Source organism: Toxorhynchites rutilus, chromosome 3 (assembly GCF_029784135.1).
Source record: "Toxorhynchites rutilus septentrionalis strain SRP chromosome 3, ASM2978413v1, whole genome shotgun sequence".
Taxonomy (NCBI): Eukaryota; Metazoa; Arthropoda; class Insecta; order Diptera; family Culicidae; genus Toxorhynchites; species Toxorhynchites rutilus.
The window spans coordinates 308,741,475-309,877,675 of NC_073746.1; the positions used below are offsets into that span (position 1 = coordinate 308,741,475).

At 38.6% G+C, this 1,136,201-nt stretch overlaps 17 protein-coding genes, 3 long non-coding RNA genes, 1 other non-coding gene and 1 pseudogene across 37 annotated transcripts; 14 read left to right on the forward strand and 8 right to left on the reverse strand.

Annotated features, from left to right (window-relative positions):
- Window positions 1-103,523: 103,523 nt before the first annotated feature.
- On the reverse strand, window positions 103,524-104,535 carry LOC129776401 (uncharacterized). Its single transcript, XR_008743102.1, has 3 exons — window positions 104,238-104,535; window positions 103,907-104,180; window positions 103,524-103,846 (listed from the first exon to the last, which is right to left on the reverse strand). It is a non-coding gene; the product is annotated as an uncharacterized LOC129776401 (long non-coding RNA).
- A 548-nt stretch (window positions 104,536-105,083) lies between these two features.
- LOC129776400 (nuclear RNA export factor 1) lies at window positions 105,084-119,729 on the forward strand. The gene is made up of 6 exons (XM_055782028.1): window positions 105,084-105,290; window positions 105,443-106,290; window positions 106,358-106,467; window positions 108,308-108,344; window positions 118,074-118,484; window positions 118,551-119,729. Exons 1-6 carry the CDS (start codon window positions 105,212-105,214, stop codon window positions 119,031-119,033), a joined length of 1,968 nt encoding a protein of 655 aa, XP_055638003.1. The 5' UTR covers window positions 105,084-105,211; the 3' UTR covers window positions 119,034-119,729.
- A 17,887-nt stretch (window positions 119,730-137,616) lies between these two features.
- On the forward strand, window positions 137,617-649,191 carry LOC129778502 (inositol-trisphosphate 3-kinase A). 4 transcript variants are annotated; one of them, XM_055785428.1, is made up of 9 exons: window positions 137,617-138,237; window positions 154,237-155,002; window positions 269,603-271,375; window positions 623,160-623,336; window positions 638,899-638,971; window positions 639,651-639,781; window positions 639,847-639,987; window positions 647,905-648,015; window positions 648,083-649,191. In XM_055785428.1, the coding sequence occupies exons 3-9, from the start codon at window positions 269,807-269,809 to the stop codon at window positions 648,635-648,637; spliced, it is 2,757 nt and encodes a 918-aa protein (XP_055641403.1). In that variant the 5' UTR covers window positions 137,617-138,237; window positions 154,237-155,002; window positions 269,603-269,806; the 3' UTR covers window positions 648,638-649,191. The 4 variants fall into 4 exon arrangements, with proteins under 4 accessions (XP_055641403.1, XP_055641404.1, XP_055641406.1 ...); XM_055785429.1 differs by lacking the exons at window positions 137,617-138,237; window positions 154,237-155,002; window positions 269,603-271,375 and adding exons at window positions 594,039-594,630; window positions 614,276-615,173; XM_055785431.1 differs by lacking the exons at window positions 137,617-138,237; window positions 154,237-155,002; window positions 269,603-271,375 and adding exons at window positions 594,039-594,591; window positions 614,276-615,173.
- LOC129774427 (protein fem-1 homolog C-like) lies at window positions 150,436-151,278 on the forward strand. Its single transcript, XM_055778164.1, has one exon. It carries the CDS (start codon window positions 150,436-150,438, stop codon window positions 151,276-151,278), a length of 843 nt encoding a protein of 280 aa, XP_055634139.1.
- On the forward strand, window positions 167,844-170,102 carry LOC129778506 (protein fem-1 homolog C-like). Of its 2 annotated transcripts, none has more exons than XM_055785435.1 (2): window positions 167,844-167,945; window positions 168,066-170,102. In XM_055785435.1, exon 2 carries the CDS (start codon window positions 168,305-168,307, stop codon window positions 170,078-170,080), a length of 1,776 nt encoding a protein of 591 aa, XP_055641410.1. In that variant the 5' UTR covers window positions 167,844-167,945; window positions 168,066-168,304; the 3' UTR covers window positions 170,081-170,102. The 2 variants fall into 2 exon arrangements, with proteins under 2 accessions (XP_055641410.1, XP_055641412.1); XM_055785437.1 differs by lacking the exon at window positions 167,844-167,945 and having other exon boundaries at window positions 168,021-168,148; window positions 168,205-170,102.
- Window positions 220,584-222,003, reverse strand: LOC129778507 (antigen 5 like allergen Cul n 1-like). Of its 2 annotated transcripts, none has more exons than XM_055785439.1 (4): window positions 221,895-222,003; window positions 221,318-221,583; window positions 221,010-221,251; window positions 220,584-220,949 (listed from the first exon to the last, which is right to left on the reverse strand). In XM_055785439.1, exons 1-4 carry the CDS (start codon window positions 221,911-221,913, stop codon window positions 220,691-220,693), a joined length of 786 nt encoding a protein of 261 aa, XP_055641414.1. In that variant the 5' UTR covers window positions 221,914-222,003; the 3' UTR covers window positions 220,584-220,690. The 2 variants fall into 2 exon arrangements, with proteins under 2 accessions (XP_055641414.1, XP_055641413.1); XM_055785438.1 differs by having other exon boundaries at window positions 221,318-221,586; window positions 221,895-222,000.
- LOC129778503 (protein fem-1 homolog C-like) lies at window positions 520,985-523,290 on the reverse strand. 2 transcript variants are annotated; one of them, XM_055785432.1, is made up of 2 exons: window positions 523,177-523,290; window positions 520,985-523,066 (listed from the first exon to the last, which is right to left on the reverse strand). In XM_055785432.1, exon 2 carries the CDS (start codon window positions 522,945-522,947, stop codon window positions 521,019-521,021), a length of 1,929 nt encoding a protein of 642 aa, XP_055641407.1. In that variant the 5' UTR covers window positions 522,948-523,066; window positions 523,177-523,290; the 3' UTR covers window positions 520,985-521,018. The 2 variants fall into 2 exon arrangements, with proteins under 2 accessions (XP_055641407.1, XP_055641408.1); XM_055785433.1 differs by having other exon boundaries at window positions 520,985-523,048; window positions 523,177-523,249.
- Window positions 534,477-536,566, reverse strand: LOC129778505 (protein fem-1 homolog C-like). The gene is made up of 2 exons (XM_055785434.1): window positions 536,528-536,566; window positions 534,477-536,443 (listed from the first exon to the last, which is right to left on the reverse strand). The coding sequence occupies exon 2, from the start codon at window positions 536,342-536,344 to the stop codon at window positions 534,542-534,544; it is 1,803 nt and encodes a 600-aa protein (XP_055641409.1). The 5' UTR covers window positions 536,345-536,443; window positions 536,528-536,566; the 3' UTR covers window positions 534,477-534,541.
- A 649-nt stretch (window positions 649,192-649,840) lies between the features above and the next one.
- LOC129774428 (uncharacterized protein K02A2.6-like) lies at window positions 649,841-653,871 on the forward strand. Its single transcript, XM_055778165.1, has 2 exons — window positions 649,841-650,752; window positions 652,213-653,871. Exons 1-2 carry the CDS (start codon window positions 649,841-649,843, stop codon window positions 653,869-653,871), a joined length of 2,571 nt encoding a protein of 856 aa, XP_055634140.1.
- Window positions 653,872-653,992: 121 nt separating this feature from the next.
- Window positions 653,993-654,871, forward strand: LOC129774429 (uncharacterized protein K02A2.6-like). Its single transcript, XM_055778166.1, has one exon. The coding sequence runs from the start codon at window positions 653,993-653,995 to the stop codon at window positions 654,869-654,871; it is 879 nt and encodes a 292-aa protein (XP_055634141.1).
- Window positions 654,872-672,195: 17,324 nt separating this feature from the next.
- On the reverse strand, window positions 672,196-733,846 carry LOC129777972 (open rectifier potassium channel protein 1). 2 transcript variants are annotated; one of them, XM_055784587.1, is made up of 8 exons: window positions 733,006-733,846; window positions 697,143-698,290; window positions 675,413-675,592; window positions 675,230-675,351; window positions 674,813-675,168; window positions 674,601-674,748; window positions 674,028-674,543; window positions 672,196-673,963 (listed from the first exon to the last, which is right to left on the reverse strand). In XM_055784587.1, the coding sequence occupies exons 2-8, from the start codon at window positions 697,282-697,284 to the stop codon at window positions 672,794-672,796; spliced, it is 2,634 nt and encodes an 877-aa protein (XP_055640562.1). In that variant the 5' UTR covers window positions 697,285-698,290; window positions 733,006-733,846; the 3' UTR covers window positions 672,196-672,793. The 2 variants fall into 2 exon arrangements, with proteins under 2 accessions (XP_055640562.1, XP_055640561.1); XM_055784586.1 differs by having other exon boundaries at window positions 672,199-673,963; window positions 674,025-674,543; window positions 733,006-733,842.
- On the reverse strand, window positions 690,988-692,539 carry LOC129777973 (26S proteasome non-ATPase regulatory subunit 4-like; annotated as a pseudogene).
- A 25,697-nt stretch (window positions 733,847-759,543) lies between the features above and the next one.
- Window positions 759,544-760,241, forward strand: LOC129772847 (uncharacterized). The gene is made up of 3 exons (XR_008742658.1): window positions 759,544-759,656; window positions 759,720-759,832; window positions 759,900-760,241. It is a non-coding gene; the product is annotated as an uncharacterized LOC129772847 (long non-coding RNA).
- Window positions 760,242-781,812: 21,571 nt separating this feature from the next.
- LOC129779366 (protein fem-1 homolog C-like) lies at window positions 781,813-783,898 on the forward strand. 2 transcript variants are annotated; one of them, XM_055786785.1, is made up of 2 exons: window positions 781,813-781,906; window positions 781,972-783,898. In XM_055786785.1, exon 2 carries the CDS (start codon window positions 781,973-781,975, stop codon window positions 783,815-783,817), a length of 1,845 nt encoding a protein of 614 aa, XP_055642760.1. In that variant the 5' UTR covers window positions 781,813-781,906; window position 781,972; the 3' UTR covers window positions 783,818-783,898. The 2 variants fall into 2 exon arrangements, with proteins under 2 accessions (XP_055642760.1, XP_055642759.1); XM_055786784.1 differs by having other exon boundaries at window positions 781,820-783,898.
- A 22,296-nt stretch (window positions 783,899-806,194) lies between these two features.
- LOC129778707 (putative ATP-dependent RNA helicase DHX57) lies at window positions 806,195-830,194 on the forward strand. The gene is made up of 3 exons (XM_055785778.1): window positions 806,195-806,393; window positions 806,474-808,521; window positions 828,374-830,194. Exons 1-3 carry the CDS (start codon window positions 806,326-806,328, stop codon window positions 830,101-830,103), a joined length of 3,846 nt encoding a protein of 1,281 aa, XP_055641753.1. The 5' UTR covers window positions 806,195-806,325; the 3' UTR covers window positions 830,104-830,194.
- Window positions 830,195-836,161: 5,967 nt separating this feature from the next.
- Window positions 836,162-1,015,664, reverse strand: LOC129780450 (serine/threonine-protein phosphatase PP1-beta catalytic subunit). 8 transcript variants are annotated; one of them, XM_055788745.1, is made up of 9 exons: window positions 1,015,546-1,015,664; window positions 1,014,308-1,014,675; window positions 916,152-916,232; window positions 852,539-852,670; window positions 852,228-852,443; window positions 851,995-852,134; window positions 843,574-843,672; window positions 843,266-843,505; window positions 836,162-843,191 (listed from the first exon to the last, which is right to left on the reverse strand). In XM_055788745.1, the coding sequence occupies exons 2-9, from the start codon at window positions 1,014,357-1,014,359 to the stop codon at window positions 843,075-843,077; spliced, it is 1,077 nt and encodes a 358-aa protein (XP_055644720.1). In that variant the 5' UTR covers window positions 1,014,360-1,014,675; window positions 1,015,546-1,015,664; the 3' UTR covers window positions 836,162-843,074. The 8 variants fall into 8 exon arrangements, with proteins under 8 accessions (XP_055644720.1, XP_055644718.1, XP_055644716.1 ...); XM_055788743.1 differs by having other exon boundaries at window positions 1,015,404-1,015,547; XM_055788741.1 differs by lacking the exon at window positions 1,015,546-1,015,664 and adding an exon at window positions 1,015,374-1,015,539.
- Trnak-cuu (transfer RNA lysine (anticodon CUU)) lies at window positions 929,233-929,305 on the forward strand. The gene has a single exon. It is a non-coding gene; the product is annotated as a tRNA-Lys (tRNA).
- LOC129778754 (poly(A) polymerase type 3-like) lies at window positions 930,460-932,049 on the forward strand. The gene has a single exon (XM_055785851.1). It carries the CDS (start codon window positions 930,460-930,462, stop codon window positions 932,047-932,049), a length of 1,590 nt encoding a protein of 529 aa, XP_055641826.1.
- LOC129780452 (uncharacterized) lies at window positions 957,377-962,759 on the forward strand. The gene is made up of 3 exons (XR_008743924.1): window positions 957,377-957,870; window positions 960,945-961,404; window positions 961,476-962,759. It is a non-coding gene; the product is annotated as an uncharacterized LOC129780452 (long non-coding RNA).
- A 5,804-nt stretch (window positions 1,015,665-1,021,468) lies between the features above and the next one.
- On the reverse strand, window positions 1,021,469-1,036,869 carry LOC129780449 (zinc finger matrin-type protein CG9776). Its single transcript, XM_055788739.1, has 6 exons — window positions 1,036,626-1,036,869; window positions 1,035,782-1,036,321; window positions 1,035,531-1,035,721; window positions 1,034,210-1,034,439; window positions 1,023,765-1,024,146; window positions 1,021,469-1,023,701 (listed from the first exon to the last, which is right to left on the reverse strand). The coding sequence occupies exons 1-6, from the start codon at window positions 1,036,642-1,036,644 to the stop codon at window positions 1,021,701-1,021,703; spliced, it is 3,363 nt and encodes a 1,120-aa protein (XP_055644714.1). The 5' UTR covers window positions 1,036,645-1,036,869; the 3' UTR covers window positions 1,021,469-1,021,700.
- Window positions 1,036,870-1,104,671: 67,802 nt separating this feature from the next.
- On the forward strand, window positions 1,104,672-1,131,526 carry LOC129780451 (actin-binding Rho-activating protein-like). Of its 2 annotated transcripts, none has more exons than XM_055788748.1 (4): window positions 1,104,672-1,105,464; window positions 1,128,963-1,129,105; window positions 1,129,781-1,129,940; window positions 1,130,002-1,131,526. In XM_055788748.1, exons 1-4 carry the CDS (start codon window positions 1,105,420-1,105,422, stop codon window positions 1,130,224-1,130,226), a joined length of 573 nt encoding a protein of 190 aa, XP_055644723.1. In that variant the 5' UTR covers window positions 1,104,672-1,105,419; the 3' UTR covers window positions 1,130,227-1,131,526. The 2 variants fall into 2 exon arrangements, with proteins under 2 accessions (XP_055644723.1, XP_055644724.1); XM_055788749.1 differs by lacking the exon at window positions 1,104,672-1,105,464 and adding an exon at window positions 1,116,395-1,116,513.
- On the forward strand, window positions 1,125,364-1,128,957 carry LOC129778769 (adenylate cyclase, terminal-differentiation specific-like; the record flags this gene model as incomplete). Its single annotated transcript, XM_055785873.1, has 1 exon — window positions 1,125,364-1,128,957. A coding segment is annotated over exon 1 (1,428 nt), but the record flags the coding sequence as incomplete, so codon positions are not given.
- Window positions 1,131,527-1,136,201: the final 4,675 nt, after the last annotated feature.

Sequence of the window (1,136,201 nt, forward strand, 5' to 3'; positions counted from 1 at the left end):
TAACCATCACTAGGTAGTGGTCCGAGTCGATGTTAGCGCCTCGATAGGTTCTGACGTCAGTTATGTCCGAGAAATGCCGGCCGTCTATCAGAACATGGTCGATCTGAGATTCTGTTTGATTGGGTGACCTCCAGGTGTATTGGTGGAGGATTTTGTGTTGGAAGAAGGTACTGCGTACGGCCATATTCTTAGAGGTGGCGAAATCGATGAGTCTTGGGCCGTTTTCATTTGTTAACTGGTGTGCACTGTACATACCAATTACAGGTTTGAACTCCTCCTCATTACCGATCTGGGCATTGAAATTTCTGATGATGATCTTGATGTCATGTTTTGGGCAGCGTTCGTATTTGCGTTTCAGCTGCGCGTAGAATTCGTCTTTGTCATCATCGGGACTTGCAAGGCGAGGGCTGTGCACGTTAATGATGCTGATGTTGAAGAATCGGCCCTTAATCCTCAATCTGCACATTCTTGGGTTGATTGGCCACCAACCAATCACTCGCTTCTGCATATTGCCCATCACGATGAAAGCTGTACCTCGTACTCGTTAGTGTTGCCGTAGCTCTGGTAGATAGCATGACCATCGCGAAATGTTCGTACTGTAGATCCTCTCCAACACACTTCCTGCAGCGGTTTTCGCAAAACTTGCGGTTTTTCGATAGTTCGGAAAGCACAGAAGTACTGCTGCTTTACGTCCCGAGTACCACCAGGACTGGACAAAGACGCTTATAGCGGCTATGTTTGTATTAGTAAGCTCTAAAAGTCTTTCGAAGACAATTTGTATGTAGAGTTTGAAATATAAAAGTTAGAGCAAAAAACGGGTTTCTTGTTGAGTTGTTCAATTATTATTTTCGTTTTGTTCGATGAATTATATAACCTTATTTTAATTTGCAAAATGCATATAATGAAAACGTTACGTTAAGGGCTTTCCATTTGCCATGTTTACAGATAAAAACGATATCACAATTCAACTGTTTACAAAATGAAGACATGTTATCATATCTGGCATCCTTGTGCTGGGTTGTTTACATGTAGCATGGAGTGGAATGAAACATCAAAAAACGCGCGATCTAAAGCGATCAGTTTCAAATTGTTATCGTGCAACGTAATTTGTCCAATGTTCGAACGCGGTCAGTCAAAACGTCCAATGTAACACATTCGCCTTCACACCTCACTGTGTACACCTAGCTGGCTTTCTGTTAAAATTGTAAATAAAAACAAAAAAAATATAGGAGGTTGAATTCAAGACACGACCGCATTGTTGACGTAGAACTACGCTGTGGTTTAATTCAAGTCGCTTGTTAATAACTGCGGATATTATTTTATAATGCTACGAAAATTTTGAAATAACCATTCTACCAGTTTGGTCGTTCTGAAATGTTTTTTTTAATTGTAGAATCATTTGATGATAATTGTTTTATGATTCATTCTTGTGCTCGCAGAACAATACTTTGCTCGAGATAAGCGCAGCTGTCATCCTTAGTGGAGAAAGTTTTGCTACTGGCAAGCGAAACCAAATCACATACAAAATTCCAGAACGACATTTACTTTTTTGGTGACTAAATAAACGAAATAAACTCTATCTGTTAATCTCTACAACCTTGAAAAGAGTAGCACTGCTTCATTATGATCAAGATTAGCGCAAATGCAGTCCTGGTTGAAAGCAGTTTTGCGACTGGCACGCAAGCCCAAATAAATTTATAACTTAATATAACTTATTGAATAACTTGGTATTGCCCAAATAATTTTTTGGTACACAACCTTAACACCTGCTTCAGCATAGCGTCAGTTCAATGCATTGATGCAATGTTAAAGGCGAAGCCTTTATGATGACAGAAAACAAACAACGTTAACTGCTCGGAAAAGGCTGAATATTTGTCTCAGTAGAGATTCATTACTAATACCCTAGCATAAATCATTTCCTCCCGCTATCTCCCCTCCTTGTTTATATTTATCATTACAAATGGGGTTTCAGCATAGCGAAGATGCACTATTTTTACGTACGGATTATGAAGCAAGCACATATGCATACAAATATCCATATATCGATTGGTTGAAGCAAATAAATATACACACACTTATCTCCGTTTTGCGCTCTTCTCAACAGAAGCCCTTCCTTTTGATATCTATTCTAGATTGACTCAGCTGTCATCCTTTGTGGAGAGAGTTTCCCAACCGTCATGCAAAACCAAATCACTGACAAAATTCCAAAACTTTTTTTTTGTGAGCTGATGATAGCATAGCTTGATGATTCCCCACACAATTGTGTAGCTCAGAAACTTAATGCAATGGCGTCAGTTTGTTACAATGGTTGTAATGCCAGAGACATCGAACGATATTGAAAGTTTGCCTTCCTTCCTTGCTTGAGACTTTAAACTTCTTCAATTCATTCGTCTCTAATCTTCAAAAAGGCCCTTGGAAAACTTTACTTTATCCATAATATTACTCCTCCACCGCATCGCCTTGCGAAAGGCATTCGATCCCTCGTCGTCCAGCTCGCCCAGTAACGATGTTGTTCAGCCGATTTCCTCCCGAAGAATGAAAGTTTGCCTCAGCGAGATCTACTGTTTATACACTAGGCAAATATTCCCCTTTATTCTTCTTCTTTTCATTTGTTCACGGAGATGTTACATCTTATGATTTCCCCTTCGTTGCTGTTCGGAAAAGCACACAAACCGACAGAACAAATGTATAAGGAAATGGAAATGCTTCCAATTTTCATCAATTTAAACCATATACCGACTAAAGGATTGTAATGTATAGCATATCAAACAAATCTTAGAGAATTTCCGATTCGTTTGGTATGTAAATCGCCAAAATACGTTATTAACGCAAATATAGTTATTAACGTTAACTTCATTTCATAAAAACGTGACCTGTTTTTTTGATTTGGCACCCTTAATGAAAGACGTAGTTCTACGTCAAAAAGTAATCTACAAAGACCGGCTCGGTGTGAATTTTCTTCTGCAGAAAATAAGGTTCTCATTGTTATCGAGTAATTTTCTGGGGTATATTTCGTTACGTGAGTGTTTTGCCATCACTACTCTCCCAGTTTATCGAATCAGCGGTGAAGTTTTCTCATTTTTACTCCAGAAATATTGATGAAAATTACATACTAATCATGTCGGTTAAGAAGGACACTCTACTAAAGACGAACATTTTGTTTTCAAAACAATTTGATTATCTCCTCCTTCTTTCTTTAACAGATGCCCACTAACCACGTTTGCAAGTGCAACCATATATCATAGACGAATCAGAAGAGTGGTTTTTTTTAAAACGTAATCCGAATTTGTCATTCCGAATGCCGGAAGCTATTTTAGACATGGAAAAATGAGAAAAATTACAAGCCCTTCTAGGCGATTTTAGTCTAGCCTCTTTGTTCGATAATTTTTAAGGCCTATTTGAAGACCTTCAAAACTTATTGAGTACATAAACTTGAATATTCAGTTAGGGTCCATCTTTCCCATCCCAGGTGTCCGTCTTTCCCGCCAAGTGTCGAAATTCGAAATTCACTGAGAAAAAAATATGAATCAGCAATAAAAATCATTTTTTTCATGAAAATCAGGACAAAAGCTGGGAAGTGAAAAATAAAGTAGGATGCCCGAAAATATCTCAAAGTTAGGACATGTCCTGCTAAATCAGGACAGATGGTATTCCTATTCAAGAGTGTGGTGCTCTTCAAATTTCTCGATGATCTGGTACACGGCAGACTTAGAGCCCCCGCATACTACAGACTTTCTGTCAACCAACAGTTTGGTCGGGTCGGTCTTCTGGTGCAAAAACCGACCCAACTGAATCGGCGTAATGTGCACACATGCATACCTCTCCGTACTATTAAGAAGCCGACCAAACTATCGGCCCACAAATCAGTCTGCAGTCTGCGGGGGCTCTTAGAATCGTTCAGAAGTTTCGCAATACAGGTCGGACTCGATTATCCGGAGATTCGATTATCAGGAGACTCGATTATCCAGGATTCGATCATCCGGAATTTTAGACTCGATTATCCGGAATATTTTATTTTTGATTTTCGGAAATTTTGAATAATTTGTATAATAATTCTGTATTGAACAGCTAACATAGGTATCAAAAGAAAGGGCTTGACTAGTAGAATGCAGTTATTTATGAAAAATGCAAATCCAAGATGGCGGCCACTACAAAATGGTGGATTGCATATTTTCGCAGAACCCCATCAATATGGGTATCAAATGGAAGGGATTGACTAGTAGAATACAGTTATTTATGAAAAATTCAAATCCAAAATGGCGTCATATACATTTTTTTCACAACCCCATCAATATGGGTATCGAATGAAAGGGCTTGACTAGTAGAATACAGTTATTTATGAAAAATGCAAATCTAAGATGGCGGCCACTACAAAATGGCGGATTACCTATTTTTCTCAGATCAGAGTATCAAATGAAAAGGCTTGATTAGTAGAACACAGTTATTTCTGAAAAATGCCCAAATGGTCACCCTATGCTTGAAAACATAAAAATGAGCGCTCTATCATATGTAACAACTTTGTCTAAGACAGTTTTTGTCTAAACAATAAATATCTCCCACAAAGTTGTTTTTAGCGCCTTCTATCTGAGTTGCATTAGCGTAGGGAAAAATACCCAAAAATGTATCAAAAGAAAGTTCTCGACTAGTAGAACATAGCAGATAATGAAAAATCCAATTTCAAGATGGCCGCAGTCCCCAAACAACTAATTACTTTTTGAATGGTTTCATTCAACTTGATCCGTTTCTATGTATGTTTGAATGTTTGTTGGGTTGTCCCACTTAATAGAAAATTGACCCCGTTCCTGTTGAATGATTGATCTGAAATTTGGAACATACATTTAATTCTACTGTCATTATAAAACTGCGTATTCCATGATCTTGAAAAATGCAATTTGGCCACCGCAAAACAATGGCTGAATGGCTTGATTTGGAGAATACACTACACTATGAACAACATAAATTTGAAAAGGTCGCCGCCACAAAATGGTTGACTAATAGAATACAGTACAGGTCGGACTCGATTATATGTGATTCGATTATATATAATTTTTGACTCGATCATATTCAGTTTGGAAAAAAATATTTTTTTTATGTTTCTAATATGGCTTATTTCATGAAGAAATGTAACCTTTCAACGTTAAGGTGAAGTTTAAGTGGCTATTACATGTACAGTGGGGTAAAAATCGTGATTTTTGAAGATTTTGCTTGAATTGTTTATATCGATATTGCAGCCAAATTAAGAATGATAGAAGTTGTGCGTCAAAGAACAAATTGTGGAGCGGTTAAAGAACTTCATTTCAATTGATAGAAACAATCTAGTTTAATATAAAGTTTTAGGATAAAACTAATAATAACACATGAAAAATTATTAACTTTCAAGTACTTCACTTCAAAAATGTTATTAAAATTCACTAATTCAGTTGTTCCCCTACTATATCCTGTACTAAACTTTCTCATCTTTCAAATGAAAGCATGAAGAATCGTCTTTCGTAGTATACGTTTTTAAAGTAGAGCCAGTTTGAGGCAACAAAGTCCGAAACAAAAAAAAGTTCTGTTACTCTGTCATTGTTGAAATTCAAACACATGCGTAGGAGGATTTTTTTTCATCAAATATGATCGTCTATCACCTCCTGAGAGAATCTGGATAAATTATTTTTTTTCGTGTGAGAAAGATGTTTTCTGATTTGAAGGGGATGAAACAAAAATCAAATTCCTCTTTTATTTTCAAAAAACGAAAAATAAATGAAAAAAAATTAATAAAGAAAAAAAAAGTTTTGACTCGATTATCCGGAGGATTCGATTATCCGGAGTGAAAAAAAAATCAATACTCCGGATAATCGAATCCGACCTGTATTCCTACAGGATAGTCTCTCGGAATAGTACTTTTGAATAATCAAAAAACGAATATCTTGATCGATTCTTGCCATTTTGCGAAATTCAACTTTTTCGACACAAATTCCTAAACGTCAGCATAATGTCAACAGAATCAACTATACGGTGATTGAAGATTGATCAAATTTGGATGGAACGATAAAGTTATATCGTCAATCAAAGTTGTCCGTTTTATAAAGATAACTTTTTGTGAATGTTTATCTGTAAATTAAATTAGTTATTTTTCCAATTACATACGTTTGAGTAAGAAATCACTTAAATAATCATTCATCGTTGTTTCAAAAAAGTTGTTCTACTGAATTCGTCTCATTTGCAAACGATCTATGCTTCAAGACAACAACTCGGTACAGACAATTAGACATTGAATGAGTATTATTTGTACGACAAAAAAAATTTGTGGTTCTCCCGGTACGAGTTCATTAACCGATTAGTAGTTGGCTACATTTGTCATGCACACCGCGAGTAGCATTGAGAGCAATGACTGCTCAAAATGAAGACAAACGTTCGTTTGGTTCGCATTGAAAGTGTTAACTAACAATCTTAAATTATTCAATATACGTTGTGTCCTACTCTTTTGTTTGTCCGTTCTGGCGCGCAAAACCCTCAATGACAATTATCGTTCCATACCATCACAAAACACATTTTGACGACGAACGACAGGAAACGATACATCGCCTCGATACGATGCGTAAATCATGTTTCGTCCCTCGATCGAGAACCAAAGCCCACAGACACAGCAAACAATTTCGAGATTTTGTAACGAAAACCATCTAGCACATTTCCCATTCGCAAACATTCCGCCCAGAGAGCGGAGGGAAGCAATGGAAAATGCTTATTCGCAAAACGGCAATAGAGAAGAAAAAAATGCAGTGGAAATTTCCACTGCTCAGCACCGAAGTTTAAAACACAGCAATATTTGTGCATATCTATAAATAACAAATGAACCATTTGTGTGGTGTACACTTTTTCCCCACACCATGGTTTAAAGCTATAATCAGACAAGTCGGTCGCAAATTTCAGGGCTGAGAATTTTTCACACAGCGTGACAGATTGTGTTACACCTGGATATAATTGTGAGAAAATATTTGCATTCTACCTACCGGATGACAAAAGGGTTTTTCGTGAAGAGATGGCCCTAGTGGCGATTATGACTACTCGAGCACCGCATCACACCCATTGTGTCGATCGCGGATTTGAATCGTTCCAACAGGAGTCACTGCACAAACCAAAGACGGGTACACGGAATGCGGCCTCCATAGCTGTAAAGGCAGGCGGAAGGAAGCGCAATGTGGCGGAATGGTTCGCAGTAAGAAAAATATACCTGAAGAGTCGGCCGTCGATTTGTCGTAATCAACCCATACATTTGAATGGATGGTGCTGCGGACAGAAACTTTCTTTATTCGAATCGATGAACTTAGCAGCAGACCTACGAGTTTTCACATGTGCAAGGTGTCAAAACACATTGCATCAATGGCGTACTAATGAGAGCTGTCAGCAATCCCTTTCCGTGATTAACCCTTCCAATCCGGTGAGTAATTTTCCTGCCAGAAGAGGTAAATATGGTAATGAGATGCAAACCGTCTCGGCTCATTGGTTCAATCGAATGGAAAACCACCGAACCGGTCTGAGCCAGTTGGGATGTTTGTTGACGCTTGAATAGATAGAGCAAGAAAAAAAATGCAACGTGTAATAACATGTTTAGGAAATTTCAAGCGCGCGTTTGCAGAACGAACCCACAAGCTAACCTACACAGACATACCCAAACAAATAGTTAAAGAAATCGCAAATAGAGCACGTGGGAGTTTGGAATTTCCTCACCACAAGCTCATATTTCACGCATCTTCAGAAACGAGTGTTGGGTAGAAATAAATACCTGCGAAGCGTTGAGAAAGAACAAACGCTCGAAATGACCCGGCATTTGCAAGTGTGTTCATTCATTTGCATTACAAGTGAGCAAGCAAGGAATAACTCAATTTTTCCAAATGTGTGTTAGTAGGAATGGTTTCCACTCTGTTTTATTTCCGAAAATGTGTTCATCGAAACTGACCGTTGGATGGTATGACTAAAGAGATTTTAATGTGGCTAAAAATAGTTTCACCGATTCCGTTTCGAGTTTTCCATTTGCACACTCACACGGAACACACTTTCCGTGACTGTGGACTATCGTAACCGAGACAGCTGCGACCTTCAGCGAAAGCCATAATAGGGTTTGATTTTTTGGGGTAATCGATTTTTCTTTCGAGCTATGGCGCATAAATTTATAAGTAACCAAATCACGATTGTAGCATGCCTTCTTCTTTGATGAACGGGAGCTTTTTCCTTCTTATCGTGGGTGGATTTTATGATAAATTCCTGGGAATGAAAAAAGCGGTGCATATAAATGTAGTTTTGGAGTAGAAAACGCTATCATCCTTTCCTTGATTTTAACTTTCACTTTTTCGCAAGGCTATTCATATTTATTTTTGCAATTCATAAAGAGTGAATGCAAGGTTTTTTTATTGCGTTCGGAACCTGGTGAAGTGAGATCCCACTGAAGCGGTACTGAACGGCAAATCGCACCATTCCATTGGCTGTCCGATAGAAGAAGACACTTTTTGACGAGTCAATTATGTAAAAGGGTTGAATTGTCATATCGTGTTGTTTCAACGGCAAGACTCTGTCTAACGATGCCTGAATGGAATACCAGTTTTTGAGATATAATTTTACATCGTTTGGACAAGTTATTCGAAGCGAACAATTTGCTGTGAAATGCAGGGGACAAACGGATGTCAAACACTATTCTCTTTTCATATAAAAATAGTATTTGCTCGCAAATAACGGCTTCTGACAAATTTCATAAATTATGCATAAAAATTAAATTTTAGATCAAGTTTTAGGGGAAATGTATAACGTTATCTGAATAAACATTAGTTATAACCAGGGTTGCCAACTATTTTTTTGAAAAATCACGGAGAATGAAAAAAAAATCAGGAAAAATCAGGATAGCTCATATTGGGTTGTCCGGAAAGTTCGTACCAATTTTTGAGAAAACAAAAGTATTATTTTTTGAATTTTATATGCACAGTGTAGTTTTGCAATCAATTCAGGAAGTTCTGAAATCTTTCAGGTAGCATAACAATTCTAAACATTAACTAATTATGGAAGATAATTTGGCCAGTTGCGAGCAGTATTTGTGGGAATGTATCGACAGGTTGCTTGGTAGAATCTCACAATACAGAATTCCTCTACAATACCACCTGAACCAGATCATAAATTTTTTTTTAGGTGAAGACCGGGTCAGTCGGATTGTTTCAAATAACCCGTTTTCATCCCCCTCCACGATTTGCTATAAAAAAAAAAATCGACGCATAGATGAAATGCACAAGTCGTAACGATTTACGTAACCATGTTTCAACTGATGCACATGAACGGAGATTTTAAAAACTTGTAACTTTTTGCTTTACAAACAATTTAATATATATTCTTCAAGAAATAAAAAACTCAGTCAATCAAATTCATTTTTCAAGTGCGTTTTGCTTGAAAACAAAATTTTCTTGAATTTTTTTCCCCCATGCTGTCAAATGTTTCTCCTATAAAAAGAGCAAACGTTTTCGTGAATCGGGCTTAGTTTGTTTGCTTTTTTAACCTAACCTAACCTAATTGAAATAAACGTTTTTTTTTCCAAAATATATATTTTTATCAAGGCTCATATGGCGTTAGCCTCACGGGGCCGGGAGTTCAATACTTTGACAATTTTTCTTATTATCTATGTTAGTAATATGTAACCGATTACTCGCGGTTGGCTCGAGGTTAGTATTACAAGTGTTTTCGTAATTCGGATGTTGCTGTCTCCAATGCTCTGAACGTGTGCCCGACACGGGATACTTCCTATTGGGATGCAGCTGACCCTTAATCAGCAACGCCCCTCTAGTCTGTACCTCATATCTAGCGTGGTGCGTCTTTCTCGACTCGAGGAATCCAGGATAGAATGGTCACTAACCGGCGCAATCATCAGTTCGTGTAGAGTTGTCATGAGCGGTACAACCTTAGGCTCTTGTTGAATGATCAGTGGACTGCACAACCTTTGGCCCGTGCATCTGTAAAGAGTGTGTGTATGTATTGCCGCGACTAAGTAAAAGTTTATCGATCGGATAGGAGGGATATAAAACGGGGACACAACGAAGGAAACATCATTAAACGTTGACATCGGCGTTCCTGAGGAACAGGTATAGATGAAGCAGAAGATCAGGATCACGGCTACCTAAGATATCCCGGACGGGGATCTCCGATTGTCTGCCTTGTGCTCTCAGTGCTTTAGAGAGCTGAGAGCGAGCAGTATGGAACCGGATACACGACCAGACAACATGCTCGATGTCGTGGTAGCCATCGCCACAATCACAAAGATTGTTTGCTGCGAGCCCAATGCGATAGAGATGCGCGTTTAGGTTGTAGTGATTGGACATAAGCCGAGATATCACGCGAATGAAATCACGACCTACATTCAATCCCTTGAACCATGCACTCGTCGAGACCTTAGGGATAATCGTGTGTAACCAACGACCGAACTCATCTCCACTCCACATGCGCTGCCAACTTACGAGCGTGTACTGACGAGGAATGTGGAAAAATTCATTATAAGCAATTTGCCTTTCAAAAAGTGTGCCTTCTAAAGCGCCCACCTTAGCTAGCGAGTCCGCTTTCTCATTCCCCGGAATCAAGCAATGAGAGGGAACCCATGCTAAGGTAATCTTGAATAATTTTTCGATCAAAACACTCAATAGTTGTCTTATTCTTGATAGGAAATAAGATGAGCGTTTATCAACTTTCATTGAGCGGATTGCCTCTATTGAGCTGAGACTGTCTGAAAAAATAAAATAGTGGTCGATGGGCAATGTTTCAATGATCCCCAGTGCGTAGTATATCGCACCCAGTTCAGCGACATACACGGAACAAGGATCTTTGAGTTTGAAAAAGGCACTGGAATTTTCGTTGAAGATGCCGAAGCCAGTGGACCCGTTTATGAATGAACCGTCAGTAAAGAACATTTTATCAGATCTAACTTTCCCATATTCTGCCGAAAATATCGGCGGAATAGAATCGGAGCGTAGGTGATCTGGGATTCCATGGATTTTTTTTGTCGCATGGACAGATCAAAAATGACAGAGGAATTGCAGAAGTAAGGGAAGCAAACTTGGTTGGAGATGCCTGGTGATGGGTGCACGTCGTGGGTAAGGTACTCATGGTATAAAGACATAAAACTTGACTGAGGAATCAGTTGGAGTAGATTTTCGAAGTTATCAATCACCAATGGATTCATGATCTTGCAACGGATGAGAAATCTGTAGGATAATTCCGTGAACCGAAGAGTAAGCGGGGGTACTCCTGCCAATAATCGTTGTAATTTGAGTAATTCGTATTTTTTAGTTGATTTAACGGAAGAAAAAAGTTCAAATATATAATTCTAGTGTTCAGAGTCATGAAGTGCTACCATTTGGCGAGAATTAAAATTGAATTATAATTAAGTTTAGAGACGTTTAGAAGTCAATAATGCTGAAATTTGAGTATCTTCTAAAATGTCAGGTGGGTCCTTATGATTTGAAACGAAATGTAGTTTGATCATTTTTAATAACTCGATTATTTTTGGCTTCAATAACAATTCATCCTCTATGTAATGGATTATTTCGAGAAGAATAAAACACTTTTTTCCCCTCCTGATTTTTTGATCTCTTTTGACATTTCTATTGGATTCTTCTTGACAACCAATTTGATTCTATCCGCATAACTCAGGTTTTAACATGAATTCTCGCGTAACTCTTGAAAGGGTCCAATGTCACAAATGTTAACCAATTGAGTTGATGGATGCACACTACAGGTCGGGCTCGATTATATACTGACTCGATTATATACAGTATGATTTCTTTTATTTCAAATATGATTTATTTCCAGAAATCATATAATATATCAGCGTGAAGGAGAAATTTAATTGGCTATTACAAGTACAGTGGAGTAAAAATTGTGATTTTTGAAGATTTTCATTGAATTCTCACCAGGAATTGTTTATAACAATATCGCAACGAAATTGAGAATGATGGAAATTAGGAACAAATTGTAGAGTGGTTTGAGAGCTTTAATTTAGTTGATAGAAACAATCATGTTCATTATGAATTTTTGATATAAAACCTTCAAAATCACTAACTTTTAAGTTTTTTACTTCCTAAATGTTATTTCAATCCACTAATTGAGATGTTTCACAACTACATCCTGTACTAAATTTTTATCAACTTACAAATAAAGGCAACAGAATCCTCCTACGTAGCGCACTTTTTGAATTAGAACCAGTTGAAGGCAAACAGAGGCCGGAACCATAAAAAGGTACAATAACTCCGTCACTGTTGAAACTCGACTATACAGCCATTCCATGCCAAACCGATATACACCCATACCTCGCTATTGGGCCACTCTTTATGCGGCATTTCGCTACAACGGCCCTCTGAAATTGAGGCACATTTTCGATTTACGGCCAAAAATGTTCTGCTATAACGGTCAAAAAAAATTATTTTATACGATGTCGATATATCTAGGTAAGTTAATATTAGAGTACCAATGAAAATGACCACCACGAATTTTCAAACGGAACCTTCTTAAAAATGTTGATACCCTCGAAAAACTACCATATGAAAAATATCAGCTCAATCGGACTTCATTTACTTGTGTCGCACAGTCGTCAAAATTTAAGTTTGAGTTTGCGATTGAGCTGATATTTTGCATATGGTAGTTTTTCGTGAGAATCAACATTTTTAGGAAAATCCCATTCGAGATTTCGAGATGGCTATTTCATTGGCATTGGCATTGGCATTAACATTTCATTTTTGTTTACAGATTATTGTTGGATTTTGGAGTATGTTATTATTTTAAGGACAAATTTATGTACTTGTTATGTATGTATTTTTGATTTAAATGAAATAGAAATAAAAAAAAAATAAAAAGAAATAAAAAGCATTTTGAATGATAAACCATGTTACATATTAAACATATTTGGAACCGATCCGATTTAATTTGTATGAATTTATATTAGAATAATTGATTCCTTATGCGGCTTTTCGCTTTGCGGCCAAGTTTCATGGAACGTATCTAGGCCGTAAAGCGAGGTATGGGTGTAGTTTTATAGGGTATTTTTACGGATTACACCCATACCTCGCTATACGGCCTAAAATGATTCGCTATAGAGGCAAGAATTTTTTTTTTCGAAATCGATATACAGCCATTCCATGCCGAACCAATACAGGTAAACTTCGATATAACGTACATTTCACTTTCAAAATTGTGCGTTGTATCGAATTGTACGTTATATCGAAGCATAATAAAGTACTCACAAACGTAGTCTATAATACATTATTGTGTTGCTGTTTTAGTAAAGTTAATGAATAACTTCAATCAGAAGACGAAGCCAGCCTTTCTCATGATGTTTCCCTTCGTACTGTTGATTAAAGCTTGATTCATTTAGAATCCGGAATCACCAAACCAGCTGTATTTCGGAATTGATTGAAGGCACAAAATTTGTTTTAGCATCACAATACGGATAATTCATTGTTCTATCAGAAAAAAAGTATTGAAAAAAAATTTCCTTCACACTTTGGAAATGTGTACGTTATATCGAGGTAAAATGTACGTTGTATCGAGTGACGTTATATCGAAGTTTCCCTGTATAGTGATTCTCTATTTTCGTGAAAGGTGGTAGTTTTGTTCTTTGGCACCCTTGGGGACCCTAATGAAAAAATAAAAAAACGAGTCTAATATGTAGCGATAAGGAACAAAATTACTAATTTCAATGGAAATCTGAGAACCATTATATTGGTTTGGCATGGAATTGCTGTATACATACATATATTTTATGTAACATGAATTTGTTTATGGATTATTGTTGGTTTTTGGAGTCTGTTATAATTTTATGTTCAAATACGTGTACTGGTTATGTATGTATTTTTAAATGAAATGAAAAGATAAAATGCATTTTGAATGATAAACATATTCAATAAATTTGGAACCAATCGTATTGAATTTGTATGGATTTGTATTAGAATAATTGATTCCTTATACGGCTTTTCGCTTTGCGACCAAGTTTCGTGGAACGAATCTAAGCCGTAAAGCGAGGTATGGGTGTAGTGGTTCTCAGATTTTCGTGAAAGTAGTAGTTTTGTTCCTTATCGCAAAATACTAGACCCGTATTTTTTATTTTTTTTCGTTAGGGTGACCATTTCCATTTAAGGGTGGTCTGAAAAATCATATATTTCTCATTTTTTCCAAAAATGACTTTTTTCAAAAATTCATAACTTTTGAACTACTGGATCGATTCAGATGATCGACATATCAAATTAAAGCCTATTAGATAATCTTTTTTTGAAACAGTATTAGACTTGTTGGAATAATTGGATTTTAATTTCATAATTATTCATTGTATTAGTTTTTTTTAAGTTTACATGGTTTCGGGATCAAAGACGCTATATATTTTTTATATTTTTTCTTGAAAGCTTAGATTTAAGGTAAGTTTCTTCGGTTTTACAAAAGATGACGTAACATGATTATTATTCCAGTGAATCAAATTTTCAGACATTCGTTGGAAAGCTACTGTCATTGCGCGTCTTTTTCAGTATATGTCAAAAAGTTGAAGCGTAAACAACATAGTTTTTTGCCACTTCGAATATGTCGAATTTCGTACCAACGAGAGTGTTACTTCATTACTTCAATATGAAGAAAAAAGCTGCGGAAATCATCGCATTTTGGTGGAAGTTTATGGTATCCATGCTCCAACTGAGCGAACGTATCAGACGTGATTTGCACGGTTTAAAAGTGGTAATTTTGACTTGGAAGACGAAGAACGTTCCGGACCGCCAAAAAAGTTTGAAGATGAAGAATCGGAGGCTTTACTCGATCAAGATCCGTCACAAACGCAACAAGAATTTGCAGATACACAGTTGAAGTAGCTCAGCAAACCATATCCGATCGTTTAGAAGCAATGGGAATGATTCGAAAGATACGACATTGGGTGCCGTATGAATTGAAGCCGTTTTTTCACGTGCGAACAACTGCTCCAACGGCATAAAGGAAAGGGTTTTTTTGCATCGACTCTTTACTGGCGATGAAAAGTGGGTCCATTACGACAATCCTAAACGTCGGGTAACGTATGGATACCCCGGCCATGCATCAACCGCGATGGCCGCGCGGAATATTCACGGCCAGAAGGTTATGCTGTCTATTTGGTGGGACCAGTTGGGTGTGATGTACTATGAGCTGATAAAACCGAATGAAAACATTACGGGGGATCTCTACCGACGACAATTAATGCGTTTGAGCCGTGCATTGAAGGAAAAACGGCCACAATACGAGCAAAGACACGATTAAGTTATTTTGCAGCACGACAATACTCGGCCGCATGTCGCGAAACCGGTCAAAACATACTTGGAAACGCTGAAATGGGAGGTTCTATCTCACCCACCGTTTTCTTCAGACATTGCTCCGTCCGATTACTACCTTTTTCGATCGATGCAACATGGCCTGGTTGACCAGCACTTCTCCAATTTTGATGAAGTCAAAAATTGGATCGATTCGTGGTTAGCCGATTATTTCCCCAAAGTGATCCGTGAATTTCCAGAAAAATGGGAAAAAGTTTTGACTAGCGATGAGCAATATTTTGAATATTAAATTTGTAACCATTTTTGCAGAATAAAGCATTAATTTTGTAAAAAAAAAGAAGAAACTTACCAGTACTTCTATTTGTTTTTTAATATACAAGTATAAATGGTTTAAAACCCGTATAAAAATTCGTACTATTCTCGTATATATTCAAAAACACATATTTATAATTTGAACTGCAGAAATTTGAAAAAAGAATTCATTCATTATTCTGGAAACTTCAAGTGAAAACGCTGCGTTAAAAATTTCATTAATTCATTGTCGTCATCAAAGTGATTTTATTGGTGTTTGATGGTTATTGTCGTAGGATATAGTGTCACAAACCACAATATAGTTGTATAGCTGTGAAAAAGTCTTAAAGTGGACAAGCACTAGTTGAAAGCGTAAGTTTGCTTCAATATGAAACAAAGTAATAAAGTAAGACAACAAAGAATAGAAACAGAATGGCAACGGAAACAATGAAAGGAATTGTAGGAATATTAGCCACTAAGAATTATATAGAACTAAAGAGAAAATATGCAGGTTCTTGCAGCAAAAAATCCAAATACAACAATTCGATGTTGAAGAATAACATGTATGCATCTTTTTAAATAAAATGTATTTGTCATTAAAAAATTATATATTCAGGAAAATATATTACGTTGTTCGGAAAGTTCGTGGCATCGATTATGATGACCAAACCTAGACGTTGATCCAGTTGAATAATCCTCGATAGTAAATAATATTTTAGCAGATTCACTTCAGATATCTAAAACCACCGTTCATGTGCATCTGGTGAAGTTTGGTTACGGTAATCGTTGCGATAAGAGGAATTTTATCGACAAATTTTAAGCAAATTGTAACAGATTATGAAAATAGATCATTTTGAGCGGCAAAAAAATATGTACGGGAAATAAACCACCATTAGTTAACCCCAAAGCCGATATTCCCCCGAAGAAAGCCATCGTGTCTGGTGCGTTTGAAAAAGGAATTCTGTTTTAGGGGCTGTCCACATACCACGTGGACAACTTTAGGGGGGGGTACGGGTTACGGAAATGTCCACGCTTGTCCACGGCCAGGGGGGAGGGGGTTTAGATAATGTCCACGTGGAATCGGTAAATATTTTTTATATAAAACATTCATGTTTATAGTCAAAATTGAATGAGGTCTGTTCTGTATTTACAAGATTGTTAAAACTATACGCCCACTCTGAGAATTCTGTATTCATCAATAAAAATACTAAGTTGCCTGAGAGTGCTGCCTGGTCAAACATCCATATTTTTTCATAAAACTGAACTTCTTCCCTGAAATGTATATTCTGAAAGAAACGCACATGAACTTGGATCGAATAATTTATTCCAATCGGTAATAGAGGCCCATGGGTTCCGTCAGAACAAATACTCCCAAAGACACGGAAAATGTTGGAATCTTTGTAGTATTGAAAATCACGACTTAAGTGCGGGTTTCTATTCAGCTTCCGCTCTTGATGACAAAACTGCTTCGTTTCTATTTTTCGAAATCTCTACAGGTTTTCCGAAAATTGGAACGTACAAAAAAATCTTCCATATTTACAGTGGTGTATTGTAGATTGAAAAACATATCCGATGTCAAATATCGCAAATATATCAAATATCGCAAATATCAAATATCGCAAATTGATTCGTTCGATAACTCGCAAGTAGATCGGATAGGTTTTCGAAACGATCCAACAAAGGTGTTTTTTTTCCACATCGAATCAGACTGTGTTTTTTTTCATCGGTTGCGCTTGCGAGTAGAGCGAAGCTCAAAGTGGTGCGCGACCGAGACGCAGAGGATACAATTCAGACAGATTTATCACACACGCCACACAGCAGCGGCAAGTATAAGTTTATTTTTCTTTTGTCCTCCTATCATTCCTTCTACCATCTGTGCTCGATTTACACCATTGTTCATCTGTGTGTTTACCAAATCGGCAAACGTTGGCATTAGGGGTGTCTATTTTTTCTTGGTTACATTACCGTTGAAATTTTATTGGAACTTTTTTTCATTTTAGAATTTTATATAAATAAAATAAATTAATATAAATATTATCCGCAGCATAACCTTATAATATATTTTTTTTTACTTATTCATTTTGATAATTATTATATTCTGTTCATATCGAACAGTTGGCCGATTTTTCTAATATGGCTGAGGGCGGAAAGGACCCCCCGTTGACGCAATTGAATATTTCTGATACCGAACCTCCTCCTGAAGAGCAGGAGGGTGAAGCAGAAATTGAGGTAGAAAATTCTGTTTACGAAGTGGATAGTTCCGAAGATGAGGAAATCGACGAGAAACAGGATTTTCGTCCTAAAGAATACCCTGAAGGCTCCAAAGGCCCATTCATTGTGTACTTTAGACGAAAATCCAAACCTCTCAATGTCATTCACATCTCGAAGGAACTAACTCAACATTTTTCTGACGTTACCGAAATTACACGGATGGGGCCAGACAAACTACGAGTTGTCGTCTCAAGCAGGACCCAAGCGAACAAAATAACGCGCTGCGACCTCTTTGCGATTGAGTATCGCGTATACGTACCCTGTTGCAACGTCGAAATAGACGGCGTAATAACCGAAAAGGGTTTGACCCGAAAAGAGATAATCGATGGTGTCGGTCGCTTCAAAAACTCCACACTAAAAACTGTGAAGATTCTTGCATGCGATCGACTGAAATCTGTGTCACATAAAAATGACAAAAGAATTCTCAATCGGACAAACTCTTTTCGTGTGACTTTTGAGGGTTCCGCCCTTCCAAATTACGTTGCAATAGGGGCACTTCGTTTACCTGTTCAATTGTTTGTACCCCGGGTAATGAAATGCAACAAATGTATGCAACTCGGTCACACGGCCGCCTATTGTTGCAATAAAAAACGTTGCGCAGATTGTGGAGAGAGCCATGATGAGAATCCTTGCGCGAAAGAACACAAGTGTCTTCATTGCGGCGGGACTCCTCATGATCTTATTCAATGCCCGGTGTACAAACAACGAGGGGAAAAACTCAAGCGTTCCTTAAAGAAACGTTCCAAGCGGACTTTTGCAGAAATGCTTAAGAGTTCCGTGCCAACGACACAGGACAATCCCTACTCCATTCTGCAGAACGACGAGCCTGTTGCTGACGCTCCCAATGCCGGATGTTCCGGTACATCGCAGGGTGCCATCAGGAAAAGAAAAATTACTTCTTTTCCATCACTCCCCAGAAAGAATACCGAAACTTCCCAAGTTGGAATGAAGCCTCGAACTGAACGTGCTGAGAATAGGCCGAAGCAAGTACCTCCCGGTTTACGTGGTCATGCTACCAACCAGGGGTCCTCAGCACTTCCCGGAACAACAACGAACACGTCTGTTCCATTTTCGCGGTCGAAGCAACAGCCACTACCTGGCCTGCTTGCGCTTTCAGACCTTGTGGATAACATTTTAAATGCTTTAAATATAAATGATCCTCTTAAAAGCATAGTATTATGTTTGCTTCCGGTTGTGAGAACATTTTTGAAAGAAAAATGTGGCTTTTTAGCAGCGTTCATTTCCCTCGATGCCTAATTCAGCGCAAGAGGTCAAGGATTTGACCACTGTCATACAGTGGAATTGCAGAAGCATCATCCCTAAACTAGACCAATTTAAATTTTTAGTTCACAGTTCTAACTGTGATGTATTTTCTCTCTGTGAAACATGGCTTTGTTCAGCCGACGAGCTGAATTTTCACGATTTCAACATTATTCGCCTAGATCGTAACGACTCGTTTGGTGGCGTACTATTGGGGATCAAAAAACGTCACTCCTTCTATAGAGTCACTATCCCATCGATTACAGGCATTGAAGTTGTCGCTTGCCAGATACAAATCAATGGCAAAGAACTCTGCATTGCTTCGATATATATTCCTCCCAGGACTACTGTAGGCCACCATCAGTTCTTTGATATTATCGAGGCATTGCCGGAGCCGCGGTTAATCTTAGGTGACTTGAACTCCCATGGAACAGCATGGGGGTCACTCTACGATGACAACCGTGCCACGTTGATTGATCTGTGCGACAACTTCAACATGACAGTTTTAAATACTGGGGAAGCAACTTGGATAGCCAACCCTCCTGCACGGGCAAGCATGCTAGACATATCTCTCTGCTCTTCTTCATTATCCCTGGATTGCACATGGAAGGTAATCCAAGATCCCCACGGTAGTGATCACCTACCAATAATTTTATCGATCGCCAATGAATCAAAATCTAGTAAGTCAGTCGATATTGCGTATGACCTCACGAAGAATATTGACTGGAGAAAATTTGCAGAATTAATATCTGAAGCAATCATTTCGATGCATGAACTTCCTCCCCTTGAAGAGTATAATTTTATATCAAGTTTGATTTACGATAGCGCACTTCAAGCTCAAAAGAAACGTGTACCGGCTACCACTTTCCGACGTCGTCCTCCATCACTTTGGTGGGACAAGGAGTGTTCAAAGGTCTACCTTGAAAAATCATCCGCTTTCAAAAAATTCAGGAAAACTGGATCAGTGGAATGGTTTCGAAAGTACCAAGCTCTAGAAGCCAAACTAAAAGGTCTGATTAAAGCAAAAAAGCGTGGATATTGGCGGAAATTCGTCAATGGTTTGTCAAGGGAGACCGCTATGAGTACTCTTTGGAATACGGCTAGGAGAATGCGTGGCTGGAACCATACCAATGAAAGCGAGGAATACTCTGACCGTTGGATTTTCAAATTTGCAAGGAAGGTTTGTCCCGATTCTGTTCCTGCACAAAGCGTCGTACGCGATATTCCGCTCCAATGCGATTATGAGAATTTTTCGATGGTGGAATTCTCAATTGCCCTCCTCTCATGTAACAATTCAGCTCCGGGGTCGGACAAGATTAAATTCAACTTGTTGAAGAATCTTCCCGACTTGGCAAAACAGCGTTTGCTGAACTTGTTCAACAAGTTTCTGGAGCTGAATATTGTCCCGCATGACTGGAGACAAGTGAGAGTGATAGCCATACGAAAACCCAACAAGCCGGCTTGCGATCACAACTCGTATAGGCCGATTGCAATGTTATCCTGTATTCGCAAATTGTTAGAGAAAATGATTCTACTTCGTTTGGACAAGTGGGTCGAAATGAACAATTTGCTGTCAAATACGCAGTTTGGCTTCCGCCGAGGTAAAGGGACAAATGATTGTCTCGCGCTGCTATCTTCTGAAATCCAAATCGCATTTGCTCGCAAAGAACAAATGGCTTCCGTTTTCCTCGATATCAAAGGGGCATTTGATTCAGTTTCCATGGAAATTCTCTCAGAGAAGCTTCATAATCGTGGACTTTCACCAATTCTGAATAATTTCCTGTACAATTTACTGTCAGAAAAGCACATGTTTTTCAATCATGGCAGCTTGAAATCTTCTCGATACAGTTTTATGGGCCTACCACAAGGCTCCTGCCTAAGCCCCCTCTTGTACAGTTTTTACGTCAATGATATAGATGATTGTCTAACTAGAGACTGCACGCTGAGACAACTTGCAGACGATGGAGTTATTTCCATCACGGGTACTAATCCCGTCGTTCTGCAAAAGTCGTTGCAAGATACCCTGAACAATCTGTTCACGTGGGCCCTCAAGCTGGGTATCGAATTCTCTACGGAGAAAACTGAAATGGTCGTTTTTTCTAGGAAGCACGAACCCGCCCAATTCCAGCTTTACCTATCCGGCAAAACGATCAAGCACTCGATGTTTTTCAAATACCTTGGAGTATATTTTGACTCTAAGTGTACCTGGGGGAGACACATTGCGTATTTGAAACAGAAATGCCAGCAAAGAATCAATTTTCTCCAAACAATAACCGGAACATGGTGGGGTGCCCATCCAGGAGACCTCATTCAGTTGTACAAAACAACGATATTGTCAGTGTTAGAATAGGGCAGTTTTTGCTTCCGATCAGCTGCCAGGATTCATATTCTCAAGCTGGAGAGAATACAATATCGTTGCTTGCGTATAGCCATGGGGTGTTTGCATTCGACACATACGATGAGTCTCGAAGTTTTGGCAGGAGTACCCCCGCTTACTCTTCGGTTCACAGAATTATCCTACAGATTTCTCATCCGTTGCAAGATCATGAATCCATTGGTGATTGCTAACTTCGAAAATCTACTCCAACTGACTCCTCAGTCAAGTTTTATGTCTTTATACCATGAGTACCTTACCCACGACGTGCACCCTTCACCAGGCATCTCCAACCAAGTTTGCTTCCCATACTTTTGCAATTCCTCTGTCATTTTTGATCTGTCCATGCGACAAAAAATCCATGGAATACCAGATCACCTACGCTCCAATGTTATTCCGTCGATATTTTCGGAAAAATATGAGAAAGTTGGATCTGATAAAATGTTCTTTACTGACGGTTCATACATAAACGGGTCCACTGGCTTCGGCATCTTCAATAAAAATTCCAGTGCCTCTTTCAAACTCAAAGATCCTTGTTCCGTGTATGTCGCAGAAATGGGTGCGATATACTATGCTCTAGGGATCATTGAAACACTGCCCATCGACCATTATTTTATTTTTTCAGACAGTCTCAGCTCAATAGAGGCAATCCGCTCAATGAAAGTTGATAAACGCTTATCTTATTTCCTAACAAGAATAAGACATCTCTTGAGCGTTTTGGTCGAAAAATTATTCAAGATTACCTTAGCATGGGTTCCCTCTCATTGCTCGATTCCGGGGAATGAGAAAGCGGACTCGCTAGCTAAGGTAGGCGCTTCAGAAGGCACACTTTTTGAAAGGCAAATTGCCTATAATGAATTTTTTCACATTCCTCGTCAGGACACACTCGTTAGTTGGCAGCGCATGTGGAGTGAAGATGAGTTCGGTCGTTGGTTACACACGATTATCCCTAAGGTCTCGACGAGTGCATGGTTCAAGGGATTGAATGTAGGTCGTGATTTCATTCGCGTGATATCTCGGCTTATGTCCAATCACTACAACCTAAACGCGCATCTCTATCGCATTGGGCTCGCAGCAAACAATCTTTGTGATTGTGGCGATGGCTACCACGACATCGAGCATGTTGTCTGGTCGTGTATCCGGTTCCATGCTGCTCGCTCTCAGCTCTCTAGAGCACTGAGATCAAAAGGCAGACAATCGGATATCCCCGTCCGGGATATCTTAGGTAGCCGGGATCCTGATCTTCTGCTTCATCTATACCTGTTCCTCAGAAACGCCGATGTCAACGTTTAATGATGTTTCCTTCGTTGTGTCCCCGTTTCATATCCCTCCTATCCGATCGATAAACTTTTACTTAGTCGCGGCAATACATACACACACTCTTTACAGATGCACGGGCCAAAGGTTGTGCAGTCCACTGATCATTCAACAAGAGCCAAAGGTTGTACCGCTCATGACAACTCTACACGAACTGAGGATTGCGCCGGCTAGTGACCATTCTATCCTGGATTCCTCGAGTCGAGAAAGACGCACCACGCTAGATATGGGGTACAGACTAGGGAGCGTTGCTGATTAACGGTCAGCTGCATCCCAATAGGAAGTAGCCCGTGTCGGGCACACGTATAGAGCATCGAAGACTGCAACATACCAATTATGAGAACACTTGTAATACTAACCTCGAGCCAACCGCGAGTAATCGGTTACATATTACTAACATAGTTGTAAGACAAAAATTGTCAAAATATTGGACTCCCGGCCCCGTCAGGCTAACGCCACATGTGCCTTAATAAAAAATATATTTTGGAAAAAAAAAAAAAAAAAAAATATCGCAAGTATCTAATCTCTCTCTAGAGATGCAAAACGAGTTCATTGAAATCCTGATGGGTCATGTAAAGTAGGAAATAGTTATGTATAATACATAGATCATCGAAACAATGTGGGATTATGTTCGACAGTACTCCTGGTTGCATCGCACAATTATCGAATATTTGAAATTGTCCCACACGTCAATATTGAAAATGGTATGGTCTATGTAAAACAATTTTTGTTTAGATGGGAAATTAGACTGCTGATTTGGGTAACGACCTCCTTCATCAACTGTCGTTTTCCGCGTCTTCTTTAAGATCCACTTGACGAGAACTCACTATCTCTCTATGGGGCTCTGAGGTTTTGTGACGATTGTAATCTTCGAGCACCACAATTACGTTCTTTAGGCATACAATTCGATCGCCTTCAATTCACGATTCAGCCGAAAAGACCATTCAATGATAACGAGTTCGCTGCTGAAAGGAAAAATCGTCATCAGATAAACAAGCTAGACGGAAGAACTAGACTAAAAATGGCTAAAAAAATCGTCCAAAGAAGTAGCCGGAATTTTTGAAGCAATTCAAGCTCGGCGCCTGTTATTAACATCTGATAGTGAACTAAAAACGTCGATTCTGCAACTGAAAATTAATACGACGAAGTTTCAGAAAGTGAGTTTTTGTTAGAGATACCAATATTCCGTAGGTATTTGAATGCCCCTGAAATCACGTGGACGATACCAATCATTGACTAGTGAAAATCATAATGAAATCTTCCAAGAAACGCTACCTACAGTGTTAAAAACACACAAAAAACTTGATAACTTGGGTTGATTGGAGGGATGACAACCAAGACATCCGTCTCAGGTCATGTGTCACCCGGTCACGCTACGCCACTGCACGGACCGTATCTCTGGAGATCTATTTCATGCAATGATGTTTTTTTTATTGATATCTGGCAATTTTTATAATATAATTCTATTAGGTTGTATGAAAAGTTCATGATGCTACAGATGACAATCAAATCGAGACACTTATCAAGATTGATCCTCGGTACACGCCACATGTATTAGTAGATTAGCTACAGTTCTCTAAAACCATCGTTCATGAGCACCAGATGAAGCATGGGTATGAAAAGCGCTTCAATGTATGGACTACCTACTAACCCATATTCCGGATCCCGATCGGATTTAACATATCACAATCCGAACGAGATCAACTTTCGCATTCTGCAATCCAAGGTTGCAACAATCGTACAACCCGATGGGATTTGACTCAATCAGATTAAAGAATGCGACATTGTGCTGATTTCAAATCTGTTCGGATCCCGAAACGCATCTCAATGTGCAATTCGTTTCCTAAACGCAACGAAAATACATATTTGTAGTGAACTGTGAAGGGCAAATCAACCACAATTATGTTGAATTAAGGAAATCTTAGGCATGTGAATTGAATCCCAAAACAGGTTTTCGCCTGAAGGAAGTCGTGATCTGGGTCTGGTGGGCCTGGAAGCAAATCTGTGTTATGAGCTTTTAACAAACCAATAATCTCGATGAATTCCAACTAGGATTGGGCGCTCTTGGATCTATGTTCAGAATATCGATATTTTTCTCTCTGATTTCCGATTTTTTGGGTTAATTATTTGTACTCCAAAAATCATGGAAATCGATCTTTTTTTCGATATTTCCGATCTTTTTAAGTGCAGATATTTTTTTTTTGTAAATTTGTTTTTGATTGGACATTGATTTTAACCTCATTCAAAACCACCTGACAAATTTCATAAATATTTCAAATTTCAAAGTCGTAGATTTAGGATATGGCTGTTTTGTAAGTTTGGTCATTACAAAACAAGTGATTGCAAATTATATTAATACCATCACATTAACACATTGCGGACCGCTCACGAGTTTTCTCGTGTTTCGCATTCCGTCTGCTACGGATGGATCACGAAATAACCCGTGTTTTCTACACTTGAAGGTTAAATCCTTGGTTTGCCAAGAATCTAACAAGGCCTACCGATGGCTCGCCTTCGTCTCATCCACATCGAAGGAAACGATCTCATTCGTTGAATCTGAACAAATGAAGCGTTCAAGTTTGCCTCAAAACGCGCGGTCCTAAATGTGCTAACCAGGCTGGCAGTAAAAATTGTGAAGAAATTGGATTACATCGGGGTTAGCTGAAGCGTCCTTTTCTAGACCTGAGACTTATACAGTAAACATTCATTAACTATGCGAAAAAGGAAGACCAGTTATCGACATTCGCGTTTTAACTGGTCCGACATGTTAAATGTCAAATAAAATCGAGAGGAACTTCAATAAATTGTTTGATTCGCGTTGATCATGAAATTGGATGAACAAAAAGATTTCAATGGAAGTTTCGCACTGAGTGCGACAACTGGTATAAAATTTAATTTGAAGAAATTATTTCTCTGTAATTTAATCAATATTTTGTCATGCGAAAATAATCTCAATTTTCATAACATTTCAAATTACATTGAATTTCCCCCACAGCAATCCTTCCATTTGAATATGGCGTCGATTGTTTACGAAATCCTGTTTTTTAACTGGTCTAAAGGCCAGCGAATCCATATATAATATCTTCTTCTTGAATGGTGTTAACGTTCCCTGTGGAACTTTTGCCGTCTCAACGTATGCATTAGCTAGCGTCATTTATTAATACTTAGTTGAGATTCCTTAAGCCAAATAACACGCCTTGAATGTATTCCGAGGGGCAAGCTCTTGAATACGCGTGACCACAGTGCAAGTCGAAGGAAATTTCTTTGACGAAAAATCCTTCGGCCAGAACGGGAATCGAACCCGAACATCCGGCATGATAATGTGAGACACTAACCACTCGGCCACGGGTGCATAATATGGATTATATGAATAAAACATGGAAGTAGAATCAAACTTGAAATAAAATTTAAGCGAAAAAATAGAATTTTCTTGATTTTTTTCCAAAAACTATAGGAATGTCCACGTGGACAACAGGGAGAGGTATGTCCACGTGGTATGTGGACAGCCCCTTATGTATTTGTACCATATAACCAGTCTATAAATTCCCACAAGCACTGCTCGCAACTGAAAAATAAAAGTCTGTGATCCAGGACAAACTTCCTGAAATAATCAATATGATAAGCGTGGCGTTCCATAAGGACAACGCCAAGCTTCATGTTTCTTTGATAAATTATTTTGGAGTCTGGCTGGGAGGAATCTGGCAAGTTAAGGTTTCCGTAAAATTCATTCAAGGACAAGAATTAGGCTCTATGGACAGCTTCACCTTGAACAATTGAACAATTTTCGTCGAAAAAGCAAACATGTTTTGGTAGGATAGAATCTTCAAGCCGCGTGAAAGATTGTGAACGAAAACTGTGCATGTGAAATTGAATAAATGCTTGTTTGCATATAAAAATTATGTTTTTGTTCTTCCTGAAATCGGTACGAACTGATTTCTTCCTGATTTTTATTTTCATTTTCCCTGATTTTTGAAAATTATAGTTGGCAACCCTGGCTACAACATTGTCGAGCCATGTTTACCTCTAAGAAAGTTAGATTTAGTTATTTTTTTCTATTCAACAAATCAACAGGTATACAGAACCCTAATGACGCTTACGTACTAATTATAATAAAAAACTTATTAGCTAATAGGACTGTTTGCTATTGAAGTGATGTATCGCTTCTTAAGTACTGTACGAGATACACAGAAATCAAAACAAATACTGTGCCTATTGAATATTCGACACATACTTGAGAATGGCTCATGATAACCGTAGTTCGTGCGTGACAACGGTATTTGAAGAAAGTTGTGAGAAGTTTGGACAACATAAAAATGAGCGCTCTATCATATGTAACAACTTTGTCGAAGACAGTTTTTGTCTAGAGAATTAAAAAAGATTTTAGACGTGATCAAGGAAAACAGTGCCCAAAAACATGAAAAGTTCACTGACTCTTTCATAGTTCGGATTTGATCAAACGTGTTGCAAAATTATTTCATCAAATATGATGCTCTGTCACCCCATGAAAGATTCCAGCCCAGCCACATAACACCCCGTACTTCAGTGGATTTCATAAGTTTTCCACAGATGCGGACCCATTTGGCGGAATTCAAAAATTATGAGAAATTTTGCCAAAACACGACCCAAGACAGAATAAATTCAAAATATTAGGGGCTGTCCACATACGTCCACGCTTGTCCACGGTGAGGGGGTTCAGATCTAAGTGGTGCGGACTCAATTTACTTCATTTTCAAGCAAATTCATGCATGTTTTCAAGCGATTTCTTGCAATAAATTCTCAGACCACCAGAGATGCCAGATTTACAAATATGTTTGTAAATTTACAGACATTTCTGTAAAACACTTTCTATTTTTGTTGTAGACTTTTTGGATATAACAATATTTCACAGGTTTTTGAAAAATAAGAGGCTCTATCCATCACATCAAAAATATTTGACTCACCATATGACATTTTTCCACAGTTTTAATACAGAAAAGTTATTATATTTAGTTTATATCAATACACATGACGTTAGACCAGCGATACTCAACCAGCGGCCCGGCAGTCTTTCTGGTGTGTATAAAGTTTGGAACTCATACACATAAGTACTTTTGCCCTGACATCATTGCAGACGAAAGAGAGCATACGGTTATAAACAATTAATGAAAAATTGCATTCTATGCAGTTAAGGAAAAATCTTGAACGAAAATTGTCTCTGATAATTATTTTCTGTTCTAGATAAGATTTTTTTGCTGAAATGCAAGGAGATTTATTGAAAATAGTTAAGTTAGGGTCAGGACTATGTCTTCTAAGTATTTGAACAACATCGAATAAAAATTTTCATTCTATTTTCAACAATTTACATTCGCTTTTGGGTCTGCTTATGACGAAATATGGGTTACTGTTCGATATTGTTACCACAGACATGGTTCATGGCCGTGTGGTGATCTAAAACTTGTATAGCCTTGCATGGCGGATGGTATACACTGCATTTTCTTATAAATTTCATCAACGACAACACCGCAAGCCTTGGTGGATGTCCAATATATCAACGAAGAAATAATGAATTTTATAAAAATTAACAACGCGTATGTATGTGTATGTATGTATATGTAGATCGTTGAAACATTTAAACACACATACAACACATAAGTTATTAAGTGGTCCGAAAAATCAATTTTCTCCACTTTTTCCCAAAAATGACAAACGAAATTAATAACTTTTCAATCACTAAACCGATTTAGATGATCGACATATAAAATTGAAACTAATGACCTAGCCTTTTATTAAAAAATATTTAACTTTCGAAAAGAATAATTATATTTTAGTATTTATTGATTTTAGTCGTTTTTCATTTTTTATGACTTTGGCGCTATATTTTTTTATATTTTTTCTTGAAAGCTGAGGAATTTTTACATAACATATCTCGATATCAGAGATACAATTTTTTTCGTTTTTTTAGATATGATTTTTCAAAGTTCACCGGTGGTTCAAAAAATCATTTTTCCCCCTTTGTCCAAAAATAACTTTCTGCAAAAAATCATAACATTTGATTAATTTGAATACACCGATTTAGATGATCGATATATTAAATTGAAGCCAATAATATCACACTTGCGGGAAGATTGGATTCTAGTAGCATAGGTCTAGTTTAGTCACATATGAATATGTTAAATGTTAAATTTACAAAATTATAACTTAAAAACGATAATTATAGCATCTTTGATATCGAGATATGTTAGGTAAATAATCCTCAGCTTTCCATAAAAAATATAAAAAAATATAGCGCTCCTATCTTTAACCGAGAAAACTATGAAAAACTAACTCAATCAATAATTACAAAAGCAAAAATTCAATTTTTTCGCAGAAGGAATATTTTTTCAAAGAAAAATTACTCGTAAGCTTCAATTTAATATACCGATGATATGAATCGGTCCAATAGTTCAAAAGTTATGACTTTTTGTAATGGGAAAAATGTGGAAAATTGTTTTTCGAACCATCGATTAGTTTTGAAAAATCATATTTCTAAAACGAAAAAATAGCATATCTGATATCAAGATATTTTTTGAAAAAAAAATTTTAAACTTTCAAGAAAAAATATAAAAAAATATGGGTCCCCCTAGTTCAAAACCATGAAAACATTAAAAAACGACTACAATCAATGATTACGAAAATAGGATCCATATTACCTGCAAGTTCAATATTTCTCAATTAAAACTCATTGGCTTCAATTTGATGTGTCGATCATCTAAATCGGTTAAGTGGTTCGAAAGTTATAAATTTTTGAAAAAAGTCATTTTGGGAAAAAGTGGAAAAAATGATTTTTTGGATCACCCTAAAATGGAAATGGGCACCCTAATGAAAAATTAAAAAAATACGAGTCTAATGTTTTGCGATAAAGAACAAAATTACAACTTTTGACGAAGATCTGAGAACCACTATATTGGTTTGGCGCGATGTACAAAGTATTAATGAATATGTGAAAATTAACGTTAAAAGACATTTCTATAGATCTGCAAACTTTTACAGACTTTTCCCCATTTTTAACAGACATTCACATATTTTTACAGACTATTTTTAAAAATCATCTGGCATCTCTTCCTTCCACTTTTTATCGAATATTTTCAAATCGCAGGAGTAAACATTTACGTGACTCTGACTTCGTTTGTTTTTATTTCGTTCGGAAAAAACGTTATGTCAAAGAGAGGGGACATTAAAAATGCGTTTCTCAGTGAAAGGCTTAGATGCTCTTTCAGAGATGCAATGGTTAATTGAACAATTGACGGAAAAATGTAGTTCGGTCATTTTATAATTTTAATTATTTTTGCCCTTGACAACAATACCTCTTTTATAGTGTTGATTATCATAAGAAAAATAACACTCCTGATCGTTGGATCTCTTTTGACATTTCAATTGGATCTTTTTTGACAGCCGTTTTGATTCAGTCCGCACTACCTAGGTTCAGATAATGTCCTCGTGGACACGTTACACAGATGTTTTTTTTAAAAATACATTCAGATCTGTTCAAATGAATGAAATCTTTTCTGCATTTTCTGCCCATTTTGGGTACTCCATATTTATCCATAAAATGGCTATGTCGAATATTATTCCATATCATCGAACTTCTTCACTGAAATATGTATTCTGCATGAAAGTCACATAAACATTGAGAAGGACTTGGCGAAACTAGTGCTATCCAAATTTTATAATACCAGTTCAAAAAGCAGAGTTCATGTGCAGAACTCTGTACTAAAAGAAGCAGATTCAGTCCACCTTTTCTGATGCGTAGTACTCTCGTTCCCAAGTATTTCTCGAATTTTTAGCATCCATTTTGCGATGTTAATGACACATTGATACAGCTGTGTTAGGTATGCTCAGCAACGGAGATCAGTTTTCTAAGGATCACTTTGTTCTTCCGATCGAAAGATTGTGATGTTACAAATGAGATTTCCGTTAATAAGCACATTTAATTACGACATTCGTGTTTTTTTTTTCGGAGGGGCTTTGAATCCGGGATTAGATTACATATTCTGCACCACAGCCAAGAGGAAAACCCTATCAATACGTTTTATGGAACAAAACATTCAAAATATTGTTTTCTTTGTTCTAATTTTCGCTTCAATATATGAGCTAGTATCTTGCAGTCAAAGTTTGTAAAGAAGTATTCCTAAATCCTTTGGCTGTTTCTTCATTTGAATGCTTTCGACACATTTTCCTAAATAGTACCTCGATTAGCTCCAAATAAAACAAATTACACTAAACAATTGCAGAAGTCTTCAGGAAAACTCTTTTCGATAGACTCTCGTTTCTCGGAGATTATCTGCAGGAGAATGATTTTATTGTTAAATAAGTTTTATGCTTAATTTTAAAAATATTCGCTTGATTGTGCAGTTTTACTACTGTACTGTCCTTTGACGTCACCAATAAATGTTTCTAATTTCAGTTTTTATTTTTGCTTTGGAAACACTCTCTACGTTAAAACCATTAGAAAAGCAAATATGTATTTGACGTTGATTCTCTCGAATGTTCTGGAAAAGAGCTTTGAAAAAGTAGTAGTTTGGGCAGTTATCATAGTGGGATTTTTACACAAATCATTAAATAGATTTCCATACGCATTCGAACAAATGGGATGAAAAAGAACGAATTTTTGGTTTTTGTAATTTTAACCCACCATTTCATACAATTAACAGAACGTTTACTGAAGCCAACGATTTCACATACTTTCAAACTCTCAAATATATTGGTGGTATGTGGTATAAGAAATACTACATAAATAGAATTTGGAACAAACTGAAGCGCGATACAAATAACTTTTCGGGCAATGTTAATGAAAGAATCAAAGAATAAAAAACAACCGTACCTACTAAAAAAGCTCATTTGCATTATTTTCTTTTTCAAAAAAGGTTATTTGATTTAAGATTATAATCAGAATAGCACGATTTCAATGTAGCAGGTCCCGAAAGTAAAGCAGTTTGCGTTGCATCGAAAGAAAGATGCACTGCCTGAGACGAGAATTGTCTAAAGGGTGTGTCACATCAAATTGCATCACAGAAAAAACGCTGTAGAAATTCGCCCAGTTGACCGATCCTTTTGAAAATTTTAGACAGTAAAATAAAAACTATTAAACAACTTTTGGCATTTTCTATTTATTCATACTTCGAGCCCAAGCCCGTATGCTCGCACCTACCTCTTTACCCCGTCCATAAGGTTCTGTACAACGTCAGGTTGTAGTTTTTTTTTAACAGAAATCCATTTTCTCTTGAAGTCCGCCTCCGATTTGACAACTTTTGGGTTCTTCCGGAGGGCCTGCTTCATAATCGCCCAATATTTCTCTATTGGGTGAAGCTCTGGCGCGTTGGACGGGTTCATTTCCTTTGGCACGAAGGTGACCCGTTGGCTTCGTACCACTCCAACACGTCCTTTGAATAGTGGCACGAAGCGAGATCCGGCCAGAAGATGGTCGGGCCCTCGTGCTGCTTCAATAGTGGTAGTAAGCGCTTCTGTAGGCACTCCTTAAGGTAAACCTGCCCGTTTACCGTGCCGGTCATCACGAAGGGGGCGCTCCGCTTTCCGCAAGAGCAGATCGCTTGCCACACCATGTACTTTTTGGCAAACTTGGATAGTTTCTACTTGCGAATCTCCTCCGGAACGCTGAATTTGTCCTCTGCGGAGAAGAACAACAGGCCCGGCAGCTGACGAAAGTCCGCTTTGACGTAGGTTTCGTCGTCCATTACCAGGCTATGCGGCTTCGTCAGCATTTCGGTGTACAACTTCCGGGCTCGCGTCTTCCCCACCATGTTTTGCCTTTCGTCGCGGTTAGGAGCCTTCTGAACCTTGTATGTACGCAGGCCCTCCCGCTGCTTGGTCCGCTGGACGAATGAACTTGACAAATTCAGCTTATTGGCGACATCCCGGACCGAACTTCTCGGATCACGTCTAGACTGCTTAACTATGCGCTTGTGATCTTTTTCACTGACGAAGCATCCAGTTTTGCCGTTCTTCACCTTCCGGTCGATGGTTAGGTTCTCGAAGTATCGTTTTAGTACTCTGCTGACCGTGGATTGGACGATTCCCAGCATCTTACCGATGTCCCGATGTGACAACTTCGGATTCTCGAAATGAGTGCACAGGATTAATTCACGACGCTCTTTTTCGTTCGACTACATTTTTCCAAATTTAGGAAAAATTGACAGTGAAGCATGGCCAACGTGATCTATACACTCTTGTCTGATTATAAAACCAAAGCTGAAGATATAATTCCTAAAAATTAAATTTCTACAGCGTTTTTTCCGTGATGCAATTTGATGTGACACACCCTTTAGTGTAATTTTGCCTCAGAATAGTCGCTGGGAATTTGTTAATAACTCATATTTTCAAAGCGATGGTGTAGTCTTAGTCAAATTATGGAATGGAACGCGACCTCTGAAAATTCTCCAAACGATGACGGGAAAGGTTTTGTATTACGCTGACAACAACAGTTAAGTTGAGGTACTGTAGCTGGATAAAGTACATTTAAGAAGCTTTCGAACTTTTGCCTACTTAATTTTTCGAATATGTGATTTGCGGAGACGAAAAAAATCATTTTTTTAAAATTTCTATTCATTTGTTCACAAAAAAGAATATGTTTATTCATTGAATTGTTTTTTTATCATTAAAAACACCAAATATGAAATAACACTAATTTAAAATTGAATATAGGCAAAATGCAATTATTTCCTTTTTTTGTAATTACAATATATGGAAGAATGTCCACGTGGACAACAGGGGATGGGTATAGTCAATGTCCACGCTTGTCCACGGAGGGGAAGGGGGAGTCTAAAAGCGTACTTTTTCTGTCCACGTGGTATGTTGACAGCCCTTATTAGAATTAAAAGTATAGGTGAAGATTGAATAATGATTCCATAATGTTCTGCTCTGCTCGGTTCTGCTTTGTCCAAAGCTCCTTCCGCAACGTGAGTCACAGCAAGCTGATCTTCGTTTTCGACATCCATGGTATTTTAAAATGAACGCATGCTTATAAAACCGGGTGGTGATTTGCCTGTTTCAGACGTACATCTGCTATAACAAGAAAATTTCTGTTCGAACCCGACCGAATACATCTAAACCATAGGCACAGAACCGGTTCAACCAGGCATACCATTTCTGCTCACTTGCCCACCAGCAGCCATTGAACCAATGATTCTTTATTCTCGACGCATACCAATAACTGATTCAATAACCTCTCTCGATCAACAACGGATGCATGGTGCTATCAATGAATGTCTTCAACGCATTTGCTTTTTTCCTGTACCGTGTCGTGTTAATTGTTATCTTTCAACAACGAGCCCAATAAATCGGGCAGTAAAAAAATATTTAATTAGGTAAGTCATTGGTTCCTCGATTGTTTAGGGTTCTTTTGAAATGTTGGGGTCTTTGTTTGATTAGATTTCTGCACCTGAAATGTTCACATTCACACGAAAAGTGAAAATGTCTCAAGAAAATCTCCGCTTAATGAGAGCTCAATGCTTAACTTAATGAAAGCATTTTGCTTATGTCCTGCAAGGTCAAAAAACTGTTCAACTATTATTCTCAGTTTTGAAAATTCAAATTATTGATTGAATTCGAGCTGAACGGATCTAAGTACTTCGTATTCGTCTCTATTAGAAAGTGTCTGCTTACCAAAATTCCTGGCATTTGTGTAAAGATAGACTGCAATTTGCGAACATGATTCTGATGATTGTTGTTGGCATGGATTTATGCGGTTATGAGGTCTGTGCAATTGAGTCTGCTTAGTTATATTAAAATTAGTAGAAACAAGTTTTGTGGACAAACCGATTTTCTCTTTCTATTTTAATCATCGACAAAATTCACATAATCTATTTAAGCAGTAAACAGATTTCCTAAGGATTTCCTAAAACCTGGTTTAAACTTGGTATAGACCAAAGCACCGTGAGCTTTGTTGGAAGGGGAAATCGCTCTAAGAGATGTTTGCGAAAATTGACTGTCCCAGTTTTTTACCCATAGAATCGAAGGTTACTATTATAGAAGTAAAATGGCAACCAATTTTCGAACAAAATGTTGCATAACATGGACTTGCAGCATGTACCTTCAGAACATGGTATCAATATATTCCAGAATCGAACACTGGTAGCGCTGCTCTGAAATCCTTGGATCCGAAATATGTCTCAAAAGATTATTTAGACTAAATTGATATCATGGGAATTTCCACATTTCATCAGTCAGCAATCTTGAGCGCCGAGCTACTCTATTGAACCGGCAAATCATTTGATCGATGCCCCGTCAAGACATTAACCATGTGTGGCGTCATCCGATCGATACCGTAGCGTTTTCTCATCCTCGCGCCGTTTTTCTATTGCTGTTGATTGAATCGATCGAGTTCAGAAAATTGATTGCAATCAATCTTATTGCGCAGCAGCCGAGCAGGAGACGAAACTGGTATTCGATAACTACCATATAGTGGTTCAAACAAAAGGGTCAAAGCTCATTATTTATAGCCTTTTACCGAACGTTGTTAGTAAACATATGACAATGGACTTTGATCGGAAAGAATGGCGACCGATATCGAAACTATATCGTTAAGTGTGATATCAGTAATCCGAAAGGATTTGCCAGTATACAGTCAAATCGCTATCTTCTTTGCCTTCGATGCCATCTGTTGTTGTTTCTGCAATTCTCAATGGGGTGTAAATCAAATCACAGTTTGGTTACGGCATTATCATCTATGTGGGTAACATAACACTATCCGCGTGTGTCGTCTCGTGACCTTCATTTGTGGCCGTTATCTGCTATCTGTTTATCCGCGAAAAATATGATAACAATTAATACCCGTCAAATTGAACCTGACAATTTGGTGGGAAATGCACAGTTGTTAACTGATGTTAGAGTTGAGTTAGACTAACTTTATTTTATTTAATTATGCCTTCGAATTCGAATGAATGCACATATTTTTGTACAACTAGTTTCATGATGGTATCACAAAAATCACTGTTGAGTTGCCAACTCTACTTTCTGTGTCAGGTCGATTCCTGAAATTGTGTTGACAATGCACAATGGTCCAGGAGATACATTTAAGTGGAAATTAGCATTTAGAGCTCGACAGTTATTCTCTAGACAAAAACTGGCTTAGACAAAGTTGTAACATTCGATAGAGCGCTCATTTTCATGTTATCAAAAATAGGGTGACCAAAATTGTCCATGAAATAAAAAATATAATTTTTCTATCTTTATAGGGTCACCATGAAAATAAAAACTGTTTTTTGCTCAAATTTTTATATCTCAAATTCTACATACAACACGATAGACTTTTAGAACATACTAATACAAACATTTTTCGAGGCAGAACTTGTCAATATCTTAACTTCACTCAAAGTTATTGATATTTATTCCCAAAAAATACGCTATCTTCAATTGCCTGCCATTCTTTCTGGGGCAAACATAACAAATGTTTGTTGGCGGAATTTGAAAGAACAAATTTCACTCTATATAATATGTGATTTTCAAAGATATGTTATTTTTGTAATTGAGTAAATTAAAATAGAAATCATGAGTTTTTGGGTGAAAACCCATCAATAACTTTGAGCAGGACTAAGATATTGACAAATCCTGCATCGCAAAATGTTTGTACTGATAAGCTCTAAAAGTGGTACGAAGATAATTTTGATGTAGAATTTTAAATATAACAGTTAGAGTAAAAAAAAACGGTTTTTTCATGGTTACCCTTATGCAACTTAGTTAAAAAACAACTTTGTGGGAGATATTTATTCTTAAGACAAAAAAACATTTGGCAAAAGAAGCGAAAATGTCCCGCGGTATCAATATACAGGCAAACCTGTTTTTGTGCGGTCCCTTTTTGGGTGATTTCTCGTTTGTGCGACTCTTTTTGGGCGATTTCATTATGACATCGGGTCTTGAATCACACAAACTAATCGCACAAATAATAAAATCGCACCTAAACAGTCACACAAATGAAAAATCGCATAAAAAGCAACCGCACAAAAACAGGTTTTCCTGTATTTCAATATTACGATTTGGCCACGTTGATTGTCTTCAATGGACGAACCTCAAAAAAAAACTTTTATTTGGCAGACCGTTCAAGAGCGCTTCCAATGCATTCAAAGATTAATACGTTGAGCTTGTTTCATCGCACCAACAATGGACTTTTTGTTTAGAAAGTGTCAACTGGAAACGACAGTAACAAAATTGGAAAATGGTTTTTATAAAAGTCTCCTATTGATCCGCAGCGACCAACGTGAGTCAGACGAAAAGTTCATCTTTGGTCTTCTAGCTCGGTCAGGGCTTATCGTGTTAAATAAGCCGGAAGAACTAGTATATACTGGACAGAAAGAGGCAGGATTGTTTGATGGAGTATCGTAAATGAAGCACTGGGCGGCCTTACGGAAGTTGGCCGGAACCTCAACCATGAGCGATGAAAAAATGAATGTCGGCGTGTTCTTTTACCTTTTCGTGGGTGGTCAGCTGTCTCTCCATTTTGGCCTTCGCCCAAAAGTTTTCTATCGGGCGACGATATTTATCTCCAGCCGATCCATCCTCCAGTGATCTTTTGGCATAATGGGCTGATCCCAGGTTCGGCATAAAGACCACATCACTTTCGCAACTTCCGGCAAGCACTTCGTACTGTATATCTCCCCGTTCACCATGTGACTCGTAAGAAGACTGACTTTGACATTCCCTTCTCATCTGTCAGAGAAGGACCTTCTTCGAGAACTTAATGTGGATTATATGTTCGACATCATCGCTTACCTGGGGAACGTGTAGTACCCGGTCCCCTGCCATTCGTTGAATTCTAGTATCAAGTACGTCTCATCTTTCATTATGAGCACGAAGAGAAGTTTTTCAATTCTTTCGCCGGAAAGGTCTGACCTTTCCACATGAAAATGTCCATTTTGGTCTGATTCTCCTTCTCCTGATCCTTTGGTTCGATCTCCCGGCTTAAGGGGCGGCAGGGAGAGGATGTTGTAAATACCAGATCGGCTATATCTGGCGGACACAAAGTGCCTCAGGATGTTCAACTCCTTCGCTGTAGAGTGGAGCTGGCAGTATGAAAAAATCATCAAGCTGCTTGACAGTGCAAGGCTGCGAATCAACAGCCTTGAATCATTTTTATTATAGGCTTAATAAACGTAAGATTTAAGGAAAATTTGTTCCATTAAATTATATTTTGTAGTTTTTTTTAATAGCCATTCGAAATTAGTTCATTTTTTAATGCATACGTTAACGCTAGAATAGATGATAAATGGATTGGAATTTTCGAGCTTTCCATTCGGTAATTTGAAGAAAATTATAGAATTTGAATCGTGCTTGCCAGGCTTAAATAGTCTGACTGAGCGAGTGATTTTCAGGCATGAGCAAAATCTAAACCACCGAAAACTCACAACTGAGTTCCGATACATAGAAAGAAATAATACAGATCATGTTTAATTGCAAGGACACATGTTAAGAGTTTCACGAATAAATGAGACTCGCTAAACAATGATTTATGTTCACATAACGTATATACATAACGTTTTGTTTTTTTGTGTCCCGCGTTAGACCTCTGACCATCTGGTCACTTTACTCTTATGCCTAATATGGCAACTATGTAATGTGCTATTTATAGATACGACTAGAACATGTGTCATGTAAACGATTAAAATCCGGCTCTGTTACAGCTAAAATGCTAATGAGCCTAAATAAATAAACAAATGGGATAAAACAATATAAATAAATCACCATCAAATCGAAACTCGAATTAATCCATCAAATGTAGAACAAATCAGTGTTTCCAACGTTTTTTTGCTTGCTTAAAACTATACGAACATTTTTATGGTGTTGATAAAACGGGCATACAGTGGGGGTAATACGAACAGGTAATGTAATATACGAATCATAGAAGTTTATCGAATAATTGTACTCATTTATGGTTTGGAATCAATTCGAATGCACCCGTGTGTTAATGCGACTGTTTCAGCAACACATAGTAAAGTTTATGGATTGCAAAGAGGCAAAAATCAGTGATGCCGTTTCACTCAGTTTGATCTATCGAATTTTTGATGTTGATATTGATATATACATATATTTTTTTTCCCAAAATATATTTTTTATTAAGGCACATGTGGCGTTAGCCTGACGGGGCCGGGAGTCCAATATTTTGACAATTTTTGTCTTACAACTATGTTAGTAATATGTAACCGATTACTCGCGGTTGGCTCGAGGTTAGTATTACAAGTGTTCTCATAACTGGTATGTTGCAGTCTTCGATGCTCTATACGTGTGCCCGACACGGGCTACTTCCTATTGGGATGCAGCTGACCATTAATCAGCAACGCTCCCTAGTCTGTACCCCATATCTAGCGTGGTGCGTCTTTCTCGACTCGAGGAATCCAGGATAGAATGGTCACTAGCCGGCGCAATCATCAGTTGGTGTAGAGTTGTCATGAGCGGTACAACCTTTGGCTCTTGTTGAATGATCAGTGGACTGCACAACCTTTGGCCCGTGCATCTGTAAAGAGTGTGTGTATGTATTGCCGCGACTAAGTAAAAGTTTATCGATCGGATAGGAGGGATATAAAACGGGGACACAACGAAGGAAACATCATTAAACGCTGACATCGGCGTTCCTGAGGAACAGGTATAGATGAAGCAGAAGATCAGGATCACGGCTACCTAAGATATCCCGGACGGGGATCTCCGATTGTCTGCTTTGTGCTCTCAGTGCTTTAGAGAGCTGAGAGCGAGCAGTATGGAACCGGATACACGACCAGACAACATGCTCGATGTCGTGGTAGCCATCGCCACAATCACAAAGATTGTTTGCTGCGAGCCCAATGCGATAGAGATGCGCGTTTAGGTTGTAGTGATTGGACATAAGCCGAGATATCACGCGAATGAAATCACGACCTACATTCAATCCCTTGAACCATGCACTCGTCGAGACCTTAGGGATAATCGTGTGTAACCAACGACCGAACTCATCTCCACTCCACATGCGCTGCCAACTTACGAGCGTATACAGACGAGGAATGTGGAAAAATTCATTATAAGCAATTTGCCTTTCAAAAAGTGTGCCTTCTAAAGCGCCCACCTTAGCTAGCGAGTCCGCTTTCTCATTCCCCGGAATCGAACAATGAGAGGGAACCCATGCTAAGGTAATCTTGAATAATTTTTCGACCAAAACACTCAATAGATGTCTTATTCCTGTTAGGAAATAAGATGAGCGTTTATCAACTTTCATTGAGCGGATTGCCTCTATTGAGCTGAGACTGTCTGAAAAAATAAAATAATGGTCGATGGGCAGTGTTTCAATGATCCCTAGAGCATAGTATATCACACCCATTTCTGCGACATACACGGAACAAGGATCTTTGAGTTTGAAAGAGGCACTGGAATTTTCATTGAAGATGCCGAAGCCAGTGGACCCGTTTATGTATGAACCGTCAGTAAAGAACATTTTATCAGATCTAACTTTCCCATATTCTGCCGAAAATATCGGCGGAATATAATCGGAGCGTAGATGATCTGGGATTCCATGGATTTTTTGTCGCATGGACAGATCAAAAATGACAGAGGAATTGCAAAAGTATGGGAAGCAAACTTGGTTGGAGATGCCCGGTGAAGGGTGCACGTCGTGGGTAAGGTACTCATGGTATAAAGACATAAAACTTGACTGAGGAGTCAGCTGGAGTAGATTTTCGAAGTTATCAATCACCAATGGATTCATGATCTTGCAACGGATGAGAAATCTGTAGGATAATTCTGTGAACCGAAGAGTAAGCGGGGGTACTCCTGCCAAAACTTCGAGACTCATCGTATGTGTCGAATGCAAACACCCCATGGCTATACGCAAGCAATGATATTGTATCCTCTCCAGCTTGAGAATATGAATCCTGGCAGCTGATCGGAAGCAAAAACTGCCATATTCTAACACTGATAATATCGTTGTTTTGTACAACTGAATGAGGTCTCCTGGATGGGCACCCCACCATGTTCCGGTTATTGTTTGGAGAAAATTGATTCTTTGCTGGCATTTCTGTTTCAAATACGCAATGTGTCTCCCCCAGGTACATTTAGAATCAAAATATACACCCAGGTATTTGAAAAACATAGAGTGTTGGATCGTTTTGCCGGATAGGTAAAGCTGGAATTGGGCGGGTTCGTGCTTCCTAGAAAAAAACGACCATTTCAGTTTTCTCCGTAGAGAATTCGATACCCAGCTTGAGGGCCCACGTGAACAGATTGTTCATGGTATCTTGCAACGACTTTTGCAAAGCGACGGGATTAGTACCCGTGATGGAAATAACTCCATCGTCTGCAAGTTGTCTCAGCGTGCAGTCTCTAGTTAGACAATCATCCATATCATTGATGTAAAAACTGTACAAGAGGGGGCTTAGGCAGGAGCCTTGCGGTAGGCCCATAAAACTTTAACGAGAAGATTTTGAGTTGCCATGAGAGAAATTCATGTGCTTTTCTGACAGTAAATTGTACAGGAAATTATTCAGAATTGGTGAAAGTCCACGATTATGAAGCTTCTCTGAGAGAATTTCCATGGAAACTGAATCAAATGCCCCTTTGATATCGAGAAAAACGGAAGCCATTTGTTCTTTGCGAGCAAATGCGATTTGGATTTCAGAAGATAGCAGCGCGAGACAATCGTTCGTCCCTTTACCTCGGCGGAAGCCAAACTGCGTATTTGACAGCAAAATGTTCGTTTCGACCCACTTGTCTAAACGAAGTAGAATCATTTTCTCTAACAATTTGCGAATACAGGATAACATTGCAATCGGCCTATACGAGTTGTGCTCGCAAGCCGGCTTGTTGGGTTTTCGTATGGCTATCACTCTCACTTGTCTCCAGTCATGCGGGACAATATTCAGCTCCAGAAACTTGTTGAACAAGTTCAGCAAACGCTGTTTTGCCAAGTCGGGAAGATTCTTCAACAAGTTGAATTTAATCTTGTCCGACCCCGGAGCTGAATTGTTACATGAGAGGAGGGCAATTGAGAATTCTACCATCGAAAAATTCTCATAATCGCATTGGAGCGGAATATCGCGTACGACGCTTTGTGCAGGAACAGAATCGGGACAAACCTTCCTTGCAAATGTGAAAATCCAACGGTCAGAGTATTCCTCACATTCATTGGTATGGTTCCAGCCACGCATTCTCCTAGCCGTATTCCAAAGAGTACTCATAGCGGTCTCCCTTGACAAACCATTGACAAACTTCCGCCAATATCCACGCTTTTTTGCTTTAATCAGACCTTTTAGTTTGGCTTCTAGAGCTTGGTACTTTCGAAACCATTCCACTAATCCAGTTTTCCTGAATTTTTTGAAAGCGGATGATTTTTCAAGGTAGACCTTTGAACATTCCTTGTCCCACCAAAGTGATGGAGGACGACGTCGGAAAGTGGTAGCCGGTACACGTTTCTTTTGAGCTTGAAGTGCGCTTTTCTCCAGTCAATATTCTTCGTGAGGTCATACGCAATATCGACTGACTTACTAGATTTTGATTCATTGGCGATCGATAAAATTATTGGTAGGTGATCACTACCGTGGAGATCTTGGATTACCTTCCATGTGCAATCCAGGGATAATGAAGAAGAGCAGAGAGATATGTCTAGCATGCTTGCCCGTGCAGGAGGGTTGGCTATCCTAGTTGCTTCCCCAGTATTTAAAACTGTCATGTTGAAGTTGTCGCACAGATCATAAATCAACGTGGCACGGTTGTCATCGTAGAGTGACCCCCATGCTGTTCCATGGGAGTTGAAGTCACCTAAGATTAACCGCGGCTCCGGCAATGCCTCGATAATATCAAAGAACTGATGGCGGCCTACCGTAGTCCTGGGAGGAATATATATCGAAGCAATGCAGAGTTCTTTGCCATTGATTTGTATCTGGCAAGCGACAACTTCAATGCCTGTAATCGATGGGATAGTGACTCTATAGAAGGAGTGACGTTTTTTGATCCCCAATAGTACGCCACCAAACGAGTCGTTACGATCTAGGCGAATAATGTTGAAATCGTGAAAATTCAGCTCGTCGGCTGAACAAAGCCATGTTTCACAGAGAGAAAATACATCACAGTTAGAACTGTGAACTAAAAATTTAAATTGGTCTAGTTTAGGGATGATGCTTCTGCAATTCCACTGTATGACAGTGGTCAAATCCTTGACCTCTTGCGCTAAATTAGGCATCGAGGGAAATGAACGCTGCTAAAAAGCCACATTTTTCTTTCAAAAATGTTCTCACAACCGGAAGCAAACATAATACTATGCTTTTAAGAGGATCATTTATATTTAAAGCATTTAAAATGTTATCCACAAGGTCTGAAAGCGCAAGCAGGCCAGGTGGTGGCTGTTGCTTCGACCGCGAAAATGGAACAGACGTGTTCGTTGTTGTTCCGGGAAGTGCTGAGGACCCCTGGTTGGTAGCATGACCACGTAAACCGGGAGGTACTTGCTTCGGCCTATTCTCAGCACGTTCAGTTCGAGGCTTCATTCCAACTTGGGAAGTTTCGGTATTCTTTCTGGGGAGTGATGGAAAAGAAGTAATTTTTCTTTTCCTGATGGCACCCTGCGATGTACCGGAACATCCGGCATTGGGAGCGTCAGCAACAGGCTCGTCGTTCTGCAGAATGGAGTAGGGATTGTCCTGAGTCGTTGGTACGGAACTCTTAAGCATTTCTGCAAAAGTCCGCTTGAAACGTTCCTTTAAGGAACGCTTGAGTTTTTCCCATCGTTGTTTGTACACCGGGCATTGAATAAGATCATGAGGAGTCCCGCCGCAATGAAGACACTTGTGCTCTTTCGCGCAAGGATTCTCATCATGGCTCTCTCCACAATCTGCGCAACTTTTTTTATTGCAACAATAGGCGGCCGTGTGACCGAGTTGCATACATTTGTTGCATTTCATTACCCGGGGTACAAACAATTGAACAGGTAAACGAAGTGCCCCTATTGCAACGTAATTTGGAAGGGCGGAACCCTCAAAAGTCACACGAAAAGAGTTTGTCCGATTGAGAATTCTTTTGTCATTTTTATGTGACACAGATTTCAGTCGATCGCATGCAAGAATCTTCACAGTTTTTAGTGTGGAGTTCTTGAAGCGACCGACACCATCGATTATCTCTTTTCGGGTCAAACCCTTTTCGGTTATTACGCCGTCTATTTCGACGTTGCAACAGGGTACGTATACACGATACTCAATCGCAAAGAGGTCGCAGCGCGTTATTTTGTTCGCTTGGGTCCTGCTTGAGACGACAACTCGTAGTTTGTCTGGCCTCATCCGTGTAATTTCGGTAACGTCAGAAAAATGTTGAGTTAGTTCCTTCGAGATACGAATGACATTGAGAGGTTTGGATTTTCGTCTAAAGTACACAATGAATGGGCCTTTGGAGCCTTCAGGGTATTCTTTAGGACGAAAATCCTGTTTCTCGTCGATTTCCTCATCTTCGGAACTATCAACTTCGTAAACAGAATTTTCTACCTCAATTTCTGCTTCATCCTCCTGCTCTTCAGGAGGAGGTTCGGTATCAGAAATATTCAATTGCGTCAACGGGGGGTCCTTTCCGCCCTCAGCCATATTAGAAAAATCGGCCAACTGTTCGATAAGAACAGAATATAATAATTATCAAAATGAATAAGTAAAAAAAAATATTATAAGGTTATGCTGCGGATAATATTTATATTAATTTATTTTATTTATATAAAATTCTAAAATGAAAAAAAGTTCCAATAAAATTTCAACGGTAATGTAACCAAGAAAAAATAGACACCCCTATTGCCAACGTTTGCCGATTTGGTAAACACACAGATGAACAATGGTGTAAATCGAGCACAGATGGTAGAAGGAATGATAGGAGGACAAAAGAAAAATAAACTTATACTTGCCGCTGCTGTGTGGCGTGTGTGATAAATCTGTCTGAATTGTATCCTCTGCGTCTCGGTCGCGCACCACTTTGAGCTTCGCTCTACTCGCAAGCGCAACCGATGAAAAAAACACAGTCTGATTCGATGTGGAAAAAACACCTTTGTTGGATCGTTTCGAAAACCTATCCGATCTACTTGCGAGTTGATATATGTATGATATATATATATGTATATATATGATAATATATACATGATAATGAAAATTCGATGAACTTTTTCTTCTATCTTTTTTTTAAATTTAATTTATGCTCGTTAACATTCTCAGCTGTGATAGACCCAAATTAACACTCCTAGACTCGTGTGGAAACCAGTAATTTGCGTTCTCTGGGCTGTGCGCGTCTCTGTGATATTGCTATTATGTATTTTTAGGCGTTATTGGTATTTATTCAAAGAAAAAGATATAATTAAGTGAAAAAACTCCAGATTTTTTCTCTTTAACTTCATTCAGTTTAATAGTCATTTAATTCAGTCACTTCATTGATGCTCGGTCTGTCAGACCTATGCGTATGGTCTTATTGTTACGTATGGTGAATAACACATAATCAGCTTTTCGACGTAAGCATGTTTTGTAGCCCAAATAGTCCGATGTTTCTTGTTGCAGGCCGCAGAGCAGAGAGGCTATGTCTCCATCACTTGATGATTGTCGTGTGGACGTAGTTATTCCATTGTATATTAACACACAAATATGGTCAATTGAGGGCCGTTGGCTCACTATCGTTCGCTGTTGAAGAAGACGGAAACAATTAGGCTACAAAGAGCCTCTTATCGATGACATTCCACTACAGTTTTTTGACGTGGAACTACGTCTAACCGGAGTATATGGAGGGTAAAATGAAAACCTGTACACAGAACATGCAGGAAGAAATGAAAGATTCCGAATGCCTATAACTCGAACATTTATTACTGGATCGGAAAGATGTTTGCATCAATTGATAGGGAATATTTCTACGCATCTATGGCGATTAATAAAATGTTATTTTTCATTAGATAAACAATTGAATAACTGTAAAATGTTAAGCGTTATCTAAACACCCTAACTGCCTCGTTTTGATTGACCCGATTTACGGTTTCCCCAACACAGACTTCAGAACCAAGGTGCCTGAGGAAATTGGCATTGCAAATCCATGCAGGTAGGGGTTTTTTTTTGTTTCGACTTAAAAGGTGTTCGCCTAATACAGACTTCAAAACCAAGGTGTCTGGAGAAGTCGGCTATACAAATAAATGCAAACTGCGAGTACTTTTGTAGCTTTCGTGCAGACTAGGATATGTTTCCTTAACACAGTCTTCTAAGCGTTCTTAGGAACCTGGGAAAATCTAGCAGACACTAGAGGCAAATGAACTTTCAAGTTTAAAGCTTCTGTAGTATAAAAAGTAGAAGTTAAAGCTGTTGATTCATGCAGCTGGGGGTACTTCTGAACCAGCATGTTTTTTTTGCATTCTGAAAAGTGTTTTCCTAACACGGATTACAAAAGCGGGTACGAACACAACGCTTTGGCTCAAGTTTGCATTGAAGGATATGCCTTCATATCCTCTGCTCATTGAATTTCTACGCATACTATTTGATGATTAGGTAAAATGTTGATAACCGTTTGCTGCGATAACGCCAATACGCCAATTTTAAACAATATGCATTCGACGTACATGTCAAAATCGGAACTGAGTGACTGAAGTTAATCAAATCAAGCAAATTCGCGGTTCGAGAAGTACGTACACTGAAGTTTGCAAACTTCAGAGGGAAATGTAAAATAACATAATCGTTTGATAATTCTTCCGTTCACATATTTTGTCCTTGGCATCATACCAAATGTAAAAGGACTGTCATTAAATCACTTGTAAAGAAGAACATTATCAATGCAAAGCAAATATATTGAATTGAATTAAATTCGGAAATTGTTTCATTCAATCAGAAATTTAATCAATACACACATTATGCTGAAAAGTCCCACGTCAACCTTGCGGTTATATCATAGATATAACCCACCAATTTTTTTTAATCGAACATGTGTAAAAGCACATGTTGTAATAACACATTATCGTGTTTTATTTTCCACCTTAAATAATTTATGCTTAATGTATGGTTATGTAAGAAATGTAAATCTATGATGAAAAGCTCAATGTCAGTTCCTAGGGACCGACATGGAGCTCAACGTGTTAAGGTCCTGATAATACAATTTTTCATGTCCAAATCATGAAATCAAGCGAATTCTTCTGCTGGACAATACCAACGCTAGCCGGATGGCAAGGATAGACAAAAAGGGGGAATATCAATAAAAGATCACAACTGTGATCAGTAAACAACTGTGTACTTCCCCCAAATTGTGAGATTCAATTTGATGCGCCACATCTGTTGTAGCAACATTTCTGCGGATGTATGTAGATAGTAAATAACTGTCTCAAATAAAGGTCACACGAATGCATATGTGAAAAGTGTTGTGTTATTCATACGAATGCTAATTCCATAATCAAACTGTGATTTGATTTGCACCCCAGTGAGAATTACGAGAGCCAAAACAGATGGCATCAGAGATGGAATCGGTTTAATTATAGGAATGTTTTTCTGAAATATTCCACATTTCTCGCGAAAAATTCTTCATAATTTATAGCGCATAGCGTTCATTCAAGAACGCAAATACGGAAGACGAATTTCACGCCAACTAGATTCGGAGTTGACAGCACTATCTCAGAACTCATTCAAAGTTGGCGGATGTGGAGAGGTTTGCAAACTAAGTCGTTGCACATTAAATTTTTCAAAAATTAATCCGTTTTTTGGCGAATTATAGAAAAAGCACAGAAGATGTTTCCTTCATTCCAGAAAGCAGCTTAGACTAGTTTTGGAGAAATCGAGTATTATGAAAGTACAGAAGAGATTCAATAGTGATGTAAACTCAAACAACATTACCTATGCAGAACTCAAGACTTTCCGTCCATGGTCTACATGCCATAGAATCCTACTTTGAAAGTGATCACATTGATATAAACAGCTCTTTCCACTGCAGCGCATCTAGTGATCGATTCTACTATGATTTGTAGCAGGTTTATGGTTCCACCGTGCACGATATGTTCAAACGTTTTCGTGAACGGAACAATGCATATAGAACGGACCACTTTACATTTTGTGATATTCCATAATTACTTGTACTTATTTCATGTAAAACTCCTAATGTTCCAAACACGTCTATCTATATTGACAAATTGAACTCCACTCCCCTGTTTACCTTTCACCACCAGAGCTACACTCTAAATTCAGGAAACCACATCCTCCCCTATCAGGAACAACAATGTAGTGAGAAATAACCTATTTATTGAATTCAATACGCAGTCTTTCGAACAGCATCATTGCTATTTATTTTTATCAATAAGTGAATGGGCTACAGCAGTTTCACATTGCACAAAGTTGTTCTATTTGCCGTAGTTAGGAACCATCATCCTCTGAAGGCACTAAAAATGAAGGTATTGAACAGAGACTGACGTCTCGAGCATGGTTAGAGAAAAAAATCAAGAAAAATATTAAAATCTTTTATGCGATCCTAAGTTCAATTTTTAACGCTAACCAAAATAGTTTGCTTCTTCAGCAACTCAATCTGGTACTCTCCAGTTATTGTATCTTAATTTTCTTAAGAGAAGTGTTTCTGTATGGAGTGTCGGTTTTGTCGGTTTTGTCGTTGACCTCAATAAATAGTTCAAACTTTTACTTCAATCTTCCTCTCGGACTTGTATCATTAGGTCATACATCAAGCATCTGTCGCTGGTTCAAGTGGAGGTTTTATCCATCTGTTCCATTCGTCGGAACTAGTAACGTTACGGAGCGATAAACACAACAAATATTATAACAAAGCTTTCTTCTAGTTTCTCAAATTCAACAGTTACAGTGACTTTGTCTCATTTGTTCAACGAGGTACAGTGAAACAAAATGCATTCTAGAACAAAGATTGTAGTCACTATCATGAAAATCCTTTATTGTTTTTGAAAGGGTCACAGGTCATGTTTTTATGAAATAAAGTTAACGTTAATAACTATTTTCACTGTGAACGAATTCTCATGATTTGCATACCAATCGAATCGGAAATTCTCTAAGATTTGTTCGATATTTGATATGTTATACATTAAAATTCGCTAATCTCTAAACGGCTTAAATTCGTGAAAACTGGAAGAACTTCCATTTTGCCGATACATTTGTTCTGCCGATTTGTGTGCTAACCTGTATTTCGAATGCTTATAACTTGAACATTTCTTAACAGATGGGAAAGATGTTTGCATCAATTGATAGGAAATATTTCTACGCGTCTATCACAATTAATAAAATGTTATTTTTCATGAGATGAACAGTTGAAAAACTGTAGAATGTCAAGCGTTATCTAAACGCCCTAACTGCCAAGGGTTGATTGGCCCGATTTACGGCTTCCCCAACACAGACTTCAAATTCGATGTACCTGTGGAAATCCGCTTTGCAAATATACATGCACGTCGGAGGTATTTTTGTTCCCACTGAGCTGTGTTTCCCTAACACGGACTTCAAAATTAATGTGCCTGGGGGAATCCGCTTTGCAAAAACATGCAGGTCGGGGGTATTTTTTGGTGTTGAGTACTTTTGTACTCGCTTGTCGTTGTGCAGACCGGAATATGTTCCTCTAAAACTTACTTTTAAACTGAGAAGCCTGGGAAAATCGTCATTTTAGATACTAGAGGTGAATGAACTATCGCGGTTCGAGAAATACGTAAACATGAGGTGTGCAATAATTTTGGGTGCACCCGTGGCCGAGTGGTTAGCGTCTCACATTATCATGCCGGGTGTTCGGGTTCGATTCCCGTTCTGGCCGGGAGATTTTTTCGTCAAAGAAATTTCCTTCGACTTGCACTGTGATCACGCGTATTCTAGAGCTTGCCCCTCGGAATACATTCAAGGCGTGTTATTTGGCTTAGAAAATCTCAACTAAGTATTAATAAATGACGCTAGTTAATGCATACGTTGAGATGGCAAAAGTTCCACAGGAAACGTTAACGCCATTCAAGGGGGGGCAATAATTTTAGAGGGAAACGTAAAATACAATGATCGTTTGACAATTTTTCCGTTCTCATATTTTGGTAGTTCTAGGCATCATATCAATCGTAAAAAGACGTTCATCATATTTATTTGTAACGAAGAACATAATTTATTACAAAAATTACAAATGGGATGGCACCAAAAAAAAGTCCAACAACGTCAACGGGAATCGAACCAAGGCCGGCTGGAATGCAAGACTGTTTTACATGATCACGCTATCCACATAGCTAATGATGCTGTTGGGGAGGAGCGTGATAATATTACATCTCATTACAAATTGAAGTTGGAAAGTGTTTTCTAATTTTACTCCTAGAAAACACTTTCCAGCATAAAGGAGATCTATATGCATCTCAGTCTGGGCCGTGGCCAAGTAATGCGTGCTTATTATTATTTCTCTGGTTATTTTTCTTATTATTATTTGTGAAATCATCACCCTTCTATATATATATAATTTTAAAATTTCTGCAGCATGATGTTCAAGCTCCTACAAGTTCCAACAGAAGTTCTTCTAATATGTTCTCCCACCCTAACATGGAAATGGGCACCCTAATAAAAAATAGAAAAATACAGGTTTAATGTTTTGCGATAAAGAACAAATCTATTTTACAATATTTTACAAACAGTTACTTGATACAGATATTGGGTGTGCAACTTAATTCGTTCCGTGGCTCAAGGTGTTATAAATAGTCGACGGCGACTATTGATTTTCGCTGAATCCTGAAATATCGACATCTGTCAATCAAATTTTGTTTAGAAGTCTCTGAGTTTTGCACAAGAAGTTCAATTTTTACTGCGTTGGAAATGTCGAGTTTCGTTGCAAATAAGCACCAGTTGCGGAAAAGTTTTGATTTTTCTGTTTCCATTGGAAGAAAAGTGCTACTAAACGATTTAAAAGTAGGGATTTTGACGTTTAAGACAAAAAGCGTCCGGGTCAACCGAAAGGGTTTGCAGATAAAGTATTAAGAGACATCACTCGACTAAGATTCGTATCAAACGTGAACAGAGCTTGTGGAGTCGTTGGAAGTAGTGATCCCCGATTTTTGAAATTAATCGTTCATCAGCTAATCGAATCCTTTTCAGCAGTTTGTTATTCGATACGATTAATCGCTCCAAATATTCGATTAATCGATTAATCGTCATACTGAGAGGAATAATTAGTTACACTAATATTCCTCATTTGCTAAAAAGCCATCTGGAATCAAAAATGTGTTCATTCCGCCTGAAATTCAATTATAATCTTTTACACTCTCCAGAACTTGTAAACGAAGCTCAATTCGCGTAGACGGCATTGAGTTTCGTTTACGAGTTTAAAGGAGCGTCAAAGATAATGATTGAACTTCAGGATAAAACTGCAGCGGCCGTAGGTTTTTTTCCTCTGGGTTTGAATCGATTAATCGACGTAAATTATTCGTTCGCTTCGATTATTGGTTGCTCAGTATTCGTTCGATTATTTAATAATCGATTTCTGTAGGAAGTACTTGATTAATCGATTGATCGAACGATTATCGGGGATCACTAGTTGGAAGCAACTCGACAAGCTATTCCTGAGCGATTCAAAGCCGCAGAATACATCTAAAAAATGGTGTTCCACACGAATTGAAAGCAAGATATGTCGGACGGCGATTTTGCATGTCCGCAATGTTACTTGAGCGACACAAGAGAATCCCTTTTTTGTATCGAATCGACTCCGGGGAGAAAAAAGGGATTCACTATGACAATCAAAAATGCAAAAGACCGTATATGAAGTCCGGTCAAACAGGAACATCAACGCCGAAGCCGACAATTCACTGTGCCAAAGTAATGCTCTGTATTTGGTGGGATAAAAAGAGGGTGATCCACTATGAGCTGCTAAAACCTGGTCAAACGATCAATGGCAGCAAATACAGACAACAATTGATCCGTTTAAAGCGAGAATTGCCGGAAAAGAGTATGCGACAAGATACGAATCGATAATAATCCATCACGACAACGCTGGGCCTCAAGATATTCGAGTTAAAAACTATTTGGTAAATAGCGGATGGAAAATTCTAGTTCACCCGCCTTGTAGCCCAGACCTTGCCCAGACCTTGCCCAGAATTGATTGGATTCATTCTTGGCTTCAAAAGATGAACGCTTCTTTCGCGACGGAATCCGTAAATTTCCAGAAAGATGGGAAAAAGTAGTGGCTAGCGATGGCCGGTACGTTGAACAATTTACAAATTCATTTTGTTATACAAATAAATGTGTTTCTCAAAAAAAAAAGGAAACGAATTAAGTTTTGCACCCAAGATATACCCATACCGACAAAAGCGCGATCAACACCTTCGCGGCTTCTCTGTTGATCATCTGTTTAGATATTGTCCAGTGGAGCAAAACTGGCTTCATGTTCTTATGAGCAGGGTCGAGAAGCATCATTCATACTTGCCTCAATCAAAATGGGTTGTACGAGGCTCTCTCTGGCAGGGCTTCAGTATTCTGTACTGATGCAAGCGCAGAATAAGTTCAAACTCAAGCAACCTGCATTAATGAAAATATGTTCCATTGCATTATCTCTAGTAGTTTTTTCATCGCTCTCCAAAATTAGCTTATTTTTAATGCACACGTTTATGTAGTCTTGTGCCGTTTGTTAACGTTTATTTCTGATAGCCATGGTTTCTTAGGTGCCACTCAACCCTTAAAACCTTGCTTATGAAATCGAATGTGCACTGCTTGAGGTGTTGCTTGAATGGAAGACTCATTATCTATTTGTTGTGAAGTTTTAGAAGCTGGTAAACTTCAATTTTTATTTACTTTTGATACGATAGCGCTGTCATTTCGAGAAGTCGTCTTTGATGGATTTGTAGTTGTCCTGATCAATTTTTTTTAAACTTTTGAACTACTTTAGCAGTCGTATTTCCAAAGTGACAGGAACGGCGTATTACACAACAAAATGGTACTAAAGGGTGTGTCACATCAAATTGCATCACGGAAAAAACGCTGTGGAAATTTAATTTTTAGGAATTATATCTTCAGCTTTCGCTTATAATCAGATAAGAGTGCATAGATCACGTTGGCCATGCTTCACTGTCAATTTTTCGTAAATTTGGAAAAATGTCGTCGAACGAAAAAGAGCGTCGTGAATTAATCCTGTGCACTCATTTCGAGAATCCGGAGTTGTCACATCGGGACATCGGTAAGATGCTGGGAATCGTCCAATCCACGGTCAGCAGAGTACTTAAACGATACTTCGAGAACCTAACCATCGACCGGAAGGTGAAGAACGGCAAAAATGGATGCTCCGTCAGTGAAAAAGATCACAAGCGCGTAGTTAAGCAGTTTAGACGTGATCCGGTAGGTTCGGTCCGGGATGTCGCCAATAAGCTGAATTTGTCAAGTTCATTCGTCCAGCGGACCAAGCAGCGGGAGGGCCTGCGTACATACAAGGTTCAGAAGGCTCCTAACCGCGACGAAAGGCAAAACATGGTGGGGAAGACACGAGCCCGGAAGATATACACCGAAATGCTGACGAAGCCGCATTGCCTGGTAATGGACGACGACACCTACGTCAAAGCGGACTTTCGTCAGCTGCCGGGCCTGTTGTTCTTCTCCGCAGAGGACAAATTCAGCGTTCTGGAGGAGATTCGCAAGCAGAAACTATCCAAGTTTGCCAAAAAGCACATGGTGGGGCAAGCGATCTGCTCTTGCGGAAAGCGGAGCGCCCCCTTCGTGATGACCGGCACGGTAAACGGGCAGGTTTACTTTAAGGAGTGCCTACAGAAGCGCTTACTACCACTATTGAAGCAGCACGAGGGCCCGACCATCTTCTGGCCGGATCTCGCTTCGTGCCACTATTCAAAGGACGTGTTGGAGTGGTACGAAGCCAACGGGGTCACCTTCGTGCCAAAGGAAATGAACCCGCCCAACGCGCCGGAGCTTCGCCCAATAGAGAAATATTGGGCGATTATGAAGCAGGCCCTCCGGCAAAAAAGATAGACGCGAAATAAACAACCTTAAGCTAACCCAAAAGTCGGTCATCAGCCGAAGAAAGACATGCTCTGTGCCTGGTGCAATTGGAAAAGTATTCTGTACAATAACTTTCTACCAAGTAACCAGTTGATAAATTCCCATAAGTACTGCTAGCAACTGGACAAATTGAAGGTACCAATCCAGAACAAACATCGTGAATTAATCTATGTGATAGGCATAATTTTCCCATAATTACACAATAAAATAATTTGGAATCTGGCTGGGAAGTCCTATCTCACAAGCTAAACTAATCGGTTATCACAACCTCAGAATATCACAGGTTCATGTCTCTGCAAAATTATGTTAAGGGCAAGAAGTTCGATTCTATGGACTGTATAAAAAAATACCCTGAACATTTTTCGACGAGAAAGCAAACATTATCTGGTACACCCAAACTAGCGTTGACAGAAAACATGTCATCTTTGGCATGAAATGATGCCATTCCATGTGTTGGAGAGTCAAATGCGCAAATAATGAGCTGTTTTAAAAGCTTAAAAATGGTTTGTATGTATGCGTGCAGACATCTCTTTCTGTTTTCCTTTCTCATTTCATTTGGGATTGTGCCAAAAAAAAATTTATACGACGTCAATGGGGATTGAACCAAGGCCGGCTGGAATGCAACGCTATTTTACACGACCACGCTATCCTCATGGCTAATGATGCTTCGGCAGTTGTTCAGCAAATACGTGATAATATTGTACCTGATTATATAATGAAGTTGGAAAGTGTTTTCTAGGTAAAAAAGGAGCGCATGAAGGAGAACAATATCTATCTGGCAAGGTATGCGGATAGCTTATTTGTCTTTTGTTTCACTCGCTCGTATTAATCTTATATTGCTGTACCATATCCATCTATATTTATCCTATATATATATCTGTATATATGTCTGTCTGATTCTTATGGACTCGGAAACCACTGAACCGATCAACATGAAAATTGGTTTATAGGGGTTTTTGGGGCCGGGGAAGGTTTTCGTGATAGTTTGAGTCCCCTCCCTCCACACAAATGAAATACAAATTTCTGCATAACTCGAGAATTATTCAAGCAAATGGAACCAAATTAGGCATATTGAGGTTATAGGGTGCAATAAATGATTATATGGTTGTAACAGGGCTCTGTTACGCCCTAGCTGCCCGCATGGACTCTGTGGTTCCTCTCAGGGTCGGCTCAATCACAGCTTATCTAGGTTAACCCGAAAGGGGTTATAAAAAGGGAAAACACATGTGTCTCTATTGTTTACGACGGCAATTTATTATATTTTTTTATCCTAACCTTCCTATTTCCCTAGTTCCCTACTCTTTTTGTTTCACACGTTACTCACGGTGTTTGTGTATTATAGTGGCTGGGCCCGCTGCTGAATCCTTGCTCTGCTGTGGTACGGTTCCGGTCCGGAACATTATTCTGGTCACGCTTCGTTTTTTGAATACTGGTGTGTTTGCCTCTGTTATTATATTCACTATTTGCCGTGGGAGGAGACAGAGCCTCGAACAACCCGAGCGAACAAGGTTACTTGTCACATGGTGGTTAGACACTCCACCCCCCTCTCTAAGGGGGGGGGGGCTGCCATACAAATGAAACACAAATTTCTGCATTACTCGGGAATTAATCAAGCAAATGAAACGAAATTTGGCATGTGGAGGTTTTAGGGTGCAATAAATGATTCTATGGTGGTTAGACTCTCCACTCCCCTCTCTAAGGGGGGGCTGCCATACAAATGAAATACAAATTTCTGCATTACTCGAGAATTAATCAAGCAAATGAAACCACATTTGGCATATAGAGGTTTTAGGGGACGATAAACGTTTCTATGGTAAGTAGACACTTCATCCCCCTCTCTAAAGTGGGGGGGGGGGGGCTGCCATACAATTGAAAGACAAATTTCTGCATAACTCAACAACTAATCAAGCAAATGGAGCCAAATTTAGCATGTGAAGGTGCAAGAAACGTTTCTATGGTGAATAGACACTCCTTCCCCTCTGCCATACAAATGAAACACAAATTTCTGCATAACTCGAGAACTAAGCAAGCGAATCGAGCCAAATTTGGCATGTGGAGGTTTCTATGGTAAATCAACACTCCTCACCTCTCTCTAAGGAGAGGGTGGCTACCATACAGATAAAGCATAAGTTTCTGCATAACTCAAGAGCTAAACAAGCTAATGGAACCAATTTCGGTATATGGAGGTTGTAGGGGACAATAAATGTTTCTATGGTGGTTTGACACACCTATCCCCTCTCTACTGTCACACAAATGAAACACAAACTTCTGCATAACTCAATAACTAATCATGCAAATGGAACCAAATTTGGGATGTGAGGGTTTTTGAGTACCAGAATTGTTTCTATGATGGTATGACAACCCCTCCCTCTTCTGGAATGGAGGAGGGTCCCATAAAAAATACACATATTTCAATCAAACATATTCCAGCCAAATATGACAATTGAAAATTTTCGGAAAACTCTGAAGAAAATGGGAAAATTTGCGAAAATTCAATTCCGATATGTTCTACAATTTCATAGTGACAAGCGCTGTTAGTCCATTTGATCTCTGCGCTAACGAAATTGATCTTTGTTCGAAAGTGGAAATGGATTTTAATGTGATAAAACTCACCCCTATATCGTCTCATCTATATAAATAAAAATGGATCGCCGAATGTGTTGATGAGAGCAAAACTCGAGAAAGGAATTGTCCGATTTAGGGCTGTCTTTATTCTATCATATTTTCTGTATCAAACATTTATTCCATGTAACGGAGAAACATGTTATTTGCAAGTGGTTGAAAAATCTTGAACGAGAATTGTGTCTGAAAATAATCTGATATTATAATGACGAGTTTTGGTAGAAGTACTAGGAATTTTATACTGAAATGTAATTTTGAAGGGTAGATTAGAAGATCAATCAATGAACAGTTCTGCGATTGGACCCATGAACGTGCGCTTAGTAAGAAAATGTGAATGTGATAACGAAAAATAAATTTTGGGCGGGACGAAGTTTGCCGGGTCAGCTAGTATATTATAAAAATGCTTACCAGTATTTGTGAATCATGCCATTTTCTGTTATGTTATGTCTCATTTAATGTCATAAATCGAGATGACAAAACATGAGCTAAAAATCAATTTTGGGTGTAGGATATGTAAATTGCCTATGAAAATTGTGCTTTTGTTCTCCAAAAAAATGACACAAAGATTCCGGACAACCGAATATGAGCTATCCTGATTTCTTCCTGATCTTAATTTCCTCCCTCCCTGATTTTTGAAAAATAAAATTTAATTTATATTTCATGTTCTTTAGAGTATTTAATTTGGATAATATTAATGTGATGACCTGTGAATTTGATAGGTTGAACATGAATTAAATGTCGTCATTACATGAGTTTCATTGCTGTAATTGCTGCATTACTGTAATAGTAAAATCGATTTAGTTCAAATATACTAGCAGCAATACTAGACTTAAATATAAATGAATAGGGAAAAATTACTACCATCGGCTATCGCGACAAATTATCCTGTCAGCAAACTAATTGAACAAACGCTTCGATAGAAACGCGCGGTTATTACCTTCTCCATGGGGCATGCCATAACTCACGCAATATCGATCGATTACCTCACCGCAATTTTTGACAATTTTGGACAGTTTCGCTAGTGCTACTCCAGTTAATTCCAGTATTCCTTTGGGGTGTGTACGAAGGCGTAGAATATTCCGATTCGAGCCGGCGGGCGCCAACCTGCTTGTAGTGGAAATATACGTGTTTCGAACGCAAACCGATTATTACACCGCAGTACGGGTTGGTGGAAATTGCACGTTGGTTGATGGTGGAGTGGGGGTGCGGTCCCACCAGTATGTACTATCCAATCTTAGTGTGTACGATGTGCAGGAATGTCAACAAACGTGACGTCGTCTCGGTGCAATGAGCTGGCGACTTGAATCACCATACAAGTGAGAGACCACGACCAAACACAACCACACCCCATCATGGGACCATGCCATACTTGCTGTGTGTTGTGCCATATCTGATGTGTGTAACCGAACAATATAAGTACCGTTCCGGGTGAGGTGAGGAGGTCGGGCTTCGCCTTTTCCCTATGGTGTTCTAGTCAAAGCAGCGGAAAATTCCTCGACTAGAAAAGGCTTACATATTATTGCTACTTATGACAGTCATCACAGAGGAACACGTAATAGGGGGCATTCGGTGTAATTGGACCAAATTTGACGTCTTTTCTATTATATCTGTACAAGTTGATAACAGGATGAAATACTCAGACAATGACGTCTTCGAGGTTGAGATTCAAGAATCGCAGAAGAGAATAGGTTTGTTAGCACTAAAAGATTAGTCATGCAACTGGAGAGGTGACTTGAGAAAGCACGTGCTAAGTATTCAAATCGTTGTTTTGTCAGGGATGATTTCTATGATGTGGATATATGAAATGATTTCGTAATATTACACGCTTCCAATAGAACGTGACTCTCTGCACGTATTTCAGATTCGAGCTTGAGCTTAGGTCGTTCGTGAATTTCGCAGTTGCAGTTGATTTTCGTGATTGACAGCAACCAGCACGAATTGCACGCAGAACAAACTGAATGAGGCTTTTGGCGGGTGACAATCCATTCTCATTGGGGAAGTTTCGGGTGATTTTGAACATTAATAGTCAATAAAGACGCCGGTCACGATCTTAAAGCCAACAGTTTGGATGTGAACGAATGTTGGTTTGGTACTAGCGGTCAGAGGGGTCACTTACAGTGTCGGAAAAAATAATAGGGACACGCAGAGAATATCATTCTCCTTTTTTCAAATTAACTAAACATTATTTTAGCATCCGGTTATCACATTGTATTGCTCGAATATCCTTGGAATAGGTCATTTTTCATGTACAAAGGGGAAAAATACTAATGAAAGATGAAAATATCGACCTGAATGATAAAACATGAAAAATACACAGAAAAAATCTTATAAATTCTTTTAATGATTTGAAGCTGTTAATATTTCGACTATCTTCTGGCAGGTTCTGACATGGATTGATTCTCACGCTTTCGTTACTACATTTCCGTCTTATTCCGGTATTTTAGATTGGCCAGTTGTCTCTCAACAATCTGATTTTTGACATGTATTTCGAGTCGTTACCTTGTTGAAATTTCCATTTCAAGGGAATAAGTCGATTTTGTTTCGTAATCAATTTTCCAATTCATGATGAAATTGCATATAAAACCAGACACTAAACAGGGGACAGCTGTCAAAATAACGCACCGGTCAAAGAGTGTTGTCAAGTTAAGGTGAAGGTGGATCGAAGCCATTGTAGCAGTATAGGTAAAACCATGTGTTTTTCATGGGGTAATAGTGTTTGTGAGAGAAGAACAAAGCACACCGTTTGTTTTGGTTTTGTGGCGCTTCCTTAATATTTTCCTTCGTTGATCGTATTTTTTTCACATATTTACGTTGGAAAGCTTCAATCCTTCTCTTCGTTGGCCGAGGCATTTTGATTGAATATAATACTTTTCCGTATACTATTTTTTACATCAGAGGCAGCCGTGGCAGTGTTCCGAGCTCTGCAATACAATTTTCTTAACCAATGTTAAAGTTACTAAAACTTACATTATAGACCCATTGAACGTAACATTAATAATTGTATTGATATCAACACAATTTTATTTTATTGATTTTCATGACATGAAACGCTATGACTCAGGAATAACATTTTATTGAGTGGTTTTTATAGCCGTTTCGATGATGTTATCTTCCATTAGTGTCGAAAAAACAGCGCTGCTTTCACCAATACAAACAAAACCATTTTGAAAATTGAAAAATTAAAATTTAACTTTCAGAGCACTAGCTCGGGTTTTCCGACGTTTTTCTTTATACATTGCGATGGCAGATGAGAATTTAATATCTTGTGAGTTATCGATTAGAGTTTGGTTGATATTATTTGATGGAAAGTGTGCGAAAACGATCATTTTCTACACTCTGCTTCGCAAAATTATTGATGTTTTTTGCATATGAGGGACGAAAATAGAAGAAGTGAGCGGTATTGTGGCAGCCATTTGTGACTTCGTTCAACTTTCACGTTAAAGTTGTATACCTCATCAGACATCGGTTACAAAATTTCAAAATGAGCGCTTTTTGTTTCATGATTGCAACTTTGACTACATCTTTCATTTCTATACTGGGGTGTAAGTTCAAAGTTTCGAAAACGAAAGCGTTACGCCGGAGAACGAGATTTTGAGCATTAATAGCTCCTAAACAACTGAACGAAATGTGATGATAAACCCTTCATTCGAAAGATAAAATGTCTATGCGTTATATGCCTGTTATTTTTTGATCCAAAAACTTGTTGCAATAGCCTTAAAATTGCTTTGAATACAGGCTATTGAAATCACACCAATCGGTATAAAAGCGAGTGTCGCTCGGAAATCCACTCAACAATGATTGCGCAACGATTGGGGTACGATCGCTGGAATGGATGGATGTTTACTTAACAACGACTTCAAAACCACGGAGCCAGGGAAAATCGGCATTGCATCGCTTGCGTATCTGGAAATTGGGATGTTTCCCTAACACTGACTTCAAAACCATGGAGCCTGTGAAACTAGGAATAGCAAATTTTATGATAGCAGTGGGTACTTTTGTACTCGTTTGCGTTTTTTGCAAATTGGAATGTTTTTCTAACACAGACTTCAAGATCATGAAGCCTGGGGAAATCAGCATTGTAAAATAGATGCGAGCTGCAGGTACTTTTGTACTCGCTTGCGTTTCTGCAAATCAGAATTTTTCCTTCACACAGAACCACGAAGCCTGGGGAAATCGACATTGCAAAATAGATGCAAGATGCGGGTAGTTTTGTACTCGCTTGCGTATCTGGAAATTTGAATGTTTCCCTAACACAGATTTCAAAACCATGGATCCTGAGGAAATCAGCATTGCAAAATAGATGCATGCTGCGGGTACTTTTGTACTCGTTTGCGTTTTTACAAATTGGAATGTTTCCCTCGCACAGATTCCAAAAAAAATTAAGCCTGGGGAAATAGGCATTGCAAAATAGATGCAAACTACAGGTACTTTTGTATTCGCTTACATTTTTGCAAATCGCTTACATTTTTGCAGATTCCGAAACCAAGAAGTTGGGAAAATCGGCATTGCAGATACATTCATGTCGGCAATACTTTTATACACCCATGCATTTTTACACTCCGGAATTCGTTTTGCTATCACGGTCTACAAAAGCGGGTACAAATGCAACGCTTTAGCTCGATTATTCAAGACTGCATTAGAAGATATCTCTTCATGTCGTCAGCTCACTGAATTTCTACGCATACCGTTTGATAATTAGGCAAAATGTTGATAACTATTTGCTGTGATAACTTCTTCCATAATGCAAGAATTGACCTAAATTGGGATTTGTTTGTAATTGAATTCGTTACAAGTTTCATTCATTCACTAGTTTAATCAATAATTTATTGATAATTTATCAATAATTTATTCAACCCATTCGAAGTTTTTCCTGCCAACCAATCATAACAAAGTGCGTAGAAGTGCGGAAAAAGCTAGAATTTTTAATTGTTTTGTTGTTGTTGCACAAAAATAAGAAATCGTGTTTTTCTGACGGAAAACACTGCAGAACAAAATGCGTTCTATATCAGCTATACCCAACGTGCGGCACTCGTGTAACAATAACGAAAACCTAAGAAATCACTAGCTATTTTTTGACGTTAGACTATGTCTTTCAATCGTTCTACGGACAGTGTGGATAGAGAAAATATTGCAATTTGAGCTCCTCCTGTTTTCAAGGTTTTCGCGATATCACAGCATTCACGATTTATCAGTCAGGCTTTCCAAACGGCCTTTCTCAATACCGTAAATTTAATTTAGTTTTCTAAACTGGTCTTTTTCAGGGCGAATGTACTGAGAAATTTTAAAGCCTCATAATTCAAACCATCATCATCGTTATTCAAATCACAGTCTCACTCTTTCCCAGTGCTGATTTCAGACATACCTGTTTTACTCGATACAAAGGAAAAATAGGAGATAGGTATTGCACATAGGGGTGCAATTTTGTTCGATGGAAGTACCGCCGTCTGATGGAGAGTGATTCTGCCTTTTTGCACCACATGATTCCTGGATCTGTACTGGGGTGTAATTTCAAAATTTCGAAAACGAGAGCATTACGTTTGGGGTGCAAGGAAATGAGCGTTAACCCCTTCACGTATAACGTCGAACCACACTCGTGGCGATTAGACTGTGCCAGAACGTACAACATCGAACCTCACTCGTCGTCTATCGATGTGAAATGGATACATGCTTCAGACGTGTGATGATGCGAGACTGCTACGATCGTAAGTAAGACACACACTCAGCAGAGTATCGAAACGACTAACTGTGCTCGTGTTTGGGCCCTGTTGTTGGAAATTAAATCGTACGGCAAGGGGTTAATACCCCTTTGCCGGTTGAACGAATTGGTATGATAATCACTTTCGAAAGATGAAAGGTGTATAGGTAATGTTTGTTACTTGTTGACCTAAAACATGTTTCAAAATTTGACAGCAATCCGTTGATTGGTTCGTGAGCTACAGCATTGAGAGTGAAGCAACTTTTGTTATTGTGAAAAAAAATGTAAACATCCGAATTTCGTATATTGATAAAGCATAGCTTTTTGATGGTAAAAATACAGTGCAAACCAATGCATGGCTTGACAAACGTTATCCGGACTCTGCTCTGCTATATTACCGAAATTACCGAATTACCGAAGCTGAGGCCTATTTTGAGGGAAAACCGAAAAAGTACTATAAAAATGATATCGAAAAGTTGCAGGATCATAATCGCTGTATCATCCTCGAAGGCAATTATGTTGAATAATAAAATTGAATTTCGCAAAAAAAAAATTGTTTTACTGTGTTACCTTATAAACTTTTCAGACGAACTGTTATTCGAAAAGCTTCGCTGCCGCTGTCATCTGGTTGCTAGTAGGATAACTGAAAAAAATAATTTTCGGGGATTCGAGCATTTTTTCCGAGTTAAAAGTGGCATTTTTTCCGAGTCAGAGTTTAATGCATTTCAAACCGGAAGTGAAGAAGGTATTTCAGTTGCGTTATTTGGTGGGAAACTGTAGGAGAAAATTTGTTCCGATGTCGACAAAGCCATCCCACTATACACTCTATTCGGTTCAGATTTTCTGATGCAGTTTTGAGTGTTTTTTGAACTTTATGTTTGGGAGGCATGAAAATGTTATTTTGCTAAGAGATATTGTAAATCTTCTTGGAGATTTTGTAAGTTTAGTTTCAGTGCCGCTCTAGACAGCGAGCAATCAACAGTACAAGTTAATTCTGAATGTTTATTTGAAAATCTGCTCGAATCGGTGTTTTATTGTTTCGCGAAACATTCGCACCCTCAGTCAGTGAAAACATTTATTCACCGGCCCTTGTCAGTGCTACCAAATGTTTGTACTAAAGATTTTCATTTTTTAATTTATAATTTTGTAGTCCTATGTTAACAATGTGGTCGTGTCTTGAACACCACCCTTCTTTATTTCTTTTTGCGGCCCGCGACACCATAACTAACACGTGTTTGTGGCCCCTCTGAAAAAAAGGTTGAGTACTGCTCTTCTAGATCGATGGATATTGGTGTTTATTGATTCAAACAGATTTTATTCTAAAGAAATTCGTTATTGCATCCCTTGTGTTCTAGTTTCGGTAGCGAATCGTAACAAGAATGTCACGTACCCGTGTTCACGTACACAAAAATGCACCAGTGCATTTCATACGTCCCATAATCTAAAAAAATATCGTTTCCTCTTGAATCATCCTCGTAATCGTTGAAATACTCCAAATTGAGTAACATTTTGAAGTGCTTGAATGATGCATCGATTTCGATTCCAAAACGCAAATGTGGGATACATCGCACATGATTCATATTGAAACGTACAAATAAATTCATTAAGACCAAAAATTGCTACGCCATCGCAATGCGGATGCGTCCGACGAAAGAGCTTACAATTGCGCACGAATGCAGAACAGACTCGCAATCTGGAATCGTCTCCGTCATACGAACTCCGTTCAAACGTGGGTAATTGCGGTAGCATAATACCAGTGCCACTTGAGCAGTTATATATTCGATAACAAACAATCGCAATAGGATTCAGTCCCGAGTGCATGTTTTAAGATAACACGATTGTGGCACATTGTATTGTTCTGCCTATTGTCTTGGGTGCACCGATTGCGTGATCGCACGGTGCCCCGTTTACCATCCAATATCAATTTAGCAGCTTGATTGATAGAGGCGCGACATTTATCTTGGAAACGCTATGATCTACGTTAGGACAGTTGTGTAAACAAACGCGTTTGTTGAATTGATGTGTTTGCTAACTGCAATGTCCCCACAGACTCACCACTTTCTCCCCACGAGATGATTCAATAGATTTGATAATTTTGCAGTCATAGACTGTATCGCACTGCTGCTGGTAACTGCAAAGCAAAGCCCCTCAAGTTTTCGAAACGTGTCAGGGTGTCACTCGACTAGTGTGCAAATATTGATCCTTGGTACGTGTATCGTTTCTTGTTATGAGGAAGCGTTATATGGTTTAATTTCAAGTGACCAAGAGGAACATCAGCAATTGTGGGCATCATGATGAGCTTTGTGATTCAATCACAACACTATAGCATCATAGTTAATATGCTTTTATTTGATGTTCGAAATTGGATCTAGATTACCAAATGAATGAAAAAATAGTTACACATTCGTTTAGACAAATTGCCAATTTCCAGCAAAAAGATTGCAGATTTCGAAGAAAATCCATAGTATCCATAGTAGCAGGATATTTTCCCCAGCCAACCAAGCGCTCTCGATGTGAATAGATGGATTGGCCTGCTGAAAAAGGCGCGTTGTTTTTAATGTGACTGATTAAAACGTCTTCCAGAAGCTCCAAATACATTCCGGAATTCTTTTGGGTTGAGATGTGACAAATCGGAAATTTTGCACGGTAATAAAAGGCACCCCACACCATCAAACTTCCATCACAAAAGTTCCCCTTCGATCTACTGACATTATTTTGGGTCAAATCCAAAGTGAAAGCAACTGTAACATTCAGGTCCGTCTTAATGATTTTTATTTCCTCTCCATATGTTTCCGTGCGATCTTGGGCCGAGTTTGCTTATGGTAAATGACGATAAGGCGTCATGCACAAATTACGTAACGCTAAAAATGCGATTTTTGGACCCCCTTCCTCCTATGTAACAAAAAGTAACGCAAGACAAACAACCCTCCCCCCTTATGTTACGTAACGCTAATATTTACACAAAGTCAATGTCGTTAGTTGAACATAAAAAAATTATCGGAGGTTGTGTCCAAGATACGACCGCATTGTTGACGTAGAACTACGCTGTTATATTATAAAAGTCGCTTGTTTAAACCTTCGGATATTATTCTATAACATTCCCTAACTTAAAGTTCACAGTCCTATCCCTACATCAGCTGTCATTTGTGAAATGGCTCTCCTCGGCGAAAGCCCTAAACGACAGCCATGACGGGACGAAGAGTCCTGATGGTGGATACGCGACGAGTGACTAGTTCTTCTGGATTGAGCCGTGAGCGAGTCAACACGTTAATCGACATCCTCATTTGATTAGTTTGTCGAAATTTGCCTTCTCCATTGTAGTTCCGCGAGTGGAAGTGGTGTACTAAGAAGAGGCATCCGTTGATCGCCGCAGTCAAACGAGCCAACCGGAAGGGGTCGTGGGTGGACCGCGAGGATAACCGCCAAGGAGTCATCGAGTCCCCACAAGTGGAAGCAGCTTCCTTCAAGATGTATCCTGAACCGACGGGAGCGGTTGGTGGAGGTAAGCCTGAACCTGATTGTGACCTGAATCAGCGTCCTCACCGAGCGTGCGAGGAGCGATTAGGTACAATCAGTTCCTGTACTTGACGGGTGAACGTTGTGTCACCGTGAAATTCTCTCTTTTCGTTGCAGACCCGCCCTGCCCTCATAGCTCTACCGACAACGCGAGCTGCTTTCGAATAAGAGAGATAGAACGAACAAAAGAAATCCGCACATGCCTATGCATGTGACCAATTAGTTTATTAAATGAATTAGATTAGTTATTACTATACGAATTAATATACACTGAAGTCAAACACTTTTCACATCTGCCGAATAAATCCAGTTACAGCCTTCGCAGAACAATACACTAGCTGATCGTATGTCGCAATTTATTTCATGTCAATGCATTGAAAATATACCTCGAACGCTATTCCGGTGGCCTTTTTTGCAATTGATATAGACTCGGTTACAGTCGATTATATCAATATATCTTTGGCACCGCGAGGAAACAACAACAATAACAACACTTGCAAGTATCAAATATCGTGCTAGATGTTATTTAGTATTGCCTCAGTGGAATTGCACCTCCATGCATCGTTAGTACAACGTAAACCAAGCGCCAAACAAGCGTTCGCCATAGCATGCATACAGAGCCATACATTGGTGGCTTGAAACTACTCGGGATATAAACACTTCTCATCATTTTGCGCTATTCTCAAAAGAAACACTTCTGTTTATATTACTGGCCTGGTTGCTGCCTGGGTAACGGCGTTTACATTTTCGACCGACGCGCCGAAGTCGCCTACTTCGCTGTTGTTCGATGCGAAGGCTCGGTTCAGTGCGAGCGCTTTTTACTGCACTAACATTGCGTGCATCATTAGATGATACTTGCTCAAAAATGTTATTGCCCCCGGCAATGCGTTCATTTTTTGCAGGGCTCGAGCCAGCCTTCCTCTTCTTCTTGCTCATCACACACTATGCGAAGCGTCCAATTTATGACGCGGAAAGAAAAACAGACGATACGAAAAACGCGAAAAACGAACTGGAAAAACCACACGACGATATCCAAATTGAATTACCACTGGTGGGGTCCAATCTTAGATCGAAGCGCAGCGAAAGCAAAGTGAACTGGATTTGCTCAACAGTCCGATGCCGAATGAAAGTTTGACTCAGCGAGATCCAATGTTTATACTCTAGGCAAGTATTCCCCTTCATTCTTCTTCTTTTCCTTTGTTCACGGTGACTTTATATCCTACGATTTTCCCTTCGTTGCTCATCGATAAGTTGCTCGTTATTGACAGCTCTGTTCGGGAAAGCACACAAATGGACTGAACAAATGTATGGGAAAATAGAAACGCTTAAAGTTTTCATGAATTTTAACCATTTACAAACCATAGGATTCTAATGTATAGCATATTAAACAAATCCTAGGGAATTTCAGATTCGTTTATTATGTAAATCTCCAAAATCCGTTCGCGGCAAAAATAGTTATTAACGTTAACTTTATTTCATAAAAACGTGACCTGTTTTCTGATTTGGCACCCTTAATGAAAGACTTAAAATTCTACGTCAAAAATTGATATCTACTCAGGTCGGAATCAAATGTTCTTACGGTTCCTTATATGCAATTAGTTACATCGGAAGAACTTTCGACAAGTTCATAGAATTTTGAACAAACATAGACGGAAAATTAATGCTGATATCAGTTTGGATTGGTGCTTTGAACCCATCTGGCGTTGAGCTGATTCGAACGTGGACTGATATAAATTTATGTTGATTTACACTAGTCCTTGGTTCAATGCAGCAGTACTTGTCGTTACATTTCACTACTTGCGAAATGTCCTGGGATGTCCTTACGTGACGAGCAAACCACTCGGCTTAATATCGTACTAATTCCGCTTCATCAATTTTGGAGTTTGCGAACTCAATATATTCTCAATATATTGAACCTACTAACTCCCGGGGAAGAGGAACCATCCGACGTTCAACGATTGAAGGCACTGCGTCCTGTAGCATTTGTAGAAACGCGTATTGGATCAAGATTCATTTGATTAAAATGATAAATCGAAAATATATATGACCTTTTTCAAACGGGTTCTCGTGTGGTCCTCCGACCACATTATTTATGATTACTGGATTGATTATTCCTTGAAGCTGGATAATGTCGATTTCAGGCAACCCGCTCACCCTTTTAAAATCGAGCCCATGCGAAAATGCGTTCAAAGATCAGTGTCTTCCTCAACGTACTGCGCCGTACATTAAACTGCTTCAGCATGACCGAAGTGCTCTAGCATCCTGTGATAACAGACGGTGTTTCATGTTTCAAAAGTAGCATAATAAGACAAAACTGGAGAACTGTCAACGTTTAAGAAGGGCTCATAAAGTTATATAGCTGATGCTTAGGATATGGACAGGACAGAAATTTCTAAAAAAAAAAAATTATCGGGTATGTTTTTATTCAAATTTATATTTTTTATTCAAACTTTAGTCGTTCAACCAATTGATGGTTCAGCAGATGGTCCTATTGTTTTGTTCTCGTCCAGTTCACTAGCTTCTATTTATACTTCTTCAACACCTACGTAGGTGTTGCACCCGTGGCCGAGTGGTTAGCGTCTCTCATTATCATGCCGGGTGTTCGGGTTCGATTCCCGTTCTGGCCGGGGGATTTTTCGTCAAACAAATTTCCCTCGACTTGCACTGTGGTCACGCGTTTTCAAGAGCTTGCCCCTCGGAATACATTCAAGGCGTGTTATTTGGCTTAAGAAATCTCAAACATGTATTAATGACACAAGTTAATGTATACGTTGAGACGTCAAAAGTTCCACAAGGGAACGTTAACGCCATTCAAGAAGAAGTAGTAGATACGTTCAGATGCTATTCTAAATCTCTAAAGTCTGGTTCTGGAACATCAGATTTCATGTATTATTCTTGGCATATATTACTCAGGAATGTGAGATAAAGTGTTCTGGTATCCGAATTATTCTCAGTGAATTCAGATGTATCAGTTTGTTTTGTTCAATTCAACAATCAATAGCAAAACGTAGTTAAAAAAATTCGATTCCCCTCATCTATTCTCAGAAATTTTTGCATTCCCTCATTTGCCTCTCGGAATGATGGTGATAGAATCAAACTGAAAACTTTTGCTTGAGCCAGCGTGTGTCTGTAAAATCATTCGTTTTTCACTCAAATAGCAATCATTGAGCCTCGATCGCGACAGTAAAATATAGGTGGATAGTTGAAATCGAGTTGTTTCCTGTGCACTATTGCAATGACATTTTTTTGTTTCTAGTATGAAACGATCTAAGCCAACGCAAAATACCATATTAACGCAAGTTATTGATGAGCCGGAAAAGTGGATTTCATGTGCACTTGAATGCTGACAAGGAAAAGAGTACGAGGGAAAATAAAATCATACATATACGCAGATTCAATCTATTTTGACTCACTTGTCATTTTGTTTCGTGCGATCCTTCCAAAGGAATATTCATTCATTGAATGTTGCTTTCCACTCTTTGTTTTGTTATGTTTTCTATCAGTCCCTAATGAAGATGGTCGGGGAGTGTGAAATGATTCATCGTGCAATCTCACGATTGTTTGCTGCATTCTTTTCGCCATTATTATTCCGAGCAGATACAAGAGTGATTTATAATCAGGTGTGAAGAAATGAGCGAATGAACTTTTCCATACTTGCTTGTCACTATGTAATTGTAGAACATATGGGAATTTAATTTTCCGAATTTTCCCTTTTTCCTTCAGAGTTTACCGAAAATTTTCAATTGTCATGTTTGGAGGGGTGTCATCATAGAACATTTCTCACACCCAAACACTCTCACATCCCAAATTGTGCTTGATTAGTTCTCGAGTTATGCAGAAGTTTGTGTTCCGTTTGTATGGCAGCTCCCCTTAGAGAGGAGGGTTTTTTTTCCAAAATATATATTTTTATCAAGGCTCATATGGCGTTAGCCTCACGGGGCCGGGAGTTCAATACTTTGACAATTTTTCTTATTATCTATGTTAGTAATATGTAACCGATTACTCGCGGTTGGCTCGAGGTTAGTATTACAAGTGTTTTCGTAATTCGGATGTTGCTGTCTCCAATGCTCTGAACGTGTGCCCGACACGGGATACTTCCTATTGGGATGCAGCTGACCCTTAATCAGCAACGCCCCCCTAGTCTGTACCTCATATCTAGCGTGGTGCGTCTTTCTCGACTCGAGGAATCCAGGATAGAATGGTCACCAACCGGCGCAATCATCAGTTCATGTAGAGTTGTCATGAGCGGTACAACCTTTGGCTCTTGTTGAATGATCAGTAGACTGCACAACCTTTGGCCCGTGTATCTGTAAAGAGTGTGTGTATGTATTGCCGCGACTAAGTAAAAGTTTATCGATCGGATAGGAGGGATATAAAACGGGGACACAACAAAGGAAACATCATTAAACGTTGACATCGGCGTTCCTGAGGAACAGGTATAGATGAAGCAGAAGATCAGGATCACGGCTACCTAAGATATCCCGGACGGGGATCTCCGATTGTCTGCTTTGTGCTCTCAGTGCTTTAGAGAGCTGAGAGCGAGCAGTATGGAACCGGATACACGACCAGACAACATGCTCGATGTCGTGGTAGCCATCGCCACAATCACAAAGATTGTTTGCTGCGAGCCCAATGCGATAGAGATGCGCGTTTAGGTTGTAGTGATTGGACATAAGCCGAGATATCACGCGAATGAAATCACGACCTACATTCAATCCCTTGAACCATGCACTCGTCGAGACCTTAGGGATAATCGTGTGTAACCAACGACCGAACTCATCTCCACTCCACATGCGCTGCCAACTTACGAGCGTGTACTGACGAGGAATGTGGAAAAATTCATTATAAGCAATTTGCCTTTCAAAAAGTGTGCCTTCTAAAGCGCCCACCTTAGCTAGCGAGTCCGCTTTCCATTCCCCGGAATCGAGCAATGAGAGGGAACCCATGCTAAGGTAATCTTGAATAATTTTTCGACCAAAACACTCAATAGATGTCTTATTCTTGTTAGGAAATAAGATGAGCGTTTATCAACCTTCATTGAGCGGATTGCCTCTATTGAGCTGAGACTGTCTGAAAAAATAAAATAGTGGTCGATGGGCAATGTTTCAATGATCCCCAGTGCGTAGTATATATAGTATATCAGTTCAGCGACATACACGGAACAAGTATCTTTGAGTTTGAAAAAGGCACTGGAATTTTCATTGAAGATGCCGAAGCCAGTGGACCCGTTTATGAATGAACCGTCAGTAAAGAACATTTTATCAGATCTAACTTTCCCATATTCTGCCGAAAATATCGGCGGAATAGAATCGGAGCGAAGGTGATCTGGGATTCCATGGATTTTTTGTCGCATGGACAGATAAAAAATGACAGAGGAATTGCAAAAGTATGGGAAGCAAATTTGGTTGGAGATGCCTGGTGAAGGGTGCACGTCGTGGGTAAGGTACTCATGGTATAAAGACATAAAACTTGACTGAGGAATCAGTTGGAGTAGATTTTCGAAGTTATCAATCACCAATGGATTCATGATCTAGCAACGGATGAGAAATCTGTAGGATAATTCTGTGAGCCGAAGAGTAAGCGGGGGTACTCCTGCCAAAACTTCGAGACTCATCGTATGTGTCGAATGCAAACACCCCATGGCTATACGCAAGAAATGATATTGTATCCTCTCCAGCTTGAGAATATGAATCCTGGCAGCTGATCGGAAGCAAAAACTGCCATATTCTAACACTGATAATATCGTTGTTTTGTACAACTGAATGAGGTCTCCTGGATGGGCACCCCACCATGTTCTGGTAATTGTTTGGAGAAAATTGATTCTTTGCTGGCATTTCTGTTTCAAATACGCAATGTGTATTCCCCAGGTACATTTAGAGTCAAAATATACTCCAAGGTATTTGAAAAACATCGAGTGCTTGATCGTTTTGCCGGATAGGTGAAGCTGGAGTTGGGCCGGTTCTTGCTTCCTAGAAAAAACGACCATTTCAGTTTTCTCCGTAGAGAATTCGATACCCAGCTTGAGGGCCCACGTGAACAGATTGCTCAGGGTATCTTGCAACGACTTTTGCAGAACGACGGGATTAGTACCCGTGATGGAAATAACTCCATCGTCTGCAAGTTGTCTCAGCGTGTAGTCTCTAGTTAGACAATCATCTATATCATTGACGTATAAACTGTACAAGAGGGGGCTTAGCCAGGAGCCTTGTGGTAGGCCCATAAAACTGTATCGAGAAAATTTCAAGCTGCCATGATTGAAAAACATGTGCTTTTCTGACAGTAAATTGTACAGGAAATTATTCAGGGTTGGGTTGAGTGTATTCACCATAGAAACGTTTCGTGCCCCGTAAAACCTTCGCATGCCAAATTTGGCTCCATTCGCTTGATTAGTTTCCGAGTTATGAAGAAATTTGTATTTCATTTGTATAACAGTCCACCCTTAGAGAGCGGGTGGAGTGTCTCACCACCGTAAAAACATTTATTGCACCCTAAAACCTCCACATGCCAAATTTGGTTTCATTAATGGATAGCTGTTAATTCTCGAGTAATGCAGAAATTTGAGAGGGGGGAGGGGTGTCAAACTATCACCAAAACCTTCCCCGGCCCCAAAAACCCCTATATACCAATTTTCATGTTGATCGGCTCAGTAGTTTCCGAGTCTATAAGAATCGGACAGATAGACAGACAGACAGAAATCCATTTTTATATATATAGATAACGTTATATGAACAGAATAGGTGAGATGGGAAAAATACATTATTAACCTCAGGCCATTGTTCCAACGTTATTTTAAAAAATCTGCACATTCTGTATAAAACACAAAAAATTGCAATCAATATCTACGGATTCTTGTTTTGAAAAAGTCTAAAAAATCTGTACAAATACAGATTTTTATGCAGATATGATAATCCTGTTCGAGATGCATTTATCGGTTCTTGAGTACGGGCTGCTGGTAAACCCATAAAAACACGTGAATTATTATCTTGGCTCAGGGAACGCACCTCATTCGGTCCCAGAATCGATGATAGCTGCTCAAGCACATAGGAGCCCGTGAATTTATTTAGGAATAGAAATGGGATTTTGTTACGTAACGACCACGGCTACACCCCCTCCCCCTATGTCACATGAAGTAACGCAACCTCAACCGACCTCCCACCCTACACGCGTTACGTAATTTGTGCACGACCCCTAAGCGTCGGTTTTCCTTGAAGTTTCTTACATTCGATATTTGGCGATTTATTCAAAATCCGGGCAATATGTCCGGGGATCACTGGAAGATCCAGTTTTTCCTTTATCTGAGAGCATGATAGTAGGTTCTGCGTAGCGTTATATATTCTTCCTGGTCTTTTAGCCTCAAAGAAACTTTGTAAAAATACTGAATTACATACGTTGTTCTTTTTTTTTTGTAACACTCCGTACCGCTTTTTCAAATCGACCGATTTTTCGTACGATTGGCACGTTAGAGTGACCGTTCTGTTTAGTCAATCGTTTGTCACCCAAAACGCCTAAATTAAACACTGCTTTAGTAAAACAATTTTGTTACGAAGTTTATGTTATGTAAATTCTCCGTATGCACTTTCCATTAACTTTTACAGTGCACTTTATTCGAAAAGGCTTCACCTTAAAAGCTGTCGCGGTTTTCCGTGGCAGTGGCTGTCTTTTACGAGAAGTTCACGATATGTTTTGATTCAAAAGTGTAAAAAAGGTATACGATGACATCAACTTATGAAGCTCTTGTGTCATAGGCATGGTCGCCCATTGAGTGTTTTGATCCGCCAATTTGTATCTAAGGTTATGCGATTTAACACTGTTGGATTGTTTTTTTTTTTGTGGATATTTGGTCTCCATCGAGAAGCCGTATGCTATTGTATACTTATATACGACCTCCATTGTTGCGAAGTGTTCAAAAATTGGACCATTGGATTTCAAAATGCTTGACAATTAACACCTTTTATATGTGTTTTATTTTATTTTAGACGTCTGTACCTCTAAAATACAATCTGTGTTAGGTACTAGATTGCAAAAGAGTTCAGTTTCAACACACTAAATATAAAATAAGTAAAAAAACTTATTAAGTTAAACGGTTTAATTGTGACTAAACATAATAATGTACGAAAAGCTAGAAAATAATTAGGCAAGTAGAAGTTAGCAGTTATCACACCTCTTCTTCATTAGTCTAGGGCATTGATAAGACTAAAATAAAATCGTGGGACAGATGATGAGTCACTAATTGTGGATAATGAAAATCCAACGTGCCCCACGATTTTATTTTAGTCTTATCAATGCCCTAGACTAATGAAGGAGAGGTGTGATAACTGCTAACTTCTACTTGCCTAATTATTTTCTAGCTTTTAGTACATTATTATGTTTAATCACAATTAAACCGTTTAACTTAAAAAGTTTTTTTACTTATTTTATTTTCTAGTTTTAGTACATTATCTATTTCATTACCCATATGATACCCATATTAATGGGGTTTTGACATAATATGTAGTCCGCCATTTTGTGGTGGCAGCCATCTTGGATTTACATTTATAATAAATAACCACATTCTACTAGTCAAGCCCTTTCATTTGATACCCATATTAATGAAGTATTGAGAAAATATGTAGTCAGCCATTTTGTAGTAGCAGCCATCTTAGATTTGCATTTTGACTATCAAACGAGGTTTACTGAGGAATTTCTCGAAATATCGCAACAACTTTTGGAAATCTCGTTATGCAAATGCATGTTAAAATTATAAGATTTTGAATAAGAAGCTTTTTGGTGAATATCAAATTCGAGTTCAGCGCAATTTAAAGTTTAACCCGAGAAGTTTTTGGAGACATGTTGATACACCGAGGAACGAATCCGGTTTACCATCTGTCATGACTGACGAACAAGACGAAGCCTCTGCGATACCTGACATAGCTAACTTATTCCGTCAACAATTCAGTCATGTTTTCGAAACTGAAACGATTAGTAACAACCTCATTCAAAAAGTAATTGTATATACTTCAATTCTACCTGAGATTGGTCCTCATCCTGTGATTGACGCAGTAACTGGACCTAACTGGACACTCAGGACCTAGGAGTCATTTTAGATTCGAAACTAACGCTCCGAGAACATATTTCATACGTTGTTTCCAAAGCATCCAAAGCTCTTGGTTTTACGTTTCGTATCACCAAACATTTCACCGATATACAATGCCTTAAAGCTTTATACTGTTCACTGGTTCGCTCGATCTTAGAGTACATCCGTAGTTTGGGCTCCTCATTACGACAACAGCATCCAAAGAATTGAGTCCGTCCAACGAAAATTTGTACGCTTCGCTCTACGTCGACTACCCTGGAATGATCCTCTGACCTTCCCAGCTACGAAAGTCGCTGCAAGCTCTTGGAATTGAATCTACTCTGCGAGCGACGCATTACAGCGATAGCTCTGTTTGTTTTCGATCTCATACAATGGAATATAGATTGCCCAGAATTACTACGATAAATAAATTTCAATACTAGAAGGAGAAATCTGCGCAAATACGAATTTCTTCGTCTTCCAACATCGCGCATTAACTATGCTTACCATGAGCCCGTTGCAAGCATGGCTCGCGTATTTTATGACTGAATCGAACTCATTGTCTTTAATTTAACGAGAGAATCAATAAAAAGCCGCCTGTGTAAGATAGATTAAGATAATTTTTGTATCATTCGGGTTGTAATTGAACCAGTTGATAGATGTAAATGTAAATAAATAAAGAAATATGAAAAAGTGATTCTATCGTTTCGACACATAGTGTATGTCTAGAATTTCATAAATTTTTTCTTCTACATCAAATTATTGTAACTAGTTTGACTATCAAACCCGTGTATAATCTAATACACTTTTCAAGCATGGGCAAAAACCTTGGAGCCCTTAGATGGAGTGATGTGGGGACGAATTCGAGGTATGGAATCATCAGATTTCTTAGTAAATCAACGAAACACCGTGTTCGCGCCAGAATGCGCGACGCTACCCTACTCGCAGCAGCAACAGAAGAAACGGACACTGTCCATCAACGAAAGAATAACATTTTTATTTGCCATTGTTTTTGTACTCCTATTTAAACCACATCTGTATGATACTCGAACAGAACTAGTATTGAATTGTTTGAAGAACCATATGTGTTTTACTCGTTTTCTTTTCCCCGAAAATTTACCGGTCGTTTATCCGCCTCAGTGTAACGATTTTACGCGCTTTTCTTGAACCTCACGCTTCCAAACCGTGAGCCGAGTTCCAAATACAACCCCGAACTTTAAAAGGATGGAAGAAACTCAAGGCGAATCCGAAGCTGATGTTAAAACACAAGGAAAGTTTACCTGGAAGTGTATGTCAAGTTATTTATCCTCAATCGAAAACGTAATTTTGATGAAAAAAAAACCGTTATGGCATTCGGCACTACTCTCATACTGAGTAGTTTCCTACATACTGGGCATCACCAATATAAACTTCTGTGGCATTTTTTGACGTAGGACTACGTCTAACCGGAAGATATAGGGGGTGAAATGGAAATCTAGGCACTGAACAAGTAGGAAAAAATGCAAGATTTGGAACGCTTATAACTCGAGCATTTCTCAATAGATCGCAATGGTTTTGGCATCAATTGATAGGAAATATATCTACGCATCTATCATAATGAATAACATTTCATTTTTCTTGAGATAAATAATTGAATAATTGTGAAATATCAAGCATTGTCCAAATGCACTATGTGCCTATTTTTGATTGGTCCATTTTGTGCTCCTCAAATCGTACCGACCAAAACGGGCAACCAGAGCAGCAGCGAAATAGAATGAAGCACCATTGGAAAGGAAAAAGAAAAAAAATGAACGAAACATTGGTCGCTGTCTCACACATGCGTAATTCTCGAGCCAGCCAGTCAGCTTAAAAATCCCCGCTCCGCTGCCGTAACGATCATTCTCATTCAAACCGTACACCACATCGGTTCGCATCAAAACACTTCAACAAACCAACCCAAGCAGCCATGTCTGGACATGGCAAAGGAGGAAAAGTGAAGGGAAAGGCAAAATCCCGCTCGAACCGTGTTGATCTGGAGTTCCCCGCAAGGGTAGCTAGGCCGAGCGCGTTAGTACCAGTGCACCAGTCCACCTAGCCGGCGTTATATAGTTTCGGCCGTCGAAGTGATCGAGTTGGCTGGTAAAGCTGCTCGCGACGATAAGAAAACCCGCATTCAGAACAGAACACATTCGGTTCGGTGGACATCAAGACAACAACAGGCAGTTGCAGCGAGTGGCAAACGCAATCGCAAAACGGCAGCTGGTAGCAGAAGAAAAAAGTTTGTTCTTTGGTGGCAAATCCAGAATAAGGCGGCATCGAGGGCGTTCGAAATACTAAGTACTAAGTTTTCTAAAATTCCATAAAACACGGCGCTTATCAGGGCCATTAAACCTTTCAAAAAAGAGTTTACGAAATACAGTTCAATGCTTTCTAAAATAATATCCAAAATAATAATAAAACACAAATTGATTTTTTCATAATTTGTTTGCCAGTATATGATGAGTATGTGAATTTGGCAGTTGTTCTGAGCTTATTTATGGTTGGGGACTTTCCCGATTATTCAATATTCATTAATTTTTAAATTGCTTCTAGATAATTTACATTTAGCTCGACATTCAGCTAATTGGACGGACCTGTAATGCGACATATTTAGTTGGACATTTTTGTAAACATAAAGTTCGAGGTCCAAATTATGACCCCACATCGAAAGTCGACACTGTACCACTGTCATCGCAAATGTTCAATTACAGGTTAAAATCGCCTCCAATGCAACACTGAGTGGTGTTTCGGCACGTCGCATTAAATGTAATTTACTGTACAACATGTCACAAGCTGGATGGGAAGAAATTTTCCAACTGTGAAAGCTGTGGCGAGTGGCAAACGCAATCGCTAAACAGGAAGGTTTAGCCGAACAAGATGGGGATATCGAGTGGTAACAAAACAATAAACTCTTTAGATTAAAGATAATTTTGTGATCCTGAAAAGGACCCTTTTTAGCCTGCATGTGAATCCAACGAGCGAACAAATCGTAATGAATGTATTTTTTTGCCATCGCTGCCTTTTAACGCTCTTTCGTTCGTCTCGTTGGACTCGCCCCTTTGGCTTAGTCTGCTGATTTGTCTCTATCCTGTGAGTGTGTACCGCTAGCGTACAAAAGGCGCGGATCCGCTGAAAAATATATCATTCTCTTTCAAACCGTAAATCAGTGTGGTTGTGTGGCATCGTTTCACATCACATCGCATCAACGGATTGGTGCCGGAGCACCAGTATACCTAATAGCGGTTATAGAATTTCGGCCGCCGGAGTGCTCGAGTTGGCTTGCAAAGCTGCTCACAACAATAAAAAAAACCCGCAAAACCGAACAGAACAGAGCACATTCGGTTCGGTGGCAACAACTAGTTTCAGCGAGTGGCAAACGCAATCGCAAAATGGAAGCAGGTAGAAGAAGAAAAAAGTTTGTTTATACAGACTGCTTTGGTGGCAAAACCAGCCACCGTAAAACACGGCGCTTTTCAGGGCCATTAAACCTTTCAAAGAAGAGTTATTGAAAGTTTTTCACAATACCAATGCATTCTAAAGAGACATAATATGACATATAATATAAACTGATTTATTTTGTTTATCTTGTTCTTGAACTTATTGGTGGTTGGGGTCTTTTAAATTGATCATTCAGTTTTCACAAACCCATGCATGGTTTCCGAATTATAAATGGCTTCAAATTACAACACATTGTATGCAGGATGGCATTAACGAATTTTCTCGGTAGCAAGAACTGCTTTCTTTGGTTGATAACTGATGTTGAAAAATGAATGACGTTACATCTGCATTGTATAGAAAAATAACTAAGGAGCAACATGATGAGCTATGTATTTCCTTATTCTTCTTTCTTTGTTTTTAAGAGGCTTTGAACTTTGCAGTTCATTCGCCTTTATGTATTTCCTGCTGCTCTGTTCTTATTTTAAAGGGCTTTAATCCGAAGGTCATTCGTCCATGTATTTACTGTTGGTTTTTCAGAACGCTTATAGCTCGTTTATTTCTCGACAGATCGTAGAGTTCGTCTCCAAAACCTCAGTTCTTTTTCATTTTGATTTACTTTGTTTGCGGAAACTACAAATCTTACAATTCATTCGTCTCCGAAACACGGATACAGTTTAAGGTACGGTAATGTGCTCAATAGTGAAATATATGATAGTGAATGAGCTGATGACCACCTATGCATCCCCTATCACAGCCATCATTTTGATTGTACGATATGTGCATACGTCGAAAGATGCCCTGCGTTTAACATTTAATAAGTACAAAGCCTTCGGAAAAAAATCATGATTTAACTATAAGACAGCGAGAAAAAATTGAGAAAGTTTGTAAAAAAAAACGCAAAAACACAACACCAAAGGTTTTTTTTAGAACCCCCAACATGTTCATGAAGAGTAAACAGTAAACTAATCCATTTTTCAGGTAGATAGGTAGGTATTCACGTAGCAGAAGAAAATAAAACAATATATTTAAAATATATATTTAGCAAAAGCTGTCCCCTTTGTATAGTCCTACGTCACTCCGGTTATGTCCCCGACATTACCCACCCGTCTTTTTTTTTTCTTCTTTATTATACAGATTTTCAGCCGAAGGTTGGTTCATCTCTGATCTCCGGCAATGAACATCTCTGTACTTGACATATCAGCCTGTAACCCAGATTGCAATCCCATGGAGGACCTCTGGGGATATCGATTTGACGATTCTACGCCAATTAGCACCAGTCCTTCACAATACACGATCATTGCCTTTTAATCTCCGTGAAAGACCTGATGAAGACGTTCCATCGGAAGAAAGATAGTATATTTTCAAGACTCTTAGGATGCTTGTACTAATCTAATGCTCGATTCTTGGAATTTAGGTTATCTGATAAATATTCTAGTGACACATGACATATGCCACATGTCTGCTGTCTGACAGGCGGCTTATCATTGTTACTCTGCCTTGATCAGAATGTGGGAATAATGGAGGCGCCTTTATGAATTACTAATTGGACTGAGTGAAATACATACAATGCTAAAACTGAGACATGCGCTGGGAAAATTATATACACATGGCAACAATCACACGATTACTCCTCCGGACAGTGAACAGAATCAACGCGTAGCGCCCGTTGTGAAACCGATTACGTTATATATGTACATATTTGAGCGTTCCATATATAGATGCATATTTCTACAAACTGGTTACATCCAGTACCATATCAGTGGGGTGGACAGGGAGCGAACTGGAGTCGTCGGTGCAACCGGCAGGAATGAATCAGATATGCGCTAGGGTAAGGTCACTTACAGCTAGTAGGAGATTTCGCGAGCGGTATCGAGTTTCCATTCCAATTAATCGCGTCGTGATTTAGACTGAGGTGAAGCAAAATATCAACAAGAAAAAAGTAGAAAAACCAAGGATAGAATCAATGATACGAACTATTCTGATGTTCCACGAAGGTCGTCGGTGAAACGTGACGGACAGTGACACGTGAAATAGCACACTACTACAGGGCGACACAGTTTGTGTTATTTATCTGTGGTAAAGCTTATTGTTTGACGATTTCGAAGTGTCTCGAAAGTTAAGTCGCAGTAAAGATGCAGCTAACTATACAATAGATTGTTAATTCATTGAACAGACGGACGTGAATAAACACACATGAAAATCAGAAGGAGAATGGCGCACAAGAAAGCTGGAGTCTTGCCCGACGAATGCGGAAATCAAGACGCGGTTGCAACATTCTTTTCCGTGGAGCCAAAGTAAATTATAATGTCAATTCATTTTTCTTTAAATGTATGAACGTTTGAGGTTTCCGTGATTTGATTAATATTAATGAAACGGCTAGTAGAGATAGTACTACAAAATTGGTGTTTTAGAACATGCGCATACGTTGGGAACTCTGACACAAAAAGCTGTGCGATACTATTTTGGATAAAAAACAAACAAGCGTTTTTATAACAACATGCGTCTGAAACATTGTGGTGTTGGTTACAGCGAATAAGGTTAGGAGGTTTCGAGCTTAGCGAAAAACACACTCTTTGTGTGCATATGATTGTGGCATTGAGACTGGTTCTTGTGCACAAGCCGCTCATGCAGGGGGCTGGAGCACTTCAAACATTTCAGAATTAAGACTCAATCTTCTCATTTTTATCATCGAATAAGACGTATCTCAGAGCATGCATTATTAATGCTTCTTTGAGAACAAATAATGGAACTTGAGCACTACCCATAACATATGGTAGTATTGTCATGATCATAGGATCATAGCAAAACTGGTTTTCCTCTGATGTGATAAGTTAGAGCTAGCTATCCTTGGCTCTATTTATTATGTGTCGGGTGCTTTGTTTAATCGTGCTATTTGGGAATTATTGAGATGATTTTTTATTTGGAATTATTACCTGATACTTAAAACATGGCAAAAATCATAATTCAATGTATTATAAAGGGTGATTTTTAAGACGTTTGGTTTTCAATTTACAGAGAAAAAAAAAGGTAAATTGTAAAACATATAATTTTTTTATGGGTTTATAGGGTTGATGGTAACGTTGTCCTCGTATTCATAACCAAAGAAGTACGGCAGTCATAAGCATTTAAAAAGGTTTTTATTTAATCAAAGAAGTCCTGTATTGCTTATGGCTGCTCATCGAACCAACTACGGAAATTTCGCTGATTAACGTGTTTCATTACTAATCATTACTAATTTTTCGATAACACCAAAAAACAATTTTTAACAGAGCATTGAATTTGATAATAAGTCTTTCCGTAATGAAATGGCAATAAAAACTACACATGTTTCTTTACTGAAAACAGAATTGCTACTCTGAAAGTTGAGCTCCGTTGAGAAACACTTCTTTATAAGACATTTATAAGTCTTCATAAGACAGAGGTCTTGGTCTTAGTTTATGGTTGGTTTAAACACATCAAAAGTGTACATATTGTCACTGTGGAAATAATACAATTTATTCAATCCATAAAAGTAAAAAAATGTCCTTTTTTCAACATTTTATCATGGTATGATCAGGTTTATCGTTAACAATTGTGGCCGACTCATTTCGATTACCACTTACAGCTAGAGTCATCTACATAAAAAAAGTTGATGGATCTGAGCCTAGGGTCACAGACGGGATCTTGACATACGACTGTGATGGAAAACCCGTTTCCTGTATGTACTTGTATCCCTTAAACGGGTTAGATGACATAGAGTAGTAGAATTCGGTACCGCATTCTGTCCAAAAAATGTACACAAAAATACCATTAAAGCCATTACTACCCTTTTCTTCTGTTTATGCAATCATGCAGATGAAGATAAAGAGTCATCATGTATCAATTTTAAACGCAAGTCTAGTTAAGACCTACATAAATATAAGTCTGAGTCAAATCAATCTATGACTGCAAAAATATATTATAGATAAAAATAGCATTATCTCCTTCGTTACCACGTTGTCCGGAACATTGTTTGTAATAACTTTATAGCCCTGTAAGATCACGACTACTCAAGCTATCATAATCTGATTTACGTGGGTAAACCCTTTCGATCTACTGAATCAGCAGCCATTTAGATTCAATTATTGCATTTTCACATATCCAAACAACATACTCGATATTATGACATTCTGGACCACAATAACACAAATTATTAGCAGTGAGACCTACACGATAAAAACATGAAATGAGCACAAATTGATTGGACAACATACCATATAATAAAAAAATAATGGGCCTGATTCTCGAATACACTTCGAATACACTTCACGGTGGAAAAGGAATGAAACGTATCCGCGATGACAACGGTACGGTGTCGACATCTGGATACGAGATTAGTTTCCCACTAAACTTTTCATTATAATATCAAATTATCTTTCGATGAAATTTTTGTATGAGATTATTATATCACATGAAGAAAACAAAGTTTTCCATTCACATTAAATACCAGTTTGATACGAAGAAGTTAATTTTCATTAATGTTTTTTTTTTGAAAAGTGCTCATTCTGCCTGAAAACTCATTATTATCTTTGACTCTTCACTAACTCGTAAAACGTAGTTCAATGGCGTGCCGTTTATTTCGTTTCCATCGTGAAGTGTATTCGAGAATCAGGCCCAATGCCTATTATCGGTAAATGGAGAATAATTCATTTTACGCATCAACTCATGAGCTAATACCAGGGACAGACATACAGCTGTACTTGCGTTGTAAGAGTACAGCCACAGCAGTGGAACTCCATACAATTCACTGACTAAAAAGTGTCCACATTTTCATCGCTTGTTTACGTGAAGAATATAATTTTTTCAGGCACACTTGATTTGAGAGTGTATGGATTTCTAGCTGTCTTGACGCAAGGTCTTTAATGAAAAATGAGAAGATGGGAAGGTTTATATAAACATGTTTATAATTACATAAGTTTATTCAAATATTAATATTGCCCTTATTTAACTATTCAGTGCAATTTTATCAAAATTTGAAAGGGAATTAAAAAAGGAATGTTTTTTTCAATATTTTTATGAGATTAATCTGTTAAAAATCCATGATTACCTTTGCTTTATTATTTACCCCCCATTATTTGTTAATTTTTCCTGCTTTTCGTTCTTAGACCTATCATTTTGAGAGGTTCGAAATTGCGACAAGATAGAAATTTGGTGTGAAAGAGCGAATTGTAGAAAATTAAGTCGCAAATTCTCTAAACTTTATAATTAAAGTTTTTATGTAGTATTTAATTTTTGAGTTTGTTTGAATGACAGATTGAAGTTGATTCATAGAAGAATAAGATTTCATTTGATATTACGATTTTTGAAATCGACTCAATGGTTGTAAAATTATGACGTTTTGGAAGAAATCTTACTTATTTAATCAGCAAAAGGCCCACGTGGCATGTGCTGTACACAAAAATCGTCTCCATTCACATGAATTTTATTTTTTTTTCCAATTGTTAACTTTCATTCTCATATCAAGGATCAACATATCATATCTTTCCATTAATCCGCAAACATGCCTAGTAGTAACTTAAAAAAAACAAACTCATAAACGACAAAAAGAGTCTTCGTATATTTTTTATATATTTTTCAAAGTTTTATAGTAGTTTTATAGCGCTTTTTTAGTTGGAGTGCCTTTTAATTGGCACTTCGCCATCCGTCATAACTGTATGTTAGTTTTACTCAGTTTTTCAATGCCATTTTTATTGAAGAGTCTTTGAACGTTCAAATCAAAAAATTAAGGCACAGTATAAAAGTATTTAGTTTTGCAGTTTGTTTGACAAATGTATTCGTTTGAAAATATTTATTAATATATATACATATATAAAGTGGATTATATCACATCCACTATTCAAGGAAGTTAATGATATTTTCTACCATCAATCCAAATGCAGTAATCTTAATTATTATTATGGCCGCACTAAAAGACATGAAAAACAACAAGAAAAACGCGAACTTTGAAATTTGTGAACTATTGCAGTATTATTGCAACCATTCCATGCCAAACTGATAAAGTGGTTTTCAGATTTTCGTGAAAATTGGTAGCTTGTTTTCGTTATGGTAAAATATTGAACCTGTATTATTTTTTTGTTGGGTCCCAGCAAACATTAAGTCGTATGAATAGCTATAATTGGAGGCGATATACATACAACCAAGACACATTTGTTTGATACATGATGCATATAACTAGTATATACACGCAAAAGTGGAGGCTATATACGTATATGCCATATTGTGTACGCATATAAAGCCGTATATAACGATATGCGATGCTTTTTGGACTGATATGCGATTTGATCCGACAATGTTACCACTCAATCCACCGATGACATGGAAAATCGTGTTTTTGCATATTATGCGAGTTTAGATATACATGATCGATATTTTGATTGATATTTTATGCGATTGTGATTTGATACGAATTTATATGTAACTTATCGTATGTAAAGTTATACGATTTAATGTTTGCTGGGGTGATTCGATTTTTTTCACTTTTTCCCAAAAATGACTTTTATCAAAAACTCAAAACTTTTGAACCACTAAGCCGATTCAGATTATCGATACATCAAATTGAAGTTAATGAGCTAGTCTTTTTTGGAAAAAATGTCAAACTTGCATGAAATTTGAATTTTTTTTCTTGTAATTCTTGATTGTATCCGTTTTTATAGTTTACATGGTTTCGGGACCAACGGCGCTATATTTTTCTATATTTTTTCTTGAAAACTGAGGATTTTTAACTCAAAATTAGATATGTTCTTTTTTTCTTTTTTGAGTTATAATTTTTTAAAGTTAACCGATAGTTCGGAATATTAATTTCTTCCCCTTTTTCCTATTCTCAAAAATTCATAACATTTGAACTGCTAGAGCGATTCAGATGATAGATATATCAAATTAAAGCCTAGATTTTTTTGGAAAAATATTGCACTTGCGAAAAAAATTAATTTTGTTTTCGTGATTAATAATTGTATCTGTTTTTTTTATAAATAAAAAAAAAAATTTGTTGCAAGTGTGAAATTATTGACTTGAATTAACTATGTCGATTATCTGAATCGGTTTAGTAGATCAAAAGTTATGAATTTTTGAAAAACGTAATTTTTGGAAAAAAGGAGAAACATGATTTTTTGAACCATCGGTTAAATTTGAAAAATCTTAATTTAAAAACGAAGAAGGACACATTTTTGGATATGTTGTCTAAAAAATCCTCAGCTTTCGAGAAAAAATATAAAAAAATGTAGCGCCCTTGAATGAAAACTATAAAGAACAATTACGAACAATAATTGGCATGGAATATATATAGTATATAGTTTGGTGTTAATTTCCCCGGCAGCTAAAAAGCTGTTTACTAAAAACTAATTGACGTTAACGTTTCATTACCTTGTAAATTCTAGATACAATACCAACAGAGGGTATTTAAAAAAATGGCTTTTTACGGGGTGTGTTCGAAACTGAAAAAAAAAGAAATTTATTCAGAAATCATATTTTTAAGTTGTTTTTTAAGCGTACATACATTATTTAGTGGTATAATTATTGTATCATTCAATTTATTCCGATGAGAATGCTTTAAAATATATCAACTGATGCTATAACCACATTTAAATTTTTTTTCAATGTTCAGTTTCTATGGCGAAGCTTCATTCGTAAATTACACATTTGTCATCATTGGTGGAATACGACCATAAATGTTGTTATGAATAGAACAGCAAGTTATGATTACAATACATATGGGTTTATTTTGATAATGCATTATACATGAGCCGATAAAAATGCATTATAATATTTGTCCACAGCGTTTCAGCGTGTATATGTATATTTTATTCAATTTTCAGTTCATAATTTCTATCCCATTCGCCGTGTTAATCATGATGATGCTAACATTATATACGAACCTCCCACCTTATATATGATGTCTCCCACCCTCTTAGAGACATCTTAACAATATGTTCAATTTTTAGAGCGTAAACCATCTGTCAATTTTTTCACTGTTTACATTTTCTTGCCACAAATCGTTGCCACTTTTTTCTCTCAAGTTCCACTTCTTTTCTCTGGTACAGCGTTGTACAGGTACTATCGTACCATGACAGACATACTTTGGTTGTACATTGTACCGCATGTCAAACTGACAATCAGGAATTTAAATCTATTGCATTCGGGTTGACGACAGAATGGTGTCGACATCTGGATACGACATTAGTTTGTGTGAGGCCAACTCTTCTCTATCAGATTAGTCGACCCTAAGGCAGTTTTCAATTGCTAAAATTTGTATGAAATTTTTTTCTTGGCGTTGTTTGCCTACTAGAAGTACGTTGTTCTGACCCTAATTTAAACTATTTTCTAAAAATTTCCAAATATTCTCACCAAAACTTACCATTATAATATAAAATTATATTTAGACATATATTTTGGCTTCGAGAAACTGGGTTTTCCACAATGCTACGGTGCCATTGATGGATGCCATATAGAAGTACCAAAAAATGAGGCAACCGACTACTATAACTTCAAAGGATGGCATTCGGTTATTCTGTTTGCTGCGGTGGATCATCGTTACCGGTTCACATATATCAACGTAGGAGTTCCTGGCCGTTCAAATGATTCAACTATTTTTGAGAACTCCAAACTCAAAAAAGTACACTGCACGAACGAGACATTTAAAGCGCATTCGAAACTAATCGAAGGGGTTGTAGTACGGATGCTGTTGATCGGCGATTCGGCTTTCAGACTGTCAAACCAGGTGATGAAGCCGTTTCTATTTTCTGTAGATCAGCCGGAGCATGAAAAGTTATTTAATTATCATCTATCAGCATGCCGACGGGTTGTAGAGAATGCTTTCGGCCATCTGAAGGCCTGTTTCAGAAGAATCGGGAAAGGTTTGGAGGTCGACCTAAATAATGTCAATACAATTATCAAAACTTGCTGCATTCTACATAACCTATGTAACAACTACAATGACCATATTAACAAAAAATGGATGATCCAGCTTCAAACCTTAAATTCGAGGCAACAACCACAAAGAGGATTGATAGTAAGAAACGAAAACGCATCAGCATCCAGGATTAGAAACGCACTGATGGTACATTTCGGTAAATATCACAGGGAATCTGTCCCATTATCTCCCTCTATATTTACTGTATAAACAGTGGGTGGTACCCACCACCGCAAACTTTTTATCAATTTCTGTATTCATTTGATTTTTTGAACATGTTTTATTTGGTTCAAATTTCCAAGTACACAATTCAACTTTTATCGACCAGCTTGCTCATCAACGCGTTATTTTCTTTCATGAGCTCGATTATTTGAAGATCTGTAGTCTTGGAATGCTCCATAAAAGTAACCATATTTTCGTTTTCCTTTATAACCAATTCCAACAATTTTTCCTGCGGCTTGATGATGGCAGTGTTGGTGATGGCGATGATACTGATGATGTCGGCGCAGAAGGTGACATAAACATAGATTGAGCGAATGTGTCGTTCTCCGGGTTGTACGCTTCATCTAAATACTCAGCATCGCAGTAGTCATGATCTGGAACAAAATAAAATATATTGTTAGTTGCTTCGTTAATGCCTGATATAGATCAAAAAACTGTTTTCAAGTTGAGTGAAAAATTTGGCTGGAATACTTTCCAGAAGATGCCGGATGAACTATCTATTCTATCTTGAATCAGAACCCAACTCAAATTACTCATAAATCCAAAGCTGCTTCAATGAAAATGAATTTGAATGCTAAGACTGAGTGGTTATTTACATACATTCATGTTCTGCGCATGATTCTGCAAGGTCTCAGTTTGATTCTTTTCAGAATAATTATACCAAACAGGTCATTTGGACCACCGCTAAAGTCACCCATTGCATGAGATTTGATACTATATTTGTACGACTCAAATTGAAAGGGAAGTTCTTATCTCACATTTAATAAATTAAAAATGGTAAGGAAAGCTTTCTAGATGATGTTTAACACAAGAGAAAGTCGATCCATGCAGTCTCCTTCTTTCGAAAATTTACTGTCAAAATTACTTTTAACTTACCGGAACCAATCACCTGTTTTGTTTATAAGTATGGAGAAAGCTGTGTAGAATATCAAAATAATCCCAAGAAGAAGGTGATCCTCCCGAGGGCCCCATGGCGTTTCTTTTGGATCTTTAAAAGTACACTATCTCAAAAAATTGCCCGTAGAGTGCTGACTCAAACGTTTTAACAGCCGAAAAGCATGTTAATTCGAGCCAAAATAAAAACATATTTGGTCCGTATGCTTTGTAAATATGTCTTTTTAGTAGCTCAGTTGTCAAAATAATCACAAATGCCACAAAAAATATCTTATCTCTGGCATTAATTTCATGAATATTTTCAGTGGATCAGGAATTTATGAAAATCAGGGGCACTTGTGATTATTTTGACAAAGGGCACATTTCCCCACGTAGGGACCAAATATGCCATTATTTTGACTTGATTTTATATTCTTTTCAAAAAGTATCTACCTGTACTTCCGAGAGAGATTATTGATCCGGTTTTCCAATTCGACCGCCGTAAGTATAACGCCGTGGCCTTTCAGCTCCTCACACATTTGCTTGTAGATGTGGGAGTTCTTGGAAGTGCTCCGAAGGGACAGAATATTGTCCTTCCACACTTCAATGACGACCAGCATCCCCGATTTGTCGAGCATCGTAGCCTTCCTTTTCTTTGCTAGCTCCATTACCGTTGTTCAACTACTCTTGGCCACAGGTATATATAGTTTATAGTTTTTTTCCTCACGAACTGAATAGGAATTGGAATTGGTGTTGGATTTAAGAGACTTTAAACTCTGGGAGTTCATTCGTCTCTAACTGAATATTTAACACTGCGGTGTTTTGATTCGGTGTTGACAAAACTTGTTCATGGTGCCACCACTACCCGTCTATGGCGCTGCGAGCAGTTGAAATTGACAAGCTGTAACCATGTACAACGGTGAAATAGGTCGGTACAGATACAGCGATTGTACCGAGTTGCTTGCATGGTTCTAGCGCTGTACATGGTGACAGACATACAATTTTCGAAGTACAGCGGTAGTACAGCTGTATGTCTGTCATAAGTATAACGCCCGAATTTAGGCAAAAAGATTGCTCGTTGCGTCGGGGAGGAAGCTAGTGAATAGTGCAATCGAAAGAAAACATACCCAATTAAATCGTCAAATTGTTAACTTTTTTTTACTATATTCACTGTTCATGTTTCAAGCAAAAAAAATCTGGATAAATTTCCTGTCTATGATATATAACACAACATATGTCGCAATAGGGGGGCGTTGCTGATTAAGGGTCAGCTGCATCCCAATAGGAAGTATCCTGTGTCGGGCACACGTACAGAGGATTGGAGACAGCAACATCCGAATTACGAAAACACTTGTAATACTAACCTCGAGCCAACCGCGAGTAATCGGTTACATATTACTAACATAGATAATAAGAAAAATTGTCAAAGTATTGAACTCCCGGCCCCGTGAGGCTAACGCCATATGAGCCTTGATAAAAATATATATTTTGGAAAAAAAAATAAAAATATGTCGCAATAACCATTTTGAGTAATATGCGTTTAAAAACTCTTAACTCTATACTCTAACTCTATATAGAAATCGAAGACATAGTCTTATGTCAACAAGTCAAGCTCACAGCCGGACTATTAGCGGCACAAGTGCTAATCAAAACTCGTGGCAGCTTTTGTGTAAATGATCCCCCGTAACTCGTAGTTCGCTGTTTTTCGCCTAAATTCATAGGATATCGAGAATTTTGATTAATTAGTTTTGTGTGAAAATTTAATCAGCGCTAAAATTATCACTCTGGTTCAGAAAATATTATTTGAGGCTAACGTCAGATGAATATCCATTGAGAATGTTCCACGCGTACGATGTGTGGCTATTAAATAATTAAACTTTTTCATTTCCAATAAATTTACTTTTTACCCGTTCGAGTAGGGGAACACGGAATAAGACCGCCCCCTGTGAAGACAAATTTTCAGTTAAACGTCCTTCAGGTTTTCCTCTAATTGTTGTGTTCCATATCATTGAGTATATAATAATCTACAACTAAAAAATGTGTAACTGTTGATTGTATAACTTTTTTAGCGTTTTTTCATTATTTTTTAAAAGGATGAAAAATTACATTTTATTTTGTTGGCGGGGTAAGAAGAACGACCCCCGGGTAAAACGGACCATGATGGGGTAAGACGGAGCGATGCTATTTTTAAATAGTTTAGTCTAGTAAAAATAACAGGAACAGTGTTGTCTAAGGTATTAAATGTTTAGGGTTATTCAGAAACTCGCACAAATTTCTGAAAAGGTCATCCATATTCCACGTGAAGAGTTTTGGAAATATTCGTGAAAAATTTATCAAATTTTTGAAATCTATAATAACGATTATTTACGTGGGTCTAAAGTCTCTCAAAATCTGTTCACGTGAGGTCTGAATGACCCCAAAGTAAGTATTTCTAGTTCCGATTCGTTATGTTGTTTCGTTCAGGCAGCTCGAATGCCAGTTACTTGACATCTCGCATTGTGTTGGCGTAGAATAGATTCTCCAGCTGCAGCAAATGCTCCACCAGTTCTTGTTCCTGAGTAGTGATAAAAACTGGACCAATGGATTCGAGCTTCATCGTCGGTGATTTCTTGCCTTTGAACTGTTGGGGGTTCTAGGAATTCCAAAACTGACTGATGCTGTCCTGATGGACATGTCGTTATCCACTGCCACTTTAGCCATATTCAGCTTATCCAACGTCCATTGCATCTGGAACGACTTTCTTATGTACTTTCGAGGCATTTGTATGTGAAGAGACGAGCAAAAAGATGTTATTTTATTTTATATGAAAATCATTAAATATCACAACGTGTGGCCCTTTTACCCCGTCGAAAATGGTCTGTCTTCCCCCCAGAGCACCTTTTGCATTATTTTGCCCTTTACAAGCATTTTATGTTATATTTTACATACCTTTTCACGCAGGCAGAACCGGAACAATCTACTGAAGCACTGGGATACTGGCAACTAACGGAATATACAATTTTTGCTGAAGAAATCCGTACGTCACAATTCAACTCGAGACCGGAAAGCCGAGAAAACATAAAAAATTATAAAAGTTTTTTCAGCGAATTTTGTTCATATATGAAAATAAAAATTATTTAGTTCCGTATGTCACGTTTAATTCGAGAACGGATCAACGAATTTGAATTTGAATAGATAGAAAAATTCTTTTCTCACAGTTTAATTTTTTTTAAATGGTAGTTCACAATAAAAACATTCTATTTGTGCAGTCCAAATTGCAATAAGTTTAGGTCAATTTCAATAACATGAGAAGCGTCATTACGAACATTTTAGTGATTGTTGTTCAAAGGTTTAGTTTTACTATGGCGCACACTTCTTGTTACAATCGTTTAATGATACGTTCATTATAAATTTCCACAGCTTCTGTCCGATGGAATCATATTTTCAATTGACTAATTATTGGCAAAGTTTAGCACGAAAGTCCTTTGTTTAAAAATTTATTCGTTGAAAAAGGAAAAAAGAAAAAGGAAGAAGGAAGAAGGAAGAAGGAAGAAGGAAGAAGGAAGAAGGAAGAAGGAAGAAGGAAGAAGGAAGAAGGAAGAAGGAAGAAGGAAGAAGGAAGAAGGAAGAAGGAAGAAGGAAGAAGGAAGAAGTTTCGTTTTACAATGACATCGTTGTTAGCCCAGTTTGATTTCGCGTTTGCAGAATCAAGCTCCGTGTTCTTTTGTTCTCACTTTGAATATAAAAAAAATATATATGAAAATTTACTTTTCTGTATCAAAAATGTACTCCATGTAACGGAAACATGTTATTTACAAGTGAATCAATAATCTTGAGCGAAAATTGTGTCTGAAAAAAATATATATCATAATGACGAGTTTTGGTAGAAGTAATAGAAAAATTATTATAAAAGGAAATTGTAAAGGGCCAATTAGAAGATCAATAGATGGCGAGTTCTGCGATGGAACCTACGAACGTTCGCTTAGTACGACAACGTGAATTTTCGGAAGAATTCATAAAAAAATATTTTGGACGGGACGAAGTTCGCCGGGTCAACTATTGTCAAAATAATAATGCAGGCATCATTCTGCTTTCACACACATAAACAATGAGGTGTGATTATGTTTTTCAAATGAATGATAAAAGAGATGCTTCAAGTTTAAGTCGACCTAATTTTGATCGTAACACGCTTTCAGAAATTCAATAAAATTGACCACGGGATCATCGTAGTTCATAGAACTCGGTTATGAATTCTTTGAACAGAAATGAGTGCCATCACAAGTGGAAAAGGTAGAATGATATTTGTGTGTAACACAATGAGATTTAGTTCTTCCGACATCAAATTCACAATGACTTGTCTGTTGACCAAATCTTTCTGCCTAATGTTCATAATAGATCCAAATGGTTTCAGATATGTCTTTGACCATCAGATTGTGATTTACGATAAGGTTCGGGTTTTATGCACTTGATTATATTTTTTGTTACATTCAATGCGAACACGTTGTTCATGTTTTATCCAAATAGATTTTTTTTTATACAAAATCAATGCTACAATACAAAAAAAATTGTTATGATTGGTTAGCTTCTTGATCTTGAAACTTGAAAGATCGTGTTTTTAATTGTATGCAAAGAATAAAAACAAAGGCTTTCATTCGAGCACACACAAAATCATGTCGTGAAGTTTGAAATGATCTGTAAAATATGGTTCTTCAAGATGGTGTAATATTGGATCTAAATCTCTGATCTAGGCCTGGTCTGGCCGCAGGTAGCTTATCAATTAAAAGTTATTCCTACATGTTGCAATAACGTCGAGCCTACCTACGCTATTTTTAGTATCTCAATTCGCCGGGTGCAATTTTCCTCGATATTCTGTATAAGAACTTGCCTACCCGTTTTTAGGATCGCTCTGGGAAACAAGTGAATTATATGGTGTATAGACACCACAGTGCAAAACGCCAAACGTCGCGTCTCGCGCGTCTGGTTTGTAATTTATTTGAGGAAACAAAATCATCCGATCCGACTGAGAGACACTTTGACGGGGACTCAGATGTTGGGCAATGAATTTCCCATTCTGAAATTAACAAAGCGAGACCAAAATTTTGAAACATTCTGTCCCAAACAAATGAATAAGGCTTGCTGTATTTCGCACTGCGAACCAAACAACGCCCATACGAGGTTCCGCTTGAATGAATAACGATCCGTGTTTATTTTTAACAATGTTACCAAAACAATTTTTGCCCGAGATATTGCCGCCCAACCTTGAGTTTATCCCGCGACCTTTCGTTGTGAACGCTTCCCGCCGGAAGGAGTTCAATCAACGCTACACCCATCCTTGTAATTAGTATCAAGATCACATTCCTTCGATCGTGTGAATTTGTATATGAAATGAGTCAGAAACCCAGAGACAACCAGGTCAATGTGACAGGCCGGGGCTCTGGACGGGATTTTCAAACAGTACCCGTTTCACGAACAACGGCAAATGCACTGTATTTTATTGCCATCTCGCGGACAAACGTCACACAGTCAGTGGGACATAAAGATGGCGTCTGCCGGGCGTTGATCGCTTGCGATCTTGGCATTCGTCGTAAATTTCGCTTCTTGTAACGGCATGTTTTGATATTCCACTGCCGAATGGACTATTTTCAGCGCAGAATATCGCAGCTGAAGAACCGTGCCTGACGCGGGAAGGAAAATGCATACGGAGCTTCCCTGCGTCTGTTGAATGATGAGAATGAGAATGTCAATCCCACCGGCTTTGTTTACACACTTGCCTGAGCCGCCTTGGTGGCGCCACCTGCTGCCAGAGATTAACACCAAAGTCGGTTAGATGGCCGATGTTTTGTTGTATTTTGAAGACGATCGTCATAATTGGTTTGAATTAGATTGCTGCTAAATATAGCAACTGTGAACTGTCTCTGTGCTTTGTGAAAATCGCTTTTTCACTTACTTTTCACAGAACTCGGTTAGCCGGCTCAATGGTTAACGACAGTATCTCTGACGTTGTTCAGCGGGAACTTTCTATGAAGTAAGTATTTATGTCATTTGTACGTTTTGAAACAGAACTGAAAATACAACATTAATGTTCAAATTTCGGAAGCCGCAAAAAGTCAAGTGTTGTCGCGTCACAAAAGTGTTGACAACATGCGAATTCAATTGTTAAATATCCTCCAACTGAAGATTCTTGTGAGAAATTTTCCCAATTTTACTATAACATATATATGAAAACGTAAAAACGTTCCTTCCTATCGCCAAACATTAGACCCGTTTTTTGATTTTTTTTATTAGGGTATCCATTTCCAAAATCATTTTTTCCACTTTTTCCCAAAAAAAACTTTTTTCAAAAATTTCAAAAAGATTTGAGCCACTGAACCGATTCAGATAATGTACATATCAAATTGATGACAATAAGCTAGTCTTTTATCAAAAAATATTGAACTAGAAAAAATATATAGATATAAAATGGATGTTATTTACGGAATTATTGATTGTAGTAGTTTTTTATTGTGTCCATGACTTTGGACTAGAGGGTGCTAATTTTTTTATATTTTTCTCATGAAAGTTGAGAATTTTTTACATAGCTTATCTCGATATCAGAGATGCTTTTATTTCGTTTTTGAGATATGATTTTTTGAAGTTAACCAATGGTTCAAAAACAATTCTTCCCCCTGTTTTACACTACAAAAATTCATAACTTTTGAACTACCGGACAGATTCAAATGATCGACGTTCCAAATTGGAGCTCATATGGCTTTTGCGGATAATTTGGATTTGCGTTTTTGTAATTATTGATTGAGTTAGTTTTTCATAGTTTTCTCGGTTAATATAGAGGCTTTATATTTTTTTATATTTTTTTCTGGAAAGCTGTTTTTTACATAATATATCCGGAAAACAGAGAGGTGTTATTTTTCGTCTTTGAGTTATTATTTTGCAAATTTTACATATTTCAAGACTTCGTTCAATATTCCTATGTGACTAGACTAGACCTATGCAACTAGAATCCAATCTTCTCGTAAGTGCGATATTTTTTCAAAGATGGTTGGCTTATTGGGTTCAATTTAATATGTTGATCATCTAAATCGATTCAGTATTTCGGACCACCCTAAAATGGAAATGCTAGCTGGAATAAGACTGTGATTTAGAATCGCGGATGGCGTATTTATAACAAATAAGTTGAAAACGGGCAGAAACGAATGCATTAGTTGTCCGTGTTGGACGGCATGGGCAGGTAAACACTCATATGGGCAGATCAAATATATGAGAAAATAAGAATGCTTCCAGTTTTCATTATCTTAAACCGTTTGTGGATTATGAAATCGTAATATACAGCTTATTTAAAAATCTTAGAAAATTTCAATTCCCTTACTGAAAGACGTAGTACTACGTCAAAATGTATTAAAAACGACTGTATATGCTCTGATGGAGGGCGTCAATCGTAAATGTCGAGCATTTTACTCAAACCGATCTTTAAATTTAACCGACGTATGTAAGCTGAAATGAATACATATACTGAGCTACTATAAAAATTTGTTTCATTTCGATAAATAAAGCCGATTTACCAATCAATTTTAAGTGCTGCAATAATTATCGTCTCACTCTTTGACCTAAAAATTGATTTCGTTCAGCATGCAAAAATTGAAGACCTTTCAGAATGTTGTTTATTTCAAAGATTTTTTTACAAATATCGCATCAATTGTGAAAGTAGATATTTAAAACAGAACACCAAATTTAACGCATTGGCATCGATGTTGCTATTAATCCTGATCGAGAAAAAAATGCGCATGAGTTAATTTATGAACATTTCAGCACTTAAGACAGTATTCTAATCTAGACATTCGAAATAAATCAATTTTTTTTCTTCATATTTCTGTTGTTAAGTCATTCAAGAATATATCCTGGAAAGGACTTATCGAAAATTCAATTATTTACCGAGTTAGAGCCATTTTAGTGATGCGGTGTCTAAGCTGGTTAGGCCATAACAATGAACTTCAAACGCGTTTTTCTCGAAACTAGTTTATCCAAACTTGCGTAAACGATATTTCAAGTTCTACTGAGCCGATTCATGTCGAATTTATATGGATACAATCTGCAGTCATCTCTCTATCGCATGAACCTCTAAAAATGATATTTTTAAATTTTAATATTTTTAAAAAATCGGGTAACGTAAGAAAACACGTTTTAAATGGCATTTCGTTTTTCAAACAGCCGTCATGTCGTCAAAAAGATGTTTTTGACTTGTCCGAGGTACATGCCATAGCGGCAGCTTTACTGATTCAGAATCTGTTAATTTTTTCTGTTTCAGATAACCAGAAGGGCTGGAATCGTGTACGCCATGGCACAACTTTTTTTTGAACCGCATCACTTTATCAGCTTGTAGCTATTCTAGTTCTGAATATTTTTTCACCGTCCAATTTTTGTTTTATTGTTAAAAGATGGATGAACAAATAATGATGTAATAGGTAGCATACATAATTTTCGTTTTATTTTTACGGAGCTGGAAAAAACGTCCGAAATTCCTGTCTCCACACTAGAATACCCTCTTAAACCTACTGTTTTTCTTGTCTTTCTTTTCTATTTTTTTCTTTTTCGTATCCCCGGCCTAGGTCATGCGGATACGAAGTTTTGTTAACTACTTTTGTCAACTACACGTTAACTCAATAAATGCTATCGTTTCAAATCATAAGGGCCCAACTGACATTTCGGCAGATACTGAAATTTAAGTATTATTGACTTCTCAGTTCCTCTATACTAAATTTTAATTCACTTTTACTTCTCGCCAAATGTTAGGTTTTAATTATTCTCAACGCTACAATCATTACTATTAAAACTGGTTTAGATAGCCTTCCATCAATATGGATGAACAGTCAGAAGTGCAACGAAGTACTTCAGAATCATTTACTGCTGGTTTTGCATCCAAAACAATGTGATCATTGGGTAATTTGGCATCAATTCATTAAATCCGGAAGGTCATGGCATGGTTTAATGAATCAGATCCTGGACTCGTCAGCTTGTTTACCAAATCAAAACCCTTTCAAGAACTCATGAGGAGTGATCGTACGAATAGTAGATGCAGTTTACAAGCAGTATGAGTGACTTGAAGAGCTTAAGCGAGTAGTATCCTCTGCGAAGAACGAGATACACATTACAACATGGCGCAGCTTGGTCGTAACCACCCCGAATGGGTTATTTGAACCGATTGAGAACTAAAGATGACCTAAAAATGAGAAACTTATCGTAATTCATGTTGAATTGACGTTAGTGAGTGAGTGTTTTTCCATCTGGTTCTATAGTTATGAAACACTGAAATTTAGGTTTTTTGAATGTTTCGCGCCTGATCACAACGATAAAGTTCAAATGGGTTCAAATTATAAATAAAGATAGTTATTGTATTCTACACTATATACTTAACTTCAACCGACTTCCTAAATATCTCTGGAAACTCAGAAGAATGGAGTGGTTCTATAGTTATGAAACGCAGTGTATAGGATAAACATTTGACAGCAAGGGGAAAAAGATGCAATTTTTTTTCAAGCAAAATGCACTTGAAAAATGCACTTGAAAAATAAATTTAATTGACTCCTAGCAAATACCCATTAGTAAAGTGTGCAAAATACATAATCTAGGGTGGAAATACTCCTTATAATGTGTCGTGTTGTAGAAACGGATTAGGGACTGTCCACATACCACGTGGACAGAAAAAAAACACAATTTTAGATACACCCTCCCCCTCCGTGAACAAGCGTGGACATTCCTGATACCCCTGATACCTATTGTCCACGTGCACATCCTTAATTTTTTAGAGAGAATAATTGAATTTTCTATGTTCGATTCCATATTTTCTACTGGTAACAATGTTAGCTATTACTATTAAATGGTTTGTTCTCATTTTTTTTATTTTTTACCGAGCTTGGGAAGCTTTTCAGTTTTTTTGTCCGTTGAAGTCCATATGAATATATTATTCATGAATCTAATCTCACACATTCTCATTTAAAACCGATGCAAGTTTGCTGAGTTCTTTGGGATTTCACGCTTTGCGGGCTAGTTGCCGTTCAAATTCATAGACGTTAGTCAGTGCTCGATTTCTGATGCCGGTTACTTAGCAGATGCGCAGATTCATCATACCTATCAAGATAGTTTATTATTGTAGAATATTTTCTCTTCTAAGCATCATTTACATTACACAAAACTAGGTTGAGTATTGCATGGCGGTTTCGATGAACCTAGTCAAAGCAAAACACCTGCAGTATCATCGTGATTGATGATTTCATCCACAAATTTTTTTTTGTACAGTTTCGTTAATCTTGGGAAACATTAGGTTGCCCGGAAAACTCGTGCCAATTTAAAAAAAAAACAAAAGCATCATTTTTATAGACATGCATTTCTTTGATCACCTTTTTGTATTTTTATGCTATCTGGTGAGCCACAGTTCTTTCAGTATCCAGAACAAGTAATAATCTAAGGAAGCAATATCTGGTGAATACAGCGGGTAGAATCCCAGCCAAACTACCAAAAAAATGTTTGCCGATTTGTCAAACAGAATTAGGTTTGGAGTTGTCCTGGAGGAATACGATCCTCATGACATGACAGACTTCAAATATCAACTGAGAATGCGTATCAGAGAAAATATTCATAACTACATCATCTGAGTGCCTGAGGTGTTGAATCCCTGTGAACTCTGCTGAGTACTTCCGCTTAACACCCCTTTCAAAGAGATTAATCTCACTGGGGGTGCAGTCGACCCATCCCAACTCCATGGATCTGCCGCAACGGCTGTTGGAAGGAACCACCATAATTATAATTTCTGGGAGCATAAAATATATTGTAAAATGTTATCAATATATATGTTATAATAAATGTAATAAATGTAAAAAACATAAAGTAAAAAAAAATAAGTCTGTAAAAATAAACGAATTAATAAAAATTTAAAAAAAATTAAAAAAAAATGGAATAATTCTGGCCTTAAACACGCCTCTGAAGTGCTCAGGTGCCTAGTAGTCACTTGGACAGTTCTCGAACTCCACTGAAAGCTGAGATTTAGGCACTTTAGAGATGTTGGCATTTTCAGAGCAGGGCTCGTAAGTTAGGGTATTGCATCTGGCGGCGTAGAAGCTCGTAGTACAGAATTTTTGTCCAATCCAACCAGACAGTATGATTTCTTCGGGGCAGCAATACACGATACGTATTTTAGTTGCGTTGATGAAGTGAATCGCAAATGGAGATGTGTTCAAACAAATGTTTTTGGTCAAATAATATGTAACCCATCCATTGCAGCGTTTTACGAAACCATTTTTCACCAGGTGCTACGGTGGTGTTAGATAATTGTAGTGAATTTGTATTGCAAAATACCGCATTAAAAAAGAGCACCGCTGCTAGGAAAAAATCTCCAGAGATATGGCCCATTTTCACAAAATCTCAATAAATAGAAGCGAAGGAGCGGAAGCTGAATCGTAACCCGCACCTTTAAAAAACATGTCGTGCTTTTAATACATTCGACAAAAAAAAGGTACAGAGAGTGTAGAGTTCAAATTTTTAAGTAACTTTTGAAATTACGTGAAAAATCAACGCATGAATATGGGATATACATAATTTAAAGCTTGAATTATCAACACAAACGCATGGAAACGAAAGTTTCTAATCGTTCATTCCCAGGGTTCGCAGAGTATTTTGTACTTCTGGCACAATTTGCGCTTTGGTGTGCTTCTTTAATTTGCTCAAAACTTCCATCGACCAGCTGAAAGAATGGCTAAACGTATCATTACGAACTATTCACAGGGGTTTTGAGGATATACTATTCTCAAAATGGGTTGTTAACATTGCAACTTGCTGCAATATTTGCAACATTATAGACAATTTTCTAAAACACTATAGCAAAATTGTTTATGGCACTTTTTCAAAATCGACGAAAAAATATTAAATAAAATTTCGTTCATTTTCCGTCGAATAAAAAAATCTACTTTGCACACAATTTTTCGGAGTTTTCACAGCTGCCTTTCGATTAGCAGTGCATTCATCATTTGTCGAATTATCAATCATCGAAGACGACGGGGCACTTTTTCATTCAAACAAAAATAACTTTGTATTGAAAGGTCTTACAGGAAAGTTCTCGGAACCCTATGAAAGCTGGTTGATAAGGTTAATTGAGGGGCTCAGAATGAAAGGGGTGTAAGCGATTTGATCGATTTCTCTTCATAAACTTCCTCTTTAGTTAATAACTCAACTGAAAAAAAGTTCCAATTTGAGTTTGCTAGAGAATCCGATAGATGAGGTTCTGACCAATCTTCCACATTGTCAAATACAGCTGGAAATGTGTTTGCAGCTAATACATGACCAAAAGAGAGAGTCTAGAGAGTAGAGAAATCGATCAAATCACTTACACCCCTTTCATGTTGAGCCCTTCAATTGGATTTTGTTGTTGACTTTTTTAGCTAAATATCCCGAAAAACTTGGAAATAACATTAATAAATCGATTTTTGTTTTGTTTTGTTACTATATTTTTATTCACCACATTTTCACACAACAAGACAACAATGTGTCCGTTGTATATTCCGAAACTTGAAGCTTTGAAATATTGAAGCTGAAGCTTTGAAATGTTGTATATCCTTTTCCATAAGTTGATTTTTCATGAAGATGCAGCATTTCAAAAATCACTTACAATTTTCAACTTCACACTCTGTTCCTCTTGACGGATTTCGCGCCTACTCGTCTATGGGATTGGCATGACCCGCTCAGAACTTGATGAAACTTTCTGGGCATAAAGACCTTACTTAATTAAACAACTTGGCATACTTTGTTTTCCGAGAATTTATCTAGACTAACATATGGAAAGGGTAAAATATTTTTTATTTTTTTTTTCTACTCGAAAATGGTAAGTCCTACAAATAACTGATCTATGGAAGAAAAAAAACTGAAAAAATATTTTTTGAAATACTACACTGAAAAAAATCGATTTCAAAAACTAAAAGTCGATTTTCTCAAAATCGTCATCTCAGATTTTGATAAAATGACACATAAATGGTAGATAAATATGTGCCCTACAACTCATCCGTACACTGCAACTTAAGACATTCAAGGCAAAAAAAGTTTTTCTAACAAAAACTTTGTCAAGATTTGTTCTCGAACATTTTTTATTTTTTTTGTGTACCCTTGGTAGCCCTTGGGTTCTAAGGTATAGTTTTCAGCTTGTATATATGATAATAAGAAATGGATTGAATGGATACCTAAAGGAATCTGCATGGATCTGCAGTTGTTCAAAAATTACCAGTCGTGATCGGCAGCAAATATAAAGTGGCGGAAAAAAGCATTATTTTGTTTCGGTGTAATCATCAGAATTCAACAAAGAAAAGTGTGCCATTGTTTGGCAACATAAGTTAAGCCGTGTCTCCAGGATTTATTTTATATTATAATGGTAAAGTATGGTGAGAATATCTGAAAGTTCATAGAAAATGGTTCAAATTAGGGTCAGAACAACGTACTTGTAGTAGGTAAATAACGCCAAGAAAAAGTCACAGGAGGGTTGTGTCCGAGACACGACCCCATAGTTGACGTAGGATTCCGTTAGGCTATCTGTTTATTTTCGATATGTTTAAAGAATTACATCGCTAAACTCTTTGATAATGATTTGGTGGTCCTGAAAAGGGCCGTTTTGTTTGGTTGTTGGATACTGTTTGTTCACTTCCCCAGTGTTTACCGAGTGATGGTAAACAGTCGTTGGATGGTGTGTATTAGTTAAAAGATACCGACGTGGAACGAGATATGATGAAAACCGCCCTCTGTGATCCTAGACGAGATGCCTCCTGTGTTATGTATGGATGAAATAAAGAAAAAAAACTCACCAATGTAATATAAGATAATTACCAATACCGAACACAATTGTCAATTTTTCTCATCAGTAAAAACATGTTACTGTAATATAGAGGAAACCAAGATGGTGGAGTTAACAGGTGGCTCGTAATTTACACTACTTAGAAAAGACGTATAAGGAATGGCAAGACGAAAGGTTTGGATTTGTTTATGTTATAAGTTACTTTGGTATGGTTACATTTGATTTCGTCGAAGGTATTTGAAGCAGTATAATAAATAAACAGTTGTCGTTGGAAATAGTAACCTAGTAACCTTTATGCATATGCTTCCGCCAGCTGTCTCGGCTAATGTGATATGATTTTTTCAGGGAATGCTTTGATCGTGGTACCGCCACTGGCGCATAATTTGCAGCTTTGTTTTTTGTGCTGGTTGATGGCAATCAACCGTGCCGGCGAAACAGTAGTCAATGTTTAGTGTTGTTTGGATACCATCTATATAAATAAATTCAAACATACTAGATACGTCCGAACGGCAATTCTGACGTTACGTTTTACCTTCCACTTCACTTTCCTTGGAGAAAACATATTTGAAATGGAAAAGGTAATTTTTTTTTATAATATTTACTTTCTGAGTGTTTATTCAACCCAATGTGAATTTTAATTGGACTAACAACACCTAATATTATATGTAGAGCATATGGGAAATCACTTTTTCTAATATTTCTTCATTTCTAACTAACACTTCTAACCAACATTAAAATTCCAAATTTGAATTTTAGTTGCTAGAATTAATAGTATCACTCACCTTTTTTTGGTTTGGTTTGATTTGGTTTTTGATTATAGAGACTTCAAACTTTTTCAGTTCATTCTTCTCTAGCCTTGAGAAAGGCCCTTGTAAAACTTTACTCTACTCCTGCACTACATTTCCACCCTCATTGCCTTGAGAAAGGCACTCGATCCCTCGTCGTCCAGCTCGTCCCGCTCGTCCAGCAACGATGTTGTCCAGTCCACACAAAGAATGATGACCACTCACCTTACTTGCAATATAAAAACCACCTTGGTTTAGATGTCTTTATTAGAGAACACATCTGGGTAGGAACAAAAGTTTCCTCTACTTTCATGTATTTGCAATGCCGATTTCTCCCATGCCGCTTGGTTTTGATGTCTCTGTTAGGGACCCGTTGCATGTGTCGTCAATTTCGACCAATCAGATGTGGGTATTCCCGGTAGGAAAAAAATCACAACGCCTAGATTTTTCAAATTTTCGATAGTTTGTTTTATGACGTCTATTATTTTCTTCAACATAAAAAATTGTTATGGAGTGCCGAAATCGATTGACGCAAAAATTTCATCAATCCATCATGAAATGATTGAGCAATAAGCGTTTGAAATTGGACGATTTTCACGATGTGCTCGTTTTTCGATTTTCAATTTGTACCCCAATATCAGGGTACGTTTATGAAAAGGTAGTCTGGAATGACTAGCGCATCAATAGTAGTGAGGCTGTGACGTGTTAGCTTTGCAAGTATCATGGGATGGTATAATAAATTTGTCTAAATGAGTTTATTTCTATTTTATGTTAGCTTAATGTATATATTTATTCATTCCAGCGTAAAGATAATCCAATTAGGTTTTCTTTCTAATCAAAACCTAGAGGAAATTGCGGTTCGGCAATTTGAATTTTAGCTTCCTGAAGCTTTCTGTAGTTCTTCAATATTTCTTGCCACAGTGCTTGAATTAAACTATCATAACCGGCCGAATCGTTAGGTTTCTCATTAGAGATGTTGATGGTGCTGCTCCCGATTCCCTTTGACGGAATATCCCTCTCGGGATAGTCATGTTTCCTCCCATTAGAAAACCGGGCTGATTCTGCGGATGTTACGGATGTTTTTAATGGATTCAACTTTTGCTTGATGTCAATCAAGACCTTTTGACTAGCCTTCCGGTTTTAATTTCCCGAGGCATGAGAATCGTTGGCCTTTCTGACAGTAGGAACAGCTAAAAATAAACAGTTGTGTGTAATAATTGTAACTATAATATGGATTTGTTCAAATTTACCTGTTTGGATCAGTTTTCGACGATATGGAAGTACATCGATATGAATGAAACAATCTGGACTGAAGTGAAGCGAGCGAATATACATGTTTTTAGTATTGCTGTTTAGGTCCTGTCCAAAGAATCGAAGCCATTTCTTCCGAATAGTCACATCCCTTGGGGATCGATGGAATGATAATTTGTGGGATATGTTGTTATAATTCGAGTTGGACTCGAGCCCAGGTATCAATAACCGAACGCTCACGCATCCGGGTGCCACACATCGAGCCATAGTTATCTGAATATAGAAATATTTTATATATATTCCTCCGCAGTCGAGCCGCCGTAAAAATACCACTTTGAAAAGCAACACAGAAACAACACATACTGGGTACTAGTTCCATTATTTTAACTTTAATGGTTCACTAACTCCTCTATCTCACGTATTATTGACGTATTTTCAAATAAAAAGTAGCAAAACACGTAATATTCGCAACAAAAAAAAAAACACTTGTTATGAATTGTTTTGCGATCGCTGCTTTCCGCCAAAGCTAATACTTATGACAGACATACAGCTGTACTTGCGCTGTACTTCGAAAAATGTATGTCTGTCACCATGTACAGCGCTTGAACCATGCAAGCAACTCGGTACAATCGCTGTATCTGTACCGGCCTGTTTCACCGTTGTACATGACTACAGTTGTACGGTGCGCAGCGCCACAAACGGTTAGTGGTGGGTAGCTTGAACAAACTGAATCAAAACACTTGGTAAATATTCTTTTCATTAACTTTCTCTTGAGTTAATAACTCAGATTGGAAACTTGTTTGTTGTGTTTGATAGTTCAGACGCTAAATAAAAAACTTTTTCATTGAAACATGAGGTGAAAATTGGTCGAATTTCTGATTGTCAATTTGACATGCGGTGCAATGTACAACCAAAGTATGTCTGTCATGCTACGATGGTACCTGTACAACGCTGTACACGTACAACGCAAGTACAGCTGTATGTCTGTCCCTGGTATAAGATGTCAGATTTCGCCATCAACGCGAATTAAACGTGTCGCATTACAGGTCTGTCCAATTTGCTAAATGTCGCATTAAATGTAGCTTACTGCATTTGAATTCAAGTTCCTTCCCCTCAACAGTTTTGAAGTTTTGCAGAATCCATCTCTGGACAGGCAGTGCTGGCTGTCAAAACTGAAATGTGAGCCGCAATCCAATCTTTGTTGTGAAGGCATCGGACGTGCATTTTCTAGTAGAGCAGTGTGAAAAAGTGTTTTGCTTGTGGGATCAAATTTTCTACCGTTTAGTGAAAAAACTCCCGTTAAAATGTCTAACCGTGGAGGTGGAAAAAATCGTGGCCGCAATTGGAACCACGGCAGTGGTGGTGGAAGAAAATTTTTCGATGGTTGGTGTTTGTTGCATAGTTGCTTCTATCGTCCAGGATGCTGGTCGCCATTTTGATTCACTTGTAAAGTGGTGGAGCTGAAAATTTCTGATGAAATTCAAAACATTGTCTGCATTGGGTGTGATTTGGGTTTGGTTTTATTTGTATTACAGGCAGTAGTAACTACTCGGAACACGACGATCGGATGGATCGGGATCGCAAAATGAGTGACGTGAAACGCCGCGTCAGTTTTAAGCCCTTCAACGGAGGTCGTAATAAAGGGGTTCCCCGACTATCCGATATTCATGTGTTGGCTCACCTCGAGGATGAGGCAATGGGTGGAGATGGGTCGGAGGGGAATCGGCGCAACTTTTCCGGTGGCAATGGCACCACGAACCCCGGCAAAGGTAATCGTCGACGGGGTTCTCCCGTTCCCCGAGGGCAGCCCGGTGGCAGGAGGAGGCTTCTATGTGGGCCAACCAGTTGGTTCGAGATAAAGATTCCGTATGGTCACAAGTACGAGAAGGATTTTATCCTGCGTTCGTTGCTAACCGCCATAAAGCCGGTATTATTTATTCCGCACTATTGGAAGGTTGAGGATACCGCGGTTAGCTTTTACATCGATGATTTCGAAGCGGCCCTAGCCCTGCAGAAGGTTGACCGGACTATCGGGCTTCCCGATGGTCGGAAAATGATAGTGGTCGTCCGTAATGGTGCGCCACAGTTCCAGGTGAATGAACAGCTGAAGGAGCGCATGAAACTGGCAATGGTTAAGCGGTACAATCCGACGACGAAGGCACTGAATTTGGAGAAATTTCACAACGATCCGGATTTGAATGATATTTTCTGCGCGTTGTTCCGACCGCAGATTATGCTGGCGGCGTTCGATGTGATTAAGGACAACATTCCCGACCTGGAGGCGTTGAATGTGAACAACAACAAGCTGCACATGTTGGACCACTTTAAGGAGCTGGCCGTGAAGGTGCCGAATCTGAAAATTCTTCACATGGCCAACAATAAGGTAAAGGGGGGAATGTTTTGCTTTGTAATCGAAGTGATTTGAAGAGTCTTATTAATCAATTTTTCAGATCCCATTCGTAACATCACTGGACAGTTTGAAAGCTCTCCCACTTGTGGAAATTAACCTGGATGGGAATCCACTCAAGTCACGGGTTCCCGATCAAAGTAGTTATGTCAGGTATTTGTTCGATTTAGATTACACCGCCGTTAAATCTATCTTCCGCTCGTTCTGTGTCAATGTTGTATCTGTTCCGGCAAATCCGTGGTCGGAGGTGGAACAGGTGATGTATTGTTACGATGACAAGGGATAAGGAACCTGTTTGATGATAGAATTGATACATATCCGAACGGCAGTGTTGTGTTTCAGCGGCTATGTAATGGGTATGAAGCTGGAAGTTGATGCTGTGGTGGATATTTGTTGCTAGAGGACCAACGCAAAAGCCGTTCTTTCATTCAAGCATTGCGTCGAAAATCGATGTATACTTATCTTTTTTTATTCACGAAACAAGCTCTGGAAGAGTAATTCGTATCCGATTGCAGGATCAGATAGAGAATCGTAAACTAAGAAGGATTGGAAGATTCCAACGTTGAATTACTTGTTATCGATTCATTTTCTATCTGACTGTGCAGTTGCCACGAGCTTTCAATTCAATCAGAATGCGATGTTCTATTTGTGAATTATGTAAATCATAGTTCTCTTGAGAAGCATAAAGCGAAAGTTATGCAATTTAAATTTAAATTGTTTTCACACATCAAAGGCACGAAGGCAAATTTTGTTCGTTGAAAGAAAATACATAAATTGATTAACATGTTGACTGCGAAGAGTCGTAGATAGGGATCCCATTAATGCTAGACTAGGAAGATTGAAAAAAAAAACATGTTAAAAATACCATAAGTCGGAAAACGAGATTGTAATTCTGAAGGTTTCTCAAGATGAAAAAATAAGGTTAAAACAATTATAACCGTTCGAGTGATTCGAAAAAAAGATAGCTAAATTATACCCAAAAGAAGCTTCTTGAATTGGTGATAACGCGATTGATTGACGTTGTTGAATTCGAAGATTGGTCTGCAGATGATTCCCACCAAGCAAACGAACCATCAGACAGAGGGTGCGTGCCAATGTGGTGTACTACAAAAGCCGTTGAATGGATACAAAAGCTGTAACAGAACAAGCGATATGTGGGTTGCTCGAATCAGTTCCAGTAAGCACTACCGACTGTCAGGGGATCAATCAAATATCCCCATGCAGTCAGCTGGGATTCAAATCCCAGCCACATGTTGTCCTAAATTGTATCACTTGCAATCAATTGCAACAAAGAATGAAGATATGGTTGATGAACTTCTTCCGGTACATCGGGTACTGATGATCAAGCGTTTAACACTATGCCATGTGATTTGCAATGGTCGGGTTTTCAGGGGGGACAATCATCTACTAAGATGTGTGATGGTTACCAAAATACAAGTGGTTCCGGCCAAGAGTGCACTGAAGAATCTGTCTAGACCTCTGCAATTTCAGACAAATCCTCAATTCGAGAAGTAATTTTGGGAAAAAAACAAAAAAAAAAATCAAATGCAGCGAAAAAAAGCAAATACGAATACAAACAAATAGAGAAACCCGATGAAATAAGGATTCAGTTATCACAACCAGAATATGAAATCTGTACATTACAAAGAAGTAATGAAATCAATGGTAGATGCACCAAGATAAACATGTTAGGAGTTAGGTAATAAAATAAGACAGTCTGTATGTAAAGACACTCCAAAGCACAAAGTTTGCCTTTGCGTCAAACAATTTGAAACAAAGATTCATACAGATTCTGCACAACTTCACTCTATGTTTCCATGTCTCGATCGATTAGTTTAGCTCCAGTGAGAACATTGTTCCATTCGGTTGGCTTGGAAGTACGATTTGGCGATTCCGACTCTGATAAACATTCTGCATTTTTAGACGGGGACTGATTCTAATTCGTTTCACTAATTTCTATACTTTTGATTATTTGTGTATCTTTTGATAATAGCGAGGTTCGGAAGCGACTGCCGAAGGTCATCAAATTGGTGAGTATCGTTTTACAATACACCCTATTCTACAATTATGGATCACTTGGGAGGAATGCGTGAATTGAAAAATATCCAGAATATCAAATTTTGCCGTATACATTGTTAGGTAAAGCATGGTGCCCATCTAATCATTTTTCCATTCCATTCCTTTAATTTATGTGGCAAATTTTCAACTAAGCACACTGTAATCTTTCGATATCCTATCTTATTCTTTCAAAGTTTTATTTAAGGAATATTGAAAGAAGGGATTTGAAGAAACAAAAAACCAATTCGTATTACAAAAGTGACAAAAAAGTGCCCACTTCAAAAACTGATGTTTCTGATAAAATTTCCTTCGGATCATTTCCATCGATTGTTTGTTTTTTGACATATTTTAAAACAAATGACTCGACCTGATGCATTTGTATACACGATCGCATTTCATTCAGTTGAATAAAAAATGGAGAACGCAGTGATTTTTGAAGCAATTCACTTGTGTATCCGAAAATTGAAATCCGAAGTCTGTGTTGGGGAAACCGTAAATCGGGCCAATTAAAACTTGGCAGTTAGGGCGTTTAGATAACGCTTGACATTTTACAGTTATTCAATTGTTCATCTCATGAAAAATAACATTTTATTAATTGTGATAGATACGTAGAAATATTTTCTATCAATTGATGCAAACATCTTTCCGATCTGTTAAGAAATGTTCGAGTTTTAAGCATTCGAAATACGGGTAGAGTTAACACAAATCGGCAGAACAAATGCATGAGAAAAAAAGAAGTTCTTCCAGTTTTCATGAATTTAAACCTTTTAGAGATTAGCGAATTGTAATGTATAGCATATCAAACAAATCTTAGAGAATTTCCGATTCGATTGGTATGCAAATCATGAGAATTCGTTCACAGTGAAATTAGTTATTAACGTTAACTTTATTTCATAAAAACGTGCCCTGTTTTCTGATTTGGCACCCTTCCTGAAAGACGTAGTTCTACGTCAAAACCAATTCGTATTAAAACAGTGACAAAAAAGTGCCCACTTCCAAAACTAATGTTTCTGATAAAATTTCCTTCGGAACCATCGGAACCATTTCCATCGATTGTTCATTTTTTGACATATTTTAAAACAAACGACTCGACCTGATGCATTTGTACACGCGATCGCATTTAATTCAGTTGAATAGAAAATGGAGAACGCTATGATTTCGAAAGCAATTCACTTGTGTATTCCAAAATTGGTGATTCGTAGTTTTCAAAACGATGAATCGCATCGTGCTATCGCTAGGAAGTACAGTATCAGCAAGGCTGCGGTTGGGAAAATTCTTCAGAAACTAAAAATATTCGGATCAGGCGTGAATCGGCAGACAGGCAGGAAACGTAAATCGGATGCGTGAACGGACACCAAGATCATGCGCGAAGTTATGAAGAAAGTGAAGGTGCTGTCCACGAGATTCGAGAAATCCTGTAGCTATCAGTTTTCGGCCGAACAAAGCCAAACGGCTTCAATTTGTTAAGGAGTATGCTGAGAGCCCCTAGTGTTCTGGAAAAACAGTTCTCTGAACGAACGTATAAAAATTCGAACCGTTTTACCGAAAGCGTATACTCCTTCCTCTATTTTGATTTATACTTTTGTTCTCAAAATAGCATCCAAGCAACAGGAGCAACGATTGCAAATTAATAAAACGGACGTCATGCAAAGACAATGAAAAAATGGTCAGAATTTTTAGGCGGAACCCAAACTTCTCAATCTGAGACATCGGGTACGCGTTGGAAGTTTCGCGAGCCAAGAAACCTGCGCTCTGTCCTATAAGAAGGTGAAAACTCCGAATCGTGGCGAAGGGCAGAATACGATGGCCAAACAACGATTTCGGAAGCTCTATATTAAGTTATTAATCCTTTACGCTTGAAGCCCGGAGCGAAAAGTTGGACATCGTGAAGCATTTCTTATCGGTCGGATATAGCGGATCCGGCATTTACAACATTCCCTTTCTTCTTTTCTTTCCACAAACGTTTTTTAATCAGACTCAATTACTCATTATCTGACGTTTACAGAGTCAAATTTCAGCTTAAAATATAACTTTATTTCTATATAATTAAGACTAACAACTCAGTAATAACAAAATCTAACACTAGATTAATTGGACAGGATTAGGATTTAGGATTAGGATGGAGTGAGTGGGGTAGTTTGGTTTAATGAGGAAGGAAGGAATCAAACAGAGATATCATTTTTGTTTTGAGAAATTGGTAAAGGGAAAGCATAAAGGTTGTGTTGCCAATTGTAGAGTACATAATTACGAGGAGTGCAATAAAATTCATGTTGTACTCGTTATTTGTCGCTCAAAAATGGCGCCATCCGAAGCCTCGAGCTTAGCTGACGAGTCCGCTTTCTCGTTACCTTTAATGGAGCAATGGGCCGGGACCCAAGAGCTGTCTTATTCTCATTAGAAAATAACATTAGGCTCTAATAGGTTTTATTGAACGGATAACTTCTATTGAGCTGAGGCTATCTGAATAGATAAAATAGTGATTAATCGACAAGGATTCAATTTTCTCCCAAGCGTGAAAGGTTGCAGTGATTTCCGCAACGTACACCGAATAGGGATTTCTTAACCTATAATAGGTACTGAAGTTTTCGTTAAATATGCCGAAACCAGTGGAGCCATTAATTCCCTCCCTTCTGGAGAAAGGTCAAATGTGTCAAACTGGAGCCTGACTCCGGCCACCCGACCGTGTGAAGCGCAGCAGAAGCTGAAGATAAAGACCGATGGCAAAGTGGCCCATTCGTTCCGCATCTTGGACTGGGAGGTCGAAGCATGTTCAAACGTTGAAGCCAAAATGGAATAGTGACAGACGAGGACGGCCGTGTCTAAATTGCTAGCAATCGCTCAAAAAGGCGAGACTGAAGGTGCTGACGAAAGGCGTCTTTCCGCTGAGGCTCGAGACCTACTTTACGCTGGATGGCAGCGATTGGCAGGAGACCGGGTACTTAACAGTGCAGGTGGCAAGTTTAGTGGATCGCTTGTTATTTTGAAAATGAATCCTAACTGTCGGTTGGCTTAAGCGATTATTTGGTTGATTTACAGTCGGAAGCTGAGTGCACTATTAAGAGTACTCTAAGATGTGGCCTACTTGCGACAGAGCTTGACCAGAGGTGGAGTAATCAAATATAATTGGCTTTAACTTCCGAAGGTTCGAAATAGTGATGCACTTCGAAATACTGAACAACATTATGTTTCTCGAGAACTATCCTTCAAAGCAGTTGAACAGGTTCTGAAGCCTAAAGCAATGTAGAGCATTCTTGATTATCATATTGATCTTAACGTTATAACTTGCTGAGAGTCTTAAAATGATATGATCCCTCGGTAGTTATCTATGTCCCGTTTGTCTCCCTTCTTGTGTACTGAAAACGTTATTGAATGCGTCCAAAGCGAAGGAAACGAGAGAGATACAGGTAAACTTCGATATAACGTACATTTCACTTTCAAAATTGTACGTTGTATCGAATTGTACGTTATATCGAAGCATAATAAAGTACTCACAAACGTAGTCTATAATACATTATTGTGTTGCTGTTTTAGTAAAGTTAATGAATAACTTCAATCAGAAGACGATGCCAGCCTTTCTCATGATGTTTCCCTTCGTACTGTTGATTAAAGGATGGTTCATTTAGAATCCGGAATTACAAAACCAGCTGTATTTCGGGATTGATTGAAGGCACAAAACTTGTTTTAGAATCAAAATACAGATAATTCAATGTTCTATCAAAAAAAAATATTGAAAATTTTTTTCCTTTACACTATGGAAATGTGTACGTTATATCGAGTGACGTTATATCGAGGGTACGTTATAACGAGGGTACGTTATATCGAAGTTTCCCTGTAATTAGAGATCATGTCATGCACTGCATTTGATGGATGGATGGGAATGGGTATTTGGAAGGTAAAATTTAGTGTTAAATTCAGATACAAACTTACTTATTTTGCACTGTCAGTTGCGAACAAACTTCATTTTACGCTTTGAAATAAATCTTTTTGTAATGGTCCAGGAGCATGAAAGTGTGGATATCAATTATAGGATTTGAAAACTAAAACACCCGTTTTATTGTTTTTATTATGTTTAATACTTTTTTAAGCGGCCTACTCAAAGGGCAGGTAATGAAATCATCTCTTTACTCCCTCATAATCCCTTAAGGTTTAGAATCATCAGTAAAAATCCGGAAGAACTGTTTATTTTATAGCAGTGGTTGTAATAGGGATGCCTGAAAAAACCTTTCGATGGCAAAACGTTCACGTCGTGCAGAATCGAAACCGACACTTGATTTTGGACACCCATATTAAAAATCCGGCGTGGTCAACCTAGGCGACTGAACTGCAATGTTTAAAGCCTTTCAAATACAAACATGGAAGGAAGAAAGATGTCAGGTACTAACATCGCGAAAACGCTGAATGTGGTTAAAAGAACGAAGTACGAAGTATGCATGCTGATAGATGACGAAACGCACGTAAAGATGGAATTTGGACAGCTCTCAGGCCTGAAAATCTCTAATGTCACCAAAGTCAAAGGAGATGTCCCCGGTGATGTTTTGGACAGATTTGGCAAGCTGCCACTACAGTCGGGAGTTGCATCAGTGGTATCGTGACATGGGGTCGATTACATTGAAAAAGACCTCAATCCTCCAAATTGCCTCCAATTCCGCCCAATCGATAAATATTGGGCAGTTGTCAAGCGGATATGGAAAAAGGGTACCAAAGTGACTCGGGATGCTGCAGCGTGATTCTCTTCAGAAAACAACTACAACAGAAACAACCGCTCAGAGAAAGTGTAATGTCACAAGTAGGCTAGAAATATTGCGACGCGGGAAAAACATCACGGGTATAAATGCTTCACAGGGAAAAAGGCGTAATTTCTATTATAAATAATTTTTTCATATTCGTTTTTCGAAATTTATTCTGGAGTCAATATAACGAAGGCGAAGTCCCCATTTAACGAGGATAAGGAATCGAGGAGGCGCAAGTCGCCAAAATGACGCGATCTGAGTAGATCGCCGATTCGCCGTCGGAAGCGCGGTCTATCGCACGCAAATCTGCATTCTACTGATTGCCCGGGTTGTTTGAAGCATAGAGCTTTAGTCAACTTGCCCGGTCAACTTTTGATTTGAAATACAGGTCGGACTCGATTATCCGGAGATTTGATTATCGATTTTACGGTTTAAAAAAAACTGAAACTTTGACAGCTGTGTGGCCCTAGTAAACAAAGTCCGATTGAGCTGAAATTTGCATAGGGTATTTTTTCGCGGGAATCAACATTTTGAAGGAAGAACCTTTCGAAAATTCGATGGTCATTTTTTCCCATACATTTATTGGTACTCTAATGTGCATAATATGCAACAAAGAAAACATTCAAAGTTAACATTTTTCTCTAAAATATTTTAACATAGTTCTCGGGGCAGAAATTGTTTTTCCAATGGCGATCCGTTTCCTTACCCCAAGTAATAACTTTTCCTATTCCACATAAGGCTGTTTCATTTGAAACCCAATTTTCGGAGTCTTCATCTTCATTCGCCCCCTCGAAAGTCGAAAACGAATTTCATCATCGTAGAAATATGTGTTTGGATGCAAAACAGTGTTGATTATGCCATCGTCGATCAGGGCTTCAAACTCCATATCCTCATCGTGCTCGGAATAGTCCTGGGGTGACATTGCGTATTTCGAAATGAGTAACGATAATTCAAACTCGAATCGGATCTATTTTAGTATTATGAGTTATTATTCTCAGTGTACTAGATTTCGAGTAAAATTTGTCTCGAAGAGAAATGTCAAATTTTTGGGTTTGTAAACAAAGCAAACTTCATGGTTATTACAAATATCAATGCCGAAAAACAAATTTAATCTGATATTATATTAGAATTGTGATTAAAAAGAAAATTTCGCGAAATGTTTTTTGACGCTCGCGATAGTGAAGAAGAGAGCACGCTTATTCCACAGAGGCGAGAGTTGGGATATAAAAGTGACTCTTTCGCTAAGTGAAAATGAGAGAGTTTGTCTTATATACGTTTCCGATATAAATGATAATAATTATTCTTTTGTTTCAAGGATCCGGCGGTATATCAGACTTAGTCGAGAAGCATTTCAAAACATTTCGAATACAACCGTGTTCCAAACAACTTTCACTACTACTCCTGCAGCTTTAAAATTAGCAGCCGTTTTGAATCTTCTGCCCTATTAATGTAATGAAGGAGCAAACTTTTTACTTGTTATGGCTCAACCAACAGTTTCATCAGTGTTCAATGAAATGATGCCACTTCTGGAAAGAAGCTTATGCGAAAAATGGATCGAATTGGATACAACATCGTTTAATGAAACAAAGCAATATTTCTTCGACAAATTCAAGATATCCGGTGTATTGATGGTACTCATATACCCATTCTAAGGCCTACGTAAAATGAACAAATGAATTGTGATTCCATAGTGCTAACATAAAAGTCTTGTATTTATACTCACATACTCGTACAAATAGACCAAAGGAAATGCAATTGCACAATTTTCTTTGATGTAGGGTTTAGCATTAAAATCAACGTTTTACTAGCATTTTCCCATACGACGATCAACCATTTCTTGTCGAGACATTTGTTCTCGTTTTGAGTTGAAAATTACCCGAACACAATGTTACGTAATGTCAGATTTTGCTCGAAACTCTACTACTGCCTTATTCATTTCGCTCGCTTCGAGATTCATAATGGCAAAAGTGGTCGAAACGAACAAAAATCACTCGTTTCGAAAGGCGAAATGCCACCTCTGGTCAATCAATTTCTTCAGAATCGAAAGCATGCATTCTTTTACAACCGACAACGAGATATCAGCATTTTTCATGACATGACAATGGAATCAGCCGGTACCTCGTTCCAAGCCTCGGTTACTCAAAACATAGCATCCCTAATGTTGATTCGCTCAACAATGTCATCAAACTCTCCTTGGCATTCAAGAAGCTCATGCATAAGCTTTTGCTTGTAGTTGGACTTGACCATTTGAATAATATTTTGGTTCATGAGCCAGTCATCAGAAAACATACGCAGCGCTGCGCTTTAGTTTAATTTTCATCAGCGCGTGTTTAAAGCAAACACGTGTTTTCTCTTAAGCTTGGTTTAGAGTTCCCGTGAACGTGAACTTGAAAAGATGGTGGAATAGTACGATCATTTCACGGTGAACTACATTGCGAACAAACAACTCAAAAAATCGTGGTGAATAGAATGATTTTGTTCACGTTGATATTAAAAGTACGGCAGTAAACGTGAGGTAACTAGACATCGATCTTCAATAAAGTATTTCGGATAAATTATACAGTTGTACACGAATCAACCCGAAGCAACGAAGTTTTTTAACCCGCGCAGAGATCCGATTGAATGAAATTGCATCCATATCAAAACTTTCATTGAAAACTTGAAAATTGCTAAACATATCCTTTTACAGTTCACGGTGGATTAATTTTCAGAATATCTTGGGACATTCAAACGTGAACATGAACGGGGAAATATTTTGACGTCTATATTCACGACTGTTTTCACGTTCACGTTCACCTAAGTCGGTGAACTATGGTGAGTTCACCAACATCTCGATTCCACGGTGGAAATTCAGAATCGTTGGGAAATATTGAATTAATCCACTTTTATCAATATGAATTGTGTTTAAATATGATTTTCAACTAGAAAATGTTTCTTTCTATCGTTTCAAGATGTTTTCCTCGCGTTTTATATATGGACTGATGAGTTATAAATAAAAAACAGGAAATGGGTTATATCTATGGTATAACCGCAAGGGTGACGTAGGACTATCGTTGATTTAGTGATCATTTGTTTGGAGTTGAATCCGAATCCATTCTGAATGAATGAATAAATGGATATTTGGGGGCCTTCGAAAACGAGAGCGTTACGTTGGAGGCACAAGGTTTTATGCATCCAATATTGTATACGAAAATATTCTACTGATGGGGAAGAATAATCTTCAGAAGCTTTCCTGCTAACTGCACTTGATTGGAAAATCACAAAACCAAATGTATTTGGTCGCAGTATTATACGGATAAGTGCACAAACAGGCTTGATGACACCGTTCATCAGCGCTTTCATGATGAACGAAGTTAGCTTCACCACAACAGCGACAACATGCTCCAATCGCTGTTAAATTATAACTGAGTGGATTTCCGAGCAGCGCTCGCTTATATACCGATTGGTGATTTCAATAGCCTGTTTTGAAAGCAATTTTAAAGCTATTGAAACATATTTTTGGGATCAAAAAATAACGAGTATATAGACATTTTATCTTTCGAATGAAGTGTTTATCATACCATTTCGTTCAGTTGTTTAGGAGCTATTAACGATCAAAATCTCGGTCTCCGGCGTAACGCTTTCGTTTTCGAAACTTTGATTTTACACCCCGGTATAGAAATGAAAGACGAAGTCCTACGTCAAAAAGTTTTTTTTCCGCGTTCACGTTCACGGGAACTCTAAACCTGCCTTTAGTGCAAAGTGTACAAAATTCATAAACACGACAGCGCAAAATGTACCCGGCGCAGAATTCAGATACTAAACATCTCTTCTCACTTGTGTGATGAGCGCCTCATTCAATACACACACACACATACATATCAAATCCTAGCGCCCACGTTGTCTTCGCTCGTTCTAAGCAAAGCATAAAAATAACAGCTGCGTCTCCATACGAACCGTATACGCTTGTGTGAAGAAAAACATCTCAACAGAGATATTTGAGTGGGGTCATTGTCGAGTTGACTGAGCCGTACTGGACGACATCAACAGAATTTTCAATAAAATACTACTCCAAGGCAAAATTTGCAACTAAAAATTCGAACTAAAAAAATGACAACGCTACCAAACTGATGTATACGAGGGTCACTATTTATATTTCGGGAATTGGCAACACTGATGTCATGTGAGTCCATCTGACGGTTCCATCGTAAAGTTTGACACTTTTGACGATATACGTAATCAGAACATTTTGTCATACGGGCGCTATTTGTTTATTTTATATTTAGTTGAAAGTTTGGTCTCGACAAAACAATGGAACTGAATCGTGAACATTTTCGTGCGATGATTTTTTACGACTTTCGACGTGGATTATCACAACAAGAGTGCGTCAATCAACTTAATTTGACTTTTGGCGATGAAGCTCCATCAAAAACCACTGTGTATCGCTGGTATAGTGAATTCAATCGTGGTCGTAGTTCGCTGTCCGACGAGTTTCGTGAAGGTCGTCCAAAATCGACTTTAGTGCCAGAAAACATCGATGCTGTGCACGAAATGATTAAGCAAGATCGTCATGTAACCTATTGTGAGATTGAGGCATCCCTAAGCATTAGTTCCACCAGCATATATGCGATTTTACATGAGCACTTAGTTGTGCGAAAATTATGTTCACGTTGGATCCCACATAATTTGACAATCGCTCAAAAAAAAGGCTCGTGTCGATTGGAATAAATGCTTTGAAAATTGGTTTAAGCGCATGCAAAAGTGTATCGATTATCGTGGCGAGTACTTTGAAAAACAATAAAAATATATTCGCAGCTTAACTATTTGTTTTTGTTCCTATTCCCGAAATATAAATAGTGACCCTCGTATATAAAAGTGGTTCATAATTGTGGGGGTAGCATATAAAACTAGGCCTAGTCTTTTTGCGACACAAGCGAACAAAATGTGGCTCCAATCAATCCAAATGATACTAAACATTCTTTCGAATTTCAGGACGACATGACTCTCCCGCCCCCAATTGGCTTTGACGTGACCGACGAAGTGGCGAAGCTCCCCACCGCCAAGGCATCCTTCCTGTGCGATATGGCCGGGGCCGATATCGTACGTCAGTTTCTCGAGCAGTACTTTATCATTTTCGACTCGGATAACCGACAGCCGCTGCTGGAAGCGTACCACGAGCATGCGATGGTCTCGATGACGGCCTACAGCTGTTCCTCCCAGAGAAGTCAGCAGCGGCTGATAAGCTATATGCCCCATAATCGCAACATCAACGCCAAGAGTGATTTGGAATCCAGATGTCGGTATCTGAAGTTGGGACGACTGCCAGTGGTAACGTTCCTGTCCGAACTGCCCTCGACCAAGCATGACCCGCAGTCGTTCGTCGTCGATTTGACGCTATTTACGGTGAGACAACGCTTGTGCCAAACTTGAAATCCTGCTTCGAAACTAACCCTCTCTTCTCTCAAACAGCCCCGATTAATTCAACTCACAGTCACGGGTGTTTTCAAAGAGCGCAAGCTGGCTGTCACCAACGAACCTATGCGCTCCTTCCAGCGCACGCTCGTTATCGTTCCGTCCGGTGGTGGCTTCTGCATTCGCAACGAGATGATCCACATTAACAACACCACTTGGCTGCAGAAAGAGAAAGCATTCAAGGATCCAGCTTCGAACATTGGCTACCAGGCATCATCAACTGCCACCGCGTCAGCAGCACCAGTGCCAGCAGGGATTCCTCCGGCGGCAGTTACTGTTCCTGCCGTGCACGTTGGTGGCCCGGACGACAACACCAAGCTACAAATGGTGCAGGCGATGGTGGCTCACAGCAACATGAATGTGGTGTGGAGTCGTAAGTGTCTGGAGGAAACCAATTGGAACTTCGAGCGAGCTGGGTTCGCTTTTGCTGAGCTGCGAAAACAGAACCGAATACCACCGGAGGCGTTCGTTAAGAACTGAGACGGCGAACCATCGACATCGCGGGATATATTCTATTTTTAATGATTAATTCGTTCTGAGGACCTAACTTTAAGTACTGGGAGTTTGGAAAATGGTTGCATTCGAGCAAGAAGGTCGACTATTCGATAGTCTTATAATCAACATGTATTGCCACAAATATATTGTTAGTAAAATGCAGCTGCACGCATTTCAACCCTTTTCCAAATTCCTATTATTACTATTAGATAAAACTGTTTGCCACAGCGATAAGGTTTCGCTGACTATCAAAATAAGATGAGAGATGTTTATTATCTTGTGACCAAAAACATTCAAACATTGAGGAAAGTGAAAGATACGTTCAAAAACATAATAAAATCTGTAACCGTTATTAATGGCTAAGAAGAAGTATGTCTATTATGTTTGGTCACTTACAATGTGTAGCGTTATTTGGGTATGAGACCACTGAGTCGTGAAGGCCTATTTAGGCAGGAAAAACAACCCATTTGAAGAGATAAACATAAAAATGATGTACATGGGATAATTTTAGATCACTTATGTTGTTTTATGTATACTTACTAAAATAATTAGCTGTGAAATTTTATATAATATGATTATTTTCTTACGGTAAGCGAATAGTGTATTAAAAAACTTGAAAAAGAAAAACACATTTTTAAAAAAATCCCTGATTCAGAATACAAAATAGCATGAAATCTCGTAGGTTTCAAATGTTTTGTCCTGTTCCTAATATCGTATCCGAATTTCATTGATATATTGGACGCTGTTATGTAAATTGAATCGATCATCGCTATCACTATCACATCGAGCAAAATTTCGTATCTCGTAAATCGAGAGAATCTGATCGAGACGAGTCTTGCATATTGCATATGACGAATTTCATGTCAACTCTACTGGCCGTTGGCAGCACCATCTCAGATAGCAGTGAAACGTTGTGGGTGTAAAGACATGGGTCGTTTAAGCAACTTTGCATACTTGAAATATTCGAAAAATAATTAGACTACTTTTTGGAAAAAGCCAATTTTTTTTTCCTTAAATTTTTACAAAAATTTATAATTTAAAAACCATGAACCTACAAAATTCTTGTCAAATGACGAAATGTATGAAATTCAAATTTTCACAAAAAAATACCAAAAAATTTCGTTGACAAAAAAGTTATTTTAAAACTTTAAATTCATTTTTCTCAAAAACGTATTTTCTTAAAATTCCCAAAAAAAATATATATGTATATATATATGAATAGCCCTTACAATTTCCAACAAGTTGTCCATATACCGGAAGATGGACACTTTTACGGGGACAAAGTTTTTCGAACAACAACTTTTACATGTTTTCTTTGAAAAAATACAACTAATTCTATTTTTGTTTAAAGTCAAGATAGCGATACGGTGTATTCAACAAAGTTTTAGATCTTATTAAATTATAAACTTTTTTCGAAGACATCAACTTTCTATCTTTTATAGTTTTTGGAATATAAATCATTTTTGTATGAAGACTCCTGAAGAAAATAATGTTTTGGTCTTAACATTTTTGTTAAAAAGAAAAGAAAAGAAAAAGTTGTTGTTCGAAAAACTTTTTCCATGTAAATGTGGCCATCGTCCGATGTACGGAAAACTTGTTGGAAATTTTAAGGGCTATTTATAATTATATTTTTTTTCAGAATTTTAAAAAACATGTTTCATGGAAAAAATTATTTTAATTTTCAAATTTTTTTTTCAATGGATTTTTTTCCCATAAAAATCTTTGATAATTTTTAATGAAAACCAAAGTAATTTCTCACATTTCATTGTTTAATTCGTAACATTTTTATTTTTATTTATTTTTTAGTTGTATTCGGTCTTCGGTGGCACCGTACAGACTAATCCTAACCTATAAAAAATTTTTAAGTCTACAGATGAAACTTTGTCTGGTTATATTGAAATCAAATTTATCACAGATGGCATTGAAAGCTTTGAGACATGAGCATAGAGAACTGTTGTATCCGTAATTAGTCCTGTGCCTAGGAATGGCGATTAGAGCGGAGTGTCGCAGCTGGCGAGGGGGTACAATAAGTGGAATTTCACGTAGTATATCGGGACAGTCAATGTTGTTCGTCAGGACGTCGAATATGAACAGCTGTTGCAGCCTTAGTCGTCGTACCGACAGGAGCTCGAGATTAATCAAGCGGCAACGATCTTGGTAGTCAGGAAGATTTAGTGGATCATTCCAAGGCAAGTTTCGTAGTGCGAAACGTATAAACACCTTCTGGATGCGTTCAATGCGGATTATCTGATACATGTGGTAAAGTGCCCAAACCGGAACAGCGTATTCTATAATGCTACGCACTAATGCGCAAAAAAGCGATTTCAGTGCATATACATCGGTTAGCTGAGCAGCATTACGGCGAATAAAACCAAGTGCGGAAAAAGCTTTGGCAATACTGATAGAAACGTGCTCATGAGAACGAAGTTTAGAGTCCATTATAACTCCCAAGTCGCGAATGGACTGTACGCGTTCCAATGGAGTATTGTTGATCAGATATTGGTGTGAGACTAAAGATCGACTGCGGCTAAAGGTGATCGTTTTGCACTTATTTATGTTCACACTCATACCATTCTCTCTGCACCAGCTCAGAACAACGTCAATGTCGGTTTGCAATAATATGCAGTCTAATGGAGATGCGATGACTCGAAAGATTTTAAGGTCGTCAGCAAATAGTAGCTTACCGGAGGATATACGAAAGCATAAGTCGTTGATGAATAGGACAAATATCAATGGACCCAGCACACTTCCCTGTGGTACACCAGATGGTATGTTGAATGTACTGGATCGCGACGAATTCAGCTGTACGAATGCCTTCCGATCTGTTAAATATGACATTAGCCATTCCGTAATCCACGTCGGGAGGCCTATGTGTTGCAATTTTTCGACTGCATAGGCGTGCGGTACAGTGTCGAAGGCTTTCGAGAAGTCGATATAAACGGAATCAACTTGATTACGCCGTTCGATTTCATGGAATAGTATGTTGGAGTAGCACATTAGGTTGGTCACAGTTGAACGATGTGGTATGAATCCGTGCTGATAGTCACGGCAGAACTCGTCATAGAATTTACTAAAGCCGATCAAATATTATCAACATCGATCATCGAGGCCAACCCGGGACGCACACAAACAGGTTCTATGGACAGCCCTTATCCTTTCGACACAGTCGAGCCATATCTCATCGGTTCCTGCCGCAGTCGTCCCGGCCCTGTGTTCGATAATGGAGATAGGGCAGTCCAGCCTGCTCCATCAGGCGAGTACAATTTTTTTTTTCCAAACAGACCAACCCCTGATTCGTTGCATGGTTTCAGCATTACACCGTTCAATCGTCAACCATCAAGATTTTCTACGCAACACGCTTCAACTCCAGGACGCAATGAAACTGGCCGCATGGAAACCCCTAATCTCCCCACCACAGTCGAGCTCTTCCAACCATCGTTCAGCAGTCGTCCTGGGCCTGTGTGTGGGATCAGAGAAGGGGTCTGTCACGTCAGGGGGTCCGATTGTTCACGCACCACGGCAACAATCAGTGTCAGAAACGGTGTGGCTCAACCTGATCAAAAAAATTTATCTGTCTACTACCAGAACGTCAGAGGTCTACGCACAAAAACGTCACTCCTGAAACTGAAACTATCGTGCTGTGACTACGATATAATCGTCTTCACTGAAACGTGGCTCAGGTCCGATATCTGTAACACAGAGCTTACATCGGACTACACAGTATTCCGGTGTGATCGCAATGAAGCTACTAGCAACCTTTCTAGGGGTGGTGGCGTCCTTGTAGCTGTGAAATCTAAGCTTCAATGCACGACGGTTTCCTTAGCTGATTGTAGTCAGCTGGAACAGGTTGTTGTAAAATTAACACTTCCTCATCGTTCGCTGTTCGTCTCTGCTATCTACCTTCCTCCGTGCTTCGATGTCGGGCTATATTCGGCTCACGCTGTGGCTGCTCAAAACATATCGGATCGTTCATCACTCAACGACGTTATTCTGCTCATTGGAGATTATAATCTTCCTCATCTGCAATGGTGTTTCAAGGAGGACATCAACGGATATTTACCCTCTAATGCATCCAGTGAGCAAGAGACAAATCTAGTAGATCCAATCTCGTCGTGTGGTTTGGTTCAGGTGAACTCATATGTCAACTCTAACAACAGACTTCTGGATTTAGCCTTCACGAGTTCTCCTGATATAACTGAGGTATTCGAACCACCACTTACACTGTTGCCCATCGACACACATCACCCACCGTTTATTCTGTTGGTGGACATACAGAGTTCGGTCACATACCACCAACTTCACTCTGCTACGGATGAATTCGACTTGGACTACAGACGTAGCAATTTCGACTCGCTGAATGCCGCGTTTTCGTCCATCGACTGGCAACATTTTCTGAATAGACAGTCTGTTAACGAAAACGTCCTCATATTCTACGACAAACTGATCGAAATAATCCGCTCAAATGTTCCGCGCCGTCGTCGTAATTCAAGCAACGTTAGTAAAAAACCTTGGTGGACAACTGAGCTTCGCAACTTGCGTAACCGACTGAGGAAAGCACGCAAACGATTTTTTGCTCACAGGTCTGATGTGAATAGAGAGTGGTTACGTGGAATAGAGTCATCGTACAATGAATTAAACATCTCCACCTATCAACAATACTTATCAAGAGTGGAATCAAACTTGAAACAAAACCCATCGATGTTCTGGAGGTACGTTAAAGGACAAAAAGCTAACAACCGCGTGCCAACCAATGTCACATATAATGACTACACAGCCAGCACAGCTAACGAAGCTGCCAATCTTTTTTCTAACTTTTTCCAAAGTGTGTATTGTTCAACTTCACCTGTACCTCGCCCGGGATGTTTCAATAACGTGCCAACCCATAATATTCACCTTCCGATCTTCGGATTTTCCAACGATGAAGTACTTGGTGCATTGGTCAGATTGGATGCTTCGAAAGGAGCCGGAGTGGATGCTCTGCCACCTTTGTTAGTAAAAAACTGCGCTGTATCTTTGGTCGTTCCTTTGACGATGATATTTAACAGTTCAATAGAACAGAGATGCTTTCCAAGTTTATGGAAAGCAGCTTCAATGATTCCTGTCCACAAATCTGGCAGTTTATACAATGTTGTCAATTACAGGGGAATTTCGATTCTCAGTTGTTTGGGAAAAGTTTTGGAATCTCTAATGCACAACGTCATGCTTAATGCAGCAAAGCCGATTATCTCTGACTATCAGCACGGATTCATACCACATCGTTCAACTGTGACCAACCTAATGTGCTACTCCAACATACTATTCCATGAAATCGAACGGCGTAATCACGTAGGGCCGTTTTTTTTTTTGGTCGTAATCGAAAACACGGATGGTGACTCCTTCTGGCCAGTACCAAGTATCGCCTACTACGTTGGACACAGCTTTATTCACGGTCACTTTAAAAGAGACAAAAGATAGATCTTCCAGACGTTTACCACGGGGAACCAGCTTGACTACGCTGACTAACGATGGGTCTACATTTGCTATCTCATGAACATGTTGTTTTATGGAGGCGATCTGGCGTAGTGGTAACATCCATGCCTCTCACGCTAAAGGTCACGAGTTCAATTCTCACTCCCGACATTCTTCCAAAAATGGAAGTAAAAGTGACGAACCAGCCAAATGAGTTGAAAGTCACTATAATACAGATAAAAAAAAAAAAAAAAAAAAAATGTTGTTTTATACCACATTCTTTTTGTTCTGGGGTGAATGGAGTCACGTAGAAATCTACCATATCGTTAGTCGGTTGTCTGACTTTGGCAACAATCAAAGTCCCAGTAGTATTCCGAGTAATATTGTGGTTACTGTTGCTGAGCAAGTTGTGATGTACGGAAGTAGCTGAACTAGATCTATTAGTACTACCTTCGTTTGGAGCATTAGATAGAGGCTCGTTCGCAGATAAATCATTCGACTTTCCAATTTGCGCTGCCGATGTGGATGCAATTGCCTGAGATGTAGGCCTAGACTGCAAGTTCGACAGGATTTTCACGCGTCTGTTTCCTACAACGAGCTTGTCCGGTTGTTGTGCAACTGAGCTGTTAACTTCATCCAATACTTCAATGAAAGATGATTCGTCACATGACCTCGAGCGATTTATAGGATCGATGGTATCATCTAGATTGAGCTGATCGATGTTGTGGAGGAAAGTTGACTTGTCTAGCGATTGGCTGGTTTGTCTGAGTTGCTGTTGTTGTGGTTTTATTGATAGTACGAAGATTATCGCCGTAGTTTCCTAAACGTGTATCCATGGAGTCCGTACGTATCAGCAGCTCGCGTAACGCTTTTATAATAATTTTTTCGCGATTGTACGTAGCTGGGTTAAAATTTAGTCGACATGATTCACAAAACCAAAGTAGTCCAACTCGTGCTGACCATGCTGAGTAATGCAGCTTGGTTAATCCTACACAAGTGTGGTGGAAAATAAAGCTACACGAACCACTGCACGTGATTACCTTCCCGGAACTCAAGGATCGTGAACAATCTTGACATGTATCCATATTCCAGAACAAGTTTGAAGATCACGAACCAGCTGAATTTCAATGTCGCACTAGAGTACGGTGATAACAGTTGTTGGAAACGCCTACAGTTATGCAGCCACTGATGGAAGGACAAGCTTCGAAGCTTCCAAGATTTGCTACGTGGTGGCACTTCGAATCGATGAGAGAATATGAGCGAGTAGGAATAGGCGATGGCGGTGTCAATACATTAGAATATTCACAACAAAAGCATGAAAAATACTCATACACAACGCTACGACACGATACAGGTATAGAGTAATATGATAATGTTGACTAGTATAATGCGGCACGAGCGAGTCTGGTAATAAACAACACGGAAAAACAAACGTAATTGGCAAATGGAACTGCGACGGAAACAATGACGTTACACCAACAATGCTGTCCTGAAGCATTAGGTATAAATTATCGCAATTTACATGCTCTGCTAACTTTTCTCTATTTAGAAACATGTCAAGAACATGTCAAACGTTATAATTTACACACAAAAATGTTACGAGCAAAACATTATTTTTTCAGGAGTCTTCATACAAAAATTACTTATATTCCAAAAACTATAAAAGATAGAAAGTTGATCTCTTCGATAAAAGTTTATATTTTAAGAAGGTCTAAAACTTTGTCGAGGCATGTAACGATTAATTGAGAGATTTCAAAAGCATAGTATGCAAAATCGTTATTGCGATATATGTTATGATGTATACCATTAGATAGGAAATCAAAACCGATTTCCTTACCGCGTATTTTGTCAATTAACCGTACTAAAAATGTGTGCAAGAGGTAATCCTCTTTCGTCATTGAACAGAATAGCAGCAACGTGGGGGACCGATTTCGTGTAGTGTTCTAATTAAGTTCATTAAAGATTTCATTATTTGTTTGAACACACGTTGGTCTGGCAATAGCAAAGGCTGTGTCGGCGTTGCTCATGATAGCGTTTCTCGAGGGAATATATTCTTCCACACTTTTTCAATTGATGAGAAGAGCGTGATTGTCAATTTCAGTGCGACACTGAGTGCGAAACTGATAGCGAATTCGTTTTTGTTCAGTTTCAACCTCAGTGCCGCACTAACTGCTGTCAAAACGTTTTTTTATTCACTCAGTTTCGCACTAGTTCGCCCCGAAAGCTGTTAGTTTCGCACTGAGATGTTTCACGGGTTGGCACTCGGGTTCACCAATACAACTATACTGAACTGTCAAGTTCCGAATATTGTTTTGGAAAATCTAAAAATAAAGACTATGAAAATGGAAAACCTGCTGCTTTTGCTTTTGTATTATTGGAATCGTAATCCAATTCGGATTCTGATTTTGAAGAGTAGAGTAGACGGCATTAAGCTACGTGTGCTTTCATTGGGAGGTGAAAATAATGATGGATATTCAGGTGGAATAAATTTCAAAATCAAAATTATGAATGAAAATTTACTTTAACGTATCGAATATTTATTTTATGTGATTAAATAAAAGTTTTTTTCCGATATCGCAGAATATTGAACGAAAACTGTGTCTAATGATGGTTTTATATTATAATAGTAATTATTTGTGGAACAAACAGGAAATGCATCGACAAATAGTTAAGTGAGTGTCAGAACTACATGTGTTAGGTAATCAAACAATATTAAGTAAAATTTTTCATTCAAACTCTTATATGTTTACACTGCACTTGGCCCTTCTGATCTGATGGAGAACAATTTACCTCCCAAGCACTAATATCACCACCAGACGTCGACACTGTACATTTGCCGTCGTAAATATAAACAAATCAGACTATATAACGCACACCAACAAACCACCGCATTCGTGAAACTGAAAACGTTTTTTTATTACAGAGTCAGTTTGGCACTGACTCAGTTTTAAAAACTAATTCGCTATGACTGAATAAAAAAACGTTTTGACAGCAGTTAGTGCGGCACTGAGGTTGAAACTGAACAAAAACGAATTCGCTATAAGGTGTCAGTAGTAGAGGCGTAGTGAGGGTAGACAGCGCCGCCGGTAAACTATGAAAATGGCACCCAAAAAAAAACTCTTTGATTTTTTCACTAGTTTTGAGATTGTGATATTCTGAGAAAACTACTCACTTATACCTAGTCTGACCAAACGTACCATTTTGAACGGGACAGTATCATTTTTTCGACCATTTTTATTGTCCCGTCTTTTTATCAATTTGTACCATGTAGGACTACGTCTTTGATTTCTAGATAAAGGGTCGTTCTACGAAATTGAAAATGAGACATGTAACGAATGATCAAGGTATTTCAAACGCATATAACGCAATTTTTGTTTTAATTCTTTATTTTTGTTACTTTCAACCACCTGGGCTGGGTTCGTCTCGGAAAATTACGCGAAAAGCTGTATACTGTTGGATGGGAAATTTATCCAGCATTTTTTTCTGCATAAAACACAAACAGTGATTGTAGTATAACAATAAAACAATTTGACGAATAAAATGGGTATGTTATTTCGATATTACTCGCCACTCACTTTCCTCCACGACGCAACGGCATTTTTTTTTGCCTACAATCGGACTTTATCCATTTCATGTTAATTTTTTGTTTTACAAGGTGAGTCAATGTCAGTTGACTCAATGGAGTGGCGATCTTCGAAGATGATTATACTCTATTCACCCCGAAGTTTCAACGAGAGAGCCTGGTTCAAAAAGTGAAACGTTGATAAAGATTTTATTAGATTGATGCTCAGGTTTCTGCTCAATCTATTCGTGTTCGAATGTCGTATTTATCGTGTCTAGAAGAATCATAACATTATAAATTGATTGTGTTGAGGCGTCTTTACTTGCGATTTGCTTCTCCAGTGACATGACAGGGATTTTTTCTTCAAGGTTTGTCACTGGACCTGGATTTTATACCAAAATGTACATCGAAAACGCACTTGGTCTAAGGAAAATAGACCTTCTACTATTGCAAAGCATGGACTTCATCCGAAGAAGGTTCTTTTTTGCATTTAGTGGGACTGGAAAGGTGTAATGTACTAGAGTTCTTTCCTCAAGGTGATACGACCAACGCTAGCAAATATTGCAATTAATGGGATCAATGGAAAGCCACCATAGCGGTCATAATTGGCGAACCGACGAGATGTCGCTGTCCATCACGACAGCACAAGACCGCATGTTGCGTTGGCCGTAAGGCAAAAAATATTACAATTTGATTGGGACGTTTCACCACATCATCAGTACTCCCCAGATCTTGCTCTATTCGATTATCCCACTCCTTTAAAAATGAGCATAGTCGCTTCAAATAAATTTATGTAGATTTGACGCCTGGTAGTAGATAACCTATATGGGATCAGACTTAAGGTGGTAGTACACTATGGAAAATTGAAAAAAATAAAAAAATATCTCTGACTTAAAATGTTCTCTGGGATGTCTACTTTACTGTAGTTTTTGTTCCAGATTTATCCGATGCTCCGTTCCAAAGTTACAAGCCATTAAGTGGGCCTAAGTATTTGCGTAAGGAGCGCGGATCCAAATTTTCAAACGCGTTTTTCTCGAAACTAAGTTTTGAAAACTGGTGGGAGTTCTACCTCAGGAACGGTCCATCCGATTTTTATGAAATAGTTTTTCCCAGATTCTAAATTTCCTGTTATCGTACGTAGGATTTTTTGGTATTTTGAAAAATAAAATTTTGGTGAATGTTTTTGTCTCGATTTTCGAGGCAAAAACCCTTTTTTTTTTACAAAAAAACGTCGCTATTTCGTCAAAAATCAATATTTTGGAAGAAATCCTACGTACAATGACAAGAAATATACCAAAGTACGTAAAACAAACATTGGTTGAAATTGGTCCACTAGAAAAACTTGTAGAACTCCCACCAGTTTACAAGGTTTTGGCTGCAAGGGTTCAGCAAACCGGTTGCGGCTATTCCGGGGACAGTCCAATTGACATCAATATATTATTTCTTTGTTGAGTAATATATACCTAATAAAATTATGATATCAGATTAATTTTTTTTTTTTATTAATACGATTATTTTTACAGGCTCAGTTACATAAGTTTAATGGAGCCAAACTCTTAACTATATTTCAACTAGCATATATCAACATGTTGTTTCCTTAATTCTATGGTTAATGAAATAGGAAACCGATTACTCGCGGTCGACTCGAGTTTAGAAGGGTGACACATTTTCATTAGGAAAAGGATGGGATGTAAGGAGATGTGTGTTTACACTCGCACTCACATTCACATTCACATTCTCATTCACACTGACACTTCACACTCAATTCTTAAAACTATCCTTACATTTAATATGTGTTTACAATTTAACTTATTCTATTGTTAGTAGGAAGGGAACCGATAGCTCGCGAAGGACGAAAAGGAGGGGAAAAGGATGTATGAACAATCACACTCGAAGATCGATAGCTTTAAGGAAAACATATATTTGGGACATGTAATCAAGGTCTAACCGAGCCAACACATCTCTCACCGGCACATTGGACTGCTTTCCTCCAGCCCGAAGGGAGTTTTCTAAATTCGATCTGGCGACAAGATACAACTCGCACGACCAAACAACGTGTTCGATGTCGTGGTAACCATGGCCACAACCGCAGAGATTGCTGTCGGCAAGATTAAAACGAAAAAGCAGCGCGTCTAACGAACAGTGATTGGACATGAGTCGGGAGAAGGTGCAAATAAAGTCCCGACTCAAGTCCAGACTTTTGAACCACGGATTGAGGCTAACCTTAGGGATAATTGAGTGGAGCCACCGGCCCAATTCATCTTCGTTCCGTTTGCGTTGCCAGTTAACGATGGTATTTTTACGAACTAAAGAATAAAATTCATTGAAGGCGATTTGACGCTGATAAATTTCGCCTTCAATTGCACCTACCTTTGCTAATGAGTCAGCCCTCTCATTACCCGGAATTGAGCAATGTGAAGGGACCCAGACAAAGGTAATGACATAACAGCGTCTGGATAAAGCACTCAAAATTTCTCGTATTCTCTCAAGGAAGTACGGCGAGTGCTTTTCCGGCCTCACTGAACGGATAGCTTCGACAGAGCTCAGACTATCCGTTACAATGTAATAGTGTTCAACAGGTCGTGAGGCGACGCTGTCCAGCGCCCAGTGTATTGCTGCCAATTCAGCAATATACACTGAGCAAGGATACTGAAGACTGTGTGAGGTGCTAAAAAAATTGTTGAACACTCCAAATCCTGTGGACTCATTCATAGAGGACCCATCAGTAAAGTACATATTATCAAATTATCACATATTATCACATACTTTGCTTCGAAAATCGTAGGAACGATCCCCGATCGATGATAATCTGGAATTCCATGGATATCCTGCTTCATGGACAGATCAAAATGCACAGAGGAATTGATGTAGTCAGGAAAACAAACACGGTTGGGAATATACGAAGAAGGATCAACCTGCATGGAGACGATTTCATGATATGAGCTCATGAATCCAGAATGAAAATTTAGCTCGATCAGCTGCTCAAAATTTCCGATCACCAATGGGTTCATAACCTTACACCGGATGAGGAACCGAAGAGATAATAAATTGAAGCGATCTTTTAGTGGGAGTACGCCTGCCAAAACCTCGAGACTCATGGTATGCGTTGAGGACATACATCCCAACGCAATACGGAGACAAAGATACTGAATTCGCTCGAGTTTAATGAGGTGTGTTTTGGCAGCTGATTGAAAACAGAAACTGCCATACTCCATCACTGAGAGAATAGTTGATCGATACAACATTATAAGATCTTCTGGGTGGGCTCCCCACCAGGTGCCGGTAATTGTACGGAGAAAGTTTATTCTTTGTTGACATTTTTTACTCAGATACCTAATATGGGCCCCCCAAGTACATTTGGAGTCGAACCAGACCCCAAGATATTTGAATGACATAGCATGAGTGATCGGTTTACCCAAAAGTTGAAGCTTTGGTTTTGCTGGTCTATGCTTCCTAGAAAAAACCACCATCTCTGTTTTCTCCGTGGAGAATTCGATCCCTAGCCCAATGGCCCAGGTTGAAAAATTGTTCAAAGTATCTTGTAAGGGTCCTTGCAGGTCGGATTCGTTTGATCCTACGACAGACACCACTCCATCATCTGCAAGTTGTCTTAGGCTGCAATTTTGTGTAAGGCAATTGTCGATGTCGCTTACATAGATGTTGTACAAAAGGGGGCTTAAACATGAGCCCTGGGGGAGTCCCATGTAGGAGACCCGACTTACTGTCGAATCCCCGTGAGAAAAATTCAAATGTTTCTCACAAAGCAAGTTATATGACATATTATTCAATAGAGGCGGCAGACCCCGAGAGTATAATTTGTCTGACAGGATCTCTATTGAAACTGAATCAAAGGCCCCCTTTATGTCCAAGAATACTGAAGCCATTTGTTTTTTTTTCGGCGTAAGCCATTTGAATTTCTGAAGAAAGCAACGCAAGACAATCATTTGTCCCCTTGTCCCTGCGGAACCCATATTGTGTATCTGAGAGTAGGCCATTCGTTTCAACCCATCGATCAAGGCGAAACAAGATCATTTTCTCCAACAATTTCCGTATACAAGACAGCATTGCTATTGGGCGGTACGAATTGAAGTCGGACGCGGGTTTTCCGGGTTTTTGAATAGCTATAACTCGTACTTGTCTCCAATCATCTGGAACAATATTATGTTCCAGAAACCGATTGAATAAATTCAATGTTTCGCCATATCAGGGAGGTTTTTCAACAAGTTGAACTTAATTCGATCCGATCCCGGAGCAGAATTGTTACATGAAAGGAGAGCAAGAGAGAATTCTACCATCGAAAACTCATAATCAAGATCGCACCTATCTTGTGGTATATTTCGAACAATTTTTTGCACGGGAGCGGAATCGGGACAAACCTTTCGTGCAAAATTAAAAATCCATCGATGTGAATATTCTTCGCTTTCATTCGTTGAAGAGCGATTTCTCATGTTTCGAGCCACTTTCCATAATTTTTTCATTGACGTTTCTCGTGACAAACCTCCCACGAAATTTCGCCAATAAGCACGTTTTTTCCCTTTGATCAAATTTTTGAACTGATTCTCAAGGGCTAAATACGTTAGAAAATTTTCAGGAGTTCCACGTTTCCGAAAAGCTTTAAATGCATTCGATTTTTCTATATAAAGCTTGGAACATTGGCTATCCCACCATAGATTGGGAGGCCTTCGGGAAATGGTGGAACCTGGAATGGGTTTCGTTTGAGCGCGAACTGCGCTGTCATAGATCAAACGAGAAAGGAAGTTATACTCCTCCAATGGAGGTAAACCATCTCTGGAATTGATGGCTAGAGCAATCGCGTCCGCATATTTTTTCCAGTCAATGTGTCTTGTGAGGTCATATGCCATGTTTATAGATTCAGAAGAATTCGACCCAATGGTGATGGAAATTTTGATTGGCAAGTGATCACTACCGTTGGGGTCCTGGATTACATTCCACTTGCAATCTAACGATAGTGAATTCGAGCAAAGCGAAAGGTCAAGAGCACTTGGGTTAGCAGGAGGTTTAGGTACACGTGTTGTTTCCCCAGTATTCAAAACGCTCATATTGAAGCTGTTACAAAGGTCATATATCAACGATGAACGATAGTCGTCGTACTGTTCCCCCCAGGCAGTTCCGTGAGAGTTGAAGTCTCCCAAGATTAATCGTGGCTCAGGAAGAAGTTCAGATTAATGATAGTAATTTATTTCCTCGTTGAAATCGCGAAAATCACATACATTTTATGATGTTCATAGTGTACTACCCCCTTAAGTAATTAATCGATGTAGAATCCTTATTTCAAATATGACGCGGCGGGAGTTATATCACGAATAGGGTCGTGAATCCGGAAGTAGAGAAGGAGAAGGACAAACAAATTGGACGTCGAAACATTCGGATTGGTTTCAAAACATGTCGGCGATTTGAAAGACCCGAGCAGGATCCCCCTATAACATTGAAAGATGAAATATATAATACATACGAGGAAAAAATAACTATTGAAAATTCTTGAATTTTGGCGCCCAAAGGATCAGCGTCCCCGGCAAATGCCGAGTTTGCCACCTGCACACTCCGCTGCTGGTTAATAGGAATGACGAAATGGCAAATTGGACTAAACACCCACAAATGACAGTTGCCAAAATAGTCAAAATGGTCAGTGGGCACACCCATTATATACGATTATAATTTTATCTAATTTTATACATCATTCCATGTGAAAAGTTATACGATCTTATGTTGGCTGGTTTGTTCTGTAACGACAAGTTCTAGGTTAAATAATTATTTAAATTAAATTTAAATTAAAAATTTTAAAAATAGACATTTATAGACTTTATTTTAATTGCCTTTCAAAATTAAATCTTAATCATGCTATTTTTTTTTTACTTATAATAACAAAAAAAAAATGAATTGCCTGATAAAAGGATTACCTTGATAGGGTAAATTATAAAAATTTAAAATTTTTATTCATTATATTTAATAGAATCAAACTATTTCTAAAAATTTCAAAAATTTTTGTGCATCATACACTAAAATATATTTATATAATTCAATTATATTTAAAAAGATAAGCTAAATTAAGCTACTGGGCTCATACCCCATTTATAAAGGTTATAATCCTTTTCTTTTTAATTAAAAAATTTTCAAATAATATTTTTATAATAACATTAATTTTTGGAACTTTATTAACAATTTCTTCAAACTCTTGATTAGGAGTTTGAATAGGATTAGAAATTAATTTACTTTCATTTATTCCCCTAATATATTTCTATATTTCTTTTTATACTCTTTCCTATCATCTGCTATTATTTTAATTTTCAATAATTTTAAGTTATATTATTTTAATCAAATTTATAACTTTTCATTAATAAACCCAATTATTAAATTTATAATTTTCATTAATTTATTATCTTTAGGAGGACTCCCCCCATTTTTAGGATTCTTCCCTAAATGAATAATTATTGAAAATTTAACAAAAATAAATCATTATTTTTTAATATTTATAGCAGTTTGTATAACTTTAATTACATTATTTTATTATTTACGAATATCATATAGAATTTATATATTAAATTTCTATAAAAATCCATGAATTATAAAAAAATTTAATAACAATTCTCTTCTAAATAATTTTATTTATAAATTTTATCTCTATTATAGGATTAATAATAATTTTTTCATTTTATTTAATCTTATAAAGAGTTTAAGTTAATAAAACTATTAGTTTTCAAAGCTAAAAATACTTGTAGAAATCCTTTAATTCTTAAACTTTAATAATTATTCATTATTCCTTCAGAATTGCAATCTAATATCATTATTGACTATAAAGTTTGATTAAAAAGAAAATATTCTTATAAATAAATTTACAATTTATTGCCTAAATTTCAGCCATTCAATCGCGACAATGGCTATTTTCTACTAATCATAAAGATATTGGAACTTTATATTTTATTTTTGGAGCATGAGCAGGAATAATTGGAACATCAAAAAGAATTTTAATTCGTTTAGAATTAAGACAACCAGGAATATTTATTGGTAATGACCAAATTTATAATGTAATTGTAACCGCCCATGCATTTGTAATATTTTTTTTTCATAGTAATACCTATTATAATTGGAGGATTTGGTAATTGATTAGTTCCTTTAATACTAGGAGCTCCTGATATAGCATTTCCACGAATAAATAATATAAGATTTTCACTTCTTCCCCCATCTATTACCTTACTACTTTCAAGTAGAATAGTTGAAAATGGATCAGGAAGTGGTTGAACAGTTTACCCCCCTCTTTCATCTAATATTGCTCATAATGGATCATCTGTTGATTTAACAACTTTTTCTCTTCATTTAGCAGGAGTTTCCTCAATTTTAGGGGCTATTATTTTTATTACTACTATTATTAATATTTCTTTAAATCGAATACCTTTATTTGTATGATCAGTAATTATTACAGCAATTCTTCTTCTTTTATCTTTACCAGTATTAGCGGGAGCTATTACTATACTTCTTACAGACCGTAACTTAAATACTTCATTTTTTGATCCAATTGGAGGAGGTGATCCAATTCTTTATCAACACTTATTTTGATTTTTTGGACATCCAGAGGTATATATTTTAATTCTTCCAGGATTTGGAATAATTTCTCATATTATTACTCAAGAAAGAGGTAAAAAGGAAACATTTGGAACTTTAGGAATAATTTATGCTATACTAGCTATTGGACTTTTAGGATTTATTGTATGAGCCCATCATATATGTACAGTTGGTATAGATGTTGATACTCGAGCTTACTTTACCCCAGCTACTATAATTATTGCAGTTCCCACAGGAATTAAAATTTTTAGTTGATTAGCCACTCTTCATGGAACTCAACTAAGTTATAACCCTACATTATTATGATCATTAGGATTTGTTTTTTTATTTACTGTAGGGGGATTAACAGGTGTAATTTTAGCAAATTCTTCAATTGATATTGTTCTTCATGATACTTATTATGTAGTAGCTCATTTTCATTATGTTCTTTCTATAGGAGCAGTATTTGCAATTATAGCAGGATTTATTCATTGATACCCCTTATTAAAAGGTGTTGATGGGGAACGCACTTTCTCAGCAGCTTCTTCTTCCTTATTCGGGATGTGGTTTTATCCGGGCGAACGACGTTGTGGGAGAGCCTTGAATTACGAGGGATAAAACACCGCGACAATCAAACGATGATCGTGCCTAGCTTCGAGAAGGACTTCTTTTCGGGTAACGGAGAGATTACACAAGGCGCCTGATCGGTGCAAATTTCCTATTTCAACTGTTTATTATTTCTTACTTCAAATGACAGATAATATCCAGATGCGTTTAGTAGTTTACAAAGGTGAGTTCAAAGATTACAATTCAGGTTTGATGCAAGGTAAGTATAATTGGAGTCCAAGGTAAGTACAAATACTGTGTATTATTAATTAATATTTTCTTTTTTCTTTAATTTCTTTTTCTCATTTCAGGTAACAATCATCATCAACAACAGGATTAGGTATAAACCCTTTATGACTAAAAATTCAATTTATAATTATATTTATTGGAGTAAATTTAACATTTTTTCCCCAAAATATTTTAGGATTAGCAGGAATACCTCGTCGTTATTCAGATTTTCCAGATAGTTATTTGACATGAAATATAATATCTTCTCTAGGTAGTTCTATTTCATTAATTGCTATTCTATTTTTCTTATTTATTATTTGAGAAAGCATAATTACTAAACGAACCCCTTCATTTCCTATACAGCTTTCTTCTTCAATTGAATGATATCATTCTATACCTCCTATAGAACATACATATTCAGAACTTCCTATTTTATCATCAAATTTCTAATATGGCAGAATAGTGCAATGAATTTAAGCTTCATATATAAAGATTTTTTCTTTTATTAGAAAATGGCAACATGATCTTATTTAGGATTACAAAATAGAATTTCTCCTTTAATAGAACAATTAAATTTTTTTCATGATCATACTATAAAATAGTTTGTTATTATAATTACAAACATTATTTGCTTATATTATAATTATATTATTTTTTAATAAATTTACCAATCGATATCTTCTTCATGGCCAAACAATTGAAATTATTTGAACGATTCTACCTGCAATTATTCTTATATTTATCGCCTTTCCCTCTCTTCGCCTTTTATATTTAATAGATGAAATTAATAACCCTTTAATTACTCTAAAAACTATTGGACATCAATGATATTGAAGATATGAATATTCAAATTTTACTAATTTAGAATTTGATTCATATATAACTCCTACCAATGAACTTAATATAAATGGATTCCGTTTATTAGATGTAGATAATCGAATTATTTTACCTTTTAACCTTTTAACTCTTCAAGACACATGTACGCGAAACAATTCATTCTGAACCACGTGCTTGGGCTAACAACAACTCTAAGCGCCAACCACTTCTCTTTTCATCAATGAGAATGAGTTCCCAGCGTGCAGACCGCTCACAATCCGGTACGATCGCTTCGCAACCTAATACCGCCAATGGTGGTTGCACGAGTACCAGTTGATCGCCCGTCCTCGATCGAAGTAGTCGTCGTGTGCATTTATCGCGTCGCCGCGCCGCGTTAAGCGTCCCATCCGCTTGCGTGTTTGTTCGTCTCCGTTCAAATCCACCGCAAAATAATCGTAAACAAAAGCTCTTCTTCGGTTAGTAATCAGACAGTGAAGTGACCGACCTACTTCTTCTTCTTTCTTTGTTTTTAAGAGGCTTTAAACTTTGCAGTTCATTCGCCTCTAAACGACCTACTTCGATCTGAACGCGGTTCAGTTCGTGTTGACCGCAAACATCGGATCGCGTGTGGCCAAATCGTGCGCCGTGTTTTCTTCCCGCGTTCACGTGTGTGCATTTTGATTGATTGCACTGCAACTCAGTGCTAAGTAGCAAGCACATGTATTATGACGCTGATTTCGCCACTTGCTACAAATCACGTCTGATCCAATATAATGATGATGCTGCAGTTGCTGCCCTGTGGTTGCTAAATAACCCATATGGTTGCTGAAGTTGCCGAAGAAAGTGTGACGCGGTGAAAAATAGTGCGCCTCGTGAAACAGTTTTCGTTTTCCGTTTAGCGTTGGTATCCAATGCTGTTTTTTTTTCATTGATATTGGCACGGAAATCGCGCAGCAATACTGGGGAGAAAAGGTGGGTTTGATGCCTCCGTTGTTTTGCGCAAAGCAATGTTTTAGCATTCGAGTTCCAAACAGGTTACGATTGCTGTGACCTTTCTCAACCGACAAGAGACAGATTAAGGTGTTATTAATGCAGCGAATCAATCTTACTGCTCAGCATTTTTGTTCGTGACCTTTCCTTTCACCCGACTAAGGGAAGTTGAGCTGTTGCTTGTTGACCATTTGGTGGCTTCACTGGATCCGAATTATTCCGATTGTTTTGCTCATCCGCTTCAGTTGTGTTGCTTTCGAGGAATTTAGTTTTGGATGATTGTTTATGACTCAATGAGCTTTAGTTATAGTAAATTCTTTTAAAACCTTCCGCAACATTTTCTTCAAGATACCTATGGTACGACGCCTAACATTTCGGAAAACACAAGATCGTTTGGAATAGTAATACCGTTTTTACCGAATATTCCGAACAGATTCAAATTTCGAACACTAAATTTACTGAACATCAATGTTATAAATAATTGAATAAACAAATCCTCGATATTCTTCAGGGTATACCCTTTCGTATAACAACATTAGCTATTAAAACAACTTTGATGTTCAGTAAATTTTATTTTTTAAATTAAGTGTTCGGAATTTGAGTCAACATAGCACTTTAGGGCGATCGAGTGACATCAGAACTATGAACTCCTGAATAAAGTGTATCTTACAAAAAAATTACAGTCACAAAGATTATTCAATTTTTGAGCATTCTGAAATTGTTTAGATCGTTTTGAAATGCGACACCCACGTTTGGCGAATGTAGCGTCTTCAGTCGCCAGTCGCCAGTCGCCAATTTCGTTTCAGATAATTTTGAGACGACGTAGTGTCGAGTTTTCCAGCATACATGAATAAAAAAAACATTGTGTGCGTTTACTTACAAAATCCATCAGCGTCGATATGTGAACGAGCATAACTTTCCCAAGAGGACAGTATGGCGAGCCACCAAAACCACACGGATACCCTTACGACGGTCGCAAACCAAGCATCCAAGTGGAACCGTTTATCGTTAACTGCGGTTGAAGATTATCTGACATATTAAGGCTAATCCCAACATCTCAGATTTCGATTCGGCGAAAAAAAAATGGACGCTGATAGTGCTGTACTGTGCGGCGAATTTGTCTTCGAAAAGGTTACAAGTCGGTCTGAACAAGTAAACAAACCTATCAGATCCTCAAACAGAAAAAAGTGACCAGAAACCGCGTCCATAGGCCGTACAGATGCTGACAAAATTCAAAGGATGTTTCGCAATGGAAGCCGACTTGAAACAAATCTCGGGATAACATTTTACCTCAGCTTCTGCCAGATGCAAGGCCCGTGTCAAATTTAAATTTTTGTTTGCAGATAAGTTGGCAAAACGCTCATGATTTGGCGAGGGATATGTAAAGTTTAGATCATTTACAAATTGGACACTTCATTTTGGCGATAGTGGTGCTCCCAGTGGTCGAATATGCAAGCTTTTGACAGTGTTTTGTTGTTTGTAAACAGTTCTGCTTAATTTTTTTCGCAGTTTAAAACTAACGTGGTTTCGGGTTGCTCATCATGCAGGAGGACAAATGAAAAATTGTTCTGCACAGTCATCTTGAACAAATCTAGAAAAAAAATGCTGATTTAAAAAAAAAGTGGGTTATATCTGTGCTATAACCGCAAGATCGTAGGACTACCGCTGACTCTGTAATAATTGGTTCAACACGTTCGTCGTCCAACACGACGTTTTTGAGCTTCTTGCGGGGCCCAACTTGCGGATAAACTTTTCTTGGAGACGTCTGCGAAGCGAAACCCCTCCTATTTTGGACGTTTATTCGCAATCGGAAGCACTCAAATCGATTCCCAGCCGAGATGACTTTCAACGGTAATAGTGCTGATTCCCCGGTAGGAATAGCAAATCTGTTCGCAGATCATTTCGAAACGGTACACAGCACCATTTCACCAGCATTCTCGCCTGACAGTCTCAGGAATTGTCCAGTTTTCGATTTGAATTTACCGCTGTTTGAAATATCACAGCACGATGTCTCGTCTGCCTTGAGTAAATTGGACGTGTCTAAAGGTTCTGGAACTGATAAACTTCCGCCACTGTTCCTGAAAGAATGCGCCACGTCTCTGCAGATACCATTGACAATAATTTTCAATAAGTCGCTACGTCACAGCACTTTTCCACATCAGTGGAAAACAGCTTCAATATGTCCGATCTTCAAATCAAATTCCAATCACGCCGTTGAATATTACCGAGGCATTTTCATTCTATGTTGCGTGGCAAAAGTATTCGAAAGACTAGTTCATAAAATTTTATATACCGCATGTCAACCGATGATATCTGAATATCAACATGGCTTCGTCAGTAAACGATCGACAACGACTAATCTGATGACGTTCACTAACTTTTTATCAACGGAAATAGAGCTCAGACACCAGGTAGACCCAATTTACTTCGATTTTTCGAAAGCTTCCCCACGAACTTAGGTTCCCCAAAACGAAGCTTAGTCACCTAGGTTTTCCGTATTGGATGTGTGAGTGGTTGCGTTCCTACCTATCTGGGCGGTGGGCGTATGCAAACATCAATGGCTCTCACTCTCGATATTTTCCTATGACATCAGGGGTGCCACAAGGAAGTGTTATTGGGCCGCTTATCCTCGTTTTGTTCATAAACGACCTGAGCTTTCGACTGAGTGCTGGAAAACTTCTCTATGTCGACGAACTGAAAATTTATAGATCAATAACATCTCATCTTGACTGTTGCGCGCTTCAGGCTGACGTAGAGGAGCTACGGCGGTGGTGTGAGGATAACGGAATGGAATTGAACATCAAAAAATGCAAAACAGTGTCGTTCACCCGCCGGCAGTCTCGAATTGAATTCCGTTATTCAGTCGGGCCCGAAACACTAGAGCGTGTTGATTCCATTCGTGACCTTGGAGTCGTCCTCGATAACAAGCGTTTGCTGCCCTTGGATTTGTTTGTCGGTGCACAAATAACTTCAGAGATATTTACGCAATCAAATCGCTATACTGCTCCTTAGTACGTAGCATTTTGGAGTATGCTGCCTGTGTGTGGTTTCCGTTTCACAGCACCCAAATCACACGAATGGAGATAGTACAGCGCAGTTTCATTAGATATGCACTCCGACAACTCCCTTGGATAGATCCAGCCCATCTCCCCGACTACACGAGCCGCTGCAGACTGATCGTGTTGGGATCGTTAGCTTCTAGGCGCGCCAACCTTCAAAAAATATTTGTGTTTGATCTGTTAAATGGAAATGTTGACTGTCCATCCTTATTATATTATGTATCACTTTATGTACCATTCCGACAACTACGTGAGCGAGATTTGTTGTTTATCAATCGCCATAGGACTTCCTACGGATTCCATAACCCCTTAGAGAATTATTTCCGTGAATTCAATAGTGCTTGTGCCGTGTTCGATTTTAACGTGTCCAAAACTGTCTTTAAAAATAGGATTAGGAATTTAATATAAGGATTCAGTCTGTGGAATTATAAACAATTCGTAACGGTGATGAATAAATAAAAAATTAAAATCAAACTTAGTTTGTAGACACCTTTCACATTAGCTAGCAATATTTGTTATAGTTTGAAGACGATTTGACACCAATAACACATGCCAAAGTCATATTATATGGGTTTCGCAAAAAACTGCAGTACAAACCATCCGCACTATAAATTAATGAGAATATACTCATTTCCAGCGCCTACATACCGCTTCAATTCCCGTTTCTCGATATATTATAGCTCAACTCATTGTTCTTCAAGATAGCAAACGGCTTTTACTATAAAAATTCAAAATAGTACACTTTTCATCATTAGAAAAAAAGGTGAAAAATCGAACTTTTTTTTTGCTTGGAGGTAAAGTGGTCACCTAATGGGGGCAAAGTGGTCACCTGCACATATCAAGCTAAATGGGATAGATTTATGCGTTTTTTTCGTCCAAATTTGTTCAAATCACATTTGATATAGTAGGTACATGTATGAAATAAGCTTGGCCTATTCACCTAAAGTCTCAATTTGAATTTTCTCTTGCATACAAAAACGTAGTAAGAATCATATAACGTTCCGCATAATGAGGTTTGGTTTAGTTGGAGTGGCATATTTATCCAGGCTCAAAGCCACAAAAGAATCATCTTCAAGGGCAGAATGTGATGAGGTATATCAGCTTTAGTAAACAGAACATTGTAAGTTGTTATTCACCTATGACCACTTTGCCCCCAAACATCAAAATAATTTCTATGCTAATTATTCGCTGAGATTAAGCAAAATATCTGTTCACCTCTCCTAGAATATGTGAACTGACGTTCAAACTGATGATTTGTCCAATATATCAGATTGAATAAACTAAATTTCACGAGAAATTCCTTAGATACCATGCGCACAGAGCTACGGCCGAATGGCTATCGAGAGAGTAATTTCTATTTTTATTTGTATTTTGACATGCGACAGCTCTACTGAAGTACAGGGTGACTCAAAAGTCATTAAATTCTTCAAACATAAGGTGACTATCAATACGGCATCTATAGTCAATAGTTATACTACCAAACAAGCAGGTCACCAATTTGCCCCCACTACCCCTACAGTTTTGAGTTTTTCAACAGCCGGTTTTCAAAGCAATTTTTGAACTATTCAAACATGTTTTCGTGTCAATTATTAACAATAATATAATCCTTGAATATTTTGTCTTTCGAATAAAGTGATTATCATATCACCCCGTTCAGCCGGCAAAGAGTTATTAACGTTCAAAACCTTGCACTCAAAGCGTCACGTTCGCGTTTTCGAAACTTTAAACTTACACTCCGATACAGAAAAGAAAGACGTAGTCCTACATAAAAAATAAACGTAGTCCTACATAAAATATAAATATTTTCAGTACTAAATGAGAGACGAATTTCGTTAAACTTTAGAGATAGATATTTTACCACATTTCTTTCTCTCTGAAAAAGAATTTTCGGTGAAAAGGAAGAGACGAACATCTCAACATTGCACAACTCATCGAAAACTGAATTGATTGACTGAATACTTATCTCACAGCCAAGCGATAATTTCGATCTGTGCCCAGAATAAACATTCCTGTACCTATGCTAAAATGGCCAACAGTTTTTCATGCAGAAACAGCTGCAATATAGAATGTGTAAATATCTGACTCGAAAGTTCTGATGTTATTTATTATTTTGGGACAGCGATATTTGGTTGCACTTGACATGCATTGAAATTTATGATGTGTGGGAAAGGAAAGATGTGTTAAACAGGATAATGTGTTATCACGTTACAAAGTAAATATTTATCATGTCTATATTTGCTTTCGAGTCAGATATTCATCTTCTCACACAATCAAGCGGCATTAAAATCCCTTAAAGTTTTCAAGTGCTCTTCAAAAATTGTTTTATCACGGCAACTAAGTCAGACAAGTTCGGCAAAATTATAGGGGAAATGGGGGGAATATGCTCACCCTAAGGAACATGTCCATTTCCTGTGTCCACATACCACTAAAATTCCCGTTCTTCAAAGAATATTGTAGCTCAACTTATTGTAGTTCAAGATAGTAAGCGGTTTTTATTATGAAAATTGAAAATAGTACATTTTTCATTATTATAAAAAAGGTTGAAAAATCGAACATTTTTTTAGTGAGGAGGTAAAGTGGCCACCTGTGTGTGTGTGTTAGAAGAGATAGATTTAAACAACAGCGTGTTTTCTTGATTAAATTTGTTTAAATCATTATTGAAATACTAGGTACATGTATGAAATGAGCTAGGCCTATTTACCTAGAATCGTAATTGAAATTTTCTCATACGTACAAAAATGTAGTAGGAAACACATTTTTCAAAATGAGGCTTGATTTTGGATGGGGTGGCATATTTTTCCTGGGTTAAAACCATAGAAGAACTCTTTAGGAGCAGAAGGTGATAAGGTATATAAAACAGAACATGGTCAGTAGTAATCCTCCAATGACCACTTTGCCCCCAAACAACGAAATGCGAAATATGCGAAATAATCGCTGTAATTGAACAAAATATCTGTTCACCTCCCCTAGAATATGTGAACAGTCGTCCAAACTGTTGGTTTGTCGCAAGTATCAGGTCAAATGAAGTAAATTTCACTAGAAATTCCTTAAATTCGTAACGCACAAAACTACGGCCGAATGGCTTCCGAGAGAGCGTTTTTTGTTTTTATATATTTCTTGACATGCGACAGATCCACTGTAGTACAGGATGACTCAAAAGTCATAAAATTCTTCAAACATAAGATGACTATCAATACGGTGTCAATAGTCAATAGTTATAATACCAAACAAGCAGGTGACCACTTTACCTCACGTGACCACATCACCCCCACTACCCCTACTGGATTCCTTTCGATTGAGGTATAGAGGGAAATGAACTAGCAGACGAACTTGCAAATCACAGCTCAAGCTCTCCCTTCACTGGTCCAGAATCGTCCTGTGGATATTCTGATTGTGTGCTGAAGAGTGAGCTAAGGAAATGGAAAGACCTCAGCACATTGACTGGTCTTATAGCAGGACGCTGTCTGAGCGAATAACATTTTTGAAACATAGCTTTCATAGAAGATAATATATATCGCATTTGTAATGCCGAGTGCGAAACCTCTGAACATTTGCTTTGCGATTGTGGAGCTCTAACATGAAGTAGACTTCAACATATGATTAAGTCCACTCTAGAGCACAAGGAGGTTCGGTTTGTGTCGCCGGTTTGGCTTCGAAGTTGGGTGATCGATTGTGGCGGCGCCCCGAAAATGCCCTGTTGGCAGGGTAGGACTCTAAAATACCTTGCAATCTCACTGTCTTTCGGGCCAAGGAAATACACCAATAAATTAGTGCTTAAACCACTAAGAATACGATCGCCCCTAACTGGAGCTGATCTTGGAACAGGAGTAAGAGCCAGCGGCCAATGGTTGGAAGGCGATGTGCAAGAGCCACCCGGGTTCAGCTCGAAACCATCAACATCACCAAAGAAACGCTGCGTCTACTAAACGTGGGTATCACGTGGCGACTGGTAATGTGGACATTAGACATGAATAGATCCGCGCCAATTTCATCTACACTGCTTTGGGAACGGACTATAACGGTCGTAACCCTCGTACACCCTCGACCATATAAGTGACAATAAGCCCAACTACAGGGAAAGTTGTCCAGATATCAGCGATGCATTGGTCTTTTGGGACGATGTTTTGAAGACTCCAGTATAACATCGCGATGGGTAAATGTGGTTAAGACGAGGAGAGTTGTGGTGAAATTTAAGAGATGCCAGTTATCATCTTCGGAGAGAACGATGTCCGCAAAGCCTCGCGGTACCACACAACCTTCCTGAATTAGCAACCCGTAAGGTTAAATTCCTCCTACCGGAAGACAGCAACACATTGAACCCATAATTAAAATTACATACCCATCGAGTCTGTATAAACGCAGCTACGCAGCATCATAACCTCCAAAATTTAAGCATACTGCGAACAACTCAACATCCTCACAGATGAGCAGAGGGATGCAAGAAAAATCCGCATGTCTGCAGCGATCAGGTTATCATCGACGCAGCCATAGTCAGATTATATAATCATCGGAACCACTGCATGACCTATATCGTCTCTAGAAAGGCTTATGACACTATACCTCACTCGTTTTTCGTCCGTCTACAAAGTTGAGGTTCCTACAACATGTGATGAGGCGTTGGAGCACGTTTCTACACCTTACTGATGGGAAAAATGTGTTGCTGTATAAAACGCAGACGATAAAGGGGGGGATATTCCAAGCTGACTTTTTCAGCCCGGTCTGGTATTGCCTGGCACTCAACTCCCTCAATTTGACGCTCAAGAGAAACAGTCATGGCCAGAGATGACAACCTTCCTGATTTTTCAGGATTTCCCAGACTTTTTGACACGTTCCCTGATATCCTGACAAACACTTAATTTGCCCTGATTTTTGTAAAATGATCCTGATTTTTCCTGATTTTTCTGGATTTTGTACTTTTTTGTTTATTAGAATGAAAATTATCCGTAATAATAATACGAAGTTTTTCTGGTTGGAAATGAGAATTGTCATAATAGCCAACATAAAATAAGCTTTCCAGTCCGCACTTGCATAATGTTTAATCTCTTTTTGTTTTTATCTACATATTCCGAAGCGCTTCGCTTTATCGAAAATACCCTGTCGACATCTATTAAAGCTTGATGATGGCGTGAAAAAAAAAACTTTATCAGATTAGCACGCCCAAAGGCAGTTTCAAATCGTTATATTTTGAATGAAAATAATTACTTGTTGCTTTCGAATAATTAAAACACGTAGTCCTAGTTCTTACTTTACAACTGTGTCAATGAATTTCCTGATATTGATCTCGAAACTGAACTTATTCATTATTCTCGAAGCCCCATTATGAGTTTCGGTGACCGGAATAAATCGCCACAGTAAACAACTGCAACAGAAACAACCGCTTAGAAAAAGTGTAGTAGGCTAGAAATATTTGGCGCGGGAAAAACATCATGTGCCTCACATTTCTATTATAAATTTATTCTCTTGTTCTCGTTTTTCGAAATTTATTCTGAGGACAATGTAATGGGGACGAAGTCCCCATTTGGCGAGGATAAGGAATCGAGGCGGCCCATGCCGCCAAGATGACGCAATCCGAGTCCACCGCCGACCCGCCGTCGGAAGCGGCGGTGTCTCGCACGCAAACCTGGGATCCACTGATTGCCCGGTTAGTTTGAAACATAGGATACGATCCTTTAGCAATGTCCGACCGAGCTCTAGCGAGCGTCGGACGGTATACGTCTGCCCGGGGCGTTACGTTTGCCTGGGGCGATACGTTTGCCCGGTTAATTCTTGTTTTGAAATACAATACCGCGCCACAATATTTATAGCCTACTACACATTTTATAAGCGGTGGTTTCTGTTGCAGTCGTTTTCTGTGGCGATTTATTCCGGGAACCATGAGTTTCTACTAATCAAACAGTCGATAAATTCCCACAACTACAACTACAACAAACTAGAGGAACTTCCAGAATTAGTCAATGCGATAGCCGTCGTGTTCCATATCAGAGAAACGCCAAACTTCATGTCTCTTTGTCAACACGACAATTTATGTTGGAGTCTGGTTAGAATGTGCTATCCCACCAGCGAAATATACCGCCGGTCTGATCAATTTTTAGGAAGTTATCTCGGTCACCTCCTCAGGTTTCCTCAAGATAACTTTCCACCGCCGTTATTGGGGTTCTATAAAGCGTAAGCGCAATGAACAACAGAATATATCACCGGGTCGATTAATTTCAGAAAAGTTCTCTCGATTCCCTTCTAAGGTTTTCCAACTCTCTACTTTCGCGATTTGATTTCGACAAAAAATATTAGAATAGTAGAATATATAGCCGGTCTGATCAATTTTACCGGTTTTCCTTCTCAGGATACCTAAATATTAACTCCGCTGCGTGTTGTGATAAATGGAATTTTCTGATTTTCGTCTGGTTCAGTGATTGTTAGTTCGCTTTTACATAATCACATCACTTACCTCAGTGAATCCTGATTTTTACCTCTCCCGTTCCATGATAATCGCTAGGGAACCACGCTATAGAGGCGACCCTTCTGGATTTCGGGCGGCGATTATCATACTAACATTCCTACCCTTTCCCTGGCGACTGTAAGGACGTTGCCGGCGGCGTTATTGACTATTTAAAGTTCGAACTACCGAAACTTGCACAGTGAGAATGTTCTGCTACTCCCAAGCGTCATTCAGTGTGTTCTTTGTGCAATTTCGCTGTTTCAGGTTATCACACATCACTTACTGCTGTTCTATTTTCCAATTTGTTTTGTGTATAGTTGTATTAGTTTGTATGTGTTTTTGTATCAGATGTCGTTTTTGAATCGCATCACTTACCGCAGTGAATCCTGATTTTTCTTAACCATTCCCACTAACAACTATCCCTTCCATGATAAACGCTAGGGAACCACGCTATAGAGGCGACCCTTCTGGCCTTCGGGCGGCGTATATCATACCAACGTTCCTCCCCTACCCCTGGTGACTGTAAGGACGTGGCCAGCGTCGTTATTGACCATTTAAAGCTCGAATCACCGAAAATTGCACAACGAGAACGATTTGCTAGTTCCAAGCGTCATTCTATGTGTTCTTTGTGCAATTTGGTAGGTTCAGGTCAATCACGGAGAGCAACTACGAATTGTACAGTCTACCCAAGCTCAAGCTCAAGACGCTAACGGACGTTAGATCGTTTATTGGGTGCTACTGTTTGTATCTCGAGACAGATAATTTCTGGAATATCACTGCCCCATGTTCTTCTTATCATTTTAGAACATGCCCCTGGGGCTGTATTGGTCTTTCTGATTATTGAAACAGGATATCGCCTAGATATTTTACTGAAGCGGTGCATTTTATTTCCTCTCCCCCTAGATTTAAAGACTTCAGATGATGTATTTTTTCCTATTTGGCGAAAGGAATAATTGTTGTTTTTGAGGGATTTATGCTAAGACCTTTTGTGATACACCAAGATTATGTAAGGTTTAAGGCCATCTGCATTCTGCTCGATATCACGTCGTTGAATTTGCCACGTACCATTATGATTAGATCATCGGCGAAGCCGACGACTTCGAATCGTTTTGCCTCTAAACTTAGCAGAAGGTCGTCAACTATTGTAACTAAAGGAGGGGTGATAGAACACCTCCTTGAGGGCAACCCTTTGTTGCAATCACAGAATTAGACGACCCACCCAACTCCGATGTAATTTGTCTGTGTGAGCATAAAACCCAAGCAACAAGTATTTTCAAGGAAAAAAATACTTAACGATACATCATTTTGATATTGATACCAAAACTTGGTTTGAACAAGTCTGATATAAGAAGTAAAATACCAAAGGACATGATCAAAAATTGCAGAGAAATATGTTTTCCATAAAACAAATTGATAATTTAAATACCAAAGTAAACTTGAGCAGTGTTGTTTTCGTATTGATTGTGCTCAATTCAGTAGTGAAAAAAAATTGTGGAATCCAATCAAAAATTATTCCAGAAATCTAATGCATAGATCTCTGCATAAATGAGTGCACGGAGATGACAGTTTCTCGTGTTTAATGTCAGTTCGTTGCCACATGTCAAAACGTCAAATCGGAAGTACGGTTAGGTTCTTTTATTCTACACTCTTCGTTAGTGCGAAAAAGATAGCAACGAAGATGGTCAAAAGAAACATTACAGAAATGACAAATTTCGAGTTAGAAGAACAGATTGATCACATTTTCGAGCAGTTTTACAACCATCTATCAGAGATTTTTTTAACATGAAATAATAAACACGAGATTTTTCAAGATTTTCCAAAATAAAACCGTATTTTCTAGAGATTCTAGAAAAAAGGATCCTCAAATATTGTTTCACAGTAATGTTCAGTGGGAAACGTCATTCTCTGTTCGAATGGTATGATTAATTAATGGTTCATTTCGCCATTTTATGATCTACATATGAATACTACACGAAGAAGCATTGGAATGGGTACAAAAGGTGTATCAGATAAATCAAAACCGACGGTTTTACAAGGTCCAGTTTTCTTTAAGTATAATCTTCAAGATTTTTGAAAAATACTATTGGCAACCCTGCCTGGTACAGGCGATCGGCATCGTTCGGCATAATGCGGACGCGCCTTTAGGGTCAGTTTACTGGAAGATGGTGTTATCCTCCAGCCCCATTTTCAGCATGAATTCCTCCAGGTTCTCGCACTAAATGTCGATGTAACCATCTGCAGTCATAATACCGTTGACCTGCGCTAAGTTTCCCACCCCAGCCCACGGGAAATAGCCCCATACCATGAGAACTCCAGCGGCCTTTACAAACAGAAGGAAATTATAGCCAGTACATAGCGGTAAGTTTATTCATCCGTTAACACCTTAATATCTACCGCAAAAATATTGTGGTCTGCCAAAGTACTGCCTATATCAAACGAAACTTTGAGGTACAGTATGTTCTCTACCTAGGCGATCATGGGTACACATTCGTAGAGCCAGGGTACATATTTTGAAAGGTTTTTTTTACCCTATAGTGGATATATATTGATACAATCTCTTGAGAACTAACCAGTCATACCAAAGTATCAATCCAATATCATACTAATCATTTCAAAGTGTTGGAAGAGCATTTGTCGAAAGCGAAACACAAGCAGTTATCAACCAATTCATCAACAAATACGAATATGGGACTATCGGTCAGAACAAACACTGAGGAAGAAGTAGCGAAGTCTATGCTGTGGGAGGCGAGGGTGAACAATGGTCACCTTTCCAGGGATCTACGGGACCGAATCGATCGCTTATCCCGGGGCATCCGCAAGGAAATGGTGGATCAAACGGACACTGGCTTAACACCACTGGCCATCGCGTGTATGCGTGGAAACGTTGAAATCGCCAAGTATCTTATAGGGGTTTGCCATGCAGACATGGAACTGTGCAGCGGCGAGTGGTACGAAGGCGTCGTGTCAGATAGTAATTCTGTAGATACCTTTACCCCTCTGGGATGGGCCAGCAAATACTCGAAGATCGAAATCGTTGAATGTCTCTTCAAGCTAGGGGCAAAATTGAATGCTCCTTCCAAATGTGGATCAACGCCGGTGCTGATCGCCTGTGGTACACTGAATCTGGAATTTGTTCGACATCTGGTGGAGAAAGGTGCGGACGTTCGCAAGCCCAACCACAGCGGTAAAACATGTCTTATGGCTTCGATCGGATCGGAGAAACTGTGCAGCTATTTGATCTGGAAGGGAGTTGAAATCAACGAACGAGACAGCTCTGGTAAAACTGCTCTACATTACGCTGTAGAACGTAAAGAATTTAATACGGTCGAACTGTTACTGAACCGTGGAGCTGACCCATTCGCTAAGACGCATGCAGGTGATGATGCTCTGCAGATAGCTTGTGACAAAGGATTACAAGAATATGTGAAATATTTCTTGCAACGGTTCAATTATCCGAAAGAAAGAATGACCGAAATTGTCGAATTGATAGGAGCTAACAAACGAGCCAATAAACCTGCGGGATGTTGAACAAGCTACGAGTAAACAAATTCGTCTTTTTTTTTTTAAATGATTATCCCTTATGCGGAAATATGAGTTTTCCACAGCAATTGGGATTTTTTTACTCAAGTGTAACTTTTGAAAAGGGTGTATCAATTTTAGTAAGAGAAATCTTTGATAATTCATATCTCAAAAACTATGAGTCGTATCAAAATAGTGTCTTAGAAAAAGTTCTAGAGCATTGATGTTAAATTGTTAAAAAAACATACAATGAGAAAAAAAAATTAGTACTCTTTTTTTATTTACAAAAAAAAATAATTGCAATTTCTTAAATATATATTCGTTGGAAAGCTACTGTCATTGCGCGTCTTTTTCAGTATATGTCAAAAAGTTGAAGCGTAAACAACATAGTTTTTTTTGCCACTTCGAATATGTCGAATTTCGTACCACCGAGAGTGTTTTTGCGGGGAGTGTTACTTCATTACTTCGGTGACCGGAATAAATCGCCACAGTAAACAACTGCAACAGAAACAACCGCTTAGAAAAAGTGTAGTAGGCTAGAAATATTTGGCGCGGGAAAAACATCATGTGCCTCACATTTCTATTATAAATTTATTCTCTTGTTCTCGTTTTTCGAAATTTATTCTGAGGACAATGTAATGGGGACGAAGTCCCCATTTGGCGAGGATAAGGAATCGAGGCGGCCCATGCCGCCAAGATGACGCAATCCGAGTCCACCGCCGACCCGCCGTCGGAAGCGGCGGTGTCTCGCACGCAAACCTGGGATCCACTGATTGCCCGGTTAGTTTGAAACATAGGATACGATCCTTTAGCAATGTCCGACCGAGCTCTAGCGAGCGTCGGACGGTATACGTCTGCCCGGGGCGTTACGTTTGCCTGGGGCGATACGTTTGCCCGGTTAATTCTTGTTTTGAAATACAATACCGCGCCACAATATTTATAGCCTACTACACATTTTATAAGCGGTGGTTTCTGTTGCAGTCGTTTTCTGTGGCGATTTATTCCGGGAACCCATTACTTCAATATGAAGAAAAAAGCTGCGGAAAGTCATCGCATTTTGGTGGAAGTTTATGGTGACCATGCTCCAACTGAGCGAACTGAGTCAGACGTGATTTGCACGGTTCAAAAGTGGTAATTTGGACTTGAAAGACGAAGAACGTTCCGAATATTGCGCCTTAAGATAATCACAGGTTAAGGTACCTGCGAAATTCTCTCAAGCATACGAACTTCGACATTTACTGTCCATAATGAAAATATCTTTCTTTTGTATATAAAACAGTTTTCGGCGAGAAAGCAAACATATTCTGAGAGGATAATTTTTTTTAGGGTTTGTGAAAGATGGTGAAAGATCGTGGAACAAAACTGTGCACATAAATTTTAATAAATGTATGTCTGCCTATGAAAACCATGCGCTTGTGTTTCCAAAAATCGGCTCGAAATTTCCGGACAACACAATATGAGCATCCTAATTTTTCCTGATTTTTATTTTCATTCTCCCTGATTTTTGAAAATAATAGTTGGCAACCCTGGTCATGGCAAAGAACAGCTTACTGAATCCGGTGACTACGAGGTCTATGACGGCGAATTCATAAGCGACATGGTTCCTGGTGAATGAAATAAATATCTTGGGTTTCTGACAACTCACTGGGATTCGCCACTCCGACATCGAGACTGAGCTGAGAGACATGCTTTTTAGTCGAGTAATCTGTGTCCTTAGAACTTTCCTGAAAGTAGGGTACAAGGCAGGGTTATGGAGTCGAACTCGGAGTAGAGGAGTTGGAGTCGAAGTCGGTAGGAATTTCATTGTACCAAGAGTCGGGGTTGGAGTCGGAACAAAATTTACCGACTCCGACTACCATTAAAGTGACCTTATAAAACCAACATATTTAGCTCATTAACTAAAATTTTATTTTATGATAAGGAAACTTTGATGTTAATTTTGTTTATTACCATCATGGTTAATAATGCGAACTAAATGTAAACTTACTTTGCAAAAACACCTGCAAAACCAGATAATGTCATAATTCAGCTTACGGACAATGGCAGGAAATGAGACCAATCAATTTGGAGACATTTTTCCATTTTCCAACACGCTCCTAGGCGAAGGTAAAAGAAAAAAAATTAAAAGCAACATCGAGATTCAACCAGAGTCGACGCGATTATTAAACCTGCATTCTGTTAACCGAGGTATGAATAAGCTGATGAACTCGCAAGACGTGGCTCAAGCTCACCCTTCACTGGTCCAGAACCATTCTGTGGAATTTCTGAATGTGTGTTGAGGAGTAAGCTGAAGAAATGGGAAGACTGGGAAGTGACGGCCAACTGGATGGCTGTACAACTTAGCCAGTCAAAAAAAATTATCATTCCGAGTATTAAAATTACTCAACAGTTGTTGAGTATTTATAAGAAAGACTTCAGCACATTGACTGGTTTTATAAAAGGACACTGTCCGAGTAAATACCATCTCAAAAACATGGGTTGAATGCAAGATGATATTTCTCGCTTTTGTAGTGCCGAAAGCGAAATCTCGGAACATTTGAACATTGTAACTGCGGAGCTCTAACAAGACGCAGACTTCAACACTTTGAAAAAGGCTATTCAGGAGCCCAAAGAAGAATGGTCTGTGTCGCCGATCAGGACTATAAATTTCATCAAACAGATAATTCCTGATCCTGTCTTCCTATCTCGCTATAGCCTTCAGTCAGTCACATCTATCTTTTCATCGGCCAACGTCTTACGGCCAACCGCCGTAAGTCCGGAACGTAGGATTTAAGTAATATTAATTTAGTTGAGTTGCCTTTCGTAATTGCCATCCGAAATTAGAACATTTTTTAATGTTTTAGTTTACGTTAGTTTACGTTAGTTTACGTTAGTTTACGTTAAATCCACATTCTGTTCTCAAACATTTGCCACATAGCACAAATAAACCATTCTAAGCGAAGGAATTTTGGATTATTTTCGTTCTAGGTTATCTGATCTGACCTGACGGCTCACATTTGCATGCGTTCACCTGTAAAACGAGACCGTGTTAGATTGTAAGAGTCGCTGCTGCCGCCGCCGCCGGATCTTGTAACGTTGGAGATCCGCTACGAACGAGGATGAAGGCGCGTTTGGATAGGAGTCTATCGAGTTAAAACCAACTCCACACCGGAGCTGCAGCGTGAGCCTATTGATTGAATTACCCAACACACACATACGAGTGGCGTCGTTCCGAGTGATCGCGACCTTCGAGTACGGGACGTGAAGAATCTGAACTTGCTATGAATAGTGAATGATAAAGTGCCGTGACCGACTATCGGAAAGGTGGTGTCAAAAAGGGCATGTCTGTGTGCTAAGGTGCGATATCGATTTTTATTCTATTCTCGGCTTAGCTGAAGGAAGGGGAAAGGGAAGGAGCGGAAGTGAAGTGGGCACCCGGAGTCTCGGGGAAGGTCAGAAAGATCGTCGTTGTGGTAGCGGCTGGTGGTAGCGTAATGCGCGATTGACGTATGCTTCACGTTGAGAGTGAGTGGAAAAGCTTCGCAACGGGAAATAGTTCAACGAAGAATTGTAGAAAGTGTATCGAGTGTGTTAATTATTCTTGTGTAAACAGGGTTTGCTTTTTGTTTGCCCGATGCCGATGTGATGATGTAAATTGTGTAATTTGATGATGCAGTGAAAAAGTAATTTCTGTGTAGGGTAAAGTGTGCGTAAATGCGTAAAATTCGGTTCCAGTAATCATTCAGCGGAGAAGGTAAAAACAGCCTTTTCCATTCCACACAGTTATTGTTCACAATTGATTCATCTTTTATCATCCTATCACAAAATTTGAATTAGCAATCATCTTCTTTTAATCATATGTTAGGAAAACACCAACATTTAATGAAGAATTATTTTATATAATATTCTAAGCTTCATTATTCATGGAGTAGACGCTCATTTTTATCAGAACTTAGATATAGAATTTAAGCGAATGCGGGTTCGACAGTGTTCTGTCATTATGTCACTGAATTTCTAGATTTCACAACTCACAACTCATTGAATATGTTTTTGATGAAAAAAAGATCTGCATTTAGTTTCAGTTATCAATTTCTAGCACTTTATCCATAAAAATGCGTCAATATTTACCTGTTAATCGGTGAGTTTAAAAGTTGTTCAAAAGTCGCACAAACACTGATGTTGAGCTTTTCGTTAGATAAACGGTGATAACTGGGGCTGACAGTTACAAAATGAGGAAATATTGAAAATATTGTTTGTTTTCAGATGTTTTACGATATGTGACAATTTTCTAGTCTAATTTCTGACTGATTCTTTTTATACAATAAATATCTTTAGGAGCGGGGACTGACACAGATATTGTGCCAATGCTCTTGGTCATGAAAAATGAAAATTGTCTCAGTTGTTTCGTAATATTTTTCCTTTCTTGCTATAATATTGAAGTGCTTAAATTCCAAGTTTGGGCGCAATATCATGAAATTTCATTTTTATGACTTTTTAAAGACTGGGATACTGACGTTTTTTTGACAACTTTTGAAAAGAAAGTACATTACTTTGAAACGCTACGCAGCTTCAATAATAGTTTGGATTTTTTGGGGTCAAAGGAAAAGTAGTTCGGAAAACAAAACAAATCTCCTTCATTAGTTATTGTAAAACTTAATCTTGATATTAGGCTCGACAAAAAAAAATAAAAAATTGGTTTTTCTAGAAAACCAGCTTACTAGTAGTATTGCCGCTGTTTGTCACGGTTGTAACTACCTAAAAAATTTAGGTAAAAACACAAGCTTTCAAATGAACACTGTCCGATTAGCGTAAACTGACGTTTTAGTGAGAAAAGTGATAGCAATGTTTTTTTTACTTAATTTTTTTATATTTTTACTATATTTTAAATTTTATCTAGGATTTAATTGAATCCAAACCATAATAATCCATTGATGAAAATGTTCGTATCACAGTAGTATGTTGAAGATCAAATACAAATTTGGTAAATATCACAAAATTTATCATTAAAAGTTGAAAAAAAGAATATTAAATTATGTAAATGCGTCAATTCTTTAACAAATACAACTTCTGCGTAACGCTTGTAAAATTACAATATCGGAGTTTCACATGGTTGGATACCTTGCTTTGAATGCATTATCATTCATATTTCATATTGGCTGGGATTCAAGCGATGGAAAAATTCTGGGTTCGAAACACATGCCAAACCACCCCAAAAAAAATCAGATATGAAAAAATCGGTATTTCAGTCCCGTAATATCAATCAATGGAATTTAGGAAACATTTATTAGTTTCAAAATTCGAATGAGTCTTATTATTGACAAAAAAAAAAGCCTGAAAGTTCTGGCAACCGCAATGATAACAATTCCAGCCATATGTTTCCTTGCGAATCCCAAAACAAGTTCCGAAATAACTGGCGTAAATTTAGAATTGATTAAACGACTTTGAAATATTCTTGTTACCGCGATAAAGTCCTTTTTCGGATATGGGAATCAGTGTCTACGATTATTTGGGATAAGTTCTAAAAAAATGAGCTTTTATTGCTCCACCTTTTATAAACGAAACGATAATTCGGTGTGATGCGTAGAAGGTTTAATGCGATACTAATGCTATTGCTTGAATCTGTCTATCTTCTAAGTGAGAAAATAAGTGAACATAGATGATGCGACAGCTCTCTTTGGATAGTGGTCGGATGCTGCGACAAAATTCCCTAATTCACGTTAGGCGTGAACAATTCTTATAGGAATTTCATGCTCCTAGCAGATAGATCCAGAAATAGTTAACGATTACTTGACACAGCATAACGTTACGTTGATCTGTACTCTCGATAATATATGACTACCGTATACACATAATTTTACTTCATGGCTATAGCATCATTCAAACCTAGGCTGACCAAATAGTATAAGTATAATAATAGTATATAACAAATAATAACCTTGACTACACACGTAGAGATTGTAGCTGGTTATCGAAATAACAGTCTAAGGGTGGGTTTAGACTAGTGATATATTCGTGTGAAGAAATATGATGAGATTTATAAAAATCGCATCAACTATTTACACTAGCGCGAACTTATATAATGAATATATTCATATTTTCGGTGAATTTACTCACCTGAAGTAGAACTGCATCCAACTTTAGTGATTTCTCACATATTCTCACCCGTTCACATCTATTTTCGGGTGAATAAATCCATCTATAGCTATAGATCTCCCTAATGTAAACCCGCCATAACGAACAGTGATTGGATATGAGTCGAGAGAAGTTGCGAATGAAGTCCCGACTGAAGTACAGACCTTTGAACCATGGTTTTAGGGGAAACCTGGGGATAATCGAGTTCAAGACGATTTGACGGTGATAAGAATTCTAATAAAATCATCAAAATAAACGCCAATATCAGTGACAGATACATCGTTTCTTTTAACAAGACGAATAAATGTTTGAAAGGTCCTCAACTGATGTCTCTAGTTGAAATTGACCATAGTTTTGAGCATCAGTTTTCAGTAAAAATCCCGTAGACACCTTCCTTCTGGAAGAAAATAAGAACACAATTCTTTAAAAATACTAAAAATCTTCTCGATAGAAGGTCCAAGAGAAAGGAATCATGTGTTACCCTGCTCAAGAAATTTAGCATCAAGTTCACCGACGAAATCATAAAAGCTCTTTAATTTTTTCTAGGCGAATCTTGAAAATATGAAGATATTTTTAAAGTTTTACAACGGAGCTTTCAATATCGATTGCATGTTGAAGACAGTGGTATGAAATCTCTGCGAATACAACAATGAAAATTCCAATGTATTCATAAGATGTTCGTTCGAATGAAATTGTTGAAAATATTCATAGTGGAATATGAGGGAATATAAGAATGTTCTATATACTCAAAATACGGTACAAATTGATAAAAAGACGGGACAATCAAAATCGGTCGAAAAAACGGTACTGTCCCGTTAAAACTATACGTTTGGTCAGCCTATTCAAACCGCAAAATTACCTATAGAAAAAAACACCGAAGAGACTCAAGAGAAGAGTGAAAAAATAATTAATTATGTCCAAGAACATTTCCCTCGTAAAAATAATCGAGAAAGTACTGAAAAAAATCAGATGAAGTAATGTTATTATTGATGAAAACAATTGTTGAATCAGGAAAAGATGACAATGAATGAAGATGAAGATGATTGTTTTTTATTTGTAATCTAAAGAAAATCTTTTATATTTATAGCAGAATTACGTCACCTTTTTTTCAATATGGAGGACACCTAGTGGGGTTGTTGTGGATACTGATGTCAGACACAGCTGTTTTGCTTGATACAAGAGAAGAATGGAAGATAGATATCGCAATTTTGAGCATACCGTCTGGTGGAGAGGGCTTGTGTGTTTTTGAACTACATCGATTCTGCATCTGTACTAGAGTGTAAAGCTAAAATTTCAAAACGATAGCGGCATGGGATACGATTCCTCAACATACGTTGAAGATTTAGGTAAACTCGATAGTGGTAGTAAAAATCTGACCCTGGAAGTACATAGCTACGAGTTCAGCGGCGTTGGAAACCATGGCAGATCGGCACGTGGATAGTTGATCGTTGCTCGGCGTCGTCCCTTTTTATCGAATATGGACAAACCCATGACGATACCATAGTGGTATTGCCGAGAGGGGCCCTTCTCTATGTTTAAGGCTAACCTGGCCAGAGGGTTATCGATGGTTCCTAGGGTTAGATGTAGTGGTAGTCCACTAGGCCGAAGGGTGTACCGGTTAACCATCGATGGAACTACGTCCAGACTTCCCGACATTGGACAAACGCCAGTCACACCCCACGTCTGAATCCAAAAAGCTCCGTTTTCGATAGCGGATCTCTCCTGAAAACCTTTCTTATTCAGTACTATTATACAGCACCCATTTTCTGTAAGCCATAGCTAACTCTCTCTCGCAGTGTTTACTGTGTTTTCGTCTGATTTTACAAACATTTAATCAATTTTAATTTGCTTCCCTGCATAGCAAAACTATTTCCTAAAAAAAATGGAAAAGAGGTGACAATATTTGAAAAATATAATACTTCATACAAAAAACTTACTCAACTGTAACAGTTACATAAAGGTTACAGCATTTAGAGTGGTAATCGTGACGCAAATTAGGAGCCAAGGTAGAGATGGGCAAAACCTAGGTAGTGCGGACTGAATCAAAACGGCTGTCAAAAAAGATCCAATTGAAATGTCAAAAGAGATCCAACGATCAGGAGTGTTATTTTTCTTATGATAATCAACACTATAAAAGAGGTATTGTTGTCAGGGGCAAAAATAATGCAAACAATAAAATGAACGAACTACATTTTTCCGTAAATTGTTTAATTAACCATTGCATCTCTGAAAGAGCATCTCAGCCTTTCACTGAGCTACGCCTTTTTAATGTCCCCTCTCTTTGACATAACGTTTTTCCGAACGAAATAAAAACAAACGAAGTCAGAGTCACGTAAATGTTTACTCCTGCGATTTGAAAATATTCCATAAAAAGTGGAAGGAAGAGATGCCAGATGATTTTTAAAAAAAGTCTGTAAAAACATGTGAATGTCTGTTAAAAATGTGGAAAAGTCTGTAAAAGTGTGCAGATCTATAGAAATGTCTTTTAACGTTAATTTTCACATATTCATTAATACTTTGTACATCGTGATGCACGTAAGATTGTATTTTGTATATATATACAGCCATTCCATGCCAAACCAATATAATGGTTCTCAGATCTTCGTCAAAAGTGGTAATATTGTACTTTATCGCAAAACATTAGACTCGTATTTTTTTATTTTTTCATTGGGGTGCCCATTTCCATTTTAGGGTGATCCAAAAAATCATTTTTTTCCACTTTTTCCCAAAATGACTTTTTTCAAAAATTTATAACTTTTGAACCACTTAACCGATTTAGATGATCGGCATATCAAATTGAAGCCAATGAGCTTTAATTGAGAAATATTGAACTTGCAGATAACATGGATCCTATTTTCGTAATTATTGATTGTACTCGTTTTTTAATGTTTTCATGGCTTTGGACTAGGGGGCGCTATATTTTTTTATATTTTTTCTTGAAACGTGAGAATTTTTAACATAAAATATCTCGATATCAGAGATGCTATTTTTTTCGTTTTTGAAATATGATTTTTCAAAACTAATCGATGGTTTGAAAAACAAATTTTACCCATTTTTCCCACTACAAAAACATAACTCTTGAACTATTGGACCGACATGATCAAATTGAAGCTTACGAGCTATTTTTCTTTGGAAAAATATTACTTTTGCGAAAAAATTTAATTTTTGTTTTTGTAATTATTGATTGAGTTATTTTTTCATAGTTTTCTCGTTTAAAGATAGGAGCGCTATATTTTTTTTATATTTTTTATGGAAAGCTGAGGATTATTTACCTAACATATCTCGATATCGGAGATGTTCTAATTATCGTTTTTAAGTTATAAATTTGTAAATTTAACATGTTTTAAGTCTTCGATCAATATTCATATGTGACTAAACTAGAACTATGCTACTAATATCCGTCCCGCAAGTGTGATATTTTTTCAAATTTTGCTTATTGGCTTCCATTTAATACATCGATCATCAAAACCGGTTCAGTAGTTCAAATGTTATGATTTTTTGCAGAAAGTTTATTTTGGACAAAGAGGAAAAAATGATTTTTCGAACCACCGGATTACTTTGAAACATCATATCTAAAAAAACAAAAAAATAGCATCTCTGATATCGAGATATGTTATGTAAAAAATACTCAGCTTTCAAGGAAAAATATAAAAATATAGCGCCCTCTAGTCCAAAGTCACAAAAAAATAAAATAAAGAACGACTACGATCAATAATTACTAAAATATAATTATTTTTTTCGCAAGTTAAATATTTTTTAATAAAAGGCTAAGTCATTAGTTTCAATTTTATATGTCGATCATCTAAATCGATTCAGTGATTCAAAAGTTTTTAATTTTCATTTGTCATTTTTGGGAAAAAGTGGAAAAAATTGATTTTTCGGACCACTTAATAACTTATGTGTTGTAAGTGTGTTTAAATGTTTCAACGATCTACACATACATACATACACATACATACGCGTTGTTAATTTTTATAAAAATCGGTATTTCTTCGTTGATATATTGGACATCCACCAAGGTTTGCGGTCTTGTCGTTGATGAAACTTATAAGAAAATACAGTGTATATTTTCCATCCGCCATGCAAGGCTATACAAGTTTTAGATCCCCACTTAGCCATGAACTATGTCTGTGGTAACAATATCGAACAGTAACCCATATTTCGTCATAAGCAGGCCCGAAAGCGAATGTAAATTGTTGAGAATAGAATGAAAATTTCTATTCGATTTTGTTTTAATACTAAGAAGACATAGTCCTGACCCTAGCCTTACTATTTTTCAATAAATCTCCTTGCATTTCAGCAAAACAATCTTATTTAGAACAAAAAATAATTAACAGAGACAATTTTCGTTCAAGATTTTTCGTTACCTGCAGAGAATGCAATTTTTCATTAATTGTGAATAACCGTATCCTCTCTTTCGTCTGCAATGATGTCAGGGCAAAAGTACGGGTTCCAAACTTCATACACACCAGATGGGCCAACCAGAAAGACTGCCGGGCTGCAGGTTGAGAATCGCTGGTCTAACGTCATGTGTATTGATATAAACTAAATATAATAACTTTTCTGTATTAAAACTGTGGAAAATGTCATATGGTGAGTCGAATATTTTTGATGTGATGAATAGAGCCCTTTTATTTTTCAAAAACCTGTGAAATATTGTTATATCCAAAAAGTCTACAACAAAAACAAAAAGTGTTTTACAGACATGTCTGTAAATTTACAAACATATTTGTAAATCTGGCATCTCTGGTGGTCTAAGAATTTATTGCAAGAAATCGCTTGAAAACATGCATGAATTTGCTTGAAAATGAAGTGGATTGAGTCCGCACCACTTAGGGCAAAACGGTTCATTTCAGCGAGCGGATCAGAGCCATGCGCTCAATGAAAAGAGCCGGCTCATTTGAGCGGCTCGACGGCTCTTTTCAAAAACTGGTTTATTTGGATATTTAAAGAATGGAAGACTTAAAAAATAAGGTTTAATACAAAAATCAGTGCAGAGAAAAGTAAAAATATTACTTTACTGAAGGTTTTCTCTGATATATTTCCATCACAATAATCTTTTTTATTTTTTTATTTATAAACATTATCTTTTCAATGTTATCTGATGAAAGTCTACTACATCTTTCACTGCAAACTTGTCTTGCTTTCAGAAAAACTCGCTCACATGGTACTGAGGTCGCAGGAATACATAATATTTTCCAAAAAAAGATAGAGCCGCGGAGAGATAGATTTCCTTTCATTCCACCAAAACGAAAGGTCGCTTAGTCTCAGCAAATGTGGTTCCTCTAAATGTTTATCTACAATAGATGTTGCAGCTGCTTTTGGATCATGTGAGGATCGAGGATTGCCAACCAATGCATCAAACTCCTCCCATACAGATGACAGCGCTTCATCACTAACGATTGGTGGTAGTTTCGTAGATGTGTATTCTATGGATGTCATTTTAGCATACTTATCAACGACTGGTGTGCATAGTTGTACTTTCTGTATAACCTTGCTGCTTGAAGCGATGATCTAGCAGTATTTATTAGGTTACTAATTCGTCTGACTCAAGAATTGAAGATCGCTTTACCAGCTCCAAAATCAATTCATACAGAGCTTTTTTACTTTTTACTTAGAACTGATTTCACTTGATCCATATAATGTTGATCATGTCGAATTTCAGTCTGGAGAATATAGCAGTTTTCGATAACGACACGGTTTTCTCCCCGTTTTATATCCCAAGTGTTTTCAAAATATTTCGAATGAAATAGGTTTATGATTAACTATATTATATTAGTCAAGTCATTTCATTCGATACCCTTATGCGGGTTGGATTTATCATAAATAACTGTGATCTACTAGTCAAGCCCTTTCATTTGATATCCATATTGATGGGGTTTTGACGAAATTAGTAGTCTGCCATTTTGTAAGGGCCACCATCTTGGATTTCCATTTTACATCAATAACTGTGTCCTAATAGTGAAGTCCTTTCATTAGATACCCATATTGAGGAGGTTATGAAAGAAAAATACATATTTCGCCATTTCAGGGTGGCGGCCATTTTGGATTTACATGTTTCATAAATAACTGTGATCTACTAGTCAAGCGCTTTCATTTGATACCCATATTGATGGGGTTTTGACGAAATTAGTTGTCTGCCATTTTGTAACGTCCGCCATCTTGGATTTCCATTCTACATAAATAACTGTGTCCTACTAGTCAAGTCCTTTTATTAGATACCCATATTTATGGGGTTTCGAGAAAATATGTTATCCACTAAAATTTACAAACATACAAACAGTTGAATGAAACCGCTTAAAAAGCAACATGGGAAACATATATTTCTTCCGTACTGCCGCAAGCCACGGTTCGTCAGAACGAGCGTACGATTCACGGTTCTTTATCAATAAGCCGGCTCTTAAAAGAAACACGGTTCTTTTATGAACCGCAGTCCTTTTTTGAACCGTGGTTCTCAAACGAACGGCTCTTAAATGAACCACGGTTTAAAATGAGCCACGGCTCATAAAAGAACCGTGGGTCTGTTTTGAACCGTGGTTCATTCAAGAGCAGTACATATAAAAGCCGTTCATTTGAGAGCCGCGGCTCATTTTTAAAGAACCGTGGATCGTACGCTCGTTCTGACGTACCGGCTCAAATAGGCTCAAATGAGCGACCCGTGAGCGCTCGCCCATCTCTAAGCCAAGGTATTGCGGAAAGTCGATTCGACCCACGAGGGTAACAACTTCTATCTTCGATGTGCATATCGCAGAGGTTACATCTCTTAGTTACCTTCAACAAGTAGTGCTTGATTCTGAAACACAGCTTTCAGTTTCAATTGAGGGGCTTAGAATGGAAGGGGTGTAAGTGACTTGATCGATTTCTCTTCATCAACCTTTTCTTTAGCTAATAACTCAACTACAAAAACGTTCCATTTTGAGTTTGTTTGTTTCAGTTTGAGTAGAATCCGATAGATGAGGTTTTGACCTATCTTACACATTGTTAAATACAGCTGGGAATGGGTTTGGAGCAAAGTTATGACCAAAAGCGAGAGTCGATGTAGAGTAAACTGACCAGACGTCCCGCGTTAAGCGGGACAGTCCCGCATTTCAACAAAATGTCCCGCGTAAGATTCCGTCCCGCGAAACGTCCCGCATTTCGCAAAAGAAACCAAAATGTTCCGCGATATCGATATATATTTCAATATCACAATTTGATCATGTTGATTTTCTTAAATTGATGAACCTCAAAAAAAAACTTTTATTTGGCAGACTGTTCAAGAGCGCTTCTAATGCATCCTAAGATTAATACGTTGAGCTGGTTCCATCGCACCGACATTGGGCTTTTTGTTTAGAAAGTGTCAACTGGAAGCGGCAGTAACAAAATTGGAGGATGATTTTTATAAAAGTCCCCTATTGATCCGCAGGGGCAACGTGAGTCAGCTCATCTTTGGTCCCCTAGCTCGGTCAGGGCTCAACGTTTTAAATAAGCCGGAAAAACTAGTGTATACACGACAAGAAGAGGCAGAGTTGTTTGATGAAGTATCGTAAATGAAGCGCTGGGCGGTCTTACGGAAGTTGGCCGGAAGCTGAACCATGACCGATGAAAAGATGTATATTGGCGTGTTATTTTACCTTTTCGTGGCTTTGGTGGTCGTCTGTCTCTCTATCTTGGCCATTCGCCCAAAAGTTTTTCATCGGGCGCAGCTGGAGAATGTTGAGAAGGTTGGTGGTCTTCGCGACAACGTTTATCTCCAGCCGATCCATCCTCCAGTGATCTTTTGGCATTATGGGCTGATCCCAGGTTCGGCATAAAGACCACATCACCTTCCCAACTCCGGCAAGCACTTCGTACTATATATCTTCCCGTTCATCATATGACTCGAAAGAAGAGCGGCTTGGACATTCCCTTCACGTCTGTCAGAGAAGGACCTCTTCGAGAACTTGATGTGAATGATATATTCGACTTCATCGCTTACCTGGGGAACGTAAAGTACCCGGTCCCCTGCCATTCGTTGTATTCTAGCATCAAGTACGTCTCGTCTTTCATTATGAGTACGGAAAGAAGTTTTTCACTTCTTTCGCCGGAAAGAAGTTTGTCACCAGCACCTCAAGCTACTCCTTCTAGGTGATTGCCTGCTGCTCAGATACGGCCGGTCTCGTCTGACGCTTCCGCATAAAAATGTCCATTTTGGCCAGATTCTTCTCCACCGTTTGGCCGGTTGCTTCGATCTCCCGGCTTAAGGAGCGGCAAAGAGATGATTTTGTAAATACCAGATCGGCTATATCTGTCGGACACAAAGTGCCTCAGGATGTCCAACTCCTTCGCTGTGGGGTGGAGCTTACAATATGAAAAAAATCATCAAGTTGCTTGACAGTGCTGCTGCTGTGAATCAACAGTCTTGAATCATTTTTGTTGTAGACTTAATAAACGTAAGATATAAAGGAAATTTGTTCCTATAAATTATCTTTCATCGCCATCCGAAATTAGTCCATTTTTTGAATGCATACGTTAACACTAAAATCGATGAAAAATGAATTGGAATTTTCGAGCAATCGAGCATTCGGTAATTTGAAGAAAATTGTAGAATTTGAATCGCGCTTGCCAGGCGTAAATGCTCTGATTGAGCGAATGATTTTCGGGCGTGAACAAAATCTAAACCACCGAAAAATCACAACTGAGTGCCGATACTAAGAAAAAAATAATACTGATCAGTTTAGACTCGCTTAGAAACTGTGTTCACATAACGTTTTGTTTTTTGTGTCCCGCGTTAGACCTCTGACCATGGTCACACTACTTAAAGTACGTTGTCATGACCCTAATTTGAATTATTTTCTATAGACGTTTAGATATTCTCAAAAAAACTTGTCATTATAATATAAAATTATCTCAAAACATATTTTTTATGACGTTTTTTCACCACTTGCAGGCAATGATTATTTTCACTTACATAGAGTACTAATTTGATTAAGGAAAAATCATGTTCATTCATAATTTTCATTTTAAAAGTGTATTCATACCTTCTGCAAATCCATACTGTCATGCCTATTCCCCAATATTCCCCTGGTGGTTCTTTTTTCCACTCCGCTAAACTGTCATCTCAAACAAAAACAAATGGATCATACAACTGGTGAGTATGAAATATATTTCGGCTTTTTAAATATTAATTATTTTATCTTGTCTTATCAGCCATGAATACATTCGACTCGTTTGCTTCCATCAATCGGTAAGTGAGAAAGATGATTTCTCCCATCACCACAGTACGGATTTCCACTTCTATCACAGCAGCCAACAACATCCGTTTTCCTGCAGCAGTAACCTCCAACCCCTGTTGGCAATGCCGGGGGACAGCATCAACAGCAGCAGCAGCAGAATTTGACCATGGTATGGTATTGCGAAGAACTTTCCCCATTAGAGGTTCCGTGCTTCGCGCACATTCAAAAATCCTCTTCAGACACGAAAACTCAACGACAAGGAGGTATTTATCAACTTGCTCAGCTGAATTACCACCCGGAGGAACCCGAATACACTGATTCCGTTGTATAGTAGAATGAAAATAGGCGAGGTAAGCGAACGTAATCGCATGATATTTTAATATTCGCATTTTTATCCGGATCATACAACTGGTGAGTAGGGAATTCATTTCTGCTTTTCATTTACTAATCATTTTATTTTGTTTCAGCTATGAATACATCCTCAATCAATCGGCGAGTGAGAAAGATGATTTCCCTCATCACCACATTGCTTATTTCCACTTCTGTCACACCAGCCAACAGCATCAGCTTTCCCGCAGCAGTATCCTTTAAGTCCAGGGTGCTATTCCGGGGAACAGCATCAACAGCAACAGCAGGTCCTGGCCATCGATAGTATTTCGAGCAATTTTCCCCATCGGAGATCCCGTGCTTCACGCACATTGAAGAATCCTCCTCAGCCACATATCTGTGTCATCAAGGGCAAGGAGGTATTCATCAATGTACTCAGTCGTATTTGAATCGTCAATCCAGACAACCCGGATGCACCGATTCCATTATATACCTTATTTTTATTATACATGGATTCTTATTATTTTTTTTCAAAAAAATGATTAAAATCGATCAATGTATTTCCTTTTCATTTTCAATAACAAACCAATACAAACAAGCAGCAAGCAGTGCTGAAAGCAGCGCTGCAAGCAGGTCGACGCCTTGCACATGTTGGCGAAAAAGTGGCGTCAAGTTGTTCGATGAATGCATATGAAAGGTCGATAACTCGATTGCAAGGTGGCAGCATTCGAGGTCGATTGTTGACATTTCATCGACCCGATCTTGGCAGGCATAACGGAATGAGGGTGGGAACCCACTGTACCGTTACCACCGGTTACAGGTGAACTCCGGTTAGGCCTTCACAAATAAAAGTTCAATGTTTATGGGAGAAACGTCATTCCAAGGATGAAGAAAAAGACGAAAATAAACAATAGTTGGATAGAGTGAATTGAATTAATATTCGTCAAGGCTGATTTAGACGATGCCAGTCAGCGCTCTAGTTGAAGTATCCAGTGAACAGATTACAGACAATCTGTTCAAGTTACTTGTACCAGTATCGAACAAGTAATTGGCCTCTAACCTGAACAGAGTGTCTGTTCTCTATTCACTGGATACTTCAACTAGAGCGCTGACTGGCATCGTCTAAATCAGCCTTCAAATTATCCATTTTTGTATATTTATTAGGTAGATGCCTTAGATGGGGGTATCAAATCTGTTGCCTGGAACAACTTAAATCATAGGTCGCTTCCGATCATACATGTCAGCGGGTATAATTTCTTCCGAGATTGTATTGTGGGTAGATTTTACAATCTCATATATATAGAGCCTAGACCTTGGTGGTAAAGTCAGTGTGTTTTCGAACAACAATCAAAGTGTTTACAACCGATACTTCGTACTGAAAGTATTTTTTCATACAAAACACAATGACCAGCCAAAAAATGTCAACCATGAACCAGATCAGCAACGACTTGATAGCGGAATGCAAGGCAATAATAGATGATCATAGTTTCCTGTCCCGCGATCTAACGGATCGAATTGGGAGCCTGCCACTTGGTATCCGTAAGACAGTGGTGGATAGACAACCGGAGGGGGAATGTTCACCTCTCTTCATCGCCTGCAACCAAGGGAACATCCGTATCATCGAATATTTGATAACAGTGTGCGCTGCCAGCAGCGATCAAACGAGTTACCACGTGAGTGAGGACGGACTGATGGGCAATATAACCCCCTTGGGTAATGCTTGTGCATCCGGAAATATCCTAGTCGTTCAACGTCTTTTGAGGTTGGGTTGTGATGTTGAAGGGCCCTTCGAGGATGGATTAACTCCGCTACAAATAGCTTGCCGTTGGAGTAACCTGACAGTAGTCCAGGAGTTGATTGAAAATGGAGCTGACTTACGGAAACAGAGCTACGATGGTACAACATGTCTAATGAATGCGGCCCAGTCGATGCCATTAATGAGTTATCTGCTCAACAATGGAGCAGATGTCAATGTATGTAATATTTACAACAGAACCGCTCTTCATTGCAGTATCGAAAGACGGAGCTTCGAATCAACTTGTCTACTGTTGGAACATGGAGCCGATCCATTCGTTCAAAACTCCGACGGAGATGATGCTCTTCAGACTGCGTGCATCTATGGAGAAATTGAAACTGCAGATTTCCTCATGCAACACTTCGAATACTCAGCCGAAAGGCAGGCTGATGCATACGAACTCATCGGTTCCTCACTCATTGATAGATTTTCCGACAGACAATTGACCTTAAAGTATTGGCAGAAAGCTCATCACATTCGATCGAATGGGACTAGCTACCTTCAGAAGAGACCACAACCTCCATCCAGATTTGCATTCCGAGACGCATTTGAGTTTACTACAAGCGAAGAACTGGATGAAATTGCCGCGGATGATGACGCTTTACGGATGCAAAGTATGCTGATTTGTGATAGGATTTTAGGAATAGAGCACGATGAAACTTTGCGACGACTGATGCGATGGGGTTTCGAGTACGAGTGTAACTCGAACTCTGAGAAGTGTATTGATCTTTGGATATTGGCGCTGAAGGGTCGAATTGATAAGTATTCAATTTTGCTTTGCGAAACCAATGAAACGGCCCAAACCATCGTAAGGCTGATGACGAAAATATTGGAAGAACGGGATGATGATGCTGATATTGATGATCTGACACTATTCGAGGGTGCATTAACAGTATTCAAAATGTTGGCATCAAATGTCATTGAGACAAGCTATCTGTTGGATGTTCAACCGGTTCATTTGCTGCAGCAGCAAAATTATGATCAGACCATTCAATGCCTAACGCATCTCATGCATGTCCTACTCAGCACTTCCTTCTGCGAAGATGACGATGAATTGATTGAAAACGAAGTTCGGGAGTTGATTCAGATAAGATGTTCGATAAACAAAGATACGCTGCTGCATCTTGCCGTTAGCAGTTCGAATGTGTTAACGAGAGGATATTTGAGGGGAGACAACAGTGCGCCGTCGATATTCCCCAGTTTAGAGGTGACGGAGCTGCTGATAGGATGTGGAGCAGATGTCAATGCATACAATGAAACGAATTGCACACCCCTTCTCATCGCTTCAATGGATTCCAACAGTGACAGGGAGGTCGTTGAAACTTTGCTCGATCATGGTGCCCGCTACAACGCGATCGAGTATTTTTTATCTGTTTATATTTGAGTTCATGTTAGTGGGTACCGATAGAATTTTGTTGTAACTATTAACAAAAATACAAAACAGTAAAGAACAAACTATTTTTTTAAACTGGTATGTTAATCCGAATTTCAAACAAGTTTATCAAAGAACAATGTAATATAATAGCCCTACAAAAATAACAAATAACAACTCAGTCCAACATTTCTTTACCCTCCACAATATCATTCATTGGTTGGCTCAACGTGTTAAGATGTAAAAAATAGATGCTGAGAATTTTTCTTTCGAAGCTTATTGCTTTTCAACTTTCCAACAATGATGAAATATTTGCGCGATTTTTTGTGTACTTTTCCGATAACCAATCCGAACGAAGCTTGGCGGTGGAAATTGCGTTACAATACATTTGACCTGGATCAAAATTCCAAAATCGTTGGATTTGGTTAAATCGAACGTGTGTAGCTTGAGCTTTGGATTGAGCTTAGATAGACTACACAGTTCGTAGTTGTTCTCCGTGTAAGGATACACCCTGTCCTGATTCAGCAGGACATGTCCTGATTTTGCTTTTGCTTTTGGGGAGTCCTGATCTATTTTTCATATTCTAGCATTTGTCCTGATTTTTATAAGAAATTCAATTTTATTGACGAATCACGATCAGGGCCTTAAATTATGTTTAGGCTCGTTGAAAATGCAACAAGTTGATAAGTTTTTAAACGCAAGCAAGCGTTTGGTTTTTAAGATACGATTTTTCAAACTTAACCGATGGTTCGAAAAAACAATTTTTTCACTTTTTCATCATTTTTGAGAAAAGTCATTTTTGGGAAAAAGTTGAAAAAATTTTTTTTTCGGACCACCCTAAAATGGAATTCCATGCCAAACCACTATATCGGTTTGGCATGGAATGGCTGTACTTTTTTTTTTCGCTGCACTAGAAATATTGTATTAATTTTTGCATAACCAAAGGCACAATAAAGTGAGTTTACAAGGCAGCGGTAAACAGTATTTTTGGGGTTGGTAGCGGCAACTAGCAAGTAGTATTGCCACCAATTGTTTCAACTGATTCAATGGTTTATTGCTGATCAATGGTAGTTATGTGTTATTCCTCATGTAAGGATTATGTTCTTTGAAGTTTGAGTCTATTCGTTGCCTAGTTTCCACGACCTTATAAAGGGTTAGTTCCACTTTTACGGAACGACAATCGCACTTTTACCTGTTAAACTGAAACTGACATGTAACAGATTCAAATGATAACGCATTCGAGCAGTTTCAAGCTTCAAGTGAAAGCGTTTTCTTTCGAATACAAAAAAAAACGACAGCAAAATAGAACGAAATTGAAAAATCGATGTTTCAATGTAAGTAGAGAATATTCACAATCGAAAATGATTCTGGCCGAAGAGAAAGGAAGATTTAAAAAAATCATTCTCATCTTTCTGTTTCGAAATTGTAAAGCCCTGATCATAAATCGTTTAGTTTTTTTTTGTACCTTGTTTTTAAGTAATTTTTTTTGACGTAGGATTATGTCTATCGTGAAAACATTGGGGTAGATATTGAAAAACGAAAAATTTGCCGCATCGCGAAAATTGTCCAATTTCAAGCGCTTTTTACTCAATCATTTGCTGATGGATTTTCGAGCTATTTCCATCAATCGATTTGAGCACTCCCTAATAATTTAATACAATGAAGAAAATTATATATTTCATGAAGCTAACCATCGAACAATTGAAAAATGTTAAGCATTATCTACACGAAGAACCACCAGCAATCTGTGCTCTCCCAGTTGTGCATTGGTTTGATTTTCTGCTGCGATAAATCCCACATTTTGATTGGACCAATTTGCGCTCCCCCAGTTCTCATCTCATTTCCTTTCGGTATCTTTTATTGTGCATCATCCAACGACTAATCACCTTTATTCTGGCATCATCGCTCGAGTGTACTACTGGTGGAGGGAGCAAACAATACTCAGCAATCAAACTAAACGCTCCTTTTCAGGGCTATCGAATAATTATCAAAGAGTTTAATCATGGGTTTTTTCATACACACTCAAAATAAATTTGCAATAACAGCTTAATGTAATCCTACATCATGTGCCGTCGTTTCTCGGATACAACCCTCTTTTTGTTGGAGTCTGAAATTTTTAAGTGTCTAAACGGAAGGATAACGACGAATTGCGCTGGAAGTACCTTTGTCTCACAGAAAGACGAGTGATTATGAGACAAAGTGCAACATATGTGATTTGTAATTGTCGGTGGTCAATAACGGTATGTGCATTTTGTAATGTTGTTGAAACAGAAGTTTGGAATCCACAATGAACCATTACAGCTAAATCTGATTTGGAAATGCATATCTTCTTCTTCTTCTTCAATGGCACCAACGTTCCTAGAGGAACTTCGCCGTCTCAACGTAGTATTACTTGCGTCATTTTTATTAGTACTTAGTTGAGATTTCTATGCCAAATAACACGCCTTGAATGCATTCCTGAGTGGCAAGCTCTAGAATACGCGTGATCACAGTGCAAGTCGGAGGAAATTTCTTTCACGAAAAATTCCCCCGACCAGAACGGGAATGGAACCCGAACACCCGGCATGTTAGTTATGACACTAACCACTCGGCCAAGGGAGCACACTAATGCATGGAAATGCATATCCAAGCCCCGAATATAGCATGAATATTCAATTGGTATGCACTTCCAAATCCATGCTGAATTATGTGATTTAAAAATTACATTGTTGAGAAGCTTTTGGCCTGCATAAGGAACTCTTACGTTACATACATCATAAAAGATTCGAATCTATGGATTGTCTCCTGCACTGTTGCGCATGATGTTTGATGACTCGGAAACCGCCCGAAAATCTCCTGTTGTCGTACAGACCAGAAACCATCACCTCGGGATTATTTTCACCACATGGATCGCCCTAGAAACATTTGAGTATTTTGGGCTCTTGAAGTGCAAATCACATACAACGTGTTTTTATTTGTTTGAATCTCAAAAGAATGATAATGGTTTGGTGATAATCGTAGCTGTGATGCCATCTGGGATACCAGATGGTGTCCCTATCTCCGTGATTGATCTGAACCAGCAAAATTGCTCAAAGAATACACCGAATGACGTTTGGGAGTAGCAAATCGTTCTCATTGTGCAAGTTTCGGTGATTCGAGCATTTAATAGTTAGTAACGTCGCCGGCAGTCATCAGGGGAAGGGAAGGAATGTTAGTATGATATTCGCGGCCAGAATGGTCGCCTCTATAGCGTGGTTCCCATGTGATTATCATGGAAGGAAAAATGCTAGTGGGAATGGGTAAGAAGAATTAGGATTCCCTGTGGTGACTGATGTGTTTCTGAAAACGTGAACTCTCATCTATTCGGGGATGCGAAATTTCAAAAATCGGACGGATCGAAGTATATAAAAATTCTTAAATTTCCGAGAGAAATAAAAAGAATTTCCCATAATCATATTAGGTTGGGGAAAAAGTAATCCATTAGTTTTAGGTAAAATTCAAAACTATTTTTAATATGCTTCGGATTGTCCGATCGTGGTCAAATATGCACCGTTTTGTTGTTAAATTTGTTGCCATTCTAAAATTTGTTTCATAATGTCTCTATCATAGAGTTATTGGTCCTTATGGGCGAAAAACTCTAGCAATAGATTTTTACAATCTTCTCTTGATCCCAATTTCTGATCATTCTGGAAATTTTGCAATGCGAGAAAAATGTGGTAATCGCTTGGTGCCAGGTTCGGATTATATGGTAGATGCATCAAAACATGCCTTGGAATTGTGTGGCCTTGCGTTGTCCTGATGGAACACAACTCCTCTTCTGTTGGCCAATTCTGGACCTTTCCGGTCAATCACTAGCTTCTAACAGTCCATTTGTTGACAGTAGAGATTTAAGCGTATTGCACTAAAAAAATATTATTTTTTTCAAATTTAAAAACCCGTATTTCACTGTTGCAGTATCGGTACCATAAACACCATTCACAATTTCAGCGGCCTGGCTTGCATTTTCGCATTTATAAAAGAAAAAGTGTGAAATGTACCGAATTTTCTCTTTGTTGACCTACATAGTTATCATCCTGTAACTCAAAACTGAATGGAACAATAAATAAACAGCAAAAGCGTGAAATGTTACCTTTACAACGAGCCTAAATTTGAAATTGTATGATCGATATTACGCGAGATATTGATCACTAAAACCAGCTACCGAGAAAATAATGGATAACTTTTTCCCCGACCTAATATAAATAAGGAGGGAAGATAGCGAAAGGGGGGGGAATATTTGCGCTAGGGTATGAATGATGGAACTTTGCTGAGCCCAATTTTCAGATTTTTTTTTTATTCGAAGCAGTTAACATCGCTTGTTTTCCGTCATCATAAGGGCTTCGTTGGTGCCTCTGACATTGCATCAATGCATTGAACTGACGCTATGGCGAAGCAGGCGTTTAGGTTGTGCGCCACATAATCATCCGAAGAATATTAAGCTAAACCATAGTGAATGTCGTGTTAAAATGGTGTGCTTTCAACAAGGATGGCATTTGCGCTAATCTTCATCATAAAGAAACAATGCAACTCTTTTCGAGGTTATTGAGATTAACAGACAGTATTTATTTCATTTATCTAGTCACCAAGAGAGTAAATGTCGTTCTGGAATTTTGAATGTGATTGAGTTTCGCTTGCCAGTAGCAAAGCTTTCTCCACTAAGGAGAACAATTGCGCTTATCACGAGCATGTGAAAGTAATGCAACTTTTTTCGAGGCCAGTAATATGAACACAAGTGTTTCTTTTGAGAATATCGCAAAATGATGAGAAGTGTTGGTATTCTTAGTCGCTTCGAGCCACCAATGTATGGCTCTGTATGCATTCTATGTTGAACGCTTATTTGGTGCTGATTAGTTTTCGTTGTACGAACGATGGCTAGACGTGCGATTTCACTGAGACAATAATAAATAACATTCTTGAAAAAAATTTGTTTTGCCATTTTCAAAAAGTAGCCTAAGGTAAACGATGTTGGTTTGTCCAATCGAAAATATGATCATGGTTTGTCCACTTTTTTGAATCCTCTAATTCAGCGCATCTGTGTCAAATCAGGTATTCGAATGCATCAAAAGATATAAATAAAATGGTCTTTTTCATGATTTACAGTAGTTTTATAATATTCTGAACATTAATATAACGTTAATTAAGCTGACCCGGTAAACTTCGTCCCGCCCAAAATTTGTGTTTTGTTATCAATGCCTTCAAACATCCACGTTTTCTTACTATGAGCAAGTTCATGAGTCCAATCGCAGAACTGTTCACTGATTGATCTTCTAATCGACCCCGTTGAATTTAACTGTGACTATAAAATTCGTAGTATTTCTAACAAAACTCATCATTATAATATCCGATTATTTTCAGACACAATTCTCGTTCGAGATTTTTAAACCACTTGCAGATAACATGTTTCTCCGTTACATGGAATAAATGTTTTATACAGAAAATATGATAGAATAAAGACAGTCCTAAATGGTTCAATTTCTTCGAGTTCTGCTCTTATCCACACTTATCCGGAGATCCTTTTTTTTTGTATAGATAGAAGAAGATATAGGAGTGCGTTTCACCACATTAAAATCCATTTCCAGTTTCGCACAAAGATCAATTTCGCTAGCTCGAGTAATGCAGAAATTTGTGTATATATATATATATATATATATATATATATATATATATATATATATATATAGATATAGATTTTTACGGTTTCACATGGGTTAAAGGATTATAAAATCCACATTTTGTTGCTGTCAATGCGCCCCTCATCTGAGCTAACCTTTAACCAATCACCAGATGATTATTTGGCACGTATTCAGACCTTTTCTACAAATATTATAAACATCATGCTTACACACCATTTTCGCGCATAGCAAAAATAAAGTTTCTCTGTGTTGAGTGTGTTTAGGTGAACACTTTTAAAATGCCCAAGAAAATGCAATATTCTGAAGAAAGCCTTAATTATGAATGGATATTATATTGACCCAACCGCTCAGCTCAGTAAGCCCAAACAATGATAAACGCAACATCTACTTGAAAATTTGATTTTTTCATTCAAAAATGGTGATTTCTAAAACCGGACAAACTATGATCATTTTTTGGACAAACCTTGATCATAATTTGTCTTTGAGGAAAATCGTTAAAACATAAAAATTTGAATAATTTCAACGCCTTAGTACTTAGTACAGGTCGGACTCGATTATCCGACCTGTATTAGCAACTACAGACTTGGGGCTTTTCAACAAACCCAAACGTATTGATTATATGTGATTTTCATAAAGAAAAATCGGTTTGCATTTACTAGTTGCGTGAAAACACCCTAAATCGGATATACCAAGATCATTTACCCTAATTGTTTTTGGAATATTTCAAGTATGCAAAGTTGCTTAAAAGTCCTATGTGGCAGGAAAAAATTTAAAATGCCCAAGAAAAGGCAATATTCTGAAGAAAGCCTTAATTATGAATGGATATTATATTGACCCAACCGCTCAGCTTAGTAAGCCCAAACAATGATAAACGCAACATCTACTTGAAAATTTGATTTTTTCATTCAAAAATGGTGATTTCTAAAACCGGACAAACTATGATCATTTTTTGGACAAACCTTGATCATAATTTGTCTTTGAGGAAAATCGTTAAAACATAAAAATTTGAATAATTTCAACGCCTTAGTACTTAGTACAGGTCGGACTCGATTATCCGGGATTCGATTATCCGGAATTTTAGACTCGATTATCCGGAGTATTTTATTTTTGATTTTCGGAAATTTGGAATAATTTGTATAATAGTTCTATATTGAATAGCTAATATGGGTATCAAAAGAAAGGGCTTGACTATAGAATGCAGTTATTTATGAAAAATAAAAACCCAAGATGGCGGCCACTACAAAATGGCGGATTACATATTTTCTCGGAACCCTATCAATATGGGTATCAAACGAAAGGGCTTGACTAGTAGAACATAGTTATTTATGAAAAATGAAAATCCAAAATGGCCGCCACCACAAAATGGTGTCATATATATTTTTTTCACAACCCCATCAATATGGGTATCAAATGAAAGGGCTTGACTAGTAGAATACAGTTATTTATGAAAAATGCAAATCTAAGATGACGGCCACTACAAAAATGGCGGATTGCGTATTTTCTCAGAACCCCATCAATATGGGTATCAAATGAGAAGGCTTGACTAGTAGAACACAGGTACTAATGAAAAATGCCCAAAAATGTATCAAAAGAAAGTTCTCGACTAGTAGAACATAGCAGATAATGAAAAATCCAATTTCAAGATGGCCGCAGTCCCCAAACAACTAATTACTTTTTGAATGGTTTCATTCAGCTTGACCTGTTTCTATGTGTGTTTGAATGTTTGTTGGGTTGCCCCACATTAATAGAAATTTGACCCCGTTCCTGTTGAATGATTAATCTGAAATTTGGAACATACATTATATTCTACTGTCATTATAAAACTGCGTTTTCCATGATCTTGAAAAATTCGATTTGGCCGCCGCAAAAAAAGGCCGAATGGCTTGATTTGTAGAATACACTACACTATGAACAACATAAATTCGAAAAGTCGCCGCCACAAAATGGTCGACTATGTATTTTTTGCAATTCCCTTTAATATTGGTATCAAATGAAATGATTTGACTGACAGAATACAGTACAGGTCGGACTCGATTATATGTGATTCGATTATATACAATTTTGGACTCGATTATATTCAGTTTGGAAAAAAATATTTTTTTTATATTTCAAATATGGTTTATTTCATGAAGAAATATAACTTTTCAACGTTAAGGTGAAGTTTGAGTGTCTATTACTGTACAGTGGGGTAAACATCGTGATTTTTGAAGGTTTTGCTTGAATTTTCACCAGGAATTGTTTATATCGATATTTCAGCCAAATTAAGAAAGACAGAAGTTGTGCGTCAAAGAACAAATTGTGGAGCGTTGAAAGACCTTCATTTTAATTGATAGAAACAATCTAGTTTCATAAAAAATTTTAGGATAAAATTAATAATAACACATTGAAAATTATTAACTTTTAAGTGTTTCACTTCCAAAACGTTATTAAAATGCACTAATTTAGTTGTTCCATTACTATATCCTGTACTAAATTTTCTCATCTTTCAAATGGAAGCATCAGAATCGTCTTCCGTAGCGTACTTTTTAATGTAGAGCCAGTTTGAAGCCACAGAGTCCGGAACAAAAAAAAAAATCTGTAAAGTTCTGTAACTCTGTCATTGTTGAAATTCGAACATATGCGTAGGAGGATTTTTTTCATCAAATATGATCGTCTATCACCTCCTGAGAGAATCTGGATAAATTATTTTTTTCATGTGAGAAAGGTGTTTTCTAACTTTAAGGGGATGAATCAAAAATCAAATTCCTCTTTTATTTTCAAAAAACGATAAATACATGCAAAAAAACAAATAAAGAAAAAACAATTGTTTTGACTCGATTATCCGGAGGATTCGATTATCCGGAGTGAAAAAAAAAATCAATACTCCGGATAATCGAGTCCGACCTGTATTAGCAACTACAGACTTGGGGCTTTTCAACAAACCCAAACGTATTGATTATATGTGATTTTCATAAAGACAAATCGGTTTGCATTTACTAGTTGCGTGAAAACACCCTAAATCGGATATACCAAGATCATTTACCCTAATTGTTTTTGGCATATTTCAAGTATGCAAAGTTGCTTAAAAGTCCTATGTGGCAGGACAAATGCGCAATCGATTTCCCAGAGGAGGGAGATGTGTCAAACCATCATAGAAACATTTCCCCTAAAACCTCCACAGTGAGTCATCGGAAGATTGTGTGCTGTCCCAAAAAATCTAATAGGTGATGAACGGTAGATCTGGAAACTAAACCACCACTCTGAAAAATAACAATGATTTTCCTCGAATATCATATCTCGCAACGCAAGCGCAAAACAGTTCTCCGAAATCAGTACCAAACACAAATGATATCACTAACGTGAAGATCGTGATGAAGACATCCGACCAATTGGACTCCATTTTGGGGGAGTAAAGGCAGCAGGAAGACTCCAGCGAAACAATTGATCGTACACAGTTCAAATCAAATCAAATCAATCAACTTGCATTCAGTGCCGATCGTCGCCGTAAAGCAATTAGTATTGCCCTCACTTGGTCGTCTGTCCGCTCACTTATTGACGTTTGTACAAAAATAAAATAAAATAAACAAATTGACAAAACGCAAACATTTATGCATTCTTGCGCGCTCCGTAGCCAATTGCCTGCCACCACCTACGCGAATTCCGCGATTCTCCTCCTCATCTCGGTTCCATTCATTTCGAGCCGATTCATCGTTTCGCGAATGTTGTTTCAAAATAGAATTAAGCTACTTTGCGTGTTTTCGCTCCTGTGTTGTGATTTGGCCACATCGATGGGAGGTCCTCCGTTCTGTGTGGGGCGCTATTGCCATATGAGCGATCACACTGCCATATCGTCATATTGCTGCGTTTGCCGTCAATCCAATCCGAGCGGTTAATAGTAGCTGTCAATCAATCGAAGCCCGTTGCTCGTAGAGGATTGGCGTGATGGCGTACTCTACCGCTGCAGGTTCGGTCAGTGTGTAATTTTTCTGTGACGATGCAAAGTCGATAATTACTGTTGACGGTTTCGATTTAAACGTGATCGGGGTGCCGTTTGTTTCACTTGGTACTCGCGTTGGGTGGTCCAACGGTGACAAAAGTAGGTCTTATTGCTGATGAAAGTGGAAATAACGTAACACAGTTTCGAAACGGGGAAGGTAGTAATGGCTGTGTTGTTCACTTTGAAGCATTCAATACAATGTCTGGCGTTTGTTTTCGTTTTATTAAGCTTTACTTCCCCTTCCCTGGAGCTAATTTATTCATAATTTAGCTCAATTCTTCTGTCGAGAAGTTTGCTACACAGCGGCCATTTTTTTCACTGACCTCTCTTCACTCTCTCCAGCTCAGACACAATGGTACAATGGATTAACTATAATTGCCTAATTTAAAGAATTATCATCTGCATTTCATGAACACAGCTATCAATTACAGCATAAACGATGTCATGCCGAGAAGTGTTTATCCGCGATCTCGTCTCGTTTAGTTCTCATCTTACGAAGAGTTCAGCTTAGGTGAAATTCAAATAATCAATAACGACGCAGATCACGTCCCTACAGTCATTAGGGGAAGGGAAAGAATGTTAGTATAATAAGCGCGGTAAGAGGGGTTGTGTATAATATATAAATATTTCGAAAATTTAACACTCAGCAACGGAAGGTGCAACCATGAGCAACGTAGGAAGGCAATCGACAGAAAACCACTATAATAAAATGTATCGAAAATACACTCTGTCCAACTACTATAAGACCAGGTGATGATCTTGCTGCTTTGTGTCATTGTAAACAAACAATGATTCAATTTATATTCTAGTGTGTAGGTATTGGTGTCTACCATACACTGTATGATTTTCATATGTGTGTGTGCAAGCGCTGAGCGTAAACGAATGTTTTCGTATTTTCAACTGTCAAGTATCTATAAGACCTGTTACATTTTCCGTTGTTTTAGTTGTTTCGATCAATGAAATCTGGCGAATGGCGAAGGGAAAAGTCCTCACGGAGAGAGAAGAAAGACACATCGATGCATTTCACCAAGAAAATGTTGGAGTCAGAGAAATTTCTCGTTGGATTGGACGATCCCATCAAGTAGTGGTCAATTATTTGGCGAATTCATAAGGATACGGTAAGAAGGGGAGAGCTCCACATAAATCGAAGCTCTCTGACCGGGATAAGCGAAGAATAGCTAGAACAGGTTCGAATACCTCAAAATCGCATGTGCAAATAAAGCAATATTTCAACTACTAAACTGCTCGGGTGACAATTCGTCAAATTTTGGTAAAAAATCCTCACATAAAGAGGGCTTAAAAAATTAAAATTTCTTATCTTACACATCGGAAGACGTCTGAGTTTTGCCAAAGCTCACATGAACCGACAGTGGGACATGGTATGTTGTGACAAAGAATTTTTCAAAACGAATACATTTTGCTATATATCATAACGAAAAGTTCTTCAATGTATAGATTATCTTCACTGACAAAAAAAGGTTCAATTTGGATGGTCCTCATGGTTTCAACGGGTACTGGCGTGATTTACGAAAGAAGGAACAGTATTTTTCAACCAGGAATTTTGGTGGAAACTCGTGCATGGTTTGGGCGGGATTCTGTACAACCGGAAAGCTCAAGATAGCTTCACATCATTCGAGGACTACACACATGTTCTGGAATCCTCTTTCCTACCGTTTTTGCGTGGATATCGTCATAAAAAAAATCACATTCCAGCAAAACAATGCTACTATTCATACCAGCAAGTAAACTAAGCAATGGATTAAGGACCAAAAACTTATTTTTTTGGACCGGCCGGCTCGCTCTTCAGACTTGAATACTGTTGAAAATCTTAGCAGGGATCCTTGTACGCTGAATCTACACTGAGGGAAATCGGTACACCACGATTGAAGAGCTCAAGGTCGCAATTTCGGAAAAATGGAAAAATATCGAGAAATCCGTTCAGCAGAATTTGGTAAATAGTATTCCAACACGAATTTTCAAGACTATTAGTCGAAATGGCAAGGTTACCAATTATTGACATCAGTCGATCGTTTTGTATTTTTCTTTGATAATACTTATGAATTCTGAAGTGGTCCTATAGAAACTGGACAGTTGAAATTATCATATTTAAGCACAATAAATAAACAAACAAGTCTTTTGAACGATAGTGACGTTAAATATACTTTATTCTAAGCATTTAACAATGTATGAATGTTTCTTGTTGAAATTCTAACTGTTTGAGTTGCAACGAAATAGAATCAGGGTGGTCTTATAGAAGTTGGACAGAGTGTATATTCTGTAGCAACTCGCATCGTGAGTTCTCAGATATTTAGGCTGACCAAATAGTTCAGGTATGAAAACGAGACATGTAAGCAAAAAAAAAATAAACAAAAAAAAACAAAATATTGTTTGAAGATTTTTTTGAGTGACTAAACCCGAGAATAAAACCTGCTGTACCTACTTTGTTCTCTACAATGAAGGAATATTTTCATGCTGAAGATACTTATTTTTATCATAAAAATTGTCGCATTCTAGATCGAAGTTCTTCTTAACAACTTTCAAGCATTTATGGTTTAAACATCGAGTCGTGACCTATCTGTTGTTCAAATATTGATCATCGTACAACAATACTTTCAATTGATGCGGTACTGCCAGACAATACAAAATATTCAATACATTCCAACGCCTTATCATACAAATTTTCTACAGTTTTGAGAAATTTAGCCTCCTGTATTTCTCCTAAATTAACTAATTTTGACGTTTTTTTTTATCCCTTTTGTTTATCTTAGGCTCATTAGCATTTTAGCTGTGACAGACCCGAATTTTAATCGTGTACATGTCACATGGTTATCATATCTATAATTAGCACATTACACAGTTGCCATTTTTCGCCGTAAGAGTCTTCTTTCTGTTCTTCCATTATCCAGTTAAACAACCGGACAGCGGAGACAGTTGATTGATCATTCTTGAGTTATTAATAGAACAGCAGCCCGATGTGTCTTGCAGAGCAGAGCAGTTGCATGGATGAATCGATCTTATTTCGACTCTGGATCGATTCTCCATCGCTGATGATTGTTGCGTGGACGTATATTCTGTTACAACACAAAGATGGTCAATGAGGGCACTGAGTTTTGAACTCACGACCGATCGCTTACTAAGCGAACGTGCAACCAATGTGGCTACGGAGACCCCCGATTTTGACGTTGGACTATGTTTTTCAGTAAGGATTGTGTAAAATTTACCCGAATGCAACATATATTTGAATGTAACATTTACCCGAAAGTACTATTCACAGCTATATTTCATTGGGAGGTACCGTCTTCTTCTTGAATGGCGTTAACTTTCCCTTGTGGAACTTTTGCCGTCTCAACGTATGTATTAACTAGCGTCATTTATTAATACTTGGTTGAGATTTCTTAAGCCAAATAACACGACTTGAATGTATTCCGAGGGGAAAGCTCTTGAATACGCGTGACCACAGTGCAAGTCGAAGGAAATTTCTTTGACGAAAAATCCCCCGGCCAGAACGGGAATCGAACCCGAACACCCGGCATGATAATGTGAGACGCTAGCCACTCGGCCACGGGTGCACTGCTGGTACTGGAGGTACCGTCGATGGGGGTGAAAATGGGTTATGGAGATGAAATTGGGTCAAAAATGGAGAAAGTAACTATTAGTAATATCTTGACAAATATTGCGAATGTTCTTGAAAGCTGCGAGCCGTTTAATAGGAGACATATTTCCACAACTTCCAATGCATTATACTTAACTGCAGTACATATAGTTATTATTTAATAATTCATCAAAGTTTTATGTGGATTATTTTCAGAAAAATCAGGCAAAATTAAGTGTTTGTCAGGATATCAGGAAACGTGCTGAAAAGTCTGGGAAATCCTGAAAATTCAGGAAGGTTGGCATCTCTGTTTGTAGGTGTTATAATCCAGAAAAGATCTGAATACATACCAAATAGTCATCTGGTGTATGATTAAGAGATTGCTCAAATGAGGGGTGCTTCGTTCTTCGTTCAATATTCATATATGACAATACTTGATCTATGCGACTAGAATTCATTTTTTTTGCAATATTATTTCAAACAAGACTAGCTCATAGGATTGAGTTTGATATGTTGATTCTCTGAATCGCTCCAGTAGTTCAAAAATTATGATTTTTTAAAAGAAGTCATTTTTGGAAAAAAGGGGATAAATGATTTTTCGGATTATCGATTATCTTTGAAAAAACATAACTCAAAAACAAAAAAAACGCTTCTCCGATTTTCGGATATGTAATGTAATAAAAACTCAGTTTTCAAGAAAAAAAAAATATATACAGCGTCTTATGGTCCAAAGCCATGTAAACCTTAAAAATCGTAAACAATCAAAAATTACGAAAACAAAATCATATCATAAGTATGCAAAGATGCTTCACCATCCGATAAAGAATTCACACCCACAAAGCTTCAATCAATTCTGAGTGTGCCGCCAATTCTATAAACGAGTTAGCTCGAAATCCCTCGGAATCAAACGCCTATGCGTTGATTATACTACTCTTGGATTTTATAATCAGTTTGAAATAGAAGCTTAATGAATTATTGTAATTAAAAAACAGTTAATTAACATACGTCATAGTGATAACATCCACTCACCAACGCGGTTATGTGTGAATTCGTACGTGAGAAAAGACCACGCCGCCAACAACCGGGAATAGATTACAATGACACGGGTGAACTTTTTATTGGTAATTTAGCAACCAGATAAGTGAGCTCCCCAAAACAAACTGATTGGGAAGCGGCAGACGAGCCGTTGTAATTCTCCTGCATGTGATTACAACCTAACACGGTTTACTGGAAATGGCGTTCCGCAAACGATCCCGCAAACAGGCCGATTGTACAGCGACAGGTCACCGCGGGAACTTGTGATCCTCGATGCATACGATGTCATTAGAGCGCAGCAGTATTTTTACAACGCTGAAATCAATACTCAGGAGGGTTTAATTAGCTGGGAATAGACTTCGTTTGTGAGTAGTGAAGACACAACATTCACCCACGGATCGTGTAAACCGTAAGTTGGTGTTTATGATCCGTTCATAATTGGTGGTAATTGTGGAGCCGTACGAATCCGCTCTGATGGTTATCGCTATGAACTAAGTATTTATCCGTCGCAATAATTTGTACACTCAATGGCTTTCTCAACCTGAGTATCTAAATATTTCAAGCCAATGTATAGGAATCAGGGTGCAAAACTTTATCACCGCAAAATTGAGGCTAAGGCCTCAATTTATTCCAGAAACTGTACCTGTTATCGAATGTGACGAACATCAGGAAATGTCATCAATCGCAATCTTCAACGAACCCAGCTATACAACTTTATTTGAGCGGAATCATCTAGTGCTGTAGCCAAGTTCTGGTGTCAACGTAGCCTCAAAGAAAAATCAATTTCTCTGTACAATAATAGTAACTAGTAACTAGCTCTCGTAATTCTGTTCTTTAACGGGCAGAAGAATTCACAATTCTGAATTTATTACTCGTAATTGTATCCAAGCGGACCCTAGCTAATGATGCTTGTATTGTAATTATTACGCTCGGAAAAGTGCTCTCTGACCGGTACTGCTCTGTCGTCGCTGTCGACCCTGATCTTGAATGATCAATAGCAGCGCAGCACGTAAGTAGCTTTCAAGGCTGCCCGAGAACCAACCACTGAATCCATGGAGTCAGGTTCAAATCGGGGAATCGCATCGCAGAGAAATTTTCGCTGTTCGCTGCTGCCAGCGAGTCTTTTGATCTTTCCCTTGTCTCGTTCCTCAATTCACTGGAGTTATGGCCGATGAGGTCAACCGGTCCCACTTCTCCGCTGCCACGACCAGTCTATGCAAACATACCCACTTACAGTCATCACGATCTGTCGGGCGGAGATCACTTCAAATTTTGCTTCTCGAGATCGACGGAGAGAGAGGCCGAAAATAAATTACAATTAGGCGTGAAGATCATGTTAAATAGATAAACTACCGCACTTCGTCATTTGCGCCGGTTGTCGGGAACGACGACGACTATGACGGCTAACAAAACGGTGTCACGTTGAGTAAATTGATGGAGAATTGCACCCTGAATCCAATCAAGCACTTTGTGCTTCGGCGGATTGACGTCAACAGATCAGTGTCACGGGATATGAGCAGCATAAAAAAAAAGAAATTACACTGTTCGTAATCGTAGGAATTTATTTGCTAAATTAAAGTACAATTCCCAGAAGTGATTACGTTGAATATTGTATTATTGATGATTATTTTGACGAAACATTGAACGTTTCCCCAACACAATACAAATTATCCATCACGCTCGCTGAGCAGAATATTCATCAGACCAGTTTCCATTTTCGGGCTGGCAGGCCCCGGTAGAGAGGAAAGAATCTTAATTGGTAGCGGCGATGAAACAAAAAAAAACTCGCACGAATTCAAATCTCAGATAGTATCTGATGTGTGCCAAATTCGACTAATGTATGCGACATTGAAAAGGTCACGAAATTTCATACAATCAGATCATTTTTTTGCTTCTTGTGAATTTAAATTGTTATGTTTGAATAGAAGCTCTGGGTGTTTCATTGCGTCAACTTTGACTACTAATTTCAGTACTAACTTGAGTAATACGTATTCGATTTATTCGAAGCAAACTCAATTAATTTCCAATTTCAATATCCTTGGAAAAAATATGAAGGGAAAGACCGCATTCCTGATTATTTTATTCAATTAGCTTTCTTATTAATTGGGATATTATTTGAGATTGTATTGACATTTTAGTATAAACTCATTAGTAGGAAAATTTGGTAGCCCTGGAAATGGTCCATGGTTTTCAAAGCAACCCTCTTCGGAACAATACAAAAGTAAATCTTAGAGAAATCTAAGAGAATCTCCAATTCTACAGAATTTACAAAATTACTTATTACATTAAAACCATTTCTTAAAAACCTAACTTTTTTTTTGCTCTAACAATAAGTCTACAATAAGAAAGTTTTCAACGCGCAACGAAAACACACCAGTAGATCCTGAATCTAAAGGTTTCCAGAAAACATCATAAACAGAGCCATGTACTGATTTCGCTTGATGCAATCAAATAGACCATGAAAAACTTCTCGTATGCACTCGAATAGAAGGCGATACGCACGGTTATATAGAAAATTTTACTCACGACTAACGCAGCTCCAAGTTTACTAACTGTTTCTGGTTCATGAGTACGAATGGATGTAGCCAGCGTTGCCAATGTTCCAGTTTAAACTGGATTCTTCCAGTCTTTTTTCCTCGATCCAATTAAACAGTTGAACCCTGCAATCTTCCATTTTTTTCAAATATTGTCCAGTTTTATCCAGTTTTTTTTTTATATGGTGATTTCATTTTACCAAGTTTTTGTAAAATATATTCATTATGCATAAACATTCTCCCTCACCCTTTCTATTCCTTGGCCAATTTTGTGTTTTGACATATTTCGTGCTACAATGTCTTTGAGTTTATTTTTTTTTATTCCATTTATTTATTTTATTAGGCTCATTAGCATTTTAGCTGTAACAGAGCCGGGCTTTAATCGTGTACATGTACATATGTTTATGTTTCTATAAATTGTAAATTACACAGTAGTTTTTTTTTTCCAAAATATATATTTTATTAAGGCACATGTGGCGTTAGCCTGACGGGGCCGGGAGTTCTATATTTTGACAATTTTTGTCTTACAACTATGTTAGTAATATGTAACCGATTACTCGCGGTTGGCTCGAGGTTAGTATTACAAGTGTTCTCATAATTGGTATGTTGCAGTCTTCGATGCTCTGTACGTGTGCCCGACACGGGATACTTCCTATTGGGATGCAGCTGACCATTAATCAGCAACGCCCCCCTAGTCTGTACCTCATATCTAGCGTGGTGCGTCTTTCTCGACTCGAGGAATCCAGGATAGAATGGTCACTAACCGGCGCAATCATCAGCTCGTGTAGAGTTGTCATGGGCGGTACAACCTTTGGCTCTTGTTGAATGATCAGTGGACTGCACAACCTTCGGCCCGTGCATCTGTAAAGAGTGTGTGTATGTATTGCCGCGACTAAGTAAAAGTTTATAGATCGGTTAGGAGGGATATGAAACAGGGACACAACGAAGGAAACATCATTAAACGTTGACATCGGCGTTTCTGAGGAACAGGTATAGATGAAGCAGAAGATCAGGATCACGGCTACCTAAGATATCCCGGACGGGGATATCCGATTGTCTGCCTTTTGCTCTCAGTACTCTAGAGAGCTGAGAGCGAGCAGCATGGAACCGGATACACGACCAGACAACATTCTCGATGTCGTGGTAGCCATCGCCACAATCACAAAGATTGTTTGCTGCGAGCCCAATGCGATAAAGATGCGCGTTTAGGTTGTAGTGATTGGACATAAGCCGAGATATCACGCGAATGAAATCACGACCTACATTCAATCCCTTGAACCATGCACTCGTCGAGACCTTAGGGATAATCGTGTGTAACCAACGACCGAACTCATCTCCACTCCACATGCGCTGCCAACTTACGAGCGTGTACTGACGAGGAATGTGGAAAAATTCATTATAAGCAATTTGCCTTTCAAAAAGTGTGCCTTCTAAAGCGCCCACCTTAGCTAGCGAGTCCGCTTTCTCATTCCCCGGAATCAAGCAATGAGAGGGAACCCATGCTAAGGTAATCTTGAATAATTTTTCGATCAAAACACTCAATAGTTGTCTTATTCTTGATAGGAAATAAGATGAGCGTTTATCAACTTTCATTGAGCGGATTGCCTCTATTGAGCTGAGACTGTCTGAAAAAATAAAATAGTGGTCGATGGGCAATGTTTCAATGATCCCTAATGCGTAATATATCGCACCTAGTTCAGCGACATACACGGAGCAAGGATCTTTGAGTTTGAAAGAGGCACTGGAATTTTCATTGAAGATGCCTAAGCCAGTGGACCCGTTTATGAATGAACCGTCAGTAAAGAACATTTTATCATATCTAACTTTCCCATATTCTGCCGAAAATATCGGCGGAATAGAATCGGAGCGTAGGTGATCTGGGATTCCATGGATTTTTTTTGTCGCATGGACAGATCAAAAATGACAGAGGAATTGCAGAAGTAAGGGAAGCAAACTTGGTTGGAGGTGCCTGGTGATGGGTGCACGTCGTGGGTAAGGTACTCATGGTATAAAGACATAAAACTTGACTGAGGAGTCAGTTGGAGTAGATTTTCGAAGTTATCAATCACCAGTGGATTCATGATCTTGCAACGGATGAGAAATCTGTAGGATAATTCTGTGAACCGAAGAGTAAGCGGGGGTACTCCTGCCAAAACTTCGAGAGTCATCGTATGTGTCGAATGCAAACACCCCATGGCTATACGCAAGCAACGACATTGTATTCTCTCCAGCTTGAGAATATGAATCCTGGCAGCTGATCGGAAGCAAAAACTGCCATATTCTAACACTGATAATATCGTTGTTTTGTACAACTGAATGAGGTCTCCTGGATGGGCACCCCACCATGTTCCGGTAATTGTTTGGAGAAAATTGATTCTTTGCTGGCATTTCTGTTTCAAATACGCAATGTGTCTCCCCCAGGTACACTTAGAATCAAAATATACACCCAGGTATTTGAAAAACATAGAGTGTTGGATCGTTTTGCCGGATAGGTGAAGCTGGAATTGGGCGGGTTCGTGCTTCCTAGAAAAAACGACCATTTCGGTTTTCTCCGTAGAGAATTCGATACCCAGCTTGAGAGCCCACGTGAACAGGTTGTTCAGGGTATCTTGCAACGACTTTTGCAGAACGACGGGATAAGAACATTCACATTACACAGTAGTTAGTAGTAGCCATTTAGGCGTTAAGTTTTCTGTTCCATTACACTATGGTAAATTACACAGTAGTAGCCGTTTAGGCGTAAGGGTATTCTATCTGTTCTTCCATTGTTCAGCAGACCGGACAGCGGAGACAGTTGATATTGATCATTGTTGGGTTATTTATAGAACAGCAGCCCGATGTTTCTTGCAGAGCAGAGCAGTTGTATGAATGGATCGATCTTTGTTCCACCGTGGATCGATTTCCATCGCTGATGATGGTTGCGTGGATGTAGTTATTCTACAACAACACAAAGATGGTCAATTGAGAGTCCTGAGTTTGAACTCACGATCGATCGCTTGGTGAGCGAACGCGTAACCAAGTGGCTACGAAGACCCCCCAATCTTTGAGTTTATATAAGTAATATATGTTCTAGGTCCTCCAAAACATTCTGAAGTTCAGGCCAATTGATCCACAATGTCCATAACAAAATAAAAAAATACCCAAAATTCATAGAGCCTGCGTGCTATGCTGGCTTTGAGTTGATATAACGTCTTAGCATCAGACGTGATAGGTCCTCCAAATCATTCTAAAGCTCAGAAGATCATAGTGTCAATGTGCTCCATATTTTAAATTGGAAATATGGAATATGGAAACCTTCTTCCTTCCGTTTACATCCGTTTACATCAATCGACCATTTGACGAAATGAAAATCCGAAAATCTCATGTGTTACAACATGCGGGAAAGATTATTTTTAGGTATCCTTCTACTTCTCGAAAATTAATCATCACGGTGTTATTCAAATCGTATACACTTTATAGAACTTCATCCGTGGCGGCGGAGAGTTATTAATAGAAAACCTGGAAAGATAACCAGAGGAACTCTAAAACTAATCGAACCGGCGATATATCGAGCTCTAATCTGGAAGGGGAGAGTTATCTTTTGGAAACCTGAGAGTCCGAGAGAACTCCTCTAGACACCTGAAGATATTATGCATCGCGCGTACGTTTTATAGGAATCTCATCGGGACGGAGGAGAGTTATTTTTTGATAACCTGAGAAGGTAACCGAGAGCTCCTCTAAATCCAATATTCTCGGCGATATGTTCCGTTATCAATCGTGCGTACTCTGCATCGAACTTCAATCGTAACGGCGGAGAGTTATCTTTCTCTAGGTAGTAGTCACGAATAGCAACTTACAACCGTTCTCCTCTATAGAGATATAGAGATCCGTCATTCGCGGGAGATTTTTTTTATTTCATATTCTTCGTGAGTGGGAAAAAAATAGCTACGAAGATGGTCAAAAATCACTACAGAAATGTCAAAATTCGAGAAGGAAAAGAACAGAAAATTCAGGTTAGGTTTGATGCAGTGATCTATAACCAGAAACCGTGTACGTCAATTAATCTCATTGTCGAGCAAAAAAATACGAGATTTTTTATGTTTTATCCAAATAAAACCATATTTTTTCTAGGTTTTAGAAGAAAAGATCCTCAAATATTGTTTCACAGTAATGTTCGAATGGTGGAAAACGTTATTTTGATCTACTCGAATGGTTAATTCATGGTTTATTTCGCTATTTTATGATCTACTTTACGCTTTGAATGGAATACCATTTCTTGGACATTGGAATAAGTATAAAAAATGATTTTAGATAAATCAAAGCCGAACTTCTTAAAGCAAAACGATTTCACGGGATCCAGTTTCCTTCCAGTTTTTTTAAGAGCAATCTTCCAGTTTTTTGAAAAATATTATTGGCAACCCTGGATGTAGCAAAAGTTTACTCGTGAGCTTGTTTTCCATTGGAATGCTGGTTGTTCGTACAAGAATATACTCGCGAGTAAATATCGACTGACCACTGTGGATGAACCACTTTGAATTTTTTTTTTTACTGATGAACGGGTGGACAACAACACTCATTCACAGATAAAACTCACCCTTCTATTCTCCGTTTATGCCTTACTTTATTTGAGACAGAAAACATTCACCTATCATCTTCGCAAAGTTCATTCTCGAGTTGAACGGAGAAATACTGTCTCTATTCCGCTCATCTATTCTCAGAGAATTTAGCATTCTCTCATTTGCCTCTCGGAATGGCGTTAGATGGTGATAGAATCAAATTGGAAACTTTTGCTTGAGCCAGCGAGTGTCTCTGTAAAATCATTCGTTTTTCACTCAAATAGCAATCATTGAGCCTCGATCGCGGCAGTAACATATAGGTAGATGGTTGAAATCGAGTTGTTTTCTGTGCACTATTGCAATGACATTTTTTGTTTCTAGTATGAAACGATCTAAGCCAACGCAAAAGACCATATTAACGCAAGTTATTGGTGAGCGGGAAGGTAGATTCATGTGCATTGCCGAAAACAAATGCACTTGAATGCTGACAAAGAAAAGAGTACAAGGGAAAATAAAATCATACATGAGGGGCTTAGAATGAAAGGGGTGTGAGTGATTTAATCGTTTTCTCTACATCGACTCTCTCTTTTAGTCATAGCTTAGCCTCAAATACATTCTCAGCTGTATTTGACAATGTGGAAGATAGGTCAGAACCTCACCTATCAGATTCTATAGCAAACTTAAATTGGAACGTTTTTGCAATTGAGTAACTAAAGAAAAAGTTGATAAGAGAAATCGATCAAGTCACTTGCACCCCTTGCATTCTAAGCCCCTCACATACAAGCAGATTTACCCTATTTTGACTCACTCGTTATTTTGTTTCGTGCGATCCTTCCAAAGGAGTATTCATGCATTGAATGTCGTTTTCCACTCTTTGTTTTGTTATGTTTACTCTCAGTCTCGAATGAAGATGGTCGGAGAGTGTAAAATGGTGCATCGTGCAATCTTCTTTTCGTCATGATTATTCCAAGCAGATACAAGAGTGATTTATAATTAGGTGTGGAGAAATGAGCGAATGAACTTTTACATACTTGCTATGAAGTGGGTATTTGTTCGCGAGTATACTCGTGGTGAGAATATTTCTTCCACTGCTTTTAACCATACACCTAAACTGGCGTTGGTGCACAAATAAATGTTAGTATGTAGAGAACAGACCTTCTTTCAGACTGAGTGTCAGCGTGGAATTGTACCCAAAAAAAAAAATTCCATACGATGCCAAGCACAGATTGAACGAAGGCCGAGTTGGGTTGTTCCGCACAACCACGCTATCCATACAACCACTGGTGCTGTCATTTCAATGCACGAGAATACTACACCACATTCAAAAAAAGAAATTGGATCTTCTAAGTATACACGGAAAGGTGTTCTCTGAGAGCAACACGGAGAGCGCAAACAACGCAACAGCACACTGAATGATACTTTCAGGCTAATTGAAAGTTATGTATGAGGATGTCAAAAAATGGGCTAAATATTTATTTCGGATGTTATTCCATCAATATTCGTATTTTTTTTTACTAAGAACACAACGGATACCATCCGACAGGCATCACCTCACATTTCTCTCTGTGACCTTTCGATGCGATCGAGTGAAAAACCAATAGGAAGAGTTCGCAGCTCTCGATCTAGGAGGCTGAATCTGATGGCCAATCCAAAAATTGGAACCCAGGAAAGTATCGAGACGGGAATAAATCGTATCAATTTGAATGAACAGAGAAAGTGAAGATTACGTTCCAACTCAGTTTTAATATTGCTGTTCTACGCCTCGAACATCACCAGGACTAGACCTATAGCGGCGTCAACTCGCTTAGAGGAGCTATTTTCGAGTTCTTGTGGCTATTCTTGGACACTGGGAATGCCCATTGTTAATCCCACCACAAAAAATTTTAGTAGGGTGACATATTTTCATCAGGAAGAGCAGTTGATATTGAGAGTGTAACAATGTCGATGGTTTTAACAAATTCTTAATTCTATTCTTATATATATTGTGTATTAACATTCCAATTTATTCTAGTGTCAGTAAGAAGGAAACCAATTGCTCGCGAAGGAAAAAAGGGAGGGTGTAAGGGTATAGGGACAATCACACATTATGATCGATAGCTTTCAGGAAAACATAAATTTGGGACTTTTTTTTTTTATCTTCGCTTATTTTTCGTCGGCCTATTTCCGCCACTTTAGTGCCAATCACCGACATCAGGGAGGCGACTCCACCTGTTCCTACCTATCAGACTCAACAACTCATGAGCCGGGCCAACTTCTTTTACTTCCGCTCCGAAGGAAGACGTAACCAGAGATTTTTCGCCTCAGAAAATCCCAACGACGCCAGCTGGGATTGAACCCAGGCCGATCGGATTGTGAGGCTGTTACGCTAACCATACAACCACTGGCGCCGTCAAATTTGGGACTTGTAAACAAGGTCTAGCCGAGCCAACACATCACATTAGTTTTTACGATTTTCGAATAAAATGTTGGATTTTTCTGCAACAAAAGATTCTTCCCTTCGTCCTTTAATGTACACGGAAAAATAACTCATATTGAAACACAAAGAATATGATTTTAATTATGTGAGAGTACAGAGAGAGAGAGAGAGAGAGAGAGAGAGAAAGAGACAAAATTGTAATAACTAAACATTTCGTGATGGATTTCAAATCTAACTGTGGTCTTTCATTGACTGCAAACACTCTTTTTCAAAATCACTCCAAGCCAAGTTGAAATATATTTTTCTTAGAACAACAATTGTACTTGGTTCACTCTGACTAAACATATTATTGAACATTGTTAATCTTCAATGTAAATTACGGAAACCAAACATGTTAAGAATGAAGCAGTGACTTTGAAATCGAAATCAAATATTTTTCTGAAGAATCTCGTCCTTTCCAGGATGAAGTAAATGGAGAAGAACCGGTTACTGGATTCACTGATTGCGAAATTGATGACCTTGTCGGTTCTATCGTGTTTCTAAGATATTTGATGAACGTAATGGAAATATTATAGTTTCATTATACGATTTAATTCAACCTGTGTGTATCAGTAAAATTTATAGAATTGGAAAGTGGGCAAGGAAAATTGTTCAATCATAGTGGACCAAGTCTCTGAAAAATATTTTTTGGTTCAGCCAGAGTGGACCAAGTGCACATAGCCAGTGTTAAAACCCTCTTGACCTGACCTCGAGTAAATAAGAGCTGTACAACTGGGGAGAATGACTGAAAGCTATTAAAACTACACAGCTTCAAACTTTGAGTACGATTTACTCGAAATCATAATTATGTTACTTAGTCCGGTCTGACTGAACACCGAACATATCATCATGCAATGCGCAGACCAGTTCTGTCGACAGGCTATGGTATTGGAGGGTTTAAATTCGTAAAGTTAATCCAAGGACCCTCCATAGATTGAAAATATCATTGACCTGTATCAAAGCTAGAGGCGAAAGAACTTTGCAGTTCAAAACTGCTAGAATAGTATTCGTTTTATCAAAATCAATCAACGGCTCTTGGTTGTTTGCGTAGTCACCATACAACCATGTCCAGCCACTTCTTTGTTGTTCGGAACTATGAAATGCCTGTTTGGAAGGGTTTTTGACACGATTCCAGTGATCCAGACAGATTCGATGAGAACCCGTAATAATCTGCCGCTCAAAGGATTCCAAGTAGCCTGCGACTAATAGAAAAAAAAAAAGCTTGCAGTGGTGTGTTGGTGTCTAAAGACGCGTCCACATTACGCCAATCGGCCTTGGCCGCCCGGTAAAGGCGACTAAATTAGGACTTACCGCCCGGGCTTGCCGACGTGCCGAAAACCGACTCGAATCAAACCGAACCCAACCCGAAACAAGTGGGTCCGGCTCGAGACAGTTGAACCAAAACAAAACGAAGTAAATTAGCGTTGACGACATTATGCTTCGTGTGTTCGTGACGGCTTCGGCTTCGTGCGCCCGATGGGGCTTCCACATTACAAAACGAACCGAATATGCCGCCTGGTACAGACCGATCGGCATCATTCGGCAAAATGGGGACGCGCCTTAAGGTATACCTCGAAGTCTTTCAGTTTGTGGACAAAATATCCAATGTCTTGGACGCACACTGTAAAAATAGACTATAAGACCAATTTCATGCAAACTCGTCTTAGAAGTTGGTAGTACCATCTCAGGTAACAGTGAAACGTTGTGGGTGTAAAGACGAGGTTCATTTAAGTAAACTTGCATACTTGAAATATTAAAAAAAAGTACTTTAAAATTTGTTTCTCGGTTTTTTACAAAAAAAGTAACTCAAAAACTATGATACCTTTAAAATTCTTGTCAAAGAATAAAATGTGATAAAATTTCTTTAAAAAAATACCAATTTCTATTTTGAAAAATACCAATTTATCAAAAAAAAATCGTGGAAAAAAATATTCGCCAAATTAAAACACATATTTCTCAAAAAACTTATTTTTTTAATTCTAAAAAAAAAATACATATGAATAGCCCTTACAATTTCCAACAAGTCGTCGTAAAAGTGCATACATCGGAAGATGAGCACTTTTACAGAGAAAAAGTTTTTCGAACAACAACTTTTTCATGTTTTTCTTTGAAAAATTACTATTAATGTTCAATTTGTAACATTTTTATGTATAAATTTTCGCGATTTACATGTTCTGCTAACTTTTTTCTATTTAGAATCATGTCAGGAACATGTCAAACGCGAGCATTTACACACAAAAATGTAACGAGTAAAAAAATATTTTTTCAGGGGTCTTCATACAAAAATGCCTTACATTCCAGAAACTATAAAAGATAGATAGTTGACGTCTTCAACGAAAGTTCATATTTTAATAAGAGCAAAAACTTTGTCGAATACACTATATAGTTAACTTGACTTCAAATAAAATTAGGATTGAAAAAATATATGAAAAAGTAGTTTTTAGAAAAAAAAATCCTGTAAAAGTGCTCATCTTCCGATGTATGGATGACTTGTAGTAAATTGTAAGGGCTATTCATATATTTTTTTGAGAATTAAAAAAAAACGTTTATGATGAAAGTTATAATTTTAATTTTTTCGATAATTTTTTTCAACGAATTTTTTGAAGCTTTGATATTTTTCATGAAAATCTGAATAATTTCCTACATTTCATCCTTTAAACGGAATTTAGTAGGTATTATAGTTTTTGAGTTATAATTTTCTGTAAAAAATCAAGGAAATTTTTTGACCCTTTCCAAAAAGTGGTCTAATTTGTTTTTTGTATATTTCAAGCACGTAAAGTTGCTTAAAAGACCCATGTGTTTGCACCCAAAATATTTCACCGCTATTTGAGATGGTGCTGGTCTTGAATGAAATTCGTCATAAAAGAAACAAAAAACAGAATTTAAAAAATAAGTAAAGTGAGACATTGAGAAAAAACTTTTTAGTAAGACGCAAAAATAGCATTCTTATGGATTAGAGAAAAACTAAGGGCCTGATTCTCGAATACACTACGAATACACTTCACGGTGGAAACGGTATGAAACGCATTCGCGATGACAACGGTACGGTGTCGTCATCAGGATGCGAGATTAGTTTCCCACTAAATTTATCATTATAAAATCAAATTATCTTCAGATTAAATTTTTGTATGATATTATTATATCACACGAAGAAAACAAAGTTTTCCACTCACATTGAATACCAGTTTGATACGAAGAAGTAAATTTTCATTAATGATTTTTTATTTGAAAAGTGCTCATTCTGCCTGAAAACTCATCATTATCTTCGACACTTCACTAACTCGTAAAACGTAGTTCAATGGCGTGCCGTTTGTTTCGTTTCCACCGTGAAGTGTATTCGAGAATCAGGCCGTAAGCCTCTTGTTAAAACGCAAAATTTAACTGTTGCACACATTGTATCCCGAACTTAGCTGAGGAGCACACGTGATTGGCAAACTAGATTACGTAAGGTTACATTCTCTAGCACATGAGTGCTATTCGAAATGTTTCACGGCCTTCCGGTGGTCATCAAATTCCTATCAAATTTGATGCGATCGTTAAAACCAACTTACGTTTCGCATTCACTTGTTTTATGGCCAGTTGTGTTTGTGTTGTACGGTAATTCCATTGAATGACAAACAAAACTGTTAACATACAGGGTACAGGTTTTATTTTGTTTCTTTCAAATGTAGTTTTCTTTTGTTTAATTCATTTTTCCTAATAGGAGAGATTACATCTAAGAAGCTATGATCCCTTCGTATAGTTTTGATGGTAAATCAGGCCGCTGCTCCGGGACCAACCCTGCCTTTAATCAGGAAGGAAATGCCGAAAAGAAGGGAAGAATTTATTTTGGATTCCTTGACATATAGGATCTCGAAGAACCAGTGTTTGGATTTCGATCAATAACGAATGATACACAATGTGTCATGCAAGTAACCTCTCACGAACATATAACCAAATATAAGTGGATCATTCAGATACTTGTATGAATGACAATAATCACTTGTGTTACATTAAATGATTAAACAAAGAGATGAACGAAGACAGTTGACTGCATATCCGAGCTGTACCAAACATCGCACACCATTCTCGAAGCCTGCATACAAGTTTGAACAGCATATATCGTCCCGTTGAACTATAGCGAAAACCACTGCACAGACAAGTGCAAAGCAAAAAATGATACAAGAAAAATTACGTCATCATTCGATCACCATTTGTGGAGAGCAACGAATAAGAAAAGAGCTAAAACGGTAGGGTTTTTGTGTCTCACTGGAACGGTGTTGCTAGTAAAACTATGCGGTATATTTGAATCTATATATTCCAAGGGATAGCATCGTTAAAAATGGAAAATATAATCTGACTACCCTTGCCTTAGCCTCTATCGAGCTAAATAATCATATAGTTTGCACTCTCTAAGACTTAAAAATCAGGATCTGCTAGTTGAATATGAATCATTCGCTTTGCGTACTCCGTATGATCCTGCTGTTTCATGATGCATGGAGAGGTTCGACATGTAATGAGTTAGAGGCAAAGAAGAATATAAACGTTCTGCACCGAAACATTTCATGACGGTTTTGCTTGCGTGCTGGTGTATCATGAAGTGCGAACCGATGCAGAGTAATGTGAACTGTATCCGAAGAACAGATAATAGATAATCTAGAACCGACGAAGTTCCTAGATTGTCTATGGCCTCAACTTTTCAGGTTCTCCAAGAACATGTAAAGTATGATTGATAGATAGGATTGGAAGAAGTTACACATACGAATAAAGGGGAACCGCGGGTAATACGGACAGTGGGGGTAATATGGACAGTGGGGGTAATATGGACAGGTGGTTGATTTGTATAGTTACAATTTGAATTTCAGATTTCTGTTAATGAGAACACCCTCTACATGTTATTCTATAATATTTAAGCCACCCCATGGTTTGAATACTAATCAAAAGTGGAAAAGGAAAACAAAAACCTAAAATCATACATGATTCCGCGTGTGGATGTAATTTTAGCTGCTTCGATATTAAGCATATTAAGTGGTTTAATAACATAATTCAATTCGCCGATGATCATATTTCGGTTTGTGAGTTCACAGAGAAGCGTTATTGGGTATGTACGGAAAAATAAATTCATTTTTGAGTGGAAAATTGATTTTTTTTTTTTTATAAATTCGTTTATTTTTACAGGCTCAGTTACGTAAGTTTAAAGGAGCCGAAATCTTAAATATATTTTTAAAACTATATATATGAACAATTTTCTTAAATCTATGGTTAGTAATGTGGGAAACCGATTACTCGTGGTGGACTCGAGATTAAAAGGGTGACATTTTCTCAGGAAAAGGATGGGGTATAAGGAAATTATTACAATGTTGATAATCACACACACTCAATTCTTAAATCTATTCGTACATCAGTTGTGAATTTACATTTCATTCTTCTGTTTATAGCAAGCGGACCAATTACTCACAAAGGAAGAAATGGAGGGTATAAGGATATAAGGATAATCACACACGAACATCGATAGATTTAAGGAAAACATATATTTGGGACATGTAATCAAGGTCTAACCGAGCCAACACATCTCTCACCGGCACATTGGGCTGCCTTCCTCTAGCCCGAAGGGAGTTCTCTAAATTCGATCTGGCTACAAGATACACCTCACACGACCAAACAACGTGTTCGATGTCGTGGTAACCTCGGCCACAAACGCAGATATTGCTGCCGGCCAGATTGAAACGAAAGAGTAGCGCGTCTAACGAACAGTGATTGGACATGAGTCGGGAGAAGGTGCGAATAAAGTCCCGACTCAAGTCCAGACTTTTGAACCATGGTTTGAGGCTAACCTTAGGGATAATCGAGTGAAGCCACCGGCCCAATTCATCTTCGTTCCATTTGCGTTGCCAGTTAGCGATGGTATTTTTACGGACTAAAGAGTAAAATTCATTGAAGGCGATTTGACGCTGATATATATCGCCTTCAATCGCACCTACCTTTGCTAATGAGTCAGCCCTCTCATTACCCGGAATTGAGCAATGAGAAGGGACCCACACAAAGGTAATGACATAACAGCGTCTGGATAAAGCACTCAAAATTTTTCGTATTCTCTCAAGGAAGTACGGCGAGTGCTTTTCCGGCCTCACTGAACGGATAGCTTCGACAGAGCTAAGACTATCCGTTACAATGTAATAGTGTTCAACAGGTCGTGAGGCGACGCTGTCCAGCGCCCAATGAATTGCTGCCAATTCAGCAATATACACTGAGCAAGGATTCTGAAGACTGTGTGAGGTGCTAAAAAATTCGTTGAACACTCCAAATCCTGTGGACTCATTTATAGCGGACCCATCAGTAAAGTACATATTATCACAATTGATACCCCTATATTTTTCATCGAAGATCGTTGGAGCGATCCTCGATCGTTGGTAATCTGAATATCCATGGATATCTTGCTTCATGGACAGATCAAAATGCACAGAGGAATTGATGTAGTCAGGGAAACAAACACGGTTGGGAATATACGAAGAAGAATCAACCTGCATGGAGATGAATTCATGATATGAACTCATGAATCCGGAGTGAAAATTTAGCTCGATCAGCCGCTCAAAATTTCCGATCACCAATAGGTTCATGACCTTACACCGGATGAAGAACCGAAGAGATAATAAATTGAAGCGATCTTTTAGTGGGAGTAGGCCTGCCAAAACCTCGAGACTCATGGTATGCGTTGAGGGCATACATCCCAACGCAATACGGAGACAAAGATACTGAATTCGCTCGAGTTTAATGAGGTGTGTTTTGGCAGCTGATTGAAAACAGAAACTGCCATACTCCATCACTGAGAGAATAGTTGTTCTATACAACATTATAAGATCTTCGGGATGGGCTCCCCACCAGGTGCCGGTAATTGTACGGAGAAAATTTATTCTTTGTTGGCATTTTTTACTCAGATACCTAATATGGGCCCCCCAAGTACATTTGGAGTCGAACCAGACCCCAAGATACTTGAATGACATAGCATGAGTGATCGGTTTACCCAAAAGTTGAAGCTTTGGTTTTGCTGGTCTATGCTTCCTAGAAAAAACCACCATCTCTGTTTTCTCCGTGGAGAATTCGATCCCTAGCCCAATGGCCCAGGTTGAAAAATTGTTCAAAGTATCTTGTAAGGGTTCTTGTAGGTCGGATTCTGTTGATCCTACGACAGAGACCACTCCATCATCTGCAAGTTGTCTTAGGCTGCAATTTTGTGTAAGGCAATTGTCGATGTCGCTTACATAGAAGTTGTACAAAAGGGGGCTTAAACATGAGCCCTGGGGGAGGCCCATATAAGAGACCCGACTTACTGCCGAATCTCCGTGAGAAAAGTTCAAATGCTTCTCACAAAGCAAGTTATATAACATATTATTCAATAGAGGCGGCAGACCCCGAGAGTGTAATTTGTCTGTCAAAACCTCTATTGAAACAGAATCAAAGGCCCCCTTTATATCCAAGAATACTGAAGCCATTTGTTTTTTTCCGGCGTAAGCCATTTGAATTTCTGAAGAAAGCAACGCAAGACAATCATTTGTCCCCTTGCCCCTGCGGAACCCATATTGTGTATCTGAGAGTAGGCCATTCGTTTCAACCCATCGATCAAGGCGAAACAAGATCATTTTCTCCAACAATTTCCGTATACAAGACAGCATTGCTATTGGGCGGTACGAATTGAAGTCGGACGCGGGTTTTCCGGGTTTTTGAATAGCTATAACTCGTACTTGTCTCCAATCATCTGGAACAATATTATTCTCCAGAAACCGATTGAATAAATTCAACAAGCGATGTTTCGCCACATCAGGGAGGTTTTTCAGCAAGTTGAACTTAATTCTATCCGATCCCGGAGCAGAATTGTTACATGAAAGCAGAGCATAAGAGAATTCTACCATCGAAAACTCGGAATCAAGATCGCACCTACCTTGTGGTATATCTCGAACAATTTTTTGGACAGGAGCGGAATCAGGACAATCCTTCCGTGCAAAATTAAAAATCCATCGATGTGAATATTCTTCGCTTTCATTCGTTGAAGAGCGATTTCTCATGTTTCGAGCCACTTTCCATATTTTTTTCATTGACGTTTCTCGTGACAAACCTCCCACGAAATTTCGCCAATAAGCACGTTTTTTCCCTTTGATCAAGTTTTTAAATTGATTTTCAAGGTCCAAATACGTCTGAAAATTTTCAGGGGTTCCACGTTTCCGAAAAGCTTTGAATGCGTTCGATTTATCCTGATAAAGCTTGGAACATTGGCTATCCCACCATGGATTGGGAGGCCTTCGACGAATAGTGGAGCCTGGGATGGGTTTCGTTTGAGCGCGAACCGCGCTGTCATAGATCAAACGAGAAAGGAAGTTATACTCCTCCAATGGAGGTAAACCATCTCTGGAATTGATGGCTAGAGCAATCGCGTCCGCATATTTTTTCCAGTCAATGTGTCTTGTGAGGTCATATGCCATGTTTATAGATTCAGAAAAATTCGACCCAATGGTGATGGAAATTTTGATTGGCAAGTGATCACTACCGTTGGGGTCCTGGATTACATTCCACTTGCAATCTAACGATAGTGAATTCGAGCAAAGCGAGAGGTCAAGAGCACTTGGGTTAGCAGGAGGTTTAGGTACACGTGTTGTTTCCCCAGTGTTCAAAAGTGTCATATTGAAGCTGTTACAAAGATCATATATCAACAGTGAACGATTGTCGTCGTACTGTTCCCCCCAGGCAGTTCCGTGAGAATTGAAGTCTCCCAAGATCAATCGTGGCTCAGGAAGGAGTGAGCACATGTCAACAAGTTGCTTGCGGCTAACCGCAGCTCTCGGAGGCCAATACAAGCTGACAATACAGAGGTCTTTTCCTCTGATGTTTGCATGACAAGCAACAGCTTCAATCCCTCCAATAGGTGGAAGGTCAATTCGAAAAAATGAGTGGCACTTATTGATCCCCAATAGCACCCCTCCGTATCTGTCATCACGGTCCAAGCGTATAATATTAAAATCGTGGAAAGAGAGATCATCTCGCGAAGAAAGCCAAGTTTCGGACAGAGCAAAAACATCACAATTGAAGTTATGAATTAAAAATTTGAATGTATCCAATTTAGGGATAAGACTACGACAATTCCACTGTAAAACAGTGATATCTCCGACCTCTCTATTTGAATTAGACATCAAGAGAGATAATCATTGCAAGGAGGGGCCATGTTTGCATCAATTGTTGCAAAATTGTCTTTAATACTGGAAGCATTGATATGACAATGGTTCTGATGGAGTCGGAAACATTAAAGCATGTGAAGATTTGAGCCACAAGGTCAGTCAACTTTATAAATCCCGATTGGGAAGTTGAACTGGACGGTAAAATAGGGACAGTTGGGGTTTTTGATGTCCCTTCGAGTGCTGGGTCGTTCGAAGGTGAATTATTCCCACGGAAGCCAGGAGGAACCTGATTTTGCTTGTCCGCTGCACTCGATTTTTTAGGCATGCTAACAGAGGGTATAACCGGAGGGGCTTGTCCTTGAACTTTGGGAGTGGTCACATTTTTGCGCCGGGGATTCCCTTGGAAGATGTACGGTGTGCCCTCGTTAGCTGTATCCGCTTCCATTTCGTCAACTGGCAGCGAAGCGAAGACATTGTTTGCGGTTAAAGGTTGTTGCTGTTGGGCCAATGGAGAAGCGCCCTTCAAAATTTCCGCAAAAGTGCGCTTCGAGCGTTCCTTTAAAGAGCGCTTCTGCTTCTCCCAGCGACTCTTGTAAGTTTCACAAGCCGAGAGCACGTGCGGATTTCCTCCGCAATATGGACACTTTTGCTCAATCGCACTGCAGGATTTGTCCACATGTTGCTCTCCGCAAGTGGCACAGCGCTCCTTGTTGGCGCAGTAAGCTGCTGTGTGACCAACTGACTTGCATTTCAGGCAAGTCATGGGCTTTGGCACGAAGAGTCGCAGCGGTAGCCTCAATTTGTCCACCATAACGTAGTCAGGGAGGGCGGAGCCAGCAAAAGTGACTCTAAACGAGTCGGACGGCGTAAATTTCGATTCTTTCCCTTCCTGGGAGACTTTGCCGAGTTGTCGGCATTCTAAGATTTTAACCTTAATCAAAGGCAGCTTTTTAAATCTGCCATCTCCTTCCATAATTGATTTGCACGTCAGACCCGTTTCGGTTATCACCCCCGAGATTTCTACGTCATGGGAAGGCACGTAGACACGATATTCCAGGGTAAACCTCTGGTCGACGACAATACCGTTTGCGTCTTTCCGATCAGCCACGACAACACGCAGTTTGGTCGGTCTAACCTTCGTAATTTCTGTCACGGAGGAGTATCTTGCCAGATCTTTCATGATCTGAATAACATTAAGTGCTTTTCCGTTTGGCTTAGGCCTGAAGAAAACAACCCACGGACCAGTTCCAGGTGCATCTTCAGGATAGACCTTGACACGTGGAGAGAAGACAACAGGAGGAGAAGGAGATGACGAGGATTGAAGGGGATCGGGGACAACAGGATGGGGAGGCGAAATCTGAGCTGGGGTAGGATCGAGGGGGGTAGGAGAGGAGATATTTGCAGGTTTTTTAGAGGGGGGCTTGCTAGAGTTAGCAGACTCGTCCCCGGACGAAACATCCTCTGATGTAGGAACGCGTTTAAGTGTCTTCGCTGTTCCTTTATTAGAACTTTTTTCAACCAGAGGGGAGTCATCATCAGAGATCTCCATATCTGGAGATCCTCCCCCTCCTTCTGCCATTCTGTAATTGGTACTTATATTCTAATATTTTGTTTTGATAATAATAATAATTAAAAATAAAAAAAAAATAAAAAAAATAAAATCTTATATCTTATTTATTTCTATTCACCACAATGCACCCAGTGCTGATGAACTGGCAACCGCTGCTTGCTTCTCAATCGGAGCGCTTGAGCGCTCGGCACTATCACACACCACTAAGAAGTGATGCTCTCCTTCACACTGCTGTAAGTGAACAGCGAATCGCGCTGGTATTGTGTGCGTGCAACTGAGCACCGATGTCCGACTTCGATTGCGATGGCGACAAATCGACGAAAACTGAAAGCCGGCTGGCCTTGCCAGGCTTTGATGATTCTGCTTTTCTCACTAATTCCGAGTTCACACTGCGTTTTACGATATCTCGAACAGTTCGAAAACGCGCGAAAAAAGCACACCCGGGCGATAAAAAAAAATAACAGCCAACGGTAACCGAAAACAATGCTTTAACGGAGACGCTCACAGCACATGACCGGTTACTCGAAGCTTATGCCGAAGAATGTGTGGAAAATTGATATTATTGAAAATATTGTACTGGTTAGGTAAAACGGACAGTTACCTGTAGGAGTGAGATGGACTGTGAAAAGTCTGTTTAATCTATTCCTAAGGAATGCCCTGCGTCTATAAATGGAAATTAAATCGCCAAATGGGGACTGTTTAGAAGCTGACTGGAAACAAAGGCGAAATAGTTGAGGGTCTGTACGTTTATACTGCTGAAAAGCACGATATCACTTCTAGGAGGATTAATTCGATTTTTTCATCATTTAACGGACATTCGTGATGTGTTCAGACCTGAATAGAATTATTCCTCTCGCGATCGATAAACCTCTACGCTTCATGTATTACAAATTACCCCCACATCGCATCGAAAAAAATATTGTACTCTTCGGTTTTTTTTTCAGTAAAAAACAATGAAAAACACTTTTTTGTAAAATATTTGGCCAATTAGGTAGAAAAACAGTATATTGAATTGCAAGAAACTGCATCAAGGTTTTGGGAAACGTGAGTTTCCAAAGATATAATCGAAGTTTTTCTTAACATGTCCGTTTTACTCCCACCTCCCCTACACACTAGGAAGAGAGGTCGAGGAAAACTGTCCAGCGATGATAGAAGATAAATAAATGCTGTGACTAGGTGTATTTTCAATGTAAAACATTGACATTACATGCAAAATGTATTTTATTCATCCGGAACACGACACTCCCTTTTCGGGGGTGGCGTTTTTTAAACGGTTTTATTCAGCTTGCCCTGTAATCTGTTTGTATGTTTGTATGTTTGTATGTTTGTATGTTTGTATGTTTGTATGTTTGTATGTTTGTATGTTTGTATGTTTGTATGTTTGTATGTTTGTATGTTTGTATGTTTGTATGTTTGTATGTTTGTATGTTTGTATGTTTGTATGTTTGTATGTTTGTATGTTTGTATGTTTGTATGTTTGTATGTTTGTATGTTTGTATGTTTGTATGTTTGTATGTTTGTATGTTTGTATGTTTGTATGTTTGTATGTTTGTATGTTTGTATGTTTGTATGTTTGTATGTTTGTATGTTTGTATGTTTGTATGTTTGTATGTTTGTATGTTTGTATGTTTGTATGTTTGTATGTTTGTATGTTTGTATGTTTGTATGTTTGTATGTTTGTATGTTTGTATGTTTGTATGTTTGTATGTTTGTATGTTTGTTTTTTTTTTTTTTTTTTTTTTTTAAGAGGTGAGGAACGCTCTACCAGCCTTACCTGGGAAGGGTTAACCCAGACGTCGAGTGGGGATCGCACCCACAAAAACCAAGCCCTCTACTCGTTGCCTTATTCCCCCTGGGACCACATCTAGGCGACTACTTCAGGGGGCGGCTGTGCTCATGCACTTCTCGAGTTTTCAACGCTAACTAGCGTTGTCCTTCCCTTTTTCTCAATATTTTGTTCTTTCCATTCGTTATTAATTCCACTGCGCTGATGTCCTCTTCGCAGGCATTTTGAATTTACCCGTCGAGACGTGAACCGATTAGGAATTGCCCTCCTACTTGACGCGCAACCCGTCACAGCCACCCTCGCGGGGTTTCTCACCTGTCGAGACGTGAACCGATTAGGAAGCGCCCTCCAACTTGACGCGCGCCCCGTCACAGTCACCCTCGCAGGATTTCTCTTCCCAACGGAGCGCCGATTAGGCAGTGCCCTCCAACCTGACGCGCACTCCGTCACAGCTACTCTCGTGGGGTATTCACCATTTTGATCGTGGCTTCATCCTTGATGCTCGTTCCTTCGAAATGTTCGCGGTGTTCCTCCATCCAGGCCACGATCAGGCGTTGTCAGGTAGGCCTTTTGCTGTTCTCCGCGGCAGTATCCGTTTACCTGTCGAGACGTGCACCGATTAGGAAGCGCCCTCCAACTTGACGCGCGCCCCGTCACAGTCACCCTCGCAGGATTTCTCTTCCCAGCGGAGAGCCGATTAGGTGGTGCCCTCCAACACAACGCGCACCCCGTCACAGCTACTCTCGTGAGGTACCATCTCTTGCAACAGCCGTCGCCGTTGTTCACCTTTCACCGTCGGACGTTGTCAGCACTTTGGTCAGCCCTCCACCTTCGCTGCAGCTCCGACATGATTTGTGTGATTGCACTGCTCACGGCATTCCAGATCATCTCGTCGCGACACATCTCCTCCACAATATTCTCGACATGAAGTGCAGGCAGCCCCTCGCGCCTTTCGGTGAACCTGGGACAGACAAAAACGACGTGCTCCGGTGTTTCCTCCATATCTCCACACTCCGGACAGAGGGGTGAAACTGCGTGCCCGAACCGGTGTAGATATTGCCTGAAACAGCCATGCCCAGACAGAAACTGCGTCAAGTAAAAGTTAACTTCACCGTGTTTCCTGTTCAACCAGGTCGAAAGTACCGGTATCAGCCTGTACGTCCATCTACCATTTTCTGCCGTATCCCATTCATACTGCCATTTGTCCAACGACTCCGCTCTCATCAATTTCCGGATACCTCTGCTTTCCCGTCGCTTGTAGCACTCGCTATCTTCCGCCAGAGTGATGCAGATGGGAATCATTCCGGCGATTACACACACAGCTTCTGTCGAAATGGTCCTATAAGCACTTACGACTCGCATGGCCATGAGTCGGAATGTGCTGTTCAGCTTCCTCCGATTTCGGTGGGTTTCCAGAGCCGCCAACCAGGCAGGGCCACCATACCTCAGTATCGACGAAGATACACTTGCCAAGAGACGCCTCTTGCTGCTGCTTGGGCCAAAGCTATTTGGCATGATCCTCGCCACCACGTTGATGGCCTTTGACGCCTTCCCACATGCATAGTCGACGTGCTGGTTGAAGTTCAGCCGGTCGTCGATCATGACTCCGAGGTACTTCACCGCCCGCTTCGAAACGATGGTATGTCCTCCGACCGATACCTCTGCCCGCAGCACTGCCTTACAATTGCTCACTAACAGCACCTCGGTTTTGTGATGTGCCATCTGGAGCTTTACGCTGTCCATCCAACTACCGATCATGTCTACAGCCTCAGTCGCCAACATTTCCACCTCCTGAAGCGTCTCGCCGATTACCGTTGTTACGATGTCGTCCGCGAAGCCCACGATCTCCACACCTCTGGGTAGCTTCAGCCTTAGAACACCGTCGTACATCGTGTTCCAAAGCGTAGGACCTAGGATGGAGCCTTGTGGAACTCCCGCCGAGATATTCTTCACTATCTGTCCCCTGTCTGTGTTGTATACCAGGATCCGATTCTGGAAATAACTCCTCAGTATCCTGTACAGGTAGCTAGGGACCTTCAATCTGTGTAGCGCCTCGGCGATGGCCTCCCAGCTGGCACTATTGAAGGCGTTCTTCACGTCAATCAAAATCACCGCGCAGTAACGGTCGCCTCTTCGTTTTTGTTTAAGCGAGACCTGAGCTTTTTCGATAACTGTCCGAATAGCGTCCACTGTCGACTTTCCTTTCCGGAACCCGAACTGCATTTTCGACAATCCGTGGTCATCCTCCGTGCATTTCACCAGTCTGTTGAGAATAACCCTTTCCAAGAGCTTTCCCAAAGTATCCAACAAACAAATAGGCCTATACGACGCTGGATCTCCAGGTGGCTTTCCTGGTTTCGGGAGCAGCACCAACTTTTGTATCTTCCATTCCGCAGGGAAGAGACCGTCATCCAGGCATTTCTGCAGCACCACCCTGAACATGTCGGGGAAAGCAAGGATCGCCGATTTCAGGGCCACATTGGGGATTCCGTCGGGGCCGGGTGCTTTTTTCAACTTTAGACCTTTTGCCACCTTTCAGGGCCACATTGGGGATTCCGTCGGGGCCGGGTGCTTTTTTCAACTTTAGACCTTTTGCCACCGCGATGAGTTCTTCGTTGGTGACTTGTGCGTTCTCTGCTTCGTCCTCACCGTACAGTGTGGGTGGCCACGTCGGTGGGTCGTGCTGCGGAAAGAGTCCATTCACAATGACCTCGAGTTTTTCCGGACATAATTCCATGGGAGTCGTTGAACTACGGAATTTCGCCATCACGATTCGATATGCTTCACCCCAAGGATTTGCGTCGACGTCTCGACACAGCTCCCTATAGCAGTTCGATTTGCTCCTACGTATCTCTCGTTTCAAGGCGGCTCTGGTCGCTCGGAAAGACGCGCGGTGCTCCTCTCTCTCTACATCGGTTCGTGCCCTCTGGACTCTTCTTCTGGCTCGTAGACAGTTAGCGCGGAGGATGCTGAGTGTCTCGTTCCACCAGTAGGCTGGACGTCGTTCATTCGTCGGGTTCAGTCTTCTCGGCATCGCTGTATCGCATGCCCTCACCAATGTTCCTGTCAGCCCGTCGGCGCTCAGATTAAGAGTTCTGCTGTCTATGCGTAGTGCTTCGACGAAAAGCTCCTTGTCAAAAACCTTTGTCCTCCACTTCCGCTCAAAGGTTTTTGTATTCCGTACCGCTGCGGGATTCCGTTGGCCGACACTATACAGGATTGCCTGGTGATCGCTGTGTGTGTATCCCTCCGACACTCTCCACTTCGTATTAGCCGCCAGTGATGGACTGCAGAAAGTTACATCGATGATGGATTCGCGGCCGTCCCTTCGAAAGGTGCTGCTAGTGCCTTCGTTCAGAAGTGTGACGTCTAGTTTTGCGAAGGCTTCTAGTAGGCTGTACCCCCTGGCGTTGGTGCATCTGCTTCCCCACTCCTCAGCCCAGGCGTTGAAGTCTCCTCCGATGATGACTGGTTTGCGGCCGCTGACCTTATCCGTGAGTACGTCCAACATCTCGTGAAACTGCTCCGCTGACCATCTTGGGGGTGCATAGCAACTACACATGAAGATTCCGTTGATTTTGACGATCACGAAACCTTCCTGTGAGCTTTCCACCACTTCTTGGATGGGGTACCTTCCCATCACTAGTATTGCAGCCATCCCTGCTTTATCCACCACCCATTTTCCGTTATCGCGAGGAACTCGGTACGGTTCTGCGATCATTGCAACGTCGCATTTAGTTTCAGTTGTTGACTGCCACAACAATTGCTGTGCTATGTCGCAATGATTGAGGTTGAGCTGGGTAACCTCCATTACTGCGAACCCGCAATCGCCTTTTTGTACGCCGGACATTTGAAGCTACCTGTGACGTGGTCGTTTCCGTCCTCCTCCTTGCACAACATGCACCTCGGTTGCTTGGTGCAGTCTCTAGCAACGTGACCTTCCGTCCCGCACTTCCTGCACAATTTCGATCTGTCAGGACCACCGCAGTTTTTCGCCTGGTGACCGAAGCCCATGCATTGAAAGCATCTCTCCATTTGCTTGGCCATACGAGGGGGAGCTTTCATCGGGCACACGGACCACCCCACTTTTATTTTACCCTTCTCCACCAGTTTATTCGCAGCTTGTTTCGAGAGCCGTATCGAGGCCGTTTGTGTCCCACCGTATGCCTTTCTCAGCCGGATTGTCATTGGCACATCGCCAAGGTCACATTGTGACTGTAACGCAGTTCTCAATTCCTCAACAGTCGTGATCTCGTCCAGATACCGGCACTCGATGGTTGATTCCTGAGAGAGAGCTCTCACCTTCGCCTCCTCCCCTAGTGACTTCTCAATGAGTTGTTTGAAAGCGGAGCTCTTAACCGCTGGATCTTTTTTAAGCTCGAAGAGCATCTCGCCTTTCTGCGTGCGCCTAGTTTTCACGACGTTCTCGCCCAGTGTCTGCAACTCCGGATCGTCTCTCACTTTCCGAAGGATAGCTGCATACGATACTCCTGCTGACACTTCAACGATCAAAGCATCGCCCTTGATTCGCTCCACTCGAGGTCCGAGTTTCTTCTTTTCCTGCTCAACTTTTTTCTTCTTCTCCTTCTGTTTTTTGCGTTTTTCTGCCTGGTTATCGACAGTACGCCATTCACTGCTTTCACCTCCTTTCGCGTTACTCAGATCGTTCTTGGCCTTTTTCAGCTCTTCTTCTTCTCCTGGGGTGTCCCTCCTTCGCTTGTCCGATCGTGTGTTCAGAGGACCCTTCGGCGTCTCAAGTATCTCGACGGGTTTCTCATTCGCCTCGAGCAGAGCCTTTTCAGCACCCTCTGCTCTCATCTGCAGCTCCTTATGCTCGCGTTCAGCAACCATGACGACCGATCTGATGCTCGTCACCAGATGTTTTATTTTTAAGTGGACATTGTTTTTGTCCTTTACGAACTCGTAAAGTTCGTTGACCTTTTTCCTAACGTCCGTGATGCTGAGCCTCACAAGTTGCCCTTCTTGGGATGCGCTTGAGGTCAGCGTAAACAACTGGCTCTGTACGGAGCCAAGATCTCCTTGGAATGCTTGGGCGGCAAACACTTCTTGTGGTTTTGTGTTGCTTGTACTCGTTGTGGCTACTCGAGTGACAGGTGACCTCAGCATTCGTCCGCTTCTCGCGAACACATTCTCCTCTCCATCGTTTGTTGGTGTGTTATTGCAACTATTCATATTTTTCTGGGTCCCAACTTCGGGCCGCTATCTCCGCTCGTTGTACATAGTCGCTACCAGTGATCCCATGGTTATCTATGCAAGCAGTGAGGCCATGCAGGGGTTGACACGGTCCTTCATGGGGACCGTGTTCAGAGCCAGATCAGCGCAAGTCAGGAATGTGACATCTGACGCCTAGTACCTAGTGCCTGGGCCTAGACGAGCATCGAACGTACCCGAAGACTTGCCAAGTTATTACCGGGACGGGGGCAACCGCACTATTAGCCCAAACGCCATTTCAGGACGGTGTCACCCTTCCTTACTCAGGGAACAGGATAGTACGACTGTCAGCCTTTAGCGTCGTGTTGAAATCGTTTCCGTATCGTGTCCGTTTTCTATGTCGTAACCAGTATGTCGTAATCAGGATCTTACTGGCGTCAATCCTGATGTGCTTGGCACTCCTTTCGTGGCTCCTGTACACGGTATTTCCCCCGTGCAATCTCCAATAGGCTTTACCGCGCCCTTACTCGCGTTGTCACCCGATTAGTCGCCTCATACGACAGGGACAGGGACCAAGACCCGAAGTGCTATTCTAGGCCGGCAACTCCACGGCTAATGTTTGTATGTTTGTATGTTTGTATGTTTGTATGTTTGTATGTTTGTATGTTTGTATGTTTGTATGTTTGTATGTTTGTATGTTTGTATGTTTGTATGTTTGTATGTTTGTATGTTTGTATGTTTGTATGTTTGTATGTTTGTATGTTTGTATGTTTGTATGTTTGTATGTTTGTATGTTTGTATGTTTGTATGTTTGTATGTTTGTATGTTTGTATGTTTGTATGTTTGTATGTTTGTTTTTTTTTTTTTTTTTTTTTTTATAGAGGTGAGGAACGCTCTTCCAGCCTTATCTGGGAAGGGATAACCCAGACGTCGAGTGGGGATCGCACCCACAAAAACCAAGCCCTCTACTCGTAGCCTCATTCCCCCCGGGACCACATCTAGGCGACTACTTCAGGGGGCGGCTGTGCTCATGCACTTCACGAGTTTTCAACGCTAACTAGCGTTGATCCTTCCCTTTTTCTCTATACATCTCATTTACGTTTCCGTTGTACTCCGCCACGCACATCCGCAGCACAGGCTTCCTTTTACCCGTCGAGACGTGTACCGATTAGGAATTGCCCTCCAACTTGACGCGCAACCCGTCACAGTCACCCTCGCGGGGTTTCTCACCTGTCGAGACGTGAACCGATTAGGAAGCGCCCTCCATCTTGACGCGCGCCCCGTCACAGCCACCCTCGCAGGATTTCTCTTCCCAACGGAGCGCCGATTAGGCAGTGCCCTCCAACATAACGCGCACTCCGTCACAGCAACTCTCGTGGGGGTACCCACCGATTTGATGATGCTCTCCTAGGCTCTCGCTCCGCCGAAACGACCCTCGCAATGTTCCTCTCTCAATCCACCAACAGGCATTGCCAGCATTTTCTTGACCCTGCTCTCCAGATTCCGCTTATCCGTCGAGACGTGTACCGATTAGGAATTGCCCTCCAGCTTGACGCGCAACCCGTCACAGTCACCCTCGCGGGGTTTCTCACCTGTCGAGACGTGAACCGATTAGGAAGCGCCCTCCAACTTGACGCGCGCCCCGTCACAGCCACCCTCGCAGGATTTCTCTTCCCAACGGAGCGCCGATTAGGCAGTGCCCTCCAACATAACGCGCACTCCGTCACAACGACTCTCGTGGGGTACTACACTTTGCAACAGCCCTCGCATTTGTTCCTCTTCTATGGTCAGGGGTTATTACTACGCTGGTCGGCCCTCCACTTCCGCTGTAGCTCGGACATGATGTGTATGATTACACTGTTCACAGCGTTCCAGGTGCCCTCGTCGCGACACATTTTCTCTACTATGTTCCCGGCATGAAGGGCAGGCAGCCCCTCGCGTCTTGCGGTGAACCTGGGACACACAAATACCACGTGTTCTGGTGTTTCCTCCACATCTTCACACTCCGGACAGAGTGGCGACGTTGCGTGCCCGAACCGGTGCAAATATTGCCTGAAGCAGCCATGTCCAGACAGGAACTGTGTCAGATGAAAATTCACCTCCCCGTGCTTCCTGTTCAGCCAGGTCGATAGTACCGGTATGAGCCCATACGTCCACCTGCCTTTCTCCGCCGTGTCCCATTCCTGCTGCCACTTCAAGAGTGATTCTACTCTCGCTGTTTTCCGGATACCCCTGATTTCCTTTCGTCTGTAGCACTCTCTGTCTTCCGCCAGAGTGATGCCAATAGGGATCATGCCGGCGATAACGCAGACTGCCTCCAACGAGATCGTCCTATACGCGCTCGCAACTCTCATCGCCATGAGCCGAAACGTACGGTCCAGTTTTCTACGATTCCGGTGGGTTTCGAGAGCCGCCGACAAGGCTGGTGCTCCGTACCGCAGTATGGACGAGGATACAGCAGCCAGGAGACGCCTTTTGCTACTGCAAGGTCCTGCGTTATTCGGCATTATTCTCGCTATCGCGCTAATGGACTTCTCTGCTTTCTCGCAGACGTAGTCGACGTGGTTGTTGAAATTCAGCCGGTCGTCGATCATAACTCCCAAGTATTTCAACCTACGCTTAGAAGTTATCACGTGTTCCCCGACTGTGATTTCCGCTCGCTGCACGGCTTTGCAGTTACTCACCAACAATACTTCCGTTTTATTATGAGCAATCTGCAGTTTCGCTGCTTGCATCCAGTTCTCTACTGAGACGATGGACTCGATTGCAAGCATCTTCACCTCTTCGAGTGTCTCGCCTGCCACTGTGAGAGCGATATCATCCGCGAAGCCCACGATCTCCACGCCTTTGGGAAGCTTCAGATTCAGTACTCCGTTATACATTACGTTCCAGAGCGTTGGGCCCAGGATAGAGCCTTGTGGTACTCCGGCCGTTATATTCAACGTTGTCTGCCCCGTGCTCGTCTCGTAGACTAGGACGCGGTTCTGGAAGTAGCTTCCTAGAATTCTGCACAGGTACCCAGGAACCTTCATACGGTGTAGGGACTCGGCAATGGCTTCCCAGCTAGCGCTGTTGAAAGCATTCCTCACGTCGATCGTTACTATAGCACAATGTCGGTCGCCCCTCCGCTTTTGCTGTGACGCCTTCTCTGCCTTTTCAACCACTGTCCGGATAGCATCAACGGTGGACCTACCTTTCCGGAATCCAAACTGCATCTTTGACAGACCATGGTCACTCTCCGTACATTTCGTCAGTCTGTTGAGGATAATCCTTTCCAAGAGTTTCCCAAGAGTATCCAGCAGGCATATAGGCCTATAGGATGTTGGTACCCCCGGGGGCTTTCCTGGTTTTGGCAGCAACACTAACTTTTGGATCTTCCATTTCTTAGGAAAGTGACCATCATCCAAGCATTTCTGTAGCACTATCCTGAAAATGTCCGGGAACGCCTGAATCGCCGTTTTCAAGGCCGCGTTGGGGATTCCGTCGGGGCCGGGCGCTTTGTTTACCTGCAGTCTCTTCGCCACTGCTACCAGTTCTTCACTGGAAACTTGAGAACGTTCGGTAGCTATTTCGGCGTACGGTGTCGGTGGCCATATCGTAGGATCATGCATCGGAAATAAACCCTCCACAATGACCTTCAGCTTCTCGGGACACGATTCGACGGGCGTCACAGGTCCTCTGATCTTCGCCATCACGACTCGATACGCGTTGCCCCATGGGTTGGCATCTGCATCTCGGCACAGCTCCTTGAAACAGTTCGCTTTGCTCAGTGTAATTCCCCGTTTCAAGGCGGCTCTAGCTGCTCGGTACACCGTATTTCGTTCCTCTCTATCAGCGCTATTTCGTGCTCTCTGAACGCGTCTTCTGGCTTGAAGACAGCTAGCGCGAAGGTTGCGAAGAGAGTCGTTCCACCAGTAAGCTGGGCGTCTTCCATTTTTTGGTACAACTTTCCTCGGCATGGTAGTGTCGCATGCTCTCACCAGTAGATCTGTCAACTTTTCTGCGTTCCAATCTGAAGCTCCGCCAGCTAGACGAAGTGCTTCGACGAAAAGGTCATTGTCGAAAGCATTCGTCTTCCACTTCCGCTCACCGCTTGTTGTCCTCCGAACTAGCACGTGGTTTCGTTGACCGATTCTGTACCGGATCGCCTGGTGATCACTGTGCGTATACGACTCGCACACTTTCCACTCCGTACTCGCCAACAGCGACGGACTGCAAAAAGTAACGTCGATGATGGATTCGCGCCCATCTTTCCGGAAAGTGCTAGTGGTACCTTCGTTTAGTAACGTTACTTCCAGCTTTGCTAGAGCTTCCAGTAGACTGTACCCTCTGATGTTGGTGCATCTACTTCCCCACTCCACCGCCCACGCGTTGAAGTCGCCTCCAATGACGATCGGTGTTCTACCGATTAGTTCCTCGGTCATTGCGTCTAGCATCTGGTGGAATTGCTCAGTTGTCCATCTCGGGGGTGCGTAGCAACTACACATGAAGATTCCATTAATTTTGGCGATTACGAAACCTTCATGTGAACCTCCAACCACTTCCTGGATAGGATATCTGCCCATCACCTGTATTGCAGCAATCCCTAAGCTATCCGTCGCCCAGCTGCCATTATCACGGGGTACTCGGTACGGCTCCGCTATGATTGCAACGTCGCATTTTGTCTCTGTTGTCGACTGCCACAACAGTTGCTGAGCTGTGTTGCAATGGTTCAGATTGATCTGAATTATCTCCGTTACTGCGATTCTGCTAACGCCTTCTTATACGAGGGACACTTGACAAGCATTTCGGTTGCTTCGTGCAGTCTCTCGCAACATGCCCTTTCTCACCGCATCTCCTGCACAGTTCAGACCTGTCGGGGCCTGTGCAGCTTCTTGCCTGATGTCCAAAGCCCATGCACTGGAAGCATCTCTCCATCCGCTTGGCCACCCGGGGCACCATCTTCAGCGAGCAAACCGACCAGCCAACTTTTATTTTGGTCGTTTCTACCATCTTATTGGCTGCGACTGTTGAGAGCCGTATCGACGCCGTCTGCGTGCCACCATGCGCCTTCCTCATACGGATCGTCATTGGTGTATTGTCCAGCTTACACTGTTCTATTAACTCGCGCCTTAACTCCTCGTCTGTCGTGATTTCGTCGAGATTTCTGCATTCGACCACTGATTCCTGGGATAGAGCCCTCACCTTCGCCTCCTCACCGAGCGACTTCGCAACCAGTTCCTTGAAGGCTGAACTTTTGACCGCCGGATCCCTCTTGAGCTCGAAGAGCATCTCTCCTTTCTGGGTGCGCCTGGTTTTCACCACATTCTCTCCCAGTTCTTTCAACTCCGGATCGTCTCTCACTTTCCGCAGGAGTGATGCGTAAGTCACTCCTTCCTTCACCTCGACGATCAGAGCATCTCCCTTACTTCGCTCGCGTCTGGGCCTGGTTTTTTTTGTCTCCTGCACACCTTTCTTCTTTTCTTCTTTCTTCTTCCGTTTCTCCGTCTGTTTTTCGACAGTTCGCCATCCACTGCCTTCACCTTCCTTTTTGTTTTCCAGGTTGTCATTTTTAACCTTCTTCAGGTCTTCTTCATCCCCTGGGGTATCCCTCTTCCTTTTGTCCGATCGTGGGTTTCGTGGCGTCTTAGGCGTCTCCTGTATCTCGACGGACATCTTCTCCCTTGCTTCAGCGAGTGCTTTTTCAACAACCTCTGCTCGCGTGATCATCTCCTTCTGTTCGCGGTCAGCAGCCGTAACGGCGGATTTGATGCTTGTGACTAAATGTTTGATCTTAGTATGGACATTGTTTTTGTCCTTAATGATCTCGTAGAGCTCGTTCACTTTTTTCTTGACCTCCATCAAGCTTGACCTCCCGACCTGCAGCCCTTCTAAAGAAGTGGTGGTGTTGGCTTTATGCACTTGTATCAGGCTAGTCTCTCCTTGTTGTGGATGCTGTTGGTGTCCTATAGGATTCGCTATGGTTGTCTGGTTGCGAATTGGTGATCTCTGGAGCTTACCGCTCCTTGCGAACACGCTCGCCTCTCCCGTTGGTGTGTCTTCATTACCGTCGTTTCGTCTGTTGAATTGTTCGATGATATTCATGTCTGTTGGGTCCCAACTTCGGGCCGCTATCTCCGCTCGTTGTACATAGTCGCTATCAGTGATCCCATGGTTGTCTATGCAAGCAGTGAGGCCATGCAGGGGTTGACACGGTCCTTCATAGGGACCGTGTTCAGAGCCAGATCAGCGCAAGTCAGGAATGTGACATCTGACGCCTAGTACCTAGTGCCTGAGCCTAGACGAGCATTGAACGTACCCGAAGACTTGCCAAGTTATTACCGGGACGGGGGCAATCGCACTATTAGCCTACACGCCGTTTCAGGAAGGTGTCACCCTTCCTTACTCAGGGAACAGGATAGCACAACTGTCAGCCTTTAGCGTCGTGTTGAAATCGTTTCCGTATCGTGTCCGTTTTCTATGTCGTAACCAGTATGTCGTAATCAGGATCTTACTGGCGTCAATCCTGATGTGCTTGGCACTCCTTTCGTGGCTCCTGTACACGGTATTTCCCCCGTGCAATCTCCAATAGGCTTTACCGCGCCCTTACTCGCGTTGTCACCCGATTAGTCGCCTCATACGACAGGGACAGGGACCAAGACCCGAAGTGCTATTCTACTATTCTAGGCCGGCAACTCCACGGCTCATGTTTGTATGTTTGTATGTTTGTATGTTTGTATGTTTGTATGTTTGTATGTTTGTATGTTTGTATGTTTGTATGTTTGTATGTTTGTATGTTTGTATGTTTGTATGTTTGTATGTTTGTATGTTTGTATGTTTGTATGTTTGTATGTTTGTATGTTTGTATGTTTGTATGTTTGTATGTTTGTATGTTTGTATGTTTGTATGTTTGTATGTTTGTATGTTTGTATGTTTGTATGTTTGTATGTTTGTATGTTTGTATGTTTGTATGTTTGTATGTTTGTATGTTTGTATGTTTGTATGTTTGTATGTTTGTATGTTTGTATGTTTGTATGTTTGTATGTTTGTATGTTTGTATGTTTGTATGTTTGTATGTTTGTATGTTTGTATGTTTGTATGTTTGTATGTTTGTATGTTTGTATGTTTGTATGTTTGTATGTTTGTATGTTTGTATGTTTGTATGTTTGTATGTTTGTATGTTTGTATGTTTGTATGTTTGTATGTTTGTATGTTTGTATGTTTGTATGTTTGTATGTTTGTATGTTTGTATGTTTGTATGTTTGTATGTTTGTATGTTTGTATGTTTGTATGTTTGTATGTTTGTATGTTTGTATGTTTGTATGTTTGTATGTTTGTATGTTTGTATGTTTGTATGTTTGTATGTTTGTATGTTTGTATGTTTGTATGTTTGTATGTTTGTATGTTTGTATGTTTGTATGTTTGTATGTTTGTATGTTTGTATGTTTGTATGTTTGTATGTTTGTATGTTTGTATGTTTGTATGTTTGTATGTTTGTATGTTTGTATGTTTGTATGTTTGTATGTTTGTATGTTTGTATGTTTGTATGTTTGTATGTTTGTATGTTTGTATGTTTGTATGTTTGTATGTTTGTATGTTTGTATGTTTGTATGTTTGTATGTTTGTATGTTTGTATGTTTGTATGTTTGTATGTTTGTATGTTTGTATGTTTGTATGTTTGTATGTTTGTATGTTTGTATGTTTGTATGTTTGTATGTTTGTATGTTTGTATGTTTGTATGTTTGTATGTTTGTATGTTTGTATGTTTGTATGTTTGTATGTTTGTATGTTTGTATGTTTGTATGTTTGTATGTTTGTATGTTTGTATGTTTGTATGTTTGTATGCTTGTATGTTCGTATGTAACATGTTTGTCTGTAACGCTTTACCACATTAATAGAAATTTGAAACCCTTCCTGTTGACCAATTGATCTGAAATTTGGAACACACCTTTATCTCTGTAGTCATTACAAAACTGCGTATTTCATGATCTTGAAAATCCAAAATGGCGGCCGCTACAAAATGGCGGATTATATATTTAAATTATTTGACTGCTAGAATACTGTACAATGGTTTTATTGTAGAGAAATATTTTAATGAAACAGATAAAGTACTAAAAACTACAGAATTAAATAAGTAAAAAAAAACTTTTTAAGTTAAACGGTTTATTTGTGATAAAACATAATAATGTACTAAAAGCTAGAAAATAATAAGGCAAGTAGCAGTTAGCAGTTATCACACCTCTCCTTCATTAGTCTAGGGCATTGATAAGACTAAAATAAAATCGTGGGGCACGTTGTATTTCCATTATCCACAATTAGCGACTTCCTCATATGTCCCACGATTTTATTTTAGTCTTATCAATGCCCTAGACTAATGAAGGATAGGTGTGATAACTGCTAACTGCTACTTGCCTAATTATTTTCTAGCTTTTAGTACATTATTATGTTTAATCACAATTAAACCGTTTAACTTAAAAAGTTTTTTTTACTTATTTTATTTGAAGACTCATCTAGATTTAAAAAAGCTGAGACAAATGGAAGCCGAAAGATATCAATTAACAGTGAACTTTCACGTCGACAATCAATCCACTTTGAAAGTCTCAAAATCGTTGAATTAGGCTAAATTAACCGTGTGTAGCATCGAGTTCGAACGTTTCCGTGATCGGAAAAGTATCATTTGGATGGATCAAAGTATGTGTCTTAGTGGAACTTACGATCGGCAGCTGTATTGGAAGGTGTTCAGAAAAATCAGAGCGAGTTTGGGGTTCTTGGATGGCGAATGTCGTAAATAAAATACAATTCAAACATAAGTACCGTTCGGAGGATTTGCTTATAAGAAGATTATCGTTCTTTCCATATCAGTAAACAACGCTGAAGCAAAATTATTATTCTAACAAAGTACCAAGGATGCTCACTCATGAAATATTAAGATGGATATTGGGAAGATATTCCATTAAGAAATATTATGAGGCCACAGGTTGAGATGTCCCCGGCAAATTAAAACTTGTTTTGCCGTCTATAATGCCTAAAAACTCCAGATCTTGCAAGGGATACCCCTTAGAACTATGTGTACAACAACAACCAATCTTACCCATCACCTAATTTTATTCGCCGAAACAATAACTTATAATCTATACTTTGATCCTTTCTCGTAAATAAGTTTCCTCGTTGCCCATCGTTGTATGCTGCTATTATTAAACCGCATAATCAATGGGCAGCGCGACCGGTTCGTCCTCGACGCACAGTCCCTCGAACTTCGGGTTACAACCCTTGGTACATTGTGAGCATGGTTCGCCAGCGACGTAGATAGGAAGTCCCACGAAGTCATTGAACGAATAGTTGCAAACCAAGTAAATCTGATTCCAGCCCTTTTCCGGCTTCCATTGGGTTATGGCACAACCAACTTTGTTCACCTTATCCGAACCCATGACAGCGAAATGGAACACCATGATGCTGTTTGACGAAAGGAAGTTATTTTTTCTCTGACAACTGAATATAACACTCTATACCAACCTCTTGCCAGGATCATACATGGTGTTAACCATGTTCTTGTTAACATCATGTCGCTCATCCCACCAGCTGGTAATCAGATTTGGTACCTCTCCATTAACGTCAATAGTATCAGCGGTGGTAGCGTAGAAGTTAAGATTTTGTCCCGAATTCTTATACTTTTCTGTATTGTGACAGGCGTCGTGACCACGGACACAACGGTTTGCGTTCATCTGTGCTGTTTTGGCCAACTCATTATCCCAAGTCTAATTCGGGAATGAAACAAACGAGAAAGTTAAGCTGGATGATTCAAATTTCAGATCGATACCAACCAGGGAGGGCATATTCGCGGCCTTTGGTAGCCATTCCACTTTGCCGGTAGCCAGCTCGCTACGGTACTTGTTGTGAGTATCCAGCACAAGCTGCTTCAGCTCGTCGGTCATCTTGATCACCTTGGCTCCCTTGGGGCATTGTGGGCTCAGCTTTCCGTCGTTTTGGCACCCAATGTGCGCCTTGCCTGCCCCACAAAGATCATGTTTGCAGTAGTCCGCACTGTAGGACTGCTTCAGTGATGCCAGGAGCATCACCAACCAAATCACTGCTGAAAAAAGGGGAGTATGTGAAAGGATGAAGCCACCAGCGAGCAATCATGGGGTATTGGCGGTGTTATTATCATGTTATGAAGAGGATTTTAACACGTTATAAAATGAGGATCATTCGAAAAGTGGGCAATATTGTTTCCTCTATGTTTCGGAAAAATATTGACAATAAATTTGGTTACTCTTCCCTCGCAACAAAACCTGTTTTACACATTTCGCTGGTGATATTAGAAAAGATCTATCCACTTCACAACAAGATATACTCTATCAACTAGCACTTATAAACGTTAGTGAATATCTCCAGGCTTACATTTGGTGAACATAGCCATTTTCACGATCACTTCCAACTAACGAAAGCCGCACCGAACTCTGAATTCTTGATCCTGCTACGCACACCTTTTATACAACAAATGCTCCCAAATCTCCCATCTTCTGATCTGCATATCACGGAGTAAAGCCGTAATCATAGGTTAGGAGCCAATTAACGCGTACAATATAGATAAGGCAGATCCCGACCATGGACCCTTTTTTGCTCGTTTTTGATAATTAGGCGCCCAACCCATGGACCCGCAATGCACAGAGATATTGAATACATATCATTTACAACAATCGGCAGATCCAACAGCACGTGCGTGAAACTGCGCGAAAATCTCTCACGCTTCCGAATCAACTTTGTATGGTTTTGTATCCGATGCGACCGAACGGCTTTACAATTGTTTTGGACAATTCAATGGTAATCAATGCTAATTTTTCTATGCTAATATAAGAAGTTTGAGAGATTCGGATAGCGTTCGCTATTATTGGAATTAATCGAGTTTATCTAGAGGAATATCACACATTAACTACATTTTTAAAAGTTTGTGTAGTTTGTGTCTTATGTGAATATAACAGATTGCAGTAATCTGTTTTGTTCCAAAAATCATTCCATCTAACTTTTCTTCACCTGTATTGATATCTGTTTGTATTTTTATATTCCAATTTTAAAGTACGTTGTTTGCATTTTAAGCACATTTGTCATTGAAAAACGTATAAAATATTATAAAAATATTGAATAAAATACCATTAAGACACAAGTAATATTGGAACGTAATTTGAAAAAATTTGCAAATTTTATGTGAAATTTAAAAAAATGTAACATGTAAGTACAAGGTTCTCATTTTTTGGTTTGAAAAAGAAATCTTACCGGGTTGATAATAGCCTATTGTATTTCATTACAATGTTCCTATCGATCACAGCAGAGGAACTGGTACAAATTCGGTACCCCATTTTGTTTGTTTGGATTTAGCTTTTGGCCAATGCTCGGAATTTCTTCATATTACGTCAGCTTATGAAGGGATCTTTTGCGGGCATTTCCCCGCAAACCGATTTCAAAAATCTTGATTTGGCTCGGAGCTTTGAGCATAGAAGTGAAACAACTCAAACTCGAGTACCCGAGATGCCTGGGTACAAATTTGGCACCCCATATTTTTTCAAATTAAAAGAATCGTCCTGAAATCACTGAAAAATGTTTTTTTGACATTTTCATACAAAATAGAAGTGAAGTACACCATCTTACGTAAATCAACTCAACTTTGACGAAAAAGCATGCAATTTTACAAAACAAAGAGGAACAAAAAAACGATTTTTTCATGAAAAAGTGATCAAATTTCATCTCGATTTATTTCTAACAAAATAAGTAAAACGAATCAAAAGTCGCAAGTGTAGATCATTTTTTAATTTAATTTTGCTGCATAGGCATGCAATACTTAGCATAATGTATAACACTATGTTTACATTGGGGTGCCAAATTACCCGCATACCGAATTTTCACTTTAGAATGAAATCTATGAAAATTGTGATTAAAATCTCAAAACACTTACTCGAATTCGTTGAAGAACATCAATTTCTTGATCCAAATCAGCTTTAATATTTAAAATCGGCTCACTATTCGATCTTTAATGATTTTTCAAAAGATGCACATGAAACATTTTTGAGATTTAAAAAAAAAACAACAAAAACAATTCTTTTTTAAAAACACAGATATTTTGGGTTTTTGGCATCTGATGTTTGTTACTACATTACTAGAACTCTTTTTTTTTATTCACCACCAGAGTGCGCTCATTGCCGCCAGAGATCCAGGTGGGTACCAAATTACCCACGGGGTACCGAATTTGTACCAGTTCCTCTATATTCAAGCTGACCAATTTGTTTTAGAGTAAAAACGGGACATAAAGGGTGTGTCACATCAAATTGCATCACGGAAAAAACGCTGTAGAAATTTAATTTTTAGGAATTATATCTTTAGCTTTCGCTTATAATCAGATATAAGAGTGTATAGATTACGTTGGGCATGCTTCACTGTCAATTTTTCGTAAATTTGGAAAAATGTCGTCGAACGAAAAAGAGCGTCGTGAATTAATCCTGTGCACTCATTTCGAGAATCCGGAGTTGTCACATCGGGACATCGGTAAGATGCTGGGAAACGTCCAAACCACGGTCAGCAGAGTACTAAACCGATACTTCGAGAACCTAACCATCGACCGGAAGGTGAAGAACGGCAAAAATGGATGCTCCGTCAGTGAAAAAGATCACAAGCGCGTAGTTAAGCAGTTTAGACGTGATCCGAGAAGTTCGGTCCGGGATGTCGCAAATAAGCTGAATTTGTCAAGTTCATTCGTCCAGCGGACCAAGCAGCGGGAGGGCCTGCGTACATACAAGGTTCAGAAGGCTCCTAACCGCGACGAAAGGCAAAACATGGTGGGGAAGACGCGAGTCCGGAAGCTGTACACCGAAATGCTGACGAAGCCGCATTGCCTGGTAATGGACGACGAAACCTACGTCAAAGCGGACTTTCGTCAGCTGCCGGGCCTGTTGTTCTTCTCCGCAGAGGACAAATTCAGCATTCCGGAGGAGATTCGCAAGCAGAAACTATCCAAGTTTGCCAAAAAGTACATGGTGTGGCAAGCGATCTGCTCTTGCGGAAAGCGGAGCGCCCCCTTCGTGATGACCGGCACGGTAAACGGGCTGGTTTACCTTAAGGAGTGCCTACAGAAGCGCTTACTACCACTATTGAAGCAGCACGAGGGCCCGACCATCTTCTGGCCGGATCTCGCTTCGTGCCACTATTCAAAGGACGTGTTGGAGTGGTACGAAGCCAACGGGGTCGCCTTCGTGCCAAAGGAAATGAACCCGCCCAACGCGCCGGAGCTTCGCCCAATAGAGAAATATTGGGCGATTATGAAGCAGGCCCTCCGGAAGAACTCAAAAGTTGTCAAATCGGAGGCGGACTTCAAGAGAAAATGGATTTCTGTTCAAAAAAAACTACAACCTGACGCTGTACAGAACCTTATGGACGGGGTAAAGAGGAAGGTGCGAGCATACGGGCTTGGGCTCGAAGTATGAATAAAAAGAAAATGCCAAAAGTTGTTTAATAGTTTTTATTTTACTGTCTAAAATTTTCAAAAGGATCGGTCTACTGGGCGAATTTCTACAGCGTTTTTTCCGTGATGCAATTTGATGTGACACATCCTTTATTTTCAAAAGTCTTGACATGGTACGAGAAAATGTCTTCATCATAATATCGGAAGTTCTTCACACAAAAACGGAACTGTGATAGCTCTATTTGTTTATTTTAGCTTTGAAATTTTGGTTGTAACTCAAACCATATCCATGAAACTAATTGTAGAAAAGGCATGTAACCGGAAGACCTTCGATTTGTGAAGTGGTCGTTTGAAAGATTTAGGTTAATCTATTGTAGGGCCAAAATAATAGAAATTCAACGTCAAAATCATTCGAATTTTCGAGCGCAAATGAACTAATGTCTTCTAGAGAGATAATGTATTCGGACCGCTTCGATCGCCGAGCCTAAGCCCTACTTTTTTGACGATATTTTCGGCCAATAGTTAGAATTTCATGGAAATAATATCTTTTAAAAATCCACGTACGCTATCATACTGAAATTTCTTCATATATTTCATAATGTCTTCAAAATGTCTTGAAGACATTTGAAAATCAAATGTCTTCAAAATGAACACATGTATTCAAACCTGGCATCTCTGGTTCGCCACAAAGTGGAAGAGAGACGAAATCGCTAGAAAAGATTGTCTGACTAATTTTGAACGATGATAATTTGAAATTTTCATTAATTTGTTTCATTACTTGCTACATGATATTAGTTAACTGTTTTTGTTTTGATTTAATTAATTTATTTATAATGAAGTAAACTTCTAATAGAAAAACGCTTATTATTTGCTCAAAAATAACATGCCTATTATTGACCAATTTACCCCGTGTGAAATACTGAGCTGAAATACAAAGACGTTAAATAAAAGAAAAATGTCAAATAATTGATTATCTGGTTATTTTTCATTGAAAGGGTAAAAGGTAAGCTTCATTGTGGTACATAACATTCTAACGCAAAACTTCGTACTACAAAGTTATAACCAAATTTATTAAAAAATGACCGACTAGCCCCGCCCTACCCTATAGCCGGGTTCAGACGGTGCGAGTAAGCATACGAGTCGGTCTAGTCAGTTACTGCAGTGCAGCTACTCACACCGTGTGAACACATCATGCCAGTTAGTGTTATGCGAGATCCGGCGTGCGAGCTACTTAAAAGTTTTTTGATTTTACTCACACTCGCATCCCTCAAAACGTCAAAAACAAAATTTAGCGTTCGAATCAGGGATGCCAAATGTAAAAAAGTGTCTCTATTTTTAAGATATTTGAAAATATGCGAAGATATTTATAGACTTCAAAATTATTGGAAAAACAAATAAAAACCTCATAATTTCTAAACGAAATCGTTGTTATTTTGTTTTGCACGCTTTCTTTTTGAGATAGTTTTCTTGAGAATCACTAATATAGAATCATTATCGGACATAATTTTCATTCGAAATTCACTCACAACTAGCAAAAAAAAGTATTGTTCTAAGAAACAGAATGTATATGCATATATTATTTTGATGCGTATTTATTCCACCTGTAAATCTACTATCATTTTCAATTCACAATTGGTGCTGGAAATGCGAAACAAATAAAATTTAGAAAAATCTTTTAGACTGCGATTTATAGCATCACATACTTCCGGAATTATCTTAGCTATGGATGCTTTCGAGATTCTAAAAAATATCGACAACAATCTGAACGATACTCCAGAAGCAAGGCACATCAATGTCGTTTTTTAATTTTACTCTTGGAGGTATAGCATCCCTCATGAGTGTATCTTGGCGTTGTATTTTTAAACAATGGAATCCAACAGTGTTTCCACTAATTCAGGTGCTTTTCTCAACACTACTCTGAACTCCAGAGGATCATCATCAAAGAGTTCTTTCAATATTGTTTTTATTGCTTCCTTTGCTTGCATTCAATTCCTGGCCCAAATCCTTTTGCCTTTCTGCTTTTTCGGATAGTACCTTCGGTTCGAAGAAATTCAGCACAAAGTATTTTTATTATAAAATTGTGCAACTAAATAAAATAAATTCAACTGAAAACCTGAGACGAATACTGCCTATAGAGAAGTCGAATTCGGATAAATCATCTGTCAAATTCGGACCTGATTGCTGTTTCTGACTATTTCATGGACATTTCAAAAATCATCTGGCATCCCTGGTAAGTTTCGCGTCAGCAGCTCACACTGTGTGAACGGACAAGGCGAGTCAACCAATTGTCAAGCAAGTTCACCGGGTCAGTAGCTGCTTATTCTCAAGTCAGCTACTAGCAACGTATAAATGGGCCTTATAGGTGTAACCAGTGTTGCCACGCGTACAGATTTGTCTCGAAAGGTACAGTTTTTTTTTTCGTTATTTTTGGTACAGATTCTGTACGGTACCGAGTACAGATTTTCGTCAAAAAGTACAGATTGGTACAATTTTTTTCCGCGGGAGAAATTTCTTACATTCGAGCAAAACAACATTAAGATACATGACGACTTTTACGCCACAGTATCGTTTGGGGCGATTTAAAAAAAATAATTAATTCATGATAGTACGCAATCTAGATTCAAAAAAACTATGCATAAGCATAAATGAGGATTTTTTGTTGCTTGATTTCTACAACGTTAATTACGATGGTACAGATTTTTGGACGAAAAAGTACAGATGAGAAAGATTTTTAACACCTCTGGTACAGATTAATATGTGGCAACACTGGGTGTAACTTTTCTGAACAAGAGACTTTTTTTTCCTATTTTTGAATATTGTACAACAATATTTGTTGGGTATAATGCATAACATTATTACAGGACTATTTTTATTTGATTTTCGGCCTTTTTTCCGCCGAATTGAACGAATAAATAATAAGTATGTCGATAAACTCATACGTGCCAAATCAAAATACAAATGATTAAATTTCGTGTACTCACTTTGATTTTGCGCGCGAGTACACGGTTAAAAATACAAAATGTCACAAATGCTGATATGCCCGGCAACAGTTTGATCATTCCGCGCAACCCCAACAAAGCTCCGATTGGCTTCCGATTCTTTCTTCAACGGGTAATCTCTCCGGTTTTACGTCATTTGCAATTGGTTCGAAGTATGTGGCGATATATTTACGAGCCCATTCTGCATTGTATATTTTATTTTGTTGTGACCAACGATTCGTTGCAATAAAATCCCAAACGAATGACATTCCGACAAAAGGTGAGAACGTGTTGAGAAGTGTAATCGCCCGCATTTGCGGAACTTCGCGGAATACTGACGTGTCGACGCGGTTGATACTCTATGGTCCAATGTTGGAAGCGAGTCACGTCGCCCGGAGTTTTTTTTACGGAATGCACCAGATAGTAGGTGTCGCGAAGTAGATGTAAACATAAAGTGAATTCACAGGTAATTTTTACATACTCTCTGTGACTGATTTGATGGCGCAAAAATTCTAGTATTTACTGAGTTATATTTAGAGTCTTTGCTAGAACAAAATCTTAATCGCTTCTTACGTGAAGTACACCCCCCTGAACATCCAGTGAACCGAGAGACCTACCCTAACTACCCTTTATTATGGGATTGAAACCAACATTCAGACATGCTTCCATTCACAGCGAGATTTTGCGTTATTGCACTGTATAATGAATCACTGCAGGGATGCAATCAACGATGGAACAAAAAAGATCGACTGCTAGCTGGCAGAAACCATCAACTCTACTCAAACTGTCTGGTCGAGCACTCGATGTAAACATCATCGGTGTTGCTCGCAGTCACTGCTGTGATTAGTAAGTCACGCCTAACTGACTCGGACGCTAATGCAGCCTGCGATAGTCACCATTTGCCACATCGTAAATTATCTATTGATATGTTAATTCCGAGGAAACACTCAACTCATCTCGCCTCACAGTGGGTTTGTGTTCACGAGGTCCACTCGCTGTAAATGCATCATGGGAACTTCCTCCGCATCTCCGACGTTTGCTGGGGTTGATAGAAAAAATGATAAAAATTTGTCATTTTGTATATTTTCGACACAAAAAAACACATCCCTAGTGCAGCTTATTGTATGACCGAGCAGCGAGATGGTAATCACATTGTCGGCGGTACAAATTGTCATACCTCTCCTGGCTGGCTTCCCCAGTGGAATCACTTAACAAACAAAAACTGGAAGGAGGTGCTCCTTTGTTCTACTCTGGTGTTGAGTGTCAATATCAGTTTCGTTTGCGATCTTGTTAGACCGTGTCAATCAGACAGACAGGGCGTCGGGCCAGACCGGCTGGCCGCCGACGTACAAGTGCAACTCTAGAAGAGAAGTCCGTTGCCAACATGAGAGTGCACCTCGAGTGAGAATCTAGGCGAGACAGGTTATAAGAGGTTTCCCTTGAACTCGTACAATCGCGCTGACTCGAGGCCTCTTATGTGGGATTGAGCGGCAGAACGTAGGGTTGGAGATGTGAATAAGCGTTTTTTCACTCGATCGCCGCTGGATCACGTAAAAATACCTTGTTACATAGATCTGCCTTGAGCTCATCGAGTAGTTTGATAGTTTAGCAATGACAGCTAAATTTGCAACCCATCTTGACTCGCGGATCATATCCTCTTGGCCGGGGCCTGGGGATTTGACATTTGCTTTCGGACCCTGTTTTTCGATTACCTCGAACGTCTCTGACGAATAGTCTGGGCACAATCTGTTATTCCTTCCCACCATTTCACTTGTAATCCCACCAAACTCCCTGCACATTATATCTAACTTTTCACATACAATACTGTCCTCCACCTCCGTGGACAAGCGTGGACATTCCCTATATCCCTCCCCCTGTTGTCCACGTGGACATTTTTCCAGTTTTTGAAGAAATCAAGAAAATAATTTTTTTTTGTTCAAATTTCATTTCAAGTTTGTTGCTATTTTTTTATTCCATGTTTTATTGATAAAAATGATAACCTTACAAATAGTAACGATTTGTTTTAAATACTTCGATTTTTTTAACATTGTCTGAGAAAATCCAATATTTTCTTCCGAATTCCATTTACATAATCTCCATATCCATATCAAAATATCACTTGCGAATCTACTCTCGAGTATTTTCATTAAAGCTGACAGGCTGTTTGAGTTTTCAAAAAATCGACAATGAAATCAAGCACTTTGTTTGAAAACAGTTTTTGGCATTCATGGAATAAAAGCGAATCTCTAAACATTACAGTAGTGGAATAAATAAAAAACGATGTTGATAATATCGCGCTGTTTAAATTGTGAAAATGTTGTAAAGTACAGTGTTTTCCATTTCGGGCTTCCGAAAGTATACAGCCCTGCGCTGACAACCGTTTGACATATCTGTCAACCGAAGCGTCATATCGTTAGTTGAATGTCTGCCATTTTACAATATGGATCGTTTTAGCATCGCACAGCGTGTTAATTTTGTTAAATTATACTATAAAAATGATGAAAAACCGGCAAATGTTTTTCGAGCATTACGGACGGATTTTGGTCGTCATGGACGGCCTACAGAGCACACAATCGCTAATGTAGTGCGTAAATTCTAACAAACTGGATCCGTAGCGGATATTGTGAAACCTGTGCATCATCGTAATGTGCGTTCGGCCGAAAATATTGCTGCTGTTCCTGCCAATGTGGAGGATGACCCGAATGTTTCGATTCCACGGCGTGCTCAGCAATTGAGCTTGTCAAACACATCATTGTGGCGAATTTTGCATTTGGACTTGCACCTAAATCCATATAAAGTCCAACTGGTACAAAAATTAGAGGGTGGTGACCATGGCATGCGTCGGGCATACGTCGATTGGGTGAACGAATAACAGCAGAAAATGCTGAATTTTCGCATCAAATTTTCTTCAGCGATGAGGCACATTTCGAGCTCGGTGGCTATGTGAACACCCAAAATTTCCGTATATGGGGCTCAGAAATTCCACACGTGATTGTTGAGAGGCCATTGCATCCGCCAAGTCACTGTTTGGTGCGCATTATGGTCTGGTGGAGTCATCGGGCCGTATTTCTTTGAAAATGAGGACGGCGAGACGGTAACTGTGAATGGTGAGCGCTATGGCCGCATGTTAACCGATTTTTTTTTGCCACAAATTGAAGATATGGATACGGATGACATGTGGTTTCAGCAGGACGGCGCCACGTGCCACACAACACGACCGAACATGGCCATATTGCGACCGAAATTTGAGGGACGCATAATTTCGCGTTTTGGTGATGCCAATTGGCCGTCCAGATCATGCGATATGAACCCGCTAGACTTTTTTTTGTGGGGTTATGCGAAAGACCGTGTCTATGCCAACTCTCCGCAAACTCTTGAACATTTGAAAGACAACATTCGTGAAGTTATGAACGAGATACCGCCCCATATGTGCCGAAAAGTCATCGAAAATTACCTGTTCCGGATCAAGGTGTGCGAGGAAGCCCTAGGTGGACATTTGAATGATGTTGTATTTTACACATAATGGCATAAACCAAACTTTAATTTGAAATAAAAGTTTCATCGAAATTCGAATTCAAAGTGTGTTTTATTTCAATTTACTTTCGGAATTTAAAGTTGGAAAACCCTGTATACGGATAGATGGTCGGGGTTCTGCCAAAACGGACCAAGCGCCATTTTCTCAAAATTGAGTTTCTTACACCATTGAATGCAGAAAATAATAATCTATCGACTGTAAAATGACTATGACCATGATCAATAAATTTATTTTCATTTATTGAGATATTATTTTGTCAAAAACAGCAAAAGTGAGTCAATATATATATACCGTTCATTAAATTAGTCAGGACATTAGTACAAAATACTAATGTGTTGTGTAACGATATTATGGTAATAGCTAGCATGTACTTGGTTCGCTCCTGGCTGCAAAAAGAATGAAGTTTTGCGTGTCTAGCAGCAGCATCATTTTGTTTTTCATATTTCTAAAGGTTATGAATCAGAAATTGACGAGGATGTATGCTTGCAGCATGAGAGGGAGTATTATGTTCGACATCCTGTTTGTAACACGTGAGCGGTAAAATGATAGATTTGATCCGACACAGTGAAATAGTGGAAGACCAAACTTCAAACTGAAATATCTCAAAATAATTCAATTTGAAGTTTGGTATTCCACTATCTTCAACTTCAACTTCAACAACAACTTCAATTTGAAATATCTCAAAATAATTGATATGAGGTACAGACTAGGGGGGCGTCGCTGATCAATGGTCAGTTACACCCCAATAGGAAGTATCCCGTGTCGGCCACACATACATAGTACTGGAGACTGCAACATCCGAATTATGAGATCTTTATAATACTAACCTCGAGCCAACCGCGAGTAATCGGTTACATATTACTAACAAAAATTGTCAAAATATTGGACTCCCGGCCCCATCAGGCTAACGCCACATGTGCCTTAATAAAATATATATTTTGGAAAAAAAAAATCTCAAAATAATGTGTTTGGCGCTTGGTTCGTTTTGGCAGAACCCCGACCATATAGCAATATTTCGAGGTATAGCAATATAAGATCAATATGAGCGAGCGAAACAAGAGGCACATTGCTAATTAACCAGCATTTGAGTTTTCGCATACTGGCGAATGCACGGCACAGATCGAGATGAATATAGATCTTCTTTATGCTCTTCTTTTTACTCTTGGAAAACACTTTCCAACTTCATTCTATAGTGAGAAGTAATATTATCACGCACTCATGTAACAACACCAGAAGTATGTGGATATCGTGGTCGTGTAAAACAGCCTTGCATTCCAGCCGGCCTTGGTTCGATCTTCGTTGATATCGTTGGACTATTTTTTGGGGTGCAATACCAAAAGAGAAGAAAAAAAAAGAAAGAGATGTCTGCTCTCATACATACAAACATTTTAAAGCTTTCGAGACAGACGATTTTATTTGCTCATTTGACGCTTCAGGACACGAAAAGGCTTTTTTTTCTGCCGAGTTTGGGTGTACATTTAGCATGAATTCTTCTGTTAGACACACATTGCAGTCACAAGCGATTTTTTATTTGTTTCACCACCGCCACCGTTGACAACACACTTCTGACCTTTTACAACGCAAAAAAAACGAAAATGTATAGGTGTGATTCAATAATACACAAATACTCTCCACTTAACGGTATCAAAATCAATGTGAAGTACCTTTTCATCGAGTCTTAATCTCGGATTTGCAAACCAAAATTTAAAAACAAGAATTGCGATTTGCGGTTTTATATCTTTCGTTCACTACTCTCCCGCCGAAGCTTTTCCGCTTCCAAAAAAAAAAAATCTAAAATCTAAAAAAAATGAATGTTTATCACATGAGAAATTTATAATAATGATCTTCTACTTCGCTTCTGCTCGTCAGTGCAAGCTCTGTTTGCTTTGTGCATGTTCTGAGAATGCATTCTGAAACAAACGAGAAAATTGTGGTGCCAAAACACATACTTAAGTTGATTAGAGCCAAATGTTTGTATGGTTTCTTAGTTTTCTTATTTCCCTTCAATCCGCGTTGACGGCATTGAGCTTCGTATTACAAAATGGGGGAGTAGGCATGACAATATGGGTTTGCAGAAGAAATAAACACACTTTTAAAATAATAGTTATGAATGAAAATTAGTTTTCCCAAATCAAATTAGTACTCTATGTAAATGAAAATCACTTTTGCTTGCAAGTAGTGAGAAAATATCATACAAAAATTGTGTCTAAAGATGATTTTATATTATAATGGTAAGTTTTAGTGAGAATATCTGAAAATTCATAGAAAATAGTTTAAATTAGGGTCAGAACAACAGAAAATTTTTTTTTACAAATTTTAGTAATTTAAAACTGCCTTACGGCCGACGAATCTGATAGAGAAGAATTGGCCTCATACAAACTAATGTCGTATGCAGATGTCGACACCATTCCGCTGTCAACGCGAATAGAATGATATGTACGGTGGATTGCTACAATTGGTTTCGCAGTGGTATTGATGTATTCGCATTAAACTTCGTTGCTACTTTTGTCGCTTTTGGTAGGTACAATTTGAGGAGTCCAATCTAAACGTGGACTTTAGCGAGTTAAGATATTGCTTGACATGTTACAGTTATTCCATTGTTTGTTTAAAGAAAGATTGTCTTGTTTATTGTGGTACATGTAGATGCATAGAAGCGTACAGATATTTCCAATCGAATTTCCACCCCATTCCTGTTAACCCTTCGCACTCTTGATGAAATTTTATTATTTGTATACGTTTGTTTGTTTATAAATTGTTTCTAAAATTACTTGTAAAATGTTTACATATTTTTGCCTAAATAGTTTTGAGCTTTTCGTGCAAACGGACAAGACCACGAGGGCAAAGGATTAAATGTTGTACTAAGTTAAAAACACAGACATCATTGAACTGACGTCAGAAAGGCATAGAACGTCATAAATGTTAAGAAAGTATGAATTTCATTGATAGATGATTTTTGAGTTTGCCATTTAGAATACATTCAAGGCGTGCTGTTTAACATAGTTTCAGCGAATAGGAGAAATATTTCTGAATGGCTCAATTCATCGCAAACTAGCATCATGTTTTCCGTTGAATGTTTATTCGAATCCCAATGTCACAGGCATTCACATCACTCAGATCATTGCGAACCTTCGAACCTCCGCCAAGGGAACATGCAGTTTTAATTAGCCACCATTGTTTCCTGCCATTACCAAAATTGAAGTGGCGCCAGGCTTTCCATAAAAATCTGTTCATGAATTGTAAATCTGTGTTTGTGTATACTAGTGTGCAGATTTGTGTTCTCTCTTTCAGCCGCCCTTGTACACTACAATACCAAATCGAGCAAAATAGTGCCAAGTTTTTATTTGCCCGTTCGTTCGGCGTGTCAATTTAATTTTGCACCTTTTGGCAGCACAACTTTATGGCTGCGTGTGATGCTAATGTTTTGCGCGAGTTAATCAGATCTCCCTTGGTTGGTTGGGACGATAAAAAAATAATTTCCGACACCTTTGGGGGGAATAAAGATCACATTGATAACCAGCTTGGTGCGTTTACATTCCGACAAATAGTCGCTGACCGAGGTTATGGTGCTGGGTAATTAAACGTGTTGTCACGTGGATCCATGGCGGATAAAGTTAGTTGAACCGGTAAGCAGGACGGGTAGAAGTTTTCTACGGGGGCACATTTAATTAAATATTTACGTCTATAGGAACCATGCTGGGAGAAAGAGGTTGCGGAATGTTTGTCCACACTAAGCACTGACAATGTCTGATATCTAATAGGTGCGTGTTTTGATCACAGTTTCTGCGTACTATTGACAAACAGATAAGTGTGTTAAGTAAAGCTTATAACCGTATATCTGAAATAAGCTGAGGGTAAGCTTTGACATTTTTTATTTGCTATGTTTTTTTTCTAATATATTTTTCATGTATATCTACTGTAAGTTTTTCTACAGTTTTTGTACAGATTGATTATTCTGTGTACAATTTCGTATGATCAGGGTTGCCACATTTAAATCTGTAAAATTTTCTGAAAAAATCTGTACATCTGTATTTTTAGCCAAAAAATCTGTATCGGGAAGTTACATGAAAATGAAAGTTTATTTTCACTTTGAACTTATTTTTCTTATTTATGGGTTGTTAAAGTCGTGTCAATACAACAAAATAAATCATAGGAAAGATTTTCGCCTCTATATTGTACGATGTTTTTACATGGTTTTGTTGTACTTTGCCTTCAAATTTTCCTTCAACTTCATCTTTGACGCTCCTCCTTGAGCCGATACATGATTCCTCGCTCTCAAAATAAAGTCCATAATTGTGTGAACCAACCGATTTCCGGACTTTGTTTTGTTGCCACTGTAAAGTAAAAATCTTCGCTCAACACTTGCTGATGAATATCATCAAATGTCTTTTTTTTCAGTTCATTTATTTGTAAGGCATAAGCTTTGGGGGCCGCAAAAAATCTCTTACAAACGACCATAGCAATGGATACAAAAAATTCTCATCACGCCTTTTGATATCCAACAGCTTCGACCAAGCTATATCCGAGTCACTCAATTTTTGCCCCATGGAATTATTATTTATATGACTTGAGTAGCCTAAATTCGTAACCCAAGCCTTTTCTATTACCTGTTACAACGAATTGAGGAAATTGTAGCATCAAATCATTAAGGTTTGGTAGCTTGACGAATTTTGAGGGTTTATCAAGGCTGCAACTATGTTTCACCAGTTCAATATAGAAGTCACGACAAATCAATTTAAAGATCAACTCCCTAGCTGCATTCAATCCTTTTTCGGCTTCTTCTGCATCGATATCAATGCAAACATCCTCAGGCTTCTTCTGGAAGTTTTCAAAATCTTTCACATCAAGGTCAGCAATAACGAATCGTTGCACGTAGCTCTCCAAGCATAAGTTAACCAACATGATCAATAATAACAGTTCGCAAAATTGAGAGCTTTCTGATTGAAAGGAGTGATTGACAGTATTGATGAGAGGTAGAACAAAGTTAGGAAAGTATAATCGGTTTAGTCATAGGGTCGTTTAAATGAGTCAATATACGGTTGTCAAATTGATTATGGTCATACATAACTTGGAACGAAAAAAAAACTTAAAGCCCTTCAAATCGCTCAAGATTTCGCTTAATGTCTGCCTCCAACGAAAGCCTTCTCGTTGCGTTGCGTTCAACTTGTTTATATATCAAGTATGAACTGTAATAAATTTAATATTTAAAATTGAATTTCAAAAAAAATCTGTAAATTCTGTATTTTTGCTGAAAATTCTGTATACACAGATTCTGTATCTGAAATATTCTGTATATGTGGCAACCCTGCGTATGATTTTTTTTTTATTAAATCGTTTATTTTTACAGGCTCAGTTACATAAGTTTAAAGGAGCCAAACTCCTATCTGTATTGTTACAAGTATATATAATCATTTTTCATTAATTCTAGTGTTAATGAAGTAGAGAACCGATTACTCGCGGTTTGCTCGAGTTTAGAAGGGTGACATTTTTTTCAGGAAAAGGAAGAGATATAAGGATATGTTGACAATGTTCACACTCACATTCATCATACTCAATTCTTAAGTCTATCTTATATCTAATATGTATTTACATTTCACCTTATTCTATTGTTAGTAAGAAGGGATTTAATTTCTCGCGAAGGAAAAGGAAAAGGAAAATATAAGGATATAAGGACAATCACACACGAAGATCGATAACTTTTAAGAAGACGTATATTTGGGACATGTAATCAAGGTCTAACCGAGCCAACACATCTCTCACCGGCACATTGGGCTGTCTTCCTCCGGCCCGAAGAGAGTTTTCTAAATTCGATCTGGCAACAAGATACACCTCGCACGACCAAACAACGTGTTCGATGTCGTGGTAACCTTGGCCACAAGCACAGATATTGCCATCGGCAAGATCAAAACGAAAGAGTAGCGCGTCTAACGAACAGTGATTGGACATGAGTCGAGAGAAGGTGCGAATAAAGTCCCGACTCAAGTCCAGACTTTTGAACCATGGTTTGACGCTAACCTTAGGGATAATCGAGTGAAGCCACCGACCCAATTCATCTTCGTTCCACTTACGTTGCCAGTTAACGATGGTATTTTTACGGACTAAAGAATAAAATTCATTGAAGGCGATTTGACGCTGATAAATATCGCCTTCAATTGCACCTACCTTTGCCAATGAGTCAGCCCTCTCATTACTCGGAATTGAGCAATGTGAGGGGACCCAGACAAAGGTAATGACATAACAGCGTCTGGTTAAAGCACTCAAAATTTCTCGTATTCTCTCAAGGAAGTACGGCGAGTGCTTTTCCGGCCTCACTGAACGGATAGCTTCGACAGAGCTAAGACTATCCGTTACAATGTAATAGTGTTCAACAGGTCGTGAGGCGACGCTGTCCAGCGCCCAGTATATCGCTGCCAATTCAGCTATATATACCGAGCAAGGATTCTGAAGACTGTGTGAGGTGCTAAAAAATTCGTTGAACACTCCAAATCCTGTGGACTCATTCATAGAGGACCCATCAGTAAAGTACATATTATCACAATTGATACGCCCATATTTTGCATTGAAGATCGTAGGAACGATCCCCGATCGATGATAATCTGGAATTCCATGGATTTTCTCCTTCATGAACAGATAAAAATGTACAGAGGAATTGATGTAGTCAGGAAAACAAACACGGTTGGGAATATACGAAGAAGGATCAACCTGCATGGAGATGAATTCATGATATGAGCTCATGAATCCAGAATGAAAATTTAGCCCGATCAGCTGCTCAAAATTTCCGATCACCAATGGGTTCATGACCTTACACCGGAGGAAGAACCGAAGAGATAATAAATTGAAGCGATCTTTTAGTGTGAGTAGGCCTGCCAAAACCTCGAGACTCATGGTATGCGTTGAGGGCATACATCCCAACGCAATACGGAGACAAATATACTGAATTCGCTCGAGTTTAATGAGATGTGTTTTGGCAGCTGATTGAAAACAGAAACTGCCATACTCCATCACTGAGAGAATAGTTGTTCGATACAACATTATAAGATCTTCGGGATGGGCTCCCCACCAGGTGCCGGTAATTGTACGGAGAAAGTTTATTCTTTGTTGGCATTTTTTACTCAGATACCTAATATGGGCCCCCCAAGTACATTTGGAGTCGAACCATACCCCAATATATTTGAATGACATAGCATGAGTGATCGGTTTACCCAAAAGTTGAAGCTTTGGTTTTGCTGGTCTATGCTTCCTAGAAAAAACCACCATCTCTGTTTTCTCCGTGGAGAATTCGATCCCTAGCCCAATGGCCCAGGTTGAAAAATTGTTCAAAGTATCTTGTAAGGGTTCTTGCAGGTCGGATTCGTTTGATCCTACGACAGACACTACTCCATCATCTGCAAGTTGTCTTAAGCTGCAATTTTGTGTAAGGCAATTGTCAATGTCGCTTACATAGAAGTTGTACAAACTTAACTTAAACAAGAGCCCTGAGGGAGGCCCATGTAAGAGACCCGACTCACTGCCGAATCTCCGTGAGAAAAATTCAAATGTTTCTCACAAAGCAAGTTATATAACATATTATTCAATAGAGGCGGTAGACCCCGATAGTGTAATTTGTCTGACAAAACCTCTATTGAAACAGAATCAAAGGCCCCCTTTATGTCCAAGAATACTAAAGCCATTTGTTTTTTTTCGGCGTAAGCCATTTGAATTTCTGAAGAAAGCAACGCAAGACAATCATTCGTCCCCTTGCCCCTGCGGAACCCATATTGTGTATCTGAGAGTAAGCCATTCGTTTCAACCCAACGTTCAAGGCGAAACAAGATCATTTTCTCCAACAATTTCCGTATACAAGACAGCATTGCTATTGGGCGGTACGAATTGAAGTCGGACGCGGGTTTTCCGGGTTTTTGAATAGCTATAATTCGCACTTGTCTCCAATCATCTGGAACAACATTATGCTCCAGAAACCGATTGAATAAATTCAACAAGCGATGTTTCGCCACATCAGGGAGGTGTTTCAACAAGTTGAACTTAATTCTATCTGCTCCTGGAGCCGAATTGTTACAAGAAAGGAGAGCAAGAGAGAATTCTACCATCGAAAACTCGGAATCAAGATCGCACCTATCTTGTGATATATCTCGAACAATTTTTTGCACAGGAACGGAATCGGGACAAACTTTCCGTGCAAATTTAAAAATCCATCGATGTGAATATTCTTCGCTTTCATTCGATGAAGAGCGATTTCTCATGTTTCGAGCCACTTTCCATAATTTTTTCATTGACGTTTCTCGTGACAAACCTCCCACGAAAGTTCGCCAATAAGCATGTTTTTTCCCTTTGATCAAGTTTTTAAATTGATTTTCAAGGTCCAAATACGTTTGAAAATTCTCAATGGTTCCACGTTTTCGAAAAGCTTTAAATGCGTTCGATTTATCCTGATAAAGCTTGGAACATTGGCTATCCCAACATGGATTGGGAGGCCTTCGACGAATAGTGGAGCCTGGGATGGGTTTCGTTTGAGCGCGAACCGCGCTGTCATAGATCAAACGAGAAAGGAAGTTATACTCCTCCAATGGAGGTAAACCATCTCTGGAATTGATGGCTAGAGCAATCGCGTCCGCATATTTTTTCCAGTCAATGTGTCTTGTGAGGTCATATGCCATGTTTATAGATTCAGAAGAATTCGACCCAATGGTGATGGAAATTTCGATTGGCAAGTGATCACTACCGTTGGGGTCCTGGATTACATTCCACTTGCAATCTAACGATAATGAATTCGAGCAAAGCGAGAGATCAAGAGCACTTGGGTTAGCAGGAGGTTTAGGTACACGTGTTGTTTCCCCAGTGTTCAAAACGGTCATATTGAAGCTGTTACAAAGGTCATATATCAACGATGAACGATTGTCGTCGTACTGTTCCCCCCAGGCAGTTCCGTGAGAGTTGAAGTCTCCCAAGATCAATCGTGGCTCAGGAAGGAGTGAGCACATGTCAACAAGTTGCTTGCGGCTAACCGCAGCTCTCGGAGGCCAATACAAGCTGACAATACAGAGGTCTTTGCCTCTGATGTTTGCATGACAAGCAACAGCTTCTATCCCTCCAATAGGTGGAAGGTCAATTCTAAAAAATGGGTGGCACTTATTAATCCCCAATAGTACCCCTCCGTATCTGTCATCGCGGTCCAAGCGTATTATATTAAAATCGTGGAAAGAGAGATCATTTTGAGAAGAGAGCCAGGTTTCGGACAGAGCAAAAACATCACAATTGAATTTATGAATTAGAAATTTGAAAGTATCCAATTTAGGGATAAGACTACGACAATTCCACTGTAAAACAGTGATATCTCCGACCTCTCTATTTAAATTAGACATCAAGAGAGATAATCATTGCAAGAAGGGGCCATGTTTGCATCAATTGCTGCAAAATTGTCTTTAACACTGGAAGCATTGAGATGACAATGGTTCTGATGGAGTCGGAAACGTTAAAACACGTGAAGATTTGATCCACAAGGTCAGTCAACTTTATAAATCCCGATTGGGAAGTTGAACTAGACGGAAAAACAGGGACAGTTGGGGTTTTTGATGTCCCCTCGAGTGCTGGGCCGTTCAAAGGTGAACCATTCCCACGGAAACCAGGAGGAACCTGATTTTGCTTGTCCGCTGCACTCGATTTTTTAGACATGCTAACAGGGGGTATAACCGGTGGGGCTTGTCCTTGAACTTTGGGAGTGGTCACATTTTTGCGCCGGGGATTCCCTTGGAAAATGAACGGTGTGCCCCCGTTAGCTGTGTCCGCTTCCATTTCGTCAACGGGCAACGTGGCGAAGACATTTTGAGTGTTGATTGATTGTTGTTGGGCAAGTGGAGAAGCGCCCTTTAAAATATCCGCAAAAGTGCGTTTTGAGCGTTCCTTCAAAGAGCGCTTCTGTTTCTCCCAGCGACTCTTGTAAGTTTCACAAGCTGAGAGCACGTGTGGGGATCCCCCGCAATATGGACACTTATGCTCAGTCGCACTGCAGGATTCCCCCACATGTTGCTCTCCGCAAGTTGCACAGCGCTCCTTGTTGGCACAATAATCTGAAGTGTGACCAACTGACTTGCATTTGTTGTAAGTCATGGGCTTTGGCACGAAGAGTCGCACAGGCAGTCTCAATTTGTCCGCCATGACGTAGTCAGGGAGGGCCGAACCAGCAAAAGTTACTCGAAACGAGTCTGACGGCGTGAATTTCGTTTTTCCCTCTTCTTGGGATACTTTACCTAGTTGGCGACTGTCCAAAATTTTAACGCCCACCAAAGGGAGTCTTTTGAATTTACCAACTCCTTCTTTTATCAATTGGCACGTCAGACCCGTTTCAGTTACCACCCCCGAGATTTCTACGTCATGGGAGGGCACGTAGACACGATACTCTAGGGTGAACCTCTCGTCGATCACAATTGCATTTGCGTGTTTCCGATCACTCACGACAACACGCAGTTTGTTCGGCCTAACCTTAGAGATTTCGACCACGGAGGAATAAAATCTTGCCAGATCTTTCGAAACCTGAATGACATTAAAAGATTTTCCTTTAGGTTTGGGCCGGAAAAAAACAACCCATGGACCAGCTCCAGGTGCATCGTCTGGATAGACCTTGACACGAGGAGAGGAAACAACTGAGGGGGAGGACGAGGTCGATTATTGAGCGGGAGCGGGATCAGTAGGACTGGGAGGCAAGTTCGGGAGTTGAACGGAAGCGGGAGATTGAGGGGGCGAAGAGGAAAAGTTTGCCAATTTTCTTGAGGGAGGCTTGTTGAGGTTAATTAACTCTTTCTCTGAAGAGACATCTTCTGAGGGGGGAACGCGTTTGAGCGACTTCCCAGCCCCCGTTGTAGCTAGTGAGGAGGAAACAGTAGTTTCAATCTCCATTTCAACTTGACCTTCTGCCATTACGGCAGATATGAAATAATATAATTTTGGATTCTTCTATCTTCCTAAACCTAATATATATATTATACCTAAATCTCACACCAATGCGAATGAAATGAAACGGTGTCCCAATCGAACCACGTGGCAATCGCTCGGTACAGCTGCAACGGTAAATCGCACCACCACACGATGATGGAATCGATGACGATGATAAAGCACACACAGCGATGATACGGCACACGCACCGCGCCCGCGGTGGAGAACTTCTTCCTCACGCTGGTTGTGATTGCTGCTCTTCTCACTCGCGCAATAAAGAGAACCCCGTTAGGGCGAAATAACTTCACCAGCCACTGATAACGGTATAATCTCCACTGTATGATAGACGCGAACAAATTTGCGACCGATGTCTTCGGACTGCGCGAGCTGAATGAACCCTGCGTATGATGAACACTACAGAAATTTGTTTTTTTTTCAATCAATCATTTTCAATCAATGATCATGTAAATTTCAACAATTCAATGATATCGTGAACAGTTTTATTCACATTTTTTTTTGTATAATTGCCATAGTAAAGGGTGAATTTCGAATATTTATCACGTATATTCAACATAGATGGGTTATAGCTAGGGGAAATCTGTCAACACTTCTTAAAAACAATTGATTTATACGATGGCAACTGGTTGATGATGGAGTATAAAGAAAGAACTACGTAGGGTAACTCGCCAAATGTTGAACGCTTAAGCTAGGTATGCTCATATTTGCTTGATTTCTTCGCGATAACACATGAAATAACTGGAAACTCCCCAGCAACACTCTATATCAACCATTAAGCTTCATTTCCTTTCATATTCAATGTATTATAACACTTTTATTGTTCAAGAAAATGTATTTTTTCCAATGGTGTTCTGGTATCCAAATGTTGAACACATATCCATCCATTCAACCAAATGATGAACAGTCCTCGCTAGATGTTGTACAGTTAGTTTCTAAACTAGAAGCTTAAAATTGTCTGGGTTCCTTGAATTTTTATGTCGTTCAGTATTAAACACTGATTCTAATTTGTTCGTTCTTTATTTTGCAATAGAGAACGCCCATAAATTACGGAATTCTTTAGGGGAAGGGGAATGTATGGAGATTTGAGAATTGTGGAAGGTTTCTGACAGCATGGAGGGGGTGTTGAATATGCTGTACGTAATTTATGGATAATTTCATAGATGTAAAAAGGAAATTGGATGATTTTCATTTATTTATTCAGATGACTTATAATTACAGAAATGTGTTTACAAATTGCATTTATCTGATTCTTCTCGAATTCATCTTTTTCACTGTATTCTAATGATTTTGACGTTTGACGTAATGACGTTTTGATGTTGGTAGTAGTAGTAAGTAAGAAATTTGGTGATGCTAATACGACTTGAAGGCTGTCCAGTAAACACTGGTTCGTTTATAGCTCGAATTTTCAATAAATGATGTGTACGGAGTTAGCTCAAGTGAGGGTGTTGGTGACGAATTTCATGCCAATTCGACTGGCCATTGGCAGCACCACCTCAGATAGCAGTGAAACGTTGTGGGTGTAAAGACATGGGTCATTTAAGCAACTTTGCATACTTGAAATATTCGAAAAATAATTAGACTACTTTTTGAAAAAAAAAACAATTTTTATTCTTAATTTTTTACAAAAATTTATAACATAAAAACTATGATAAATACAAAATTTTTGCCAAAGGATGAAATGTAGGAAATTATTTGGATTTTCACATTTTTTTCGCCACATGATCGAATAAAAACATCGTCTCGTCTCCATTCAACACACGACGGACTTCTTTTAGAACCTCTGATAGATTTTCCTCTGCAATGTCCTGTGTGTCGGAATCACTTTCTGATGCCCGCCTCGTCATCTGTTGCAGCAGCATGGGTTATGCTTTCTGGTTGTCGCATCGAAACCTCCGATTAAATTGCGCATCGGAGGTTTTGCGGCGCTTCATGAAAAGTTCCAGCCACTTATAACCTGCGAAACAACAAAGCAAAGGAATTTGTTTATGGAAGAAGGTAGTATCTTACTACCCTTAAAAATCGTGGTTCGGTTCGTAGCATCGAGAAAGCTTTTGACTTTTGAAAATAAAACATTTTCCGTGTAAGGTAATTCTCGTCTCTCCATTTCTTTGATCCAATATACTAACTTGTTCTCCGCAGCTGCTGTTAACACTTTTTAACGCATTGCGTAATGGCTCAATCGTTCGTGAGACAAACCTATAATGTAAATAGAGCCAATGATGACAGCAGGGTAAAATGAGTATAGTCACATATATTAAATAGTTTACGAAGATGGGTATTTAAGTCATATCGGATTGCATATTTTTTGTTTTGCTTATTTGTGCACTAGAAAACACTACCATAATTGAATTTAGACTGCAGTTTTTTATACGTTTGCACGTTTGTGAACGAAAATAATGGGATTTATTCCACGCCGTGACGTGAGATGCTCATAGTCAGGTCGTAGCCACTTACCCTATTCTTGAAGGCGGGTGAGAGGTTCACTTCTAGAGCGAAAAGATGAATTACTACCAACTCGGTGTTAATTCGAATATCTGTCACTTCATTTTCGTTGTTTTTGTTTACATGATTTCGTTCGGGCATTCTGTTTAGATTTCTGGAGTATTCGATTAAAGTATTCTTGTGAAACAACATCAGTTAATTCTTTTGAAATTGTTTCTTTGTCTGACAGAACTGTGAGTCAGCACTTTTAATAGCCAATATATTGGTAAGTAAAATTGCGTTTATGTGTGAAGTGCTTAAAATTTGAATTTAATTTTAGTGATCATGAGCAGCTTTGCATTTTGGTTGGACGATGACGAGAATTATGAAGCGGATGCAGCCATCGTACGAATGGAACATCGGATGATCAGAGATCGTTCGAACCCATTATAAATGCCCAATCACGTGAATTTATTTTCATTGTAATTAGTATAGCTATGTTCCGAAATACATTTTTATTTTCTACTAGCTAACCCGGCAAACTTCGTCCCGCCCATTTACTTGATTAATTCTCGAGTAATGCAGAAATTTGTGTTTTATTTGTATGGCAGCCACCCCTAAGAGAGGGGGGAGGGGTATCTAACCACCATAGAAACATTCATTGCACCCTAAAGTTTCCATATGCCTAATTTGGTTTAATTTGCTTGATTAATTCTCGGGTAATGCAAAAATTTGTGTTTTATTTGTACAGCAGCCCCCTCTAAGAGAGGGGGAAGGAATATCTTAACACCATAGAAACATTTATTGCATCCTAAAACCTCCACATGCCAAATTTGGTTTCATTTGCTTGATTAATTCTCGAGTAATGCAGAAATTTGTGTTTCATTTGTATGGCAGCCCCCCCTTTGAGTGGGGGAAGGACTGTCTAACCATCATAGAAACATTTATTGCACCCTAAAACTTTCACATGCCAACTTTGGTTTCGTTTGATTGATTAATTTCCGAGTAATGCAAAACATTGTGTTTCATTTGTATGGCAGCCCTCTCTAAGAGAGGGGGAAGGAGTATCTTATCACCATAGAAACATTTATTGCATCCTAAAACCTCCACATGCCAAATTTGGTTTCATTTGCTTGATTAATTCTCGAATAATGCAGAAATTTGTGTTTCATTTGTATGGCAGCCCCCCCCCCCTTTGAGTGGGGGAAGGACTGTCTAACCATCATAGAAACATTTATTGCACCCTTAAACTTTCACATGCCAACTTTGGTTTCGTTTGCTTGGTTAATTTCCGAGTAATGCAGAAATTTGTGTTTCATTTGTATGGCAGCCCCCCCTTAGAGAGGGGGGAGGGGTCTCAAAATATCACGAAAACCTTCCCCGGCCCCAAAAACCCCTACATACCAATTTTCATGTCGATCGGTTCAGTAGTTTCCGAGTCTATAAGAATCAGACAGACAGACAGACATCACTCCATTTTTATATATATACATATATATTGTAGATTTGTGAGGTATTTGCGAGTGTCGAAGGACCTGTTTCGTCACCTTCTGAACATCGTTGAGAGAGAACTGGGATCAACAATAAATTTAACATCTGTTCTTCCGATAATAAAACCCGCCGCCACCATGAGATTCTTTGCTGAAGGGAGCTTTCAAAAAGGTGTCGGCCTTTTCGTGGGTATAGCACAATCTAGCATGTCCAAGGCACTTACACAAGTAGTTGACATACTTATGGCTAAAGTATGCCCAGAAGCCATCATGTTTCCTATGGAAGAAATAGAAAAAAAACACGATCGAGTTGGCATTTTTCCAGAAGTCAGGTTTTCCTGGGGTCATTGGGTGCGTGGATGGGACGCACATTGGAATTCTTCGTCCAGCGTCCGATATTCAGCACCTGTATTTCAATCGGAAAGGATATCACAGTCTCAATGTATTGATTGTAAGTATAACAATAAGTGTAAATTTCAAGTATAAATTTTATACTTTACTAGCTAACCCGGCAAACTTCGTCTCGCCCATTTACTTGATTATTTCTCGAGTAATGCAGAAATTTGTGTTTTATTTGTATGGCAGCCACCCCTAAGAGAGGGGAGAGGGGTATCTAACCACCATAGAAACATTCATTGCACCCTAAAGTTTCCATATGCCTAATTTGGTTTAATTTGCTTGATTAATTCTCGAGTAATGCAGAAATTTGTGTTTCATTTGTATGGCAGCCCCCCCTTTGAGTGGGGGAAGGACTGTCTAACCATCATAGAAACATTTATTGCACCCTAAAACTTTCACATGCCAACTTTGGTTTCGTTTGATTGATTAATTTCCGAGTAATGCAAAACATTGTGTTTCATTTGTATGGCAGCCCCCTCTAAGAGAGGGGAAAGGAGTATCTTATCACCATAGAAACATTATTGCATCCTAAAACCTCCACATGCCAAATTTGGTTTCATTTGCTTGATTAATTCTCGAGTAATGCAGAAATTTGTGTTTCATTTGTATGGCAGCCCCCCCCTTTGAGTGGGGGAAGGACTGTCTAACCATCATAGAAACATTTATTGCACCCTAAAACTTTCACATGCCAACTTTGGTTTCGTTTGCTTGGTTAATTTCCGAGTAATGCAGAAATTTGTGTTTCATTTGTATGGCAGCCCCCCCTTAGAGAGGGGGGAGGGGTCTCAAAATATCACGAAAACCTTCCCCGGCCCCAAAAACCCCTACATACCAATTTTCATGTCGATCGGTTCAGTAGTTTCCGAGTCTATAAGAATCAGACAGACAGACAGACATCACTCCATTTTTATATATATATATAGATAGATTTATTTCAGGTTTGTGATCGGAGGCGATCTGGCGTAGTGGTAACATCCATGCCTCTCACGCTAAAGGTTACGATTTCAATTCTCACTCCAGACATTCTTCCAAAAATGGAAGTAAAAAGTGACGAACCAGCCAAATGAGTTGAAAATCACTATAATACAGATGATAAAAAAAAAAGGTTTGTGATCATCAATTAATGATACGATAATTGATGATACGTTTCCGTAGCGCATTGGGCAAAAAACAATTACACTACAAACCAGAGAAGGTGTCCAAAATCGTAAACGTATTGTTGTTTCGGGATAGGATGAACGATCTTCCGTTTTTTCAATAGCTTTATTTGATTAGCAATTTTAAAATTCTACGGATGAAACATACATAAGCGTTATATATTTTCCTAATTTCACAGAACTCGCGTTTAGTGTTCTCCTTTTTTGCACCTTTAGGCCAATCGTAGCAAGATGATCACCCTGAGCTATTTACGTAACCATCTCATTAATATTTACTCATGAATAAGGAATGTGTGGTTACCTTAGCGAATCGTAATACCTCCCTACGCTAACCGTGATACTAGCAACGCATTTGAACTATCGCAGTTTTGAATTTGAAAATATCTGAAATGTTTTACTTTTATCTCTGATTTGTATCAGACTTCATTTCAATTTCACCTTTCTGTATATAATCGAATCTTAACTTTCTTTGCTTATTTTAACTAAATTACTATCGGCACCGAACTTCATTTTTGAACAATAATCTATACGATCTTTACAAAATAACATAATACGACATAAACAACCAAACACAGTTTCTACCGTCGCTGGCAGGGTTGTGTGTTACATAATTTGCGCATAAAGTTCAACATGTCACACGAGATTGAGAAATTTATTGAACCTGAAAATGTTGCAACAGATGTTTTTAATATAGGTGATGATGATGATAGTAATAGAATAAGGGAAGAAATAATGATTTCTATTCAATGAAAAAATAAAAAATATATATGTTAATATATGATAGTTCAAATTCAATACATTTTTATCTATATTTTATGATGTAACTAATATGCTCAAATATAGATACTTGTCTGTTATAAATGATGTTACTCAATTCAAGCTCAATAAATAAAGTTAGAATTATTGAATTTATAAAATTTTGAATTATTGTTTCATTTTGAAGATTTGAATTTCTTCAACCACATCAACCGGCGCGATGAAAAATTTTACAAGTTAAATAAAGTACATGAATGTAATATTTTCGCGACTAAGATAATGATTATGAAATATATGGTCTGATCCAAATCAAGGGGAGAAATCTAAATTATTGTTGAATTCATGATGAACATAGTTTTTCAATCAGTAAAGTAAATATTTTTTGGAGATAAAGATATAATTCTTTCAAATTTGTGCTTCCAGAAATAAATGAATACGCGTGACTATCAGCTGAACGAAAACATGAGTGTGTCTTCTGTTACTAAGGTGGATATAAAAAATGAAAAAATAAAATGCCAAAAACAATATATGAAATTGTTTTTATTCATTCTCTAATCCACTATCGTTAGACACTAATAATGATGATGATGTTGGATTAAAGAGGCTTTAAACTTTTCAGTTCATTCGCCTCTAACAAGACACTAATAAAAGTCAAGCTTTTTCTTTTCATATTCTAAAACAGTGCGCTCTAAAACAGTGTTGCTCTTCACGGAGAAGGTATTCCTTCTTGAATCGGAATTTTTCTTCCTCTAGATGAAACAGCCTTCTGGCATATTCTGCGCATTCGGCGACATTGACAGTTATTTGTTTTAAATACTCGTTTTGTTGTTGGAGCATACCGACTGTTTCTGAAGCCTTCCTTTTCTAGTCAGATTGAGAGGCGAGATTCTCGATGCACTTGTGCCAGCCTGTTGTAGGTTCTCAACATTTTCCACTTCATGGTCCGTTTTGGGCTCTGGAGGAGACGCCAACGGCAAACCGAAAACTGTACCTATAAGTGAGAGAAGATGCTCAGTTATATTGGAAAATAAGTATAATCTATCAATAATTACCATCGTGGTTAACGGCTTTGTCTAGCGACAGCAAGTAAATTATAGCTTCTTCGCTGGCCGAGAAAGTATGCATTTTGTTAGGACCTCCTCCAGTGGCTCTGGCTTCATTCTTATTATCGATGATCTTCTTCTTCGTTTTCAATTTGAAGTCGGCCCAAACCTGTGGTTATGAATTAAAACATAAAACGACGTTCGTCAAATTATAACTCACTGCCATATCTTCTGCTATTCGGAAAAATTTCTGGTCGGTGGCCCAAGACTGTTAAGCGCTGCTGTTGTATCCGCCCACACCGGAGCGAAAATTGGCTTCGAAGTGTTCGCTGTCTCAGCAAATTTAGGGCCCTTGGCCACCCCAGGATTCTCCTCCATTTTCCGCACTAGCTCCTCAAATTGTTTCCGGTTCGTTACGCGTAACCTAAAATATCTCAAGATGGTAAATAATGATCGTTAAATTAAATTGAAAATTCGCACCTACTTTTTAGCTACCATTTTTCAAACGAGTTGAGAGCAAATCGGGGCCCTGGCAATCCTATCCAAACAAATGCAAATTGAGCGTAGACAGCATAAAACTGGGCTCGCGCTTAGGGGGCTCACGTATTGTTTAATGTTTGGAGTCATATATGTTATTATTTGATTACGTTGGATAGTTTCCCATACAGTGATCATTCGTTAATTTTGCCGGAAAATCAACCCAATTATTGAATTTTACTAACTGGACTGCAAAACAGCAAAAACAATAATAAAAAGTACACAAAGAAATGAAATATTAATAATGTTCATGAATCATATTCATAATCCTCAATGACTCAATACCTTCTATAATAGGTTGAACAGCAGAATCAGTACGACTTAAGCTCAAATTATCTGAAAAACATGAATATGTACGATTTAACAATCGAACGGAATTCGCAAGAAAAAAGTGACGTTTAGAAACCACGTGAAAAAACACATTTGTACGAAAACTAGAATGGCCGATTCGTTCGAATTGTTCAATTCTCGAAAGTTCGAATGAATGGATTTAATTCGTACGAAAACAAGAATACAAATGGTACATTCTTTCGAACGATTTCTGTCCGTTCGAAAACAAGAATGAGGGTGTATATCTATCTATATAAATAAAAATGGAAAGCCAAATCTGTTCGTAAGCGGAAAACCCGAAGAAGGCCCGATTTTAGCCTTCTTTATTTGGTTGTATTTGTCTCTTCCTGTAGATCAATATAATGGAGATCAAAAGTGGAAAGTTTACGGAAAACTCTGAAGGAATGTCGGAAAATTTGGAAAATTGAATTCCCATATGACCTAAAATTACATCATGATGAGCGTTGTTAGGTCATTCGATATTTGCGATATTTCTCAGGCAACGCATTCCTATATCTTCTATCCATCTATCTATATCAATAAATATGGTAAAAATGGAAGGCCAAATGTGTTGCTAATCGCAAAATCCGATGAAGGAAAGGTCCCTTTTGAGTCATCTTCATTTTGTTGTATTTGTTGTATTCTGCCCATAGAACAATGTTATGATGAGAAAAAGTTTAGAAATTCGATCTAAAGAATTCATATCAAAACAATAATTTTGGGCGGGACGAAGTTCGCCGGGTCAGCTAGTATATATATACAGCCATTCCATGCGTTCTCAAGGGGAAAAATAATTTTTCGGACCACCTTTGAAAAATCATATCTCAAAAACGAAAAAAATTGCATCTCTGAAATCGAGATATGTTATGTAAAACAGCCTCAAATGCAATCGATAATCGACAATCGATAAACGAAAATAAAATCAATTTTTTTTGCAAGTTCAATATTTTTTAATAGAAAGCTAGCTCACTGGCTTCATTTAGATATCGATAATCTAAACCGGCTCAGTGGTTCTGAAGTTATGATTTTTTGAAAAAAATCAGTTTTATGAAAAAATGGGGAAAAAATTATTTTTCGGACCACCCTAAAATGGAAATGGTCACTCTAACGAAAAGTCCCCCAGGAGGCTGAAAGTCTCAAAAATAAAGAATGAAAAAACTCTAACGAAAAAATAAAAAATACGTGTCTAATGTTTTGCGATAAAGAACAAAACTACAACTTTTCATCGAAATCTGAGAAATCTATATCGGTATGGCTGTATATATACAAAATATACAATAATATACCAAACACAATCTTACGTGCATCGCGATGCACAAAATATCAATGAATCTATGAAAATTAACGTTAAGACATTTCTACAGATCCGCACACTTTTACAGACATTTTCACATTTTTAACCGACTTTCACATATTTTTACAGACTTTTCTTAAAAATCATCTAGCAACTCTTCGTTCCGCTTTTTATCGAATGTTTTCAAATCGCAGGAGTAAACATTTACGTGGCTGTGACTTCGTTTGTTTTTATTTCGTTCGGAGAAATATTATCTCAGGGAAAGTGGACATTCAAAATGCGTTGCTCAGTGAAAGGCTGCCCGAATACGAGTGAAAATGGTCGCGTTAGCTTCTATCGTATACCCTCGGAAACGTATTTACAGACGCGCTGGGTCGATTTTTGCGGAGACGACAAACTAGTAAACCGAATAAAGGTTCCCATATCTGTGGAGTATTTAAGTACGATGTTTCAATTATTGAAAACCAAAAGTGTAGCAAACCTTTCAAACACATTTACAGGTTACAAATACATCGTTACATTTCAACCGGAAAAGAAACCTCGTGAGAAACCGTAATGCCATCTCCACAATTAAGGCAGTGGTTGACTCGGAAGATTACGTCCATCATCAACACGAAGCGCAGATTGCTTTACCGTTATATTCATCACCAGGACTAGCGGATCATTTTTTTTAATCGTCTCAGCGACTAGCGGATCATAATTAAGCGGATTTCATTTGGTCAACTTCACTAGCAAAGCTGTTTTCACAGACGTTAGATAAAAACGTCTCCAAAACATTTCACTTTTGCTATGTACAGGGTGGGCCATTTAAAGTGGAAGCATCTGGCAACCCCATAACTTTTGACAGAGATGTCAGATTAACAAATGTCATACCGCGTTGGAAGCGTCATTTCAGTACAATTTTAACCATGGAACAATACACACCTAAACAACGCGCTGAAATTGTTCAGCAGTACATTCAAAATAACTTCTCAATTGTGTTAACTAAACGTGCGTGGAAAAATAAAAATAAAGTTAAAACATCGCCTGGAGACAACACTATACGTTGATTATATGCCAAATTTATATCGTCTGGTAGTGTTGGTAATGCCAGTCATCTGTCCAAGACGTTTCGACGAGAATATTGATGCCGTTCGAGCCAGTGTTGCAGAGACTCCATCGACAATGATAACCGATTTTTTATTGCCATTTGTTCGTGAAAATGAATTGGACAATTACTGGTTCCAACAGGACGGCGCTACATGCCATACAGCGGCTGCCACGACCAAATTATTGCGCGAAATGTTCCCCGGAAGATTAATATCGAAAAACGGCGATTATGACTGGCCACCGAGATCACCTGATTTGACGCCTCCTGACTTTTTTTATGGGGATATTTAAAATCCAAGGTATACACTGGTAAACCAAGGACCCTGGCTGCGCTGAAAGACAATATCCGACAAGAAATTGCTGCCATATCGGCCGAAACATTGGGCAAAGTGATGGAAAATGCCGAAAAACGGGCACATTTTGCGGTCAAGGCCAGAGGCGGTCATTTACGAGATATCATAATCAAAAAGTAGTTAGAACAAATCTCCTTGGACCAAAATAAATGAATTTCAAAAAAACTTTTTTTAAATTCCACTTCTTTACTTTGCTATTGCAAAAACAAATCCTTCCACTTTAAATGGCCCACCCTGTATATACGTATCGAAATTCGCCAATGTCGAATTTTGCTCCCACATTAAAATCTTGGAGTGAACTAAGCGTTATTCGTAGGTTGTGTATATTCTGTCAGGTTCTGATACCTTGCAATATAAGATGTTCTTTCAGAGATGCAATGGTCAATTAAACAATTGACGGAAAAATGTAATTCGTTCATTTTATAAGTTTAATTATTTTTGTCTTTGATAACAATACCTTTTTCATAGTGTTCATTATCATAAGAAAAATAACACTTCTGATCATTGGATCTTTTTTGACATTTCAATTGAATCTTTTTTGACAGCCGTTTTGATTCAGTCCGCACTACCTAGGCCTCGGGGAATCCCGTAAAAGTTCATCGGTGTTCATTCAAGGCGTGTTTTCCATCACATTCGCCGGCCATAATAGAGTAACACGAGTGACTTGGGCTATCTCACGTCATTCGCGACGTGGAATAAACCCCAATATATGGGCTTGAAAAGTTTCTGGTTTCCAGTTTTAGATTATGGAAGTGTTCGACAAATGGAACATGAGCTGAAAATAAACAGCGTCTGAAAATTTATTATTTCTATAATATTTTAGAGTGTCAGCACCTCTGATGGTTGAAAAACTGTTAGAAAAAAAAGTTTCAGACTTTTTGAAAAAATATTGGCAGTAAAAAATTCGTAGCTCTTTTCATTATGAAGCTTACTTTCAGGATGCACTTTCTTAATTTTATTTTCAAAAATTACAGTGCCAAATGATCATCGATTACACAATATTTTAATCGCATTTTTCAAAGGTAAAGATTATGTAAATGTTATTAATTCGGCAACATAACATGTGTAACTTTTAAATGCAGATGTTTTTGAAGATATTGTATAAAAAACAACTAATAAAATTGACTTCTAGCTAGAATTCTTCGGACTGTTCAACATTTGGAAAGTGTTCAACAATTAATTTACTCCTATGTTTCTCCATTTACTTTCTCCTCTACTCACAATATATGTGCGCCTATAGCCAAATGTCTCACCAACTCATAACCCCTCCCAACGACCAATTCCAACTAAAGTACCCGCAACAGATAAGCCGGCGCTTCCATCGCCGTCCTCCACATAGTGTTGCACATCTTAAGTGCCGTAAATTATCATCGATTAACGCACCCCTTAAGCAGGATCAACCGCACTGGAGAAGGTAAACAACTCCACATGACATGTATACGGCAATATCGAACGATCGAAAAGTGGTTTTAAACTAAAGATGAAATATCGTTTTATGGTGCGAGGCGCAGCACTCGCACTTGGACTCGAGTCCAGACGAGGTGTCGGTTCGAAGATCCGTGCGGAAGGCCACCTGTTGTGATTTGTGACTCAATTACCGGCGCAATTCAAACACCGCAGTAATTCGATTGAATCAACCGGCAATTGTTTGGGTGAAGAAAACAAATCGACCAATCACCTTCACACGATTAATTCTCGAAATCATGGGTTGGTTACGTCATACGTCATACCACTTGCGATCAGCGGTGATCGACGATTACAATCTTCAAATACGCATGTGCTGTTGTAACGCACTGACATTGAGCACTGGGCTATGGGGGTTTAGTGCGTACCAACCGCACCAAGTGACACATTTCGTGGACTGGTTTAAGGTGTGGTAAAAGCACAAAAACTTAGGTCGCGTCCCAAAATGGCGCTTGCGAACCGCGTGTGCGGATATTGGCGCATAATAGCAACGAACAACACACCAACCAAATCGAATCGATTTGTGCGAGCTCACCTCCGACTTCCTTTTTGATTGAACTGTGCCATGTTCTTTTTTTTTCTTAATTATTTTCATCAACTGTTCCGAAAGGAGGACGACCTTGGGTGTCGAGTCACTGAGCGCCGCTTGGCGCTAGTTGGCTATGAATTGGGATTACCTGTGGCGGTTTTCTAGTTCAGTAGTGGTTCACCATACGGAAGTTGTTTCTGCAGATTTGCACATCTCCTCCGATGGAGCTGATATCAATAGCAGAAAAAAACCGGTTCAACAAACGGACAGAGGTTAACTGCTACCGAGGCACCAGCATCACTCGGTATATGGTTAGTTCGACTCATAAAATTATGCAAAAATGAGAATAAATCCGGATTACAGCTAGTCGTTCGTGTTTAACGATTTGCGTCTGCAAAAAAAGTGGCCCCACTGAACACACATGTTGCGAATTGGGTGAATTGATGCTATTAAACTATTGAACGGAACGCGATTCATTCACTCGGAATGAATGTGTTCTCAGATTAGTATTTGATAACAGGTTTTGTTATGGCTTATGAGTTGCTCAAATCTCGCAGCGTTCGACTCGACTACGTTTACGGCGGAACTGAGCAACGTGAGAGGGAGAATTTAAACGAGATGCACTCATTCTCTCGAGCCACTCACACTCGCTAAGCCGGCCGGCGATAGCTGAGTTTTTTTTAATGCAATATCACACTGTAGATCCACAACGTTGAATGCAGAACCAGCCATGATAAACCATAAGGAATCAAAACGGAGAGATAATTCTCTCCGCGTCTTGATTAACCATCGTTTGAATCGAGCTTCGGATGTTCATGCTCCATCTCTGATACCCACTTTCGATCCAAACACCCCACTCGTCTACGGTTCTCAGTGGCAACTGTAGGCTGGTGATAATAACATAGTTGCCTTTGTTATGTTTTGACGTCGATTGCTTTGTTGTGACGTAAACGACAAAAGAAGAGAAACTTGTAGATTATAGATTCTTCTGGTAGCGCGAAGGACGTTTATTTTTGATAACAATAACGATTGAATAGAACGATTGGTAGTCACAGTATTGTTCGTGTTTGTGTTGGGTTCAAAATTCGGCTTTTTCTTGTTTACATTTTTATTTGCAGTGTGTTTGACGTTTGAAAGTGGAAACGGGATTAACGATCATCGTAGTTCAATCAAGTTTCACAGTTTATTTCACTACAGCTATTTATAAATTGCAGATTGTAGAAAAAAAAACCCTCCAAAATTGCCGTAAACATATCTAGCCAATTTCGACCCATGAAGGAATGAATTCATTCTCAATCAACATATCAACATATATTATCATACATTACATATATTATCAAGAAAAAAAGTTCATCTGTCTTGTCCTTTTCTATGTTTGCCGAGTGTTTCTCCAACAATTTGTAATTTATGTTCATTCACTACAACCAACTGGTTATGACAATTGCTAACCAGTTTACTGAATGCTGAATGCAGAGAATATTGTTTTTAAAGTCATCACCAAAAATGAATGATTCACAATGTACCTCCATTTTTTTCTGGGCTTCTTCTCGACTATTATCTCTACCAAACATGGCTCACTTATTTTATTGATTGACGAAACATACATCCACTGTAAACCATCTTCACCGTTCCACATGTTTCAATTGTATCTATAATCAGTATGAAACAAACAATCTAACCTAATCCTACGTCTTCTATGTGGTCGTATTTCGGGCACAACCCTCCTGTAATTTTGTTTTAATGATGTTTGTGAAGGGTTCGATTTTAACAATACAGTAATTTACATTTAACACAACAATTTGCTAACTGGAAATGACCTGTAATGCGACACGTTTAATTTGACATTTTACCTCTAATTGGACATTTTTGTAAACATCGAGTTCGGGGCCCAAATTATGGCCCCACATTGGAAGTCGCCACCAGACGTCGACGCTGTACCACTCTCTTCGAAAATGTCCAATTACAGGTCAAAATCGCCAAGAAGAAAGAAAAAAGGTCAAAATCGCCTCCAATGCGACACTGAGTGATGCCTCGGCATATCGCATTAAATGTAAATTACTGTACAAGTGTTACCGACTCTCCTTTGCGGGTCGTTTGCGGATGTGGGAGTTCGAACAATGAGCAAAATATAAGAACTTTTCTTGTGAAATAACCTCTTTTTATTTAATTAATTTTAGAACCGGAATTGTCCACCAGCTCGCGTCGCTCGGTCTTGTCCGCAGCTGCGTTGCTGCTTTGATATTTGGTTGACTGGTACCACCTTCAGTAGGGATGCACAATGGCACAATCTTCAGTACATTGTTCTTTTTGTATTCCACTGGCCCAACATTCAGCCCGTCGAATTGATGATCCTGTGACAATCTTCAGCCCGTCGAATTATTAGCTGGCACAACCGTCAGTTGTGGTCGAAGTTTTGAACTTATGAAGGAAAACGTCCTAATGGCTCGGATGCTAATTGCTGATTGATCCCAGTTGGGACATGGTTATTTTATGCCTGACGGCCCCCGGAAATACACTTTGGTGCGAAAGGTGGATTTTTTATAGCATTATTTGTGGTGAATATTATCCAAGTAACACACAAAACAAAAATTGTGCCAATGTCTCACAAGGCACTTTTTTGAATGTAGGATAAAACGAATTTTGTGTTCATATTAGTGTTTGTATAAATGATTTTGTGAATTATTTTTAGTTCGTTTGGTCAAGATGAAGTAAATGATATTTGGATTTAATGTAATGAACAATTACAAAATGTTTGTTCCTATGTTATCCGTGCACATGTCTTATGGTGGGTTTCGACAATTGTTCAATGGATTTCAGGAGACGGAAAGTAAAAAATAAACGAATACAATTTGTTATTGTACACAAACTAAAACTGATATGAATTCTAATAATATAACATACAACTAATACTGGATGCTGAAATCCAACATAGAAGATGCTTAGAGATACCGAGCTCAAACAATAGATGAACCAGCAGTAGCCAAATGAAATGCCTTCAGAACTTTTCGCTGAAACAGCATTTTTTGATAGTTTTACCGAGATAACTTTTTTCTTTGCATCCAAGGATATAAAAATGAATCCACTATTAGGCGCAACGTGAAATAATTATTCGCGATTACAAAGGTAACATAAGGAGCATTATCAATCATCAGCATTTATGCCGGGTGATTTTCTGAATTGTTTTGATTCAGCACGCGGAAATAAATTTATATGTTTCCACAGTCATTTATTTATTTATTTGTATTTAGTCTTCGGTGGTACCGTACAAACTAGTCCTAACCTATACTAAATTCCTGATTCTACATATGAAACATTGTCTGGCAATATTGAAATGGAATTTTTCACATATGTCATTGAAAGCTTTAAGACAGGAGCATAGGGAACTGTTGTATCCATAATCAGTCCTGTGTCTAGGAATGGCAATTAGAGCGGAGTGTCGCAGCTGTCGCGGTGGTACGGCAAGTGGAATTTCTTGTAGAAGATCAGGACAGTCAATGTTGTTCGTCAGGACGTCGAATATTAACAGCTGTTGCAGCCTTTGTCGTCGTACAGACAGAAGTTCAAGACTAATCAGGCGGCAACGATCTTGGTAGTCGGGAAGATTTAGGGGATCGTTCCAAGGCAAGTTACGAAGTGCGAATCGTATAAACATTTTCCGAATGTGTTCGATGCGGATTATCTGGTACGTGTGGCAAGGTGCCCAGACCGGAACAGCGTATTCTATGATGCTACGCACTAATGCGCAAAAAAGCGATTTCAGTGCATACACGTTGGTTAGCTGAGCAGCGTTGCGACGAATGAATCCAAGTACGGAATACGGTTTGGCAGTACTAATGGAAACGTGCTCATGAGAACGAAGTTTAGAATCCATCATAACACCCAAGTCGCGAATAGACTGTACGCTCGATCAGATATTGGTGTGAGACTGAAGATCGACTGCGACTAAAGGTGATCATTTTGCACTCGGTTATGTTCACATTCATACCATTCTCTTTACACCAGCTCAGAACTACGTCGATATTCTGATGATTTTAAAGTCGTCAGCAAGAAGCAGCTTCTCGGAGGATATACGAAGGCATAAATCCTTGATGAACGGGATAAACAGTAATGGACCCAGCACGCTACCCTGCGGTACACCAGATGGTATGCTGAGCGTGCTGGATCGCGACGAATTCAGCTGTACGAATGCCTTTCGATCTGTTAAGTATGACATTAACCATTCCGCGATCCAGGTCGGGAAGCCTACGTGCTTCATTTTTTCAATTGCATAGGCGTGCGGTACAGTGTCGAAGGCTTTCGAAAAGTCGATATACACAGAATCTTCTTGATTAATGTGCGATTCACATAGAACGTTACGGAAAAGAACGTCTACGTTCCGTCAACGTCTCCACCAATTCGCACATACAGTCAATACTTGCACCAGCACCGTCACGTCAAATGTCAAGCGAATGAGTTAAGCGCGATTCACATACAACATCCACGTCACGTTCACGTTCCGTCACGTCACGTTGCAATTTCTATTGAAGTATTCACATACACCAGCAACGTCAAGTCGAAGTTGTCGTTGCCGGTGTAGGTGAATGTTTGCATAAGACCTGCTTGGAAGAATAATTGACGCAACGTGATGGGACGGAACGTGAGCGTGACGTGGATGTTGTATGTGAATCGCACTTTATTCAATGTTTTCATGGTGTCGACATCTACAACAATTCTAAATTGCAATGTCCTCTTTCAAATCAGCATGCCTAGAATCAGTCCTAAATTTAGAAAAAAATCAATGAAAATCATTGAACTATATTATTTAAATGCCTAAAACCTGTAGTCCCGCCCCTTTTTCAACAATAATAATATATAGACTATTTTTCTCAGCTAGTCGTGAATTAATTTTGACTGAGAAATTTGAAACAGGGAGATATGTTGGCATAAAAAATGCAGCCAAAATCAAAACAAAAGCCGAGACACAAAGCCCAGGCACAAAGCCCAGGCAAAAACCCAACGAGCCGTCCCTCTCCGTTAATTATTCTTTTCTACAGATCCTGCCGGTCCTTTTCGTTCGACGGTCGCTGACGGGTCTTTACGTTGCTGTTGTATGTGAATGTTTCCACAACAATTGCTTAGGAGAATAATTGACACAACGTGAACGGGACGTGTATGTTGTATGTGAATCGCACTTAAGCCGTTCGATCTCACGAAACAGTACGCTGGAGTAGCACATTAGGTTGGTCACCGTTGAGCGATGCGATAAGAATCCGTGTTGATAGTCAGAGATAATAGGCTTTACAGCATTAAGCATGACGTTGTGCATTAGAGATTCGAAAACCTTTCCCAAACAACTGAGAATCGAAATTCCTCTATAGTAGACCATATTGTATAAACTGCCGGATTTATGGACAGGAATCATAGAAGCGGTTTTCCATAAACTTGGAAAGCACCTCTGTTCTGAGATGGTAGGTTGTTGAAACATCCCGGGCGAGGTATAGGTGGAGTTGAACAGTACACACGTTGGAAAAAGTTGGAAAAGCAATTGGCAGCTTCGTCGGCTGTACAGGCTATATGGTCGTTATAGGTAACATTAATTGGTACGCGGTTGCCAGCTTTTTGTCCTTTAACCTACCTCCAGAACATCGATGGGTTTTGCTTTAAGTTTGATTCCACTCTGGATATGTATTGTTGATAGGTGGAGGAATGTAAGCCATTGTACGATGTCTCGATGCCACGCAACCGCTCTCTATTCACATCTGATCTAAGAGCAAAGAATCGCTTACGTGCTTTCCTGAAATCAATAATCGAATGAACTACAGTTTTTTTTTCCAAAAATGTTTATTAACCCCTTGCCGTACGATTTTATTTCAACAACAAGGCCCAAAAACGAGTACAGTGAGTCGTTTCGATACTCTGCTGAGTGTGTGTATCTTACTTACGATCGTAGCAGTTCCACATCATCACACGCCTGAAGCATGTATCCATTTCACATCGATAGACGACGAGTGAGGTTCGATGTTGTACGTTCTGGCACAGTCTAATCGCCACGAGTGTGGTTCGACGTTATACGTGAAGGAGTTAATCAGACTCAATTACTTACTATCTAACGTTTACAGAGTCAAATTTCACCTTAAGATATAACTTATTTTCTATATAATTGAGACTAACAATTTGGTAATAACTAAATCTAACACTAGATTTATTGGACAGAATTAGGACTTAAGACTAGGATGGAGTGAGTGTGGTAGTTTGGTTTGATGAGGAGGGAACGAATCAAACAGATATCATTTCTTAAAAGAAATTGGTAAAGGTTGAGGTCGCGACTAGTTAAGATGACTCTAACCGGTAAGTCAGATTGCCTTCCTTAGGGTGCTCATACATTGTTTGACCGAAGCCAAATATTTGACTCTTTTTGACAGATAAAATTTGGTCAACGTGTACTGTATATATTCTACACAAAACACGACAAGCAAATATTCAATTATTGGATGTCTAAAATATTTTTTCAGTCTGTTCTTGGAACCTGTCGGTACATGGTTAGGTTACCTTGAATATTTCAGCGGATTTTTTCCATGTTCGGTGTTTGACATTGTTTACCACTGTTGAAAATTGAAGAGTGGCAAACAAAATAGTGTTTGTACAAATATCAAATACCTTATCTGTCAAAAAATATCAAATATTTGACCTCCGGGCAAACAGTGTACGGCCTCCTTTAGCCTAAGGTTATTTTGGATCGGAGTACGCACGAAAATTTGATTGTACGAAGAGAAACAAACAATTTTGTTCGATAGAAGCTGACGAACTCGAGCGAAGCAAAGGGGAAGCAATGTAACCACACCAATACAAGTCAATGTGGTTGTTTACTTTCACTATTGCATACAATTTGTACGACCACTTTTCTGCACTCAGTGTCACCGCCGCCTAAGACGGGTTCTCTGCGGCTAAAGCACCAAGCGTCTCCGAAATGGCTGGTCTTTTTGTGGCTAAAATTACTCAGTGTCCACGGGAAAACTATTTGTCCTTCTTCAGTGACATTCAGAACGGTTGCTTTTCCAGAACCTGATCTGGTATACTTTCCAAAGACCTTCTCGCGTAATAGTGTACGGAATTCCATGCAATTTGGCCGCCTTTCGAACAGGACATCCGGTCCTCAACATTTTCACAGCGTCTGCTATTTTCGACCTATCAAATCGGATGCGTTTCTGACCGACATTTGTTTTACTCATCGCAATTTAGCAAACGAAATCTGTTGGGTGGAATAAAAAACAAGTAGAAATATGGGTGTCCTTGTTCCGGCCATGTTTATTTTGGTGATAACCGATCGAATTTGTAATGAAAAGATGTGAAAAAACTTTTAAATCAGACTACTTACTTCAGAGCAACGTATCTGTATTGTTCAGTTTTTACTATTTCCCGGCAAATTCAAATCGTTCATACTTCGCAATTAGATAAAAGTCGCAGGATGGTTGTGTTCGAGACACGACCGCATAGTTAACGTAGGATTACGTAGGATCCGTTAGGCTATCTGTTGATTCTGGATATGTTAGAAGAATAACATCGTTAAACTCTTTGATAATGATTTGGTGATGTCTCTATTGGGGAACACATTTCGGTAGGAACAAAAGTTCCCCCTACTTTCATGAATTTGCAATGCCGATTTCCCCCAGGCAGCTTGGTTGTATTGTCTCTGTTAGGGAACACATTTCGGTAGGAACAAAAGTTTCCCGTACTTTCATGTATTAGCAATGACGATTTCCCCCAGGCAGCTTGGTTGTAATGGCTCTGTTAGGGAACACATTTCGGTAGGAACAAAAGTTCCCCCTACTTTCATGTATTTGCAATGCCGATTTCAACCAGGCAGCTTGGTTTTTATGTCTCTGATAGGGAACACATTTCGGTGGGAGCAAAAGCTCCCCCTAATTTCATGTATTTGCAATACCGATTTCAACCAGGCAGCTTGATTTTAATGTCTCTGTTAGGGAATACATTTCGACAGGAACAAAAGCTCCTCCAAATTTCATGTATTTGCAATGCCGATTTCCCCCAGGCAGCTTGGTTTAAACGTCTCTGTTGGGGAACACATTTCGGTGGGAGTAAAAGCTCCCCCTACTTTTATGTATTTGCAATGCCGATTTCTCCCAGGCAGCTTGGTTTTGATGTCGCTGTTAGAGACCCGCTGCATGTGCCGTCAATTTCGACCAATCAGCAGTGGATATATCCGTTAGGATTGGGGTTGAGATTTTTCAATTGTTCGATAGTTAGTTTCATGACATATATTATTTTCTTGAATATAAAAAATTGTTATGGAGTGCCGAAATCGATTGACGCAAAAATTTCATCAATCCATCATGAAATGACTGAGCAATAAGCGTTTGAAATTGGACAATTTTCACGATGTGCTCGATTTTAGATTTTCTATTTGTACCACAATACACTTCCGAAAGACGCAATCGTACGTCAAAAACTGTGAACAATGTTGTTAGTCACTTTACTAAGCAAAACAACAAATATGGTGAATGATAGGGCGACGTGCGATATTGAAATATTTAAGCGTGACTAATAGTACTTGGTATTTTATATTTAGTATTGTATATTATGTTTCGAATATTTATAGTTTTACAAGTATACACAACAATAATTTACTAGGAGATATAATGTAGCTAGTGTGAAATACAGTATTTTATGTCAATTGAGCGGAATTATGCGCTGGCTGGTATAAGGTGTGAATAACCCGGAGACGGTGTGAATATATTCGAAACGGACTTACTGCGTCTTACTGCGTTCACTGCCGAACAACGAAGAGGTTTATACTGCGGAAGACACCAATGACATCTGTGATAGTAAAGCCGGATTTAGACGTTGTGAGTTACTCGGTTGCGAGTAAACGTCAATCGATCCGAAGAATTACGAACGCACCCATACCACGAAATTTGACATTTGAGTTGCATGTATGGGGCTACTCACAGCCTAGCTACTTCAAACTTTTTTTTTTGTTTTCAAACGCGCGAGTAGCTCCATACATACAAATCAAATGTCAAATTTTGTGGTATGTGTGCAATTCTCGCTCTGAAGGGAAATTCCCCTATGTTAGAGCACGTCTTACCAGTACGAATGCCGAAGAGGAAAAGGGGGACGAGTCATGATTATACGTGTTAACCAAAACATCGACGGCTGTGATGTACGTCGAGTTCAGTTCGATTGACACTATCAAATCAATATGCTCATTTCACACTTCCTTAATGACGTATACCACACATCTCCCCTCTACTCAAGGGAAATAAATGTCTTAATCCATTTGATATTTTAGTATGCTCATCTCCTTCTCTGGCGACTGTCTGTTAGAACATAATTTAAACGTATCTTGCTGTTCAGATCTGAGTTCGTCAGGGAATGTCTGGCAATTCCCCTATTCTTGACCCAACTGTCTTACGCTATATTCTCAGTGGAACTTCACAAGCTACAATGTTAACGTTACGAATGTACAAATATCACTATAACCACAATGAACTAACATCATGGCAACCACACGAATCTTTGAATGAAATAATACTTTTTTATATATTTTTTTTTGGGGGGGGGGCACCCAATTCCATCAATTGTGCCACAAAACGACACAAACATTTCACTTGTTTTTTCCCTGACCACAGGAATTGTACTTTTTTCCCTATTTTCATTCCGATAATTGCTGGTATTATTTACTGCATGATAGAGCTATTTATTGGAACTTCAACATACCCAAACTATTGTCTCACTGATCCTCTCAGTTGCTGTAAATGCAACAGATGTTACATGGTCGCACGAAAACACATACACATACATATATTCCAACATGGTACCTCACCTTTTGTTCTAGTGCTTGGAGCCTTCCAACTCGCTCCGTCAACGCCTTTTATTCTATGAGCTGCTTCGTCCGCCTAGCTACCGGAAGCTTTTTCTTTGTGGCTCTATTGAAGCGGAAACCAATTACCCAAAAATATGCGCGTCTCTTCAATGATTCGATATTACGAAAATATTCCCTCTGTGGGCCCTGGAATATGCATCTGTTTCCACGTTAGGTGATACTATACTTGCGAAATATGGCGGGAAAACTTCACTCGTTGTTATTAATATTCGCGTAATCCAGGCAACCCCGTAATTTTTCCTGCCTGCGTAAACTGTACACTTAGAAAAATCCTCGGTCGAAAACTACAGATGCAAACTTGCAAACTTTAGTAGAATGTACAAATGCAAACTTTAGTAGAATGTACAAATTTTTTGTACATATTGTCAACAAACCGACATCCCTACCAGAGGTTAGTATATTCTACTCGATAACATTGATAAACTTGAATGTTGTCAAATCTGAAAACTGGCGCGAAAAGTGCGTATTAACCACTTTAATTGTTGCCATAAGGCGATACGGAGGTATAATAAGGATATAATTCTGATACGTGCATCTTCGGCGGGAAAATGTACCTGATATTGGCCTTACGAATCATGGTTCTGCTTGACATATATGTTTATTAGTACGGTAGAAAATGACTATGGATTGGTAACATTTACCAAAAATTTCGTTATATTTACTAATTATTTCTCACAGTGTACCTCCATCAGCTTCAAGGACACACATTTGATATTCCAACCAAGACGGGTCTATGGTACTAGGTGAGGCCGTTTCGTCACTAAGTTGGTTAGGGGAGCGGTATATGAAAACAGTACGGAAGAAAGCAGAAGGGGAATTATTTCCTTGAAGCGTGAAAGAGACAGACTGATCAGGAGCGATCTTCGGCACTAGCGTATTGTGTTTTGTTTACAAACAAAACACAGTAGACTTCCAAGATGGCTGGAGAGTGGTTTTAGCAAGTTGGCCCACCTTAGGATATACTTCTACGCGCCTTGATTCCAACCATATTATATTGTAAATTTTCTTTATCACCAAACTCGCTCCATACTGGGACAGTCGCAATCAAACCCGCTTCGATGAATTCAGCTGTAACAACCACATTAACGAGAACCGCTATGCAATGTCACACAAATGACCGCTTTCGGTAAAAGAATGAAACCAAGGCAAGCCAATTTTTTCAATTATTTCGAGCTGGATGATATATACCGATTACCTTGCTGCAAAATTTCAGCGTTGATCCGAGAATGTATTCATTATTTGGTTTGTTGTTGGACCGTCGCCGTTTACCACCAACATTTTCTCATAATATCATTCGGCTGCCGATAACGGACCTCCACCGTAACCAAAGTTGCATGAGAGAGCAATACTGTTTTGAGTTGCAAGCAAATCTTACTTACTAACTTACTAACGAAACAACCAATTTACCCCAGCTTGTGGGCGGCCTATGATGCATATATACACTCACACACCGATATTGTTATGTTGTGATACTTTTTAATCCCTTCGGATAGACTTTCTTGGAATTGCCATGTTAATTTCGCTCCCAACAAGTACATCTCGTTTCACTATTTCCGTGCGGACATCCCGTCTCGCTATTTCCGTGCGGACATCCCGTCTCGCCATTTCCGTGCGGACATCCCGTCTCGCGATTTCCGTGCGGACATCCCGTCTCGCCTTTTCCGTGCGGGCATCCCGTCTCGCTATTTCCGTGCGGACATCCCGTCTCGCTTTTCCGTCTGGACTTCCTGTTTCGCCATTTACGCGCGGACATCCCGTCTCGCTTTTCCGTCTGGACTTCCTGTTTCGCCATTTACGCGCGGACATCCCGTCTCGCTATTGCCGTGCGGACATCGTGGCTCGCTATTTCTGTACAGACAACTCGTCACGCCATTTCCGTGCAGACATTCCGTCTCGCTTTTACCTCGCTCAATTTTAAAATTATTTAATTTTACTTATTATTATTATTAATCGTTTGTATGAGGGATTTCCTTCCTTCCAAGAGCGTGAGAAATAATAGTGCGGATAAAGAACGTAATAAACTTTTCAATTATACCTCCTGGCAGGATCGCCAATGTGCAATTCTCGCTCTGAAGGGAAATTCCCCTATGTTAGAGCACGTCTTACCAGTACGAATGCCGAAGAGGAAAAGGGGGACGAGTCATGATTATACGTGTTAACCAAAACATCGACGGCTGTGATGTACGTCGAGTTCAGTTCGATTGACACTATCAAATCAATATGCTCATTTCACACTTCCTTAATGACGTATACCACACAGTATGGTTGCGTTCGTAATTCATCGGATCGTTTGACGTTTACTCGCAACCGAGTAACTCACAATGTCTAATCGCGGCTTAACGCACCGATTCAATGCGATGAGTTACATATCGAGGTGAAGCAGTAGGCGAAGTATACTTGTATTCACATGCCAAATTGCGTGTCGTAATTATTTGCGTTCTCTATGAAATGTATATGAAAGAAACAAAACAATGTTCAAAATACTCACGGTTGCATGATGATTTGAGCCCAACTTCTCATGAAGTCTTGTATCGGTTTGTTTTTTAACAGATGGCAATTGTGTTGTTAATTATTTCCATTATTTATACACTGCGTTTCACAACTATAGAACCACTCATTTTTTCTGAGTTTCCAGAGATATGTAAGAAGTCAGTTGAATTGAAGTATATAGTTTAAAATACAATAACTATCTTCATTTATAAGACTGACCATTTCAACTTTATTGTTGTCTTCAGACGCGAAACATTCAAAAAACTAAAATTCCAGTGTTTCATAACTATAGAACCAAAGGGAAAAACTCTCACTCCTTCACAAAATTAACACCAATTTAACAATTTAACATGGATCACGATTAGTTTCTAATTCGTAGGTCATCTTTAGTTCTTAATCAGTTCGAATAACCCATTCGGTGTGGTTACGGTCAAGCTGCGCCATGTTGTAGTGTATATCACGTTCTACGAAGAAGGTACTGATCGTTTAAGTTCTTCAAATCACTCATACTGCTTGTAGGCTGCATCTACTGTTCGTACAACCACTCCTCATAAGTTCCTGACATGGTTTTGATTTGGTAAACATGCTGACCAGTCCAAAATCTGGTTTGAGGAGAATTTTCCCAAAAAGGCCTGGTTAAGATAGCTTACCATCAACACGAATGGACAGTCATAAGTGCAACGAAGTACTTCAGAATCATTTACTGCTGTTATTGCATCAAAAACAATGTGATAATTGGGTAATTTGGCATCGGTTCATAAAATCCGGAAGGTCATGGCATGTTTTAATGAATAGGGGCTTCAGATTCTGGACTGGTCAGCATGTTTACCAAATTAAAACCATGTCAGGAACTTATGAGAAGTGATCGGACGAATAGTAGATGCTGCTTACAAGCAGTATGAGTGATTTGAAGAGCTTAAACGAGCAGTATCCTCTGCATAGAACAAAATACATACTACAACATGATGCACCTTGGTTGTAACCACACCGAATGGGTTATTCGAACTGATTGAAAACTAAAGATGACCTACGAATTAGAAACTTATCGTAATTCATGTTAAATTGGAGTTAATTTTGCAAAGGAGTGATAGTTTTTCCCTCTGGTTCTATAGTTATGAAACACTGGAATTTTTGAGTTTTGTTTTTTGAATGTTTCGCGCCTGAACACAACAATAAAGTTGAAATGGACAGTCTTAAAAATGAAGATAGTTGTTGTATTTTACACTATATACTTCAATTCAACCGACTTCTTACACATCTCAGGAAACTCAGAACAAAATAGTGGATAGTTGTGAAACGCAGTGTATGGTAAAAAGGTCCAGAGAGCAGTCGTATTCTTTCGGTGAAATGCTGCTTAATTTCCCCTATCACACATACCAACCCTGAGAGCCATAGCTGGTGCTTTAATAGATCTTCAAATATTTTCTTTGAAATATCAAAGGGTAATTGTTAACCATTCCATTGAATTCAATTTGTGGCAACACGAAGATTTCCGGGGATACAGGTGAAATAAATAAATGATAGCATTTTGGACGGATACAGATATTTTTTTCGTGTTCATGTTTTGGTTATTTCTTTAAATTGTTCATAAAATTATCACAGATACCCTCTATTCTGAGCTGAATCGGAAACGCTTTCTACCGCCATTGATTTCATCTGTTGGCTAATTTTCATAAAATGAACCTTTCTTCACAAACTGTCTTAGTACACGTAGTTTTGTTCAGTAAAATTCAAAATACAACGCATTATGTGACAACAGTTTCTGTGCGTCGGTCGGAAAATGTATATGACTTTCTCACAGAAAAGAACAAAGCACTAATGTTGTTGCTGAGGCTGATATAAATAACTACAAATAAAATGCCACTGTCCGGATGTCATTCCATCCACATTACATTGATCCCATTTATTGTAATCGTTAATAGCCACCCAGACGTTACTAATTATACCGTTATCTGTGTGTTTTCTTTCAGATTTAATCCGTGCTTGGTAAACAACTGAATCGCTGGTCCCCCTGGAGTAGCAACGTGCGTGCTTTTGGGAACGCTGAGCCAGTCACAACCTTCGCGCGGATTATCCCGATGGCACAGTTTTGGATTTTGGCTCCGAACGTCGAACACTTAATCCCAGCAATGGCTTAGCGACCAGTTCGGGCTGGTTGGGCTAACGCAAATAGAATGACCGATCCGTTGACAGGTGGGTCTCGCGCACGTAGCTGCACTTGTTCGGGGGTAACGGGAATGGTGGCTCAGATTGAGGCGCAGTCCACGACTGACGTCAAAACAAGTGCTGCTGCCGCTGCGATTGTCGCGGCCAGTGTTTACTCGGGAGGAAGCGGAAGGAAGCCGGTGGCAAGCGGAGCCGGGATTGTTGAATCAAAAGACACTGCAATCGGTGCTTGTTTGGCGAGAGATAAGGAAGCAAGGGTGGAAATGACCGGATCGGCGTGTGGCAGTAGATCGCGACAGCGAAAGACTGCTGTTTACAAGAGATTTTGGCCCGACGGGGACGGAGGGGAACGGAACTCCGAGTGTGGATCGGGGTCGTTCTCTTCCGGGGTTGAGAGCGACGAGGAAACGATTCGATTCCCATGTGTCGAGCGGCTGATTGAAATGTACGCAAATATTATCAAACAGAAGGAGGCGGACACGCAGAGATTTATGCAGAGTGTAGTTGCTGGTAGGGGTGGTGGGGTTGCAGGGGATGATAGTAAAAGGCGATTAGATAAGACGGCTGCCAGTCCTTGCGATAAGACAGGTGCAAACGCTCTGGATGAAAAACAGTCCAGCTCAGCGAGCAGTACGGTACTGATAGAGCCAGCAGACGCTAGTGGTGTCTCGAGGATCCAGCAAAATAGAAGTCCCATATCGGATGACGGTTGGAACACCACCCAGCAGAGTCCTTATTGTTCCAGTGACGAGGAAAGTGCCGGAGGTCAATCGAAAATGAAAAACAGAGACAAAGTCACACGTTCGTCGAGCTCAGACTCCGCTCTCGGCTTGGATGAAGATATTAGTCAGCAGGAACAGGAGAAGATCATCACTAAGGTGGGGAAGACAAGACGATTGACACTAGGCGTCGCTGACATCCCACTACGTTCGGCGCTGCTTCCGGTTCCAGAGCCGACACTCCTCCCAACCTCGGATAGTACAACTATCAACGCCGATCATTGCCCTACATTAGTTCGCAGCACGATGATTCTCGAAGCGCAACTGATCGAGCTCCCACTAGGTAGTAATCCACCTCTCGCGGACTCCGGCTCAACGGAAGCTCTCGGATGTCCCAGCACTTCGATCTCACGGCGGGAATCCGCCCAGAGCTACATCAGTGATTCTGGCGTCGATGGAGTGCGCTATGTGCGAACCCCTTCGGTCGTAGTGTCCGATTACTCGGACGACACAATGTGCGGTATTACGTTGGAGGAGATCGAATACCTCCGCAGGCACCGGTTACGCCGGGTATCCACCGACTACGAGTCCGATTTAAGTGCTGCCTCATCCTGCAGCAACTTGAACTACTGCGGATCGTCGATCAGTGCGCTCGATGGTTGTGACTATCAGTGTGGACTGCGAACGCCGGAACGAAAGGTTTCCGACTGTTCGACCTGTTCTACGCTTAGCTACGACGAGGAGGATTCAGCGTTGAAGCAACAGCTGCAGGATCTTGGCCTGAGGCCACCAATCGGCGAGCTTTGCGAGAAGCCTTATCCAGAGATTTTGGAAGCGAAGAAACGCCAGAAGAAAAAGGTTTGTGATCATCAGATGTAGTTTAGATTAGTGATAATAAATAAAAGAAAATGTATATGTCATAAGTTCAAATCGACTACACAAGTTTGAAAGAATTCTCGCTGTGAGCTGCGATAGGTTTGCACTCGATTGCTACTAATTCAGGGCAATCAATGGTTTGCAGAGTCTTCGCCTATCCCGTTTTTTCGTTCGACTTAATTTGTACATTTTATGGCTGATCATATTCCAGATTGATGTCAAATTTCATTTTCTGTTTTATATTTATAGCGCAACTATTTGTTCTGTCTTTCGCCTTATTTTTTACAGCTTATATATTTTGAGATGTATCGATAGAATATAATACATTCGCAAGTTTTTGTTTCGGTTTAAAACCAAGCAAAACACACCCTAAAATGGACACACCCACCCACTACCACTTGACGATCACAATAAAATGGATTCTCACCACATTCAATCTGTCCATCCTTCAATTGTCGTATGTGCAATCCACGTCCTCGTCATCTTCGTAGTATTGGTGCGGAAAAAGAAGAGCATTAAAATTGTTTTTATTTATTTCCACCCGATTAGACACAAAGCACCGTCGGTTTTGTAAACACCCAATAATTGCCGCTATCAAGAATGTTGATCAACTTTTTGTTTGCTTTAATTTTATTGCACGATTGTGGAAATGGGTGAGAATTATAAACAAAACCAGCTGAAGCTCGCGCGTCCGTTTGCGGGGTTTATTCGGCATCAATTTGGTTTGCAGCAGCCGCCGAATGACGTCAAATGGAACGCTGGAAATGTGCCTCTATTCGCAAGCTGAGAGCGAAAAACTCACAAAAAATAACGGTACGAGAGTTATGGTGGAACTAAGTGGTCATTGGCTAGATGATTATGTTGGGTAGCTATGTGTGAATGAGCATAACTTTGAATTATGAACATATGGTATCTGCAAGTTATGCTTACAAACTATACAGCGGATGAGCGTAAACTGGTTCAATGCATACAATTCATCAGAATATGTATGAAACCCGATCCGTTTTGATATTCAGTTGTTGCTCATCCGGTTCAGTCTTGGCTTGACAGCTTTGTGCTTTCGTGTGAACGAACCTTTAAAACATTTTAATGATCTGTCAATGTCAAAATGTTAGTCTGTGACAAGTCACCTGTTGGGTTTTCGTTGTTGGTTTGAGATTCACTCCACCCACGGTATTTATTAAAATTATTGTTAAAAAAAAGAGAAAACACTACAGCAAAATTTGAAAACAGCTAGATAGGGTCCTTCGCATAAAATTTAAAAAAATATCTTTATTATTCCAATAAATAAAAACCTAATAAAAATAAAATGACAGATTAAAAAAAATATATAGATATCTAGGGTTAAAGGACGGCACATAGTCATACACAACACGAATCAAGGTTTGTGAACAGCACAATCAACATTACACGACACATTAAAAACATCGCACAGGTTGGCACGACTGAAGACGGTAAAAGGAACCCGAACGAGTAGATTTTGGCGGGTCGAGAGAGTTCCGGTGGGATCGATTCGGGACTTACGAGAGCGACCGCACAAAGACCAGACGCATTCTAGAGAAATACAAATCCAAAAGTTATTTTATGGAACAAAATTCCCCACGATCAAGTCCCTTCACAAATTGGGAGTCGCAAGCCGTCCTACTAATCAACACCAAGTTGTGTGGCGGTTTCGTGCTGAGATTCATCGAAATCATCAGATGTTTGTTCCTGGTGAGACGTGGTGGATCATCGATCGAGCCGAGAACCAGAGCTGAGATCCCGATGAAGAGAACGTCTGAAGACAACGCAGTGACGAACCGGATCTAAATCTCCGCCGGAGAGACGAGCCAACGCGAGCAACCGAGGAAGGATCAACGGCGGGCCCTGACACTGACACACGACACTTGTGAGTACCCTGTAAAGAGTGAGGAGCTAGGGAAATAGGGCAGGAGAGAATTTTTAAATAAAAGTCCGTCTTGCTAGGAAACCTAAGAACGTGGTGTTTTCCCTTTTCATAACCTGGCGAGACCATAGACGACCCTGGGAGGTTATAAGAGAGTCCATGCGGACAGCTAGGGCCAAACGGGCCTAAGTTTCAAGTCTAAATTAACATTTTCATCGTTTTGAAATAATTAAGGGGCTGTCCACATACCACGTGGACAACTTTAGAGGGGGTAGGGGGTAATCAAATGTCCACGCTTGTCCACGGAGAGGTGGGAGTGGGTGTAGACTGAGTCCACGTGGACAGGAAGAATAATTTTTTTCTTAATTAAATTTATATTTTCTTAAATCACTTGTACATTCAAAATTAAATAAAATCTGTTACACATTAAGAATTTCAAAATTCTCTCTGTATTTATCAATAAACGGTTTTAGCCGTCTGAGAATGCTGCCCAGTCAAACGTATATATATTTTTTCTCAAATCATTGAACTTTTTCAGTATTTTAAAAATACCTCACGTAAACACGTGTAAATGACCAAACTATTTCCTGTGATTGAACTTTTCTAGTTACGGGGTATGCATAGATCCTCATAGCCCAAAACTATAAAAATTAAACAATTTGACGAAAAAAAACCTTCTCCACATATGATCAATTCTCAACTAGGACAGAGTTGTTGAACTTCTTGTTGTGTTTTTATGGATTTTTATTAATCTTACAAAAATGCATGATAAACTGGATTGTTTCTATCGATCAAATTGAAGTTCTCCAACTACTCTTCAATTCCTTCCTTGGAACCACAAGAATTTTCTTCCACTATTCCATTCCATTCGCCACAAATCTTCCACTAATTTAAATGTTTTATAACAGATTTTTATGCAAAATTTTCTCATCTTTCAAATGAAAGCAATTGAAACGTTCTAAGCAGCGTACTTTTTGAATTTGAGTCAAATCAAGGCAAAAGAAAATCGATCCCAAGGAAAGTTCAATAATTGTTTCTTAGTTGAGATGTGACCACAAGCGAGGAAGGTTTTTTTCATCAAATATGATCCTCTATCACCTCTTGAAATATTGTGGATTAGCTACTTAACAACCTGCATATAACAATATTTTAAACAGACATAAACGTTTTCGTTGCATTATTCAATTTATGAGAATGTTTTCTCAAACAGTTGTTTGAACATTACTTTAAATTTGCATAGAAAGTTGATTGATTTCTCAAAAACTTGTTTCAATCGGGCAGCAGGTTTCAGAGCTATGATTTTTTGGAATATGAAACATTTTTTTTAAATGGAGAGTATCGCGTAATTAATTAATTTGGCATTGAATTGTTCTCTTTTTCCCCGCGAGCACTGCGACATCGAAAGTGAGTTTTGAGTGATTTTTGATACGCTGTAACTGTGTTATAAAATAATGCATTTCTCGAAACAAACACTGGTCCTTGCATAGAATATTTTCAAGTTTGTGGTGGTCAGTGGACTGTTTCGACCATCGATTTGCTGTGCGTTCATTATTTCATTGAATATTCCTTATTCAAAATTAAAGGATAATTTTTCATTCGATAGAGAATACTTCTGTAGGAAAAGGTTCTACTGAAACTTTCTATGAATCAAATGGAAACGAAATGAAATTATTATTGGGAATATATTTTTAAAATCTATACAAACTTTGAAAATAAACCAAAAACGTTTTATTTTTTTCTTCTTCTTCTGAAATGGCGTTAACGTTCCCTGTGGAACTTTTTCCGTCTCAACGTATGCATTAACTAGCGTCATTTATTAATACTTCATTGAGATTTCTTAAGCCAAATAACACGCCTTGAATGTATTCCGTGGGGCAAGCTCTAGAATACGCGTGACCACAGTGCAAATCGAAGGAAATTTCTTTGACGAAAAATCCTCCGGCCAGAAGGGAAACGAACCCGAACACCTGGCATGATAATGTGAGACGCTAATCACTCGGCCACGGGTGCACCTTTATTTTTTTTCTTGTAATGTCTTTTGTCTACAACCCATGCACAGATTAAACTTAAAATATGTATGTACGATAACCCTAAACTAGAAATTTGTAGCTTGAAAATGTTGTATTTTGTATCTTCATGTCATCATTGATATCGAAACTACAGCGTTCCGAAATCGTTTAAATATTTCGACCCTTTACTTCTCAATCCTTTGTTAAGTGCAGATCTATAGATATTAGTGCATGTTTCCTACTTTATCTTTTCTTTTCTTGAAATTCTTTTTTCTGAATAAAAAAAATATGAGTGGGTTATACCTATGATATAACCGCAAGGTTGACGTGGAACTACCTTAGCTCATTCGTTTGTATTGATTAAATTCTTGATTGAATGAAACAGTTTCCAAATTCAATTGAGTTCAATATATTTGCTCTGTGAGTGAAAAAAATGAACAAATGCCGTGTAAAGTCAATTCATTTATTGTGATTGATTGTTCTTCGTTACAAGTAAATTTAATGACGGACCTTTTACTTTTGGTATGATGACTAGAACAAAATATATGTACGGAAGAATTATCAAACGTTTGATGAACCAGCCTAAGGCTGAAAATCTTTCCAATAAAGACAAAAAAAATTATCAAACGATTATTTTATTTTACATTTCCCTCTGAAGTTTACATCCCAAAAGTGTAAATACTTCTCGAATCTCGAATTTGCTTGAAACTGGGAAGTTCATTCGCTTCTAGTGTCTGCACGATTTTCCCAGGTTCCTAAGTTTAGAAGATCATGTTAGGACAGACATATTCCACTCTGCACAAAGGCAAGCGAGGACAAAAGTACTCGCAGTTTGCATTTATTTGCAGAGCCGATTTCCCCAGAAACCTCGGTTTTGAAGTCTGTGTTAGGGAAACACATTTCAATCGGAACAAAAATACCCCCGATTTGTATGAATTCGCAATGCCGATTTCCCCACGCTCCATGGATTTGAAGTCTGTGTTAGGGAAACACATTCCAGTCGGAACAAAAATACCCCCGACTTGCATGAATTTGAAATACCGATTTCTCCAGGCACCTTGGTTTAGAAATCTCTATTAGGGAACACATTTCGGTGGGAACAAAAGCTCCCCCTACTTTCGTGTGTTCTTCTTCTTCTTTTTGGCTTTAAGAGGGTTTAAACTTTTCAGTTCATTCGCCTCTAGGCTCTTTCGTGTGTTTGCAATGCCGATTTCGCTGCCTGGTTTTAATGTCTGTGTTAGGGAACATTTTTCGATGAGAACAAAAGTCCCCCTACTTTCATGTATTTGCAATGCCGATTTCCACAAGGCTGCTTGATTTTGATGGCTGTGTTAGGGAAACCGTAAATCGGGCCAATCAAAACGGTGCAGTTAGGGCGTTTAGATAACGCCTAATATTTTACAGTTATTCAATTGTTTATCTAATGAAAAACAACATTTTGTTAGTTGCGATAGATGCGTAGAAATATTCCCTATCAAGTGATGCAAACATCTCTCCTATCCAGTACGAAATGTTCGAGCTATAAGCATTCGAAATCTTTCATTATTTCCTGCATGTTCAGTGTTTAGGTTTTCATTTTACCCTCCATATATTCCGGTTAGACGTAGTCCCACGTCAAAATAATCTATGCATATAGAATTGTTCTGTTTGTTTGTGTGCGCTTCAAATACTCGGAAAGTTCGGCACTGATGGAGCTCATATTATGACACAATATACAATCCACTTCAAGGATTGTTGCTGCTACTGCCAACACTTCAGGAAGTTTTAAAAGATTTCCAGTTGGAATAAGCACAATTTTGAAATAAAGTTGTGAACGTAAATTAACTTTCTAGTATTGAATATGTTGCCCAAGATCAATTTTTGGAATTCTGTGCTTCATATTCGGATTCGTATTGTTCAACTGTATATCGCGCGTTTCTGTTCTGTTATATGTGACAGTGACAGGGTACAACTTGTAAAATTTTAACAAAATAAACTTGAATGGAATGTAAATTCGATTTGCGCGTAATTCACTTAATTCCTCAATTATTCTAATAAAATAAGAAAAAATGTCCACGTGCACAACAGGGGGAGGAGTATGAAAATGTCCACGCTTGTCCACGGAGGGGGAGGGGGGAGTCTAAAATCGTGCTTTTTCTGTCCACGTGGTATGTGGACAGCACCTTAATAAAAATAACTTGATAATTATTAAAAATTCTGAGACGTTGGTTGCAACTTTAAGAGCGCTCACTCAAATTTTCGGCCCCAATCATTACCCAGCCGGCAGGCTGTGTATAGTTTAGTGACCAAATTTCAGTCTACATTTTCGCTGTTGGTCGTTCCAGTGCCAACTAGAAGGCGCCCCGCACGAAGCAACGGAAATATCGCAGCCGTGAATCAAGTGAATCCATCCGAAATGACCCAAATCAGTCAATTGCACGGCGTTCTCAAGAGTTGGGCACTCCCAGACCTCATTGTGGCGTATTTTGCTAAAATATCTTGATGTACATCCTTACAAGGTCAAATTGACTCAAGAACTAAAGTCACTTGACCATATGAAGCGCCGAAACTTCTCCGATTGGGCTCTGGCTAATCTTGAAGAAAATCATCCTCAGCGATGAGGCTCATTTATGGCTAAATGGATTTGTCGACAAGCAACACATGCGTTATCGGTTAGATGCAAACCCACATGTGCTTCAAAAAACACCATTGCGTACTGTTTGGTATGGTTTTCATGCCGGAGGAGTGATTGGGCCGTATTACTTCATCGATGAGAACGACTGTCATCTTACCGTCAATGGAGAGCGCTATCGCGACATGATGGAACCCCCTTAAATTAAGGTTTCAAATAGTCGCTTGTTTCAGAATTCATGTTTCCATGTACCACCACAGGCGGCACTGCGATAGATATACAATTTCATTCATTGTTTCCGATGTCGTAAGAAGCATGCACAACTCAACTTAATCGGAATGTCTACTGATTCGGATTGCGACCCGGACACAACCTCGAAATGGAAGTGTAGAGTTCGGCGAGCAGCAGACTACAGAACGGAAATTAAAAAGGGTAATAATCAATGGAATGGTATACAAAAATAGGATGGGAAAGGTTTGAATTTCGCCACTGTCTAACGTTTTGTTTTCGGGTTGGAAATTCGTTCGACAGCCCTTGAGCAATAAGCATATCGTTGTGAGCCTTCAATTAAGAACTGTTGAAGTGCACGAAGAACACTAAGCTGAGTAGCAGGCAAAACCCCGTAGTACTATGTACTTCTCATATATTATATTACGTAACGCAAAAGTATTTTAAAATATCCTCTATTTCCCTCCATAACGAATTTTTGTGTTCCTTATGTATTAAGAGTTAAACAAATGATACTTACCCGTTCCCTTTACCTCACCCTCCTTTAATGCGTAACATAACGTTCAAGCAGACCCATTACTATTTGGTATGAGCATTATGAGCATTAAACGTAGGAGAAAGTCGGGAAAGACGGACACTCCTGTATAATTGATAAATTACAATTTTATTTTAAACTAGCTGACCCGGCAAACTTGAGTGCACCCGTGGCCGAGTGGTTAGCGTCTAACATTGTCATGCCGGGGGATTTTTCGTCAAAGAAATTTCCCTCGACTTGCACTGTGGTCACGCGTATTCAAGAGCTTGCCCCTCGGAATACATTCAAGGCGTGTTATTTGGCTTACGAAATCTCAACTAAGTACTAATAAATGACGCTAGTTAATGCATACGTTGAGACGGCAAAAGTTCCACAGCGAACGTTAACGCCATTCAAGAAGAAGACCCGGCAAACTTCGTCCCGCCCAAATTGTTTTTTTCGTTATCACATCCACGTTTTCTTACTAAGCGTACGTTCATGGGTCCAATCGCAGAGCTGTTCATTGATTGATCGTCTAATGTACCCTTTAAAAAGATTTTTTACCATAAAATTTCAGTACTTCTACTAATCTCTTATCTCGTCTGATTGGTGAAAAAAATTGTTCCGTCATTATGACTGCTACATGCCATGCCTGCGCTACCGATATCGCCGACGAATCCATCTTTTGTAACGGCTTCTGCAAGGCGGAATTTCACCTAAAATGTGTGAATCTCACCTATCTCACCGCGTTCTATAATGAGATGAAAAAGAACACGCAACTTTTCTGGATGTGCAAATCCTGTAGCAAATTGATGGCTGACATCCGCTTCTGCAATACAATTCGTGGCGCTCATGAGGCCGGATATCAAAATGCGCTAAGCGCTCATAATGAAATCGCTCAGATGATCAAATCGGAAATTCTGAACGAGCTGAAAAGCGAACTACGCATGAATTTTACCGCCCTGATCAACTCCAATTCACTTACACCGAAATCGTCAACACGCCCTGCGTACACTGCTGGATCGATACGTAGTCGACGTCTGTTTCCAGAACAAAAAGCCACTGAGCGCCAGCTAAATTATCTGATGCATGGAACTGCATCCTCATTATCCCCATCGTTTGATTACTTCGCTGCACCTGCTCCCAAGCAGAAGTTTTGGCTTTACCTATCCCGCATTTCTTGCAATATCACCGTGGAACAAGTTCATGAGTTGGCCATACAAAGATTAGGAACAAACGACATCGAAGTGTTCAGACTCGTCGCCAAGGGAAAAGATGTTAGCGGTATGTCATTCATCTCGTTTAAGCTTGGAATCAGTTCCGACCTAAAAGCTAAGGCTCTCTCGACTGCAACATGGCCTAAGGGTATATTGTTCAGAGAGTTCAAGGATAACAGACCCGTTGCAAATTTTCGGCAACTCCCACGAACACCGAATGCAGATTCATCCTTATACTCAGTGACACCAGATCGCCAAGAGGGTGCCATGGTAGTATAAATGGTACATCGGCTATAAACATCCCAGAACGCATTGCCTCTAGCATCATGGAAGCCTCTAATCCTCCCAACCCAGTCGCGCTTGCTGCTCATTCTTGCCATCTCAGTCGTTCTGGCCCTGTGGTTGTGGACGATGACGGGGTCTTCCAAGCATTTATTCCAGGCAAGTATTCGTGTTGTTCGAGCCCTTCATCGCCTGATATTGTTCCAACTTGCAGTGCAACTCAATTTTCACCAGTCTCACCTCATCAATCACCTCTGGTTAATTAAACACTGGGACGCATTGAAAACAGTACTATGGAAGCCCTATTGCCCCCCGCCGTAGTCGAGTCTCTCCTGCCAGCATTCAACAGTCGTCCCGGCCCTACGTGTGGGAGTGGTACTAGGGTCTTCCAGCTCGACATCAAAGGCAAGTACGATGGTCCTATGTACTCGATGACTCCTGATTCGCCCATCGCTTGCAGCCTCCTGTCACCTATCAGCCATCGTCCTGGTATGGCCACCACAAGTCATCAATCTCGTGGCCATCGAAATTCTGGAGTATCCATCTACTACCAGAATGTAAGAGGATTGCGGACTAAGATTGAAGACTTTTTTTACTTCCGTTACTGCTTCGCCATATGACGTACTCGTGTTAATTGAAACCTGGCTCGATGATGTTATACCTTCTAACATGCTGTTTAGCAGCGATTATTCTGTTTATCGGGGGGACCGCACTGCGTTGACGAGCACTAGGAAGCGTTCAGGCGGTGTCCTCATTGCTGTGAAGGATACCATCCCGTCCAGTCTAATTCCGACTAACGTAGACAGCATTGAGCACGTATGGGTGTCGTTAAGCATGTCACAATGTAAGCTTGTCATTGGTGCCGTGTATATTCCTCCAGATAAGGCGTCGGATGTGCAGTTGTCTAATCTCCATATCGACTGTATGGAATCAGTAGTCTCACACTCCGGGCATGATTCGGTTGCTGTATTCGGTAACTACAACAGACCTGGACTGCGATGGATTCGAAACGATAATTCTAGATGTTGCGTGGACCTCACAATATCATCTATTACTCAATCCAACTCTGTTCTGCTTGACGGCATGAGCTCCAATAACATGTGGCAGATGAATTGCCTGAAAAACCACTCCGGGAATACGCTTGATCTGTTATTTGTCAATGAGGAGATAACTAACTACTTGACTATTGATGAAATTGACAATCCTCTTGTTCCAACCGACATCCACCATCCACCTTTCTCATGTATAATCGAAATTGACAAGCCTTTACTAGAGCTCAATGACCATGAATTTGACGTCGAAGCACTTAACTTCAATAAAGCTGATTTCAACAGATTGGGGCAATATTTATCGTCAGTGGACTGGTCGCCAATGATCCAGTGTGTAAATCTGGATGATGTTGTCGAGAAATTCACTCTCATACTTCAACGCGCTTTCATCTTATTCGTTCCACATCTACGTCCCCCGCAGAAACCACCTTGGTCGAACGCTGAGCTTCGACGTAGGAATAAACGCTGCAACGCTGCGCATAAGATTTACCGAAGAAATCGTACATCAACGAACAAAGCGTCGTTCCAATTCGCCAGCCGTCAATATAGGAGCCTGAACCGTCAACTCTATCGTAAACATGTGGTCTTTATGGAACGAAATTTGAAACGCAATCCAAAAAGCTTCTGGAATTTTGTGAAATCTAAGCGCAAAGAGTCTACACTACCTTCGGCAATGTATTTGGATGAACGACTGGATTGTAGCTCTTCGGATAAATGTGAGCTTTTTGCTTCCTACTTCAGTTCGATGTTCAACCCTACCTCTGACAGTGTTGAAGCTGCTCTGGAACTAACTCCTGCTGGGAGCGCAGACGCTGATACACCTGAAGTATCATCAGAAGGGATACGAAAAGCGGTCGAGAAATTAAAAATTTCCTATCAGCCTGGACCTGATGGAATTGCAGCGTGTGTTCTGAAAAAATGCTTCGAACATCTGGAGCAGCCACTCACTCATTTGTACAACTTGTCTCTGAGAACTGCAACCTTCCCGACTCGATGGAAAGCATCGTTCATGTTTCCGGTGCATAAAAAAGGAAGCAAAAACGATGTCCGGTGTTATCGGGGCATCACATCGCTGAGTGCTTGCTCAAAGCTATTTGAAATAATTATGTCGGAACACATGTTTCATCAGGTGAGACACTACATTTCCCCGAACCAACATGGATTTTTTCCTGGCAGAAGTGTCACTACAAATTTGTGTGAATTCACATCCTTCATCCGCCATTTACACCGACCTCAAAGCAGCATTCGACAAGGTTGACCATAGTATACTTCTGGCAAAATTAGCAAAACTTGGTTTCTCTGTAAGGCTCGTTAAATGGCTTCGCTCATATTTCCTCGCTAGAAAACTAGCAGTCCAAATTGGTTCTTGCACCTCAACCTGGTTTGAAAGCAGCTCCGGAGTTCCTCAAGGTAGCAATCTGGGACCGCTGCTATTCTCACTGTTCATCAACGATGCCATCGTGTATCTTGGAGCCGACTGTTGCCTGGTATATGCTGATGATCTAAAACTGTACATTGTCGTCAACAGCATTGAAGATTGTTGTAAACTTCGAAAACTGCTTGATAAATTCGCTGCATGGTGTCGCGTAAACAGGATGCAACTAAGCATACCAAAATGCTCTGTCATAAACTTCCACCGCAAGATGAACCTCTTGTCGTTCGAATACACTGTCGGGGACGAAGTGTTAAGTCGAGTTCAAACGATTCGAGATCTCGGTGTCTTCCTTGATCCAGCTCTGTCATTCCGGAACCACTACGAAGACATCATAGACAAGGGTCGTCGTCAATTGGGATTTGTGAGCAAATTGAGCAGAGAATTTCGAGATCCTTACACGCTGAGATCCTTGTATTCGTGCTTGGTTCGGCCGTTTCTAGAAACCGCTTCATTAATATGGGACCCTTATCGTAGCACTATGGCTGCTCGCATCGAATCAATTCAGGGAAGGTTCGTCAGATTCACTCTACGTCTCCTGCCATGGAATGATCCGCTGAATTTGCCACCGTACGAACATCGATGTCAGTTGATAGGGTTGGAAACGCTGAAGCAAAGGCGGAAACGGGCTAAGGCAATATTCATCGCTCGACTTCTTGTCGCCGAAATTGATGCTCCAAACGTACTTGTGCAAATCGCCATCAATGTTCCTAGTTATACTCTTTGTCGCTCTGACTTCCTTCGCCTGCCGTTCAGACGTCGAGACTACTCCCTCCACGAACCAATACGTTCAATGATGGAATGCTTCAACGATGTTGCCCATTTGTTTGATTTTAATATTACGATTAACGAATTTAAGAGTAGAATTAAGCGTTTCGTGTTCAGCTAGTTTCACTACACTTTTGTTCATTAAGACATACTTGTCGGATGAAATATAATATTAATATGTCGGATTAATTATAATATTAATATATGGACATTATAATATCAGATTAATTTCAGATACAATTTTCGTTCAACGTTTTTCTACCACTTGCGAATAACATTTTTCTCCGTTACGTGGAATAAATGTTTGATACAGAAAATATGATAGAATGAAGACAGCCCTGAATCGGACAACTCCTTTCTCGAGTTTTGCTCTTATCTACGCATTCGGCGATCCGTTTTTATGTATATAGTTAGAAGATGATATAGGAGTGCGTTTTATCACATTAAAATCCATTTCCACTTTCGTTACCGCAAACATCAAATGGACTAACAACGCTTGTCAATATGTAATCGTTGTACACATGCGAATTGAATTTTTCTATTTTTCCCATTTTCCTTCAGAGTTTTCCGAAAGGGAGAAAATTTGTATTTTCGTGTACTGTTTCTTTGGCATTTCTTTCGCAATGATGATGTACAAGCTTCTTGGTGGTTATGATAATTCTGCCGGCCAACGTGCCGCGCTTACTTTTATTGTATCCACTATTTTCTATGTACAAGAATTCTGGAATCTAAGCGTGGTCAGACGCAATCTCGTAGACAGAGAAAGGTAGCTTCAGTGAGCTGCAAAAAGTAAATAGGAAAGAGGAAAGTGAAAACATACATGTTGTCGAAACGTAACATGTGTTCAACATTTGTTACCGCTAGCCAAACAAACGGCAAAGCGGAAAGAAAAACAAACGACTCCACGCAGTGCGCTTCGGGTAATGCAAACATAAATAATAAATAGGTCCTTGCCCCAGTAAGGGGCTTCGGTATCGTATGACACTTTATGGTCGCATTGCACCGGCACCATCGTGGGAATTTTATTGCCTTGAGGAGCCCTGACTATTAGCGAGATGTGTGGTATCTCAAGTGATCATATTACATTCGGACCATCGGCTAATTTTGAAAAATGATATCTCGGAAACGAAAAGAAAAGCATCTCTCATATTGAGATATGTTATTTAAAAAAATCCTCAGCTTTCAAGAAAAAATATATAAAATATAATGTCAAAGCTATATTTTTTATTAATCCGTTTATTTTTACAGGCTCAGTTACATAAGTTTAATGGAGCCAAACTCTTAACTATATTTCAACTAGCATATATCAACATGTTGTTTCCTTAATTCTATGGTTAATGAAATAGGAAACCGATTACTCGCGGTCGACTCGAGTTTAGAAGGGTGACACATTTTCATTAGGAAAAGGATGGGATGTAAGAAGATGTGTGTTTACACTCGCACTCACATTCACATTCTCATTCACACTGACACTTCACACTCAATTCTTAAAACTATCCTTACATCTAATATGTATTTACAATTTAACTTATTCTAATGTTAGTAGGAAGGGAACCGATAGCTCGCGAAGGACGAAAAGGAGGGGAAAAGGATGTATGAACAATCACACTCGAAGATCGATAGCTTTAAGGAAAACATATATTTGGGACATGTAATCAAGGTCTAACCGAGCCAACACATCTCTCACCGGCACATTGGACTGCTTTCCTCCAGCCCGAAGGGAGTTTTCTAAATTCGATCTGGCGACAAAATACAACTCGCACGACCAAACAACGTGTTCGATGTCGTGGTAACCATGGCCACAACCGCAGAGATTGCTGTCGGCAAGATTAAAACGAAAAAGCAGCGCGTCTAACGAACAGTGATTGGACATGAGTCGGGAGAAGGTGCGAATAAAGTCCCGACTCAAGTCCAGACTTTTGAACCACGGTTTGAGGCTAACCTTAGGGATAATAGAGTGAAACCACCGGCCCAATTCATCTTCGTTCCATTTGCGTTGCCAGTTAGCGATGGTATTTTTACGGACTAAAGAAAACAAATCATTGAAGGCGATTTGACGCTGGTAAATGTCGCCTTCAATCGCACCTACCTTTGCTAATGAGTCAGCCCTCTCATTACCCGGAATTGAGCAATGTGAAGGGACCCAGACAAAGGTAATGACATAACAGCGTCTGGATAAAGCACTCAAAATTTCTCGTACGGCGGAAGTACGGCGAGTGCTTTTCCGGCCTCACTGAACGGATAGGTTCGACAGAGCTCAGACTATCCGTTACAATGTAATAGTGTTCAACAGGTCGTGAGGCGACGCTATCCAGCGCCCAGTGTATTGCTGCCAATTCAGCAATATACACTGAGCAAGGATTCTGAAGACTGTGGGAGGTGCTAAAAAATTCGTTGAACACTCCAAATCCTGTGGACTCATTCATAGAGGACCCATCAGTAAAGTACATATTATCACAATTGACACGCCCATACTTTGCTTCGAAAATCGTAGGAACGATCCCCGATCGATGATAATCTGGAATTCCATGGATATCCTGTTTCATGGACAGATCAAAATGCACAGAGGAATTGATGTAGTCAGGAAAACAAACACGGTTGGGAATATACGAAGAAGGATCAACCTGACATGATATGAGCTCATGAATCCAGAATGAAAATTTAGCTCGATCAGCTGCTCAAAATTTCCGATCACCAATGGGTTTATAACCTTACACCGGATGAGGAACCGAAGAGATAATAAATTGAAGCGATCTTTTAGTGGGAGTACGCCTGCCAAAACCTCGAGACTCATGGTATGCGTTGAGGGCATACATCCCAACGCAATACGGAGACAAAGATACTGAATTCGCTCGAGTTTAATGAGGTGTGTTTTGGCAGCTGATTGAAAACAGAAACTGCCATACTCCATCACTGAGAGAATAGTTGTTCGATACAACATTATAAGATCTTCGGGATGGGCTCCCCACCAGGTGCCGGTAATTGTACGGAGAAAGTTTATTCTTTGTTGGCATTTTTTACTCAGATACCTAATATGGGCCCCCCAAGTACATTTGGAGTCGAACCAGACCCCAAGATACTTGAATGACATAGCATGAGTGATCGGTTTACCCAAAAGTTGAAGCTTTGGTTTTGCTGGTCTGTGCTTCCTAGAAAAAACCACCATCTCTGTTTTCTCCGTGGAGAATTCGATCCCTAGCCCAATGGCCCAGGTTGTTTCAAAGTTGTTCAAAGTATCTTGTAAGGGTCCTTGCAGGTCGGATTCATTTGATCTTACGACAGATACCACTCCATCATCTGCAGGTTGTCTTAGGCTGCAATTTTGTGTAAGGCAATTGTCGATGTCGCTTACATAGAAGTTGTACAAAAGAGGGCTTAAACATGAGCCCTGGGGGAGGCCCATGTAAGAGACCCGACTTACTGCCGAATCTCCGTGAGAAAAGTTCAAATGTTTCTCACAAAGCAAGTTATATAACATATTATTCAATAGAGGCGGCAGACCCCGAGAGTGTAATTTGTCTGACAGGACCCCTATTGAAACTGAATCAAAGCCCCCCTTTATGTCCAAGAATACTGAAGCCATTTGTTTTTTTTCGGCGTAAGCCATTTGAATTTCTGAAGAAAGCAACACAAGACAATCATTCGTCTCCTTGCCCCTGCGGAACCCATATTGTGTATCTGAGAGTAGGCCAATTGTTTCAACCCATCGATCAAGGCGAAACAAGATCATTTTCTCCAACAATTTCCGTATACAAGACAGCATTGCTATTGGGCGGTACGAATTGAAGTCGGACGCGGGTTTTCCGGGTTTTTGAATAGCTATAACTCGTACTTGTTTCCAATCATCTGGAACAATATTATGTTCCAGAAACCGATTGAATAAATTCAACAAGCGATGTTTCGCCACATCAGGGAGGTTTTTCAACAAGTTGAACTTAATTCGATCTGATCCCGGAGCAGAATTGTTACAAGAAAGGAGAGCAAGAGAGAATTCTACCATCGAAAACTCAGAATCAAGATCGCACCTATCTTGTGGTATATTTCGAACAATTTTTTGCACGGGAGCGGAATCGGGACAAACCTTTCGTGCAAAATTAAAAATCCATCGATGTGAATATTCTTCGCTTTCATTCGTTGAAGAGCGATTTCTCATGTTTCGAGCCACTTTCCATAATTTTTTCATTGACATTTCTCGTGACAAACCTCCCACGAAATTTCGCCAATAAGCACGTTTTTTCCCTTTGATCAAATTTTTGAACTGATTCTCAAGGGCTAAATACGTTTGAAATTTTTCAGGAGTTCCACGTTTCCGAAAAGCTTTAAATGCATTCGATTTTTCTATATAAAGCTTGGAACATTGGCTATCCCACCATAGATTGGGAGGCCTTCGGGAAATGGTGGAACCTGGAATGGGTTTCGTTTGAGCGCGAACTGCGCTGTCATAGATCAAACGAGAAAGGAAGTTATACTCCTCCAATCGAGGTAAACCATCTCTGGAATTGATGGCTAGAGTAATCGCGTCCGCATATTTTTTCCAGTCAATGTGTCTTGTGAGGTCATATGCCATGTTTATAGATTCAAAAGAATTCGACCCAATGGTGATGGAAATTTTGATTGGCAAGTGATCACTACCGTTGGGGTCCTGGATTACATTCCACTTGCAATCTAACGATAATGAATTCGAGCAAAGCGAGAGGTCAAGAGCACTTGGGTTACCAGGAGGTTTAGGTACACGTGTTGTTTCCCCAGTATTCAAAACGGTCATATTAAAGCTGTTACAAAGATCATATATCAACAGTGAACGATTGTCGTCGTACTGTTCCCCCCAGGCAGTTCCGTGAGAGTTGAAGTCTCCCAAGATCAATCGTGGCTCAGGAAGGAGTGAGCACATGTCAACAAGTTGCTTGCGGCTAACCGCAGCTCTCGGAGGCCAATACAAGCTGACAATACAGAGGTCTTTGCCTCTGATGTTTGCATGACAAGCAACAGCTTCAATCCCTCCAATAGGTGGAAGGTCAATTCGAAAAAATGAGTGGCACTTATTGATCCCCAATAGCACCTCTCCGTATCTGTCATCACGGTCCAAGCGTATAATATTGAAATCATGGAAAGAGAGATCATCTCGCGAAGAAAGCCAAGTTTCGGACAGAGCAAAAACATCACAATTGGAGTTATGAATTAAAAATTTGAATGTATCCAATTTAGGGATAAGACTACGACAATTCCACTGTAAAACAGTGATATCTCCGACCTCTCTATTTGAATTAGACATCAAGAGAGATAATCATTGCAAGGAGGGGCCATGTTTGCATCAATTGTTGCAAAATTGTCTTTAATACTGGAAGCATTGAGATGACAATGGTTCTGATGGAGTCGGAAACATTAAAACACTTGAAGATTTGATCCAAAAGGTCAGACAACTTTATGAATCCCGATTGGGAAGTTGAACTGGACGAAAAAATAGGAACAGTTGGAGTTTTTGATGTCCCCTCGAGTGCTGGGTCGTTCGAAGGTGAACTATTCCCACGGAAGCCAGGAGGAACCTGATTTTGCTTGTCCGCTGCACTCGATTTTTTAGGCAAGCTAACAGGGGGTATTACCGGGGGGTCTTGTTCTTGAACTTTGGGAGTGATCACATTCTTGCGCCGGGGATTCCCTTTGGAAATAAACGGTGTGTCCCCGCTAGCTGTGTCCGCTTCCATTCCATCAACTGGCAACGAGGAAAAAGTATTGTGTGTTGAGATTGGTTGTTGTTGTTGTTGGGTCAGTGGAGAAGCGCCCTTTAAAATTTCCGCAAATGTGCGCTTCGAGCGTTCCTTTAAAGAGCGCTTCTGTTTCTCCCAGCGACTCTTGTAAGTTTCACAAGCTGAGAGCGCGTGTGTAGTTCCCCCGCAATATGGACATTTATGCTCAGTCGCACTACAGGATTCCCCCACATGTTGCTCTCCGCAAGTGGCACACCGCTCCTTGTTGGCACAATAATCTGAAGTGTGACCAACTGACTTACATTTGTTGCAAGTCATGGGCTTTGGCATAAAGAGTCGCACCGGCAGTCTCAATTTGTCCACCATAACGTAGTCAGGGAGAGCGGAACAAGCAAAAGTTACTCGAAACGAGTCGGACGGCGTGAATTTAGTTTCTCCCCCTTCCTGGGAGACTTTGCCTAATTGGCGACAGTCCAAGATCTCGACTTCCATCGAGGGGAGCTTCTTGAACTTTCCATTTCCTTTTTTAATAAATTCACACGTCAGACTCGATTCTGTAATCACTCCCGCAATTTCTACGTTATGGCAGGGCACGTATCCACGATATTCTAAAATGAACCGCTTGTCGACAACAATAGCGTTAGCTTGCTTCCGATCAGCCATTCACACGTCAGACCCGTTTCTGTAATCACTCCCGCAATTTCTACGTTATGGCAGGGCACGTATCCGCGATATTCTAAAATGAACCGCTTGTCGACAACAATAGCGTTAGCTTGCTTCCGATCAGCCACGACAACACGCAGTTTGTTCGGGCGAACCTTGGAAATTTTGACCACGGAGGAATAATTTTTTGTCAAATCTTTCATGATCTGAATGACATTCAGAGATTTTGCTTTAGGTTTAGGTCGGAAGAAAACAACCCATGGGCCAGTTCCAGTTGCATTTTCTGGATAAACCTTGACACGGGGTGGAGACACAACAGGAGAGGAAAGCGGGGTCGATTGTTGAGCGGGAGCGGAAACAGCAGGGTTGGGTGGCGTGATCGGGAGTTCAGCGGGAGCGGGAGCGAGAGGGGGAGCGAGAACGGGAGCGAGAGGAGGAACGGGAGCAGGAGATTGAGGGGGTGAAGAGGAAAGGTTTGCAAATTTTCTTGAGGGGGGCTTGTTTAGGTGGGTTAATTCCTCCCCCGAAAAGACTTCTTCTGGAGGGGGAACGCGTTTAAGCGACTTTCCACCTCCCGTAGATGTGGAGGGATAGACAGTGGATTCAATCTCCATGTCAACGGGTTCTCCGCATTCTGCCATATAAAGTGGCAGATGTACAATTTTTCAGTGATTTTTCAATCTTTTTTCTGATTATTTCTTAAACTAAAAACCTTAATCTAATAAAAAATATACTTAATATAATATCGAACAGCACAGCTGCAACGGTGTATGGCTCCACAGTGCGATGATGATTTCGATGACGATGATATGGCGATAAACACGCCAGCACACAGCGCCCGCGATGCAGGTCTTCTTCCTTCCGCTTTGTTTGCTTTACACTGTTGCAGTCCAAAAATCCCGTTTGGGTGAAACAATTATTTCACCAGCAACGAAAGTAACGGTATCACAACAGTATCACAAGATAACGGTATCACTAGACGAGAAAAAATACACCCGGCGGCCTCGACTTCACGAAGACGAATGTGTCAAAGCTATGAAAACAATAAAAAAAACGACTACAATCAATAATTACGAAAATAAAATCCATTTTTCTTTTTTTGCAAGTTTAATATTTTTCAATTAAAGGTTTATTGGCTTCAATTTGTTATGTCGATCATCTAAATCGGTTCAGTGGTTCAAAAGTTATGAGTTTTTGAAAAAAGTCATTTTTGGGAAAAAGTGGAAAAATTTGATTTTTCGGAACACCCTATGGAGATGGGCACACTAATAAATATTTTTTTTTGAAAATACGAGTCTAATCTTTTGCGATAAAAAACAAAATTACCACTTTGGATGAAAATCTGAGAACCACTATATCGGTTTGGCATGGAATGGCTGTATGTATAAAAATATGAAAATTGGGATTTTGGCTAGATGGAACCTTACGTACGAACAATGGAAAAAAACATAGAAGGTGGCATCACGATTGGTTGTTTTTCGGTCAACTTGGTGTGGAATTGCTCACGTACGTATTGAATGAAATAATTTCGTAGTCCTACGTCAACAGTGTGATCCTTTGCTGGACATGACTTGTGAAACAATTTGATTTGATTTTTTCAAGCACACAAAACTATTTCTCAACCGTCTTTGACCCTCATTACGTGTTAAATTATATTGACAAAATATAAATTATATCATCATGCTACGTAGATTAAACCGAAATGTAGTGTTTTTCCATACCATATAGTTTTTGTCTAATTCCAAAACACACTATATCTACCATAATCTCATGCACAATCATACCCTTCTATTGAGAAACATTAATCCGTACACGGTTCAACCGAAATCACGCAGAAATGACAATATTCGTACGCTCCTATCTTATCTCAACCGCATCGCTATATTTAGCCTCATTTACGCACCAGCAGTAATAATAGGTGCTCAATTTCACCTGCGTTTCTTATCGCCCGATGCGACCGTTTTGAGGCAAGCTATGTCACCTTCGCCGAACTACCTTGACAACTCACCGAGCCTACCTGGAACCTCCCGTTGCTAATCCGCTTGGACTGGGATCGTGTGTCCCCGGACAGTTCATCGTTTCATCTGTAATACCAACGCTGTATGCTCAAGTGAATGGCCGCCGTTCGCATGCAATTGACGTCAAACGGGAATCTTGGCTCCCGCAAGAGATAGCGCAACACTTCTAGGGCACCAAAAGCGCAAGACGTCAATCGGTTGGTTGGTTGGCTGATTCAACATTTCCAATGGATGGTAACCGGTATCTAAACGAGTATGATTCGATGGTTATCGGAAAGTTTTGCTGATGTCAAAGTAGAACACTTGTCACGTAGTGCTAACTGGCACGCAGTCTGTCACATGAAAGCTCTTCACGAGATCTGGCGCGAGTGGTTCCGGGTTGTGTACGGCTGTTTGCCGGAGATGTGCAAATAGTGTACAAGAGATAATTTCATTATGCACTTATTATCGGTGTGGAGTTGTTGTTTTGATTTTCGCACTGTTGTGGAAAATTTTCTATCCGCGCGGTCGGGGGATTCCGATTGCCTGCGATAGCGTAAGCGATAACAAATCGGCTGAAATATTTAGATGTTTTATCAACGATGGAAACTGGTCACTGAATATTTTTAATCCAGATTTACGTTCAAAGCACGCTGTGAAAATAACAAAACAATGGAACGTTGAAAAAGCCACAGAGATATCCACTCAAAATCGTTCATCCGCTGTGCCGACCCTCATCGAAATATGATGACTTAAAAATAGTTTTTATATAATGTTTTTCCTATAAAACGTGGTCTGTTATCCGAAAAACTTGTTTCACATTTGTCTACTTAAATGTGGGCCAAATATAAACAAAGAAAGAACGCATATAACTCGATCATTTCTTGGTAGATTACAGAGATATATGCAATTGAGTGAAAATATTTTTACGCGTCTATCTCAACAAAGAAAATTATATTTTTTTTTTTTTGAGATCAAAAATTTAATAATTGTAAAATGTCAAGCATTATCTAGAAGCGCTAAATTCCACGTTCTGATTGGCCCTATTTGGTGCGCTTCAAATTGTACCGAACGAAAGGAGCGACTGGCGAAATACAATTTGAATACATCAATACCGTTGCGAAAACAGTCGTAGCTATTCTCCGTTCATATCATTCTATCTAGGGGGAATAAAATGAATAAGTAAACCTTACAAATATTGGTATCACTCTTGTCAACTCCGGTCTCGCACTGGTTAGCGAGCAGACAGTAGTCTTTCTTTTTGTTGGTAGCATGTCCAACTGTTTTGATCGAATCGATTGAAACATGAAGACAATCTAAACATTGCGTCGCATCCACCATCCCTGTATGATTCTTCTGTCAGCTAGTATGCTTAAAAATTGACTGCTGCGCTGCGAAACGATCAGTTTTTTTCCTAACCGGGTAGTAGCTAACAACGTCAGCCATCGGGGAAGGACACGAAAAAAACAGGGTGATTAAATCCAACATCAGAAACAGGAATACCCAAATTAGTTCCTTTGATGTAACAACTCTTTGGTAGAATTGACTTGAATGATGTTCAAATCAAATAAAATAATCATATATATAAAATACTAGCTGACCTGGCAAACTTCATTCCGCCCATTTTTTTGTTATCAATACCTTCAAACATTCACGTTTTTTACTAAGCGCAAGTTCATGGGTTCAATCGCATATATGTTCATTGATTGATCTTCTAATCAACCACGTTGAATTTACCTTTTACTTTAAAAATCCTAGTACTTCTACCAAAACTCATCATTATAATAAGTTAATACTTTTACAGAAGGTTTATTTAAAAAAATATTTTTTTGACACCAACGTGTCTTTATTCACTCTTGCTAAATAACTGAACATAGAATTTTAGGATACTGCTATATATAATCTCGCTGTGCCCTGATTCTAGTCCTATCGCTAAATACTGCATTATGGCAAATAATGGAAATGTTTGTTTATTTGGATCTTGGGTCGTGAGATTGTTTATGATGTGATGTGGCTGAGTGGTCCGATGTCTGGAGTTTGTTGATAATGAATTATCGCTTCGCGGGTGGTCCGTTGCTGGCCAGATGGTTGGTGACTTAACTCTTCCCCTCTTAAATGACTTTGTCCTCAAAGTTTAATGGTTCGAAAGGGTGATGGCATGTCGATGAAAGATTGGATTTCGTTTTCGCGTTCTGCTGATAGTTCTGATGACTGTGTCTTGGAGTTTGTGATGATTTCGTTTTTGCTGACGAAAACAGTTTCCGTGAGAATGATGTCGTCTTTGTTAATACTTGGAATGCTGAATTTGGCGTTGATGATTGTTTTTCTAGAAAGATATAGGAAAACTCCAATTGTGGCAATTATTGATACTACCGTGAATCCTCCAATGGATCCAAACAGGTGTAGCTTCCAGGTGAGAGAGTTACTTTGAAGTTTCAATATTTCCAATTCGTCTCGATGTTCTAATGTCAGGTTCTGTAGATATTCAACAGGTGGTGAGTCCAGGGTATCGAGCTCGGTAACTATTAGGCCGGTTGTAGGGTGATACGGTCGTCCAGGTAGAATAGTTTCAAAGTTAGAGAAGAATTCTCCGTTGATTCGTAGAGTGCATCCTTCAAATTGGATTAGAAATGAACCATTGAGTTGTTGGTTCGAGTTGCTGCAGTTGGATGAGACTTGCACAAGTGCGTTGTTGATAAGTATGGAGGCGTCGTCTATTCGTTTGACTAAACCTCTTGAATATATTTTTTCGAAGATGCAATTGGAATGTTGTCCACGTATTAGTTTTTCTATGCAGTCATTGCTTGGGGTTAAAGTTGAAGTTTCGCAAAGAAAATAATTTCCTTGATCCTCACATGGTTGGTTTGACTCGTAAATGTGTGTCAAATTACGCATTAGATAATTGCGTTGCAGTGAGATGCGTTTGTTGTTCTTTATAATGGAATCAATGTATTCATATTCATAAATGTCTTTTGAAAATTGTGGTACTTTTAAAATATACGCAATGTGCGTGTTGTTCAATGTTACTTGTGCCGTTGATTGTGATAATAGTTCCTCAAATGATGTGACGAATATGTCGTGGTCTCCCAGGAAGGTTGCGATCGTATTGAAGTCGCGCATTGATAACAGCTTGCTACTCGGTATACCATGTTTTGCCATTAGAATTGCTTCCTCAAGTGTTTCTATCTGGTCCTGAAGTGAGTCTAAGTTGGACAGTATCATTAAATGATTAATTTCAATCGAATGATTTTTAGCTTTTTGTTTTTCCATTAACAGCATTTGATTAGCCAAATCGGTTACTTCTTGTATTCTATTGCTTATAGCTTGGTTTATCATTACTTGCTTGTTGTTTTGGGTGATGAGGGAGTTAAGTGTAGCGTTGATGATACGAAGGTCGTCTGCATCAGGGTTGCCTGCTACCCACTTCCATACAGTGCCTATAGTATCCCATCTTTTTTGTCTTTTTATAAAAGGTTTCAATTTGAGAAAGGTTTCATACAATTTATAATTCTTAATTTGCATCAATTCGTATAAAGGATTAACTGAAGGGTTTGATTGTATTTCATCATTCACGTTGGATATGGTGTTTCCTATTTGAATCAAATCTATGGGATGTACTATCCTTACGTAGCCTGTTTTTATCCTAGCTTTCCCTAATGGTATGATAGCTAGTGGATTATTTGTGAGGTCATGTACGTGAATACTGGAGTGTATGGCCGACACGCAGAAGGCGAGTCTGGAATGAAAGGATTGAAGAATTAATTAGATTTCCGTAGATTGACCTTATGTATTTTCCTGCCTGTAGTGTCTATTATAAAAGTGTTATGATCTTCTTTGATTTTAATGTGTTTGTACCTGCTTTTTCTTTTTGATATATCATTGGTTTTTTCGAAAGCATATGAGCCTGGTTGAAAGATTGGGTATGTTTTTTCAATAATATTTTCGTTTTTGGCCTGATGTAAATTATATATTTTTTCAAAAGTTTTTTCTCTTTGTTTGGCAAAATCTTCAAATGGTAAGTTGTTATAATTTGTTCCAATATATACATTGCGAGGTGTGTCTTTGATAAAGGAATGGAAAGTATTATTGTACCTATGAACTGATTGTTGAATCAAATCTATTATTGACCAGTCTGGGTTTAAGAATTTCAAGCATCTTGAGATTTCTCTAATAGTAGAATGACAACGTTCTACTTGGTCATTTGTTTTTGATCGGTGTACAGGTGTTTTGAAAATTTTAATACCGATACTCTTGATTTCCTGTTCTATGACATTTGATATAAAACTGCTTTCGTTGTCTATTACTATTTGCGCAGGCACATCCCAATCATATAATAGTTGTATCAAGGCATCTTTGATATGTAGGATTGATTTCGATTTGATAGGTCGGATTTTAAGGAATTTGGAGAATTTATCAAGGGATGTTAGAAAAAGATTATTTTGATTATAGACAAAGATGTCTATGTGGATGATATCTGCAGGATAACATGGGACAGGTGTTTTGACGGGGATGAATTTCTGGGGGTTGCGTTCATATTTCTCTGTTTTACAAATTTCACAAGTCTTAACGTATTCCTGTGTTATTTTTGTCATTTTCGGAAAGTAGCATTTTCTCAAAAGTTGAAGTGAATTTTCCTTAGCATTTCTATGTGCAAAATTATGTATCGATTTAATTTCTTCTAATTGTTGTTCTTGATCATTAATGTCTTCAACTTTCGATTGTGAGAATCGTGCACGCACTAATTTTGGATTATAATTTTTTTTTGTAGATTTCTTGAATAGTAGCCATGATAGGTTCGTCGGTCATTATTCCATTTAAAAGTCCTGGAATGAGATATCTTTTCATTTTGTCTTTTAGAAAGTCAATAGTGAATTGTGGTTCAGTAAAAATGTGTCTTTTGTATCCTTCGAATGGAATGCTTTGTTCGTAGGCAGAGTTTTGACCGATTTGAAATATTATTTGATTACGGAAAACATTAATAGGGGCTTCAGTGGATGGAATGTAAGATGAATCGTCGTTGTCAGAAGAATGTTGAGTTGGTGTAAGAGAGTTAATTTGAATTCTAGAAAGAGCGTCAGCTACAACATTGGATTTGCCTGGTTTATATTGTATCTCATAATCATGTTCTTCTAAATATGCTTTCCAACGTTTTAGCTTTGCGTTATTATTTTTTGGTGATAAGGTGAAGGTTAGTGGCATATGATCAGTGTAAATTTTTATTTTGGTACCATAAATGAAATTTCGTAATGCATTTAATGCCCATACGACGGCTAACATTTCTTTTTCATTTGTGGCATAGTTTTCCTCTGTTTGTGAAAGTGTACGTGATATGAATGTAATTGGTCGTTCACCGTTTGAAAATTGTTGTGAGAGAACTGCACTGATTGCTTTATCAGAAGCGTCGGTTGTTAGAATTAAAGGTTTTCCAAAATCAGGGAATACTAGGACGTCTTCAGATGATAAGACTTCCTTCAAAAGTATAAAAGCTTGCTTGGCCTCTTCGTTGAACTTGATAGGAAAATTTTTTGATTGTGATTTTGATATTTGGCGATGGCCATCCTCCCCTCTTAAAAGTTTTGTTAAAGGTTTTGCAAGTTTTGCATAATCTTTGATAAAACGTCTGTAATATCCAGAAAGTCCAAGGAAGGCACGTAATTCTTTTAAATTAGTAGGTTCGGGGTATTTTCGGATGCAATCAACTTTTTTCATGTTTGGTTTTAATCCGTCCGCAGAAACAATAAATCCAAGAAACTCAACTTCGGATTTTAGAAATTCACATTTGTCTGATTGAATTTTGAAATTGGTTTTCCTGAGCGTTTCTAGAATAGTTTTTAAATTTTCCAAATGTTCATCAATAGTTTTTCCAAAAACAATGATATCATCTATATATACATGACAAATTTTTCCAATGTGTTCGCGTAGTATGTCATCCATTACTCGTTGGAAAATACTTGGAGCGTTTTTGAGACCAAATGGCATACGGAGAAATTCGTATTTACCATTATTAACAGAGAATGCAGTCTTTTCTATGTCTTTATGTGCCATTGGAATTTGATGAAAGCCAGATGCTAAGTCTAATGTTGTGAAATATTTGTTATTTCCTAAGTTTGCTAGAACAGTCGATGTGTCTGGAATTGGATATTTATCACTGATAGTTTTGGTATTAATTTTTCTGTAATCAATGACCATGCGATATTTTTTTTCGCCTGATGCATCAATTTTTTTGGGTACTATCCAAACTGGTGAATTATATGGTGATCGGGATGGTTGAATTATACCATCTCGTAAAAGTTGATCTAGCTGTTTAGTAATTTCTGTTTTAAGGGCTTGCGGATAAGGATAGGATTTGCTGTAAACTGGATTTTCATTGATTGTTCGAATTTCGGCTTTTACCTCTGTGATAAATGATAGTTTACTGTCTGGAGGCTGGAAGAGATCTTTAAAATTTGTTAGTAAATTTGATAATTTTTCCTTTTGCGTTGATGACAGGTGATCGTCTCGTACCTGGATTTTATTCACTGCTTGAAACTGATGCTGTAGTAAAGGAATAATATTTTGATTAATAATAAGTTGTTCATTTGATGTATTTATTATGGCACCTAATTCTTTTAGGGTATCATGTCCAATGATGGCATCGAATGTTTTTAGATTTTTCATGTGATAAAGTTTAACATTGATGTTGGAATATGGTCTAAATAATCGTGCTTGAGAAAATTTGGTAATTTCAATGTCACCGGCTACAGAAGATACAGGAAAGGGTTTTTCAACATCGTGAGAGATTTTTGCATGTTTTGGATGTATGTAGTTTTTGTTTGATCCAGTGTCGACTAAAAATTTCAAAGGAGTATCTGTTTTACCATAGAAAAGGAAATATGGTAACGTGGATTTTATTCTTAAAAAATTAAGTTCGGTAGGTTCATCATTATTATTTGATTCGTCTTGTTCTTCTATTTCAATGTTGTCACTGTATCGTTCAAAAGATGTTCCTTGTGGGCAACTTTCTTCTGCGAGGTATGGGACTTATTCAAAATATTGGGATACATCAGGATCATTTTCTGTATATTCATTAGTTTCTATATTAAAATATCTGGGTCGTTTATTCGGAATTTGTGGCCGGTTTGTATAATTCACTTGTCGAGATCGAATCGAAGGGTCTACTTCCATTGGTTCGACTTTATTATTGGGTTTTGGAACAAATGGGTTGTTTAGCTGAGCTTGAAATCTTGGTTGAGGTTGAGGATTTTGAGGTTGAAATTTTTGTGGTTGAAATTGGTTTGAAATCATTGGTCTAAACATATTTTGTTGTTGATGTTGTCGATTAAAATTGTGAACAGGATTAAACATTGGCTGTTGACGAGCAGTATGCTGAATATACATCGGTCTTGAAATAAAAGGTTGTTGTTGAATTTTGGGAGGAATTCTAGGTGGTATTCTAGGATAATCTTCAATTCCGTGTCTTGTTTTTGTCATTGTTTTCCTGTATTCAATGTTTTGGTAAGTAATACAATATGCGTATGCATTTGCTAATGATTTCGGTTCGTGATTTTTCAAAAATTTGCCGACATCTCCATTTAATCCGCGAGTGAAAGCATCTATTGCTTTTCTATTGTATATGTCAATCATGGCCTTTGATGCTTCTGGGTGTCTATAGGCTGGGTTAGTTTTAATTTGTCCAGCAATAAGAGAAAGGAGTTTATTAATTTCATCGTAGAAACATTCCAAACTTTTACCAGATTGTGTTGTGTTCATCAATTGATAATCGAGAGTTGTCAGATCTCTCTTTTCACCATAATATGTCAAAAGAGTTTTCTTTATTAAATTCCAGTTTATATTTACATCGGAATTTACTAATGCACTGTTGGCTTCTCCTTTTATTTTCCTTCTTATTGCTGTGCAGATGGCATAAAATTTATTCCGTTGATCGGTTGTGCTATTAATATTGGGTGTGTATGCTCTTACGAGAACATCAACATCACGTATCCAGCTGCTTAATTCATCGGATTTACCATCAAAAACAGGTATTTCCTTAATTAAATCTGGTAATTTTTCAATAGAGGATGGATCTGCAGGTGATCCATCTGGGTTTGAATAAAAAAGAACTGGATCTTTATAATCCAAGTCTGGTAATGGAGCATTTAAACTTTCTAAAATGCTTAACCTGTTTAAAATATCTTGCATTTGTTCTGCCATTTTATTGAATCTGATTAAGTATGTATTTTTTTTCAAAAATTATATTAAAACACAACTAGTTTAGTTAATTCACTTTTTTTATTATAATTGTATTTCTTATATTTTGATTTGAATATTGTTTCGCTTTTCTTCACTTTTTATTAATAATTTTAGTAAAAATTTTTCACTTTGATTTTGATTAATTCACTTAATTGAAATAAAAAATTTACTTACACAATAATTCCAAACATTCTGTGGGTATGCCACAGAACTGCGGGACACGTGGCTCCGTTCCCAATCCTCTTGCAGTGGAAATCTGGAAGCCTTTCGAGCGCGTGTTTGGTTGTTACCGAGTCCTATTATCTCCGGATCCAAGCGTCGGGTGAGCTCGAAGTGATGAGGATCCGTGGAACCCAGGTGAAGCACACACTTCCCGGTGCGGTGGTGTTTTCCTTTTTAGATGAAGCACTAGTATTTCTCTGTGTTTTCGTCCTACTGGGGCACCTATCCGCACGTCCGCTTTAAACGAGGTTGGTGTTGCGCGAGTTATCAATTCGAACCGATGGTTGCTTTATCGCACCAAGTCGTTGTTCGAAACGCGGTGGAAAATTAAACGGGCTGTCGATTGCTTTCACGCACCGAGTCTTACTTCCGTTCACTTCACTAATTTTCCACTGATAACACTAATCACTCTGGGTCCCTATTCGGGCGCCAGTTAATACTTTTACAGAAGGTTTATTTAAAAAAATATTTTTTTGACACCAACGTGTCTTTATTCACTCTTGCTAGATAACTGAACATAGAATTTTAGGATACTGCTATATATAATCTCGCTGTGCCCTGATTCTAGTCCTATCGCTAAATACTGCATTATGGCAAATAATGGAAATGTTTGTTTATTTGGATCTTGGGTCGTGAGATTGTTTATGATGTGATGTGGCTGAGTGGTCCGATGTCTGGAGTTTGTTGATAATGAATTATCGCTTCGCGGGTGGTCCGTTGCTGGCCAGATGGTTGGTGACTTAACTAATATCAGATTATTTCCAGACACAATTCTCGTTCTAGATTTTTCAACCACTTGCAAATAACATTTTTCTCCGTTTAATGCAATAAATGTTTGATAAAGAAAATATGATAGAATAAAGACAGACCACTCCCCTCTTTTCCTCTTAGAGAGGGGGGCAGGAGTGTCTATTCACCATAGAAACGTTTCGTGCCCCCTAAAATCTTCACATGCCAAATTTGGCTCCATTTGCTTGATAAGTTTTCGAGTTATGCAGAAATTTGTTTTTCATTTGTATGTCAGCTCCCCCTTAGAGAGGGGGGTGTAGTATCTAACCATTATAGAAATATTTATTGCACCCTAAAACCTCCACATGCCAAATCTCGATTTATTTGCTTGATTAGTTTTCCAGTAATGTAGAATCTCGATCTCGTATTGGCAGACCGCCGATTGAAGGTGCGCGAGATACCTGAAACAGTGGCATCTCAAAAGAGCGCGTGGGTCATATCCTGCATGAAATTTTGGGCACGGTCAAGATAAATCCATTCTCGCTTAGGGGGTGCGTATCCAATACCAAGTTTCAAAAAATGTATGGGGTTGTATCTAGGACACGACCGTATTTTCGACATAGAACTAGGCAATTTTATTATGCAATCCACCTGTTCACCACCTTGAATATTATTTTAGAATGCATCGAAATTTTTGAAATAACTTTTCAGTTTTTTTTTATTGTTACTACTTCAGTAGTAAAAATTTTCATTTGAAATTCGAACAATTTCAAACTGGTAGGCCTGGAGTTGTAAACTGATAGAGAATAATATGCTATGCTACTATTATAATATGATATCGCTATCGGACTGTAGATTTACATATTATATATATAATATATTAGGGGAGGGGAGCCAAATATGGAACTCGATTATACAGAAAAGCCATCTTGCTTCTGGTCGACGCCCGCACAAACCTTGCACATGTAATCTATACAGAGTGGTTTTAGGCACGTTGAAAATTCTAGCAGCTCTTGTAAAACCACCATTATTTTTCTCACACATTTTTAGTGCATTTTCCATGTCACTTTCAGCATAAGATTTCCGTTTCTTCGCGTTAGTCATCTCGTTTTCTGCTGTAAACAAAACCGTTCCATATTAGGCTACTTGGACCTTTTTTTTAAAATGATTTTTACATCATTTTAAAATGTGTTCAGATCAAATCCAAGTGCATGTTCTGAAAGTACTCACTTTGATGTTTCCAACGATACCGAACAACATGAACTTTCGAAACTTTTTCGACCCGAAATTTTTATAATGAAAAATCATAGAAAAAACAATAAAATCATCACAAATCACATTTTCGTTGATAACAACCACAAAAATGATCGGACCACCACCAGACCTCGTCAGGCGTGGTTATTTCACTAGAGGAACAACTTCCGACCATCACCGGTAAAATGCGATGCTTAATTTTCGAGATATTAGGCCGTATGAATAAAAACAAAATTCATCTTTACTTTACTTCATTCGAGCAGTCGAGCAGCGAGATTAAGTTTTTACTACGTTTGGTATGAATGAAAGAAACAACAAAGTATTTACTTTTCGAAAATGGATGTTTAGCTGATTTCGTATGAATAAAACAGCATTCATCAAGTATTTACTTCGTAATTATCAAGTATGCTCATGAGCATACTTTGGATCTGAAAACACTTTCATTCGTTTTGATTTCATATCCTATTTATGTTTAATGCTGCTATCTTGCGCTTGAAGTTTAACAAGTTAACGATCCGCATTGATGGCATTGAGCTTCGTTTACTAGTTTAGGGGAGCGTAAAAAAAAAGATTGATTTTCTGGCGGAATAAACACGTTTTTAAAATTTAAATTATGGATGAAAAATAACCTTTCCGTACCAATTTGGCATTCTGTTTAAATGAAAAACACTTTTGTTTGCAGGTGGTGAAAAAATCTTGTACGATAATTGTTTTTGAAGACAACTTTATATTATAATGAAAAGTTTCAGTAATAATGTTGGAAATGTAGACAAAGGGTTAAATAAAAGTCGGAAAAAAGTGTTTTAAGTGATTAAATAACATGATGGGAACATTTTCATTAAAATTTTAACATTTGAAAACTGGCTTCGTGTCTTCTAATATGATAGGTATTACACTAACGAGATAGGACCCAAACTATTGTCCCTAATTGAAAGTCGCCACCAGACGTCGACACTATTTCTTTTTCATCGCGAATTCACGCTTTGTCCAAAAAACGTTTTGAAACGAAACCTAAACAATCAGTTGACAGATGTTTGACAAAGTAAAAACTATGTTCGAATTCGAAAATGAAATTAGTAAAGTAAACATTTATTCATACGGATTCAAGTAAATACTAGGAAAGTTTACTTTACTTGGAAACGGGCAGAATAAGTAAATACTTTTTTTTATTCATACGACCTATTGACGCGTTCCATATTTGGTTCCCCTCCCCTAATATATTACATCTACGATTGAACAGCGCTGCCAACCCGCACCAGAATTTCTCAATCCCACTCAGATATCGTTCACAAAATATAAACACTTATAGGGGAGAAGGAGGTAAGACGGACATGTTAAGGAAAACTTCAATTGTATCTTTGGAAACTCATGTTTCCAAAAATTCAAAAGTAGTTTCTTACAGTTTAATATACTGGGTTTCGAAATAACTGCCCAAATGTTTTATAAAAATGTGTTTTTCCATGTCTTTTACTGAAATTAAAACAAGCCGAAAACTAGAACATTATTATCGGTGCGGGTATAATGGACAAGCAGTAGGGGGAATATGGACAGGTTCATAATATACGAAGCGTAGAGCTTTATCGCTCGCGAGAGGAATAATTTTACTCTCTCTCTCAGTGCGTCCAGTAACTGAAGTAGAACAAAAAGAGAAAGCAATATAAAAAAAGAGCTCAATATTCTCCCCTTCTTTTTCCATCATGCATTGGATGTGATTATGGATGTGACTATAATATACGTTGTATCTAAATGAACGCAGTGTAAATTCTGTATACCAAAATATGTGAACGGCAGAATTGTCAAACGATCATTGCTCTTTACATTTCCCTCTGAATTTATTGCACATCTCATGTTTACGTAGTTCTCGAACCACGAAAGTTTATTCACTTCTAGTATCTGAAATGACGATTTTCCCAGACTTCTCAGTTGAAAAATAGGTTTTAGGGAAACATATTCCGGTTTGCATAACGACAAGCGAGTGCAAAAGTACTCAACACCAAAAAATACCCTCGACTGTATTTGTATTTGCACAGCGGATTCCCTCAGGCACATTAATTTTGAAGTCCGTGTTATGGAAATACAGGGGAACAAAACTACCCCTGGCTTGCATGTATATTTACAAAGCGGATTTCCACAGATACATCGATTTTGAAGTCTTTGTTGGGGAAACCATAAATCGGGGCAATCAAAACTTGGCAGTTAGGGGGTTTAGATAACGCTTTACATTTTACAGTTATTCAATTGTTCATCTCATGAAAAATAACATTTTATTAATTGTGATAGACGCGTAAAAATATTTCCTATCAATTGATGCAAACATCTATTGAGAAATGTTCGAGTTATAAGCATTCGAAATACGGGTAGGGTAGCACACAAATCGGCAGAACAAATGTATGGGAAAAAGGAAACACTTCCAGTTTTCGTGAGTTTAAACCGTTTAGAGATTAGCGAATTGTAGTGTATAGCATATCTAACAAATCTTTGAGAATTTCTGATTCGATTGGTATGCAAATCATGAGAATTCGTTCTCAGTGAAAATAGTTATTAACGTTTACTTTATTTCATGAAAATGTGACCTGTTTTCTGATTTGGCACTCTTCCTGAAAGACTTAGTTCTACGTAAAAAAATCGGAGAGGGTTGAGTTTGCGTCTGGCTGATTTGGTGTGTAAGAGCCCCCGCATACCACAGATTTTCTGTCAACCAACAGTTTGGTCGGGTCGGCCTCCTGGTTCAAAAACCGACCAACTGAATCGGCGTAGTGTGCGCACATGCATACCTCTCCGTTCTGATGAAGAAGTCGACCAAACTATTGGTCGACAAATCAGTCTGCAGTCTGCGGGGGCTCTAATTGAGTCATAATCAAAATGGTGAAGCCGCATTGTAGCTAATCAATTGAAAATATCATGGGACCACATGGGAGCGGTAAAGCACAATGGAAGTAAGAAAATTTAAACCGAAAAAAAAACCCTAGTAATTCTATAAACAAATTGGATGAAAAGTACGACGGAGCTGAGTCAAGTCTGCCTTGTGCTGTGAGACTAGCTTTGCAGTGCAAAGAAAGTTGTTCATTTTTTTATATGTAGTCTATCTTAAGTTGATGAGTTTTCATATTTAACCGTAAATCGAAAAATTGTCGTAAGGGGCTGTCCACATACCACGTGGACAAAAAAAGCATGATTTTAGACTTCCCCCTCCCCCTTCGTGGACAAGCGTGGACATTTACATACCCCTGCCCCGGTTGTCCACGTGGACATTTTTCCTTATTTTATTAGAATAATTGAGGAACTAACTAAATTGCACATGAATTAAATTTTATTTCCATTTATGTTTATTTAATTTCAAATTTTGCTAGCCGTAGTCTGCCTGTCACGTTTTGCTGTGCATAGAGTGGCAATACAAAGCATATGTTTCATATGAGTTTAATTGTGCAATGCTTGTAATACTTTGTTTTTTTTAATTATCTGCGAAGATATAATGGCTACCTGGTTTGCAACAATTCGAACAATTCGCATCCATATATAAATCACACAATTCCAATTGATCTTGAGCAACGCCAATCGAATAAAAATAGATGGATTTAAAATCATTACCAGATACAATTTTAGTTCGAACACTTGCAAGGAAATGTGTTGCTATCACATTAAATACATATTCAATACTAAAAATTTAATTTACACAGCTTTATTCCAGAAGTGTGCTTCTTTCATCTGGAAATCTTAAAGCTCCCTGAGCAACAACTATCCTTGAAGTGGATTGTATATTGTGTCATAATATGAGTTTCATCAGTGTCGAACTTTTTGAGTTTTTGAAGCGCATAAAAACGAACAGAACAATTTTATATGCATGAATTATTTTTATCAATTAAAAAAAAATCAAGAAAATAAAAGATAAAGTAGGAAGCACGCTATACAAATAATGATGACATGAAGATAAAAAATACAACATTTACAAGCTACAATTTTCTAATTCAGGGATATCGTACGTACTTATTTTTAGTTTCATGTCTATATGCGTTGTCGACAAACGACATTGCTAGAAAATATAAATCGGTTTTGGATTGCTTTCAAAGTTTCTATAGATTTTAAAAATATATTCCAACTAACAATCCAATCAACCTGATTATTTCGCTTCCATTTGTTGCATAGAAAGTTTCAGTAGAACTATTTTCTACAGTGGTGTTCTCTATCGAATGGAAAATTATCCTTTAAGTTTGAATTAAGAATATTTCATGAAATAATGAACGCACAGCAAATCGATGGTTAAAACAGCCCACTGCAAACTTGAAAATATTCTATACAAAGTGCAATTGTTTTGGCGAATGCATTATTTTATAACAGAATTACATGTTTCAAAAATCACTCATATTTTCCGATGACGCATTTTGCTCCTTTATATTTTTGACGAGTGTAGTTCTTTTTCTACTCCGGAATATCATTGGTCACAGAAAATGTCGGTTCATTTACATACTCGTTTCATTTTTAATCGTCAGCACAATACGAAACCTTTACCGCCATAGTTCGGGGAATTTTCATAGGATGCTAATAGCGTATTCAAAATATTATCAATATATATTTATTTTCTATTTTTCAACAGCTTATTGATCATTCTGTATTGAGTGTCTAGATGACTTCCAAAATGCTCACGGGGAAAATAACATCACTACTCATCGATTTTTTTGCCCGAAAAGTTATTTGTATTGCTCTTTACACCTCTATTCTACATTCCGCCGGATTTGCATTTCGATCGAAACCATCATTTCATTCGAGTTATAATTTAGTATTCACTATTTCGAACGTTTCGCCCATTTTATGTTCGAAAAGTAGGAGATCAAACGAAATGCAACAACAACTCGAACAGAATACAGAATGGAATTTTATCAAGTAGTTCGAAATATTTTGAATTCATTCGAAATACGGAATAGGGGTGTTAGTTTTCCTCCGCTTCAATTCGTATCAAAACATCGCTTATAAAATTCGAACAGTTCACTAGAGAGTCAACGCCAAATTAATCAGCCGCTGCCACGATCCTCCCAATTTTTTTTTTTAAATTTGTTAATTTTTCCCAAAAAAGATCATAGAAACCTGCTGCCTGAAGAAACAAATTGAAAGAAATGTTTAAACTGTTGAGAAAACTTCCTCATAAAAAGAAAAAAAATGTTGAAAACTATGTTGTTAGTTAACTGATCCGGAATATTTCAGGTGATAGAGGATCATATTTGATGAAAAAAATCTTCAACGCTTATGGTCAAATCTCTACTACGAAATAATTGAACTTTCCTTGAGACCGGTTTTTTTACCTTAAACTAACTTTAATTCAAAAAGTACGCTGCTTAGTACGATTCAAGTTTTGCATCGAATTTTGTTGGGAAACATCTAGATTAGCGGAAGATAACAATAAGGATAACAGTTTGGTGTAAAGGAAGGAATTGTTGAGTGGTTGGAGAGCCTTGGTTGGTTGATTGAAACAATTCAGTTTATCATGCATTTGTGGAAAATTAATAAAAACCCATAAATAATACATTTTTAATTCTTTTTTACCTCTAAAAGTTACTTGGTTCCATTCATTTGAATGCTTTACAACTGCATTCTACGCAAAAAAAAAATTATAGTTCAAATGAGCAGCATAATCACTCTAAGTACTAAGTACGCTACGTACTTTCTAATTTAGAGTCAGTTCAAGACATAAAATTAGGCTTAAGAAAAGTTCAATAACTCTGTCCTAGCTGAGAATTGACCATATGCGTAGCAGGATTTTTTCATCAAATATGATCCTCTATCACATCCTGAAATATTCCGAATCAGCTACCTAATTCCTCGTATTTTTTTACTTGAATACTGGCTCAATTATGTTAAGTTTGACGACTAGCGGTGCAAGGAAAATCTCATGCAAATGTAAATATTCATTATCAGAGATTGTCGAAATTAAAATACTTTGGAAAAATGATTTCACACTCAATTTTGTATGAAAATCGAGATATAGCAAAATCTATAGAAAATTGTATTTGATGAAATAAAACCATTTACGCGTATAATGAAATCTCAACCATTATGGAATCGTTAAATTTTTATAGTTTTGTGCTATGAAGGTCTATGCATACCCGGTAACTATAAAAGTTCGATCGTAGGGAACAGCTTGTTCAGCGTGGACATTTTCTCACCCCCTACCCCCCTAAAGTTGTCCACGTGGTATGTGGACAGCCCCTAAGTCGTACCTAAATCACCATAAAAAGAATCACTCACTTAGGTTGTCACGGTTGGGAAATGTGTTGCGTATAAATCGTATTTCTACTTGAACACCACTACAGATCGAAACATTGTAAAAGCTTTCCTAAGCTTTCGCCTCCTCATCAGTTGTTGAAGGAGACCTTGGCTTGCCGCAATCTAGGCGTTTAAATGAAGGCAGCCGCCTTTTTCGGTTAGAGCCATTGTTGGCCGCCTTTCTTAAATTCCAGGAAGGTTTCGGCGACGGCTGCTGGCGGAAGCTTTCGTTAGGTGTTTTAAATGACAGGGATGGAAAACTGTTTAGTTGTCGGATAAACAGAAGATTTTTTTTCCAGAATCAGAACACACTACAGGATATTTATCATATGTGAGTTTCCGTTTATATGGCAAACAAATAAAAAAGGGAATCATATATTTTTTTAAATAATTCTCATCATCATCTAAAGGGTGTGTCATATCAAATTGCATCACGGAAAAAACGCTGTAGAAATTCGCTCTACCGATCCTTTTGAAAATTTTAGACAGTAAAATAAAAACTATTAAACAACTTTTGGCATTTTCTTTTTATTCATATTTCGAGCCCAAGCCCGTATGCTCGCACCTTCCTCTTTACCCCGTCCATAAGGTTCTGTACAACGTCAGGTTGTAGTTTTTTTTGAACAGAAACCCATTTTCTCTTGAAGTCCGCCTCCGATTTGACAACTTTTGGATTCTTCCGGGGGGCCTGCTTCATAATCGCCCAATATTTCTCTATTGGGCGAAGCTCCGGCGCGTTGGGCGGGTTCATTTCCTTTGGCACGAAGGTGACCCCGTTGGCTTCGTACCACTCCAACACGTCCTTTGAATAGTGACACGAAGCGAGATCCGGCCAGAAGATGGTCGGGCCCTCGTGCTGCTTCAATAGTGGTAGTAAGCGCTTCTGTAGGCACTCCTTAAGGTAAACCTGCCCGTTTATCGTGCCGGTCATCACGAAGGGGGCGCTCCGCTTTCCGCAAGAGCAGATCGCTTGCCACACCATGTACTTTTTGGCAAACTTGGATAGTTTCTGCTTGCGAATCTCCTCCGGAACGCTGAATTTGTCCTCTGCGGAGAAGAACAACAGGCCCGGCAGCTGACGAAAGTCCGCTTTGACGTAGTTTTCGTCGTCCATTACCAGGCAATGCGGCTTCGTCAACATTTCGGTGTACAGCTTCCGGGCTCGCGTCTTCCCCACCATGTTTTGCCTTTCGTCGCGGTTAGGAGCTTTCTGAACCTTGTATGTACGCAAGCCCTCCCGCTGCTTGGTCCGCTGGACGAATGAACTTGACAAATTCAGCTTATTGGCGACATCCCGGACCGAACTTCTCGGATCACGTCTAAACTGCTTAACTACGCGCTTGTGATCTTTTTCACTGACGGAGCATCCATTTTTGCTGTTCTTCACCTTCCGGTCGATGGTTAGGTTCTCGAAGTATCGTTTTAGTACTCTGCTGACCGTGGATTGGACGATTCCCAGCATCTTACCGATGTCCCGATATGACAACTCCGGATTCTCGAAATTAGTGCGCAGGATTAATTCACGACGCTCTTTTTCGTTCGACGACATTTTTCCAAATTTACGAAAAATTGACAGTGAAGCATGGCCAACGTGATCTATACACTCTTATCTGATTATAAGCGAAAGCTGAAGATATAATTCCTAAAAATTAAATTTCTACAGCGTTTTTTCCGTGATGCAATTTGATGTGACACACCCTTTAGTCCTGAGAAATTATTGCCAGTATCACTTTCAAGTTCATGATACGCGTTGTTAACACCAAAGTTCAATGATACGCGTTGTCAACACCAATGTTGTTAATAAGGTTACAAGAAACACAGTGTTACCTTACGTGAATTCTTGCTATTGGATCCTGTAACCAATTTGAAATCATTTAGGTCGCGTGCAAAATGTCGAAGCCGGTCTGAACGAAAATTATGCAACAATCCGCCAATTCAATCGCAATCAAACAAACTGTTCACGGCAATAAAAAACCATATTAGTGGATATTAAAGAGCCCATTAAATTATCGTATGCTTTATTGACCACGGAAGAACGGCTCATAAAGTTGTTAATTAGTTTCGTTGATTCGCCGCTGCCGCCGCCGAAGCAAACGCATTGCCGCATCGCTTTGTTGTAAACTCCAATAAACCCTAATGAATGGGAGATTTCCCTAGATAGTTGAGACCACCAGCAGGTCGAATAATTTTTTTTCTGCGAATAAACTGCGAAAAGGATGTATGGACTGGCTTTGATTTTTTATGGATAAGGAGCAACACGAATGATATTTTTTGTAATATAAATTGTACTAATAAATTTCCAGTGCGAACAGCATGCTGCATAGGTGTTCGGAAAAAGACGCCCATTTAATAAGGGGTGAAACGCTCAAAATTTGGTAAATTTAAATTTTGCGCATTTTTTTGAGTATGTATTTTAAAATCTGGAAACTCCGCTTATATAGGTATGCGCTCATAGTATGATTCCTCCTTTAGCTTGGCGCTTTTTTGTGAACTAATGAGCAAACGTCAAAATAAAAATAGAGGAATCAATCATTATTAATTCACACTTAAACGAAATACGTCAAATATAACCAAACCACGATCGCCTAGTTGAAGTAAGATTACGTTACGATATTTATTGTATGTCGATTTTCAATATTTTCCAACAAGACACGATGATCTTCAAAGAATAAATGTATGATTATGCACGAAAAATAAAGTAGTCACGGGTTTTGTTACTTGTAATGTGTTAGGGGTGTGTCTTACGTTAGGTTAAGAAACGAGGAGGTACAAAATCCGTATTTTTAGCACTATTTAATTTGTGCACAATGCTATAGTAGCGTTCGTTCCCTATTTTTATTATTTCTTCAACATTACCCGGGGAATTTCGTTCTTCAGTAGCCAGCATTTCAGCATTTCAAGATCAGAAAAGTCGCAGCCCAAGGCAATTCCTGATCACACTTTCTCAGAACTCACGCTAGGTGATGATCTAAAATTTTTTGCAGTAAGTGTATTGATAGTTTTGACCAAGGATGGTTCCAATCGTATCAACGAGCGCTCTTACATTCTCTTATTTGATTCATTCAACGCACACAATAATATGTTTTAAATGTGCGCGTGTTCATCGATGCTCGCCTGTATCATTTTATGAGCTTTAGATCGAATCGCTTTGTGATAGAGTGGTGTCGCTCTCAGAAAAGAATTGAATCGCAAGGCAAAAATGCGATGCGATGAAAATATAACTTTTCGATGTGCTAATGCTCGCAGGTGCGCACCTAACAATTGTCGTCTTATAACTTTTAAAAGGAAAGCCAATAGGGTTCAGTTTGCTTACCAATTAATAACTATATATAACCGTCGAAACGCAATCTATAAATACTACGAGTTTTGCTTGTACAATATTTATTATAATACAAATTGTCAGATGCGGGCTTTTGTCCAACAGTGGAGGTACAAGTTCGCAGCCTATGGGGCAAACGATCGCACTTGTTGAAATAAGCTTTTGAGATAACTTGTATCAAAAATCAATAATTTATCATTAGTAGCGTGTGTAGGCATCATCTAAGAGGGGATGGGTAGCTGATTACTTGCTGGCTAGACTGATTTGTTGTAAATTTCGAAAAGGCATACGATGCATCCTCATGAGGCTAGATCTCGTCCCTCTAGTTCTGTAACCTGGTTGTATCCACGCTGGACTTTGATGGCTTTCGCAAAAATACCAAATTTTGAAGAAATCATTTTGTCCAATGGTCTGCAATGGATGATCAGTTTCTCAGACTGCTCACTCTCGACTAGAGATGAAACGGAATGTTGATTTTATTTTCACTCCGGATGATCGAATTTTCCGGATAATCGAATCATAAGAAAATTAAAAGGAAATCTCTTGGTAAACGTAAAATAACTATGATTTGCACTGACTTATTTGTATAATGCAGTATCTTAGCCACAAATTGACTAGCGCCGGGGACGACGGAGAGGAAAAATGTTTTGAAATTCGAAAAAAAAACATTGCCTTGTTACAACTCTTGAACCAAAATATTATTCAAATGATCAAGTCCAAATACAAGCAAAAGCATCCATGAGCCAAGGAGAATTCGATGAGATGGTTAAGCGAATCAACACAAGGGATGCTATGTTTTGGGTGGCCGAGGCTTGGGACGAGGTACCGACTGATTCCATTGTGAAGTCAAGGAAAATGTTGATATCCCGTTGTCGGCTGTAAAAGAACGCATGAACGCATGAACAGTGATTTTATGGTTTTCGGAAGACTCAAACTTTGGCGTCTTTACGACAATAGTAAGTAAAGTCTGAATAAGCTAAAATGTTGTATAGTGTATGTTTTCGAGGTAATCTTTTTTTTTTCAACACTCCTACCCCAACTTTTCATTTTCCTTACTACATCCATGGTTATTCGAAAGATCATATGATGCACTGTGGATAACCGAATATACTAAACAGACACTGCTCATCCTAACTACATCCATGTTTCATTAAATTATCATATTAGGTATGTTTAAATATTAAATCGATGTATTCATTTAAATTTGGGATTTCCAACGTATATACATTTACTGCAGGTAATCGAAACTAGTTGTATAGACCAACCCCTTTTCCAGCTCTCTCCTCTATCTAGCTTCGTACAAATTTGTTCAAATAACCATATTTATAAAGTATATTAAGTTCAATTTGATTGATAGAAACAATCCAGTTTAATAAAAGACGGGTGGGTAATGTCGGGGACATAACCGGAGTGACGTAGGACTATACAAAGGGGACAGCTTTTATACTCTAGCAGTACACACTCACAGGATAGAGACAAATCGGCAGACTCAGCCAAAGGGGCGGGTCCAACGAGACGAACGAATGAGCGTTAAAAGGGAGCGATGGCAAAAAAATACATTCATTACGATTTGTTCGCTCGTTGGATTCACATACAGACTAAAAAGGGTCCTTTTCAGGATCACAAAAAGTCTAAAGAGTTTATTGTTTTGTTATCACTCGATATCCCCATCTTGTTCGGCTAAACCTTCCTGTTTAGCGATTTGTTGTCACTCGCCACAGCTTTCACAGTTGGAAAATTTCTTCCCATCCAGCTTGTGACATATTTTACAGTAAATTACATTCAATGGCACGTCGCATTACCACCACTCAGTGCCGGATTGGAGGTAATTTTAACCTGTAATTGAACATTTGCGATGACAGTGGTACAGTGTCGACTTTCAATGTGGGGTCATAATTTGGATCTCTATGTTTACAAAAATGTCCAACTAAATAAGTCGCATTACATGTCCGTCCAATTAGCTAAATGTCGAACTAATTATAGATTACTGTACTTAAAATCTTGAAACAATTTAAGAATTGGTGAAAATTGAATAATCAGGAAAGTCCCTAACTATCAATAAGCTCAGAACAACTGCCAAATTCACATACTCATCAAATCCTGGCAAACAAATTATGAAAACATCAATTTGTGTTTTATTATTATTTTGGATAATGTTTTAGAAAGCATTGAACTTTATTTCCTAAACTCTTTTTTGGAAGGTTTAATGGCCCTGAAAAGCGCCTTGTTTTATGGAATGGTTCCAATTTAGAAAACTTAGTACTCGTGGTTTTGAAAAAAACCATTTCGAACGCCCTCGATGCCGCCTTGTTCTGGATTTGCCGCCAAAGCAGTTTGTATAAAGAACAAACTTTTTTCTTCTGCTACCTGATGCCGTTTTGCGATTGCGTTTGCCACTCGCCATTCGCTGCAACTGCCTGTTGTCTTGATGTCCGCCGAACCGAATGTGTTCTGTTCCGAATGCAGGTTTTCTTATCGTCGCGAGCACCTAAGCCAGCTAACTCGATCACTCCGGCGGCCGAAACTATATAACGCCGGCTAGGTGGACTGGTACACAGGTACTAACGCGCTCGACCTAGCAACCTTTTCCGGTGCAATTGGCGGATACACCTACGGGAAATTGCAGACCACCACGGTTCGAGCGGGATTTTGCCTTTCCCTTCTCTTTTCCTCCTTTGTTGAGTACACGATGCCGATGCCGTACAACCACACCGGTTTACGGTTTGAAAGAAAATAAGATATTTTTTTGGGGTCCGCGTGTTTTATACTCTAGCGGTACACACTCACAGGATAGAGACAAATCGGCAGACTCAGCCAAAGGGGCGGGTCCAACGAGACGAACGAATGAGCGTTAAAAGGGAGCGATGGCAAAAAAATACATTCATTACGATTTGTTCGCTCGTTGGATTCACATACAGACTAAAAAGGGTCCTTTTCAGGATCACAAAAAGTCTAAAGAGTTTATTGTTTTGTTATCACTCGATATCCCCATCTTGTTCGGCTAAACCTTCCTGTTTAGCGATTTGTTGTCACTCGCCACAGCTTTCACAGTTGGAAAATTTCTTCCCATCCAGCTTGTGACATATTTTACAGTAAATTACATTCAATGGCACGTCGCATTACCACCACTCAGTGCCGGATTGGAGGTAATTTTAACCTGTAATTGAACATTTGCGATGACAGTGGTACAGTGTCGACTTTCAATGTGGGGTCATAATTTGGATCTCTATGTTTACAAAAATGTCCAACTAAATAAGTCGCATTACATGTCCGTCCAATTAGCTAATTGTCGAACTAATTATAGATTACTGTACTTTAAATCTGGAAACAATTTAAGAATTGGTGAAAATTGAATAATCAGGAAAGTCCCTAACTATCAATAAGCTCAGAACAACTGCCAAATTCACATACTCATCAAATCCTGGCAAACAAATTATGAAAACATCAATTTGTGTTTTATTATTATTTTGGATAATGTTTTAGAAAGCATTGAACTTTATTTCCTAAACTCTTTTTTGGAAGGTTTAATGGCCCTGAAAAGCGCCTTGTTTTATGGAATGGTTCCAATTTAGAAAACTTAGTACTCGTGGTTTTGAAAAAAACCATTTCGAACGCCCTCGATGCCGCCTTGTTCTGGATTTGCCGCCAAAGCAGTTTGTATAAAGAACAAACTTTTTTCTTCTGCTACCTGATGCCGTTTTGCGATTGCGTTTGCCACTCGCCATTCGCTGCAACTGCCTGTTGTCTTGATGTCCGCCGAACCGAATGTGTTCTGTTCCGAATGCAGGTTTTCTTATCGTCGCGAGCAGCTTTGCCAGCTAACTCGATCACTTCGGCGGCCGAAGCTATATAACGCCGGCTAGGTGGACTGGTGCACCTAGCTACCTAGCTACCCTTGCGGGGAACTCCAGATCAACACGAGCGGGAACTCCAGATCAAGGTTCGAGCGGGATTTTGCCTTTCCCTTCACTTTTCCTCCGTTGCCATATCCAACCATGGCTGCTTGTGTTGGTTTGTTGATGTGAGGTGATGCGAAACGATGTGGTGTACGGTTCGGATGAGAATGATCGTTACGGAAGCGGAGAGGGGATTTTTAAGCTGACTGGCTGGCTCGAGAATTACGCATGTGTGAGACTGCGACCAATGTTTCCCTCATTTTTTTCTTTTTCCTTTCCAATCGTGCTTCATTCTATTTCGCTGCTGCTCTGGTTGCCCGTTTTGGTCGGTACGATTTGAGGAGCACAAAATGGACCAATCAAAAATGGGCACATAGTGTATTTGGACAATGCTTGATATTTCACAATTATTCAATCATTTATCTCAAGAAAAATGAAATGTTATTCGTTATGATAGATGCGTAGATATATTTCCTATCAATTGATGCAAAAACCTTTGCGATCTATTGAGAAATGCTCGAGTTATAAGCGTTCCAAATCTTGCATTTTTTCCTACTTGTTCAGTGCCTAGATTTCCATTTCACCCCCTATATCTTCCGGTTAGACGTAGTCCTACGTCAAAAAAATCAGGATGACATTAATAATAATACATTAACAATTACTAACTTTTAAGTTTTTCACTTCCAAAATGTTATTAAAATCCATTAATTTAGATGTTCCACTACAATATCCTGTATCAAATTTTCTCATCTTGCAAATGAAAGTAAAAGAATCGTCTTCCGTAGCGTACTTTGTAATGTAGAGCCAGTTCGAGGCAACAGAGTCCGAAACAAAAAAAAGTTCTATAACTCTGTCATTGTTGAAATTCGAACACATGCGTAGAAGGATTTTTTCCATCAAATATGATCATCTATCACCCTCTGAGAGAATCTGGATAATTTTTTTTTTCATGTGAGAAAGGTATTTTCTGGCTTTAAGGGGATGAATAAAAAATCAAATTCCTCTTTTATATTAAAAAAAAAGAAAAATACATGCAAAAAAAAAACGATTAAAAAAATTTTTTTTTATTCAATTATATACAGGATTCGATTATTTATAGTGAAAAGAAATCAGAAACTGTACATAATCGAGTCCGCGCTGTATCCCCAAAAAATCATAATTGTAACCTTTTCTGTTATTAAGTACTTAACAGAAGAAAATCTGTTCAATATTCCTTGCAGAAAACGTGATAATCTATTAATATGTGTTCTTCGCCACTCAGTTTTTAAAGTTATTTAATTCATCTTCTTTAAAACAAAATTATTGATTGTCGGTCCAGGTCCAGACCATTTGCGCGAGTATATTAGGGTTAAAAACGTTTTGTTGGGAGAGGTAATGGATACAATCTGGAACGTAACGTTATTCGATGGTGTGAAAAGTTCTTTCGGATTTACATTAGAACTTCATTTCTTTTCTGAAGAAACATTCCGCAAAAACTGAAATATGTATATTCGGAAGATTACTGTAAATATTGACCATCCGGATAACATAAAAATTCGTGCTATCAATTTCATATCACATCTGTGTGTATATTCGCATGCACCAGACTTTTTTATTCGATATTTTCTTCTTTACGTTAGCGGTGTGGTCCTGTTTTTTTGTCGTTAAAATGTCCTCTATGTTGCTATTCTTCGAAAGCAAACTACTGTACCACAAGCATTTACAAAACATCACATCTTTTATCGCATATACAATTAGCCCACATTAATCTAAAATATGTTATCCACCTGATAAATTTTAAGAATAAGTAGGGGACATTCAAAAACAACTGATCGAATAAAAATCGCCGCTTTGTTCCCTGCTTATAAATATTTGTACGGTATGTGAGTTAGCACAGTTAGCACAAATCGAGACCGCATAGCCGATAAGCGGAATATAAACATCCGAATCACCATCCAGCTGCATCATCATCAACAATCACAACTTATCGGACCACCCGGAGACCAAGAATAAACAATCAACCGTTCACAAGAATCGATATCAGCATCGCGCTGATGCCATGAATAAACATTCCCACATTCAAGATGTTGTAAACACAAATCATTGATATATATAAGCAGGGACAATGAATGTAAGGATAGAGTTAAATTTGAATAGTGAATAGATGCACATCGTGTGCTCGAAAGGAAGAAAATGTTTTTTTTAAGTAAAGTTTAGTGTTTAAGATTAACTGGCGCCCGAATAGGGACCTTGCCAAGTGAAAGTAGTGCCAAGGAAGTGAGACAAGTGAAGTGATAGGGTGAACGATAGAGTTACCACCCACACTATCCGAAAAAAATATCCGAACGCACGAAGCCTCTCTGGACCGCAGGACCTCTGCAGCCGTGTGGAAGAGCCCCTCAGTAGCCACAACAGTTAGGAGCTCGCTTGTGGACCGAACAGGAATTTGCCGCCACACTGGGAAGGAAGGAAGACACTTCAAGGATCCCGACCAACCAGTCTCGCTGAACCCGCCAGCGGTTGGATAAATCAAAAGGTGATAATAGGACATCGAGACAAAAGTACTGGACACGCGCACCGAAGCTTTTCGAGACGTCACTGAAAGAGGATTGACATCCGAAAGTACGTTGTTCCGCAGTCTTGTGGTGTTCCCACAAGATGTTCAGGATTTACATGTAAGTACTAAAAACAAAAACAGAAATATCACAAAGTGAAATAAAGTGAATAATTTAACAAAGATTCAAATACAAGTAGTGCAAATAATTGTATAATTCCAAAATATAGTGTGACAATTAATTAATTAAATAAAATAACAAAACAATTAATTTCAGAAAAAAATAAAGGTAATTTCCAAAATATTCATTGAAAATAATCATATTATTTTAAAAAAAAATATATATATATACTAATTCTTTTTCAGGTAAGGTTAAAATTTTTTGATAATTTTCCAACAATATTTTTAGGATAAAACTTTTTGTGAAACAAATATTTTTAAAACAAACATTTATTTTTATATTAAACAATTTTTTTTTCAGGTTAAAATAAACATTTATTTTATCAACATTTTTTAACATTCAATAATTTTTTTAAACTGGATAACCTGCTAGAAGCATTTAATCAATTAAGAATAAATAATATGGAACAATTCGACGTTAACCAACTACTGAGCAGGATTACCGCTCTGGAAGCCGCTTCCGCTCCACAAAATATTCCTGATTACAGTGATCCACCCCTATTTTTCACAAAACAAGACGGTTCTCCCGTAAACCCAGATACTTTTGAGAAAATTCCCGATTTAGTCAAAGACTTGCCAATATTCACAGGCGATCCAAGTGAATTAAATAACTGGATCAGTGATGTTGACAGTCTAATCCAATTATATAATACTACTGCAAACCATAGTGTTGAATTGCAAAATAAATTCCACATGGTATGCAAAACTATCAGACGGAAAATTAGAGGAGAAGCAAATGACGCTTTAGTCGCTTCTAACATTGGTATCAACTGGACGATGATCAAGAAAACACTTGTCACTTATTATGGTGAAAAGCGTGATCTTGAAACACTCGATTATCAATTAATGACCGTACAACAAAGAGGAAACTCTTTAGAAATTTATTACGACGAAGTAAACAGATTGCTATCACTAATAGCAAATCAAATCAAAACAGATCACAGATTTAGTCACCCAGAAGCTTCAAAAGCTTTAATAGAATCTTATAATAAAAAGGCAATAGATGCATTCATAAGAGGGCTTGATGGAGACATTTATAAATTCATCCGAAATTATGAACCAACTTCTTTAGCAAGTGCATACAGTTATTGTATCGCATTCCAAAACGTAGAATGCAGAAAAATGCTAACTAAACCAAAACATTTTGAACATACAGCAGCACCCAGAAATTTAATTCCAATTAATCCTCTAAAATTACCACCACGTATGTTAAAACCAAATCCCATTCAAAATTTCAGAAATCACAATTTCAAACCCCAGCCCTTTATTAATAACAACAATAATTTTAGGCCCCCATTTCAATGGAATGCTCCAAAACCAAATTTCCAACAATTTCCGCAACATTCCTTTCAACCAAAACCACAATTACCTCCCAGAAATCCTTTCCGACAACCTCCACCAGAACCTATGGAAGTAGATCCATCCATTAGGACTAGACAAATAAATTACGGCAATAGACCTCAAAATACAACTCAGGTAAACCCAATGAAGAGACCAAGACTCTTCAACATTAAAACCGGCCAATATGAAGATCCCCAAAATTTCGTTGAAATTAATCCCAATGATCACGATTATCCATGCATAGATAACGAATATAATGAAGAGGAACAAACCGAAGAATCATCTCAATATGAACGATATATGAAAACAATTGACACACAAGAACGGGAAACACCTGAAGAAGAAGACATAGAAAAAGCAGAACTAAATTTTTTAGATTAAAATCTGCCCTACCATACTTTCTTTATTTTGGTAAGGCAAAAGAACCACTAAAAATTCTAATTGACACAGGATCAAACAAAAATTTCATTCACCCTCGATACGCAAGTATCAGCCACAAAATAAAAAAACCTTTTTATGTATCTTCAGTAGGCGGAGATATAAAAATTAATAAATATTCCAGCGGAAAATTATTCAAACCATATTCTAATGTTTTGATTAAATTCTTTCATTTAAATGAATTAAAATCTTTTGATGCAATCATAGGACACGACACATTAAAAGAATTGAAAGCAGTAATAGATACTTCAAATGAAAAATTAATTTTAGAAAACAAATTCATTATTCCTCTACTCCAATACAAACTACAGGAAATCAACAAAATAAATATTCGAGATGATCACCTAGACAAGCAACAAAAAGACAGACTCGGAAAAGTTTTAAAAGATTTTCAAGATTTATTTCAACCTCCGGATGAAAAATTACCATTTACTACAAAGGTCAAAGCCGATATCAGAACTACTGACGAAAATGCAGTCTATAGCAAAACTTATCCTTATCCTCAAGCTTTAAAATCTGAAGTTAATAAACAATTAGAAAAACTTTTACATGATGGAATTATTAGACCATCACGATCCCCTTACAACTCACCAGTTTGGATAGTACCAAAGAAACAGGATGCTTCTAAAGAAAAGAAATACAGAATGGTTATAGATTACCGAAAATTAAATTCAAAAACAATTAGTGACAGATATCCAATTCCGGATACATCCACAGTCCTATCTAACTTAGGAGAAAACAAATTTTTTACCACATTGGATTTGGCATCAGGATTTCATCAAATCCCAATGTCTGAAAAAGATATAGAAAAAACAGCTTTTTCAGTTAATAATGGAAAATATGAATTCATTCGTTTACCCTTTGGCTTAAAGAATGCACCAGCAATCTTCCAAAGAGTAATGGATGACGTTTTAAGAGAACACTTAGGAAAAATATGTCATGTCTATATAGATGACATCATAATATTCGGTAAAACACTTGATGAACATTTGAAAAATTTAAGAACAATTTTGGAAACATTAAGAGAAGCTAATTTCAAAATTCAACCTGACAAATCAGAATTTTTAAGGACCGAAGTCGAATTTCTTGGCTTTATTGTTTCAAAAGAAGGTCTAAAACCAAACAATAAGAAGGTTGAATGTATTCGTAAATACCCTGAACCAAAAACTCTGAAAGATTTACGCGCATTTCTAGGACTGTCTGGATATTATAGACGTTTTGTAAGAGATTATGCTAAAATCGCAAAACCCCTTACAAAACTTTTAAGAGGGGAGGATGGCCATCGCCAAATTCTGAAAAATCAGTCAAAAAACACAATCATCAATCTAGATGATGATGCACGAAATTCATTTAATACTCTTAAAGAAATTTTATCTTCTAAAGACGTTTTAACATTTCCAGATTTTGAAAAAACCTTCATTCTCACCACAGACGCATCAGATAAAGCAATAGGAGCAGTGTTATCACAGCAATTCCAGGACGGCGAACGACCAATAACATTTATTTCTCGAACTCTTTCCAGGACCGAAGAAAACTACGCAACAAACGAAAAAGAGATGCTTGGAGTCGTATGGGCTCTTCACAACTTAAGGAATTTTATCTACGGAGCAAAACTAAAAATTTACACAGATCATCTCCCACTCACATTCACATTATCACCCAAAAACAATAATGCAAAGCTAAAACGATGGAAAGCTTTCCTTGAGGAACATGATTATGAAATGTTCTATAAACCAGGGAAATCCAACGTAGTAGCTGACGCACTTTCACGCATCCAAATAAATTCATTAACCCCTACTCAACATTCGGCAGAAGAAGATGACAGTTCCTATATACCCTCAACTGAGGCTCCCATTAACGTTTTTCGGAACCAATTAATTTTTCAGATTGGGCCTAATTCATCCTATGAATTTAATGTTCTTTTTGAAAAATACAACAGACACACTTTTGTTGAACCAAATTTTGATATAAACTTTCTAAAGGACAAACTACAACAATTTCTCAACCCAGGAATATTGAACGGAATTATGACAGATGAACGAACCATGGGAATTATACAAGAAATTTATAAAACAAACTATAATTCAAAAATTTTGAAAGTGAGATTTTCGCAAACAAAAGTAGAAGATATTCAAGATGAAGAACAACAGTTAGAAACAATCAAGGATGTGCATAATTTCGCTCATCGGAATGCAAAGGAAAACTCACTTCAACTCATAAAGAAATACTTTTTCCCAGGAATACATAAACTTTTCCAGAAATATATAAGAACTTGTGAAATTTGCAAAATGGAAAAATATGAACGACAACCTCAGAAATTTATCCCCGTAAGAACTCCAATCCCTAATTATCCTGGCGAGATCATACATCTCGATATATTTTGTTACAATGCCAATTTCCTTTTTATATCCTCACTTGACAAATTTTCAAAATATCTCAAAATGAAACCAATTAAGTCAAAGGCCATTTCTGATGTAAAGAATGTTCTTTTGGAATTATTATATGATTGGGACTTGCCCGCATTAATTGTAATAGATAATGAAAGTTCTTTTATATCAAATGTCGTAGAACAAAACATTATAAATTTAGGTGTCAAAATCTTCAAAACTCCTGTTAATCATTCTGAAACCAATGGCCAAGTAGAAAGATGTCACTCTACAATACGAGAAATAGCTAGATGTGTTAAAGCATTAAATCCAGATATGCCAATTACTACTCTCATTCAAGAAGCAACTCATAAATACAATAACACAATACATTCATTTATTAACAAAACACCAAAAAATATTTATATAGGAGAAAGTAGAGATAATGCGTCCTATGAAGAAATAGCAAGAAGTCGAGACAAAAATAATGAAAAAATATTAAAATTATACAAAAACAAAGAAGAAAAAATTATTCCAAAAGCTTATCAAACATACGAACCCAATAGCTATGCATATGAAAAAACAAATACTCACAATAAACGTAAGAGTCGATACAACATTATAAAAATAAAAGAAGATCACAATACATACATTATAGATTCCAATAATCGAAAAATCCATAAATGTAATTTACGAAAGAATACAAGCGAATAAAAACATTTTTCGTTTCTTCACAGACTCGCCCTCTGCGCGTCTCAAGTACTGGCAGGAATTCAAATACACGACCTTACAAATAACCCACTCGCAATTGTACCACTAGGAAAAGCAAAAATAAAAATAGGACACATACGCATTGTACATCCTATTGATTTAATTCAAATTGGCAATACAATTTTCAATGTTAATAGTGACATACAGAATAATCCTTCAAATAATCCATTGTATGAATTAATCCAAATCAAAAATTATAAGTTATATGAAACATTTATGAAAATCAAACCATTTGTAAACAGAAGAAAAAGGTGGGATACAATCGGAACAGTTTGGAAATGGATCGCCGGCAGCCCAGATGCAGAAGATCTCCGAATCATCAATCACTCCATGAACGCCCTGATAACCATGAACAACAAGCAGTTATTCATCAACGAAGCTATCGACAAACGAATCCAAGAAATAACAGACATAACCAATCAAGTACTAAAGATCGAGAATGAAAGAACAAAAAACCATTCCCTCGAAATTAATCAATTGATAATTCTCTCCAACATAGACTCATTACAAAATCAGGTAGAAACATTAGAAGAAGCAATTCTAATGGCCAAACACGGAATCCCTAGTAGCAAACTACTATCGATAAAAGATTTTACAAAAATTGCAACCTTTCTACAAAACCACGATATTCACATAACTTCCTTCGAAGAATTATTAACACAAGCCAAAGCACAAGTAATGCTGAATAATACGCACATTATCTATATGCTAAAGATTCCACAAGTATCAACTGAAACATTTGAATACGACTACATTGACTCAATAATCAAGTCAATGAAACGCATTTTATTGAACAAAAATTACATTATCAGAAATCAAACAAATGTTTACGAATTGAATCAACCTTGTGAAGAGCAAGATGACTATTTCTTATGCGATAATTCTCAAATAGAACATGCAAATGAATGCATATATAAACTTACTACAGGGAAACATTCAAATTGCACCTTTGAAAAGGTATATTCAAAGGGACTCGTAAAACGAATCAACGATGCAACAATTTTGATCAATGACGCTGGTGCAGAAGTCTCATCAAATTGTACCAATTCCAGTCAACCCCTATATGGATCGTTTTTAATACAATTCAGCCAATGCAATCTTCATATCAACGGCGAACAATATTCCAATTATGAAACAACTATTCCTGCAAAAACATATGATCCTACCACTGGACTTCGTGTTAACGAAATTCATATCATAGACGCACCACCTGTGGAATACCTTCAGAATTTAACCCTTGAACATCGCGAAAAATTGGAACTATTAAACCTGCAAAATCATTCCTTGAGTTGGAAACTCAATATCTTTGGATCATTTGGACTATCAACAATAATTCTAATCGCAAGCACATTTGCAATTCTTCGATTCCTTTCCAGACGTAAACAAAAGGCCAACATAACAGTCCACTTCGACAAAAACGCTGAGACCATCCTAATAAATGAGCCACCAAAAACAACGGAAATTAAACCTGACACCAACAACACAGAGGAATTATCAGACGAAAGAAAAAAAAACAACTTCAAGCATTCTTTGATGCACCAACACCATTACGCACCATCCAAAAGTAAACTTTGAGGACAAAGCAATCAAGAGGGGAGGAGTTAGCACAGTTAGCACAAATCGAGACCGCATAGCCGATAAGCGGAATATAAACATCCGAATCACCATCCAGCTGCATCATCATCAACAATCACAACTTATCGGACCACCCGGAGACCAAGAATAAACAATCAACCGTTCACAAGAATCGATATCAGCATCGCGCTGATGCCATGAATAAACATTCCCACATTCAAGATGTTGTAAACACAAATCATTGATATATATAAGCAGGGACAATGAATGTAAGGATAGAGTTAAATTTGAATAGTGAATAGATGCACATCGTGTGCTCGAAAGGAAGAAAATGTTTTTTTTAAGTAAAGTTTAGTGTTTAAGATTAACTTGTGTTCGCGACGAACGCGACCCGAGCCAGCTGCAGACGAACAGGGGAAGAACGATGATGCAATCGGAAGAAACGAAGATGCAATCGGCTGCACTCGTCGATGCAGTCGTACACACACACATAGCGAGAAGTGTAGTTTTAAGTTTTCTGTTTTTCTTATTCTGTTAGTGTGTAAGGATGTGTAGATTTAAGTTTTTCTTCATTCTGTTTGTGACAATAAAAGTAGTAGGATCGTAAATTGAAATTGCCTTATTTTGAAGAAGTGTCCCAGTGAAGCAGCAGCAGTGAAATCCAATCTGGTCAACAGGGCGACCAACGTAATTTCCATCCTCCGTTGTCTTGTGAGTCACCGGGCGACAAACAAGCAACGAACGTGTTCGATCCTGTCGTCCTTTTGTCAGCATCGTGTTGTGCAGCGGTCAATGGTGTGTTTTAGCCGCTGAAATTTCTCTGCTGGTACTGCTGTGTGCCGCTGAGGGTGAATTATTTCGTGTTGTTTTACGGCGAATGTGTGTCCTTCGACGAGTCAGAGCAAGCTGCGATCTGAGTGTGCGATCGTCAGCGACTTTGTGTTGTGTTGAGACAAAACAGTATGCATCACAATATATAGACATTTGCTGCATTGGCCCCTAAAACGCTTGCTGTCGGTATGATAATTGTTCAAATGAGTGCAATCACGGGAAAATTATCGTATGATGCGAGACCAACACATTGATTGAAGAAGCTGTTTTCACATGCTGAAAAAAGTTGGATGCTTTCGTCGATTCTCTCGTCAATCACCAACATTGGTTTTGACCATATGCTCGCTCGTCATATACGTTCCGCTCGTCATATACGTTCTATGTAAGGAACTCAATTTCCCAATTTCCCATCATTGGCTAGAAAAAACACTATGATATGGTTGCAATAGTAATATTCTCATCACGTTAATCTCGTCACATCAATTTATGAAAATATTGCGCAATTTGATGTAATTGTGGATCGTTGAACACCCGAAATGCCGCTGAAACTCAAAGTTGTTCATAAGTTGATCCGCAGATCCATCGTCCCATTCAAACAATCAGATTGGTATTGCGAAATATTTTCCGAATTACTCGACTCGGACACATATCATCTAAGCAACAATGATACACCCCGCTTTTTCAGAATACATAACTCTACCAAGGCTGGGTAGTGTCTGGTGGGTACAAAGAACGTGGGCAAAACCTTAACCTGGCAGTAGCTTAGTGATTGTAGCAGGTTCATCTACCAATGAAGTTTCTGTACATTTTCTTGGGAAATATTGGGTTGGCCGGAAAGCTCGTGCCGATTTTAAGGTAAAACTTAAAAGCAAAAGTTTTGTCACCATTTGTATCGGATTTACATAGCTAAACCATTAAATTAACGCATTTTGATGAACTCAATTCTGATCATGAGTTGTCCAATTCAATAATGTTGTTTTGTCCACATGATTTCTATGGCAACCGCTTGGCGCGCTGCAGTTTGTTTATGGTGTGCTTCGCGCATAGCAGAAGTATGGTTTTTCTGTGTTGATTGTGTTGAGGTGAACACTTCTAAAATGCCCAAGAAAAGGCAATATTCTGAAGAAAGCCTAAATTATGAATGACTCAATATGATGACAGTAAACTCAAGCAATGATAAATGCATCATCTAATTGTGAATTCGAATGTTTTCATTCAAAAATGGAGATTTCTAAAACCGGACAAACCATGATCATTTTTTTGGGCAAACCATGATCAGAGGTGGTCAAACCATGATCATAATTCTTCTTTAAGGAAAATCGTTAAAAAACATAAAAATTTGAATCATTTCAACACCTTATGGTAGTATTAGCAACTAGAGTCTTGGGGCTTTTCAACATACCCCAAACTCGTATCGATTATGTGTGATTTTCATGAAGAAAAATCGATTTGCATTTACTAGTTGCGTAAAAACACCCCAAATTGGACAAACCTAGATCATTTACCCTACTTGGTAGAGTAAAATATAAGATTAGCGTGGTTTCTTGCTGTGGTGGCTGAGAGCAGACAAACGACCACAAAGAGTTAATACCCTTGTAAACAAAAATATTGGATCCAACATTCTTTGTCGCTTTCGGCGCTTAATAACAAAAATGCCTCGAAAATTCGTGATCATCTGATGATTCTAACTGACAGAATCATAACGGAAGCGGAAGATATAAGCAGCGAATCAAAAGTACTCAAAAATAAACACTTCGATGTCGTTTGACATTTCGACCCGTTGTGGTGCATTTTGGACACGCATATGGGCATCTTACCTCGCTTATTTAAGAATTGTGTAATATGAATGGATTTAGAATTTTTCTTTATTTTTGTTGGTTTGCCTATTCGTAATCGTTATTGCTCATCTCATTACAAAGAAAACAAATGTAGCTACGTTGTGGATGTGAAGAAACGTTGAAATTTGTAGTAAAAATACATGTTTCATTCTGTTTTGCTAAACCCTTTCATCGCCCCGTCACCCAGATATGGGTGACACTTTTCTCGTTCAAATTTAATAGGATTTTCAAAAGGAATTTGACTGCATAGGCACCTAAAGGTAACTATAGGATGTGTAGAAAAATAATAAAATCATAATCATATTTATATAATGTTTATACTATACTTTTTATCAATTTATAGTACAGAAGGTTTGTACTGGAGTTTTTTGCGAAACCCGTATAATATGACTTTGGCATGTGCTATTGTTGTCAATTCGTCTTCAAATAGCAAAAAATTTCACTAGATCATGTAAATGTTGTCTACAAACTATGTTTGGTCTTTATTTAAAAAACCATCCGCAAATTGGACCTCGCAAGAAACTCAGAACAGCACATTGTGCGACGAACGTGTTAACAGGGGCGTCTTGCCCGGACTTCCCCTACTGCTTTAGCGTTGTTTGGTTGTTCTTCTCGCAGACTGAGCTTTTTCAAACAAGTTGATATCAAAGCATTACAGAAGCGACCACTAGGGGTGCCGTTATAAATGAAGTTATTTCAGAGCTCAATTGACTAGAGTTAGCAGACGGCCCAGAACGCATCATACCGGATTACATGTCGTGCAAACCGGTCTTAAATTCGTAAGGTTGTACTGTTGTTCAGGACCTAATTTGATACTAATCACATTATTATTTCTTCCAATCTATATATATATATAAATGGATTTCTGTCTGTCTGTCTGTCTGTCTAATTCTTATGGACTCGGAAACTACTAAACCGATCGACATGAAAATTGGTAAAGTTTGAGACCCCTCCCCCCTCTCTAAAGGGGGGCTGCCACACAAATAAGACACAAATTTCCACATTACTCGAGAATTAATCAAGCAAATGCAACCAAATTAGGCATCTGGAGATTTTAGGGGGCAATAAATGGTTCTATGGTGGTTAGATACCTCACCCCCCTCTCTAAAGGGGGGGCTGCCATACAAATGAAACACAAGTTTCTACGTTACTCGAGAATTAATCAAGCAAATGAAACCAAATTAGGCATATGGAGGTTTGAGAGTGCACTAAATGTTTCTATGGTGGTTAGATACTCCACCCCCCTCTCTAAGGGGGGACTGCCAAACAAATGAAACACAAATTTCTACATTACTCGAGAATTATTCAAACAAATGTAACCAAATTAGGCGTTTGGATGTTTTAGGGTGCAATAAATAATTCTATCTTGGTTAGATACTCCTCCCCCTATTTTTAAGGGAGCCGCCATACAAATGAAACACAAATTTCTGCATCACTCGAGAATTAATCAAGCAAATGAAAACCAAATTTGGCATGAAAAAATGAAAATTTGCTCGAAAGTTAATTTTCGCTTACTTATTATTCAAATGGTTATTCAGTATCTCTTAGCAATATTTTATCTGCGATGCTCCCAAAAACACTTGTTCCGAACAGCACCGAGCACAAATTACCAGTGGGTTATCCAGCGTTACAGGAACCCGTGACTGAAGACATTGCAGACGAAAAAACAATAGATTGACAGATCATGAACACACAATTGTCAAACACTCACTCACACATACGAATACTAAAATATCTAAAAAAAATATCATGTAAACATTCAGACAAACAACAAATCACAAAGGAACACATTGGACGTATAATTAAAAGCAGCACAGTTCAAATCTAGTTAAAATACAAATATTAGCACCTTTCGTTGGACAGTTCGTTATCTAACACAAGCAGGACTAAAAACGTAATTATTTATAAATTAAACATGAATTATATTAAAACCAAATAAAAATTACAGCTTAAAAGCAACTCAAAATAACCTCCAAACGAGTTTGCTAAACGGTGGTCCGAAGTCTTGTCGGCTGTGCCAACAAACTTTTAAGGTTTTTAAGCGAAAATCTTGCTAGATGCCAAGGTCGAAGAACGCTCCCGCTGGTTCGAATCCGGTTCCAGCTGCCGATGAACGATGCTCATGCGGTCGTCCGGATGAAGCTGAAGCGAACATGGTACAATGCGAGCGCTGCACCCGATACTACCACTACACTTGTGCTAACGTGACAGCTAGCATTGAAGCGGAAGATCGACATTTCGTGTGTGCGGCCTGCATCCCGCCGGCTGTACAGCTCCCAAGTGTCGCAAGCTCAAGATCCAGTCGATCAACAGCGAGTGCCAGAGCCAGAGCAGTGCTTGAGCTTCAACGTCTGGAGGAGGAAAAGGAGGTGGAGAAAAGGTATCTCGCCAAAAAGTACGATGTTCTCCAAGCTCAACTGGACGAAGAGGAAAACGGGAGTGTCAGAAGTCGTCGATCGCGTCGCAGTACACAAAGGATACAGGAATGGGTTCAGCAGTTAGTCCCGACTACGAGTGTCAGTACCGGGTTACCAATCCCCACTAGTATTCCGTCTCGGACCGGAACCCTACCGAAACAAATCCTTTCAGTACCAGCACCGCAAGTGATGCCAATCACATCCGAGCTCACCGCACAAAATGTGCAGTTGCAGCCCACCGTTCCAGCCAGTACCGTATGCAACAATATAGCTCCAGCCAATACTCGAGTGTCTGTTCCTCGCAATATGGGTATGCAGCTTTCCAACACAACCAACGCTAGTGGTTTACAAAGTGAAGCCATTGGAGGATTAGACAACTACCCGTTCCGGCAGAATCACCAGTGGATTTTTCTATCTCTGCAACGCAGCATCCCGATGATCTGATGCAGCAACTGTTTGAGCTGCGAAAACGAATGGATGGTCTACAGCTGCAGCGAAAGAGCCATCTCAGAACACACTACCAGTCACAGCACCCAATCTGTCGGCATCGCAGATTGTTAGCAACAGAATTCCTGAGTATGAGTTTCCAAAGTACAAGGGTAATAAACTTGTTAGCAGTTCGGTAAGTCAGACGTGCTCAAAGCCAGTAGACACTATCAAGAGAGGTGTGTTAACCAATACAACAAGCATTTCAATTTTCGATAAAACCCCGCCGTGTACAATGCCAGTTGAATCAATAAATTATAATGCACCTCCCACTTCGACCGGTCCATGCCAAACCCCCCCCCCTGCCTTGTCGTTCGTTCCGTCGCTTATGAGTACTCCGCAGCATCGCATTCCACCCCCCCCCCTCCGCAAATACAGTGTCCGCTTGTTTATCACCAATCGTTTCACCGATGGTTATCGCACCTATTTCCAATCCCGCCACCGTTTCCAGACAGTTATTCTGTGGTCCCAGTTCACAACAACTCTCTGCCAGACAAGTCGTTCCCAGAGAACTTCCTATCTTTTCGGGCGATCCAGTCGAGTGGCCGTTGTTTCTGAGCAGCTTTCAGAATTCTACAGAGATGTGTGGATATTCAGATGGAGAGAATTTGATGCGTCTTCAACGTTGCCTTAAGGGAAACGCATTGGAAGCGGTCCGGAGTTATCTGATGCTTCCGTCGTCAGTACCTTCGATCATCGATACACTGAGAACATTGTATGGGCGTCCAGATTTGATCATCAGTTCGTTGTTAGCTAAGATACGAGCAACCCCAACGCCTAAACCCGAGAAATTGGACACGTTGATAAGCTTTGGGCTGGCCTGCAAGAATCTTTGCGGACATCTTCGAGCAGCTGGGCTCAACGATCACCTGTCGAACCCCATGCTTTTACAGGAACTGGTGAACAAATTGCCTGCGAACATAAAATTAAATTGGTCCCTCTTCAAGCGACAACAACGAGTCGTAGATCTCACTACGTTCGGTAGCTATATGGACGACATAGTAATGGCGGTCAGTGACGTCACCTTCACTTACGAAGCCGATGAGCATCGCGTGAGCAGGCACGAGAAACCCAAACCCAAAGAAAAGTTGTACGTGAACGCACACGCTACAGACATTTCGAAGGATAAGTCAAATATCAGCATAGTCAACCACAAAGGAGTTACACCGAAGCCATGTCCAGTCTGCCAAAAGGAAGGGCATAAGGCTAAGGACTGCTACACTTTCCGAAATATGACCTTGAACGACCGATGGAAACTCGCCCAAGAGCAACGTTTATGCCGCCGTTGTCTGGTATCTCATGGAAAATTTCCGTGTAAAGCGTCCACTTGCGGTGAGAATGGATGTGAGGAACGTCACCATAAACTTCTTCATCCTGGAAAGCCACTGGTGTCACAGATCGTTGAAGTTCCGAAGACAACTAGTATGGTTACTGTGCATCGCAAACTCCAACCAACTACCCTTTTCCGGATACTGCCTGTAACACTGCATGGAAATGGCAAAGTCATTGATACATATGCGTTCCTAGTTGACGTTTCATCCATCACACTGGTGGAATCCCACATCGCAAAGGAATTGGGAGTGAGAGGCGACGTAAGTTCACTCTGTCTTCAGTGGACAAATGACATCGAGCGTACAGAAAACGAGTCACAACTGATTAATCTGGAAATCTCTGGTGATGGGCATACGAAAAGGCATCCATTAAGAAGGATCCACACAGTTGAAAAAATGAATCTACCAGTTCAGTCACTGAATTATTCGGAAATCAGTCAACAATTTTCTCATCTTCGTGGGTTACCAGTCCGTAACTATAACAGTGCAGTTCCCACCATTTTAATTGATTTAGACAACTCATATTTAAAAACATCTCTGAAACGTCGTGAAGGTTCCAGAAATGAACCGATTGCTTCCAAAACTCGGTTAGGTTGGACGGTTTACGGAGCCATCAACGCTGGTCCTGATTCTAAGGTCCAGTTACAGTTTCACATATGTGCTCGTTCGCCCGATCAGGAGCTCCATGATCTCGTGAAGGACTTTTTCGCTTTGGAAAGCGTTAGTTCAATTTCACCGATCGTAGAAAGCGACGATGACATTCGTGCACGTGCAATACTTGAGCGCACTACGGTTCGAACACCTACGGGGAGATTTCAGACGGGCTTGCTGTGGAAACACGACTATATTCAGCTTCCAAACAGCAGACCAATGGCGGAAAGAAGACTCCAGTGCCTTGAACGTCGCTTGGCGTCCAAACCAGAGCTTTACGACAAATTGCGAGAGCAGATGAAGGAGTATCAATCAAAGATTTTAGGGGGCACGAAACGTTTCAAGGGTGAGTAGACACTCCCCCCCCCCCGTCTAAAGGGAGAAGAGCGGATAGGTCTGTCTTTATCCTATTATATTTTCTGTATCAAACATTTATTCCATGTAACGGAGAAACATGTGAATTGAAAGTGGTTGAAAAATCTTGAACGAGAATTGTGTTTGAAAATAATTTGATATTATAATGATGAGTTTAGTAGAAGTACTAGGATTTTTTTAGTAAAAGGTTTATGTAGCGTACCGCATACTTACCGGTGTTCCTAATGCGCTCGGTAAAATGAGCAATCCCATAAGCCGTTATACGAATTAACGATGAAATGTATCGGAAGATAAATAATAAATTAGGGTCATAACTATTAGTGATCTGGAAGCCAACACACGTATATTTATTCTATAAATCTATATCAAACTCCGAAGTATAAAGGGTGTGTCACATCAAATTGCATCACGGAAAAAACCCTGTAGAAATTCGCCGAGTAGACCGATCCTTTTGAAAATTTTAGACAGTAAAATAAAAACTATTAAACAACTTTTGGTATTTTCTTTTTATTCATACTTCGAGCCCAAGCCCGTATGCTCGCACCTTCCTCTTTACCCCGTCCATAAGGTTATGTACAACGTCAGGGTGTAGTTTTTTTTTTTAACAGAAATCCATTTTCTCTTGGAGTCCGCCTCCGATTTGACAACTTTTGGGTTCTTCCGGAGGGCCTGCTTCATAATCGCCCAATATTTCTCTATTGGGCGAAGCTCCGGCGCGTTGGGCGGGTTCATTTCCTTTGGCACGAAGGTGACCCCGTTGGCTTCGTACCGCTCCAACACGTCCTTTGAATAGTGGCACGAAGCGAGATCCGGCCAGAAGATGGTCGGGCCCTCGTGCTGCTTCAATAGTGATAGTAAGCGCTTCTGTAGGCACTCCTTAAGGTAAACCTGCCCGTTTACCGTGCCGGTTATCACGAAGGGGGCGCTCCGCTTTCCGCAAGAGCAGATCGCTTGCCACACCATGTACTTTTTGGCAAACTTGGGTAGTTTCTGCTTGCGAATCTCCTCCGGAACGCTGAATTTGTCCTCTGCGGAGAAGAACAATAGGCCCGGCAGCTGACGAAAGTCCGCTTTGACGTAGGTTTCGTCGTCCATTACCAGGCAATGCGGCTTCGTCAGCATTTCGGTGTACAGCTTCCGGGCTCGCGTCTTCCCCACCATGTTTTGTCTTTCGTCGCGGTTAGGAGCCTTCTGAACCTTGTATGTACGCAGGCCCTCCTGCTGCTTGGTCCGCTGGACGAATGAACTTGACAAATTCAGCTTATTGGCGACATCCCGGACCGAACTTCTCGGATCACGTCTAAACTGCTTAACTACGCGCTTGTGATCTTTTTCACATCCATTTTTGCCGTTCTTCACCTTCCGGTCGATGGTTAGGTTCTCGAAGTATCGTTTTAGTACTCTGCTGACCGTGGATTGGACGATTCCCAGCATCTTACCGATGTCCCGATGTGACAACTCCGGATTCTCGAAATGAGTGCACAGGATTAATTCACAACGCTCTTGTTCGTTCGACGACATTTTTCCAAATTTACAAAAAATTGACAGTGAAGCATGGCCAACGTGATCTATACACTCTTATCTGATTATAAGCGAAATCTGAAGATATAATTCCTAAAAATTAAATTTCTACAGCGTTTTTTCCGTGATGCAATTTGATGTGACACACCCTTTACCGTGAAGTGTGAAAACATAAAAACTGGCGACGAGGAAAAGTGTCTCTCATACGGAATAATCCCTGTAGCAAGGAAATTTCAGAGTGAGCTGAGTAAGTAGAGCAGAGTTTTTGTAGAGAGTGGTAAACTCTAGAAAACTTGCGCAAAAACAGTGTGCTTGAGTATTTTTGTAGAGGGCAAAAAAAAAACCCTTGAGCAAATAAGAGCCCTGTTGCGAGCAATTGCGTAATATATATTTAGCGTCCAGTGTGACGTGTAATTCAATAAGTGAAATTCATTTCTATAGCCATATTTAAAACATAAGATTTCTTTTGTTTGATTGTTTAATTAATTGGCTTTGGCCATTTTATTTATTTCCATTATTCACAGAAATCTTCCCCGCTCCCACCGATTTGGCCATTTTACATTCTGCCGTGGGACCATTGTTCGAAATCGCATTATTGTCATCATTCGCGAGAATTGGCAATTCATAACACTGAGATACCATTTGACAAGTGATCAGCGGAGAGTGTGTTACCATTCGTGTGAGCTGAGAACTTCAGAGCGTGAGCTAGTGTTGGGAGAAACGGGAGAAACGTCAGGATGGAGAAAATATTTCTCGCTGTGACTGAGTGAGTTGTGAGAAAGGCTTCACTGGCTGTGTCTCACTCACCAATGTAAACAACAACAGTTAGTGGATAAGTGCAACTGTTTGGGTTCTAATATCGATAAAAACAAAAAGAGTGTATCAAGTGAGTTTTGTTTTCCGTTGTTTGCAAATTTTGCAACATGCCTTCATTCGGAACGCTAGACCATTACGTGCAAGGTACGTCCTTTACGAATTATGTGGAGCGTTTGGAGCATCTTAGCTCTTTTAACGGATGGACGGAAGAGAACAAGAAATCGGTTTTGATAGCTCTTACCGAAATTTCCTCCGACTTGCACTGTGATCACGCGTATTCTAGAGCTTGCCACTCAGAATGCATTCAAGGCGTGTTACTTGGCATAGAAATCTCAACTAAGTACTAATAAAAATGACGCAAGTAATACTACGTTGAGACGGCGAAGTTCCTCTAGGAACGTTAGTGCCATTGAAGAAGAAGAAGAAGCTCTTACCGACTCTGTTGTTTACGATGAACTTAAACTTATTTTTCCGACTGTTGAGCTCGCGACTTTGAAATATGAAGATATGGTAAAAAAATTAAAGGAACGTTTTGACAAAGTTGACCCCGATATGATGCAGCGGTTCTATTTCTACAATCGGTTTCAGAAAGTGGATGAATCTGCTGAGAGTTTTATTTTGTCGGTGAAGATGCAAGCAGAGCTTTGCAATTTCCAACAATTGAAGGAAACGGCAATTAGGGATCGTTTAATTATGGGATGGCATGATCGGGGATTGCAGAAATCCTTACTTATGTCTGAAATTTTGACACTGGACGTGATACAAAAGAAGTAGCTTAGCAGTGAATTAGCAAAGAAACAAACTAAGGCAATGAGTAGTGAATACAGAAAAGAAGAAGTGCATTCGGTTAAAAACAGACTATGGAAAAAGTATGGAGAAAGTAGCAGAGAATATAGTCGTGATAAGCCATACAGAGGCAGAATAACTTACGGGAATGATAGGCGAGTTAGTTTTAGAAATAGATCCCCGTCTGAAGCGAGGAATAGTAGTGGTTACACTAATGCAATTTGTAATTATTGCAAGAAGCGCGGTCATCTGAGGAGAGACTGTTACAGTTTAAGAAATCGGAACACAGTGCACCATGTAGAAAAAGAAGAAAAGGACTCGAGTTATGATTTTAAAAGGTCAACTGGTGGTTGTGATAGTTCTGGTGATGAATCTGATGGAATGGAATGTTTGATGATTTCTTCCGTTAATAGGCTGCATGAGCCGTGCCTGATTAAGGACGACGATCATGGCACACCGAAATCAATTAAAACTGGCTCATTCTTAGGTCCGAAGCTCGTTAGTGCTACTTCCGGAAGTCAATCCAAGGAAACGCCGTCGGACAGAGTCAGAACGAAACATAGCCTGATCGTGACCAGGAGTCGCGCTCGAAAAGTTCGACGTAAATTTGAGCATTCTGAGTTTGATGATAAACAAGCGCGCAGCGCGTTCGATTCTCAGTGAATTTTATGTGTAAACAATACATTCGAAAATGTAGTTAGTAAATTTAAAAAGAAAATTAGTTAAAGCTATTTTCGGATTAGAATTTTGTCATCTATATAGCAAGGTACTTGAGCAGGAAGGACTGTAGCGTACCGCATACTTACCGGTGTTCCTAATGCGCTCGGTAAAATGAGCAATCCCATAAGCCGTTATACGAATTAACGATGAAATGTATCGGACGATAAACAATAAATTAGGGTCATAACTATTAGTGATCTGGAAGCCAACACACGTATATTTATTCTATAAATCTATATCAAACTCCGAAGTATACCGTGAAGTGTGAAAACATAAAAGTTTATTCAACAGGTACGATTAGAAGATCAATCAAGGAACGATGCGATTGGACTCATGAACTTGCGCTTAGTAAGGAAAGGTATTCAAACAAAATAACAATAACAAAAAACCAAACTTTGGGTGGGACGAAGTTTGCCGGGTCAGCTAGTCAATAATAAATTAATAGTTTCTGCAAGCGGTATTAACGTAGTAATTGGAAAAAGTTTCAATCAATGTAGTAAACTATGGTTCTGTCAACACTCACGAACGTATTACTAGTTGCAAGCCGCTCATCAAACCGCCAGATTTCGAGAGTACAACATTTCATAACGAGTTCCCATCCGCTGCGGTCTGTGATGATTTGATTATGCGTGCGAGGGTGCGGGGAATCAGCAACCCTCCACCTTCACCACCCGCTGCCGTTCAATAATACATAGTCGATGATTATTGCGCAACAACAACGCAGCGCAGTCGCAGTCAATCACTCGAATTTGCATTTGCAGGCGGGCCGCGAATAGTTGTTACCGAAAGCACTTTATACTCGTTAAAATATTCTTTCGGGGGGCTGAGCAGATTTCTCGCCTGATTATACGCGTTTCCCTTGTGGCGTTATTTTGGCGTTTTGTCCGTCGCTCTTTTCGACCCTGCCAACACAAGGCCGGCTCGATTTGGGTATATGGAGGGGTACCCTTTTGACACATTATTCGATCAAGATAGTGTGCGAAGGTGCGATGGATTGTAACCGGGAAAGGGCGTTTCGAAGTGGAATAATCGATCATTGTGAGTTCGGCTCGGCGCCGAAAGCTTTTGAGTTGATACAATAAGATAACAACAACAAAAAATGGCAGCAGGTGAACCGTTGTTGTCCATCGAAGATCGATCCCTTGCAATGTAACAGGATTCAATTCCCAACTTCGCCGGTTTCAATCAAACCGATAATGGCTTATATCGGCCAAAAACAAAAAGGTTAAGTTGTAAGAAGAATAAAAAAAACCGTTTTATTTCACGGACTAATTGGGAACGAATCGTGTGACGCGGGAGAAAAATGACGGCCATAATTCAAAACCGACAGAAGAGCGTCCCCTCCACTGGAGAAGAGAGGGTATCCGTTACACAAGCGATCAAAAATTTGCCCCCCTTTGACCCCAAATTGAGACGCAACGGTGGTATTATGAGTGTTTTGGTTGGTTGTTGTGCTCACTTCAGCACTTGTGGCCCACCGTGAAACTCTGGTTGGGAAAGGAGCATCGTGCGTAAGGTTTGGGTGTCAAACGGGGCACGATTGGATGTTTTGGAATCTACGGTTCAAATTGGAGAGGAGCGTAAATCGAGCGAAGATTAATTCGATGACCTTTCCAATTAGGCAGTACTTTCCACCGCTTTGGTGAAATACTTTAAGTACGATTAAACTTTGGATGTAAACCTATCAATCTCGATCTATCTTTTAAAATATTTTGTTTTGTTTTTCTTTCTATCGTTCCAGGTTAGTTGACGTAATAGTATCGACCCCAAAACAGGAGAAGGTTGAATGAGTTCGGTGAGCTACGATTATGGAAACGTTTTAAACCGAAAACACGTGTCAGCTGTCATCCACTTTCGATCATCCATATATAGGTTAGTTTTTATCTAGAGGATTTCTTCACACCTTTTCGCTGGGAGAGCGTTGGGGTAGCCAATCCGAAAGTGGGCGGTCCTCGTCTGTCAATGCTAATAGCCCGCCTGCAATCCACCGAAAGAGCACTGCGATGTGTTTGTTTTGTGTGGAAGAAAATGGTCTTTCAGCGGAGGTACCACAGCACGAGAGGTCGCTTTCGAAACTCCACGACAACACCACCAAACCAAAGTGGGCTAGAAGCTTTCCCCTTCTTCCGGCCCGTTGGAAAAAAAAAGTTAATGATGTTTTAACGGCTCTATCGCCGAAAGGGGGCAAACTTTGTAAGCATTCATCACTGCTGGCACACTTTGGACAGTTTATCTAATTTAATTTATCTACACTCGTGCTGTCAAACCACTGACAACTATCAACCAACCCAAAGCAGGATCCGCTGTGGCGTGCTGTGCAATACCGCAAATCTGTTATTGTTAGTGCCAAGCCGGATAACGAAGATTAATGAAGTGACTCACTGACTATATATTCTCGAACATAATGTAGGTTATTAGCAATGATCCAATACGTTGACGAGTCACTGAAAAAAACCTGAACTTCTAACACTTTTTTGTAACTCCTCCGGGATTGTATTGTGATCCAATTTTTAGGACGTAAAGGATTATAATGTGCTGTTTAGATGATTATGATATCAAGACACGTGTGCAGCGAGGGGAGCTCCGCAGAGCCTTCAAATCAAATCGCAAACATGATATTGTTGTAGGTTAATAAGTCCCAATGTATTAAGTCTTTTGTTGAATTCAGTCAAACAGAAATCATAAACATTTTGTCAAATATATACCGGAAATTTGTAATTTTAAATGTTCTCGCTGAACATTTTTCAATTTTTTTCAAGTTCGCACTGCTGTCGGTGATCTCAATTTAAATTTTAGACGTGATCTGTCATTTGTTTGGTACAGCGTCATTAAGAATCCTTTTTTCTGCTCGACCATTTTTGGTATGGATTTTGTGTTGCAAACAAAATTTTTTGTTCCGAAACGTTGGAAATGTTGCAAAATAAATTTGTTGACTCAACTATGTCAGAACACGGGTGTTTGAATGGGATAAGACATTTAAAGACGGTCGAGAAGAGAAGAACGATTTTCCATGTAAAGGTCGATCATTCCCCTCTCCAACTGATGAAAACATCGAGACATCGAGTTAATCAAATATTTCTCATGAGATCGCTCGTCATATTTTGATTAACGTTTAGGGCGTGAGGAAAGTCGCAGCATGACTAGTGCAAAAAGAGCAAAAAATCATCGCAATCAAGTGGCGGAAGACATGCATGAACGATAAAATGCTTATCCCACGTTCATCCAACGCATAATCACTGGTGACGAGACATAGCTATGACTTTTTCCTATTTCCGAAATTCAAATCAACGCTTCATGGGAACCATTTTGACAGCATTGAAGACATAAAAAACGAATTCGCCGCCTAATTTGAAGCCAATTCCTGAAAACAGCTATAAGAAGTACAGGATTTTCCAACTTTCAATTCCGAAAGTAAATTGAAATAAAACACTCTTTTTCGAATTTCGATGAAACTTTTGTTTCAAATTAAAGTTTGGTTTATGCCATTATGTGTGAAATACAACATCATTCAAATGTCCACCTAGGGCTTCCTCGCACACCTTGATCCGGAACAGGCAATTTTCGATGACTTTTCGGCACATATGGGGCGGTATCTCGGTCATAACTTCACGAATGTTGTCTTTCAAATGTTCAAGAGTTTGCGGAGAGTTGGCATAGACACGGTCTTTCGCATAACCCCACAAAAAAAAAGTCTAGCGGGTTCAAATCGCATGATCTGGACGGCCAATTGGCATCACCAAAACACGAAATTATGCGTCCCTCAAATTTCGTTCGCAATATGGCCATGTTCGGTCGTGTTGTGTGGCACGTGGCGCCGTCCTGCTGAAACCACATGTCATCCGTATCCATATCTTCAATTTGTGGCAAAAAAAATCGGTTAACATGCGTCCATGGCGCTCACCATTCACAGTTACCGTCTCGCCGTCCTCATTTTCAAAGATACGGCCCGATGACTCCACCAGACCATAATGCGCACTAAACAGTGACTTTTGGCGGATGCAATAGCCTCTCAACAATCACGTGTGGATTTTCTGAGCCCCATATACGGAAATTTTGGGTGTTCACAAAGCCACCGAGCTCGAAATGTGCCTCATCGCTGAAGATAATTTGATGCGAAAATTCAGCATTTTGCTGTTGTTGTTCGTTCACCCAATCGACGTATGCCCGACGCATTCCATGGTCACCACGCTCTAATTTTTGTACCAGTTGGACTTTATATTTATATGTTTGACAAGCCCAATTGCTGAGCACGCCGTGGAATCGAAACATTCGGGTCACCCTCCACACTGGCAGCAACAGCAGCAATATTTTCGGCCGAACGCACATTACGATGAAGTACAGGTTTCACAATATCCGCTACGAATCCAGTTTGTTCGAATTTACGCACTACATTAGCGATTGTGTGCTCTGTAGGCCGTCCATAACGACCAAAATCCGTCCGTAATGCTCGAAAAACATTTGCCGGTTTTTCATCATTTTTATAGTATAACCTAAGTGGTGCGGACTCAATCCACTTCATTTTCAAGCAAATTCATGCATGTTTTCAAGCGATTTCTTGCAATAAATTCTTAGACCACCAGAGATGCCAGATTTACAAATATGTTTGTGAATTTACAGACATATCTGTAAAACACTTTTTATTTTTGTTGTAGACTTTGGATATAATAATATTTCACAGGTTTTTGAAAAATAAAAGGGCTCTATTCATCACATCAAAGATATTTGACTCACCATATGCCATTTTTCCATAGTTTTAATACAGAAAAGTTATTATATTTAGTTTATATCAATACACATGACGTTAGACCAGCGATACTCAACCTGCGGCCCGGCAGTCTTTCTGGTTGGCCCATCTGGTGTGTATGAAGTTTGGAACTCATACACATAAGTACTTTTGCCCTGACATCATTGCAGACGAAAGAGAGGATACGGTTATTCACAATTAATGAAAAATTGCATTCTCTGCAGGTAACGAAAAACCTTGAACGAAAATTGTCTCTGATAATTATTTTTTGTTCTAGATAAGATGGTTTTGCTGAAATGCAAGGAGATTTATTGAAAAATAGTTAAGCTAGGGTCAGGACTTTGTCTTCCAAGTATTAAAACAAAATCGAATAAAAATTTTCATTCTATTCTCAACAATTTACATTCGCTTTCGGGTCTGCTTATGACGAAATATGGGTTACTGTTCGTTATTGTTACCACAGACATGGTTCATGGCCGTGTGGGGATCTAAAACTTGTATAGCCTTGCATGGCGGATGGAAAATATACACTGTATTTTCTTATAAATTTCATCAACGACAAGACCGCAAGCCTTGGTGGATGTCCAATATATCAACGAAGAAATACTGATTTTTATAAAAATTAACAACGCGTATGTATGTGTATGTATGTATATGTAGATCGTTGAAACATTTAAACACACTTACGACACATAAGTTATTAAGTGGTCCGAAATATCAATTTTTCCACTTTTTCCCAAAATTGACAAATGAAAATTAATAACTTTTGAATCACTGAATCGATTTAGATGATCGACATATAAAATTGAAACTATTGACTTAGCCTTTTATTAAAAAATATTTAACATGCGAAAAAAATAATTATATTTTATTAATTATTGATCGTAGTCGTTTTTTATTTTTTTTTATGACTTTGGACTAGAGGGCGCTATATTTTTATATTTTTTCTTGAAAGCTGAGGATTTTTGCATAACATATCTCGATATCAGAGATGCTATTTTTATGTTTTTTAGATATGATGTTTCAAAGTAATGGTGGTTCGAAAAATCATGTTTCCCCCTTTGTCCAATTACTTTCTGCAAAAAATCATAACATTTGAACTACTGAACCGGTTTTGATGATCGATGTATTAAATTGAAGCCAATAAGCAAAATTTGAAAAAATATCACACTTGCGGGAAGGATTCTAGTAGCATAGTTCTAGTTTAGTCACATATGAATATTGATCGAAGACTTAAAACATGTTAAATTTACAAATTTATAACTTAAAAACGATAATTATAACATCTCTGATATCGAGATATGTTAGGTAAATAATCCTCAGCTTTCCATAAAAAATATAAAAAGAAATATAGCGCTCCTATCTTTAAACGAGAAAACTATGAAAAAATAGATTAATCAATAATTACAAAAACAAGAATTAAATTTTTTCGCAAAAGTAACATTTTTCCAAAGAAAAATAGCTCGTAAGCTTCAATTTGATATGTCGATGATATGAGTCGGTCCAATAGTTCAAGAGTTATGTTTTTGTAGTGGGAAAAATGGGGAAAATTTGTTTTTCGAAACATCGATTAGTTTTGAAAAATCATATTTCAAAAACGAAAAAAATAGCATCTCTGATATCGAGATATTTTATGTAAATAATTCTCAGCTTCCAAGAAAAAATATAAAAAAATATAGCGCCCCTAGTCCAAAGCCATGAAAACATTAAAAAACGACTACAATCAATAATTACGAAAATAGGATCCATATTATCTGCAAGTTCAATATTTCTCAATTAAAGCTCATTGGCTTCAATTTGATATGTCGATCATCTAAATCGGTTAAGTGGTTCGAAAGTTATAAATTTTAGAAAAAAGTCATTTTAGGAAAAAGTGGAAAAAAATAATGATTTTTTGGATCACCCTAAAATGGAAATGGACACCCCAATGAAAAAATAAAAAAATACGAGTCTAATGTTTTGCGATAAAGAATAATATTACCACTTTTGACGAAGATCTGAGAACAAAATACAATCTTACGTGCATCACGATGTACAAAGTATTCATGAATATGTGAAAAGTAACGTTAAAAGACATTTCTATAGATCTGCACACTTTTACAGACTTTTCCACATTTTTAACAGACATTCACATGTTTTTACAGACTTTTTTTAAAAATAATCTGGCATCTCTTCCTTCCACTTTTTAACGAATATTTTCAAATCGCAGGAGTAAACATTTACGTGACTCTGACTTCGTTTGTTTTTATTTCGTTCGGAAAAACGTTATGTCAAAAAGAGGGGACATTAAAAAGGCGTAGCTCAGTGAAAGGCTGAGATGCTCTTTCAGAGATACAATGGTTAATCAAACAATTGACGGAAAAATGTAGTTCGTTCATTTTGTTATTTTAATTTTCTTTGCCCCTGACAACAATACCTCTTTTATAGTGTTGATTATCATAAGAAAAATAACACTCCTGATCGTTGGATCTCTTTTGACATTTCAATTGGATCTTTTTTGACAGCCGTTTTGATTCAGTCCGCACTACCTAGAGTATAACTAGCTGACCAGGCAAACGTTGTTCTGCCAAATAAATTATTTCTAGTGTTTATTTTGGGTGTTGAATAAAACACACTAATGTATTGTAAGTGTGTTTGAATATTTTAACGATCTTTAAAATAAATCGAATGTGACCGATAAAAAAACGAATTAAATGATTTGAACGAAAGGTTATATGATGTTTCTTGGTGTATTTCATTAACGTAACTGACATGTTTGATCTCTTAAAAGTTAAACGTCAACTGAAAAAAGTAATATAAGTTTTTTTCAACATGGCTTAGTTTATAACAGCTTGGTCTCGTTCATAAATTGGAAAACAGCGATACGCCAGCTAACTTCAATGGAGCTGATTAATCGGCCTGTTTGGAATCGCGTTATTTTATCGTTGTCATTCAATCGAGGAGTATTCACATCGGTAATCTAAGTTTGAAACACAGCCATATTGCTTCCTTTATTCATAGATGTTTTTATTACTCTTCGCCGATTTGTAGAACTCAATATTCATATATGCATATGAGTGATCGGATTCTACAATTCAATCGAAATTGACTTTTACACTCTTAAATTCGTTCGCCTTGTCGCGAAACAATGGTCAAAATAAGTCATCCGTATTTGTGCTTCAATTTACTCTCTATCTGATCGGTATAATTCCGGAAATAATTATAAATTGTTGAAATTTGAATGAAAATTATTATTCGATTTCGTTTGGATGTTAAATTTGTTTTGAATGTGTTTGAATGCTAAATTTTGCGTGTTTATTCCACCCGAAAAACCATTACTATTTTTGCTTCATAGAAATGAAACATGGAGACCAATGTTGTTTACGTCGATTTGCGTGGCAAGGTTGTCATATTTGCTCAACTCGATTGGACTTGAGCTTGAACAGAATGCAAAATTGCGCTTTTTTCATTCAACAGAATACAACCAACAATATGTGGGGACGAATACGATCGAACTTCATTTTGTGTTAGAACACACGCGCAATGTCATGACAATGCATTGCGCTTTGGCCTGGCTATAACTAAAGCTGTGTCGGCGTTGCTCATGATAGTGTCTCGCAAGTGAATGTATTATTCCTCGCACCGCTTTTGTTGATTGTGTAGTAAGAATTGCAGTCGTTCAATCTCTACCTTCGCGTATATGTCGACCATAAATTGTTGGTACAGCTTACGATATCTTGAATTGGCGTTTCTTGACCATGTCAAATCACCATATGATAAACATAAAAATCCTTCGAGCGCGCCCTCTGTTTGTTTCGTCGCATGTTCATAAATATTAAATCAAAATGAGAAATGATGTTCATAATGAATTAAGTATCTGTGACGGGGTCTCGTTGGTCTAATGTTTATGCAAGAGATTAAAGAAACCCTTCTGACTTGCACTGTAGTCACGCGTATTCTTGAGCTTGCCACTCCAGAATACATTCAAGGCGTATTGTTCGTCATCGAAATCTCAACTATTTACTAATAAAAATGACGCAAGTAGTACTACGTTGAGAAGGCAAACCCTGGGAACGTAAGTGCCATTGAAGAAGAACATAGCGAGGGTCGTATGAACGGTGTGTGTCAACGATGAATTCCAGATTATTGATTTTTCTTCGCATTAAATTTCTCATGTCACCGTGCTATCATGATTCCAGCAGCGCTTGTGCTTTGGATCTACACACGTGCTCTCCAGCTGATGTTTTATCAGGGTTGATGGCAATAGCGTGATTGTCATTTTGTAATCCGAGCAAATGTGATTTGAAGAATTTCGATAACTCATTGTGCTCATTCAAAATGGCTTCCAGCTTGTCGGAGATGCTCCCTGCTTTAGATGAATTGATGTGACTTGTGTATTTGTAGATGGATGTTCAATGAAGCGGGCGTTACGCCATCAGTCATTGAACAACTTAAATGAATTCGTTCTGTTGAAAAAACGAACAACGGTTAAATTATTAGAATATTTTTGACACAAAAACAATAAAATCGCAATTAAAAATAGGGAATTGGGGTCAAAATTTAAGGTTATATGTATGGTATAAAGTCAAATTTTTGAAAAAAAATATCCAGATCTTTTTTTCTGCATAGAGCCACCCTATTCGGTATTAAATGTATGGTTATCGGTATCCTACCGGTATCATATATAGTTTACAACCTATTCTCATACCTACCTATATATATATATATATATATATATATATATATATATATATATATATATATATATATATATATATATATATATATATATATATATATATATATATATATAGATTTAACAAAATTAACACGTTGTGCGATGCTAAATCGATCCATATTGTAAAATGGTAGACATTCAACTAACGATATGACGCTTTGGTTGACAGCTATGTCAAACGGTTGTCAGCGCAGGGCTGTATACTTTCGGAAGCCCGAAATGGAAAACCCTGTATTAAAAGAAAAAGTAGATTGCATCAGACGAGGCCTATTTTGGAGACGATGATATAAATTGAGATGAAAAGTCTCTAAGAACACAAAGATCTAAGATAATCTCTACGAACACAAATTCCTGGTATATACGAGGGTCGTTCATAAAATAAGTTTTAGTACCTCAGAAATCGCGGAAAAATAAGGTTAGGACAAAAAAGTCGATGGGTCTGAGCCTAGGGGTACGGACGGGATCTTGACTGAGGACTTTGATTGTGTGTGGTAACTGTATTTGAATTGAGTTTTTCATTGATCTAAATCTGTATTTTTTTCTCTTTTGATACATTGAATGGAAGCCCTGAAAAACTGTTTCTTGTATGAACTTGTATCCTTTAAATGGGTTAGATGGGATAACGGGATAGAATCCGGAACCACATTCTGTACAAAACTGTACACAAAAATGCCATTAAAACCATTATTACCCTTTTCTTCCGTTTATTCAATTATGCAAAAGATGACCAGTAGTCATCATTTCTTATTTTTAAACACAAGTCAAAATAGTTATGATCTACATAAATTTAAGTCTTAGTCAAATAAAACTATGACTACAGAAATATATTATAGATAAAAAATAGCATTTCTCCTTCGATGCCACGTTGTCCGGCACATTGTTTGTAGGGGGTTGTAATAACTTTGTAGCCAGGTATATTGCCATGTACATTGAGTGTTCTATGGCCATGAGTGCTCTCTTGAGAAGTTCTGCCGTAGTGATCTGGTCACATTGGGTGCAAAGTTCCGCTTATGAATAGGAAAGGGAAAGTATAATGAGCATGTGCATTCGAGGAAGTGAAGCGGGTTTCGTAGGAAGACATATATAGGGAACATAATATTGAGATCACGACTACTCAAGCTAGCATAATCTGATATGCGTGAGTATACAATTTCGAACTTCGAAATCACCAGCCAGTTGAATTCATTAATTGTATTTTACATTACCATTACATTACCAATTTTTCAATAAAAAATAATTTTAGTAATTAAGAATAAGTAAATTAACATAGCCTGGTCCATGGGTAGTCGGGAAAACAGGTCAGACAGTTGGACTTCATCAAAAATTGTTGGTATTAGTCTACCTTTCGGGACCGTTATAAATAAAGGATATTTCAGACTTTATACAAACTTTCTTTATCATGAATGGCGCTAACGTTCCCAGTGGAAGATATGCTGTCTCAACGTAGTATACAACGTCATTTTTATTAATACTTATTTGAAATTTCGTATGCCTAATAACACGCTTGGAATGTATTCTGAGGGGCAAACTCTAGAATACGCTTGTACCAGTGCAGGTCGGAAGAACTTTTTTTTACGAAAAATCCCCCGGTCAGAATGGGAATCGAACCCGAACCTCCGGCATGATAATGTGTGATGCTACACACTCGGCCACGGGAGCACTCATTTTCATTAATAAAACTGAACATATATAATTAAAAAAAAAACTATGCAGAGTGGAGTTTTTAATTTGTATTTATTTGCGTTAAACATGCCTCATCACATTTAAATCGACCAATTTTAAATAATTCAATTTAGTAAAGAATCTGTAATAAAAACTTTCTCAAAATGAATTTCTATCTGCTATTTTCTCCTAGATATTCGACCTCTCTCGCGCAATGAAAATTAATTTATTAAGCGACCAGTCATTTTCTTCAGCATATCTGATCATTATGTCGACAGAATTCAACGCCAATTCATCAGAAACCGTTTGAAAACAATCATCAAGGTCAACAGGATCTGTTATATTTATGGTGTTATCTTCCGGTAAACTGGAATCCATCGTATAGGTCATTTCATCATCTGCTGTGGGATTGCGTACTTTTTCAACGATTTCTTAATCCTTCAAAATTTCAAACTCTGCATTCTCTTCATCTATCACGTTTGAGTGTAAAATTTTTTGCTTGATCTCTGTTAGACGCTTTTTAATAACAGCCAGTGTTAGGTCATCCTCCTCTTCAACTTCTTCCGGATTATAGAGTAAATCCCAAGACTTCCTTATCGATGATTGAGGAACTTTATCCCAAGATTCCGCAATCCAAAATATCGCATCCTTTACGTTAATCCTTTATACATTGTCATGAAACTCATCTGATCTACCAAAAATCTCTCGCATCATGATCTTCCTATAGCGTGAGTTTATCATTTGGATTACGTTCTGATCCATAGGTTGAATAGCCGCTGTTGTGTTTGGGGGTAGAAACATAGTGCTTATAGCACCGTCACTAGTTTTCAGTTCTTCTGCATTAAAATGTGCAGAACAGTTATTCAACACCAGGACAGCTCGAAGTGGAAGACCTGATTCAGCCAAAAAATTTCGGACCTGTGGCACAAAATGCTCAAAAAACCAAGTTTTGAATAAATTACGAACGCTTGGATGTTGTGTAGTAAACAGGCAGCTCCTTCATATTCTTCAATGATCGAGGATTAAGATACTTCCCGATGACCATCAGAGGTAACTTCAATGTACCGTCCATGTTAGAACATGGCATAAAAGTCAAACGTTCTTGGATAGTTTTCTTTCCTGGTGCCCCTACTGAATCTTTATCAACGTTAGTATTTGTGGGAGTGCTTTTAAAATATATTTTTTCATCGGCATTTAAAATCTGACTCGGGCATAAGTTTCTTATTTGCATTTCTGTAGAGAACTTCTTGAATTGCAGCCATATTGCTGGACAATGTTTCGCCCGTAATTTTGAGAAGGCGAATTTCATATCTCTTGATGAATTTGTCAATGTAACCTCTACTTCCAAAATTAGACTCACCTACCAATTCGTTGAAAAATTTAACTGATTGAATTTGGAGCATTTCTTGGCTCAAAGGAATGTGGCGTTGTCTTTGTTGCAGAAACCAAAGGTACAATGCTTCATCCACCTTTGGGTAACTAGCTTGTTTGAAGTTTTTGCGGTGTGCTGTGAATAAATCGAAATAAATTTTCGATTTTTTTTATAAAACTTTAAATTCCATACCAATGTTTCCATGAATGTTTGCAATATTGTTCATTATCTTAACTTTAGATTTTCGAATAGTGTAGATGGTAGATCGTGATCTAATGCGGTACTTTTTCATTATCTCTTGAACTGCAATTCCATTCTCCAGATAATGCATAATCTTCACTTTATCTGTCAGAAGAATGCCCTTCCAGTTCTTCTTTTCTTTCGAGACTATATCAGTGTGTTTAGAAACCATTTTTACCATTAAACTTTTACAAATCCAATTTGAGTAGCTACGTGAAGTTACTTCCGATGTAATATGTCAAATCAATGGCTGGTGTATTCGCAAGTATTCGCGATGATCTCAAGGCAGATCTATGGAACTAGGTGCGCCAGTTTAGCCACTAAGTTGTTTAGGTGAGTGGTTTAAAACAGTACGGCAGAAAGCGGAAGAGGGATTGTTTATCTGAAATGTTGAATAGAAAGAATGATCCCAAGTGCCTGAATGAATTATGCACTCTCTCAATAATTTCAGTAGTATTGCATCATAGAATGTTGTCTTGAATAGATTTCACAAATCGTGCACAAGCGTACTATGTTTTGTTTGCAAAGAATCAGTATATTTTCAAGATGATTGTAGAATGGTACGAAAAAGTTCATTTTCATTCATAATATTTATTTTAAAAGTGTGTTAATTTCATCTTGAAAATCCATTATAACTTTCTTTTCCAAATGGCGCAACACCAAGTTAGTGTTGTCAACGCAAATAGGATAGACGAAATGCTTTCATCGTTGAACGTAATTAATGTAATCAATATAGTAATGAATATGTAATAAAGTATCAGTATAGTTCACAAACTGTGAATTACTTTTGTTTAGTTTAAGATGACTGCCGAGTGTTTTTAACATTTTGACCTACCTGGTTGTATACTAAGCGCCTTGATTTATACCAGCTTGAGAGTTTGACAGTTATCACGATGGACGTTGCTGTGTGTGTGACAGAAAACTACCAAATACTTTTGGTAATGCAAACATTAGTAAAAGGTACATATTTTTTGTACGTATTGCTAACCGTATGTAAAATGAATGGACAAAATGAACAAAATCAACATTTTCGACACCTGCTCTACTTTGCATTTCATCAAGGTCAAAAAGCTGCCGAAGCAGCCCGAGACGTTTGTGACGTGTATGAAGGTGCCATAGGCGAGTCTACAGCATGGAAATGGTTAGCAAAGCTCAAAAATGGCGACTTTGACGTCGCTGACACGCCCCTTCTGAATTCGATGGAAAACGTCTCAAATCCTGACCTCGAATATATAGTTGATTAACTTATTGTTAAAATGATTGTTTTTTGTTTAAATAAAAGCTACGCTATGAACTTATTCCCCAACCCAATATCTATATAAAAGGTGGCTCAAAATTCGGCCATTTCAACGTTAATTTTTGAATGAGGCCTAAAGTATTTAGCCGAGCAATATGTACCATTCGGATGAAAAAAAATTGAAACAAAAGTGTGCGTAAAATCGAGGTAAAATGAGCGTAAAATCGAGGATGCGTATAATCGAGGGTCCGTAAAATCGAGATATACCTGTATAGGGGTATCTCAAAGCTATCAAAGTTTTGATTTTTTGATCCTCTAAAATCTTCAAAGGGGGGTAGAGTAAAGGGAATTTAGAAAATCGAATTTTTCTTCGAAGCCAAATGACTTAAAAATGCATAACACGTCGTGATCTGGTGTTATCTCGAATGCAAATTTTTGGCTGAAAATCAACTTTTTGGGACTTAGCCTAAGTGGCCAAAAAAACAAAACTTTGAGTGCTTTGAGTCATCCCTAAATCATGTCCGATTGAGCTGAAATTTTGCACAGGTCATTTTTTTTTGGACCAATAAACAAAATGAACATGGTCGGCTCTTTAAATTCGATAATTATTTTTTCCATACCTTCATTGCCAGGGGTACCAAATGTACTGCATCACGACAGTAATCTCATGACTGTCGCCACCATTGTCCCGTGACAGTCACGCGATTGAATTTTTACTACAGTCACACAGTGGAAATGTTATGCGACATATATTGTTACTGTCGTGTACTGTACACGAATACATTCCCATGTGAGAGTATTTTGGTCTTTCGTCTGCGACAGACCCGCTTGCTTATTAGTGATGTTTTTGTAGATTCTGAATGCAATAGTTATATGTTGCTACCGTCGTTGATGATTTTTTCCCTCGTGCTGATGATGTCGGGTGTCTTAGTATGTATTTTTCCAGTACCACGTCATTTTATTTCATTTCATTTTCGCAAACTAAAGAGATTAACCTGCTGTGCAGCGAACAATTAATAACAATTAATAACTGGCGAATTCTGCAGCATATTCCGATATGGGAAAATTTAATTTGTTGATGACGCAGCTATTCTATGTAGAGAAGTTTTCGGGGGAAATAGTGTGAGCAACAGAAGAGAATCTGTTGAAAGAGGTGCGTGGAGAAGTGTCGTGGATGGAAGTCGTGTGAATGAAAGTTACGCGAATGCAACTGTAGGGCCAGATTAGAATGCGGCTGGGGGAAGTGTTGCGCACTTAGCAATGTAGGATTTTATTTATGAATAAAATATGTTTAGCGCGTAATCTTAATATTATCAACAAAATTTTAGTATCATTATTACTAACTGACCCGGTAAACGTTATGCTGCCATTTAGATAATTGAAATACAGCCACCTTACTGCCCTCATTCACGGACTTGCAAATGTATTTAATGCTTTTCACGGAACTACAGAACTGCAGAACATTAATATATATGATGTTCATGCAAGATTTTATTACTCTGTTACATAGAACACATGTTTGATACGGTAGAGTGTGGCTAGGATGCATAGCTCGATTGAACTTGAGTCGTCGAACGGATTACAGAATGCAAAATGCAATCCGTTCGGGTAATTCTAACTCGATTGTATTTCAGAATACGACGGTATACTTTTACCTGGTGAATTAGGTTTGCCTGGTTGATTCTTGCTTTGAAATATATGATTCATTGACATTCAAAACTATAATTATATCATGATCTGAAGAATTTTCCACATATAGAGATATTTTGATTTGAACATTCAGCTATTTTTGAAAGTGTGAAGTTAATAAAAAAAAACATTGCCTTTTTTTATGTACAAATTTATTTCCATGAAATCTTCTACGTGCGAAAATTTTCGTTATACTTGTTTCATTTGCGATTTTTTCGGGAATCTGTTTAATGGGGGAATCAACTCTGGTAAATCGAAAAAATGGTTTTTATGCAATGTTGTACCGGAAGGATTCTTCGATATTTCGTTTCGTTGAAAATCTGCAGTAAAAACTATGGGGTCATCTCAAGAGTAACATGGCTGTACGAATCTTTAAGAGCATTTTTTCAGCTGGTGGTACGTTTATCTCAGAATCTAGTGGACCAATTTAGCAGAAGTTTTTTTTCAGCATGCAAAAATGAATTCTGACCTACGAAAAGGACCTATCTGCTTTGATCGATTATCATCATTGATAACTTCTCTGATAACCACGGCCTTACGATTTTTGTTGAATTTTTTATTATTATTCAAATGGCCGACATTTTGGAAATTTTCATAATTTTCAAAAACCGCTACGTAACAATTCAGATAATAAGATTTTTACATGCTAAAAAAATCAGCCATATCGGTCCACTGGATTATGAGAAAAACGTACAACTAGCAAGAAAATGTTTTAAAGATTTAAAAAAAATATATCTTTCAAATGAAAGCAACTTAATTGGCTCACGTAGCGTACTTTTTAGTGTAGAGCCAGTTTAGATCTATAACTCTGTCATTGTTAAAATTCGAACATATGAGTAGGAGGGTTTTTTTCCATGAAATATGATCATCTATCACCTCCTGAGAGATTCTGGGAAAATATATTAAATTCTTCTTTTACATTCAATAATCAAAAATTATATGCATGAAAAACAAATTAAAAAAAACATTTTTTTGACTCGATCATATACAGGATTCTAAAGGGTGTGTCACATCAAATTGCATCACGGAAAAAACGCTGTAGAAATTCGCCCAGTAGACCGATCCTTTTGAAAATTTTAGACAGTAAAATAAAAACTATTAAACAACTTTTGGCATTTTCTTTTTATTCATACTTCGAGCCCAAGCCCGTATGCTCGCACCTTCCTCTTTACCCCGTCCATAAGGTTCTATACAACGTCAGGTTGTAGTTTTTTTTGAACAGAAACCCATTTTCTCTTGAAGTCCGCCTCCGATTTGACAACTTTTGGATTCTTCCGGAGGGCCTGCTTCATAATCGCCCAATATTTCTCTATTGGGCGAAGCTCCGGCGCGTTGGGCGGGTTCATTTCCTTTGGCACGAAGGTGACCCCGTTGGCTTCGTACCACTCCAACACGTCCTTTGAATAGTGGCACGAAGCGAGATCCGGCCAGAAGATGGTCGGGCCCTCGTGCTGCTTCAATAATGGTAGTAAGCGCTTCTGTAGGCACTCCTTAAGGTAAACCTGCCCGTTTATCGTGCCGGTCATCACGAAGGGGGCGCTCCGCTTTTCGCAAGAGCAGATCGCTTGCCACACCATGTACTTTTTGGCAAACTTGGATAGTTTCTGCTTGCGAATCTCCTCCGGAACGCTGAATTTGTCCTCTGCGGAGAAGAACAACAGGCCCGGCAGCTGACGAAAGTCCGCTTTGACGTAGGTTTCGTCGTCCATTACCAGGCAATGCGGCTTCGTCAGCATTTCGGTGTACAGCTTCCGGGCTCGCGTCTTCCCCACCATGTTTTGCTATTCGTCGCGGTTAGGAGCCTTCTGAACCTTGTATGTACGCAGCACCTCCCGCTGCTTGGTCCGCTGGACGAATGAACTTGACAAATTCAGCTTATTGGCGACATCCTGGACCGAACTTCTCGGATCACGTCTAAACTGCTGAACTACGCGCTTGTGATCTTTTTCACTGACGGAGCATCCATTTTTGCCGTTCTTCACCTTCCGGTCGATGGTTAGGTTCTCGAAGTATCGTTTTAGTACTCTGCTGACCGTGGATTGGACGATTCCCAGCATCTTACCGATGTCCCGATGTGACAACTCCGGATTCTCGAAATGAGTGCATAGGATTAATTCACGACGCTCTTTTTCGTTCGACGACATTTTTCCAAATTTACGAAAAATTTACAGTGAAGCATGGCCAACGTGATCTATACACTCTTATCTGATTATAAGCGAAAGCTGAAGATATAATTCCTAAAAATTAAATTTCTACAGCGTTTTTTCCGTGATGCAATTGGATGTGACACACCCTTTATTATATACAGTGAAAATAAATCGGAGACTGTATATAATCGAGTTCGCGCTGCATTAGTTTCCAACTTGGAGGATAAATCTAAACACTCCCAACACTGAGTATTTCCGACGTCACCAATATATTATCGAAGAAACTCTCGCCTAGAATTATTAAGCTGTGCGTGTTTTTCTCATATGAATTGTTGATCATTTGTGTATCTGGATTCAGGCATCCCAACAGTAAAGCATTCTTATTACAGTCGATATGAAATTAACTCGGCTTCCTATGTGTGCACGCAACTAGTGATCACAGCCATATGGCCGATACACATCTCAAAGCGTACTGGTGAAGAAGCACAAACGCATAAGATACAGGCTAGCATTACGACATTTTTCTGGCGACAGTCACGTGTGACAGTAACCCGGGTAAACCGATGAGATTCATCGCTTCGTCAGCGACTGTTACGGCGACAGAGCGAACGGAATAGCAGACACGAAAAAATCGGAAACGAACAGTCTCTCCGGCTCACTACGGTCAGGCACGTCAAATTAGATGAATTCGACGAAACACCGACTGTTGCTGTATAGTATTACTTTATGCATTCATGCTCTGTCGCTTGTATACGAGTGTAGCGCGCTCACAGAGACTGTCGATTCAATTTCATACCGACTGTTATGAAAATGCAGTACTTTTGGGATGCCTGTTCATTGCCCCTCAGACTATGTCTCAAAAGGTCGACTTTCGACCAAAATTTTGTTTTCGAGATGACACCAGATCTCGACGTTTCAAGCATTTTTAAATCATTTGGCATCGATTTTCCAGATTTCCTTTACTTCCTCCTTGGAAAATTTTCGAGTATAAAAAAATCAAAACTTTGAGCGCTTTGAGGTACTCCTCATATCCGATTGAGCTGAAATTTTGCACAAATAATTTTTTGCGCCAACAAACAAAGTGTACATGATCGGTTTTTGAAATTCGATGATGAAATTTTTCCCATACATCTATCTCACCCTACTGAGCATGCATTGTGCATATTCTAGGCATGTATTCAGAAGCAACATATTTGGCGTGACACGGTGGTGAAACAACATTTGGCAGTTTGCAGTAGCGAAGTCACACTTTATTGTCCACACTTCTCACACTTCCATTCAAATGGAAATGCTTCTAAATTATCTCAATTGAACCTATTTAAGGATTGTGGACTATAAAGCATATCACACGAACCTTAGAAAAACTATTCGTTCGGTATGCAAACCATCAAAACCAAACCACCGTTCGCCGCAGAAAGAGTTATTGATGATGAAATGTGTTCCAACCCACCTCTGATGCATACCGATTTGCTCCGACGCCTGCGCGGTATATCCCTCCACGGAGAAAACCCCTCCGGGCGTCGGTCGTTTTGTTATCATTCCCATCCGAGGGGTTCGAAGGTGATGATGCAGATCAATCTTGATCGCGCCGCAAAAACTCTCTGTTTATACTCGCTCGCTCTCGCGGCTCCGGTGCGATGCAGCTGCGACGGGATAGGGACGACGAGTTTCCTAGCCTTCCGAGAGAAGGTGGCGTTCACCTGTGAGACGGAGAGAAACCCTGTAAAACCGCGGATATGACTTCGGGAGGCAACTTGGTCCTCAACAGCGCCCCAACAGCATCAGTCGATCGGTGACTTCGGTGTCGAACTGTTGCGCGTTGAACCGAATCCGCGTGTCCCGCGTTGTCGCGTTGGTGGTTGTTATGTTTTGAACTACGACAAATCATTACGATCGGCGTCAATTAATATTTAGATTTGATATTTTGGGGGCACCTCTTGCGACTTTCTCGCACCCTCAACGTAGAGCGGTTGCAGCCATTGGTTCTTTTCCAGCAGCAGTCGTTGTTTCAGATCCATTTTTTTTTCTCTCCAGTGTTGCATCGCGAAGTACATCGATTATAAACCAGTATTATAGCCGCGCCGCGCGCGTTTCGATGGGAATCTACGCACGATTGATCCAAAGTACCACTACTGATCGATCAATCGATCAGAGTGTCTGTGGACTCGCTGATGTTGCCTGTCGAGAGTTCGAGTTGAAGTGTGTGAGATCGTAATAATCAATTTACATTTATGAAATGTATCAACCAGTTTCCAGTCCGTATGATTGATTCCGATCGAATGCTTTGGGATTTTTCTTCCCCGCGTGCGCGGTAATGTTTGGTGCGGTGCAGTGAATATGTTTCTTCTGCTAGCTGACGGAGATTTCGTTCGATTATCTTCGATCGAAGTGGAACATTGTGTTTCATTTCCAAACTAGTTGTTCTCCTCAAAACCTAGGATACTTCAAAAGAGTTCGGAGTGTTAAAGTGTTGTTGTTGTTGTTGTTTGTGTTGTTCGAGGTGACCGTCTCCCGAACTTGTATTTTGCACGTGGACACCCACCGCTGATGTAATCACGAAGGTCACCCCTCAAACGGAGTGCCTCGAAGATCTGTGGGTGAGTATGAGGACCTGACGTGTTTGGCAACGCTGATATCGTATATACCGGTCAACTGGGAAAGACAAGAACGCGTAGTACTGCTTTTTGTGTGTCTCAGTTGAACAACAAAGAGATCGAAACGACTTGGAGTTGGACTTATTGTCTTGCATTTTTTTTACTTGCTTGCTTGCTTGTTTTCGTCATTTGGTTTTTGTTTACGTGTTGTTGTTTCGAACACCTCGATGTCTGGCTTCCTATTTTGCAATGTTTATCTTTCGATCGCGGGTTGGTCTTGCCGACGATACTACTTTTTCAATGTTAGTCTTTTTTGTTATTGTATGGAAAAATACTAGTTCAAATCCGGGTTTGTGGGGTAATTGAATTCCGGAAAATCCATCAATGATGGAGAATTGTTGTTTACTTAAGGGATATGAGTTTTGTAATGTAGTTTTTTCGTGAAGTATCATGGGCTTTACATTGTGGAACAAGATTTTCCAATAAAATTTTCGCATTAGATTTCACAAGTCTCGTGACATTCAGTACCCTTCATGATTTATTTTTCATATTCAAGGATTCTCGTAAAGATAGTTTCTTGTTGACTGTCACTGAAAAAGCGAATGCTTTGGGGCAACGAATTGTGTTGTCTCACAATCTAGCACAATACATTGCTAGTCTCCAAGAGCAAGTTGAGGTTGAGGTAGTCAGCATAGTTGAAAGTTCGAACAGCTCAATTCCAGAGGAATCAAGAGTCTCGACCTGAGATGCCAACCTTTCGGATTTTTCAGGATTTCCCAGACTTTTTAGAACGCTCCCTGATATCCTGACGAACTCTCAATTTATCCTGATTTGTCTGAAATAATCCAGATTTTTCCTGATTTTTGTACTCTTTACATTATTCGTAATAAATATACTGGTTTCCATGCCAAAATTTTCTGTAATGATAGTTCTCCGGTTCGCACTTGTATATATCTTACATTGAGTTAAACTTTGTACTTAACCTTTTTTATCTCTACCCTCAATTGTTTCATGGCTTCCCAAAACAGTGCTAGAAAATTTCATTGAACCAGATTGTCTGACGAATTTATGGAATTATAACGAGATTAAGTTTGAGGAACAACATTGCCTTATTGAGGATAATGTGTATGGAGATGTATCCCCAGAGTTATTAATGTAGGAATACGTTTCAGAGTGTAAAATTACTCAAGAGAAAAAAATGTTATCCGCCGTCAATATAAAAAGGTTTTATATGTGATTTGTTCATCTAATTCAAAGTAGAATAAACTTTAATGATGGGACTACGGTAAACATATCTATAACCGTACTAAATATCATAAAAATTAGGAAAGAATCATTGTATTCAAACTGCTGATATGCATTCCTCATTTGTTGAGTAAAATTTATTCCAAAGCATGGATTATGAATTCAGTGAAAATTTGAATATTGATTTTTCTATAGGTCAGGTTTTCTCTATTAGACTATAGGATTGTCGGAAAAAATATAAATGATCAAAAAATCAGGCGAAACACTAACATTTCCACTTATGCGAGGATTTATACCATGCTTATTAATTCTTTTACATATCCGATCTTCGCCCGAAGGAAGATATACTCTGTTTCTGGTGGGATTTGGATTGGATTATGTATTATGATCTACTACCAAGCAACCTGTTTCTCACATGTATGGCTCGCAGCAGTTTTCAACGAGAAAGCAAACATATCCTGGAAGGATAGAATATTTAAGCTGTGTGAAAGATGGCGAAGGATTGTGAAACAGAACTATGGATATAAAATTAAATTATAATGCTTTGATTGAAAATGATGTTTTTGTTTCCCAAAAATCGACATTAACTTTTCGGACAACCTAATACGAACTATTCTGATTTATCCTGATTTTTATTTTCATTCCTTCTAATTTTTTCGAATTATAGTTGGCAACCCTGGTCTCGACTGATGAGCTGATAGCTTTTATTAAATCTGCCAAGAATATGAAGGCCCCTGGTTCCGACAACACCTTCAATTTGGAGCTCAAGCACTTGAGCGTCGGCTCATTTGCTTTAGTAGCTAAAGTATTTAAGAGATTTTGGAAGCTTTGCTACTTCATTTCAGTGTGGAAATTAGATAAAGTCATCACAGTTTTGAAACCAGGAAAAAACCTTCTACCACTAAGAGCTATCGACCCATCAGTTTGTTCTCTGCCTTCTCTGAGCTATTCGAAAAATGTATCCAAACCTGAATTATTGCTTATGTCGATGAGTGTGGTGTTTTTTCTGAGGAACAATTTGGTTTCCGTGAGGAAATCCCTAGAATTACTAATATTATTCATCGGGACAGGTCGTTGTCCAAGACAACAGCAGTGGCGTTTTTGAACAATGAGAAGGCTTTCGATAATTTATGGCATGGAGATCTGGTGTATAAGATGCACCGATTCAATTTTCCTATGTATCTTATTAAGATCATAAGAATTTGTAACTCTTAGGATTCGGGGATAGGGTTCTCAAGGTCGCTTATTCCCTAGCCGGCTACCTTCAAAACCCTCTTTTCACAAACAGAAGTTCCTTCGTGTTTTTCGCACCTCCAGGGGACCTCCCGCACCTATTGAGGCCACCTGCTAACTCCCCTCACTGAATGCGCTCAAAGGTTGTGCAGTGCTGACCCATCTCTTCCGACCGATTGAGGACGAAGGCGGAAGACTCCTTTAGAGTCCGAAGGACGATAAAAGCGAAGGGATAGTGGTCGTAAAGGAACACTTCTTTCTTTATTCTTTCTATTCTCTATTTCCTTTTCATCTGTCCCTAAATTCTCCTACCTATCGTTTCCATATTTATACTGTATGTGACGTCACAGTTTTTCATGCATGATATACTTGCGGTACTTGGGGGTGAATTCTTTCTTTCTCTTGATCAGTGATCTAGCACTGTGAATATTTCAGCTGCTCTGTGCAACTTCCTCGGGTAATTTCCGCTCTTCACAGTCTCTTTGACGCCAATTCGCGATGGCGTATACGGATTGTCGTCTTCGCTTAAAATGGCTGGTAAAGCTGATCAGCGTATTAGTATCTGGGCTAGATATTCCGGAAAGACCATACCACATTACCTTTTTTTCCAGATTTTTCTTCTCTCCTCTTCCTAGTTTTTTTTATCCTCTGTTCTACGATCCTATCTTCTGTGAAACGGAACTAAACGTTACTACCTTTATTCCCATTTTCAATTTCCAACTAACCTTATATCTCTTCTATCGCTTTTCCTCCACCACCTCTATTCACAAAATCAACCTTTAACTAATTTCAAATTTAACTTTCCGTCGCACACTTCTCACTTCCTTAAGCGGTCTAAGTCGTTTGCCGGCACTGCTCATTCACCGAGCTTTTCTTTTTTTTTTTCAGCTAATGTGCGGGGAAAAAATAAGTTTTTTCTTTACCTAGTTGGCTACCCCGTTCGATGACGGTAGGCCAACTGGATAGTGTGTCGCGGTGGGTATTATTTACCCAGGACTCCAACCATTTGTGTATATCTAAAAATAATCCAGTAACCGGCGGCTTGGAATAAATTTAATTTATTTTTCATACCTTTCTGTGAATTTGGGTGGAGCTCAAATTGCGCTTTTGAACCAACGGTTACAAATTTATCTCTGCAGACAGACATTTCGGGTACCCAGTTTATTGCAAAATTCAGTATACAACTCGTGCTGGCTTGTTATTGTTGAGTTTTTCGGGGTTGAAAAATAAATAATTAAATGCGACTTGAATTCATCGTAAAATCGATCCATTTTACTCTCATGTAGTGATAAGAAAAATATTAAAATGCCACATTTCTACTTCATGTTTAAGTTGTTTGAGACATAATAGAGCAGGCATTCCAGCACCACGAGGTCAGTTTGCTTCGGGTCATTATTCTGTTAAGAGTAGTAATCACGAGGGAGACCGAATTTTTGAACGGGAGACTGCAGGTTACGTTTCAGGAAGATCGATTAAGCCATCTTGTCCATCGCTGAATCGATAAACACCATGGTTCCAGTTACAGAGACCGCCAATGTACCATGCATCATCTGACTACCGCCGCCGTGTTTTACTGTTATCAACAAATTCTGAATCTGAAACACCGATCCTGGTTTCCTCCACGCCATCTGTCTTCCATTCGATTCAAAGATGTTGGTTTTCAGCTCATCCGTATAAAAAACCTTGTTCCAGAACTCCTTAGGTCTGTTTACATATGTCTTAGCAAACTGTAGTCGTTTTTTTATATTCACCTTTGAGATGTAATACTTTTCACGGCCAACACGACCTTTCAGTTTGCTCCTGTACGCTGCTCTCCGGACAGTGTTTGCGCAGCCAGGTCTCCCAATGATGCCGGCTACCTCGGTAGTCAATTCAGGAATGTTTGTATTAGGATTCTTTCGCAATGTTCGAACAATTACCCGTCATCATAGATAGGATTCGTTTGCGTTGTCTACCGGGAGATTTTCAATGGTTCCTTCGTATTTCCACTTATTTATGATTTTCTTTACTGTAGAGTGGATTCTTCCGACAGCAGCTGCTGTTTCCTGCAATGTCTTTCCACGACAATTCATACTTATTATTGTACGTTGTACGTGTAACAATATCTATTTCGTTCCTCTAACTTGCCATTTTGATAAAAAAAATTAAACATCGATAAAAAAAACAAAAACGAACACTGCTCAAGCAATGGTTAAATGTTGACACCAAACACTGATGAAAAGAAGGAATAAACAATTAGCAGAAAGCTTTTCTCGGAAATTTATTGCACGTACAGCTAGTCAAATGAGTGGGTAATAAATATACATCAAAAGAATCAATGTATTCAAAATATTTTCTACCAAACAAAATGGAAAGTATCGTCGAGTATCATTTGTACACTCTATTTTGCGATAGACTATACGTGCTTAGAGCAATTTAATAAAGACGCAGGTGCGAACACATATATGTATATATATATATATATATATATATATATATATATATATATATATATATATATATATATATATATATATATATATATATATATATATATATATATATATATATATATATATATATATATATATATATATATATATATATATATATATATATATATATATATATAAGTTAACACCCACATCCCCATGTACTACACGAACAGATCAACTAACCACCGAACAACAGCGGTGACCCACTTCCAATAGAGCTAACGCATCAGTTCTCCGGGCGACACATGAACAAACAGCGCATCATCATTGACGGCGCATCGACCTGAATATTTGCACCGTCAACATCATCGATACCAACGACCCATCGAAACATCGACCTATCGTTCGATACACAATCCTAAGGCTCAGCGCTTTGGCCAGGTCGAAGTCCACCACGATCGAGCTCACCGGAACCAAACTGGAGAATCAGCATAACCGTACGCCGCGTTAGGGAACTCAGCTCAGGCTAATTAGTAAGGAATAAAGTCAGTCATAATTCGATGTTCAAGTGAGGTAGTTCGTTTATAATTTTTTAAAAACCTTCCCAAAGGCCTAACTTCTTTAACTGGCGCAGTCGGTAGGATGCGATTACCGCCCAAGTGTTTCGAAATAGATATGAAATAGTGATCGAATTGATTAAGTGCAGAACAATATCGGATTAACAGAAAATAGAAATAATCTAGTGCAAAGTGAAGTTTAACTGAATAACGAGAAAAAGAGGCCCAAATACAAAAGACAATACGTGTGCTTCGAAAAAGACTTGAACATTACTAATGTTTGTTTCAAAGAAGAAATTTATCAGATCAATCAATGAAGGTGCTATCGGGAAGAACCACTCTGCGAATATTAGTTTTATTCTCCATGTAAGTAATTCTCCACAATTATTATCTTATACCTTCAATATAACTAAAGTTAAAACACCCAATGTGGCAGAATTGATATCTGCATAAATATTAATAATATCATTATCAAAAGAAATTAAACGTATGTGCAAGTAGACCACCTCGCGTAGCGAGTAACTAGTGTGTAACAAACAGAGAGCATATCTGTAGTTCCACTAGTGCGGAAAGTTCTTATCAGACCATCCAACGGTGAAGTGCTAATCTCACACCGCGTAGGAGACTGATCGCATAGCAGAGTGAATATCTGTGGTAGATGCGATCGGTACAATAAGATTTCCCCCGGTCGAAAGCACAGTGTCTACACAGCAGAGAGAATATCTGCGCCGTGTGTAGCCAGCCGCGTTTAGATTGTAAGAAACAATCGCCATATAAAATATCGCGTTTAGATTTAAGAAAATTCTAAAGAAAAACTAATCAAATTTCTTCACCCCCGAGATATAGGATTTGATGGACCGTTTCCATCCCTATAATTTAAGAAATCGAGAAATGAACACGGAAATGAACAATTCTCCTAACCCAATACCTCCTCCTCCACCTCAACCGAATCCTTTACTACCCCCTAGACAGAACATGAATCGAATTGAAGAAACAAACAGAATATTCGAACAGGCTGAAAAGATTACGAAATCTCTCCAAACACCCCAAGCGGTGAGAGAACTGCAACCATTCGACGGCAATCCCGTTAAGTTGCATAGTTTCATTAGGTCCGTCGAACATTTTATGCCATTCATGGAACCTATTAAAAATACACCTTTCGAGCAAATTTGGCTTCAAGCTATAAGAAGCAAAATAATTAATGAAGCGGACCAAGTCCTAGAAACTTATGGAACTTCTCTCAACTGGGATGAGATTAAAGCAAATCTCATCGCTTATTATAATGATAAACGTGACTCAGTCACACTTACCCGCGAGCTGTTTCAACTTCAGCAAAACGGATCAGTTGAACAATTTTTTGGACAAGTACAAAATCTTCTATCCTTACTAATTAATAATACTAATATTTCTCCAAGAGAAGAGAATATTAAAAATGATAGAAACTCGACGCATAAGGAAAATGCTCTACAGGTTTTCCTAGCAGGGCTGAAAGAGCCGATTGGAGGGAACGTGCGTGCACGTCAACCCAGAAATATAAAACAAGCATTTGATGCTGCGGTAGAAGAACGTAACTATCAAAGTCGTACGGGCTTAAGTAAACCGACTTTAACACCACGTTTACCCAAACCAATACATTTTTATCCTCAATTACAAACTCGTCAACCGATGTTTAATCATCGACCATTTATTCCCCGTCAACCATATCAATCATATCAGCATGAAAGTATTCCAACCAGACCAAACTTTACGCCTCGTTTTCCAGCTCCACCTCAGGGCAATAATACCAACAATGGACAACTTCGGAAAGCATTACCGAGTCCAATGAATGCTGATAAATCCATTCGCTCTAAATATGTAAATTACGTTAATAGACCACCGCATAATTATAATGCAAGAAGCCAATTCTTTCCTGCTGTCCCACCGAGACCAGCACGGATAACGGAATTAAGAAATATTGAACAAACTCAACAAAACGCTCAAGAGTATCAATACGAGTATCAATGTTATCCCTTGGCAAGTTATCACCACGATTACTACCCAACACCAATGGATAATTATTCATACGAAGAAGACCATTCAGAAATACATTTAGAAAATGAGCAAGAAACTTCCAATGAGACCTACGAACAAGAAACTTCTAGCGAAGCAGTCGATAACCTAAATTTTCAACTGGAAAGCACATCCCATTTCCCCAGGTAAACTCAAAAAATTTCATCCCTTACATGGAAATTCCCACACGTCAAGGGTTTGGATTGAAATTATTGATAGATACGGGAGCTAACAAAAATTATTTATGCCCCCGATTTGTGAAAAAATCCTTTGCGCTGCCTACACCAACTGTTGTCTCCAACATCTCAGGCACTCACAAAATTGAACGATATGTCGACTTCAATCCATTTCCCGACTTAACTGATAAATCGTTCAAATTTCATATTTTTGATTTTCATAATTTTTTCCACGGCCTTATTGGGTATGAAACGCTTCAGGAACTTAAAGCGAAGATTGAAACAGATGACAATTCCATAACCATATTAGGAACAAAACTTCAGATGCTCAGAAAACATCCAGAACCTTTCTCAAAGGAAATTTCAAGAGAAACCATTCATAATATAGAGATACCAGTTTCCGAGCAATCAGGTGATTTTTTACTAGAAGATGATCTCGAAATCAATACAAACCTTTTCATATGTGCATGTTTATACCAAGCAGTAGGTCATAAAGCCATTGTCAGTCTCAAGAACAGTTCAACTGAGAATCAAACACTTTCATTAGATTATCCACTTGAGATCACTCTTAATAACTTTGAATGCTTGGTTGAGCAAAACGAATTCAATTTTTTGGAAGCTCGTCCTGACAGATTCAGAAAACTTATGGACCAACTTCGTCTGGATCATTTAAACAGAGAAGAGAAAAATAGTTTGATCAATGTCATTGAGGAAAATCAAGATATTTTTCACCTCGACAACGAACCCCTTACAGCTACTAATGTTGTGAAACATAAAATTTTGACCCATGATGAGATACCTGTGTATCAGAAAAGCTATAGGTATCCTCATTGCCATAAAGAGGAAGTCGGCAAACAAATTCAGAAAATGCTTGATGAAAACATAATTCGTCCTTCTACGTCACCATGGAATTCACCCATTTGGGTCGTTCCGAAGAAAGCGGATGCTGCAGGTATTCAAAAATGGAGAATCGTCGTTGATTACAGAAAGCTCAATGCTAAAACTGTGGATGATAAATTCCCCATACCGAATATCACGGATATCCTAGATAAATTAGGGAGAAGTAAATATTTTACAACCCTAGATTTAGCTTCGGGATTCCACCAAATTCTGATGGAAAAAGACGATATTCAAAAAACTGCATTTTCAACTGAGAACGGCCACTACGAATATCTAAGAATGCCATTCGGGCTGAAAAACGCCCCGGCAACATTTCAGAGAACAATGAATGCTGTGCTGGTAGGCCTAGCCGGATTTATCTGCCTAGTGTATATGGACGATATCATTGTATTCAGCAGCAGTTTACAAGAACACTGCAACAACTTAAATAAAATTTTCGCTGCTCTTAAAAAAGCCAACTTAAAAATACAGCTCGACAAAAGTGAATTTTTGAAGAAAGAGGTCTCCTTCCTCGGTCACGTGGTGAATGAAGAAGGTGTAAAACCAAACCCAGAAAAAATTGAAGTTATCCAAAATTGGCCAATTCCCAAAACCGAGAAGGACATTAAATCCTTCTTAGGAACACTGGGATACTATAGAAAATTCATAAAGGATTTCAGCCGGATAACGAAACCGCTAACACAATGTCTTCGGAAAAATGAGAAAGTAGAACATACTCCAGAATTTCTAAAAGCATTCAACAAGTGCAAACAGATACTTTCTAGCAGCGCTATTCTAATACACCCAGATTTCGAAAAAACCTTCATATTGACAACAGATGCATCCAAATACGCAATAGGAGCTGTTCTCTCACAAGGTCCAATCGGAAGAGATAAACCTGTTGCTTTTGCATCGAGAACACTCAGTCAAACCGAAGAAAAGTACTCCACTATTGAGAAGGAGTTACTAGCTATTTATTGGGCAACCAAATATTTCCGACCGTACCTTTTCGGAAATAAATTCATTTTATACACAGATCACAAGCCGCTTACTTGCGCCGTGAACTTGAAAGATCCATCAAGTAAAATTGCCAGATGGATGATTGCTTTAATGGACTATTCCTACGATATAAGATATCGTGCCGGAAAACAAAATGTCGTTGCCGATGGCCTCTCTAGAATTCCCCAAAATTTAAATCTGAATGAAGAACAAAATGATTCTTCATCAGACGCTGCTACGCAACATTCGGCAGACACCGATGACTCGGAATTTATCGCATGTACCGAAAAACCGGTAAACACTTTTTCCAATCAGATCATTTTGAAAATAGATGGAACTGAGAGTGAGACCACCGGAGAACAAGTTTTTCCCAAAGTCCTAAGACACACGTTTACAAAAGTGAATTTTGGTGTACCAATATTACTAAGAATATTCAAAGAATTCATGGATCCTAAAAGAGTAAATTGCATTTACTGCCCAGAAAATCTCATCAACACCCTTCAAATTGTGTATAAAAACTATTTTTCTCGCGTCAAAACGTTTAAAGTAGTTATTTCACAAAAGTTCTTAATTGACTTAAAAACTGAAGAAGAACAGAATGAAGTCATAAATACAACACATACAAGAGCTCACAGAGGCATCGAAGAAAATCTGATGGCTATCAGCCAGAAATTCTACTTCCCGAACATGAAAAGGAAAGTTAGAACACACGTCACATTGTGCAATACGTGTAAAACTGCTAAATATGAGCGACATCCTTATAAATTGAACCTAGCCCAAACTCCAATACCTAAAAAGCCGCTAGACATAGTTCATGTTGATATATTCATATGTCAACCAAACACGTTCATATCCGTGGTAGACAAATTATCGAAGTTCGGAATGCTTTTTCCAATTAAATCGAGATCGATTCCTGACGTCCGTTCAGGACTGACAAAATTCTTCTCAACATATGGGATACCCAGACTTTTGGTCAGTGACAATGAACCAGCACTAAAGTCTGTTGAAGTAAGAGGCATGTTAGAAGAACTAGGAATTGAAACATATTTCACACCATCTAATAAAAGCGAAGTGAATGGAATCGTTGAACGATTTCACTCAACAATTGCAGAAATGTTTCGCTGTTGTAGATCGAAACATGAGGGATTAAGTAAGAAAGAGTTGTTTAGAGTCACTGTAGCACTTTATAACGACACTATTCACTCTTCAACCAAGATGCGACCCAAAGAAGTATTCTTTGGAATAAAAGAGGGAGAGGTGAGACCGAGTAACATTGAAGAAATTGTTAGGAAAAGGAATGAAATATACAATGAAGCAACATTAGCTCTCATTAAAAAACAAAAACAAGATTTACAGCACCACAACAAAAACAAGGAAGCTGACCCATCACTGGAAGTGGACGAAACTGTATACGTCGCGCGCCAAGGGGTCAAAAGTAAAACAAAGGATAAGTATAAACGATATCAAATCGCAAGAGATAACACAAAAACCTTCCAAGATCAGAATGGAAGAACGATACATAAAACAAAAATAAGACGTCAAAGAAAATGACGTCTCGAAACCCAAAGTAGTACTCACATATTTCTCTATTCCAGATTAGCCCTTGATGTTACAGCAGAAGTGACGATAACAGACCTCTCACGACATGATGGAATAATAGCATTTAGCGAGAGAGAAGCGAAGATTATCACATCTCAACATTTCCATCTCCACATCGTGGATTTGGAAAAGTTCGAAAGTAGTTTCACCAACCTCCAGTATACGTTACACCAGTTCGAACGACAAAATTTCACGAAACCATACCTTAAAACATTGGACATTAGGATGAAACAAATTTCCGACAATTACAAACAGTTGAAACCCATACACCGACAGAAACGAGGACTCTTAAACCCATTAGGAACGTTTATCAAATCATTGACCGGCAATTTAGACGACGACGATTTACAATTAATCCGACAAACGATAGAAAATTCAAAAACCAAAACCAACACACTTATTGACAACAACAACCGACAAATCAGAATCAATCAGGAATTCGAAGCTAAAATTAACAATTTAATTAGCCACGTAAATGAAAACCAAATTGAGGTTTTAAGAAGAATATCGAGAATTGCCAATAACGTAAACACAGAATATGAAAATCATTTAAAAGGAATAGTTCACGATCTATTTTTCAATCTAGATCTACTAAACAACCAACTAAGAGACATTTTTGAAATTGTACAACTATCGAAAATAGGGATTTTATCTAGGGCAATATTAAACAATAATGAAACAGAGTTTGTACTAGAAAAGTTAGAAGAACAAAATATTCACATTAACAATATTGACCAAATTTATGAATTTCTTAGTATAGAAACACATCATGAAAGTACAAAAATAATATTTGTGATCAAGATCCCAATATTTATGTCAGAAAAGTTCCAATATATTAGATTTGAAACATTACCAAGAAAAAACAGAATTATATCGACACCCTACAACTCAGCTGTTCTGAGTAAAACACTGACACTAGGAATAAATAACGAATGTACAATTGTTGAAAATTATAGAATTTGCCAAAGACAGGAGCTCACGAATTTAACAGGCGACGGTTGTATCGACAACGCATTAAGAGGAATCAACGCATCTTGCCCCTACGAGGAACATCGCATCGGAATGGACATTAAGCCTATCGACGACCACACGCTGATCGTGAGAAACGCTGATAAATCCGTTCTTCTGGATTCAAATTGCAACATCAAATCGAGACAGATAACGGGAACTCTACTGATCAAATATCCAAACTGCTCTGTTTCAATCAATGGAAGCAAATACGACGACAAGAGGACAATTAATCATCACGAGATCAGAACTATTTCAACAATTGGAGTGAACTTTCAGCCAACAGTAATCTTCAACCAACCTGATCTGCAACAAGTAAACCTGCTTAGAATTGAAAACCGAGACCACATCCATAAACTGCAAAGAGACCACATAACACTGCAACATACTACGATTGGATTCCTGATTCCACTCGCAGCCATGATCATAGGATTGGCAATCATGAGCCTGAAGAAACATATTGGAGTATACACCACACCACGAAATGTATCAACAGAGGTAAAACCCTATGCTAACACAAAAAGCATGACATCTTCCCTCTCCTCAGATCAAACCCAACAAGACAAATCACTAGAAAACCCAGCACAAACAACTTCAACGATACTCGCAGAAGTTCATCTATGCAACAATCAACAACAGCGGTTTCAATTCTAGCAGCCTCATCGAATTGTACCTCCGAAGAAAACAACTTAAGATTCGAGACGAATCTTCATTAGGGAGAGAGTAGTTAACACCCACATCCCCATGTACTACACGAACAGATCAACTAACCACCGAACAACAGCGGTGACCCACTTCCAATAGAGCTAACGCATCAGTTCTCCGGGCGACACATGAACAAACAGCGCATCATCATTGACGGCGCATCGACCTGAATATTTGCACCGTCAACATCATCGATACCAACGACCCATCGAAACATCGACCTATCGTTCGATACACAATCCTAAGGCTCAGCGCTTTGGCCAGGTCGAAGTCCACCACGATCGAGCTCACCGGAACCAAACTGGAGAATCAGCATAACCGTACGCCGCGTTAGGGAACTCAGCTCAGGCTAATTAGTAAGGAATAAAGTCAGTCATAATTCGATGTTCAAGTGAGGTAGTTCGTTTATAATTTTTTAAAAACCTTCCCAAAGGCCTAACTTCTTTAACTTATATATATATATATATATATATATATATATATATATATATATATATATATATATATATATATATATATATATATATATATATATATATATATATATATGTTCGAACTCCTCCGGAACGGCTCGACCGATTCCAATGAAATTATGCACAAAACGTTTGTTAGGCATGAGAATAGGTCGCACGACTACAATCGTCGATAAGTTGCTCGTTATTGACAGCTCTGTTCGGGAAAGCACACAAATGGACAGAACAAATGTATGGGAAAATGAAACGCTTAAAGTTTTCATGAATTTTAACCATTTACAAACCAGGGGATTCTAATGTATAGTATATTAAACAAATCTTACGGAATTTCCGATTCATTTAGTATGTAAATCGCCAGAATCCGTTCGCGTCAAAAATAGTTATTAACGTTAACTTTATTTCATAAAAACGTGACCTGTTTTCTGATTTGGCACCCTTAATGAAAGACGTAGTTCTACGTCAAAAAAATTCTGCCGCTCAGTTCTCCAACATGACGAATTTATTTACGTTGTTGAATGACAAATGGTGCTACATACGCTTCATCGAACTTTTACTCACACATGCGGAAGTAACCTCAATTTGTTTAAAGCTAGGGGCCTCGACGAGGTACAGGAAACCTTATTGAATAAGCACAATGAATTATTGAAACCCTTCAGATCACACATGCTCGGATGGCAAAATATTAATCCCGCTATTGTCATCAATCCAGATAAATTATCAGCTGGAGAACACGTATTACGAATTTACGAATATGTAGTTACAAGAGACGAAACAAACAAGAGAGCTCGATGGATTTTTATTATCGAACGATGATTCAACGCAGTCAAGGCAACGTCATTCTACGATGTCGTGAGCTGTGCTAACAATCCAAGGTCGGCATGTACGAACGCGAACGACTGCGACTTCTACGACACAATCGACACAAGCAGCATGAGGACGAATAAATTCACCTGCGGGAAGCTATCAAAAGCAACGCCGACACAGTCTTTGCTATTGCCAGGCTGAAACATAATGCATTGTTATGGAAATCAATAGTGTAATTGCCTCGAAAATTCCAGATCTGTCTACTGATGAACTACTCACCCGTATTCTCGTATTCTCGAACGGATCACATTTTCCATACTGTAATCCGTTCGACTCAAGTCCAATCTAATTGTGATAATGTGATAATGCATGGCAATTTGACATAAACGCCATTGAGCTTCGTGTTCTATTTCTGTAAAAATAGAAACGGATTTTCGGATGGAATAAACACACTTTTGGAATGAAAAATATTGATGAAAATTAGTTATAGTTATAGTTATAGTAGTTATTTGCAGATGGAAATAAACGATCACAAGGGTGGGTGGATATAAAAAAAAAGAAGAAACGGAAAACAATTGACATATATCAGTAAACCAGACGATGAATGACTGGAAATCGCTGGGTACTACCATATTCGCCTCAGCTGAGCGAAACATTCAATGTTCACATTAATGTTAAGTTCCGCTGTTCGGCGAAAAGCAATAAGTACAAAGCAAAGGGAAGCAATATGGTTGTGTTTCAAATTCAGAATATCGATTTGACTACTTCTCGATTGAATGTCAACGACGAAATAATGCGTCAACAAATTGGCCGGTATATCAGCGCCAAGGAAGTTTTCTGTCATATCTTTGTTTTCACAAATCATGAACGGGACCCAACAGTCGGGAATTTGGTTGTCCATTCCGAAAACTTATTTTTCACTAACGAGACTGTAATTAAACAAAATTAATATTGATTTTCTTTATTTTATTTTCTTCTTAAAGAAAAAAAATATTACTTTCTTTTACTTCACATTTCACTTATTGACATTATTTCTTTTTTACTTATTTACATATTAACACTTTTCATCAAACACATCTTCTTCTTCTTCAATGGCACTAACGTTCCTAGAGGAACTTCGCCGTCTCAACGTAGTATTACTTGCGTTATTTTTATTTGTACTTAGTTGAGATTTCTATGCCAAATAACACGCCTTGAATGCATTCTGAGTGGCAAGCTCTAGAATACGCGTGATCACAGTGCAAGTCGGAGGAAATTTCTTTGACGAAAAATTCCCCCGACCAGAACGGGAATCGAACCCGAACACCCGGCATGTTAGTTATGACGCTAACCACTCGGCCATGGGAGCATCAGTTACGTAAATAAAATACATTGAAATAAGATGGTTTGAATGATTTGATTTTTTTATTGTAATCGGCGGTCATCGTCTAAAGTGCTAAATTCCTCTGTATGTCATAGTTCTTATCGCACCATATTAGTTTAATCTTTGTCAACGTGTAGATCAAAAACGTAAAACCATTCAAACATACTTAAAATATAATGGTTATTGTTTATTCAATCACCAAAATATTCACTAGAAATAATTTATTTGGCAGAACAACGTTTTCCGGGTCAGCTAAAATATTGAAGGATTAGTCCCATTTTTTTTTCAGTACAAAATTAGGTGCAGGAATTAAAATTTATTCAACCCTCCTATTATCGTGCACCGGGTCTCACAGACCGATCGATTTGTTTCTGTTTCTTCAAAGATTTTTAGGACTAACACAACTTTTGTCAACCAATTCAATAGCAAATCCAATTAGCCTTATCAACCAGTTTTCATTTGATTCCTATAACGGCCTTTTGGATCTTTGAAAAGTCCAATTCTGTACAAGAATGATTTGTTACATTGACGAAAAAAATGTATTGTAAAAATGTAAAAATGTATTATCATTATTTATTGAACAATTACTCACAATTACTTAGACAAAGAGGAAATTTTAGGTGAGGAATAGAGGAATCGATTGGTGACAGGTTCAACTGTATTATTGTTATTACTAGTTATTATCTTGATTCATGAGAATATTCGAAGATAGTGCCACCTTAAGAAGCGTAATAGCCTTTTTTTTATAAAAAGGTTTCGGAAAATAATATTAAGGCTATAATATCTTATTAGTCTGGTTATTGTTCGGATCATCGAAACAAAAAAGCAGTGCTCTAATTTATTATGATGTTAGAGTTGCTGTTGATAGCGATGGCGAAGTGATTATGGTTTGTTTTAGATTTCTCGAAAGAATTTTGTATAGTTTCCGCTACACAAACAACCAATTTTGACGCCTTTGCTGTTTAGCTCAGTGCAACTTATGTAAGTGATCGTGAACAAACAGTGTGGTAAATTGATTTCGTGAACAAACTGATTTTTTGCCAGTTATTATGTATTGCGAATCATTCAAAATGTTGTCCATCGCTTGTTATACCTTTTCCACATCTTTCTGACCTAGCTCGAAAACAGTCTTTGTCTTTTAAGGTGAAGGTGGAAGGAAGCCACAATCGCGCTCATTTCTTTCATCTTTCATCATCTCAATAATTTTGCGGAACAGTGTGAATAAAATGATTGTTTTGGCACACTTCCCATCAATTAATATCAACCAAACTCTAATCGATTACTCACAATATATTAAACTTTCATCTGCCGTCGCACTGTATAGTGAAAAACATCGGAAAACTCAAGCTAGTGCTCTAAAAGTTCAATTTTCATTTTTCAATTTTCCGCAATGGTTTTGTTTGTATTGGTGAAAGCATCGTTATTTTTTCGACACTGATGCCAGACAACATCATCAAAACAGCTATAAAAACTCAATATTTTACTCATTTTAATTCCTGAGTCATAGCGTTTCATGTCATGGGAATCAATGAAATAAAATTGTGTTGGGTCTATGATGTAAGTTTTAGCAACTTTAACATTGGTAAAGAAAATTGTATTGCAGAGCTCGGAACACTGCCACGGCTGCCTATGCTTTCAAAAATAGTAAACGGAAAAGTATTACATTCTATCATTTTTATTATTGCCTCGGACAATGAAGACGCATGTGTTATAAATTTACTCATGTTACGCTCGCGTATGATCAGAATTCATATGCAAATACACCTTCTATATATATTTATATTTGTAATTGTTCATCGGAACACACCGTCCATACATATTACTTTAGTATTGAATTGTTATTTGTTTCAAATGTATTCTAAGACTCCTGTCAGTGAAGTGCCACACAGTCTGACTAGTGAATTGATCTATTTACGAAACAAAAAATCAAAACAGACGAAACAAATAGCTTTTTTCTCACAAACACTTTTACCCAATTTTTACACGTGATTTGTTTTTATCTATACTACTACAATGGCTTCCTTCCACCTTCACTTTAAGGCAGTATTCTAGTCTGGAAATATGAAAAAAATCAATTTTTTCCTCATATTTCTGTAGATTAGGCATTCAAGAATATACTTTAGTCAGGACTTATCAAACATCCCATTATTTACCAAGTTGGAGCCATTCTAGTGATGCGGCCTGGTACGGACATAACAATGAACTTAAAACGCGTTTTTCTCGAAACTATTTTTTCAAACTGGCGTACACGAGTTCGAGTCTCAAGTTCTACTGAACCGAGTCATGTCGAATTTTTATGAATACAATCTGTATACATCTCTCTATCGCATGGACCTCCAAAAAATATGTTTTCAAATTTTACTATGTTTAAAAAATCGGGAAACGTCAGAAAAGACATGTAAAACCGCATTTTGTTATTCAAACGGCCGCCATTTTGTCAAATAAGATGTTTTTGACTTGTCCGAGGTTCATGCGATAACGGCATCTTCACTGATTCAGAATATGTACGATTTTATTTGTTTCATATGACCGGAAGGGCTGGAATCGTGAACTCCATGGCACAACTTTTTTTTAACCTATTCACTTCATCAGCTCTTAACTATTCTAGTTATTTATATTTTTTTCTCCGTTCAATTTTTGTTTTATTGATAAAAGATAGATGAACAAATAATGGTATAATGGATAGTAAAAATATTCTTTGTTTTATTTTTACGGAGCTCGAAAAAACGTTCTAAATTCGTGCCTTTACTCTAGAATAATCCCTTAAGGAATGGATTTAGATTTTCTGCGAATAAAAATGATATAACACTGTTGGATCATTTTTTTATGATTTAAATGTACCGAAAGGGTTTTTATTCATCGCAAAATTTCCGGGTTTTTTTTTTAATTTTGGGAAGTAGTTTTGATTGAGATTGAAAAAATGTTTTCCGTGGTTTCTCCTGCCCTTTCACACTCAACAACTGTGCAACGAAATAGAATTTCAACAACTGTGCAACGAAATAGAATAGAAATTTGTTTTCAAAAATAGGTTGATCAAAATTTTCAATGAAATCAAAAATCTAACTTTCTTATCTTAAGAATAAGAAAGATTAAACATATTTGACAATTTTGTAGCCCCAGTTATTTTAAGAATCTTTGTAAAACTGAGTTTTTGCTATTTTTAATATAGCCGATTTAGCGGTTTTTTTTTGCATTAGGGTGACCATGAAAAAAACGGTTTTTTGGATTAACTTTTATATTTCAAACTCTTCGTGAAAAAAGAACAGAATTCAGATCTTGTTAATAATTGTTAATTGTTTCCATTTAAAGCTATTGATGTTTTTTTCCCAAAAATATGCCGTTATCATTTGATAAAAACTCTTTTTTACTACTAATTGACTATGGTCTTCAATTGTAAGATTACTAAATAATTATCCATCGAATTCCTCAACACTTATTTCAGTAAAATTTCTTTATCAATCACAGTGTGTTAACCGAAACACCGGAAGAATGACCCTATTGTAGCTGGTGCGAACTGAACAAAAATGTACTGCTTCAATTTAAATGACGGGAGAGATACGTCATCTGTGATTTTGGCAATGCATGACGAGTCTCTGTCGTCTAATGTACAAACTATGCCCATTACTGCCTAGGTGTAGGTTATGTATACTTTGCGACTTTTGCGGGAAACTCGAACTTTGCAAGCTTCAATACACAACAAAACAACAAAAATGACAGATAAAATGACACTGACACAAAAAACACTCTTAAATTGTTATGTGGTATCATTTAAAATGCGCTTAACACTTTAGTTTCATCAAAAACAGTTTTTCAAAAACGGGCATTTTGCGTATTGAATTTCATACACTGGGCGCTAATGGGTTAAATGTTCGAATGTTAGCCGGGACACCAATCAACACCAATAACTTTTAGCGGTGTTTGTTTATCGGAGTAATCACAGATGGCTGGCCAAAAAGCATCAAATGAAAGGGGTAATCGCGAAGGTCTCGACACTGGAGATTGCAGTCACTGCAGTCCATTAACCCCTTGTTTTAGTCAGCACTGCTCTGGCAGACGATTTAGAATTTTCTTAGTTCTAAGAGGAGGGATTCATTTAGAAACTTACGGATCATATTCACTCAATTCAACACTGTCATTATCACTTTCGCATAAAATATCCCCCATTCTTTGAGCCATATCTGTCATTTAACGTCATAACGTCAGTTTGTTCAGGAAAGTTTATGGCGAGCTGGACTCGTAATTTCCGTCCAAGGGGTTAAACTACATAGGATCTGGTTATCCGCGCGTGTTTGAGCTACCAAATACGATATTGCTAGTTCCTCTGAAATTCATCCCGGAACCGGTTAGGATTACCTCGTTCGAATGCTCGTTAGAAAGATGACATTTCATGATTCGTTCTGTGTTGTGAGATACAGGGTGTTGACTTATACATGACTTCAAATATCCAAGTTATACGATTTAATGATAGCCGAGTTGCATATTCTAAGCTGCAATCGAATCACAATCGTATATAATGTCGATTAACGTGTGTATATTTAAAATCGCATAAAATGAAAAAAAAAATCAATTTATCACGACAGATTAAATCGTAATTCAGTATAACGATTTTTTGATATACACTGTTGTAAAATATAACCAAAAGACATCATATATGCATATCAGGTAGATGCAGTTCGCGAGCAGTGTTGCCACATTTTCATCTGTACCAGAAACAAAATTAAAAAAAAAATCATTTTCATCTGTGAATCTGTAAAATATTCATTTTATTAGCTGTTTTATTAGCAATATTATTTACTTCAATTATAATATGACTCTTATTATCATTTAATTATTTACTACAAAATATTCTATTTACTCACTAACTTTATATCTATATTTACTTACTACAAATATGTACTACATTTATTGTGAGTGTACATTAGCATTTGCAAGCCTCGAGTCACTCATGTGTTTGATGATGCTTATACATAGTCTTTCTAAATTGTATCGCATACTATCATTCAATAAAATTTTCTAGCTGGCGCCTTGATGTTTAATCAAATCTATTGATTTTAAAATTGCGTTGACCGTGTCGTTGCTGAGCCGATTTGGAAGCTTTTTTTTGTTTTGATTATAAACAGAATAAGGATAAGAATGATTGACCTCCTAATGCTAAAATGTGTACGACACTATACACACTTTTAGGTTAAAACCAGTCTTCAGAATGCAACGCGATGCTGATGGGTAGCAAGTTTTTTGTACTCAGTTGAGCTCTCACTCATTGTATAGACATGCGCTCTGGCGAATGAGCGCGCTCCGAAACACAGATCGAATGTTTTGTTGTCAGCACATTTTAGCACCGAGTTTTGCGCCGTAATTCTATACCTGTTTTACACCGCGCTTAAATCTGGTTTGCTTCTTTGTTGAGTTATATTTCTCCACACAAGCGCATACGGTTGGTATGGAGGCGCACTGTTGTTTTCATGCTTTGCTTAGAACGAGCGAAGACAAAGCGGGCGATAGAAATTGATGTGTGTAAAATGAGGCGCACATCAAACAAGTGAGAAGCGATGTTTAGTATCTGAATTCTGCGCTGCGTTCATTCGGCGCTGTCTTGTTTATGAATTTGGTACACTCTGTGCCAAGAGAGAATACGTATTTGTTATGAACGCGCGCTGATGAAAATTGAATTCGAGCGCAGCGCAGTGTATGTTTTATGAAGACTGGTTAAAACTTTAGAAAAAAGATAGATAAATACTTCAAAAATTCCATCAAATATTCGCATTGATTAACTTTCTGATGTTGTCCTTTCAAACAGCGGATAGTCGCACAATTAAAAAAAAACACATATTTTACAGTAAATTACATTCAATGACACGTCGCATTACCACTACTCAGTGTCGGATTGGAGGTAATTTTAACCTGTAATTGAACATTTGCGATGACAGTGGTACAGTGTCGACTTTCAATGTGGGATCATAATTTGGATCTCTATGTTTACAAAAATGTCCAACTAAATAAGTCACATTACATGTCCGTCCAATTAGCTAAATTTCGAACTAATTGTAGATTACTGTGCTTTCAATCTGGAAACAATTTAAGAATTGGTGAAAATTGAATAATTAGGAAAGTCCTCAACTATCAATAAGCTCAGAACAACTGCCAAATTCACATACTCATCAAATCCTGGCAAACAAATTATGAAAACATCAATTTGTGTTTTATTATTATTTTGGATAATGTTTTAGAAAGCATTGAACTTTATTTCCTAAACTCTTTTTTGGAAGGTTTAATGGCTCTGAAAAGCGCCTTGTTTTATGGAATGGTACCAATTTAGAAAACTTAGTACTCGTGGTTTTGAAAAAAACCATTTCGAACGCCCTCGATGCCGCCTTGTTCTGGATTTGCCACCAAAGCAGTTTGTATAAAGAACAAACTTTTTTCTTCTGCTACCTGATGCCGTTTTGCGATTGCGTTTGCCACTCGCCACTCGCTGCAACTGCCTGTTGTCTTGATGTCCACCGAACCGAATGTGTTCTGTTCCGAATGCAGGTTTTCTTATCGTCGCGAGCAGCTTTGCCAGCTAACTCGATCACTTCAGCGGCCGAAACTATATAACGCCGGCTAGGTGGACTGGTACTAACGCGCTCGGCCTAGCTACCCTTGCGGGGAACTCCAGATCAACACGGTTCGAGCGGGATTTTGCCTTTCCCTTCACTTTTCCTCCTTTACCATGTCCAGACATGGGTGCTTGGGTTGGTTTGTTGATGTGTTGTGATGCGAACCGATGTGGTGTACGGTTTGAATGAGAATGATCGTTACGGAAGGAAGGTATTGTATTATAGAGACTTTAAACTTTTGCAGTTCATTCGTCTCTAGCCTTGAGAAAGGCCCTTTGAAAACTCTACTCTATTCTACTCCAGCGCTACCACCTCCGCCCTCTTGCCTTGAGAAAGGCACTCGATCCCTCGCCGTCCAGCCCGTCCAGCAACGATGTTGTCCAGTCGGTGTCCACACAAAGAATGGATCGTTACGGCAGCGGAGCGAGGATTTTTAAGCTGACTGGCTGGCTCGAGAATTACGCATGTGTGAGATTGCGACCAATGTGTCGTTCATTTTTTTTCTTTTTCCTTTCCAATCGTGCTTCATTCTATTTCGCTGCTGCTCTGGTTGCCCGTTTTGGTCGGTACGATTTGAGGAGCACAAAATGGACCAATCAAAAATGGGCACATAGTGCATTTTAACAATGCTTGATATTTCACAATTATTCAATTATTTATCTCAAGAAAAATGGAATGTTATTCGTTATGATAGATGCGTAGATATATTTCCTATCAATTGATGCAAAAACCTTTGCGATCTATTGAGAAATGCTCGAGTTATAAGCGTTCCAAATCTTACATTTTTTCCTACTTGTTCAGTGCCTAGATTTCCATTTCACCCCCTATATCTTCCGGTTAGCCGTAGTCCTACGTCAAAAAAAACGGTTGGAAACATCAGGGCGCTGCTACAAAATCAGCAGTTAATAGAGCTTTATGATGACTCCTCTTCATCTAGGGCAGGGGTTCTCAAACTGTTTTGGGCAAGAGACCCCTTTTCCAGAATTAAGTCATACCTTAGACCCCCATAGCCAAATTTCTTTGAAAATCCTCTCTTTAGTTTTTTTTCTTACTGAATAATTATAAATTTGAGAATTTGCAGTTCGTTAAATGAATAAACTTGGTATTATTTTCTCACGGAGGCGATCTGACGTAGTGGTAACATCCGCACCTCTCACGTAAAAGATCAAGAGTTCATTTCACACTCCCGACATTCTTCCAAAAAAATGGAAGTAATGTGACAAACCAGACAAAAGTGTTGAAAGTCACTATAATACAGAAAAAAAAATTTCTCATCATATTCAACAAAATAAATAGAGATAAAATGCAGTATAATAAATAATTATTAATACAAATTACTCACAAACTGTAGAAACATTCAAATCACAAACTACCAAAATCCATCTTATCCATTTTAGTAAAATCCTTGTGTAATACGTCCAAATGAGTAGCATATGATAGTTTAAGGCTGGGGAAAAAGTTATCCATTATTTTCTCGTTGGCTGGCTTTAGTGATCAATATCTCGCGTAGTATCGATGATACAATTTCAAGTTTGGGCTCATTGTAAATGTGACATTTCACACTAAACATTTTGTTGTTTTTTGTTTAATTTATTCAGGTTTGAGTTACAGGGTGTTAACAATGGAGGTCGACGAAGAGAAAACTCAGTACACTTTAACACTTTTTATTTTATAAATGCGAAAATGCAAACCAGGTCGCTGAAATTGTGATTGATGTTTATAATGCCGATACTGCAACAGTAAAATACGCGTAAATTAATTTATTTCAATTTTTTTTTATTTTTTTGTAATTTTTTAAATTTATTTTTCAGTGTAATACACTAAATTTTAATCTCTAATCTCAACAAATGGACCTTTTGAAGCTATCGATTGACCAGAAACGTTTAGAATTGGTCAACAGGAAGAGGTGTTGTGTTCCATGAGGACAACGCAAGACCACACAATTCCGAGAGCTTGATTGGCTTGATTATCATCTTTTTCTCGTATTGGAAAATTTCCAGAGTGATAAGAAATTGGTGTCAAGAGAAGATTGTAAAAATTTATTGCTATGGTTTTTCGCTAATAAGGACCTCTGTGATAGAAACATCATGAAGCTACCATTAGAAAAATTTTCCAACAAATTCAAAAAAGCTAAAAATCTTGCTATTTGAAAGACTCTTGGTGGTCAGTGAACTCCAGCGTGTAGAAGTAACCGAGTTCAAAGAATTGCTTAGAAGATTTTTGATAGCATATAGTAACGACTGATGCGATCTAGGGCTCAGATTTTTTGCTACTAAATGTTTTCTGTGAATCACACAGTGAATGGCCAGTACCTTACGCAGTTGTGACTTTGAGTTAGCTGTAAAACCACGATGGCGACCAACCATTGATGGTTCACCATTAGTCTCAATATTCTTCCGTGGAATAGCTTTTTCGGAAAAAAAACCGATTGATTCTCCTCTGGTATCAGTCTTCAGATATGTAGCAAAAATTATTTTTTGGCACATATTTTCATCTCTAATATATCGAACATACCCTAACAACAAAGCTTCATTGCTGGGCGATGTAGACTCGTCTAGCTAGAGAGAAAATCTGTTGGTCTATAAAAAATTTAATAACATTTTCCCTCTTTGCGACCCATCTGAAGTTTTCCTGAAATAATTTTTAAAAAAATGTTGCGCAATGCACATAGATGACCAAGCATTTTGTGAATTCTTTTTCAATTACTTTATTCTAGTTTACTTCATTTAGCCTTGAAATCTCTTGAAATAAATTAAAAGATGAGTATATTATCATTCAAGCTCCAGCGTATTTCAGAACGCATATAAAATTGCAACACAGTATCTTGCACGAACCTGTTCACGTTTTTTACTTGCCAAATTTTTCATCTTGTACTTTTTGTACTTTTTTATTTTCATCTTGTGCCGATTGGTGTGCACACTTGTTGAGTTTTAATAATGTACAGCAAAACTATTTTCTGCTGAGATATTAGTCATTCTCAGGGTTGCCACATATACTGAATATTCTGTATTTTACAGATTTTCCGCCAAATTTCAGATACAAACAACTTTTCGATAATTCCACATTCATTAGCGTGTGTTGAGTGAATATTCTCGCTTCACAATGCCAACAAAACAAAGTTCGTAAATCGGTTGGCTTCTACAATGATGGACTCTATTTTGAAAGCAAAGAACTATGTATCGGCTGAAGGAGGAGCGTCAATGATAAAATTGATGGAAAATTTAAGAAAAGCAAAGTTCAACAAAACCATGTATAAACACCATACAATTCATTATGAGAAAATTTATTTTATGATTTATTTTGTTGTATTGATACGACTTAAGCAAACCATAAATAAGAACAATAAACTCAAAATGAAAATAAACCTTTCTTTCCATTTTTTCCGTTAGATTTTTGATACAGATTTTTTTTGCTAAAAATACAGATATACAGATTTTTTTTAGAAAATTTTACATGATCAAATGTGGCAACCCTGGTCATTCTTATAACTTATGGAGCGTTTTAAATATTTCAAATAAGAACTTGTGTTATTTTATAGGGGTCGATGTTCAGACCCCGTCGACCTCCAAAATCAATTTTCGTTCCTATCGACCCCTGAGAAACCGAAATAGACCCCAGGGGGTCGATATCGACCACTTTGAGAAACCCTAATCTAGGGTAACCTAACAGAACTATCAATTGATAATTGAAGGATGGGACAAAAATAAAATTGAACTGATGAGATTTCCGCAACACAGTATGGTAATATCAAACGTGTTATTGCCTTTGGAGGTCTCTCACGGAACCGTTCCGACGTTTAGCTCGAAAATTTCCGACGGCTGGTTTTTTACGTTTGGTCGCTGAATTTTAAGTTGGGAACATCGCGATGCCTGTCGAAATTATCCGTACAAAATGTACAAAATGCGATAATTCAGCACGCTTTAACCACCGCGTGTGTCCAGATCGTAATTTGCGATAATATGCTGTGCGAAAAAAATGAAAAGTAACTGAAATCAAAGAACTTATTGAGATTGTTTTATAGCCGTAAAGATAAGCTCCCGAAGCAAGAAATGCAGTCCGCAAATTGAGTAAATCATCGATATTTTCCACTCCACCCGGCCAATCAACACGTGATATCTTTTTCCAGGCCCTTGAATGAACTTGTATATCCCACTTGGATCAATTTAAAATTTCCCATTCCAATCGGGGGGGAATTGTACGGTCGTATCTCGGCAACTCTCTCTCTCTCTCTCTCGGTTCGATAAGATGGACCGCCAGAGTGAGACAAAACACCGCAATATTGATACGTATTTTATTGCTAATTAGTTGATTTATATTGCAGGAGAGTGGTGGTAGAAACAAATAATCGTATAACAGTCATTACCGGCGGCCGAATGGACCGAATGGGATCGGCCGACTTTTATTACAGTGTAAACCTTTTCGGAGAGACACAAATTATAGCCAGTGCCTGTGGGCTACCCCGAATGCGACGAAAAGGCAATTAATAAATCATTAGGGACTAAATGATTACATGCAACATTATTTTCTGCTGTTATTGTTGAGGCTGTGTTTTACATTTCAGCAATGCTTTATTGTTGTTGGGGCAGTGGGCTGTCGGACCGGAATTCGGACTTCACGTGCAATCTTCGCCAAAAACCACAATCCTTGAGAAGAGCAAAAAGTCATTCATTTTTATTGCTCAATCAGGCCACCATTTTCACTGACATGAAGTACACATAAACGACTCAAATTAAGATAAATTGCCCCGCACCCACTGCCCCTTAACCTCCTCAAACCATAAAGATGCTATAATATGTATCGCCCTTATCACACCGTCTCTGGCTCTGAATCGCGCTCAACCCGCAGCCGACCCGCTGTGCGTCATTATTATTTTGAGCTTCAGCGGTACACAAATGGGTTATGTTTGGATTTTTTTCTTCACCTCGGCTCGTAAAAATAAAAAGTGATAATTGCATTAAAACTCTCCCTCCGGTTGCCCCCCTCTTCCCCTTTTATTCGCTAACACGGACGAACAAAATGTCCACCAAATACCCGCGAACCCTTTTGAGCGTTGCGCCAGGTGGTGGCATTTTAATTCGAACCAAAAATCCGGGTTAATGTCCACGTCCCATTTGCTGTCAATCTGCGGGTATGGTGGAAACCCTTCGAAGCCGCCGCTTCTTCGGTCTCACAGAGATTAATTCAGTTTAATCACTCTTCGGGATATGCCAATGCTGTCAAGTCACGGCCTCCCGTTGCTGCGAAATTTTTGTGTTTACGTTAAATGTGTTGATAAATGTTTTTATTACCGATATTTCGAGTGCGGCCGCTTTCTGGAAACACTTAATGGCAGTCTGGCAGGATTCTTCCGGGCGTCATTAGTGGTCGCTTGAGCGGAATTTTTGGTTTGTAAATATTTGGGGATAAATGTTCACTTTTTACCCCCTGTTTGGTTGTATCAGAAAGGCCGATCGTTTCTTTTTTTATGTTGGGTTGGTTTCGAAATCGATCGCTTTGATTTGACTCCTTTGGAAGCTTAATTAAAACAAATTACCGATAAGTGGTCAATTTGAGAGGATTGTGTTCGCCTGTGCACGGTAATTAGGCGGGACGAATCGGATTGGGATAACGGCTATTGTTTCGGCAGGGTTTCGGTAGGTGTTTTAATGATCAAAAACGATCGAGTGAAAAATCCACATTATTACCGACGTCGTCATGAATAACATCAAGATCGGATAGTTTTTTTTTTCTGTGAGTAAACAAAGTAAGCTCTCTCCCCGGGAGGTGGGGAATCGGTAGACAATGTATTTGCGGCCCGTCGTAGCTCTTACGATCACAGTTGGGGGCGGCCAGCTTCTACATCAACGCTACCGACAAACAATCGGATTTTGTTTCGCTCAGATCAAAAGTTCAACCTCGGACAATGGCGCGACTCGGCTGGAACTTCCGATGGCAGTGGCTTCCAATGAGTTCGTTCGGCATACAAGGCATAAGGTTGACGCGTACGTATGGCTTTATCACAGTCCATATGAGGCGATAATTGAGTCACAAAGCTCAATTATCGGAATTAGATGATTGGGTGTCTCGTATGACGAACGGAGTAGGCGTTGACGCAGAAACAAGCTTGAGTGCAAGACTAGTATACGAGCAGCAACACAGAGAGAAATGTTGAGGTCAAGTTTGAAGATATTCCTTGAAACTGGAATCTGATTCAGGATTCGGAATCTGGAATGTGGAAACTGAATCTTGAATGTAGAATCATGTATTAAGATTCCAATTATAAAGTTAGAACTGAAAATATTGATCAGTATTGTTATGGTATTTGCTCCAGATCTCGAAATTCAGTATCTAAGCTTGAAACCCTGAATCCTTGTCGAGAATTGAAAACATGACATTTCGTTTATGAACACAATATCATGATCTTTAAGATTGAATCTCGGGGGTCTTCGTAGCCACATGGGTTGCGCGTTCGATTACGAAGCGAGCGATCGTTTAGTACTAAACACAGGGCCCTCAATTTAACATCTGTATGGTGCTATAAAATAATTACGTCCATGCAACAATCATCAGTTATGTAGATCGATTAACGGTCGGACTCCTGGCCTCTCTCCAGTCATACAAGCTCTGCTTGCAACATGAAACATCGGGCTGTTGTGCTATTAATAAAACAACAATAATCATATCAACTGTTTCAGATGTCCGGTCTAACTGAACAAGGGAACAAAAGAAATACTCTCACGCCTGAATGGCTACTGTGTAGTTTACCATATTTATAGTTACGATGAACATGTAACATTTACACGATTTAATTCGGCTCTGCTACGGCTCAAATGCTAATGAGCCTAAATAATAAATAGAAGGAATAAAAAAAAAGATTAAATCTGAAACTCGATAAAGAATAATTTCGAAATATTGCCCGCAAACGTTGATTTCGAATCGTTTCTTTTCATTTTCATTGTTCCTTAGACATTTTATTGAAATGAGTTTTTCGGAGGTTCATTTTTCAAGCTTTCATTGTCGACAGCGTTATTCCTTACATGTATTAACATAAAAAAAGCTCAGTTTGTATTGTCATTGCGTAATGTAAAGGCTTGTACCTGAGTAACATTTCCAAATCATTGAATTTTATCATCAAACATTTTGCTCTATGAAGAAGAATGCAACCAAAGGTGATAGGATTCGATTTACGATTAATCATCATGCGAATAATAATCGTTTCCATACCTTAAAAACGAAAATGAGATTCTATTCTAAAGGGTGTGTCACATCAAATTGCATCACGGAAAAAACGCTGTAGAAATTCGCCCAGTAGACCGATCCTTTTGAAAATTTGAGACAGTAAAATAAAAACTATTAAACAACTTTTGGCATTTTCTTTTTATTCATACTTCGAGCCCAAGCCCGTATGCTCGCACCTTCCTCTTTACCCCGTCCATAAGGTTCTGTACAACGTCAGGTTGTAGTTTTTTTTTGAACAGAAATCCATTTTCTCTTGAAGTCCGCCTCCGATTTGACAACTTTTGGGTTCTTCCGGAGGGCCTGCTTCATAATCGCCCAATATTTCTCTATTGGGCGAAGCTCCGGCGCGTTGGGCGGGTTCATTTCCTTTGGCACGAAGGTTACCCCGTTGGCTTCGTACCACTCCAACACGTCCTTTGAATAGTGGCACGAAGCGATATCCGGCCAGAAGATGGTCGGGCCCTCGTACTGCTTCAATAGTGGTAGTAAGCGCTTCTGTAGGCACTCCTTAAGGTAAACCTGCCCGTTTACCGTGCCGGTTATCACGAAGGGGGCGCTCCGCTTTCCGCAAGAGCAGATCGCTTGCCACACCATGTACTTTTTGGCAAACTTGGATAGTTTCTGCTTGCGAATCTCCTCCGGAACGCTGAATTTGTCCTCTGCGGAGAAGAACAACAGGCCCGGCAGCTGACGAAAGTCCGCTTTGACGTAGGTTTCGTCGTCCATTACCAGGCAATGCGGCTTCGTCAGCATTTCGGTGTACAGCTTCCGGGCTCGCGTCTTCCCCACCATGTTTTGTCTTTCGTCGCGGTTAGGAGCCTTCTGAACCTAGTATGTACGCAGGCCCTCCCGCTGCTTGGTCCGCTGGACAAATGAACTTGACAAATTCAGCTTATTGGCGACATCCCGGACCGAACTTCTCGGATCACGTCTAAACTGCTTAACTACGCGCTTGTGATCTTTTTCACTGACGGAGCATCCATTTTTGCCGTTCTTCACCTTCCGGTCGATGGTTAGGTTCTCGGAGTATCGTTTTAGTACTCTGCTGACCGTGGATTGGACGATTCCCAGCATCTTACCGATGTCCCGATGTGACAACTCCGGATTCTCGAAATGAGTGCACAGGATTAATTCACGACGCTCTTTTTCGTTCGACGACATTTTTCCAAATTTACGAAAAATTTACAGTGAAGCATGGCCAACGTGATCTATACACTTTTATCTGATGATAAGCGAAAGCTGAAGATATAATTCCTAAAAATTAAATTTCTACAGCGTTTTTTCCGTGATGCAATTTGATGTGACACACCCTTTAGATTCTGAGTCTAGATCGGATTAATATATTATTTTAATCACTCGTTTTGCGTACAAATCACAGCATGAATTTGCTTTACGAAAGTGGATGTCTATATTGTATACGATTTGCAAACTTCCACAATCTCCGCACAGTTTAACACAGTTTAAATACGAAATACGAAATACGAAATACGAAATACGAAATACGAAATACGAAATACGAAATACGAAATACGAAATACGAAATACGAAATACGAAATACGAAATACGAAATACGAAATACGAAATACGAAATACGAAATACGAAATACGAAATACGAAATACGAAATACGAAATACGAAATACGAAATACGAAATACGAAATACGAAATACGAAATACGAAATACGAAATACGAAATACGAAATACGAAATACGAAATACGAAATACGAAATACGAAATACGAAATACGAAATACGAAATACGAAATACGAAATACGAAATACGAAATACGAAATACGAAATACGAAGTACGAAATACGAAATACGAAATACGAAATACGAAATACGAAATACGAAATGCGAAATACGAAATACGAAATACGAAATACGAAATACGAAATGCGAAATACGAAATACGAAATACGAAATGCGAAATACGAAATACGAAATACGAAATGCGAAATACAAAATACGAAATACAAAATACGAAATACGAAATACGAACAAGTTTCCCATACTTTGGAAGAAGGTCACTGTTACTTTTGACAATTTTTTTTTGAATTTTTGTTAGTGTCATTTAAAAAAATATATTTTTTGATGAAAATTTAGACGATTCCTCACATTCCATCATTTGATAAGGGGACTTTTCATTTAAATCATGGAACACGTAACGCCATCTATTGAACGTTGATAACATCAGAGAAGGAAAAGGTCTCACCTTTCGAACGCAGCCAACTTTATGTAAATCGGTTGACAGGATAAAAAGTTACGCGCTTTTCAATGACAGTATGTTTTGTGCTTGTGTCGTAAAGATACAATGGAAGAAAGAGCTAATATTAAATTTTGTTTCGTGAATTTTATTTGTAACTTTCTAATGTTATCAACATTCAACTGTACATTATAGTTTTTAAATTAGAATTTTTTGTAAAAAATTGATAAAAAACTGGCCCTTTTCAAAAAGTATTTTTTTTTAGATTTCAAGTATGCAAAGTTACTCAAATGGCCAATGCCTTTACACTCACAGCATTTCACTGACAAGCAACTCCTAAGACAAGTTGGCATGAAATTCGTTTTCCTGTATAGAGGTGAGTTCGGTGAAAAATCCATACTCTCGTATTGGATCTGAAAATAGGCCTCTAGATCATATGATTTGACACCTTTAGACTACTTTTGTGGATTTGCGAAAAGTTCGCCCACCTTGAGTGCTTGGTATTTATCAATGAAAAGGGTTGAGGGTTCTGAGAATGCTGCCCGGTGCTGCTCGTACCGTTGAATTTCTTCACAGAAGTCTATATTCTGGGAGCCATCAATCTATCACTGTCCATTGATAGTAGATAATTTTTATGTTGTTAGGTGAAAAAAAAAAAACTAAAACTAATCAACGAGATCTGTGTCTAGAATTGCATTGATGCCAAATCAATGAACTATTCAGGAAAAATGACACTCAAAATGCACTGCTAAAAATCTTACTCAGTTTATTATTTTATTTAATATTAAAAACTTTTATATCTCAACCCTCCATCCCCCTCCGGTATCCTTTTGTTGAAAAAACATCAAATTTAACAAAGTTTTGGCATATAGTGGAGCCGTGTCGAACTCACCAAAATAGAAATACGATTTATTTTAAATTTATTAAATTTCAATACTTGTGGAATCGTAACCACTCAAGAAAAGTAATATTAAAAATAGAATCTACATGGAATCTACAACACGTTATATATAGTTTGTCATGTTGAATCGCATGTGGAAATGGATTTTTCACTGAACTCACCTCACAGTGCATTTAAAATGTTATTTTTCCTAAATAGTTCATTGCTCCATCTAATAACACGTTAGGTGTCATTTTCGCTAATGGGTTATTCCCTCATGTAGGCTACATGCAAGATGACGGTATTTTAAATTGAAAGTGCATTGAACCTCTCTTGAAAACCTATTATATTTCTACTATTTCTAAAAAAATTACCCATAAACCATACATGCTAAAAATCCATTTTTTTTTCAAACGACCTTCATTTTGTTCAAACACTTTTGTTTGCTCATCCGAGGTTCATACTATAGTCGCATGTTTAATAATCAAGAAACTATTTGACTTTGATGTCTCGGATAACCAGAAGTTGAAATCCGGTAATCTATGGCTGTTTTTTGGACACTCTTACTTCTTGTAATCTTTTGAGTTTTGATTTTTTTTCTTTTAAAAATATTTGTATTCTTAAAAAGTTAATGAACAATTAATAAAACAATGGAGCGGAAAATATCATTTTTTTTGTTCAGAGTTCGAAGAAACGCCCGAAATTCGTGCCTCTACACTAGAAAACTTCCTTAAGGTAACATATACGTATGCGAGTTGATTGGTCAACCATCGATTAACTATAATCATTCTGATCTTTAGTTACTGTATCACAAAACCGCTGGAAATTGTCCAAATTACAGAAAAGTAAACATCGTCCTAAAGTCACTTCTCTGTAACAACAAAACAACATAGCACTTACTTCAAGTGTATGCGTTCAACGAAGTTCATTGAAGCACGTTATTGCTCGCATAGAATGGCATATGTTTTCAAATGAAGATGTAATAAACCACAAAATCTTCTCGATCCCCTTTTTAGCCAGTAACTTTTATCATAGGAAATATTAATAGATATGGTTTGAGTCAAAAACCCCACCAGTGATGGTGTTGGTGGTAAACTATACAATCATGGGACAGTGAACCACGTCAAAAACAATCATCATGGGGCGGACGATTGTTGATTGCCTTTCCGATCCCTACCGACCCGGGTGGTTCCGAAAAATTGCTTCCGCATTGCTGCTCACTCGGTGCGACGTTCACGGAAGAATGGAAGCCCGCTGCGCACCGGGTGCGCGGGATCTCACTTCAGCGGTTGTGGCAAGAAAACAAAAACAAAATAGCCTATTTCTATTATAATCATTTCATCCAGAAGACAGCCCCCGAAAAAACGGTGCGCTCAATCAAAATAGTGACGCAAACTTATAATCTTACCCCAGGCGGCCCACCGAAAGGTACACACAAACACACACACGCACACACGATCTACGCGATCGCTAAGCGAGTTCAGTGACTACTGCGAACGGGGAGCCTCCCCATCATCATGTTCCGCCATGCCGTCGTGTGAGCACAATAATAGATCATAAATCCTGCAGCATAACGAAGCCCATCGAATCGATATGTGTGTGCATGTGCGTATGTAGCATATGATGAGAGAGTGTTTTGGTCCATAAGCTCACGCCGCTAGCTAAGCGTTCGCGTAAAGTGGCTCTTAATCTGCAGCCATAAAACCCGACAGCGGTTTCGTCGTCGGGCTTTCGAGGCGGGGTTATGAAATCGGGGCTGGGAGTGTGAAACCATTCGTTTCAGCAGCTGGAACCCCATTTGAGGGCTAGCGGCGGGGTAAGGGATTGTGAGGGAAAATTGGTTGGAATATTGGTTGAAAATGTAAATTTTTATAATGACCGGAGCACGAATAAAAATCATTTAAATCACTTGGCGAGGAATTTATGGGCTTCGGTATTAATTATGTGACTTTTGAATGTGTTATTAATAGAGAAAATGGCGGTATTATGGGCCTAATAAAGTATAAAATTAGATAAAATTGAATGGAATCGAAGCAAATAAAAAATGGGGGCCCAAAAGATATGATAATTAAGTTGCTTGGGTGCACCACGAACCAATGCTTGAAGTTTGTAATCAACTGCTTAACTCAAAGAAGGCCCAAAGGACAACATCTTGTTGGTCAGCTAATACTCTAATAATACATTTCACAAGATGATGAAAAATGTTTTTTTTAATACATAATTTTAGAATTGATACAGGTCATAAAATAAAGCTTAGACCTTGTTTATGTCCAATCGTCATTTGAATAGGTTCAATGTCATATACACTCGACAAAAAATCGAAAAGCAGCTTTGAAAACTCCAACAAATTCTGTACAAAGTGTACATTATAGTTAATTTATAACGAAAAAAAATATTTAAATTTTTCGCGCCGATTTCAAAACACCATCCATTATTTTGCAAATACAGTAATCGTTCGCTAACTGGTCCTGGTTTAACTGGTCTGCGTTTTAACTGGGCGAACGTTAACTGTTCCTTGAACCAGTTGAAAAGCAGAATTTCGTAAACAATCGACACCATTTTCAAATGGAATATTCGCTGTGAGGGGCATTCGAATGTAATTTGAAATGATATGATAATTGACATTATTTTCGCATGACAAAAACATTGATTAAATTACAGAAGAATAATTTTCTCAAATTATATTTCATATCTGTTGTCACACTCAATTCGAAACTTCCATTGGAATCCTTTTGTTTATTCAATTTCATGATCAGCGCGAATCAAACAAATTAATTGAAGTTCCCCTCGATTTTATTTGACGTTTAACATGCCGGACCAGTTAAAACGCGAATGTCGATAACTGTTCTTCCCTTTTTCGCCCAGTTAGTGAATGTTTACTGTATTGCAGTAGGTGTAGATTCTATTTTTCGTGTTACACAAAGTATTGAAATTTCTTAAATTTTCAAAAGTTTTTATCTTCTTTTAGTTAAAAGGTTTCTTTGTAATTGAATATAATAATACAGCCATTCCATGTCAAACCGATAGTAGTTCTCAGATTTTCGTCAAAAGTGGTAGTTTCGTTCTTCATCGCAAACTATTAGACCCGTATTATTTTTATTTTTTTTGTTAGGGTGCACATTTTCATTTTAGGGTGATCCGGAATATCGGAATATAATATCTTTTTTCCCTTTTTTTCCAAAAATGACATTTTTCAAAAATTCATAGCTTGTGTTTCAAAAAAATATTACTTTTGACTATTGGACCGATTCAGATAATCGATCTATTAAATTAAAGCCTACTAGCTAGCCTTTCTTGAAAAAATAACACACTTGCCAATTAATTGGATTACAATTTACACTTACAATTACATCCAGTTTAGTCGCATAGAAATATTGAACGAAAACTGAAAACATGTTAACTTTGAAAAATCATAACTTAAAAAGGAAAAATAACACCTCTCTGGTATTCGGATGTATTATGTGACAAAACTTCAACTTTCAGGAAAAATATAAAAAAATATGGCTCTTGGTCCCGAAACGATGTAAACTATAGAAAACAAATATAATCAATAACTACGAAAACAAAATCTATTTCTATTCAGAGTGTAATATTTTTTCAAACAAGACTAGCTTATTGGCTTTAATTTGATATGTCGATCATCTGAATCGGTCCAGTAGATTAAAAGTTATGATTTTTTGTAGTGGAAAAAATGGGAAAAAATTATTTTTCGGACCATCGGTTGTCTTTGCAAAATAATAACTCAAAAACAGAAAAAAACGTCTCCCTGGTTTCGAGATATGCTATGTGAAAAATGCCATGAACACTATAAAAAACAAAAACAATCAATAATAACGAAAACATAATTCAAATTTTCTGCAATTGTAGTGTTTTTTTCAAAAAAAGACCAGTTAATTGGCTTTAATTTAATATATCGTACATCTGAATTGGTACAGTGGTTCAAAGGTTATGATTTTTTTCAAAAAGTCATTTTGGCAAAAATGCGAAAAAATGGATTTTTTGGACCACCCTAAAATGGAAATGGTCACCCTAACCAAAAAATGAAAAAAAAATACGACTCTAATAATTTGCTATAAAGAACAATTATAAATTAGAAATATTTTTTTAAATATCTCGAGAATGGCTGCGTTTAGAAAGCGATTGATAGTAACCTTTTTTGTTTTAAATCACATCAGAATTCATAATTTGTGGCTAAGAATGATTGCTAACATACAAAAATTCGAAGTTTCGAAAATTCCTAAAATTTCGATGTTTCACAAATTTTGTCAAAAATAGTTTTACCATCTTGGGCTCATTTTTTAAAATTTCTACATGACTTCTATTTTATATGAAAAAAATTTAAAAACTATTAAAAAATACATATTTTTTAATATCGCAAATAAAAAATTTAGTTTGTGAATAAAAAAAAAGAGTACTAATTTTTCTTCTCATTGTATATTTTTTTCGAATGAAGCCAACAATACTCTATAACTCTTTCTAACACACTATTTCAGTACGACTCACATTTCTTGAGATATAAATTATCAAAGATTTCTATTACTCAAATCGATACGCCCTTTTCAAAAGTTACGCTTGAGTCAGAAAATGAACCATGATGATGTATTGGGAAAAGTTGTTGGAAATTATAAGCAAATTCATAAAATTTCATGAACATGACGGTATAACACGACAAACATATTGAAAGGGATTATTTGCTATAAAAAAGACAATAAATTAGAAATATTTTTTTAAATATCTCGAGAATGGCTACATTTAGAAGGAGATTGATAATAACCTTTTTTGTTTTAAATCACATCAGGATTCATAATTTGTGGCTTAAAATGATTATTCACATACAAAAATTCGAAGTTTCGAAAATTCCTAAAAATTCGATGTTCCACAAAGTTCGTCAAAAATAGTTTTACCATCTTGGGCCTTTTTTTTTAATTTTCTGCATGACTTCTATTTTGTATGAAAAATTCAAAAAAAATTAAAAAATATGTATTTTTTATTTTGTAAATAAAAAAAGAGTACTAATTTTTTTTCTCAGTGTACATTTTTTTCACATTCAACCATCAATACTCTATAACTCTTTCTAAGACACTATTTCGGTACGACTCATAGTTTTTAAGATATAAATTATCAAAAATTTCTCTTACTCAAATCGATACGCCCTTTTTCAGGCGAACGAGCCCAGGAGGCTGAAAGCCTCTTAAATAAAGAATAAAAAAAATATACGCCCGTTTCAAAAGTTACGCTTGAGTCAAAAAATTCCCAATTGCTGTGGAAAACTCATATTTCCTCTAACCCAAACGGAATACGCACTTTTATTCGATTCAAAAATACTCATGTTTTGTCATTTATCGATTTCATTTGGAATTACTCAATAATAATTATACTGATAATGTACTAAAAGCTAGAAAATAGTTAGGAAAGTAGCTGTTAGCTGTTATCATACCCCTTCCTTCATTAATCAAGGACATTGATGAGACTAAAAAAAAAGGGTGGGTTATATCTATGATATAACCGCAAAGTTGACGTGGGACTAGCTTAGCTTAGCAATCATTTGTTTGTATTGATTGAATTTTTGATTGAATAAAACAACTTCCGAATTCAATCAAATTCAATATATTTGCTTTGTGAGTAAGATACATTCCATGTAAGGTCAATTCATGCATTGTGATAGATTATGTTCTTCGTTACGAGTCCTTTTACGTTTGGTATGATGCCTAGGACAAAATATGCGAACGGAAGAATTATCAAACGAATATTTTATTTTACATTTTCCTCTGAAGTTTGCATCTCTCAAGTGTACGTACTTCTGGAACCGCGAATTAGTTTGATTTGATGAAATTCAGGTACTCAGTGCCAGAAATTCAGTGAGTAGAAGATATGAAGGCATATCCTTCAATGCAATCTTGAATAACCGAGCCAAAGCGTTGTGTTCGTACCCGTTTTTGTAGTCCGTGTTAGGAAGACACTTTTCGGAGTGCAAAAAAAACATGCGGGTGCAGAAGTATTCCCGGCTTGCATGAATCCACAACTTCAACTTATACCGTGTTCAGGAAACATATTCTAGCATGCACAAATGCAAGCCGAGTACAAAAGTACTCGCATTTTGCATTTATTTGCAAAACCGATTTCCCCAGACACCTTGGTTCTGTGTCTGTGTTGGGGAAAGTCGGAACAAAAGAAATTTCCCCACGCTCCATGGATTTGAAGTCTGTGTTGGGGAAATACATTTCAGTCGGAACAAAAATACCCCCGACTTACATGTATTTGCAATGCTAATTTCCTCATGCTCCTTGGAATTAAAGTCTGTGTTAGGGAAACACATTTCAGTCGTTACAAAAATACCCCACACTTTCATGTATTTGCAGTGCCGATTTCCCCAAGGCTGCTTGGTTACGATGGCTGTGTTGGGGAAACCGTACATCGGGCCAATCAAAACGAGATAGTTTGGGCGCTTAGATAACGCTTAACATTTTACAGTTATTCAATTGTTTATCTAATGATAAACACTGTTTTATTAATTCCGATAGATGCGTAGAAATATTCCCTATCAATTGATGCAAACATCTTTCCGACACAGTAAGAAATGTTCGAGTTATAAGCATTTGGAATCTTTCATTTTTTTCCTGCATGTTCTGCGTTTAGGTTTTCATTTCACCCCCCATATATTCCGGGTAGACGTAGTCCCACGTCAAAAAATCGCAGTGCAGTCAACGGTGAGTCGTGTGATTAAACGTTACTACGAAACTCTGAGCATCGAATGGAAGGAGAAATGCGGTCAGATTGGGTGTTCTATTAGTGCTCAGTATCACAAGTGTGCCTTGAAGGGGTTTAAGTTTAAGTATCACAAGTGTGCCTTGAAGGGGTTTAAGTTACTCACCGATCCCACTGACCCGCTGAAACGCTGGTTTGAGCCCTTCGAAAAACTTCTTCAAAAAAAAAGCCATCAACATCTCGGCAGAATCCACCGAGGGTAAGGCGCGCCACTCGTGTCAGCTCCGAGGACCAATGGCTGCACGAGATCGAAACAGCCATCCAGTGTTTGAAATCCAACAAAGAACCCGGGGTCAATTGCATATCAGCAGAGATGCTCAAAGCTGATTTCATGCTATCCGCACGAATGCTGCATCAACTATTCTCGAATGTATGGGACACCGCGACATTTCCGGCCGACTGGATGCGGAGCGTCTTAGTGAAGGCCCCTAAGACCCGAATGTGTGCGATAATTGGCGAGACATCATGTTACTGTGTATTGTTCTGAAAGTTCTATGCAAAGTTATCCTAGAACGGATACAGGAGTAGATCGACGCGACTTTCGGATAGCAGCAGGTAGGATTCCGTGCCGGAAGAGTCCCAAAATTTTGTTTTCATTGACTACGAAAAAGCTTTTGACCGACTCAAGCACGAAAATCTATGGAGCGCCTTGAGACGCAAAGTAGTCCCAGATAAAATCGTCAACCTCATCGAAGCGCAGTACAAGGCTTTCACGTGCCGAGTCCTGGAGCCTCGCCGACCCGACACGGGTAGTCGTCTGGGTGAGGCAAGGATGTATACATTCACCGCTCGTGGCGACGCAGCCTCAACAAGGAAATCAAAGAAGTCGGCGCGAATCTGACCTGGGCCCAGGTCAAGGCTAAAGCGAGTAGCCGCCCAGGATGGATAACTTTCACTTTGGCCCTCTGCACTACTAGGGGTGCGCAGGATTCGTGAGTGAGAATGCTTTGGTCAGGGATGTGGCTAACAAGTTGAATCGGTCCAAGTCTTTCGTTCAGAGAGCCAAGGACTGGGAGGGACTGCATACGTACAAAGTGCAAAATACGGTGGGAAAGTCTCAGGCTCGGAAACTGTAAACCCATATACTGACGAAACATCATTGTCTCATCATGGACGATGAGACTTACGTCAAGGTGAACTTCTGGCAGCTTCCAGGGTTACCCAGCACAAGTTCGATGTTACGGAGGGACATCAGTAAGGAAGCAGAATTTTCAGGGTTTGCCCAAGAAATTTGACAAGCGATCTGCTCATATGGTAAACAGAGTGCGCCGTTCGTGACAACTGGGACTGTAAATGAGCAGATCTACCTAAAGGAGTGTCTACAGAAGCGTCTCAGTTGAAGCAACACGAGGACTCTACGATCTTCAGGCTGGATCTAGTTTTGTGCCACTATTCAAAGGATGTCCTGGAGTGGTACGAAGTCAACGGGGTCACTTTCGTACCCAAGGACATGAACACCTCCCTCCCCTCAAACGCACCGGAACCAAGGCCCATCGAAAATACTTGGCTATTATGAAGCAGGCACTACGGAAGCATCCCAAGGAGGTCAAATCTGAGGAAGACATGAAGAAAAAGTGGGTTTCCGTACAGAAGAAGCTGCAGCCAGGTGTAAAGAATCTTATGAGTGGAGTTAAGCGTAAGGTGCGAGCATACAGTTATGGTATTGAAGTTAAATGAAATAAATGTGTCAAAGCTTACTAATGGGTTATATTTTATTGTCTGAAAGTTCGAAAAGATCGATCAACTAAGTAATTTTCTGCAGCTTTTCCTCGTGATACAATTTGTTGTGGAACACTTTTTAGACGCCTTTGATAAACACTCATGTTAAAGTATGTATTTACGTCTGTATGTTTGCCGAAGCTTTCGTTTCCAGGGCCAGGGCCACATTCCCCTATATGTGATTGTGAGTTGATGCGATATCATATACGATTTAGCATATACAAAGTTATACGATATCATTTTTTTCTGAGTCCCGTCAAATCTAGAAAAAGTTAACAATATGGTGATGACGTGCCGGTTTTGTCCATTTCTACGTGGAATTGCTCGTCATCAGCAATCTGAAAACGATGTCAACCCATCACTTGTCGGATAAACAGTTCCAGAATGATGTATTAGTCATATTCACAGTCGCAAGTGCTGCATCACTGGATCTGCAAATATTCGTTTCCCACAGTTACGTTTAAGGATGAATAATTTGTTGGCTGTCGTCTGAGAGTGATCTGTTTCGACCACAAAAAAAAAGAACAACACCGGAAAGCTGCGCGATTCAGGCGAGTAAGTAATTTATATGCCCCCTGCTTGAACTGGTAGTGAAGTGCGGAAGCAATTTAATGTGTACACGATAGATAAAAAACTGACACCGCTTCTGATGGGATTTTGTTGTTGCTGGTGTTGTTGTTGCTGAATTGGTTCTACACAAAACGCGCGCGATCCATGGTGCGAGGATTATGTTGATTGATCTCTCCATTAACTCGCCGGGAGCATCGAGCCACTCTTTGGTCAGGCCTTTTTTTTTCTTATCGTAAATCCAGAAGCCCTCGGATAAGCAGGCAGCTGTGAGAAACTCCATTTACCATCACTTGGCGTATTTGCACGCTGAATTATTCATCACATCGCAGCAGGATGCGCGAATAGGGTTCGTATAAACAAGTCATGAAGCCCTAATGGGGTGTGAGTGTAGCTGCTAAAAATACGGCTTCAATTTTTTATCGGTGTGTAATGGATCAGAGCCACTTTCGCAGACCTGGATAATTGTTAGCAGGAAACAGAAACATCTTCGGCGGCTCGCATATGTCGTATTTTGCATTTGTGCATTCAAAGAATGTCGATTCCAAGAAAAACTCCCACAGAGAGCCGTCCAATCGATCATTTGCAATCCGATATGTCTAATTATCATAATGGTCCGTTGGAGAGAACGTGCTCAGCCGCAAAAGGGATATTAATTGCTTCTGTTCGAGATGGATCACAAGCCAAAGGCTTGTCGTTGACATTTTGTAATCGGGTAAAGATTCATCAACGTCAGCGGTATTGTCAAACGTATGTCAGTTTTATGCAGATTGTTTGCACAAATCGTACACATGTCGAGTAACTTACCCACAAACCATCCGGGAAACCGAGCTCGTGTACTTCTTCACTGCAAAGTCGCAAGCACAAAGTAAACTCCACACGATGCCGTCGTAAATTCTCCCAATGTTCGTACCTTAAGTGGGACGAAAACGGGGGCTAAAACATGCAATTTACAAATAAGCAAATGTCTTCATTAACTTTCGTTTCTCCCTCGAAGTATATAATTTATTTTATTAGCCCCTCACGACTAGGGGAGCTTCTGGAAATGGGCGAAAACAAATAAAAACAAAAATAATCATCAGCAAACAAGTTTTATTAAGTACGTCTGCCATGTAATTAATTTAATTAATTTTAAGTGTAAAATAATGACTGAATAATTTACCACCGCCACAAACTCGCTGGAGTCAATTCAACAAATCACTCCGGCCGCCAGCCGGACATTTAGTCAACTCGCGACAATTGTCACGTGTTTGCTTAATGACAATCGCGGGGCGAAGAAGCCAAGGATTGTTTCCCACCGTCACAGAAGAAACCTTGGAATCGTGGTGCGTAGTGAGTGGAGAGAGAGAGAGAAAAAAATGAGGAATAAAAAACGGACCAAGATTGTTACAATCGCTTATGACAGTTTCGGAATCTGGTACGATTTATTATCGGGAGCCATATTTCATCTCGAAGGAAAGTTATCTGTTTTTCGACTTCCCTTCGGGTTGGCGCGTTCGTTTTCCAAAACAATCACCCGCTCGGGGTTTGCTCTCGAGACCAGCTTCGACGCAATAACTCATTTTGTGAGGTGGAGGAAAACGGAAAAAATGTGTCCTACCTGAATGGCCTGATTATCATATAAAGTGCAGAGTTTGCTTCATTATAACGGAGCCCGGGAGAGGGGTCCGTCGATTGTGTGATTTACACAGCAATCATTAACAGTATGCGGAATGACAAATTGCTCACACCTTCGCTATTTATCTCGAATCTAGAACATTCATCAAATATCTTCGCTTTTGGACCCCTCGATATGTGCGCAGACTTGCAGAGAACACATCCCGCTTCGCACCGCGGAAAAAGAGGTCCGCTAGAGGTGACTAAAGGAATATTTATCAAATATGTATCCATTCTGTGCACTCATCATAATTTATTATTATCATTATATCGAACATTTTTTTCCTCTTGCTCGGTTCGGTTCGCGGGGAAATTTTTGGGCGTCGCGCGTTGGAATGGCGGCGGCAGGTTGTTGTTTACATTGGCATGCTCAGCCATGGTCAGCCAGAGTTCGATTTTTCCCTTTCGCGAGAATGTTTTGGGTTTTGTGTTGCTTCCTCGCGCGGTGAACTGGGGACCAAGGCAGAATAAATTAGGGGCACAATTTTTGGTACCTAGCGAGAGCATGTCGGAACCAGATTACCTCTACCGCGCCGCGCGAAAGTTACCTTCGTCATCGTCCCTGGTGAAAGCCATTCTCGCTGTGACTCTCCTGGACGCGAGGAGCTGTTTGGACAAATCATGATTTTTATTTTGTGTAAACACAATCGGACTCTGATTTTATCGGGACCATATTTCTTCTGTCTGCGGATGACGAAAAACATACAAATAAACTACAGCTTACAACAATCACCGGCTAGGAGCCATGAAAACTGTCCAAATCGATGGCCGCCATTAATCACGGTGCAATTGAGACAACTGGTTGTGACCTCTCCGAGGGGAACAGGATCATTTTGATCGCATTAAACTACGGGATACTGAAGGGCTGACGGATCAATTGTGCTGTTGTGCTGTTGGGCGTGAGATTTTCGTGTGCTACCTGGGTCATGATTTGGATTTATGTGGTCAGAGAGAAAGGTGTAAACAGCACTCTTTAAGATGATAGGCTCAACTTGTCTGTGTTCTCCGAATTACGGTAACTACTATGCTAAGTGTTATTTTTTCAAGGCGTTGAAGTTATAGATTTGAACGTACAAAGGAGTGTATGTTTCTGGGAAAACAATTCCTAATAAAAAAGGCGAAGAACAGCTGTTTACACCAATAAGTTCATGAAGCACACCACAACGTGATTAAAGAAAATCGTATTTCTGGCTCTTCCATAAATCGGATCAAAATACACCAGAACAATCATTTTTTGACTCTAGGAGAACAATCTTTTTCTAAGCAAATCATGTTCTAAGGTTCTTTTCTCACTGCGTATTTCTTCAAACCCCCCGTCAAGTAATCGAAAGAGCCGACATTGACCACAACTCTGATGAAATTGAGTCATCAAATCAGTCTTATTTAGGGGTTTTACAAGTGGATTATTCACAGTTGTAAAACCTGTAAAATGTATGTAAAAAATCCTCAGCTTTCAAGAAAAAAAAACATAAAAATATATAGCGCCCTTGGTCCCGATACCATGTGAATTATAAAAAAAAAACAAATACAAGCAATAATTACAAAATCAAAAACATTTTTTTCTCAAGTATAACTTAGCGTAACGTAACTCCAAAACATACATTTTTTTTACCATAATGATGTATTTGGAAAAGTTGGTGAAAATTAAAAGCAAATTCATAAAATTTCATGAACATGACGGTATAACACGACAAACATAAAGAGCTTTTTTGTTTTAAATTTATAATTTGTGGCTAAAAATGATTGTTAATATACAAAAATTCGAAGTTTCGAAAATTCATAAAAAATCGATGTTCCACAAAGCTCGTCAAAAATAGTTTTACCATCTTGGACTCATTTTTTATTTTTTTTTTGCATGACTTCTATTTCATATATTTATTTTTTTTATTTTAAAAATACATACATGAATTAAAAAAAAAATGAAAAAGGCAATAAATTAGAAATATTTTTTCAAATATTACTAAAATAGCTGCATTTAGAAGGAGATTGAGAAAGAGCTTTTTTATTTGAAGCCACATCAGGATTAATAATTTGTTCCTAAAAATTATTGTTCACATACAAAAATTAGAAGTTACGAAACTTCATAAAAATTCGATGTTTCACAAAAACATTCGTCAAAAATAGTTTTACCATCTAGGACTCATTTTTTAAATTTTCTACATGACTTTTATTTTATATGAAAAAATAAAAAAAAAGAAAAATTTGTATTTTAGATATTGCGATTAAATTTTTTTGTGATTAAATAACGAGTACTTTTTTGTGTTATCAGTGTATATTTTTTTCACATTTTAACATCAATACTCTATAACTCTTTCTAAGACACTATTTCGGTACGACTCATAGTTTTTGAGATATAAATTAACAAAAATTTCTTTTACTAAAATCGATACGCCCTTCTCAAAAGTTACACTTGAGTCCATAAATTCCCAAATGCTGTGGAAAACTCATATTTCCTCTAATCCAAACGGAATACAAACATTCGTTCGAATCGAAAATACAAGTTTTTAAAATCTGCATTTTTAGTTCGATTTCATTTGGAATTGCACTTTTCGAAAGAAGTTTTTCAATAGAAAAATATTCAGGTTTTTCGGCAAAATATAAGGATTAATTTTTTTTTCAGACCAAAAACACAGATTTTATTATGGCAACTTCGTGGAATACTCCATTAATATTACATACATTTTTATGTGAACTGTGTTCTTAAGTGTTTATGGTTTTCTAGGTATTTGCGTGTATATCATATCATATCATATCATATCATGTCGCTGTCGATAACGGAATAAAAGCTGGTCCGATTGATTATAGGAAGGTTTTTTCGTGTACTTTCTCAGGTTTCACAAAGACAAAATTCAACGTCGCGATTGGGATTGAACAAAGACTGCACGCGTTGATTACGGAATATATCGATAATGAATCGAGTTAATTTTACAGGTTTTCCTTCTCAGGATACCTAGAGATAAACTGGTCACATGATATATTTCTTGCACAAGGAGAATTATTTGCTACTCCCAAGCTTCCGAATGTACAGAACATTGTGGAATATCTCTCACTGCTCATGGCTCAAACCCCTCATCGGTAAATACTCAAGAGTTTATTGACACAATTCCGAAAACCTCTAAGGCGTTCTCAACTTTCTCAAATGTGCACATTTGCAGTACGCATAATCAGATAGTCGTGTTATTTTATATTGCGTAATGACCCTTCCCGAATGGGTGCTCAACCAATTGCTGCAGGCATCGGAAAATGAGGTCTTCAAATCCAGAATCAACAGAGCTGGATAGTCCAACTACACTTCGAGAAACTTTTGGAAATGTTTAATCCACTTGAAAATCTACTAATTATTCATATCAGCATCTCCGGTGAGTTTGTTTTCCGTTTGTATGTCCTGATTGATTGGAAACACAATTATTCTCAGGTTCAAGACTCCAAAGGCAAGGAAACAAACGCGTGATCTTGCCCACTGAGTGTATGCTCTTGCCCCGAGGCTCATTTATGAAGAAAAAAAACATCAAGTACAATATATTCCACTCACTTACCGGCATAAGTATACCACTATTTTGAAACACTGTTGAATAGTTGTCCATTGCTCTGTATGCAGTTTCCTGCTGTTTTTGCTGTATTGTATGTGTGATAATGTTTGCACCATTGAGCAATGCTAAAATTAAAAAAAAAAACATAAATTTCGGTTTCGATTTTTTAAATTTCTTTAAGAGGGGGAAGTTTCTGAAATTTCTAAACTATGTTAATCATCGATCGATTTTCCATTTGCTGCAATTACGACTTCTACATGCTTCCAGAACGCTCCGGAAGTCCTAATAATGTAACCTGGATCCATTTCTTTCCGAGTATGGGCCACGTACGGCTTACTGTTCTTGGGTTTAAAAGATCTGGGTTGAATGACGGCCACACATCCTTCGCCTAGAACGGCAGATGTTCCTGCAACCACTTCTGAGTGCGATTCGAGATGTGGCCCATCTTGTTGAAATACAACATTCGGATTTTGGCCGTTCCGCCTTTGATTCACGTTAGAACATACTTACTTCTTATTTAAGATACCGATGTAGACCTCCGTGTTCACTTTGTCGCCACCGGGTTCATTTTTATTGTAATTGGAAAGAAGGGACGAAATTCAAGATTTTCTTACATCGCTCGACTCGTAGCTCCCGGAGGCGCAATCTTCCTTTACGATCTTCTGTGCCTTAAAGTCGCTAAGTCCGTGTTTTTTTTTGCTATTTCCCTCGTTGAACGCACTGGGTTCGCTCAAATTTTTCTATTCGTGACAGCGATAACCTTCGGAATGCGAGCAGACCTGTGGTCACCTTCGCAAATAGCTGTCCTTTCTCTTCTCGGTGTAAGACCCTTTTCGCGATCCACCGCGACAATCCCATGGCGATTGAAATGTTTGTTTGCGACATTTGCGCGTGGTACAAATCACGAATACGCTGCCACTTCGTCATGGTGCAACTGTCAAACTGAGAAAACCCGGCTTCTTTTACGCCTCCTTACTCTTACAGCCTATTACGATATGAATTATAGCCTACGTGCATGCAAAGAAAACCAAAGTGTTGAGCACAAAAAGTATTGTATGCACAAGTGAAACGGGGACCTTAGCCCGGTCAGACCGGACTAAGTAACATAATAAGAAAAAATGAGTTGACAGTAGCAAACAATCTATAATTTCTTGACCTACATTCTAATTTCATCATCATCCTCATTTATGTTGCGAATAGCATAAATTAAATAAAATAAAAAAAATCAGCAAAAACTGGTAATATTATGTAGTCTGAGTGGATCAAGTGCGTGCGTTTATTTTCGTTTTTTAATAATAAAAATCGGTTCACTTTTGTAGAAGTTTTTAAAAATTTTTGCGTGAGCGTTTAATCTGAAAAACCCTGTATATGCTTTCCATACAATACATAGTTATTAAAAAGTTGATCGAGTATATTACAAACATCCTGTTCAGACAGAGTGAACCAAGTGCCAGAGAGTAAAAAATTGTAATTACAATAGAACCCCGATTATCCGCGAACGGATGAACCGCGATGCGGATTTCACCTGGTGACCCGTCAAACTCTGTTGTTAGTATCAATTTTTTCGTTTGCTGTAAAAGGTTAGTGCGTGCTCTTGCCCCACTTAGGTCTATAAATGATCTATTAAGTGTAATTTTAGGTTTATGAACTTTGAATTCTAAAAAAAACAGGTGAGCTGTATAGCAATTCATATTAACTATTTGTGGTCGTTTGTCTGCTCTCAACCACCACATCAGAGAACCATGCTAATCTTATATTTTATTCAACCAAGTATCAGTTTATGCTTTTCCTAAACGTAGCTTTATGTCTAGTGAACCTATTCACGAATCAATACGGTGCTCCTATGAGTAATAGATAACGGTACTCAGTATCCAACAAAGTAGTTACCCACACAGGACAACGCACAGTGCGTTGAATGCATGGGAATGTGGGACAAAAATCATAACAGCAGAATTTAGCCATTGTAACACTTCGGTGTGATTAAGTATAAGTATCAGAACTACTGTTTGCATAAATGTCTCATATTATTTCAATGATCGCATAGGTGTCTCAATCGACAAAATCTTTTGCACATAAAAAAGATCACATTAAAATGTATTGTTAAGTTAACACTTTAAGGACCGCTCACGAGTTTTCTCGTGTTTCGCGTTCCATCTGTTACGGATGGATCACGAAATAACCCGTGATGGTAAAATCCTTGGTTTGTCAAGAATCTAACAAGGCCTACCGATGGCTCGCCTACATCTCATCCACACCGAAGGAAACGATCTCATTCCTGGAATCCGGACAAATGAAGCGTACAAGTTTGCCCCAAAACGTGCGGTCCCAGGCGAATGTCTTACAGATTTCTTTTCGGTCCTTAATGTGTTAATACTCATATACAGTCAACGAAAAAAAAAGTTTATTTCTCATAATCTTGCATGTCACTGCTTTTTCAAGGAAAAATAATTCCGACCAGTACGACACCCATGCTCAAATTTAATACGACCGCAAAGGGTTAAAACACCCCAACTATTGTCACGCACAAATAACCAGTGTTGATAAAAATCATCTTCGCAAAGCTCAAATACATAGATTTTCGGGCTAGGTTGCGTCGAAAACCTATATATTTCAAACGAGAATCAAAATGACAGATCCAGACAGCCAATGAATATGAGCAAATGAACTTTTGTTCTTCAATATGTTCTGAAGTTTATTTTTTCCACCCAGTGTCATTTTCATCTTGATTATTCAAGATGCCAGAATTGAATTTCATTTTATCCAGAATAGAATTTCAATGAATATCAGCTGTTGTTTACTTTTAACCTGAGGCAGCTGTGTGCGGTTGGTTTTTATTTATGCCGTTGTTACCGTCTCGCCAAACAAAATCCTGCGCGATTTTTTGCAAAGTTCGTTTTATCGACTGACTAATTTTTTTATTTCTGAATTTTGACTGAAAATCAATGCCAGAACGAATATCGTTTCGAATGTGATGAATATTAATGTGTCGCTTTTGATATTCAAAGTATAAATAACAGCGAAGTTATGAACCCCACTCAATGCCTCATTCATTCATTATAGCAAATTTGTTCATGCATCAGCATTATGAACAAAATGAACTCGTTTGTTATTGTCATCAATACAATGAGGACAGTGTGTTTCAAGCTGAAAAAAGGCTATTTACACTGAAATAAAATCATATTCGTTACACGTGAATATTAGTTGATATTCTAAGACAGCAAGGCCTAATGTTCTTGGGAATCCATGTTAGAAATAATTCAACAGCAAGTTAATCTGTTGTGTTCAACTTCCTTGCAAGAGATGATGGGCCTGATTCTCCATCCACAGAAATCCATTTTCTCTTGAAGTCCGCCTCCGATTTGACAACTTTTGGGTTCTTCCGGAGGGCCTGCTTCATAATCGCCCAATATTTCTCTATTGGGCGAAGCTCCGGCGCGTTGGGCGGGTTCATTTCCTTTGGCACGAAGGTGACCCCGTTGGCTTCGTACCACTCCAACACGTCCTTTGAATAGTGGCACGAAGCGAGATCCAGCCAGAAGATGGTCGGGCCCTCGTGCTGCTTCAATAGTGGTAGTAAGCGCTTCTGTAGGCACTCCTTAAGGTAAACCTGCCCGTTTACCGTGCCGGTCATCACGAAGGGGGCGCTCCGCTTTCCGCAAGAGCAGATCGCTTGCCACACCATGTACTTTTTGGCAAACTTGGATAGTTTCTGCTTGCGAATCTCCTCCGGAACGCTGAATTTGTCCTCTGCGGAGAAGAACAACAGGCCCGGCAGCTGACGAAAGTCCGCTTTGACGTAGGTTTCGTCGTCCATTACCAGGCAATGCGGCTTCGTCAGCATTTCGGTGTACAGCTTCCGGGCTCGCGTCTTCCCCACCATGTTTTACCTTTCGTCGCGGTTAGGAGCCTTCTGAACCTTGTATGTACGCAGGCCCTCCCTCTGCTTGGTCCGCTGGACGAATGAACTTGACAAATTCAGCTTATTGGCGACATCCCGGACCGAACTTCTCGGATCACGTCTAAACTGCTTAACTACGCGCTTGTGATCTTTTTCACTGACGGAGCATCCATTTTTGCCGTTCTTCACCTTCCGGTCGATGGTTAGGTTCTAGAAGTATCGTTTTAGTACTCTGCTGACCGTGGATTGGACGATTCCCAGCATCTCCGGATTCTCGAAATGAGTGCACAGGATTAATTCACGACGCTCTTTTTCGTTCGACATTTTTCCAAATTTACGAAAAATTGACAGTGAAGCATGGCCAACGTGATCTATACACTCTTATCTGATTATAAGCGAAATCTGAAGATATAATTCCTAAAAATTAAATTTCTACAGCGTTTTTTCCGTGATGCAATTTGATGTGACACACCCTTTATGAATATATATTTTTTTATTTTAAAATGTTTCATTCCTTATTACAAATATGTACAGGAAATAATTTCGTTCATCTTTATAAATGTTTTCCTCTTATTATAATTGATGAAAAATAATATCACTGGGATAAGAAGATAAAAAAAAACATATTTTCAAATCTGTTTTTGCATAGTCCCTTTGCATTAATATGAGTGTATGTAATTTCAATTGTTTTGATTTCGTATCCGTATTTTGATTCCGCATTCGTGTTTTGACTTAGTGTCTGGTGCTGATTCCGTAATAATTACGCTAAAAGTTAGGTGGAAGGTTGACTTTTCTTCATAACATTGCAGTAAACATCAGTTTTATAGTCGCCTCACATAAAAGTCATCAAGGTAAGATATATTTATTATCCAATTTAAATAATTTTAAAAGCTGAATTTTAACCATAGACAATGAGCCGATAAAAATGATAAAGCTGTCAAGGATCTTGTAATTCTACTGTCCGAAAATGCGCTGCTATCGTCTGGATTCTCACTGGATTAACCAGGTGTGCGCGCATCTCGTGTCTATCTTATGGTCAAGCTGGGTCTTGGAATCGATAAGGATGAAGCTATAAGCACAGATGATACTCCAGCCGCAACTACTGGTGAAGATGCTGCTCCACTAGAGGATGACACCAAGGATGCCTCACACATGGAAGAAGTTGATTAAACATATACGATTTTTGACTACTTAAGCAGAGATCCTAATTCTTGAACGTCCGATTTGTGTTTTTGGAGAAAGGTATGCTAAATTTAGTTTCTCGTATCATTTAGGGTCAACTATTGTAAATTTACATTTTAATTTTGTTCCGTATTATAGCGACTGCAGAAGATGTATATTCTTGTCATTAGTAATAGCATACCATATACTTGAACTGACTACATGTTAATAATAAATATAAATTATTTTTAAAATGCACAGTTTAACTGGATTGCATTCCAAATTGCCAATTTTTGTCCGAAAATTTTCACAATGTAGATGACCCAATGTTATTGCACAAACATTTTATCATGGAAGAGGGTTATTTCATTCGATTCGCTTGTTTATCACTTCGAATGTTATTTTTGAATGAAAATAAATTTGAGCTTGTGCTTGAGCTTGGGTAGAATGACACTTCGTGGTTGCTCTCCGTGATTTTACAGAACCAGCGAAATTGACGCTGAATGACGTATTTTTTATGGAAATAAATTTGAGAATTAACTTCAGTAGAAACTATTCCCACAGTGAACACACTTTTATCATTTTAAGCCGTCTTTATCGAAGTAAAACTATTTGGCTCGCCTTCAATCTATACTGAGTTTGATAAACATAATACTATCGGAGAGCTGTGTTTAGCATGAAATCTCATCTAACTAACGCCACCTGATCGTACTCATTCAACGGGAGATACAGATTACTATCTCTTCTTATTGGATTTGTTCCTACCAAACTTTTTGTCGTTATCGATCATGGAAATTTATATCCTCGAAACATTCTTCTCGTCGAAATTATCAGCTAACTGTTCTTTTCAGTCCGTTTCAAATGCTTAGTGCAATGATTTTTGTTTAATGTCATTCATAAATTGGTGTTCCATAATCTGTAGATGAATTCACCGGATATGAAAACATGTTTCCGTGATCCACAACTGCCAATTCGAATCAACCGAGATCAAATTCGTAAAGATCTAACATTTTATTACAGACTAATATACTCTCTTTCGTTGCTCACCGAGGGCACTCGAGCGCGGACAAAGTGTCAAAGTGGGCCAGCCCCATAAATTCGCTATCATGCGTAAGATTAATGTTTCTCGATAGCTTCGACTGACACCGTCTTGGCGGGCTGTGTGCGCCTGATGCCGATGCCTCTCGGAGCAAGACGTGCCCGGCTAGACATACCCGTGTGTATTGGAGGGAAAAAAAATCACCACAAGTCACGCGATAGAGATCATCCTGCAGGGAGAAGAGTGACAACGTTTTAGTTTCACATAAAATTAGCATAAATCTACAACATAACTCTTCCGGCGATCCGCGCCAGGGAACTGCACTCAGAGTCGGCAGCATATGTGATAAATTAAGACATTAAAACCTTTCGCTAAAGAGAAGCAATTAATCTGCGAAGTTTTTTTTTCATGATTTTATTTTGCTGGATCCGCCCCTTTTGGCATCCAGATCGCGACACTTTTTCTCCCAGTCAGGTTTCGCACAGGTGATAAGTGGATGATTTATCTATTATCACCTTAATTACTATGTAAAACAATCATAAACATTTTTCGGTATCTGTAGTGAGGCTGTTAGTTGTACCACATGGTACCGGATGGATCCGCAAGACGCTGGCGCAGGCGCTTGAAGTCCATTTTCCTCGCTGTAGATCTACGGCGGTCGGCCTCGATTGCGGAGTTGAACATGAAAGATAGATGTCATTAGGGGGTTGATGTCGTTGTAGTTGATGATGTCTTACAATATCTTCAACACCGCCGTCGGACGATGTCGTCGTCGTCGTCAGGAGCCATTCGCAACCGGCGCGATAGCAAATGTAATTCTCGTGTTTTCCGGCGCTTATCGCCATGGACATGTCGAATGAACATCGGCCACAGATCATGTCATAACACATGTTGGAAGTTCGGTTTCACCCGTACTTCTCTCTATCCGAGTTTACAACACCGTAATTCTCGTATCGGCAGATTTACGCGATGCCGACATGATACGTCCCACTACTCTATGGCTGGGGTCGGCATCGGCCATCTCACTGTTTTCGTGCCACAAGCTAATAAATTGAGAGCCGCTTGGCACTTTGACTATTCTCGATGAATGGGGGTGGGGTCCCACCGTTTATTGAATGCATATTGAATCATCCATTTAATCGGGGCCAAAAAGAAATCTCCGCTGGTTTTATGACCCATTTGGAGCAGTCGAAAAGATACAAAAGTCAAAAATTATATCGCCTTTCGCACCTCATTCCGAGCGAATCCAATTTTGTCATTTATCGGGGCGCCGAAAGGTACAAATTAGCATATTTTAAAGCAGGGGACCGCAGCGCCTCTAAGCGCATCGTGTGAAAGTGGGTGCATTGTCGAGATGAACAGGTTTGAGTCTGTTTTCAAATGTTATTTCCAATTAAACTAAGTAATCTAGTTTCCAACTACAGTTTTTACTTTATGTTTCCAAGTTCGGCATGTGACAAAAAATTGGACGGTGTGTATCTCGGCAACAGTAACTGACCAGAACTTCATTGGTCACATCCAAACATATTCCGAGCATTTCCCGGATACGTTCTATGATCAGTTCCTGAGTTGACCCTAAAATCCATAATAAAATTACACAGAAAATCTATCTTGTTAAAAAAAATGTAAAGGGTTGTGTCTAGGACACGACCGCATATTTTCGACGTAGAACTACGCAATTATATTATGCAATCCACTTGTTCACTTGTTGTTATTTTTCAAAAGATTGTTCTTCAAATTACATTATAAATTAAATGAACGACCTTTAACATTTGATATGATGCCTAGGACTACCAAAATATGTGAACGGAAGAATTGTCAAACGATCATTGTATTTTACATTTCGCTCTAAAATGATTGCACAAAAAGTACTCAACACCAACAAATACCCCCGACTTGCATGTTTGACAAAGGGGATTCCCCTAGGCACATTGATTTAGAAGTCCGTGTTAGGGAAACACAGCTCGGTGGGAACAAAAATACCCCCGACTTGCATGTGTATTCGGAAAGTGGATTTCCACAGGTACATCGATTTTGAAGTCTGTGTTGGAGAAACCGTAAATCGGGCCAATCAAAACATGGCAGTTAGGGTGTTTAGATAACGCTTGACATTTTACAATTATTCAATTGTTCATCTCATGAAAATAACATTTTATTAATTGTGATAGACGATACAAATCGGCAGAACAAATGTATGGGAAAAAAGGAAGTTCTTGCAGTTTTCATAAATTTAAACCGTTTAGAGATTAGCGAATTGTAATGTATAACACATCAAACAAATCTTACAGAATTTCCGATTCGATTGGTATGTAAATCATGAGAATTCGTTCACAGTGAAAATAGTTATTAACGTTAACTTTATTTCATAAAAACGTGACCTGTTCTCTGATTTGGCACCCTTCCTGAAAGACGTAGTTCTACGTCAAAAAACGCTGAATAAAAATGCTTAGCAGGAATAGGAGCATATGATCTCATATAATCTCTCTCTTCACCGATGCATTGCCATGTGATAGGTTCAAAAGTTTTTTCACAAACAAGGTCAAAATTGGAAGCTCCTTCTTCGACTGAGTGATAATTTCCATCCAAGAGTTATGCTGTCTTTGATCTTTTATTTGATATGCAGATAATACAATTTCAGCAGAAGACGTTGGACTCAATTATCCATACTCATTCTTTATTTTATCTGCACAAACGCCGGACAAATGTTGTTTATCGACAAATACTTCCAAGCATAACTCCGTCCGTTTCTTCGCTATATCCGGAATGTTGAAAATCACATCCGGGTTAATACACGTTAGGTAACGAGTGCGATATGTCAAAGAGGATTGTATGAACAATTACTTTAAAAATCCACAGTAGAACTCACGATAGCTGGTAGGAAATATTAGGACACCTTCATCAGAAATTTTGCGGAATTCCTTGCTTGTTGATTGCGGATTTCGTTGCAAATCCAATTTTAATACTTCCAGGTAGCAGTAGAATGGTTTCTGTGAGGTGATTTAGATTTCACTTTCAGTCGTTCGGATTTCATAATTTTCTCCATAACAGATCTCGCAAGTCCCGTTTGGTCATCGATGAGGAAAGGCACCATCGGTGCCTCTGTCTGACATTCACGCAAAAATTATTTAACTGTCGATGCATGCCGTAACATAAAAAATCAATTTTAGTTACAGCAGCCTATATTCCATAGCATGTGCGACAATCTCGTACATCTTTGACCGGAAAACTAAGGCAAAACTCCGTTAAAGTTTGGATGCCTTTCCTTAAGCTTATTCTTCTCTTACCTTACCTCGCCGACAGGATTTTTTTAAAAACAAAGATTCACACTGCTGAGAAAGTCGTAATGCGCTAAAACACACGCAGTAACTTATTAGAGAGCTGAAAAAAAAAACACTGTGCAAAAAACTCCCGGCTTCGTGGAACAATTCCCGACTTTTTCCCAATGTATTTTGATTTCCGACTTTTCCCCGCATTTCCCGCTTTTCCCGAATGGGTGGCCACCCTGCGCACCGCGAATCATCGAAGTTCCACTGTATTTTTATCATCAATGTCGACCTATCTTGCGGAGATTAGTAAAGACGTTCTAAAAATATTATGTATAATTATGAAGATGAAGCAAAGGAAATTTGTTTTCTCGCCGTGAAAATCTGCAAAAAAATAGTAAGGGGTTATATCCAGGACATGACCGCATATTTTTGACGTAGAACTACGCAATCATATTAGGCAATCCACTTGTTTACCACTCCGAATTTTATTTTAGAATGCATCGAAATTTTTGTAATAGATTATGTTCTTCATTGCAAATAAATTTGATGAACGTCCTCTTACGTTTGATATGATGCCTAGAACTACCAAAATATGTGAACGGAAGAGCTTGAGCTTGAGCTTGGGTAGACTGTACAATTCGTAGTTGCTCTCCGTGATTGACCCAAGCCAACCAAATTGCACAAAGAACACACAGAATGACGCTTGGGACTAGCAAATCATTCTCGTTGAGCAATTCTCAATGATTCGAGCTCTAAATGGTCAATAACGACGCCGGCCACGTCCTTACAGTCACCAGGGAAGGGAAGGAATGTTAGTATGATATTCACCGCCCGAAGGCCAGAAGGGTCGCCTCTATAGCGTGGTTCCCTAGCGTTTATCATGGAAGGGATAGTTGTTAGTGGGAATAGTTAAGAAAAATCAGGATTCACTGTGGTAAGTGATGTGATTATGTAAACGGAAACTATCAACCATTCGACGAAACGAAAATCCAAAAATCTCATGTGACACTGCCACGTAGATTATCTTTATGTATCCTTAAAAGGAAAACTTGTAAAATTCATTGGATCATCTATATATTCTACTATTCATCGCATTCATCGCATGGGAAACCTGAGAAGATAGTCGATAAAACTTCTCTAAAACCAATCGGACCGGTTATATATATCTTCATTCATCGTGCGTTCTCTGCATCGGACTCCAATTGCTAGTAACTGTCAATTCTTTCGAATCGGTTAAAATGATTGCTAACTGGTTCCGGAGAAAGCATCAGAGCTACTTCAAAGTTTTTTTTTAACGGGCGAATAGACCCATGTATACAAATCGAACGTCAAATTTCGTGTTATGGATGCGTTGGCCGTTTTCCGGTCCGCAATCGGTTCAACTGGCACACCAGTTACTGACAAAATGAAACACCAACATTACACATTTCTAACACACGAAAATGACACCATAGTAACCAATTGAATCTACTATTGACAACACATAAGAACAACACGGGTGGTGCATCTCATTCACAATACAATCTATATCTGTTCGAAATCCAATATTTATAAAAACTGAAACGAAAATCTAAACGGAACGTGATAAAACTTACAGGAAAAGAGGAAGACAAAATTTAAAGACCAATACACAAAACAAAACTCAAGCCACTGAATTCCAATAGTTGACGCAAAAAATATGAGACGTAAAAGACAAATTTAAAACATGAAATCACAATAACAAGTATGTATTTCTCGAGGCAAGTATGAATTTTCGACAATCGGATATATACTTATCACTATTAAAGTGTCTTAGAAATCTTTGGCTGCATGTGTACAAAATATTTAAATCGTTCAAAGTTCATCCCACTAGCCAACTATAATTCAAACACTGAAAGAAAACAAACACAGTACCACGATAAAAAACTTTATCAAGCTTAGAACCTCGTTAACCCCTTCCCGTATTATTTAATACGTCACACATCAAGTGATTTCACTAGCCTGCTGAGCGTTCTAGCGCCCTATGTTATGCAAGTACCCACGAGTGAGACTCGATGTTGAACGGGAAAGGGTTAATGTACGGCTGGATACAAATCCATGGAGCGTATTTTGTCTGCCATATGGCAACAGAACCCCTGCATTTACATGTGTTGTAGTATGTGTATGAGAATGAAAATAATTGAAAACTTAGCTTTAGCACCAACTCATCATGTTGCACTTCCTGCAATTTCTCTTATGGTGGTATTCACTCATATGGTTTCACTACGATACGCACACCAACACGCACCTCGATTAGCACGAAGTAAAACACATATACAGAACTGCACGAACATATCTCAACCGGTTCGACAAATGATTGCACCAGCGGTCTTCGTCATGAAAAAAACTTGAAATTCGGAATCATTTTATGAAATTCCACATGACGACACTACACGATTGCAGTAAAAGACACTTCCTACTTAAGTAGTACATTTCCTGTAAGTGGAACCACACTTTTTTTTACCGGAGAACGCTATATATCCACAGCAAAAACGGAGCTACCGAAAACACGTCTGCTCACGACGAATGACCAGGGCTCTCTCTTTCTACCAAAATATGTGAACGGAAGAATTGTCAAACGATCATTGTATTTTACATTTCCCTCTGAAATTATTGCACATCTCCTGTTTACGTAGTTCTCGAACCGCGAAAGTTCATTCACCTCTAGTATCTGAAATGAAGATTTTCCCAGGCTTCTCAGTATAAAGTACGTAAAGTACGAGTCTCCGCACACTGCAGACTTTTTTCAGCCGATAGTTTGGTCGGGTTGGGTTGCTAGTGCGCACACCGAGCCAACCAAACGGTCGAGTTGGTAAAGAGTGCGCATACTAGCCAACTACTCGAAAGACTTTATTTAATTTGTGTTTGCCAACGGAGAAGAGAACGGTGAAGGAAAATCAAAAAGAGATTCAGAGAGCATTGGATGCATCCCATTCTCAGTGATTCGCACGGCAAGTATATCGGATGGCAAAATTGAGAGCGAATTCTCGCGTAACTTTTGAAAAGGTCCAATGTAACATTTTCGTCAACTCGAGAAAAACGAATTTGAAGACCCGAACATTAATCTGCGAATTGTCTTGAAAGGTATCGATCTCTATCGCTACTTTCACCACTAGCAGTCAAGAATAGCTCTGAAAAACCAATCGTAACTGTTGTTCCGTGATTTGAGCTTAAATTAGAAGCCTAGGAACGAAAAATGTTACATTGGACGTTTTGACTGCCGCGTTTGCACATTGGACATATTACGTTGCACGATGAGAATCTGAAACTAACTACTAAACAGCAATCCAAATATCAGCATTTCGTTCTAAAGACAGATTATTGTTGTTATCACTCGTTGAATTGCACTAAAATCGCTAACAACGCCCTTAGGAAACAAAAACTCAAAACGACCGAAGTACGACTTCGTGTTGTTTTGACTGCTTTGTTACTTCGGACGTTCCGAGCGTCGGAGGAAAGTGGCGTCCGAAGTAACAACCGAGTGCTTAAAATCCGAATCTGCACATTGGATATTTTTTGTATCGGCGATAAAAAGATGAAGAAGATAGATACATGAACGATTGTTTTTGTAATGCATTCAATGATTGAAAACTAATAGCGTGCATCCATTAACTCGATTTGTTTACTTTTGTTACATAGGACCTTTTCAAAAGTTAAGCGAGAATTGAACTATTGGCCGATAAACAATCGTCGTGTGTGCGGAGATCGATGCTAGCCAGTAATGATTCAACGGACGGCCGATAATTGACCGACCGAATAGTTTGAATGCAATCGGGAAGCGTTATCAAACATTTTTATCGGCCCGTACTGAATTGTGCGCAAATGCATATCGATCCATACTGATTAAGTCGTCCGTCCAATCTATCGGCCGACAAAAATCTGCAGTCTCTTAGTGAAACATATTCCAATCTGCACAACGATAAGCGAGTACAAAGTATTTGCAAAACGGATTCCACCAGGCACATTAATTTAGAAGTCCGTGTTAGGGAAACACAGCTCGGTGGGAACAACAATACTCCCGACTTGCATGTATATTTGCAAAACAGATTTCCAAAGGTACGTCGATTTTAAAAGTCTGTGTTGGGGAAACCGTAGATCGGGCCAATCAAAACTTGGCAGTTAGGGCGTTTAGATAACGCTTGACTTTTTATTATTAATCTCATAAAAAATAACATTTTATTAATTGTGATAGACGCGTAGAAATATTTGCTATCAATTGATGTATACGTCTTTCCGATTTATTAAGAAATGTTCGAGTTATAAGCATCCGAAATACGGGTAGGGATAGCACACAAATCGGCAGAACAAATGTATGGGAGAAGGAAATTCTTTCAGTTTTCATGTATTCAAACCGTTTAGTGATTAGCGAATTGTAATGCATAGCATATCAAACAAATCTTAGAGAATGCCAGATTCGATTGGTATACAAATCATGAGAATTCGTTCACAGTGAAAATAGTTATTAACGTTAACTATATTTCATAAAAACGTTACCTGTATTCTGAAAGACGTAGTTCTACGTCAAAAAAAAATTAATGATGAAAATTTTATCTATTCTACTCAACACATTCAAAGAAAATAAGATGTAATCCAAAATATATACGAATAACTCCAGTACTCGTTCTTCTTGCAACCAAATGTACATTTTTAAATGCCCCATAAAATGAATGATTAAATATGACGGCGGCAAGCGAGCGTCATAAAAAGTATGAGAAATATTTAAACTACCTCCTCGCGGTAATTTAGTGCGATTTCGTTCGCAGGAAAAACAATCCCACAAAACACACACACGCACCCCACAATTGGGCGAATATGCGAAGCACGCGGGGTCATCACGTGGTCATAAAGTATTCCGGCAGTATTCCGCCAGAAATCGTGAGCTGATCGACAAGAGAGACAACCCGAAATGATGGAGACCAACTCTTTTATGGCAACGGAATAGCTGCTATAAATCAAACCCGTCGAGTGCAATTGCGCAGCCTAAAGAGATTATTTCGGGATGGGATCGTTCAGGTGGATTATGGATTGGCGGAGATCGAAACCGATTCGTGTTTATGTGATTGGATGGGTTTTATTGATGTTGTTTATTGTCTGGGCTGCGTTCGGTGAGATGATTTCATTGAGATCGGACAGTTGCGATAGCCCGAAAATGAAAATAATCCCTCAATTAATATTTGCACTAAAATTTAACCGGACCCAATGGTTGACCAATACCACTAAGATGGGTTGATTTCGCTGGAATGGGAACGGCGTTACCGAATTGGGAGCGCGGCTTACCCCCTTTTTGATAACCAATTCCAGTTAGTCAGGAAACTATCGGTAGGTATTCCGCACATTAATATGTGTTGATTCGATACGGCTGTCAAACGGTATCGAGGAATGCTTTTTGTGGCTCACCGTTTATACCGGTGGCTTTGGAGATCAATAGCTGATGATAAAAAGACTCACTGGAAGTCAACAAATCCGTGCCCCCCGATGGTGTTTGTAATGAATCTCCTATCACTTCGCACTAAAACGGTTTAACAAATTCACTGTCAGGTTATCATTTATTTTTAAAGTGGACGGAATTTATCTCCACGAGAGAGCGGAAGCTCTCCAGCTATCATCATGATGGTTTCCCGTGGCGACGCCTGATCTGTCGCTTGAAACGTCTTCGCACATCGAACGCAGGTTTAATGTGCCAATGTTTATCTTGAGTCTGCGCTCAAACGGCCACTAACAAGCGTGCAAAATAAAGAAAGGAAACTCTTTTATGTTCCCCGCCTGTCGAAGAGAATCTTTAATGGTAACACCTATTTACCACCTTCTTCCATTGGCGCACCCCTCGCTCTGATACACATTGCCTTCAATCAACTTAATCAGCGCTTGGAGAGAGAGAGCCGGTTTCAGGTTTCAGCAGATTCGTCATGCTGAATTGTCCCGCATACATCTCTTTTGCCTGAATCTTTAATCCTGCTAATGACGTCAACAACGAAAAAAAAAATCTTTTGAATGCACTGGTAGCAATCTTTTTGCAACGTAGTTACTCAATCTGCAGCCTGAAAATTCATTGCCTAATCTCGAATGGGTTTGTTATTTTTCTCTCTTTTCTCAAAGCTTACCGACTTACAGTCGGACGAACTCTAATGTCGCACCCCTCTGTCGATCGGTGGGTCCACCAACACCAATCGAAGAGTTGTCATGGTGACATTGTGTTGTCGTTTGTTGTTGGTTTGTTTGACGCGTGAAGCTCCTTTTAGGGAGTGCGTTTTGTGTACACACATGTCAGTTTATGCGAGCGCACCGCGCACCTTTGGGTTGGCTGGGTTGGTGCAGGAGAAAGGAGATTAATTGCGATCTTTTCATGCTGAGGTCTCTGTGCAAGTGTCGATAATCCGCTAAGATACCGTTGTTGACAATGATTGAGATTGAGCAGATTGAGTAGAGTGCGACTCGATTTGGCACAGTTTCCCTAGTTGGAGTGAAGTATTCGTAAACTTTTGTGTTGGAGCGCTTTCGCGCAGCTCCGATCGTACCCGGGTGGAAATTGGATTGGACGCAATCGGTGTTGGGAGTAAAATTACAATTATCTCGTGTTAAATTTGGATTCCGCGCAACCTCCCCTCGAATTGTAGAAAACATATCACTGAAAGTTAGGTCACTCTCTAGCCACTATTTCATCCTATATTTAGACGTAGGACTACGTCTTTCAGGAAGGGTGCCAAATCATAAAAAAAGGTCACGTTTTTATAAAATAAAGTTAAAGTAAATAACTATTTTCACTACGATAAGTTGCATATTACATTGATGGGCCCAAAAAAATCACCCCGATTTGAATTGAGATATTAAAAGTTTTTTCAAACTATTCGGTATTCCCGTCAATACTACGTAAAATTAGGTAACAATTTGACAATTTTGCCATTTCAGTATCTTTGATTCATTTATTAGAAAAACAAAAAAAGACTTTTGTTCCCAAATGGGTACTTTTAGGGTATGAGATAAAAAAAAATTCACTTCATGTTTTATTTAACACTTTGCGGACCGCTCACGAGATTGCTCGTGTTTCGCGTCCCATCCGTTGCGGATCTCTCACGAGATTTCTCGTTTTCGCGTTCCTTTTTTACGGACTTTACGGACCGAAATTAGCGGATGAAAGTTTTTTTGCGTGCATGTTTCTGTTCAACGTCTTGCTGGATTTAATGAATAATAAATTATTTCAATTGAAATAAATTGATTGTTTATCAAGTAACAACCTTCAAAATCATGCTCATTATATATAAAATTGAATCATTCATCCTTCCACATAACTCATTTTTTTCTTGATCGTTACAGAGAAAAGTTATAGACTGTCAAACATCATTTTTTTAATTAGACATCTGGATCTTGAGTTTTGAAAATATTAAAAGAAAGAAAGATTTTGAATGCACCCTTTTAAAAAATCAGTAGTAATTTTTATTTTTATGGTTATATTATAATAAAAATTGTGATGTTAAGTAGCTTTCATCATCAGTACCGAGTTTAAAAAAAAAATCAGAGAGAGTCGCGTCAAAATTTTCTGTTTTTAGCCTATTTGGCATGGATTTTGCACTTGATACCCGATGTTATCTAGGGAAGGAATGAATAATAATTAACTTTTTAGTATATTTTTTGTTGGCTCTCGTGTTGGCTCTCGTGTTTGACTATTCACTCAAGAGACGCGACACGGGACTAGGACACAACACTTATAAAGGGCGAACACGAAATTATTGCGACACATTCAACAGGGCATAACTTACCATTGGGTAAAAATCAACCAAATTTTGCACACTTTGTGTATGTGTATTGTGTATTGTCTACATGCTGTCAAACTCGAAGTCGTGTGTTTCGATTCAACGAAAATGGAGGTGGACCAACGCGAGTCGAGAGAACAAATTCTTTCCAAACACCTGGAATTTCCTGACCTGTCGCACCGGCAGTTGGGAAAAATGTTGAACATTCACCATTCAACCGTCTCCAGTGTGTTGAAGTGGTTCCAGGAGCGGTTGACGTGGGACCACGGCAAAGGAACTGGAAGAAAACCGGGACCGGAGAACAAAAAGACGGAGGGAAAGGTGAAGCGGTTGATTAAAGCAAGTCCCAACGTCTCAAGCCGTGATTTGGCTAAAAAGAATGCAAAGAAGAGAGCTGGACTACATACATACAAGGTACAGAACTTCCCAAACCGCGATGAGCGGCAACAATCGACGGCTAAAACTCGGGCACGGAAGCTCTACGAGAAGATGCTGACAAAATATTGCTGCTGTGTGATGGACGACGAAACGTATATAAAAGCCGATTTTAAGCAAATTCCGGGGTTGGAGTTTTTCACCGCCAAGAGCAAGTTCGATGTGGACGACAAATTTAAGAAGAAGAAAATGTCGAAGTTCGCCTCCAAATATCTCGTTTGGCAGGCCATCTGCTCTTGCGGACTGAGGAGTGAGCCTTTCGTGACAAAGGGCACAGTAAATGGCGAGATCTATAAATCTGAGTGCCTCGAGAAGCGCCTTTTGCTGTTCTTGCAGCAGCACGACGATGCTCCGCTATTTTGGCCAGATTTGGCATCATGCCACTATTCTTAAAGTGTCCTGGAGTGGTATGAGGCCAATTCTGTCCATTTTGTTCCATAGGACATGAACCCGCCAAACTGTCCGGAGCTGCGCCCGGTGGAGCAGTACTGGGCAATAATGAAGCGGGAACTTCGGAAGAGCAAGAAGACAGTCAAAGACGAGAAGGACATGTTAAGAAAATGGAAAAAAACTGTACCGGGTGACACTGTAAACACTTTGATGGAGGGCATCAAGCGAAAATGCGTTCAATTTTACACGCAAGGCTCCATCGATTAACTTTTCTTTTGATTTTTGAAGTAAATATATGTATAAAACTACCCTAAAATTTTGGGTTGATTCTAAACGTGGCAATAATTTCGTGTTCGCCCTTTAGTCCTTACAAACATTTAAAGGGTTAAAATTACTTTTTCCGTTGACCGGTTTAGGGCTCGATGTTGCCCATCTACTGGACGGTGTCCTACTGGTTACGAAGGAGCACTAACACACATTCATACAGTTATCAGTACTTGTCGAGTACCTGTACTGAGTCTCATGCTTGATTCTGTTGTAACTTATCCTCGCCTATATTCTATATAGACTCTGAATAAAAATGGATCTTGTTTTCGTAATTATTGATTATATTTGTTTTTATAGCTTACATCGTTTCGGGATCAAGAGCGCCATATTTATTTATATTTTTTTCCTGAAAGCTGAGTTTTTCTTCACAAAATATATCCGAATACCAGAGAGGTGTTATCTTTCGTTTTTAAGTTATGATTTTTTCAAAATCAACATGTTTTTAGTTTTCTTTCAATATTTCTATGCGACTAGACTGGATGTATGTGATTATAATCCAATTAATTGGCAAATATGTTTTTTTTCAAAAAAAAAACAAGCTAGTAGGTTTTAATTTGATATGTCGATCATCTGAATCGGTCCAGTAGTTCAAAAGTAATAAATTTTTGAAGAAAGTAATTTTTGGGAAAAAAGGGGAAAATGATTTTTTGGACCATCGGGTAACTATGAAAAATCATAACACAAAAACGAAAAAAAACGTCTCCCTGGTTTCGAGATATGTTATGTGAAAAATCCTCAGCTTTCCAGAAAAAATATAAAAAACTATAACGCCTTTGGTCCCTAGGTTATGAGAAAAATAAAAAAACGAATACAATCAATAATAACGAGAGCAGAATTCAAATTTTCTGGAAGCAACGTATTTTTCAAAAAAGACCAGGTGATTGGCTTTAATTTGATATGTCGATCATCTGAATCGATCTAGTAGTTCAAAAGTTATGAATTTTTGAAAAAAGTCAATTTTGGCAAAAATGCGAAAAATGGTTTTTTGGACCACCCTAAAATGGAAATGATCACCCTAACAAAAAAATAAAAAATACGGGTCTCATAATTTGCGATAAAGAACAAAACTACCATTTTTGACGAAAATCTGAGAACCACTATATCAGTTTGACATGGAATGGCTGTATATAGCCATTCCATGCCAAACCAATATAGTGGCTCTCAGATTTTCATCAAAAGTGGTAATTGTGTTCTTTATCGCAGAATATTAGACCCGTATTTTTTATTTTTTTTATTAGAGTGGCCATTTCCATTTTAGGGTGGTCCAAGAAATATTTTTTTCCACTTTTTCCCAAAAATGACTTTCTTCAAAAATTCATAACTTTGGAACTACTGGACCGATTCAGATGGTAGACATATAAAATTGAAGCCAATGGGCTACTCTAAAATATTACTTTCGAAGAAATTGGATTTACTGGCATTACTGGCATCACTGCTTTGTGTGGACTTCTGTTTTTTCTACAGTCCCGTTTATTTACGTTTTTTACGTGTTTTTTTACCCCGTTTGTTCTCGCCCATAAGCTTACGAAGCTTCTCTATCGGTTCTGTGCTGTATCTGTGTTTTTGTATATCGCACCGTAATGCCGTTGTGATATAGTATCACTTTTCGCGAGTGTTGTGTTTTTGTTTGGTTTTACTAATCAACAAAAGCGTACTACTATCCACGCCGATTTTTTCGTCCGAAGCGACATCTGCCGTGAAAGATTTATACTACAAAGCTTGCATCTTGGTATAAATCACGAATAAGCTCGGTGGTCATCTAACTGTAGGCGCATCACATCTAAGTTACGCGATCTTTTATAGAAAACTAAGGTGTTTTTTGCTGCCTGAGAATGGCAAAGAGATGCGAAGCGAACCCTTGCTTTACAGCATCTGCTCGTAGCAGCAGAATCGCATGCTGGAAATGCGATAAGCCATACCATCTTAAGTGCGCCGGTGTCTCGGGCGATCAGTACAAAATTATCCGAGATTGTCCCGGTGCAGAATGGATGTGCGCACACTGTCGCAACTCCAAAGCTATCGTAGACCAACATTCGCTAGCGTTATCACAAATGAACGAACGTCTCTCGTCCATCATCCGGCTAATCAATGCACAGATCGATGTGACCCGCTCCCTCTGTCGTGCATACGGCCAAAATCTACCACGCTCCAGCTGCTGTAATCACCTCGGACCACGATCAAATGTACAACATGACTCGCGCAATTTCGAGGAAGAAATTAACAACATGCAGCTTGAATTCAGTAAAGTGTTTGATTCATTCCTCGTCGACCGCCCTGCTAATGTTAACGCTGGCAAGCGTAATAGAACGAGCAGCAGTTCTCCTGCTCATTTAGCACCTTCCATGATTAGAAAGAGGATCAGGGCTGAGGCTTCTGTCGACACATCGATCAACGTAAATCCGACCCTTCCCGCATTGAACGGCAGACATCCACCTGCCGGTGCCCGATTTACTTCTATACACAAGAAGCTTTCCAGTTCAGCTCCTGAACTATTTTCTTCTTGTGCAAAAAACATCACACATAGTACCCAGAACAATAAATCAGTTTTGCCGATTTTATCAACTGTCAATGGTAAGACTCCTGCTAGTATATGTCCGGCCGTTGCCAGACAAGATACTACACCACTGATATGTGATTCAATTATGCAGACCTCACCTGTACCAGCGCCACCGCCAATTGTTACAACCAACGTGTATGACAAGAGATCTGCCAACGACGTTCGACGTGAATTTAACGGTGTTATTTCATCAGAGTCACCACTGCCTAGCAACATTTATAACCAACGTGCGGTGGCTTCAACGAGCTCGGCTGTTCCAGTATTCAACACACAACTACCCACGTCAATACGTCAGCATATCTTATCGAGCGACCACCACCCTACACCTAAATCAACGAGAACTCAAGGTAATGCTGGCACGAAAGCTGCACATACCATAAGAACTGTAAACATCGATCGCCGTGCTGAGGACCAATTGGTATGGGTCTATCTGACAGCCTTCCATCCAACTACTTCGGAGAGTCAGATCGCCGCACTGGTCAGCGAGTGCCTTGAGCTGCCGGACGTGTCACCGAAAGTGATAAAATTGTTTCCAAAGGGACGGACCTCAATTCGCTCCGGTTCGTATCCTTCAAAGTAGGCATCGATGACGGGCACAGAGAAAAGGCTCTCTCTACCAATTCATGGCCAGTGAACGTTCGTTTTCGTGAATTCGAGGAGAATCGATCAAAAAACGGGGTTCAAGTTGTCAGGCTATCTTCAACGGCACACTCGAACAAGAAACCACCGAATCCATCTGTCATAACGGAGCCCTTAGACAGGCCTCAAAAGCACTTTAGGAACCTCTTCTAACCCCGTAACAGTCGTGCCATCAACATCGTCAAAGTATCAATACCATACATGCTGCCGTCTCAGTCGTCCTGAACCTGTTCACGGAGGCTCGGAAGGGGTCTCCCAGTCGGCACTTCAAGGCAAGTACGCGTGTATTGGTGTCTGTTCTGCCCCTGATGCTTTTCAAAATTGCAGCTCCACGTTAAGCTATAGACCATCGGTTTGCCGTGTTGCTTTCGAAATCAGTCAACGCCCTTCTGACGACGCAAGATCCTCAACCTCCCCAGCTGAACCCAGTTATTCTTACTCACTGCAAACGGTTGTGGATACACCAGGACGCAATGTGTACTGTGCTTCGGAAGCCCTGGATCCACCCGACCCAGTCGAGCGATTTGCTGGTTCCTGCAGTCGAAGTCGTCCTGGCCCTGCGGTCGAGGCTGGTGAAAGGGTTTTCCAGCCTGTGTTGACAGGCAAGTATCTTATTATTCACGACGCTCCTTCACTTGATGCTTCGTCGAATTGCAGCGGAATACCACAGGTCATTGGCGGAATCTCTATTCCCAACGTCGCTGATGCCAACGGTTCAACTGTCCTCCTGTATTACCAAAACCGTGGCGGAATTAACACCTCGTTAGCGAAGTACGCGACTGCTTGCAGCGATGGCTGCTACGACATCTACGCGTTTACTGAAACATGGCTCAATGACAACACAATTTCAAGCCAGCTCTTCGATAGTAATTACGCCGTTTTCCGACAAGATCGATCACCCTCCAACAACAACAAAAGGTCTGGTGGCGGAGTGTTGTTGGCTATTCGTTCTCGCTATAAGTCACTGTTACTATCCCCTCCCGAAAGCCTGACGGTTGAGCAATTGTGGGTGTCGATCGAAGCGGGCGACTCAACGCTTTTCATCTGTGTGGTGCATATTCCTCCGGATCGTGTAAACGACAATATTCTTATCGAAAAGCACTTGTCGTCGCTCGACTGGATTATCTCTCTTATGGGCGCGAAGGACAGTTTGACAATCCTTGGAGATTTCAACTTGCGTGATGTGAGATGGGAGCAGAACACCCATGATTTTTATTTCCCTACATCTGACTCATCGACTGGACTCGCATCCCGTAATCTGTTGGATGCTTATCGCACTTCAAGACTCGGACAAAAGAGCGGAGTTATGAATCGTAACAACCGTATGCTTGACCTCTGCTTTGTGAGTGAGGAAATGTGTTCCAGTTGCTCCGTAATACCAGCTCCTGCTCCGCTAGTGAAAAGTTGCATACATCATCCCCCGTTGCTGGTCAGCATTGATATTTGCGTACAATGTGATTACAAAGACACGACAGAGAGCATATACTACAACTTCGCCAACTTCGACGAGATGAACAATTTCCTCTCAAACGTTAATTGGGATGAAGATTGGCCAATCGCGACGTCAACGACGCAGCATCAACGGTATCGTGCATCATAATCTATGCCATTGATCAATCTGTACCAAAGTGAACTAACCGTGTACCTCTTAAACCTGCATGGTCGAACTCGAAGCTTAAGCGTTTGAAGAAACGGAAAAGGGCAGCTCTTCGGGAACATGCCAAACTTCATACCGAATCCACGAAAACGCGTTATTCCAAGGCTAATTCAGACTACAGGCGGTTGAACGATCAACTACATCAAGCGCACCTAAGACAGCTCCAACGTCGTCTGAAATCCAACCCTAAGAGGTTCTGGCAACACGTGAATAGTCAAAGGAAGGAAACAGGCCTCCCCTCAACCATGACTAACGGTGTAGTGAACGCTGCAACCATTCCAGATATTGCAGAATTATTTCGTAAACAGTTTAGCAGCGTTTTCAGTAACGAACGAACAAACAGCCAGGACGTAGCAGCTGCATCTCGCAACGTTCCTTTCTCATCCTTCTCAAGTGGTCCGTTTACTATTACGAGAGAAATGGTTATCTCAGCCGGGAGTCAACTGAAAAGTTCGAGGGGTTCCGGTCCTGATGGTATTCCGTCCTTGGTCCTGAAACGCTGCTTGATTGCTCTAGCAACACCTCTAGCCAATACTTTCAATCTCTCCCTGAGGTCGGGTGACTTCCCATCCTGCTGGAAGTAATCTTACGTTTTTCCGATTCACAAAAAGGGTTGCAAAAGGACTGTATCGAACTATCGTGGAATAGCCGCTTTAAGTGCTACGTCGAAACTTCTCGAGCTAATTATTCTCGAAGAATTGGTTCAAAACTTCGCTCACTGCATTTCGATGAACCAGCATGGTTTCATGTCCAAGCGCTCTACGACTACCAATTTAGTACAGTTCACTTTCTACATCATCCGTGAAATTGAGCAAGGCCATCAAGTAGATGCTATATATACAGACCTCTCTGCAGCATTCGATAAAATGAATCACGACATTGCTTTGGCTAAGTATGACAGGTTAGGTGTTCAGAACGACCTGCTTGCTTGGCTTTCTTCTTATTTGACTGGTCGAAGCATGTCTGTCAAAATTGCGGACTATGTTGCTCCTTCCTTCCCCGTGACATCTGGCGTTCCTCAAGGCAGCCATCTAGGGCCATTCCTGTTTCTGCTGTATATGAATGACGTCAACTACATTCTGAAATGCCGCAAGTCGTCGTACGCCGACGACCTCAAGTTGTATCTCGTGATACGGAAACCAAGCGATGCTGTTTTTCTACAGCTGCAATTAGAAGCTTTCGCCGAGTGGTGCCAACTAAACCGCATGTCACTCAATGCATCGAAATGCTCTATAATTTCATTCGGTAGACAACGTGCATTGATTCAACACAACTATGTTCTATCGGGGATAAGCTTGAAACGGGAATCGACGGTCAAGGATCTTGGATTACTACTTGATTCCAAGCTTACATTCAAGGACCACGTCGCCTACGTGGTGTCGAAAGCTTCATCTCAACTCGGGTTCATGTTCCGCTTCGCCAAAGAATTCAAGGATATATATTGCCTTAAGGCTTTGTACTGTTCTTTGGTTCGACCAATACTGGAATATTCGGCTGTAGTGTGGTGCCCATACTACCAAAACGAGGTGAACCGCATCGAAGCAATCCAACGAAAGTTTATCCGTTTCGCTCTGAGGCATCTTCCTTGGAATGACGTCCACAACTTGCCCAGCTTTTGTCGTTGCATGTTAATAAACTTGGAATCACTTGAGGCGAGACGTAACATCACGATGGCATGCTTCATTGGTGACCTGCTTCAAGGTAACATCGACTGTACTTCGCTGTTAAGCTGTCTTAACATGAACATCCGCCGCCGTAATTTACGCTCTCGCGAACAAATTATGGATTTAACGAGCCCATGCGAAGGATGTGCCGTGTCTTCAACAGATACTACGATGTGTTTGACTTTAATGTTTCACGTTGTAGAAATAAGAGTTGTTTCCGTAGAGTTTTTAATTAATATGTGTAGTGTCGTAATTTTCATGTCATTGGGATAACCATTGTATCTGTTGGCAAATGAATAAATATAAATATATAAATATATAGTTGCATAGATCTAATCTAGTTGCATAGAAATATAGAACGAAGACTGAAAACAAGTCAACCCTTAGCGAACGAATGCAGCCACGACATTGCTGATATTCTAAAAAATTGTGCCGCTGAATGCCGCCATACATGAATTAAAAAAAAATCATTTTTGGAAAAAAAATGAAAAAATTGATTTTTCGGTTCACTAAAATGAAAACGGATACCCTAATGAAAAAAAAAAAAAAATACGGGTCTGATATTTTGCGGCAGAGAACAAATCTACCACTTTTCACGAAAATCTGAGAACCACTATATCGGGTTGCATGGAATAGCTTTATATACATTCTGTCAAATCTATTCCAAAAATTTGCCATTTTGAATCTCTCGCTGAAAATTTTGAATTTTTTTTAAAGTTAGTGCTATCGTCAGTGGTTTTAATGTCAATTTTAAGCGTGATCTGCCAAGTTGTTTGTCTACAGACAACAAGTTAAGTCCTTTTGGTCAAATATATTGTGTGAAATTTTGTGTTGCAAACAAAATGACTTGTACCAAAACGTTGAAAATGTTACAGAATCCATTTGATGACTCAACTATATCGAAAATACAACTGTGTGAATCAACGATATAAGGTATTCGAAGACGGTCGAGGGGATGTGAACGATTTGCCACGTTACGAAAGATCATTCACCTCTTCAACTGGTGAAAACAGCGACAAAATGAAAGAAATTGTTCTCGGAAATCGTCAGCAAGAAATCTGCGTTCTGAAACACACAAAAATCCTAACAGATTCTGAATCAGTCAGTCGAATATATATATTTTTTTGGCGGCCGTTTGAAAACAGAAATTGTTTTTGAGCACGTTTTGATCACGATTTTATATTTTTAAATAGTGAAATTAAAAATTATAAATTTTTATTGGTTCATGCGATAGAGAGATGTACGAAGATGTGTTCAAGCCTAGTTTGAAAAAAATCGGTTCTGCAGAACTTGAGATATCGTGTACGCCACCTTGAAAAAACTAGATTCGAGAAAAACGCGTTTGAAGTTTTGTGCCAAAGCCGTACCGTTTTGTCTCAAATTCCGAACACTCCATTTTTAAATGTAAATTTACTGATTGATACCCGGAAACAACAAATACCGAATGCAACATAAATATATCCGAATGCGACATTTACTCGAATGCAATATTTACAGCTATATTTTATTAGAAGTTGTTTTCATATTTAACCTAGATAAGCGTTATGAAAATGATAATATTTATACATTGGCTGGTATGGATAGAGCAAAAACGGAAAAAACGGCGTTGCATACTATATTTTCCAAAGTTATGAAAAAGATATATAGTTTCACTTTTATATTAATAAAATTATTAATGTTGTATGAATGATAGACTTTAAAATTCAATTATAAACATTATCCATCACGTAGCCCATACACGTAGAAGAAAGTAGAAGAAAGTTGTCAGTATCAAGCAGTCGACATAAGGTTCCGAGAATCTGATATTGAAATCGGTTAAACAAGAAAAAAGACAGATAATGCGTTGGAAGGAGATAAAAAAACAGTACAGTAAACAGCACTACGAGATTCTAGAGCATTTACGAGAAACAAGGTCACTCGAATACCATTTATATGTTTAGAACGTTCACCCGAATGAGGTTCCTATCTAGCGTGGTTAAGGAATCGAGGTGGCCCCAAGCCACCGAAGTGAGGCAACAAAGTGACGTTATAAAGTATAGAAATGAAAAAAAAAAATATATTTTTCTTTGAATTTTTCACACGAAAGCAACAGAATTGTCTTACGTAATTATTGATTGTATTTTTTTTATGTTTTACATGGTTTCGAGACCAAGTGCGCTATATTTTTGATTTTTTTATTTTTGAAAGCTTCTTCTTTCTTTAAAAAAGTCATTTCTAGAGAAAAGAGGAAAATTTTATTTTTTGGACCATCGGAAAACTGTTATTTAATGTAAAAAACATCAACTTTCTTCAAAAAAAAAACATGAAAAATACCCGAAACCGAATCCATTTTTTGCTAGTAGGATATTTTTCCAAGAAATACTAGCTAATTGGCTTTAATTTGATGTATCGATCATTTAAATTGGTTCAGTATTTCAAAAGATATGATTCTAGAAATCCTTTTATATCATATTTTTATGCCCCATCTAAAAAAAGGCGTTAATTCTTAGTTTACCAAGAATACAGAGACAAATATTATTAGAAATGTGCAAACTTTATATTTCAGAACCTTTATCATCTGGTAATTATCTAGAAGGTCACTATACATTCTTCTCTTCGATGAAAGACCCGAAAAACACGCTACAACTGCATGAAATGTAAAAAATATATTTGTCTCGTGCTTGCAGTAATGGTTTGTTCTGATTCTTACACCAATAAAACCACAATCGATTAATACGTTTTTATGTTATTTAATAGCTCTTTATACTTTCATGAACTGAATATATCCTTACTTTCAATTAATAACAGGAAAAAAGTCGAATTTCGTTATTTGTATTGGAGTATCAAAAATTGCTCTGTTTTCAGGAGGTTGAATAAGATGACTATTGAAATTAAATGCAAACGGAAAAAACATATTTTCTGGAGTTTTTTCATTGAATTACACCCTCTTCTTCAAATAGATACCAATGAAGTCTAAAAAATACGCAATAGCAATATTACAGAGAAGCTCAACTTTAGGTCTGTGGTCTCGTGTGCGAGTATACGAGTTATAATTTTGCACGCGAGTACAGGAGGGTTAAAGAGAAAATAACTATCAGTACTATCAGTGTGTTTGAACGTTTAAACGATCTATAAAATTAATCGAATGTAATCGATAAGATAGAACAAATGAAATGAATTGACCGAAAGGGTGTTTGATGTTTATGCTGCCGGAAATGTCATTCGATAAACAAACGAAACGTTTGTGACTATCGTGTTCTATTGAGACGAAAATAGAAGTAACGCTATAGCGGTAATTCAGAAATATCAGTGCAATGAAGCATTTCATGGCGTATCTCGTCGGGTTGTTTGGACACGAACGCGGAAATCCCAAATAAATCGAATGTAAGATACATCTAAACTGAAATATTAAACTTGAAACTTTCAAGTGTACTGTTGTTGAGTGTCGCAGTTGGAATTTTTCAACCATGAACATCCAACAACGTGTGTGACCGAATACGTGAAACCACAGCAGTGAAAGGTTTATATAAACTTGTTTATAATTACATAAGTTTATTCAAATATTAATATCGCCCTTCTGTAACTATACAGTGCACTTTTATCAAAATTTGAAAGAGAAATAAAAAAAGATTTTTTTTTTCAATATTTTTTTGAGATGGTTATGATTACCTTTGCTTTATTATTTACCCCCCATTATTTGTTAATTTTTCCTGCTCTCCGTTTTTGGTCATTTTGACAATTCAATCTGAGAGGTTTAAAATTGCGACAAGATAGAAATTTGGTGTGAAAGAGCGAATTGTGGAAAATTTTGTAAGCTTTATAATTAAAGTTTTTCTGTAGTACTTAATTTCTGCGTTTGTTTGAATGACCGATTGAATTTGATTCATAGAAGTATAAGATTTCATTTGATATGTCGATTTCTGAAATCAATGGTTGAAAAGTTATGACGTTTTGGAAGAAATCTAACTTACCTAATCAGTAATAAGGCCCCAGTGGCATGTGCTGTACACAAAAGTCTTCTCCATTCACATGCATTTTATATTTTTTTCCAATTCTTAACTTTCAAACTTATTTCAAGGATCAACATATCATATCTTTCTATTAATCCGCCAACATGCTTTGTAGTAACTTAAAAAAACAAACTCATAAACGACAAAAAGAGTCTTCAATTGGATATTTTTTATATATTTTTTACAGTTTTACAGTACAAGCGAATATTTCCGCTTTTTTAGTTGGAGTGCTTTTTAATTGGCGGCTCGCAAGTTGGAGCAAGCGCCAACCGTCATAATTGTATGTCAGTTTTACTATGTTGCTCCAATGCCATTTTTATTGAAGGGTTTTTGAATGTTACACTCAATAAATAAAGACACAGTATTGCAAAAGTTTTTAGTTTTGTTTGACAAATGTTTTCGTTTAAAAATATATATAAACATATACAAATATAAAGTGGATTATATCACATCCACTATTCAAGGAAGTTAATGATACTTATATTTTCTAGTATCAATCCAAATGCAGTAATCCTAATTATTATTATGGTCGCACTAAAAGACATGAAAAACAACAAGAAAAACGTGAGCTTTGAAATTCGTGAACTATTGCAGTATTACTTCAGCTATTCCATGATTCGATTTTTTTCACTTTTCCCAAAAATGACTTTTAGAAACTCAAAAACATTTGAACCACCAAGCCGATTCAGATGATCGGCACATCAAATTGAAGTAGCTAGTCTTTTTTGGAAAATATCAAACTTGCAAGATCTTTGAATTTTTTGCGTAATTATTGATTGTATCCATTTTTTATTGTTTACATGGTTTCGGGACCAACGGCGCTATAATTTTCTATATTATTTCTTGAAAATTGAGGTTTTTTACACATTTACATTTTTTACTCATAATCATATGTGTTCTTTTTTCTTTTTTGAGTTATAATTTTAACCGAGATGATCGATATACCAAATTAAAGCCAATGAGCTATTTTTTTTTATTCTTTATTTGAGAGGCTTTCAGCCTCCTGGGCTGGTTCGCCTCTGTAGTGACGGCAGTAAATATTGCCGCAAGGTACAACAACTTACATAAAATGTACATAAAACATTAACGTAAAATGACTACGTAGACTGGACCTTGAAATGACGACGAAAGAAGAACGCATTAAAACATTTTTAAATATATTGAATAAAAAATACTAGTTTTTCTGCAATTGCTGCTTGCTTGCTGGACCAGATGGTAAGGATGTTCTCGGACCATGACTCCAGGCCAGTGGAGAGGAAGCCGTACCATTGAAGATGCCGAGAAGCCAAAGAGCTAGGATTTTTTGGAAAAATATTGCACTTGCGCCAAAATAAATTTTGTTTTCGTGATTAATATTTGTATCTGTTTTTTATAGTTTACATGGTTTCGGGACCAAGGGCGCTATATTTTTTTTATATTTTTTTGAATTTTTTTTACTTAACACATTAAAAAAGTTGTGTTCTTTTTCGTTCTTGAGTTATGATTTTTCAAAGTTAACATGTGTTAAGCTTCCTTCGATTATCCTATGCGCATAGAATTCCCCTTTTTTGCAAGTGTGAAATTATTGACTTCAATTAACTATGCCGATTATCTGAATCGATTCAGTAGATCAAAAGTTATGAATTTTTGAAAACGTAATTTTTGGAAAAAATGCTGAAAATTATTTTTTGAACCATCGGTTAAATTTGAAAAATCATAATTTAAAAACGAAGAACACATTTTTGGATTACAATCATCTGTTTTAAGTCAAATATGCGCCGTTTTGTTCGATGACTTGTTCCCAACGAGATGCCAACTTCATAATACCCCTGTTATAGAAGCTCGCTTCCTTATTGGCAAAAAAAACTCGGATAGCCAATTTTCACAGGCCTCTTTTGTGGCTAACTTCTGACTACCTAGCTCGTTCGCCATGGACCAAAACAGGTGGTAGTCACTTGGTGCAAGGTCCGGACTATACGGCGGATGCAAAAGAACCTCCCATCCGAGCTCCCGGAGCTTCTGGAGCGTCACCAAAGAAGTGTATGGCCTGGCGTTGTCCTGATGGAAGACAATGCGGCCTCTGTTTATCAAAGATGGCCTCTTCTTCATGAGTGCTACCTTCAAGCGGTCCAGTTGTTGGCAGTACAGGTCCGAATTGAGCGTTTGGCCATAGGGAAGCAGCTCATAATAGATTATTCCTTGACAATCCCACCAAACACACAGGAGGACCTTCCTGGCCGTTAAGAGGGCTTGGCCACCGTCTGAGCCGCTTCAGCGGGCTTCGACCACGACCGTTTGCACTTCACGTTGTCGTAAGTGACCCACTTTTCATCGCCAGTCACCATCCGCTTCAGAAACGGGTCGATTTTGTTGCGATTCAGCAGTGATTCACATGCGTCGATACGGTCAAAGATGTTTTTTTGCGTCAACGTGTGTGGCACCCATACATCGAACTTCTTTGTGAATCCAAGCTTCTTCAAATGGTTAATAACGGTTTGATGACTTATCCCCAGCTCTTGGCCGATGCTACGGCTGCTACTATGCCGGTCTTTCTCGGCTAATTCAACGATTTTGTCGCAATTTTCGCAACAGGCCTTCCGGAGCGTGGCGCATCTTCGACGACCTCTACACAAGAACGAAAACGTTGAAACCATCGTTGTGCGGTGGAAATGGAAACTGTATCGGGTCCATAAACTGCACAAATTTTATTGGCAGCTTGAGATGCATTTTTGCCTTTGTCATAGTAGTACTGTAAAATATGTCGGATTTTCTCTTCATTTTGCTCCATATTTGCGACACTATAACTCACGAACGACTTGACCAAACAAAACACTGTCAAGAATATATTATAGCTATATTATAGCGCGCAAAAATACCTTTCCAACAAGCTATAGTATGACTCGATACAATGAATACAACAAGAACTACGCGCTTACAACGACACCTCGCGGAAATACCGCAGGACTTTTTTGACAGCCTAATATATATATATATATATATATATATATATATATATATATATATATATATATATATATATAGATATATATAGATATATATATATATATATATATATATATATATATATATATATATACACATATATACAAGTGTTGTATTTTTTCAAAAAAGACTAGCTAACTGGCCAATTTGATATGTCGATCATCTTAATCGGTTTAGTAGTTCAAAAGATATGAATTTTTGAAAAAAGGGGATAAACTAGATTTTTCGAACCACCCTACAATGGAATGGGATCTAATATTTTGCGATATGAAACAAAACCATCAATTTACACGAAAATCTGGGAACCACTATGGACCCGATCACGAACGTCACTTCACGGTGAAAATGAAATGAATTGTATGCAATTGGTATGTACTTCACATCGTTCTCACCGTGAAGTGACGTTCGTGATCAGGCCCTGTATCGGTTTGGCATGGAATATATATATATAACACTAAAAAATATAGTTTGGTGTTAATTTCCCCGGCAACTAAATAGCTAATTACTAGAAACTAGTTGATATTAACGTTTTATTGTAAATTCTAGATACAATCATAGATTCCAGCAGAGGGTATTTTAATTAAAAAATAAAAATGGCTTTTTTAATGGTGTTCGAAACTGAAAAAAATAAAATTTATTCAGAAATTATATTTTTATGTTGTTTTTTAAGCGTACATACATTACCTAGTCGTATAATTATTGTATCATTCAATTTATTTCGATGAGAATGCTTTAAAATATTTCAACTGATGCTCTTACCATATTTTGTTTTTTTTTATTCAATGTCCAGTTTCTATGGCGAAGCTTCATTCGTAAATTACACATTTGTCATCATTGGTGAAATAAGACCATAAATATTGCTATAAATAGCACAGCAAGTTATGATTACAATACATATGGGTTTATTTTGATAAAATAAATATTGACGACATTATACATAAACCGATAAAAATTCATTATAATATTTGTCCACAGCACTTTCAGCGTCTATATATATTTTATTCAATTTTCAGTTCGTAGTTTCTATCCCATTCGCCGTGTTTATTATGATGATGCTAACATTAATAACATTATATATGAACCTCCCACCTTATATATGACGTCTCCCACCGTTTTAGAGACATCTTAACATTATGCTCAAATTTTCACTGTTTACATTTTCTTGCCACAAATCGTTGCCACTTTTTTCTCTCATGTTCCACTTCTCTTCTCTGGTGAAACGTTGTAATGAAGCTCATTTCCAATTTCATTTTTCGTTTGAACACATTGCGTTGTGTTTTGGCGTGACAATAGCAAAAACCGTGTCGGCGTTGCTCATGATAGTTTCTTGCAGGTGAATGTCGGAATTGCAGTCAGGTATCTAACTTTGCGTAAATGTCGACTATGAATTGTTGGCACTGCTCACGACATCGTAGAATGTTGTACTGACCGCTTCAAATCATCATACGATACAAATAAAAAACCATCGAACGCACTCCTTTGTTTGTTTGTTTGTTTTGTTTCCTATAATCACATGTTCATAGAAATTAATTCATGGTTTGTAATGTTCATAACGAATGAAGAAGAAGACGTAGTGCGTCGTATGAACGGTGTGTGTCGACGATTAAATCCAGATTATTGATTTTTCTTCCAATCACAATTTATCGCGACGTTGATTCCACCAACGCCTTCAACAATATGCGATTGGATCTACACACATACTCTCCAGCTGGTGTTTTATCAGGATTTAAGACTAAAGTGACCAGATGGTCAGAGGTCTAACGCGGGACACAATTAACAAAACGTTATGTATATACGTTATGTGAACATAAACCATAGTTTAGCGAGTCTGAACTTATATGTATTATTTCTTTCTAAGTATCGGCACTCAGTTGTGATTTTTCGGTGGTTTAGATTTTGTTTACGCCTGAAAATCACTCGCTCAATCAGAACATTTACGCCTGGCAAGCACGATTCGAATTCTCCAATTTTCTTTGAAAAAAAAATTACGAGTATTACCGAATGGAATGCTCGAAATTTTTCTTAAATCTTACGTTTATTAAGCCTACAACAAAAATGATTCAAGGCTGTTGATTCGCAGTAGCAGCACTGTAAAGCAACTTGATGATTTTTTCATACTGCAAGCTCCACCCCCCAGCGAAGGAGTTGGGCATCCTGAAGCACATTGTGTCCGCCAGATATAGCCGATCTGGTATTTACAACATCATCTCCCTGCTGCTCCTTAAGCCGGGAGATCGAAGCCAAACCGGCCAAATGGTGAAGGAGAATCTGGCCAAACTGGACATTTTTATGTGGAAGCATCAGACGAGACCGGCCGTATCTGAGCAGCAAGCAATCACCCAAGAAGTAGCTTGAGGTGCTGGTGAAAAACTTCTTTCCGGCGAAAGAAGTGAAAAACTTCTTTCCGTGCTTATAATGAAAGACGAGACGTACTTGATGCTAGAATTTAACGAATGGCAGGGGATCGGGTACTTCACGTTCCCCAGGTAAGCGATGACTTCGAATATATCATCCACATCAAGTTCTCGAAGAAGGTCCTTCTCTGACAGATGTGAAGCGAATGTCCAAACCTCTCCTCTATCGAGTCATATGGTGAACGGGGAGATATATAGTACGAAGTGAATGCCGGAAGTTGCGAAGGTGATGTGGTATTTATGCCGAACCTGGGATCAGCCCATTATGCCAAAAGATGGAGGATGGATCGGCTGGAGATAAACATTGTCGCGAAGACCGCCAACCTTCTCAACACTCCCCAGCTGCAACCGTTAAAAACTTTTGGGCAAATGGCCAAAATGGAGAGACAGTCGACCACCAAAGCCACGAAAGACACACATCTTTTCATCGGCCATTGTTGAGGTTCCGGCCAACTTCCGTTAGATCGCCCAGCGCTTTATTCAGGATACTTCATCAAACAACCCTCCCTCTTCCTGTCGAGTGTACACTAGTTCTTCCGGTTTATTTAAAACGTTAGGCCCTGACCGAGCTAGGGGACCAAAGAAGATCTTTTCGTCTGACTCGCTTTGGTCCCTGCGGATCATAAAAAAATTATAAAAATAATTTTCCATTTTTTTGCTGTCGCTTCCAGTTGACACTCTCTAAACAAAAAGCCCACTGTCGGTGCGATGAAACCAGCTCAACGTATTAGTCTTAGGATGCATTAGAAGCGCTCTTGAACAGTCTGCCAAATATTTTTTTTGAGGTTCATCCATTTAAGAAAATCAACATGATCAAATTGTGATGTTGAAATATACTGATATCGCGGGACATTTTCGTGTCTTTTGCCAAATGCGGGACGTTTCGCGGGACGTAATCTTACGCGGGACATTTTGTTGAAATGCGGGACTGTCCCGCGTAACGCGGGACGTCTGGTCACTTTATTTAAGACAATAGTACCGTTTTCCAACCCAAACATGTGTGATTTGAAGAATTTCGATAATTCAGTACACTCATTTAATACGGTTTCCTGCTCGCGGACGATGCGCCTGTCTTTAAGTGAATTGAGGTTATTTGTCCATGTGTGGATGGAAGTTCGATGAAGCGAACATGACGCCATTTGTCATTGAGCAATGTGAATAAATTTGTTCTGATTGTAAAATGAACGACGGTCAAATTTTTTGGATAATGTTTATACAAAAATACTGAAATCGTGATTGAAAAATAAGTAATGGGAGTAAGAGGATGAAAATTTAGGATTATATGTGTATTTTGAAGCCAAATTAAAAAAAAAAAAACATATTATTCAGAGAACAAAATTTTTCATTCCGCATAGGACCTTCCTAATCGGTATTAACACTTTGGCGTCCGGCGACAGCACTTCAGTATCGTTTGTATTCTGTTGGAGTTTTGTTTAGGTAACAATAACTTGCACACGCTATCAAGTTTTATGTTTTTATAAGTAGGGGAGATGGGGAAAAACGGACATATTGAGAAGAACTTTAATTATATCTTTCGAAACTCATGTTTTTCCAAACTGCCGTTTCTTGCATTTCAATATACTGTTTTTCGAATTAATCGGTCGAATATTTTTCAATGTTTCTACTAAAATTAAAACAGACCGAAAAGTAGAACATTTTTTCGATGATTACCAGCATGGGCATATAGTGGAGGGAATATGGACAGGTTTGTAATATTTACGTATGGAAGTAGCGGAACAGGATTGAGAACTTATGAAAACTAAGGATAAGATTAGTAAAACTTAACAATTTCTAATTTCCCGATAATGTCAAGAACGGGCAGCGACAGGCCAAGTAATCCGAGTTAGCGCTGCCGGCGCCAAGCGTATATTTTTTTTTACGTACCGTGCGTACATCAAAGTGTTAAATATACGATAACCAGTATCTCAGCGGTATGATATATATTTTACGACCTATTCTTATGCCTACCAAAATTTTTGTATATGATATCAATGAAATCTGTTGTTTCGGAGGATTTCGACTACGAACATCGTGACGCGAGATTTTTATATATTTAGAAATTTAGATGATGCGGTTTTAACGAAAATGGCAGGGGATTTATAGGAAAATTACTAATAGTCAAAACCTATTTTTTCTGTCGACACTGTACATCCGTCAACGCAAACACCAGTACATTTTTTGTTCCTAAACTTGAGAAACGGTATGTTTTGTTTTTTGAATACCGTTTTGGTATTTTCACACCGAGGAACGTCGAATGAATTGTTTTTCTAACCAATAAAAGAAATACAACCCCAATCAAACTGTCCACAAATTATACTCATATTTTTTTAATCTCCAAACTTTCTTCCCACCTGAAATGCTTCAGATCTTCAGATTTCTTCACTAACCAAGCATTCGTAGTAGGATTTATTGACAAACTTCGACTACGATATACATACGATATACAAAATCTTAAAAATTTCACAATAATAACAATACGGACAATTACACATCCATCATTAATATCGTTTCACTTCGATGAACCGAGTCAATGTTTCCCTGCTATTTATTAGAGGGTCATCGATTTGTTATCACACCGATTCTTTTTCCCGTGATGCTATCCCCGGTTTCGGACAATGTCTGTATATGAATTTTAGAGGACACATACTGGAACGTTAGTTAGGGTCCACATCGGAGGGAAGTCACGGGATTTACTCCCAGATGAACACCAAATTCAATACGGTTACGGTTAAGTCGTTTAAGTCCTATGAAAATACTCGCTCTGTATTCTGTCGCGTTGGAAAAAAGTATACCTGAAGTATCGGTAGTTTTTACCGCTGATTAGCAAGGGTACGTTTAATCAAGTAGATCAGGTATTATTCATACCCCTTTAATTGGTATAAGTACCACTGGTGCTTTGATGGTAAAGTTAGTTAGTGAGCGAACCTAGGCTATTCTAGCTGCACCATCTGTGCCCATTCCAAATGAGCTACAAATATTGGCAGCGGTCAACGTTTGACCAGATAAGCAACGACCTGGTCACAGAATGTATGGAAATAACAGGCGATAGCCGTTTCCTGTCCCAGGACCTAACGGACCGAATTGAAGGCCTGTCCCTGGTGGACCGTAAGTCTGTTGTGGAGAAGCGAACGGATTGGGGCTTTTCGCCTCTCTTCATCGCCTGCAGTCACGAAAATATCCGAATCATCGAGTATTTGATAACTGTGTGCAACGCCAGCAGCGATCAGATGTGCTGCCACAGCTACGAGGACGGTCGGACGTGGAACATCACCCCTTTGGGAAATGCCTGCGTTAGTGGAAATCTCGCAGTCGCGAAATGTCTTGTACGGTTGGGTAGTGATGTGGATCAGTCTTTCGAGGGAGGAACGACGTCGCTACACGTTGCATGCCTCAGGGAACAGCTGTCCATTGTACAGTTTTTGCTGCAAAATGGCGCGAACGTAAACAAGCAGAGTACCGACGGTACAACCTGTTTGATGAATGCGGTCAGATCAGGGCAACTTCTCTACCTCTTACTCATCAACGGGGCAGAGGTGAACACTTGTGATGCTCACAAAAAGTCCGCACTGCACTATGCAGTTGAGGAACAAAACATTGAAGCAATTAATCTGCTGTTGAGACACGTAGCCAATCCGTACATTGAAAACTGTGACGGGAATGACCCTCTTCAGATGGCGTGCATTCGTGGGCAGGTCGAAATTGCGGACTTTTTCATGAGGAACTGTCATTATTCGCCCGAAAGATTGGCTGATGCGAACGAACTCATCGGATCCTCACTCGTCGATGTACAGTCCAACGGGCAAGCGGCCTTGAAATATTGGAACAAAGCCCATCAGATCAGAATACATTGGAATAGCTACATCCCGAAGAGACCAACGATTCCACCACGATTTGCCTACAGATATATAGCGGAATTCTCCACAAAAGGAGAACTGGAGGAAATCGCAACGAATGTGGACGCTCTGCGAATGCAGAGTTTGATTATTTGTGATAGGATTCTCGGGATTGATCACGAAGAAACATTGAACCGGCTTATACGACGAGGTCACCTTTACGCGAGTTCCCTTCGCTACCAGAGGTGTATTGATCTGTGGCACTTGGCGCTAGAAGTTCGGATGGAAAAGTTGTCCATTTTACACTCCGATACCGACAATACGGCACAATCCATCGTGAGGATGATGTTGGAAATGATCGACACAGGTGATCTTCACAATTTTCCACGATTCATGGAAGCTTTAAATCTATTCCAGATGTTGGAAGTAAACATCATCGAGCTTCGCGATCTGATGGAACATGCCAATCTACAACAGCGAAACAATTACGACAATACCGTCAAATGTTTAACCCATCTCATATATATACTGCTTCATACGGCCAAAAGCGAAGAGGAAAATCGGACAATTCGCGTCGTAGTTCGCGCGTTGGTTCGGAACGACATACGATGCGTGATGGGCAACGAGACGCCGTTGCATCTGTCAGTCAGCAGATTAAATTTCCTCATGGATGGATATTTCATGGATGGTAGGAATGAGTTTCTTATATTCCCCAATTTAGCAGTGACGAATCTGCTACTCGAGTGTGGAGCAAACGTCAACGCACACAACGGGAAGAGATCTACGCCCCTACTCGTGGCTTCCCTGGATATTAACTACGAGACACAAATCATTGAAACGTTGGTCAGGCATGGTGCCCACCTCGATCTACCCAATTTGGACGGCCACCGGCCATCGAAAAAGCTCGCTGCAAATCCGATGAACAATATAGTCCTGGGTAACCATATCTCGCTCCGATGTCTCAGCGCGAATGCAGTCACCGAAAACGGAATACCCTACGAGGACCAAATCCCCCACAAGCTGGTGAGCTTTGTCCGGGCGCATGATACGAGACGATCAAGTGACCTGGGAACGGGTTAGAGTCGGAGGCTCTAGATAACCACGAATGGTGTACCACAACTGCAACGTAGCTGAGAATCATGTTTTTTTTATTGATTTTTTATTAACCATTAAATATAAAATCTTATTACTAACCAAAATGGACTCTTCTTTATGATCATCTATCCCCGCTTTTGTGTTCTCTGGCGCCGTATGCCGTTTCAGAATTGTCCACGTTGTTATTTTGTTAAGTATCCTAACGGACATCGAAACTAATTCTGTGGTAATGTTTTAGTTTCTTCCCAGGTCTCTTCGATATCATTGGTAACTGTTTCTGATTAACACTTTAAGGACCGTGAAGGAATATGTAAGACATACGCCTGGGACCGCACGTTTTGACTTATGTGAAGTTGCTTGCTTTGCTTGCAAGTTTTTAAGAGGCTTTAAACTTTGCAGTTCATTCGCGTCTATGTGTGAAGTTAGCGGATGAAAGTTCAGCGGATAAAAGTTTTTGTTGCGTGCAAGTTTCTGCTCAACGTCTTGCTGGATTAAATGAATAATGAATTAATTCAGTTGAAATAAATTGATTGTTTATCAAGTAACAACCTTCAAAATCGGATTTCACACCAACTCGTCTTAGGAGCTGGCAGCATCATATCAGATTGCAGTGAAACGTTTTGGGTGTGAAGATATTGGTCATTTAAGCAACTTTGCATACTTGAAATATTCCAAAAATAATTGGACCACTTTTTGAAAAGGGCCAAAGTTTTTTTGAATTTTTTTTTTCAAAAATTTCTATCTCAAAAACTATAAGACTTACAAAATATGAATCAAAGAAGAAATTGTAGGAAATTATTTGAATTTTCATAAAAAAATATTTAAAAATTTATTGTTTTTAATTTACACCAAATTTTTTTTTTCAAAAACTCAAATTCAATTTTCTCAAAAACGTATTTTTTTTATTCTCAAAAAAATTGTGTGAATAGCCCGTACAATTATCAACAAGTCGTCCATACATCCAAAGATGGGCACTTTTACAGGAAAAAAGTTTTTCCAACAACAACTTTTTCATGTTAAAAAAAAAACACAACGAATCCTAATTTTGTTTGAACTCACGATATTGATGTAGTGTGTTCGACAAAGTTTTAGATAATTTTAAAATATGAACTTTTGTCGAAGACTTCAACTTTCTATCTTTGATAATTTCTTGAAATACGGCATTGTTACCTGATGACTATTGAAAAACTAATGTTTCTAGCTAATGGAAATGTAAAGTGAAACCTTAGTAGTAGCTTTTCAAAGGAATAAAAAGTTAGAAAAACTCTTTTCCTATAGAAGTGCCCTTCTTTCGATGTTTAGATGAATTGTTGGTTATAATATGAGCTGTTCAGATTATTTTTTTATAATTAAAACAATTTTTTCGAGAAAAATGAATTTTATTATTTTTATTCTTTTCTCCAGCGTAATTTAAAAAAAGTTATTTTTAATGAAAATTTCAGCAATTTCCTATATTTCTTTGGCCACAATTTTAAAGTTTTTTGATTTTTTTTTGTAACAGTTTAAGGAAGAAAATTTGGCCCTTTTCAAAAAGTCACCTAGATTTAACAAGAAGATTTCAAGTATGGAAAGATGCTTTAATGGCCAATGTTTTTACACCCACAAAATTTCATTGCAATCTGAGATGGTGTTTCCAACCATTTCCTCATTTATTAAAACGCACTTTCGGTGAATATCATAACTAGAACATTTATTCAACATCATATAAAAACTATACATATAATGCTATAGAATAACTATACATATTATTTTCTGGCTTTTCCTAACAATGTGAAAATTTGTGGAGTTTCCTTCGAATTCGAATATCTTTTAGCAGCTATTTGTTCATCATTAATAGGTACAAAACAATGAAATTTCTGGGTTCCTGAAATTGTCTTTGCGTTGTTAAATATTTTTTCGAGCTTCTCCGACATTTTTTTATATTCTTCAGTCGTTATGTAACTGAAATTTAGTTTAGATATTCCTTTATCTGCTTGTTGTTCTGCCCATTCGTAGAGCTCTCGTGGAGTTTTAATAGTAATTCTGTATACTTGAGCAAGACTTGCTCTCTTTGTCATTCGTTTAAGTGTTCCACCAATAGTATCACAAGGCCCTTTCCCATGCGATGTCGCGAAAAAATGCCATTCAGCTTCTAAATTATACTCTGATTTAAACCTACACAGACTGGCAAAATTTTTTTTGTTTCTATAATGACCAGCTGCTCCATCTGACATAAATGTAATTTTTGTGAAATCAGTAAACTGTTTCATAAATCCTATTAATCTTGAAATTAACAACTGAATGAAACTAATATTTTCTAATTTTGTACTACTTCTGTAGTATACTTCAAACGGGTGAATTGTTGCTTGTGAATTATTCCAGTGATAACCCTGAGTAGCGTTTTGGATTATAAATGAATAGTTTTCTGAAAAGTCGCAAATTGCAAGTAATTCACCATGCTTTAAAGATTCTTTTTTGTTTCTTAGAAAGGATGACCGTTCTTTACAAATAAAATCATGAGTGATCAACATATCAATTTTATCAACAAAATATGAAACAAACTCATCTACCGGCTTCATAATGTTTTCTAAATTACAACGACCATTGTTGAAAAACAATGTGTTCTATTCCGTTTTCCTCTAATAGCATTTCAAGTTTATTACTTCCGGGGTCAGACTGACCTCCTGCAACACCTCGGTTCCTGGTCTGAGCCTCGGGAACCTTTGAGGTTGGGCTCTCAATGCCTCTTTTAATGCTGGCCAGCTCGAGCTTGAGGCCAATCGCCTTCAGGGTCGGCTCTTCGGGGACAAGCTTATCAAGACTCGGATGTAGAGTATGAAAACCAGTGAGATATATATTTTTTATGTTTTTTTGTTCCCTAGCCTTACAGTTCTGTGTTGGTGTATGTCAGTTTGTGGTGTTTCCTTCGCTGGAATCGTGATCGTTGTTCGCTTGATGGGTTCTTCGTACGTTACTCGTTCTCCTCTTCGAGGTTATAAGGATCTTTTTAAAGCTCTAAAACAACGGGTCCTGTTCGCAAGGAAAGTGGAAGTTACGCACGGTCCTTTTTTCAAACTTGTACCTATATTGGGTACATACCTGATTTTTCCACACTTGTGGGCTCACAATATTTTTGCACTACTAATTATTTTGTAGTGTAATCAATCTAAATCTTTCTTGTTTTCAAATTAAAATTTGTAAATCTTATTTTCCGTGTACTTATTTCCAGTCCGTGCGGTAATCGATGCTGCCAGGAAATGAATTCTTCTGGCAGTTCTTCTTTCATCTGCCCTGTACATTCTCTCTTTCTTTCGCTTTCCTCGGTCACTTCTCTCAACTTTTCCTTACTTTTCTCACTATTGTTTACTATTGTTCATTCTTATCCCCATCTCTATTTCCGCGTGACACTCATTCTCTTTTCCAGTTTTCATATGTTAGTGTAATGTTGTCTTAACCTAATCCCTACCCTTAGCAAAATCCTCGGTCGAAAACTACTAAATACATTTGGTAATGCAAAATTAGTAGAATGTACAAATTTTTTGTACAAATTGTCAACAAACCCGCATCCCTGCCAGAGATTAGTATATTTTACTCGATAACATTAGTAAGCTTGGATATTGTCATATCTGAAAATTGGTGAGAAAAGCGCGTATTAACCATTTTCATTGTTCCCATAAGGCAATACGGAGGTATAATAAGGATATAATTCTGATACGTGCATTTTCGGCGAGAAAATGTAGCCGATATTGGGCTTCCGAATCATGGTTCTGCTTGACATATGTGTTTATTAGTACGGTCGAAAATGACTATAGATTGGTAGTATTAACCAAAAAATTCGTTATATTTACTAATTATTTCTCTCAGTGTAACACTGGGTAAGTATTTTTAATGGCATATTTTTCTACACACTAAATACAAATAATACAAAAATAACGAATAAACGACGCTAACGGTAACAAGTTCCTCTTTTTTACTTCTTCCTTTAATGCACATACATTCTATCGTTCTTACAGATGTATTACAAAGCAATTTACTAGTGATTTCTTCTTGGGATACGATTCTTAAACTTTTAGCCATTAATTTCACTTTTTCATGGATTGTGCATACACACACATTATTAATTCCTGTACTATCGAGTAGCCGAGGGATGGTAAACGAGGTGAAACCGATGTTCAATTTTTGATTTCGTTTTTCGAAAAATTTTTTTTTTTTTCTTCTTTTCTTTATTATAGTGACTTTCAACACATTTCGGCTGGTTCGTCACTTTTACTTCCATTTTTGGAAGAATGTCGGGAGTGAGATTTGAACTCGTGATCTCTGCGTGAGAGGTATGGATGTTACCACTACGCCAGATCGCCTCCACGTTTTTCGAAAATCATAAATGCCTCTTCAAGAGACATCATCAAAAGACGCTTTTGAACTCTTTCTTTTTGGCCATTTTTGAGTTCAGAAACGTAGTCATTCATTCCTGGCATAGGTCTGCTTATATTATCACTGTCGTAGAAATTTGTTACAAAGGCTTTTTCGGGTTCGCTGATTCCATGCCCACTTCTGGTCTTGGTGGTACAAAGGATTCCCTGCTCATAAACTAATTTTTTCATTTGTTTAACCATGTATTCCGGTGCATCAAACTCTTCTACGATCTTGGTTATAGGCCAAGATTTGGGTAATACTGATAATATTTTTATCTGCTCGCTTCTGTCGTTAGCAGATGATTTAAACTTTTCTTTCAATTGCATAACCATCTCGTCAAAATCATCTGATTTGTTTTTGTCCACTGGATCCAGTGCGAGCAGATGTTGCCGCACTGCTTGCGCAATTTCTTCCGATTTGTTAATACGCTAGTCTAAGCTCCTCATATTCCTTATATTTTTTCATAATTTGTGAAATTTTCAACATTTGAACGATGCTGTTAAATGCTTCCTCTTTATACGTCACCTGCAAGTCATCCACGGAAGAAACTGATGCCAATGATGCAGTTGACGGTACTGTAAATTATTCAAATTTATTGAAAGAAAAATAAGACAAAAAAGAATGAATACAAATAATTTACAAATAATAACCGTACATATATCTTATCATTGACGTTTGAATTTTTGAATTTGCTACCTATGCGAACATCCCCAATTCAAGAACAAAAATGAAATGTGCTTGCATCACACTGATCTACTAGATATTGTTTTTACCTTCTATATCTTGAACCACTAGTTTTCCACTTGTTGAAGGCTGCGTAGGGTCGACGAATGAGAATATTCTTTTGTTCATTTCCAACTGCTTTGATTCTCTCGGTGGACATCTATTGTGAACCACAACGGCACGACATGATTCACAAATCCGAATATTTTCATCCAGGTGGTGATTATATCCCATAGAATATATTTTTTTAATCAATTCCGGCGTTAAGAAACGTAGCTTGTTTCTATTACAGTTTGAATTCGAAATACAAGTACGACAATAGAACGTATTAAACTTGTTCATTTCGACAGAGCTGTGAGGAATCAGTATCTAGCTATCTTCATTAGGTTGAATAGTGCACAATACTAGCACATGAAATATTATCGTCGTCAGCAGCTACTTGGATGAAGTGTGCATGCACGGTGTTACAGTCACCCCAATTATTAAAAATATGCTGTGCTATCAAAAAATTTGAAAAAAATTATAATTTTTCAGGAGTCCTCAGGGAAAAATGCCGTATATTCAAGAAATTATTAATGATATAAAGTAAACGTCTTCGACAAAAGTTCATATTTTAATATTATCTAAAACTTTGTCGAACACACTACATTGATATCGTGAGTTCAAACAAAATTAGGATTTGTTGTTTTTTTTTTCAAAAAAAACATGGAAAAGTTGTTGTGAGAAAAACTTTTTTCCTGTAAAAGTGCCCATCTTCGGATGTATGGACGACTTGTTGATAATTGTACGGGTTCACACAATTTTTGGAGAATTTAAAAAAAAATACGTTTTTGAGAAAATTTAATTTTAGTTTTTGGAAAAAAAAATTACAATAAATTTTTAAATATTTTGACGTAGGACTACGTCTTTCATTTCTATACCGGGGTGTAAAATCAAAGTATCGAAAACGAAAGCGTTACGCCGGAGACCGAGATTTTGAGCGTTAATAGCTCCTAAACAACTGAACGAAATGGTATTATAAACACTTCATTCGAAAGATAAAATGTCTATGCGTTATAAACTTGTTACTTTTTGATCCAAAAACTTTTTTCAATAGCCTTAAAATTGCTTTCAAAACAGGCTATTCAAATCACCAATCGGTATATAAGCGAGCGCCACTCGGAAATCCACTCAGTTATAATTGAACAGTGATTGAGGTACCATCGCAGGAATGAATGGATGTTTCCCTAATACAGACTTCAAAACCATGGAGCCAGGGGAAATCGGCATTGCAGAATAGATACAAGCAGCGGGTACTTTTGTTCTGGTTTTCGTTTCTGCAAATCGGAATGTTTCCCTAACACAGACTTTGAAGTCATGGAGCCGGGGAGAATTGGCATTGCAAAGTAGATGCAAGCAGCGGATACTTTCGTACTCGTTTGCGCTTTTGCAAATCGGAATGTTTCCCTAACACAGACTTCAAAACCATGGAGCCAAGGGAAATCGGCATTTCAAAATAGATACAAGCAGCGGGTACTTTAGTACTCGTTTGCTTTTTGCAAATCGGAATGTTTCCCTAACACAGACTTCAAAACCATGGAGCCGGGGAAAATTGGCATTGCAAATAAGATGCAAGCTGCGAGTATTTTTGTACTCGCTTGCGTTTTTTCAAACCGGAATGTGTTTTCCCAACACAGATTCCGAAACCATTAAATTGGGAAAATCGGCATTCCAGATCTCGGCAGTACTTTTTAAATCCCCATACATTTTTACACTCCGGAATGCGTTTTGCTAACACGGTCTACAAAAGTGGATACAAATGCAACGCTTTGGCTCGGTTATTCAAGTCTGCATGCCCTTTCATGTCGCCAGCTCACTGAACTTCTACGCATACCGTTTGATTATTAAGCAAAATGTTGATAACTATTTGCTACGATAACCACTACCATAATGCATGAATTGACCTAAATTGGGATTTGTTTGCAATTGAATTCGTTAATTCCTTCATTCATTCACTAGTTTAATCAATAATTTAATCAACAACTCTGCGCAGCGGCGATATCGTACCCAATGAGGAGCATTCGTAGTGCGATTATTGCTTATTGAAAAAACACAAATGATTACTAAGCCAACGGCAGTCCTACGTCAACCTTGCGGTTATATCATAGGTATAACCCATCCATAGTTTTTATATGAAAATTTGAACGATTTCCTATAATTTCTTTTTTGACCAAAATATTGTAAGTCTTATAGTTTTTAAAAAAATTAAAAAAAAACTTTGGCCCTTTTTAAAAAGTAGTCTAATTATTTTTGGAATATTTCAAGTATGCAAAGTTGCTTAAACGACCAATATCTTTACACCCGAAACGTTTCACTGCAATCTGAAATGGTGTTGCCAATGACCAGTTGAGTTGGCGTGAAATCCGTCAGTATTATCTCGAGAATGTGTTTTCAGTCATTTCGACGAAATCACATTCTCGAGATAGTACTCATTCGATAAAGAATATTTTTATTTATCTTTAGTCAAATTTTCATTAGTCCGAAAAGGGTATGAGAAAAGTTATTGGCCAAAACTTTCACGAGTTGTACGGGAGAAAGGGTCTGGCTGGGTAAGAAAATAAAAGGTAAAATGAAGTTAAAATTTCTATTGTATAAAAATTTTGACTATTTTTCGAATTCCTATTCATAGGATCTATGGTGGAAAACGTACCTTTTAAATTTTAGCACTCCATTCTCAATAGCTTTGAGATAAAAATTTAAAAAAATACTGATATATATATATATATATACTATGATATATCGAGAAATTTAATCAAAAAATGAATTCCTAAAAAATTTAATTACTAAAAAATCTTGAAATATGGTTTTTTTTAGTATTTAGAGATTCAGTACTACTTTAATTCGTATTTAAATGTGTTCCTACGCCTTTTATAGATGTGTGTGATTTTTTTCTCATAATAATAAGATAATAAGACAAATCGATTTCTCATTTCTTCCCGATATTTTTATCTACTATATCTATATACATCGAAACACAAATTTCTCTGTAAAATATTCCGTGTGAATCCATGTAAATTATGCTGTAGAATTATATACCATCTTCATGCGTTGATATTTCACGATTTTGAAGTATTTCAAAAATCCCCTAAAAATTTCAACTTCGCACTCTGTTCCCTAATTTTTTTCGAGTGTGAAAAAGCTCTGTTTTCATTTTCGATAAAATTTTTGATAAAATTTTTGATAAAATTTTTTTTTGATAATTTTTCTTGATACACCGTGGTAAGATGTACATTCAGTATTTTTTTCAAATTTTTATCTCGGATCTATTGAGTATGGCCTGAAATAAACGAAAAAGTACGTTTTTATATATAGATCCTACGTCAAATCACATAGGGGTTCAAATAAACCGCCAAAATTTCTTATTTAATATCCTTTACAATATTTGCCATACAGCTAGTGATTTGGTTTGGGGGCACTTTTTACTCCCTTACCCGGCCAGGCCCTTTATTAATTTCCCTCCTACAACTTGTATACATTTTGGTCCATACCTTTTCTCAGACTCTTTTCCGACCAACGAAAATTTGGCTGAAGATGGATAAAAGTATTCTCTATCCAATGAGTATTATCTCAACAATGTGTTTTGGGTCCTTTGAAATAACTTTTTTAAATTTTCTTCGAAATAATTAATTACCCCCATACAAGTTGTATAGGTTTTGGGCTAAACTTCTCTTAGACCCAATGGAAATTTTTCTAAAGATAGATAAGAATATTCTATATCGAATAAGTACTATCTGTAAATTTTCCTATATTGACACATGCTCATGTTTCAGTCTATAACTTTTATCCGATAGGTGAGGCCGTTTCGTCACTAAGTTGGTTAGAGGAGCGGCGTATGAAAACAGTACGGAAGAAAGCAGAAGGGATTGATTTGCTTGAAGCGTGAAAGAGACAGACTGATCACGAGCGAGCTTGGGCACAAGCGTATTGTGTTCAGTCTGTCTCTTTCATTGTGTATTGTGTATTGTGTATTGTGTATATTGTATAAGGCGGCGGTGACACTGGATGCAGAGAAGTGATCGTACGAATTGTATGCAATAGTGAAAGTAAACAACCACATTGAGTTGTATTGGTGTGGTTACATTGCTTCCCCCTTGCTTCGTTCGGATTCGTCTGTTTCTATCGAACAAAATTGTTTGTTTCTATTCGTACAATCAAATTTTCGTGCGTACTCCTATCCAAAGTAACCTTAGCCTAAGTCTACAAAACACAGTAGACTTCCAAGATGGCTGAAGAGTGGTTTTAGCAAGTTGGCCCACCTTAGGATATACTTCTAGGGGCCTTGGGATCAATATGATGACAGTAAGCTCAAGTAGTGAAAAGTGCAACATCTACTTGAATATTCGATTTTTTCCAATCAAAAATAGTGATTTCTTAAACCGGACAAACCATGATCAGCAAAGCATGCATCTCAATTTCTCTTCAAAGAAAATCATTAAAAACCGTTGAAGAGTTGAACAATTTGAACGCCTTGTGGTATTATTAGCAACTAGAGACTTTGGGCTTTTCAACAAACATTTTTCGATTACATGTGATGTTCATGAAAAAAAAATCGATTTGCATTTACTAGCTGCGTGAAAACACCCAAAATCGGACAAACCAACATCATTTACCTTAGCCTCAAAGTTTTTTCAAATATGTCCCAGAAACTATCCGTTCTACACATCAAATTTGAAAAGAATTGCACAGTGTATGAATGAAAGATGTGAAAGCAATTTCAGTCTTCATTTTCACAAAAGTTATATATGCCTTAACCCTGATCGTGGTTGAATAGAATTGATGAAACGTTGTATCCTCACATTTCTTGTCCTTGCAAGGTTTATTGCGAGTCTGTAGCAATGTTCAATGTCACTGTGTTGTCTATAACCATCAAGTACGGCATATTATTAGGCTGTCAAAAAAGTCCTGCGGTATTTCCGCGAGGTGTCGTTGTAAGCGCGTAGTTCTAGTTGTATTCATTGTATCGAGTCATACTATAGCTTGTTGGAAAGGTATTTTTGCGCGCTATAATACAGTCCTTGACAGTGTTTCATTTGGTTAAGTCGTTCGTGAGTTATAGTGTCGCAAATATGGAGCAAAATGGAGAGAAAATCCGACATATTTTACAGTACTACTATGACAAAGGCAAAAATGCATCTCAAGCTGTCAATAAAATTTGTGCAGTTTATGGACCCGATACAGTTTCCATTTCCACCGCACAACGATGGTTTCAACGTTTTCGTTCTGATGTAGAGGTTGTCGAAGATGCGCCACGCTCCGGAAGGCCTGTCGTCGAAAATTGCGACAAAATCGCTGAATTAGCCGAGAAAGACCGGCATAGTAGCAGCCGTAGTATCGGCCAAGAGCTGGGGATAAGTCATCAAACCGTTATTAACCATTTGGAGAAGGTTGGATTCACAAAGAAGCTCGATGTATGGGTGCCACACACGTTGACGCAAAAAAACATCTTTGACCGTATCGACGCATGTGAATCGCTGCTGAATCGCAACAAAATCGACCCGTTTCTGAAGCGGATGGAGACTGGCGATGAAAAGTGGGTCACTTACGACAACGTGAAGCCCAAACGGTCGTGGTCGAAGCCCGCTGAAGCGGCCCAGACGGTGGCCAAGCCCTCATTAACGGCCAGGAAGGTTCTGCTGTGTGTTTGGTGGGATTGTCAAGGAATAATCTATTATGAGCTGCTTCCCTATGGCCAAATGCTCAATTCGGACCTGTACTGCCAACAACTGGACCGCTTGAAGGTAGCACTCATGAAGAAGAGGCCATCTTTGATAAACAGAGGCCGCATTGTCTTCCATCAGGACAACGCCAGGCCACACACTTCTTTGGTGACGCGCCAGAAGCTCCGGGAGCTCGGATGAGAGGTTCTTTTGCATCCGCCGTATAGTCCGGACCTTGCACCAAGTGACTACCAACTGTTTTTGTCCATGGCGAACGAGCTTGGTAGTCAGAAGTTAGCCACAAAAGGGCCTGTGAAAATTGGCTATCCGAGTTTTTTGCCAATAAGGAAGCGAGCTTCTATAACAGGGGTATTATGAAGTTGGCATCTCGTTGGGAACAAGTCATCGAACAAAACGGCGCATATTTGACTTAAAACAGATGATTGTAAGTAATTTTATGAACAAATGAAAATTTAAAAAAAATACCGCAGGACTTTTTTGACAGCCTAATATATAATCATATTTCGCCTTTCTGATAAATTAGCAAACTCACAGTTTCTACCATAGTATTGATCTTGACCTGTAGACCGTCCATTATGGCAGTCTGAAAGAAATCAGAGACAAAAAATGCTCATATTGTGGAGAATAAAGAATTGTTGGACTGAGTGTCATTTATTATTTTTGTTGGGTTGTTATATTATTTTTATTGTGTTTGAAAATCGGATTAACATGCTAGTTAAAAGAATTAGATTGATTTTTCCGTCTTCTGTATTTTATTTATTAGTTACAACAAAATAATTTCTATCGGCACCCACTAACATAAACTCAAATATAAACAGATAAAAAATACTCAATCGCATTGTAGCGGGCACCATGGTCGACCAAAGTTTCAACGACCTCCCTGTCACTGTTGGAATCCATTGAAGCGATGAGAAGGGGTGTGCAATTCGTTTCATTGTATGCATTGACATCTGCTCCACAACCTATCAGCAGCTCCGTCACCTCTAAACTGGGAAATATCGACGGCGCACTGTTGTCTCCCCTCAAATATCCTCTCGTTAACACATTGGAACTGCTAACGGCGAGATGCAGCAGCGTATCTTTGTTTATCGAACATCTTATGTTCTGCTGGATCAACTCCTGAACTTCGTTTTCAATCAATTCATCGTCATCTTCGCAGAAGGAAGTGCTGAGTAGGACATGTATGAGATGCGTTAGACATTGAATGGTATGATCATAGTTTTTCTGCTGCAACAAATGAACCGGTTGGTCATCCAACAGATGGCTTGTCTCAATGACATTTGATGCCAACATTTTGAACACAGTTAAAGCACCCTCAAATAGTGTCAAATCATCAATATTAGCATCATCATCATCATCTCGTTCTTCCAATATTTTCGTCATCAGCCTTACGATGGTTTGGGCCGTTTCATTGGTCTCGCAACGCAAAATTGAATACTTATCAATTCGACCCTTCAGCGCCAATATCCACAGATCAATACACTTCTCAAAGTTCGAGTCACACTCGCACTCGAAACCCCATCGCATCAATCGTCGCAACGTTTCATTGTGATCTATTCCTAGAATCCTGTCACAAATCAGCAAACTCTGCATCCGTGATGCGTCATCATCCGCGGCGATTTCATCCAGTTCTTCGCTCGTAGTAAACTCAAACGCGTCTCGGAATGCAAATCTGGATGGAGTTTGTGGTCTCTTTTGAATGTAGCTAATCCCATTCGATCGAATGAGATGAGCTTTCTGCCAATACTTCAAGGCCAGTTGTCTATCGGAAAATCTATTAATGAGTGAGGAACCGATGAGTTCGTAAGCATCAGCCTGTCTTTCGGCCGAGTATTGGAAGTGTTTCATAAGAAAATCAGCAATTTCAATTTCTCCATAGATGCACGCAGTCTGAAGAGCATCATCTCCGTCGATGCTTTGAACAAATGGATCGGCTCCGTGTTGCAACAGTAGACAGGTTGATTTGAAGTTCCGTCGTTCGATACTGCAGTGAAGAGCGGTTCTGTTGTAAATATTACATACATCGACATCTGCTCCATTGTTGAGCAGATAACTCATTACTGGCACCGACTGGACCGCATTCATAAGACATGTTGTACCATCGTAGCTCTGCTTCCGTAAGTTCGCTCCATTTTCAATCAACTCCTGAACTAATGGCAGGTTATTCCAGAGACAGGCTATTTGTAGCGGAGTGAATCCATCCTCGAAGGGTCCATCAACATCACAGCCCAACTTCAACAGACGTTTTACAAGCAGGAGATTTCCGAATGCACAAGCATTACCCAAGGGGGTTATATTGCGCATCAGTCCGTCCTCACACAGGTGGTAACTCGTTTGGTCGCTGCTGGCACCGCACTCTGTTATTAAATATTCTATGATACGGATGTTTCCTTGGTTGCAGGCGATGAACAGAGGTGAACATTCCCCTTCCGGTTGTCTATCCACCACTGTCGTACGGATACTAAGTGGTAGGCTTCCAATCCGATCCGTTAGATCGCGGGACAGGAAACAACGATCATCTGTTATTGCCTTGCATTCCGCTATCAAGTCGTTGCTGATCTGGCTTATGGTTGACATTTTTTGGCTGGTCATTTGTATGAAATTGTATGAAACAGTACTTTCAGTACGAAGTATCGGTTGTAAACGAATTGATTGACTGTTGTTCGAAAACACACTGACTTTACCACCAAGTTCTAGGCTCTATATATATGAGATTGTAAAATCTACCTACGACACCATCTCGGGACAAATTATACCCGTTGACATGTATGATTGGAAGTGACCGGAAATTGAAGTTGATCCAGGCAACATATTTGATACCCGCATCTACGGCATCTACCTGTTTAATCCAAAGGATAGTTCGTATGCTAGATTGTGGAAGAACCTGAAATGACAAATGAAACTGCTGGATTTCAGAATTTAACACTAGTTGTTGAAAGTTTGAGAGTATCTAAGAGAGGTAACCCTCTGCGATATGTATAACGAAGTCGGTCGGACAGACTTTCCATAATACCTTGGCTGCCGATTTGCGTCACGATTAAGACTCTAAATGCTGTAACTGTTATGTAACTATTACAATTGAGTATGACTTCTCTATTGAGTATTACTTTTTTCGAATATTTTTAGTAGAGAACATTTTTATTAGATAGGGAAGTGCATATGATTGGTATGTAATAATATTCGGGGCTGTTATGGATTTAGGCGTGTATGACGGACATTGGTCCAAGAGTTCGAATAAAAAGTCTGGACGTAGTTCCATCGGCGAACTCTCAGTTGACCGGCGCAATATTCGGTCTAGTGCACTACCACCAGTTTAACCGTCAAAGACCATCAATAGCTCTCTGGCCAGGTTATCCATAAACATAGAGAATAACCTTTCTCGACATTGCCACACCGGTATCGTTCTGGGCCTGCATCTTAATGTTTTTCAGTTAAAACAAACTTTCATGTAAGTTTATGATTTGATGAGACTTTCCACTCCGACAATTTCGTTCTATCGTTCACGGCATCTTATTCGTTTTCGTGATTTTCGAAACAGCCTCCATTGAAATATGATAGTTTTCTGCTATTTCAAGGTAGATCATAGAATGAGTGAACAAGAGGTGTAGTTGTATTCAAAGTATCAAGGTATTCCGACACAACCGTGTTTGCCGATTGAACTTAATGACTCACTTTCGTTTGTTCAAATATGATCTTGAAGAAGTCATTTTCCCCAATGGCATTCGGTTGTTATTACATATTACAAATCACGACACAAACGAGAACGAGAGAGCTCTGTTTCGGTTAGCACTTCATGATACACAAGCATGCGAACCGAAACGCCATGATAACTTTCGGTGCTGAAAGTTTATATTTTTACTTCCGGAATTTTCAAGACACATAGTTCCCATCAGTGAGCTTGAGAAAAAATGCTTCAATTGATCAGTCGTTCTATTTTTCCGGAACAAAAAAAAATTTCAAGAGGACACACGCGGTACTTCCCGAAAACCGATTTTCTCGACTAAAAACACTAAAATTTTCTCTTCCGGTCCACCATGTGTTGAGTCGAAACGTCAGTGAAATCACGCGGAATGCGTTTAGAAGAGGGACAGTCCGGGAACTTCTCTGATAGAAAGAAATTCAACTTGAATAGAATCTCTTCATACTAGAAGGACATACGGCACGTGTCATGTAATTTTTCGTAATTTTTTAATTGTAGGCGGCAGTTTGATGGTTTGAGGAAAATATTTTCAAAAAGGCCTGGTTCAGTTAGCTTTTCATCAACACGAATGCACAGTCAGAGGTGCAACGAAATACTTCAGAATCAATTACTTCTGTTTTTGCATCAAAGACACCGTAAAAATGGGGTAATTTGACATTAAATCAAAAACTCCGGAAAGTCATGGCATGGTTTAATAAATAGTAGATTCTGAACTGGTCAGTTTGTTTACTAAATCAAAACCCTATCAAGAACTTATGAGCAGTGTTGCCACACGTACAGATTTTTCTGGAAAGGTTGATTTTTAACAAAGGATTGGAATCACATTCGTTTAACCGCATCCTAAAATTTCAACGGAAGAAAATTTGTGCGGCAAATTTCGAGTCCAATCGGTAGCTAATGTTTAGTATGTCCACCTCCATTTCGGAACACTTTAAAAACTCGATTTGGCATCGAGTCAGACAGCTTTTAAAGTGTTGCCATATTGATTATAGCACAACATTCCTGAATTACTGCCTTGAGACTGGAAATGTTGTCAAATTGTCATCCGTTTGCATAGACCATCTCGGCCAAGATTCTCCATAGGTTCTCTATGGGATTGCAATCGACTGCAAGCAGGTCATTCAAGAAGCGGAATGTTCTTCTCGGCAAACCATTCCTTCGATTGCTTGGAAACGTGAATCTATGCATAATCCTGCTGAAAAAACGACATCCTCGGTAGCGTTATTCTCAATATGACCAATCAAAACGTCCTCCAGTAATTGAAGATACTTTTTGGAGTTCATTCGGGTGAAAATGAAACAAATGGGGAGCTTGCTGTGATAGGAAACGGCTCCCCACACTGTCAAACTTCCGCCCCCAAAGCTTCGCTTCGATCTCAAGACTTAAATTGTACCAATAGCAACTGTAACATTCCGGACCATCGAATTGAATTGAATTGCCGGGCGAAAATGAGATGGTTTTGCTTATGGGTGGCGGTCAGTTTCAGCTTCCCTTAGAGTTTCTTCCACATGATGTTTGGTGACTCATTCAAGATGCGCGCAATATGCCTCTTCGTTACTGGAACAACCGATTCTGCCTTAATGTATGAGCAGGACATCGTTTCCTGGTTGCTTCGTGTCTTATTCGACATTTAAGACGCAAACTTTGGTGTTCCCATTGGTTGGTCGTTATATCCCATATTTCTGGCATTATTTAAAGAAATCCCGCACCACTTTCTCAGATAGACCTTTTTTTGTTACGATCGAGCAATTATAAAACTTTTGTTTACCGAATATCTTCATTAATTTCCGCCCCTTTTCCGTCAATAGAATACCTTGCGCCATTCCTTTAAATTCTACGTAAATCACTAATCCGACCAACTTCTTACGTTGCACATCTAATATTCATCTAGTAAATTGAACATTCCCAAGTATTTTTTCAAAAAACACAGATACAGGCTTGGTGATTATGTGAAAACTCGATTTTTATGCCCTGCGGCTAAACGTATGTCTCGGGAAAAAACGACGTTTGAATGTTCATATCCACCGATGCCGCCTTTTGTGTGTGATTGTGACGCACGTCCTTTCAATAAAAGTGACTTAAATATACTATCGCTACAGCAAATAAGTATCCCGATAAAAAGAACATTCCTAGTTATTTTGTAAGTGTTTGAAGTTTTTTTTTTTCAAGTGCGGCTAAACGAATGTCTATCACTGTACAAAATGATCATCGCCTTGAAAATCACTTTATGCAAAAATTCAGCTCAATCGGACTTAAGAGAGAGTGGCGCAAAGTAGTCAAGATTTCAGTTTTTTGAAATCCGAAAAATCACCTTAGGGGAGAGTAAAGGAAATCGGAGTTTCGAAAAAGACGGGTGGGTAATGTCGGGGACATAACCGGAGTGACGTAGGACTATACAAAGGGAACAGATTTTGCTAAATGTATATTTTAAATATATTGTCTTATTTTCTTCTCCTACGTGAATACCTACCTATCTACCTGAAATATGGATTAGTTTACTGTTTACTCTTTATGAACATTTTGGGAGTTCTGAAAAGAACCTTTGGTGTTGTGTTTTTGCGTTTTTTTACAAACTTTCTCATTTTTTTCTCGCTATCTTATAGTTGATTCTTGATTTTTTTCTGAAGGCTTTGTACTTATTAAATGTTCAACGCCGGGCATCTTTTGGCGTATGCACATATCGTACTATCAAAATGATGGCTGTGATAGGGAATTCATAGGTGGTCATCAGCTCATTCACTATCATATATTTCACCATTGAGCACATTACCGTACCTTAAACTGTGGCTTCGGAGACGAATAAATTGTTAAATTTTTTTAGTGTCCGCAAAAAAAAAGAAAATTATTTTTGTGTCACACAATGCTCTTAAAAATTCAGGAAAAATGTAGAAAAAAGGCACATACAAACGCGTTTAAATAAAAATTTGAGCAGGAGTGGGTCTTAAAGTTATATTTTTTTTTCAAAATTTTAAAATGCCAGAAAATTTATAAGTGGCGATTTTTTTGTATTTTTTTTAATTGTATTTTTATTATTAGATATTTAAAAAAAAACAGTTTGAAGATATTTATCAATCTAGAAAAGCCGTAATAGCACATTTAAATATGAATTAGAGTAGTACTGAATCTCTAAATCCCAAAAAAAAAATTTTCAGAATTTAAATATTTTTTAGTACTAAAATTTTTGATGAAATTTTTTTTTGATAATTTTTCTTGATACACCGTGGTAAGATGTACATTCAGTTTTTTTTTTCAAATTTTTATCTTGGATCTATTGAGGATGACGTGAAATAAACGAAAAAGTATGCTTTTCATTATAGATCCTACGTCAAACCACATAGGGGTTCAAATAAACCGCCAAAATTTCTTATTTAATATCCTTTACAATATTTGCCATACAGCTAGTGATTTGGTTTGGGGGCACTTTTTACTCCCTTACCCGGCCAGGCCCTTTATTAATTTCCCTCCTACAACTTGTATACATTTTGGTCCATACCTTTTCTCAGACTCTTTTCCGACCAACGAAAATTTGGCTGAAGATGGATAAAAGTATTCTCTATCCAATGAGTATTATCTCAACAATGTGTTTTGGGTCCTTTGAAATAACTTTTTTAAATTTTCTTCGAAATAATTAATTACCCCCATACAAGTTGTATAGGTTTTGGGCTAAACTTCTCTTAGACCCTTTTCCGACCAATGGGAATTTTTCTAAAGATAGATAAGAATATTCTATATCGAATAAGTACTATCTGTAAATTTTCCTATATTGACACATGCTCATGTTTCAGTCTATAACTTTTATCCGATAGGTGAGGCCGTTTCGTCACTAAGTTGGTTAGAGGAGCGGCGTATGAAAACAGTACGGAAGAAAGCAGAAGGGATTGATTTGCTTGAAGCGTGAAAGAGACAGACTGATCACGAGCGAGCTTGGGCACAAGCGTATTGTGTTCAGTCTGTCTCTTTCATTGTGTATTGTGTATTGTGTATTGTGTATATTGTATAAGGCGGCGGTGACACTGGATGCAGAGAAGTGATCGTACGAATTGTATGCAATAGTGAAAGTAAACAACCACATTGAGTTGTATTGGTGTGGTTACATTGCTTCCCCCTTGCTTCGTTCGGATTCGTCTGTTCCTATCGAACAAAATTGTTTGTTTCTATTCGTACAATCAAATTTTCGTACGTACTCCTATCCAAAGTAACCTTAGCCTAAGTCTACAAAACACAGTAGACTTCCAAGATGGCTGAAGAGTGGTTTTAGCAAGTTGGCCCACCTTAGGATATACTTCTAGGGGCCTTGGGATCAATATGATGACAGTAAGCTCAAGTAGTGAAAAGTGCAACATCTACTTGAATATTCGATTTTTTCCAATCAAAAATAGTGATTTCTTAAACCGGACAAACCATGATCAGCAAAGCATGCATCTCAATTTCTCTTCAAAGAAAATCATTAAAAACCGTTGAAGAGTTGAACAATTTGAACGCCATGTGGTATTATTAGCAACTAGAGACTTTGGGCTTTTCAACAAACATTTTTCGATTACATGTGATGTTCATGAAAAAAAAATCGATTTGCATTTACTAGCTGCGTGAAAACACCCAAAATCGGACAAACCAACATCATTTACCTTAGCCTCAAAGTTTTTTCAAATGTGTCCCAGAAACTATCCGTTCTACATATCAAATTTGAAAAGAATTGCACAGTGTATGAATGAAAGATGTGAAAGCAATTTCAGTCTTCATTTTTCCAAAAGTTATATATGCCTTAACCCTGATCGTGGTTGAATAGAATTGATGAAACGTTGTATCCTCACATTTCTTGTCCTTGCAAGGTTTATTGCGAGTCTGTAGCAATGTTCAATGTCACTGTGTTGTCTATAACCATCAAGTACGGCATATTATTAGGCTGTCAAAAAAGTCCTGCGGTATTTCCGCGAGGTGTCGTTGTAAGCGCGTAGTTCTAGTTGTATTCATTGTATCGAGTCATACTATAGCTTGTTGGAAAGGTATTTTATAGTCCGCTATAATATAGTCCTTGACAGTGTTTTGTTTGGTTAAGTCGTTCGTGAGTTATAGTGTCGCAAATATGGAGCAAAATAAAGAGAAAATCCGACATATTTTACAGTACTACTATGACAAAGGCAAAAATGCATCTCAAGCTGTTAATAAAATTTGTGCAGTTTATGGACCCGATACAGTTTCCATTTCCACCGCACAACGATGGTTTCAACGTTTTCGTTCTGATGTAGAGGTTGTCGAAGATGCGCCACGCTCCGGAAGGCCTGTCGTCGAAAATTGCGACAAAATCGCTGAATTAGCCGAGAAAGACCGGCATAGTAGCAGCCGTAGTATCGGCCAAGAGCTGGGGATAAGTCATCAAACCGTTATTAACCATTTGGAGAAGGTTGGATTCACAAAGAAGCTCGATGTATGGGTGCCACACACGTTGACGCAAAAAAAACATCTTTGACCGTATCGACGCATGTGAATCGCTGCTGAATCGCAACAAAATCGACCCGTTTCTGAAGCGGATGGAGACTGGCGATGAAAAGTGGGTCACTTACGACAACGTGAAGCCCAAACGGTCGTGGTCGAAGCCCGCTGAAGCGGCCCAGACGGTGGCCAAGCCCTCATTAACGGCCAGGAAGGTTCTGCTGTGTGTTTGGTGGGATTGTCAAGGAATAATCTATTATGAGCTGCTTCCCTATGGCCAAATGCTCAATTCGGACCTGTACTGCCAACAACTGGACCGCTTGAAGGTAGCACTCATGAAGAAGAGGCCATCTTTGATAAACAGAGGCCGCATTGTCTTCCATCAGGACAACGCCAGGCCACACACTTCTTTGGTGACGCGCCAGAAGCTCCGGGAGCTCGGATGAGAGGTTCTTTTGCATCCGCCGTATAGTCCGGACCTTGCACCAAGTGACTACCAACTGTTTTTGTCCATGGCGAACGAGCTTGGTAGTCAGAAGTTAGCCACAAAAGGGCCTGTGAAAATTGGCTATCCGAGTTTTTTGCCAATAAGGAAACGAGCTTCTATAACAGGGGTATTATGAAGTTGGCATCTCGTCAGGAACAAGTCATCGAACAAAACGGCGCATATTTGACTTAAAACAGATGATTGTAAGTAATTTTATGAACAAATGAAAATTTAAAAAAAATACCGCAGGACTTTTTTGACAGCCTAATATATAATCATATTTCGCCTTTCTGATAAATTAGCAAACTCACAGTTTCTACCATAGTATTGATCTTGACCTGTAGACCGTCCATTATGGCAGTCTGAAAGAAATCAGAGACAAAAAATGCTCATATTGTGGAGAATAAAGAATTGTTGGACTGAGTGTCATTTATTATTTTTGTTGGGTTGTTATATTATTTTTATTGTGTTTGAAAATCGGATTAACATGCTAGTTAAAAGAATTAGATTGATTTTTCCGTCTTCTGTATTTTATTTATTAGTTACAACAAAATAATTTCTATCGGCACCCACTAACATAAACTCAAATATAAACAGATAAAAAATACTCAATCGCATTGTAGCGGGCACCATGGTCGACCAAAGTTTCAACGACCTCCCTGTCACTGTTGGAATCCATTGAAGCGATGAGAAGGGGTGTGCAATTCGTTTCATTGTATGCATTGACATCTGCTCCACAACCTATCAGCAGCTCCGTCACCTCTAAACTGGGAAATATCGACGGCGCACTGTTGTCTCCCCTCAAATATCCTCTCGTTAACACATTGGAACTGCTAACGGCGAGATGCAGCAGCGTATCTTTGTTTATCGAACATCTTATGTTCTGCTGGATCAACTCCTGAACTTCGTTTTCAATCAATTCATCGTCATCTTCGCAGAAGGAAGTGCTGAGTAGGACATGTATGAGATGCGTTAGACATTGAATGGTATGATCATAGTTTTTCTGCTGCAACAAATGAACCGGTTGGACATCCAACAGATGGCTTGTCTCAATTACATTTGATGCCAACATTTTGAACACAGTTAAAGCACCCTCAAATAGTGTCAAATCATCAATATTAGCATCATCATCATCATCTCGTTCTTCCAATATTTTCGTCATCAGCCTTACGATGGTTTGGGCCGTTTCATTGGTCTCGCAACGCAAAATTGAATACTTATCAATTCGACCCTTCAGCGCCAATATCCACAGATCAATACACTTCTCAAAGTTCGAGTCACACTCGCACTCGAAACCCCATCGCATCAATCGTCGCAACGTTTCATTGTGATCTATTCCTAGAATCCTGTCACAAATCAGCAAACTCTGCATCCGTGATGCGTCATCATCCGCGGCGATTTCATCCAGTTCTTCGCTCGTAGTAAACTCAAACGCGTCTCGGAATGCAAATCTGGATGGAGTTTGTGGTCTCTTTTGAATGTAGCTAATCCCATTCGATCGAATGAGATGAGCTTTCTGCCAATACTTCAAGGCCAGTTGTCTATCGGAAAATCTATTAATGAGTGAGGAACCGATGAGTTCGTAAGCATCAGCCTGTCTTTCGGCCGAGTATTGGAAGTGTTTCATGAGAAAATCAGCAATTTCAATTTCTCCATAGATGCACGCAGTCTGAAGAGCATCATCTCCGTCGATGCTTTGAACAAATGGATCGGCTCCGTGTTGCAACAGTAGACAGGTTGATTTGAAGTTCCGTCGTTCGATACTGCAGTGAAGAGCGGTTCTGTTGTAAATATTACATACATCGACATCTGCTCCATTGTTGAGCAGATAACTCATTACTGGCACCGACTGGACCGCATTCATAAGACATGTTGTACCATCGTAGCTCTGCTTCCGTAAGTTCGCTCCATTTTCAATCAACTCCTGAACTAATGGCAGGTTATTCCAGAGACAGGCTATTTGTAGCGGAGTGAATCCATCCTCGAAGGGTCCATCAACATCACAGCCCAACTTCAACAGACGTTTTACAAGCAGGAGATTTCCGAATGCACAAGCATTACCCAAGGGGGTTATATTGCGCATCAGTCCGTCCTCACACAGGTGGTAACTCGTTTGGTCGCTGCTGGCACCGCACTCTGTTATTAAATATTCTATGATACGGATGTTCCCTTGGTTGCAGGCGATGAACAGAGGTGAACATTCCCCTTCCGGTTGTCTATCCACCACTGTCGTACGGATACTAAGTGGTAGGCTCCCAATCCGATCCGTTAGATCGCGGGACAGGAAACAACGATCATCTGTTATTGCCTTGCATTCCGCTATCAAGTCGTTGCTGATCTGGCTTATGGTTGACATTTTTTGGCTGGTCATTTGTATGAAATTGTATGAAACAGTACTTTCAGTACGAAGTATCGGTTGTAAACGAATTGATTGACTGTTGTTCGAAAACACACTGACTTTACCACCAAGTTCTAGGCTCTATATATATGAGATTGTAAAATCTACCTACGACACCATCTCGGGACAAATTATACCCGTTGACATGTATGATTGGAAGTGACCGGAAATTGAAGTTGATCCAGGCAACATATTTGATACCCGCATCTACGGCATCTACCTGTTTAATCCAAAGGATAGTTCGTATGCTAGATTGTGGAAGAACCTGAAATGACAAATGAAACTGCTGGATTTCAGAATTTAACACTAGTTGTTGAAAGTTTGAGAGTATCTAAGAGAGGTAACCCTCTGCGATATGTATAACGAAGTCGGTCGGACAGACTTTCCATAATACCTTGGCTGCCGATTTGCGTCACGATTAAGACTCTAAATGCTGTAACTGTTATGTAACTATTACAATTGAGTATGACTTCTCTATTGAGTATTACTTTTTTCGAATATTTTTAGTAGAGAACATTTTTATTAGATAGGGAAGTGCATATGATTGGTATGTAATAATATTCGGGGCTGTTATGGATTTAGGCGTGTATGACGGACATTGGTCCAAGAGTTCGAATAAAAAGTCTGGACGTAGTTCCATCGGCGAACTCTCGGTTGACCGGCGCAATATTCGGTCTAGTGCACTACCACCAGTTTAACCGTCAAAGACCATCAATAGCTAGCTAAATAGTAGATTCTGAACTGGTCAGTTTGTTTACTAGATCAAAACCCTATCAAGAACTTATGAGCAGTGTTGCCACACGTACTGGATACTTTTTCTGGAAAGGTTGATTTTTAACAAAGGATTGGAATCACATTCGTTTAACCGCATCCTAAAATTTCAACGGAAGAAAATTTGTGCGGCAAATTTCGAGTCCAATCGGTAGCTAATGTTTAGTATGTCCACCTCCATTTCGGAACACTTTAAAAACTCGATTTGGCATCGAGTCAGACAGCTGTTAAAGTGTTGCCATATTGATTATAGCCCAACATTCCTGAATTACTGCCTTGAGACTGGAAATGTTGTCAAATTGTCATCCGTTTGCATAGACCATCTCGGCCAAGATTCTCCATAGGTTCTCTATGGGATTGCAATCGACTGCAAGCAGGTCATTCAAGAAGCGGAATGTTCTTCTCGGCAAACCATGCCTTCGATTGCTTGGAAACGTGAATCTATGCATAATCCTGCTGAAAAAACGACATCCTCGGTAGCGTTATTCTCAATATGACCAATCAAAACGTCCTCCAGTAATTGAAGATACTTTTTGGAGTTCATTCGGGTGAAAATGAAACAAATGGGAAGCTTGCTGTGATAGGAAACGGCTCCCCACACTGTCAAACTTCCGCCCCCAAAGCTTCGCTTCGATCTCAAGACTTAAATTGTACCAATAGCAACTGTAACATTCCGGACCATCGAATTGAATTGAATTGCCGGGCGAAAATGAGATGGTTTTGCTTATGGGTGGCGGTCAGTTTCAGCTTCCCTTAGAGTTTCTTCCACATGATGTTTGGTGACTCATTCAAGATGCGCGCAATATGCCTCTTCGTTACTGGAACAACCGATTCTGCCTTAATGTATGAGCAGGACATCGTTTCCTGGTTGCTTCGTGTCTTATTCGACATTTAAGACGCAAACTTTGGTGTTCCCATTGGTTGGTCGTTATATCCCATATTTCTGGCATTATTTAAAGAAATCCCGCACCATTTTCTCAGATAGACCTTTTTTTGTTACGATCGAGCAATTATAAAACTTTTGTTTACCGAATATCTTCATTAATTTCCGCCCCTTTTCCGTCAATAGGATACCTTGCGCCATTCCTTTAAATTCTACGTAAATCACTAATCCGACCAACTTCTTACGTTGCACATCTAATATTCATCTAGTAAATTGAACATTCCCAAGTATTTTTTCAAAAAACACAGATACAGGCTTGGTGATTATGTGAAAACTCGATTTTTATGCCCTGCGGCTAAACGTATGTCTCGGGAAAAAACGACGTTTGAATGTTCATATCCACCGATGCCGCCTTGTGTGTGTGTGATTGTGACGCACGTCCTTTCAATAAAAGTGACTTAAATATACTATCGCTACAGCAAATAAGTATCCCGATAAAAAGAACATTCCTAGTTATTTTGTAAGTGTTTGAAGTTTTTTTTTTCAAGTGCGGCTAAACGAATGTCTATCACTGTACAAAATGATCATCGCCTTGAAAATCACTTTATGCAAAATTTCAGCTCAATCGGACGTGTGGCGCAAAGTAGTCAAGATTTCAGTTTTTTGAAATCCGAAAAATCACCTTAGGGGAGAGTAAAGGAAATCGGAGTTTCGAAAAAGACGGGTGGGTAATGTCGGGGACATAACCGGAGTGACGTAGGACTATACAAAGGGAACAGATTTTGCTAAATGTATTTTTTAAATATATTGTCTTATTTTCTTCTCCTACGTGAATACCTACCTATCTACCTGAAATATGGATTAGTTTACTGTTTACTCTTTATGAACATTTTGGGAGTTCTGAAAAGAACCTTTGGTGTTGTGTTTTTGCGTTTTTTTACAAACTTTCTCATTTTTTTCTCGCTATCTTATAGTTGATTCTTGATTTTTTTCTGAAGGCTTTGTACTTATTAAATGTTCAACGCCGGGCATCTTTTGGCGTATGCACATATCGTACTATCAAAATGATGGCTGTGATAGGGAATTCATAGGTGGTCATCAGCTCATTCACTATCATATATTTCACCATTGAGCACATTACCGTACCTTAAACTGTGGCTTCGGAGACGAATGAATTGTTAAATTTTTTTAGTGTCCGCAAAAAAAAGAAAATTATTTTTATGTCACACAATGCTCTTAAAAATTCAGAAAAAATGTAGAAAAAAGGCACATACAAACGCGTTTAAATAAAAATTTGAGCAGGAGTGGGTCTTAAAGTTATATTTTTTTTTCAAAATTTTAAAATGCCAGAAAATTTATAACATTTTTTTGTGCTGTGTATTTTTTTTAATTGTATTTTTATTATTAGATATTTGAAAAAAAAAACAGTTTGAAGATATTTATCAATCTAGAAAAGCCGTAATAGCACATTTAAATATGAATTAGAGTAGTACTGAATCCCCAAATTCCCAAAAAAAATTTTTCAGAATTTAAATATTTTTTAGTACTAAAATTTTTGATGAAATTTTTTTTTGATAATTTTTCTTGATACACCGTGGTAAGATGTACATTCAGTTTTTTTTTTTTTTAAATTTTTATCTTGGATCTATTGAGGATGACGTGAAATAAACGAAAAAGTATGTTTTTTATTATAGATCCTACGTCAAACCACATAGGGGTTCAAATAAACCATCAAAATTTCTTATTTAATACCCTTTACAATATTTGCTATACAGCTAGTGATTTGGTTTGGGGGCACTTTTTACTCCCTTACCTAACCACTCTTTGGAAATATAAAAAAAAATTTTTTTTGATACCGATACACTGAAAAAAATCTCAAAAAAATCACACATATCTAGAAAAGCCGTAGAAACACATTTAAATATGAATTAGATTAGTACTGAATCTCTAAATCTAAAAAAAAAATTCAAAATTTCAATATTTTTTGGTACTAAAATTTTTGATGAATTTTTTTTTTTGATAATTTTTCTTGATACACCGTCGTAAGATGCACATTCAGTATTTTTTTCAAATTTTTATCTCGGATCTTTTGAAGATGGCGTGAAATAAACGAAAAAGTGCGTTTTTCACTATAGATCCTACGTCAAACCACATAGGGGTTCAAATAAACCGCCAAAATTTTTTATTTAATATCCTTTACAATATTTGCCATACAGCTAGTGATTTGGTTTGGGGGCACTTTTTACTCCCTTACCCGGCCAGGCCCTTTATTAATTTCCCTCCTACAACTTGTATACATTTTGGTCCATACCTTTTCTCAGACTCTTTTCCGACCAACGAAAATTTGGCTGAAGATGGATAAAAGTATTCTCTATCCAATGAGTATTATCTCAACAATGTGTTTTGGGTCCTTTGAAATAACTTTTTTAAATTTTCTTCGAAATAATTAATTACCCCCATACAAGTTGTATAGGTTTTGGGCTAAACTTCTCTTAGACCCTTTTCCGACCAATGGAAATTTTTCTAAAGATAGATAAGAATATTCTATATCGAATAAGTACTATCTGTAAATTTTCCTATATTGACACATGCTCATGTTTCAGTCTATAACTTTTATCCGATAGGTGAGGCCGTTTCGTCACTAAGTTGGTTAGAGGAGCAGCGTATGAAACAGTACGGAAGAAAGCAGAAGGGATTGATTTGCTTGAAGCGTGAAAGAGACAGACTGATCACGAGCGAGCTTGGGCACAAGCGTATTGTATTCAGTCTGTCTCTTTCATTGTGTATTGTGTATTGTGTATTGTGTATTGTGTATTGTGTATATTGTATAAGGCGGCGGTGACACTGGATGCAGAGAAGTGATCGTACGAATTGTATGCAATAGTGAAAGTAAACAACCACATTGAGTTGTATTGGTGTGGTTACATTGCTTCCTCCTTGCTTCGTTCGAATTCGTCTGTTTCTATCGAACAAATTTGTTTGTTTCTATTCGTACAATCAAATTTTCGTGCGTACTCCTATCCAAAGTAACCTTAGCCTAAGTCTACAAAACACAGTAGACTTCCAAGATGGCTGAAGAGTGGTTTTAGCAAGTTGGCCCACCTTAGGATATACTTCTAGGGGCCTTGGGATCAATATGATGACAGTAAGCTCAAGTAGTGAAAAGTGCAACATCTACTTGAATATTCGATTTTTTCCAATCAAAAATAGTGATTTCTTAAACCGGACAAACCATGATCAGCAAAGCATGCATCTCAATTTCTCTTCAAAGAAAATCATTAAAAACCGTTGAAGAGTTGAACAATTTGAACGCCATGTGGTATTATTAGCAACTAGAGACTTTGGGCTTTTCAACAAACATTTTTCGATTACATGTGATGTTCATGAAAAAAAAATCGATTTGCATTTACTAGCTGCGTGAAAACACCCAAAATCGGACAAACCAACATCATTTACCTTAGCCTCAAAGTTTTTTCAAATGTGTCCCAGAAACTATCCGTTCTACATATCAAATTTGAAAAGAATTGCACAGTGTATGAATGAAAGATGTGAAAGCAATTTCAGTCTTCATTTTTCCAAAAGTTATATATGCCTTAACCCTGATCGTGGTTGAATAGAATTGATGAAACGTTGTATCCTCACATTTCTTGTCCTTGCAAGGTTTATTGCGAGTCTGTAGCAATGTTCAATGTCACTGTGTTGTCTATAACCATCAAGTACGGCATATTATTAGGCTGTCAAAAAAGTCCTGCGGTATTTCCGCGAGGTGTCGTTGTAAGCGCGTAGTTCTAGTTGTATTCATTGTATCGAGTCATACTATAGCTTGTTGGAAAGGTATTTTATAGTCCGCTATAATATAGTCCTTGACAGTGTTTTGTTTGGTTAAGTCGTTCGTGAGTTATAGTGTCGCAAATATGGAGCAAAATAAAGAGAAAATCCGACATATTTTACAGTACTACTATGACAAAGGCAAAAATGCATCTCAAGCTGTCAATAAAATTTGTGCAGTTTATGGACCCGATACAGTTTCCATTTCCACCGCACAACGATGGTTTCAACGTTTTCGTTCTGGTGTAGAGGTCGTCGAAGATGCGCCACGCTCCGGAAGGCCTGTCGTCGAAAATTGCGACAAAATCGCTGAATTAGCCGAGAAAGACCGGCATAGTAGCGGCCGTAGCATCGGCCAAGAGCTGGGGATAAGTCATCAAACCGTTATTAACCATTTGGAGAAGGTTGGATTCACAAAGAAGCTCGATGTATGGGTGCCACACACGTTGACGCAAAAAAAACATCTTTGACCGTATCGACGCATGTGAATCGCTGCTGAATCGCAACAAAATCGACCCGTTTCTGAAGCGGATGGAGACTGGCGATGAAAAGTGGGTCACTTACGACAACGTGAAGCCCAAACGGTCGTGGTCGAAGCCCGCTGAAGCGGCCCAGACGGTGGCCAAGCCCTCATTAACGGCCAGGAAGGTTCTGCTGTGTGTTTGGTGGGATTGTCAAGGAATAATCTATTATGAGCTGCTTCCCTATGGCCAAATGCTCAATTCGGACCTGTACTGCCAACAACTGGACCGCTTGAAGGTAGCACTCATGAAGAAGAGGCCATCTTTGATAAACAGAGGCCGCATTGTCTTCCATCAGGACAACGCCAGGCCACACACTTCTTTGGTGACGAGCCAGAAGCTCCGGGAGCTCGGATGAGAGGTTCTTTTGCATCCGCCGTATAGTCCGGACCTTGCACCAAGTGACTACCAACTGTTTTTGTCCATGGCGAACGAGCTTGGTAGTCAGAAGTTAGCCACAAAAGGGCCTGTGAAAATTGGCTATCCGAGTTTTTTGCCAATAAGGAAGCGAGCTTCTATAACAGGGGTATTATGAAGTTGGCATCTCGTTGGGAACAAGTCATCGAACAAAACGGCGCATATTTGACTTAAAACAGATGATTGTAAGTAATTTTATGAACAAATGAAAATTTTAAAAAAATACCGCAGGACTTTTTTGACAGCCTAATATATAATCATATTTCGCCTTTCTGATAAATTAGCAAACTCACAGTTTCTACCATAGTATTGATCTTGACCTGTAGACCGTCCATTATGGCAGTCTGAAAGAAATCAGAGACAAAAAATGCTCATATTGTGGAGAATAAAGAATTGTTGGACTGAGTGTCATTTATTATTTTTGTTGGGTTGTTATATTATTTTTATTGTGTTTGAAAATCGGATTAACATGCTAGTTAAAAGAATTAGATTGATTTTTCCGTCTTCTGTATTTTATTTATTAGTTACAACAAAATAATTTCTATCGGCACCCACTAACATAAACTCAAATATAAACAGATAAAAAATACTCAATCGCATTGTAGCGGGCACCATTGTCGACCAAAGTTTCAACGACCTCCCTGTCACTGTTGGAATCCATTGAAGCGATGAGAAGGGGTGTGCAATTCGTTTCATTGTATGCATTGACATCTGCTCCACATCCTATCAGCAGCTCCGTCACCTCTAAACTGGGAAATATCGACGGCGCACTGTTGTCTCCCCTCAAATATCCTCTCGTTAACACATTGGAACTGCTAACGGCGAGATGCAGCAGCGTATCTTTGTTTATCGAACATCTTATGTTCTGCTGGATCAACTCCTGAACTTCGTTTTCAATCAATTCATCGTCATCTTCGCAGAAGGAAGTGCTGAGTAGGACATGTATGAGATGCGTTAGACATTGAATGGTATGATCATAGTTTTTCTGCTGCAACAAATGAACCGGTTGGACATCCAACAGATGGCTTGTCTCAATGACATTTGATGCCAACATTTTGAACACAGTTAAAGCACCCTCAAATAGTGTCAAATCATCAATATTAGCATCATCATCATCATCTCGTTCTTCCAATATTTTCGTCATCAGCCTTACGATGGTTTGGGCCGTTTCATTGGTCTCGCAACGCAAAATTGAATACTTATCAATTCGACCCTTCAGCGCCAATATCCACAGATCAATACACTTCTCAAAGTTCGAGTCACACTCGCACTCGAAACCCCATCGCATCAATCGTCGCAACGTTTCATTGTGATCTATTCCTAGAATCCTGTCACAAATCAGCAAACTCTGCATCCGTGATGCGTCATCATCCGCGGCGATTTCATCCAGTTCTTCGCTCGTAGTAAACTCAAACGCGTCTCGGAATGCAAATCTGGATGGAGTTTGTGGTCTCTTTTGAATGTAGCTAATCCCATTCGATCGAATGAGATGAGCTTTCTGCCAATACTTCAAGGCCAGTTGTCTATCGGAAAATCTATTAATGAGTGAGGAACCGATGAGTTCGTAAGCATCAGCCTGTCTTTCGGCCGAGTATTGGAAGTGTTTCATAAGAAAATCAGCAATTTCAATTTCTCCATAGATGCACGCAGTCTGAAGAGCATCATCTCCGTCGATGCTTTGAACAAATGGATCGGCTCCGTGTTGCAACAGTAGACAGGTTGATTTGAAGTTCCGTCGTTCGATACTGCAGTGAAGAGCGGTTCTGTTGTAAATATTACATACATCGACATCTGCTCCATTGTTGAGCAGATAACTCATTACTGGCACCGACTGGACTGCATTCATAAGACATGTTGTACCATCGTGGCTCTGCTTCCGTAAGTTCGCTCCATTTTCAATCAACTCCTGAACTAATGGCAGGTTATTCCAGAGACAGGCTATTTGTAGCGGAGTGAATCCATCCTCGAAGGGTCCATCAACATCACAGCCCAACTTCAACAGACGTTTTACAAGCAGGAGATTTTCGAATGCACAAGCATTACCCAAGGGGGTTATATTGCGCATCAGTCCGTCCTCACACAGGTGGTAACTCGTTTGGTCGCTGCTGGCACCGCACTCTGTTATTAAATATTCTATGATACGGATGTTCCCTTGGTTGCAGGCGATGAACAGAGGTGAACATTCCCCTTCCGGTTGTCTATCCACCACTGTCGTACGGATACTAAGTGGTAGGCTCCCAATCCGATCCGTTAGATCGCGGGACAGGAAACAACGATCATCTGTTATTGCCTTGCATTCCGCTATCAAGTCGTTGCTGATCTGGCTTATGGTTGACATTTTTTGGCTGGTCATTTGTATGAAATTGTATGAAACAGTACTTTCAGTACGAAGTATCGGTTGTAAACGAATTGATTGACTGTTGTTCGAAAACACACTGACTTTACCACCAAGTTCTAGGCTCTATATATATGAGATTGTAAAATCTACCTACGACACCATCTCGGGACAAATTATACCCGTTGACATGTATGATTGGAAGTGACCGGAAATTGAAGTTGATACAGGCAACATATTTGATACCCGCATCTACGGCATCTACCTGTTTAATCCAAAGGATAGTTCGTATGCTAGATTGTGGAAGAACCTGAAATGACAAATGAAACTGCTGGATTTCAGAATTTAACACTAGTTGTTGAAAGTTTGAGAGTATCTAAGAGAGGTAACCCTCTGCGATATGTATAACGAAGTCGGTCGGACAGACTTTCCATAATACCTTGGCTGCCGATTTGCGTCACGATTAAGACTCTAAATGCTGTAACTGTTATGTAACTATTACAATTGAGTATGACTTCTCTATTGAGTATTACTTTTTTCGAATATTTTTAGTAGAGAACATTTTTATTAGATAGGGAAGTGCATATGATTGGTATGTAATAATATTCGGGGCTGTTATGGATTTAGGCGTGTATGACGGACATTGGTCCAAGAGTTCGAATAAAAAGTCTGGACGTAGTTCCATCGGCGAACTCTCGGTTGACCGGCGCAATATTCGGTCTAGTGCACTACCACCAGTTTAACCGTCAAAGACCATCAATAGCTCTCTGGCCAGGTTATCCATAAACATAGAGAATAACCTTTCTCGACATTGCCACACCGGTATCGTTCTGGGCCTGCATCTTAATGTTTTTCAGTTAAAACAAACTTTCATGTAAGTTTATGATTTGATGAGACTTTCCACAATTTCGTTCTATCGTTCACGGCATCTTATTCGTTTTCGTGATTTTCGAAACAGCCTCCATTGAAATATGATAGTTTTCTGCTATTTCAAGGTAGATCATAGAATGAGTGAACAAGAGGTGTAGTTGTATTCAAAGTATCAAGGTATTCCGACACAACCGTGTTTGCCGATTGAACTTAATGACTCACTTTCGTTTGTTCAAATATGATCTTGAAGAAGTCATTTTCCCCAATGGCATTCGGTTGTTATTACATATTACAAATCACGACACAAACGAGAACGAGAGAGCTCTGTTTCGGTTAGCACTTCATGATACACAAGCATGCGAACCGAAACGCCATGATAACTTTCGGTGCTGAAAGTTTATATTTTTACTTCCGGAATTTTCAAGACACATAGTTCCCATCAGTGAGCTTGAGAAAAAATGCTTCAATTGATCAGTCGTTCTATTTTTCCGGAACAAAAAAAAATTTCAAGAGGACACACGCGGTACTTCCCGAAAACCGATTTTCTCGACTAAAAACACTAAAATTTTCTCTTCCGGTCCACCATGTGTTGAGTCGAAACGTCAGTGAAATCACGCGGAATGCGTTTAGAAGAGGGACAGTCCGGGAACTTCTCTGATAGAAAGAAATTCAACTTGAATAGAATCTCTTCATACTAGAAGGACATACGGCACGTGTCATGTAATTTTTCGTATTTTTTTAATTGTAGGCGGCAGTTTGATGGTTTGAGGAAAATATTTTCAAAAAGGCCTGGTTCAGTTAGCTTTTCATCAACACGAATGCACAGTCAGAGGTGCAACGAAATACTTCAGAATCAATTACTTCTGTTTTTGCATCAAAGACACCGTAAAAATGGGGTAATTTGACATTAAATCAAAAACTCCGGAAAGTCATGGCATGGTTTAATAAATAGTAGATTCTGAACTGGTCAGTTTGTTTACTAAATCAAAACCCTATCAAGAACTTATGAGCAGTGTTGCCACACGTACAGATTTTTCTGGAAAGGTTGATTTTTAACAAAGGATTGGAATCACATTCGTTTAACCGCATCCTAAAATTTCAACGGAAGAAAATTTGTGCGGCAAATTTCGAGTCCAATCGGTAGCTAATGTTTAGTATGTCCACCTCCATTTCGGAACACTTTAAAAACTCGATTTGGCATCGAGTCAGACAGCTTTTAAAGTGTTGCCATATTGATTATAGCACAACATTCCTGAATTACTGCCTTGAGACTGGAAATGTTGTCAAATTGTCATCCGTTTGCATAGACCATCTCGGCCAAGATTCTCCATAGGTTCTCTATGGGATTGCAATCGACTGCAAGCAGGTCATTCAAGAAGCGGAATGTTCTTCTCGGCAAACCATTCCTTCGATTGCTTGGAAACGTGAATCTATGCATAATCCTGCTGAAAAAACGACATCCTCGGTAGCGTTATTCTCAATATGACCAATCAAAACGTCCTCCAGTAATTGAAGATACTTTTTGGAGTTCATTCGGGTGAAAATGAAACAAATGGGAAGCTTGCTGTGATAGGAAACGGCTCCCCACACTGTCAAACTTCCGCCCCCAAAGCTTCGCTTCGATCTCAAGACTTAAATTGTACCAATAGCAACTGTAACATTCCGGACCATCGAATTGAATTGAATTGCCGGGCGAAAATGAGATGGTTTTGCTTATGGGTGGCGGTCAGTTTCAGCTTCCCTTAGAGTTTCTTCCACATGATGTTTGGTGACTCATTCAAGATGCGCACAATATGCCTCTTCGTTACTGGAACAACCGATTCTGCCTTAATGTATGAGCAGGACATCGTTTCCTGGTTGCTTCGTGTCTTATTCGACATTTAAGACGCAAACTTTGGTGTTCCCATTGGTTGGTCGTTATATCCCATATTTCTGGCATTATTTAAAGAAATCCCGCACCACTTTCTCAGATAGACCTTTTTTTGTTACGATCGAGCAATTATAAAACTTTTGTTTACCGAATATCTTCATTAATTTCCGCCCCTTTTCCATCAATAGAATACCTTGCGCCATTCCTTTAAATTCTACGTAAATCACTAATCCGACCAACTTCTTACGTTGCACATCTAATATTCATCTAGTAAATTGAACATTCCCAAGTATTTTTTCAAAAAACACAGATACAGGCTTGGTGATTATGTGAAAACTCGATTTTTATGCCCTGCGGCTAAACGTATGTCTCGGGAAAAAACGACGTTTGAATGTTCATATCCACCGATGCCGCCTTTTGTGTGTGATTGTGACGCACGTCCTTTCAATAAAAGTGACTTAAATATACTATCGCTACAGCAAATAAGTATCCCGATAAAAAGAACATTCCTAGTTATTTTGTAAGTGTTTGAAGTTTTTTTTTTCAAGTGCGGCTAAACGAATGTCTATCACTGTACAAAATGATCATCGCCTTGAAAATCACTTTATGTAAAAATTCAGCTCAATCGGACTTAAGAGAGAGTGGCGCAAAGTAGTCAAGATTTCAGTTTTTTGAAATCCGAAAAATCACCTTAGGGGAGAGTAAAGGAAATCGGAGTTTCGAAAAAGACGGGTGGGTAATGTCGGGGACATAACCGGAGTGACGTAGGACTATACAAAGGGAACAGATTTTGCTAAATGTATATTTTAAATATATTGTCTTATTTTCTTCTCCTACGTGAATACCTACCTATCTACCTGAAATATGGATTAGTTTACTGTTTACTCTTTATGAACATTTTGGGAGTTCTGAAAAGAACCTTTGGTGTTGTGTTTTTGCGTTTTTTTACAAACTTTCTCATTTTTTTCTCGCTATCTTATAGTTGATTCTTGATTTTTTTCTGAAGGCTTTGTACTTATTAAATGTTCAACGCCGGGCATCTTTTGGCGTATGCACATATCGTACTATCAAAATGATGGCTGTGATAGGGAATTCATAGGTGGTCATCAGCTCATTCACTATCATATATTTCACCATTGAGCACATTACCGTACCTTAAACTGTGGCTTCGGAGACGAATGAATTGTTAAATTTTTTTAGTGTCCGCAAAAAAAAGAAAATTATTTTTATGTCACACAATGCTCTTAAAAATTCAGGAAAAATGTAGAAAAAAGGCACATACAAACGCGTTTAAATAAAAATTTGAGCAGGAGTGGGTCTTAAAGTTATATTTTTTTTTCAAAATTTTAAAATGCCAGAAAATTTATAACATTTTTTTGTGCTGTGTATTTTTTTTAATTGTATTTTTATTATTAGATATTTGAAAAAAAAAACAGTTTGAAGATATTTATCAATCTAGAAAAGCCGTAATAGCACATTTAAATATGAATTAGAGTAGTACTGAATCCCCAAATTCCCAAAAAAAAATTTTCAGAATTTAAATATTTTTTAGTACTAAAATTTTTGATGAAATTTTTTTTTGATAATTTTTCTTGATACACCGTGGTAAGATGTACATTCAGTTTTTTTTTTTAAATTTTTATCTTGGATCTATTGAGGATGACGTGAAATAAACGAAAAAGTATGTTTTTCATTATAGATCCTACGTCAAACCACATAGGGGTTCAAATAAACCATCAAAATTTCTTATTTAATACCCTTTACAATATTTGCTATACAGCTAGTGATTTGGTTTGGGGGCACTTTTTACTCCCTTACCTAACCACTCTTTGGAAATATAAAAAAAAAAATTTTTTGATACCGATACACTGAAAAAAATCTCAAAAAAATCACACATATCTAGAAAAGCCGTAGAAACACATTTAAATATGAATTAGATTAGTACTGAATCTCTAAATCTAAAAAAAAATTCAAAATTTCAATATTTTTTGGTACTAAAATTTTTGATGAATTTTTTTTTTTGATAATTTTTCTTGATACACCGTCGTAAGATGCACATTCAGTATTTTTTTCAAATTTTTATCTCGGATCTTTTGAAGATGGCGTGAAATAAACGAAAAAGTGCGTTTTTCACTATAGATCCTACGTCAAACCACATAGGGGTTCAAATAAACCGCCAAAATTTCTTATTTAATATCCTTTACAATATTTGCCATACAGCTAGTGATTTGGTTTGGGGGCACTTTTTACTCCCTTACCCGGCCAGGCCCTTTATTAATTTCCCTCCTACAACTTGTATACATTTTGGTCCATACCTTTTCTCAGACTCTTTTCCGACCAACGAAAATTTGGCTGAAGATGGATAAAAGTATTCTCTATCCAATGAGTATTATCTCAACAATGTGTTTTGGGTCCTTTGAAATAACTTTTTTAAATTTTCTTCGAAATAATTAATTACCCCCATACAAGTTGTATAGGTTTTGGGCTAAACTTCTCTTAGACCCTTTTCCGACCAATGGAAATTTTTCTAAAGATAGATAAGAATATTCTATATCGAATAAGTACTATCTGTAAATTTTCCTATATTGACACATGCTCATGTTTCAGTCTATAACTTTTATCCGATAGGTGAGGCCGTTTCGTCACTAAGTTGGTTAGAGGAGCAGCGTATGAAACAGTACGGAAGAAAGCAGAAGGGATTGATTTGCTTGAAGCGTGAAAGAGACAGACTGATCACGAGCGAGCTTGGGCACAAGCGTATTGTATTCAGTCTGTCTCTTTCATTGTGTATTGTGTATTGTGTATTGTGTATTGTGTATTGTGTATATTGTATAAGGCGGCGGTGACACTGGATGCAGAGAAGTGATCGTACGAATTGTATGCAATAGTGAAAGTAAACAACCACATTGAGTTGTATTGGTGTGGTTACATTGCTTCCTCCTTGCTTCGTTCGAATTCGTCTGTTTCTATCGAACAAATTTGTTTGTTTCTATTCGTACAATCAAATTTTCGTGCGTACTCCTATCCAAAGTAACCTTAGCCTAAGTCTACAAAACACAGTAGACTTCCAAGATGGCTGAAGAGTGGTTTTAGCAAGTTGGCCCACCTTAGGATATACTTCTAGGGGCCTTGGGATCAATATGATGACAGTAAGCTCAAGTAGTGAAAAGTGCAACATCTACTTGAATATTCGATTTTTTCCAATCAAAAATAGTGATTTCTTAAACCGGACAAACCATGATCAGCAAAGCATGCATCTCAATTTCTCTTCAAAGAAAATCATTAAAAACCGTTGAAGAGTTGAACAATTTGAACGCCATGTGGTATTATTAGCAACTAGAGACTTTGGGCTTTTCAACAAACATTTTTCGATTACATGTGATGTTCATGAAAAAAAAAATCGATTTGCATTTACTAGCTGCGTGAAAACACCCAAAATCGGACAAACCAACATCATTTACCTTAGCCTCAAAGTTTTTTCAAATGTGTCCCAGAAACTATCCGTTCTACATATCAAATTTGAAAAGAATTGCACAGTGTATGAATGAAAGATGTGAAAGCAATTTCAGTCTTCATTTTTCCAAAAGTTATATATGCCTTAACCCTGATCGTGGTTGAATAGAATTGATGAAACGTTGTATCCTCACATTTCTTGTCCTTGCAAGGTTTATTGCGAGTCTGTAGCAATGTTCAATGTCACTGTGTTGTCTATAACCATCAAGTACGGCATATTATTAGGCTGTCAAAAAAGTCCTGCGGTATTTCCGCGAGGTGTCGTTGTAAGCGCGTAGTTCTAGTTGTATTCATTGTATCGAGTCATACTATAGCTTGTTGGAAAGGTATTTTATAGTCCGCTATAATATAGTCCTTGACAGTGTTTTGTTTGGTTAAGTCGTTCGTGAGTTATAGTGTCGCAAATATGGAGCAAAATAAAGAGAAAATCCGACATATTTTACAGTACTACTATGACAAAGGCAAAAATGCATCTCAAGCTGTCAATAAAATTTGTGCAGTTTATGGACCCGATACAGTTTCCATTTCCACCGCACAACGATGGTTTCAACGTTTTCGTTCTGGTGTAGAGGTCGTCGAAGATGCGCCACGCTCCGGAAGGCCTGTCGTCGAAAATTGCGACAAAATCGCTGAATTAGCCGAGAAAGACCGGCATAGTAGCGGCCGTAGCATCGGCCAAGAGCTGGGGATAAGTCATCAAACCGTTATTAACCATTTGGAGAAGGTTGGATTCACAAAGAAGCTCGATGTATGGGTGCCACACACGTTGACGCAAAAAAAACATCTTTGACCGTATCGACGCATGTGAATCGCTGCTGAATCGCAACAAAATCGACCCGTTTCTGAAGCGGATGGAGACTGGCGATGAAAAGTGGGTCACTTACGACAACGTGAAGCCCAAACGGTCGTGGTCGAAGCCCGCTGAAGCGGCCCAGACGGTGGCCAAGCCCTCATTAACGGCCAGGAAGGTTCTGCTGTGTGTTTGGTGGGATTGTCAAGGAATAATCTATTATGAGCTGCTTCCCTATGGCCAAATGCTCAATTCGGACCTGTACTGCCAACAACTGGACCGCTTGAAGGTAGCACTCATGAAGAAGAGGCCATCTTTGATAAACAGAGGCCGCATTGTCTTCCATCAGGACAACGCCAGGCCACACACTTCTTTGGTGACGAGCCAGAAGCTCCGGGAGCTCGGATGAGAGGTTCTTTTGCATCCGCCGTATAGTCCGGACCTTGCACCAAGTGACTACCAACTGTTTTTGTCCATGGCGAACGAGCTTGGTAGTCAGAAGTTAGCCACAAAAGGGCCTGTGAAAATTGGCTATCCGAGTTTTTTGCCAATAAGGAAGCGAGCTTCTATAACAGGGGTATTATGAAGTTGGCATCTCGTTGGGAACAAGTCATCGAACAAAACGGCGCATATTTGACTTAAAACAGATGATTGTAAGTAATTTTATGAACAAATGAAAATTTAAAAAAAATACCGCAGGACTTTTTTGACAGCCTAATATATAATCATATTTCGCCTTTCTGATAAATTAGCAAACTCACAGTTTCTACCATAGTATTGATCTTGACCTGTAGACCGTCCATTATGGCAGTCTGAAAGAAATCAGAGACAAAAAATGCTCATATTGTGGAGAATAAAGAATTGTTGGACTGAGTGTCATTTATTATTTTTGTTGGGTTGTTATATTATTTTTATTGTGTTTGAAAATCGGATTAACATGCTAGTTAAAAGAATTAGATTGATTTTTCCGTCTTCTGTATTTTATTTATTAGTTACAACAAAATAATTTCTATCGGCACCCACTAACATAAACTCAAATATAAACAGATAAAAAATACTCAATCGCATTGTAGCGGGCACCATGGTCGACCAAAGTTTCAACGACCTCCCTGTCACTGTTGGAATCCATTGAAGCGATGAGAAGGGGTGTGCAATTCGTTTCATTGTATGCATTGACATCTGCTCCACATCCTATCAGCAGCTCCGTCACCTCTAAACTGGGAAATATCGACGGCGCACTGTTGTCTCCCCTCAAATATCCTCTCGTTAACACATTGGAACTGCTAACGGCGAGATGCAGCAGCGTATCTTTGTTTATCGAACATCTTATGTTCTGCTGGATCAACTCCTGAACTTCGTTTTCAATCAATTCATCGTCATCTTCGCAGAAGGAAGTGCTGAGTAGGACATGTATGAGATGCGTTAGACATTGAATGGTATGATCATAGTTTTTCTGCTGCAACAAATGAACCGGTTGGACATCCAACAGATGGCTTGTCTCAATGACATTTGATGCCAACATTTTGAACACAGTTAAAGCACCCTCAAATAGTGTCAAATCATCAATATTAGCATCATCATCATCATCTCGTTCTTCCAATATTTTCGTCATCAGCCTTACGATGGTTTGGGCCGTTTCATTGGTCTCGCAACGCAAAATTGAATACTTATCAATTCGACCCTTCAGCGCCAATATCCACAGATCAATACACTTCTCAAAGTTCGAGTCACACTCGCACTCGAAACCCCATCGCATCAATCGTCGCAACGTTTCATTGTGATCTATTCCTAGAATCCTGTCACAAATCAGCAAACTCTGCATCCGTGATGCGTCATCATCCGCGGCGATTTCATCCAGTTCTTCGCTCGTAGTAAACTCAAACGCGTCTCGGAATGCAAATCTGGATGGAGTTTGTGGTCTCTTTTGAATGTAGCTAATCCCATTCGATCGAATGAGATGAGCTTTCTGCCAATACTTCAAGGCCAGTTGTCTATCGGAAAATCTATTAATGAGTGAGGAACCGATGAGTTCGTAAGCATCAGCCTGTCTTTCGGCCGAGTATTGGAAGTGTTTCATGAGAAAATCAGCAATTTCAATTTCTCCATAGATGCACGCAGTCTGAAGAGCATCATCTCCGTCGATGCTTTGAACAAATGGATCGGCTCCGTGTTGCAACAGTAGACAGGTTGATTTGAAGTTCCGTCGTTCGATACTGCAGTGAAGAGCGGTTCTGTTGTAAATATTACATACATCGACATCTGCTCCATTGTTGAGCAGATAACTCATTACTGGCACCGACTGGACCGCATTCATAAGACATGTTGTACCATCGTAGCTCTGCTTCCGTAAGTTCGCTCCATTTTCAATCAACTCCTGAACTAATGGCAGGTTATTCCAGAGACAGGCTATTTGTAGCGGAGTGAATCCATCCTCGAAGGGTCCATCAACATCACAGCCCAACTTCAACAGACGTTTTACAAGCAGGAGATTTCCGAATGCACAAGCATTACCCAAGGGGGTTATATTGCGCATCAGTCCGTCCTCACACAGGTGGTAACTCGTTTGGTCGCTGCTGGCACCGCACTCTGTTATTAAATATTCTATGATACGGATGTTCCCTTGGTTGCAGGCGATGAACAGAGGTGAACATTCCCCTTCCGGTTGTCTATCCACCACTGTCGTACGGATACTAAGTGGTAGGCTCCCAATCCGATCCGTTAGATCGCGGGACAGGAAACAACGATCATCTGTTATTGCCTTGCATTCCGCTATCAAGTCGTTGCTGATCTGGCTTATGGTTGACATTTTTTGGCTGGTCATTTGTATGAAATTGTATGAAACAGTACTTTCAGTACGAAGTATCGGTTGTAAACGAATTGATTGACTGTTGTTCGAAAACACACTGACTTTACCACCAAGTTCTAGGCTCTATATATATTAGATTGTAAAATCTACCTACGACACCATCTCGGGACAAATTATACCCGTTGACATGTATGATTGGAAGTGACCGGAAATTGAAGTTGATCCAGGCAACATATTTGATACCCGCATCTACGGCATCTACCTGTTTAATCCAAAGGATAGTTCGTATGTTAGATTGTGGAAGAACCTGAAATGACAAATGAAACTGCTGGATTTCAGAATTTAACACTAGTTGTTGAAAGTTTGAGAGTATCTAAGAGAGGTAACCCTCTGCGATATGTATAACGAAGTCGGTCGGACAGACTTTCCATAATACCTTGGCTGCCGATTTGCGTCACGATTAAGACTCTAAATGCTGTAACTGTTATGTAACTATTACAATTGAGTATGACTTCTCTATTGAGTATTACTTTTTTCGAATATTTTTAGTAGAGAACATTTTTATTAGATAGGGAAGTGCATATGATTGGTATGTAATAATATTCGGGGCTGTTATGGATTTAGGCGTGTATGACGGACATTGGTCCAAGAGTTCGAATAAAAAGTCTGGACGTAGTTCCATCGGCGAACTCTCGGTTGACCGGCGCAATATTCGGTCTAGTGCACTACCACCAGTTTAACCGTCAAAGACCATCAATAGCTCTCTGGCCAGGTTATCCATAAACATAGAGAATAACCTTTCTCGACATTGCCACACCGGTATCGTTCTGGGCCTGCATCTTAATGTTTTTCAGTTAAAACAAACTTTCATGTAAGTTTATGATTTGATGAGACTTTCCACTCCGACAATTTCGTTCTATCGTTCACGGCATCTTATTCGTTTTCGTGATTTTCGAAACAGCCTCCATTGAAATATGATAGTTTTCTGCTATTTCAAGGTAGATCATAGAATGAGTGAACAAGAGGTGTAGTTGTATTCAAAGTATCAAGGTATTCCGACACAACCGTGTTTGCCGATTGAACTTAATGACTCACTTTCGTTTGTTCAAATATGATCTTGAAGAAGTCATTTTCCCCAATGGCATTCGGTTGTTATTACATATTACAAATCACGACACAAACGAGAACGAGAGAGCTCTGTTTCGGTTAGCACTTCATGATACACAAGCATGCGAACCGAAACGCCATGATAACTTTCGGTGCTGAAAGTTTATATTTTTACTTCCGGAATTTTCAAGACACATAGTTCCCATCAGTGAGCTTGAGAAAAAATGCTTCAATTGATCAGTCGTTCTATTTTTCCGGAACAAAAAAAAATTTCAAGAGGACACACGCGGTACTTCCCGAAAACCGATTTTCTCGACTAAAAACACTAAAATTTTCTCTTCCGGTCCACCATGTGTTGAGTCGAAACGTCAGTGAAATCACGCGGAATGCGTTTAGAAGAGGGACAGTCCGGGAACTTCTCTGATAGAAAGAAATTCAACTTGAATAGAATCTCTTCATACTAGAAGGACATACGGCACGTGTCATGTAATTTTTCGTAATTTTTTAATTGTAGGCGGCAGTTTGATGGTTTGAGGAAAATATTTTCAAAAAGGCCTGGTTCAGTTAGCTTTTCATCAACACGAATGCACAGTCAGAAGTGCAACGAAATACTTCAGAATCAATTACTTCTGTTTTTGCATCAAAGACACCGTAAAAATGGGGTAATTTGACATTAAATCAAAAACTCCGGAAAGTCATGGCATGGTTTAATAAATAGTAGATTCTGAACTGGTCAGTTTGTTTACTAGATCAAAACCCTATCAAGAACTTATGACCAGTGTTGCCACACGTACTGGATACTTTTTCTGGAAAGGTTGATTTTTAACAAAGGATTGGAATCACATTCGTTTAACCGCATCCTAAAATTTCAACGGAAGAAAATTTGTGCGGCAAATTTCGAGTCCAATCGGTAGCTAATGTTTAGTATGTCCACCTCCATTTCGGAACACTTTAAAAACTCGATTTGGCATCGAGTCAGACAGCTTTTAAAGTGTTGCCATATTGATTATAGCACAACATTCCTGAATTACTGCCTTGAGACTGGAAATGTTGTCAAATTGTCATCCGTTTGCATAGACCATCTCGGCCAAGATTCTCCATAGGTTCTCTATGGGATTGCAATCGACTGCAAGCAGGTCATTCAAGAAGCGGAATGTTCTTCTCGGCAAACCATTCCTTCGATTGCTTGGAAACGTGAATCTATGCATAATCCTGCTGAAAAAACGACATCCTCGGTAGCGTTATTCTCAATATGACCAATCAAAACGTCCTCCAGTAATTGAAGATACTTTTTGGAGTTCATTCGGGTGAAAATGAAACAAATGGGGAGCTTGCTGTGATAGGAAACGGCTCCCCACACTGTCAAACTTCCGCCTCCAAAGTTTCGCTTCGATCTCAAGACTTAAATTGTACCAATAGCAACTGTAACATTCCGGACCATCGAATTGAATTGAATTGCCGGGCGAAAATGAGATGGTTTTGCTTATGGGTGGCGGTCAGTTTCAGCTTCCCTTAGAGTTTCTTCCACATGATGTTTGGTGACTCATTCAAGATGCGCGCAATATGCCTCTTCGTTACTGGAACAACCGATTCTGCCTTAATGTATGAGCAGGACATCGTTTCCTGGTTGCTTCGTGTCTTATTCGACATTTAAGACGCAAACTTTGGTGTTCCCATTGGTTGGTCGTTATATCCCATATTTCTGGCATTATTTAAAGAAATCCCGCACCACTTTCTCAGATAGACCTTTTTTTGTTACGATCGAGCAATTATAAAACTTTTGTTTACCGAATATCTTCATTAATTTCCGCCCCTTTTCCGTCAATAGGATACCTTGCGCCATTCCTTTAAATTCTACGTAAATCACTAATCCGACCAACTTCTTACGTTGCACATCTAATATTCATCTAGTAAATTGAACATTCCCAAGTATTTTTTCAAAAAACACAGATACAGGCTTGGTGATTATGTGAAAACTCGATTTTTATGCCCTGCGGCTAAACGTATGTCTCGGGAAAAAACGACGTTTGAATGTTCATATCCACCGATGCCGCCTTTTGTGTGTGATTGTGACGCACGTCCTTTCAATAAAAGTGACTTAAATATACTATCGCTACAGCAAATAAGTATCCCGATAAAAAGAACATTCCTAGTTATTTTGTAAGTGTTTGAAGTTTTTTTTTTCAAGTGCGGCTAAACGAATGTCTATCACTGTACAAAATGATCATCGCCTTGAAAATCACTTTATGCAAAAATTCAGCTCAATCGGACTTAAGAGAGAGTGGCGCAAAGTAGTCAAGATTTCAGTTTTTTGAAATCCGAAAAATCACCTTAGGGGAGAGTAAAGGAAATCGGAGTTTCGAAAAAGACGGGTGGGTAATGTCGGGGACATAACCGGAGTGACGTAGGACTATACAAAGGGAACAGATTTTGCTAAATGTATATTTTAAATATATTGTCTTATTTTCTTCTCCTACGTGAATACCTACCTATCTACCTGAAATATGGATTAGTTTACTGTTTACTCTTTATGAACATTTTGGGAGTTCTGAAAAGAACCTTTGGTGTTGTGTTTTTGCGTTTTTTTACAAACTTTCTCATTTTTTTCTCGCTATCTTATAGTTGATTCTTGATTTTTTTCTGAAGGCTTTGTACTTATTAAATGTTCAACGCCGGGCATCTTTTGGCGTATGCACATATCGTACTATCAAAATGATGGCTGTGATAGGGAATTCATAGGTGGTCATCAGCTCATTCACTATCATATATTTCACCATTGAGCACATTACCGTACCTTAAACTGTGGCTTCGGAGACGAATGAATTGTTAAATTTTTTTAGTGTCCGCAAAAAAAAGAAAATTATTTTTGTGTCACACAATGCTCTTAAAAATTCAGGAAAAATGTAGAAAAAAGGCACATACAAACGCGTTTAAATAAAAATTTGAGCAGGAGTGGGTCCTAAAGTTATATTTTTTTTTTCAAAATTTTAAAATGCCAGAAAATTTATAACATTTTTTTGTGCTGTGTATTTTTTTTAATTGTATTTTTATTATTAGATATTTGAAAAAAAAAACAGTTTGAAGATATTTATCAATCTAGAAAAGCCGTAATAGCACATTTAAATATGAATTAGAGTAGTACTGAATCTCTAAATCCCAAAAAAAAAATTTTCAGAATTTAAATATTTTTTAGTACTAAAATTTTTGATGAAATTTTTTTTTCATAATTTTTCTTGATACACCGTGGTAAGATGTACATTCAGTTTTTTTTTCAAATTTTTATCTTGGATCTATTGAGGATGACGTGAAATAAACGAAAAAGTATGTTTTTCATTATAGATCCTACGTCAAACCACATAGGGGTTCAAATAAACCATCAAAATTTCTTATTTAATACCCTTTACAATATTTGCTATACAGCTAGTGATTTGGTTTGGGGGCACTTTTTACTCCCTTACCTAACCACTCTTTGGAAATATAAAAAAAAATATTTTTTGATACCGATACACTGAAAAAAATCTCAAAAAAATCACACATATCTAGAAAAGCCGTAGAAACACATTTAAATATGAATTAGATTAGTACTGAATCTCTAAATCTAAAAAAAAAAATCAAAATTTCAATATTTTTTTGGTACTAAAATTTTTGATGAATTTTTTTTTTGATAATTTTTCTTGATACACCGTCGTAAGATGCACATTCAGTATTTTTTTCAAATTTTTATCTCGGATCTTTTGAGGATGGCGTGAAATAAACGAAAAAGTGCGTTTTTCACTATAGATCCTACGTCAAACCACATAGGGGTTCAAATAAACCGCCAAATTTTCTTATTTAATATCCTTTACAATATTTGCCATACAGCTAGTGATTTGGTTTGGGGGCACTTTTTACTCCCTTACCCGGCCAGGCCCTTTATTAATTTCCCTCCTACAACTTGTATACATTTTGGTCCATACCTTTTCTCAGACTCTTTTCCGATCAACGAAAATTTGGCTGAAGATGGATAAAAGAATTCTCTATCCCATGAGTATTATCTCAACAATGTGTTTTGGGTCCTTTGAAATAACTTTTTTAAATTTTCTTCGAAATAATTAATTACCCCCATACAAGTTGTATAGGTTTTGGGCTAAACTTCTCTTAGACCCTTTTCCGACCAATGGAAATTTTTCTAAAGATAGATAAGAATATTCTATATCGAATAAGTACTATCTGTAAATTTTCCTATATTGACACATGCTCATGTTTCAGTCTATAACTTTTATCCGATAGGTGAGGCCGTTTCGTCACTAAGTTGGTTAGAGGAGCGGCGTATGAAAACAGTACGGAAGAAAGCAGAAGGGATTGATTTGCTTGAAGCGTGAAAGAGACAGACTGATCACGAGCGAGCTTGGGCACAAGCGTATTGTGTTCAGTCTGTCTCTTTCATTGTGTATTGTGTATTGTGTATATTGTATAAGGCGGCGGTGACACTGGATGCAGAGAAGTGATCGTACGAATTGTACGCAATAGTGAAAGTAAACAACCACATTGAGTTGTATTGGTGTGGTTACATTGCTTCCCCCTTGCTTCGTTCGGATTCGTCTGTTTCTATCGAACAAATTTGTTTGTTTCTATTCGTACAATCAAATTTTCGTGCGTACTCCTATCCAAAGTAACCTTAGCCTAAGTCTACAAAACACAGTACACTTCCAAGATGGCTGAAGAGTGGTTTTAGCAAGTTGGCCCACCTTAGGATATACTTCTAGGGGCCTTGGGATCAATATGATGACAGTAAGCTCAAGTAGTGAAAAGTGCAACATCTACTTGAATATTCGATTTTTTCCAATCAAAAATAGTGATTTCTTAAACCGGAAGAAACCATGATCAGCAAAGCATGCATCTCAATTTCTCTTCAAAGAAAATCATTAAAAACCGTTGAAGAGTTGAACAATTTGAACGCCTTGTGGTATTATTAGCAACTAGAGACTTTGGGCTTTTCAACAAACATTTTTCGATTACATGTGATGTTCATGAAAAAAAAATCGATTTGCATTTACTAGCTGCGTGAAAACACCCAAAATCGGACAAACCAACATCATTTACCTTAGCCTCAAAGTTTTTTCAAATGTGTCCCAGAAACTATCCGTTCTACATATCAAATTTGAAAAGAATTGCACAGTGTATGAATGAAAGATGTGAAAGCAATTTCTGTCTTCATTTTTCCAAAAGTTATATATGCCTTAACCCTGATCGTGGTTGAATAGAATTGATGAAACGTTGTATCCTCACATTTCTTGTCCTTGCAAGGTTTATTGCGAGTCTGTAGCAATGTTCAATGTCACTGTGTTGTCTATAACCATCAAGTACGGCATATTATTAGGCTGTCAAAAAAGTCCTGCGGTATTTCCGCGAGGTGTCGTTGTAAGCGCGTAGTTCTAGTTGTATTCATTGTATCGAGTCATACTATAGCTTGTTGGAAAGGTATTTTATAGTCCGCTAGAATATAGTCCTTGACAGTGTTTTGTTTGGTTAAGTCGTTCGTGAGTTATAGTGTCGCAAATATGGAGCAAAATAAAGAGAAAATCCGACATATTTTACAGTACTACTATGACAAAGGCAAAAATGCAAAAGCTGTCAATAAAATTTGTGCAGTTTATGGATCCGATACAGTTTCCATTTCCACCGCACAACGATGGTTTCAACGTTTTCGTTCTGGTGTAGAGGTCGTCGAAGATGCGCCACGCTCCGGAAGGCCTGTCGTCGAAAATTGCGACAAAATCGCTGAATTAGCCGAGAAAGACCGGCATAGTAGCAGCCGTAATATCGGCCAAGAGCTGGGGATAAGTCATCAAACCGTTATTAACCATTTGGAGAAGGTTGGATTCACAAAGAAGCTCGATGTATGGGTGCCACACACGTTGACGCAAAAAAAAACATCTTTGACCGTATCGACGCATGTGAATCGCTGCTGAATCGCAACAAAATCGACCCGTTTCTGAAGCGGATGGAGACTGGCGATGAAAAGTGGGTCACTTACGACAACGTGAAGCCCAAACGGTCGTGGTCGAAGCCCGCTGAAGCGGCCCAGACGGTGGCCAAGCCCTCATTAACGGCCAGGAAGGTTCTGCTGTGTGTTTGGTGGGATTGTCAAGGAATAATCTATTATGAGCTGCTTCCCTATGGCCAAATGCTCAATTCGGACCTGTACTGCCAACAACTGGACCGCTTGAAGGTAGCACTCATGAAGAAGAGGCCATCTTTGATAAACAGAGGCCGCATTGTCTTCCATCAGGACAACGCCAGGCCACACACTTCTTTGGTGACGCGCCAGAAGCTCCGGGAGCTCGGATGAGAGGTTCTTTTGCATCCGCCGTATAGTCCGGACCTTGCACCAAGTGACTACCAACTGTTTTTGTCCATGGCGAACGAGCTTGGTAGTCAGAAGTTAGCCACAAAAGGGCCTGTGAAAATTGGCTATCCGAGTTTTTTGCCAATAAGGAAGCGAGCTTCTATAACAGGGGTATTATGAAGTTGGCATCTCGTTGGGAACAAGTCATCGAACAAAACGGCGCATATTTGACTTAAAACAGATGATTGTAAGTAATTTTATGAACAAATGAAAATTTAAAAAAAATACCGCAGGACTTTTTTGACAGCCTAATATATAATCATATTTCGCCTTTCTGATAAATTAGCAAACTCACAGTTTCTACCATAGTATTGATCTTGACCTGTAGACCGTCCATTATGGCAGTCTGAAAGAAATCAGAGACAAAAAATGCTCATATTGTGGAGAATAAAGAATTGTTGGACTGAGTGTCATTTATTATTTTTGTTGGGTTGTTATATTATTTTTATTGTGTTTGAAAATCGGATTAACATGCTAGTTAAAAGAATTAGATTGATTTTTCCGTCTTCTGTATTTTATTTATTAGTTACAACAAAATAATTTCTATCGGCACCCACTAACATAAACTCAAATATAAACAGATAAAAAATACTCAATCGCATTGTAGCGGGCACCATGGTCGACCAAAGTTTCAACGACCTCCCTGTCACTGTTGGAATCCATTGAAGCGATGAGAAGGGGTGTGCAATTCGTTTCATTGTATGCATTGACATCTGCTCCACATCCTATCAGCAGCTCCGTCACCTCTAAACTGGGAAATATCGACGGCGCACTGTTGTCTCCCCTCAAATATCCTCTCGTTAACACATTGGAACTGCTAACGGCGAGATGCAGCAGCGTATCTTTGTTTATCGAACATCTTATGTTCTGCTGGATCAACTCCTGAACTTCGTTTTCAATCAATTCATCGTCATCTTCGCAGAAGGAAGTGCTGAGTAGGACATGTATGAGATGCGTTAGACATTGAATGGTATGATCATAGTTTTTCTGCTGCAACAAATGAACCGGTTGGACATCCAACAGATGGCTTGTCTCAATGACATTTGATGCCAACATTTTGAACACAGTTAAAGCACCCTCAAATAGTGTCAAATCATCAATATTAGCATCATCATCATCATCTCGTTCTTCCAATATTTTCGTCATCAGCCTTACGATGGTTTGGGCCGTTTCATTGGTCTCGCAACGCAAAATTGAATACTTATCAATTCGACCCTTCAGCGCCAATATCCACAGATCAATACACTTCTCAAAGTTCGAGTCACACTCGCACTCGAAACCCCATCGCATCAATCGTCGCAACGTTTCATTGTGATCTATTCCTAGAATCCTGTCACAAATCAGCAAACTCTGCATCCGTGATGCGTCATCATCCGCGGCGATTTCATCCAGTTCTTCGCTCGTAGTAAACTCAAACGCGTCTCGGAATGCAAATCTGGATGGAGTTTGTGGTCTCTTTTGAATGTAGCTAATCCCATTCGATCGAATGAGATGAGCTTTCTGCCAATACTTCAAGGCCAGTTGTCTATCGGAAAATCTATTAATGAGTGAGGAACCGATGAGTTCGTAAGCATCAGCCTGTCTTTCGGCCGAGTATTGGAAGTGTTTCATGAGAAAATCAGCAATTTCAATTTCTCCATAGATGCACGCAGTCTGAAGAGCATCATCTCCGTCGATGCTTTGAACAAATGGATCGGCTCCGTGTTGCAACAGTAGACAGGTTGATTTGAAGTTCCGTCGTTCGATACTGCAGTGAAGAGCGGTTCTGTTGTAAATATTACATACATCGACATCTGCTCCATTGTTGAGCAGATAACTCATTACTGGCACCGACTGGACCGCATTCATAAGACATGTTGTACCATCGTAGCTCTGCTTCCGTAAGTTCGCTCCATTTTCAATCAACTCCTGAACTAATGGCAGGTTATTCCAGAGACAGGCTATTTGTAGCGGAGTGAATCCATCCTCGAAGGGTCCATCAACATCACAGCCCAACTTCAACAGACGTTTTACAAGCAGGAGATTTCCGAATGCACAAGCATTACCCAAGGGGGTTATATTGCGCATCAGTCCGTCCTCACACAGGTGGTAACTCGTTTGGTCGCTGCTGGCACCGCACTCTGTTATTAAATATTCTATGATACGGATGTTCCCTTGGTTGCAGGCGATGAACAGAGGTGAACATTCCCCTTCCGGTTGTCTATCCACCACTGTCGTACGGATACTAAGTGGTAGGCTCCCAATCCGATCCGTTAGATCGCGGGACAGGAAACAACGATCATCTGTTATTGCCTTGCATTCCGCTATCAAGTCGTTGCTGATCTGGCTTATGGTTGACATTTTTTGGCTGGTCATTTGTATGAAATTGTATGAAACAGTACTTTCAGTACGAAGTATCGGTTGTAAACGAATTGATTGACTGTTGTTCGAAAACACACTGACTTTACCACCAAGTTCTAGGCTCTATATATATTAGATTGTAAAATCTACCTACGACACCATCTCGGGACAAATTATACCCGTTGACATGTATGATTGGAAGTGACCGGAAATTGAAGTTGATCCAGGCAACATATTTGATACCCGCATCTACGGCATCTACCTGTTTAATCCAAAAGATGGTTAATCCAAAGGATAGTTCGTATGCTAGATTGTGGAAGAACCTGAAATGACAAATGAAACTGCTGGATTTCAGAATTTAACACTAGTTGTTGAAAGTTTGAGAGTATCTAAGAGAGGTAACCCTCTGCGATATGTATAACGAAGTCGGTCGGACAGACTTTCCATAATACCTTGGCTGCCGATTTGCGTCACGATTAAGACTCTAAATGCTGTAACTGTTATGTAACTATTACAATTGAGTATGACTTCTCTATTGAGTATTACTTTTTTCGAATATTTTTAGTAGAGAACATTTTTATTAGATAGGGAAGTGCATATGATTGGTATGTAATAATATTCGGGGCTGTTATGGATTTAGGCGTGTATGACGGACATTGGTCCAAGAGTTCGAATAAAAAGTCTGGACGTAGTTCCATCGGCGAACTCTCGGTTGACCGGCGCAATATTCGGTCTAGTGCACTACCACCAGTTTAACCGTCAAAGACCATCAATAGCTCTCTGGCCAGGTTATCCATAAACATAGAGAATAACCTTTCTCGACATTTCCACACCGGTATCGTTCTGGGCCTGCATCTTAATGTTTTTTCAGTTAAAACAAACTTTCATGTAAGTTTATGGTTTGATGAGACTTTCCACTCCGACAATTTCGTTCTATCGTTCACGGCATCTTATTCGTTTTCGTGATTTTCGAAACAGCCTCCATTGAAATATGATAGTTTTCTGCTATTTCAAGGAGATCATAGAATGAGTGAACAAGAGGTGTAGTTGTATTCAAAGTATCAAGGTATTCCGACACAACCGTGTTTGCCGATTGAACTTAATGACTCACTTTCGTTTGTTCAAATATGATCTTGAAGAAGTCATTTTCCCCAATGGCATTCGGTTGTTATTACATATTACAAATCACGACACAAACGAGAACGAGAGAGCTCTGTTTCGGTTAGCACTTCATGATACACAAGCATGCGAACCGAAACGCCATGATAACTTTCGGTGCTGAAAGTTTATATTTTCACTTCCGGAATTTTCAAGACACATAGTTCCCATCAGTGAGCTTGAGAAAAAATGCTTCAATTGATCAGTCGTTCTATTTTTCCGGAACAAAAAAAAATTTCAAGAGGACACACGCGGTACTTCCCGAAAACCGATTTTCTCGACTAAAAACACTAAAATTTTCTCTTCCGGTCCACCCATGTGTTGAGTCGAAACGTCAGTGAAATCACGCGGAATGCGTTTAGAAGAGGGACAGTCCGGGAACTTCTCTGATAGAAAGAAATTCAACTTGAATAGAATCTCTTCATACTAGAAGGACATACGGCACGTGTCATGTAATTTTTCGTAATTTTTTAATTGTAGGCGGCAGTTTGATGGTTTGAGGAAAATATTTTCAAAAAGGCCTGGTTCAGTTAGCTTTTCATCAACACGAATGCACAGTCAGAAGTGCAACGAAATACTTCAGAATCAATTACTTCTGTTTTTGCATCAAAGACACCGTAAAAATGGGGTAATTTGACATTAAATCAAAAACTCCGGAAAGTCATGGCATGGTTTAATAAATAGTAGATTCTGAACTGGTCAGTTTGTTTACTAGATCAAAACCCTATCAAGAACTTATGACCAGTGTTGCCACACGTACTGGATACTTTTTCTGGAAAGGTTGATTTTTAACAAAGGATTGGAATCACATTCGTTTAACCGCATCCTAAAATTTCAACGGAAGAAAATTTGTGCGGCAAATTTCGAGTCCAATCGGTAGCTAATGTTTAGTATGTCCACCTCCATTTCGGAACACTTTAAAAACTCGATTTGGCATCGAGTCAGACAGCTTTTAAAGTGTTGCCATATTGATTATAGCACAACATTCCTGAATTACTGCCTTGAGACTGGAAATGTTGTCAAATTGTCATCCGTTTGCATAGACCATCTCGGCCAAGATTCTCCATAGGTTCTCTATGGGATTGCAATCGACTGCAAGCAGGTCATTCAAGAAGCGGAATGTTCTTCTCGGCAAACCATTCCTTCGATTGCTTGGAAACGTGAATCTATGCATAATCCTGCTGAAAAAACGACATCCTCGGTAGCGTTATTCTCAATATGACCAATCAAAACGTCCTCCAGTAATTGAAGATACTTTTTGGAGTTCATTCGGGTGAAAATGAAACAAATGGGGAGCTTGCTGTGATAGGAAACGGCTCCCCACACTGTCAAACTTCCGCCTCCAAAGTTTCGCTTCGATCTCAAGACTTAAATTGTACCAATAGCAACTGTAACATTCCGGACCATCGAATTGAATTGAATTGCCGGGCGAAAATGAGATGGTTTTGCTTATGGGTGGCGGTCAGTTTCAGCTTCCCTTAGAGTTTCTTCCACATGATGTTTGGTGACTCATTCAAGATGCGCGCAATATGCCTCTTCGTTACTGGAACAACCGATTCTGCCTTAATGTATGAGCAGGACATCGTTTCCTGGTTGCTTCGTGTCTTATTCGACATTTAAGACGCAAACTTTGGTGTTCCCATTGGTTGGTCGTTATATCCCATATTTCTGGCATTATTTAAAGAAATCCCGCACCACTTTCTCAGATAGACCTTTTTTTGTTACGATCGAGCAATTATAAAACTTTTGTTTACCGAATATCTTCATTAATTTCCGCCCCTTTTCCGTCAATAGGATACCTTGCGCCATTCCTTTAAATTCTACGTAAATCACTAATCCGACCAACTTCTTACGTTGCACATCTAATATTCATCTAGTAAATTGAACATTCCCAAGTATTTTTTCAAAAAACACAGATACAGGCTTGGTGATTATGTGAAAACTCGATTTTTATGCCCTGCGGCTAAACGTATGTCTCGGGAAAAAACGACGTTTGAATGTTCATATCCACCGATGCCGCCTTTTGTGTGTGATTGTGACGCACGTCCTTTCAATAAAAGTGACTTAAATATACTATCGCTACAGCAAATAAGTATCCCGATAAAAAGAACATTCCTAGTTATTTTGTAAGTGTTTGAAGTTTTTTTTTTCAAGTGCGGCTAAACGAATGTCTATCACTGTACAAAATGATCATCGCCTTGAAAATCACTTTATGCAAAAATTCAGCTCAATCGGACTTAAGAGAGAGTGGCGCAAAGTAGTCAAGATTTCAGTTTTTTGAAATCCGAAAAATCACCTTAGGGGAGAGTAAAGGAAATCGGAGTTTCGAAAAAGACGGGTGGGTAATGTCGGGGACATAACCGGAGTGACGTAGGACTATACAAAGGGAACAGATTTTGCTAAATGTATATTTTAAATATATTGTCTTATTTTCTTCTCCTACGTGAATACCTACCTATCTACCTGAAATATGGATTAGTTTACTGTTTACTCTTTATGAACATTTTGGGAGTTCTGAAAAGAACCTTTGGTGTTGTGTTTTTGCGTTTTTTTACAAACTTTCTCATTTTTTTCTCGCTATCTTATAGTTGATTCTTGATTTTTTTCTGAAGGCTTTGTACTTATTAGATGTTCAACGCCGGGCATCTTTTGGCGTATGCACATATCGTACTATCAAAATGATGGCTGTGATAGGGAATTCATAGGTGGTCATCAGCTCATTCACTATCATATATTTCACCATTGAGCACATTACCGTACCTTAAACTGTGGCTTCGGAGACGAATGAATTGTTAAATTTTTTTAGTGTCCGCAAAAAAAAGAAAATTATTTTTGTGTCACACAATGCTCTTAAAAATTCAGGAAAAATGTAGAAAAAAGGCACATACAAACACGTTTAAATAAAAATTTGAGCAGGAGTGGGTCTTAAAGTTATATTTTTTTTCAAAATATTAAAATGCCAGAAAATTTATAACATTTTTTTGTGCTGTGTATTTTTTTAATTGTATTTTTATTATAAGATATTTGAAAAAAAAACAGTTTGAAGATATTTATCAATCTAGAAAAGCCGTAATAGCACATTTAAATATGAATTAGAGTAGTACTGAATCTCTAAATCCCAAAAAAAAAAATTTTCAGAATTTAAATATTTTTTAGTACTAAAATTTTTGATGAAATTTTGTTTTCATAATTTTTCTTGATACACCGTGGTAAGATGTACATTCAGTTTTTTTTTCAAATTTTTATCTTGGATCTATTGAGGATGACGTGAAATAAACGAAAAAGTATGTTTTTCATTATAGATCCTACGTCAAACCACATAGGGGTTCAAATAAACCATCAAAATTTCTTATTTAATACCCTTTACAATATTTGCTATACAGCTAGTGATTTGGTTTGGGGGCACTTTTTACTCCCTTACCTAACCACTCTTTGGAAATATAAAAAAAAAATTTTTTTGATACCGATACACTGAAAAAAATCTCAAAAAAATCACACATATCTAGAAAAGCCGTAGAAACACATTTAAATATGAATTAGATTAGTACTGAATCTCTAAATCTAAAAAAAATAATTTCAAAATTTCAATATATTTTTTGGTACTAAAATTTTTGATGAATTTTTTTTTGATAATTTTTCTTGATACACCGTCGTAAGATGCACATTCAGTATTTTTTTCAAATTTTTATCTCGGATCTTTTGAGGATGGCGTGAAATAAACGAAAAAGTGCGTTTTTCACTATAGATCCTACGTCAAACCACATAGGGGTTCAAATAAACCGCCAAATTTTCTTATTTAATATCCTTTACAATATTTGCCATACAGCTAGTGATTTGGTTTGGGGGCACTTTTTACTCCCTTACCCGGCCAGGCCCTTTATTAATTTCCCTCCTACAACTTGTATACATTTTGGTCCATACCTTTTCTCAGACTCTTTTCCGACCAACGAAAATTTGGCTGAAGATGGATAAAAGTATTCTCTATCCAATGAGTATTATCTCAACAATGTGTTTTGGGTCCTTTGAAATAACTTTTTTAAATTTTCTTCGAAATAATTAATTACCCCCATACAAGTTGTATAGGTTTTGGGCTAAACTTCTCTTAGACCCTTTTCCGACCAATGGAAATTTTTCTAAAGATAGATAAGAATATTCTATATCGAATAAGTACTATCTGTAAATTTTCCTATATTGACACATGCTCATGTTTCAGTCTATAACTTTTATCCGATAGGTGAGGCCGTTTCGTCACTAAGTTGGTTAGAGGAGCGGCGTATGAAAACAGTACGGAAGAAAGCAGAAGGGATTGATTTGCTTGAAGCGTGAAAGAGACAGACTGATCACGAGCGAGCTTGGGCACAAGCGTATTGTGTTCAGTCTGTCTCTTTCATTGTGTATTGTGTATTGTGTATATTGTATAAGGCGGCGGTGACACTGGATGCAGAGAAGTGATCGTACGAATTGTACGCAATAGTGAAAGTAAACAACCACATTGAGTTGTATTGGTGTGGTTACATTGCTTCCCCCTTGCTTCGTTCGGATTCGTCTGTTTCTATCGAACAAATTTGTTTGTTTCTATTCGTACAATCAAATTTTCGTGCGTACTCCTATCCAAAGTAACCTTAGCCTAAGTCTACAAAACACAGTAGACTTCCAAGATGGCTGAAGAGTGGTTTTAGCAAGTTGGCCCACCTTAGGATATACTTCTAGGGGCCTTGGGATCAATATGATGACAGTAAGCTCAAGTAGTGAAAAGTGCAACATCTACTTGAATATTCGATTTTTTCCAATCAAAAATAGTGATTTCTTAAACCGGACAAACCATGATCAGCAAAGCATGCATCTCAATTTCTCTTCAAAGAAAATCATTAAAAACCGTTGAAGAGTTGAACAATTTGAACGCCTTGTGATATTATTAGCAACTAGAGACTTTAGGCTTTTCAACAAACATTTTTCGATTACATGTGATGTTCATGAAAAAAAAATCGATTTGCATTTACTAGCTGCGTGAAAACACCCAAAATCGGACAAACCAACATCATTTACCTTAGCCTCAAAGTTTTTTCAAATGTGTCCCAGAAACTATCCGTTCTACATATCAAATTTGAAAAGAATTGCACAGTGTATGAATGAAAGATGTGAAAGCAATTTCAGTCTTCATTTTTCCAAAAGTTATATATGCCTTAACCCTGATCGTGGTTGAATAGAATTGATGAAACGTTGTATCCTCACATTTCTTGTCCTTGCAAGGTTTATTGCGAGTCTGTAGCAATGTTCAATGTCACTGTGTTGTCTATAACCATCAAGTACGGCATATTATTAGGCTGTCAAAAAAGTCCTGCGGTATTTCCGCGAGGTGTCGTTGTAAGCGCGTAGTTCTAGTTGTATTCATTGTATCGAGTCATACTATAGCTTGTTGGAAAGGTATTTTATAGTCCGCTATAATATAGTCCTTGACAGTGTTTTGTTTGGTTAAGTCGTTCGTGAGTTATAGTGTCGCAAATATGGAGCAAAATAAAGAGAAAATCCGACATATTTTACAGTACTACTATGACAAAGGCAAAAATGCATCTCAAGCTGTCAATAAAATTTGTGCAGTTTATGGACCCGATACAGTTTCCATTTCCACCGCACAACGATGGTTTCAACGTTTTCGTTCTGGTGTAGAGGTCGTCGAAGATGCGCCACGCTCCGGAAGGCCTGTCGTCGAAAATTGCGACAAAATCGCTGAATTAGCCGAGAAAGACCGGCATAGTAGCAGCCGTAGTATCGGCCAAGAGCTGGGGATAAGTCATCAAACCGTTATTAACCATTTGGAGAAGGTTGGATTCACAAAGAAGCTCTATGTATGGGTGCCACACACGTTGACGCAAAAAAAAACATCTTTGACCGTATCGACGCATGTGAATCGCTGCTGAATCGCAACAAAATCGACCCGTTTCTGAAGCGGATGGAGACTGGCGATGAAAAGTGGGTCACTTACGACAACGTGAAGCCCAAACGGTCGTGGTCGAAGCCCGCTGAAGCGGCCCAGACGGTGGCCAAGCCCTCATTAACGGCCAGGAAGGTTCTGCTGTGTGTTTGGTGGGATTGTCAAGGAATAATCTATTATGAGCTGCTTCCCTATGGCCAAATGCTCAATTCGGACCTGTACTGCCAACAACTGGACCGCTTGAAGGTAGCACTCATGAAGAAGAGGCCATCTTTGATAAACAGAGGCCGCATTGTCTTCCATCAGGACAACGCCAGGCCACACACTTCTTTGGTGACGCGCCAGAAGCTCCGGGAGCTCGGATGAGAGGTTCTTTTGCATCCGCCGTATAGTCCGGACCTTGCACCAAGTGACTACCAACTGTTTTTGTCCATGGCGAACGAGCTTGGTAGTCAGAAGTTAGCCACAAAAGGGCCTGTGAAAATTGGCTATCCGAGTTTTTTGCCAATAAGGAAGCGAGCTTCTATAACAGGGGTATTATGAAGTTGGCATCTCGTTGGGAACAAGTCATCGAACAAAACGGCGCATATTTGACTTAAAACAGATGATTGTAAGTAATTTTATGAACAAATGAAAATTTAAAAAAAATACCGCAGGACTTTTTTGACAGCCTAATATATAATCATATTTCGCCTTTCTGATAAATTAGCAAACTCACAGTTTCTACCATAGTATTGATCTTGACCTGTAGACCGTCCATTATGGCAGTCTGAATGAAATCAGAGACAAAAAATGCTCATATTGTGGAGAATAAAGAATTGTTGGACTGAGTGTCATTTATTATTTTTGTTGGGTTGTTATATTATTTTTATTGTGTTTGAAAATCGGATTAACATGCTAGTTAAAAGAATTAGATTGATTTTTCCGTCTTCTGTATTTTATTTATTAGTTACAACAAAATAATTTCTATCGGCACCCACTAACATAAACTCAAATATAAACAGATAAAAAATACTCAATCGCATTGTAGCGGGCACCATGGTCGACCAAAGTTTCAACGACCTCCCTGTCACTGTTGGAATCCATTGAAGCGATGAGAAGGGGTGTGCAATTCGTTTCATTGTATGCATTGACATCTGCTCCACAACCTATCAGCAGCTCCGTCACCTCTAAACTGGGAAATATCGACGGCGCACTGTTGTCTCCCCTCAAATATCCTCTCGTTAACACATTGGAACTGCTAACGGCGAGATGCAGCAGCGTATCTTTGTTTATCGAACATCTTATGTTCTGCTGGATCAACTCCTGAACTTCGTTTTCAATCAATTCATCGTCATCTTCGCAGAAGGAAGTGCTGAGTAGGACATGTATGAGATGCGTTAGACATTGAATGGTATGATCATAGTTTTTCTGCTGCAACAAATGAACCGGTTGGACATCCAACAGATGGCTTGTCTCAATGACATTTGATGCCAACATTTTGAACACAGTTAAAGCACCCTCAAATAGTGTCAAATCATCAATATTAGCATCATCATCATCATCTCGTTCTTCCAATATTTTCGTCATCAGCCTTACGATGGTTTGGGCCGTTTCATTGGTCTCGCAACGCAAAATTGAATACTTATCAATTCGACCCTTCAGCGCCAATATCCACAGATCAATACACTTCTCAAAGTTCGAGTCACACTCGCACTCGAAACCCCATCGCATCAATCGTCGCAACGTTTCATTGTGATCTATTCCTAGAATCCTGTCACAAATCAGCAAACTCTGCATCCGTGATGCGTCATCATCCGCGGCGATTTCATCCAGTTCTTCGCTCGTAGTAAACTCAAACGCGTCTCGGAATGCAAATCTGGATGGAGTTTGTGGTCTCTTTTGAATGTAGCTAATCCCATTCGATCGAATGAGATGAGCTTTCTGCCAATACTTCAAGGCCAGTTGTCTATCGGAAAATCTATTAATGAGTGAGGAACCGATGAGTTCGTAAGCATCAGCCTGTCTTTCGGCCGAGTATTGGAAGTGTTTCATGAGAAAATCAGCAATTTCAATTTCTCCATAGATGCACGCAGTCTGAAGAGCATCATCTCCGTCGATGCTTTGAACAAATGGATCGGCTCCGTGTTGCAACAGTAGACAGGTTGATTTGAAGTTCCGTCGTTCGATACTGCAGTGAAGAGCGGTTCTGTTGTAAATATTACATACATCGACATCTGCTCCATTGTTGAGCAGATAACTCATTACTGGCACCGACTGGACCGCATTCATAAGACATGTTGTACCATCGTAGCTCTGCTTCCGTAAGTTCGCTCCATTTTCAATCAACTCCTGAACTAATGGCAGGTTATTCCAGAGACAGGCTATTTGTAGCGGAGTGAATCCATCCTCGAAGGGTCCATCAACATCACAGCCCAACTTCAACAGACGTTTTACAAGCAGGAGATTTCCGAATGCACAAGCATTACCCAAGGGGGTTATATTGCGCATCAGTCCGTCCTCACACAGGTGGTAACTCGTTTGGTCGCTGCTGGCACCGCACTCTGTTATTAAATATTCTATGATACGGATGTTCCCTTGGTTGCAGGCGATGAACAGAGGTGAACATTCCCCTTCCGGTTGTCTATCCACCACTGTCGTACGGATACTAAGTGGTAGGCTCCCAATCCGATCCGTTAGATCGCGGGACAGGAAACAACGATCATCTGTTATTGCCTTGCATTCCGCTATCAAGTCGTTGCTGATCTGGCTTATGGTTGACATTTTTTGGCTGGTCATTTGTATGAAATTGTATGAAACAGTACTTTCAGTACGAAGTATCGGTTGTAAACGAATTGATTGACTGTTGTTCGAAAACACACTGACTTTACCACCAAGTTCTAGGCTCTATATATATTAGATTGTAAAATCTACCTACGACACCATCTCGGGACAAATTATACCCGTTGACATGTATGATTGGAAGTGACCGGAAATTGAAGTTGATCCAGGCAACATATTTGATACCCGCATCTACGGCATCTACCTGTTTAATCCAAAAGATGGTTAATCCAAAGGATAGTTCGTATGTTAGATTGTGGAAGAACCTGAAATGACAAATGAAACTGCTGGATTTCAGAATTTAACACTAGTTGTTGAAAGTTTGAGAGTATCTAAGAGAGGTAACCCTCTGCGATATGTATAACGAAGTCGGTCGGACAGACTTTCCATAATACCTTGGCTGCCGATTTGCGTCACGATTAAGACTCTAAATGCTGTAACTGTTATGTAACTATTACAATTGAGTATGACTTCTCTATTGAGTATTACTTTTTTCGAATATTTTTAGTAGAGAACATTTTTATTAGATAGGGAAGTGCATATGATTGGTATGTAATAATATTCGGGGCTGTTATGGATTTAGGCGTGTATGACGGACATTGGTCCAAGAGTTCGAATAAAAAGTCTGGACGTAGTTCCATCGGCGAACTCTCGGTTGACCGGCGCAATATTCGGTCTAGTGCACTACCACCAGTTTAACCGTCAAAGACCATCAATAGCTCTCTGGCCAGGTTATCCATAAACATAGAGAATAACCTTTCTCGACATTTCCACACCGGTATCGTTCTGGGCCTGCATCTTAATGTTTTTTCAGTTAAAACAAACTTTCATGTAAGTTTATGGTTTGATGAGACTTTCCACTCCGACAATTTCGTTCTATCGTTCACGGCATCTTATTCGTTTTCGTGATTTTCGAAACAGCCTCCATTGAAATATGATAGTTTTCTGCTATTTCAAGGTAGATCATAGAATGAGTGAACAAGAGGTGTAGTTGTATTCAAAGTATCAAGGTATTCCGACACAACCGTGTTTGCCGATTGAACTTAATGACTCACTTTCGTTTGTTCAAATATGATCTTGAAGAAGTCATTTTCCCCAATGGCATTCGGTTGTTATTACATATTACAAATCACGACACAAACGAGAACGAGAGAGCTCTGTTTCGGTTAGCACTTCATGATACACAAGCATGCGAACCGAAACGCCATGATAACTTTCGGTGCTGAAAGTTTATATTTTCACTTCCGGAATTTTCAAGACACATAGTTCCCATCAGTGAGCTTGAGAAAAAATGCTTCAATTGATCAGTCGTTCTATTTTTCCGGAACAAAAAAAAATTTCAAGAGGACACACGCGGTACTTCCCGAAAACCGATTTTCTCGACTAAAAACACTAAAATTTTCTCTTCCGGTCCACCATGTGTTGAGTCGAAACGTCAGTGAAATCACGCGGAATGCGTTTAGAAGAGGGACAGTCCGGGAACTTCTCTGATAGAAAGAAATTCAACTTGAATAGAATCTCTTCATACTAGAAGGACATACGGCACGTGTCATGTAATTTTTCGTAATTTTTTAATTGTAGGCGGCAGTTTGATGGTTTGAGGAAAATATTTTCAAAAAGGCCTGGTTCAGTTAGCTTTTCATCAACACGAATGCACAGTCAGAAGTGCAACGAAATACTTCAGAATCAATTACTTCTGTTTTTGCATCAAAGACACCGTAAAAATGGGGTAATTTGACATTAAATCAAAAACTCCGGAAAGTCATGGCATGGTTTAATAAATAGTAGATTCTGAACTGGTCAGTTTGTTTACTAGATCAAAACCCTATCAAGAACTTATGACCAGTGTTGCCACACGTACTGGATACTTTTTCTGGAAAGGTTGATTTTTAACAAAGGATTGGAATCACATTCGTTTAACCGCATCCTAAAATTTCAACGGAAGAAAATTTGTGCGGCAAATTTCGAGTCCAATCGGTAGCTAATGTTTAGTATGTCCACCTCCATTTCGGAACACTTTAAAAACTCGATTTGGCATCGAGTCAGACAGCTTTTAAAGTGTTGCCATATTGATTATAGCACAACATTCCTGAATTACTGCCTTGAGACTGGAAATGTTGTCAAATTGTCATCCGTTTGCATAGACCATCTCGGCCAAGATTCTCCATAGGTTCTCTATGGGATTGCAATCGACTGCAAGCAGGTCATTCAAGAAGCGGAATGTTCTTCTCGGCAAACCATTCCTTCGATTGCTTGGAAACGTGAATCTATGCATAATCCTGCTGAAAAAACGACATCCTCGGTAGCGTTATTCTCAATATGACCAATCAAAACGTCCTCCAGTAATTGAAGATACTTTTTGGAGTTCATTCGGGTGAAAATGAAACAAATGGGGAGCTTGCTGTGATAGGAAACGGCTCCCCACACTGTCAAACTTCCGCCTCCAAAGTTTCGCTTCGATCTCAAGACTTAAATTGTACCAATAGCAACTGTAACATTCCGGACCATCGAATTGAATTGAATTGCCGGGCGAAAATGAGATGGTTTTGCTTATGGGTGGCGGTCAGTTTCAGCTTCCCTTAGAGTTTCTTCCACATGATGTTTGGTGACTCATTCAAGATGCGCGCAATATGCCTCTTCGTTACTGGAACAACCGATTCTGCCTTAATGTATGAGCAGGACATCGTTTCCTGGTTGCTTCGTGTCTTATTCGACATTTAAGACGCAAACTTTGGTGTTCCCATTGGTTGGTCGTTATATCCCATATTTCTGGCATTATTTAAAGAAATCCCGCACCACTTTCTCAGATAGACCTTTTTTTGTTACGATCGAGCAATTATAAAACTTTTGTTTACCGAATATCTTCATTAATTTCCGCCCCTTTTCCGTCAATAGGATACCTTGCGCCATTCCTTTAAATTCTACGTAAATCACTAATCCGACCAACTTCTTACGTTGCACATCTAATATTCATCTAGTAAATTGAACATTCCCAAGTATTTTTTCAAAAAACACAGATACAGGCTTGGTGATTATGTGAAAACTCGATTTTTATGCCCTGCGGCTAAACGTATGTCTCGGGAAAAAACGACGTTTGAATGTTCATATCCACCGATGCCGCCTTTTGTGTGTGATTGTGACGCACGTCCTTTCAATAAAAGTGACTTAAATATACTATCGCTACAGCAAATAAGTATCCCGATAAAAAGAACATTCCTAGTTATTTTGTAAGTGTTTGAAGTTTTTTTTTTCAAGTGCGGCTAAACGAATGTCTATCACTGTACAAAATGATCATCGCCTTGAAAATCACTTTATGCAAAAATTCAGCTCAATCGGACTTAAGAGAGAGTGGCGCAAAGTAGTCAAGATTTCAGTTTTTTGAAATCCGAAAAATCACCTTAGGGGAGAGTAAAGGAAATCGGAGTTTCGAAAAAGACGGGTGGGTAATGTCGGGGACATAACCGGAGTGACGTAGGACTATACAAAGGGAACAGATTTTGCTAAATGTATATTTTAAATATATTGTCTTATTTTCTTCTCCTACGTGAATACCTACCTATCTACCTGAAATATGGATTAGTTTACTGTTTACTCTTTATGAACATTTTGGGAGTTCTGAAAAGAACCTTTGGTGTTGTGTTTTTGCGTTTTTTTACAAACTTTCTCATTTTTTTCTCGCTATCTTATAGTTGATTCTTGATTTTTTTCTGAAGGCTTTGTACTTATTAGATGTTCAACGCCGGGCATCTTTTGGCGTATGCACATATCGTACTATCAAAATGATGGCTGTGATAGGGAATTCATAGGTGGTCATCAGCTCATTCACTATCATATATTTCACCATTGAGCACATTACCGTACCTTAAACTGTGGCTTCGGAGACGAATGAATTGTTAAATTTTTTTAGTGTCCGCAAAAAAAAGAAAATTATTTTTGTGTCACACAATGCTCTTAAAAATTCAGGAAAAATGTAGAAAAAAGGCACATACAAACACGTTTAAATAAAAATTTGAGCAGGAGTGGGTCTTAAAGTTATATTTTTTTTCAAAATATTAAAATGCCAGAAAATTTATAACATTTTTTTGTGCTGTGTATTTTTTTAATTGTATTTTTATTATAAGATATTTGAAAAAAAAACAGTTTGAAGATATTTATCAATCTAGAAAAGCCGTAATAGCACATTTAAATATGAATTAGAGTAGTACTGAATCTCTAAATCCCAAAAAAAAAAATTTTCAGAATTTAAATATTTTTTAGTACTAAAATTTTTGATGAAATTTTGTTTTCATAATTTTTCTTGATACACCGTGGTAAGATGTACATTCAGTTTTTTTTTTCAAATTTTTATCTTGGATCTATTGAGGATGACGTGAAATAAACGAAAAAGTATGTTTTTCATTATAGATCCTACGTCAAACCACATAGGGGTTCAAATAAACCATCAAAATTTCTTATTTAATACCCTTTACAATATTTGCTATACAGCTAGTGATTTGGTTTGGGGGCACTTTTTACTCCCTTACCTAACCACTCTTTGGAAATATAAAAAAAAAATTTTTTTGATACCGATACACTGAAAAAAATCTCAAAAAAATCACACATATCTAGAAAAGCCGTAGAAACACATTTAAATATGAATTAGATTAGTACTGAATCTCTAAATCTAAAAAAAATAATTTCAAAATTTCAATATATTTTTTGGTACTAAAATTTTTGATGAATTTTTTTTTGATAATTTTTCTTGATACACCGTCGTAAGATGCACATTCAGTATTTTTTTCAAATTTTTATCTCGGATCTTTTGAGGATGGCGTGAAATAAACGAAAAAGTGCGTTTTTCACTATAGATCCTACGTCAAACCACATAGGGGTTCAAATAAACCGCCAAATTTTCTTATTTAATATCCTTTACAATATTTGCCATACAGCTAGTGATTTGGTTTGGGGGCTCTTTTTACTCCCTTACCCGGCCAGGCCCTTTATTAATTTCCCTCCTACAACTTGTATACATTTTGGTCCATACCTTTTCTCAGACTCTTTTCCGACCAACGAAAATTTGGCTGAAGATGGATAAAAGTATTCTCTATCCAATGAGTATTATCTCAACAATGTGTTTTGGGTCCTTTGAAATAACTTTTTTAAATTTTCTTCGAAATAATTAATTACCCCCATACAAGTTGTATAGGTTTTGGGCTAAACTTCTCTTAGACCCTTTTCCGACCAATGGAAATTTTTCTAAAGATAGATAAGAATATTCTATATCGAATAAGTACTATCTGTAAATTTTCCTATATTGACACATGCTCATGTTTCAGTCTATAACTTTTATCCGATAGGTGAGGCCGTTTCGTCACTAAGTTGGTTAGAGGAGCGGCGTATGAAAACAGTACGGAAGAAAGCAGAAGGGATTGATTTGCTTGAAGCGTGAAAGAGACAGACTGATCACGAGCGAGCTTGGGCACAAGCGTATTGTGTTCAGTCTGTCTCTTTCATTGTGTATTGTGTATTGTGTATATTGTATAAGGCGGCGGTGACACTGGATGCAGAGAAGTGATCGTACGAATTGTACGCAATAGTGAAAGTAAACAACCACATTGAGTTGTATTGGTGTGGTTACATTGCTTCCCCCTTGCTTCGTTCGGATTCGTCTGTTTCTATCGAACAAATTTGTTTGTTTCTATTCGTACAATCAAATTTTCGTGCGTACTCCTATCCAAAGTAACCTTAGCCTAAGTCTACAAAACACAGTAGACTTCCAAGATGGCTGAAGAGTGGTTTTAGCAAGTTGGCCCACCTTAGGATATACTTCTAGGGGCCTTGGGATCAATATGATGACAGTAAGCTCAAGTAGTGAAAAGTGCAACATCTACTTGAATATTCGATTTTTTCCAATCAAAAATAGTGATTTCTTAAACCGGACAAACCATGATCAGCAAAGCATGCATCTCAATTTCTCTTCAAAGAAAATCATTAAAAACCGTTGAAGAGTTGAACAATTTGAACGCCTTGTGATATTATTAGCAACTAGAGACTTTAGGCTTTTCAACAAACATTTTTCGATTACATGTGATGTTCATGAAAAAAAAATCGATTTGCATTTACTAGCTGCGTGAAAACACCCAAAATCGGACAAACCAACATCATTTACCTTAGCCTCAAAGTTTTTTCAAATGTGTCCCAGAAACTATCCGTTCTACATATCAAATTTGAAAAGAATTGCACAGTGTATGAATGAAAGATGTGAAAGCAATTTCAGTCTTCATTTTTCCAAAAGTTATATATGCCTTAACCCTGATCGTGGTTGAATAGAATTGATGAAACGTTGTATCCTCACATTTCTTGTCCTTGCAAGGTTTATTGCGAGTCTGTAGCAATGTTCAATGTCACTGTGTTGTCTATAACCATCAAGTACGGCATATTATTAGGCTGTCAAAAAAGTCCTGCGGTATTTCCGCGAGGTGTCGTTGTAAGCGCGTAGTTCTAGTTGTATTCATTGTATCGAGTCATACTATAGCTTGTTGGAAAGGTATTTTATAGTCCGCTATAATATAGTCCTTGACAGTGTTTTGTTTGGTTAAGTCGTTCGTGAGTTATAGTGTCGCAAATATGGAGCAAAATAAAGAGAAAATCCGACATATTTTACAGTACTACTATGACAAAGGCAAAAATGCATCTCAAGCTGTCAATAAAATTTGTGCAGTTTATGGACCCGATACAGTTTCCATTTCCACCGCACAACGATGGTTTCAACGTTTTCGTTCTGGTGTAGAGGTCGTCGAAGATGCGCCACGCTCCGGAAGGCCTGTCGTCGAAAATTGCGACAAAATCGCTGAATTAGCCGAGAAAGACCGGCATAGTAGCAGCCGTAGTATAGGCCAATAGCTGGGGATAAGTCATCAAACCGTTATTAACCATTTGGAGAAGGTTGGATTCACAAAGAAGCTCGATGTATGGGTGCCACACACGTTGACGCAAAAAAAACATCTTTGACTGTATCGACGCATGTGAATCGCTGCTGAATCGCAACAAAATCGACCCGTTTCTGAAGCGGATGGAGACTGGCGATGAAAAGTGGGTCACTTACGACAACGTGAAGCCCAAACGGTCGTGGTCGAAGCCCGCTGAAGCGGCCCAGACGGTGGCCAAGCCCTCATTAACGGCCAGGAAGGTTCTGCTGTGTGTTTGGTGGGATTGTCAAGGAATAATCTATTATGAGCTGCTTCCCTATGGCCAAATGCTCAATTCGGACCTGTACTGCCAACAACTGGACCGCTTGAAGGTAGCACTCATGAAGAAGAGGCCATCTTTGATAAACAGAGGCCGCATTGTCTTCCATCAGGACAACGCCAGGCCACACACTTCTTTGGTGACGCGCCAGAAGCTCCGGGAGCTCGGATGAGAGGTTCTTTTGCATCCGCCGTATAGTCCGGACCTTGCACCAAGTGACTACCAACTGTTTTTGTCCATGGCGAACGAGCTTGGTAGTCAGAAGTTAGCCACAAAAGGGCCTGTGAAAATTGGCTATCCGAGTTTTTTGCCAATAAGGAAGCGAGCTTCTATAACAGGGGTATTATGAAGTTGGCATCTCGTTGGGAACAAGTCATCGAACAAAACGGCGCATATTTGACTTAAAACAGATGATTGTAAGTAATTTTATGAACAAATGAAAATTTAAAAAAAATACCGCAGGACTTTTTTGACAGCCTAATATATAATCATATTTCGCCTTTCTGATAAATTAGCAAACTCACAGTTTCTACCATAGTATTGATCTTGACCTGTAGACCGTCCATTATGGCAGTCTGAATGAAATCAGAGACAAAAAATGCTCATATTGTGGAGAATAAAGAATTGTTGGACTGAGTGTCATTTATTATTTTTGTTGGGTTGTTATATTATTTTTATTGTGTTTGAAAATCGGATTAACATGCTAGTTAAAAGAATTAGATTGATTTTTCCGTCTTCTGTATTTTATTTATTAGTTACAACAAAATAATTTCTATCGGCACCCACTAACATAAACTCAAATATAAACAGATAAAAAATACTCAATCGCATTGTAGCGGGCACCATGGTCGACCAAAGTTTCAACGACCTCCCTGTCACTGTTGGAATCCATTGAAGCGATGAGAAGGGGTGTGCAATTCGTTTCATTGTATGCATTGACATCTGCTCCACAACCTATCAGCAGCTCCGTCACCTCTAAACTGGGAAATATCGACGGCGCACTGTTGTCTCCCCTCAAATATCCTCTCGTTAACACATTGGAACTGCTAACGGCGAGATGCAGCAGCGTATCTTTGTTTATCGAACATCTTATGTTCTGCTGGATCAACTCCTGAACTTCGTTTTCAATCAATTCATCGTCATCTTCGCAGAAGGAAGTGCTGAGTAGGACATGTATGAGATGCGTTAGACATTGAATGGTATGATCATAGTTTTTCTGCTGCAACAAATGAACCGGTTGGACATCCAACAGATGGCTTGTCTCAATGACATTTGATGCCAACATTTTGAACACAGTTAAAGCACCCTCAAATAGTGTCAAATCATCAATATTAGCATCATCATCATCATCTCGTTCTTCCAATATTTTCGTCATCAGCCTTACGATGGTTTGGGCCGTTTCATTGGTCTCGCAACGCAAAATTGAATACTTATCAATTCGACCCTTCAGCGCCAATATCCACAGATCAATACACTTCTCAAAGTTCGAGTCACACTCGCACTCGAAACCCCATCGCATCAATCGTCGCAACGTTTCATTGTGATCTATTCCTAGAATCCTGTCACAAATCAGCAAACTCTGCATCCGTGATGCGTCATCATCCGCGGCGATTTCATCCAGTTCTTCGCTCGTAGTAAACTCAAACGCGTCTCGGAATGCAAATCTGGATGGAGTTTGTGGTCTCTTTTGAATGTAGCTAATCCCATTCGATCGAATGAGATGAGCTTTCTGCCAATACTTCAAGGCCAGTTGTCTATCGGAAAATCTATTAATGAGTGAGGAACCGATGAGTTCGTAAGCATCAGCCTGTCTTTCGGCCGAGTATTGGAAGTGTTTCATGAGAAAATCAGCAATTTCAATTTCTCCATAGATGCACGCAGTCTGAAGAGCATCATCTCCGTCGATGCTTTGAACAAATGGATCGGCTCCGTGTTGCAACAGTAGACAGGTTGATTTGAAGTTCCGTCGTTCGATACTGCAGTGAAGAGCGGTTCTGTTGTAAATATTACATACATCGACATCTGCTCCATTGTTGAGCAGATAACTCATTACTGGCACCGACTGGACCGCATTCATAAGACATGTTGTACCATCGTAGCTCTGCTTCCGTAAGTTCGCTCCATTTTCAATCAACTCCTGAACTAATGGCAGGTTATTCCAGAGACAGGCTATTTGTAGCGGAGTGAATCCATCCTCGAAGGGTCCATCAACATCACAGCCCAACTTCAACAGACGTTTTACAAGCAGGAGATTTCCGAATGCACAAGCATTACCCAAGGGGGTTATATTGCGCATCAGTCCGTCCTCACACAGGTGGTAACTCGTTTGGTCGCTGCTGGCACCGCACTCTGTTATTAAATATTCTATGATACGGATGTTCCCTTGGTTGCAGGCGATGAACAGAGGTGAACATTCCCCTTCCGGTTGTCTATCCACCACTGTCGTACGGATACTAAGTGGTAGGCTCCCAATCCGATCCGTTAGATCGCGGGACAGGAAACAACGATCATCTGTTATTGCCTTGCATTCCGCTATCAAGTCGTTGCTGATCTGGCTTATGGTTGACATTTTTTGGCTGGTCATTTGTATGAAATTGTATGAAACAGTACTTTCAGTACGAAGTATCGGTTGTAAACGAATTGATTGACTGTTGTTCGAAAACACACTGACTTTACCACCAAGTTCTAGGCTCTATATATATTAGATTGTAAAATCTACCTACGACACCATCTCGGGACAAATTATACCCGTTGACATGTATGATTGGAAGTGACCGGAAATTGAAGTTGATCCAGGCAACATATTTGATACCCGCATCTACGGCATCTACCTGTTTAATCCAAAAGATGGTTAATCCAAAGGATAGTTCGTATGTTAGATTGTGGAAGAACCTGAAATGACAAATGAAACTGCTGGATTTCAGAATTTAACACTAGTTGTTGAAAGTTTGAGAGTATCTAAGAGAGGTAACCCTCTGCGATATGTATAACGAAGTCGGTCGGACAGACTTTCCATAATACCTTGGCTGCCGATTTGCGTCACGATTAAGACTCTAAATGCTGTAACTGTTATGTAACTATTACAATTGAGTATGACTTCTCTATTGAGTATTACTTTTTTCGAATATTTTTAGTAGAGAACATTTTTATTAGATAGGGAAGTGCATATGATTGGTATGTAATAATATTCGGGGCTGTTATGGATTTAGGCGTGTATGACGGACATTGGTCCAAGAGTTCGAATAAAAAGTCTGGACGTAGTTCCATCGGCGAACTCTCGGTTGACCGGCGCAATATTCGGTCTAGTGCACTACCACCAGTTTAACCGTCAAAGACCATCAATAGCTCTCTGGCCAGGTTATCCATAAACATAGAGAATAACCTTTCTCGACATTTCCACACCGGTATCGTTCTGGGCCTGCATCTTAATGTTTTTTCAGTTAAAACAAACTTTCATGTAAGTTTATGGTTTGATGAGACTTTCCACTCCGACAATTTCGTTCTATCGTTCACGGCATCTTATTCGTTTTCGTGATTTTCGAAACAGCCTCCATTGAAATATGATAGTTTTCTGCTATTTCAAGGTAGATCATAGAATGAGTGAACAAGAGGTGTAGTTGTATTCAAAGTATCAAGGTATTCCGACACAACCGTGTTTGCCGATTGAACTTAATGACTCACTTTCGTTTGTTCAAATATGATCTTGAAGAAGTCATTTTCCCCAATGGCATTCGGTTGTTATTACATATTACAAATCACGACACAAACGAGAACGAGAGAGCTCTGTTTCGGTTAGCACTTCATGATACACAAGCATGCGAACCGAAACGCCATGATAACTTTCGGTGCTGAAAGTTTATATTTTCACTTCCGGAATTTTCAAGACACATAGTTCCCATCAGTGAGCTTGAGAAAAAATGCTTCAATTGATCAGTCGTTCTATTTTTCCGGAACAAAAAAAAATTTCAAGAGGACACACGCGGTACTTCCCGAAAACCGATTTTCTCGACTAAAAACACTAAAATTTTCTCTTCCGGTCCACCATGTGTTGAGTCGAAACGTCAGTGAAATCACGCGGAATGCGTTTAGAAGAGGGACAGTCCGGGAACTTCTCTGATAGAAAGAAATTCAACTTGAATAGAATCTCTTCATACTAGAAGGACATACGGCACGTGTCATGTAATTTTTCGTAATTTTTTAATTGTAGGCGGCAGTTTGATGGTTTGAGGAAAATATTTTCAAAAAGGCCTGGTTCAGTTAGCTTTTCATCAACACGAATGCACAGTCAGAAGTGCAACGAAATACTTCAGAATCAATTACTTCTGTTTTTGCATCAAAGACACCGTAAAAATGGGGTAATTTGACATTAAATCAAAAACTCCGGAAAGTCATGGCATGGTTTAATAAATAGTAGATTCTGAACTGGTCAGTTTGTTTACTAGATCAAAACCCTATCAAGAACTTATGACCAGTGTTGCCACACGTACTGGATACTTTTTCTGGAAAGGTTGATTTTTAACAAAGGATTGGAATCACATTCGTTTAACCGCATCCTAAAATTTCAACGGAAGAAAATTTGTGCGGCAAATTTCGAGTCCAATCGGTAGCTAATGTTTAGTATGTCCACCTCCATTTCGGAACACTTTAAAAACTCGATTTGGCATCGAGTCAGACAGCTTTTAAAGTGTTGCCATATTGATTATAGCACAACATTCCTGAATTACTGCCTTGAGACTGGAAATGTTGTCAAATTGTCATCCGTTTGCATAGACCATCTCGGCCAAGATTCTCCATAGGTTCTCTATGGGATTGCAATCGACTGCAAGCAGGTCATTCAAGAAGCGGAATGTTCTTCTCGGCAAACCATTCCTTCGATTGCTTGGAAACGTGAATCTATGCATAATCCTGCTGAAAAAACGACATCCTCGGTAGCGTTATTCTCAATATGACCAATCAAAACGTCCTCCAGTAATTGAAGATACTTTTTGGAGTTCATTCGGGTGAAAATGAAACAAATGGGGAGCTTGCTGTGATAGGAAACGGCTCCCCACACTGTCAAACTTCCGCCCCCAAAGCTTCGCTTCGATCTCAAGACTTAAATTGTACAAATAGCAACTGTAACATTCCGGACCATCGAATTGAATTGAATTGCCGGGCGAAAATGAGATAGTTTTGCTTATGGGTGGCGGTCAGTTTCAGCTTCCCTTAGAGTTTCTTCCACATGATGTTTGGTGACTCATTCAAGATGCGCGCAATATGCCTCTTCGTTACTGGAACAACCCATTCTGCCTTAATGTATGAGCAGGACATCGTTTCCTGGTTGCTTCGTGTCTTATTCGACATTTAAGACGCAAACTTTGGTGTTCCCATTTGTTGGTCGTTATAAATGTCCCATATTTCTGGCATTATTTAAAGAAATCCCGTACCACTTTCTCAGATAGACCTTTTTTTGTTACGATCGAGCAATTATAAAACTTTTGTTTACCGAATATCTTCATTATTTTCCGCCCCTTTTCCGTCAATAGAATACCTTGCGCCATTCCTTTAAATTCTACGTAAATCACTAATCTGACCAACTTCTTACGTTGCACATCTAATATTTATCTAGTAAATTGAACATTCCCAAGTATTTTTTCAAAAAACACAGATACAGGCTTGGTGATTATGTGAAAACTCGATTTTTATGCCCTGCGGCTAAACGTATGTCTCGGGAAAAAACGACGTTTGAATGTTCATATCCACCGATGCCGCCTTTTGTGTGTGATTGTGACGCACGTCCTTTCAATAAAAGTGACTTAAATATACTATCGCTACAGCAAATAAGTATCCCGATAAAAAGAACATTCCTAGTTATTTTGTAAGTGTTTGAAGTTTTTTTTTTCAAGTGCGGCTAAACGAATGTCTATCACTGTACAAAATGATCATCGCCTTGAAAATCACTTTATGCAAAATTTCAGCTCAATCGGACTTAAGAGAGAGTGGCGCAAAGTAGTCAAGATTTCAGTTTTTTGAAATCCGAAAAATCACCTTAGGGAAGAGTAAAGGAAATCGGAGTTTCGAAAAAAAATGTTGATGCCAGATGTCTTCAAATTGCATGAAACGTCGAGATCCACTGTCATCTCGAACAAAATTTTCTTGTAAAAAATCGACACTCTGGGTTTTTTTCGGAATACGAAGCAAAATCAATGAAAATGGTTATCCCGATTTATTCTATGAAACTTCGTTCGAAGTGTTGATTGATAATTGATAATGTAAATAATGTGAATGTAAAATATTTTAAAACTAGCTGACCCGACGAACTTCGTCCCGCCCAAAATAAACTTTTTGGTTTGAATACTTTCAAACATCCACGTTTTCTTACTAAGTGAACGTTAGTGAGTCCAATCACTGAACTCTTCATTGATTGATTACAATTTGACCCCTTTACAATTTCCTTTTACTATAAATTGTCTAGTACTTCTACGAAAATTCGTCCTTATAAAATAAAATTGTTTTCAGACACAATTCTCGTTCAAGATTCTTCAAGCATTTGGAAATAACATGTTTCTCCTCTGCATGGAATACATGTTTGATACAGAGAATATTATAAAATAAAGACAGCTCAAATCGGACAATTCCTTCCTCGGGTTTAGGGCACACCAACACATTTGGCCTTCCATTTTTGTTTATAGATATAAGATATGGAAGTGCGTTATTTCGTCTTAAAATCTATTTCCACTTACGAACAAAGATCAATTTCGATAGCACAAACATCGAATGGACTAACGACGCTTATTATGATGTAATTTTCGAACATGTGGAAATTCAGTTTTCCGTATTTTCCTACCTTCTTTAATCTACGGGAAGAGACGAATACAACAAAATAAAGAAGGCTAAAATCGGACCATCCCTTCTTCGGGTTTTCCGCTTACCAACAGATTTTGCCTTACATTTTTATTTATATAGATATTAGCTTCATCGGAATAATGTCGCAGACGTTGAAATTTGAGTTTTTTAAAATTCAAAAAAATCACCGGAAATAGGGTTTTCCGAATTTTTTTGGTGCAAAATGTCTTAAAATTGCATGACACGTCGAGATTTACAGTTATCTCAAAACCACCGAGAGCAAAAAAAAAATATATTTTTAACAAATTTTTTTTTAAAGATAACTGAATGTCGCCGTTTCGTGCAATTATAAGACATCGAGGTGGTGATCATTTTGTGTGAAGTAACTTTTTGACATTTTAGGGCCGATTCTAAGGTGTTTTTTCGAGGTGGTACTATGAGGTACCTTTTTGGAATTCAAGATGATCATTTTCATTGGCATAACCGTACATACAGCTAGAAAATGAGCCGGGTTGTCGACTTTTAAGATGGAAGTGACTCCTAATCGCGACGACAAAATAAGTCGTTAAAGCCGTGATGATGAATGACGAAATTTATGTCGAAATAATCAACTTCAAACGACATCTTTGGCAGGAGTTTAACCCTTTGCGGTCGTGGTTCTGTCCTCAGCCGCCACAGCAAGGGAATGTAATACTGAATTAATACTTTATTCAACAGTGTATCAGCTCACACTTTCCAAACGAATCTTATTGTCTAGGGAACTTTACACTTTACACGAATCAAAACGGTGCTCCTATGAGTAATAGATAGTGGTAGGGGAATCGCGGGTAATAAGCACAGTGGGGGTAATATGGACAGATGGTTGATTTGTATAGTTACATTTTAAAATTTCAGATTTCTGTTAATGAGAACACCTTCTACATGTTGTTCTATAATATTTAAGCCACCGTATGGCAATGAATACTGATCAAAAGTGGAAAAGGGAAACAAAATCCGAAAATCATACATAATTCCGCGTGTGGATGCAATTTTAGCTGCTTCGATATTCATCATTTTGAGTGATTTAATATCAAAATTCAATTCCATGATGGTTATATTTCGATTTGTGAGTTAACAGAGGAGCGATATTAGGTATGTACGGAAAAGTTAAGTTCATTTTTGAGTGGAAAATTTCAAATATTAAAATAATTGTACTGGTGGGGTAAAACAGACAGTTGCCAGTTGGAGTGAGATGGAATGTGTGTCTGTTTAATCTATTCCTAAGGAATGCCTTGCGTCTATAAATGGAAATCAAATCGCCAAATGTGGACTGTTTAGAAGCTGGCTGGAACCAAAAGCAAAATAGTTGAGGGTCTGTCCGTTTATACTGCTGAATAGCACGATATCACTTCTAGGTGCATTAACTCGATTTTTCCATCATTTAACGGATATTCGGAATGAATTCAGACCTTGGTTGAATAAAATGATTCCTCTGGCAATCGATAAACCTCTACGCTTCATATATTACAAACCTGTCCATATTACCCGCATCGAAAATTTTTTTGCACTTTTCGTCCTGCTTTAATTTCAGTACAAAACATTGAAAAACACTTTTTTGTCAAATATTTGGCCAATTAGGTAGAAAAACAGTATATTTAAGTGCAAGAAACTGCACCAAAGTTTTGTGAAACATGAGTTTCCAAAGATATAATTGAAGTTCTTCTTAACATGTCCGTTTTACCCCCACCTCCCCTACTCAGTATTTAAGAAGGTTGTTGCTTGAGGAAAGGCTTAATGAAAACCTGCATGTATAGCGACACTGAAAATCGAAAGTAGAAAAGTGGCAGAAATTTTCAAGCATGATAAATCTTGTAAGCATCTGTTTTGGCATGCTAAAGTGAGTTTCAGTTAGAATGTGGTCGCTAATTTTTATTCACAGCAGCGCCCCTAGTTATCACATCGAGGAACCATTGACAGCGTTTTGATCCGGATGGTTCGTTCGTTCAGTATTGAAAATTTTATCAAGATTGAAGGACACATTCAAAAGTTATCGACGATGGAACGCGAAAGGCGGGAAAAAATTCTGCACATTCACGTTGAGAACCCGGCTGAAATTTCAAAAACCGACTGTAAATACCATACTCAAATGTTACCGAGAGACCCTTAAGTTGAAACGGACGAAAACAATCAGGTGTAAAGGTAAAACATATGACCAGAATCTCCGTGCAAAAGTGATTCGAGCAGTCCACAGCAATCCTGAACTCTCCTTGCGGTATTTGGCGATAAGATTCACGGCAAGCCGTAGTACAGCTCGGAGAATTTGTATGCGAGAAGGCTTGCTGCCGTATCGTGTCAGCAAACACCTCAACAGGACACTGAAAAAATATCCTGGTTACTAAAACCCGTGCAAGGAAACTGTACGAGCAGGTGTTGAGTACAAAGGATGCATTTTGATGGACGATCAAAAATACGTAAAAATGCTTTGCGGACAAATAGTCGGTAACCTACTTTACCTTGTCAAGTGTATGGTAGGTTCAAATGTGTTTACGCAGATAAAATTGCCCATAAGTTGATGATTTGGAAAGGGCTCTGTAGTTGTGGAGAGAAGACAAAAGTTTCCATCACTGGGGCAACAATGAATCGAAAAGTTTACAAGAAGGAGTGTCTCCAGGACAAGATTTTGCCATTCATTCGATCACTCAAAGGTCCGGTCAAGTTAGCGAGCTGCCACTACAGCATTGTCGTCAAGTGATATGAGGAGAACAAGATCGATTTCATTGAAAAAAAGAGTTGAGCTGTACAACGAAACGAAACGAACCTAAATTCCTGACGAATAAATCAAAGGTGAAACGAAACCGAGAGCTTCCCTCTTCCCTCATGGAAATGGAGAAACACTTTTGAAATTAAGATTGGCGCAATATAACTGAAAAAAATGGGTTTGTTTTTTACTACGAATTATTTATTTCGATTGCAGATTACTGCAAACTGGATATTGCTGTCAAAAGTCATGTGCCCGAATAAAACGTTCCAATGCGTGGGGAAATTTGTTCTCATAGGGTATGTCTTTTTCAATAATAGCATTCGCGCATAGACATTTAAGTGAGATGTAGCTACCCAGTGATATATCGTGTACGGAATCCTCCGAAACGAGTAGCTCCGATGGCCTTAATGAGTACACATTCGGTATATCAATGTGGGCACCATACTCGAGCAAAGTTTTGACGATTTCCGTATCGTCGTAGGGGGCTGAAAGGTGTAGAGGCGTCGATTTTGTTCTATCTCTCGCATTGACGTCAGCTCCACACTTCAGCAGCAGCTTCATCATCTTGACATCAGGGAATGTGTAAGCTGTACTGTCATCTTCCCACCAATCTACTTCCTCTAACTTATTTAAACCGCCAACGGTTAGATGCAGCAATGTTTCTTTGTTTTCCGTACATCGTATATCCTGTTGAACCAACTCGCGAACTTTGTTTTCAATCAATTCATCCTCATCTGCACATGAAGACTTGTCGATCAAAATATATATGAGATACATTAAATATTGAATTATCTTATCGTAGGTCTTCTGCTGCTGCAAATCGGCCGGTTGTATCTCTATCAGATGTCGTGTCTCGATGATCTTGGCGGTTAGTAATTCAAACACAGCTAAAGCTCTCTCGAATAAGGGAAACTCGTGATCATTCGCACTTGCATCCGGCTCTCTCAATATTGTCATTAACATTAATACGATTTGCTGTGCCGAGTCCTTTGTATTGGTGTGTAAAATGGAATACTTATCAATTTGGATCTTTAACAGCAACATCCACAGATCAAAACACATTTGTGGACGGACATCCTGATACATCCAACCTCTTTTCAGCAACCGCCGCAAGGTTTCCTCGTGGTCAATTCCTAAAATCCTTTCGCATATCAGCAAACTCTGCATCCGTAACGCGTCAATACTCGATCTGATTTCTTCCAGTTCTTCCCTCGTGGTATACTCAACTGCGTAATCGAATTCGAACCGTGGTGAAGTATGCGGTCTTTTCGCAATGTAGCTTGAACCATTCGTTCGGATGAAGTGAGCCTTCCGCAAATATTCCAATGCTTTATACCAGTCGTAATGAAAATCGATAAATGAGGATCCAATGAGTTCGTAAGCATCAGCCAATCTTTCGGCCGAATATGCATAGTGGTTAATGAGATATTCGACAATTTCAGCTGCTGAATAGATGCACGCCATCTGCAGTGCGTCAGCTCCTTTGCTGTTTTTATGAAACGGATCAGCTCCATGTTGCAGCAGCAGACAAGTTGTTTCGAGTTTTCGTCGTTCAATACTGTAGTGCAGAGCGGTCTCGTTGTGAACGGTACACGCATTGGGATCTGCCCCGTTTTTGAGCAGATAAGCTGTTAGGTGTACCGATTGGGAAACACTCATGAGACAGGTCGTACCATCGTAGCTCGGTCTATGTAAGTCCGCTCCGTTGTCCAGCAAATATTGAACTACATTCATTTTTTTCCTCCGGAACGCAATGTGCAGCGGTGTTAATCCATCCTCGAAGGGACCATTTGGATCGCAACCCAACCGTAGGAGGCATTCCACGACCGGCATATTTCCGGTGAAGCAAGCTCTACCCAGCGGTGTGATATTGTACGCTCGATCGTTCTCACACAGGTAGTAACTGGTCTGATCGGTGCTGGCATCGCACACTGTTATCAAATATTCGATAATGCGAATATTCCTTTGGTTACAGGCAGTGAAAAGTGGTAAGAAGCCAATATATGTTTGGTGTTCCACAGTTTTCTTACGGTCTATGCGCGGAAGGCTCTCAAGGTGTTTTCTCATTCTTCGGGACAAGAAACAATTATCATCTGTTACTGCTAATATTTCCGTGATCAATTCGATGCTTACGAAATTCATGGGAATCTCTTTCTCGTTCCACATTTTGCTTGTTCGAAACGATATTTTTTTCACAACTCTGCAGAAATACTGGACCAATTTGTTTGGATTTCAAATAGACACTGACTATACCATCAAGTACTGTACTGTTGGAAAAAAATTCACTGTAAAAAACAACGAAATCAGAAGACAAATACCTAATCCAGTCAATGTATTTGACGCCATTCTATCTACTTAGTTCGCCTGGTATACCCTCATACACAAGAAAACCTACCGACAATTAATGTACCGTTTATTTCTACCGCAGCCTCATCATCATCAGTATGGGTATCAAATGAAAGTTCTCGACTAGTAGAACATAGCAGATCATGAAAAATCCAAATCCAAGATGGCCGCAACTAATTACCTTTCAAATCTAGATCAACATGTCAAAAGGACCTATCTTCTTCGATCGATTCTCTTCATCTACATTCTCTTTCATTAATAACTCAGCAGTAACAGCATTTTCTGATGTGTTGGACGATAAGGAGAGTGAAAGTGAGCCTCGTTTATCAAAGTACATGGCAAAACTAGAGCAAAATCTGTCTAAAAGGCCGTGGTTATCGAAAGAGAGAGCAGATGAAGAGAATCGATGAAAGGAGATAGGCCCTTTTGACATGTTGATCTAGAAATGGTTTCATTCAGCTTGACCTGTTTGTATGTATGTTTGAATGTTTGTAGGGTTGTTCCACATTAATAGAAATTTGACCCCGTTACTGTTGACTGATTGATCTGAAATTTGGAATACACTTTTTATTCTACTGTCATTTTAAAACAGCGTATTCTCCATGATCTTGAAAAAATCAATTTGGCCGTCGCTAAAAGTGGCTGAATGCTCGCTGCCACTAAATGGTCGACTATTCTTTGCAATCCCCTCAATATCGGTATCAAATGAAATGATTTGATTAATAGAATACAGTACATCATGAAAATATTCCGAAGAAAATTAGGAAAGAAATAAACGTAGGATTTCCATTATCCACAGTTGGTTGTTTCATCATATACCTCACGATTTTATTTTAGTCTCATTATTGTCATAGATTAAGGAAGGAACCGATGTGATAACTACTAATTGCTACTTGCCTGATTATTTTATAGCTCTCAGTACATTAAACCGTTTAACTAAAAAAGTTTTTTTTACTTATTTTATTTTCCAGTTTTTAATAAATTATCTGCATCATCTCTACAATAAAACCATTCAACTTTTTTTAAATTTTTATTTCTTATTTAACTTTCTTCGGAGTATTTTCATGATGTAGTGTATCATATTAGTCAAATCATTTCATTTGATACCAATATTAAGGGGATTGCAAAAATACATAGTCGACCATTTTGCGGCAGCGACCTTTTCGAATTTATGTTGTTCATAATGTAGTGTATTCTCCAAGTCAAGCCTTTCAGTCGTTGTTCAGCGGCGGCCAAATTGAATGTTTCAAGATCATGTAATACGCAGTTCTATAATGACAGTAGAATTAAAGGTATGTTCCAAATTTCAGCCAGTCAAGCCTATATTGATTATCCAATGTGGAATTATTATATTAGGCAGTCAAAAAAGTCCTGCGGTATTTCCGCGAGGTGTCGTTGTAAGCGCGTAGTTCTAGTTGTATTCATTGTATCGAGTCATACTATAGCTTGTTGGAAAGGTATTTTTGCGCGCTATAATATAGTCCTTGGCTGTGTTTTGTTTGGTTAAGTCGTTCGTGAGTTATAGTGTCGCAAATATGGAGCAAAATAAAGAGAAAATCCGACATATTTTACAGTACTACTATGACAAAGGCAAAAATGCATCTCAAGCTGCCAATAAAATTTGTGCAGTTGATGGACCCAATACAGTTTCCATTTCCACCGCACAACGAGGGTTTCAACGTTTTCGTTCTGGTGTAGAGGTCGTCGAAAATGCGCCACGCTCCGGAAGGCCTGTCGTCGAAAATTGCGACAAAATCGCTAAATTAGCCGAGAAAGACCGGCATAGTAGCAGCCGTAGCATCGGCCAAGAGCTGGGGATAAGTCATCAAACCGTTATTAACCATTTGAAGAAGCTTGGATTCACAAAGAAGCTCGATGTATGGGTGCCACACACGTTGACGCAAAAAAACATTTTTGAACGTATTGACGCATGTGAATCGCTGCTGAATCGCAACAAAATCGACCCGTTTCTGAAGCGGATGGAGACTGGCGATGAAAAGTGGGTCACTTACGACAACGTGAAGCGCAAACGGTCGTGGTCGAAGCCCGCTGAAGCGGCTCAGACGGTGGCCAAGCCCTCATTAACGGCCACGAAGGTCCTGCTGTGTGTTTGGTGGGATTGTCAAGGAATAATCTATTATGAGCTGCTTCCCTATGGCCAAACGCTCAATTCAGACCTGTACTGCCAACAACTGGACCGCTTGAAGGTAGCACTCATGAAGAAGAGGCCATCTTTGATAAACATAGGTCGCATTGTCTTCCATCAGGACAACGCCAGGCCACACACTTCTTTGGTGACGCGCCAGAAGCTCCGGGAGCTCGGATGGGAGGTTCTTTTGCATCCGCCGTATAGTCCGGACCTTGCACCAAGTGACTACCACCTGTTTTTGTCCATGGCGAACGAGCTAGGTAGTCAGAAGCTAGCCACAATAGAGGCCTGTGAAAATTGGCTATCCGAGTTTTTTTGCCAATAAGGAAGCGATCTTCTATAACAGGGGTATTATGAAGTTGGCATCTCGTTGGGAACAAGTCATCGAACAAAACGGCGCATATTTGACTCTAAACAGGTGATTGTAACTAATTTTATGAACAAATGAAAACTAAAAAAAAAATACCGCAGGACTTTTTTGACAGCCTAATATAATTCATTCAAAATTTCCAATCTAAAACCAAGAAATATCAAAAACAAAGTAATTCGGATAATCGAGTCTAAAATTCCGGATAATCGAATCCCTGATAATCGAGTCCGACCTGTATTAAGATTTCCGTGAAAAGTGGTTTTTCCTTGTCGCAAAATATTAGAACCCTTTTATATATTAATTTTTTCGAAAAATTAACTTTTTCATCTTTTTCAAAAATGACTTTTCCGATAATTTCATAAATTTTGAACTACAGGAAAACCTGTTTTTGTGCGATTTTTTTTTGTGTGGTATATGAAAAGAACCATATTTGACGAAATTATCTATCCCATTTCTTTATTTAATCGTGTACATGTCACATGTTTATCATATCTATCAATAGAACATTAAACAGTTGCCATTTTTCGGCGTAAGAGTGTTCCTTCTATTTCATTGCATATGAGCTTGAGCTTGAGCTTGGGTAGACTGTACAATTCGTAGTTGCTCTCCGTGATTGACCTGAACCAACCAAATTGCACAAAGAACACTCAGAATGACGCTTGGGACTAGCAGATCATTCTCGTAGTACAATTTTCGGTGATTCGAGCTTTAAATGGTCAATAACGACGCCGGCCATGTCCCTACAGTCACCAGGGGGAGGGAAGGAATGTTAGTATGATATTCGCCACCCGAAGGCCAGAAGAGTCGCCTCTATAGCGTGGTTCCCTAACGAATACCATGAAAAGGGATATGTGTTAGTGGGGAAGGTAAGAATCAGGATTCACTGAGGTAAGTGATGTGATTATGTTAACGGAACTATCGAACGAAAACCCGAAAATCAAATGCATTTCGTAGCAGCATTATATATAAAAGAGTGACCTGAAAAGGTCTCCTCTGCAATATGATCGTAGCTCCGGTGAGTGTTTTGATTCTATAAGTGCGAATACAACAATTTGACGAAACGAAAACTCAAAAGCCAAATAAATTTCGCAGCAAAATCATTTTTTTACCTACTCCAGTGCTTGAGAAATAGAATTTACTTCGAAGATTCTTGTAGTATTTAAAGGTAGTTCATAAAATAACGAAATAAATCATTTATAAACCATTCGAGCAGATGAAAATAGCGTTTCTCACCAGTCGAACATTGCTGTAAAACAATATTTGAGGATCTTTTCTTCTAGAAATAATGGTTTTATTTGGATAAAACTTCGAAAAATTAATTGCTCGACAATGTAATTAATTGAGTTGCTTGGGGACATGGTGTCTGATTCTAGATCACTACACCTAACCTTATATTCTGTTCTTTTCCTTCTAACTCGAATCGTGACATTTCTGTAGTATTTCTTTTGGCCATCTTCGTTGCTATCTTTTTCGCACTCACGAAGAATGTGGAATAAAAAAAGCGGCCTGCAAATGACGATAGTTCTCTCTCTATAGTAGCGTGTCATAAACAGAATTTAAAACTATAGTGGACCAGAGCAGAGGGTTCAAATCCCATAAGGAGGACATTACGTAAAGAAAGATGACTCTCCGTCGTCGCGATTGATAACGGAACATATCACCGAGAATATTGATTCCAAAGGAGTTTTCTCGTTTACCTTCTCATGTTACCTGAAAATAACCCTCCTCCGTCGCGATTAATTAATTTCTATAAAGCGTACGCGTGATACGTGATGCAGTTATCTTCTCAGGTTTTCCAAAGATTACTCTCCGCAGTCGCGAATGGAGTTTCATAACATTGTCCCTATGATTTTCTGAACTTTAGAATGATTTGGAGTACCTATAACACCTGATGTTTGTATAAACTAGAAGTCAGCATAGCACGCAGGCTCTATGAACCAATTAGAGTAAGATTTCTTGTTATGAACATTACAACAGTCGTTGTTGAAATGGTAGATCAATTGGTCTGGATTTCAGAATGCTTTGGAGAACCTAGAATATATAATATTTAAATAAACTCAAAGACAATGTAGCACGTTGCCGCTTGGGTATTGAATTCGGAAGTGCAAGCAGGAGAAAAATAACACCAAGAGTGTTTAAGAAAAGAAAGATGGATCTAAAGTAAATATATCTTGGATCGATCGAACGAAAAATGTCAAAAAACAAAATTAGCCAAGGAATAGAAAAGGTGAGGGAGGGATAATATTTATGCATTATGAGTTTATTTCACATAAAATTGGTGAAACTGAAGCACACATATAAAAAACTGGATAAAATTTGACAATATTTTAAGAAACTGGAAGATTTTAGGATTTAACTGTTTGACTGGATCGAGCAAAAAAAACTGGAAGAATCCAGTTTAAACTGGAACATTGGCAACGCTACCCACAACTAACAGAATATGAGAGAATTGCATTTCTCTCACTGTTCCCATCTGATCATTACGAACACACGTGACTCTCTTAAGAAAGAGTATTGGAAGATGAAAATACGAGCACATCGACCGCCATAAGGCCCTAAGTGTCGGCTACGCAAGCTTCAATTAAACAATCACAAGCACAAGAAGAATACGGGAAAACACAAAAAACATTCACACTCCCTAGCAAGAGGAAATTAGCCCTCCTCTTCCATGCATCATTCAAAATGCCACCACTTTTGTTCTTCTGAAGCACCTCTGATCTCTCGGAGCTATAGGATATCTCTTTTTGTTCAAGATTCTCACAGTTGACGAATTATTTCGTCATTTTGCATGATAATTCTCACGAGAAATAGACTCGAGAGAGCGGAGAGTCAGAGCAGCTATAAAAACATATTCACGCACACCCTCGTCACATCGATGAGTTAAAGCTGGGGGAAATAAAAAAAACCTTTCTTTCTTTGTTCTTCCGCTAAAATTAGATTGAATATTCATTTTTTTGAGGTATCACTTCGCGAAGAAATGGAAAATCGTGTTTCCTAATAAACAGAATGATGCCAGAGCTATTTCGAATCTCACACACGCGAAGGGAATTGAAAATAGTTTCAACGAGAACACACGGGGCTATCCTAATGATATCGCGAATCACATCGCATAGTAGATAGTTATCTACTTTGATGTTACTAAATGAACATATCTTTATGGCGAAAAAACACAACACCTTACAAATTCCGGAATTTGCTTCCAAATCACAATACGCTCCTTTAGTTTGCAAAACTCAATAAACTGAGACGACGCGACTGGAAAAAACGTCCGTATCCTACGATTGCACGAGTGAGACTCCACCATCTATAGCATTGCATATGGTACATTTACACAGTATCCATTTAGGCGTAAGAGCATTCCTTCTGTTCTTCCATTATCCAGAGCGGAGACAGTTGATATGATCATTGTTGAGTTATTAATAAAACAGCAACCCGATGTTTCTTGCAGAGCAGAGCAGTTGTAGGGATGAATCGATCTTATTTCGACCGTGGATCGATCTCCATCGCTGATGATTTTTGCGTGGACGTAGTTATTCTGTAATAACACAAAGATGGTCAATGAGGACCCTGAGTTTTGAACTCACGATCGATCGCTTACTAAGCGAACGCGCAACCAATTTGGCTACGAAGACCCCGTCACTATGTGGATGATTACCTCAGTAGTTTCGAGACGGTCGATGATGCGAAGGTGGTGGTAGATGACGTTCACGTGATACATCCCAAAGGCGGATTTGTTATTCGCAATTGGGCCTCAAACAGCCGGGATGTTTTGGATCATCTAGGCGGAGGATCAGCGGACGGAGTTAAAGAGCTGAATTGACTGGAAGTGGAAGCACTGAGCGTGTGTTGGGAATACTCTGGCGGTCTGCGGAAGATGAATTAATATTTTCTACATCATTTCGGAAGGAAATCACTTCAATCATCGATTCAGGAGTGAGGCCAACAAAACGACAGATTCTCAAGTACATCATGAGTCTGTTTGATCCAAGATCTTAATGCAAGGAGTTTGGCGCCAGAAGACACAGTAGGGCGAGCGTGTCAACGAACACATCTACAGTAGTTGGACAAAATGGATCGTGTTATTCAGCCAGGTTCAGAAGATCAGCATTCGACGCTGCTACAGGGTCTTTCAGAGATTAAACGCTCACGCAAGAAATTTTAATAACTTTTACAAAGGTGAACCGATTTTTATTTTAAAAAAAACGAAAATGAAGCATTTTTTAGGACATTTTCGATGTGACCACCCCTTTTTTCGATAACGTGTTTTAAGCGGTGAACAAAATTCTTCATGCACAACTTTAACATTATGACTTCGAGTTATTTCTTCTTTTAGTTCCTCCAAATTTTGAGGCAACAGTCCTTCACGTACCCCCCGAGGAAGTAATCGACGACGAAAAATGTTGAAATTCTTACCGTAAGAGGACAAAGTTTCATTAGGGCTTCGGTTGCACGAGTAATACAACTAAAAATACACGTTCTTATAAATTGTACATCTTGACACTAAAAACTTCCGATCGGACTGTACGAGTAGCCGAATATTATGGTCCCGAAGTGTGGAATGCAGTGTTACCATCGACGAAGCGAAAAACAAATATAAGCAGCTATTCGATTTTTTTGCGTGAGCGTTTAATTTGAAAGACCCTGTACAGTAAAATACGAATAAAGTTGCACAGAATTAATCTTTGATGACGCGCCAAAGGTGGAGGGAGTTTAATTGGAATTTTTTTATGCATCCACCATATAGCCCGGACATTGCACCTGACTACCATTTGTTTCAATTTTTGTAAAGCTAACTGTAATAAGCCCTCAGAGCAAAATAATAAAGCCAGTTATCATGAAAACAATTTATCCTTAGAATAATTGTTATTCGGATTACCACAATACAATAAAAATGCGAGGTTGGGATTAACAACTACTGTATTTCTGTTATGGGTCACAAAATATTGTTCTTAGCACTATCACTATCCACCTAATTAAAACTTATAGACAAACAGATATCATATACTTGATCGAACGGTCGCCCTCCACGTTCGTGAGGTCCATATGAGCACCGTCCAGAGCTTCAACGACCTCACCGTCATAATCGGACTCCTGTGAAGCGACGCGAAGGGGCGTACATTTTCGATCATTGTACGCGTTGACGTCCGCTCCACATTCTATCAACATCTCCATCACTTCCAAATTAGGGAACACTGAATACGTGGGGCAACGTTCCCTCATATATCCTTTCGTTAACACATTCGAGCTTCTGACGGCTAGATGTAGCAACGTATCGTTGTTTATCGAACTTCTTATGTCCTGCTCAATCAACTTCCGAACCTCGTCCTCAATCAATTCATCGTCATCTTCGCATAAGGATGTGCAGAGTAGAACATGCATAAGATGCGTTATACAATGAATGGTCCGATCATAGTTTTCCTGCTGCTTCAAATGGACCGGTTGAACTTCCAACAGATGGCGCGTTTCGACGAGCTTTGATGCCAACATTTTGAACACAGTTATCGCACCTTCGAATAATGTCAAATCGTCAACAGTTACATAATTATCCGGAACATATCACCGAGAATATTGATTCCAAAGGAGTTTTCTCGTTTACCTTCTCATGTTACCTGAAAATAACCCTCCTCCGTCGCGATTAATTAATTTCTATAAAGCGTACGCGTGATACGTGATGCAGTTATCTTCTCAGGCTTTCCAAAGATTACTCTCCGCAGTCGCGAATGGAGTTTCATTACATTGTCCCTATGATTTTCTGAACTTTAGAATGATTTGGAGTACCTATAACACCTGATGTTTGTATAAACTAAAAGCCAGCATAGCACGCAGGCTCTATGAACCAATTAGAGTAAGATTTCTTGTTATGAACATTACAACAGTCGTTGTTGAAATGGTAGATCAATTGGTCTGGATTTCAGAATGCTTTGGAGAACCTAGAATATATAATATTTAAATAAACTCAAAGACAATGTAGCACGTTGCCGCTTGGGTATTGAATTCGGAAGTGCAAGCAGGAGAAAAATAACACCAAGAGTGTTTAAGAAAAGAAAGATGGATCTAAAGTAAATATATCTTGGATCGATCGAACGAAAAATGTCAAAAAACAAAATTAGCCAAGGAATAGAAAAGGTGAGGGAGGGATAATATTTATGCATTATGAGTTTATTTCACATAAAATTGGTGAAACTGAAGCACACATATAAAAAACTGGATAAAATTTGACAATATTTTAATAAACTGGAAGATTTTAGGATTTAACTGTTTGAATGGATCGAGCAAAAAAAACTGGAAGAATCCAGTTTAAACTGGAACATTGGCAACGCTACCCACAACTAACAGAATATGAGAGAATTGCATTTCTCTCACTGTTCCCATCTGATCATTACGAACACACGTGACTCTCTTAAGAAAGAGTATTGGAAGATGAAAATACGAGCACATCGACCGCCCTAAGGCCCTAAGTGTCGGCTACGCAAGCTTCAATTAAACAATCACAAGCACAAGAAGAATACGGGAAAACACAAAAAACATTCACACTCCCTAGCAAGAGGAAATTAGCCCTCCTCTTCCATGCATCATTCAAAATGCCACCACTTTTGTTCTTCTGAAGCACCTCTGATCTCTCGAAGCTATAGGATATCTCTTTTTGTTCAAGATTCTCACAGTTGACGAATTATTTCGTCATTTTGCATGATAATTCTCACGAGAAATAGACTCGAGAGAGCGGAGAGTCAGAGCAGCTATAAAAACATATTCACGCACACCCTCGTCACATCGATGAGTTAAAGATGGGGGAAATAAAAAAAACGTTTCTTTCTTTGTTCTTCCGCTAAAATTAGATTGAATATTCATTTTTTTGAGGTATCACTTCGCGAAGAAATGGAAAATCGTGTTTCCTAATAAACAGAATGATGCCAGAGCTATTTCGAATCTCACACACGCGAAGGGAATTGAAAATAGTTTCAACGAGAACACACGGGGCTATCCTAATGATATCGCGAATCACATCGCATAGTAGATAGTTATCTACTTTGATGTTACTAAATGAACATATCTTTATGGCGAAAAAACACAACACCTTACAAATTCCGGAATTTGCTTCCAAATCACAATACGCTCCTTTAGTTTGCAAAACTCAATAAACTGAGACGACGCGACTGGAAAAAACGTCCGTATCCTACGATTGCACGAGTGAGACTCCACCATCTATAGCATTGCATATGGTACATTTACACAGTATCCATTTAGGCGTAAGAGCATTCCTTCTGTTCTTCCATTATCCAGAGTTAGACCACCGGACAGCGGAGACAGTTGATATGATCATTGTTGAGTTATTAATAAAACAGCAACCCGATGTTTCTTGCAGAGCAGAACAGTTGTAGGGATGAATCGATCTTATTTCGACCGTGGATCGATCTCCATCGCTGATGATTTTTGCGTGGACGTAGTTATTCTGTAATAACACAAAGATGGTCAATGAGGGCCCTGAGTTTTGAACTCACGATCGATCGCTTACTAAGCGAACGCGCAACCAATTTGGCTACGAAGACCCCGTCACTATGTGGATGATTACCTCAGTAGTTTCGAGACGGTCGATGATGCGAAGGTGGTGGTAGATGACGTTCACGTGATACATCCCAAAGGCGGATTTGTTATTCGCAATTGGGCCTCAAACAGCCGGGATGTTTTGGATCATCTAGGCGGAGGATCAGCGGACGGAGTTAAAGAGCTGAATTGACTGGAAGTGGAAGCACTGAGCGTGTGTTGGGAATACTCTGGCGGTCTGCGGAAGATGAATTAATATTTTCTACATCATTTCGGAAGGAAATCACTTCAATCATCGATTCAGGAGTGAGGCCAACAAAACGACAGATTCTCAAGTACATCATGAGTCTGTTTGATCCAAGATCTTAATGCAAGGAGTTTGGCGCCAGAAGACACAGTAGGGCGAGCGTGTCAACGAACACATCTACAGTAGTTGGACAAAATGGATCGTGTTATTCAGCCAGGTTCAGAAGATCAGCATTCGACGCTGCTACAGGGTCTTTCAGAGATTAAACGCTCACGCAAGAAATTTTAATAACTTTTACAAAGGTGAACCGATTTTTATTTAAAAAAAACGAAAATGAAGCATTTTTTAGGACATTTTCGATGTGACCACCCCTTTTTTCGATAACGTGTTTTAAGCGGTGAACAAAATTCTTCATGCACAACTTTAACATTACGACTTCGAGTTATTTCTTCTTTTAGTTCCTCCAAATTTTGAGGCAACAGTCCTTCACGTACCCCCCGAGGAAGTAATCGACGACGAAAAATGTTGAAATTCTTACCGTAAGAGGACAAAGTTTCATTAGGGCTTCGGTTGCACGAGTAATACAACTAAAAATACACGTTCTTATAAATTGTACATCTTGACACTAAAAACTTCCGATCGGACTGTACGAGTAGCCGAATATTATGGTCCCGAAGTGTGGAATGCAGTGTTACCATCGACGAAGCGAAAAACAAATATAAGCAGCTATTCGATTTTTTTTGCGTGAGCGTTTAATTTGAAAGACCCTGTACAGTAAAATACGAATAAAGTTGCACAGAATTAATCTTTGATGACGCGCCAAAGGTGGAGGGAGTTTAATTGGAATTTTTTTATGCATCCACCATATAGCCCGGACATTGCACCTGACTACCATTTGTTTCAATTTTTGTAAAGCTAACTGTAATAAGCCCTCAGAGCAAAATAATAAAGCCAGTTATCATGAAAACAATTTATCCTTAGAATAATTGTTATTCGGATTACCACAATACAATAAAAATGCGAGGTTGGGATTAACAACTACTGTATTTCTGTTATGGGTCACAAAGTATTGTTCTTAGCACTATCACTATCCACCTAATTAAAACTTATAGACAAACAGATATCATATACTTGATCGAACGGTCGCCCTCCACGTTCGTGAGGTCCATATGAGCACCGTGGTCGACCAGAGCTTCAACGACCTCACCGTCATAATCGGACTCCTGTGAAGCGACGCGAAGGGGCGTACATTTTCGATCATTGTACGCGTTGACGTCCGCTCCACATTCTATCAACATCTCCATCACTTCCAAATTAGGGAACACTGAATACGTGGGGCAACGTTCCCTCATATATCCTTTCGTTAACACATTCGAGCTTCTGACGGCTAGATGTAGCAACGTATCGTTGTTTATCGAACTTCTTATGTCCTGCTCAATCAACTTCCGAACCTCGTCCTCAATCAATTCATCGTCATCTTCGCATAAGGATGTGCAGAGTAGAACACGCATAAGATGCGTTATACAATGAATGGTCCGATCATAGTTTTCCTGCTGCTTCAAATGGACCGGTTGAACTTCCAACAGATGGCGCGTTTCGACGAGCTTTGATGCCAACATTTTGAATACAGTTATCGCACCTTCGAATAATGTCAAATCGTCAACAGTTACATAATTATCCGGTCTATCCAATATTTCCATCATCAGTCTCACGATGGCTTGTGCCGTTTCGTTGGTTGCGGTGTGTAAAATGGAATACTTATCGATTTGAGTTTTTAGCGCCAATATCCACAGATCAATACACTTCTCGAAGTGTAAGGAGTAGTCGTACTCAAAACCCCGTCTCAGCAACCGCCGCAAGGTTTCCTCGTGGTCAATGCCTAAAACTCTATCACAAATCAGCAAACTTTGCATATCTAGAGCCACTTCATCCGCTGCAATATCTTCCAGTTCTTCGCTTGTAGTAAATTCGATTGCGTCTCCGAATGCGAATCGGGGTGGAGTCTGTGGTTTCTTCTGAATATAGCCATCCCCACCACTCCGAATAAGATGGGATTTCAACCAATATTCCGACGCCTTATCCCTGTTGAAATTTACATCGATGTACGATGATCCGATGAGTTCGTAAGCATCAGCTAATCTTGCGGTCGAATATTGATACTGTTTCACAAGATGATCGACAATTTCATCTGCACAATGGATGCATGCTGTTTGTAAAGCATCATCCCCATTTCTGTTTTGAAGGAACGGATCGGCTCCGTGGCGCAACAGCAGACAAGTCGCTTCAAAATTACGTTGCTCAATGCTATAGTGCAAAGCGGTTTTGTTGTACAGATCACAGGCAAGTGCATCAGCTCCTTTTTCGAGCAGATAACTCATTATGGGCACCGATGTGGCCGCCTTCATCAGACAGGTAGTACCATCGTAGCTAGACTTCCGTATGTCCGCTCCATTCTCAATCAAAAACTGAACCACTGTCAGTTCCTCCATGAGGCACGCCATTTGTAGCGGTGTCACTCCATCGTCAAAGGGACCATCCACATCGCAACCCAGTTCTATGAGACATTTCACGACCGAAAGATGTCCGCGCGCACAAGCATTTCCCAACGGAGTGATATGGTTCATCCGTCTGTGCGGGTTCCGGATGTAAATCGTCAGATCGTTAGTGGCATTGCACACCGTTAGCAAATATTTGATGATTCGGAGATTCGCTTGGTGACAGGCGATGAAGAGTGGTGTAACATCGTCCCGTTGTCTATCTGCCACTAGCTTACGGAGACTACGTGGCAGAGTTTCAATTCGGTCAGTAAGATGAGGCGAAAGGAATCTGCTATCATCTGCTATTGTCAAGCTTTCCATGATCAAGTCGTCGCTGATCAGCTCTATGGAAAACCTATGCTGGTTGTGCATTCTGGTTGTATGAGATGGTACTTTCGGTACGCAGTATCGGTTGTAAACGCTGATTGTTTGTTGTTTAGAAACACACTGACTATATCGACAAGCTCTGCACTTTTTATAGAAAGAAAATTCGGATAAAAAAAAATACCCGTTAAGGGATATGAAGGCTGCGACTATTTTTGTCACATTAGCTACCTGATTATTGCCTTCGGTGGATAATTCTCACTAAACCTACCAACGCATGTATTCATATATCTACCGCGATCATTTAGATGACTGACTGAAATATTAATAGTCATAAAAATAAACTTAGCCACTAGATTCCTGATTTTTTAATGGAAATATTTTACACCATCAGTCACACAAAAACTTAATACATTATAGAATCATATATATTCTATAACAGTATTTTATTTTTAAATTCCATGAAGGCAGAAATTTGAATTTAAATTGAAATTATCGCACCGAAACGAATTTTGAGCATCCCAAGTAAGCGCAATACTTAAACAGACAAGTGATATTGTCAACTTCTTACTCACACAGCATCGCTTGGTTTATTTCACTCGGAACAATAGCACATACACAGCGATTAGATTTCAAAGCAGAAGCGGGCTTTTGTGTGCTGCTTCGATCGCTCTGTTGTTATTATAGGAGAAGTGTAGAGTATGCAACTCTCCTAAGATTTAATGGATATATCTCGAATGTGCTCTTCGAATTGATGGAGACAAAAATGCACGTAGTTAAGTTGTCTGCTGTTAAATCGTTCTGCACATTAGCTACTGTATAATCCAAGTGCTAGGAATTGTGTTTCCAAGCCCCCAAATTATTAATTTTCAAACCATACGGGGTTAAATAGTCAAGTACTAGAATGATATTCCTACAAGCTTATTCTATCAGCGACATGGCAGAACATGGTATCAAAGTTGATAAAAATAATGTTTTTAAAACATGTTTTCAAACTAAACCATTTCCGTTACAAAAAGTGTAAAAGAGAATTTAGTTTTCTTTTTTCTTGCAAAGCATGACAACATGGGTTTGCTGAAGGAATGAACACACTTTTAAAATAAAAATTATGAATGAAAATTATTTTTCCCAAATCAGATGAATACTTTATGTGAATGAAAATCACTTATTCAACACGAGTGTTATCAAATTTTATGGACAAATCGACAGGATGGGAACCCAAATAAAGCTAACGAAAATTACATAATTTGATAACAACTCAAATTAAACAAAGTAATAATGCTCGTAATATTATGTAAGAGTGACAGATTAGTTATTATTCAATTTTGTTAAGCTCTTTAACAAAACATTTTTTATATAATGATTTTTTTCCGTAATAACAGAATAATTCAAAGACTGAATTCGAATTAATAATTACCTTTCACTTGCCAAATCGATCAACTCCCCTAAACACGAAAAAATGTAGTAATAATAACAATCACTCCAAATATACTCCATCTTATACTTTTTATATGTCGACAGATCAAATATGCGTTTGCAATAATACATTCTACATCGTATTTTTGAATTTGTGATTTGAAAAGAATTTTAATGAAACAACATTTAATATTTTATAATTTTTCTCAACTTTTTGTTCCATGGAGTTAATCGATTTGGCAATTGAAGCATCCAATTGTTAATTGTGTGTATCCAAGCTGATCATTTTCTGTTTTCTTTTCCGTAATTTAACCTTCTGACAATTGTTCTCGTTAGTACTCAAGGGATTTTTTCACATTTTTGGTTCTGTTTTGCACACAGTCGCATAAATTCGTGCAAGTAACGATAGTGAAACCGGGTTTATACGTTTTCAGTTACTCGGTTGCGAGTAAACGTCAAACGATCCGAAAAATTACGAACGTACCCATTCCATGGAATTTGACATGTGATTTGTATGTATGGGCTGAACGGGCGAGTGGCCAAAAAACTTTGAATTGCAAATCAAATGTCAAATTTCATAGTATAAGTACATTCGTAATTCTTCGGATCGTTTGGCGTTTACTCGCAACCGAGTAACTGACAACGTATGAGCCTGGCCTGGAAACTGGAAACTTTTTCAAGAGTCTTAAGAGAGAGAGAGAGAGAGAGAGAGAGAGAGAGAGAGAGAGAAAGAGAGAGAGAGAGAGACAGAGAAAGTTTGGGAGGAAATTTATTCGATCTTGCCGTGCTCTTGCAATTAAAGAGCAGTCGAGTTCATTCACCATTTCAATCACTTTTTTATCGCTGTGGCGTGTGTTGTGTTATTTTAAACTAAATGGAAGCCTGCACCAGTAAAAAAAGAGAATTGGCTGACGAAAGTCGGGTATTCCAGGGAAAATTGTCTGAAATAAAGGGTGTGTCACATCAAATTGCACCACGGAAAAAACGTTGTAGAAATTCGCCCAGTAGACCGATCCTTTTGAAAATTTTAGACAGTCAAATAAAAACTATTAAACAACTTTTGGCATTTTCTTTTTATTCATACTTCGAGCCCAAGCCCGTATGCTCGCACCTTCCTCTTTATCCCGTCCATAAGGTTCTGTACAACGTCAGGTTGTAGTTTTTTTTTTAACAGAAATCCATTTTCTCTTGAAGTCCGCCTCCGATTTGACAACTTTTGGGTTCTTCCGGAGGGCCTGCTTCATAATCGCCCAATATTTCTCTATTGGGCGAAACTCCGGCGCGTTGGGCGGGTTCATTTCCTTTGGCACGAAGGTGACCCCGTTGGCTTCGTACCACTCCAACACGTCCTTCGAATAGTGGCACGAAGCGAGATCCGGCCAGAAGATGGTCGGGCCCTCGTGCTGCTTCAATAGTGGTAGTAAGCGCTTCTGTAGGCACTCCTTAAGGTAAACCTGCCCGTTTACCGTGCCGGTCATCACGAAGGGGGCGCTCCGCTTTCCGCAAGAGCAGATCGCTTGCCACACCATGTACTTTTTGGCAAACTTGGATAGTTTCTGCTTGCGAATCTCCTCCGGAACGCTGAATTTGTCCTCTGCGGAGAAGAACAACAGGCCCGGCAGCTGACGAAAGTCCGCTTTGACGTAGGTTTCGTCGTCCATTACCAGGCAATGCGGCTTCGTCAGCATTTCGGTGTACAGCTTCCGGGCTCGCGTCTTCCCCACCATGTTTTGCCTTTCGTCGCGGTTAGGAGCCTTCTGAACCTTGTATGTACGCAGGCCCTCCCGCTGCTTGGTCCGCTGGACGAATGAACTTGACAAATTCAGCTTATTGGCGACATCCCGGACCGAACTTCTCGGATCACGTCTAAACTGCTTAACTACGCGCTTGTGATCTTTTTCACTGACGGAGCATCCATTTTTGCCGTTCTTCACCTTCCGGTCGATGGTTAGGTTCTCGAAGTATTGTTTTAGTACTCTGCTGACCGTGGATTGGACGATTCCCAGCATCTTACCGATGTCCCGATGTGACAACTCCAGATTCTCGAAATGAGTGCACAGGATTAACGTTCTTTTTCGTTCGACGACATTTTTCCAAATTTACGAAAAATTGAAAGTGAAGCATGGCCAACGTGATCTATACACTCTTATCTGATTTTAAAGCGAAAGCTGTAGATATAATTCCTAAAAATTAAATTTCTACAGTGTTTTTTCCGTGATGCAATTTGATGTGACACACCCTTTATACTTTTTTACATGCAATAATCATAAAATGATTTATTTATTTGTAATGAATCTGATACGCAAATATGAAACATGCGTCAATAATAGTCAAGTATTTTGCATCCTGTGCTGGAAAATTGGCTGAGTTAGGAATTAAAATTGTTTGTTTGAAGGTTTGAAAGAATGAGCTGCCGACTATGGATTTTATTATTCAGTGGTGATAGATGAGAAAAGGATTTCGAAGTTACCGTGTTCAAACAACAAATGGAAAATTTTCATTTTACCCATTTTCTGGCATTGACAATTACTCATGTGTCGGCCTAGGGAAAATGTTGATGCACTCCAGGCGATTAATGCTGATTTGCCTCGCAGATTTTGGTACTTCTAAACACATGATAGAATTCTCCAATTTTCTCTACCCCATTCAGTTTCATATTCACGTTATCAAGCCATAATTTTGTCAGTGAAATCGCGACTGCTTTCAGCAGAAAATTTTGTAGCGAAGAAAAGTGGTGAAACTGCAGTAGTGTAGTTCGATGTCCCCCTTCATTCTCATCAAGTTTACCAAGTTTCGTGGTCCCATCAGTACTTGTTCGGTTTCCTAGCAATGATAAAGTTCGGTCTGTACGAGAAGCGTGTAGCCGCTGTCACGTTAATTAAATGCGGGTAAACAGCAAAGCAGATCTACGAACTGCTCAAACCGTTTTCTAACATAGAACGATTCGTGTTCCGTACACTAAAACAGTACAAGGAAACTGCTGATGTGAGCGATACCCTATAATGGAACGTCCGAGGTCGACACGGCTGCACAATATTATCTATGTTGTTCATGAACGCGTTCAACGCAATTCTCTTCGAAAACAAATGTGTTCATCAGTCGAAATGAATTGGTGCGTACATCGATGTGTGAGTCATTTATTGACGCCCAAATTGAAACGGATATGTTTAGAGCGATGCAAAAAACTCCTAGAACGGTTAAAAAACGAGACTAGCAGTAAACCTACCAGACTTCATCTCCGCAAATGATTGGCCATTTGACAATCCATCGGATTAATCACTTTAGGCCAAATTGGAGGAGCGTGCCTATGGATGTTCTCATTAGAATCACCAATCTTTGAAGAATTCTATCGAGAAGCGTGCAGCGATTGACGGTTGGCCTTAGCGTTTTCGACTCTGCGTGAAGAAGAGATGCTCGAACAATTTTACCAAAAAGTTAATCCTGGATACATTTATACCTTCAATAAAAGTTTTGGATGTTTATCTCATTTTCTTCTCGAGATACGAATTTTACAGGTATAAAACTGAATGCTTTCTAAGTTAAAATAAAAAGTGAGTCAAAGAAAGTACCTGTTAAATACGTATATTTCACGTTTCATTATAAAAAGTAGTGAAAAAAAATCATTCGGCCCGCGGCTATAATGAAAATTGGAATGCGACCCGCACCCTGTCTTTACCTGGCCACCACTGATATAGATAGAAGATATAGAGCATTTCCACGCCAAATCGTCCAAAAAACAAATCAAAAATTTTCTGAAATATCAGAAAATACATACTGCTGCTGCACGCTATGACTAAAATTACGACATTTTACTAACATTATTTTCATTTTAAGAAATTGGTTTTACAGGGCGGACTCGAGTATATACAGTCTCTGATTTCTTTTCACTGTACATGATCGAATCCTGTATGTAATCGAGTCAAAAAAATTTTTTTTTATTCGTTTTTTATGTATGTATTTTTTGTTTTTTGAATATAAAAGAAGAATTTGATTTATGATTCAATCCCTTAATGTCAGAAAACACCTTTCTCACATGAAAAAAATAAATCTATCCAGATTCTCTCAGGAGGTTTTGACATTTGATGAAAAAAATCCTTCTACGCATGTGTTCGAATTTTAACAATGACAGAGTTACAGAACTTTTTTTTGTGTCTCGGACTCTGTTGCCTCAAACTGGCTCTACATTAAAAAGTACGATACGGATGACGATTCTGTTGCTTTCATTTGAAAGATGAGAAAAATTAGTACAGAATATATAAGTGGAAAATCTAAATTAGTGGATTTTAATAACATTTTGGAAGTGAACCTTTTTAAAGTTAATAATTTATAATGTGTTATTATTCATTTTTCCCTTCAAATTTATATTAAACTTGATCGTTTCATTCATTAAATTCAATCTCTCTAACTGCTTCACAATTTGGTTTTTAACAACCAACTTCTATACTTCTTAATTTGGCTGCAATATCGATATCCTGGTGAAAATTCAAGCAAAATATTCAAAATCACAATTTTAAACCAACTGTACTTGTAATAGCTACCTAAATTTCACCTTAACGTTGAAAGGTTACATTCTGTCTTGAAATAAGTCATATATGAAATATAAAAAAAATATATTTTTCAAACAGTATATAATCGAGTCCGTACTTTATCTCGAAAACGTTTAGTCCTAGGATAAAACGTATTATGTAGTTTTTCATGTTGAATCGCATGTAGATTCTGTTTTTCGTATTACTTTTCTTAATTGGTTACGATTTCACAAAGTGTTGGAATTTCATTAATTTTCAAAAACTCATATCTCCATTTTGGTGAGTCCGACACGGCACCACTATACCACTATATAATTTTGTCAATAAGAAGGGCTTTCTAATAAAAATATATTTTAAAAATCGAAAGAAGGGTGTTTAAGATATAAAAATTTTTAATATTAAATTAATTTTTTTATTAAATTTTTTTAACAGTGTATTTTAAACGTTCTTTTTCCCAAATAGCCAATCATCTTTCCAACAACTTTATCAAACATCATATTTCAAACAGACCTCTGGATTTTGAGTTACATTTTTTTCAAGAATGATCAATGATTTTGAATATGCCTTGTAAAAAAATCAGTCGTAATTGGTCATATTATAATGAAAATTGTTATTTTAGATCAGTAGTGGCCAAACTTTTGAGCATGACGGGCGACTAATTTTTCAAATGTTAGGCTGCGGGCTACCGACATTGACTGTATCGAAAATTCATTATAAAATGAATGAATGAATAACTGGATGTGTTAATATTAAACAACTAACAATCTTAAATAAAATATAAAACCGAAACTTCAATGAAGAAATATCTACTCTTACAACTAATTTGTTTTATTGAGGTTAGCATAAACACATTAAAAAATGATCACGGCAAAAAGGTGAGGAATATTTATTCCATTGCATTTGGAAGTGACACTATTCTAGACCAGCTGGTGGGCGCCTAGGAATGCCTAGGCGGGCGACCGGTAGACCGCGGACTACCGTTTGGCCATCCCTGTTTTAGATAGTTTCCATCATAAGTACCATACCGTTCCAAGTACCATAAGTTCGAACATATGGGAATTTAATTTTCCGATTTCTTCAAAGTTTTCCGAAACTTTCCCGATTTTTCTCTCCGCTTAGCAACACATTTGGCATTCCATTTTTATTTATAAGGGGAACCGCGGGTAAGACGGACAGTGGGGGTATAATGGACAGGTGGTTGATTTGTATAGTTGCATTATGAATTTCAAATTTCTGTTGATGGGAATACCTTCTACTTGCTATTCTATAATATTTAAAACATCCTATGACAATGAATACTGATCAAAAGTGGAATAGGAAAACAAAAACCAAAAAACAAATTTGATTCCGCATGTGCATGAAATTTTTGCGGCTTCGATATTAAGCATTTTGAGTGGTTTGGTTGCAAAATTGTATTCACTGATGGTAATATTTCGGATTGTGAGTTGACAGAGAAGCGATGTTAGGTATGTACGGAAAAGTAAATTCATTCGTAAGTGGTAAATTTAAATTATTGAAATAATTGCACTGGAGGGGTTGAAATGGACAGTCACATCCGAAGAAAGTGAAGGGAAGAATATTCAACTCATTTTTATATTGCTTACTCTTTTTGTTCTATTTCAGTTTCTGGACACACAAACACTGAGAGAAAGCGAAATTATTCCTCTCGCGAGCGATAAACTTCTACGCTTCGTATATTATTAACCTGTAAATATTCCCATTATACCCGCATCGATAAAAATGTTTTCTTCTTCTTCTTCAATGGCACTACGTTCCTAGAGGAACTTCGCCGTCTCAACGTAGTATTACTTGCGTCATTTTTATTAGTACTTAGTTGAGATTTCTATGCCAAATAACACGCCTTGAATGCATTCTGAGTGGCAAGCTCTAGAATACGCGTGACCACAGTGCAAGTCGGAGGCAATTTCTTTGACGAAAAATTCCTCCGACCAGAACGGGAATCGAACCCGAACACCCGGCATGTTAGTTATGACGCTAACCACTCGGCCACGGGAGCACTAAATAAAAATGTTTTACTTTGTTTTAATTTCAGTAATAAACATGCAAAACACATGTTTATAAAACATTTGGCCAATTATTTCGAAAACCAGTATATTGAACTGTAAGAAACTGTGTTTTAAGTTTTGGAAAACATGAGTTTCCAAAGATACAATTGAAGTTCTTCTTAACATGTCGGTCTTACCTCCATTTCCCCCAGACATTCCATGTCAAACCGATATAGTTTTTTTTGGGTGGTCCTAAAAATAATTTTTTCCAATTTTTCCCAAAAATGATTTTTTTCAAAAATTCATAACTTTTGAACCACTGACCCGATTTAGATGATCGATATATCGAATTAAAGCCAATGAGCTAGTTTTTTATAAATATTGAGCTAGCCAAAAATGGGTTTTATTTTCGTGATTATTGATTTCAGTCGTTTTTTTGTTGTTTTGATAGCTTTGACCTAGAGGGCGCTATATTTTTTATATTTTTTTCTTGAAAGTTGAGGATTTTTTACATATCATATCTCGATATCAGAGATGCCATTTTTTTCATATTTGAGATATAATTTTTCAAAGTTAAGCGATAGTTCGAAAGAACAAATTTTCCCCCTTTTTTCCACTACAAAAATTCTCTTAAACTGGTGGACCGATTCAGCTGATCGACATATCAAATTGAAGTTTATGAGTTAGTTTTTGCGAAAAATTTGGATTTTCGTTTTTCATAGTTTTCTCGGTTAAAGATAGAGCTATATTTTTAAAATTACTTTTTCTAATTTTTCTGAGGTTTTTTACAGAATATATTCGAAAATCAGAGAGGTATTATTTTTCTTTTTTGAGTTGTTATTTTGAGAATTTACCATGTTTTAAGTCTTCGTAACCAACCCCGGTGGGATCTAGGTTGTATGCTGACAGGAAAGGAGGGGCTTCCTCTCCTTTCGACGAAGGGTGCAGTCTTCTCGAGCGTCTGTTCCCTGGTCAAGGGCGGCTTTATACCAGGTGCGCGTCTGTAGAGTAGCAAGTCATTCTCATTGTGCAAGTTTCGGTGATTCGTACTTTTGATAGTCGATAACGACGCCGGCCACGTCCTTACAGTCACCAGGGGAAGGGAAGGAATGTAAGTATGATATTCGCCGCCCGAAGGCCAGAAGGGTCGCGTCCCTAGCGTTTGTTATGGGAGGAATAGTTGTTAGAGGGGAGAGGCTAGAATCAGGATTCACTGAGGTAAGTGATGTGATTATGTATAGGCGAACTATCCACCACTCGACGAAATAAAATTTTGAAAATCTTATAAGTCATAACACGCGGCACAGATTATCTTCAGGTATCCTAAAAAGTAAAATCTGTTAATATGATTGGATTAGCTATATATTTTGTTATTTTATCGTACGTATCTAAATTCAATCGTGACGACGAAGAGTCTCTTTGGGAAACCTGAGAAGGTAACAGGGAGAATTCCTGTGGAACCAATGAGACGGGCGATATATTTCGTTATTCATCCCGCGTACTCTGTATCGAACTCTAATGACGATGGCTGGGAGTTCTGTTTCGGAAACCTGAGAAGGTAACCAAGAGAACTACACGGACGAAGAACCTCTAATCTGAGTTTATAAACTCTAGATTGAGTTTATAAACTGGCTGGAATTGAAAATCCCCTAACCAAAAACTTATATCTATATCTATATAAATGGATTTGTCTGTCTGTCTGATTCTTATGGACTCGGAAACTACTGAACCGAACAACATGAAAATTGGTATGTAGAGGTTTTTGGGGCCGGGGAAGGTTTTCGTGATAGTTTGAGACCCCTCCCCCCTCTCTAAGGGGGGCTGCCATACAAACGAAACACAAATTTCTACATTACTCGGGAATTAATTAAGCAAATGAAAAGAAATTTGGCATATGGAGGTTTTAGGGTGCAATGAATGATTCTATGGTGGTTAGACTCTCCACCCTCCTCTCTAAGGAGGGGCTGCAATACAAATGAAACACAAATTTTTGCATTACTCGAGAATTAATCAAGCAAATGGAACCAAATTTGACATGTGGAGGTTTTAGGGTGCAATAAATGTTTTTATGGTAGTTTAATACTCCTCCCCCCTCTCTTTGGGGGTGGCTGCCATACAAATGAAACACAATTTTTTGCATTATTCGAGAATTAATCAAGCAAATGAAACCAAATTAGATATATGGAGGTTTTAGGGTGCAATAAATTTTTCATGGGTGGTGAGAATCTTCACCCCTTTTCTAAGGGGGGCTGCCATGCAAATGAAACTAAAATTTCTGCATTCCTCTAGAATTAATCAAGTAAATGGAACCACAATTTAAATGTGGAGGTTTTAGGGTGCAATAATTGATTCTATGGTGATTAGATACTCCTCCTCCTCTCTTAGGTGGAGCTGCCATAAAAATGAACCACAAATTTCTGCATAACTCGAGAATTAGTCAAGCAAATGAAGCCAAATTTGGCATGTGGAGGTTTTATGGTGCAATAAGTGTTTTTACGGTGGTTAGACACTCAACCCCCCTCTATAAGGGGGAGCTGCCATACAAATGAAAGGCAAATTTTCGCATAATTCGAAATCTAATCAAGCAAATGGATCCAAATTGGGGGGGTGCTGTCATACAAATGAAGCATACATTTCTGCATAATTCAAGAACTAATCAAGCAAACTAACCAAATTATTTGGCATGTTTCTATGGTGGTTAAACACTCAATCCCCTCTCTAATACCAGTAGCTCACTATTCAAATAAAAAGTATCGCCGAATGTGTTTATAAGAGCAGAACTCGAGGAATTGTGTATGATATTATAATGATGAGTTTTGTTAGAAATACTAGCAATTTTACAGTAAAAGGTAAATTCAACGGGGTCGATTAGAAGATCAATCAATGAACAGTTCTGCGATTGGACCCTTGAGCTTGCTCATAGTAAGGAAACGTAAATGTTTGAAGGTTTTTTTTTGTACTAAATTTATTTTCAAATGGCTCAGCAACAATAAGTAACAATGAGCCGTGTTTATGAATAGGGAAAAGCCTCTTTGAGTAGAACAATGCCAATGTTCTTTCTCAAAAAGGCATAAAAACCCTATTATCTTTTCGAAAAATGTTACAATATAGACAAACAATATGACAAAATTCACAATAAGATAATATTATAGGCTTCTTGTTTAAGCTTCTTGTTGCAGAGATGACCATCTCCTAGGAACTAGTTATCTCCTTGGGACTAGGGAAGGGATGAAAATCTGCTCACTTTTCGAATTCTGAAGAAAAAAGTTGAAATAGAGAAAAGGAAACGCTAATAATAAAAATCAAAACAATAAAGGAAAACTAAACATATATATTCATATTTGAAAGTGTATGGATTTGAGAAAATCATAAATTAAAGAAATAGCATCAATATTACGAGTAGCCAGAACGTCGCGAATCGGAAAATTAGGTGGCATCCCCTTATTGCGAAAATTTTCTATTAAAGATAACCTGTCATTTTGAAACTCAGAACAAAACCACACAATATGATCAATATCCTGATATCCTATACCACACACGCATAGGTTACTATCACTGATGTTAATTCGAAAAAGATGTGCATTCGAAGAATAATGGTTAGACATGAGTCTGCACACTACCCGTATAAAATCACGAGAAAAATTATATCCTTTAAACCATGGTTTGAGAGAAACCCTAGGAATGATAGAATATAGCCATCGGCCTTTATCACTACTATTCCAACTTGACTGCCAAGATACAAGTGCCCGTTCACGAGGAAAATGAAGATATTCATCGAAAGTAATAGGCCTATAGAATAAGTCTCCTTCCATAGTGCCCTTCTTAGCAAGAAAATCTGCTTTCTCATTTCCAGGTATCGAACAATGAGACGGAATCCATACGAAAGTGATATTAAATGAACTAGTAATCAGAGCACTTAAAAGTTGATGGATTTCAGATACGAAATACGACGTATATCTAGTTCTCACTGAACGGAGTACCTCTAAAGAGCTGAGACTATCAGAAAAAATGAAAAAGTGATCTGGGGCCAAGGTCTGAATATGGAGTAAGGCCATGTATATTGCAGCCAATTCTGCAACAAACACCGAACAGGGTAAACTAAGCCTACGAAAAGTGAAGAAGTTGATATTGAATATACCAAAGCCTGTGGATCCATTAAGACTAGATCCATCAGTAAAAAAAGTTTTGGTTGGGTCAATATGTTTATACCTTGACAGGAATATCGCAGGTATAACTAAATGGCGGAGATCATCTGAAATATTATGCACATAATCCTTCATTGACAGGTCAATAGTAATAGAGGAATTGAACAAAATTGAAGGAATGATCTGGGAACCAGATAAAGTAGATGGACTTTCCAAAGTCATAAATTCATGATATAGAGACATTCGCCTAGATCGAACGCCTGAGTTCAACATTTTTTCTAAGTTTGCTATCACCTTCGGATTAAGTGTTTCACACCGTATTAAAAAACGGAATGTTTGAAGGTATTGATAACAAAAAACAAATTTTGGGCGGGACGAAGTTTGCCGGGTCAGCTAGTAAATGTATAAATGCTTCCAACTAGCCAGCTTACTTGAAATGGAAAATGGGTTTGATCACAAACGTCACTCCATGGCGAAAACGAGACGAAGTGTATTCCGGTCCCTCTTTACTTCATAGCCATTCCAATTTCCGATTTTTTTGGATCGATCTTTTGTACTCGATAAAATCGAGAAAATCGATTTTTTTTGCTTTCGATCTATTCGATCTTCTTGTAAATTTGTTTTGCAGTATACATCGATTTTTTTATCTCATTAAATGTCACCTAACATTTTTTTGAACATAATGTCAACATTTGGATTGCTTCTTCTACGATTTACTCCTGTTCAAATGCTGACAGAGACGGAACTAGTGGCAGCTACTGAGGGGATGAACTGTAAACGATTGCGCATAGGATCACTGAACCTGATGTAGACATCAATTACAGGCGAAAGATTGCTTTCTGTATCCGGCACCAAAATCATGAAGCGGCTTCGACTAAATGACATATGTATGGCACGATTGGCTCTTATTGTCATTTTTGTCATTGGCTGAGTTTTGGGCGGTTGTTGAATTTCTAATTATGCGTTTTCAATAATTTTATTTAATAAAACGACTACCTGACAGCACAATATGAATGCCCTGTGGCTATGGCCTTCATGCTGAGAAACAAAACAAAATGCTTTTGATATTTTAATAGAAATATGAAATTTGTATTCCCTGTTCAAAGAAAAGACGACATTCATATGGAACAATTCGAAGAAAAGCTTTTAATTTTTCAAAAATCGACTCGGTAAAGATCGATTCAGCAAAGATCGATTCTTTAGTACCGATTTAATCAGTGGATCGATCCCTAAGCCGTTTGGAAAATCTTTTTATAAAGATCGCCCAATCCTAATACAAACACCAATTTCGACAATCTGTGGGTAACCATTCCATTATGCTTGACAGCATCGCGTGCATGGAAATGACAACGCCGAAGGAATTTCCGTTAATTAAAAAATATAGAAATGTTTATAAACTGTGAATGGTATAAAAAATTGTTACAAATACCTCTTATTTAAAGATCTGTACTGCAAGATAACACAATTCTTAATGGAATTGTCGCACGATAACTATCTTGTTTTTAATTTAAACGGTCGATGTAGAAATGTTACAAATTCATTGATAGAATAAACTACAACCGCCGCAAATACAAATAATTATAACGATAATGTTAGTCTAGCTAATTATTTCCCTAAGTGTGATGATTAATCGATTGATCAATTATTTTGACGCGATTAATTGTATCGACTAACAAACATATTCGAATATTGAAATAGTGTGTTACTCGAAATAATATCAAAAATATTCCAATAGTTAATGAATACGATTAATTTCAAAAATCGGACATCACTATCTATTCTATGCCAATCCGATATGGTGGTTCTCAAATTTTCGTAAAAAGTGGTTGTTTTTGTTTTGAATTAAAGAGACTTTGAGTTGTACAGTCATTCGTGGTGGTAGTGGTAATATTCAAAGTGGTAGTTTAGTTTCTTATCGCAAAATATTAGACCCTTTTTTAATTTTTTCCATTAGGGTACCTATTTTCATTTGAAGGTGGTTCGAAAAATCTATTTTTTCCTCTTTTTTTTTGCCAAAAATGACTTTTTTAAGAACAATAATAACTTTTGAACTACAGAACCGATTCAAATAATCGACACATCAAATTAAAGCCAATCAGCTAGTCTTTTTTTAAAGTTTTTTTTCGCAATTATTGATTGACTGGTTTTTATCGTTTACATGTTTTCGGCATCAAGGGCGCTATATTTTTCTAATATTTTTTTTCTTGAAAGCTGTAGTTTTTTCGCATAACATAATCATAAATCAGAGATGTAATTTCAATCGCAATGAGTAATGAGTTTTCAAAGTTAGATAAATCAAATTTTCCCTTTTTTCCAAAAAAATCGGATTCGGATGATTATCATTAAAGTGTATGGTTGAAAATTTCGACTATTGTATTTATTTCATCCGAATATTAACTTTTAAAACAACTCAGCTGGCGGGTACTATTTTCATTTTATTCTGTTATGATATAATTTGTCCATCCTATTCGTGCAGTCGGACGAAGCGTGCCACCGTGGGGGGCAGTCGGTCCTCATATGGTACCCCTTTCTGGACGATTGCATTCGCACTGAGACATTTCAGGGAGGTGTAGTCACCCACGGATATATCGTGAAACTCATCTACAGCGAGTGCCTCCGATGGTCGGAAGCCGTCCACGTTCGGTATATCAATGTGGGCACCATGATCGAGCAAAGTTCGAACGAGCTCTCTGTCGTAGTCGAACATCGCCGCGTGTAAAGGCGTTGATTTCCCCTCATCCTGCGCATTCACGTTTGCTCCACACTCCAGTAGAAGCTTCGTCACCTTTAAATCGGGGAATATCTGATACATGACCCTTCCATTCATGAAATAGCCATCGTTTAAAACATTTGAACTGCTAACGGCTAGATGTAGCAGTGTTTCGTTGGTTATCGAGCATCGTAATTCACTTTTGACCAGCTCCCGAACTGCTTTCAGAATCAAATCATTTTCCACCCCATTTTTGGACTTTTTGAGTAGAATATGTATGAGATGGAGTAGACATTTTATGGCATTGTCATAGTTCCTCTGTTGCTGCAGCTGGGCCGGTTTGACCTCTATCAGAGGGCGTGCTTCGATGATGTTCGATGTTAACAACTCAAACACAGAAAGAGCACTCTCGAATAGTGGCAAATTCTTCCCGTCTTCTTTGTTCAAAATTTGCAACATCAGCCTTACGATGGCTTGGGAAGTACGGTTGGTGTCGGAGTGTAAGATAGAATGTTTCAGAATTCGAATGCGCAACGTGAATAGCCACATATTGATGCATTTGTGGAAGCGGGAGTAATGCTCGTACAGAGAACCCCGTCGCATGAACCGTCTCAAGGTTTCCTCGTGATCAATTCCTAGAATCCTCTCACAAATTAACACAGCTTGCGTTCGCAGTGCGTCATCATCCGCCTGGAGTTCATCCAGTTCTTCGTGTGTAGTAAACTCCAAAGCATTACCAAGTATGGATCGTGGTGAGATTTGAGGTCGCTTCTGAATGAAGCAATCCCCATTCGCTCGAATCCTAGTGGCCTTACGCCAATATTCCAATGCCACTTCCCTGTCGTAGTATATTTCGATTAATGAGGATCCGATGAGTTCGTTGGCGTCAGCCAATCTTTCGGCCGAATACTCGTTCTTGTACATAAGAAAACGAGTTATCTCAATCGAGCCGCGGATGCACGCTGTCTGCAGAGCGTCATCCTCGTTGTTGTTTCTGAGGAATGGATCAGCTCCGTACCGTAGCAGCAGATAGGTCAATTCTAAACTACGTCTCTCGATCGCATAATGCAGGGCGGTCTTGCCGTACATGGTACACCGTCCATTAACATCGCAACCCAACCGGATGAGACTTTTCGCGAGCGTTGCGTTTCCGGATGCGCACGCATATCCTAATGGGCTTATTTTGCGTATCTGTCCGTCCTCACACAGGTGGGGACTCGTCTGCTCCTTGCTGGCATCACAGACAATTATCAAAAACTCGATGATTCGGATGCTGCCCTGGGTGCAGGCAATGAAGATAGGCGAATAGCTCTCATCCGTTTGTCGGTCGACAACTGTCTTACGGATATCACGCGGAAGGGCCTCTATTCGGTTCACTAGAAGTTGGGACAAGAAACGACTATCACTTCCTATTGCGTTGCACTCGATGATCAAGTCATGGCTTATTTGGTCCAGCAACAATGGGTGCCAAGAGTCGGAGCTCATTCTGATTATATTAAACAGTACTCTTTGGCCTATCCACACTTCAGCTCCTCACCGTTAGATTTGTAAACGTTTTAACCGTTTGCAGCTCAACACTATACTGAATGAACTATCTAACTGTGAAGTGCGTTTTAACACATTTTCTAAACGGAAGTATGCGGCGTGATTCGTTATCTACCTGGGATATGGTTAGTTTTTTCATACACTGGGGTATGGATAGTCTTACTCCAATATTGAGTTAAAATCAGATAGATTCCATCTCAGTTCGGGTAGCAATATTTGTTCGAAACAGTTTTTCTACCTCACTAGAGTAACGTACCAAGGTCCTCCTTATTAACAATACATCTAATTAGAGGGATTATTCTGCCTGTCCCGGTTATGCCATTCGTGTGTAGCAAATCTGCCCTCAACGTTCAAATTTATGTTTACACTACTCAAGTGTCCGTCAGCAAAAATGGGGTATAGAGGCGTTCTTGAAAACGTCCACTGCTGACGGGTAACAAACAAAGTCAGAGCATTTCTTTAGAGGCTTCGTCGCCAGGCTCGCTTTTTTGAGACAGGATTACGTCTTCCGAGAACACTGTTGTTCAAAAATTTCTATCAAAAGTATGACATTGAACCCTTATAACATACGCTGAACCCTTTTACGGACAGTGGCAACTATATTGCCACCAGCAAAAAATATTTTTTTCGCTGCACTTGGTATATTATTTCAATATTTTACTTAACAAAAAACTTCTAGAGGTATTACCGATTTTTTGGGCTGCTAAAAATGTACCATATCAATTTAGGAGATATATTTATGTAACAAAACCATGATTTTAGAGCGTCGGCAGAAAATTTTGTTTAAATTCGTTGAAAATGCAACATGTTTAAAAGTTTTTCACTGGAGACGTGCTATTTAGGATCTACTGTGTAAGATCATGCAGTTTTTTTCAATATAATAAATAATGTATTTGATTAAAATTTCAAATATTTTCTTCCTTTGAAACTCTACCGTTCTGAATCTGATTCTCTAGAGTAACCCCTAGTATTTTATATGAGAACTACATTTGAATTATAACAAAATAGGTAAAAAATCAAACAGAACTACTCATTATCGTTTGTGTTTGACGTTCGCTTATTTATTTATTTATTTATAATTTTTTTTATTGTCGTCAATCGAAATTGTAGACCAATACATTCTTAATACTACTTAAAACTACTTACTCAAAACATAAAAAAAACTAAAGAGAGCTGGCTGGATAATTTATTCGTTTAATTCAAAAGACGATTTTAACAAGCTACATAATCAATTTTGTGTTTATTTATTTATTTATTTATTTCGTCAAACCAGCGTATACTTAATATGCTGCCCAAAGATTACAGTGAAATTTAACTATATCTTATTCTATTCAAATAGTCTTTGAGCATTGACCTTGACATAATTACATCAATTAGTTCACTGTGTTCGTTACAGAGTCTCATCATGCGATTAATAGGACTATATTTGGCATAATTCGTTCTTCGGTAATCTATGTAGAAAATGTTAGGGTTTCTCAGGTGCCTAATCGGTGCGTAAAAATTTAGTTTTCCCAATATTTCTTCTGAGTCCACTCGTTGTGATATGATGTCAATAATAAATAGAATCATGGCAGAGTTCCGACGTTCTTCTAAGCTTTTTATATTGATTAGCATGCAACGTGTCTCATATGGAGGGAGATGGTATGAAGACCAGCCTTGTTTACGAAGTGCAAATAATAAAAATTGTTTTTGTACAGATCCAATTCTGTCTTCGTGTGAAGTTCTGTAGGGGGACCATACCATACTACAGTATTCGAGAATTGATCTGACGTATTTCTCTGATCTGACGTATCTGACAATATTTTTATTGTGTACGGATCGTGGAAATGGCAACTCAAGCGTTTGATGAAGCTCAACACTCTATTTGCTCTATGGATGATTGTATTATAATGATCAACGAAGGTTAATTTTGGCTCTAGGACCACGCCTAAGTCTCTTACTCGTTGACATCTACTGATGGGTTGATTTCCCAGCTTAACACCATTGTTCAATGGTGTTCTTCTTCTTGTAAAAGTCATCAAAATGCATTTTCCTAAATTGAGCTGTAATAAACTCTTAGTGCATCAATTATAAACTATGTTAACTTAATTTTGGAATGTTTGAGAGTCTTCTTCATTCTTTATTTCCATATACAATCTGCGTTCACACTGTTAAGAAAAACGCAAACGTCATTAACAAATAAAATGAACAAAAGTGGCCCCAAATGAGAGCCTTGAGGAACTCCGGATGTAACAAATATTGGTTTTGAAATTTTCCCATTAAACCTTACTATTTGCGTGCGGTCAGTCAAATATGATTCTAGCCATTTCAATAGCTTGACTTCTATTCCTATTTTTTTGAAGTTTATGAAGCAGTAATAGTATATCAACACGATCGAAAGCCTTACTAAAGTCAGTGTATAGAGCTTCAACTTGATTACCATTATCCATTACATTCAAAGTTAATGTGACAAATTCCAGCAAATTTGTTGTTGTTGATCGTCCTTTGAAGAAACCGTGTTGCTTATTCGTAATTCGTGTCTTTAGTTGTTGAAAAAGTTTTTGGTTTATTATGGCTTCAAAGAGTTTTGGAATGCAAGAAATAATTGTTACTCCACGATAATTTCCTACATCGGATCTTTTCCCGGTTTTTAATATATAGGTACAAGAGTTTCCCATATTTTTGGGAACCTTTCTGATTCCAATGACTTATTGAAAAGCCATAAAAGTGGATGAGTTAATTCGGATGCCAATTTTTTTTATAAAAACCGGTGGAATCCTGTCAGGACCTGGCCCTTTTGAGACATCAAGCTTATTTCATGCGTCAAAAATTTCAATGTAAGTTAGTTTTCTGACTCCAACATCACATGGAAATTCTGGAATAAATGCAAAGAAGTCACGATCTCGGTCCTCCTCAGCTGTTTCAATATAAACTTGTTGAACAAATGTTGCAAAGAGGTTGCAAATTTTTTCTGGGTCATTCCCCATGGTATCGTCAAGGTGCATGCGTGATGGAAAACCATTGCTTTTTAATTTTGTTTTTATGTAATTAAAGAAACTTTCCGAGTTAGACTTTATTTCCGACTCTGTTTTTAAGATGTAATCATCAAAAGCGATTTTCACAGTTGAGTTGAGCTGTTCGCAAATGTTCAGACATTTTTCGAGATTAGCGTCAGATTTGTATTTCTTATAAATCTCATGCGCCTTCTGCTTTTTAGTTTTTAGATTCTTTATGTTTTGATTAAACCAAATCGGATACTTTCTGTTTATATTTCTCCTTTTTCGTCTAGTTGATATCTCCTCCTCTATAATTTCATTGATCATCGAGTCAAAAGTCATCACTGCTACTTCAATGTTTCCCACACTTCTAAATAAATCCTGCCAATTGATATAGTTAAGCTTACACCTAATTGATTGGTAATTTGCTTTAGTGTAATCAGAGACTTCCTCGAATTCATAATCAAATGGTTGTTGAGTGTTATCTATAAAAATAGAATATATCTTCGGTCATATTTGTCAACAAGAAATCCAAGAAGCATTTCTGTCGATTATGAACATTGTTTATTTGATTCAACCCAAGACCGGCTATTTTATCAAAAATAAATTGCAGAGTCTTATTATCACCAACAACTGGAAGTAAGATAAATTCATTGTCAAAATCAGTGATAAAGTTCGCATTTCGTTGATTGAAATCACCGTATATATGGATTTTTGATTCTAGTGCCAAGGAAGATAAAATATGTTCAGCAACTTCGAAGAATTTCTCATAACAACTAATTTGAGCACGATCAGGGGGGAAGTAAACAGATGCAATTTATTAATGAATTAATAGCAATAAGGACGCCGCCTCCCGATTTTTTATGGGGTTTGTGAAGATTACGGTCATCTCTGAAGACCTTAAAACGATTTCCGAATACTTCCTCGCTTCTAACACTATCATCCCAACTTGCCTCTGTGGCCATAATTATCTAAGCTAAGCGTGAGCATGTAGAATTTAACCGTTCAAAATTTAAATTTCTCTCGTTTTCCATCAGTTATCATAATCGTTAACAGTTTACTGTTATTGTATGGCGTTTGTTTCGAAGTTGGCTATAAAATATAATTGAGTATAGTGTTTTTTTTTCTTCAAAAAATTACAAAATAATGGGTCCAAAATTTGAATCGAACTTTTTCCCTACGATTCATATTTCGGATAGTTGAAAATGGTGACACTACAATGTGAGTTTTCAGGCTTATTGTGGATGCAAAGCGTAGATCCATATAACGCATCATCATATTTCGAAATCTTTCATAACTAATACAAATGTTTTTCGACTACAGACAAGCAGATATAATTTATAGCTGTATAATTAGTGGACAATGTGCGACTAGACGAACTTCTAACAGAACAAACGTTGAATCCTCCCTATGCTGCCGTGTATCCTGGCACCTCATGAACTCACGTTATAAGTAAGCCTCACATTACTTCTGCAGTGGCCACAAGCGAGTCGTGGGATATGTTGTATGAAGAAGTAGAACCTGCGAAAAAGTTGATTGAAATGACGTAGCGCCAAAAACATGAGGAAAGGAAATGAAAACGGAATGAAAAAGAAATCCAAACATTAGCTAAGTTGAGGAATAACGCAGGGAGAACGCATGGAGCAGATAGAAAAGCTTGGAGAATTGAAAATAGCAGAAAAGCTGCAAATTCACGAATTAAGAAAGCGAAATTGATACATAAGGCTAATGACAAAATAAATGAAACTATGTAACAAAAACTAAGACTCAAGATTCAAGCTCTGTAAATAACATCAACTTTGAACAACAAATAGCTTGAATCCAAATATATAATTATCATTTAAGCGGTATAACCCTTACGGTATTTTAAACCATGAAGCTACAACATAAAGAAACATCAATAAACGACAAGCATTTTGGAGGGAAATGAGGGAAAAAGGCAAATGCTTGAAAATGTCATAAAAGAGGCTGTTGAAAATTATTTCAAGTCAATTAAAGAAACAAGGGGGGTCTCCGTAGCCACATTGGTTGCGCGTTCGCTTAGTAAGCGATCGATCGTGAGTTCAAAACTCAGGGCCCTCATTGACCATCTTTGTGTTGTTACAGAATAGCTACGTCCACGCAACAATCATCAGCGATGGAGATCGATCCACGGTCGAAATAAGATCGATTCATCCATACAACTGCTCTGCTCTGCCAGACACATCGGGCTACTGTTCTATAACTAACTCAACAATGATCAATCAACTGTCTCCGCTGTCCGGTGGTCCAACTGGATAATGGAAGAACAGAAAGAATAACTCTTACGCCTAAATGGCTACTGTGTGAATGTACCATATGTAATGGTATAGAAGGAATACTGGCGAATGGCAACTGTGTAATGTGCTAATTATAGATATGATAACCACGTGACATGTACACGATTCAAATTCGGCTCTGTGACAGCTAAAATGCTAATGAGCCTTAAATAAATAAATGGGATAAAAAAAAATAAAGAAACAAGTGCTAAAAGTTACTATTACAAGTATACAAGCCAACAATGGTTGTAGACAATTTTTGAAACATTTGTGTGTGCAAATAAGGTTGCAGTACACTTTTAGACACGCCGAGTCGTTATTATTTTCGCATGTTTGATAATTTTATTGCATTATTAGTTGTACATAAATATAAATTCCGTTTAAAGCCACAAGAAACCGTTTTGCAAATAGAGTGTCCGAAATTTGAATACACTCTCTCGGAAATTTGATTTTTTTTTTGATTAATAGTGTCCGAAGTTTGATTCTGATTCGCTTCAATTGAAAAACATTTTTATTCGATAATTTTTGATGTTTTCAATCAAATAGGAACCAAAGTAGAAAGCTTAAAAGCATATTGAACTAATTTATTCGAAATATCAACCAAATAATACCTGTGCATAAAATTTAGATCGGTTTTCTGCATCAAGTGCCTTAAGCGTCCGAAATATGATTCAGAACAGAATATAAAGTTTTTTTTCGCTGCACTAGAAATGTCGTTTTGACTTTTGCATAACCAAAGGCGCAATAAAGTGAATTCGTCGTGGCACTACATTGCCACCAACTTTTTCAACTGTTTCAATAGTTAAAATTTTTTCAAAGGTATATTATATGTATTTCTCATGTAAGGATTAGTTCTTTGAAGATGGACTCGATTCGTTGCCTAGTTACCACGGCCCGTTAAAGAGCTTTTTGACTAATTAATTGTCTTAACTTTGTTACAATTGAGACTGCTCCAGAGGACTTTTCAAAATTGTTTTCTGAATATTTTTTATCGTTTCTGGATAAATAAAAATCGATGTTTACAAAAAAATCTAGGGGTTGTATCCGTGACACGACCGCTTAGAACGTAGGACTACGCAATTTTTTATTTTTTAAATTTGTTGGTTTATCATTTCGGATATTGTTTGCGAATGCGTCGAAATTTCATAAATTCCGACAAAAGTTCCGAGAGGAAAGGTTTAATGCCTTGCGTGGTTTTGTAGAATCATTTCGAGAAGCAACGATTCTTTCTTGCCTTTGCGAGAACAATACACTAATTGGTCATATGTCGCAATTTGTTTCTTTATATTAATTGCACTGAATATTTAACGAGAGGCGTTTTCTGTGCATCGCCATTCAACAAGCATCAAACACGGATCTAACAGATGCACACAACTGCAGCGATAAGAATGAAACATCGCGAGAATGGCCATTTATGAAAAATCGTTTCTCGACTCCCGGCCAAAACCGTCGACAAAGCTAGGAGCTTGTTGCATCAGAACAGAGCCGATGCAGACGAAAGCAAATATGAATGGCAGCTAAAATGATCGAAGGTGTGCTATTCACATGTACAGGGAATAAACAAGTTCTAAGTTTCGCGCAACGAAAACAAATAACACACTCAAAGTCAAACATTGATAGCTAAATGCGACCTATAATCATTTGCACTCTTCTCTTTTTTCGCCTGCTTTGCCATGGCTCGGATGGTTGTGTTAATTACAATGCCAGATTAAGGGGAACATGAAGCACAAAACGAACAAAATAAGCGACCTTTGTTTTTTCGGGCACAGAAAGGTTCTGAGAATTCTGGTGCTTCCATTTGAAAGATGAGTAAATTTAGTACAGGATATAGTAGTGGAACATCTAAATAACATTTTGGAAGTGAAAAACTTAAAAGCTAGCAGTTTTTAATGTGTTATTGTTGATTTCATCCTAAAAATTCGTATTAAACTTGATTGTTTCTATCAATCGAATTGAAGCTCTCTGACCGTCCTAAAATTTGTTTTTTTGACAACCAACTTCTATCTTTCTTAATGTCGCTGCAATATTGATATAAACAATTCCTGAAGAAAATTCAAGCAAAATCTTCCAAAATTACGATTTTTACTCCACTGTATTTATAATGAATTTATAATATCTTGAAATAAGTCATATTTGAAATATAAAATAAAATTAAACTGTATATAATCGAGTCCGACTGTACATCATTTTATGCCGTCTATTGTGCTTTAAGTAATCAAATAGCATGAAGTAAAAATCGATGTTTTCGCATTTTATATGATTTCAAATGTACACAATGTATCCTGTGATCGTCATGATAAATGATTTTGATTCGATCTTACTATATATGCGACTTATAATATGCCAAGTTATGTGATTTCGTGTTTGTTGGGTTCTGTTCCGCTTCGCAAGTCCTTTGGCTCCTATCCTTGCATCCTAACATGAATCGCTGTCTACGTGAAAAATTCCACGCAAAAATAGCACCGGACGGTTATACATACATTAGCGACTTGGCAGTTTTGTGTGTCCGTTTGACATGAACCCTTAAAACTTTTGAATGATCTATTAATGTCAAAACGTTAGTCAAAATCAACATTTTCATCATAGTGAATAACAAAAACGAACAACGCTTAATAATTATAAAAAAATACTACCGATGGCTTTGTCAACAAACAATGTGCTTCATGTGCTTCAAGAAACATCAGTGTATCCGCAAAAACACTGTTTGGTGTGGTTTTCATGCCGGAAGAGTGATAAGACACTACTGACGAATTTCGCGCCAACTCGTCTATGGGATTGGCATGACCCTCTCAGAACCTTATGAAACATTCTGGGCGTGGAGACCTTACCTAATTAAGCAATTAAGTTTTTCTAACAAAAACTTTTTCAAGTTTTTTTCTCGACAATTTTCTATTTTTTTTCTTCTTCTATAACTGTACAATAGAAAACATCGATAACAGGTAGAAATGGATTTATGGTGGCCCTTGGGTGCTAAGGTACAGTTTTCAACTTATTTTTGTAGTCAAATACAATATGTTTCAATTCGGAGAGCAACAACAAAAATCTCCTGATCCTCTTGATCGGTCGGTCAGGTATCGAACAGTTGTTGTAGATTTAAGTATCTATTATAGGATGAATGGAATGGCTCTGCAGTTGTTTGAAAATGACCAGTCGTGACCAGCAGCAAATGTAGTGTTCCAAAATTGACGACAGATTGCCATCTTCGTGCTTGTAAGGATTGTGTTTCCAAAACATCTATGAAAACACAACTCTTCTATTACAGGGAATCGAAAAAGAAGAAATCGTTTTACAACAATGACCGACCACAGACCGTTGTAATTTGGAAACGATTTTAACACCAATCGATGAATTTGTGCCGTATTTCGTTGATAAAGTAGACAAACTCATAAAGCATGACTTTATTTACGAATTTTTTGCGAAAAAGAAAAGAATCTTTGACGCAAGAAGAAATAATAGTAATTTGTTATTTTTCAGAGAATTATTCATCCATAATTCAAAATGTGGCACGGGGTTTTCACTGGAATAACTCGCAAGCAACTATTCGCTCATTTGAAATATACTACAAAAAAGAGGGTAAACGTAAGCTTTATAGTTATTTCAGAAGATTTAACACACGACGCTGTGGCAGTGCAGTTGTTTATAGAAAAATTGATAGAATTTGTCAAAAAAAATTATGATTTTACTAAAATAACTTGTTCGATGTTCGATGGAGCAGCAGCATACTACAAAAACAAAAAGAGTTTCGCCAGTCTGTGTAATTAAGAAAAAAGTTTACGCACTAGAAAAGAATGGCAAAGAGAGCAAGTCTTGCCCAAGATTACGGAAACACAATCCAAACAGAACTAGAGTTCTATGATTGGGAAGTTGAACTAAATGACAAATGTGTCACGAAATTAAATTTCTTTTACGTGTCCAAAGAACAGGATTCTAAAAAGGCGAGTGAGCTTGGCGAACTATTCAATCACGCGAAAACAATATCGGGAACACAAAAATTTGATTGCTTTATTGCTGTAGATGAAAATAAAATCGCAGCTAAAAGGTTTTCAAATTCAGTAGATGATCCCAAAAGCTTCAAAATGTTAGATAAAAAAAATAGGAAAGATATGATGATTAGAGTATATAGAATATCTCTTAGAATATAAGTTTACATGTACATGGTATAAGATCAGATGAATAGTAATGAATTTAATGTCAAAAAATGACATAAGTATTATTACACTTGATTAGAAATAAAGACCTCTGAAACACTCATTTAACATTTTTATTGTTATTATTATTATTTTTATTTTGGGTTGGCTTTCTGCACTGAAAAAAGAAATAAACTTCATTTCAATAAAATACTGAAAAGTTTTTGTAAAAAAAAACTTTTTTGTCTTAAATATGCACAAGTTGCGATGTATGGAAGAGTTTTAAGGCACATATTTATTTACAATTTATCTACCATTACATCGAAACCTGAGATGACCTTTTTGAGAAAATCGACTTTTTGTTTTTGAAATCGTTTTTTTTTCAGTGTATGGTTTCAAAAAATATTTTTTCAGTATTTTTTTCTAAAAATTCAATTTTTTTTCCTAAACTGTTTCATCGATCATTTTTTTGTAGGACTTACCATTTTCGAGAATAATAAATGGTCAAAAAGATTTAGCCCTTTCCATATGTTAGTCTAGACAGATTTTCGGAAAACTAAGTATGCCAAGTTGCTTAATTAGGTAATATCTTCACGTCCAGAATGTTTCATAAGGTTCTGAGAGAGTCATGCCAACATCTGGTCGAGTTGGCGCGAAATCCGTCGATTTCTTCGTCGATGAAAACGACCGTAATGTTACTGTCAATGGATAGCACTATCGCGACATGTCGGAAGACTATTTTCGGCCAGAGTTGGATGATCTTAACTCATTGCGGACCGCTCACGAGATTTCTCGTGTTTCGCGTTCCGTCTGTTACGGATGGATCACGAAATAACCTGTGTTTTCTACACTTGAAGGCTAAATCCTTGGTTTTCCAAGAATCTAACAAGGCCAACCGATGGCTCGCCTTCGTCTCATCCACATCGGAGGAAACAATTTCATTAGTGGAATCCGAACAAATGAAGTGTTCAATTTGCCCCAAAACGTGCGGTCCTCAATGTGTTAACATAAATGATATGTGGTTTCAACAAGACGGTGCCATTTGCCACACAGCACAAGCTACAAACGATTTATTGAAAATAAGTTTGGTGAGCGTGTGTTTTCTAGAAATGGATCTGTCGATTGATCACCTAGAATCTCTAAAATAACGAGTGGTTCGAACGTTATGACACACAGTCTATGTGTTTTTTTTTTCTCATTTTCGATTCACTCCAAATTTGGATGATAACAGCAATTAAATGCTTTCACTGGGGAAGTTTTCTATTCCATCGTTGAACATCTCATAACTACACCCAAAATTGGTTTTTAGCTCATGTTTTGTCATCCCGATTTATGACATTAAATGAGACATAACATAACAGAAAATGTCATGACTCACAAATATTGGTAAGTATTTGTTTAATATACATGGTACAGCAATATTAATACGAGCGAGCGAAACAAAAGACAAATAAGCTTTGCGCATACCTTGCCACATACACGGCCCAGATCGAGATAGATATTGTTCTCCTTCATGCGCTCCTTTTTTACTCTTAGAAAACACTTTCCAACTTCATTATATAATCAGGTGCAATATTATCACGTATTTGCTGAACAACTAGTATCATTAGCCATGTGGATTGCGTGGTCGTGAAAAATAGCTTTGCATTCCAGCCGGTTTTGGTTCGATCCCCATTGACGTCGTATGGATTTTTTTTTGACACAATCCCAAATGAAATGAGAAAAGAAAACAGAAAGATATGTCTGCTCGCATACATACAAACCATTTTTAGGCTTTTAAAACAGCTCATTATTTGCGCATTTGACTCTCTAGCACACGGAAAGGCATCATTTCTGCCAAAGATGAAATGTTTTCTGCCAACGCTAGTTTTGGTGTACGCACAGTACAAACGTTTCGGGGAAACATATTTGATCGGCAGCGCATTGGAAGACCGTAAAAATCGCCATTATATTAATTTTCAATTTAAAAATAAATCCAACAATCCCACAAAACACGTTCACCGCAAGGGATAATTGAAAAATCGTGCGTCACGATGAAGATGCGTGAATCTCCCACGATATCCGCCCCTCCTTGTTAATCGTTCAAACAAATCGGTAAACTATGAAATCCACAGTCTTTTCAGCCGTGTCACTTCGAACGACACGACAATAAATAGATCTCTCAACAAGCTTCCCAGCGACTTTCAAATGCCAAATGAAAACAAAATTGATGCAAGCAAATGAGGGTATACAGAGGTGTGAGATGCTTGGCGGATTTTGGATAGAGCTTGTACTTATTAAAGTTAATCCGTTGGATTTTGGGTGAACAATACTGTTCGACTTTTTTTTGCTACCACCTGAATTTCTCGATTTTTATCATTCCTATAATCAGGCAGTGATGATAGGAATCATTTTGAACCCGCTCAAAACATGATCTTGTCTTCAATAATATCATTATTACAAGCCGAACAAACATTAAGTTGCAAACCAAGGCGCGTTCAGCGTGAATCGGAAACCGTCAATTGCGTTGAGTTAATTTACACCCATCCAAACATGCGATCGGCGCATCGCCGTCCGATTTAAATACCTCCTTCAAGTGTGATGCACACACAGCGTAGCGTATTCATCTGGCAAGATTAGTCGGAGAGGACAATTAACGTTAACGTAGTATTTGTATCACACTTTGAGGATCGGGCAGGGCGGCGAATGACAATAGCGAAGCAATAAGCAAAACAAAACAGACAAAACACGTACTAAATCATTCATCAAAGCGCCGAAGATCAACAATTGCAAGCAAGCCAAGACAAGGTCCAACAACTCCAAGCTCTTTCGTGATGAGCGTTGAAAGGCAAAGCCACCAAAAGAATGACTCCGTGCAATTACATTACATTCGATCAAGCGTGTTGTGTTGTTCTCTCTTCCGATTTTTCCCCGCAGGTCGATCGCAATTATGCAACCGCGATGTGCTGAGGATTTGCCATTCGATTAATTGGTACCTTCGGAGAGTGCCGGCTGAAAGATCATTCTGTTCGCGAAGTAAACACAAAACAGAAAAAAAAAATCATTCTCGGATCACAGCAAAGCATCAGTCGGGTAAACCATGTCGTTTCTGTCGTCGAGCTCGTCGCGGCCCCGATCGCTGATGGAGGCGCTGCTGGCGAAGAAGATCGAAGCTGCCTCGCAGAATGGGCCCGGCGGATCGCGTCTCATTCGGACCGATTCAATGGACTCGAGCAGCAGCATCGGCTCGCTCGGGTCGCTGATTCTGGGCGAAGACGTGTGCCGATGCGACGACTGTCTGCTCGGCATCGTCGATCTGTACACGATCGGACCGCTGGAGACGGCGAATGCGAAGAAAAAGGTAAGAAGGGGAGGTTTGGGTGGATGTGGCTGTGTCTCTTCTCAATTGAGAGCGAGAGACTGCAACGCTACTTTGGAGAAAAAACGAGAAACTTTCTGAGACTATCGAAGCTTTCAGTGCTGCTACAGTTGATAGTTCGTTTGTTGATATCTAGGAGGCGTGTGTGTTGCACAGCGAAACTTTTCGCTTTCGTCAATACAACTAGAAATAAAGCATTTTGAAAGCTTTGCTAGTTCAAGTTTTTTCTTTATTTTTTTTTATTAAATCGTTTATTTTTACAGGCTCAGTTACATAAGTTTAAAGGAGCCAAACTCCTATCTGTATAGTTACAAGTATACATAAACATTTTTTATTAATTCTAATGTTAATGAAGTAGAGAACCGATTACTTGCGGCTTGCTCGAGTTTAGAAGGGTGACATTTTGTTTCAGGAAAAGGATGGGATATAAGGATATGTTGACAATGTTCACACTCACATTCGCACTCACATTCATCATACTCAATTCTTAAGCCTATCTTATATCTAACATGTATTTACATTTCACCTTATTCTATTGTTAGTAAGAAGGGATTTGATTTCTCGCGAAGGAAAAGGAAAAGGAGAATATAAGGATATAAGGACAATCACACACGAAGATCGATAGCTTTTAGGAAGACATATATTTGGGACATGTAATCAAGGTCTAACCGAGCCAACACATCTCTCACCGGTACATTGGGCTGCCTTCCTCTAGCCCGAAGAGAGTTTTCTAAATTCGATCTGGCAACAAGATACTCCTCGCACGACCAAACAACGTGTTCGATGTCGTGGTAACCTTGGCCACAAGTACAGATATTGCCATCGGCAAGATTAAAACGAAAGAGTAGCGCGTCTAACGAACAGTGATTGGACATGAGTCGAGAGAAGGTGCGGATAAAGTCCCGACTTAAGTCCAGACTTTTGAACCATGGGTTGAGGCTAACCTTAGGGATAATCGAGTGAAGCCACCGACCCAATTCATCTTCGTTCCACTTACGTTGCCAGTTAGCGATGGTATTTTTACGGACTAAAGAATAAAATTCATTGAAAGCGATTTGACGCTGATAAATATCGCCTTCAATTGCACCTACCTTTGCTAATGAGTCAGCCCTCTCATTACCCGGAATGGAGCAATGTGAAGGGACCCAGACAAAGGTAATGACATAACAGCGTCTGGTTAAAGCACTCAAATTTTCTCGTATTCTCTCAAGGAAGTACGGCGAGTGCTTTTCCGGCCTCACTGAACGGATAGCTTCGACAGAGCTAAGACTATCCGTTACAATGTAATAGTGTTCAACAGGTCGTGAGGCGACGCTGTCCAGCGCCCAGTGTATTGCTGCCAATTCAGCAATATACACAGAGCAAGGATTCTGAAGACTGTGGGAGGTGCTAAAAATTTCGTTGAACACTCCAAATCCTGTGGACACATTCATAGAGGACCCATCCCAACGCAATACGGAGACAAAGATACTCAATTCGCTCGAGTTTAATGAGCATTTGTTGGCATTTTTTACTCAGATACCTAATATGGGCCCCCAAGTACATTTGGAGTCGAACCAGACCCCATGATACTTGAATGACATAGCATGAGTGATCGGTTTACCCAAAAGTTGAAGCTTTGGTTTTGCTGGTCTATGCTTCCTAGAAAAAACCACCATCTCTGTTTTCTCCGTGGAGAATTCGATCCCTAGCCCAATGGCCCAGGTTGAAAAATTGTTCAAAGTATCTTGTAAGGGTCCTTGCAGGTCGGATTCGTTTGATCCTACGACAGACACCACTCCATCATCTGCAAGTTGTCTTAGGTTGCAATTTTGTGTAAGGCAATTGTCGATGTCGCTTACATAGAAGTTGTACAAAAGGGGGCTTAAACATGAGCCCTGGGGGAGTTCAAGTTAATAGTAACTATTTTTTTTATTTAAAAATTTACAACAGTTGTAGAAAATTTAAATTTTGTTTCCGTTATTATTGATTGTATTGGTTTTTCATGGTTTCCATGGTTTTAGGACCAAGTTCGCCATATTTTTTTTATATTTTTTCTTGAAAGTTGAGGATTTTTTACATAAAATATTTAAAAATCAGATATGTGTTCTTTTTCTTTTTTAAGTTATAGTTTTTCAAAGTTAACCGATAGTTCGAAATATAGGTCGGACTCGATTGTATACAGACTCGATTATATGTGATTCGATTATATACAATTTTAGACTCGATTATATGCAGTTTGGAAAAAAATATTTTTTTTTAAATTTAAATATGACTTATTTCAAGAAGAAAAGTATCCTTTCAACGGTAAAATGTAATTTAAGTGGCTATTACATGTACAGTGCGGCAAAACTCGTGATTTTTGAAGATTGTTTTTTGAATTTTCACCAAGAATTGTTTATATCGATATTGCAGCCAAATTAAGAAAGATTGAAGTTGAGTGTCAAAGAAAAAATTTTAGATCAGTTAGAGAGCTTCAATTTGATCGATAGGAACAATCTAGTTTAATATAAATTTTTATGATGAAATTAATAATAACACATTAAAAATAATTAACTTTTAAGTTTTTCACTTTTCACAAAATGTTATTAAAATGAACTTATTTAGATGTTCCACTACTACATCCTATACTAAATTTTCTCATCTTTCAAATGAAGGCAACAGAGTTGTCTTCCGTAGCGTACTTTTTAATGTAGAGCCAGTTTGAGGCAACAAAGTCCGAAACAAAAAAAAAGTTCGATAAATCTGTCCTTGTTGAAATTCGAAGGTGCGTAGAAGGTTTTTTTCATCAAATTTTATCATCTATCACTTCCTGAGAGAATTTTGATAAATTTATTTTTTTCATGTGAGAAAGGTGTTTTCTGACTTTAAGAGGATGAATCACGAATCATATTCCTCTTTTATATTCAAAAAACGAAAAATACATGCACAAAAAATACAATAAAAACAATATTTTTTTGACTCGATTATATACAGTGAAAAGAATTCAAAAACAGTATATAATCGAGTCCGCGCTGCATAAATTTTTCCTCTTTTTCCTGTTTTCAAAAATTCATAACTTTTGAACTACTGGACCGATGATGATCAATATATCAAATTGAAGCGAATGTGCTTGGAAAAATATTGTATTTGCGAAAAAAAAAACAATTTTGTTTTCGTGATTATTGATTGAATGTGTTTTTTATAGTTTACATGATTTCGGGACCAAGGGCGCTATACTTTTCCTTGAAAGCTGAAGTTCTATCTGAAATCTATCCAAAAATCAGAAATGTGTTCTTTTTTGTTTTAAGTTATAATTTTTCAAAGTTAACATTTTTTTTTGTCTTCGTTCAATATTTCTATGCGACTATACTGGATATATGCAACTAGTATCCAATTTTCACTAGTGTTCACTATTTTTTCAAAGAAAACTAGCTGAACTGCTTTAATTTGGTATGTCAATCATCTGAATCGGTGGTTCAAAAGCTATGAATTTTTGTAAAAAGTCAGTTTTCGGATAAAGATTAAAAATGTTTTTTTGAACCATCGGTTAAATTTGAAAAATCGTGACTTAAAAACGAGAAAGAACACATCTCTGATTTTAAAATATTTATCAAAAAAAAAACTCAGCTTTCTAGAAAAAATATTTAAAAAAATATAGCGCCCTTGGTCCCGAGACCATGAAAACCATAAAAAACAAATCAATAATAACGGAATCAAAATTTGAATTTTCTGCTAATAAAGTATTTTTCTTGAAAAGACAGGGTGATCTGCTTGAATTTGGTATGTCGATCATTAGAATCGGTGTAGTAGTTCAAAAGTTATGAATTTTAAAAAAAAAGTCATTTTGGGAAAAAAGTGAAAAAACTGATTTTTCGGACCTAAAACTAAAACAGAAATGGTCACCCTAACGAAAAAATTAAAAAAGGATCTGATTTTATAAGGATCTTTTCACGAAAATCTGAGAGTCACTTTATCGATTTGGCATGGAATGGTTGTACAGGGAAACTTCAATATAACATACCCTCGTTATAACGTACCCTCGATATACGTACACATTATCAAAGTCTAAAGGAATAATTTTTTGGATATTTTTTTTCTGAAAAAACAATGAATTATATGTAATCTGATACTAAAGCTTGTGTTGTACCTTCAACCAATCCCAAAATACAACTGTTTTGTGATTCCGGATTCTAAATGAATCAAAATTCAATCAACAGAACGAAGGGAAACATCATGAGAAAAGTTGGCTTCGTCCTCTAATTGAATTTATTCATCAACCTTACTCAAACAGCAACACAATAAGGTAATATATAAGCTACGTTTCAGAGTTCTTTATTATGCTTCGATATAACGTACAATTCGATACAACGTACAATTTTGAAAGTAAAATGTACGTTATATCCAAGTTACCCTGTATTATATTTCGGCACGCTGTCGGGCGGCCTTCCGGCAGTTGACCAGAACTTTCGTCATTGCTGTCGGAAAAATACTTGTTGGCATGTTTTTCAGTTATGTCTTAGCTTAATTTATTAGTTTCTTCCCCGTTTTCGCCACGAAATGATTGTGGTAGACCCTCTACTTCAGGTTTGGCCAGAAATTTTCGATGAGACGCAGCTGGGGGACTTTTGAAGGATTGACGGACTTCAGAACTACATCTATCTTCAAGTGGTTACTCGACCTTTTCATAAATTTACTTCAGGGATCCAGTTTTGTTGTTTTAAAAGGCAATATCAAAACTGGATTCCTGAAGTAAATTGAAGTAGAAAACCTGATAGAGCAAAACAATTTTACTCTCGTTGGTTTGCGTTTGTGGCCTACGAATTGCGAGCAAAGGGCTTACAAATATTTATTTATGAATGGTGTTATGTCCTTTTCTATTATTGCTCTATTGCTATTTCTGCATTTGTCGGAAAAAAAGTGTGTTTAAACATCTACAGTTCGGAATCTGAGTCACGCGTCGAAGCTCGATTCATGTTACGAACACTGCTTTAATACCAATTTTAAATAATTAATTATTAAAAAAAAACCATACGACGTCAATGGGGATCGAGAACCAAGGCCGGCTGGAACGCAAAGCTATTTCACGCGTCCACGCTATCTATATAGCTGCCAGTGCTATTATAAAGAAGCGTGATAATATTACACCTCATCATAACATGAAGTGAGAAAGTGTTTTCTAAGAGGATAAAGAGTTATTTTTCAGCCCATTTAATGTAATAAATCGGGATGTCATAACATGTGCTAAAAATTCACTTGGGGTGTACCGTTCTAAATCATATTTCGCACGCTTAAGGCACTTGATGCAGAAAACTGATCTAAACTTTATGCACAGGTATTATTTGGTAGATATTTTTAATAAATTAGTTCAATATGCATTTAAGCTTTCTACTTTGGTACCTATTTGATTGAAAACATAATAAAATCATCGAATGAAACGCTTTTCAAATGAAGCGATTTAGAATCAAACTTCGGACACTAAATCAAATTTCGGACAGATTGAATTCAAATTTCGGACACTTTATTTTGTAATTTTTTGGACGAAAATTACATTACACTTGATTATATTTTATAGTCAACTGCGAAACACTTACCAAGCAATCACAGTTAACTGTTAACGATGATGAGAACTGATGAAATACGGGAGAAATTTAAATATTTATGAACGGGTAAATTCTACGTGCTCACGCTAAGGAAACGTCAAACACAAACGATAATGAGTAGTGTTGTAAGATTTCTGCCGATTATGTTATAATTCAAATGTAGTTCTCATGTGAAATGATAGTGGAACCAAGAGATTACTCTTGAGAAGCAATTGTGATATTAATTTGATAGTTATATCATCAGTCCATTAAGCATTTCAAGATATTAGAACAAAGTGTCCGAAATATGATTCAGAACGGTACCTTTTGTGGAGGCCATCTGGCGTGGTGGAAACATCCATACCTCTCACGAGCTCGATTCTCACTCTCAACATTCTTCCAAAATTCAAGGAAAGTGAGAAACCAGCCAAATGAGTTGGAAGTCACCATAATATAAAAAAAAGTCTTATCTTTTCTGACATTTAAACTGAAAACAGCAAACCAAATAGTGAAAACTACTACAAGAACTGAAAATCAGTGAAAAACATCATTTAAAACCAAGCACCGTTCAGCTTATTTTTTACTGAATTTTCTAACACACCCTTACCCTTTTGTTGCAATTTTATCAAGTTACGCTTGACACCATTAAGTTATTCTCGGCATTGCATTCTATCGCCTCTTTTTCATGATGGAAAGGATGGAAAGGCCAAATCCGACAGGAACAGAACACGTTTGCCGTGTTTCTTGAAGAAAGGCAGCAGACGTTTTGTCAGAATAAAAGTAGAATCAAATTCAATGGTAGAACTATAGTAAACAATTATATAATCGAATCGAAAAACAGAAAGATTAGACATTGAACATTGAACAATTCATTCACTGCTGACGTTTGCGTCTAGCACTGCACCCAACGCTACAACCCCGAACACAGTCAGCTGCTGTCTGGGGCGAACAATGACCTATAGCATAACGAAAATATGCACCAGATCAATTCACGCAACAACAAACAAAAAACCACAAGAGGGAAAGAGACCAATTGGTAGCCAACAGCTGACACTCTTTCCACATTTGGTATGTAAAGATACTTACCTTAAAGTAAGGAAAATAACTCAAAGAAATGCTGAATATTGATGGCATAATCTCTTAATGGCTAAAATTTCAATTCTATGGCCAGTATAAAAAATATATTGAACAGTTGAATAGAGAAAACAAACATGTATGAATAAATTGAATCAACGTGAGTTTGCGTCATTTTGGAAGATGCTTCGTTTTCCCAAAAATCGGCACGAACTTTTCGGACAACCAAATATCCTATCCTGATTTCTTCCTGATTTTTATTTTCATTCTTTCGGATTATTTCAAATATAGTTGGCAACCTCGATTGTCAACGTAATTGGATTGCAAAGATTTTGAATGATATCAACAGTATCATGTATTTCGACTGCAAAAAAAAGCTGTTCATTGATGACATATTGAACCCCATACTGATTGCCCTCAAAGATTCAATAACATAACCTCTGTTACTTTTTTGGAGTATTTTTTGCCCCAGATCAATTTGAATTGAATTGAATTGTTTGTTCCAGGCTAAAAACCCTGAATTCACGATGCTAAATGAATAGCTGAAAGATTTTTATCTACCCATTCTCACTGACATCTGCGAGGAATCTTACGTTGTTTCAATGTACTGCTGAATTTGAAGATAATTTGAAAAACGGCAATAATATTTGTGTCGGGATGGCAACAGAATAAAAACTATAGATGGTTTTTAAGAATATTTTTAGCAGTTTTTTCATGCAGCTGATCAAGCAAATGACAAAAAGATTCGATGATCCTATGCTAAAAGCTACTGTTGCAAATGGTCTCACTATGTCTCACACCTCGGTATACGTCGAGCAATTTTTTTTCTGAATATAATCAGGACAAGAATGAACTTCGAACGAAATGTTAAGTATTAAGTAAATGTAATATTTTGTAGAAAATAAATGAGCAAGCGACCAGTTGACGGCGGCAGCGGAGACGGCGTCAAACATCATCACCATGGTTGAGTACAGAACAAACCAAGAAGAAAAAGAAAAAAATTATAGGAGATTGTGTTCAAGACACGACCGCATTGTTGACGTAGAACTACGCTGTAGTTTAATTCAAGTCGCTTGTTTATAACTGCGGATATTATTTTATATTGCTACGAAAATTTTGAAATAACCATTCTACCAGTTTGATCGCCCTGAAATGTTTTTTTTTATTGTAGAATCATTTGACGATAATTCTTTGATGATTCATTCTTGTGTTCGCAGAACAATACATGCTCGAGATAAGCGCAGCTGTCATCCTTAGTGGAGAAAGTATTGCTACTGGCAAGCGAAACCAAATCACATACAAAATTTCAGAACGACATTTAATTTGTTGGTGACTAAATAAACGAAATAAACTCTATCTGTTAATTTCAACAACCTCGAAAAGAGTAGCTTTGCTTCATTATGACCAAGATTAGCGCAAATGCAATCCTAGTTGAAAGCAGTTTTGCGACTGGCACGCAAGCCCGAATAAATTAATAACTTAATATAACTTATTGAATAACTGGGTATTCCCCAAATAATTTTTTGTGCACAACCTTAACACAAGCTTCACCATAGCGTCAGTTCAATGCATTGATGACAGAAAAACAAACAATGTTAACTGCTAGCAAAAAGGCTGAATATTTGCCTCAGCAGAAATTCATTACCTATACCCTAGCGTAAATATTTCCCTTCCGCTCTCTCCCCTCCTTGTTTATATTTATCATTACGACTGCATAATTTGCAACACCAAACAATCGTCAATCATAGCATAAAAAATTAGGCGATTGTTGCATCATTACAGGGCCAATGCACACGGGAGCAGATACAAATTTTCAGCGTAGAGAAGATGCACTATTTTTACGTACGGGTTATGAAGCACGCACGTACGCATACAAATATCCATATATCGATGGCTTGGAGTATCTCAATATACACACACTTATTACCGTTTCGCGCTCTTCTCAACAGAAGCCCTTTCTGTTAATATTGCCAGTCTAGATTAGCTTAGCTGACATCCTTTGTGGAGAGAGTTTTCCTACCGTCATGCGAAACCAAATCACTGACAAGATTCCAGAACATTTATTTTCTTGGTGAGCTGACGATAGCCTAGCTTGATGATTCCCCACATAATTGTGTACCTCAGAACTTTAATGCAATGGAGTCAGTTTGACGCAATGATTGCAATGCCAAAGGCATCAGCGAGTGAGTAATTTGGACGCGTCCACAGCTCAATCCGAAACGAAGACATGTGACGACGCAAAACAAGGAAGAACAAGCGATTGTCATTGCTTTGAATACAGAACGATACTGAAAGTTTGCCTCCCTTTCATGCTTGAGACTTTAAACTTCTTCAGTTCATTCGTCTGTAACCTTCAAAAAGGCCCTAGGTAAACTTTACTTTATCCATTATATTACTCCTCCACCCCCATTACCTTGAGAAAGGCAACACGATCCCGGAAGTGTTTAGTTGCACCGCTCCACCAATGGGATTTTTTTATGTTGTGGTTATACAAAAAAAAAGTCACAGGAGAGTTGTGTCCGAGTTACAACCGCATAGTTGACGTAGGATTCCGTTAGGCTATCTGTTGATTTTGGATAAGTTGGAAAAATTACATCGATAAACTCTCTGATAATTATCTGGTGGCCCTGAAAAGGGCCGTTTTGTTTGGTTGTTTGGTTGAAAATGAACACAACAAAACAGATAGCTTAAACCGAACCACCCGTTCTTGAGCGGGAACACACCTTGGTTTTTGTTTATGAAAATTGAAATAAATCGTTTCATATATCATGTCATTTTTAACACAACAAGCTACCACATACAATTTTACACCTACACTTGTGCTAAATTTTTCACAATACATGATCGGTCAATGATATGAAATTTCACGATGCAAACAGCATTAAAGTTCCAAATCTAAATTTTATTTGCTAAAATTAATCGTATCATTAACCTTACTTGCAATATAAAAATGCCCCCGATTTGCATATAATTACCATGCCGAGTTCACCCGGGCACCTTGCTTTTGATGTCTCTGTTAGGGAACACTTTTGGGTGGGAACAAAAGCTCCCCCTACTTTCATATATTTGCAATGTCGATTTCCCCCAGGCAGCTTGGTTTTGATGTCTCTGTTAGGGAACAGCCGCATGTGTCGTCAACTTCGACCAATCAGAAGAGGGTATTTCCGAAAGGATAGGGGTTGAGATTTCTATTGTTTGATAGTCACGAAACTAGACATACATTATTTTCTTCAATATAAAAAATTGTTATGGAGTGCCGAAATCGATTGACGCAAAAATTTCATCAATCCATCATGAAATGACTGAGTAATAAGCGTTTGAAATTGGACAATTTTCACGATGTGCTCGATTTTCGATTTTCAATTTGTACCCCAATATGTTCCCGAAAGACGTAATCCTACGTCAAAAACCTCAGGGTATATATATATATATATATATGAAAAGGTAGTCTGGACTGACTAGTGCATCAATAGTAGTGAGCCTGTGACGTGTTAGCTTTGCAAGTATCATGGAGCGGTATAATAAATTTTTCTAAATAAGTTTATATCTATTGTATTTTAGCTTAATGTATATATTTATTCATTGCAGCGTGAAGATAATCTATTTAGATTCAAAGCCTAATAAAAACATAGGGTAAATTGTGATTCGGTTATTCGGATTTCAGCTTCCTAAAGCTCTCTGTAGCTCTTCGACATCTCCTGCCGCAGTGCTTGAATTAAACCATCAGATCCGGCCGAATCGCTAGGTTTTTCATTAGAGATGTTGATGATGCTTCTCCCGATTTCCTTAGACGGAATATCCCTCTAGTCTTGTCTAGTCCCATAAGAAAGCTGGGCCGATTCTGCGGATGTTACGGATGTTTTTACTGGATACAAGTCTTGCTTGATGTCAATCAAATCCTTTCAGCGTGCCGTCCGGTTTTGATTTCCCGAGTCATGAGAATCGTTGGCCTTTCTGACAGTAGGAACAGCTAAAAATAAACTGTTCTGTGTATTAATTGTATAATCTGGATCTGTTTAAATTTACCTGTTGGAATCAGTTTTTGACGATATTGATTTTCCAAGCCATAGATATGCACGAAACAATCTGGACTGAAGTAAAGCGAGCAAATGTACATATTTCTAATATTGCTGTTCAGGTCCTGTCCGAAGAATCGAAGCCATTTCTTCCGAAGGGTCATATTCATCGGGAATCGATGAAATGATAATTTGTGGGATATGTTTTCATAATTCGGGTTGGACTCGAGCCGGGTGCCTCTCATCGAACCATAGGGTTGTCTGAAAATGGAAATATTATATAAATATATTCCTTCGCAGTCGAGATGCCGTATAAAGACCACTTTCAAAAAGCTGCACAGAAACAACACATCCAGGGTACTAATTCCGAAAAGCCTTTAACGTTAATGGTTCACTAACTTCTCTATCTCACGTATTGACGTATTTAAAAAAAAATAGCGAAACACGTAATATTTGCAACAAAAAAAAAACACTTGTTATGAATTGCTTTGCGATCGCTGCTTTTCATCAAAGCTAAGATGTCATAGTTGAGAGTGTATAAGTGAATCGTGTCCTACACACTTCGAGTCCAGGTTACCTTGTCATAAACGTACCCTGAAGAAACCTATAAAAACGGCAAAAAAATCGTTTTTATCTAAAACATTACAAACTCATTCAACATGTACTGTATGGATGAAAAAATACACTTTATTAAAAACAATTACAATCGTTCTTACTCTTTCTATTCACCTATATTCCGGAATTCGATCAATTTCAAAACTCAAACGAATTTCACGATTCGGTCGGGATCTATTTTTGTACTCTGAAATCCGTTCGATTCAAATCCAATCGACATAACCAATAGACTCCTTGCTTTGACGCAAAACAAACGTCAAAATAATTCATCCGTATTTGTGAAGCAATTTACTCTCAAATTTGCGGGCCCGAAAGCAGTTTAAAATTGTTAAAAATTGAATCAAAATGATTACTAGATTCAATTGTTGTTCAAGATTTTATCGTCACTTGCAGAAACTATGTTCGAAGTTCGATGCCGTCAATGTCGAAAGGCGTGTCAGTGTTGACAATCCAATGTATGCCGAATGGCGAAGTATTTGTTAATGTACCCTACATTCAGATTTTTTCATTGAATTTTATAATAATAACTCTATGAACGATCGCCGTCTTCAAACCCACTCCAGCCAACGGTAAACCCGCCTTGCATCGTTGAACCTGCGTCAGCGCTTGCTGCGGTATGCCATTAACGGGCCAAAGCTCGCTTTCTGCCGCTGCCATTATCTTCGCTGCCTTCGTTCTATGTTGCGCCACAGTTGTTGCAATTCTCTGCCACCGCAAGTCAACCAAAAGAAGAGGGAAAAAATGCCTTCTTTGATTGAGCGTCGAACCCGCAATGACGTCAAAGATTCGCGGTGCATCGATTAATATGATTACCGAAGATGGCGGAAGGTGCCGGCTGTAGCGGAGATGGTGGCGGCACGCAGGTATCGTACCCCAGTTTTTGTGTTTTGTTTTACTTTGCACGTGGTTTCGATGTGCACCGAAGAGGCGCGCGCTCGCACACACAAGTGGGAACTATAAACGTTGTCAAAATCCGCTCTACTTGTTCGCATTTTCGCTACTGCTCGGGTGTTATTTTTGGTCACTTACGGCGGTCAGGATTTACGTCAAGCAAACACCATTTTTTTACCCCCACACGAACGAACGCCAATTGACGTATGCGATTTTGATTGAGCTTTGTCGGCGAAGAAATTAAACTTTCGAGGCAGCTTAGCTATTTTTGCGATGGGTTTTGCATAACTGTCTAATATCTGAAATTATCTTGTTTCCATTACAGGTAAGCACCCCGAGTCGAAATGAAGATAATTCCAGATAATGCTACGGGTAAGAATCTATTAATATCATTATTTACGCTATTATACTATATTAATGGTTATTTTGACTATGTGTTCGGTTTGCAACTTACCATTTGCTGACCACTGAAATTGGAATGACGAAAACGAAGATGTGCTGACGTCTCTTGGCTCTCATTTTAATTCGAATATTGTGCAATTCGAAGATCGAAATTTCCACTCAAATTAGTATTATTCCCATGCGTCAGCTGTGACGAAAATACGTTCCTAACAACGGTTGTGAAGCGAAGCATCAAAGTATCCGAAACAAGATGACACCGGAGCTCGATTTAACGACAACGACTAAAGTTCTTCTAAACCGGTTCTTCCGATTACCAAACGAGGGAATTTAAATATTGAGGAAATGTTAAAGAATTATTTATTAGAGAATGCTAGGAACAGACCAAATTTAAACGCTATATTGGATAATCAATGTGCTAATTCTATCGGAAGAAATCGTCCGTTGTGTTCAACGAAGCAGCAAATATTCTCAATACATATGTTCGGAAAGTAAAAAAAACAATTTTAATGTGTATAAATCAATGCATTCGAGATTATTCATCTCCTCGTTGCTTTAACGTCGTCGTTATAAATTTAAATCGGTTCACCGCTTGAGCGCATCGCTTTTTCCAAGCGTCACGTGTTTTGTAGGAGCGAAGTTTGGCTGCTCCAGCAAAGCAACAGCAAAAGCAACAACAACAACAGAAAATGTTTGTGTTCGACTGTGACGGCTCTTGTCATTATTATTATCATCGTCACCATTATCATCATTATTTCTCGCCGCGAAAATTTTGCGGAACAGGGAGAGACGCAATAATTTTCTGGTGGAATGACGACATCTCTCAGCGGATGCTGGAATTCTCTCACTCTCTTCCTCGCGTATATTTATTTATTGTAACATGGCAGTGTTGCTAGTATATCAATTATATCAATAGTGTTCTAATACTTTTCACTCCAGAGGAATTATTCGTCAAAATAATCACGAATCCCGTATCGTACTATGGATAGAAAGGTTGAAAAAATGCTGGAAAGGAGCGTGAACTTCAAATCGAATCAAACTGTGGCTTGGAAGATATGAATGGTGCCAAGATCTGTCCAAGAATCACAGCAACGTTCTGGATTGAGGTCATACAAAGTCAACCGCAACGATAAACAAAATTCGATGGGAAATCATGTGCTCGAAAACTGTATAGCGATTATTTGACGAAGTTTTCATGGGCTGTTAGAGACAATGTAACCTACGTTTCGAAAGATTTTAAACAACTTCCAGGACTGGCTTTTCTTACTGCAATTGACAAGTCACCCAAGGACGAAAAAGTTGACGAAATTGTATTCCATGCTTAGGGTAAAGATTTGCCAAACTATAATGTGTGCTGCCTTGAATCTTTTCTCTAAATCACGCCCAAGACTCTTACTAACTTGAACATATTTTATAAGGCAGCAACTCATTCATTGCGACTATTATCCCTATATATTTGGTATAACAATTTTGTAATACCAGGCTGCGTTTGCGTCATTACTAAGTCTTCAACGACCAGCTTACTACTGGGTTTTTATTTTAAAAATAGTTTGAATCCGTTTGTAGTCATTTAGGATCTAAGGCAATAAGGATTGCAGGCATTCACAATCCTTAGACTTTGTGGTATAACTCATACATAACAAACCAAAACTGGTTCAAATTCTTTTCACCAAAGAAATCATGAGCCGAAGACTCACTTTCTCGTGTCATATTTGTTTGTTGAAAATTGAAAACCGAATAATTCAAAGTTATTTAACCAAGATCTCGACTACCTGGAAAAACCTTGAATATCAGGGAATACAAATAATGTCAGAGAAAACCAGGGAATATCAGGGAATTTCGTCACCAATCTGGAAAAAAAATCAATCCAGCCGATTATAAGTATGATTACTGCGGAAATTAGAAACTAAATGATACCAACAATCTTTTGCATGATTAGTTTGACTTTCTATAAGTTTATTAGTCGTTTGCGTTTGTCGTTAGGCGAATTTTGCAAAACATTCGCGCAGTTTTCGCTGGCGTTTGGTAGATACGAGCAGGGCTCTGCATAGTCATAGTCATCTGAGGATAGTCAGTTGACTAACTGACTGACTATATCCATAGTCAGTTAGTAATGACTTTTGGCTTCTTCACGCAGTTTCTCCGCCAAAACGACTGCACAGTCGGGCGTTTAGTCGCTATCTCCCTCTACCGACTCGACTATATCATTTCATTCTTCATTCTTCCCAGTCAAATTGTCCTCATTGCATTTTGAAGTGACTTCCCCCAAAATGAATTCGTTCTTCTCTTTCTCTCTCCCATGTACATGTGCATGCATCGATGTTTGAGTTCAACGTGGTTTGACATACTCTACAGTTGAGCTAGATTCTTTTGTATCGTACACGAAAATTACTTACACGTATAAAATGTGTGTGCTGTTTTGCACGCCTAATACTAACTAATACTAACGTGAGGACCTTTATAGCATACTAGATAAATGTCTAAGTTCGTTGGTTTAAGTTCACGATGGGTAGACAATAAACCGTCCATTGATGGGGTAACTTCTTTTTTGCATCAGAAATCATGTTTTCGTTCCTCTTTATATGGACGTAAAAATAAGATTGTTCAGATAGATTGAAGTCAGTTGAATGAAGAGGCAAATTTGTATTCATTAGTCAAGTCAGCTAAAATAACCACTGACTGGACTAGTTCGCCAGTCATCCTCGCTAGTCAACGCTAGTCAATTCATTTTCTAGTCAAGTCACTTTTTGTTGGCGGCGACTGCCGAATCGTGTGTGATGAAAAACACGAACAACAACGCACCTGCCCATAAAGCGCTGTCGGTGAAGCAATTTTTAGCCGATAAGGGCATTCCAGTGCTCGAACATGCCCCGTACTCGCCAGATCTAGCCCCATGCGACTTTTTTCTATTCTCCAAGATCAAATCCGTGTTGAAAGGTACCAGATTTTAGTTCGCAGAATGGGCGAAGGAAAAAGCGACACGGATTTCGAACGCCATCATAAAAGAAGAGTTTCAGCACTGCTTCGAACAATGGCAAAAAAACGTATGGAAAGGTGTGTGAGGAGCCAAGGGGAGTATATTGAAGGTGAGCATATCGTTGTACCGTAATTTTTAAAATATAACCCTTTTTCGTAACCAGTCTCGTTATTTAATAGCCATACCTAGTACGTCGTCTATAGCAAATCCGATATACAATCCACGTTGAAGGCCGGTTCGCGAGTATTTACTCGGAGTTCGGAATTGGTACTTATACAAAATTTTACAGTAGTAGTATTGCTATTGTGTAGAGGAGAGGGGTGCACATTCGGACACTTTTTTTTCTTGCTTTTTAATTTTTTTTGTAAACTTAAAAAAAATCCTGAATTCATCCTGGTTGTCATTTGGACATCAATGTATCATATGAGCGTGTTAGAGGTATGCGTTGATGCGATTACGAATGGTTTATTCGAATTTTTGAAAATTGCCTTTTTGTCTGAATGTGCCCCATGTGCGGGGCGGTTTCGGACAGTCCTGGGACACTTTCGTACAACGAAAAAAAAATTTAAATTTTATGTTTATCAACAATTACTTCCGTTTCCTCTTATTTCCAGCATATTCCGCATTTTTCTGTTTATCAGAAACAGAAAGCTTTTGCTAAGAGCTTTTGCTTGATAGGGCCCATAACTGAAACATCCAGCGGTTGTAAGCGATTTGTGACATAAGGTGGAAAAGACACATGAATTGTGCAATTTTCTCGGCAATATTTAATTGTTTCCAAAGTGCAATGAGTTTTTGATTGATTTTTTTATTTTTTGAAATTGATTCGTTTACGTTGCATTTCGCTACCTTTTTCAAATGTTCCAGAACATGGAGAAACAGTTTTCCCGTTATGTAACCGTTAGTTTGGAAATTAGCCAAAACAATGAACCCAGTTGGACCACATGTGAGCTAGAATCATGGAAACGTTCTATTCGAATCTAGTTCGATAGCTGTTTCCATCTCATCTTCGTTGATGCTGGTTCTATCGGTTTTCTTTTTGTAGTTTCGAACCACCATTAGGTCTGAGAATCAGACTAAATTGCTGTTTGTTAGTAAACAACAATCAGACACAAATTTTATGAGTTATTAAACAGTGTCCGAATGTGTCCCACCACTATCAGAAAACAAATCATAATTTTATCTAATAAATAGACCTTTATTTCCCCGTTGTATGCACGTTTTTTTCATTTCATATTAGTTACTAACTGAGGTGGTGTACTTAAATTTCTAAATCGTTCACGAAGTAATCAGGGAAATACTTAAAACTTCAAGCTCAAAAGTTTCGAAACGTGTATGAAAAAGGGCACTGTGTTGTTTTCGTAAGTGATAAACGACCAGGAGATGTCAAACCATATGACTATTGTGGAAGAGCTGTTAACTTACTTATATTTGAGGGGCTTAGAATGCAAAGGGTGTAAGTGACTTGATCGATTTCTCTTCATCAACTGTTTCTTTAGTTAATAACTCAACTGCAAAAACGTTCAAATTTAAGTTTGCCATATAATCCGATAGTCGAGGTTCTGATCTATCTTCCACATTGTCGAATACTAAGATATGACCAAAAGAGAGAGTCGATATAGAGAAATCGATCAAATCACTTACACCCCTTTCATTCTAAGCCCCTCATTTTTAATTTGGTTGAAAATTGTACCACTTAATTTTTACAAGCGCCGTCCGAAACTGCCCCCATTTCCAGTACTTTTTGGGCGATATTGGTATTGATATAATTGAATGAAAGACTCCAGAAAATAGTTTTCCCTCAACTTCATTCAGTTTTAATAGTCCTGTATTTCAGCCTCCTTAAAACAGAATTCCCGCTTAACTTTTCAATTGGACCTATCTGTTTCGATCGAATCTCTTCGTCGACACTGTTTACCGTTAATAACTCAGCGGAAAAAGCATTCCCTTATGTGTTCAACGATCTGGCTTCTAGGGAAGAACCTCGTTTATCAAACTATCTGACAAAAATACCGCAAAATCTGTCTACATAGCAGTTGTTATGTAAAGAGAAAGCCAGTGAAGAGAATCGATAAATACAGATAGGCACTATTGAAAGGTTAAGCTTGAATTATTAATTTTCCGATATGTGAGACCGAAGCGCGAAGTGAAATTTGAAATGTTTTAAAATCTGAAAACACCACTTTTCGATATTTAAAAAAATATTTTTGTTAGTCAGCCGAGGTAGCCATTTGCATAAAACCATATTCAAATAAGATGACGAAAAATTATCTTTTGAATTGAACTGATTTCATGGCTATTAACGTCATTTATCTGTGTTTTATTTCAACTAAAATTTGTCAACTTCCTGAATGTCGGAAGATGGACTCCACAAATTCAGAATCGTAACCTGGAAGAAGACATTGTTGTGAGCAGGGTTGCCGACCATATTTAATTTGAAAAAAATCAGGAAGAATGAAAATAAAAATCAGGATAAATCAGGATAGCTCATATTGGGTTGTCCGAAAAGTTAATGTCGATTTATGGAAAAACAAAAACCTTATTTTCAATCAAATCAAAATTTTTGCTTCCTTGTCGAAAACTGCTGCGAGCCATACAGGTGAGAAACATGTATATCTTCCTTCGGGCGAAGACCGGATATGTAAAAGAAATAATAAGCATAGTATAAATCCTCGCATAAACGGAAATGCTAGTGTTTCGCCTGACTTTTTGATCGTTTATATTTTTTCCGAAAAACCTGAAGCATCACTATAGTCAATTGCAGAGAAATCAATATTCAAATTTTCACTGAATTCATTATCCATGTTTTGGAATAAATCTTTACACGACAAATGAGGAAAGCATATCAGCAGTGGAAGACTTGTTGATTTTTTCCTAATTTTTATGACATTTAGTACGGTTATAAATATATTTAGTCCCATCATTAAAGTTTATTCTACTTTGAATCAGACGAACAAATTACATATAAAATATATTTATTTCGACTGTTGGTTCAAAAATATTATTTTGAGTAATTTTACACTCTGAATCGTATTCCTACATTGATAACTCTGGGGATACATCTACATACACATTATTCTCAATAAAGCAATGTTGTTCCCCAAACTTATCTCGTTGTAGCTTCATAACTTCGTCAGACAATCTGGTTTCATGAATTTTTTTAGCACTGTTTGGGGAAGCCACGAAACTATTGAGGGTAGAGATAAAAAAAGTTAAGTACAAAGTTTTACTTAATGTAAGATTTATGCAGGTGCGAACCGGAGAACTATCATGATAGAAAACTTTGGGGTGGAAACCAGTATATTTATTACGAATAATGTAAAGAGTACAAAAATCAGGGAAAATCTGGATCATTTCAGCTAAATCAGGATAAATTGAGTGTTTGTCTGGATATCAGGGAGCGTGCTAAAGAGTCTGGGAAATCCTGAAAAATCAGGAAGGTTGGCATCTCTGGTTGTGAGCTATAAGTTGGTACAGCCTTTTAAAAGCCGTTGAAACAGTTCAAAATAAACGATACCGAAAACAATTGGTAGACCGGAATTTCAGAAAAGACAATACAAAGTGATTTTCCTTGTTGAAAATGCCGTGTCACACTGAGCACAATCGACCAGGGAAACAATTGAGCTACACAATTGGGATCAACTACTGTATGAGGCTTCCGTCAATAGTATATGCACTCGGTTAGAAGCACTTCAATTTATACGAAAATGGCACGATGACTGATTTGACTTAAAAATTACAGGATTTTTCAGACGAGGCATTTCAAAATTACCTAAAAGATGATAAAACGTGCAGCTTTTAATGGCCCTTTACATTCAATGAAATATTTGGAGCCATTCAAGAACAAGAAACGTATCTATTTAATGAAACTCTAGTAAGATGCTAGAACTTTTTGGAATTAAATTATTAAAAAAAAATATAATTTAGGAGTGAAGCTCCTTTTTTCACCATTTGAATTGTAACTTAGAACTGAACTAAACACTGATCTGAACTGACTTCACATATTCTCGGGAACCGTCCGGATGGCGTGATCGTTGATGCAGCGTGTGAATGTTTATGTTTTGCAGATTGATATTCTGATGAATCGCATTTTGTTTATTGCGAGTGGCTGACTGCTGTTGTGCTAACTCTAGGAAGCGTACAAGAATCTTTGTGGGCGTAAAAGGGAATCATAGTTGATGAATCAATCTTACTAGGCATTTGATGTAATCCTTTCGAGTTTTTGTGATTTGAACTCATCCTGAATAAAGTGGTTTTTGTGGTTTTCGTTATTTTGAGCTCAATTGGCTTAAACAACATAATAAATCCTCCCAAGCTGTTCTGCGATTCGTTCTTTGACGCCAAACTGCTATGTCTTTTACTTCCGCTACAATTTCATTCGAAGCATCTACAAAAACCAGATTTTATGAAATTCCATGATTTATGTAGAGAGATTTTTCCTGGATCCTGGTGGAATGAATGATCCTCTACTGCCATTTTTATTTAGTTAATTTTATTAGCTCAGTCGCTCACAGTTTGTCTGTTATTTTCAGTACAATTTTAGTGAAAAAGTGAGAGAAATATGATTTGACCTGATAGCGCTCTCAAGCAGTTCGACCCTGAAAAATACGAATAATCAGGACGGAAAAGTAAAAAAATTGAAAACGCGAAAAAAAAGAATTATTTTGAATATAGATGGGTAATGTATTTTTTTTAAATTTTACCATGTCCACGTGGACATAGCTCCTCCGCCCTCACCGTGGACATTCTCGTACCCCCTACCCCCCCCCCTGAAGTTGCCCACGTGGTATGTGGACGGCTCCTTTGGGGCTGTCCACATTCCACGTGGACAACATTAGGGTAGGGTGGGGGTTGCGAAAATGTCCACGCTTGTCCACGGTGAGGGGGTTTTGATAATGTCCACGTGGATACGTTAAGTAATTTTGTCAAGTAAAACATTCAAGTTAATAGTCAAAATTGAATGAGATCTGTTTTGTATTTACACGATTTTTTTAACTTCACGCCCGCCTTGAATACTCAGTATTCATCAATAAAAAGACTGAACTTCTTGAGAGTGCTGCTCGGTCAAACATCCATATTTTTTATATGACTGAATCTCTTTCCTGAAATGTATATTCTGAAGGTAACGTACATGAACTAGGATCCATCAATTTATTCCAATCGGTAATTGAGGGCCATTAAATCCGTAAGGATAAAGACACCCAATAACACAAAGAATGTTGGATTTTTCGTAGTATTAAAAATCACGACTTAAGTGCGGGTTGAATTCAGCTTTTGCTTTTGAAGACAAAACTGTTTGGTTTTTTTTTCGAGAACTCTCAAGGATTTCTGAACATTGAAACGAACAACAAATGATGTTGTTTTTAATTGATGTTTGGTAATTTTTGTAATACGCTTCTTTTGAGTTGTCTGGAAAGTTCATGCTGCTACTGTTGATCAATTAAAAGAAAAGATTAATCCTTGATGCACATGAATTAATAGATTCGTTACAGATGTCGAAAATCGCCGTTCATGAGAAACGAAACATCACGAAAAACGCTACAATGCATGGACTACATATTAACCCATATTACGGAACCCGATCGGATTTGACATATCGCAATCCGAACGAAATAAACTTTTGCATTCTGCATTTCAAGGTTGCAACATTTGCACAATCCGATAGGATTTGACTCGATCAAATTAAGGTGGATAGAGACACGAATTTCGGATCTGATCAAGAAGCTGATCAAGTGAGGGGGATGAGGGGGATCAAGTGAGGGGGTTATCTGAAACAAACAAATCGAACAGATTCTGAATCAGTAAAGATGCCACTATCACATGAACCTCGGACAAGTCAAAAACGTGTTTTTGGGACAAAATGACGAAAATTTGAAGAAAAAAAATGCTGTTTGAAACATTTTTTTCAAGTTTCTTGATTTTTTTAAAATAGTAAACTCACGAAATTATGATTTTTTATAGGTTCATGCGATAGAGAGATGCATACAGATTGTATTGATATAAACATAGATCGGATAAGCAAAACCTGAGATATCGTGTGAAAAACGCGTTTGAAGTTAATTGTTATGGCCATACTAGAGAAGATGTCGCATCACTAAAATGGCTATAACTTGGTAAACAATGAAATTTTCGGAAAGTCTCTTCTATGGTATATTCTCAAATATCTGTATTAGAGAAATATGAAGAAAAATTTTGATGTTTTTTTTCAAATTTCTAGACTAGAATACCCTCTTAAAGAACGCAACATTGTGCTAATTTCAAATCCGACCGGATTCCGGAATTGGGGTTTATTTTACCGAAAAACACTTGAAGGGACTTATCTCTGCGATTCGTTTCATAAACGCGACGAAAATACATGTTTGTAGCGAATTGTAAAGGGCAAATAATTCACAAGAATGTTGAGTTAAAAAAAAATCTTAGCAAGTCAATGGAACCCCGATGCAGGTTTTCGCTTGAAGGAAGATATGTCTGGGTCTGGTGGGACTGGACGAAAATCTGTATCATGAGCTTCTACCAAGCAACTAGTTTCGATGAATTCCAACAAGTACTGCTACCAGCTGAACGTATTAAAATCAACGATCCAGAACGCTTCTAGGACACTTCTAAAACTCCAACCGCCTTATTCACCAGATAGTGCATCTTCAGACTATTAACTGTTAAGATTGTTGTAAGAACTTCAACTTACTGCATAGCAAAAGTTCTGAGAGAGATGGAATTCTCAATTTGCATGAAAGATGCTGGAATATACAGAAAAAAACGGTGCATCTATGATCGAAAAGATGTGTGTCTACAAAAATATGCTTTTGTTTTGACGTAGAACTACGTCTTTCATTAAGGGTGCCAAATCAGAAAACAGGTCACGTTTTTATGAAATAAAGTTAACGTTAATAACTATTTTTGTCGCTAACGGATTTTGGCGATTTATATGCATAACGAATCGGAAATTCCCTAAGATTGGTTTGATATGCTATACATTACAATCCCATAGTCTGTGTATGGTTTAAATTGATGAAAATTGGAAGCATTCCCATTTCCTCATACATTTGTTCTGTCCATTTGTGTGCTTTTCCGAACAGAGGTGTCAATAACGAGCAACTTTTCGACGAGCAACGAAGGGGAAATCGTAAGATGTAAAGTGAACAAAGGAAAAAAAACTAGAAGTGGGTTATATCTTTGGTATAACCGCAAGGTGGACGTAGGAGTAACGTTGGCTTCAATGACAATCAATAAGTAACAAGTATATAAATCCTAAATATTTCATCTTTCGAATAAAGTGATTATCATACCACTTCGTTTAGCCGGAGAAGAATTTTTAACGTTCAAAGGGGGAATCGATTCCTCCTCGGAAATACCCAGCACAAATAGTACCCACTCCCCAAGCCTCGACAATTGGAATCATCGTTGAACCGGAGCAGGATTATTAACGCTTGAGAAGGAATGGATTTCTCCTCGGAATTACACAGCGAAAATAAGACCACCTTCCCAACAATTCAAACTTCCCAATAACGACGATCGATTGCAGCATTCGTAAACAAATGTCTGTGTTAGGGAAACATTCCAATTTTCAAAAATGCAAACGAATACAAAATACCCGCTGCTTGCATCTAATTTGCTATACCAATTTCCCTTGGCTCCATGATTTTGAAGTCTGTGTTAGGGAAGCATTCCGATTTCCAGAAACGCAAGCGAGTACAAAAGTACCCGCAGCTTGAAACTGTTTTGCAATGTTGATTTCCCTCAGGCTCCATGGTATCGAAGTCTGTGCTAGGGAAACATTCCAATTTCCTGACACGCAAGCGAGTACAAAAGTATCCACTGCTCACATCTAGTGATCCCCGATAATCGTTCGATTAATCGATTAATCGAATACTTCCTACAGAAATCGATTATTAATCGAACGAATACTGCACAATCAATAATCGAAGCGAACGAATAATTTACGTCGATTAATCGATTCAAACTCAGAGAGAAAAAAAACGTACGGCCGCTGCAGTTTTATCCTGAAAACAAATCAGTATCTTTGACGCTCCCCTAAGTTCGTAAACGAAGCTCAATGCCGTCAACGTGAATTGAGCTTCGTTTACGACTTTAGGAATGAGTAAAAGATAATAATTGATTTTCAGGCGGAATGAACACTTTTTTGATTCCATATGGCTTTCTAGCAAATGAGAAATATTAATCTAACTAATTATTTCTCTCAGTATGACGATTAATCGATTAATCGATTATTTGGGCTGATTAATCGTATCGAATAACAAACTACTGAAAACTATTCGATTAGCTGATGAACGATTAATTTCAAAAATCGGGGATCACTACTCACATCTATTTTGCAATACCGGTTTCCTCTGGCTCCATGGTTTTGAAATCTGTGTTAGGGAAACATCCATCCATTCCAGCGATCGTACCTCAATCATTGCGCAATTATAACTGAGTGGATTTCCGAGCGGCACTCGCTTATATACCGATTGGTGTGATTTCAATAGCCTGTTTTGAAAGAAATTTTAGGGCTATTGAAACAAATTTTTAGATCAAAAAGTAACAAGCATATAACGCGTGGACATTTTATCTTTCGAATGAAATGTTTAACATACTATTTCGTTTAGTTGTTTAGGAACTATTAACGCTCAAAATCTCGTTCTCCGGCGTAACGCTTTCGTTTTCGAAAGTTTGAACTTCCACCCCAGCATAGAAATGAAAGACGTAGTCCTACGTCAAAAAGAAGAACGAAGGGAAATATTTGCCTAGAGCAGGGGTTCTCAAACTCTTTTGGGCAAAAGACCCCTTTTCCAGAATTAAGTCATACCTTAGACCCCCATAGACAAATTTCGTTGGAAATATTATCTTCAGTTTTTTTTTTTTTTTAACTGAATAATTATCAATTTGAAAACATTGCAGTCGGTTAAATGAATAAATTTGACATAATTTTTTTCACGGAGGCGATCTGGCGTAGTGGTAATATATGCACGCCTTTCACGCAAAGTTCAATTCACACTCCCGACATTCTTCAAAAAAATGGAAGTAATCTTACAAACCAGCCAGTCACTATAATACAGAAAAAAATTATTTCCTCATCATATTCCACAAAATTTTATAGAGATAAAATTTAGAAAATATCAAGTGTAATACATAATTATTAATACAAATTACTCACAAACTATAAAAACATTCAAATCGCAAACCAATCCATCCAAAACTACCAAAATATCAAAATACTGTTCAATATTGGTTAGTTGAAGCCTTAAATCTCCGCGTTCGTTGATGGTTTCTTCGGTTTCGCGTTGCTTGTAACCACTATGATGCCTTTTTCGACAAAGTATGATAATGGAAAAACGAGAAGATATTTTTCAGCAATGTCTCACATCGTAAGATACTGTGTTTAATGGTTCGTTATAACTAGAACATATGACAACCTTGGTTTTACTGCTGCCTCATCTGTGTTGATGATAATCACCTTTCCTATCATTATCACATTGGTTCATTCCATGGAAGTGTTATAGTACTGATTCATAATCCATTGATGAATTTGAAAATTTTGAAGATTTAAAAACATTTTAGTAAATTCGTGTATAATGCAGGGAGTGCTAACATGCTAACATGGTCTTGGAGTTTTGTGATAATTTTGACAAATGCGACAACTGTGAGTATAATCCTCTGCTTAAATTTTGTTTTGAATGTTTTGTCAGAAGGGCCGATAATATTGATATTGTTTCAATCAAGTGGAAATCGTCACCCTGCAGCTGAAACACAAATTCAGAACTGCTGAAAATCTTGCTCTTACCAAGAGCTTCATTGCTTGGTAATGTAGTCTCGTCCAGCTGGAGAGAAAATCTGTTGGTCTGTAATAAATTGAATAACATTTTTTCCTCTTCGCGACCAGTCTCAAGTTTCCTGAAATAATTAAAACGATTTTTTTGTTCGCCATGCACACAGATGACCTAACATTTTGTGAATTCTTTTTTTAACCACTTTACCACTCTAGGTCACTTCATTTAGCTATGTAAATACCTTCTAATTTCTTGAATTAAATTAGAAGTTGAGTACATTATCATTCAAGTTCCAACGTATTTCAGAACGCATATGAAATTGCAACCTAACGGCAAGCTTGTTGCACAGTAAAATATCAGGAGAGTGTTTGAACAAGAATTTGATGATGACTTCCTTCGTGTTAAATCGCGTATATGTTTAAAATAAAGAGAGATGTTAAACTTGCCTGAAGGACTCGTACGCTCAAACACAGCAATAATATTTTCTACTAAGATATAAGTCGTTCTCATGGTTGCCACATATACAGAATATTATGTATTTTACAGATTTTCTGCAAACATACAGAATTTAAAGATATTCTTTCAAATTCAAATTAAAATGTGAAATTAATTGCAGTTCATTTTCTCTGTCTACCTTCTGACTAATAAACTTTGTTTTTTTTATCGTTGAGTCATGAAGCGATATACCTTGATTTATAAAAATATTGAACCATATGAAACGTCACCTCACTTCTCCATTCCTGCTAAGGACGTTTTTGGGACACTCTTGATAATTCCACATTCATCAGCGTGTGTTGAGTGAATATTCTCGCTTCACAATTCCAACGAAACAGAGTTCTGAAACCGGTTGGCTTCCAAGATGATGAACTCTATTTTGAAAGCAAAGAACTATGTATCGGCTCAAGGAAGAGCGTCAAGGATGACATTGACAGAAATTTTAAAAAAGCAAAGTTCAACAAAACCATGTATAAACATCATACAATTTATTATGAGAAAACTTTTTTATGATTTATTTTGTTGTATTGATACGACTTAAGCAAACCATAAATAAGCACAATAAATTCAAAATGAAAATAAACCTTTCTTTCCATTTTTTTTCCGTTAGTTTTTTGATACAAATTTATTCAGAAAATTTTACAGGATCAAATGTGGCAACCCTGGCCATTCTCATGGCAGGGTGGTTCACCTAATACAACTTATGGAGCATCTTGAATATTTCAAAAAAGAACTTGTGTTATTTTTATAGGGGTTGATATTCAGACCCCGTCTACCCCCAAAATCAATTTTCGTTTCTGTCGACCCTGGGAAACCAATCGACCCCAGGGGGTCGATATCGACCACTTTGGCCTAGAGTATAAAACCCTGGCCTAGAGTATAAACAGTGGATCTCGCTGAGGCAAACTTTCGTTCTTCGTGAGGAAATCGACTGAACAACATGGTTGCTGGGCGTGCTGGACGGCGAGAGATCGAATGCCTTTCTTAAGGCAATGGGGATGGAGGAGTAATATAATGGATAAAGTCAAGTTTTCCAAGGGCTTTTTTGAAGGTTAGAGACGAATGAACTGACAAAGTTTAAAGTCTCAAGCAAGGAAGGAAGGCAAACTTTCAGTATCGTTCTGTATTCAAAGCAATGAATATCGCTTGTTCTTCCTTGTTTTGCGTCATCACATGTCTTCGTTTCGGATTGAGCTGTGGACGCGACCAAATTACTCACTCGCTGATGTCTCTAGCATTGCAATCATTGCATCAAACTGACTCCATTGCATTAAAGTTCTGAGCTACACAATTGTGTGGGGAATCATCAAGCTAGGCTATCGTCAGCTCACCAAGAAAATAAATGTTCTGGAATTTTGGCAGTGATTTGGTTTCGCATGACTGTAGGAAAACTCTCTCCACAAAGGATGATAGCTTAGCTAATGTAGACTGGCAATATTAACAGAAAGGGCTTCTGTTAAGCAGAGCGCAGAACGGAGATAAGTGTGTGTATATTTAGTTGCTTCAACCCATCGATATATGGATATTTATGTGCGTACGTGCATGCTTCATAACCCGAACGTAAAAATAGTGCATCTTCGCTACGCTGAAACCCCATTTGTATCTGCTCCCATGTGCATTGGCCCTGTAACGATGCAACAATCGCCTATTTTTTTATGCTACGATTGCCGATTGTTTTGTGTTGCAAATTATGCATTCGTAATGATAAATATAAATAAGGAGGGAAGATAGCGGGAGGTAAATATTTACGCTAGGGTATTAGTAATGAATCTCTGCTGAGGCAAATATTCAGCCTTTTTCCAAGCAGTTAACATTGTTTGTTTTCTGTCATCAATGCATTGAAATGACGCTATGGTGAAGCAGGTATTAAGGTTGTGCACCAAAACATTATTTGGGGAAAACCAAGTTATTCAATAAGTTACAATAAGTAATTAATTTATTTGGGTTCGCGTGCAGATGGAGTTCATTTCGCTTATTTAGTCACCAAGAAAGTAAATGTCGTCCTGGAATGTTGTATGTGATTTGGTTTCGCTTGCCAGTGTCAAGAACACAACCTCCTATTTTTTTTTTTCCTTAGAATCGTCACGAATTTTTCAGGACAATATTTAGAATGATTTAACTATTAAGGGTTGTAGGTCAACGGAATCATCGATCACGATGATACTGCAGAAGTTTTGTTTTTACTATGTTCATTAGGCACTACCGAACCTGTAAAAGCGAAAGTCATTGATGTTTGGACGAGAAAATTCTGTTTTCAAACAAAGTGCTTGATTTCATTGTCTGATTTTTTGAAAACTCAAACAGCCAGCCAGCTTTTATAATAGTACTCGAGAATAAGTTCACAATCGATATTTTAAAATGGATATGGAGATAACGTAAATGGAATTCGGAAGAAAATAATGAGCTCCCGGACAATGTTGGAAAAAATTGAAGATTTCAAGACAAATCGTTACCATTGGTAAGGTTATAATTTTTATCAATAAACATATGGAATAGAAAATAGAAACAAACTTGAAATGAAATTTAAAAGAAAAAAAATAGAATTTCTTGTTTTTTTCCTCAAAACCGAAGGAATGTTCACGTGGACAACAGAGGGAGGGGTATAAGGAATGTCCACGCTTGTCCACAAAGGGGGAGGGGGTGTCTAAAATCATGCTTTTTTTGTCTACATGGTATGTGGACAGCCCTTTATCAGGTTTGATCTCAAATTGGTGGAAAATTAAATTTATTTGGCAGCACTTCCACCGAAGAGAGTAATAATTTCACACCACCCCCATCACCTCCCCCTCCCGTGACAGCAGCATAACCAACCAGCTTGGAACCGATTCGATCCCGCCTGGAAAAATAGTCATATTTCGCCGCTGGTCGCGATCGCAAGCCGGAGAAAATGTGGTGTTGCGTTCGAAAAACAAAGTCTCGTGCTGTGTTTTGTTTAGTCTGATTCCACACGCTGACCATTTCGAACGTGTGCATCAATCGCGCTTCCTCCGCCCCGTTCATTATATCTAGACAGAAAGACGCAACGCACAGTGTCCCAAGCCGAAGCCTTCGCAAATCGTGAAATTTGTGCGAAACTCGCAAAAAAAACGTAAGCTTTGTGGTGGCATCGAAGTGGTCCATGGTGAATGTTGGACGTGAAAAAAAAAAACGTTACATGTGTGTATAATGCATTGAGAGTGTACGTGCGCGCGCGCTTTCACCTCCGATCGCCGATTTGATTATCGTCGAGTTGTGTGTGCTCATCTCTGAAGATTGCCGTTTTTTTAACGTGTGCGATCAAAACATTGCAACCCAGAAAGAACACCAGCGCCAGTGCCACGGCGGCGGATGATTACACGAATCGTGTATCAGTGACGTCAATGCAAAAGTTGTGACAGTTAAGTCGGTCGATCGGAAACTATAATATAATACAAAAAGTACGATTGTTGAGTGGAGCGGCTGCGCTAAACAAAAATGTAAATTCAGCCTCACCGTTTCGCCGCGCTGAGTTTGTGTTTTGTGTCGAAACGATTCAGTGTGTGACTGTGGAAAAAACAACTAATAATAATTACCGTTTACTGAATCTCTTGAATGAGGTTCGTTGTTTTCAGCGGGAGTTATTTCTCGCTCAGTTTGGGTTTTTTTTCTGCGTTGGAGAGTCTTGAGTAATCCGATGAAACGATAAATAATAAACAGCGTTATCATTCCGATGTTTTGTTTGCAAACGAGATAGGTATTCCAAACATTGCGCCAGTAATTACGGGGTGTATGTAAACTAGATACTGTTTTGAGTACCTCGAAAAGAAATTAGTCAGCAACGCATCTGCAATGGAAGATAATTTTATTCAAAATAAAGATGTCAAACCGAACTTGCCTGAATGTTTCGAACAGATTGGAAGCATTAAATACAGCATCCATCAATCTTCTCACCGAGCGTTATCCGAACCCCAGCCGGAATCGCCGATGTCCCAGGGCACTCTCGGGCCACTTTTCCAAATAAGCATTAACGTGCCGTAATAAATCTTTGCGCGTTCCTTCCTAGACTGCCGCTGCCACTGCGACAATTGCTGTGGCAGTCCCATCGGGTTGGTTGACAATTCCGATTTTGGTTGCCCTCGTATCCGCGCGGACTCGTCAAAAATGGAAACTTGCAACAAGTGTTTCTTCACACTGGCGGACAAATTAACTGTTGCGCGACGACGCTGCGGCTGTGGCCACTGGGAGCGGGTAATGAGCTCCATCGGACTGATTTATGGGTTCTTCTGGTGCTGGGGTACTGTCCTCCCGTCTCGTGCTTGCTTGGCCACCGATGGTCTCGTTTCGTTGTGCTTTTGCGACACTTTTCCGCTGACCGAATGCGATCATGTTTTATATGAAATATCAATCATGTTGATGGGGCGAGCAGTTGGAAAAGTTGGAAGCTTTTATGCTTCGTCTCGGGTCCAGTTGGCTGTGTTTAGTGTTTAATTATACAATGAGGGGAAAAACTGTGCAAATGTATAAATTAAGTGCCATTTTGCTCAGCCACTGGAACGGTGCATTGCTGATTAGGGTAAAAGCACTATAAACCGGCATTTGGAACGAGCGCTTGACGGGCTGTTACACGGTACAACAGTGAAAATGAACTTGTTAGTATGGTCGAATGCGTCAAGCAACCTTTTGTTTATGCTTTTCAAACCATAAAAATGAATTTCCGGAAATATATTTTTTTCGTACTGTACGCAAATACTGTCAATAGATTAATTGATTGCTCTTACTTTTTTTTTCTTAATTTTTTACAAAACCTTATGATTTAAAAACTATGAAAATTCATTTCTTTTCAAAACATATGTTTTTAAAATTCTGAAAAAAGAATTTTCAACAAGTCACCCATACATCGGAAGATCGGCACATTTACATGGAATTTTTTTTCGAAATAACTATTAATTGTTTAATTCGTAACATTTTATGTATAAATTATAGTAAATTGCTCTGCTAACTTTTTTCTATTAACCGTTTGAGTGCGGAGCTAACTTTGTTAGCATATGCCAAAAATGCGGATGAGTTTGGGTATATTTAAAAAAATACTAAAGAGCTTAGATAACTGATTAGGTCACAAAAGTTGTATTCATAGCAAAAAAAAACACATAAAAAGTGAGGTTTATAAAAATTACGAACATAAACTTCCTTATCTATACATAAATTTTTTTTTATTAAAATAATGAAAAATAATATTTGAACAAATTCATTTAAAATTATGGTTTGCTGCACAAAGCGCGTGAAGTCCTCTTTTAAAAACGTCCCCGAAAAACGAAATCCTACGTTAAGAGGTGCTAAGTCAAAAATAATAACATAGAACAAGAAGATCGCTATCGCGCTCTCCGCAATTTTCGCATACAACAAGTGGAGCGCTATCGCGCTCCCTCGTATTCAATCGGTTAAGAAACATATCAAGAACATGTCAAACGTGAGAATTCACACACAAAAATGTTACGAGCAAAACATTTTTTTTTCCAAGAGTCTTCATACAAAAATGACTTATATACCAAAAACTGTAAAAGATAGAAAGTTTTCACGTTTCACTACTATCTGAGATGGTGCTGCCAACCCCTATGATGAGTTGTCATGAAATTCATCTGCTGTATTAAAATGAGTAATGCGAACACGATCTGGCTAGAGAAATCTTCAATCTAGATTTTATGACTATTTAAGTAGCGTTTTTAGAAATTCTATTCTTTTGGATTTTTTTTCGGTGCCAAATGACTTAAAAATGCATGAAACGTCGAGATCTGGTGTCATCTCGAAAAAAAATGTTTGGCCAAAAATCGGCCTTTTGGGCCTGTGCCTGAGAGGCAATGAAGGTATGGGAAAAAAATAATTATCGAATTTAAAGAACCAACCATGTAGATTTTGTTTATTGGCCCGAAAAAAATGATCAGTGCAAAATTTAAGCTCAATCGGACATGGGGTGCCTCAATGCTCTCAAAGTTTCGGTTTTTTTCATCCTCGAAAATCTTCCAAGGGGGAAGTAAAGAAAATTTGGAAAATCCAAAAAAAAAAATTTCGATGCCAAATGACATAGGAATTGGGCCAATAAACAAAATGTACATGGTCGGTTTTTGAAATTTGAAATGACAATTTTCGCTGCCACGCTAATGGACATATAGACTGCTCCCAAAATATAAATACGTGTAAAAGTAACTTTCATTAAGCTTTTTCAAGTTTTGTATAAAATTTTATTTTAGTTTTCAACGTAGGGCTTGGTTTTTTGATTTTTTTAAAGCAAAAACTTTTTTCAACGAAATTGAAAATGAGATATGTAACGAAAGTTTAAGAGATTTTGAATACGCGTTATGCAGCGTTGTTGTGTTGATATATGATTCACAATGTACCGTTAGACGGGAAATTTATCTAACAATTTTTGTCCAAGATTTGAATAGTGATGATAGTTAAACAGTGAAATAATTGGAACGGAGATGATTTTGGATGATAATTGTGACTGGTAATCAAGGATATCGAACTCATCGTTTGGTCATGCAGAGAATTTTCCTACGAATGAATTTAATGTTTCTTAGCAATACAAATGTTTAGGGAAGTGAATCCTCCGGATAATCGAGTTAAAACAATTTTTTTTCTTTATTTGTTTTTTTTTTGCATGTATTTTCCGTTTTTTGGAAATAAAAGAGGAATTTGATTTTTGATTCATCCCCTTAAAGTCAGAAAACACCTTTCTCACATGAAAAAAAAATTTTATCCAGATTCTCTCAGGAGGTGACAGACGATCATATTTGATGAAAAAACGCATCCTACGCATATGTTCGAATTTCTACAATGACAGAGTTACAGAATTTTTGTTTTGTTTCGGACTCTGTTGCTTCAAACTGGTTCTGCATTAAAAAGTACGCTACGAGAGACGATTCTGATGCTTTCATTTGAAAGATGAAAAAAATTAGTACAGGATATAGTAGTGGAACAACTAAATTAGTGAATTTTAATAACATTTTGGAAGTGGAACACTTAAAAGTTAATAGTTTTTAATGTGTTATTATTAATTTTATCCTAAAAATTTATATTAAACTAGATTGTTTCTATAAATTAAAATGAAGTTCTTCAACCACTCCACAATTTGTTCTTTGAATTACAACTTCTATCTTTCTTAATTAGGCTGTAACATCGATATGAACAATTCCTGGTGGAAATTCGAGCAAAATCTTAAAAAATCACGATTTTTATCCCACTGTACATGTAACAGCCACTTAAACTTCACCTTAACGTTGAAAGGATACAATTCTTCATGAAATAAGCCATATTTGTAATATAAAAAAATATTTTTTTTCCAAACTGAAAATAATCGAGTCCAAAATTGTATATAATCGAATCACATATAATCGAGTCTGTATATAATCGAGTCCGACCTGTACTGTATTCTATTAGTCAAATCATTTCATTTGATACCAATATTGAGGGGATTGAAAAAATACATAGTCGACCATTTTGTGGCCTTTTTGAATATATGTTGTTCATAGTGTAGTGTATTCTCCAAATCAAGCCATTCAGTCATTTTTTCGCGGCGGCCAAATTGAATTTTTCAAGATCATAGAATACGCAGTTTTATAATGACAGTAGAATTAAATGTATATTCCAAATTTCAACATTATCATTCAACAGGAACGGGGTCAATTTTCTATTAATGTGGGGCAACCCAACATACATTCAAACATACATAGTTGTTCAGTTCCACACCGACCGAACTGAAGTGACAGCATCTCGCGGCATGCAGAATTTGCACACCACACCACACACCACGAGTTACCCCTCCCACATTGCAACTATGAGCCAGCCATCGCTAAAGCACGCTGTGCTCGACGGCATAAAAATGCAATGCTTGTCGCGGCACTGGATTCAGTTTTGCGTGAGCCGTGGTGCGGTGAGCATTGGAGACCATCATCGGATAAGAAAAAGAACATCAGCAGCAGCAGCAGCAGAAGCAATGAAACTGCACTGTCGGCAGTAAGAAACTGCACCGCCAGCAAGAAGAAAACCGTTTCGGTGCCACATCATAAAAGTGACGCGCCAACTGCGGCGCGCATCATTCGTTACCCAACCATCGCGAAATGAACATCGATGTGAAATAGAAATTAAAAAAGAGAAAAACAGTGTAAATAAAAATGAAAGTGTAGATAGTAGTCTCCAGTGTTTGCGTCCGACCGCCGGAACATCCAGTCCTCCATCTCTGCCGCAATAAAAAGAGTAAATAGAGTTTTCACGAGAAAGCCTTTCTCAAGGCTCATCAAGTGCAAGCGGTTGCTGCTAGCCAAGCGCTAGTCCAGTCCAACTGCGACGTTGGCTTCATGAGGCGAAGCCAACCCAATGAGTCCAGCCCAGTTGCCCTCCTGGGAAGGAACACAGCGGTTCCCGCTCCCACCCGGCTCAGTTCCCGTTGGGAACGCGAGCACCCTATATCGACCGGCGCATTACAGTCCACTGCAGCCCCAACATATTAATTGGTCCTTCGAACCGGATACTCAAGTGTGTCGAGTGTCCGGATGTGTCATCGTTCTAGTGGAAAAATCCATCATCGATCTGAGAAAGCCTTTCTCAAGGCTCATCGAGTTCAAGCGGTTGCTGCTAGCCATGCTAGTCCAGTCCAGCTGCGACGTTGGCTTCATGAGGCGAAGCCAACCCAAGGAGTCTGGCCCAGTTGCCCTCCTGGGAAGGAACACAGCGGTTCCTGCTCCCACCCGGCTCGGTTCCCGCTGGGAACGCGAGCACCCTTATCGACCGGCGCAATTACAGTCCACTGCAGCCCCAACAATAGTAACAGGTCAAGCTGAATGAAACCATTCAAAAAGTAATTAGTTGTTTGGGGGCTGCGGCCATCTTGAAATTGGATTTTTGATTATCTTCTATGTTCTACTAGTCGAGAACTTTCTTTTGATACATTTTTGGGCATTTTTCATAAATAACTGTGTTCTACTAGGCAAACCTTTTCATTTGATACCCATATTGATGGAATTCTGAGAAAATAGGTAATCCGCCATTTTGTAGTGGCCGCCATCTTAGCTTTGCATTTTTCATAAATAACTGTATTCTACTGGTCAAGCCCTTTCAATTGATATCCATATTGATGGTGTTGTGAAAAAATATATATGGCACCATCTTGCGTTGGCGGCCATTTTGGATTTGCATTTTTCATAAATAACTGTATTCTACTAGTCAAGCCTTTTCATTTGATACCCATATTGATGGGGTTCTGAGAAAATATGTAATCCGCCATTTTGTAGTGGCCGCCATCTTGGATTTTCATTTTTCATAAAAAAAACTGCATTCTACTAATCAAGCCCTTTCTGTTGATACCCATATTAGCTATTCAATATAGAATTATTATACAAATTATTCAAAATTTCCGAAAATCAAAAATAAAATACTCCGGATCAAGTCTAAAATTCCGGATAATCGAATCCCGGATAATCGAGTCCGACCTGTATTTACTCTGCACCGCCTTCGTTAAAGCCTAGATAGGGTGAATCACTGAGCAGTTTAGTGGGTTTACTCCATTTTTCGAAACGATAGTAAATCTCGATGTTTCGTGCAATTAGAAAACATTTGACACAAAACAAAAACAATTTTAAAAAACTCAATTTTTAACGCCTGCGACTCTAGTAAATGAAGTCCGAATGAGCTAATATTTTGCATAGGGTATATTATCATGAGAAATAAATTCGCTCTCTCTCTCTCTTAGCGTTTGTCTGTCCAGCAACTGAAACAGAACAAACAAAGAACAAAGAGAGAGAGAAAAAAAATTGAATAAAGGGTGTGTCACATCAAATTGCATCACGAAAAAAACGCTGTAGAAATTCGCCCAGTAGACCGATCCTTTTGAAAATTTTAGACAGTAAACTAAAAACTATTAAACAACTTTTGGCATTTTCTTTTTATTCATACTTCGAGCCCAAGCCCGTATGCTCGCACCTTCCTCTTTACTCCGTCCATAAGGTTCTGTACAACATCAGGATGTAGCTTTTTTGAACAGAAATCCATTTTCTCTTGAAGTCCGCCTCCGATTTGACAACTTTTGGGTTCTTCCGGAGGGCCTGCTTCATAATCGCCCAATATTTCTCTATTGGGCGAAGCTCCGGCGCGTTGGGCGGGTTCATTTCCTTTGGCACGAAGGTGAACCCGTTGGCTTCGTACCACTCCAACACGTCCTTTGAATAGTGGCACGAAGCGAGATCCGGCCAGAAGATGGTCGGGCCCTCGTGCTGCTTCAATAGTGGTAGTAAGCGCTTCTGTAGGCACTCCTTAAGGTAAACCTGCTCGTTTACCGTGCCGGTCATCACGAAGGGGGCGCTCCGCTTTCCGCAAGAGCAGATCGCTTGCCACACCATGTACTTTTTGGCAAACTTGGATAGTTTCTGCTTGCGAATCTCCTCCGGAACGCTGAATTTGTCCTCTGCGGATAAGAACAACAGGCCCGGCAGCTGACGAAAGTCCGCTTTGACGTAGGTTTCGTCGTCCATTACCAGGCAATGCGGCTTCGTCAGCATTTCGGTGTACAGCTTCCGGGCTCGCGTCTTCCCCACCATGTTTTGCCTTTCGTCGCGGTTAGGAGCCTTCTGAACCTTGTATGTACGCAGGCCCTCCCGCTGCTTGGTCCGCTGGACGAATGAACTTGACAAATTCAGCTTATTGGCGACATCCCGGACCGAACTTATCGGATCACGTCTAAACTGCTTAACTACGCGCTTGTGATCTTTTTCACTGACGGAGCATCCGTTTTTGCCGTTCTTCACCTTCCGGTCGATGGTTAGGTTCTCGAAGTATCGTTTTAGTACTCTGCTGACCGTGGATTGGACGATTCCCAGCATCTTACCGATGTCCCGATGTGACAACTCCGGATTCTCGAAATGAGTGCGCAGGATTAATTCACGACGCTCTTTTTCGTTCGACGACATTTTACATTTTACGACAAATTTACGAAAAATTGACAGTGAAGCATGGCCAACGTGGTCTATACACTCTTATCTGATCATAAGCGAAAGCTGAAGATATAATTCCTAAAAATTAAATTTCTACAGCGTTTTTTCCGTGATGCAATTTGATGTGACACACCCTTTACACATTCCATCACTTTCCATCATGCATTGTATGTGTTCTTAACGTTTCACTCTGTCCATTTGACCCCACAAGTACAATTATTTAAATAATTAAAATGTTCCACTCATAAATGAATTTACTTTTCTGTACATGCCTAATATCGCCTCGGTGTAACTTAACATACAGGAATATAACCACCAGTAAAAAGAATTTTTAAATTGAACCTCTTAACATGCCTAATATCGAAATCGCAAAAATTACATCCACACGCGAAATCATATTTGATTTCTGGTTTTTAGTTCCCTTCTCCACATTTGATCAGTATTCATTGTTGGGTGGTTCAAATATTATAGAATAACATATTACTCCTAATGTCCGTCTCACCCGCACTTTCCCTACATACATATAAAACAAGCTAAATAAAACCGTTTTAAAATACCTCAATTTTACAATTTTTGATCGATTGTATCAGATGCATCAGAAAAGAACTCAGTTTTTCGTAATCATTTGTTTGTATTGATTAAATTATTGATAGAATGAAATAATTTTCGAATTTGAACTCAACATATTTACTGTGCAAGTAGAGAATTTGATAAAACGCCACATAAGGCACCTTGGTTTTGATGGCTGTGTTAGGGAACATACTTCGATGGGAACAAAAGTTCCTCCAACTTAAATAAATAAGTTTTGAAAGTTGGGTACCTGATGGGCGTAAATATTGTGATCATTATTATGTAAAAAGTAATATAAAAATTGGAAGTATGATGTTCAAGACATTACCGTATTGTTGACGTTGGACTATGAAATATTGTGATTTAATTCACTTGTTTATCCCGCCATGAAGGAGGCGAGAGTAGCTCTATAGTAGTATTCATTTTTTTTAAATAGCAGAAGATGATTGGTTGAGTGTCCGGAAAAATGAATGGTGCGAGAGTCTCTTTTAACCTTCAAAAGTTCAATTAGGAAAAAGGAAACAAATCACATATGGCTTTCTGAAAATGGTCATATCTTCTCTTGGCTTTGATATAATGGAATTGAATTATTCTTTTTCTCTGTATTTTACAGTGCCCGTTCCCAAGCTAGATGTGGATGAGCTTCAAAGTCTATAAGATTTTATCTAGAAGATTGAATCCAGCTCACCCGTAGCCTTTCAAGACAACTTTACATTTTGAAATTAAACTTTTAGCCTTGAGAAAGGCTGTAAACTGCTCGCTGGGGCGGGATTAGAAAGATGTTTGTTCGTGTTACGAAGGATGCATCCCACGGGACAACGAATCGTACCTGAAGATGGATTATGGGCCACTGGTCGAGGTGATGTCCCTAGCAAGTTCAAAATCGTTTTTGTCGATAAATTCGCGTGGAACCTTACGATCTGGCAAGGTATTTGCAGCTGCGGATAAGAAGGTTTTCATTAAAAATCAGACTATAGATTCCAAAAAGTATAAGCAAAAGTACCTGAAAAAAACGTATTCTTCCGTTCGTTAAAGCTCACAATGGAATTGTAAAGTAATGGTCTGATTTTGCAATCTTCCACTACAGTGAATCGAGTGAATGGGATCAATCCACCCAACTGCCATCAATCCCGCCTAATTGAGAAATATTGGGCAATTGTAACACAGAAATTGAAGAAGAGTGAAAAGGTGATTCGGGATGCGACAGAGATGGTGGTGGGGTGGTGGGGGAAAATGTTAGCCAACAGAGTGTCTAAAATATGATGAGTGGTATCCGAAAAAAATAAGTTCGAGATTTCATCAAAACCAATTTGGAATAATATATTCACTATTTTCCTTCTAAAGTGCAAGAAATGAAGTTCATTTTCAGCGCTCTACACTTTTATTTCATTAACATGGTTCTAAGCTAGATCTGTTTTTGTGCCCCAGATATTAAATGACTCAAGCTTTAAATGTATTAATTTTACATTCAAAGTCGAACAAGCAAAGTATCTTAAGAAAAACTTAAACTCATCCACTTCTGATGAGTTGTGACCTAACTTATTTCATAAAATTTTCCCGAAAAATCGAACATTGAAGAAATCAAGCTTAGTATATTCAGTTTATTATTTAGTCAATCTCTACTTCATATAAATCATTTAAAAATCTGAGTCTCTTCGGTTTCAACACCAAGGGAGAAATATTTTTTTTATTCTATTCACCTGTTTATGACTTCGAATATCATTTTAGAATATATCTAGATTTCAATTTTTTTATAATTTTTTAGTTGATATTTTCGATAGCCTTGAAGAGGACCAATGATTTTCATGGTTCTGTAGAAATAGTCAAAGATGATTGAACCATAATTCTGTCTTGTCTTCATGAGAACAATACATTATCTGGTATATATATGTCGTAATCTGTTCCGTTCTTGTAAATGCGCACTGCACTGAATGTACATCATGGATGTTCTTCTTATTCTAGAATATCTGAACCAAAACATATCTATCGCAGCGGTCTACTTCGCGGCTAAATCAGACTTCGCCCACAGACGATTATATATTTGTTCCACCGCCATTATTAAAATTGTGAAGGCTATCCATATCTATTTTTTTCAAAATAAAAAAAAATGTTTTTGAGAAAAATTAATTATAGTTTTCAAAATATTTTTTTATGAAAATATGAATAAATTCCTACATTTCATTTTCTAATCAACCTATTTAGGTCTCACTGTTTTTGAGTGTTTTTTATTATTTTTTTTCCTCTTTTTTCGGAAAATCCAAACTCAAAAAACAATGTTGGTTACAGAACGAATAGTAACAAATTATTTATGCTTTCACTAAAAAACTTTAAACTAATTTTTAAAACAAAATTTCGTCGAAAAAAAATATTTTTAAAATTCAAATTCATTTTTCTTAAAAAATATTTTTTTTTAATTCTGAAAAAGAAATATGAATAGCCCTTACAATTTCCGACAAGTCACCCATACATCGGAAGATGGGCAGTTTAACAGGGAAAGAGTTTTTTCAACAATGACTTTTCATGTTTTCTTTGAAAAATGACTCCATACAAAAAATTCATCTATATCAGAAACTATAATAGATTGAAAGTTAATGTCTTCGAAAAAAGTTCATATTTTAATAAGATCTAAAACTTTGTTGAATACGCCATATCGCTACCTTGACTTAAAACAAAATAAGGATTAGTTAAAATAAACTTTTTCCCTGTAAAAGTGCCCATCTACCGATGTATGGGTGACTTACTGGATATTGTGAGGGCTATTCAAATAGATTGAGAATTAAAAAAAAACTTTTCTGAGAAAAATGGATTTCAATTTTTTTTTCAGTGTCTCTTTAAAATGTCAAACAATTTCCTACATTTTTACCTTTGACCAGTATTTTTGTAAATATTATAGTTCTAAGTTATAAATTTTTTTACCCTTTTCCAAAAAGTTGTCTAATTCTATTTCGAAGATTTCAAGTATGCAAAGTTGCTTGAATGACCAATGTTTTTTACACTTATAACGTTTTACGTTTATAACGTTTATTAAAATTTTAAAATCATTCTTGTACGTAAATGATCGAATCCCAATTATGACAGAATTGTTGAACGTTTCTTATTTTCTATTGTTTTGGGAGCTGATTTTTTTAATCTCCAATTTTAAATATACGCTACTCAGATCGATTCGTCTCCAGATAGATTACGGGTCAGCTACCTAACACCCTGTATATTGCTGCTTGGTAGATTTCAATTCAAAGCCTCTATCAGCAAAGCTCCGACCTACAGAAATATAGTTTTAGTTCCAGTGGATAAAATTTATCCGTTTACCTACCCTATCTTTTGTTGACAGAAGATGCCGTCTAACTTATTCCGTTAGAATCGAATTAGTTGTTACAAAGTAAACTTTTCATCTCATGTTGTTCAGCTTTCCATCGAATTATTCATTTGAGTGTCCCAATCTCCAATTGATTAGGAGAATTAATACCCGAACTTGTTCAACAAAATCCATCCAATTCCAAGACGATATCACTAATTAAAGCTCCTCAACCACAATCTCGAGTGGTACCTCCAAAACCTGCAAAATAAAAATACGTTGCGAAAAAAACAGGGGTCGATTGAAGGTGGCTACGAGTGTTTTTTTTTTGGGAGGAAAATTGAGCTCCTGAGATTTCCCCATCGATTGAATAGAGCTAATTTATCGAAGGAAGGTTCCCACATTCACGGCTCCCAAACAGATGAACAGTCATATAATATTTCACATTTCATACAGATGCAATTCCGTAGGCCAGATACTCATCAGATAACTCTCGTACAATATTTATATATGGAAGTCGAACCAACAATCAGAAATGTTTGCCCTTTCAGTCTTTTGTTCTGTAACCGTCATTTCCGGCCAGCTCTTTCGAGGATTTCTTGAGTTTTCTCTCCGAGCGACCATACAAAATCTGTACAACATGGCTTCATTATGTGTTCCTTAGGCCAATTTAGTTAAAAACCCACACTCGAACAACGACACAATTCCTTTTTGTTTGCACCGCCTGTACCGGCAACCGGCTCGAGCCTCGAGAGACACCGATAAATCTGTCCGATGTTGTCGTTATTTGGGCGTCGGCAGCTTGTTTGCATGTACCTTTTCGGAAATGTCTCCTGCTTTATTTTTTCCTGCCACGTTTGCCCACATTATGCTTCGTACTTTCAATTATTCCACTGCCGGCGGAAAGCCCTTTGCATCCGCGGGTAGCAACAGCATCAGCTTGTGCCATGGTACTTATTCGAGGTCACCGATGGGCGTATTTGAATGGGTCTGGAAAAGATTGAACCCCGCGAGTGGGCCGGGAGTGACCGCCAGTTCATCATCGTTTATCGCGATAAAGTCCACTTTGGGAAACACAAATACTCCAATGCTAATTACACCGCACAGAAATAAGTTCGTAATGAGGCGTTTGTGCAAAAAAAAAGCTGATTAAAATTTCAATTATTCCCTCGGAGTCTCTTGGTAACTGACGATTGACAGCAGGGGGCAATGTATGTGACGTCTTCACCAAAATTACGGACTCGTGGCGTGCCAATCAAAATTCGAAAAGCGATTAATCTTTTTATTCACAGCGTGTCAATGTTAAAAACACAGACTCTCAATCAACGAAGACTTCCTCGCGAATTACACCCTGGTGACCGCGAGAAAGTGCAATCTTATCACTTGCCGTCATCCGCAAAGGCCCCAACGAGGCAAGGAAATTGCACATTACAAAGTGCTCTTCTGTCTGCCCGTCGGCCGATCACGATTGGAGTCTGTCGTAAGTACAAGCATCTTTGTCTGCTGCAACGCCATTACACAATCTCTCAAATTGGCGATGGTGTGCCTAATATGAATAAATCAGCTTTTTCCCTCCGCTAGCCGCGTTTCACCACCATTACCCACCTTATTTAGAGGTAGCGGTACACACACGCACGCTCAATCTAGTTATGAAGCCTAGGTGACGTGAAGTGGTCACTCCGCGTATGGCGAATGTGACTGGAATGAACGGTCATTTCTTGGTTGCAGCGAGCGGCAAATAGTTCCGCAGTAATTGAATTTTATCCCAGAGACGCAAAATAATGGTCTTCTCACGCTGCAACGTCAACAAAGTCACGATAAGTCAGTTTGTTGAACAAATTCCTCTGAACCCACAACACTTAAAACAAAAACATTACAATCGCACTGAGAGCTAGAGTGCTGCCACCTACGAATAAAAATGCTGTTTGGTATCTTCCTGATTCACTCCCACCTCGTGATCGCTCCAGAGCAATTATCTGAATGGGATACAATCTCCCTCTTCGTCATCAATCGCGGACAGATTGAGTGAGTGGCGGTGGCCAATCATACGATTGTGTCATTACTTATTCATAAAGCTGCATGACACGTTCCTCTCATGGGGGAAAAACACAGACAGACAGAGAGAAAGAGAAGCGATGGGAAAATAAAGAAAAAATCCAAACGAACGGATCCATTCACGTATTGTTCGTAGCCGTTTGAGAATTTCCACAGACCGTAACAATGGCCCGATTCAAACGCAATTCGCAGACATTCTCTACTCGGCAATCCTCTCAAGAGTCGACGATGGCATTAAATCACATAATTAAACTGGAGTCAAAGCACTCTCCGTCCAGAGGTCGACCGGGACTTGGTTCGGCGATTCGAATTAGAAAATATGACGGCGATAACGACTTCGATAGCGACGACTTCGCCGTTCTCTGTTCCAAGTAAAATGAATTGACGAATGGTGGCGAGTTTCAACGTCAATGCGATGATCTGATAAGACGAACGCAAAAAAAAATGAATGAACTCAATCTAATGTACTTGTATTAGCAAAATATTGGCTCTGGGATTGTGATCAGATAGTGTCGGTGCAAACACCAGTTCGCTATTCCGCGGGTAGCCAACAGGTATACAACAGGTGATTGATGTTGAAGCACCTTCGCCGTAGCGCGTGCAAAGAAAGAGAGTGAAGTGGATTCGTAGATTTTCGCCAGCTTTTACTGTCGGATGGAAAAAAAACTCGAAAAACACGCTTTTGTTCGAAATTCCCACACAACTGGGTAGCTGAGATTTTTTGAAGATTGCGCAAATTAACAGTGGTGCCAGGATATTCCGGCTAATAAATTATTTATGAATATAAGATCCTTTTAGGGGCTGCCCACAAACCACGTGAACAGAAAAGACATGATTTTAGACACCCCCTCCTCCTCCGTGGTCAAGCATGAACATGATCTATACCCGTTCCCCGGTTGTCCACGTGCACATTTGTCCATTTTTGAAAAGAAGTCACAGGAGGGTTGTGTCCGAGACACGACCGCATAGTTGACGTAGGATTCCGTTAGGCAATCTGTTGATTTTGAATATGTTTGAAGGATTACATCGTTAAACTCTTTGATAATGATTTGGTGGCTCTGAAAAGGGCCGTTTTGTTTGGGTATTGTTTGTTCACTCCACCAGTGTTTACCGAGTGATGATGACAGAAGGATGGTAAATAGTCGTTGGATGGTACGTATCAGATAAATGATACCGGAGTGGAACGAGATATGATGAAAACCGCCCTCTGTGATCCTAGACGAAATGCCTCCTGTGTTATGTATGGATGAAATGAAGAAGAAAAAAACTCATCAATATAACATAAGATAATTACCAATACCGAACACAATTATCAATTTTTCTCATCAGTAAAAACATGTTAATTTAATATAGAGAAAACATTCGAAATGAAAAAGGTAATATTCTTTTATAATTTGTACTTTATGAGTGTTTGTTCAACCCAATGCGAATTTTATTTTGACTAACAACAATGCTATACTATATGTAGAGCATATGGGAAATCACTTTTTCCAATATTTCTTCACTTTTCCAATTTTTCTCGCCGTATACAATTTCATTGGGTGAAAATGAATACAAGAAAACAGACAGCTTAAACCAAACGACCCGTTCTCGAGCGAGAACACACCTTGGTTTTTATTTATGAAAATGTAAATAAATCGTTTCATATATCAAGTCCTTTTTAACACAACTGCTACCCTATGCAATTTTACACTTACACTTGTGCTAAATTTTTCACAATACACGATCGGTCATTAATATGAAATTTCACGAAGCAACCAACATTAAAGTTCTTTTTTTTTTTGCTAGAATTAATCATATCACTCACCTTACTTGCAATATCAAAATGCCCCCTAGTTGCATATATTTGCAATGCCGATTTCCACCGGTCACCTTGGTTCTGATATTTCTGTTAAGGAATACAATTTCGGTAGGAACAAAAGCTCCCCCTTGTTTCATGTATTTGCAATGTCGATTTCACCCAGGCGGCTTGGTTTTGATGTCTCAGATTTTCAATTTGTACCCCAATATGTTCCCGAAAGACGTAATCCTACGTCAAAGAAAATATTGGAGGTTGTGTTCAAGACACGACCGCATTGTTGACGTAGAACTACGCTGTAGTTTAATTCAAGTCGCTTGTTTATAATTATGGATATTATTTTGTAATGCTACGAAAATTTAGAAATAACCATTCTACCAGTTTGATCGCCCTGAAATGTTTTTTTTTATTGTAGAATCATTTGACGATAATTGTTTGATGATTCATTCTTGTGCTCGCAGAACAATACATGCTCGAGATAAGCGCAGCTGTCATTCTTAGTGGAGAAAGTTTTGCTACTGGCAAACGAAACCAAATCACATACAATATTTCAGAACGACATTTACTTTCTGACTAAATAAACGTAATAAACTCTATCTGTTGATTTTAACAAACTCGAAAAGAGTAGCACTGCTTCATTATGATCAAGATTAGCGCAAATGCAATCCTAGTGGAAAGCAGTTTTGAGACTGGCACGCGTGCCCAAATTAATTAATAACTTGATATAACTTATTGAATAACTTGGTATTCCCCAAATAATTTTTTGGTGCACAACCTTAACACCTGCTTCACCATAGCGTCAGTTCAATGCATTGATGATAGAAAACAAACAATGTTAACTGCTTGGGAAAAGGCTGAATATTTGCCTCAGCAGAGAATCTTTACCAATACCCTAGCGTAAATATTTACCTCCCGCTATCTCCGCTCCTTATTTATATTTATCATTACGACTGCATAATTTGCAACACCAAACAATCATCAATCATAGCATAAAAAAATTTGGCGATTGTTGCATCGTTACAATGCACACGGGAGCAGACACAAATGGGGTTTCAGCGTAGCGAAGATGCACTATTTTTACGTGCGGGTAATGAAGCACGCACGTACTTATGCAAATATCCATATACGATGGCTTGAAGCAACTAAATATACACACACTTATTTCCGTTTTGCGGTCTTCTCAACAGAAGCCCTTTCCGTTAATATAGCCAGTCTAGATTAGCTTAGCTGTCATCCTTTATGGAGAGAGTTTTCTTACCGTCATGCGAAACCAAATCACTGACAAAATTTTAGAACATTTATTTTCTTGGTGAGCTGACGATAGCCTAGCTTGATAATTACCCACACAATTGTACAATTGTGTAGCTCAGAACTTTAATACAATGGCGTCAGTTTGATGCAATGATTGCAATGCCAGAGACATCAGCGAATGAGTAATTTGGTCGCGTCCACAGCTCAATCCGAAACGAAGACATGTGTTGACGCAAAACAAGGAAGAACAAGCGATATTCATTGCTTTGAATACAGAACGATACTGAAAGTTTGCCTTTCTTCCTTGCTTGAGACTTTAAACTTCTTCAATTCATTCGTCTGTAACCTTCAAAAAGGCCCTTGGAAAATTTGACTTTATCCATAATATTGCTCCTCCACCCCATTGCACAATGGTCCAGGAGATGCATTTAAGTGGAAATTAGCGTTTAGAGCTGGACAGTTATTCTCTAGACAAAAACTGTCTTAGACAAAGTTGTTACTCATCATAGAGCGCTCGTTTTTATGTTGTCAAAAATAAGGTGACCAAAATTGTCGATCAAATAAAAAATATAACGTTCTTATCTTTATAGATAGCGGTAAACATAGTTCGACAATGTTGTAGCTCCAATTATTTGAAACATATTTGTATAACAAAGTTTTTCTCTATCTCTTTAAATAACCGATATAGCGCCTTTTTTCTAAGTTACGTTAGGGTCACCATGAAAAAAACTGTTTTTCTGCTCTAACTTTTATATTTCAAATATCACATGCGAACTGTCTTCAAAAGACTTTTAGAGCTTACTAATACGAACATTTTTCGATTCAGAACTTGTCAATATCTCAACTTCACTCAAAGTTATTGATATTTCTTCCCAGAAAACATGCTCTTTTCATTTGTTTGTCATTCTTTCTGGGGCAAACGTAAACAAAGTTTATTGGCGGCATTTGAAAGAGCATATTTCACTCTACATGATGTGTGATTTTCAAAAGTATGTTATTTTTTGTGTTTGAGTAAATTGAAATTGAAAAAAAATTAAAATTGAGTTTTTGGGTAAAAAACCATCAATAACTTTGAGTAGGATCAAGATATAGACAAGTTCTGCATCGAAAAATATTTGTATTAGTAAGCTCTAAAAATCTTTCGAAGACAGTTTGTATGTAAAATTTGAAATATAAAAGTTAGAGCAAAAATAAACAGTTTTTTTTCATGGTGACCCTAACGTAACTTAGAAAAAAGGCTCTATATCAGTTATTTCAAAAGATAGAGAAAAACTTTGTTCCACAAAGTTGTCTCAAATAATTGGAGCTACAACATTGTCGAACTATGTTTACCTCTATCTATAAAGATAAGAATGTTATATTTTTTATTTCACCGACAATTTTGTTCACCCTATTTTTGACAAGTAACAACTTTGTCGAAGACAGTTTTTGTCTAGAGAATAACTATCGAGCTCTAAATGCTAATTTCCACTTAAATGCATCTCCTGGACCATTGTGCATTGCCTTTAGAAACGCATTCGATCCCTCGCCGTCCAGCTCGTCCAGCAACGATGTTGTCCAGTCAGTGTCAACACAAAGAATGAAAGTTTACCTTTTCTTTCTTTCTTTGTTTTTTAAGAGGCTTTAAACTTTGCAGTTCATTCGCCTCTAAGTTTACCTCAGCGAGATCCACTGTTTATACTCTAGGCAAAAATTTCCCTTCGTTCTACTTCTTTTCCTTTGTTCACGGAGACTTCACATCTTACGATTTCCCTTTCGTTGCTCGTCGATAAGTTGCTCGTTATAGACAGCTCTGTTCGGGAAAGCACACAAATGGACAGAAAAAATGTATGAGGAAATGGGAATGCTTCAAATTTTCATTAATTTGAACCATATACAGACTATGGAATTATAATGTATAGCATATCAAACAAATGTTAGGGAATTTCCGATTCGTTTGGTATGTAAATCGCCAAAATCCGTTTGCGGCAAAAATAGCTAATAACGTTAATTTTATTTCATAAAAACGTGACCTGGTTTCTGATTTGGCGAAGGTACACCTTCGTGAATGCTCCTGGAACTGCCCCACTTTTACTTCGAAGACCCGGTTTGTCGCGAGGTTCTTCACAAAGTGCAGCAGATTGTCGTCTACCCTCAGTCTGTCAATGTCTTCAGAACTAGTGGAATCCAGGGTCGGTTGCACATTAGAGTGCCAATGAAAATGGCCATCTCGAACTTTCAAACGGGAACTTGATTAAAAATGTTGATTCCCACGGAAAACTACCCTATGCGAAATATCAGCTCAATCGAACTTCATTTACGAGTGTCGCACAGCCGTCAAAGTTTGAATTTTTTGAAAATCGAAAAATCAGGCAAGGGGAAAATAAAGGAAATCGGGGTTTTAGAAAAAAAAATTGATGCCAAATGTCTTCAAATTGCATGAAACGTCGAGATCTAGTGTCATCTCGCATTTTTTTTTATCAAAATTCGACACTCTGGGACTTTTGGAATTCGAGACAAAATGTATTGTTTAGATACCAATCGTCATCAGTGTTGCCACATTTAAATCTGTACCACAGGGGTCAAAAATCTTTCTCATCTGTACTTTTTTCCAAAAATATGTATCATAAAAAAATATTAGCATTATAAAAATACTCATTTATTTATTACAAATACTACATTTGCAAGTCATTCGTCATTCCGGAAAAAATGAAAGATTCCGAATGCTTATAACTCGAACATTTCATACTGGATCGGAAAGATGTTTGAATCAATTGACAGGGAATATTTCTACGCATCTATCACAATTAATTATATGCTGACATTACCTACCATCGAGTCAACCCTCGAATCGTAATAAGTCTCGTTCTGTAAAATGTTTACAAAACACGGATTATATTCTTTGCAACTTGATCCCGCATCGCATGTGTTACCGCATCGGTTAATTTCGTAATCCATAGGGGAACAAAACAAATATCCAATGGCAGTTGCGCGTCGGTGCTTGTCTTTCCTACCCGATGAGTTGAAAAATAAACCGGATTATCAATAGACCCGCGAAACTCCCGCATTACAGCAGTGATTCAGCGGGGAACTATTTCAATTTTCTACCAGTGATTGGGTTTAATTTTGTTCCGTCACAACACACAAACTCAGCGTCAGTGACAATACTTTTCCTAGTATTGCTAATAAACAGTTTCAAATTATCTTAATCATCCCAGCGCATAGCATTTCTACCGAATACACCAGCCAGCAGTGATATCATTCCCATGGTCGAGGGGCAGCGATTCAAGTGTCGCTAAGTGGTAGAGCCACGTTTTGTATGTTTCGAAAACCGGCAACGTGACAAATCAGAAGTGAGTGTATCGCGGAGAAAGTGCGCGAAAGGGTTGAAGAATGCCTATTTGTACTCTGCCAACGGTCAGGATTTACGAAGATTTCGATAAGATCAGTGCCAAAGAGGTATACTTCACGGACGCCGGAGATAAAGTAACGGTCAAGCTGCTGCACTTTCCCAACCTGAGCCCCGAGGAGCAGGAGCACCTGCAGAACATGTCCGACAGCGGCGAGGACAGAAGGAATGCGTCGGGGACAAGCAGTGGCGTGACCTCGTCGGACGATCGTCAGAAGCCACGGAAGAAATCCACGGGCCGAAAAATTAGCAACGAACAGCGACGTAACAGTTTTGGGTTGAGGAAAAATTCAAAAGAGGACGTAATGCTGGAACAGCAGCTTGTTGCACAAAGTGCAATGCCAAAAATGCCACATCACCATCCGTACTATCATCACCACCATCATCATCATCTTTTTCATTCCACAAACCATCACTCCCACCACCATCATCATCCTTATCAGTCCCCGCAACAACTGCATCAGTCTCGGATGAATGAGCCGAACAACGGAGCACCGCTTCGACAGAAAATGCACTCCTCCTCCTCCTCCAATCGATCACCGTCTCCGAGACAGGGCTCGTCCACTCTCTGCCCTGGTTACGAGCAGTACCAAATGTCCCTGCTGGAGGTTCCGATGCCCCGGGACTACGGGGACGCATCGAGTGATGATCTCAGCTCCGAATGGGACTCGGATGTGCCAGATCTGCGAAATGAGCAAGGCGCGAAGGTAAGTGTGAAATGTTCCGCAATTCATCGTCTTAAATAGAGCCATAAACCACCAAGACCTGCCGATTGTTATCTCGGCCCCTGGGGTTGTACTCAGATTTATTGCCATTCTAAATGTTGATGGTTGGGAAATAATATTCTATGCCAGACACTGAACCAGACCAGGAAACACATTATCCTTCCGTTCGGTCCCACAAGAGGTGAATAAACACATAATCATTTCGTTCGTACGTCACACAAACGAAACCAAAATCGTGAACGAGCCTTCAAGCGTCACGTCATCAATTCTGATCCACGTCACGAACGTCACGGATTGGACCTGATCGGCAACGGTGGGTATTGTCCGCCGTCGACAGGCGGGAAGCCGTGTACATATTGCTAACGAGTGTTTACACAACACAGAAACACAAATAATTGGCAGCTTCGACAGCTCGTTGAGTCAAAACGGTGAAACTTGATGTTGATTCGATTCCCCGAGCCAATTATCACTCCGGTTTCGGCACGATCGGATGGGGCCGAGAGGTTCGCGATGGAAGAAGCCTCAATGAAGGCGCGAGTTTGTTTTTTCTTTGCTCTGTTTTCCTGTGTTCTTATTTCGTCGTTTCAAACGACTGAAATTGAGCTTGATGAGCGTAGGAGGCGCCAATGAGCGGATCTTCACACTGCACTCAATAGACGGAAAGGTTACCAGGGTCGAGGAAGAAGCTGATCGTGGTCTAATAATAGACTGCTAATGGGCAGTGTCTTCTCGAATAAAACGGTTCAGTTGGCATTGAATAATGGTGAGAATAAATGCTCCTTATGTTAATAAATTAATTGAAGATCATGCATCTTCTTGCTATGATGGTGATCTTATTTCATAAATCTACTCTTGAAGTACTGATTCTGTTTTATGAATTCGGGTTCGTACTTCGATTTGTATACGGGTGGTACGTGGGTACGAGTAAATAAAAATTATTTCCTTAGTTGCGATACACGCACTGCACTGAGTGTACATTTTGAAACGAATTATTCGGGTGCAAACAATCCACACAACAGCATAGCAACAATTGGTGAAAAGTGCGCCTTCTTTATATTATTGATTCTTTTAACTAAAAAGTCCTCTCGCCTCTAGCATTAAAAATTGCTAATTATGAGATCAAAACCCCAAAATCTCTCAGCATTTGGAATGGCCATTTGAAATTTTAAAAGCTATCTGCTGGCCTTGACAAAAGACTGTTGACTGCTCGGTGAATGTAGCGATACTGGAACGAATATGAGAGAGAGATATTGAATTAAAGAGACTTTAAGCTCTTTGAGTTCATTCGTCTCTGGAACGAGTATCGCAAATGTATCCTTTTTTATATCGGAACGGGTTTGTAGTGTTTGTAGAGAAAAAGCAGCAGACGTTTCTCCTAGTGATCCCCGATTTTTGAAATTAATCGTTCATCAGCTAATCGAATAGTTTTCAGTAGTTTGTTATTCGATACGATTAATCGGCCCAAATAATCGATTAATCGATTAATCGTCACACTGAGAGAAATAATTAGTTAGATTAATATTTCTCATTTGCTAGAAAGCCATATGGAATCAAAAAAGTGTTCATTCCGCCTGAAAATCAATTATTATCTTTTACTCATTCCTAAAGTCGTAAACGAAGCTCAATTCACGTTGACGGCATTGAGCTTCGTTTACGAACTTAGGGGAGCGTCAAATATACTGATTTGTTTTCAGGATAAAACTGCAGCGGCCGTACGTTTTTTTCTCTCTGAGTTTGAATCGATTAATCGACGTAAATTATTCGATCGCTTCGATTATTGATTGTGCAGTATTCGTTCGATTAATAATCGATTTCTGTAGGAAGTATTCGATTAATCGATTAATCGAACGATTATCGGGGATCACTAGTTTCTCCAGGCTTTCTTTGACGTATATGTCCTGGTTGATGGTCCCGGTGACGATGAATATATCGCTTTTCCCAATAGCATACCAAGCCAATTATTTTTGGGGAACTAGAAGTTTTATGTTATTCAAGACCTCTGTCATCTTTCCCCTTCCCGTCGTCGTGTAAAATTCGTATCTCGAAAGCTACTTGAAGTGTAATTTTGCTAACTTCGCTTGCGAAAAGCTGGTATTTCGGCTTGCGTGAGCAAGATTTTCAAGCCTTGCTACTCTTACTTGGACTTGTTGCACAAAATTTTAAATGTTATAGAAAATTTTGTGCTATCGCACAAAAAATGCATCAGAAATCTCGTATGATTTTTTTGTGCGGTGTTTGAAAAAAAAACTGAAGTCATCGGTCATTTATTATCTTTTTTTCTTTTTTTTTTTTGCGGTCCCTATCCCCCGCACAAAAACAGGTTTGCCTGTAAAGTGCCTAAATTGGAAACGATAAACATACGTCCAAGTCTCGTATGTATATCGGTGATATATGATACGTGTAACTGGCATATACATGCAAAATTGGTATATTATATAAGTATGAAGGGTGTGTCACATCAAATTGCATCACGGAAAAATCGCTGTAGAAATTTATTTTTTAGGAATTATATCTTCAGCTTTCGCTTATAATCAGATAAGAGTGTATAGATCACGTTGGCCATGCTTCACTGTCAATTTTTCGTAAATTTGGAAAAATGTCGTCGAACGAAAAAGAGCGTCGTGAAATAATCCTGTGCACTCATTTCGAGAATCCGGAGTTGTCACATTGGGACATCGGTAAGATGCTGGGAATCGTCCAATCCACGGTCAGCAGAGTACTAAAACGATACTTCGAGAACCTAACCATCGACCGGAAGGTGAAGATCGGCAAAAATGGATGCTCCGTCAGTGAAAAAGATCACAAGCGCGTAGTTAAGCAGTTTAGACGTGATCCGAGAAGTTCGGTCCGGGATGTCGCCAATAAGCTGAATTTATCAAATTCATTCGTCCAGCGGACCAAGCAGCGGGAGGGCCTGCGTACATACAAGGTTTAGAAGGCTCCTAACCGCGACGAAAGGCAAAACATGGTGGGGAAGACGCGAGCCCGGAAGCTGTACACCGAAATGCTGACGAAGCAGCATGGCCTGGTAATGGACGACGAAACCTACGTCAAAGCGGACTTTCGTCAGCTGCCGGGCCTGTTGTTCTTCTCCGCAGAGGACAAATTCAGCGTTCCGGAGGAGATTTGCAAGCAGAAACTATCCAATTTTGAAAACGTTCATTCCGACTGAAAATCAGCTATTCTTTGACGCTCCCCTAAACTAGTAAACGTAGCTCAATGCTGTCAACGCGGATCGTTCTTTTGAAGAAAACAAATACTTTTGACGATTGAGATGTTGGCACCCAAAACATGGCGGGTGCCATAGAGCTGGTTGAGATCATCGATTGTATTTTTAAAGTCGTTTTTTTGGACAGCGAAAATATTCCCGCTATACTCATGCATAGAACCTCCCTCCCTAGACGTGGACTGTGAATGTTTATGATTCTTATGTTGAAAGAGCATTTTGACGTAGAACTACGTCTTTCATTAAGGGTGCCAAATCAGAAAATAGGTCACGTTTTTATGAAATAAAGTTAATGTTAATAACTATTTTTGAAGCGAGCGAATTTTGGCGATTTACATACCAAACGATTCGGAAATTTTCTAAGATTTGTTTGATATGATATACAATACAATCCCATAGTCTGTATATTGTTTAAATTGATGAAAATTGGAAGTATTCCCATTTCCTCATACATTTGCTCTGTCCATTTTTGTGTTTTCCCGAACAGAGCTATCAATAACAAGCAAATTATCGACGAGCAACGAAGGCGAAATCGTGAGATATGAAGTCTCCATGAACAAAGGAAAAGAAGAAAACCGAAGGGGGATGTTTGCCTAGAGTATAAACAGTGGATCTCACTTAAGCAAACTTTCATTCTTCGTGAGGAAATCGACTGAACAACATCGTTGCTGGGAGAGCTGGACGGCGAGAGATCGAATGCCTTCTCAACGCAATGGGGGTGAATGTGTAATATTATGGATGAAGTCAAGTTTTCCAAGGGCCTTTTTAAAGCTTAGAGACGAATGAACTGAAGAAGTTTAAAGTCTCAAGCAAGGGAGGAAGGCAAACTTTCAGTATCGTTCTGTATTCAAAGCAATGAATATCGCTTGTTCTTCCATGTTTTACGTCTTCACATGTCTTCGTTTCGGATTGAGATGAGGACGCGACCAAATTACTCACTCGCTGTTGGCATCAAACTGACGCCATTGCATTAATGTTTCGAGCTACACAATTGTGTGGCGAATCATCAAGCTAGGCTATCGATCGTCAGCCCACCAAGAAAATAAATGTTCTGGAATTTTGTCAGTGATTTGGTTTCGCATAACAGTAGAAAAACTTTCTCCATAAAGGATGACAGCTAAGCTAATCTAGAATGGCAATATTAACAGAAAGGGCTTCAGTTGAGAAGAGCGCAAAACGGAGATAAGTGTGTGTATATTTAGTTGCTTCAAGCCATCGATATATGAATATTTGTGTGCGTACGTGCGTGCTTCATAACCCGTACGTAAAAATAGTGCATCTTCACTACGCTGAAACCCCATTTGTATCTGCTCCCGTGTGCATTGGCCCTGTAACGATGCAACAATCGCCTAATGTTTTTATGCTATGATTGACGATTTTTTGGTGTTGCAAATTATGCAGTCGTAATGATAAATATAAACAAGGAGGGGAGAGGGAGGGAAATATCTACGCTAGGGTATTAGTAATGAATCTCTACAGAGGCAAATATTCAGCCTTTTTCCGAGCAGTTAACATTGTTTGTTTTCTGTCAACAATGCATTGAACTGACGCTATGGTGAAGCAGGTGTTAAGGTTGTGCACCAAACAATTATTTGGGGACTACCAAGTTATTCAATAAGTTATATTAAGTTATTAATTCATTTGGGCTCGCGCGCCAGTCGCAAAACTGCTTTCCACTAGGATTGTATTTGCGCTAATCTTGATCATAATGATGCAGTGCTACTCTTTTCGAGGTTATGGAGATTAACAGTAGAGTTTATTTCATTTATTTATGTCGTTCTGGAATTTTGTATGTGATTTGGTTTCGCTTGCCAGTAGTAAAACTTTCTCCGTTAAGGATGACAGCCGCGCTTATCTCGAGCATGTATTGTTCTGCGAGCACAAGAATGAATCATCAAACAATTATCGTCAAATGATTCTACAATAAAAAAAGAACATTTCAGGGTGACCAAACTGGTAGAATGGTTATTCCAAAATTTTCGTAGCTTTATAAAATATTATCCGCAGTTATAAACAAGACCCCCTAATTAAGTGCCTTGAAAAATAGAATTTTCCCTATTTTTCGCAATGCTTCCAACAAACTGCAAGACGTTAATCTGTGACATGAACTCGCAATACAAAGATTGCTTGAGCGCTTCATGACAAGCGGAATTTTTCGAAATTGCGTAAATTATTTTCACTGGAGCGAAGGTGGTTTCTAAGACACAACCGCGTTGTTGACATGGAACAACGAAATAATTTTATTCAATTCGCTCATCCATCAATTTGAATACTATTTTTTATAAAATGAAAAGCAAAACCTGACAACCAGCATTTCAGCAGAAGAGTTTCTTTCATAGCCATGTGTCTGATATCCAGTGTTGCCACACATTCATTCATACTGGAAGGCGTTAAGAACTTTTTTATCTGTGCTTTTGACTTCGACTGACTGTAGGGGAAGACAGGGTAAGACCGCTCCCTAAGAAAACCAATTTTCAGTTAACGTCCTTCAGGATTTCCCCTATTTGTTGTGCTACATATCATTGAGTATATAATCATCTACTACTAAAAGATGTATAACTGTTGATTGTATAACTTTTTTGGCGTTTTTTCATTAATTTTCGAAATGATAAAATAATACTTTTTATTTTGCTGGCGGGGTAAGAAGGACCACCCGCGGAGTAGACGGAGCCATACTATTTTCAAACAGTTTAGTCTAGTAAAAATAACAGGAACAGTGTTGTTTAAGGCACTAAATGTTTAGGGTTGTTCATAAACTACACACAAACTTCTGAAAAGGCTATCTATATTCCATGTGCAGAGTTTTCAAAAAATTCGTGAAAAAATTACCAAATCATCGGACGATTATCTACGTGGGTCTAAAATCTCTCAAAATCTGTTCACGTGAAGTCTTAATGACCCCGAAGTAGATATTTTTAGTTCCGATTCGATATGTTGATATCACAACGTGTGGCGCTTTTACCCCGTCGAAAATGGTCCGTCTTCCCCCCAGAGCACCTTTTGCGTTATTTTGCACATTACACGCATTATGGAACAAATTATTGTGAACTAGAAGTGGTCCGTCTTACCCCACCGGTCGGTCTTACCCCGTCTTTCCCTACAATTAAAACTTATTTGTTGCATATAAAAACCTGTTCTATTAGCATAAAAAAGGTTTTCATTAAAAATTTTCATCTGTGTCGCTATGCTCGTCGTCAGAATTCGCGTCATCCATGTCAGCTTCTGTTAGTCAACCGCCTTCTAACCGGTCGAAATAGTCTTCCATACCAGTCTCTTCTGAATTTATCTACAAGAATAACACATTTTAGAGGCATCTTCTTTATACATGTGAAACAACAGCATAGTGATGTTCATATAAATAGCACTGAAATAATAAAAAAAAACAAAACATTTTTTTTCTCTCGAAAATCTAAGATTCGTTTTAAAAAATGTTCATGGGTTCCAACCACAGAAAACACAGCGTAATTACAATTGCACACTGGCTTTCATCCAAAGATTAAGTTCTATCAGATGCCCATAAACAACGTCAGCCTTCCGGAATCGATATCTTCGAAGTTTCTAGAGTATGGATCGATAAATTATGAATGTTTTTGGAAACGCCTCTCTCAAATCTGATGCGCAGTAAAATATGCAACACATGCATTCTGAACGTATATTTATTGTTCACAGTTCAGTGTATCACAACTGACTTCCAGAGAACCGCAACCACGAGGCGATGATTAAAACACCAAATATGACAAAAATTCCCACCATTTATCACTCGCAATAGAAACCAAATCCGTCTACACCGACTGACGTCAGTGCCCCCGGCTTCTTAGCCAAAGGTTCGCAGTAGGAAAGCGGAGCGAGCGATATTCCAATGGCTGCGCGCCATAAATTGTTTCCACGATAATTAAAAAATGTGTTTTCGGAATTACAATTAGCTCAGGCGAAAACAACTGGACGGGTCTGGAAATGGAGTGCCCTGCCAATGTACCTACCACAACGTGTGACGCACTCGGGTAAGGTTAAACCTTCCGCAGTTGTCACACGACAATTCCAAATTGCGCAAAGCTGGATATTTTCTGTGGTGTATGTAACTGCACCACAATGACGTGTCGGTTCATATGATCTATCGGAATTCGGAAAACGTTGACAAGACTCACGCCGCCAGCTGGAACTCATAGCTCCGAACATACCCCGCATCGTATATCAAAACTAATTTGACGTCAATCAGTCAGACAGTCATTCATCCATTTACATTCACACATTACGCAACGCGTAATAAACCGGGAAGGAATCAAACTGATTGCTATGCAACGTTGATAGCAAGCTGACCATGTTTTACTGCATTTTTGCGTCGTTTTCTGCGTCGGTCCCACTTGTTGTAGGTGAAGCTCGTGACATTTTGGGTGGTTGAACAGGTGTGTTCGATTGTCACACGATTTGTGGTCGAACAATCTTGGACAGCTCGCTCGCGAGTGACGTGCGCGCTGCGTATCGAGTTTCCCTCTCCACGCCATGGTACCCTAACCAGACAACCAGATACGTTACAACGCCTTCGCATGTCGCAAAGCATCCGTGTGACATCTGGCAACTCTTGTCTGAGCTCGTTTTCCGACATCTAAGTGTATGTTGCGGTAGCGGATAAATGAGATTTTTGCGGTTTTGTGCCTCGTGAGTCACATTTCAAACGACGCAATAACCTGGTACAGCCAATGTTTACTAAGTGAGGTTTCGTTTCTTTCTTTTTTCGATTTCAGCCTTCAGGATGGCGAAAGCTGCGAAATATTGTCCAATGGACGCCGTTCTTCCAGACCTACAAGAAGCAACGGTATCCGTGGGTTCAACTCGCCGGTCACCAGGGAAACTTCAAGGCTGGTCCCGATCAGGGCACGGTACTGAAGAAGCTGTGCCCCAAGGAGGAGAAATGCTTCAAGGTGAGTTTGTTTTTTTATTCGATTTTATTTTCGCGGCAATTTGATAATAATGTCGTGCTAGTTGACATTTCTTGTCCTAAAAGTAGTCTTAGTACACTCGGAAGCAGTGTGGCCACACGTACCGATTTATCTGGAAAGGTACAGTTTTTTTTCGTTATTTTTGGTACAAATTCTGAACGGTACAGAGTACAGATTTTCGTCGAAAAGTGTAGATTGGTGCAGATTTTTTCCGCGTGTGAAATTTCTTACATTCGAGCAAGGCCGCAGTATCGCTTGGAGCGTTTTTTTTTTCAAATTTTAATTCATGTTAGTACGCAATCTAGATTCAAGAAAACTATGTATAAGCATTGATAAAAACACACGAAGGACTTGCAAATGTGAATGACGAATTTCATGCCAACTAGTCTTAGGTGTTGGCAGCATCATCTCAGATAGCAATGAAACGTGGTGGGTGTAAAGACATGGGTCATTTAAGCAACTTTGCATACTTGAAATAATCGAAAAAGAATTAGACTACTTTTTGGAAAAATCAAATTTTTTTACAAAAATTTATAACTTAAAAACTATGATACCTACAAAATTCTTGTCAAAGGATGAGAAGATGAAATGTAGGAAATAATTTAAATTTTTTAAAAAACAAATACCAAAAAATTTTTGGAAAAAAATTTCGCTATCAAAAAAGTTATTAAAAGTTAAAAGTTATAGTAAAACATTAGAATTCATTTTTCTCAAAAACTTATTTTAAAATTCTCAAAAATTTATATATGAATAGCCTTTAAAATTTCCAACAAGTCGTCCATACATCGGAAGATGGGCACTTTTACAGGGAAAAAAGTTTTTCGAACAACAACTTTTTCATATTTTCTTGGAAAAAAATACAACTTATGAAAATTAAAATTTTTTTCGAAAAATTCTTTGGTAATTTTTAATGAAAACCAAAATAATTTCCTACATCCCATTCTTTGCCTAAAATTTTGTAGGTCTGATAGATTTTTTTGTAGGTTTCTTTTTGAATTTTGAGTTTTTTCAACTTTTTTTTCGAAAATTTTTAAAACTTTAAGATCTACAAAAACTGTAAGGGGTTGTATCTAGGACACGTCCGCATATTTTCGACGTAGAACTACGCAATTATATTATGCAATCCACTTGTTTACGTTACAAATAATTTTCATGAACGTCCTTTTACGTTTGATATGATGCCTAGGACTACCAAAATATGTGAACGTAAATATCGTCAAACGGTCATTGTATTTTACATTCCCCTCAGAAATTATTGCACATCTCATGTTTACGTAGTTCTCGAACCGCGAAAGTTCATTCACCTCTAGTATCTGGAATAATGATTTTCCCAGGCTTTTAAGTTTAAAAGTACGTTTTAGGGAAACATATTCCGGTCTGCAAAACGACAAGCGAGTACAAAAGTACTCAACACCAAAAAATACCCCCAACTTGCATGTTTTGACAAAGCGGATTTCCCCAGGCACATTGATTTTGAAGTCCGTGTTAGGAAAACACAGCTCGGGGGGAACAAAAATACTCCCGACTTGCATGTATATTTGCAAAGCGTATTTCCATGGGTTCATCGATTTTGAAGTCTGTGTTGGGGAAACCGTAAACAGGGCCAACCAAAACTTGGCACTTAGGGCGTTGAAATATCGCTTGACATTTTACAGTTATTCTATTGTTCATCTCATGATAAATAACATTTTATTAATTGTGATAGACGCGTAGAGATATTTCCAATCAATTGATGCAAACATCTTTCTAATCTGTTAAGAAATGTTCGAGTTATAAACATTTGAAATACGGGTAGGGTTGGCTCACAAATCGGCAGAACAAATGTATGCGGAAAAAGGAAGTTCTTCCAGTTTTCATGAATTTAAACCGTTTAGAGATTAGCGAGTTGTAATGTTTAGCATATCAAACAAATCTTAGAGAAGTTCCGATTCGATTGGTATGCGAATCATGAGAATTCGTTCACAGTGAAAATAGTTATTAACGTTAACATTATTTCATAAAAACGTGACCTGTTTTCTGATTTGGCACCCTTCCTGAAAGACGTAGTTCTACGTCAAAAAGTTGGTCAGAGAATGAAATGTAGGAAATTACTTAGGTTTTCATTAAAAATTATCAAAGAATTTTTTGGAAAAAAAATTTCATTGTAAAAAAAAATATGAAAATTAAAATTCATTTTTCTCGAAAAAATATGCCTTTAAAACTCTGAAAAAAATAGATATAAAATTTCCCACAAATTTTCCATACATCGGACAATGGGTACATTTACATGGAAAAAGTTTTTCGAACAACAACCTTTTCATGTTTTTCTTTGAAAAAATGCTATTAATGTTCTATTCGTTACATTTTTATGTATACATTATCGCAATTTGCATGATCTGCTAACTTTTCTCTACTTAGAAGCATGTCAAGAGCATGTAAAACGTGAGTATGTTACAAGCAATGTTACAAGCAAAACATTATTTTTTTCAGGAGTCTTCATACAAAAATGACTTATATTCCAAAAACTATAAAAGATAGAAAGTTGATTTTTAAGTTTATATTTTAACAAAATCAAAAACTTTGCCGAATACATAATATCGTTATCTTGACTTTAAACAAAATTATAATAAGTTGTATTTCTTTCAAAGAAAATGTGGAAAAGTTGTCGTTCGAAAAACGTTTTCTCTGTAAAAGTGCCCATCTTCCGATGTATGGACGACTTGTTGTAAATTTTAAGGGCTATTCATATATATATATATATATATATATATATATATATATATATATATATATATATATATATATATATATATATATATATATATATATATTTGAGAATTTAAAAGAAATGCGTTTCTGAGAAAAATGAATTTTATTTTTCTAAATAACTTTTTTGTCAGCGAGATTTTTTCCCAAAAATTTTTTGGTATTTTTTTGAGAAAATTTAGACAATTTCCTACATTTCATCCTTCGACATGAATTTTGTAGGTATCATAGTTTTTATGTTATAAATTTTTGTGAAAAATTAAGAAAAAAATTTGACTTTTTCCAAAAGTAGTTTAACTCTTGTTCGAACATTTCAAGTATGCAAAGTTGCTTAAATGACCCATGTCTTTACACCCATAACGTTTCACTTCGTCAAATGTAGTATTTGTAGTAAATAAATGAGTATTTTTTCATGCTAAATTTCTACAACGAATATTTTCGATGGTATAGATTTTTGGTACAGATTTTTGGACGAAAGAGTACAGATGAGAAAGATTTTTTACCCCTCTGGTACAGAATAAAATGTGGCAACACTGCTCGGAAGTTTAGTTATATAGATTCCACTAACTCAGACGAAGGGAAGATTACTTCAACTTGACAGCGGCGCAATATTTTTTTTGTCGCTGTCATGACACTTTTAGTTGAATGTTGGAAAAAACCAATAATTGAGTCGCACTCGATTGAAAACCGTGATGTTATATTTTAGGTGATAAAACTATTTTGACTCACATAAGCGTCCATCAGTCGTTTGGTGGGTGTATCTGAGCCAAAATATGCCAAATGACCAGGATACGTATACCGCAAAGTATCGCTGAAAAAAAACTTACCGGATATTTAGCGTATTTGCACAAATGAAAATCTATGTCAGATCCAAGAACAACCTCACCAGTAGATGTTACTGTTCAAAGAGATTCGAAAAATGTGGTAAACTAAAGTTATGATATTTTGGTGCTTCCAATATTGACTTTCGATCATTTTTCAAACAGAACATATTACGTTGTTCAATAACAAACGGCGTTACGTCCGCTACATCGAACTGTAATCCACACATGCGCAAGTGACCTCAATTCGCCTAAAGCCAGACGCATTGCCGGTGAGGTAGGAGCCTTATTGAATGACCATAATGAAATATAAAAATTCTTCAAACCACCCATGTTCGGATTACAATGACACTCACAGTATTGTCATTAACTTTGATAAAACACTAGCTGAAGAGCACTTACCGGTGAACCGTTCTGAAGGAACAAGGGAGAACAATATTAACCAACCAGATGCCGCCGCAAATACTTCATTCATTACAAACATTATTACTCATTTTGAATAAATATTTATACGCATGTGGTTAAAGGAGACGATACAAACAAGAAAGTGCACTCAATGGATTTTTGTATGTATCGTATGATAATTCGATACGGACAGAACAACTTCATTCAGGGATATCGTGATTGTGCTTACAATTCATGGTCGAAAGGTACACGAAGATGGAGAGCGAACAACTGCGATTCCTACGAAACAATCAACAGAAGCGGCTAGCGGAAAAATACATTCACTTACGAGATGCTGTCATGAGCAACGCCACAGCCTTTTCTATTGCAGAACTACAATGAATCGTCACGACAGCACGTGTGTTCAAACCAAAAATGAAGTCTTCAATGAGCTTCATTACAGTATTATACGGTTGAATGTCAATTCAAGAATCGTCTACTTATCAACTAGTTACCCGTGTTGCGAAGTCACTCGATCGGAGAATCGTTCGGATGGATCGCAATTTAGCATTCTGTAATCCGTTCGACTCAACCCCACACGAGTTGTGTAAATGTAGCAACCTTGTCATGCAATTCGACAAAGACGACATATAAGTTCTGTGGAGCGAAAATGGTGATGGATTTTCGGGTGGAATAAACACGCTTCAAAACGAAAATTATAAATGAAAATTAGCTCTATAGTATCAATCATGTGTTCCATGTAACAGAGTGACATATTCTCTGCAAGTGGGGAAAAACCCAAGCCGGAATTGTGTCTGATAATGATTTTATATTATGTATAATGTTTTAGCGGAAGTACAAGGAAATTTTAGAAAAATAGTTCAATGAGTATCAGGAATATGTCTTCTAGGTATTCAAATGACACCATGTAATATATTTCATTCAAGTTCTACTAATTTGAAATCGAAATAAACAAGGTTCATAGTCCATGCTGTGAACTGAAATGTTTACCGCCTGATGGATCGAAAACGTACAAAACGTTTTCCTGAAAATTGCAAAATTTCAAGAAATAATGAAAATGATCGACAATCATTCAACAATCTCAGGCACTGACATTGTCAATGGTTAAGGGGTACCGTATTCGCCTCAGTTGAGCATGACATTCATATTTATGTTGAGTTCTGCAGTTCGGTGAAGTGTAAATACAATTGATAATCCATTAATAAGGGATCTTTTCAATATGAATGCACGATTGACCTCAGCGAACTGCTTCTGGGTGGTTTAGGTTGTGATATGGCAATATTGCAACACGCTAAAGTTTCATTAGGAGTCACCAGGATTGCATTGTGCAAGTGCAAAGTCAAATTACCATTGACCCAAGAAAACAACAATAAACAACTTAACAATCAACTTAAACAATAATTAAAACACCCTAACCGATCACATCCATGACTTCAGATGTTTTACTCCAAATGCAAGCATTGAATTTGGTCGATGTGTGGTTTCAACAAGATGACGCTACATACCATACAAACATACGAAACAATGAAACAATTGAACGGCGAGATTAGTGAGTAGTGAATCACTCGATTCGGACCTGTAAATTGGTCGCCTAGATCATGATATTTGACATCGGTCTATACGAACAGCGCAATAATTGTGGCCTTGTGAGATAATGTTACACAAATCATTATTGAGATACCAGCCGAAACATTTGCTTCAAAAAATATGCAAAAAGTGAATAACACGCACCAGTTTATGTGTTCAAATCAAAATTCCATACACTTCTGGCAATTTTTGTGAAACTAGAATAAATATATAATATGGGGGTCTCCATAGACACATTGGTTGCGTGTTCAAAACTCAGGACCCTCATTGACCATCTTTATGTTGTTACAGAATAGCTACGTCCACGCAACAGTCACATCGGGCTGCTGTTCTATAAATAACTCAACAATGATCAATCAACTGTCTCCGCTGTCCGGTGGTCCAACTGAATAATGGAAAAACAGAAAGAATACTCTTACGTCTAAATGGCTACTGTGTGAATGTACCATATGTAATGGTATAGAAGGAATACTGGCGAATGGCAACTGTGTAATGTGTTAATTATAGATATATGATAAACATGTGACATGTACACGATTAAAATTCGGCTCTGTTACAGCTAAAATGCTAATGAGCCTTAAATAAATAAATGGGATAAAATTTAAAAAAAAAATTATGGGAGGTTTTGTCCAAGATACGACCGCATTGTTGACGTAGAACTACTCGCTTGTTTATACCTTCGGATATTATTCTATAGTGCTGTGAAATTTTGCTTAGTAGCTTAGTAGAATAATCTCTGAAATGTTTTTTCGTTGTAGAATCAGTTGACGAAAATTGATTGATGTCATTCATGTCATTCTTGCCCTCGCAGAACAATACACTAGCTGATCATATGTCGCAATTAATTTCATGTCAATGCATTGCAAATTTACATTACGCTATTCCGGTGGCCTTTTTCGCAATTGACTTAAACTCGGCTACAGTCTATTATATACATGTTGCACCAGCACCATTATTCTACATCTCATAACAACTACATCAATATATCGTTGGCACCGCGAGGAAACAGCAACAATGACAGCACATGCAAGTATCAAATATCATGCTACATGTTATTTCGTATTGCCTCAGTGGAATTGCACCTCTAGGCATCGTTCGTACAACGTAAACCTAGCGCCAAACAAGCGTTCGCCATAGCACGCATACCGAGCCATATATTGGTGGCTTGAAACTACTAGGAATATAAACACTTCTAACTATTTTGCGTTATTCTCAAAAGAAACGATTCAGTTTATATTACATGCCTCGAAAAAAGTTGCATTACTTTCTCATGCTCAAGATAAGCGCAGCAGCCACCCTTAGTGAAGGAAGTTTTTCTACTGGCAAGCGAAGCCTAATCACATACAACATTCCCGAACGACATTTACTTTCTTGGTGTCTAAACAAGCGAAATAAACTCTTTTTTGTTAATCAACATCCTCAACAACCTCGGAAACAGTAGCATTGCTTTATTATTATCAAGTTTAGCGCAATCCTAGTTGAAGGCAGTTTTGGGCCTGGCACGCAAACCCAAATAACTTATAACATTCCAGTACGCCATTCAAGATGCTTGGTATTCCCCAAATGATTTTTTGGCGCACAACCTTAATGCCTGCTTCGCCATAACGTCAGTTTAATGCATTCATGCAATGTCAAAGGCACCAACGAAGTCCTTATGATGATGAAAAACAAACAATGTTCACTTGGAAAAAGACTGAATTATGCCACACAGCTTGTACTCCAGTGTAACACCCATCGATGCGAATTCGCTGATGAGTTTGTCAAGAGCGACCGCCTTCACCACCAGCGGGGGGAGCTTGATTTTGGTTGCTGCCTGAGTAAAGGCGTTTATATTTTAGAACAAATGTATGGGAAAATGGAAACGCTTAAAGTTTTCATGTGTTTTAACCATTTACAAACCAGGAGATTCTAATGTATAGCATATTAAACAAATCTTGGGGAGTTTCCAAATCGCCAAAATCAGTTCGCGGTAAAAATAGTTATTAACGTTAACTTTATTTCATAAAAACGTTACCTGTTTTCTGATTTGGCACCCTTAATGAAAGACGTAGTTCTACGTCAAAAAAAAAAGAATAAATATGATTGAAAAATTACCCTTCAAAAATACGACTCATACTTAATTTTTTAAACACATATTTTCAATAGTGAGAACTGGACATCTATTTCCATGACATCTGGTAAACAAAAACAGAATTTCGACACTTCGGTGAAACCACAATGAAATCGTAACATATTTGCTGAGTTCGTTCCTTCAGGATGGTCACACAACTCATGATTACAAGAACCGTGATTAACCATCTAGAGAGGTTACAATGGATAACATTGTCCTGAATGAAATCTTAGTTTCCTTAGATGCTTTCTTCTTCTTCTTCTTCAATGGCACTAACGTTCCTAGAGGAACTTCGCCGTCTCAACGTAGTATTACTTGCATCATTTTTATTAGTACTTAGTTGAGATTTCTATGCCAAATAACACGTCTTGAATGCATTCTGAGTGGCAAGCTCTAGAATACGCGTGATCACAGTGCAAGTCGGAGGAAATTTCTTTGACGAAAAATTCCCCCGACCAGAACGGGAATCGAACCCGAACACCCGGCATGTTAGTTATGACGCTAACCACTCGGCCACGGGAGCACAATATGCTCAATATGCCTTAGATGCTTTGGATACTTGATAAACGAGGGCAGCCTACAAAAAAAACCAAAATTTTGGAAAAGTGGCGATTTATTTCTCAAAATAGTCTCCTTTCAGCTCGATACACTTGACCCAGCGATGCTCCAACTTCTTTAATCCGTCCGAAAAATACGTTTTCTCGAGGTCTGCGAAGTAGGTCTCCGTGGCGGCGATGACCTCCTCATTCGACTCAAACTTCTGCCGGACGAGTGACTTTTTCAAGTTTGGAAACAAAAAAAGTCGCACGGAGCCAAATCGGGAGAATACGGTGGATGGGGCAGCAGTTCGTAGTGCAATTCGACGAATTTGCGGAATTTCCATTTTTTCCATTTTTCTAAAATCCGCGGACACCCCCACTTCCACCCACGGTCAAAACCAAACTACGAGTCCGATTCGGCTCAAATTTTGACAGTAGCCGTTTACGGGAATGTACTACACGATAAGTAATATCTCTTCCGATACTGACACCATCGGGCGATGAGGCTAAGTACTTATCGGACCGCCCTCGTATGAACTAGGACTAGATGGGTTTTTTATTATTTCTCGTTTCTAGCGCAGACCTGTCGATCCATAACAGCCAAGTATTGTAACGTTTCAATGTCTTTTACTGATTTCGACCGACGTTCATAGTTCTTTATCGTGTAATTACTGTGAAGTGCTGATTTTATTTCCCTAAATGCTGATTTTGGTTTCTCCTATAAATCCCGGTTTTTTTTATTGATCTTCTATTTTGTTTCTGGCTAGAATAGCTATGATGTCAGGGTTTTCTTGCAATAAGGGATATTTTGATCTGATATGACTTTAATTTTTGCATTCGTGTAAGATGTGTGAAATATTTTGTGGAACGTTACAGAATTCGCATCAATCGTCAGGAAGTAGACCCCACTTGTGTACTTTATCTTTCGTAGCGGTATGGCCTGACCTTAATCTTGACATAATAATTGTTTACTCTGTGCTCAATCTGAAATCTATAAACCATGGCTTTAATATTATATTCGACATTCTCTTATAGTGGTTGATCCCCTTTTCAAGCGATATAATTTAATATCTAGTTTCCCATAAGCATGTTGTTTCGTATTTGAAACTATGAATTAGATCATCTTTTGGAATTATTATGTGTTCGTGTCATAGTTGTTCCCAGTTTAGCTGCATGAACTGCACGCTCATTACCTATTATTCCAATGTGCCCTGGAATCCATTGGAGCGTAATTTTTGTCAAATTTGAATTGTTTATTTTTTCCAAAATTTCACAAACTATATTGTTATCGGTTGATTTTGTATTTTCAATAAGTAGTGCGGCGCTTTTAGAGTCTGTGAAAATCACTGCCTTTTCTATATTTTTAACAATGGTGTGATTGATTGCTTTCTGTATGGCTATTAATTCTGCATTCATGATTGTGATTTGTGAAATTAGTCTTCCACTATAGGATGTATTTTCTTGTGTGTCGTAGATTCCGTATTCTGTTTTCCCTTGTGTTTTTGATCCGTCTGTTAAGATTTATTTATTTTTATATGGTAATTATTTGTGTATTTCGTATTCTTTTTTGGATTTCTATGGATGTTCTGTTTTTTGAAATATTCGGTATTTCTGGAATAATTTCTAACTTGTTTGATGGATGGTATGGTATTCTTCGAGCCCCCTTTGTAAAAGATGATGATATGATTATTATTTAATGCTATAATTTTTTCTAGAAATGTGTAATGTTTGCTGGTTAAGTCTGTGTTCATAAACAGATTGAGATATTTGACAATTGGACTGTTATTTTCATAAATTAGCTTTGTGCATTCTTTCAATGCTAAAAATTCTGCTCTTTCTTTCAAGGGAAGCTCACCTGTTTCTGCTAAAATAACGTGATTGGGAGTTGATTTCATGTATCTCATTGATATTCTGATATACAGGTGTAGTATCGTTTCAAGAGTCGTGAAATTGTTTGTAGACGTGGATGCGACTATTGTTAATCCGTAATCAATCAGTGATTGAATAACGGTTTTCGAGACACGTAGCATGGTGGCTGGATGAGCTCCATTTTTTCTCTTCACTAACATTTTCAATATATTTATTTTTCTTCTGGCTTTGGAAGCTGTGATGTCTATGTGGGTTTTACATTTGAGTTTTTGATCTAAGTTAATACCCAGGAATTTATGGTATGGTTTAACATTAATAGGGTGATTATTCAATTGCAGGTTTGTAGCCGCGTGATATTTGTTAGTGAACATCACCGATGCTGTTTTATTCACATTGATTTGCATATCCAATTCATTGCGAATGTTCGCGATATCATTTAAAAGCGGTTCATTGTAATAGTGGCTTCTTCAATATTTTTAGCCATAACGACTGCTGTGAAATCGTCTGCAAATTGAAAGATAATTCTGTTTCTTGTAGTTAAATTATGTATATTGACCGTATAGAGGTTGAATAAAACGGGCGAGAGGGGACACCCTTGCGGGAGTCCTTTACTCGTGGTTGAGGTGATATTTGTACCATCATTGAGTTTGAGTATAATTTCACGTTTTTTGAGATAATTAAAAATCCAGTTAATTATGACAAACGAGGTATTCACTTGTTCAAGGATCGAAAGCAACTTCTCTACATTTACATTATTAAAAGCCTTTGATAAGTCTAGGAAGGTAGCTATGATTATATTTCCTTCTCTCTTGGTATGGTGAATGTGCGACAGGAGAGTGTTTACGCAGTTGATGGCTGATACCTTCTTTTTGAACCCGAATGAATATGATGGTAATATGTTGTTTTCGTTTATACGATCGGTAATACGGTTCTTTATTATGAAATTGTTCAGTTTGAGTACCACGGATAGCATACCGATGGGTCTGTAAGAGCTGTAATGATTTGGATTCGCTGATTGTTTTAGTAATGGGATAATTTTTATGATCCTCCAATCATCTGAAATGATATTTTCATTTATTGCCATACTTAAAATCTCTATGATTTTGTTTATTATTTTAGGATTTGTACGTTTAAACATAAAAAACGATATGCTATCTATTCCTGGAGTAGAACTATCTTTCCGTGAACGTATTAGGCGTCATGCACAAATTACGTAATGCTAAAATTCCGGATTTTGGAACACCTACCCCCCCCCCCCTCTGTATCGCAATTTACTATCTCTAATACACAGAAAGTAACGCAAACTCGATTACTTCCAGATGGTCTATGTGTTGTATCTGAAGTTCTTCGAATCTTATGTTATTATTTATTAAAATACCGACGCCACCGTACCCAGATGGCCGCACAGTTTTAATAAAATTATAACCTGGAAATTTGAATTCTTCATTTTGTTTTATCCAAATTTCCTGAAGGAGGGCAATGTCTATATTGTTAGTTAAAAGGAAATGTTTAAGTGATTTGCACGTATCAGATGCTTTAATACTGGTTATATTATGTTGCATGAAGATAAGATTTCTTTGCATTCCCATTTTGCTTTTGGAGAATTTTTTCGCTCATTGTTTTTAATTTCGGGTCAATAATATATTTCATCTGATCGCTTATGTTGATTAGGAGAATATCAGAATCAATAGAATCTTTACGCGCAGCAAGCGCAGTATGTTTTGTTATGGAATTATCCAAATTGAATTGTTTTTGCAATTCTTCTTTCACTAACCGTTTGATGTTTTCATATTCCGATTGTTGCACTGACGTTCTAAGAGCATGGTCCCTGGGAGACGAATTGTTCGTTTCCTGATTTGCAGTGTGTTGAAGTATCGGGAAATCGGCAACAGAGTTTAGTCTATGTTGAACATGAGAAGTTTTTGGAGTTTGTCTGACTGCTTCCGGAAAAGTCAGTTTCTGTGTTGCCATTATGTATGCCGCGTGTGGACCCTTTATGACCATATCTTAGGCATTTGGTGCACATTCTTACCGGGTAAATATACTGTTCAACCCTGGCATTATCCCAAAGATTGAAACACTTTCCGGAATTTCCTGACCTTATAAATTTTAACGATATATGTCGGAATAAGTTTTTCCTTTGTCCATCTGTTAATACGCTCAACCCTTGCTATCTTCAGGTTACCTGAAAGGATATGTTCTAGTATATCTTCTTCATAGGTGTAATCAGAAATACTCCACTATCTCTTACAGGTTTGTTTAAACATATTGGGGACGTAAATATGTAGCTTAAACATCCGGTAAACATCTCCAGACATCCGGTAAACATCTCTACTTTGATTCAAAAACACGTCCTCATTCAGACAAACTTCGAATCCAGCAAAACAATCTTCTTCAATGTCCATAAACTATTCACATGGTTATGTTTTAGGACTAATGATATTTCCTAAAACATAACCTATGTTCTAAAACCATTCTACCCAGCATCTAATTGATCTAATAGAAGAAAACAAAAGGAAAAGCTATGAATACTTAAAGCTATTCATCAACACTTCACTTTATATATTTGTCATAAAGAAATATAAACTTTTTTCTGAGAAAAAATAAACGTGGCGCGAAAACAACAACCTCACTGTTATTTTACGACTTGCTGCGTTGGTAACTTGTGAGCGAATGGACTAGATGGGTTGTTGCCAGTATTTTCCCAATTGTCAAAAATGTGGTTTTCCGTCAATTTGGAAAATTTGGAAAAAAGTGATAAAAATTCAGACAGAGAAATCATCACAAACAAATTCGAAATTCATTTACATTCAATTCACTCTTACGGGCAGCCATGTTACTAGATAAAAAAAACAGGAAGTGGGTTATATCTATGGTATAACCGCAAGGGTGACGTAGGACTATCGTTGATTTAGAGATCATTTGTATGAAGTTGAATCTGAATTCATTCTGAATGAATGAATATTTGGAGAACTTCGAAAACGAGAGCGTTACGTTGGAGGCACAAGGTTTTATGCATCCAATATTGGATACGGAAATATCCTACTGATGGGGAAGAATAATCTTCAGAAGCTATCCTGTTGATTGCGATTGATTGAAAAATCACAAAACCTAATGTATTTGGTCACAGTGTTACATGGATAGAAAACATTAAAATAAACTCTTTCATATGAATGTAATTTTAAAATCCCAGAGGAACTGGCAGATTATTTTCAGTAACGATTAGATATTTCCACATTTTCCTCGATACTGGAAGCCCACCAGTGGTTAATGCTAACTCGATAACCATCTGTTAATAGCACTTGATTGAAACATATTTGGTCACAGTGTTACATGGATAGAAAACATTCAAATAAACTCTTTCACATGAATGTATTTTTAAATTCCTAGAGGAACTGGCAGATTATTTTCCGGATCTTTCTCGATGCTGAATGGCATCCAAACGGAAAGAATTCCGTGCGTGTATGTGTGTGTGTGTAGCGGCTGCTTCGAGATCTTCCTGGGGAACCGTTTGTAGCATCACTCTCCTCCTGATGGATTCCCTTCTGGCCTAAGGTGCACAAACAGGCTCTTGGTGACACCGTTCATCCGCGCTTTCATGATAAATGAAGAGCTTCACCACAACAGCGACAACATGCTCCAATCGCTGTTCAATTAGAACTGAGTGGATTTCCGAGCGGCGCTCGCTTATATACCGATTGGTGATTTCAATAGCCTATTTTGAAAGCAAATTTAAGACTATTGAAACTAGTTTTTGGATCAGAAAGTAACAAGTATAGAACGCGTAGACATTTTATCTTTCGAATGAAGTGTTTATCATACCATTTCGTTCAGTTGTTTAGGAGCTATTAACACTAAAAATCTCGGTCTCCGGCGTAACGCTTTCGTTTTCGAAACTTTGATTTTACACCCCGGTATAGAAATGAAAGACGTAGTCCTACGTCAAAAAGATCTTTATCTCGTGAGAAAGTATGTTGTTTTTTATTGATTAGAATACTGTTAATACTCAAGTCTCTTATTTATGCTGACAAGTTCGGCCTTTCTGAATGTTCAGTTAATTTTTGAAAGCTGTTTTGTGTGATTATGGTCGACATATACGCGAAGGTAGAGAGTGAACGACTGCAATTCTTACTACACAATCAACAAAAGCGGTGCGAGGAATAATACATTCACTTGCGAGACACTATCATGAGCAACGCCGACACAGCTTTAGTTATAGCCAGGCCAAAGCGCGATGCATTGTCATGACATTGCGCGTGTGTTCAAACACAAAATGAAGTTCGATCGTATTCGTCCCCACATATTGTTGGTTGTATTCTGTTGAATGGAAAAAGCGCAATTTAGCATTCTGTTCAAGCTCAAGTCCAATCGAGTTGAGCAAATGTGACAACCTTGCCACGCAATTCGACGTAAACAACGTTGGTCTCCATGTTCCATTTCTATGAAGCAAAAATAGTAATGGTTTTTCGGGTGGAATAAACACGCAAAATTTAGCATTCAAACACATTCAAAACAAATTTAGCATCCAAACGAAATCGAATAATAATTTTCATTCAAATTTCAACAATTTAGAATTATTTCCGGAGTTATGCCGATCAGATAGAGAGTAAATTGAACCACAAATACGGATGACTTATTTTGACCATTGTTTCGCGACAAGGCGAACGAATTTAAGAGTGTAAAAGTCGATTTCGATCGAATTGTAAAATCCGATCACTCATATGCATATATGAATATTGAGTTCTACAACTCGGTGAAGAGTAATAAAAACATCCATGAATAAAGGAAGCAATATGGCTGTGTTTCAAACTTAGATTACCGATGTGAATACTCCTCGATTGAATGACAACGATAAAATAATGCGATTCCAAACAGGCCGATTAATCAGCTCCATTGAGGTTAGCTGGCGTATCGTTGTTTTCCAATTTATGAACGCGACCAAGCTGTTATAAACTAAGCCATGTTGAAAATCACATGCACGTATTTTCTAGCAAGGAGACAGCAATAAATATTGATTTTCTATATTTCATTTTTTCTACTTTACGACAAACTTATATTACTTTTTTCAGTTGACGTTTAACTTTTAAGAGATCAAACATGTCAGTTACGTTAATGAAATACACCAAGAAACACCATAGAACCTTTCGTTCAAATCATTTAATTCGTTTTTTTATCGGTCACATTCGATTTATTTTGAAGATCGTTAAAATATTCAAACACACTTACAATACATTAGTGTGTTTTATACAACACCCAAAATATTCACTAGAAATAATTTATTTGGCAGAACAACGTTTGCCTGGTCAGCTAGTTTACCTATATAAATAATATTTTATTCAATTCAACTTCAAAATGAAGGATTTTTTTGCCTTTTGCATTTACAAATTCACAAATCATTTATTATTTACATTGTCAAAAATCGTGTGATATGCACCGAACTCACAACAATTATTCCTTCTATTCCACAGGTCCTCATGAAGGATGTCCTCCGACCGTACGTTCCCGAATACAAGGGTCAAGTCAACAGTGACGACGGTGAATGTATCCTTTTACAAATCAAGCGGAGCCAATGATCCCAATTCCATTCAGATGCGTATCGCCAAATCTCATTTTCCCCGCCCATTTAGCACTGATGACGCGCAAAATGTCGATCTTATCGGTCAGCTCGTTTATAGGCGCGTTCCGATATTCCGATAAATTGTTGCCCTAGCTAATCGAAACAGACAGCCGTAAATGTATGCTCGCGATGTAGTTGTTTCAACGTTGTTGTGCCGCGCACAGCTAAACAACAATCGAGAGACGAAGTATAAATGATCGGCTTATTTGCTTGGCTAATTGGTTGTGTTTCTCTCCACAGGCTGCCGGGTGTGAGGACCATTTTTTTTCATTTTGAGATGGCAACTTTTTAGATCTTGCAAAAAAAACATCACGAGCGTTCTAAATATAGGTTGCTGTTTTTTTTTTGTTTTGTTTACTCCGCACTTTGAATACATTGCGTGTCTAATCCAATTTATATGCTAATGATTACCTTATTGTTGGGCATCGACTGGAACTGGTTGTTTCGGTTGAGAGAAACTGTTGGGGAAGGCGAAAACGTATTTACTGCATCAGCATATCGTCATCGATCGATCTCGGTGGGAGTGGAAATTGCACAATGCACGCAATGTGCGAAGATCCCGTATTACGTAGCGAATTTTCCTTAACCAAAGAATCCATACAGCCACCTACATTCAGCTACAGGATCTGCTCAGTGACTTCTACCAGCCGTGCGTGATGGACTGCAAAATTGGCGTGCGAACCTATCTGGAGGAGGAGCTTTCGAAAGCCAAAGAGAAGCCGAAGCTGCGAAAGGTATTTCCTTTTTTGAATCATCCTTACTCATGAACGTTTTATGACAACATTGTTTATTTTTTTAGGACATGTACGAAAAAATGATCCAAATCGATCAGAACGCACCGACTGAGGAGGAACACCGCGCCAAAGGTGTTACGAAGCCCCGTTACATGGTGTGGCGTGAAACGATCTCCAGCACATCGACGCTTGGCTTTCGGATAGAGGTTAGTGTTATGCTTACGTGTTTCAATATAGGTGTGACAAAACAATAATAGGTTTAGCAATGTCTGAATGTTCAATCTGATCGCTCATCAACTGGTCGAATATATTTCAGATTTTGTTGTAGGATTATTATCTTTTTGCTCTAGATCAGCTATACTCAACCTGCGGCCCGGCGGGCTCTTCTGGTTGGCCCATCTGGTGATTCTTAATTTTAATTTATTTTGTATGTGTAACAATAACGAAAGCCTCAGAAATCATTACCTACTTTTTTGACATAGGACTGTATTTTAGCAATGGTGCTAAATAAGTGCACATTTTTATGAAATAAGAATAGCAAATATAGCGTTCAGCTCCACCCGTTTTCAATCTATTGAGTATGAACAAGTGATTTCACAATATTCCCGATTCATCAGTCACCCAGCTAACGACCAGATGGCAGCAAGGTTTTCCAAATGCCCTTTTTTCTTGGCCGAGAGTTTAGTTTAGTTTTCCAAATTGTCCTTTTCAAGGCTAGAGGCAAATGAGCTGAGAAATTTTAAAGTGTGTATAATTCAAACTATGATCATAATTATTCCAATCACAGTCAGTGTTTATAAAGAAAAGGTGGAATCGTCTTCTAAAAAGTCATAACGATAAGACTGATCAATTTACATTTACATCAATGAAAATTTAACAACCAATACAAGGGGAACGCTTGCTGCTGCTATGAAAATGAAGAGATTTGGACATGTGCGTAATGTTTCAACGCGTAACGGAGTTGTCTTCATCAAACCCAAAGGCTCTGAAGATTCTATATCGATCCACACAGTTGAACAAAGTAGTTCGTGCGTTAAAAACCTTATCCTGCCATAGATCTTCTTCTCCTTCCGTAAGTTTTTCCCCCTCAAATATCCTTCGATTGCCTTCCACTCCTAAAATTAAACAAAACTGTTGAACTTATCTTTGCAAACTTATTTATTCCTGTCTCTACAATACCATGAATCTGATCCCATCTTCCTTATTTTGTTCCTCCCGAAAAGTTATGATGCTGCCTGGGCCCTGTTGCATAATCAGTCTCATAATATTAGTTACAAGTTACAAGTTACAAGTCTAGAAGCTACAAGTTCAAATATTTTGCTTTGTAATAATAATCATACATCGGACTTATAATATTAGTACTTGTTTTATTAGTAACGCGCCGTTGTTTCATTAGTAACGCCTCATTTATCTTTTACAATCAAAGTTTGTTTATGGATACTATGGTTTTTTGCCGCTATATGAATTCCCTGACATAGCGCGGTATTATAAGATGGTACTCAATTGTTGACGTGGCTTGAATGCACCTCCACGATTTGAAAAGCTCGATGTAAGCACCAATTACTCGCATAATTTGTTCAACCTTCGCAGGAGTCATCCGAAACGCTGCAAAAATCAGCTTCATGATGAAAAGTGAAATTTTAAATTTTTTTTCATTTATACAAAACAACTTTTTTCGTTACTCGATTCATCTAATTCAACTCAAAAAAATCAAACAAAAAATCGATCTAAAACGAACTTGTAAATGAAATAACGGGTCCACTCGATGTTGTAGAAAAAAGTACAAGTTGAAACTAATAATTTGCTGTTGTGTTATGTAACATTAATAATATTAGTGTAAACAACTTGTAATATTAGACTTGTAGATTTGTTCTTCTAGATTCATTATGCAACAGAAATTTACAAGTTCCAAGACTAATATTATTAGTGAAATTTCGATTATGTAACAGGACCTTGTGCTACTCTATTGTCTGCTGTATGGATCCTGTATGGAAAAAAATATCTTGCTGCCATTGATGTTGTTTTTTTGTAATGCTATTTGCTGTGCAGAGCAAGCTGCGATCTGTGTGTGTGATCGTCAGCGGAGTGTTGAGGTAAAACAAAGAGCTAACAGCATATCAAACCAGCGTTTGCTACATAGAGTTGGAAACCCCCTTCGAGTCTTCTACCGTACACCGACAAAACCAAAGCTATGTTAACCCTCTACCGCCCGAGTTTTTTTATTTATCTAAAAAAAACTACTCCACTTTTATCTCGAATTTCTGACTTTAAACATAAAATACTTCTAGACTTCTAGCAGAAAGCTGCCAGCATAAAAACAATGTGTATGTGTGATGGATGAAAATATTCTAAAAAAGTTCTAGTGAAAGTGAACATTAAAACTAATGTCTGAATAATTTGAAAAAAAGAGAATCCACGAAGCCCGTCTAAAGGCGGTCTTGGGCTGTAGAGGGTTAATAACAAAACAAAAAGTACTTGATGACGATGATATAATATTTTTTGAATCGTGTAAACAACCTATGCGTTGTCTTTAGAAGTAATTTAGAGTGGATGATCATTTGAAAAGCTTGTACTAATGCGAAACACTCGGACAAAAAGCTATAGAATTCCTCAGCACAGTTCCTTCTATTATAGCCAATCATTTTTCGTCAGAGACATTGTGAATTGGAATACTCTGCCAACTCCTAAAAAACTGCCTAATTCAAAAGCGTGCTTCCTAAGAGATATCAGAATACGCGCGATGTGAGCATAGTGCAGAGTTTTCACTGACAGACAGAAGTAAAGCAGAAGAGAAATGTTAAATAGGAAGTGTCGTGCCGGTTTCCACACCATCATGTGGAAATTGGAAAATGTATTCTGAGTCACACGTACGATTTGTTGATTTTATGCTTTATCGAATAAACAACGGTGGTGGGAGACAAATATGTAATCGCCTCGGGCATAACTATGTCTAGCACGAGAAGAATATTCGCGATGCATACTGAGTGCGCAGCATACACTGGCAATAACGACACAAATCCCATGTATTATTCTCGCCGGAACAAGAATGATTCATCTCCATTGGCTTCTATAAAACCACGCAAACCCATCGGTCCTTCCCAGACCCACCAAAACATTCGATTAGAGAGATATTTTCAAAATAGTTCCGATCTATCAATCGGGATCGAGATAAAAATGGCGTCAAGGTGCAGTGAATTTAGAGCCGGATGTAAAGAAGGTTTTTTTTAGCGGTGAGAGCTGAAAGCGGTTGCTGTCGGCACCGTCATCCTCTCTCACATCCGATTCGGTTCGAATTTTGTTGTTGTTTCCGTTTTCACTGTCCTTTGGTCCGTTGGAAATGTAATTTCACTAAGAGTTACTGAAAAACTTATTGGTAATTGAGTTATTTCAGTGTTTAAGTATCGCTCTGGACAGCGAGAAATCAAGAGTATATGTTAATCCTAAGAGTTACATTGAGAATTTGTTCAAAATGTCATTTTATTTCTTAGCGAAACATTCGCTCGTCCTCATTCAGTGAAAGCATTCATTCATCGTGCCTTGTCAGTGCTACCTAATGTTTATCCTAAAGAGTTTCAATCTTGCATTTCTGTAATGTTTGCTTCTCGCGTGTTATAGTTTTATAGTCCTACGTTAACAATGCCGTCGTGTCTTGGACGCTATTCTTCTTTATTAATTTTGTTTTGTAGCCCGTGATAGCATGACTAAAACGAGATTGTGGCCCCTCTTGAAAAAAAAAGGTTGAATTCCACTGTTCTTATACAGGGTTTTTCAGTTGAAACGCTCACGCAACAAATTTTAATAACTTCTACAAAAGTGAACCGATTTTTATTTTTAAAACACGAAATAACGCGTTTTAAACGGCGAACAAAATTCTTCATGCACAGCTCTAACATTACGACTTCGATGCTGTTGAAAAACCGAGTTATTTCTTCTTAAAGTTCCTCCAAAATTTGTGGCTTATTAACATAGCAACGGGCCTTCACGTACCCCCAGAGGAAGTAATCGACGACGAGAAATGTTGAAATTCTTACCATAAGAAGACAAAGTTTCATTAGGGCTTCGGTTGCTCGAGTAATACGATTTCACTAAAAATACACGTTCTGGTAAATTGTACATCTTGACACTAAATGCTATCCGATCAGGCTGAACGAGTTGCCGAATATTATCGTCCCGAAGTGGGGAATACAGTGTTACCATCGACGGCGCGAAAAAAAATTTTTATGAGGAGCTATTCGATTTTTTTGCGTGAGCGAATAATCTGAAAGACCCTGTTAAAATTTCGACAGGTAATATGTGGTAATATGAAAAGAGAGCTTCCAAATTACCATCGTTTTGTGTGGACTCCAAAACGTTTCCCTAGCACGTGGTCGTCTGCGATTGCTCAAAGTTATTCAAATTAGCATGCAACATCCAACGTAATCCTACGTCAACAATAGACCGTACTCAAAAAAAGACGGGTGGGTAATGTCGGGGACATAACCGGAGTGACGTAGGACTATGCAAAGGGGACAGCTTTTTTTAAATATATATTTTAAATATATTGTTTTATTTTCTTCACCTACGTGAATACCTACCTATCTACCTGAAAAATGGATTAGTTTACTGTTTACTCTTTATGAATATGTTAATGGTTCTGAAAAGAACCTTTGGTGTTGTGTTTTTGTTATCACTCGATATTCCCATCTTGTTCGGCTAAACCTTCCTGTTTAGCGATTTGTTGTCACTCGCCACAGCTTTCACAGTTGGAAAATTTCTTCCCATCCAGCTTGTGACATATTTTACAGTAAATTACATTCAATGGCACGTCGCATTACCACCACTCAGTGCCGGATTGGAGGTAATTTTAACCTGTAATTGAACATTTGCGATGACAGTGGTACAGTGTCGACTTTCAATGTGGGATCATAATTTGGATCTCTATGTTTACAAAAATGTCCAACTAAATAAGTCACATTACATGTCCGTCCAATTAGCTAAATGTCGAACTAATTGTAGATTACTGTACTTTCAATCTGGAAACAATTTAAGAATTGGTGAAAATTGAATAATCAGGAAAGTCCCCAACTATCAATAAGCTCAGAACAACTGCCAAATTCACATACTCATCAAATCCTGGCAAACAAATTATGAAAACATCAATTTGTGTTTTATTATTATTTTGGATAATGTTTTAGAAACCATTGAACTTTATTTCCTAAACTCTTTTTTGGAAGGTTTAATGGCCCTGAAAAGCGCCTTGTTTTATGGAATGGTTCCAATTTAGAAAACTTAGTACTCGTGGTTTTGAAAAAAACCATTTCGAACGCCCTCGATGCCGCCTTGTTTTGGATTTGCCACCAAAGCAGTTTGTATAAAGAACAAAATGTTTTCTTCTGCTACCTGATGCCGTTTTGCGATTGCGTTTGCCACTCGCCATTCGCTGCAACTGCCTGTTGTCTTGATGTCCGCCGAACCGAATGTGTTATGTTCCGAATGCAGGTTTTCTTATCGTCGCGAGCAGCTTTGCCAGCCAACTCGATCACTCCGGCGGCCGAAACTATATAACGCCGGCTAGGTGGACTGGTACACAGGTACTAACGCGCTCGACCTAGCTACCTTTTCCGGTGCAATTGGCGGATACACCTACGGGAAATTGCAGACCACCACGGTTCGAGCGGGATTTTGCCTTTCCCTTCACTTTTCCTCCTTTGCCATATCCAACCATGGCTGCTTGTGTTGGTTTGTTGATGTGAGGTGATGCGAAACGATGTGGTGTACGGTTCGGATGAGAATGATCGTTACGGCAGCGGAGAGGGGATTTTTAAGCTGACTGGCTGGCTCGAGAATTACGCATGTGTGAGACTGCGACCAATGTTTCCCTCATTTTTTTCTTTTTCCTTTCCAATCGTGCTTCATTCTATTTCGCTGCTGCTCTGGTTGCCCGTTTTGGTCGGTACGATTTGAGGAGCACAAAATGGACCAATCAAAAATGGGCACATAGTGTATTTGGACAATGCTTGATATTTCACAATTATTCAATTATTTATCTCAAGAAAAATGAAACGTTATTCGTTATGATAGATGCGTAGATATATTTCCTATCAATTGATGCAAAAACCTTTGCGATCTATTGAGAAATGCTCGAGTTATAAGCGTTCCAAATCTTGCATTTTTTCCTACTTGTTCAGTGCCTAGATTTCCATTTCACCCCCCATATCTTCCGGTTAGACGTAGTCCTACGTCAAAAAAAATGCAACAGACAAAAATTTTATTTAGGTTGGAAACTCTCAGGGAATAAATATTAACATATTAACGATATTTTTGTAAAGTTGTTTTTTTCAACCAATTCTCCTAGGGTAATGCCCGCACCTCTGATTTAACGCTACCCATCAAATCGTGTGCAACAGCGTTACCAACCTTCCAGACTTTTTATGATTCGTCCAGATTTCTTCAGATTTATTGCAAAACTATAAGTTGATGAAGTTTCAGCAATTACTCAGTGACATCCCAGATGAAGCTATACAGATGTGTCATGACATTTATATCAACCTAAGCTGTACTCCCCTGTAAAGCAACAAACTTAATGAAATTCAGGAGCTTCCGAAAATGAACCCTCTGAGATTTTTACATCCATACACGAAAAGATGGTTGTTATTAGAAGCCATTGCTTCTCGGTAGGCTCGATGCTGTACGATGCTCTTTTAGTTTCGTGTTTGTTATTATGTAGAGTAGGCCAAAGTGGCATCTCTTTGACTTATCTGACATCTGTCCTCAAACTGATGAATAAAAGGAACAAGCTCTTGCAAGCTAAGTCTCCGTAGTTGCAAGCTCTACATTCTAGCATTTCATGATTTTTTCGAACCGTAAACGATATTTTTAAATATAGTGTTTCAATGGAGGAAGAATATACCGATCCATGTGTATCAATATTAATACAATACTGATCCATATGTAACAATTATTAAAAATCATTAAAAATCACAATTCAACCCGCAAAAAATAAAGAAAAATCTATTTCAAAAATATCCAGACGAAACCAGATTTTTTGTTCATCAGACTTTGCTGAAAAACACTTGACAACCCTGCTATGCAACAATTGCGCCATTTTTCCTAAACACTTTCATCCACTCTTTCTTCAAATCCTGGTTGTTTTTGAAACCCTAACCTGTTTTTCGGAACTTTTTCGGGAATGTTTCTATTGGACGAAGTTCTGGCGAGTTTGGTGGATTTTTCTCCTTCGGCATAAAAACAACATCGTTGGCTTCGTACCCCTCCATCACCGGTGTCGCGTAAACAGAGTGCCACCTTCGTGGGACCGGAGGAAGGGCAGCAGTCGCTTCTGGAGGCATTCTTTTTTATATATTTGGCCATCGTTAAATCGCTCCCGGTCGTTATGTACAGAACTTGCCACACCCACAGATCACCTGCCACACCAAGTACTTCTTGGAAAATTTGTCTACCTTCTTCTTCCGGAGCTACTCCGGAACATCCAGGGGGAACTTGCCGACGAAAAACTCCACGCCTGGGATCTGCTTGGCATCCGCTTTAATGTACGTCTCGCCACGATGCATTTTTGGCTGCACGAACCACTCGCGGTACAGCTCCCTGCTACGAGATTTGACCACCGTATTCTGTTTATCGGTTCGGTTAGGTGCCTTCCTTACCTTGAAGATATGAAGTCCGACCCACTTCATTGTCTGCTGGACGAACCTGACGGAAAAGTTGACCTTCTTGACCACGTCCCGAATCGAAAAATTTGGATCGCGCTTGAAGTAATCCCTCACCTCCCTTGCCTTCACCGGGTCGGTCGTCTTCGCTTTTCTTCCGCTGCCAGCGCGCTGTTGGGTAACCTGGGTCTTCTTGAACGATTTTACCACACGGAACATGGTCGATACCCAACTGTTTTGCGACCCACCTTCTTGCTTGGAAGCCATCTCAATAACCACTTGACAGATTGTGACGAAATGTTGTACTTGTGAACATTACACTCTAAACTAGCTTTACCAAAAATTTCACCAATGTCATACAATAAAAAAATGCTTTTTTTCGAGTATAATCTCTATGCGGCGAAGTCTTGTACACAACCCTTCAACTTTTTTTTTTACTTTTCTTTCGAATTCACGAAGCAACTTTTTTTTCTTCAGGGCATCAAAAAGAGTGACGGAACGAGCTCGAAAGACTTCAAGACGACAAAAAGCCGGGAGCAGATCTGCGAAGCATTTCGGGAGTTCACCGAAGGATTCCCGCATGCATTGGTAAGATCCTCACCTCACATCGTGTGAATCAACCCGGTCCTTACCTCACCTCCTGCTTCCCTTCCAGCCAAAATACATCCAACGGTTGCAGGCGATCCGGGCCACGCTCGGTTTCTCGGAGTTCTTCAAACGACACGAGGTGATCGGTTCCTCGCTGCTGTTCGTGCACGATCGGCACAACGCGAGCGTGTGGTTGATCGACTTCGCCAAAACGGTGGCCCTGCCGGAGGATATCTGCACCACCCACGACAGCAAGTGGAAAGTGGGCAACCACGAGGATGGGTACCTCATCGGAATTAACAACCTGATCGATATTTTCTCCGAGGTCAGCGAAGCCCAGAAACAGGCTCTGACCGAGCGAATACCACGACTGTCGCTACCCGATTCGGATGACACAAGCAATAATAACGAGGGGGAGAAAGTGAAGATCGGAGATCAAATGCAGTCGTCGCCGCAGCCATCTCTGGTGGCTGAACTGAATTCCCTGGCGCTGAGTTCGGCGGACGTTGGTGGCGTTGATGCGGCCACTGGCTGTCTAAATAACAATAACTGTGACTGCAAGGAAGACAATTTAGCTGTATCGAAATCGATCACAACAGACAGCTGTGATCGCAATGGTTGAGTGGAGTCACTGTATCTTAATCGGGAGTGCAAAGCTCGCATCTAGAAGAGTCTGAACTAGGACTAAAACTGAGCTGTCGATTTCAGAGTCTGGGCAGTGCACGTAAGCTATTGCTTGCGGGTGGGCGATCGAGAGATAGACCGTGAACTTCGCAGCTCTTTTTGGGAATTTCGAATCTCAGCGCGATTTTACTTTAGTTTTAGCTTTTTTTGCGCGCTCAGAAGATTTGAGTTAGACAAAATTGCAAGTTATTTATACAAACATTTATACAATCGATTGTATTACTTTACGATAGTCAAAACTTTTTTAGTGTTATACGAGATCGGTAAGAAAGACGCTTTACATTTATGTGTGTTAGAGGGACAATTTCCGAGCACCTTTTTTCCAAAGTTGGATGGGAAACGCGTTCGATGAATGATAATGGGAATGTGTTTACAAAAGAGAGACAAAATATTCCATCTAACTATTCCACATGTGGCGTATAGAAGAAATGTAGATGCTATAAGATACGATCAATTTTATGAATAAATTATTCGCCGCCGTTGTGTGAGCTAACCGAAGGGAGAAGATCTCTGGAAAGAAAGTCCTGTATTTGGCACACAATCAGTCCCGTATCAAATAAGAATAATCGGCTTGGCTAACATGTGGATGCTACATTAAATGTTACCCTGATTTAAGTTCTGCGCACTGACAGTTCTGCTTGAGATTTTTCTAATCGTTTGAGCATCTTTCATAGCAAATGCAAATGCCTTCACAATCATATTGAAGTAAACTGAAATCCAAAACTTAGTTTTGAAAACAAAGTTTAATAGCTTGTTCAATGTTTATTGTAATTGGTATTGTTATATGTTGCGGCAATGGAACAGAAGTGCTGGGAGCACTGCGTGCAGCCCTATCACTTTCTTGCTGGGCTCATCGGTGACAGCTACATGCTGCCACACGATAGACGTCAGAAGCTGAACCGGAAGCCGAGTCAGTAGTGATCGGCTATGCAGATAGGTGCCTATTGTAAGATATGTATAACGCGTGTTTTAAGTAAAGAGTTAGTACGTTTACGATCACGTTTTATTATTTCCTCTCGATGTGATTCGGGTACGCGAATTTTATGTCGTTTTCGCGGAATAATAAGTGATAACCGAAAAAATAGCGCCTCCCACGCGAAAGAAGCGCAAGCTTCCATCACCTTCTGAAAACGATTCCGAGATGTCAAATGAGAACATTCAGCAGCCGTCGTCAATGTCCACTGACACGCTCATCCTTCAAGTGCTGAGACAGCTTCAACAGCAGCAGCTTGTTACGAACGAGCTCCTCCGCAGCCAGCAGCAATCCAACGAACAACAGCGCGTGTTCATCCAGCAACAGGAGAACACCCTCCGGAATATCCAGGTCCAGGTTCCGGCAAATCCCGAGGCGATTCTTGACTCGTTGGCATCGAACGTGAAAGAGTTCCGGTATGACGCCGGGAACAATGTAACTTTTTCGTCATGGTTTTCGCGGTACGAAGAGCTGTTTGCTAACGATGCTGCACGACTTGATGACCCAGCAAAGGTTAGGTTGCTGATGCGAAAACTCGGTATCACAGAACACGAGCGTTACTGTAGTTATATTCTACCGAAAACCTCGAAGGACTTTACCTTCGATGAAACTGTCGCTAAGTTAAAAGGGCTGTTTGGAGCAGCTGAATCGCTGATTAGCAAACGCTATCGCTGCCTCCAGATTGCTAAAAGCTCTACCGAGGATTTCATTACATACACCTGTCGGATCAACAAAGCTTGCGTTGAATTCGAGTTAGGAAACCTTTCAGAGGAACAGTTTAAAGTGCTCATTTTCGTCTGCGGTTTGACGTCGGAAACGGATGCTGAAATCCGGACTCGGTTGCTAGCACGAATTGAGGAGAAGAGTGACATTACACTCGAACTGCTTTCCGCCGAATGCCAACGCTTGCTGAATTTGCGGCATGACACTGCCATGATTGAGGACACAAGTAGCTCTGTAAATGCCATCAAACATCGGTTCCAATACAAGAAGCAACCCCGAGCGTGGAAACAGACCACCAGTCCGTCATCATCATCATCGTCATCGTCATCACCCAACGAGAATAACAAAAAACAGGAAGTGGGTTATATCTATGGTATAACCGCAAGGGTGACGTAGGACTATCGTTGATTTAGAGATCATTTGTATGAAGTTGAATCTGAATTCATTCTGAATGAATGAATATTTGGAGAACTTCGAAAACGAGAGCGTTACGTTGGAGGCACAAGGTTTTATGCATCCAATATTGGATACGGAAATATCCTACTGATGGGGAAGAATAATCTTCAGAAGCTATCCTGTTGATTGCGATTGATTGAAAAATCACAAAACCTAATGTATTTGGTCACAGTGTTACATGGATAGAAAACATTAAAATAAACTCTTTCATATGAATGTAATTTTAAATTCCCAAAAGAACTGGCAAATTATTTTCAGTAACGATTAGATATTTCCACATTTTCCTCGATACTGGAAGCCCACCAGTGGTTAATGCTAACTCGATAACCATCTGTTAATAGCACTTGATTGAAACATATTTGGTCACAGTGTTACATGGATTGAAAACATTCAAATAAACTCTTTCACATGAATGTATTTTTAAATTCCTAGAGGAACTGGCAGATTATTTTCCGGATCTTTCTCGATCCAAACGGAAAGAATTCCGTGCGTGTGTGTGTGTGTGTGTGTGTGTAGCGGCTGCTTCGAGATCTTCCCGGGGAACCGTTTGTAGCATCACTCTCCTCCTGATGGATTCCCTTCTGGCCTAAGGTGCACAAACAGGCTCTTAGTGACACCGTTCATCCGCGCTTTCATGATAAATGAAGAGCTTCACCACAACAGCGACAACATGCTCCAATCGCTGTTCAATTAGAACTGAGTGGATTTCCGAGCGGCGCTCGCTTATATACCGATTGGTGATTTCAATAGCCTATTTTGAAAGCAAATTTAAGACTATTGAAACTAGTTTTTGGATCAGAAAGTAACAAGTATAGAACGCGTAGACATTTTATCTTTCGAATGAAGTGTTTATCATACCATTTCGTTCAGTTGTTTAGGAGCTATTAACACTCAAAATCTCGGTCTCCGGCGTAACGCTTTCGTTTTGAAACTTTGATTTTACACCCCGGTATAGAAATGAAAGACGTAGTCCTACGTCAAAAGTACCGCCTAGTCCTTGTTGGAAATGTGAAGCAATGCACTATGTGCGTGATTGTAAATATAAAGACCACAAGTGTTCAAGGTGTAACCAAAGCGGACACAAAGAAGGTTATTGTGACAGTGACAAGAAATCCCCTAAGAAGAGGTTGAAGAGACGATTGAGAAATCTAACTGTGGAAGCGAAAACTGTACAAGTGTCAGTAAACAATGTGCGCGGAAGAAGACGATTCGTTCCAGTTTTTCTCAACGGTGTCGCAGTTCGACTACAGTTCGACTCGGCGTCGGATATTACCGTGGTATCCAGTGCAACCTGGAAACACCTGGCTTACGCCATGTATTAAACTGTCGATGAAGAACTGGATCGTCTGGAGCGTTTAAAGATCATTTCTCCCATCGACTACTCCGACTGGGCTGCACCGATTGTGGTCGTACGGAAGGCAAGCGGCGCAATAAGGATTTGCGGTGATTATTCGACAGGTTTGAATGATGCCCTTCAGCCGCATCAATATCCGTTGCCGTTACCCCAAGACATTTTTGTCAAACTCGCCAACTGCAAGGTGTTCAGTATAGTCGACATGTCGGAGTCATACCTCCAAGTCAGCGTCAACGAATCAACGAGTATGCTACTCGCTATCAACAACCACCGGGGCCTCTATAAAGTGAATCGTCTGGCACCTGGAGTAAAAGCTGCACCGGGAGCGTTTCAACAACTCGTCGACACCATGTTGGCAGGACTGGAGAACACTTGCGGTTATATTGATGATGTAATCGTGGGTGGAGAAACTGAGGGAGAACATTGGCAGAACTTAAACGCACTCTTCCAACGACTGAAAGAGTTCGGGTTCACGGTCCGTATGGAAAAGTGTTCGTTTGGTCGCATGCAGATAAAATACCTTGCACATATGATTGACCAACACGGAATTCGTCCCGATCCAGAGAAGATAGAGGCAATCAAGTCAATGCCGGCACCCAAGGATGTGTCGGAAGTTCGGTCGTTTCTCGGAGCCGTAAACTTTTACGAGAAATTTGTGCCGAATATGCGTGCCCTGCGTAGCCCTATGGATGATCTGCTGAAAGCGGGAGCCAAATTTGTCTGGACGCCACAATGTCAGCGAGCATTCGACGAATTCAAAACCACCCTTTCATCGGACCTGCTCTTGACCCATTATAATCCCAAAATGGAAATCATCATTCCAGCCGATGCTTCATCTGTCGGATTGGGAGCAACCATCAGCCATCGCTTCCCTGATGGATCAATTAAAGTGGTTCAACACGCTTCGAGAGCCTTGGCTGCTGCCGAGCGCAACTACAGTCAGACCGATCGGGAAGGATTAGCCATCATATATGCGGTAACAAAATTTCACCGCATGGTTTTCGGTCGCAAGTTCCTGCTTCAAACTGATCATCAGCCTTTACTGCGCATTTTCGGTAGCAAAAAGGGCATCCCGGTCTACACCGCTAATCGTTTGCAACGCTGGGCCCTTACGCTACTATCCTACGATTTCACCATTCAATACGTGGCAACAGAAAAGTTCGGTAATGCAGACATCCTTTCCCGACTCATTAGTCGACATGCGAGACCCGATGAAGATTTCGTAATCGCTTCCGTTACGCTGGAGAGTGATATGAGGTCAGTTGTATACAATACTTTTAACGTGTTTCCCTTGAGTTTTAAAGCAGTACAACAAGCTACCAAATCGGATCCGGTGCTCAAGAAAGTTTATCGGTACATCCAGGATGGCTGGCCGAATTCCCTAGCCAGTAATACTGACCGAGAACTTCTTCGTTTTTACAATCGCCGTGAATCGCTTTCTACGGTGCTGGGCTGCATCATGTTCGGCGAGAGACTTGTGATTCCGTCTCCGCTACGTAAGCGATGCCTTGTGGAGCTCCACAGAGGACACCCAGGGATCCAGCGGATGAAGGCTCTTTCGCGAAGCTACGTTTATTGGCCGTCGCTGGACAACGAGATCGCCGATTACGTAAAGACGTGCTCACCATGTGCTACAACAGGGAAGTCACCCGCCGCAGCCCATTGACGGTGATTATTATTTACTCGCCGTGGATGCTTTCTCAAAATGGCCGGAGGTTATCCGTACACGTCGCATCACGGCATCCGCAACTATCGACATCCTACGCAATATTTTTGCACGTCTAGGTATGCCGGAAACGGTTGTGTCAGACAACGGCACCCAATTGACGAGTTTGGAGTTCGCCCAATTCTGTTCAACAAACGGAATCGACCATGTAACCATTGCACCGTTTCACCCACAATCCAATGGTCAGGTGGAACGGTTCGTCGATACATTCAAGCGGGCGATGAAGAAACTCGAAGAAGGGAGAGAGTCAACCATTGAAGCATTGGAAACGTTCCTGTTGGCTTACCGAAGCACACCAAATCGGTCAGCACCTGAGGGTCTATCACCATCGGAAATAATGTTCGGACGGCGAATACGCACCTGTCTCGAACTTCTACGTCCGCCAACTGAACGTCCACCATCAGTAACGCAACCTGTCAACCAGAAGAAGTTCAACATAAGATTCTTTAATGTCAGTGACCCTGTCTACGTCAAAATTTATACCAAGAACGTCTGGAATTGGGTTCCCGGCAAGATAATCGAAAAAGTAGGACGAGTCATGTTCAACGTTCTCACCGAAAATCGTCGCTTAGTTCGTTCACATCTGAACCAACTGAAAAGCCGAGCATCATCTGGTTTTGATCATGTTCCTGAAGTAAGTACATCGCCAAGACAGAAGCAACTTCCCTTGAATGTGCTCCTCGATGCTTGGAATATTTCGCCAATCAGTGATTCAAGCAGCGAAGTAACAGCTACAACTGCGAATGCAAGCGACGTGGTCCGGACTCCCTCGTTATCACCACCTGCTGGTCCGGGCATGAACGCCGATCTGTCATCCTCGTCTTCAAGCACAACATCTTCCAGTTTCGAGTCGGCTGCTGCTAGCACACCGACCATACAACACATCATACCACGTCGTTCTTCCAGACAGCGAAGACCGCCAGTGATATTTAACCTATAATCAAACCTAAAAGGGGAGATGCAGCCCTATCACTTTCTTGCTGGGCTCATCGGTGACAGCTACATGCTGCCACACGATAGACGTCAGAAGCTGAACCGGAAGCCGAGTCAGTAGCGATCGGCTATGCAGATAGGTGCCTATTGTAAGATATGTATAACGCGTGTTTTAAGTAATGAGTTAGTACGTTTACGATCACGTTTTATTATTTCCTCTCGATGTGATTATATCACGGCCACCTCCCACAACGTGACGTAACATTATATAACACATTTCATTCAACATACCTTGAGGTTTTGAAGATTATTTCAATAAAGGTTAACAAAGAACACATTGCGCAGCTGCGAACTAAATTTTAGGAGTTCACAAATGATCATTGGCTTGATGAACCGTTGATTGAGTTAATATCGCCCCAGTTCTTCCGCAAAAACGGAACTGTGATAATCCAATTTGTTTATTTCAGCTTTGAACTTTTGGTCTTAACTCAAACCATATCTGTAAAACAGATTATTAAAACGGTATGTAACCGTGAGAGCTTCAATTTGTGAAGTGATTGTTTGAAAGATCTAGGTGATATATTGTATAGTATAGGCCTAGAATAATAAAAATACAATGCCACAATAATTTGAATTACCGAGCGCGAATGAACTAATGTCATCTAGAGACAATATGTATTCATACCACATAAAGTTCTTCAGAATTTGAAAGAAAAGTGGTTTTGTTGTTGATTCTTTTCTATACACTTGTGAAGTTTCTGCTTGGAAAAATTTGAAAAAAACGAGTGAATGACACCAATACAAAGGTCACCGTTGATTACTTAGAACAAAATAAACAAGTGACACTCATAAGAAAAAATCGAGCGAATGACACTGAGACAGAGGTCTTACTTTTTTTGGCGATATTTTCGGCAAATAGTTGAAATTTTATGGAAAAAATATCTCCCAAAAATCCACATCATACTAAAATGTCTGCACAGAATCAAATGTCTCCATAGTAAGTCAAATATCTTCAAAATGAAGACATGTTTTCAAAATCGTGGAATTCTGCACCGGGTTGTTCTCGCCACTATGACGTGTTATCAGTATCGACAAAAGCTCTCATTAAGGTGATGTTGCCCTTCTAACTGCTTCTAACTACTCTTATCGAGGGATATATTCAGCTCACTCACAAATAGTACCTATGTAGGCTATGAATTCGATAGCGGAGAATACGAAATAAATTATATACCGCAATCTATCGATGATTCTAATTGGTGGGGTTATTATTTGCTCTGGGTATTCCCGAGGAGGAATCAATTCCTCCTTTCAACGTTAATAATTCTTCTCCGGCTAAACGGAGTGGTATAAAAAACAATTTATTGAAAATATATAAGGTCTAAGAACCCAAAAAATTGATTCAAATAATTATTGGCCCGATTTTTTTTTGACGTAGGACTACGTCTAACCGGAAGATATAGGGGGTGAAATGGAAATCTAGGCACTGAACAAGTAGGAAAAAATGCAAGATTTGGAACGCTTATAACTCGAGCATTTCTGAATAGATCGCAAAGGTTTTTGCATCAATTGATAGGAAATATATCTACGCATCTATCATAATGAATAACATTTCGTTTTTCTTGAGATAAATAATTGAATAATTGTGAAATATCAAGCATTGTCAAAATGCTTGATATTTCATTTTAGATTGGTCCATTTTGTGCTACTCAAATCGTACCGACCAAAACGGGCAACCAGAGCAGCAGAGAAATAGAATGAAGCACGATTGGAAAGGAAAAAGAAAAAAATGAACGAAACATTGGTCGCAGTCTCACACATGCGTAATTCTCGAGCCAGCCAGTCAGCTTAAAAATCCCCGCTCCGCTGCCGTAACGATCATTCTTTGTGTGGACACCGACTGGACAACATCGTTGCTGGACGAGCTGGACGGCGAGGGATCGAGTGCCTTTCTCAAGGCAAGAGGGCGGAGGTAGTAGCGCTGAAGTAGAGTAGAGTAGAGTTTTCAAAGGGCCTTTCTCAAGGCTAGAGACGAATGAACTGCAAAAGTTTAAAGTCTCTATAATACAATACCTTCCTTCCTTCCGTAACGATCATTCTCATTCAAACCGTACACCACATCGGTTCGCATCACAACACATCAACAAGCCAACCCAAGCAGCCATGTCTGGACATGGTAAAGGAGGAAAAGTGAAGGGAAAGGCAAAATCCCGCTCGAACCGTGTTGATCTGGAGTTCCCCGCAAGGGTAGCTAGGCCGAGCGCGTTAGTACCAGTGCACCAGTCCACCTAGCCGGCGTTATATAGTTTCGGCCGCCGAAGTGATCGAGTTAGCTGGCAAAGCTGCTCGCGACGATAAGAAAACCCGCATTCGGAACAGAACACATTCGGTTCGGTGGACATCAAGACAACAGGCAGTTGCAGCGAGTGGCGAGTGGCAAACGCAATCGCAAAACGGCATCAGGTAGCAGAAGAAAAAAGTTTGTTCTTTATACAAACTGCTTTGGTGGCAAATCCAGAACAAGGCGGCATCGAGGGCGTTCGAAATGGTTTTTTTCAAAACCACGAGTACTAAGTTTTCTAAATTGGAACCATTCCATAAAACAAGGCGCTCTTCAGGGCCATTAAACCTTCCAAAAAAGAGTTTAGGAAATACATAATGCTTTCTAACATTATTTAAATTGTTTCCAGATTGAAAGTACAGTAATTTACACTTATCTCGACATTTAGCTAATTGGACGGACCTGTAATGCGACATATTTATTTGGACATTTTTGTAAACATAGAGTTCGGGGTCCAAATTATGACCCCACATTGAAAGTCGACACTGTATCATTGTCATCGCAAATATTCAATTACAGGTTAAAATTACCTCCAATCCGATACTGAGTGGTGGTAATGCGACGTGCCATTGAATGTAATTTACTGTAAAATATGTCACAAGCTGGATGGGAAGAAATTTTCCAACTGTGAAAGCTGTGGCGAGTGGCAAATGCAATCGTTAAACAGAAAGGTTTAGCCGAACAAGATGGGGATATCGAGTGATAACAAAACAATAAACTCTTTAGATTGAAGATAATTTTGTGATCCTGAAAAGGACCCTTTTTAGCCTGCATGTGAATCCAACGAGCGAACAAATCGTAATGAATGTATTTTTTTGCCATCGCTCCCTTTCAACGCTCATTCGTTCGTCTCGTTGGACTCGCCCCTCTGGCTGAGTCTGCCGATTTGTCTCTATCCTGTGAGTGTGTACCGCTAGAGTATAAAACACGCGGACCCCAAAAAATATCTTATTTTCTTTCAAACCGTAAACCCGTGTGGTTGTACGGCATCGGCATCGTGGACGTAACAAAGGAGGACAAGTTAAGGGAAAGGCAAAGTCTCACTCGAACCGTGCAGGTCTCCAGTTCCCTGTTGGTCGCGTTCACTGATTGCTCCGCAAGGGTAACTAGGCCGAACGGATTGGTGCCGGAGCACCAGTATACCTAACAGCGATTATATAGTTTCGGCCGTCGGAGTGCTCGAGTTGGCTTGCAAAGCTGCTCACAACAATCAGAAAACCCGCATCAAGAACAGAGCAGCTTCGGTTCGGCGCTCATCAAGGCAACAATTAGTTTCAGTGAGTGGCAAAGTGTTTCTCCGGCACGTCGCAATCAATGTAATTTACTGAACAACATGTCACAAGCTGGATGGGAAGAAATTTTCCAACTGTGAAAGCTGTGGCGAGTGGCAAACGCAATAGCTAAACAGGAAGGTTTAACCGAACAAGATGGGAATATCGAGTGATAACAAAAACACAACACCAAAGGTTTTTTCCAGAACCATCAACATATTCATAAAGAGTAAGCAGTAAACTAATCCATTTTTCAGGTAGATAGGTAGGTATTCACGTAGGAGAAGAAAATAAAACAATATATTTAAAATATATATTTAACAAAAGCTGTCCCCTTTGTATAGTCCTACGTCACTCCGGTTATGTCCCCGACATTACCCACCCGTCTTTTTCTGTTCGTTATTCGTTATTCGTTCTTCGTATCGTGTGTTTTTTTTTTTTTTTTTATCTTCGCTTATTTTTCGTCGGCCTATTTCCGCCACTTCAGTGCCAATCACCGACATCAGGGAGGCGACTCCACCTGTTCCTACCTATCAGACTCAACAACTCATGAGCCGGGCCAACTTCTTTTACTTCCCCTCCGAAGGAAGACGTAACCAGAGATTTTTCGCCTCAGAAAATCCCAACGACGCCAGCTGGGATTGAACCCGGGCCGATCGGATTGTGAGGCTGTTACGCTAACCACACAACCACTGGCGCCGTCGGTCGTGTGTTTTTGTTCCCGCGTCATAAGTTGGTCGTTTCGCGTAGTGTGTGATGAGCAAGAGGAAGAGGGAGGCAGGCTCTAGCCCTGCATAAAACGAACGCATTGCCAGAAGCAATGAAATTCCGAGGCAAGCGTCATCTAATGATGCACGCGATGTTGGTGTAGTGAAAAGCGCTCGCACTGAACCGAGCCTTCGCAAGTGTGACACCGCATCGAACAACAGCAAAATAGGCGATTTCGGCGCGTCGGTCGAAAATGTAAACGGCTTCTTTGGTGCCTTTGAGAATGCATCAATGTATTAAACTGACGTTATGGCGTAGCAGGCGTTAAGGTTATGCTCCAAAAAAATATTTGGGGAATACCAAGCATCTTGAATGTCTTACTGGAATGTTATAAGTTATTTAGATTCGCGTGCCAGTCGCAAAACTGCCTTCAACTAGGATTGTATTTGCGCTAATATTGATCATAATGAAGCATTGCTACTGTTTTCGAGGTTGTTGATATTAACAAAATGAGTTTATTTCGCTTGTTTAGTCACCAAGAAAGTAAATGTCGTTCTGGTGTTTTGTATGTGATTAGGTTTCGCTTACCAGTAGCAAATATTCCTTCACTAAGGGTGACAGCTGCGCTTCTCTCGAGCATGAGAAAGTAATGCAACTTTTTTTGAGGACAGTAATATTAACAAAAGCGTTTCTTTTGAGAATAGCGCAAAATGATGAGAAGTATTTGTATTCCTAGTAGCTTCAAGCCACCAATGTATGGTTCTTTATGCATAGCGAACGCTTGTTTGGCGCATGATTTACGTTGTACGAACGATGCCTAGAGTTGCGATTGATTTGAGGCAATACCAAATAGCATGTGACATTTGATACTTGCAAGTGTTGTCATTGTTGTTGTTTCCATTCGGTGCCAAAGATATATTGATGTAGTTATGAGATGTGGAATAATGGTGCTGGTGTAACATTGCGAAAAAGGCCACCGGAATAGCGTTCGAGGTAAATTTTCAATGCATTGACATGAAATAAATTGCAACATACGATCAGCTAGTGTATTGTTTTGCGAGGGCAAGAATGAATCATCAATCAATTATCGTCAACTGATTCTACAATGAAAAACCATTTCAAAGATTATTCTACTAAGCAGTTGTTTCGAAAATTTCACAGCATTATAATAAAATAATATCCGAAGGTATAAACAAGCGACTTATATAAAATAACAGCGTAGTTCTACGTCAACAATGCGGTCGTATCTTGGACACAACCTCCTATAATTTTTGACGTGGGACTACGTCTAACCGGAGTATATGGGGGGTAAAATGAAAACCTAAACACAGAACAAGCAGGAAAAAATGAAAGATTCCGAATGCTTATAACTTGAACATTTCTTACTGGATCGGAGAGATATTTGCATCAATTGATAGGGAATGTTTCTACGCTTCTATCGCAATTAATAAAATGTTATTTTTCATTAGATGAACAATTGAATAACTGTAAAATGTTAAGCGTGATCTAAACGCCCTAACTGAATCATTTTGATTGGCCCGATCTACGGTTTCCCTAACACAGCCATATAAAACCAAGCAGCTTTGGGGAAATCGGCATTGCAAATACATGAAAGTGTGGGGATTTTTGTTCTCAACGAAATGTGTTCCCTAACACAGAATTCAAAACCAAGCAGCGTTGGAGAGATCGGCATTGCAAATACATGAAAGTCGGGGGTATTTTTGCTCCGACTGAAATGTGTTTCCCTAACACAGACTTCAAATACATGGAGTGTGGGGAAACTGGCATTCCAAATACATGTAAATCGGGGGTTTTTTGTTCCGACTGAAATATGTTTCCCCAACACAGACTTTAGAACTAAGGTGAGGAAATTGACATTGCAAATTCATGCAAGTCTGGGGCATTTTTGCTCGACTGAAATGTGTTTGCCTAACAAGATGTCTGGGGAAATCGGCTCTGCAAATAAATGCAAATTGCGAGTACTTTTGTACTAGCATGCCTTTGTGTAAACTAGAATATTTTCCTTAACACGGTCTTCCGAAGTTACTTCTGCACTCGCATGTTTTTTTTTTGTACTCCGAAAAGTGTTTTCCTAACACGGCTTACAAAAGCGGGTACGAATACCACGCTTTGGCTTGGCTATTCGAGATTGCAATGAAGGACATGCCTTCATATCTTCTGCTCACTGAATTCCTACGCATACTATTTGATGATTAGGCAAGATGTTGATAACCAATTGCTGCGATGACGCCTATTGATTAAACAATATGCGTTCGACGTATAATGTCAAAATCGAAACTGAGTGCCTGAAGTTCATCAAATCAAGCAAATTCGCGGTTCAAGAAGTACGTACACTTGAGAGATGCAAACTTCAGAAGGAAAAGTAAAATGAAATAATCGTTTGATAATTCTTCCGTTCGCATATTTTGTCCTAGGCATCATACCACACGTAGAAGGACTGTCATTAAATTTACTTGTAACGAAGAACATAATCTATCACAATGGATGAATTGACCTTACATGTAGTGATCCCCGATAATCGTTCGATTAATCGATTAATCGAATACTTCCTACAGAAATCGATTATTAATCGAACGAATACTGCGCAACCAATAATCGAAGCGAACAAATAATTTACGTCGATTAATCGATCCAAAAAAAAACATACGGTCGCTGCAGTTTTATCCTGAATATCAATCATTATCTTTGACGATCCCCTAAACTCGTAAACGAAACTCAATGCCGACACGCGAATTGAGCTTCGTTTACGAGTTTAGTGGAGCGTACAAGATCATTATTGATTTTCAGGCGGAATGAACACTTTTTTGATTCAAGATGGCTTTCTAGCAAATGAGAAATACTAATCTAACTAATTATTCTTCTCAGTGTGACGATTAATCGATTAATCGATTAATTGGGGCGATTAATCGTATCGAATAACAAACTGTTGAAAAGTATTCGATTAACTGATGAACGATTAATTTTAAAAATCGGGGATCACTACTTACATGGAATTACACAATCTTTTTACTCATAAAGTAAATATATTGAATTCAATTGAATTCGAGAATTGTTTCATTAATCAAAAATTCAATCAATACAAACAAATGATTTGTACGATAAGGTAGTCCCACGTGAACCTTGCGGTTATATCATAGATATAACCCACCCATTTTTTTTGCTTTAATCAGACCTTTTAGTTTGGCTTCTAGAGCTTGGTACTTTCGAAACCATTCCACTAATCCAGTTTTCCTGAATTTTTTGAAAGCGGATGATTTTTCAAGGTAGACCTTTGAGCACTCCTTGTCCCACCAAAGTGATGGAGGACGACGTCGGAAAGTGGTAGCAGGAACACGTTTCTTTTGAGCTTGAAGTGCGCTTCCGTAAATCAAACTCGATATAAAGTTACACTCTTCGAGTGGAGGAAGTTCATGCATTGAAACAATTGCTTCAGATATTATTTCCGCAAATTTTCTCCAGTCAATATTTTTCGTGAGGTCATACGCAATATCGACTGACTCACAAGAACCTGATTCATTGGCGATCGATAAAATTATTGGCAGGTGATCACTACCGTGGGGATCTTGGATTACCTTCCACATGCATTCCAGTGATAACGAAGAATAGCAAAATGATATGTCTAGCATGCTTGCCCGTGCAGGAGGGTTGGCTATTCTAGTTGCTTCCCCAGTTTTCAAAACTGTCAATTTGAAGTTGTCGCACAGATCATAAATCAAAGTGGCACGGTTGTCATCGCTGTTCCCCATGCTGTTCCATGGGAGTTGGGAGGTCACCTAAGATTAGCCGCGGCTCCGGCAATGCATCGATGATATCAAAAATGTCACAGGAGGGTTGTGTCCGAGACACGACCGCATTGTTGACGTAGGATTCCGTTAGACTATCTGTTGATTTTGGATATGTTTGAAGAATTACATCGTTAAAATCTTTGATAATGGTTTGGTGACCCTGAAAAGGGCCGTTTTATTTGGTTGTTGGATATTGTTTGTTAACTCCACCAGTGTATACCGAATGATAATGGCAGAAGGATGGTAACAGTCGTTGGATGGTGCGTATCAGATAAAAGATACCGAAGTGGAACGAGATATGATGAAAACTGCCCTCTGTGATCCTAGACGAGATGCCTCTTGTGATATGTATGGATGAAATAAAGAAAAAAAAATACGGGTGGGTAATGTCGGGGACATAACCGGAGTGACGTAGGACTATACAAAGGGGACAGCTTTTGTTAAATATATATTTTAAATATATTGTTTTATTTTCTTCTCCTACGTGAATACCTACCTATCTACCTGAAAAATGGATTAGTTTACTGTTTACTCTTTATGAATATGTTGATGGTTCTGAGAAGAACCTTTGGTGTTGTGTTTTTGTTATCACTCGATATTCCCATCTTGTTCGGTTAAACCTTCCTGTTTAGCTATTGCGTTTGCCACTCGCCACAGCTTTCACAGTTGGCAAATTTCTTCCCATCCAGCTTGTGACATGTTGTTCAGTAAATTACATTGATTGCGACGTGCCGGAGAAACACTTTGCCACTCACTGAAACTAATTGTTGCCTTGATGAGCGCCGAACCGAAGCTGCTCTGTTCTTGATGCGGGTTTTCTGATTGTCGTGAGCAGCTTTGCAAGCCAACTCGAGCACTCCGACGGCCGAAACTCTATAATCGCTGTTAGGTATACTGGTGCTCCGGCACCAATCCGTTCGGCCTAGTTACCCTTGCGGAGCAATCAGTGAATGCGATCAACAGGGAACTGGAGACCTGCACGGTTCGAGTGAGACTGTGCCTTTCTCTTAACTGGAGGACAAGTTTTGTTACGTCCACGATGCCGATGCCGTACAACCACACGGGTTTACGGTTTGAAAGAAAATAAGATATTTTTTTGGGGTCCGCGTGTTTTATACTCTAGCGGTACACACTCACAGGATAGAGATAAATCGGCAGACTCAGCCAAAGAAGCGAGTCCAACGAGACGAACGAATGAGCGTTAAAAGGGAGCGATGGCAAAAAAATACATTCATTACGATTTGTTCGCTCGTTGGATTCACAAGGGTCCTTTTCAGGATCACAAAATTATCTTCAATCTAAAAAGCTTAATGTTTTGTTATCACTCAATATCCCCATCTTGTTCGGCTGAACCTTCCTGTTTAGCGATTTGTTGCCACTCGCCACAGCTTTCACAGTTGGAAAATTTCTTCCCATCCAGCTTTGTGACATGTTGTACAGTAAATTACATTCAATGCGACGTGCCGAAGCGCCACTCAGTGTCGCATTGGAGGCGATTTTAACCTGTAATTGAACATTTGCATTGACAGTGGAACAGTGATAATGTTTAAGAAAACATTGAACTGTATTTCCTAAACTCTTTTTTGGAAGGTTTAATGGCCCTGAAAAGCGCCTCGTTTAATGGAATGGTTCCAATTTAGAAAACTTAGTACTCGTGGTTTTGAAAAAAACCATTTCGATAAGTTTGTATAAAGAACAAACTTTTTTCTTCTGCTACCTGATGCCGTTTCGCGATTGCGTTTGCCACTCGCCACTCGCCTGTTGTCTTGATGTCCACCGAACCGAATGTGTTCTGTTCCGAATGCGGGTTTTCTTATCGTCACGAGCAGCTTTGTTAACTCGATCACTTCGGCGGCCGAAACTATATAACGCCGGCTAGGTGGACTGGTGCACTGGTACTAACGCGCTCGGCCTAGCTACTCTTGCGGGGTAGGTGCCTTTGCCTTCACTTTTCCCCCTTTACCATGTCCAGACATGGCTGCTTGGGTTGGTTTGTTGATGTGTTATGATGCGAACCGATGTGGTGTACGGTTTGAACGAGAATGATCGTTACGGCAGCGGAGCGGGGATCTTTATGCTGACTGGCTGGCTCGAGAATTACTCATGTGTGAGACTGCGACCAATGTTTCGTTCATTTTTGACGTAGGACTACGTCTAACCGGAAGATATAGGGGGTGAAATGGAAATCTAGGCACTGAACAAGTAGGAAAAAATGCAAGATTTGGAACGCTTATAACTCGAGCATTTCTCAATAGATCGCGAAGGTTTTTGCATCAATTGATAGAAAATATATCTACGCATCTATCATAACGAATAACATTTCATTTTTCTTGAGATAAATAACTGAATAATTGTGAAATATCAAGCATTGTCAAAATGCACTATGTGCCCATTTTTGATTGGTCCATTTTGTGCTCCTCAAATCGTACCGACCAAACCGGGCAACCAGCGGCAGCAGCGAAATAGAATGAAGCACGATTGGAAAGGAAAAAGAAAAAAAAAATGAACGAAACATTGGTCGCAGTCTCACACATGCGTAATTCTCGAGCCAGCCAGTCAGCTTAAAAATCCCCGCTCCGCTGCCGTAACGATCATTCTTTGTGTGGACACCGACTGGACAACATCGTTGCTGGACGGGCTGGACGGCGAGGGATCGAGTGCCTTTCTCAAGGCAAGAGGGCGGAGGTGATAGCGCTGGAGTAGAATAGAGTAGAGTTTTCAAAGGGCCTTTCTCAAGGCTAGAGACGAATGAACTGCAAAAGTTTAAAGTCTCTATAATACAATACCTTCCTTCCTTCCGTAACGATCATTCTCGTTCAAACCGTACACCACATCGGTTCGCATCACAACACATCAACAAACCAACCCAAGCAGCCATGTCTGGACATGGTAAAGGGGGAAAAGTGAAGGGAAAGGCAAAATCCCGCTCGAACCGTGTTGATCTGGAGTTCCCCGCAAGGGTAGCTAGGCCGAGCGCGTTAGTACCAGTGCACCAGTCCACCTAGCCGGTGTTATATAGTTTCGGCCGCCGAAGTGATCGGGTTAGCTGGTAAAGCTGCTCGCGACGATAAGAAAACCCGCATTCGGAACAGAACACATTCGGTTCGGTGGACATCAAGACAACAGGCAGTTGCAGCGAGTGGCGAGTGGCAAACGCAATCGCAAAACGGCATCAGGTAGCAGAAGAAAAAAGTTTGTTCTTTATACACACTGCTTTGGTGGCAAATCCAGAACAAGGCGGCATCGAGGGCGTTCGAAATGGTTTTTTTTTCAAAACCACGAGTACTAAGTTTTCTAAATTTGAACCATTCCATAAAACAAGGCGCTTTTCAGGGCCATTAAACCTTCCAAAAAAGAGTTTAGGAAATACAGTTCAATGCTTTCTAAAACAATATCCAAAATAATAATAAAACACAAATTGATTTTTTCATAATTTGTTTGCCAGGATATGATGAGTATGTGAATTTGGCAGTTGTTCTGAGCTTATTGATTTTCACCAATTCTTAAATTGCTTCTAGATTGAAAGTACATTAATTTACACTTATCTCGACATTTAGCTAATTGGACGGACCTTTAATGCGACATATTTAGTTGGACATTTTTATAAACATAGAGTTCGGGGTTCAAATTTTGACCCCACATTGTACCACTGTCATCGCAAACGTTCAATTACAGGTTAAAATTTCCTCCAATCCGATACTGAGTGGTGGTAATGCGACGTGCCATTGAATGTAATTTACTGTAAAATATGTCACAAGCTGGATGGGAAGAAATTTTCCAACTGTGAAGGCTGTGGTGAGTGGCAAATGCAATCGCTAAACGGAAAGGTTTAGCCGAACAAGATGAGGATATTGAGTGATAACAAAACAATAAACTCTTTAGATTGAAGATAATTTTGTGATCCTGAAAAGGACCCTTTTTAGCCTGCATGTGAATCCAACGAGCGAACAAATCGTAATGAATGTATTTTTTTGCCATCGCTCCCTTTTAACGCTCATTCGTTCGTCTCGTTGAACTCGCCCCTCTGGCTGAGTCTGCTGATTTGTCTCTATCCTGTGAGTGTGTACCGCTAGAGTATAAAACACGCGGACCCCAAAAAAATATATTATTTTCTTTCGAACCGTAAACCCGTGTGGTTGTACGGCATCGGCATCGTGGACGTAACAAAGGAGGACAAGTTAAGGGAAAAACAAAGTCTCACTCGAACCGTGCAGGACTCCTGTTCCCTGTTGGTCGCATTCAATGATTGCTCCGCAAGGGTAACTAGGCCGAACGGATTGGTGCCGGAGCACCAGTATACCTAACAGCGATTATAGAGTTTCGGCCGTCAGAGTGCTCGAGTTGGCTTGCAAAGCTGCTCACGACAATCAGAAAACCCGCATCAAGAACAGAGCAGCTTCGGTTCGGCGCTCATCAAGGCAACAATTAGTTTCAGTGAGTGGCAAAGTGTTTCTCCGGCACGTCGCATTAAATGTAATTTACTGAACAACATGTCACAAGCTGGATGGGAAGAAATTTTCCAACTGTGAAAGCTGTGGCGAGTGGCAAACGCAATAGCAAAACAGGAAGGTTTAACCGAACAAGATGGGAATATCGAGTGATAACAAAAACACAACACCAAAGGTTCTTTTCAGAACCATCAACATATTCATAAAGAGTAAACAGTAAACTGATCCATTTTTCAGGTAGATTTTCAGGTTCACGTAGGAGAACAAAATTAAACAACATATTTAAAATATATCTTTAATAAAAGCTGTCCCCTTTGTATAGTCCTACGTCACTCCGGTTATGTCCCCGACATTACCCACCCGTCTTTTTTCTTCTTCCTTTCCAATCGTGCTTCATTCTATTTCGCTGCTGCCGCTGGTTGCCCGTTTTGGTCGGTACGATTTGAGGAGCACAAAATGGACCAATCAAAAATGGGCACATAGTGCATTTTGACAATGCTTGATATTTCACAATTATTCAATTATTTATCTCAAGAAAAATGAAATGTTATTCGTTATGATAGATGCGTAGATATATTTTCTATCAATTGATGCAAAAACGTTCGCGATCTATTGAGAAATGCTCGAGTTATAAGCGTTCCAAATCTTGCATTTTTTCCTACTTGTTCAGTGCCTAGATTTCCATTTCACCCCCTATATCTTCCGGTTAGACGTAGTCCTACGTCAAAACTCACCAATGTAATATAAAATAATTACCAATACCGAACACAGTTATCATTTTTTATCATCAGTAAAAACATGTTACTTTAATATAGAGAAAACATATTTGAAATGGAAAAGGTAATTTTTTTTTATAATTTTTACTTTCTGAGTGTTTATTCAACCCAATGCTAGTTTGAATTGGACTAACAACACCTAATACTACAGGCAAACCTTTTTTTGTGCGGGGGATAGGGACCGCATAAAAAAATCGCGCAAAACTTCTACTGGTGAAAAAAACCATTAAAAAAACCGTGTTCGGTATACATTTTGAAAAAAAACTTTTTTTGTGCGGTAGATGGGACCGCATAAAAAAAGTTTCCCCCAAGAAAATAACTCAAATTCACGCCGTTCACCGTTCAATTTCCTTTTGTTTCCCTGCTTTGGGACACTTTGCCTCTTCGGTTGCGAGTGGCTGTTTTGTGCTTTAAGTTGCATGCCGAGACGTGACGCTGTTAGATATCATGTCATGCAAAAACTTAGAAAAACTTAGAGCATTTGATAGGAGGAGGGGAATGATTTCAGAAGTGGATAATTGAGACGCAAATAACCATATAAACCATATAAACAATATAAACCATCGAAAAAAACTAAATGGACGATAACTTCGTCAAATATGCTTCTTTTCATATACCGCACAAAAAAAACGCACAAAAAATCGCACAAAAAAAATCGCCCAAAAAAAAAACCGCACAAAAACAGATTTTACTGTATATGTAGAGGATATGGGATATCACTTTTTCTAATATTTCTTCACTTTTCCAATTTTTCTCGCCATATAAACTTCCCTTGGGTGAAAATGAACACAACAAAACAGAAAGCTTAAACCAAACGACCCGTTCTCGAGCAGGAACACACCTTGGTTTTTAATTTTAGGAAACTAAAATAGATCGTTTCATATATCAAGTCATTTTTAACACAACTGTTACCATATACAATTTTACACTTACACTTGTGCTAATTTTTTCACAATAAACGATCGGTCATTGATATGAAATTTAACGAAGCAACCCCCGACTTGCATATATTTGCAATGCCGATTTTCCCCACACAGCTTGGTTTTGATGTCTCTGTTAGGGAACACATTTCGGTAGGAACAAATGCTCCCCCTACTTTAATCTATCTGCAATTCCGATTTCCCTCAGGCAGCTTGATTTTGATGTCTCTGTTAGGGAACACATTTCGGTGGGAGAAAAATCTCCCCCTACTGTCTGGTATTTGCAATACCGATTTCCCCCAGGCAGCTTGGTTTTGATGTCTCTGTTACGGACCCGCCGCATGTGTCGTCAATTTAGACTAATCAGAAGTGGGTATTTCCGTTAGGATAGGTGTTGAGATTTTTCAATTGTTCGATAGTTAGTTTCATGACATATATTATTTTCTTCAATATAAAAAATTGTTATGGAGTGCCGAAATCGATTGACGCAAAAATTTCATCAGTCCATCATGAAATTACTGAGCAATAAGCGTTTGTAATTGGACAATTTTCACGATGTGCTCGATTTTCAATTTGTACCCCAATATGTTCCCGAAAGACGTAATCCTACGTCAAAACTGATGGCGGGCAACTATAGTTCTTGGAGGAATATATATCGAGGCAATGCAGAGATCTTTGCCATTGATTTGTGTCTGGCAAGCGACAACTTCAATGCCTGTCATCGATGGGAGAGTGACTCTATAGAAGGAGTGACATTTTTTGATCCCCAATAGAACGTCACCAAACGAGTCATTTCGATCGAGGTGAATAATGTTGAAATCGTGGAAATTCAGCTCGTCGGCTGAAGAAAACCATGTTTCACAGAGGGAAAATACATCACAGTTAGAACTATGAACTAAAAATTTAAATTGATCTAGTTTAGGGATGATGCTTCTGCAATTCCACTGTATTACAGTGGTCAAATCCTTGACCTCTTGCACTGAATCAGGCATCGAGGGAAATGAACGCTGCTAAAAAACCACATTTTTCTTTCAAAAATGTTCTCACTATCGGAAGCAAACATAATACTATGCTTTTAAGAGGGTCATTTATATTTAAAACATTTAAAATGTTGTCCACCAAGTCAGAAAGCGCAAGCATACGAGGTTTCATTCCAACTTCGGAAGTTTCGGTCTTCTTTCTGGGGAGTGATGGAAAAGAAGTAATTTTTCTTTTCCTAATGGCACCCTGCGATGTACCGAAACTTCCTGCATTGGGAGCGTCAGCAACAGGCTCATCGTTCTGCAGAATGGAGTAGGGATTGTCCTGAGTCGTTGGTACGGAACTCTTAAGCATTTCTGCATAAGTCCGCTTGGAACGGAACGCTTGATTTTCTCCCCTCGTTGTTTGTACACCGGGCATTGGATAAGATCATTAGGAGTCCCGCCGCAATGAAGACACTTGTGCTCTTTCGCGCAAGGATTCTCATCATGGCTGTCTCCACAATCTGCGCAACGTTTTTTATTGCAACAATAGGCGGCCGTGTGACCGAGTTGCATACATTTGTTGCATTTCATTACCCGGGGTACAAACAACCGAACAGGTAAACGAAGAGCACCTACTGCAACGTAGTTTGGAAGAGCGGAGCCCTCAAATGTCACAAGAAAAGAGTTTGTCCGATTGAGAACTCGTTTGTCATTTTTAAGTGACACAGACTTCAGTCGATCGCATTCAAGAATCTTCACACTTTTAAGTGAGGAGTTCTTGAAGCGACCGACACCATCGAGTATCTCTTTTCGAGTCAAACCCTTTTCGTTGATTACACCGTCTATTTCAACGTTACAACAGGGTACGTATACGCGATACTCAATCGCAAAGAGATCACAGCGCGTTATTGCATTCGCTTGGGTCCTGCAAGAGACGACAACTCGTAATTTGTCTGGCCCCATCCGAGTAATTTCAGTAACTTTGGAAAATTTCTGCGTTAGTTCTTTTGATATGCGAATGACATTAAGAGGTTTTGATTTTCGTCTAAAGTATACAATAAATGGACCTTTGAATCCCTCCGGGTATTCCTTTAGACGAAAATCATGTTTTTCATCAATTTCCTCATCTTCAGAACTTTCTTCTTCATACACAGAATTTTCCTCCTCAACGTCTGCTTCATCCTCCTGCTCTTCAGGAGGTGGGTCAGCATCAGAAACATTCAATGGCGTGGATGGGGGATCCTCCCCACCCTCAGCCATAATAATAAATCAGTCACCCGTTCGATGTGAACAGTATAAAATAATAATTAAAAAATAAAAAATAAATTAGTAAATAAATTATATTTCTATTCAAGGTATATATAAATTATATTTATTTCAATTTTTTATTGTATAAAATTCAAAAATTAAAAAAAGTTTCAAAAAAAGTTCAACGGTAATGTAAGAAAATAGGACACCCCTAATGCCAACGCTTGCCGATTTGGTAAATACAACGTTGGACAATGGTATAAATCGTTCACAGGAGGTAGAATGAATGATAAATGGAACAATAGAAAAATAAACTTCTACTTGCCGCTGCTGTGCAGCGTGTGATGAATGTGTGTACTGAACAGGATCCTCAGCTTCTCGATCGTGCACCACTTTTTATTGAGCTCGCTTCACTCGCAAACGCTGATGAAAAAAAGCACAATATAAATCTGCGTGAAAAAAAAACACCGTTATCGGATCGATGATCAAACTTGTCCGATCAGCTCGCGAGTTCTCGAACGAATCAATTTTTTATTTAGACCGTATTGGTTTGGAAATATTAGGCGATTTGCTTAGGGGGTCCAAATTCCCCCCATTTCCCCTACTACACTTTTTCTGAATGGTTGTTTCTGTTGCAGTCGTTTTCTGCAGCGATCTATTCCGGGAACCCAAATAATCTTCTGATGATTGATGAAAAGTTAGGTTAGATGAGAGGCGCATTGACACAAATAGAAGGTGGATTTTATAATCCTTCAAAACATGTGATCCGTAAAAATAAACTATAAAACTACTGTAAATCATGAAAAAGACAATTTTATTTCCTGATTTGACACAGGTGCGCTGAACTAGGACATTCAAAAACGTGGACAATTCATGATCATATTTTCGACTGGCCAAACCAAAATCATTTACCTTACGCGATAGAGCCAATGTTCCTCAAAGACAACCAACATTCGAAATTTCCACTGTTATTTTATTTCAATCATGAAATTGTATTGTTAGTATCATACCACGTGAATGGATTTCTCTAAAAAAACGAACCAACACTCTCGAAAGTTTTGGAATGGAATGAAATTGGAATGTTCATTCGACTGAATTATAACAACATTGTAACTTTCCTAGCATACCTCATAACCTTCGATAGTACTCTTAAACGAATATGGCTACAGCTTCGAATAGGAAACATGCATAACAGACTAGTTAACATTGTAGATATTTCAATATTAAAACTAAAACAAACGTAACAGCCGACTTACTAAAATGCTATTCTCTAGAAGGTCCACATTAAAAAAAACTATCAACAGACCTAGTTTACTGGAATCTGTTCGCTTATTCGCGTATAATCTACACTAACCACTCTTTTCTTAGGCAATACTGATTTGTCTCATCTGTCACTTGTGTTTATCAGGATATTTACAACAACGAAAAATCACCCAAGCGTTTGGGTCATCAACTAAAATCACCACGCTTGGGGTTCTCCATTTGGCATACACTACTATGGCGGCACCGTTTTCCCAGTGCTGTCGCGGCGGCAGCATTAGCAGGGGCTGCTGCTGGTCCCCGCTGCTGCAATCCAGGTGAACGCGGGTTCATTTGGGCTGAGTCCGATCGCAGATAAGTTGGGCGCCAATTTGGTTTGGTTGTCAATGTGCTGGGCGTTCCACCGGGATAGCTTCCGACCAGGGGTAGCGTTTGACTTTGGCCAGCCAGAGGACTGGGACGGGCCGACAGGCGCCGTTGCAGAGTTGTAGTGGGAACCTGTAACGAAGCGGTCTGGGGAATGGGAATATCCGACGAAATGCTGGCGGAGCGTGGACATTTGCCGGGAGGGTACGCTAAATTCGAGGGACGAACGCTAAAGCGTCTGTGCATCGGTTTGGGCGAGGTTGGGTAGTTTGTAGCGGCACTATAAGGCGGAGGGTTTGCTGAACGGTACGACGAAGACACAGGACTTTGGCTGAGCGGACTAGTCTGAATGGTTATGCTTGGATTTTGACTAGCAGGTGGTTTCAGGGAGCCTCTTCGTGAACCAGGGGGATTCACGAAGAGGTTCGCCAGCGATGGCATTCGAGGAGGACTCGATGTGCCGTCTTTTCGTCTTCGAGAATCGTTGTAGCCTATGGTGGAATAATTCGGTGCTACACTCTGCATGTGTGCTTGTTCCAGTGCACGGAGTAGATCGCCAATTGTTGTGGTTTCTAGAACATGTTCATCGCTGGGACGTGGTGAAAACAGACTACTCCTTCCGCCCGAGGTAGCCGTCAAATAGTTATGCTGTGGGAAGTTAAACATCGAAGCTCTTCCATTTCGTGTTTTTGCTAGATAGCTTTCTACTGGACGAGGAGCTTCCTCATCAAATATTGAATTCCGTTTGCTTTCGGAAGCGGATAAACGCTTTCGGAAGATACCAAGGCGTCCAAGAAGTCCTCGATTCTTTGGCTGGAGCTCGTCCCGAGCGGGGGGCATATCAACCGAAAGGTTCGAACCGTATTGTTTGCTATTTGAGATCGCTGCTCGCAGCAAACTTTTACGAGGATTCGTCATTGACTTCTGCCTAATCTTCATCATTTCCTTGATCTGCATATTATCACCGGCGCTCCAAGTCCAATCGTTGGGATTCTACGAATAGTGAAATTATAATGAAATTAGGGTAATCCCGCATTTGAACACAGATGGTTACCACAGTTGGTTGGTGTAGAGTGGGTCCTATGACAGAGAATGCTCTCGGGCGTTCGGTAGGCGGTGACATTGCGTAATTCTTATCCGAGCCTGGAATCGACCAACCCGACCATGATCGTTCGCTGGCTAATATCTGCGAGTCCGAGAAACAATTTATTCCACCATTCGTCGATGTTCGCTCAAATATACTCTGGGTGTCCTCGTCGACAGTGGTTATATTCCCGAGAGCGGTAACAACTTTCGCCAACAGCTCGGCTGGTTGCACCAATGCTTCAACTCCGAAGGTTTTCTCTCGGTTGATTCGGCAGAGATCACTGTCAGATGAACGTCGCGCAAGGGCTGGTTGTTGTGACTGCGCATCTAGCTCTGCCGCCGTTACGGTCATGGAAAAGGCACGCTTCCTAGCAAGCACCGCCATCAAATCCATCGCTTCCTCCCGATAGATAGTCAGGTCAGGGCAAGAGGCCGAGCGGCCAATGTTCATCAGAATTAGCCGATCCGATGGTTCCTTATAGACTGGCTGTAATTAAAAAGGTATCCTTCGATTTTATTCCAATTATTGTACCGGACATTTTACCTTGAATTTGAGCATGTAAACTTCGTTCAATATCTTCCGTAGGTAACTTATATCTTTGGTCACACCATTCCAGACCCGCTGTTGGGTTTCCATTACATTATAAGCCAGCATTTTCTCCAACCGTTGAACCTTCTCGTGTGCTAGACCCCTTTTTTAGATAAAAAGTGTATTAACATCATAGCATATCATACAGATCATCTAGCGTAACTCACTTCGCTATGAACCCGAGAATCATGAAAACATAGCCAACCCCAGCGAAGAACCACAGTATAACAAACACCCGATAGAGCGTGTACACAATCCCAAACTCATGCTCTTGCGATGGTTCGAAGGTGCTCGTGTAATCTCCGAATCCGATCGTTGTCAGCGTCACAAACGCGTAGTACACCCCGACATCGTAGGGCCACTTTTCGAAGTAGCAAAAAACGCTCGCCGGAAGGAAAATGAATATCACAATTCCCGGTATCAGATACAGCGCAATCTGACCGATCAAGCTGAACTTTCGCGGGACGTAGTGCGAGTTGGAGGACATCTTGTAGGCCTTGTAGCGTCGGTACAGTCGTACGTACTGAAAAATTCAAAGAATAATCAAAGTTCATCCCGATGGTCCAATGATTCAAAAAACTCACAGTTTTCCCGTACATATCGCCCAGGTATGCGAAGAAGAAACCATTCACCGGAAGGCCTATCAGCGCGTAGAAGATCATGAAAATCCGCCCGAATGTGTTGTTCGGTGAAATGTTGCCATAACCTGCAAATAAATGACGATAAATGAAACATTCATTGTGATAACACAATTTGCCACATTGTACCAATCGTTGAGCACACGATGAACGCGAAGTAGAACGAGTGGTAGAAGTTCCAAACGTACGGTTCCGTGAACTCGTCCGTCGTGTGGTTTGTCAGCTTCCTGCCGCAGTACCCGGACACGCGGACGAGCAGTTCGTTTTGTAGTTCCTGCTCCTCGGGTGCCAGATATTTGGTGAGAAGCTCTGTGGGAGAGAAAATGATTATGTGAGAAATACCATTACACCGTTTATCACCGCCAACGATGCGCCCAAATGTAGGCTGCACTAAGCGTGTGAGCGCAGTATTTCGGACCGTGTAATGACACTGTCATCAGAGTAATGACTGCGAGTGCTGTGTAGAGGAAACTCATGATGGCAATGTCTGTTAATTTCGCTAAACTAGGATCAACATCGAATAAAACGTAAGCAGGTGCAAATTGGGTTGTGGAATAACAAGACTTGTTAGCTTGTCATGTGTTCTGATCCTAATGGATTACGGTGAGATGAAGTGAAGATCTTCAACAAAACTTTAAATAGGGTAAATGGTCTTGGTTTGTCCGATTTGTGGTGTTTTTACGCTAGTAAATGCAAATCGATTTTTCTTCATGAAAATCACATATAATCGATACGAGTTTGGGTTCGTTGAAAAGCCCCAAGTCTCGAGTTGCTAAAACTACCATAAGACGTTGAAATTATTCAAACTTTTATGTTTTTCAAAGAGGAATTTTGATCATGGTTTGACCACCTCTGATCACGGTTTGTCCAAAAAATGATCATGGTTTGTCCGGCTTTAAAAATCTCAATTTTTGAATGAAAACATTCGAATTCTCAAGTAGATGTTGCATTTATCATTGCTTGAGTTTACTGTCATCATATTGATCCATTCATAATTTAGGCTTTCTTCAGAATATTGCATTTTTTTGGGCATTTTAAAAGTGTTCACCTCAACACACTCAACATAGAGAAACTTTATTTCTGCTATGCGCGAAGGACACAATAAACCAACTGCAGCGCACAAAGCGGTTGCCATAGAAATCATGTGGACAAAACAACATTATTCAATTGGACAACTCATGATCAGAGTTGAGTTCATCAAAATGCCTTAATTTATTGGTTTAGCTATGTAAATCTGATACAAATGGTGTGCAAGAATGACGTTTACAATATTTGTAAGTATTATATTCCAGAAAAGGTATGAATACGTGCGAAATAATCATCTGGTGATCGATTAAAAGTTAGCTCGAATGAAGGGCGCATTGACATCAATAGATGGTGTATTTTAAAATCCTTTAAATCTTGTGATTCCGTAAAAATATATTATAAAACTACTGTAAATCATGAAAAAGACTATTTTATTTATATATTTTGAAACATTCGAATATCTGATTTGAAAAAGGTGCGCTGAACTAGGACATACAAATACGTGGACAAACCATGATCAAATTTTCGACTGGACAAACCAAAATCGTCTACCTTATATCTCCCGTCATTGGGGGTCTTCGTAGCCACTTGGTTACGCGTTCGCTTACTAAGCGATCGATCGTGAGTTCAAACTCAGGGCCCTCGATTGACCATCTTTGTGTTGTTATAGAATAACTACGTCCACGCAACCATCATCAGCTATGGAGATCGATCCACGGTGGAACAAAGATCGATTCATCCAAACAACTGCTCTGCTCTGCAAGAAACATCGGGCTGCTGTTCTATAAATAACCCAACAATGATCAATATCAACTGCCTCCGATGTCCGGTCTGCTGAACAATGGAAGAACAGATAGAATACCCTTACGCCTAAATGGCTACTACAGTGCAATTTACCATAATGTAATGGAACAGAAAACCTAACGCCTAAATGGCTACTACTAACTACTGTGTAATTTATAATTTATAGAAAAATAAACATATGTACATGTACGCGATAAAAACCCGGCTCTGTTACAGATAAAATGCTGATGAGCCTGATAAATAAATAAATGGGATAGAAAAAAAATATCCCGTCATTACATAGACATTATTGTTGAATAAAGAATACAGGCAACCCTGTTTTATACGATGCTTTTTGACGTAGGACTACGTCTAACCTTTCGATATAGGGGCCCATTTCAATATTTCGGTGTAAAAAAGTGTTCAGTTTTTGAACGCTAATACCTCCTCAATTGATAAATGGATTTTAGTTCCAAATACACACATTGAAAGGAAATAGCCTCAGCAATTGTTTATATGCTACACATTAAGGTTTTTCAGCTCATATAAAGTTCAAATTGATGAAAATTTGGAAGAAAGAATTCCCTACTTTCCCATACATTTTGTCTGCAATCCCGCAGCTAACAGCTATTCATTACAAGCAACCACGGGTATCGGCGAAACGTATGAAGGAGGGAGACAAAAAAGAGATTATAAATAAATATAGGCGGTCTCTACAATGTTAACTATAAGGCTATATAAAGTGAGCGATGGTGGGGCTTAGCCACATTCTATCATCGGACGCCAAGCAGGAAAGACGTTATCTTGAAATTAATTTTCAGCATAAAAGATATCGCTGCATTTGCCGGGGATGTATGCGGTGCGATACCGCAAGAGTGAGAGACAGGAGTTTCAATGGGAAGTGGAGCAGAAGAGCCTATCGAAGTGTGTTAAAAGCGGTGGAAGCGTCGCGCCGGGTGAATGAGTGGCCAATCGCGCTCGATTTGATAGAATGCTGGAGTTTTTACACAGTTTTATTTAGCTGTGACATATTTGTATGTTTGTCTATGACGCTGTAACACATTAATTGAAATTTGACCCCTTTCCTGTTGACCGGTTGATCTGAAATTTGGAACACACCTTTATCACTGCAGTCATTATAAAACTGCATATTTCATGATCTTGAAAATCCAAGATGGCGACCGCTACAAAATAACGGATTACATATTTTCTCAAAGTTCCATCAATATGGGTATCAAATGAAAGGGATTGACTAGTAGACCACAGTTATTTATGAAAAATGCAAATCCAAAATGGCCGCCACCATAAAATGGAGGATTACATATTATTTACGTTACATATTACACATTTTCTCTAATCCTCATCAATATGGGTATCAAATGATGGACTTGACTAGTAGAGCACACTTATTCATGAGGAGTGCAAAGCCCAATTATATCACGATACCAGACGGTAAATTCCTATTACGATATGCTTGCCATTAAGTGTGTGTTCGTTGCCGGCTTAACCATAACCCCTACAACATTTGCCCGACAAATTTAATTTTTTCGTATTTGAATCTAAACGTTTGAGTGTTTACTGAGTGCTGAGGTTTTATTTTATCCTTTGATTTTTTTCTGTAATTTTGTGCATGAAAAGTTGGTAATTCTGGGATCTGTGCTCCTTGATATTCGAATAATGGACACCCCTTGGTATAGTCCTACGTCTCTCCGGTTATGTCTCCGACATTACCCACCCGTGTTTAGGTTCAACTCCTCTTTTTGTACGATTTTACAATGGAATCGGAACTTGAGTCGCATAGGAGTAATTCCAAATGAAATCAAAAAATGACAAAACATGAGTATTTTTGATTCGAATTAAAGTTTGTATTCTGTTTGGGTTGGAGGAAATATGAGTTTTCCACAGCAGTTGGGAATTATTTGACTCAAGTGTAACTTTTGAATGGGACGTATCGATTTTAGCAAGAGAAAGCTTTTATAATTTAATAGCTGACCCGGCAAACTTCGTTCCGCCTAAAATTTGTGTTTTATCATCAATATCAACGTTTTCTTACTATGAGCAAGTTCATGGGTCCAATCGCAAAACTGTTCATTGATTAGTCTTCTAATCGACCCCGTTGAATTTAACTTTGACTATAAAATTCCTAGTATTTCTAACAAAACTAATCATTATAATATCAGAGATTATATTCAAACACAATTCTCGTTCAAGATTTTTCAACCACTTGCAAATAACATGTTCTCCGTTACATGGAATAAATGTTTTATACAGAAAATATGATAGAATAAAGACAGTCCTTAATGCTTAAATTCCTTCCTCGAGTTCTGCTCTTATCAACACATCCGGCGATCCTTTTTTTGTATAGATAGAAGAAGATATAGGAGTGCGTTTCATCCCATTAAAATCCATTTCCAGTTTCGAACAAAGATCAATTTCGCTAGCGCAAACATCAAATGGGCTAACAGCACTTGTCACTATGTAATTGTAGAACATATGGGAATTTAATTTTCCGAATTTTCCCATTTTTCTTTCAGAATTTTTCGAAAATTTTCAATTGACACGTTTGGGTGGAATATTTTTGGTTGAATATATATAATATTTTTATGGGGCCTTCTTTCCATTCCAGAGGAATGTCATACTATTATAGAAACATTTATTACACCCTAAAACCTCCACATGCCAAATTTAGTTTCATTTGCTTGATCAATTCTTGAGTATTGCAGAAATTTGTGTTTCATTTGTATGACAGCCCCCCCTTAGAGAGGGGGTGGGAGAGTCTAACCACTATAGAAACATTCATTGCACTCTAAAACCTTCACATGCAAAATTTAGTTTCATTTGCATTATTAATTCTCGAATAATGCAGAAATTTGTTTTTAATTTGTATGACAGCCCCCCCTTAGAGAGGGGGGTGGAGTGTCTAACCATCATAGAAACATTTATTGCACCCTTAAACCTTCAGATGCCTAATTTGATTTCATTCGCTTGATTAATTCTCGAGTAATGCAGAAATTTGTGTTTCATTTGTATGGCAGCCCCACCCTTAGAGAGGGGAGTGGAGAGTCTAACCATCATAGAAACATTTATTGCACCCTAAAATCTACACATGCCAAATTTAGTTTCATTTGCTTGATTAATTCTCGAGTAATACACAAATTTGTGTTTCATCTGTATGGCAGGCCCCCCTAAGAGAGGGGGGTGGAGAGTCTAAACACGGTTAAGGAACGTTTTTAAGATGAACGTCTCTTACCGTTTTCCGGAAAGCGTCTACAATACGAGAAAACTTTGTTGCAGTCCATACTGTTACTCACTCTATGAAGAAGAATGCTCGACTGTTGAACGATGTTTGAATCTGAGTAACTTTTATACATATACAGAGGTACCCTCGAGATCAAGGATGGAAAAAAGAGAGCATGATGCGATTTACGATCAATCGCAAACTGCACATATCGCGATCTGTACAAACTAACGATGAATCCTCTCCCATCATAACCAAATGTTTTTCTCTTGGTAACTCTGAGTTGACCAAAACATTGCTAGACTGAATCTTGTTCAAATAATTGAGTTGCTCTCCTACCTCGTTTTGTTTACCACTCGTAACAAGAATTTTCCATTCCATGAGGTTATGCACCAAAGAACCCAATTTCAAATTTAGTTTTAGGAGAAAATTGAAAAAGTAATTTGAATAAGCACTAGTTAAATCATAAGTTTCTTGGAACGAATTTGATTTTTATGCGCCAACCTTTGTGAGAGGCGAGTTTTAAAAACTACATAATTTTATTTAAAAAATTTTAGGTTTTCAGTATTTTTATGTTTCTTGAGATATCTTTGCACTTGCTTAACCGAACTTCAATGACTATATACTATTGAATGGATAATTAAATATCTGTTTGAAAAGCCGGGGGTACATTTAGGTTACATTTTGTAATTTATGAGAAACAAGCATTTGAAAAACAAGTATTTTGAAACGTTGTCACGTCACGAGAATAGAGCTTTTTTTTTATCAGCTGAACCTAAGTTCAAACCTTTTTATAATAAGGTTTCTCTGAGCAAACAATGAGGGTAAAAAATTTGGTTAAGATCGGTCCACAAATAAAAGTGTATCAATTGTCTCAAGAAGTCGTTGTCACGTCACGCAAAGTATACAATCCATTCCAGCGTGACGTGGTAATATTTTGACTTAATACAAAAATTTTTTTTACGTTTTCATGTATGAAACACACAAAATTAAACGATGTTTTAGTGAAATTGAGAAAATTAATTTTTGTGACGAAACAACACCTGACTTTTTACTGTTTCGGACTGTTAAACATTAGTGTTTGAAACGGAACTGAAACCGTTTCAAAACATACAAATGAACTTTCTTCTATGTTTTGTCAACAATAGATGAACGTAGATTCCACAATATAGAATTGATTCTTGGTTCGATTTCCGGTTTGCTGGTAATAGTATTGAATGACAAAAAATATGGAAACCCCATACGATTTGGTCATTGGTCGCAAGTGTCTTACCAGCGGAAGTAGGATATCGTATTCCGATGTGATTTTAAAATCAAGGATGGTGAGTTCCGGTTCGTTGAAAACGAATATGAAAGACCGTAAATGGCATGAAATTCTACAGTACGATCCTGAATGGTACCGTTGGCATATATCCATGAGTACGCAAAGAAGAATGAGGAAAGAAAATTGTCGTAACCAAGATTTTCGCCGAATTAACACACGTCTACTCGCACCAACAATAATCCAGAGAATGAAAGTTTGTTACAATCAACCACAATATTTGAGCAAAATCAAGCTCTCGATTTACCGAACACTCAGCTCTCCATATGCTGTCATGTGCACAGGAGATTGGAGAATGTGTTCGGTTCTCTCGGTATTCTCAAATCTTTCTGTGTAACGCTTTTACATTGCACTCTCTTTTTTCTCTTATTATTGGATCTTTGATTTTTCAAGTGTAGAGTTCGTCAATTCATCAAAGCTACAAAACAGATGAATCGCTAGTTATTTTCTGTTCTACAGGGTGGGCCATTTAAAGTGGAAGCATCTGGCAACCCCATAACTTTTGACAGAGATGTCAGATTAACAAATGTCATACCGCGTTGGAAGCGTCATTTCAGTACAATTTTAACCATGGAACAATACACACCTAAACAACGCGCTGAAATTGTTCAGCTGTACATTCAAAATAACTTCTCAATTGTGTTAACTAAACGTGCGTGGAAAAATAAAAATAAAGTTAAAACATCGCCTGGAGACAACACTATACGTTGATTATATGCCAAATTTATATCGTCTGGTAGTGTTGGTAATGCCAGTCATCTGTCCAGACAACGACCAAGACGTTTCGACGAGAATATTGATGCCGTTCGAGCCAGCGTTGCAGAGACTCCATCGAGCAACGGTAACCGTGAATGGGGAGCGTTATCGGACAATGATAACCGATTTTTTATTGCCATTTGTTCGTGAAAATGAATTGGACAATTACTGGTTCCAACAGGACGGCGCTACATGCCATACAGCGGCTGCCACGACCAAATTATTGCGCGAAATGTTCCCCGGAAGATTAATATCGAAAAACGGCGATTATGACTGGCCACCGAGATCACCTGATTTGACGCCTCCTGACTTTTTTTATGGGGATATTTAAAATCCAAGGTATACACTGGTAAACCAAGGACCCTGGCTGCGCTGAAAGACAATATCCGACAAGAAATTGCTGCCATATCGGCCGAAACATTGGGCAAAGTGATGGAAAATGCCGAAAAAAGGGCACATTTTGCGGTCAAGGCCAGAGGCGGTCATTTACGAGATATCATAATCAAAAAGTAGTTAGAACAAATCTCCTTGGACCAAAATAAATGAAATTAAAAAAAAAAATTAAAATTCCACTTCTTTACTTTGCTATTGCAAAAACAAATCCTTCCACTTTAAATGGCCCACCCTGTAGTAGTTATATCGTCCGATGAATTCTAATAATATTCGGTATTCCTAGTCCTATCTCCCACAAAAATAAAGTTTGATAGTGAGCAGATAGGATTCAAGCAAGAGGGAGTTAATATTTGAGTGATACGAACTTAACTTTAGAGCGACACGTGTGGAGTTAGACAAAGAAAGTACACACTAAAATGAACACGCAAACGTCAACGGTTAACGCAAAGTCAACAACCAAATCATCTTCAACGCGCCCATGCACACAGATGCTTACAAAGAGTTTATTTTTTTATTTAAGTCATTTATTTTTACAGGCTCAGTTACATAGGTTTAAAGGAGCCGAACTCTTAGCTATACTTTTATTAGTATATATAAATATGTTTCCCTAAATCTAGGGTTAATAAAGTAGGAAACCGATTACTAGCGGTCGACTCGAGATTAGAAGGGTGACATAGTTTCTTTTGGAAAAAGAGGGGATATAAGGATATTGTACAATGTTCACACTCGCATTCACACTCACGCTCATCATACTCAATTCTTAAATCTATTATTATATCTATTATGTATATACATTTCAGCTTATTCTATAGTTAGTCAGAAGGGAAACAGTCGCTCGCGAAGGAAACAAAAGGAGAGGATAAGGGTGTACGGACAATCACACACGAAGATCGATAGTTTTAAGGAAAACATATATTAGGGACATGTAATCGAGGTCTAACCGAGCCAACACATCTCTTACCGGTACATTGGGCTGTCTACCTCGGTCCGAAGGGAGTTTTCTAAATTCGATCTGGCAACAAGATACACCTCGCACGACCAAACAACGTGCTCGATGTCGTGGTAACCTTGGCCACAAACACAGAGATTGCTACTGGCAAGATTGAAACGAAAGAGTAGCGCATCTAACGAACAGTGATTGGACATGAGTCGGGAGAAGGTGCGAATAAAGTCCCGACTCAAGTCCAGACTTTTGAACCACGGTTTGAGGCTAACCTTAGGGGAAATTGAGTGAAACCACCGGCCCAATTCATCTTCATTCCATTTGCGTTGCCAATTAGCGATGGTATTTTTACGAACTAAAGGATAAAATTCATTAAAGGCGATTTGACGCTGATAAATGTCGCCCTCAATCGCACCTACCTTTGCTAATGAGTCTTACAAAGAGTTCATCAAAAATTTATGATAGCAAATTTAAATACGTTCCCCCTATAGTGAGCGCCACTCGATGTACCAGGCTTGTGCGAGCCATTGATGGCAAGCGCCAGAGTGAACGAGTTAAACAATCACAATGTAAAAACTGGGAGCCGGTTTAGAACCACCCCGACTTTTTCCAAACAACAGCATGCCGTGTACAACAGGTAACAGGTAGATTCAATTTATATAGCTTATTTTGATGGTGCTCCCGCGGTCGAGTGGTTAGCGTCAAAACCTAACATGCCGGGGGTTCGGGTTCGATTCCCGTTCTGGTCTAGAGAATTTCTCTTCAAAGAAATTTCCTCCATCTGGCACTGTGGTCACGCGTATTCTAGAGCTTGCCACTCAGAATGCATTCAAGGCGTGTTATTCGGCATAGAAATCTCAACTAAGTACTAAAGGGTGTGTCACATCAAATTGCATCACGGAAAAAACGCTGTAGAAATTCTCCCAGTAGACCGATCCTTTTGAAAATTTTAGACAGTAAAATAAAAACTATTAAACAACTTTTGGCATTTTCTTTTTATTCATACTTCGAGCCCAAGCCCGAATGCTCGCACCTTCCTCTTTACTCCGTCCATAAGGTTCTGTACAACATCAGGTTGTAGCTTTTTTGAACAGAAATCCATTTTCTCTTGAAGTCCGCCTCCGATTTGACAACTTTTGGGTTCTTCCGGAGGGCCTGCTTCATAATCGCCCAATATTTCTCTATTGGACGAAGCTCCGGCGCGTTGGGCGGGTTCATTTCCTTTGGCACGAAGGTGACCCCGTTGGCTTTGTACCACTCCAACACGTCCTTTGAATAGTGGCACGAAGCGAGATCCGGCCAGAAGATGGTCGGGCCCTCGTGCTGCTTCAATAGTGGTAGTAAGCGCTTCTGTAGGCACTCCTTAAGGTAAACCTGCACGTTTACCGTGCCGGTCATCACGAAGGGGGCGCTCCGCTTTCCGCAAGAGCAGATCGCTTGCCACACCATGTACTTTTCGGCAAACTTGGATAGTTTCTGCTTGTGAATCTCCTCCGGAACGCTGAATTTGTCCTCTGCGGAGAAGAACAACAGGCCCGGCAGCTGACGAAAGTCCGCTTTGACGTAGGTTTCGTCGTCCATTACCAGGCAATGCGGCTTCGTCAGCATTTCGGTGTACAGCTTCCGGGCTCGCTTCCCCACCATGTTTTGCCTTTCGTCGCGGTTAGGAGCCTTCTGAACCTTGTATGTACGCAGGCCTTCCCGCTGCTTGGTCCGCTGGACGAATGAACTTGACAAATTCAGCTTATTGGCGACATCCCGGACCGAACTTCTCGGATCACGTCTAAACTGCTTAACTACGCGCTTGTGATCTTTTTCACTGACGGAGCATCCATTTTTACCGTTCTTCACCTTCCGGTCGATGGTTAGGTTCTCGAAGTATCGTTTTAGTACTCTGCTGACCGTGGATTGGACGATTCTCAGCATCTTACCGATGTCCCGATGTGACAACTCTGGATTCTCGAAATGAGTGCACAGGATATATTCACGACGCTCTTTTTCGTTCGACGACATTTTTCCAAATTTACGAAAAATTGACAGTGAAGCATGGCCAACGTGATCTATACACTCTTATCTGATTATAAGCGAAAGCTGAAGATATAATTCCTAAAAATTAAATTTCTACAGCGTTTTTTCCGTGATGCAATTTGATGTGACACACCCTTTAATGAAAATGACGCAAGTAATACTACGTTGAGACGGCAAAGTTCCTCTAGGAACGTTACTGCCATTTAAGAAGAAGATGAAGCTTGTTTTGATGGACATACCATAGCCAATAAAAATTGCCTTGTTTTGTAATGTTTCACAATTAAAAACAAAATTGAACTCATTTTGCATACAGGTCAAACATATTTCTTCTCTGTTTTTGATGCAATGAAAACGCAAAAAGGCACTGAAACGCTAGGATGAAGAGAGCCAGAAAAATGTTATCAAATTGTCAACGTTATAAAACTTTTCATTTTCACGCTAAAAAAATTCTATAGGAAGTAGCGTTCCTGAGACACAAAGAGGGGTGGGTTCAGGATCATCGGTCGCGTTAGGATCACATTCCCCTATAGGATGGACCTTTGGAAGGGGAAGGGGAGATCTCAGAGGAAAGTGAGAAGTATCCAAAGTAATAAAAAACATAGAAAATTGTATATAGCTTGCTACAACACTGTGAAACTCTGATTTAATACAACTTATTGATTGTGTGACGTGAAAACACTTCGTCGAGACTGTTTTTTCGCACAGAGCGCGTTGTTACGTCACAAAATCAATGCCGATTTTTACATTATTCTTGCGAGTTTTTTTAAAAACTGAATATACAGGAATCACCGTTCATTTTTTGTTGACAAATCATAGAACAAAGTTTATTTGTATGTTTTGAAACGGAACTGAAAATACAACATTAATGTTCAAAAGTCGGAAACCGCACAAAGACAGGTGTCGTCACGTCACAAAAGTATTGGGCTGCCAACAAGCGAATTGTGATGTAAAATATTCTCCAACTGAAGATTCTTGTAAGAATTTCTCTCAATTTTACTTTGATATCGTTTACTATTTGGCAATCGTGTGATTTATACGTAAAAACGAGAAAAAAAACTGTTTTTAGTGAGTCAAGACGTTGTCACGTCACGCTGAAATGGGTATATATCCTGTTTGTAACGTCACAATTTTTCAACAGTTTGCATGTGTATACTTGTGGTAACTATGGCTTAAGTTTTTCTTTCTTTTTCTCCGTGTTCTGGTAAGCCGTCTTCAAAGTTTAACCTTCCCGCTGCCCCTCACAACATCGTCGAGGACTTGGTCGCTTTTAGCCTCTCGTCTGCGCGATGGTGGAAACGGGATTCAGACTTCCAACAAAATGACTTGCTGAATTGTCGCTGTGAATAAATCAGCAGGTAAAATAAAAGGCCCGCTGGTCGGACCTATCCAGCGTATTAGTATCCGGGCTAGTATTGCCAGAGTGACCAGACCACATTACCTTTTCTCCCAATTTTTAGCTCTCCTCTTCCTATTTTCCTTATCCTTCTATTGTTTTATAATTCTGCTTTCTGTGAACCGGAACTAAACTTTACTAACATTATTTTCCTATTTCAAATTTCCAACAAACCTTACGTAAATTCTATTCGTTTTCCTCTACCACCCCTATTTACCTCTATTTTCCAAATTTTCAATTTTAAATTTAATTTTCCGTCGCACACTTCTGACTTCTTTTTAAAAGGTTGAAGTCGTTAGCCGGCACTGCTTGTTCACCGAGCTTTTCCTTTTTTCCCAGCTTTTGTGTGGTGAAACAATTCATTTTTTTTTTCTCTGCCCATTTGGTAACTCCGTTCGATGACGGAGAACAACTGGATAGGATGTGTCGCGGTGGGCATTGTTTACTCCAGACTCAAACTCCAGATTCAAACCTAATTTGATTTGAACGCAAATAGTGTAATAGTTATTGTGTTTGTTGTATTCATGGTCCGTAAATATAAACGGATTTTAGGCGAGCTGCGGAGGAATATAGTTTACCCAGAAGAACATTACGATATAACGTATTTTATTTAAACGGAAAGAAAAACAGCGCAGCGTCATTCTTGCCCCGTACTGAAAAAATACAAGCCCTTTTTTTGTAAATAAAACATGTTCATAGTAAACATAACTTTTGAACCAATTGATACATAGCTACACCTAAATAGGAGTATAAATGAACATACAGCAAAAAAATGCAACAAAAATATAAAAAAAGGGCATTCAAAAACACGTATTAGCTTAAGGTGACAAGCATTGCTTCTAGTAAGCATTTATAACTACCAAAATAGTAGACTGAATTCTTCCATATTCTTTATTTTGAAACAAAATCTTCACTTCACAAATGGGAGCCAATCTTGAAATCCTTTGCGTTGGGTTGAAAATATTATACGTACATCGCCTTCCGGTACAATAACTCAACTCAATAACATCATCGACTAACGTGAAAATTGTTGCCACAGGCTAGGGCTATAAAATGCAGCTTTAACTATGCAGATTTAGTGGCGAAACGTGAAATAATGCCCACGATTGATTGTTTCGATTTCAGATGACACTCCGGCTGTCGCGTGTGAACGTGATATCCGGCATGTTTACCATAGGAACTTCTGTCGAAAAATCCCAATCGGGAATCAACTTTCCGACCCGTGGCGCTTTTCGTTGTCCCATCTCACACTTTTCAACCAATTGGATTACCCATGTGTTTAAATCAATTATGCACAGGCTCATTAGGTTGTACTCATCGTTATGAAGAGATAACTTATCGACCTGGCGACTGAATGTGGACCAGTACTACTATTTGTCTTGCACTAATTAAAGCCACTGTGATCTACATGGTAACAATTAACACCCATCCAGCGAGTATAGTTCTCCACAGAATAAAGGAATTATTCTAAGTCACGAAGCAACTGGGGTTTGCTGCCGGGCAGTCTGCTTACGTCGTGTACTCGCATTATCTGAACCGTGATAATGTAATCATTGCAGACATAGCACAGAAACTCTTACTATCAGCTGGCAGAGTACTTCTTCAGACCTTTTGCTTTTGAACCAAAAAGATCAAATGAAGAACCCTGAGCGAATCAGTGCCATTGACGAGATAAGCGTTAGGCAAATCATTTGTTTAATTAAGGGGCATGATGTGGAGGAGAAATTATTTGTCTAAAGATAGATTAAGTTTTGTTTAATTGAGGGTTTATGAAATTCTTAGACCACGGTATTATAAGCAAATACATCCTGATATAAATAGTTTCTCTCAGATAGTATTGTTGCAATAGAATGTTTATTTTAGTATTTACCACATCATTGGATAAAATCACTATAAGGTTTCTCTCATTTCTCAAAATTTCATTGATGTTGCTTAAAAAATATGTGTTTTCAAAAAAAACTTAGAAGGCACCGGAGAAAGTTTGACGTAGGACTTTGATCGTTCAGAACAGTTGTCTTTTAAAATGTAATTCTATTCATTGTTCAGAAATATGTTAGTCGAACTCTTTTGAAACTCGAAATGGTTGCCCTGAAAAGGGCCGTTTGTTATATGTACTTATAACCATCAAACGGTTCGTAACGAACAAAAAAAGAAAATTAGCTTCTGGCAGGAAGTTCAACTGTCTAACTCAGAATGATTGATGAATATTAGTGTAACACATAACAGGGTAGATAAAGTATATGTGGATCGGTAAACAAAAAAAAAGTCATTGATTGCAGTGAATATGAAGTATCGGAAAAAACAAAACACAAGTTGAAAATACTTACGATTTCGTGATATTTTGAGGTAAAATATACATGAAATCATGAAGTTTCTTTATTTTTAATCGATAGCTATGGTATTGTGATTTCTTTCCGTTTTTTTTATCCAGAATATATTATTTTACTAGCTGAGCCGGCAACTTCGTCTCGCCCAAAATTTGTTTTTTTTTTTGTTATCAATACCTTCAAACATTCACGTTTTCTTACTAAGCGCAAGTTCATGAGTGCAATCGCAGAACTGTTTATTGATTGATCATCTAATCGACTCCGTTGGATTTACCTTTTACTAAAAAATTCCTAGTACTTCTACCAAAACTCATCATTATAATATCAGATTATTTTCAAACACGATTCTCGTTCAAGATTTTTCAACCTCTTGCAAATAACATGTTTCTCCGTTACATGGAATAAATGTTTGATACAGAAAATATGATAGAATAAAGACAGACCCCTCCCCTTTTCTCCCCTTAGAGAGGGGGGAGGAGTGTCTATTTACCATAGAAACGTCTCGTGCCCCCTAAAATCTTCACATGTCAAATTTGGCTCCATTTGCTTGATTAGTTTTCGAGTTATGCAGAAATTGGTTCTTCATTTGTTTTTTATTTGTAGTTTCCAAGTCCATAAGAATCAGACAGACAGACAGATAGACAGACAAATCCATTTATATATATATATATATATATATATATATATATATATATATATATATATATATATATATATATATATAAATAGATAGATAGATAGATTAAGGCCCAAATGGCGTCAGGCTGACGGGGCCGGGAGTTCAATATTTCGGCAATAGTTACCTTACAACTATGTTAGTAATATGTAAAAGATGCTCGTGGTTGGCTCGATGTTAGCATTACAAGTGTTCTCATAACTGAGATGTTGCAGTCTCCAAAGCTTTGTACTTGTGCCCGACACGGGATACTTCCTATTGGGATGCGGCTGACCATTAATCAGCAAAGCCCCCCTAGTCTATACCCCATATCTAGCGTGGTGCGTCTTTCTCGACTCGAGACGAGTCCGATTCTCATTCCCCGGAATCGAGCAATGAGAGGGAACCCATGCTAAGGTAATCTTGAATAATTTTTCGACCAAAACGCTCAATATATTGCCTCTATTGAGCTGCGACTGTTTAAAAAAAATTAAATAATGATCGATGGGCAGTTTTTTAATGATCGCTAGAGCATAGTATATCGCACCCAGCTCAGCGACATACACGGAACAAGGATATCTGAGTTTAAAAGAGGCACTGGATTTTTCATTGAAGATGCCGAAGCCAGTGGACCCGTTTATGAATGAACCGTCAGTAAAGAACATTTTATCACATCTAACTTTCCAACATTTTTTCGAAAATATCGACGGAATAACATTGGATCGTAGATGATCTTAGATTGTTGTCTCATGGACAGATAAAAAATGACAGAGAAATTGCAAAAGTATGGGAAACAATCTTGCTTGGAGATGCCCGGTGAAGGGTGCACTTCATGGGTAAGGTACTCATGGTATAAAGACATAAAACTTGACTGAGAAGTCAGTGGGAGTAGATTTTGCTATACGGCTATACGCAAGCAACGATATTGTATCCTCTCCAGCTTGAGAATATGAATCCTGGCAATTAATCGGAAGCTTAAACTGACATATTCTAACACTGATAATATCGTTGTTTTGTACAGCTTAATGAGGTCTCCTGGATGAGCACCCCACCATGTTCCGGTTATTGTTTGGAGAAAATTGATTCTTTGCTGGCATTTCTGTTTCAGATACGCAATGTGTCTTCCCCAGTATTTTTTATTGATCCAGTACAAGTTGTATTATCTGATTAATCTTTGTTTCAATATTATGCAATGAAACGTAGAATATATGAATTTAGGAAGCTACTAAAAAACACAATGTATCGCCGAACATCTCACTTTTTGTCATCTCCTTCCTTATCCGATTGCTTCTTATCCTTATTGAGAGAACCAATGGCATCACGAATGGTCTTCGAATGAGGATCAACACCCGCAAAGTTCTCCAGTACACTTTGCAAAAACATCGGATCAGCGATAATTTCATGGATATCCTCATCGACTTCCATTTGGGTCTCCTCTTTCTTCTGTCGCTTAGCGGGTTGGGAAATGGGTGTTTCCTGCTGGGCATCCTGCATCGACATTTGCATAGCAAAAGCAATCTGCTCCTCCTCGGTCATAGTTGTAAAATCTGGCATTACATCATCGGTTGATAGCGCAAGAGCACGTTCCAGGAGCGCTTCCTCCGTGTTTGGTTCGCTTGTGACGGCGACACTTCCAGATGAAGTTCCTTCCTGTGCTCCAGCCTCAGTACCACTGCTGGCCTGAACACGTCGTTGCTCTTCTTCCTGACGTTGGCGCTGTTCTTCCATAGAGACACGTAAAGTCAGTGCTAGCTCGGGCTGCTCATTGGGCCTGTGCCTTCTTCGCCTTGAATTATCGGGGATGAAATCAATGCTTCCGACAGCCCCGATCCTCTTGAAACGCTTAATATTTCCATTTCTTTCCGTTGTCGTATTCTTATTATTAGTCTTATTCTAAGGCATAGGGAGCAGTAGCTTTTTCGGTGAAATAATGTTCGTTTGCAGACTATCACAACCAAGTCGTATTGTTTCAACTGCTCAATCTATCATAGAATGAATTGAGTCATTGAGAGTTACGGATATGAGTCATGAAGATTATTGATATTTCATTTCGTTTCATTTTTGTGATGTGATGCTGCCATCCTCCTAGTACTGATATCATTTTTCACTGTACGTGTTGCCGTTGCCTAGAAGACACTCGCTTAAGATGTTCGTCACCCCGTCATATACAGAAGTCATTCGCTAACTGGACTATCTTCAGCTGGACTTCTCTATAACAGGGCTTACGTAAACCGGGCTGCAAAGCAGTATCAGTATGTATAATAGATGTCATCTTCAATTTGAAATATTGCTTTTGCTGTTTTGCAGTTTGCAGTTTTGCATTCGATAATTGTATTGATTTTCCGGCCCAATTAACGAACGATCATTGTGTGGATGACACTTTCCTCGTTGCTTTGATGAAATCTTGCATGCAATTTGAGTGATGCATGAAATTTTGCATCTGATTTTTCAACATCTTTAGATAGGGATACCATCTGGCCGGAGTTGAAAATCAGGACACCTGTCACAGTAACGATTATGACAAAAACCATTATGATTCTTTGTGTTAGAAATAAATAAAAACACGTGAAATTTATTTATTTAACAATTTTTTGGGCGATCCATTCGGTGAAAATGCTCCGGAGATGATGGCCATAAATCGGAGGGGGAGAGGGGGAGTGATTGATCGTGATTTTCAGAACAAAGTAAAGATTTACGAAATGTTTTGTTTAATCTTCTTCTTCTTCTTCAATGGCACTAACGTTCCTAGAGGAACTTCGCCGTCTCAACGTAGTATTACTTGCGTCATTTTCATTAGTACTTAGTTAAGATTTCTATGCCAAATAACACGCCTTGAATGCATTCTGAGTGGCAAGCTCTAGAATACGCGTGATCACAGTGCAAGTCGGAGGAAATTTCTTTGACGAAAAATTCCCCCGACCAGAACGGGAATCGAACCCGAACACCCGGCATGTTAGTTATGACGCTAACCACTCGGCCACGGGTGCACAAATCTATTGTTGTTGTTTAATTGGGTTGTTTAATCTATACCCTATTATTTTTAAAAAGGTTATAAATCTTTATGCAGTGTTTTGTTGACAAATCTTCTTGAACGTTAGTTTGGAAAATCGCTGATTTCTTTACCTATGGTAATATAAATTATAATTAAAGAGTTTAAGGAAACCAAATCTGATTTAATCCACCTAAAGATGTAGTGCCTTTCTCATATCTCGATCCAAAGTTTGAGTTGGAGATCACTTTGAGATCGGTATTCTAATGTGGTCAAAACACCTGAAACTGTCACCAATTAGCTGTGACATGTCACATGATGGGATTTGGTTCTAGCCATGAAGTGGTCACATCTACGGAAACCTGATCCGGAACATATATGGGTTACGTCAATGATGTAATATAGTCTTGAATTCATCACCATTACAAATATGCTATTTTTGAAAGAAAAACCCTGAAATTTGATACCCACAATGTGTTGTTTTTGATTCTGGAATGTATGGTCCTAGAACTTGTTTCCGCAATATCTCCGGAACCCGTGGACCGATTCCGATAATACTTTGAAGGGTTCTCAAATGAAACGAAATGAGCCTTCAAAGTAGAAGCGATTTGATGACAACCACTGACGAAAAGCACCCACAGATGATTATTTAACGTGTCATATAAAAAAATTCATTAAATTATACTAATACTTTCAAAATTAAATAAATTTCTAAAATTGATCAATTTCACCTCAGTGATCAATTTGCCCCCCGATGACGGTACCAAAGTACAAGCCTCGGGTATGTAACGCAAGAGCTCCTTCTGCAACCCAAATTTTCTGGGGGCTGGATTTCTGCACCACATAGTTCAACATGGATTTGGAAGTGGATGCCAATCGAGTATATGCTTTTTCTAAACAGATTTTTTAATTTAAAAATTCTGTTTCAACAAAATGCCTAAATCTGAATACCACTATGAGCCACCGACACTTATGAATCACATATGCAGCGTTGGCCTCATAATCTTTAAGTTCTTTTGTGAAAAAGGGATACTTCTGATGCAATTCGTCGGTAAAAAGATACTTTCGTTTGGACATTTGAAAAAAAAACTTGGAATATCGAGCCAAAACACAAAAACATCACCTTGACCAGTGAAACCAAATCTATAAATGAAAATTGTTGAAAAATCTCGTAGAAGATCCAACTGATACTCTGTATATGCTCACGAAACTAAAGTCTTCAATAAAAAAGGTTTTACTAAAAACATAATGAAAACATAAACACACTGAGGAGGCGATCTGGCGTAGCGGTAACATCCATACCTCTCACGCTAAGGGTCACGAGTTCAATTCTCACTCCCGACATTCTTCCGAAATGGAAAGTAAAAGTGACGAACCAGCCAAATGTGTTGAAAGTCACTATAATACAAAAATTTAAAAAAAAAATAAACACACTGAAAATAATTCTGATTCTGCAACAAAATTGAATTTCTCATAGAAATCAGGACAAAGGCTAGATTGTGAAAAATAAATCAAGACGCCCCAAATAGATCTTAAAATCAGGACAGATGGTCACCCTATCTTTAGATTCGAAAAAGGTCTTGTTAATTTGCTTGATAGAACCAATTATTGCACACAATTTTGTGTTGCATACAACATTCATGGGAACTAAGTTGAAAGATAACATGCATAATACATGATTTACCTTGGCATTCACTCGCAAAACATACCCCATTGATTTGTTAAATTGCACTGTTGATGTCTCAGACGAAAAAAAATGCTGGATAAATTTGCCGTCTAATGGTATATATTGGGTTGGGGAAAAAGAAATGTCGTATATTGTCAATATATGGCAACACTTGAACATATCTTGTGTTGTACTTATCGCATCGGGTCATACTATACGGCTATTCAAAGAATACAATCTGTGCTCTGAGTATCGTTTTGACAGTGTTGTGATTGTCCTTTCCTGTATCAAGTTCTAGCGCGTCAAAGATGGAGTCCACCAAGCAATAAATTCGTCATATTTTACGTTTTTACTACCTGCGAGGTAAAAATGCAACGAAGGCGGCCGAAAAAAATCGTGTAGTTTATGGACCCGATACTGTAACGATTCGCACAGCACAGTGTTAGTTTGATCCAAGATGCTGAACTATAGGTGTTTCGTTCTTGACACTTTCAGGACATGACGTGAGACGAGTAGCGAGACGTAACTTTCAGAATTATTTACTTTTTGTTTGGGTGTGTGGTTATGATTTCAATGTCAACTCGCTAAGGAAAATAATTGAAGGAAAAAAATAAACAAATAAATATTCGTGGAATATAGTGCACAACCTCCTTTTGCTCTAGCCAATTACTTGTAACGGTCCTTTCCGGATCTCCTTCCCGGTATATGCACAGCATTCTCCGCCTCCCTGAGCGAAATCAGTGGAGCCACAATCAGCGTTATTTTTTGTCACCATCGCCGTAAGCTGATAGTACTCTTTTCCCCGCCGATGGGAACCAAACTGAAGTACATTTAGCTTGGAAAGAAAGGCGAAAAGATATACTAAAACATCCTTCTGCACTGTTATGATTCGACAATAAAGCGCGAGCAGCTATTTTGCCAACGAATGCATTTGTCACCAAAAGATACGACTTGTTTTGTAAACAAATTTGTTTTTTCACGAGCAATGGCCGAACAGCAATTTTGACATTGCGGTCCACCTATAGTACAACGCCTTGGTTTGATCGATTTCGTTCTGGTGTAGTGGCTGTCGAAGATACACCCCGTATTGGTAGGCCAATCGTCGTGGAAACCGATAAAATCGTTGAAATCATCCAAGTAGACCGGCATGTGAGCACTCGCTCGATTGGCCAGAAACTGGGTATAGACCATAAAACCGTTTGGAACCATTTGCAGAAGATTGGATTCCAAAAAAAAGCTGGATGTATGGGTGCCACACGAGTTGACGCAAACAAATCTTTTAGACCGAATCAACGCCTGCGATGCACTGTTGAAACGGAACGAACTCGACCCATTTTTGAAGAAGATGGTGACTGGTGATGAAAAGTGGATCACGTACGACAACCTAAAACGAAAAAAGTCGTGGTCGAAGCACGGTGAGCCGGCCCAAACCATCGCCAAGCCCGGATTGACGGCCAGGAAGGTTTTTCTGTGTGTTTGGTGGGATTGGAAGAGAATCATCCACTATGAGCTGCTCAACTATGGCCAGACCCTCAACTCGGTTCTCTACTGTGAGCAGCTTGACCGTTTGAAGCAGGCGATTGACCAGAAGCGGCCAGAAATGATCAATAGGAATGGTGTTGTTTTCCACCAGGACAACGCTCGGGCTCACACATCTTTGATGACCCTCCAGAAGCTACGGGAGCTCGTATGGGATGTCCTATTGCACCCACCGTATAGACCGGACCTGACTCCAAGTGAATATCATCTCTTCCGGTCCATGCAAAACGCTCTTGGTGATACTAAGTTGGCCTTAAAAGAGGCTTGCGAAAACTGGCTGTCTGAGTTTTTTTTTGCAAAAAAGGAGGGGAGAGGGGGGGATTATAAGGGGGGGGGGACAATGAACTTGCCTTCTAAATGGCAACAAGTTTGCGAACAAAACGGCGCATATTTGACTTAAATTGGATAATTTTAAGTATGTTAAATAAAGCGTCAAATTTCGATCAGAAATACGACATTTCTTTTTCCCCAACGATTCTGCGTAATATGCATTAATATGCACTCTTAATAAACGTTACATTTTTCGTAGATTGACCCCCCTATATAGAAATCAAAGACGTGGTCCTACGTCAAAAACACAATCTTTTTTTGATAATAGTTCGGACGGGAGTTTTTCCGTTGATCTGGAAATAAATCTAGCTAAACAAAAGCTGGATCGTCTTAAGCAAAGAAAATGTTGATATCTATTCAATCCTTACTTTAATGTGGTCACAATTTTCCTCCGTTTGCAGCATTTGGAACGAAACCGTCGGTTAATTTTGAATTGATCTATTTCAAACAGTGTCCTATGACGGATTCTTACCATTCATCTCGATTCGCTCGGCCAGTTCGCTGGCGCGCCGCTCGATCTCCATCGCGTGCTCATTGTGGTAGAATACGCTCGCGCCGAAGAACAGATAGGCAGCATAGAATGCAAACAGTGCATACCATTCCTTCGGTGTCATTTTTCACCCTCACCTCACCTCACTCCAGAATCGGCTAAGCACAGGTGGCTACAATTCACAGCTCGCGGTTACCGTTGTGATCAACCGTAAAATTTCTCCAATTATTGAAAGTGTTACGTTCCGGGTACACATCAACTCAACGCCTCTGCGCACGCGGTGGGTCGGTTATAAAGTGGGTGATTCTTCCCTAATCCTCAGCAACCTCAACATCATCCAGTACAAATCTTGAACCGAATCTTTTGTTCCCGTGCCGATGACTGCGTTTGTTTGTATGAAATATATCTGCATACAAGTTAGCCTATAACTTCGGTATAATTAATTGATTATATTCATTTATCTTTTTTCGCCGAAGGGAAACATCACATCATGAGAAAGAGGAGCGCACAATTCACTTATCACATAAGAAACTCAATTAATTCCTATCATCTTATTAGCACATTCATCATTGCTTTGTTGACGCTAGCGTATTACAGAAACACTGGGTAGCTCCCTGCCTTTTCTCGGCGTTAACTTGCTATGAACCGATACGATTTATTTATTCCTCTAATGACTTGCGTACACTCCGAGCTGGGCCACTTCCTGCGAACCAGATCATCAGATCAAGATCAGAATATATGTATGAATAGAAGGGATCGCGGGACTGCCGGTTGCGATTATTAATGTCAGGTCGGGACCGGATGGGCTTGCGTAAGCTGGAAAAGTGCGTCTCGGTGCGGCTCACTATTAGCGATTAATTTTCCTCCCCGACACAACGCAGCAGATCAGCGTTCCCACCTCTCAAAAGGCAATTGTTGAAGGCACTCTTCCGGTAGATCGAGCTGGAGCAACAGTAGAAGCAAAATCCTCGTGTAGAATGCAATTGGTGCAAAGTTCGTCCAGCTTTCGGCGGTGTAACAGTGACGCTCGTCTCTGATGTGAACTTCCATAGTATTACATCCTTATGGTCGACTTCGGGTGTTGCGACGGGTCGGTTATCCTGTTGGAACCATCGGTAATAATTCAGTGCCTGTAAAAAATTAGGAAAAGATCAGAATTTTGAAATACAGCATATTTAGAAGGACGTTCAAGTGTTCCAAAACAATTCCTCGAATGAGATTATACAGAATCATGATACTTTGAACTGCTTAATTACATTATAGAGCCATGAATCAAACGATTTTCTAAAAATACACAGAGAATGGTGATTAGGTTACAAGGTTACCAGAACACAGAATAATCTGTATTTATACAGATTTTTTCGACTTTTTGAAACCAAAAATCACCGGCTCTGTTTATCTTTTACCTACTAAAGCACAGTGAATGCGAATGTTTACGTAGCTACCATCAACATCGTCAAATTCCAGATCCAGATCGTCAATTCCATTTTATATTGGAAGACTATGGGGCTTTTAGAGCGACCGAAAGATATAGTCTTACATTTCCCTTCATTGACTCGCATCCCATTATCACAGCACCACTCTAGCATTGAGTTAATGTCTTCTTGAAGAACTACGCAGTCCAAAGGAGATGAAATCACCCGGTATATTTTAAGATCATCGGCAAAAGAGAGCTTGAGCGATGAAAGCAGTGAGTACAAATCGTTCATGAATATGTTGAACAGCAGTGGACCCAGAACACTTCCTTGTGGTACCCCTGACGTGATATAAAAGCTGCGGGATTTAGCTGCATTGACGACGACATGTGCTGTGCGACCACAAAGGTATGATGAAATCCACTCCGTTATCCAGTCAGGGAAGCCCATACATTTCATTTTCTCCGTTACTAGGAAGTGTGGGACTGTGTCAAAAGCTTTCGCGAAGTCGACATACACCGCATCAACTTGACGTCTCTCTTCTATCTCGCGTGATAGTGCGGTGACGTAGCACATTAAATTTGATGTGGTTGAACGGTGCCTCATAAACCCATGTTGTCCATTGAAGATTATTGGAGACGCCACGTTGTATAAAACCTTGTGCATTAGTCGTTCAAATACCTTGCTTAGGCAGCACAGCATAGATATACCACGATAATTTGTCACCTGATTGCAGTTTCCCGATTTGTGAATAGGAACAACGAAAGCAGTTTTCCATGCTATTGGAAATGTTTTCTCCTGAAGCGATTTGTTAAAGAGGCGAGCAATAGGGTTCGCAAGTTCAGTGGAGCATTTTTGAAGTAACAGGGATGGTATGCCATCTGTACCACATCCCTTCTTGATGTCAAGATCGTCCAAGGCGTTTGCAACATCATCAACCGAAAAGCGAATGACGGGTAGATTGATGGTGTGAGACTGAATATGAGCAAAACTGTCACGTTTCGATACTGGATATGCTACACTGAACACACTCTCAAAGAATGAGGCAAACAGGTTAGCAGCGTCTGTGTCCGTGTTGGCCTGGACATTTTCGAAGATAACATTGCGTGGGATGCGAGTTGAATTTTGCCGACTCTTTACGAAGTCCCAAAAGCACGATGGGTTTTGCTTAACACTGGCCTGGATCTTGATAAACTTGATAAAGATAAACAAAATTCCTTTATTGTTTGACGTAGAACTACGTGTTTCAGGAAGGGTGCCAAATCAGAAAACAGGTCACGTTTTTATGAAATAAAGTTAACGGTTATAACTATTTTCATTGTGAACGAATTCTTATGATTTGCATACTAATCGAATCGAAAATTCTCTAACTTTGTTTTTGTTTGATATGCTATATACTACAATTCGCTAATCTTTAAACGGTTTAAATTCATGAAAACTGAAGGAACTTCCTTTTTTCCAATACATTTGTTCTGCCGATTTGTGGGCTAACCCTACCCGTATTTCGAATGCTTATAATTCAAACATTTCTTAACAGATCAGAAAGATGTTTGCATCAATTGATGAGAAATATTTCTACGCGTCTATCACAATTAATAAAATGTTATTTTTCATGAGATGAACAATTGAATAACAATTGAGTAAAATGTCAAGCGTTATCTAAACGTCCTAACTACCAAGTTTTGATTCGCCCGATTTACGGTTTCCCCAATACAGACTTCAAAATCGATGTACCTGTGGAAATCCACTTTGCAAATATCCATGCAAGTCAGGGGGTATTTTTTGGTGTTGAGTACTTTTGTACTCGCTTGTCGTTGTGCAGACCGGAATATGTTTCCTTAAAACGTAGTTCATTACTTTCGATCCATGGTTAGACCTAGATATTTCACGTTATCCGACCATAGAACTTGTTGCCCACATGCGGTGATCTGACTGCGAGGCAGGTTCCGTGGGCTCCGTTTCCACGTGAAGAATATTGCTTAAGATTTATTAGTGTTGATTTTGATTTTACCTCGCTTTTGGTAGTCTCCAATAGCATTTTGAGCCGCTTGCAGTTTGGTGACAACTATCAACGCAATGAAGCCGGTGTCGTCGGCGAACAGGAAATACTTAACATCATCAAGCATCACAAAGTCGGCTGTGAAGATGTTGTACAAGGTGGAGCTGTAAACATAACCTCCGAAGGGCACGGTTTTTGAGTCTGATGATTACCCGTTGATCACAACATGGAATGAGTGGTTCATCAGAAAGGAATGAATGATTTTAGGATGAACAAGGGAAAGCTTCCTTGAAGAATCTCATGCAAAATTGCTTCCTGCCAAACGGAGTCGTACGCCTTCTCAACATCTAAGGGGACCATGCCCGAAGATCTGTCATGTGCGAGGTTGCTTCGAGCCTCCCTTACCAGTCTAACCAGTTGGTGATTTGTCGAGTTGCTTCTCTTAAAGCCAAACTGTTTTTTTTTATTTTCGCTTATTTTTCGTCAGCCTATTTCCGCCACTTCAGTGCCAATCACCGACATCAGGCCAACTTCTTTTACTTCCCCTCCGAAGGAAGACGTAACCAGAGATTTTTCGCCTCAGAAAATCCCAACGACGCCAGTTGGGATTGAAACCAAACCGATCGAATTGTGAGGCTGTTACGCTAACCACACAACCACTGGCGCCGTCGCTAAAGCCAAACTGTTCATTAGGGATAATTTATGCATTTTCCAGGTGTAGTTCAATACGAATTAGGATTATCCGCCTGTAGTTCGATGCATTTGTTGGATCCTTGTTTGGCTTCGGGATAGCAATGACAACCGCATGCCCCCAACTGGAAGGGAAGTATCCAAATCGAATACAAGAAGAAAAGCTTTTGACAAGGAACACGTGAGCCTTTCGAGGTAGTTTCTTCAAAAATTAAAAAAAAAATTTCAAAAAACTGGAAGAAAACTGGATCCTGTAAAACCGTTTTATTTTAAGGAGATCTTTGATTGTTTTTTATCCAAAATATATATCCAAAAAAAAAAAATAAAAAAAAAAAATATATATATATTTATATATGATATATATATATATATATATATATATATATATATATATATATATTTTAAGGCAATATATAATTATATATATATATATATTTTAAGGCTCATATGGCGTCAGCCTAATGGGACCGTGAGTTAAATATTTCGACAATGTTTGCTTACAACTATGTTAGTAATATGTAACCGATTACTCGCGGTTGGTTCGAGGTTAGTATTACAAGTGATCTCATAATTGCAAGTTGTTGCCGTCTGCAATGCTCTGTACGTGTGCACGGGATACTTTCTATTGGGATGCAGCTGACCGTTAATCAGCAACGCCCTTCTAGTCTGTACCCCATATCTAGCGTGGTGCGTCTTTCTCGACTCGAGAAATCCAGGATAGAATGATCACTAGCCGGCGCAATCATCAGCTCGTGTAGAGTTGTCATGAGCGGTACAACCTTTGGCTATTGTTGAATCATCAGTGGACTGCCTCTCAAAGATCTTTGTTTTATCTAAAATGGTTCTTTCCACCCATTTCAATGCTTGAGAAATAGAATTTCCTTGGAATCCTCGTGTAGTATTTATTTGTAGTTCATAAAATAGCGAAATAAATCATTCAATAATCATATCATTCGAGCAAATCAAAATGACGTTTCCCGCCACTCGATCATTACTGTGAAACAATATTTGTGGATCTTTTTTCTAGAACCGCTAGAAAAAAACGTTTTCATTTAGATAAAACTTGAAACATATCGCATTTTTTTTCTCTAGGTCCATAAAATCGCTGATAGAAGATCGCCACAATGATCGCCAATGTGAATTCACTGTTCAAAAAGTTATGAATTTTTGAAAAAAGTCATTTTTGGGATAAAGGTAAAAAAAGATTTTTTGAACCATCGGTAAATTCGAAAAATCATAACTTAAAAACGAAAAAGAACACATCTCTGATTTTGAGATATTTTATGTAAAAAGATCTCAGCCTTCTTGAAAAAATAGAAAAAAAATAGAGCCCTCGGTCCCTAGACCATAAAAACCATAAAAAACAAACGCAATCAATAATAACGGAAACAAAAAAAAAAACTGCAACTGAAAAGACTAGGTGAATGGCTTTAATTTGATATGTCAATCATTAGAATCTATCCAGTAGTTCAAAAGTTATGAATTTTTAATAAAAATCATTTTCGGGAAAAAGTGAAAAAAGTGATTTTTCAGACCATCCTAAAACGGAAATGGTCACTCTAACGAAAAAATAAAAAAACACGGGTCTAATTATTTGCGATGAAGATCAAATCTACCACTTTTCACAAAAATCTGCAAACCGCTATATCGGTTTGGCATGGAATGGCTGACTTACATTTATTTCATTCGAGTTCATTCAAAAGATAAAAAATCAGGATCAATGCCTAATACTTGAATGAACATATTTTGACTGTCGTGCTTCGTTCTTCTCATTTTTCGAAGTTTTTCCATGTTCAATCTATGCTGTATCAACGATTTGATGAAAGCTATTCAAATCGTGCCAATTAGGTATAACTATTGAAACCGGCAATCAATTTTAATATTTCGAAAGAACGTTTCCTGAATTTTCGATACCTTCGTCTTTCAGCTGCGCAGCAAAGATTTCTGCAGAAAGATAATCTTTGTGGGCGAAATTCGGGTTCGGCCAAAAAGGTAAATAAACAAAACCCGAGTCACGAAAACGTTTGTTTCTTTTTGAGCGGAGAAACATTGGACAGAAATTGCATGGGAAAAATGGGGCAAGTATTTCCTCAAGCAAAATGCACTTGAAAAATATATCTGATTGACTCCGCATGACCTAGATTAATACAAATTCTTTGATAAAATATCTATTGTAACAAATACAAACTTCGCATTGTATTCTTGTTTTCTTACTCTTCTTCGTCTTTCCTGGCACTTCATTTATTCTGTGCGTACATTGTGTAGTTGTATTTCTACTTTATACCCTCATTTATTTGTATCCCTCCCGATTGCTCCCCATGAAAAAAAGTAGTTTTCATCATAATGTTTCATCAACTTGTTCCTATTCGTCGTTTTGCTGAGGTTATATTCAGAAAAAGTTCTTTCCGTAGTTTCCACAGGGATAGCAAGGGTGAGGGAGGGTTAATTTATTTTATAAAAAAAGGGTAAAACTGAAGCACACATTTAGAAAACTGGATAAAACTGGATAATATTTAAAAAAAACTGGAAGATTCAAGTATATAACTGTTTGACTGGATCGAGAGAAAAAGACTGGAAGAATCCAGTTTAAACTGGAACATTGCCAACGCTGCCGACAACTTCCTCCGGGCGAATAAGCCAAGAATGTGCATTGGTAAGGTTGGCCTTTAAACGGAAACCGAACGCGTCAGTTCGAGATGTGGCTACAAAGTTGCATATGAGCAAGACTTTCGTGCAGAATACCAAAACTCGAGCTGGACTACTTACGTTTAAGGTTCAGAGTTCCCCCAAACCGTCACGAGAAACAGAATAACGAAAAAAAACATTGCAGCGTAACGGATGACAAGAGATCTGTGAAGGCGGAAAAATCTGTGTGTGACTGCCAGGGATAAGTTGGATGTTCCCGAGAACCTCCGGACACAGTTTTTACAAATCTAAATTGTTAATTTGGCAAGCGATTTGTACTTGCGGAAGGTGGAGTACACCTTTCGTTACCGCAAGCACCATGAATGCTGTATTTGGATGAATGTATTCAAAATCGGTTTCTCCCTCTCCTGAAGGCTCACCACAGTCCGACGATCGTCTGGGCGGATTTGACATCATGCCACTACACGAAGGACGTTCTAGAGTGATATAAGGCGTACGATGTCGATTTCGTGCCGATAAATCTGAACCCCCAAACACTCCGGAACTGCGCCCAATAGAAAAATACTGGGCCATTATAAAGGGGCACGACGAAAAGACCTAAAGTTGTGAAGAATGTAGAAGAAATTAAGAAACTAATAACATGATATTGAACTCGTTGTTTGATCATATAGAGCAGGGGTGGCCAAACTTTTGGCTGTCTACCAACGTTGACTCTATTAACGAAACATTAGAAAATGAACATAGTACTAAACAAAAAGGAAAATTTAAATTGTTAAGTAATGTGTTATATCTCGAATTTGCGTTCGTTCCGAAATGGGTAAAATGAACTTCTCCAAGTCATTTTTAAGAAATACATTCAAACAAGCATTCGCTATCTATGATATACTAATTCTAGAATATTCTATATTACCATTCATGACTATGTTTCCGGATAGCATTTTTTTAGCAGGATTTTTTTTACGTATATAGTGCAATACTCCAAGTGATTCAATCTGGCGTAAAAATCGACTTTCGTGTTTTACTCTCAGTACTATGAAACATCCTTTTTTAAATTTAATTATTTTTTCAATGATTCATTAGTTTCAGGTTAATAAATGACAGACCTTAAACGTAAGAGATCCTAGTGTTGAAAAACTTTTTAGAACCTGAATCAAACATAAGGATAAGAATTGATTGAGCGAAACTTGTTTTATATTTTAAGTTATACTAGATGATCGGTAGGAAAAACCAAATGATTCGTAGGAATCTACTGCTGATGATTATATCAGAAGCGATGCGATAGTTCTCCATATCTCCAAACGATCTTCTAAAATAGAAATCCGAAAAACGTTCATTATACACATCAGCTTCAGTTCTCACTGCTGATACTACATTAGAACTGGTCAAAAGCCGTATTTTATTTGCTTCCGATTCACATAGAATGTTGGTGCAAGCTTACAGCGGACATAGGGCCTAATCACGAACGTCACTTCACGGCGAAAACGAAGTGAATTGTATACAACGTTATTACGGCTGCCACCGCTTGTGTAGAATCCGGAAGAGTTCATCCGTCGTGACAACTTTGATGAACTCGGTGTTATTATGAATACCACGGTACTGTCATGTCACGGAGAAAATCAAGTGTCACTTGTGTTTTAGGTGGTGAAAGCTAGTCACGCGGAATGGAGTAAGTTTAATTTCGTATTTATTTAGCTTTTTTGCTACCATTTTGAATCTTGTCTTGGTTTTCAAGAAAGAAAAGATAAACAAACAGCAATTTATCCGTCTGGTGGCATTTTTGGATCGAAATTCTAACGTATCCAAAGGACATAAATTTGTTCATTTGTATTCGGTAAATGCGCTATGGCATGTAATTAAGGACTAAAAATGTAGCTCCCTTAGGCCCATTGAAGCATGGCGAGAGGTCCCCGATTGTCTTGAATGAATAGAAATTTTTTGTTTCTATACTTAGGATTACCCTAAAGGGTGTGTCACATCAAATTGCATCACGGAAAAAACGCTGTAGAAATTTAATTTTCAGGAACTATATTTTCAGCTTTCGCTTATAATTAGATAAGAGTGCATAGATCACGTTGGCCATGCTTCACTGTCAATTTTTCGTAAATTTGGAAAAATGACGTCGAACGAAAAAGAGCGTCGTGAATTAATCCTGAGCACTCATTTCGAGAATCCGGAGTTGTTACATCGGGACCTCGGTAAGATGCTGGGAATCGTCCAATCCACGGTCAGCAGAGTACTAAAACGATACTTCGAGAACCTAACCATCGACCGGAAGGTGAAGAACGGCAAAAATGGATGCTCCGTCAGTGAAAAAGATCACAAGCGCGTAGTTAAGCAGTTTAGACGTGATCCGAGAAGTTCGGTCCGGGATGTCGCCAATAAGCTGAATTTGTCAAGTTCATTCGTCCAGCGGACCAAGCAGCGGGAGGGCCTGCGTACATACAAGGTTCAGAAGGCTCCTAACCGCGACGAAAGGCAAAACATGGTGGCGAGCCTGGAAGCTGTACACCGAAATGCTGACGAAGCCGCATTGCCTGGTAATGGACGACGAAACCTACGTCAAAACGGTTGTTGTTCTTCTTCGCAGAGGACAAATTCAGCGTTCCGGAGGAGATTCGCAAGCAGAAACTATCCAAGTTTGCCAAAAAGTACATGGTGTGGCAAGCGATCTGCTCTTGCGGAAAGCGGAGTGCCCCCTTCGTGATGACCGGCACGGTAAACGGGCAGGTTTACCTTAAGGAGTGCCTACAGAAGCGCTTACTACCACTATTGAAGCAGCACGAGGGCCCGACCATCTTCTGGCCGGATCTCGCTTCGTGCCACTATTCAAAGGACGTGTTGGAGTGATACGAAGCCAACGGGGTCACCTTCGTGCCAAAGGAAATGAACCCGCCCAACGCGCCGGAGCTTCGCCCAATAGAGAAATATTGGGCGATTATGAAGCAGGCCCTCCGGAAGAACCAAAAAGTTGTCAAATCGGAGGCGGACTTCAAGAGAAAATGGATTTCTGTTCAAAAAAAACTACAACCTGACGTTGTACAGAACCTTATGGACGGGGTAAAGAAGAAGGTGCGAGCATACGGGCTTGGGCTCGAAGTATGAATAAAAAGAAAATGCCAAAAGTTGTTTAATAGTTTTTATTTTACTGTCTAAAATTTTCAAAAGGATCGGTCTACTGGGCGAATTTCTACAGCGTTTTTTCCGTGATGCAATTTGATGTGAAACACCCTTTAACAGAGAGTTAAAGCCTTAAAATGGCAATGGAGGCCACTTAATAATCTCTCATTAGATAGAATGATTATTACTCAATCAATCGATTCATTATTATGATTATGTATAATATTGATTTGTTGATATTTTAAGTATAAAATAATAACTGTAAAGTTTTTCCAACATTGCAGTACAGGTTTTTGTAATTCAAACATTCACAATCGGTGGACAAGACCCGAATCAGGACGGTAGTTGTAACGAATGAGGCCATTGTTTCTTATTTCTTTTTACGTAATAGATATTTTCAACGATATTGTTTTGAATACATTCTTTGAATGAAAGAGTATTAAAAAAGTGATAATAAGTTTCAAACAAGGAAAAAATGAGATTATCATTGCAAAGCATTCACAAGACACTGTTTTTTAATTCTTATCTATTTATTTTTCCGTAATTTTGATATCCGTCTAAAGGAAATTTGAGTCACTTTCTGCTTTTGGCAAGTTCCCTGAAACCCATCAGATATTTTATATGAAGATTATGCTGCTGATCAGTTTCAGTTTAAATAATTAAATCAAACTTCATGTCCCGTATATCAAATAACAGATATTCAGAATCCCATATAGGAGTAGCTCAGATTATACTGATAGTGAGGTGGGTAAATTCGGGTTTTATATGATATAGAGAAGGAATTATTATTCAACAAAATTGTAGAAATGGTTCTTATAACATGATTCTAACCTTGACCTATACTAAATGCTTCTCAATATTCAAACGAGCAAGACAGAGCTAAGAAAAAGAAAATGCGAGATGTTCATTATTATACATAATAGTCATGGTTTACCTCTAGAGTAATTTATAGAAGGGAAAATAAAATTAAATTCCCATATGTTCAACAACTACATTATTCACGAGCAACCAAGTATTCCTCATCTTTGAACCAGCGTTTGATTCAGCAAACTAAAGGCGCGACCACATTATGCCGAACGATACCGATCGGCCTGTACCAGGCGGCATATTCGGTTCGTTATATAATGTGGACGCCACATCGGGTGCACGAATCCGAAGCCCCATCGGATGTACGAAGCCGTCACGAACACACGAGGTACAATGTTGTCAACGCTAATTTATTTCGTTTTGTTTTGGTTCGACTTTCTCGAACTGGACTTGTTTCGGGTTGGGTTCGGTTTGTTTCGAGTCGGTTTTCGGCTCGTCGGCAAGCCCTGGCGGTACGTCCACATTTAGGCTGATGTCACATTAGGCGGATTCCGCGAGTAAAACCGCAGCGGAGGATCTACAGTGTATTGTGAATGAGCCATGTCACACAGAGCGGGACGGTTTTGGATGCGAATTCATATCGAGAAAAAAAACCGTCGCGATATTCGCGGCGGCGAATCCGCCTAATGTGACATCAGCCTTAGTCGGCTTTACCGGGCGGCCAAGGCCGCTGGGCGTAATGTGGACGCGTCTTAACGCACCAAACAAATGAATCGTGGGATGAGCCCGAATAGAGATGGCATTGAAATACCGAATCATCGAGGTATAATTGCAAACTTGTCATTCTAAAACATACGCTTAATTAAATGGAATATTAAAACATACACTGTATTAATTTGATCTACATAACGTTCATACGTCCGAAATTCTGCAGCCAACATAACGTTCAAACGCCCGAAATTATGCAACCGACATGTCTCTTATAAACGCGAATGAACTCTTTCACTTTTTTTTTATCCCATTTATTTATTTAAGGCTCATTAGCATTTCAGCTGTAACAGAGCCGAATTTTAATCGTGTACATGTCACATGGTTATCATATCTATAATTAGCACATTACACAGTTGCCGTTCGCCAGTATTCCTTCTATACCATTACATATGGTACATTTACACAGTAGCCGTTTAGGCGTAAGAGTATTCTTTCTGTTCTTCCATTATCCAGTTGGACGGACCACCGGACAGCGGAGACAGTTGATTGATCATTGTTGAGTTATTTATAGAACAGCAGCCCGATGTGTCTTGCAGAGCAGAGCAGTTGGATGGATGAATCGATCTTATTTCGACCGTGGATCGATCTCCATCGCTGATAATTGTTGCGTGGACGAAGCTATTCTGTAACAACACAAAGATGGTCAATGAGGGTCCTGAGTTTTGAACTCACGATCGATCGCTTACTAAACGAACGCGCAATCAATGTGGCTACGGAGACCCCCTACTCTTTCACTTCACGGAGTTTATTTTTACAAGCAACCAGAGATGCCAACATTCCTGATTTTTCAGGATTTCCCAGACTTTTTGGCACGCACCCTGATATCCTGACAAACACTCAATTTTCCCTGATTTGTATAAAATGATCCTGATTTTCCCTGATTTTTTGCTTTTTGTATTTTTTACTTTTTACTTTTTGCTTAGAAAAAAAATCCATTTCCATTTTTTTTTTTTTCATTTAAAGCTTTCCCGTCCGCGCTTATATAATGCTTAGTCTTCCTTTCGATTATACTTTGTCTGTTCGCATTTTCAAAAGTACAGTGTCGACATTTTTTGAATTTTGAAGTTAACATGAAAGAAATATAGTCTATAAGAATCATATGTCCAAAGGTTCTCGCAATTCAATCTCAATAAAACGAAGATTAGAAACAGAATTGGAACGGAAACGATGAAAGGAATATTAGCGACCAAAAATTATGTACAGTTAAATAAAAACGATACAGGTTTCATTACATGTTCGCAGCAAATAACATCCAATGTACAAGAATTTTAGAAGAAAGAACGTGTAAGCATCTTTTTTTATTAAACTGTAATGATTATTAAAAAGTGTTTCATTTCTTGAAGAATGTATATTAAATTGTTTGTAAAGCAAGAAGTTGTAAGAATGATCCGTGAGACGCGAAAAATGAATTAGCAGGTACACTACATATGTTTAAAATCTCCGTTCATGTGCATCAGTTGAAACATGTTTACGTAAATCGTTACGACTTGTGCGTTTCATCTATGCATCGATTTTTTTTAAAGCAAATCGTGGCGAGTGATGAAAACAGGTAATTTTAAACAATCAGACTGACCCGGTCTTCACCTGAAAAAAAATATGATCTGGTTCGGGTGGTATTGGAGAGGAATTCTGTATTGTGAGTTTCTAGCAAGCAACCAGTCGATACATTCCCACAAATACTGCTCGCAACTGGACAAATTAGCTTCCATGATTAGATAATGTTTAGGCTACCTAAAAGATTTCAGAACTTCCTGAATTGATTGCAAAACAACGCTGTGCATATAAAATTCAAAAAATAATACTTTTGTTTTCTCAAAAATGGGTACGAACTTTCCGGACAACCCAATATGAGCTATCCTGATTTTCCCTGTTTTTTTTTCATTCTCCCTGATTTAAAAAAAAAAATTTGGCAACCCTGCAACTAACTGTCCGTGACAATGATGATAGACACAAAAAGATTAAGTGAAGTGTAAGTGACGTGAAAGCGTATGTGGCAGTGATGTTCGTGATCAGGCCCATAATCTTTACAAATCGCGGTGTTATGAGTGGTTCAGAAAAAAATTGAAAGTGGGAATTTTGATGCGAGTAACGGAGAAGGTGTTTCAGGTGAAGAAAATTGTCTCTTGTTTCATTAGCTGAAGGTCTTCTTCCAATACGAACATTGGTTCTGATCGATTGATTCTATCATTCAAATTTGCTCCACTTATTTCTATTGTAATTAACACCACAAACAAAACCCGCGGGAATATTCCGGATTGGGCTGGTTTTCATTTCCCAAATTCACAATAGCGAAAGCGATTATTTATGTCATCCACTGAAACAACACCTTTATGGGGCAACACCAAAACCTTCCACTTGATTAACGCATCTGTTCTTTTCCAGCACTACTTCAAAGTGAACCTTGAGGCATATCAACCAACACGGCATACATCACTTATCGACTGCCCCAATATTTGTTGACCGGAATCGTGGTAATTGAATCAAGTCTAACTGAATATATACATTCTGTCATCCGCTATCCAGCCCCGAAGAAATGTACCAGGCACCATGGATATGCTAATCAGATTATCACTTGACGGATTGTTAATATTTCGTGATTGCCGCTGCGCTTCTACGCAGTCCGATCCGCGCCGGACATCATATGCGATATCGATATCATTGACCGCAAACAATAAAACCAATTTACAGGAAACGGTAGCAAAATAAAACGGCATCTTTGAACTGACGTCGCTCTAGGAAATATAAATATTGAACGAAACTCACTTCGAGTATGTATTGTGCTTGTTAACAACAATGGTCACCTGAAGTTCCTTGCATTAGTGACTTGCTTGTCTTATCAACGAACTGTTTCAACAATCGACGATGAAGGGTTGTTTACACACCGCGTGACGAATGGGCAGTTCAAAGTATTGCGAAGAAATGTGGAACGGAAGATGAAACTAGGTTGATAGTCACACACAGGGACCATGGTAAGGGCACAACGCAACTTTCAGATCTTTGAAACTATGATAGCACAGATCAAAGGTTACCGGGGTATCCTTCGCGTGAGCTTCAACCACTTATTCAATGCCTAGCGACATTAATTGCATCCCAGAACATAGCGAAACTCAATGAGTCGTATCGCCAACAGATACGATAACCATATTTGCATATAAATTGACTGTGAAAACGCAACGAAGCAAGAGATAAGCTGCCTGTCACTTGTTAGCAATGCAATCTTGTTCCGGGGAGGAATTTTGATAGAATGAAACAAATCTCGATTAGTTAGAATATTATCACATTATCAAACCGTTCGCACCTTTCCAGAGGTATTCTGGAAGCTCGCCAATGTATTTGTTTTGCAATTGAACATGAACTTCTCCACCTACGGCTCGATGGAAATACAGAACGTGATCACCGGCTAATGCATAACCGTCATATCGATCCTATTCTACAAAGTTCTGAAACTATAAACAACACAGCTGTTGTGACAGCTCGTTACCGTTTGTCAATTAGAGACAGAAAGTTGTGAAATTTCACTGTCAGTGCATAAAGTTTTGCGTTTGGTTGTCCGGACATTGTCCATGGGCGGGGTCCGTTGCTTTTGAACCCACCTTTTCTGTAATCGCAGCATTCGCTGTAAACAAAAGCACAGCGCACATGTGTCACTCAGGGGTCATCGTCTCCCGCGATTAGCTTGTGGCGGTCAGAACGTTCTTATTAAGAAACATCGTCTGGGCTAGCAACAAGGGCTTTTATTATATTTCATAATTCCGCAGTTGGGGTGGACAGAAGAAAACGCACTGAAAGACACGCGTCGCCTTACAGCCATGCCACTAGGATTCTACATAACCTCGTCTAATTGAATCATCACTGCGATTATCTTATTAAGAAATGTTCGCGCTCGCGCGCGTCATCGAGGAACACTTTGTTCGTGTTATGTTGCCCCTAACCGACCGCGTAGTTAAACCAGCATGGGTATTTTTTATGCTTCACCAGATCACTGTGTGGTTCAGCAGATTTGATGAGATGCTCCATTTAATCGCTGCTATTCTGTTGTCAACTTGAATGTATGAGTCAACTGATAATGGAAACAGACGCAAAATTAAACATCAATGCTTTTTTATTTATATTCAGGGGGAACTATTTACGATATTCCTCTCTTGAGTAGTCCAAATGCCATCGCCTCAAAACCTACAGTTGAACGTCGGAACACTTTTCTGATGACACATTTTGAAGACTCGCACAAAATACTGCCATCCCATTGATTGATCCTTTTCAGGATCACCAAAACATTCTACAGAAGAGTTATTCAAAACATTTCGATGCATTGTGAACTAATATCCGATATAAAAAAAGGGAATAAATTTTCATGCTTTTTGACGTAGGACTACGTCTAACCGGAAGATATAGGGGGTGAAATGGAAATTTAGGCACTGAACAAGTAGGAAAAAATGCAAGATTTGAAACGCTTATAACTCGAGCATTTCTCAATAGATCGCAAAGGTTTTTGCATCAATTGATAGGAAATATATCTACGCATCTATCATAACGAATAACATTTCATTTTTCTTGAGATAAATAATTGAATAATTGTGAAATATCAAGCATTGTCAAAATGCACTATGTGCCCATTTTTTATTGGTCCATTTTGTGCTACTCAAATCGTACCGACCAAAACGGGCAACCAGAGCAGCAGCGAAATAGAATGAAGCACGATTGGAAAGGAAAAAGGAAAAAAAGAAAGAAACATTGGTCGCAGTCTCACACATGCGTAATTCTCGAGCCAGCCAGTCAGCTTAAAAATCCCCGCTCCGCTGCCGTAACGATCATTCTCATTCAACCCGTACACCACATCGGTTCGCATCAAAACACTTCAACAAACCAACCCAAGCAGCCATGTCTGGACATGGTAAAGGAGGAAAAGTGAAGGGAAAGGCAAAATCCCGCTCGAACCGTGTTGATCTGGAGTTCCCCGCAAGGGTAGCTAGGCCGAGCGCGTTAGTATCAGTGCATCAGTCCACCTAGCCGGCGTTATATAGTTTCGGCCGCCGAAGTGGAAAAGCTGCTCGCGACGATAAGAAAACTCGCATTCAGAACAGACCACATTCGGTTCGGTGGACATCAAGACAACAACAGGCAGTTGCAGCGAGTGGCAAACGCAATCGCAAAACGACAGCAGGTAGCGGAAGAAAAAAGTTTGTTCTTTATACAATCTGCTTTGGTGGCAAAACCAGAACAAGGCGGCATCGAAGGCGTTCGAAATGGTTTTTCTTAAAACCACGAGTACTAAGTTTTCTACATTGGAACCATTCCATAAAACAAGGCGCTTTTCAGGGCCATTAAACCTTCCAAAAAAGAGTTTAGGAAATACAGTTCAATGCTTTCTAAAACATTATCCAAAATAATAATAAAATACAAATTGATTTTTTCATAATTTGTTTGCCAGGATCTGATGAGTATGTGAATTTGGCAGTTGTTCTGAGCTTATTGATTTTCACCAATTCTTAAATTGTTTCTAGATTGAAAGTACAGTAATTTACAATTATCTCGACATTTAGCTAATTGGACGGACCTGTAATGCGACATATTTAGTTGGACATTTTTGTAAACATAGAGTTCGGGGTCCATATTATGACCCCACGTTGAAAGTCGACACTGTACCACTGTCATCGCAAATGATCAATTACAGGTTAAAATTACCTCCAATCCGATACTGAGTGGTGGTAATGCGACGTGCCATTGAATGTAATTTACTGTAAAATATGTCACAAGCTGGATGGGAAGAAATTTTCCAACTGTGAAAGCTGTGGCGAGTGGCAAATGCAATCGCTAAACAGAAAGGTTTAGCCGAACAAGATGGGGATATCGAGTAATAACAAAACAATAAACTCTTTAGATTGAAGATAATTTTGTGATCCTGAAAAGGACCCTTTTTAGCCTGCATGTGAATCCAACGAGCGAACAAATCGTAATGAATGTATTTTTTTGCCATCGCTCCCTTTTAACGCTCATTCGTTCGTCTCGTTGGACTCGCCCCTCTGGCTGAGTCTGCCGATTTGTCTCTATCCTGTGAGTGTGTACCGCTAGAGTATAAAACACGCGGACCCTAAAAAAATATCTTATTTTCTTTCAAACCGTAAACCCTTATGGTTGTACGGCATCGGCATCGTGGACGTAACAAAGGAGGACAAGTTAAGGGAAAGGCAAAGTCTCACTCGAACCGTGCAGGTCTCCAGTTCCCTGTTGGTCGCATTCACTGATTGCTCCGCAAGGGTAACTAGGCCGAACGGATTGGTGCCGGAGCACCAGTATACCTAACAGCGATTATAGAGTTTCGGCCGTCGGAGTGCTCGAGTTGGCTTGCAAAGCTGCTCACGACAATCAGAAAACCCGCATCAAGAACAGAGCAGCTTCGGTTCGGCGCTCATCAAGGCAACAATTAGTTTCAGTGAGTGGCAAAGTGTTTCTCCGGCACGTCGCATTAAATGTAATTTACTGAACAACATGTCACAAGCTGGATGGGAAGAAATGTTCCAACTGTGAAAGCTGTGGCGAGTGGCAAACGCAATAGCTAAACAGGAAGGTTTAACCGAACAAGATGGGAATATCGAGTGATAACAAAAACACAACACCAAAGGTTCTTTCCAGAACCATCAACATATTCATAAAGAGTAAGCAGTAAACTAATCCATTTTTCAGGTAGATAGGTAGGTATTCACGTAGGAGAAGAAAATAAAACAATATATTTAAAATATATATTTAACAAAAGCTGTCCCCTGTGTATAGTCCTACGTCACTCCGGTTATGTCCCCGACATTACCCACCCGTCTTTTTTTGCAATAAAAGAGCTTGTGTGAATTCAGGAGTTGTGCTCGAACTTTTTGTGACTTTTTCCGATCGATCATTTAATTTTCGTGAATTTAATTTTGTTTCCGAATTAAAAGTGACGACAAAGTGCAGTGCATGTAAAAAAGGTATTTTCCAGTGATTAGAACTGTATTTTTCAGGGTAAAACTGAAACTGAAAGCCTGTTTCGAAACGGTTGCTGTCGTGTCACTATCGATTCGGTTCGGATTTTCTTGTTTACACTAGACAGCGAGCAATCAACAGTACAGATTAATGTTGAGAATTAATTTGTCAATTTGTTTGAATGAACTTTTTATTGATTTGTGAATCGTTCGCGCTCCTCAGTGCAAGTATTCATTCATCGATCCTTGTCAGTGCTGCCAAATGTTTGTTGAGGGGATATTCTAGTGTAGAGACACGAATTTCCGACGTTTTTCCGAGCTCCGTAAAAATAAAACAATGTATATTTTTACTATCCATTATATCATTATTTGTTCATCTATCTTTTAACAATAAAAAAAATTGAAAGGAGAAAAAAATTTCATATCTAGAATAGTTAACAGCTGATGAAGTGAGAGGGTTACAAACAAAGTTGTGCCATGGCGTACACGATTCCAGCGCTTCTGGTTATCTGAAACAAAAAAAATCGAATAAATTTATAATCAGTAAAGATGCCGCTATCGCATGAACCTCGGACAAGCCAAAAACATATTTTTTGACAAAATGGCGGCCGTTTGAAAAACAAAATGCGGTCCAAAACGTTTATCTCACGTTTCCCGATTTTTTTAAAATAGTAAAATAAAAAAAAAATTTAGAGGGTCATGCAATAGAGATTTGCATGCAGATTGTATCTATATAAACTCGACACGAATCGGTTCAGTAGAACTTGAGATACCGTGTACGCCAATTTGAAAAAAAAAACTAGTTCCGAGAAAAATGCGTTTAAAGTTCATATTAATGGCCGTAGCTGGTTAGATACCGCATCACTAGAATGGGTCTAACTCGGTGAATAATAGGATTTTCGAAAAGTCCTTTCTAGGGTACATTCTTGAATGCCTAAACTATAGAAATATGAAGGGAAAATTTTGAGTTTTTTTTAAAATTTCTAGACTAGAATACTGCCTTAAGTTGCTATAATGTTTACTATCGCTGACAATAATTTCTTAGTCCTACGTCGACAATGCGGTCGTGCCTTGGACACCACTTTTATTTTTTCTTGTTGAATATGTTGAACTTGTTGAAATGAACATAAATAAATAAATAAATAAAAATCTTATAGAATACACTAAACAATGGTCAAAGATGAATTAGACTCACAAAAAGTATCGATTTTATCAAATTTTCCAACTATAAAACTTTAATTCCACTAGCAAAATTTTATACAGAGCGTTTGTTATTGGTCGGCCGGTAATGTTTCGTTATTTATTTTAACAGCAGCTATAGGGTGAATCGAAACGTAAAAAATGGCAAGTGTGTGCAAGGAGCGTTATAAAATTTGCAAAAAAATAGCTTTCAACTGGAAAAATCAAAGGTTGTCGGTTTAACCCTGTTTTCCGTAATATGCGCACTATGCGATTGTAATCTGAGGAGCTCTTGAGACCTTGAATAACATGCTAACTAAATTCCATCTTCAACATCAATATCTTAGTATTGTGACATCTAATCCAAATACCAAATGTTGATTCCAACATAAATGATCTATTTTCGATGCAAATCGCGATGTGTAGTAGTAAATAATGCACTGTAGTAAAATAATGTTGTATACACTATGACGAAATGATATACAATGATATACAAGCTCTCCTATAGTACTGGACTAACATGTTGATTGTCATCAGTTGGAAAACAGCTAGATTCAAGGTCACAGTTGATCACACTAAAACACTCGTTGTGAGTTTGCTGGAAACATAATTATATCGGGATGATGTTTCATGTTTTTGACATTTTTGACATCTTTCAACAAAATACAATTCACAATATTAGAAGTTCCATACAACCACAACATTTTTCTTTTTTTTGTGTGTTAAAAATTTTGTATTTTGTGCATACGAATTATGATCTGCGGGTATCACTAACTTTCTTCAATAATCTTTAAATTCCGCTTCCGATTTCCATAGAATGTTGGTGGAAGTTTATAACGAGCATACTCTCGGCAAATCGCACTGTTAGAAGAATCTGAGAAATATTTGTGAAACTTTTCTTGCTAGTTAATAGAGACAGTCATTTCAGCATCGAATTGTGATCGGAGATGAAAAGTGGATATATTTTAAGAATCCCAAACATTAAAGGTCATGTGTTGAACCCGGCCAAAGTGCCACATCGACGGTAAGGCTAGATTACTTCGGCAAGAAGACAATGTTTTGTATGTATCTGGTACGACATGCTGATAACCATTATGAACATTATTAAAAACAATTGATGAAGCTAAACCGTGATCTTCTGCAAAAATTTCCGGGATATCGCATTGTGATTTTCCTTGATCACAATATACCCCGTCAAAACGGGAAATGGTTGAGCTACTTGATTAGAATCAACAATCGACGAAATTAAAAATATAACTTAACGAAGTAAACATGGTTCGACAATGCTGTAGCCTCAGTTATTTGAGACACCTATGTAGAACAAAGTTTTTTTTGTATCTCTTGAAATAACCGATATAGCGCCTTTTTTCTAAGTTGCGTTAAGGTCACCATGAAAAAAAAGTTTTTTTTTGTTCTAACTTATATATTTCCTACAGTCTACCCAAGCTCAAGCACTAACTTTTATATTTAAAATTTCACGTGCAAACTGTCTTAGAAAGACTTTTAGAGCTTACTAATGCAAACAATTTGCGATGCAGAACTTGTCAATATCTTAACTCCACTCAAAGTTATTGATATTTCTTCCAAAAAAATACGTTCTCTTCATTTGTTTGACATTCTTCCTGGCGCAAACATGAACAATGTTTGTTGACGGAATTTGAAAGATCAAATTCCTCCCTGTATATATGTATATATGTGATTTTCAAAACTTTGTTATTTTTTGTGTTTGAGTAAATTAAGATTGAAATCATGAGTTTTTAAATGAAAAGCCATCAATAACTTTGAGCAGGATTAAGATATTGACAAGTTCTGCGTCGCATAATGTTGGCCTTGATAAGTTCTAAAATTCTGATGTAGAATTTTAAATATAAAAGTTAGAGTAAAAAACCCCGTTTTTTTTCATGGTTACCCAAATGTAACTTAGATAGAAAGCAGAGATGACTGTAAAGCCAAATTTGGCAAGTAGAGGTTTCAAAGAGCAAGGAATATTTCTATGGTGATTCGACACTCCTCCCTCCTCTCTAAGTTGCTTTGGTAGCTCAATACGCCTCCCCCTCTCTAAGGGGAGGTTGTCATGAAAACGAAACACAAATTTCTGCATAACTCGAAAACTATTCAAGTGAATGGAGCCAAATTTGGCAAGTGATGGTTCAGAGAGTAAACAATATTTCTATGGTGATTCGACACTCCACCCTCGTCTATAAGGAAGGGGGGGGCTGGTATTGCCATTCAAATGAAACACAAATTTTAGAGGTTTTAGAGGGCAAGAGATGTTTCTATTCGACATTCTTCACTCTCTCTCAGGCCTAACTCGAGGAAGGAATCGACCGGTTTGAGCAGTCCTTATTTTATCATATTTTCTGTATCAAACATGTATTCCATGGAACGGAGAAACATGTTGTTTACAAGTGATTGAAGACTCTTGAACGAGAATTTTGTTTGAAAATTTTTTTATATTTTAATGACGAGTTTTGGTAGAAGTACGAAGAAATTTGTAGTAAAAAGAAATTTTCAAGGGTCAAAGAGTAATCAATCAATGAAGAGTTCTGCGATTGGACCCACAAACGTTCGCTTGGTAAGAAAACGTGAATGTTTGAAAGTACAGTAGAACCTGTTTTTGTGCGGTTTTTTTTGCGCGAATTTTTTTTTGTGCGATTTTCTGTTCTTGTGCGGTTTTTTATGTGATTTTTTTTGTGCGTTTTTTATGAAAAGAAGCATATTTGACGAAGTTATCGTCCATTTAGTTTTTTTCAATGGTTTATATGCATTTCAGTGCGAAAAAAACATATTTGCGTCTCAATTATCCACTTCTGGAATCATTCCCCTCCTCTCATCAAATGCTCTAAGTCTTTCTAAGTTTTTGCATGACATGATTTCAAAGAGCAACACGTTTCGACATGCAACAAAAAGCACAAAACAGCCACGCGCAACCGAAAAGGCAAAGTGTCCCATCGTAAAGCAGGGAAACGAAAGGAAATTGAACGGTGAATTGCGTGAATTTGAGTTATTTTCTTGGGGGAAACTTTTTTTATGCGATCCACATCTACCGCACAAAAAATTTTTTTTTCAAAATGTGTACCGAATACGATTTTTTAAAGCTATTGGTGAAGTATTGCACAATTTTTTTATGCGATTTTTTTTGTGCGGTCTCTATCCCCCGCACAAAAAAGGTTTGCCTATATTCATATCAAAAAATCAATTTTCGGCGAGGCGAAGTTCGTCGAGTCAGCTAGTGTAACTATAAAAATCAACCACCTGTCCATCTTACCACCACTGTCCGTCTTACCCGCATCTCCCCTGCTTTAACTCCTACGAAGATCGCTCAATTTAGATGATTTGGGTTTTTGGATGGGAACAACAAAAAACAAATAAAACCAATAATTACAAAAACAAAATCCGGTTTTTTTCGCAAGCGGATTTTTTTTAAAAAAAGATTGGCTCATTAGCTTTGATTTAATATGTCGATTATCTGAATCACCGTTATCACGTTATTGTTATCACTGGCATAAGGCCTTTTTATTGATACGGAAAAAATCAATGTGATTTGATACCTAGATATCAAATTTCAAGAATCCCAAATTTGAGACTGCCTATTCTACGCGAACTTCTCAATCTTGGATTATAGTTTCGGATACCAGGAGTTTTCGGATACCTACACTCCAGATTCACTAATTTACAGATTCGAACTCCAGATTCTGGCGTGTGTTAGCTGAGTGAAAATGCAACATTTCCGATTTCCAAATTTAGGATAGAGCGCCTGTTCCTGCACATACATGCACATACTCTAGATTTTAGATTTGATGTTTAGAACCGTAGTATCTATTTGATTGTTTTCCTTGTATTAACCTTACTAGTTTCAATTTTCAGCATGAAATTTCCATGTGCGTATAACGGTTGGTTGCTAAAATTTTGGAATTACTTTCTCAAGCTGCCAAACTAGAAGGCTTGAAACATGGCTTAGAAATACCTCTCTCGGTAATGACAATGTACAGCATCACTTTCTGTTCAAACTTATGTTTGAAGTTGTATTTTATGTTCGGAGATGCAGTAGAACTATTCATTGAATAGTATCGTTCATTTCCGGGAATTTCTGCGTCTTCGAAAGAGGGAAGTTATTTCCAATAGGCTTTTTTTGCCATTGCGCTTTTTTCTCTACGGTTATTTCCGTTGTTCAGTTAAGAAAATTGCACAGTTCATACGCTATCGTCTGCGAGATATTGCTTTGGATTTGACAGTTGTTCACAAATAGAATAAAGATGAAAGAGCCGAAAACACTCCCATGCTCAGTAAAATAATATTTTCTGTTATTTCATAGTCAGAGTCAGAGTCATTGAGTAGATTAAAGCAAAAATTGATCATATATCCCGAAAACGCCGCTCTTAATAATAAGATACAGCGATTATTCTACGATTATTGTGCGATTCACATAGCACGTTACGGAGAAGAACGTCTACGTTCCGTCAACGTCTCCACCAATTCACACATGCAGTCAATGCTTCCACCAGCACCGTCACGTCAAATGCCAAACGAATGATTTATTTAATTTTATTCATGGTGTCGCCACCTACAACAATTTTAAATTGCAATGCCCTCTTTCAAATCAGCATGCCTAGAATCAGTTCTAAATTTTGAAAAATTCAATGAGAATCATTGAATTCAATTATTTAAATGCTTAAACCCCGTAGTCCGACCCTTATGCAACAATAATAATAAATAGAATAATTCTTTCAACTAGTCGCGAATGATTTTCACTCCGAAATTTGGAGCTAAGAGATATGTTGGCATAAAAAGTACAGTAAGTTACTTATAAAGCGATATGCTGAGGCACCACTCAGTGTCGCATTGGAGTCGGTTTTGACCAGTAATTGGACATTTGCGACTGGTGGCGACTTTCAATGTAGGGTCATAATTTGGGCCCCAAACTCAATGTTCACAAAAATGTCCAACTAGAGGTAAAAATGTCTAATTAAACGTGTTGCATCACAGATCTGTTCAATTAGCTTAATGTCGATGTAGATGTAAATTACTGTACAACCAAATCAAAACAAAAGCCGAGACACAAAGCTCAGACAAAAACCAAACGAGCCGTCCGTCTCCGTCAATTATTCTTTTCTACAAACCCTGCCGGTCGTTTTCGTTGAACGTATGCTGACGGGTCGTTACGTTGCTGGTGTATGTGAATGTTTTCATGAGAATTGCATTGTAGAATCATTGACGTATCGTGACGTGACGGGACGTGAACGTGACGTGTATGTTGTATGTGAATCGCACTTATTCCGTCAAATAAGCCAATCACGTCAAATAATGAGTCAACCGTTGTCCCATTTTTTCAGCTCATCATTTGCATTTTCCCATACGTAGCGACAAAAGTAAGGCAAAGATAACACTGGTTCTCGGACTGCTAAAGGAGTGTTTTCTTCACATCGTTACTCATCGCCACAAAAGAAAATTACTCAGCGATAGCCGAAATTATTAAATCATTAGTCAGAAGGTCGATTGTGCCATTGAGATGTTTGTACCAAAAAAAAAGGTTATCGCTGACTGTTCGGAGAATTCCAACAGGAAAAAAAGTTAACTCAGCAGAGTGAACTATTTGTAGTGGGTAACCAAAACCATGAACTACTACAACAGCAACTAACGTCCGTAACGCTCAACAAACCATTAATGACCATTTGTATTGATTGGTACTTGGTTTGTGCTCTACAACATTTTCAACGTCAGTAAAACTTAGAGATAACAGCTAAATATATACTAAGAATTAACCCTTTCATTACGGCAGTGTGCTCGTAACGAAAGGGTTAATAAATCAAAACTTCATATCAAATATTTTTGAAAAATTGTCCAAATCAAGCTAAAATATAGCTAGATTCAAAATTGTTTCAAATTTTTTTTCAAAAATGTTCCACGCGAATATTGAATTTCGCCATTATTCAAAGCTCAGCTGTTAGGTAATAGTACGAATGGATGTGCGTAGCTTTTGCGTAACCTTGATTGTTCTGCTTGATTAACATCGCTCTTATTGGTTAGTCATTCGATCGTGTTATAGTTACACTCGTAGCATGGACAAAAGATAGATCAGAATGCCTTTAATCGCTTAATCATTCAGCATATTCCCATTGGATCATGATTTAGATTTTCATCCTCCCCCGCAGTCCACGTTCTGGTAGTTAAATTACAAGAAGCTGCTCCGTCACACATAAAAATATCGGTTTTATTAATCCATCGGCTGGCTAACAACTTAAAATAGCCTTGGAACAAACTCGGTCATTGCCATTTGCTATTTTCGTTTAAATGAAATAAAGAATATTTGATTCTTCATATTTCACAAAAACATAGAGGGCAGAAGTACCTATTATCGCAATAGTATGTATCATGGTAATACGAGTGAGTTTTTTATGAGTTTAGAAAATAGATCTTATTTTTAACACTAAACCTACCATGAGGGGTCGAATGACCTATTTTAAACTTTTTGCTAAAATTTTCTTGCAAATTACATTGTCCCAACATCATTTACCTACGCTACTTTTCTTGAACACTCCTATACTCGCACATTGGTCTTTCAGACCGAGACATCAATAATTCGTTCATTTCTCCCAAAGTACATAGAATAGAAGGTAAGGGATATTTCCTGTGTATACACACGGAGAGCGCATGTATTACACACACAACGAAATTAGTAATAAAAAATCCTCAATTTGTTCGAAGTTCTGAAGTTTTTTCAATATTTCTCGATTTTAAAAGTTCTAAACATCATAAAAAGTGGCAAAATCGCCGGTCGAGTCGACGGTAAACACGATAGTGTACTTGTTTTTCACTGCAAGTAACGTTTTATGTGAATTTCTAGCGATTTCATACTGAATAGTTTTTGTTTACTTCAGCAAACTGTTGAAATACCACATTCCGCGATGCCGAAACAGAATAATTTCGAATGAGATAAACTAATCGGAGATGTTTTCAGTTATCCCATGCATTCGCTCCTTGGATCGGGAACGAGAACGACACTGCTTCGATATAACCTCTCCACACATTTGTTTATCGGTTTTGCATTATTTATATAGTACAGGTGCAATAATTTTACTGTTTTCAATTTTAAAATAATTAAGTATACCACTATTCCATTATTTCGAAACATATTTCGAGACAGTTCTTGTGTTATAATTTAAAAAATTAAAAAATGTTTGAATTTATATGGATTCGATCTATGGTTAATAACTATTTTTTTGCTTTTTTTCTTTGCCTACCACTACTTGAACAAAGCAGGGAGTAGACTACCTTCTTATTCTACGTACTTTGCATTTCTCCGAAAATATCAACACTACGACTTTGCGATTCTCTCTAGCTTCGTTATTCGTCGTTCGTCATCGTTTAGCGTATCGCATGTGTTGGTACAAAGGGGACGTGTGCCACTTTTTTAACACTTTCGGTCTGACACACCGACGCGAGTATAGGAGTAACTTTTTGGACAAATGCCTTTTTCATATTCTAGAATATTGTTGAATGAAATAAACAAAATAATGTTAGTGGCGTGGAATATTTATTAAATGTAATGCATAAGATCATTACAGGACTATTCTTATTTGATTTCAGTCCCTTTTATAACTGTATTGAACGGATCCATATTTTAACTATTCGTCGATATATTCGTCGTTAGATTCATACGTTCAAAAGCAAAATATAAATATTTGACTTTCGTATAGCTATTCGCTAAGTATAATGGGCATACATATACACACTTGTGAAAAAACTTCACTTGTGGAAGAATTGTAAACAGTAAACTATAAACTGATCGGTAGCTTATGGTAATTTTAACCGTTACAGTTCCGGGGTTTTTTTTTTAATAATGGACAATATCGACAAGAAAACAAGAAAAAGGAAAGCATATTCCTAGAAATTCTTTTATATCATCTCTTTACGCCTCATCTAAAAAAAGGCATTGATTCTTAGTTTACCTAGAAAACAGAGACAAAACGGTCTGTGACACCGTGCGCGAGTATACGTTTTATGGTTTTGCACGCGAGTACAGGAGGATTAAACACACATCGAAAGTATCTTTCTGTGTTTAACCCTCTTTTGTTATTCTTTAATGAGAAATATATGGACAGATTCTTACTACCGCAACGGGCCATTTGACCCGTGCAAACATTAATATGATATCAGAAAGATTCGTATGTGTGGTTGTGATACAAAACCATTGCTTCACACATTTTTGCTATTGCTTTATATATTTTGTTGTATTTGTGAATGAGTAGTGAATTATTAGAATTAACTGTATTGCTGACTCTCCAAGCGAGCAACAGTAACCATTCCAAGCTACAGTGCTATTTTGCGTGTCAAAAATGAAAATTTATTTATTTTGCTAATGGGCCTTGTTCTGGAATACACTACACGGTGGAAACGAAATGAAATGTATCCGCGATGACAACGGTACGATGTCAACATCTGGATATGAAGTTAGTTTCCCACTAAAACTTATCATTATAATATCAAATTATCTTCAGATAAAATTTTTGTATGAGATTATTATACCACAAGAAGAAAACAAAGTTTTCCATTCACATTGAACACCAGTTTGATACGAAGATGTTAATTTTCATTAATTATTCTTATTTGAAAAGTGCTCATTCTGCCTGAAAACTCATTATTATCTTCGACACTTCACATGCTCGTAAAACGTAGTTCAGTAGCGTGCCGTTTATTTCGATTCCACCGTGAAGTGTATTCGAGAATCAGGCCCAATAACTGGTATCCCAAAATGTCGAAATATACAGGAGAAAAATGGTATGCCACGTTTCTCAACAAATCTATATAAATCGAGTCATTGTTCTTTAACTATTCATCAAGGGTCATTCGACCCGCTGTGGTAGGAACAGGTAGGTTTAGTGTTAATGGCCCTAATACAGTGGTAGACATTCGTTTAGCCGCACCTTTTTTTTTTCTCAATATTTTTAAAAATAAGTCAATTCTTTGTACAGTTTTGCTCATAAAACAGTATTATTGTTTATTTTCATCGAATTCATTCTAAAAAAAAAGTATGAATTCACTTTTTGTTTTCTAAGTAATTCAAATATGTGGAATCAGGGTGGACATTCGTTTAACCGCATCCTAAAATTCCAATAAAAGAAAATTTGTGCGGCAAATTTCGAGTCCAATCGGTAGCTAATATTTAGTATGTCCACCTCCATTTCGGATCACTTTGAAAACTCGATTTGGCATCGAGTCAGACAGCTTTTAAAGTGTTGCCATATTGATTATAGCCCAACACTCCTGAATTACTGCCTTCAGACTGGAAATGTTGTCTAATTGTCATCCGTTTGCATAGACCATCTCGGCCAAGATTCTCCATAGGTTCTCTATGGGATTGCAATCGACTGCAAGCAGGTCATTCAAGAAGCGGAATGTCCTTCTCGGCAAACCATGCCTTCGATTGCTTGGAAACGTGGAGCTATGCATAATCATGCTGAAAAAACAACATCCTCGGTAGCGTTATTCTCAATATGGCCAATCAAAACGTCCTCCAGTAATTGAAGATACTTTTCCGAGTTCATTCGTGTGAAAATGAAACAAATGGGGAGCTTGCTGTGATAGGAAACGGCTCCCCACACTGTCAAACTTCCGCCCCTAAAGTTTCGCTTCGATCTCACGACATGCCGTTGACTTAAATTGTACCAATAGCAATTGTAACAGTCCGGACCATCCAAATTGAACTTTTTTTCGCCGGAAAATACAACATTTCTCCATTCTAGTTTCCATTCCATGTATTGCCGGGCGAAAATGAGATGGTTCTGCTTATGGGTGGCGGTCAGTTTCGGCTTCCCTTGAGGTTTCTTCCATATGATGTTTGGTGACTCATTCAAGATGCGCGCAATATGCCTCTTCGTTACTGGAACAACCGATTCTGTCTTAATGTATGAGCAGGACATCGTTTCCTGGTTGCTTCGTGTCTTATTCGACCTTTAGACGCAAAGTAACTTTGGTGTTCCCATTTGTTGGTCGTTATATCCCATATTTCTGGCACTATTTAAAAAAATTCCGTACCACTTTCTCAGATAGACCAATTTTTGTTACGATCGAGCGATTAGAAAACTTTTGTTCACTGAATATCTTTATTATTTTCCGCCCCTCTTCCGTCAATAGAATACCTTTCGCCATTCCTTTAATTTCTACGTAAATCACTAATCTGACTTCTCACGTTGCACATGTAATATTTATCTTGTAAACTGAACATTCCCAAGAATTTTTTCAAAAAACACAGATAAAGGCTTGGTGATTATGCGAAAATTCGATTTTTATGTCCTGCGGCTAAAAAAAATTTTGGTATTTTGGTAGTGTGTATCATTGATTTTTGCTTCTTAGCATTTTGCTAAAGATTATGTGATCAAAATAACGAGTCTAGTGTGGTGACCGACCGAAGCATATTTGTTTGGTCTACTCTTTTGAAAATTGAATCTTAGGTTAACGCGTTAATATTCATTGTTCAGCTCCTGAACAGAAGAGAAAACTGCATCACAACTCTCATCCATTCGTGGTTCTCCTGTAAGCTAGCAAAGAGGCCTAGCAATGGGGAGCAGGCAGTTATTTTTCAACCGGGAAGCTCTCAACAATAGTCTAATCTAAAGATGAAAAGGATTTTCGGTAACTATCCGGTATCCTGTCTATCAATATGCCTGCCAATATTTGCTATCCGACCGAATACCAGATATTAGAAAAAAACAATAATTTCTAATTAACAGAAGATAAATCATAACAAAATAGCTTCCGAAAACAGTCTTTATTTGTGAAAATTACTGCAAGGATCTGAAAGATAAGCAAATTTTGCCAGTTGAGGGAACTGCTTAGAGTTTAATACGTTCCCGCCAGCGCGTACCTCGTACACACGAATGCCACTGGGGGGAAATACCATCTGCAAGGTCATATTTAAACAAACGAAAGTGAATTATACAGAAAAAAGTTCAATCGGCAAACCCTGTCTGGAATAGGTTCCGTTCGATAGAACGGAAAGCATTTAGCGCAGCTGCCAAATGACAAGATGCATGAATGACAGTGCCGGCCTGAACGTGTTAATAACCACCAAATACGAGGATCGTGATTGCGATTGATTCGAAACATTTTGGATACGCCGTAACTTGTAACGCTTGTTATTTCTTTTTTGATTTGTAGCGAAGTAAGTGTACCGTCTCTCAGATTATCATCCCCGAAGTTCCCGAAGTTCGGAGTTTATTAATCTTGAATACAAATTATTGGTTGATGTTCTTTGCATATTTAAATTCGAAGTCCTTATTCTTATTCGTCCAGTTTTCAATATATCCTCAATCATTGTACCATTGTAGTATGTCCTTATCTGAAAAAAAAATACATTCAAGATGCTTTGCAGAAAACCTTCATTCTCTATTAAAGAATATTGATTATAAACATTGAATTTTTATGTAAAAATGTGTTGATTTCTCCCTAAAATGTATTCTTTGCATTTTTTCCCAGTTTCGTATTGGCAAATAAAGACCTGAATATCGGGCTGTCAGATATTCGAACATCCGGCCTCGTAGCATGCCGGATATCCGGTATACGGCCGTGTTTCTTTCAATCGATATCAAGAGTGTAGAAGGGAACCTTAATAATTAAGCAGCAAAGCAGAATTTTCCGTATCGGGTGGCTACCAATCCAAGGGATCCTAATGTACTATATTTACATTCATCAAAGGTTACAGTCAGTAGAGTCGGGTGAGCCGGAATAGAAATCTATCGTATTTATACAAATTATTCATACAAATTCGGTTCACTCTGCACCCCTAAAATCGTGTACCCGGGGGCGGCCGCCCCCTCCGCACCCCCTGTCAACGCCACAGATTTTGAACCGTTCAAGCACATGGGACCGGTTCAGCACGTGGAACGATTTTGCTTCTGAAGTTCGTATCGAGCAAAACCGTTGTGTGTGACATCCGTATTGGGTGAGACTGCTGACGGCTCGCTAGTTGGAGCGAGACTGAATATTAGAAATCGCGAAAGGCTTATATATTATCCATATCTCCTCCGTCCACAGTGTTCGTACGAACGAACACTTCATTTGCAATTCTAACGAGCGATTTACGCAAGCGTTTTCCGCAGTGGTATATGAAAATATACCTCACGGCTACACCCATTCCGCGGAATAGAACAGAACAAATGGATGGGAACATCAACGAGCTTCCAATTTTTGTTGATCATACCATTTACGCATTAGGGAATCGTAATGTGTAACACATCAAACAATTCTTAGAGAATTTACAATTCAATTGCTGCCTTCTACGCATAGTTGTCCCATGTAACTTTTTGACAATTTTAACTTTTTTTCATAAAATGATGTTGAAGTTATAGTTTGTTCCCAGTATTTTTAAAAAACAACATCAAGCTCAGTTGTCCCATGTTGATAGTCTAGGTATAACTGTCCCACCATGAATTTTTAAGTCCGTAACCAAGATTGATTGATTCAGGTGAGGAGATCTTTTCACATTTCATTAAACAATAGTTTTCTGCATATGAGAAATCCAGTGTATTGCTAAACTGAAATGCAAAATAGTTATTAACTTTTAAACTATTTCATAGAAAAACGTGACATGTTTTCTGATTTGGTACCTTTGCTGAAAAAAGCTGTAACGGGTTAAAGGATAAACGCTATTAGAATTACCAAACAGAACTTTGATCTGACATGTGATAATTTTTTTGAATATTAAGAGTCATAATCTTCTTCGCAAAGTCACTTCAGCATCTAAACATTCTTTCGTTGTAGAGAACAAAGCAGGTATATCTAAGAATGTTTCATTGATTGTTTTTATCGTCAGTTTTGTTCACTCAATGAAATTCTTCAAAAAATATAACTTTTTCATTTTATTGGGCTTACATGTCCTGTTTTTATTCTTGAACTATTTGGTCAGCCTATCCTTGATTGATCTTTTTTTCTGAAACATCATAAAGTGTCACACCATAAATATTGTTATTATAAACTAGAATTACTATTCAAAGTTAATAGATACAAATGCATTATTATCAAAACGATAAACAATCCTATTGAATCACATTCAAACTGCGTTGAATCTACGTTGAAACTCTCAACGAAATGAGGAAAGGTTTTTATTTATCAAATATGAGTAAAAAAAAACTTTTTAAGTTAAACGGTTTCATTGTGATTAAACATTATAATGTACCTAAATGGCTAAAAAAAATAATTAGACAAGTAGCAGTTATCAGTTATCACACCTCTTCTTCACTTCTAGGGCATTCATAAGACTAACATAAAATCGTGGGACATATGATGAGGTCGCTAATTGTGGATAATGGAAATCCAACGTGCCCCACGATTTTATTTCAGTCTTATGGATGCCCTAGAAGTGAAGAAGAGGTGTGATAACTGATAACTGCTACTTGCCTAATTATTTTCTAACCGTTTAACTTAAAAAGCTTTTTAATTCTTTTTATTTTCTAGTTTTTAGTACATAATCTGTTTCTTTAGAATATTTCTCTACACTAAAATAATTGTATTGTATTCTTTTATCAAAATCATTCCATTTGATACCGATATTGAATGTATTGCATATATACATAGTGTGTTCCCCAAGTCAAGTTAGTTTTTTTGATACACATATCTCAATCAACATTTTTTTTAGATAATATGGAATTAGCTATTTTGTAGCAGCGGCCAAATTGGATTTCTCAAAATCATGGGATGATCAGGGGGTCTCCGTAGCCACATTGGTTGCGCGTTCGCTTAGTAAGCGATCGATCGTAAGTTCAAAACTCAGGGCCCTCATTGACCATCTTTGTGTTGTTACAGAAAAGCTACGTCCACGCAACAATCATCAGCGATGGAGATCGATCCACGGTCGAAATAAGATCGATTCATCCATACAACTGCTCTGCTCTGCCAGACACATCGGGCTACTGTTCTATAAATAACTCAACAATGGATCAAACAACTGTCTCCGCTGTCCGGTGGTCCAACTGGATAATGGAAGAACAGAAAGAATACCCTTACGCCTAAATGGCTACTGTGTGAATGTACCACCATATGTAATGGTATAGAAGGAATACTGGCGAATGGCAACTGTGTAATGTGCTAATTATAGATATGATAACCATGTGACATGTACACGATTAAAATTCGGTCAGTTCCTATTGGTCAAATTTCTATTAATGTGGGACAACCATTCGAGCATACAAACATACATACAAACAGTTCAAGCTGAATAAAACCGTTTAATAAAGCATTTGCTATATTGTGATTGCGGCCATTTTAGATTTGGATTTTTTATGATCTACTGTGATCTACTATTCAAGCTCTTTCATTTGATACCCACATTAATAGGGTTTTGACATAATATGTAGTCCACCATTTGGTAGTGGCAGCCATCTTGGAATCGTATTTTTCATGGATAACCGTGTTCTACTAGTCAAGCCCTCTCATTTGACACCCATATTAAAGAGGTTTTGAGAAAATATGTATTCCGCCATTTTGTAGTGGCAGCCATCTTGGTTTTGCTTTTTTCATAAATAACTGTATTCTACTAGTTAAGCCCTTTCAATTGATACGCATATTGATAGGGTTTTCGAAAACCCAAATCGATGAGGTTTTGGGAAAATATGTGATCCGTCATTTTGTAGCGGCCGCCATCTTGGATTTTCGAGATCATGAAATATGCAGTTTTATAAAGACTACAGAGATAAAGATGTGTTCCAAATTTCAGATCAATCGGTCAACAGAAAGGGGGTCAAATTTCTATTAACAAATATGTTACAAACATACAAACATACAAACATATTACAGGGCAAGCTAAATAAAACCGTTTAAAAATACAAGAGAAAGGAGGAAAAATCTAGATCTAGCCGAAAAACGGCGAATTTTTGAAGTTAGTTTTGAAAGTAAGTTCATGGTAAATGTAATGTTGATTGTCATTCTCAAGTAAATAATGGTGCTCTTCGATTTCAAGAGATTTAAGGGGGGACCCCTTCGGAATGGGCGATCGGAAAAAATAAATTTATGTTTTTTGCATTTTTGGGAAGCCTATGCCCTCAGAAATGTTGTCCTTAAAGAATTTTTCGATATTTGATTTCGTTGGAAAGTTACAGCCAAAAGTATGAGGTCACTCAAGTCACCTCAAGGGATATAGTATTGCTGTACGAATTTTAAAACGCGTTTTTCTCGAAACCATGTTATTTCAACTGGTGGTATCGATATCTCAGGATCTACTCGACCGATTTGGCTGAATTTTTTTATCAGAATGTACAAATGAATTATCTAAGGCGTTACATAGCCGTTTTTTGATATCTCATTGTTTCGATTTTTTAAAAGATATTTAAATATTGGTATTTAGAGATTTTTCATGTAAAAATTTCTAACAAAAATGGCCGCCGTTTTGGCAGTTTTTCTAATTTTGAAAAACCCCTATGTAACGCTTTAGGTATTGTCCTAAAGTTTCAAAATACTCATTGGAATTTGTTCTACAACACCCCGTTGCTTCAGAACCGATACCACCAGCAAAGTACCGATTTTCAGACAGCATCTACGCATCCAGCTGTCAACAGCGTCATAATAATTATTCGTGCACTCAAAAAATGGAAAATACATCTTCAAATATATCTTAAATAATAACCGAAATACACGAACACTTGACTTTATTCGTAACAACAAAAAAAAACACGTAAATTCATTATTTTTCGACTTTCCAGACAGGGGTCTCCCCTTAAGGGTTAGATTATAAGCCATCGTTTTGCAAATTTAACTCAAATACCGGGACCAAATATCATGGTTACTACCACCAAACATCGCACTGAAGCACATATGATAGTTAATGTATGCTTCCAAAGCATGAACTGGAGACGAAAGGTAAGAGTTGCATATGAAGTTGAAGCTCAGAGGAATTATTTTAGAAGAATTTTTGAAATAAAGAATTTGTTGTTGGGCTCTCTCACAAACAAACTTTTTTAATTATATCATTTTCAAACTGCCCATCAACAAAGTATTGTATTTTATTACTAATCAGTCACATTTGTCTGTGGTTCACATTGTGTAAGGCGGCAAACATAGTTTTTAACTTCGGGTTCTGGATGCTAAAAGAATGTTCCGCCTTTCACTACTATCAAATAGCTTCAAAAAACTATGTTCAGACAGTGAAATTAAAATATTCAACGAAGTATTATCGGAGAACATTCCAAGAAATAAGAAGCCTGTATTTCCATTCGGTAGAGTTTATACACTTGAACGTCTCATAAATCGATGTTTACAATAGCACGAATAAAAACCATTACCTTCAAGTTGCGAATTCCCGATAACAGTACTGTTTATAAAACAATTGATAGCACCAGTCCAGTTCTTCTAATTCAACCAAACAATAATATGTAAGTTTTACTCCGACTATCCAATCACAATTCTATCAGTTCGTCACAAGTCTTGAAAAAAAATCCACTCTGCACTACACGATCACACTTGGTTCAAAAACGGAAAAAAGGAAGCGACACTCCATCCTGTGATAAGCGGGATGCTGCGTCTGCTGCAAACGCCTACTAACGGCCACTCGCGCAATAACAATAATCGGTCGTTCGAAACACTACATTTTTCATCCCAGTAAATTAGGCGTTTCAATATTCGACACTCACGAAGATCAACTGATTTTGCTGTTTTTCCGTCGACACGCGCGCGCTTCAAACTCTTGGGAAAATCGTAGATTTATGATGGAGATAAATGCGTTAACTGATCAAATGTGCTGAATGTGGATGCGATCGGTGATCGGATCGGATCGTATGTCGTTCGACGGAAGGACGGATCCCAACTGTGCTAATTCTAACACTCGGTGTGTATCGACAAGCACGACGAGCAAATTTGATCTAATCGTGAGCGCGATTAAGCACAACTGCCAGACCCCGCGGCTGTGATTGTGCCGCGTTTCACAGGACTCCCCGAGAAGAATTCGTTCTGATCAACGGCGAGAGTGATGAGCGCAAGAGAGAGAGCCCGATTTGAACCGTCAAAACCGTGTCAAAGAGCGAACAGTACTGAGGCGTGGAAGCATGATTCGAGAAAAATTTCATACGTCCTGCACGTGACAAGTGGTCATCACAGAATAGGACCACAATCAAATACGCGTAATCCACACACTCAGCGAGGAGAGCCCGATTGGTGATAATTTGCCAGTATTTGAAGGGTCGATAGCAGAAACTTATTGCTACGAGTGATGGTCACTTTACGTTATCAGGAGTACTTCGTTACTGTATGCAGTGAGACGATCCTTTGTCGTTGGGTGGTTCGAGTTTCGGTACAGTCGAACCCTTGTTAATGCGGTCAAGTCGGAAGAAAATCAACCGTATTTAGCAAAATTGTGCATTTACAATACGAAGCACAATTTTTTATTCTATCATAAACTGATAAGTTATAAGAGACATGTTCGTATAAGAAATTTGTTTAAATATGCGCCCGGTTTCAACAAAAAAATATTCTGATATATATTTCATTATTATCATTATGTAGATTACATAACATTCTTCCCAATTCACTGAACCCTAGTAATCTGAAAAGGGGGCGAGACTTCTCGCAGAATATCTGGACAGACCGATGTTGCACATCAGGACGCCGAATGCACACAGTAGTTGCAGATCCAGATCCCAGATCCAGTACATGCGATACAATACGAATAACGGTCAGTGTGAATCACCTGAGACGTGTGGTAAGGTGCCCAAAACCGAAGCAGCGTATTCTAGAGAGCTACGCACTATAACGCAAACAGCGATTTCAGTGCATATATATCAACTAAAGGGTGTGTCACATCAAATTGCATCACGGAAAAAACGCTGTAGAAATTAAATTTTTAGGAATTATATCTTCAGCTTTCGCTTATAATCAGATAAGAGTGTATAGATCACGTTGGCCATGCTTCACTGTAAATTTTTCGTAAATTTGGAAAAATGTCGTCGAACGAAAAAGAGCGTCGTGAATTAATCCTGCGCACTAATTTCGAGAATCCGGAGTTGTCATATCGGGACATCGGTAAGATGCTGGGAATCGTCCAATCCACGGTCAGCAGAGTACTAAAACGATACTTCGAGAACCTAACCATCGACCGGAAGGTGAAGAACGGCAAAAATGGATGCTCCGTCAGTGAAAAAGATCACAAGCGCGTAGTTAAGCAGTTTAGACGTGATCCGAGAAGTTCGGTCCGGGATGTCGCCAATAAGCTGAATTTGTCAAGTTCATTCGTCCAGCGGACCAAGCAGCGGGAGGGCCTGCGTACATACAAGGTTCAGAAGGCTCCTAACCGCGACGAAAGGCAAAACATGGTGGGGAAGACGCGAGCCCGGAAGCTGTACACCGAAATGCTGACGAAGCCGCATTGCCTGGTAATGGACGACGAAACCTACGTCAAAGCGGACTTTCGTCAGCTGCCGGGCCTGTTGTTCTTCTCCGCAGAGGACAAATTCAGCGTTCCGGAGGAGATTCGCAAGCAGAAACTATCTAAGTTTGCCAAAAAGTACATGGTGTGGCAAGCGATCTGCTCTTGCGGAAAGCGGAGCGCCCCCTTCGTGATGACCGGCACGTCAAACGGGCAGGTTTACCTTAAGGAGTGCCTACAGAAGCGCTTACAACCACTATTGAAGCAGCACGAGGGCCCGACCATCTTCTGACCGGATCTCGCTTCGTGCCACTATTCAAAGGTCGTGTTGGAGTGGTACGAAGCCAGTGGGGTCACCTTCGTGCCAAAGGAAATGAGCCCGACCAACGCGCCGGAGCTTCGCCCAATAGAGAAATATTGGGAGATTATGAAGCAGGCCCTCCGGAAGAACCCAAAAGTTGTCAAATCGGAGGCGGACTTCAAGAGAAAATGGATTTCTGTTCAAAAAAAACTACAACCTGACGTTGTACAGAACTTTATGGACGGGGTAAAGAGGAAGGTGCGAGCATACGGGCTTGGGCTCGAAGTATGAATGAAAAGAAAATGCCAAAAGTTGTTTAATAGTTTTTATTTTACTGTCTAAAATTTTCAAAAGGATCGGTCTACAATTTGATGTGACACACCCTTTAGTTAAGCAGCGTCACGGCAAATAAATCCAAGTACGGGAAATTCTTCGACAGTAATAGTGCGAACAAGCTCGTTAGATCGCTGTTCAAAGTTCGTTATAATTCCTAAGTCACTAGATAGACTGCGCGCGTTAGAGATACAATAACCTAAGAGATACAAAGATTCTAAGGTCATCAGCAAAAAGCAGCCTTATAGAGTATATTCGAAGACTGAAATAATTGAGAAAGAGGACAAAGATCAACAATGTCCGTAATGATTGACCGATGCCTTCATATGCTTCATTTGAATTAACAGACCGAAAAAATCGCCGGCTTAAAAGCCGCACAAAACAACACATTTATGGATGCACAGGCAGTTCTTGTATTGCCTTCGTCGCTGATCACAATAAAATGGAATTACCAAGAAAAACAAATTCACAGAATACGAATTATCATTAAATAAATGGCAACGCGGCCTGAGCTTTTTTTTTATTCGACACACATCACGAATCTCGCACGGGCTGTCAGAAACAAAGATTTTTCGCGTAACTTTTGAAAAGGTCCTATGTAACAAATGTAAACAAATCGAGTTAATGGATGCACGCTATTAGTTTTCAATCATTGAATGTATTACATAAACAATCGTTCACGTATCTATCTTCTTCATCTTTTTATCGCCGATACAAAAAATATCCAATGTACAGATTCGGATTTTATGCGCCCGGTTGTTACTTCGGACGCCTCTTTTCTCCGACGCCCGAAACGCCCGAAGTAACAAAGCAGTCAAAACAATACGAAGTCGTACTTCGGTCGTTTTGAGTTTTTGTTTCTTACATGTGTTGTTACCGATTTTAGTGCAATTCGACGAGTGATAACAATAATAATCTGCCTTTAGAATGAAATGCTGTTATTTGGATTGTTGTTTAGTAATTAGTTTCAAATTCTTATCGTGCAACGTAATATGTCCAATGTGCAAATGCGGGCAGTCAAAAGGTCCAATGTAACATTTTTCGCTCCTAGTCTTCAACTTTAATCTCAAATCACGGAACAACAGTTACGATTGGTTTTTCAGAGTTATTCTTGACTGCTAGTGGTGAAAGTAGCGATAAAGATCGAAAGCTTTTAAGACAATTCGCGGGATAATGTATGGGTCTTCAACTTCGTTTTTCTCGAGTTGACGAAAAGGTTACATTGGACCTTTTCAAAAGTTACGCGAGATTTAGATAATCAACAAAAAATTACCCGGTATTAGATAAATCCATCATTTCCCAACAGATGGCATTGATTATCTTGTGTTCTAGGTGTTATTGGAGAGATGATATCCCGTCTGACCTAAATCGGATTGTTCTAATTAACACGTTCGTCGCCCAACGCGACGTTTTTGGGTTTCTTGCAGAGCCCAACTTGCGATTAAATTATTAAATGAAGATCAAACTAAGTTTGTAGATAACTTTTACATTTGTAGATAACTTTTACATTTTTTACATTGCTTCAACAGAGAAAGCAGACGCTCCTGTAGACATTCCTGGAGAAAGATCTGCCCGTTTAAAGTCCCGGTAGTCACGAACAGCGCACTCCGTTTGGCTCATGAGCAGATCGCTTGCCAAATAATGTATTTCTTGGCCAACTTTGAAAGTTTTTGATTCCTTGTTTCCTCCGGAACATCAAACTTGTGCTGGGCAGTGAGGATCAGTACCTCCGGAAGCTACCAGAAGTCCGCTTTGACGTAAGTCTCATCATCATGATGAAACAATGAGGCTTCGTCAGCATCTGGGTGTACAGTTTCCGGGCCCGTGACTTTCCTGCCTTATTTTGCCGTTCGTCACGATTTGGAGCCTCCGCTTTTTGTACGTATGCAGTTCCTCCCGGCCCTTGCTCTCTGAGCGGAAGACTTGGATTGGACTCAACTTTTTGGCCACATCCCTGACCGAAGCATTGGTATTCTGCTGAAACGCTTTCACGATACGCTTCCAGATACTTGCGCAAAATCAATTTGCGACGTTGTTTTTCGAGTGACGCCATTTTTTCCAATTTTCGAAAAACTGACAGCGATAAAAATACAGTGTAAACAATACACTCTAAACTACTTCTACCCAAATTTTCAAGAGAAAATACCAAATTGCCAGTTATCTACAATGTTTTTCTCGTGATGCAATTTGATATGGGACACCCTTTATACTAAATATACCCTCTAATGCCAACCGAACATAATGATTTATTGACGTAGGATTACAGCTTTCGGGAACATATTATGAGTACAAATTGAAACACTAAATCTCGTTCGCGTCCCCAATTTTGAGTGTGTATTAATTCATCAGTTGTTATTGATGGATCTATGAAATTTTCGATTTGGACACTCCACAACATTCTTTATATTCTTTAAATTATTTATATCATGGAATTTTCAAAAGTTAATGTATTAAAATAGAGAACACACATTTGTGAAGACCACTAGTCATTTCTCTTACACGTTGTCGATTGCGCTATATCTTGTTCAAATATATCCAAAATCAACAAACAATAAATGTCGTAAAATGGGCATATTTAACGCAAAGTATCAAGTCCAAACATTTGGGTGTGCAAGTATGACTATACGGATTTATGAGACGAAACCTGTCAACTGGCTTCTTACTCTCCTTTTTGCATTTTCTTCAATCGCGCACGAACAAGGAATGTCGATCCACCCGAGATGGTTTTCACACGGTATAAGATTTCTGAAGATCATTTTCCACACCCGTAGCGTAGTTTCTGTATCATATATTCTATGAATAGTAACACTTGTTTGGTGTAGTACAAAAATGTTACTTATTTTGCAGCAAATTATATTTTTTCGTTATTCTTTGTCATAAAAACAAGTTCGAAAAAGTATATTTAGTAGAAGAGTGTTTTTGAATAGTATTGGCAATCATTTAGAATTGGACCATCAGCAAATAATCAATATGAAGTAAGCTATGCATCGATGAGGCTAGATTGAATTACGCATAATTCATCTTCTGCTGATTCTAGGAAACCACACAAACCATCGGCTCTTTCCAAGGCCACCAAAACATGCTACTAAAGACATAATTCTAGAATTTCATTGCATCCTAAAATAAAATTCATAATATAAAATATAGAAATAATCCGATTGAATAAAATAATTCCGTAGTCCTACATAATCAATGCGGTTGTGTGCTGGACACAACCCGTATTTTTTTCTAAATAAAAGTGTAGCCTAAAATCATCATTTGCTTATGTGAAAAATGGTATAAAACAATAATTTGGTTTGGTGATAAATAACATGGAAAGGCAACGAAAAAAAATCAAGTCACACAATTAGAAGCAGCTACCGTATGACACTGGTGAACGATACCGATAACAAATAATACATTTAATACATTTAACCACAAACATTTTATTTTACAGCATGACAACGCCAGACCACATATTAAATCTTTCAATAATAACAAAAAGAAAAAAATAAACTGGGAGGTTCTACCTCACAGAGTGCATTCAAGAAGTTCCGGGACTATTTTTAAAAACAAAATAAAACGAGATACTCAAATATTTAGATATTAGTTTTCTATATATAGGCCTTCTCTTTCCACAGTGGAAGCGATCTGGCGTAGTGGTAACATCCATGCTTCTCATGCTAAAGGTCACGAGTTCAATTCTCTCTCCCGACATTCTTCCAAAAATGGTAGTAAAAAGTGACGAACCAGCCAAATGAGTTGAAAATCACTATAATACAGATAAAAAAAAATCTCTTTCCACACAAATTTTTGAACGTTCGTAGAGATGTCGGAAGGCGCTCCAGATCGGAGCTGGTCGGGCCGCACGCGCCATATCCGTGCCAATAATCGTTCCAGGACACTTTTGTAGAAGACCGCATTCACTGTTTGCCCTGGAGGCACAAAATTTGATGGCGGCTCTCTGCTTCATAATGAAAATTGTGACGCGACAAAAAATCAATGCGTTACTCTTATCAGCCAAAACTAGCTACAAAATCGACAAAATTGAACGGAGAAAAAATATTCATAACTAGAATAGTTACAAGCTGATGATGTGAGGGGATTCGAAAAAAGTTATGCCATGGTGTACACCATGGCGTACATTCCAGCCCTTCTGTTTCTCTGAAACAAAAAAAAATCGAACAGATTCTGAATCAGTAAAGCAGCCGCTATCGCATGAACCTCGGACGAGTCAAAAACATTATTTTTGACAAAATGGCGGCCGTTTGAAAAACAAAGTGCGGTCTAAAACGTTTTTTTTCTTGCTTTTACCGATTTTTTAAAAATAGTAAGATTTAAAAAATATTATTTTTTTTAGAAGTTCTTGCGATAGAGAGATACCTGCAGATTGTATACATATAAGTTTAAGAATTTGAAATGCTGTGCAAGTATTGGCAATTCAAGGTGCAGTAATACGTAGCATACCATCAACAAAAAAATTTCGGATATGTCCATCTTTTCCTCTTCACTCCCAGTCAAACGGACCTCGACAAAAAATCTCTAGTAGTCCCAGGTCTACGGAAATCGTCTGATGTGGGCTACAATGCCTCTTTTATTGACCAGCTCGATTAGGGGATTAGGAGATCCCAAGGACATTTTAGGAAGCACTGAAATAAAAACACTACCTTTGCTCTCTTAATTCTTCTTTCTATTCATTCTAATCTGACTTCCATGTTTTATGTTTGTATTTCGTATGTGATTACCAATCGACTTCGATGTCCTCCTAGTCTACGGTGTGTTGCTTGATGCTGTAATTGATTTTAAAGAAAGTTGTTTTTGCTGAATAAGTTTGTAAAGTGTTGATGAAATTTGTTTTTGTTCATCTGTTGAAGTTTTCTTTCGATGAGGATAAGGGTGCAATCAGATACTTCTGCAACAGGTGCCACTGTTCAAAGATAACCAAAATCAACATGCAACAAATATCGTAACGTAATCCTAGGTCAACTCTGCGACCAGAACGAGCAAATAAAAAGCAACCAAGCACAATTTGAATATATCCATACCATTGTAAAGGGTGTGTCACATCAAATTGCATCACGGAAAAAACGCTGTAGAAATTCGCCCAGTAGACCGATCCTTTTGAAAATTATAGACAGTAAAATAAAAACTATTAAACAACTTTTGGCATTTTCTTTTTATTCATACTTCGAGCCCAAGCCCGTATGCTCACACCTTCTTCTTTACCCCGTCCATAAGGTTCTGTACAACGTCAGGTTGTAGTTTTTTTTGAACAGAAATCCATTTTCTCTTGACGTCCGCCTCCGATTTGACAACTTTTGGGTTCTTCCGGAGGGCCTGCTTATAATCGCCCAATATTTCACTATTGGGCGAAGCTCCGGCGCGTTGGGCGGGTTCATTTCCTTTGGCACGAAGGTGACCCCGTTGGCTTCGTACCACTCCAACACGTCCTTTGAATAGTGGCACGAAGCGAGATCCGGCCAGAAGATGGTCGGGCCCTCGTGCTGCTTCAATAGTGGTAGTAAGCGCTTCTGTAGGCACTCCTTAAGGTAAACCTGCCCGTTTACCGTGCCGGTCATCACGAAGGGGGCGCTCCGCTTTCCGCAAGAACAGATCGCTTGCTACACCATGTACTTTTTGGCAAACTTGGATAGTTTCTGCTTGCGAATCTCCTCCGGAACGCTGAATTTGTCCTCTGCGGAGAAGAACAACAGGCCCGGCAGCTGACGAAAGTCCGCTTTGACGTAGGTTTCGTCGTCCATTACCAGGCAATGCGGCTTCGTCAGCATTTCGGTGTACAGCTTCCGGGCTCGCGTCTTCCCCACAATGTTTTGCCTTTCGTCGCGGTTAGGAGCCTTCTGAACCTTGTATGTACGCAGGCCCTCCCGCTGCTTGGTCCGCTGGACGAATGAACTTGACAAATTCAGCTTATTGGTGACATCCTGGACCGAACTTCTCGGATCACGTCTAAACTGCTTAACTACGCGCTTGTGATCTTTTTCACTGACGGAGCATCCATTTTTGCCGTTCTTCACCTTCCGGTCGATGGTTAGGTTCTCGAAGTATCGTTTTAGTACTCTGCTGACCGTGGATTGGACGATTCCCAGCATCTTACCGATGTCCCGATGTGACAACTCCGGATTCTCGAAATGAGTGCACAGGATTAATTCACGACGCTCTTTTTCGTTCGACGACATTTTTCCAAATTTACGAAAAATTGACAGTGAAGCATGGCCAACGTGATCTATACACTCTTATCTGATTATAAGCGAAAGCTGAAGATATAATTCCTAAGAATTAAATTTCTACAGCGTTTTTTCCGTGATGCAATTTGATGTGACACACCCTTTAAAAACAATCGTAGCGCGCAATCGTTCTATCGAAGGAAGAAAAGGCACAGCATAATAGATAAACCTTCACCGCGGTCAACCGTCAATTTCTCGTCTGCTATCTTCTTGAACGGACGTCTAAAGTTGATTGCTTCGGAATACATTTTTAGAATATGCATAAAGCTGACGCGCAGAAAAGCTGAAAGCAGAAAAGAATTCAGCCAGCGAGTAGCCAACATCCACACAGAGATGTTCAGCTCAACGCGAAATCTGAGAGCGAATTAGACTCGGAAAATCGATACAGTGTTGTGCGTGGAAGAAATCACACCACAGTGCAATTTAGATCTTTTTTCAACTTTTTCTTTTTGTTTTCTCAAATCCGGTAAAGATTCTATGAAAAGATGTATCACCTCGTTTTAGTATCGTTGGGTTGAGAGTGTTTGTGTATGATTGAATCATTGACTGATCATTGTTCAATTTCAAATGTTGAAATTGTTGTCAAAAGGAGATAACGGTTATGGCGGAACAAATATAGAACAAATATGTTTTTACTGTAGTGTCTAGAAGAAGGAATGCATACTGAGTGCACTACGTGCATGGCCATTAAGAAAACAAATCTCGACCAGCTTGTTTATCGCCACCAGAATGAATTATGAATCAACCATCTTCAGCTGCTTCCCTAATACTACGCAAAACCATCGGTCCTTCTTAGGGCCACCTGAACTTTTTCATAAATGTCAATGCATTTTAAAGCAATATCCGGAAAAGCAAAATGAAGAAAACGAATTGAATTTCATATTTTCGGTCAGAAGAGAACATGTGTGAATTTAGGAGGGTGTTATTATGGTTTTTTCGATCAATCATTTAGCTGTCGTAAATTCGAGCAATATTCCCGGTTTAAAAGTGGCATTAAAGGGCAGCTCATCTCAATCTAGATTTGAAGAAAGCCCAGTTCTTCAAACATGTAGTGATATAAAAATTGGCTTCACTATTTTCTACACAGCTGAGATTAGAACATTACGGTACATGAAAATGGAAAATTTGTGATTCACAGTATCATAGTGCTATCACTGGCAGGAACAGTGAAAAAAAACGTGTGTTTTAGTGTGTAGTATGTAGTAAACATTTGCTTGGAGAAGTAAATGAATAAATAAATAAATGAAGAAAAAAATAAATGAAAATATATTTATTTAGGTTTTGAATATTTTGACGTAGAATAACGTCTTTCAGGATGGGTGCCAAATCATAACAGATCAGAAAGATGTTTGCATCAATTGATAGGAAATATTCCTACGCTATACCCCCTAACTGCCATGTTTTGATTGGCCCGATTTACAGTTTCCCCAACATAGACTTCAAAATCTATGTACCTGTGGAAATCCGCTTTGCAAATATACATGCAAGTCCGGGGGTTTTTTGGCGTTGAGTACTTTTGTACTCGTTTGTCGTTGTGCAGACCGGAATACGTTACCTTAAAACGTACCTTTAAACTGCAAAGCCTAGGAAAATCGTCATTTCAGATACTAGAGGTGAATGAACTTCCTGCGAACCAGATCATACGCGGTTCGAATACTACGTAAACATGAGATGTGCAGTAATTTCAGAGTGAAAATAGATTTCTGTTTGTCTGTCTGATTCTTATGGACTCGAAAACTACTGAACCGATCGACAAGAAAATTGGTATGTAGGGGGTTTTGGGGCCGGGAAGGTTTTGATGATAGTTTGAGACCCCTCGCTCCTCTCTAAGGAGGGGCTGCCATACAAATGAAACACAAATTTCTGCATTACTCGAGAATTAATCAAGCAAATGAAACCATATTTGGCATATGGCGGTTTTAAGGTGCAATGAATGTTTTTTCGGTGGTTAGATACTCCACAACCACGCCCCCCTCCCCTCCCCTCTAAGGGAGAGCAGCCATACAAATGAAAGACAGATTTCTGAATAACTCGAAAACTAATCAAACAAATAGAACCAAATTTGGCATGCGAAGATATTGGGGGACACCAAACGCTTCTATGATGAATAGACACTCCTCCCGTCTCTCTGAGGGAGGGGGTGCCATACAAATGGAGCATACATTCCTGCATAATTCAAGGACTAATTAAGCAAACGGAACCAAATTTGACATATGGAGGTTTGAAGAGGGAGAAACATTGGTGGTTCAAAACTCCTTCCACCTCTCTAAGGAGGGGCTACCATAGAAATGAAACACAAATTTCTGCATAACTGGAGCATATGCATAGGTATAGGCATATGGAGGTTATAGGGAGCAATAAATGTTTTCATGGTGGTTTGGCACTCTTTTCCTCTCTCCAAAGATGGGGGGAAGGGTGCTGAACAGCTCGAGAATTAATCAAGCAAATGGAATCAAACTTAGTATATAGAGGATTTAGGGATCGATAAACGTTTCTATGGTAGTTTGACACTCCTCCCCCTCCCTAAAGGGGGCTCCCATACAAATGAAACACTAATCAAGTCAATGGAGCCGAATTTGGCATGTGAAGGTTCTAGGGGCCACGAAACGTTTCTATGGTAAATAGACACTCCTCCCCTCTGTCTGAGGGGGAGGGGGCTGCCATACAAATGAAGCATACATTTCTGCATAACTCAAGAACTAATCAAGCAAACGGAACCAAATTTGGCATATGGAGGTTTTAGGGAGCAATAAATGTTTTATGGTAGTATGACACTCCTTCTCCTCTCTAAAGAGGGGGAGGGGAAGGTATTGAACAACTCGAGAACTAATCAAACAAATGGAGCATATAGAGGTTTAAGGGATGGATAAACGTTTCTATGGTGGTTCGACACTCCTCCCCCCTCTCTAAGGGAAAAAGGGGAGGGGGTCTGTCTTCATTCTATCATACTTTCTGTATTAAACATTTATTCCATGTAACGGAGAAACATGTTATTTGCAAGTGGTTGAAAAATCTTGAACGAGAATTGTGTCTGAAAATAATCTGATATTATAATGACGAGTTTTGGTAGAAATTCTAGGAATTTTATAGTAAAAACTAAATCCAACCGGGTCGATTAGAAGATCAATCAATCAAAAATCGCAGAACAGTTTTGTGATTGGACCCATGAACTTGCGCTTAGTAAGTAAACGTGAATGTTTGAAGGTATTGATAAAAAAAACAAATTTTGGGCGGGATGAAGTTTACGGGGTCAGCTAGTGTAAAATAAAATGATCGTTTGACAATTTTTCCGTTCACATATTTTGATAGTCCTAGGCACCATATCAAACGTAAATGGACGTTTATCAAATTTATTTGTAACGAAGAACATAATCTATTACAACAATTTCGATGCATTTTAATAAAATAATAATATTCGTAAACAAGTGAATTGCATAATGTTATTGCGTAGTTCTACGTCGAAAATATGCGTTCGTGTCCTAGATACAACCCCTTACAATTTTTCTTAATGTTTAATGCAAAGTGAGATAATTTTCTATAAGTCGCTCAGAGGACACTTTTTCTAAGAGTTGTCATTTTCTAGTTATATCGGTTTATAAAAAAAAAGTGCAAAAAAATGCAGGCAGTCTGAACCAATTTTGAAAAAAATGTGTATCCAAAAATTATTTATTGTCGAATATCTACATAACACAAAAAAGTATGAATTCTTAGTGGGTACTACCATTCTCATAGACGTGTGAGCGCAAAATCTCAAATCCCATGCTATTGTAGGTTATACTGTTCTGACCTCAAACGTAAACATCACGAAAGCATAGATCCGCATGGATGTCAAATCTCGTAATAACATGTTCATGGCAATACTGATAAGGATTCTAAAGTTCAGTACTATGTCCAGATTGTTTACTATTAACATTCTTCTGCCTTGAATACAGTCTGTGTTATCAACAACGGCTTCGAGTTGTACTCTTTCTTATTCTTTTTAAACCCCTTTCCAGTTCAATACATCTCGATAGAAGGATTGTTGATTTTACCCCCATCAAGGAAGTGTCTCTAATCTCAGCAGAAGAGAAAGTCGGTCATCGTCGCTCTTGCAATAACGGTGCAACGTCAGTAGACGATTTCAGCAGCATTTAAGTTTTCTGTGAACACGGTTGAAAATGGAAACGTCTGTAACGCCTATCACGACACCTGATCAATTACAGGGAGCACCTCGTTATTATTCAGTAGCACATCTCGGGAAGATGCAAAGCAATCAATTATTTACATCTTCAAACTAATAAAACATTCATTAACATAGTATACTCTATTGATCTTCGAAGCAATTCTCCCGAACGGCACTATTTGAGCGGGTTCAAGCATAAATTATTTCAAAACTATCGCTTCTCGTGAATAACGTGAGCGCATCTGTTGCTTCCCGGTTAACGGCCGATAATTGTAGGTGATTAGATCATATGTAACGCAAGTCAATAATAATTATAAACGGCGTGTCGTTAGTTAATCCGATCGCCTTCGAGGGCATCCAAACGCATTCCGCCAGCTCGCATTCAGTGCCCTTTAAAGGGTAACGTAACCGCCAGGGATCAGCTGTCATCGAACAATGGATCCACTCTAATTACTCCCGTGGATTTCCATTACCCATAAAACCGTAAATCATAACCTTCCCACAGTGTTATCATTCGAAGAAAGCCAATAAAAGGTGTCCGATTATCAGCCGCTTTGTCGACAGCTTTAATCCAGTTAATCTGAACGACTCTATCGATAGTAAGTCGAGTGGCGACATGTCACTCAATATAGCCGGTACGATGTATCATAATCCGTCAGTGTTTACCAGTTGACCGGTAGAGTTTGTTTGAACTCGTTCATCACGCACAACAACTTTTCTTGTTTTCAAACAGCGATGCCATCAATCAGTGGAACCTAAGTGAATCCATCTGTGCCACTTTGGCCCTTCTTGGTTCGCTCGTTCCTCGGTCACTGATGACTATCCATAATATAATCTGGATCGAAAACATTGGTTTTTAAAAAAAATTGCATTCGATGTTGCTTCTTTTCCTTCCGGACTTTGATGTTCCGGAAAAATGTTTTCCCCAAGAATACTCTCATTACCGTCTACCGTAAAACATGATACGATGCGCCATACCAATCACTTATCACACGCACACAATGTTTTTATGTCCAAGCCCTGTCTGACAACTTTGCTATCCGTTGCCGAGTATTATTTTCCAAAGTCTTCTTGAATGGCGTTAACGTTCCCTGCGGAACTTTTGCCGTCTCAACGTATGCATTAACTAGCGACATTTATTAATACTTAGTTGAGATTTCTTAAGCCTAATAACACGCCTTGAATGTATTCCGAGGGAAGAGCTCTTGAATACGCGTGACCACAGTGCAAGTCGAAGGAAATTTCATTGACGAAAATCCCCCGGCCAGAACGGGAGTCGAACCCGAACACCCGGCATGATAATGTGAGACGCTAACCACTCGGCCACGGGTGCACATATTTTCCAAAAATAAAAATCAGAAAAATTAAGATCATTTATTGTTTGCTTAAAAACAAAAAAAAACGACTTCAATGTTTATGTAAAACGAATACACTCTTATTGTGTCAGAAATTGTCCATCGAAGTGAAGTCTATTGATTTGATTTGCAGCGAAACCTCTACATTAAGGTTAGTTTTATTTCATTTGTTTCATTCATACAATATAATTCAATGTGCTAGTATATCGAAATTATATGTTTTAAGGTCATTTTTATTTTTTTTTATGATAATAAGCGAGTTACATACAAAATACTTATGTATGTAACTCAATATGTTTTTTTCTAAAATTTACTAGAAGTGAGAGAAGTATCAAAGATGTTGACGCTAGTTTATTCAGAGATGTCTGTCAAACATGCTCTTGTTTTCTTGATCATCTTTGTGCTGCTCCAATTCATAAAACAACAAAGTTATAACATTATTTTTTATTGGAAAATAAGATTACATTTCAGGTCTTTTCTCCTAAATATTTATTGTGGACGAGACTTTCGCATTACATGAACGTTTATTGAAATCTTACTCTCAGAAATAATTTAATACATCTCGGCAAACGTTGAATAAAAGCTTATCACGAGTTCGAGTTATTGTAGATAACGTCTTAGGAATATTGAGTTCGCTGTTTCGTGAATTTCGATATCAAATCCAAATCAAACCAAACGGTTTTATTCAGCTTGCCCTGTAATCTGTTTGTATGTTTGTATGTTTGTATGTTTGTATGTTTGTATGTTTGTATGTTTGTATGTTTGTATGTTTGTATGTTTGTATGTTTGTATGTTTGTATGTTTGTATGTTTGTATGTTTGTATGTTTGTATGTTTGTATGTTTGTATGTTTGTATGTTTGTATGTTTGTATGTTTGTATGTTTGTATGTTTGTATGTTTGTATGTTTGTATGTTTGTATGTTTGTATGTTTGTATGTTTGTATGTTTGTATGTTTGTATGTTTGTATGTTTGTATGTTTGTATGTTTGTATGTTTGTATGTTTGTATGTTTGTATGTTTGTATGTTTGTATGTTTGTATGTTTGTATGTTTGTATGTTTGTATGTTTGTATGTTTGTATGTTTGTATGTTTGTATGTTTGTATGTTTGTATGTTTGTATGTTTGTATGTTTGTATGTTTGTATGTTTGTATGTTTGTATGTTTGTATGTTTGTATGTTTGTATGTTTGTATGTTTGTATGTTTGTATGTTTGTATGTTTGTATGTTTGTATGTTTGTATGTTTGTATGTTTGTATGTTTGTATGTTTGTATGTTTGTATGTTTGTATGTTTGTATGTTTGTATGTTTGTATGTTTGTATGTTTGTTTTTTTTTTTTGGCAAGGAGGTGGAGATCTTCATAGACTCCCCGTCGCCATGTTGACTGGGTAGTGTGAGATTTTTACTCACTAAAACCACCTCCTTGTACCCCCCGGAACCACCATTTGGTATTACTTCGGGAGGGGGCTGTGCTCATGCACTCATCTCTCTAGATTTGCTATGCTGAATCTTTGCTCGTCCCTCCATCTTCGTTGGAGCGTCGTCAACATTTTTGTTATTGCACGATTCACTGCATTCCACGTACTTTCACTTTCGCACATCTTTTGGACGATGTTCTGAGCATTTAGGGTTGATCTGCTAGCGAGGAACATTTCTTCCCTTTCAATAGAAAAACGGGGGCAGTCGAAAACCACGTGTTCTGCTGTCTCCTCTATTGTGTTACACTCTGGGCAAAGCGGCGAACTTGCATGGCCGAATCTGTACAAGTACCATCTGAAACAACCATGACCGGATAGGAATTGCGTCAGGTGGAAGCTCACTTCTCCGTGTTTTCTTTCTACCCACGTAGTGATGTTCGGGATCAAGCTGTGGGTCCATCTACCGTTAGGCGTGTTGTTCCACTCCTGCTGCCACTTTCTCATGGAGCCAGCCCTTGCTCTTACCCGCACTTTTCTGTTACTCTGCACGCTTTCTGTTCTCTGTTTGTAACACATGTCGTCTTCGGCCAGAGTGAGATCGATCGGGATCATTCCGGCTATGACACAAACCGCATCCGCAGATATAGTTCTATAAGCGCTCGCTACTCTCATCGCCATTATTCGGTATGTTCTAGTCAGCAGCTTGCGATTTTGTTGGCATTCAAGCGCTGCTGTCCAAACTGGACCGCCATATCGGAGTATTGATGTTGCTACACTGGCCAGGAGGCGTCTCTTACAACTGCTAGGCCCCGCGTTATTCGGCATAACTCTAGCTAGCGCCGCGATGACTTTGGCCGCTTTCGTGCATGCATATTTAACATGACTCTTGAAATTTAGTCGGTCGTCGATAATCACCCCAAGGTATTTCAGCTCACGTTTGGAGACGATAGTATGCGCCCCAACATTGATCTTCGCTTGCTTTACAACTCTGTGATTGCTGACCAACACCATTTCGGTTTTGTGATGTGCTATCTGCAACTTAGCCTCTTTCATCCAATTTTCCACTATCTTTATCGCCTCTGTAGCCAGCATCTCGATTTCCTCACGAGTCTCGCCTGTCACCGTCAGGGAAATATCATCGGCCGGTAATCTTCACTCCTGTAGGAAGCTTCAACCTCAGCACACCATCGTACATCCCGTTCCACAGCGTTGGACCCAAGATGGAGCCCTGAGGGACACCCGCTGTTATATTCAATGCCTTCTGTCCCTTCTCTGTGTCGTAAGTCAGAACCCTGTTTTGAAAGTAGCTTTTGAGGATCTGGCACACATAATTCGGTACCTTCATTCGGTGCAGTGCTTCGGCAATAGCTTCCCAACTGGCGCTGTTGAAAGCATTTTTCACGTCAATCGTTATTATAGCGCAGTATCGATCGCCGCGTCTATTCTGTTTTAAGGCTTTTCTGGCTGCTTCGGCAACTAACAGGATGGCATCCACCGTGGATTTATATTTCCGGAACCCGAACTGCGTCTTCGAGAGTCCGTTGTCACTTTCTGTGCACTTCGTCAACCTGTTCAGAATTATCTTCTCCAGCAGTTTTCCGAGGGTATCCAGTAGACAGATGGGCCTATAGGAAGAGGGTTCCCCTGGCGGCTTTCCTGGTTTCGGCAACAGTACCAGTTTCTGCTTCTTCCAAATATCTGGAAAGCATCCTTCATCCAGACACTTTTGCATCGTTGCTCTGAAAAGATCTGGATACGCTTCAACCGCGGCTTTGAGGGCCACATTTGGGATTCCGTCGGGGCCAGGTGCTTTATTCACTTTCAGTTCTTTTGCCGCCGCCAGCAGCTCTTCTGTGGACACTCTCTCGACGTGTTCTTCATTTTCACTATATGGTGTTGCTGGCCAGCTCGTTGGATCATGCTGCGGGAAGAGCCCTTCTACAATATTCTTCAACCGCACCGGACAGCTTTCACTGGGTGTCGATGAACCTTTAATCTTTGCCATCACCACCCTATATGCATTGCCCCAAGGGTTCGTATCGGCATCGCGGCATAGTTCTCTGAAGCAGTTTATCTTACTACGTCTTATTTCATGCTTAAGGGCGGCTTTTGCTGTTTTGAGTTCTTCCCTGCGCTCTACTCTGTCGATAGCATTTCTGGTCCTTTGCATCCTCCTCCTGGCTCGGAGACAGTTCGACCGAAGGGAGTTAATCGTCTCGTTCCACCAATAAACTGGGCGACGTTCGCCTTTCGGTATTAGTTTTCGTGGCATGGTAACGTCGCATGCTCTCACTACCAAATTTGTTAGTTCGCCGGCACTAAGACTGGTGACTGTTCGCTCCTCTCGGAGTGCTTCAATGAATAAATTCTTGTCGAATTTCTTCGACTTCCACCTGCGACCTTTTGTTTTTATATTTCTTGTTTTAGATGAACTCTGACAGCGCACAGTGTAGCGGATTGCTTGATGGTCGCTGTGAGTGTAATCATCACATACTCTCCAATTTACTGCCAACATCGGACTGCTGAAGGTAACATCGATGATTGATTCTCGACCGTTTCTATGGAAAGTGCTGGTGTAGCCTTCGTTGACCAGTCTCACATTCAGCTTCGCCAGGGCTTCCAGTAGACTAAAACCCCTCGCGTTGGTAAATCTGCTCCCCCACTCCACTGCCCAGGCGTTGAAGTCTCCACCGATGACTATGGGACTCCGTCCGATGAGCTCTTCTGTTAGGTTATATAGCATCAGATCAAACTGTTCTATTGTCCATCTCGGGGGGGCATAGCAGCTACATACGAAGATTCCATTTATTTTGGCTATCACGAACCCTTCGTATGTATTGGATACCACTTCCTGGATGGGGTATCTTCCCATCGTCGATAGTGCAGCCATTCTAGCTTTATCGGTCAACCAGTTTCCGTTATCTGGAGGTACTTGATACGGCTCTGCTATGATCGCCACATCGCATTTGGTTTCTGATGCGGCTTGCGATAGCAATTGTTGCGCCGTGTCGCAGTGATTCAGGTTTATCTGGGTTACCTCCATTTGGTTATTGCTGCCATCGCCCTTTTATAGACCGGGCATCTCGATCCCCCTGTGGCGTGGTCTTTTTCTTCCTCCGTCGTGCAGAGCATGCACCTTGGGGGCTTAGTACAATTCTTTGCCAAATGCCCCTTGTCGCCGCATCTTATACAGAGCTCCGATCTGTCAGGTCCTTTACAGTACTTTGCTTGGTGGCCAAAGTCCATGCACTTGAAACACCTAGATACTTGCTGGATAGCTCTCAGGGAACACACCGTCCATCCGACTTTCATCTTACCAACCTCCAATAGCTTGCTAGCTGCGGTTCTTGGCAGTCTTAAGGTTGCTATTTGAGTATTTCCAAATGCTTTCCTCAGCCTGATTGATATGGGGACTTCTCCCAGCTCAAACTGTTCATTCAGGGCTACTCTCAATTCGGTATCTGTAGTGATCTCATCCAGGTTTCTACATTCTACAACTGTTTCTTGGGACAGAGCTCTCACTTTCGCTGTTTCGCCCAAAGATTTCTCGACAAGCTCTTTATAAGTTGAGCTTCTAATCGTTGGGTCCTTCTTCAATTCGAACAGCAATTGTCCATTTTGAGTTCGCCTTACTTTGGCCACGTTTTCTCCGAGATTTTTCAGGGACGGATCCTCTTTAACTTTTCGCAAAATCTCAGCATATGTTGCAGCGCCCGCTGTAGCCACAATCAGAGCGTCCGGCTTTGGCCTCTCCAGCCTAGGCTTTAATTTTTCTTTCTTCTTCTCTTCTTTTTTCTTTCTTTCGATCTTTTTCCACTCATTTATCTCTTCGTTGTTCTGTTTGCTTTCACCATTAGCCACTTCGCTACCATCTTTCTGTTTCTTTGCTGCCCTTTTCTCTTCAGGAGTTAGTCTTTTCCTTTTCGCGGTTAACGGGGTACTGTCACTCATTGGTGTCGAGATCGCTTCTATCGGCTTACTCTGCACATTCTCTTTCAGTGCGTTCTCCGCCTTTTCAGCTTTTGCTCTCCAGAATTGTTGCTCGCGTTCGGCTGCTGCAAGCGCCGATTTGATTTTAATCGTCAAGGTCCTTATGACGGCGTGAACGTTACTGCGAGGCTTAATGTACTCGTAGAGTTCATCAGATGCCCTTTTGGCCTCACCCAGCTTAGTTTTCTCGTGTTGCAGGTTTGGCTGCTCTCCGATGTATTTATCGCTTGTGGATTTTGGTGCTGTTGGTTGGCTCAGCGGCGGAGATCTCATCACCTGTCCCCTTCTGGCAAAGATGCCTACCTCTTCGATTTCGCTCTCGATTTCTGTTGAATTTGTTTGGAAACTCATTTTTGTTGTTGGGTCCCAACTCCGGGCCGCTATCTCCGCTCGTTGCACATAGTCGCTATCAGTGATCCCATGGTTATCTATGCAAGCAGTGAGGCCATGCAGGGGGTTGACACGGTCCTTCATGGGGACCGTGTTCAGAGCCAGATCAGCGCAAGTCAGGAATGTGACATCTGACGCCTAGTACCTAGTGCCTGAGCCTAGACGAGCATCGAACGTACCCGAAGACTTGCCAAGTTATTACCGGGACGGGGGCAACCGCGCTATTAGCCCACACGCCGTTTCAGGAAGGTGTCACCCTTCCTTACTCAGGGAACAGGATAGCACGATTGTCAGCCTTTAGCGTCGAAAGTAATTCTCATCCTTAACATGTCCGTTTTCCGTGTCGTACCAGTATATCGTAATCAGGATCTTACTGGCGTCAACCCTGATGTGCTCGGCACTCCCTACGTTGCTCCTGTACACGGTATTTCCCCCGTGCAATCTCCATAGGCTTTACCGCGGCCTTACTCGCGTTGTCACCCGATTAGTCGCCTTCTACGACAGGGACAGGGACCAAGACCCGAAGTGCTATTCTAGGCCGGCAGCTCAATGTTTGTATGTTTGTATGTTTGTATGTTTGTATGTTTGTATGTTTGTATGTTTGTATGTTTGTATGTTTGTATGTTTGTATGTTTGTATGTTTGTATGTTTGTATGTTTGTATGTTTGTATGTTTGTATGTTTGTATGTTTGTATGTTTGTATGTTTGTATGTTTGTATGTTTGTATGTTTGTATGTTTGCATGTTTGTATGTTTGTATGTTTGTATGTTTGTATGTTTGTATGTTTGTATGTTTGTATGTTTGTATGTTTGTATGTTTGTATGTTTGTATGTTTGTATGTTTGTATGTTTGTATGTTTGTATGTTTGTATGTTTGTATGTTTGTATGTTTGTATGTTTGTATGTTTGTATGTTTGTATGTTTGTATGTTTGTATGTTTGTATGTTTGTATGTTTGTATGTTTGTATGTTTGTATGTTTGTATGTTTGTATGTTTGTATGTTTGTATGTTTGTATGTTTGTATGTTTGTATGTTTGTATGTTTGTATGTTTGTATGTTTGTATGTTTGTATGTTTGTATGTTTGTATGTTTGTATGTTTGTATGTTTGTATGTTTGTATGTTTGTATGTTTGTATGTTTGTATGTTTGTATGTTTGTATGTTTGTATGTTTGTATGTTTGTATGTTTGTATGTTTGTATGTTTGTATGTTTGTATGTTTGTATGTTTGTATGTTTGTATGTTTGTATGTTTGTATGTTTGTATGTTTGTATGTTTGTATGTTTGTATGTTTGTATGTTTGTATGTTTGTATGTTTGTATGTTTGTATGTTTGTATGTTTGTATGTTTGTATGTTTGTATGTTTGTATGTTTGTATGTTTGTATGTTTGTATGTTTGTATGTTTGTATGTTTGTATGTTTGTATGTTTGTATGTTTGTATGTTTGTATGTTTGTATGTTTGTATGTTTGCATGTTTGTATGTTTGTATGTTTGTATGTTTGTATGATTGTAATATGTTTGTCTGTAGCGCTGACCCACATTATTAGAAATTTGATCCCCTTTCTGTTGACCGATTGATCTGAAATTTGGAACACACCTTTATCTCTGTAGTCATTATAAAACTGCGTATTTCATGATCTTGAAAATCCAAGATGGCGGCCGCTACAAAATGGTGGATCACATATTTTCTCAAAACCTCATCAATATGGGTTTTCCAAAACCCCATCAATATGGGTATCAAATGAAAGGGCTTGACTAGTTGATCGGGCGCAGGCGCATCCCGTCAGAATAAATTGCAAATTATCACTCGCTAGAAAACTTAAACTCTTAAAGGTAGTTCAAAGATGAACTGCTCGTGATAATTGCGGTAAAACTCTGGATTTTTGCGTTGGAAGGAAGAACGAATGTGTCTCGATTTACAAAAGTGTATTTTTATTCACAGTACTGTACTGGAAGGAATTACACCATTGCGCTCACATGTAGGAAAGCTGCACCGTCGGTGAAATGCAACTGTATATTTTGCTTATTGCATTCTCCTTCTGCTGCTGCTGCTGCTGTTGTTATTCTTCGTCATTGAAACACTGATTACTGCTCGGTGGTGGAAGGAAAACTATTCGGTGATTGTCGGAATACTGCACTCAACTGATCGGTGGTAGTAGGTAATCTGGCCGATGGTTATCGAAACACTGTGTCTGGAGCGCATCGTGCTCGCCATTTTTATAGCGGATTGTATCGTTGCGCATTTTCGGTGGGCGTGGTTTCGGTTGCTAAAATTTTGTTCGGCACCCGGAGCGTCGGGCGCGAACACTAGTAGAATACGGTTATTTGAGAAAAATGCAAATCCAAGATGGCTGCCACCACAAAATTTCGGACTACATATTTTCTCAAAACTTCATTAATATGGGTATCTAATGAAAGGGCTTGACTAGTAGAACACGGTTATTTATGAAAAATTCAAATCCAAGATGGCTGCCACTACAAAATGGTGGACTATATATTATGTCAAAACCCCGTTAGTATGGGTATCAAATGAAAGGGCTTGACTAGTAGAACACAGTTATTCATGAAAAATGCAAATCCAAGATTGCCACTATAAAATGGCGCACTACGTATTTTCTCAAAACCCTATTATTATGGGTATCAAATGAAAGGGCTTGACTAGTAGAACACAGTAATTTATGAAAAATGCAAATCCAAGATGGCTTCAACTACAAAATGACGGGCTACATATTTTCTCAAATCCCAATTCATATGAGTATCAAATGAAAGGGCATGAATAGTAAATCACAGCAGATAATGAAAAATCCAAACCCAAGATGGCCGCAATCACAAAATAGAAATTACTTTATTAAACGGTTTTATTTAGCTTGAATTGTTTGTATGTATGTTTGTATGTCTGTAGGGTTGTCCCAAATTAATAGAAATTTGACCAATAGGAACTGACCGAATTTATAAAACACCTTTATCTCTGCTGTCATTTTAAAACTGCTTATCTTGAAAAATTCAATTTGGCCGCCGCTACAAAATAGCTGATTCCATATCATCTCAAAAAAAAAAAGGATGATTGAGATAGGTGTATCAAACGAACAAATTCGAAGCCTCATCAACATCTTATCAATACCCTAGACTAATGAAGGAGAGGTGTGATAACTGCTAACTGCTACTTGCCTAATTATTTTCTAGCTTTTAGTACATTATTATGTTTAATCACAACTAAACCTTTTAACTTAAAAAAGTTTTTTTTTACTTATTTTATTTTCTAGTTTTTAGTACATTATCTGTTTCATTAGAATATTTCTCTACAATAAAACCATTGTACTGTATTCTATCAGTCAAAAAATTTCATTTGATACCGATATTGAGAAGATTGCAGAAAATACATAGTGTGTTCTCCAAGTCGAATTCGTTCGTTTGAAACACCTATCTCAATCATCCTTTTTTTTTTGAGATGATATGGAATCAGCTATTGTGTAGCGGCGGCCAAATTGGATTTTTCAAGATAAGCAGTTTTAAAATGACGGCAGAGATAAAGGTGTTTTATAAATTCGGTCTGTTCCTATTGGTCAAATTTCTATTAATTTGGGAGAACCCTACAGACATACAAACAATTCAAGCTAAATAAAACCGTTTAATAAAGTAATTTCTATTTTGTGATTGCGGCCATCTTGGGTTTGGATTTTTCATGATCTGCTGTGATCTACTATTACTTAAACCTATAAACTATAGAAAAATGTTTTTTTTACTTATTTTATTTTAGTGATAAAGTGGTCACTCGCACATATCATGCTAGAGGGGATTGATTTATGGGTGTTTTCTTGTCCGAATTTGTTTAAATCATTATTGAAATAGCCAGTACATGTACTAAATGAGCTAGACCTATTCACCTAGAGTCGTAATTGAAATTTTCTCATACGTACAAAAACATAGTAAGAAACACATAAAGTTTATCAAATTGAGGCTTGTTTTTTTTGTTGGGGTGGTATATCTTTCCTGAGTCAAAATCAAAAAAGGGACCCCTTCAGGAGCGAACTGGTATATGAGCTTTTGAAAACAGAACATTATCAATAGTAATCCTTTGTTGTTTATATTTTGACATGCGACAGCTGCACTGAAGTACGAGGTGGCTCAAATGTCATGAAATTATTCAAACATAAGGTGACTATCAATACGGTGTCAAGAGTCAATAGTTATATTACCAGACAAGCAGATGACCACTTTACCCCCACTACCCCTATCTTATTGCACTCATCTAGATTGTCTTGTTCCAACATTCTACATAGGCAGAGGCTACTGTCGAAGCAACGCGAATTCGTATTTTTTAGCAGTGATCCCGTGCTTCTTTCTGATTGGTTGGCGGAAAAAATATGCTAACTTCTCTTCATCGTGAAGAGTTGAAAAACAAGCCTAATTCTTAATTCAATATTTTTTAGGTTTCCTTTACTAGCAGTCCACATCGTACCACTTTATGGCGGGTTATCATTCCAACAAACCATCAATTACACATTGAGGGCTGCACTATAATTGCATTAGTACGAATGATTGCAATGAGAATTTGATTTGTTCCACGCTATTCCAGAGAAATCGATAAACTGACAGATGGAACGTCGCATGAAACACTCCCTCGTGAATTTTCGTATCGCAAGCGCCCCGTTTCAATCTCACATTGTATCGGTTTTGAATGGAAACCAACCTTTTTTTAATATGGCTAACACAGATGATCCAATCAATTCATCTGTACAATATCCGCATTTTCCGAATCGTCTGATTGGCCAATGCCAAGGTGGAACATCCGCTAATTGTTCATAGTCTTTGTCGTCTCAATGGACAGTGAGTTTAGATTATGATATCATCTGAAGCTGATACAAAACGACCTCTCTGTAACATTAATTCACATTTCACATTCACCAGACCCTGAAGTGTTGCGCGCAAAACTGTGAATTACTGCCAAAGTTATGAACGCATAAATCATTTGCTATCATCGCCCGGATCATTTCCCCTTGACTTATCACTTTTTCGGGTGGGCAGACGCTAAGCATGCGAGCAGCAGCAATTTCTACCACGTGATTAACACATTTTCAGTTGGCCACCTTTCGTTGGCATTTTCGGAACATTAATCTGTGCGATTCGCACCGCCATACGCGCGAAAAAAAAATGTCACGATTCTCTAATGAGTCGTGTCAATTTGCGGTCTCTGGAACTTTGATTTCTGTCTAAAAATATTGTTGTTTTCTTTGATTTCGTCCTGCCGCGGTTCGTTGAAATCTTCTTGTTTTTTTTGGTACTCTCGGAAGCACATGCGCAGATTGAAAAGCAGCCAAATGTTTGTTCAAATAAAAATGGCGCCGCAACGGGAAGGCGAATAGCGTGTTGATCAAAAGGTAAACAGTAGGAGGAGTTTCGGTTGAGAAAATATGAAAAAAGATTAGGTTATCTAACGAATAGTTTCGATGCGTCTACCATCGAGGAACTTGATGGCTAATCTCGGCCGAAAAACACATCGCTTATTTGGGCAGAGTTTGTGTATTTTGCAGTGTATTTTGTATTCTAAGGCCGATTACACATTATCCGGTTTCTGCCGGACCGGTTTGAAACCCAAATGGCAAATTTCGATCGGACCAACCTTTTTACGGCGCCGTGATGCAGCCGTCTACAGCGACTGCAATGTCCGGTGACCGGACAAGCATTATACGCGATGACCGTAGAATAGTGTCGACGTCTGGTGGAGACATCGTTTTGGGAAAGCAAATCATTCTCTATAAGATTATCACACCTCAAGACAGTTTTAAGTTATTTAAAATTTTAATGAAAACTTTTACTTCATATTATTTGATTGCTCAGAACCTGTGGTATTGATTCTTCCTTAACCATTTTTGTATAGTTTTCTTGATATTTTAACTAAAACTCATCATTGTAATATACAATCGTTATCAGACACAATTATTGTTCAGGAGGTTTCCCAACTTGCAAAAGAACGTATTACTTTATTACATAAAGAACACATTTCATGAGAAGAAGTTAATTTTCATTCATAGTTTTTATTTTAAGATATGTGTTTAATGCACCTGAAAATCCATTATCACTATCATTTCCCAAAAGCGGAGCACGAAACTCCAAGCCATGAAAGCGAATTGACAGTTGTTTGTCATGTCTGTTAGTATTAGTACAATTCAGGCAATTTTTCGTCTAATGTAATAGTATATGTGCACTATTGAGGTTTGTTTGTTGATTTTGAAACCAGTTGATAATTTGCAAGTGATATGGATGCTGAAATTTTTATTTCACTTCTTCAACAACTACCAGTGTTGTGGAACTAATTCTGTGATGCAAGTTTCTGCTCAAAAAGAAGCAATGGTCACAGGTGCACGATGTCATCATTTTGCATATTGCCACGGACTGTGTTATTAAAGGTGAGTGGTGTCTTTTGACAAGCAGATCGAGTTATTTAATTGACTTCTATTTTTTGTTCACAGGCAACATCCCTTATCTGAAATAATTATTGAACGAGTTCGGGGATGTCAAACAAATCTTCAATCGGTTCATGGAGGGGCGGATTTCGAGCGGCTTTATCGAGCTTAATGAGAAGGTTAGTTTTTGTTAATTTGAACACACTAAAAATAGTTCTCTCGTCTAATATTCTTTGGGTATTCCAGTTTGACCTGACCGGCGACGCGATCGACGACGAGACCAAGGCACTCCAGCCAAAACTGTCAGATATGTGCTCTGTGGTCTAAATGTTCCAATGCCCGACGCCAAAGCATCGGTTCTGTCAGAACGAAATTCCAGCTTATCTGATTCGGTCATTCTTTGCCCCGGATCCGCGTATTGATAGCTGTGATGCGAATTGGGCTCGAGAAGCTGCCCCTGCCCCAGGATTACGTGCTCGAGGAATTGCGGCATATGTTGAGCTCGTTCTTCGACGAGGATCAGCGGAAGCAGCAATGGAATAGTGTTTGAACGAATTATGTTATTTTATTCGTAATTTGTTTACTGTATTAATGAAATAAAAAAAACTCTAGAATGAATGGATGTGTATACATTCTTGTAGGTAAATTCCAAAATAATCACAGGAAGTGAACACATTATACATATAAATAAATAGTGCCTCTGGCTTGTAACGGAATGTTATTATTATTGGTTCATCAAATTGCACTTTTATCTAACCGTGTTTCTGAGACTGTTGAAAAATTATGTGGCAACAGAGCGTGTGAAATAAATCATACTATTCGTGTATGCTTGGAAACGAAATAATTATGCGTATGAATGAATAAACCGCAGCTGGACTAAAGTTATTTTTTAAACGTATTCTGAAGTGGGGCGGAAGTATTCACGATAGGTACGGTAAGAACGCCGTTATGATGCAGGATGTGTGTAATGTCCGTGAGGCCTGGTCTCACTTTGATCATGCTCATGGTGTGCTACACTCCAACATTCGGCCTTATGTTATTTCCAAGGAACATACATATGAGAACGCTCGTGGTTGCCGCAGCAGCTGTGGGTTTAAGGTTTTCCGTCTGCACTCAGCTGCATGTAACCGGAATATTTGAAGCAATGTTTACCTGTCAAATCCACATATAAATAAATGCATATATGTGTTTGTGAGAGATGTACGGTTTTGTGTAGCGCGAGGTCTCTTTCACATTGTTGTCCGGTTTTCCGTCCAAACCCAGCGGCGCTTTTTGAAACCGGTCCGGCAGAAACCGGATAATGTGTAATCGCCCTAATATGAACCGCTGAAACCGGATCGGTCTATCATGGAATAATTTTATTGACAGCAATTCATGAACTGCCTCACGTACCACCTGAACACCAAAATTTCCTTCTTCAGTCAAATTTCGAAATGATATCCCAGGACAGGACCTTTCGTGCGCAATGGAACGTCGATTTCCAGCAGAAATCCTTTCCATTCCACGGGAAACGCGCAAAAATTTGATTTTTAGCCCTCACTCAGAATGCAGCCAACCGAATGAACGTAAAATGTTAGTTATTCAGATGGCAACAAGTTGTAAGTGTGGTTTTACTTTTTAGGACAATCAATAGTAAGGGGTAGGGGTAGACATTCGTTTAGCCGCACCTTATTTTTCCTCAATATTTTTAAAAATAAGTCAATTCTTTGTACAGTTTTGTTCATAAAAGACTATTGTTGACGTAGGACTACGTCTAACCGGAAGATATAGGGGGTGAAATGGAAATCTAGGCACTGAACAAGTAGGAAAAAATGCAAGAATTGAAACGCATATAACTTGAGCATTTCTCAATAGATCGCAAAGGTTTTTGCATCAATTGATAGGAAATATATCTACGCATCTATCATAACGAATAACATTTCATTTTTCTTGAGATAAATAATTCAATAATTGTGAAATATCAAGCATTGTCAAAATGCACTATGTGCTCATTTTTGATTGGTCCATTTTGTGCTACTCAAATCGTACCGACCAAAACGGGCAACCAGAGCAGCAGCGAAATAGAATGAAGCACGATTGGAAAGGAAAAAGGAAAAAAGAAAGAAACATTGGTCGCAGTCTCACACATGCGTAATTCTCGAGCCAGCCAGTCAGCCTAAAAATCCCCGCTCCGCTGCCGTATCGATCATTCTCATTCAAACCGTACACCACATCGGTTCGCATTACAACACATCAACAAACCAACCCAAGCAGTCATGTCTGGTCATGGTAAAGGAGGAAAAGTGAAGGGAAAGGCAAAATCCCGCTCGAACCGTGTTGATCTGGAGTTCCCCGCAAGGGTAGCTAGGCCGAGCGCGTTAGTATCAGTGCATCAGTCCACCTAGCCGGCGTTATATAGTTTCGGCCGCCGAAGTGGAATAGCTGCTCGCGACGATAAGAAAACTCGCATTCAGAACAGACCACATTCGGTTCGGTGGACATCAAGACAACAACAGGCAGTTGCAGCGAGTGGCAAACGCAATCGCAAAACGACAGCAGGTAGCGGAAGGAAAAAGTTTGTTCTTTATACAATCTGCTTTGGTGGCAAAACCAGAACAAGGCGGCATCGAGGGCGTTCGAAATGGTTTTTCTTAAAACCACGAGTACTAAGTTTTCTAAATTGGAACCATTCCATAAAACAAGGCGCTTTTCAGGGCCATTAAACCTTCCAAAAAAGAGTTTAGGAAATACAGTTCAATGCTTTCTAAAACATTATCTAAAATAATAATAAAACACAAATTGATTTTTTCATAATTTGTTTGCCAGGATCTGATGAGTATGTGAATTTGGCAGTTGTTCTGAGCTTATTGATTTTCACCAATTCTTAAATTGTTTCTAGATTGAAAGTACAGTAATTTACACTTATCTCGACATTTACCTAATTGGACGGACCTGTAATGCGACATATTTAGTTGGACATTTTTGTAAACATAGAGTTCGGGGTCCATATTATGACCCCACGTTGAAAGTCGACACTGTACCACTGTCATCGCAAATGATCAATTACAGGTTAAAATTACCTCCAATCCGATACTGAGTGGTGGTAATGCGACGTGCCATTGAATGTAATTTACTGTAAAATATGTCACAAGGTGGATGGGAAGAAATTTTCCAACTGTGAAAGCTGTGGCGAGTGGCAAATGCAATCGCTAAACAGAAAGGTTTAGCCGAACAAGATGGGGATATCGAGTAATAACAAAACAATAAACTCTTTAGATTGAAGATAATTTTGTGATCCTGAAAAGGACCCTTTTTAGCCTGCATGTGAATCCAACGAGCGAACGAATCGTAATGAATGTATTTTTTTGCCATCGCTCCCTTTTAACGCTCATTCGTTCGTCTCGTTGGACTCGCCCCTCTGGCTGAGTCTGCCGATTTGTCTCTATCCTGTGAGTGTGTACCGCTAGAGTATAAAACACGCGGACCCCAACAAAATATCTTATCACTAATTCATACTTATCCTGCATTTTACTAACACCATTAAACTAACTACATTTATAAATCACCCAACATCACATCATTCCTTCCCACTCCATCCCACCCCTTCTCCTTACCTTTCCTTTCCTTTTCCTCCCCACCTTCCCCTCCCCCTACATTTCCTTTTGATCTAGAGCTAGGTTCTACGATGCTTTGTCGCCGCTTTGGTACTCAATAATAACAATACAATTACGTTACAGCTCATATTAAACATCTTATATGGCATAGGATCCTTTCCTACCTTCGCCCGGTTTTACATCTGAGCCGACAGGTCCGCTGAATATGGTTTTATTCTTTTTCACCAGCCTCCTCAAGACTGGTGCTCAACGGCTCTTCTCAGAGCTAGAGGCGAATGAACTGAAAAGTTTAAACCCTCTTAAAGCCAAAAAGAAGAAGAAGAAGAAATATCTTATTTTCTTTCAAACCGTATACCCGTGTGGTTGTACGGCATCGGCATCGTGGACGTAACAAAGGAGGACAAGTTAAGGGAAAGGCAAAGTCTCACTCGAACCGTGCAGGTCTCCAGTTCCCTGTTGGTCGCATTCACTGATTGCTCCGCAAGGGTAACTAGGCCGAACGGATTGGTGCCGGAGCACCAGTATACCTAACAGCGATTATAGAGTTTCGGCTGTCGGAGTGCTCGAGTTAGCTTGCAAAGCTGCTCACGACAATCAGAAAACCCGCATCAAGAACAGAGCAGCTTCGGTTCGGCGCTCATCAAGGCAACAATTAGTTTCAGTGAGTGGCAAAGTGTTTCTCCGGCACGTCGCATTAAATGTAATTTTTTTTTTTTTTTTTTTTCTTCTGTAGGAGCATTGAACCACTGCGACCATTAGTTTGATCTATTGTGGTGCACTCCAGTTTACTATATATGCGCTGTCAGTTCGTTCCATCACTCAAGGAATAAGTGATAGTCGCACTAGGACTTTGCATCTCCCCCCAAGAAGGTATGACTTCTTTTAAGAAGTTTCTTACCTTTTTTGGTTCAGCAGACCATATCTCGTTAGGCATAAGAATGCCCTTTCCAAGAATCCGCAGTCTTTGCTGAATCAATACACTGCATTGACACAGTAAATGTTCCGAAGTTTCAGCATCAAAATTGCAGAAACGACATTTATCATCCGTTATTTTCCCAATTTTTTTGAGATGATACCTGCTCGGACAATGTCCGGTCAATAGCCCAGTCAACATACTCAGATCGGCTTTATTCAAGCTGAGTAGGCTGCGTGTTATTCTATTACAAGGTGTAATGAATGATCTTGATTGTCGTGATGTTGATAGAGCTCTGTAGAGAATGTAATTTACTGAACAACATGTCACAAGCTGGATGGGAAGAAATTTTCCAACTGTGAAAGCTGTGGCGAGTGGCAAACGCAATAGCTAAACAGGAAGGTTTAACCGAACAAGATGGGAATATCGAGTGATAACAAAAACACAACACCAAAGGTTCTTTTCAGAACCATCAACATATTCATAAAGAGTAAAAAGTAAACTAATCCATTTTTCAGGTAGATAGGTAGGTATTCACGTAGGAGAAGAAAATAAAACAATATATTTAAAATATATATTTAACAAAAGCTGTCCCCTTTGTATAGTCCTACGTCACTCCGGTTATGTCCCCGACATTACCCACCCGTCTTTTTATTTTCATCGAATTCATTCTAAAAAAAGTATAAATTCACTTTTTGTTTTCTAAGTAATTCAAATATGTGGAATTAGGGTGGACATTCGTTTAGCCGCATCCTAAAATTTCAATAAAAGAAAATTTGTGCGGCAAATTTCGAGTCCAATCGGTAGCTAATATTTAGTATGTCCACCTCCATTTCAGATCACTTTGAAAACTCGATTTGGTATCGAGTCAGACAGCTTTTAAAGTGTTGCCATATTGATTATAGCCCAATATTCCTGAATTACGGCCTTGAGACTGGAAATGTTGGAAAAATGTTCTCTATGGGATTGCAATCGACTGCAAGCAGGTCATTAAAGAAGCGGAATGTCCTTCTCGGCAAACCATGCCTTCGATTGCTTGGAAACGTGGAGCTATGCATAATCATGCTGAAAAAACGACATCCTCGGTAGCGTTATTCTCAATATGGCCAATCAAAACGCCCTCCAGTAATTGAAGATACTTTTCGGAGTTCATTCGGGTGAAAATGAAACAAATGGGGAGCTTGCTGTGATAGGAAACGGCTCCCCACACTGTCAAACTTCCGCCCCCAAAGTTTCGCTTCGATCTCACGACATGCCGTTGACTTAAATTGTACCAATAGCAATTGTAACAGTTCGGACCATCCAAATTGAACTTTTTTTCGCCGGAAAATACAACATTTCTCCATTCTAGTTTCCATTCCATGTATTGCCGGGCGAAAATGAGATGGTTCTGCTTATGGGTGGCGGTCAGTTTCGGCTTCCCTTGAGGTTTCTTCCATATGATGTTTGGTGACTCATTCAAGATGCGCGCAATATGCCTCTTCGTTACTGGAACAACCGATTCTGTCTTAATGTATGAGCAGGACATCGTTTCCTGGTTGCTTCGTGTCTTATTCGACCTTTAGACGCAAAGTAACTTTGGTGTTCCCATTTGTTGGTCGTTATATCCCATATTTCTGGCACTATTTAAAGAAATTCCGTACCATTTTCTCAGATAGACCAATTTTTGTTACGATCGAGCGATTAGAAAACTTTTGTTCACTGAATATCTTTATTATTTTCCGCCCCTCTTCCGTCAATAGAATACCTTTCGCCATTCCTTTAATTTCTACGTAAATCACTAATCTGACTTCTCACGTTGCACATGTAATATTTATCTTGTAAACTGAACATTCCCAAGAATTTTTTCAAAAAACACAGATAAAGGCTTGGTGATTATGCGAAAATTCGATTTTTATGTCCTGCGGCTAAACGTATGTCTCGGGAAAAAACGACGTTTGAATGTTTATATCCACCGATGCCGCCTTGTGTGTGTGTGTGTGATTGTGATTGTGTGTGTGTGTATGTGTGATTGTGACGCAAATTGACTTAAATATACTACCAATACAGCAAAGAAGTATCCCGATAATAGGAACATTCCTAGTTGTATTGTAAGTGTTTCAATTTTATTTCAAGTGCTGCTAAACGAATGTCTATCACTGTATGATCATGGTTTATCCACTTTTTTAAATGCTCTATATCAGCGCACCTGTGTCAAATCAGATGTTCAAATCTTTTCAAAAATATAAACACAATAGTCTTTTTCATGATTTACAATAGTCTTATAGGATATTTTTACGGATTCACATGTTTTAAAGGTTTATTAAGGAGGTATTCTAGTCTAGAAATCTGAAAAAATCGAAATTTTTTTTTACCATATTTCTGTAGTTTAGGCATTCAAGAATATACTCTAGAAAGGACTTATCGAAAATCCTATTATTTACCTAGTTAGATCCATCTTAGTGATGTGGTATCTAACCTGTTACGGCCATCACAATGAACTTCAAACGCGTTTCTCTCGGAGCTAGTTTTTTTCTAACTGGCGTACACGATATCTCAAGTTCTACTGAACCGATTTATGTCAAATTTATATGAAAATAATCTGCATACATCTCTCTATCGCATGAACCAATAAAAAATTATAACTTTTTAATTTTGCTATTTTTAAAAAATCGGTAAACGCAAAAAAAAACGTTTTAAACAGCATTTTTGTTTTCAAACGGCCGCCATTTTGTTAAAACCCATGTTTTTGACTTGTCCGAGGTTCATGCCATAGCGACATCTTTACTGATTCAGAATCTGTTCGATTTTTTTGTTTCAGATAACCAGAAGGACTGGAATCGTGTACGCCATGGCACAACTTTTTTTTGAACACCCTCACTTCACCAGCATGTAACTATTCTAATTATGAATATTTTTTTTCCGTCCTATTTTTGTTTTATTGTTGAAAGATAGATAAACGAATAATGATATAATGGATAGTAAAAATATTCTTTGTTTTATTTTTACGGAGTTGGAAAAAACGTCCGAAATTCGTGTCTCTACACTAGAATACCCCCTTAAGTCCTCCTTCAATTGTTGTCAACACGCCCCTAATTTGAGCTAACTTTTAATCAATAGAAAGGTCGAAACTGAAGTCAAATCATGCCCGAAGAAATTCTTTAATTACGTAAAGTCTAAGCTCAAAATCAATAACTTCCCATCGCAGATGCATCTCGATGAGGATGTGAGGAATTCTTCGAACGAAATTTGTAATCTCTTTGCAAATTTTTTTCACGAAGTATATACCACATTTTCCGAAGAAAACCGCGATCGGAACTACTTTTCATTTTTACCGGAATATCCAAATGACATATCGGTGAACTATCTTTCACAACAGGAAATATGCCATGCACTAAAAAAATTAGACGGAACAAAACGACCAGGACCTGACGGAATAGCTCCTATATTCCTAAAGAACCTGGCTGAGGAACTCACCCTTCCCTTACATTGCATTTTCAATATGTCACTACAAACTGGAATATTCACAGAAAAATGGAAACAATCTTTTCTGGTACCTATCTTTAAATCAGGCGCTAAATCTGACGTAAGTAATTATCGTGGAATTGCCATTATCTGTTGCATTCCTAAACTATTCGAAAGAGTAGTCAACGAAAAAGTCTTCCAACAAGTAAAGAATAGAATTACGTGTGTGCAACATGGCTTCTTCAAAGGCCGTTCAACTGCAACTAATCTGTTGGCTTTTGTGACTTTTATTTTGAATGCAATGGAAAATGGCGTAGAAGCTCTTTACACTGACTTCAGTAAAGTATTTGACCGCATCGACATTCCATTACTACTCTTCAAATTGCAGAAAATTGGAATGGAACAAAGACTGGCTCAATTCTTATCTAACAAACCGTGAACAAATTGTTCATTTTCAAAGTTCTCTTTCAAATCCAGTAAAAGTCACTTCGGGAGTCCCACAAGGCTCTCTTGGTCCTCTTGTTTTCATTCTGTACGTTAATGACATCTTCCTTCTCAAGCGTATCAATGTACTTGTGTATGCCGACGACATGAAGCATTTCGCGGAAATTGGAAATGAAAACGACATCGAAGCATTTCGAAACGAAATACATGTATTCCATACTTGGTGCGATAAAAATCTACTAAAACTAAATGTGAAAAAGTGCAACTCTATAACATTTAGCAGAAAAAAAACATGTACCAAATATTGTAATATGTCTTGGAAATCAAAATGTAGAAAAATGTGAAATAGTTAGAGATCAAGGCGTTTTCCTGGACTGTAAACTCACATTCATAGAACACTACAACTCTGTAATAAATAAGGCGAATAGTGTGTTAAGTTTTGTCAAACGCTTCTCACATAACTTCCAGGACCCTTACACAATAAAGCTTTTATATATTACATATGTAAGGCCTATTCTGGAATACTGTAACATCGTTTGGAACCCGTATATGGTCGTACATGAAGAACGCATTGAATCAGTCCAGGAACAGTTTCTTCTATTTGCACTTCGTAAACTCAACTGGACCTCATTTCCACTTCCTTCATATGAAGCACGCTGCATGCTCATAAACATCCAAACACTAAAAGAACGCCGTGAATTTGCAATGCTTTCATTTGTTAATGACCTGATTTCGCAACGAGGGCGTCAACTAAGAACACGAAGTTTGTTTCTAACCAAAACATGCAAAACAAATTATGCAAATAACGCCCCTATCAATCGCATGATGCGTATATACAATATACAATTAGCACTGCGAAATAATAGACACAACAATGAATAAAAAACAGCTAAAAAGAAACATGTACCGCAAAAATAATATTTAACCTAAGAAAACATTGTAACATTAGTGTGTAGTCTACATTTGTTTGACGAAATGAATAAATAAATAATCAACCACCAGATGATTATTTGTTACGTATTCAGACCTGTTCTGGATTATAACACTTACAAATATGGCAAACATTATGCTTGCATACCATTTGGGTCAGATTGATACATCTAAATCAGGGATTCTCAAGCTATTTTGGGTGAGAGACCCCTTTCCCAGAATGAAGTGATACCATTGACCCCTATAGCTAAATTTCTTTAAAATTTCTATCTCTTGTTTTTTTCTTATAGGGTAAATGATCTTGGTTTGTCCAGTCGAAAATATGATCATGGTTTGTCCATTTTCTTGAGTGCTCTAATTCAGCGCTCCTGTGTCAAATAAGACCGTCGAATGTTTCGAAACATATAAATGAAATTGCCTTTTACATGATTTATAGTAGTTTGATAGTATATTTTTACGAAATCACATGTTTTAAAGGATTATAAAATACACCTTCTATTTGTGTCAATGCGCCCCTCATTCGAGCTAACTTTTAATCGATCACCAGATGATTATTTGGCACGTATTCAGACCTTTTCTGGATTACAACACTTATAAATATTGCAAACATCATGCTTGCTCACCATTTGTATCGGATTTACATAGCTAAACCATTAAATTAACGCATTTTGATGAACTCAATTCTGATCATGAGTTGTCCAATTCAATAATGTTGTTTTGTCCACATGATTCCTATGGCAACCGCTTGGCGCGCTGCAGTTTGTTTATGTTTGTTTATGGTGTGCTTCGCGCATAGCAGAAGTATGGTTTTTCTGCGTTGATTGTGTTGAGGTGAACACTTCTAAAATGCCCAAGAAAAGGCAATATTCTGACTAAAGCCTAAATTATTAATGAATCAATATGATGACAGTAAACTCAAGCAATGATAAATGCAACATCTAATTGTGAATTCGAATGTTTTCATTCAAAAATGGAGATTTCAAAAACCGGACAAACCATGATCATAATTCTTCTTTAAGGAAAATCGTTAAGAAACATAAAAATTTGAATAATTTCAACACCTTATGGTAGTATTAGCAACTAGAGACTTGGGACTTTTCAACAAACCCAAACTCGTATCGATTATGTGTGATTTTCATGAATAAAAAGCGATTTGCATGTACTAGTTGCGTAAAAACACCCAAAATTGGACAAACCAAGATCATTTACCCTACAGCAATTCCAAATAAAATCGTCCTAAAAATGCAGATGTTAAAAACTTATTTTATTTTTGGTTCCAATGAAAATGTGTATTCCGTTTGGGTTGGAGGAAATATGAGTTTTTCACAGCAATTGGGAATTTTTTGACTCGAGCGTAACTTTTGAAAAGAGCGTATCGATTTTAGTAAGAGAAATCTTTGATAATTTATATCTCAAAAACTATGAGTCGTACAGAAATAGTGTCTTAGAATGAGTTATAGAGTATTGATGGTTGAATATGAAAAAAGTGTACACTGAGAAAAAAAAATAGTACTCTTTTTTTTAATTACAAAATAAAAATTCAATTTGCAATATCCAAAATACATATTTTTTAATTTTTTTTTTATTTTTTCATACAAAATAGAAGTCATGCAGAAAATTTAAAAAAATGGGCCCAAGATGGTAAAACTATTTTTGACGAACTTTGTGGAACATCAATTTTTTAGGAATTTTCGAAACTTCGAATTTTTGTATGTTAACAATCATTTTTAGCCACAAATTATGAATTCTGATGTTATTTAAAATAAAAAAGGTTATTATCAATCTCCTTCTAAATGTAGCGATTCTCGAAATATTTTTTAAAAAAATTTCTAATTTATTGTCTTTTTTATAGTAAATAATCCCTTTTAATACGTTTGTCGTGTTATATCGTCATGTTCATGAAATTTTATGAATTTGCTTATAATTTCCAACAACTTTTCCAGATACAACTTTTCCAACATTTGAAGACATGTGGGTTAATATGAAACGTAGCGAAACTAAAACATCTTTTTCTTAATACAAACTTCAATCAATCAAAAAAATTGTTGGAAAATTCATAAAATTTCATGAACATGACGGTATAACACGACAAACATATTAAAGGAGACTATTTACTATAAAAAAGATTATAAATTAGAGATATTTTTATATTTTATATTATAATACCTCGAGAATGGTTGTATTTAGAAGTAAATTGATAATAACCTTTTTTGTTTTAAATCACATCAGAATTCATAATTTGTGGCTAGGAATAATTGCTAACATACAAAAATTCGAAGTTTCGAAAATTCCTACAATTTCGATGTTCCACAAATTTCGTCAAAAATGGTTTACCATCTTGGGCCCATTTTTTAAATATTCTACATGACTTCTATTTTATATGAAAAAATTGAAAAAAATAAAAAAAATACGTATTTCTTTATATCGCAAATTAAAATTTTATTTTGTAAATAAAATAAAGAGTACTAATTTTTCTTCTCAGTGTATATTTTTTCAAATTAAGCCAACAATACTCTATAACTCTTTCTAACACACTATTTCGGTACGACTCATATTTTTTGAGATATAAATTATCAAAGATTTCTCTTACTCAATTCGATACGCCTTTTTCAAAAGTTACGCATGAGTCAAAAAATGAACCATAATGATGTATTTGGAAAAGTTGTTGGAAATTATAAGCAAATTCATAAAATTTCATGAACATGACGGTGTAAGACGACAAACATATTAAAAGGGATTATTTACTATAAAAAAGACAATAAGTCAGAAATATTTTTTTAAATATTTCGAGAATGGCTACATTTAGAAGGAGATTGATAATAACCTTTTTTATTTTAAATCACATCAGGATTCATAATTTGTGGCTAAAAATTCGAAGTTTCGAAAATTCCTAAAAATTCGATGTTCCACAAAAAAAAAATTTATGAAAAAATTTAAAAATATGTATTTTGGATAGAGCAAATTGAATGTTTATTTTGTAAATAAAAAAAAGAGTACTAATTTTTTTTCTCAGTGTACATTTTTTTCATATTCAACCATCAATACTCTATAACTCATTCTAAGACACTATTTCGGTACGACTCATAGTTTTTGAGATATGAATTATCAAAGATTTCTCTTACTAAAATCGATAAGCCCTTTTCAAAAGTTACGCTCGAGTCAAAAAATTGCCAATTGTTGTGGAAAACTCATATTTCCTCTAACCCAAACGGAATACACACTTTCATTCGAATCAAAAATACTCATGTTTTGTCATTTGTCGATTTCATTTGGAATTACTCTATACATACAAAATACTTACCAACTTGAAAACTTTGTTTGAGTTAACAAACTTGCCAACATTTTTTGATCAAAATTCAACAAAATGAATAGACATAAAATTCAGTAAATAACAAGTGTAGCTAATATTTATTCATACAAATTACATACAAAAGTTCAGTGTGAAGGATGAACCTGATGATGATGATGAATCTCTTTAAATCCGATTCAATATTGGTGAGTTGAAGTCTTAAATCTCCGCGCTCGTTGATTTTCAATCGGTTTCTTTGTTTTGTCAAAATGTTTGTCGCCACACTGAAGCCTTTTTCGACAAGGTATGATGATGGGAGAGCGATAAGGTATTTTTCATCAACATTCCACAATGCAGGATGCTGTGTTTCAATGTTACGTTGCAACCAGAACTTCTGATAGCCTGGGTTGAACTTCGGCTTAAGCTCCTCATCTGTGCTGAAGGTAATCAGTTCTTCTTGCATTATCCCATTGGCTTCCTCCATGGCCGAGTTACTGTACGGATTCATTATCCATTGAGGAATTTGTAAAATTGTAGAACCTCTCAGCAAAATCTTTGTGCAAGTCTTTCAAGTGCGTGATAATAGAACATCGTCTTGAAGCTTTTGTGATATTTTCGACAAATGCGGAAACTGTGAATATTTTTTTCTGCTTAAATTTGGTTTACAAAGAATGAGTTTGCTTACAAATGCCGGTATTAATGATTTACTTTATTCAAGTTGAGATCTTCACCTTGCAGCTGCAAATAAACTTTGTTTTACAATTGTTCAGATTTTCTTTCAAATTCGGATCTCTTTTTTGTAAGAACTCCAATACACATTCAAAAATAACTGAAAATCCTTCTGAGCAAGACCTTCCAGCGAACCAGCGAACTTCAGTGTTACTGAGTGAAGACTTCGTCGTTTTCCTCACATAGCTGAGTAGTAACCGAGTAACCGAGAATTCAAAGAATTATTCCAAACTTTGTTGACAGCAATTATAACATATTGTAAACACTGATGTAAACTAAGACTCAGATTTTTTGCTACTGAGTGCTGTTTTTTGAAATGACGCAGTGAATGACCAGTACTTCAGGCAGTTGTCGCTTTAAGTGAGCTATGAAATCACGATGACGACCAACCATAGATGGTACACACCATCAAGGTTCTTTCATGAAACAGCTTTGTCGGAAAAAAACTGATGCACGGCCTGGAAGATCGATTCTCCTCTTGTATCAGTCTTCAAATATGCAGTTAAAAGGAATTCTTGGCACATGTTTTCATCTCTGATACATCGAACATACCTGTTGAAGCGATTATAGAATTTTGAAGGTTCTTTTTGAGCATCCCTAATTTGTCCAAATTTGCCAATGCAGTTAGTATTGAGGACAGAATAAAGCCAGTTGAAATAGAGAACTCGACCGCGTCGGCTTACTTTTTACAATCCCGAATAATTCTCTAAATCCCCAAGTTACACCCATTCTGGAACTTGATCGCCGTTTAACACGGAAAAGAAATCGGTTTATTGTCTACCCACCGTGACCTCAAACCAACGAACTTAGACAGTTATCAGGTATGCTATAAAGGTCCTCGCGTTAGTACTGGTAAATAGCGTGCATTTTGGAAGGAATTTCAAATAAAATTTTAGTTCACTTTGTCTCCGAATTCAATTTTGTGAAAAAAAAAACAGCATACAGAAAAACGGGTTTATATCAACAAAATTCACAAATTTGTCAGTGTTTCTGAACACAACACTGCACGCTATTTTATATGTGTGAGTAACTTTCGTGTACGATACAAAAAAATATTGATCACTTGTAGTATATGTCAAGCCACGTTGAACTTAAATATCGATACATGCATACATGATACATGAGAGAAAGAAACAAATTTATTTTGGGGGGGGGGGGGAGTCCCTTAAATATGCATTAAAGTCCATCGGACGGTGAAAAATGAAATGGGACGGGGAAAAGTTGAGTCGTAGAGTGAGATAGTAACTCCTGATCAAAAAGCTTGTTTTGGTGTGGGGCTTTCCCAGCTGTTATGCTGTCTAGCTTATCTTTAACTTTTTCCACTTCCAGCAGACAGCAGTCGTACTTTGAAAGGGAGAACTTTGCGCAGAAGAAGCCCATTTTGAGAATTTTCACATTTCTGTACATAGTACCAATGTTTGGACTGGGTGTTCATTTGGATTTGCTCACTAGCCTACTCATAGATAACTTATAGTTATAGGATATAGTCCATACTGTATATAAAATTTGCATTGGTTATCAATCAGAGTAAAAACAAAACAATGACATAAGTTTCCTGAAATAATTTGAAAAAGAAAATTTGGAAAACATGAAAAACTGTTTTGGTATCTACTTTGCAACTTTTTCATAAAAAGCAGCTAAGCGAGTCAAGTGCTGGAGCGCGTCGGCAACTAAGTATTTTGTAAATTATTTTCAATCACTTTATTTTAGTTAACTTTTTAAGTTTTACAAACACGTTGTAATCTCTTGAATTAAATGATCATTAAAGGTCCAATGAATTCCAGAACGCAAATGAGCATATAGCATATAGTAAAATATTTGGAGCGTGTTTGGACATGGATTTTAAGAAGTCAAATAAAAATATAGTAACATTACTAAAAATACACATTGTGGCAGGTGCCAAACACCGTTTTATTGTATTAACGTGCAATAATCAGACTACAATGCACATTGGAAGGTGTTTTAAGATTTATCAAACTATACAAAATAATAAAATGATAAAAATTTGTTTTTTTTTTGCTGATATACTTCCTCAATGTCACCTAATTCACATAAGTCCAATACCATCATAATACATTGCTTGATCACAAAATTATATTGAATAATACAAGGGTCTGTAAAAGAACGTTTCAACTGCAAAGGTGCGTCGAGTAGCTGGTAGCCAGCGTCCAGAACCGTGCCGAGTGCAAAAGATTAAATCGCGTGTATGTGGCAAATACAGATCAAATCAAAACGTGCCTGAAGGTATTGTACGCTTAACACGTTGACTGCCACGTCTGCCAACGGTGACTGACACCGAGTCCGATGATAATAGAGGTAACTAAATAAGCACATATGCCTATAACCACTCCCTTTTGCACAAAAATACCTTCCACTACGATAAGAAACGATAGCCCTAATACGTTTGAAAATTTACATACAGTTTCTATAAAACCGTGGCACTCAATGTGTTAAACACATTGGGCCTGATTCTCGAATACACTACGAATACACTTCACGATGGAAACGGAATGAAACGTATCCGCGATGACAACGGTACGGTGTCGACATCTGGATGCGAGATTAGTTTCCCACTAAACTTATCATTATAATATCAAATTATCTTCAGATGAAATTTTTGTATGAGATTATTATATCACATGAAGAAAACAAAGTTTTTCACTCACATTGAATACCAGTTTGATACGAAGAAGTTAATTTTCATTAATGATTTTTTATTTGAAAAGTGCTCATTCTGCCTGAAAACTCATATTATCTTCGACACTTCACTAACTCGTAAAACGTAGTTCAATGGTGTGCCGTTTATTCCGTTTCCACCGTGAAGTGTATTCGAGAATCAGGTCCATTATCTTACACGAACTTGTTCATGCTTTTTGACGTAGAACTACGTCTTTCAGGAAGGGTGCCAAATCAGAAAACAGGTCACGTTTTCATGAAATAAAGTTAACGTAAATAACTATTTTCACTGTGAACGAATTCTCATACCAATCGAATCGGAAATTCTCAAAGATTTGTTTGATATACTATACATTACAATTCGCTAATCTCTAAACGGTTTAAATTCGTGAAAACTAGAAGAACTTCATTTTTTCCCATACATTTGTTGTGCCGATTTGTGTGCCAACCCTACCCGTATTTCGAATGATTATAACTCGAACATTACTTCACAGATCGGAAAGATGTTTGCATCAATTGATAGGAAATATTTCTACGCGCCCATCACAATTAATAAAATGTTATTTTTCATGAGATGAACAATTGAATAACTGTAAAATATCAAGCTTTATATAAACGCCCAAACTGCCAAGTTGTGATTGGCCCGATTTACGGTTTCCCCAACACAGACGTCAAAATCGATGTACCTTTGGAAATCCGCTTTGCAAATATACATGCAAATCGGTGATATTTTTGTTTCCACCGAGATGTGTTTCCCTAACACGGACTTCAAAATCAATGTGCCTGGGGGAATCCGCATTATCAAAACATGCAAGTTGGGGGTATTTTTTTTCGCACTGAGCTGTGTTTCCCTAACACAGACTTCAAAATTAATGTGCCTGGGGGAATCCGCTTTGCAGATACATGCAGGTCGGGGGTATTTGTTGGTGTTGAGTACTTTTGTACTTGCTTGTCGTTGTGTAGACCGGAATATGCTTCCCTCACACGTACTTTTAAACTGAGAAGCCTGGGAAAATCGTCATTCCAGATACCAGAGGTGAATGAACTTTCGCGGTACGAGAACTGCGTAAACATGAGATGTGCAATAATTTCAGAGGGAAATGTATGTAGATAGAATGATCGTTTGACAATTTTCCCGTTCACATATTTTGGTAGTCCTAGGCATTATATCAAACGTAAAAGGACGTTCATCAAATTTATTTGTAACGAAGAACATAATCTTTTACAAAAATTCCGATGCATTTCAAAATATTATTCGAAGTGGTAAACAAGTGGATGACATAATATAATTGCGTAGTTCCACGTCGAAAATATGTGGTCGTGTCCTAGATACAACCCCTTACTTTTTTTTTACTTCTCAATTTTTTCCATATTATACGAACTTGTGCACGCTCATCAACTTGTTTAGTTTTTGAAAAGTACAAGAATAATACTTTCTACTAAAATAATAGTCATTATTATAACAAGTTGGAACACGTAACACAACTTATACAGTATTTTGAAAGTTTCAAATAATAACTTGTGTTTATTAAAAAGGGGTCGATTTCTAGACCTCGTCGACCCCCAAAATCAGTTTTGGTTCACGTCGACCCCCGCGAACCCGTTATGGACCCCAGGGGGTCGATATCGACCACTTTGAGAAACCCTGAACTAAATCATGTAATTAATGCATCTCGATGACCCCAATTCTGATCATGAATAGTTCGATGCGCTGATGTTGGTTTGTCCACATTGTTGCTATGGCAGTCGCTTGGCGAGCTGCAGTTTGTTTGTTTTGTTTTGTTATTTTTCGTCCGAAGCGTCCGAAGCAGTAAACTCAAGCAATGAGCAATGCAATATCCACTTGAAAATTCGAATTTATTCATTCAAGAATAGTGATTTCCATAACCGGACAAACCATGATCAGAGGTGAACAAACCATGATCATAATTTTGTTTTGACGAAAATCGTTAAAAAACATGAAAATTTGGATAATTTGAACGCCTTATGGTATTATTAGCAACTAGAGACTTGGGGCTTTTCAACAAACCCGAACTAGAGTTGATATGTGATTTTCATCAAGAAAAATCAATTTGCATTTTCTAGTTGCGTAAAAACACCATAAATCGGACAAACCAAAATCATTTACCCTAGTGTTCATTTTTTTGTAAGATTAGAGAATTTCATTTAAAAATTTTGAATAAACCCTTCGAAATTCAACAAAAATAGACTCTACACTACACATAAACATGCTTTCATTCAAATAGTGGCCGTCCTCGAGATATATTTTTTGACGTAGAACTACATCTTTCATTAAAGATGCCAAATCAGAAAACAGGTCACGTTTTTATCAAATAAAGTTAACATTAGTAACTATTTTTGCCACGAACAGATTTTGGCGATTTACACACCAAACGAATCGGAAATTCCCTAAGATTTATTTGAGATGCTATACATTCCAATCCCATAATTTGTATATGGTTTAACTGCAGTACAAACCATCCGTAATATAAATTAATAAAAAGTATAGTATAAACAGTATAATATTATGGTTATGATTTTATTATTTTTCTACATATCCTATAGTTACATTTAGGTGCCCATTCTATCAAATACCTTACAAAAATCCTACTCAATCCGAGCGAGGAAAGTGTCACCCATATCTGGGTGACGGGGCGTCGATAGTGTTAAATTGATGAAAATTGGAAGCATTCCGATTTCCACATACATTTGTTCTGTCCATTTGTGTGCTTTCCCGAACAGAGCTGTCAATAACGAGCAACTTATCGACGAGCAACGAAGGGGGAATCGCAAGATGTAAAGTCTCCGTGAACAAAGGAAAAGAAGAAGAACGAGGGGAATATTTTCCCAGAGTATAAACAGTTGATCTCGCTGAAGTAAACTTTCATTCTTGGTGAGGAAATCGACTGAACAACATCATTACTTGGCGAGGGATCGAATGCCTTTCTTAAGGCAATGGGGGTGGAGGAGTAATATGATGGATAAATAAAGTTTTCCAAGGGCCTTTTTGAAGATTAGAGACGAATAAACTGAAGAAGTTGAAAGTCTCTCTAATTCAACAAGCAAGGAAGGAAGGCAAACTTTCAGTCTTGTCCTGTATTCAAAGCAATGAATATCGCTTATTCGTTTTTTTGCGTCATCACATGTTTTCGTTTCGGATTGAGCTGTAGACGCGACCAAATTACTCACTCGCTGATGTCTCTGGAATTGCAATCATTGCTTTAAACTGACGCCAATTCATTAAGGTTCTGAGCTACACAATTGTGTCATCATGTCAATCATCAAACTAGGCTATCGTTAGCTCACCGAGAAAATAAATGTTCTGGAATTTTGTCAGTGATTTGGTTTCGCATGACTGTAGGAAAAATCTCTCCACAAAGGATGACAGCTAAGCTAATCTAAACTGGCAATATCAACAGAAAGGGCTTCTGTTGAGAAGGGTGCAAACCGGTTAGCAATCCCTATCCTCCACTCCTCACCGTCCAGCTCACCCAACAACGATGGTTTTCAGTCAGTGTCCTCACGAAGAATGAAAGTTTGCCTCAGCGAGATCCACTGTTTATAATCTAAGCAAATATTCCCCTTCGTTCTTCTTCTTTTCCTTTGTTCACGCAGACTTTAAGTCTTACGATTTCCCCTCGTTATTGACAGCTCTGTTCGGGAAAGCACACAAATGGACAGATCAAATGTATGGGAAAATTGAAACGCTTAATGTTTTCATTAAGTTCAACATTCACATGCCATGGGATTGTAATGTATAGCATATCAAACAAATCTTAGGGAATTTCCGATTCATTTGGTATGTAAATCGCCAAAATCCGTCCGCGGCAAAAATAGTGATTAATGTTAACTTTATTTCATAGAAACGTGACCTGCTTTCTGATTTGGCACCCTTAATGAAAGACGTAGTTCTACGTCAAAACTTTTGGAAGCCAACGTGATTGTGGAAAACATCCTAAAGATCGATGCCGACATAATGAAATGCCTCAATTTTGTATACATTGTGTTTAATTGTACTCTATGCTTAGGGTGGCCGTCTTACCCCGTCTTCCCCTACGCAGAATCTACACTGAGAGAAAACGGTACACCACGATTGCAGAGCTCAAGCTCGCAATTTCGGAAACATGGAATAATATCGAGAAATCCGTTCAGCAGAATTTGGTAAATAATATTCCAATACAAATTTTCCAGGTTATTAGCAAAAATGGCAAGGCATTGACATATAATTCAGCCGATCGTTTTGAATTTTTCATTGATAATACTTATGAATTTTGAAATGGTTGAAATGGAAACTGGACAGCTGAAATTCCGAAGTAACCACAAGCATTAACGTTTAGCTCTATTGTAGCACTAATTCAGCATCTCTAATGCCAAAAGGCAGTATATCTGCTTTTTTGATGCTTATAGGCCTTATATCAACATTATTAATGCGTATTAATATTAATGAAAATAAGCATTAATGAAAGCCCTATATGCACATTTAGTGCTACCCAATAATGCTCACAAGCATTAGAATAAAACAAAACATACATTGGGCATTGTGTATCTGGCTGCAAGTGATTGTCTGAAAATAAATATAACGTGGATGATCAACAGAGTTGGAGGAAAACTTTGAAAAGCGGAAATTTTTGGCGAAATATATGCTTCCAACCCCGTTACTACCAAAACAAGGTTTTTTTCCGGTGTTACATGATCTTCTTTAGCAGGTATCTGAGCGGTTGTTCAAATAGGACTATTTTCAACTCATTCATCTACATCAACAGTGGTCCAGATAGCAAAGGCACAACAGAGAAACACCCATGTTGCGGATGTACCCCGGTTCGAATCTCATAAGGTAATTTTCATATTATAATTATTTCTCATTTCAAACGGTGTGCCGTAGTTATAAATAATGAAGAAACTTTGTTATATAACATCAATAAAAAAGGGGTGCAATAAATCTTGGGTGGTCCCATGAAATGTACATGATTTAAATTATTTTTGTTTTTTTATCGAGTTCCGATTGATTCGATGGCTTTTTCCTAGAAAAAAGGAAGAAAAACAACTTGACGTTTGGAGGCGATCTGGCGTAGTGGTAACATCCATGCCTCTCACGCTAAAGGTCACGAGTTCAATTCTCACTCCCGACATTCTTCCAAAAATGGAAGTAAAAGTGACGAACCAGCCAAAATGAGTTGAAAGTCACTATAATACAGATAAAAAAAAAAAAAAAGAAAAAAACTTGACGTTTTTATGGAACATTATATAAGCATCAATGATGCTTATTAAAGGCTGCCATCGCAAGTGACGTTTTCAGTTAGCCCTAAGTAAGCTTTAGTAATGCTTATTTATAGCTGTAACTGGAGCATTGAAAGAGCCCTATATTTCGCCTTTTTAGCATTATATATTGGTTTATAGAGCGTAATAAGCAATTATACAGTATTCTATATGTGGATACAGTGCTGATTTAAAATCATTTATTAGTGCTTACCTGGGTTATCATATTTAAGCACAATAAATAAACAAACTACTTTTTTGAACGAAATTGACGTTAAATATACTTTATTCTAAGCATTCAACAATGTATGAATGTATCTTGTTGAAATTCTAACTGTTTGTGTTGCAACGAAACAGAATCAGGGTGGTCTTATGGAAGTTGGACAGAGTGTTGATTCTGGCGAAAAAGAACAAATGTACACAATTTGAACGAAATCGGTGCGAACATTTTTTCATTATATTTATTTGTTTTTCATTGATTTGCCAACGAATGGCTCGGCCCGTCTTCTGTTTCACTCTTGTGTAGAACTCCAAACTTGGCTAACCTCCGAAGACGAGTTATTTTTTCGAAGGTACAATCGAAATTTTCTTAAGAGATGGGGAAAAAACGTAAAATTGTGCCAAAAAAGCTAATCTACAATCTAGAGACCGAATTTATTTCTACCCACAGCAATTTCGCTTTAAATCATCTTCCGGGTAGCTACGGTGAAAATAGGTCGGTAGGATTTCTTTGGTATGGGGGAATACGCGACTAACTAGGTAGATGAAAAGACATCAAATACATTGCCTGGAGCAGGTACTGGCCTACCGATTAGCCGTGTTTTTGTTCCGACAGTATATATAAAGCTTACAACTTGATGGTAGAGTCAGTGTCTATTTGAGATCAAACCAACTGAACTGAATATTTCTGAAGAATTGTGGAAAAATATCCGTTCGAACAGTCGAAATGTGGAACGAGAAAGAGATCCCCATGAATTTCGTAAGCATCGAATTGATCAATGAAATCAAAGCAATAACTGATGATTGTCGTTTCTTGTCCCGAAGAATGACGAAACACCTTGAGAGCCTGCCACGCATAGACCGTAAGAAAATAGTGGAAGGCGTAACATATTTTGGCTGTTTTTCTCTGTTTACCGCCTGTAACCAACGAAATATTCGCATTATTGAATATTTGATAACAGTGTGCGATGCCAGCACCGAGCAGACGAGTTACTACCCATGTGAGAACGATCGAGCGTACACTATCACGCCGCTGGGTAGAGCTTGCTTTACCGGGAATATGCCGGTTGTGGAATGCCTCATACGGTTGGGTTGCGACCCAAATGGTCCCTTCGAGGATGGATTAACACCGCTGCACATTGCGTTTCGCCGAAAAAAAATGAAAGTAGTTCAATACTTGATAGACAATGGAGCGGATTTACAGAGACCGAGCTACGATGGCACGACCTGTCTAATGAGTGTATCTCAATCGGCGCACCTAACAGGGTACCTGCTCAACAACGGGGCAGATCCCAATGCGTGTACCGTTCACAACGAGACCGCTCTGCACTACAGTATCAAACGACGGAAACTCGAAATAACTTGTCTGCTGTTGCAACATGGAGCCGATCCGTCCATTAAAAACTCCAGAGGAGATGACGCTCTGCAGATAGCGTGCATCCTTTCAGCAGAGGAAGTTGTCGATTATCTTATCAATCACTATCAATACTCGGCCGAAAGATTGGCCGATGCGTACGAACTCATCGGAGCCTCATTCCTGGATTTACATTACAACACACACAAAGCATTGACATATTGGCAGAAAGCTCACTCCATTCGAACGAATGGGATAAACTACATTCAGAAAAGACCGCAGATAACACCACGATTCGAATTCGGGAACGCAATTGAGTATACTACGAACGAAGAACTGGCTGCAATTACACCGGATATTGATGCCTTACATACGCAGGGTTTACTGGTTTGTGAGAGGATTTTAGGAATCGATCACGATGAAACCTTGCGGCGGATGACGCACAGAGGTTGGTTGCATGAAACTGGTCATCCCCAGAAGTGCTTTGATTTGTTGGTGTTGGTGTTCAAGATTCACATTGATAGGTATTCCATGTTACACACCAATACCAAAGCTTCGGCACAAAGAATCGTGTCAATGTTGATGACAATATTGAAAGAACCGGATGTAAGTGCAAATGATGACGAGTTTCCCTTATTCGAGAGAGCTTTAACTGTGTTTGAGATGTTTGCAACAAAGATCTTCGAGACACAACATCTGTTAGAGATTCAACCGGTTGATCTGCAGCAGCAGAAGAACTACGATAAGATGATTCACTATTTAATGCATCTTATGTATATTTTGCTCGCCAAGTCTTCCTCTGTAGATGAGAAGGAATTGATTGAAAAAAAAGTTCGCGAGTTGGTTCAGCAGGATCTGCGAACCACGGAAGACAGAGAAACGCTGCTGCATCTATCCGTCAGTGCTTCAAATTTGTTAGAGAGAGTAGATTGGGGGGAAGTTGACAACAGGGAACCCGTATTTCCTAATATCACGGTGATGAATCTGCTGCTGAAGTGCGGAGCAGATGTCAATGCGAGAGATAAGGCAAGATCGACGCCCCTACACGTTTCAGCATCCAACTACCAAACGGAGATCGTTGAAATGTTGCTCGAGCATGGTGCCCACATTGATGCGCGGAACGTGTACGGCTCCCGGCCAACGCAGTACATCGCTGAGCTAAAGGACGATATACTACTGAGTAACCACATGTCACTTAAATGTCTCTGCGCGAATGCAATTGTCGAAAACTCTATACCTTATGAGAACAAATTTCCCGCTGCGATGGAACGTTTTATTAAGGCACACGATTTTTACGACAAACAGCTATTGTTCTAAAGCCAATAGTCCGTAATATAGGCGAGATGGTTTATGCTTGAGATTCCATATAACATTAGTAATAATAATAATAATAATAACAGCTATTTTGTTGTAAACTTCAATCGAAATACAGAATTCGAAGAGAAAAAAACGCATTATTATTTTTATCCCATTTATTTATTTATTTAGGCTCATTAGCATTTTAGCTGTAACAGTGTTTATGGTTTCTATAAATTGTAAACTGACGTTTCTGCTCTTCCATTGTTCAGCAGACCGGGCAGCGGAGTTGTTATGATTATTGTTGAGTTATTAATAGCACAACAGCCCAATTTTTCTTGCAGAGCACTGCAGTTGTAGGGATGAATCGATCTCCATTCGCCCATTCGGCACCAGAAATATGGTTAATTGAGGGCTCTGATTTTTAAACTCACGTTCGATCGCTTAGTAAACGAACGCGCAACCAATGCACAATGTTCCAGGAGATGCATTTATGTGGAAATAAGCATTTAGAGCTCGACAGTTTTTCTCTAGACAAAAACTGTCTTAGACAAAGTTGTTACTCATGATACAACGCTCGTTTTTATGTTGTCAAAAACAGGGTGACCAAAATTGTCGATGAAATAAAAAATCTAACTTTCTTATCTTTATAGATAGAGGTAAACATAGTTCGACAATGTTGTAGCTTATTTGAGACATCTTTGTAGAACAAAGTTTTTCTCTATCTCTTGAAATAACCGATATAGCGCATTTTTTCTAAGTTACGTTAGGGTCACCATGAAAAAAACTGTTTGTTTGCTCTAGCTTTTATATTTCAAATTTTCAAAAGACTTTTAGAGCTTACTAATACAAACATTTTTCGATGCAGAAATTGTCAATATCACAACTTTACTCAAAGTTATTGATATTTCTTCCCAAAAAACACGCTCTTTTGATTTATTTGTCATTCTTTCTGGGACAAACATAAAAAATGTTTGTTGACGGAATTTGAAAGAACAGATTTCACTCTATATAATATGTGATTTTCAAAACTATGTTATTTTCTGTGTTTGAGTGAATTATAATTGAAATCATGAGTTTTTGGATGAAAACCCATCAATAACTTTGGGCAGGATTAAGATATTGACATGTTCTGCATCGCAAAATGTTGGTGAAGATAAGCTCTAAAAGTGGTACGAAGACCATTTTGATGTAGAATTTTAAATATAAAAGTTAGAATAAAAAGCCCGTTTTTTCATCCTAATGCAACTTAGAAAAAAGCGTTAAAAGATAGAAAAAAAACTTTTTTCTGCAAAGTTGTTTAAAATAACTGGGTCTCAAACTGTCACGAAAACCTTCCTCGGCCCCAAAAAACCCTACATACCAATTTTCATGTCGATCGGTTCAGTAGTTTCCGAGTCCATAAGAATCAGACAGACAGACATCACTCCATTTTTATATATATAGATTATATATCTCAGTTAAAGGAAATTTGGAAAATCGAAATTTCTTTTCCGATACCAAATGACTTAAAAATGCATAAAACGTCGAGATCCGGTGTCATCTCGAAAAAAATCTAGGAGGTTGTGTTCAAGACACGACCGCATTGTTGACGTAGAACTACGCTGTAGTTTAATTTAAGTCGCTTGTTTATAACTGTGGATATTATTTCATAATAAAATTTTGAAATAACCATTCTACCAGTTTGGTCGCCCTGAAATGTTGTTTTTTTAATTGTAGAATCATTTGACGATAATTGTTTGATGATTCATTCTTGTGCTCGCAGAGCAATACATGCTCGAGATAAGCACAGCTGCCATCCTTAGTGGAAAAAGTTTTGCTACTGGCAGGCATCGGAACACTCGCATCGATTTCCACTCAGACTGTTAGTCGTCTGCTATCGTTTACCCGCGCTGCGTTATTTTGTTCCTTCATGTGTGACTGTCGATCGCCCCACATCGCCCTCAGCGAAAGCTAAGTGAGCGAGTAGGACGCATTGCTCCCATCTTTTCCCTTCCTCACTCGCTCTGATGCATAGCGTCATCTATTCCGTCAGACACTCGTTCGCATCCCCCTCCGAGGCAATAAAAGTTTGACTCGCTCGGCAAAACGGGCGGTCATGATTATTTGCGATCGTGTTTTTTCTATTATTTAACTCATTACCGGCAAGCTTTTTCCTACAAACAAAAACCGTTGCTGTTATTTTTATTGTTGGCGCTGGGGAAATGTCAATGCAAAATCATTATTTCTCTCCGATTATCTATTTCCCGTAAAAAGGAACATTTTCCAAAATATTCAAAGTACAAATGCGCTGCGAAAACACAATGACATTAAGGGCATCCGCACCAATGCGTTACTATTGAAGGTTTCTAGTCTCGAGTTTTAGCCGTTGCCAATTTATTAACTCGTCGATTTGCGCACCCGTCGTTGCTATCGCGGTTGCTATAGTATCACTTCTTTTTCGCACCGCAGGTTGCTAAATACGAATGCTATTACTAGAAGAAATGACAAGTGTCAGTTAATTCTCTTTTCGTCGCGTTCATTTTTTGATAGATAATATACGCCTCCGAAATAATATTTCAGAGCAAAATCACAAAAAAACGAACACAAGACGAATGAAACCCACAACAGATGTTTGACGTTTGTTGAAAATAGCAACACTTGGCTCGGTTGCTATCGCGTTGCTCACTATTCACCGAGAGGCAGATTACTATTTCCCACACCTGAACCGCAACCACCAGTGGGGTTGCTGCGTTATGGTGAGGGTTGTCAAAATGTCTGTAACAACGCATTGGTGCGGATGCCCTAAGGGCTACGAGGTTGCTATTCAGTGGAATATACCGTTTTGAATCATATTTCGGACGCTTAAGGCATATGATGCAGAAAAGAGATCTAAACTTTATGCACAGGTATTATTTGGTTGATATTTTTGATAAATTAGTTCAATATACTTTTAAGCTTTCTACTTTGGTACCTATTTGATTGAAAATATAAAAAAAATCATCGAATAAAGTGCTTTTCAAATGAAGCGAATAAGAATCAAACTTCGGACACTAAATAAAATTTCGGACACTTTATTTTGTAATTTTTTGGACGAAAATTACATTACACTTGATTATATTTTGAAGTTAACTGCGAAACACTTACCAAGCAATCACAGTTAACTGTTAACGATGATGAGAACTGATGAAATACGGAAGAAATTTAAATATTTATGAACGGGTAAATTCTACGTGCTCACGCTAAGGAAACGTCAAACATAAACGATAATGAGTTGTGTTGTAAGATTTCTGCCAATTATGTTATAATTCAAATGTAGTTCTCATGTGAAATGATAGTGAAACCAAAGGATTACTCTAAAGAAGCAATTGTGATATTAATTTGATAGTTATATTATCAGTGCATTAAGCATTTCAAGATATTAGAACAAAGTGTCCGAAATACGATGTTGTACGAAATATGATTCAGAACGGTATTGAAAAAAAATTCTTCGTCTATAAGTTGCCCACTGGATCCGACGGGAGAATATTCACACCAGCATTCTTGTTAGAATCATCGTTACATGTCCCGATAATTTTCTTCCGTTCCTCCACATTCGAAATTATACGAAACATCATAAAATAATGTTTTTGCGAGAATCGGGCGACGAACGAGTTAATGCAGTCTCCCCATACGAGCGGTATAGAAAGCACATCCAGCACAATTTCAATCCAACTCTCATTGTTAGTAAAAGCATATATTTAACAATAACACACATATTACACTAGCACAAAAACTAGGTGCATGTTATTAGTAATCACCCGACTATTTGATAAACAATATTGTCCTCTGGCGAATAACCGCAACAGTTCAAACCACCCAATAATTATGAAAAGACAATAATAAAATAATACAAATTAAACATAATTTACAGCACAGCACACACATATTTTTATTTTATGACCATTCTATTTACCCTTTATTTATATTCAAATGCCTATTCCATCAAATTCCTATTCAACTTGAACGAGAAAAATGTCACGCATTTACGGATGATTTTTGCTGAAGGATGGTCAGCGGCGTTCTGAGCGGTGAGCGATTTTTTCCGTCCCTGGCTACTGGCAAGCGAAACCAAATCACATACAACATTTCAGAACGACATTTACTTCCTTGGTGACTAAATAAACGAAATAAACTCTATCTGTTAATCTCAACAACCTCGAAAAGAGTAGCACTGCTTCATTATGATCAAGATTAGCGCAAATGCAATCCTAGTTAAAAGCAGTTTTGCAATTGGCACGCGAGCACAAATAAATTAATAACTCAATATAACTTATTGAATAACTTGGTATTCCCGAAATAATTTTTTGGTGCACAACCTTAACACCTGCTTCACCATAGCGTCAGTTCGATGCATTGATGACAGAAAACAAACAATGTTAGCTGCTTGGAAAAAGGCTGAATATTTGCCTCAGCAGAGATTCATTACCAATACCCTAGCATAAATATTTCCCTCCCGCTTTCTCCCCTCCTTGTTTATATTTATCATTACGACTGCATAATTTGCAATACCAAACGCACGCATGTACGCACAAAATATCCGTATATCGATGGCTTGAAGCAACTAAATATACACACACTTATCTCTGTTTTGCGCTCTTCTCAACAGAAGCCCTTTCTGTTAATATTACCAGTCTAGATTAGCTTAGCTGTCATCCTTTGTGGAGAGAGTTGTCCTATTGTCATGCGAAACCAAATCACTGACAAAATACCAGAAGATTTATTTTCTTGGTTAGCTGACGATAGCCTGGCTTGACGATTCCCCACACAATTGTGTAGCTCAGAACCTTAATGCAATGGCGCCAGTTTGATGCAATGATTGCAATGCCAAAGACATCAGCGAGTGAGTAATTTGGTCGCTTCCACAGCTCAGTCCGAAACGTAGACATGTGAATTCGAAACGATACTGAAAGTTTGCCTTCGTACCTTGCTTGAGACTTTAAACTTCTTCAGTTTATTCGTCTCTAACCTTCAAAAGGCCCTTAGAAAACTTTACTTTATCCATGATATTACTTCTCTACCCCATTGCCTTGAGAAAGCATTCGATCCCTCGCCGTCCAAGTTGCTCGTTATTGACAGATCTGTTCGGGAAAGCACACGAACGGACAGAACAAATGTATGAGAAAATGGGAATGCTTCCAATTTTCATTAATTTAATCCATATACAGAATATGAGATTATAATGTATAGCATATCAAACAAATCTTAGGGAATTTCCGATTGGTTTGGTATGTAAATCGTCAAAATCCGTTCGCGGCAAACATTGTTATTACCGGTAACTTTATTTCATAAAAACGTTTTTCTGATTAGGCACCCTTAATAAAAGACGTAGTTCTACGTCAAAAAAATGCAAATTTTTAAGCATTTTTAAGTAATTTGGCATCGAAAAAAAATTTCATCATCTAAATCGGTTCAGTATTTCAAATGTTATGAATTTTCGCAAAAAGTCATTTTTGGATAAAAGGAGAAAAATGATTTTTCGGACCACCAGTTAACTTTGGAAAATCATATCTCAGAAACCAAAAAATAACATCTCTGATATCGAGATACATTATGTAAAAAATCCTCAGCTTTCAAGAAAAAATATTGGAAAATATAGCATCCTCTAGTCCAAAGCCATGAAAACTTAAAAAACGACAACAATCAATAATGAAAATAATAATAATAAATTATGAAAGTAAAATTAATTTTCTTCGCAAGTTCAATATTTTTTTAATAAAAGGCTAGCTCATTGGCTTCAATTTTATATGCCGATCATCTAAATCGGTTCAATGGTTAAAAAATTATGATTTTTTAAAAAAAGTCATTTTTGGGAAAAAGTGGAAAAAAATGATTTTTCGGACCACCCCAAAATGGAAATGGTCATTCTTACGAAAAAAAAGGAATAATATGGGTCTAATATTTTGCAATAAAATACAAAACTACCATTTTTCATGGAAATCTGAGAACCACTATATCGGTTTGGCATGGAATGGCTGAATAAATATATAGCGAATTCGTTTTTGAATCTGGGTTTCTTCCAAACTGACTCTGCAATTCCAAATAGTTCAATTTATAGTGCAAATATAGTGCAATTTCAAATGGAATCGACAAATGACAAAACATGACTATTTTATATTCGAATAAAAGTTTGTATTCCGTTTGGGTTGGAGGACATATGAGTTTTCCACAGCAATTGGGATTTTTTTGACCCAAGCGTAACTTTTCAAAAGGGCGTATCGATTTTAGTAACAGAAATCTTTGATAGTCTATATCTCAAAAACTATTACTCGTACCGAAATAGTGTTTTAAAAAGAGAATATTGATGTTTAAACGTGAAAATATATACACCGAAAAAAAAATTAGTACCCTTTTTTTATTTACGAAAAAAAAACTTTCATTTGCTATATCTAAAAAGTATATTTTTTATTTTTTTTTATTTTCTCATATGGAGCCATGTAAAAAGTTCAAAAAAATAAATCCAAGTTGGGAAAACCATTTTTGACGAAATTTGTAGAACATCGAATTTTTTTGAATTTTCGAAACGAACGAATTTGTTTATGTTAACAATCAATTTTAGCCATAAATTATGAATCCTGATGTGATTTAAAACAACAAAGCTCATTATCAATCTCCTTCTAAATACAGCCATTCTCGAGATAATTAAAAATATATTTCTAATTATTGTCGTTTTAGTAGTAAAAAGGCCCTTTTAATATGTTGGTCGTGTTATACCGTCATGTTCATGAAATTTAATGAATTTGCAACAACTTTTCCAAATATATCATTATGGTTAAATTATATGTTTAGTAGTTACCTTGAAAAACATTTGTAGACATATGGGTTAACACAAAACGTAGCGATATTTAAAAAAATATCTTGATACAAACTTTCAACATATTATTCGTGTTAAACAATCAAAACACGAACAGTTTTCAAAGTGGAATTGAAATCCCAACACAAATACACCTCACCTTGTTTACGTTATGCCTAGATTGTGCCTGAAGTTGGCTATCTTTAAAATACCTCTTTATATGTATGTCGGAAAAAGTAAATCGAGCATCTCTAGTGGACAACACTAATTGTTCTTTTTGTGTACTGAGGCACTCTCATGCATTGTTTCAACCTGATGTATCAGTTTTAGGGTGATGCTACAATAGGCAAAACCTTTTTAAGAATTTAATAAAAGTTTGATGAATTCGAATCAACTTTAAGTCTCGAGGTCCGAAACCGAGTATTTTTGTGGTCAACTGTGATCAGCGGTAGAAATCCCTTTGACAATCTAACAAAATTGGGGGCTCGTCCGGGAATTCGCGATACACATGACCCATATGTGGACGATGTGACTGTGAGTCAAAAATTAAGCAATAGCTCATGAAGTGAAAAGCTATTGGGTACCGAACCGTGCTTAGTTGAACGAAGGATCTATGAAGATCATAAGAAAAGAGTTCTAGTGACTATTTAGCAAGAAAACCAGCGATCAAAGCCGTTACTACATCTCAAACAATAGAAGAGTCGGCATAGTAATTTTATCAGTGATCGTTCGTGTAGCTGAAGACTTTGGACAGCACGAAAACTAATACTGGCGAGAAATCCACCCAATCAGATACGTCGACAAATCCGTTTCATACGTACTAGTACCAGTAGTAATGGATCATTTTCACAACAACCCACACCATTCCCTCCCCCCTCATTTGCCTCAACAGTCAATAAACCCCAACGATAACGCTTTTGTGCGACTGGTATACCAGTTAAACTTCTCCAATATGACACTGGCGAACGTCACTACGCAATTAGAAGAAATGCGGGGTGAAATGAACATGCTGCGGGAAGAAAACTATAGATTGCATAATGTAATTGGTGAACTACGTGCTTCTCGGCAACAAGTGTCGAGCACGCCCCATCGTCGTGACCATCGGTACGGTGAAACCGAGAACGATTTTGACAGCTATAGTGAGCGTGGACCGAGTAGTCTACATCGTATTGTCCCACTGCTCGGTAACGGGCTTCGTGAACATCGCTATGATGAGGCCAATTCAGACGGAAATAGCGAACATGGATCAGCAAATAGCCGTACTTATCAAGCAAGAGATACCGCAAGCGCGTGTGATGGAGTTAATACGTTGGGAACTGCTAATTTTTTTTTTTTTTTTATTATTAAATTCGTTTATTTTTACAGGCTCAGTTACATAAGTTTAAAGGAGCCGAATTCTTAATTAAACTGCTAATTTGACTGTTTCGGAAGTTGAATCGGCGTTTAACGAGTTTTCCGGTAGTGACTATTATCCGGTAATGAAGTGGATTCAGGATTTCGAGGAAATGGCCGAGTCCATCGGATTATCGGATTTGCGTAAATATGTAGTGGCCAAAAGAAAACTGAAGGGACTTGCCAAATCATCGTTAAACACAGTACGACATGTGACTAACTGGAATGCTTTGAAGGATTTCCTAGTGGAAGAATTTCATTGTCGCGAAAACAGTGCAGTGCGGTGATTCACGAGCAACTGCGAAATAGGAAAAGAGGTGGAACGGAGACGGTGTTTGAATATTATTTGATGATGAGAGAGCTCGATGCTAAGGCAGATCTGGAATCAGAAGCAATTATATCGTACACAGTGAACGGCATTACTGACGGTAGTGCAGATAAGACAGTATTATACGGTGCCAAAACAGTTCATGAGTTTAAGGAACGACTACGCATCTATCAAAATATTAAAAATAACAAGAGTTCATCGATAGCTATGCCTGCATCAAATCGGAACCTTCCTAGAGTCGAAGATCACGGTGTTCCGTATCGCCCAAAAAATGGTGGTGTAGAAAGCAGACGACCGGTTTGTTATAAGTGCCAGGAACCAGAGCACATTATGCGAGAATGTCCGAGAGATAAGCGATCTGGTAAATTGTGCAGCGCAAAGTCGGTTGTTGATGGGGGCACATTTTTGACTGTAATGATCGGTTATGAACCTAAGCAAGTATTTTTCGATTGCGGTGCTGCAGTCTCATTGATTCGCATAGACGTGCTTAATAGGCTGTGTCTACCCTTGAACGAAGCAGAAAAGCAGGAGTTACACACACTTAGCGGTCCCGTCTGGACAATGGGGACGACGGTGCTGCAAATACAAATCGGCGAAACAGTTATGTCATTGAAGTTTTGCGTTGTATCATTAGAGCATTTAAATATGGAAATGTTGCTGGGACGGAATTTGCTGTTGTACGGTGATGTGAAAGTGTCGGTTGCGGGATCAAGATTTTTCCCTAAGGAAGAAAACTTCGTACATTGTATCGAGATTGTCCCTGAAACTCAAGATGATCCTTTCTCGCACATTGTGGATCCATCAGTTAGAGAACGAACGTCACATCTTGTAAGCAATTATAATCCTCGTATGTCTGCAACATCGGAAGTCAAGTTGAAGATTGTGTTAAAATACGAAACTCCTATTCAACAACTACCACGTCGGCTTGCACCGTTAGAGAAGGAGATCGCCCAGAAGCAGGTTGACCAATGGTTGAAGAACGGCATAATTCAACCAAGTACGTCAGAGTTCAGTAGTCCTATTGTACTGGCTCACAAAAAGGATGGATCCAGGAGGCTTTGTGTAGATTACCGGCGACTGAACAAAGTTCTAGTTCGTGATCATTTTCCTCTACTATTAATCGAGGATATTTTGGATGATTTGCATGATGCGAGGGTGTTCACTACTTTGGATCTCGAGAATGGTTTCTTCCATGTTGCAGTAGACGAGAGCAGCCGGAAATACACGTCTTTCGTAACCCCTTTCGGTCAGTACGAGTTCCTGGCCACACCGTTTGGACTTAGTACCTCTCCGACTGTTTTCCAGCGCTACATAAATGATATATTCCGTGATTTGATTAAAAAGAAGGTGGTAGTAATATACATCGATGACCTTCTGATTCCGGCAAAGGATGAACAAGAAGCGTTAGAAAAGTTGTCGGCAGTATTAGCAATAGCAGAGCAGCACGGGTTGAAGATAAAATGGTCAAAATGTCAGTTTCTCATGCGTAAAATAGAGTACCTGGGCTACGAAGTAGAAAACGGGACGATAAAACCAACGGCAGACAAGACAACGGCCGTTGAAGATTATGATGACTTTATCCTCGACCATGAAGTACTCTACAAACACTATGCTAGCGGAAAACTTTTGGTAGTGCCAGCTACGATGCAAAATTCCGTGATCCGACAGGTTCACAAGCAAGGTCACTTCAAGGCAAAGAAAATGAAGGAGATGATTCAACGTGAGTTTTGGATGGAGGGCATAGAAACAAAGCTAGAGCGGTTTGTTGAGAACTGCGTCCCATGCATTCTAGCAGCACGGAAGGCTGGAAAAAAGGAGGGTTTGCTACATCCTATACCAAAAGATGATCTTCCTCTATCAACATACCATGTCGATCATCTTGGCCCACTTACAGCATCCAAAAAAAATTATCGATACTTGTTTACTATTGTAGATGCATTCACCAAGTTCGTTTGGATCTACCCAGTGAAATCAACAACGGCCGAAGAGGTTCTTCAAAAACTTGAGGTGCAAAAGGTTTGTTTTGGAAACCCCGTTAGGATTATTTCAGATCGAGGAGCAGCTTTCACCTCGACTACGTTTCAAGAATACTGTGAGCGTGAGGGAATCCAGCATCTTCTAACTACAACTGGTGTACCTCGTGGAAACGGTCAAGTTGAGAGGGTCCATGGTATCATCGTCCCAGCTCTGACGAAACTGTCCATCGAGAACCCGGAGAACTGGTATCGAAACGTAGGATGCTTACAACGGTACTTGAACAATTCTTATCAACGCTCAATTGATCGGAGCCCTTTCCAGTTACTGTTTGGTGTTAATATGAGGGGCCCCGAGGATGTACGACTGTCCGAGGTAGTATCCCAAGAAAATGTCCAGTTATTCGAAGAAGAAAGGGAGGCGGAGCGTACTGAAGCTCGAATGAAGATATCGAAGGAGCAGCAGAATGCAAAACGCCAGTTCGATCGCAAGCGTAAGGAAGCTAACGTTTATGAAGTGGGTGATTTGGTTGTCATCAGCAGGACTCAATTCGGAAGCCATTTGAAGATTGCCAAGAAGTTCCTAGGACCTTATCGTGTCATAAAGCAGAAACGGAATGATCGTTACGATGTGGAAAAGGTTGGCTTACACGAAGGTCCGATCCGGACGTCATCTTGTGCAGAGTATATGAAGCGTTTTGTTCCTGGCGATGACGACGATTATTTCGATGAGACAGCGGTGCTTCCGATAGTGGATAACGAAAAATTAATGAAATCATCCGGGTCGGATGACGGTCAGGGTGGCCGAATGTCGGAAAAAGTAAATTGAGCATCTCTAGTGGACAACACTAATTGTTCTTTTTGTGTACTGAGGCACTCTCATGCATTGTTTCAACCTGATGTATCAGTTTTAGGGTGATGCTACAATAGGCAAAACCTTTTTAAGAATTTAATAAAAGTTTGATGAATTCGAATCAACTTTAAGTCTCGAGGTCCGAAACCGAGTATTTTTGTGGTCAACTGTGTTGTCAGCGGTAGAAATCCCTTTGACAATCTAACATGTATATAAAGTTACTCAGATTCAAACATCGTTCATCAGTCGGACAATCTTCCTTATAGATTGAATAACAGTGTACCACCATGAACTGCAACTAAAAATGTTCGTGTTGTAGACGGTTTCCGAAAAACGGTAAGAAATGTTCATCTGAAGAACGTTTCTTAACCGTTTCAGCGGTTGAGAAACTCATTCGGCAAAGTCATTGGGCCTGATTCTCGAATACACTTCACGGTGGAAACGAAATAAACGGCACGCCATTGAACTACGTTTTACGAGTTAGTGAAGTGTCGAAGATAATGATGAGTTTTCAGGCAGAATGAGCACTTTTCAAATAAAAAATCATTAATGAAAATTATCTTCTTCGTATCAAACTGGTATTCAATGTGAGTGGAAAACTTTGTTTTCTTCATGTGATATAATAATCTCATACAAAAATTTAATCTGAAGATAATTTGATATTGACGAATTTACGTTGGATTTACAACCAGATGGCGCAGCGAGTAAAATGAGGATGGTTTGGTTTTTAACGTGGGACTACGTCTAACCGGAATATATGGAGGGTAAAATGAAAACCTAAACACAGAACATGCAGGAAAAAATGAAAGATTTCGAATGCTTATAGCTCGAACATTTTGTACTGGATAGGAGAGATGTTTGCATCACTTGATAGGGAATATTTCTACGCATCTATCGCAACTAACAAAATGTTGTTTTTCATTAGATAAACAATTGAATAACTGTAAAATATTAGGCGTTATCTAAACGCCCTAACTGCATCGTTTTGATTGGCCCGATTTACGGTTTCCCTAACACAGCCATCAAAACCAAGCAGCCTTGGGGAAATCGGCATTGCAAATACATGAAAGTAGGGGGACTTTTGTTCTCATCGAAAAATGTTCCCTAACACAGACATTAAAACCAGGCAGCGAAATCGGCATTGCAAACACACGAAAGAGCCTAGAGGCGAATGAACTGAAAAGTTTAAACCCTCTTAAAGCCAAAAAGAAGAAGAAGAACACACGAAAGTAGGGGGAGCTTTTGTTCCCACCGAAATGTGTTCCCTAATAGAGATTTCTAAACCAAGGTGCCTGGAGAAATCGGTATTTCAAATTCATGCAAGTCGGGGGTATTTTTGTTCCGACTGGAATGTGTTTCCCTAACACAGACTTCAAATCCATGGAGCGTGGGGAAATCGGCATTGCGAATTCATACAAATCGGGGGTATTTTTGTTCCGATTGAAATGTGTTTCCCTAACACAGACTTCAAAACCGAGGTTTCTGGGGAAATCGGCTCTGCAAATAAATGCAAACTGCGAGTACTTTTGTCCTCGCTTGCCTTTGTGCAGAGTGGAATATGTCTGTCTTAACATGATCTTCTAAACTTAGGAACCTGGGAAAATCGTGCAGACACTAGAAGCGAATGAACTTCCCAGTTTCAAGCAAATTCTAGATTCGAGAAGTATGTACACTTTTGGGATGTAAACTTCAGAGGGAAATGTAAAATTAAATAATCGTTTGATAATTTTTTTTTTGTCTTTATTGGAAAGTTTTTCAGCCTTAGGCTGGTTCATCAAACGTTTGATAATTCTTCCGTACATATATTTTGTTCTAGTCATCATACCAAACGTAAAAGGTCCGTCATTAAATTTACTTGTAACGAAGAACAATCAATCACAATAAATGAATTAACTTTACACGGCATTTGTTCATTTTTTTCACTCACAGAGCAAATATATTGAACTCAATTGAATTTGGAAACTGTTTCATTCAATCAAGAATTTAATCAATACAAACGAATGATTGCTAAGCTAAGGTAGTTCCACGTCAACCTTCATGTATTCTTTCCACGCTAAATAGTTTAGAAAATCATCATTTTACAATGAGTTATGTACATTACGAGGAATGGCTTGTTATAAGCATTGTAACTATGATTTTGGTCAAATCGCGTGTTGAAACCATCGTAAATATACAAAACTTTAACTTTCTTACCATATACTGACGACATTCAATAGCTGAAATGAATCTAAATTGAAATAAAATGAATAATCACCACAGAATCTTGCTTTTCAGTGCGTAAAATAAACAAACACCCTCACTTTTGTGGTTCTGAGCTCTAATGTAGATGTCGCATGAGCTGAATCAGCTTTGCGTAAATTCGTCAAATGAAACGTATTCGCGATGACAACGGTACGGTGTCGACGGTGACCGGAATAAATCGCCACAGTAAACAACTGCAACAGAAACAACCGCTTAGAAAAAGTGTAGTAGGCTAGAAATATTTGGCGCGGGAAAAACATCATGTGCCTCACATTTCTATTATAAATTTATTCTCTTGTTCTCGTTTTTCGAAATTTATTCTGAGGACAATGTAATGGGGACGAAGTCCCCATTTGGCGAGGATAAGGAATCGAGGCGGCCCATGCCGCCAAGATGACGCAATCCGAGTCCACCGCCGACCCGCCGTCGGAAGCGGCGGTGTCTCGCACGCAAACCTGGGATCCACTGATTGCCCGGTTAGTTTGAAACATAGGATACGATCCTTTAGCAATGTCCGACCGAGCTCTAGCGAGCGTCGGACGGTATACGTCTGCCCGGGGCGTTACGTTTGCCTGGGGCGATACGTTTGCCCGGTTAATTCTTGTTTTGAAATACAATACCGCGCCACAATATTTATAGCCTACTACACATTTTATAAGCGGTGGTTTCTGTTGCAGTCGTTTTCTGTGGCGATTTATTCCGGGAACCGGTGTCGACATCTGGATACGAGATTAGTTTCCCACTAAACTTATCATTATAATATCAAATTATCTTCAGATGAAATTTTTGTATGAGATTATTATACCAGATGAAGAAAACAAAGTTTTCCACTCATATTAGATACCAGTTTGATACGAAGAAATTAATTTTCATTAATGATTTTTTATTTGAAAAGTGCTCATTCTGCCTGAAAACTCATCATTATCTTCGACACTTCACTAACTCGTAAAACGTAGTTCAATGGCGTGCCGTTTATTTCGTTTCCACCGTGAAGCGTATTCGAGAATCAGGTCCAAAGTTTTCGTTTGGACTTTTTTCTTGATTTCCCGAAAAACGTGTTGCTTTATTACATAGAATACATATTCGATAAGAAAAAGAAAATTTTCATTCATAATTTCGACTTTTGCAAAGTTTTCATTTTCATAGCATAGCGAAGTCAATGAAGTATTGTTTTCAAGTGCATTTTGCTTACAGAAAAGATTATCTCGGAACTTTTGTCCACTCACACTTATCTGTCAAATGTTTCTCCGCTCAAAGAATCAAACGTTTTCGTCACTCGGATTTGGCTCATTTACGTTTGTGTCCGAGGCAGAATTTTACTCGAGATAGTGGTCGGTGTGATTCAAAATGTGTTGTTCAGTGAGAGACTGTCCGAATACGAATAAAAATACTCGCGTAAGTTTCCATCATTTCCCCGCAAATGCGTTCTTACAAATAAACTGGGTCGGTTTTCAAGGTGACGACAAACTTATTCCGAACAAGGATACTCGGATCTGTGGAGTGAGTGCAATGGTTGAATTATTATAAACTAATAGTGTTGTAAAATTTTCATTTACTTTTGTAGGACCATTTTAATACAAATACGCTGTTCCAGTTCAACCGGAAAGGGTACCTGGTGGAACTTCGAAACGCTCTTCAACAACTGATTGTCGATTTCGGATTTCGAAATTTACGCGGTTTTTTTTTAAGCGGCATGCATCAAGAGCATGAAAATTCAATATGCTAATTGATGTGACTTTTCACGAAATAAATTTGTATTGCATCACTGATTAGTAGCTGAGAAATAAAAGGAGATACACATAGCATGATTGTAGCTTGAAAAAAAAATCAGGTAATCATTTGTTCGAATGTGGGTTGCATTTTAAACTAATAATTCACTGTTTGTTCGATTTTTACACGGATTTTGAAAATTACCCGGATTATTTACGCGGTTTGGAATTTACGCGGATTTTGAAATTTACGCGTTTTTACCCGGACTTTGGAATTACGCGGTTTTTGTTTACGCGCCACATATCCCCCGCGTAAAAAGCGACTCCAATGTAGTTGTATTGGTGAACCCGAATGTGAATCCATGAAACCAAGACGGGTCTATGGTACTAGGTGAGGCCGTTTCGTCACTAAGTTGGTTAGGGGAGCGGTATATGAAAACAATACGGAAGAAAGCAGAAGGGGAATTATTTGCTTGTAGCGTGAAAGAAACAGACTGATCACGAGCGAGCTTCGGCACTAGCGTATTGTGTTTTGTTTACAAACAAAGCACAGTAGACTTCCAAGATGGCTGAAGAGTGGTTTTAGCAAGTTGGCCCAGGGGTTAGACATCAATTGAATATAGGCTACCCAAAATCAAAATCAATATGGCGTCATTTGTTTACCAACATATCATTTGCGAGGATTGAAATCGTTGAAATCACGGAGATAGTATGCTTTATTTCTAACTGCATGAGCGATTTTCATATTTCGGTTTCACATGGAGCTGTTTACATTTAACATGGAATTTAAAGTTAGCCACTATTCGACTATATAACCGGACCGAGTTGTAAACAACAGTAGTTGATGGAACCAAAATGTCAGTGAACCGCAGCAATATTGGGTACACTGGCAATATAAGGGATTTGACTTTTTAGTCATACCCCTGAGTTGGCCCACCTTAGGATATACTTCTAGGCGCCTTGCATGAAACATCTCAGTGCGAACCCAATGTGGTACATACAGAGGTGGAGCAGTAGGCGAAGTATATCTGTATTGGCAAGCAAAATAAAAATAGTGTCGTAATTATTTGCATTCAATATGCAATGTATATAGAAGAAACAAAACAATGTTGAAAGCTCTCACGCTTGCATGATAATTTGAGCCAAAATTCTCATGAAATCATTCAACTGTTTGTTTTTTAACAGATGACAATTGTATCGTGGTTATTTCGATTATTTATGTTGTAAAAAGGTTGAGCGAGCAATCGTATGCTTAGATTTTGAAATCAGTAACATTTTCGGTGAAATTTTTATTAATTGGCGATTATCCTCTTACAACATACAAACCAACACTGAGAGCCTTCGAAACATACACTTCATAACTGTTACGGACGGAAAATAGACATCACAATCCGATAGGGAATCCCAAATAAAAAAAGGGAAACAAGAGCAAATAGAAGCAATAAAATTATAAGAATTGAGGGATTCATTTATTGCGGATAAGGGCAATAAACTAGGATGCTTCGGCCGCTTGTGGACGAAACAAAGGAGATAGGAAAAGGGAAAAAACGTGTTCCCCAAGAAGATTGTTTACGTCTCCGGATAGGATAGGGAAAGAAAAACAATAACATAAATTTTAGGCCTGATGAACAGGCGACAAATATTTTCTTTTCACTTCTCTAGTTTTTTAGTACCTGTAGTTTAGGTAAAGGAGAATTCTTTCTCCTTCTTATGAGTAAGAAAAACGTGTATATATATTTTAGCAAAATAGAAATAAAGGTAGTCTAAGGGTGGGTTTAGACCAGTGATATATTCATGTGAAGAAATATGATGAGATTTATAGAAATCGCATCAACCGTTTACACTAGCGTGAACTTCTATAATGAATATATTCATATTTTCGGTGAATTTATTCACCTAAAGTAGAACTGAATCCAGCTTTAGTGATTTCTCACCAGTGAGAAATTAACAAGCGTTTACATATGCTGAATTTATTCAAGTTATATATACCTCGAATAAGTGTATCATATTTATTCTCACCCGTTTACACCTATTTTCACGTGAATAAAAAATCTATCACGTGAATAAATCCATCTATAGATCTCCCTAATGTTAACCCGCCATAAGATCAGAACTCACGCGAAAGCGTAAAGTTTTTCTTTTGAATAAGAGAAATTTTTCAATAACGTTAAAATAATGAAACTTCGTTTGTTTCTATGAAAGTGGAGGAATGAAATGGCACATGGACACATCACTTTTATCCGTCTTTTTCGACGTGATTTCACAAATATTCACTGCACAGTATCATATTAGCTTCATTTTCAGCGGGAACTCTAAAAAAATGTACGTTTTAAATCGATAAATTACTACCTCAACTCTACCATCTTCATTACCTTTTTCCCAGAAAATTGGTGCGAACTAGGTTGAATTTGAGTGAATAAAAAAACGTTTTGACAGTAGTTTTGTTGGAACTGGTGCGAAACTGAATTCTGAATTCGCTAATAGTTCGTTCGTTTCTATCCGATCTGTGACGGATTAAGGGGCTGTCCACATACCACGTGGACAGAAAAAGTACATAGTAGTTAAGTCGAGGTCAGGATCACGTGTTTCAAGTAATCAAATACCAACAAGTCAAAATTAAATTGTAAGTAAATATGTCTCAGAATCTGGATGTCGCAACAAAATGTTGACACTGTACATTCATGATCGCGGATTGCGAAATATTTTCTCGTCTTACATAAATCTTAACAGTTGATAATCTGAAGTTACAATATCTGGTGAGTAAAGCGGGTGGAGTCTTGGAAGCGCCCTTGAAGCGTTCTAGATCGTTGATTTTAATACGTTCAGCTGCGAGCATTGGAATTCATCGGAATTAGTTGCTTGGTAGAAGCTCATAATGCAGATTTTCTTCCAATATTCCAATATTCCAATATTCAAAAGCCCAATATTGTTCTAACCCAATATTATTGTGAATGATTTGCTCTACACACTTTGCTACAAATATGTATTTTCGTGCCCCGTGGCCGAGTGGTTATCGTCACACATTATCAGGCTAGGAGTTCGAGTTCGATTCCCGTTATGGCCGGGGGCTTTTTCGCGAAAGAAATTTCTTCCGACTTGCACTGAGGTCACGCGTATTCTAGAACTTCATACTCCTGAATACATTCAAGGCGTGTCATTCGGCAAAGTTATTTCAACTAAGTACTACTAATGAAAATGACGCACCTACATTGAGAAGCCCAAAGTTCTAATGAGAACGTAGAAGCCATCCAAGTCAAGTCATGCATTTTCGTTGCATTTGTGAAACGAATTGGAGATTGAATTGGGTTCTTTCAAATGTTTTTCGATTAAATAAACCCTTATTCCGGAATCCGGTTGGATTTGAAATTAACACAATACATGGTCCTCTATTACCGATTGGAATAAATTGATCGATGCCAATTCATGAGCGTTCCTTTCAGAATATACATCTCCGGGAAGAAATCCAGCCATATGAAAAATATGGATGTTCGACCGGGTAGCACTCTCAGGAACTCAGTCTTTTTATTGTTGAATACAGAGGGCTTGATTCTCGAATACACTACGAATACACTTCACGGTGGAAACGGTATAAAACGCATTCGCGATGACAACGGTACGGTGTCGACATCTGGATGCGAGATTAGTTTCCCACTAAATTTATCATTATAATATCAAATTATCTTCAGATTAAATTTTTGTATGAGATTATTATATCACATGAAGAAAACAAAGTTTTCCACTCACATTGAATACCAGTTTGATACGAAGAAGTTAATTTTCATTAATGATTTTTTATTTGAAAAGTGCTCATTCTGCCTGAAAACTCATCATTATCTTCGACACTTCACTAACTCGTAAAACGTAGTTCAATGGCGTGCCATTTATTTCGTTTCCACCGTGAAGTGTATTCGAGAATCAGGCCCAGAGTACTCAGGGCGGGCGTGAAGTTAAAAATGTCTTTTAAATATAGAGATTCGAGAGAGAGAGAGGAGAGATCTCATTAGATTTTGACTATAAATATGAATGTTCTACTTAAAAATATACTTTACGTGTCCACGTGGACATTATCTAAACCCTCTCCCTCCTCCCCGTGGACAAACGTGGACATTTTCGTAACCCCTACCCCCCTGAAGTTGTCCACGTGGTATGTGGACAGTCCCTTATGAAGATTATGTTTACAATCTTTCCACCACAGCAGTGACTTCACTGACTAAAAAGTGTCCACATTTTCATCGCTTGTTTACCTGAAGAATATAATTTGGGAAGGTTTATATAAACATGTTTATAATTACATAAGTGTATTCAAATATTAATATTGCTCTTCTTTAACTATTCAGTGCAATTTTATCAAAATTGAAAGAGAAATTAAAAAAGGAATGATTTTTCAATATTTTTTTGAGATGGTTATTAAAAATCCATTATTACCTTTGCTTCATTATTTACCCCCCATTATTTGTTAATTTTTCCTGCTTTTCGTTCTTTGACCTATCATGTTGACAAATCAATTTGAGAGGTTTAAAATTCCGACAAGATAAAAATGTGGTATGAAAGAGTGGAATATTAAGTGGCAAATTTTCTAAGCTTTATAATTAAAGTTTTTCGGTACTATTTATTTTCTGAGTTTGTTTGAATGACCGATTGAAGTTGATCCATAGAAGAATAAGATTTCATTTATTTGATGTGTCGTATTTTGCAATCGACTCAATGGTTGAAAAGTTATGACGTTTTTGAAGAAATCTTACTTAATCAGCAAAAGGCCCCAGTGGCATATACTGTACACAAAAGTCGTCTCCATTCACATGAATTTTATTTTTTTTCTAATTCTTAAGTTTCAAACTTATTTCAAGGATCAACATATCGTATCTTTCTATTAATCTGCAAACATGCCTAGTAGTAGCTTAAATAAAACCAAACTCATAAACGACAAAAAAAGTCTTCGATTGTATATTTTTTATATATATTTTTTTTACTTTACTGATGTTTTAATGCCATTTTTATTGAAGGATCTTCGAATGTTACACTTAGAAAATTAAGGCACAGTATAAAAGTTTTTAGTTTTGCAGTTTGTTTGACAATTGTTTTCGTTTAAAAATATATATAAATACAGCCATTCCATGCCAAACCGTTATAGTGTTGCTCAGATTGTCGTCAAAAGGGATAGTTTTGTTCTTTATAGCAAGTTATTAGTGGTATTTTTTTATTTTTTGTTAGGGTGACCATTTCCATTTTAGAGTGGTCCAAAAAATCCATTTTTTCGTATTTTTGCCAAAAATGACTTTAAAAAAAAAATCATAACTTTTGAGCCACTGTACCAATTCAGATGTACGACATATTAAATTAAAGCCAATTAGCTGGTCTTTTTTTGCAGTTGCAGAAAATTTGAATTATGTTTCGTCTCGGGACCAAAGCCCCATATTTTTTTTATATATTTTCTGGAAAGCTGAGAATTTTTCACATAGCATATCTCGAAACCAGGGAGGCATTTTTTTCGTTTTTGAGTGAATTTTGATGATTTTTCAAAGCTATCCGATGGTTTAAAAAATCACTTTTCCCTTTTTTCCCAAAAATGACTTTTCTCAAAACATTATTACTTTTGAACTACGTGATCGATTCAGATGATCGACATATCAAATTAAAGAATATAAGGTAGTCTATTACACTCTGAATAGAAGTGGATTTTATTTTAGTAAATATTTATTATATTTGTTTTCTATAGTTTACATCGTTTCGGGACCAAGAGTGCCATATTTTTTATATTTTTTCCTGAAAGCTGAGGTTTTTTCACATAATACATCCGCATACCAGAGAGGTTTTATTTTTCGTTTTTAAGTTATGATTTTTCAAAGTTAACATGTTTTCAGTTATCGTTCAATATTTCTATGCGACTAGACTGGATGTATGTGACTATAATCCAATTGATTGGCAAGCGTGTATTTTTTTTCAAGAAAGGCTAGCTAGTAGGCTTTAATTTGATATGTCAATCATCTGAGTCGGTCCAGTAGTTCAAAAGTAATAACTTTTTGAAAAAAGTCATTTTTGGAAAGAAAGGGAAAAACTACATTTTTCGAACCACCCTAAAGTGGAATGGGGTCTAATATTTTGCGATAAGAAACAAAACTACCAATTTACACGAAAATCTGAGAACCACTATATCGGTTTGGCATGGAATATATATAACACTAAAAAAATATAGCTTGGTGTTAATTTCCCCGGCAACTAAAAAGCTGATTACTAGAAACTAATTGATGGTAACGTTTCATTACCTTGTGAATTCTAGATACAATACCAATAGAGAGAATTTAAAAAAATAAAAATGGCTTTTTACAGGGTGTGTTCGAAACTGGAAAAAATTAAATTCATCATATTTTTATGTTGTTTTTAAGCGTACATACATGATCTAGTTGTATAATTATTGTACCATTCAATTTATTTCGATAAGAATGCTTGAAAAAATTTCAACTGATGCTCTTACCACATTTTAATTTTTTATTCAATGTCCAGTTTCTATGGCGAAGCATCATTCGTAAATTACACATTGGTCATCATTGGTGGAATACGACCATAAATGTTGTTATCAGTACCACAGCAAGTTATGATTACAATACATATAGGTTTATTTTGATTATGCAAATATTAACGACATTATACATGAACCGATAACAATGCATTATAATGTTTGTCCACAGCACTTTCAGCGTCTTTATATATATTTTATTCAATTTTCAGTTCGTAATTATTTCTATTCCATTCGCCGTGTTTTTCATGATGATGCTAACATTAATAACATTTTATACGAACCTCCCACCTTATATATGACGTCTCCCACGGTTTTAGAGACATCTTAACATTATGTTAAATTTTTAGAGCGTAAACCATCTGTCAATTTTTTCACTGTTTACATTTTCTTGCCACAAATCGTTGTCACTTTTTTCTCTCATGTTCCACTTCTCTTCTCTGTTCCCACCTTACATTTTCCGTCTCGTTTCAGCACTTCCCGTTTGTTTGCATCTGTTTGCATTCGGTTCCTTCTCATTAGGCTAACTTCGCCACACAAGTGTTCGCACGTGGGAGCTAATCCCACGCACCAAACATATGTTTTTGACATTTCAGCTATTTCGTTGACGACGCATCACGAGAATTTTTCTCCGTTTACGTCTTACGTCTGATTAGTTTAAAATTTTTGCATATTATTTAAACCAATAACCCAAATTGTTTCCAGAAAATGGACGGTGAAAGCAAGCAGCTTATGGGTGATTGTTTCCTGCGGACAATCGTCAATCCCCGATCAACGTAAGTATGATTTACTAGTTGAATTTAATGATATTGTGAAATTGATGCTGAATTGCACCATCGTTCTCTCACTGAACTAGAAATGCCCCCATTGAGCCGCCTCCCACCAAGGCACCGGTCAAGGTTGAGCTACAGATCCTTCGGCTGAAGGAGGACTCCAAGAGCATGATAATGGACACGCTTAGGGCAATCCACGGCGATTCGTTCCAGCTGGGCGACATTTCAAAGTACGAGGACAAGGGAGGACGTATGAAGAAGGCATATTGGCAGGACCGGGGCAACCTCATCGTTCAGGGTGGATGTGATTTTTCGCACGTCAAGAAAACGGGTGACTCGAACGAGGATAAGTTTCGGCTGTTTGCCCTGATTAAGCTGGGCAGCTATGGGTTCGCCAAAGGACACTGCGAGGAGGCGCTGGATCACTGCAAAGGAGCTATCGACGATGCGTTGGGGTTGTTGTTTGAGAAGTATTTCCCACCCCCGTTCGACCTGGAGAGGACGGAATTTGATTACGGGGAGGAAGAGTTGGAGCAAATGCGTTCGGATGAGAAGGAAGCGCTGGAGTCGATCTACGACAAGTTGTTCATCGAGAAGGAACGGAATCGTGTCTGGCAGTTGAAATTTAAGATAGACCACTTGATGATTCACAGTCCGTCTGAGGTGAGGAAGATGGAGCAAAGGAGAAAACAGGAGGAAGAGGAAGAACGGATGAAGCGACAAACTGCCGCTAAGTCGAAAAAGAAATCGAAGAAGGAACCTTGTTGGAATTTTGCCAAAGGGAAGTGTAGATACGGCAACAAGTGTTATTACTCGCACGGGTCGGATTCGGAGGGGGATGAAACGGCTTCCAAAGGCAAGAGGGAGAAACAGGAAGAGGACCCAAATTGGTTCTTTTTGGAAATACGCTTCCCCAAGAAAAGTAAATATCCTTACGAAGCACCGTTGCTATTTTTGAAGACAACCTGTGCCGACATTCCACATCAACTGTTGCTCCGAGTGACTCGGATATTGGTTCAGGAGTCGATCAAAAGTACACAAATTGGGATGCCGTGTATTTACAGCATTGCTGAATTGCTCCAAAATGATGAAGAGATTGCACGTTTTGTTGAACTGGATCGGTATCAGTTCCCAGACCCCAAAAGGTCTCTGTTCTACGAGCCAGAAGTTGATTCGATGAACAATCTTAAAATCGAAGATCTTCCCAGCCACAATCTGATGGGTGTCACGAATAGATCAAGCGGCCCGAAAACTAACCCACAGCAGCTGCTCAAAGATGATTTGAACATAATCCGTAAGTTTATGGACAAACAAAACAATGATGCTTACAAGGAGATGCTGCGTCATCGCAAGCAACTTCCGGCGTGGTGTAAAATGACCGACATTATAACTGCCATGGAATCGCACCCGGTGCTGGTAATCAGCGGAGAAACCGGCTGTGGTAAATCCACCCAAGTGCCTCAATTCATTCTCGACAATTGGCTTTTCCAATCGTCCAAATGTGAGGGTAAGGTTCCACATGTTGAAATCATTTGCACCCAACCGAGGCGTCTCTCCGCTATCGGTGTGGCCGAGCGGGTCGCCGAGGAACGTGTGGAAAGAATCGGAAACACCATAGGCTATCAAATTCGTCTCGAGAATAAAATTTCCCCGTCAACGAGGCTTACTTTCTGCACGACTGGAATTCTGCTGCGCCGATTGCAATCCGAACCCACACTCGCCAATGTCACGCACATTATTGTGGACGAAGTGCACGAACGGTCGGAAGAGTCCGATTTTTTGCTGCTGATCCTCAAACAACTGCTCGAAAAGCGGCCAGATTTGAAGGTCATTCTCATGTCGGCAACACTTAACTCGAACCTTTTCTCGTCCTACTTTGGGGATGTTCCTGTGCTGGACATTCCGGGCAGGACGTTTCCAGTGGAGCAACTCTTCCTGGAGGATATTCTGGAGAAGAGTGGCTTTGTGCTGGAGCCGGATTCACATTTCTGTCGGAAACTACGGAAGGGAGAGGAGGAACAGCTGATGCAAGAGCTGGAATACGCAGACGTGAGGGCGGCCAATGCCGCACCCGCCAAAACCATCAAGGATGAAAATCTGAAAATGGCTGATATGTTCGCGAGATATTCCGGTAAGTTTCGTTATATATTCGGCTTCTAATTTCTGACCACTTATCAAGTACGTGTTGTTTGCTTGGTAGTACAGTATATTCTGATTCTTTATTTATTACTAGCTGATCCAGCGAACTTCGTCTCGCCCAAAATTGATTTTTTGATATGACTCTTTCCAATTTCTTTTTACTATAAATTTCCTAGTTCTCTTATAGAAACTCGTCATCATAATTTAAAATTATTTTCAGACAAAATTCTCGCTTAAGATTCTTCAATCACTTGCAAACAACATGTTTCTCTGTTACATGAAATACATGTTTGATACATAAAATATAATAAAATGAAGACATATCAAATCGGACGATTCGAGTTTTGCGCTTACCAACACATTTGGCGATCCGTTTTTATTTATATAGTTATTTTCACCTGAGAATCCCTTTCCACATAAAACGTAAACATCACGCTAGCGTAAACATCAAATGGACTAACAACTCTTATCACGATGTAATTGTAGAACATATAGGAATTAAATTTTTCGAATTTTCCCATTTTACTTCAAAGTTTTCCGAAAATAGTCAATGTTCATGTTTGGTTGGAATATGGTTGGTTAAAATATGTGTTATATTTTTATGGAGCCCCCTCCCCATTCCAGAGGAGGGATGGAGTGTCAAACCATCGCAGAAATATTTCTCGTACCCAAAAACATGCGAAATTTGGCTCCATTTGCTTGATTAGTTCTCGAGTTATGCAGAAATTTGTGATTTTTTTGCGATCGCACAAAAAAAATGCATCAAAAATCTCGAACGATATTTTTGTGCGGTATTTGAAAAAATGAACTCATCGGTCATTCATTTTTTTTATCTTTGATATATATTTCAGCGCTGTACATAGGGACTACGTCAGCTAATTCGCATTTTTTTTGTGCGGTCCCTATCCCCCGCAATAAAACAGGTTGAAACACAAATTTCTGCATTACTCGAGAATTAATCAAGCAAATGAAACCAAACTTGGCATGTGGAGGTTTTAGGGTGCAATAAATATTTCAATGGTCGTTAGACACTCCTGCCGCTCTTCTTAGGGTGAGCTGTCATACAAATGAAACACAAATTTCTTCATAACTCGAAAACTTATGAAGCAAATGGAGCCAAATTTGGCATGTGAAGGTTTTACGGGGCACGAAACGTTTCTATGGTGAATAGATACTCCTCCCCCTTCTCTAAGGGGGGCTGCCATACAAACGAAACACAAACTTCTGCATAACTCGAGAACTAATCAAGCACAATTTGGGATGTGAGGATTTTTGGGACACACCAAGTGACATGGTCTTTCTCGTCTTGACGATCATAGTGCGCTGACTTGCAAAATGCTTTGTCCGTCAAAACACTCTGACAAACTTTTAAGCAACAAAGAGTGAAGCATTTGTTTTGTCGGTTATGTTTTGTTGCACGTCGTTTGGTGGTAATGTTGCAATGGTCGTCATAGTAGCCCAAATATATGCAGTGACAGTGACAAATTGCAGCTCTGGATTGATATTATATACCGTTGTAATTTGATACGAATTTATGTGCATGTGCAAAACCTATACGATTTAATGTTTGCTGGGCAAGTCTCAATTCAGTGCAACAAACATCGGTTTTATATACACCATCGTAAAACCGACAGAAAATCGTATTAGATTCTAATTGAAACATTATATTACATTACATTATTAACAACATTATTTGAAACTTATGAAATTGACATATGAATATCCGCGATGTCGTATGAACAGTGTCGGCGTCTGGTGGTGATATGGTGTTGTAGGGAGGCATATTAATCTGTACCAGATCTGCAGGCCCGAAGCCAATTTTAAACATTTCTATATTTCTATATAAATTGTAAGACACTTCCACTAAAATACAAAAGACGACCAAGAACAACATTGCATCGATTGCATCTTTTTTGAATTATATGTAGAGGAGGTGGGGATAAAACGGACATGTTAAGAAGAACTTCAATTATATCTTTGGAAACTCATGTTTCCCAAAACTTTGATGCAGTTTCTTGCAATTCAATATACTGTCTCTCTACCTAATTGGTGAAATATTTTACAAAAAAGTGTTTTTCAATGTTTTTTTACTGAAATTAAAACAAACCGAAAAATACAATATTTTTTGCGATGCGGGTAAAATGGACATATAATGAGGATAATATGGATATGGAATATATGAAGCGTAAAGGTTTATCGATCGCAAGAGGAATAATTTTATTCAACCAAGGTGTCATCTCGAATGTCAGTTGAATTATGAAAAAATCGAATTAATCCACCTAGAAGTGCTTTTCAGAAGTATAAATGAACATACCCTCAACTATTTTGCTTTTGGTTCCAGTCCACATTTAGCGATTTGATTTCCATTTATAGGCGCAGGGTATTCATTTGGAACGGATTAAACAAACTTTTCACAGTCCATCTCACTCCCACTGGCAACTGTCCGTTTTACCCCACCGGTGCAATATTTTTTAATAATTTGAATTTTCCACTCAAAAATGAATTTTATTTTTCCGTACATACCTAATATCGCTTCTCTGTTAACTCACCAAAATGTAACTATGGATAAATTAAATTAGGATATTAAACCACTCAAAATGCTTAATATCGAAGCAGCTGAAATTACATCCACACGCGAAATCATGTATGATTTTCGGTTTTTGTTTCCCTTTTCCACTTTTGATCAGTATTCATTGCCATAGGGTGGCTTAAATATTATAGAATAACATGTAGAAGGTATTCTCATTTACAGAAATTTGAAATTCAAAATGTAACTATACAAATCAACCACCTGGCCATATTACCCCCACTGTCCGTATTACCCGCGGTTCCTTTATGAGTTTTAACTGCTCTAGAATTAAATGCCAGATAGCCGTATGAGATAGCTGTTGCTTATCATCCAAACAACCGAAGTACGAATCCCATCGGAAAAGTTTTCTTAAGCATCGCCATCACTCATTTTGAAAATTTATACCCCCTCCCACTAAAAGTCAGTTGGATAATTGCTATTTTTAGAAACATAAATGTTGTCATGTATACAAATGGCGGATTGTGAGGTTATAATTATAATCTCATGATAATTTTCCGTTATTCTTTTTTTTTTGTCTGTAGTAAATCATATATACATATGAAACTAACTCGCAAGCAATTAACATGTATGTATATCACCTTCACTTTTGCATGTACCGATTTTTATTTAAAAAAAACGAAAATAAAGCTTATTTTAGGACATTTTCGATGTGACTACCCCTTTTTTCGATAACGCGTTTTAAACGGTGAACAAAATTCTTCATGCACAACTCTAACATTACGACTTCGATGCTGTTGAAAATCCGAGTTATTTCTTCTCGTGTTTCGCGTTCCGTCTGTCACGGATGGATCACGAAATAACCCGTGTTTTCTACACTTGATGGTTAAATCCTTGGTTTGCCAAGAATTTAACAAGACCTACCGATGGCTCGGCTTTGTCTCATCTACACGGAAGGAAACGATCTCATTCGTGGAATCCGAACAAATGAAGCGTTCAAGTTTGCCCCAAAACGTGCAGTTCTTAATGTGTTAAGTTTCTCCAAATTTTGTGGCTTATTAACATAGCAACGATCCTTCACGTAGCCCCAGAGGAAGTAATCGAGCGGACTTGAATTCGGATTATACGGCGACCAATTGCATCCACAGTTAAACAGAGCAGGAATCTCTTAAAACTCTACGCAGAAACAACAACGTTTCATCGCCGGTATCGCTTCGTCCTGTTGGAAGATGAAACGTTTTAAATTGGGCATGGCCATCATGACAGGGAAGACTCCATCCTCCAACATTTACCGATAGGTAGCGCCAGTGACGCTCGCTCACTTGACGGTTGCTCGAGTAATACGATTTCACTAAAAATACACTTTCTTGTAAATTGCACATCTTGACACTAAAAACCATCCGATCAGACTGAACGATTCCCGAAGTGGGGATTGCAGTGTTACCATCGACGGAGCGAAAAAAAATTATGGTCCCTATTATAGAAATCGAATCGAGGATTCGATACAATCACTATCACTATCACACCGAATAAAATCTGGAATTATAGAAATCGAGGAAAACTGCTCGATTCGTTAGCAAGCTCGAATGTCAGCGGTTGTAATGAAATATTTTGAAACAAGTTTGAAATGTTTCATGAAGCACTATAAAAAGGATGCCAAATCTTTTTTTGAGGCTTCTGCTATGAAAATGTATTTCCAAAAGTGTTAATATTGTTATGTTTTGGAGTAAATTGATATTCCCTTCAAAGAATAAAGCTTAATAGGCGTAAGGCACGCTTGCATGTGTAATAAAAACGACAGCGTGGAACAATTTGCTGTACAAAAAATATAGTTATTAGAAAATCGATGGAATTCCGTGAAGAGTCATGCATGAATTTCACTTTTCTTTTAGCAAAACAATTTTTGTTATTCATGTAATGCAACATGTAATTCTCTTTTAGCGTCGATTTCTTGTTGTATTGGAGTCGATAGCTTTATTGTAATTGGGGCCACCACATGTTGCTCTAAATTCTCGCTTGTTGTGTGCTAGTGTTTTCTTTACCTTTCCCCTCATGTCAATCCAAATCTGTAATTTGAATAAAATCATTATTGTTTTGCAGGATAGCTTTAGCATATGGTATAGAGCATTATACTACTCCGACCATTAGTTTGATCTATTGTAGTGAAAGTGGTATAGTTTGGCATAGTATAGCAATAAGAAAGAAAATTGCTGCCAAAAATAACGTACTAATGTATGCTAGTAGAAGTAAGCAATTTATAGGTAGGAAAATCGGTTGAAAGAAATTCAAAGAGTATGATAAAATTTACTTATGAAAGTTATGTGTATCGTAAAAGAAATACTTACTTTCTGCCATTCTGAACCTAGATGCATTGGTGGTCTCAGTGCATCAAGTTCCTCTCTGGATTCCTTCAACTTTTCCTACACCGGGATTATATTAGAACTGCCTCCACAAAGGTCTCGAGCAATGTCTACGTTCGCTTCCATTGTTTCAAGGAGCCGTTCAAACTGGTGGTGATTTGGTTTTTTTTCTTCTACCACTCATTTTCAGCCACTGAAATATGCGCTGGAAGTAAATTCTGCATTGTAATTTATAACATGATTAATGTAAATAATGCTGGATTGAACACTTACCTTGTATAGACTATTCTGGCAGCGCCGTAAAACAAATGCTGATCAAAACAAACGAACATGTGTTGCAAATTGCATATATTGAAGCGTTTCTGAAATGTTTCCCAAAGGGATGCAAGCCAAAACAAAATAATTCTCTGAAGATATGCAACAAGTGAACCAAACAACTCGAAAAGTTCTGACACATGCATCGATAGTTATCACTCGCTCGGTGCTATCGAATTGCTCGATTTCTATAATAGTAAAATAGAGCTAACGAGCAAAATTCTTATAGCCTCGATTTCTATAATAGGGCCCTATAAGGAGCTATTCGATTTTTTTGCGTGAGCGTTTATTCTGAAAGGCCCTGTATATGTCCGTTAAGTGCTTCATATGCAACCCAGAATATGGGATATATAGCTCAGGGTGCCAATGAAAATTGTCATCTCTAATTTCAAAAAGTTTCCCCATGAAAGGAGAGTCGCACAAAACGGTTTATCGAAAATCGAAAAATCACCCAAGGAGGGAGGAAATCGAACGAAAAAATTATGCCAAACGTCTTAAAATTGCATGAAATGTCGAGATCTAGTGTCATCTCGAAAAAATGTCGAAAATCGCACTTTTTTTTCAGAAAACTAAAATTTTAACGTCTGCAACACTAATAAATGAAGTTCGAATGAGCTAATATTTTGCATAGGGTATATTATTGTGCAAATCAACATTTCGCAGCAAGTTCCGAATACAAAATCTAGATAACTATTCTTATTGGCACCCAAAACCATATGTTTCGTCTCGTATTCCGAAAAAAGAACTAAGTGCAGTGATGACACTAGATCTCTCATGCAATTTTAAAGACATTTGGCATGAATTCTTTTTTCGAATATCCCGTTTTCCCTTTAGATGATTTTTCGATTTTCAAAAAACTGAAAGTGAAGGTAATCGAGGTTCTCGAAATTTTTTTTTGATCCCAAATGTCTCCAAATTGCATGAAACGTCGAGATTTACTTTTATCTCGAAATAAAAATTCGTAAAAAATCGACTTTTCAGGCAAAACCGACCAAGTGCCGAAAAGTCAATTTTTGACAACAAATTTTTTTTTAGTTAACAGTAAATCTCGACGGTTCATCCAATTCTAAGACATCTGGCATCAAAAAACTCCGATTTCCTTTTCTCCCCACTTGGGTGATTTTTCAATTTTCAAAAAAATAAAATTTTGAGATCTGCGACAATTTTAAATGAAGTCCGTATGAGCTAATGTTTTGCAGAGAGTATTTTATCAACATATCGCATGAAGTCGCGTATGGAAAATCGATATGACGATTTTCATTGGCACCCTAAACCATACGTTTTGCCTTGTATTCCGAAAAAACGACCAAGTCCCAAAGTGTCGATTTTTTTTTTTTTTTTTTTTATCCAAAATATATATTTTTATTAAGGCTCATATGGCGTCAACCTGACGGGGCCGGGAGTTCAATATTTCGACAATGTTTGCCTTATAACTATGTTAGTAATATGTAACCGATTACTCGCGGTTGGCTCGAGGTTAGTATTACAAGTGTTTTCGTAATTGTGATGTTGCTGTCTTCAATGATCTGTACCTGTGCCCGACACGGGATACCTCCTATTGGGATGCAGCTGACCATTAATCAGCAACGCCCCCCTAGTCTGTACCCCATATCTAGCGTGGTGCGTCTTCTCGAGGAATCCAGGATAGAATGGTCACTAGCCGGCGCAATCATCAGCTCGTGTAGAGTTGTCATGAGCGGTACCACCTTTGGCTTTTGTTGAATCATCAGTGGACTGCACAACCTTTGGCCCGTGTATCTGTAAAGAGTGTGTGTATGTATTGCCGCGACTAAGTAAAAGTTTATAGATCGGATAGGTGGGATACGAAACAGGGACACAAAGAAGGAAACATCATTAAACGTTGACATCGGCGTTTCTGAGGAACAGGTATAGATGAAGCAGAAGATCAGGATCACGGCTACCTAAGATATCCCGGACGGGGATATCCGATTGTCTGCCTTTTGCTCTCAGTACTCTAGAGAGCTGAGAGCGAGCAGCATGGAACCGGATACACGACCAGACAATATGCTCGATGTCGTGGTAGCCATCGCCACAATCACAAAGATTGTTTGCTGCGAGCCCAATTCGATAGAGATGCGCGTTTAGGTTGTAGTGATTGGACATAAGCCGAGATATCACGCGAATGAAATCACGACCGACATTCAATCCCTTAAACCAAGCTTTCGTCGAAACCTTAGGGATAATCGTGTGTAACCAACGACCGAACTCATCTTCACTCCACATGCGCTGCCAACTAACGAGTGTGTCCTGACGAGGAATGTGAAAAAACTCGTTATAAGTAATTTGCCTTTCAAAAATTGTGCCTTCTGAAGCGCCCACCTTAGCTAGCGAGTCTGCTTTCTCATTCCCCGGAATCGAGCAATGAGAGGGAACCCATGCTAAGGTAATCTTGAATAATTTTTCGACCAAAACACTCAATAGATGTCTTATTCTTGTTAGGAAATAAGATGAGCGTTTATCAACTTTCATTGAGCGGATTGCCTCTATTGAGCTGAGACTGTCTGAAAAAATAAAATAGTGGTCGATGGGCAATGTTTCAATGATCCCTAATGCGTAATATATCGCACCCAGTTCAGCGACATACACGGAACAAGGATCTTTGAGTTTGAAAGAGGCACTGGAATTTTCATTGAAGATGCCGAAGCCAGTGGACCCGTTTATGCATCAACCGTCAGTAAAGAACATTTTATCAGATCTAACTTTCCCATATTCTGCCGAAAATATCTCCGGAATGTAATCGGAGCGTAGATGATCTGGGATTCCATGGATCTTTTGTCGCATGGACAGATCAAAATTGACAGAGGAATTGCAAAAGTATGGGAAGCAAACTTGGTTGGAGATGCCCGGTGAAGGGTGCACTTCATGGGTAAGGTACTCATGGTATAGAGACATAAAACTTGACTGAGGAGTCAGTTGGAGTAGATTTTCGAAGTTATCAATCACCAATGGATTCATGATCTTGCAACGGATGAGAAATCTGTAGGATAATTCTGTGAACCGAAGAGTAAGCGGGGGTACTCCTGCCAAAACTTCGAGACTCATCGTATGTGTCGAATGCAAACACCCCATGGCTATACGCAAGCAACGATATTGTATTCTCTCCAGCTTGAGAATATGAATCCTGGCAGCTGATCGGAAGCAAAAACTGCCATATTCTAACACTGATAATATCGTTGTTTTGTATAACTGAATGAGGTCTCCTGGATGGGCACCCCACCATGTTCCGGTTATTGTTTGGAGAAAATTGATTCTTTGCTGGCATTTCTGTTTCAAATACGCAATGTGTATTCCCCAGGTACATTTAGAGTCAAAATATACTCCAAGGTATTTGAAAAACATCGAGTGCTTGATCGTTTTGCCGGATAGGTGAAGCTGGCATTGGGCGGGTTCGTGCTTCCTAGAAAAAAGGACCATTTCAGTTTTCTCCGTAGAGAATTCGATACCCAGCTTGAGAGCCCACGTGAACAGGTTGTTCAGGGTATCTTGCAAGGAATTTTGCAGAACGGCGGGATTAGTACCCGTGATGGAAATAACTCCATCGTCTGCAAGTTGTCTCAACGTGCAATCTCTAGTTAGACAATCATCTATATCATTGACGTAAAAACTGTACAAGAGGGGGCTTAGGCAAGAGCCTTGTGGGAGGCCCATAAAACTGTAACGAGAAGATTTCAAGCTGCCATGATTGAAAAACATGTGCTTTTCTGAGAGTAAATTGTACAGGAAATTATTCAGAATTGGTGAAAGTCCACGATTATGAAGTTTCTCTGAGAGAATTTCCATGGAAACTGAATCAAATGCCCCTTTGATATCGAGGAAAACGGAAGCCATTTGTTCTTTACGAGCAAATGCGATTTGGATTTCAGAAGATAGCAGCGCGAGACAATCATTCGTCCCTTTACCTCGGCGGAAGCCAAACTGCGTATTTGACAGCAAATTGTTCGTTTCAACCCACTTGACCAAACGAAGTAGAATCATTTTCTCTAACAATTTGCGAATACAGGATAACATTGCAATCGGCCTATACGAATTGTGATCGCAAGCCGGCTTATTGGGTTTTCGTATGGCTATCACTCTCACTTGTCTCCAGTCATGCGGGACTATATTCAGCTCCAGAAACTTGTTGAACAAGTTCAGCAAACGATGTTTTGCCAAGTCGGGAAGATTCTTTAATAAGTTGAATTTAATCTTGTCCGACCCCGGAGCTGAATTGTTACATGAGAGAAGTGCAATTGAGAATTCTACCATCGAAAAATTCTCATAATCGCCTTGGAGCGGAATGTCGCGTACGACGTTTTGTGCAGGAACGGAATCGGGACAAACCTTTCTTGCAAATTTGAAAATCCAACGGTCAGAGTATTCCTCACTTTCATTTGTATGGTTCCGGCCACGCATTCTCCTAGCCGTATTCCAAAGAGTGCTCATAGCTGTCTCCCTTGACAAACCATTGACGAACTTCCGCCAATATCCACGCTTTTTTGCTTTAATCAGACCTTTTAGTTTGGCTTCTAGAGCTTGGTACTTTCGAAACCATTCCACTAATCCAGTTTTCCTGAATTTTTTGAAAGCGGATGATTTTTCAAGGTAGACCTTTGAGCACTCCTTGTCCCACCAAAGTGATGGAGGGCGACGTCGGAAAGTGGTAGCAGGAACACGTTTCTTTTGAGCTTGAAGTGCGCTTTCGTAAATCAAACTCGATATAAAGTTATACTCTTCGAGTGGAGGAAGTTCATGCATTGAAACAAGTGCTTCAGATATTATTCCTGCAAATTTTCTCCAGTCAATATTTTTCGTGAGGTCATACGCAATATCGACTGACTCACGAGAACCTGATTCATTGGCGATCGATAAAATTATTGGCAGGTGATCACTACCGTGGGGATCTTGGATTACCTTCCACGTGCAATCCAGGGATAATGAAGAAGAGCAAAGTGATATGTCTAGCATACTTGCCCGTGCAGGAGGGTTGGCTATCCTAGTTGCTTCCCCTGTATTCAAAACTGTCATGTTGAAGTTGTCGCACAGATCATAAATCAACGTGGCACGGCTGTCATCATAGTGTGACCCCCATGCTGTTCCATGGGAGTTGAGGTCACCTAAGATTAGCCGCGGCTCCGGCAATGCCGCGATGATATCAAAAAACTGATGGCGGCCGACCATGGTTCTTGGAGGAATATATATCGAGGCAATGCAGAAGTCTTTGCCATTGATTTGTGTCTGGCAAGCGACAACTTCAATGCCTATCATCGATGGGAGAGTGACTCTATAGAAGGAGTGACATTTTTTGATCCCCAATAGAACGCCACCAAACGAGTCATTTCGATCGAGGCGAATAATGTTGAAATCGTGGAAATTCAGCTCGTCGGCTGAAGAAAGCCATGTTTCACAGAGGGAAAATACATCACAGTTAGAACTATGAACTAAAAATTTAAATTGATCTAGTTTAGGGATGATGCTTTCGGTTCGGAAGTTTCGGTCGTCTTTCTGGGGAGTAAAGGAAAAGAAGTAATTTTTCTTTTCCTGACGGCACCCTGCGATGTACCGGAACTTCCTGCATTGGGAGCGTCAGCAACAGGCTCGTCGTTCTGCAGAATGGAGTAGGGATTGTCCTGAGTCGTTGGAACGGAACTCTTAAGCATTTCTGCATAAGTCCGCTTGGAACGTTCCTTTAAGGAACGCTTGATTTTTTCCCCTCGTTGTTTGTACACCGGGCATTGAATAATATCATGAGGAGTCCCGCCGCAATGAAGACACTTGTGCTCTTTCGCGCAAGGATTCTCATCATGGCTCTCTCCACAATCTGCGCAACGTTTTTTATTGCAACAATAGGCGGCCGTGTGACCGAGTTGCATACATTTGTTGCATTTCATTACCCGGGGTACAAACAACCGAACAGGTAAACGAAGTGCACCTATTGCAACGTAGTTTGGAAGGGCGGAACCCTCAAAAGTCACACGAAAAGAGTTTGTCCGATTGAGAACCCTTTTGTCATTTTTTTGTGACACAGATTTCAGTCGATCTTCACAGTTTTTAGTGAAGAGTTCTTGAAGCGACCGACACCATCGATAATCTCTTTTCGAGTCAAACCCTTTTCGGTTATTACGCCGTCTGTTTCGACGTTGCAACAGGGCACGTATACGCGATACTCAATCGCAAAGAGGTCGCAGCGCGTGATTTCGTTCGCTTGGGTCCTGCTTGAGACGACAACTCGTAGTTTGTCTGGCCCCATCCGTGTAATCTCGGTAACTGCAGAAAACTTCTGAGTAAGTTCCTTCGAGATACGAATGACATTGAGAGGTTTAGATTTTCGTCTAAAGTATACAATGAATGGGCCTTTGGAGCCTTCATGGTATTCTTTTGGACGAAAATCCTGTTTTTCGTCAATGTCCTCATCTTCGGAACTTCCAACTTCATATACAGAAGTTTCTTCCTCAACTTCAGCTTCATCTTCCTGCTCTTCAGGAGGAGGATCGGTATCGGAAATATTCAATAGCGTCGATGGGGGATCCTTCCCGCCCTCAGCCATATCAAAAAAATCGGTCAACTGTTCGATATGAACAGAATATAATGATAATCAAAATAAATAAATAAGTGAAAAAAATATTTTTTATAGGGTTATGATGCGAATATTAAATTCAATTTATTTTATGTTAAATAAAATGATAAAATGAAAAAAAATTCCAATAAAAGTTCAACGGTATATAAGAAATAATGATCACCCCTAATGCCAACGTTTGCCGATTTGGTTAACACAAAGTTGAACAATGGTGTAAATCGTGCACAGAAGGTAGAAGGAATGATAGGGAAACAAAAGAAAAATAAATTTCTACTTGCCGCGGCTGTGTGGCGTGTGTGATGAATGTGTCTGATTTGGATCCTCAGCGCGCACCACTTTAAACTTCGCTCCACTCGCAAGCGCAACCGGTGAAAAAGAACACTATTATTCGATGTGAAAAAAACACCTTTGTTGGATCGATTAAAAACTTGTCCGATCTGCTTGCGAGGTGTCGATTTTGAACAAATAAAATTTTTCGAGATGACAGCACCAATTTTTTTTTTTGAAAACCCCGATTCCCTTTACTTCCCCTTGGTTGATTTTTCGGTTTTCAAAAAACTCAAACTAGTAAATGAAGTCTGATTGAGCTGATATTTTGCAAAGGGTGGTTTTTAGTGGGAATCAACACTTTCAATCAAGTTCGCTTTGAAAATTCGAAGGTTACTTTTTTCCCATACATCCATTGGCACTCTACTGTATATACGCTAGTAGTACCATTTAATGTTTGCTGTAATGTTATGCCTAATTTGGTTCCGTTTGCTTGATTAGTTCTCGAGTTATGCAGGAATTTGTGTTTCATTTGTATGGCAGCCCCCTTAGGAAGGAGGAGGGATCTCAAAGCATCATAAGAACCTTCTTCGGCCCCCCCAAAAACTCCTACATACATATTTTCACCCTGATCGGCTCAGTAATTTCCAAATCCATTAGAATCAGACGGACAGACTGTGGGAGATAAGATAAAGATAATTAAATGAACTGAAACTAAATATCAGGATTTTTTGACGATCATGGCGGACATACTAGTGTTTTTGTGCTGTGATTGTTAAATAATTTAACGTGTGAATTATTGCTGTGTGCAGCGAAAAAATAGTTCATTCGCGTGCCCATTATCGATATTTAACAGGCTAAGTAGAAGAACAGCTGCAACAACAGCTGATTCTTGTTTATTTTGATTAAATTCCGATCGCCCCAACGCGCTATTTGTTTTCGTATAGCAGCTGCTGTGGCGGTTCAATTGTTTTTTTTCTCTCCTCTGTGTTGTTGTTGTTTGTCTCTAGCGTCTCGGTTTAATCTGTGTTGGTAGAATTGGGTCATGGAATGTTCTGTCTGTAAGCTGGGGATAGTGGTGAGCGATCTGCCGGTTTGTTGTATCGGTAAGTGTAGCGGTGTATTCCACTACAAATGCACGCTTCTAAAGCCTGGTTTAGGGTTCCCGTGAACGTGAACTTGAACAGGTGGTGGAATAGTACGATCATTTCACGGTGAACTACATTGTGAACAAACAACTCAAAAAATCGTGGTGAATAGAATGTTTTTGTTCACGTTCATATTAAAAGTTCGGCAGTAAACGTGAAGTAAATAAACATCAATCTTCAATAAAGTAATTCGGATAAAATATACTGTTGTTCACGAATCAACCCGAAGCAACGAAGTTTTTAAACTCGTGCAAAGAGGCGACTGAATGAAATTGCATCCAAATTAAAATTTCCATTGAAAACTTGAGAATTACTAAACATATCCTTTTACAGTTCACGGCGAAATAATTTTCAGAATGCATTGGGACATTCGAACGTGAACATGAACGGGGAGACAATCTGACATCTATATTCACCACTGTTTTCACGTTCACGTTCACCGAAGTCGGTGAACTATGGGGAGTTCACCAAAGTCTCGATTCCACGGTGGAAATTGAGAATCGATGTGGAATATTGAATTAATCCACTTTTATCAATATGAATTGTGTTTAACATGTTTTTGAACTAGAAAATGTTTTTTCCTATCGTTTCAAGATGTTTTCCTCGAGTGTTATATATGGACTGATGAATTATTAACTGAAAAGTGTTTGTCCGCGTTCACTTTCACGGGAACTCTAAACCTACCTTAAGCCGAACGACAGCGAAACTCATCACGGAGAATGTAAATGTGTTCTTCAAGTGTAATGATTGTTTATCAGATCAATCTTGTGGTGTGCAGAACGATGTTATTTCGGATGTGAAAAAGCTAGAGCAAGAGGTGTAGAAGCTATCTTCGCTCTCTGACTCGCTCACGGGCATGCGAGATCACATCACTGCACAGATAAACAACGCGCTAAAGATCGGGATGGATGAATTGAGACTAAATGTAAATGGGTCTCTTGAAAAATTAATTGGTGAGAAATTGGATTCGATATCTTCGGGTTTTTCAATTGATGCGCAAAAAAATGTAGCTGCAATGAATAATTTGCTAAACGGACCTGAAGCGATTCCTACAGAATCGCATCAGAATAAACGAAAGAAACGCAAATTTGTCAATAGTGAAAATGATGATGAAATTCAAGAAAAAATAAGTTTCGCGGATGTTGTTAAATCTTCTAATGTAGTTAATAATACTAATATGACGGGTAAAAGTATCAAGCAAAGCAATCGTAAGGCTCCTCCGGTCATTGTAATAAAACCCAGAGAGTCCAAACAAGCTTGAAGATTTTGAAAACTAAATTAGATCCAAGAACACACAAAATCAGTAACTTTAGAAATGGTAGAGATGGCTCCATCATTGTTGAGTGTGCAACTGGAGCCAATGTAAATGAGATGAGAAATGACATTGAAAGCAATCTGGGTGAAGAATATAGAGCTGTTGTTCCCACGTCGGTGCCGAGATTAAAAGTAGTGGGCATGAGCGACCAGTATTCCTCCGATGTTTTCATTGACTTTTTAAAAAGACAAAATGAAGACATCGCTATTAAAGATGTGAAAATAATAAATACGTATGAGAATCCACGCTTCACATACAACAAGTTTAATGTTGTAATTGAAGTAGATCTTGATACATATAAAAATTTATTGAGTGCGAAAAAAGTAAATGTAGGGTTCGATCGGTGCTCAGTTGCTCCCGCGATTAATGTTTTAAGATGTTTTAAATGTGGAGAATTTGGGCATAAGAGCAAATATTGCAATAATTGTGAGACGTGCTCTAGATGCAGTCAAAAACACAAAACATCTGAGTGCAAGTCAACTGTATTGAAATGTGTTAATTGTTTAAAAATTAACAAAGAGCGCAAATTGAACCTGAACGTCAACCATGCCGCATTTAGTTCTGAATGCTCAGTTTACAAAAAACTTTATGATTTGAGAAAAAGCAACTTGCGTTTCAATAAATAGCAACCATGTTCCAGAAGAATTGTGAATCAATTTCAAATTTTGTATTTAAATTTTCCGGGTTATCAACAAACTACGTAGCATTACGTCAGATTGTTGAGGAAAAGCGTCCACTTTTAGTTTTATTATCAGAAATCCACATTGTTGGAATTGAATCATTTGATCAATATAGTATTCCGGGATATAATGTTGCTGCTTGTTTATCACATTCTAGACATACTGGCGGTGTTGCTATTTATGTCAGAGAATCAGTTCAATTCAATGTTCGACTAAACGATGTAATTGATGGCAACTGGTTCTTAGGCATTACAGTTGAACGAGGCATGAAGATGGGTAATTATGGTGTTTTATATCACTCTCCCAGCTCCAGCGACCAGCTTTTTGTTGAAAATTTAGAGAACTGGCTCGAACTGTTCATTGATCCTAGCAAACTAAATATACTGGCTGGTGATTTCAATATTAATTGGTGGGATAGCCATAATTCGAAGCATTTGAAACGTTTAGTTGATTTCTTAAATCTAAAACAAACAGTTAATGACTTTACGCGTATTTCCCGGCACAGTAAAACTTTAATTGACCATGTGTATTCCAATTTTGATAGCATTCGTTCATCAACGGACGTTAACTTAAAAATAACCGATCACGAGACCATAATTATTAATGTTTTGGATAATTTCATGAACAACGAAGATTTTGTGAAATTGAAGTGCTGGAGGAAATATTCGAAGCAAGCTATTTCGAGCCTTGGTACAAATGAAACAAAAGATTTTGTAGAACAAATAGTGATAATCATTGGAACATGTACACGATCGCGCGCAATACATATTCACGATCGATCAAAAAAACTCGTTGTGAATATTTTCAGAGGAAGATTGATCAGCATCAAAACAACAGTAAAGAGTTATGGAGAATTTTGAAATCTTTGTTAAGGCCTAGTAATTGCAAACCGCGGACCATAACCTTTAATGGCACATTAGAACAATCTGAGCAAGTAATAGCATCCAAATTCAACAATTATTTTGTCAACAGTGTTTCATTGATCAATCAATCCATTGAACTGGTCGATGAACCTGATGAAATAAAACAGCCGGTTAACAGTTGTTGTTGTATATTTGAGAATTTTCACACAATTACATTGAACGAACATAAAATCATTTGCTTCTCATTAGAAAAAAAACGGCTGGAGTAGATAACGTAAATGCTAGAGTTGTTCAAGATTGCTTTCATGTGATTTGTCACATCCTGCTGGACCTTATTAATAAATCATTGATAACTGGGCATGTGCCTCAAGTATGGAAAGAGTCTTTAGTTGTACCCATTCAAAAGGTTGCTGGAACGATTAAAGCCAAAGAGTTTCGTGCCATCAACATGTTGCACACGTTAGAGAAAATCTTGGAACTTGTTGTTAAAGGCCAGCTGTTGGAATATTTGAATCGTAATTCTTTGCTAATACCAGAACAATCCGATATCGGGAAGGCCATTCCTGTGAAACCGCATTGAACTTGGTGTTAGCAAAATGGAACGAAAAACTAGAAGATAAAGACACGATTGTTGCTGTTTTGAAAGCTATTTGTGTGACAGAACTCAACGGACTATTTTTAACGATTTCATTTCCAGCCCCGTAGGGAATAATCTTGGAGTACCTCAGGGAAGTGTATTAGGGCCCATTTTATTTATGATGTACATCAATGACTTGCGACGAGTTTTACGATATTGCGATATTAATCTTTTTACTGATGATACTGTGTTATTCATTGCAGCTAAGAATGTATATGAGGTCGTTTTACACTTGAATGGAGATTTGCGTTCTTTAAGTAGATGGTTGAAGTATAAGCAATTAAAATTGAACATAAGTAAAACTAAATATATGATAATCACGCGAAATCGCATAAATGAAAACGTCTCTATTGTAATTGATGATGAGACCATTGATTAAATATCTTGGCGTGATTATTGATGATAAACTTAACTTCAATACTCACATTGACAATATCATCAAGAAAATTGCCAAGAAGTATGGAATCTTGTGTCGACTAAGAAACGATTTAACTATTTGCAGTAAAATACAGCTATACAAATATCCTCATCTGGACTTTTGTTCTTCCATTTTGTTTTTGGCCAATGAAACACAAATATCGAAATTACAGCGCTTGCAGAATAAAATAATGCGTTTGATTTTACAATGCAATAGGTTCACTTCCTCATATTTGATGCTGGACGCTTTGCAATGGTTATCTGTGAAGCAAAGAATTGTTTATTTAATTATGGTGTTCTTTTTTAAAGTAGTTAACGGTTTGCTTCCTCGATATTTGTGTGATCGAGTTGAAAGTGACTTTCATAGATATAATACTAGAAACGCGAATGAAATAAGAACACCACTTTTCTTAACATGTGTTTCACAAAATTCTCTATATTTTAAAGGAGTAAATGTTTTCAACTCGATGCCAACACATATTAAACGTGCAACAACACTAGCGGAATTCAAGAGAAACTGTATTTCACACGTTAAGGCTGTGTTTTCCTAACAGCTGAAAGTTTTTTTTTTAATTTTTTTTTTATGACAAATATTTTTTGACTGACAACGTTTTATACGAACGGATATCTTAATGTGAACAGTTTTTTTGATTATTTTTTTTTTGTTTTTAATATTTTCAACCTGACGAAGTTTTTTTTAAACGGATTATATTGTTTATACAATTTTGAACAATTTTTGATTTATGTTATATTTTTTGTTTTCAATTTGTATTCGTCTCTATTATGTCTATCATGATCTTGGTGATGATGGACTATTTTTTTTTGGGTTGTTTTTGTTTTGTATTAGTTAAAAAAAAATAAAAGTAGTCTACAAAAGTTTGAGCCCCGCGCGCGTTTCACAGACATAAAGGATATAAAGTAAAAGTTTTTTTTAAGAGCCGGTCTAGGAATTTTTGGTAAATGAAAATTTCTCGACTTCTCTGGATGAGGATATTCATTGTCAATCCAAAACAAGGCTGGCGGTTGGACTTGTGCTTTGGTGGACCAATTGGCTGCAAGAGTCTGGTCGGAACCGTATCGGCTCTGTGGCGGACACGACTGGGTATCGGCTTGGGTTGTTTTTGACATTGCAATACTATATACGGTTTTATATCTGTAAATAAAATCAGTAGAGAGTAAAAGCGCATAAGAAATATGCGTCGATATGCCTTATATGTTCTTATCAAAGTTCAGAAGGTGAGTATGAGGAAAATGAGAGTTTCAGGAATCTCATTCTCTCTACTTCTGATGTATATCATAAATTCTACTAAAGACTATTCTCTCGAGTATTATTGAGGCGAGTAGTCACAAAGTGGGAAACCAGTGCGATGGAAAAGAGGAGTCACGACACAGACATCATTTTTTTTATATTTATAGATAGATAGATAGATATTAGGCTGTCAAAAAAGTCCTGCGGTATTTTTTTTGAATTTTCATTTGTTCATAAAATTAGTTACAATCATCTGTTTTAAGTCAAATATGCGCCGTTTTGTTCGATGACTTGTTCCCAACAAGATGCCAACTTCATAATACCCCTGTTATAGAAGCTCGCTTCCTTATTGGCAAAAAACTCGGATAGCCAATTTTCACAGGCCTCTTTTGTTGCTAACTTCTGACTACGTAGCTCGTTCGCCATGGACAAAAACAGGTGGTAGTCATTTGGTGCAAGGTCCGCACTATACGGCGGATGCAAAAGAACCTCCCATCCGAGCTCCCGGAGCTTCTGGTGCATCACCAAAGAAGTGTGTGGTCTGGCGTTGTCCTGATGGAAGACAATGCGGCCTCTGTTTATCAAAGATGGCCTCTTCTTCATGAGTGCTACCTTCAAGCGGTCCAGTTGTTGGCAGTACAGGTCCGAATTGAGCGTTTGGCCATAGGGAAGCAGCTCATAATAGATTATTCCTTGACAATCCCACCAAACACACAGCAGAACCTTACTGGCCGTTAATGAGGGCTTGGCCACCGTCTGAGCCGCTTCAGCGGGCTTCGACCACGACCATTTGCGCTTCACGTTGTCGTAAGTGATCCACTTTTCATCGCCAGTCACCATCCGCTTCAGAAACGGGTCGATTTTGTTGCGATTCAGCAGCGATTCACATGCGTCGATACGGTCAAAGATGTTTTTTTGCGTCAACATGTGTGGCACCCATACATCGAGCTTCTTTGTGAATCCAAGCTTCTTCAAAGCTCTTGGCCGATGCTACGGCTGCTAATATGCCGGTCTTTCTCGGCTAATTCAGCGATTTTGTCGCAATTTTCGACGACAGGCCTTCCGGAGCGTGGCGCATCTTCGACGACCTCTACATCAGAACGAAAACGTTGAAACCCTCGTTGTGCGGTGGAAATGGAAACTGTATCGGGTCCATAAACTGCACAAATTGTATTGGCAGCTTGAGATGCATTTTTGCCTTTGTCATAGTAGTACTGTAAAATATGTCGGATTTTCTCTTTATTTTGCTCCATATTTGCGACACTATATTTCACGAACGACTTAACCAAACAAAACACTGTCAAGGACTATATTATAGCAAAAATACCTTTCCAACAAGCTATAGTATGACTCGATACAATGAATACAACTAGAACTACGCGCTTACAACGACACCTCGCGGAAATACCGCAGGACTTTTTTGACAACCTAATATATCATGGCCTACTCAAATTAGATTGCTGAATCTCTATCACTTCATTTTCATTTCTAGATTACTCGAAAACAACATGCCGAACCCTGTATCTGCTGGACCCTCTGCGCATCAATCCGGAACTGATCGAACACGTGCTGCGCTACATCGTCGAGGGAACCGACCATGGTTGGCCCCAAGAGGGAACCATCCTGATCTTTCTGCCCGGACTGGCTGAGATCCAAACCATCCATGAGGCTCTCACCGAAAGCAAACTTTTCGGTCCGCGGGAGGGTAAATTCATTCTCGTTCCGCTGCACTCCACCCTGACCAACGAGGAGCAAGCGCTGGTGTTCAAGAAGGCCCCCAAGGGGAAGCGGAAAATCGTGCTCAGCACCAACATCGCGGAAACCTCGGTCACCATCGACGATTGCGTATTTGTGATCGACTGTGGCCAGATGAAGGAGAAACGCTTCGATTCGAACCGTAACATGGAATCGTTGGAGGTAGTGTGGGTTTCAAGGGCGAACGCACTGCAGCGGAAGGGTCGTGCCGGACGAGTTATGCCGGGAGTTTCTATCCATTTGTACACAAGGCCAAGGTTTACGAATCACATACTGGGCCAACCGGTGCCCGAAATCCATAGGATACCGCTGGAACCGCTGCTGTTGAGAATCAAAACACTCGATACGCTTCGGGGGAAGTCGCTAAAGGATGTACTGATGAATACAATCGAGCCGCCAAGTGAAGAGAACATTGAGGCCGCAAAGAAGCGTTTGGTGGATGTGGGAGCTTTCGATCTGGAAGAAGAGCTAACCGCGCTGGGCCATCATCTGGCAATGCTTCCAGTGGATGTGCGGATAGGGAAGCTGATGCTTTTCGGTGCGATATTCCAGTGTTTGGACAGTGTTCTTACGATTGCGGCCTGCCTAAGCTTCAAGAGTCCCTTTGTGTCCCCATTCAGCAAACGGGATGAAGCTGAAGCTCGCAAGCGATTGTTTGGTGTCGCAAACAGCGATCACTTGACGATGCTGAACGCGTACCGGAAGTGGAAGGAAACCACGAAACGAAGCAGATACGCTGCTCACTGTTACGCGGAAGAAAACTACCTCTCTTCCAAGACGCTACATACGATCGGTGAGATGAAGCATCAGTTCATGGAACTGCTGGTGTCGATTGGCTTTGTCCCGGTCGATCTGAGCGGCCGGCGGGGGAAGTTTGTCAAGGATGAGCTGCTCGAACTGACGGGATCGGAAATCAATGCCAATGGGGAAAATAATCGTCTCCTTGCGGCAATCCTTTGCGCTGCCCTCTATCCGAATGTGATCAAGGTTCTGACGCCGGAGAAAAGTTTCATAAGTGGAGCAGGTGGTGCCGTCCCAAAGCTGCCGCAGGCTTCCGATCTTCGCTTCAAAACCCAACAGGATGGTTACGTATTCCTTCACCCGTCGTCGATTAATTCCCGCTTCGGCCACTTCAACTCGCCCTACCTCGTCTACCAGGAGAAAGTAAAAACAAGTCGGATCTACATCCGGGAAACCACCATGGTGCCAATGCTTCCGATGGTTCTGTTCTCTGGCAGCGATATGCGAATCGAACTGCACGGGGGTGACTTTGTGATACTGCTGGAGGACGGTTGGATTGCGCTGCAAGCGGAGACGCACCAGGTGGCCGAAATGGTGAAATTTCTTCGGCTAGAGCTGGCCAAGATGCTTGAGCTGAAGATTAGCGATCCGTTGCTGAATCTGCTGAATCACGAGCAGGGACGGAAAGTGATCGATACAATCATTCACTTGATAAACAAGGAGTGAAAGAATTTCGGTGTGCATACTGAAGTGCGTTAACATGTTTTGACTATTTGTTACCATGTTACTATGAATATACGTGAATGTTATATAACGCAGAGACGTTTTTAGGTAATCGCTACTGGTTTGGGTAAAATAGAAAATGAAAGAACACCCAACAGTGATAAGTTTATGAGGAGCGTATGTATCACTTAAGGGGCCCTATTATAGAAATCGAGGCGATAAGAATTTTGCTCGTTAGACCTATTCCACTATTATAGAAATCGAGCAATTCGATAGCACCGAGCGAGTGATAGCTATCGATGCAAGTGTCAGAACTTTTCGAGTTGTTTGGTTCACTTGTTGCATATCTCCAGAGAATTATTTTGTTTTGGTTTGCGTCCCTGATATTTTCCTTTAGGAAACATTTCAGAAACGCTTGAATATATGCAATTTTCAACACATGTTCGTTTGTTTTGATCAGTATTTGTTTTACGGTGCTGCCAGAATAGTCTATACAAGGTAAGTGTTCAATCCAACATTATTCATATTAATTATGTTATAATTTAAAATGCAGAACTTACTTCCAGCACATATTTCAGTGGTTGAAAACGAGTGGACAGACAAATCACCACCTGTTTGAATGACTCGTTGAACCAATGGAAGCGAATGTAAACATTGCTCGAGGTATTTGTGGAGGAAGTTCAAATAAAATCCCGGTTAAGAAAACGTGGGAGGAATTCAGTGAGGAGTTTTCAATTCGCTGCGCTGAGACCATCAATGCGTCTTGGTTCAGAATGCCAGAAAGTAAGTGTTTCTTCTACGATACATACAACTTCATAAGTTAATTTTATCATATTATTTGAATTACTATCAAACGAATTTCCTACCTAAAAATGTTCCTGCTAGCGTATGTTAGTACGTGTTACTTTTGTCAGCAATTTTCTTTTTCATTGTTATACTATACCGAACTTTCTATGTCATATGCTAAAGCAGAAATGTCTTGCAAAACAATAATGATTTTTGACGTGGGACTACGTCTAACCGGAGTATATGGGGGGTAAAATGAAAACCTAAACATAGAACATGCAGGAAAAAATGAAAAATTCCGAATGCTTATAACTCGTACATTTCATACTGGATCGGAAAGATGTTTGCATCAATTGATAGGGAATATTTCTACGCTTCTATCGCAATTAATAAAATGTTATTTTTTATTAGAGAAACAATTGAATAACTGTAAAATGTTAAGCGTTATCAAAACGCCCTACCTGCCTTGTTTTGATTGGCCCGATTTACGGTTTCCCCAACACAGCCATCAAAACCAAGCAGACTTGGGGAAATCTGCATTGCAAGTACATGAAAGTTGGGGGTATTTTTGTTCCGACTGAAATGTGTTTCCCTAACACAGACTTCAAATCCATGGAGCGTGGGGAAATTGGCATTGCAAATACATGTAAGTAGTGATCCCCGATTTTTGAAATTAATCGTTCATCAGCTAATCGAATACTTTTCAGCAGTTTGTTATTCGATACGATTAATCGCCCTAAATAATCGATTAATTGATTAATCGTTACACTGAGAGAAATAATTAGTTATACTAACGCTTCCCTAAACTGGTTAAGGAATCTCAATTCGCGGCATTCAGCTTCTTTTGCGAGTTTAGGGGAGCGTTAAAGATAATGATTGAATTTCAGGATAAATCTGCAGCGGCCGTACGTTTTTTTTTTCTCTGGGTTTGGATCGATGAATCGATGTAAATTATTTGTTCGCATCGATTATTAGTTGCGCAGTATTCGTTAGATTAATAATCAATTTCTGTAGGAAGTATTCGATTAATCGACTAGTCGAACGATTATCGGGGATCACTACATGTAATTCGAGGGCATTTTTGTTCCGACTAAAATGTGTTTCCTCAATACAGACATCAGAACCAAGGTGCCTGCGAAAATTGGCATTGCAAATTCATGAAAATCGGGGGCATTTTTGTTCCGACTGAAATGTGTTTGCCTAACAAAGACTACAAAACAAAGAAGCCATCATACCAAACGTAAAAGGATGACAGTCCTAAATTTACTTGTAATGAAGAACACAATCTATCACATTGCATGGATTGACCTTACATGGCATCATACAAACTTTTTACTCACAAAGCAAAAAAAATTTAAAAAAAAATTAATCAATACAAACATATGATTGCTAAGCTAAGGTAGTCCCACGTCAACCTTGCGGTTATATCTTAGATATAACCCACCCATTTTTTTTAAATTACAGATTTGGATTGACATGAGGTGAAAAGTAAATAAACACTAGCACACAACAAGCGAGAATTCAGGGCCAAAGGTGGTGGCCCAATACAATAATTCTATTGACGCCGCTACAACAAGAAATCGACGCTAAAAGAGAATTACATAAAAAAAATGTTTTCCTTAAAAAAGTGGAATTTATGTGTGACTCCTTACGGAATTTCATAGATTACAGTTGTGAAAATTATTGAAAAGATTCATTTTCTAATAATTATATTTTTGTAAAGCAAATAGTTCCATGATATCGTTTTTATTACACATCCATGCATGCATTACGCCTATTAAGCTTCATTCGTTGAGGGAATATCAGTTTTCTCCAAAACATAACCATATTAACACTTTTGGAAATACATTTTCATAGCAGATGCCTCAAAAAAAGATTTGCCATCCTTTCTATAGTGCTTCGTGAAACATTTCAAGCTTGTTTCAAAATATTTCATTACAACCGCTGACATTCGAGCTTGCTAACGAATCGAGCAGTTTTCCTCGATTTCTATAATTCCAGATTTTACTCGGTGTGATAGTGATAGTGATTGTATCGAATCCTCGATTCGATTTCTATAATAGGGCCCTATATATGATCCCGCTAGGGTACCGATTACCATATGTTTAATACCAATAAGTATTATCCTATACAGAAAAAAAAATCTGAATAGTTTTAATTTCTATTATTTTCTTAAATTTGACATAAAAGCACATATAACCAACCCCTCATCATCTATTTTTAATTGCGATTTTAGTACTTTCATATAAATAATATCCAGATAATCGACCCGTAGTTTGTTTTCCAAGGAGAGCGAATTTATTTACATTGTTAAATGACAGATGGCGCTAAGATCGCTTCATCGAACTTTCATCCACACATACGCCAACAATCTCAATTCGGCTAAAGCCATGCGTATTGCCAGCGAGTTGGAAAACTTACTCGCCAACTAACGTTCACCATCTCAACGTAGAATGACTTGCGAGCGATATAGAGGTAGAGAGCGAACAACTGCAATTCTAGACAATCAGAAGCGGTGTGAGGAAAAATACACTCACTTGCGAGACGCTATCATGAGCAACGCCAACGCAGAAAAAAACTAAGACAAATAATTGAGTTTGATAAATTTCCCATGGAAGGTAATTATATTAGCTTACTTCCAAAAAATTGTACGTTCTTGCGAGCGGCCTTCGATAGTTAACCGGAACATTCGCCATGGCGGACAGAGACATGCGTGTAGGCATGTTTTTAAGTTATTTCTTTGTTTTATTTATCAATTCCTTCTCAGTTTTCGTGACAAAATTGTTGAAGATCTTACGGTTCATGTTCTCCCAGAAATTCTCGATGGGATGCAGCTGGGGGACGGGTTCGCCACATCGATATTCAGCCGCTCAATCTCCTCTAACGATCGCTTCGAATAGTGGTCCGACGCCAAATCCGGCCAGATCACCGCGTCTTCGCCCTTATGGTATTTCTTGATGAACGACGCAACTTCCGGCGTCGTACGGGGCGTAAACTTCACTTCGGAGCTCACTTCCTTGGCGGGGAAATAAAACACAAAATGCCCTGCCAGTCGTTGCCATCCAGGGTGAGATAGGTCTCGTCGTCCATCACCACCGCCACGTCCCGATTCGCCGGGAGAATCGACTTGACCATCTTATTCAGCCGTTGCCGCTGCGTCATTGCCTGCAGGTCCGAGACCAGTGGACGGGACTTCCGCTTCCTGACATGTATGTCCATGTTCGCCAGGTACTTTCTCACTGTTTGGCCGGTTGCACCGACCTCCCGGTCAAGCGCATGTAGCCACTTTTCCCTCGATCTTCCTCTTCCGCATCCTATGGAGCTAGGGTAGTCGGCCGTCCGGAATCGGGCTTTCTTTCGATGCTCTGATTGTTGTCCAATAGAGCTGTCAAATTTTTAATGCAAACGTTATGCTGGAAGATGCTGAAGTATTCAAACTCAGTCGGGATTGATTCGGAAACGAAATCAGCTGAGCTGTACGATCAACATTCGAAGTGTGTGCTATCAGCAAAAGCTACCCCGAGGATTACATAACCATAGGACAAAACTTCTACAGTATAACTGTTCCTGTTATTTACAAAGCTATCTGATAAATAGTTTTGCACAATCATAATTGAGGGGCTTAGAATGCAAGGGGTGTAAGTGACTTGATCGATTTTTCTTCATCAACTTTTTCTTTAGTTAATAACTCAACTGCAAAATCGTTCCAATATGAGTTTGCTATACCATCCGATAGATGAGGTTCTGACCTTTCTTCAAGATTGTCAAATACAGCTAGGAATGAATTTGCAGCTAAGTTATGACCAAAAGAGAGAGTCGATGTAGAGAAATCGATCAAGTCACTTACACCCCTTGCATTCTAAGCCCCTCAATTATGATTGTGCAAAACTATTTATCAGATAGCTTTGTAAATAACAGGAACAGTTATACTGTAGAAGTTTTGTCCTATGGTTATGTAATCCTCGGGGGTAATCACTTACACCCCTTTCATTCTAAGCCCCTCAATTGGTATACGTTCAATTTGTTGTAGTGGAGATTGTTGGGGGAAAACGTTTGAACCATGTACCCGTTTTGGAAAATAGCATCGATATTGATTTCGTATCAATCACGAGTTTCAAACTGGAGCAGAACAAAAATGTGGATTATTCGACTTCAAACCGACTTCATATGACCTAAAATAAACGGGATGCCTGAAATTTGCGCAAAACACTTCAACGGAATTAAAAGATTTTTATGAATCTGATCAAGTTTCTTCCTTGGAATTGATATTGACAAATACATTGGCCTAAATTTCTGGCAAACTTCAGATTTCGTTCGAGTTCAGGTTTCCCACAAACCTTCGGTTTTATTTTTCCAGGTTATGTTTTTTTCAAGTATTTTCATTTGAATTAAATGGTTGGGAGAAAAACACTAACCTTTTTATGGTATCCACCTTGAATCGCCATCCGAATAGTAGACGAAACCACTTCACACATTTTTTTCATCCGGCCGTATGTTTTCGTCAGTTTTCATATTCCGCTTATCAACTTGGTAGCAAGACAATTGGGAGTTTCTTTCTGCACGAACTTGATGTCATTTTTTAAATAATTATTTATTTCGACCATTGCGTTTCGCCTTTGATTCATCATATCGTGTTTCCTTCTGTCTATTTGCTCCTCACATTCCTGATCCTGGTCTGTACTCAAGTGCATGCATCATTCCTTTCCTTAAACCTAATAAGTATAATAATAATAATAATTACGATAATTATTATAAAAATAATTTATGTATAATCATTATTGTTTTTCATTCAAATTGCATCAATAAACTTGCTACTTGCCCATCTCTAAAAAGTTCAGAACAGAAAAGAAAATGGTTAATCGCGAATGAGAATTTTTAAAAACGCCATTTACTCCAATTTATACTCTACTTCCTTTGTTTTATTACATTGTCGCACATTTGCTTTGTTCGTTTTTTTTTTGCTTCTTATTTTACTTTTCGAACCGTCGAATTGTTCTCTCGCAAGGTACTAGAGCAGTTTTATTTCCAAACGCTGTGAACCTAGATTGGGCGGGTCTCGAACCTCAAAGGTCTTCACATCTTGAATTCAAGAGAAAAAACGTCAGAAAACAAACCGCGAAAGGAAGGAAACCAATTAACTACAATAGACTATTATATATCTGTAATTCTTCAACTGTTCTTATTTAATATATTATGTTACAAGAAAAAAGAGTAAAAAGTTTTATTTAAAAAGAGGGAAGGGAGGGATATATAAATTTTGTGGTTTCGGTTGGAGTTAAAACTGGTAATGACGTTGATGAAGAAAACACGACTCCGGATTTTGATTAGCTCTGATTTTTCTACTTCTTCAAAAACGTGATTCACAGCCTTTCGCAAAAGTGGGATTTCGAGCTGACGTGCTTGTTAGTGTGTGTGTGTGTATTTGTGGGTCTACGAAAAAGTTCACGGAAATTCACGAAATCACGGAAGGCGAATTATAAATGCGTGACAAAGTGAATTTTGTTTTAAAAACAGTGCTTCTCTCACGGTTAAGGTCATCTTAAGTTAGTAGGTTGAACCAAACCAGAGAGGTTGGTGGTTCGATTTTGAATCATTATCCCTTTCCTCTACAGCTACATCAAGAAGGCAATCATTTCATCAGTTTTGTTTTTGGTAAATTTAGTGTGGGTGATAAAAATGACCAACGGTTTGATTTTCTTACGTGAATTAACAGAAAGTCTTCGCATTGAAACGTTTTAAAAACCCCTCTCGTCTTCTGGTCAGCATCGTTTCTGAGTTTGCTTCAACAGGACTTGCAACTACATTCATGTTAATGATGGCGCGTTCGGTATTAAATACATGGATTTATAATCATCACTCTACATCTTTTTTGTTTTGTCGTCATTCTCCTTTGCCTCCATAGTTCGATATTACTTGGTATGTTTGTTTGATTATTTTGTTCTACGTATTTATTGTTTGCTATTTTGTTCTCTGTTTTCATCTGCTTCCCCATCGAACCCTACGGTAGTTTTATTTGTCACATTATACATTGATATTTGTTAGCTTGATTTGTTTTGTGTGCCTTGCTATCAACATCCCTTTTCTCTCCGCGTCGATTCCGGATGGGAGGAAATATTCCCTCTCTTCGATCCATATTCTACACGCGTCAATTGGCTTCCCACAGCCTTTCATCCAACGACCAACGCAAGCGTTCTTCAAGCTCAGAACTTACAGTTTTATAACATTGCTATATATTTTCTTTTCTCGTGTGAATGCACATTTCACACGTGTTTAATGTTTGAATTTGTATATAAAAACATGATTATCATCACTGTTTTTGTTTTGTTTTGTTTTGTTTTACATCAGTAACAGAGTCATATGTTTTATTTGATAAATACAGGTTTCTTCTCGTTAACAACACAATGTTCGACAGCTTCAGTCTCTCTTGCCCTCCGGGCGATCCGATTTCTAACATTAGCGCGCACTCCAGAAGGGTTGTACACAAACTATATTGCCAAATGCATGGATGCGTGAATGATTTGTTTCCGCGATTTCTAACATTACCAAGATCAAGCGATGAGTGAGCGTTCGAAACAGACACCCGGGATTCGAGATACAATGGTTTTTTTTTGATTTTTTTTTTTGTTGAAAAACAATTGAATGACATCAGGTCAAAGTTACGGCGAAATCATATAGCTTTAGAGTTGATACAGGTTTGGAGGTCCACCCTGACGAGCAACGTACATTTAGCCGGAGATTTGCCATCTGACAGCCGAACTTGATAAGAGGGGACATCGCTCAACTCTTTCTCTTTTCAGATTCGTTTTTTGACCGTTGTCACGAAAGCAACAGTTATTCGGCTGAAATTACTGCGATACAACTGTCTTTCTGCCATTCTGTGTTTTTCCGTGGTTGATGTTTTATTCACCCTGTTTGGTAAAGACTATGTACGAAATTAAACTAGATTGGCTCGGTATTCGAAATGGCCATTTATAAAAGGTATGATTTTATTCGCGATAAGATGTACTCTTGGATATGATCTTTATTTAAGTGAGGCTGAGCTGGCTACTGTATACGCGTTATATAGTACGCACAGAATCCGATCACTAACCCGAACTCACAGGAAAGCCTATTCCTACTCTTCCGCTAACTTGATCTGAGTGAGTGAGTGGTGAGAGTAGCGTAAGATAGTATGCACGCTATAACGTTTCTCACATAAACTGTTATACAAATTATAGGGTGATTCAATTAATCCTTAACAGACTAAACACGTTTGAAGTTTGCCCAAGCGTATGTATGTGTGTAATTTAGTCACAATTTCGATTGCTCCCAGAGCAAACTTATAGTGATATCTGGTGTTAGTTCGGAGGTGGCATCTGGTCCGGTCTGGGACATAGGACCGTAAATTGCACAGGGACGAATGACCATCTGGTTAAAGTCCTGAACTGAACACTAAATTGCACTGCCCAAATCAACTGCCTAAATGCTGCAATTGTTTGGAAGTACACAACTTGGATGGTGTTCGTAGTGCAGATCCATTCTGCATGCACTGCAACGACAAGCAGAGCTCAACAAGCCGAACTTTCCCAAAAAACGTGATAGAGAAGGAGCTCCGTCCGTCTTTGCTTTACAAAAAGAATTTTCCCATCATAAAACAACGAAACAGTTGAAGGCAGGAACTGGTTCCTACGCGGTCATTAGCCAGATACAACGACGTTTGGTCACCCCTCGTGAAACCTGACCAGAATTAGAACAGCTTAAACAAAACTAGAAGCGGGTTATATCGGTGATATAATCGCAAGGTAGACGTAGGACTACCGTTGGCTTATCAATCAATAAGTAACAAGCATATAGCTCTTAGACATTTCATCTTTCGAATAAAAAGATTGTCAAACCACTTCGTTTAGCCAGAAAAGAATTATTAACGCTCAAAGAAGGAGTCGATTTCTCCTCGAAAATACCCAGCGCAAATAATACCCCGACATTTGGAATCATCGATCGATAGCAGCATTCGTGAGCATTCGTTAATAGGACTGCTGCTTTCACCAAATATGAGGCTCCGTTCAGTCCGATGGCAGAAAAGATTGAGATAGAAGAGCATAGTGTTTGTTGAGCTAGCGAGACCATTCTCATGTCACTTCGCAAGCACAACAAAATGGATTTCATCCTTTTTTTCTTCTTGTTGGATCATAGAGATTTTGAACGTTTGCAGTTCATTCGTCTCTAGCCCTGAGAAGGACCCTTGGGGACGACTCAATCCAAATTTTTCCTCCACCTGCCACTTCATTATCGTTCGACGCTCCTCAGCAAACCGTGTCCGCTTCAGCAAATATCGAACAACGTTCTTGATTTCCGAACGGGCACAAGCTTATATATCGATTTTCATGATCTCAATAGCCTATTTTCGGAACAATTTTCAAACTACTGAAATAGGTTTTCGGGACAATAATTAATTAGCATATAAATCTTTGGCATTTCATCTTTCGAATAAAGTGATTACACTTTCACTTCGCTTAGCTGGAGAAGTGTCATGAACGCTCAAAGGAGGAATCGAATTCTTCTCGAAAATACCCTGCGCAAATAATACTCCCTTCCCGCCAGTTGGAATCATCGACCATTCGGCATTCGTCAACAAATGATACTAAGTCTTCTGCTTTCATCAAACAATACGGTTTCTTTAATATGGTGGGATATTCTCTATACATATGGTGGGATACGATACACAATCTGTATCGAATTGTCATCCACACTTCGTTTTTCGCTAAAGACTCCGTTCGGTCCGGCTGCAGAAAAGAAGTGGAATTGGGAGAGAAGAACATAGTGTTTGAGCGAGCGAGCGAGACCATCTTTCCGTCGCTTTGCAATCACAACTAAATGGATTTCCGAGCAGCTCGTATAAAGATTTGTGTGATTTCAATAGCCTGTTTCAAAAGTATTTTTCAAGCTATTGAAACAAGTTTTCGGGTCAATAATTAATAAACAAATAACGCGTGGACATTTTATCTTTCGAATGCAGTAGTTATCATACCATTACGTTTAGCCGGCAAAGAAGTATCATCGCTCAAAATGTTGTTGTTCCGGCGTAACGCTCTCGTTTTCAAAACTTTGAACTTACACTCCAGTATAGCAATGAAAGACGTAGTCCTACGTCGAAAAGGCGAAACGATGAAACAACTTACCGAAACCTTCGCTTCACTATCAACACGATTGCAAGAATTGGAAAAGAAAATGAACGAAAAGGAAAAAACGCATCAAACAGCAATCCCAGACCGACATGGAATCCGACATTATCAATAAGCAGATGAATACGACTGAGTCTTACATCCACATTAGTGAAAGTTTTCCCAAACCGAACGTTTTAAAAGCACAAGAAAGGCAGAACTCTACTGAAGTTTCTTATCCAACCAAAGAAACCCCGGAATTAATTAATAATCTCCAAAATATTCCTGGCCACTCAATCCCTCCTTCTACCCCAAGCCACTACTTCTCTGCGTATTTTTGATACCCCCTTAATTGAACCATTGTTCTCCATCGCTCAGCACAAGTTCTTCTGATATTCCGGAGGAAGTAAGGAAGCAGGAACTTTCAAAGTTTGCCAAGAAATATATGATTAGGCATGCGATCTGTTCATGTAGCAAGTGGAGTGCCTCGTTCGTGATTACCGGAACTGTAAAAGGGCAAATATATCTCAAGGAGTGTCTACGGAAGCGTCTGTTTCCTCTGTTGAAGCAACACGAAGGCCCTGCGATCTTCTGTCCGAATCTAGCCACATCGAAAAATAATGGGATATTATGAAGCAGGCACTACGGAAGCATCCTAAGAAGGTCAAATTTGAGGAGGACATGCAGAAAAAGTAGGTTTCCCTACCGAAGAAGTTACTGCAAGATGTTGAACAGAACCTTAAGAGTGGAATGAGGCGTAAAGTGCGAGCATACGGTTATGGTATTGAAGTTGAATGAAATAAATATGCCAAAAGCTTATTAATGGGTTATATTTTACTGTCTGACAGTTTGAAAAGGATCGATCAACTAGGTAATTTTCTACAGAGTTTTTTCCGTGATGCAATCTGATGTGGAACACCCTTTAGAATGTACATCTCTCAAGATGCTTGGAGTTTACCTCGATCGAACGCTCAGCTTTAATCACCACAAAGACTATGTGAGAAATACTTCGGGTAAGCGCCTCTAAATAATCAGAACGATTGCATCTAGAGTTCCCTGTGCCCATAGAACATCTATCTTGCAAATCGTGAACTGCTGGCTATCCAAAATGTTCTACGGTGCTGGACTTTTTAGCAGAGGTATCCATGTTGATAAGAACCTATGTCCATTATACAACAAAGTTGCCTCTGGAGTGTTTAAAACAAGTACTACTTCCGCAGTGATGACCGAGTGTGGCCAGCTAGCGTTCAAGCTCTACTTTACGGTGTGTGGCTGTGCATTGGCTTATCCTCAAAGGTCGCGACGATATCCCCCTGTTACTGAGAGCCAACCAGATACTACACTCCTTGACCAGCTTCAACCTTCCGTCCATAGCTACCTTATCCAGAACCAAAACTAGACTCTGGATTGAATACCCTTCTAAAATAGATTTCCCCCTACTGAATCAAGCTCAAGTCGGGATCTTCCATTTAAAATCCAACAACATTTCCTCAGATTGTGTAGCGAGGGGTATGAAGGCTTTCATCAAATTTTCACTAGTGGTTCCGTTGCCAATGGCAAGGTTGGCTACGGAATTACCAGCGAATATACAAGCACCTGTTCCACCTTACCCTCATCATGTTCCATCTTCAGTGCGGAAGCCTACGCTCTTTTGAAAACCTCCACTCTTAAGAAGTTATTCGGATTGTTCGAATCAACATTCTAGCTGGACGCCATCAAACCTCAAAATCTTGGTATTCCAACTGAGACCTCATTGAAATGAATAATTTAATCACGCGAGAATGTCGCCTTGATAATCCAAGCTTTTGTGACCGTTTGAGTTTTGGTTCTCAATCTGTGTCGGTTAACTTACCATCAATATCCATCTTGGGAAGAAAAAACGCACAAAACATCACCACGATACCAAATAACAACAACGCCGTACGTACTTCAGAATATTTCGGTCTATTATTTTCCATATAAATTCCAAGTTGAGCTAAAAATAAAAAAAAAACAATTCACTGTCCGGCATCTAGCCGGATCTCCTTCTCCAGCTTGACAGGCTCAACCTGTTAAAAAATAAAACGCTGTGAACAAAATCTAATAAACCGAATCTCACAGAAATCCATTTGTCTCTGCTTATCTCTGTTTAGTCCCGGTTTCTGCTCGCTCAAAAATACCAATCGCATATTACAAATTTCAAGGTTATGTAACGAAATAAATGCCAAATCAATGAACCCTTCGGAAGGTGGAGAACGTCACCGACGAAGCCGATTGACCTAGCCCTACCGGTGGCATTCTAGAAGACGACGATGGATGCACCGCTGCCGCTGCGACTGGTCCCATCAACTCCGGTTGCTTCTTAGCTGGCGCTGTTTGTAAAGCTGCTAGGGAGGTTTGTTTTTGTGGTACCCATGGCGATCAGGACAGAATGGACGAAGAGGATGATGATGGAAGGGGTGGTGTCGGTGGTGGTACCACTATTGGTACTGTTACTACCTTCGGTAAGATCTGTATGGTGGTTGTATGTGCATGTTGTTGTTGTTGTTGATGCGTTGCTTGCATTGGAAGTGGTTCCGTGGGAGAATGCAGCCGCATCGAGCGGAACTGCTGCTGCATAACAATCACCTGAGGTGGTGGTGGAGGCGGAGGAATAGTCACTATTAGTTCCTCCTCTTCCCCCTCGTCATCGTCTACGTCATCGTTGGTGTATTCCTCCCTCGCCCGCTCACCGTAATCATCGTCACGTATAACTTTCAGACGATTGGTTTTATTGGTGTGATATTTGGACAAAGCCGGGGAAGCAACCGAGTGGTGATGATACTGCTGCTGGTGATGATGGTGGTGCTTTTGATTATGGTTCCCTATGGTACTGCTACTGCTACTATTACTACTACTATTGGATGAGACATTAGATGGGACGGCTGCTGGAACGGCAGTCGACGTGGACGATGAGTCAGATGTGTTTGTTGACGAAGATGATGATTTCTGCTTCCGGGTGCTTCCGCCGCCACCACCGCTGCCGCTGCGTCGTCGGATCAGATAGCGATTCAGAAGAGAGAGAAATTATTATTTCCGTTTGCTCGGTGGCAGCGGTTGATTCTGGTTCCGCTGGGGCGTCTGTGGTCGCTGTGTGTTCGTTCCGGTGTACTGATACTTTGCCTTCTTCTCCGATGGTTTCAGAATCTACAAAAAGAAAACATGATTGCATTGATGAGGTGTCAAGGAACGCACTTGTTTTTCTTTCATTCCGAACCAACCTGAAATGAACACATTAAATTCTCGTCCACCGACATCATGCCTCCAGCGTTATCGAACTCGCCGCAATAGTTGGGTGCGGAGAACAGGGTCACCAGCGAGCGTTTCGCGAAGAACTCATACCCATCCTCAACCACTTGATGGGCTCGGCAGATCAGGTCCAGATCGTGTAAGCCTAAAAATTTGGATACCACATCGACGCCGAACGTGAAACTGACACCACGATCGTTTTCTCCCCAACCCTGTATGGATAGAGATAAAGAAGCGAATGTGGATTCAGTTGATAAGAGCTCGACGACCTATATCTTACCTTAACATCCTTGTCTGGATCGCTCCACAGCAGGTCACACAGTAGTCCAGTATCGGGAACATCAGTTGGCCGCATAATTCTTCTGATTTGTTCCATATGCTATTTAATAGGAATGAAAAAAAGGAGAAAATGAAAATCTAAACACTGAAGACGTAGGAAAAAAAATTTAAAAAAATCGAATCGAATCCTTATAACTCGAACATTTCTTGATTAGATTGCAAAGACGTTTGCATCAATTGATAGGAAATATTTCTACGCATCTATCACAATGAATAGAATTTTGTTTTTCTTGAGATGAGTAATTAAAAGTTGTGAAATGTCAAGCATTATCTAAACGCGCTAAATCCCACGTTTTGATTCGCTCGATTTGAGCTCCTTAAATTGACCGGCAGTGGGGGTATGTTAGACAGGTGGTTGATTTGTATAGTTGCATTATGAATTTCAAATTTCTGTTGATAAGAACCCCTTCTACATGCTATTCTACAATATTCAAACCATCCTATGACAATGAATACTGATCAAAAGTGAAATAGGGAAACAAAAACCGCAAATCAAACATGATTCCACGTACGGATGTTATTTTTGCGGTTTCGATATTAAGCATTTTGAGTGGTTTAATTGCAAAATTGAATTCACTGATGGTTATATTTCGGTTTGTACGGAAAAGTAAATTCATTCATAAGTGGTAAATTTGAATTATTGAAATAATTGCACTGGTGGGGATGAAAAGGACAGTCACATTGATAATCACATCCAATGCATGATGGAAAGTGAAGGGAAGAATATTCAACTCTTTTTTTATATTGCTTTCTCTTATTTTGTTTTATTTCAGTTACTGGACGCACAAACACTTCTACGCTTCGTATATTATTGACCTGTCTATATTCTCCCCACTACATGTCCAAAATGTCGCATCGATGAAAATTTTCTACTTTTCGGCTTGTTTTAATTTCATTAAAAAACATGGAAAAACACATTTTTATGAAACATTTGGCCAATTATTTCGAAAACCAGTATATTGAACTGTAAGAAACTGCTTTGAAATTTCGGAAAACATGAGTTTCCATCTCTCCTACCAACCAAAAGGAGCAACCAGAGTAACAGCGGAATACGGTTTCCCCAATACAGACTTAAAAACGTAGGAGTATGGGGAAATCAGAGTTCGATTTCGGATCAAATATCGGTATTCGATCGTTGGTTCTAAAAATGTGTGTATGAAAATCTAGCACTTGCATGTGTCGGAGCATCCTATCATGGATCTACAAATTATGTCCGTTCGAAAACAAGGAACAACATTTGAATTCATTGAACTGGATAGTTTTACTTCTTTAATATTTCTACTTTTGATGTCTGTTTGGAGGTTGAAACAAAAATTGTATGAGTTTTGTGCTTACGTCGCACGCAGATTTGTTCTTAAATAAAATAAAATTACATTAAAAAAAAATTACTCGCATCAAAGAACGTAATAAAATTGCTTCATAAAAAATTGCTTGCCATTTGCACTGTGTCACTTGCCACTCAGAATACATTCAAGGCGTGTTATTTGGCATATGAAATTTTGACTGCTAATATAATGACGCAATAATACCTACGTTTGGACAGCGGAAGTTCCACTGGGAACGTTAGTGCCATCCAAGAAAAAAACGTCTTTAGACCATGTCTCTGTTTAATCCGCTGAATCATCCCAACAATGGTTTTGAACTTCTTGGCCAAATCACGAACCGATGCGGACCTGTTCTTCTGAATATAACTTACAACTTTTCGGTCTCATTCGGGATTACTTAGTCCGGGGTTTCGTCCACTTCTGCTGAGAACTTCGCGACGATTCGTTTAACATTTCTGGACAAACTTTGATTTTTTTTTGCTATTTTGTGGTATGTAACACCGTTTTCGGTGCACCAATTGTGCAGAATTTTCTTTTTAGTTTCCAAATCAATCCGCGACATTTCGAAAACAACTCTATGAACGCGACTAAATGACTCGTATTTCGAAATTGACATATAAACAAAGCGTGCTCTGATTACACGCCAAAAAAAAGTTCACCCGTTTGCGTGTAATAACGTGTTAAATGTTTAAGACTACTTTTCGATACACTCCCTATTTCTCTTCCATGCGACATTTTCTCCCGAAATAGATGTGTTTGCTGCCTTAGCTTCAGTCGATATCGTCCCACGTTCTTATTGTGTTGTCTCATATGTTGTTATTGACGACTCACAGTTTAGAACGCAGTTTGACAATCACCAGGTACACCCAAACTAGCGTTGGCAGAAAACATGCCATGTTTGGCAGAAAAGATGCAATTTCCTGGTCATGAGAGTCAAATGCACAAATGATGAGCTATTTTGAAGCTTTAAAATGGTTTGTATTTATGCGAGCAGACATCTCTTTCTGTTTTCTTTTCTCTTTTCATTTGGGATTGTGCAAAAAAAAGTCTATACGATGTCAATGATGATCGAACTAAGGCCGGCTGGAATGCGAAGTTACTATCCGCTATCCATATAGCTGCCAGCGCTATTATAAAGAAGCGTGATAATATTACACCTCATCATAAAATGAAGTTGGAAGGTGTTTTCTAAGCCGATAAAAATGAACATAAACGGGAAAATATCTTTCTCTGTCTGGGCCGTGTATTTGGCAAACTATACGAAAAGCTTTCATTTAAATATGTCTCCTGTTTCGCTCCCTCATATTGGCTCTAGCATACATATTATACAAATGATATACATGTATTTGGGAATAGAACATTTTATGTTATCTTTCAGCTCATTTATTGTAATAAATCGGGATGCCAGAAAATGTGCTAAAAATTAACCTTGGGTGTAGTGGTCTGAATCAATGTTAGCGCCACGATAGGTTCTGACGTTAATGATATCTGAGAAGTGCCATCCATCGATCAAACATGGTCGATTAATTTTTCCGTTTACTGAGGTGACCTCCAGGTGTTACGGTATTGGAGTCTATTCTGGAAGTAGGAGCTACGTACGCCCATGTAATTGGAGGCAGTGAAGTCGAAAAGTCTAATCCCGTTTTCGTTGATTCGTGAATGAGCACTGTACCCACTGAACTACTCGCCTTGCCGACCTAAGCATTCAAATCACCGTTGTTGATTTTGATGTCGTGTTTTGAGCAGCGATCGTATTCACAATCTAGCTAGGTGTAGAAGTATTCTTCATCGTCATCGGTGCTACCTGGATGAAGGCTCTGGATGTTGATGATGCTAATATTGGAGAAGTGACCTCACAATTTTTTTTATTTATTAATCACGAGCCTATATCCACTCTTTTGCATCTCCCCCATCACGATGAATGCTGTTCCCAGTTCGTGTGTGTTGATGCAGCTCTGCTAGATGGTATAACCACCTTGAAACGATCGAACCATCGAACCTTCTCTTTTCTGCAGGGCTACGAATCAATTCAAATACTCGCAAGAATGTTGAGAGACTAGCAGTTTCATCTATCGAGTTTCCAATCTCTAGCCCGTGTTATTTGCTTGGCTGTAGTCCAATTGTTCTGTCTCGATTTTTTTTTTGTTAATTTTCCTGTGTGTTTCAATTTCGCAGATGGCTTGCAGGGTCTGTACCATCCCCTTGTGTCGCCGGAGGATTATCGTGCATTACTTTGTTCAGAGTCCACCGCTTGTACTCCTCACATGGGGAACTGACACCGTTTTGAGCCACACCTTTATGATTTACAGACGCTCAAATAGGCTCCCGCTATGATAGCCTAGAATAATTAGAGATGCAGAGAAGCGAGCCAATTCTTCTGTTCTGTTGATGGACGACCAGAAAAATAATGTAAGGGGTTGTATCTAGGACACGACCACATATTTTCGACGTAGAACTACGCAATTATATTATTCAATCCATTTGTTTATCACTTCGAATATTATTGACGTGGGACTACGTCTAACCGGAATATATGGAGGGTAAAATGAAAACCTAAACACAGAATAAGCAGGAAAAAATGAAAGATTTCGAATGCTTATAACTCGAACATTTCTTACCGGATCGGAAAGATGCTTGCATGAATTGATAGGGACTATTTGTACGCATCTATCGCAATTAATAAAATGTTATTTTTCATCAGATAAACAATTGAATAACTGTAAAATGTTAAGCGTTATCTAAACGCCCTAACTGCCTCGTTTTGATTCGCCCGATATACGGTTGCCCCAACACAGCCATCAAAACCAAGCAGCCTTGGGGAAATCGGCAATGCAAATACATGAAAGTAGGGGGACTTTTGTTTTTGCCAAAAAATGTTTCCTAACACAGACTTCAAAGCCAAGCAGCGTTGGAGAAATCGGCATTGCAAACAGATGAAAGTAGGGGGAGCTTTTGTTCCAACCGAAATGTGTTCCCTAACAGAGATTTCAATGTGGAGGCGATCTGGCGTAGTGGTAACATCCATGCCTCTCACGCTAAAGGTCACGAGTTCAATTCTCACTCCCGACATTCTTCCAGAAATGGAAGTAAAAGTGACGAACCAGCCAAATGAGTTGAAAGTCACTATAATACAGATAAAAAAAAAAAAAAAAAAAAGAGATTTCAATACCAAGGGGCCTGGAGGAATTCGTCATTGAAAATTCATGCAAGTCGGGGGTATTTTTGTTCCGACTGAAATGTGTTTCCCTAAAACAGACTTTAAATCCATGGAGCGTGGAGAAATTGGCATTACAGATATATGAAAGTCGGGGGTATTTTTGTTCCAGTTGAAATGTGTTTCCTTACCACTGACGTCAAATCCAAGCTTTCTGGGAAAATCGGCTTTATGCAACCTGCGAGTTCTCCTGTACTCGCTTGCCTTTGTGCAGACTAGAATATGTTTCCCTACCACGACCTTCTAAACTTAGGAACCAGGGAAAATCGTGCAGGCACTAAAGGCGAATGAACTTTCATGTTTCAAGCAAATTCGCGGTTCGAGAAGTACGTACACTTGAGAGATGCAAACTTCAGAGGGAAATGTAAAATAAAATAATCGTTTGATAATTCTTCCGTTTACATATTTTGTCCTTGGCATCAGGCCGAACATAAAAGAGGACTGTCATTAAATTTACTTGTAACGAAGAACATAATCTATCACAATGGATGCATTAATCTCACATGGCATTTGTTCAATATTTTCACTCAAACAAATGATTGCTCAGCTAAGGTAGGCCCACGTCAACTTTGCGGTTATATCATAGATATAATCCACCCATTTTTTTAGAATGCATCGAAATTTTTGTAATAGATTATGTTCTTGGTTACAGATAAATTTGATGAACGTATTTTACGTTTGATATGATGCCTAGGACTACAGAAATATGTAAACGGAAGAATTATCAAACGATCATTGTATTTTCCCTCTGAAATTATTGCACATCTCATGTTTACGTAGATCTCGAACCGCGAAAGTTCATTCACCTCTAGTATCTGAAATGACGATTTTTCCAGGCTTCTCAGTTTTAAAGTACGTTTTAGGGAAACATATTTCGGTCTGCACGACAACCGAGTGCAAAAGTACTCAACACCAAAAAATACCCCCGACTTGCATGTATTTGCAAAGCGGATATTTTTTTTGTCATTATTTAAGAGACTTTCAGCCGTAGGCTGGTTCGTCTCTGTGCAAAGCGGATTCCCCCAGACACACAGTTTTGAAGTCCGTGTTAGGGAAACACAGCTCAGTGGGAAAAAATACCCCTGACTTGCATGTTTTGACAAAGCAGATTCCCCCAGGCACAGTGATTTTGAAGTGATTTTGAAGGAAAACCGTAAATCGGGCCAATCGAAACTTGGCAGTCAAGGCGTTTAGATAACGCTTGACATTTAACAGTTATTCAATTGTTCATCTTATGAAAAATAACATTTTATTAATTGTGGTAGACGCGTAGAAATATTTCCTATTAATTGATGCAAACATCATTCCGATCTGTTAAGAAATGTTCGAGTTATAAGCATTCGAAACACGGGTAGGGTTAGCACACAAATCGGCAGAACAAATGTATGGGAAAAAAGAAAGTTCTTCAAGTTTTCATGAATTTAAACCGTTTAGAGATTAGCGAATTGTAATGTATAGCATATCAAACAAATCTTAGATAATTTCCGATCCGATTGGTATGCAAATCATGATAATTCGTTCACAGTGAGAATAGTTATTAACGTGAACTTTATTTCATGAAAACGTGACCTGTTTTCTGATTTGGCACTCTTTCTAAAAGACGTAGTTCTACGTCAAAAAAATTGTATTGTATATAGCAAAGTATTGAAAGTTTCTTCCTTTCTAGGGGTAGTTTAAATAGGTGACACAAGATTTCGACGTTTTATGCATTATTAAGTCATTTGACATCGAAAAAAAATCAGATTTTCCAAATTTCATGTCTGACCAAATTTCGATCATCAAATCCAACATTTTCCGGAAAATCGTGTGAATGGCACGAAGATGTGGAACTTAAAGGATTGTTGAACGAATCACAATAAACCGAAAGATCTCGCAGAGCGACTTTGCGTTAGTGAACTAACGGGAAATAATTCATAAGTAGGGTAGAACGATATCACATGAGCTCAACAAGGATTGAACCCAGACGCACCTTTCGGAAGAATACAAAAAAAAATCAATCAAACGGAAAATATAGACTGGTCATGTCAGTGCTGTTTGGTATGGTCAAACACGATGACACGTATTGCTGTAGTTGTATGGCTTTACGTATGTTTATTTTGAGTGCAAGGTGTACTCTAGAATATACTCTGAGAAAATACACCAAGTATGGAATATTTCAAATTGATGCGCTTCAAATTGTCACGAAATTTTAGAGCACCTATTGCATAATTTGTGGAAATGTATACTGAACACAGGGATGGTTAAATAATCACCGTGATTGGCAAAACCATTGCAGTCATTTGAGTCGGAATTTGGACGAGTTTCGAATGACTGTATTTTACATGTTTGTGTTATAAAGCCGGATTGTGATATATTAGGCTGTCAAAAAAGTGCTGCGGTATTTTTTTTGAATTTTAATTTGTTCATAAAATTAGTTACAATCATCTGTTTTAAGTCAAATATGCGCCGTTTTGTTCGATGACTTGTTCCCAACGAGATGCCAACTTCATAATACCCCTGTTTTAGAAGCTCGCTTCCTTATTGGCAAAAAACTCGGATAGCCAATTTTCACAGGCCTCTTTTGTCGCTAACTTCTGACTACCTAACTCGTTCGCCATGGACAAAAACAGGTGGTAGTCACTTGGTGCAAGGTCCGGACTATACGGCGGATGCAAAAGAACCTCCCATCCGAGCTCCCGGAGCTTCTGGCGCGTCACCAAAGAAGTGTGTGGCCTGGCGTTGTCCTGATGGAAGATAATGCGGCCTCTGTTTATCAAAGATGGCCTCTTATTCATGAGTGCTACCTTCAAGCAGTCCAGTTGTTGGCAGTACAGGTCAGAATTGAGCGTTTGGCCATAGGGAAGCAGCTCATGATAGATTATTCCTTGACAATCCCACCAAACACACAGCAGAACTTTCCTGGCCGTTAATGAGGGCTTGGCCACCGTCTGAACCGCTTCAGCGGGCTTCGACCACGACCGTTTGCGCTTCACGTTGTCGTAAGTGACCCACTTTTCATCGCCAGTCACCATCCACTTCAGAAACGGGTCGATTTTGTTGCGATTCAGCAGCGATTCACATGCGTCGATACGGTCAAAGATGTTTTTTTGCGTCAACGTGTGTGGCACCCATACATCGAGCTTCTTTGTGAATCCAAGCTTCTTCAAATGGTTAATAACAGTTTGATGACTTATCCCCAGCTCTTGGCCGATGCTACGGCTGCTACTATGCCGGTCTTTCTTGGCTAATTCAGCGATTTTGTCGCAATTTTCGACGACAGGCCTTCCGGAGCGTGGCGCATCTTCGACGACCTCTACATCAGAACGAAAACGTTGAAACCATCGTTGTGCGGTGGAAATGGAAACTGTATCGGGTCCATAAACTGCACAAATTTTATTGACAGCTTGAGATGCATTTTTGCCTTTGTCATAGTAGTACTGTAAAATATGTCGGATTTTCTCTTTATTTTGCTCCATATTTGCGACACTATAACTCACGAACGACTTAACCAAACAAAACACTGTCAAGGACTATATTATAGCGCGCAAAAATACAATGGAGGGAGTAATTTTTCAAACTACATGATCAAGACAGAGAGACAATTTTAGATCGTTGCAATAAAGCGTTACTCTCGGTCATGATTGATGGTGCCTGCATCGATTAAAGGCCTTCATAGAGTGAACTCAACATCACTTCACGAAAAGCACGAGAGTGACAAATCTATCGGTCAACATGACAAACTTCCACTGGTTAAACAAAGCAAAAAAAGTGAGGTGAAGGAAATCACCCTTACAAAACCTTACAAATTTAGTTCGCCATATCAATGCATCCAACAAAAACTTACATTCAAATCGGGACTCAGCCCGCCGTGGCAGCAGAATATCTTCTCGTCTATGATGGCCGCAATCGGTAAGCAGTTAAAGCAGTCGGTGAATGTTTTCCACAGCTTAACATTGTACCTCCGTTTGCACTCGTCATAAAATCCTACAAGTGAATGCAAACAATAATTAAACGTCCCGCCCGCAATTCAAAGCAAGCCCAACAGCTACGACTGGGCAGACTAAGCAGCAGACGTACCATATATCCTATTAATACTGGCACACTCGTGATTGCCCCGCAGCAGGAAAAAGTTCTCCGGGTATTTGATTTTGTAAGCCAACAGCAGACAGATCGTCTCCAGCGACTGCTTGCCCCGGTCCACGTAATCGCCCAGGAACAGATAGTTGGCCTCCGGCGGGAAGCCCCCGTACTCGAACAGACGCAGTAGATCTGTGTATTGGCCGTGGATGTCACCTAAAATATTGGAGAGAGAGAGAGAGAGAGAGAGAGAGAAAAAAAAACATGTAAATACACGATATGAATTATTCTCGCTTGATAATCACACTCACCACAAATCTTCAGTGGGGCCTCCAGTTCGAGCAGAATCGGCTGCTGCAGAAAAATTTCACGTGATTTCAGACACAGACCTCGGATTTCCTCCTCTGACATGGGCACCGCCTTTCCCGGTCGACATCCTCTGACTGTGAAAAAAAAGGGGGGGAAACGAGAAAAGTCAGTGAAAATAAACCCATTAGGCTAATAAATCATTTCTCACATTCGGAGAAAAAGCGACAATCGTGTGATACTGGTAATGTTCTTCTTCTTCTTGACTGGCGTTAACATTCCCCGTGGAACTTTTGCCGTCTCAACGTATGCATTAATTAGCGTCATGTATTAATATTTAGTTGAGATTTCTTAAGCCAAATAACACGCCTTGAATGTATTCCGAGGGGCAAGCTCTAGAATACGCGTGACCACAGTGCAAGTCGAAGGAAATTTCTTTGATGAAAAATCCCCCAACCAGAACGGGAATCGAACCCGAACACCCGGCATGATAATGTGAGACGCTAACCACTCGGCCACGGGTGCACGCATATACTGGTAATGTTATTGGAAGAAAAAATTCCCGACGAAATTTGATAACTTCTACAAAATGGGGAAGACAAAGTCAAGTCAGTGATTGATATTAGCGAAATGCTAGCATGAGGAAAATTTGCTAGCAACAAAATATCACAATAATCCAAAAGAGATTTTTTGCTAATTTTTTTTGTTCAACTCTTGCACATTGCTCATTGCTATTGTTTGTTTCTTTCACAATTTTTTTCAGTTTACTTCAATTATTCTTTGATTTAGCTTATTTCAACGATTATTCATCTTCAGAATGTGATTCAGTGCGATTTTCGACGTGGACGTTTAAAACGAGTTCGCTCCTTTCGGCTTCCATCTGTCGAAACTTTTATATACACTCAACAAAAACATTAGAGGATCAGATTTTTTTTTGTCTTATTTTATCTTTTATCTTTTATCTTATCAAACAGCTTTCATTTGATTCCTAGAACGTTCCTGTAGAACCTTTCTATATAGAGACTAGCTGACCCGGCATACGTTGTTCTGCCATATAAATTATTTCACGTGCATATTTTGGAAAGTTTGCCACATTTGCACAACTTGATCGGACTTGAGTCGAATTGATTACAGAATTCAAAATTACAATCCTTTCGTGTAATTCTGACTTGATCGGATTACAGAATACGGGTGAGTAGCAGGGTTACCATATCTACAGAATAATCTGTATTTCTACAGAGTTTTTCGACCTTTTGAAACCAAGAATCTGTAGATACAGATTACAGATTTTTTGGGTTTCATACAGGTTCTACAGATTTTTTAGAATAACGTTCCAATAATAGGTACGGCTTGATGTTGATAATATTATTCCCATCTCACCTATTTTATTCATATAGCCTTCGAATCGATTCGAATGAGAATCATCTATTTTCAATATTCACATGTAGCGTGATGTCTTATATTCAGATCCAAACTCCTATGATATTTGTTAGCGTTATAATGAATAATTTTAAAACACTGTTTTTCTTTTTCTTACTGAAGTATAGAGAATGTAAAATACGAAAGTGCGCTCATACCAGATATACAAATATTTGAAAATACTATCTAAAAGGAACATCGAGACATTTCGACGCAGGATTACGTTTTCTAGAACATATGAGAAGTACATACACCAAGGTTTTTTTACGCGGATTTTCCAATTAACGCGGTTCAGACCAGAGCAGTATTACATTTCTCACTCCGCTCACATTTCGGTTTCATGCTCCGTCAGAGCATAGGACGGTAATCAGTGCTTGCGACTGAACTTAGCGCTTATGACGGAAGTTAGTGCCGCACTCTAACGTGGATTTTCCAATTAACACGGTTTTTTTACGCGGATTTTCGAATTAACACGGATTTTTACGCAGATTTTCCAATTAACGCGGTTTTTTTTACGAGGTACGTATCCCCCGCGTGAAAAAAAACCTGGGTGTATAAGAAAAAAAATATCCAATTTTGAGTGCTTCATGCTCAGACATTTCATGATGATCTCATGATTCATGATGCTTTTGCACCAATTGATTTGGACATTCCCTCACAATATATTGCAAGGATATTATAAAAATTTCAGAAGTTGATATGCGTTGAAAAAAGAGCTTCTAATTTCTCATATATTTGTGTAGAGTGCAAGACGTTTCACAATTATAGTTATTTTTCTCAAAGCGGGAAGGAGGGATTAACTCAATTCAGGAAGTATTGAACTGTATTAAACTGTCGATGAAAAAAACATAGAGAGATTCAACTACGGCCGAAACCGGAAAAATGAAACGACATTTGAACCATTTGAACGACTCTGGGACCAAATCTATTTTATTGGTTTTGGAACAATATTTTGCTATTGATTGTTAAATTGAACCCGAAAAACTGAAACACCAGAATTCACTCAGATTAATTCGGAGATCAGAACACTTTATTTTACTCTCTTGAGCATAATAAGCCAATAATAATATATAAATCTTGATGCAGCAGGCCCAGACATTGTAGATTTGGTAAGCATCTGAAAATATCTGCATCGGTGTTGCAGCTGTAGAAACAGAGGATATTGAACTGAGCAAGAACAAAATAATAACTTTTAGCACCATATATGGAATCATCAAATGGTTGAACGACGAAAGTTTGATTACAAAAAAAGAATTTAAATAAAAACACACCCGATTAATTTATTTAGAATGAAAAATTATATCGAAACTTTTTTGTATCCTAAGCATTAGCTTCATAGCAACTTTATGTCCTCTTTTCAAGCGTTGACAGTTCTCCAGATTTTGAACGGTTGTCTTATTATGCTACCTTTTAATTCATTACTGCCATTAATTTTTTTTGTGTACCTGAAATATATTATAATGAAGGTATTTACGCTACACAATGTAAACAAGCTTGTCTTGGTAGTTGAATAAACTTCCATTACACCTCAAAGAAGCATTACATGTTTACTACAGTGTAAATGTTTGCTGGCTTTACAAAGATACCATCAATATCGTCTAATTAAAAATAACTATGCCAATCAATGATACTAAAGCTTCAACATGAGACTTACAAATTTAATACAGATTTTTTGAGAAAAAAACTAAGATAAAACGATTTTTTTAGACCAAAAACACAGATTTTATTATGGCAACCCTGGTGAGTAGTTGATTAGTAGAAAGATCTGGGGATTCTGAGGAAATTCCACTATCGATTTCCTCAGGAATATTTTGTCCGGATATGTCCAGCAATGTGGGACCGAACCCGACCGGCCTTCATTTTTTGTTTGAACTAACGCGCTATACTGGCAATAGAAAAGGTTGTGCGGGTTTGCTCATGATAGCGTCTCGCGAGTGAATCTATTCTTCCTCATGCCGCTTTTGTTTATTGTGTCGTATGAATCGCACATGAAATTTCAATTTTTGACGTAGGACTACGTCTAACCGGAAGATATAGGGGGTGAAATGGAAATCTAGGCACTGAACAAGTAAGAAAAAATGCAAGATTTGGAACGCTTATAACTCGAGCATTTCTCAATAGAACGCAAAGGTTTTTGCATCAATTGATGGGAAATATATCTACGCATCTATCATAACGAATAAAATTTAATTTTTCTTTAGATAAATAATTGAATAATTGTGAAATATCAAGCATTATCAAAATGCACTATGTGCCGATTTTTGATTGGTCCATTTTGTGCTCCTCAAATCGTACCGACCAAAACGGGCAACCAGAGTAGCAGCGAAATAGAATGAAGCACGATTGGAAAGGAAAAAGAAAAAAATGAACGAAACATTGGTCGCAGTCTCACACATGCGTAATTCTCGAGCCAGCCAGTCAGCTTAAAAATCCCCGCTCCGCTGCCGTAACGATCATTCTTTGTGTGGACACCGACTGGACAACATCGTTGCTGGACGGGCTGGACGGCGAGGGATCGAGTGCCTTTCTCAAGGCAAGAGGGCGGAGGTGGTAGCGCTGGAGTAAAGTAGAGTAGAGTTTTCAAAGGGCCTTTCTCAAGGCTAGAGACGAATGAACTGCAAAAGTTTAAAGTCTCTATAATACAATACCTTCCTTCCTTCCGTAACGATCATTCTCATTCAAACCGTACACCACATTGGTTCGCATCACAACACATCAACAAACCAACAAAAAACGTGGTAAAGGAGGAAAAGTGAAGGGAAAGGCAAAATCCCGCTCGAACCGTATTGATCTGGAGCTCCCCGCAAGGGTAGCTAGGCCGAGCGCGTTAGTACCAGTGCACCAGTCCACCTAGCCGGCGTTATATAGTTTGGAAGTGATCGAGTTGGCTGGTAAAGCTGCTCGCGATGATAAGAAAAACCGCATTCAGAACAAAACACATTCAGTTCGGTGGACATCAAGACATCAACAGGCAGTTTGAGCGAGTGGCGAATAGCAAACGCAATCGCAAAACGGCAGCAGGTAGCAGAAGAACAAAGTTTGTTCTTTATACAAACTGCTTTGGTGGCAAATCCAGAACAAGGCGGCATGGAGGGCGTTCGAAATGTTTTTCGCTCCCTTTTAACGCTTATTCGTTCGTCTCGTTGGACTCGCCCCTCTGGCTGAGTCTGCCGATTTGTCTCTATCCTGTGAGTGTGTACCGCTAGAGTATAAAACACGCGGACCCCAAAAAAAATCTTATTTTCTTTCAAACCGTAAACCCGTGTGGTTGTACGTCATCGGCATCGTGGACGTAACAAAGGAGGACAAGTTAAGGGAAAGGCAAAGTGTCACTCGAACCGTGCAGGTCTCCAGTTCCCTGTTGGTCGCATTCGCTGATTGCTCCGCAAGGGTAACTAGGCCGAACGGATTGGTGCCGGAGCACCATTATACCTAACAGGGATTATAGAGTTTCGGCCTTCGGAGTGCTCGAGTTGGCTTGCAAAGCTGTTCACGACAATCAGAAAACCCGCATCAAGAACAGAGTAGCTTCGGTTCGGCGCTCATCAAGGCAACAATTAGTTTCAGTGAGTGGCAAAGTGCTTCTCCGGCACGTCGCATTAAATGTAATTTACTGAACAATATGTCACAAGATGGATGGGAAGAAATTTTCCAACTGTGAAAGCTGTGGCGAGTGGCAAATGCAATAGCTAAACAGGAAGGTTTAACCGAACAAGATGGGAATATCGAGTGATAACACCAAAGGTTCTTTTCAGAACCATGAACATATTCATAAAGAGTAAACAGTAAACTAATCCATTTTCCAGGTAGATAGGTAGGTATTCACGTAGGAGAAGAAAATAAAACAATATTTTTAAAATATATATTTAACAAAAGCTGTCCCCTTTGTATAGTCCTACGTCACTCCGGTTATGTCCCCGACATTACCCACCCGTCTTTTTTCCATATTTCATGCGATTCTGAGACATTTCGACATTTCGGCATCGACATTTTTTTTTGAAAAACTCGATTTTCTTTACACTCCCCTTGGGTGGTTTCTCGATTTTCAGTAAACTTTGATTTTGAAATTTGCGACAATAGTAAATGAAATTCGATAGAGCTCATATTAGGCTGTTCAAAAAGTCCTGCGGTATTTCCGCGAGGTGTCGTTGTAAGCGCGTAGTTCTAGTTGTATTCATTGTATCGAGTCATACTATAGCTTGTTGGAAAGGTATTTTTGCTATAACATAGTCCTTGACAGTGTTTTGTTTGGTTAAGTCGTTCGTGAGTTATAGTGTCGCAAATATGGAGCAAAATAAAGAGAAAATCCGACATATTTTACAGTACTACTATGACAAAGGCAAAAATGCATCTCAAGCTGCCAATACAATTTGTGCAGTTCATGGACCCGATACAGTTTCCATTTCCACCGCACAACGAGGGTTTCAACGTTTTCGTTCTGATGTAGAGGTCGTCGAAGATGCGCCACGCTCCGGAAGGCCTGTCGTCGAAAATTGCGACAAAATCGCTGAATTAGCCGAGAAAGACCGGCATAGTAGCAGCCGTAGCATCGGCCAAGAGCTGGGGATAAGTCATCAAACCGTTATTAACCATTTGAAGAAGCTTGGATTCACAAAGAAGCTCGATGTATGGGTGCCACACACGTTGACGCAAAAAAACATCTTTGACCGTATCGACGCATGTGAATCGCTGCTGAATCGCAACAAAATCGACCCGTTTCTGAAGCGGATGGTGACTGGCGATGAAAAGTGGGTCACTTACGACAACGTGAAGCGCAAACGGTCGTGGTCGAAGCCCGCTGAAGCGGTTCAGACGGTGGCCAAGCCCTCATTAACGGCCAGTAAGGTTCTGCTGTGTGTTTGGTGGGATTGTCAAGGAATAATCTATTATGAGCTGCTTCCCTATGGCCAAACGCTCAATTCGGACCTGTACTGCCAACAACTGGACTGCTTGAAGGTCGCACTCATGAAGAAGAGGCCATCTTTGATAAACAGAGGCCGCATTGTCTTCCATCAGGACAACGCCAGGCCACACACTTCTTTGGTGACGCGCCAGAAGCTCCGGGAGCTCGGATGGGAGGTTATTTTGCATCCGCCGTATAGTCCGGACCTTGCAACAAGTGACTACCACCTGTTTTTGTCCATGGCGAACGAGCTAGGTAGTCAGAAGTTAGCCACAAAAGAGGCCTGTGAAAATTGGCTATCCGAGTTTTTTGCCAATAAGGAAGCGATCTTCTATAACAGGGGTGTTATGAAGTTGGCATCTCGTTGGGAACAAGTCATTGAACAACTAATTTTATGAACAAATGAAAATTCAAAAAAAAAATACCGCAGGACTTTTTTGACAGCCTAATATTTTGCACAAGAAGTTCCGTATGAAAAATCGATATGACGATTTTCATTGGCACCCAAAACCATACGTTTTGCCTCGTGTTCCGAAAAAAACCAGTCCCAGAGTGTCGATTTCTGAAAAAAAATATTGACAGCTGTGCGACACTAGTAAATGAAGTCCGATTGAGCTGATATTTTGCACAGGATAGTTTTTTCGTGGGAATCAACATTTTTAACCTTTTACATAACTACCCAAACATCAGAGATGCATCAGGTTTTGTTTTTCAGTTATGATTTTTCAAAATTCGCCGTAAAAAAATATTTTTTGGACCACCCTAAAATGGAACTGGGCACCATAATAAAAAATTGAAAAATACGAGTCAATATTTTACGATAAGGAATAAAATTACCAGTTTTCACGGAAATCTGAGAACCCCTATATTAGTTTGGCATGGAATTTTTGTATATTAGGGTGCCAATGAAAATGATCATCTCGCATTTCAAAAAGTTACCCCATAAAAAATGGTTTTAGAATTTATTTTTTTTGATGCCAAATGTCATAAAATGGCATGAAACGTCGAGTTGCATTACTCGTCGAAATTTACAGTTATCTCGAATTTTTTTTTTTGTAAAAAAATGTTTTTTGGCGCTTGGTCGTTTTTCCGCCTGAAAATTGTTTTTTTGACAAAAAAAAATTGTTGAGATAACTGTAAAGGTTTACAGTTATCTCAACAATTTTTTTTCATTCGCGTCGCGTCGTGCATTTTTAAGACATTTGGCATTATTTTTTTCTTTAAAAAACCCCGATTTCCGGTGATGTTTCGGTTTTCAAAAAACTCAAACTTGAGCCGATTGAGCCAATATTTAAAAGCAGCACAGATATATTCAATATTGCAATGGAAGAGTCACCGCGTACGAATTCATTAGCACGTTCATTGAAAATAAGCGTCGCTTTCAAAAAGGAAATTTAAAATCAATCCGTACGCAACTCATAGGGAAACCGCATAACGTAGAACACCCACCACCATTCTCCACTGAATGGATCGAAAATTGCAATCCCAACTACCCACACACTTGACAGGCTTTATTTCCAGGAAAGCGACACAACAAATTATGAGGCAGGGGAAAAGATGATCAAAACCGATTTCTATCGAAAATTCGCACATAAATCATTTTGGGAGGGAATGTGAGAAAAACACACGGGCCCACGCATTTATCCACAACGCATGAAGCAGAAAATGGTTTGGAGAAGTGCTTCCCGGGAAATGCTTACAAAAGAAAATGAAAAATGTTTTAGTGGGGTGGAGATACATTATAGCCAATCTATAATATAGGATGATTTTAAAAGAGATTCGTCTTTAACTCAAACCAAATATTACAAAAAGTTTATGAATTTATGTATTTATTTAAACAGATAATTTGGTGTTTTTATTCACTTCATGATTGTTGGGTCTCAGCAGTGCGTGGGCTGAATTATACCATCCTTCCTTCCATCCCAAATTTCCAAACATCCTCCAAAATTTCCTTCTCATTCCAGGTACTACAAAAACGATTCTTCAGGTAAGTTCAGGTAAGAACTTGATTCAATTTCTAGGTGAGTATCCAGTCGAACATTCCAGGTAAGTCCACATAAGTACACTGATAAGTTCTCCTTTTATTCCAAATTTATTTCATATTTAATTTTTTACATCATCCATTTATTTCACAGCACATCAATAGGAACAAAACATTTTTATCACACTTTTATATCCATCTTCAAAAGGACCTATTTAACTTCTCCCCATCCATTCAGTCGTATTTATTCCTTTTCTGTTTCTCTATCTCTCTATCTATCTCTTACTCTGGAGTGTCTTTATCTGGGGGTGTTCAAGTGTATAACACTCAGTGACACAAACAATGATAATGTTTTCTAGCAAATACCGGTTCATGCGAAATATCCAAATCGCACGATTTAAGCGCCCAACTTTCAGGTCCAAAACGAGCGATGAACATCTCAATTTGGTCGACTGTTACGCGTGCTGTAGATGGCGCTAGCCTAATCAATTTATCAGCCAGTTCCAGTGTATGCGTTCGGGACAAAGAAGGTCGTAATTATAGATCGAAAGCGGGCTCAATTGACAGTAAAGTGACGCTCATTTTAATTTTGGAAAAAAAACCGAGCCAATGATTCCACAGGTTCATAAACAGCACCGAAATGGGATTTATTCTTTATTAATCAGCCATTCTTGTATTGGGTGTATGAGTTCAGCGTATGTGTTTCTGTGATGAAACAGCAATGTAATTGATTTTTTGCTTTGACACATGCTACGAATCACGCGTGAGCTGTTTGAAGAATGTAATCCCAAAAACAATCACCCTGTATAATCATTAGCATTAGAAGGTTCGAACCAATCTGGCATGTTCCATTTTCATAGATTTCACAGCAACAATGCACCACACCACCAGGATGAGTGTCCTTCGGGGGGAGGGGGAAAATTGCAATCTTGACGCTAATATAATTTCCACGAACTCATTTGAATGGCTCCGGTGAGACGGCAGGCAGGGAGAAACTAAATGACGTGCCGTGCCGCCACCGCCTCTTTTCGTGCTAATACGCTTCGCAGCATAGTCCGTAGTAGTCCAACTGTGTATCGTTGTTGTTTAACTCCGATCGGTTTAGTGGTGGGGGTGAAGAAGGCAAGGGGAATAATCTGGTCACGAACGAACTGGAAACATCACGTCAATCAACACGAGCTTTCCAGGATAGGTCAATAATCAAGTGGCGAATGAGTTTATCGGAAGAATGAAATTGAGCTTGCGGATAAAATGTATCCTAGTGGCAGAGTTTCCGACATTATTGGTTTTCGATTTTGGCGTAATATTTGTATAGAGAAAAAATACTCAATTCTTAGTTCCGTTAATTGAAAATTAGGTCATGGTTAAGTATATCGAACTAGCTCCACTATTTTTTTAAGACATTGTTTATTTAAAAAAAAACAATTTTTTGTTAGGTTACAACACAAGTTTAGGTATTTACATATTAACACCACCGAAGCGCAATCTTTTTTAATGAATTTATTTTCTAGTAATGGAATTTATTCTGGGGTCAACGTTATGTGGACGAAGATAAGAAACCGAGGTGTATATCAGTTATATCATTTTTATTTCAAAGCAAGCCGTCCGACGCCCGCTAACGATCGGCCTATGTTTCAAACCAACCGGGCAATCGCTGGAACACAGGTTTGCTTGTGAGAAGCCGTTACTTCCGACGGCGGGTCGGCGGCCGACTCGAATTGCGTATAACGCGTGTATCATTCCATTTTCTCATCATTTTTTGTAGCTTCAACAATCGTATAAGCCCAAAGAGGTCCGATATTTACTACAATATGGAAGACAAGCATATTTCCATTTCCCATCATATCATAAAACTATTACTACTTCTGATTTAGAAACTCAGATTATTTTTCTACCTATTTAGCAAGGATCTCTCTAGTACAACAAGGTAATTATTTTTGTACGATGGACTGATCCCACCGTTTAGTTCGAAAAAGGTCTATGCTGTCCAATAAAAGAAAAGAAGGAAAGAAATGTACTGTTTCGATATATGATAAAGTTATTTTACCAATTCAGATCCTCCATTAATAAAAAAGTAAGAAGTACCATAGACTTCAATATAGAATGTATCAATGTATGTATGTATGAATGTATATCAATAACAGGCCTACATTAGGATGCCAATGAAAATGGTCGTCTCATTCACCACCTCGAAAAAACACACTATGCAGAATATCAGCTTAATAGAACTTAAGGGATAGTGGCGCAACGGGGACAAATTTGAAGTTTTTTGAAAATCGAAAAATCACCCAAGGGGGAAATCGGGGTTTTCGAAAAAAAAAATGTTTGATGCCAAATGTCTTTAAATTGCATGAAACATCGATATCTATTGTCAACTCGAATTTTTTTTGTCGAAAATCGCAAACACACTCGGATTTTGTCGTTATTTTCGGAATACGAGGCAAAACGTATAGTTTTTGGTGCCAATGAATATAGTTATCTCGATTTTTCATCCGAAAATTGCTGCGTAATATTGATTTGCACGATAATATACCCAATATAAAGTATTAGCTCAATCGGACTTTATTTACTAGTGTCGCAGACGATAAAATTTGAGTTTTTTGAAAACCGAAAAAATCGGTGTTTTCAAAAAAAGTGGGAAAACTATATTTATTGGCACCCAAAACCATACGTTTTGCCCCGTATTCCGAAAAAACGACCAAGTCACAGAGTGTCTGTTTTTGGTGTGGTTTTCGAGATGACAGTAGATTTTGACATTTTGACAAAAATTTAGAAAATCGAAGATCTGGCGTTATCTCGAAAAAAAATTGTTGGTCAAAAATCGACTTTTTTGAGCCTGAATGTCCAAAAAATCAAAACTTTGAGTGCCTTGAGGTACCCCTAAATCATGTCCGATTGAGCTGAAATTTTGCACAGATCATATTTTTGGGCCAATAAACAAAATGTACATGGTCGGTTCTTTAAATTCGATAACTATTTTTTACCCATACCTTCATTGCTTCTCAGTCCCAAAAGTTCGATTTTTGGCCAAATTTTTTTCGAGATGACACCAGATCTCGACGTTTCATGCATTTTTAAATCATTTGGCATCGAAAACAAAAATTCGATTTTCCAAATTTCCTTTACTCCCCCCTTGGAAGATTTTCGAGAATAAAAAAATCAAAACATTGAGCGCTTTGAGGCACCACTAAATCATGTCCAATTGAGCTGAAACTTTGCACAGATCATTTTTGGGCCAATAAACAAAATGCACATGGTCGGTTTTTGAAATGCGATGATGATTTTTTTTCCATACATCCATTGCCACCCTAATGCATATGGTGTCTCAGTTTTCTTATTTCCCCTTGGATAGAATCATATGAACGGCGGATAGCTACGATTATTTTCGCAGAGGTGTTCAAATTGTATTTCGTTGCTACTTTGGTCGAACCTTTTGGTGGGTTAAATTCAAGGAGCACCAATTGAACCAATCAAAGCGTGGGATTTGATGCATTGAGATAATGCTTGAAATTTAAAAACTCGAATTTAAGTTTTAAGATTTTCAATCTAAAAATAAAAATGTGTGCGTGTGACCGAACGCCAACCAGATGGTGAAAATCGAGTATATCGGTATATCGTAGCATTCAGGGGAGACGGTCTGGCATAGTGGTTTACATCCGTACCTCTCACGCTACAGATCACGAGTTCAGTTCTCACTCCTGACATTCCACTTACAGACTTGAAATAAAGCCGTTAGCTTTTTTAAGTTTGTATAAGTTTGAAAAAATCGAGCATTCACACCTTAGCTTTGATGTTGCGAACAAAATTGTTTCGCGTTTTGCGACATTTTTTGTTCACAGTTTGTTGGCCCTCCCATGTTATATTGCTCTCGAATTTTGTATCGCGAAAAACCGCTGTATGTGACATCAGCTTTAAGTGAGACTGCTCGATAGCTGGAGCGGGATTGTGAAATGCCATCTTTTACACTTTGACCCATTGCAATAAGTGGCGATCGGGCGAAGCTTCGATTGCAATATTTCCTTCCTCCTCAGTGTCCGTAGAGTGAGCACTGCATTTGCATTTCGAGAGAGTGATTTACGCGTGCCAGATTTACAGTGGTAAATTAAAATTGTGGCTCGCACCTACATTAGTTGCTCATTGTTGGCGGTACGGGTAGTTAAACGCAAATATGTACAGACCAAATGTTTGGTAAAATGGGAATGGTTACCATTTTCGTCAATTCAAACCATTTACGGACTAAGAAATGGTAATTTATAGCATATCAAACAAGTCTTAGAGATGGTTTTTTCGTAAGTACCAGATTTACAAATATGAAACCAAAATTTGTCGAAAAATGGGTATAACTGTCAATGTAATCCTCATCGTAATGTATGATTGGCAACATGCCTTGTTATGACATCTAGAAAAATAAAAAAACAATTTTTACTGTGCAGCATAGATTTGAAAAGCTTTGAGCATATAGACTTTTGTGTCAGAAATGTGTGAAAGTGCTGACCGCGTTGATTTTCTTCTACCATCTAATGAAAACTGTCACAGAATCGTATTGAATGCTTGTTGAAGCTTACAATGATTTTCCAAGAGCATGGGATGATTCAATGGTTGAAAAAAAAAGCATTTTAACGTGAGAAACGAAGCGGCATTTTTGTTTTCAACCACACTATTTTTGTATCGAGTTTCAGAGTCAAACAAGTGAATTTCACAACCAAGCATTCAGAACCCATTCTCCAATAGAGATATTGAAGATCTCTGATCACATTTTGCTTTGATCACTTTGGAGCTGATGGATAGCAGCAGCTTTGCACTGTCCATTGGACGATCATTGTGTATTTGGGTAGGATCGCGTGTAATTCGAATGTGTTTGAGCAGTTTGAACTTCATTTCGTTCATCAGTGCATGCGCCGCGATTCCCTCAGATGTTCAATTAAAATATAACAATGTTAATTACTGTGATTTGCCTTGAATAACAAGGGAGGACTCCTCCCAATCGCTACTATTCAGTGTTCTCTCGCGATGCAATTTCGCTAATTCTGGTTAACCGTGGAGTGCAATCACAGCTCGTGGCAAAGAAGAGTTATAGAAGAGTTAAGAAGGGTTATAATTGATCTTTTTTTACTTTTGTTGCGAGAAAAATAATAATTTCGACCAAACAGCCTCGTATACAACACACGAAAAGGTAACTCGAGCAAAAAACAAAAAAAAAGAAACTGTTTGATCGCAATGCTGCTGTTGTATAAAGTTGTTAACCCGAAACAATCCATTCAAAAGATAACAGGAGTACAACCTAACTCAACTGCGTGCGAACCTTGAATACTAATTGATACACCCCTACTCCACCACCAAAAGTTCATAAAATAACCGGAAAACCCGAGATACTGTCTTCTTCCCAACAGACGGACGGTCGACGGGTTCTCGCAGCAGTGCTGGTAGTAGATGACACTCGACGACCCGGAAAAAGAGGTGCACAAATTTTGCAGTCGACACCGAGCAAAGTTCTGACGGTACGGAAAAAATAAAACAGGCAAAAAAACTAGAGATATAAAACATGAGTGAGTGGTGCGGGCGTCGACACTTCAAATAAAAATATTACCAAGTGGCAGCAGCAGCAGTAAAGTCGAGTCGAGTCTCTTGCGCCACCAACGTGACATCTAATTGGCGGTGGAGAGAGCGGAGCGGGTGTTTGGTGCAGTCGATGGGTAACCACCCATGTCTTGTTTTGGCAAATCCTTACCACACCCAGTGTGGAAGAGAAGGAGAAGCTCTCTGAGCATCCGGGGAATACAGACCGACCGACCGACAGACAGACAGAAGTGGATGAAAAATAGAGAAGATATAATTGACCCCATTTCACGTTTCGGATGACACCTACCGTTGCGAGAGATATGTTGTTGTGGCCTGTTGCCGGTTAACTACTACAGCTGAGTGGATGACACAGAACATAAACCCAAACTCTTCAGCTTCAATTGCATAAATTTTTCAAGTACGAAAAATGTAATGTAATCTTCGAACCATAATCATGACGATAAGCATGACTAGTTCGCATACAAAGTGGGCACACGGAATGAATAGGTGAAGTAATAGATAAGCGGCTGCTCCGCGAATTCCGTAACGTTGGGAGTGAGCAACAGAGAAAACAAACAATCGCTGGAAAGGTCTTACGGAAAAGCCCTCCAAACCCCTCTGTTTATCATATGGCAAGTTTGTTAGCGAGGGTGCAAAAATGTTGCGCGAACGAACGAAAATAACGACGAAAGGAAGAAGAAGGCAGGTAAATAGTCGAAGACAAACAAAAACCGCCACTGGTTACTGGGAAATGCATCCACATGCAGTGTATGTGTGCACATTCATTTTTCTGTTTGTCTGGCAAGCTGGAGATCGATGCATCCATTTACTTTCACTTTTGAGCGAACGTTTCTAATCAGTTTGGTTCGTTCGTTTCCTCTATAGACGGCGGATTCCACGCGAAAAAATAGCGAAGCGACTGGTTTGCACTAACGTCTTTGCAACTTTGAATAATTTTGGTGATCAAAATAGTGATTTGTATACTCTATGTTATTATCGTTAATTATTATTTTTACTAGAATGCGAAAATCTTACGCCAAGTTCAATAAATCCAAAACAGGTTTGCGTATTTATTTTGATTCCCGGATAAAAAAATAACCGCACAGAAAAAAGCGTCATGTCACAAGAACAGTTCCAAATCAAATCGACAAATGACAAAACATGAGTAATTTTGGATTGAAAGTTTGTATTCCGTTTGGGTTGGAGGAAATATGAGTTTTTCACAACAATCGGGATTTTTTTTGACTCAAGTGTAATTTTTGAAAAGGGCGTTTCGATTTAAGTAAGAGAAATCTTTGATAATTTATATCCCAAAAACTATGAGTCGTACCGAAATAGTGTCTTAGAGTTATAGAGTATTGATGTTAAAATATGAAAAAAAATATACTGAGGAAAAAAAACTAGTAGGGTAGGGCGGGGCTTGTTGGTCAGTGACGATATCTTGGAATCTGAGCGTCCAAAAAATTTACGATCTACAGATGAAAAATAGCGAATAATATATGCAAATTGGAAAAACTTCTTATTAAGTAGGTTAAAAAATACGGACATGGTTCCGATTTTGCCAAAAATCATTCACGGTTTGCGCATTATAAAATGTGTGGAACAAATGTGTAAAACAAAGGTTTATTGTACGTATTAGCTTTAAGTGTTAATGGAAATCGCTTTTAAAATTATTTTTATTGAATTTTCATGAATATTCTTCTTCATATATAGAGGGACAAGCTGGTCACACAAATTGCTCGTTTGAGAGCAACGCATATAAAATTTTCAGGTATGCCGTGTTTCATTACGCAAGCAATAAATAAATATAGAAAGCATATGTATTACTGCTAAACATAGTGTATTTGAAACGAGACAACCACCACACAAACCACTTGAAATATAATTGGTATTTTTATATTTTTTGCTGTAAAGTTTTCATTGAATATAATAAACGCTAACATTGAACATCAGAACTCACAATAATGCATTGAGTAATATAGCATACCTGGAGGCTATTTCTATACACTTTGGGGCGAACGGTTTTGGTTGTAACTCAAACCATGTCCATTGAACTAATTGTAGAAAAGGTATGTGACCGGAAAACCTTCGATTTGTGAAGAGGTCGTTTGAAAGATCAAGGTTAATCTATTGTATAGTAGGGCCAAAATAATAGAATTTCAATGTCACAATCATTCGAATTTTCGAGCGCAAATGAACTAATGTCTTCTAGAGACAATATGTATTCAGATCGCTTCGTTCGCTGAGACTAAAGCCCTACTTTTTTGACGATATTTTCGGCCCATAGTTAGAATTTCATAATATCTTTTAAAAATCCATATACGCTATCATACTGAAATGTCTCAACATATTTCATAATGTCTTCAAAATGTCTTCAAAATGAAGACATGTCTTCAAACCTGGCATCTCTGGTTCAATGTGGAAGAGAGACGAAATCGCTAAAAAAGATTGCCTGACTAATTTTCAACAACGATGATAATTTGAAATTTTCATTAATTTGTTTTTTTTTACTTGCTACATGATATTAGCTTTACTGTTTACTGTTTTTGTTTTTGTTTTAGATTTAATTAATTAATTTATAATGGAGGAAACTTCTTATGGAAAAACGTTTATTATGTGCTCAAAAAAACATGCCTGTTATTAACCAACTTATCTTCATTGTGATACATAACTTTCTAACGCAAAACTTCGTACTAAAAAGTTATAGCCAAATTTATTCAAAAATGACCAACTAGCCCCGCCCTACCCTACTCTTTTTTTATTTACAAAAAAAAACTTTAATTTGCAATATCTAAAATATATACATTTTATTTTTTTAGAAACATGTGGGTTTTAACAAAATGTCACATATACAATTGGAAGAATACACAGTTTTCTCTCGTCGTCTTGTTGCCGCGTATGAATGAGAGTGATACAATATTCGAATATCACTACTAATAAGACAGGCGTAAATTGATCGCTCGAAATGCAATTGCAGCACCCGTTCTACGGATAATGTGGCTAGAGATAATATTGCAATCTTAGCTCCCCCGTATTCTATTTATTGAGTATAAACAAGCCATTCGCGATTTCAAAACACAGTATTCACAATCCATAAGTCAACTAGCTAGCGACCAGACGGCAGCGGGTCTTTCGAATAACCTTTCCCGAGGCCGAGTGTTTAGTTGAGTTTTCTAAATTGGTCTTTTTCAAGGCTAGAGGCGAATGAACTGGTGAATTTGAAAGCCCCTATAAATCAAAACATCATCATCATCATTATCATTCAAGTCGACTCGCTCCAGCTATCAAACAGCAGTCTTTCTCAATACTGATGTCACACATCGTGGTTTTGCTCGATTCTGAAGGCGCGTCCATATTATGCCGAATGATGCCAATCGGCCTTTACCGGGCGGCATGCTCGGTTCGCTATGTAATGTGGACGTTCCACATGCAGACGAATGCAGGAAGCGCAATGTCGTCACGAACACACGAAGACAATACCGTCAACACGAATTTACCACGTTTCGTTTTGGTTCGACTTTCTTTCATCTGGACCGACTTGTTTTCGGGTTGGATTCGGCATGATTCGAATCGGTTTTCGGCACGTCGGCAAGCCCGGGCGGCACGTCCACACCTATTCGGCTTTACCGGACGGCCAAGGTCGATTGGCGTAATGTGGACGCATCGTAAGGAAGAATGAATGATAGATATCACACTTTATGGTGCAATTTAATTCGGTGGGAGCACCACGTCGATTATATGCTGAGTAATGCTGTTTACTAAATGACCCAAAGAGTTGTGTCAATATCTTAAAACTGCTTCGAAAGCAAACTATTGAAATCTATGAATGAACACCTGAGTACCTGCTTGAAAATACATCTTAGTCAAGATTTTTCAATGCATGTCGTTGACTTTCAACGAAAGTTTTCTAAATATGGTGCTCGCCCTGGTCAATCTCAGTTTCTATTTTGCCACTGTGTTGAACTTTTTTTTCGCCATATAATGCATCTTCAGAATATGAAAGAAGCAAGCATAGTGTAGAGCGGAATCAAAGCAGAAGAGAAATATCAAATAGGAGATACGTCGTTGGTTTTCATACCGTGGAGATTGTACAAATTGTTGTTTTTATGCGTTTTGCGTTATCGAATAGGTAACGGTTGCGTGTGGGACGAATATATAATCGCCTGGAACCACATTATATGTAATACGGGAAAAATGCCGCGATACATACTAAATGCGTTACGTGTATTGTTCTGAGTGCGTGTACTATTCTCGCGATAACAACAATGAATCATGAATCAATCATTTTCAGCTGCTTATGCAAAACAACACAAACCCATCGGTTGATAGCATTAAGAGCAAGGATCAGAGATGCCAACCTATCTGATTTTTCGGGATTTCCCAGACTTTTCGGCACATTCTCTGGTATCCTGACAGACATGCATTTTTGCCTGATTTTTCTGAAATGATCCTGATTTATTCTGATTTTTGTACTTTTTACTTTATCAAAATAAAAACTATCCGCTGGGATGGTTCGAAATGAGAACTGTCATAATATTGTCGTAATCTCGCAAAGTGACGTAAGCAACAAAAGTGACGCAAAGTGACGTAATCTTAATCGCTGTTTCCACAACCGATTGGCGTACATCCATCAAAGTATGCAAAAATCTGTTTCCAATTATCAATTATGCATCAGAGAGAAAAGTTTTACGCATTTTTCTTTATGTGCAATATGTGATAACAGCAATACACTTCAATCTAGGATAAATTATTCGTCTAAGCTGAATTTGTTTTTTTTTATTTTTTTATTTAAATATATATAAAAGATTTTTAAACAGAGGATTTTAGAACATAATTTGTAGTTTGAAAACAACATTGCTATTATAAATATAACACTGCATGGGGATGGACTGTTTTCGATTAAAATATTCGACATGACGAGCTTTTCGCAAAAGTGCGTTCTTACAGGAAAGAAGGAATGTGACTCTCATTATGCAAAACGTCCATTACAAAAAATGTTGTGGTGTGACATTTACTGTCCCGGCTCATTCATTCTATGCCATCAGATCAGATCAAAAATCACATCGCGTTACACTCAACTTGATCTCATCATAGTGGGAATAGCGCTTACGCCATTCCGTTTCAAAGCTTTTACGGGGTCATTTTTTCACATTTCGGCAAAACTTAATGTATTTTTTAATGTATTTGGTATTCTTTATTGATCTATAACAAAAAAAAAACGTCAACTTTGGAGCTTACATCACTTTGCGAGATTACGGCAGAATAGCTCTCCGGTCCGCACATGTATAAAGCTTATATTCAATTAAATTCTTCTGATACAAAGCTGTACCAAAGGGGGTCTTCGTAGCCATTTGGTTACACTAAGCGATCGATCGTGAGTTCAAACTCAGGGCCCTCAATTGAACATCTTTGTGTTGTTGTAGAACAACTACGTCCACGCAACCATCATCAGCGATGGAGATCGATCCACGGTGGAACAAAGATCGATTCATCCATACAACTGCTCTGCTCTGCAAAAAACATCGGGCTTCTGTTCTATTAATAACCCAACAATGATCAATATCAACTGTCTCCGCTGTCTAGTCTGCTGAACAATGGAAGAACGGAAAGAATACCCTCACGCCTAAATGGCTACTACTACTGTGTAATTTACAATTTATAGAAACATAGACATATGTACACAATTAAAACCCGACTCTCTTACAGCTAAAATTTTAATGAACCTAATAAATGCATGGGATAAAAAAAAGCTTTACCAAACTTATTTTTCAATATGTATGAATCGACTGAATATGCTTTTTCAGAATTGAGTCCCGGTGAACAGTGCTAGATAATTTCATGAAACAAAAATATTTGACATTATACATTTAAGAAATAATAACGAGATTATGTTTGGGAAACAACATCACCTTGTATGATGTGTATATACGAGTAGCCGCACAGTTATTGAGAATCACATCTATAATCGAATAATATCAAATAATATCAAAATTAAAAAAAAGATTAAACAACTCATCCACTGCTGATATGCTTTACTAATGGTCATTATTTCTGAATATTGATTTCTCAGCAAACCTCTATAGTCATTCTGTATGTTTTTGGGAAAAATATATAAATAATCAAAAGATCCCGGCAAAATTCTCTCAATGGCAAGAACATCAACTTTATGCCAGTATAAAAAATATGAGGAAACAATCATGTTCTTGGAGGATTGAATTTTTAAGCTGCGTGAAAAAAGACGATTGTAGATTGTAGACTGATTGAGAGATTGTAAGACGAAACAATAAGAATGTATAATAATATTTAATCTAAGTAAGTCTGCATCGGTACGAACTCCTCGAACAACCCAATATGAGGTATCCTGATTTCTTCCTGATTATTATTTCCATTCTTTCTGATTTTTGAAACCCTGGCAAGGATAACTAATGAATGAGTCATGTTTAATGGCGAATGCATTCGTTGTGACTCAGTAGCAGGAGAGAGAAAGACGTTCATGGAAGTAATCCTTCTCGAATCAAAGCGACTGAGAGGAGAGTCGATTTTCATGTTTCGTTTTTGAAAATGCTGGACCGTGATAGAGACTCCTGGAAAATTATTCATAAAAAAAAGGTTTCGGAACATGACAATCGCTAAAATTTACACCCGAAAATGCTACATTCTGTAGTAATTTTCGGAAGGAAATACAGAAATGTTGTTAGAAAAACTCTTTTCCTGTCAAAGTGCACTTCTTCTGATGTATGGATGACTTGTTGGTTATTGTATAGGTTGTTCAATTTTTCCTTATATTTTTAAAGAACCAATTTTTTGAAAATATTTTTTTTTTCAGTGTAGGTTTTTTGAATATAATTTTTTTATAAATTTTTGAAATTTTGAAATGTTCTTTTTCCAAATCTAATATTTCATTATTTTGACTTTTTTCCATTTTAGTTTTAATTTTTTTTCAGATTTTTAAATTTCTTTTGATGTTTATAAAAAACTTTCAACAGTTTACTACATTTCATTCTTTAATTTTGTATAGATTTTATAGTTCTTAAGTTAGATTTTGTGCTGCCTTGGCCGAGTGGTTAGCGTCATAACTAACATGCCGGGTGTTCGGGTTCGATTCCCGTTCTGGTCGGGGGAATTTTTCGTCAAAGAAGTTTCCTCCGACTTGCACTTGAACGCGTATTCTAGAGCTTGCCACTCAGAATGCATTCAAGGCGTGTTATTTGGCATAGAAATCTCAACTAAGTACTAATAAAAATGACGCAAGTAATACTACGTTGAGACGGCGAAGTTCCTCTAGGAACGTTAGTGCCATTGAAGAAGAAGAAGAAGTTAGATTTAAGCTATAAGACCTACAAATTTTTGGTCAAAGAATAGAATGTAGAAAATTGTTCAAGTTTCCATTAAAAAAATAAAAAAAAAACCACTGGAAATAGACTAAAATATGATTCAATATTCAAACCATTGCAATGTATTATAAAATGCATTAAACTTTCTATTGTTTTTTTTTGTATTTGTACCGCTTCGTTTGCGTGCTATTTCTGTAGGGACATTTTTCTGTGTGTTTTTATGCAATTGTGACGAAACTGGAGAATACCTAGTTTCTCATATTTATGCTGGAATATCTACGATCGAATCTGGCTTCTGATGCATCCCAAGAGTCTTAAAAAAATCCAACATGTCTCAAATTTCCTTCTACTCTGAAATAATATCCGAAGTAATAACAAGCGAATTGACTGAGAAAATTTCGTAGTCCTACGCCGATAATGCAATCGTGCCTTGGACACAACCCTCTATATGTTTTATTTTTTATTTTATGTTTCGTTCATGATTAGGATATTAATTTTTAATTTAATATGGAACAAAATTACATGTTATCTGAATCCCTTGAAAAAAAAATGTTTCACTGGGATCTAAATATATAAATAAATAAAAATTACGACGAAAACACTTCCAGTATTAGCGTTTTGCAGGTCCTCACATAAGAAACGTGAATTGAACTCATGACTGAATGAGCCATGTAAGGTTTGTTTCCACATTCAAAGAATTTCTGACACTCGATCACAACGCGCTGGCTGAAGAGAATTGTGTTATTGTTTTTGAAACTGCCTCTCGAAAGAAGTCAGATCAAAGCAAATTACAGTCGAGTTGCTCCGACTTCAATAACACGAAAGCGATATGCATATCAGTATCCAAGAAAACATCACCCGAATTATGGTAGCGAAAGATACACGGTATGAATTATTTATTTGCTCGGTATCAAGTGAGTCGAAAGCAAAAATTTGCTGCCACTGAATTCGAAGATATTCCAGCCCATCGACATGAACACAACGTCTGTTTGCGATTGCAAGCGGCTGGGGGCGGGCAGTTTTGATAAACAAACAAAATAACAGATTTTGTCGGTTTCTCGATCGATGCACACGTACACATACATACACACACACACGCGCGAGCTCTGAGAGCAAACGAGTACACCCATTGTTAGGCCATGGGAACTGCGCGAACTGGCAGCAATTCGCCCCGCAGCGCCGCAATCGCAATCGTTCGATCGCTCGCGTTCCGAGCCAATGATGCCAATAACAATTAGAACTCAATCGTTTGCCCCCACCCCCCGCCTTTCTGATTTTGAATTGCTGTGAAATCCAGCAGCAGCAAAGCCGCGATGGGTCGATGGGGGGTCTTGAGAGGGGGTCTCGTGAGCGAAACTATTTATAATACACTGCGGATTGAGGAATTACATTCGAGTGAGGGGACTAGGGAATAACATTAACATACACACACATACTATCCCGCGATGATTGGAATGGTTTGGCTCTTGAATCCCTGCCCGGCTCAACACATCAACACGCCACACCATCACGAACACACGACAGGGATCGAAAGCGTTAATTATTGAAATAATTCGCTGTGAGAATGTTATATTTTCCAGGCCGAGGGAACGATTTGATAACACCCCGGGGCACCGGGTGTATCAGTTATGAAATCTTACAACTGAGAGGGCCCCCTAATTTAGGGGTAGCAACTCCCGGGAAAAAAACATATCGATTGTCGAAAGTGGTTCATGTGCAGAATTGCGTGCGCGTAATTAGGTCAATGTTAACCGCAGCTAAGCTAACTAGCAATCGAAATTCATTGCAGGCGGTTTCTCGTCGGTGAACCGGATATGAGTTCACGCGCTTTCTGGGAAGATTGGTGGTGATTGGGATGTTCTTATCATATCAACAAATGAATGCAGCGAAAACTCGTGGCATTCGAATATTATGTTCTACGGGTGAACGGAGTGCACGATGAGTCAAGACAAAGGAGCATTTATTTTTAGCCCATTTTTGACATCCTAAAACATTACTTTAGACAAGCTTAAAGATATCCTAAAAAGTGATATCTAAAAACTATATGATGTGTACTAGAATTCCCGGGAAAAAGTCGTCTAGAATACTAGAACCATATTTCATATTACAATAACTTGTGCTCAAATACGAGACGATATTCTCTTAGACAGTCGTAAAGGTCTCATATGTTAAGCAAAGATTCTGTTCGTACGTATAACTCATCATCACAAGAGAATGGATGGTCTGTTTTGAGCGGTCTTTCTTCCGTCGTGTTCGTCTTTACTGGACTTGAAATGTTAGAATAAATTGAAAAATCGGTTAGAATAAATATGAGTATAAATTGGAAAAAAAATCGAAAAAATCGATAACGCATATATTCTGCAGTGAAAAGTTTACCCAATTGGAGTTCATTTCACCCACTGGAATTTACGTTGACGACATCACTTTCTGCTTTTAGCAAATTCCATCAGATGTTTTATATGAAAATTATGTTTCTGACTTGTAAACTATTGGTCTTGGTATGTTGTATAAAATGAGAACTTATAATTTTCAATACATTTGTGCGCAACGCAAAGCAGTTCCCTAACAGGGACTAGAAAATCATTCATCGAGACGGCACAAGAAAGGTGCGTTTGTCAAGAAAGAAAGAACAAAGAAAAAAAAATGCAGCAATTCCAAATAAATCGACAAATGACAAAACATGAGTATTTTTGATTCGAATGAAAGTATGTATTCCGTTTGGGTTACAAGAAATATGAGTTTTCCACAGCAATTGGGAATTTTTTGACTCAAGCGTAACTTTTGAAAAGGGCGTATCGATTTGAGTAAGAGAAATCTTTGATAATTTATATCTCAAAAACTATGATTCGTACCGAAATAGTGTCTTAAGACGCGTCCACATTACGCCAATCGGCCTTGGCCGCCCGGTAAAGCCGACTAAATGTGGACGTACCGCCCGGGCTTGCCGACGTGCCGAAAACCGACTCGAATCAAACCGAACCCAACCCGGAACAAGTGGGTCCGGTTCGAGAAAGTCGAACCAAAACAAAACGATGTAAATTAGCGTTGACGACATTGTGCTTTGTGTGTTCGTGACGACTTCGTGCATCGGACGGGACTTCGGCTTCGTGCATCCGATGGGGCGTCCACATTACATAACGAATCGAATATGCCGCCTGGTACAGACCGATCGGCATCATTCGGCATGATGTGGACAGCGCCTTCAGAAAGAGTTATAGAGTATTGATGGTTGAATATGAAAAAAATGTACACAGAGAAAAAAAATTAGTACTCTTTTTTCTATTTACAAAATAAAAATTCAATTTGCAATATCCAAAATACATATTTTAGAATTTTTAAAAAAAAATTTCATACAAATAGAGGTCATGCAGAAAATTTAAAAAATGGGCCCAAGATGGTAAAACTATTTTTGACGAACTTTGTGGAACATCGAATTTTTATGAATTTAGGAAAATTCGAGTTTTTGTACGTTAACAATCATTTTTAGCCACAAATTATGAATCGTGATGTGATTTAAAACCAAAAAGATCATTATAAATCTCCTTCTAAATGCAGCCATTGTCGAGATATTTTGAAACATATTTCTAATTTATTGTCTTTTTTATAGTAAATAATCCATTTTAATATAATATATAAATTTTAGGTTCGTTTTATTGTAGATGTGTTACCGAGTTACAATCATTTTTAGCCACAAATTATGAATCCTGAAGTGATTTAAAATAAATAAGGTTAATATCAATCTCCTTCTAAAGGTAGCCATTCTCGAAATATTTAAAAAAATATTTTTAATTTATTGTCTTTTTTATAGTAAATAATCCCTTTGATATATGTTTGTCGTGTTATACCGTCATGTTCATGAAATTTTATGAATTTGCTTATAATTTCCAACAGCTTTTCCAAATACATCATCATGGTTCATTTTTTGACTCAAACGTACCTTTTGAAAAGGGCTTATCGATTTGAGTAAGAGAAATCTTTGATAATTTATATCTCAAAAAATATGATTCGTACCGAAATAGTGTGTTAGAAAGAGTTATAGAGTATTCTTGGCTTAATTTGAAAAAAATATACACTGAGAAGAAAAATTAGTACTCTTTTTTTTATTTACATTTTAATTTGCGATATCAAAAAACATGTATTTTTTATATTTTTTCAATTTTTTCATATAAAATAGAAGTCATGTAGAATATTTAAAAAATGGGCCCAAGATGGTAAAACTATTTTTGACGAAATTTGTGGAACATCGAATTTTTAGGAATTTTCGAAACTTCGAATTTTTGTATGTTAGCAATCATTCTTAGCGACAAATTATGAATTCTGATGTGATTTAAAACAAAAAAGATTATCATCAATCTCCTTCTAAATGCGAATGGCTGCAAAAAAATATTTCTAATTTATAATCTTTTTTATAGTAAATAATCTCTTTTAATATGTTTGTCGTGTTATACCGTCATATTCATGAAAATTTATGAATTTTATTATAATTTCCAACAATTTTTGACGTAGGACTACGTTTTACATTAAGGGTGTCAAATCAGAAAACAGGTCACGTTTTTATGAAATAAAGTTAATTTTTTTTATTAATTCGTTTATTTTTACAGGCTCAGTTACTTAAGTTTAAAGGAGCCGAATTCTTAAATATAATTTTAAAACTATACATATATATAAACAATTTTCTTATATCTATGGTTAGTAAGGTGGAAAACCGATTACTCGCGGTGTACTCGAGTTTAGAAGGGTGACATATTTTTAGGAGAATGGGATATAAGGAAATTGTAACAATGTTGATGAACACTCAATTCTTAAATCTATTCGTATATATATAAGTTATCACCATCCACTTTCCCAAAGGATGATTCATCAACCACATTCACTTTCCCGATTCTGAAAACATAAATAAAACTTCGTATCAACGAATTTCCGAAAACGCTGATCAACCGTTCATATTTCCAAATATCAACATTTTCATCATCCAACTAATGCAACCAATGTAATGCTGACGAATCACACCACCAACGATTACCGTTCAACTTTCCAAACATCAACATCTTGCATCATTCAACAAACGCACCGAGGAATACTTACGAATCATCACCATCCAGCATTATCTGGTGTTTACAAACCATCCGAATGGAATCTTTATCTAGTCCGATACTTAGCTAACGTTCATTCATCATCGTAGCGAGAAGATAACAGCGAATCATCATCTAGCACCAATGCCACGATCAACTCAACCAATGTTTACTAATATTGCACCGAGAAATCTAAGTGTCAACATTTTATCAGCGCTGAATGAGAAGACATCAACAAGGTTTGCTTTCATAAATAGCGGATAGGTATTTAAGGAAAGAATCGATCAGAATAAAGTCAGTCATAATTCAAAATTGAAACAAACATCTATGATTTAGTTTTTAAAAATCCCTTTGTTTCGGTAAAGTAGTTAACTGGCGCAGTCGAACAACGAACAAAGTGAAGTTATCAGTCGAACAACGAACAAAGTGAAGTTATCAGTCGAACAACGAACAAAGTGAAGTTATCAGTCGAACAATGAACAAAGTGAAGTTAGCAGTCGAATAACGAACAAAGTGAAGATAGCTGCCGAATAAAATGAAATAAATATAAAAAATACAACAGTAGATCAATTGAATAATTAAGCCCAACGAAAATGGGATTGTATGTTCAATGAACGAAATAAGTGAAAAATCAAAAGGAAAGGAAAGAATCTCAACGGAAATGAAATTTCTACTTGTATTAACGTAAGTAATGAATTTAAAAACATAATTTACATAATTTACATCCATGAAAAGGAATTAAATGTTTACAATTTAGTATAAAGTAAATTCCGCGAAAAGGAATTGAAAAACCCACTACACAACATTACAGATAAATTAAATGATATTAAAAATTAAAAACTAATTCCACGAAAAGGAATTAAGAACCCAATCCATTATAATTAAAAGGAATTATACACTACGCAACATTACAACTTGTTAATTCCGCGAAAAGGAATTGAAAATAAATTAATTTTGGGTAGTTGACAAGAATAGACAAAATGGCTGAAAAAAGGATCGCAGAAACGGAAGAAATATTCCAAAGGGCAGAAAAAATTATGCGTGGCATGCAAACACCACAAGCTATTAGAGAATTGCAATGTTTTGATGGAGATGCAGTGAAATTACACTCCTTTATAAAATCTGTTGAAAATATAATGCCATTTGTAACAGCTTTGGAAGGTACACCATTTTACAATGTATGGACGCAATCCATACGCGCAAAAATAACGGGAGAAGCGGACAGAATACTCGAAATTTATGGAACTCCGGTCAACTGGATTGACATAAAGAATAATTTGATTGCATATTATAATGACAAAAGAGATCCCGTTACCCTTATACGGGAACTCTTCCAATTACAACAAAAAGGATCGATTGAAAATTTTTATGGCAAAGTACAAAATTTATTGTCCCTTCTTATAAACCACACCAACATTAATACTATAGAAGAAAACGTAAAAAAAGACAGGATACACACACATCAAGAAAATGCATTGCAAGTTTTCTTGGCGGGATTAAGTGAACCCATCGGAGGCAACGTACGGGCTCGACAGCCCAAGACATTAAAACAAGGATTCGATGCCGCAATCGAGGAACGAAATTTTTTAACCAGGACAGGATTAAATATCCAAAAGCCAAATTACTATCTCCAAACATTTCCTCCTAAGCCCTCAACTAATCCATTACCATATAGAAATTCCTTTGGACCAAACCAATTCGTTATACCCAGACTTCCAATTCCAAACAAAAATGTCTTCGCACCGAAACCTTACCCAACTCCACAGCCTAAACCAGTTCCAATGGAAATCAATCGTTCCATACGATCGAAACAAGCAAACTACATAAACCGACCAAATACAAATAACCCTAGGCCAACGTATCCCTCTCCAAATTTACAACGAATTTTTTTCCAACCAATTGGTCCACCTAGAGTACACGCTGAAGAACTACACAATACGGAATATCCTATGGTACAGCAAATTTATGATCCATACTACTATCACCATTACTACTCTCAACAACAAGAATTTTATGATCAAAATTTAAATTCAGATGAAAACATTGGGGAAAATGAGCAACTATCTATAGAAGCACCGCCGAAAACCTCTATCGAAAATTCAATCGGAAAGAGACAGTCCAACTTAACAAATTTTATACCCTATATTAGACTACCCACTAAACAAGGGTTTGATTTAAAACTACTCATTGACACGGGTGCCAACAAGAACTACTTAAGTCCCCGACTTGTCAATAACTCAACTAAATTATCTGTACCAACTTATGTAACGAATATTTCCGGGAAACACGCTATTAACAGTTATGTAATGTTCAATCCATTTCCAGATTTAACAGAGAATAAATTCTCATTTCATCTATTTGACTTTCATGATTTTTTCCACGGTCTCATAGGATATGAGAAATTGCAACAACTAAATGCAAAAATAGATACAACATCTAACACAATATCAATATTTGGGAAAAACATTAAAATGTACAGGAAATACCCTACTGTACTTGTTAAAAAGATCTCAGGAGAATCAATAAATCATATCGAGATGCCTGTATCAGAAAAACAAGGAGATTTTTATATTGAAAATTGTATAGAACTATTGCCGAATATTTCAATTCATGCTGGACTATATCATGCTGAAAACCACAAAGCATTTTTGGTAGTTGAAAATAGTTCCACTTCAGAGCAAATACTCAGTTTAGATTTCCCAATTGAAATAGAACTGAATAACTTTGAACAATACGAAACAAATGATGAATTGAACTGCCTGGATACAACAACCATTAGCAGAAGATACAGAATACTTGTTGACCAATTGAGATTAAATCACTTAAATTCAGAGGAAAAAGCAAAATTACTAAAAATAATAGAAGAATACCAGACAGCATTCAATATCGAAGGCGAAACACTCTCAAATACCACTGAAATAAAACACTCAATACATACAAAAGACGATTTCCCAGTTTATCAAAAAAGTTACCGCTACCCTCATTGCCACAAAGAGGAAGTTAGTATCCAAATTCAGAAAATGCTCAACGAAGGCATCATTAGACATTCGAATTCCCCTTGGAACTCCCCAATATGGGTTGTACCAAAAAAAAGAGATTCCTCAGGAAAACAAAAATGGAGAATAGTTGTCGATTATAGAAAATTAAATTCAAAAACAGTGGATGATAAGTTTCCAATCCCTAACATCTCAGACATATTGGACAAATTAGGCCGAAGTACGTATTTCACTACGCAAGATCTTGCTTCGGGATTCCATCAAATAGGCATGAACGAAAAAGATATAGCAAAAACTGCCTTTTCTACCGACGGTGGTCATAATGAATATGTTAGAATGCCGTTCGGGCTTAAAAATGCCCCGGCAACTTTTCAACGCCTCATGAATACAGTTTTAAGAGGTTTAGTGGGCGTAATTTGTATTGTATACATGGACGACATCATCGTCTTCAGTACAGGGCTTCATGAACATTATAATAACCTTGCTCAAGTACTAAACGCTCTCGAAAAAGCAAATCTAAAAGTGCAACTAGACAAAAGCGAATTTCTACAGAAAGAGGTTGCATTTCTTGGACATATTATCAGAGAAGACGGTGTCAAACCGAATCCTGACAAATTAGATGCTATCAAAAATTGGCCAATCCCTAAAACAGAAAAAGATATAAAATCATTTTTAGGAACTTTAGGATATTATCGAAAATTCATCAAAGACTTTAGCCGATTGACAAAACCTCTTACCCAATGCTTGAGAAAGGATGAAAAAATTATACACAGTGAACAATTTTTGGAAGCATTTGAAAAATGTAAACAAGTATTGACAAGCTCTTGTATCCTTCAATATCCAGATTTCAGTAAACCATTCAATTTAACTACTGATGCATCGAAGTACGCAATAGGTGCAGTGCTTTCACAAGGCCCGATAGGGAAGGATAGACCCATTGCCTTCGCTTCAAGAACTCTTAACAAACATGAAGAAAAGTATTCAACTATAGAGAAAGAGTTACTTGCCATCTTCTGGGCAACAAAATATTTCCTGCCTTATCTTTTCGGTCAAAAATTTACTCTTTTCACAGACCATAAGCCATTGACTGGTGCGATGAATCTAAAAGATCCGTCGACAAAAATTGCAAAATGGATGATTGCATTAATGGATTATTCATACGATATTCAATACAAAGCTGGTAAGCAAAACGTAGTTGCTGACGGCTTATCAAGAATTCCACACGAAATGAACGTACACGATGAAGTTCAAAACGAAGAAGTATCATCTGATATGGCAACACAACACTCAACCGACACAGATGATTCTGAATACATTCCTTGTACAGAAAGGCCGGTGAATTCTTTTTCCAATCAACTTATTCTAAAAATTGATCAAAATGAGGAAGAAAACTTTGAACAAGTTTTCCCAAAAGTTTTTCGACATACTATAAGCAAATTTAATTTTGGCGTACCAGCACTAATACGAATTTTCAAAACGAAACTGGATTATACAAGAACCAACTGTATTTACTGTCCCGAAAGCTTAATGAATATTATCCAAATAGTTTACAAAAACTACTTTAGCAGAAACAAAAAACTAAAAATTTTCATATCTCAAAAATTATTAATCGACTTAAAACTCTCTGAAGAAAAAAATGAAGTCATAGAAACAATCCACGGTAGAGCACATAGAGGAATCGAAGAAAACTTGGCTGAAATAAGCAGAAATTACTATTTTCCTAACATGAAACAAACAATTCGCCAATTTATCTTAGTATGCCAAACATGTCAAAAATCAAAATATGAAAGACATCCATATAAAATAATGTACGCACAAACACCCATACCCCAAAAACCTATGGATATTCTTCATGTAGACATTTTTATTGCTCAACCGAACATTTTCATATCAGCTGTCGATAAATTATCGAAATTTGGTATGTTATTCCCAATAAAATCAAGATCAATACCAGATATCAAGGGAGGTATCATAAAACTAATAACAACATATGGATGTCCAAAACTAATTGTATGTGACAATGAACCTTCACTAAAATCTGCGGAAATAAGAGGTATGCTCTTAGATCTCGGCACCAATATGTATTTTACAGCATCAAACAAAAGTGAAATGAACGGAACAGTCGAAAGATTCCACTCTACATTAAGCGAAATATACATGTGTTTACAGGACAAATACGATAATATCAGCGAAAAAGAATTATTTAAAATTTCTCTGGCTCACTACAATAAGACAATTCACTCCAGCACAAATTTGAAACCTGACCATTAAACATTGACGACATTATTACCAATAGAAATAAAATTTATGACGAGGCGGTTACTCGCCTCAAAGAAAAACAAACCAGTAATCATAAGTATCATAACAAAAATCGAGAAATTGAGCCAAGCCTCTGCCCTAATGACACAGTATATGTTGCTAGACAAGGTATCAAAAGCAAAACAAAATATCCATTTAAAATAAGCACTGTTTCCAGGGACAGAACAAAGACATTCGAAGACACAAGAAATATAAAAATACACAAATCCAAAATAAAAAGACGCAGACAAACGTAGACGCACAATCTATCTTTAAATGAGTTTCAATATTTTAAAATTAGAAAATAGGCTAAGATTTATTTACTCTTAATAATACAGTTTCTTTTTTTAGGTTTACTGGAGCAAGCGAAAGGATTTCCAAAGAATAAAACAGATTTGAATAATCAAATTATTATCTCGTTTTAGGTACATTCAGATAGCAATGGCAACAATAACAATAACGGACCTATCAAGACACACAGGTATCATCGCCTTCAAAGAAAGAGAGACAAAAATAGTCAGAACACACCATCTACACATTCATAAAATTGACATCGAGAAATTTCAAAGTAACATTAAAATGTTCAATCATACTTTGAAAATTCTCAAGGAAAACGATTCATTGACAGAATTTCAAGACGTTCTGGACGCAAGAATAAAAAGCCTCTTGGAATCATTTTACAAATTGAAGCCTTTGAAAAGAACGAAACGGGGTATTTTGAACCCTTTAGGAACAATAATCAAATCTATTACTGGAAATTTAGACGACAATGACATGAAGGATATACAACGTACACTTGACAAGACTGAAGGTAAAATAAATGAAATTATCAAAAATAATGAGAGGCAAATTGAAATAAATAAGGACTTTGAAACAAGAATGAATGTAATTATTGAAACAATAAACAATCAACAATCAAAAATACTCAAAAAATTGTCAAAAATAGGAGATCTGGATAGCATAATACATATTAGGCAATTGACATATGATACAATTTTTAATATGGAATTTCTAGACAAAAAGTTAAAAGATATTTTCGAATCGATCCAATTTGCCAAATATTATCAAAATCTATTCTGAGTCCGAATGAAACAAATTTTGTTTTGGAAAAACTAGAATGTCAAAATATGAATATAAATACAATAGATGAGATTTACGAGCTATTAGAAATAGAAGTTTTCCATAATCATTCAAATATATTTTTCATTTAAAAAATACCAATATTCTTGCAAGGAACTTATCATTATATTAATTATGAAAGCATACCCTTGAACAATCGAGCTGTATCATCAAACTACAACATCGCCATCACAAGTAAAGCGTCAACATTTGTCAGTAATGGTCACTGTCCGATCATAGAACAATATCGAATCTGTCAACAACATAGGTTAATCAATGTCACAGGAGATGGATGTATCCATAACACACTTTGGGGACAAAACGCTACATGTCCATACACTGAATCTATAGTTTCTTCAAAAATAAAACAAATCAACACAAACACATTGCTAGTGATAAATGCTATAGATCCCATAACCATAAACTCGAGTTGTGATCCAACGAATAGAATATTAACAGGCACGATTCTAATTACATTTGATGATTGCATAATCACAATCAACAACGAAGTATACGACACTAAGAAATCAATTGGCTATGATGAAATGAAACTTATTCCAACAATTGGAGTAATAATAAACGAAACAATACTAGAAAATCAACCTGATATTGTTGAATTACATAAACTAAATATTAAAAATCAAAGACACATTGATGAAATAAAAATTAGTCAAAATGCCAATAAAAACGTCACTATCAACGGATTTCTCATGCTATCAATTATATCATGCAGTCTAGGATTCTGGATACTCATATCCGCAAGAAGAAAACGAGAAACAAAAATTGAAGTAAACCTAGACAAATCAAAACCATCCTCAGAATTAACTCTTTTGAATCACACAAAGATTCGAGACGAATCTTTCCAAAGGGGGGAGAAGTTATCACCATCCACTTTCCCAAAGGATGATTCATCAACCACATTCACTTTCCCGATTCTGAAAACATAAATAAAACTTCGTATCAACGAATTTCCGAAAACGCTGATCAACCGTTCATATTTCCAAATATCAACATTTTCATCATCCAACTAATGCAACCAATGTAATGCTGACGAATCACACCACCAACGATTACCGTTCAACTTTCCAAACATCAACATCTTGCATCATTCAACAAACGCACCGAGGAATACTTACGAATCATCACCATCCAGCATTATCTGGTGTTTACAAACCATCCGAATGGAATCTTTATCTAGTCCGATACTTAGCTAACGTTCATTCATCATCGTAGCGAGAAGATAACAGCGAATCATCATCTAGCACCAATGCCACGATCAACTCAACCAATGTTTACTAATATTGCACCGAGAAATCTAAGTGTCAACATTTTACCAGCGCTGAATGAGAAGACATCAACAAGGTTTGCTTTCATAAATAGCGGATAGGTATTTAAGGGAAGAATCGATCAGAATAAAGTCAGTCATAATTCAAAATTGAAACAAACATCTATGATTTAGTTTTTAAAAATCCCTTTGGTTCGGTAAAGTAGTTAACTTATATATAGTTTATTTACATTTCAACTTATTCTACTATTTATAGCAAGGGGACGAATTACCCGCAAAGGAAGGAAAGGAGGGTATAAGGATGTAGGGACAATCACACACGAAGATCTATAGCTTTAAGGAAAACATATATATGGGACATGTAATCAAGGTCTAACCGAGCCAACACATCTCTCACCGGCACATTGGGCTGTCTTCTTCGGGCCCGAAGGGAGTTTTCTAAATTCGATCTGGCGACCAGATACACCTCGCACGACCAAACAACGTGCTCGATGTCGTGATAACCTTGGCCACAAACGCAGAGATTGCTGCTGGCAAGATTGAAACGGAAGAGTAGTGCATCTAACGAACAGTGATTGGACATGAGTCGGGAGAAAGTGCGAATAAAGTCCCGACTCAAGTCCAGACTTTTGAACCACGGTTTGAGGCTAAATATAAAAATATGCTTACAAATATGGAAATATAAACAATGCTTACAATGTTAAAGTTCAGTTTACAGGTTGAACATGAAATGAATGATGCCAATATCTACATATTTTCCATTTAGTTTCAGACGTATGCGAGTTTATTTAGATATCTTTCAGATATCCGAATCATTTTTCAGCTACTCTAACCCTCTCCAATTTTATAAAACATTATAATGTTTTAATTTATCCTTATGATGTTGGATACCCAGAATTACATTTTTCATTTTTGTATTTATTTATTTTTTGATAGCATATCCCAAATTAGTGAACTTTTCTTAAAAGAATAACTGAATAACCACTTCCTTGATCAAAAGGTTCTTTTTGACAGAGTTGTTGTTAACCAGCAAAAAAAAAAGTGCACTTCGGAAACAATTACTCCATATTCAAGTTTGAAAAAAAATTCTCTGTAATCATACATTATTCACTGAAAAATATTGATCAAATTTTACTCAATTATTATATATGGTGTTCTCATGCCGGTTCTAATAAAAATAAACAATTGAAATTTCAAATTTTGAAAAAGATAAAACAGTAATATCATTTTTAGAAAAATAAAATAAATATTTAATTTTTCATTTATTTCATTGTCAATTACATGTGATATTATACGACTAAATGTCATGAACGTCGGTTAATTGCCCCTAGAATTGAAAATGATGAAAATTATGGAAAATGATATACAATGATATTTCCATCGAATGACATCATTGGAAGGCAACCCTTGTATTTGTGGGCATTCGTCAAGAAATGTATTGATTATTGTGAATATCCGTAAAAACAAAAATTCGCAAATGTGAATCAATCTACGGTGGAAATTTGACTTTGCCAGCTACACAACGCAATCTTGAAGTCATCCTTGTTCAGAGGTTTGATTTGAACGGCGAATCACCGATCTTGATTAACGGAAAAGTCAGCTGAATCACAGATAGATTGATTTTCATTTATTACAGAGGTTTCGAACTACAAAGTTCATTCGCCTCGGCCTATCAGAACATCAACCAATTATGGGTTCATATTCACGTCATTGATAGGGACATCAAACATCAAAAAAAGATGTTATTTGAATCCATAGGATGATAATAGCAGTGAATTAGTAGACCGAAAAATCCAATTCTATATGTTTTCTGATTTTCATAACTTTTTTCTCATACATACCTGACGCAGACTTAAATGCACCAAACTCAAAAATAATCATTCTAATCCATTGGTACGCTTCCGACACAAATCGTGACATACGGACATCAAATCATTTTTATTTTACAACTAAACGAAGTTCGCTGAATGCATAGGTTTTATTTTATATATTTTTCCAACTCTCCGATTGATTTCCATAGCTTTTTTGGTACATAATTTTGACGCTTCAAAATAATAATTCAAATCCATCGAAACGCTTTCGAGATAAATCGGACACAAGAACCACTTTATTTATATAAATTTATAGTTATTTAAGATCTGTTTGCCTCAAAACTATCATGCATCTCCATTACTGCCGTTCTACGCATAGTTGTCCCATGTTACTTTTTGACGATTTTCACTTTTCTTCATAACGGAAAAACACAAAAAAAAACATATAGTTTGTTCCCAGCTTTAAAAAAACAACATCAAGCTAAATTTTCCCATGTCGATATTCTATACATAACCGTCCCACCGTGTATTTTTTGTAGATCCATATCGAATAAATCGGATCAAGTACAAGAATTTCATGCACTCATTTCTGGTTTTGAAGAACGAACTAATTCTCAAACAAATAAGAAAAAGTTTACCAGAACACGTGTACACCTTGTTAGCGAATGTCTAATAACAATGATATTTATATTCTGCGAAGGTGTCGCAGATCACTCATTTCTTCATAAAACGATGTTTCTATGCATAATCTTTCGGAAAAACGCAAAAATAATTATTGTATATCAAAAAACAACATCAAGTTCAATTGTCCCATGTTGATATTCTTTTTTAAACCCGCAATCAAGTGAGGTGAGGGGATCTCATCACATTTCATTAAACAATAGTATAGTGCTTATGAAAAACCCGGTGTATTGCTAAATTGAAATGCTTAAAGCTTTTGGGAGACAAATATGCGAGAAAACTTTGATGGCGTTTGTCTCAGTTGCTGATTTTGGAAAATGGGACAACTATGCGTAGAACGGCAGATTAGTCAAGTGAGAAGTTACATTGAACTGATGTAGTCGCATTGTGGTTTTAAGATAAAATATGAAAAAATTGAACAAGACAGTTACCCGAACGACAGCTACCCAAAAGATGTTCACCCGATTTCCAATCCATCGAATGTAACGAATACCCGAATGGATAATCCACCCGAATTAACATTCTACCGAATGTACCACTTACAGCTATATGTTATGAGAAAGTATTTTTATATTTATTTCTGATAGAAGTTATTGAGATGATCACATTTGTTCATTAAATATCCAAAAACTCGTATATTACGTGAGTTTAAATTATTAATTTTGCATGAATAATGGACTTTCCGATTCGATTGTAAACATTATCCAGAAATTTGGATCACGTAGCCAAAGAAAGCTGTGAATTTCAAACAGTTACCATAAAATTCATAGAATGAGATATTTAAATTTTTCGGAGGAGGGGAAAAACAGATTTCACGTTTTTCATACATTTATTCTTTATATTTTCCATGTTAGTATTACCTGTTCCAATTTCGAAAAAGTATTCCAAAGCCCTTGTTCTTTTCTAAATGATTTCTTAAGGAGCAATACGAAAAGGAAAGAAAGTGACATGTTTCTTTTTACGTAGGACTACGTCTTACATTAAGGGTGCCAAATCAGAAAACAGGTCACGTTTCTATGAAATAAAGTTGACGTTAATAACTATTTTTGCTGCGAACGGATTTTAACGATTTGTATACCAATCGAATCGGAAATTTTCTTAGATTTGTTTGATATGCTATACATTACAATCCCGTAGTCTGTATATGGTTTCAATTGATGAAAATTGGAAGCATTGCCATTTCCCCATACATTTGTTCTGTTCATTTGTGTGCTTTCCCGAACAGCTGTCAATAACGGGCAACTTATGCAGCCGATAGAATAGAAAGAACCAAGGGGGATAGCGAAAAGAGAATATTTGGGAAGTAAACTCCACCCTTGCGTAGTGAATAAACTGTCGCTGGCGTATAAGTATTGCATCTCCTTTGAGGAAAATTCTCAGACTCTTTCTGCGTCCGAAACAACAAAGGTCGCTTATTCTGCTCGTTTAGTGTTTTATGTTTTCCCTAGAGCTGTGAACGCTAGCGAATATTTCACAAAAAGTGTGTTTCGATGTTTCATTGTTATCGCTGCAACTGTGTGCATCTGTTAGACGCATGTTTGATGCTTGTTGAATGGCGATGCACGGAAGATGTCTCTCGTTAAATACTCAATTAAATGCGTGCATTGATATGAAGAAACAAATTGCGACATATGACCGATTAATGTACTGTTCTCGCAAAGGCAAGAAAGAATCGTTGCTTCTCGAAATGATTCTACAAAACCACGCAAGCCGTTGAAACTTTTCAGGGTCCCCGGAACTTTTCACTAAAGATTTATTTATGAAATTTCGACGTATTCGCAAATAATATCCGAAATGATAAACCAACAAATTAAAAAAAAACATTGCATAGTCCTACGTTAGTCCTAAGCGGTCGTGTCTCGGATACAATCCCTAATTTTTTTTTTGTTTACACCAATATCCAAAAATCAATCAGCGAAATCTCCCGCATCATTTTCGAATTCTCGCATCACAAGTTTTCTTTTTACTGCGTATTTTTGATGCTATGTCATGTTGTATTGAATAATTCTTATTATTCTAAAGGCTCGTCCACATTATGCCGAATGAATCGAACGATCGGCCTGTACCAGGTGGCATATTCGGTTTGTTACGTAATGTGGACGCCCCATTGGGTGCACGAAGCCGAAGCCCCATCGGATGCACGAAGCCTTCACGAACACACGGAGCATAATGTCGTCAACGCTAATTTACATCGTTTTGTTTTGGTTCGACTTTCTCGAACCGGAACCACTTGTTTCGGGTTAGGTTCGGTTTGATTCGAGTCGGGTTTCGGCACGTCGGCAAGCCCGGGCGATACGTCCACATTTAGTCGGCTTTACCGGGAGGCCAAGGCCGATTGGCGTAATATGGACGCGTCTTAACTTCTAATAATTCTCTGGATATTCATCAAAATTTATACACTCATACCTCGCTATACGGCCGCTCTGTATACGGCATTTCGCTATAACGGCCCTCTTCAATTAACTCTGGTTTACGATTTACGGCTTCAAATCGGACTCGTATTTCTTTTTTCTTCATTCCAAAAGTTTTTCCAAAAATGACTTTTTTCAAAAATTCATATCTTTCGGACCACTGAACAAATTCAGATGATCGATATATCGATATAGTGGTGGTTTGGTATGGAATTGCAGTATACATACACATATTTTATGTAACATGAAGTTGTTTCATTTTTGTTTATGGTTTATTGTTGGTTGTCGGAGTCTATTATCATATAATGTACAAATGTATGTACTTGTCATGAATGTTATTTCGATTTGAAATGAAAAAAGCCAAACGCACATTGAATAATAAACCATGTTAAATATTTTATAAATTTGGCACCGATCCGATTGAATTTGTATGAATTTGTATTATAATAATTAATTCCTTATACGTCTTTTCGCTTTGCGGCCAAGTTTCGTGGAACGGATCTAGGCCGTAAAGCGAGGTATGGGTGTAATCTGATTTATCGGAGTGTTTCTTTCTTTATTCGAGTATTTGATACATTCGGGTAAATGTTACACAACCTGAACAAACAGCCATGCCATGCCAAACCGATATAGTGGTTCTCAGACTTTCGTGAAAAGTGGTAGATTTGTTCTTTATCGCAAATGATTAGACCCGTATTTTCTTTTATTTTTTCGCTAGGGTGGCCATTTCCGATGTAGAGTGGTCCGAAAAATCACTTTTTTCACTTTTTTCCTAAAATGACTTTTTTCAAAAACTTATGAACTACTGGACCGATTCTGATGATCGATTTATCAAATTAGCCAATCATCTCGTCTTCTTAGGAAAATATTTCAGTTGCAAAAGATTAAAATATTGTTTCCGTTATCATTGTTTATGTATATTTTTTTATTGTTTTTATGGTCTCGGGAATTTACAAAATTACTATTACCGTAACGTAATAAAAAATACTAGTCAGACATTTTTCGACAAAGGAATGTTAAATGTGCAAAGTTTGATCAAAATCGGAATCGGAATCCAAAAATTTTTTTTTTCATAGAATTGTTACACTGCCCATGAGACGTAAACGACAAAATGAATAAAATCGACTTTTTCGCTGTTTCGCATTCTACACAATGTAATACGTTTGCTCAACATGCAAACAAACATTTTTTGTTCGAAAACATTTGAGTAAGATTGCGAAAAATCACTGTTTGTCCGCATAACAGACGTAGTTCCATACAACTTTCATACATCGTTCGAAAATCAACAATTGTCAGTATTATGTGCTATAAGCTAAATGTACATTTGCAGAGTCCAACCTAGTCTTAGTGTTAGTGTTTCTTAATAGATGAATATAAGAAACCATTTAAACGCTGCTCATATAATTACTATTTTCTGTACCCGATGAACAAAGAGGAGAAATTGTGTTTTTTAATGTTATAATTACCTAAATTTCTGCATTTGAATCTTCAAGAAGATAATGGAACAATCAGATCAGTAGTAAAATTAAAATAATATTGGTTCTTAGCATTATAACCCCTTGGATTCAACATTGAATTATTCCACATATTCAGCATTTACTCATACCGTTGGAGTAAGTCACTCCACCATCCTTATGCGATTGATCGTGATATCGGTAAATCATGTTGCTAAAATTAACAACATTGCCGATTGCCTTTACAAATTTAATTAATTGAAAAAACACGAATCTGCTGTTCTTGTTCTTGCTGTTCTTATCAGAGTATTTTTCAGGAAAAAAGTACTATCATAGACTCGCAACAAATCAATAGCACCTTATCCAGACATTTCACTAAATTTCTTCCAAGCCTTTTTGATTTTATCCGATAACAACTGAAACTACCGATGGAGACGTTTTGACTATTATCGGAATTGTTAATTCTAACGCTACAAACAGAGCAACCTTGTGATTACATCTAGCTACGCGGACAAATGTTCATCGAAACGATTGATTGTCCACATAAATAGACGCAAGTGTTTTCCAAATGAAAAAAAATATGTTATCATCACCTAGGCCCTCTATTTGCCAATAATATCCTTCAACTGAACAGATCATGTCATCGGAAATTTGCATGGTTATGCTTGTAGACCAAAAAACAACAAAAATGCGTTTTCCCAACACAAATGGTGTTGTCGATTAAAGGGTGTGTCACATCAAATTGCATCACGGAAAAAAACGCTGTAGAAATTTAATTTTTAGGAATTATATCTTCAGCTTTCGCTTATAATCAGATAAGAGTGTATAGATCACGTTGGCCATGCTTCACTGTAAATTTTTCGTAAATTTGGAAAAATGTCGTCGAACGAAACAGAGCGTCGTGGATTAATCCTGTGCACTCATTTCAAGAATCCGGAGTTGTCACATCGGGACATCGGTAAGATGCTGGGAATCGTCCAATCCACGGTCGGCAGAGTACTAAAACGATACTTCGAGAACCTAACCATTGACCGGAAGGTGAAGAACGGCAAAAATGGATGCTCCGTCAGTGAAAAAGATCACAAGCGCGTAGTTAAGCAGTTTAGACGTGATCCGAGAAGTTCGGTCCGGGATGTCGCCAATAAGCTGATTTTGTCAAGTTCATTCGTCCAGCGGACTAAGCAGCGGGAGGGCCTGCGTACATACAAGGTTCAGAAGGCTCCTAACCGCGACGAAAGGCAAAACATGGTGGGGAAGACGCGAGCTCGGAAGCTGTACACCGAAATGCTGACGAAGCCGCATTGCCTGGTAGTGGACGACGAAACCTACGTCAAAGCGGACTTTCGTCAGCTGCCGGGCCTGTTGTTCTTCTCCGCAGAGGATAAATTCAGCGTTCCGGAGGAGATTCGCAAGCAGAAACTATCCAAGTTTGCCAAAAAGTACATGGTGTGGCAAGCGATCTGCTCTTGCGGAAAGCGGAGCGCCCCCTTCGTGATGACCGGCACGGTGAACGGGCAGGTTTACCTTAAGGAGTGCCTACAGAAGCGCTTACTACCACTATTGAAGCAGCACGAGGGCCCGACCATCTTCTGGCCGGATCTCGCTTCGTGCCACTATTCAAAGGACGTGTTGGAGTGGTACGAAGCCAACGGGGTCACCTTTGCCAAAGGAAATGAACCCGCCCAACGCGCCGGAGCTTCGCCCAATAGAGAAATATTGGGCGATTATGAAGCAGGCCCTCCGGAAGAACCCGAAAGTTGTCAAATCGGAGGCGGACTTCAAGAGAAAATGGATTTCTGTTAAAAAAAAACTACAACCTGACGTTGTACAGAACCTTATGGACGGGGTAAAGAGGAAGGTGCGAGCATACGGGCTTAGGCTCGAAGTATGAATAAAAAGAAAATGCCAAAAGTTGTTTAATAGTTTTTATTTTACTGTCTAAAATTTTCAAAAGGATCGGTCTACTGGGCGAATTTCTACAGCGTTTTTTCCGTGATGCAATTTGATGTGACACACCCTTTACGTCTCCTATGCAATCATGGGCAGTGCATCCACCACCCAACTCAAGGGTCAATGGTGACCCTTGGACAACACCATATTGGACAAACCCCGTTTTTTTTTGACGTAGAACTACGTCTTTCGTTAAGGGTGCCAAATCAGAAAACAGGTCACGTTTTTATGAAATAAAGTTAACGTTAATAACTATTTTTGCCGCGAACGGATTTTGGCGACTTACATACTAAACGAATCGGAAATTCCATAAGATTTGTTTAATATGCTATACATTAGAATCCCTTGGTTTGTAAATGGTTAAAATTCATGAAAACTTTAAGCGTTTCTATTTTCCCATACATTTGTTCAGTCCATTTGTGTGCTTTCCCGAACAGAGCTGTCAATAACAAGCAACTTATCGACGACCAACGAAGGGGAAATCGTAGGATATAAAGTCACCGTGAACAAAGAAAAAGAAGAAGAATGAAGGGGAATACTTGCCTAGAGTATAAACAGTGGATCTCGCTGAGGCAAACTTTCATTCGGCATCGGACTGTTGAGCAATCCAGTTCACTTTGCTTTCGCTGCACTTCGATCTAAGATTGGACCCCACCAGTGGTAATTCAACTTGGATATCGTCGTGTGGTTTTTCCAGTTCGTTTTCGCGTTATTCGTATAGTGTCATAAATTGGACGCTTCGCGTAGTGTGTGATGAGCAAGAAGAAGAGGAAGGCTGGCTCGAGCCCTGCGAAAAACGAGCGCATTGCCAGGGGCAATAAATTTCGAGGCAAGCGTCATCTAATGATGCACGCGATGTTGGTGCAGTGAAAAGCGTTCGCACTGAACCGAGCCTTCGCATCGAACAACAGCGAAGTAAGTGACTTTGGCGCGTCGGTCGAAAATGTAAACGCCGTTACCCAGGCAGCAACCAGCTCCCCCCGCTGGTGGTGAAGGCGGTTGCGCTTGACAAATTCATCAGCGAATTCGCATCGATGGGTGATACAGCAGAGTACAAACTGGGTGGCATAGTTCAGTCTTTTTCCAAGCAGTGAACATTGTTTGTTTTCCGTCATCATAAGGGCTTCGATGATGCTTTTGACATTGCATGAATGTATTGAACTAACGTTATGGCGAAACAGGCGATAAGGTTGTGCACCAAAGAATCATTTGGGAAATACCAAGCATCTTGAATGTCGTACTGGAATATTATAAGTTATTTGGGTTCGCGTGCCAGTTGCAAAACTGCCTTCAACTAGGATTGCATTTGCACTAGTCTTGATCATAATGAAGCAATGCTACTGTTTTCGAGGTTGTTGATATTAAAAAGAGTTTATTTCGCTTGTTTAATCACCAAGAAAATGAATGTCGTTCTGGAATTTTGTATGTGATTAGGTTTCGTTTGCCAGTAGCAAAACTTCCTCCACTAAGGGTGACAGCTGCGCTTATCTCGAGTATAAGAAAGTAATGCAACTTTTTTCGAGGTCAGTAATATAAACAGAAGTGTTTCTTTTTAGAACAGCGCAAAATGATGAGAAGTGTTTATATTCCTAGTAGTTTCAAGCCACCAATGTATGACTCTGTATGCATGCTATGGCGAACGCTTGTTTGGCGCTTGGTTTACGTTGTACGAACGATGCCTGGAGGTGCAATTCCACTGAGGCAATACTAAATAACATGTAGCATGATATTTGATACTTGCAAGTGTTGTCATTGTTGTTGTTTCCATGTGGTGCCAAAGATATATTGATATAATCGACTGTAACTATGTCTATGTCAATTGCGAAAAAGGCCACCGTAATAGCGTTCGAGGTAATTTTTCAATGCATTGACATGAAATAAATTGCGACATACGATCAGCTAGTGTATTGTTCTGCGAAGGCAAGAATGAATAATCAGTCAATTATCGTCAATTGATTCTACAATGAAAAAAAAACATTTCAGAGATTGTTCTACTAAGCAGTTGTTTCTGAAATTTCACAGCATTATTGAATAATATCCGAAGGTTTAAATAAGCGACTTTTATAATATAATATAACAGCGTAGTTCTACGTCAACAATGCGGTCGTATCTTGGACACAACCTCCTATAATTTTTTAATTCCTACAAACAGCTGTGAGACTTGCGTAACATTTCATCCCAGTGTCACGTTTCCTCACGCTCGACAACCACCGGCAGCAAACTTGAAGATAATTGGAATGGGTTACAATGTGCACTTCGGCACAAGACCCGATTATACGGTACGGTAGGAATGGGGGGTGATTCCCAGCCAACAACAGCAACGAACACGTAAGTCATCCGGAATGCTTCCGACTTCACTCTTTCGCTTTCTTTAGCTGAAGCTATTCCGTCTTCCATTTTCTTCCAACAACAGTATCGTGACTATTTACGTCACTACTTTGCGCAAATTATGACATCGCACCAAGATAGGTAATTCAGCGCGAAAAAAAAGCTTTCAGAAGGATTATCGGGACCAAAGCAAATAATTTAATTTTCTCCTAAACTTGTTATGGTGAACAAGTATCAGCGCAACTGTATTGAACTACTCAAGGAGAGAAAATATACGCGGTGAAGAAAATTGCGATGGTTTTATCACCTGCAATAAATCAGTCACAGTCGTACTAAATTCGCAATAAAGCTCGAGGAGAGAGGTGTGTTTTTTATTCTTCGATGGGGCCCATAAACCATCGTCGAATTAGGACCTCCTCCAATGAACGCGACGACGATAAGCATTTGCATTTTTTATGTGCCCAAAACCATAACTGTCTCCAAGTAGCAGTAATGGACAGCAAACGCTGTTCACGGTCAACTCTGAGTGATGCGGTTTTGAAGTTGTGTTCTGTTGTGGTTTACTGCGTGATAGGACACAGAGTTCCATCCATTATTAGCCGACCGGTTGTGGGAGGTATCAACATACATTCATACACATACATATGTTCAAGTGTCATATGGCGTCGTGTGTGCGTCGTTATTCATCGGCGGGAGCCATCGCGGGGGAAGATTTTATCGCTCTATTGTACATTCTGTACAGATGTTATTTTTCGTAGAGATGGTCAATCAGGTGGTCCCTCAATTTTTCATGGTGACTTCCATGTTATTTCGAGGTGCCATCTTGATCGACTATTTCGGTAAATATCCATTAGTTGCGTGCAACCATCGAACATGAATCGAATTCTAATCGGGATGAACTTTTGTGTCACATTCGATGGACTTTTGGCAGTGGAAACGATGGGATGGGCTACGGGGGATGATACACCTGTTGTGTGGCGTTTGATGAATACTAAAAATAGCTAATGAACATACATGGCACACGATGGAGTTCCATTATCCAAAGTGTATTATTTTTGGGGCCGTTGGCATTCACCACCACACAAAACACGATTATGCTCCAAATATCATCAGAGTCATTACGGACAACCAAGCAACATAATGTGAGCAACAATGCGTGCAGACTACACGTGATTTGAATAATTTATTGAACGATCGATAAGCGGACGACCATTTTGAGCTGGCTATTGTATGTTGTGTTGCTCGAATACTTCGCGACCGTTGTGTTTGCACTGATTGGAAATTAGTGCAAAATACCTTACACTCCATTGGTTTATATAAACTGAAATCGAGAGAAAATTTTCAACCGCGTGAAGTCGAGATAGCAAGTTCACTAAAGTGCATAAGAATATGGAAATCTTATCAAGAATCTGATGAATTTCGGATACTTTCCATAAGTCAGTATCTCACTTTCAGAAGTATAAATTTCTCATTTTCCATTTTTCTATCGATGTTGTAATTCCGAACATCGGAAAAAATATTCCGAATTTGGAGAAATAGACCGAAAATCTGCTTGAAACGTTGAAACCATTGCTTACAAGATTTTAGTGTAATCGTTACGTTGTTTGATTTAAGGTAACATCCGCAGCAGAAGGATTTCACGCCAACTCGTCACTAAGTTGGCAATACTCTCTCTTAGTTTCGATTAACTTTCTGAATGTGAATGTATTAGTTGATGAAGCATCAGAAAACTACAAAAATTGCATTATAAAAAATACAACTGAAACGGTCAACAAATCATCCAAACATTGCAAAACGGTTAAATTCAAAAGAAAAACTTTGTTTAACTACTTTTTTATTTTTTATTTTTATATTTTTTCTACGAGTTCATTAAACCGAACATTTATAACCAGGGTTTTTTTATAATTCGTTCATTTTTACAAGCTCTAAATGAGCTTGTAAAAATGAACGAATTATAAAAAAACCCTGGTTATAAATGTTCGGTTTAATGAACTCGTAGAAAAAATATAAAAATAAAAAATAAAAAAGTAGTTAAACAAAGTTTTTCAAATTACAAATTATAAAAAAACCCTGGTTATAAATGTTCGGTTTAATTAACTAGTAGAAAAAATATAAAAATAAAAAATAAAAAAGTAGTTAAACAAAGTTTTAAGGAGCCGAATTCTTAATAATTTTGTACAAATATATATGAACAATTTTCTTAAATCTATGACTAGTAAGGTAGAAGACCGATTACTCGCGGTCTACTCGGTGACATATTTTTTCAGGAAAAGGATTGGATATAAGGATTGTAACAATTGATGATCACACTCAATTCTTAAATCCATTCGTATATCTATAGTGTATTTACATTTCAATCTTATTTTACGCTATGAATTAAAAATTTGAATGTATTCAATTTAGGGATAAGACAACGACAATTTCACAGTAAAGAAGTGAGATCACCGACCTCTCTGATTAAATTAGCCATCGAGATGAACAACCATTGTTCACATCAGTTGTTGCAAAAACATCTTTATTATTGGAAGCATTGTGGTGACAATGGTCCTGAAGGAGTCGGAAACATTAAAGCACGGGAATATTTGATCCACATTGTCAGAAAACTTTATAGATCCGGATTGGGAAGTTGAACTTGACTGAAAAACTATGAATGAGTTATACCTATGATATGACTGCAAGGTTGACGTAGGACTGTCGTTGGCTTAGTAATCAATTGTATCTCTTCAATTATCAATAATCTCACCTCGGATGTTCCTCATTGGATACGATATCGCCGCTGCGCAGAGCTATCTTTTGTGTGTATAGATTAAATTATTTATTAAACTAGTGAATGAATGAAACTATTAACGAATTTAATTGCGAACAAACATTTTGCCTAATCATCAAACGGTATGAGTAGAAGTTCAGTGAGCTAACGACATGAAGAGATATCTTTTAATGCAGTCTCGAATAATCGAGCCAAAGCGTTGCATTTGTACCCGCTTTTGTAGACCGTGATAGCAAAACGAATTCCGGAGTGTAAAATTGCATGGGGGTATAAAAGTATTGCCGACATGAATATATCTGCAATGCCGATTTTCCCAACTTCTTGGTTTCGGAATCTGTATTGGGAAAACACATTCCGGTTTGCAAAAATGCAAGCGAGTACAAAATTACCCGTAGTTTGCATCTATTTTGCAATGCCAATTTCCCCAGGCTTCATGTTTTCTAAATCTGTGTTAGGGAAACATTCCAATTTGTAAAAACGCAAACGAGTACAAAAGTGTCCACAGCATGCATCTATTTTGCAATGCCGATTTCCTTAGGCTCCATGGTTTTGAAATTTGTGTTAGGGAAACATTCCGATTTGCAGAAACGCAAGCGAGTACAAAAGTACCCGCAGCTCGCATCTCTTTGCAATGGAATGGAATGGGTTTGTATTATAGAGACTTTAAACTTTTCAGTTCATTCGTCTCTAGCCTTGAGAAAGGCCCCTGGAAAACTTTACTCTAACTCCTGCACTACACCTCCACCCTCATTGCCTTGAGAAAGGCACTCGATCCCTCGCCGTCCAACTCGTCCAGCAACGATGTTGTCCAGTCGGTGTCCACACAAAGAATGGTCTCTCTCTTTGCAATGCCGATTTCCCCAGGCTTCATGATTTAGAAGTCTGTGTTAGGGAAACATTCCAATTTGCAAAAACGCAAACGAGTACAAAAGTACCCGCTGCTTGCATCTAATTGGCTATGCCGAGTTCCACAGGCTCCATGGTTTTGAAGTCTGTGTTAGGGAAACATCCCAATTTCCAGATACGCAAGCGAGTACAAAAGTACCCGCTGCTTGCATCTATTTTGAACGCCGATTTCCGTTGGCTCCATGGTTTGAAGTCTGTGATGGGGAAACATCAATCCATTCCAGCGATCGTACTTCAATCGTTGCACAATCATAACTGAGTGGATTTCCGAGCGGTACGCGCTTATATACCGATTTGTGTGATTTCAATAGCTTGTTTTGAAAGCAATTTTAGGGCTATTTGGATCACAAAGTAACAAGCATATAACGCGTAGACATTTTATCTTTCGAATGATGTGTTTATCATACCATTTCGTTCAGTTATTTAGGAGCTGTTAACGCTCAAAATCTCCGGCGTAACGCTTTCGTTTTCGAAACATTGAACTTACACCCCAGTATAGAAATGAAAGACGTGGTCCTACGTCAAAACAGGGACAGTTGGGGTTTTTGATGTCTCCTCGAGTGTTGGATCGTTCGAAGGTGAACTGTTCCCACGGAAGCCAACAGGAAACTGATTTTGCTCGTCCGCTGCACTCGGTATTTTAGGCAAGCTAACAGGGGGTATCACCAGAGGGACTTGTCCTTGAACTTTGGGAGTGGTCACATTTTTGCACCGAGGATTCCCTTTGAAAATTAACGTTGTGCCCTCGTTACCTGTGTCCGTGTCCAATTCGTCAACTGGCAGCGAAGCGAAGACATTGTTTGTTGGTAATGGATGTTGTTGTTGAGCCAGTGGAGATGCGCCCTACAAAATATCCGCGAATGTGCGTTTTGAGCGTTTCTTAAAAGAGCGCTTCTGTTTACCCAGCGACTCTTGTAAGTTTCACAAGCTGAGAGCACGTGCGGGGTTCCCCTGCAATATGGAGGAAACTTATGCTCAGTCGTGCTGCAGAATTCGCCCTCATGTTGCTTTCCCCAAGTGGCGCTACTCGTTGGCGCAATAAGCTACTGTATGACCAACTGACTTGCATTTGTTGCAAATCATGGGCTTTGGCACGAAGAGTCGCACCGGTAGCCTCAGTTTTTCCACCATGACGTAGTGCGGGAGAGCGGAGCCAATAAAAGTGACTTGGAACGAATCGAACTACGTAAATCCCTTATTTCCTCCTTCATTGGAGACTTTTCCGAGTTGGCGACACTCCAAAACTTTGACTTTCATCGAAGGCATTCTCTTGAATTTGCCAACTTGGTCACCACGGACCCGTTTCAGTTATCGCTTTGTTCGATCTAGCCTTACAAATTTCAGGTACAGAAGTGAATCTGTCCAGATCTTTCATTATCTGAATTACCTTCAAAGCTTTACCATTTGGTTTTGCCCGAAAGAAAACAATCCATGAGCCAGTTCTAGATGCATTTTCTGGATAGATTCTGACACGGGAAGCGGAGAAAACAAAGGGGGATGGCGAGGACGAGGATCGGTTTGTAACGAGAATATCAGAAGCGGGAGGTGAACTAGTAACTATTTGAGAAGAAATTGTATTTTAAATACAATAAAAAAAAAATCAGATGATAGTTTCAAAATCGGTTGTTTTTCGGCTGATTTGGCGTGGAATTGTTATATATAAGCTAGCTTTTGAGACAGGTTTTTTGGCGTCGATCCCAAATTACGTAACGCGAGAAGGGTTTTGCGTTATTTTGTGGTCGTTAGAGAAAGAAATTGCGTTCAGTGTTGCCACATTTTCATCTGTACCGGAGGGGGTAAAAATCTTTTCCATCTGTGCTTTTTCTTACAAAAATCTGTACCATCAAAAATACTCGTTGTAGAAAAAAATTGTTTTATTTGCATGAGAAAAATACTCATTTATTTTCTGCAAAATATTACATTTACTTACTCCAAATACCACATTTGCTTTATTTATTATATTTATTAGGCGTAGTGAGATCGTTAGAAACAAGGCGTAGAAATGCCAGAAGTGCGAGTGAACCGTTAATTATTTTAGGTATTTAATTTTCGTCAACCAATTCTGCAAATGTTTGTTTTCTGAAATTGAGATTCCAGATCTTGTAAAATCCCGTAGTAGAACCCCTTAAAACATTTTCAAAACAACGTTGATGCTTGCTAAGCTGGAAAAGTTTCTGGGAGTTAACATTGAGGGTCATTGAAATCGCTACACAAAAATCTCCTATACATATCCTTCAAAATTATCTGCCTTCGCCATCCGTTATTCTGAAAGATTCGTCTTCTGCCATCTCAACATAAATACTCTTGCCGCTTTTCAAATGATCTTCGAATTCAGTAGCATTGAACATTGAAACAACGTAAGAATCCTCGCAGATATTAGTGAGGATGATTAAATAAAAAATTTTCATCTATTCATTTAGCATCTTGACCGCATTGTTAAAGTTGGACTACGAAATTATTTCCGACGAAAATGAACATTATAAAAATTAAAGAATGATTTTTTTAGTAAAAATTTATGGTATCCCTGACAAGGGTCGATGACACCAAAATTTTCTTATTAAAGGGGTATTCTAGTGTCGACACAAATTTCGACGCCATATAAGATGCCGCGACACTAACGAATAAAACTCGGTACGTAATGAGAACTTCAAAAAATCCTTCTAAGAACATTTACAATATGTCTAAACGTCAGAAATACGAAGAAATAAATCGTTTTTTCAAATTTCTTTTTTCTCCCTTTAATTCTTTAGTAAAAAGATTTTGTGGGCCGGAAAAGCCACTCCACTTACGTGGTTTTGTAAAAGATGGTTGATTCATGATTCATTTTTGTTCTCACGTAAACAATACACAAGCTGGCCATATGACGCAAATTGTCACGTGTTGTCAATGTGCACTTATCTATCGTGGCAGGTTTTTTTCGCTGCTGACACACATTGTACAGGTAATTGTAAATGTGCTTCACCAACCACTATCACACTATCAACTATTCGAAGCGATTTCGCTATCAGATTTTGTATCAGGGAAAACCTTGATGTTTGGGGCTATTGGCAAAAGCGGAGCTAACGTTTCCTTCCTATTTTTCTTCTATTGCACTGTGTTTGCATTTGAAGCGGCCACTTCACTTTTTAGTTCCTATTTCATACCCGAGTCGATAACATATGAGGACAAAATTCCAAATCTTATCTAATGACAAACTACAGGCAGGTCATTCACCTTCGGGACAGTATGGCAAATGGCCTGACTATAGTTTGTAGTTGAACTTGAACCATTTGACGTCACTCGCCGTCCGGAACTGATGGGATTATTGAAAACCACAAGGGATGGTGCGAAACAAGCTTCAAACGATGGTAAAACACGCATCGCAACGTTCGTAGGTGAAAACTACGACCGAATGAGATGGATTGGAATACAAATTTCGGCACTGCTCTCTTTTTGAGTCATTTGCTAAAGAACAATTAACGCACAATTGGGCTGGATTTTTTTTCGACCTTTTTAGGCGACTTTATGAAACTTATGCGATTTGGCACAACCTTATTTAGCGTCTAGTTAGGAAGAGAAGTCCTGTGAGTGTGACTGTGACGATGACGGGCCGATTCTTTTTCTACGCGATTTGTTCAAAATCACACGATTGTTATACGCGATTTCCAGCGTCCAGAGTCCAGCGTATATACAAAAAGTGTGACTTTTCATATAGTTAATAGTTCTCTGAATAATAATTTTCAACGATGATATACACTATTTGAAAAATAAAAAAAAAAATCTCTGTTTGGAGACTCGGACTCTCATTATTATTCTCATTTGAACTGTAGAAAGTTTGAACTTTATCGTTGAAGAGGTAATTTCATCAATGCAAATTGCGAGGCAACGAGACTCGAGAAAACAGTAGCTTCTGTGGACCAAACAACTGACTTGAATGAACCCTCATCAATTGCTAATGACAGCCGCTTATTTGCCAAGCCGAGGTAAGCTTTCGGTGGCCGACATAATCCTTTCGCGGTCAAAATTTTCTTGCGGGGGCAGGGCGCGGCATTACGGCAGAGATTAGTCGAACATCAAGGAAACCATTTTTAACCAACCCCGCAGGAAAGCGGATCTTAATCGATTCGGCACCGCGAAAGGCGATTACACAATTTGTGCGGTGCTGTTCAAAGTTTTAATCGTGGCGTAATCGAATATTCATTATGTTGGTCAGAGCGCGGAGGATGACGTCGTGGCAAAACTTTTCTTTCATTTCTGGGTTTTCATCCATGAGTTTGGCGTAGTCGATCTGTTCCTTGAAGAAGGAGTTTATCACAATCCGAATTATGGGTGGAAGATGTCCATTCGTGATTATGGAGAAGACAAACTGCCGCCTGAATTAAATGTAATGATTGCAAGTTGTACACTCCACGATCCTAAGTAAATTCGTGGGTTGAAATGAAGAATCGTTTCCGATTTTATTTAACACTAGCTGACCCGACGAACTTCGTCCCGCACAAAATAGAATTTTTGATTCGAATACTTTCAAACATCCACGTTTTCTTACTAAGTGAACGTTAGTGAGTTCAATCACTGAACTCTCTATTGATTGATTACCCTTTGACCCTTTACAATTTCCCTTTACTCTAAATTGTCTAGTACATCTACAAAAATTCGTCCTTATAATATAAAATTATTTTCAGACACAATTCTCGTTCAAGATTCTTCAAGCATTTGGAAATAACATGTTTCTCCGTTGCATGGAATACATGTTTGTACAGAGAATATTACAAAATAAAGACAGTTCAAATCGGACCATTCCTTCTTCGGGTTTAGGGCACACCAACACATTTGGCCTTCCATTTTTGTTTATACAGGTGAAGATATAGGAATGCGTTATTCCGTCTGAAAATATATCCAACCTCAAATGAACTGACAACACTTAGTTAATTGTAGAACATATGGGAATTCAATTTTCCGAATTTTCCGATTTTTCTCTCCGCTATATTGATTTACGGGAAGAGACGAATACAACGAAATATAGATGACTCAAATTGTACCATTCCTTCCTCGGGTTTTTCGCTTACCAACACATTTAGCCTTTCATTTTTATTTATAAATCTAAACCGCTTAACTAAAAAAAACTAAAATCGCTTATCATGATGTAATGTTCGAACATGTGGGAATTCAATTTTCCGACCATCCTTCAAAGTTTTCCGAAAATTTTCAGGTTTTTCTCTCCACTATATTGATCTACGTGAAGAGACGAATACAACAAAATACAGGAGGCTAAAATCGGACCATCCCTTCTTCGGGTTTTCCGCTTACCAACAGATTTTGCCTTACATTTGTATTTATATAGATATAAGATATGGAAATGCGTTATTTCGCCTGAAAATCCATTTCCACTTACGAACAAAGATCAATTTCGATAGCGCAAATATCGAATGGACTAACAACGCTTACTATGATGTAATTTTCGAACATGTGGGAATTCAATTTTCCGAATTTTCCGACCTTCCTTCAGGATTTTCCGAAAATTTTCCTATTTTTCTCTTCACTATATTGATCTACGGGAAGAGACGAATACAACAAAATAAAGAAGGTTAAAATCGGACCATCCCTTCTTCGGGTTTTCCGCTTACCAACAGATTTTGCCTTGCATTTTTATTTATATAGATTATAGAACCATTCCACGCAAAATCAGCAAACGTGGCCCTCTCAGGTATTAATATTTCATGAATTTCTCAAAGTTTTCTAATATTAAATTCAACTTTTGTATTCAAAATTTTGTTTTCTCTGAAAAGGTTATTGACTTTTCAACATCATAATTCAATCAGACAGATGAACTACAAGTTACGATTTTTTTATGTTACGAGTTATCAAGAAAGATCAGTTACTTTGGATACGGCCCTTCTAAATGAAATGAACCGTATTTAAAATTGTACATAGGATAATGAATATTTAGATTTTGGGTTGCTGCCTCTATATGTCCAAGGTAAAAAAAACGGCGTAGATCATCGCGACAGTATATTTTTTGTGTTCTAATATTTTGAATTTGTTTTCTAGTCATTGGAACACAATTTGTTGCTAATTGATACCGTTCCAAAACAAGTCGTCATATAAATACCGTGATTTTCAATATGGATAATTAACACACATTACATCATTTTCTATTCGGGGAACTATTGCCAACAACAGAATGCGCCTGTTGATGATAAAAACCCAAACATAGTCAGCCACAAACGAATGGATGGCACCTCGGTATGTAAGTTATAAATTATAAGCCTGTTGCCGTCGAGCAGATTAAAATACCGTACAGTTTTTCTTATTTCATCTGCAAGATTTACATATTCTCACATTTCGCATTCCGCCTCCAAACACCTCCCACTGGGGTGCGATTGAGCAGCAGATACTCCAAAGTATTCCCATTTTGGTGCGATATACGTATGTTCTCTCTTTTCAGACGCGTAAATTGCGCTGTGGTTTATTATCACATCACCACCGTTCGTGCGGCTGCCGCTTGCTTATCCACCACCTTACCTTACCTTCCCCCACCGGATCTAGATCTTCACCCGTAGTAATCATCCACGACCGACCGCGTGAACACCTTGAACGCGGCGGTGATGGTAACAAGGGCGGAAGGTCGCTCCGGTGGTTTCAGGGGATCCATTACCTGCGCAAAACGAAATGAGTTATGTGACAGATAGCTGCTGCCGCCTCGCTTGGACGTGATAATACGATGATGGAGAGCGCAATTCAGCTGATGATTTGCACCGGAGAGTTATGGCTTCACTGTCAATGCTATTATACCATTGCTGCATCGGTTCATAGCGCATTGCATTATAGGAATGGTGGCGATTGGTCAAATTACCTCCAATCAACACGAATCGCAATTCTGGAAAGAGTTGATTTGATTTATCAGAACTAATTAAAACTATCGTTCCCCAACCGGAGCAAGCTGTCATTTAATCACGTCCTGTTTGTGTACATTCTGCATGCGTAGTCCATTAACACATGTTTGATGGCTATCACGTGCGCACGCAATTCGATCGGACGCACCAAGTTGCCTCATATTCTCATATTTACCCAACGGATACGACAGTTTTACAGCAGTTTAAAAATATCCATCCAACTGGGTGTTATTACTATTGGCGCAAGCAAACGGGATTCGTCCCACGTCTTCACTTCGTGGTCCGCCGGCAAGCAAAGCTGGCGTAAAATGTTGACGTTTACTAAATTCTAAATCATACTGACAACTGCTGCGTTCGTTTCGTTTTTTTAAATTCATAATAAACATTGAGCCCGATCGGGTTGAGCATGGGGCTTATCTGGTTGCAACCGATCGACGGAGAGCTTCGTCATCGAATTCCAGTCGATCCACCACATCTACTAACAATAGTTTGCTTTCATAGTGCAGGAGTTCGTACATAAATATGCGCTTTTTTTTTGCTAGTGGCTCAGCTGGCAGCAATACTGTATATATGGGGTATGGATTCCAGAACTAAACTGTTGGAGTTTAAATGATATACGTTTCGTATTATGATTGAACGCCATAAACTACGACAGCTGAGAACCCATAACGTCCGGTTGAATCAACAAGGTGTTGTTGGGATTTCAATTCTACTGTTCGTGTTTTGATTGTGTAACACGAAATAACCAACATGTCTTCAAATGTTTTTCAACGTAACTCCTAAACATATATTTTTACCATAATGATGTATCTGGAAAAATTGTTGGAAATTATAAGTAAATTCATAAAATTTCATGTACATGACGGTATAACACGACAAACATATTAAAAGGGAATATTTACTATGAAAAAGACAATAAATTAAAAATATTTTTTTAAATATCTAGAGAATGGCTACATTTAGAAGGAGATTTCTAATGAGCTTTTTTTAAATTTTCTACATGACTTCTATTTAAAATTTTTAAAATTAATTTTCAAAAAAATTAAAAACTATATATATATGTTTAAAAAAAATAAAATTGAAAAAGAGAATAAATTAGAAATGTTTTTTCAAATATTTCGAAAATTGCTGCATTTAGAAGGAGATTGAGAATGAGCTTTTTTATTTTGAATCACAATACTAATTTGTGGTTAAAAATGATTGTTAACATACAAAAATTCGATGTTTCGAAAATTCATAAAAATTCGATGTTTCACAAAGGTCGTCAAAAAAAGTTTTACCATCTTGAACACATTTATAGAGTTTTATAGAGTTATAGAGTATTGAAAAGAGTATTTACTTTTCAATACTCTATAACTCTTTTCAAGACACTATTTCGGTAGGACTCATAGTTTTTGAGATATAAATTATCAAAGATTTTTCGATATGCCTTTTTCAAAAGTTACAAAAGTTACACAGCCAAAAAATTACCAAATGCTCTGGAAAACTCATATTTCCTCCAACCCAAACGGAATACAAACTTTCGTTCGAATACAAGTTTTTAAAATCGGCATTTTTAGTTCGATTTCATTTGGAATTGCACCTACTAATATGAAGTGATTTTGTTTTATGTAAAATGTATTTTCTATCGCGTAGCATTGCTGTTTGCTATATTTTTGCTTTACGATTTTATACGAGCATTCCACGTGACGATTTTTGCTTCAAAATTTTTTAAAAAGTTCATATAACCGCCGTATTTTGACTTTTTTTTTTGAACATCGAAAAACAGAGTACTGTTTTACGTATTCAAGCCGAAGGGTCTAACAGGGAAAGCAGGTAAAAAGTGGACCAATACAAAGCATCTCTAGAAGATAGTGTATCATTTTTCAATTTCTGTTCTCCAATCATAGGAAGCTCTGCCGGTATATTCCAGATTATAGATTCGACTAATTAGTTTTATATTAGAATCCAGAATTACAATAAATTACAATAAATGTGTGGGTATATGGAATTACAATAAATGTATTGGAAAAGAGCGACCTGCGAATTATCGAGCGAGACTTCCTGCAAAACGTTGATTCCCATTAGAAAATGCCCTATGCAAAATATCAACTCAATTGTACTTCATTTACGCAAATTGTCACAAAGCCATTTCAGCTTCCTGAAAACCGAAAAATCATCCAAGGGAGAGAACATAAGCCTTAAGAAAACTTTGATACCAAATTTCATTCACTTATTCTGAGTTTAGTAAATTCTTGAAATATTGATCTCCAGACTAATGCTTTTTTTCTAGAGTATAAATGTAAATATATATTTAAATTATCAGTATCAAAAATCAATGAGGAATCTGAAATCTTGGTATATGAAAACTGAATTCAAAGTTTGTTGTCTGAAAACTAGAATCCCAATGAAAATTCTTTTTTTTTTAATTAAGGGATATAAAATCTGGAATTCGGAGTGGGTTATAAGTGTTGGGGTAATCCGAAACAAGCCTGAATCTAGTCTTGGAATCAGAATTTGCTGGCGGAGTCTGAGATTTCAATCCAAAATGTGTAATTTACAATCATGAATCTAGATTTAGACAAGAATCCTGAATTCAAAATTGTGAAATCTAGAATTTGGATTGTTTATATGACACCTGAATAAGCAATAACTATCTGCAATAATCAGTACTCTGAATTTTTGAAATCCGTAATCAGAATGCAAATGTTATGAGCCTGTTTAGCAATCTGTTGAATATGTTACTAAGATGCAATTTGTCATGACTATCAAGGTTGATAATGCTCTCTCCGTGCATGTCCGCTCTTTCACATGGGAAAACACCTAGAAGTATAACCATCTCGAGGTAGCATCACTAAAATCCAGTGTATTAGCAGTGGAATAGAAGTAATATGCACACCATCAGCGTAAAGTGGAACCACCACTCGAAAACATACTCGAGTGGACTCCGTCCTTCACGATGTTCTCCTGCTGTCTTCAGAAAAAGTTTCCATCACAATCCTGCAAGCAATTCTCTCGTGGCAGCTTCGCCCGAGAAAACGTTAACATTTTATCGCGTAATTAGCAACAGTGTCCTAATGAGCCTGCTAGAGAACCAAACCAATGCTGGTTCGTTGTCATTCGAGTTGTCATCCGTGGTGTTCACACTTACCTGAAAAAGATAGGAAAACAATGTTTTAGTCAAGAATTCGTGTGCGTGTGTGTGTGTGTGTTATGTGAACGACAGCTAACAAATCTAATAAATCAACGAAAATCAACACTAGCTAGAAATTTGGAATTAATTTGCACCAAACAATTACCGTGTACAGATTCGTTCGGTAATTATTTGGTATGTAACTCTATACGCATACCGTTCAAACTAGCCAATTCCATCTACCAATTCCGAACTACCCTAGTAATAATAAGATAACAAAATAAAAGAAAATCGATTACAAATGTATAACATAACAAGGTTCCGAAGGAAATACGGGTACCTAATTTTCCGAAGAAATATACTCAACTTTGGAATTTTGAGTAATGGAAAACAAATCCACCCACCGGAACAATTCGCTCTACACACTACATTTATGAACACAAGAATATTAACAGCAAGCAGACGTTACAATTGTTCTTCAAGTTAAATTCTATAAGTTTTTCATGAGGTATGCAAAACCTTCAAGCTAGGTTTTCTATAGATCGTATGAATTCTTTTATGCTCTATGTGGGCCTGCAAAATGTTGCTCCCAAAGATAGGCTCAAAATCTAATGAGGTTACTATCCAGAGAGCAAGAGAGAGATTTTCAACAGTTTGTCATATGATTTATGAGACGACGTATTAAAGCCCGTGTAGTATTCAACCCAACAAAGAAGCTCTGTCCGAAGAATCAAAACTAGCTCGAGGGATAAACAACTACGAATCGGGAGCCTTTTTGGTTATATTACTTGATAGATTTTTTATCGAAGGTTATAACATTGATTATACTCAAACCCGGGTTGAACGAGTTTCTGAACGCCGATGGAATTTTTGATCTGATATTCTCTAGATGACTTTCAAGAAGTTCTAGATTGTTGTTGTTGGCCGTGAGAATAAAGTTATCCGCATGTAACAGCAATCATGTAGCTACTGAAAGGTCTAAATCTTGTTCTCGTAACATATCTCATTCATTGCACACACGAACCTTCGAGACCACTCAAGATGTATCCTATCCATTTTTATCGTTCGGCAGTATCCGTTTCCGTGAGTCATCGTTGTTTTCATGCATCAAACGCGCCTCTGCCCCCCATTTTTAACTAATTTTTTGAGGAGTTTGTACTTGGTTCTTGTGTTTCTCTGTACATCGTATGGGTCAATAATTAGTTTTTGTTGGTAAAGTTGTTTAGACTGGTAGTCTTAACGCCAGCATTCTGCGTCGCACCGGTAATTCCCGAGTTCGAGTGGTTAGCCCGGAGTTTCTGGTCCGATTTTCGCTTTTGCGCTCTTGTAGATATATTTCTTTGAAGAAATTTATTCTTACTTGAGGTTGTATACGCACGTTCTTGTACTCACAATACATTTAGCAGAATCAAGCCATTTTTTGTTTGTTCAATATATGTTTGGCAAGTAGGGTGGCGTTTCCCATTCGAGTGTTTCTAAGTAGGTATGAACCTGTTCGGCAATGTGAGGCCAAGCGTTGTCATGCTGTAGAATAACTTTTTCGTTGCTCGTATTGTGTTCATTTTTCGCACAATGCTCGGCTCGGCTGTTGTATTCGCTCTCCATTTACCCGACCTTATTATTCACACGAACGTAACTTTTCGCTGGATACAGAACATTCCAACGAAGTCAGATCACGATTTTTGTCAAATACCTTGATAATCAATAATATTAATTCAATACAACGTAAAAAAAAACATGGAACATGCGAAATAAAATGGAAAATTGTGATGACCAAATTTCACAATAATACAGGAGAAACCCTGCGCCTATTTCTTCCTTTGTCGTGCTGCTCTTCAAGATTGAGACGCCATTTATACATTAACATGGGCTTTGGACCATTCGATAAATTGGTGTCCGGAAGAATGAGATAATATCGCAAAACTGTACTGTTTTTAATATCTGAGTTATTGAGTTGTAAAAATCGAACAGATTACTTTGGAGGAGAATGAGACTGAGTGACTCAGTGAATGAGTGAGTAAGAATGGAAGTGAGAGTGAGAATAAGAGTGGGTGAAAGTGGGAGCTAGAATAAAATGTGAGTGGGGATGAAAATGAGAATGAGAATGAGAAGGAAAATAACATTGTGAATGAGGATGAGAATGTTTTTCGAATGAATGAAATTCTTGAAAAGTTCCTGATATCATAAAACGTATTGTTTTTTAACTCGTACACAGATCACAGATTAACTGTGATTCATATATTCTTGATTAATTGAGTTTTCACAAACAGATTACTATGGTAGAATAAGAGGGAGACATAGAGATTGAGTGAGAGTGAATGAGTAAGGGAGTGAGAGTTTAAGTGGGAATGAGGAGAATGAGAAAGGTGTTCGGTTGAATGAGGTTCTTAAAATACTCTCTAATATCGCAAAGGTGTATTTTCATCTCTGATTGATTGAGTTGTCATAGACGAAAATATTACTCTAAAAGAAAGAGAGGGGAACAGATTACTATGGAATATGGAGATGGGAACCAAGTGGGTGAGTGCGAGTGAATGATTGAGTGAGTGAGAGTAGAAGTAAGAATGGTGTTCAGTTGAATGAGATTCTCGAAATGCTTCCTGATGTCGCAAAGCTGTATTTTTTTTTTGTCAAATAGATTACTCTGCACGAAAAATAGGAGATGCTAGAATGAGTGAAAGTGAATGAGTAAGTAAGTGAGAGTGGAAGCGAGGTGGAGGAGAACGAGAATGAGAATGAGAATGTAAATGGAAATGAGAATGAGAATGTGAATGGAAATGAGAATGAGAATGCGAATGAGAATGAGAATGAGAATGAGAATGATAATGATAATGAGAGTGAGAATGAGAATGAGAATGAGAATGAGAATGAGAATGAGAATGAGAATGAGAATGAGAATGAGAATGAGAATGAGAATGAGAATGAGAATGAGAATGAGAATAAGAATAAGAATAAGAATGAAAATGAGAAGAGGTTCTTGAAACGGTCTCTAATATCACAAAGCTGTATTTTTTTTTAATTGAGTTGTCATAGGTGAACAGATTACTCTGTAAGAAAAATAGAAGAACATAGGAGTGAATCAGTATGTAAGTGATGATGGAAGTGAGATAGAGAAGAACGAGAATCAGAATGATGATAGTGTTCGGTGAATGAGGCTCTTAAAATGTTCTCTAATATCGCAAAGCACTATTATTTTAGTCTCTCATTCGTTGAGTTGTGAGTTAGTGAGAGTGAATGAGTAAGTGAACGAGAGTGGAAGTGAGGATGAGAATGAGGATGGTGTTCGGTTGAATGAGGTTCTTGAAATAGTCTCTATTATCGCAAAGCTGTATTTTTTGCTTTGATTGAGTTGTCAAACGCGAACAGATTACTCTGTAAGAAAAAACGGGAACTTAGGAGTGAATGAGAGTGTATGAGTAAGTATGTGAGAGTAGAGGTGAGATAGAGGAAAACGAAAATGTTGTTCGATTGAATGAAGCTCTTGAAATTCTTTCTAATATCGCAAAGCTCTATTATTTTTATCTCTGATTGGTTGAGCTGTCATAGGCGAACAGATTACTCTGGAAGAGAGAGAGGAAAACGTAGTGAGTGGGAAAGTGAATGAGTGAATGAGAGCGAAGAAGGAAGTGAGTGAGGGTGAATGAGGTGGATGAGAGAGTAAATGAGCGTTAGAGCGAGCAAGTGAGTGAATTGAATGTGTATCGTGTAGCAACATTTGTGTCATGTTCAGGTAGTCAGCACATCATAGTTATTGCGTAGTCATGTCATAGTCATTTTAACATCATTTTAAAGAAGCTTATCATTAATAAGAAATATATTCCAATGATGAAACCGGGGAATTTTTCACGTAAATAGTACGTTCGAGTTTATGTGATATTAGGATAAATGTTACATTCGGGTGAATGAAATTCTTTTAAAACTTACATTGACCACTTGTTGAATCCAGGAAACCCCTAAGTTATGATGGACGACGAAAGAATCTTACGTTTTATGGAATTTGTAATTTTTGAGAACGTACCCTTTCATGACCTGGAGATCATCGTTCACCAACAATGATTTCTTGAACTTACGTGTTTTGAGGGTACAATCCAGTTGTTAACGTTATGCTTGAGAGTACAGTGTGGTTGCTCATTTGTATGGGAAGATTTCTTCGCAACGGATCCGTCGGACTTTACAGCGTAAGACATGGTATTTACTGGTTAGCTTTTCAACGATCCTTCTATCTTCTGGCGTAAGGTTCCCTCTGTTTCGACCAATGGCTCAACCCGAATGGACAGTGTTCATGGAATCGTTTTAGGATTTGGTAGATGTTGGATTTGTCTTTTTTGTTACTAGCAGATACTAGCTATAGTGGTTCCCATGACCGAGGGGTTTACGCCAGACATGTCGTGATGAGAGATTCGAGCTTGATCTCTGGTCTACCTAGTTATTTCCGTCAACTACATTTTCCGGCTTGTACTGATACACGCGTGTTCTCGAAGTTGTCACTCAGAATACAATCGAGGCATATCATTTGACATGGAAATCTCAACTAAGTGCTAATTCGGAATGAGTATTACCTGAAGACGGCGGAGTTCCTCTAGACACGTTAGTGTACCAACTAAGGATTAACCCTTTCACTACAAGTGTCGTCTATAGGCGACATCCGCGCGACGACCTGTATGTACGATCACACAAGTGTCGTTCAGTGGTAGCACTCCGACGGAGCACACTGCCGTAGAGAAAGGGTTAAAATCAGGTTGCTAAGTTATCTACTTCAACCTCCTGGTCGATGTTAAAAAATGAACTTATACGGATGAAAAATATTGTTGAATTTAGGTCCAAAATAGCTTGGAAGATATTGTTATAATATGGATCCGAAAACGATGAATTGTTCAACTGCAAAACAGATCAATATAATTTGATAAAAAGGACCCAAACTAATCGAATATTCATTCCGTTCGATCATGCATCGCGATCGATCATGAAAACTTCGATTTTATTGGGATCTGTTCCCTAATGAAAAGAAGAAAACTTCCAAAAACAACTAATATTATTGTCAAATTTCTTGAATAATAAAACATTCTCCACAAATGAACGACAACTAGCGCATTCCCAATGAATAACAGGCACATCATGAAACCGCAATCGGTAAATAGAAAGTCAAACACAGATAAGAAAAGAGAGAGATAAATAGAATGAAGAGATATGGAACGAACTACACACAATCAATAGGAAATAGTAGAGGACATGTGAGAAAAGAAGGAGCAAGAAACCAAGCGCACTATTTTCATTCGAACATTCCGTACGAAAAAACAAGGGCATTCCATTCAATCTACAAAATATATATTTTTGGTAGCGATCAAATACTTTCAAAATACCCATAAAATCTGACGAGAATATGTCTTTCAGTTTCCCCTTTTTCCGAGTTTCCTGTGTCTGTTGCTGTTGTAGTTTGTGTGCTATATCGTGGAAGTCGTCGCGCGGTTTGATGAATTTTTTGTTTCATATTATATTCATTTATTCGATTTTTTTTGGTCACAAATCGGTCGAAATTCCATTCCGGAGAGTTTGAGTTCCATCTCGGCCGCAATGGTATACACAATTTCGTGCACAATACATACACAGAGTGAGGGAAACAAACACACACACACAGGCGCACACGGATCGACGGAGTGATGATGTGGTGGTGTGTTTTTTTTTGAGGTACGATATTTCACAGACGATTTTTTTTCGCATCAGCAATTTGTATGTGAGTGAACGAAACACAATCCAGAATGCACAAAGCAGCAGAGAAAAAAGAGAAGAAAAAGAAACATCAAGAACGAAATGTTAATAAATCATTCAACAATATTCATTCATTATTTGCAGAGCGGTGGTTCACGGAGGGAGGCAGAGGACGGGGTGGAACAACAAAAAGAAAAAGAAAAGGAAATCGGATGCGAGATGATAGGGGCGCTAATTTCACAAGATTTCACACAGACTCGAACTTTTCGAGTAGCGTTCCGAGGGTGGTATTCTTGTGTTGGGCGAAGCGTTCGCGATGGTGGATGTTGGATGGAATGCTTAATGTATCCTGAATGACGATGTATACGTTTACGTAACAGCAGCAGAGCACAATCCCATCACCTGGGAAAGTTTTTTTTTGTATATATTGAGACTAAGGGCAAAACGAACAGCAACGATTGGGGCTTGCATTTTCCCAAGCCGCAGATGAAAAAATACATGTAAACAAAAGCTACGGTAGTGGACTAAAACCACTACTTCTTGTCGGCACCAGCTAGAGAAAGTGGAAGGTCAGATGAAACAGAATTACCAGAGCTCTGTCGGTTAGTGGTAAAAATAAAGGGATTATTCCAGCTCGTTTGGTCGATTGATTTTGACATCGGTTCCCAGCTGAGGAGTCGGTTCCTTTGTGTATATAATCCATTGTTGAAATGTTTTTACATTGTTGGAGAGTTTACTGTTTACTTTTCAATTGCAGCGAAAATTGTAACAAAGTAATAGAATTAATTCCACTAAAAAGGATTTGGTTAAATTGTAAACCCTAGCTACGATACAATGACGCAAATGCAAATTAAAAGTATACCTAACCGTTTCAAGGGGTTTTTGATGTTTACACCACTCGCTACAAATTATCGTCTACAAGGATTACAGTTGCTATTAACATTTGCGAATTAAGCGCTTTTTCGAATGATTGCATAACACTGGCAATTTTTCAGATGATGTGTCAGTTAAAAAACCTCTACATGACAATATACACACACATATCGGGACCGTTGTGTTTTATTCACTGCACCAACACTATAGGCCAGAAACAATCTCACCAGATTTCGAATTCTTGTCTACGTTAAAGAAGCGTCAATTATATCGCGCTTCTAGCAAAAAAGAAAACGAATAAGGGGACTATGCAAACAACCAGTTTCTGACTAACCTTTTGAAATATAATCGAGAATTTTTGCTTGTTTCAAATTTGCATAGACAACTACATTTTCGGTTGATTTTCCGTTCCACTTAAACTCTATTTTTCCTAATGTGAGATTAACACTCGTGAAAAAAATTATAAATCGTGCTGAGTTGTGAACATTTATTTTTTTTTTATCCCATTTATTTATTTCTTAGGCTCATTAGCATTTTATCTGTAACAGAGCCGGGTTTTTATCGTGTACATGTACATATGTTTATGTTTCTATAAATTGTAAATTACACAGTAGTAGTAGTAGTAGCCATTTAGGCGTTAGGTTTTTCTGTTCCATTACATTATGGTAAATTACACTGTAGTAGCCATTTAGGCGTAAGGGTTTTCTATCTATTCTTCCATTGTTCAGCAGACCGGACATAGCGGAGACAGTTGATATTGATCATTGTTGTTTATAGAACAGCAACCCGATGTTTCTTGCAGAGCAGAGCAGTTGTATGGATGAATCGATCTTATTTCGACCGTGGATCGTTCTCCATCGCTGATGATGGTTGCGTGGACGTAGTTATTCTATAACAACACAAAGATGGTCAACATTTATTTTCAACGATATTAATTTCTTTGGAAGCCTAATTGGTTTAAAAAATCATGATTTTATTTTCGAATAAAACAAAAAAAATTAAAATTGGTTGAAAATTCCAATCATTTATGTAATCTTCCGACATAATTTTTATCTTTAATTTGTTTGAGATTCATCTATGAAATGTTACATCAATGAACACTAGATATTGCATTAACTTTAACACTTTTTCAAAGGTCAAAGTTTGAGTTTTTTGAAAATCGAAAAATCACCGAAAATCGGGTTTTTTAAACAAAACTGTTGATGCCATGTCTTAAAGTTGCATGACTTGTCGAGATTTACTGTTATCTCGAAATTTTGTTTTGCGCTTGGTCGTATTTCTTGCCTGCTTTATTTCTCCCTTGAGTGAATTTTCAATTTTCAAAAAACTCAAACTTTGATCGCTTTGCGCCACTCTCTCTTAAGTCCAATTGAGCGGAAATTTTGCATATGGTGTTTTTTTCGAGGTGGTGAACATTTTGTATAGGGTAACTTTTTCAAATTTTAAGGTCGATTTTTTCCAATACATTCATTGGCACCCTAATGGACATGGATGCTATATTGGAATGGATGTTATATTGATATTTTGTCATGTTTTGCGTTAAAATTACTATGCGTCTCCATTGGTTCTGTCCAGCTTCTTTTAACTAATGGAGATGCGCGATAGTTTTGAAGTACCAATCACAAATAAGACATTTCTTTCTGAATTTCTGACATTTTAACCGTCTTGTGAGCCTTCAGTTGTAGCTAAATATTGAAAACTAGTAAATCGTTTTAAAAGTTACGACAGAGAAGAATGGCAGAAAGCTCTGATTGAGGATGGCGAAACAAATGGCTCAAAAGTGAGCAAGTAACGTAGCGGCGAAGCACAATTTACCGGATGAGAACTATAAAATATTTTCCTGTGATTTCTATTCCAGTGCACAATAGTCCAAGAGGTGCATTTGAGTGGAAATTAGCATCTAGAGCTCGACTGTTTTTTTCGAGACAAAATTTGTCTTCGGCCAAATCGTTGCATATGATAGAGCGCACATTTTTATGTTATCAAAAATAGGATGACCAAAATTGTCGATGAAACAAAAAATATAACTTTCTTATCTTTATAGATAGAGATAAAAATAGTTCGAAAATATTATGACTCCAGTTATTTGAGACTTTAACTTTTTTATATTAAATTTTACATACAAACTGTCTTCGAAAGACTTTTAAAGCGTAGAATTATGTAGAGTGAAATATTCTTCAAATGCTGCCAATAAACATTTTTTAAGTTTGCCCCAGAAAGAATGAAAATCAAATGAAGAGAGCGTATTTTTTGGGAAGAAATATCAATAACTTTGAATAGAGATGAGATATTGACACGTTCTACGTCGCAAAATGTTTGTATTAGTAAGCTCTAAAAGTCTTTCGAATACAGTTCGTAAGCTGAAATTTAAATATAAAAGACAGATCAAAAATCCATTTTTTTTTTTCATGATGACCTTGAGGCAACTCAGAAAAAAGCGCTATATCGGTTATATCAAGAGATAGAAAGAGACTTTGTTCTACAAAGTTGTCTCAAATAATTGAGACTACAACATTGTTGAACTATGTATATCTCTATCTATGAAGATAAGACAGTTATATGTTTTATCACCTCCTGAACCATTGTGCAGTGTCGCTTATACCTTCAGAAATGTTATGTCAAAAGGATTTTTCGATATTTCATCTCGTTGAAAAGTTACATCAAAAACTATGCAATCATCTCAAGGGAAGTAGCATTACTATACGAATCCGGTTTTTGATATCTCAATTTTTCCATTTATTATGATTTTTCAAATAGCGATTTTTGTTGAAAAAACAGCTAATGTTTATTCAAATGGCTGTCATTTTGTCAATTTTTGGAATAAAAAAAACCCTTATGCTCAAGAATAAAGAATCCGGAAGTGATATGATAAAACCTCCGTTAATTACTACATTGAAGATAAGTAATGTTTCTTAGACAACTTCCTCTTCCGCTCTCTCTAACAGGTAATAATTGTCCTGGCAACGTCCTTACAAATGCAAAAGAGGATAAGGAATGTAAGTTCGATATATACTTGAGAGAGACTCAAGAAACTCTACGACCTCTCATGAACAAATATCACTGTCACAAATGCAATCCAGCCTTCCGATTGTTATCACGTCAATACCTGTGTAAAAATAAGCGTTTTGTTCAATCTTGATTTGATTTTGCTTCTCATTGATAAAGAGAAAAATACTATCTCAATTCATCTTTTCTCCCGTAGACACAAATTTGAAATACTTTTTCATTTTTTTTCTTTTTCAGCACTATTTCCCTTCTTGCTTCGCAATGGTTCTGTCTGAAAATTATACCTTTTGACGTAGAACTACGTCTTTCATTAAGGGTGCCAAATCAGAAAACAGGTCACGTTTTTATGAAATGAAGTTAACGTTAATAACTATTTTTGCCGCGAACGGATTTTGACGATTTGCAAAAAATGCACGCCACATAATTATTTGAGGAATTTCAAGCAAACCATATTGAATGTCATGCTTGAATGTTGTTAGTTATTTGGTTTCGCGTGCCAATCGCAAAACTTCCTTCAGTAAGGATGGCATTTGCGCTAATCTTGATCATAGTGAAGCAATGTAACTCTTTTCGAAATTATTGAGAGACAGAATTTATTCCGTTTATTTATTCACCAAGAAAGTAAACGATTGAGTAAATGAGTAAGTGATTCGGTTTCGCTTGCCAGTAGCAAAACTTTCTCCACTAAGGATAACAGCTACGCTTATCTCGAGCATGAGAAAGTAATTTAACTTTTTTCGAGGCCAGTAATATTAACAGAAGCGTTTCTTTTGAGAATAGCGCAAAATGATGATAAGTGTTGATATTCTTAGTCGCTTAAAGCCAACAATGTATGACTCTATATGCATGCTATGTTGAACGCTTGTTTGGGGCAATTGGACTAAGACTAAACAAAACTGTAGCATGATATTTGATACTTGCAAGTATTGTCATTGTTGCAAAAAAAATGTTGTTGTTTCCATTCGGTGCCAAAGAAAGATTGATGTTGTTATGAGATGTGGAATAATATTGCTGGTACAACAAGTATATAATCGCCTGTAGCCGAGTGTATGTCAATTGCGAAAAAGACCACCGGAAAGCGTTCGAGGTAAATTTTCAATGCATTGACATGAAACAAAGTGTGACATGCGATTAGCCTGTGTATTGTTCTGCGAGGGCTAGAATGAATCATCAATCAATTACGTCAACTGATTCTACAATAAAAAAAACACTTCGAGGCGACCAAACCATTCTACGGCTATATCTAAAATTTCGCAGCACTCTAAAAAAATATCCGAAGTTATTAACGAGTGACTTGAACAAAATAACAGCGTAGTTCTACGTTAACAATGTTGTCGTGGGCACAACCTCCTATATTTTTTTCTGTATTATAATGACTTTCAACCTTATGGTAGGGTCGTCACTCAATTGTAACTTGGCACTGAATTAGTTGCCCGTTATTGACGACACGGGTAGGAAAGCACTGAACGAATATTGGGGCGCAAATCATCAGAGACGACAACAAAACAAAAACAACTGAAATCGGGCATTTCCATCCTCAGGTTTCGCGCTTTGTTGCACAATTGAGGATCCATTTTTATTTATATAGACGGAACATATAGGAGTACCTTATTTCGCCTGAAAATTCATTTCCACCTTCGAGCAAAGATCAATTTTTAGCAACACATTTGGCCTTCCATTTTATTTCTATAGATAGAAGATATAGAAGTGCGTAATTTCAATTTAAAATCCATTTTCACCATCGGACAATGATCAATTTCGTTAGTGCATACATCTAATGAACTGACAACGCGATGTAATTTTAAAAAATACGGGGAATTTAATTTGTTGGATTTTACTGTTATCCTTCAGAGTTTTTTTGAAAATTTGCTGTCTATATCATTGATCTACGCGCACAGTCGAATATAACTCAATACAGACGGCTCACTCCTTTCATCGAGGTTAAAAAGCTTCCAAAACAGTTCGGTACATTTGCGTCGTGCATGGAGAAGGTCTACAGCACGGAAATGGTTTGCAAAGTTCAAATATCGCGACTTTGACGTCGACGACACACCCCTTCTGAATTCGATGAAGAACATCTCAGTTCACTTTTGAAGGAGAACGGTCGCCAAAACAGTCGTGAATTGGCGGAAAAAATGAACTGCGGTGAATATATAATTGATTAACTTAATAATGTAATTATTGTTTTTATTAAAAAAAAGCTACGCTATGAAATTACTCCCCAATCCAGAAGATAGAACGCAACGCTTTTCACGATGTAATTTTAAAACATGGGAATTAAATTTTCCGGATTTTCCCATTTTCCTCCACAGTTTTCCGATTATGTTCGATCATTTCCGAATACATTGAACTACGGAAAGAGACGAATACAACAAAATAAACACGACTCAAATCGGATGACTACTTCCTCGGGTTTCGCGCTTACCAACAAATTTGGCTTTCAAGAGTGATCACCAAACATCAAACAATGAAGTGAAGGCCTAAGAATTGTACTTAGATTTTTTCTTGCTATTATATATTTTATAAGCTTTTAATTTCATTCTAGTCTTGAGAAAAGCCTACGTAGAAGATTGTCAATAGAAGGTATTTAGGTAAAAACCACAATCCATTTGGCTAAAAAGATCCCATACATTCAATATACCATTTTATTGTCCCTTTATTTTCGCCTCTACTAGCATGTGCACTTTACTTTTCTATCAACCCTCGCAATTCAATAAATTATCGAGATCAGATCGAAGATACAGATAAATAGAATAGACAGACCGAGAACAAATATACAAACAAAAAAAAACGAAGAGGATTTATTCGAATCAGAGAAAGAATATGCGAAACACAGAAATAAAAAAAATACAAAGATAAAATAGAAAATGGAGAAAGAAAATAGACATTGCATTGCGTTGCACAATAAAAGTGTAGATGTAATAAAAATACTGAAATAACAGGTTGTAAATAAGTGTAAAACAAGAGCATATATGCAAATAATAGATAAGATAAGATGCCATAGGTAGAGATAAGGAAAGAGTAACATGAAAAAATGAAAATCAATAAGTATTAAGATATCATTTTGATGAAGAAATAAAGAAGATGAATGGTCATGGTCCATGGTTGAAAATCTCTCTGATGCGAAAGTTGAATTTGAGAGGCAAGACATATTTTAGGTTTCATGCACATAACATTTATTCGTCTTCATTGCTCGAAATGTTCGCAAATCGCTTTATTTAGAGATTTGGCGATGTCAGCTCGAATAATCCTCTTATTTTTCAGCAGATGGAAATTAACATTCACCGCGTTGAGTGTCTGCTGAATTCCACCAAAAAGTAATCGAGAACCCACCAAAAGGATTGAAATTATTGGAAATCTGAATAATTAATGTGTTTTCTCCTATTTTTTTCTGAACCATAAATTCAATATGAACAAACGGAGTTTCGGGAGGCCTTGAAGTGTGGGATTTGCAATGGGATGACATGTAACCGAGTGATTTTCTTCATATTACTCAAGACAAGAGACAAGCCAACTAAAGGAGGTTCAGTGTGTGTTATTCTGAACAATATCCCCAAGGCAGTACACGTAGCAAAAGCTCTGCATCAGCTTTCTCGACATCCGGAAGCGGAATGACGCTGCGTCCTCAGGAAGGATTTTCCGATGCCCCTAATGCACACATATATCTCAGCCCAAGGCTATAATCCTAGCTTGTTCCTCTCTTTTGGTTTCCTTGGTCCACAGTAAGCTTGTTGTACGTGCAAACTAACGACGGGGATCAGGAATACTATAAAACGCAAATCCTCACCGGGAGTGTTCCGCTTTGAACATGACACGACCCACTTTATGTATGAATACCGACAAATGGATGGATGCTCTCTACTCAAAGTGGCGAAATCTCCACCGGCTAAAATATATATACAGAAATCGCTCACTAACTGGTCCTGGTTTAACTGGTCTGCTTTGTACTGTGCGAACGTAAAGTAGTCCTTGCACCAGTTAAATAGCAGAATTTCGTAATCAATCGACGCCATATTCAAATGGAAGATTCGCTATGAGGGGCATTCGAATGTAATTTGGAATGTTATGAAAATTGACATTATTTTCGCATGACAAAAACATTGATTAAATTACAGAAAAATAATTTCCTCAAATTACATTTCATACCAGTTGTCGCACTCAATGCGAAACTTCCATTGGAATCCGTTTGTTTATCCAATTTCGTGATCAACGCGAATCAAACAATTCATTGAAGTTCCCCTCGATTTTATTTGACGTTGTACATGCTGGACCAGTTAAAACGCGAATGTCGATAACTGGTCTTCCCTTTTCACCCAGTTAGCGAATGTTTACTGTATTTCAGTCTCGAAGTGAGAGCAAAATTTGATCAATCAAATTACTGTGCGTCTCCATCGCGAAGGAAACTTCAAGGTCGAAAAGCTTCGTTAACTCGCAGGTTCACTCGTTAGAATCTTTCTCCAACTATCCAACTATCCGTTCCATGTAACCGACACATCCCGAGCGTTGTGAAAGTTTCGGCGCAACAACGACGGAGCAAGAACGAAACCGTTAAAGTATCTCGATTAAGGTTTTTAGCAGCAATCTGTCAACTTGTTGAAACTGGAATGGGGGAAAACAGTAAAGGGTGAATCTGACCTTAGAGAAACTTTGAAGGGTGTACCACCACATGAAACCGTTTTTTACTTTGTCATTCATATGCTTGACTTTCTCTGTGTTCTTTGCCATACCTCGAGAAATGGGATGGCTGGAATTCTGCTGCTGTCGGGTGGAATTCAATTTGGGAAACTTCCTGCACTGGCTGCACTACTTCCCGGCAATATCGAGGCCAACGATAGACACGACAGGAAGGAAACATTTAAATTAAACTTTCATTCGCTTTGCGCACACGAGTTTTTCCACTCCACGGCAGCAGCAGCCGATGAGGTGGCAAATAACCGCTGTTGCTAGGGCTACGCAAAAGCACCTCTGGTGGAAAATTGAATTTCTGTTCTTCGTTCTCTTCGTTGACCATTCTTTCTCACACACCAACCCATACCCATTTGTTTTGACGAAAAAAGGAAAAGTTCGTTCAGTTTAGACCACCACCCCAGGGCAAAAGGTCGCACAGCACAGCAAAAACAAAGTTTTGCCGTGTTTCCCTATTAATAATTTGGAATTTAATTTCCACTTGGAATGGGCTGATGGGCTGGAAAACTTCACGTGAGTTGGAGGGGTGGGTGGGGGCAGAATATACACTATGTTTTAAGCTACCACTACCGCACACAGCAAACAGCGGCGGCGGGTTATTTGCGAGCCCTAGTATGGTACCAACTCAGAGAAACCGGCAAAACGGCGTTCGCACTGAGGTCGAAAAGCAAACCGACTTCCTCTCCCATGGCGCACTACTTTCCCTTTTTCCCCGTCAGGAAGACAGAGGGTTTTGGTGATGTTTGGTGAGGAAAGTTTCCCATTTAAATGACGATATACCGTTGTGAAAAAAGGGGTCCTTTCTGGGCTGTTTATAAATTGATTCTGTCCAGAGATATTTGTTATATCCTCTACCATGTTTTGATTTTTTGTCGTTCCGAAAATATGTACTCACAAAATAACTCTAATTTGCATGTTTCTTCAGTATACTCTACTGTTGTTTCTTTCAATTTGGAAAGCGAAAGTTTCCATTGACGAATTAAACTTTCGAATGGGCTATTTCATTATCATCGTCTAAAAGTTTCATTTCGCATGCGGAAGGATGCTTGCAAATAATACATGGAATACATGTTTGATACAGAAAATCTAAAAAACATAAAGACAGCTCTAATCGAACAACTCCTTCCTCGAGTATTACGCTTACCAACACATTTGACGATCCCTTTTTATTTAAATAGATAGAATATATAGGAGTGCGTTTTGACGTAGCACTACGTTTTTTATTTCTGTATTTGAAGTGCAAGGTTATGAACGTTAACACGAGAAGCACTCAGAAACAACTATCAGTAAAATCGCCGAAAATCGAAAAATGCATTTATTCAAAAAAAAATCGATTACAGGCTTTCAAAGTACTTCCCTTCCGATAAAATACACGATTACCAGCGAGTTTTCCACTTTTGGGAGGTCTGATAAAAGAAGTGTCCTCCGAGCTTCTTGAAAATCGCCTCCGATGCTTTTACTACTGATATATCCTTGGTGAATCGACGGCCTCTACGGTGTTTTTTCAGCACAGGATACAATGAAAAATCACAGGGGACCAAATCTGGGGAGTAAGGAGGGTGTGGCATAACTTGAATGTCGTTTTTCTCCAGGCATTCGGTTACAACTCGAGTGGCATGCGGTGTCGCGTTATCGTGGTACCCATTTTGCGCACCCATGTCCCGGCTTCAATTCGTTCGCTAGGATGTGGTGTGTCGAATCTACGGATGTATTCTTGACCTCGACTATTCCTTCTACACTAATAGACTTATCTTCTTACACAATAGTCCATATCGTGTTGATATTGTCCTCAGTACAGGAGATTCTGGGCCTTCCGTTAGCAATCAGTTCAACCGACTCTCGACCATTTTTGAAGCTTGAGTACCATCGAAAAATTGTTCTTTGGCTAATACAAAATTCACCATAAGCCTCCTGCATCATATCGACCGTTTCTGACGCGGATTTGCCCAAGCGATGACAAAAGAGTTATGATTACGACATGGTTGGAGAATGGTCTCGCTCGCGAAGTATCGATGATAATTCAATACAGTTTGCGTACAAATGGTGTCATTGGGTATGGATTCGATAGCGGAGAACCATCTTCATTCGGGACTGATAGTGAACATAACAAAACAAAGAGTGGAAAACAACATTCAATGAATGAATACTCCTTTGGAAAGATCGCACTGAACAAGATAACGAGTGAGTCAAAATAGACTGAATACGCGTGTATGTATGATTTTATTTTCCCTTGTACTCTTTTCCTTGTCAGCAGTCTTCAGGATGCAACTCGGTGCTGATGAGCAACAAGATTTTTGTACCCAGTTTTGAGCTCCCACTTCTTGTGCACACGTGCGCTCTGGCGAATGAGTACGCTCAGAAACACAGATGAAATGTTTGGTTGCCGTTCTTACGCCCAGTTTTAAGCTGAGTTTCACGCTGAAATTTTTGCCGTGCTTGCGCCGTATTTCTATACTGCGCGCTTGAATCTGGATTGCTCTCTCTGTTAAGATATTTTTCTTCACTCAAGCTTATACGTTTCAAATGGGGGCGCGCTGTTGTTTTTATGCTTTGCTTAGAACGAACGAAGACAAAGCGGGCGCTAGAAATTGATATGTTGTGTGGCAAAGAGGCAAATAGATGAACGGAATCGAGACAGTATTTTTCCGTCTTAATCGGGAATGAACTTTGCGAAGAGGATATGTGAATGTTTTCTGTCTCAAATAAAGTGAGGCATAAACGGAGAATGGAAGGGTGTTTTATCTGGGAATGAGTGTTTTTGAACGAATTTCGATGCGATTTTGCCCATACCTGATGATAATCACTCTATTCGAAAGTTAAAATGTCTAAGAATTATATGCTGAATAATTATTCACTCTATAACTAGAAACTAGCTTGAATATAGCTTTAAAAACAGGCTATTAAAATCACACAAATCTATATATGAACTGGTGCTCGCTCGGAACGCCACCATCAGCGACGAATGACCTTCGGGCTAAAGTCCCTTAAAGAAAGGAACAGAAAAGAACGGAAATCCACTCAGTAATGATTCTGTGGTGGTTGGAACATGTTCTCGCTGACAGCTAAAACACTATTTCCTCCTTGGCCAATCCCGTTTTTATTTTGTTACCGGTCTGAACGGAACCCCTAGCGAAAAACCACGTACTCATAATAGTTTTGAACAAAGTGCTATCCTATTGAGACTGAAAATTGTGCCATTGACGATAGATAATGCGGACAATACGGAATGTTTCATCACGGACAATGTCAAAAAAACCGCCTTGTTTGATGCAAGTAACAGAGCCAATATTAAATGTACACGAATGGTTCAATCGATTTTCGATTCTAATTAGTGGGGGGTATAATTTGCGCTAGGTATTTCTAGAATAAGGAATCGATTCTTGCACCAGAGATTCTGCTGGACCGCTGGATTACCCCTGTGTTAATATAGAATCGTAAGCTATTGAAAGGGGTGAGCTAAAAGATCATCCTGGTTATGTGGTTAACCCTGCGTTAAGAAAAGTTTTGAGTAGATTGGTGCGGAAGCCGTGGGTTCCGTACATCATTGGTTTTCATACTGACCAGGAGTTAACATCCTCCTGCATCGCAGCAACCATAAAACCATCTGGGAGAAATATAAAGGAGGTTTAAAAGAGGATGGAGAGCTTTTCGTTGATTGGATTCATTTGGGAGAAAGAAGAACCAGAAAAAAGCGGATATATAGGACAGGAATCGGACAGGAACCACAATTAAAATCGCTAAATGTCTTTAGAATATGTTTTATGTATTGAATATCGTTTGGAACCAGTGCCTTTGTCAAATTAAATTAAAGTCCATTGTCATTCAAATTATTGTACGTGTTGTGTATTTTAATTTTGACAGCTATCCTAATCTATCTAGCTATCCTAATTAGCGGTGTTTTTGTATGATTGAATCACACTTTGCTGATTGCTGATTTTATATGTTGTCAAAGATATACACTGCATTTCACAACTATAGGACCATTCAATTTTTCTGAGTTTCCAGAGATATGCAAGAAGTCGGTTGAATTGAAGTATATAGTGAATACTGTAACCCGCGACGCTGGGAAAGCGTGCGAGCCAGTCGTTACTAGGGCTTTTACGAAGATAAGCGGCTGGCTTATGCGCCACTCCTGCGAACAGGAGACCAGCCGCCGTGTTTACTGTCGTTGCCCGGCTAGCTCAGTCGGTAGAGCATGAGACTCTTAATCTCAGGGTCGTGGGTTCGAACCCAACGTTGGGCGCCAAATGTAACCCACGACGCCGGGAAAGCGCGCGAGTTTGTCGCGGGTCCGTCTTAGCGCAGGTGCAAGTCGCGGAACAAACCGGGGTTTGAAACGAAGGACAAACCAACCCTCAGGTGTTGGGTGTCTCATTGCCGGACAAAACAAAAACACGGCGGTTGGTCTCCCTCGCGGGAGTGGCGCTTAAGCCAACCGCTTACCTGCGAAAAACCCTCCGGTCGCGACAAACTCGCGCGCTCTCCCGGCGTCGCGGGTTACAATACAATAACTACCTTCATTTATAAGACTGACCACTTCAACTTTATTGTTGTGTTCAGGCGCGATACATTCAAAAAACTAAAATTCCAGTGTTTCATAACTATAGAACCAGATGGAAAAACTCTTACTCCTTTACAAAATCAACGTCAATTTCACATGCATTACAATAAGTTTCTAATTCGTAGGTCATCTCTAGTTCTCAATCAGTTCAAATAACCCATCCGGGATACATTCGACCAAGCTGTGCCATGTTGTAGTGTGTATTTCGTTCTACACAGAAGATACTGCTAGTTTAAGCTCTTCAAATCACTCATACTGCTTGTAAGCTGCATCTACTATTCGTACGATCACTCCTCATAAGTTCTGGATAGGGTAAACAAGCTGACCAGTCCAGAATCTGAAGCCCCTATTCATTAAATCATGCCATAATCTTCCGGATTTTATGAATTGTGCCAAATTACCTAAATATCACAATGTTTTTTACGCATAAGCAGCAGTAAATGATTCTGAAGTACTTCATTGCACTTCTGAGTGTTCATTCGTGTTGACGGCAGGCTATCTAAACCAGGCCTTTTTGAGAAGATATCATATTCCCATAAAATATGATATTTTCTCAAGAGAGTCGCGTCAAATTTTTAGATAAACCGCTCGAATAAATAAATCTTTGTAAAAGAGATCCCCGAGGAGGTAACATATTTGCTTTTAAAAGTACAGGTAACATTCAGGCATACAGCCAATCGAATGTAGATGAATGTCGGTAGCCACTTACAGGTAACAGGAGTAGATATAAAATACTGGCGTGCCTAAGACCAATCTCCAGTACAAAGCATACCATCGTTCTGTCAACATATCTATATAACCGAATCACGTACAATTAGCGTTTAACATAATCCACAATGGTTCGCAGTTCGATTCAAGCCGATTTAAAAAAAAATCGAACCGATATTAACTCGAAATATTCCTCGTCTACCAAAAACAGGAAATTTCCCTCGAATGCTACAAGCGAAGTGGCACCAAGTACATATCCTTCGAAAATCAGTGCCAGAGGCCCCCATAAACTCCACACTCTCGACAACACCAAGAAAACCAGGGAACTGGAACAAATCATGGAATCCTACAACATACTCGAAAGTGGAGTGGGCCTCAACCGCCGGACTAGAATCCTGGAAAAGCTAGCCACACTGTTGAAACAATGGGTTCGCAATGTATCGATCGCCCAAGGGTTCACCGTAGTGCAAGCGAAAAAACTAGGCGGTAATCTGTATACCTTCGGCTCGTACCGACTAGGAGTACACCAGAAGGACGCCGACATCGATGCACTCTGTGTCGTACCCCGAAATATCGAACGCGCGGCTTTCTTCAAGTCGTTCTATGAATTGCTCAGAACGCATCCAGAAGTTAGCGAATGTGTGGCGGTGGAACGAGCCTTCGTCCCAGTAATAAAAATGAAATTTGACGGAGTAGAAATCGATCTGCTGCTCGCAAGGATGGCATTGAAGAGGATACCTGCCGATTTGGATCTTCGAAACAGCGCCCTGCTGAAACACATGGACCCCCAATCAGTGCGTAGCCTCAACGGATGTCGGGTGACGGACGAAATATTGAGTGCCGTGCCGGATGTGGAAAATTTCCGCCTAGCTCTGCGAGTTATAAAACTTTGGGCGAAGAAAAATGGTGTTTACTCTAACATTTTGGGATACCTCGGCGGAGTATCCTGGGCCATGATGGTTGCCAAGGTCTGTCAGGTCAACCCGAATTCATCGGCGGCTACACTTGTCCACAAGTTTTTCCAGCTATTCGCCAACTGGGAATGGCCCCAACCAGTTTTACTGAAGCGACCGAAAGTCCTAGATCTTGGTTTTCGGGTGTGGAATCCAACCACAAACGCACAAGATCGGACTCATCTGATGCCGATTATTACCCCTGCCTATCCGGAACAGAACTCCACATTCAACGTGTCGGTGTCAACGAGGAAAGTTATCATGAGAGAAATAGTGCGAGGTGCACAGATAATGGACGAGATAATGAGTGGGAAATCCGAATGGCACAAACTCTTCAAGGGATCCTTCTTTTTCGTCAAATACCAACACTTCTTGGTGCTGACAGCCAGCTCACCCAACGCAAATAATCACACCGCATGGCGCGGCCTGGTTGAATCCAAAATTCGTCACCTTATTGGGGGTTTGGATCGAGACTCGAGGATCGCATTGGCCCACGTGCATCCGAAGAACTTCGGTCCGCGTTCGTCGAAAATGGATGAAGTTGACGGCGACGGTAGCTCAACCCATTGGTTGATAGGACTCGAATTTCGTCGCTCCAATCAAATGCATGTCGACCTGAGGGATCCCATCCGAGATTTTGATGAAGCCGTGAAGTACAGCGCATCGCAGAATGGAATGTCGAACAAGGGGATGACAGTCGAGGTTCAGCACGTTAGACGGAATCAATTGGCGGAATTTCTAAGCGCTGATAGTTTTCATGTATAAATTTATTTGTGAGTAATGTAAATTTTGTAAATAAATGTTTATTTTAGTTCGGTATACATGTTATTTTGTTTTTTATGATAAACCCCATCGTCCCCTAAACCACTGGTAGAAGCTAAGAATCATATCAAAGACAAATACTTGTGAAAACCAAGATTCACTAACGTATCATATTTCTCTTTTAACATACTGCTACCAACAGGTAAAAAAGATGAAATCCTGAGCAGGTAGACTTTGTGAGTTTTTTTTTATGTATATTATTACCTGGACCTGTTTAATGACATACCAAGTGTATACATATGAAATTGAACCACTCAGAGAACAATTAAATGTTGACTAATCAACCGTTTTCTGATTTCGAAACGACGGATAAGGCAGCACAAAGTGATTTTTCTCAATTATAACACCCCGTAGGTCCAGAGCAAATCCGGCCAATTAAACGATTGAGCACATAGAATTGAAATACTTATCCTTCTCTTTTGGTGGTTCATTTATTACATTGTTTTATTGCTGAACACAACAAATTAACTCATCATCTAATTGACAGGAAATGAGACACTTCATATCATCAACTTCTGAACCTGATTATTTAACAAAATCTGGGAGCGTGCTCGTGAAATTACTTCAAATACACTCATATATTTACATTCGTGGGTATCCTCATCTCCTGCGTTCTTCAGTATTCTTCATTGCGCAAACTTGCAACTCATCTCAATCGATTCCAATTCCATATTCAAAATCGGTTTTTGAAAACAGTGAGTAGACCCCAACCTCTAGAGCCAACATACGGATACACTCGGATACGGATACTGCATAGACCGCCTTCGCACTAATTCCCCACGGAACGCGTAACGAACGGAAGTGTATCAGAAGTATTCTTTATCAATAAATTGAGCTAACCGCCTTCGCACTGATTCCCAACGGAACACGTAACGAACGGAGTTCAATCAATCTATCGAAATTATTCCCTCAACAAGTTGATTCACCTGCCTTCGATCTAATTCCATACGGAACGCGTGACGAAGTTTGAACAATTTGTCGAAATCTACTAAGCGGGAGGATCAACGAGAACAAGATCTTCACGAACTCCGAGCGCAAAGTATACAATTATTGCTTCGAACGTTGGAAGTCTGGATGCTGCTGATCTCTCGTTAGCGGACTCAAGACTGTGATATATTCATGGAATAACACGGGTCTCAATTCTACTTAAGAAAACTTCTGGCTGCAGACCAGCCTAATACTACTTCTGGCTGCAGACTACTTACTGTATTTAATTTTGGTCGGGTTTTTATACCGAATTTTTGCCTACATGATGTATCCTAATCCTAGGTCAAACACTGGGAGTGAAGGAGAAAGTGAGTAATGCTTCTTCATATAGTCAAAAATTCTATGTGTAACTCGGTCAAGAATCAGAGCGAATATCGATATGAATGATCCTTTTGTTTCTGTTCCAGCCACAACCAGCCTTTGGTTTTACGATCGCTCGCGCTATTTTATGGTTCTATGTGCGTACTAAATTCTAAACTATATTCCCAGCTTAGTCAAACATACGCTCGCTTCAAGCGATAAAAATCTACGCACCAGCTGATCTAGAAGCTATGAATGAAATAGAGAAAATACACGTGATTCTGATCTTGACCTTCGTTTGCCTACCATTCCTTTTGGAATAACAAATTCTTTCGATTTCTTACAAGTTCCGAGTTTCGAAAATTCAATTTCAGATGTTATATTCCATTTTCAGGATGCAAAATATATATCTGAAAAAAAAATCGAAACGAATTACGCATTCCAGATTTAGATTGCAGATTCACATTTAAGATTCAGATTCCGTATTCCTATCCCAGATTCCGATTCCAAATTCAGATTCAGATTCAAGATTCACATTTATGATTCAAATTGCGGATTCACGTTAAAGCTTCATGCATAGAAACACTTGAAATACGTTGACAAAAATGTGTAACTTAAGATTCAAATCCCAGACCCAGATTACAGATTCCAGGTTTAGATTACAGATGTTAGATTTATATTCAGATTCCAGATTAAAATTTTAGATTCAGATTCCAGATTTAGATTCAGATTTCAGATTGCAATCAAAATCAAGATTGAGAATTCAGATTTATGATTACAGATTCGGATTCAGATTCAGATCTCGGACTAAAATTTCAGATTAAGATTTGAGGTTCAGATTCAAGATTTAGATTCAGATTCCAGATTCACCTTTAAGATTCAGATCCCAGATTACAATTCCAGATTCAGATTCAAGAATCAGATTATAAATCTAGATTTACATCCAAGATTCACATTTAAGATTCAGATTCCTGACTTGGATTCCAGATTCCAGATTCCAGATTAAGATCTCAGATTTCAGATTCAAGTTCCAGACTCATCTTCCAGATTCAGATTTCAGATTCTAGATTAAGAATGAATTCAAGATTGAGATTTCAGATTCAGATTTCTGATAACAGATTCAGATCCATATTCAGACTTCGAACTAAAATTTCAGATTCAAATTTGAGATTCTGATTCAAGATTTCGATTCAGATTAAAGATCGTTTAAGATTCAGATCACAGATGCAGATTATAAATCTAGATTTACATTTGAGAATCAGAATTCAGATTCCAAATTTAAAATCAAGTTCCAGATTCCAGATATAAATTACAGATCAGAAGATTTAAATTCCAGATTCCAGCTTCTAAATTCAGATTCTGATTCCAGAATTCAGATTTCAGATTCATATTTAGATTCAGATTCAGATTTCAGATTCATATTCCAGAATTAATTTCAGATTCTAGATTCAGGTTCCAGATATCAAATTCAGATTTCAAATTGAAGTTCCAAATTTCAATTCAGATTCTAGATTTAGATTCCAGACTCAAGATCAGATTACAGAAGCAGATTAAAAATTTAGATTCTCCGTTCCACATCAAAATTTCGATTCCATATTTAAATTCAAGATTCAGATGTCAGATTCATATTCCAGAATCAGATTCAAAATCCAGATTTAGCCACCAAATTCAGATTTCATATAGAGATTTCAAATTCAAATTTACGAATATATAGAATATATAGATTCAGATTCCAGATTTAGATTCCAGACTCAAATTCAAAAATTGGATTCTGATTTCATGTTCGGATACAGATTTCAAACGTAGATTACAGATTCAGATTCCAAATTCAGATCTCAATTTGGATCAAAATTTAGATCTCAGATTCTGAGTCCAGACTCTAATTTCAAACGTAGAATCAAGATTCAGGTCTCAGATTCAGATTTCAGATTTATATTCCAGAATCAGATTAAGAACTTGGATTCAAATTCAGATTTAGATTCCAAACGCAGATTACAGATTCAGATTCTAGATTCCATATTCAGACTCGAAATTCAAATTCCAAATTCAAATTCCAGATACAGTAGATTCCAGACTCAGATTCAGAAGTCGGATTCAGATAACAGATTCAGATTTAGAATTCAGATTTAGAATTAGACTTTAGAGATTTAGATTCAGACGCAAATTCCGATTTAGATTCCAAGCTCAGACTCAGATTTCAGATTAAAACTCAAATTTCAGAGTCCAGATTCAGATTGGATTTAGATTCCAGATTCACATTCACGGTTCAGATTCTAGATTCTGATTCCAAATTTACTTTCCCTTAACAGATTGTGATTCAATTTTAGTTTCAGATTCATGATGTGTAATTTTTTTTCAAATCCAGATTCGGAATCCATACTAATAGTCGAGATTCAGATTCCAGTCAACAGATGCAGATTTCAGATTTATATTCGGATTCAGAAACCAAGTTCAAATTCAGATTCTTGATTTCAAATTCAAATTCCGGATCTGGATTCTAATTCTAGATTCAGATTCCAGATTTAGACTCCAGACTCAAATCCAGGAATTGGATTCTGATATCATGTTCATGTTGATGATTCAGATTACAAACGCAGATTGCAGGTTCAGATTTCGAATTCAGATTTCACTTTCGAATTTCAGATTCAGATTCATGACTCGGATTCAGATTCCGATTTTAGATTGAGCTTCAGATTCCAAACACAGATTACGGATTCAGATTCCAGGTTCAGATCTCAGATTCTGATTCCATTCCAGGAATTCAGATTTTGAACTTTAGATACAGATTATAGATCAGATTAAGACTTCAAATTCTGATTTTAGATTGAGATGCCAAATTTAAATTACACACATAGAATCCACGTTTAAAGTCGATATTTGGATTAGGATTCCTGACAAAGATTCATATTCAAGATTCAGATTCAGATCCAGGTTCTGATTCTGATTTGGTTTCAGATTCTGATTGAATATTTCAGTTTTAAAATTTTAGATTTAGTTTTGAGTGGATCTCAGATTCAATCATTTTCTGTTTCTATCGATTTGATATTCAGCGAATTTCAGATTCAGTTTTTTTTTTCAAATTTTCGCCTTTCTTTCAAAGTGTGTCAAACTCATCACCTTTGACTGAAAGTTACCTCAACAGTATTCCGTAGTTCGATGTGAACGTGCCTCGACTTACTTTTTCAATACTCAAGATACAATCTATCAACGGATCAAAAGGACCTGGGCCAGATAAATTACCATTACCGAGAAAAGCTTTCCCACTATCTGGCAATCCGCCTACCGACCAACATGGTTTTATGAAAAAAAAACGTATTGTAGTTTATGTGAACTACATAAATCGAATAGAGCGAGTCCAACAGCATTTTATTCGAATATGCTGTTCGGAATCTCAATTGGAGGGATAGGACAAATCTGCCAGTGTAAGAAAGTCGTTGTATGCCATCATCAGTAAAGTACTTCTTCAACGATTACTCGACTTTGATATCCTGACTGATCACATTGACTCTGTAGATTTGTTATTGAGACTTCACCTCAATGTCATACATGTTTGTCTTTGGTGTATCTAAAATGTGTTCAGACTTGGAATTAGTAGATCAAAATGTCTACGTTTTTATGTCGAAGATAAATAAATGAATGAAAATATATGAAGAAAAAAATATTTAAAATTTTAATATCCAATGGGTTTCAGATTTTGTAAATTACAGTTTCAATGGATACCAATTCACTGAATCTTATATTCGATGGAATGCAAATTCAGCGATTTTCATATTCAATGGATTTCAGATTCAATGAGTTTCTTCTTAAGAGGTATTTCATCCCTGAATTGAAATACACTGAAGTCGCTTTTACGCGGTTTTATTTTACGCGTTTTTTGTTTACGCGGTTTATTTTTACGCGGATTTCGAAATTTACGCGGTTTCTTTACGTGGTGCGGATCAACCGCACAATAATTCAATATGATAATTGATGTGACTTTTCACGAAATAAGTTTGTATTGTATCACTGATTAGTAGCTGAGAAATAAAAGGAGATACAGATATCATGATTGTAGCAAAAAATCAGGTAGTCAATTATTAGAATATGGGTTGCATTGTAAACTAATAATTCACTGTTTGTTAGATTTTGACATGGATTTTAAAAATTCCTAGTTAATTTTTACGCGGATTTTGGAATTTAAGCGGGTTTTTTACGCGGATTTTAGAATCTACGCGTATCCCCCGCGTAAAAAGCGACTCCATATTCTGAAAACCACTTCAGTGTATTTAGATTTAGGGCTTCAACGAGATTATATAAATCTGGAATCTACTAAATTTAAAAGAGGATTCCAGTTTCACTCGATTTTAGATTCAGCGAATTCCCGATTCAATGGATTTTAGATTCAACGTATTTCGGATAATGGATTCATATTCAGTGGATTTCAGATTCAGCTAATTTGAAATTCAATAATTACCAATTCTGTTCTCAATATCTAATAGATTTGAGTTTCAATAGATATAGGATTTCCGATTCAATAGTTTTCAGTTTCTGTAAGTTTAAATTATGAATGGATTTCAGATTCAGTGGAATTCAGTTCCAGCTTATACCAGTTTCAGTGAATTTCAGATTCAATGGATTTCAGCCTCGATAAATTTCAGATGCTTCAGATTCAGTGAATTTAAGATTCAGTGAATATTAGATTCATTGAGTCACATTAATCAATTGAACTTGAGATCCTCTAAATTTGGAATCCAATGAATTTAAAAGTAAATTCTAGTTTTAGTAGATTTTATCTTCAATGTGTACCGGATTTCATGTTCAGTAAAAATCAGATTCCATGCATTCCAAATCATGGATTTCATATTCAGTGGAATTCAGATTCAATGGATTTCAGTTTGAGCAAATTCTGGATTCAATAAATTCCATATTCAAAGGAATTCAGATTCAGTAAATTTCAATAGATTTGGATTTTTTTGGACTTCAGATTTAGTGAATTTCAGATTCAATGCATCCCAAATCATGGATTTCATATCCCGTGGAATTCATATTAATTGGATATCAGATTCAGTAGATTTAATATCCAATTGTATCCAGATTCAGTGGATTATGATTTAGTGGATTTCAAACTTAGTGAATCTGAAAGATCATGGATTCAGATATTCCTATTCAGATGAATTAAGGTTCAATGGATTTCGGATTCATTCAAATAAATATTCAATGTAATTCAAATTAAGTGAATATTAATAGATTTGAATTCCATTGGATTCCAGATTCAGTGAATTTCGAATTGAAGTAATTTCAAAGTCATTGGATTTTCATTTCAGTGGAATTCAGTTTCAGCTAAATTCAGATTCATTAAATATTAAAATCAGTGGAATTAAAATTAAGACGATTTCATATTCAATGGAATTAGATCAGTGATTCTCAAACGTCATATTTCAGATACTGCTGCATATTCACAATCTTGTAAAGGTTTCCGTTCTCCATTGGTTGGGATGTCCTCATATTTTATTTCAAGAATACACTCATAAAATAAAAGGCTTAGAATCATTAATTATGAAGAGCCCAGATCCTTCCCTCCTCATCCTCCTCCTTTCCAAATGACGGAAAGAACATTTTAACTGCTTTGCCAACATTAAAACAAAAAGATCAACTCAGGCATCAAATTTGCCTGCGCAATAAGCCCCGGACTTAATTCAAGCTGCTGTCTGCCTTTGCTTTCATCATCCATCTAGATCCTTTCCGGAATGAAAAACTACTCACTCCCGAAGCTCACACACACAATCCGGTTAGTGTCAGAACAATTTATGGCGCTCATATTTCACCAACCTGTCTGTCTGCCGAGTGGGCTAAGAAAAGCGATGTTCGGTTGCGGAATTCGACAGACCGGCCAAGTTTATTATCTTCCGTTCCTACCGAAAAACTGGGAACGGGATGAGGGAAGGAATTGTGGAAGGCTGCCAATTCAATCCGTCTTTGTTTGATTTTATTTTATTTTACTTTGCCACTTGGTTGGGAGTTATTTACGCTATGTGCCGAGGATTATTTGTCTTCATCTTCGGCTGGGAATCCACTCCGCTGGATTTCAATCTCCGCAAATCTTTCACGACCAACCACGCCCATCTACCGTTGATGGTGATGAGCACTCTGTGGTTGTGAAAGAACAAATATTATGCTGGATGACAGGGGAAGCACAAATTAATCAATACATCATCGGGTGTTCAGATAAATGAACAAATCACTCAACAGACCGATTCACAGGTGTATGTGGGTGGAATAAACGCGATATTTTTGGAACTAGTTTTGCACTGCGGTGCACTAGAAAAAAATCAATTAGAACAATTCGGATACGAGCACTATCGAAACAAAAATAGACCTCGCAAACGGGCAGCTATTTGTTAATTTGTTTGGATCCGTTCGCCACAGATTTTGACTGGAAGCTGGAGGGCCTGCGTTTCATTTGGTCTATGCACAACTTCAATAAACGGAACAGATTTTCAATAGAATGAAACCAAACTAGACTGCAACTGATGTGCCGAGTTTTCCCCCCTCCATTTTCCAGGTCAACTGTGTGTGGCATGTGGTATCCAGAACATTGGCTAGCTGGATGCTGCGAATGCTTGGAGTTTGTTATTCAATCGAATAGCGAAACAATGCCGGAGCAAATAAAAAGGCTATATATGAACACGATTATTTGACGGACGATTGATTGGGATGCGAGCAATTCGCGTTTTCACAGTGAAGTATATGTGTGGATTTGTTTTGAAGATAGGTTTTGTCCACGGACAATTTGGCCTAGTGACACAAAAAAACACTAAATGTATTAGCTTAAAAAACCAATAACCGAACAGACTTTTATTGTTCCAATCCAATAAAAGTAAAATTTGTATGCTCAAAAAATGGACTGACGCAGAAGCATTCAATATAAACAGTGGCAAAAATTTAATTGAACTGAAAGATGTCAACTTAGGGTTGGCTAACCCTGCAGTTAGAATAAAACAGTTGAAATGCACAACAAAAACATCGAGCTTGCGCTTAAGAGCTACAATTAATTCTTGTTGTAAAGCAAAATCGGTAATTTGGGCTCTAAGCAGAGATACCAACCTTCCTGATTTTTCAGAATTTTCCAGACTTTTCAGCACACTCCCTGATATCCTGACGAACACTCAATTTATCCTGATTTTTTCTGAAATGATCCTAATGTTTCCTGATTTTTGTACTCTTTACATTATTCGTAATAAATATACTGGTTTCCATGCCAAAGCTTTCTAGCATGATAGTTTTCCAGTTCGCACTTGTATATGTCTTACATCAAGTTAAATTCTTTATATGCGAAGTTGTACTAAACTTTTTTTATCTCTACCCTCAAGTGTTTCGTGGTTTTCCAAAACAGTGCTAGAAAATTTCATTAAATCAGATTGTCTGACAAATTTAAGAAATTACAACGAGACTATGCTGAGGATCAACGTTGATTTATTGAGGATAATGTGTATGTAGATGTATACCCAGAGTCATTAATGGAATACGTTTCAAAACGTAAAATTACTCAAGAGAAAAATTTTGAGTCCACAGTCAATAAAAAAGATTTTATATGTAATTTGTTCGTACGTTTCAAAACGTAAAATTACTCAAGAGAAAATTGTTGAGTCCACAGTCAATAAAAAAAGATTTTATATGTAATTTGTTCGTCTGATTCAAAGTAGAATCAACTTCAATCAATTATGGTAAATATATTTATAACCGTACTAAATATCATGAAAATTAGAAAAAATTCAACAAGTCTTTCACTGCTGATATGCTTTCCTCATTTGTTGAGTGAAGATTCATTCCGAAGCATGGATGATGAATCTAGTGAAAATTTTAATATTGATTTCTCTGCAATTGACTGTAGTGATGCTGTAGGTTTTGCGGAAAAAAATATAAACGATCAAAAAGTCAGGCGAAACACTAGCATTTCCGCATTTTTTTTTTAGGATTTATACCAAGCTTATTAATTCTTTTACATATCCAGTCTTCGCCCGAAGAAAGATATACTCTGTTTCTGGTGGGATTTGAAATGGATTCTCTATTATGAGCTACTACCAAGCTCACATGTATGGCTCGCAGCAGTTTTCGACGAGGAAGCAAATATGTTCTGGGAGGATAGAATATTTAAGCTGTGTGAAAGATGGCGAAAGATTATGAAACAGAACTATGGTTATAGAATTAAATTATAATGCTTTGATTGAAAATAATGTTTTTGTTTTCTCAAAAAACGTCATCAACTTTTCGGACAATCCAATATGAGCTATCCTGATTTATCTTGATTTTTATTTTCATTTTCCTGATTTTTTTTTCAATTACAGTTGGCAACCCTGGCTCCAAGTGTGGTCAGTGTAGGCGTCTGAAAAAAAAAATGGAATTAAAGAATCACATTACAGATTACAGGTTCACATTCTCCGGATTCTGAATCTGAAATCTACATCTGAAATTTCAATTAGTAATCTGAAATCTTTGGGATGGGAATCATAAATTTACGTCCTAGATCGAAAATAGGTGTCTAGAACGAGAAGTCAGGGTTACAAATCCCGTATGTTTGAGCCTATTCTGAATCCATGATCAGGAATTATAAAAAAAATTAAATCCGGAATTTGCATGTGAAAATTTAAAAACAAACTCTGGAACCATCGATCTGAAACGAGCGATATGCATAATGTAATCTCGAATTCGGAATCCGAATCCGGAAACTGTATGTGAAGTTTAAAATCTAGACCTTCACAATCTACATCTAGGATTTGGGATCCGGGGGTTTAGAACTTTGAGCAGATTCTGTGTCTCCAGGCCCAGATTGAAATATTCAATTTGCATTCACTTAAACTGATAAGTTTAGCGTTTAGAGCTGCGTTTTCCATTCTTTGTGTTTTCTAGTTTGAAATTTCATTTGTATTTTTATTGTTCCTAGAAACTAGAATAAAATACAAGTATTAATGCTGACCGGAAAGTCAAGATCCTTTATCTTCTTCCTTTTATAGTATAGAAGCTTTGAACTCCCAAGTTCATTCGCCTCTAGCATTGAGAGAGGCTATTCAGAAGGTTGTCAATGGAAGATCCTAAAATTTATCCTACGATCGTTCGTTACGGACATGCAATATATTTCTCTTACGAAAACCCCAGGAAGTCAAAATCCGTTAAGAAACAACCAAGATACAACAAGTCTCGTAAAAGCATGTTTTTTTTTTAAAAAGCAAGTTTTAAAATGGAACATCTCAAAACCTATTTTTTTTTTATTAATTCGTTTATTTTTACAGGCTCAGTTACTTAAGTTTAGTTTTAAGTTTACTTAAGTCAACAGAGCTAAGATATATATATATATATATATATATATATATATATATATATATATATATATATATATATATATATATATATATATATATATATATATATATATATATATATATATATATATATATATATATATATATATATATATATATATATATATATATATATATATAGATATATATATATATATATATATATATATATATATATATATATATATATATATATATATATATATATATAATATATATATATATATATATATATATATATATATATATATATATATATAAACAATTTTCTTACATCTATGGTTAGTAAGGTGGAAAACCGATTACTCGCGGTGTACTCGAGTTTAGAAGGGTGACATATTTTTAGGAGAGGGATGGGATATAAGGAAATTGTAACAATGTTGATGAACACTCAATTCTTAAATCTATTCGTATATATATAGTTTATTTACATTTCAACTTATTGTACTATTTATAGCAAGGGGACGAATTACCCGCAAAGGAAGGAAAGAAGGGTATAAGGATGTAGGGACAATCACACACGAAAATCTATAGCTTTAAGGAAAACATATATATATATGACATGTAATCAAGGTCTAACCGAGCCAACATATCTCACCGGCACATTGGGCTGTCTTCTTCGGGCCCGAAGGGAGTTTTCTAAATTCGATCTGGCGACCAGATACACCTCGCACGACCAAACAACGTGCTCGATGTCGTGATAACCTTGGCCACAAACGCAGAGATTGCTGCTGGCAAGATTGAAACGGAAGAGTAGTGCATCTAGCGAACAGTGATTGGACATGAGTCGGGAGAAGGTGCGAATAAAGTCCCGACTCAAGTCCAGACTTTTGAACCACGGTTTGAGGCTAACCTTAGGGATAATCGAGTGAAACCACCGGCCCAATTCATCTTCATTCCACTTGCGTTGCCAGTTAGCGATGGTATTTTTGCGAACTAAAGAATAAAATTCATTGAAGGCGATTTGACGCTGATATATATCGCCTTCAATTGCACCTACCTTTGCCAATGAGTCAGCCCTCTCATTACCCGGAATTGAGCAATGTAAAGGGACCCAGACAAAGGTAATGACATAACAACGTCTGGATAAAGCACTCAAAATTGCTCGTATTCTCTCAAGGAAGTACGGCGAGTGCTTTTCCGGCCTCACTGAACGGATAGCTTCAACAGAGCTAAGACTATCCGTTACAATGTAATAGTGTTCAACAGGTCGTGAGGCGACGCTGTCCAGCGCCCAGTATATCGCTGCCAATTCAGCAATATATACCGAGCAAGGATTCTGAAGACTGTGTGAGGTGCTAAAAAAAACACTCCAAATCCTGTGGACTCATTCATAGAGGACCCATCAGTAAAGTATATATTATCACAATTGATACGCCCATACTTTGCATTGAAGATTGTAGGAACGAACCCCAATCTAAGATAATCTGGATTTTCATGGATTTTCTCCTTCATGAACAGATCGAAATGTACAGAGGAATTGATGTAGTCAGGAAAACAAACACGGTTGGGAATATACGAAGAAGGAACAACCTGCATAGAGGTGAATTCATGATATGAACTCATGAATCCAGAATGAAAATTTAGCTCGATCAATTGCTCAAAATTTCCGATCACCAATGGATTCATAACCTTACACCGGATGAGGAACCGAAGAGATAATAAATTGAAGCGATCTTTTAGTGGGAGTACGCCTGCCAAAACCTCGAGACTCATGGTATGCGTTGAGGGCATACATCCCAACGCGATACGGAGACAAAGATACTGAATTCGCTCGAGTTTAATGAGGTGTGTTTTGGCAGCTGATTGAAAACAGAAACTGCCATACTCCATCACTGAGAGAATAGTTGTTCGATACAACATAATAAGATCTTCGGGATGGGCTCCCCACCAGGTGCCGGTAATTGTACGGAGAAAGTTTATTCTTAGTTGACATTTTTTACTCATTTTTTACTTGGGCGGTACGAATTGAAGTCGGACGCGGGTTTTCCGGGTTTTTGAATAGCTATAACTCGTACTTGTCTCCAATCATCTGGAACAATATTATGCTCCAGAAACCGATTGAATAAATTCAACAAGCGATGTTTCGCCACATCAGGGAGGTTTTTTAACAAGTTGAACTTAATTCTATCCGTTCCTGGAGCCGAATTGTTACAAGAAAGGAGAGCAAGAGAGAATTCTACCATCGAAAACTCGGAATCAAGATCGCACCTATCTTGTGGTATATCTCGAACAATTTTTTGCACAGGAACGGAATCAGGACAAACCTTCCGTGCAAAATTAAAAATCCATCGATGTGAATATTCTTCGCTTTCATTCGATGAAGAGCGATTTCTCATGTTTCGAGCCACTTTCCATAATTTTTTCATTGACGTTTCTCGTGACAGACCTCCCACGAAATTTCGCCAATAAGCACGTTTTTTCCCTTTGATCAAGTTTTTAAATTGATTTTCAAGGTCCAAATACGTTTGAAAATTCTCAATGGTTCCACGTTTCCGAAAAGCTTTAAATGCGTTCGATTTATCCTGATAAAGCTTGGAACATTGGCTATCCCACCATGGATTGGGAGGCCTTTGACGAAAAGTGGAGCCTGGGATGGGTTTCGTTTGAGCGCGAACCGCGCTGTCATATATCAAACGAGAAAGGAAGTTATACTCCTCCAATGGAGGCAAACCATCTCTGGAATTGATGGCTAGAGCAATTGCGTCCGCATATTTTTTCCAGTCAATGTGTCTTGTGAGGTCATATGCCATGTTTATAGATTCAGAAGAATTCGAACCAATGGTGATGGAAATTTTGATTGGCAAGTGATCACTAACGTTGGGGTCCTGGATTACATTCCACTTGCAATCTAACGATAGTGAATTCGAGCAAAGCGAGAGGTCAAGAGCACTTGGGTTAGCAGGAGGTTTAGGCACACGTGTTGTTTCCCCAGAGTTCAAAACGGTCATATTGAAGTTGTTACAAAGGTCATATATCAACAATGAACGATTGTCGTCGTACTGTTCCCCCCAGGCAGTTCCGTGAGAGTTGAAGTCTCCCAAGATCAATCGTGGCTCAGGAAGGAGTGAGCACATGTCATCAAGTTGTTTGCGGCTAACCGTAGCTCTCGGAGGCCAATACAAGCTGACAATACAGAGGTCTTTGCCTCTGATGTTTGCATGACAACAGCAACAGCTTCGATCCCTCCAATAGGTGGAAGGTCAATTCGAAAAAATGAGTGGCACTTATTGATCCCCAATAGTACCCCTCCGTATCTGTCATCGCGGTCCAAGCGTATAATATTAAAATCGTGGAAAGAGATATCATCTCGCGAAGAAAGCCAAGTTTCGGACAGAGCAAAAACATCACAATTGAACTTATGAATTAAAAATTTGAATGTATCCAATTTAGGGATAAGACTACGACAATTCCACTGAAAAACAGTGATATCTCCGACCTCTCTATCTAAATTAGACATCAAGAGAGATAATCATTGGAAGGAGGGGTCATGTTTGCATCAATTGCTGTAAAATTGTCTTTAATCTTCTTCTTCTTCTTCAATGGCACTAACGTTCCTAGAGGAACTTCGCCGTCTCAACGTAGTATTACTTGCGTCATTTTTATTAGTACTTAGTTGAGATTTCTATGCCAAATAACACGCCTTGAATGCATTCTGAGTGGCAAGCTCTAGAGAATACGCGTGATCACAGTGCAAGTCGGAGGAAATTTCTTTGACGAAAAATTCCCCCGACCAGAACGGGAATCGAACCCGAACACCCGGCATGTTAGTTATGACGCTAACCACTCGGCCACGGGAGCACAAAATTGTCTTTAATACTGGAAGCATTGAGATGACAAGGGTTCTGATGGAGTCGGAAACATTAAAACACTTGAAGATTTGATCCAAAAGGTCAGACAACTTCATAAATCCGGATTGGGAAGTTGAGCTGGATGGAAAAACAGGGACAGTTGGGGTTTTTGATGTCCCCTCGAGTGCTGGGTCGTTCGAAGGTGAACTATTCCCACGGAAGCCAGGAGGAACCTGATTTTGCTTGTCCGCTGTACTCGATTTTTTAGGCAAGCTAACTGGGGGTATCACCGGGGGGACTTGTTCTTGAACTTTGGGAGTGGTCACATTTTTGCGCCGGGGATTCCCTTTGAAAATAAACGGTGTGCCCTCGCTAGCTGTGTCCGCTTCCATTTCATCAACTGGCAACGTGGAAAAGTTATTGTGTGTTGAGATTGGTTGTTGGTAACAGTGGGTTCAGAAGGGAGGCTTGCTATTTTCTTAGAGGGAAGGATGGATGAAGGAAGGATGAGCAGATTCGTCCCCAGAAGAATTATCTTCTTTTTGAGGGCCTCGTTTATGTTTTTTCCCAGATCTTGAATGGGATTCATTATCGGAGATCTCCATCTCTGGAGATCCTCCACTATTCTCCATTTTACAAAAATTTGTGTCTTATTTCTAATCTATTATTGATTTTAACAATAATCTCAAAAAAAAATATAACAAAACAAACAAACAAAAAATTATGATGATAATATTAAGCAATGAACATATGAGTTGAATAATAATATTAATATTAAATATGTGTACCTTAATATAAAAGTTGTTCCGATACTGCGCTCTACTGCCCTAACCAGGGAGAGACAGAGGCTACGCGCTATGGATCAACACAATAGCGCAAGAATAGCTCACACGGTCACGTGATGATAATTCCCGTTAACGACAGCCACACGATGGCGATCCCGTTATGCCGATGTTCAACAGCCGCCAAGGGCTGCAAGCTGCAAGAGCGCTGCTTTCTTTGTTCCATTTCACAAAAGGTCAATTCGAAAGCGGACAGCAATGACCTTCACTCGTACACTATACCAATCGCACAATAGTAAAAGTGGCAACGCACAATAACGACACTGAACTTTACTCGTCAAGAGTTGGATAGCGAATGAAAACCTAATTTTTGTAGAAATCTAAATTTTGACACAAAAAGCCCATATTGTCTCTAACAACTGTTGGAAATTTTAATCCTGGGCAAATAAAAAAAAATTTTCATGGAATTTCAAAATTTGCACGTTTTTACAAAAATTTCAAACTCAAAAACTATAATACCTACAAAATTCTCGCCAAAGGACGAAATATAGTAAAGTGTTGTGATTTTCTTTAAAAAATACAAGAACAAAATTTTTAATTAAAATTAATTTTTTTCAAAAATATGTTTTTTTTGAGTTCTGAAAAAAATATGTAGGAGAAAGGGAGGCAAGTTGGCGATGTTAAGCTTTGACGAGCCTTGGAGCTTGGAATTTTTTTTTTTTTTTAATGTTGATTCTGATTATAATAGTCTGAAGTTTTTTTTTATCATATTATCTATTGGATGGGCAAAAAAACTGAAAAACTTGTCCACTAAAAAACATTGCGCAAAAAGTGTGGAATTCGCCATCATGCCTCCACGTGGAGCAAAGATGGCGAATGCCTGGAGGCAAGTTGGCGAATATTGTTTGGTCACCTAAAAATCAACAAATTGTAACAACAATTATTTATTTATAAGACAGAAGGACATAAGAAGTACAAATAAGTTCAGTGTACACATAAATCACACACATATGGTTTGTCAGCATACATCCAATAACTGCATTCAGAATGTGCTGAATTGAAAATGTAACCTCCATGTCGGATATTTTCGTCGATATCGTCTCAAAGTTGATTCTGGCACACCGAACTGTTTTGAAGCACCCAGAACAAACGAACCTTCTTCTATAGCTTTCATAGAATTCTCCAAACTGCTAAATTTAGCTGAAAAAAAATCATGGTTGAAACTCGCCGGAAACATACAGATTATGTACAATAGAGTACCTTTATCATGTATAAAATTATTTTGAAATTTTAACTTTCTTCATAAAGTGAATAATGAAATTTGAAAAACACGGAAAAAAAATAACAAAATCACGATTTTTCACATTTTAATTTTTAATTTTTTTTGTGATAACGTTTTCGACAGAGTTATCGAATACAAAGTTTGGCCTTGTTATGATTTACAATAATTACAACGGGTTAAATTACCGATTCGTCATCTTGCCTCTCTCGCCAACTTGCCTCCTTCTCCCCTATGAATTTTCCATACAATTACCAACAAGTTGTCCATACATCGGACGAATGGCACTGCTGTTTGGAAAAACTTTTCCTAACAATAAATTTTTCATGTTTTTATGGAAAATTACTATGAATGTTTCAATCGTAACATTTTAGTGTGTAGATTATCGCGAATTGAAATATTCTGCAAACTGTTTTTTATTTAGAAACACGTCAAGAACATGCCAAACGCGAGAAAAAAACCGCGTAAAAAACCTGGGTGTACCGCTTTCTTGACAATAAACAAAATTAGAATAAGTTGTAGTTGTTTTCCAAAGAAAACATACAAAAGTTGTCGTTAGAAAACGTTTTTCCCTGTGAAAGTCCATCTTCCCATTTTCCGATGTATGTGTTACTTGTTGGTAATTGTAAGGACTATTCATGTGTTTTTTTTTATAATTTCAAAAAATACGTTTTTGAGAAAAATTAATTTAAAGTCTAAAATTTGTTTTCAATGTAATTAAAAAAAATCTATTTTTTCATGAAAATTTAAAATATTTCCTATAGTTCCTACATCACCCTTTGAAGAGAATTTTGTTAATACAAGGTAACTTCAATATAACGTACATTTCACTTTCAAAATTGTACGTTGTATCGAATTGTACGTTATATCGACGCATAATAAGGAACTCAGAAACGTAGCTAATATTACTATATTGTGTTGTTGTTTGGGTAAGGTTATTGAATGATTTCAATGAGAAGACGAAAACAGCCTTTCTCATGATGTTTCCCTTCGTACTGTTAATTGAAGCATGATGCATTTAGAATCCGGAATCACAAAACCAGTTGTATTTCGGGATTGATGAATGGTAGAAAAAATTTCATAGTATCAAAATACAGATAGTTTATTGTTTTTTTAGATAAAAAAATATTCAAAAAGTTATTCCTTTTCACTTTAAAAATGTGTATGTTATGTGTAAGTTATATCACGTTACGTTATATCGAGGGTACGTTATATCGAAGTTCCCCTGTATTATAGTTTTTGGATTAGAATTTTTAATAAAACACGTGCAAATTTTTAAATGCCTTGAAAATATTTTTTTCATTTGCCGAGGATCAAATTTCTACAGTTGTTGGAGACAATACTGGCTTTATTGTGTAAACAAATTAGATTCTTTTAAAAATGTAGTTTTTTGAGATATTCCATTTTAAAATTTACTTTCCTTTTCTCTGGTCAGTGAACTGTTTTCAAATCCGCAAAATTATAATCTATAAATTTGCCTAAGACACCATTTCGATCAAATAACGCGTTTTCCCGTTTTTGCGTTATAATTTATTTTCTGAAACCATATCATGTTTGCATAATCACTTTTCAAAAATTATTCGTGGCCGTATTTAAGTATTTAAAAAAAAATCCGTAAAATGGTAACGAACCTAGTGCCGAACAAATTGGCAAAACTTCAGCTAAACAAAATTATGAAATTAAAATGGTTTCGTTTCGATTGGTAGAATGACTCGATGGAGGTATAGAGCAATTCAAAATCAACCGACTTAAACCTTCCCCAATTTTGTTAATCATTTTTGTTATCAATTTCCGTTCTCATATCTTCAATTTGAATCACGACTGTTTCTTTTTGGAAACGTGGAATCCAGATGTCTGACTAAAATATGATGTAGTTGTTGGAAAATTAATGAACTATCTAAGAAAGACAACATTTTAAAAACAACGTTATGGAATGTCACTCAAAAATTGAATTCAATAATAAAAACCCTTATATATCAAAACACCCCTCTTTACTTCGATTTTTCAAATACATTTCAATTATAAAACCGGGTTAACAAAGTTTGAAGTATAGAGTTGCCATGTCGGATATGAATTTCAAAAAAAATACGAAATTTAAATATTTTGCAAAATTTGAACCATTTAGAAAAAGTGTCATAGAAATGGAAACACGGCACCACTATAGAGCAATTCCAAAAGAAATCGACAAATGGCAAAACATGGGTATTTTTGATTCGAATGAAAGTTTGTATTCCGTTTGGGTTGGAGGAAATATGAGTTTTCCACAACAATTGGAAATATTTTGACTCAAGTGTATCTTTTCAATAGGGCGTGTATCGATTTTAGTGGGAAAAATCTTTGATAACTTATATTTAAAAAACTTAGAGCTGTACCGAAATAGTGTCTTTGAAAGAGTTATAGAGTGTTGATGCTTAAACGCGAAAAAAAACGTTAATTTGCAATATCTATAATATCTTTACTTTCCCATTAACTTAAGTTTCTCAATCACTGACACGGTTAAGAAACGTTTTTCACATGAACATTTCTTACCGTTTTTCAGAAACGGTCTACAACACGAGAAAATTTTGTTACAGTCCATTATGGTATACTGTTATTCACTCTATAAGGAAGATTGTTCGACTGATGAACGATGTTTGACACTAAATAACTTTATATACATATACAGAGGTACTTTAAAGATACCTGACTTCAGGTACAATCTTGGCATAACGTTAACAAGTTAACTGTTTTCGTACCCATAAGCTTCGGTTGAATCAACGAGATGTATTTGTGTTGATGGGATTTCAAATATACTTTGAAAATTGTTCGTGTTTCGATTGTGCAACACGAAAAATATGTTAAAAATTTGTATTAAGATAAAAAAAGATTTTATAATATCGCTACGTTGTGTATTAATTCACATGTCTTCAAATGTTTTTCAACGTATCGCCTAAACATATATTTTTACCATAATGATGTATTTGGAAAAGTTGTTCGAAATTATAAACAAAGTCGTAAAATTTCATTAACGTGATGGTATAACACGACAAACTCTTTTTTTTTTATTTAAATCGTTTATTTTTACAGGCTCAGTTACATAGGTTTAAAGGAGCCGAACTCCTTACTGTATTGTTACTAGTATATATACATTTTTCCTTAATTCTAATGTTAATAATATAGGAAACCGATTACTCGCGGTCGACTCGAGTTTAGAAGGGTGACATATTTTCTTCAGGAAAAGGAGGGGATATGAGGATATGTTGACAATGATCACACTCACACTCTCAATCGCACTCATCACACAATTCATCACAATTCTTAAACCTATCTTATATCTAATATGTATTTACATTTCATCTTATTCTTAAGAAGGGATCCGATCTCTCACAAAGGAAAAGGAAAAGGAAAAACTAAGGGTATAAGGACAATCACACACGAAGATCGATAGTTCTAAGGAATACATATATTTGGGACATGTAATCAAGGTCTAACCGAGCCAACACGTCTCTCACCGGCACCATGGGCTGCCTTCCTCGGGCCCGAAGGGTGACTACTAAATTCGATCTGGCGACAAGATACAGCTCGCACGACCAAACAACGTGCTCGATGTCGTGGTAACCTTGGCCACAAACACAAAGATTGTTGTCGGCAAGATTAATACGAAAGAGTAGCGCATCTAACGAACAGTGATTGGACATGAGTCGAGAGAAGGTGCGAATAAAGTCCCGACTCTACAACTCGACAAACTCTTTAAGAAGAACTATTTACTATAAAAAAGACAATAAATTAGAAATATTTTTTTAAATAATTCCAGAATGGCTACATTTAGGAGGAGATTGATAATGACATTTTTTGTTTTAAATCACATCAGGATTCATAATTTGAGCCTCGAATCGATTGTTACAAAAATTCCAAGTTTTGAAAATCATATAAAATTGATGTTCCGTAGAGTTTGCTTTACCATCTTGGACTTCAGTTTCAGGGGAAAACTGTATTGAAATACAGCGCCGACTCGATTATATACAGTTTCGGATTTATTTTCACTGTATATAATCGAGTCAGAAAAAGAAATTTCAATCGTTTTCTATGCATATTTTTTGTTTTTTGAATATAAAAGAAGAATTTAATTTTTGATTCATCCCCTTATAGTCAGAAAACACCATTCTCACATGAAAAAAATAAATTTATCCAGAATCTCTCAGGAGGTGATAGACGATCATATTTGATGAAGAAAATCCTTCTATGCATATGTTCGAATTTTATCAATGACAGAGTTATAGAACTTTTTCTCTGTAGCGGACTCTGTTGCCGAAAACTGGCTCTACATTAAAAAGTACGCTACGGAAGACGATTCTGATGCTTCCGTTTGAAAGATAAGAAAATTTAGTAAAGGATATAGTAGTCGAACATCTCATTAAACTTGATTGTTTCTTGATTGTTTCTATTAATAAAATTAAAGCTCTCTAATCGCTCTACAATTTGTTCTTTGATACCCAACTTCTATCTTTCTTAATATCGCTGCAATATCAATATAAACAAGAGGTCGTATGAATAAAAAAAGTATTTACTTATTCTGCCCGTTTCCAAGTAAAGTAAACTTTCCTAGAATTTACTTGAATAAATAAAAGTTTACTTTACTAATTTCATTTTAACGCATGTTCGAATTCGAACATAGTTTTTACTTTGTCGAACATCTGTCAACTGATTGTTTAGGTTTCGTTTCAAAACGTTTTTTTTGGACAAAGCGTGTATTCGCGATGACAAAGGAATAGTGTCGACGTCTGGTGGCGACTTTCAATTAGGGACCGTAGTTTGGGTCCCTATCTCGTTAGTGTAATACTCATCAGAATAGAAGATACGAAGCCAGTTTTCAAATGTTAAAATTTGAATGAAAATTTTCACATCATGTTATTTAATCACTTAAAAACACTTTTTTACAACTTTTATTTAACCCTTTGTCTATACATTCCCAACATTATTACTGAAACTTTTCATTATAATATAAAGTTGTCTTCAGAAACAATTTTCGTACAAGATTTTTTCACCACCTGCAAACAAAAGTGTTTTTCATTTAAACAGAATGCTAATTTGATACGGAAAGGTTATTTTTCATTCATAATTTAAATTTTAAAAACGCGTTCATTCCGCCTGAAAATCACTCAATTTTTTACGCTTCCCTAAACTAGTAAACGAAGCTCAATGCCATCAATGCGAATTGTTAACTTGCTATCATTTTCGAAAAGTAAATACTTAGTTGTTAATTTTATTCATACCAAACGTTGTAAAAACTTAATTCTGTTGGTCACGCGTCGCCTCTGGAGATAAGTAGTATGAAAATAGAATCTGCATGAAACTCTTCACTTACCGCAGTGAATCCTGATTTTTCTTAACCATTCCCACTAACAACTATCCCTTCCATGATAAACGCTAGGGAACCACGCTATAGAGGCGACCCTTCTGGCCTTCGGGCGGCGTATATCATACCAACGTTCCTCCCCTACCCCTGGTGACTGTAAGGACGTGGCCAACATCGTTATTGACCATTTAAAGCTCGAATCACCGAAAATTGCACAACGAGAACGATTTGCCAGTCCCAAGCGTCATTCTATGTGTTTTTTGTGCAATTTGGTAGGTTCAGGTCAATCACGGAGAGCAACTACGAATTGTACAGTCTACCCAAGTTCAAGCTCAAGCTCAAGACGCTAACGGACGTTAGATCGTTTATTGGGTGCTACTACTTGTATCTCGAGCCAGATAATTTCTGGAACACCACTGCCCCACGTTCTTCTTATCATTTTAGAACATACCCCTGGGGCTGTATTGGTCTTTCTTATTATTGAATCAGGATATCGCCTAGATATTTTACTGAAGCGGTGCATTTTATTTCCTCTCCCCCTAGATTTAAAGACTTCAGATGATGTTTTTTTTCCTATTTGGCGAAAGGAATAATTGTTGTTTTTGAGGGATTTATGCTAAGACCTTTTGCGATACACCAAGATTGTGCAAGGTTTAAGGCCATCTGCATTCTGCTCGATATCACGTCGTTGAATTTGCCACGTACCATTATGATTAGATCATCGGCGAAGCCGACGACTTCGAATCGTTTTGCCTCTAAACTTAGCAGAAGGTCGTCAACTATTGTAACTAAAGGAGGGGTGATAGAACACCTCCTTGAGGGCAACCCTTTGTTGCAATCACAGAATTAGACGACCCACCCAACTCCGATGTAATTTGTCTGTGTGAGCATAAAACCCAAGCAACAAGTATTTTCAAGGAAAAAAATACTTAACGATACATCATTTTGATATTGATACCAAAACTTGGTTTGAACAAGTCTGATATAAGAAGTAAAATACCAAAGGACATGATAAAAAATTGCAGAGAAATATGTTTTCCATAAAACAAATTGATAATTTAAATACCAAAGTAAACTTGAGCAGTGTTGTTTTCGTATTGATTGTGCTCAATTCAGTAGTGAAAAAATATTGTGGAATCCAATCAAAAATTATTCCAGAAATCTAATGCATAGATCTCTGCATAAATGAGTGCACGGAGATGACAGTTTTTCGTGTTTAATGTCTGTTCGTTGCCACATGTCAAAACGTCAAATCGGAAGTACGGTTAGGTTCTTTTATTCTACACTCTTCGTTAGTGCGGAAAAGATAGCAACGTAGATGGTCCAAAGAAACATTACAGAAATGACAAATTTCGAGTTAGAAGAACAGATTGATCACATTTTCGAGCAGTTTTACAACGATCTATCAGAGATTTTTTTAACATGAAATAATAAACACGAGATTTTTCAAGATTTTCCAAAATAAAACCGTATTTTCTAGAGATTCTAGAAAAAAGGATCCTCAAATATTGTTTCACAGTAATGTTCAGTGGGAAACGTCATTCTCTGTTCGAATGATATGATTAATTAATGGTTCATTTCGCCATTTTATGATCTACATATGAATACTACACGAAGTTTCGAAGCATTGGAATGGGTACAAAAGGTGTATCAGATAAATCAAAACCGACGGTTTTACAAGGTCCAGTTTTCTTTAAGAATAATCTTCCAGTTTTTTGAAAAATACTATTGGCAACCCTGCCTGGTACAGGCGATCGGCATCGTTCGGCATAATGCGGACGCGCCTTTAGGGTCAGTTTACTGGAAGATGGTGTTATCCTCCAGCCCTATTTTCAGCATGAATTCCTCCAGGTTCTCGCACTAAATGTCGATGTAACCATCTGCAGTCATAATACCGTTGACCTGCGCTAAGTTTCCCACCCCAGCCCACGGGAAATAGCCCCACACCATGAGAACTCCAGCGGCCTTTACAAACAGAAGGAAATTATAGCTAGTACATAGCGGTAAGTTTATTCATCCGTTAACACCTTAATATCTACCGCAAAAATATTGTGGTCTGCCAAAGTACTGCCTATATCCAACGAAACTTTGAGGTACAGTATGTTCTCTACCTGGGCGAGCATGGGTACACATTCGTAGAGCCAGGGTACATATTTTGAAAGGTTTTTTTTACCCTATAGTGGATATATATTGATACAATCTCTTGAGAACTAACCAGTCATACCAAAGTATCAATCCAATATCGTACTCATCATTTCAAAGTGTTGGAAGAGCATTTGTCGAAAGCGAAACACAAGCAGTTATCAACCAATTCATCAACAAATACTAATATGGGACTATCGGTCAGAACAAACACTGAGGAAGAGGTAGCGAAGTCTATGCTGTGGGAGGCGAGGGTGAACAATGGTCACCTTTCCAGGGATCTACGGGACCGAATCGATCGCTTATCCCGGGGCATCCGCAAGGAAATGGTGGATCAAACGGACACTGGCTTAACACCACTGGCCATCGCGTGTATGCGTGGAAACGTTGAAATCGCCAAGTATCTTATAGGGGTTTGCCATGCAGACATGGAACTGTGCAGCGGCGAGTGGTACGAAGGCGTCGTGTCAGATAGTAATTCTGTAGATACCTTCACCCCTCTGGGATGGGCCAGCAAATACTCGAAGATCGAAATCGTTGAATGTCTCTTCAAGCTAGGGGCAAAATTGAATGCTCCTTCCAAATGTGGATCAACGCCGGTGCTGATCGCCTGTGGTACACTGAATCTGGAATTTGTTCGACATCTGGTGGAGAGAGGTGCGGACGTTCGCAAGCCCAACCACAGCGGTAAAACATGTCTTATGGCTTCGATCGGATCGGAGAAACTGTGCAGCTATTTGATCTGGAAGGGAATTGAAATCAACGAACGAGACAATTCTGGTAAAACTGCTCTTCATTACGCAGTAGAACGTAAAGAATTTAATACGGTTGAACTGTTACTGAACCGTGGAGCTGACCCATTCGCCAAGACGCATGCAGGTGATGATGCCCTGCAGATAGCTTGTGACAAAGGATTACAAGAATATGTGCAATATTTCTTGCAACAGTTCGATTATCCGAAAGAAAGAATGGCCGAAATTGTCGAATTGATGGGAGCTAACAAACGAGCCAATAAATATATATATTTTTTAAATGATTATCCCTTATGCGGAAATATGAGGTTTTTGAAAAGGGTGTATCCATTTTAGTAAGAGAAATCTTTGATAATTTATATCTCAAAAACTATGAGTCGTATCAAAATAGTGTCTTAGAAAAAGTTCTAGAGCATTGATGTTAAATTGTTAAAAAAATATACAATGAGAAAAAAAATTAGTACTCTTTTTTTATTTACAAAAAAAATTATTTGCAATTTCTTAAATATATATTCGTTGGAAAGCTACTGTCATTGCGCGTCTTTTTCAGTATATAATTATGCGACGGTCCAAGCCACGAGATCACAAACTTAGGCAACAAGTAACAATCAACCGTCATCGATAACCAGCCATCATCAAAGCCGGTACTGTACCATCACGAGAGGAACGGCACAAAGCAGATGGGATTTGTTTACTTTTCTAGATAGACCAACGCCAAGCGATAACGTTACATAAGTAGAATTAGTAAGGATAAACAAGGATGAGAAAGAGAATGATGATTATGAAAACACCGATCGCCTATCGGTCGAGCGTCAGTCTTGTTTCATTAGCTGTTAAGTGAAGAAGGAAATAAAGTTCAGGGTTTCAACCCATAATTGGCGCTGTAGCAGTCGGTCACAGTTCGGTAGTGACAGTGTTAAAAACAGTGGAACAGTGAAGAAATAAGAAATCATCACTAAGTGGTACCCGCAGCAGCATCCGCAACTGAAGGATTAAATCCGTTGTTGGATTTGAGGACCCCCCGGCACGACAACTTACCACACTGGAACCAAGGACCCCACGTAAGTGAATTATTCGTTCTTACTATATTTAGTTAGTGATAATTTACGAAAATACTGATTCGGCACTACCAGATAGACCGATCAGAGTGTCATTTTTTTTAATCACTTTTGCCTCCCGCTCAACGAGCCAGAAGCAGAAGCGAATAATTAATTTTTGCACATTCCCCCTCTTGAGAACGACGCGCTCCAAGTAGACGTCAATTCTCACCTCTCCACAAACGAAACGATTCGAACAGCAGGTGCGCTTTAGGTCTCGTTTGCATTAGGCTAAACGCCGCAACGACAGCCAAGTACCTCTGACCATTCGATTTCATGCCTACAGCGGTCAGTAACCCAGCGCTTAAAAAGGCACGGAAGCTATTGAACATTGCTTTCAAAAATACCGATATATCAGAGACAGAGGAAAGTTCCGATTCGGATTCATCTGGAGATTTTTCGCATTGTATAAGACGTATTATTCTAAGACTAGTTGTTCTCTAGATTGCATATAATAAAATTTTGTCTAATGAAATCGTTTTCGTAAAATAATATAAAATGCATGCTGTTGCTGGATATTACGACAAAAGTTTCGACATTGTATAGAAATTTAACAATCATTATTTTCATTATATAACGTGGTTTATATCTCGAGAATGATCTTAGGGTCACTTTAAATATTTTTTCGAGTAAAATTGTATGTAGATTGAATAGTTATATTACTTTTTTTAATAGTAAATATTGTTCTCTTTTAAGTTGAAAATTTATTCGAACAAATAATTTAGAATTTTGAAACGTATTAAAATTTGTTATTTTATTTCAAAATTGATATCTATATTTTCATAAATCTGACACGGTATCACTATCCGCCACACTTTATTAAATTAAAAAAGTATTTAAAAAAAGTATATTTAAACTATCTGAGAAGAGTGTTTTGATGTATAAAAAGTTTTGTTATTAAATTCAACGATTCAGCTATTTTCCAACGTGGTATTTCTCTTTTCCCTAGAAAGTTAATTGATTTCCCAACAATTTAGCCGAACATCAGATTTCAGTTAGACAGGTGGATTTCGCGTTATGATTTTTTGAAAACTATCGATCTAATGATTTTGAATGCGACCTTAATTGCCACCTCATGTACAAAGTTTTCACAATAGGAAAGGGTTGGAGCAGCGGCTGGTTAATATTGTGTAAAATTGCTCTATAAATAAAATTTCGTGCAAGGCAAAATACAACCGATGGACAAATGTGGATTTTAACACTCCCATGGAGACGCATGATATATTAAGCAAAAGTTGAACTTTTTTTATTTGAATGCTAGCTTACCCGGCAAACTTCGTCTCGCCCAAAATTTATTTTTCGTAATCACATTCACGTTTTCTTACTAAGCGCACGTTCATGGGCCCAATCGCACTGAAATCCATTTCGACTTTCTAACCAAGATCAATTTCGTTTGCGCAAACATCAAATGGACTAACAACGCTTGTCACTATGTAATTGTAGAACATATGCGAATTGAATCCTCCGGATTTCCCCATTTTCCCCTTTTTCTTCAGAGTTTTCCGAAAAATTTCAATTGTCATGTTTGGTAGGTATATGTTTGGATGAAATATGTGTATTATTTTCACGGGACCCCTCTGTATTCCAGAAGAGGAATGAGTGTCATACCATCATAGAAACATTTTTCGTAACCAAAAACCCTCACATCCCAAATTTGGCTTGTGTTTCATTTGTATCATAGCCTCTCCTTAGAGAGAGAGAGAGGAGGAGTGTCGAACCACCATAGAAACGTTTATCGATCCCTAAAACCTCTCTATGTCAAGTTTGATTCCATTTGCTTGATTAGTTCTTGAGTTATTCAAACCCACCTCCCCTTTTTTTTGAGAGGGGGAGGAGTGTGAAACCACCATAGAAACATTTATTGCCTCCTAAAACCTCCACCTGCCAAATTTGGCTCGATTTGTTTGATTAATTCTCGAGCTGCGCAGAAATTTGTGTTTCATTTGTATGGCAGCCCCCCTTAGAGAGGGGGGTAGAGAGTCTTATCACCACCTCCAACCCCCCCCCCCCTCCCACCTAAGAGAGGGGGAGGAGTACCTAACCACCATAGAATCATTTATTGCACCCTAAAACCTCAATGTGCCCAATTTGGTTTCATTTGCTTGAATAATTCCCGAGTAATGTAGAAATTTGTGTTTAATTTGTATGGCAGACCACCCCCCCCCCCTAAAAAAGAGGGGGGAGGGGTTTCAAACTATCACGAAAACCTTCCCCGGCCCCAAAAACCCCTACATACCAAATTTCATGCTGATCGGTTTAGTAGTTTCCGAGTCCTTAAGAATCAGACAGACTGACAGACAGACAGACAGAAATCCATTTTTATATATATTTTTTTTAGTTGCATATAACAGGAACGGTTCAATGAATTAGTCGTTTTGAGACAAAATACTCAAAAGCATGTTTTCATGAAATTAAAATGAAATTTAACGATCAATCTTGGGTTGGGTTGAAATTCCAAAAATCAATCTGAAGAATTTCACAACGCACAATAAAACATGAAGTAAAACGTTTTCGCGTTACTTCATCGGTACAATACATCTGGGTTGTTATCTTGAGATGCAAATTAAACGATGAGCAATGGATAATTCATCACCGAATTTACCTTTATCTTTCGCTTGCCTCCCCAATATGAATTTGCTAAACGCGGGTAAATATTTTGGACAATACCTAATCTACCGGGAACCATAAATAAATATGTCTACACCAGAAAAAAAAACACAAAATATAGGTCAGAGGTTTAAAAAAAAAGCAGAGCAAAAGAAAATATTTGTTAATTGCGTATTCCATCCTTCCGGAATGGAGACAGCAACAGCAGCTATTTCAGTCAGAAATGTGATAATGCGAGATTGTAAATATAGTTGACAGAATATTGCAATCGCTCACGCGCTCGCTCGGAGCAGTAATAACCGGTTCGGCTTAGAACCTGAGCGATACAAGTTGACGCTGGCCAAACAGAACGCCACGATGAGCACAAAACAACGCCGGATTCGTTCGGAACAAATTCTATTTTTAACATTTGTGTTCTCTGTGTATTTCAGCGGTTTCTCAAGACACCGACCGATGTTTTTTCCTTTCTTTCCCAAACACAATCGCAGGTACACAATATTACGTATAACCCACGCAGTGTTGATGCTCCTCTCTGTTAATTCTACTCAGGCCTTTTTTTTATACCACCGGATTTTCCTCGGAAGTACAGCAGGATGGAGTTAGACATTTCGGCGTGGGCCAGTGGATGTGGATGATACGCTGGATGTTTTGCGGGGGCAAATAAATGTACCTGGTGGGAGGGTCTTCGGAAAGCTACGATTGATTTGTTTCTGATCTGTGCCGAGTTTGCATCGTATTGACCATCGGCGCCATGCGTGTTCCAGCCGAAGCCAATCCTTGCATACTTTGGTCCCGATAAATCTATGCTCCTCGAACTAATGGAATTCTTATGTAAGAGACGATGAGCGACTCCGGAACACAGCACACACCCACAGCAGGTGACTAAATGATGTATAGCACCATCTCCATGTTGAGATCTACATTAACGATACAACACAACCATCTTCCTACAATTTCCATAGGCAAACCAAAAAAAAACTAACACCTCGTGATTGTTTAATGCGCTGTCCGTATCCACCACAACAATCAGAATATAGGCCCACAACAGTAACGCCGCAGCTTGCTCCGCGTAAAGGTCACGACGTGGTATCCCGAGTCTCTTTTAGCAGGATTTCACTTTCTTCTGGTGAGAGCGGGAGGTCATCCACGACAAGAAATGGAACAATTCCTTACAGTGTTCTCATTTCCACTCTACCGCCACAACGGACAATTTTGTGGGAATATGGGAAGTGCCATTCTTCCACTCGTCGTCGCAGGAGTGGACACCGAGATAAGCTGCTTCGAGACGCAAGGACGCAAGGTGCTGGTTTTCTACACAGCGATCCAGATCTGGGTTTGTAGGTTAAAGAGAGTGGCATTTTTGTTCAATATGGCGACCCTTTTTGAATTAATCGGTAAAGAGCCGGGAATAGCCTCTTCGCACGGAATGCGATCTTATCGGGCCCGCTTAGCAGGTCTCTCAAGGGGGATAGTTTCATTCTGATGTAACGATTGGATTATTCGGTCCTGATGTGTTTAAACGGGTGAAGTTTGTGAGATAGATCAGGAAAGACATGCGAATCAATTTCGTTTGTTTTGCTGTAGAAAACATTAGGTATATTTTAAGCAAACTCTGGAATATTTAAACAATTTTTTTAAATATGCTGAATAAATATCAAAAATCCAGGAAAATATTTTTCTTTGTTTTCGAGATATATTTTCTAGAGATACTATGTCTTATGTACGCAAAACCACTCACGCCTCCATTGTTACGTTATGTTTTAGATTTTTACTAGCGGGCCCGGCGAATTTGGATCCGCCCAAAATTTGTGTTTCGAGACATGGTTTTTTCGCATTAAAATGCAGGTAAACCATCGAAAAAAACTAAATGGACGATAACTTCGGCAAATGTGCTCCTTTTCATATATCGCACAAAAACAACCGCACAAAAACAGAAAATCGCATAAAAAAGACCGCACAAGAACATATTTTCCTGTACTTTTACAATAACGAAACACGAAGTTCAATGTCGTCAACGTCAATTCCAGTCGAACAAATGAACCCCAATTGGACAAACCATTCACAGCAGAACTGCAGGAGAAGCGTATTCGATTTTTTTTCGAATTTTCCTAGCTTTCTTCGATATTCAACAATTTATTCTATTATTTTAATTTGAGTGGAGACGAACACAACTGAATAAAGACAGCTTAAATCTGATCATCTGTTCTATTGGGATGATGAGTTATACGTACGGACAAAATCTTTCTTTTATACAGCCATTCCATGCCAAAACGGTATAGTTACTCTCAGATTTTCGTGAAAAGTAGTATATTTGTTCTTTATCGCAAAATATTAGACTCGTATTTTTTTATTTTTTCATTAGGGTGCTCATTTTCATTTTAGGGTGGTACGAAAAATCCATTTTTCACCTTTTTTCAAATTCATAACTTTTGAACTACTGGACCGATTCGAATGATCGATATTACAAATTGAAGACAAATAGTTGGTATTTTATAGGAAAATTTTGTTTTCGTAATTATTGATTGTATCTGATTTTCTATGTTTTCATGGTTTTGGACTAGAGGGCGCTATATATATTAGGCTGTCAAAAAAGTCCTGCGGTATTTCCGCGAGGTGTCGTTGTAAGCGCGTAGTTCTAGTTGTATTCATTGTATCGAGTCATACTATAGCTTGTTGGAAAGATATTTTTGCGCGCTATAATATAGTCCTTGACAGTGTTTTGTTTGGTTAAGTCATTCGTGAGTTATAGTGACGCAAATATGGAGCAAAATAAAGAGAAAATCCGACATATTTTACAGTACTACTATGACAAAGGCAAAAATGCATCTCAAGCTGCCAATAAAATTTGTGCAGTTTATGGACCCGATACAGTTTCCATTTCCACCGCACAACGATGGTTTCAACGTTTTCGTTCTGGAGTAGAGGTCGTCGAAGATGCGCCTCGCTCCGGAAGGCCTGTCGTCGAAAATTGCGACAAAATCGCTGAACTAGCCGAGAAAGACCGGCATAGTAGCAGCCGTAGCATCGGCCAAGAGCTGGGGATGAGTCATCAAGTCATCATTTTATTTTTGAATTTGAATTGATTTTTTTCTAAATGTCGAATTACAGGTTGGACTCGATTATATACAGTTCATTTTTTTATTATTGAGTTATTTCAAGCGAAAATGAAATATGTTAACGTTAAAGTAAGAGTTAATTGGCTATTATGATAGAAACCTCCATGTTTATTATGTATTTTTTTGATAAAATTTAGAATAAAGCATTAAAAACCAATAATTTTTAAGTGTTTACTTCCAAAATGTTACTTAAGTCCACTGATTTGGGTGTTTCATAACTGTATCCTGTATAGAATTCTCCTCATCTTTCAATGGACAGAATTATTCTACGTAGCGATTTTTTTAATTAGAGCCAGTCAATAACTCTGACATTGTTGGAATTCGAACATATGTGTAAAAGGATTTTTTTTTCATCAAATATAATCCTCTATCACCTCCTGAAAGAATTCGGATTTTTTATATGAGAAAGGTATGTTATAGCTTTGAGGGGAAGGATCAAAAATTATTTTTTTATATTAAAAAATTGAAAAATATATGAAATACGAGGTGTGTTCGAGGAGTATCGAGAATTCTGAATTTTCGCGGATTACGTGTATTCGAATTTCGATTATTTAATGGCGTTATGTTGGTACTTATGTCTCACTTATGCCGATAATTTCGGCCATTTTGAATGTTCAGTTAATTGTTGACAGCTGTTTTGCTTGCACTTGTTTTGGCTCTACTTCGATTTTTACCTATTCAAAAAAAAAATGGATCAAAGAACCTGTTTTAATTTTTGTGTGAAAAACTAAATTAAGTGCGCGAATGAATTCCGAATGTTGAGTGTGGCATACAGAGAAGGTACCTTGGAGGCAACTTTTATCGGTGGTACAAAATATTCACAAAAAAGAGATTTAGGGTTTATGGTTATGACGTGAAAACCAAAGCTCAATCGTCTCAATGGAAGCTGCCGCACGAACCAAGACCGAAAAAAGCGCGCCAAGTTCGGTCGAATGTGAAAGTTTTGCTTACAGTTTTCTTCAATTGCAGGGGCGTGGTGCATCATGAGTTCTTGCCACAGGGTAGAACGGTCAATAAGAAATATGTCCTGCAAGTTATGCGCAATTTGCAAGAAGCAATCCGCCAGAAACGCCCGGATTTGTGGAAGAACAAAGCCAGCGCCCAAGTATTCCCCAGATCTGGCCTCCTGTGTCTTTTTCTTGTTCCCGAAACTGAAGAGGCCCATGAAAGGATAACGCTACGCTACGATTGATGAGATGAAGACGGCATCGAAGGAGGAGCTGAATAAGATAAAAAATGATTTTTTGAAGTGCTTCGAAGATTGAAAAAAACGATGGCACAAGTATATGATATCTCATGGGGATTAGATATTCATGAATAAATAAGTATTTTTTAAAAAAACACAAAAATCACGATACTATTGTGATACACTTTACGCGATAATCGTATATGAAAAATAGTTACAAATAAAACTTTTTTTTTTCTACTCGATTAAATACAGTGATATGAAATCGGAGACTGTATATAATCGAGCCCGCCCCTGTATCATCTTTCGTATTTTAAATTTCGAATTCGAATCTTACTTTTTGAGTTTGGGTATTTCTTCAATTTTGAATTCGCTTTGGAATTTTAAATTGGCTATTTCTATTTCTAGGATTTTAAGTTGCTATCTGAGTGTTTAATTTTTCATTGAATATGTATTTTTAGAATTTAGAATTTGCCAATTTTCTGAATTTTGGATCATTTATTTTTCAACTTTGCCATTTTTATTTAGAATTTGCAATTTTGTTAACATTTTGAATGTTGAATTTGCTTCTTCTTGAATTTGTAATTAGCAATTATTTGAATTTTAAATATTCATTTTTTTTTATTTTGAATTTCCAATTTATTTGAATTCGAATATGTTACTTTTTCGAAATTTTTATTATATTTTTGAATTTGCCCTTTTTCGAAGTAGCTATTTTATGAATCTTAAAATAGCTGTTTTTGAAACGAAATTGAAATTGATATCTTTGTGTTTAGTGTCGTATTTTTTTTATTTTCAATTTCGGATTTGCTACTTTTTGAATTTTGAAATTGCTATATATGTATACAGCCATTCCATGTCAAACCGATATAGTGGTTCTCAGATTTTCGTGGGAAGTGGAAATTTTGTTCTGTGTCGCAAACCATTAGACCCGTATTTTTTTATTTTTTTGTTAGGGTGACCATTTCCATTTTAGGGTGGTCCGAAAAATCAAATTGTTTCACTTTTTTCAAAAAATTACTTTTTTCGAAAATTCATAACTTTTAAAGCCGATATAAATTATCGACATATCAAATTAAAGCCAATTAGCTGATCTTTTTTGAAAAAATACCAGAGTAATTTTGGTTTCGTTATTAATAATTGTATTTTTTTTAAAGGATTTCATGGTCTCAGGACCAAGGGCGCTATATTTTTTATGGAAAGGTGAGGATTTTTCATATAACATATCTCGAAACCAGGGAGGGGTTTTTCTTTCGTTTTTGAGTTATGATTTTTCAAAGTTAACCGATGGTCGAAAAAATATTTTTTTTCCCATTTGTCATTATTGATTATAGAAAATAAAAAATTAAAAAAATACGGGTCCAATGTTTTGCGATAAAGAACAAAACTACCAATTTTCACGAAAATCTGAGAACCACTATATCGGTTTGCCATGGAATGGCTGTATATAGAAATAGTATTTTGGAATTTAGAAGCTGCGTTTTTCTTTGGGATCTTGAACTCGCAATTTTTTCATTTCATCAAATTTACTTTTTTCTAAATTTGACATTCCCGTATTTTGAATTGGCTGTTCTTGAAATTTTAATTTCACTTTTTATAATTTTGAATTTGTGTTTCATGAATTAAAAAATTGAAATTTTCCAAAGATTGAAGCTAAGGCTTTTTTTTAAGCTTCACAAGGAAAATACAATATACTTAGCTACAAATCGTCCATACATGCAAAATGCAAAATGGACATAATGGAGGGAAAGGAATCATCAGCTTTTTACTTTTATGTAATTTATAAACCAATAATGCCTCGAAACTACAGCAACTCCAACAAAAATGTGTCCCATTTGCGACGTTTGGGGGACTATTTATAAAATTCAGTTCATAGAAAATTATGAAAAATCAAATTTGAAATTTCCGAATAGTCACTCATAAGACACATTTTTATAGGATTTGTCGTTTTTCATTATAAAAAATATATCGTTTCGTAAGTGAACATTTTTTAAGAGAAACTTTTTTCCTTACATGTGCCAATACGGACGATTTGTAGCCAAATATATTTCTTGAAATTGAAATGACATTTTTAGAAAAGAATTTTAGTTTTATCATGCGATATCAGACAATTTCCCTAAAATCACTCACAGGATATAGTTTTGTATGAGTTGCTATCTTTGAGCTATACTGATTTATAAAAAAGCACATGTTAAAATGTTCCAAAACTTTCCAGATGACAAATTGATTTGGAAAAATTGAGTGGGTAAAGATACTTAATTAGCTAACATCTCCACATCCTCAAAGTTTTCATGAATTCCGAGATCAGCTGACACGAAGACCGTCAATTATCACATTATGAACAAAAATGCTAAGTTAATTCAAAAATATTTTCATACTGTAGAAGCCACCCATAGAGCACCTCCATGACAAGAAAAAAATTACTGTTGATCCGGTTCGCAGTAAACAATCGTAACACAATTTTATTGTCATAAAACATGCTTGACCGTCTGCCGATTCGACTTCAAACAAACTCATTGTTTGTGCAACTTCAATAGGCATAATGCAATCTCAACGATATTTTCCTTCATCCCTTCCACAATTGTTTTAGGCATGATACCATTCCCCCGCTGCAGACCCAAACATGCCACGATGTGATGGCTTGTGTTTTTTTATGAGGGCATCGCCCGCTCAAAAGTTCAACTGTCCAAAAAGTAATTATTATTTTCTCAGATGGATAACACGCTTATGCTACACAATTTTCTATCGTCCAACGCCTCCTCATAAAATTTCCATCAGTTTGAGTCACGTAACGAGCTGCTTGACTCAGTTTAAAATTTCGACCTGTGATTGCCATTTGAGAAGCACACGCAAAGTTTTCCAGCGGAACTTTTCCCCCGGCACCATCCTCTCCACCACACCCTTTCAAAAGTCAGCTCTCTTCAGTACTGAAATTGGATGGCAGGATTCTAACATGCATAGACACACACGCAAAAGGAAAGTTATTTCATTTAGACACGGAACACACAACATCACAAGGAATAGTTTCTCCTGAGAACGTCGGACATAAGGTTTGGGCTTGATTTGAATCCCCTCCCGCCTTCTTCCTTCTTTCCTTCAGCCAAGTAGTTAAAAAGCTACTGATTACGGTGTCAAGAAGCCTTCGAGAGCGGAGCTGTATTATTTTCAATCCTACCGAACACGCAAGGTGCAGGTGAGTGTAGGCTTCAATTTATATTGCAAATCAAGGCTTCTACGAGTACAGAAACGAAAGGTTCGAAACGGACGCGGAAATTTGATGAAGCTTCTTCCACCAATAGCAAATACCCACCGGAGGTGTGAAAATTAAATTTTCCCTACACCATAGCGTTTATTCGCTAAACATTCTTAAATTTTTCAAATGCATTGATCTGAGTCCATCAATCACGATCGCATCACAACACAAACTAGACAACTCCAAGTTCTACCGAAAACAACGATAACGAGAGTACGGAAAAATAGTACGTAATGAGATCCCGCGCTCATTATAAAGCGATTACCTGCTGGCTGCACCACCTGGAACACCTTCGGCTGCGAGAATGAGTGATGGTTCGAAATGGCAAGGGAGGAAGCAAAAAACCCAAACGAATGAGTGAACGAACAGCAGCAACGGCGGATGTCTCATTTCCTACTTGTATAATTATATTACAGCCCAGGGGCGACATTTTGCCTTTTGCCTTTACTTCCTCGTTCCTTCAATTTTGCTAGTGATTCTCTTTTGCCCATTGCATCTCTGCTCCTGGCCTTGGCTGTGTGTCGATTTGAGTCCTGACTGAGCACATGGGTCAATAGGTTGGTTATCAGTTTCTTCGGATCGATTTTTTTTGCAACTATATCGTATAGAATACACAGGATGGAAGTCAATGCAAAAATAAACTATTAGTTTATGAAATTTTTTAAACAAAAAATCTTAAAATTTTGAATTCTGAAAGTAGAAAATAGGAAGTTAAAGAAAAATTCAAAACAGTAAACCAGAAATTTGAAAAATTAAAAATTCAACATTAAACAATATCAAATTTCAGAATTCAAAAGTGTAATATTTCAAATACAAATATTTCTAAATTTAAAAAATTTAAAAACCAAAAAAAATATTTACAATTTTTTTGCAAATTTAAAAAAATAATCATTTGAAATTTCAGAAATGTAAAATTGAAAATTCAAAAAGTAGAATTCTAAATTCCGAAATAGAAAATTTTAAATTCTAAATTTAAAAAATTGCACATTCATAAACTAACAAATTGTAAATTTTAAACTCAAAAAATGGCAAATTCTAAATTCGAAAAGAAACTACAAATTCAAGATTGAAAAAAGTGTCATTTTTTAATTAAAAACGAGTTGAAAACAATTTCAAAAATTAAAAGTTGGAGATTCAACAAATTTTGAAATTAAAAAAAAAATGCAAATACAACAAAAAATTGTGAGTGATGGATTGAAAAATAAATTCTACATTCAAAACTAAAATATTTTTAAATCTGAGAAAAAGGAAAATTCAAAACTCAAAAAACTGCAGATCCCAAATTTTAGAAATTTCAAATATCAAAACTCAAAAAACTGCAAATTGAAAATTGCATAAACTGGGAATTTGAAATTCAAATATTGCATCGAACACAATGAGAAAATGCAAATTCGAGATTGAAACATTCAAATTAATAAAAAATCAAATTATAAAGTTTCAAATTAAGAAAAGCAAGCACAGGATTCAAACGACTGCTAATTCTAAATTTAAAAAGTTGCTATTTTTTAATGTGAAAAATGACAAATTCAAAGTGAACAAAATGCAGCTTCTAACTTAAAAATATAAATCATAAAAAAAATTCATACACAAATCTAAATCAAAAAATAAGAAGCAAATTCAAAATTCCGAAATGCCAAAAAATCGAATTGACACAAAATGTTGTATTACAAAATTAAAATTCTAGTTAAATTTCATAGCAAACTTCTTATTAAAAACGGCAAACTTTTAATTAAAAAAATTGAAATTCAATAAATTTTCAAATTGAAAAAAGTGCAAATTAAAAAAAAGTAACCAATAAATTAAAAAATGAATTCTACAATCGAAACTCATACTTCGGAATTTAAAAAAAATCAAAATTCAAAAATCGGCGTTTTTTAAATTTTAAATTCTAAATTAAAATTAAAAAAAAAAAAAACAAATTCAAATTCCAACACTGCAAATTCAAAATTCAACAAACTGCAAATATGAAATTCCAAAATAGCATTGAGCACAATAAGAAGGTGCAAATCCAAAATTATAAACTTAAAATTCAAAGAAATGTTCAAATCTTAAAAATTAAATTAAAAAAAACAAGTACAGGATTCAAAGGATTGCAAATTCTAAATTCAAAAAGTTGCAATTTTTAGGTGTAAAAAATGACAAATTCAATTTTTAAAAAAATCAGCTTCTAACTTAAAAATATATACCTTAAAAAATCAAAACGAAGACAAAACTAAAAATGAAAAATCCGAAATGCATTTTCGATTTTTAAAAAATGCAAATTTTTTATTAGAAAAAAAAACGTCCAAATTCTAATTAAATTTCATAGCAAATTCCTTATTAAAAACGACAAACTCTTGATTCGAAAATTGCGGAGTGTAAATCTGAAAAATATCATAACAAATTCAAAACAATAGCCAATTCAAAATTTCAAAAATAACTAATCCAACAACTAATCAATTTAAAATTGAAAAATAACCAATGCAAAATTTTTGAAAATGGAAAATATTCAAAAAAAATACGGGTGGGTAATGTCGGTGACATAACCGGAGTGACGTAGAACTATACAAAGGGGACAGCTTTTGTTAAATATATATTTTAAATATATTGTTTTATTTTCTTCTCCTACCTATCTACTTGAAAAATGGATTAGTTTACTGTTTACTCTTTATGAATATGTTGATGGTTCTGAAAAGAACCTTTGGTGTTGTGTTTTTGTTATCACTCGATATTCCTATCTTGTTCGGTTAAACCTTCCTGTTTAGCTATTGCGTTTGCCACTCGCCACAGCTTTCACAGTTGGAAAATTTCTTCCCATCCAGCTTGTGACATGTTGTTCAGTAAATTACATTTAATACGACGTGCCGGAGAAACACTTTGCCACTCCTTGAAACTAAATGTTGCCTTGATGAGCGCCGAACCGAAGCTGCTCTGTTCTTGATAAGAGACTTTACCTTTCCCTTAACTTGTCCGCCTTTGTTACGTCCACGATGCCGATGCCGATGCCGTACAACCACACGGGTTTACGGTTTGAAAGAAAATAAGATATTTTTTGGGGTCCGCGTGTTTTATACTCTAGCGGTACACACTCACAGGATAGAGACAAATCGGCAGACTCAGCCAAAGAGGCGAGTCCAACGAGACGAACGAATGAGCGTTAAAAGGGAGCGATGGCAAAAAAATACATTCATTATGATTTGTTCGCTCGTTGGATTCACATGCAGGCTAAAAAGGGTCCTTTTCAGGATCACAAAATTATCTTCAATCTAAAGAGTTTATTGTTTTGTTATCACTCGATATCCCCATTTTGTTCGGCTAAACCTTCCTGTTTAGCGATTTGTTGCCACTCGCCACAGCTTTCACAGTTGGAAAATTTCTTCCCATCCAGCTTTGTGACATGTTGTACAGTAAATTACATTCAATGCGACGTGCCGAAGCGCCACTCAGTGTCGCATTGGAGGCGATTTTAACCTGTAATTGAACATTTGCGATGACAGTGGTACAGTGTCGACTTTCAATGTGAGGTCATAATTTGGATCTCTATGTTTACAAAAATGTCCAACTAAATAAGTTACATGTCCGTCCAATTAGCTAAATGTCGAACTAATTGTAAATTACTGTACTTTCAATCTGGAAACAATTTAAGAATTGGTGAAAATTGAATAATCTGGAAAGTTCCCAACTATCAATAAGCTCAGAACAACTGCCAAATTCACATACTCATCAGATCCTGGCAAACAAATTATGAAAAAATCAATTTGTGTTTTATTATTATTTTGGATAATGTTTTAGAAAGCATTGAACTGTATTTCCTAAACTCTTTTTTGGAAGGTTTAATGGCCCTGAAAAGCGCCTTGTTTTATGGAATGGTTCCAATTTAGAAAACTTTGTACTCGTGGTTTTGAAAAAAAACCTATTCGAACGCCCTCGATGCCACCTTGTTCTGGATTTGCCACCAAAGCAGTTTGTATAAAGAACAAACTTTTTTCTTCTGCTACCTGATGCCGTTTTGCGATTGCGTTTGCCACTCGCCACTCGCTGCAACTGCCTGTTGTCTTGATGTCCACCGAACCGAATGTGTTCTGTTCCGAATGCGGGTTTTCTTATCGTCGCGAGCAGCTTTGCCAGCTAAATCAATCACTTCGGCGGCCGAAACTATATAACGCCGGCTAGGTGGACTGGTGCACTGGTACTAACGCGCTCGGCCTAGCTACCCTTGCGGGGAACTCCAGATCAACACGGTTCGAGCGGGATTTTGCCTTTCCCTTCACTTTTCCTCCTTTACCATGTCCAGACAAGGCTGCTTGGGTTGGTTTGTTGATGCGTTGTGATGCGAACCGATGTGGTGTACGGTTTGGATGAGAATGATCCTTACGGCAGCGGAGCGGGGATTTTTAAGCTGACTGGCTGGCTCGAGAATTACGCATGTGTGAGACTGCGACCAATGTTTCGTTCATTTTTTTCTTTTTCCTTTCCAATCGTGCTTCATTCTATTTCGCTGCTGCTCTGGTTGCCCGTTTTGGTCGGTACGATTTGAGGAGCACAAAATGGACCAATCAAAAATGGGCACATAGTGCATTTTGACAATGCTTGATATTTCACAATTATTCAATTATTTATCTCAAGAAAAATGAAATGTTATTCGTTATGATAGATGCGTAGATATATTTCCTATCAATTGATGCAAAAACTTTTGCGATCTATTGAGAAATGCTCGAGTTATAAGCGTTCCAAATCTTGCATTTTTTCCTACTTGTTCAGTGCCTAGATTTCCATTTCACCCCCTATATCTTCCGGTTAGACGTAGTCCTACGTCAAAAAGTGAACTAAGAATACGAAAAATAGCAAATTCTTAACTTTAAAAAATCAAAATTAAGAATACAAAAAAAAATTTTGTTGTTGCAATTTTTGAGTTCTGAATTGGGAAATAAGTTATTTTTTGGACTTTGAATTTGCTATTGTTTTGAAATAATTTTGCTGTTCTTTCAGGTAATTTTATTGTTTTTTTAATCTGCAATTTTTTTAGAATTCAAAATATTAGCTCAAACAGACTCCATTTACTAGTACTGCAGACGTTAAAATTTGAGTTTTTTGAAAACCGAAAAATCATTGACGTTTCATGCAATTTTAAGACATTAGGCATCAAATTTTTTCAAAAAAAAAAACCGATTTCCTTTACTTCCCCTTGGGTGATTTTTCGATTTTCAAAATACTCAAACTTTGGCCGTATTAAGCCACGTATTACGTCCGATCGAACTGATATTTTCCGTAGAGTGTTTTTTCGAGATGGTGAACATTTCTCATGGGGTAACTTTTTGAAATTTTAAGATCGTTTTTTTCCATACATTCATTGGTACCCTAATGTACATATTCAATTAGAAACATTTTGCAAATGTTGAATTTGCCATTTTTCACATTTAAAATTAACAGCCTTTTGAATTTCGAATTTGAATTGTTTGAATCTTGCTTGCATTTTTAAAAATATGTTTTGTTTTTTTTTTTTAATTTTGAATTTGTATTTAAATTTAAAATTTTTAATTTTTGAATATAGAATTTATAGGAATTTTCAGTATTCTGAATTTACTATTTTATAAGCTTAAACTTCTTTTCTTAATTTATATTTTTTTTAATTTCAAAATTATATCTGTTTGCAATTTGTATTTATAATTTCTTTTCAAAATCACAATTTGTAATTTTTTTTTGCAAATAGTTAATCCATAAAGTTGCATTTTTTTAGTTTAGAATTTATAATTTTCTATTTTGGAAGTGAGGGTTTGCTCTTTTTTGAAGGTTTTTTTTTGCGATTTGGAAAATCTGGAACCGATAATTTTATAGAATTTGCAATGCTTTTTTAAATCATGAACTTGTCTTTTGTCAATTTGCAATTTTATCAAATTGTGTCCAATTTGCCATTTATTAAATTTTGAATTTGTCTTTCTCAACTTTGAAGGATCAAATTTTTGCAATTTTTTTTCAATTTCAAACTGGCAGTTTTAAAAAAATTTGGATTTGTATTCTTTTAATTAGAATGAAAAATTTATTGAAAGTCTACTTTTTTTATTTTTGTACGAGCTTTTGTTATTTTTTTATTAATTCAGAATTTGAAAATTTCAAAATTTGAATTATGTTGAAGATTTTCAACAGTAATAATTAGTAAAAATTTATAAAACAAATTAAAAAAAAGCAACTTTTAAATTTAAAAATCTAATTAATTCAAAAAATAGCCAGTGAAAAATTTGAAAAAAAAACCATCAATTCAGAATACAAAAATATCAAATTCTGAATTAAAAAAAAGGAAATTTCAAAATGCAAATCGCCAATTTAAATAAAAATCAGAACTGAAAAGGCAAATTGAACACAATCCGAAAAAATGCAAATTCGAAGTTCAACAGATCGGTTTTTTTTTATTCAGAATTAGATATTTTTGCATTCTGAATTGAAGATTTTTTCATTTTTTTCAAAAATTTGATTCTGTTGAATTTCGAATTTGCATTTGTTCGAATTGTGTTCAATTTGCTATTTTAAGTTCTGATTTTTCTTTATATTGAGGATTTTGATTTTTGTAATTTCCTTTTTTTAATCCAGAATTTGATATTTTTTGAAAATTATGATTTTGTCGGTCTTTGAACTTTTAAACGGTGAAACTCTTTTAGTTAGGAATTTATTGTTTTTTTTAAGAATACTATATCTGAGTATCCTCTATGAATTCTGAACTCATCCTTTTTAAATTTCAAATATTTGTTATTAATGAATTTAGAATTTATTTAGAATTAATTTGAAATTTGCAATTTTAAATTTTGAACGCGCATTATTTTTGAGTTTGGAACTCACATCTTTTGAATTTGGGAGTATCTATATTTTGGATTTTTTTTTCGAAATTTGCATTTTTACAACTATGAATTTGCAAATTGTTGTGTTATAAAGTTGTTACATTCTGTAAATGAAAGTTTCCTTATTTCATTTTAAACGTTTTTTTTTTTAATTGAGCATTGCTGTTTTTGTAATTTGCAATTTTTTTAATTTTGGATTTTTATTATTTGTGTGTTTCATAACATTTCAATATTTTAGTAAATTCGATTATTTTTTTTATTTTGCAAGTTTGACAATTTCAAAATGTTTTTATTTGGAATACCACATTTTTGATTTTGCAATTTCTCGAATTCCCATTTTGCTATTTTAAAAATATTGATGAATTTCCAATATTTTGAACGCGCATTGAGTTACAATTCATTGAATCTGATTTTTCTTAATTTTAAAACCGCTATTTTTCTAAATTTTCTATTTTTTTGCAATTTGTTGAGTATTGAGTTTTCAGTATCTTATTTGTTTAATTTTTTTTTAATTCGAAGTTTTTGTGTTTTTTTTAAGTTGTGGGTTTTGCAAACTTCGGAAATGGTGCACAAGTTTTGCACTCAAGGCCTTTTTGCTTGCGCGCGAGCCAGTAACTTGAGACGATTCTGGCTAAATTAGGCAAACATTTGACAAGTATTTTGTAACATTTATAAACAAGCCCAGTCCACGAAAGTATTTCCAAGAGAATTATCTTCAAAAGCAATACCATAGCGTCGTAGCAACACCGCTTGAGTTGGCACCTCAATTCGGCCGGGTGTCGCGGCAACGTCGTTATTAATAGTTATTAATATAATATCGACATTCCACTATGCCGATTTCTTATGATGAAATATATCCCGGTTACTTAGGGATAACTTCCGTTGTCACGTGTTAGAAGACAGAATATATCGTCAGTGCGTTCATTACAGACTACCATGGGACCTCACGCGGCTATTCTAGTTACATGCAACAAATGGAGGTGCAGAAATTGCTGGATTTTTTTTTCCATGAACTCGGAAAATCGATTGACGTGATGCTCTTTGAGAGAAGAACTGACACAAAACACTTTTTTTGTGGATATGTAGCGATGTGAGAAAGATTTCTAAATCTATACATAGAGCTAGAACGGATCGGATGAAAAAAGAAAATAGAAATTACGTTTCCTATCTTGGGTAGAACATAATAAAAAACATTTAGCATCAACCCCAACGAAAATATGACACATCGCTGAGAACTCCCTCAGCCTCTACAGGCAAGCCTGGGGCAGGTGTATATTCGACACGTCCATAAAAGCAATCCCTCTGGCTATTATACGAACGACAGAATACGATAAACGCATAACACTTCACCACGTCGTCCCACGGTGTTCTCTCTCCTCTAGCCTCCAGCCATGGTGGTGTCTCAACGCGAGGTAATGTCGTCCCTATCCATGCTGCAGGTGAAATCTATTTCGGGACACCAAATCGAACAGTCTCATTTTATGCCGTCCCAAGTACTGGACGGAGACCTAGCAAATGAGAGTGTGTCACGTTTAGAACCGTGGAAATTGATTCGGTGCGAGCAAGCTGAACAAGCCGGGTTCGGGCAATGAAGGCCGCCGAAGGACCAAGAAGAGATGTAGCTAATAACACCGATAAGTGTTGAAGTGTTTCCTGTTACCGGTGGAATGAGTTTGTATGTGTGTTATGGAGGATTCCAAGCTTTCATTTCATTTCTGGCTGCCTTGTTATGAAATTAATGCAAAAGTGGTTTTTGTTTATAGTGAAAACACGTTTTGTTTCTGCTGGAATCAGAGTGCCAGCGTTTCCGACATCTAAGCGCGTAGCATTTGTACTTGATTTGTTGGATCAAGAAGCTTGTACCGCTAAGTGATGACTAATGCTATCATCTGGATCGATTTACCGAGCGCGACCGGCAACTCGTTCCTCGTTGACCTAGAAGTCAAGTGACAACAGATCGGCTTTGTGATAAATACATGTCAGAGCCGAAGCAACAACGGACCTGCTCTTCACGCTTATGATGTCAACTCAACCCGTCCTCTTGAGTTAAGTTGAAATAAAAACCCAATCAATGAACAGTGCTAACAGAGTGCACCACAGACAATAATCCAAAACAAACAATTACAGCCCCGCGTTCACTACTCACGAGGGTTCCACTCTTGCTGCACGAATTTTAAATTAGTGTCGCCACTTCGCCGCTATCGTCGAATCAATGGCGATGACATCCGCCATTTCGCGACTGGTCCCGTTCGCTTTGTAGCAGACGCAGCAGCAGGAGAGTTGGGATTGCCGCAGCGCGATTGTCACGTGTTTGGGAACATGTTTACTTAATTAAAGTAAACTGTGCCCTTACAATATGGACGCGCGAAAGGCGTGTGATTGCAACCACACCACCGTTGAGGAAGTTGATGAACTTTGGAAATTAATATGACCAATCAAGTCAGAAGTATGTGAATGCTATAAAAATAAGAATTCAACATATTTCCTACATTAATATGCGTTCAACTGAACATGTCAAAGGTTCTTCTTCATTTACTGAATCCCTAAATAATTTTAACACCAATCCCTAAATAATCATAATGTTACGTTCATAATTTAATTAACCATAAAATTTAACGTAGTTTAATTTATTTCCGCGATGAGATAGAAAGGCGTCCACAGTCACAATCGATGAAACACTCATCAATAGACACCGTCCACGAACGGTTGAAATTAACAAATGCTTCCTAGAAATGAATGAAAAGTTGTTTAGTTAACTGAGCAGTCTCTCACCAACGAAAGACAGTTGTGAATTTAATGAATAATTGCAACAAAAACTATGACTGATGATCGTCAATCATTAAGATTTTAATTATATGATGATGTAAACAATTGTAGAAGTCATTACTAAAGCCCTTATTACTTTTTCCTGGTTTTGATAGTCCTCGATAATAATCAGTCGGCAGACACAATTATTTGCGTAAACAATATATATTTTTTGTGCAAAATGGAACGCGATGTTTTTTTACATGTGCTTTACACTATCTGGTGTTGAAAAGAAATATATACAGTAGAAGTAATTCGATTACTCGAGGCAGGTTATGGTGATCCAGTTTCATGTCAATGGAATGCTCGAAAGTCAACAGAAATTGGAGCCTGGAAACACATTAACCGCTGTTTCCTCCGTTCACCGTTTAAATTGTATTATGTCGAGAAATTACCTGAATTTTCATAAGAAATATGGAAAAAGGTACAATTAAAGTTCTACGCCAAAAAAACCCATTTCAAAAACTAAGATTCGATTTCCTCAGAAGATAAAAATTACATAAAAACTGTTTTTCTAACATCTTTTTTCTCATCCAAGAAAACAAAAGGTTTTTATTTTGTGTGATGCAGTTTAGCCTTCGCGCACTGTGATACCCGTGAAAAGATTGGTGGCATTCTCAAGCGAATGGCAATGAGAACAAGTCTAGACAGAGATGGAGAAAATCGAATTCTTGTTTCCAAAATGCAATCCTACAATATAGAACTCTAATTCTGTTTCTCTTACGTAGCATTACGTCTTTCTGGGATGCATCAGATGCAGGGTTACAGTTTTTTCGACTTTTTGAGACCAAGCATCTGTAGATACAGATTACAGATTTTTGGAGCTTCATGCAGAATATACAGATTTTTTAAAGAACGTTTGAATAAAAGTTACGGCTTGATGTTAATAATATTTTCCCATCTCACCCATTTTATTCATATAGCCTTCAAATCTGCTCAAATGAGAATCATCTGTTTTCTAGATTGATATGTAGCATGATGTCCTACATTCTTATGCAAAGGTCTGCGTTATTGGTTAGCGTTATCTATATAAATCAAAATGGAACGCCAAATGTGTTGGTAAGCGCAAAACCCGAGTATGGAATGGTCCGATTTGAACCGGTTTTATGTTGTTGTATTCGTCTCTGCCCGTGAATATTTTTTGAACTTTGAGGGAAAGTTCGAATGAAATTAATTATATGTTCTTGAATGACATCGTTGTTAGTTCAATTGAATTTTGCGTTTGCGAATTTAAGCTGCGTGTTCCGTTGGTGTGAAACGAAAATAGCAATGGATTCTCAGGTAGAGCAACGCGCTTTGAAAATAAAAATTATGAATGAAAACTTCTCTGTATCAAAAAAATGTAACGAAGAAACATGTTATTTGCAAGTGAATCAAGAATCTTGAGCGAAAATTGTGTCTGAAAACAAATTCATATTATAAGTAATGAAGATTTTTGGTAGAAGGAAATTTCTAGTAAAAGAAAAATCTTAAAAGACCAATTAGAAGACCAATCAATGAAGAGTTCTGCGATTTAACCCACAAATATTCGCTTATTGAGAAAACGTGAATGTTCGAAATAATTCATATAAAAAAATCAGTTTTGGGCGGGACGAAGTTCGCCGGGTCAGCTAGTAATAAATAAATAATACTGCTTAGCTTTTTCTTACTATAGCACAGAGAATGTAAAATACAAAAGTCTGCTCATACCCACGTGAAATTTCATTTGCTTTCAAAGTTTTTTAAATATTAAAAAAAATTAAAAGAAAGATCGAGACATTTCAACAGGATTACGTTTTCGATGTAAAAAATTGTTAAATTTTGTGTGTTTTATGATCGTACATGATGGTTTTTTGATTCATGATGTTTTTGTACCCATCGTTTTGGATACTCCTTAACAATATATTGCAATGCAATAATAATATCTTCTATAGCTAATATGTCAAAACAGTGTTGAAATTAGAACTTCTTTTTTCCCATATATCTGTGTAGACCACAAGGCGTTTCCAGGACACAGACTAGAAAATCGGTAGTCCGAATTAGAAAACCACATTGCGGTCAAGACATTTATAGTAATTTTTCGCACAACTCAAAGCGAAAAGAAGAGCTTAACTCAATTCAGGAAATATTGGAGCTCAAACCATTGAAAATGCTGAATTCACCCACTTTCAAATTTGATACAGATTTTAATACAGATTTTTTGAGAAAAAACTAAAAATAGATAAAATGATTTTTTCGGCCTAAAAACACAGATTTTACTATGGCAATCCTGATCAGAGGTACAAAGTGAAATACAGAAAATCGACGTTACTGATGACGAAAATTGCACTTTTTTTTCAATGAAACACAGAACATTTACCACACCCAAAATTAATTTTTAGCGCATGTTTTGGCATCCCGAGCCTAAAAATAACAGAAAATGCGCTACTCCCCAATACTTGTATATAATTTGTGATGGATCACACCATTGAGGAATGTGGCGGTTCCTTCGGCTGAAGGAGGCCAGGATGATAAAGGGTGTGTCACATCAAATTGCATCACGGAAAAAACGCTGTAGAAATTTAATTTTTAGGAATTATATCTTCAGCTTTCGCTTATGATCAGATAAGAGTGTATAGATCACGTTGGCCATGCTTCACTGTCAATTTTTCGTAAATTTGGAAAAATGTCGTCGAACGAAAAAGAGCGTCGTGAATTAATCCTGTGCACTCATTTCGAGAATCTGGAGTTGTCACAACGGGACATCGGTAAGATGCTGGGAATCGTCCAATCCACGGTCAGCAGAGTACTAAAACGATACTTCGAGAACCTAACCATCGACCGGAAGGTGAAGAACGGCAAAAATGGATGCTCCGTCAGTAAAAAAGATCACAAGCGCGTAGTTAAGCAGTTTAGACGTGATCCGAGAAGTTCGGTCCGGGATGTCGCCAATAAGCTGATTTTGTCAAGTTCATTCATCCAGCGGACCAAGCAGCAGGAGGGCCTGCGTACATACAAGGTTCAGAAGGCTCCTAACCGCGACGAAAGGCAAAACATGGTGGAGAAGACGCGAGCCCGGAAGTTGTACACCGAAATGCTGACGAAGCCGCATTGCCTGGTAATGGACGACGAAACCTACGTCAAAGCGGACTTTCGTCAGCTGCCGGGCCTGTTGTTCTTCTCCGCAGAGGACAAATTCAGCGTTCCGGAGGAGATTCGCAAGCAGAAACTATCCAAGTTTGCCAAAAAGTACATGGTGTGGCAAGCAATCTGCTCTTGCGGAAAGCGGAGCGCCCCCTTCGTGATGACCGGCACGGTAAACGGGCAGGTTTACCTTAAGGAGTGCCTACAGAAGCGCTTACTACCACTATTGAAGCAGCACGAGGGCCCGACCATCTTCTGGCCGGATCTCGCTTCGTGCCACTATTCAAAGGACGTGTTGGAGTGGTACGAAGCCAACGGGGTCACCTTCTTGCCAAAGGAAATGAACCCGCCCAACGCGCCGGAGCTTCGCCCAATAGAGAAATATTGGGCGATTATGAAGCAGGCCCTCCGGAAGAACCCAAAAGTTGTCAAATCGGAGGCGGACTTCAAGAGAAAATGGATTTCTGTTCAAAAAAAACTACAACCTGACGTTGTACAGAACCTTATGGACGGGATAAAGAGGAAGGTGCGAGCATACGGGCTTGGGCTCGAAGTATGAATAAAAAGAAAATGCCAAAAGTTGTTTAAAAGTTTTTATTTTACTGTCTCAAATTTTCAAAAGGATCGGTCTACTGGGCGAATTTCTACAGCGTTTTTTCCGTGATGCAATTTGATGTGACACACCCTTTAGCTCAGTATACGGAATGCGGCTTGTTTGGAGAATAGAAAAACACTTGGAAACTTCTAACCAAACACTTGGAATACTTCTATTTATTGGCGATGTTATTCTTACAAAAGTTGGATATGGAATGATGGTATTGGAAAGGATCACTTTGTACGCTTCACTTATTTGGTCGTGTGCGTTTCGGTTTCTGTTATTGTATTTTCGGTTTCTGTTATTGTTATTGTATTTTGGAATAGAGGGAGAGGCTTGGATGGGAGAAAAGCATAGGAATGGGAAACGAAAATTGGCGCAAATTCCTCAACAGTGAAGATGGCACGAAAACAAGTGTTCTTCACGGTAACAGCCATAATTTAAAAAAAGTACCGCCGAGGAAACACGAACGCAGATAAATGAAGATTTTGACCATTTATTGATAGATTAATGTTTACATCAATCGGCTTAGTAATATTTCTACGCACCTATTTATATAAATAAATCACTTCGAAATGCATGCTTTAATTAGTGCTGAGAAGAGAAAAAATTGCAACTTTAACTCCACCTTTGCTCATGCATTACATTGGGCAAGAGTATGAAGAAATGTCAATTGGGATTAATATTCTAAAGGGTGTGTCACATCAAATTGCATCACGGGAAAAACGCTGTAGAAATTCGCCCAGTAGACCGATCCTTTTGAAAATTTTAGACAGTAAAATAAAAACTATTAAACAACTTTTGGCATTTTCATTTTAATCATACTTCGAGCCCAAGCCAGTATGCTCGCACCTTCCTCTTTACCCCGTCCATAAGGTTCTGTACAACGTAAGGTTGTAGTTTTTTTTGAACAGAAATCCATTTTCTCTTGAAGTCCGCCTCCGATTTGACAACTTTTGGGTTCTTCCGGAGGGCCTGCTTCATAATCGCCCAATATTTCTCTATTGGGCGAAGCTCCGGCGCGTTGGGCGGGTTCATTTCCTTTGGCACGAAGGTGACCCCGTTGGCTTCGTACCACTCCAACACGTCCTTTGAGTAGTGGCACGAAGCGAGATCCGGCTAGAAGATGGTCGGGCTCTCGTGCTGCTTCAATAGTGGTAGTAAGCGCTTCTGTAGGCACTCCTTAAGGTAAACCTGCCCGTTTACCGTGCCGGTCATCACGAAGGGGGCGCTCCGCTTTCCGCAAGAGCAGATCGCTTGCCACACCATGTACTTTTTGGAAAACTTGGATAGTTTCTGCTTGCGAATCTCCTCCGGAACGCTGAATTTATCCTCTGCGGAGAAGAACAACAGGCCCGGCAGCTGACGAAAGTCCACATTGACGTAGGTTTCGTCGTCCATTACCAGGCAATGCGGCTTCGTCAGCATTTCGGTGTACAGATTCCGGGCTCGCGTCTTCCCCACCATGTTTTGCTTTTCGTCGCGGTTAGGAGCCTTCTGAACCTTGTATGTACGCAGGCCCTCCCGCTGCTTGGTCCGCTGGACGAATGAACTTGACAAATTCAGCTTATTGGCGACATCCCGGACCGAACTTCTCGGATCACGTCTAAACTGCTTAACTACGCGCTTGTGATCTTTTTCACTGACGGAGCATCCATTTTTGCCGTTCTTCACCTTCTGGTCGATGGTTAGGTTCTCGAAGTATCGTTTTAGTACTCTGCTGGCCGTGGATTGGACGATTCCCAGCATCTTACCGATGTCCCGATGTGACAACTCCGGATTCTCGAAATGAGTGTACAAGATTAATTCACGACGCTCTTTTTCGTTCGACGACATTTTTCCAAATTTACGAAAAATTGACAGTGAAGCATGGCCAACGTGATCTATACACTCTTATCTGATTATAAAACCAAAGCTGAAGATATAATTCCTAAAAAATAAATTTCTACAGCGTTTTTTCCGTGATGCAATTTGTTGTGACACACCCTTTAGTCTCATTCGTATTTGTCTCGGACTTAATTAATTTCCCGATTTCCGGCGATTTTTCGGTTTTCCAAAAACTCAAGTTTTAACGTTTGTGACACCAGTAAATGAAGACCGAATGAGCTAATATTTTGCATAGGGTATATAATCGTGCAAATCCACATTTCGTAGCAAGTTCCGAACGAAAAATCGAGATATAATCGTGCAAATCAACATTTCGTAGCAAGTTCCGAACGAAAAATCGATTATTTTTATTGGCACCCAAAACCATTCGTTTCATTTCGTATTCCGAAAAAAAAACTAAGTCCCACGATGTCGATTTTCGACAAAAAAAAATTTACTGATGACACTAGATCTCGACGTTTTTTGGCAAGATAAGACATTTGGCATCAACATTTTTGTTTCGAAACCCCCGATTTCCTTTACTCTCCCCTTGGGTGATTTTTCGATTTTCAAAAACCTCAAACATTGACCGCTCTGCGCCTCTCTCCCTTAAGTCCGATTGAACTGATATTTTCCATAGGGTGTTTTTTCGAAATGGTGAACATTTTGTATAGGGTAACTTTTTGAAATTTAAGGGTCGATTTTTTTCCCATACATTCATTGGCACCATACTCTCTATATATGAAAAAGAATATTCATTAAAATTCAATAAAAATTATTTTCAAAGCGATTTCCATTAACATTTAAAACTAATACACGTAATAAACTTTTGTTTTACGTTAGAAGCGATTTTTTTATAATTATTAACCATTTTTCGAATCAATTCTACAATGAGCAAACAGTAAATGATTTTTGGTAAAATCGGCATAATGTTCGTATTTCTTAACCTTCTTAATAAAAAGTTTCTCCAATTTGCTTGTTTTATTGCATCAGCAATTCGCTATTTTTTCGGAGGCTCAAATTCCAAGATATCGTCACTGACCAACTTACCCCTGTGACCAGTTACATGAAATCGGGGTTTTCAAAAAAAAATATTTGATGCCAAAAATTGCATGAAACGTCGAGAACTACTGCCATCTCGAAAAGTTTTTTTTAGTCAAAAATCGACACTCTGAGACTTGGTCGCTTTTTCGGAATACGAGGCAGAACGTATAGTTCAGGGTGCCAGTCAAAATGGTTTTCTCGAATTTTCGAACGGGACTTTCGACGAAATGTTGATTCCCACGAGAAAATACCGGTTTGGTAGAAAGTGGTATATAAAAACCGTCGGTAGTTCTAGTGTTAATATCTCCTCCTCCTTGGATGATTTTACAGTTTTCAAAAAACTCAAAAGGAAAATTTCAGCTCAATCAGATTTTATTTACTAGTGTCGCAAAGACGTCAAACTAGTAAATAAAATCTGATTGAGCTGAAATTTTCCTTCGCTGAAGTAAAATGTTGAGTAAAATGAAAGTCCCGTTCGAAAATTCAAGATGACCCTTTTCATTTTCACTGGCATAGGGATGAAAATTGTCTAAACCTCTTATTTGGCTCCTAAACAATATTTTTCAGACTGATTATTTGGTGCACTACATGTTAACATTCTGTGAAATATATACCGGGAATTTGTGTTGCTTTATTTATCATCGAAATTTATTTTACAGTGGTGGAAAAAATAATAGGTGTAAGCTATCGTTATGAAGTCATCTGAACAATGACCTATCATATATAATGCATATTAAAACGCCATCAATAATTAATGACACAATGCACACTGGAAGACGGGATATAGATCTAGGAATGCTGCAACCGTGCAATAATTGATACCAGCGTAGAGTGGGAAGAATAACAAAACACAGATTTCCGTTCCCCATCTTTTTTGGGAATGAGTAATATTAGATCAGCGAACGTAAACTTTGAGAAGAAAAAATAAAAGGTGTTTTACTATATTATTCATCGTTACGTGACTATCAATACAAATTGGTTATTGATTTACGGTTTTCTGTGAATGAAAATAGTAAATATGTACTGGTATACTAATATTTCATAAGTTGGCTACAGACAATGGGTCGGGGTAAACATTGCACTCCCGATGAAAGACGGCTGATTGAAAAACTGCGATATGAAGGTAAAACTTTTAAATAAATAGCAGAAACCATCGGCTGCTTACAGAATACGGTTACAAATGTTCTCAAATACCGGAAGAAATTAGAAACACGAGGAAGGAAAAGGGAAATTGGGAAAAAGATCCTTTCGTAACATCTACAGTAAGGTCCAAAAAATGTATGATAAAAAATCAACCCTAAAATTTCAGAAAGTTACCCTATACATAATGTTCATCACCTCGAAAAAATACCCTATGCCAAATTTCAGTTCGATCGGATATAAGGGAGAGTGGCGCAAAGCGGTCAAAGTTTGGGATCTTTGAAAATCGAAAAAATCGCCCAAGGGGGGAATAAAGGAAATGGGGGGTTCTCGAATTTTTTTTTCTTATGCCAAATGTCTTAAAATTGCATAAACGTCGAGATCTAGTGTCATCTCGAAAAAAAAAATTGTCAAAAATCGGCACTCTGTGACTTTTTTTTTGGAATACGAAACGTGATAATATTAGGCTGTCAAAAAAGTCCTGCGGTATTTCCGCGAGGTGTCGTTGTAAGCGCGTAGTTCTAGTTGTATTCATTGTATCGAGTCATACTATAGCTTGTTGGAAAGGTATTTATAATATAGTCCTTGACAGTGTTTTGTTTGGTTAAGTCGTTCGTGAGTTATAGTGTCGCAAATATGGAGCAAAATAAAGAGAAAATCCGACATATTTTACAGTACTACTATGACAAAGGCAAAAATGCATCTCAAGCTGCCAATAAAATTTGTGCAGTTTATGGACCCGATACAGTTTCCATTTCCATCGCACAACGATAGTCTCAGGGTTTTCGTTCTGATGTAGAGGTCGTCGAAGATGCGCCACGCTCCGGAAGGCCTGTCGTCGAAAATTGCGACAAAATCGCTGGTTGTCCATCAGGACACCTGATCGACATCAGGTCGCCATCGTTCGCAAGAGTTAGGCATCGCTCGAACCACTCTCCGACGCATAATTCGTGTTGATTTGAAAATGTTTCCGTATAAAATTCAAATGGCTCAACAACTTAACCCATCTGACTTACCACGTCGACTTGATTTTGCGAAATGGACCATCGAAATGGCCAAAAATGAACGTGGCTTTTGGCAAAAAAGCATAATGTCTGATGAGGCGCATTTCAACTTGAATGGAGGAGTGAATAAACAAAATTGTCGGTTTTATGCTACTGAAAACCCTCAATTCATCGAAACGCAACCTCTTTACGACCAAAAAGTTACTGTGTGGTGTGGCATTTATGCCGATAAAGTCATCGGCCCGTACTTCATTGAAAACGAAAATGGAGCAACGGTAACCGTGAATGGGGAGCGTTATCGGACAATGATAACCGATTTTTTATTGCCATTTGTTCGTGAAAATGAATTGGACAATTACTGGTTCCAACAGGACGGCGCTACATGCCATACAGCGGCTGCCACGACCAAATTATTGCGCGAAATGTTCCCCGGAAGATTAATATCGAAAAACGGCGATTATGACTGGCCACAGAGATCACCTGATTTGACGCCTCCTTACTTTTTTTTATGGGGATATTTAAAATCCAAGGTATACACTGGTAAACCAAGGACCCTGGCTGCGCTGAAAGACAATATCCGACAAGAAATTGCTGCCATATCGGCCGAAACATTGGGCAAACTGATGGAAAATGCCGAAAAAAGGGCACATTTTGCGGTCAAGGCCATAGGCGGTCATTTACGAGATATCATAATCAAAAAGTAGTTAGAACAAATCTCCTTGGACCAAAATAAATGAATTTCAAAAAAAAAAATTAAATTCCACTTCTTTACTTTGCTATTGCAAAAACAAATCCTTCCACTTTAAATGGCCCACCCTGTATATGCTATGCAAAATATCAGCTCAATCGGATATAAGAGAGAGTGGCGCAAAGCGCTCAAAGTTTGAGATTTTTGAAAATCGAAAAGTGTTTTCTCGAGGTGGTGAACATTTTTTATGAGGTAACTTTTTGAAATTCGAGATGAACATTTTCATTGGCACCCTAATCTAAAGCCATCAAAAAGGAACTAGGACTGGAAGTGACAACTAGAACAATCCGGAACCGCTTGATTGATTGTAAATACCGTGCTGGTTCTGACAGAGAAACTCCTTTCGCATCGGAAAGAAATCGTAAAAAATACTGCTATTCGTTAAACATCAACTGGAAAATCTCAAACAAAATGGAGCCAGCTTTTTCAAAAATGTGCTATGGAGTGACGAAACAAAAGTAAATCTATTCGGTGCAGATAGCCGACATTATGTTTGACGTCCCAGAAACATCGAGTTCCATCAAGACCATCAAGCATAGCGGTGGTTGAATCATGGTAAGGGAATGCTTTTAGCATAGCGTTGGACCTCTTTTTTTGGATAAAGTCTATAATGACACAGAATGAATACCTTGGCATCTTGAATGAAGTAATGCTACCCTTATGCAGAGGAAGAAAATCCATTGAAATGAAGATTCCAACAGGATAACAATCCTAAACACACCTCGAAAAAGGTGAAACAATGGTTAGTTGAAAAAGAAATTGTGGTTTAAATTGACTGACGCGCATTCTCCGGACCACAACCCAATAGAAAATCTTTGAAACGAGGTCAAGAGAAATATCGCGAATATAAAACCGGGACAAGTTGTGGAACGCGATTCAAAAAGTATGCTATTCCGGTAGATACATGCCAGAAACTTGTCGATTCTCTGTCAAGACGTCGCGAAGCTGTGTTGAAAAGTAATGGATTTCCGACCAAATACTAAAAGTTCAAACAATAAAACATATCTACTATTCATTTGAAACAATGAATATGTTTTCTTTTTAATTAATGATTCGCATCTATTTTATTTCCCACCGAAAAATGTGAATATTGCGGAATACTTTAGTGTCTTTCTCAATTAATCTAATAATTTGGTAACTAATTGTTAAGTTACGTTTAAACAAAAAAAAATGATATAAAAGATAAAAACTATAAAGTAAGCTGTTTATTTACCATTTATTATCAAATTTACTGAAAAGTACCCATTGCGCCTTCAAAATAGTCCCCTTCTGAAGCAATATACTTTTTCCAACGAATTCAGCGAACGTATTCAGGAACTGCCATTAGTCCACACAACGGATTTGTTTAAATGTCTTCAATGCGGTCAAAAAGGGTCCCACCACACCAATAGAATTATCCATGTCGAAAATCACTGAGCAAAAAAAACATTCTTTTTAATGACGCTGTAAACATACTAAATGCCAAATTGCGCTCAAAATTGACATTTAGACCACTGACAATAGCACCAACTTGATAAAAATAATATTTGGAAAATCTTCAGCGGGAAGATTTAAAAATAGAAATTACCGGTATATATTTGACAGAAAGTACATGCTTATCCAGCCAAGCTTAGGCTTATACCTAACGAAAGCTACACCCAAAGTTAATTTTTAGCACATGTTATGGCCCAATTGGCCCAACTTATTACAATAAATGAGTTGAAAAATAACAGAAAATGTTCTACTCCCCAATACATGTATATCATTTGTATAATATATATGCTAGAGTCAATATGAGCGAGCGAAACAGGAGGCACATTTAAATGAAAGCATATAAAAGCTTTTCGTATAATTTGCCAAATACACGGCCCAGACAGAGAAAGATACATTCTCGTTCATGTTCTTCTTTATCCTCTTAAAAAATACTTTGCAACTTCATTTTATGATGAGGTATAATATTATCACGCTTTTATATAACAGCGCTGGCTGTTTTATGAATAGCGTGGTCGTGTGAAATAGCTTTGCTTTCCAGCCGGCCTTGGTTCGATCCCCATTGACGTCGCATGAACTTTTTTTTGGCACAATCCCAAATGAAATGAGAAAAGAAAACAGAAAGAGATGCATGCTCGCATACATACAAACCATTTTTAAGCTTTTAAAACAGCTCACTATTTGCGCATTTGACCCTCCAGCACACGAAATGGCATCATTTCTGCCAAAGATGAAATGTTTTCTGCCAACGCTAGTTTGGGTGTACTTTGTATGGAAAAGTACCTTTTTTTTTCTTTCAGCTTAATCAGCCAAATAGGTTTACTATACTAGAAGTTTTCGTTGAATTACGTCCTATGCCATCTTAAATATCCGTTTCGTGTCAATGGTGGGTGGATTACGTTCCGCTATGCCCAATGGCACACACTATGGGGCTTGTGATCATCAGCCATCAAGGAGCGCGCAGATATTGTTTTTCTTCCACCGCTCTCTAATTGGTATTAACCATAATGACAACCGGCGCAAGTGATCGTTTCTGTCTGTCATCTGCAGTCTTGATGAAATTTTGGGAGATTCAGGGTTGAACTTCGGATAATCCTCCAAGTATCGGATGGACTGAGAAATAAATACCGTCGCGATTGATGGTCAACTAAAGACTAAATTTCATTTACAAATTTTATCATTTGATTTTAACATGTGCTGGCCGAGTAAGCCGATGACCGTCATCATCGGGTGGAGAATTGGTGTGTGTGTAACGATGCTGCGCTAGTGGTAGATTACCAGGACACACATTCTGGATGCATCAATCGTCAACAATAACGAACCCTCTTAGACGGACGATGATGACAACATTGGAACATTGGGGTATTGGGAACATTCAGTTCGCGCGGGTGGAGATGACTCAAGCAGCACACTGGAAGACGGGATATAGACCACGGGATGATGCAACTGTGCAATATTTGACGCCAGCTTGAAGTGGAAAAATAACAAACCACAGATTCTCGCAGACGACGATCAGGAACAAATGGCAGAGCTCGATAGAAAACCGTAGACATATTAAGAAATTCCACGCTAAAACAGTCGATTTTTACGCGAACCTTTTGGTTAGATACACCGTTAAAAAAATCTTACTCAGAAAATATATTAATGTTACAAACTTTGATAAAGCAAAACTTCGTCTTTTGTTACTGAATTTTTATGGCAGTTTTTTTTTCATTCGACTTTAATGACTTTAATGACTTTAATCTCTGTAAAAAATGCAACAATGTTGGCACCGCTGAACTCAATGAATAAATCAAAGTTAAAAATGTTGATAACAGATAACTGACATGTTGACCGACAGGTAACTGGCATACTTTGCTCACTTTCCAAAAACTGCTCTACTGCTCGAACCATACCCCACCTGCTATGCTGATAGACTCATAAACCCTTTCCGAAAATATTTAGGAAGAACCTTAACCTCAAAACCTGGAAAGCAGCGCTCGCAGGGAACAGCACTATCGTGCCCCCAAACTATCAGCAACGTCATCGTCCATCGCAGTCAGATGAGTGAAACAGTAAAACCATCGAAAAGAGGTGCTGAGCTCCAATTTATTCAAGCCTCCTTCTTCGCTGTTCGCTTGCTTTCATGGTCAAGTGGCGAACGTTCTAGTTGCATAAATTGGTATATTTTGTTGCCAGCAGCTGCGCCACCACCGCTTCCTCCCATTTTCCAACCACACGTCGTTTAACCTGTTGCAACAGGAAGAGCCAGAGCCACAGGACTCGGCGCCGGCGCACCGATCCAAGCCCTGGTTTGGGGGCACATTTTGCATTCCAACGCGATGCGTGGGCTCTTCGCTATAAAACCCTTTGGGACGGGGAGAGTGTTCCAGGGGCGGAATGGATGGAAAAATATTGACTTCCTTAGGGCTATCTACCCGATAAAACAAGTTACACAGGGCAGAACAAAATAAAAGGCGGTAGCACAAAAATGGGTGGGAAAAGTTGTGCCCTGCCAGCCATCATTACCCTATTTTTTGCCTGCGGGAACACGCGCCTGGACGGTGAGGCGGGCATACGTCGTAAAGTTTTCCGTCACGTGTTCTACCTTCCACCTTTCGCTTCGAGAGGTGTTGAGTGCTCGGAAGGAAACACGGGGCGGCAGTGGCGTTTGTGAGGAGGAGAAAAAACTTCTCTAGGTTTATAGTTATCGACTTTTCCTTCTTGCATGTTAATGCTTACCCCCGAACGACGTCGTCCATCCGGACGTATTTATTCCTCGTCACTCCCAAGCGAAAGACGAGCAAACTGAATGGGAGCTGGTGTTGTAGTTTGCCAAGCGACGTGTTAAAACTTCCGTTAAGGAGTCTAAACGGTGAACAAAACGTAGTTCAGGAAAAAGGATACGCTTGGGCTAAAGCTTGATTGCCTATAGTTGCCTACAGTTGTGCTTCGTGGTTGGGCAGAATTTGAAACTTGTTGGCAAGGTATCTTCAAACGATTTAAAAATCGTTTTTGTGGGTTATGAGGTCGAAATCAAAGAGGTCATGTGTAGTTCTTTCATGTTGAGGTATTTGACATGATATATCAAAAATGCAGGGAGAAAAACATATCACGTCCCTTCCTGAATTTGAGATATATCATCAGTGGCGTCTCGTGAGTAAATTGACTAGTTGTGCCTAGTTATACCTATACGGTGACCCAAAATTTTTACTCAAAATTGCAAAATGGGGGTTAATTAGCTCGAATATTGTTTTCTTTATGCAACAATTTTAATGGATTGGCTGAACTATCTCGTTTTTCATCGTATTTCAAGCATTTTTGAGTCTATGTTGTATATAAATTCAATATAACATTGCATAAGTTTGAATTCGCAATAGAGTATTATAGGATGTTTCTTAAATATAATATTACAGTGTTGTTTTCCGGAACATATTATTTTTTTAATTAGGTTTCTTCTGGCGATACAGTAATGAAATTGTTCGTTCTGTGCGATGGGCAAATCGGTCAATTATGTTTTCCAGAAAAAATACTCTAAAGTTGGAGCTCAAGAATCATTTTGTTTTTAATAGCAATAAGTATAAGCTTTTCGTGTCGCTTCTTTCCCTTCGTTGGTGTTAAGTAGGTCTTCAGTCTACGAAGAACAGAAAAACTTAGTTCGATGCTGTGGTTGATGGAAGCGTTAGTATTAGCTTTGCGAGTGAAATAATTTCCGAAAAAATATCGTCAATATTGCTACCGATCAGTGTTTTCATAATATCCGATATTTTCTTCTTGGCAAATTCTGACTTCGTATATAACACTCGCAGTTCATTCCCTTATTTCACTTCGTCAAAATGAGAGAATCGGCAACAAAGATCATCTATCAGCTGTTCGAGGAACTCCGTTTTGAAGAATTCAAATTTCAATTTTATTTTATTTTATTAGAATAAGCACATCGCATTTTCTGTTCGTCGAGGATACGGTCGATATTTGACATGTAAATTCAGCATATTTTTCAATTTGATGTCCGCTGCTACTGCTTCCGCATCCGAGTGTGTTTCCCAAATAGCATTAAATTTTCGTTCGTCTTCAACGTTTTTATATTCGCATATGTGTTCCTGATGCTCTTATCACATTCAACGTAGTCCAGTTCTCATTGTTTTAGTGTATGGTACTGAATGTCGGCAAATGAGAAATTTGGAGAGATTGATGAAAATTGTATCAAAATCCAGCATGTATCCATACAGCCCTTGTGCGAGTGAAATCGTATCACCATTCCACTTGGTGTAACCTAGATACATTTTTCCCAGACAAGTAGAAATTTCTTTATTCTATGTTTCAACTATGTTGATTATCCTAGAGCTGTAGGCCCACTTGACCTTGCACACGTACGGGATCTTCTGCTGCATAAATTTCTTCAACTCGCAATCGCGCTTTGGGAAAGTTCTCTTCAACAGTCCTTTTCGCAAATGGCCTTTTCGCAAATGGCCTTTTCAAAAGCCTATCAACAATATACTGTCCAACAATATCCATATTCTATTCTAAAGAACCTCTTCAGAGTAGAAAGAATGTTTGAAATGGCGAAATGGAGAAAAATTCTAATTTTTCTGAAAAATTCAAACTAAAAAAAAAACGGGAGAGTTATATCTATGATATAACCGCAAGGTTGACGTGGGATTACCTTAGCTTAGCAATCATATGTTTGTATTGACCAAATTCTTGATTGAAGGAAACAATTTCCGAATTCAATATAGCAAAGAATTTTGTGAGTAAAGAGATTGAATAAACGACATGTAAGATCAATTCATGCATTGTGATATATTATGTTCTTCGTTACATGTAAATTCAACGACAGTCCTTTTACGTTTGGTATGATGCCTAGGACAAAATAGGTGAACGGAAGAATTATCAAACGATTATTTTATTGAACATTTCCCTCTGAAGTTTGCATCTCTCAAGCGTACGTACTTCTCGAACCGCGCATTGATTTGATGAACTTCAGGCACTCATTTTCGATTTTAACGATGTACGTCGAACGCATATTGTTTAATCAATAACGCCTATGGTTGGAGCAAATGGATGTCGACATTTTGACTAAACATCAAATGGTATGCGTAAAAATTCAGTGAGCAGAAGATATGAATGCATATCTTTCAATGCAATATTGAATAACCGAGCCAAAGCGTTGTGCTCGTACCTGCTTTTGTAATCCGTGTTAGGAAAACACTTTTCAGAGTAGAAAAAAAACATGCAAGTGCAGAAGTACCCCCGGCTTGCAGGAAACAACAACTTCAACTTTAACTTTTTTATTATAGAGGCTTTTAACTTGAACGTTCATTCGTCTCTAATGTCTGCCCGATTTTCCCAAGTTCCTTAGATTAGAAGACCGTGTTAAGGAAATATATTCTAGTCTTCACAAAAGCAAGCGAGTACAAAAATACTCGCAGTTTGCATTTATTTGCAAAACCAATCTCCCCAGACACCGTGGTTTTGAAGTCTATGTTAGGCAAACACAATTCAGTCGGGACAAAAATGCCCCCGACTTGCATGTATTTGCAATGCCAATTTCCCACGCTCCATGGATTTGAAGTCTGTATTAGGGAAACACATTTCAGTCGGAACAAAAATGCCCCTGACATACATGAATTTGCAATGCCAATTCCCCCCGACAACTTGGTTCTGAAGTCTGTGTAGGCGAAACACATTTCAGCCGGAACAAAAATACCCCCGACTTGCATGACCTGCAGACCTGCATGAATTTGCAATGCCAATTTTCCCAGACACCTTGGTTCTGAAGTCTGTGTTGGGCAGACATATTTCAGTCAGAACAAAAATACCCCCGACTTGCATGACCTGCAGACCTGCATGTATTTGCAATGCCGATTTCCTCCAGGCACCTTGGTTTTAAAATCTCTGTTAGGGAACACATTCCGGTGGGAACAAAAGCTCCCCCTTTTTTCATGTATTTGCAATGCCGATTAACCCAAGGCTGCTTGGTTTCGATGGCTGTGTTGGGGAAACCGTAAAGCGAGCCAATCAAAACGAGGCAGTCAGGGCGTTTAGATAACGCTTAACATTTTACAGTTATTCAACTGTTTATCTGATGAAAAATAAAATTTAATAATGGCGATAGATGCGTAGAATCATTCCCTACCAATTGATGCAAACATCTTTCCGATCCAGTAAGAAATGTTTGAGTTATAAGCATTCAGAATCTTTCATTTTTTCCTTCATGTTCTGTGTTTAGGTTTTCATTTTACCCCCCCATATACTCCGGTTAGACGTAGTCCCACGTCAACAAACATTACAATTTTACTCGCTGCGCCATCTGGTTGTAAGTCTAACGTAAATTCGTAGATTGCGAAACTGAAGCAAGAATCTCCTACATGTGCGAGCAAAGATATGGACGAAGCAGACACTAATGCATTAGCAATTTACCGCTCTATCTATACTTTAATATACAGTCTGTGCACAGGAAAAGTACACCGACTGATGTCGATGACGTAATAAATCATCTGCGCCGCGCAAGCTTTCAGAAAGTCACTATATAAAAGCACCTTACGCATAGCGCGCCGATTGCAGATCTGGATGTTTAGTTGAGGAGATCTGATTGAACCCACAACCGTTCTCTTCTCTTGTGCACAACTTCCACTGCACGAAATTGTTGCCAACACATTGGCAGTTTAGTTAACCGGAGCTTCAACACAATGCCATCAATCCGCGTGTAAATATACGTAATTCTCGTGCAAAAATGAAAGTGCGCGAGCTGGGAGAACGTAGAATAAGTGATAGAAATAGAAACCAATATTTTGCATCCTCGATTCATGCCGTTAGTTTTCTTTACGATCAAGAACGCTTGTGTACACTGGGTAGCCATGTACCTTATGATTTTCATACTTCCCATACGTTTCTTTAATTGAACTATAGTATGGGCTAGAAAGCATAGTAGGGGCGCTTCACTTTTTTTTTATTTTTAATTTTTTTTTTTGTGGAGTGCACGAGGTGCACATATGGATGAGACGCCACTGTATATTATACAAACAAATATCAACTTTCAAAAAAAAAAATTAATCAGCACCAATTTCTATGATGAAAAACAATTTTGAAAAAACGGCCAAATGTAGACGTTTGGTATGCAGTTCAAATTTTTCTCTAGAAAATTCATCTTAAGACATTTGAGTTGCTGGATAAAGTTTTTAAAAGTTTTTTAAAAAGCTATGTCCTGTTTGTTAACAAAAGAATCAAATACTCATTTTTCTGGGAACAAAAGTCACAGGAGGGCTGTGTCCAAGACACGACCGCATAGTTGACGTAGGATTCCATTAGGCTATCTGTTGATTTTGGATATGTTTGAAGAATTACATCATTAAACTCTTTGGTAATGATTTGGTTTTAATATTTGCATATTTTACTGAAATATTTACCCTCAACTTAAAAATATGAAGTTAAAACTTTATTTGATAAATAATCGAGCAATCCAATTTAAGAACCAACGTATCCTGAAATATTGCGTTTTATTATGAAAACGACAATACCGACATCTTTTTTTTTGTTATTTCATGGGGCTATTTTTTGTTTCCATTCGTTAATTTGAGGACTATTTACCTTGCAGCAACATTCATATATCACTCGTTCGCTCGCCTTCCTCTTATACACCGATCACCATACACAGTTCGTTCTAAACTGTATGCACAGTTCAACCAGCGGTCAGTTCGTTCTGAACTGTATACACAGTTCCACCAACGGTCATCGTACACAGTTCGTTCTGAACTGGTTCTGAACTGCATACACAGTTCATCGTTCACCGTACACAGTTCGTTCTGAACTGAACGGTATACTCAGTTCAGCCAGCGGTCTTCGTACACAGTTCGTTCTGAACTGGTTCTGAACTGCATACACAGTTCATCGTTCACCGTACACAGTTCGTTCTGAACTGAACGGTATACTCAGTTCAGCCAGCGGTCTTCGTACACAGTTAGTTCTGAACTGGGCAGTAAAAAAGAACGACCGTTCATTCACTCTTTTTGGTGAACTTGTTATTTTGAACAGTTCATGAACGGTTTGCCCATCTCTAGTTTTCATGTCTCTGTTAGGGACCCGCCGCATGTGTCGTCAATTTCACCCAATCAGAAGTGGGTGATCCCGTTAGTATAGGGATTGAGATTTTTCAATTATTCGATAGTTAGTTTCATGACACATATTATTTTCTTCAATATAAAAAAATGTCATGGAGTGCCGAAATCGATGGAAGCAAAAATGCCATCAATCCATCATGAAATTACTGAGCAATAAGCGTTCGAAATTGGACAATTTTCACGATGTGCTCGATTTTGATTTTCAATTTGTACCCCAATATGTTCCCGAAAGACGTAATCCTACGTCAATAGTCGTTGTTAGCAATGCTACATTCGTGTTTTTTTCAGTATTTCCCTCACTCATCCAACTATCGCTGACTGCACTGCGGCCAGTGAAAAGTAGCTTTTTCTTGTTATTTCCTGTTCCACCCATAAAACATACATCCCTCATACACCAATGATGGAGAGTAAGCGGCCCGCATTTTTTTTCTTTATTCCTACCCGCTTCTATACTGCAACAGTGGCGCTACTGCTGCTGCCCTCCCCGGAATTCGCTCATCTCGTGTTTGCTATCGTTTTGCTTGTTTGTTAGTATCTTCTATTCACTTGAATCGATGCCGGTGCCGCTTGGGAGATTGAGGTTAAAAAAGCATTACCATATGTCTACTGGTTTCTATCGAACTCTGCCATTTATTCCTAATCTTCGTCTGGATGGCATTAACTTGTGATTAATACTCTCTTCGGTTTTTTTTCTCAATCTGACCAAATATTATTCATTCATGCGATCAAATATTATTCATTATTCATTTAGATAAAAATATTGCACGGTTGCATCATCCCGTGATCTATATCTCGTCTTCCAGTGTGCTGCTTGAGTCATCTCCACCCCCACGAACACAATTTTCCCAATAACCCAGTGTTCCAATGTTTGTCATCATCGTCTAAAAGGATTTGTTATTGTTGACGATTGTGAATGAATAATTGCACCAAATGATGCATCCAGAATGTGTGTCGCTTTATTTGACTGATTTTATCACGACTGCGCTTTGATGTGTTTATTTTTTTCGGATTGAAAGATGACAGAGACGATAATTTGCTCCGGCTGTCATTATGGTTAATATCAATTAAAGAGTGGCGGAAGAAAACAATAACTGCGCGCTCCTGGCCGACTGATGAACACAAGCCGCTATGAGTTTGTGTGCCATTGGGCATAGTGGTACGTAATCCACCCACTATTGAGACGAAACCGATATTTACGACAGTTTAAATCTGCTATAAGCCAGAAGTATACTTCGTTAGGCTTTTCCCTATTCATAAACACGGCTCATTGGTGCCAAATGTTGCCGAGCCATTTGAAAATAATTTCAGTTAAAAAGAAATTCATCTCCACCGTCGATTCTGACAGTACATAAAAGGATCTCCGAGCAAAATCAATCGTTTGAGTGGCAGTAAAAGTCGTAACTGTATCAAACTATCCATCAATAATGCTCTCGCATATAATCCATCTTACGTTACTGAACATCTTGCAGATCATTTCACTCAAACTTCACCTTCCTCCAATTACTCCCAATAGTTCTTATCCTACAAAAAAAAAATAAGAATCCTCCCCTCCTTCCTTTGACACAGATCATGACGCGGAGTATAATAAGGAGTTTCCATTTGAGAAGCTTGAATGGGCTCTTCGCGGGGTACATAATTCATTCGCCGGTCCTGGTGATGTCGGTTATCCCCTTCTCAAGAATCGTTCACTAATCGGTATAACCATCCTACTATCGCTTTTCGACAAAGTTTGGGACCAGGGAGAAATCTATGAAAGGACTCATAATTCCTCTCCCGAAGCCCTGTTAAAGACAAAATACTCGCCGACAGTTTTCGTCCAATCACTCTACTGAACTGTAGAGTAGTGCGGGGCAAAAGTGCGCATTGGTAATGTTTAAATAAACGAGCATAAAAATAAGGCAACAGTGTATTCGTTTGACACATTATTACACTAGCAGTTCATACATATAAACAAGATACATTCCATGAAAATGGCAAATAGTTATGAGGTAAAAAGAGTTTTGCGTTGTTTTGAGCTAATTCTTTCAATTTTGGGGATTACGATTTAGTTACCTAAAATAACTGGAAAGTTCGAAACTACATTGTCAAGGAAACCGGACTTACGGACTCACAAGAAGTTGAAGAAACGCACTCCAAAAATGCTAGAAAAGGAGCGCCAGAGGCTTCGGGAGGGAGTCTCGAAGTGTCGGATTGCGACAGACCTCGATATGTCTGAATCAGCTCTGAGGAAGAGACTCATATCAATAAGTGAATTATGATTTGAATCTTCTTTTATTGACATTTCTTCTTCTGCTGGGATGTGCCAGCGAGCACCTAGGGCGGTTCAGACCAGTATCTACGAGTGAGCAGTCTGAGGATCTGGCGAACCATTTCAGAGCACTGGACAAAGCTTTCTATGGTGTTACTCTCAGAAATTTATGGCGCTTGGCGTTTGCGGAAGCCAACAAAACCCAGCACGAATTCAACCAAGTTGCAAGTTGAACTTCTAGCTTTATGAGGAAACATCACCTGTATCTTCGAACCCCACCATAGCGCAACGAAGCAACAGCGCTTCCAAGGCAAAGCGTCGGAATCCTCAGAACCGTAATCCAACATGAGAAAGAAAAATAAACAATTGCATAAAAATAATTCAAAATGAATTTCTAAATATGTTTTTTTCAACAATGATTTTCAAATAAGCAACAATATCGGGAAGAAATGAAAAACCGATTTTTCTTCATTTTTTCAAGAATATTCTAGACTAACCCAAATTGTTGCCAACCAACTCAACAGCAAATTCAATTAACATCATCAATCAGCTTTTTTTTGGTTCCAATAACGTTCCTGTAGGGCCTTCCCACACAGAGATGTTTCAGTTTGAATGAAAAAATACCACTTTGTCTTTGATGATGAATGATTCAATAAAGTTACGATATCGTTCGAATCGTTCATTCTGAGAGTCGCTTAGGATTTTGTACTTCTGATACGATTGCAATCCAATGCTCCTCTAATTTACTCCAAACTTTGAAAAATCGGCTAGAAAAAACGGCTGAACGTATCAATATGAAACGTTCACAGATGTTTAGGGAATACACGGCTGAACGTATCAATATGAAACGTTCACAGATGTTTAGGGAATAAAAATTTGCCTGCAAACATTAGAACTTACTGCGTTATTTGCAGAACCACAGTGAATTTTGTAAAGCACTATGAAAATCCTGTTTTTGGCACTTTTTTTTAAATCGATGCAAAAAATTTAAATAATTTTTTTTCGTCAAAGTAACAAATTATTCTTGTGCAGAATTTATTGGAATTTTCAAAACTGCCTTTCGATTTGCGGTGCGATGGTTCTTTTTTGAATTATTCATCATCAAAGACGAAGGGGTGATTTTTCATTCAAACTGAAATATCTCTGTGTGGGAAGGTCCTACAGGAACGTTGTTAGAAACAAAAAAAAAGCTGATTGATAAGGTTAATTGGATTTGCTGTTGAATTGGGTGACAAAAAATGGATTAGTCCAGAATATTCTTGAAAAAGTAGAGAAAAATTGATTTTTTCATTTCTTCCCGATATTGTTGCCCACTACACCTACACACACCAAGATAAAAATATGTACGTAAAATATTCTAATACCTTAAAGTTCTAGCTCCAAAATGATGCGCGTTCCATCGATATGCGTTGATTTTCCACGAAGATACAGCATGTCAAAAATCAGTTAAAACTAGCTGACCCGGCAAACGTTGTTCTCTTCTCTCTCTTCTCCAATGGCACTAACGTTCCTAGAGGAACTTCGCCGTCTCAACGTAGTATTACTTGCGTCATTTTTATTAGTACTTAGTTGAGATTTCTATGCCAAATAACACGCCTTGAATGCATTTTGAGTGGCAAGCTCTAGAATACGCGTGATCACAGTGCAAGTCGGAGGAAATTTCTTTGACGAAAAATTCCCCCGACCAGAACGGGAATCGAACCCGAACACCCAGCATGCTAGTTATGACGCCAACCACTCGACCAAGGGAGCACGGCAAACGTTGTTCCGCCATATAATTTATTTCTGGAGAATATTTTTGATTAGCAAAAAATAACGAATATATTTCAAGAGTGTTCGTATGTAATAGTTCAGATCTGTAAAATTGATCCAAATGATGATTTTCACTGCGAAACATACATATGCGTACCTCTTACTTTCGAATTTTCTCTTTTTGTTTTAAATATCCTTCTTTTATATATAAAGAAACGCATAGTCATTTTTTTCTAATCATCTTAAATAATTTGGGTGAAGACAAACTCGCAAAATATATGGATGACGTAGATCGTAGATCAGCCATTCTCCCGTGATGATATTTTACACGTACGTGGGAAAATCCGTATTTTATATAAAAAGATATGCATAGTAAATTTTTTCGAATTTTTCTAATCACCTCAAATATTTTCCAAAGTAATCTATCATTGTAATTTGGGTGAAGGAAAAGTCGCGAAATATACGAATGACGCAGATCTGATCAGCCGTTCTCCCGTGATGATATTTTACACGTACGTGGGAAAATCCTTCTTTTATATATAAAGATTTCCGACTTCGCACTCTGTTCCTCTCTCAGAGGCATACCATATAAAGGGTGTGTCACATCAAATTGCATCACGGAAAAAAACGCTGTAGAAATTTAATTTTGAAGAATTATATCTTCAGCTTTCGCTTATAATCAGATAAGAGTGTATAGATCACGTTGGCCATGCTTCACTGTCAATTTTTCGTAAATTTGGAAAAATGTCGTCGAACGAAAAAGAGCGTCGTGAATTAATCCTGTGCACTCATTTAGAGAATCCGGAGTTGTCACATCGGGACATCGGTAAGATGCTGGGAATCGTCCAATCCACGGTCAGCAGAGTACTAAAACGATACTTCGAGAACTTAACCATCGACCGGAAGGTGAAGAACGGCAAAAATGGATGCTCCATCAGTGAAAAAGATCACAAGCGCGTAGTTAAGCAGTTTAGACGTGATCCGAGAAGTTCGGTCCGGGATGTCGCCAATAAGCTGAATTTGTCAAGTTCATTCTTCCAGCGGACCAAGCAGCGGGAGGGCCTGCGTACATACAAGGTTCAGAAGGCTCCTAACCGCGACGAAAGGCAAAACATGGTGAGGAAGACGCGAGCCCGGAAGCTGTACACCGAAATGCTGACGAAGCCGCATTGCCTGGTAATGGACAACGAAACCTACGTCAAAGCGGACTCTCGTCAGCTGCCGGGCCTGTTGTTCTTCTCCGCAGAGGACAAATTCAGCGTTCCGGAGGAGATTCGCAAGCAGAAACTATCCAAGTTTGCCAAAAAGTACATGGTGTGGCAAGCGATCTGCTCTTGCGGAAAGCGGAGCGCCCCCTTCGTGATGACCGGCACGGTAAACGGGCAGGTTTACCTTAAGGAGTGCCTACAGAAGCGCTTACTACCACTATTGAAGCAGCACGAGGGCCCGACCATCTTCTGGCCGGATCTTGCTTCGTGCCACTATTCAAAGGACGTGTTGGAGTGGTACGAAGCCAACGGGGTTACCTTCGTGCCAAAGGAAATGAACCCGCCCAACGCGCCGGAGCTTCGCCCAATAGAGAAATATTGGGCGATTATGAAGCAGGCCCTCCGGAAGAACCCAAAAGTTGTCAAATCGGAGGCGGACTTCAAGAGAAAATGGATTTCTGTTCAAAAAAAAACTACAACCTAACGTTGTACAGAACCTTATGGACGGGGTAAAGAGGAAGGTGCGAGCATACGGGCTTGGGCTCGAAGTATGAATAAAAAGAAAATGCCAAAAGTTGTTGATTAGTTTTTATTTTACTGTCTAAAATTTTCAAAAGGATCGGTCTACTGGGCGAATTTCTACAGCGTTTTTTCCGTGATGCAATTTGATGTGACACACCCTTTATCTCATATCTCATGGCATACCCGATTTCATCTCATCTGGTCATCCGAAATTCAATTTCATTTTCTTAATAGTAAATATAATTTTTATTGGTTCATGCAACAGAGAGATGCGTAAAGATTTATTCACATCAAATTTGAAATAAATCGGTTCAGTAGAACTTGAGATATCGTATTTGCCAGCTTGGTAAAACTAGTGTCAAATAAAACGCGTTTGAATTCTTGAGTCGAAACCAGATTGGATACTGCATTACAAAAATTGCTATAACAAGGAGAGTTTTGAAATCATAAATAGCATGACACGCACACATGATTGTTTTAGCGTTGCCAAAAGTAGATCGAAGTGGTTAAGAAATTATTATGAGGAATAAATTGCTTGTGTTTTGTTCTGGCGGGGACAAACATGAATCATCTTCAACTGTTTCTATAAAACCATCCATCGGTCTCTTTAAGGTTTCTAAAACATTCTACTAAAGAGTTATTAAAAAAAATGATGCATTCTAATGTAATATCCAAAATAATAAAAAGTGAATTTGTTTTTATAACTTTTGGTTAAGAAAGAGCTTCTGTGGATTCAGGAATATGTACGGACATATTCATGACTTTCCGATCGATCTTTTAATTTCCTTGAATTCGAACATTGTTTCCCGGTTAAGAATGACGTCAAAGTGAAGCGTATTGCAAGCCGAATTTAAGCCCCAGTGGCAAGAGATGTGTTTTTCGGTGAACACTGAAGATGGAAGTTTGTTTCGCAACGGTCGTTGTCGCGGTGCCACACTACTAATTTGGTTCTGAATTTCTTTTGTTGCCGTTCTATGATAGATACTGCTTAGTAATAGTTTGTGGAAAAACTACTCGGATATTCAATAATTTCAGATTTTCAGTTTCACTCTAGATAGCCATCAATGAACAGTGCATGTTAGTGTTGAAGTTTTTTTTTGTTCCATGTGCTCAAATCGGCTTTTTACTGCGCGAACGATTATCGCACCCCTAAAAGTTCAAGCATGGTCACTGCTACCGAATATTTGCACTAAAGAATTCAATTTTAAATTTCTATAATATTCGTTCTTGGCGGCATTAATTTTAACTACAGAATATGTTAACAATGCGATCGTGTCTTGGACATCACCTTACTATTTTTTCGGATATTATGGACTTCATATATAACATGTTCAGTACACAAGACCCACTGAGAAATATCATTTCATCCTTGCCTCCAGCTTTGAAATCGGATTCAGGGAAAAGAACAGAAGCTACTCTAAACTTTCAAAGCGAGATCAGAACCGGGCCATAGAGTTTGGAGACACAGGAACGCATAACACCTCGGGAATTGTTTCTCAAGTTCTGCAACGATTTGGGCACCTAGGGCCTGATTACGAACGCCACTTCACGGTGAAAACCAAATGATATAACCATATAACTTCGCATATGCTTAATTTCGTTTTCATCATGAAGTGGCGTTCGTGATCAGGCTTCTAGTTTACCCGAAGAAGACAAAAGAACAAGCTCACTCCGAAGCAGAATATGAAGCAAGATTTCAATTTGCCAGACAACACATTATTTGGAGGGCAGAATGAAGTAGTGTTTTCGACAAGAAAAATTCCGATCATCCCGACTAAAAATTTCCAAGGAGACAGTCTCATGGTCTGGGACGGATTTTTGCGAAGTGGAAAAACTCAAATTTCCGTTTCTGAGAGGCACATTCAGAATATGGAGTTGCCAACTAGTAGCCCGCGAGAAGATTCTACATTTTGCAGTATTTACCAAATATTTTATTTTACGATTTCCAATTTTACTGCGTTTTCGTCATTTAACATAACTATTGAGAATAGTGGTGGGACGTGTTATGATGAAATAAACGTTATATTGGAAGATCTATCAAATACTAGCTGTTTCCTAAATCGGTTTCCAGCTGAAGCTAAAATTAAAAAAAAAAGCGCTTATAGGAATTTCTCGCACTATAATGGTGTAACATTTTATATGTATTTTTTTCTATTATAGAAGCTTCGAACTACGAATCCATTCGCCTCTAGCTTCATGAAAGTTTCGCACAGTAACAGGGCACACAAACATTTGGCTCCAAAAGTCCACAGTGTTTTATACATAAAGTCATGATAATAAGTCGTAAACGGTTGATTTTACTCAATCAACATAGAATTCCTTGGTTAGATGTGACAGTTCAGAAGCAGAACACAGACAGTATGTGCAGAGAAGAGAAGTGGAACTTGAGGGAAAAAAGTGGTAATGATTTGTGGTAAGAAAATGTAAACAGGGAAAAAATTGACAGATGGTTTACGCTCTAAAAATTGAACAGAATGTTGAGATGTCTGTAAAACGGTGGGAGACATCATATATAAGGTGGGAGGTTCGTACAGTAAGTTACATTTAATGCGGCAATTTGCTAATTGGACAGACCTGTAATGCGACACGTTTGATTGGACGTTTTTACCTCTAAGGCCGAGGTGACACTGGATCGGAGTACACACGAAAACTTGATTGTGCGATAACTGACGAAGAGAAACAAACAATTTAGTTCGAAAATTCGCTCCAATGTGGCACTGAGTGGTGTTTCGGCATGTCGCATTCAATGTAAATTACTGTATATAATGTTATCGTCATCATGATAAACACGCATCTTCATGGTAAACACAATAAATTGAATTATTACAGAATTATACGAATTAATGATGTATGTACGCTTAAAATATAACATAAACATATGATTTCTGGATAAATCTCTTTTTTTCCGTTTCGAACACACTCCGTAAAAAGCCATTTTATAGCGCCCTCTAGTCCAAAGCAATAAAACAACAAAAAACGACTACAATGAAAAATCAATATCAGTTTTTGCGGGTTCAATATTCAATAATATATTTTGATAAAAGACTAGCTCATTGGCTTCAATTTGATATGTAATAAATAATTAATTCAGTGCTTCAAATGTTATGAATTTTCAAAAACAGCCATTTTTGGGAAAAAAAAAGTGGACGAAAATTGATTTTTCGGGCCACCCTAAGATGAAAATGGCACCACGGCAGTGGAACTTCATACAAATCACTCGTCGAAAAGTGTCTCCTTTTTCACCGCTTGTTTACATCGACGAATATATTTTTTTCCACTATGTTTCGTAGGAGAGTGTATGCATACTGACAAATTTCTACTACGAGGTGTTTAATGAAGGATGAAAGGTGGGAATGTTTATGTTTATATATGATGTATCGTACGATTTAATTGAATGCATAAAAAATGTCAACAAAACTGGGGTTAAGCACCTTTTTGAATTTGAACAAATATTGATAAGAGATTCCCAGCAATTATTGATGTTTATTGCGTGATTTGGTTACTGCATAAGTTGTTTGAAACGAAGGTTTAGTGTAATGATTTCATTTTGAAGATTATATTCACAAACATACAAGTATGATTAATATAAATTGTATGTATATGATGCGCCTGCCAACCCATACATGCAAACGTGGAGGCTATATGCATACATCCTAGAAAAACTTAAATCGTATAATTATCGTTTATATTACATCATATGACCCATATACATGTATATGGCCTCCAATTTCATATGCATATGCCAGTTATACACATCATACAAGTAATGTGTCTTGGAGGTATGTATATCGCCTCCAATTTTAGATTTTTGACATAGGACTACGTCTTACATTAAGGGTGCCAAATCAGAAAACAGGTCACGTTTTTATGAAATAAAGTTAACGTTAATAACTATTTTTTTCTACGAACGGATTTAAACGATTTACATACCAATCAAATTGGAAATTTTCTTAGATTTTTTGTTTGATATGCTATACATCACAATCCCATAGTCTGTATATGGTTTAAATTGATGAAAATTGGAAGCATTCCCATTTTCCCTTACATTTGTTCTGTCCGTTTGTGTGCTTTCCCGAACAGAGCTGTCAATAACGGGTATCTTATGCAGCCGCTAGAACAGAAACAACGAAGGGGGATAGCGGAAAGAGAAAATTTGCGAAGTAAACTCCACCATTGCTTAATAAGTAAGCTGTCGCTAGCGTATAAGTATTGCATCTCCTCTGACGAAAACTCTCAGAATCTTTCTGTGCCCGAAACAACAAAGGTCGCTTATTCTGCTCGTTTTGTGAACTCAAGCTGTGAACGCTAGCGAATATTTCACTGAATGCATCTGGCATTGCAATTAACACAACCATCCAAGTCATGGCAAAGAAGGCGAAAGAAGAGAAGAGTGCAAATGATTATAGGTCGCTTCTAAACATCGATGTATGGTTTTTTGTGTGTTGCTCGTTTTCGTTGCGCGAAACATAGAAACTTAGAGAAACTTTGTTGACGGTTTTGACCGAGAGTCGAGAAACGATTTTTCATAAACGGTCATTCTCACGATGTTTCATTTTTAGCACTGCAACTGTGTGCATATGTTAGACGCGTGTTTGATGCTTTTTGAATGACGATGCACTTTTTCTTTTGAATTATAGACACTTGAAACTCAGACAGTTCATTCGTCTTTGATGGCGATGCACGGAAGATGCCTCTCGTTAATATTCAGTGCAATGCGTGCATTGATATAAAGAAACAAATTGCGACATGTGACCAATTAGTGTATTGTTCTCGCAAAGGCAAAAAATGATCGTTGCTTCTCGAAATGATTCTACAAAACTACGCAAGCCAATAAACCTTTTCAAAGTCCCCGGAACTTTTTACTAAAGTTATTTATTAAATTTCGACGTATTCGCAAATAATATTCGAAATGATAAACCATCAAATTTCAAATGAAAAAAGATTGCGTAGTCCTATGTTCCAAGCGGTCGTATCTCGGATACAACCCCTCGAATCTTTTACGATTTAATGTTTGCTGGGCAGGCCCGAAGGCAATTTTAAATTGTTAAAATATGAATGAAATTTTTTACTTCATGTTATTTGATAACTCAAAACATGTAGTACTGAACTTTATTTAACCATTTCTATATAAATTTTGCGATATTTCCACTAAAGCACAATAAACAAACAGTAATGACGTATCCGATTGCAACTCTTTCGTATCACATGTAAGATCTTTAATTGCCCTAAAATCATATTTCAGATAGCCATACGAGATAGCTGCGGCTTGATAATCCAAACAACCGGAGTTCAAATCCCATCGGAGCATTTTTACAACCGTCGACACCACTCATATCAAACATTTATATCCCTAAAAGTCAATTGATTAATTCCTTTTTGTACAAACATAAATGTTTATAAAGGTTCTATATACATACAAAAATGGTGATTCCCCAGGCCGAACATTTTACTTTAATATTTTCCGCCATTTTTTTTATGGCAGTGATGAATCGTATATTCGTATGACAACAGACTTATTATGTTATTAGGTATTGCCTAATAACCTTGCATGTACAGTAGTGGGACACAAATAATTGGACATTTTCATCTCTAATTGGATATTTTGTAAACATCGAGTTTGGTACCCAAAGTATGGCCCCCGATTGAACGTTGCCACCAGATGTCGACATTGTACCACTATCATCGTGAATGTCCGATTACAGGCCAATCACCTCTAATGCGACACTGAGTAGTGCCTCGGTATGTCGAGGATTAGATGCAACTTACTGTACATGCTCTTTGGGCGCATCATATACCACCCAAAATATCAGATATTCGATGCTCTATATACGATTTAATGTTTGCTGGGTTGGCATACTTGGCAACTTGGTTTGTCAAGTTCATAATCTCATGTTTACAGTTTTGAGTTAAGTGCAATTGAATGACGAAGTGTCTAATTTATTTTTGTCACTATGTTTATCAGAACGCAAAAGACCGGCAAACAGATAATCTTTCGTTCTTAAAAGTTAAAAATAAAAAAAAACAACTTTAACTTTCACTTTTCTTGAAAACGGAAATATTCGGACTTAAAAATAATTTTTAAAGTATGATTCCAAACATACATGTATTTACAAAAATCTATAACAATTATTATAATTATCAAGAACGTTTTCCGCCATTCGTTTTTTGATTGTCTGTAGTAATTTGTATATACGCATGACAATAGTCGTACTAGATGCATGTATAAGTCGTATATTCATCCAATCCAATAATCGTGAGAACTGTTGCAAGTGGAAAATAAATGTGTGCGTTGCCTATGATGCGAACATAAATAACAATATAATACAGTAATTTAAATTTAATACGACATGCCGAGGCACCAATCAGTGTCGCTTTGGAGGCGATTTTGGTCTGTAATTGAACATTGGCGATGTGAGTGGTACAGTGTCTACGTCTGGTGGCAACTTTAATGTGGCGCCATAATTTGGGCCCCGAACTCGATGTTTACAAAAATGTCCAATTAAACGTGTCACATTACAGGTCTGTCCAATAATATAAACGTCGCATTAAACGTAACTTACTGTATATAAACAATATTTATTCCCAGCTGTTTTGAGGCACCTCGCACAAATTGACAATATCATTCAGTTGTCAGTGCAAGTCGGAGCAATTTTTAGAGTAAAAAAAAAGTTCACTGTTTACATAAAAGCAATCTCGAATCGGTCCCACTTTTTTGCTTGAAGTTACTATCCCCTGATGGCACCCTAATTAAAAAATGATACGGGTCTAATGTTTTGCGATAAAGAACAAAATTACCACTTTTGACGAAATCTGAGAACCACAATATCGGTTTGGCATGGAATAGCTGTAATAATATAATAATAACATAATATAAGTGTCATTAACTTCTTTGAATAGTGTATGTGATATAATTCACTTTATATATTTATATATATATATTTTTGAATGAAAACATTTGTCAAACGAACTGCAAAACTAAAACATTTTATACTGTGCTTTTATCTTTTAGATTAACATTCGAAAAAATGGCATTTAAACAACAGAATAAAACTGACATACAAATATGAAGGATGATTGCTTTTTGTTGGCGCGTGCTCCACTCAAAATAGCGAACCGCCAATTAAAAAGCGCTCCAACTAAAAAAATGCAAATAAGCGAATGTGTACTGAATGTATAGTTATATTTTTTCCAATATGTTTTCGGATATCACCATCGTAAGTGTATTATTTTTTATATATAATTGAATTTTATCAGATAATATTTTTTTCTATCATTACATATCCTACAATCGAAGACACTTTATGTGGTTTTTTGGTTACTGCTAGGCATGTTTGCGGATTCATAGAACGATAAAATTCCATTTGGTATGTCGATCTATAAAATAAGCTCAATGGTTTGGAAGTTAAGAAATTAAAAAAACACATAAAACTCATGATTTCTTCCAAAAAATCATAACTTTTCAACCATTTAGCCGATTTCAAAAAACGACATATCAAATGATATCTTATTCTTCTATGAATTAACTTCAATCTGCTATTCAATTAACTCAGAACTTTAATTATAAAACTGAGAAAATTTTCCACAATTCGTTCTTTCAAAACAAATTTCTATCTTATCGCAATTTTAAATCTCTTAAATGGAACTGTCAAAATGATAGATCTAAGAACGAAAAGCAGTGGAAAAATTGACAAATAGTGGGAGTTAAAGGTTAAAGCAAAGATAACCATGGATTTTTAATAATCATATCAGAAAAATTATTGGAAAACACATTCCTTTTTTAATTTTTTCAAATTTTGATAAAAATGCACTGAATAGTTGATATAAGGACAATAATAATATTTGAATAAACTTATGTAATTATGAACATGTTTATATAAACCTTCCCATCTTATCATTCTTCATTAACACTCCTATACTCACGCATTGGTCTGTCAGGCCGAGAAATCAATAATTCGTTCATTTCTCAGAAAATATCAACACTACGGCTTTGCGATTCTCTCTAGCATCGTTATTCGTCGTTCGTCATCGTTTAGCGTATCGCATGTGTTGGTAAAAAGGGGACGTGTGCCACTTTTTTAACACTTTCGGTCTGACACACCGACGCGAGTATAGGAGTAACTTTTTTGGACAAGTGATTTTTTTCATATTCTAAAATATTGCTGAATGAAATGTATAAATTAATGTTGGTGACGAAGAATATTTATTGCATATAATGGATAAGATCATTACCGGACTATTCTTATTTGACTTCAGTCCCTTTTGTAACTGGATTGAACGGATCCATATACAGTCAACAACTCCCAAATATCCAAAGGGACCATCGAGTAAGGGAGGTATCGAGATACAGAACATTTTTTCCTAATTTTTTTTTATGTCTTAAATTGTCATATATTAGGGTAAGTGTCCCAATCAATCAAAAATCGCGATTTTTAATCCACTGTACTTATAAAAGTCACTTAAATTTCACCTTAATGCTGAAAGGTTAATTTTTTTTCTTGAAATTATTCATATTTGAATTATAAAAAAAAATTTTTTTTCAAACTGTATACAATCGAGTCCAAAATTTTACATAATCGAATCATATATAATCGAGTTTGTATATAATCGAGTCCGACTTGCACGAGGCACTAGGTTAACAAAGAAAATATTGATTAAGTATGTTACTCAAACTGAATTGTAACGATCACGCAGGAACAGTTCAATCACAAAGAAATGTTCGAATAGTTTCACAGGAACATTTTCAGTTGATTCCAATATTCCGGACATATTCTTCAGGTTTGATTTAACGTTTGAATTAACATCTCAATAGAACTACAATAGAACTATCTTCAGAGTTTTTCTCAGGTTTTTCAACACTTTCTAGTATATCGGTATCTGGCATCAGATCACAGCAAATTACGTTTTGGTCCTTTTTGCACTAATTATTAAAAGACATTGAGCAATCGAACGGTATTGTACCGTCGACATCGCTCACGACACATTAATTATGTCAGCGGAATATCACTCCCGTCCATGTTGGTTGTGCTTTAAAGTTAGGATTTCCCAGTTTCTGGACAAATTCTCAAGCCATATCCCGAAGAATAGAAAAGGGGTAAATTATTTTGTCTAGCTTGACAAGACAAAAATTCATTGACCGCTCCAGCTTCTCGATTCTGACCAACCTTATATGCTTTTGGTCTAGATACAATTTTCCATTCCGATTCCATTTTTACTTTAGTTTGAGTAGTGTTGATACCGCACTTTGTGCAATACTGAAATTATTTGCAGCTTCAGCCCCTTTCCGTCCATATTTTTCGACCTGCTCGATGATGCTCAAACCTTGCGCAATGGTTAGCGTTTTGATTGTTCGCTTGAAAGGTTTCTCGTGGTTTTCCATACTTGAAAAGAAATTGTTTGATGACACGAACACTCCGTCTTCACTTTCAAGGGCAATTGAAATCTGAGGTAATAACGCACAAAAACATGTACGCGAAAATCAATCGAGTTAGGGAGGTGGAAATCCATGGAAAAATTAATCAAAACACATCGAGTAAGAGAGGCATCGAGTTAGGGAGGTATCGTGTTATGGAGAGAAGAATGCTTGTAAAATCGAAGGTGCCATGAAATCCATCGAGTTAGGGAAAATATCGAGATACAGAACATCGAGTTAGGGAGAGTTGACTGTATTAGCAATTCGTCGATATATTCGTCGTTACATTCATACGTTCGAAAGCAAAATATAAATGTTTGACTTTCGTATAGTTATTCGCTAAATATAATGGTCATACACACACTTGTGAGAGAATGTTACTTGTGGAATAATTGTAAACCGTAAATTATAAACTAATCGGTGGCTTATGGTAATTTTTAACAGTTACAGTTTCGGGGATATTTTTTTATAATGGACAATATATTTTCTATCATCTTTTTATGCTCCATCTAAAAAAAGGCATCAATTTCTAGTTTACCAAGAATACAGAGACAAAGAATATTAGAAATATGTAAACTTTATATTCCAGAACCTTTATCATCTGGTAATTATCTAGAAGGTCGCTATACATTCTTCTCTTTGATAAAAGACCCGAAAAATACGCAACAACTGCATGAAATGTAAAAAATATGTTTGTTTCGAGCATGTGGTTATGCTATGTTCTGATTCTTACTTCAATGAAACCACAATCGATTAATACGTTTTTATGTTGTTTTATAGCTCTTTATACTTCCATGAATTATATTCAGTTGCTTACTTTTAATTATAAACAGTGAAAAATTCGAACTTCGTTATTTGTGTTGGAGTATCAAAAATTACTCTGTTTTGAGAAAGCTGGATTAGATGACTATTCAAACATAATAAAAATGAAGAAAACATATCTTAGGTAGCCGTGATCCTGATCTTCTGCTTCATCTATACCTGTTCCTCAGAAACGCCGATGTCAACGTTTAATGATGTTTCCTTCGTTGTGTCCCCGTTTCATATCCCTCCTATCCAAACGATAAACTTTTACTTAGTCGCGGCAATACATACACACACTCTTTACAGATACACGGGCCAAAGGTTGTGCAGTCCACTGATCATTCAACAAGAGCCAAAGGTTGTACCGCTTATGACAACTCTACACGAGCTGATGATTGCGCCGGCTAGTGACCATTCTATCCTGGATTCCTCGAGTCGAGAAAGACGCACCACGCTAGATATGGGGTACAGACTAGGGGGGCGTTGCTGATTAATGGTCAGCTGCATCCCAATAGGAGGTATCCCGTGTCGGGCACACGTACAGAGCATCGAAGACTGCAACATACCAATTATGAGAACACTTGTAATACTAACCTCGAGCCAACCGCGAGTAATCGGTTACATATTACTAACATAGTTGTAAGCAAACATTGTAGAAAAATTGAACTCCCGGCCCCGTTAGGCTGACGCCATATGAGCCTTAATAAAAATATATATTTTGGATAAAAAAAAATATTTTTTGGAGTTTTTTTCATTGAATCATACCCTCTTCTTCAAATAAATGCCAATAAAGCCTGAAAAAGACACAATGGCAACATTACAGAGAAGTTCAATTTTCGGTCTGTGACACCGTGCGCGAGTATACGTGTTATAATTTTGCACGCGAGTACAGGAGGGTTAAGGACCTTGCGTCAAGACAGCTAGAAATCGATAGAACTCTAGAACTAGTTCTAGAACTTTCAAATCAAGTATGTCTGAAAAAATGTATTCTTCATGGAAACAAAGATTGAAAATGTGGACACTTTTTAGTCAGTGAATTGTATGGAGTTCCTCTGCTGTGGTAGGTGATTGAATATCCAAACTACCTTCATAACATGGTTTGTATGTTTGATATCCAGACTTATTCGATTTAAAATAGATTATAAAAACGAGATATCGCTGTTGCTTTTTAAAACGTAATTTTTTTTCAATAAGTCTTCGATGTTTTACGATTTTCTCGCGTGAGCTGCTCTAACATATTTCAAATAGATTATTTGTCTGAAAACGTTGAATTGGAAATAACATTTTCCTAGATTCATTCACATTTCAACGCTGATCATACCAAACCGTACACGCGCGAATGATGGCTATGCTTAGGAACTTCTTGTATTTATTGCGATTTTGTGAGAGGATTACCTTTCGGCACATGACGAGCGATGGAATAAAATCAGGGGAAAAAACACAACGATGAATAGAAAAGCAACTTTGGGAAAAATGGACTCGAATTTGAAAGGGTCAATTAAAAATCATCACACCGTTTGAATGGAAAGAGTGAGGGACCGTTGGTTGAATTGAATAGATTGAAAAATTAGACAATGTATCAATGTAGCAATAAAAATGGAACAAGTTTAATCCTACCTTCCAGCAGACGCTGTATCAAGTTGTCCACGTCTAAATCGTAGTCAGACATTTCCTTCGGTTAGTTGAGAACCGTCACTACACCACACAGCTTCCGGTGCCAAAAAAAAATAAACAAATAAACAGTATCTTCCTCCACGCGAGTGTCGCCTGCGGCGTTAAGAATAGACCAGTTCCGCTCTAGAAACACTGCGCTCCTCCGTTTGATGATGACGTCAACCTAATTCGCTTGGCTCTCGAACGCTTGCCTCCACTGAAACTCGCAGATTTTATTCACTTTACACTCGAAGATTTTCCTCCGTCCTGCGGTCAAATTTCATGTGAAAATTTTCTTCCGATCTATTCGCACTAACCAAATCTTGCACTCGCTAGATAAAGAAGACAGAGAGGGAGGAAAACATTGAAAATCGAGACAAATACAGCAAAAAAAAAAGTAGCCGGACCGATCCGCGATGTTTATTAATAACTATATCCTCTTTTTTTTCTTCCGATTGCTCTCGCTTGGATCGTGTTGCTTGTATTTCGCCTCGCCAACTGTGTTTATTCTTCAACTTTTCACTTCAAAATTTTCCCAACCATGACTAACATTTCATCGCGCTATTTACATGAACAATTTGCATAATTTGCATCGGAACATCACACTTCGATGCAATACATGAATCTCCACTGCGAGGATTGATATTATTGTTGTTGGTGCGCAGCATATGCCAACAGCAGTAATTTGTTTTTTTTTCTTCGTTTTGTGCAACTATCAGGAACTATCAGTATGGTATTCTTTTTCTAAAACAAAATAAAACTTTCAAACAATTCAACACCATCTGTCAGAAAGGCGATATATTCGACGATTCGTCACCCGTTTTGGGTGTTATGTTTACAAATGCAGAGAAAAACAACTGCACCCACAGTTATGCACCATACGGATTTTTCCATCCAAATTCCACACCCTTTGCAAATTGGAGACCGATTATTTCGCGAGATCCATAGCTCCAAATTCGCACACTGAAGGAAAAGAACGCATGAACTATTCTTCGCACACACACACACACACACACACACTCACATTCACGGGTCCAAGAAACCGAGAAAAAGCAACTACAGGCGGCAGAAACAAAAAGAAAACGCGGCGCGGTTCACTATCCCTTCTTTTTTTTTTTTTTGGTCGACTGTCGTCGTCACGCTCGGCACGAATACTTTGCTACTTGTCGCGAAAAATGCTAGCAATCGAATGAAAGGCGTACACCGCAGATGCGACTGATAGCGCGCCGATCAACACTCTGCTAGCGGAAAATCTGTACGTTTTCCTATTTCCAAGTGTGCGCATTTGACACCAGCCGAACAAATGAGTGGACTATTACTGCACGTTTTTCTGTCAATCTGTGGCCACTTGACAGTTGAGCGGTGCATGTTTAGGCCAAGGCGCGTAGAAGTATATCCTAAGGTGGGCCAACTTGCTAAAACCACTCTTCAGCCATCTTGGAAATCTACTGTGTTTTGTTTGTAAACAAAACACAATACGCTAGTGCCGAAGCTCGCTCCTGATCAGTCTGTCTCTTTCACGCTTCAAGGAAATAATTCCCCTTCTGCTTTCTTCCGTACTGTTTTCATATACCGCTCCCCTAACCAACTTAGTGACGAAACGGCCTCACCTAGTACCATAGACCCGTCTTGGTTTAGGCTACGATAGGGCTGTGCTCCCGAATGCAATTTTACCACCTGGGTAGCGTCTTTAGAAAACCTCAAGTCCTGTAAAAAAGGTAATGTAGATGGTCGAGTTTCGAGCGACATAGTATGCGCTGCCATAACTATTTCGCAAATAGTGACGTCAGTCGTTGTGCTTATCTTTGATTGCCCACCGCATGCATGTAAAAATGCTATTTTCAGGATGTAACGTACATTTTTGTAGAGCTCCCGCTGAATATGAAGCTAATGTGATAGCGTGAAGTGAATATTTGTAAAATCACATCGAAAAAGACGGATTAAAGAAATGTTTCCATGTGCCATTTTCACTTCCCCACGTTCATAAAAAACAAACGAAGTTTCATTATTTCACCGTTATGAAGTTGATATTTCAAAGGCTCTCAGTGTTGGTGTGTATGTTGTGAGATAATAATCGCCAATTAATCAAAATTTCACCGAAAATGTTACTGCTTTCGAGAACCAAGAATACGACTGCTCTCTGGACCTGTTTACCACACGAATTATCGAAATAAGCCACGATATAATTGTCATCTGTTAAAAACAACTAGTTGAATGATTTACAGATGTTCCATTCAGGGATTAGAATTTTGACTCAAATTGTCATGCAACCGTAAGTACTTTCAACATTGTTTTGTTTCTTCCATATACATTCCATATTGAATGCAAATAATTACGACACGATATTTGGCTTGCCAATACAGATACACTTCGCCTACTGCTCCACCCCTATATGTACCTCATTGAGAGAACCTCTATTGAACTGACAGGAGCTAACATATCGAGTATCCCACTGACATTTTCCCTTTGTTTTCACATGAATTGGGTATCCCACTGACAGTTTTGCTTGAGATTTCGCTAACGATCCTAGCATCAATCATAGCACCCGGCTGAGTTTTACAGACATGTCTGTGAATTACGGATGTTCCATTCAGGGATGCCAGGTGATTCTTTCAAATGTCTTTATCTAAGACAAGACCAAGGCGCCAAGAAGTATATCCTAAAGGCCCATTTATACGTTGCTAGTAGCTGACTTGACAGAGAGCAGCTACTGGACCGGTGAACTCACTTGACAATTTGTTGACTCGCCTTGTCTGTTCACACAGTGTGAGCTACTGACGAGGAACTAGATACTACAGCATTGGCTCACTAGGGATGCCAGATGTTTTTTTTTTCAAATTTTCATCAAATTGTCAGAAACAGCAATCAGGTCCAAATTTGACAGATGATTGATCCGAAATCGACTTCTCTATTGGCAGTTTTCGTCTCAGGTTTTCAGTTGCATTTATCATTACACAATTTTATCGCGAAATACACGCTGACCGTGTATAAAAATGTTTTGTGCTGAATTTCTTTGAACTGAAGGTACTATCCGAAAAAGCAGAAACGGAAAAGGATTTGGGCCAGGAATTGGATGCAAGGAAAAGGAGCAACAAATATAATATTGAAGGAACTCTACAATACAACGCTAAGATACACTCATATGAGAGATGCTATACCCACAAGAGTAAAATTAAAAAATGACATTGATGTGCCTTTCTTTTGGAATATTGTTCAGATTGTTGTCGATTTCTCGAACGCATCCTTAGCTAAGATAATTCACGATCTGAACCCGACTTTACTGCAGTGCAGCTACTCACACCGTGTGAACACATCATGCCAGTGTCATGTGTGATCCGGCGTGCGAGCTACTTCAAAGTTTTTGATTTTACTCGCACTCGCATCCAGGGATGCCAGGTGATTTTTTCAAATGTCTTCACATGGTACGAAAAAATGTCTTCAAATGTCTTCACAATCATATCGGAGGAAACTAAAATCGATAACTTACTTTTGAACAAAGTATGATAGCTTATTCAATGTTTATTCTAATTGGTAGAAGAACTGGTACAAATTCGGTACCCCATTTTGTTTTTTTGGACTTAGCTCTTAGGCAGTGCTAGGAATTTCTTCATATTACGTCAGCTTATGAAGGGATCTATTGGGGGCATTTCCCCGCAAACCGATTTCAAAAATCTTGATTTGGCTCGGAGCTTTGAGCATAGAAGTGAAACAACTCAAATTCGAGTACCCGAGATGTCTGGGTATAAATTTGGCACCCCATTTTTTTATTTTTTCAAAATAAAAGAATCGTCCTGAAAACAATGAAAAATGTATTTTTTGACGTTTTCATACAAAATAAAAGTGAAGTACACTATCTTACGTAAATTAACTCAACTTTGACGAAAAAGTATGCAATTTTACAAAACAAAGAGGAAAAAAACAACGATTTTTTCAAGAAAAAAGTGAACAAATTCCATCTCGATTTATTTCTAACTAAAAAAGTAAAACGAATCAAAAGCCTTTACAAAAGTCGCAAGCGTAGTAATCAGTCTCGCAATCGGTGCAGGCGGAATGGGACCGATCTTTAAAGGTTTGTTTTATCCCCAAATCGGGCGAAATATAATTTTGCTGCATGGACATGCAATACTTAGCATAGTGTATCATCAACACTATGTTTACATTGGGGGTGCCAAATTACCCGCATACCGAATTTTCACTTTGGAATGAAATCTATGAAATTTGTGATTAAAATCTCGATACACTTACTCGAATTCGTTGAAGAACATCAATTTCTTGATCCAAATCAGCTTTAATATTTAAAATCGGCTCACTATTCGATTTTTAATGATTTTTCAAAAGACGCACATGAAAAATTTTCGAGATTTCAAAAACAAAAAAACTTGAAATTTTTTAAAAAACACAGATATTTAGGGTTTTTGGCATCTGACGTTTGTTACTACATTACTAGAACACTTTTTTTATTCACCACCAGAGTGCTCATTACCGCCGGAGATCCGGGTGGGTACCAAATTACCCACGGGGTACCGAATTTGTACCAGTTCCTCTATTGTTATGCAGCGCATTTCATTAAACTTACCTCGAGGTTTTGAAGTTTATTTCAATAAATGTGAACAAAGAATATATTCCACAACTGCGAACTAAATCGTATGAGTTTAGAAATTATAATTGGCTTGATAAACCGTTAATTGGATGAATATAGCCCCAGTTCTTTCACAAAAACGGAACTGTGATAACTCAATTTATCAGGTTTGAAGATTTGGTTGTACCTAAAACCATATACATGAAACTAATTATTGAAACGGTATGTAAACGGAAAACCTTCGATTTGGGGAGTGGTCTTTTGAAACATCTAGATCTAGAATCTATTGTACAGTATAGGCCCAAAATAATAAAAGTACAATATCACAATCATTAGAATTCTCGAGCTACGCTATCATACTGAACTGTTTTCACATATTTCATAAAGTCTTCAAAATGTCTTCACAGCAAGTCTTCAAAATGAAAACATGTCTTCAAACCTGGCATCTCTGCTCGCATTCCTCAAAACGTTATTTCTAGATCAAAATATCAAAAGGGTCTATCTTCTTTGATCGATTCTCTTCATCTACATTCTCTTTCATTAATAACTCAGCAGTAACAGGATTTCCTGATGTGCTCGACGACAAGGAGTGTGAAAGTGGACCTCGTTTATCAAACTACATGGCAAAACTGGAGCAAAATCTGTCTGAAAGGCCGTGGTTACGTGTTTTGACATGTTGATCTAGATTTAGCGTTCGAATCAGGGATGCCAAATGTCTCCATTTTGAAGATATTTAAAAATACGCGAAGCTATCGTGGAAAGGATGGTGGAAATCTTACATAGACACCCAGTCGCCATGTTGACCGGATTGTGTGAGATTCCTATTCACCAAAAACCACCTTCTTCTTCGTGCCATTTCTCTCCCGGAACCACCGTTTGGTATCACTTCGGGAGGAGGCTGTTCTTATGCACGCATTGCTCTGTGTTTCCTACGCTCATTCTTTGGTCTGCTCTCCATTTTCGTTGGAGTTCCGTCATTATTGCGACTATGACACAATTCACTGCATTCCACGAGTTCTCGCTTTTACACATTTCGTGTACGATGTTATCGGCATTCAAATTGGGTCCGCGTGCAGCGAACTCTCTTCTCTGCTGGACAAATCGAGGACATTCGAAGACCACGTGTTCCGCTGTTTCTTCTACTTGACCACACTCAGGACAGAATGGTGAGTTCGCGTGTCCGAACCTGTTCAAGTACCGCCTAAAACATCCATGACCTGACAGAAATTAGGTCAAGTGGAAATTTACTTCTCCATGCTTGCGCCCAATCCACTTCGTGATATTCGGAATTAGTCGGTGGGTCCATCGACCGTTAGGTGTGTTGTTCCACACCTGTTGCCACTTCCGTATCGACTCTAGTCGTGTCCTTTTTCGCAGTTCTGTTTTTTTGCACGTCCGTTGTTTTTTCCTCGTAGCGCACGCTGTCTTCAACCAGGATAATGTCGATGGGAATCATTTCCGCTATCACGCATACCGCTTCTGCGGATATCGTTCGATATGCACTCGCTACTCTCATCGCCATTACTCTGAGCGTTCTGTTTAGCAGCGTCCGATTTTGTCTTACTTCGAGCGCTGCCACCCAGACCGGACCACCGTAACGGAGTATCGATGTAGAATTTTGACAATCACGAACCCTTCATATTCACTGGATACAACTTCCTGGAAGCGGTATTTTCCCAACGTCGTAATTGCGGCTATTTTAGCTTTATCGGTTACCCAATTTATGTTGTCTGGGGGTACCTGATACGGCTCTGATATGATCGCCACATCGCATTTGGTTTCATATGCGGCTTGCCATAGCATTTGTTGTGCCGTGTCGCAGTGGTTGAGATTTATTTGTGTTACCTCCATTTACTTGTTGCTGCCAGCGCTCTTTTAAAGAATGGGCATCTCGAGCCTCCGGTGACGTGATCGTTATCTACCTCCGTCGTACAGAGCATGCATCTTGGAGGCTTAGTACACATTTTCGCTAAGTGCCCCTTATCACCGCATCTTAAGCAAGAGTCCGATCTATCAGGTCCATTGCAGTTTCTAGCTTGGTGACCAAAGTCCATGCATTTAAAGCATCTCATCATTTGCTGAATAGCCCTCAGAGGGCACACCGTTCATCCATCTTTTATCTTGCCAGTCTCTAGCAGTTTCCTTGGCAGTTTTATCACTGCTGTTTGTGTACTTCCAAATGCTTTCCTCAGTCGAATTGTTAAGGAGACATCGCTAAGTTCGAACGATATCCGCGGCGGGGAATCCGGCTAATGTGACATCAGCCTAAGAGATATTACTAATTATCAGCAACGGATGGAGGCTAGTCAAAAGACTTAACAATTCTGAATTCGAATACGACATTTTGCAACTTGCTCGATGCTAATACTGACGTTCGATAGAAAGAGAGAGCATTTAAACATTCAACTGACGGTCGTGTTCGCGACTGTGCATTCATTAATGACCTAACTGTTGAAGCCGAGGTAATGCGTTCATGGTCAGGGTTACAGTTCATATTAAAACTGGTCTCACAGTAGGCCTTTCGAATAAAAGAATAAAGTTAAAAATGAATTTTTTGGAACAATATATTTCAAATCAATACATAATACCATTGCCCTTACACTGGATTCGTCATAAAATCCAAACCGAATAGCAGTGCTTGCGATATTCGCTGTGCTTTTCATGTAGTGATTACAATACATCATGGCTGACGGATCCATAATATGTCAGTAAAAGGAACCTAAGGGGGGTGAAACTGAAACCACCAAGTAAAGAGTAACAGTTTTAAGATGTTGTGTCTTAGAAAATTTGTGCCGCCATATCGTCGGCATCGATTCCGAGCAATGCTAGCTCCTCGAGTTCGGCTCGTTTCAGACGCGTTTCCTCGTTTTCAACCTCCACGGGTGGTGGCGCGGGGAGAGAATCCGTTTCCCCACTTGCCGTCCCATCGTTGCTTGCCGTGTTGTTGTCATCCGGAGAGTACGCACCTGGAAGCTGCGAATCGGACGAATGTTCGACCATCGCATCAGCGGACACCATTTCCAGAGGCTGATTTTGGGATTCATCGTCGTATGAAACGGCCGCCGCCGACACAACTGCGGTACTGTACTGGGCAGCTATTTGTTGATTATAAATCTCGATTGCCTCCGGTACGATCATTTGGGGCTGGTCGGTGTCCAGGACTGGTACGATCGGAACCGGTGGAATTACTTCCGGAGGTTTAGTTTCATTGGCTATCATTTCAGCGGGTTTTGGCTTGTCTCCGTCAAAAATAATGTCAAGGGCTTTTTGGAAATCCTTGGGAAGTGGTCCTTTGCGAGGGATTGGAGCATCACTGATAGGTTTGGGTACGAGATCAGCCTCAGCTTCATCGATACCCGGCGGTAGGATATTCTGATCTGGTTTTCCGGGATGCGATGGCGGAGGTGGAGGTGCTCCCATGAGCGCTACAAATTGGTAAGGATCGGGCATCATATCGATGAACTCCTCAGGTTGCTGCCTGGCTCCATTCTCAGCGCTGATACTTTCGCCATCAGCAATGTGTTCCTCCATAAACATTTCCTCCTTCTTAACTTCCTGCTGTTGTTTCTTGAATACGGGCATTCTACCTATGAAGGGTAACTTCTTCTGTCCGATGGCCATTGAAACCGGTTTCTTTTCCTTTTTCTCTTCGTCCTTCTTTTCTTTGGGCTTCTTCTCAGGTTTTGGTTTCGGTTCCGGAGGGAAATTTACCACCGGCTTTTCAATCACTCTCCTGCCGCGGGATCGAGAGCGAGATCGGCTCCTAGAGTAGGATCTTCTGGTCCGGAATCTACCTCTGCCATAGCTTGGACTACGGCGACCCCGTGACCTACTCCGTCTTCGCCGGTCAAATCGGCCTCGAGCTACTTCCCTGTTGCGACTACGGTCTCGTCGGCGATCCGGACTACGCCTATCCCTCCCGAAGCCACCACCATTACCTCCGCGGCGTCCCGGACTACGACTATTACGTCTCCATGGAGGCGATGCCGATCTGCTGCGTCTCCACTCGTCTGTACTTCTACGTTGCTCCTCGGAAGGATTCTCCCCACGATTACCACCGCCAGACGGACCATCATCCCGTTTCTTCAGTTTTCCTTTAAGTTGCTCTAGCAACTTTTTCTCCGATTCCGATATGATCGGCTCGGGCGTAACCCATTGAGACATCATCAGCTCGTCCCGCTTTTTCTCGCGACTTTCAGCGCCAGCAGAAAATGCCGGAGGTGGCGGTGCCGACAATTCCTGTAGAGCAGGCTGAATCACAGTCCATTTACCGGCTGCAGCTGCTGCCGCTGCCATTGCCTCATCGATGTGATGAGATGATGTGTCCTTGGCAGCTTCCTGAGCCTTCAAAATATTTCTCATCGCTACCCTAATCGAGGTAGCCGGATCGTAATCACCTGCAGTTTTACCGCTGCTTTTCTTGTCGGAATCCGAATCCGAATCGGAACTGGAGCTCGAACTGCTAGACGATGCCGCTCGCTTCTTCTTCTTCGAACGCTTTTTCTTTTTCTTCTCCCGTTTCTCTTCCTTCTTGTTTTTCTTTTTCTTCTTTCCGGTCATAGCGCTTTCGCTGGTCTCCTTCGCCCCGCTACTACCTGTTAGAAAGTCAATATCAGTTAGAGTTGGTGCCGGGACGGGTACCGGAACACTGTCCGGTACATCCCGTGTCGTTGTGCTCGCTTGCTGTTGCTGACGGTCACTGTCCCTCATCCGCTCGTACGCCTTCTGCCGGTCGGACATCCAGTCTATTTCGAAGTTTGGATGGGAATCGATGAAATCCTGGGAATGGAACATTGTGATGAGTTTTAAAAGCAACATTCATGGGAGATGCTTCCAACTTACCCCATACTTATCACCATGCTGGCGCGATTTCAGATGCGTTGATGCAGCCGGCAGATCGCCCATCCAATAGTCGCAGATCTTGCAGTACCAAGCGGTAGCAGGTACGAAAAACTGCAAACCTCGGATGGGAGTCCGCTTGCTGGGCAGATCTGGATAGTTGGGATTATCCTCCGCCTGCTGCTTCTCCCGCCAGGGATACTCATGAGGCGTTCCGGCCACCCTTGCCAGGTGCTGTTCCGAGTGCAAATGGTTGAGGTAGTCCTTGGCAGTCTTGGGGAAAATATCACACTTGGAGCACCAGTGCAGCTCGGGATCGTAGTGGATGTAGTTGTACTGTGGCTTGGGCTTGCGCTCTCCGACCGATTCGGTTTTAATGGCGGCACTGTGAGAATATGATAAAAATTTAAGTCTAATGAAGTATGAGATCTTTATATCGCAGTCTGATGTTGTGTGTTACATGGATTTGTAGAAATCTGTTATTTTATGTCATTTGAACACGATTGGATTTGAACTAAAGCTGAAATTAATCAGCAAACCAGTAAAATTCATTGAAATCGTCAGTTTGCTTTATCATGGATACGTAGGTAATTTGTGGATTTGAATATTCCTTCACTCTGTTAGATGACACAAAATGTGAAATATAAAATTAAATTATTCGTCGATAATCAGGATCTGGAGATTATGAGAGTGTTCACCCAATGGTTAATGCACAGACCGGATGGATGTTCGTAAGAACACCGTTTTTCAAATCTACAGAGGTACTCGAGGCTCACACCATGTACTCGCCAGATATTGACCTTTTATCTGTTCGGTCAGTGCACAGGAATCTTGTTACGAGTTTTAATTCCCCTTCCTTTCCTCGAAGAATTCGCATTCGATACTGGCGGTATGTACAAAAAGTAATAAAACAGAGACTAACTTATTCTACATACGAGCCATTTCTATCCAAAATGTCGATTGAATGAGCATTAGTGTTCGTTTTGCTATCTCAGGGTGTCCACTCGAAACCAGAAAAAAAATTCCTCGATATTCCCTGATTTTACAGCTTGAGCTTGGGTAGACTGTACAATTCGTAGTTGCTCTCCGTGATTGACCTGAACCTACCAAATTGCACAAAGAACACACATAATGACGCTTGGGACTAGCAAATCATTCTCGTTGTGCAATTCTCGGCGATTGGAGCTTTGAATGGTCAATAACGACGCCGGCCACGTCCTTACAGTCACCAGGGGAAGGGAAGGAATGTTAGTATGATATTCGCCGCCCGAAGGCCAGAAGGGTCGCCTCTATAGCGTGGTTCCCTAGCGTTTATCATGGGGCGGATAGTTGTTAGTGGGAATGGTTAAGAAAATCAGGATTCACTGCGGTAAGTGATGTGATTCAAAAATTTCAAATTTGATTTTTTTTAACTTTTGATTTTTAAAGTTTTTATATTTTTAAATTTTAGAATTTTTAAATATTTTTAATTTTGAAATTTTTAGATTTTCAGATTTTAATTTTTTGATTCTTAGATTTTAGTTTCAATTTTAATTATTTTTATTTATAATTTTTATTTTTTAGATTTCAACACGTTAGGCCCCGTCTTTTTCCCGCCGCGCCCTCCATTCACTGCGCACCAAGAGCGTCCGCACAACATAAGTGCCGGTCCCAGCCCCCAAAGATATTTATTGTATAAATAAGAAATACTGAGCAATTCGACTAGAAAGTAGTCACATTTCGCAAAACATCCGAAAACAAACCGTACATATTTTCATTTTATTTTATTATTCTACAACGGATGAAGAACCTCTAATCTGAATTTTTAAACTCAATCTAGTGCCTGAAATTGAAAAACCAGGAATCAAAAAACTAATATAAATATATAAATGTTTTCAACTAACTAATTCACTCCAAATGAAAACTGAAATTAGAGTCTTCTTTCTTCTTTCTGTAATGTGCGCACATGCATACCTCTCCGTACTGATTAAGAAGCCGACCGAACTATCGGTCGACAAGTCAGTCTGCAGTCTGCGGGGACTCCAACAGTAGATGACGGAGTAGAAAAACGCACACACATACCATATAATGGATGAGAAAAAAGCAAGACTCTACTTTCTAGCGAACGCATGCGCTCAACACAAAGAAAACACAAATACAAACACATAAACCACTTATCTTGCAGAACACTTTCTCTCCGACACTTGTCAATGATACAAATAGCGAATTCGTTTTTGTTCAGTTTCAACCCCAGTGCCGCACTAACTGCTGTCAAAACGTTTTGACGTAGGATTACGTCTTTCGGGAACATATTCGGGTACAAATTGAAAATCGAAAATCGAGCACATCGTGAAAATTGTCCAATTTCAAACGCTTATTGCTCAGTCATTTCTTGATTGATTGATGAAATTTTTGCGTCAATAAATTTCGGCACTCCATAACAATTTTTTGAATTGGAGAAAATAATATATGTCATGAAACTAACTATCGAACAATTGAAAAATCTCAACCCCTATCCTAACGGAAATACCCACTTCTGATTGGTCGAAATTGACCACACATGCGGAGGGTCCCTAACAGAGACATCAAAACCAAGCAGACTGGGGGGAAATCGTTATTGTAAATACATTAAGGTAGGGGGAGCTTTTGTTCCCACCGAAATGTGTTCCCTAACAGAGACATCAAAACCAAGCTACCTAGGGGAAATCGACATTGCAAATACATGAAAGTAGGGGGAACTTTTGTTTCTACCGCAATGTGTTCCCTAACAGAGACATGAAAACCAAATCATTATCAAAGAGTTCAACGATGCAATTCTTCAAACATATCTAAAATCAACAGAAAGCCTACCGGAATCCTACGTCAACTATGCGGTCGTGTCCGGACACAACCCTCCTGTGACTTTTTTTTATTCACTCAGTGTCGCACTAGTTCGCCCCGAAAGCTGTTAGTTTCGCACTGAGATGTTTCACGGGTTGGCACTCGGGTTCACCAATACAACTATACTGAACTGTCAAGTTCCGAATATTGTTTAGGAAAATCTAAAAATAAAGACTATGAAAATGGAAAACCTGCTGCTTTTGCTTTTGTATTATTGGAATCGTAATCCAATTCGGATTCTGATTTTGAAGAGTAGAGTAGACGGCATTAAGCTACGTGTGCTTTCATTGGGAGGTGAAAATAATGATGGATATTCAGGTGGAATAAATTTCAAAATCAAAATTATGAATGAAAATTTACTTGAACGTATCGAATATTTATTTTATGTGATTAAATAAAAGTTTTTTTTTCGATATCGCAGAATATTGAACGAAAACTGTGTCTAATGATGGTTTTATATTATAATAGTAATTATTTGTGGAACAAACAGGAAATGCATCGACAAATGGTTAAGTGAGTGTCAGAACTACATGTGTTAGGTAATCAAACAATATTAAGTAAAAATTTTCATTCAAACTTTTATATGTTTACACTGCACTTGGCCCTTCTGATCTGATGGAGAACAATTTACCTCCCAAGCACTAATATCACCACCAGACGTCGACACTGTACATTTGCCGTCGTAAATATAAACAAATCAGACTATATAACGCACACCAACAAACCACCGCATTCGTGAAACTGAAAACGTTTTTTTATTACAGTCAGTTTGGCACTGACTCAGTTTTAAAAACGAATTCGCTAAAAATAACATCACCAATGCATGGAATATGCTGTCGCCTCCTCCGGGATAGCACAACAAATTAGGCTCTCAGTGCGCTTTTCTCTTATGCACACATATGAAACGGGTGAGAGAAAACAGTATAATACTCTTTCGTACATGCCTATTATACCCGAACCAGTGCACAAAACCGGATGTTTTGCCTTTACACATTCCTAATTCCTAGAACTAACATGAAAACGTTTATAACTGACTTCATTGCAAAATACTGCCGAAACATCAATTCGGAATGTTTTAGAAATTTCACTTTTTCTTCACTACATCGAAGCTTTGCTGCCATCATTACGGGAAAAGAACACGACATGAAACTAAGTAAGAGAAAAACGGAAAAACACGTCTATACTCGATGGCTGCTCGCGCGAGACTCCTCCTCGATATTCCATGATTTTACAGTAATTTTTCAGAAAAAATCCAGATGTAGACTAGTAATCAAATTCTCTACTTTTACTTCAACTGTATATCCTAAAACATTGAGTTAGCTTAAACAATGAAATTTAAGAACGTCTGTCGATATCTTCCAATAAATGAATTGTTTGTGATTTTAATTGAGTTAAACGACGATTGAGAAGTGTTGTCAAAAATATTAAAAAATGGATTCAATAATTCAGTTCAAAGTTATCCTGAAGAGCCCTTAACCCTTTCTCTACAAACGTCGCCTGTAGGCGATATCCGCTCGACGATCTGTGTGTACGAGTGTAGCATGGTGCCGACATCAGGGTAATACTGCACATCGATCACACCAGCGCTAAATGCACACATTTCGGCGCAGTGCTTCGTTTAGCGGTATCACTCCGACGGAGCACACTGCCGTAACGAAAGGGTTAAACACTAGTGCAGAATGAGTCATTTTCATTTTTTTTTATCCCTTTTGTTTATTTTAGGTTCATTAGCATTTTAGCTGTAACAGAGCCGAATTTCAATCGTGTACATGTCACATGTTTATCATATCTATAATTAGCACATTACACAGTTGCCATGTTTTCGGCGTTAGAGTATTCCCTTCTATACCATTGCATATGGTACACATTTACACAGTTGCCATATAGGCGTAAGAGTTTTCGTTCTGTTCTTCCATTATCCAGTTAGACCGGACAGCGGAGACAGTTGATTGATCATTGTTGGGTTATTTATAGAACAGCAGCCCGATGTTTCTTGCAGAGCAGAGCAGTTGTATGGATGAATCGATCTTATTTCGACCGTGGATCGATCTCCATCGCTGATGATTGTTGCGTGGACGTAGTTATTCTGTAACAACACAAAGATGGTCAATGAGGGCCCTGAGTTTTGAACTCACGATCGATCGCTTACTAAGCGAACGCGCAACCAATGTGGCTACGGAGACCCCCCATTTTCATTTTTGATCCGGAATTTCACGATACGGTTACGATTATAACGAAATGCTTTCTCTTGCAGTCTTTCGGTTTACTTTTGTGAGTTTTCCAAAGTTTTCTTCGTTTCAGAGATTTCGCTTCTGCTTCCCGTAGCCGTTTCAATAACTTACTTATTAATTAACTCATTTAACGCAAAAGCTTCTTTTTTCTAACTTTCCATGCCTTCTAGATGAAGAGAATGAGAGTTTCAAACTCGTTGAAATAACTAGCTCAACATCTTTATTAATGCTATCCTTTCAATGTGAAGCATAAAATTTGCATTAAAAAAGGACTTTTTTCGAATGGTGATAAAAAACTAAGACAGATAATAAAATTTGATAAATTTCCCATGGAAGGTAATTATATCAGCTTACTTGCAAAAAAATTCTACGCCCTTGCGAGCGTCCTTCCGGTAGTTAACTGGAACATTGGCCATGGCGAACGAAAGGCATGTTTTTGAGTTCTTCTTCGTTTTGTTTATCAATTCCTTCTCAGTTTTCACGACAAAATTGTTGGAGTAGATATTACGCTTCAGGTTTGCCCAGAAATTCTCGATGGGACGCAGCTGGGCGGGTTCGTCGACTTGGGTACCACATCGATATTCAGCCACTCCATCTTCTCTAACGATCGCTTCGAGCAGTAGGTCGACACCAGATCTGGCCAGAACACCATGTATTCGCCCTTATGGTATTTATTGATGAACGACGCAACTTCCGGCAGGCACTTCGTACTATAAATTTACCCGTTCACGACCAGTCCGGATCTAAAGAAGAGCACCCGCTTTCACGGATAACCCGTCGGCTCGTGGATATTCGGGGTTCAACTGTACTAGATTCCTACCTCAAAATTGCAGGTTCCATATGCTCTTTTAGATTTTAAATTCAGATATTCCATCACAGTCTATACTCAGCCCAATCTCAGGTCCCAAATTTATGATTCCACACTTTTAAATCTTTTTTTCAGAATCTAACGTATGCATTAAAAATGGACTAATTTTTATTGGAGTTCGCACAATAGATTCCGGCGTAAAGAATAAAATAGGCAGATAATTTTGACAATATAATATTTTTTTTATTTACTAAGCAAACGACCTAACGCAACGGATTGATTCACTGAGCGAGGAATCAATTCTTTGCACTTTGTTAGCAGTGTTGCCGTGATAATTTCTGTCTTCAACACTCCTTCTCAATTATCAGGAGCTCAGACGAAACTTAGCATTTTCGTGAACTTCCGCGTCTTAATTGGACCCAATTGATTTGGTCAGTGATTTAGCAAACATTTTCTCTGTTGGACAGCACTCCTATTGCAAAACTTCATCATCACACAGCTCCTTGACATAACACCATCTCGTGCAAATGTTTCGACCGGCAAAAACCACATTGCTTCTTGACTGATTTCACTGAGGGTTACGTACTTGCCCTCGTGGCGTACACGTTTTGCTGCTCTGTTGGTGCACAAACGCTTCCTTCCAGTATGGATACAAACGGCGAATCAGGTCTTGCATACAACGCGATATAGAGAGAGTTTAGACTTCTATACGTGGAAACATCGGCGAACGTTGGACTCTCGATCGATCACGAACACTGATGTTGTATTTTGATGCTTTCCTGTAATCTTTATTAATTGACGTATTTCACTGCTTACTTGCTTAATGTACTATTGCAACAAGATTTCGTAATTTCCATCCAACTTCCAGCCAAATCTAGGAAATAGGTCACCTCCCAAAGGTTTGACATATAGAACTCCTCTTGAATACTCGGTAATCGGTAATCGAATCGATTGCTACAACACTCGCACATCCAACCAGAACATCGTTAACATACATTAAGTAACACACACTTTTTCCATTAGCTGCTTTAGCGTACTGGCACACCAGATTTGAATTGCCGTTACAGCAGCGCGCGGATTTTACAAAGCTGTAAAAGCTTTTGACTTCTTGACCAAAAGTGCTCTCTGTCTTTAACCTCGAATCCGGGCAGTTGTTTATGTACAAAATCTCGTCCAGCAGATGTTCAAGCTCAAGCAATCTGAAATAACCCAGAAATAACCAAAGACTTTAATACTTCCTGATAAAAGGTGCCACGGCAAAGCCAACGGTCGCCACGGAAAATACTGTTAGTTTCGCTTGATTCACCTAATTTACGAGTACGGTCGGATTTAAAATTGATAATTAAAACAGCAAGAATCACTAAAGTAAGTCAAACACAATTGTTATTATGCCTAGCTACAAGTTTATGAATTTTAGGAATTTTATAACTCCTGTTCTTAATAAAAAATTGTTGAACAAGTTCATGAAATTTGATTCGTTTTCGCTGTAACCAACAGTTGCCCACAACTGTCATGGATGATCTCCTACAAAGATTTATCGAGGCCACACCCTTCCCCATCAATCACGTGTACTTCGTTCGATGGTTCATTAGTATTGTTTACATTAGAAGCCTGCTCGCTCAACGAAGTTTCCATAGTCGTGGTTTCAATTTTTGGGGTTTCCTCCGCTACATCCGAGTGAGCAAACGATTTGACCTCCATATTCACTATGGGCTCCAAAAATTTAGCGTCCTTACGAACATCGTTTTACTTCGGAGTCCAGGAAACGACAAGCTTCCCGGCCTTTCACATATCCAATAAAGAAAATTTTTATCGCCTTCATGTAGATTTTTCACCAACCAAAATCACTTCGCCGTTTTTCGTTACTCACTCTCGAACAAAATGATGTATCCCAGATCGCAAATGTGACTCACTGACCGAAAATTGCCAGTAAGTGTCGACACATGATACACATCCTTCAGTCATAGACACTAGCTTCCCGTTTCCAGCATCATATGATTTAGTTTTTGTTCCATCCGCCAGAAAAATCTCCGGCTGCTTTATAGACTCGATACCAGTCAACAGATCTGTGTCGTTTGTCATATGGAATGTGGAGTCGGAGTCCAGGTACCACCGACCTGTGCTATAACCCTCTACAACAGCCAAACGCATATCAGTACTAGTCGGAAATTACGCAGAAAGGTTCGCCTTCATCTCTTTCTTCTGAACATATCGCGGAAAAAATAATGTGCTAAAATATTCACAAACCTTTCGCGTTTTTACTATCGTACAGTGGACCCATAACCTATTGGGGCTCGCACAATAAATTCCAGAGAATAAAATGAACAGAAGCGGAACAACGACCTTACAGCCATACAAATGAAACACAAATTTTTGCATTACTCAAGAATTAATCAAGTAAATGAAATCAAATTAGGCATATGGAGGTTCTAGTGTGCAATAAATGTTTCTATGATGGTTAGACACTCCACCCCTCTCTCTGGGGGGGAGCTGCCATACAAATGAAAGACAAATTTCTGCATAACTCGAAAACTAATCAAGCAAATGGAGTCAAATTTGACATGCGAAGGTTTTAGGGGACACGAAACGTTTCTATGGTGAATAGACACTCCTCCTCCCTCTCTGCATGGGGGCTACCATATAAATGAAACACAAACTTCTGCATAACTCGAGAACTAATCAAGCAAATGGAGCCAAATTTGGGATGTGGGGGTTTTTTAGGTACGAGAATTTGTTTCTATGATGGTATGACGCCCCTTCCTCTTCTGGAAAGTAGAGGGGATCCCATAAAAATAATGCACATATTTCAACCAAACATACTCTAACCAATTGATCATATTTGAAAAACTGGGAAGGAAAATGGGAAAATTCGCAAAATTCAATTCGCATGTGTTCCACAATTACATATTGACAAGCGTTTATAGTCCATTTGATGTTTGCGCTAACGAAATTGATATTCGTTCGAAAATCAAAATGGGTTTAAATGTGATAAAACGTACTCCTATATCATCTTCTATCTATATAAATAAAAATGGATCGCCGAATGTTTTGATAAGAGCAAAACTCGAGAAAGCAATTGTCCGATTTAGCGCTGTCTTCATTCTATCATATTTTCTGTATCAAACATTTATTCCATGTAACGGAGAAAAATCTTGCACGAGAATTGTGTCTGAACAAATGTATATCTGTATTCAATAATATATGAAAAATATTTTTTTAAACACGGAATTTATCCGTATTTATGAATGAAAGGCTATCTCATAGTATAGCGCGGTAGAAATTTCATATTTCTTCATATATTTAAAATATGTTGCTGAAATTTGTATTCTGAGAGTATTGTACATGAGTAATATTAAAAATACACGACATTAGCAGGTTCCTTACAAGTATCTATTTCCACTTGGTGAAGCTTGATTACGTAAAACGCTACAATGTATGAGTTCTACACTTTTTGATCGAAAATATTGAATGGATCACATCTTCATCAACAACTCGCCAATGGAAACTCGCAGTTTGGAACAATTCGTGATCTTTGACGTGAGCGAAATGGATCATCATTAGCCGGTCCTCACCCACTGAAAGTCATTCTTTGTATCTAGTGAGATAGGGGAGAAATTCTGTCTTATGAGTACTATTCGCCACTAATCGAATCAAAATCGGCAATCTAGAGTAAACGTTCATATTTAGTCAAGGTGTCCTCTTCTAGAATATTGCCAAACCTCATGTTTCTTTGACGACCTGCCAAACATTCTTGGAGTTCGGCTAAGATGGATAGTCCCCCCGCTATCATCATATATTGCGTCTTCTGATTATCACTTGTTCAGGCCGATAAGAAAAATATTGAAGGTCAAGAATTTAGACTCATTGGACACAGTTTTTTTTGGTGAGAAAACAAAAAAGTTCTGCGATTCGATTCTTCGAAGGAAAATTTAAGGTGAACTTGTCCTCGTTTTTAAATTGTTTTCTTCTCTCCTTCCCAATATGGCGTCCTCGTGGCTGGATTCTTTTTCACACCGAAATTTCTTGTTTTGACTTCAAGTTTTACTTCAATTAACCGCAAAACGCTTTCTCAGCACTTGTTTTCCCTTTCGTCCACTAAGTTGAATATCGTAAATAAAGAAAATAAACATAGAAATGCTCAAAACGTGACCACTTCGAACATTGGCTTCCCATTGTATGGACGAGCTTTTAACGACAGCATCTGAACTCTTACTGTGTCAACAATACGAGAAATATAAACAGCGGTCGATACAAATTATAGTCTCTTTCAAACAGATACTCTAAGGTTTGTAACGTTACGAATCTACTCATGTTATGGTCATTCCCGAGGAATGCTCCGCCAGGTCCTGCGTCAACGATCGGAACAAAGGAACTTAGAACGTCAAATTTGAGGTTTACCAGGTAACTTTTGACGACTCGAGCAGCATGTGGCCGAATACACAATTCAACACTCATTGTTTTATTGAGTAATTCAACACCATGATTGTTGACATGCTTTTAGGTGATGGAAGGTTGAATGATAAATATTACATGCACAGCACAATACTCACTTCTCCTCCTTCTTCGCCTTGCCCCGCTTCATCGTCTCCAGCACTTCGTTCTTGAGGCGCTCCGGCGACGCAGACGATTCCGACTCCTTCCGTTCCTTGCCTGGGCTAATCGCTCCGGGCTGACCGCTCAGTGTCGGGGGCGGTGGGGTTGGCGATTTGTCCTTGCCAATGATTCCGTCCAACATATCGATCACATTCTCGATCGTATCAATCTTGCTCTGGATCTGAGACTGCAAGTGTGCAGGAATACGGCAAGGAAAAAGAGGATTCGGAGGGGAGAGAGAAAAGAAATAGGTTAATCAAGTTCCGGACGCGTAGGACGCGATAATTCGCGGTATGGTATGCAATTTTGAACCTTTCTGTATCGTCTTAATAGCAGCGCGATTAAAACGCGTGACTGTGATTGATTCTATGCGCGAGATACGAGTTACGAAGCTTAGGAGGTTACACTTAGTGGATCAACCAAATATCTCTGTGCAGATTCTGCGTAAGCTGGAAGAGAAATAGTTCATTTGACGTGACATCCGAGATGTGCTTCCCGCTGTTGTCCGTTCCGAGCGAATTGTTCCTCCACAGCCGGCTTAGAAACTACGATTACAAAGGCATCCTATCTGAACCAGTATAAGCTGAAGAAGATCCATTTTATTCTCGTATAGAGACGAATGAACTCTCTGAGTTTAAAGTCTCTTTAATTCAATGCCGTTACCGTTATTCTCGTTCAATCGATCGGTTGGATTGGGTTCTTCAATTTACTTCTGATTCTTACAAACATTGTCTCTACACACAGATAATCGATAACAATACATTTTCTGCTATAGCAGTGGCGGAGTTATATCCTAGAAGCTGCAGCTCTATCACTTGTGCTCCAAACTCCGGACAAAAGGATTGCTGGTGCATCATTCCTTCTCATCTGGCACCATCACTCGAAAAGCAGTGAAAAATCTTCGTTTGTTTTTTTTTTCAAGACGCTACGGAAACTTTGCCATGTTTGCCAGAGAGGAGAAGGAACGAAGCCAGTTCCTTGGTTATAACCGCACATTCGTTCGCCGGGATGAGCATTCCCTGTCGTCAGTTGGCAATAATGAGCTTTCGAATCAATGTGAGGGGCACGCACTCAATCAAATGCTGCGGGGAAAAGTGTTGCGTTTGAAAGAGAACACATATGGAACTGAAACTAAAACGAGCGCCCTTCAAACCGAAGAACGGCACACAGAAGCACTTTGATGCGCTTCATTCATCTTATAGCAGTTGTGTACGTTGAAGGGTTTGATTGAATGTTAACCTTAGTGGTTGATTCAATGCCCGATCAACCGTCACTTACCTGAAGCTTATCATTCTCCTTGATGAAACTATTCGTGGTTGGCGAGGGCGGATCGCGTCCCGAACAAAGATCATTTCGCTGTTGTATGAGAGTTTTCAACTCACGATTCAAAGCTCCTGCTCGACGTCTATAATCGTCACGCTGTTTCTTCAGTGAAGCGCGCTGATTCCGAACTTCGGAAGCTATAGCAGCTAAAACGTTGAAGAAAAAATCGTCATTTTCCGTGTAATGATTTTCAAACTAAAACTTACCTTCACGTTTACGCTTTTCCTCCTCGGTCTCTTGAATAATTGGCACCGGCGGAGGTGCTTCCCATCCTGCTGCATACTCCTCACCCGGTGGACCGGGTTGTCCCATTATCATCGGAGGTGCTCCCATCATTGCTCCATATCCATCAGCTGGGGGACCTCCAGGTCCCCCGTAGTCATAACCCACATAACTTGGATCCATCTCACCTATATATCCACCCGAGGGCGGAGGATATGCTCCGTACGCATCGTACATTGGGCCTGCCCCCATATAAGCCGCTGCCGCCACCGGATTTCCAATCATTGGTGGTGGAGGAGCTTGCTGCATCGGTGGCGGAGGGGGAGGGCTCGGACTTCTGCGACCCCGACCACGTCTTCGCATGATCGGAGGGCTAATACGATCTCGAGATCTCCTTCGGAGACGTTCCCGGCTGCGGCTCCTTTCTCGTCGTCTTCGTCCATAGCTTGGACTACGGGAAGGACTCCGTCTTTTCTCACGGCTTCTACTGCGAGATTTTCTCGATTTCTTGTCTTTCTTTTTCACTGAAATGGAATGGAAACGAAAAATTATCAAAGTGTACGTAATTTTCGGCGACAGAGATACACCATGTGAGAACAGGTTTCCGACGTATTAGATATTTCGAATTCTCTAATGTTATTTCAATCAACGGTTATCAGGATATTATATCGTATTTTGCACTTATCAAAAGTGAACTGCAAAACATAAATGTGTGCATGGCGGCACAAATTCCTCACCCAAACATTGCCCGAAAGCACGAACAATCCAAATGTAAACAAAGCCAGTCTTCACCGGCTGTCGAAACATGCAATAGTGCTTGGTGCTTACCATCTCGTTTGTCGTCCATCTTGAAATTCTGAAGTTATCGGCTTATCGGGGCCGATGTGGACGTAAACGTTCCACGTTGAAAACTTCTTCACTTCACTTATTTAACCACAAAAACTATTCACTGTCGTGATTGAAACACAGTGGTACCACTTTCTGCCTTTTTTAATAACAATTACTTGTGCTTTTTCCTGTTAACGAACAATTTTCAACACCAGCAAAGCAAATCTGCTGCCTTTCGCTTCACAATGACAGTTATGAAGGAAAATCGAGTGAACAGAGCTGGGCAGGTCGGCTGTCAGTTCTATTAGAGAGCCTGTTTACCGAGAGAACCGACATATTCAGTCCAAGGCGTCTAGAAGTATACCTACTGAAACCACTCAGCAGCCATCTTGGATGTCTACTGTGTTTTGTTTGCAAGCAAAACACAATACGCTAGTGCCGAAACTCGCTCGTGATCGGTTTGTCTCTTTCACGCTACAGGCAAATAATTCCCCTTCGGCTTTCTTCCGTAATGTTTTCATATACCGCTCCCCTAACCAACTTAGTGACGAAACGGCATCACCTTAGGATATACTTCTAGGCGCCTTGATTCAGTCATAGTTTATACAGGGATTAGCCTCTAATTCGACATCTGGCTAATTGAACAGACATGTAATGTGACACGAAAAATTTGACATCTTTGTAAACATCCTTTGTGCAAGTTTCTACAACAAGATATTTTTTAAGGTGAATTTACAACCTAGAATACTTTTCAAATGGCTATTCGTTAGATTTTCAATGGCTTGGTTCAACTGTCTTTAACTTGTTTTTCACATTGTTTGTTGATGTGTCTAATTACAGGTCACAATCGCCTCTAATAGGTGGTTCCTCGGCATGTCGAATTAGATGTAACTTACTGTATAACAATATAAAAAAAAACTAATGTGATGTAATTGATGTTTTTTATGGATCCTTCAAGTTAGCAACAATTATTTATATGTACACCATTTCTACAGCCCTCACTAATTTTATGCTTTATCCCATTTATTTATTTATCAGGCTCATTAGCATTTTATCTGTAACAGAGCCGGGTTTTTATCATGTACATGTACATATGTTTATGTTTCTATAAATTGTAAATTACACAGTAGTAGTAGTAGCCATTTAGGCGTTAGGTTTTCTGTTCCATTACATTATGGTAAATTACACTGTAGTAGCCATTTGGGCGTAAGGGTTTTCTATCTGTACTTCCATTGTTCAGCAGACCGGACAGCGGAGACAGTTGATATTGATCATTGTTGGGTTATTTATAGAACAGCAGCCCGATGTTTCTTGCAGAGCAGAGCAGTTGTATGGATGAATCGATCTTTGTCCCACCGTGGATCGATCTCCATAGCTGATGATGGTTGCGTGGACGTAGTTATTCTATAACAACACAAAGATGGTCAATCGAGGGCCCTGAGTTTGAACTCACGATCGATCGCTTAGTAAGCGAACGCGTAACCTAGTGGCTACGAAGACCCCCTAATTTTATGCTTAGGTTGTGCCAAAATCATGCTCAAATGAAAACAGCAATGAATCAAAATAATTATTTTCGAAGTGAAGCCAAATTCATGACAATTAACAGGATTTATGTGTGTTTTGTTTTCAAACACACGTTGTGAACACAGATTGCAGTAAAGCTTGTCACATTTTATGGAATTGTTGTAACATTAATAAATGTTTTTGTTACAAACGAATTTTGATGATTTGCATAACAATTTAATCGGAATATCGTTAAGGTTTGTTTGATATGCTGTACATAACGAATTGAAATTGACGTTAATTAAGAGAATTCTCTTTTTCCATAAATTCGATACTGGCAGCTATATGGATAGCATGGTCGTGTGAAATAGCTTTACATTCCAGCCGGCCTTGGTTCGATCCCTATTGACGTCGATTTTTTTTTTGGCACAATCCCAAATGGAATGAGAAAAGAAACCAGAAAGAGATGTCTGCTCGCATACATACAAACCTTTTTTTAAGCTTTTGAAACAGCTCATTATTTGCGCATTTGACCCTCCAGCACACGAAATGGCATTTTTTCTGCCAAAGATGAAATGTTTTCAGCCAACGCTAGTTTGGGTGTAGACAGAAATGAAAAAATAAACGAATTGTATTTGTAATTATATGCAAACTAAGACTGATATGAATAAAAATAATCTTTTTTTTTTCCAATATATATATTTTTATCAAGGCTCATATGGCGTTAGCCTGCGGGGCCGGGAGTTCAATATTTTGACAGTTTTTCTCATTATCTATGTTATTAATATGTAACCGATTACTCGCGGTCGGCTCGAGGTTAGTATTACAAGTGTTCTCGTAATTGGGATGTTGCTGTCTCCAATGCTCTGTACGTGTGCCCGACACGGGATACTTCCTATTGGGATGCAGCTGACCATTAATCAGCAACGCCCCCTAGTCTGTACCCCATATCTACCCAGCAAACATTAAATCGTATAATTTTGCACGTGTCAAGTCTTACAAGAAATCCGAATAAATCATAATCGCATATAATATCAATCAAAGTATGTATCGTATATTTGAAATCGTATATATTTGTATATTTGAAATCGCATTAAATGTAAAAACTCGATTTTAAATACCATTATCAAATTAAGTCGCAATTCGGTATAATAAACATCAATTTTATGATGCACATTGTCGTAAAATATATTTAATCCGCATCATATGCATATATTACGCTGATGCAGTTTGTGTGTCATATAAGCGTATAATTTAAATCGATTCAGTACTGTAGTAAATCGTGTTGCATGCTGAAGAAAATCATGAAACAGTGAATCATATTAGATCCTAATAAAGGACATATTACATCATATTGAAATGTCAATGAAATGCTGATGCACTCAAAAGTTTTAACCGCTGTTGAATTAAATTGCAGATAGCCGCGCGAGATAGCTGGTGGATGATAATCCAGACGACCGGAGTTCGAACACATATCGGAGCAGTTTTCACCAAACATCAATTTGTGCCATTTTAAACATTCATATTCCACTCCCAACACAAGTCAATCAAACAATTATTATTTCTACAAACATACTATAAATACTCATATATAAAAATGGCGATTCGTGAGGCTATAATAAACATTTCACGAAAATATTTTGCGCCATTTGTTTTTTTTCCTATGTCTGTAATACATCGTATATGAGTATGGCAAAAGCCAACTCCGCCTGCGAATGACGGATCTCGATAATGGCATGTCCTTATAAGAACCTGAAATTATCTTGATAATAGCATGTCCGTATAAGAACCTGAAACTATTGAGAACCAGAGCAGTGGGTCCAAAGCCCCTAAAAGGAGGATGGTTGTAATAGCTGTTATCCATGGTTATTATGGAAAGAAAGTAATGGATAAACCCCTAATCCAAGGTGTGACGCGACCCGTGCTGAGGGATGAATGGTTGGGGGGGTTTCAATCAAATACCCTGCCTCTAACGGAGCCTGTGGAGTACCAGGGCACCCTCCACAGTATCGTCTGCCCCCTCTGCATTAAGCGGGTCACTGATGCAGTTGAACTTCTTTACCGCGCAACTCGTGGGAATTTCATGAATAATTCAACAAAAAACAAAAATCTTCCGGGTTCCGGCAGCCTCTCTCTGTCGGAAAAAATCGTCATAGAGGTCGACTCTATGAATGTCGAAGAGGATGAAGTACTGAGTGACGCACCTGCGGATGTTCAGTCCTGTTCCTCTTCCATCCTCAACACCCCGACTCGTTGTGAGTCGCTAGAGGATGATAGTGACGAAAGTAACGTCACTACAAAAACTGAACCTAAAGCGCTAGATTCAGCTGAGGTCCACTCTTCGTGGAAGAAAAACCTCACCAAGGGTCAGAGAAGGAGGCTGAAGAACTTGGTCGCAGCCGGGATCCCTGCAAAGGAAGCTCGGCAGCAAGCACTGAGTCAGCACATCTCTGGACCAGCAAAACGCCCCCGAGGATCGGAACTACCTAGTAGTGACGAAAAACCGATTCTCAAAAAATCCAAACAAAATCTCTGCCCCCGTAAAAGAGCGGGGTTGAACGAGCAAAAAAAAGATGCTCGAAACACTCTTCAAAACAAAGACTCCACAATAACTTCTGTCGAAACTGGAATCTCCTTCAAGGAAGCTTTGGAACAGATCAAAGTTGGAATACTCCCGGAGGACTATCCCAACACCGATCTTACTACGGCTCAGTTAGATTCCGTCCAGAATGCTCTACTCACTGCAATAGAGCAACAAAGAAACGAGCCGGTTAAGCCCAAATTTTTCAATTGCTCGTATAAGTCAGGTTATCTAATCCTTTCGTGCAAAGATCATCAAACTTCGGAATGGTTGAAGAAAGTGGTTCCCGGGATAATCCTAGACGACAACATCAAACTGGTTGCTCTAGACGCCAAAAATATTCCGCGTCCAGAAATTCTCCATGCCTTTTTCCCACAAAGCGCAACATTCAGCGACGAGAGACTCAAAAGCCTCATTGAGAGTCAAAATGAAAATCTCTCCACCGATAAATGGCGAATACTAAAGAGATCCAATCCCAACGAAATTCACGCGGACTGGACGCTAACAGTCGACGAAGCTTCGATGCGTCAACTAACTAGCACAAACTTCAACATAAACTTCCGATTTGGCGAAACTAAGCTGAGGAAAACAAATCCAAAGCAGCGCCAAGTCATAATCCATAAAAGCTCCGGTGTATTCAAAGGAGATCTGGGGCCAAAAAACGAGGAACCTAAAAATTCCAAAAACCCAGGAAACTCCACAATACAACTTAACCAGTCAAAAAAATTTATCACGCCGAGTATTAAAATTACTCAACAATTGCTGAGTCTTAATAAGAAAGACTTAGGCACAATCACAGGCCTTATAACAGGACACTGTCCGAGTAAATACCATCTCAAAAACATAGGTTTAGTGCAAGATGATATTTGTCGTTTTTGTTATACCGAAAGTGAAACCTCGGAGCATTTGCTCTGTAATTGTGGAGCTCTAACTAGACGCAGACTGCAATACCTTGATAAGGCTATTTTGGAGCCCAAGGAAATTTGGTCTGCGTCGCCGATCAGGATTATAAAATTTATCAAACAGAGTATTCCTGATTGGCACCTATCTCGCTATAGCTTTCAGTCTACTTCTTCATCAATAAGTAGTAGGTAAGCTTGAAGCGGAGTACAAAAAAATGGGATATACCAAAATAGTTCAGAATAATGGACGCAGTGGTTCACAACCAACAGGGGGAAAAAAAATGGCAAAAGTCGCTATTATAGCCGGTCAAAGTTGCATATTCATCCACACAAATTCGGTAAGCATTTGCCATGTATGTATATGGCCTCCACTTTTGCATGCATATGCCAGTTAGGCGCATTATATACCAACCAAATCTTAGGGCATATGATGTTATATATACGCTTGTTATGCGATTTAATGTTTGCTGGGTAGCGTGGTGCGTCTTCTCGACTCGAGGAATCCAGGATAGAATGTTCACTAGCCGGCGCAATCATCAGCTCGTGTAGAGTTGTCATGAGCGGTACAACCTTCGGCTCTTGTTGAATCATCAGTGGACTGCACAACCTTTGGCTCGTGTATCTGTAAAGAGTGTGTGTATGTATTGCCGCGACTAAGTAAAAGTTTATAGATATAGGAAACATCATTAAACCTTGACATCGGCGTTTCTGAGGAACAGGTATAGATGAAGCAGAAGATCAGGATCACGGCTACCTAAGATATCCCGGACGAGGATATCCGATTGTCTGCCTTTTACTCTCAGTGCTATATAGAGCTGAGAGCGAGCAGCATGGAACCGGATACACGACCAGACAATATGCTCGATGTCGTGGTAACCATCGTCACAATCACAAAGATTGTTTGCTGCGAGCCCAATTCGATAGAGATGCGCGTTTAGGTTGTAGTGATTGGACATAAGCCGAGATATCACACGAATGAAATCACGACCTACATTCAATCCCTTAAACCAAGCACTCGTCGAGACCTTAGGGATAATCGTGTGTAACCAACGACCGAAATCATCTTCACTCCACATGCGCTGCCAACTTACGAGTGTGTGCTGACGAGGAATCTGAAAAAAATCATTATAGGCAATTTGCCTTTGAAAAAGTGTGCCTTCTGAAGCGCCCACCTTAGCTAACGAGTCCGCTTTCTCATTCTCCGGAATCGAGCAATGAGAGGGAACCCATGCTAAGGTAATCTTGAATAATTTTTCGACCAAAACACTCAATAGATGTCTTATTCTTGTTAGGAAATAAGATGAGCGTTTATCAACTTTCATTGAGCGGATTGCCTCTATTTAGCTGAGACTGTCTGAAAAAATAAAATAATGGTCGATGGGCAGTGTTTCAATGATCCCAAGAGCATAGTATATCGCACCCATTTCTGCGACATACACGGAACAAGGATTTTTGAGTTTGAAAGAGGCACTGGAATTTTCATTGAAGATGCCGAAGCCAGTGAACCCGTTTATGAATGAACCGTCAGTAAAGAACATTTTATCAGATCTAACTTTCCCATATTTTTCCGAAAATATCGACGGACTAGCATTGGATTGAAGATGATCTGGGATTCCATGGATTTTTTGTCGCATGGACAGATCAAAAATGACAGAGGAATTGCAAAAGTATGGGAAGCGAACTTGGTTGGAGATGCCTGGCGAAGGGTGCACGTCGTGGATAAGGTACGCATGGTATAAAGACATAAAACTTGACTGAGGAGTCAGTTGGAGTAGATTTTCGAAGTTATCAATCACCAATGGATTCATGATCTTGCAACGGATGAGAAATCTGTAGGATAATTCTGTGAACCGAAGAGTAAGCGAGGGTACTCCTGCCAAAACTTCGAGACTCATCGTATGTGTCGAATGCAAACACCCCATGACTATACGCAAGCAACGATATTGTATTCTCTCCAGCTTGAGAATATGAATCCTGGCAGCTGATCGGAAGCAAAAACTGTCATATTCTAACACTGACAATATCGTTGTTTTGTACAACTGAATGAGGTCTCCTGGATGGGCACCCCACCATGTTCCGGTTATTGTTTGGAGAAAATTGATTCTTTGCTGGCATTTCTGTTTCAGATACGCAATGTGTCTCCCCCATGTACATTTAGAATCAAAATATACACCCAGGTATTTGAAAAACATAGAGTGTTGGATCGTTTTGCTGGATAGGTAAAGCTGGAATTGGGCGGGTTCGTGCTTCCTAGAAAAAACGACCATTTCAGTTTTCTTCATAGAGAATTCGATACCCAGCTTGAGGGCCCACGTGAAACGATTGTTCATGGTATCTTGCAACGACTTTTGCAGAGCGACAGGATTAGTACCCGTGATGGAAATAACTCCATTGTCTGCAAGTTGTCTCAGCGGGTAGTCTCTAGTTAGACAATCATCCATATCATTGACGTAAAAACTGTACAAGAGGGGGCTTAGGCAGGAGCCTTGCGGTAGGCCCATAAAACTGTAACGAGAAGATTTTGAGTTGCCATGACAGAAATTCATGTGCTTTTCTGACAGTAAATTGTACAGGGAATTATTCAGAATTGGTGAAAGTCCACGATTATGAAGCTTCTCTGAGAGAATTTCCATGGAAACTGAATCAAATGCCCCTTTGATATCGAGGAAAACGGAAGCCATTTGTTCTTTACGAGCAAATGCGATTTGGATTTCAGAAGATAGCAGCGCGAGACAATCATTCGTCCCTTTACCTCGGCGGAAGCCAAACTGCGTATTTGACAGCAAAATGTTCGTTTCAACCCACTTGTCCAAACGAAGTAGAATCATTTTCTCTAACAATTTACGAATACAGGATAACATTGCAATCGGCCTATACGAATTGTGATCGCAAGCCGGCTTGTTGGGTTTTCGTATGGCTTTCACTCTCACTTGTCTCCAGTCATGCGATACAATATTCAACTCCAGAAACTTGTTGAACAAGTTCAGCAAACGCTGTTTTGCCAAGTCGGGAAGATTCTTCAACAAGTTGAATTTAATCTTGTCCGACCCCGGAGCTGAATTGTTACATGAGAGAAGGGCAATTGAGGATTCCACCATCGAAAAATTCTCATAATCGCTTTGAAGTGGAATGTCGCGTACGACGTTTTGTGCAGGAACGGTGTCGGGACAAACCTTCCTTGCAAAGTTAAAAATTCAACGGTCAGAGTATTCCTCACTTTCGTTTGTATGGTTCCAGCCACGCATTTTCCTAGCCGTATTCCAAAGAGTGCTCATAGCGGTCTCCCTTGACAAACCATTGACGAACTTCCGCCAATATCCACGCTTTTTTGCTTTAATCAAACCTTTTAGTTTGGCTTCTAGAGCTTGGTACTTTAGAAACCATTCCACTAAACCAGTTTTCCTGATTTTTTTGAAAGCGGATGATTTTTCAAGATAGGCCTTTGAGCACTCCTTATCCCACCAAAGTGATGGAGGGCGACGTCGGAAAGTGGCAGCGGGTACACGTTTCTTTTGAGCTTGAAGTGCGCTATCGTAAATCAAACTTGATATAAAGTTATACTCTTCAAGGGGAGGAAGTTCATGCATCGAAATGATTGCTTCAGATATTAATTCCGCAAATTTTCTCCAGTCAATATTCTTCGTGAGGTCATACGCAATATCGACCGACTCACTAGATTTTGATTCATTGGCGATCGATAAAATTATTGGCAGGTGATCACTACCGTGGGGATCTTGGATTACCTTCCATGTGCAATCCAGGGATAATGAAGAAGAGCAGAGAGATATGTCTAGCATGCTTGCCCGTGCAGGAGGGTTGGCTATCCTAGTTGCTTCCCCAGTATTTAAAACTGTCATGTTGAAGTTGTCGCACAGATCATAAATCAACGTGGCACGGTTGTCATCGTAGAGTGACCCCAAGCTGTTCCATGGGAGTTGAAGTCACCTAAGATTAACCGCGGCTCCGGCAATGCCTCGATAATATCAAAGAACTGATGGCGGCCTACCGTAGTCCTGGGAGGAATATATATCGAAGCAATGCAGAGTTCTTGGCCATTGATTTGTATCTGGCAAGCGACAACTGCCTGTAATCGATGGGATAGTGACTCTATAGAAGGAGTGACGTTTTTTGATCCCCAATAGTACGCCACCAAACGAGTCGTTACGATCGAGGCGAATAATGTTGAAATCGTGAAAATTCAGCTCGTCGACCGAACAAAGCCATGTTTCACAGAGAGAAAATACATCACAGTTAGAACTGTGAACTAAAAATTTAAATTTGTCTAGTTTAGGGATGATGCTTCTGCAATTCCACTGTATGACAGTGGTCAAATCCTTGACCTCTTGCGCTGAATTAGGCATCGAGGGAAATGAACGCTGCTAAAAAGCCACATTTTTCTTTCAAAAATGTTCTCACAACCGGAAGCAAACATATTACTATGCTTTTAAGAGGTTCATTTATATTTAAAGCATGTTATCCACAAGGTCTGAAAGCGCAAGCAGGCCAGGTAGTGGCTGTTGCTTCGACCGCGAAAATGGAACAGACGCGTTCGTTGTTGTTCCGGGATGTGCTGAGAACCCCTGGTTGGTAGCATGGCCACGTAAACCGGGAGGTACTTGCTTCGGCTTATTCTCAGCACGTTCAGTTCGAGGCTTCATTCCAACTTGGGAAGTTTCGGTATTCTTTCTGGGGAGTGATGGAAAAGAAGTAATTTTTCTTTTCCTGATGGCACCCTGCGATGTACCGGAACATCCTGCATTGGGAGCGTCAGCAACAGGCTCGTCGTTCTGCAGAATGGAGTAGGGATTGTCCTGTGTCGTTGGCACGAAACTCTTAAGCATTTCTGCAAAAGTCCGCTTGGAACGTTCCTTTGAGGAACGCTTGAGCTTTTCCCCTCGTTGTATGTACACCGGGCATTGAGTAAAATCATGAGGAGTCCCGCCGCAATGAAGACACCTGCGCTCATTCGCGCAAGGATTCTCATCATGGCTCTCTCCACAATCTGCGCAACGTTTTTTATTGCAACAATAGGCGGCCGTGTGACCGAGTTGCATACATTTGTTGCATTTCATTACCCGGGGTACAAACAACCGAACAGGTAAACGAAGTGCCCCTATTGCAACGTAATTTGGAAGGGCGGAACCCTCAAAAGTCACACGTAAAAAGAGTTTGTCCGATTGAGAATTCTTTTGTCATTTTTATGTGACACAGATTTCAGTCGATCGCATGCAAGAATCTTCACAGTTTTTAGTGTGGAGTTCTTGAAGCGACCGACACCATCGATTATCTCTTTTCGGGTCAAACCCTTTTCGGTTATTACGCCGTCTATTTCGACGTTGCAACAGGGTACGTATACGCGATACTCAATCGCAAAGAGGTCGCAGCGCGTTATTTTGTTCGCTTGGGTCCTGCTTGAGACGACAACTCGTAGTTTGTCTGGCCCCATCCGTGTAATCTCGCTAACGTCAGAATTTTTTTTAGTTAGTTCCTACGAGATGCAAATGACATTGAGAGGTTTGGATTTTCGTCTAAAGTACACAATGAATGGGCCTTTGGAGCCTTCAGGGTATTCTTTAGGACGAATGTATTTATAATATTTATGGGGATAATATTTATATCAATTTATTTTATTTATATAAAATTATAAAATGAAAAAAAAGTTCCAATAAAATTTCAACGGAAATGAAACCAAGGAAAAATAGACACCCCTAATGCCAACGTTTGCCGATTTGGTTAACACACAGATGAACAATGGTGTAAATCGAGCACAGATGGTAGAAGGAATGATAGGAGGACAAAAGAAAAATAAACTTATACTTGCCGCTGCTGTGTGGCGTGTGTGATGAATCTGTATGAATTGTATCCTCAGCGTCTCGGTCGCGCACCACTTTGAGCTTCGCTCTACTCGCAAGCGCAACCGATGAAATAATAATCTTAATAATCTTTATATATAAAATAAGGGTTTTCCCACGTACGTATAACTCATCATCACAGGAGAACAGCTGATCAGATTGGCATCGTCTAAATATTGTTGAGTTTGTCTTCACTCAACCTAGAATGCTGGAATACTTTGGAGGATATTCAAGATAAAAAGGAAAATTCGAAAAAATGGGTTACGCAGTTTTTTTTCCATTTTTTTTTTTATTAAATCGTTTATTTTTATAGGCTCAGTTACATAAGTTTAATGGAGCCAAACTCCTATCTGTATAGTTACAAGTATACATAAACATTTTTCATTAATTCTAATGTTAATGAAGTAGAGAACCGATTACTCGCGGCTTGCTCGAGTTTAGAAGGGTGACATTTTGTTTCAGGAAAAGGATGGGATATAAGGATATGTTTACAATGTTCACACTCACATTCGCACTCACATTCATCATACTCAATTCTTAAGCCTATCTTATATCTAACATGTATTTACATTTCACCTTATTCTATTGTTAGTAAGAAGGGATTTGATTTCTCGCGAAGGAAAAGGAAAAGGAGAATATAAGGATATAAGGACAATCACACACGAAGATCGATAGCTTTTAGGAAGACATATATTTGGGACATGTAATCAAGGTCTAACCGAGCCAACACATCTCTCACCGGCACATTGGGCTGCCTTCCTCTAGCCCGAAGAGAGTTTTCTGAATTCGATCTGGCAACAAGATACTCCTCGCACGACCAAACAACGTGTTCGATGTCGTGGTAACCTTGGCCACAAGTACAGATATTGCCATCGGCAAGATTAAAACGAAAGAGTAGCGCGTCTAACGAACAGTGATTGGACATGAGTCGAGAGAAGGTGCGAATAAAGTCCCGACTTAAGTCCAGACTTTTGAACCATGGTTTGAGGCTAACCTTAGGGATAATCGAGTGAAGTGATCTTCGTTCCACTTACGTTGCCAGTTAGCGATGGTATTTTTACGGACTAAAGAATAAAATTCATTGAAAGCGATTTGACGCTGATAAATATCGCCTTCAATTGCACCTACCTTTGCTAATGAGTCAGCCCTCTCATTACCCGGAATTGAGCAATGTGAAGGGACCCAGACAAAGGTAATGACATAACAGCGTCTGGTTAAAGCACTCAATATTTCTCGTATTCTCTCAAGGAAGTACGGCGAGTGCTTTTCCGGCCTCACTGAACGGATAGCTTCGACAGAGCTAAGACTATCCGTTACAATGTAATAGTGTTCAACAGGTCGTGAGGCGACGCTGTCCAGCGCCCAGTGTATTGCTGCCAATTCAGCAATATACACTGAGCAAGGATTCTGAAGACTGTGGGAGGTGCTAATAATTTCGTTGAACACTCCAAATCCTGTGGACTCATTCATAGAGGACCCATCAGTAAAGTACATATTATCTCAATTGACACGCCTATACTTTGCATTGAAGATCGTAGGAACGATCCCCGATCGATGATAATCTGGAATTCCATGGATTTTCTCCTTCATGAACAGATCAAAATGTACAGAGGAATTGATGTAGTCAGGTAAACAAACACGGTTGGGAGTATACGAAGAAGGATCAACCTGCATGGAGATGAATTCATGATATGAGCTCATGAATCCTGAATGAAAATTTAGCTCGATAAGCTGCTCAAAATTTCCGATCACCAATGGGTTCATAACTTTACACCGGATGAGGAACCGAAGAGATAATAAATTGAAGCGATCTTTTAGTGGGAGTAGGCCTGCCAAAACCTCGAGACTCATGGTATGCGTTGAGGGCATACATCCCAACGCGATACGGAGACAAAGATACTGAATTCGCTCGAGTTTAATGAGATGTGTTTTGGCAGCTGATTGAAAACAGAAACTGCCATACTCCATCACTGAGAGAATAGTTGTTCGATACAACATTATAAGATCTTCGGGATGGGCTCCCCACCAGGTGCCGGTAATTGTACGGAAAAATGCCAATAAAGAATTGTTATTCTTTGTTGGCATTTTTTACTCAGATACCTAATATGGGCCCCCCAAGTACATTTGGAGTCGAACCAGACCCCAAGATACTTGAATGACATAGCATGAGTGATCGGTTTACCCAAAAGTTGAAGCTTTGGTTTTGCTGGTCTATGCTTCCTAGAAAAAACCACCATCTCTGTTTTCTCCGTGGAGAATTCGATCCCTAACCCAATGGCCCAGGTTGAAAAATTGTTCAAAGTATCTTGTAAGGGTCCTTGCAGGTCGGATTCGTTTGATCCTACGACAGACACCACTCCGTAATCTGCAAGTTGTCTTAGGCTGCAATTTTGTGTAAGACAATTGTCGATGTCGCTTACATAGAAGTTGTACAAAAGGGGGCTTAAACATGAGCCCTGGGGGAGGCCCATGTAGGAGACCCGATTTACTGTCGAATCCCCGTGAGAAAAGTTCAACTGTTTCTCACAAAGCAAGTTATATAACATATTATTCAACAGAGGCGGCAGACCCCGAGAGTGTAATTTGTCTGACAAAACCTCTATTGAAACAGAATCAAAGGCCCCCTTTATGTCCAAGAATACTGAAGCCATTTGCTTTTTTTCGGCGTAAGCCATTTGAATTTCTGAAGAAAGCAACGCAAGACAATCATTCGTCCCCTTGCCCCTGCGGAACCCATATTGTGTATCTGAGAGTAGGCCATTCGTTTCAACCCATCGATCAAGGCGAAACAAGATCATTTTCTCCAACAATTTCCGTATACAAGACAGCATTGCTATTGGGCGGTACGAATTGAAGTCGGACGCGGGTTTTCCGGGTTTTTGAATAGCTATAATTCGCACTTGTCTCCAATCATCTGGAACAATATTATGCTCCAGAAACCGATTGAATAAATTCAACAAGTGATGTTTCGCCACATCAGGGAGGTTTTTTAACAAGTTGAACTTAATTCTATCCGTTCCTGGAGCCGAATTGTTACAAGAAAGGAGAGCAAGAGAGAATTCTACCATCGAAAACTCGGAATCAAGATCGCACCTATCTTGTGGTATATCTCGAACAATTTTTTGCACAGGAACGGAATCGGGACAAACCTTCTGTGCAAAATTAAAAATCCATCGATGTGAATATTCTTCGCTTTCATTCGATGAAGAGCGATTTCTCATGTTTCGAGCCACTTTCCATAATTTTTTCATTGACGTTTCTCGTGACAAACCTCCCACGAAAGTTCGCCAATAAGCATGTTTTTTCCCTTTGATCAAGTTTTTAAATTGATTTTCAAGGTCCAAATACGTTTGAAAATTCTCAATGGTTCCACGTTTCCGAAAAGCTTTAAATGCGTTCGATTTATCCTGATAAAGCTTGGAACATTGGCTATCCCACCATGGATTGGGAGGCCTTTGACGAAAAGTGGAGCCTGGGATGGGTTTCGTTTGAGCGCGAACCGCGCTGTCATATATCAAACGAGAAAGGAAGTTATACTCCTCCAATGGAGGCAAACCATCTCTGGAATTGATGGCTAGAGCAATTGCGTCCGCATATTTTTTCCAGTCAATGTGTCTTGTGAGGTCATATGCCATGTTTATAGATTCAGAAGAATTCGAACCAATGGTGATGGAAATTTTGATTGGCAAGTGATCACTAACGTTGGGGTCCTGGATTACATTCCACTTGCAATCTAACGATAGTGAATTCGAGCAAAGCGAGAGGTCAAGAGCACTTGGGTTAGCAGGAGGTTTAGGAACACGTGTTGTTTCCCCAGTATTCAAAGCGGTCATATTGAAGCTGTTACAAAGGTCATATATCAACGATGAACGATTGTCGTCGTACTGTTCCCCCCAGGCAGTTCCGTGAGAGTTGAAGTCTCCCAAGATCAATCGTGGCTCAGGAAGGAGTGAGCACATGTCAACAAGTTGCTTGCGGCTAACCGCAGCTCTCGGAGGCCAATACAAGCTGACAATACAGAGGTCTTTGCTTCTGATGTTTGCATGACAAGCAACAGCTTCGATCCCCCCAATAGGTGGAATGTCAATTCTAAAAAATGAGTGGCACTTATTGATCCCCAATAGCACCCCTCCGTATCTGTCAACACGGTCCAAGCGTATAATATTAAAATCGTGGAAAGAGATATCATCTCGCGAAGAAAGCCAAGTTTCGGACAGAGCAAAAACGTCACAATTGAAGTTATGAATTAAACATTTGAATGTATCAAATTTAGGGATAAGACTACGACAATTCCACTGTAAAACAGTGATATCTCCGACCTCTCTATTTGAATTAGACATCAAGAGAGATAATCATTGCAAGGAGGGGCCATGTTTGCATCAATTGTTGCAAAATTGTCTTTAATACTGGAAGCATTGAAATGACAATGGTTCTGATGGAGTCGGAAACATTAAAACACTTGAAGATTTGGTCCACAAGGTCAGACAACTTTATAAATCCCGATTGGGAAGTTGAACTGAGCGGAAAAACAGAGACAGTTGGGGTTTTTGATGTCCCCTCGAGTGCTGGGTCGTTCGTAGGTGAACTATTCCCACGGAAGCCAGGAGGAACCTGATTTTGCTTGTCCGCTGCACTCGATTTTTTAGGCAAGCTTACAGGGGGTATCAACGGGGGGACTTGTTCTTGAGCTTTGGGAGTGGTCACATTCTTGCGCCGGGGATTTCCTTTGGAAATAAACGGTGTGTCCCCGCTAGCTGTGTCCGCTTCCATTTCATCAACTGGCAACGTGGAAAAGGTATTGTGTGTTGAGATTGGTTGTTGTTGTTGTTGTTGGGTCAGTGGAGAAGCGCCTTTAAAATTTCCGCAAATGTGCGCTTCGAGCGTTCCTTTAAAGAGCGCTTCTGTTTCTCCCAGCGACTCTTGTAAGTTTCACAAACTGAGAGCTCGTGTGGGGATCCCCCGCAATATGGACATTTATGCTCAGTCGCACTGCAGGATTTCCCCTCATGTTGCTCTCCGCAAGTGGCACAGCGCTCCTTGGCACAATAATCTGAAGTGTGACCAACTGACTTGCATTTTTGGCAAGTCATGGGCTTTGGCACGAAGAGTCGCACAGGCAGTCTTAATTTGCCCACCATGACGTAGTCAGGGAGAGCGGAACCAGCAAAAGTTACTCGAAACGAGTCTGACGACGTGAATTTAGTTTTTCCCTTTTCTTGGGATACTTTCCCTAGTTGGCGGCTGTCCAAAATTTTAACGCCCACCAACGGGAGTCTTTTAAATTTACCAACTCCTTCCTTTATCATTTCACACGTCAGACCCGTTTCAGTTATCACCCCCGAGATTTCTACGTCATGGGACGGCACGTAGACACGATACTCTAGGGAGAATCTCTCGTCGATCACAACTGCATTTGCGTGTTTCCGATCACTCACGACAACACGCAGTTTGTTCGGTCTAACCTTAGAGCTTTCGACCACGGAGGAATAATATCTTGCCAGATCTTTCGAAACCTGAATGACATTGATGGATTTTCCGTTCGGTTTGGGCCGGAAAGAAACAACCCATGAGCTAGCTCCAGGTGAATCTTCTGGATAGACCTTGACACGAGGAGAGGAAGCAACTGAGGGGGAGGTCGAGGTCGATTGTTGAGCGGGAGCGGGATCAGTAGGGCTGGGAGGCAAGTTCGGGAGTTGAGCGGAAACGGGAGCGGGAGAATGAGGGGGTGAAGAGGAAAGGTTTGCAAATTTTCTTGAGGGAGGCTTGTTGAGGTGAGTTAACTCTTCCTGTGAAGAGACATCTTCTGAGGGGGGAACGCGTTTAAGCGACTTCCCAGCACCCGTAGCTGGGGAGGGGGAGACAGTGGATTCGATATCCATGTCAACGCTTTCTTCCCCTTCTGCCATTTAAAATGGCAGATGTACACTTTCTTATAATTTTTGCAATTTTTTTTTATAATTAACCTTAACCTAATAACCTTAACCTATTAATTTCAGTATACTTATTATGCACACCAGTGCGGATTATTTATAACGGTGCTGCGTGTTGATCGTTCGGTACAGCTGAACCCGTGTATCGCACCACGCGGTGATGCTGTCGAAGATGGTGCTACGGCGATAACACACCAGCACACAGCGCTCGCGTGCAGGGTTTCTTCCTCTCGCTTGTTGTGTCTGCTTCAATGAATTCACAGGGAATCCCGTTAGTGTCCAACACTCACTTCACCAGCCACGAAAATAACGGTATCACTTCAACGATGGACGATAACGATATAAAACCGTCCGGCGGCTTCGAGCTTAGGAAGACCGGTTACGCAGTTGTACTGCAGTGAAAATTGATATCCAAAAAAATGATTGTGCATTTTTTTTACAATGATAAGTTTGTCCAATTAGAGGTAATTTCTACAATTGGAATTAATTTTGACGACATTGAGATTAATGTGTCGTTATTGTGAATATAATGATGAATTTACTTTACTTTAATACTATGGAGGATATTTAAGATGAGTAGGAAGATTCGAAAAAATCGACTACACATATGCATATTTCGCAGTGAAAATCGTCAATCAGATTAATTTTACAAATCTGAACGATACCATACAAACTTTCTTAAAATTTATTCGCTATATTTTCAACCAACCAATATATTTTCTAGAAATAATTTATATGGCAGAACAACGTTTGCCGGGTCAACTAGTATAATGTACAACAAATGCTGAATGCTGGAACCCAACTTAGGAGATGCAGAATTCAAACATCAGAGAAACCAGAAGTAGTCAAATGAAACCGTTTAAAAATATGAATATTCAAGATGTTTGGTTTTCTCATATTCATATTTCTTATATATCCTTCTTTCCATACTTCCTTTCTTTCCTTTCCTTCTTTTTCTATTTTCCTTCAGAAATATAGTGCGAAACGACGTTTTTATATAAAACTACCGAGATAAACTTTTTTTTGCATACACACTCGCAAGGATATATGAAAATGTTTCCACTAATAGGTGCAACGCGAAATAATTATTCGCGGTGACAAAAGTCACAAAGAGACAGCCACCCTCTATCTCTACAGATTAGCAAATGCGAAGATAGTAGAATTTGTTGTATTATAAAAGTCTGTTTGTACCACATGGAAGTCCATTAGCATTATAAAACCATTACAAATCAACCATCCAAACCAAGCCGGCATCAACCAACCAGGTTGATGCCGGGTGGTTTTTGGTGGTGAAAGAGCATAAAAAGCGGTAACGTTCGTGATAATCACTTGAAATTATTGACAGTAATGAAAGTGCCTGAATGTTCGTTCAATATACTAGACAAAGTTCACGCGTCTTGACTCTTGTGTTATACTCAATATGACAGATATAGTGTTGAGTTTCCGTTCATCCGACACTGGGATAAAGCTTCTTCCTTCATTCATGAATAAATTTGGATAATTTGTGGCACTGGTTCTTAAGCGGCCCTTACACGATCATCCGTACTGACATTACCAGTAATGATATTCATTCGAGTTTCACTTCAATCCACATTATCATTATTCCTCAACCCTACACAATAATTTGCTTTGTCATTACTTTCCTACAGTATTGTTATGGTATTTAGTTTAACAGGTATGCTTGAATTTTTATATCTCACAACAAAATCACATCGTCATTACTTTCCTAAAGTAGTATTATGATCTCCAATTTGATAGGTATGATTCAATTTTTATATATTACACCAAAATTACGCACACAAATGAAAAGAGTTCGCAGAATTACGATGTTATTGCACAAAATATGTTGCTGCTTATTCACTAATACTAATACGCGAACCTTCAGAGCATACCAGGGGAACTGGATATGTACAATGATTCACAACAAGGAAGCCGTTTCAGACAATTTGTAGGAGTGCAGCAAATCATGCACTCACATTCGTGGGAGAAATTAACACGTTTTCGAAATGAAAATTATCAATGAAAATTTTCTTTTCTGTATCAAATAAATATATTGTTTTATGGTCTGAAAAGTTTTCTTCAAACAGTGGAAGAGTCTTGAACGAAAATTAATGCTGTCGGTTTTTAATTATAATCTCAAAAATATGATTCACCCTTATAATGTCCATCAGAAATGGTTTAAACATTTTTAGAATAGCATGTTTTGAGAATTCAAAATACTATCAGCATTTATTTTCATTGATCTTTTGATGTTTTCAAGCTGCTTCCACAGTTATTATAATGGTTTTTGGTTGCTTCACTCGTTCAAAACGTTCCTAGATGTCGACACCGTACTTTGTTGTTCTAAAATGAACTCAGCCCACCTTACTTTATCAATCGTTATCGATAAAATGAACTCAGGGCACCTTATTTTATCAACCGTTATTAATAAAAATGAACGGGCCATGCCCTGTTTCAGTAATGATGAACCGATATCAGAAAATCCGGATTTTCGTCATTATTCCAATTACACGATAATTTTCCATGTCATTCTGTTGAACTAATGTCAATACGAATGATCGTATATGGGCCGCTTTACACGTTTTTTTCGTTAGGAACAAGGTGAGTCGATGCGTATTACGGATTCTCGCTGACAGTAAGCACACTTACCTTGATTGGTCACGCTGAAAATTTGGTGTTAAAAAAGATACACTCACTAATAAAAGATTGTGATATCGTAGAACTTTCAGAGCCACTAATTGGAGTACAAAAAAGTAAAATTAACCGATTTTTAAACATATAATAGAACTCAATTTACAAGCAATTGTTTCCAACAATCACAGTCAAGCTCCGTGCGCATACGAACAGATAAGGATTGAGCGATCTCTATAAAACAATGATTTTGACGAATCGATTTTGTAAACGGCGTAGGGATCAATTCACTAATTAAATCGGTACCAGAGAATCGTTCTTTGAAAAATAGAAATATTCAATTTATCTACTTAATCTATATGAGTGTCAACTTTTCTTTAAACAGGGAATGAGAATGTCATGTCTGATAAAACACTCCAAATTTTTCGAATACAAAGAATCGATCCAATAAATCGGGAATCGGAATGGAATAAATCGATAGTCTAGATATCAATCCGAGGTCGAAGAATCCTTGTACAGATGCTTCTACTTTTTATTAGTACTATAAAAACGTATATGTTGAAAATTTTTCAAAACGTTCTTCTGAAGTGTTAGGCAAAAAATTTTGCTACAATGTAAACTCTTTCAAGCGTTAGTGTTCAAGCAAATGCTTTTATTCGAGGAGTTCCTGGTACAATTTTCTACATGATTGAGGATAAAAACTCAGAAAAATTTCCAGCCGAGGATGAGCTTGTTTATATCTTCTCTGTCGGGACCCTACGCTGATATTCCACCTTGTATTTACAATCAATTAAATATATTGGACACGAAGAGTCATCGTTAGAGAGTTCATTGAAATACATTGTATCTTTCGAAAATACTCTAATAAACCATTCAGCAACAGTATTTGGCTCATTCCCCCTTCGCAGAAACCTCAAGAAAATGAATATGCTCGTACTCTTAGCACATCCGGTTCCATCCCAATAGAGGCGATTTCGTGAATGAATCCGACCACGCGCTCAGAAATACGTTGTTTACCGCTTGCATCTTGAAAATATAGCAGATGATTAATGCACAAGGTTTTACGGTACGGATGGAGGCCGCCGTTCAGCGAAAAATCGTTTGTTTATATTAACCTAAAAATACTCCATTCCATCTTCCGTTGCCATAAGAGGGATGATTCCTTACTATAATGTACGCAATGACGCGTGAAAATACTATCGCGTCTTGCAAAATTGTAATAGACGGACACATTGTTTCAATGGGATGAGTTTAGCATATTTGAGCATAAAAATCTATTATTAACTACCCTCCCATCCAAACATTCATGAAAATGCTACGCCGCAACAATCGAAAACAAATTGGGAAAAATCCGCACGCGAGAGATAATTTTGGGTGTGTGTTTACGGGTCAATGTTGAGGCTGAACAGGTTCAGGAAAATGCTTTCAACATTCCGGGCATTCCTCCGCGCTGTATTACAGCTGTTGGTGTGATTAATCTCTGCATCGTTGTGTATACGTCATCTGGCTTATTTCTCGTTGTGAACAGCACTTAGGTATGTGGCACTCGGGCACAGAATTGATGAAAATAACCAGCGGCAGGAATCTTAAAAATGCATTCCTTGTGCGAAATCCAGCCGGCCAATTTGTTTGTGTCGGCGCCTCAATACGTCACCATGTCCGTCCCCCGATCCCATTGCGGAATGTGTCCGCGGCTGTCTGAACTGTTCATTAATACTTCGTTAAGACTCGCTTTCTTCGACACGAATTAACATGGATTAAATTCACATGAAAACTGAGTGCACCAGGTGACCTTTCGACATCGCTGGCAACACTTTTTTTTAAATCAATTGGGGCCATTTTTAGGTTGAGAATTTACAATCCTAAAAATTCTTTTAACAAAAATACCTAGCAAACGATATTGTATAATGTTTGTACGCATTCTTTTCATGAATTAGCAATTCAAACTTCAAAAGGGCGTCAAGGGCGTATCTGAGTATCAAGAATAATCTGAAATGTACGAAAAAGTGAAATTTCATCGGTAACACATTTCGGGATCAGCGGAATTTTCCGCGTAATGCGTGAGAACAAACTTCGTTGAAAAACATATGACGCTTGCGTTCATTCTCACCTAATGGTATGTTTTGACGTCTCTTTTCTGAACAATGGCGACAGACAGGGGTACAGAAACAATGTAGCAGATGCCATTCCCCAGGATGAGACGATGAATCAGCTTTGGGCAAACAAAAAACGCAATTCCGGAATAAATTCCTCGACGCTTTGAGATGTACATCTGTCGGAAAAAATAAACTACACTCAATAAAAAATAGCGTGAATATATGTGAATATATATGTGAAAATATATGTGAATATATACTGGTAACGAGTGCCTGCGAAAATTTGCCTCCTCGAATTCAACACCACCGCCCATTTTTTTTTTCGCCATCGTTTCGAAAACATTTTCCAACAATCATCTGTTCGCGCGGCTAGTTTTTGCCCGAGGGGACGCAACAGGTCCGGAAAGTAAGAGTGCGGGAAGAGAACATTTTCCGGTGCCGCCTTATGTAAATATCTGTGGGTGAGAAATAATGAACGAATGACAGAGGGCGTCTGAGTCAGTTGGCTTGGTGAAGTGTGATTTTTCCCGTGCGCTTCACAAAGAACCAGCTGAGCGGAAAGTCAATCTCTGCCAACAGTTTGATAGATTTCTGATCGTCTCTTGCCAAGGTGAACCATTACAAAAATAATCAGCTCATCCTGCACCCCAGCTGGGCGGATTCTGATTTCTTCAGATGGATCCGTTTAAGGAGAATCTAAACTGAATCAGGCAAACCATAATAACTGGAATTTCGAGCTGCTGACGCGGCGGCGAAAATTTTGTTTATTATTACACTTTATGCGCGGGGTTTTACGTCAATTCAACGGACGGCGGTTTTTTTACCGGTATTCATGTGCATGATCATCGCGCGTCATAGACCAAACCTCGGACTGATGAGTTGAGTGATGAACTGGTATTGGCCAAACATGGACACATAAATTGCAACCGACGGGATCGTGTGACGTAAGAATACTACGAAATGGCGTGGATAAATAAATCACTGTGGAAATATAATAGTAAAAAAGAAGAATAAGAAACATATTAGGCTGTCAAAAAAGCCGTGCGGTATTTTTTTTTGAATTTTCATTTGTTCATAAAATTAGTTACAATCATCTGTTTTAAGTCAAATATGCGCCGTTTTGTTCCATGACTTGTTCCCAACGAGATGCCAACTTCATAATACCCCTGTTATAGAAGCTCGCTTCCTTATTGGAAAAAAAAACTCGGATAGCCAATTTTCACAGGCCTCTTTTGAGGCTAACTTTTGGCTACCTAGCTCGTTCGCCATGGACAAAAACAGGTGGTAGTCACTTGGTGCAAGGTCCGGACTATACGGCGGATGCAAAAGAACCTCCCATCCGAGCTCCCGGAGCTTCTGGCGCGTCACCAAAGAAGTGTGTGGCCTGGCGTTGTCCTGATGGAAGACAATGCGGCCTCTGTTTATCAAAGATGGCCTCTTCTTCATGAGTGCTACCTTCAAGCGGTCCAGTTGTTGGCAGTACAGGTCCGAATTGAGCGTTTGGCCATAGGGAAGCAGCTCATAATAGATTATTTCTTGACAATCCCACCAAACACACAGCAGAACCTTCCTGGCCGTTAATGAGGGCTTGGCCACCGTCTGAGCCGCTTCAGCGGGCATTGGCAGCTTGAGATGCATATTTTCCTTTGTCATAGTAAATACAACTCCTGGCTAAAGCTTATCTTTGACTCATAACTGCATTCTAAGGGTAACGAACTTAGCACGATAAGAAATGTGTGCGATCTATTTGGTCCCTTTCTTTTCCGTTATTCTATTGCATTGGGTTTTATTGCACCCGCTACCGATAGGTGAGATTGTTATTTTAGGATCGTACACACGGTTCGCTCTTGTCGAATCATGTTTTCCTTCTGTCCTTCTCTAGATCGTTTACGATATTGAAATTGAATTGCATAACTCTTTCGATTTCTTACATTATTTGTGTTCAGACCACGAGCGAACAAATCTGTATAGACGAAACGATTTTCTGCGGTCTTTTCAACCAGGGCTTCAGGTATTTCCGATATTTCTGATGGTTGCTCTGATAGCTGTTCTAGCGTAAATTGCAATCCAACGTCAACTTCATAAAGGGTGCAGTGCTTCCGACATAGCAGTTCAACAGCGACCAGAACTGGTTCGAGGGCATCAACCAATTCTTTTATCGTTGTCAGTTCTTCATCGCCGAAGATTGTCCTGTCCGTTTTCAGATCGGGCAGCGATTTTTGAACTTAAGTTCGGAGATCGTAGAATCGGCGTAACATTGCCAGTTTTGTTTTTTCGATCTTTTTTTGATTCTCGAGTAATATGTATTTCAAAGCGGCAAAAAGTCAATTATTCTTTATGGTATAAACATGAAAATTACCGAAATTACTGGTTATTGATTGTAAAATTACCGGTAATTCGGTAATGACAAATGATCCGGTATTATCGGTAAAACCGGTTAACAATCCCTAGTTAGAATCTAAGTGGTGCGGACTCAATTCACTTCTTTTTCAAGCAAATTCATGCATTTTTTCAAGTGATTTTTTGCAATAAATTCTCATACCACCAAAATGTCAGATTTAAAGATATGTTTGTAAATTCACAGGTTTATGAAAAATTAGAGGCTCTATTCATCACATTAAATATATTCGACTCACGGTATGACATTTTTCCATAGTTTCAATACATAAAAAGTTTTCATATTTAGTTTATATCAGTACACATGACGTTAGACCTATTTTTTGAGTCATTGATTAACACTACCGTCCGGCGTAACCACAGTGGTTACGTTCGCAAAATAGGTCGCACCGCAGATATGTCGTGAGCATAGTATCGCTCAGTGGCCGACGACAGTACTTCAGTATCTTTTGCATTCTGTTGGTGTTTTGTTTGGTAACAATAACTTGTACACGTCAACGTTATTTATAATTTCATAAGTACTTTTGCCCTTACACCATTGCAGACGAAAGAGACGATACGATTCTTCACGATGAATGAAAAATTGCATTCATTTACGTACATTACTATACATTTACTTTACTACACTTCAAAATTGAGGGAACAGAGTCGAGAACCTACGAGAACTATCGATGAGATTGGTAAAACTTAACAGATTGTATTGTATTTTCCCGATAATGTCAAGAACGGCCGGTGACAAACCAACTAAACCGAATTATCGCTACCGGCGCCAAGCGGATCATTTTTTAGCAAAAGTGTGGATGGCAACATGTGCGTCGCTCATTTCCTTAAAAATGACTCTCCTAGAGGGGTCTCTTTCGAGCAAACGCCAATGAGTTGATTCTTAAAGCCCTGACTGAACATCTTTGAGTAATATTAAGATTGACTACATCCAAGCGATAACGGAGATCGTTTCATCCCAGTTCATGAGCATCCCTAGCACCTAGCACTATAAGCCTATACCTATCTATATAAATAAAAATGGAAAGCCAAATCTGTTCGTATGCGGAAAACCCGAAGAAGGGATAGCCCGATTTTAGCCTTATTTATTTTGTTGTATTTGTCTCTTCCCGTAGATCAATATAGTGGAGAGCAAAACCGGAAAATTTACGAGAAACTCTGAAGGAATATCGGAAAATTGAATTGCCATATGACCCAAAATTACATCATGATGAGCGTTGTTAGGCCATTCAATATTTGCACTAGCAAAGTTGATCTTTGTTCGAAAGTGGAAATGGATTTTCAAGCAAAACAACGCATTCCTATATCTTCTATCCATCTATCTATATAAATTAAAATGGTAATAATGGAAGGCCAAATGTGTTGCTAATCGCAAAATCCGATGAAGGAAAGGTCCCTTTTGAGTCATCTTCATTTTGTTGTATTTGTTGTATTCTGCCCATAGAACAATGTTATGATGAGAAAAAGTTTAGAAATTAGTTCTAAATAATTCATATCAAAACAAACGGATATCCGGTAACTATCCGCATCTACTTATTCAGCCAATATTGATTATACGGAAAATTTAATCATAGTTCATTATTTTTATGTGAAAAAAAATTAATGTGTTTGTTCCTTCCTAAAATGTAAACCTTTTTTTTTTGCTCCATGTACACATGCAGTTTCTCCCAGTTTCGTATTTGCAAATAAAGAACCGAACCGAATCGAACGGTCAATTCGAGCAAATTTTCGTATTTTTTAAATCGATAGAATCTTCCAACCAAACAGCTCGAACATCTTTCACCCGACTGTTTCATAACAGTAAAATAGAGCTAACGAGCACAAAAGTTTAGAAATTAGTTCTAAAGAATTCATATCAAAACAATAATTTTGGGCGGGACGAAGTTCACCGGGTGCTAGTATACATATACAGACATTCCATGCGTTCCCAAGGGGAAAATGATTTTTCGGAGCACCGGTTAACTTTGAAAAATCATATCTCAAAAACGAAAAAAATTGCATCTCTGAAATCGAGGAATGTTATGTAAAACAGCCTCATCTTTCAAGAAAAATGTTAAAAATATAGCACCCTCTAGTCCAAAGCCATGAATACAGTAAAAAACAAATGCAATCGATAATTACGAAAATAAAATCCATGTTTTTGCAAGTTCAATATTTTTTAATAAAAAGCTAGCTCATTGGCTTCATTTAGATATGTCGATAATATAAACCGGCTCAGTGGTTCTGAAGTTATGAATTTTTGAAAAAAGTCAGTTTTGGGAAAAGTGCGGAAAAATTATTTTTCGGACCACCCTAAAATAGAAATGGTCACTCTAACGAAAAAATAAAAAATATGGAATAATGTTTTGCGATGATGAACAAAGCTACCACTTTTCATCGAAATCTGAGAACCACTATATCGGTTTGGCATGGTATGGCTGTATATATACAAAATACACATATACAAAATATACAATAATATACAAAAGACAATCTTACGTGCATCGCTATGCACAAAATATCAATGAACCTATGAAAATTAACGTTAAAACACATTTCTACAGATCCGCACACTTTTACAGACATTTCCACATTTTTATCACTTATTTCACTACTTTCACATATTTTTATAATTTTTTTTTAAATTTTCAGATTTTCGGGGTAATGTTATATCAGGGAAAGTGGACAATAAAAATGCGTTGCTCAGTGAAAGGCTGCCCGAATACGAGTGAAAATGTTCGCGTTAGCTTTTATCGTATACCCTCGGAAACGGTTTTACAGACGCGCTGGGTCGATTTTTGCGAAGACGACAAACTAGTTCCAAACAAAAGTTCCCGTATCTGTGGAGTAAGTACGACGTTTCAATTATTGAAAACCAAAAGTGTAGCAAACCTTTCAAGCGCATTTACAAGTTACAAAGACATCGTTACATTTCAACCAGAAAAGAAATCTCGTGGAAAACCGTAATGCCTTCTCCACAATTAAGCCGGTAGTTGACTCAGAAGATTACGTCCATCATCAACACGAAGTGCAGATTGCTTTACCGTTACATTCATCACCAGGACTAGCAGATCATAATTAAGCGGATTTCATTCGGTCAGCTTCACTAGCAAAGCTGTTTTCACCGACGTTAGAAACAAAACGTCTCCAAAACATTTCACTTTTGCTATATATGTACGTATCGAAATTCGCCAATTTCGAATTTTGCTCCCACATGAAAATCTGGGAGTGAACTAAACGTTATTCATAGGAGGTTTATATTCTGTCAGGTTCTGATACCTTGCAATATAAGATGCTCTTTCAGAGATGCAATGGTCAATTAAAAAATTGACGGAAAAATGTAGTTTCATAACAATACCTTTTTCATAATGTTGATTATCATAAGAAAAATAACACTCCTGATCATTGGATTTTTTTTTGACATTTCAATTGGATCTTTTTTGACAGCCGTTTTTATTCAGTCCGCACTACCTAGGTTAGAATCACCAATGATTACACTTCGTTTTTGCTCATATAATAGTAAGTGACAGCGACACTGCGCACATGCAGAAAAGAGTTGCCAGATTACAGTTCCATATCTCTTTACAAACACTCATCATGAAGGGTGTGTCACATCAAATTGCATCACGGAAAAAACGCTGTAGAAATTTAATTTTTAGGAATTATATCTTCAGCTTTCGCTTATAATCAGATAAGAGTGTATAGATCACGTTGGCCATGCTTCACTGTCAATTTTTCGTAAATTTGGAAAAATGTCGTCGAACGAAAAAGAGCGTCGTGAATTAATCTTGCGCACTCATTTCGAGAATCCGGAGTTGTCACATCGGGACATCGGTAAGATGCTGGGAATCGTCCAATCCACGGTCAGCAGAGTACTAAAACGATATTTCGAGAACCTAACCATCGGCCGGAAGGTGAAGAACGGCAAAAATGGATGCTCCGTCAGTGAAAAAGATCACAAGCGCGTAGTTAAGCAGTTTAGACGTGATCCGAGAAGTTCGGTCCGGGATGTCGCCAATAAGCTGAATTTGTCAAGTTCATTCGTCCAGCGGACCAAGCAGCGGGAGGGCCTGCGTACATACAAGGTTCAGAAGGCTCCTAACCGCGACGAAAAGCAAAACATGGTGGGGAAGACGCGAGCCCGGAAGCTGTACACCGAAATGCTGACGAAGCCGCATTGCCTGGTAATGGACGACGAAACCTACGTCAAAGCGGACTTTCGTCAGCTGCCGGGCCTGTTGTTCTTCTCCGCAGAGGACAAATTCAGCGTTCCGGAGGAGATTCGCAAGCAGAAACTATCCAAGTTTGCCAAAAAGTACATGGTGTGGCAAGCGATCTGCTCTTGCGGAAAGCGGAGCGCCCCCTTCGTGATGACCGGCACGGTAAACGGGCAGGTTTACCTTAAGGAGTGCCTACAGAAGCGCTTACTACCACTATTGAAGCAGCACGAGGGCCCGACCATCTTCTGGCCGGATCTCGCTTCGTGCCACTATTCAAAGGACGTGTTGGAGTGGTACGAAGCCAACGGGGTCACCTTCGTGCCAAAGGAAATGAACCCGCCCAACGCGCCGGAGCTTCGCCCAATAGAGAAATATTGGGCGATTATGAAGCAGGCCCTCCGGAAGAACCCAAAAGTTGTCAAATCGGAGGCGGACTTCAAGAGAAAATGGATTTCTGTTCAAAAAAAACCACAAACCTGACGTTGTACAGAACCTTATGGACGGGGTAAAGAGGAAGGTGCGAGCATACGGGCTTGGGCTCGAAGTATGAATAAAAAGAAAATGCCAAAAGTTGTTTAATAGTTTTTATTTTACTGTCTAAAATTTTCAAAAGGATCGGTCTACTGGGCGAATTTCTACAGCGTTTTTTCCGTGATGCAATTTGATGTGACACACCCTTTAATCGTATGACGGAAAAGTACGATAGATGCTGTTTATCTCCATGAGACCTTATTTCAACAATAGTATGACCTTTCTAGTGAAAATAGTAACGTGACAAACCGGCCCAAAACATCACCAGAGGCGTGATCTACTAATATCATCTCATCAACAATAAACCAACCTAAAGCACGGTCGCCATGTCTCATCCCACGCCAGAGCAGAAATTATGAGCGGCCATTAAGGAACTCGTCGTGATTAGTGGACGGGGTGAACGAAACATATTAACCCTCTCATAAAAATTCGCTCCGAATACTGCTGTGCGTGGCAAAACAAAACAAAAATACCGCGGCAATGTCGCCTACATGGACGCCACCAAAATTCGCCTAGTGCGAAAATTTAGGTTATATAAACAAAACGCTCGAATTTTTAGTTTCAGATATTTGCCACCAGACGACACACCAGGAGCGGGTAAACAAAATCACATTCCTTCCATCCGTGATAAAATTATAATGGCAAGGATGAGAACAAATGGTCCCGGGCAAATGATCCGCATGATTTTACTGTTTGGGAAATTTGTTTCTTTTCTGATATTGTTTCCTTGATGAAAATCGGAAAAAATACAGCGGAATGCATCGGTTCATTCACCGGATACGATGGCGGAATATCGCGGCGCCATTAAATCCCATTTCGAGTTTTTTTTTCTTGCTGTCTTTCTCTTCCTCATCGGAGCTAAAGTTCACAGATATATAAAATGGAATCTGGCAGTGGTTTCGGTCGTAAAGTTCAGGAAGCAACAAGTGCAAACGATTTGGATGATGCCGTGCCGTGACGTGATCATGAGCATACTGAACTGTTGCTAAGAGAGTAGCTTAGTTCTAAAAGTATATTTTCTAATATTTTTACCCGTGCTATTTGCGTGAATGGTGGGGAACAGTTTGCAAAATTGAAGGTCAGTGAATGGTGAATGGCTGTTCAATATTGAAAAATGAACAATCGTTACACAAGTTCCACCTTCGGAAAGAGATACATCGTCGATCGAAAGTCAGAGTAATTGTGATTGTTTGCATACATCCAACTGAGATGAATAATTTCTAGGTTAATTGGACACACGATGGAAAGATGTGCTCCTTCCCATCCGCGTATCAGCGCGAGGCATAAGAAAATGACCAATAGCTCACCCGTCAAAATTTTCATCGCTCCGTTCTCTTTTTGCGTACGATACACACTCGACGGGTTTCATGTAATCACCCTTATCGACCGATTTTCCGCCGACACCGCTCGAAAATTACACCAAAAAACTGGGCGGACTACTTATTTGCCGGTTAGATTACGTAGCTGCTGAGATAACCGCATCAAACCGGGAGACACGCTAAGATTCACATGTCTGTCATAAAGCATGTTTTTTTTACCTTTCGACTGCGTATTGTGCTCTCTCACACGAAACTCGTGCAAAAATTGAATGAATTTCATTCACGGTTCGGTTTCCTGCGTCCACACCCACCCAGGGCTGGTCGAAAGAAATGGCATCTTCTTCCCATCGGAGATGAAGATTGTTCGGTAGCAGTGATCAAAACGGATTTCACCGACCACACGTATCATCCATTTGTTTTTTAATCTTCTTTCCTATCCCAGGCGGACAACGACAGCTGCAACGTAATGATTGCAATGAGCATTGTGATTGTTTTTTGGCACTAGATCTCACATTATAATTATTCCGACAATGAAGAGAGAAGCGAAAAAAAAAATCAGCACTCGAGATGATTTAATCAGAGCCAAGTAGACTTTCCGCTTATTTTGCTTTCAACTGAGCGCGCCACCAGGCGTGCGATGCGCTAACTAATCGCTGGGGGAAAGGTCGTCACATCAAAATTCAATTTACGCTCACCGCAGTAAACATTTGATTCATCTTCAGTTTTGAGGATAGAAACAGAAACCAATTTCACGTAATGTTCGCATTAAAAATGCATGTAAACAATACATTCCAAAGGCGCAATGATTTTCTCTTCCGTCAGAGCGGAGTGTTAGTTTTGTTTACTCTTACTTCGCAAAACGATCCTCATCCGGCTTTCAAGATCATGAACTCGCATAGTTTATGACTGTACCATGTATCCACGCCGGGCTGGATATTTTTATGCCAAAAATTTAATTAGGATACATGTACATGTTTCAAGCGAACAAAAACATGACGCTTATGGATCTGGAAAGCGGCAAAATTTGAAAAAAAAAAACAATCCGAAATGTCCGAAAGACCTTGGTCATGAAAATATTCCTCCCACCGTCCAAATAGCCGCCGCCGGTGCCGAGGGAGTCGAGCAAGCCGAATAGGTTTGTCACTGCCAAAGAATGTCGCCAAATCACCGACTAGCGAAGAACCGTCGGAAGGCACACTCGGTAAGTACCTAGTGGTAAATATAAATAGTAAATTGTCTTGCGGCGGCAGGGAATCACATCGCTTAATCTTTCTGTTTGTTTTTTTTTCTACTTTTTATTCGATTGCCAACTTCTGGGAGGAAGAAAGGGAAATTATACGCTTGGTATGTGAGAAGCAACAATTTTTGAGACTTCGAGCTGACATACCAGCTGTTGTTAATGATAAGACCACCGCTTTGAACCGGTTTAAGCGCCCCAGTTGCATTCAGTGGGTAATGAAGTGAATAGGAGCAACGTAAGGTGAACTGAATCATCCTTTCGTGCTACCATTCGGAAAATCGGAACGAGTATGTTTCCTATTCGCGTTGACGGAATTAAGCTTTATGTATTCAATTTGTGAAGCAGATAATGATAATGGATTTTTAGGTGGAATAGACAAATATTTAAAATTAAAAAAATAAGTGTGAAAATTAACTTCATTTTATCAAATATATTCTTTATGTAGCTTAAGCTTGAACTTGGACTCGGATAAACTGTAGAGTAATGCGGGGCAAAGGTGCGCATTGGCCATTTGGAAGTAAACAAGCATAAAATTTCGACAACAGTGGTTTGATAGTCGTTTCATACATTATTACACAAGCAGCTCACACATATAAAAAAAGATACATTTCATGAAAGTGACAAAAAGTTATGAGATAAAAAGAGTTTTGCGATGTTCTGATCTAATTTTTTTCAGTTTTGGAGATGATGATTTACTTACCTAAAATAACTGGAAAGTTCGAAACTACACTGTCAAGGAAATCTTCATTCTATAGTAGATGATAGTGCGTATTCGTTTTTGTGAAAAAGTTCAAGAGCTTTTTTCTAAAATTCGATTAGTTCAAAAATTGCTTGTGGGGCAAAGGTGCGCAGTGGCTGTGGGGTAAAAGCTCGCACTAGCGTTTTGCTCTGAAAAAAAAAATTATAAAATGTTTTCAACAATTTTTTTAACGGGACCCACAAGAAGAAAACTGATTTGAAGAAATGCACTCCAGAAATGCTCAAATGGCCCGACATAGGCTTCGGGAGGGAGTCTCGAAGTGTCGGGTTGCGGCAGACCTCGGTATTTCTGAATCAGCTCTGAGGAAGAGGCTCATATCAGAAAGTGATTTATGATTTGAATCTTCTTTTATTGACATTTCTACTTCTGCTGGAATGTGTCAGCGAGCACCTAGTGCGATTCAGATAGGTATTTACAAGTGAGCTGTCTGAGGATCTTCAGGCCACTGGACCAAGTTTTCTATGGTATGACTCTCAAAGATTTACGGCGCATGGCGTTCGATTTTTCGAAATCAAACAATCTCCAGCCCGAATTCAACAAAGTTGCAAATCTAGCAGGAAGAGATTGGGCTTCTAGCTTCATGTTGAACCACCGTCTGTCTCTTCGAACCCCACAACAACGCAACGAAGCAATAGCGCTCCAAGGCAAAGCGTCGGAATCCTCAGACCCGAAATCCAAGATGAGGAATAAAAATAAACAATTGCTTAAAAATAATTCAAAATAAATTTCAAATGAAAAATGTTTTTTATTTTCACCATGCATTCAATTCAATAACGGTTATGTTTCGTTTATGTTTATGTTTTCACAACGAACTTCAAATCAATATTGTTTTTGTTAGTGAGGAAAAATAAGAATCTGGATTCACTGAAGTAAGTGATATTTATGATGTAAACGAGAACTATCAACCCCTCGACGAAACGAAAATTTAATATTAGGCTGTCAAAAAAGTCCTGCGGTATTTCCGCGAGGTGTCGTTGTAAGCGCGTAGTTCTAGTTGTATTCATTGTATCGAGTCATACTATAGCTTGTTGGAAAGGTATTTTTGCGCGCTAATATAGTCCTTGGCAGTTTTGTTTGGTTAAGTCGTTCGTGGGTTATAGTCGCAAATATGGAGCAAAATAAAGAGAAAATCCAACATATTTTACAGTACTACTATGACAAAGGCAAAAATGCATCTCAAGCTGCCAATAAAATTTGTGCAGTTTATGGACCCGATACAGTTTCCATTTCCACCGCACAACGATGGTTTCAACGTTTTCATTCTGGTGTAGAGGTCGTCGAAGATGCGCCACGCTCCGGAAGGCCTATCGTCGAAAATTGCGACAAAATCGCTGAATTTGCCAAGAAAGACCGGCATAGTAGCAGCCGTAGCATCGGCCAAGAGCTGGGGATAAGTCATCAAACCGATATTAACCATTTGAAGAAGCTTGGATTCACAAAGAAGCTCGATGGGTGCCACACACGTTGACGCAAAAAAACATCTTTGACCGTATCGACGCATGTGAATCGCTGCTGAATCGCAACAAAATCGACCCGTTTCTGAAGCGGATGGTGACTGGCGATGAAAAGTGGGTCACTTACGACAACGTGAAGCGCAAACGGTCGTGGTCGAAGCCCGCTGAAGCGGCTCAGACCGTGGCCAAGCCCTCATTAACGGCCAGGAAGGTTCTGCTGTGTGTTTGGTGGGATTGTCAAGGAATAATCTATTATGAGCTGCTTCCCTATGGCCAAACGCTCAATTCGGACCTGTACTGCCAACCACTGGACCGCTTGAAGGTAGCACTCATGAAGAAGAGGCCATCTTTGATAAACAGAGGCCGCATTGTCTTCCATCAGGACAACGCCAGGCCAAACACTTCTTTGGTGACGCGCCAGAAGCTCCGGGAGCTCGGATGGGAGGTTCTTTTGCATCCGCCGTATAGTCCGGACCTTGCACCAAGTGACTACCACCTGTTTTTGTCCATGGCGAACGAGCTAGGTAGTCAGAAGTTAGCCACAATAGAGGCCTGTGAAAATTGGCTATCCGAGTTTTTTTGCCAATAAGGAAGCGAGCTTCTATAACAGGGGTATTATGAAGTTGGCATCTCGTTGGGAACAAGTCATCGAACAAAACGGCGCATATTTGACTTAAAACAGATGATTGTAACTAATTTTATGAACAAATGAAAATTCAAAAAAAAATACCGCAGGACTTTTTTGACAGCCTAATATGTCACAACACGTGGAAGAGATTATCTTCAAGTAACCTGAGAAGGAAAACTTTTACAATTATTTGAACCGGCTATATGTTCCTTCATTTTTCTCACGTGTTTTTTATCGAAACCCAATCGCGAAACCAGATAGTAAACCCTTAAACATCGAACCACACTCGTAGCGATTGGACTGTGCCAGACCGTACAACATCGAACTTCACTCGTGGTGTATTATGCTGGTGAAATAAAATTGTGAAATGATTACATAGTTTCAGGCGTATGATGTTCGTGGGATTGCTAGTTCACAACATGTAACTGCACATCATAGGGCGCCCATGTAAGATACACACGCTCAGCAGAGTAGCAGCACGACTCGATATGCTCGTGTTCGGTTCGTGCTCTTGGAAATTCAATCGTACGGCAAGGGGTTAACTGTGGGAATCTATATACCGCACCAACCATGTCAAGATCAAATCAAGGAGTTCAGTTTTCGTTGAGAAAGTAAAGCAAAAAAGCCATATCCATAGGGTTTGTAGACAACTTTTTTGGCTTATGAGAACAACATGATTTTGCTAACAGTGTGTCTACAGTGTGTGGCCTTATTAGAGCTGTTTATTCTGTTTAGGGTAAATGATCTTGGTTTGTCCAATTTAGGGTGTTTTCAGGCAACTAGTAAATTCTTCGATATTTTTTCATGAAAATCACATATAATCAATACGAGTTTGGGTTTGTTGAAAAGCCCCAAGTCTCTAGTTGCTAATTATACCATAAGGCGTTGAAATTATTCAAATTTTTATGTGTTTTAACGATTTTCCTCAAAGAGAAATCATGATCATGGTTTGTCCGGTTTTAGAAATCACCATTTTTGAATGAAATAATTCGATTTTTCAAGTAGATGTTGCATTTATCATTGCTTGAGTTTACTGTCATCGTATTGATCCATTTATAATTTAGGCTTTCTTCAGAATATTGCCTTTTCTTGGGCATTTTAAAAGTGTCCACCTCGACACATTCAACACAGAGAAACTTCATTTCTGCTATGCGCGAAGGACACAATAAACAAACTGCAGCGCCCCAAGCGGTTGCCATAGAAATCATGTAGACAAAACAACATTAGTGAATCGGACAACTCATGATCAGAATTGAGGTCATCTAAATGCGTGATGTTTACAATATTTGTAAGTGTAATAACCCAGAAAAGGTCGGAATACGTGTGTAATAATCATCTGGTGATTGATTGAAAGTTAGCTCAAACAAGGGGTGCATTGACATCAATAGAAGGTGAATTTTATAATCCTTTAAAACCGTAATACTATAAAACTACTATAAAACTAAAACTAAACTATAAAACTAATGTAATTAATGAAAAAGACAATTTTATTTATATGTTTTGAAACATTCGAATACCTGATTTGACACAGGTGCGCTGAATTAGAGCATTCAAAAAAGTGGACAAACCATGATCATGTTTTCGACTGGACAAACCAAAATCATTTACCTTACTTGTTTTTCGCAGCTACAACTGGTCGTTGATAAATGTATTTGAGCCACACAGATGCGTTGTTAAAATATTGTCACAAACTCTATGGAGGGTTTATTACACTGCTGTGAAACCAATTCAAACCAAAGGACCATCTCTGAGTAACGTTGTGATCAGACTCAATGCATTGGTAATTCTTCTCTCTGTTGTAAGGAACAGTCTAGTCGGAATGACCATTAAGAAGGTTTTATCAAATCCAATCCATTTGCTACTGAAAGGAGAATTCCTAATATACTTCTAGAAAGCTAGGAAATATAAAATGAGCAAAACAGGCGAAAGACCTTCCGAGCCCGATCCAAAGATGGAAGAGGAAATGCTGGAGTACATTCGTCATTTTTATCTGGAATTACAAGAACGGTCAAAATCGGGTAAAGAAGAAGCCGAAATTTTTGAAACAATTCAAGCTCGACACATGTTATGAGTACCTGACAGCGAATTGAAAAAGTCGATTTTGAAAAAGGTACGAAGTCGAGGAAAGGCAGCTTTTGCTAGAGATACCAGGACTCCGTAGTCACTTGAAGGCCGCTGGACAGAAATTCTCAATGTAAAATGAAACTTTTCCCATTTGTTGTTTGGACTTGAGTTTGTTTTCGAGTGAAAAAAAAAGAAGAAAAGCTTGGTACTCACGATGATCCAATACGTGCGAGTTGTTGATGATTCAGACGATATCCTTCAAGAAATCGTCGTATCGTATATTCATAGAAAAAAGACAAGCGACTTCCTCGGTAACTTCGAAATCCCCTTCTCATCTATCACCACAGAATAAAATACGTAGTCGGCAGCTCGTTATTTCAAACTTCAAAACAAACAATTTTCGCTTCTAACTCAGCTAATTTTCCAGTACAGGATGTGGCAACAAACTTGTACATTTTTGTCGCATGTTTCGACTCATATTTTCGTTTCAGATTGAACCTTCTAAATAGTAGCAGCTTCATTACAAATCAAATAAATCCTTTTTGGATTTATTCTGGTTGATGCGTATTATGGGGCTACTCGCAACCGAGCTACTTCAAAGTTTTTTTACTACTCGCCCGTTTGCCCAATACATACAAATCAAATGTAAAATTACATGGTTTGGGTACGTTCATAATTCTTCTACCGTTACTTGCACGTATTTATGCGAGTGTGAGCAGAACAGACCATTGAATACTAACGAGAACAATTGTTAGAAGGTTAAATTAGCACGGGGAAAACGGAAAAGAAATCAGAAAATGAGCAGCTTGGATACACACGATTAACAAGAATTACTAACAAACTTATTTTTATTCAATTGTATGGAATAATTTTCAACCACTTTCTCAATTTCCATGATATGAATTTCTTTTCAAATCAGGCTGCGGGCCGCATGAACAACGTTGGAGGGCCGCTGGTTGTCCACCACTGTCTTAACCAGCTAACTGTGGCGTCTCCATTCAAAAGTGCGCACGGTGGGGGATTATCCGCGCTGCGGATTATAAATAAATCAATATTAATATTTTTCAACTGCTGTCTCGTTGGTGAAAAATAATCTCTATCATATTATCAGACCCGAAAGAAATTTTAAACTGATAAAATTTGAATGAAAATTATCACTCTTCTTCTTCTTCTTCTTCAATGGCACTAACGTTCCTAGAGGAACTTCGCCGTCTCAACGTAGTATTACTTGCGTCATTTTTATTAGTACTTAGTTGAGATTTCTATGCCAAATAACACGCCTTGAATGCATTCTGAGTGGCAAGCTCTAGAATACGCGTGATCACAGTGCAAGTCGGAGGAAATTTCTTTCACGAAAAATTCCCCCGACCAGAACGGGAATCGAACCCGAACACCCGGCATGTTAGTTATGACGCTAACCGCTCGGCCAAGAGAGCACGAAATTATTACTCTAAGTTGTTTGAATAGCATCGTTCTGACATAACCTAACTGTATTACTATAAATCTCGTTGCATTTCCGCCAAAACTTTATACATTATATAAAATCATTATCAGAGACAATTTTTGTTCAAGATTTTCCCCCACTTGCAGTACACATATTAGGGTCTATATGTATTCATAATTTTTGTATTAAAAGCGTGCTTATTTCACTTGAAAACTCATTCATTCATTTCAAACTCTATGTAGTCTATGTCGAATTGTGTGGCAAGGTTGCACCATTTGCACAACCCAATTAGATTAGCTGAACGGATTACATAATACATGTCGCGATCCGTTCGGGTAATTCTGACTCGATCGGATTTCAGAACATGGGAAAGTGGTGTTCAGTAGACGGATCTAGAATTTCAGAGGAAATTACGCTACCGATTACCTCTGAGCGTATTTTGTCGGCTAACCAAAGTAAAAATGTGCGTATGGGGTAATCCTCGCTTTTGTCATTCAATCTCATATATCCAGCATCGTCTGGGACCAAATACGTGTAATGTGGTAATGGAGCTCATTAAAGACTTCATTTTTGTTTGAATACACGTGCTGTAGTGTCAAGACAATGCAACAACAAATGCTGTTTCGCTTTTACTCATGATAGCGTCTCTCAAGTGAATGTATCCTTCTTCACGCCGTTTCTGTTTATTCTGTAGAATGAATCGCAGTTGTTCGCTCTCTACCTTTGCATATATGACAACCATGAATTGTTAGCAAATCTCACGACATCGTAGAATGACGTTGTCCATATAAAAATCCACACATAGTTTGTTTCGTATCCTTGAACTATATGTTCATAAATATTAATTCAAAATGAGTAACGATGTTCATAATGAAAGAAGTGTCTGTGGCGGGATCTAGTTTTTCAAAGTTTTGTGCAATGTCCGTGCTGTCCCTTCAGATAGGCCTGTGGATTTTGTGGATTGTACAGCTTGCCACTACGTTGAAAAATAGAATGTTCACGAGTTATATGCCTTGCCAACCATTGATAACTCGCTTACCAAGCGATCGATCGTGATTTCAAACTCAGGGCCCTCAATTGACCATCTTTGTGTTGTTATAGAATAACTACGTCCACGCAAACATCATCAGCGATGGAGATCGATCCACGGTCGAAATTAGATCGATTCATCCATACAAAATGCTCTGCTCTGCAAGAAACATCGGGCTGCTGTTCTATAAATAATCCAACAATGATCAATATCAACTGTCTCCGCTGTCCGGTCTGCTGAACAATGGAAGAACAGAAAGAGTACCCTTACGCCGAAATGGCTACTACTGTGTAATTGGTGACCGGAATAAATCGCCACAGTAAACAACTGCAACAGAAACAACCGCTTAGAAAAAGTGTAGTAGGCTAGAAATATTTGGCGCGGGAAAAACATCATGTGCCTCACATTTCTATTATAAATTTATTCTCTTGTTCTCGTTTTTCGAAATTTATTCTGAGGACAATGTAATGGGGACGAAGTCCCCATTTGGCGAGGATAAGGAATCGAGGCGGCCCATGCCGCCAAGATGACGCAATCCGAGTCCACCGCCGACCCGCCGTCGGAAGCGGCGGTGTCTCGCACGCAAACCTGGGATCCACTGATTGCCCGGTTAGTTTGAAACATAGGATACGATCCTTTAGCAATGTCCGACCGAGCTCTAGCGAGCGTCGGACGGTATACGTCTGCCCGGGGCGTTACGTTTGCCTGGGGCGATACGTTTGCCCGGTTAATTCTTGTTTTGAAATACAATACCGCGCCACAATATTTATAGCCTACTACACATTTTATAAGCGGTGGTTTCTGTTGCAGTCGTTTTCTGTGGCGATTTATTCCGGGAACCTGTGTAATTTACCATAATGTAATGGAACAGAAAACTTAACGCCTAAATGGCTACTACTAACTACTGTGTAATTCACAATTTATGGAAACATAAACATATGTACATGTACACGAATAAACCCGGCTCTGTTACAGCTAAATGCTAATGAGCCTAATAAATAAATAAATGGGATAAAAAAAACCATTAATAGAGTCGAATAAACTGAAGAAGTTTCAAGTCTCTATAACTTAATACAGCAACAAATTATTTAAATCACAAACCTGCTTAGAACATCATCTCAGTCATGACTTATACGTGGGTGATGTGAGACACTGCTAGCAAAGCAAGATTCGTATGTACTTGTATGTAGCGAACGCAAAATATTCAGCAAAAGAAGCAATCACACAAAATTAGTGCAACATTTATTTCTCCACTTTCTTTTGTTTACCCTATACATAATAAATAATACATTGCTTGTCACGAATTCTCAAACATAAATTACAAAAAAAAAATGTATTTGCTCGCAGTATTATATTTAAAAAAGAAAACTAAATAAACTTTTCCGCTTCAACAGAATACTAAGTTTTAAGCAGAACTGACAGATTATTTTTCTGCAACGATGACATCTTTTCGGTTTCTTCTCCTCACGCCTGCCAGTAATCAATGCTGACTCGATAACCATAGAACGAAAAGAATTGCGCATTACATTCACAGATGTTTAGGGAATACACACCTGGGTGACGTCTTTAGAGAACCCCTATTGAACTGACAGGAGCCAACATATCGAGTATCCCACTGACATTTTCCCTTTGTTTTCACATGAACTGGGTATCCCACTGACAGTTCTGCTTGAGATTTTGCTAATGATCCTAGCACCAATCATAGCACCTGGCTGGGAATACACTAGGCTAAAAATTTGCCTGCAAACATTAGAACTTACTGCGATGTTCGCAGAATTACAGCAGATTTTGTAAGCACTAAATCCTGTTTTTGGTACTTTTTGAAATCGATGTAAAAATTTTCAGTAATTTTTTTTTTGGTCAAAGTAACAAATTATCCTTGTGCAGAATTTATTGGAGTTTTCAAAACTGTCTTTCGATTTGCGGTGCGATGGTTGTTTATTGAATACTTCATCATCAAAGACGAAGGGGTAATTTTTCATGCAAACTGAAATATCTCTGTATGGAAAGGTCTTACAGGAATGTTCTAGGACCCAAATGAAAACTGGTTGGTGAGGTTAATTGGATTTTCTGTTGAGTTTGTTGGCAAAAATTGTGTTAGTCCACAAAATCTTTGGAAAAATAGAAAATATGTCTTTTTAAATTTCTTCTCGGTATTGTTTTCCACTACACACACCAAGATAAAAATATGTACGTAAATTATTCTAATACATGAATGTTGTAGCTTCTAAATGATGTAAATCCCATCGATATGCTTTTATTTTTCACGAAATTACAACATGTCAAGAATCATTTCGAATTTCCGACTTCGTACTTTGTTCCTCTAATTATGTATGTATAATATGCTTACGATTTTCTTCTTTTTCAAAAAAAAACAGTAATTCTTGGTGAACTGATGAAAGCTCAAATTATACTTAGTGGAAATAGGAAAAACAAAACCTGTTTTAATGGGTTGACCTCTTATATTCTCATAAGCGTAAAATCCAGGACAACCGTGTCCGTTCATCATCGGTTTGCTTGGGTTTTAATTGGCAATATGTGGCGAGTGACAATATCTGAAAGAATGCAAAATCTTTTGCCACTTTACCACATCCTAAGTGGACTGCTTTTCGAGTCCCTGTGCCACTTTTCCAAAGTCTGATGAAACATCATCGTTTATCTGACGACCATTTTCAAACCCATCATCTTCTCATGAATCTCATAAATCAAACTCAAAACGCGTTGCTAAAACATACAAACCGGGTCCCATAGCGCTGTTTTCAAAACATCAACGGCGACGGTAGAGCGTTTTTATCAAGGTCTGTTTCAGTGATTTTCTTCCGCGACCGGATCGGACTTGATCGGCGCTTGGTTCTCCGATGATAGCCAAAACATATTGGTAATCAGCGGCACGTGGCGTGTGGCAGACCTTAGAGTGCCGTAATTTAAAACTGCTGAAATATCTCGTTCTCTGGCGACAGTTGGGCGGTTTCCCCGGACATTCCGTTTACGGTGGAATGTTCCTCGAAAGACGGGAGAAACTGAAGAGGTTCACCACCCCTTTTTGGTCAGATTTGGATGAGACGGAAAAATAAAGGAAAACGTTCATCCAATTGAGTGCGGGGATGTTTTGCGTTGTGTTTCTTCATGGCAGTAGCTGAACCGAATTAGTTTTTTTTTATTTTTAAGCCGAACGTGATGTATTGTAATTCGTATGTGTACGATGAAGCTTGAGAACGCAGCTGGTTAGTACCGGATAGGCGGGAGTTGTGGAAAACAAAATATTTATCTCGAGTAGACTCGATCTCGCTAATTAAGGCAAATGTTGTTGTGTCAGTTTTGAGAGCTTTGTTGAAAATTATTTACGAACCAATTAATCTATTGAATTGTAATTATAAATGGCATGTATCACCGGTAATAATTGAACGTTCGTTCTCCAACAGGGACGGACTTTTTTCTTTTTTCTGCAGTTGAATAATCTACATGGGCTTAAAAGTCCCGGGATTTTTCAACAGATGGCGCCATTAAAAATGAACAAGATTAATTTCGAAAGGTTTATCTGTCACTAGCTTATGTGTGAAGTTTCATGACATTTCGTTTATTTGTTCACAGTTGTGTGTGAAATAAACTTCACACTTCCTTCGTGGGGGAAGTAAAATACGAAGTGCCCTGCCAGTCGTTGCCATTCAGGGTGAAATAGGTCTCGTCGTCCATCACCACCGCCACTTCGCGATTTCCCGGGAAAATCGGCATTACCATCTTATTCAGCCGCTACCGCTACGTCATTGCCTGCAGCTCTTCGACCAGTGGACGGGACTTCCGCTTCCTGACATGTATGCCCATGTTCGCCAGGTACTTTTTCACTGTTTGGCCGGTTGCACTGCATCAGCATCTTTTGGAGCTTTGGAGGGTCGTCGGCCGTCCGGAACCGGGCTTTTTTTCAATGCTTTGATTGTTGTCCAACAGTGCCAAGATTTTGTATATGTCGGAACGGACGTATCCGACGTCCACAAAGTGCCGCATGATGTCCGTTTTCGACGCAGCGGGGTACCGTTCTTTGAACGCGCATACTTCAGAACGGAGTAGCTTCACTGTTCTTGTCATCACGGTCAGAGTTTGACTGATAGAGCTGTCATTTCTTCCCTGCTGACTCATGGGTTACTATGATTGATGCTGCATGGGTAGTTTCGTCAGTGCGTGTGAAGGTAAACCCATGGAAAATTGGCAATTTTTGTCCATTTTCTTAATGCAAATGTTATTCATCTATTTGTAGCTACAAGAAGGCGAAAGAAGCTAATTAAATAATCATCCGAACTGCCAATCGAATTATTCGGTGATAAATTTAAACAATTGTTTGCTATGGCTTGTTATTTTAACGGTGTCAAATGTTTGAATGTTATGGAGAGGGGTATCTTTTATGTCAAGATGTATGTGACCGGAGCAACACGAAGAAAACGCTGTAAAACAACATAGGGTGAATGATGTTGGATTGTCCGATTTAGGGTGTATTCACGCAACTAGTAAATGCAAATCAATTTTTCTTCGGAAAATTACATATAATCAAGACGAGTTTGGGTAAACTGACCAGACGTCCCGCGTTACGCGGGACAGTCCCGCATTTCAACAAAATGTCCCGCGTAAGATTCCGTCCCGCATTTGGCAAAAGAAACGAAAAAGTCCCGCGATATCAATATATTTCAATATCACAATTTGATCATGTTGATTTTCTTAAATGGATGAACCTTAAAAAAAAACTTTTATTCGGCAGACTGTTCAAGAGCGCTTCTAATGCATCCAAAGATTAATACGTTGAGCTGGTTTCATTTCACCGACATTGGGCTTTTTGTTTAGAGAGTGTCAACTGGATGCGACAGCAACAAAATTGGAAAATGATTTTTATGAAAGTCTCCTATTGATCCGCAGGGACCAACGTGAGTCAGACGAAAAGTTCATCTTTGGTCCCCTAGCTCGGTCAGGGCTTAACGTTTCAAATAAGCCGGAAGAACTAGTGTACACTCGACAGGAAGAGGCAGAGTTGTTATTGGCGTGTTATTTTACCTTTTCGTGGCTTTGGTGGTCGTCTGTCTCTATTTTGGCCATTCGCCCAAAAGTTTTCTATCGGGCGCAGCGGGGGAATGTTGGGAAGGTTGGTGGTCTTCGCAACAATGTTCATCTCCAGCCGATCCATCCTCCAGTGATCTTTTGGCATAATGGGCTGATCCCAGGATCGGCATAAAGACCACATCACCTTCCCAACTCTGGCAAGCACTTCGTCCTACATATCTCCCCGTTCACCATATGACTCGAAAGAAGAGCGGCTTGGACATTCCCTTCACGTCTGTCAGAGAAGGATCTTCTTCGAGAACTTGATGTAAATTATATATTCGACGTCGTCGCTTACCTGGGGAACGTAATGTACCCGGTCCCCTGCCATTCGTTGAATTTTAGCATAAAGTACGTCTCGTCTTTCATTATGAGTACGAAAAGAAGCTTTTCACCAGCAACTCAAGCTATTCCTTCTGGGTGATTGTCTGCTGCTCATATACGGCCTTCCGCATGAAATTTTGGCCAGATTTTTGCTTCGATTTTTGACCAGTTGCTTCGATCTCCCGGCTTAAGGAGCGGCAAAGAGATGATAATGTAAATACCAGATCGGCTATATCTGGCGGAAACAAAGTGCCTCAGGATGTCCAAATCCTTCGCTGTGGGGTGGAGCTTACAGTACGGAAAATCATCGAGTTGCTTGACAGTGCTGCTGCTGCGAATCAACATCCTTGAATCATTTTTGTTGTAGACCTAATAAACGTAAGATTTAAAGAAAATTTGTTCCTATAAATTATCTTTCATCGCAATCCGAAATTAGTCCTTTTTTTTTGAATGCATAAGTTAACACTAAAATCGATGAAAAATGAATTGGAATTTTCGAGCATACCATTCGGTAATTTGAAGAAAATTGTAGAATTTGAATCGTGCAGAATCGTTGAGCGAGTGATTTTCGGGCGTAAACAAAATCTAAACCACCGAAAAATCACAACTGAGTGCCGATACTTAGAAAGAAATAATACTGATCAGTTTAGACTCGCTAAACTATGGTTTATGTTCACATAACGTATATACATAACGTTTTGTTTTTTGTGTCCCGCGTTGAACCTCTGACCATCTGGTCACTTTAAGTTTGGGTTTGTTGAAAAGCCCATGATCTCTAGTAGCTTATAATACCATAAGACATTCAAATTCTTCAATTTTTTTTGTTTTTTTAACGATTTTCTTCAAAGAGAAAGTATGATCATGATTTGTCCACCTCCCATCATGGTTTGTTCGAAAAATGATCATGGTTTGTCCGGTTTTAGAAATCACCAATTCGAAGAAATTCGAATTTTCAAGAAGATGTGGGATTTGTCCTTGCTTGTGTTTACTGTCATCATATTGATTCATTCATAATTTAGGCTTTCTTCTGGATATTGCTCTCTCTTGGGCATTTTAAAGGTGAACAACACTCAAAACAGAAAAAAAATATTTGTGCTATGCGGGAAGGACACTAAGGACCGTATCGTTATTTATGGGTACGCCTTAGAGTCTCCGTCTGAAAAAGACTATAGCTTGTTTTGACAGCTGTTTATTTTTCTCCTGTTGTTGACACAGTTAGCGTTCAGTTAGCATTGTTAAAAGATCGTTTTTTCCTAAAAGTGCAATCATGAGAGGGCTAACAGAAGAAAAACGAAAATCCATTGTGACCAGATACTGCTCCGAAACAGGAATATCAATGAGAAAATTGGTGAAGGCGGAAGGAGTAAGCGTCCATGCGGTCCAAAACGCTATCAAGCGATTTGGTATGTATAATACATTGAAGGATCTACCCGGTCGCGGCAGAAAACCTGGGCCATCCAAGCCAAACTTGGATAAAAAGATTTGCACGCAATTTGAAAGAAAAAAGGAATTATCGATACGGGATTGCGCAAAAAAGTGTGGAACATCAATCGGTATGGTTCAACGTGCCAAAGAACGTAACTCACTGAAGGCATATAGAAAGCAAAAATGTCCCAAACGCAGCCAAATTCAGGCAAGTTCCGTGAAAACCCGTGCCCGTAAGCTTTACGATGGGATTTTAAGCAAACGCGAACTGTGCATCGTCATGGATGATGAAACCTACGTCAAACTGGACTACAAAACTCTTCCTGGGGCACAGTTTTACACTGTAAAGCAAGGAACAGATGTCCCGAACGCGGAGAAGTCAATTTTTTGCGAAAAATTCGGTAAGAAAGTGCTGGTTTGGCAAGCTGTTTGTCAATGTGGCATGAAATCATCTCCTTTCTTCACTCTCGGGAATATGAATGGTGAAATTTACCGGAAAGAATGTCTCCAAAAGCGTGTGTTACCGCTCATCCGAAAGCACACTGGTCCGACACTATTTTGGCCTGATTTGGCATCATGCCACTATGCACGTTTGACCTTGGATTGGTATCGCGAGAATAATGTCGATTTTGTGGAAAAGGAGATGAATCCTCCAAATTGTCCGCAAATAAGACCTATTGAAAAATTTTGGGCTTTGATGAAGGGACGACTGCGGAAGAAGGACAAGGCAGCCGATGACCTTGAGCAGTTCAAAAAGGATTGGATAAATGTGAGCAAACAAGTCGATGAGACGGTTGTCCAGAACCTAATGAGGGACATCAAGAAGCAGGTGCGATCATTGGCGCGAAAATCAGAATCTTGATTATTTTTTACTGTTACTCCTTTCTTTCATTCATAAGATACAATATTTTGATATCAGAACTGAAAAATAAATGCAATATTTGAAATAAAGCTGTGTTTTGAGCGTACCCATAATTAACGATACGGTCCTTACAAACAAACTACAGCGCACCAAGCGGCCACCATGGTATTACATGGGCTGAAAATTCCCGAGATTTTTTATGAAAAAACGTTTTTTGGGCAAAGCTGTATTTATTCCTCAACATAGTTTCCTTCGAGGGCAAAACACTTGGTATAGCGAGTTTCCTCTGGTACAGATTAAAATGTGGCAACACTGGCCACATTTTTAACTGTACCAGAAGGGTTAAAAATCTTCTCATCTGTACTTTTTCTTCCAAAAATCTGTACCATCGAAAATATTCGTTGTAGAGGAAAATCCATATTATTAGTATAAAAAATACTTATTTATTTACTACAAATATCACATTCATTCGTCATTCATGTGTTTGATGATGCTTATACATAGTTTTTCTGAATCTAGATTGCATACTATCATTTATTAAAAGTTTCGAGCTGCCGCACCAAGCGATACTGCGGCGTGAAAGTAATCATGTACCTTAATATAGCTTTGTTCATATGTAAGAAATTTCACTCGCGGAAAAATCTGTACTCTGTACCGTACAGAATCTGCACCAAAAATAACGAAAAAATCTGTACCTTTCCAGATAACTCTGTATGTGTGGCAACACTGTTTCCAACATTTTGATTCCCCTTCTGTAGTACGAAACGTCTAAGTCTCCACAATATGCTTGTCAGCCACTCTGCAGACTGCCTATTAGACGCAGGAGTGTGGTAATGGATCTCTTCAGAACCGGTACTCAGAGTTCCATAAACAATACCCTGGAAATTGACCAGGTTCACAGAGGTTTATATTGAATGAAATGTAATAATTGAAAATGGTTTCGAAAGACCATGAAGACTTTTCTAGTGGGAAGTAAGCGAGAAGGAATAGAGATAGTAATTTTGAATAACATTAAAATGAAGATGAGAAAGAAGAATAATGGATACCGGCATTAACTGGAAATAGCAGCTCTGAAATATGCAATTTGATTAAATCGACAGAAAGCAACACAGAACGACAGTCCAATTCGCGCTATGACGAATGAAAATCTTGAAATTGATTGTGACCTACCAGTAGTCAAACTCGTTCCTAAATGCATAGACATCAACACGCTCTCGTTCGTGTCTTTCAAAATCGGACTTGTCCCATCGCTTAAAAGTAAAGCACTTAACCCTACAACATGGCCTGAAGGATTGATGTTTCAAGAGTTCGAAGACAATGTGTCCCAAAATTTTCGGCAACCACTTATGACCCAGGACGCAATGAACTAAGCAATTTGGAAGCCCCTCATCCCCCCGTCACAGTCGAGCCTCTCCTGCCAGCGTTCTTCAGTCGTCCTTGACCTGTGTTTGGGTGTGGAGATGGGGACTTCCAGGGTGCGTCAACAGGCAAGTACCCATTCAATTCGAACAACTCACTACCGGTAATGCCAATCGCTTCCAGCGCTTCTATGTCAGTGCGATCGACCAACGCATATCGATACTGTTCGACCACAACCCCTCTCACCGTAGCAACACCAAGATGCACGAATGTAAAGGGTGTGTCACATCAAATTGCATCACGGAAAAAACGCTGTAGAAATTTAATTTTTAGGAATTATATCTTCAGCTTTCGCTTATAATCAGATAAGAGTGTATAGATCACGTTGGTCATGCTTCACTGTCAATTTTTCGTAAATTTGGAAAAATGTCGTCGAACGAAAAAGAGCGTCGTGAATTAATCTTGCGCACTCATTTCGAGAATCCGGAGTTGTCACATCGGGACATCGGTAAGATGCTGGGAATCGTCCAATCCACGGTCAGCAGAGTACTAAAACGATATTTCGAGAACCTAACCATCGGCCGGAAGGTGAAGAACGGCAAAAATGGATGCTCCGTCAGTGAAAAAGATCACAAGCGCGTAGTTAAGCAGTTTAGACGTGATCCGAGAAGTTCGGTCAGGGATGTCGCCAATAAGCTGAATTTGTCAAGTTCATTCGTCCAGCGGACCAAGCAGCGGGAGGGCCTGCGTACATACAAGGTTCAGAAGGCTCCTAACCGCGACGAAAGGCAAAACATGGTGAGGAAGACGCGAGCCCGGAAGCTGTACACAGAAATGCTGACGAAGCCGCATTGCCTGGTAATGGACGACGAAACCTACGTCAAAGCGGACTCTCGTCAGCTGCCGGGCCTGTTGTTCTTCTCCGCAGAGGACAAATTCAGCGTTCCGGAGGAGATTTGCAAGCAGAAACTATCCAAGTTTGCCAAAAAGTACATGGTGTGGCAAGCGATCTTCTCTTGCGGAAAGCGGAGCACCCCCTTCGTGATGACCGGCACGGTAAACGAGCAGGTTTACCTTAAGGAGTGCCTACAGAAGCGCTTACTACCACTATTGAAGCAGCACGAGGGCCCGACCATCTTCTGGCCGGATCTCGCTTCGTGCCACTATTCAAAGGACGTGTTGGAATGGTACGAAGCCAACGGGGTCACCTTCGTGCCAAAGGAAATGAACCCGCCCAACGCGCCGGAGCTTCGCCCAATAGAGAAATATTGGGCGATTATGAAGCAGGCCCTCCGGAAGAACCCAAAAGTTGTCAAATCGGAGGCGGACTTCAAGAGAAAATGGATTTCTGTTCAAAAAAAAACACAAACCTGACGTTGTACAGAACCTTATGGACGGGGTAAGGAGGAAGGTGCGAGCATACGGGCTTGGGCTCGAAGTATGAATAAAAAGAAAATGCCAAAAGTTGTTTAATAGTTTTTATTTTACTGTCTAAAATTTTCAAAGGGATCGGTCTACTGGGCGAATTTCTACAGCGTTTTTTCCGTGATGCAATTTGATGTGACACACCCTTTATGCAGGAAGTCTCCAATTCTCCCGAGTCAGTCGCGTCACCTTTGTCCGCCGTAAGTTCCAGTCAACAAAGTCGTCTTGGTCCTGACGTCGTGATAGAGGCGGGGATCGGGGATCTTCCAGAATCACATATCAGGCGAGTATTTGGTCACAGGAACAAATGCTTTGTATGATCAATTCCACCGTTTCAGTTCGACATGCAACGATTCTGGAGAAAACCTGATATCCGTGTATGATCAGAACGTGCGTGGTTTACGCACCAAGCTGAATGATTTGAGACTGCTGCTTCCCAGTTGTGACTACGATGTTTTGGTGTTTACTGAAACGTGGCTTCGACCTGACATCTGTGATGCTGAGGTTTCATCTTATTATAGATTATTTCGATGTGACCGTAGCGAACTTACCAGCGAATTCCCTAGAGGTGGAGGAGTACTTGTGGCCGCTAAAATAAACCTCGAATGCAGCTCGATCTCATTGTCAGGATGCAGTCAGCTTGAGCAAGTTGTGGTTCGAGTCAAGCTACCAACTCGCACATTATATGTCTGCTGCATATACTTACGACCAAATTCAAGCACTGACATGTACTTAGCCCATGCTGAAGCGATCCGCGCTATTTTTGACCATATCGATGACACTGATTTTGTTATGGCGCTGGGTGACTACCATCTCCCATACCTGAGATGGCAGTTTGATGAAGATTTAAACGGATACACACCTATCAACGCATCTTCAGAACAAGAGTTGACACTCATCGAATCACTGCTCGTTTGTGGACTAACACAGATTAATCGCTTCATAAACTCTAATCAGTGGTTACTGGATTTAGCCTTCGTCAATGCACCAGACGACATGGATATAATTGAACCTTCTCATCCTCTTCTAACAGCTGATCCTCATCATAAGCCCTTCATCATTTTGTTTGACGTTCGCAGCGGTGAGTTGCAAAACAAAACGAAGCAACAAACCGATATGACGACTATAAACTTTAGACGCTGTAACTTCGAGTCATTAAATAATGCTATTGTTTCTCTCGACTGGCAAGCCACCTTGGTAGATAACTCGGTAGATTCAGCTGTATCAACCTTCTACGGTAAAGTATCTGAAGTATTCGATGTGCATGTCCCGCGTGTACGACGTAAGCCTGACCTATCAATGCGAAAGCCCTGCTGATCTTCGTCATATGAGGAATGTGCTTCGGAAAACAAGAAAACGCTATTTCAAGTCGAGAACCACGGCTGACTGTATCACTCTTCGTAACATTGAAATAGCATACACGGATCTTCTCGCTGAAACCCACAGAATATATATGCATAGAGTTCAGCAGAATCTGAAGCAAAATCTGGCATCCTACTGGAAGTATGTGAGGTTACTGAAAACGAATACAACGATACCGCCCAATGTGGAATTTAACGGAGCTACTACTAGTTCAAATAGCGAAGCAGCCCATCTCTTCGCCAACTTTTTCCAGGTTGTTTTTAGCACAGCGATGTCCGAGATGTATCCAGGATGCCTTCCGCATATTCCAACGTACGACACAAATATTCCCTCAAACACATTTTCACCCGAGGAAGTTCAAAAAGCGCTCGAAAATATTGATGTGTCCAAGGGAGCTGGAGTTGATGGACTGCCACCGCATTCTTTGAGAAGACATTTCCGAAGATTTGAAAATTACCGTGGAATATCGATTCTATGCTCACTTAGCAGATTTTGAAATCATGATTCATGTTATACTGTACAGAGCTGCACACTCGCTGATATCAGAGGAACAACACGGATTTGTACAGCACAGATCAACGACAACAAACCTAATGTGTTACACTCGCGTTCTATTCGATGAAGTCGAGAACAGGAACCAGGTTGATTCTATTTACGTCGACTTTTCCAAAGCATTCGACGCTGTTCCGCATGAGTACTTGATTGGTAAATTGAAACACATGGGATTTCCAGAACACATAACTGAATGGCTACACTCATATCTCACCTACCGTGAAGCTGCAGTGTGCATTAACTCAGTTTGTTCCGAAAATTTTCCTATTACTTCTGGTGTGCCACAGGGAAGCGTGCTTGGTCCTTATGATCTTTATTCTTTTCGTGAATGACCTATGCTATAGACTAAAGTCTCCGAAGAAAATGTTTGCCGATGACCTAAAATTATATATAACAATTTCATCTGTCCTCGATTGTCTAGTTCTGCAAAGCGACATCGATGAGCTCATGCTGTGGTGCCGTGAAAATGGTATGGCGATGAACATAACGAAATGTAAGATAATCTCATTTTCACGGCATCACATTGGATTCAAAACTACGATTCCAAGATCATGTCTCAGCCACTGCAGCCAAAGCATTTGCGGTGCTTGGATTCATTCGGAGACAGACTGTTCAGCTAACGGATGTATACACACTCTGTTGGAGACAACTGGCAATACCACAGAGAATCTACCACTTGGGCTCGCCAGTGACAGATTCAACTGTCACTTGTATCGACGTCACGAGTGAAACAATAGAGCGGAGAGTTGTCGTTTCCGGGTAGATGAAGCACACTATGTGTTCACTTCATCATTGTCGTCCGTACAATACACGTTTTTATGAAGATGAATAAATTTAGTTATTAGAGTATTTTATGTATAACATTATAGTTCTTTTATTTCAATCATCTCGCGAACTACAACACAAAACACTCAAAATACTGTTTTGCACACTGGTTCGCAGCATTCTTGAGTATGCAGTTCCAATATGGTCGCCATACTAGACAGTACAAGTTGCCAAGCTAGAGCGAATTCAGAAGCAATTCACTCGATATGCCTTACGACAACTTCCATGGAGCGATCCTGTAAACTTGCCTGACTACGCTTCGCGTTGCATGCTCATCGGTTTGGAAACCTTATCAGCTCGGCGACTTAAACTCCAACAAACGTTTGTATTCGATATCAGAGAGAGTTATATTGATCGTTCGGAGCTGCTGCAACAAATAAATTTAAATGTACCAACACGAACTCTTCGTAGTTCTCCCGTCATCAATCTGCCATTTCACAGAACCAGTTACGGACAGAATGGCCCATTTAACTCATGTCTGAGAGCATTCAACGCGATTTGCCATGTCCACGATTTTGGGATGTCCAAGAATAGTGTTAAGGCTAGGATTAAAGACATAATTTAAGTTTTAGTCTGTACGATTGTAAATCGAAGACGAGGACAAACAAATAAATATATGAGTGATACGATAAAATGGTCAGAACAATACAACTTTATTTTGATTCACCCGACGAACTCCGACGCTCCCACGATTGATATTTTGATTTTAATAATTTCGAACACTCACGTTCCCCCAGAAATGTTTTTTTTTATTCGCTGTATATGATTTCTGTTTTGGCATATAAACCTGACGCAGACCAAGACGCATCATACCTGATACTGATTTTCAAATTCGTTGCTCCGTTCACGAGTTAAATCGTGAGGAACGGACAACAAATCATTTTTATTTATATAGAAAAACTGTCTTTAAGAAAAAAATACGAAAAATGCTATAAAACCGTTCTACAACTCTACAAGTTTCGATACGAATGTTATACACATTGTGTTATGATATGTTGTATTAGATATTCATACACTGCGTTTCATACCTTTAGAATTTCCCCTTTTTCTGAGTTTCCAGAGACATGTAATAAGTAAGAATTGATGTGTATAGTGTAGAATACAACAACTATCTTTACTCATAAGACCATTTGAACTTATTTGTTGCATTCAGGCGCGAAACATTCAAAAAACTAAAATTCCAGTGTTTCATAACTATAGAACTAGATGGAAAAACTCTCACTCCTTTACAAAATTAACGTCAATTCCACATCTAATTCGTAGTTCATCTTTAGTTCTCAATCAGTTCAAATAACCCATTCGGGGTGGCTTCGACCAAGCTGCACCATTTTGTAGTGTGTGTCTCGTTCTACGCAAAGGATCGTTTAAGCTCTTCAAATCACTCATACTGCTTGTAAGCTGCATCAACTATTCGTACGATCACTCCTCATAAGTTCATGATAGGGTTTTGAGCTATCCAGTCCAGAATCTAAAGCTCCTATGCATTAAACCAAACCATGGCCTTCAGAATTTTATGAATTGATGACAAATTACCCAGTTTTCACGGTGTTTTGACGTAGGACTACGTCTTTCATTTCTATACCGGGGTGTAAAATCAAAGTTTCGAAAACGAAAGCGTTACGCCGGAGACCGAGATTTTGAGCGTTAATAGCTCCTAAACAACTGAACGAAATGGTATGATAAACACTTCATTCGAAAGATAAAATGTCTACGCGTTCTATACTTGTTACTTTCTGATCCAAAAACTTGTTTCAATAGTCTTAAAATTGCTTTCAAAACAGGCTATTGAAATCACCAATAGGTATATAAGCGAGCGCCGCTCGGAAATCCACTCAGTTCTAATTGAACAGCGATTGGAGCATGTTGTCGCTGTTGTGGTGAAGCTCTTCGTTTATCATGAAAGCGCGAATGAACGGTGTCACCAAGAGCCTGTTTGTGCACCTAGGCCTAAAGGGAATCCATCAGGAGGAGAGTGATGCCACAAACGGTTCCCCGGGAAGATCTCGAAGCAGCCGTTACACACACAAACACACATACACGCGCGGAATTCTTTCCGTTTGGATGCCATTCAGCATCGAGAAAGATCCGGAAAATAATCTGCCAGTTCCTCTGGGAATTTAAAAATACATTCATGTGAAAGAGTTTATTTGAATGTTTTCTATCCATGTAATACTGTGACCAAATATGTTTCAATCAAGTGCTATTAACAGATGGTTATCGAGTTAGCATTAACCACTGGTGGGCTTCCAGTATCGAGGAAAATGTGGAAATATCTAATCGTTACTGAAAATAATCTGCCAGTTCCTCTGGGAATTTAAAAATACATTCATGTGAAAGAGTTTATTTTAATGTTTTCTGTCCATGTAACACTGTGACCAAATACATTTGGTTTTGTGATTTTTCAATCAATCGCAATTAACGGAATAGCTTCTGAAGATTATTCTTCCCCATATTTCCGTATCCAATATTGTATGCGCCCGCAATCGATTATTGCTCAGTCGCCGAAAGTTCCGAGCTCAGAGAGTTCATTCCCCTCTAGTTTGCCTTCCAAATTGCCATCGGAAACCACTCCTTCTCTCGATTCAATCACGCACAAAAAGCATACTTAAGCGATATTCTGGTGGTGAGATGCATTCAACATAATCAAACGAAACAAGTCAGTTTCAAAATCATCTGCCATGGCACTTCTTGATGTTGAAAAAGCATTTGATAATGTTTGGCATAATGGTCTCATTTACAAGCTTCAGAACATTGGTTTTCCTACATACTTGATAAAAATTATCAAAAATTATCTTTCTGATAGAGCGTTCAATGTTTCTATAAACAATATTTCATCGGAGAAATTCATTGTGAATGCAGGTGTTCCTCAAAGATCCATCTTGGGACCAATTCTTTTCAATATCTACACTTCAGATATTCCCGCACTCCCATCTGATGGGAAACTGTCACTATTTGCAGATGACACTGCCATCATTTACAAGGGCAGAAGTATCACAGAACTAAGATCTAAACTTCAAAGAGGGTTAGACGCTTTGTCTGGATATTTCAATAATTGGAAAATATGCATAAATGCCGCAAAGACACAAGTTATATTGTTTCCCCCACAAGAACACTCCAAAGCTTGTTCCTCCTCAAAATATGACAGTCAGTCTTAATGGCAATAGTATTGAATGGTCTTCAGAAGTAGTGTATCTGGGTCTAACTTTCGATCGAAAGCTTACCTTCAGAGCACACATTGACAAAACAGACACAAGATGCAACATTTTAATCAGGTCATTGTATCCCCTGATCAATAGATACTCTCGATTATCTCTAACGAATAAACTTGCAGTATACAAACAAATAACATTTCCAGTTATCGCATATGCGATGCCCATTTGGGAGTGCTGTGCTCCAACTCACAAATTAAAACTTCAACGCATACAAAACAAAATTCTTCGTATGATTCTAAACTCTCCACCCAGAACGCGACATTCGGAGATACATCAGCTGGCCGGGATTAAAACCTTGGATGAAATTATCAATAACAATTGTATGAAATTTGAACAGAGTTGCGCTCTCTCAACACACGGAATAATACAAAATCTGTATGAGTATGCTACCTGACTTCATAGTCGTTACCTTTCAAGGTAACGGCTTTGGGTTTGGGTAGATATATTTATTTCCAGTTAGATAAGTAGTGTAAGTTGGGATAATGTAAATAATTTGGGGAGGGTATCTTATAAGTTAGATTTAGGTAAAAAAAAGGTAACAAAAAACTAGAAAAGTTTAGGCATGATTTTATAATAGGAATATGAAACAATCGAATAATGTGTATGATACAAATCATTACAAAACTTGACATTGCAACTTAAAGATGTAGAACCCTAGGTTGATCACTTGATATGTAGTACTTTATTATAATGTAAAGCAAATTAAGAAATAAAAAGAATTTAAGTGAAAAAAAAAAGTGAGATGCATTCATTTTTCGTGAGGACATCGACAAGACAACATCGTTGCTGAGGGTGCTGGACGGCGAAGGATCGAGATCTGCCCTGAAACGCACGCAGTTTGTTTGAAACTGTGATGGAGCACAGAGAAGTCGATCCTTCAGGAGAAGAGAAGGTGACCATCGAAGCAGCCGCTACACACACACATACACGCACGGAATTCTTTCCGTTTGGATGCCATTCAGCATCGAGAAAGATCCGGAAAATAATCTGCCAGTTCCTCTGGGAATTTAAAAATACATTCGTGTGAAAGAGTTTATTTGAATGTTTTCTATCCATGTAAAACTGTGACCAAATACATTTGGTTTTGTGATTTTTCAATCAATTGCAATTAACAGGATTGCTTCTGAAGATTATTCTTCCCCATCAGTAGGATATTTCCGTATCCAATATTGGATGCATAAAACCTTGTGCCTCCAACGTAACGCTCTCGTTTTCGAAGTCCCCCAAATATTCATTCATTCAGAATGAATTCAGATTCAACTTCAAACAACTGATCTCTAAATCAACGATAGTCCTACGTCACCCTTGCGGTTATACCATAGATATAACCCACTTCCTGTTTTTGATGTGAAAAATTATAGGAGGTTGTGCCCAAGATACGACCGCATTATTGACGTAGAACTACGCTGTTATTTTATATAAGTCGCTTGTTTATAACTTCGGATATTATTCTATAATGCTGTGTAATTTTAGAAACAACTGCTTAGTAGAATAATCCCTGAAATGTTTTTTTCATTGTAAAATCAGTTGACGATAATTGATTGATGATTCATTCTTGCCCTCGCAGCACAATACACTAACAAAACTAACCTAGAGCTTGAACGGTTAATTTTGCTGATCGTACGTCGTAATTTATTTCATGTCAATGCATTGAAAATTTACCTCGAAAACTATTCCGGTGATCTTTTCGCAATTGACATACACTCGGCTACAGTCGATTACACCCAGGTTTTTTTTACGCGGTTTTTTACGAGGTTTTTTTACGCGGATTTTCCAATTAACGCGTATTTTTCTCGCGGATTTTCCGATTAACGCGGGTTTTTCACGCGGATTTTCCAATTAACGCGGTTTTACGCGGCGTAAAAAAACCAGTGCAATATCACAGCTCCCCCTCAGCTCACATTTTTCTCTCATTTTCCTTCAGAGCAAATTACAGTAATTAGTGCTTGTAACGGACCTTAGCGCTTAGTGCCGCACCTTGTCATGATTCTTTAACTACATCAATAGATCTTTGGCACCGCAGGGAGGCAACAACAATGACAACACTTGCAAGTATCAAATATCATGCTACATGTTATTTAGTATTGCCTCAGTGGAATCGCAACTGTAGGCATCGTTCGTACAACGTAAACCAAGCGCCAGACAAGCGTTCGCCATAGCATGCATACAGAGCCATACATTGGTGGCTTGAACCTACTAGGAATATAAACACTTCCCATCATTTTGCGCTATTCTCAAAAGAAACATTTCTGTTAATATTACCGGCCTCCGATAAAGGTGCATTACTTTCTCATGCTCGAGATAAGCGCAGCTGTCACCCATAGTGGAGGAAGTTTTGCTACTGGCAAGCGAAACCTAATCACATACAAAATTCCAGAACGACATTTACTTTCTTGGTGACTGAACAAGCGAAATAAACTTATTTTGTTAATATCAACATCCTCGAAAACAGTAGCATCAAGATTAGCGCAAATGCAATCCTAGTTGGAGGAAGTTTTGCGACTGGCACGTGAACCCAAATAACTTATAACATTCCAGTATGACATTCAAGATGCTTGGTATTCCCCAAATATTTTTTGGCGCACAACCTTAACGCCCGCTTCGCCATAACGTCAGTTTAATGCATTGGTGCAATGTCAAAGGCACAAACGAAGCCCTCATGATGACGGAAAACAAACAATGTTAACTGCTTGGAAAAAGACTGAATATTTGCATCAGCAGGGATTCATTAATAATACCCTAGCACAAATATTTCATTCCCGCTATCTCCCCTCGTTGTTTATATTTATCACTAGCTGACCCGACGAACTTCGTCCCGCCCAAAATAGATTTTTTAATTTGAATACTTTCAAACATCCACATTTTCTTACTAAGTGAACGTTAGTGAGTCCAATCACTGAACTCTTCATTGATTGATTACCTTTTGACCCTTTACAATTTCCTTTTACTATAAATTGTCTAGTACTTCTACAAAAATTCGTCCTTATAATATGAAATTATTTTCAGACACAATTCTCGTTCAAAATTCTTCAAGCATGTGGAAATAACATGTTTCGAACAAAAATCAATTTCGTTAGCGCCAACATCAAATGGACTAACAACGCTTAGCTAATTGTAGAACATATATTCTATTTTCCGATTTTTCTCTCCGCTATATTGATCTACGGGAAGAGACGAACACAACGAAATATAGATGACTCAAATTGAACCATTCCTTCTTCGGGTTTTGCGTTTACCACCAAAAATAACAGCATCAAAAATTACGCGATTGTTGCATCGTGACAGGGCCAATGCACACGAGGCAGATACAAATGGGATTTCAGCGTAGAGAAGATACACTATTTTTACGTACAAGTTATAAAGCATACACGTACGCATACAAATCTCCATATATCGATGGCTTGAAGCAACTAAATATACATACACTTATCTCCGTTTTACGCTCTTCTCAACAGAAGCCATTTCTGTTTGTTTCGATTAGCGTAGCTGTCATCATTGGTGGAGAGAGTTTTGCTCCCGTCATGCGAAACAGCATCATAGGCAAAATTTCAGAACATTTATTTTCTTGGTGAGCCGACGATAGCCTAGCTTGATGATTCCCCACACAATTGTGTAGCTCAGAACCTTAATGCAATGGCGTCAGATTAATGCAATGATTGCAATGCCAGAGACATCAGAGAGTGAATAATTTGATGGCGTCTACAGCTCAATCCGAAACGAAGACATGTGATGACGTAAAACAAAGAAGAGCAAGCGATGTTCATTGGTTTGAATACAGAACGAGACTGAAAGTTAACCTCAGCGAGATCCACTGTTTATACTCTAGCCAAGTATTCCCCTTCATTCTTCTGCTTTTCCTTTGTTCTCGGCGATTTTAAATCCTACGATTTCCCCTTCGTTGCTCGTCGATAGGTTGCTCGTTATTGACAGCTTTGTTCGGGAAAGCACACAAATGGACAGAACAAATGTATGGAAAATTGGAAAGCTTAAAGTTTTCATGAATTAAACAAATCTTAGGGAATTTCCGATTCGTTTAGTATGTAAGTCGCCGAAATCCGTTCGCGGCAAAAATAGTTATTAACGTTAACTTTATTTCAAGAAAACGTGACCTGTTTTCTGATTTGGCACTCTTAATGAAAGACGTAGTTCTACGTCAAAACAGCAGTAAATTATTCTGAAGTACTTCGTTGCACTTCTGGCTGCATTCGCGTTGATGAAAAGCTATCTAATCCAGACCTTTTTGAAAATATCTAGTATCTATGGTTATAAACCACTGACATTTTTGTTTATTGGAAGTATCGCGCCTGAACACAAAAATAAAGTTAAAGGGCCAGTCTTATGAATGAAGATAGTTATTATACATACACTTCAATTCAACCGACTTCTTACATATCTCTGGAAACTCAGGAAAATTGAGTGGTTCTATAATTATGAAACGGAGTGTACTGTATGGTATGAACAATATTTGCACTAACCTAACACCTAACCTAGCCTAACACCACGGCAGTGGAACTTCATACAAATCACTCGTCGAAAAGTGTCTCCTTTTTCACTGCTTGTTTACATCGACGAATATATTTTTTTCCACTATGTTTCGTAGGAGAGTGTATGCATACTGACAGATTTCTACTACGAGGTGTTTAAGTGTTTGGTTCACAGTTGTGCATTTTTTGACTATCAAATCGGTGTTAATATTTAAAAAAAAAAAAAAAAAAAAAAAAAGAAAGAATTGGAGTTGATTATTTCAAATTCTACAATTGGGCAGCGTTATTGGTTTTGTTTACGAAATACCATATTTGAGTGAACTGGAAAAAAGAGAAAAAGAAGAAAAAGAAAATCATAAACAACCTTGGAGAATATGGAGGAGGAGGTGACGGATCCACCGGATCCGGGTGCAATGAAGAGCACAGGAGCGATTGCAAAAAAGTTCAAGCAAAACAGTGAAAAAAACACGGAGTATAGAGGAACTAAATGGGTTGCAGAATCGGACCGTTTTACTCAGAAGACAGCAGAAAAACTGAGCAGTTTTGAGTACACCATAACGGATATGGCACCGTATCGAATCTTTTTCGAACTTCAGGGGAGAACAGAAAACGTAAAAATTAACAAATTTTCGCTCGGAAGTACGCTGAAAGATCTAGGGATGAAGAACTACGTCAGTGATATGAAATACGTGGGACAGTACAAAATCATGGTCTTTGTAAATAGTTACGTGAAAGCTAATCTACTGATCGAAATGTTTAACAAAGGAGACAGCGCATATAGAGCATATGTACCAAAACATTTGGTGTGTATCGCAGGAGTAGTCGCAGGTGTTCCAACAAATATCAACGTGGACGAACTCAAGGCGGAGATCCAGAGCGAAGTGCCAATAATGGATGTTATTAGGATGACAAGGTATGAGGAAGGCATTGGAAAAGTACCGATAAACAGAATAAGCATAAATTTCCGTGCAAACGAATTGCCAAGAAACGTCAAGATGTTCTGCTGCTCCAGCAGTGTACAGCCATTTAGGCCGAAAGTAATAATATGCTTGAAGTGTCTGAGATTTGGACATAAGACAGATAACTGCAAAGGAGCAATGAGATGCCAACGCTGCAGTCAACGGCACGAACAACAAGAAGAATATCAAAAATGCTCGAAAACATACCACTGCGTTCACTGTAAGTCATCCGAACATAGCTCGGTAGATCAAACTTGTCCCGAGCGGAAAAGACAACACGATATTAAACGTCTAATGTCAAAGAGAAACTGGACGTATGCAGAAGCCCGAGAACAAGTGCCTGAATTACAAAATATGTACGAACCATTACGAAATGTGGAGGAGTTCCCGACAGTAGCAGAAACATATGCACAACTAACGAAAGGCCAATTCACTTGGAAGAACCCAATGCGTGAGGAATGGATAAAAACCAATCAAGAGAGGAAAGCAGTACATGCTGCTGTTAAAACGTATAAGGAGGATCCGAAGAAAAAATCGCAAAAGAGAGTTTTAAGTGAACAGCCACTGGTGCAAACAGCTGCTAATAAAACTACTGAACAAAGAAATCTTATTGTTGCAGAGATACCAGAGGCAAAAAATGGAACTGGATTGAACAAAAACCTCAAATCGACGGAAAAGGAGCGATTGGAAGCAGAATTCAAGAAAAAGGAAGAACTCCTTATGGAAAAATTCCACCAGATGCAAGCCACGGAAAGCCGTAGACAACAGGAGCTTATTATGTCTTTCTACGCGGACTTTATCGAAAATGTGAACGAAGACATGGACGTGAGAGAGACATTTAGAAGATGTACTATGAAACATTTCAATCTGACTAACACGATAATTATGGATACAGATCAAATGGAACACCTACCAGAGATCCCAAATGGCGAAGAAAACCTTTAAAATACTCCAAGCCAACGTACAAAGCTTAAGCAGAAATAAAAATGAAATACATCGTGTACTCAATGGATATGAATATTCAGCAGCGATTTTATCGGAAACATGGACAGATCAAGCAATGGAAAACACTAACAAATACAAAATAACTGGTTTCCATTATATTCCTAGTTCAAGAGATGATAAGTATGGAGGGGCCGGAATATATTTGGAAAATTCGTTGAACTACAAACTGATTCCTTCTCCAATCGTCTCTAGATTGACACAGGTGACTAGTGTACGGATCATACACCTTGATTTAGTAATAGTATCACTGTATGCGAGCCCCTCAATTACATTGAAGGTATTTGAAGATGATATACGAAGAATTTTCCACGGTTTGCAAGGTTTTAAACGAGTGCTGATTGGAGGAGACTTAAACGCACATCATTTCGTTTGGGGTGACGATATCTGTGATAGAAAAGGTGAAATTCTGGTAGATGTTTCCAACAACAGTGATCTTTTCTTTTTAAATGATGGCTCATACACATTCATACCTATTTGTAATAATGCACGATCTACTGCAATCGATGTTACACTATGTTCGAGAGAATTGATTAACAATATGAGTTGGAAAACATTAGATTTCGGCATAGGAAGCCATCATGTCGGAATTGAAATTGATTGGACAAGTGAAAATGAGACTAGATCAGGGTTCTTTTTTGACAGAAAGAGGATTACTGAACAAATCTCTAACCTGAACCTATCAAGTGTGCAAACTATAGAAGATCTAACAAGAAATTCCATAACGATTCATAAGAGGAACAAGAAGAAAGATGTTCGCACACCGAAATTTTGGTGGTCAGATAGCGTTGAGACAGCATGGAAGGAGAAAAATTCAGCAAGGAAAGAATTCAACCGATTATCCAGTGTGCAGAACCTCATAGAGTTAAAGCGGAAAGCTGCAATTTTTCTACGAAGAAAACGAGAAGAAATTAAAAAGAAGTTCGAAGAATTTCCGGATGAAGTCGGACCGTTTACCGAATCGAAAGAACTGTGGCTCAAAATAGGTAGACTAACAGGAAAGCGAATCAGCAGGAAAGAAAATAACATTATCTACGACGATGCAGATGAAGCTGAATGTTTCCTTAATACACATTTTGGTGCACAATACTCAGCTCCAGAAATAGAGTATCCATTTTATCCACTTCAAGTAGCCACGGATGACTTACTGACGAGGGAGAACTGGACAATGATACTCAACTCTAAACGAAAAGTCTCTGCGCCAGGAGAAGATAAATTAACTTACGAACTGCTCAGGTGTCTAAGCCCAGAGGTAACGGACAAGATCATCGAAGATATCAATATCATGTGGAGGCGCGGAATAGTAAGCGAATCTCTGAAAATTATAAAGGTGGTTGCTATTCCAAAACATGGTCGTGACCAGAGCATACCCACAGGAAAGCGACCGATTTCGTTAGTACCAACGTTGGCAAAGGTAGCGAATTCAGCAGTACTACACCGTTTACAACAGTTCCTCGAATCAGGTGGGGTGCTTCCGGATACCTCTTTCGGTTTTCGTAAACATCTATCGACGACCACTTGCGTTTCCTTTGTGATAAACTGGATAAAAGCAAGCAAAAGAGAAAATTTTGTGACTGCTTTAATATGTATCGATCTTTCAAATGCATTCAATGCGGTCAAAGTAGAAAAATTAGTGGATATAATGTCTATACTCGGCGTGTCTGTGGATATACAGTCATGGATATCATCGTTTCTTACGAAGAGGAAAATCAGCCTCCAATTGCGCGATCGGAGTATTTGCAGGAGAATCACGAATGGCTTGCCCCAGGGAGATGTTTTGTCCCCAACACTTTTCAACGTATATACGTTAGAACTTCACCAGATAAGTCGGGAAGATAGAGCACTCGTGCAATACGCAGATGATTTTGGTCTACTTGTTAGAGCAAAAACGCTAGAAAAGTTGAATGAAGCCGCTAAAAATTTCATCGGTACGTTTTTGGAAGCAGCAACATCTCTAAATTTTGAAATCAACCCAGACAAAACCAAAGCGGTGCTGTTTATGAACAACAACAAGACTTTAGACATTAGAATAAACGGCACATTAGTGGAGACAGTACCGTATCATAAATATCTCGGAGTAACTATAGACCGCTTTCTGAGTTTCGGAATTCATATCAAAGACACACGAAGGAAAATTCAAGATCGCCTAAATATGGTTAAGATACTTAGCGGTGTGAAGAATGGTACTCATCCAGACGTAATGCTTAAAGTATACAAGGCAGTTTTCCGCAGTGTTATGGAATACGGCTGTGGTATTTACAACAACGCCAAACCAACAAATCGCAAAATGTTAACTGTGACGAACAATCAATGCCTACGCCGGGTGACTGGCGCAACTAGGACGACACCACTCAATGCATTGGCAGGTCTAAGCGGACATGGTCCATTAGACATCAGACAACAATACGTTGCATCACGAGAAGTTGCAAGGTGTATTTCTACAGGTAATGTAGTAGCTAAGCAACTTCGAAAAGTACACTTACCAGAAGACAGCGAGCAATGGTCCAAATATACGTACATGGAAAAATTATATTGGAGTAACAAAAGGATTTTTGACAATATTGATCCATTGATCAAGATGTGTAGAGTTGAAGGAATCGAAATCTTCGATTGCCTAGAAGGTTTAAACTCAGCGAAGCAAAATTGTAATCCTATGCGGTTGAAACAATTGGCACTTTTTGTAATGAATGGAAGAGATAGGCATCGTGGAAAGGTATATACTGACGCTTCAAAGGACGGGACGGTGTATTTACAAGAATCTATATTAATTATCATAATTATTAAGAACGTTTTCCGCCATTCGTTTTTGGGTTGTCTGTAGTAAATCGTATATACGCATGACGGAGTAGTGCGGAGTAGGTATATATGCAGAGTTCTCAAAACAGAAAATCAGTTATCGATTGGAAAATGAAACCAGCATAACTTCTGCAGAAGTTTACGCGATTCGAATCGCCACGAATATCATCGAGGAACAACAGCAAAGTGCAATGGTTATATACACTGACTCACGAGCAGCATGTGTTATACTGCAAAACGCACAAGAATCTGGATTAGCGGAAAAGAATGTTACAGATATTATTACCATCTGCAGAAGATGGGACATTCGGATACAGTGGAGTCCCAGCCACGTCAATATAGAAGGAAACGAGATCGCGGATCAGCTTGCAAAAGGAGGACTAACAACAACCAGCGTAATCAGCAATCGTTTACAACTCAATGACGCAATGTTACAGCTTAAAAAACAGATGCAGAAAAGAAATTTAGACTGGTATCAGGTTTATTCAGAAGACAAGGGCAAAATTTTCTCCTCGATTCAACCTGTATTTTCGGAGAAACCGTGGTACACTGGAAGCACATTCAAAGGATATGAAGTCAGGCTCCTAAACAGACTCATAACCGGACATAACTTCTCAAAATTTTGGTTGGCAAAAATGAAAATAACAGATGATCCAAATTGTGAGATTTGCGCCGTACCAGAAACATCAGAACATGTTATTATGGGTTGCCCAAGATACGCTGTATCACGATCCAAATTCTCATATGAAACTCATTTTGCTACGCTTACTGAACTATTCGAATCTGGGAACCAATTCTTTTATAAAGAAATATTGGAATTTGTCAATGTCATTGAAATGAATTTATAAACACAACATGTGCGATCATTTGTCAAAGTCATTAGAATGAATTTACAAACACAACAGTATGCGGTCAGCAGAAAAACACAGGGCATATAGTCTGCAGTAACTGGCCCTCACATCGAACCGTCAACAGATGGTTCCTCAAGAAAAAATAAGAAGAAGTGTTTGGTTTTTTTGTGTGTAGCTTGTTTTCATTGCGCAAAACATAGAACTTAGAAACTTTGTTGACGGTATCGACCGAGAGTCGAGAAACGATTTTTCATAAACGGTCATTCTTGCGATGTTTCATTTTTAGCACTGCAACTGTATGCATCTGTTAGACCCGTTTTTGATGCTTGTTGAATGGCGATGCACTTCTTCTTCTTCTTCTTTTGAATTATAGACATTTGAAACTCAGAGAGTTCATTCGTCTTCGATGGCGATGCACGGAAGATGCCACTCGTTAATATTCAGTGCAATGCGTGCATTGATATAAAAAAACGAATTGTGACATATAACTATAGCGTATTGTTCTCGCAAGGGCAAAAAATTTTTTACTAAAGAGTTATTTATGAAATTTCGACGTATTCGCAAATATTATTCGAAATGATAAACCATCAAATTTCAAAAGAAAAAAGATTGCGTAGCCCTACGTTTTAAGCGGTCGTGTCTCTGATACAACCCCTCGAATTTTTTTTACGATTTAATGTTTGCTGGGCAGGCCCGAAGGCAGTTTTAAATTGTTAAAATATGAATGAAATTTTTTACTTCATGTTATTTGATTACTTGAAACATGTAGTACTGAATTTTATTTATCCATTTCTATATAAATTTTTCGATACTTCCACTAAAGCACAATAAACAATCAGGAATGAAGTATCCGAGTGCAACTCTTTCGTATCATATGTAAGAACTTTAATTGCCCTAGAATCATATTTCAGGTAGCCGTACGAGATAGCTGCGGCTTGATAATCCAAACAACCGGAGTTCAAATCCCATCGGAGCAATTTTATAAGCGTGGCCCCACTCATATCAAATATTTATATATCTGAAAGTCAATTGATTGATTCCTATTTGTACAAACATAATGTTTATAAAGGTTCTATATACATACAAAAATGGTGATTCCCCGGGCCGAACATTTTACTTTAATATTTTCCGCCATTTTTTATGGCAGTGATGAATCGTATATTCGTATGACAACAAACTTATTATGTTATTAGGTATTGCCTAATAACCTTGCATGTACAGTAAATTACCTCTAATTCGACATTTAGTTAATTGGACAGACTTGTAATGGGATACAAATAATAGGACTTTTCCATCTCTAATTGGATATTTTGTAAACATCGAGTTTGGTATCCGAAGTATGGCTCCAGATTGGAAGTCGCCACAAGACGTCGACATTGTACCACTATCATTGTGAATGTCCAATTACAGGCCAATCACCTCTAATGCGACACTGAGTAGTGCCTCGGTATGTCGAGGATTAGAGGTAACTTACTGTATATGCTATTTAGGCGCATCATATACCACCCAAAATATCAGATATTCGATGCTCTATATACGATAGTAATACGATTGAATGTTTACTGGGATGGCATACATGGCAGCTTGGTTTGTCAAGTTCATAATCTCATGTCTACAGTTTTGAGTTAAGTGCAATTGAATGACGAAGTTGAACTAATTTATTTTGTCACTATGTTTATCAGAACTCAAAAGACCGGCAAACAGATAATCTTTCGTTCTTAAAAGTTAAAAATAAAAAAAGCAACTTTAACTTTCACTTTTCTTAAAACCGGAAATATTCTGACTTAAAAATATTTTTTAACGTAATATTCCAAACATACATGTATTTACAAGAATCTATATTAATTATCATAATTATTAAGAACGTTTTCCGCCATTCGTTTTTGGGTTGTCTGTAGTAAATCGTATATACGCATGACAATAGTTGTACTAGATGCATGTAGGAGTCGTATATTCATCCATCCAATCATCGTGAATACTGTTGCAAGTGGAAAATAAATGTGTGTCCATTGCTTATGACATTATGCATTATGACATATGCATTATGACATAAATAACAACATAATACAGTAATTTAAATTTAATACGACATGCCGAGGCACCACTCAGTGTCGCTTTGGAGGCGATTTTGGCCTGTAATTGAACATTGGCGATGTGAGTGATACAGTGTCGACGTCTGGTGGCAACTTTAATGTGGCGCCATAATTTGGTCCCCGAACTCGATGTTTACACAAATGTCCAATTAAACGTGTCACATTACAGGTCTGTTCAATAATCTAAACGTCGCATTAAATGTAACTTACTGTATATAAACAATATTTATTCCCAGCTGTTTTGAGGCATCTCGCACAAATTGACAATATCATTCAGTTGTCAGTGCAAGTCGGTTCGATTTTTAGAGTGTAAAAAAAGTTCACTGTTTACATAAAAGCAATCTCGAATCGGTCCCACTTTTTTGCTTGAAGTTACTATCCCCTGCTAACACCCTGTATATATTTTGTGTATGGCAATGATTTTGTATTGAACTATTCTCGAGAAAAATCTAACCAATGAAGATGGAAAAAATTACATTAAAATCATGATCGAAACATTTTTCTATTTCCCACCATTCGTTAATCACAGCGCGTCTCCATGGAAACGTGTTGAGTGACATTCTTCGTGTTCTTTGTCACGAACGCTCAATTAGCATTCCTTGTTTCTTTCATTTTCCCAAATGCCGAGAGCGAACCAGCAAAAAAAGACCACACTCTGAAGAGAAAGAGCAAATCGCGACGGCTGAATTTTCTCTCTATTCGCTCGTTCGCTCACAATAGAAGACGGGGCAAAAGGCGCGCGCAAAGCTGCCAAAGGTGATCGGCGCGCAGCGGCAATCGTGAAAGGTCGCGCGGTTTGCCGTGTGGCGTCGCGACGGTCTTTTTTCCTCTTCAGCACGGCGGCGGCGTGGAAAATTTATAAAAGCATTTCGCCAATTTCGAGAGCGCTCACTCGCTAGCAGAAAAGTGGCCAGAAAGCAGCACTAGCTTTGCACTCGGCACTCGGTTCACGTTCACGCGCGCTCCCGTTGAAAGTTTGATCAACTGTGGTTTGTTGTTCGTGTGTAGTACATGACGAGCGATCCCTTCCAGTTGACGACGCGTTTCTTCAATATTTGTGGTAGCTCTGAAGAGGTGGTTCAAGAGCAAAACCAAAAGTATACACTTCACTACTGACCTGAAGAGGTTTTGTTGAGAAGGATCAGTCAGCGTCCAGAGCTTGGACGGTTAGTTTTGCTGGAAAGAGTTTCGAGTCTCTCTGCCTGCAATAACAGAAAAAACGTGAAACGGTGAAAATAGAGAAAGCAAGTCGTCAAGGTGCTCAGAATTGTAGGAAGCTAAGTGTGTGCTCGCGTTATCGCAACTTGTTATCGCCCGATCATCATCGCCATCATCCGCTATTGTTGTTTGTGATTATTGGATAACGATTGTGTCATAAAGAGGAGAAAAGACGGTTACGAGGAAAAAGACGTAATTGAAGCGTGTTTGCGAGTGCAATCCGGTAACACATATTACTTTTGGACAGCACCAATTCCCAAGACAATAGAGATTGATATCTCAACGTGTGTGTGGTGTGTGTGTGACAGTCAGTGATTTTTTTCGGTTGTCGAAGTTACCATCACGCATCCCTCGGAGGAAGAACCATCCAGTAGTAATAGCGTTCAACCGACAATCAACATAATGACGGACGTTGCACACGAGCTAGGCGCACTGCGTCTGATAATGGTAAGTAATTGCACCCTTTCGAGCATATGATTGGCAGTCAAATTAAATGCGAGGTGAAAATTAGACAATCAATCTGTGCGAAACTGTGGCATAGTGGTGATCCCGTAGTTTCGCAAACTCAAACGGTGAATTGCAGGCAGACGCATGATGTGCAATCAAATCTTGCTAAATCCGAATTGAAACAACATAAACTTGCAGCTACAATATTATGTGGCAACATACGAGGTCTATGGGGTCCACATTAAATGTTCAATTGCTCAATATGATGTCTTTTTTGGAATATGAATCATACGATCCAATGATACGAGCTGTTGCTTCGGTCTGTATTAGATGCGAATGCGAATTATCCTATAATCGGATAACAAATGTGAATCAAAACGACAATTTCGAAAATATTATATCGATTTTGCAAAAAATGATCACAACTCTCCTCTAGGAAGGTAATCTTGTTTTGAAGTAAATAACTTTGTTCCAAACATCATTTGAGATTATTTTTTTTCGGCCTCGTTATCGGGGTATATTTTTGAATAGTTCGTTCCCGATTTGTAGAGCGGTCTAAATCAGCTTCCAACGGAAGTCACGGAATGTCACGTTTGTAACGATTTGCACTGTAATGTTTGGAAATGAGACTCTTGTCTGTAGTTTATTTGAACAAAACAAAATTCAAATAAAGTAGTATTCATTATTTATGAATTCATTTTATGAATTACCTATTCGAGCAGCTGTACTACACTCGACAAAAAAAATTAGAGGTACAGAGTAAGAAGTCGGAAATTTTAAGTGATTTTTGACATGTTGTAACTTCGTGAAAAATCAACGCATATCGATGGAATGCGTATCATTTTGGAGCTACAACTTTCAGGTATTAAAATGTTTTACGTACATATTTTTATCTTGGTATTTGTAGGTAACAATATCGAGAAGAAATGAAAAATCGATTGTTCTTTGTTTTTTTCAAGAATATTCTGGACTAACACAATTTTTTGCAAACCTACTCAACAAAAAAATTAAAAATTACCTGCAAACATTAGAACTTACTACGATATTTGCAGAATTACAGTGGATTTTGTAAAGCACTATAAAGATCATTTTTCTGGCACTTTTTTGAAATCAATGCATAAAATTTGAATCCATATTTTTTGGTCAAAGTAACAAATTATCCTTGTGCAGAATTCATTGGAGTTTTCAAAACTGTCTTTCGATCTGCGGTGCGATGGTTGTTTATTAAATTATTCATCATCAGAGACGAAGTGGTAATTTTTCATTCAACCTGAAATATCTCTTTGTGAGAAGTTCCTACAGGAACGTTCTTGAATTCAAATAAAATCTGGTTGATAAGGTTAATTGGATTTGCTGTTGAGTAGGTTAGCAAAAAATTGTGTTAGTCAAGAATATTCTTGAAAAAACAAAGAAAAATCGATTTTTCATTTCTTCCCGATATTGTTGGCCACTACACCTACATACACCAAGATAAAAATATGCACGTAAAATATTCTAATACCTGAAAGTCGTAGCTTCAAAATCGTACGCGTTCCATCGATATGCGTTGATTTTTTACAGCATGTCGAAAATCACTTCAAATTTCCGACTTCGCACTCTGTTCCTCTAATTTTTTTTGTCGAGTGTATTTGAACTTGTCAATGGTTTCTCTGTACCGAAAGGGCACAGCTGTTCCTGTTTTTTTTCTGATAATTTTTAAACTAGATTGGGGCTGTTACAAGTTGCTTTAAACAGAGAAAAGTCTTTCATTGAGAAAGCAATTTCAACTATGCAATGGAAAATATGCAATCATTTCATAGTTTGTAATTCCTTTGCAAATGAGCAGTTCACGTGTAAATTTGACAACGAATTTCTTCCGTAAGAATTTTTATTTAGTCAAAATCCCTCCAAGGAAGAATTTCGTTTTTCCATGATGTATAAAAATTTGAACTTGTCTGATCCAATCGGCTGTCATTCAAGTAATGTATTATTTAACTCACTTATATGACTTCACGTGTGGCTAAATACACTGTTACCTGACAAATAATTCAACAATTACTTATGTTCGCAGGCATGTTCGCATAAAGTCTACAAAACCTTCAAATTCTCTGACCGATACATTCTTAGGCCTTGCCTAGGGTAGTCTAACAACATAGAATCTGGAATAACGGCTTATTTTATAGCAGCGCTCCTAGCGGATAGCTCTGTAATTTTTAGTTCGTTTCGAATGGGTTCCTCTTTCAGTAGTGAACTTTGCGTTTCGTGTTGGTTCTCCAAAAGAGATCCCAAAATTAATTTGGACACTCACGATGGAAATTGTACTTGCTCAAATACAAAAATCCTAAAACCGATTAACCATATTATTTGGTTCAAACCAAAGTAAACACTCTGTAGTCTTTTTTGATACAATTTTTCATATTCTTTTTAAGTTATAACTATGGAATACTGATAAAAAAGAAAATTCATTTAAAAAAATCAATTTGTATTGAAAAAAAGTGACAAAGAACTGTCCACTTAATTTTTACTCTAGACACGATAACTAAAGTAAACGACGGACTTTTTAATAATTATTGTGCCCTTCTCTGGTCTTCAGGACCTGCTGCAGACACTTCGGCATACTCTCCACCAGGGCCCATAGGTGCTGCGGATCCAACTCTTCTCCATTGCTTCAATTGCTTTCTCGATAACACTAGTTTTGCCAATCCTGACATCGAGAATCGCCCACAAAATTCTCTGTGGGGTTGAGGTCCGAGCCTTGAAGAGGTATTTCTAGCGGTTTGATCCGACAAAAACGGAAGAAAGAATTGGTCTTCTTGGCAGTATGTTGTGGGTCGTTGTCCTGTTGGAATATGAACTTTTCTTCGAGACCCACCTGGATCGATAAAACCTCCAGATTTACTTGATCCAGACGAAGCCTCCAAATGGATGTTGATATAGGAATCAGCCGTAATCGTAATTTCCCCGTCGATTTTCACGAAGCATCCCACTCCACCCCACGAAATAACCGTTTGGCTGTGACTTGTTAATAAATGGACCCTTCCGGGCAACTTTGCTATTCAACCCTTATGCAACGAGACGGCGACAAACAGTTTGACCGGAAACCGATAGCTGAATGGTTTCCTGGATCTCGCGGACTGTTACCTTCGAGTTGACTTCGCGCATGGTCTTGGTGTCCGTTCTCGCATCCGTGTTGTGTTTCCTGCCTCTGTCAGGGCGATCTGCCAATAATCCGAACGTTTTTTGTTCCAGAAGAATTTTCTCAACCGCTACCTTGCTGAGACTGTACTCCCTAACGAAAGCCCGGTGCAATTCACCGTTTATCACATTAAAAACCACCAATGTTTTACACAAGGGAATTGCTTTCGAAATCAATGCGTTCTCCTTTTTTCAACTGAATCAAATGCGATCACGTGTACAAATGTACCAGGTCGAACCGTTTGCTTCAAAACATGTCAACGTGTCAAAACATGAACAATCGAGAGGTCTTTCCGATGGAAACTCATCGAAAAAATCATGATTATTATCAAAGTGGACATTTTTTGTCGCTGTTGTTTTTCAATACAAATACAATTTTCGTTTCTTTAAGATACTAGTGTACCGTATGCGCGATAATGTTTGCACCATTGAGAAATGTCAAAATTTTAAAAATTCTCTAAACTTTCGGCTTTAATTTTTTTTATTTATTCAATGGGGAATGTTTCTGGGAGTCCTAAACTATGTTAATCATCGATCGAGTTTCCACTTGCTGCTATTACGACCTCCATACGCTTCCGTAATGCACGGAAGATCCTCATAATGTAGTCTGGATTAATTTTTCTTCCGGTACGGGTCAATGTTTGTATAGGGTTTGCCGACCTTCATGACGCGCCATACTGAGTAATCCAGCGGATCAAGATCGGGGCTGGATGACGGCGACATATCCTTCACCCAAAATGGCAGATGTCCCTGCAACCATTTCTGAGTGCGGTTCGAGCTGTGGCACGGAGCCCCATCTTGTTGAAATACAACATCTGGCTTCAGGTCGTACTGCTCTTTAATCCACGGAAGAACATACTTACATAAAATCCCTCTGTAGATCTCTGGAATGTTTTCGCCATCGGAAGTTCAATCCAAACACCATAACGGTAGCATGATGCTTGGTCGGATACATGTTTTTACGTCGGCCACATCTTTTACCAGGAGAAAACATATACAGGTCGGGCTCGATTATAAATAGTCGAAGTTTCGAAGTCGAAGTCGAGTTTTTTTCAATAATTATTTTCAAATCCTATACAAAATCGAATCTCAAGAAAACAATTTTTTCATTAATGTATGAATGTCAAACATTTATAGAAAAATAGCTTTTTTGTGATTCGATTATGTATTGGATTCGAAAATTAACGTTGAAAGTTGCGATTATATATAATCGATACGGGATCGGCGATAAGCACATATGATATAAATTAGGGGAGGTGGAGGTAATACTTATGCTTTCCAAAACTTAAATACAGTTTCGTTCAATTTAATATACTGTTTTTCGTTTTTAATACGTCAAAAGTTTTACAAAAAGGATTTTTCAATGTTTGTTACTGGAATTAAAACAAACCGAAAAATATTAGGCTGTCAAAAAAGTCCTGCGGTATTTTTTTTGAATTTTCATTTGTTCATAAAATTAGTTACAATCATCTGTTTTAAGTCAAATATGCGCCGTTTTGTTCGATGACTTGTTCCCAACGAGATGCCAACTTCATAATACCCCTGTTATAGAAGCTTGCTTCCTTATTGGCAAAAAAACTCGGATAGCCAATTTTCACAGGCCTCTTTTGTGGCTAACTTCTGACTACCTAGCTCGTTCGCCATGGACAAAAACAGGTGGTAGTCACTTGGTGCAAGGTCCGGACTATACGGCGGATGCAAAAGAACCTCCCATCCGAGCTCCCGGAGCATCTGGCGCGTCACCAAAGAAGTGTGAGGCCTGGCGTTGTCCTGATGGAAGACAATGCGGCCTCTGTTTATCAAAGATGGCCTCTTCTTCATGAGTGCTACCTTCAAGCGGTCCAGTTGTTGGCAGTACAGGTCCGAATTGAGCGTTTGGCCATAGGGAAGCAGCTCATAATAGATTATTCCTTGACAATCCCACCAAACACACAGCAGAACCTCCCTGGCCGTTAATGAGGGCTTGGCCACCGTCTGAGCCGCTTCAGCGGGCTTCGACCACGACCGTTTGTGCTTCACGTTGTCGTAAGTGACCCACTTTTCATCGCCAGTCACCATCCGCTTCAGAAACGGGTCGATTTTGTTGCGATTCAGGAGTGATTCACATGCGTCGATATGCATTTTTGCCTTTGTCATAGTCAATCATTCGATAACACTGAAGAAATTGGTGACGCAGTTACATCGTACTTCAAAAAGTTAAACGCTACGCACTTCGCGCTCGGAATAGAAAAACTCGTGCCACGTTATGAAAAATGCCTCGATCGTTACGGCGGTTATGTAGAAAAATAGAAAATAAAACGTAGATTACGAAAATCACCTTGTTTCTTGTCCTAACTTTATTTTTCCGCGATTTCTGAGGCACTGAAACTTATTTTTTGAACGACCCTATTGTATTCGTATAAATTTGAAATAAATCGGTTCAGTCGAACTTGAGATATCATGTGCGTCAGCTTGAAAAAATAAGTTTTGAGAAAAACACGTTTTAAGTTTTGAGTCAAAGCGTATTAAGTTATCAGTAGCAGAAAAGCCGTTTCTGAAAGTGGTCAACTGCGACTGTAGCTTGTCTATTCCAAAGATATTGAAAATCGTCATGCAACAAATATCTTAACGCAATCTTACGGCAACTAGGCGGTCGTGTTTAAGACACATAAACTTTTTGATCTTTTTTTTTTCATAAGACCAACAGCAATAATATGTTCGAGATGGTATCGGTAACAAAAGCTAAATGTACCTATACTAGAGATGGGCGAGCGCTGACAAGCCACTCATTTGATCCGGTTCGTCAGAACGAGCATACGATTCACGGTTCTTTACAAATGAACCACGGTTCAAAAAAGAGCCGCTTTTCAGAAGAGTCTCGGCTCAAAAAAGAGCCGCGGTTCAAAAGAGTCTCGGATCAAAACAGAGCCGCTTTTCAAAAGAGTTTCGGCTCAAGAAAGATTCGCGGTTGAAAAGAGTCTCGACGCAAAAAAGAGCCGTGGTGAGCTGTGAGCCGTTCACTGTAATGAACCGTTTTGCCCACCTCTAACTCATACCGCTTTGATGTTCAATGATATAGCCATGAAACGAGGAGAATGTTGATTTTATTGTAACAGAAGTATTTACTGTTTGACAAAAAAAAATCACCGACAGAAGGCAAAAGTTGAACTGTGATTTGACAGATTTACTCTATGAACGGATTGTAAGAATGTCAAGTGTAACAGTCTAGATTCTTGAGATTTTTTTTGTAAAAGTAGTTTATTCTGCTTGTCTTAATTTATACAAAAAATTTTTTGTTCTTACATTTCGTCAAACATTTATATCTAGGTGAAAATTCAGTTCATCTACATCAATTCTACCGTTACACTCGTTAACAAAACAGATGTGATTAATAAAGAGTTTCAAGATTTTCTCTCTTTGTATTTTGTTTATTCCTGCTAAAACAGGTTTGACCAGGTCCTCAAAATCGAATATTCTCCATCCACCTACAATGCCGAAAATTCTCTGTTGAAGAGCCGTAATAGGCTTAGTATCATTTTGATGTGTACTACGCCGTTCCGGTCATTTTGTCGAATGTGAACATTACATATAATTGGGTTTTCCTTGTTTGGAAGGTTTCGTAATCAAAATTGGTGTTATTTTACACAAAACCCCACAAGTGTCCGAAAACTAACAATAGAACACCAGCCCACCGGCATAAGCTACTATCAAGTTTTTGATATCGTCCGACTAAGCAATGACACGATTGCTTGAATAGTTCAAAAGTTCAAAATGAGTGGTTCTTGCATACCAGCAATGCGATCAGGGCGTCCATCGGAAACAACTTCTCGAATTGATAGGGCTATCTCATGAAAAGTTAAACAAAATCGAGGATTTCAGCTCCTAAACATTCAAAACGAACATAAAGTGGGTGTTACATCTATTGTGTACCTCAAAAAGTGCGAAACCGACTTCATACACCAGATTTTGAGGGGTCGAGTGGCACTGAAAAAACCATAGCTATCAGAGAATATTGGCTATTGGGCAATTGATTACTGGAAGGAAGGTTATATGAGACTAAAATAAAATGTTATTTGGATCTGATGGCATCACACACAAATGGTGACGCACCGGCGAAAGTCTGAAAAAGGAGTGTTTGAATAACATGAAGGAGGTGAACTATTGCAACATCATAGTTTGCCAAGTAACGAAACTAGGTTTACCATTTCTTGATAGAGTAGAGTCATGGAGAAAGAAAAAACAAAGTTTTAAAGTGACCAGCAAGTAGTTGCAACTAAGTGGAACAAAATCACACCCTTGTCATTCATGCGAAAGATGGTCACACAGATTATTAGTGGATATCCGTAATCACTTGTTTGCCTTTTTTTTAAATCATGTGATACCAACAATTTTGCAGGGTTAGTTTCATATCACATAACGATAATTTAAATTTATCTTTACCGGTAGAAAAGAGAACATCATTTTGAAAGAGTGCATTCCATTATTTTGGTGGCTTATTTGAACGAAATTTGAAAATTGCCCAAGGGTGGCTAAACTTTTTTTTAACATATTGGGGGTTATTCTGAGAGTCAAGTCGGTATAAGTGACATTTTTCCCTTCGGAGTTATATGACAATTCTCACCCAATTCTAAGAGTCGATTGACTCGAAAGTACAATGAGAAATGAAAAGAGTTCATTGCACCTGGCATTTGTTTAATTACGCCGATTCTCAGAATACAAACACGTGCGCAAATTGACTGTCACGTCGTGAAGCGACTCTCGGAATAGACCCCGTTGTGTAGTTTTTTTTGTGCGAAACCAATATTGAGATGTCTAACATACCTAACATATTATATATTACCATATTACAATATTGAATACATTAGAGCTGTCCCAATTAATGAACACTACAAATCATTTCAACATCATCCGGATCATTCTGCCACCAAAACACGCCACTAATGTTCTGTCTCTAATCTCTAGCCGTAATTAAAATAACACTACACATACAGACAGAAAAAAAACATTTGCAAACTATCGCAGGAATGTTGGCGGGAATTTCTCCGCCGTCCAAAAATAATCCTTCGATAGCCAACTGACTGCTAACTTACTTAATAGCAAACGGCCAATGTCAAGCAAGATCATTCGACCATTAAACCAAATCGATGCTGCTAATGCCGCTCTAATGACGCGTGTGATATACCTATATATGAATGTGGAAAGCGAACGAAACCACACAACTGACAGCGCCACTATTGACGTATGGCATCGGAGGAACGTCAATCAAAACAAAGCGTCGGTCTGCATGTTTATTTTCACTCGCTTCATGCGCTTAGACCGTGATCATCAGGTGGGTTTATGGTAGCTTTATGAGCGTCCGATTTTCGGTTGTAGAACACAAGCTCGAACGTGGAAGATGGACCTCTTCAGCTTTGTGAAACCGAAAGTAGGTTCGCCAGTTGCGCTGCTTCGCAGCTAGTTTGTTGAACCTTGCTTGTTGGCCAATTTTCCTAGCAAAATTAGCCCCTTTAGGGGGCTATTAATCTCAATAAAACCATACTCGGCTGGGAATGTAAACATGCGCAGGTTTCGCTTTTGCTCTTACCTACAAAAGCGAACCGGTTCCAACCGACGCCGCGGTCAGTGTGGATTTGGATTGTGCACATCACGGTGGTCCCCTTGTCTGCTGGTTCCCTGTGGTATAAATAAACACTCGTAGCTCTCAGGCAGGTGCAACGGTAGGTAACGAGACGATATTTGCCGGTAGAAGCATCTGTTTGCACAAAGCAAGCTAAACAAATGAGCACAGCCCGAATTTGAATGGATGAAACGGTGTTTATGTAATTTCTGGCTGCATTCTTGTTACATGTGGCGAAAAGACGCTGAGACGAGAGGAACATTCATTCACAAACTGTGACCACAGCGGTTTCTGACTTACCTGCCAAAGCCGAGCCAATGATTCACAAGCTTGAGAGGTACTTCTAGAAGCTCTCGTGTGCCAGAATATAATCTCACACTCGGTGTGCACGTGTTTGCGAGACTCGATGAAAATTGTGGCGACGACGGAAAAGAGCTCCCCAAACAGGAAACGTTGCCACCACCGTCTGTCTGGCTGATTCAGTATTCAGCGATGCACCAAATGAAAAGTGCCGGCTGCTCTAAAATGATTGTCCTTTGCATATGCCAAGCGCTTAGAAATCGCCTAGACCTTGTGCTTAGATTAATTTGGAATACGATTCAGATTCAGAAGTGAGTTAAGAAAAAATGCTTGAGTCAATTCAAATCAAAACATACATTTGGACATTTCGAATATTTTTCATTGTTCAATTTTCCATGATATGTTCAGTACTTGTCTTGATGGTAATCTACTAAAGGACTGGGATACTGGCAACTAACGGAATATACAGTTTTTGCTGGAGAAATCCTTATTTCGGTTACGGTTATAGACGAAAACTTTGTTTTGTTTACAATTTTGATATTTCGTGCGCTCAAGTGATGCAAGGTGTTTCGAAATGACGAAAATATGCTATCAATGCTTCTTGCGTAGCATATTTGCCAAAATACTTAGGATTTCTTATAAAACTAAATGTGGTCCGTCTTACCCCGCCGGACGATCTCACCCCGTCTTCCACTACATGTATTCCATACTTGGTGTAATAAAATTCTACTAAATGTAAAATAATGCAACTCTATAACATTTCGCAGAAAAAATCATGCACCAAATATTGTTTTGGAAATCAGAATGTAGGAAAATGTGAAAAAGTTTGAGATCTAGGCGTCGTCCTGGACTGTAAACTCACATTCGTAGAACATTACAACTATGTAATCTGTGTTCTAGAACTTGCCACTTGAGAATACATATAAGGCGTGTTAGTCGACATAGAAATCACTACTAAGCACTACTAATAAAAATGACGCAAGTTATATCAACGTTGAGAAGGCAAATGTTCCACTGGGAACGTTAGTGCCACCCAGGAAGATGTAGTCTACATTTGGTCGGTTTTAAGTCAGACCGAACCATGTGACATTTTTATGGTTTCGAGAAAAACGTGTTTGATGTTCAGTGCCATAAGAGGGTTTCATTGAGTGTTCAAAACAATTTGGAATGTAGCTTACAAAATGTTCAATCTAATATAATCAATAACCCGAAATTTTTAATTTTGCGACTTGGTCCGCTCTGACTTAACACCGACCATTTGTTTGACGGAAAAGAATAAATAAATAAATTCAAGTGGATTTTTTTCGTTGCGGGTCACTGTAGTTTTCAGCCGGCATAGCAACGTGAGGTCGAGAATTTTCATGATAATTCTGACTCCACTAAATACATTCGGTTGGCCCTAGCGTTGATGTTCCCGGTTGATTAGGCCTACAAATGATATGTTGCGCTTCAGGTTGCCACAAAGAAACCATTTCTTGTTATATGCAATAATTGGATGCAGATGCTTTTTCATTGATATAACTGATTGAAGGAAAAAAATTTAATTTTATTACATTCAGAGCTGTAAACCACAATTATTGATTCCCCCGAGCATAAACATCGATCATTATTATTCGGAAATACCTATGAGACCCGCAAAGCTTTAATGCCAACTAGAAACTCATCAACAGTATCGCTTACGAAAAGCTATTCGATAATCGCCTCAATGCTCGATTTGTATATCAAACGACAACACGCGCAACGCGGTCGCCACACGTTTCTGCAAATTGGCAGTCGCCCAAAATCAAAACAAAAAAAAAACAAAACAAAGCGCACGACAAAGTAGCCGATCGTGTCACCACCAACTAATTGACGCGCAAACAGCGACGCCTTCGTGTCACAGAGAACGGGGAACTGCACGAAAAAAGCGTGCAGTATCCCACCGCGGTCGGCGTCGATGACAGTGACTTTCAAGTGTCATACGTGAGCGATTAAAAATGGTAAGCCAAGAAGAAAGGAAAAGTGGGCAGTTATTCTTGGGGAATCTAATTAAATTTGAATAAATGTCAAAATTGTACATGTTTAGCATTCCCGTTACTCATTCAAACCAAAAATGGCAATAAAGGGCACGAGGAAATGTCGAAAATCTGTTTGTTTTTTAGCCAAAGCGCGACGCCGTCGTGGAAAATAAAATCAGCCAAGCGATGCGTGCGCATCGCATCTTCTTTCGCCCGCAAATTAGTGGTCATCGCGATGTGCATCGTTTCGATTGCGTGCCAATCAAATGAATTTGTGCCAGAAAATTCGCGGAAGGCGATACTTTTTTTTCTGTTTTTCCGACCACAATTGGAGAATGTGGTGCGCGCTGTTACGTAACATTTGCACCCAGGAGCGAAGCAAAAGGTAACGCTATTCACGCCGAAAGTGGGAAACACGCAACGCTTCGGATCCATTTGCGGCACGCAAAACAACAACAGACTGTCGGCGTCGGAGTCACGAAGAAATGTAAACGATTCCAAGGTTGATTACCCTGGTGCGACATTTGACGGTGGCATTTCCGACCCCAGCGAAGCGGATTCTTTTCCTATCGCTAAATATCACTCGTTACGATTATAAATCGGTGTCTGTTGACTCACGGTGAAATCAAAATCTGCAACAAAATCTTCCAGAGAAATTCCAACGGAATGAACCAGCTGTTCGAATAAATTTTTCCCGAAACCACATGAAGCACATTCCTGACGCCCCGTTAATAAATCAGACCCACGCCATAACCATAATCGCGACCCAACGAGAAAAAGACATACCAAACAGCGAGGAAGAAAACCCAGAATACAATTCCGCCACCTTCTAAATGCCATTACGGGACACGCCACGAGTTCCTGGCCGAGAACAGCACGCTCCTGGTCCCCCTGTGTGCGCGAGGGTGGTGGCGGCCTCAGCAGATTTTGGCATGCGATCAAAGCGCTTGAATTCCGTAGCGGTTATGAGTCGGACCGGTTATTTTTGGCCCCCATCAGCGGGGATCGGCGGACAACTGTTTTCCAACGGAAAAGCCAGAGCCGGGTGGACAGTCTCACTTGGAGGCAAAAAACAAATTGGAAGAGCATTCGGCTCTCTCTCGTTCGTTTTGCTTTGAACTTGAACCTTTGGCGAGGAGTTTCTTGAATTAGCGGCTGTAGCATCATTAACAGCATTTGCCGAGTCGAGCGTGTATGAGTTTTGTGGAAAAGGGGCTGGATTGAGGGCGTTCGTTACACTCTAAAGATCGCCGTATGGTAATGTTTCCGTGCAACTGGTCTGAGTCAGATTATTAATGGTAAATGTGTATGTTGTTGGGTGCAGTAGGTGAAACTGGTGTGCATATAATGAATTGTTCTTCAGAAAAGGTCTGTCCAATCATTTTCTTGCGCGGATTCATCATATCGAGTGTTATACGATTCTATGCGATATTTCCAATACGTATATCGAACACAGCGGCTCCAAATAAATATAAATTAAAATAATGATCGGATAGTAAAATTGTGCGATACTAAATAGCAGAATGTCACAAATGCGCTCCGATCTTACGATTGTTACAACGTGTTTGGTTAAATTTGAAATCAATTTTTTTCATTGATTTCAGGAGAAACCCCACGGAAGTGAGAGTGGTTGAACTTTCTCTTCTACTCAACGCTCAAACATCTATACCTCTTGATTCTCAACCATTATATGTTCGACCTAGGTCTTATTCAAGACAAACATAGATCAAAACTAACAAAATTAAAACAATTCTGTAATCATTGATATTTTATCATATACGAAGGCTGATGTTTTGCATCAAATTTAATTTTTTATAAACTACCTAATACCCTGTATATACATTCTTCTTCTCCTTAAATAGCACTAACGTTCCTAGAGGAACTTCGCCGTCTCATCGTAGTATTACTTGCGTCGATTTATTAGTACTTAGTTGAGATTTCTATGCCAAATAACACGCCTTAAATCATGGCAAGTTCTAGAATACGCGTGACTTCAGTGTAAGTCGAAGAAATTTTTTTTAAAGAAAAATTCCCCCGGCCAGAACGCGACATTGATTTTGTTAGAAACATGGCAATATGTGTGATTTTCTTTGGCCTTCATACCTTTAAATATAATAACTTTAATTCACAACATTAAAAACGTTTGATTGTGGATTACAATCGGACATGTAAAAAGTGTTTTCTTGATTATTACTTAAGCTACTGCAAAAAAAAATGCAAAAAATGCTGACGTTGTCTTGTAATGCAGCGATTACTCTGAAAAACCATGTGAATTTAATATAATTTTTTTAAATTTTATATCGCATGTCGTAACGGTTTCTTGATATTTTCGTTTCTCTGTTTTTGGCATTTAAAGTGACGAATTTGGTTCCAAAAAAATCATATGCGTCTTCAAACATACCCTAAACATACCCATACCGTTCAAACATACCCTAAGAGACTCGACCCCTTGACTAAATCTCAAACGACATGATCAATCGTAAAAAAAAGTTTTCTCGCCTTCCAGATTGGGATCCCCCCTTTAGAAGCCATCGAGCTATTGTGTCGCTCGAATGAACCGGTTGGTTTAGTTGAGTTTCTCCCAAAAATAAACCCATTAGCTCATCTCTAGTCAGAATTGTTCTTGAAATTCCATCAACAATTCTCCAATTTTTACGCTTTTAGATAGCAGCTGGTTGTAACCTGTAGAGGAACTGGTACAAATTCGGTACCCCGTGGGTAATTTGGTACCCACCCGGATCTCCGGCGGTAATGAGCGCACTCTGCTGCTGAATGAAGAAAATGTTCTAGTAATGTAGTAACAAACGTCAGATGCCAAAAACCCTAAATATTTGTGATTTTTAAAACAAATTTCAAGTTTTGTTGTTTTTGAAATCTCGAAAATTATTCATGTGCGTCTTTTGAAAAATCATTAAAAATCGAATAGTGAGCCGATTTTAAATATTGAAGCTGATCTGGATCAAGAAGCTGATGTTCTTCAACGAATTCGAGTAAGTGTATCGAGATTTTAATCACAAATTTCATAGATTTCATTCCAAAGTGAAAATTTGGTATGCGGGTAATTTGGCACCCCAATGTAAACATAGTGTTTATGATACACTATGCTAAGTATTATATGCCCATGCAGCAAAATTTTACTTTACTTTACTTTTTTAGTTAGAAATAAATCGAGATGAAAAATTGCATGCTTTTTCGTCAAAAATGAGTTAAGTGTCCGCAATAGATCCCTTCATAAGCTGACGTAATATGAAGAAATTCCGAGCATTGGCCAAGAGCTAAGTCCAAAAAAACAAAATGGGATACCGAATTTGTACCAGTTCCTCTACATTTCCTGAAGTCCGTAGTTAGGATGCAACTACTGCTACGAAAATATGATGAAAGAGAGATTTTTTGTTATTTAGAGACCAGTGATGTCCATATCCTTTGTGTAGCGAAGAGAAACTTAAATTCACCCACCTTCTCCGTCATCCTCAACGAAAGCGCTCTTTGGTCTATAAGCATCATAGTTCAAGATATGTGCGAGCGCAAGACGATGGAAGATAAGTTTTTTTATTCACTCAGCCCTTGATCGCGCTAGAGTGTCGAAAGAGAGCGCACAAACTCTCTAAAGTGCAGCGGATAAATTCAGTGGAGAGTGCACTTTGGTGAGCTCTTACCTGTGCGCTCTGGTTGGTGCTCTGGCTGGCGCTCTGGTGGATGCACACAGGTGAAACAACAGAAGTGGCTTTCAATTGAGGGCTCAGAAGGAAAGTGACGTAAGTGACGTGATCGATTTTTGTTCATCAACTTTTTCTTTAGTTAACCCTTTCTCTACGAGCGTCGTCTATAGACGACATCCGCGCGATGAGTTGTGCATAAGAGCGTCAGCTTTAGACGACATCAGGGTGATACTGCACATCGATCACACCAGCGATATGCATACTTTCCGGCGCAGTGCTCCGTTCAGCGGTAGCTCTCCGGCGGAGCACACTACCGTAGAGAAAGGGTTAATAACTCAACTGCAAGAGCGTTCCAATTTGAATTTGCTATAGAATCCGATAGATGAGGTTCTGGCCTATCTTCCACATTGTCAAATTCAGCTGAGAATGTGTTTGCAGCTAAATTAAGACCAAAAGTGAGAGTCGATGTAGAGAAATCGATGATGCCCCTTATACCCCTTTCATTTAGAGTCCCTCTATTAACTTAGCGCTGTGGTTCGCTTAAAAAAGTAAACCGAGATGAAACATGCGTGTGGATTATATGTCGAATGAGATCGCACTCTTTTCGCACACTCGAGATCCCAAGAATAAAGAGAGTGTAAGAGAGTATGACTCACTCGCACCAAAATTTCCCTCTCTTTGGTGAGTGATGACTGTAGTTTAGGCATCGAAACTCGCGCGCGGGTCTACCATTTTAGTGAAATGCCATCACTGTTAGAAGCGAATGAACTGCAAAGTTTAAAGTCTCTTAAAGCCAAAAATAATAATAAGAAAAAGAGATTTTGTGGTATGTTTATCAATTTACGGTAACGGTGTGCAACTGAGTTATATTTTTTACGAAAATACAATTATATTTTTTTCCAAGACATGAAATCTCTTGGAAATGGCTTGGTGGATAACTCTTAATGCTGAAGTAAGCTCTTCTTACGTTTGGCATGGATCCTCATCGAGCAATGCCTCACACCATCTTCGAAGGTTAACGGAACAAGTCACGGCACATTGTTTATCCATTCCAAAATTTTATTTAAATTCACAAATTTAAATGTTTTACAACTATATTCTGTACTAAATTTTCTCATCTTTTAAATGGAAGAAGCAGAATCGTTCTACTACTACTATAGAGTACTTTTTGAAGTAGAGCCAGTTTGAGGCGAACGCAGCCCAAAAATAAAATATTTATGAAATAATTGTGTCATTCTTGATGTTCGAACATATGCGTAGAAGGTTTTTTTTCATCAAATACGATCCTCTATCGGTTCCCGGAATAAATCGCCACAGAAAACGACTGCAACAGAAACCACCGCTTATAAAATGTGTAGTAGGCTATAAATATTGTGGCGCGGTATTGTATTTCAAAACAAGAATTAACCGGGCAAACGTATCGCCCCAGGCAAACGTAACGCCCCGGGCAGACGTATACCGTCCGACGCTCGCTAGAGCTCGGTCGGACATTGCTAAAGGATCGTATCCTATGTTTCAAACTAACCGGGCAATCAGTGGATCCCAGGTTTGCGTGCGAGACACCGCCGCTTCCGACGGCGGGTCGGCGGTGGACTCGGATTGCGTCATCTTGGCGGCATGGGCCGCCTCGATTCCTTATCCTCGCCAAATGGGGACTTCGTCCCCATTACATTGTCCTCAGAATAAATTTCGAAAAACGAGAACAAGAGAATAAATTTATAATAGAAATGTGAGGCACATGATGTTTTTCCCGCGCCAAATATTTCTAGCCTACTACACTTTTTCTAAGCGGTTGTTTCTGTTGCAGTTGTTTACTGTGGCGATTTATTCCGGTCACCCCTCTATCACATCCTGAAAGATTCCAGATACATGTATTTTTTATGTGAGAAACGTTTTTTCTGACATTAAAATGACAGAATCAAAAATTAAATTCTTCAATATTCAAAAAACAAAAAATATATAAAACGCTTGGAAAAATATTTTTTGATGAAGAAATTAAAGAATGTATATAATTTAGTCCACTATGCATATCGAAAATACCCAGCGATGAACACATATCTATATAAATAAAAATGTAAGGCATAATCTGTTGGTAAGCGGAAAACCCGAAGAAGGGATGGTCCGATTTTAGCCTTCTTTCTTTATTTTGTTGTATTCGGCTCTTCCCGTAGATCAATAAAGTGGAGAGAAAAATAGGAAAATTTTCGGAACACTCTGAAGGAAGGTCGGAAAATTCGGAAAATTGAGTTCCAAATTTCTGTATAACTCAAAAACTAATCAATCAAATGGAGCCTAATGTGGCATGTAAAGGTTTTACGGGGCACGAAACGTTTCTATGGTAAATACACTCCTCCCCCTCTCTAAGAGGGGCTGCCATACAAACGAAACACTAACTTCTGCATAACTCCAGAACTAATCAAGCACAATTTGGGATGTGAGGATTTTTTGGATATGAGAAATGTTTTTATGATTATATGACACCCTTCCCTCCTCTGGAATTGAGAGGTTGTCCCATAAAAATATTACACATATTTCAACCAAAAATATTCCAACCAAACATGACAATTGAAAATTTTCGGAAAACTCTGAAGGAAAAAGGGAAAATTCGGAAAATTAAATTCCCATCTGTTCTACAATTCCATAGTGACAAGTGCTGTTAGTCCATTTGATGTTCGCTCTAGCGAAATTGATCTTTTTTCGAAACTGGAAATGGATTTTAATGTGATGAAACGCACTCCTATATCTTCTTCTATCTATACCAATAAAAAAGTATCGCCGAATATGTTGATCAGAGCAGAACTCGAGGAACGGATTGTTCGATTTAGGACTGTCTTTATTCTATCATATATTCTCTATAAAACATTTATTCCATGTAACGGAGAAATATGTTATTTGCAAGTGGTTGAAAAATCTTCAACGAGAATTGTGTCTGAAAATAATCTGATATTATAATGATGAGTTTTGTTAGAAATAAAAGGTAAATTCAACGGGGTCGATTAGAAGATCAATCAATGAACAGTTCTACAATTGGATCCATGAAATTGTTCATAGTAAGAAAACGTGAATGTTTGAAGGTATTGATAACAAAAAACAAATTTTGGGCGGGACGAAGTTTGCCAGGTCAGCTAGTTGGAAATAAAAATAATGATAAATAATGATAAAAAAATGGACGTAAATTGTGTACGATTGTGACTCAGTTAGTTCCCCACTGTCTAATTCTCGAAATAAATTCATAGTTTTCAACCATGGGAAAGATCTGAAAGATCGGAAAATGAATTCCACATGATCGTAAAACGGCAGCAAAAACCGAAAAATCCCATGTGAAATTCTGCTTGCCTGCCACAATAGTAATTTCTCCATCGGATTGTGACTGGCGATGAAAAGTGGATTTATTTTAAGAATCCTAAGCGTCAAAATGGGATCAGAATGGTTCGATCTATTATAGGCTATTCGGACCTGGTGAAACCGATCAAGGAAATGATTGAGTCATTTAGTTGGGAAGTTCTTCCACAGGCGGCTTACTCAACAGACTTTGCTCCTTCCGACTACCACCAATATGCAACGCTTCAAAACTCTCTGGCACAAATTGCCAGAGGGATGGAGAATCTATCAATTGAGAATACTATGAATAAAGTAGAATTTTTCATTTCCATGTAATAAACGTGTGTTCTCTTCGAAAAAAAACGGATTCTGACTTGTACATTTGATAAAAATCCATATGAGGGGCTCAAAATGAAAGGGGTGTAAGTGACATCATCGATTTCTCTACATCGACACTCTCTTCTGGTCATAACTTAGCTGCAAACACATTATCAGCTGTATTTGACAATGTGGTCAGAATCTCATCTATCGGATTCTACAGGGTTTTCCATTTCGGGCCGAAAGTATACAGCCCTGCGCTGACAACCGTTTGACATAGCTGTCAACCAAAGCGTCATATCGTTAGTTGAATGTCTGCCATTTTACAATATGGATCGTTTTAGTATCGCACAACGTGTTAATTTTGTTAAATTATACTATAAAAATGATGCAAAACCGGAAAATGTTTTTCGAGCATTACGGACGGATTTTGGTCGTCATGGACGGCCTACAGAGCACACAATCGCTAATGTAGTGCGTAAATTCGAACAAACTGGATCCGTAGCGGATATTGTGAATCCTATGCATCATCGTAATGTGCGTTCGGCCGAAAATATTGCTGCTGTTGCTGCCAGTGTGGAGGATGACCCGAATGTTTCGATTCCACGGCGTGCTCAGCAATTGGGCTTGCCAAACACATCATTGTGGCGAATTTTGCATTTGGACTTGCACCTACATCCATATAAAGTCCAACTGGTACAAAAATTAGAGCGTGGTGACCATGGAATGCGTTGGGCATACGTCGATTGGGTGAACGAACAACAGCAGCAAAATGCTGAATTTTCGCATCAAATTTTCTTCAGCGGTGAGGCACATTTTGAGCTCGGTGGCTATGTGAACACCCAAAATTTTCTGTATATGGGGCTCAGAAAATCCACAGGTGATTGTTGAGAGGCCATTGCATCCGTCAAAAGTCACTGTTTGGTGCGCATTATGGTCCGGTGGAGTCATCGGGCCGTATTTCTTTGAAAATGAGGACGGCGAGACGGTAACTGTGAATGGTGAGCGCTATGGCCGCATGTTAACCAATTTTTTTTGCCACAAATTGAAGATATGGGTACGGATGGCATGTGGTTTCAGCAGGACGGCGCCACGTGCCACACAACACGACCGAACATGGCCATATTGCGAACGAAATTTGAAGGACGCATAATTTCGCGTTTTGGTGATGCTAATTGACCGTCCAGATCATGCGATTTGAACCCGCTAGACTTTTTTTTGTGGGGTTATGCGAAAGACCGTGTCTATGCCAACTCTCCGCAAACTCTTGAACATTTGAAAGACAACATTCGTGAAGTTATGACCGAGATACCGCCCCATATGTGCCGAAAAGTCATCGAAAGTTACCTGTTCCGGATCAAGGTGTGCTAGGAAGCCCTAGGTGGACATTTGAATGATGTTGTATTTCACACATAATGGCATAAACCAAACTTTAATTTGAAATAAAAGTTTCATCGAAATTCGAATTCTAAGTGTGTTTTATTTCAATTTACTTTCGGAATTTAAAGTTGGAAAACCCTGTATATCAAATGGATTCTATATTGGAACGTTTTTGCAGTTGAGTTATTAACTGAAGATTCCTTCTGACCCCCTGATATATGTCATGTTTGAAAAAACTTTGAAGTAATATAAATCAATTTGTTTTATCCGTTATGTTTTATGCACTACAGATCAGTGCCGAAAATATTCACCTTCACAACATTCAAATACGGCGAATTACAGCCTGTGTTGTATTGATAACCTACTGCTCAAGCAAGAGTCGATAAACATGAAACAACCAATGAACACCAACGGAATGAACATCAACATCAGCTTGCCATGAAGTTCATTTTTCATCTGCGTCTTCATTTTCGTCATGATATTTATAACGTTGAAATTGATGGTCATTGTGTGTTGTTGAAAATCAAAGCATAAAATTCAACGTGTACCAATTGAGAGTGGATTTGAGTAATGGCAAAGAATGACCATTCATCACACAAAATTCTTGTTTTTGGCGAATTCGGCAATGGAATGTATAGTATAACTCTGACTATGTTTAATGAATCTACTTCCGATTGGCCGGAAAGGGCATACTCGTCCAATTATATTTCAATAAACATTCACTGCAAGCGATGAAGATCAACTTAACGTTTGTGATAATCACCTGAAACTATTGACAGTAAGAAAAGTGAATTTTTTTAAGTCTACGTATGAAGATTTTAAGGAATTGCTCGATCTCATTCTGCTTGTGCCTTTCATATTGAAGAACTTGTTAACATTTCCTTCGTTAAATATTTGCCTTTATAACTGGTGCGGATTTGATCGAAAAGAGGGTTAAAGTTTGACTCTCTTCTCTGTGGATTGTCTTAGAAAATATCCTCGTATTAAATGGACTAATATTCATATATGAAATGTGTTGTCTGTCATTCATGTTGTGGAACCTATTCATAATCATTCCAACGACCTGTGGTCACTGCACTTCCGGCCCAACCTAAATTTCACATTGGACAAATTTTGTTACACAATCAGTAGATAGCGTTAAGTGCATTGACACGCCGCTGTGTAATGCACCATAGGAACATTGACATTCCAACAGGACACAGAGCTGCCACAAAGAATTTACGGCGACCATTAAGCGCTTAAGCGATTAAAATATTTCTCCATAAGTAACGACGAAGAAATATGCACTGCTTCGAACGTGACGACTATTACTCGGTAACGTTACATGAATCACGCTGACTCAGATCACTATTTGCCGTGCTTATCTTCCGATAAGCAAATAAACAACAAAACGTGCGGTTATATATGATATGGATATGCAAGGCAGCGGGCACGCGGCATTGGGTAAGCTCGAATACTCATCGCCAAAAAGCGCCTCTTCAATTCACAAGCCTATAGCGTTCATGGCCTACTGGTTGGAAGAAAGAGAAGAACAAACTCATTACATAAAATTGTATCAGCTGCCTTTCACACAGCTGGCCATCGTTCGGTTCTCCGATAGCGCCATATCTTTTGGACTCAATCCCAACCAAACTTCGCATGAATCATCATCCAATTGTTGCACGTAATAAACTTCGCCCAGGGCGAATTCGATGCAATTACGCGCAGGTCAATTGCTGCAGTGACGTTAGATAATAAGCTTTCCATCAGCGAGTAGCGCTCTTATCTAACGACGGTTGCTGTTTTCTCTTCATCTGTGGGTGAAACTCCGTGGGGCATTTTTTTTTATGTCATCGTTTTTGTTGGCAGATGCTTCATTTATGTTGGGTTATCGGGTTCCCACCCGATCATTTTTGCTTCCAATTTAATTTTGCCATAAACCGACGGAACAATGCCGGCGATGGCGCAAAATGAAATCTGAAGATGTTCGGCGGCTCCCACGGCAGCGTAACTTTGTTACGATCTCGTGTGGTCTCCGCGGGTTCGTTCTGTTGGAGGAAAGCCAGACTCTGGAATCTGGAATCCGACCTTTTGATGAGGGCAGGGTGGCTGCTTAACATGCAAGGGTGGCGCCAATCCGAGCGGAACGGTGGCAACTATTCGTATCGACCAATTAGTTCTGACCGGGGCCGAGGCCCTCGATGCCGGTATCAATAAAACGGCCCTGCAACAGCAGAACGGTAGTTTGTAGCGTTTGTGGAGTTCTTGCGTTAACTTCGAACAGTCGTAGAACGGGGGATAAAAGTGTTTGAGGGCGCGCGTGTGTGTGGGTATTTCCAAGATGGGCGGTATTATGTCGCGAGTTTTCCTCGGAGTGCCGGAGCACTGCTCGAGATGCCAGCGAAACTGCTGTGTGTGTTTGGACCCGACTCTGGACCTGGACCTAACTCAACGGAGGCTGCGTCGACTGGAGCTACAACAGCGGCGGCGAAGCCGTGTTCTTGCGTTGGATTTGGTCGTGACGGACGATGATTTTGACGTCGTGGAGGAGGAAGCTCCTCGAGCGCAGCGGAGGCTGCTAACCGTAAGGAGAACTCGTCCTCAACAGCAACAGCAGCAACAGCAACAGAATGAGGAACCGGAGGAACAGCAACAACAGCAACCTCAGCAGAGACGATCACATCCGATGAGGAGACAGCCTCAGCAACAACAACAACAACAACAACAACAACAACAACAACAACAACAACAACAACAACAACAACAACAACAACAACAACAACAACAACAACAACAACAGGAGGAGGAGGAGGAAGATCAACCACAACAACAGCAGCAACAACAACCACGTAGACAACCAGCTGCAAGACGACAACAACAACAGCAGCAACAGCAACAAGATGAACCCGAGGAAGAGGATGATCAACCACAACAGCAACAGCAGCAACCACGTAGACAACAATCGGCACGTCGTAGACAGCCGCAGCAACAGCAACAACAAGATGAAGAGCCTGAAGATGACCAACAGCAGCAACCAAGACAACAAAGACGACCGGCTCAGCGCAATCAACGAAGACAACGAGCCCAACAGCAAGAGGAACCCGAGGAGGAAGAGGAGGAAGAACAACAGACTCAACCACAACGACGTCGTCAACGCAGACAACGTCAACAGCCTCAACAACAGGATGAAGAGGAAGAGGACGATGACGATGGTGACCAGCAAGAACAACAACAGCCGAGACGTCGTCCGGCAGCCCGACGACAAAGTCAAAGACGAAACCAGCAAGATGATCAGGAGGACGAGGAGAGCAGGCGCCCCCGACGCCGTCCGTCTCAGCGCCGTAGCCAGCGCCGCCGAGATAGCTCCGAAGACGAATCTGACCGTGAAGAAAGACGTCGCAGACGTGAGAAGGAACGCCTGAGGGAAGAGGTGAAAAAGGAAGTACACCGCATCCATGACATTTGCCGCCATGAGTCGCTCCGTTGCCAAGTGCCTCCGGAAGTGCCCCAGCAGCGTGAACAGGAACCTCCGGCCGCTCAGGGACCGAACGTCCGTCGATTGGTAGCTTGCTACGAGCTGATGCACTCCGACATGAGTGACAATAATGCGCACTCGTTGCAGCACCTACTCTGCCACATTGATGACCATCCGATGCGGGACTCCACCCGTCGCAAAGAACGTTGCTGTAAAATTCTATGCTCTTTTCTCTTTTCATTGAACACCAACGAACTTTACTTCAACTCTTACTTTGTTCTATCTTTTTCTCCTTACAGGACTCGCCATTATCTTCTAAAGTTGCCCTATTTAACACCACCTTTGAGAGCCATAGAGAATCACAGCTTTCCAATCCTTTTTCCGAATCTCAAGGCGACGGTCGGATGCAGAGGTTGAAGATCAGTAAAGAGGACTACGGCAGGTAGGCATCGATATCATTGAACTACTGACCGACTAACCAAAGCGTGTTTTCCCTTTTTAATCCACCTCCACTCATTCCGTTTTCCATTATCGTTTTTTCCCTTCCTCGTATCATGATGCATAACAAAAAACAAACAAATAACCTAACGCTTGACTAACCTCGCGCTTCGTGCGCCTCAGTGAAACTGCGTGTGGTTACAAGAACCGACGCACGCCCGACGATCGTGAAAGGCAGCCACCGTTCGCGCCTTCCTACCACCCAGTTTCGGCCGAATAACCTTGCACGGGTGCCCCATCATGTAGCCAGCTGCTTCTTCCTTCGAGGCGCACGCGCGCTGCTATTAAAACTGTAACAAAAGCGTATAATGATTATGATCGTCGTCAAATCCAACCGAGTGGCCAGCAGAGTAGCCGCGATCGGAGCGATCAGAGGGAGACATGAAGCGGAGCCGTATTTAGTCGCACTTCTTTTGCATGAGAAATGTTAAACTAAGCTAGTCATACAAAGACAGAAAAAAATGTAACCTATATATGTTCCAAATGTAGCCCTAGGTAATGATCAAGTATTAAAATATAACCAATAAACCAAGCACCCGTAACTAGCACCCTAGCGAAACAAAGAACCGAAACATTGTTTGTTGATTATCGCTCTCATTATCTCCGAAACCTTCCACAGACCAAAGGCCGGCAGTCTCACCGAGTATCGCGGGAAAAAGGCCAACATCCAGGTCTTCCAAGAGATGCTGGAGCTATGTACCGTGATCGATGACGAGGGCCAGCCCATGTCCAAAGCGGACCCCAATCTCAAGGTTATTTCATTCGGCGAGTTGTTCAATGTAGGTTCTCACTTACCTCTCCCTCATTCATTGCGTCACTCACCTTGCATCCTTCCAACAGATCTACACCCACATCAACGATAAACTGGTCGGACTGCTGCTGCGAGCCCGCAAGCACGAGTTGATCCAGTTCGAGGGTGAAATACTGTTCCAGCGCCGGGATGACCATGTGCCGATCTTTCTGCTGAAACCGATCGTCAAGATCCGGGAGATTCTCGTCGGCAAGCAGACCGAAATCCGCCGGAGTCTTAGTCCCAATCCACAGCCCACCGGGGTGCTGAAGTGAGAAAGAGGGCAGTCTGTCGGAGCGAATCGAATGAGAGCATATGGAGGTTATCAGGTTGTGATCGAAGGTGTTTGAGGATGGATGTACGATCGAATGTATGAGCCGCCAGCGTGACCGTGTGTTTGATACACAGCGTAACATTTGTACTGAGAATCGTAATCTGTATATTTTAGTAGTTTTTTTTCTGGTTTATGTTTAGAACATGCTCGGAACAAAAAGTGTTATCTCAAAATTTTCCTCGATATCTGTTGATGTTTTGCCCGTTTTATTTAACTTACTCGGTAAAACACACAAACGCGCACACAACTCTTCCTGTGAATTCCATGGAACCAGACGTGAATGATTTTAGTGTAAGTTGAACGTAACAAACAGAACCAAAAATAGTCGATAAGTTACCCCCACGTTATATCGGACAAAATAAATGTTAACTATTTATGTTATCTTTTATCAAAATCGGCTACAATCGATCATCGGTTATTATTCGTGCAATATTTAGAGTTAACCGGTACCATCAACATATCCCGTGCAATAATCATACAGTATTATGTAAACCCAGTCCGCATGATTTGTCTTCCGGGTTATCTCAAACGAACTTTAACCCCAAAAAACACTCAACCCCACTTGTTGACCTTCTTTCTTCGAACAAAAAACAAAATCGAAAAAATACGGCGTCAACCACACATTTCGTTTCGCGAATCCCAAAAAACTTCTCTTTCACAGTTCCAAACGAAAATTTGAAACCGAAAGTAAAAGGAAGCCTTACACGAAACACAGCAAAAACAACACTTGCGTTTCTAATCCAGAAAACAAATCATGCAACTAGAGTTAGTTATTCGCACAAAGGCGGCAGAAACGCAACAAACGCAAGCGATGAGTTTTTTTTAGTTGTTGTTGTTGTTTTGATATGGGAAATGGGAAGTGAAAATTAAGTCGGCAAACAAACAAACGAACCGAAGAGACGAGAAGAGAAGCTAATGAAGTCATAATGCGATAATCGGCGTGAGAGAAGCGTGTCGTTCAATCCGCGGAAAGAAGTGCTTCCGCTTTCTCGGCGGTGGATAATCGATCCGGGGTTGGAACAAAAAACGAATGTGCCGCCGGGCTTAATTGTTAAATTGGGTATTTTGTGTGATTGACGGATAGATGAGAAGGACATTACTAAGGTAGTTTAAAGACTTATCGAAACATGCGTGTGGGCGTTTCTGTTTGCACCGAAAAAAAAGTTATAATCGGTACTGTAATTAGTTCCATAGCTAAAAAAGTAATAAAGAATAGTACTTACATTATCGTCGAAAAATAAGTTGAGGCGTCTTGGTACAATTGAAAGAAAGCATTCGTTCATGAAAACAAATTTCACAAAAATAGGGGAAATGGAATAAAAGATTAAGGGGGTATTCTAGTGTAGAGACACGCATTTCGGACGTTTTTTCGAGTTCCGTGAAAATTAAACAAAGAGTATTTTTAGTATCCATTATATCATTATTTGTTCATCTATCTTTTAACAATAAAACAAAATTGACGGAGAAAAAATATTCATAACTAGATTAATTAAGGGCTGACGAAGTGAGAGGGTTCAAAAAAAAGTTGTGCTATGGCGTACACGATTCCAGCCCTCCTGGTCATCTGAAACAAAAAATCGAACAGATTCTGATCCAATAAAGATGCCGCTATCGCATGAACCCCGGACAAGTCAAAAACATCTTTTTTGACAAAATGGCGGCCGTTTGAAAAACAAAATGCGGTTTAAAACGTTTTTTCTTACGTTTCCCGATTTTTTAAAAATAGTAAAATTTTAAAAATATCATATTTTAGAGGTTCATGCGATAGCGAGATGCCTGCAGATTGTATCCATATAAATACGACACGAATTGGTTCAGTAGAACTTGAGATATCATGTACGCCAGTTTGAAAAAAAAACTAGTTTCGAGAAAAACGCGTTTGAAGTTCATTGTTATGGCCGTACCAGGTTGGATACCGCGTCACTAAAATGGCTCTAACTCGGTGAATAATAGACTTTTCGATAAGTCCTTTATAGGGTATTTTCTTGAATGCCTATACTACAGAAATATGAAGGAAAAAAAATTATTTTTTTTCAAATTTCTAGACTAGAATACTGCCGTAAATTAATGTTCAAGTGGGACTACGTCTAACCGGAGTATATGGGGGGGTAAAATGAAAGCCTAAACACAGAACATGCAGGAAACAATGAAAGATTCCGAATGCTTATAGCTCGAACATTTCTTACTGGACCGGAAAGATGTTTGCATCAATTGATAGGGAATATTTCTACGCTTCTATCGCAATTAATAAAATGTTATTTTTTATTAGATAAACAATTTAGTAACTGTAAAATGTTAGGCGTTATCTAAACGCTCTAACTGCCTCGTTTTGATTGGCCCGATCTACGGTTTCCCTAACATTGCACAATGGTCCAGGAGATGCATTTAAGTGGAAATTAGCATTTAGAGCTCGACAGTTATTCTCCGGACAAGAACTGTCTTAGACAAAGTTGTTACTAATGATGCTCGTTTTTATGTTGTCAAAAATAGGGTGACCAAAATTGTCGATGAAATAAAAATTCTGACTTTTTAATCTTTATAGATAGAGGTAAACATGGTTCGACAATGTTGTAGCTCCAATTATTTGAGAGATCTTTGTAGAACAAAGTTTTTCTCTATCTCTTCAAATAACCGAAAAGCGCATTTTTTTCTAATTTACGTTAGGGTCACCATGAAAAAAAAACTGATTTTTTGCCCTAGCTTTTATATTTCAAATTTTACATGCAAACTGTCTTCGAAAGACTTTTAGAGCATACTAATACAAACATTTTTCGATGCAGAACTTGTCAATATCTCAACTTTACTCAAAGTTATTGATATTTCTTCCCAAAAAACAAGCTCTTTTCAATTGTTTGTCATTCCTTCTGGGACAAACATAAAACATGTTTGTTGACGGAATTTGAAAGAACAGATTTCACTCTATGTCATATGTAATTTTCGAAACTATGTTATTTTTCGTGTTTGAGTAAATTAAAATTGAAATCATGAGTTTTTGGATAAAAAACCAGCAATAACATTGAGCAGGACTAAGATATTGACATGTCCTGCATCGCAAAATATTGGTATTGATAAGCTCTAAAAGAAGTACGCAGACCAATTTGATGTAGAATTTTAAATATAAAAGTTAGGGTAAAAAAAGAGGCTTTTTTCATAGTTACCCTAATGCAACTCATATAGAAAACACTAAAAACAAATTTGTGGAAGATATTTATTGTTTAGACAAAAACTGTCTTAGACAAAGTTGTTACATATGATAGAGCACTCATTTTTACGTTATCAAAAATAGGGTGACCAAAATTGTCGATGAAATTAAAAATTTAACTTTCTTATCTTTATAGATAGAGATAAACATAGTTTAACAATGTTGTAGCCCCAGTTATTTTAAACAACTTTGTAGAACATAGCTTTTTTCTATCTTTTAAAATAATCGATTTAGCGCTTTTTTCTAAGTTGCATTAGGGTGACCATGAAAAAACGTGTTTTTTCTTCTTTAACTTTTATATTTCAAATTCTACATCCAAACTGTCTTCGTACGACTTTTAGAGCTTATCGATACCAACATTTTGCGATGCAGAACTTGTCAATATCTTAATCCTACTCAAAGTTATTGATGGTTTTGACGTAGGACTACGTCTAACCGGAAGATATAGGGGGTGAAATGGAAATCTAGGCACTGAACAAGTAGGAAAAAATGCAAGATTTGGAACGCTTATAACTCGAGCATTTCTCAATAGATCGCAAAGGTTTTTGCATCAATTGATAGGAAATATATCTACGCATCTATCATAACGAATAACATTTCATTTTTCTTGAGATAAATAATTGAATAATTGTGAAATATCAAGCATTGTCAAAATGCACTATGTGCCCATTTTTGATTGGTCCATTTTGTGCTCCTCAAATCGTACCGACCAAAACGGGCAACCAGAGCAGCAGCGAAATAGAATGAAGCACGATTCGGAAGGAAAAAGAAAAAAATAAACGAAACATTGGTCGCAGCCTCACACATGCGTAATTCTCGAGCCAGCCAGTCAGCTTAAAAATCCCCGCTCCGCTGCCGTAACGATCATTCTTTGTGTGGACACCGACTGGACAACATAGTTGCTGGACGAGCTGGACGGCGAGGGATCGAGTGCCTTTCTCAAGGCAAGAGGGCGGAGTTGGTAGCGCTGAAGTAGAGTAGAGTAGAGTTTTTAAAGGGCCTTTCTCAAGGCTAGAGACGAATGAACTGCAAAAGTTTAAAGTCTCTATAATACAATACCTTCCTTCCTTCCGTAACGATCATTCTCATTCAAACCGTACACCACATCGGTTCGCCTAGCAGGCGACATATAGTTTCGGCCGCCGATGTTATCGAGTTAACTGGCAAAGCTGCTCGCGACGATAATAAAACCCGCATTCGGAACAGAACACATTCGGTTCGGTGGACATCAAGACAACAGGCAGTTGCAGCGAGTGGCGAGTGGCAAACGCAATCGCAAAACGGCAGCAGGTAGCAGAAGAAAAAAGTTTGTTCTTTACACAATCTGCTTTGGTGGCAAATCCAGAACAAGACGGCATCGAGGGCGTTCGAAATGGTTTTTTTCAAAACCACGAGTACTAAGTTTTCTAAATTGGAACCATTCCATAAAACAAGCCGCTTTTCAGGGCCATTAAACCTTCCAAAAAAGAGTTTAGAAAATACAGTTAAATGCTTTCTAAAACATTATCCAAAAAAATAATAAAACACAAATTGATGTTTTCATAATTTGTTTGCCAGGATCTGATGAGTATGTGAATTTGGCAGTTGTTCTGAGCTTATTGATAGTTGGGGACTTTCCTGATTATTCAATTTTCACCAATTCTTAAATTGTTTCCAGATTGAAAGTACAGTAATTTACAATTAGTTCGACATTTAGCTAATTGGACGGACATGTAATGCGACTTATTTAGTTGGACATTTTTCCAACTGTGAAAGCTGTGGCGAGTGGCAACAAATCGCTAAACAGGAAGGTTTAGCCGAACAAGATGGGAATATCGAGTGATAACAAAACAATAAACTCTTTAGATTGAAGATAATTTTGTGATCCTGAAAAGGACCCTTTTTAGCCTTCATGTAAATCCAACGAGCGAACAAATCGTAATGAATGTATTTTTTTGCCATCGCTCCCTTTTAACGCTCATTCGTTCGTCTCGTTGGACTCGCCCCTCTGGCTGAGTCTGCCGATTTGTCTCTATCCTGTGAGTGTGTACCGCTAGAGTATAAAACACGCAGACCCCAAAAAAATATCTTATTTTCTTTCAAACCGTAAACCCGTGTGGTTGTACGGCATCGGCATCGTGGACGTAACAAAGGAGGACAAGTTAAGGGAAAGGCAAAGTCTCACTCGAACCGTGCAGGTCTCCAGTTCCCTGTTGGTCGCATTCACTGATTGCTCCGCAAGGGTAACTAGGCCGAACGGATTGGTGCCGGAGCACCAGTATAACTAACAGCGATTATAGAGTTTCGGTCGACGGAGTGCTCGAGTTGGCTTGCAAAGCTGCTCACGACAATCAGAAAACCCGCATCAAGAACAGAGCAGCTTCGGTTCGGCGCTCATCAAGGCAACAATTAGTTTCAGTGAGTGGCAAAGTGTTTCTCCGGCACGTCGCATTAAATGTAATTTACTGAACAACATGTCACAAGCTGGATGGGAAGAAATTTTCCAACTGTGAAAGCTGTGGCGAGTGGCAAACGCAATAGCTAAACAGGAAGGTTTAACCGAACAAGATGGGAATATCGAGTGATAACAAAAACACAACACCAAAGGTTCTTTTCAGAACCATCAACATATTCATAAAGAGTAAACAGTAAACTAATCCATTTTTCAGGTAGATAGGTAGGTATTCACGTAGAAGAAGAAAATAAAACAATATATTTAAAATATATATTTAACA

Bases quoted from the DNA above. Each gene is read 5' to 3' on its own strand.
- LOC129776400 (XM_055782028.1), top strand. From the start codon at position 105,212: ATGTCTAACCGTGGAGGTGGAAAAAATCGTGGCCGCAATTGGAACCAC. The intron at 108,345-118,073 runs GTGAGTATCGTT...TTCGAATTTCAG, and splicing joins TGCCGAAGGTCATCAAATTG to GACGACATGACTCTCCCGCC. The intron at 118,485-118,550 runs GTGAGACAACGC...TCTCTCAAACAG, and splicing joins TCGATTTGACGCTATTTACG to CCCCGATTAATTCAACTCAC.
- LOC129774427 (XM_055778164.1), top strand. From the start codon at position 150,436: ATGGGACTATCGGTCAGAACAAACACTGAGGAAGAAGTAGCGAAGTCT.
- LOC129778506 (XM_055785435.1), top strand. From the start codon at position 168,305: ATGACCAGCCAAAAAATGTCAACCATGAACCAGATCAGCAACGACTTG.
- LOC129778507 (XM_055785438.1), bottom strand. The intron at 221,252-221,317 runs GTTGGTATCGAT...TTCCCGAATTAG, and splicing joins CCGCGAATATGCCCTCCCTG to ACTTGGGATAATGAGTTGGC. The intron at 220,950-221,009 runs GTTGGTATAGAG...TTCGTCAAACAG, and splicing joins ATGTATGATCCTGGCAAGAG to CATCATGGTGTTCCATTTCG.
- LOC129778502 (XM_055785428.1), top strand. From the start codon at position 269,807: ATGACCGATCCGTTGACAGGTGGGTCTCGCGCACGTAGCTGCACTTGT. The intron at 639,988-647,904 runs GTTAGTGTTATG...TTTTTTCTTCAG, and splicing joins CGCTTGGCTTTCGGATAGAG to GGCATCAAAAAGAGTGACGG. The intron at 648,016-648,082 runs GTAAGATCCTCA...CTTCCCTTCCAG, and splicing joins AAGGATTCCCGCATGCATTG to CCAAAATACATCCAACGGTT.
- LOC129778503 (XM_055785432.1), bottom strand. From the start codon at position 522,947: ATGTGGAACGAGAAAGAGATTCCCATGAATTTCGTAAGCATCGAATTG.
- LOC129778505 (XM_055785434.1), bottom strand. From the start codon at position 536,344: ATGCACAACCAGCATAGGTTTTCCATAGAGCTGATCAGCGACGACTTG.
- LOC129774428 (XM_055778165.1), top strand. From the start codon at position 649,841: ATGTCAAATGAGAACATTCAGCAGCCGTCGTCAATGTCCACTGACACG. The intron at 650,753-652,212 runs GTGGGTTATATC...GAGCGTTTAAAG, and splicing joins AGAATAACAAAAAACAGGAA to ATCATTTCTCCCATCGACTA.
- LOC129774429 (XM_055778166.1), top strand. From the start codon at position 653,993: ATGCCGGAAACGGTTGTGTCAGACAACGGCACCCAATTGACGAGTTTG.
- LOC129777972 (XM_055784586.1), bottom strand. From the start codon at position 697,284: ATGACACCGAAGGAATGGTATGCACTGTTTGCATTCTATGCTGCCTAT. The intron at 675,593-697,142 runs GTAAGAATCCGT...TCTCTCCCACAG, and splicing joins CGAGCGAATCGAGATGAATG to AGCTTCTCACCAAATATCTG. The intron at 674,544-674,600 runs GTAAAATGTCCG...TTTTAATTACAG, and splicing joins TTTACATGCTCAAATTCAAG to CCAGTCTATAAGGAACCATC.
- LOC129779366 (XM_055786784.1), top strand. From the start codon at position 781,874: ATGTGGAACGAGAAAGAGATCCCCATGAATTTCGTAAGCATCGAATTG.
- LOC129778707 (XM_055785778.1), top strand. From the start codon at position 806,326: ATGGACGGTGAAAGCAAGCAGCTTATGGGTGATTGTTTCCTGCGGACA. The intron at 806,394-806,473 runs GTAAGTATGATT...TCACTGAACTAG, and splicing joins ATCGTCAATCCCCGATCAAC to AAATGCCCCCATTGAGCCGC. The intron at 808,522-828,373 runs GTAAGTTTCGTT...TTTCATTTCTAG, and splicing joins TATGTTCGCGAGATATTCCG to ATTACTCGAAAACAACATGC.
- LOC129778754 (XM_055785851.1), top strand. From the start codon at position 930,460: ATGGTTCGCAGTTCGATTCAAGCCGATTTAAAAAAAAATCGAACCGAT.
- LOC129780450 (XM_055788745.1), bottom strand. From the start codon at position 1,014,359: ATGTCTGACTACGATTTAGACGTGGACAACTTGATACAGCGTCTGCTG. The intron at 852,135-852,227 runs GTACGTCTGCTG...ATTCACTTGTAG, and splicing joins CAGTATTAATAGGATATATG to GATTTTATGACGAGTGCAAA. The intron at 843,673-851,994 runs GTAAGTTTTTGT...CCTATTAAATAG, and splicing joins GGCTGAGTCCCGATTTGAAT to CATATGGAACAAATCAGAAG.
- LOC129780449 (XM_055788739.1), bottom strand. The intron at 1,024,147-1,034,209 runs GTGAGTATTGTG...ATATTCTCACAG, and splicing joins AAGGCGAAGAAGGAGGAGAA to TGCCGCCATTAAAACCGAAT. The intron at 1,023,702-1,023,764 runs GTAAGTTGGAAG...TTCCATTCCCAG, and splicing joins AGCATGGTGATAAGTATGGG to GATTTCATCGATTCCCATCC.
- LOC129780451 (XM_055788748.1), top strand. From the start codon at position 1,105,420: ATGACGGACGTTGCACACGAGCTAGGCGCACTGCGTCTGATAATG. The intron at 1,105,465-1,128,962 runs GTAAGTAATTGC...TTCTCCTTACAG, and splicing joins GCGCACTGCGTCTGATAATG to GACTCGCCATTATCTTCTAA. The intron at 1,129,106-1,129,780 runs GTAGGCATCGAT...AACCTTCCACAG, and splicing joins AGTAAAGAGGACTACGGCAG to ACCAAAGGCCGGCAGTCTCA.